The sequence below is a fragment of the Triturus cristatus genome, chromosome 4_1, assembly GCF_964204655.1.
Source record: "Triturus cristatus chromosome 4_1, aTriCri1.1, whole genome shotgun sequence".
Classification (NCBI taxonomy): Eukaryota; Metazoa; Chordata; class Amphibia; order Caudata; family Salamandridae; genus Triturus; species Triturus cristatus.
This window is the reverse complement of record NC_140585.1, coordinates 375,556,634-376,710,066: the sequence shown is the minus strand read 5'-3', so window position 1 is coordinate 376,710,066 and position 1,153,433 is coordinate 375,556,634. Positions and strand designations below refer to the sequence as shown.

The following is a 1,153,433-nucleotide window of genomic DNA, read 5'->3' as shown; positions in this document are numbered from 1 at the left end:
AACTGGAAATGCCTGAACACGTCCATTGGACAACAACATCAAACCCTCGTCCTCTGCACCCAACTCACTCCAAGATGACTAAAGCAGGCCAGATCACCTGTATGTCTCTTACCATGTCGTATCATTCATCTCTCATCATATCATATCATTTTTTTGCCTTAAACAAATATTCCCCTCTGCAGGGGTCCAAGGTCATATGACTGTTAACCTCTTCAGTGCCCATGACGAGATAGTCTCGTCATGGAGCACGGTCGCGCTGTGCCCATGTCGAGACTATCTCGTCATGAACCCCACCCACTAATAAAACGCCCGGCACAGGAGGGGGAAAGGGCGTGGCACAGAAGGGGTTAATGGCTCTCCTTTGGTGTGATGTTTATTCATCCCAGACAGGGGACGAAGCCGCTTGTCATCGGGTGTGGGGAGGGTGTTCTTCTTCTGAGCAGGGAGGTTGTACTTAGACCTTCCTGAGCTTCAAAGGGCAGCCTGAGTGCTGTGCCCATTCACTTTCTTACTTGTGAAGATTCCCACCCTGTCAATGGCAAATGCAACTTACATCTGGACCGGCCTACTCTTAGTTACACTAGCCAGATTGTAAACAGATATAATGAAAGCCCTAATAGCTGATACAGCCAGGTGCTTGTAGAGGTGTGGTGCAGCGGCCAGGGCAGCTGACTTCAAAGCAGAGGGTTCACGGTTCAATCCCTGGCTCCGGCAGCAGCTCAGCACCATGTGACTCTGGGCAATAGCTCACTTAATTTCCACGAGGGCCCCCAGCGCCTTGAGACCTGTAAGGGTGAGTCGTTCGAGCTTTACAAACATGGATTTATTTAATTAAGAAGAAGGATACGTGTTTTTTAACGAAAGAGGAAGGTGCACCAGTAAGAAGTCCAAAACAATATGGAGAGTCCTTATTATGTTTCTTTAATCCTTGTATATTTTCTTAAAAACAGACATCAGCCAACGCGTTTCGTTCTATAAGACAAGAACTTCTTCAGGGCTGAAACAAGTAACAAACAAATATACAGACATAACTACATTGATATAAAAATATATAGTCATACACTATATTGTAAACGACAAAGAAGCACATAGGACCATACAGAACGACATTGATATATACACAAATATTCATACAATACATATATATATATATACAAAAATACATCAAACCTTTGTACTATAAAAACATACAAATACATTCAAATATCATGAATAGTATAAAATCCAATAGCAACCATTAATTCAAAGAATAAAGTCCATTGTGAATATTCCCAAGCTATTTTGAACACTTATATATTCATATTTTTCAAGAATATATAAACAAACATAAACTTAATTGGTGTGCAGCCTATCGAAAATACCCCAACAGTAAAGTTAAAATGGGGGAAGGTATATATAATTAAAGCGATCTCACCTCTACTTTAGCGAAGTTGGATTCCCGCAAATATCAATCTGTTTCCACACGATCAATAGATCGGTATTGTAATAAAATTCAGTAAAGAATTCAAGGATGTATATAACATTGAGTCATACAGATGTCTTTCAAAAGGTCTAAAGGTTTGGTAACCGAGAAGAAAAGAGAAAAAAGTTCTTCAATAGAAAAACCGCGAAAATAAAAAATAAAAAATAAAAAATAAACACGAACAATAATTTTTGTTCGTAGGTACTCAAAATGAATGGTTGTCAATGATCAACAAAAATAAATAAGCAACAAACTTGTATATGTTTAATCCATGAAATATTATCAGCGATTCAATTTATATACAGCATGCCAATGTGTATTTAAAACGAGATATCCAATTGATTAAACCATATTATGGTCATACTAAAGAATAATCCCAAATAATAGCTCACCTAAATAATGTTGGAAATTCACTTGAAAAATATAATTGAGACCATCGATAAAGGATGCCAGTATGTCCTTTGAGTCATGACGCCAAGTGGCATGAGTCTGAATGTTATTAGAACATTTCAGAGCGCTAGGATATAAACAAAGCGAGAGGAAAGCGATGAACGAAGGAAAAGTACACAAAAGTAAAAAACAGCAATAAGTGAAAAAACAAAAAAATATAATAATAATCAAATCAAAATAATTTGCTATAAGTATGAGAAATAAGCATGACCACAGTGCTAGTAGTCACAAATAGAATAAATTCTTCTTAAGATTGATAAATATTCAAACAACGCATGGGCGCTTGGTCACAGGATACAGTCACGAATTAAGAATTAATTCAAGTTGTCAAACCTATGTAATGCTATTCTATTGACATAGCATAAAAACCCATAAGGCATGTAGCATGTATATCTCCAAAACATGTTTGAACACGGTATCGCTGACCCCAATATAAGGCAAAAAATGCTGTTGACTATCAATCCCTACTAAAAGTCTGACCGTAAAGTTAGGTAGCGAGTAACTGCAACAGAATTTCCAGTTACCAGGATTCAAAAGGACGAGTGATTTAGGCGAAATTAAAGCTTACCTTTTCCTGATACGAAAAGCAGCGAAAGGAGTAACGCGATCAAACAGCACACCTGTGTGTTCACAGGTTACCGCGGGAATGCTATTTAAATCTGTTGCCGGAAATGAGGTGGCGCCACCCAAAGTATAAATTGGAGGGCCTGTAAATAAAGGCGCCATATTGGAGTAGCGTAAAGCGAGCACCAGAAAATGTAAACCTAAAAATAAAAACGGCTTTGAATATATAAAGAAGGAAGTAAATGACCAAAAATTCCAAAAGTAATAACTAAGGCATTACCATCTGCCAATATGTAAACAGAGAGGAAGAAATAAAAACAATAATATATAACGTAAATAGAAAAAATAATTATTAATATATCGCGTCCGAAATGTAACGAGACCTGAGTGGAATACTCCCACTTGATCATAATTGCAGATGCGGAACGCATGGTCCGGATAGTACTGGTAAACCGAATATCTGAAAAAAACGGCTACATATATTGTAAAATCGGCCGAGAAGCGCCATATTTAAGTGATATAATAATCACACTTAATCACAAATGTGAATTCGGATCTTATTGCCGGAATAGTATTATTAGACCGGACATCTGAAAGATACAAGCACATGTAATATACAGTCGAGCGAAATGTGCCGTATTTGAGTGATGTATAAGTCAGGCATAGTTGTGTATGCAGTATTTACGGGCCAGACAAAAGTAATATATTTGGGACTGAAAAAGAAATGTTGTATATATCTTAATTGATTGGAGGTAATATATCTCCACCTATATTGTCGAAATAGATGTCTTTACAAAGAAGAATATATTTATTATTTGTACCACATCCCAGATATATACTGGGAGTGAGAAAATAGACAATAGCACTATGGACATACACACATGAAAAGAGAAAGGAAAAATACAATCTAAAAAATATATATATGTAAGTGATGCATCAGACAGGTATGAACTGATCCCAGATCATATCCAAATGATTAAATACACATATTGATTATGACCGTGTATCGTCACGAACATAGAACAGAGGCTCAGCTTAAATAAAAAAATATAGTTCAACCATCATAAAAAATAATGCATCTCGGTATCAGAATTGTGTCCCAAGGTGGCAGCTCGTAGACGACAAATCCATTTAGATTCACATTGTCTCAGTATCAACTCTCTATTTTGTCCTCTTTTGCCTCCAGGAATATGTTCTATTCCATGGAACCAAAAAGAAGAAGGGCAGTCTGTATGTTTCATCCTGTAATGTTCAGTGATGGGGTATCTGGTATCATTATTTATTAGTGCTCTCCTATGTTCTTGTATACGTGTTTTTAAAGGGCGGATGGTACTACCCACGTAAATGATGTCACAGTCACATCCCAGGATATATACAACATGGGTAGTATTACAATTGATAAATTCGTTGATGTTAAACGTTCGTACACAGTTGTACGAGAAGCTTTTGGTTTTGTTTTTACCCATGGGGCATACATTACAGCTACCGCAAACAAAGAATCCTTTAGGTTTGTTTGGAAGCCAAGTACCACTTGTTTGTGGGGAGGTAATATAACTGGGACACAAATCGTTTCTCAAGGAAACGCCTTTTTTGTATGTAACACTAGGCATTAAGGAAATACTATCTTTGAGTCCAGCAATGGAAGTCAATAGATGCCAATTCTTTCTTAGAGCTCTAAATATACCATCACTATGTGTAGTGTATTGAGTAATAAATCTTGCCATGTTGTTAGATTTGTCACCAATTTTGTTTTTGTCCAGTAGTGTTGCATCCCTGGTTGAGGACAAAATTCTTCTTTCAGCATTATCAAGAATCTTCTTACTGTAACCTCTGGTTTGAAATCTTTTTTTAGTTTCACTGACATTTAAGAGAAAATTGTTCTCCTCGCTGCAATTCCTTCTAATGCGTACAAATTCCCCAAAGGGGATGTTCTTAATTACTGAACTTGCATGGGCACTAGAGGCATGTAGAACTGAATTGCATGCAGTCTCCTTTCTATAGAGTTTACTTTGGATCATGTCATTTTCAACATAAAAGTTGATATCAAGAAAATTCATACTGCTTTTATGGTAAGACATAGTCAGTTTTACATTGAACACATTATCATTTAGATATGTGTGGTATTGCTCCAATTTTTCAACAGAACCGGACCAGAGACAGATGATATCGTCTATGTACCTCCCCCAGAATACAATGTATTCGGTCCAGGGGGAGGCACATCGGGCCCAGGCATGCTCCTTCTCGTACCACCCCATGAAGAGGCAGGCATACGAAGGAGCAAACCTGGAACCCATCGCCGCGCCCTTGATCTGCTGATACCACTGGTTGTCATGTAGGAAAAAGTTGTTCATTAGTATAATATTGACCATCTCAATGACCATCTCGTTATGTTCGTAACGCTCCGCACCTTCCCGGTCCAAAAAAGAGCGTAGTGCCATTAGGCCAAATTTTTGGTGGATACACGTGTAAAGACTTTCAACATCAAATGTTACAAAAAGTAATTCCTCAGACCATTGAAAGTCTTTGAGTTTGACAAGAATATCTTTACTATCCTTTACGTAAGATGGTAAGTCCAATACATATTTGCATATTTGAAGATCTACAAAGTGTGAAAGTTTTTCTGTGGGTGAACCAACTCCCGAAATGATAGGTCTTCCTGGGGGGAATTGTCCCCCCTTGTGTATTTTCGGTAGAATATATATACAAGGGAATGAAGGACATTCAACCTTTAAGAATCTATATTCATCCTCTGATAGTAATGAGATATCCCTCCATTCGACCAGTGTGGAATTGATCATAGTAGAAAGGGCAGGTATTGGGTTATTTTTAACCTGCCTGTAACATGTGTTATCCTTTAGTTGTCTATTGATTTCATTGAGATAGTCTGTGCGATTCATAATGACTACATTTCCCCCTTTATCTGCCTCGCGTATCACTATGGTATCATCATCTTTTAAACGCTGCAGGGCCTGTCTTTCTTCAAGGGAAATGTTCTGCGTTTTGCGTGGTTTATATTTATTAGGTGTTTCAAGTGCATAGAATTCTTCAGTCATTTTTTTATAGAAGATATCAATGTTTGGATCGTATCCAAATGTAGGTACAAATTTGGATTTAGGACGTAAACCACTATCATTATGGGCATCTTGACAAACATTAAATTCATTCAACAGAGAGGGTATATCACTTGGACAGTCATCACAAATAGACAAAAGACATTGGATATTCTTAATGTCCGCTATTGTATGAGAGCTAGACTCAGTAGTTGTTACATTAATGTCCTGTTCTAGGGGTTTGTTCGAAAAATAGTCACGGAGTTTAAGATTTCGAACAAATTTATAGAGATCCACATGTATGTTAACCAAATCACCACATTGAGTAGGACAAAAGTTCAAACCTTTGCTTAGGATACGGATCTCATTGTTATCAAGAATTTTATTGGAAAGATTGACAATTTTCAAAGTATGCCCATCTTCATTAGCAACAATATCATCAGATATTAAATCATGTTTCACTTTTTGGCCTTGGTCGATGTATCCCCCTTGCCTATTGTAGCCTTGATGTTTCCTTTTGGCCCTCCTCCCACCGCGCCTGATCTTAACTGTTCCTGCTTTTGTTGTAGTCTGTTGGAGATACGTAGTTTCGCAAGTTCTTTTTGAAAGGGCGATGCCCCTTCCCCTAAAGGGATGTCCTGCGCTACAGAGGTTGATGCAACACTCCCTTGTGATGAGATAGATATATTGCTAGTTGATCCAGTATCATCACTCTCTCCCTTGTCATCTCTGTTCCTTTTCTTGTCCTCAAGCCCTTGTACATTATCAAACTTTTTGTGAAAAGTATAAATTCTACCATCACGGTAGTCTCGGTCGTCCCTCTTAATCTTTCTGAGTTTTTTATCTCTAAGGTATGTCTGGTGATTATCTATAACCTGTTTCAAGATGTTATAATTTTTCTCGACTAGATCTTTCTCAGCCATATCATTAATCTGCTTTTCAATCACTGCAATCTCCTCCTGCAACTTTTCCCCTTTTTCCTTCGCATGTTTCACCAAAATTTTCATCATAATCTGTGATGCTCCCTCCAGATTGCCTTCCCATTCCTGAAGTAAGGCATCACTAAGATCCTCAAATGTTGGGAAAATCAGGATGCGTAACCCTCTTGGCACCTTGCCATTTTCTATATATTGTTGGAGGGTTACGCCATCCCACCACCTGCTTAATTCCGCTTTTTTAAGGCGTTCTAGTTTGATAAACAGGGTTTTAAGACTGGTCCTATGTGTAGTTTCCTCAGTCACTGTCTCCTTAGAGGTACTCGTCCCAAAGAGATTGTATGCCATCTCCTCACGACCATCATTAAATTTAGACATTGGTATCAAAACTGTCACAAACAATTTATATATTAGACGAGTGCAAGAACGGTCAAAATAGAAAATACTTAACACAAAGCACCACCACGGCTGACCACCGGTTCTGCACCTCAGTCTTACTGTATACAAAAATATAAGTCCTGTGCACAATTCTTCCAAAAGTCCGCCGCAGAAGGACTTTACTGATTTACAGATATAAAGACTTTTTTAACGAAAGAGGAAGGTGCACCAGTAAGAAGTCCAAAACAATATGGAGAGTCCTTATTATGTTTCTTTAATCCTTGTATATTTTCTTAAAAACAGACATCAGCCAACGCGTTTCGTTCTATAAGACAAGAACTTCTTCAGGGCTGAAACAAGTAACAAACAAATATACAGACATAACTACATTGATATAAAAATATATAGTCATACACTATATTGTAAACGACAAAGAAGCACATAGGACCATACAGAACGACATTGATATATACACAAATATTCATACAATACATATATATATATATATACAAAAATACATCAAACCTTTGTACTATAAAAACATACAAATACATTCAAATATCATGAATAGTATAAAATCCAATAGCAACCATTAATTCAAAGAATAAAGTCCATTGTGAATATTCCCAAGCTATTTTGAACACTTATATATTCATATTTTTCAAGAATATATAAACAAACATAAACTTAATTGGTGTGCAGCCTATCGAAAATACCCCAACAGTAAAGTTAAAATGGGGGAAGGTATATATAATTAAAGCGATCTCACCTCTACTTTAGCGAAGTTGGATTCCCGCAAATATCAATCTGTTTCCACACGATCAATAGATCGGTATTGTAATAAAATTCAGTAAAGAATTCAAGGATGTATATAACATTGAGTCATACAGATGTCTTTCAAAAGGTCTAAAGGTTTGGTAACCGAGAAGAAAAGAGAAAAAAGTTCTTCAATAGAAAAACCGCGAAAATAAAAAATAAAAAATAAAAAATAAACACGAACAATAATTTTTGTTCGTAGGTACTCAAAATGAATGGTTGTCAATGATCAACAAAAATAAATAAGCAACAAACTTGTATATGTTTAATCCATGAAATATTATCAGCGATAATATTATAGGTGGAGATATATTACCTCCAATCAATTAAGATATATACAACATTTCTTTTTCAGTCCCAAATATATTACTTTTGTCTGGCCCGTAAATACTGCATACACAACTATGCCTGACTTATACATCACTCAAATACGGCACATTTCGCTCGACTGTATATTACATGTGCTTGTATCTTTCAGATGTCCGGTCTAATAATACTATTCCGGCAATAAGATCCGAATTCACATTTGTGATTAAGTGTGATTATTATATCACTTAAATATGGCGCTTCTCGGCCGATTTTACAATATATGTAGCCGTTTTTTTCAGATATTCGGTTTACCAGTACTATCCGGACCATGCGTTCCGCATCTGCAATTATGATCAAGTGGGAGTATTCCACTCAGGTCTCGTTACATTTCGGACGCGATATATTAATAATTATTTTTTCTATTTACGTTATATATTATTGTTTTTATTTCTTCCTCTCTGTTTACATATTGGCAGATGGTAATGCCTTAGTTATTACTTTTGGAATTTTTGGTCATTTACTTCCTTCTTTATATATTCAAAGCCGTTTTTATTTTTAGGTTTACATTTTCTGGTGCTCGCTTTACGCTACTCCAATATGGCGCCTTTATTTACAGGCCCTCCAATTTATACTTTGGGTGGCGCCACCTCATTTCCGGCAACAGATTTAAATAGCATTCCCGCGGTAACCTGTGAACACACAGGTGTGCTGTTTGATCGCGTTACTCCTTTCGCTGCTTTTCGTATCAGGAAAAGGTAAGCTTTAATTTCGCCTAAATCACTCGTCCTTTTGAATCCTGGTAACTGGAAATTCTGTTGCAGTTACTCGCTACCTAACTTTACGGTCAGACTTTTAGTAGGGATTGATAGTCAACAGCATTTTTTGCCTTATATTGGGGTCAGCGATACCGTGTTCAAACATGTTTTGGAGATATACATGCTACATGCCTTATGGGTTTTTATGCTATGTCAATAGAATAGCATTACATAGGTTTGACAACTTGAATTAATTCTTAATTCGTGACTGTATCCTGTGACCAAGCGCCCATGCGTTGTTTGAATATTTATCAATCTTAAGAAGAATTTATTCTATTTGTGACTACTAGCACTGTGGTCATGCTTATTTCTCATACTTATAGCAAATTATTTTGATTTGATTATTATTATATTTTTTTGTTTTTTCACTTATTGCTGTTTTTTACTTTTGTGTACTTTTCCTTCGTTCATCGCTTTCCTCTCGCTTTGTTTATATCCTAGCGCTCTGAAATGTTCTAATAACATTCAGACTCATGCCACTTGGCGTCATGACTCAAAGGACATACTGGCATCCTTTATCGATGGTCTCAATTATATTTTTCAAGTGAATTTCCAACATTATTTAGGTGAGCTATTATTTGGGATTATTCTTTAGTATGACCATAATATGGTTTAATCAATTGGATATCTCGTTTTAAATACACATTGGCATGCTGTATATAAATTGAATCGCTGATAATATTTCATGGATTAAACATATACAAGTTTGTTGCTTATTTATTTTTGTTGATCATTGACAACCATTCATTTTGAGTACCTACGAACAACAAAAATTATTGTTCGTGTTTATTTTTTATTTTTTATTTTTTATTTTCGCGGTTTTTCTATTGAAGAACTTTTTTCTCTTTTCTTCTCGGTTACCAAACCTTTAGACCTTTTGAAAGACATCTGTATGACTCAATGTTATATACATCCTTGAATTCTTTACTGAATTTTATTACAATACCGATCTATTGATCGTGTGGAAACAGATTGATATTTGCGGGAATCCAACTTCGCTAAAGTAGAGGTGAGATCGCTTTAATTATATATACCTTCCCCCATTTTAACTTTACTGTTGGGGTATTTTCGATAGGCTGCACACCAATTAAGTTTATGTTTGTTTATATATTCTTGAAAAATATGAATATATAAGTGTTCAAAATAGCTTGGGAATATTCACAATGGACTTTATTCTTTGAATTAATGGTTGCTATTGGATTTTATACTATTCATGATATTTGAATGTATTTGTATGTTTTTATAGTACAAAGGTTTGATGTATTTTTGTATATATATATATATGTATTGTATGAATATTTGTGTATATATCAATGTCGTTCTGTATGGTCCTATGTGCTTCTTTGTCGTTTACAATATAGTGTATGACTATATATTTTTATATCAATGTAGTTATGTCTGTATATTTGTTTGTTACTTGTTTCAGCCCTGAAGAAGTTCTTGTCTTATAGAACGAAACGCGTTGGCTGATGTCTGTTTTTAAGAAAATATACAAGGATTAAAGAAACATAATAAGGACTCTCCATATTGTTTTGGACTTCTTACTGGTGCACCTTCCTCTTTCGTTAAAAAAGTCTTTATATCTGTAAATCAGTAAAGTCCTTCTGCGGCGGACTTTTGGAAGAATTGTGCACAGGACTTATATTTTTGTATACAGTAAGACTGAGGCGCAGAACCGGTGGTCAGCCGTGGTGGTGCTTTGTGTTAAGTATTTTCTATTTTGACCGTTCTTGCACTCGTCTAATATATAAATTGTTTGTGACAGTTTTGATACCAATGTCTAAATTTAATGATGGTCGTGAGGAGATGGCATACAATCTCTTTGGGACGAGTACCTCTAAGGAGACAGTGACTGAGGAAACTACACATAGGACCAGTCTTAAAACCCTGTTTATCAAACTAGAACGCCTTAAAAAAGCGGAATTAAGCAGGTGGTGGGATGGCGTAACCCTCCAACAATATATAGAAAATGGCAAGGTGCCAAGAGGGTTACGCATCCTGATTTTCCCAACATTTGAGGATCTTAGTGATGCCTTACTTCAGGAATGGGAAGGCAATCTGGAGGGAGCATCACAGATTATGATGAAAATTTTGGTGAAACATGCGAAGGAAAAAGGGGAAAAGTTGCAGGAGGAGATTGCAGTGATTGAAAAGCAGATTAATGATATGGCTGAGAAAGATCTAGTCGAGAAAAATTATAACATCTTGAAACAGGTTATAGATAATCACCAGACATACCTTAGAGATAAAAAACTCAGAAAGATTAAGAGGGACGACCGAGACTACCGTGATGGTAGAATTTATACTTTTCACAAAAAGTTTGATAATGTACAAGGGCTTGAGGACAAGAAAAGGAACAGAGATGACAAGGGAGAGAGTAATGATACTGGATCAACTAGCAATATATCTATCTCATCACAAGGGAGTGTTGCATCAACCTCTGTAGCGCAGGACATCCCTTTAGGGGAAGGGGCATCGCCCTTTCAAAAAGAACTTGCGAAACTACGTATCTCCAACAGACTACAACAAAAGCAGGAACAGTTAAGATCAGGCGCGGTGGGAGGAGGGCCAAAAGGAAACATCAAGGCTACAATAGGCAAGGGGGATACATCGACCAAGGCCAAAAAGTGAAACATGATTTAATATCTGATGATATTGTTGCTAATGAAGATGAGCATACTTTGAAAATTGTCAATCTTTCCAATAAAATTCTTGATAACAATGAGATCCGTATCCTAAGCAAAGGTTTGAACTTTTGTCCTACTCAATGTGGTGATTTGGTTAACATACATGTGGATCTCTATAAATTTGTTCGAAATCTTAAACTCCGTGACTATTTTTCGAACAAACCCCTAGAACAGGACATTAATGTAACAACTACTGAGTCTAGCTCTCATACAATAGCGGACATTAAGAATATCCAATGTCTTTTGTCTATTTGTGATGACTGTCCAAGTGATATACCCTCTCTGTTGAATGAATTTAATGTTTGTCAAGATGCCCATAATGATAGTGGTTTACGTCCTAAATCCAAATTTGTACCTACATTTGGATACGATCCAAACATTGATATCTTCTATAAAAAAATGACTGAAGAATTCTATGCACTTGAAACACCTAATAAATATAAACCACGCAAAACGCAGAACATTTCCCTTGAAGAAAGACAGGCCCTGCAGCGTTTAAAAGATGATGATACCATAGTGATACGCGAGGCAGATAAAGGGGGAAATGTAGTCATTATGAATCGCACAGACTATCTCAATGAAATCAATAGACAACTAAAGGATAACACATGTTACAGGCAGGTTAAAAATAACCCAATACCTGCCCTTTCTACTATGATCAATTCCACACTGGTCGAATGGAGGGATATCTCATTACTATCAGAGGATGAATATAGATTCTTAAAGGTTGAATGTCCTTCATTCCCTTGTATATATATTCTACCGAAAATACACAAGGGGGGACAATTCCCCCCAGGAAGACCTATCATTTCGGGAGTTGGTTCACCCACAGAAAAACTTTCACACTTTGTAGATCTTCAAATATGCAAATATGTATTGGACTTACCATCTTACGTAAAGGATAGTAAAGATATTCTTGTCAAACTCAAAGACTTTCAATGGTCTGAGGAATTACTTTTTGTAACATTTGATGTTGAAAGTCTTTACACGTGTATCCACCAAAAATTTGGCCTAATGGCACTACGCTCTTTTTTGGACCGGGAAGGTGCGGAGCGTTACGAACATAACGAGATGGTCATTGAGATGGTCAATATTATACTAATGAACAACTTTTTCCTACATGACAACCAGTGGTATCAGCAGATCAAGGGCGCGGCGATGGGTTCCAGGTTTGCTCCTTCGTATGCCTGCCTCTTCATGGGGTGGTACGAGAAGGAGCATGCCTGGGCCCGATGTGCCTCCCCCTGGACCGAATACATTGTATTCTGGGGGAGGTACATAGACGATATCATCTGTCTCTGGTCCGGTTCTGTTGAAAAATTGGAGCAATACCACACATATCTAAATGATAATGTGTTCAATGTAAAACTGACTATGTCTTACCATAAAAGCAGTATGAATTTTCTTGATATCAACTTTTATGTTGAAAATGACATGATCCAAAGTAAACTCTATAGAAAGGAGACTGCATGCAATTCAGTTCTACATGCCTCTAGTGCCCATGCAAGTTCAGTAATTAAGAACATCCCCTTTGGGGAATTTGTACGCATTAGAAGGAATTGCAGCGAGGAGAACAATTTTCTCTTAAATGTCAGTGAAACTAAAAAAAGATTTCAAACCAGAGGTTACAGTAAGAAGATTCTTGATAATGCTGAAAGAAGAATTTTGTCCTCAACCAGGGATGCAACACTACTGGACAAAAACAAAATTGGTGACAAATCTAACAACATGGCAAGATTTATTACTCAATACACTACACATAGTGATGGTATATTTAGAGCTCTAAGAAAGAATTGGCATCTATTGACTTCCATTGCTGGACTCAAAGATAGTATTTCCTTAATGCCTAGTGTTACATACAAAAAAGGCGTTTCCTTGAGAAACGATTTGTGTCCCAGTTATATTACCTCCCCACAAACAAGTGGTACTTGGCTTCCAAACAAACCTAAAGGATTCTTTGTTTGCGGTAGCTGTAATGTATGCCCCATGGGTAAAAACAAAACCAAAAGCTTCTCGTACAACTGTGTACGAACGTTTAACATCAACGAATTTATCAATTGTAATACTACCCATGTTGTATATATCCTGGGATGTGACTGTGACATCATTTACGTGGGTAGTACCATCCGCCCTTTAAAAACACGTATACAAGAACATAGGAGAGCACTAATAAATAATGATACCAGATACCCCATCACTGAACATTACAGGATGAAACATACAGACTGCCCTTCTTCTTTTTGGTTCCATGGAATAGAACATATTCCTGGAGGCAAAAGAGGACAAAATAGAGAGTTGATACTGAGACAATGTGAATCTAAATGGATTTGTCGTCTACGAGCTGCCACCTTGGGACACAATTCTGATACCGAGATGCATTATTTTTTATGATGGTTGAACTATATTTTTTTATTTAAGCTGAGCCTCTGTTCTATGTTCGTGACGATACACGGTCATAATCAATATGTGTATTTAATCATTTGGATATGATCTGGGATCAGTTCATACCTGTCTGATGCATCACTTACATATATATATTTTTTAGATTGTATTTTTCCTTTCTCTTTTCATGTGTGTATGTCCATAGTGCTATTGTCTATTTTCTCACTCCCAGTATATATCTGGGATGTGGTACAAATAATAAATATATTCTTCTTTGTAAAGACATCTATTTCGACAATATAGGTGGAGATATATTACCTCCAATCAATTAAGATATATACAACATTTCTTTTTCAGTCCCAAATATATTACTTTTGTCTGGCCCGTAAATACTGCATACACAACTATGCCTGACTTATACATCACTCAAATACGGCACATTTCGCTCGACTGTATATTACATGTGCTTGTATCTTTCAGATGTCCGGTCTAATAATACTATTCCGGCAATAAGATCCGAATTCACATTTGTGATTAAGTGTGATTATTATATCACTTAAATATGGCGCTTCTCGGCCGATTTTACAATATATGTAGCCGTTTTTTTCAGATATTCGGTTTACCAGTACTATCCGGACCATGCGTTCCGCATCTGCAATTATGATCAAGTGGGAGTATTCCACTCAGGTCTCGTTACATTTCGGACGCGATATATTAATAATTATTTTTTCTATTTACGTTATATATTATTGTTTTTATTTCTTCCTCTCTGTTTACATATTGGCAGATGGTAATGCCTTAGTTATTACTTTTGGAATTTTTGGTCATTTACTTCCTTCTTTATATATTCAAAGCCGTTTTTATTTTTAGGTTTACATTTTCTGGTGCTCGCTTTACGCTACTCCAATATGGCGCCTTTATTTACAGGCCCTCCAATTTATACTTTGGGTGGCGCCACCTCATTTCCGGCAACAGATTTAAATAGCATTCCCGCGGTAACCTGTGAACACACAGGTGTGCTGTTTGATCGCGTTACTCCTTTCGCTGCTTTTCGTATCAGGAAAAGGTAAGCTTTAATTTCGCCTAAATCACTCGTCCTTTTGAATCCTGGTAACTGGAAATTCTGTTGCAGTTACTCGCTACCTAACTTTACGGTCAGACTTTTAGTAGGGATTGATAGTCAACAGCATTTTTTGCCTTATATTGGGGTCAGCGATACCGTGTTCAAACATGTTTTGGAGATATACATGCTACATGCCTTATGGGTTTTTATGCTATGTCAATAGAATAGCATTACATAGGTTTGACAACTTGAATTAATTCTTAATTCGTGACTGTATCCTGTGACCAAGCGCCCATGCGTTGTTTGAATATTTATCAATCTTAAGAAGAATTTATTCTATTTGTGACTACTAGCACTGTGGTCATGCTTATTTCTCATACTTATAGCAAATTATTTTGATTTGATTATTATTATATTTTTTTGTTTTTTCACTTATTGCTGTTTTTTACTTTTGTGTACTTTTCCTTCGTTCATCGCTTTCCTCTCGCTTTGTTTATATCCTAGCGCTCTGAAATGTTCTAATAACATTCAGACTCATGCCACTTGGCGTCATGACTCAAAGGACATACTGGCATCCTTTATCGATGGTCTCAATTATATTTTTCAAGTGAATTTCCAACATTATTTAGGTGAGCTATTATTTGGGATTATTCTTTAGTATGACCATAATATGGTTTAATCAATTGGATATCTCGTTTTAAATACACATTGGCATGCTGTATATAAATTGAATCGCTGATAATATTTCATGGATTAAACATATACAAGTTTGTTGCTTATTTATTTTTGTTGATCATTGACAACCATTCATTTTGAGTACCTACGAACAAAAATTATTGTTCGTGTTTATTTATTTTTTATTTTTTATTTTTTATTTTCGCGGTTTTTCTATTGAAGAACTTTTTTCTCTTTTCTTCTCGGTTACCAAACCTTTAGACCTTTTGAAAGACATCTGTATGACTCAATGTTATATACATCCTTGAATTCTTTACTGAATTTTATTACAATACCGATCTATTGATCGTGTGGAAACAGATTGATATTTGCGGGAATCCAACTTCGCTAAAGTAGAGGTGAGATCGCTTTAATTATATATACCTTCCCCCATTTTAACTTTACTGTTGGGGTATTTTCGATAGGCTGCACACCAATTAAGTTTATGTTTGTTTATATATTCTTGAAAAATATGAATATATAAGTGTTCAAAATAGCTTGGGAATATTCACAATGGACTTTATTCTTTGAATTAATGGTTGCTATTGGATTTTATACTATTCATGATATTTGAATGTATTTGTATGTTTTTATAGTACAAAGGTTTGATGTATTTTTGTATATATATATATATGTATTGTATGAATATTTGTGTATATATCAATGTCGTTCTGTATGGTCCTATGTGCTTCTTTGTCGTTTACAATATAGTGTATGACTATATATTTTTATATCAATGTAGTTATGTCTGTATATTTGTTTGTTACTTGTTTCAGCCCTGAAGAAGTTCTTGTCTTATAGAACGAAACGCGTTGGCTGATGTCTGTTTTTAAGAAAATATACAAGGATTAAAGAAACATAATAAGGACTCTCCATATTGTTTTGGACTTCTTACTGGTGCACCTTCCTCTTTCGTTAAAAAAGTCTTTATATCTGTAAATCAGTAAAGTCCTTCTGCGGCGGACTTTTGGAAGAATTGTGCACAGGACTTATATTTTTGTATACAGTAAGACTGAGGTGCAGAACCGGTGGTCAGCCGTGGTGGTGCTTTGTGTTAAGTAAGAAGGATACGTGTGTTTAAGTTTTACATGTCCTGACAGTGAAAAATTCCTACAGTCGTTTTTCAGTGAAAAAATCCTACAGTTGTTAGGTCGAGCCTAGGCAGCACATGAGTTGTCTCTTCGAGATATGCTGTATTCAATCTGTGGGCTAACAGCCCACCCTTTGCCTTTTGATTTGTCCCTTTGATTGTCATCAGAAAATGCTTACTTGCTAGGGTTTAATCTTTCCACTTTGTCCCTCCTTTTTGTGTTTGGTTTCCTCCCACAGAGCCTGCCCAATTACTGTAAACAGTTCATTCTGTGTTCATGTATTGATTTGGGGGACTATTGTTTTCTTTGATTTCTGCTCATGTCACTGTTTGCCCGTCTTCGGTGGTTCAGATTAGGCGCCCGTCACTTAATTGCCCCTTCCCATTCAAATACAGAGATGGAATGTCAGACGCTTCGAAAATTGCCTCTTTAACTTTTTCTGACTTCAAAGAGCAACGATTTGTCCCAAACCCCTCATGCTTCGCTGCATGTTTCTTTAGAGAGCCTTGATCACCGGATTCAGCAGTCCAATCGTGCAGTACAGTGAAGGGCAAGGCTTGAGCAATTTCCTTTGCAGTTGACGTTTGTTTATATAATGTGAACTCAAGCAACCCAAAGGTGGTGGAGTGCTTCAGATGAGTGCTAATTACATTACACAATGTCAGAATAATTTTTGGGGGCATTTTTATAGAGCACGAACTCGACTGACCCAAAGCTACTGAAGTGCTTTACAAAGGCACCAGTTACATTACACAAGGTCAAGTTAATTATTTCGTTTTTAGGTGCACGGAGATTAAGTGATTCTGATGCTGTACTTGTTTATTCATTATTTTACCGCTATGTGACAAATTGGAGCAGCAATCGTCCATCCCACATTGCTACATGCCCGCCCACTGCCTTTTCCTGTCATCCTCCTCCACTAAGAGCTGAAATTTCAAAGCACATTTACGGCAGCTCACCAGGGATTGTGACACATTGTTTTTTATATAATGTGAACTCGAGCAACCCAAGGTGTTGGAGGGCTTTACATGGACGCTAGTTATATTTCGCAATGTCAGGTTCAATTTTAGGGGCATTTTTATAGAGCGCAAACTCAACTGACCCGAAGGTATAGGAGCACTTCTATAAGCGGCAGTTACACACAAGGTCAGGTTCATTTTTTAGGTTTTAGGTGCACAAATATTAAGTGATGCCAACACTGTCCCTGTTTATTCATTATTTCCCAATGATCTGGCAAATGGGAGCATATTGCTGTTGTTACTATGTCCAGTAGTGATATACCCAGGGAGCTGGGACAGAATGCAGGGCCTGGGGCTTGCTGGTAAACGGATGGTCCAAGCAGTGTTTTCGGTGGAAAACTCTGGGGAAGGGTGCCTGGTGAATAGAGTCCTGGGGGAGGAGAGATGTGACTTGTTCACTATTGGAAAGTACTTCACTGCTTTTAAATCATGAGCTGTTCAATGCTCTAGTGATGCAGCCACATGCAGAATGTTATAGTGCTGTTGACTTGCATCAAGGCACTTGTCTTTCTGTCTTTGCGTTAAAAAGGCTTGGAATATTTCCATAAATGTTTCCTGAGGCAAGCATGTATTCCTGAATAATACTGCTTGACCCAGTGTGTAGTAATTGTATAGATCTTCAATCCCTGGTAGCATAGCACCCAGGATGATGTGCTGAATGGCTAAACAATTATAAAGACAAGACCTATTGGCTATGCCAATGCTTGTTTTTCACTGTTGTAATGCCTAGCTATCCCTCAGGCTAACCCTGGGTTGCCTTATTGCATTTAATAACTGCTAATTTAGGATTAAGAGCAGTTAGAGAAATGATGTTTACACTCACATGAATTATAATTTTAAATCGTTTTTAATGGTAAAATCGAATTTTAAATTATACATTTTAAAATTGCATTGTTAGAAAGCTGGCAATGTCCTGTCCAAAATTAGTAAAGACTTTCTAGGAGGTTCCAGATGTCTGTTAATGTTTCGTGCAACAAGAATGTGTATTCGGTCCAGACAGTGAACAATGGGGTCTAGATTTTGCTGGGGAGGGTGTTCCTGACAGCATGTCTGGGTAGGAGCTGTACCCTGCCCAGATTATATTTCAAAGGATCTGGCCCATGGCACATACAAAGGAACTTGACATCAAACCCGCCCTTGTCTTTGTCACACTCGACAGTTTGAAGCCAAGACCAGGGAAAGAACTGACCAGAGCCAGTTTTGAGGGTAGGCCAGGGAATTCCTCTACACAAAGACTGGCATATGTAAAAATAGGGCACTCACAACCACTCATCAGAACACTTCTGGAACTGTGGAAGATTCAGAAGAAAGACTGCCCTGCTGCCAAAAGGACTACCTGCTGCTTGAAGGACTGCCCTGCTGTCTAAAGAATGAAGAGCTACAGGGATACAACAAGCTTCCAGAGGTATCCCTGCAACGGTCCAGTTGAGCAGTTGCAACTTTGCCCGCCTGGACCTGCCTGATCCCTACTGCTGGCCTCTGCTGGAGTGAGTCCTAATCCCCAAGAGGTGCCCCCAGGTCTTGAGCCCTTGCCTGGCATCAGTGAGAGCTCCTCCTGAACTAAAAGGTAAAAATCCTGAAGTCTGGGGTCCTAGTGACCATGAACTGATCTGTTCGCACCAAGACTCTGTCACCCGCAATGACTGCCAACACAATGTTCCAGCAGGACCTGGTGTTTGTGCCGACAGGAATCATCCGCGGCCACAGGCGGTGTGAGACTTGCACTTCACGCCAACAGCAACTGTTTGTGATGATCCACCAACACGAAGCCCCATTGACGACTCGCTCTTTGCCCTACAGCATCAACGCTCGACCTGCTCTTTGCGCCAAAAGTCTTCTCCTCGCAGCCTCCTCCAATGCGAATGGAACTCTTTATGCCGGCCTTGGGAAGGTACCTCTATAGTGGGACTAACGTGGTCCCTGTATCATTCCAGCCTGAATTTTCCTAGGTCCAGCACAACCAGATAACCATGAGTGGGGCTTTTTGCTTCTTGTTATTTTCACGAAAAACTTTAAAATTCAATATTTCCAGTTCTACTGATTGGATTTTGTTAGTTTTGGTGTCATTTTATTTATTGAAATGAGCTCTATTTTGTCAAATTGGTTTGGGATTTGTCGTGTTGTTATTTCTGTCAGAAATCTTTTTTGGGCTGTATAAATACTTTATACATTGCCTCTAAAATAAGCCTGACTGAATTGTGCCAAGCTACCAGAAGTGTTAATTAAGTACAGGATTATTTAGTGAATTTTGTGGCTCACCCTGACAAGGATTGTGTTTAATCTTTGAGTGGGGATCTCACACCTCTCAACTAATAACCCACTTTCTTACACATGTAACAAAATTTGTGATTACCTGTGCTTACACACATTAGCGCATTAAAGTCAGGCCTATTGGCTCAACCAAAGTTTATTTTGCTTGTTTTCAATTGTCGATACGCTGCTAGAATTAACCCAACTACTTCGTTTACAGCGGCTATAGGGCATATAGGACCTGATATATTAAGATTCCTTTTAAGGAGTCATAAATTGCATCAAATAATGATTTGCAATTCCTATTTTTTAATAGGAATCTCCTAAAATGAATTTGGTAGAGGTGGGATGCAATTTGCACACCAACGTCTACCGAATGCATTGATATTTTGTTAAACAACCTATATATTTATAGGTTGGTTCACAAATTTCCAATTCGTAGTGGTTTGCGTTTCGACTTACCAAATTAATATGCGTGTGGTAGTTTGTAAGTTGAGAACCTCTATGATTGGTTAAAGCCACTAGCATTGTGGTTTGCCGGGGGCCAGCAGATTACCATGTCTGAGATTGCTTTTAAACAAAGCAACCTTTTTCTAATGCAAATGAATACTTTTATAAACATGTTTTAGGAGCCAGCAGTGTGAATGCCAACACAAATGTTTTGGTTGGAATTCACAAAGGGAAAGGTACCCCTTAAAGACCACTTCCTGTTGGTGAATGCTTACCACCACTTTTGATTTGGTGGTAAAATTTTAGGGGCAAATTTACAAGAAACTGAAGCATCTTTAGAGATATGTCAGTTTCCCTGCGCCAGCCTGCGATTCCCTTGCGCCACAATAGATGTACCGTATTTACAATATGGCGCAACATGGCTCAAAGATTGATGGATGCAATAGAAATTCTGACACATCTTTTGGTGCAAAAGTCAAGCATTGCTGGAGTAGTTTCACAAGCACAACACAACTCCCGCAATGCATGAGGAGGCCTTTACTTATTGTACTGCGTCACTCCTTACGCCGGCTTCAAGCAGGCATAAGGTTTTGAAGCAGTGGCGTCCTAGAAGTGGCACAATGAAATCTTGTAGATTTCACTGCGTCACTTCTATGAGGCATTCCTGCATGTTAACGCCCACCCTGCATACATTATACCTGACGCAGGTATGATGTGACGCAGGGCTTTACAAGGTGACGCTTTTCCCTAGATGCCCCACGCTGTATATTGGCTGCATTGTTTACACTGCCGCTGAGTCACAAAAGTGATGCAACAGCGATGCAAAAGTGTCGCAAGGGGCATGTAAATCTGCCCCTTAATGTTTTGTGTCCGGATTTTGGACGCAAAACATTAACATGAGCTAAAGAATCTGTATTTGGAAAGGACATCCTTTTAAATATCCCTTTCAAATACGGAATCTTTATGTATTCTAAAAGCCAAATTATGATTCGTCAACGTTACCGATTCGCATTATGGGTTTGGTACATTTAAAAAAATATTTGGGGTTTGCAATGGCTCAAATGTGACCGTTGTGGCCGTAAAATGGCTTGATACATCAGGCCCTTAGTGATTTGACTGCGCTCGTGCAGTGGGACTGTATAGAGCACGTGGACAGGCCTCAGCCCCCGCCAGAATGCTTGTGTTTTGAGACATTGTTGCCTGGCCAACAAACACAACTGGCCTGCATGTTTTGTCACCCTACTTTCCACCCTAAATCTGGAGGCTCGTGAATACCAGTGGCAATGTTGGTATGTATTACAAATTCAAAACGCGCCTCTTTATGATGAGTTTAGAATAAGTTGTAGGATTGTGGTTTTCAGATGAATGTTTTCTAAGTTTCAAGTGGAATCTTGAGATTTACAAAACAGTATAATTTCGAGCGCATAAAACATGTCCATTTTGACATTTTTACTAGCAAGGAGTTTATGCATTTCTATACACCAGTAGGAAGCCCGACCGTGATTTTTTCAGACACGCCAAAGTAAAATATATAAAAATCTAAAACAATAGAAATACTTATAAAGATTCATCATTAGGAGACGCATATCATCATGTCATTTATGATGCCTTTCGTGCAGTTATCACGGCGCCCGTATTAAGCAAGGAAAACCGCTTTCTAAACAAAAAAAGCTTCTGTTTTGCTAATACTCTAACAAATCAATAACAGAATAATTTAACAATGGAGACAGTCCTTGTCAAAAAAGTCTAACCTATACTTATATAAGGACCTTTAAAGAGAAGCATAGGCAAAGCCAGTAGGTCTTCTTGCCTACGAGAGCTATTGCTTTGACAATGTTTTGTAGCCATGATGTACAGCAGTGCGGATGCTCTGCAGTGTGGCTAAAACACATTTTAAAAAGTGCTATGATGCAGCCAGGGCTAACGTTTTTCTTTTAAAGTGCAGTAGCGCTGGAGGCATCATAGTCCTTTTTTATTATTATTTTAGCCATGCTGTACAGCAGCCACACTGCTATGCTGCATGGTTACAAATCATTGCCTAATTTGGCAATGGCCATACTGTACAGCATGAACAAGAGGCAAAGGCAGAGCCAATAATCTCAAATGCGAGACCTATTGGCTTTGCCACTGGGACAGGAGGGGTGAGGGACAAGGGCAACAAGCGATGGGAGCAAGAAGCAATGGAGCATGCGGGACAGACGGCAGCAACAAGAAACAACACAGGAGCAACGGGGCAACAAACAACAAAGAGCGATGCAACAACAGGAAGCAAAAAAAAGTACCTAAATTGGAGTGCGAGCAGTGGAAGGACACTAATATAGCAGTTAATCAGTATTTTGTCAAAGCTCCATCGTACAGACAAAAGCACTAAGTAGAAGAAAGTTCAAGTGGCGTCCTGACCAATGAGAAGCATTTTTTTTGTGCTTGTCTTGTGCCCGCTTTTGTTGCCAGTGTTACTTTTGCCCTTTATTTGTTGTGCCTGTGTCACTATTGCCCTTTATTTGGTGCCTGTCTTGTTACTGTTTTTTAGCCCTAGTCTCTCTGCCCATTCCTGCTCCCTTTCCACCGATGCTGCCCCCGCTGCCCCTCCCTCTGCCGATCCCGCCTCCCAGCTGCGCCTCCCTCGTCAACTTCAGCAACTCCAAGGAACTATTCAGCATCATCCAGGAATTCACCAAACCCCCTAGCGAAACCACGGACATCACCCCCTCTCAGGACCTCTGCAACAAGCTCGGCTCCTACTTCCACCTGAAGATCAAGGACCTCTACGACAACTTCAACGGCCAGACACTTGACTCCACCATCTCATCAGCCAACCCACCACCTCATCCTAGACCCCAATCACCACCGAAGACAGAAATTACCATGAAAGGCATCCACTCAGGAGCCCCCACGGACTCATGCCCCCTGCACATCTACCATAGAGCCTCCGCCATCGCTCCAGAACTACGACGCACCATCAACACCACCTTCGAAACCGGCATCCTTTCCGACGACTGGAAATGCGCAGAAGTCAGATCCCTACTCAAGAAGCCTTCAGCAGACCCCAAGGTCCTAAAATACTACAGACCCATCTCCCTCCTCCCTTTCATGGCCAAAGTCACCAAGAAGACCGTCAACATCCAGCTAACGAAATTCATCGAAGAAAACTCCATCCTCGACCCTTCCCGATCAAGATTTCGCAGCAACCACAGCACAGAAACCGCTCTACTCGCAGCCACAGACGACATGCACACACTCCTCGACCAAGGACACACCACAGCCCTGATCCTACTAGACCTCTCTGCAGCCTTCGACACTGTCTCCCACTGCACACTCACCGCCAGACTCCACGAAGCTGGCATTCAGGGAACCGCCCTCAATTGGCTCTGCTCCTTCCTCGCCAGAAGAACCCAAAGAATGAGACTTCCTCCTTTCCTCTCCGAACCGACGGAACTCATCTGCGGAGAACCCCAAGGATTGTCGATCAGCCCCACGCTCTTCAACATCTACATGGTCCCCCTAGCTGCCATCATCAGACAGCACAAACTCAGCATAGTATCCTACGCCGACAACACCCAGCTCATCCTCTCCCTCACCAAGGACCCTGTCACCACCAGACAGTACTTCCTGGAAGGAATGAAAGACGTTGCATCCTGGATGAGCAACAGCTGCCTGAAGCTCAACTCGGAGAAGACAGAGGACTTCGTCCTCCAACCCTCCCCCTCTGCATGGGACAACTCCTGGCAGGCTTCAACACCTTCCGCATCCTTCGGAAGACCTTCAAATGGAACCCCCCCCCGAATCAAGGAAGACCGTCACCCACGCACTCATAACCAGCAGACTGGACTACGGAAACGCCCTCTATGCCGGGATCAACAAGTCTCTACTCCAAAAAGTCCAGATCGTACAGAGCACGGCATCCCTCGACACAAACACGTCACCCAGCACCTGTGCAACCTCCACTGACTCCCCGTTGAGAAAAGAGTACCCTTCAAGATACTCACCCACGCTTACAAATGCCTCCACAACACTGGACCCCAGTACCTCAATGACAGAATCTGCTTCCACACACCCATGAGGAACCTCTAATCCACCGACCTCGCCAAACCCCTGCGCATCCACAGAGTTAGAACGGGCGGAAGAACCTTCTCCTACATCGCGGCCAAAACCTGGAAAGAGCTACCGATCAACATCAGGCGCGCCCCCACCTTGCACATCTTCAGGAAGACCCTCAAAACCTGGCTCTTCGACTGACCGGAGCTGCATGTTCCCCCCCAGCTCCTTGAGACCGTCACGGGTGAGTAGCACACTTATAATTCCCCTGATTAATTGATTGGTTTTAGCAATTCATATTTCCATTCTGTTTTCTTTACAAAACTGATCTTTGCAGCCCCACTCACATTTTGTCCAAAAGTACAGCGCACCACTTTAACTACAGCTCGCCACTGTACCATGCACTGTGTTCTCACAAATTATGTGATCTGCGATGTCATAAATGTCGTTATGATTACTATAATTTCAGATGGTATAAGTGATGTAATATGAAAAGGTGTGAGCAGTGAATGGGGAAGGCACGAGTGATAGTTAATGTAGTGTGGCTTCCGAGTTCACTACACTGTGCATGGAGGTGAGCGAGTTGTAATAATTTGAAGGCGGTGCGTAAATCCTAAATTTAAGGTATAACTATAACTTTAGAATTTCTAATGTTTTTGCAGTTTAATTTTGGTTTGTATAGAAAGTGAAGAGATGGGAAATGGACAGAAAGTTGAAAAAAAAGGATAAATGAAAAAAAGGGTTTGTGATAGAAGAACACAAGCGATATTGAAGAGTGGAGTGGAGTGGAGTGGCGTAGAATGGAGATGCGTAGAGGGGAGTGGCGTACAGCAGAGTGGTGTAAAATTGAGTGACATGCAGAAGCATATTATAGAGTGGAGTGGCATAGAGTGAAGTAATGTGAGTGGATGGTTGTAAAGTGTACTTGTGTACTGTGGAGTAGCATATAGTAGAGTGGCGTACAGTGGAGTGGAATAGCATGCAGTGGAGTGGTGAAGAGGGGAATACTGTACAGTGGAGTGATGTACAGTAGAATAGCATTGAGTGAAGTGGAGTGGCGTGTAGTGGCATAGAGTCAAACAGTATAGAGTGGAGTGACATAGAGTGGCATGCACACCAGTGGTAGAGAGTGAAATAGTGTGGAGTGGCGTAGGGTAGAATAGCCTTGAGTGGAGGGGCATAGAGTGTTATAGAATCAAGTGGGCCAGAGTGGAATAGCGGAGTGACATAGATTGGAGTGGCATACCTTAGAGTGGTGTAGAGTGGAATAACGTAGAATGGAGTGGTGCATAGTGGAGTGGCGTAGAGTGGAGTGGTGTACAGTGGCATGGCATACAATGGTAAGGCATACAGTAGAGTGGTGTACAGTAGAGAGTGGCGTGGATTGCATAACGTGTAGTAGCGTAGAGTGGATTTGTGTACAGTAGAATACTGGCATAGAGTTGTGTGGCGTACAGTGGAATAGCGTAGAGTGGAGGGGCATATAGTGGAGTTATGAAGAATGCAGTGATGTACTGCAGACTGGCATAGAGTGGAATGGCATATAATTAAGCCTGGGCAAAGCACTACGCTAGCGTAGTTTGCGAAGTTTGCGCTACTTCGCACTACGCGAATTGCACGTAGCACAGTGCGAACATGCGTAGCGTAGTGTTGCGTAGTGCAGTAGTCATTTTTTGCTTGCTCGCGGTCCTCAATGTCAAGTTGGCGACCGCGAGCAAGCAAAATTACATCCCGGCGAGACTTTTTCCTCGTTCGCGATCAGCAACATCAAGTTGGCGATCGCGAGCGTGGAAAATAAACCTCCCGGCGAGATTCTCAACGTGAGGAGGTCAGGTTTCTCATTGCGAGTGGTCTTGTATGCTCGCGACCGCTCGCGATGAGAAACTACCAGTCTGCGTTGAGAAAGCTGCCGCTCGAGTAAAAATTTACTCGAGCGGCAGAGAACTACAGCTCGCACTGTACAAGATGCCGTTTTCAATGATTGCACAGTACCGGTTGCTTGTCTGCACTGTGCAATCATTGAAAACGACATCTTGCACAGTGCGAACAGGGTACTACGCAGTTCGCGAAGTGCTACGCGTAGCTCGCGTAGTGCAAAGTGCACTTTGCGTAGCTTCGCGTAGTGCTACTTCGCGAACTACGCCCAGGGTTACATATAATGGAGCAGTGTGGAGTGACATAGAGCAAAGTGGAAAGGAGCGGCGTAGAGTATAATGGCGTGGAGTTGAGTGTCATTGAGTTGAATGTCGTGCAGTGGAATAGCATAGAATGGAGTGACATAGATTGCAGTGACGTACAGTGGAGTTAGGTACTCTACAGTGGCGTAAAGTGGAGTGGCTTGCACTGGAATAGCATAGAGTGGAGTGGAATAGAGTGGAATAGCGTCAAGTGTCATGGCGTATAGTGGAGTGGAGTAGAGTGGAATAGCATAAAGAAGAATAGTGTAGCGTGGATTGGCATAGAATGGAGAGACGTACAGTGTAGTGGCGTAGCGTACAGTGGGGATGTGTACAGTGGATTGGCGTAGTCTGGAGTAGAGTGGCAGGAGTGGAGTGGCATAGAGTGGAATAGCGTTGAGTGAAGTGGGGTATAGTGGCGTGGCTAAGACTGGAGTGGCATACAGTGGAGTGGCTTACAGTGGAGGGCATTAGAGTAGAGTGCTGTAGAGTGAAGTTGTGTACACTGGAATAGCATAGAGTAGAGTGGTAATAGGTAGTGAAAAATATATAAAACCTACTACTTGCCTAAAAAATATAAAACCTACTTCTTGCCTAAGGTGGTGTAGAGTTAGGTGTGGTGCAGTGGAATAGCTAGAGTGCAGTTGCATACAGTGGAGTGCCGTACAGTAGAGTTGCGCAGACTGAAGTGGCAATAGAGTAGAGTGGAGCGGGGTACAGTGAAGTGGCATAGACTGGAATAGCGTACAGCGTTGTGGCATACAGTGGGGTGGCATAGAGTGGAACAGCTTAGAGTTGAGTGTCATAGAGTCCAGTGGTGTAGGGTGGAATAGTGTACAGTGAAATAGCATAGAGTGAAGTGGCGTACAGTGTAGTGGCATACAGTGAAGTGGCATACTGTGGAGTGGCATACAGTGGAGAGGTGTAGAGTGGAATAGCATTGAGTAGAGTGGAGTGGCATGCAGTGGAAGGGCATAGACTTGAGTGGCCTATACTGGAATAGTGCAGAGTGGAATGGCGTAGAGTAAATTAGCGTACAGTGTTATGATGTACAGTGGAGTGGCATAGAGTGGCATGTCATAGTGTGTAATATTGTAGTGTGGAGCAGCATACAGTGGATTGGCGTTGAGTGGAGTGGAGTGGCGTAGAGTAGAGTAGCTTAGACTGGAGTTGTGTAGACTGGAGTGGAATAGAGTGAAGTGTTGTAGAGTGTAGTACTGTAGAATAGAGTAGCATGGACTGGAATAGCATAGAGTGGAGTGGCGTAGACTGGAACAGAGTGGGGTGGCGTAGAGTGCCGTAGGGTTGAGTGACAGACAGTGGAATTGCATAGATTGGTGTGGCATAGAGTAGAGTGGGGTACAGTAGAGCGGTGAGAGTAGAGTGCTGTAAAGTGAAGCTGTGTTCACTGGAATAGCATAGAGTAGTGTAGAGCTGAGTTGTGTAGAGTGGAGTGGAGTGGCATAGAGCGGAGTGGCATAGAGTGGAAATAAAGTAGTAAAAGGTAGGGACTAAAATATAAAACCTACTACTTACCTAAGGTGGATAATAGCACTGCAACATTTGCAATGAAATTATTGATGAGAATACTGTGCATGGCAGGGGCGCGAGTTATAGTTACCTTATGGCACGGGTTATAGTTACTTAAGTTAGCTATAACTTCTGGATTATTATTATTTTGTGTGTGTAAAATCTGATCCTAACAACAACGTCACTGTAACCTTTGTTTTTTTCAGTGGAAAAAAAATATATAGATATATACACACATATATGTATACACATATATAGATATATATATGTGGTGTGTGTGTGTGTCTATCTATATATTCACTGAAAAAACCAAAGGTTTCAGGGGCGTTATAGTTAGGAATTGGCATTTAAAAAACCTTAGAGTGAATGGTAGGGTGTCGGCTCCCCTCGCACTGGGGAGAGGTACGCGGCAGGGTTGTCCGTTATCACCCCTTCTCTTTGCACTTTCTTTGGAGCCTCTCGTCGCCTGGTTGCGTTGGGAGCCGTTGCTGCGGGGCATTAGATGGACGCCGGAGTTTGAGGACCGTGTCTCCCTTTACGCGGATGATATCCTTCTGTATCTTACCTCTCCCCGACAGTCGCTAATTGTATTGGTGGACGTATTGAATTCCTTTGGTCGCAACTCTGGCCTGGTCATCAATTGGGCCAAGTCATGTGTTTACATCCTCGCGGGTGAGGCCCCCCTTCTGCCGCGGGATTGCCCTATCCAGATTGCTACACTGGGGTTCAAATATTTGGGAATCTTTATCTCTTTGGATCCCGCGGTCCGCTATGAGCGGAACCTTCTCCCTCCCCTCCAGCGATTGAAGGCCGACGTCGCGAGGTGGCGACGACTTCCGCTCTCGCCGCTCGGACGGGCGGCATTGTTTAAAATGATGTCGCTACCTCGCTTCTTGTACGCTTTGCAAAATACTCTAGATGTCGTGCCAGCCCGTTATTTCCGTGAGGTGGAGGGTCTTCAGCGCCAACTGTTTTGGGACGGGCGGCCGCGGATCGCTCTCGCCAAGTTGACGCTCCCTTGGTATGATGGGGGGGTCGCCCTTCCCGATATTAAAAGATACTATTGGGCGTCTCAATTGGCGGCGGTGAACCACGGGATATACGGTCCCGCCTTGAATCCGGCCTTCGAGATGGATAAATTACTACTCCCGGGTGGGGATTATAACCGGGCACTGTATTCGGTGACCCCGGATGCACGGTTGACAGGACCCACGCGGGTTGCGGTGCGTGTGTGGCATGCGGCGAGTGCTGCGATGGGGTGGAGGGGTCGCTTGACTCGGGCGACGCCGTTGTATGCCTCCGAGTGGCTGGGTTGTTTGTGGAAAACGAAAGGCTTTGAGAAATGGGATATGATTGGTATATGTAAGGTGGGGGACCTTTGGGCGAAGGGGTCTTTCAAAACGTTTGAAATGCTTAAAACTGAATACAAATTAAATGATAGAGAGTACTTCCGGTATGCACAAGTCTACCATGCGCTGTGTTCGGTCTTTCCGGACGTTGCTGCTATCCCCGAATATGCCCCGCTGGAGGATAGAGTGTTAGATGGCTATGTGCCCGACAGCACTATTTCTCTGATCTACAAAAAACTTATTAATGATCGCGCGGACTTGCTAATCCGTCTGCGGGAGGCATGGACGGGCGACGGCTTGGAACTGGACGATGAGGACTGGGTAACGGCGGTGGCCTCCCCGTAAGAGGTGGCGATCCCGGCCCGCTTACGATTCGTACAGCTGAAGATCCTCCACAGAGTGTATGTCACGGGGCCCGGTTTGCTACGTATGGGTTACTCGATGGATGGAATGTGTAAGCGTGGATGTGGCCTGTCGGGTACCTTTCTTCATATCCTAAGGGAATGTTTGGAGGTTGTGCGATTTTGGAACGGTATCCACGCTGTAATGGAGGAGGTCACGCACGTTGCTCTGTTGCCAGAGGCTAGGAGGTGTTTGTTGAATGTCTGGGAACCGAATGACTATAATGTGGCACAGACGCAGTGGGTGACTCTGGGGTACATGGTGGCTAAGCGTAACATTGCACAGCTGTGGGGTTCCCCGAGGCCGCCCACGGTCGCGGTATGGAAGGAGAATATGGACTGGTGTATGTTTAGGGAAAAGACGGTGTATGTGGCGAGAGGCAAGCCTGGGAAATGGACTAAGGTATGGGGTCCATGGAATTTATATCGTGGACATATCTGCACCCCGCCTCTGCCGTTAGAGGTCGATATTGCTTTGTCCCCCTAGCCACACATTCATCGGGATTGTGTGAGGTGTGTTCCATGCTTTGTCTCCCCGTTGCCCCCCGCTACCACTTCCTGTCAAGAACTGCTTTAGACACTGTCCGTTGTCCCCCGTCCTGGGTAGCGCATGTTGCTATTTCCGACTCTCATTGCCTTGAGTGTGTTTTGTATTTAACAAAAAATGAAACTGTTTTTTTCGATTGCTCTTGGCCTATAGCCACGGCCTGTTGCATGTGCTCACGGACTGCCGGGAGCTTCGCCTCTGGTTCATTTGAATGTGTGGCATTGCATTGCGGGCCTTCGGGCTCTGTAGCGGCCGGCCTTGGTGGTTGTAGGCCCTTGTATGTATTTTCTTGTATAATAAAGGTTTCTTTAAAAAAAAAAAAAAAACCTTAGAAATTCACAAAAAAAAACAAAGGTTTCAGGGGCATTATAGGTAGCTGGACATTTCCCTCGTACAAAACCCTAGAAATTGCCCTATTATAGTTAGTTCAGCTAACTATAACTCGCACCCCTGCAATGCACTGCTGATGACGTCACATATTACATCACTCATGACATGGCCAGTGACATCACTGATGACATCTCAAATGACATCACTAATGACATCATCCATGTGATAAATTAGTGCATCTTCTCACACCCTAATATAACCTTTGATACACCGACTCAAAATTTCAGACGGCCATTTTGAAAACCATAGATACTCCAATACCAATAACTACACACCCACTCATTGACTCTTAGGTCTACATACATCTCCACTCACTCACCTGTACAGTCACTCATACTTACGGTCACTCTGTACAGGACTATCATATGCATTTATACACCTATACTCACACACCGCCAATCATCCGTTGAGGTACAGACACATCTAGTCAGTCATGCAAATAATTAATCACAGTCCAATTTACTCACCTATACAGTTAAACACACTCAAGTTCACTTACTCATAAAAATACTAACAAATTCTGACGCTCTTATACAATTACTGATACAAGCACACACTCATCCATACAGCCACTCCCAAAATCACACACTCTCACATATAGATAGTTATATACTCTTACACACATATACACTGTGTTTCACATATGTAGTTACTGACACATGTACAACTGAGATATACATTCAATCACTAACACACCCTTACATACAGTCACCCAACCATACAGTTCATCACAGATGCACTCTTAAAACCATGCACCCACTGAATCACCCATTCACACATCTATGCACAGAGTCACACACACCCTACCCACACAAACACTCAGGCACCCATACAGATACTCAGACAACCAATCAATAACCCATATAGACACTCATATAGCTATTCACAAAACCATGCAGCCACTTATACACCAACACACAGACACATACAGACATTCACACAGTTTAGTCACTAGTCTGCAGGAAGATACATTCAATGACTCACTTATAGAGTCAGTTACGCACCTAGAAAATCACCCATTCACACACTTATACACCCACTCATTCTTCCATAGGCCTTTCACTATAAATATATAAAACATATTTAAACTTTACAGAAACACACAGTCACTGGATGACGTCCTCAGTGATGTCATCAGTGATGTCATTTGAAATGTCATCAGTGATGTCATCAGTGATGTAATATGTGACATCATCAGCAGTGCACGAGTTATAGTTAGCTGAACTAACTACAACAGGGGAATTTCTAGGGTTTTGTACGAGGGAAATGTCCAGCTAACTATAACGCCCCTGAAACCTATGGTTTTTTCAGTGAATTTCAAAGGTTTTTTAAATGCCAATTCCTAACTATAACGTGCATGAAACCTATGGTTTTTTCAGTGAATTTCAAAGGATTTTTAAATGCTAATTCCTATCTATAACTTATCTCTAAAGATATCATGTTTAATGAATTTCATTGGATTTCTATATTTGTCAAATTCAGTGTGTCAATTACATTAATTATGTTTTTTTGAAATTCTTTTTTATCACCATTTTTTTAATTTATTTTTTTAATTAATGCTTTTAAAAACTTTAAAAATATTACTTGTTTTTATTGGGCTTTTCAAACATATTTTTTATATTTTTACAAATATTTCTTTAACTATATGTTCAAAACTTTATTTTATATATTTTTTTCCATGTTTTTGGATCCGCGCACCCTATGCGCACCGTTCTCGATCCCTATGCGTTAGCATCCGCGCATGGTATGCGTTGGGTACGTGTTTAGTGCGCGATCGCATAGCGACTGGGACGCGACTCCCAGCCTATGCGCGACACGTTCGATGTACGTAACGCGACGTTTACGCGCTTCCGCAATGCGTCATCTGCGTCTATGATGCGGTAGGTGCGCGGATCCCGCGAAATATTTAACATTAAAAAAACATATATATATGTATTTCATGTGAATATTAATTGAAGACAAACTCTAAACTAGTTTTAAAACTAATATATTTTTACATCTAATCCTATAATTTTTTTTAATTCAATTTCGCGGATGCGCGCTGGGTGCCTATGCGCAGGTTGCGCGGATCCCATGTGACCTGAAAAAAAAGAGATTTGATTGGTTCATTACACTTCCTGTTCTAACTATTGAAAGACCCCACCCAATTCAATCATTCTTCTTTGACCTTCTTTGGAGGAGCATCTCTTTGCAGAGAAGAAGATTTTTTTAGACTAAGTTTACACTTAGCTCTAACTTTTTTCAACTAAAAATGGCTTCAGGGCAGCAGGCATCACCTGCATCTCCTCATACATCTGAGGATGAATTTTTGGACGAGGCACCACGCAAAGAGCGTTTTTCTTCAGTGGTGTGGAAATGTTTTACTTTTCCCGAGGGGCAGAATAAGACCAATGCCACCTTGATCACATGCAAGATTTGCAAAAGAGTGCTGTCGCGAGGGGATCCTAACAAGAAATAATCGTGCGGCACGGATAGTATGATGAAGCACCTAAGGACCCTTCATCCAAACAATCTTGCACGAGAAGAGTGTAAACGGATGAGAAACACTCCTGCTCCTGCGCCTTCCACCTCATCGCAGCCGAGCACTTCAAGAGTGCATCCATCAGCCCAAAACTTGGACATCCGTCCTCAATTTCAATTTTTAAAAGTGCTCTGCACTAAGTGCAATGCGACTTTGTGCTACGGTGAGCAGTCGATCGATCTGATCTGCCGCCGGCAAGAAAGTCACATTTGCTAGGTTTTTTTTTGGTTTTTTTATTGTTCCCCGAAGTTCATTGTTTGGTTCCTCCTGTTTTGTTTTTTGTTTTTTTTTCTCCCAAAAATCACAAAATTGTTGGAAAAACCAAAAGAAAAACAAAAAAGAAGAAAAAAAAAAGTTCTTGTAAGAACTAACTTTCCTGGTTTAAAAAAAGAGCAACATTTCTTTGTTAGTGTGTGAATGTTTAGATGAATGTATGTGTAGTATGTAATTGACTGAATGAATGCATTAGTAGCGTATGGTGAATGTATAAGTGCAGAACTATGAGGAAGTGCTGCAGCATCACACAGTAACTTCTTTAACTGCAGTGTGCTGTAGTACTTCCAAAGCACAGGGATGCAACATATGTACATAAATATGTTGCAAATCTATGCTTCTCTCTGCACGGCTGCTTAAACTACAGCCATGTGGTGACACAGGCACCCTTGCACCATAGTGCAAGGATATCTGTTTCATGTGCTGTTTGTTTTTGTGCAGTAAGACACACCTTCCTACACAAAGACAATCAGTAAAGGCATTTTTCTCTTTCAATGTATGCTGAGCATTGTAGCATGCATTGAAGATATAAAATGTGGAGAAATGAAAACAATTCTCCTTGTTGTGCTTTCCTACACCAATTTTAGAATGGTGCAGCATTCACACACATATCGAGATTTATGATTTCTGATAAATCTAGACATGTGTCTTGTTCTATGAGTATTCAGTGCAATCATGCACACCAAAACTTATAGAACACCCTTTCAACGCAAAGTGGTGTGCATAATGAGGTTGTATTTACATGGAGTATAAAAAGTGCACAGAGTGCCTTTTCCTCTCTTTGTAAATATGAAAGAGTGTCTTGCACAATAACTATGTTATAAAAAGTGACATATTTCCGGTTTTAAAATTCCTTGCGACTGATAGAAGGCAAGCACAGAGTTTTGTCTGCAAAGATGTTCAAAGAAGAATGATTGAAATGATTGTGGTCCTTCAATAGGTACAATGGGAAATATTATGAACCCCTCAAATCTCTTTTTTTGCAGTTCACATGATATCTGAATATGGTCAGATTTCAAAACTACATAAGTATAAACAGAGTGTTTTTAGAAACGTGTTTCAACTTTGTAGCTTCTTGCAGACCTCCTCATTCTGCATATTGAGACTTAGTTAAACTTACCTTCACAGTAATAGGAATAAAAAATGGTATACATTTTTTTCAGATTTTCATTGCAATCTAAATTCATATAAATTGCTAATTTTAAAATTTGGATCTGTGAAAGTAAAGGAAAAAAAAATGATAACATGTAATAATAAATTTTTTACAACACAGCATAATTTCCACAAAGTAATTTGTTTGCCTTTTTTGCTGTTCTCAGAATATATTGAATTTCACTAAAAATTGTGATTTCAATCATACTCATCACTTAACAGCGGGCAAAAAAAAAACAATCAGAAAGATTGTTAAAAAAAAAAACATCATGCTATTCTCAGCAAAATACCACAAGATACAAATCACAGATATATAAAATGCTTACGGCTAACAAAATTTTATACGTTTAATTTACAAAAACTGTAAATGTTGCCGCTTTAAAATATTCACCGAATCTGAGAATACATTTTTGGAGAAGGCACCACGCCCACAACGTTTTTCTTCAGTGGTGTGGAAATGTTTTACTTTTCCCGAGGGGCAAACAAAGACCAATGCCACCTTGGTCACGTGCAAGATTTGCAAAAGAGTTCTGTCGCGAGGGGATCCTAACAAGAAATACTCGTACGGCACGGCAAGTATGATGAAACACCTAAGGACCCTTCATCCGAACAATCTTGCACGAGAAGAGTGCAAACGGATGAGAAACACTCCTGCTCCTGCGCCTTTCTGAGTTTCTTTTCTTTTTCTTTTATTTTCTGACATGATTTCTCTATTTTTAAGCTGAAAAACAGTATCTGTAAAAAAGAATCACAAATAAATGTATATTAATAACTTTCTAATGTATACTATTCCATTACTGTACAAACACATTTTATATAAAAACTGACTAAGAAACTATAGCCCTGAACCACAAGTGTGACGATGGTTAAAACACTACATGCATAGTGCATACTACTTTGAAGCAGTTCATGCCCTAAAGGCTACCTCACTAAACGACTACATGCTAACTGACTGAATGATTACAGTACTATAAGGAGACACATTGGGTGAGTGACAGGGTGTTTGCTAGAAGTGTATGAATACTGATTGGGGAATTGAAGGTGTGAAAGACAACTGTGTAGGTGATTAGAGGACTGCATCCATAGTGAATAGGCATTTAATGCAGTCTATGTGCTAAGGCCTGGCTCACTGCATGAGTACTTGGGTACTGACGGAATGATTAGAGTACAGCAAGGAGAGTGCCTGGGTGAATTTATAAGTGGTTGGCTTTTGACACAGTGAATGGACTAGTACTTGGAAGGTGTGAAATACAAGTGTATAGTATGTTAGAAGACTGCATGCATACTGCATAGACATTTGAAGCAGTCTATGTGGTAATGTATGGTTCACAACATGAGTAATTGGAAACTGATTAAATCATCAGACTACTGCTAGGACAGTGCCTGGGTAAAACTTTTAAATTTTCAGTTCTGGCACAGTGAAGAGAATAGTACATGGTACTGCACTTTAGTGTCAAACCCTGACTCATTTTATCAATGCATAAGCAAAGAATAGCTTCTAAAGCTACTAAAACTTGACAACATGACCGGTTTTAAAACAGTTATCTGTCAGCAAATACACGATGTTACCAAATGCTTCTATCACAATCCTTACCCAAATGCACACAGACTCACAGTGTGATTCTAGACAAGCACCACTATCCCTAGGAGTTTACCAAAACTCATTCACTACAGTGGAAGTGATAAGGGAACTGCACACAATCTACATATTTCAGGACTGCACTTTTGTGTCAAAGCCTGACTCATTTAATCAAAGCATAAGCAAAAACTGCCTTCTAATGCTACTAAAACTTGACAACAAGACAGGTTTTAAAACAGTTATCTGTCAGCAAATACACGATGTTACCAAATGCTTCTATCACAATCGTTACCCAAATGCACACAGACTCACAGTGTGATTCTAGACATGCACCACTATTCCCTAGGAGTTTACCAAAACTCATTCACTACAGTGGAAGTGATAAGGGAACTGCACACAATCTACATATTTCCGGACTGCACTTTTGTGTCAAAGCCTGACTCATTTAATCAAAGCATAAGCAAAAACTGCCTTCTAATGCTACTAAAACTTGACAACAAGACAGGTTTTAAAACAGTTATCTTTCAGCAAATACACGATGTTACCAAATACTTCTCTCACAGTGGTTCCCAAATGCACACAGACTCACAGTGTGATTCTAGACAAGCAACACTATTCCTAGCAGCTTACAAAAACTCGTTCACTACTGTGCAAGGGGTAAGGAGACTACACACAATCTACATATTAAAGTACAGCACATTAGTGTCAAAGCATGACTTATTTTATCAATGCATAAGCAAAGACTGGCTTCTAATGCTACTAAAACTTGACAACATGACAGGTTTTAAAACAGTTATCTGTCAGCAAATACACGATGTTACCAAATGCTTCTCTCATAGTGGTTCCCAAATGCACACATACTCACTGTGTGATTCTAGACAAACAACATTATCCCTTGCACTATACCAAAACACATTTCTTCATCTAGAAGGAGTACTACATTTTAGTATAGAAACATAACTCATTTCACCAATTCATAAACAATGACTGGTTTCTAATTCTACCAAAATAAAAAAACAGCACAGTTATCTGTCTGCAAACACATGAAAAACACAAATGCTTATCACAGAATGGTTTCTACATGCACACACTGTCAATAAGATTGTAGAGAAAAAAGTACTCCCTACACTTTAGCAGGAGAAATACATTAGTCTGATTAAAATCAAAATAGTCTACATACATCCCGACACAATTAAATAACTCACCTTTCAAGTTGTTTTGTAGATTAAGAAGTATATCAGTCACACACCAGATTTTCTTATACAGAATCTCTGCACTGTGCACCTCTCAGCACAAACAAAGAATGGCAAAGTTTCCCTTTCATTTTCCACACATATACATGTAAACATCAAATCACAATCCTTCACACATAAATTCAAAAGCAAACACACATTTCTATTGGTTAAACATTTCAACCCTTTCCAAATGACATAAATTTGAACCCTTCCCCCAATCTGCCTTCTGCCTGTTACCATAGAAACAGGTCATGGAACACTGTACTGAGCACACAGGTCACAAGTTCAGCACACAAGGTTGCTAAACAAGACAGCAAGTGTGCTTGACTTTTTAACATATCAGCTTATCATATATAATGTTTCTTATAATCAGTTTTTCTTAACCAATAAGAATCATTCGTTTAAAAAACAGAAATATACACCCTACCTTTCAGTGTAGAAAGTTGTCATACAACCAAGGATTTCTTGTCTTTATTCACATTTTTTCTCCTTGGACCCGCGCACCCAATGCGAGAGGATCCGTGCACCAAACACGATAGGATGCGCGCACCCTGCGCGCATTTCGCCGTTTATTTTTTTTAAAAGAGGGCCCCAGTGGGTCCTGCTGGGACCCCCTAAGCACCTCTAGAGGGTCAGAGTATTTCCACTCTGACCCCTTTATATGTTTTACACACTTATTCCCCTTGCTTCTTCAGCCTCGCTTCTACCGAGGCAGAAAATGGCCGCCAACAGTTCCTGGTTTCGAATGTAGACAGACACTCGACAGCCAATTAGCATTCCGCGCGTGATCGGGAGGGTGCGTGCTCGATTCGGGGAGGGTGCGCTTAGGGTGCGGGTAGGGTCCACGGATCCTCCCTGGCCATAGATATCACTAACTTTTTTACCCTAATTTTCCCAGGAACTAATGAAAAGATTCACACCATTTATGCAAAAGGCACGAGTCTGAACTGAGGACTAACTCTTTGCCAAATGTGGTGTCATTCCGTTCAGCGGTTCGGGCTGTAGCTGCGACAACAGATCCTATGGGAAATTGCATGGGGAAAACACGTTTTGGGACCCCCCTTTTTCTCGGCCCCCGCTTTACGAATCACCACGAAACTTTCAGGGTAGGAGCGGAGTGGAGCTGGCCAAACATTTGGAAAATTTCACGAGGATTCATCAACCGGCGCCACACTTATTGGGAATAGAATGTTGCGGATTTCCTATGGAAAATAGGTCCTAACTATAACTATCTACTGGCGACCACCAGTAGATAATATATCTATTTATCTATATATTTATATATATATTATCTACTGGCGGTCGCCAGTAGATAGTTATAGTTAGGACCGTGTTTCCATAGGAAATCTCAAAATTCTATTTTGAATAACTTTGGCGCCGGTTGACGAATCTTCGCGAAATTTTCAAAACTAATGGGGCGCTCCGCTCAGCTCCTACCCTGAAAGTCTCGGGATGATTCGTCAAGCGGGGGCCGAGAAAAAAGGGGGGTCACAAAACGTGTTTTCCCCATGCATTTTTCCATAGGACCTTTAGCCGAACGGCTGAACAGAATTACTTGAAATTTGGCAGAGAGGTAGTCCTCAGGTCAGGGAAGTGCCTTTTGCAGGTCTGGTGTCAATCTGTTCAGTATTACCTGAGAAATTAGCATTTAAAAGCATATAAATATCTATACGCGCGCAATGTGCGCGCACGGTGCCGTGCGCGAGCGAAATTCTGATTGGTTGTTAGATGTCAGTCAACATTCGAATCGGTCGAAATCAGGAAGTGTCGGCCGCCATTTTGCCTCTCGCACTGAAAAGGAAAGGGGGAAAAAAGGTGGAAAACGTGAAAAGGGGGCAGGGAAGAGAGTTCCTGACCCCCTAGCCTTTGTCAGGGGGTCACAGAAGGACCCCCATGGGTGAAATAAACATTTTTTTTTTTTACCAAAGAACTCGGCGGCAACCCCAACCCCCCAGGGGGGCCTGCCGAGCACTTTGCCAAGGCCGGTTTTGGTTCCCAGTCCCGCCCTGGTCACTTGCAGTGAAGCCTGCCGATACAGAGGGAGAGGTAGAGTTGTTATAAACTCCAAAGGTTATAGTCAACGCCAAATCAACCTTATAGAGGGCTTGAAAGGGCACCCTGGAAATATGTCCTTGTATTAAGTGCAGCTATCTGCTTTCGTGAATTCCCGAGAACTTTCTGAAATAGGACCAGGAATAGTATTTCATTTCCTGGAATATATTTATCTGTGAACTGCATTTTGGCGTGGGCACATATGCATGTATAGATCTGCTCCTGCGCCACTCTGGACGAAAGTTTACGTATGCCATTGTCAGGAGTAATTTTCAAACATTCTCTTCTTTTCTCTCAAGCACGGGGGTGAATTATGCCTTCTTGGGCAGTAGGCCCCTCTTTTAACCCCCTCCTTGCCTTACTAGCTCGCCCCCTGATTGGAGGAGAGCCTTCTTTTGTTTCTGGGCCGATCCTGCCCCCCGGCTTAGCCGGAATTTTGAGTAAGGGGGAGGGCAAGGAGGGGCTCCCGCCACCGGCTGGTGTTTCCTCCAGGCCCCCATCGGGTCCGGCTCTGCCTTCCCAGGTCCAGAATGCCTGAAGGTAGGCCTTGGAAAGTGAGAATCTGTCGCGGCCAGAATCGCATTACCAGCATTTTGTCAGCATAGATCATCTGGGTTTCCCTCCCCAGTCAAGGTGAGCTGTGACCTCACCGATTCAAAGGTAAAACTCTGACAGGACTTAACAGAGGAACTCAACAACCCGCACATTGTTTCAGAAAGCAACCAGCTGCAGCATAGTTTCACAAGTGACAGATGGGGCAGGAAACCAAAAGACTTCACAACGAAAACGTATTATATAAAAAATGCCTGAAAAAGATTTCTTTACGAAACTGAAAATCTACCTTCCCAAACTGTTAAAATTCGGTAGTCAAGAGTAAACAATTTGCCAGTCGTAATTCGTAATATAATTTAATTTAAGAGCGGGCCTCAATGTTTAGAGCGATGTGTTTGCAGGCTGCGCACTCTGCAGTTATCGATCTTGGCTTTATTAGAATTCATATTTCCAGAGATAATTCTTAAACTGGAATAGTTATAAAACACACTCCAGGACTTTGCTGGGGCGAGCGCGAAGGAGTTGTGAAAAGACATAGTTTCTCAGGAAAGATAGTACAACTTTTTTGGTTTGGCTTCCTTGGCGCTGCAGTACCATTTTATATCAAACCATTTGTCATTGAAAAAAAAACCGCCCTCGGGAATTTATCTAGGATGCTGTTTTCTTTTTACTGGTACATTGCATTCTGAATGGTAGAATCGGATCTTACAAACGCGTGTGTCTATATATCACGCAGATAGCTTGCGTATCGATTTGTGCAGTGTTGTCTAATAATTCATGTAAGAAACTGAGTAACTGGTTGTTGGGGGTGAAACCCTGCTCAAGCAGGAACCACAATCCTTGCCAGGGTGAAGTCACATGCAAACACTAAATCAACCTGTGCTTAACCCTCTGGAAACTTAGCAATTAACACAGTCAGCTTGAACCCAGCAGCAATGTGTAAAGTATTTGTGCAACACTTCAAACAGTAACACAGTGAAAACACCACAAAAGGATCCCACACAGATCAGAAAAAAACAGAGTTGTTTTTAATAAATAAGCCAACACCAAAATGCCAGGAATCGAATCATTAAAACTGGAGATATGCAGGTTTAAGGACTTCAGTGAAAATATTGCCAAAAAGCTCCAACTGTGGATATCTGGTCGCACTGGATCAGGTAAAGTCCAGGCCAACTGCGATACAGCGTAGGCCAGCTACAGGGAGCCCGTTAGGCCCATTCAATGACAGGACCTTAAATCCTGGTTGCAGACGTCCAGTGCCGAGCAAGCGTTGTGATGTGTCCGTTCAGAGGAGCTGCGAGGAGCTGCGAGGACGATGTGGAGTCCTTGCGCTGAGGGAACCCTCACAGTGGAGGCGATGTTCCGGTTGTGCTCATGATTGCGCCGTGCAGCAGAGGAGATGCATTGGTTCTGTTTGAAACCCAGATGGGCTGGTAGAGCACCTTTAGGCCAACATTCCAAGGGTCGAGGACTAGGGTGGCACCACTTGGCAGGGCAGTGTCCAGATGCTGCGTACAAGATTGTTGGAACAGTATGGTCGTGAGGCCCTATTCAGGAGGCCAGCCGACTAGCCCTTGGAGTCACTCTGGGGTCCTGGGTTCAACAGATGCAGGTCCAGTCCTTCTCATCCAGGCAAGAGGGCAGCAGGTCAGCGAAGCATGGCAGCAATTCTTTAGAAGAGCAGTCCAGCAGAGTTGCAGTCCTTTCAAGCTGCATAGCAGTCCTTCTTCCTGGTAGAGTATCCACAGGTCCAGAAGTGTACTGAAGAGTTAGTGTCTGAGGTCCAATATTTATACCTGTAACTTCCTTTGAAGTGGGAGAGGTTTCGGGTGTAAGTGGGCAAGTGGGGTTGTGCCCAGCTTCACCCTCCCATCCTGTCAGTGATGGCCCATGCAGGCACCCCTAAGCTCTCTATTATTGTGTGGATGTCTATGAAGAATACAAAAAGCCCAACTGTCAACTACACCCAGTCATGTTACCCAAAGGCAGGCTACAGGCACTAAATGGGTAAGGCAGGAAAATACCAACTTTCTAAAAGTTTTGATATCATTTCCAGAGACCAGTCGGAGGAGGGAGGATTGTCGCCTTGACCGCGTTTTAGTGATGCGGTTGCCAACACTGGCCTGAAATATCAGAATAAGAAAATAGTTTGCCCTGGAAGTACTGGATTCATTAAATCACCTGCTATTCAAGCAGAACAATAATTCTATGCTTTTAAACTTTGGAGACAAAACGCCATTGTAAGAAAGCCCCACTTGATTGAGCCCTGAAGAAGTCCTATGAAGGGATGAAATGCGTTGACTACATTGTGAATAAAGGATTATCAAGAAAATTCGACCACATATTTCCAAGAATTTTTTTTCTTGTATTTTACTTCATGAGAACAATGATCTCAGTAAATTGATTTGTGTCTGGAAACGAGTGTGTGCTGATCATCTTTTGGCAAGTTTCTAAAAGTGACATTATCAACACTGTAATATAAAATCCAACTTTACCATAAGAGAGGATTTTTCATTACAGTTCCAAAGCCACCAACCATGAACTGGTTACCTGTTCCCATTTGGAAATTACAGTTTATTAAATGTAATAAGGTCATGTCAATGTTATCCTATGTGAGAGGTAGGCATTGCAGTAGTGAAAAATGAATCTAAGAGTTTTTGTCTATAAGGACGTGTCTAGAAATTGAGCTTATACTGAGCTAGCAGCTGTGACAAGATGTGCATTTACCGGTTAAACAGAAGTGATGAGCCTTTGAGACATCTCTATTTAGTTCATAAGAGTAAGGTTTTGAGGAGCCAAGAAGTTCCTCTTGAGTTTAGACAGAGAGGGGTCTACTGATGCTGTTTCAAATACTTCCGGAAATCTTTAACCATTTTCTATATCTGGACAGAAGAATCTTGTAGACATCAGTGTCACAAGTTCCAAAAGGTATAAATGCTCGTACGGAGTGCAAACCTTGTTCTGACAGTTCTTGTTGGTAGGTAAGTTTAGCATTTTTGTTGCTGGAAAATGGATGACTTCATGTGCAAAGCAGTGCAGGAGATGTGCCTGGCATTTGGGAGGTAATGAAGAGTTAGACAGCAAGAAGTAATGTATTCATGTAGAGGTCTGGTAGAGGACTGATGGTGACAAAGGATATTGAGTCAGATAGTCAGAAAGAGATTAAACTTCTGTCCCCTACAAAATGTGGCTAAGTCACCCTCCAATCTAGGATGCGATTAAAAAGTTTTTCAGAGATTACAGGTTTGAACGTAGAGGATACACTTGACAGAACTTTAAGCCTGATTGAGCAGACGGCCAGTTGGTTCAGGGATGTTGATCTCTAGCCTTTGGCTAGTTGAGTGTCTGAACAAATGTGCATGTGCAGCAGGGAATATGTTTCCTGCGCTACTTCGGTACTTAGCAGAAGGTCTTAAACTGATTGCTGTCTTTCACTTGAAAAGGGTGTAAAGCATTTAAGGAGGTGACGTGGTAATGGCATTTTAGACAGAAAAACCAATTGAAAGGCATTAATTTGTGATTTTGGGCCCGATTTATATGTTGGCGGAAAGGGTCCCCTGTTGCAAAAGTGACAGAGTAACCTTTCCGCCAACATAATGGTCCGCCTGCCCGATTTAAATGCGGATCTTTGGTGCACCCATGGTGGAGACTACTCTGTCTCTACCATGGTTACACCTTTCTGACAGCCTGACGAAGAAAGGGCTGCCAGAGATTGACCTCTGTGCCCGCCTACCTAATTTGACAGGAACACCCTCATGTAAGGGGCAGTGAAAACTGCAAAATGCACCCACCCTCGCCATGGAAGATAACTCCCAAGGTGAGGGGGGGCATTTTTATTTTTTATTTTCAAAAACAAAATCCTGCTTTGGGGTTTTGTTTTGGAAAATAAAAAAACTATTATAACTTTGCCATACGACTCTGTTATGTTACAATACATTGGCAGGAAACATCTTGACAGTGGTACCTCATTCTTCATTTTAGCTTGGAAGCAGGCTAAAATCCTTCCTCTCCTCAAGAAGTTGTCCCTGGACCCTTTGACTACCGTAAACTACCGCCCTATCTCACTTTTGCCGAGTCAGGCTAAGGTTTGTGAAAAGGTGGTCATGAATCAACTTACCGAGTACGTCGAAGCCTCGGGTTTGCTCTACCCGGCTCAATCTGGCTTCCAAGCCTCGTAGAGCACGGAATCGGCCTTACTGGAGGTGTCGGAGGCGATCCGTGAGTGTCTGGATTCCGGAGAGAGGGCAGGTCTGGTTATGCTGGACCTCTCGGCGGCATTCGATATGGTGCCCCACACCCTGCTTCTTGAGCACCTTTCGGAGATTGGTGTTTCCGGGTCAGTCTGGGGTTGGATCAGGTCCTTCTTGGAGGGTCGCTCTCAGCAGGTCTGGCTTGCACCTTGTGTCTCTGCTCCCCAACCAGTGGCCACCCCTTAGTCCCCTTCTTTTTAACATCTATGTCACCCCGTTGGTTTATCTAGCGGAGGCATTAGGGGCTAAGGTGATGGCTTATGCTGATGACACCCAGCTTCTGTTCTCTTGGGGATGAGAAGATGATTCAGTTCTCTCTGCCCAACGCTGTTTGTCTTCTGTCTTCCACTGGCTTGAGCAGGCACAGCTTAAGTGCAAGGAGGAGAAATCTGAGATCCTCTTGTACGGCACATTTCCTGCCAACTTCAGAGAGAAACTGTGGCCCCCTGGTTTCCCCTTTCCCAGTTCTAAGGGAGACTCTGCAAAAAATCTGGGGGTTTGGTTCAGTGAGAACTTGACCTTTTCATCTCAGGTCAAGAAGCTGGCCGGTACCTGTTTTAGCATGCTGAAAACTCTGAGGAAGTTTCTCCCTCTCCTTCCAAAATCGGCAAAGGAAATTGTTGTCCGCGCCCTGATTCTCTACCAGTTAGATTACGCTAATGCTCTGTATGCTGGCATCCCAGGTTACCTCTTGAACAAATTGCAGGTGATACAAAACTCGGCTGCCAGACTCCTGCTGGGTCTTTCCAGCAGGTGTAGTGTTAGTTCTCATTTGCGATCTCTGCAATGGCTCCCGGTGGAGGCCCGAATAAAATTAAAAATTCTATCTATTGCCCACAAAGCTCTCCATGGTCTGGGACCCATCTACTTGCAGAAGAGGTTCGCTTTCTACATTCCGGCGAGACAGCTTCGTTCTTCCTCCCAACTTTTGGCGCAGATTCCTCGGTTCAACCGCCAAAGGCTTGGCAGGAGCTCTTGTGCCCAGATAGCGGCGCTGGCATGGAATTCATTGCCATTGGCTTTGCGCAGAGTCAAAGATCTTGTGATTTTTAAGAAAAAGTTGAAAACCTTTCTCTTCTAGCTCTGCCTTTTGACTCAGACTTCTTTTCAGGTTCCCGCCGGGACACTCCTTGGAGTATCTGTGTGCGCTACAAGTTTATATAACATAACATAAAAGTTCTATGTAGCCTGTCTTCATGGTCTCCTATGCCCTAACCTATCTGCTGGACTGACAATACCCCCTCCCCAAATGATCCTCCCCTTTGATTTAAACTTTTTGTGAAATCCAGACATCAGTTGTGAAGCATAACCAAAAGAGGCTGACTCCCAAGAGTTATCAAAGACTTCATACCCCTTCCAGGCAACAAAATACTGCACTGTCACTTATGGCACTGGCAGTCGAAAATGTTATGTTATGTTAAAATAACTTGCTGAGCACACAAATACCTGTAGGTGTCTTGGCGCTAGCTACTGTGAGCATAAAAAGAGACCTGTCATGAATTTAATAACTATACAGAGTTGAATAGCCATGTTTTAAGCGCATATCTGAATATAGAAGATTAGTGGATGATTTAATGTGGAGGCGGAGCTTGTTCCTGTTAGTGGAGGCACCCAGCACACAGCTGCGACCTCCCCACAAAACATGTTTATATTTAGGCACAATCACAGATTTTTCTGTAGAATGCCTGTTGGGGATGTACCAATTAAAGCTATTTTTCAGAAATGCGGGTCCTTGAATATGTAGTACCTTGTAGGTGATACAGAGCGCCTTGAAAATAATTCTGGGCCTGATCGGCAACCAGTGAAGTTTTTACAGATGTTTGGACACCGATTGGTGTTTTGGAATATTAGGGAGAAGTTGGGCATCAGTGTTTTGTAACAATTGTAGTTTTTGATCAATTGTTGATGAGCATTAAGATACATTGCATTGCAATAATCCAGTCTGGAAACTGCCAAAGAGGTTACTAAATATTTTTGTAAATATGACGGAATGAAAGGAGGAAGCTTTTTTATCATCTTCAAAGTGTAGAAAACTTTAGAAGAGACCCCATTGGCTTGATCAATAAGGGAGAGTTTATCGTTTATCACAACACCCAGGTTACAGGCTTTTCTGACTGGCATGGGGAGGGGCCTAAGCTCTATTGGCCACCAGTCTTGAGTCCAGAATGACAAATTGGCATTGAAGAGCAAGACCTCAGTTTTTCCTGAATTTAACTGAGGACAGTTGTCAGACATCCTGTTACTAACAGCGTGCATACTTCTAGAAAAACTGGTGCCTTGGTTGTGTGTTGTCCACGTAGGAAGTAATGATAAAGCCATAAGATTTGACTAACTCAGCCAGAGGGGTTGCATAAATATTGAACAGTGTGGGGCTAAGCCGGACTCCTGCGGGACCTCACATGGAAAAGAGAAGGATGGAGAAACATAGTTGCCCAGTCGGATTGATTGTTCTCGTGAACTCTACCTCATACTCCAGGATTCCTTACACTAAGGAGGGAGTACTTACGGAATGTGCCCTCTTAGGCCAAGAGACATACAACACAGGGCAAGATAACCTATGGACAACCACACCTTCTCACCTAAACTGAAAGTTGGACCAGGAGTGCCGTCATCTGAGGCCACCAAAATTGCAATCAAATCTCTTGTCTTTTTCATTCCTGGATGCCCTGCTTCAGGGGAATCATGATGTGGAGCAAACCCAATGATGAAGCATGCCTTCTAGGTTGATGGGTGAGGGCTTTCCTCCAATTTTTATTAACCTACACTTTATAACTGGGAGTACCCATTAAATGTTTTATGAATTTATTGGGATATTCCCACGCCTGGACTGTCTATTCTGAATTGGTAGTACTAGACTGGGGTTTGCCAGATGCAGTCGAACCCAGCCTCGGCCCATGCAGGTAAGAGCGGTGGGGCCGGTTGGGGGGGGGAGGTCAACAGATGATGACATGGGAAAATAAATAATTCATTTTCCCTTGTCATTCACCTTCAAACTCCCACCCCCCACCCGGCCCCATCGCTCTTAGTTGCACAGGCCGCCGATGGTAAAGTCTTTGATTTCCCCACTAAGTTGGGCCAGTGTCTGACAAAATGAGCATGTCTTTCGTAAAAAATGCACACACCTTCTTTCTTTATCAATTCTTTTCTTCTGAGCTGATAGTTCTATAGATATTTCCTAACTCCATTAGTTCTTCAGAAGAACTGCGGGGCATATTAGCGAGAACCTCGTTAAAATTATCTCAGTTTTAGCGGCAGGAAACTGCAGCTAAAACGGCAATAATGGGCTTGCTAATATGCGTTATAGAATTCCAATAGAAGCCCAGGTTAGATGTGCAGGACATCTAACCTGGGCTGCTATTGGAATTCTATAACGCATATTAGCGGCCCATTATCGCCGTTTTAGCGGCAGCTTCCTGCCGCTAAAACGGCGATAATTTTAACGAGGTTCTTGCTAATATGCCCCTTCCTTCTTTCTTAGCATTCTGGGTTTGAACAGGAACTCAAGGCTTCTGTGGAATCCACAAATACTGGACAAGGTAACAATCTGTTGTACCTATATATTTAAACTAAATGCAATTAAGTCAGTTAATAAGAAAAGGCACTCTTGCTGGACCATGCGCTCAAATATATTAACATGAATCAAAGTGTAGAATCAATGTTTATTTTTATTTTCAAATTATTCAAAGAAAAAAAAATAATATATAAATCAAGTGTTTGTATAATAATCAATTTGTGGAATCCACCTCTGTTCCTGTCATCGCTAGCTTTGCTGTACATCTATCTATCTGTGAGGTGAGTTTGATTAGCACAGTGGATGTCGCAGGTCTGTTAACCACCAAAGAGAGCACTTCTTTAAGACCTTACCAAACGCCTTAAATGCTCTGGTAGACACATCCATCCACAAAGCTTCCTAAACTGATTGATGGAAGAGACTGATGTATGAGACCAAATCCTCATTCCTTTGTCACTGGATGAGTAAGGTGAGTAGCACACTATGAGTGGCTGATCACATCTGCTTCTTCCCAAAGATTGCCCTGAATTGTGGTACAAAGGTCACATAATAAGAAAGCCAGGAAGTATGATTTATAATTAAGGGAGTAGCCCATATCAGGCCATCTTTACAATAGAATAAATGTGACCTTGGCTTGATTCAAGTCAAACTGTTGGGGTTTCATCAGGAAATGCAGATTGCATTGCACCATGAATGTGTAGAAATGAGGAGCAAGCACCTAAACAGGTGCACCATAAGGTGATTTGAGAGGAAGGCCCAACATGGAATTACTTCCTCTGGTATTCGAGGACATCGCTGGAACTGACTGGGGTATAGAAGCAGTTCGTACTGTTCAGGAGGTACTGGAAAGATTAATGACATGATTTAATCTTTCAAATGTAAAGGAGCGCTCCTGTTGAGTAACTTCCAGGTCCTCATAATCCTTGGATACACCTTGTGCTATTACCACAAAATCCATTTATTGGGGCTGGCAATCTGTCATGACCTTGGAGCTCTGATATGTGAATGCCGAGGCCAATCCATCTTTCTCCCACTCAGGAGTCCCCATATCCTATGGTAAAACCTCAAAGGTGGTATAGAAGATGCATTATAGGAGTGAGAAATTGTGACATACTCCTGCAGGATCATATTCAGAAAAGCCAGACTGAAGTTATCAGAACACCAGACCTCTGATCTGAAGCAAGGGCATACCAAGCCTCCATTCATACCAGAGAGGATACTCATCATATAAAGGGCCAAGTCAAGAGGGAAAAGATAACATATACACAGAGGATGTGCATTTAGACTACCCACTGTAAGTAGTAGACGCACTGTAATTAGTCCCCAGGCCTACCAGGAGAGCTGCTCAGGAATAAAACATAGGTGGAATGCATTTGCAGCACCGGGAAGGAAGAAGCCTAGTAGAGGGAAGACACTGACATACAATGGTGATTGCACTGTTCATGAAACAATGGGTCCAATTAAATATTTGATTAGCTAGAGGAAGAGACTAGAGACCAGAGAGGAATTCAAACAACTTTCTCTTGTCTTTAGTCTTAATTTTCTTCTCTTCTGTGACCTTATTAAATTATCAGCAGTAAGTTTAGAAAATGAAGAAGAATGTTGTAATCAAATTAATTTATCTTACACCCAGCTACTTAAGTCATATAAGCTACTAAGAAGGTATCATACGATTGTAAAGAAGGTTCCAAGTTGGTTGCATATGAATTTACAAAAGCCAAAGCTGATCCAGTAAGGTAAATAATTAGGAAACTCACTTTTATAAGATCTTGGTAAAGTGCACAGGACAAAAAGCAAAATTTACGGTATGAGAATCAAACATTTCTCTTAACTGTTCACCAGAAAAATGTGGGGCACTTGAAGGGACTATCTGGATATCTGTAGACAATGACACAAAAGTCTATCTGAAAAAACAACAAGGTGATGGATGGAACGCTTGAATTAATCTCAGCCACTGGTAATCGCTCAGGGCTGCATCCCAATCCACTCCATTGTTTTTCTCCCACCATGTCACTTCCGTTTGGACCCAGACATATGCAAATCAGTCTTGACCCTGTTCTAGGTTGAACAGTTTTGCCCGAACTGCCAAGCCTGGTCCTACTTGAACCAGAATATGAGGAACCTTAGACCCGTTTTGCCCTGAAAAGGGCTCATCAGCCAGGTATAGCTTGATTCCAGTGGCACAGTGAGCACGGGACCCACGTCTGGGAATACCCGTTGTACTTAAGGCATCAACTTTGTCACTGAAACCAAGCAATACCTGACTGGCGAGCCCATAACAAGGGTGAAATGGCTCTTGGGTTGCTTGTGTTCCGGTTCAAGGCGGACCTGGATTGGCAGTTTGGGTTGGACTGTTCCTGTTGGAGAGGGTCAAGACTGTTTTGCATTTAGCTGGGTCAAAACTGAGGTGGAGTGATGTGTAAACTAACGATTGACTGGGCTGCAACCGCGGGTAATTACCAGTGGTTGAGATTAATTAAAGCATTCCATCCATCACTTTTTGTATACTTTAGCAAAGTCTATCTCAGCTGAATTCTCAAGGCACAACAGTTGTAACTCTTGAGCTACATCCAATGAAGGATCCATAACATTTTGAAGCCTCATGAGTGTGTGGTGTTGCAATCTGTAAAGGACTGAGTGCTGAGAAGGTCTACTGAACCCCCTTCCAAATTGCCCAAAGAAAGGGTGACTCCTCCAAGGAGCCAAAGTTCCACCCTCCTAGTTAGAAGTAAAACCCACAAAAGGGAAGAAAATCTCCTTGGTAACCTTAACCCTCTTGAATGAAGTTGAAGATTAGCATTGGTGAAATCAGCAGACACCAAACATGCCCTAACATTAGGAAGGAGAAATAAACCAAGCAATGGATTGATAAATGTTATGGAAGAATAAGGGAATGAATGCCTTGAGAGGCATTTTACTCTCGCGATAGTCTCCCTTATATATTATTAAATAGGAACTGCGATAACAGGAAAAGACTCAAATCCATCTTAGATTAAGAATATTGATTAAAGTTCTATAATCAATCGAGCATCTTGGCGGGGACATGGTAAAAAGCTTATCCGTGATGCTTTCCAGAACGTCGTGGCGTTCATTTGGCAGCTGAAGACACTGCTTTTCATGCCTGGTGCCCTTGAATACTCACAAAACACATGACCAATAACTGTCCATCACTGCATAACTCATCTTATTTAACAATTGGGCCTACACCGGCGGTAGGCAAATGTGGCAATTGCAGTGTCTGTGCCCTTGCCATCAAAACCAAGGAGTTTAAACATTCCAGCATTCTCATCACTCTTAATCATTTCTCCAGCTGAAATTCATCGACTGTAATTTACAGCATCTGGTGCCCTTGTGACCTTATTTATATCAGCCAAACCTGTCGAAATTCAAAAGCAGAATTGGCCAGCATTCAAGTAGAATCGGCTGCAGGTACCCAGTGCTCCTCTGATCTCACGTTTAAAGATTATAAACACTCAGAGGCCAACCTTAAGTTGCACGTGCCTGAAATGATTACTGTTGATGTCCAGACACAATACATTTGATGGGGGAGCAATCTTGGTATCATATATTTAGCCAAACATTAAAAAAAAACTTAAGACACTAATCTCAGTTCTGTTAATTTATTCAAATATTCAAATAATTGTTACAGAATGCAAACATAGGGATTTGAGTGACTAACCTTGGAGAAATTCCTTTAAGTCCAGAGATCAACACATAAGTCCCAGATCAAATCGCAGTGATGTCAATGCTTTCATGCCCTTGATAGCTCATTTCCAGCTGTTTGCGCCTCTGAAGAGACGTAAATAGTGAAGTAGAGGTTAATGTGATTGGTGGAGTATCCACCCAACATCATTGTGCCACATCCACCCCTTGGAATTACTAGCAGGAACCTGTTCACTGCCTGCTTTACCCCATGAGTCATTCTGGGAAGGAATAAAGATGGCAACTCTCTCCAAAACTGAGGCACATCTTCCTCTGTGTCAATCTTCACATACCTATGCCTGCCTCTTTACCCTAAGCACTGCAAAAAGACCCATTACTGTGGAGCAGCTGCATACATCTGTGATCTTCCAATGTTGAGCCTTGGAAGTATCTCACACTTAGATTTACAAGTGTCGGATCGTAGCTCTGGAGATTACAATCCTGTCCTCTTTCTTCAGCAGGAGAAGCTTTTTTTCCCTCTTGTTTCCTGAAGCCTTTGATCTGCCCACTTGTGCAGCAGATTAATTATCCCACACAGCGAAAAAACTGAAAAGATATATCTCACTAAGGCCTGGCTGAGACTAATATGCCAAATTATAAATATGTTGAGGAATTTTGATGTATCAGAAATTACATCATATTTGGATTCCAGACCCAATAGTTTATGAACAAGACATCAGCTTTGACTTTTGTACCATCTGTTAATCAGGAGATACAATTCAATCGCTATTTCACACATGATATGTTAGGTGAAAACATTGCACATGATACACCTCATCAAGCGGAATGATGAAGCTCCTTCCAGTCTACAGTTAAATCATGACAATTCAGTCTGTGTCCCATCTGTCACAGTGCTATCTGTACCTCCTTTTGTCAGGTCCGCCCTTTTGACATCAAACATCCATCTGTTTTTTGTGTCCTTGAAGAAGGCAAACAGGAGCCCAGAAGAGCAGTTCCAGCCTGTAGGTGCCAGCAGGATTCAGGAGATCTTGAGTCCTTGTGTGAGTCCTCTTCTTCCATCAGGAGTCAGAGTCAAGTGTCAGAAGCTGGGGATCTTCTTCCAGTATCTTCTTCTTTGGATAGAATCTTCCCTGGTCCAGGAATGTTCTTAGAATGTGGTGATTGAGGTGTCAGAGTTATCCTGTGCACTAGCCAGTGATAAGAGAAATCTATCTCCCAATTCTAACTATTGTCTCACAGTCCCCCACCACCTTTTACAGCACTTTCTCTTTGTCCTACTGTAAAAAATACCCAGCAACCCCTGTTTCAACATGGCAGGACCCAGCTGCCTCCAGACCGGCCTGTCTTCATTTTCTTGGCTACTCCCCTACCTGGCAGTATCAAGAGTATTTTCTCTCCTACTTGGGTTGGAGCCTGACTCTCTAGCAGAGTCCTGGGGATGAATAGGAAAATCCCTCCCAGGCATCTCCAAGTCAAAAGAGATAGTACTAAAGCTGCCCTATGTGCTGCCTACTGTTCCTGTCCATTCCTAATTAGCATATCGTTGCTAAGTGGTCAGCAGTTAACACCCTTTGGCCTTTCCTGTGGTCAGAGGCAGGCTATTGCTCTCTGAGCCAGAGTCATTAACTCTCCCACTCGAAGATGTATATTCAAGGTCTGGAGGTGTGATAGGTGGCAGAATTGTTTTCCCTCCTCTTATGATTTGAGACGTTCTATCTCGTAGGTTCCTGAAGATTAATTGGAGAAGTCCTCCCAGACATCGTCAGTCAAAAGAGGTAGTGCTAAAACTGCCTATTGTTCTGCCTACTGCTCCTGTCCACTCCCAGATAGCGTATTCCTGCTAATTTGTCAGCAGTTAGCACCCATTGGCCATTCCTGGGCATAGGTTTTGGCTCAAGCAGACTAAAGTACATTTTTACATAGTTACTTTTCTGCTTAAGTTATTAACAATATAATTTCACCATTAAGTCAGGTTTTAAAAACTTAGGGGCTCATTAGGACGGCGGAAGGACCGCCACCGCCAGCCCGGCGGTGTCGGTCCTTCCTACATCCGACCGCGATTTTCCCACCACCAGATTACGATTGCATCCAGGCTGGAACCGCGGCGGATGCAAAGTCCGTCCGCCGTGGAACCACCACAGGTAATCGTTGCGATTGCCAGGCGGAGTAGTCTGCAGCAATGAAATGGCAGTGGTGCCTAGCAGGCACCGTCAGTCATTACACAATGCTGTCTCCAGCCAGCCTTTCCATGGCGGATAAACTGCCATTGAAAGGCTGGTGGAGATTGGTTTCAGGGGCCCGTTGCGGGCCCCCTTGTGATGGGGTGAGGTGTGCGTGCACTGGGGGATACTCATGGTACCCCCAACATTTCACTGTACCAAGTGGCAGGCACCATGTGGTGCCTGCCACGTAGTGCAGTGAAATGCGCTACATGCCATTTTGACTTCGCTGCGGGGGCTGCTGTCAGCAGCACCCGCCGCAATGTTAAAATGGCGGTCGCATCCTGATTTGGTGTGTGGGACCGGCGCATGTATTGTGAACGGTTCCGGTCTCTAACACGATGGCGGACGGACTCCAGTCCGTCCACCATCATAATGAGCCCCTCAGCATGAAATAACATTGAAGCATTTTTCTAGTTCTTTTCTAATCAGAGTAGGAAAAAATAGTTTAATCCACTTAGACATATTAGGGAAATGTCTAGGCAGGCCTACACAGTGAAGTAGCTTTTAGGTTTTATTTTACTGTGAGGTCACACTAACTTGTGAACTTATAAGTCACACTTTGGGGGTGAATTTGTAATATATAAAAATAGACTTTTCATAGGTGGCTAAAAACTGATTTTTTTCCGTCAGGTGTCACTGCAGTCCATTTAAACTGGAGCCATGGAAAAGCACTGTGGTCCTACTGGAGGAAATATATTTCTGCCACATATATGGGTGGTTTAAATATAAACTGCAGCCCATATATGACCTTTAACCTTCCATGCTATAGGTGCACTTTAGGTACCATTACAATGTACTTATAGGGAAGTTAACTAGGCCACAAAGAGAGATCCAATGTACAGTACATGATTTAAAGGGGAAGCATGGGTTCTTTACAACTATTTAGCAGTGGCAAAGTGCACTGGGTCATAATGCTAGCACAAATAGGGTCCAGAAAAAGATGAAATATCTGGGGTGACAATGCGCAAAAGGGAGAATTTCTATACCGGACCCCCTAGCTGAAAGTTAGGGTAGACTAATAAATGTCTTGATGAATTTCTTTGCTCAACCGGTAGAACAAGGACAATACGCCACCTTTACAGTGGCTCTTGTCTTTTTTTGCCCGTCTGAAAAAGCCTGTACCCCTCAGTCAATATCTGCCCTAGCCACTAAACCTGTCCATGGAGAAACCTTCTCCCTTACTGTAGACCCCAGGACTAGTGATAGGACTAGTGGCCATTCTGCCCCCTGTGTCTGATCTCAGTCCCTAACCTAGAGTCAGTTCTCTCAGCAAGGCAACCAACAGAAACAACTGACAGCTGTTATTTTATTGCACCCGGTCCCTGATCATGCACTCACCGATGAATCCTCAAATCTAGTGTCTGATGTTAGAAAAGTGTATTTAGTGATTCCTAAATTGCGGCAAACACCAATTGACAAAATAGGAATTGCTAAGTATGATTTAGGTACATTTCCTAAGGGTAAATAGCGATTCAGAAGCATTAGGGAGCACATGCATCAAAGTTTCATCTTGCAATTACCACTTAGCGATTTATAAGAAATCAATATTTGGTAACAGCAACACACAATGCAGCAATACAAACAGCAAATATCGATTCTCTAATTGCGATTCCTTCAGAATCGCAAATGCAATTGGGGAATCGCTATTTGCAATTGAAACTCCATTCTTTCCTATGGGCCTCAAGGCCCATAGGTGAGAATGGTCTTGGATTGCCTAAATTGCAATTACCTAATTGGTAATCGCAAATTAGGTATTGAAAAGGCAAGGGGGCTTGGGGGCCTAAGGCCCCCATGAGGCGCCCCTAACAAAATAAATGCACATATAAGGCACATGGATGCCCTAGGGGCATGTGTGCACCACATGGCACTTTGAAAAATGCAGTTTTGTGCATTTTTCAAAGTATGCACTTGGTTACCATCAACTTGAAGTTGATGGTAATTAGCGTTTCCTAAACACTCAGTTCACATTTAGGAAATGCTTCTTGCATGTGTATTAGAGAATTGCGAATTACGATTCTCTATTTCCATTCGCAATTTAGGGAATCTCAAAAATTGCGATTACCTAAATAGTGAATAAAAAAACTTTCATGCATTAGAAAAGGCCGTTTTGCAATCACAAACGGTCGATTTTTGCAAATCGCACTGTTTACGATTGCAAAATAGCTTGATGCATGTGCCCCTTAGCATTTTTAAATACTAAATTGGTATTTGCAAATTGGTATGAGTTTTAATTGCAACTGTGGCACCGACAGTGAATGATTACCTCTCCTATTTAAGGAAGTATGTTCTCTGCCTATGGAGGACTAACTCATAGCAGCATGACCAGCCAGGAGCCACAGGAGGAGGTGGGGAGGAAAAGAAAGCGCAAATTCAGTGGCACAGAGCTGGAATTATTAGCAGAGGAGTGTATCTCAGAACATGACAAACTCTTTGGCAAAACATCTGTGTCAGTAACTGAGCCAAATAAGAAACTTATTTGGACAAGGATCCAACAACACATGAATGCAGTTGGGTGTACAAAGAGAGCGGTGGAAGAGATCCAAAAGTGCTTGTACACCCTGCGCTCCCGCAGCAAGGAGAGAGAAGAAAGGAGGCTGCAGCTGCAGGTGGAGGACCAAGCCCAGAGCCACCACCCACACCTATGGAAGATTTAACAGAGACAATGTTACAGCCTGAGGCCATCTGTGGAGTCCCAAAGATTGACATTTTAGTTCATGTATCTGATACTCCAGATCAGTTGTTTACAATTTACTTATATAAATATATGCAGATTAAACATTAAATTTAGAATATTACAAAAAAGTAACAGTAAAAGTTTTGTTAAAAAGGTTTTATTTTCAAACTACTCAAAGTGGAATTTCTTCAAAAAGATGCAGTAAAAATTGAGAAAATATTACATTTCAGGCTTTCATAGTGTTCAAAACAATGCATTGTGGGTAATGTAGGCCATGTGCATAAAACCAATACTCACATACCACACTTTTATCTTTACATTTCTACCTTTGTGGACTATATAATTAAACATATATGTTTTAAATAAACCTGAAACGTAAAATAAAACAATATAGGTGATACAGAATTGGTACAGGTACAGTTTAATCATGCTCTTCACTTATATTAAATTAATACTTTCACTGTCTTGTTATTTACAACAGCTGAACCTACTCCTAAAACGCCACAAGAAACAGAGGATATTAGTGAAACATCACATCATACAGAAGCTGAAATGAACTGAAAATGTAATAACTGCTCCGCAAAAGAGTGAAAGTGCACCAAGCAGCCAAATGACACCCTTACATTAGGAGCCCCACCTACATCTAATGCTTTCTCTACCAAAGCTCTGCAACAATCATTATCATTCATTCCAATTTTATAAAGACAAAAAAGGGCTTTAAACCCTACTGTAAGGTCCAGAAGGTGAGAAGTCCAGGAAAGTTCACATATTCCTATTCCCATACATTAGATCAAAAGCGCATCACCTACCCTGACAGTAAGCAACAGACGCATCACCTCCCCTGCATAGCAGTAAGGAACCGACGCATCACCTCCCCTACGTAGCAGTAAGGAACCAATGAATCAGCTTTCCTGGGAGTAAGGAACTGACACATCGCTTTGCTTTTAGGCCGCTTCACCCCCTTGGCGCCTACTTTTGTCTTTGAATTTTGACGCATCCCAGGTATTTTGTGCTAAAAGTGACGCCGCCATAGATTTCTATGGACTGAACTGTTTAAGGGCCTCATGTAGGTAGCCCAATACCGGTCGGTAACGGCCGATTTTCGGTAATTATACCGTTACCGACCGGTATTTAGGCTTTTGCAATGTAGGGGGCACATTACAGGATTCGGTAATTTACCGAATCGGTAAAATTACCGAATCAGTAATTTTACCGATTTGGTAAATACCGAATCCTGTAATGATATGTAGGGGGAGTGTGTGGGTGTCGTGTGGAGTCGGTATTTACCACCAACTAATAGTTGGTGTTAAATGAAGAATGGCTCTGTAAAAGCATTTTCAAGCGCTTAGAAGTGTGCAATGTGGCAGACATACATGCCCTTAGGGCATGTATGTGTGCCACATGTGCACACATGCAGGAATCAGGGGTGCAACAGAGTGTCAATGTGACACCCTGCCACCCTTGATTGTGATCCCCCCATTACCGAATCGGTATTTACCGATTCGGTAATGAGGCATACCTTCCCATTGATTCAATCAATGGGAAGGTATGCCTCATTACCGAATCGGTAAATACCGAATCGGTAATTACCGAATTTCTACGATTCGGTAATTTTTACCGAATGAATACCTACATAGCATTTACCACTTCATAAATACCGATTCGGTATGATTCGGTATTTATGAAGTGGTAAATGCCAGGCCACCTACATAAGGCCCTTAGTCTTTTAAATGCCATATTTTTGCTTGTGTATGTTGGATTTTTGTCATTTGGTCTTGTTTTATTTAGATAAATATTGGCTATTTGTCTAAACTGGTGTGGACTAATTTTGCAGTGCTTTCACTGTGTTACTATGTGTGTATGTACAAATGCTTTACAGATTGCCTCTGAGATAAGCCTGACTGCTCATGCCAAGATATCCTTGTAAGCCTGACTTCTCATGAAAAGATACCAAGGGGGTGAGCAGGGGTTACCTTAGGTGTGTGATGCCCTTCCCCTGACTACAGTGAGGGTCCTTACTTGGACAGGGTGCATACTGACTGCGAACTAGAGACCCCATTTCTAACAAACAGGCTACCCAACATCGCCTTGCAGTGCAGCTAATTCTGATGCCTGGAACAATGTGTCTGAAGACTACACAATCATGGGTTAAATACAGCTCATTTTTGGCGTCTCCTAATGTTTTAGCCAGTATCCTGATGAGGACCTACGTTTATCATTTCGTCAATAATGAACATGGAACTATTAAGGAAATTAAACACATACCCCTATCTAATCGCTGTCTGCTGGCTGAACGCGGACTATGACTCCATATTTTTCCAGCAGCGAGTACGGATACTATTGACGTGGACAGTTACACATTGGGAGGTGGTGCGCAGTGGATATGTTTATCTATGCGCCATAAATGACACATGGCCAGGTGCACTGGACATGTGCATCGTAATAGGCAGTATAGTGTATTTGTTGGCATGGATTGCTGTTTTTTCTATTTACTGATTGTAAAAACACATACGTTATATTTTTCCGGGTAATCTGAATCTGTTTTGACATTGGTGTTCTCACTGAAGTAAGTTATATTAACAATATGTTCAATATGTTCAATGTGCATCAATATTTGTGCTACAGGACTGACAGTAGTTTGTAAAAGAATTCCCCTTAATTATATGTTATCACATTGCTGTCAGACTAGGAGATTATTGGTATTGGTGCATGTGGTGTGTCTTTGAGGAATAGATATCAACAGATTCTTTGAACTTGACTACTGGAACTTACTCTGTGACACTGGGGATTCAATACAGATTGCAGAGAGTACTACCAGCACCATTTCCTGGCTGTGCCAGGAACACCTCTCCTGAACTGGACTAAGCGGAAGAAAGGAATTGAGGCTTATTTTGGAGGCAATTGAAGGAGACCTGTGTACTTCCGAAAAGAAACTAGTATTGTTGAAACACAACTTAGGTCTGGAGGGAAGAGTGTGATGCTAAAACATTTACCAAAGAAGAATTGACTATAAAAATGGGTGAAGGGGTGTGTGATTGATGAGTACACAAGTGTTATGAAAATGTTTGGCATGAACCTTAATCTGAAAAAGAATGTAGTATTGAAGAGACATAGGAGTATATTTACAAGCACCCTATCACCACAAGAACGTCACTTTTTCCGACGTTCCTGTGGTGATAGGGGCTTCACCTTATTTACAAGGCAGTGTTAAGCCACTTAATGTGGCTTAACGCCATCTTGTAAACAAGGCGCCCTTTCATGCTATACTTAGCGTGAAAGGGGTGGGCAATGGGTGTTGTGGTGGGCGTTCCACTGCAACACCCATTGATTTTGATGCTGCCCCATATTTACAAGGGTGGCATAAATATGGGGCACTGCCAAAAGTAAGACAAAAAAAAACCTGGTCTTAACATGGCGGAAGGAGGAGAAATTAGTCATTTCTCCTTGTTTTTGCTGTTTCTATGTGTGCTGCATTGTGCAGCACACATAAAAACAGCAAAACGCCATGAATGATGTCCCTTCCTGCACATAAATAATAATTTGGAAAATGCAGAGTTGTACCTTCTATGTGTGATGCACAAAGCAGCACACATAGAAGTTACAAATGGACATTTAAGATTATGTGCAGGAAGGGACCCCTGCACATAAACAATAATTCCCACAACTCAGGCACCCTTGCACTGTGGTGCAAGGGTGCCTGTGTTGGCACTAGGCAGCTGTAATTAGTGCCAGCACAGGTGGTAAGGCAGGGCTGCACTGTATTGTATATAAATACATATATAAATATGGTGCAGCCCTGCATTTCAAAAGTGTCGGAGAGCGGCGTTAAGCCAAGAAGGCTAATGTAGCGCTCCGTCACTTTTCTTGTAAATATGCCCCATCATTTTTCTAAAGGGTACAAGTATCTGGACAGCCGGTGAATGTGTATGTGGCCGTACCACAGTCATTGTCTGCTACATGCAGTTAGCAAGTGTTTAATGATGAACCAATCAAGGATCAACTTGTGGAAAAGGTTGCTAACAAAAAAAGTGCATCAGATATCCAATTAAGAACTGGATTTGGAGCAAGCAAGTGAGATACAACACAGTATAGAACATGCTGCAGTGTACTTGAAGGAGATGACAATACCTTGCAAGAGTGAAGATGCATAAGTGGTGTGCATTGGCAGTGGGGGTAAATGTGCAGAGAAAAGTAATGAGGTTATATTGAGTCAAATAAAAGGTGGGTAGAACAATGGTGGATGCGGTTTCTGATGCGGAAGCAGAAATCAGATAGGCAATGCTAGGAGTTGTCCTGCATACAGTCTTGCATTTTATAGGTGCAACAGAAAGGAACTCCCTATTGCAAAGAACGAGTTGGAAGAGAACTTTGCCCTTACCATTCAAGGAAAGCGTGATGAGGCTCCCTATTGGCTTGCTGGCAGTGAAAGGTGTTGAAGTAAAAGCAGTGGTGGACTCCTTTCCCATAAACCCTAGATGGGCGAAGACAATCTAGACATGTTTCCGATTTTTAAGATCGGGAGGTCTGGGAGAAAATGTTTGCATATGGTGGAAAATCCATAGAAGTAATGGGTGAGTTTGGTATGGTCTCAATTTCAAGGGCAATTGAACAGAATGAATTGTGTGTGTGGTCTAGGAATGCTCATGGCTGCTAGGTTGAGAGGATCAGAACAAGCTTAACATTATTTTGAACCCAAATCTCCCTGATTAAGTTTTGTGTGTGAGTTAGTTGGAGAAACTGTTTGAGGAAGAGTTCAAATGGAACGATAAATAGCCTTAAGTTTTTAACAATAGTTTTAGGAAACTTAAGTGACTTTGCTATAGAGTTATTCTTAGAAGGAAAGAAAATCCTGGGTGAAATATGTCGAAATGAATTGAAAAATAAATTGGGAAATGAATTTCATCAGGACATCATTGAGAAGAGGGCCAAGTGGCTGGAGCCCATGCTATTGGCTATAAACCCAATCATGTGCTAACGGTGTGTGTCAACTTGCACAATAATATAGCGAACATTTGGGTGGATCACCACAAATTCCCTAATTTTTCAGAAATGTTGGCATTAATATAATGAGCAGTTGTTTACCAAATCTAGGACATGCCCTCATTACCATCAAGCTGAACTCCATGAAGCAACATAACATCTTACCTCTTTTGTAACTCCCAAAGGGGCTATTAGGCTCAAAAGGATGCCATTTTGATTAGCACCGGCTGTCTTCCAGAGGGCAATGCATGACCTTTTCAAAGCAGTGTGCTGGAACATATTTCCAAGATGAAGCTATGGTATTTAATGCAGGTAAGGGGGAACATGATATGATTTCAACTCAGGTGTTAGACAGTTTAAGCACAGTAATAGGACACTATAAAAAGACAAATGTAAGATTGCTAGCGATGGTTGAATATCTGGAGGACCACATTTCGTGAAAAAGCATTGAGCCTAAAAACAGATTGGTGAAAGCTTTAAGGATGCACTGGAACTGCACAACAAGGAACATGTGAGATTGCCCGTAGGCTTTTCGGAGTTCTACGCAAAATGTGTGCATCATTTTGCTGGAAAAATAGCTGTGTTGCATGGACTTCTTAATTAAAAAAAGAACTTTTTCGTGTGGATTGAAGGGTATAAATAGGCATTTATGCAGGTGAAGGAGCGTGGCGCCTTGTAGGCATTTAATCCCCATTATGACTGTATTGTGGTTACTGATTAAAGTGGGTGTAGCTTAGATGCAGTATTAATGCAGGAACGAGAAGGTCACAAGGCATAAGGATGCGGTGTTTAGAGCACTCAGCGGAGCTGAAGGCACTAATCTGTCATAGAAATGGAAGCTTTGCTGTACTGGTGTAGTACACATTACTACCGAGCATCTTTATTGGAAGGGAGTTCATCCAAAGGACTGACCACAAACGGTTGGTAAAACTGTTCATTACCAAGAGAGCTCCAAAGATAATGCCCAGGGCAGCAAAGTGGCATTAGAGGTTACAAGAGTATCATCACATGATGCAATGGTCCTGGAGTCACAGCAGATTCCTTCTTTTGTCTGCCATTGGAGTCAGAAGAACAATCCAAGGAGGCTTTTTCCATGTGTGCTGCCTTGTGCAGCACACATGGGAAAAGCAAAATGGTATTTCTGGAATGTTCATGTGCAGGAAGGGGCACCTTCCTGTACATGAACAACCCTCCCCTGCACACAGACACCCTTGCAATCTGGTGCTAGGGTGCCTGCGTTGGCACTGTCATGAAACTTAGCACCATCGCAGGGGGAAATGCCAGGCTGCACCATATCCTTGTGAATAGGGTGCAGCCTCGCATTTACGAAGTGGCGGTGAGAGGCATTATGCCAAGGAGGCTAACGCCTCTCACCGCCACTTCATTGAGAATATCCCCTTATTTGGCTTGCAGTAATATGTGACAGGTTGAATCTGGGTTTACCCTGGTGTTGTAGTTCATTCTAGTGCGATGTCCCTTCTGTTGGAACCACATGTTGTTCTTCTGGTCCCTTTGTTGTGGGACAAATTGGGTGCTAGGGTGAGGGATGTGGTGGGTTTGTGTCTTAAAAATGGCTAAGCCCCACAGCTCTGTAATCTGCTGCTGGAGCTGTGAGGTAGTGTTGAATGTTACTGAAGTGTGTTCAATATATGACCGCTGCATTCGTGCTGTGGGCACTGGTTGTACCATCGTTCTTGTGTCTGTATCAAGGAACATATTCTTACCTACAGAAGTAGTCCAGAACGTTTTTTCAGTCTCCAAAGAACCTTCTAAGCGTCCCACTGTGGATGGGTTGTCAACTCAAGCCAGAAACTTTAACATTGTTAATAAATAAATGGTAAGAAAACCATTGACCAATAGTACCTGCACCAACACGAGCAATGCTCTTCCAAAATCAACAATTGCACCTCTTGTTGTCACACTCCAGCTTCAAGTGTCTCTAGCCACCATCACTCCTACCATACAGTTTTCTGCCTAAACCCACCCCTGAGACTTCACAATACTCAAGGAAATTCATATGTTGTGCTGTTTATTCTTTTTTAATTGTTATACCTGCCTGTCAGTGAATGCTCTGAAGAGCATATTCTCGAGTCCCAATCGCCACCACAATGCCACCTTCAGTGACGTTGTCATGGCGATATGGGCCTCGCCTTATTCACAAGGCAGTGTTAAGCCACTTAACGTGGCTTAACGCTGCCTTGTGAATAAGGCACCCTTTCACGCTGTATTTAGCGTGAAAGGGGCGCGGAGTGGATGTTGTGGTGGGCGTTCCACCGCAACATCCATTGATTTTGACGCTGCCCCCTATTCACATGCGCAGCATAAATAGGAGGCAGCGCCAAAATTAAGACCAGGAAAATCCTGGTCTTAAACAGGCGAAATGAGGAGAAATGCTTTATTTCTCCTCGTTTTTGCTTTTTCCATGCATGCTGCCTTGTGCAGCACACATGGAAAAAGCAAATTGCCATGGTTTGTGTATGTACAGGAAGGTGTCCCTTCCTGTACATAAAAAAACCTTTTTTTTCAAATGCCATTCTGTCATTTTCATGTGTGATGCATAAAGCAGCACACATGTAAGTGAGAGAATTGTATTTAGGACTGTTTATGTGCAGGAAGGGATACCTTCCTGTACATACACAATACTCCCCTGCACACAGACACCCTTGCACTCTGGTGCAAGGGTGCCTGCGTTGGCGCTCAGTTGTTAAACTGAGCACCATCGCAGGGGGAAACGCAAGGCTGCACCATATCCTTGTGAATATGGTGCCGCCTTGCGTTTCCGAAGTAGCGGAGAGAGACGTTAAGCCAAGAAGGCTGACGCCTCTCCCCGCCACTTCCTTCTGAATATCCCCCTGAGTCTCTTGACAGTCAACACACCAACATATGAAGCTTAACTGAACACGTATGCTGCAGAAATGTTCCTTCTGGAATGCACAGATTTTCAGGCCAAGAGAACGTGTAAACGGTTTTCGTGGCGGAGAATGTTATTTGGCAAGTAGTACACCTTTAAATCTGACTATACAGTTCTTTATTTCTTGCTACTAAAACACACAGTAAAAACGGAAGGCTCTTCTTTCGTGCATTTTTTGTGGGGTAGCCAAGAAAATTGCAGTTGTTTTTAGTATGTGGGAAAAATTACTTTGATTGGCACAGGGCCTCTCTCTGCCAATATTAAAACCATCACATGTAGTCAACGATACAGCTGTTTGTATACCGCAAAAAGCATTTTACAAATATACAGTTTTCACATACATAAACATAAGCATATCAAAAACTTACAGTAAATGCTAACATGTTACGTATTTTTATCCTTTTTACTTTACGTTCCCAGTAATATGCACGGGATAAATGCAGTAGGACCACTCCGTTTATTTTCCTAGCTACGGCAAACTTAAAAACATAATAAAATCCCGAAATGAGGGATTGACAGTTTGTTTTAGTATAAGCAGAGCTGAACAAAACATTTTTGGACAAGGGATAAATCAAGCGAATTTCAAATTGCAGAGCAATCACACAGAAGCATGGAAAATAACTTTTCTCATCAAATTTACGTCACCGTTTTCATACCTAATCGTCTTCCTTACTCCCACTTCTGCCTTCCCATTTTACTTTTTTCCTTCAGACCTGCGTTTCAGCACTTGGTGGCATATTATCAAGCCATGCGATAAAATTATCGCCGCTTTAGCGGCAGAAAACTGCCGCTAAAACTGCGATAATGGGCTTGATAATATGCTCTATGGAATTCCAATTGAAGCTCAGGTTAGATGTGAAGGACATCTAACATGGGCTTCAATTGGAATTCCATAGAGCATATTATTATCAAGCCCATTATCGCCGTTTTAGCGGCAGTTTTCAGCCGCTAAAGCGACGATAATTGTATCGCCTGTCTTGATAATATGCCCCTTGGAATGATGTTCAGGGAACTAGTAGGCGCTTTACAAGTCAAATTCAGCGTCACATAATGCAGCATAGTTAAAATATTCATACCAGTAACTACAGAACTGGTCAAATTCTCCATTGGAATAAAGAATGTGGGCCATTTTTACTTTTTTAAATAAATGTACAAATTGCAGAAGTATGCCGCTGTCCGCGTCCCGCGCAGGGGGACATCAGCAGGGCAGCCTTCTAGTGGCCGCCCGTCGGAGCCTCCCCCCTTGCTCCGCCTCGCGTGAGGCCGCACCTCGGGGAGGGGAGGCCCCCAATGGGATGGTCCGGGGGAGGCGTGCCACTAGGGTGGGCGAGGCTAGCCCCCCCTTTTAGGCGCCTCACCCCCTCTGATCTTCCTCTGCTTCCGGCGCGCTCCTCCTGGCCACGCGGCGGTTTCGTCCGTACCACGCGGTTTCGATCGGGGCCCCTGCGTCGTCGTCCGTTTCGTACAACCAGCAACGGTGAGTCTTGCAACCCCCCCTCCCACCCCGGCCCTGTCCCTGGGCATGACCAGGTTGACGGGGCCCCTGTGGCTCGGATGGCCACGGGTGGGGGGGGCGCAAGTGGGTCCCCGCGCCACTGAGGGATAATGTGGCGGGACTATAGTTAATTACCACGGCGCGAGTTGGAACGCTGCCGGGCCGCAGGGAGGCCATGAGGGAGGGATGGGCTGTTCTGCGAGAGGGGCCGGCCGCGGGGGGTGCTTGAATCGTTGGACCGCATCATACGTATCTAAATAAGGCCCAACACCCCTCCTTCCTTCGCATTCCCGGCTCGGTAATTGCGGCAGCCCTACCGGACCAGCCAAAGAATATTATAGGGTGTTTGCGGATTGGTCCGTAGTTGTGGGCATTTACACAGGATGCCGGGTAATGCGTTCCGATGCACGCGGGAAGATTCGCGCCATGCGGGAATCTCTGTAACGCCGCAAACATGGAGCAGGCGCTACTGCTGAGCGGGACCATCCGATGTTATTGGGCGGGTTATCGCAAGCGCATTAATACCCTCCCCACACCCACCCCCCTCCTCCCGCGATTTAAGGCAGCGTTCGGCGGTTGAAGTGGGAGCTACACGGAAGAGCTGCAATCGGGAAACCGGTAGGCTCGGGCCCGCCCGCGGTGAATACGGGTAAACCACTTACGCTCTTGCAAGCATCCTGTACCGATCCCTCAAATGACTGCTGATCACGCACTGCGCTATGATACAGTATGTTTAGTACATGCAAGCAAACCGCTGCTTTAGCGCGACACTAGGCAAGGTTAGGGGAGGCATCAATAAGCTCGTCCACGGTTATGCCAGGCCGGATGTGGCCCATCTGCTTAATCTGCCGTCTTTGGTCAGGAAACCAGGGTTTCGAGCCTCGAGGTCGCACCCACACCCGGTGTTTCCGGGTAAATCACTTAATCCCCCGTGCCGGAATGCGTAACGTAAATACGATGCAATGTACAGCACCCCAGGACCTGCGTGTCGAGATCCCGTGGGCGGTGTGGTCCGCTGGCTGCACCGCCGACTGAGTGGCTGTACCGTTGGCAAGACCAGAGCTGGCTGGTTACTATTAACTCATGGAACGTGCCGGATAATTTCCCCTCGGCGCACGCGGGACTCTCTCTGCTGCGCCGCTGTTAGTGAAATTAGCTTTGATTAACTGTAGCAGAGATCGGTGGGCCTCTTTGGAGCCTCCCCGGGGCGCAGTTAAACTTCCTCGAGCCTGGCGCCCAGAGCGCGAGCGTCAGCGGGTAGGCGCTAACGAGATGGATGTGGGGCGGCCCAGTGCGCAGACCTGCCTGCAACACACACGGGGCAGTGGTAGAAGCGGAACACAGATCGGTCGGCGACCTTACACGTCCATCTTTTACTATCCTGCACATGCTTGCTGGGCGGGGCCTGTCCAGAAACACATCCTGTCAGCTCTGGCACACACTTTCCTGTAAATGTATAGTACAGTTATTCGTTAACACCGCGCCTTCACCACACCTGGCTATGTGGGAAATTCTGAGCATCTTGTACATGCTGGCTCCCTTCCAGAACCATCGCTGGCCACCTTAGACATCTGTGCCACCCATCTCAGACTTCGACACATGAGAATCCCTCGCTGAGACAAGGCGCCGTGACTCGGCCCAACACAGGACTGGCGCGACTATGTTCAGCTGGCCATGTGCTTGAGTCTGCAGCAATGCAACTCGCGGTCACTGTGCCCCAATAACTGTGTTTGAGAGGCCTAAAGCACAGGAAGCTAGGGCGAAGTGTCTAGGAGCACACATTTGTGTTAACACCTGGGATTGAAACTCGCGCCACCGGGTTCCAAATTAAGCTTTTCACCCACCGGGTCACACAGGCTAACCTCGACCCACTCCTCCATTCTCAATACTTTTATCGCCCACACGTTCCCGTGCAAGAGGGCCTTCTGCAAAGTCGCTGCCCCTTCCTGGCACTGTGAATAAATCTGCTGCGCCCAGCCCTGTCCTTCCCTGCACCCGGAGAGCGCTAACCTCTCCCGGGCCGCTCCCAGCTCTACAATAGCCCGCTAGGCGCTCGGGACCAAGAAGTTATTTCCAGTTGGAAACTGCTGAGTCTGAACGGTGGAATTTGGGGTCCCTCGTATACTCGGTGCACCTTGCCTCCTAGAACAAAGTGTGCACCGCTGTGTAATTTGTTTCAGTCATGGCTCAGGGTTGGTCCCCCACCCCCTTTCTTGCTAATAGTGGTACGTTACTTATACAGTACCCATCACTACTACACAACCACGTGTTGTCTGGAAGGCACCCATTGAGGACTTTACATATTGATAATCACTGTTTTCTTTTGTCATGACATGTTTTATAGTATCAGAGGGCCTGTGAGTAGGTGAGTATAACCAAACGCCGCATACGTCACTGCCCCGGTGCCGCTGAGTGTACTTCGCTGTAATGGGTCCACCTTTCCGCAACGTGTCTGCTAACCCCCCTACACTCTTCAGACAGGATCCATTCGAGAGCAGGCTGTACACTTCCCTTCACACCTAGCAGGCGCTGCTCTCAGAAGAAAGTTATTCCTTTCAGGGGCTCACCACCGATATCTGTTTTTTCTTGACATGCCACCATGTTCTGCTATCTTGTCCCCTGTCGCGGTTCCCTGCCGTCTCCTCCTGCCGGTTTGGAAGTTTATTATGCTTTGAAGCACCGGATGCTGCGTTTCTTTCCGCGGCAATTCTAGGCCTCACTTACATGCCAAGATAACTCGGGTAATTCGTTATCTTCCGGGAGAAAGATCAGGAATTTGTATAGTGGCGGATTTGACTTCGGTGTAGTTAGTGCAGAGGGTTAATTGCCCGCTGCATAAAACATGTGCCAAGTAGATTTCAGAGTGCGTGTGATGTGAATAGGTCAGCGGGTTACTGTGTTCAAAAGAGGCATCCTTTTGTTACTTGCAATGTATATCTTAAAGCCCTGATAGTCAACAGTGAGCTACAAACGCTCATCCTAGAGCTGCATACACACCGCTAAGCATACATTATTAGAACATTGATTGATGTTGCAAGACGGTTAATTTGGCTAGAAACTGACTGAGCTTTTGCTTCACCACACCAAGCAGCCCTGAACTAAACTGCCTGCCAGTAGGGATGACATGAGTCTCCTACACTTTGCGTCCTTTGGCTCAGGTTACATTTCCTATACACTGATTCACATGCATATGATTGATTGGCTCGGCGGATTCTGTGTCAGATGCAAAGTTCGGGGACACCCTACACCGGTAGGAGTGGCGCTACATAACTAATTCAATGCATCTGAGTGTGGTCATGGAAACGTGGTCAGCAGTAACTCCTGGTATTTCTTGCCCTGCGCAATTGAGTTAATTTCTCTCCAGTTCCCTGGGAAAGGTTTGGGGGGCCAGGGTGATCTATGACGAGTCTGTACTCATTACGGTTTATGGTAAGCGTTTTGAGAAACATATGGTATAGTTTTACTAGTTTAGCTTTTGGCCAATGGTAGTTTTCGTCAGCCAGATTCGGAATAGCTGGTATTGCAGGACACTAGAGGCGGTTGTGTGTATGTCCAAGTTGGGGAATGGCATGCTTTGCTGATTAATTGATTAAATGAATAAAGTCGCATGTTCTAGCCCGAACAGAGCAACAGTTACTAATCGCAATGACATGGGTTCACACGCACTCGAGAGCCCCCCTTTGCATTTATTCCCTGGTATCTTTGTCCCAAAATGCAGCATTTATTAGGATTATCCGGTACTAGGGGGGAATCTCGTTGGCATTAGTTCCATGTCGGTGGGTACGAAGGGACGAAGTTGTGTCCCAAGTGGTGCAACAGGATAAGGGAAGGTATATATATATAGATATATGTTCCCTGGCAGCAGGTGTACAAATATGTCAAGGTTCAGCCTAAAACCCAGTCTCAACCATGATGCAATGGTCAGCTTGTGGAAAGGTGTAACACAGAAATGGAGCGACCAATGTTATTATTGTAAGTTCAACGCTTGAGTCAAGAGATGCTGCTGTCTCATCTTTGCCTTGCTATTAGAAAACAGCTGGGGTACGGTTTCTCTCAAATTAGTCATAGTGGCAGCTTAGTGTATATAGAAAAGTCAGCAGCCTGTGCTGTGTTGAGGCAAGTTGTAGGCCTGGGTTTGTGTGTCATACATAACATCTTGAAGGTATTTTGTGAGTTCCACGCTTAAGTCAAGAGATGCGCCTGCCTTTCATCTTTAGCCTTGCTATTCGGAAACGGCTGGTGTGATATTTTCTGCAACTCAGTCATAGTGGCAGCTTAGTCTATACAGGAAAGGCAGCAGCATGAGCTGTTTTGAGACAGGCGGAAGGCCTGGGTTTGTCTATCATACTTAACATCTTTGAGGTTATTCTCCCTGTTCCACAGGGAGGCCAGGGAAAGCACAGAGTGACATGGTTTACCGAGACTTAGCCTGGCTTGCCGCTTCAGTGACCTTGTGAGGTTTGTTTATGTATTGTATGAAGGTGACAGAGGCTGTCACTGTTGTTTGATAGGCACCAGGGCCAGATGACATTTAAGTGCATTGTGTGCTGGAAACTAAGGAGCGGGTCCATTTAGTAAGCACAAGGAGCACGGGGGGCGTTCCTAGCTCTAAAAGGAAAGTTGAGACAACCAAGTTAAGTTTCAGTGCAAGGCCACATTTGGTGGGGCAATTCCAGGCGTAAAGCATTAAGCCAGACAGCCCTGGGAATTAGGCAGGCGTACGATTAGCTAAGATTTTGTTCAAACTGAGGGAGAGCATATCGACCACAAATAATTGTGGAACCAGAAAAAGCTTTACAAAGCAATGCTGTAGATTTCCGGTAGAATGCTGTATGGGTAGGCTTCAGGGATAAGGCCATGACCTTTCTGGAAGGGGCATTCTTCTTCGACCTGTGTCGAACTGGGAAAGGAAGTAAGGAGGGCTGGATAACTCTTTATTCTACCTGCGTTGGCACATCTTGCCAGGAGTGATTGTCAAAGGTTTTGCCTTCAGCCAGCCTAGGTTAACACCCATCCACTCCAAGCTAATTGTTCATGGTGGTATTGGGCCGCATTTACACAGCCCAGTATTTGGCCCCTGGGGTTGTCAGTGGCGTGAATTACTAAATTTCACTGAACTGGAGGTGTGGCCGGCTTTTACACAAGCAGAAGTTTGGGAGTGCAAGCCTCCACCTAGGGGGTGGCTGGCTGAATCTGATGAACTACTTCAAACGGTTCACAGCACTGCACGTGGGAGAGTGTCAATGACCTGTGCATACTTCAACCAGACACCCGTGAATGGCATGCCCTCAGCTACATGGTAATAATTGAGAGAGCAGAGAGCGACCATACCTCTTGAATTTTGCACTTAAACTTTCTAGTAATGGAAAGGGCTTAACACCTTCTGAAATGAGCATGACCAGAGATGTGCTGCTCTCCACAGACATTTGACAGGTTAATGGGCAAGTCTAGCGGAAAAGCCAGATGTATTGTCGTCATTTAAGGCGGACGTGACCCAGGTATTGGCAAGATAGAGACACTGCCAACTATGAAGATATGAACGAAATCATCACTGGGGCTCACAACATATTATTTGATAAAATAAGAAGTTTCATTTTCAAGCCACGATGTCGGTGCAACTAATTACCTATAGCACAGCAACACCGGTATAACAAGGACTGTAGGCAAACCTATTAACTCCTTTCAGCAGCAATAAAGTCCAAAAGCTAGCTTCTATTCAACAAGCAAGGAAATTGGTTACGCTGTCCCAGTGGAGAGTAAGAAAAGATTGGGATAAACAGCGGGACTAGTATAAGACTCTATCGTCAAATTTAATGTAACGTAATTTGCAAGTAGAAAGGCTAAAACGAGGAGATGTTGCTAAGATATGGGTCAGTTTGTAGTAAACAATAGGATAATAAGATGTGAAAGGAAGAAAATTGAGATACCCGTGATGTCAGCTTGTGTTTATATACGTAGGTAAAGTGGTTAACTCACACGTTACCCTCACCCTGCTTATTGTGCTGTAGCTGTTGGGAACACAATTCCAAGCCAGGAAGGCACCTAATTTGGCCAATTGAAAAATCTTAATAGGATTGCAGGTCCATAAGCGCCTATTTCACCAATGCCTTGTTACCCATGCCATATTTTCCAGCCTGAGAAACAGCTTTAGGTGTTGCTCTTTTCGCTCAGCCTCTCCTTGGAGCCAGGGAGGTGGGAAACGTTCACAAATTTAGTCCTCGAGCTGAGAGATGTATTCTTCGGCAGCTCAGTCAGTCATATTGGCTTTATCCGGAGTCATGATAAAAGCCGTCCATTTAGCAGTTACGTTAAAATGTTTTGTCCTGCTGAGAAATCATGCACCCCTCGCAGCAGCAGCAGCAATTCAGGAACCATGACGCTATCTATACATCACCTTTGTAGACAAAGTGGAAATTAAAACCTTTTTCGTGCTAGGATATGAAGGGAATCGATGGATTGACGAATTCAGCTATGGTTCAGTTCTGGCTCCATATGTAGGTGCTAGATCTTCCCATAATTACGTTAGGAAGATCTGCAGTGGCATCGCTAAGAAAGTTAGGAACACCAGTAACGTCTAAGCTGAACGGCAGTGGGGCCAAAAGACATCCTTTGTTAGTCTGCCCTGGGCTCCTGAGTAATGTTGCAAATTAATGCCGTCATTTACGGGTTGCAGAACAGGACCCATAATTTAGCCCACTAAAAGCTGGCTCGCAGGGCAGTGCACCTATAACAGCGAAGGGAGGAATGGGGGCTCTGGCAGCGACGAAAGCCTCCCCAGAGCTGTGGCGGAGTTACAGGGCGATCTGGAGGCAGAAGGGTACAGTAAGGGTACCTCTGCGACAGGCGGTACAGTAAGGGTACCCCTGTCCGGCACAGTAAGGGTGCCCGAGCCAAGGTCTGGGAGCCAAAGGAGGTTCTGCGAAGACCGCGACGGCGCCCCGTTAGTCCTTCGGGCGGTTGGGGGGCCTGACCAACCGGGGGTGTGCCACAACACGCTCCGCCCCCGTCTGCGACAGATCACGTGATCCAAAGGATGATCAGAAAATATGTGCCGCACTGCAGGGCATCGACCCACCGTGCGTGCTGGCTCGGCAGGCGGGCGGAGCAGCGAGGGGCTGCTTGCCCTGGATCGCCCGTAAGATAACCCACTTATCGTCATACTTATGTTGTATGAAATAAACCTGCAGCAGTTCTTCACCCACAATGAAAGTGTCAGTGTAATCTATGGGTGACGTCTGTGCATGCATGTTGAGTGGAGCGGATGACGGTGTGGTCACTATGCCGCTGCCCGCGTCCCGCACAGGGGGACATCAGCAGGGCAGCCTTCTAGTGGCCGCCCGTCGGAGCCTCCCCCCATGCTCCGCCTCGCGTGAGGCCGCACCTCAGGGAGGGGAGGCCCCCAATGGGATGGTCCGGGGGAGGCGTGCCACTAGGTTGGGCGAGGCTAGCCCCCCCTTTTAGGTGCCTCACCCCCTCTGATCTTCCTCTGCTTTCGGCGCGCTCCTCCTGGCCACGCGCAGTCCCACCCTTTCCGCTTACCCTGCGCAGCGGAGGTAGCGCGCTATTGGAATGTTTTAATGTTTTTTCTTGCGTTGCAGGCGGAGTTACAGGGCGATCTGGAGGCAGAAGGGTACAGTAAGGGTACCTCTGTGACAGGCGGTACAGTAAGGGTACCCCTGTCCGGCACAGTAAGGGTGCCCGAGCCAAGGTCCGGGAGCCAAAGGAGGTTCTGCGAAGACCGCGACGGCGCCCCGTTAGTCCTTCGGGCGGTTGGGGGGCCTGACCAACCGGGGGTGTGCCACAACACGCTCCGCCCCCGACAAAAGGGGGGGGAGTATGCGACAGATCACATGATCCAAAGGATGATCAGAAAATATGTGCCGCACTGCAGGGCATCGACCCACGGTGCGTGCTGGCTCGACAGGCGGACGGAGCAGCGAGGGGCTGCTTGCCCTGGATCGCCCGTAAGATAACCCACTTATCGTCATACTTATGTTGTATGAAATAAACCTGCAGCAGTACTTCACCCACAATGAAAGTGTCAGTGTAATCTATGGGTGACGTCTGTGCATGCGTGTTGAGTGGAGCGGATGACGGTGTGGTCACTATATGGGCCTTGACGAATACCCCAGACATAAGGGCTCACGTAAAATTCCCAGTGTCGTCTTCGGAACGGATATAAGACAAGTTCCTTCCTCTAAAATAAAATCTCCTGTGTGTCGCTTCAATACGATCTCTCTTATGTAACAGGCGGATGGCGCCATCTCTGTGAACTGGGACATAAATAAAAGGTTGCTGCTGGCTGTCTTCTCTGATTAGAGGGGCTTTGACCAGTGAGATATAAAGGACAGGGTGTGGAGGGGCCGTTTCATTTCTTAAAACTTTATTCGCCTATCAAAAAACAGCCATAAAAGTACAAACAAAATAGCACATGTAAAACAGTTAAAACTTTTAGATACAATGCATACAATAATGATTATAGAAAGTCATTTGTTGCACTATTGCATGATATTTTTCCTCACACTGATCGATTTTAAATTAAATAGGGCAACATTATAACATAAAAAAGGTTCACCTAGTGTCACCAAATTTCTCATTGCTGCTTTATGTGACCTAGGGGCATATTTACAAGCTGGCGATAAAAAATTATCGCCGCTTTTGCGGCCGTTGTGGCCGAAAAGCGGCGATAATTTTATCGCCTAAGTAGCAAGGCCACGCTAACGCGTGAAACCTTGCTTTAGCGTGGGGATTCCTAACACCCAGCTTTGCATCTCTAATGAGATGCAAAGTGGGCGTTCCTGACCTAACATGATAGGAGAAATGTCGCTAAGCGACATTTCTCCTATCATCAAGCCCCACGCTATGAAGCATAATGGCAGGAAAAGTAGCGATAACCCCTGTTATCGCTACTTTCCTTACGCCTGCTTCAGGACTAACTTAGCCATGATATCCTATGGAAGGTGGATATCATGGCTAATTTTGTGAGTCCCTATCAGCAAGCTAACGCCACACTACGTGAGATTATCGCTGGGTTTCCAGCGATAATCTCACGTTAGGCAGTTAGCGTGAGGATTTTTATTGCTGAGGATATAAGCGTTGCTAATAGCATGCTAGCTCAGCGATAAAAAGCCACGTTACCCGGCGATAATTATCCTCACGCTTAGAGCGCTGAGCGATAATTATCGCCGGTTGTTGCTGATATGCCCCTTAATGTTCTGTGCAACAAACAATGGTTTAAGATAAAAAAAACTTAAATTCAGATAAACTTTACAGAACAATAGAAAGTGCAATGTGCTTTGTTTACTTGGGTTGGCACAAGGCCTAAGGGCCATATCAGGTGGGCGGGACTTCATAGTTGGGAAAGCGACTAGGCGGTGCACAATGCCACATCTTATTCTCATCAGCACAAAACAATGCTGCATATTAGTCACGTATGTTAGGTAATTATTTCCTCCCTCCTCCAAGTTCAAAGCTTTATAAAAGGCGACCGTTGGTTTATTCCTGTCGTCCATCAATCAACAATCCAGGCTATGCTGGAGTAAGGTTTCTTTAACCCATCTCTTGGTTAGAGATAATACCTTTGTAGGATCCGACCAGATAGATAAATTAAAAAGTCTGGCGAGGCCACAAAAAATAGCCAAGGAATACTTAGTGCATCATTCAGCCTTAAATAATTGATCTAGTAAAATCAGTTTCCTCCTTGGCCCATATTGAAGCCCACAACAACAACGGTCTAACCAAAAAAAGATCGTCTAGAAGCTGTAGTCCGACCTCATGATGTACAATAGTATTTGATGCGGAGGAGGTTAGGCATAATAAGCGTTTTAAAAAGCTATTTTCTTCTATTTGCAAGGCCAAGCTATTTGCGCAACCCCAGAGGCCTGCCCTATAAAGGGCCGTGGTCACTTCTTTCGCCTTGTAAATGGCTACATCTCATTAATGGATCGATACCCTAGTTTTGAAGAAAATGTAAAAATCCCTTGGGATGCCCTACTCATTTTAGCTCTAGTGTTTAAAACATGTTGTGACCATGAGCCATTGCCCGCAAATAAAATACCCAAATAACAAAACGAGTTCACTAAACAATTGGGGTGTTGTCAATAAAAAACGATTTACAGGATTTATGTTTGGGCCCACAAGCCACAGTGAATGTTTTAGATTTGTTCATTACCATTTTCTTTGGGTCTTAAAATCTGCAAAGGCATTCATCAGTCTCTGGAGGCCCACAGGAGTCTGTGCTAATAATACTGCATCATCATTGGCTGGCTAGATTCTCATGAAGACAGGAGAGAAACCCGATAATTGGCCTAGGCACTCCCATGGAGGTCAAAATTGACCAGAGTAAGTTGTGATCGACCAGGTCGAAGGCTCTACTTAAATCAGCAAAGCATAAATAAAGTGTGCCTGCCTTAGCCCTAGTATATTTACCAATAAGTAGCTCTAGATTGGTACATTGTTCGATGGTCCCCAACTGAACTGTTTTCTGAACTCAAACTGCACTGGGTATAAAATAGTTTGCTCAAGCACCCATTTCTCCAATCTTATTAACAGGACTCTACTCCTTACTTTCAAGGAGGAGTCCAGGAGGGAGATAGGGCGGTAATTTTTTGGGTCTGTTTTATCCCCTTTTTTAAATATGGGTACAATAGTTGATTCACCCCAAGAAGATGATATCATTCCAATTACTGCTAAATTAAAGACCCTAGTTAGAATAGGTGCCCATAATTCAGGCGCAGATTTAAAAACATCAACAGGCACCCCATTGGGGCCCGACCCCCGGCACTGGCCTGTATAGCTAGGTAGACTTCTTCATTGGTAGAATTCAAGGGGAGGCACCCCCCCCCCCACACAACGGCTCCCAGTTTTGCCCTATGGCCTTCACACTACTTTGTCTACAAAGTTCAGAAAATGTGTTATCCATCCCAAAAGAGCAGAACTCAGGGATATCGTCGTTCTTTAGAAAGCGTGCATTCACTATATCCCCAAAAGGTTTTGTATTCCTAGTTTCTGTAGCAATGGCCAAGTTTTCCCAGGCTTCAGCCTGGAGTGTATTTTTCCTAGCAGCTATGGCTAATTTGTACATACTCCAAAGGGACTTAATAGCCAATGTATCTTATGGGGAATTAGACAGGGCATGTTTAAGTGACTGTAATGTTTTTGTACAAGCTCTATCAACCATCCCCTTCTCTTGTTCCCTTGTGTATTTGGATACTGAGTTATAAGTGATTTAATAGCAGCAATAATATAGCTAACATTTTCTAACATTATATTTCAGACAATATCGTCCTGGAGACAATAAGTTATTGCCCTATGGTTAGACATAACTATTTTCTGGAGAGTCGTACCAGGATCAACGCCCGTCCACTTGAATCTTACACCATTTATCCCAGTGGGATTAATGCTATTTACTAAGTGAAATGAGACCTGCCTTTGTCCCCAAGAAAGGAACAGTAATGTAAGTAAACTGTGATCACTAAAACTTGAGGGTAAGATACGAGGTTACCACACCTATCAATAGCAGAGACAGACACCAATACATGATCTATAATAGAAGATGAGTTTCGCCCAGTGAATGCTGGGACTGGTTACCCATTATTACCACAGCCACCTCTAAGTGAATAAAGATCATATTTGGAGATGATTGAGTTTAGTGCTTCCCCATACTCATTATGACAAAAATTATCATTACCCTCCCCATCCTGGTATATATGACCACATGCCCGGGTGGTAGATACTGCACATGCTTGAATATTAAAGTCACCTGCCCAAACTTGTGCAAAATCCGTATGGACTGAGGCTAAAAAGACTTTGAGACCATGGTCAAGGGCTGTGGCCACACTACTATGTGTTTTATCGAAGATATTGTTATAGAAATTTACAATAACAAGGTCTCTCCCTCCTTTTTTGTTCAGCCACACTAATTGTGAATGGGGGCCCACTGAGGCAATCGTTTCGACATTTACAGAAATGTTATTTGAGATAAGTATCTGTAGTCCCCCTTTAGCCCGACCAGCTTGTGACCCTAGAGCATCTAACAAATATGAGGAATAACCTTCTACGTCTATTGGACTTGTGCACCAGGTTTCTTGTATACATGTGATGTCATAGTCAGATATGGTGCTAATCCAGTCAGCATTCCCTATCTTGTTCAGTAGCCCATTCACATTCCATGCTGCAAGCTTAAACCCTCCATCGTAGGGCTGACATACAGGATCCATATTTGAAGCACAGATGGGTATATTACAGGTGCTAGGGTGTTAATTACTAGTTGCTTTAATGGCCTTGGCTACAGCCAACCTGTAGACTAGGGGGGTCCCAGGAATTGATTTATGGTCTTTGGGGGGCAGATGACTTGCCTGAACAGTGATATTACCCCCTCACTGGTAAATCCTGGGGGTCCCCAGCATGGAATAGGTCAGCACTGAGTCATTCGTTATCATCTAAGGTACTCAGTACCTGGTATCTATTAGGCATTTTAAGATCGGGGTAAAATGGGAGGTGTGGTCTCAGCATCAGCCTTGGTGCCTGTAGGTTCCATGCACCATTATAATGTTGACCTAGATTCCGTAGGTGTCGATAAAAAAACCTCAATGGGAGTATACCAATATCTTGAGCAGCCACGGTGGGTGGCCCCACCTTTGTGTGGATGCCTCTAGCAACCCTAGGGTTCCTAAAATTAATAACTATGCAGTCACTCAAAACAAAATGTCTCTAGTGGTCCGATCCACCCCACTCTCCTTGTGAACAGGATTTCATGTGCCCTGGCAGGTAGAAATGAACGTTTGGAGCTAAGCTAGTGAACAACCTTGTTCTCCAAACATTCCGTAGTCTCCCTAACCCCTGGGTTCAATTGGGGGAGATTAACCAGTACTGCCACATATGGGCAAAAGACCGGTGGCAGATTAATGGTGACTAGCTCCTGTGAAGGCATGTTGATACTGGGAGGGTGTTTATTATTTTGACTCTGTAAAGATTGGCCTACAGCATGTATCATGGTAAAAGGCTCCATAACATTCTCCCTATTAGCCTCTTGCTCATTGTCATCCACAGTACACATTGGAACTTGACTAGAATAAGCCATAGTCTAGGCAGGGACGGGTGTGCCTCCTATTACATTATCTTGTCTCAAATCTGGTACTCGTGGCCGCTCATTTGGTGGAGTAGCACCGGAGGAAGTGACCTTTTTCAATTTGTCCTCCAATCTGCCAAGTCTTTGAGTGGCGTTAGTAGGTCATTAACATCAGTTAGTAGCTTCTCCCAGAATGGGGCCCAAGCCGGTTTATCCATAGGGTTACCGTTGTCAATCATGACTTGCAGGTATGTCTGGGGTGCTCAAGTTGACAAAGATATCGTCCTGTGTCTTTCTTTTATGTTTAGCTGCAGGTGGTCGGGCTGTGGTTGGGGCTTTGGCTGTAGCAGTCTGGCATGGGGATATAGGAATTGATGACGATTCTGTCACATTGGGTGTTTGGCAAGCTGTTGTACTCTCGGACCCCTTAATGCATCCTGTGTCCTGGCTGGCTTGATTGTTACTCAGACCATACTGCTCCATAGTAGATATTACAGCCTCAAGTGGCCCATTTTGCCCATTCGCACTGAAGGACATGCACCGTTCAGCTAGGTGCATTTCTTTAGATAAATCTCCCACGGCGTGGGCAAGAAAGGTGTCTGTAGTGGATTGCTTAGGGGTAGTAGTTGAATCAGTGGATGATTTTATACCTCCAACCTTTCATTTACCCATACTGCTGGCTAGTCAGCTGGCAGGAACACCGCAGAAAGACAGGAAACCATAAACGGAGGAAAGACTTACTTCACACTGGGCCCCTCGTAGACTTGTGGCTAGCATCTTCAGCTGACGGTAAAATCCCAATGATGTTTAGTATAAGCCCAAAAGGAAAGACCATGAGTGTAGGCCCAGCCCAGCCTCTATCAGCCGCATACGGGCTCACTCTTGGCCTTTGTTTTGCCAATAACTTTGGCACCGCTTGACGACTTGACGAATCTTCATGACCTTTTTAAAACACTTCCCCTTTTTGGTTCAGCTGCTGTGTTGAAAGTTTCAGGGTGGCACGTCAAGCAGGGGCCAAGAAAAAGCGGGGTCCCAAAACGCGCTTTCCCCATGTTATGTCTATGGGTATTTTTCATTTTTTTTAACACAACTACAGCCCGAACTACTGAACGGAATTACACCAAATTTGGCAGAAAACTAGATGTTGGTCCAGAAAGCATGCTTTTTGTAATTTGCTGTAAATCAGTTCAGTAGTTTCAGAGATATTGAAGTTTTAAAATTTTAGATATCTGGGGACGCAAGTCCTTGTAGTGGACTTGCGGATCCTACTAAAATTTGATTGGTTGCCAACACTTCAACCAGGAAGTGTTGGCAGACATTTTGGGACTTGCTTCAAACTGAGTCCGCCCAAAAAAGAAAAAAATTATGAAAATGGGCAGGGTAGGAATAACCTGACCCCCAGATATGGTGGGGATCTGCAGAGGGAAAAATATTTTTTTTAATCTAATTTTGCCACAAATTCACAAGTTGTCCTGCGGATCCACAGCAAAATTTGAAAAAACGCTCCAACGCATCTTTTTTTTAAAGCCACCGGGTGGGCCAAATCCCGGGGGCATAAAGGAAATTAAGGGGGGGGGGGGCACTATGGTCTACACGCTGCCCCAGGGACTGCCACCTCCCCAGGGCACAAACACAATAATAAAAGGGGTCCGTTGCAGACCCTTGACTGCAAGGTACACCGCTTCCTCTGGGCTACATTAAAGAAAAAAGGGGGCCACGAGGCCCCCCTACTGGAGTCTCAGATGTCCCTGGGGACCACAACCCCCAGGTCCGGCTCCAGCAATGTCCCGGACTGCCCACCCCTGGGACATTGCAGTTTGCTATGGCTTGGTGAGAGCACTGCTTCTGCCAAGCCATAGCAAACACTGCTCGCTTTCAGCAAGCGAGAGCAGAAAATGCTCTTGCTTGCTGAAAGCGGAGCATGTGTCTGGTTCCCTGCCTACTGTCAAGCGAGCATGGAAATGGACAAATTGCTTTGAGATCCAGGGAGCTCAATGTTCAGCAGTTCCCTGGTTTTCAAAGCAATGTCGGCTCCCGCAGGACGTGGGGAGCCAGCAGGGACTGCAGGGCCGTCATGCTCCCCTCACAGTCCCTAACACATGTGAGTGGGTGCCCTGGGAGGGACCTGAGCACCCACACTACAGGATGGGCCCCGGGACATGGGGTCCCGGAGCAGTAATGGCCTGGGAGGGGGGTGCTCAGCCCCCATCCCTTAAATTATATTTTTTTAAAAAGAAAAGGCGTGGCCACCCTCCCTTAAAAAATAAAATGATAGAAGAAAAAACCTCCGGAAACTCGCTGCCGGCCACGCCCACTTCACCCACACTGCAAACACTCCTCCTGGTGCAGTGGTGATTGGTGGCTGAAGTGCCCTTGGATGCTGAGGGTCCTTGGGGTCCAAGAACCTCTCCTGTTACCTCCAGTAAATCTCATACAGCGGGATTGCTGAAAGGACTTGGAGGCCATGCCCCCTTTCTCCACCACTCTGCAAACGCACCTCCTGGCGCTCTGCTGTTTGGGAAATGAATTACATTTTTCTTGTGAGGGCCTGAGGACTAAAGTGGACTTGTTCCCTCAACCAGTAGTACGCAAGGAGGCACTTTTACAGAGTGGTGGAGAAAGGAGGCATGGCCTCTGATGCCTTCTCACTAATCCAGCTGTGTGGGTCTTAATGAAGGTAACAGGAGAGGTAGCAGGGACTCTCAATAGCCAAGGGGATTTCATCCCCCAACTAGTAGTGCGCCAGGTCGCGCGTTACCAGAGTGGTGGAGAAAGGGGGCATGCCCTATAACAACCTCTCACCAATCCTGCTGTGCGGTAATTACTGGAGGTAACAGGAGGGCTAGTTGACTACCAAGGACATCCTTGGGGTCCAACTACCCCTCCTGTTACGTACAGTAAGTCCCACACATTGGGATTGCTAAGAGGTCTTCGGAGGCCACGCCCCCTTTCCCCACCGCTCTGAAAACACGCCTTCTGGTGCACTACTGATTTGGGGATGAAGTCCACTTTACTACTGAGGGACCTTGGGGGCCAGGAAGCCTACCTGGAGCCTCCTGTAAGTCCTACACAGTGGCATTCCTGAGAGCTGGTCAGAGGCCCAGCCCATTTCCTCCATCACTCTGCAAACATGACTTCTACTTAATCTTAGAAATTCACTGAAAAAAACAAAGGTTACAAGCACGTTATAGTTAGGCTCAGATTTCACTCGTACAAAACCAATGAAATTCAGCAGTTATATAATTTGCGTACCTGCAATGCACTGCTTATGACCTCACATATTACATCACTCATGACATGGTTACTGACATCACTGATGACATCTCAAATTACATCACTGATGACGACATCCACAAAATCACTGACACAACCACTCACACTCTCATAGATCCTTTCATATACCCACTCCCACACAACCATTCACAAACCCATCCCGTACTTACACACCCACTCACTGATTCATAGATTTACACACATATCCACTCACTAATACAGCCACTGACATATCCACTCATAAATCCATACAGCCACTCACGCACTGAGTGAGTCACCCATAGAGCTACTCACACCTACTCACTCACCCATACAGTCACTCATACAGCCACTTACTCATGCATACAGTTACACACACACGTATTTACACATACATATACTAACACATACTCACTCACCTATACAGTCACTGACAAAAGCACACACTCAACCTTACAGTCACTCTCATATTCACTTACTTACCCATACAGTCACTCATATACCCCATCACTCACCTATACTGTCTCTCCCATACCCAGTTACTGGGCGTAGTTCGTGGAGTTTTGCTACGCGGAACTCCGCAAAGTTACAAAAAAACTCCGTGAAGTTCCGCGAGTGGCGGAGTGCAGTGCGAACTGCAGTTTGTGTTGGTATTCCTGTTGCTCGGGTAGAAATTCTACCCGGAGCTGCTGCTTGCGCTCGCAAACTTACTGTTTGCGATCGCGAACTTACCGTTCGCAATCGCGAGCGGGGAAAAAACTCTGCTGCACATGGTAAAGCAGAGTTTTCTGCACTCTGCGAGCTCCGCAGAGTGCGGAGTGCAGAAAACTCCACAAACTCCACTAACGGAGCGAAGTTGACTGCCCAGGCCTACCATATACAACTGACACATCCACTCACTCACCCACATGCACACTCACTCACTCATACAGCCCATCACACACACACTCACTCATCCATAGAGGCAGTCCCACGCCCCTTCACCCACCCACCCACACACACACTCGGACACCCATACAGGTACTCAGACAACCAATCAATAACCCATAAAGCCACTCATGTACCTCCACACACACCCATACAGCCAATTAGGCACCAACTGACAGACTTATACAAACATTCACATAACCAATCTCTCACACATTCATTCACTGATACACCTAATCACTCACTTATACAGTCAGTCATCCACCCACTGAATCATCCATTCAGGCACTCATACACCCACTGATTCACCAATACACTGTGGTATATATATTTAACACTAATAAACATTTTAAAAACACAGTCGCTGAATGATGTAATCATTGATATCATTTGAGATGTCATCAGTGATGTCACTGACCAAATCATGAGTGATGCAATATGTGAGGTCATAATCAGTGCATTGCAGGAGTGCGAGTTATAGCTGGCTCAGCTAACTATAACTGCTGAATTTCACTGGTTTTGTACAAGTGAAATCTGAGCCTAACAATAACGTCCCTGTAACCTTTGGTCTATTCAGTGAATATATATATATATCTACAAACTCACACACACACACACACACATTATGTGTGTGTGTGTGAACGTGTGTGTCATAAGCAATAACATTTTAAGTTGTTCCGAACAGGGGCCCCAAAATCTGTATGGCCCGGGCACCAAAATATCTTGAGGTGACACTGATGATAACTGTGGCCTCTGAACAATCAAACTGCAGTATAAATGCTCTCCCAATTCAGGAACATGTAGAAAGCATTTTGAAGAATAATGTGCCTGGAAAAAACAAGGCAAAATACAAAGCACTATATTGCCGCTTGGCAGTTATCACTACTTCCATCCAATAAAAGCCTATTTAAACACAACAACTGGTTTGCAAAAGAAATAGAAAATTATTTGTTTTCCTTTTTGTTATTTCCCTTAGGGGAACGCAAAGGAAAGCGAAGTCAGTGGTGTAACATAGACTCCCGCAGCCCCCTTGGTGCAGTGGGGGGTAGGGGACAAGATTCAGGGGCCCCTCAGCACAGTATCCTGACCTGAGAGTTCCTGATTATGCCCGGTGGGAGGGTCCTACATGTACCTTGCAGTGGGCGCCCTCAAGTTTAGTTACGCCACTGAGCAAATCAGAACATTGAATAAGCAAGAATCATTTACATTGGGCTCAGCCTGGCCCAAAATGGTTATTCACTTATTCTACATTTATAAACAAAGAGATACTGAAAGAGGATTTGTGTTAAAACTGATAATTTTGAAGTTTGGCACTCACACTTGTACAGAAGCAGTGGATCTGTGTTTAAACTCTGATATGACCTGTGTATTACAAATGGTGGTTCACTTTATCTCAGCTACAGTTAAAAATCAGCAGGTAGGGATGATGCTGGAGACACTTATCTTGTTAGTAACTTTCTTTTAACTTCCTAATCCCCATGACTAACAGGTTTTATTTTTTGTATAAACGGGTCGGGGAAGATGGAATTATTACTATGGCAAAGTATTACTATTGAATTTGATATGGTTTATATTAACTGTCAAGTACATTTATTTTGACTTTTAAAGCTTAACTCACCTCAAAGTTACAAGTCCAGGGCTGTCTGTGACCATGTCCAAACCTTCTCTGACTGAGGTAAACTTACAGGGGACAGAATGTACCGTAGTATACCAGTGTGTACTCGGAGAAGGCCGTAATCACCTTGTTAAAAGAAACAGAGTGGAAACTAGTTGGTTGCACCTAACTTTCCAATAAACATATTATTTTCATAGGACATACAGGAGAGACGGGAGATCAGTGTTAGGGTTTATTCAGCATCTGACCATCCTTATCTGTTCAACCAAAAGCACTCATATTGCCTCCTGTCTACTAGAATGTACTCCATCACTATTACACATCTTGATATGAAAAGCATATTATTATAATATTATTACAGTTCTTGACTCAAAAATTATATTATTTACTTATATTTTACAAATATATATAGTATTTGTAAATGCATTTATATAGTGCTCATGACCCCTGACAAGGCATTGAAGGGGTCTATTTATGAGCCCCTGCTTCACTTTTTGTGAAGCAGTTGTGGTGTAAAATATGCGCCACGTTGTGCCCTATTTACAAAGTAATGCATCTAGGCAGATGAGTCACTTTGTTAACCCCAGCGCTACATCATACCTGCATCTGGTATAATGTATGCAGGGTGGGCATTCCCCTGCATCAAAGCCTCATAGAAGTGGTACATTGATATCTATTAGATTTCAGTGCACCACTTCTAGGACGCCAGTGCATGAAAACCTTGCGCCTGCCTCATGGCAGCCGTAAGACTGACACAGGCCCTTTGTCCCATGTGAAAGGAACATTGCTGGAGTTACGTCACGCTTCCGACACAACTCCAGCAATACGTTAGTTTTGTGCCGACAGATACGTTAGTAATACTGACGTACTGTCATTCCTTGCGACATGATGCGTCATAGAGTAAATATGACGCATCCATCATGTCGCAAGGTGGGCTCACTAAGAATTGATGCATCACTGTTTTCACGCAGTCAAATATCACTTCTCATAAAGAGGGCCCAAAGTGTTAGTAATTAGTAGTTTAGTACAATTTTTGTTTTGTTTTTTCTTGTGTGTTAGCAGTATTAGGATTGTGCTCTTGATTTCTTGTGTATTTAGTAGCGTTTGGTGGCAAGATTTAACAAGCATTTGCAATGCAATCGGTCTCGCATTTGTGAGTTTTTAGTTTTTGGCATTGTAAATTATTTTGTTTCTTATTTATGTTTTCTTTGCAGTGGAGTAGATGTATGTTGTTTGTTGTGGAAATATGTGCTTTGAATTCGAATCAGATATGGAATTTTGTGGTGTGTAGTGTATGTGTATAGTAAATATGTGGTATAGTGATTGGATGGGGTGAGAGGTGCATACATTAGAAAGTAAGAATGAGAGGAATAGGTAGTTTGTGTATGAAGTGGTAAATGAACTGAAGACAACCCATTATAAATAGTGTGTGAGAAAGAGAGATAGAAGGGGATATAATGTTATACATGCGATTTTGTGATTTGATAGGCTTTATTTCGATACATAAAATATCTTAAAAGCAGTTCAACAGTTAAGAAAAACAGCAGAAAAAGGAAAACACTTTTCCAACAAGACAATAAAAACAATGCTTAATAAATACAATTAGAACAGTTAAGATCAGAATTAAATTGATACGGAAAGCCTTTTTGCACGAATCAACCAGGACCACTTTAAAAATTTAGACACAGCACAAACCACCAAAGTGGATGTGTCGGACAATAAAATACGCAGGGCCACTGTGTGATTGCGAGTTCCCAACTGTCTACAAAGTGGTCTAAGCCAGTACCTCCTGGGAGAGCAATAATCAGGGCATTCAAAAAGAATATGTGCCACAGTCTCGACCCGCGTGGAGCAGAGGGCCCAAAAGGGGGAGGGCTTGGGGGACAATTTCCACCGGGATATCAAATCACCTACAGGTAGGATCCCTACTCTGAATTAAAAATATAAGGCCCTATCAAAAGGAATAGAAATCATATCGGGATATGGTTCGTAAGCTACCACGTCTTTAATCCTCAAAAAGGCTACAGTTGACTTGCATTGGCGTGGATCAACAGTAAGTTTAAACGAAAGCCAGTCCCAATACAATTTCTTTAGAGTGGCTTTGGGAGGGGCAGATCGAGTAGCCCAAGCTTCACCTAAGCCCAACTCCCCCAAAAGATGTTTAACGTCCCTCAACCATTTAATCTTACACCAGCCCCCCATAGACATCACCTCGGACAGTCCCTCCGCATAGGAGGCTAGTTCAGGGACCCTCCACAAGCGGGCCCACAAGAGCAAGGGTCGTAGTCGAGCTTGATCCGCAATTGATCTACAGCCTAAGTCCAGCAAAACTGGAACTGTGGGTGTACTCGAAGGGAGAGCCATCGGATCTTTCAAAAATTTGCTCTCCGATTTTGCAAGCACGTCAAGATTGCCTATGCCCCACAACTCTGCCCCATACAAGGCAGCACTAACCCCTCTAGCTTTATAAATCTCCACAACTGGAGCAATAAATTGTTTTGTGGAAGTATGATGTTCCTTGAGCAAGGCACCACCCACCCTTTTGTGATTAAGAAGCATCTTGTTGATGTGCGGAGTCCAACACATAGAGTCGCTAAGGCGGATTCCCAGGTAATCAAACTCTGATACCCTCTCCAGGTAGGCAGAGTTCAACACGGGAAGGCGCCCCAGTTTCCCAGGGGGATTCATGATCAAATATTTGGTCTTATCGACATTGATCACCAATCCCCTAAGGGAACAAAACTCCTGAAAGCGATTAAGAAGTTTTTGGAGGCCCTGGGGGGTCTTTGCAATAAGGAGGGTATCATCTGCAAAAAGCAGGGTAGGGATCCGAGTGCCCGCCAGGGACGGTGCATCAGCAGGTTCTTGAAGCAAATGCTCAACCACCCCATTCACATAAAGAGAGAATAGGGTGGGAGCTAACACACATCCCTGGCGGACACCCCTACTTACAGGAATTCTATCAGTTTTGTCCCCATTCTTACCCCACCGGACCTGTGCATAATTGTCTGTATGTAGTTTTATCAGGAGTGATAGGATATAGGACGGCAACCCCAAACCCTGCAAGACCCTCCACAGTTCCTCTCTAGGTACCAGGTCAAAGGCAGTCTTGAGGTCAATGAAGGCCAAATAAAGACTGCCCTTGCCCAGCACCACCACCTTCCAATACAGGAGCGCCAGTCTAAAGACTTGCTCGATATTCCCGGTTCCCGAGCGAAAACCAGCCTGGAAATCAGATAAAATCTTATTGTCATCCACCCATTGGAGGATTCTCCCCAGAATCACCTTCCCTACCACCTTTTGGGATGAATCAATAAGGCTTATGGGCCTATAGTTGGTGGGGTTGTCCCGACAACCCTTCTTGAATATCGGGACAACCTCCGCCCCTTTCCAGGATTCCGGTACAGATGCTCCCCCCATAATTGCATTCAATAGGGTGGAAACCAACTTCCCCCATTGCTTAGGATTAGCACGTAACAAGTCACCGGGTATCCCATCAGGCCCAGCAGCTTTTAGGGGGACCAGGTACTTGATTACGAGCTCCACTTTTCTGTCGGTAAAGGGACACGCCTCAGTGTCCACTGCCTCAACCATCAGAGTGAAGGAGTCGTTAAGGACCCCCTCGACAGGGGTATAAAGGGACAAAAAGTGGCTAAACCAATTCTGAGCTGGGATATTACATGTCAGCAAAGTGTCAACAGGCCTATCCCTAGATCGTACCAAACTCCAAAATCCCCTAGCATTCCTTTCCATGCTTGCAGCCAAGAGGTCCGCCCAGAACTTCTCCTCCTCCTCTCTTTTTGCTGCCTTTAAAGTCTGGGAGTAGTCTTTCCTTGCAAGCCTGATAGCTACCTGGGATTTAGATTTAACCAGCGCTTTTTTCTTAACTCTGCATTTTTTTGTAAACCAACCCTGCGATTTCGGCAGCAACTTCCTGTTGTTAGCACGGGAAGCCATGCTAGGGAGAATAAATAGGTTACTCAATGCCCTAGTTAAGTCGCAGAAGGTTAGCGTAATCTCCTCGGGCGATCGGATCAGCCACTCCGACTTGCACAGTGCTGCGGCCAGGAGTGCCCCTATATCCGCCACTTTCTCTTCGGACATAATAAGCTTTGCCCACTTCAGCCGTCTACCACAATTAGATGGGAGAACTTCGTGGGAAATAGGTGCTATATGGGACGATAATCCCCCCTTGACAGTTAACCACTGGGAAAAGAGAGTGAGTGAGAGGAGATTATGATCACTCTCAATGGTAGGTATGATCTCCATATCCTTCAGGATGCTCCATAGACTTGCGTCAAGAAGAATGTAATCTATTCTAGACGTATGATTTGGCCTATTATAAGTATGGGCACCCACTAGGTCAGACTTGGACCTCCCATTAACAGCCCTATGATCAAATTCCATGTTAAGCGAGTTGATCTGTACCGCCACTTGGGACCACCTCTTAATGGGAGGTAGCGCTAGGGCAGGAATACCCCTCCTGGAGTCCTCCTCACCACTTCCCAATATATCGTCCAGGCCCAAGGGCTCAAACGTGCAATTCAGATCTCCTGCCACCAAAATGCGAGATTTATTGGGGCGCTGCCTAAGCAGATCTTCTAGTAAGGACATTGTGGCCGATAGTATACTACCCTTCGTACCTCTGGCATAGACGTTAAAAATGTCCAGGAGGAGGCCGCCCCGTGTGCCCTTTATAGTAATATTGAGGAGGTCGGGAGAATTGGTAGGATGCTGAACCACCTGACAATCAAGAGCAACATCAACCCATATGAGGAGACCGCCCGAAGGGCGTCCCTTGCCTGAGACTGGGGGGACAGCAGGAACAAAATAAGTCGAATAACCTACCTTGTGGCAGGGTTCCCTGCACCATGTTTCCTGGAAAATGCAAATGGAGTAGCCCTCCACAAGCCCATTCCAGTCCGGAAGTCCCAGCTTCCTTGAAAGACCCGCGACGTTCCAGCAAAGAATCTTAATATCTGGATCCGCCACAACCGACTCCCTACAGTTAAAGTCCTGTGGTAAATTAGTGGCTTTATCCAACTGAGAGGGAAAAGAAACATTGCTTTTATTCGGCATGCATAAAGAGGCTGTGGTTGTGTAAGTAGAAGATAGTGAAAGAAGAGGAGGAGAGTGTGTGTTTGGTTATTATTTGAAAGTTATGGTATTGAAAGTGTGTGGAAAGATATGAAGGGAACTAATAGTATAAATGCTGGATTTGTATGTGAGAGAACGAGATAGTGATGTAGTGAGTATGAGAGAGAGAGAGAGAGAGATAGTTGTGTGCAATATATGAGTTACAATACTTTTTTTTTTAACCAAAGAAACAAAGAAAATGAAATTTGAAAGGCTTACGATATGAATATATGTGGATCAAAATAATAGAAGTTGTAAAAAATTAACAAAGCATCACAGGAGATGAGCGAAAATTTGAAACAACCATTAAATACATGTTTTGATTTATACCACAATGGGTGTCACTGGGCATTCACAGTTCAGAGGTATAGATATCGGAAGCATTTTCCAGGTTTCAATGTATTGTACAAGTGTTAAAATTCAGTCCACTTTGATATTCGCAATGGGAATTGCCAGCCCATACCTTTTTATTTGCTATGCCACAAATATCTACTGGATTTGTTTTGGATTTTTGTTATTTACAAAGGCACTTGGGCAGAAAGCAGTATAACTGCACAGACTTAACGGTGCAGGGGACACACTTGGCATGACTGTGCAAAAACACTAAAGGAATTCCTGCCAGCAAAAGGAGCTCGGGTTACTCTCTAGCTGACACATTTAAGTAGCAGTGAATGGCGCCCTGCCACTGAAGGTAATTGCTCTTCTGGGGCAAGTGGAGACGGTGGGCGTGAAGGGTCTCTCTTATACCTAACTAAAGGGGCAATGAAGCAAAGTATTCTCCAGACAAAGCTTGGTGTCGTCACAATTAACAATCTAAACGAGAGCAATGTTCGTTTTCATGCTCTTCTCACCCCTTCTTGTTTGAAGCACAAGTTCTCATGCAGTTTTATATAGCGCTAAATTGATCCGAAGGGATTGCAGCACTTTACATGAGCACCACTTACATTACACAAGAACAATTCTTTTTTTTTTACCTGCATCTCCCTTATTATTTCCTTCCCAAATGCTCTCTGCGATGATGCAAAGAATGTGGAGGCTGCAGGTTTAGTAAATAAAATTTAAAGTTTAATACACTGCTGTAAATTCCATATCACCAGCTACCAGTAGTATCTCCGAAAAGAAGGTGCCCAGCATAATAGCAGAAGAAGCAGCGCGGCTGCAAACGCAAACTAATACAATTAAAAATAAACACAACGGAGTATGCATGCAAGGAAAAAATTATTACTGAAAGCGACGGAATGTGCAGTATGCCATTGACTAAATCTGGGCGTACCTTGATGTTATCACGCGCTGTATTTGTGTGGGGGGATAGCAGAAGCAGTGATGCGCGCACTCTGTTTAAAGGAAACGCTGCATTTGTGTCAAAGGACAGAAACAATTTAAACAAGACAAGCCCGACGGAGCGTGGCGCGCGCGCTTGGCGGGGGAGGGGGAGCGCATTCCAGGCGGGGGAGCGGACCCTTTGAAGTAGGATGCCAAACGGATTGCATGGCGGCACGATGCACGTGATTGTGCGCGTGCTCGCCATGCAATCCGCTTTTGGGAGCACTTTTGGGAACCCCTTTACTAGAATCTCACTGAGCGATCGCTTACGCGATAGCCAGCGAGACCTAAAAAGGAGGGGTGAAAGATTAAGAAGGATGTTTGGGAGTTGATAGTAGTTCGAAGGTTTGGAATGAGTTATAAGGACAAGTGAATGGAAGGACAGAAGGTTTTTTTAATAATAGAAACATTTTAGTATTATAGTTTACACATACTTATGATGCTTGGTAAAGTTTTGTTTGCTTGATTAAGCCCCTCTAAGTAAATACCAATATATACATTGAAGCAGCAATATTTACATGGTCTGCTGTCCAAATTTATCATACGGTAATTTTATATATGACAAAGCTGAGTCTAACTTTCCTTCAATGCACCTGGGTGGTGTTGCAGGTGTTTATTACGGTAAAACAGGCAACTTGCTGATGGGGAATGCCGAGGGTCACAGGATGCTACAGCTGCAAATCGGAGCTCTGGAATATCAGGTTCATAGGGATAATCAACCAGGCTCTTCTCCTGGGATATCCCTTTTAACTCTAGGTAGTAGCGATCACCTTTTACATAAAACATAACAAAGCTAGACCTTTGTTCTGAGCTATCCAAGTATTATTGCACCTTCAATGTACCCATAAATGTGAAAAGTGACATCTGTGCTCCCCTAGCACGAGTCAGCAAGAACCAAGTTGCAGGTGGGAGCAGCAGATTCAGCCCTTTTGGGGTTCTTTTTGGGGGGAGGGAGTAATGGCGGTGGGCTGACTGGGAGGGGAGAGGCACAATTGGCAAATTAAATGTTCCATTTTGCACTAGTCCCTTTACCCAAAAAGGTACCATGCTTATAGAACTTCACTCAGAACGACTAAATTAGTGGAAAGATCATCGTGGTGATTTGTGTGCCTGCTTACTAGTGTTTGATAACTCATACACCCATTGATGGCGATTGTTGTTTCAATTTTCATCTCAAGAAAAAGCAGCACAGTAATAAAAAGAACACAAGCGAGACCGGTGGTGCAGTATCATTGTGTTCACCTAACTTGAGGCCTATTAAAAAGATCGGGTAAGTCACAGTGTGCACCTGGGCACGATTTTGAACTGTGTTGTGTTTTTTCAATCATTTGGATAAAAAGCCCAGTCACCTGGTGACAACAGGGTGCAAGTCTGTAATTGTGCCCATTTATTATACAGTTACTTTGCACTTCAGCTCTGTGCGGGCTTCTCTGCCTCCGGTGCCCAGTTTTGTCTGGATTTTCACTCCATCATTTGTGCGGCTGAAAGGACATTTACTGACCATATTTCTCATTACTAATTTGAACTCAAAACTTCATGTATTTTACTGAAACGCTTATCGGAATTAAATGGAGAGTTTGGTCGAAGAGACTAGATGGATGTCTTGAAGGGAATATCATCCTTTGAGACTAAAAAACATAACCCTGACCTTAAACCCATTAAGTTACAGATAGTTCTCTCCTTCCGAGCCTTTAGGCAGGATTAAAAAGATGCACAGCTGTTTCTTTCATTAGGTCTCACCTGAGCCAGCGCATGTGCTGCTCTGGCGAGACTTTTAGTAAGTGGGCTTCAAAAATCCAACCACGCGCTTTTTGTGTGGCCTAAAGCGTGCGGTTACGTGCACGGTTACGCGCACAGGCGCCATCTGGCTTTCCTGTCTCGTCATGGCTCATTAAGCGCATCGCTCGCAGGCACCCTTACACACGCGGGACGCTGTAACTGCTTTCACTTTTGCCACCGCGCGCGCGCACACAACTCCTGGGCTTGTTTTAAAAGCTGTCCGTTAGAAAGTTCTCGCATAACTGGCTTAAAACAAAAGCATACCTTTACGCCAGACCTGTTAGCTCTTTTCTTGGGGGAGATTTTATCTCAGCAGTTTGATTTTCTAAGATTTCGTAGCTACAACAGTCTTACATAAAGTTTTTTTCTGGAGGTAAGAATGCTGCTTGGAATCTGAACTCACCGCTATGCTTTCCACAGGCCTTGCCTTGAAACGCGAGGGCAGTGCCTCCAGTTTGAGAACCCTCAAGGGCCCTTTGTGATTAAGGAGTGAGTTTGAAAGGGCAAACCTGAAGATGGCGGCTGACACGTCATAAGGAACTTCTGTAGTTATCCCAGCCGTGGCTTTCGGAACCTGGTGCTTTTTGCAGAAACGTTTAATTCTTCACAGAAACAAGCCAGCCAATAGAGATTCTATTGGCAATTTACCGAATGTTTATGTCACCCACGAAACAGCCGGTTTGTGTTCATATGTATTATTCTTTTTTTTACATGGTCTTTTTTTTACATACTGTTCATTTCGTCGAGCGCTACAAACACACAAACTGAACTGTTTGCAGGGCAGCAGCTTTTTCGGTAATTCGTGAGTTGAGCAAGATATTCAGACTTTGTATAAAAATGTATATATAGCATGCGTTCTAGGTGCATTCATATTTGTCCACTTTGCACAGTCACAGCTATTTGAAGATTTATCTTAACAGACTTTCATTTAAAGCACCCAGTGTCACTGCAGTGTTTTTATCTCTAGTGCAGCTGATAAATCCTGTCATGGGACCGTCAGGTTTTTATCTTCTGTGTACTTAACAAACCCTTTGCAACACGAGGCAGTTCAGCTACAATCTGTCTTATGCAGGGGTTGTCTACCAATAAAGCGTCTGCCTGCCTGACATTCTCTGAGAAAAATAAGGTTTTACATTTTTGAACAAAGGTTAAGTTGACTTTGGTGGCACAGAAGCCACACACGAAAGTTTCAGAGGCGTGCTGCCACCACCAAGAGGACTTCCGACCATGTGACCAACAAAGACCATTGAGAGCAGCCAGAGTAGCATAGTAATAATAATAATAATGTGCTTAGTTCATAGGGCTTCGTGCATCACATCTGTTTCATAGCGCTGTGACAGGTACTCAATTATAAGAATAGACAGCAGTCTGTCCTGCAGGCATTCAAACTTGTGACCTGCAGATCGACTCATTACTGTACAAACATTAAACCCACTGAGCACTCCTTCCTGTTGTCATCAATAAACAAGCATTGGCATAGCCAATAGGTCTCGCCTTTGGGACCTTATAAGTGTTTAGCCATGCCTAACAGTTGATGTTGATGCACCAAGGATATTGTGCTGGATAATTAAACACTTATAAAGACCCAAAGGCGAGACCTATTGGCTATGCCAATGCTTGTTTATCACTTTGATATAAAGCTAGGTGTTTATTTATGAGCCTCTTTCGACACTTTTAGTGAGACAGCAGTAGCATAAACAATGTGCCTCGTTGTGCCATATTTACAAGGTCATGCATCTAGGCAAATGCGTCACCTTGTAAAGCTTTTCGCCACATTATACCTGCGTCAGGTATAATGTATGCATGGTGGGCGCTCCCACGCAACAAAGCCTCGGAGGAGTGGTGCAGTGAAATCTATCAGATTTTACTGTGCCACTTCTAGGACGCCACTGCGTCAAAACCTTATGCCTGCCTCACAGCAGGCGTATGAGTGAAGCAGTGCCATGTGTCTGGGCCTGCATCATGCAGTGCCGAAGTTGCGTCATGCTTGCGACACAACTCCAGAAATGCATGACTTTTGCACTGACAGATATGTCAGGATTCCTAACGTCACTCCTTGCGACATGGAGCACTGTACAGTAAATACGACGCATCCATTGTGTCGCAAGGAGGGCGCAGTGAAAACTGTTGCAACACTGTTTTCATGCATAGGTGCAACAGTTTTCATAAATAAGTTCCTTAGAGTCATCAATCAGGGCCACATGTATCTAGAAATAACATTTACCTAAGTGTGATTTTCTGAGAATCTCAATTAGTTAATCGCTATTCCTTATGTATAAAACTCCATGAGTTTTATTTAGCGATTCCTAGGGGTTCACAAATTGATCCACCTCATGAATATTAATGAGGTAGGCCTCTATTTGCGACCCATTAGGAAGCCCTATAATGACGTGCATGGTGGCCTGCTGGGGTCAGCAGACCACCATGTCCATGATTGCTTTGAAATAAAACAATATATTTTTTTTAAATGCAGCCCGTTTTCCTTAAAGACAAATGGGTTGCGTTTAAAAAAAAAAGAAAAGTTTTATTTTTATAAGAGCAAGCAGCGGTCAGTGGGACCACTGCCTGCTTGGAAAAAATGCTTGTACTACCATTTACAAAGGGGAAGGGGTCCCTTGGTGATCCCTTCTCATTTGCAAAGGGTTACCACCAACTTGAAGTTGGTGGTAAAATGCAAATGTCTTGCAACCGCATTTCGGACGCAAAACATTCTTACATAACGCTGCGATTCGGTATTAGGAAGAAATGCCCTAAACATGCCCTTTCCAAACATTTGCGATTCGGTAATAGGTTACTGAATCGCAAATAGGGGTTGGTACATAGGAAAAGCCTTTAATCTGGTCAAAAACATATGTACCTTAAAAAAGGTATATACATGTGGCCCTTAGCCTTTTGTCAGTGTAACTTTACTCTACTTCTGTGAATAGATTTAAAACAATTACATTTATTTATCTCCTAGCAATTACTCTACCCTAGGAAGTAAAAAACATTTTTGTGCACATGATTTCCTCACTAAAAAGAGTAGAATTCCAGATGGTTAACATAATAAGCTGTCTGCATACTAATAAGCCCTGCCAAAGCACCTAACACTAGCTTCCAGCAGCCGATGATGCCTTTGCTCAATGATGCAACTTGTTCATAGGGCAGTTAATCTTTCGAGGTGCAGCTCATCCATTCCACTCTAAACTGTTGGTCTAAGAACCCGGCAACTGGGCCGGGTTCATAATAGCAGCAAATCTTCGGGAAGGACAGTGAAATGTAGAAATAGAAAATTCGGGTAGATCAGGAAGCCAAAACAAGACGTGTAGTGCTTTAAAGATCAGAGGGAGACTAAACAGACATGAAGGGGCACTGGCCATAGTAGTGAGAACTTTTCATACATTGAGTTCAACCAGTCATAAAAGACCGAGGCCAGGTGATAGGCTTTGGGCGTAGAACGACCCACACAGACAGCCGAGCTGATCAGTTCTGTCTCTGGGCCTGCAACCAGATTGACCTAGCATGATGGCAGCTGTGTCAAGACAATCCTGCGGCCCATCCAATATTATGTCGGCAAGCACGTGCAGGATGGCAATAGGCCTGAACTTCACCAATGCAACTAGGTCCAGATCATATTATTTAAGTAAAGCACTAAAGCCCAATATGAGTGAGAAACAGCCCTTTCCGTAACAAGCATTGGTAATGCCAAGAGGTCTTGCATAAGAGATTGATATTGGCTTTGGCAATATTTTTCAGCTGTGCTGTACAGCAGTGCAGACGCCCTGTAGTGTGGCTTAAACTAATTTTAAAAATCACTATGATGCAGCCAGGAGAAATACGCCTTTAAAAAAAAAAAGTGCATTAGCACTGAAGGCATCATAGTCATTTTTCATTTTTTTATTCTTCGCAATGCTGCACTGCAGCCGCTTTGCTTTACAGCATGGCTGCAAATCATTGCCAAAGTCTGCAATGTCCATGCTGTACAGCATGAACAAAAGGCAATGGCAGAGCCAGTAGTCTCATAGGTGACACCTATTGGCTTTGCCAATGGTTGTTCTGTCTTGGCAGCCCTGTAATTCTGAGAAGTTAAACTCTCCATGCGTGAAAAAGAAAGAAAATATGACATTTGGAAATAGTCATATCACATTAAAAAAAGTAATTGTGCCCATGTCCATGTCTCAGTAAAAAATGCATTTGGAAGCAGACAGCATTCGTTGTCCCAGCAAAAGCAGATAACATCTGTTGTAAAAAACAACAACCATCCATTTCATAAGAGGAAAGGGCTTCTTTGAAGTGCGTGAGGCATAGTAACATAGAGCTACAAATGGCAAGAAGTTCGACGAGGGTGACAGGGAAGAAGAAAAAGTAAAAGTAGTGCCTCAATCACAGCACAATCAGCAGAAGGACAGTGTAAGAGATTGGATTATTGGTTGACTAGTGTATAAGCCCTTGGCAAGCAGCAACCACAATGCTTGCTAGGGTAAAGCACAAGCAAACCCCAAATTAACCTGTGCTCACTCTCAGCAGCTTGGCACAGAGCAGGCAGGTTTAACTTGAAAGCAAGGTGTAAAGTATTTGTGCAACACTTGAAACAGTAAAACTGTGAAAACACAACACAAAAGGAGCCCACTACAGCTTTAGAAAAATTAAACAAGACCAAAATGGGAAAAATCCAATTAGTCGAACTGGAGATATTGAATTTTAAAATGTATATTGAATATAGAGCACTAAAGCACAAAGCACTACTGGGGCTATCTGGTCACGCCGGACCGGCAGAAAGTTATATGTTTAGGCCAAATTTAGTGCGATGGAGTGCAGGCTGCCTACAGGGACCCAGTTAGGCCCGCTGAACAGAATACCTTGAATCCTGGTTGTGGAGCATTGCATAGATCTGGGTCAAAGATGTGCCGCACAGCTGAAGTGATGCGTCGATCCTGGAATGCAGCAAGGCTGCAATGCAAGGTCATGTTGCGTCGTCATCAAGGATCCAATCGACAGGGATTGCGATGTGCAGTCCAGTGTCAGGGATACGGTGTGCAGCTGGCAATGTGTCAGTTCCACGCAGTTGCAAGGCTGAGATGCGGAGTCTGCCATCACCGTCGAGGCTGCCATCGACAAGGGATGCGAGAACATGGGCTGTGGCTGAGCAGTGCCAATTGGGCTATGCGTCGGTTCTGAGGACAGGAGTGGCCAATGTAGGTCTTTGCGACTGGGCCAATCCAGGCAGCAGTGGCGATGCATTGGTTCTGCATGGGGATGCATCACTCAGCAGAGGAGATGCATCGGTTCTGCTCAGGGATCTGCCACTCAGCATAGAAGATGCATCAGATCTGTAGGCAAGCACCTTAGGCCCACTTCCACGGATCTAGGACTGGTGTGGCACCAATTGTCAGGACAGACTCACAGAAGACAGAGTCCAGATCCAGGTGCAAGATGGTTGGAAGCCTGTTATGTCCCTTAGGCTTCGGATCAGGAGGCCAGACAACTAGCACTTGGAGTCACTCTGGGTTCTGGGTTCAAGTGATGCAAGTCCAGTCCTTCTCATCCGGGCAAGAGGCAGAAGGTCAGCACAGCAAAGCAGGAGTCCAGCAGTGTGGCAGTCCTTCAGCAGCACAGCAGTCCTTCTTCCTTTCAGGGTATCCACATGTCAGAAGTATACTGAAGTATCAGTGTCTGAGGCCCTTATTTTATACACAGTTGTGTCTTTGAAGTGGGGAGAAGCTTCTAGAAGCATGCCTTTAAAGTCCAAAAATGCCCTGCCTCCCCTGCCCTGGCTCCTAACTAACTACAGGGGATGTGCAGACATTTGGGTCAGGACAGGAAACAGCCTATTCAGGTATACGTGAGGCTGGGTCAGGACAGGAAACAGCCTATTCAGGTATAAGTGAGGCTGGGTCCATCTCCTCCCTCTCACCCTGCCAGTGATGGCCCACTCAGTCACCCCTACGTTCCCATTGTGTGTGGCTCTCGTTGAGGAATACACAAAGCCCAACTGCCAATTACACCCAGTCATGTGACCAGAGACAGGCTGCAGGCACCAAATGGCTATAGCAAGAACATGCCAACTTTCTAATAGTCAGAACACAAAACAATGAACCCGGCTCCGTACTACCGTACACTCCTAGTACTCATGGAGTAACGAACAGTCAACTCTTTTATCTGTCTGAATGGAATTTTTATTAGACCATTCCTGTTTCTTTAAAAGTTAATCAAAACAATTTTTTGGACTGAAAAAGAAACATAGACTTATCAAATTCACACATGAACTTACACGTATATACAATTCACAATAAAATAAACTTAAAGACAAAAATGGACTTAGACACTGTGAAAAAAATTATTAGCCACAGCTTGCAACATGACAAAATCAGCAAATGAATTCATACATTAATCTGATGCAAAACACATTTTTAGAAAAATTTACATCATATACAAAATTTAGTAATAAACATGAACATATCCAATGTTATGAACCGAATATGTTATTCCAGCTCCAGCGTCAAAAGAGTATATGAATAGTGTATCAATCCTTTATCCAATAGTTTCCTTCAACACCCGCCTCATTCAGAATTAACTAAATGCCTCCCAAAATGCCAACGCGTTTCAAGACCCAGGCGAATAGTACTGCGACTATCATCAGGGCTTCATATAAATGAACCGGATATTCTACAAAAAACTAAATAAATGAACGATGCGAAAACAGCGTCAACCCGAACTGACTCTCTCTCTTGTACATGTAACTAGCTTAGTGTGTACCTGTTTTCTAGAGTTGGAGCAGCCGCTCCAGCTCGTTTACTCCAAGAGTTTTGGGCTTTTCTGCCACTGGACTCGTTTATGTTACTGCCTACGAGGCTCCCTTAACTTTGCCAGTATAAATGTCTGAAAAGAAAGAACCAAAGTATTGAATATATCTACTTCTACTCTCGACTTACAACCCCAGAGGGAAGCACCAAAAGATATGTACCTTTACTGCAGAGTATGGGCAGGACTGAGTTCCTTGAAAACTCTTTATTCTACAAATGAAAAAACGATATTGTCCTCATTTAACAATGTATCCAAACAGGCAAAATGCATGAAGCGCTTTAAAACACTATTAACAAGTGGACTTACTTTACCTCATCTTCACCAATTCAAAACTCTGGATGCAACAGTCTTTTTTAATTAAACAAGAGCAAAAAAACAAAAACTCAATTAGTAGAACTGGAGATATTGAATTTTAAAGTGTATAGTGAAAATAGCGCCAAAAGGCACACATCACTATTGGGGATATCTGGTTGCACCGGACCGGGACAAAGTCACAAATTCAGGTCAACAGCGATGGAACACGGGCGGGCTACAGGGACCCAGTTAGGCCCGCTGAAGAGAGTACCTTAAATACTGGTTGTAGAGCGTTGCATGGATTTGGGTCGAAGCGATGCATCAGTCCCTGGATGCTCCGAGGCTGCGGTACGAGATCCTGTGGCATCGTCATTGTGAATCCCGTTGATAGGGCTTGCGCTGTGGAGTTCGGTGTCGGGATGAGGTGTGAAGCTGGTGATGTATTGGTTCCAAGTAGCTGCAAATCTGTGATGCGGTGTTCGTAATCGAGGCTGCCATTGAGTCAGGGCTGGGGATGTGCCACGCTGCCTTGGCAATGCGTTGGCTCCAAGAACTGCAGTGGGTGATCTGGGTCTTTGCAACAGGGCCAGTACACACAGCAGCGGTGATGCGTCAGTTTTGCTCTGGGATGCGCCGCTAAGCTGAGGCGATACATTGGTTCTGCTCGGGGATGCACCATTCAGCAAAGAAGATACATCATATCTGCTGGCATGCACCTTAGGCCCACTTCCAAGCATCCAGGACAGGGGTGGCACCACTTGACAGGAGAGACTTAGAGAAGGCAGAGTCCAGGTGCAAGGGAAAGATGGTGGGAAGCTTGTTATGTCCCTGAAGCTTCAGATCAGGATGCCAGCCAACTAGCTCTTGGAGTCACTTTGGTTTCTGAGTTCAAGTGAGGCTGGTCCAGTCTTTCTTGCCCAGGCAAGAGGGCCACCAACAGCATGTCAGTACAGCAAAGTAGGAGTCCAGCAGAGTGGCAGCTCTTCAGCAGCACAGCAGTCAATCTTCCTGGCAGAGTATTCATAGAGCCAAAAGTGAACTGAAGTGGAGGTGTCTGAGGTCCTTCTTTTATACACAGTTGTAATTTTGAAGTGGGGAGAAGCGTCAAGAGGCATGTCTTTGACGTGCACAGACGCCCTGCCTCCCTTGGGTCCAGACTAACTACAGGGGGTATACCTCCACTTGTGTGGGAACAGGACACAGCCTATTCAGGTGTAAGTGAGGCCCTGCCAATGATGGCCCACTCAGTTACACCCAAGCTCCCATTGTGTGTGGCTGTCTAGGAGGAATACACCAAGCCTAACTGCCAACTACACCAAGTCATGCAACCAGAGACAGGCTGAATGCACCAAATGGCTAAGGCAAGAAAATGCGAACATTCTAAAAAATGCTTTTTTAGAATTGTAATTTAAAATCGACTTCACATTATTAGGACTTTAAATTAGGATTCCAGAGATACCAAACTTGAACCAGTCATATCTTCCCATTTGGAAATTACACAAAAATGTAATAAGGTAATCCCAATGTTATTTTATGGAAGGTATAAGCCTTGCAGTAGTGAAAAACAGATTTAAGAGTTTTTCACTACCAGGATATATAAAATGAAAATGTACATGTCCTGCTCTTTAAATACATTGCACCCTGCCCTCTGGGCTGTCCAGGGCCTACCCTAGAGGTGACTTATTTTTTTTAAATATATTTTTTATTGGCATTTATATATTTTTCAATATTACCGTCAAGTCATTTACACATCCATGAGAAAAGGAACATATGGAACAATAATTGTACATGAGAAGCAACTTGTTACAATATGTATGACTGTGGAAGCCTGAACACTTCCATTAATTTTCAACTACCGGTTTTAGCCAGTTTCTCTAAAATAACATCTTCTTCCAAGTTCCTGGCTTCATTAATAGACACAATTAAAAATAAAGAAGCAAGAGAGAAGTATGTTCCCTATCCACCCTAGACTTGACTTATATGTATTAAAAAGGAAGGTTTTGGCCTGGCAAAAGTTTTTTTTTTTGCTATGTTGATAGGGCAGTTCACACTGCACACACAGGTTCTACAATGGCAGGCCTGAGACATGTTTAAAAGGCTACTTAAGAAAGTAGCTCAAGAAGTGTTGAAGGCTCACTGGTAGCATTTAATTTACAGCCCTGGGCACATGTAGTGCACTGTATGAGTGAATTATAAGTAAATTAAATATGCCATTTGGGTATGAGCCGATATTACCAAGTTTAGAGGAGAGAGCACAAGCACTTTAATAGTGGTTAGTAGCGGTAAACTGCGCAGAGTTCGGCAAAAATGGGAGGAGGAAGGCAACAAAATAGGGGATGACCCTGCAGAAAAGGCCACTTCCAACAAACAGCAATCAAGCTAAAGCTATCAGTACTTGGTCCAAGCTTCAGCCATAGGAAGAGTAAGTGTAGCCAGCACACAGTGGCTACTTAGAAGGCAGCAAATAAGAGTGACAATTAAGCCAACAAATGTTAAGCAATGGGCGTGCTGCAAGCCCTTTGCTGTAAACATTATCTCTTGCAAGTGAGAGCACATGCAGCTCATGCGCTGTTACAGGTGAGTCCTAAAAAGATAGGTGCATCAGATGTAGACTTACAGGGGGAAAGATAGGTGAATGTCGGTCAAAGAGACATGCCTGAGGATTATTACAATACAGCAGTCTGCCATTCAAGGTGTATTCTTATATAGAGATATATTCCGAAAGTACAGACTTTACAATCATTGTCAGTCATTTCTTCATTTTATTCAGAGCTTCTATCAGGACTGGACCTATGGGAGGACAGGGAAATTCCATATTTTGCTAGAGGCAAGTAACAGCTTTCCAGGCTGGATGGTTAGACACTCAGCCAATCTATGCCTGAAAAGAGCTTTGCTTGAGTAGGCACATCCACAATTTGCTGTAGTAGTGAACTACTTATTCTGGGTAGTGTGTCCGGTCCTGAAGTATTGAAAATTTTGAATCATCATCTTCAAATGAGTCAGTAGAACATGTAAAGTTTTATCCAATATGTCTGGAATATCATGGGGTAACATTGAATTGTTGAACTTGTATTATCGAGCCATGCTCTGACAACAATATATCCCTGTGCCCTCTTCACAGCAACAGAACATTCTTTTGTTTAGCATACATGAGTTTCCTTTTGTGGCATGTGTTGTTTAATTGCTGCAAGTTAGAACGCAGTGGTCGACAGTTGTTGCGAAATGGAAGAGATCATTCCTGTGCTACCTAAATGTCAGGATATTGTGTGCCTTTCAGATCATGATAGCTGCTGAGGTGCACTTCTCAGCCACCTACCATCACTCTGGTGAATGTTTTACACAAAATCTTTGAATATTTATGAGACAAGTCTGAATAACATAGCTGAGTCCCCACATGGTGAGCAATGTTTTGGATTAATCCGGTGGGCAACGCCCACCTTAAAGTAGTGGCTTGCATCAAGAAAGTTGTTTACAAGTCATTTCTGAAACACGTATGGAACTATTGGGGACGTGCTAAAGCTCAAAGGCATTCTAGAGTTGGTAGCTGTTGCTTGTTAGACTTGCGACTTAGAAAATGTTCTGCCAGAAAGTGCTCTGAGAATCGATAAGAGACCCGGACCTACCTGTTTGCCGATTCACGCAAGGAGCATCACCAGTTGGCATTATTTAATGGCAGCTGCCACTACTTTCTTCTGCAACAGCAAATCCTGTTCAGCGGCTCCTCGCAGAAAAGGCCTTCAGCAATGTTCCCACTAATTTTGTTGTTCTGTGCACGGCAAGGAAAGATCGCTGCACACTAGAGCCAAGGTTGCGTGCCACCAAGACATGTTTTAAAGGCCAATATGGTTGGGTGCAAGCACTCCAAGTGGTTCTAAGGAAAACGGTAAACTATTTAGATGCAAAAGATAGAGTAATTACAACTCTTTGATAACCATTTTCTTATATTATCTTTTCATAGGACAAATTTTTGTATTATAAGCTTAACACTTATTAGATTTCTATGAAATATGTTTTTAACCACTTTGTAACTGTATATATGTATATACTGCAATGGAGTACCTATTTGACATTGATTTGCTTGTGTCTGGAACAAATTCTAAGATGGCTGCCTTGTATTCTACATTAAGTAGTAGCTGTATTCAGCCATCTTCTATTTCCATGTTTTGTATTCACGTAATGCACGTCTGCACTTTATAATGGTGTTTTTTTCGCTTGGTCTCGCTGACATCGAGAAAAGCAGATTGCCGAAACTCGTCTGTCAGTGCGGTTTTTTTTAGCATGAAATAAATCACATCGTAAGCAAGGACCTGCAAGTGCTCTCCTTATTGTGCCAACCGGATGGTTTGGAAGTGTGGAGAAATATATATATATATATATATATATATATATATATATATATATATATATATATATATATATATATATATATATATATATATATATATATATATATATATATTGTAAACAAATCTGGGTCCTTCTGTGATCAGTCCCGCTGTCAGGTGGTGCATCAGCCGGCAGGAGCCCCAAGCCGGTTCGTAAATTTTCCAAAAGTTGCTTAAAGTAAAAATGCACCCTCAGAAGTCCATTTGCTAATCACCAGGGTTTAATCCTGTAAACCGCTACGCGTTTCAACACTAAAAGTGTCTTGATCACACGAATTTAACAGTGTTACATGACGTGCTTAAATAAACAATAAACATAGAAAAGGCACTCAGTTAAGCAACCTACATCTGACATCACCGATGGCAGCCTTCTTAGAACGGTCACAAAGTTTTTTTCGCACAAATTGACATAGCTAAATTCATTATTTCGTGATTACGAAAAAATAATGTAGATAAAAGACCGACTGAACAAAATTAATAAATGTCTACAGCATGTCCTGTTCATAATGCAACATGATTATTACAATTTGAATTATTTCATTGTGATATAAACAGGCTGTTTTGTCTGTCAGGGCCGTGGGGAATACCATGTAAAGCAAGTTACCAAGTTAAGCAGTATTAATACTGAATACAATATTAAAAAACTGGCTGTATATGACTCAAACCAAAAGACCTCTAAGTAGAGAACCAATTGCTGAGGACTGAATTTAATACGAACTAGTGCCCGAATGGAAAATCCATCATATGCAATGGGCATGTGCCCAGTAGAAACTCCCCATATGGTGAAACTAGATATAAAGTGAAAAAATCAAAAGCCAAGTGGCTATATTCAGAGGCCTTCCTGTAGTTTAGTAAATCAAACTGTGCCACCAAACACAAAACATAGAATGATTAAAGAAAATTATTATTATAAAAAGTGCTCATGTTAGTCTCTTATCTTAGTGGAAAGTGCACCGACAGTCCTGCTGAAGAAAAGGGTAGGGTACCCGTGAGGTATCGATCAAAAGTGCAGGTGATGGGTCCCTTCCTTTCCTCCTGTAAAATAAATAAAACAAGAGACTAGATTAAAATCACATTGTAAAAATTAACTCCTTAGATTAACTGCAGCAACATTTTTTATCAAGTCTTAACACAGTTTGAACAAAAATAAACTCTTAATCCTCGTGAAGATGAGAGGCTAATTCCTCATCAAGGTTATGCCCTCCCGGGAATCTAGTTTCAAGTTCAATAATCCATTTGGATTCCTTTTTCCTAAGAGCTAATTCTCTATTGCCACCTCTCTTACCTACGTTTACCTGCTCAATTGCAAAAAATCTTAGGAAAGAGTTGTTGGATTGGTGTTTCTCCTGAAAATGGCGGGCGGTCAGGTAATGCAGATCTATGTTGGTAATGGCCCGCGAGTTTTCCAGAACACGTTTTTTGACCATGCACGTAGTGCTACCAACATACCTCAATTTACACAGGCATTCCAAGACATATATCACAAAACTGGTACTGCATGTCAAGAACTGACCGATGGTTCTGTTTTGTCTAAGCCCCGGTATCTCGAACTCCTTAACCATTTGGCTACTTCAACATGCCCTGCAGTGGCCACAAGGATAAAAACCTTTAAGGTTGTGGACATTTCTGTTAGGGATTTCTGAAATATCTCCTTTTACCAAGATGTCCCTGAGACTTCTACCTCTATGATATGTGACAAGGGGTCTATTGCTTATACTGGAACCTATAACGTTATTTGATTTAAGGATTTTCAAGTTATCGGCACGTATCTTTTTAACCTTAGCAGAGTCATGGTTGAATGTAGTAATAACTCTGGATACCATTTCCTCATTAGTCGTTGTTTATCTTCCAGAGTACTTGACCTGGTCGTTTCCTTGATCTTATTAAGAGCCCTAGTAAGAGCCCACTCAGGATACCCACGTTCCCTGAATCTGATAAGCATTCTCTCTTGTTCAAGATTGTACATTTCATCAGTGCTGCAGTTCCTTCCCGCCCTCAGTAACTCTCCAAAATGCTCCACTTCAAGGCTTCTGGATGAGCACTGAGGGCATAAAGGAGACTGTTCCCTGCAGTTTCCTTTCTATGGAGACTAGTTACTAGTCTGTCTCCCTGTACCATAACCAAGGTATCAAGAAATTCAAGGCTTTTTTTACCCATATTGGAGGTGAGTATAATGTTGTACGGGTTAGTGTTTAACTTCAAAATGAAGTTCTTTGCTTCAAGTTCAGTCACTCCATACAATGAAAAGGTCGTCAATATATCTAATCCAGACCTTAACCAAGTTAAAGTCTGGTTTAAGATTTTCATCATTCCGAATCTCCTTCTCCCATTTGCCCAGAAACAGATTCGCAAAACTCGGTGCCAAGCATGAACCCATCGCAGTACCACGCACCTGCTTGTAGAGATCACCATCAAACATGAAGATATTGTTGGTAAGACATATCCTCATCATCTCTAAAAGCATGTGCTCAAGATAACCTATGTCCCTTCCTTTCAAGAAATGGAAGCAGGCCTCTACACCCTGGTCATGGTCAATAATGGTGTACAATTAACTCACGTCCAAGGTAATCAGTATATAGTCACTTGCCCATTCCACTTTCTCTATTTTATTAAAAAAATCTTTGGTGTCTTTTGTATAGGAAGGTAAGAGTGTTACATATTCTCTAAAAAAATGGTCTATATATTTTGATATATTGACACTCCCTATAGATGATACAATAGGTCTACCCGGTGGTTTTGTGGGATCCTTGTGTATCTTGGGCTAAAGGTACAATATGGGCAATTTGGGATAGTCTTTTTTCAGGAAACAATACTCTTGCCATGTAATCAAACCTCCCTCCTGCCAAAAGGCCAGCCTTTCCATTGTACCAGTTATGGTCAAGTTATACTCTGCAGTGTTACTACTGTCATAAAAATTAACATCACTCAATTGTTTCTGCACTTCTTCAATGTACAGTTCCCTCCTCCAGAGTACAATGTTGCCACCTTTGTCAGATGGTCTAATGACAACATTCTTGAATTCGGCAAGAGAGATAATGAAATCCCTCTATTTTTTGGATAAATTTAACTTTACATTGTTACACTTCGCTGTTCTGTACTTTTGTTTGGTGAGTTCTTTGGTGACCACCTCGTGAAAGGTATCTATCGAGTCATGAGGAAGAACCGGACAAAAAATTGATTTTGGTTTAAAAGGGGTACACGCTGCTCTATCGGTGCTGGGACCCTGTATGTGCATACCCCGTTCCTCTTCTGGTGACACATTACCCAAACTGTAGACAGTTTGTAATACACTTGCATCTCCCACAGTTAATTCGGGTAGAATTCTTTCTTCACCCAACGATGCTGTCAAATTTTCTGGGGGTCTGTTGTTGAATAAAGTGTGCCATTTCTTAAGTTTCAATTTACGTATGAATTTAAAAATGTCTACCTTGGTATTGGTGTAATTAAACAATTCCGTCGGACAAAAAGTCAGTCCTAGACGCAAAGTCGTTTTTTCTGTTTCAGTTAATGACCTTGATGCGAGGTTGTTAATAGTTTGATTTACCATTGTACTATCCATCTTTATTTGGCTCTTCTGTAGCCCCTACGTCTGGTTACCATTGGCTCTTTGTTTGTGTCTCCTTTGTTTCCATTTGAGACGTGTATGTATGAGTGAGTGTATAGGTGAATGAATGTATGTGTGTAGACCTATAAATTAGAGAGTGGATATGCAGTAACTGGTATTGGTGTGTTCACGGTTTCAAAAATGATAGTCTGTATTTTAGACTGGGTGTATCAAGTTTTATATTAGGGTCTGATCAAGTGCATCTGATTTACACATGGATGATGTCATCAGTGATGTCATCAGTGATGTCACTGACCATGTCATGAGTGATGTCATATGTGACGTCATCAGCAGTGCATTGCGGGGGCGCGAGTTATAGTTAGCTCAACTAAATATAACAGGCGAATTTCTCTGGTTATATATGAGTCAAATGTCCAACTAACTATAACGTCCCTGAAACCTATAGTTTTATATATATATATATATATAGTACCATCAACAAATGATTTATAATGTAACTAAAGTCTTAAAACCTTCTATTAACTGCAATGCTTTTTAATGAGGTGCTATCATGTTGCGGATTTCCTATGGATAAGAGGTCCTAACTATAACTACCTACTGGCGACCGCCAGTAGGTGATATAGATATATATATATTATCTACTGGCGGTCGCCAGTAGATAGTTATAGTTAGGACCGTGTTTCCATAGGAAATCTGAAATTTCTATTTTGAATAACTTTGGCGCCGGTTGACGAATCCTCGCGAAATTTTCAAAACTAATGGGGCGCTCCGCTCAGCTCCTACCCTGAAAGTCTCGGGGTGATTCGTCAAGCGGGGGCTGAGAAAAAAGGGGGTCCCAAAACGCGTTTTCCCCATGCATTTTCCCATAGGACATTTAGTCGAAGGTACAGCCCGAACAGCTGAACAGAATTACTTGAAATTTGGCAAAGAGGTAGTCCTCAGGTCAGCCATGTGCCTTTTGTATATATGGTGTCAATCTGTTCAGTAGTTTCTGAGAAAATTGCATTTAAAAGCACATAAATATCTATAGGCGCGCACCGTGGACGCACCGTGCACGCACGGTGCGCGCACCATAACGTGCGCGAGCGTAATTCTAATTGGTGGTTACATGTCAGTCAACATTCGAATCGGTCAAAATCAGGAAGTGTTGGCCGCCATTTTGTGTGTTTTGTGTGTGACAGTGAAAAAGAAAGGTGGAGAACGTGAAAATGGGGCAGGCTAGAGAGTTCCTGACCCCCTAGCCTTTGTCAGGGGGTCCCTGAAGGAACCCGAAGGGTGAAAAAAAAAATTTTTTTCCAAAAAATCGCGGCGCGCACGGTGAAAAACCTTAAAAAAAAAAATACATTTTAAACGAGCCATTCCATATTACAGGATACAGTCAATCTATAACTATATACATAGGTAGCTTATTGTAAAATAAATATATAAAAAATATAATAAAACATACATAACTTAGCATTTAAAAAACCTTACAAATTCACTTAAAAAACCATAGGTTTCACACACGTTATAGTTAGGAATTAGCATTTAAAAAACCTTGCAAATTCACTTAAAAAAACCATAGGTTTCACACATAGTTAGCTGGACATTTCACTCGTAAAAAACCATTGAAATTCCCCCGTTATAGTTAGTTCAGATAACTATAACTCGCGCGACCGCCACTCTATCACAAGGATGATGTCATCAGTGATGTCATGAGTGATGCCACTGACCATGTCATGAGTGATGTAATATGTGACGTCATCAGCAGTGGATTGCGGGCGCGCGAGTTATAGTTATCTGAACTAACTATAACGGGGGAATTTCAATGTTTTTTTACGAGTGAAATGTCCAGCTAACTATAACATGTGTGAAACCTATGGTTTTTTAAGTGAATATATATATATATATATATATATATATATATATTCAGGCTCCAAGTCCCATCCTTGCTGCTGCACTCAGGGCGGGTGCTTTTGAACCGCTAGTCGTGGGGATGAGACCACGATAATAAATCCTGGCTACCAAATGCGAAGCACTCACGGGACAATTTTCACGTTGATTTATTGATGCAAATGCATTTCGGCATATCAGCCTTCCTCAGTGCATATCAACTGGCACTTTGACAAGTTGTTTGTTTAAAAGCGTTAAAGAAATGATTTCATTGGAGGGATGTGTTTTCACCACAAGTGACGAAGGACTGGGATAGTTCAGGGTCCAAATGCCTTTTCTTTGGCTGCCATGTCTGTGTGTGTTGATTTAAATGGAAAACAAATCGTTTTTAACTCGTGTCTTGATCTTACATAAACGATTAAAAGGCAAATTGCAGTTCCACTTACATGGCAGATAATTCAACCAGCCCTTCGAGATTAGTTGCAATGTCCCCAAAAAAAAAAACGCGTGCCTTGATGTTGTTAGGTCCCTCGCCTGCCAAAAGGGGAAAGGTTTGGCATCCAGCAGGTTTCCGTATGGATTACTTCAGTCCTACAATTTATATAATTGTCAGCAGCGCTGGTAGGATGCTTCGCCATTCTTCCTTTCGGCGGTGCAGGCAGTAATTACATTCAGGCTCCAAGTCCCATCCTTGCTGCTGCACTCAGGGCGGGTGCTTTTGAACCGCTAGTCGTGGGGATGAGACCACGATAATAAATCCTGGCTACCAAATGCGAAGCACTCACGGGACAATTTTCACGTTGATTTATTGATGCAAATGCATTTCGGCATATCAGCCTTCCTCAGTGCATATCAACTGGCACTTTGACAAGTTGTTTGTTTAAAAGCGGTAAAGAAATGATTTCATTGGAGGGATGTGTTTTCACCACAAGCGACGAAGGACTGGGATAGTTCAGGGTCCAAATGCCTTTTCTTTGGCTGCCATGTCTGTGTGTGTTGATTTAAATGGAAAACAAATCGTTTTTAACTCTAGAGTCTTGATCTTACATAAACGATTAAAAGGCAAATTGCAGTTCCACTTACTCAAAGTGCCAGTTGATATGCACTGAGGAAGGCTGATATGCCGAAATGAGTGATGTCATAGGTGAGGTAATTAGTAGTGCATGTCGGTGGTGCTTAAGAGAACTAGAACAGGTGAATTTCAGTGCTTTTGCTAGTTTAAAATGGTACATTGTAACATACATTTTCACCGAACTATAACGTCCCTTTAACCATTGTTTTTTTCAGTGAACGTCTAAGGTTGTTTCTAAATGTAAAGTAACCAAATATTATAATTACTAACATCACTTTAACCTTTGTTTTTTTCAGTGAATTGCTAGTGTTTCTTTAACGTAAAAGTAAGATGTTCATTGCCGTGGGGATGGGCGCAGGGCCTAGACCGAGGTCAGGCCCTGCGCCCAACACCCATACCGGCAACCAACTCCCTGCCTTTGGCCATCTAGAGTGTGTAGTTGGGCGCAGGGTCAAACCCCCTGCTGGCGCCAACCCTCATAGACTTGCATGGCTGACTTTGTGATGTAACAAAATAAAGCATGTAAGTAAGGCAGACATACTGACCTTATCAGAGGGTCTGTACTCCAATAATAAAAATAGGGCCTAACGGCTTTATCAAGGGATCAGCACATCAACATACATACATACATACAGCAGGCCAATTGTTCATGTCAAAGAGTCATCAATAATTGTTATCAAATGTGTTTTTCTTAATTCACACATCACAATTTTTAATAAAAGTGATTATCCTATAATTTTTTAATAGCACTTTATTAAAAAGAAATATCTACATGTCTTTGAGTCTTTCTTTTAACATTATTCTGGCCACAAAGTGCAGCCATAGAACCCACCAAAAGGTTAATTCCAGCTGAAGAGCATAGAGCTCCACCTCAGAGTGCTTCAACAAAATATGGTAAGCTCTTCTTGGATCATTGTTTCAGTGACCCAGGAGACTTACTGTTTTTTTCTAATGTTGCTGAGGGGGCTCCTGCACTCCCTGCAGCCCCTCACAGCATTATGGCACACTCCTTGCAGGAGTAGTGAATAATAAACGAACAGCCCCTGAAGCTCATTTATTAATCACTTACAGTTTTGTTTATATATATATATATATTTATGGGTGCCCACACCTTTTTCTATTTGGGAGCCTCTGGAAGAGTCTCATGGCCCTGGCACCATCTGTCAGTGGGAGCTGGCCTTTGTTTTTAACACTGGGTGCCCCGTAGCCCAACTGGGCAACCCACAGTGTCTGCATCCAATAGGGGCTGCGGTGAGACCCATAAGGCCCCCGCTGCCCCTGCCGACTCGACTGCCAGCATGCAGTCTGAGTGCTGGCAGGAGCCAGCTCAGTTCTACTTTGTTCTCACTCTGGTAGGAGGAGGTGTTTTCACTGTTTCTGCCTGGGCAGGACCAAAGATGTGTTTTCTGCCTGGGAGAGTGCGGGCGTTTTATGCCCCCACCCCCAACCAGGCATAGGGAGGCAGGGTATCTCTACCCTGCCCCCTATATGTGTTTTTTGTTTTTAGGGCTAGAGCTCTAAGGTGGTTGCTGCCACATCTTTCTTGGTGTAGTGGCAGCCAATCAGATCTTTTCTAGAGATCTGTCGGCTCCATGTGAAATATCTATTTTCTTTTTTTACTTCACTTTCTCAAAAACTGATGAATGGATTTACACCAAATCACAAAAGAACGCTTACTCAACCAAGATCTAACTTTCTTCCAATTGTGGTGTAATAACTTTCAGCCGTTTTAGCTATAGCTGTGTCTTAGTTTCCTATGGAAAAAAAACTAGGAAAACACGTTTTGAGACCCCCGCCTTTTCTGAGCCCAAATTGAAAAATCTCCCCTGAAACATATTAGGAAGGAACTGAATTGGATGAACTTTTATTTTTGAACGTTTCATGAAGATTTATGAAACTATGCCAAAGAAATTAGCAAACCAAAAAATGCCTTTAATATGGAAACGTGGTCCTAACTATAACTACCCAGTGGCAGCTGCCACTAGGTAATATAATAACAATTATATGTGTATATATTATATTTATGGTGGTGGCCTCCTGCTATATTTGTCCCAGGGGGTCCGCAAACACCCAAAGAAACCCTACAAATCATGGACATTTCTGGAAATTTGAGACCGGGGAATCCAGTGTACTGTGCATAAATAGCATAACATTTTCTTACTGCAAATGACAGGCTTCAAAAACACAAATTCCCCACATTTCTGTCACAGAATGTTCAGGAATTTGGCTATAATTCTACCACCCAGTCTTCCCACACTTCTTTAAAAAAAAATGATAGCAGTGTGTGCTGCTGCTGTAATTGAGATCTTGGTCAGCTGGCACCCAGAAAACCTACTCCCTAAAAAAGGGGAAGGAGTGCAGGGTGGACTCATCCTCATGTCCAGAGTCATGCAATGTTCCATAGGGTTCATTGCTGTCTTGCCTCCTTTTCAGCACTTGTGAGCGTTCCCTGTCACTGCTTCTTAAGCAGTGTCAGGTAAAGATCCAAATGTATGCCAAAGGCATCAAGACTTAAATCCTGCTAAAATCAGGCTAGCATTATCTTCAGCCTGGGCCGTGTGTTTCACTGAATGAAGGAGAGTCACTTCACCATAAATAGAACTAAACCAAGATTCTGTAGCTGAAAGGAGCACAGTTCGATTCATCACCGCTTGGATGGCCAAATGCCTTAAAGCGCATCTATCTACCTGTTCGAGAGGGAGTAAACACTGTGGGGCATATTCACAAGAACGTGTTATAACTGCCGCAAGAGTAGCTTAACGCAACTCTCAACATCGCAGCCCATCGCGGGAAAATAACCCTGTGTCAACGTGGAATTAACGACAAGGCGGTTCTATACGATAGTTTGCCGAAACCGCAGACAATGTCCGCGATACAACCACCTCGATGGAGATAAAAACACAAACCACAACACAAAAAAACCTGCGATGGGCAAAAGCGCGATGAGGAAAACAGTGATAAGTAGCGCAAGGCCTGCAACACACACCTGGCAGATGGGAAAAATCACCATAAAAGTAGAAAAAACACCTAAACACAAACTGACCAAGCACCATGGAGGCAGCTGTAGCAGGCGCAGAGGACGAGCGCAACCCCACAAGCACCCCATATGACCAGCCCGGGACCTCGGAGACATGGAAGGGCAAGGACAAGAAGAGGAAGACGAAGTTCAGTCCGCAGGCGAACAGGATCATAGTCACAGAGGTGATGGAACACCATCAACAACTGTTCGTCACCTCCAACGTGTCATTGGGCACCAAAACTGGAATATGGCGGGACATCGTGGACAAGGTGAAGAGGGTAATGGACGAGGTCAAGAGGCGATGGAATTACATCAAGCGGAAGACCAAGGAGAAACTCACAGCCAACCAGAAGGCAGCAATGCAGACTGGAGGTGGGGGCCCAGCGCCACAGCTCGTGCTGGATGACAGGAAGGAGCTGGTGTCGACAGTCATCAGTGTGGATACTGTGGCCGAAGTCAGTGGACCGGACATTGCTCAACAGGACACAACACAACCGCAACAGGGTAAGTGACCACCAGGTACTGGGGGGACGGGTCGACATGGCCACGACGGCACACGTGCACAATCAAGCAGAGCACAGTGCACACCCTCAATGACTCTGGGTCATCGCCCAGATCAATAGACTGTCACAATGTACAATGCCATGCTGTCTTAATGTCAACATGTACCATGCGGCTACCTACATGTGGACACATTGCAATACACCATCTCCCCTTCACATTGCAGGGCCACAGTCAACACTCACTGCACAGCAGTCCCAGCCACTCTTCACTGATGACGAGGAGGACAACCCCAGCATCGACGCACAAGCCTTCCTAGACATCACTGACATCATCTGTGACTCACCTCCAGGATCAGGGCTGACCAGCTACGTCGAGGAGACCCCACCCACCACCCAAACCACCCAGCAGGAGGCACCCACGGCCCAAGCAGTCTCCCAAGACCCCAGGAACAATACACGGCCTTCCAACGCCGGGTGCTGGAGGCCCAGAGGAAGCCGGCTGAGCAGGTGCGGGTGGGGTTCGACCTCATGGCCACCAAACTGGACGCCATCCATGGGTGTCTAGGCCCGCTCCATGGTCTCCAACGAGCCCTGACTGACATTGCTGGAGTCCTGACACGGAGAGAAGAACACCTGTCCGCTCAGAGGGGCACCAGCGATACCAGCCGTGAGCTGGCACACATGCGGAGGCTCATGGAGGACATGGTGTGGATGGAGGCGGAAAGGATGGCAGCCACCGCTGCACATCAGCGAAATGTAGGTGGGATCTACCATGCCCTGCACATCATCATCATGGCATTGCTGCCACAAGGTGTGGTGCAGATGAATGCTGCTGCCCCCACACCATCCACATCTCCGCCCCCTGGTGTGCCATTGCCTCACAATTTGGCAGACGTATCCACTCCGGCACCTGATGTGTCAGTGGCACACAGTGCCTCAGTGGGTGCTGCAACACCCACAGTTGGGGCAGAGCACACATCCGGGGACGAGGACGTGGATGGGTTTGTGATCAGGAGGCACTAGCATTAATTTCTGCCACCTGGCCTGTTTCTGCTTGGTGCCGCAAATGGCCTCATGACCTTCCACTGACCCCCGATACACTCCGATGCACTCACCTTGGACAGCGACATGGACTGCCATATCCTGTTGTATGACCAATGACACAGCAACCAGACTGCGGACTGTACCCTTCCTCTTCCGTAGTACTTGTCATCTCCGGATTAACTCTGGCTGGCCCTCCACGGGACCATATTGTGTAGTGTGCTCGGCATTGCCCTGTACCGCTCCAGCTGCAGAACTGCACTGGATGTACACTAAACATCCAGTGACGCACTGCTGTGTCATGTCTTTCATCATTCATGTATGAATGTGTGGATGAATGTAGGGACAGGGATTTCCCTTGCGTCAATGATGCTCATCCTGTGGGATGCCAGTCAGACGGTGCTACATTGCATATTGTGTACCGGGTCCCGTGGACACTACAACAGGGACACACGCACCAGTCACTTCCATGTCCGGAGATGGACTGAACCATGCCCAGAGCCCACAAGTCATTGTTGCGAGCCCTGCACTGGTCCGGCGTACGGCAGGCCAGACCACTCAGCTTACGCAACGAGGGGGGGTCCTCATTTCTACCCGTTGCAGGCGTACTCGCTGGTGGTGTGCAGGTCACTGGTCTAGTTGTTAGCATGTCACAGCCACTCCCTGAGGGCAGGTTTGCACACACACCACACCCATCCGGCACAGGCGTCACAGGCCATGTGACTCCGCCAACATAAGGGACCATCAACGTCACATTCCCCTCTGCCGGTGGTGACTGGATGACGGACACTCCACAGTTCTCAATCATAAAGGGCCCATGAGTTGTTGCGCACAGGGTTAGTAGCACCTGAGGCCTTTCAGCCATCACAGGCCTACCACCACGTGGCGCTGACTGGGGTTGCACAGGGTTAATGGCACCCAAGGCCTTGTGGCTGTCACGGGCCTACCACCACGTGGCGCTGACTGGGATTGCTCAGGGTTAGTGGCACTCGGAGCATTGCAGCCGGCACAGGCACCCCGCCACGGGACGGTGACTTTGGGTGCACTGAGTTAGTGGCACCTTAAGCTGCTGAGCGGGTGTGCAGCCTGCGATGATGCCTCGTCCTGGCAGTCCGGACAGCTCAGGTTTTGTGTGCCCTGCTGGACCACAGTGTAGGCCAGCGGGCAGTGCGGGCCTACCGCCATGTGGTGTCGCTTCTGGGATCCCAGAGTAAGTGGCACCCATTGGGCTGAGCGGGTGTGCAGCCTGCGATGATGCCGGGTGCACTGGTATGTCCTCTGCCAAGGAGTAATCAAGACCCAGCACCAAATGTGAGACCTTGTGCCCTGCGGAGTGGGGCTGCATGGTGTGGAGGGTGCTATGTCTGCGGGCCCCGGGCTTGTGGCTTGCAGCAGCACGTGGTGGGACCTCCTGTCTACATGCCGGTGGCGGAAGGTGAGCAGTGAGGCCTGGGTGTGCATGGGCGGGCATGCTCTGATGGGTAGCGGGAGGGGCTGGGGTGCCTTTGCCTGGGTGTGCATGGGCGGGCAGGCGATGTTGTCTTGTGCAAGTGTGTGTACTGTGCCCATCATGTATATGGACTCTGTTTCAGATGATGGCTCTGCCTCAGATGTGACCTGGTGTACTGCTATACATACCAGCAAGTGGTTGGAGACACACCGGTGGCAGCAGGTGAGCAGTGTGGCCTGGGTGCGCAGGGGCGGCACTATCTCTCTCTCTCCCCCTCTCTTCGTATCTCTCTCTTCCCTCTCTTCATTTCTCTCTCCCCCTCTCTTCTTCTCTATATCTCCCCTCTTCTTATCTCTCTCTCCCTCTCTTCTCTCTCTCTCCCCCTCTCTACTTCTCTCTCTCCCCCCCTCTTCTTCTCTCTCTCTCCCCCTCTCTTCTTCTTTCTCTCTTCCACCCTCATCTTCTCTCTCCCCTTCACTCTCACTCTGTCCTTTGATGTGGGCAGGAAACACCTTCTCATCATGATTTTTGTCTTGCAGGCTGTGACCTATGGATTGTCCCGAGGGGAGCCGCCATGTGTCTTCATTTCCATTTTTTTGCCATTTGAAAACTTTTTTTCGGCCACTAGGGCCATAAAAGCAGCAATATATTTCATCAATAACCATGTCAAAAAGCAGAACACATTTAGACCACCAAAACAGTATAAAATGATCAAATTGGGTTTAAAATAATCAAATGATTAACAATTGGTGGAAAATTTCCTACGCTGCAACCATACAGCATTTAAAAAACGTGAAACTGCGAAGACAATGGGGGGATGGGTGTCATATTTTAAAACTCGCAGGGCGGTAACACAGTCTCTAAAACCAAGATTCCTGCATATTGATTTCACCCAACGCTTCCTATGGATATGGTACGTTGGGCAGAAGAAGAACACATGGTTTTCATCTTCCAACTTGTAGCCACATGCAGGACATGAAGTAGTCTTGGTGGTGCCCCAACTAGAGGTAAAAGACCTGAGTGGTAAAGTACCCATTCTAAATTGTACATATAATTTCCTAGCCACATTGGGAAAAATCAAATCCAAGAATGGTTCCCTCCCATAATTTGGTTTGACCAGGAGAAACTGCTCAGTCAGCCTACCTATTTTAGAGTTCATGTGTAGACGTGTTAGATGGAAATGTCTAAGTTCATCAGCCAGATTGGTTTTGGAAACAGCTAAACAGGAACTTCCTGGGGTATCCCAAAGTTCCTGTCGTCCAATCTTGGAACAGGTGTCCCTGACATGAGTCAACCAAGGAATATTCATATGTTTGATTATGGGCCAAATCTCTATAAATTCATCTCTATAGGTCCCGAGATCCGGATTAGACCATAGTCTCTTCCAATAGTGGACAGGCCGAGCTGCCACCACCTCTTCAATAGGAAGCAGACCTAGGTCAAATCTAATGGGGACCAAAGGAGAACTAGAGGGTAGACTTAATAATTTTCTTATAAAAGAATTTTCAACCCTCACTAGACTATCTATATTTGAGTGACCCCATAATTCTGCTCCATAAGTTGAAGCAGGTCTTGCCTGGGTTTTAAGGATTTCTACCACTGGTAGAATTGGTTTGAAAACCGATCCATTGAACAATCGGGCCATGCCTCCTAAAGTTTGTGTCAGCTTAAGAGTGGAATAAAGGAGGAGGAGCCTAGCGCGCAACCAAGATGGCCGCGTAGGTGCGAGGCTCCCGAGGACCTCCGTGACCTCCTACATCAATCCTGAAAATATCCTGTCCTAGATGAGGGGACTGTGTTGGTGAGCCCGAGCTGATGTGTCACCCGTTTTCCGCTTCCAAATTGGACCTCGGACACCGGCGGGAGCACCGATTGAGGTTTGCGGCCTTCTCCACGCCGGCCCCCCGGATTGGAGTTACGGGGCGATCCGGAGACAAAGTGATCAACAGCGGCGGGCAGGGCTGGGCGGCTCGCGTACCCCGCACTTTCACTTTCGCTTTTGCACCCTCCTTGCTGTGTAGGCGAGGTTGGGTTGCGGGGCGGTGTGTGGTGGTGTGGCCTCGTTGGGGTGCCCTGCTGGCCCGCCGGCTGTGATCCGTCCTGCGGACCTGTGGTTGCCCCCCCCCCGGAGCCCGTGAACTGGTTTGTTGGCCTTTTCCGAGGTGATTAGCACGATTTGGGGACTGAAACCATATCCACAAAGCAAGATGGCGACCGGGCAAAGGTGAAATCGACCCGCCGTGGCGCAGCCCATCAGTCCAACAGCATGGACCGTTACACCCTCCAGAAGGGATCTCCCGAGGTGCCGCGTAGGTCCCCTGAGGACCCGACCGATGCTCCTGCGTTGCCCGCGGATCTGACCCTGCGAGATGTCATGGGCGCTATCGCCGAGATGAAGGCCTCGGTGGACCAGCGCTTTGACACACTGGCGCAAAAGATTGACTCGGTCCACGTGGATGTTGGCCTGGTGAGGGCTGATTTATCCAAGACCAATGACCGGGTCGATTCTTTGGCCCACACCACCTCGGGCCTTACAGCGGACGTGGCGGCCCTCCAAAAGGAGGTGCGCCGGCTTGGCCAGGCGAGCGCCCTGATGGATCGTCGACTGGAGGATTCCGAGGGTCGGGCCCGGAGGAACAATGTCCGCATTGTCGGGGTGCCGGAGGGACGTGAGGAGGCGGCGGCAGACCTGTTTGTGGAGGACCTGATTCTCACCCATCTCCAGCCCCGGGGGCTGAGTAAATTCTTTGCGGTGGAACGTGCCCACAGGGTTCCCGGAGGAAGACCTAAGGCCGGAGCCCCTCCGAGGCCTCTCATTGCCCGGATTTTCAACTTTCGGGACAGAGACGCCATCCTTCAGACTTCTAGGCAACAAGGACCGGTCAGACTTGACAATATGGACGTAAACTTCTATCCTGATTTCACCCCAGCGGTCCAGAAGCAGAGACTGAGCTTTCTCGGAGTCAAACGTCGTCTACGGGACTTGAACCTCAAGTATGCGATGCTTTTTCCAGCTAAGTTGCGGGTGGAGGTGGATGGCCGCACGCACTTTTTTGATCGTCCCGAGGCGGCCGGGGACTGGTTGGACTCCTTGCCCGGGGATCGGGGCCGGGGGGGTGGGGGGGGCGCGGTTGGAGGGGAGGGCTCGCCGGATCAGGACTGAGGGATTAATAGTAGGCCTCGCTCTGGACAACATTGTCGTCATTTTTGACTGTTCGTTAAGTCTCCCTCCTGTGGAGGTGGTACGGGGTCTCTTGGGGGCTCTCCCTCCTCCTCTGGGGGACTAGTTAGTTTAACCATTCATGGGGCGACAGGCACACTGCACTTTGGGGGGGCTGTTTGGGCTCATGCAGGGGTGCAGGGAGGGGGGAGTTCTGTTGGGATGGGTGGGTTGGGGTGGGGTGTTGTTCGTTTTTACCGCAATGCAAACCCTTTATTGTATTGGTGTTTTTAAGGTGCTCTCCGGGGGACGAATGATGGCTTCTGTATGTGATGGGGGGTAGGGACCTGACTTTATTGTCCTGGAACGTTAACGGACTGGGGGATAGGATTAAGCGAGGTGTGGTCCTGCAGTATTTGAAACGACTTTCGCCAGATGTGGTCTTTCTGCAGGAGACACACCTTATTGGTAATTCCTTTTGTGCCATGAATCGACGTGGCTATCGCTTGGTGGCCCACTCGGGCTTCACGTCGGGCTCACGGGGGGTGGGCATCATGGTGAAGAACTCGCTCCCGTTGGAAATAGACGAGGTGCGCCATGATGAGAGGGGACGCTACACTGTCTTAGTGGGGAGAATGCAGGGTAAAGTAGTTGTCTTTGTATCAGTGTATGTCCCACCGGGGTTACAGTCCACGACTTTTGCAGACTTAGGGCGCCTCCTCCTTGACCTTCCGGGGGGGCTTCTGGTGGTTGGGGGGGACTTCAATGCGGTGGTTTCTGGGACCGTGGATCGTCACCCCCCTAGGGACCTTCCCCGGGCGCAGGCGTGGCTGTCCGGCTTCTTAGATACACTGGGATTGGTGGACTGCTGGCGCTTAAAACATCCCACGCAGCTGCAGTACACTTTCCACTCGGGTGCCCATGGTAGCCTCTCACGGCTTGATTATGTCCTTGTCCCTGCGGCCTATGTTGGGAGGGTAGGAGAGGTGCGCCATTTGGCGCGGGGTATTTCAGATCACTCCCCGCTCCTGTTGCACGTTGATGTCTTCCCGAGGGGGGAGGGCAGGGTAGCTCCAATCAATGCCTGGTATCTGCGCGACCCCACTATTCGCGCCGATTTGATTAAATCCTTGCAGCGGTATTTCGATGAGAATGTGGGGTCTGTCCCTTCGGCTATCTCCCTGTGGCAAGCCTTCAAAACAGTTCTTAGAGGGGAGGCCCTCTCCTTTATTTCCCATGCCCGGAGGCGCGAGCAGGAGGAGGTGACCCGGGTGGAGGCCGAAATCGCTGAATTGGAGGGTGATCTAGAGGGTGGGGTGACGGACGCTGCACTACATGTCCTACAACTTAAGCAGGCGGCCTACAGGGCCCTCGTCACGGAGGCGGCCAGGGGCCTCTATAGAGAGCAACAGGGGCGACTGTATGATGTGGGTGATAAGGCTGGTAAACTGCTTGCATGGTTGGATAAAAAGGAGAGAGCGAGTCGTGTGGTCCCGCTGATTTAGACGATGGATGGTGTGCATGTCACCGAGCCAGAAGACATTGTCTCTTGTTTCGCGGATTATTTCCGCGAGGTGTATTCCCCGGTTTCTCCCTGCTCGGAGGAGGATTCCCATGCCCTGCTTAGGGATATCGCGCTGCCTTCCCTTTCGGTGGAGGACAGGGTGTCGTTAGATGCCGCTCCTACCTCCGACGAAATTGCCCTCGCCATACGCTCGGTCGCATCCGGCAAGGCCATGGGCCCGAACGGCATCCCTATCGAGTTGTATAAGCTGCGACCGGATGTACTGGCACCCCACCTCCGTGCGATGTTCCTGGCGGCCCACTCGCTGGGCTCCCTCCCGCCGGACCAACGCCTGGCTACAATCGTGGTGATCCACAAGGAAGGGAGACCTCGAGACCGGGTTACATCCTACCGGCCTATCTCGCTCTTGAATGCGGAGCCCAAAATCCTCGCCAAGGTGCTAGCCAACCGGCTGGTCGGCGTGGTGGGCGATTTGGTCCACCAAGACCAGTCCGGCTTTATTCCCCATCGCAACACGGCCCTTAATCTGCGGCGCTTGCACGGGGTGCTCGCGCGTGTCCCGTTTGTGCGGGAGCCGGCCATATTGGCGTCCTTAGACGCCACCATGGCGTTTGACACGCTCGAGTGGCCATACATCTGGGCTATGCTGGCGAAGTTTGGATTTGGCCCGGGGTTCATCAGCTGGGTCAAATTGTTGTATTCGGGCCCATTGGCGCAGGTGGTGGTGAATGGAAGAGTATCGGCCCCATTCGAGCTGGGACGGGGCACGCGACAGGGCTGTCCCTTGTCGCCGCTCCTGTTCGCGCTGGCCTTGGAACCCCTGGCGGAGTGGCTGCGGTGGCACCCTTCCATCCGTGGTCTCCGTTGGACCCCCGAGTATGAGGACCGCGTGTCCCTATACGCTGACGATATCCTTTTGTACCTAGCCTCCCCGCGTAAATCACTGATTGTCCTGGTTGATGTTTTGCGCTCATTCGGCCGCAACTCAGGCCTTGTCATCAACTGGGCTAAATCATGTGTGTATGTGCTTTCCGGGGAGGCTCCCGTCCTCCCGCGGGGCTGTCCGATCCAGATTGCCTCGCAGGGGTTTCGGTACCTGGGGGTTTACATTACTCTGGACCCGGAGGCCCGCTACGAGCGGAATTTGCTTCCCCCCCTCCAGCGCTTGAAGGAGGACGTCGCGCGCTGGCGGCGCCTGCCGCTTTCGCCGCTCGGCCGGGCGGCATTGTTTAAGATGATGTCGTTGCCACGCTTCCTGTACGCTCTCCAGAATACTATGGATTTAGTCCCGGCGCGCTACTTCCGTGAGGTGGAGAGTCTACAGCGCCGCCTGTTCTGGGACGGGAGGCCGCGTATTGCCCTGGCGAAGTTGACGCTCCCATGGTACGACGGGGGGATTGCCCTCCCGGATATTAAACGGTATTACTGGGCCTCCCAGCTAGCTGCAATTAATCATGGCCTTTACGGGCCCGCCTTAAACCCGGCATTTGAAATGGACAAGATGCTCCTGCCTGGTGGCGACTATAATCGAGCGCTCTACTCTGGCGCGCCCGGACCCCGCCTGACGGGACCTACGCGTGTCATGGTACGAGTATGGCACGCGGCTAACGCAGCTATGGGGTGGAAGGACCGTTTGACCCGGGCATCACCGTTGTACGCGTCTGAGAGATTGGGCTCCCTGTGGACCTCGAAGGGCTTCGAGAAGTGGGACACGATCGGCATCAGTAAAGTGGGGGACCTCTGGACGAGGGGGGGATTTAAAACATTCGAGACGCTGCAGACGGAGTTTCAGCTGCAGGGCAGTGAATACTTTCGGTACTTGCAGGTCCGTCACGCGCTGGGCTCAGTCTTCCCAGACGTCGCCTCCATCCCGGAGTCTTCCCCCCTGGAGGATAGAGTGCTGGATGGCCACGTTCCGGACAGCACGATCTCCCTCATTTACAAAAAATTGATTAATGATCGCTCGGGCTTGCTGACTGGCCTCCGCGAGGCTTGGGTTGCCGACGGGCTGGAGTTGGACGACGAAGACTGGATTTCCGCGGTGGCCTCTCCGAAGGAGGTGGCCATACCGGCTCGCCTTCGCTTCGTCCAGCTTAAGATACTCCATCGGGTTTACATGACGGGGCCAAGGCTTCTGCGTATGGGCTATGCTGAGGATGGGTTGTGTAAGCGTGGGTGTGGTGCTTTGGCGACTTTTTTGCATATTTTGTGGGAATGCCCGAAGGTGGAGCGATTCTGGCGTGGTGTGCATGAGGTCCTGCGAGTGGTTACGCATGTCGCGCTGCTGCCTGAAGCGAGGAGATGCCTGCTGAATGTGTGGGAACCAACTGACTACTCGGTTCCGCAGACGCGATGGGTGACTCTGGGATATATGATAGCTAAGCGTGACATTGCTCAACTGTGGGGATCCCAGAGGCCCCCGGCGGTGTCGGCCTGGAAAGAACACATGGATTGGTGCATGTTCCGAGAAAAGGTGGTGTATGTGGCGAGGGGTAAGCCTGGGGCATGGGTGAAAGTATGGGGCCCCTGGAACGCCTACCGCGGGGGTATCTGCGCGCCACCATTGCTGCCTGCGGCCTCACCAGCCCCGTCCCCTTAGTTGACTCCTTTCCATAGCCCCGAGCACGGACTTCCCCCAGTCCTCGATCTGTTCCCTTTCCCCTCTTTAGACTCCTGTTGATGGCTGGGGTCCCCCATTCGGGGAGCACGTGCTGTTACTTTCGATTGCGGGTTGCCTTGCGGGTGTGGTTTTTGTGTTGTGTGTATAAAATGAAACCCTATTGTGGGGTCAGAGTGATGTGGCCCACGACGCTGATACCTCCTGATTTTGCTTCTCTGCACCGCCCAGTGTTTTGTATGTATGTCATATGCTCCTGTCATTCTAGCGGCCGGCCGGAAGGTTGTAGGCCCATACTTGTATATTCTTGAGATTGTAATAAACGGTTTCAAAAAAAAAAAAAAAAAAGAGTGGAATAAAGAGCCTGGCCACCCCAGCCCAAGTCTTCCTGGAGAGTAATCCCCAGATAGGTAAAAGTTTTCACCCGTTCTAGGGGAGTGCCATTCAAGACTGGGTTGGGGCGGGTACGTTTAGGAGGATTAAGAATCATAAATTTGGTTTTGGCCAGGTTGATATCAAGACCCCTATCACTGCAAAAGTCTACAAAGCCATCTAATATGCGCTGAATGCCCATGGGGGTGCGTGACAACAGCAAGGTGTCGTCGGCAAACATTAAGGCCGGTACCTTACCCGTGGACAGCCTAGGAACATCAGTGTCTTTGAGGGCTAAAAGATGGTTTACAAGCCCATTGATGTAGAGGCAGAACAGCGTGGGCGCTAACACACATCCCTGTCGAACTCCTCGAGAGACAGGGAAGGGTTCAGAAAGTTCGCCATATTTTCCGCATCTGACCCGAGCGAAGTTGGCCTTGTGTAAGCTTTTCAGGACATCCAGAAGATAAGGGGGAACATTGAGCGTTTGCAGGACGGCCCACAGTTTTTCCCTCGGGACCAGATCAAATGCTGATCGTAGATCAACAAAAACGAGGTAGAGGCTGCCACCCTCTACACTCGCAAATTTCCAGAATATGACCTGGAGACGAAAGATCTGGTCGAGGGTTGAAATACCCTTCCTGAAGCCTGCCTGCAAAGGGCTTAGGATGTTGCATTCTTCTTCCCAGGCCTGTAGTCTATTCAGAATTATACGCCCGAATAATTTTTGAGTCGTATCAATTAGACTTATCGGGCGGTAGTTCGAAGGCTGTAAAGGACAACCTTTTTTATGAATAGGCACTATCTCGGCACCTCGCCAAGTTGCTGGTGGATCTGCACCGAATAGAATAGCATTAAATAGGACGCATAAATATGGGGCCCATATCAAAGGTTCAGACTTAAAAAGATCACCCGGAATTTTGTCCAGACCCGGCGCTTTGTTAGATATGAGCATAAGAATGGCGTTTTGGACCTCTTTGATTACAATTCGTGGAATGGGGTCAGCATGACAAACTGGACTGGAGGGAAGATCAATCGGGGGAAATGAGTTGCAATTTGGTATAGAATATAGGGCCCTAAAGTGCCCTTCCCATACTACAGAAGCAATATTGGAGCCAGTAATAGTATCAGGATTCAGCCTTCCATTATTAACAATGGCCCAAAATGTTCTAAAATCCTTGTTCTGCAATGATGTTCTCAATTCCTCCCACTTATCATCATCCCAAGACTTCCTTGCCCTATTAGTCTGTTGCTTATACTGGGCTCGGAGTAATTTGGTCCTAGCTTTGTCCTTCATTTTTATTGCCCCAATCAATTCAGTTTTTAATTTCTTGCACTCAGGAGTGTACCAGGCGTGTTTGTTGGTCACATGGGCCTTAGGAGCCTCTGACCTGGAAAAAACCTCCACAAGTTTTGTGGATAGCTGGGTGTGAATAGTGACAGGGCTGAGTAAGCTCTCATTAGAGGAGCAATTTAGCTCGACTCCGGCCATTTCAATGAGACAGGGAAGTGCCAATCTATATGTTTCAGCCAATCTGTCGGGACACACAAGGATGTTGGACCATCTTACTCTTCGTTTATTATTGTGTAGGGTTAAGGGTTGTGGTGGAGATGACGGTCCATTAACATATGTTGTAAATCCCCAGTGATCTGGTTTTAATTTCAGAGTAAGGGCATTGTGGTCGCTATCATCTCGAGCGACCACCCTAAAATCTATGACCTTATCCCAGGATTTTATGTCAATCAGAATGTAATCCAAGATCGACAAATGCCCACCTCTATTAAAAGTGGTTTGTCCAGGCTGGTCAGATTTAAATCGTCCGTTACAAGCCCTCAACGATAGAGAAAGAGCCAGAGAGAGTATTTGCAGCACTAGAGGGGTCCAAGCCCTAACCTTGGGAATCATAGGCTCAGGAATATTCGAGTGAGCATCTTCCGCCACAGGATCATTCTGTGCAGAGAGGCTTAGTGGCTCATATTGGCAATTGAAGTCACCACCAACTATGAGTGAATATTCTGAATCCAAAGTCAGAATAAAATCATTCAGAGCTGTAATGACCTTGGATTCACAACCTCCTGGGGAGGGTCTTGAATAGACATTTAAAAGGGCTATGAATTTGTTCCCAGGCAAGTCAAGTAGGACACATAGAATGTCGTCAGATCCCGTTTGGAGTTGCCTTGCTGAAGCTCCCAGATGAATTGCAACCCAGGTGCTAAGGCCTCCGGAGGGTCTTCCCCTGCCACTAGATAAGGCAAGGATATCAAAGGTGGCATACCCTTCTCGTTGGTAATTTTCCATGGCCCATGTCTCTTGTAACAAGCAAATGTCAAAGGTGTCTATAAACTTGCCCCACTCTTTGCAGATCTCTTTGCTCTTTAGACCCGCTACATTCCAGGAGATAAGATTAACATTGGTCCTGGCCTCTATTTCAACAGAAGAGTCCTTATCCAAATTTACCCCAACATGTTCATGTGTCAATACGCCCAACCGAGGCAATGCAGGAGAATTTTCTAGGTGTACAAGTGAACCTTCCCTGTAACAGGCTACCATGGGGTTGGGTGTAGGAACAGAGGAAGGAAACACGATTTGTGAACAATTAACCTCCCCAGCTGCCTTAACATTGTTTGACTCTTTCTGGGCCCCAGTCAAAGTAAAGGGAACACCGGGGAACGGGCGAGAATTTTCTAGGTGTACAAGTGAATCTTCCCTGTAACAGGTTACCATGGGGTTGGGTGTAGGAACAGAGGAGGGAAACACAATTCGTGAACAATTAACCTCCCCAGCTACCTTAACATTATTTGACTCTTTCTGGGCCCCAGTCAAAGTAAAGGGAACACCGGGGACCGGGCGTCAGTCCACCTGGTCCAGAACGCTATAGTTGTTAAAATGATAGAAGGATTCAAGAACAGGTGGGCAAAATTGAGTTGTAGCTTGAGATTCATTGAGACGATGGGGGTGGGAACCCACCAAATCCCAATCTGGGCCCGTCGCCCGGATCGTCCCAGAAGCTTTGCGACCCAATAGAGAAGGACCCGGGTAGAAGTAAGTAAGGGGGAGAGCTTTAATGGAAGTTTCAATGCTGCCTGTGATGCATGGCTGTACATTGCAGATGTAACCAACTGTTCTAGGATTTCTAAAGTTAATCACAACGCAATCGCCCTGCAGATCTTTAGTTCTGTTTCCCACCCAGTCAAGCCGTCTTGCAAAGAGAATTTTGCTGCTACACCCTTTCGGAAGGGGTTTGTACCGGTTCAACCAATGAATACACTTATTCTTAAGCTTACAGGGGTCCTCCTTCGTGCCTTTATCTAGGGTTGGGACCCCTGCGAGTACCACCACATAAGGAACTGATTCCGGGGGGAGATCCAAACAAGTTAGCTTGTGTTTCACTTTGGTGGCAATATTTGAACAGCTAAGTGTGTTATGTGGAGGGTTAGTGGCTCCCTTGTCAACAGGTATGTTTGTTTTAGCAGGATTACCCCTACTCAAAGCATTTCCAGTTATAGTGGATGTGGATGGACTATCAAGTGATGTTTGGGCAGTAGTTCCAGACCTCACACTCTGCGAGATGGAATGGACTAAAGCCCCTAGCCTCGGGTTAGGGGATTTAGGAGCAGGAACAATTGGCTCAGCAGAATAATTTGTCAAAATAGGATTGATGTTAGTGCCCTCACGCAAATTAGACTCAATATCCCCCAAGAAACCAGCAAACCGCAGTTCAAAGGCTGATAACTTATTTTCAATTACATCAAGTCTATTATACATTGGAAGGCATGTAGCAGTAAGTAGCTGCTCCAATTTAGACCAGAAGTCTCCTCCAAATTCCGAACCCAGATTGCACTCGGTGCTTTGCGACGTCAAAGTAGCATGTTCAGTGTTAACTGCACAATCCATGACCCCAAGTTTAGACCGTTTAGGGTATTTCGAATTTGTGTTGGTCAGGGCTGTGCCACTCCGCTTACGTCTGGCAGCCTGTTTGATTGAAGTAGCATTGGCTGCTTCCAGTCGGATCGGATGGCCAGATCGGGTAAACCCCACAGTAGATGTAGCGAGGCTTGGAACCTGGTCAATATGCTCTTCGCGCTCAATAGGGTTATTGATGTTAGGACTCAATTCTATGGATGTGGATAGGCTGCTGTGGGAATTAACAATACAACTAGGAATACAATGGCTAGTTGGTGACTGAGCTGTGGCAATATTTCCCAAAGATGACCTTTTAGTAGACGCTTGATCAAAAGAAAGCCTTTTTTCGGTCATCTCGATTTCTCTCTGTAGGACTGAAGTGGCCCTTATGAGAAAATTGTCCAATGTGCCGACAATTCCAGACCCAGTTATAGATTTCCTCCCTTTCCCGGGACCTCCAGTTGCCATTGCCCAGGTATCAGCAGCAAAAGGAAACACAAAAACAGAAGTGGACGAGAACAAGGCAACACAATGAACCTAAGGGGCCAGCGGAGCAGCGAATCGCTGTAACACAGGCAATCAGCGTCAGCGGGAAACAAATTTGAGTTCACATACCAGCGGAGCCAAGGGTTGTGGCCCGTCCCGTCCTCTGCCGACCTCGGACGAGCTCAGACGAGCCCGCCCTTTGCCCGGGCTTCGCCCCGGACTACGCCCCGCACGCGTCCCGCTAGCGCGGTTGTGGGCTTGATTCAAATAGTGGAAGTAGGAGGGGCCGGGAAGAGTGTCCAGGTGCGCTGTATTAGCTTTGTAGTTACGCACCCTGGACCTGGACCTCACAGTCCCAGCTTTTAAAACGGGCTCCCAGTAAGATCAGGTTAGCGCTGTTTAAAAAATCGTCCCAGTAATTTCCTCGGTGCTCAAAGGATGAAGGATTTCAGAAAACTGTCCTTTCATTTCAGTGTTCATTTTAATAAAGTTTCATTTGTTGCTTTCAAAGTGAATGTGTGATGCTCATTTTTGTGACGACACATGCATGTCACCAGTTGTGATTGTGCGACATCAAGCGGATTATTTTGTACATGTTTAGGTGTAGCTGATGTGCCATGTCTTTGGTCGGGGGCGTGCCGGGGAGGGGAGGTCCTGGGGGGGGGGGGTGTTGTTGCCCTTTCGGCCCTCGGGACTGCATGTTCAGTTGACCGGGAGCATCTGTTGTTCTTCAGGTGTGGGTCTGGGCTGGGCTCCGTTTTGTGGTGCAGGCTGCCGTCCGACTTTGCACTAGGTCAGACCAGGTGTTATTTTCCTGCTGCTAACGTGCCTTATCTCCTGTTTTGTGTTCTTATAGCAGTTCTGGCTGGTCGTTGTGAATGTTACGGAGTGGTGTTGTCCCGGCTTTTGGCACGGGAATGCCTACTCTGCATCTCATTAGCGATAGTTGCGGGGGTCATCTGTGGCGATGTTTTTTGTGGCTGCTATCGCGGGTAAACTGGTGCTGTGGGCTGTTAACACCAGCTTGTGATTGGGGCGCTAAGTTTATCGCAGCTTTGGCTGCGATAATATGCCGTTAACTCGGCGATAGTTCCTTGTGAACATCCCCCTGAATTTTAGTTGGATCTGCCCAGTACCTCATCCTTGTCAACTCAGTGGTTATCAACTTGTAGTTTTCCTTACTCTGGAAAATCATCCATTTCCAATCATTACAAAAAGCCCAACATCACACATTGATTAGTGCAACATCATCTATGCAGACCATCCAAAGAAACTAATTGCCTGTTTGCAAAAGCCACAAAACCAGGCAGTTTAATCTTCATAAATGTAATTATTACATTAGCCCTAAAAGTGCTCCACTGAGCCCTGTGGACTCATGGATTACATTCAAATTGCTCTGTATTAATACATCCATTGGGGACAAAGGCCTAGAATATCTGCTGAGCCTGAAATTGGCCTCATTATACACCAGTTAGAACTCTAAACACAGTAATTGCACACAATCCACAAATCAATCTTCAAATGGCTGAAATACTGAAGCAAATTTCTGGGAGTCCTGGAGCCCTGGTTGTTGACTGCCTTTATTACAGACCTGAGAGCTACATAACATTACATGTGAATCGTGAAACATCTGAAAACTGAACTTTCCAAGCTCACTTTTAACTGAAGTTCCTGCAGAACAGAGACAGCAACTGTTGAACACAGGCCAAGGTTCATATCTGTGAAACAGTCAGGATTATTTTTGTGCAGGAAGAGACACTTTCCTGCACAAAAATAACACTCAGAGACATTTTCCACTTTCTATGTGTGCTGCAGAATTCAGCAAACGTAAGAAAAGGAAAACATGAGGAGAAATAAATGTATTCCTCTTTGTTACGCTTCACATGGGAAGGCATACCATTTTGACGCATTCCCAAGTTTACTAGTGTTAGTAAATTTAAGAATGCACCAAAATCCATGGGTGAATGTGTGAGAACATCCATGCTTCACCCATGGAATGCCTTCCCAGCACACCGTAATGCAAGGTAGAGACTTGCGCTGCCCTGCGTTACTCTAGATTTACTATGCCTCATAGAGCCACTCTTGGTGGCTCTGCGTGGCATAGTAAATCTGACTTAAGCCCTTGCAATGCCCAGTGTCAACTTGTGTAACCCAATGGCAATACAAAGGCTTAGAAAATCTGGCCCTAACTTTTCAAATGAACTGAAATATGGCGCACATCAACTTATAAAACTAGAAATGATATAGGTGGATTATTGAATAATCATACCAAGGTATAATATATTAGTTGACCTATGATGGACAACAGACACGTGTGGGGCAATCGAATCTGAGCCCTGACAACAGGAGGAGAACCTATCTCTAGGTATATATAGAACGATGACCTGTCACTGACTATAGCACAGACTTCCATCATAGCCTCCGTGCAGGTGAAACCGCAGCGCTGCTTGTAACTGGAGGCTAGAAAAAGAAAAAAAATCAGACATGAAGGTAATGTCATTTTCTGTTTCCGTTGACAGGTCCCAGAGCACATTCTTTCCATGGTAATTAGCTTAACTACAACATGTACAGGCTGGACTTATAGCAGAGGAACAAAACACTGCTACTAGGATGGGCAGATTGCCTTAGGCACTAGTTAGGTTTCCTTTCTTTATCATGTTCTTAAAACGGATGTGTGTGGTAAGAACATTTCTTCTTCATAGGCAAGTCTTCATTTCGCAAAAAGCTAACAGTTGTAGGCGGCAGCGCTATGTTGATGTTGAAATATTCATCACAACTTGAAAACATTTGATTGACTGGTCAAAAAGTTGGCGACATTACTACTTAGTCTATCTTCCACATTGTAGTAATATAAACTGAAGTTTAACAGGTGGAATCTATCTATCCTAACTCAACAAACAAGCATTGGCAATAGGTCAAGCTTATGAATGCACTATCAAACCAGACCTAAAAATCAATGTATGGTAATAACTGCCTTCTCCCCTCCGTGCTGCTGCCAAGAAAATAACCATAAACTATCTAGTTATGCAAGACACTTTAATAGCATTATAAAGCAGGTATGTGCCACTAAAAGTTCAAGCTCAGGCAGCTGGATAAATTAAAAAAGAGGGCTTTAAGTGGAATGAAAAAACTGCGTGTAAGGGTCTGTCTGAGGGGCGAAGACGATGTAATTAGAGGTGTGCCTTACAAACACGTAAGCTAAAAGTCTGTGCTTAGTATAGTGTGCCGCCCAACTGGTATTTTGCTGCTTCTGTCATTGCATCTAGATATATAATACAAGTAACACTATACCTACAACAAGCCAGAACTCTTGGCGTTGTCAGTTGTTAGTTGCCTAGGATAAATAAGTAACAACTATGGCTTCATTGTATAGAACATTGAAAATGCTTCAGTTTTGAAATGATGAGACTGAAAGAACTAAAGTGAGTCTCTTTGAAGTTACCTCAAAGGCAGTGAATGGTGGTGCTGCTTCAGAGTTAAGATTTGTTTTCACTCGGGAAGAGAGGGCAAAAACGGGGAGCCCAATAAGGACCCGTCTCTGCATCTGCTTTTTAGAACTGCTGGTGCTGAGCACTGGCAGGATCCAGCCCACTTAAAGCCCTGGAACAAAATAAACATAGATGTGTGGGTGGCAAGCACTTTTTGTGTAAGCGTATAGCTTCTGCCCAATCAAAATATGTACTCTTGATTCCCAATATGTAGGCAGAGCTAAAGTCCCTCTCTTGGTGGCTCTCATATAATTGTCTGGCGACAGCTGCACCATCAGGCCAGACCATAAAAATGGGACATACAATTCCCCTGGTCTCCAGACATGGTTCCTCCCAAGTTCTAAGGAAAATAGGGCGGTGAGAGGACTAATTTCCATATACAATTCACACTGATGTCATGGTAAGAGACGTCACAAGAAGTGGTGTCATGTCCTTATAATCATCCTCACTTAAAAGGCCGAGGCCAATTTTACAAAACAAATACATTAACACAATCACAAAGAACATTACTTTATAAAATACATGTATTATTTCCACATATTATTCATTAACTACGATTGAAAATGACTAAAAGTAGCAATATTTTTAATCAAATGTGTAAATTCATAATTACATGCTTTTTGTTAATTTAGTAAGCAAGCAAAATGTACTGGATTTATTTTTTAGAACTAGATTTGCCAGGTTCTGAGGGATACTGGGTCACCCTATTACTATTAAGGGTATATTTTCTAGGTTTCGCCTGCACAGCGCGCTTGCGCTGTGCTGGAGAAATCTAGGGCCTCATTTATGAAAACTGTTGCATCGCTGTGACAAAACAGCGATGCAGCAGTTTTCACGGCGCCCTCCTTGCAACACGATGGATGCGCCATATTTAATTGACAGCGGCCCATGTCGCAAAGAAAGACAGACACATCAGGAATCCTGACGTATCTGTCGCCACAAAAGTCACGCATTGCTGGAGTTATGTCCCAAGCATGACACAACTCAGGCAATGCATGGGGTAGGCCTGTGCCTATGGCAGACAGGCGTAAGGTTTTGACACATTGGAGTACTATAAGCGTCACAGTGAAATCTCAGAGATTTCACTACAACACTTCTATGAGGCTTTCTTGCAGGGGAACGCCCACCCTGCATACATTATAACTAATGCAGGTATAATGTACACTGGCTTAACAAGGTGACGCATCTGCCTAGATGCGTCACTTTGTTAATATGGTGCAACGTGGCCCATTGTTTATGTCCCTGCTGCATCATGAAAAGTAACGCAAAGGCGACGCAAAAGTGTCTCAAGGCCTTCATAAATCAGGCCCCTATTGTGTTTAATATAAAATTAAAAGGGGATTACATCCTGCCTACTCTCTTTCCTGGCTTATCACTAGTTCCTGTGTGTGCCACTTACCTTTTCTCCATTTCCATTGGCTGTAGCATATTTTCCTGCATTTACCAATGCTTGTTACTCTCTTCTTCTCTTATCAGTTTCTCACTGCCAAAATACTGTTAACATCCGCTTTGGTGGAACTATATTTTCATAAAGTTTTGCCTTTTACTCTTGCAGCATATTTAAATAACAATTTATCACCCTGAGAGATTAAGTAATTTGCATAGTATCACAGGATGTTGCGCAGCAGTGCCGCCGAAACCAGGATCACCAGCTCTCAAGTCAGCAGCTCTGGCTACTGCACCACATCCTCTCCAGTCCCATGTTATCTGTCGGGAAGCTCTTTCCTTCTCCTGGACGATAATTGATGAAAATATCTCTTTATTCATTACATATTCGAAACCGATAAATTACCAATGCTTGTTTTAAACATGCGTGTTTTGTTTCCAGCTGATGTTCTTTATTCAGCTTCAAAGAATTAAAGTGCTTCACATTTGTAATTCGTTAAGCAACAGAAGGGTTAATGGTTTGATGTTCTCTGTTCTTCAGATAAGAGATTAAAGCATAACCCTCTCCTGGGCTGTTATCATAAATAAAGAGGGATGCTGCCAGTGGACTGGAGGATTACAAACATCCGGAGACCAGGTTACATGCATACAGTTTTGGGAAATGCAAGCTTCTGTTGGGGCATAAGGTGAGACCTCTCAGCCTCACGATAAGGGGAATGGAGTCCCCTTTCTAAAAATGGTCAGGGCACTCCTTCACCCCCGACCACCCCTGACTTCAGCATTGGATCTTCCCCTTCCTTTCTACAATCTGAAGGGACCAGGGACAGTATACCACCTGACACACCAAGAAAAAACCACCATTGATGTGGGCGAACCCAGGGACTGAGGTACGGAAAATAAGGACTTTGAGTAATAGAGAAGAACAATGCTAATTGTGGTATTAATCGTGACCTGAAACAAACAATAGTACATTGGGCTCGAGGGCATTCTTTACTATAACATAAGGGTTTCAATTAGTACCTTTACCTTGCTGTTTCCATCACCATAGGCTGATTTTGAACCCCTACTATTTAACCAATATAACTACTGATTAACCAATGTTTTCTGCAAATAGAGGTGGAGGGTAACGGAGGCTATCTAAAGGGTTTGACACTGACCTCAAAAAAGGGGATTACAACCAATGCTCCCTCTAATTGTTTTCCTCTGTGTGCAGCAGTGTAAGGGCTCTGGGCTGTGCAACCAAGACTATGTGAGCTGGGAACCAGACCACGTGCGTGGGTGCAGCGCCAAATATCACTCCAAACTTTTGATGGTGCATTTTCACAAATGCAGCACCGCATGAAGTCTTAACACAGGTTTTCAATTTAGATTCACATGCCCTGACATGAATTGGTTACACAGGCAAGTACACTTTGGGTTTAGAAAAGCACAGGACTTCAATGGTGGTACCATAGTAAGATTTTACTAAAGATCCTCAACTCGAGCACTTGGTTACATAGTGTCTAAGTAGGGCAGATTATTATGTCCACAGAGGTGTATTTTAGAGCTGCTGAAAGTTTCCTGACTTATTGCTGAGATGTTTTCAGTAAAACTATTTTTGCTGAGTGATGGCTAGTTGATATTTTTTTGTAGTAACAGGTAGGCCACCTGCTTGGCACTCGGTGGCGTTTCTGCGGTTAGTTTTGGCTCTCCATTTAGTTTCATACATATATGCTTAAGCATGAATCAAAGTGCAATATGGGACTGCCTTCTGGAAGGCCTATATGATACCAGGCTAGTTGTAAATTGAGAAAGAGAATCTTCAAATTACTTATATACTACTGAACACGATAGATGTTTGGTGAAAAGTGTGAAGGCCAGAAAGGTGGTCTTGTATGTTGCCAGTTGTGAAGGGCATATAGGCTCTTTTCACCGTGGACTGGTTGATATTGACTGCTGAGTTTGTGTATTCTTTCCTGAAGTTGACTGGAGGGACTATTGAGATACTCACTGCAAAAATGTAGAAGCTTAACAAACTGGTCAAGAAAATACCTATGTCAGGAATTTTGTGTAGCTGTGCCTGGAACCATTTATCAAGGGTGTGACATATCCATTTCAGTATGAAGTCAAGTCACAATGTTCCAAAAGAAGAGGTCTTGAAATCATTTGCACAATTTTCCTTAATTTGTGTGAGGACGTGCTAGTATGGTAGAGGTGGCATGGGTTATAGTCAATACTCCACTACATCATAATCCTGATATTCACAAACAGATGCTAGCCAAAGGCTCTTTAGGGCAACAATGTCTGTTTTCAGGTTAACCGCTGACAATGTGAATGATTTTCATTAACACTCATTCTATAACAATTATCTGTAAATCTAGCAAGGGTACGCCACTCTAGGACCTGCATGGAACAGTACTTCACTAAGGTATTATTTGTATTCAGTTTGTAGGGGAAACCTTGTATCTCATACATGCCAATCTGAAACCTTGGCAGCTATGAAGCACACGTCGTGCTTCAGATTTGTTGCACTCCTTTTATTAATAGTGTGCAGCTGCGGGGCTGAATGTGGGCCTTTCTTAATTGTAGTATACGTGGGCGCTGTAATTAACATGAATACTATCACAAAGGCCCACAATCAGCCCCCCAGCAGCGCACTATTAATAAAAGAAATGCCGAGTCTCAAACACAACGTCTGCTTTCACGCATAGGCGGTTCATTATTATGGGCTTTGGGGCTTAGCCCCCCACACTCCTTCCTGCCTCCTGTTTTTTGATTTCGTTATCACTCTGATTTTACTTTCAGGACCCTCATCCTGCGCGAAGGTTAGGCAGTCAGGGCACTTTTGATGGGCACATGCACTGGTGCCCATGTGCCATTTTGCGGCTATCTAGGGCACACCTACTTCCAGCCCTGGTTTCTGTGGCCACACCCTCCTGTGACTCAGAACATCCTTGCTGATTGAACGCAGCCTGGGCGCTTTAAGCTTAAGCCCTGTGCTGCCAGAGGCTGATGTCAATCAGAGAGGGAGCTCCTGTCTGACATCATCAATAATCATTCTGGGTCAGAAACATGCGTAAAAAAGCAGGTCAGAGTTTTTATTTTTTTATTTTAAGAGTTTTATATAGCGCGAACTAGACCCAAAGTTATCAGGTATCAGAGCGCTTTACATGAGCACCAGTTTTGTTACAGATGGGCACATTCATTTTTGTTAGGCAAGTGATTTGCCCAGAATCACAGTATTGAATTTTGTCTGCATCAGCTTTTTCTTCCGTTCTTCAATGTTGATAATATGGATACTACTTTGTTGAATATTTGGAGCACTGGTTTTGTGCAAAAGTTCAAAATGGAATAACCTGAAGCACTTGCTTGAAAAGTAGGAAATGGTTTTGATTAAAATTCCTTATATGGGTAGCTGTCAGCTGAGAGAAGAGCGTTCACGATCATCAAGGACACAACACTTAACTGTTACCTCACCCCTTTATAAGCAAGAGTAGCAGACAGCGTGCCTCCATTTCGCCCCCTAACAAACAAACCCAAGATTCAGAATCGTCTCTGCACCTGATCTTCTTTTCAAAAATGTGCTTTCAGGCTGCCCGATAGCTCAATGCAAGTGGTATCCATGTAACCCTATATTTATCTGTTATGAGTGTACATCATATTAAACATGTTTTCAAGGCGATAGTGAACAGTAAACATGTCAAACTTTATGTCACCACTCACTACACCCTGAAATACACAGTGCAAAGCAAGAGTTTGGTTGAAGACAGCGCAGGATAAAAATTACATCCTGTTTTCCTCTGCATATTGGAATGAAACTCTGGAGTGCAATGTCCTGCATTCAATATATTGTGTGTTGAGCTTGATGTGTCAGACAAATTTAGGGTCTTGTCTTACGCCCACAACTTGTAAAGTTGCACCAGCCGCCACTGGCATTCAGAATCCTCTGAAAACAGAAGTCTTGTTTGAAGACTCAGCATCTCATTTATTAATAGGGCAAACTGCTTGTGTGCCTTTGAGATAGTATTCAAGTTAATTGCAACGCCTGTGTGCACTACAATTAACATGAATACAATCTCAATAGCCCGCAATCAGCCACCCAGCCACGCACTATTAATAAAAGGAATGCAGAGTCTCAAACACGGCGTCTGCTTTCAGAATCCTCTGAAAGCACACATCATGCTTTAAATTTGCTGCATTCCTTTTTTCTCACGTTTTAAAAACGGCGGTGCGAACGGTCTCGTCGGATGTGCTGTGTGTGGTCTGTGCGTGCTAAATACAGGACACTGCGTGCTTGGGGTGACTCCGGTGCACGCATGCGCACACTCACACATTATAGGGAACAGTCAATACACCACATTCTACCCACTGACTGGCGCCCCGCCAAAATTGTGGTGTTCCTTAAACTGGGACGTCCACCAGAAGAACCATCAGCCTACTGCCCAATCTCCCTCTTGAACTTCAAATCTAAATTGCTGGACAAAGTTCTTGCTGACCGCCTTCGCACATGCATTCATGAGCTTGTCCACCCCGACCGGGCTGGCTTTATGTCACACCGCTCCACCCGCCATAATATCCTGCAAGTCAATAACGCCATTGTGAAAGCCCCAGAATTGGGCAGCACGCGGCCCTTTAGTTGGCCGACATAGACAAGGCGTTCGACTCTTTAAGTTGGACTTATCTATTCCTCCAAGCCCTCAACTGTGGACCACGCTTTCTGTCCTATATTCAGTTATTAAATACACAGCTCTCGGGATCGGTGTGGGTAGCGGGAATATAGTCGGTGCACTTGCGAATTTGTCGGGGTACGAGACAAGGATGCCCACTTTCCCCGCTATTATTTGAGCTAGCAATAGAGCCACTACCGGCGTGGGTGAGGCGGGACCCTTTGGTAAGGGGATACAACTGGTCAGCAGACAGGTCCGACAGGATTGTGTTATACGCAGATGATGTGCTGTTCTTCCTAACTGATCCCGCATTCTCTGGCCTGTGAATACTCCATATACTCTGCGTATTTGGGGAAATGTCCAGCCTCGGAACTAACCCAGCAAAATTGGTGCGATTCCCAGTGTGGGGTGAACAGGGGCGTCGTACATGGGTGTCACAACTGTCCCACACAACTTAGGGCTTTCAATACCTTGGGGTTTACATTTCGCCAAGCCAACGATTTCCTGGTCGTGTAATATCAACCCACTCTTATCCCATCTACGGGAGGAGACGAGGGGATGGTTGCCCTTACCTTTGCCTCTGTTTGGGCAATCAGCAATCTTTAAAATGGTCTCTCTACCTCCTATTCTTTACGGCTCCAAAATTTCCCATACACCGTTCCAAGGGCCTGCTTTGCCCAGCTAAGTGCACTTCTCAACTGCTTCCTATGGGGGTGGGGGTGCTATTCGAATCGCATTACGAACCTGCACCCAGTCAACATATTGTGGCGGGATAGCAGCACCCGACATATTTGCATACTATGCAACATCCCACCTGCTGAATATAAATTAATGGCGGTACTGCTCACACACAGACTCAGCGTACACAGTGGAAAGACTTGTGATGGGTAGAAACCCCCTCCTGGGTTTTCTCTATAGCCACACCAACCTCGAACATCTACCCCCAGCTTGTAGAGTCGTCATACAACTTTGGCGCCACATAGTGAAGAAGATGGGTTGGAATGGGTGCCTGAAACAGGCAACCCCTCTGTGGCATGGAAGCTACCTATGACCAGTCACTACGCTCCCAGGTTTCCGGGCATGGGATCTTATTGGATTCACAACGTTAGGTGATATAATGCATGGGTCCACACTTAAATCCTTCCAACAGTTGCAAACAGAAAATCAGCTCCACCGCAAACAATTTCATAGACACTTGCAACTAAGAAATGCTCTGACCCCCCCCTGATGCGTTCTCTGGAAGGTTTGCCAGAATTTCACTCTCTCGAGAGACGCCTACTTACGGGTGACCTTGGCACCCACAAAATCCGGCAAATCTACCAGACATTGATTACCCACAACCAAACTATGCTCAACACCACACGAGCCGCATGGGAGGCTGACATTCTGGACCTCACAGATGACTAATGAACTGAAGCCTCAGCCAGTCCCCGGGGTGCCACACAATACCATCTCATCCAATTTACATACCTTCATAGGGCGTATTATACACGCTCCCGCCTTTGGCGGATGAGTGTCATTCCATCCCCCACCAGTCTTAGATGTGGCGAAGCAGAGGGGACCTTCTTGCACACAGTCTGGAGCTGCGGGGCACTGCAGCCGTGCTGGCGGAAGTTATCCTCCTGTCTGGAGCAAGTCCTGTCCTGGAGGTTGGCACTTGAACCTAAGTTATTCCTACTACGCACAGAAGAGGCCAGGGGGAACCATTACAAGCCACACTTGTTATTTCTGGGCCTCAACCTGGCCAAGCAGGATATTGTCCAATCTTAGAAGGGGACTTCCCCGCTGCCAATAGGAAGGTGGAAGAAGGCCATGGATAGCTGCATGGGGCAGAGATAGCTGTGTATCATGCACGAGGCTGTCCGCAAAAACACAGTAACATTTGGTCTTGTTGGGCAACATACCGTGGGATAGACCTGCCCCCCCTACTATCCCCGCACCCTCCATAATCAAGCAGCACTTTCAGTGAAGGACACATAATCATAGGACAAGACATCCCAGCCATACACATACGTGTAGTGGACACTTTTCGCTGTGGGGGAACACTGTGTAGCTTGTGCCAAGTTTACTAGTTAGTCTGTATGTTCACAGGCTGAATTGTTGTTTGGATATATCAGTACTATTCTGTAGTGTTCTGTATCCGGAATGTATGCAATCGGTGCTGGCCGCAATGTACCACAAAACATAATAAAGTTTCTTTTCAGTAAAAAACAAAATTTTAAAAGGGGGGATTACAGAACAAAATCCTCCCGTCCTGTATGCAGTTATAGTAAACACTGACTCTCTTTTTAGGTATAAAACTAAGTAAGATTCACTAATCAAGGTTTAATGAATCAATAACGGGTTTATTTATTGTTGCTGATTGGAAAGCTTTTAATAGGTTTCACAAAAACATGTCTCTTCATAAGGGTCATACAACATGTATTAGAAACATGCCAAAAATGGAAATCTCTAACAGTATACTAGGTAAAGAAGAAGATACAATACTCTTCATAATAATCATGAATATTGCCTACAGGTATATATCGTTTTCCAGTGATAGTGATCATCAGATGCAGTATGGTTTTACAATTTTGGTACAATGGCCGATTTCTGGATTACTCCAGGGGAGTCAGTAAACGTCCTATAAAAGACTTTCACACCTATTCAAAACGCTGTCCCACTAGCCCGATGGCTGTGTCGAAATTGGAACTGAAAATAATTGAACGTCAGTGTGTTATCCGGTAGGCGGCACAGATCACTGATCCGTTCTTGGATCTGACCAGATGCAGCATTTGCTCGATCATCTGGGGATGAGGAGTCCTCTGTAGCAAACCCATTGGATACCAATAATACAGTCCTACCAGACGTCACACCGCAGATTTCAGGTGACATTATTTGATTCATTACCTGCTTTGGTCTATGCAATGCCTTTGCTAATTTATTAGTACGCTTCCCTGCCTTTCATGATCTATTACATGCAGATGTTGCCTCTCTGAGTTGTGAAGGGCTGTACCTAATGGTGGCGGGCAGGCTGCTCTCTGTCTCTTCTAGGGTGACATGCCTAGGTATAAACCAACATTCGGTTAGATGTCAGGACGATCCCTGGGGTCCCACTTTCTCCTTGCACTGATAGTGGGTGATGCTCTGCCTGACCTGTGAAACCACATACCCCCACACCTTTGAGGGTTCATTTTGCCAGACATAGTTTGAGTATCAGTTTGAGCAGCCTACTCCTGAAGTCTGCCCTTTTGTTGGCACCAGGTTCATGTTTTATGTTGTATTAGTTCTGTTGCACCTACCCTATGTGGGCTCTCGATCTTGACCTTCCATATAGTAACATGTACACTCACAGATTTCAATATTACACACTTTATCACCCGGACATAATATGACACCTCAGAACATTATCACCTGGAGCGTTCGTGGTGTGCATACAAACATGTTACCATGTTTTAAGTACAGAGCATATGCACTTTAGCACTGATTAGCAGAGGTAAAGTGCCCAGAGACCTAACGCCAACAAAAACAAAGTCAGAAAAAAGAGAGGAGGAAAACAAAAAGTTTGGAAATGACCCTGCAGAAAGGGCCAGGTCCATCACAAACTATAGGAAAAGACAACTCTGGTACAATTGTTTCTTTTTATTTTTTTCTTCCATGTTTACTGATACTTATCCTTGTCTGTTTTTTAGTATAAGTCTGGAGGCACAGTAATTCCAGTCCTTAGGACAGTGTAGACCCTCCCCTGGAAAACAAGAATATTAAAGAACTTTCTGAGAGCCATGCTCTCCTTTGTACTTTAATAAAAACACTGTTGGAACAATATAAGTTGAAGAATCTCTCTCAAAAGGAGAACATTACAAGCCTTATGCGTTTCTTTTCTTTACTTCTGCCTCTTGCTGTATTATCTTAACCCACACTCTGAAAGTGGAATAGCATTCTGGGGAGGCATGCACCACAGAATAGTAGTTATGGCCATGCTGAAATTATTTCAGAAAAGCCCTCTTTACCTAACCAATAAACTATTTTAGATTCTGTTGTGATTGTATTATAAAAAATGTATGTTTATTTTTTATGTTAACATTTAGTTTATCATTTATTTGTTTAAATTAAACTTTCAATATTTTTGTGGGTCATTATGCAATGTGTTTTGTATATATACGTTTATTAGAAATCCATATTTGTAGGAAAATATGTACATTTTGAGTGGATTTAGTAAATTTCGATTCCCTCCACCCATACTCCCACCTTGAGGATACATTTTGAGTAGGAATAGAAAATATAACCATACCCTCTGGCCTCCAAAGTCCAAAACCTTACCCAATGTGGCTACATCTGGAGTGAAAATAGAGAATCTAATTCACTCAATGTCCAATACGTTCTCCAATGTGGTCGACTTTGGAGTGGGAAAAGTAAATGTAACACTCCCCCTCCCCAAAGTTCAACACTTTCCCCTATGTGGTTAGGTTTGGAGGTTTGGAGTGTGAATATTAAGCGTTACACTGTCAAAATCCAAGACTTTCCCCATCAAGATTAAGTTTGGAGTGGAAATAGTAAGTCTAGCCCTCCAGAGTCCACCACATTCTCCAAAGAGGTTAGGTTTGTGGTGGAAATCAATCTAACCCCCCCACCCTCCCTCAAAGTCCAACACTTTCCCTAATGTGGTTAGGTTTGGAGCACATGTAGCAAATTTAACCTGGCCAAAGTCCAGCACTCGTCCAAACTATACTCCACAAAAGCAGGGGTCCCTCAAGGCTCTATCATCTCGCCCATGCATTTCAACATCTACATGAAGTCATTACCGGAACTGATCAATCAATTTTACCTCACGTGCTATACCTATGCAGATGACACGCACGTATTCCTTCTACTGGAATGCCCCAAAGACATTGGAAAATTCGCAAAGTTTAGTTGTCTCAGAGCCGTGGATCAGTGGATGACTTGGAGCCATCTCAAATTGAATGCTTCCAAATCGGAAATACTCATGTGTGGCAATTGGAAACATTATGGCCCACTTACCCCCTTGCCTGATGAACTGGGATCACCGCCTAAAGTATCGAAGGAAGTAAGAAACCTCGGAATGACCATGGACTCCAAGCTGTCGATGAATGCCCAAGTGGACAAACTAGCAAGATCAAGCGTTGTCACTATAAAAACGCTGCGATAAATTTTCCCTCATTTGGGATTTCCACACAAAGTCCAAGCTACCATCTACCTTGTTCTGTCCAAACTCGATTACGCCAATAGCCTCTACCATGGATCACCTTTAACAACCATGAAAAGACTACAATGGATTCAGAACTCGGCTGCCAGACTACTCCTGCATATCAAACCGCGAGACCACATCTCACCTGTCTTGAAAGCCCTGCATAGGTTACCGGTTGCCAGAAGATCCATGTTCAAGCTACTTTGTATCACCCACAAAGCAATACATGGAATGGGGCCGTTCTTCATCAGGAATAAAATCACCAAACACATTCAACAAAGGAACCTCCACTCTAAAGTGGCATCTCGCCTCAAAATCCCAAGATACAAGAAAAAAAACATGGGTGGCACATCCTTCTCTGTTCAAGCAACCAAACTATGAAAATCTTTACCCCCAACATAAGATCCACTGACAACCACCTTATCTTCAGTAAACTACTGAAGAATTGTCTCTTCCCCACATAAGCACCATACGCAAAAAGAAATTTACAGCATATCCCTCTGTATATAAGCATTTATTTTCACTATAGATATGTACCTATTTTTGTGTATAGCTTTGTATAAATAAAAATGTAGAATAATTATGTTGTTAAAAGAAAAATCATCTTTGGTCTACATGTACTTGCTTCCATTGTGCATTGTGCATCTATGTACCTCCATGTACTTGGATCTGTGTTTCAATGTACTTATGGATCTATATATTTATCACTTTCTTCTAATTTCACATTTTCAATGTACTACCCTATTTCTCAGCCTATACTTCTCTCAATATATCTTCTAGCCCAACTTTCTGACTCATCTCAAACTTATTTCTACTACTCTTTCCAATGCACTACCCTATCTCTCACCCTATACATCTATCAATATATCTTCTACATCCACTCTCTCATTTATCCCAAACCCAATACCAATACTATGATCCCCAAGATAACCCTTCCTAGACTCTCTCCTACTCTACCCCTCCTTGCATCATCTGACACCTCTTTTAATATACCGATCCCCCAAAACAAACCTTTCTAAACCCTTACCTCTGACTCTTCCCCTCCAAAAGCCCTTTTTACTCATCCAAAAGCCTCTTCCTACTGCTATGACCTACTAATTCACCACTAATCCTTTATGATTGCCAGAGTAGCTTGCTACTCACCAATAAAGCATTTCAACACCCCATCAGGGTTACAAGTGCTATATAAATGCAAACCTTTTCCCTTTTCTACCCCTCCCCAACCCTTCTCAATCCAAATAACTGACTAACATATCCACCACTCAAATTAATTTAATGTTTCACCATACTAATTCAACACTAATCCTTTTGGGGGTTACAGAGCACCGTGCCACCTGCCAAAAAAGCACTTCAAAACCCCACCAGGGGTAGCAAGCGCTATATAAATACAAACCTCTTTCCCTTTTCTATCCCACCACCTACCCTACTCTATCCAAATAACTGAATAACATATCCACCACTCAAATTACTTCATATTTCACTATACTAATTTTCAACCCTAATCCTTTATGGGTTCCGGAGAAGCGTGTTACGCGCCAGAAAAGCGCTTCAACACCCATCAGGGGTAACAGGTGCTATATGAATGCAAACCTTACTTCCCCTTCTATCCCTCCGCTAGCCTTCTCACTCCAAATATGTGACTAGTATCCACCACTCAAATTACTTTCATATTTCACCATACTAATTCACCACTAATCCTTTATGGGTTTCTGGAGTAGTGTGCTTCAACACCCCATCAGGGGTAACAAGCGCTATATAAATACAAACCTCTTTCCTCTTCTATCCTTCTGCTATCCTTCCGAATCCAAATAACTGACTAACCTATACACCACTTAAAATGTACTTGCATGTTTCACTATACTAATTCAACACTAATCCCCTATGAATCCCGGAGTAGCATGCTACTCGCCGAAAAAGCGCTTCGACGCCTCGTCAGGGGTAGTAAGCGCTATACAAATGCAATTACAATACAATACAATACAATAATGTGGCTAGGTGGAAATAGTAAACATAACTTTCAAATATTATTTCAAGATTAAATTGTGCACAAATTAGGAACTTCTGTAAAACGTTGGTTTCTAATGGCGTTGTTTAAAAAAAGTTCTCAAACCAGTGCGGAAGTTGGTTCGTTTGCTATATAATAGCTGATTCTGCTTGCTGTACCGTTGGCTTTTTTGTGCATTTTTTGTATCACGGCTAATCTTAGATCTAGCCACTAGATGGCACTGTGAAGACAACTCAAAGCTCAACTTCAATTTGACATTTCTTTCTGGTTGGAGGATTCAGCAAGTGTATCGCGTGATCTTGCACTTGCAGGCTGTCTTGTTTTGATGATGTACATTCTGCACCCCATTCTACCTTATAGTTTATTTTAGATCATTAACTCGTGTTTAATCATCAGCGCTACATGCCCACAACCTCGTCAAAAATTCACCAGTCTTCTTTAGACTTTCCCGACCAATATCACGGAGAAACCATTCACTTTTATGATGGCCAGGATGGACATTTTCTGGGCGTCCTCTTTTCCTTAATATGTTCTGACTCTTGCTCCGTACATTCCACTTCTGCATACGTTGCCTATGCATTCCCAACACTAAATTAAAATCTCATTCACATGTTCAACATTTGCAACAATATCATAACACTTCATAAAATAGTTTCATGCAACCCGGTCATTATAGTAACTTAATCAAAATTACAGTCTTAATGCTTACAAACTGCAAACAACTTAGAGAACCACTTAAAACAGTATATTTACAATCTATTTGTCTTATTATATTACTGCTCCTCCTCCTTCTACTACCATTACAACTACTACTACTACTTCCACTACTACTACTAATAATAATAGCACTTTAGACAACATTACACCTTCAGGCACCAAAATAAAAAAATATCACATCTGACAAAATATTGTAAAAAAAAAACATGCAATTAACGTCATAGTTCGCATTTTAACCACTACTTAATATGAGTGGAATTAAAACATATATATCGGTGTTGAAATGCAAGAAAGTGTGTACCCTAACATTTATTGCATAGCTAACTTATTTGTTAACCGTACCTCTCAGCATTAGAGGCCTGATTATGAGTTTGTCAGTCCTCCTGTACGACCGCCACCACTGAACCCACAGGAGAACCGCCAAGCCCGTGGTGCACCAGACAGCCGGATTCCAAGTTGAATCCAGGGCAAGCAGATGGTGCAGCAGCGGTGGCATGCTTTGGCGGAGGAATACAGCCAGCAGTCATGCAGCCGCCATGGGACCGCTGCCACGTCAGGTAAACTGTTTGGCATGCACTATGTTGTGCATGCAAGAGCATGGACTTGTGGCGAGGCACATCTTGTGCCTCCCGACCCACCCCAATTGGCAGATTTGCCCTGGGCCCTGTTGGGGGCCCCTTTCCCTACTTTTTCGCCAAACATTTCATGGTGGGCTCACCGCCATGAAATACTCGGTGGAAAGTCAGGTCATAATTCGCTCGGCACTGCTGGCATCACCACCGCTCGAATTCGGCCTCCAATCTGCACCGCCGCAGGATCCTGGTGGAGGAGTCGGTCCTGTGGCAGCCTGACCACCACACTCGTAATAGAGCGAGCGGCCCCACAGGGGTGGCAGTGGTAGGACCCAGGTCCACTGTACTCGTAATAATCACCAGTGTTTTTAAGCAATGTATGTGTATAGAGTTGACAAGAGTTTTCACTCCATGTTGCTAAGAGTTTTGATCCAAAAAACAACATTTGTCTGTTTCTTGTATGCTGCTTTTTGGGTTGTTTCTGTGGTTTTGTGGGACTTTGTTCTCTTCCAGTAAGGAGAGGTGTGGCGCAGTGGCCAGGGCAGCTGACTCCGGAGCATGGAGCTCATGGTTCGATTGTCGTAGGCAGGTCAGCTCAGCATCATATGACTGGGTCCAAAAGCTCACTTAATCTCCCCAATAGCACCCAGCGCCTTGAGAGCCTTATGGGTGATTATTTCGCTCTATACAAATACGGGGTTTCAGTCAAAAGATTTTGGTAGAAAATTGTGGTTCGAATTTGATGTTCTTTCCTGCACGTTAACATACTGTTTCACTCATTTCTAAAATGTGTCTACATTGTTGCCATTTAATTGGGCCGAGGTGAATGTTGATATCTTTTTCAAATCACTAGTCTGTCTGACCACTGGGCCTATTTCCATATTGTATGTTATTCGAGCCCGATTTAGATCTTGGCAGGAGTACTGCGTTCCCGCCGCGGTGCCACGTACTAGTCAAGCTAACATTGGTCCGCCCAACGTATTTAGATGTTGTGGCAATAGACAGGAGACCGCCGCGGCAGCGGTCTTCTCTGCTGGCTAACTGTACTCTGTCACAGTCATGCTAGTGTCAAGATTTAGATGTTCCCTTTGTGCTGGCAGTGTCCTGGCTGCGGTGTCCTGAAGGCGTGAGGCCATGGTGGTGTGGAGACAGGTAAGTACCACTCAATACACATATATGTTGTGCATAATGTATATGTAGGTAATGTATTATGCCCCTTTTTTGTACATATTGTATGCCACACAAACAACATACACACACTATTGAATGCACAGGCACCACAAGCACAACACCCACAACTGCAGCAACAACATTATTTGTTTTAAGTGTCAATACAGGTTTGTTCATTTTACCTTGATGAGTAGGTAAATGAATACTACTGGATTACACCAAAGAAAAATGTTGCATGTAAGAGCAATGCAGAAGTACACGAGGCTACAACAATTGTCAATACACGATATATAGGACAATTGTACAAGTAGCTTACTTTAGATCCCGGCGATAAAGGAGTCCTTTGGCGCCTTGGTGGAGTCGGTGCAGCAAAGGAGGAACCTGGACGATGGGGTACAAGATGGAAACGGAAGCAGAAACTAGGGAGAAGGTACGTTTTTAACTCATTTCCTTCAATTCTGCCAAGTTGAAGTATGAGGGATTCCAGCCACAGTTGCCACACCAGAAAGGCACATCGTAACTGGGACGGTGGGAATCTGAGCTGGAGTCCCACCGTCAGCCACTTCTACCTATACTGCCATCGATGACGTTGAGAACTCCTGGTGGAGTTGGCGGGACTATGGTGGTCTTTTGTCTATGCGCCAGCCAACATCTAAATTCGGCGGGCGGACCGCCAAGTTGGCGAGTGGGAGGTCGTAGAAAAAGCAGCGGCTGACCTAATCCGCCAATATCTAAATTAGGTCCTCTGTCTTTAGTGGTAGCTGCTTCTCCAACATCACCGGTCAGTAATGCCAAGGTTTGTAGAGCCATAAATTGAGGTTTCTGTAAGTTGTTATTTTACTGCCTCATTGGTCTTTCTTATTGGCTGTGTGAGAAAAAGAAAAAAGACATGCTTTCCGCGTCATTGGGAATTTGAAAAGGTCAGTTCTGAATTTTTCAAAACACCACAGTTTTTTATGGAACACAACTAGAGACTTTTGTTTAGAATAATTTATTTTAATTCTTTTATTCGACAACCAGATAAACCAGCTTCAACTCATTGCTTTATCTTAGAGCTCCACTGCGGACACCTCTGCCTTATCTTTCTTTACTTTTTCTCACAACGTGTCTCCTTGTATCTAAATAAAATAAAATAAAATGCTTGCTGCGTGGTACTCTGGACACTGCCAATGATTTGCCTCTGCAGATAACGCACGTCAGAACCTGCTTGGAAGACAACTGTGGTCATTGGGGACATTCACCACGTGTGTCCTGGGGTCCGTGCTGCTAAGGCTCTGTAAACTAAGACAAGTCAAAAGCTTCTCAGAGAGTTAGAGTGTGGTGAGTCAAGAGCTCAGAATTCAACAGTCAACAACAGAAAAATAATGTAACGCCTAGTGCTTATCTTTCCTTTGCATAACGCTCAGCATGATGAAATACCACACAGTTCAATAAACATACAACTACAGGGTTGCAATCTACGAGAGTGTGGAGTGGCGCCCCTTCTGGCGTCCTCTCACCTCCTTAAGAGTCCTAATGCTTACATTCCCCATATGTAGCACAGGCACAAGCACTAATCAAGCACAGGTGCAGTTCCTTCTGGATTAACCCATGTGGAAAGGGCTTTCATCACAACGAGTTCATGCGGACAGAAAGTCTGTATTTCGCACACACTCGGTCTTTCATTGTTGTTCCCTTTAGGCTCAGCCTTGCCTTCTCGGTGGAGCTGGGGCTCAAGGGGCGCTAGCGGGCTTGTTTGGCAACCCCGTTCCTATTGCGGAGACTGCAGGGAGGCAGCCTGTGGCAAGAGTCCCACTCAGGCCAGGGACTGCTGGCAGGGATCAGCCCAGCAGGCCTGGACAGCATGACTCGTCTTCGGCAGGAGGGGCCTCCCAGGTCAGTTAGCATTGGGCCTTCAGTCATAGTCGCAGCCTTCGGGCTGGGTCTTCAGAGGGTGAGTGTCTTTGGCAGATGTCGCCTCCCGGTCCAAGTGTAGCTAGCTGCTCAGTCATGGCAGTTGCAGCTACCAGTCCACATGATTGTTTTGGGGAGTTGCAGCATCCAATGGCGATCAGGGCTTGCACATCAGTGATGACGGCAGTTCTTCTCATGGCAGTTCCACCGCCAAGCCGCTGCAGCATCAGTCGATCAGGCACATGTCAGGGTCCCGGACACAAATTTGTTTCTCACTTGTATAGCTTGATGCAGTTCACAATGAGACTCTCGAGGAGACCAGGATACCCCACACAGCACAGTGTGCTCCTGACTACACTCCTATTGGCATCCAGCTCCTTCTAGGTGTACCTGAAATCAGCACACACTGGGCCTCTCTCACTGGACAGTCTCTCCTCCTGCGGAACTAGGCACTTTCCTTTCCTCTAAGAGCAGCCGGAGAAGCTTCTGGGCAGACCCTCATCTCCTCCAGCAAGAAGTGCAGAATTCAGGTGAAGCCCCCTCATCTCTATGAGACTGGCTGTCATGCAGACACCAGCAGTCCAAGCACTCCATTGATCAAGAGTAACTTGGAACTAGAAGAAAGTGGGGTCGTTTGAGTTCCACTTCTTCGCTCATTTTCCAGACAAGGGACACGTATCCACTGTCTGAGGCTTGAGAACTGGTCTGAAGTGGTGATCTTTCAAATGTCATTGACTGGCTATATTTTAGACACAGCCTTTGTGCAAGCTAATAGCTCTCAGGGTAGGTAGCAAACATACTAGTTCCAAGCGAGAATATCCAAATAAGAGTCTAATTAAGGGTGAGATCGCTACACTTAGCAGTCATCAGACTTCTTATAGCAATAATCTAGTACAGACAATAGGCATGTCCTGCCTAGAAGCTTCCTCACCTTGAACAACAGAAACTGCAGTCCTAGCCCTCACCCCTACCGTGTACCGACTGGTAGAAATAACTAATCAGCAGTTTTTGGCTGACAAAGTCCTCAATGAATTTCTAATGGTAGCCCTCTTTCTATCCTCCCTCACTTCAGAGATTGGTTCTCTATCCTCCAGCCACAGAAATACAGTCAATACACTTCTGTTGTCAGGGGAAGCTATATCTTCCTTTCATCTTGCGTCCTGCTAAGTCAGAGGCTCGCTAAAATGACTCCCTGTGGGCCCAGTAGTCTGACTACCACCACCCATACAGTTCTACTATTAAACATGTGCTGCATATTTTTGGGGAAATATACACACTCAACGCATGCGGAAAACGTCAGCGCAGCCTGGAGTTCACTGGAAAATGCAATTCTACACAGGTGGGGTGAGTAGACCACGCCCGATATTGACACAGAAAAAATGTCTCTTCCAAACTAAGGGTTCACAAAATTGGGTTATTTGCCATCACTACTTTATGTGACTAACCCAGGACCTGGACAGTAGTCATATGCCAGCCATGAGGACACGATAAGTGTGCCTCATTGGTCACAGAACAAGTTCTAGACCTCTCATCATCAAGGACAGTCTCTGGGCCCAAGCTAAATTAGTATGGCTTCAGGGCCAAAAGAAAGTGAGGATGTCAATTTCCCATGCCCTTGGCACTCAGGGCAGGGGTACATGTCTGTTTACTATGACTTGGGTCATTACTGTCCCAACAGGGTGTATTCACAGGATTGGGCATTTAAAGATGTGACCTAACCTTATCAATTTTCATTTGCCTATGTGTAAATTTTCTCCAAGATAGTCTTTTTTAGTCCTTTTATTGTATTTCCTTGACGTCTGAGGTTTCAAATTTCCTTGGTACGCTTATAGGTTTTATAAAAGGCATCAAACTTTACAATTGTTCTGAAACACAAAGCATAGCTCCAATCAATATGAGGAAACAGAGTACTAATTCAAGGCAATGTACTAGTTCATGCACACTGTAAGCACCACGTACAAGTGGGATGGTGAAGTGAAGTAGAATATCCCAACAATAGCTATGTAATAAATGTTGCAAGCAAGAACAAAGATCAACACTGTAAACAACGCATTGGAATAAAGGGTGGGATCCTATAAGTGCAGCTGTCATCTGTATAATACACATACTCTGTTGTTCCCAGTAGCTGTAAGCATTTATGGACGCTAACTGCAGTCCCCAGATACTCCACATGGAAGGTGAGCAATTTTACGGCACAAAGTCCTCATTCATGTGCACGTTGTAATATGCACATGATAATGATATCTACTGGGTGTTAAAGTTGTTGGTTACTTTTGGTATACCATTATTTTAATTGTATTAGTGGTCTACTAGTTTGACATGTGTGTCGATTTTCGTTCTCACAATCTCGTTTCTTTTGGGCGTTCACATGATCTATGAGTTATAAGTGGTATCAATGTTTGACTGCACTTTTAGCTTGGTTCACATTAATCGCTGGGATTTCAAGCACCGGGTACTTCTGCAACCTCACCCGTTATTTTAACAACTCGTTAATGATATCAATATTTGTTTTTGCTTGCAACATGGGTTACATAGCTATTCTTGGGATTTTCAACTTCACTTCACCATCCCATCATCACACTTATATGGGGTTGTTAGACCCGGTTTCCTGGGCACTAGGGCACTCAGGGGTTACTGTGCTCCAATTGCATTAACTAGAGTGTTCCCCGCTGGTATCCTGGGGCCTCAGTTTTAGTGAACCCAAAACTGGATAACCAAGTGCTATTCTCCAGCACCTGACTCTCTCAGGGTAGCGAGGCTGAGCAGACCAAGGCTGAATCAAGGAGGTTAGGTAGGTTTAAACATTCATAATACAGTGTACACAATACGACCAGTTGATAAAATCAATGTCCAGGTAGTACTTTACTTTTGTAAAAGAAAAGTACTTCGAAACACACAAGAGAAATATACTACACATTAAACTAGGATAAATAGTGAAAAACAGATGTCTCTACAACCCTCCCAAACAGTATTATAGAGCCTAGACGATAAGCACCACAAAAACACAGTTAAAATGTAGACACACAATTAGCGTTGCATATTACAAGACTATGTTGCACAGGGTTGCTCGCATTTGCTAGAGTCATGATACCAATCCTTGTATTGAAATTATATAGTTTCAGCATTTGATGTGAAGTCAAATGTTGTTGATCTGCCCTTAACCCGCCACCCAAAGAAATGGAACTGCCCTCCCATCCTGAGTGAGGACACCGCTCTAGTTGCATCAGTGGTCTGATCACAGGTGCCTGATGTCTTTGCACAGTTTACTGGAGTCCCACTAGTACAGTCGCCACTGGCTAGCTATAGGAGGGTAGTGGCTGGCCAGAGTGCCAGTACACCCTGATACCCGTAGATGTCATAAAACAAAAGGTGGGGGCCTGTACCACAGGACACTCTCCACCAGCTACAGATTGTAACTGAAACTACCACACAGGCTCCCACAGCACAGGGGAAGGGTCTAGGCAAAGGGATCTCACCTTCAACGGACTGGAATCAGGCTTCTCTGTCTCCGTTGATGTGTTGCAAGCTTCCTTATCTTAAGCAGCTGTCTGCAATATCCTTGTGTTCCAAGTGGCAGGTCCACAAGCCTCACACAAACAGCTGGTTGTCTGACCAATGCTGCTGACCGATGCCCTTGCTCCTCGTCAAACTGGTAAATTCCTTTGCAGCATAATACATCAGTTACGGAGAAAACTTCCTCAAGTTCAACACTTATCAATGGGTTTTTAGACGCAGTGAACAGGCGTCTTGTCTTGCCTCCAACCATGGGCAGCAGATGGCTTTCTTGGACGGACCCGGTGTGGGCTGACCGCCTTGTCAAACAGTAGACCAGTCTTGAACAATAACTGACAGCTAAGGCCAGACTTTTGTCACCTCTGACAGGCTGATTCAATCAGCTACTTTTGAATCCTGGGTGCCCCTCCAATCGTGAGGCACCTTTGTGACATGTTCCCTGCATGTCCAAAGTGTGCAAAGGACGACTTACCGTCTTCCATTGTATCAGCCCAGGCTATTCCAAATAGAGAAATTTTCATTACCTCCAAATCAGGAGTCACTGGAGATTACCCAAAATAAAGGGGGGAGGGTCTCTCATAGCTGAGCTAGTGTAGCTAATCACAGTGAGTGTCTACCCCCAGCCCACCAGGCTTCTCCAAGGAATAGAGAGGGGCACCAGGGAGCTGGAATGTCCAGCAGAACAGCTCAATTCACATTGCACACCATGGCTCACATCACCATCTTCACTTAGTACACCCACTGGATCTCAAGCACACATCCCAGGTAGACAAAGACAACAGGGGCAGAGGCAAGGGAGACTACGCAGACTTGATCAGGAGGGTGGCTAGTAGCTCACCTCAAATCAGGTGGAGGGAGACAGGTAGCCCAGACTATTGATGTGTCGCTGCCACCACTGTCAGTCTACCACAGCCTAGGTAGAGAGGGCAGCAGCCACTCTCTATGAAACAGGGGTGAACTATGCATGCCCCCCTCGACCGCAGAGCCAAGCTCTAGGATTTCACTCCATGTAAACAGGGAGACCCTCAGTGGACATGCATGATGTCATGCTCACTGAGGTAGTGATCCACAAAACATACAGTAACTTTGAAGTGACTTGCCTGGAGATCATCATAAGGGGGTGGAAGCATACTGTCCAGAGACATGCAGAAGACTACCCGCCCCAACAGGGGTGCTTAGAGTGGTTTGTCCACAAGTGATTCCCACATTGCATTGAGTAAGTACTGTACTTCCTCATATTGATTGGAGTTACGTTTTGTGTTTCAAAACAATTGTAAAGTTTGTGATGCATTTCCACTGACTGATGGGCACTTCGGCTGAACTGCATCGGTGTTTCATAAACATACTTGAGGATAATTGTGACTTTTCATTTTTTCCGCAAAAGCATTACATCACATTTCTTCAGAATGCCACCTCCAAAACAGGGTGAATTTAACAGGAAGTAGGAATAAACCTAACATTTGCTAACCTGCATATTCTGGCTAGCCCCTCTATTGCCCAATCCTAGATTTTCCAGGCAATTTGGGGATCTTTAAGGAATATAGTCAAGATTATTAACTTGTATCATTACAGCGTCTAACTTGATTTATTATAGATGGATAGCATTGATGCCATAGCGAACCAGTCAAAATGTTAATCGTTTTACAAATACGACCAGAAAAAGTGGGAGTGGTGTTTCCTGAAAATGAAAAAGCAATGTCCCTGGCGGGTTTGGAACCTTATCTCAGCCCTGAGACACACTTTAGGAGAGAGACCTCTTGAAATCGATTCAGCTTTGCAGGCAAAAACGTGCACACGTTGCATTACTTTCAATGCAACGTGTGCACGCTTGGCGATTCCCTTGCGGAAGCGAGCTGCACCATATGTTAGCAATTATTGCGCTCGCTCCCGCAAGGGAAACGCTGCCTGATCTCGGCCGCACTTCCCCTCCACCCCCTACTTGTTTCAATTGGATGGGTCGGGACACATGAACCGTATTGTTTTGCTTTATGCGAGCACAAGAGCAAAAACGACTGACAAACAGGAGTGCATTGCACACTACTGGGCTCTTAAAGAGGTCACCCAGTGCAGCCTGCACCAGCGGCCATGCAGATTCCAGTGTCTTAGTTTAATTTGTTAACCCACTGTGACACTGTTCACTGGATTCCAATTTAGGGGATCATCTGTTGCCTTATGTTAAACCTATTTATGTGGTGCACATTCAGCCACTCTTTGCAGCATTTGGTTCCTTCTCGCATAGGTTTCCAGAGCAGAGTGGGTGTGCTTGTAATTTGTACTAAGTAGTAGGCAATGTGACGATGTTGGCTGTTGATGATTAGATGAGTTACAGGCTGTTTGGGTGTAGTCAGAATATTGGCCAGTTGTTTGTGTTAACTGGCTGGTTTGGCTTGAGCATTGCCTACTGAGTTTGTACACATTTGAATTAATTGAAGGCAAGGTATTGTGCGCGCTGCGGAGCTCTGAGATCCACCTGCTGCCATATCTGAACTGTGTGGTTGGGTGTTATAAATTTTGTTTTGCCGCATAATATATAGTTGTGTGTGGTGGTCGCATGTATGAATGCTGGTGAACATGTACTGATTTGCACCTCAGTAGTATCTCTTTACCTTGTTCCATATGTGCGTTCTACCTAATATGGTATGTTGATAATTTGTGTGTGTTATTCAATGGGAAGTGATATTGTGAGTGCATGGACACCCAGCTATATGGCATATCTGCGCTATGTTGTTGGACTTTACACAGTTTTACTTAATGTGTTCAGTAGGAGACCATGAACATTCTCAGCACTGCAGGGGCTTCGTGACAGTTCTTTCAGGCATGTGTGAGGTGTGTTGAGTATGTATGCTATGTTCTTTTCCAAGTGTACTGTTTTAACTAACCTGTGGAGGAACACACAAACAAATAAACGATATTCTCAACAATAACAAGTGTAAATTGCCGTTATTACACTAAGATATGTCATTGAATGATGTAAAAGGCTTGTAAACCATTGTAAAGAACAAGTTCTGACACCCATCACCCTCTCTTTTGTCAATGAATAAGGCCACAAGATGTCCAATATCCTTCATTAGGTGTCCTTTAAATTTAATCCGATAATTGGGTAAAATTGCAAATGTAATCTCCAGGGAAAGATGCCTTTTTGGTCCTCAACCTCCATTCGACGCTTGTGGCCTGCTCCTGTGTAAATAGTTAATATTTATGTTACAGAACTCAGCACGTGATTTGTGGTCCCTGGACCTCAGACCGAGCATCGGTGCTACAGTACTGTGTACTTCCCCCTACATTCCTCCCTTTATGTAAGAACACTGGAAAGTACCTCTCCCTCGAAACTTCATGTTCAATTTCTAACCAGCCCCACCAGAAAAATAACCACATTTCTTTGCGCCATACGATATGGGGCATGTCTCTTATGTTACTCCTTTGCAAGATTTTGCTTCTTGGGCACTGACAACAATGGCTTTTTAACTCTGGCTTTTTTCTGACTCCAAATTTTCTGCTGCAAGTGCTTGATATAACCCTCATTTTATGGTTCTAAACACTGAAGCTGCGCCCATTTCTTCACATTCTCTTTGAAAAGTAAGAGCGTTGGTGCAATACTACTTTGTGAATAGAAAGTATCACCCATAATTTATCATTTGTGTGTACTCTCTGACTAGTAAACAGATTTCTTACCTTTTGCATTTTTGGTTTGGCTGCTTGAAGTCAGATGATATGTGGGGGTGTATCATGATCTTTGCGCTTATTTTGGGCGCTTCTTGATTGCTAACATAAACTTTAAATATCTCGGAGTTAAATGCATGTTTTGCTCACAGCAGAGCTTGGTCTCTGTGTTTCAGAGCTCTGCTGTCTGAAAAACATGCATTAACTCGAAGATATTTCAAGTTAATGTATGCGCTCAAGACGCCAGAAAGAAGTGCACAGATCCCTTCTGCGCTGGCACTGAGATACAGCTCCTGGTGCGCTACAAGATCTTCCTCAAACAATGAGGGACGCTGGTTTAATGGATGAATGCTTAGGCTTTTAAATTATAATTGTCTAGTTTTCTGGTTTCTTGGCAATAGTCCATATTGTGTCCCGGCAAATTTATTGTTCCTTAATGGCAAACATGTTGAATTGTTATGGATTATCCGAACTGCAGAGCAATCCTTTAAAAGTTGTGGAAAAGGTTTTATCAGTGTTCAGATTGCCATTTCTCTCCGGTGGAAATGGGTTCAATCTTACTTGAGACACTCAAATGAAAGAGTCAGTTGGGCAGATAGTAAAAACACAATTCTTATTGGTATGCAGTATTGTCTTTGTATGTTTATTACCTTATTTGTTTCATTGAATGCGTAGTAAATAAATAAAAGTGTAAAAAAATGAATCTTTAGCAGACTGATGCCTCCTATTGCGATATTTTAATTTCCATTTACGTTTTGTTGGCATTGAACTGCCATTCTGCACTTTCAGTCACCCCCCAGAAAGTATCAACCTGGATACAAGGTTACAAGTGTGGACTGTGCTGCTGCACGTAGGCCTGCGTTTTTTAGGGGAGCAGTGCTCCAAATGCATTTAAAATGTAAACGCAAACTAAGGAAATGTGATACATCAGTTAGACAGTGCCCTTCTTAGGGAGCCACAGCCAGAACAACTTGCCATTGTGAAGTAGATTTTTCTTGACTCTCACAATTTCTGTGGGTACATTAGAGACCTGGCTCAGTGGCACCAGCATCTGCAGTGGATCGATAGTAGGGCAAACGTGCCAGGGTGGCCTGGTCTCACCCACTAGTCGGCCTGCCCATAACAGTGTGATGGCATAGGCAAGGTGGGAAACTACCTAAAGCCCACACCTTCCAAGGGGCTCCGTGGTGGCGTCACCAGGACAGTTCCACCATAATAATAGTTAAGTAGCTGTGTGTGCACGCTTTATAGAAGCGTAGCGTAAATGCACAACCTGCTGAGCTACATACCTTGCGTTCTCAGTGATGGCTATTACATTTTATGAAAAGCCTTTCTTTCTCATGTCTCTTTCCTGAATTTATAAAACCAACAGGTACCTGAAACTTAAAGCTCAACAAGCATTGGCATAGCCAATAGGCCTCGCCTTTGGGACCTTATAAGTGTTTAGCCATGCAACACTTGATGTTGTTGCACCAAGGATATTGTGCTGGATAACTAAACACTTATAAGGTCCCAAAGGCGAGACCTATTGGCTATGCCAATGCTTGTTTCTTTTCTGTCCGGTACCGCCATAGTGTTCATTTAAAAAAACAAAATGACTGGAAGTCTTCAAATGGGCTGCATGGCTGTACATATTTTCCTGATGGTTGATCCAGGAGCAGGTACCCTCTTCGGAAAACTGGAATACCCTGCATTCTAAATGCAGCAGGTGTCATGAGGATAAGTCTAAAGGGCATTTTCTAATTGTTGTCCAACTCGGTGAAACCCACACATTAAAACTGATCTAGTCTTTTTTCTTTGTATATGAAGGAGATTTTTCAGTATGACGTCATGCGGTCTGTAAAGTGCTGATTCTTTTTGTGAAACATATCTACCTGTATTGGCATAGAGGCCACTAACTACTACTGCGAGGCCAAATTCCCTGTGATTACCAGAGATACGTTTAAATGTGTTACGAAAACAAATCTACAATCCATTCCAGATTCTCCAAAATATATCAAGTGCTGCCATACTCACATAGCCTTGGCACTGTGATTCTCTCTCACTGCACAAATGTAATTCCTGGGACAATTGGAGAGGAAAGAGTATCATGACCCACTCAAGGCTTCACATCAGTTGAGACAAGGCCCTACCGCTCACACTCAACTAAATGTAATAAATAGCATAGTAACTCAGTGAATCTGCATCTGTGTTTTATGCCATGCCACTCATTGCAGTCGGTATAAACAAAGATATTTACTTCCTAACCAGAGCAAAAGGGTTCAATTAAAATTTGTAATGGGGCATTGCATGAGGCTATTCCAGGAAGTGGATTCCTCGTAATGGCTTTATCACGTTTTGGGATTTCAGATTTAAAATCTGGCACTAAGTGCAATGTCCTGGTCTGCATTTATGTAAATGGGGTTTTTGTGCGGGCTTTTATGTAGCAGAGCCAGTGCTTAGAAAGGCATCTCGCCTTTGTAGGGAGCCATTGCAGATGTCACTTAGCCAGCTTCTAGGATGCTGTAGCTATCCTTTCTGTTTATTTGGTTGTATTTGGCGGTTTTGTGGCGCCAACAAGCAGTAAGGGACTGTAATCCATTTTTGCTATGGCAATTTTTAAGGTAGCAAAGCCAGATATTTGTGGTCAAGGAAAAAGCGCTAAGTCTACAATGGTTTAGTAAGTTGTGATTTTTACTATTCTGCTTGAGGCCGAGTTGAGAATGGAAATGACAAACTAGTGTTCTGAGTTTTGGGTAGTGCAGTACTTGGTATAACCCAGGCCCTACATACATTATATACCTTTGTTAACCCCCTAGGATGCAGAGGACTCTATGATCATATGCTCCACATGAAATGTGAAGATATCATCCTCCAGGGGGTCTGCGGGGGAACCTGCAGTGTTTGCACCAGGATCTTCAGCCAATTAGCAAAACAGCGAGGACTGGTGCAGAAATGCTTCCATGTCAACCCTTGCCCCCTTTAGCCACCATTAATGACAGCACGTCATTCAATGAACTGATGTCACTCACCCAACGGATGACGAGGGTACCAACAGCAGAAAATCCCTGTGGCTGATGGGATTTCTCCCCCCAGTGGGCTTCTTTGTGTTTTATGAGAGGCATGCTGGATGCCTCTCTGAAACGGATCCCTGCTTGTAGATCGATTTAAGAGCAGAAAACCCCACTAGCCAGTGGGAGCCACAATATTTTATTTCCAGGTGATTCGCATTTCTCACATTAAAAAAATTACCCACTTGTGTGGCCGCCAAGCCAGAGGCCATATATCACCGCTAGCTACCCACATTGCCAAAATAGGTACATTTTCATGGGAAAAATGAGATGTCTCCACATTGCGTTTTGGGACCTATTGAGTTGTGGGTGCTAGGCACAGTCACAAAAGTTGGGTAACTTTTTTTAATTTTATGTACACTTAACACTGAAGAAAGACCGGCAATGCAATCATCATGAAATCTTTTTCTAATAACCCTTAATGCACCGACTCTTCAGCTTTCGCACACAAGTCCATGTTCCTTGTCCATTCTTTAAGAGTGGGGGCTTCTCCAGCTTGTCAGTGTCAGGCCAGGCCACATTTTGCTATCAGTAGGACTTTAGTTATGAAGGCTCTAGAGCACCAACAGCTCTCTCCCCATCCCTCCATTATTCTCAGCTGCATCCGTTTAGTGTCCATTGTTCTACACATGAAAGTATTTAACCTGGACGAGTCTAAGAGGGGGGGTGGGGGTGGGGGGGATTTTGCCTGGTATCTCGAAGTCATTTTCAATTGGGCTGTTATTCATCCTCCAGTCTTGCCAGGTCAAGCTCCCATTTTTGCCTTAGTTCAAGCAATGGGTCTGGAATTAATCCTGAAGGAGCTGTCCAATCTTTCCTGCCCAATCTCTCGACAGTTTGTGGTAACTGAACATGCAGAGAAAGGCAAGTGTTCATGTAACATATCTTTATTTCCTTAACAGCAAACCACCAGAGACGCGTCCAGGCGAGAATCATGGCACCAACTGCCGTCCACAAGATTCCAGCCTTGGGCCTGGAATCCAGGGTAGCTGGATTCCATGCTCAATGCTCCATCAATGCAACTCAAGCACTACATGGGTTTTCCCCTCACAAAGCAAAACACAGACGAATACATATTCACATTAGTAAAATACAAGTATAATGCAGAAGACAGAAATACCACAAATGAATATGCAATGAACAAAACTACTAAAATCCTACACCATTGACCACCTTCTATCTGCACACTATTCCATTTTAATTCAACCACTTTCACAGGTGGTCCAAACTTAGATTCACCTCTTCTCACATGTCCAGCTTTCTTTACACGTACAGTATCTCCAATTTTAATTACTAATTCTTTCACTCTGTTTCTTGCATCAAAATACTCTTTCTGTCTTTCCTGCACAACCTCCACATGCCTCATTATACTTCCATCCTTCCATTTGCCTAGCTTGACCCATTTGTTCATCCAAGCTGGGCAATAGATTAATGCAGGGATCACGTATATACAATACCATATCATCCGGTACAATTCAACATGCCCCCCAATAGTTGCGCCACCCGTTCCGAATACGCCCAGATTTTAACACAGTACCATGCCAGGTGCACAAAGTTAGCGTCGTCGATTCCACATCTGTGAGATTTGGCATCTTCACGCAAATCATATTTCTGCAGCTTGAGTGGCGTGTGATATGCTTGCTGTATGTACTTATAGTGTATGAAACGTAGATTGCCATTGGGGGTCAGCATTTCCATTAGTGCGCAGCAGGATGGCCATTCCTCTGTTTCCAGTGGAGTGTGCAGCACTGCATTCCATCTCTCATGCGCCTTGTCTGTCCCCTCACCTAATTCAGCCTGCATAGTTCTAGTCAATTTCGTCACTATGTGAGTGTTGTCAGGGTTTGTTATGATCATTTGCAGCGGTACTAGAGTGGGTGGTTCTGTTGGGTAAGTCGGATGGTGTTTTTTAATAGCCTTATGCAGTCTGTGAAACGTAAATCTAAACAGTAGCGTCTGGTTGCTCACATATGAAAGGTCGTCCGGATCAAGGAATACCGCATTATTGTATAAGTCTCCCATTAACACTAGGCCCACCCGCTGCGGCAGCTCCATACTGCCTCTATCTTGCGTGACAGAAAGTGATGGGTGTTGATTCAGAGGCATATTAGGTGCATACAATGGGTATTTATTGGGCAATCAGCCCATTTGTTGCCACGCCATTGACGCTGTTCGGATTGTGTTTATTTCCTCTTTGGATAGATGGGATCTATTGTACGATATTATGCTGCGTAGTGAGATGGAATTGGCGTCCCCATCCCCTATCGCCAGATGCGGCATATAGCGTAGAGGATGGTACCAATAGTGTGCATATAGTGCCTGTGCACATAAATAGTACAGTACTGAATTCGGTACTGTGAAACCCCCGTGTATGTATGGCAGTGTCAGTGTCTGTAATCCTGTGCGCGTCTGCTTTCCCACCCATTTGAATGTGCTGAGGTTTGCATTCAATCTTTTGAAGATTGGGGTCGGAGGGGTTACAGGAATGTTAGTGAATAGGTATAGAAATTTGGGTAAAATAACCATCTTTATGAGTGATATCCTATCTGCGAGAGACAATGGCAGAGTAATCCATCTGCTGATTTGTGTTTCAAGTTTATCTATTGCCGCCCCACAGTTGGCCCTTAGTACAGTTTCTGGAATTCTATGTATCCCTATCCCTAAATATTTAATGGGTTCCTACTGCCAGTCTAGGGGGAATTCCATGTGGTGTTTTGTGACCTCTGTCAGTGGAAGAACTGTAGATTTACTTCAATTGATTTACATTCCAGATTGCCTCCCAAACTTAATATATTCTCTCAGTACAGGCGATAGATTAATGCAAGGATCACGTATATACAATACCATATAATCCGCATAAAGTGAGATGCCTATTGGTCGTAAATGAAACTTCAGCACTGTGTGTGCATGTTGTTGCCGTATTTTGCATGTTAGGGGTTCAAGCGCAAAAGAAAACAGGAAGGGGGATAGTGCACATCCTTGCCGTGTCCCTCTCTGTATAGGTATGACGTCTGTTATGTGTGTATTTACTTTAATGCGTGCTGTAGGTTTCGTATAGAGGAGCTTGATCCAGTTTAATAGGATAGGCGGCAGTCCTATTCTTTGCAATATCACAAATAAGTCTATCCACTCTACCGAATCGAACACTTTAACGGGGTCCAGTAGCACAGCTGTGGCTTCTAGCTCTGGGTGTAATTGGTGTAGAAGCGCGAATATGGTACGTAAATTATGTGCTGTTCATCGCGCCGGTATAAAGCCAGATTGATCAGGCAACCACTTGCATGAGTGGCTGCAGCATTGTAGTTATGATCTTGGCTAGTATTTTGGCATCAGTATTTATTAAGGACAGTGGTCTATATGATTCAGTTTGTTCCGGGTCTTTGTCTGGTTTCAATAGCACCACTAATAATGCTTTGCGCAGCGTTGGGAGTATCTGCTGGTTAGAAGCATCCTCATACATTTCAGCCATGTAGGGACTAAGCAGTTCCGAGTATTCTTTATAATATTCCCCTGTAAAGCCATCAGGGCCAGGAGTTTTGCCATTAGGTAAAGTTTTTATTGCATCCTGTATTTCTTAAACTGTAATTGGTTGTGCCAAGTATTCCCATTGGCCATCAGATAGCCATGCTAGTGCTATGTCTGCCAGATAGTCCGTAATTTCTTGCGTATCCGCTGTATTACGCGACTCATATAACGTGCCATATGTTTCCGTAAAGGCCCCTAGGATGCCTTTAGTGTCATAATTTACCTTTTGCGTCTATAATTTTTAAGACAGTCTGCTGTTTATATTCAGTCCGCACTTTTTGCGCCAGCATGCGACCTGGCCTGCCACCTTCACCTATCACTCTAGCCGTGTGTCGACGCGTCAAATATTTTATTTCACTGTCAGCCAAGTTGGTGTAGTTAGTTAGTTCTTCCCTAATGCTCCCCAAGACGTTTATGCTATGAGTACGTTCATATTCTGCTTCCAGATTCTTACTAGTGTTTTCGCTTTTTGTCAACTGTGCGCACGTCTTTTAATATCCCTGCATTAGTGCTGATACATATCCCTCTTAGTGTCCCCTTAAACGCCTCTCAGAGCATACTCGCACTTTCTACTGAGTTTTTGTTTATGGTAAAAAAATCTTCTACTGCGGTTCTGATAGTGTCATTAAATATTGGGTCCAGAAGGGCTTTGGCGTTAAATCTCCATACATATGGTGGTTGGGTATAAGTCGGGATATCCAGAGCTAGGAGGACTGGTTTGTGATCTGATAGTGTTTTAGGAAGGTAAAGAACCTCTCGTGTCCATGTACTGGCTACATCTGTCATTAACCAATTACAAGCCTAGACCAACTTCCATGTACTGATGATGTGTGCGTACTTTCGTGGGTATGTTGATGGTGCAGTCGCCATATATCGTGCATACTAAATTTTGACATACCATTCAGTATAGTAGTGGCTGCTCGCTGATGGTGCTCTGTTGTTGCATGCGATCTGTCTTGGGTTGCGTCCAGCGCACCATTTAGGTCTCCCCCCCCATATCAGTTCCATTTCTGGTAGCTCCTGATACAGATCAGGGTACCTAAAATATGCCCACTACCACAGATAGAGTAATTTCACAGTTACACGCACATACATTCATCATACACTAGGGCCCATTTCACTAACATACGCTCCAATACCTGTGGGAAGAAAACTCCTAAAGCACCCTGCATCTATATCTAGGCGATAGGACCAGTTTAGTGGTTGCCTAACATAATATAAACAATCTATAAACAATAATCATAAAGTCTTCAATAAACGACAAGGAAAGAAACAACCAAAGCCATGTTTAAAAGTTATATTGCTTTATCTAAAATTAGTCAGAGTAAATCAGAATAAATCATTTCTCATAGTTACCTATTCTAACTAGTGTCAGAACGGGTCAGGACCAGTCTCTCAAAAGTCTTTTCAGGATAAGGTCCTCAGCATCAGTCCTCAGCAACGCAAGTTCACGCAGCGAGGCGACGAAAGAAAGTGTGGGGAGAGCCCTCCCTAAGCTAACATTTTATAATGCAAAATACAATGAATACCCACATGAATTAATCAAGCAAAAATTGTATCACTGAGCAGAACGAGAAGGAAGGGATGTAACTCTGCAACATCCTGAAATCTCCGCTCAAGAAAAGTCTTAATACGCAATCCTCGGAAAAGGAATCAAGTTTTGTAACTGTTAAAGTTCACTTCCCTCGGCAAACCAGCTTTTGCACAGAGTTCTTTCTAAGGCTCTATTGTTCACCAAGGACGAACATTTCTTTTTGGAGATCCTCCAAGCTTGCTGATGTCCTCCCGGAAACTTCCATATAAGGACTACCGTCAGTTTTTCTGTTAACTGAACTCCAGCAGAGGTCTCCCTTGTCACATCACAGATTTTGCCGGCACCACAGCTCAGCCAGGCTTCAAATTATTCTCAGTTATTTCATGAAGGCCTCCATAGGCCACAATAGACCATCTTTAATTAAAAAGACAAAATAAAGATTACTACATCATAATGATTAGACAGTGTTAACCCCACTAACACCCTTATGTGTATGCATTTATCTAGCTTTGCGACATATAGAGCATTAATTCAGACAGCGTTTTTGTGCTCAAAATAAATAGCACACAGCAACGTTTAAACATGAAAACTTGCACGTTATTGTGAATACATAAACAGCACACGTATGCTAACCCTCATGTATCCTTCTCTCGTGTTAGGACAAACAGGTTGATTAGTGAAACACACTTGCACAAGACAAATAATTAGTTGTTAATTATTAATAAATTAATAAAACGCATAGACATGCCAGAGCTTCAAAAGCCCCAGAATTTTCTAACAGAAAACTCTGCTCCAGCACTCCCTTAATTTTCTCCATATGGATACGTAAAATTCAGATCATCCACATTTAGGCCATATGTATTAATGAGCCCTATTCTCGTTCCTCTTAACATTCTAGTGATTATCACATATCTACCCTGTGTATGCGTTATTGTTTGCTCTGCTGTGAACTGCACCCCTTTTTTGATTAGGACCATGACTTCTCTCGCATATGAGGAGTATGAAGACATGATCACTAGCTCAGCCAAACGTTTCCCTATCTTGTCTACTTTCTGTTTAAGCAGGTATGTCTCTTGAAGTTGGGCTATTTCTATTTGATGTCTATCTAGATACGCTAGTACTTGCCTTATCTTTCTGGGATTGTTTAGCCCTCTACTAACATTCCAGGTAAGTAAGCGTATTGGTGATGTGTAGTTATTATTACTCATTAAACTGGCTGTGCTGTTTAGTGCTAGCTAATGTTGTGTTCTTGCCCCTATGGTCTGTAAGTACCATTCGGCTAGAAATGGGATGGTGTAAGCTGTACTCTTGTTTGATTGTTTCAGCGTCCATCAGAGTATGCCATGCCTGTTAAAAAACATACAACTTGAAGTGCCCCCCACCCACTTTAGCCTCCCAATCATGCCAAAGACAGACCCTTAACTGAAATGAGAACAAAATTTTAACGTCTGTGGGGAATGCCAGTCAGGGGCATCTAGATACCCGTTCTACCATGCGCCAGGCAGATGGGGCCGGAATACTATACCAACTATGGGAATCTTATGACATGAGAGGTGCCATTCTGAACCACAATTATGCTCCTCTTTTTGCGGCATTTGTCATTAAGTACACCATTCTAAGGCAGAAACATGAAATGCGAATTGCAACATATCGCTAGCAAATGCATTTCCCTCAACAATACGACAAGTTAGAGAGTGCGGTTAACTGTGCGATTAGAGCGCAACATATGAATATAAGCGCATTGTTCATGGGCAGCTTTTGTGCAATACTTTTGAGTCCATTCATCAGCGTGTCAGTATTGGGGTCCTTACCTTTGTAGGGTGTAGTACATATAGAGCAATGTCCTGTGGTAAGAAGTGTGATCAATAAAGAGACATGAACCTTTTCCTATGAGCTTGATTTTGCAGGTGATGGAGGTCTAACGGAGCTTGTGTGTTTCAACCTCACTTACTTAAGGAAGTACTGAGCCGCCTTTGGTGTTGCCAGAATCCTCGTTTTGCCTTTGTGCATCACTCTCAACCTTGCAGGATATAACATTGCATAGGCTATCTCCAACTTGTGCAGTTTTTTCTTTACCGGGCCAAATTCCTTGCAAGCCATTTGGACAGCGATCGTGAAGTCTGTATACAACGAGACCTCGCACCCATTATAATCAATTTGCTGCTTCTCCCTCGCCAGTCGTAGTGGCGTAACTCGCTCCCTGTAGTTTACTATTCTGACCACTATGGGTCTGGGCGGGGCGCCGGGTAGCGGTCTTAGAAAGAGAGATCTGTGCACCCTTTCTACTATAAGCATGGTAGAGAAGTGTTCGGCACCAAATACATCTTTTAACATTTTTCGACGTTTTCGATTTTCGACACTTCAAGGCGGCCTGTATTGGTACTTTCAGGGATTCCTATAATACGTAAGTTGTTTCTCCGTAATCTCGCTTCTAAGTCTTCATTACTTGCTTTTATGACGTCCAGGATTTTTTCCATGTCGCTACATTTTCGCACCGTGGCATTGGATTCATCTTCGTCCGAGGAGACTCGTTGTTCCACATTGTCCAGCCGCTCACCTTGTTTATCTAATTTAGCAGTCATGTTGTTCATTCTTATCGTTAGTGTGTCTATTTTCTTGCCTGCGGCTTGCAGGCTTTGATGAATAGCTGCTAATGCGTCCTTCATTTTGGCTTCGTTGGTTTGTTCCGTCTCAGGTTCTATGTCAGCATTTGCTCCCACGAGCCTAAAGGTCCTGCGAGGTTCAAAGGGTAGCTTTGTTTGTCTCTTATGCCCATGCTTAAATGGTGATGAGCATGTACCGCATCTGCAGTCTGCTGCTGTGACTGGAGGCACTTATACCTGGCATGTCACTCACTGTAGCGACTCCGTGCATTTTGTGGCTAAGACTTTGTCACCGGGAAGGCTAGTTGTCTGGTGTGACTTGCATGTTTTATAGTATGGTTTGTTTATTTTGTTCCGCACTGGGGTGCTTTCTCATATACGGGGTGGAGCAATTGTATAGTGCTGGCACTGTTGTTTAGTGAGTGGACCCGTCAACTCACTTTGAGCTAATAACTTGCTTGCTTTCCCTAGGACGTATACTTTGACCTTTTCATCATGGTCACCCAGTTTTCCTTTATCCGGAGAAATAAGCGGGACTCGGCAGCTCCTTCGTGCTCAGCGCTTGTGAGAGCGTATTACCAGCAGATAAGCGGAGCGGTCCCCTACCGCGTGGGTGAGGGCATTCATAGACTTCGCAGATCTCACCACGCAGTCTGTAGCGCTGGTTAGCTGAGTTACACCACACTCGGCAATCTGCCACCCTCTCCACGTGTCACTTGCCTGCTGTGGTTGCCCGCCGCTAGTGCTCTTAGCTCTCTTTAGCTGCACATTATCGGAGGGCTGGGCATCTGGGCCAGCCAGTCTCGGGGCTTCTATTCCCCCAGGGCGACCGTTGTCCCACTGCTAGCCGCCATTTTTTCTTCACAAGGAGCTGTTCGTCTCGTCCTCGTTTTGCCGCTTGCACTCTTTACATATTTCTATCCGCAGCGGTGGGTGGTACTCGCATTCCGATTGTGGTATCTGATATTCGCGCTCTCAGATGCCTCTCATATCCACAGATATTAAGCAGATATTCATTCTGGCCAGCAGAGCAGCACTACCGTGCGTCCATCTTGCGTCAGTCTCTCTAGCGCCCCCTACACTCTGCAACCTAGATCATCTCATCCAATCTAGGATTTCCCATTGTCAGCATTTTGATGTTTTTGTCATTGCAATGGCAAACAAACTAGCCTCTTACTAGTTGATCAGCAACATTTTAAAATTGACATTCAGCTACTAACCTTCTCAATGCTGTAATGTATCTTCACCTGGATGTTGCATCTGTAAAAAGAATTTATGTCGCAAAACAATCAAAGTAGGCTGGATATCGAACCTAACACTGAGTTTCTTAACCGTTAATTGGTATTCATCCAAATCCTCTCCCTCCACCCCCCGAAAACTGGTTCCCGCAAATGTTTTAAAATGGCTCTCCCTTCAAACCCTAAAGCCTGCAACAGTAGATATCTTCTTTCAGCTCAAAATCTACCTGCTCCTATTGCGCCTAAATAGGTTTCAAATGCATCAAACCACTGTTTCCATCATATGGGGGGTTCACCTGCTGTCTCCAGAAACAGAGTTGGTGGAGTTACCGCGTGCATGACACCAATCAGTAACACAAACTAAACTGTAAAATATTTCCTTAAGATGGTGGATTTGTTTTCTTTTTTGTCTTAAAAGAAACAGTATGCCCCTCTTTCCTTAACCAAGCAACAACAGCCCTAAAACACCAGTGAGGAACATACAGTGCAAATACACCTAGGCTAATCTTGAATTTCTAAATTTTAACAGACGTGTAAAATAGAATTCAATTGTTAATACTCCCTGGAATAAATGGATATACAAATTTAAACATATGACCTGCAAAAACGCTGTGCAGATCAGCGTTGAACGTACTTACTGCTATGCAGATCAGTGTAGATGGCACTTAAGAATTTCCTTATAGACTCCATTACGACCTGCATTCACCGCTGACCGAAGTGACTTAAGTAAGCCCTTCTGCCTGTCGTTTTAAAAACAACACTTTTTAAGCGTGTAATAGTTTTAATGTCAGATGTTAATTTTATTGGATTTTTATATCTGCTTATTGTGAATGATTTATGTATTTTAGGTCAACCTGCTTTGTCCTACATTAGCTACTAGCGTGAACTTAGTCACTTTTTAGACGACTAACCATGGCGTCCGCACTGCTTTCCTTCCTGAGAGGCTCCAGCCCCGTTCTGCCACGGCAGTGTGCCGTTTGCACGGAGGGCGTTGAGACGCCCTCTCAGGTTTCCCATAGTTTCTCCAGAACTGCTTTGGGTGCTTGCGGTGGTGAGCGGTCTAGCTTTCATCCGACACCTCACTATTTGAATCATGCTGAAGCGGGCGTACCACCGGTGCACCAAAGGCAAGCCCGTCTGCGCCTGCACCAACCCCAGGGCCAGAAATCCTGGTCCAACGAAGTCTGAACCTGTAAGATATTCTGGTAAGAATCAGCTTGACCTCGCTCCTAAGAACTCTAGCTCTGGCTGCTGCCATTTTACGTTGGGCAATGATCTTTCACTAAAGAGTCTGAGCTGTGCATCTGGTTATTCTCTTCCGGCAGACCATACAGTTAGGGCATGTCAGACCTCAGGGACGAAGTCTAATGTGAAGTGCCCAGAGATTCCAGTGGCGACAGATGTACATTGTGATCTTATTAATGTTAGATCTCTAGCGAAACATAAATATGAAATAGCAGACCTCATTTCTCACTATAACCTGGATGTGTTATTCCTCACTGAAACCTGGGCAGACGTAGCATCGGGCCCGGACGTTTTGACAGCAGTCCCCCCTGGATTTCTATCCTTCAGTGTGGACAGACCCATCAAGAGGGGAGGTGGGGTGTCGGTAATATATCGTGAGATTTTTGGAGTCCCCAACACCCATTGTGAAGCACTTCATTTTGCACTAGAAATAAATCCAAAAAAGACCTTTAGAGTCATTCTTTTATATCGCCCCCCAGGCTCGAGACGCAGCTTTGTTAGCAACTTAGATTCTCTTCTTGAATCTATTTTCACCACTAACGCTTTTACTATCTTGGGTGATTTTAATGTATATCAAGAAGATCTGACGGATAAAGATACAGTCACTCTTCTAGATACACTTGGGATTCCAGGACTATCACAGATGGTGCATAAACCTACACATGAGGCAGGACACTCACTGGATGGCATATTTACTTCCGTATCGAGCCTGACAGTTAAGTATATCCATTCCCCTCACCTGGACTGATCACTCTAAGATTTTATTTAACCTTACTATTCCTAAAGCACCTGTGGTAGCTGCTGTCAGAGCTCATCAAACTACTTACAATGCCTGGAACAAGATTGATGAGGCCATGCTTCTGACGCATTTGGGTATGTAAGGGCCTACGCTAAGTACAAATGCAGATTTGGCAGCCAGTGAATATACAGGCTGGCTCAATTAAGCTTTTAGTGTCACAGTGCCTATTTGTAAAATCTCAGGTAATCGTAAACTACCCTCTGCTCCTTGGTTTACAGAGGCACTGCCACAAGAAAAACAAAATTGCAGCAGACTAGAAATACGTTGGAAAGCACAATACGATAAACTAGAAAGGTGTAATTATAAGTCGGCACTGGTTAAATATAAAACCATGCTGGTCACGGAAAAGAGGACCTTTTTCACTGGGCAGATCGAAAGTGCTAAGAATTCAACAAAACAATTGTATGGGGTAGTAAAAAAGCTCACCTTCCTGCCTCGTATAAAGGCCACAGAAAGCAATCAACGCTTCTTTGATGATATTGCTAACACCTTTAGGAATAAAGTCAATAACATCTACGATTCATTTAAGGCTGCTCTCACATATGAGTTAACTGAGGAAACCCCTACCACTGATCCTGGTAACAATTTGCCGCTAGTGAAAAACCTTATTATAGAAATTAAATCCGGGTGCCCTTTTGACCCTTGCCCCCCTGCAGTCCTGAGAGATATTGCTAAAGAGGTTAGTCCTATTCTCACAGAAATGTTTAATACCACGTTCACTTCGGGAATTTTCCCTGCTTTATGGTAAGACGCATCGATCCTTCCATTTATAAAAAAACAAACTTGGATGCATCTGACCCAAGCAAATACTGTCCTATCACCAGGCTGCCTTTCCCAGCTAAGAGGGATCTGCGCCTCGAGTACCGATAAACCTGGCTATTCTCTTTGCCCCCCCCCCCCCCCCCCCAGTAATTTCTGAAGTAAAACAGCGGGGAAGGAAGGAAGCGGTAGGGGGGGTGCGGAGACCAAAGGCAAAGGGTCAGACAACTGTAGGAGAGGCGCGAAAGCAAAAAAACGCTCTCCTTCAAGGGTTAAAATAACCCCTCCCTTAAAACATATTACAAGGTTATGTCTTCAAGTACCAGTACCATCGCCTCTGCCTCCGCACCCTCTGCCCCTGCTGTCTTAGTCAATACTCACCCGAAAATGATTGAACCTGGTTTGGCTCCGGTCGCTGGGCCACCTATGGAAAGAGGGGGTGCTCTCATTCACGAGTCGACCGTAGCAGAGGTGTTCCCCGGCATACCTCTCACAAATAGATACTCCCCCTTGGCCTTACAAGGAGCCCAGACAGGAGGGGAAGAGACTTCTCAAAATGGGGACTCTAGCTCTGCTGTCTCTCACCCGTCAGATAAAAAGACTCTACCAGAAAACCTTGATAGGATAGATACAGCTATGGCCTTGGGCCCTGTAACAGTAAATGCAGAATCAGCTCCATGTTCAGCTATCACAGGAACAGAGCCGTACTCCCTTGCTGACATTCTATTTGCTATCAAGGAGGAAATGTCGAATAGATTCAAGGTCTCCGAGATGAACCAAGCAGAGCTATCCAAAAGATTCAATACCTCTGAGACTAATCAGGCAGCTATTCAAGCCTCTTGCGAGGCCCTCTCCAACAGATTGGATGAGATCTCACTAAGAACTGACGCAATAGAGTTGGAGATCCCGAAAATAAAAGACTCTATAAATTCAACAGCTGGGGAGCTGGCTAAAACATTAGCTCAGAATAAAGACCTCAGAGAGGACTTAGAACGCTTGGAAAATTATTCCCGTCGAAGCAATTTAAGAATCCTGAATGTTCCAGAAGCCCTGGAGGGCGCAGATTTAAAGGGGTTTATCATTGCTCTTCTAAAAGAAACAGTCCTGATAGGGGCGCCAGAGATTGATCTCTTTCACGATATTCAGAGAATACACAGAGATCCCTTTAGGAGAAACCCAGCCAAGTCAAAGCCGAGGAAAATACTGATCAATTTTTTGACCTACTCAGTAAAGGAACTGATTTTGTCCTCTGCTCTTAAAGAGTGCTCCATTAACTTTAGGGGTCTACTCCTTTTTCCTTTCAAATAAGATCTGATATATCTCATGTGACGGCTTCAAGGCAGTGGGAGCTGGGGAAAAGAATGGAGGAGCTGAAAGGCATCGGAGCTAAGGTTCAACTGAAGTTTCCCGCTCTTCTCCGTGTAATGTGGAATAACCAGATGCACCAAATCAAAACTGGAGAAGAAGCGGATGCTTTAATAGAGAGGATTAAAAGCAGCATAGGAAAATAGGTCTTCTGTATGTAACTTCGGCAGACGTAGAAGTAGAATATGAGGGTTAAAAATAATAATTCCTTATGTGGCTTAATGTGGTTCAAGTCAGATCGATTAAGCGGATATTTGTTATTTGATACACTTCTTTCTTTTGAGTCCAGGGGGTGGGGGGCAGGGGTCGAATAGGCTTGCCTATTGGAAGGGAGGGTTCCTCAAGGTGGAGGGAGGCACAGGGGGGTCAGGAAAAGGGTGGTAAGGTGGACACGGGTGGGGAGCAGTGGGTAAAAAATAAAAAAAATGAATCTCATCTCGCATTAAATATTGGTCTTTGGAACGGTTGGTCTGTAGGTTCGATTCAAAGTAATGGCCTCTAATCGTAATACGGGGGGGGGGGGAGAAGGGTCATCTTCACTTCCTGGAATGTCAACGGGTTAAGGTGTCCCCGTAGGCAAAGGTTGATTTTAAAATATCTTGAGCTTTCTTCGGCCCAGGTCTGCATCTTACAGGAAACTCACCTGAGTCAAACGTAAAGTTCCCTCCTCTTCTCCAAGCTTTCCTGGGTAGATTGTTTTTGTATCTCTCAGCAGTCAGCCCATAACAGAGGGGTGGCAATTTTGGCCAAAAAGGGCCTACACTGTTCTATAACAAATTGCCAGTCTGATACATCCGGGAGGTGGTTGGTGGCCAATTTGTCCATTGATGATACTAACTTAACCTGTGTGTCATACTACGGACCAAACACTGACGACCCCTCCTACATCGGTAAACTTCAGTTGATCTTAACTCTGGCAACACCTCCTTTTGTTATTGGTGGTGAATTTAACATTCTCCTCGACCCAGTTAGGGATAGATCCAACCTGAGTTATCATATTGGTGCCCCAAAATCCCGCCGAGCCTTTATTAATTTATTAAAAGACTTAGACTTGGCAGACGTCTGGAGGGCAAAGAAAGGTGATTTACAAGAATTTACGTTCTATAGCAAAAAGTACGGTCATTCCTCCCGAATTGATTATGTCCTGGCAGATTCACCATCCCTCAATGACATTGAGGATACATTAGTTAAACCTAGTCACCTCTCTGATCATGCGCCAATTCAGATTGTCTATAGAGCCAAGGGGACGGCAGTACAGCCAAGATGGACACTAAATAGAGCGATGCTGTCCGATCTCGAGATTATTAAGGCTGTTAAGCTTTCCTCTAATGACTTCTTTGAGTTAAATGGGGAATCAACGTCATGGGATTTTATTTGGGACGCATACAAGGCTAATTTGAGAGGTAATCTTCATAGCCTCATCTGTTTTAAAAACAGAATTGAAGCTAGCGTTCTAAAATCTGCTGAGGCGAAAATAAGTCAGTTGGAGAGGGATAGGAACAGATTTCCCCGGGAGATTTGGAGCAACTACCGCAAGTCTTAAAAGATCTGGAAGATGTAAGACGGGAATACAGAGGGAAGTTAGAATGAAAGTGCAGGGCACAATGGCACACAAGGAACATGCAGAACTTTGAGTATGGTGAAAAAGCTGGGGCACTACTTGCTTGGAAGGCTAGAACAGATAGAGCGAAAAATAACATTAATAGACTGACAATAAACAGTACGGGGGAGACTTCAAGCAGATTTGAAGATCTCCAATCCTGCTTACTTTCCCTCTTTTCGGATCTGTATAAAGAGGATTTGGAGCCCTCCCCCAGCTCAGTTCAAGCCTGGTTAAGCACTAAATCTCTTCCCTCCATAACAGAGGAATGCAGAAAGGAATTAGAGGCCCCCATCAGGATGGAAGAGATAAGTGGGCAAATCAATAAAAGCAAGAACAAAAAAGCAGCCGGTACAGACTCACTCCCAAATGAAGTATATAAACTTCTGGCGGAAGAACTGACCCCCGCCCTGTGCTCCCTGTTTAATGCGGTCTATAGCCCTGCCGGTAGGGTCCCAGAGTCTTGGAAAGAGGCAACTATAGTCTTGATCCTTAAACCAGGTAAAGACCCATTAAGCACTGATTCTTATCGTCCTATCTCCCTGCTTAACGCGGATTATAAGATCTTTATGGGCGTGTTGGCAGGGAGATTGGCGAAGCTGGTCCCCAAGTTGGTCCACCCAGACCAAAAGGGGTTCGTAGAAGGCAGGCAGATCCAAGAGCAAACTCAGTTAATGATAGGTAACATCGATCTGGCCACTACAAGATCTGACCCTTTGGCTATAATAGCCTTGGATGCGGCCAAAGCATTCGACAGAGTTTGCTGGGTCTACTTATGGGAGGTATTGGCTACATTAGGGTTTGGTCCAATCTTTATCCAAACTCTGAGAAATTGCTATCAAGGCTCATCTGCTCGTATTCTATTGAACGGGATTCTCACACCAGGTTTTAGCATTCAGAGAGGGACTCGGCAAGGTTGCCCGATCTCTCCAATTTTGTTCCATTTTTACATTGAACCTCTAGCCCAAGCCATCAGGCTAGATAACGACATTCATCCCTTCAAATCTCAATCTTACAATTGCAAATTAGCACTGTACGCCGATGACCTGACTGTATTTACGAACAATCCTGGTGTTGCGCTCTCCCGTTTAGAGTCCATTACGGAGGAATTTGGGGCTTTGTCAGGCTACCTAGTAAACAAATCCAAGACGGAGGTGATGGGCTGGAATGTCGAACAATGGGGAGGAGTTGACTCATCTGAACTAAAATACTTGGGTATCTACATAGTCAAAGATCTTGCTAGAGTCCCCTCTGTATATCTGTCCAGAGTAACTAAGGAAATCGATCGCCTCTTCTCTAGATGGAGGAATCTCCCCTTGACCATATATGGGAAAGTAAATCTGGTGAAGATGATCATTCTCCCCAAGCTCTCCTATGTCTTCTCTGCTATCCCTCTCTCTTTCCCCCAAAACTTAATAAGCAAAGTTCAGAGTAAGATTGGGAGTTTTATCTGGGGAGATAAGGGTACCAGATTATCTTGGAAAAAACTTAGGCGTAGACTCGCTAAGGGGGGTTTGGCACTCCCGGATATATGCTGGTACGCAGTGGCCTTCCAGTTTAAAGCTATCCGTTCGCTACTGATGAGGCCTGAAGACTCGGCATGGGGGAAACTGCTCTATGAAATGACAAGAACGGCAGAAGAGGGAGGAAGAGTAGAGGCATTTCTGCATAAGTTTGGCGCGACAAAGTACTTCAAAAAAGTACGCTTGAAGGTTCTAAGGGCAGCTTTAGTTCTTTGGCTTAAAGTAAGAACTATATGGGGGATAGGGTATTATTCACATCATGCCCCCATTTGGGACTCCCCGGGGACACCTCACTGTCTAAAGGACGGGCTGGCCTTACCCATAAAGAGGGCTGGAATTACAATCTGGTCAGAATTGGTGGACACTGAGGGGGTCCTTCCGTGGGAGGTTTTGAGGGCCAGGATTGGCACAGGTTTCTCCAGGTTTAAATACTTACAGCTTGCCTCGTGGTATGAGGCAGAGAAAGAGCAGGTGAAAGGAAACTGGGAGGTAGAAAGGCTGTGCCACTCTGCCCAGGCCTTAAAAAAAGAGGTATCAGCGGGTACAACTTAGCCCTTGAAGCCGTAGACCCGGAAACACCCTCATCGATTAAAATATGGGAGCAGTCCCCCTTTGAGCCAACAATAGATGCACTGTTTGAGCCATCACTGAAGCTGCTGTATAAGTTTATCAAACCTGCAGCTCTAAAAAAGAACCACTTTTTTGTTGTTAATAGACTTTACTACACACCAGCTAGAATTGCGAAATTTGCTCCAGCACCAACTCCGAAATGCTATAGGTGCAAGCTTCCCCTAGCAAATGATCTACATATATTCTTTGAGTGCCCAGAAATTAAGACCTTCTGGAAAGAAATTGGAGACACTCTTAAAGATGTGTTCAACTCTATCATCGAGGTCAATATGTCACTGATTTTCTTTGGGGACGATGGCCTATTTTGCATTAAGGCATCACAAAAGCAACGAGGTCTATTGTTATACTTGGTTCTGCTTGCACGAAGGGAAATAAGTAAGAGATGGAAGGACCATCAACCACCTAACAGAGAAGACTGGCTTAAGGTTTCCTTCGCCATGGCCCATCTGGAATATGATGGAATAGGGGATGCGTCTACTAATCTTTGGCATCCCTTTATGAACTGGGGTCATAATCTACGACTAAACACCTTTGTCCAATGATTACACCAGTTACCCATACAAAACAAGGGACTGGTCAACCAACGGAAACATATGTGGTAAGCCGTGGGCCTCCTCCCCCATAGATCGTTTAAGCGGCTTCATAAGACCCACAAGTGTTTACTGGTAAGATGAGGACAAAAAAAAAAAAAAGATTTATTTTTATTTATTTAGGGGATTTGTAGCGCGCACAGCTACTCAATAGAGTGTCCCGGCTCGAGCCAAAGAGTCACAGGGAACCAAAACATAGGGAAAACTAGAGACAGGCTAATTGAACAGGAAAGTTTTGAGCTTTTTCCTAAACTGCAAAGGATTCTTAAGACTACGCTAATCCAGAGGAAGAGAATTCCAGTATGTTGCGGCAAGGAAGGCCAATGAGCTCCCCCCCTTACGTTTCAGATTAAACCTGGGAACAGACGCTAGGAGTATATTCGAGGAACGAAGAAACCTGCTGGGGTACCCCTGTCAGCAGAGTTTGAGATGTTGACACAAATGGGGGGATCCAAACTTGTTGAGTTCTATTTTCCAAGAAGGATTTTAGCCACTCCCAAGCAGTACTGATGATGCCTAACTTCTGTAAACAGGCAATGAGAAGTGAATGGGGGACAGTTTCAAAAGCGGCCGAGAGGTCCAGCAGGACCAAGACGGCCCTGCCCCCAGCATCCAGAGTCTCACGTATGGCCTCCGCTACTTCCACTAGGGCAGATTCAGTACTGTATGAGGCCCTGAATCCCAATTGGGTAGGATGGAGAAGGCCCTGCTGTTCAATGAAATATGTGAGCGCTTGTTGACCATTTTTTTGCAAACTTTGGTAATGGCAGGAAGCAGAGAGATGGGCCGATAACTGGAAGGAAGATGGGGATCCAGAGTAGGTTTTTTAATGAGAGGGACAAGCAACGCCTGTTTCCAGTCAGTAGGAACAAAAGCAAGTGAAAGTGAGGTATTAATCAACTGATTCAAAAATTGCTAGATAATAGCAGCTGCTGCAGCCATACGTTTCGCAGGGCAAAGATCATGAGGGGAGCCCGATTTAAGACAAGATAAAGCAGCCAAGGAGTCCAGCAGACATACAGGTTCAAATGCCGAAAAGGTACCACAGGTAGTGGAACCAAATAAGTAATCAGGGGACAGCTGAAAGGGCTGGCTATCGGAGTTATGAAAATGTGATTGCAATGCCCTGACCTCATTGGTAAAAAAATTGGAAAGTTCTTCACACCATTTGAGAGATGGGGTGTGGGCCAAATTCATTGCATTGGGAGAAGTGAAGCTTTTTACAATGCTAAACAACTCTTTAAAATTATTACTAGACTGGGCAATACGATCAGCATAATAGGTCCACTTGTGGAGATAATGGAGAAAATCATGAATAAACAACTAGCTCAATTTGTCCAAGAAAATGATTTACTCGATTCCTCCCAATTCGGCATTTGTCCGGAACACAGTACGGAGCCTGCCTTGATTAAGGCTACTGAGGAGATTAGGACAGTGATGGATAAAGGTGGTGCTGATGGCCTGATCCTTTTGGATCTGTCGGCAGCGTTTGATACTGTTGATCATAATTTGCTGCAACTGCGTCTTGAAAAATGAGTGGGTTAAGGGCTCAGTCCTTGCTATTGTCTTTACTGATGGAAAGAAGACAAACAGTGACCCTGGATCATTTCAAATCGGCCTCCTATGTTCTGCCATGTGAGGTTCCACAGGGCTCGTTGTTTAGTCCATCCCTTATTAATATCAATGTGTCGGAACTGGCTCCTCTGTTCCAGCATTTCAGCTTAAGTTTAACATTGTATGCCGACGACACACAAATTGTGGTAGCCGCGTATAAAGATCAAGTCTCCCCTGCATTGCAATTTCAAAATTGTATCCTGGAAATTAACAGCTGGATGGGCAAGCAATGACCTAAACTAAATTCAGAGAAAACCGAAATAGTGATTTTTGGCAATCTCAAAACCAGATGGGAAGGTTTTTGGTGGCCTGTAGAGATTGGAGCATTGCCAAAATCAGTAGAAAAAGCAAATAACTCTTGGGATATTGATTGATAATAAACAAGCATACTCTCAACAAACCAATGCTACGGTCTCTGCCACTTTCTATTTGATCAAGAAACTGAAGAAGGTTCTTCCTTATAGGCTTCATCGAACACTGCCCTCAAAGAGTAATGATTAGCAGGGATCATTACATGATTAATTAGAGTAGTACGCCATTGGTGCCAGGGTATTCCCAGAGAGAACTACTGTGATTACCTGAAGGATTTCCTCTAGGGAGGTGTGAAATTGGCATACTTTGCTTTCGCATAATTATGCAAACATTACATGGAATTACTTATAATTTCACAAAATGCAGTTGCGTCATTTTTTTCTATTGTTTAGTGTGAAGTGCGTCCTTGCACCAATTTTAGGTTTGGGCTGTGTCTGGTGTGTTCAGATGTCTCCAGCGGTCCAGTGGGGCTCTGAGTGGCCTTTCTGGAGGCAGATGGGCATCCATTACCTCACTTTTATCTAGGGGCAGAGGTGTCACTACCTTTCTCTCGCTGGGCTGGCCAATTAATGTGTGCATACTGAGCGGGGGCAGGGGCCCTGAGCAGAAGTGGCCTCACTTGCTTTCAGGTGTATATAAAACTTCGCCGAACCAGAGTTTTGGGGAAAGGCAATATGCAAATGTGGGCCACTTCTTTTTGCGTGCCCGGGCCGATTTTTAATCCCAATCCAACCCTGGCCATGACTAGTCACCCATCATGCTTTAATGTAAAAGGGACAATTCTAGATGCCTGCTCTTTACTGGTCAGCCAGTAGAGCAGCTTCCCTGCCTTGCCACCCATTTTGCAGATTCTGTTTTTGGAACGCAACCATGCTGCACACAATTAATCTAGATGTTTTAATGTGGACTTTGCGAACTTGAGTAACCTAAAAGTGTATGTGCCGTGTAGGGCCATTACTTTCCAGTCTAGAAGGGATATTCAACCATCCAGATTCACCACCTCCTTCTGTCTCTTGCTTTACCCTTGATATATTCTATTGCTCAGTGGTTAATAGCAGTCTTAAGTGTCTCCCACAGTGTAATCGGAGAGGTGACAGGATTCACATTTAGTTCAAACTAATCTGATATTCTCTCCCCAAGTTGGTCAGCTAAATCATTGACTTTTAGCCACCATGAATTGAGTCGCCATGTTCCCTTTCCCTATCTGGGTGACATATTATTAATTCTATGGGAGAATGACTGATAGACCCCCTGTTAGAATGCAAGTGCTTTCCAACCCGGTCACCTTTGTAGTCAATACGTAAGTGGGAACAATAGGGTGGTGAGTGAATTGTAAATTGCTAGTCTGTCGTGTGCCAAGATCCACTGAGTCCCTGCGTATTTAATATATAAAGAAGTGCTGTGAACCTGGATGAAGCTGTAGGGTGTCTTGTGTTGTACCTTTTGTCCATCACAGAATTAATGTCGCCCACGATAACGTCATCCCCAGTGCGAATTCTGACAACAGATTAGCGAGAGAATGTAGTGTGATGTCTATAATGGTAGAAGGGACATAAACAATTATGGGCGTCCAGGGTTGTCCATCTAGCAGGTTCGTCACCATGATATATCCACCCACATCATCAGTTGAAACTGCTTTCACCACTAGTGGAAATAATTTCAGAAGAAGGGCTGCATCCCTCCTGGATCCCCAGGTAAAGCCTGAGTTATATAACCTGTCATAGGCAGGTTTGCTAAGAATCGCGCAATTCATGCCAACAGGTATGTTGCTTGTAGTAATAGCTTGCTGCTAGGCCAAGTCCCTAAAGGTAGAACATGACTGCCCCTCTCTTGTTTTTGTTATTAAACTTACTAACATTCCATAACATCAGTTGATATTGCCCTTGTACATTACTTTGTATGGTAATGGTTGTAGTGGAAACATAAGTGTGGCACAGCTGAGGCTACCCTTGCCTAAAATCCTTAAGCAAACTATATATGCAACAATTTGACCCTTTGGTCCCAACTACTGCCCTCCCTACACTTCCAGCCCAGAAGTATCCATCGCCTAACTTTATTAAGCTCAACTCACCATCACACTCTTCTGTAGGGATTAGCCTTAAGATCACCTCCCTGGATCACCAGGACAATTTCAAGAATGTGACCTTTCCCTAAATGTGCCCATAACCTTACCTTAGCTCAAATTTCAGGGGCATATTCACAATGAAGTGACGGAGAGCGGTTTTAGGCTTGTTGGCTTAACCCCGCACTCCGCCTCTACAGTATTTAAAAGAATACGGTGCAGCCCTGCATTTCTCCCTGCACTAGCGCTAATTGCAGCTGTCTAGCGCCAACGCAGACAGAATGCAGCACACATAGAAGTTGCAATGTGCCATTTTTTTTTAAAGATTGTTCATGTGCAGGAAGGGACACCTGTACATAAACAATCAATGGTGTTTTGCTGATTCTTTGTGTGCTGCACCATGCAGCACACATAGGAACAGCAAAAACGAGGAAAAATAAAGCATTTCTCCTTGTTTCGCAAGGGCAAGACCAGGTTTTTTTTGGTCTTAATTTTGGCGCTGCCTCATATTTACACCACCCTTGTAAATATGGGACAGCGTCAAAATCAATGGATGTTGCGGTGGAACACCCACTGCAACACCCATTTCCCTTTTCTTTCACGCTAAGTGAAAGGGTGCCTTATTTACAAAGCAGCGTTTAGCCACATTAAGTGTTTGTTTCAGTGACCCAACCTACCACATTTCATAAGTTCTGGCGCATCAGGGTGCCATTTCTTCCTACTGTACCGATTTTAGTCTCAGAGGCTTGTCATGATGCTTGAATTGTCTGCAGTATTAGATTTGTTGATTATTTGGGGTCCTTTGAGAGGATCATGGGTACAACTACCGCAGCTGTGGCAGGTCAGGATGCAGAGGTATTATTTTTGTCAATTTCTCTTCCCCTGCTTTGGGGCAGCAGTAGACTTGTCCGTCGCTAGCATTAGCCACAGCTGCCTGCATTAAGTTTGGCAATTTCACTCAATTTATGTGGTGTCGTCTTTGTTGCTAGTTGCACTTTTCCACTGTGCATCTCCACAGTCACAGCCAATGAGGAAATAATGAATAGCTGCATAGAGCTGTGGGGCCTGACAGCAAACAGGAAGCTGAAGCCCCTTGCAGCAACACACCAGGCCTTGTATCACAGGCGTCACAAGCAGTCACGAGTTGGGCACGCAAAGGTAGGAATGCGAAGTCTATCTTCTAGGCTGTTTTAATCTGTCCTGTTGCATTCATGTTGTGACCTCCTCTCCAGGAGGACAAACTCGGCACAGCTCTTCCAGGTGCACTCCCGACTCATCGACACCATTAGAGCCTCAATCCCATAAGCCTTAAAGAGATCTTTGTTGAATACACCCCCAGTTCTAATTCTGCATCTTGACTGAAAGCACAACAGTAGTATAGGTTGTATACTACTCGTCACCATGTATTTTTTGACAGGTGGCCACGCCCCTTTGACCACGCCCCTTTGGTCCGTGTGTCTATATTGGACGCGTTCCAAGTCTGCTTTTAATCGGGGTTTTAATCGGTCCTTATAACGTATTGATAAGATTATAGCATTTTATTGTTTTATAGGTCGTTATTTTGTGAATCATGGCTTATAAAATGATACGGCGATGAAATAAAAAAAATAAATAAAAAAAAAAAAGCGTATAAAACGATAAGTTAGGATTTGTGAATCAAGGCTTATAAAATGATACGGCGATGAAATCATAAAGCGTATAAAACGATAAGTTAGGAATTGTGAATCAAGGCTTATAAAATGATACTGCGATGAAATCAAAAACGTATGAATCGACCACGCATGCAGGAGGGTTGCTAAGAAGTGGGGGTAGTGTGAAATACGAGTCTACAAACATACCGCGGGGCGTGTCTAGTATGTTCACAGAGGATATAAGCCAGCATTCCGAGGACCGTGTGTTAAGAAACCCCCGCTTTTTGCCGACAAAGAAAAGCTCGAGCTTTAAGACAACTTTGAGAATGTCTTGCTCTAGCGTGGAAGCGGGACCCCTTGGAGAAACTATAACAGCGATGCTGAAGGAAGCGGCAAATGCTGCAGACGACGCTGCAGAACTCGACGATAGTGATAAGGAAAATTGCGCGCCAACAACGCCTGCGGGTACTACGTCGGAGATGTCGTCGGCGATGCTGAATAAAAAGCCCGAGACAGACGTCGAGGCATCGGCTATGCCGAATATAAAGCCCGAGACCGGAGCCTGCGAAGAGGCGGTTGGTGGCGTTGCTAAAATGGCGAGCAATACCTCCGATGCTACAGACGGCGGTGGAAGAGCGGAACCAAGTGAAGATGACGAGGGTATTGACCTGCAAGAGCCTGAACCCGAGGACTCCAGCGACTGTACAGAGATGGATTCCGGAGAAGAATCTGTAAACGAAACAGAAAAGTGCGAAGTTGGAAAACGAAAAGTAAGTACGAACCGCAATTTTTCGGCAAATCCTCTGGGGTGTTTAAGAGCGTGATGATGAGGCGTGTAGTTGTGAGGAAGGCTGAGGTCGAAAAACCCCTTTTTTCTTTTTATCAGCAAAAGAGAGGAGGAGGAGCCCCAGGCGACAAAACCGCTAGCACGACTATGGAAGTCACACAGCCATCGCTACGTTTTTCATGTCTCTGCTGCTCAAGACAGAAAAAACTTGCCGTAACGCATAAAAACTGCAGCTGTAAGCGCTTAGACGCAATTGTACAATTTTGTCGTGGTGAAAGTTGGAGCACGGATCGATATCGCGGACTTTTGACAGCGATAGCCGCGATCATAAAATTGTGCTTAAAGGCGGGGTGGTACGACGAATGCGAAGGTTGTAAAATTGACGACCCGAGTCAGTTGCATCACGACTGTCTCACGACGGGTGATGAATATGAAGACAGTTTGATACGGAAACTATGTTACAAGCTGGACCCCTATAAGATTATGGCGACGTTGGGGGCGGTCTATGGCTTGAAAGAAATGTCAGTACCCGAAGATTGTAGTAAGATGATTGCGAATGTTTTAAAGTATATTAAGAGAGTACAGTCCCCATCAGAGCATGTGAAAAGTATGTATGAAGCGGGTGATGAAGACATACGCTTGATAATGAAACAGCATTTGAGAAGGAAGAATTACCGTAGATATTTTAAGATCAAGTATCTTTACAGGAGTTTAAAACCGAGGAACATGACATTTCTTAATGTAGAGTAAATGAAAACATGATGATCTTCGCGATTGCTACTATTATGTATGTGTGTTTTTCCGTTGCAGGAAAGTGTGTTTCGACACATGGTTGAGATCGGCGTGCGACCGAGCGTTAGATGCCTGGAAGACGCTTTTTATTTTCTGATCAGAGCAAAGATGGCGTACCCCAAACCAGTGTTTCGCCCGACCGCGCTATGTCGTAACAAGCGATGTGAAATCATCGAAGAGCTTGAAAAAGAACTGGGTCAGAAACCTAGAGGCTTTTACGACGTTGAAAAGAGCAAAATCTTCTTGGGCGCTGACGACGTGCTCGAAGATTGCATCGACAATTATATCAGGCGGACATTTTGCACCCTAGGAACTACTCTGAATAAGAAACAGTTTTTCAATTTCATGAATACAATATCTGATTTGTTTTGTCGAGCCTTCTTGAAGGGGCGTGGGGAGGATGTAAGAAGACTGGTACCGTTCATAGCTAGCAAAATCCAAATATTGATTCTACGTCACGAGTTTTTGAGAGCATTGTGTTAAATATCTATGTTTTTATCGTTATTATCGTTTATAGCGCTGTACATTCCTATATTACCAGTTTAAATCATACACTGTTTAATTCGTGTGTTATTAAATAATCTACTATTGTAAAATAAACCGGCTTCTAGTTCTGATTATTTGATAAAGAAAAATAATAAAACAAAAGTGAATTAATAGAATAGGGGGGCGGGAGTAGGGGTTGCGGTATTTTAGTTCAAGAAGCGCTACGATGCAGAAGCTTTTCAAAAGAGTTTATTACAACCCCTCGAAAGTTGGTAGTTTTGGCGGTGTAGAAGCCTTGTACAAGGAGAGCAAAATCCACAACGACGGTGTTAAAAGAACACAGGTACGCGACTGGTTATCGGGCGAAGATGCCTACACGCTACATAAGGGGTCGAGAAAGCGCTTTCAAAGACGGCGTGTGATAGTCAGCGGCTTAAATCATCAATGGCAAGCGGACCTTCTAGACGTCCGTGAACATGCCGCGGTTAATGATGGTGTAAAATTTATATTAACGGTGATAGACGTACTGTCAAAGTATGCATTCGCCGTTGGCCTGAAGGAAAAATCGGGGAGCTCGGTCACAAAAGCCTTTGATTACATTTTCAGCAGCGGGAGAATTCCTAAAAAGTTACAAACAGATAGAGGAAAAGAGTTTGAAAACAAGACGCTAAAAGCTCTGCTGAACAAGTATGGTGTAAAACATTTTGTTACAAACAACGAAGTGAAGGCGGCGATTGTAGAAAGATTCAACAGAACTCTCAAGGCACGAATTTGGCGGTATTTTACAGCGTACAACACATTTCGTTATATAGATCGTTTACAAGATTTTATTGAAAGTTACAATCATAGCTATCATAGAACCATTAAGACGTCCCCTGTAGAAGTATCCCCGCAAAATGAGTTGAAAATTTGGAGAACTGTGTACGGGTCCGTGTTCACCAACAACCCTGTTTCAAAAAACACTCTCAAAAAAGGTGATCATGTTAGGGTATCTAGATGCAAGGGGGTATTTCAAAAGGGGTATGAGCAGACTTTTACAGATGAGATCTTTGTGATAGACAAGATTTCCAAGCATTCAGGCGTTACAGTTTTTAACTTAAAAGACTATGCTGGGGAGGAGGTCGAAGGGTGTTTTTACAAAGAAGAGCTGCAAAAAATAAAACAGGATCAAGATCGTGTGTACCGTATTGAGAACGTTTTGGCAAAGAAGGGGCACGGGGCACAAAGACAGTGCCTAGTTAAATGGCGGGGATGGCCTGATAAATTTAATAGTTGGGTCTCTGAGAGTGAATTAAAGGATATACAAAGTCTACAACAGCGGATATAGGCATTTAGGTACCGCGGAAGCGCCATGGAGGTCGGACCTTTTTATCTGACGCTCCCGAGTAACGCGTCTTTGGACACTTTCCCTAATAACAAAATTTCAAATTTTACGGTGAAACTAGCAAAACCTATTCATCTACAAGGAGATTGGGAGGTGGCCCTAACAGAAATTCAGTACCCGCACACGTGGGACACTTTTGAAACAGAGGATGTTAGATTTACGGTGGTACGCAAGAAGGAAAGCGCCCACGAACTTTCTTTCCCGCCGGGGCACTATGACAACATACGAGACATTGTAGAAGTAATGAATAAATCCATTGGTAACATATCGGAACTTGTTGACCTTAGATTAACGTATGAACCACGACTTCGAAAAGTGCAGTTGAGGAATGCTCAAGACTATGGTATTTTGGTGCGTGAAAAACTGGGGAGAGTGTTGGGGCTGACGCCTAACGTTCACCACTCTTCATCAGCGGGGAAAGCCTACACGGATGTACACGGCGGATTTTATATGATGTTTGTATACTGCGACGTGATAGAGCATCAGAGAGTGGGGGATAGCTACGTGCCTCTCCTCCGGTGCGTGGAAATCACAGGCAAGAATAATAGCATGATAAACATCATTTACACCAAAAGAGATTATGTACCGATCAGCAAAAAACATTTTCACACAATAACTTTGGAACTGAAGGACGATTTGAACACTAATATAAGATTTAAAGTGGGTAAAGTCATAGCGAAGCTTCATTTCAGGCCGCGACGTGGTGAAGTGTACTAGAATAATGATTTTACCTGAAAATTACGGCGACGCGTCGCTCTATAGGGATTACTATAGAGCACAAGCCGGCTCAGGCCTCCCGGGGTTCCACGGGGCACCTATTATGTACGGGGCGGGTGTTGGCGGTATATTCAGAAGCCTTTTCAGAAAAGCAGTACCGCTTTTAAGAAGAGGGTTCCAGTTGGTAAAACCGCACGTGAAAACCGCTGCAGCAAATATTGCCCGAGACGTCGCAGGGCACGTTTCGGGGGCGGTGATGAAAAAGTTTACCAAAACGGGTCAAGAAGGCTCAGGTTTAATCTATCTCGAAAGAGGAAGGAAGAGAAAAAGGGGTGTATCACTAAGGGGGCCGCCCGCGTTCCTTCAAAGCGTTGTGAAGCGCCGGCGACCGGCTCAAAAGAGTTCGCTTAAGACCCGGAGAAGACACGGCGTCATTTGGAACTGGGGGTGTGGCTAGAGAATATTTGGGTGTGCTGCAAGTTGCTGGGAAGTACGCATCAGACCGACCCTTCTTTGTGGATCGTGTAGAGTATTCGAAAGGCTATTCTATGCTGGCTTTCGATCTATGCCCTGACAACGACGTGGGTGGCGGCCATTTTTCGATACAAAAATCAGGCAATGTACGTCTGGAGCTCCGTTTTAGCGCCGCTCTACCGTCTACTATAAACCTTCTGATTTACGCTGTCTTTCAGAATGTTATACAGATTAACCATAGGCGAGAGGTGCTAATCGACTATATGTGATGAATACGTGGCAACTGGAACGTTTTCTCGCCAAAGACGAGACGGCAAAACATTCATTTTTAGGTGTATTCGCAGCTGACACTCTACCAATGTATCTGGGTAATCGCCAGCGACCGCTTCATTTAATAGTCAATACAGACGGTAAAGATCAAAGGGGTCGACACTGGTTAGCAATATTTCTAACAGAAAAGGACTCTGAGTTTTTTGACTCCTATGGCGTGCCACCAAACAGTTATCTGTACCCCAATACCATATGGCAATTTTTAAAAAGAAACACTTCAGGCCTAATAACATTTCATGAAAACCAGATTCAGGATGATGTATCATTTACCTGCGGGGCACATTGTTTGTTTTATTTATTTCATAGATGCCGTGGTGTAGACTTTGAAAGCATTTTAAAAATGTATTCAGCTGATTTGAAGGCAAATGATGCTCTAGTAACAAGGTTTGTGTTGAGGCAATTACGCAGATTGAAAAGAGGCCGTGTAAATAACAGACCGATGCAAAATTGTATTTCATTCACTGATAATATACATGTTTACAGTGTTTATGATAACTAGCAGACATCCACAAGGTCTATTTTACGCTCTCATTGGACTTTTAAAATCATATTTGTACCGAACATTTTTACTCTGTGATATAAAATGTATCTAAATAAATTGCATGAAAAAAGCCCTTAACTTTACGTGTCGGTCTGACTTTTTTCAGCACCTAGATGCCACGTTAATGCACCGTGGTTTATATTCATCCTGAAATGCTTAGACAGGCTATTGTCCGCATATGGTGCCTGGTGTGCTGTCGAGGTTTGCAAAAAATATGAATAAAAAAAGGGGGGCCTAACTTTACGTGTCGGTCTGACTTTTTTCAGCACCTAGCTGCCACGTTAATGCACCGCTGTTTATATTCATCCTGAAATGCTTAGACAGGCTATTGTCCGCATATGGTGCCTAGTGTGCTGTCGAGGTTTGCAAAAAATATGGATAAAATAAGGGGGGCCTAACTTTACGTGGCGGTCTGACTTTTTTCAGCACCTTGCTGCCACGTTAATGCACAGCTGTTTATATTCAACCTGAAATGCTTAGTGGATTATACCGTTTAATTCTCGACACACGAAGACATACGTGGTATTGTGAGTTGTGGCGGGAAACTGTCGGGTTTTGGGTATAAAAACGTGAGGTCTGCAAGAACATTCAGGCTGGAGCTCTCAGGAAAGCTACGACGCTCCAACCAACGGCGCTGGTGACACCTTCATTCTCCCACCACATCGGGCGCTTGAAAAGCTGAAGCCCCTGAAAGATTTCACCACCTGATGACTGAGCACCGTTTCCATTTATGAACATGTCTGAGGACCAAGAATTGTTGGTAAGAAGATTGTTTTATGTTTTTTATATAATCCTCTAGCTCTTTTTGAAGTTGCGCTTCTATTAGCGTCATCTCTCAAAGGTTAAATGCTTTTTTATCAGGGATGTAAGCTTTTTTTCCGGCTCAGACTGTCACACTAAGACGAATTAGACCGAAGTCCCGGGCAATGTTCTAACATGTGGTTCTAATTAAGTCTTTCGCTCCTCTGTCAAAAGGTTTTAAGCAATAGATAAAATTAGGTGAAACTCGGGGTGTTTTGAATTAACTGTAACTGCTAGTCAGGAACCGTGAAAGATGCATAAAAAAACAAAAAGTGTGTGTGTGTGTGTGTGTGTGTTTGCGTTTTTTTTTTTTTTTGTTTTGCCGGACCCCGTCTGAAAAATGCTCTAGCATGTGGTTCTAATTCAGTTTTTCACGTCGTCGTCAAAAGACTTTTAGTACTGTTACAGCAGCTGGCATTTTAAGCAATAGGAAATATGACATGACTCTCGGTGTGTTTAGATTTTGCACATGCTCTTACCTCAAAGACTATCTGCTCATTGATCCGTGTTTTTAAGTCAAGGACTAGTCCGCCTCCCTGCTTTACAGATCATGATTTAATAACGCCCGAGGTCTTAAATAATGTCACTATATAGCCTGGGGCCAGCGAGCCGGGGTTGAGCTGCGGCTTGAAAAGCAGCTAATTTGACAACTAAGGTCTGGGTCTATTTCTGCGGTCGTGTGTGTGTGTGTGTGTGTGTGTGTGTGTGTGTGTACTTTTGTTTGCATGAGCTTGTAAATACGTATAGCGGTGCTTTCAAGTAATTTAATTTAAACCGATATAGGAAATGTGTTACAGCTGTTTGCATTTTTGTCTTCGCAGGAAGTGGCCGAGGCGGCAGACGCACTTTTATTCGACACTGCGCTTGAAGGCCCTAATCCTATCGCAGCCAGTCAAATTTGCGGCTTCAGCGCGCATGCTGGTAAGAATTAATTCTCTTTTCTACTGGTAGTATGTTCTACCATAGACCATGCTGATGTGCGCGTGCTTGTGCGTGTGTGTGTGTGTGTGTGTGTGTGTGTGTGTGTGTGTGCTTGTGTGTGTGTGTGTGTGTGTGTGTGTGTGTGTGTGTGTGTGTGTGTGCTTGCGCTGCCACTCTCAGTCTAGTTGTAGCACTGATGACTATTGAGGACTCTTCCGACTGTTCATTGCTTGAATTAAAATTGTGTTTTTTGCTCTTACTTAGATAAAACTGATGATGCAATCTCCATCCAACACGTGCAGCAATCAAATACACAACAACCGGTTGTACAAAGGAGTTCAAGGTTGCCGCCTGACGATCTGAAAAGCAAAGGTCAGAAGCGTAAAGAAGCGAGGCGGCGAGGGCCACCACAAACATTGCAGGGTGGTTTTGGGGGGAGTACTGTTGGGGGGCCTGCATTGCATGAGTTTCCACCGGTGTCTGTAAATGGTGGCGGTTTGAGAAAGAGACACTCTGGCTGTAAAGAAAAGGGTGATCAAAAGCGCAATAGGAAAGCGAATGCTAATGATAACAATTCTGCTACTCTACAGACCTTCCAGGTTTCGAATTCAAACACGCCTACCCCTGGTTGCGTTCTCCCCAGCCGAAATTCAGAACAGATTCTAGGTGTCACAACGCACCCTTGCAGCGATACTCCGGTATTAGTGCACCCCCCACCTACTCCTACCCCCAAGTCTCACTCTCAACCATCAAAGAACTTGCATGCGCAACCAGCAAACGCCATTATTCCCCCCGATGAACAAGAAATAATTTCGCTGCTTGACGATGATGACTGTTGGGGGGAAAACGCGAATGTACCCGTTCAACAAAACAGATCAAAAGCAGGGCCAGCTGTACACAGCGAATGCTCCAAGAACCCACGCTCACAAGGGGGGTGTCACACAGATGTTACAATAGGAGGAGGACCCGCCATCACCAGTCCCCCAGTAAGGTTCGCACCAGGTGCTATTCACCATAATTTAAAGACTGAAATTGCCCACAGTGCTGCAGCAAACGGGGCGTCCGCAGCGGCGCTACAAGCTCCTAGACATAACCCCACACCACCCCTAAACATTACCGCAGTAACATCAGCATGCCACGATATTTTACCTTTAATAACAAACCTTAGGGGAAGCACTCTTAACACAGCATCTATCTGCGAAGCTATTATTTTTGCTTTAAGTAATCGTGATACAGTAGCTCAGATACAAGCCATTGAACGCATCAAAGCTGGCATCGTACGTATACAGCAAAATTTAGAGAAATCACTTTCAGCTGCTTTAGTAACTGCTCAAAATCAGCTCGAGACCTCTGTCTCCTCGCGCGCCATAGATGATGTCCTAAGTGTCAAAAAACCACTTAACGTTGAGATAAAGACACCACTTGACCCCCGCAGTGGGGCTGCTGCTGCTGCTGTTAAAGCTTCACTTCCCAGCGACGCGGCTGTACTTCAGGCAATTTACGCCATTTTTCCCCTAATAAATACCCTAGAAGGATTAGGCTTGAACTCTGCACCCGTCAGTTCATCCGTTTTTAATGTTCTACGTGTACAGGAAGCTTCCGGACATATCGGCGGCATAACAGATGTCAAACTAGCAGTAGAGGACGTGATCCAAAATACTCAGACTTCGCTCGCATCTATTTTAGCAGATGCCCAAGCCAACCTTGATTCCTTGAGTCTCGACTCGGGAAACTGATAATGACCCCCAAAGAGCATAGGTCGCCGAGAAGGTCTGAAACTACAGTCGCCAAACGTAAAGAGAAATGGTTAGCCGCTAAAGTAGTCAGAAATCGGTTAGCCAAAAACCTAAAAAGAGCCAAAAACCATTTGAGAAATATACGCCGTAATATTCAAAGCAACAATGGGTATTTACCACCGAGCCCCACGCAGTTAGAGCAAACACCTCAGAGAACAGCTGTCGCTTGCGATAATTCTAGCATCAGTAACAACCCTGCGCCGGTGTTTTTAGAAAGCGTGCGACAATATCAAAGAGTTATCAAAAAATTTAGAGCTATAGAATTTTATGAAGAATTTCGTTTTGTCAATCTTCATCTCATAGATTCTATTAGACTGGCCCTAGAAGCGGTTATTAACTCTATCCAACTGCTGCTGGACCAAATGGCCCCAGACATAGGCCCCAACGATTATGTACAAATTCGCCTGAGCGGCGGTGGTCTGGCTAACTCTTTTTACACTCGCAGGCTACCGCATCACGACCTAGATGCCTCAGATTTCTTAAACAAAATTGTTGACATGATGAATAGCAATGCAGAGATTCTGGGGTCACAAAGTTTAACACTTGTTGTGACTGTGATAAAAAGTAGGGGCGGCGGTGCCAGACGGGCTCTAAATTCTGTATTGTTTACTAAGATCATTCAAAAGAAACGTCGATGGTTGATTGATTTGAACAACACAGCTGGAAATTTGTGCCTGGCGGGGTGTTTGGCAGGGTTATTGGCTCACGGTCAATCTACGGATAGAACGTTGACAGAGCAGGCACAGTTAATGCACGATGCCCTAAACATCCCCCCAGATACGGATGTCTCTTTGCAAGACATAGAAGCATTTGAAAATTACTTGGGTGTGACGATTAAAGTATTATATCACGAAGGCGGCTGGCGTTATTTCACCAGCGGTACCGCCAACAAATCTAAAATTCTCTTTGTTCTTTTACATGAAAGCCATTTTTACGGTGTGAAAGATATAAAAAAATTCCTCGGCGCTAGGTATTACTACGAATATTGCCATTCGGCCTATACCCACAAATACAATCACTCGTGCGCAGACTTCTGCAAAGCGTGCGTTACGAACGATTGCCATGACATTGCCAACGATCTCCAAAGGTGTCCGCGGTGTCGACTGTTTTGTCGTTCTTCGGAGTGTTTAGAGCGTCATCGTGCTTTAGCCGTGGCGGGGGAGGTGAGCTGTCTCAGCAAAAAGTTGTGTGATTCGTGCGGTCTCTACGGCCCCGAAAGTCATGAATGCGAAGGCCTTGAATGCGGTGTCTGTAAAGCCCGGGTGTTTTCATTTGATTCACATCTCTGCTTTATGAGCAGACTCAAACCGCCGACCAAAACAAATGATTATATATTCTACGATATGGAGTGCCGTCAGGAAAATATCATTCACGAGCCAAATTATATTTTTGCCAGACATATTAATGGTGAGCCTACTTGGGAGTTTTCAGGTCCTACATGCGTCAATGATTTTATCAACACATTCATTACACCCCGATTTCAAAACTATAGTTTTCTCGCACATTTCTCTAAAGGATATGACTGTTATTTTGTAGTGAAAGCTCTAGTGCTTGAAAAGGTGGCAATGTCACTGATCACTCAGGGAGGAAAGCTCATGTGCGTTACAACCAAAGTACTCAATATCAGGTTTATAGACTCTATAAACTTTTTGCCCATGAAACTCAGTAAACTTCCACAGGCAATGGGTTTCCAAGAGTCTAAAGGGTATTTCCCGCATTACTTTAACACTTTGCAGAACCAAAAATACGTTGGTGCTATGCCCTCAGCAGAATTTTACGGTGTAAACTATATGTCACCCTCTGAGAAAACAGAATTTGTGTCCTGGTATGAATCGAACAAAGATCGGGAGTTTGATTTCCAGAAGGAGCTGTCTCATTACTGCCAACAAGATGTGAACATTTTAAGAGAGGCGTGTATCCGCTTTAGAGAAGGCGTCATTGCCATGTCTAGCAAGCAAATCTTGGTGAACCCGGGTCAGGCCAATGAGTATGCCTATGTTGACTTCATCGACCCCTTTCAGTACATCACTTTAGCTTCAGTCTGCTTGGCGATGTTCAGATTTTGTTTTTTAAAACCTTACACATTAGCGTTGCTACCTCGTGATAATTATCACAGACAGCAAAAGAGATTCTCAACACCCGCTATTCAATGGTTGATGTATTTGGAATACAGTGAAAAAATCACCATCCGTCACGCTTTGAGGGGCGGGGAGCTTAAAATTGGGTCCTATTTTTTAGATGGTTATGCCAATATTGACGGGGTCCCTACTGCCTTTGAATTTAATGGTTGCTTTTTTCACGGCTGTCCAATTTGTTACGCCGGAAACGATTTTAACAAGATGACCGGTTGTACATATGGTCAGTTGCTTAACCGCACAACTATTAAACAGGAGTTTTTAAAAAGACGCGGCTTCAACGTCAGAAGTATTTGGGAACACGCGTGGCGTGAGCAGTTAACATGTAATCTAGATCTGCAGACTTTTATCAAGGATCGTGACTTACCCGAGCCCTTGAAACCGCGTGATTCTCTCTACGGAGGACGAACCAACGCCGTTACTCTTTATCGAAAGGCCTCTGGTGATGAAAAGATTTTTTACTATGATTTTACCAGCTTATACCCCTTTGTTAACAAGACAAAAGTCTACCCTGTGGGACATCCTAAGATCCTTTATAAAGATTTTGGAGCCCCTCAAATGTATTTCGGTCTAATCAGATGTAGAATTCGTCCGCCTAGAGGACTTTTTTTCCCGGTGCTTCCTTACAGATTCGAGGGAAAACTATTATTTACCCTGTGCCGCTCCTGCACAGAAGCCAGACAGACCTTCCGGTGTGATCACTCTGATGACGAACGTGCTCTGACCGGCACCTGGTGCACTGTAGAAGTGAATGTAGCTCTGAAAAAAGGCTATGTGATAGATCGCATTTATGAGATATGGCATTTTGAAAATGTTTCTAGTGATCTGTTTACCGACTACATCAACTTGCACCTTAGAGACAAGCAAGAAGCTTCGGGTTACCCCCAGTGGTGTAGTGATAATGCCGAGAAACAGAAGTACCGGAGGGAATATTTTCAGAAAGAGGGTATTCGATTGCGCTCTAATAAAATCCATGTGAACCCCACTAAAAGACAGATTGCTAAACTGTTTCTCAACTCTCTATGGGGAAAACTGGGGCAGAGAGAAGACCGCTCAGAAACTACTCTAGTGACAGAGCCGGATGAATTTGATCAGTACTTTTTTACTTCCTACTGCGAGGTGTCATCTTGCGAGTTCATAGATGATGATACCGCTTGTGTGTGTTGGCGGTATACCAAAGAACATTACCCGCCTTCATGCAACGCTAACATATTTATTGCCAGTTTCACCACCGCTTATGCTAGATTGGAGTTGTACAAGCTCCTGGAGTTGCTTCAAGACCGCTGTCTTTACCACGACACAGACTCTGTGATTTTTGTGAGCAAAAAGGGCGATGTTAACCCTCCGGTGGGTGACTATCTGGGGGAACTCACTAGCGAAACACCTCCCGATGAACACATCACAGAGTTTGTTTCAGCCGGCCCCAAAACCTACGGTTACCGCTTATCAGGCGGTAAAATCTGCTTGAAGGTGAAGGGGATCACCCTCAATGTTCAGAACCGCGAAAAAGTAAATTTTCAAAACTTAAAAGAGCTGGTCACTCAATATGCCAAGCACGCCGAAAGAGGTGAATGTGTTCCAGAAGATGAAAGCTTAGTAGTGCAGCACCCCTGCATTGTGAGAATTAAAAAACGTTGGGATATTGAGACACGCCCGCTTCGCAAAACGTTGAGGGTTGTATATGATAAGCGCGTTCTTAAAGAGGACTATAAAACCCTGCCCTACGGCTTTTAAGAGTTATGCAGCCTCTGTGTAAACACGGGGCTAGCGAGAAAAAGGACTTTCCGCTTTTGGTGTGTATAGTTTATTAGAGGTTGTTTAAAGTATGGATATTAGATTGCAACATCCGTTCTCATGCATCCTCGCAGGTCCTTCCAATTCTGGTAAAAGTTACTTTGTAAAAAAACTTTTGGAAAATGCGCATCAAATGCTGACCCAGCCACCCACCAACGTAGTGTGGGCCTATTCCTGTTGGCAGCGGCTCTATCAAGAACTCGCGCTAAAGCTTCCACACCTCAAATTTGTCGAGGGGCTCCCCGCCGCCTTAAATGATGACATTTTATTTCCACCCTCTAGTGTTAATATGTTAATTGTAGATGATCTAATGGCCTCTGCTTGTGACAGCGGTGAAATTGAAAAAGCTTTTACTCAGTATGTTCACCATCGTAATCTTAGCATTTTATACATTGTGCAAAACGTCTTCTGCCAAGGTAAGAGCTCACGAACCATCGCTCTGAACACCAAGTACATGGTGCTTTTCAAAAACCCCCGAGACAAGCTTCAAATAACGACTCTAGCCAGACAGATGTACCCGGGTCGCTCTAGTTTCTTTCTAGAAGCCTTTGAGGACGCCACTCAGAGCCCCTATGGGTATCTTTTTGTAGATTTAAACGCCGGCACGCCGGAGGATTACAGATTAAGGACCGGGCTTTTCCCACCGGATCTTCCTGTTGCTTATACTCTAAAAAAGTCCTACCCGGCTATAAAAAGAAGATAAATAAAAAGCAGCGCTCCAGTTTAGAGCTCCAACACACTCATGACCATGTCCAGCCGGATAGCGCGCAATCTAGCTCTTTTAAGACTGTTGGTTTCATCATCCCCACAACAAAGGAAAGCTCTTCTATGCTCCGCGTCTGACGATTTAGTAGCAGCGATATCGGAGATAGCCCTAAATACCTTGAAGGGCAATGTCCCTTTGAGTCCTCAACAGATCCGAGTGCTTAAAAAGAAAAGTAATCTTGTTAAAAAACTGAGCAATAAGAGGATCTCTATTAAAACAAAAAAAAGTCTTGTCAAGCAGTCTGGGGGCTTCATAGGATCGCTGCTAGGCATTGCTATCCCGCTTCTCTCGGGCCTGCTGCGCCGCCGGTGATGGCTCACATTGAAAAAATGTATCTCGTTCCTAAACATCAGCTAGACAGAATGCGGAGTCCCCCAAGCGCCGATACCGACATTAGAAAATCAGCCACGGATCTGTTGGACGCTGAGATGCGCGAAATTCTTCATCGTAGTGATTTACCGGTGCACGAGAAAGCTAAGCTTTATACCGCTATCCTTCAAAAGTATCTGAACTTTGTCCATCATGGTAAAATGGAAAAAGAGGGCCTGACTTTATTCATGCCTGAAAGTCAAGAGCCACCCGTTTCACCGGTCAGAGAGCCAGAATCACACGCCTTTAATCTAGTTAATGAAATCCTTGACAACGTTAACCCCCGGCACAAAAAGAAAGCAGAATTACTTCTTAATAAAATTCATCAAAATAAAGACATCGCTTTCTGGAATGATAAGGGGGAACTTCTTTATAAAGGTAATGTTATACGTGGTTCAAACCTGCATGATTTGATCAGAGGCGCCACCCAAACACACTCTTTTGCAAATAATAAAGCGCCTGTCGGTTGGGATGCCTTCATGCAGAGCCTAGCAGAACTGAACATTCCGACATCGGTGCTAGGAAATGGTGGTCATCGTATCCACTTAGAAGATTTAAAGAACAACGCCGTTGCACCATTTGTTATCCCTTCTCCCCCCGCATCACCATTTTCACTGACCCCTCGAAGAGCACCGACGCTTGCCCTCCGTGATACCGCTGACAATGCTCACGAACCCGTAACAACACACGGCCAAGCACTCCCGCCAAAAAAAAGAAAACACTTCGCGAGATTGCCATGGTTGTCTGTTTAGCACCCGTGACTTATAATAGAGACCTATGCTTTTTACTGGGTAACTAAATATTTTTTTATGTAAATACCTCATCTGTATCACAACATATAGTTTTTGTATAATTTTATGCCCGGTGGCCATACTGCGTATTACTGGTTGATGTTAATACGCTATGGTTTCTTGATTTTTATGTACATCATTTTGTTTTCAGTGTTGATACTGTGATTTATATGCCAAGGTGCATAATGTATTTGCTAACTACGGCTACCTCATTATTCAACTATAAGCTTAAATATGTGAATTCTATATTTATATATGTATTATCGCTATCCGTGATTATTATAAGTTAACAACGATAAGCTGTGATTCCTCTTTTAAAAAATTTATGTAACTTCCGCATATTTGATGTCTGTTGTTGATACTGTGATTCATATGTCTTGGTTTATAATGTATTTGAGAACTACCGCTACCTCACTATTCAACTATAAGCTTGACTATGTGTTTTCTATACTTTACAAATGTTTTATAGCTATCTGTGATTATTACCGGGTACCAAAAATATGCTGTGATTCCTTTTTTAATGTAACTTCCGCAGATTTTATGTGTGCTGTTGATACTGTGATTTATATGCAATGGTGCATATTATATTTGATAACTACCTCTACCTCATTATTCAACTATAAGCTTGATTTTCTTTTTTTTTTCTATTGTCACTAAATGCTGTCAGTATATGTAATTCCATATAATGAAACTGTAATTACATAAAATGTGATTTTCTGTTATGTAAAAAATGGTTTCAATTAAATTGTAAATATTGACCCAAAATAAAACTTCTCCGAGCTTTCATTTTACATTTAATAAAAGCAATTTGTTCTAAAACGCGTTATTATTCTTTTCAATAATGTGATGATGGGAAATGTATAAAATATCATTTTAATTCGTAGCTGCACCCCATATATCCGATTACTGAGCCCCCATAAACACGCCTAAAGCAAGACATGCCCGGGCATGCCTGGTCGATTTATACGTACTGAGTCCCCCATAAACATGCCTAAAGCAAGACATGCCCGGGCATGCCTGGTTGTTTTACACGCTTTATGATTTCATCGCCGTATCATTTTATAAGCCTTGATTCACAAATCCTAACTTATCGTTTTATACGCTTTTTGATTTCATCGCCGTATCATTTTATAAGCCATGATTCACAAAATAACGACCTATAAAACAATAAAATGCTATAATCTTATCAATACGTTATAAGGACCGATTAAAACCCCGATTAAAATCAGACTTGGAACGCGTCCAATATAGACACACGGACCAAAGGGGCGTGGTCAAAGGGGCGTGGCCACCTGTCAAAAAATACATGGTGACGAGTAGTATACAACCTATACTACTCACAACATATATGAGCAGGTTCTCTGGTCTGCCATGTACACCCTCTAAAGGGCTCCCTGATTCTTTTCTACAAAGGCAGGCGGGGGGGGGGGGGGGAGGGGGAGGATATCAAGCCTCTCAATTTCAGCTTTAAATATTGTATAAACAAAGGGGGGTCTCTAATTCGGCACCTGAGCCCCAGAGTGCAGCCTCCCCTTGGAGGGAGTCGTCCGATAGTTGGTTGCCCTTCTGCAGGGCCCGGCCAGACCAGGCTCCCATTTCTGGCAGAATTCAAAGTCCCCCCACTCGAGATGGATGGGGGAGAGGAGGAGAATAAAAACTCACCTTCTGTTCACTTCCTGCGATGCCTTGTGTTGCGCTCTTCTTTACCGGTGCCTCCAATGTCGGTCGTCGGTCTCTTCAGGCCAGGCCGAATTCCGCTGCCTTGTTCCTGATCCACAATCGCAGGATGCCTGAACTCCTCTAGGGACTGAGGGTGGGGCAGATAAAGGATACAGCTCTAACCAGCAGAGATCCCCGTTACTAGGGCCTCCATAGCGCCATACACCTGAACCACGGTCTAGGCATTCCTCTCCTCATGCATGGGCACCTCCATGAAGATGCAGGAATTTGTACTGGCATTCAGTACCTGGACAAGTAGGGTGTCTCCTTATACCACCGCTGCCTGATTTTGGAAGCATTTATTAGATTTTACTGAATGATTAGGGTGTTAGGCTTGGGAGCTTCAATCAGTCCGCCATCTTGTGTGATGCCATCACGACCCAGAAGTGACTTTTTTATTTTCAAGAGAGGTATGAGAGTGTTGTGCAGTAGGAATGTTGTGGATACCCACAGGTTCCTGAACTTACCATCATGTAAATGTGATGAAAATATGTGATTTTAACCAAAGTTTGAAGTCTGCTGTGCATTCACTGTAAGAAAACAGAGTGAGGTTCACGCAAGTCACACTATCCTGGACTCTCCAGGTTTCGCTAGATGGTAGTCAAGCCCTGGCCCACATACCACTGCTACCCACATCTCCAAAATGGATCCATTTTTATGGCAAAAACAAATTGTGTTTTGAGGCCCAATGTGGAGTGGAAGCTAGACCCAACCACTCAAGCGGGGTGCAATTTTTATCAGGAGAGGTTTGAGACAGGGGGGCATAAAAGCAATTTTCCGGGTACCCACAGATTTGGGAACTTTATCTTGCAGAAATGTGAGGGGAATGTGTGATTTTAGCCGAGTTTAAGGTTTGTGGGGCAATCTGGGTAAGATTATGCAGTGAATTCTGTGTAAGTCATACCACCCTGGACTACCCTGGGTGGCTATTTTTCAGCAATGTCTGGTTAATAGGTTTCTCTGTGTGGTAGATAAGCTCTGTAAATACTGCTGCTACTCACCTCCCCACATTTTCATGGTGCAAACATCATCCACATTATGTTTTAGGTCCTAAAGTAGAGTGGAAGCTAGACCGAGCCACAGAAGTGGTTTACCGTTTTTATCAGGAGAAGTGAGGGAACACAGGATTGTATAACATTTGTTATTAACAATTGAATTTCTCTCAATTTTTGGTTACCAAATGTAGTCCAGTGTGCAAGAAAGAACACATTTTTACAAAATGCCCTCTAAATCAGTATGAGTAACCCCATTGAGTTTAGAAATATCCACTAATCCTAAAGTCAGTACCAGGGCACATTGTAAAACTGTATAGCTTACCGTCATACTAATTTTTCATTAATTACATTGTATCGTATGAATTGAAGCATGGTCAGTACACAATTTGATTTGATTTAATTTTTATGAAGCGCAACAATTACCCAAAGGCATCAAGGTGCTGTATCCGAACGTCCAAAACTGAGCCGTGCACATAGACCTACCATTTTAAATAATAGGGTGAAATGCTGCCTGTATAGTGTAGAGCCAGGTTTTACGTGTCTGTCTAAAAGGCAACAGCTCTGTGATTGCCATAAGGCACTTTGGAAGGGAGTTCCAGAGTCTCCTTGCAACGAACGAGAAGGCTCTGCCTCCTCATTTCTTCTTTCGGGTCCTGGGCACAAAGACCAAATTACGGTGTGCCGAGCGAAGGTTTCTTGCTGGCGTGTACTAATGAAACATCTTGTGGTATTCTGTCGAAACCTTGTAGGAATATTAACATGTGAAGAGTGCTCAATCAATCAATCAATCAATCAATCAAAAACACTTGTAAAGCGCGCTACTCACCCGGAAGGGTCTCAAGGCGCTGGGGGGGGGGAGGGGAATGCTACTGCTCGAACAGCCAGGTTTTGAGTTGTCTCCTGAAGGCGAGGTGGTCTTGGGTCAGCCGGAGGTGGATGGGGAGGGAGTTCCAGGTCTTGGCCGCCAGGTAGGAGAAGGATCTGCCTCCGGCGGTGGCCCTTCGGATGCGTGGTACGGCGGCGAGGGCGAGGCTAGCGGAACGTAGCTGGCGGGTGGGCGTGTGGAAGGTTAGGCGGTCGTTGAGGTACTTTGGGCCCAGGTTGTGAAGAGACTTGTGTGCGTGGGTGAGGAGCCTGAAGGTGATCCTTTTGTTGACGGGGAGCCAGTGCAGGTCCTTCAGGTGGCTGGAGATGTGGCTGCGTCGGGGGATGTCAAGGATGAGTCGGGCGGAGGCATTCTGGATGCATTGGAGTCTTTTCTGTAGCTTGGCTGTTGTTCCAGCGTAGAGGGTGTTGCCGTAGTCCAGTCGGCTGGTGACAAGGGCCTGGGTGACCGTCTTCCTGGTTTCGGTCGGGATCCATCGGAAGATCTTGCGGAGCATGCGGAGGGTGTGGAAGCATAAAGAGGAGATGGAGTTGACTTGTCTGGTCATCGAGAGGGAGGAGTCCAGGATGAAGCCCAGGTTGCGTGCGTGGTCTGTTGGCTTGGGGGCGGTGCCCAGGGCAGGGGGCCACCAGGAGTCGTCCCAAGCGGAGGGTGATGGTCCCAGGATGAGGACTTCCGTCTTGTCCGAGTTCAGTTTCAGACGGCTGTTCTTCATCCATTCGGCGACGTCTTTCATCCCTTCGTGGAGGCTGGTTCTGGCGGTGTCGGGGTCTCTGGTGAGGGAGAGGATCAGCTGGGTGTCGTCGGCGTAGGAGATGATGTTGAGGTTGTGTTGGCGTGCGATGATGGCGAGGGGTCTCATGTAGACGTTGAAGAGGGTGGGGCTGAGTGATGATCCTTGCGGGACGCCGCAGATGACTTCGGTGGCCTCCGATCTGAACGGGGGGAGGCGGACTCTCTGTGTTCTTCCGGCGAGGAACGAGATGATCCAATTTAGTGCCTTATCTTGGATGCCGGTGTTGCTGAGGCGTTGGACTAGGGTGTGGTGGCAGACAGTGTCGAACGCTGCGGAGAGGTCCAGGAGGATGAGTGCAGCTGTTTCCCCGTTGTCCAGCAGGGCTCGGATGTCGTCGGTGGCTGCGATGAGGGCGGTCTCGGTGCTGTGGTTGGCTCTGAAACCGGACTGCGAGGGGTCGAGGGATCCATTCGTCTCGAGGAAGGCAGCAAGCTGTCTGTTGGCGATCTTCTCGATGACTTTGGCCGGAAAAGGGAGGAGCGAGATGGGGCGGAAGTTCTTGAGATCGGTGGGGTCTGCTGTAGGTTTCTTCAGTAGGGCGTTGAGCTCGGCATGCTTCCAGCTCTCCGGGTAAGTGGCGGTGTTGAAGGAGGTGTTGATGACGTCTCTGAGTTGGGGTGCGATGGTGGAGGTGGCCTTGTTGAAGACGTGGTGGGGGCAGGGATCAGTCGGGGATCCGGAGTGGATGGTATTCATCGTGCGGGCTGTGTCTTCGGTGGTCACTGCGGTCCATGTGCGGAGGGTGGCGGTGGGGGGCGTTGGTTCGACGCTTGGGTGCGAGGGTGGTGTACCGAAGCTGTTGTGGATGTCGGCAATCTTGCGGTGAAAAAACGAGGCGAGGGAGTTGCAGCGATCTTGTGAGGGGGTGATGTCGTTGTTGCCGGTGCTGGGGTTGGAGAACTCCTTGACGATGCTGAAGAGTTCCTTGCTGTCGTGGGTGTTGTTGTCCAGTCGATCCTTCAGGGATTTCTTCTTGGTGGTGCGGATGAGCTGGTGGTGCTTGCGGGTGGCGAGTTTGAGGGCGGTCCTGTTGTCAGTGGTCTGGTCGAGGAGCCAGGCTTTCTCGAGGGTGCGGCAGGTCTTCTTGGAGTCCTTAAGTTCGCTGGTGAACCAGGGGGCCTTCTTGCTTCTGGGTTTGCTGGGGGGGTTCTTTAGTGGTGCGAGGTCGTCGGCGCAGGTGGTCAGCCACTGCGTGAAGTCGCGAGCTGCAACGTTGGGGTCCGGTGTGCTGGCAGGAGGGTTCTGGCTGAGGGAGGTGGCAAGTTGGTCGGTGGTGATCTTGCTCCAGCTTCTGTGAGGGACCTGTTGCGGGTGGTGGTTGGTTGTGGCTTTTCTGAAGCTGAAGTGGACGCAGCTAGCTGTGGTCGGTCCAGTGAAGTCCGGTGGAGTGGTTGAAGGTGATGTGCTTGCTGGATGAGAAGACGGGGTCGAGCGTGTGGCCGGCATGGTGGGTGGGGGTGTTGACCAGTTGTTTGAGTCCGAGGTTTGCGAGGTTGTCCAGCAGGGAGGTGGTGTTGCGGTCCTTGTTGTTCTCCAAGTGGAAGTTGAGGTCCCCAAGGAGGATGTAGTCGGCGGAGGCGAGGGCGTGTGGGCTGATGAAGTCCGTGAAGTCTTCGCTAAATTGTGTGCGTGGTCCCGGGGGTCTGTAGACGAGGGTGCCTGTAAGGGTCGTCTGTGGGTCGGTGCGAATCTGGAAGTGGAGGTGTTCGGCGGTGGCGTAGTTGTCGTCGGCGTCGGTCGTGATGCGGATGGTGTTCTTGTGGACGATGGCGATGCCTCCTCCGGTCTGGTTGACGCGGTCCCTCCTGATGATCTTGTATCCATCCGGAATGGCAATGGCGATGTCGGGGGCTGAGGAGGCGTTCATCCATGTTTCCGTGAGGAAGGCGATGTCTGGTGAGGTTGTGTCGAGGAGGTTCCAGAGTTCGACGGCGTGTCTGTGGACGGAGCGGGTGTTGAGCAGGATGCACTTGAGGTGGTTGTTGCTGGAGTTCGGTTTGGCGGGCGCGGTGCATGTTCGGAGGCAGGTGAACTTGCAGGTTGTGCAGGTGAAGGGTCCGTGGAAGCGTTTCGGGGCGGCCCGACAGCAGGTGGGGTTCTGGCCGGTATTGAGTGCGTTGAGGGTTGCAGCGTCGTAGGTCCGTCGTGTGGCCTGGTGTTGGCGGGGGCAAGGGGTCCCGGCACTGGGCGCGGTCCAGGCGCGGACGGGCGCAGACGGGCTTGCCTTAGGCGCGCCAGCGGCGCGCCAGCGGCGCGGCCGCTGCGCGGCCTCCATAAGAGGGCAGAGGGAGGGAGGAGGAGCTGGGTGGAGGGAGCGGGGTGGCCAATGGGGTACGAGGAGGGCGGGGTCGCGGGTCAACGGCGGGGAAAGCGTGGCGGGAACGGAGGCGGGGGGCAGGGGGGGGTGGAGGGCTCTACCAGGGTACAGAAGCAAAGAAAGGAGCGGGCACAAAGGGTACAAGGGGGTACAGAAATCAAAAAGAGGAGCGGGCACAGGGGCACAATGGGGGTACAGAAATCAAAAGAGGAGCGGGCACAGGGGCACAATGGGGGTACAGAAATCAAAAGAGGAGCGGGCACAGGGGCACAATGGGGGTACAGAAAGAGGAGCGGGCACAGGGGCACAATGGGGGTACAGAGATCAAAAGAGGAGCGGGCACAGGGGCACAATGGGGGTACAGAAATCAAAAAGACGAGCGGGCACAGGGGTACAGAAATCAAGAGGAGCGGGCACAGGGGTACAAGGGGGTCAACAGGAAGGGAGAAGGCACGGGGTAGCGGCAGTCGGGGACACACCCGAGTGGGCACAGACAATCACCTGGCAGCGGCTGGAGCAGCGGGGCTGTGCAGTGGTGAGGGGAGCGACCTGCCTGATGACAGGGACAGAGATGGCTGTTTATACTAGAACTCCATCGAGTCAGCTGCTCGTTGGACTCCTTATGGATCAGACATTTTATATATCCTGAACTACATTATTTAAAGAAATGCTTATATAATGATGCAAGGACCACCATTTGAACTTCTTCACACTGGCGATGAGTTGGAGGATCGTAAACAAGGACCCCGTACAACATTTGGAGCTACGTCTCTTTACAAGGTACAGTCCTCGTATTTATGAGCCCCAAAGTGCTTTGGTCAGTAATTCAGGAGGAACATATTCGTTGGGCTCTTGTTTAAATTTTTTCGATACTCACTGTGAGACGCGAGCGTGTGCAGCCAAGTGTGCCCATTACCGCATTACAACACGTTTGTGCCTCAGTTTGGCAGTTGTACTTTTGCTTTGTTGAAAAAAGGTGTAAAGTTTCAGCGGACCCCTCTGTGTGAGGCTGAATTTGTTGATATAAAGAAAGCCCTTGGCAATGCGCCTTCCTTACAGAATTTTGACACTTTCACTCTCTCTATTTTGGTTAGTGATACGAGTGCCAAATGGTTAGGGCCGGTTCTCAAACAAGTGAAAGGTGGCAAGAAGGAAACCATCATGTTCTTATCCAGGGCGCTAGTAGGCCCTGAAATCCAATATTCAGTAATTGAAAAAGAAGCCATGTGTATTTTTTGGGCCATCAAGAAATTAAAGAAATTTCCATGGGGGAATTCCTTTGTCAGGTCTGACCACAAGCCCTTAAAGGATGTTTTTTGCAAGAAGAGCCTGAATTAATTTCATCTAGGATATGTTGGTGGGTGGTAGCTCCACAAGATTATAGTTTTGTAGTGGAGTACATACCTGGTACTGAGAATAGAGTTGCGGATTGCCTTTCTCACCTGGTTACGGTCAAGTCTGGTACCTGGATCAATGATCAGGAGAAGTGGTGGGAAGATGATGACTACAAGGTCGGTGAAGTCGTGGAGGAGGCAGTCAGTGAAGATGAATGGAGGAATTTAATGAAGTCTGACGTAGAAATTTGTGAAGTATGTAAAATGGTGACTGAAGGATGGAGTAGGGTAAAGGAAGTAAATGAGGAAGTTGTGAGTGAAGAAGTGAGTCGGGCTTTCTTCGGAGAGGTACTAAGCTCATTACTCCAGTATCAGTCAGAATGAAAATTCAGTTAGGTCACCAAGGTATATCGAAGACCAAGGAGAGGATTGACTAACATTTCTGGTGGCCGGGCATAGATGTCCACGTAAAGCGTGTGGTGAGAGATTGCATGGAATGCAATGCGTGTGACAAAGTGTGCATGACCAGAGTACAACCTATAGTGATAAGAGAAGTTCCAAAAAGGAGTTGGTAGGAAGTGGCACTAGACATATTAGGGCCGGTCACCTGCAGAACAAGTCAGTCATATGTTATTGTTTTGATGGATATGTTCTCTAGGTGGCCTGAGATGCAGGTTACGCAGAGCTTCAAGCCCAAAGATGTCAAAGTTTGTAGATGGTGTTTTTAGCAGAGAGGGTCTTCCCGAGTACTTGTTAACGGACAACGGTGTTCAACTGGTCTCAAAAGATGGAAGAATTTTTGCTGAAGAGAGGTATCGAACACAAGCGTTGTTCTCTCTATCATCCTGCGACTAATGGCATGGTGGAAAGATTCAATAGAGTGTTAAAGGAAGATATCCAAATTGCACAGTGCAAGGATTGGAAAATTGGGATTTTGAAGAGGGTAAAGGTATACTGACTGACACCTCACTCGGTCACAGGGAAAATGCCCTTGGTATTGTCCAGCGGCAGAACACCCGACACACTTATGTTTCCGTCTTGGATGTGAGATGAGGAAAAGAGTGTTGATGATTTTAGGGCAGAATCTTGGATGGGTGTCAAGACATAAAGCTCATCAAGAGGAAGAAGAATTTTGATGTAAGAGATGCTACTTCGAAAACTGATGTACAGATGGGCGACAGTGTAAGATTGAGATACCCGCAGAAATCTGGAGCTTCTAGCTGTTCTCCACCCTTCAAGGTATGCCGACAAACTTGATGATAATCGCATCTGGAATCTTAGTAGGATTGTGGCGATTCATCTAGGGGTACAAACGAAGAGCGACTCATTTGTGGGAAGCTCTGATTCACAGTCACCTTTGCGTAGAAGCACACGCATATGTAAAATCCCTAAAGCTTTGCGCGATTATGTCATTGACTAAAGTGAACCTTGGTTTTTATGCTATTTGGTGCTCAGACTTATAGTTATTCTTGTGTATCATTATTATATTTCCCTGGTATAGTTTTTGTTCTGTTGTAGGGTTATAGATCTGTGATATACAATTTTAAATGTTTGTTGGGGGGAAGATGTGTGGTATCCTGTAGCAACCTTGTAAGTTCTTAGAATGTTAACATGTGAAGAGTGCTGTTGGTACTAGAACTCCATCGAGTCTTTCGCTCGTTGGACTCCTTATTGAGGAGGCGTTTTATATATCCTGAACTACATTAATAAAGAAACTCTTCTATAATTACACATGGTCCACCGTTTGAACTTCTTCACACATCTCTTCAATTCCAGCAGGGCAAAGGAAATAAAGAGCCTTGCCACAGTACATATAGCTTTAAACATAATGCATGTTCTGATGGGGAGTCAAGGAAGCTCACAAAGCTCAGCAGTTGATTGGAGCCTCGGAATATCCAGGATCACTGGACAATGAAATATTATTTTAAGTTACAGTTCAGTTGTTGGCTCTGAGTAACGCCTGTTTTGGACAACCCAAAAACATTGTATGTTTTTGCCACCATGAGGGTCCGACAGACATAACTGTATTAAATCGTCCATCGGGACAAAATAATTACAGATGGAAATGTTGTCACCACTTACTACTTTTCCCCACTTCTTTTCATTACTGTTTTTATTTCAGCGATTAGCTTCTTTGGGAAAATCATGAACAAGCTACATGAATGACCCCTTGCTTAATTCAGTATTTAGTCTTCTTTTCAGAAATGTATAGCTCTCCAGGTTCATCTTTGGGTTTCACGCCTCTTTCCACCACAAACTGCAAGTTGGTAGAAAGCACAAAAAATAAAATCCTGAAGTAAAAATTCATGTTCTTTTACAACTCTGCCTGTTCATAAAAGTTAGGAAGATGGTGATCTTTGAATAGCCAACCTTTTGTTGATGCGATTAATAGGAAAAGAAAATACACTTGCATTGCACAGTACATTTCCCCATTTCTCTTAAAAACCCAAAATGTTGGTATATTTTGATTATTTTCTGATTCCTTCCAGGGGATTCCACAAACCCCCTAATCTGTGGGAGAAAAGTATACAAATTTGTCTTGGCTACCTTTTTGTGAAAAAACGGTATGAAGGTTTAGTCACAAAGGGTCCAAAAAGGCTTAGCACTTGGGAGGAAAAAGCCTTAGCAATCAAGGGGTTCATGGATAATGTCACTTTGTACTGGGGATTATGAAAGAAAACTCCAACAAAGAGACTACAACCACTGACGGAGAATATCTGTTTTCAATATAATGCTAGTAAATTGTTGAGCAACCCAAACTGATAGCAGGATTATTTAGTTGGAAATGTGACAGAAATTCTCCTGATTTCAACTGCACTGTGATCAAAGACATTTTATATATGATAGTAAATTGTCTGATTCGATAAAATGTTTGTGGACTTTCTAATGAATGCACTTTTGATGATAACCCAAAACCAAGGGGAATCGATCTCATTGCTACCTCAGAAAATACATTTAAAGCAAGTTTGAGGAAGTAAAGCTACATGCAGCTTTTCAGAATGTAAATTCATTGTATACAATATGCAACTAGCAGACGCAATGTTTGTTAATCACCCACACCAAATTTCATTTTTGGTTATTGTAAGGGTCACCTATGAGGTGATAAAAGCATTTCTGTTTGTCAGCAGCAGGTCAACAAAAGTCCTGCTCTCGATGTGACCCTTCCATGTCGAAATAACAACTACTGGAGTCAGATTTACCAGGATCACAAAACAGTTACTAATCATCAGTAAGTAAATGTTCCCTTCTTCGATCAGAACAGAACCAGGGAAGCAGAGGCCTTAAGGCTTCCATAAAAACGCATCTCTCATTGGTAGCTTCATCCCTGTTTTACTTAAGTACAAAAGACTCCGTCTGCTAGGCGCTGCCAGCCGAGGTTCACAAACGTTTCAGAGCACCTCAAAGTAACGTAGAAATGCACAAAAAGGCATTTGTGACTCTAAATTCCACATTCTCATTTGCAGAATCAGGATAAGTGGGATTTTCCAAGCATAAAAAATGCACTTACAAAGGTGGATTTTTTGCAATCATACGTTTAGGTTTGGGGGAAGGAAAGAGCTACCATGCAAAATGCACTGAATAACAACACACACAAGTTTGAATGGCTATTCAACCCTAAAAAAGTGGAAGTAACTTTGTTACTGGCGTGGCAATGGGCATGCAGAAGAAGGACTTTATCCATAGAAAAAGATATTTACCTTTGAGAAAAAACACACAAAGTGAAATATGAAAATTCACATTTTTGCCTGGCTTACATACTGAATGGAAAGTCTGCATGAGTAAATGTTCGACAGTGGGAACACTCCTAGAAATCTGGGATGTCCATGGGTATTCAGCAGTTTGTGAAGTCACAAAAAGTTGGAAAACTACTCTAAACGAAGGATGATGAAAGCTACACAAGTACATTTTTGAAGTTTTAACAAGTATTTAAAATTGGATCCAGATTGACAAACAACATACGGAGACAACACAAAAAGTTAAGCTTAATTCAGTACAAAATTTACCAACAATGTATTGCAACTGCTGTGAAGTCATTAGTCGAGTACAGGTGGTAGATTGTAAAGGTTTAATTACTGTACCCATGTCCCAAACAACTACCCTTTCCTACATGCTACTAATCAAAGGTGAAGAATATCATTTACAGACTCAGAAAACTCAAAATTCCATAAATCGAAAGAATCTATTCACTTTAACAACAAAGAATAAATAGCATATGCAACAATGACTCAGCCAATACCAAAAGGTGTATTCGGAAAATTGCCACAGAAATCACATTTTTTGTGTATGGTGTAAACGTGTGGTTCGAAAACGAATTAGTCAATGCACAGATGTCAAGGTAAAGTTTATTTAGACCTTCAGTCCTTAAATATAAAATAGGATAAAAAGCATTTCCGTCTTTCCATAATACAATATCATTAATCGTTTACACACAGTAAAATTACAAATCCCCATCTCTGCCCCCTATTACTGTATGAACAAAGGGCTCATTAAGAACGATATCATATTCTACACGAAAAGGAGAGCTCAATGGAGGAAAGCCTTTATCGCCCTTTTTAAGGTATCTAACTCTAAGAAAACAGCTCACGGCATCACCCTCTCTATCCTTCCCTCTTCATTCTTTAACGCTGCTGCCACAGTCACTATATATCATAATGGTATCATCCTGATCCAATCCTCCAACCACAACCTTAATCTGATCGATCATATCTTTCCGCTCATTAAGGACAGAGTCACTCTGGCCCTCCCCCCTCCCCACCCCCCCGCAACTCACCTGGTCCCAGACAACTCTCATCCTTCGTATGATATTAATCAGTACTCCCAGATGACCCTTCCCTCCACAACTTCATCGTCAGACCCCGAAGACAACCCACCTAACGACACTTACCACCTCACCGCCACACCACTTCTTAACATCGCCAATTCACTCCCCATCCCACCTCACCCTGCACCTTCACACCCCCCCCTGCCCCCTCTCCACTACCCCCAACACCTCCCCTCATTGCAACAACCCCAACACTACCCTTTCGGACCCCAGCACTGACACCTCACTACCCTCTCCCCCCACCCCCCTTATTGCACCCACCCCCCTCCCCTCCTCTCCCGGCGCCTCTCAACAACTTACCAGCCCCATTACCACCCACTTAAACCCTAGGATGACCTCCCCCCCTCACCCCCTTCACCACCTGAACCTATCACCGGGCCCTCCTTATCTCACCCCCCCCCTGCTCTACTTCCTCTTACAGCTCCTCCCCGAGACTCACAAACAATTCACTTACCCCCACGGTTCCTGACACAACCATATCTAATGAAACTACCCCACAAGTCACTCCCTTGGTCCACCCATCCATTAACGATTCCATCCTGCCTGATATGAGACTTGACCTGATACTATCAACCCTTCAGCAAATCAAATCAGACTTAGGAGCCCTTCAAAAACTTATCCTTCACCAACCTAAATCCACTTGTACTAAACAAAAATACAGCCCGTCCCCACACCCTAAGACCCTCTACCACAACCAACATCCCCATGCAAACTCCCTAACACATGGATCTCCACGCTGGAGCATAATCCCACTCCCTAACGCCTCATCCCGCCCGGTCAGAGGGTTAAACCCCCTATCTGACTTAGACATAATGGCCCTCTTCCAATCCTACGATACAGCTCACCCCTCTCTCGACACGGGACCTCCAGTGAGCCCGCAATCCGACTCCCGAATTCATGCCATCCCGATCAACACACACAGAGCCCCGAGACTCAACTACAGAGGCATTGTTGAAAATAACCTCACTAGAATCCCCATCACAGTTGAACCTACCACTGTAAGCATCCAGCCACGTCTAAGATGCATACTCCTCAACTGCAGGTCCGCCTCCAGACACGCAGCTGATATTGCCGACTTACTCATCACGAACGAACCTGACATTTTGATCTTAACAGAAACATGGCTAAAGGATACTTCTACTCCCATACTGGACATATTGTTACCTCCTAACTATGATATCTCCAGACTCGACAGAACTGAGAGGCCAGGCGGTGGGATAGCCTGCATACACCAGACCAACCTAACTGTGACCAACTCCTTTGCCCCGGCTACACCATCCTGTGAATACCTATGCTTAAACATCGCCAACAACAACAAACAAATCTGTTCTCTCCACACCTTCTACCATCCTCCGCATCCTCCGGGAGATAACCTCAACTTCATAAAACACTTCATGGACATCTTAGCCTCTAATGACAGTCAACCAGTTAAACAAATTTTCTTAGGGGACTTTAACCTTCATTGGGACGACCAGAACGACCCTGCGGTTAACAGTCTCAAAGCCTTCCTCACAGACCTCAATCTCACTCAAATCTGCAACAGCCCTACACACGACAAAGGAGCAACGCTCGACCTAATTATCTCCAAAGCTGATTCCACTCAGCTAGACTCGATACTCCCATGCGACTGGTCTGACCATCATATCATTACTTTCCAAATCCTTGAATCTTTTAAACGACTCTCGACACAACCCCTAAGAACTAAGATCTGGAAAAGAAACTTGAAAAACATCGGATCTGACCTCTCATCCTTAGATAACGCAAACCCCCTCCGTCCCCCGGAAGACATGAATGATGTCCAAGGACTGACAAATCACTACTTTCACTCCATGAACACCCTGCTTGACAAAATAGCCCCATTACAATTGAAAAGAACATCGTCTAAAGATTCCAAACCATGGTACGATGGGAGGCTAAATGACGACAGACGCTCGCTCAGATTAATTGAACGCCGATGGAGAGATAATCCCTCAACGGACCTCCTCCAAACTCTGAGAACAGCCAGAAACGCCTATTTTAGAAAGATCAAAAAATCAAAAACCGATTTCTTCAGATCTCAATTAGACCTGGCCAAGAACCGCCCCAAAAAGCTATTCGACCTGATCAAATCACAAACTAAAAGCCTACCTAATGCCCTCAACACCAGCCCACTCTCCCCACCCAATTGTGAGGAGTTTGCCTCCATCTTCACAGCCAAGACAGAATCCATCAAATCAGACTTACTCAAGGATCTGAAATCCTTAGCGGACCTGACTAAGAGCCCCTCAACCCCCCTGGATGGTGATTTAACTAATATCCGCCCATTATTTAAACTCAAAAACAATGCAAACTGGCTCCATTTTGACACTTACTCTGAAGACTCCATATTAAAAACACTCAACACTCTGAAGCCCTCCAATCACTTCACGGACCCACTCCCTGCGAACTACCTTTAAGACTTCATCCCTCTCCTACTACCCAGTTGGACTAAGATCATCAACACTTCCCTCCTTCAAGGCTCCATCCCTGACATCCTGAAAATCGGTCAGGTCTCACCTATCCTTAAGAAAACCACGGCGGACCCCTCGGACCCCAACAACTACCGTCCGATATCTAATATACCTATGTTAGGCAAACTCCTGGAAAAATGTGTTAACGTACAACTGAACAGTCACATCGATCGATACAACTTGCTGAACCAATTTCAATCTGGCTTCAGAGCAGGTCACAGCACCGAATCAGCCATGGCTCATGTTGTAGACGACGCGATTAAAATCCTAGACCAGAATGAAGCCTGTCTTCTAATCCTACTCGACCTGTCATCAGCTTTTGACACTGTCAAACACGACAACCTACTTGACCTCTTAAAACACAGAATGGGTATCTCTGGAAAGGTTCTGAACTGGTTCACATCCTTCCTCCAAAACAGATCCCAAAGATTCAAGATCAACCAATCCCTATCCAACCCTATGCCAGTCACATTAGGAGTACCTCAAGGCTCCTCTCTCTCACCCACCTTATTCAACCTCTTCATGGAACCTCTCACAGATCTTCTACGCCTCACCAAGATTCACTTCCACATGTACGCAGACGACACACAAATATACATCAAGATACACTCACTAGAGGACATCAAATCGCTCAACACCACACTTCAAAAAACCCAAACATGGCTGGCAGAAAACCATCTGAAACTTAACTCTCTCAAAACGGAATTCCTGTTAATCGCCCCCCCCCCCAACAAAACCCACACTATCCGGACTGGATGAAACACCTAACAGCCCTAAATGGACACACGCACATAGTCGACTCAGCGAAATCTCTGGGAATAACACTAGACAGCAACTTAAAGATGCAGAAACACATTAGCTCCGCAACTAAGGGAGCGAACTTCCAACTAAAGACCCTGAGAAAACTGAAACCCTTTCTGCCTGCACATGATTTCAAACAAGCAGTTCAAGCCCTAGTAATCCCCCGAGTAGAGTATGGAGCAGTTACGCTATGCGGCCTCCCAAGATCCTCAACAGCACCATTAAGAGCCACGATCAATGCAGCTGCGAGACTCATCACAGGCTCTAAAAGAAACGCTCACATCTCACCTGACTTGAGAGCCATCGACTGGCTTCCATTTGAAGCCAGAATTCACCTAAAAATTGCCTGCATGACACACAAGGCCCTCTACCACAAAACTCCACAATACCTTGCACAGAAACTAGTTCTCTCTGCGGGCAACAGAGCCTCTAGGAGTGCCAAAACTCTTCTCCTTCAACCTCAACGTTTTGCCAAGAAAAAAACCTATAACCGTACCTTCTCAGGTATGGCTCCGAAGATATGGAACGCTTTGCCCAGTGAAACAAGAATGAACCCCTCCACCTCTTCCTTCAAAAAAGAAGTGAAAGCTATCCTCATGGCTAAATTCACTTGAACTCTATATCTATTCATTGTGATTTTGTCTAACTGTCTGTTGTCTATGTATATTGTACTTTGCCTCCTTCCTGCTTGTAACGCGCTCTGATACTCGCAAGAGTCTTGTCCGCGCTATATAAAACTTTCAAATAAATAAATAATACCATAATAAATAATTTCATTTTCTAATCCTATTATTTTACAATGAATATCATAAAATCCCAATTTTATAAACACTAAGAACTTTTTTGACTTCAAGCATAAATCTTACCAGTGCACATGCTATGCCCAAATGGGTCATTTCCGTTAGTGATTCTATTGCCTGTGCACGGTTCTTTATATCATATTTTAAAAATATAGGTTGTAAAAACTATTTGTGTGTCAAGAACCTTAAGTCAATCTAATAATATGTGCAATATATTGCATTTCGTGCCTAAGTTGCAGGTTCAATTTCCTTTGGAATCCATCAAAGCCTCGTTTATCCCATCATTCATATAGCAAGGGTAATTTCCTATTCATAATCTTAAAACTTTATTTCTTAAGTAGCGTTTGGTAATATATCTATATACTGGAACTGTTGATCAGATTTCCATGCTTTAATCATATAACCCACCGATTATTCCCCTCCAGGTACAGGTAATCCTGATCTTGGGACGTTTCTTTCCCTAGTGCCTTCTATTCTCACCTTGCAACATCAATTTGTAAGCCCTGAGGGTTAAGTTTAACTCCTAGTTCCCTGCATACTGTCTCTAACAATTTCCTAACCTCTGATGCCCATTTCAGATCACTCTGCAAAATTTCCCTTTTGCACCATGCTGCTATTTTTTGCTCCTCCCCTTTTCCCAGCCGTTGCCAAAATCTTATTAATGCCATACATGCCATTACCTCCCAAAATACCATGCCCGTCTCTATTCTTACTGTCTGTATGATAGATGATCTAGGTAGGGATAGTAGTTTTTTTTATACATTTTCCCTCTTCAATATCCCTTGCATTTTCCCACTCATATATAATATTTTGGCTCCATATTGAAACTGAGACGGTATCATGGCCCTATAAGCTTTCAAAATCGGTCTATCTGACCTTTCTCCATAGTTCTGATTACATTTTTTCAATCCACTGACTGAGGCCTGCGCTCATATTCTTAATGCATTCAAATGAGTTTCCCATTTTAGGGATCTTTCAAACCACATCCCTAATTATTTGTACTCATTCACTTCTACTTTAGTGGAGCCTGGAAACCAACTAAATTTCTTCCTTTTCTTACCAAAGCTCAAGACATTGGTTTTGTTTAGGTTTACAACAAGTTTTTTCTGACTGCAATATTTATTAAACACAATCAGCTTCCTCTGCAAGCCTATCTCAGTTCGATCCAAAATTACCAGGTCATCTGCATAGAGTAGGCAAGAAATGTGTTTCCCGTCTAATTTAGAGCTAGCAACCCGTACATTCTTTAATATATCTGGTAAGTCAGCTATGAACAAAGCAAGGGGGCCAAGACACACCCTTCTCTTAACTTGTTTTCAATTGGTATCTTCTTTGACAGTGTCCTATCTATGTCCAGGAACTTCTGTGCCCAGTTATTCATATGGAGCTCTTGTATAATGACCAATGAGTCCTCAGGGATGTCGATATTTATCAACATCTCCCATAACCTGCTGCGATCAACCAGATAAAAAGCTGCCCGGAAATCAATAAAGCAGCTAAACAGCGTACCCCCCTGCTCCACTGACTTTCGTGCGATGGACCAAAGGGAGAAACAGTGGTCTATACTGAATGCCCCTTCTTGAAGCCCCCGTTACAGAGGTATTACTTGGTTAACCTCTACCCATTCTTTACGTTTTTCTAAAAATACCTTCTCTCCCACATCCAAAAGGTTAATTAACCTATAGTTTTTGGGGATCTTTACATCTTTTCGTTTATGGATGGGTCTAATGATCGCTCCTTTCCAGGTCTGGGGCATCTTCCCTGTCTCCAGAATACCTGAAAACATTTTGTAAAGAATTTTGCCCAACAGTTTGATTTGGTCTTTATAATTACTGCCGAGAGATTATCAGGGCCAGCTGCTCTAGTCAGTGTTAGACTGGATACAATGCATTTAAAATTACTTTCTGAAAATGATAACCTGGTATCTTCCCCCATCTCTGGCCATATTGCATGTTCCTTAGTTACTTGCCGTTCTCCTATACTATATATTTCCCCCAAATATAATTTCCGGTCATCTTCTGTCACTAAGCAACTCATAGTTGCCTGTGTCCTCCCAGACCAGTTTCCAAAACTTTTTTATATCCTTTGTTTCTATTGCCTTTCATAGGTTCCACCAACATTTCTGTTTATATGTTCTTTTATGATCACTTACAACCTTTATACGTTTTCTTTAGGCTCATCCCCGTACCTATATCATACTTCAATTTCAATCTTCTTTCCCCTTTTCTTATATTGGATTTCAAATTCCCACATTCCTCACTAAACCAGTGTTCCTCTTTATATCTTTTCTTATTCGTATCTCCCCCACAGCTTTTTCCTTTTAACTTAGCTCTTGGACATTGGACCACTTGCATAATTACATTTTCGAACCAACCCATGTTACCAATCCTTGGAATGTCATCTAATATTTGATTCTGCTGAAATAACCTCAGTTTCTCGAAGGCCCTCTTCCCTCATACGAGTAGTCAACCTTTTGGGGTACTCCGTTTGTGTTGGAATAATTGTATCTCTTAATTTTTTATTCCCTCCGACACACAATGACCCATGGTTTACAAAAGATCTAGCAAAGCAGCATCTACACTGCAAACAACGAACGTAGATGTAGAAGGGGCACGAGGTAGCCTATTTGCATATCTTTAAAACTCACACGAAACAATATCATTCAGCTTTTAAATTAGCAAAAAAAGATTCTTTTTTTTAACAGAATAGCTATGGCCAAGCAAAATCAAAAAGATATTCTCAATCGTAAAATCCTTTATTGACCCCAAAGTCTTACACTCAGAAATTCCTCCCTCTCAGACTCTTTGCAATGATATTGCAACATATTTTGAGGACAAGATTAAGAATATCGAAAAGAATTTTGGAACTCTAAATTCACAAGAACTTGTCAACAAACATGAATTGGTCCATAGGCATAATAGGCCTGCCCTTCATGCTTTTCAAACTGTCACTCTTTCACATACACACGCAGCTATCTTAGCGTGTAAATCAGGTTCGCCACTGGATGCGTGCCCCCCAAGGATATTACAAATCGTGGATATAGTAAATCCTGTGATTAATGACATTGTGAATTCCTCTCTTGGCTCTGGCATGGTGCCAGATGGGTGGAAACTTGCCATAGTGAAGCCACTAAAGAAAAAACAAAATGTGGACCCGTCCACTCTTTTCAATGTCAGGCCTATATACCTACTGCCCATTTTGGGTAAAATAACTAAAAGAATGGTCTATAAGGAGCTCTCTAATTTCTTTGAAACATCTCAGACTTTCCACCCTCGACCAGTGCTGATCCTTCTTGATTTGTCTGCCGCGTTTGATGCCATCTCTCATGACATACTTTTGGCCAGACTAAAATCTTGCGGCATTTCTGACACTGCACTGGCCTGGATCAAGTCCTTCCTGACCAACCGGAGGCAAGCGGTCTCTCTTGGCCCCTTCCTTTCTTCAGAACGCACCATTACTGCAGGAGTCCCACAGGGCTCATCACTTAGTCCACTTATATTCAAAATATACATGGCTCCGCTTATCTCCCTTATTTCATCTTATGGGATTGAGATAACATCTTATGCTGACGATACGCAGCTGATCCTGTCCCTTGATAAAAACTCCACGGAAGCAGAAGAAAACAACTTAAAATCCTGTCTTACAGAGGTCATCAAATGGATGAAAAACAATCACCTCCGATGTAATACGGACAAGACAGAAATCCTGTTGATCGGAAAAGACAATACCTTTCAACCCAAGGCTTGGTGGCCAAAGGATGCAGCCGCCCCCTATCCACTGTGGAGGTGGCCAAAAATATGGGGGTGTTGTTTGACTCCTCCCTTTCCTTTCAACCACATGCACTTAAGGTAGCGGGGACCTGCTTTGCTCTAATTAAAACCCTGAAAAAATGTTTTGATCGGATTCCGCTTTCAGCTAGGAAAACAGTTGCGGTGGCGCTGATACTTTCGCGCCTAGACAACTGTAACAGCCTCCTGGAAGGGGTTAATAAATCAACCCTGAAGAGGCTATAGGTAGTGCAGAACGCAGCAGCCAGATTGTTTTTAAAACTTCCCCGTAGGGCTTCAGCCTCAGCAGCACTGAAATCTCTTCACTGGCTCCCGCTACACAAGAGAATTTTATTCAAACTTCTTGTCACCACCTTCAGAGCTAGCCGCCGACTTGGGCCAGTATATCTTTCCACAAGATTCACACCATTCACTACAACGAGGACACTCAGATCTTCGTTTGCAAACCTACTCAAACCTCCTGGTTTTAATCTTATGCCAAATAAATTGAGATCGATAGAACCTGAAATGCAGTTTAGGAAGGCCCTAAAGACCTGGATTTATGGAGCACCAGACGATCTCTATCAAGCCATCATCTAGGTCTCCATTCTCCATTGCTAAGTTAGTTATCTGTATAGCGCCAGGAGGCTCCTTTCGGAGTGACAGTTTGCGCTTTACAAATATCACATTTCATCTCATTTCATCTTAGCACTAAGTGGGAAGTGATCACTTCCTTCGACCCTCATCACCTCGAAATTGCTTATCAATTCAAAACTCCATGTGCGGCAAGCTGGCCGATCTAACTCCATCCTTCCGTTTACATAAACTAGGCACCTTGAGCCCATAAAGTTACATAAGGCCATATCTCGCGGTGTAAATGCCCCCCCCCCCCCACCCCTCAATGGGAAACTGGCGACATTTATATTGTAGGCCATCAATATCTCTTTACATCCAAGATCAACTCTACAGGGATCTAATTTGTGATTAAAGTCACCTAGTGCTAAAACCAAACCTTGTGATAGACATCTGTGATTTCCTCAATATCCTCTTTAAACTTACTCAGGTCTATTTTGTGTTCTTTATAACCACCTCCTTGCATGTAAAAAATCACGATGATTATACCATTATAATCGGGGTCAGGACCCCGAAGGTGCACTCTACCAGCCACCAACCATTTGCATTTAACTTTCAGAGGGACGACTTGTTTGGCTATTTTAGTCAATATCATAGTTATTTGCCCGCCCGCCCGCTGAACGGCCAAACTGGCTTCTCCTAGCTGGGGTATTCAGTTGTATATACCCTTCCTGCAGAGGGGTTTCGTTGCACAGCCAAGTTTCTTGTAGGCACACAATTTTGAAGCATTTGATTGTTTTTTTAATTCGTCTGTTTTAGATATTCTATTGTCACCATTGATATTCCAAGTAAGTATGCCCAGGCTGTGCGACGACCCTACCTCCTAATCAATTTCACCCAACCAGCTTTTTTCATCCTTCTCCCATTATGTTAATGGCCTATATCTATTTGCTAGTTTTAGTCCTTCTCTGTACTCTTCCTATACGTCAGTTTGCAGCGTAATTTTTAGATCTTCCTTATTTCCATATGCCTGCTCGATCAATCGAATCTTCTTCATTCCTAGTCCTGCGTGGTTTTTAGGAAGGGTTGCTTACCCAAGTCCCTATCTCTTACTTCCTGTTCTGGGACTAATCCAATTCCTTCTTCCAGCAAGTCCACACTCAGTAATGCTACCTTTACCACTCGTGAGTATAGCAAGTCCTTTGTTACTTCTTGTCCCTGTCTATTTACTGTGAATCCTCCTTGTCTGAGGTCTTCTGTCCTTATGTCTTTCAGACCTTCCCATTTAGAGAAGGTGTGAAGCAATTGAGTTTTCTTCCTCTCTTTTCGTCATTCCTACGATTTGTCAATTCAAGATATAGCAGTAAATCATTCTCCATTTCACTTTCTTTTTTCATAAGTACTTCTCCTAACCACCCACCTCCTTTTCCTCTCTGGTCCTTCCATACCCTTCCCTCTTTTGTTCTTCAAATTCTCCTTTTTCTCCAAGCTTTCCCACCCGCTCGTTCTTGTTCATGGGTAGTAGTGACATGTTCAATATCATTCTCTTAGGTTTTCCAACTTGTATTATTCTCTTTATATCCTTATGTTTTACAATTTTAGTCACTAATCTTTGTTCCTGAGGTTTATTTAGGTCATTTGCTGGACCCTTATATACAATCTCATCCTCCTTTCTCTTTTGTTTTATGATCGAACCCTTCTTACCCCTTCTCACTCGTCTTGTTCTAGGTATATACTGTTGATATCTCGTTGTTTCTCCCCGTTGTTTTATAAGCATCAGGTATCGTGATGTATATATGCTCTGTTTACCTTTATATGCCGGCTCTTCCTCCCCCTCCTCTCTCTGTAACAATATTCCTTCTCCTGTAACCGGTCTCACTCTACAAGGCATATGGTCCTTTATCTGTTTCAACTCCCCCCCCAATTATTTGTAATGGTTCTTTTTGGTCTTTCAAAATGTCATTATTCATTACAGAGACTTCCAGCAGGCCTGACAAGGTCTTCTGTAGGATCAACAATACTTCTATCATTGAAGCACTAGCTGACGCTGTAATTTCTAGGTTAGATATTGTTGGGGGTGAACTACTTCTCTATTGTTCCTCTTCCTGTTCAATTTCTGTGTTATCATGTTCCAGATCTGAACTCCTCTCCGTATCCCCTTCCTCTGCATTTTGCTGCAGAGCCACCCGTACGACAAGCACAGCTATCAAATCAGTTAGAAAACGAGTTTAATTTTTTCACTTCCCCAACATCAGATAAAGGACACACCAGGCCACAAATCCCATGCTGTGTGATGGGAATCTGCAGCCTCAGCTATCTCTCTGGAAGCCTGAGAGGGACAGGGCAATGGCAGTGTTGCACCCGTGCCACCGAACGCTATCTCCTCACCCAGCTGCAGGCCTCTGAAGACACTGTTGACAGGAACATGAGGGCTGTGCTGAGAGAAGCTGAGGGACAAACAAAGAGAGAAACAGATAGAGGCAGAAAGAGGGACGGGGACAGACAGAAACAGAGGGACTAAGGAGCAGGGACCAAGGGACGCCTACTCAGCCTCCATCATACACCAAAACACCCATCAAATGCCCCAAAAAACAGCTGTTGTACAACTTCCTTCCCCATCAGATGCCCATGCTCCCACCGTCAGACAGACACGCACACGCACAGCCATTAGGTATCGCTCTACCTCCCATCAGATTCCTAACAGAATATTTGTGATTTTAATATTTATCTCGCAAATCTCATAGAGTCACAAGTTAAGGCGTGTGTGTTGGTACCCATAACTTGCTAATTTCAATGGTTTTATAAGTTTGAGCATAACTCAGTTCTTTCCTATTTTTTCCAGTCGATTTCAATTTTCTTTTTTTTTTTAGATTTTTCAAATTTCAATAACTATTGTGACTTGTCAAAAAATGTTGTAGGATCATTAATTTCTTACCTGTTTCACAATCATTTTAACTTTCTTTTTTTGGTACGCTCTATCCACAAACAAACTGAGGTGAGGTTTACGACAACTTATAACTTTGCTGGATGGCCACTGCCTCCCCGCACCTTTGCCGCCATCGGAGCTTTCATATCCCCTAGGGTAGCTGGTGAGTGCATCTGAGGACATAGTGGTGTGCATAAACTTGTGCCTGCATTGGGTGTCCATTGGCTCACTGCTCCTTTGCATTCATCAGAGGGTTCTTATCCTGGAGTTAGCACTGAGTGTGCATTGTCGTGAATGGTGGTGTGTGTAAACTTGTAACTACCTTGGACGCCTACTGCCTCACTGTACTGTTGCCACTCTCGGAGAGTTCACATTCCTGAGTGAAGCCCTGAGTGTGCACTTGAGTGAGTGCCAGAATGTGTAAACTTGTACCTACATTAGATTCTCCATGCTTCACCGCCGCTTATCCGTCATCAGTGTGTTCATATCTCTAAGTGTATCCCTAAGAGTGCACCTGTGTTTCACAATCATTTTATCTTTCTTCATTTAGTAAGCTTCACCAACAAACTAACTGAAAGGTGTTGTGGTTAAAGTTTACCTTTTTGGATGCTCACTGCGTTCCCACATCTTTAACTCCATCTGAGCGCTCATACTCATGAATGTAGCGCTGAGTTTGTGTCACAGCAAGCGGGGGTGTGCGTAAACCTGTGTCTACACTGTCTCTCTGTAATTTTGTCTCCACTGGACTGTTCATATTCCTCAGTGAAGCCCTAAGTGTGAATCTGAGCGATTTGGGGTGTATATTCAGTTGTGCCTGTCTCAGACGCTCACTACCTCACTGTACCTTTGCCTCCATTTGGGTGTTTATATACTTGAGAGTAGCCCTGACTGTGCACTTGAGGAAATGCCAGAGTGTGTACACTTGTGCTTGCGTTGGGCTCCCACTAGCTCACTGTCTCTTATCCTTCATCGGTGTTATTATATCCGTGAGTGTAGCCCTAAGAGTGCATCTGAGCGAGCGCCGGTGAACCTAAACTTGTACCTGTTACTGTCATTTCTTGTAGAAAGAAAAAGAACACCAACTCTCTGGGTTCCAAAGAAATGAGAGTTTCCAGTTTCTAAGTTGAAGTTTGACTTTATTATAGACAAAAGAAACTCCATCCACTATCCAGCAAGTACTAAGTCCAACTCCAACAGAACACCAAACATTTATTTTTAACATTCCAACTCAAAACCAGATATGGTGCTGTGTGGAATAAAATAATTGAAAGCTAACTCACAAACAAAAAGCTAACTCCAGATATCTCACACCTGTCTTGGAAACCCATTGACTCATTGTACTTTTACATACATCGAAGTGTTCATATCCCAGATTCTGATTCTTTGAGAATGGCGCTGTGCATATACTTGTGCCTGTGCTGAACGCCCACTCTCTCACAGTACCTTTGCCTCCTTTGGAGAATTGATATCTCTGAATTTATCCCCGAGCGAGTAGCTGAGAGAGTGGCTGTGTGTGCAGACCTGGACCGGAGTTCGACTAACTGTAAAATCAGTCACCAGTCATATTTGAATTAATAATCTTCACAAAATGGAGGGGATTTATGCTGCATAAAACCTGGCTTTTCCAGCCAATCACATTTGAGGCAGGGATAGACAAAAGTGCCAACGCATTAAAGCCCACTCTGCAACTTCTTTAAACGCTTATAACCCAACAACGACTAAAGGATTAACATGACACAAAAAAAAGCACGATTTCTGCATAAAGTTCCACTATTATGGCAAGTTTGGTGTCAACCTGCTCAGTTGTTGGAGCTGTAGATTACAGCAAAATTTCCTATTGGAGCTAAAATGGGATATCACTTGTTTTTCATAGTTCCTTAAAGTTTTTCCCTGTGGACAGATCTTCATGAATTTTGCAGTGTCATAACTTAACCAACTAAGAACAGATTGCCACGTTTTGTGCAATTTGTCCACTGCGTCAAATGTTATAGGCAAATCAAAAAATGCCCTTTCAACGTAAACACCGTTTGAACCATAACTACATAGTGACAACCATCACTGTGTAGATGTATCTATATATCTTTTTTTTTTGCAAAATAGAGGTAATCAATATTTGGCCACCATATTTTGTCAAGTTGTAATTTAGGACCTACCATCAGATCACCACACACCCACCACCTTACATCTACCATCATAACTCTACTCAACCACTATCATCCACCCAGTCACCATCACATGTACACATACAAACTAGTTATTATGTCAACACAGCCATCAATAAATGCTCAGACATGCATCATTAGACACACGCCATCAAACAGACACCCACACATCCATCAAATTGCCACAATTCCACTATCTGTGGTGGAACTGGCATACCCTTGGCCAGACAACACTAAGTTTAAAAACGGCTTTTCTATCTATACACCCCAGATCTGGAACAACTTCCCTGTATACATCAGAATTGCCACATCCCTGCTCCAATACCCCATCAATCATTTGATGGCTGTATCTTTGTGTTTTATCCTGTACATCTTTCTGCTAATTATTGGTCAGATTTGCACTAGTCAATACCACATACATACACGATCATATGCCTACACAGCCACCATAGTCTAACTCAACAACCATCATCATACTTGCCCTCTTACAAATGAATGCTACAGTGTAAGGAGGGGCAGGGCCTTGAAGTGGACAGGACCTCAGTACGAACGCTACTTAGGAGGCACTTTGCTCCTCACCAAGCCTCCTCCCCCCCGCACCCCACCCCTCTTCCAGAAAAATACAAACAAAGGGTCATTGAGGCTGTTGCTGATGTCCTGGAGTGTTTTCACACCTCTTAAATTGACAACCGCTGCTTACACCCTCCAAAAACGAGCTGAAAATCCACTGGTTACAGTGGCTTTCAGCTCTTTTTTCCTGCCACAATGTGAGTTTGGCTTCTTACCAGGTGACGGTGTGAAGGGAGTCCAAATCATATGACACACAGTGGCACCGTGAGAGTTGGCAGGTAAGCATCATTCATCCACACATCTTATGCCAACAAACCTACTATCATATGACCACATGCTCCCCATAATATAACAACACAATCACTGTTAAACAAGGTTAACTTTCTCAGATAAGGCAACAGAGGATGACACTTCAGGAGGTTGGTAAGAGGGCAGTTTTAGTTTGAAAAAAATTGTTAGCGAACAGTTTGTCTCCTAAAACAAATCCAGTAATACTTTTGTGCTGCAAATTAAGAAGATTAATAAGTCATCTTTTGACTAAAGTAATAGTCTCTTTTTCTTCTTAATCTTCTAATGGGGACCAACCCGCCCGGAGACCTCGGCAAAAAAAGGAAACCACAGGTAAGTCTTCTCTTCTTTATCGTTATTGTTATTTTAGAGTGTCTTAATTCTTTTTCTTTCTATCTTTAATCTATCTCTAGGAGTTTTCCTTATTTGCTTTCTCTATTTATCTGGAAAACATTCACTCTTTTCTGTCATTTCTTGAGATGGAGGGCCTGAAATAGATCTTTGGAGATGGTATACTTCATCACAAACGTGATGGATATCCCGTACAATGTATTATAAGTGCATTATATCCCATGGCACTTGTAACACAGCGACCGGGAGATCCGTCACCTTTGTGACAGAGTATCCCATCCACCAAGATCTAAATCAGGCCTTGATACTCACTACTTTCAGTTTTCACCCAGCTGTAAACTTCTGTCTCCAATACTCTTCTACGGGCAAACTTTAACAGGATAGCCTTTGTAATTGCTACTATAACTGCTATGCATTTTAATTCAACCATAATCAAGATTCTCATTAATTCCTAGAGACCCATCACTCATTTTCTTTGCTAGGCTTCTGCCTGATTTATGTATCCTAATATCAGGTCTTTTACCTCACTTTGTTTTTACAAAATAAAACTGGCTTAGGAACTCTAGAAAGAGAGAAAAAAAGAAAATAAAACTAACTAAAAAAAATACTCTTTGGTCGTGCCAAAATGGCTTTAAGGATTCAAATTTCCATGGTCTCCCCTTTATCACCCTCCACCCAGTGACTTTATCATGCACCTGGGTTAGCCACGCTCCTCCTGGAGAATGGCCGGACTACACAGTTTTCTGACAATGGTCTGCCTGTCGAACACCTTTGTCTTTCTTGGTTCTAGCCTGGTCAAGTACGCTGTGATACTCTGGGATGGTCCGCCTTCCCCCTCGCAGCAGTTTGGTCGGCATCTTCTCCTTTTCTCCATGCGCCGCTTTTGGCTTTCCTTTCAGTTCCTTGCCGGCTTCCAGCTCCTCCGCTTTCTGCTCCTGTCCGTCCTCGCTTTCGATATCTCCCTCTTCCTCCTGAAAAAGTAATAATCCTTTTTTTGTTTTTGTAGTTGGCTTTTGTCTGTCTTCTCTTTTGGTAACCATTTCCTTTTTTTTGTTTGACAGGGTCCACAGATGGTGCAAACTAACACAGGAGTTCCATTAGGTCCTCTATTTCTTCCCGGGGTCTACCTCCTGAAATACCCCATCCCTACGATTTTCCCCGATTGAGGAAAAGTGGATATCTAAAGATGAAATCCACATTTCCCTGTTGCCTTCCTTTACGATGTTGAACTTCACATTGTAAGGGTGCGAGGGACAGAAACTATTTAAGCTCCCTAGGATTGGTACCCTTATTTCTACTGAGCCATGTTGGAGGAGCATGGTTGGTAAATAGGATGAATTGTCTGCCTTCCAGATAGTATCTCAACTTTTCAATGGCCTAGTTAATAGCTAATCCTTCCTTTTCTATAACTGGGTAAGCCATCTCTCTGGGGAATAGTTTGCGGCTAATGAAGAAAATAGGTTTCCCTTCCCCATTATCAGTTACCTGAAACAGGACAGCTCCAATACCACAATCCGAAGCATCTGTCTGAAGTAAGAAGGGTTTAGAGAAGTCAGGAGAAAGTAGTATTGGTTTTGATGTGCTTATATATTTTAGATGTTTAGGGGGGATATTTAAATTATTTATTGGTGGCATTATTTTTAAGGAGGTCTGTTAAAGAAGCAGAGATTTGGGAATATTGGGGAATAAACCTTCAATAATAGCCTAAAAGACTAAAAAAGGCTCTCATACCACGTGTGTTCACAGGAAAGGTCATGTCAGGGATGGCCTTCACTTTTTTGGTTTATGGTTCAATTCATTCTCCTCCCAATAAATATCCTAGATACTTTATTTGGCTATATGCAAATTTAGATTTCTTGGCATTAATATGAAGCCCTGCATTTTGTAGTTTGGTGATCAGTGCCCTCAGATGTTTCAAACGGGTTCCCAATCTTTGCTATATATTACTATATTGTCTAAATAAGCCGAGGCATATGGGTGATGAGAATCTTTAGGAGGAGATTCATTGACCTCTGAAAGGTAGCTGGAGCACCATGTAAATCAAATGGGAGAACCGGAAATTGGAAAAGACCACAAGGAGTGGATAAGGCTGCATTTTCTTTGTTTTCGGACCTCAGAGGAACCTGCCAACACCCTTTTGGAAGGTCTATGGTAGATATATATCGAGCTTCCCCTAGTTGTTCAATTAACTCGTCTGTTCAGGGTTAAGTATGTATGTATGTATGTATGTATGTATCGCGTATTTGTATAGCGCATACTGTCACCCGAAGGGTATCCTGGCGCTTAGACATTTTACCAATACACGCAAAACACAGTAACAGAAGAATTTAATCTGACCTAGGGAAAAGATATGTTTTTAGTCCCTTCCTAAAGGAGGAAAATTCCCCCAAACTTCTCAGCGACAAGGGTAAAGAATTCCAATTTTTGGCTGCCACAAAGCTAAAAGACCGCCCGCCCATCCGGGCCCTCAAAACCTTCGGAATTACCACTAGATATGCTGATGATGATCGAAGGGAGCGTGTGGGCACATACCACGCAAACATTTCCTGTAACGAAGCAGGCCCGTGAAGCCCTTTAAACACTAAACAAAGTGCTTTAAAAACAATCCGCTGTGAAATAGGCAGCCAGTGGAGATCCACCAGCGCCATAGAAGAGGAGTCAAAACGGCGCCGAGAAAGAGACAGTTTGGCAGCCATATTCTGCACACGCTGCAGCTTAACCACCAAATTGGCCGGTGCTCCTAGAAGTAATGCATTGCAGTAATCCAACCTGCTCAGTATGGTCCCACGCACCACTTCTACCCGAGCATAGGCCGGTAGCAGCGGAAGAATTTTCCATAGCATACGAAGCAGCGCCATGCAGGTGGACACAGTTTTGTTTACAAATAAATCTAGTTGAAGGTTAGGCCCGAACATCACGCCCAGGTTCCTGGAGGAACCTGCTGCCAGAGGTGCATCCTGGAAGGAAGTGGGCCAAAAATCAGGAGGCAGTGACCGAGGGACACGATCCATCGAGCAGTGCAATACCTCTGTTTTAGAGCTATTAAACTGCAAAGAGTTATGCCTCAGCCAGTCCGCGGTTGATGCCATGCATTGATGAAGTCTCCAAAGGCACCGCATCCTTGCCCTCGATGGAAAAGATGAGCTGCGTATCATCGGCATAATTAATAACCACAATGCCAAATGATTTAATCAAACTCACCAAGGGGCGAAGATAGAGATTAAACAAGATAGGGCTGATGGCAGACCCTTGCGGGACGCCATGCCTAACCACCTTAGTGTCAGACTGAAATGGTGGCAAGGCCACTACCTGACGCCTGTCTCCCAGGTAGGAGACCAGCCAATCACGGGCCAAACCCCTCACCCCGGCATCCTCAAGTCTTCTGACCAGGATGTCGTGGTTGACCGTATCAAACGCGGCCGACATGTCGAGCAGCACTAAAAAGGCTGCTCGTCCAGTGTCGACTCGCGATCGAAGATCGTCTAAAACGGTCACCAGGGCAGACTCCGTGCCATGGGCTGGTCTAAAGCCAAATTGAGTCGCGTCCAAACAAGAACTGGTCTCCAAAAAACTGGACAGATGTTTAGTGACCAGTTTCTCCAGAATCTTAATGGGAAAAGGGAGCAGCGATATAGGTCTATAATTCGCTGGGCAGGTGGGATCCAGAATCTCCTTCTTCAATAAGGGGGAGACCACTGCCAGTTTCCAGCACTCCGGAACTCGTGCCATAGAGAGAGACTGGCAACAGATGGAAAACAGCGGAGGAAAAAGCTCCGCCTGGAACACTTTCCAGTATTTATGAGGCAGTGGGTCCCGAGGGGAACCAGAAGATACGCTATTGGCCAGCGAACAAAACTCCTCAAAGGACGGAAGAGGAAAGCTGTCCAGCTGTGTCTGTCTGCCGTCTGCCTCTTTCATCTCTATGTCGGTCACTGATATAGGGCCACGCACAGGCTGAGTAGCAAGCATAGTCGATGGATCAAGCTTACTTAAGATCAAGGCGATCTTATCTTCAAAAGCCTGTGCCAAAGAATTACAAAGAGCCTGGGAGGCAGGGATGTCATTAGCAGCGCTGGCAGGTCGAGAGAGGTCCCTAACGATCTTAAATAGGGTCTACGTCTTATTTGCTGCAGTTAGAAGCGATTCCTCAAGATATCTTGCTTTAGCCCCCTTAAAATGCGTCTTATAATCCAGTAAGGCCTGTTTAAAAAGGGTTTTCTTAGATTCCAGATATTGTTTTCTCCAGGTTCGCTCTGCTCGTCTACAGCGAAGCTTCAGTTGCGACAGCTCAGCTGTAAACCAAGGCATAGCGATCCTGGATCTATCCCTGGTTTTCCGCAGGGGGGCCACCACCTCCAGGGAGTTAAGAATTTTCCGGCAGAGACACTCATAACTTATATCCACACTGTCTCCCAAAGGGAAGTCCTCTCCCAACAAGGACGGCAGACAAGATTGTTTTAGTAGCCTCGACCACTGCCTGCCCGTCTTGGTCCTAGTTCCAGTACTTCCACTTCCAGGTGTTGCCGTAGGGAGTGCGATAGAAAAATGAACTAGGGCATGGTCCGTCCAACACTGAGGAAGGATATTCTGAACCACTACCTGTTTGGCATCTGCAAAAATCAGGTCAAGGATATGGCCCTTAGTGTGAGTCTGTGAGTGCACCAGCTGCTGCAGATGAATATTACTGCAAGCCTGAACCAGTTCCGAGAAGACAGACCCTGTGGATCCATCTGACCGTAGATTAAAATCTCCCAGAATCAAAGTCCTTGCATGGGTATTGGAAAACTCGTAGATGGTATCAATTAACTTAGGTACAGCTGACAAAGTGCTGGCAGGGGGCTGATAACACAGCAACCCAGAGTAGAGAGTGCCTCCCTGTCCTATCAGGGAAAAGGCCAAACTCTCACAGCCCGAGATACTCTTAGTCTCAAGCAGTGAGACATCAAGCGTTTCCCTGTAGATGAGACCCACCCCGCCTCCTCTAGCTCCCTCCCGCGGGATATGTCTGATCTTGTAACCAGGGGGGCAAGCCAACCCCAAATCCACCGCACAGTCCACCCTAGTCCACGTTTCTGTCATGAACAGGACATCTAGCTCACAAGATTCTATGAGCAGTGCAATTTCCAAGTGGTGTTTGCTAAGAGATCTCACATTCAGCAAACCACACGACAGGGACTGCCTACACCTAGCGGTGGCATGAGGCTGGTAGCGCATAGCCATACCTGGATCGAGTTTTAGCAGCATGTCTCTGGTGTAACTTAACCGGATAGCAGACGATGAAACCGGGTCCCCGGCTCCTGGCACGTCCTGTGCGCGAACGGGCGCAAACGGGCTTACCTCTGGCGCACCTCCGACGCGCCGTCGCGCTCGCTGCGCGCCAACGCTGCGCGCTGGTACACACATCCCTTATATACTGTGGAGATAAACCACGCGGGAGTCCTGCGAGGAAAAACCTCTAGACCCACCAAAGATGGTGCCTGAAGGCGGCCCGATCCAAGGAGCCTCACTCAAGATGGCGGCCGGAATGCCGCGATCGCGTCCTAAATAGACCCCCGAAGTGTGGAATTCTAACTAGATCCCGCAAAGTGCAGGTGAGATTTTCAAATTTTACAGTGCAAGTTAGAGCTAACTGGGTCCCCCAAGTAGTAAGCAACAAGAGCGCCAGACGCCAGAAGTAGCAGCGCATGTAGCAATTAGTTAAAAAAAGCAGAATAAAACGTTCATAAATAGAGCTGCAGATACGCGTTAGCGCTATGGTGTAGAGTCTACCTGAAGGCTGTAAGAGGCGCCTTAAATGCACTGTCCAGTGCGCGGGAGTCCTGCGAGGAAAAACCTCTAGACCCACCAAAGATGGTGCCTGAAGGCGGCCCGATCCAAGGAGCCTCACTCAAGATGGCGGCCCTAATGCCGCGTATACTTCGATACACCATTTATGACTCGAAAAGCAATACACAAAGGCATAGTTCTATCTGGTTTAGGAACTAATCCTATAGAAGAACACCAATCACTTGTTGTAGGTTCAATAACTCCCAGTTGTAAAATGTTTTCAATCTCTTTCCTTATGGATTTCTTTTGGCTTAAGAATTCTATAGGGAGGTTGGTTTACTACAGTCCCTTCCTTGCTATGCATACCATGGACAGTGAAATGAATTTTCCTGGGCAGGTCAGAAAATGTGAGAAAAAGAAGATAAAAACTGAAAGAGTTCACCATTTTGTTGGGTTGTAATGCTATCACTTACAGAAACCTGGTCTAGTGTGTTCTCTGTAATTGGTAAATAAGGAGTGGCCTGTACGGAGACTGGGGTGGGCCCAAGCCATTTTTATAGTAGGTTTAGATGATAGATTTGTTTACTATCCCCTGTTAAATTTTATACGTAACTCGCCCAATTTTTTCTATAACCTTGTAAGGTCCCGGACATTCAGCCCTCGTCTTATTATCTGAGCTGGGTAGTAATACCGTCAACTCCCTCCATTTTTTACCTTTATTATAGAATTGTCACCATTTCTGTTGTACTTTCTCAAGATTCAAGTGAGCCAGTTCCTTGAGCTTTCCCAATTCTCCCAAGCCTCTTTGGTTATATCCAATAAAGTATGTGGTTTATCTCCAAAAAGCAGCTCGAACGGGGGAACAACCCTGGCTACTTTGGACTCTGATTACAAACAGTGCTAGGGGAAGTAACTGATCCCAATTTCTTCCTTCCCCAGTTAACATTTTTTTAGTGTGAGTTTTAAGGTTCCATGGTATCGTTTCACCAACCCATCACTTTGAGGGTGGTATACATAGGTTCTAAAATGACGAATATTCAATTGTTTATGAATTTGCTTTATCAAACGGGATACAAAAGGAGTGCCCTGGTCCGTTAAGATTTCTTTTGGAAAACTCCTTCTTGAAAAGATATCGATCAATATCTGGGCTATAGTGGTAGTATTGCTCCCCCGGACCTGCCTCGTGATACCTGGTGGCATAATATACTACCACTACATACTTCTGTCCCTTTCAAGATGGGGGTAAGGGTCCAAACAGATCTATGACCACTTTTTCAGAGGGTCTTCCAAAGATTGGCATTGGTTGTCATGGAGCTTTTGGGGATTAATATGGATTCTTTTATTGACATTTCTCACATCCCTGACAGAATTTCTTTTATTTGGGCTACAATCATGGGCCAATACATATGGGTTAATATGGCCAGTGTAGTCTTCTCGATTCCAAAGTACCCTGCCATTATGTGAGAGTAGGGCATGAAATAAAATGTGTTCATGAAAACAATTTAGGACTAGAAGTTGGGGGTATCGTTTTCTTTCCCTATCCTATACAACAGTCCATTTTTTATTGGAAGGATGGGTACCCCTTCATGAGTTTCCCTCCTTTCTGTTTAGCCCTCTGCTAAGCGTTATGTAAGGTGAGATTGTTTATCTTGGCAGCTCGGAAGTTACGATCCAAGGTCCATGGTTCTTCTACCATTAATGTATCTCAGGATTTATTTTCTTGTAGGGTTTGCCTTAATAGGGTGAGGAACTGGGGGTTATCGGTACCCAGTTTTAAACCTTCTAGTAAGATACCGAGGCCTCCCACCCCTATTTGAGTGGTCTGTCCTTCCACCATTTTTACTTCCACTTTATCTACTGGATATCGTTTTAGGTTCCCATGTACACATCTAATGCAAACCTGTCTATTTGGAATAATCTATTGGGGTAAGGCGAAGTCATCTTTAATTACTGACTGTCTACACCTGGGGTTTAATAAAGCAGTCACCCATTTCTGATTTATTCGGATACTCACATAATAGCTGGGTCCCATCTCTTGTGTGAAGTAAATGGAATAGGGGGCATAATTAACCTTTATAGGTTCCTCTTCATGTTTTCTATTTCGACATACTCGGGCTAGATGTCCCCATTCTCTGCACTCGTAGCATTGTACTTGCTCTCTTTTTGGCGGTCGTACTTTAGGGGGAACGACTGGCTTTTTCACTATGCTCTTAAGATTCCTCCCAGAAGGCATAGGTGGTAATGACCTCATTCCTTTTTTCGTTTCGATGAAACCAGTTTGATACTGTGCTCTAGCATAGGCAGTGGCCATTTCTACCGCTTTGTTGAGAGTCAACCCTGGATGTTGACGTAACCACCGCTGGGTGGATACTGGTAGAGCCTCTAAATATTGTTCAAGATAAATCTTTGTCATTATATCTTCTTTAGTAGCCTCCCAAGGCCTAAGCCACCGATTGGCTGCATCCTTTATTTTGAAGAACAGTGTTCTAGGGGTGTCTCCAGGTTGTCCTCTCTCTTTTCTGAATTGGATTCGATAGGCTTCCTCATCAACTGGATAGCTGGGACACCTCTCCACGGGCTGTGAACTCGCTCGGGTAGCCCTTTCAAAGTTAAGAGGAAGAGCCCCAGGATCGTCTCCCACTTGAAATTTCTGCTCGTATATAGCCGGTCCTGCTGGTGCTAGCCATTTACTTTGCACCTGGAAGGTAGTGAGTTGTAACTGGCTCTCTGAGACCTTCTGGAGTTGTTCAGCTTGAGCCTTCAGGGTGTCTCGAAAAGCCTTACGTTCCGATTCAGCTATAGTCATATACATTTCTACGGCCCGTTCTAGTTGACTCTGTCCTTTTACTAGTTGTTGAAGCATATTCTCCATCTTACATCAGATGGTAATATCCTACTTCTGACACCACGTGTTAGCCTTCTTTGGTAAGGTAATAGAGAACAACTCCTCAGGAGGGCAGTTTTATTTTGAAAAAAATCCAGTAATACTTTCTTGTTGTTAGTTCAGAAGATGAATAAATTATCTTTTGATTGAAGTAACAGTCTCTTTTTCTTAAATTTTTCATAGGGACCAGCCTCTTCCGGAGCACTCTGCAAAAGAAGGAAACCACAGGTAAGTTTTGCCTTCTTTATCGTTTGTTATTTTAGAGTTTCTTAATTCTTTTTCTTTCTATCCTTTATCTCTAGGAGTCTTCCTTTCTTTATCTGGATAACACTCATTCTTTTCTGTCATTCCTTGAGATTGGGACGCACTATTTTAAGTTTTCACCCGACTGTAAACTACTCTGTCTCCAGTACTCTCCTTTGGGCAGAATTTAAACAGGGTATATTTCACAATTGCTACTATAACTGCTATGCAATTTAATTTAACCAAAATCAAGATTCACAGTAATTCCTAGAGACTTATCACTTCATTTTTGGATAGGCTTCTGTCTGATTTATGTATCCTAATAGCAAATCTTTACCTCACTTTCTTCTTACAAAATAAAACTGGCTTAGGAACTCAAAAAAAGAGAACAAATCCCGAAACCAATACCAACTAAAATAAATATGCTTTGGTTGTGCCAAAATTGCTTACAGGACTTAAATTTCCGTGGTCTTCCCTTTACCGCCATCCACCTGGTAACTTAATTATGCAAATGGGTTAACCACGCTCCTCCTGGAGCGTGGCCGACTGCACACTGCTCCGGCGGTGGTTGGCCTGTCACACACCTTTGTCTTGCTTGGTTCTCACCGCGATCCTCTGGGACTGTCCGCATTCCTCCTCGCAGCAGCTCAGTGGGCGTCTTCTTCATGGGCCGCTTTCGGTGTTCCTTTCCTTTTCTCACCGGTTTTTCCTCCTCCTTCTGCTAATGTCTGTCCTTGCTTTCGATGTCCCCCTCTTCCTCCTGACAAAGTAATAGTCCTTTGTCTGTTTAGGTCTCGCCTGACCCAGCGCATGCGCTGGTCTGGCGAGACTTATTGAGAGGACTCCAAAAAGTGCTACCAGGCCAGCCTAGAGCTACAGTGCATGTGCGCGGGCGCGCGCGCTGCGCTTTACTGCGATTACTTTCACAACACCTTTCTTTAGACGAGCCGGGTCTAAAGAAAGGGGCGGGGCCGACATTATGCAATAGATCTTGCATTTGAGAGAGTTTATGAGCTATTGGCATTGTAAATGACAATGCCTTTTATTTATGTTTTAAAAACCAACACATAAATAAACGGCATTGTCATTTACTAATATCCAATGCCAATAGCTCAAACTCTCGCAAATGCAAGACATATTGCATGGTAAATGCTTGTATTTTACAGGGTCCACGGATGGTGCAGACCAACACAGGAGTTCTGGTAGGTCCTCCATTTCTTTTCCAGAGTCTACCTCCTGACAAACACCCACTTACTAACCATCATATGCTCATAGCCACCATCAAATGACCATATGTCTATTATCAGATGCTCATATACTCACCGCCATACACCCACATAGACAGCATCACAGACCAATCATGCATCAACACACTCACCATCAAGCACCAACAAACTCACCATCATATGCACACCTGTCACAATCCCTATACAACCATCATGCAGCAACACACCCACCTTCAACCACCAGCACCCCTACCATCATATGCAAACACATCCAACACTTGCCCATACAACCATTCTCAGATGTTCACACGCCCACAATCATATACCTACACAGCCAACACCACACAGGTACATTGCTGCCATCTTCCAACCACAGACCATACACTTGCATAGCCACCATCATACACCCAGGAAGCCACCATATCCACATATAACACACCCAATATCATTAGTCAATACATCCAAAATCATATGCTCTTACAGCACATATAAAAACAGCCACTATTGTATGCTTACACAATTCGTTTCAGCCACACAGCCACCATCAGATGACTACAAACCCAAGATCATACACCAACATTCACCATTGCACAGTCATACACCTACTACTAGTTGACACTCACTTATCATCATATACTAACACAACCCTCTCATACACAAACACACTCACCAGTCATCATTATAAGCTAACACCCCTGTCATCGTAGGGCACACACCCATCACATACTACCACACACCCAAAACCCTACATTCACTTAAGACACAGTTATGTGCCAAAATACAGACAATCAAACTGGCATGTATGCACCATCATACATCAACACAACCTACTAATTAGTAAGCAAACATCTTGACAGAGCACCTTTGGAGGAACAAGCACAATCTCTTCACAACAGCCACAACCCTATCTAGAGAGGAGGTGGCTTTCGATTCCTGCCCAGAGGGGCTGTGAAAGGACAAAGACACCTCATACTGTACTGCCAAAGCTAAACGGTTCCATAAACCTTAGCCAGCAAAAGTGGTGCTCCTTTGTGCCTCCTGCATTAGGACTATTTATCCTTCCTCTCTTCCATGTAGTCCAGCCAACACCATGACTCCAGCCAGGTGGTAATCTCTGTTGCAGCAGTCTGCTGCAGGTGGCTGCAGTCATTTGCTGGGGATAGTACCTTTCCTCGTTTGACCACGTAGATCTATCTCTCTGGCCAATTTTCCACATAGTATAGATCTTGAGACAGCTTCAAGCAGAAGCACTGAAGAAACAATTCACTCCCTGAAACAAGTCTGCATCCTCCACACCTAGTTCATCAGAGAGGCCAAGACTGCCTAGTGAAAACATATCATCATGTATGCCGGCAACAAATGCAGGGTGCTCTTTGTGAGTATCATGCAGAGCATGACATCATAACAGTCCCCACTCCGAGAAAGGTTGTCATGTTCCCCCACTCCAAGAAGTGTGCAATCATTAACAATTAACTACACAGGGCAGGCAAGACTTCTCAGCAAAGTGGTATCACGCAACCTCCAAAGCACAATTGGCTGCTACACTTAAAATGACCTATGTTTCGTGCTCTGTGCACAGAAAACCTGGAGAGTCTACTATTGTCCTCCTTAAAGACCACTTTTTTTTTCATAACAATTTTTATTGGAGATTTTGCCGGACAATGGCCTGGAGGACCAACTACAAGTACAGTAAATAGCCGGATACATGGCACAGCTTTATCCCTATTTGCAATACCAATGAGTAATAGAAACAATAAGCCAAAGATACAATAATGAATATAAACATATGCTTCTGATGTCCCTTCCCCCCTCACCCCCCCGGTCTGCCCAACCCACCGCCCACAGCCCAACACATGTATACATTAAGGAACAAGAGTGTCTGCATGAGTGTCCTTTCCAAATTGTTTAACTCCAGTATTCAATTGCACGTCTGCGTTGTGCACAGGCTCTAGAATCGAGCCCTGGTAATCAGCTCATCGCTGTCAAATTTTGGGATGTTTTTGCAGGCACCCCCTCGCCTCAAACATAGCAAATTCGTGTCCCATACAAAAGTCCATGCCTTTCTTCCAGACGCCCAGCAAAGATGGAGCTGCATATTTCCACTGGCAGGCAATGTCCTGTTTAGCATGGGTAAGGCCAAGTAATAGCAAGTGCCGTTTATATCGATTACCCCCAATCCGCTCAGTGCTGTGTAACAGGAGTCATTTCGGGGTCTGAGGTAAGTCCCTAGCAAGTACCTTGGCCAGGCACTCCACCACTCCCCTCCAAATCTGGGCCAGGGCTCTACATTCCCAAACTGAATGAAGGAAGGTGCCGTACTCCGATTCGCAGCGCAGGTATCGGGGGGGATTTATAAGACTCATACGCCACAGCCGGTGTCTAGTAAATTAGGCGCAATGGAGATATTTAAACTGAATTAAACGCAGGCATGAAGATATCACTGCCCCCCGAGGGGACCCCAAAGCCTCCACCCAATCATCATCGTCTAGGTCACCTATCTCTCTCTACCACACCACACGGAGGTCTTCTAAGGTAGTGGTGGTGTTAGTGACCAGGGAATGGTAAATCTTTGATATTTTATGATTGCCCAAGCTGCTCATAAGGAGTTACCCCTCCAGTGGATTGAAATCAGTTAGAGCTGAGAGTACATGTGTAAAGGGGTCAACACATGGCGTAGCTGTAGATATTTGTAGAATTGGATGCGGGGCATAGAAAATTCAGAGTGAAGTTCCTGAAGCAATTTACGAACAAGGCGCCGCATCACATCCCCCAAGGTGGATATGCCAATCCGTTCCCAACCCTGAAAGCCTTGTAGCCTCACCAACTGGGGAGGGAGCATATCCCCCACAGGGGAGTCTCCCGCGTAAGGCCTCCATGCCAGGACCACCACCCTCTTAGTCGGGGGAAGGGAATCCACATCTTCTCTTCTATAAAGGTATCTGATCATAGATGGTTCGCCTGTCGCCCATCTATCCACCGCGTATGTTGGGTCGTCTCTGGGACAACCCATTAATTAACTGTAGATGTGCAGCCTCATGGTAAGATTGGATATCAACGGCCGCGATGCCCCCGCAATAAGTGAATTGGGAGCAGGTACATAAGGCTACCAGAGAGGCAACTCTTCCCCATAAGAAATGACCCAGACCTGCACTGATCTGTCGAAACCAGGTAAGAGGAACTGGAAAGAGGTGGATCTGCAATTGGTTCAAAAGACGGGCTGCAGGCAAATCATTTTAAAAATGGCAGAGCCTCTTAGGGATAAGGTTAAATTAGACCAATTTTTAACCTCCGTCTTTTTTCACTGGGGCCGAAGGCCGCTAGAACTGTGATGAAGAAGAGGACATTGTCGACATAAATTGCAATGCAGTTCGAAACTTCCTGGGACCATTCAAACCCCCGGACCTGGGAGTCTATTCTCACCCACACCACCAATGACTCCATGGCCAGGGTAAATAAAAGTGGGGACGGGGACATCCCTGCCTGGAGCCACGACAAATGGGGTATGAGGCAGAGGCTGTGCCGGCCACAGGAAACGAGGCAGTCAGGTCAGAATGGAGTAGTCGGACATAGGAGAGGAATCTAAGACCCATATGGAGCCGCTGGAGAAGCGCAAACAAGTAAGTTTAGCAGACAGAGTCAAAAGCCTTATTGATGTCCGCTAGTAGTAAGGCCGTAGGGCGCTCGAGTCAGCCCACCAGAGCTATTGCGTTGTGGGTGCAACAGATATTATGAAGAGTAGGGTGGTGGGGCATAAAGCTTGCCTGGTCCGGGTGGACCTGGTCTGACATATAGAGCATGAGCCTGCTGGCCAGGGCTTTGGCCTAGAGCTTGGCCTCGATATTCAAGAGAGATAGGACGATATGAGGAGTGGGCCTTCGGGGGGGGACGACCGGCGTGGGGAATACAACTATCTCTGCATGACACCAGTCTGTGGAAACATGCTTAAATACCACTTCTTATGAAGGTAATTCCTTTGTTCTAGAAAGTGGCTTCCTAGAGGCGCTCAAAACCAGACAGTACTCAATTTCGATGACCACATCAACTACTACCCAAAGCGATACCTTCAATTGCTGGGGGTTATCATTCAAGATTGTCACAAACCAGCTACATGACAAGATAAATTTCAACGTCCTCTTGAAAAACTGCCAGTCTGACTTCACATCTCATCTCTACACAGAGACAGCTACAATTCAAGTGGTTCAGATTGCAAACTTGCGCCTTTCCGTCCTGCTTGACTTCTGTGAAGGCTTCAATACCGTCGACTATAAAGCTCTGCTCCGCACTCTGGGAAAAACTGAAGTTTTTCAAGGGGTTTCCCTATCTTTGTTCGAGTCGGTTCTAAAGAAGAGCTTAGGTAGTCCAGATAAGCTTTTCCTGGTCTGCAGCACTCCCCAAGTCTCCGTTGTCTCAGGGGTCAACTTTAAATTGTACATGGAACTGCTGTGAGTCCTAGTGGCTGCCAAGGATATTAGCATCTAATAGTTTGATCACACCCTGCACTACCTGAAGGCCTGGTCTAACCATGACATCACAAAACTCAACAAATAACTTGCCACCATTCAAGTCTATCACATTTTAATGGCTAAATGGGAATAGCTGACATATGATAACCTAGCTGTTAGACATAGCATCCTTGGAGTGGTTTTACCCTAACTTTTTCTTATTGAACTCTTCTGCCTGCAGACTTCGTTTTTGCTGGCTTTAGGACTCTGCACACTTTACCACTTCTAACCAGTGCTAAAGTACTTGCGCGCTCTCCTTATACCCAATTAGTATATTTAATTTACTCTTAAGTCCCTAGTAATGAGGCACTACCGGTGCCCAGGGCCTGTAAATTAAATGCTACTAGTGGGCCTGCAGCACGGATTGTGCAGCTCACTTAAGTAGCCCTTAAACATGTCTCAGGTCTGCCATTGAACCCTGTATGTGCATTTTTTAAACTGCCAAGTCGACCTGGCAAAATAAACCTTGCGCCAGTACCAAACCTTCCTTTTTAATACACATAAGCCACCCCTAGGGAAGGCCCAAGACGGTCCAGAGGGCAAGCTGGAGCATATTTAAAAAGTAGGATATGTATTTTTAGGTTGTATGTGTCCTGGCAGTGAAAAACTCTTAAATTCGTTTTTCATTATTGCAAGCCCTGCCTCTCTTATAGGATAACATTAGGGTTACCTTATTACATTTAATAAGTCATAATTTCCAAATGGGAGCAGGTAACCAGTTCATGTTTTGTGTCTTTGGAATTGTAATGAAAAATGGTCTTATGGTGAAGTCGGATTATAAATTACAATTTTTTAAAAAATGCCACATTTAGAAGTTGACATTTTCTGGCCTTAGCCATTTAGCGCCTGCAGCCTGTCTCTGGGTCACATGACTGGGTGTAGTTGGCAGTTGGGCTTTGTGTATAGACAGCCAAACACAACAGAGAGCTTAGGTGTGCCTGGATGGGCTCTCACTGGTAGGATGGGAGGGTAGAGCTGGGCACAGCCCTACTTACACTTAAATATGGCTGCGCCCTGCCTCCACACAGAGGGCTGCATACCCCCTATAGTTAGTCTGGAGCCAGGACAGAGAAGACAGGATGCCTGTGGACCTCAAACAGAAACCTCTAGAAGCATCTCCCACCTTCCAGATAAAGGGTGCCAGGTATAAATACTGGACCTCAGACATCAACTTTTCGGGACAATTCTGATCCTAGTGATATTCTGCCAGGAAGGACTGCTGAGCTACTGAAAGAACTGCCACTCCACTGGACGGCTGCTCAGCTGTGCTGACCTGCTGCCCTCTTGCCTGGGTGAGAAGAACTGGACCTGTATCAGTTGAACCAGAGTGACTCTGAGGGTTGGTGGCTGCCTCCTGACTAGAGCCTCAGGGACAGAAGGCTCCCACAACCTTGAACTCAGCACTTGGGCTCTGCCATCTGTGAGTCCTACCCTGCGATGTGAGCCCACCCCAGTCCTGGACCCTAGGAAGTGGGACTCAAGATGTTCTGCCAGTCCATGTGTGGATCCAGCAGAACCGACAACTCTCTTCTGCTGCAAGGCGCAAACCTAAGCAGAACCGATACATCACCTCTGCTGCGAGGATTCTCTCAGCGAAAGGACTCATCGATCTTCCAGCCCGCATTGGAATCTCTGCATGGGAAGCTTCACCTATGCACTCCCTTGCATCACAAATAACTCGTTGACGATGCAGGTTCTCGTATCGCAGCCTCGGAGCTCTTCGGGACCGATGCAACAAGTCGACTGTGCAACGCATCCTCAATGCCAGTCTTCGCACTGCAAGCATCCTCAACGCTGGACTTCACAACACTCTGCAACCAGGACTTGTACTCTGGTTCAGCTGGCCTACCTGGGTCCCTGTAGCCGGCCCACGCTTTATTGTGGTCGGGCTGAACTTGTGACTTTGTACAAGTCTGGCGCAACCAGATGACCACAATTGGCACTTTGTGCTTTTTAGTGCTATGTTCACTGAGATCTCTGGTTCTACTGATTAGATTTTTGACATTTCGGTCTAGTTTTAATAATTACAATTGGTTTTATTTTACTAAATTGGTGTGGAATTTTATTCGGGTTGCGTTTTCACTTTATTATTTTTTGAAGGGCAGTATAAATACTTTTTTTTTCAAAAGCCTTTATTGACAAAGTTGCATAGACAAATTTAATTCTTGCACTGAATCAAAGCACCATGCACATGAGCACAATTGAAAAACGCAAAGGGGACCATTAGCTCAGAACATCATAAAGCAACAGCATAGCAGATGTTATACAGGCACGTTTGGACAATAAACAGTCATTGGTATGAGGCGCACAAGTCATGGGGGAAAGGGCGGGCCCTGCTGAGAAGAAGAAGGGACGGGGGGGGGGGGGGGGGCGTTGGCCGATAACTATCCCACACCGGCAGCCGCCGCGGGCGAAATGACAGCTGGGAGCGCGGGAGGGGAAGTCAGGCGCTGGGGGGGGGAACGAGCAAGGAGGTATGACACAAGGGGCCCTCATATGTCGTGTGGGCGAGATCTAGCTGGCATAAGGTCCCAGAATTTAGACAATAGGGTCTGGCAGCGCGATGCATCCTCGAGCCATTGAGCAAATTTAGGAGCAGGTTTGCGACCCCAACACATGGAGACCCTGCGCTGTGCGAGAACAAGCAGCATGGCAATTAGGTGTCGGGAAGCGTCCAGGCAGATTTCACAAAGCCGAGGAGGCAGAGGGGTGGGGTGGGGGGGAGGGCGGGATTAACCGGCGAGGAAGTAATCTCTGAAATAGCAGAACAGACCTTGCGCCAGTGAGCGGAGACCTTGGGGCACAACCAGGCAAGATGAGAGAAGTACGCTGCAGGAGCAGAACAGCGCAAGCATCTGTCACTGGGGAGGAGCCCCAGCTTGTGCAAATGAATGGGAGTGTGGTGGAGCCTATGCAGATATTTAAAATGAATAAGGTGCAGGCGATAGTTAGGGGACAGTCGCCTAGTCTGTTTGCAGCAGTAAAGCCAATCAGCTTGGGAGATCCCTAGACCAAGATCCACGCCCCATGCCACGCGGGCGCGATCAGTGGAAATAGAGGTGGCTGCCAGCGTGAGGGCGTAAAGTTTGGTTACCAGTTTCCGAGGAGAGGAAGACGGATATAGGAACACGGTCATCGAGGGAGGAGGCAGAGGGATCGTAGAGTGTAATTCCCTGCAAATAGCCCTTAGCTGATAAAAGAGCAAAGTGTCCATGGGGCCGGAATCATCAGCAAGAGAGTAGAATGTGTTTCCCGGATAGAGATCCGCTACCGTGTTCAGCCCCAGGCGGGTGGCATGTTTAACCATACCGGAGGGTTGGAGAGGAGGAAAAGCCAGGTGGCGAACTATCGGCATTGAATTTGCCGAGAGCATAGGGGCACCTGAGAAGCGACAAAGTCCCTCCCAGGCCCATCGCAAGGTCTCTACCGTGTCTTTTTCAGTACGTGGGAGTTTAGCCGGGGCAAACAGGATGGTGGTGAGTGGCCACGGGGCAGCAAGATCCGCCTCAACCGCAACGTGTGGCTGAAAAGAAGTGGGGTGAAGCCAAAAGTGCAAAAAAATGGCCTGAGCACACATTGCGTAGAGTTTTTAAGTCTGGGGTGCCGAGGCCCTCGCAAATCATCGGAAGAGTGAGAATGTCATACACGATCCTGGGTTGCCTACCAGCTAGAGAAGAGAGATGATCAACGAGCGGACCCTGCGAAAAAAATGGGCGGTGAGGGGGAACAGGTATATTCAGGAATAAATATAGGAATTTGGGGAGGACTACCATCTTGGCGATTGCTATTCGACTGGCTAATGATAGGGGCAGCCGGCTCCAGAGCGGAACCTTCGATTCGAGCCAGTCCACCGCGTGCCCGAAGTTGGCCCTCCAAAGTTCATCCACGTCCCTGCTCAGCCAGACTCCTAAATAGCGAGTGGGACCAGACGCCCACACGAAAGGGTAGTCCGAGGTGAAGGGAGTGGTGGCGTCTGTGAGAGGAAAGAGGATTGACTTGTTCCAGTTGACCTGTATGCCTGAGTAGCCACCAAACCGTATAATCTCATCCACCAGAGGGCTAAGATTTTTCTGGGGGTGGCAAACATATAAAGCGATGTCATCCGCATACATGGAGACCAAGAGGGCGTGTGCCGCGGACCCGATGCCTCTCTGGGTGTGGTGTTGCCGGAGTCTAGCCGCCAGTGGTTCCATCCCGATAGCGAATAACATAGGCGAAAAAAGCTCCCCTGGCGGGTACCACGTCCGACAAAGATGGGATCAGATACCAGGCCATTGATCCGGAGGCGGGCGGTAGGAAGAGTGTACAGGAGTAAGATGTTGCGTATAAAAACTGGACTGAAGCCAAGATGCGTGAGGAGAGAGACTAGAAAGGGCCACTCCAGAGTATCGAAGGCCTTGGTGGCGTACAGCAGGGCAGCCACTGCAGGGCGTGCTGGGTTGATTTGGTGAAGGACGGAGACCATGGTATGGAGATAGTGGGAAGTTGCGCGGCCCGGGATGAAGCTGGACTGATCTGGGCAGGCGATGTGCAGCATGAGAGGGAGAAGACGTGAGGCAAGCAGTTTGGGGAAAATGTTGTTATCAGTATTAATGAGGGATAGTGGGCGATAAGGAATCGCGCAATTCTGGGGGGGGGGGGGGTGGGGGGGTTGTCTGGTTTTAGGAGAAGAGTCAGCATAGCCTCTCAGAGCGAAGGCGGAAATTGGCCGCCCTCCAAGGATTTGTTGTACATGGCGGCCAGATGTGGCACCAAAAGAGGAGCGAAAGTTTTGTAAAAAGAAACGGGCAAACCGTCTAGACCAGGAGCCTTGTCGCCAGGCATGCCATTGATGGCTGCCAGTATTTCCTCTTTAGAGAAGGGCTCGTCAAGGTATTCTCGGTGGTAGTTTGAGCCATAAGAGTTCAAGGGTATCGAAGTACTGGTCAAAGACTTCACGCGCGTGAGACGGATCCTGCAGTGTAAAGTAGCGTGTAAAAATCCATGGAACGCGCCTTAATTTCTTCAGGGGAGGTGGTCCGAACTGGGCCACCGTCCTGGAGCGCTGTAATATAGGATGCAGCACGAGGCGGACGGAGGAGGTTGGCCAAGGTTTTACCAGGTCGACCGCCCAAACCGTAGCGGCGTGACCAGGCCTCTCTGCCGAGAAACGAGAGTTCTCTGTTGGCCTCCTTGGTGAATTCGGTGCGTTTCTCGCAGAGACGGGCGAGTGCGACGGGGCTGGGATCAAGAGCATGAGAGGAGTCCAATGATTTAATTTCGGATTCCAGTTTGTTTAGAGCATTAGGGATGGAGCGCAAGACCCCGGACTGTTTAGAGATACATTTGCCGCGAATGACAACTTTGAATCCCTCCCAGAGAGTGGAGGGAGAGTCCACAGAGCCCACATTGAGTTCAAAGTAGATCGTGATCGTGGTCTGGATCTCGTCACAAAAGAAGGAATCGCGCAGCGCGTTGGAAGGGAGCCGCCAGGAGAAAGCGCGCCGAGGGGACTGAAGCAGACGGAGACAGAGTTGAACCGGCCCGTGATCTGAAGAGTGCGCGCCTTATGATCAACGGAAGTGAGCCAGGAGATGATATCTGGAGAAGAGATCCAAAGATCTAGCCGGGACCAGTAACCATGGGTGCCAGAGACACAGGTGCCCTCACGAGCATCAGGGCGCATGTGACGCCAAACGTCGTACAAGGAGTTCTCAGCAAGGATGGATGTTAAAAGTGTAGCAGCGCGCGGGTGGGAAGCATGGGGGCCAGAACGGTCAAGAACAGTGGATAATGTGACATTAAAGCCCCCCCCCCCCCCAGAAGAGCGCAGCGGGGCCAAAGGAGGAGATGTGTTGCCAAACCTGCGCAAAAAAGTCCAGGTCGTCATTATTAGGGCCGTAGATTGCAGCTATCGTCAAGGGTTGGGCCTGGAGGGTGTCGTGGAGGATAACGAATCGCCCTGCGGGGCCAGGGATTGTGTGGGAGGTTTGCCAAGGGAGTCCCCTACGTATAAGGATGGAGACCCCACGAGAGTAGTTGGAATAGAAAGAGGAGTGTGATTCTCCCCAGTGCCGGGAGTGCAGTCTGGCGGCAGGGAGCAGGTGGGTCTCCTGTAACAGACAGATATCCCCCTTATGCCGGAAGAGATGCGCGTGAACTAGTCGAGGCTTGCGGTGGTTATTTGGACCACGGATGTTCCATATCCAGAGAATAGTGTGTCATTCCGTCATATTGTGGGGGGTAATCATGCGAAGTGTGGTGAAACTGGCCAGGACCCTCGTGCAGGTGCGTATGGATGTGCAAACCAACGGTGAAGACAAAAAGCAGTGCAACAACAAAGGGAATAGGAGAGGATGTCCTAGAACTTGCCGCGACAAATAGCCAGGCTGCGAGGGGGAACCGCAAGCGTCAAACCCAGGGTTTAGGATGCTGACGAGTGTCGTGCCCAGGAACAAAATCTTGGGGTAGTGCACAGAGCAGTACGGCATGACATAACAGAGCAAGTGCAGAATGGTGTTGCAAGGCAAACTGAAGGGCATAACAATACATATTGACAAAAACAAACACCTCGGAAGGAGGCAGCAAACACCAAAGAACCACCCACCCCCCACCCACACCAACCCCCCCAAACAGGTTGAGGAACCACCCACAACAACCCCAGGGAACCCCAACTTGGAAGGGAAAAGCCAGTGTCCGAAGTGGGAACTATCACGCGGGGGCATGGCAAAGCTCGGCGTACACCCCTGCCAACAAAGCAGGGTGGCCAACCAAACAGTAGTAGCAGACAACAGAATAGCTAAACTCTCACAAACATACAATAGTGGTTAGCCCCGGAGCGTTATAATGGGGGGGCAGAGCAACCTGGAGCCAAGGGGAGTGTGTTTAATCAGGGGGAAGGGAGGAGAGCAGGAAACCATAGGAGTGAAGACATATCAGCAGTACCATTACAGAAGATCGAGTCAGTCATTATCACTCAGGCTGCCAGGGGCAGATTCTTGAGAGTTTGCAGGGGTGGAGCGGTGAGAGCGATCAAGCTTCTTGGCAAAGACGAGGGCGGCCTTTGGATCCGGGAATATGAGAGTCTTGGAACCCTGCCTGACTCGTAGCTTGGCTGGATATGCCAACAGGTAGGGGGATCTCGTTCACTGGCAGGAATTCGCGGCGGGCAGCCTGTACCGCTAGGGTGTAGTCTGGGTAGAAGGACAAGGAGTTTCCCTGATGGCGGATCTCGCCTTTGTCCCTGGAAGCTCTGAGTATTGTGTCCCGGTCCCGGAAATTGAGGATTTTAGCGATTATTGGGCGAGCCGGCAATACGGAGCCTGGGTGGGGGTCGTGGGCTCGCTCCACAATAAAAACCAGTGACAGCACCTCACTGAAAAGTTCACGCATTAGATTCTCCACAAAATCTTCCATACGCATGATGTTGGTGGACTCCGGCACCCCCGTGATGTGTAGGTTGCTCCTACAGGTGCACGCCTCCAAATCCTCATTTTTGGTGCATATCAAGTCCAGAATTTTGTCCATTTGAAGGAGTTTCTGAGGATCCTGTGTGGTGGCGTCCTCTACATCCGAGACCCTTGATTCGACATGTAGCAGGCGATTGTCATGCGAGTCCACTCGCGACTTGACAAGATCCAGATGCAAAGTCAGCTGTTCCAGTTGAGCAGCAATGCCAGAAACGGCGGATTTGACCTCCAGCATTATGGACTGGAGGTCGTCCTCCCAGGAGGCGGCCATCTCCGCAGGATGCGTGGTGTCGCCACTGTTCGCGACCGCGCCGTCCTGGCGCGTCTGGCGGCGCTGGTCGAAGGTGAGCCGGGGTTGCGTTGGGTCAACCTTACCCATATTAAGCACCATCAGTGGGAAGAGTAGACGGGGAGCACAACTGGAAGGCGGCGCAGCAGAACCCAATAGTTCGAGAGAGCTGTTCAATGAGGAAATAGCAAAGAGGCCGATGGCAATGCCTAGAGGGGTGTCCGGAAGTGATAGGGTCAAGAGTCCTCAGCACCACAGGGCAACAACAGAGATCCCCAGGAAAGTCAGGCGACAGTCACAGCGAGGGTGCGTCCCCCCACGGGCAAACACAGCCCCAAAGGAGTGAATTACAGGCAGTGTCCCAAGCCACACAACGGAAGACAACCTCCGCTGCAGTTGTGAAAAAGCGGTGTTGGAGGGAGGACGCAGCCGCCAGAGGCAGAGCAGCGGAGATGCACAGAGGCCGGGAGTCACCTGGCCAATGGCGATGTGACAGAGGAGGCGTTCGTGCACATAAGCGGGGGCCCGTGATGCGGCGCGCACCCCCCAACCCCGCCGCAACGGCCCACCACGGTGAGTTGCAATTACCACCTCCCGCAGGATGCTGGTTTCTGGAGAGTTGTGGTTCAGGCCGGCAAGTGGGGCGTCAGGTAAGTGTGAGGATAGGAGGCGGGTGAAGCCGCAGCACGGAGGGGCCCCTGCTGCTGTCCGGTGGGTGTGAACGCAGCCACTGCAAGAAGACTGGAGCCCATTCCGGCGGGGCACAGGACGATGAGTGCCGCGGGGATGGGTCTGTCCAATTCGTCCGGATCAGCTGGGGCACCACGTGGCGCAGGGGCAGGTCCTTGAAGAGGGCAGGCTGGAAGAAATGCCGGGCAAGGAGATCACGTCCGGGCCATAAATGGGTCCATAAACGCGGCGCAGGGAGCCGAGTGGCAGCGGGGATGAGCGGGGAGCATGCCGCCCCCTCTGCCCGGCCTGCGTGTGGGTGTAACGTTCCTAACGGGTGCCAGATCTCTGCCCAACGGCCAGACGAGCCCCCAACCCCGCCGCCCAGAGCCCCAAGTGATTGCGGCACTCACCAGCGTCTTCAGGCGGTCAGTGGAGGGCATAAACCCCGGGATGGCGCTCAAGGCACAGCAGATCGGGAGGAAGTGGGCCCTCCGGTGGCGGCGGGAAGGCCCGGCCTCGAGGAGCGGGCCCAGGCAGCAACATCCGGCCCTGGAATGCTGGAGGTGGTCGCAGAAGGTATCAGGCGACTCCCCTAGACGAGGTGAGTGCAAAAGCACCGGAGCCGAACGATGGTAGCGCCGTTGTCTGTAGGATGATTGCAGATTTAGAGCTTGGCTGGCAGAGCCCACTTACAGTGCGGCCATCTTTCAGCCGGCCAAGCCACGCCCCCCAGTGCAGTATAAATACTTTACACATTGCCTCTAAGTTAAGCCCGACTGCTCTGTGTAAAGCTATGAAAGGGTTAACCACAGTGTAACTTAGAATTTGCTTGGGCCTTCAACTTTACAAGGATTGTGGTTCCTGATTGAGATGGGTTTTGCCCTGAAACCCTCAGCCAGTAATGCAAATTCTCACACTAGTTGGCCATTGTACCCGATTGATGGAATAGGAGAACACATTATTTATCTTGAAAAACAAGGAGAGGGGCTCATTAAAGTCCAAAGGGACAGAGCACCAGAGACTATGTAGTTAAAAAGATTTTTCTCTTTGGACTAATTGAACAAATTTCGCCTTAAATTGTCCACTTACACCATTCAATCTGATTCATCAACTACACACTATCACACTCTACAGACCACTCCAGATGAGATGTGAGAAAGTTTACACAAAGGAGAATTTCATTAGTTAAAAAAACATCACATTGAGTTTATTAACACATTAAAAATCCCATTACAACAATGGGTAATACAAAAAGATGATATCATAAACACAGTTTGCACAAACAAACATATCAATATACATAAAACAAAATTTAATCATTAAGACAATAAAAAATTATTCAATATCTCATACAGAAATGACAATTGGACATTATATAGAAGGAAAAACAACAACTGACACCAAAATTGTGTCTCGGCAGTGTTCATTTGTAGCCTCTGTGGACAGAAGAAGAACTGGGAATAATTCACCCTAATTTCTAAAGTTTTGTCCCAAAATAAACTAAACCAAAAACTCAGGGGTCGACACGTTTCGGTGGTGTGGAATCATAGAGACCACCTTCTTCAGGACTGGCAATATTTTTCCTCCGTTTGTCAAGATTAATGATCATTCCTAACATAAAACATAATATGGAAATTAAAATCAGGAAACAATACAAATGCACTATATGCAGTTTGCCTTAACACTCCAAAAAATTGGAAAATCAATACTAAGGATACAGGACACACAATCTTAGTATTAACAATACATCAATTTGACTCCTTTCATCTAAAAATAGAACATAGAGTTTCCAACATCCCATTAGGAGCGCTCTGACTCAACCATTATAGGTCCTCGTCAACCACACTATCATATTCATACAGTCATCAATATGACTCCTTATCACAAATCATACCACACTGGTAACTATTTATTATATGAAGAACCCATTGATAATTGGCAATCGCTCCGCCCATGTACACTACTACAACTATCCATCATGAATGTGTCAGTACCTTTGATCATGCCGTGATAGAATCACTGGACATAGACATCTGGGTTTGGTGACTGCCAAAATCGTAGTGATGATATATACCTATCTTTTAATAAGAAAAAGAGAAAAGATATCTCAATTTGTTGATTATTTAATAGACCATATATATTGTTTCACCCAGAGTCCATTTAAGGAGCTGGTCTCGCAGTGACCTCTCACCTTGAAATATTCAGGTGGGGTTTCCTTCCATATATTAATTTGTTTTAGTCAATGGGACCCCGAGGGTAGCGCGATCTGTATAGACAAAAGTAGGTCCAAAATATGCAATATTAGGAGTGTGGATGCTATATATTGGAGCTATTAGAGTATATAACAACAACTTACCAACAATTGAGAAACCCACACTCAAATTTGTGGAAATAACCGTACGTCATCCAATAAAGACGACTTATTAGACAGGGGATGGTTCTCTGTTTCCAAAAGTATTATAAGGTAAGTTAAAAAAAGAAAAGAATAAATAAAATAAAAGTAAATTAATTAGCGGCAGGAGCCTGTGTATATATTCAATTATTAATCACATGTTCCTGTCAGCCACTTATATAAAATTTATTGGATAGTATACGAGAAGTTATACTATAAACAATGATCGGAGTAATTAAGAGGCCATGTTAAGGCTAATGAGGTAAACCATCTACTTATTTGTGGCGACGGCATATCCCCCAATGTTTTGGACTAGTAAAAGGCCCTTATGTTGTCAATCTCCATTCTCTTTGCAACAAAAACAAATTTAACAGTGAGGGTCAATGATAGCCCTACACTTGGGTCACAAAGAAATACAGAAAGAAAGACCAAAACGTATCATATATTACTAGCAGCTTCCAATGAGCATAACTGCCAGTATACATTTAAAAAAAGAAAATATATCAATACCGCTTTTTTAAAAAAAAGAAAAAAGTTTTGAAGAGAAAATACCTAGTCGTATCAAACTTCTTCTATTAAAAGACCTTCCAGTCACAGTTCGTTCTAGCTGGCTCGGTACCTCTACATACGCGTATGCATGAACGCCGTCTGGTACGTCCCTATCACAGACGAGACGGCATTCGAACGACGCATTAAATACCCGTGACCGTTCACGTGGTATGCGTCATAGAGAGCGAAAGAGGGGAAGATCTCTACGTAGTGGTTGAACTAAAATGTGTTTGCTTAAGCGATCAGAGCCGCCATATTGAGATGGTCAAGTAATCTCAAAAAGCGGTCATACAGTGCATTCACTGTGTATGTACCCATTAAGAAATAAACGTAGGTAGACTCAAGCGTAATGAATTTTATTTTGAAAATGACACAAATAGGTACTTAACAAGATAGTCAAATAATCACAGAAAATGGTCCTCCAGTACATTGACCGTGTATGTGACCATTGACGAGTAAGCATAGATAGAATCTAGCGTCATAAGTTTTATTCTAAATATGACACAAAATAAATACCTCCGGACTTCATTAACGGCAATGCTATGTATATTAAAAATCCCTGTAGGCAATTGATATAATCAATTTGATCAGTTAGATCCATAGTCATATAATAAATTGTGGATCGCTCAGATATTTGTAAAGGACAAATAAAAAGAACTCCCTTAATGAAGGCTACTGTAGATACTACGTGATCACATTTTAGACGTCGCCATATTCCAACGATCAGTGCATTACAGATATCATGTATAACATGTCTCAGCTGTCTAATAATCAACCCTAAAACTAATATTAAAACAAACAAAATGCTAAATCAAATCTCATTACAGTGCAGACGTATTGATGTCAAATACGTAAATAACTAAGGAGAATAGCTAGCCGGTCAAAAAAGACCACTGTCATACACATATGTTGCGGTCCTGTCTCTAGGATATATTACAAATCAGACAACCCTACTCATCTAAATAGAGAAAGGAGGAAATTAAAACCTAATATTTCCACTATAGTCCAAAACGAGGTAAAGGGGCAAACAAAATAACTGTCCAATTAGCGTACCAGATATGACCCTAAAGCAGATTCCTATGTAATAAGTTTCATCCAGTCCTCTTTAGTATTAATACCTTTACTTATGGTATTAAGAACGGAAATATACCATTGTTCTCCATTTTTCCTTTTCATTTCCATATTACCCCCTCTGATTTTTTCAATCACAAACCACTTGAACTCTGTATGTTTGTGTTTTGCTAGGTTGTAATGTTCTACAAGGGGGGCATTTTGTTTGTTGGTTTTAAGAGCCGATCGATGTTCTAAGAGACGTAATCTAAATTCTCTTCCAGTTTCACCCACATATGCTAGTCCGCAAGGACAGCGTAGAAGGTAAACAACATTGCAACTTCTGCAATTACTCATACTTTTGGATACCATCGTGAATCCATTATAAGTAACAGATTTCATGATCAGACAGTGTTCACAGATACTACACGTGCCACATGGAAAACTATCTATAACCTTATGCATGGATAATGAAGACTGTATTTGAGGCTTACTGACTCTGTAAGTTGTGACCAGATTCTTGCGAATATTGCCATTGTGTTTAAACGCAAAAAGAGGTCTAGGAAGCTTGATTTCCATCCCTTCATTTAGAATATTCCAATTGGAATTAACCACGTTCTTCAATTTGTTACTGATGTTAGAAAATTGTGTAACAAAGACCAAACGTTTATCTGACGACTCAGTCTTATTCTTATGTTCTAAATGGTTTTATTCAAACATGCTCTCCCGATTATAGAATCTAGCATGTTTAAAAGCTTGTTTGATTAGTTTTTTGGGATATCCACGATCTAACAATTTGCTTTTAAGGAATTCAGAATGTTTATAAAAATCATCTAAGGATGTATAATTTCCCCGCAACCGGAGAAATTGACCGAATGGTATGTTATCTCTCTGAGCCCTGGGAGTGATAACTTTTATAATGTAGCAGTGTGTTTTTATCCGTTGGCTTAGTAAACAATTCAACAGTAAGCAAACCAGTGGTATTCTTGATAGTAATGTCTAAATAATTAACTGAAGCATTATCATATTGAGCTGTAAATTTAAGATTGGTATCACCAAGGTTAAACCATTCCAAGAATTCCAACAATAACTTTAGAAATTAGGGTGAATTATTCCCAGTTCTTCTTCTGTCCACAAAGGCTACAAATTAGCACTGCCGAGACACAATTTTGGTGTCAGTTGTTGTCTTTCCTTCTATATAATGTCCAATTGACATTTCTGTATGAGATATTAAATACTTTTTTATTGTCTTAATGATTAAATTTTGTTTTATGTATATTGATATGTTTGTTTGTGCAAACTGTGTTTATGATATCATCTTTTTGCATTACCCATTGTTGTAATGGGATTTTTAATGTGTTAATAAACTCAATGTGATGTTTTTTTAACTAATGAAATTCTCCTTTCTGTAAACTTTCTCACATCTCATCTGGAGTGGTCTGTAGAGTGTGATAGTGTGTAGTTGCTAACACATTATTTAGCCTCAAGTTCTGTCTCTTTGCTTGTATTACACCTGGAATAAAATCATGCGGGAACGTCGCAATTGCAGGACATCAGAGTCAAAAGAAAATAGACTGCAAAGATTCAAAAAATAGTTTTTCCTTTTTGTTTCCACAGAGAAAAAATGCTCAATCTTATTACTGTGCTTAACAAGGCCTTGGCCACGGATTATTTTTGTATCTAGGGCCAGAACAGCCCATTAACTCAATCAGGCTAATGTGAAGACAAACGTGGTCCCTTCTAAATTATGAACGCTAAACTACAGGATTTCAAAATCCTCCATATTAGCATCTCTAAATTAGCAAGCACTGCCAAAGGCAATAGGTCTGACTTGGAACAAAGTGCAAATCAGACAAATTGCCTTTGCCAGTGATGAATAATGAGATGGGAATTAATCCTGGGCAAGATTTTTCATAAATCTCCTTCTATCGCTACATCAGACTCGGACCATCGTTTTACCACCTTGGGCACATTAATGCTTCCCTGTAGTTGCCCTCCACATTTCCTCTGGGTCCCTGTAGCACCCCAGAAGGGTCTGGCCAACAGTTGCACCTCCAAGAGGCATGAACCGGTGGAGAAAGGGGGGTCCCCAGGCATCCCAGAACTGGCCGAGCAAACCAGCACTTCCATAATGCAGGACTTGGTTGGGGGGGTTGTGGGGGACAAGCTCTTCCCCTGGATCCTGTCTCTGCTTTTCCTCCAGGTCCCCATGGTAAACTAGTGTGGGCTGGATAATGAAAAGAATTATGCACCCCTTAGGGGTAAGAAAGAAGGCAGGAGCCACCAGAAGACGGAAAGTGTTCCTGTGGTGCCCTAGAAGGGGCTATGTAATGGTAGCACTCAAATACACAAGGGGAGGCAGGAACTAGTGAAGGAGTGGTGACAAGGTACTCCTCTGCAGCCAACCTCTGCGTTTCCTCCAGTTACCAGGTGCATGCCAGAAGGGACTGTGCAATTGCAGCCCCTTTGAGGCGCAGACAAGAAATTGTAGAAGATGATAAATAAGGGTTGGTGGCACTTATACAGTCGCCTCTGAGCCCCTGACAGTTTCCGACCACAACACAGGGAGAGTCCGTGACAACAGGAGGATTACCATAAAGAGGCAAAGTAAAATTTTATACTACTGCAGACCCACACCTACCCAGCCTCATTGTCTCATACAAGATTGCACCAGGGAGTGGGAGCAGCATGGTGCTGTCCAAAGACAGAGGACCTCCTCAGTTGCCTAGACTGTGACATGTTTGCGGCTTCTCCGTATCTTTGGAAACAGGAGCATTTAAAATCCAGACATCAATTCAGAAACAAAAGGGCAGTGGGACACAGCACAAAGTTAAAGAAAGAATAAACAAATGGCCAACAATAGTACAAAGGAACTCGTAAAAAGTACTGTGTTCGCTTACATATGCATGGTCAAGAAAGCGAAAAGGCATGTTTACTGCTCTCTACTCTCCAAGTCTGTGCTTGGCTGTTCTCGTAACGTGAGGTACCATAGCAGCTGTAAGAGGCTGTGGCTGCTGCCATGCAGTCAATAAGTAATAGGAAAGGTGACTGGTTATTGGATTGTTACTGCATTGTGAAGTAGTATTCCTTAAAGAGATGTGTCTTCAAATCTTTTCTAAATTGAAGCAGCATTGGGGTGGTCCTTATGTACACAGTGATTGCTAGATGGAAACGTCCTCTGCATGGTAACGGATGTGCACCCCTGCCTGGAGTGCCTAGCTGTACTGATGGCTGGACCCCAAATGCTGATTTTTGTTGTCATAGACAAACGCAGATCATGCTGGTTTGCCATGACATAGGCCTGTCTCACGGATTGCCGTCTTGTTTGACCAGAAGCGGCAACCAAAGCGCTAACTTCATAGTGGTGAGAGGCTATGTGGTAGCATAGCATGTAGTGACCAGGAGTGAATAAGTGCTTTTTAACCTGTGTCACTGCAGTGAGGCCTACAGGCTCACTCAGTTAAAGTTTCGCTGCTGTGTGCTTGACTATCCCTCGGGTTTCATCGGCTTAGTGTGTAGTGCTGTGCAGCGCATGAGTGGTGTATCTGTGCTGGGTGTATGTTTGCCTGGGAAGGATAAAGAACATGAATAATGTCATTCTGGACAGTGTGTGCAGGGTCAATGCATCTGCTGGACGTATGTGTGCCTACGAGTGGTACAAAACAAGGAGGATGTAGTGCTGTGCAGGAGCGCATGGTAAATGCATTTGCTCGATGTATGGATGTCTACGAGTGGTAAAATACACACAGGATGGAGATGGAAAAAAAAAAATGGTGAAAGGGAAAAAATATATATATACTTTCGGTGAAGGGTAGAATTTCTAGTCTGTTTTCTCCTTTCCTCTCCTTTTCCCTTTCCTTGTTCTATCCTTGTTGTCGATCCTTGTTGTATCCATAAACTCCCATTCTCATATACCAGCATTTACAGATTTTGTTAGAATATGTGTGCAATTAGATCACTTTTGGAGGGGAACTTGGTTCAGCGTCGGGGAGGGTCACGGGAGCTTGAGATGGGGTGCTATCTACTGGATTTGTTCCGGTTAGATACACCAAGGGTTCTCCATGGGTGGGAGGGGGGTGTGGGGGGGATATAGGGGTCACGGGGTAAAATGTTTTATAAAATTCCTCATGTGCCAACCTTGTGCGCTATTGTATTCTGCTGGGTGTAGGATAATTTCAGATATGCAACTATCAGACATTAGGTTAGGTCATACGGGTGATGTCCCAAGTCTCTGGGTGGGGTTGAGAGGCGTTAAAGTCAGATGGCTAATTTAAAGATAATATCTTGGAACGCAAATGGCCTGCGTACTAAACCTAGGGCCAGAAAAATACTTCAATATCTTCGGGATTCAGAGGCACAGATTATTATCCTGCAAGAGACGCATCTGGTTCAAGATGAAATGGATACGTTAGTTAAGGAGAATAAGTGGATCGACTTTTCAATTTCTACTTCTCAGTCTTTGACTTGTAGAGGGGTTTCACTTATCTTTAAAAAACAACTTAGGGCTAAAGTGTTAGATTTTAAGGTTGACCCAGCGGGTAGATGGGTTATTGCCTCCCTGTCTATTTTGGGCAGTCAGTTTACTATTGTGGGTATTATGGTCCTAATCAGGACGATCCATCATCTTTGGAGGTAATTTTTTCTCACCTTTTGTCCTTCCCAGAGCCTGTATTTTTTGCAGGTGATTTTAATATTGTCCTAGACCCCACTCTTGATAAATCGCATAATAGTCGATCTCGAATTCCATCAAAATCTAGATCCTTTTTGCTTAATGAAATGAAGCAATATGGTTATGTGGATATTTGGAGGTTAAGGGCAGGTGAACAGCTGGGTATCTCTTATAGGAATCAAAAATATCGCCACCAATCCAGAATAGACTTTGTATTAATCAGCCATACATTAGTAGATTCTGTTAAAGATGTTAAATACCTCCCATTACATCTATCAGACCACTCTGTAGTAACCATGGAGCTTATTTCGATGCTAAATTTGTCAGCTAGAAGTTGGTCCTTTGATCGCTCCTTACTTTCTCACCCAGACGATGTTCTTTTTTTTTTTAAGTCTGAGGTGAGTCACTTTTTAACAACAAATGTAGGATCGGCAAGCATCGGAGTGGTGTGGGACTCTCTTAAAGCTTTTGTGAGAGGCCTTATTACAAACAAAATGGCTTACAGGAGGAGGCAATACAAGGAGGCAGTGACATCAGTGGAAGCAAACATCGCTAAGACTCAGTTAGACCTAGACGCGGATTCCACTACATCAGAGGATCGCTCTCTTTTGTCTGGAAGATTAATTTCTTTAAAAGGCCACCTTGCTTCTATCTTAAATCAGCGGATACAAGAAAGATGGGAGGCCAGTAAGCTCGCACATTTCCGGTATGGAGAAGGAGCAGGGAAGCTATTGGCATGGAAAACCAAAACAGAACAAGTTCGTAATAATATCGAGGTGATTAATGTCAATGGCTCCCCACTCTCCCGGGATGACGATATTAGATCCGCCTTCAGAGAATTTTTTCAAAATATCTACTGTGAGGATAAGAACATCAGTCCAGTTAGTATTAAAGATTGGCTCAGTAAGATCACACTTCCAGCACTTTCTGATGAGCAAAGTGAGAGGTTGGATAGTGTAATCTCGGAGGAGGAAGTTATCAAGGCTATACATAATGCCAAAAACGGGAAGGCGTCCGGTACAGACGGCCTACCGGCTGAAATTTATAAAGTCCTGGAGCAGGAACTTGTCTCCTTCTTGGTACTACTGTTTAACGATATTTTACTGGATGGTGGTCGGCCCACGACATCATGGGACAGTGCGTCTATTACTGTAATCTTAAAACCAGGGAAACCGTCTACTGCATGTGGTTCCTATAGGCCAATCTCCATACTACATGTAGATTATAAAATATTTGCCTCAATTCTGGCCAATAGATCAGCTCTTCTTGCCCCCAATATCTTACACCTGGATCAGAAAGGGTTTGTCAGGGGGCGACAGCTACATGAATTAACTTTTGATTTAATAGGGGCTATCGACTTGGCAGTTCTGGAGACTCTCCCCCTGGCGGTTCTTACCTTGGATGCTACCAAGGCCTTCGACAGAGTTAATTGGTTGTATCTGTCGGAGGCCTTGGCAAAGTTCAATATGGGAGCAGGGTTTCGCCGGACAATCAGTCTACTATATCAGAACCCAAGTGCCTGTGTACTGATTAATGGCATCTTGTCAGACCCCTTTAACATCTCGAGGGGTACGCGACAGGGCTGCCCCCTCTCCCCACTTCTTTTCGATCTATATGTTGAACCATTCGCTCAAAATTTAAGGGATAATGTTGACATCAAGGCGTTCGCGTACAGGGGTTGGGAAAGGAAAGTGGCCCTGTACGCTGATGATATCCTCATTTTCACCTCTGATGCCCGTACGGCTCTCCCGGAAATAGTTAAGCTAGCCTCGGAATTTGGGGTAGTGTCCGGGTACGAGATCAACGCTTCAAAAACCGAGATGTTGACCTGGGGTATGGATAAGAGCTTTTGTATCTCGGGTATTCAGCCAGGAAATAAATTGAGATACCTGGGCCTCGATATTGTGGAAAATATAGATCAGATTGTACATATAAATTTTTCCAAGGTAGCCAAGGACTGCCGTAAGTTGCTTCAGTCTTGGTCCCATCTTCCATTGTCTTTATTAGGAAGGGCTAACTTGGTTAAGATGGCTGTCTTGCCAAAGATTTCCTTTCTTTTCAACACTATCCCTCTGTACTTTGATCCAAACCCTATTAAAACTTTTCAGGCCGAGACTAACACTTTTATCTGGAATAAACATCTTCCAAGAATTTCGTGGAAAAAGTTAAGGAGGCGCAGGGAAAAGGGGGGGCTGGCTGCCCCGGACATCCAGGTCTATGCCTGGGCGTTCCAGTTATCTCACGCCAGGGTGTTGTTAAAAAAAACATTAGAGTATGGGGTGGGAACTCTATACACCACTCTGCTTAGGGGAGAGGGGGTTAGCCAGTCTGGGTTCCTACTGAAATTCGGAGATCCCAAGTTCTTTAAAAAAATTTAATTGAAAATTCTTTTGGGAATGGCAAGGACTTGGGCCCAGGTTTCAAAATCCATTAAAATAGGGTACTATAGCTGTAGAACTCCCTTATGGGATCTCCCCGATAATCCACCCTGGTTGGGAGACTCACTTGCAGTACCTATTAGAGAGGCAGGGGTGGAGGTCTGGGGTGATCTATTTGTTGAGGGGGAACTGCTCTCCTGGGAGTGTTTGAGTAGAAAGATTAGCCCTGGCCTAGCTAGGCTAAAATATCTGCAGATGTCCAGCTGGTCTCGCTCCTATTCTGCACAGCCCTCTCGAAAAAATAAATTCCCAGTAGGTGGTTATAGTACCCTTATTACTTTGCTAATTGATAGACCCCCTGCTAAGAAGGAGATCTCGTCCTGGTACAATCTGATTTTGGATGAGATGGACGGAGTATTTATGCTTCCAGATGAACTCTGGGGGGCTGATATAAGTAATACTGATTTGCAAGAGTTATGGAGAACATCTTGTAGACTGCTGTGGGATGTGGTGAAACCGGCGTGGTTGCGTAGGAACCACATCTTTACTATCCATAGAGCATATTATTCCCCCCTTCGACTTTCTAAATTTATTCAGGGGAATATGGTGGTGTGTGCTAGACATTCACATGTTTTATGAATGCCCCCTTCGGTCTCAGTTTTGGGAAGCCATTTGTAAGATCCTGTCGTCTTCAATAGACTCCAAAATAACGGTACATCCCCAGTTGGTGATTTTCGGAATCTTAGAGGGGGTCTCCAGCTCGGCGAAGAAGCTAGTATTTTACGCTATACTACTGGCTAGAAGGGAGATATGCAGAAGGTGGAAGGACCCTTTACCTCCTATCAATGATTGGTACGCCTCTGCCCTGCATGTTTCTAAGTTTGATTTGGCTAGAGCTGGGAATCCAGACAAAAGATCATTTTGGCACCTTCTTAAATGGGATCAGTGAGACTCTGGGTTTTTTTTTTTTTTTTTGTTTTTTTTTTCCCAGGTCCAATGATTAAGCCATCTATCCCACTGCTTGGTATAAGCGGTGCTCTGATTCCTTTTTCAGCACTTAGGTAGCACCCTGGCTGAACTCCCGAGGTTATGGTATGGCGATCGCTGGTATGTCAAGCCCTATTGCTGTGGGACGAGGCCCCGGTTCCATGACTATCCCTCCCAGTTGGTATGAACTGTGACAGCATATTGCTTGTAAGCCTATTGATTGCACATATAGAACCTTGGTGGCATATGAGGACAAAAAAATTCTAAAAAACAACTCTCTCAATAGAGTGCACCTTCCTCTTTTTTTTTTTTTAAGAAAAAATCTGAGACCAATTAGCAACAATAACAATTTCTATATATTTTTTCAGACCAAGAACTTCCTTCTACAGTAAGTACTTTTAAATTTATGAATTTTTAGAGTTGACGTAAATTAATAACATTTATGTGCGATTACGCACCATTGAAGTCAATGGGGAAAAAACAAATATGCATGTAAAATCGTACAGTCGACTTTCAAGGTTCACCTCTTGAATTTTGGTAGTTAGCACGGTCAGGTCCAATGTTCCACCAGCGGATTCTCTGGAGTGTCCTGGATTAGGCCGGGAGCAGGGTGCAGAGGTCTTTGGTAGCTGGTGCGCTACAGAAGAGGGGGCCACTTGAAAACACAATGCTCAAAGGGACTTACAGGTAAGTCTGAGGGGCCTACTCAAAGGAGCAGGTATCAAAGACATATGGACCACGGAATCACAGCTGGTTCCTAGTTACCGGGGCTGGTAAGACCGGCTGCAGAGTAGATAGGTCAGCCGGGCAGTGTGCGTCAAGATGTCCTCGTAGTCAGGAGCAGGCAACTTGGAGTGGCGATGTAGTAATAACTGGGCCACTCACGACATGGGTCTCAAGGGTCTCCATGTCCCTTGATGGGTACTTGATTCTTGGGCAGTTGGAGTCTGAAGAAGACTCTTGGTCTCAGTGCAGGTTGCAGGATCTCCGGTTCCCTAGGTATATTGGTGCGGCACAGCTCTGGTAGGTTCTGGTGTCCCAAACCTTGGTGAAGGGAAAGATCTGACCCTTCGGAGCTGGTGTAACACTTTTGGTCCAGATGCTGCGTCAGAGTCACCGGGAAGCAGCAAGGTTTGAATCTGCAGTTTATTGCTGGCTGGTGCAGGGGGAGTAGAGCCTCTACTCCTAGGGAGGTTCTCTGGCGATTTGGCAAAGGCTGGAGAGGCTCCGGGGTTCTTGGAATCCTCACAGTTGCAGGATTAGACAACACAAATATAACTGTCTAGTCCTTGAGGCAGAAGGCAGGGTTTGGCGTCAATTTCTCTGCAGCAGGGCTTCAGTTCTCGGGCTGTAGCTCTTCTTTGTCCGTATCTTCTTCTGGTTCATCGAATCTAAGGTTCAAGGTCCAGGGATGCCACCTAAATACTAGATTTAGGGATGTTAAAGGAGGAAAAGGGTAGTAGCCAATGGCCTACCTACCTTTAGGGTGTCTACACCATCTAAGTGACCCCTTTCTGTGTGAAGGGGCACTACCCCACCACCTCAAGAGGGTGGATTTTCAAGAGAGGGGTTCACATCGCCTGCCACACCTTAGGGGTGGTGCTGGCTGAAGGTGGGTACACCTTCTCATCTAACTCATTTTACCACATTTCTTCCTGCCAAAAGTGAAGCAGGAAAGGGGGTTGGCTCCTCCACTATCTGTAGATGCCTGGGTTGCATTTAAAAGGTAGCTTCGCCATTGAAGCTTACCGCTTTGGGAGGCCATTCTGTCCTGGGGTAGTTGTGAAGCACCTTCACCCACAGCAGGCTTTGTTCCTGGCCTCTGAGAGAACTGGCCCTGACCTAATGAGGTCAGAACCATGCCCGGTGGTGGCAGGCCGGCTGAAACTAGACAAAGACCACATCAGTGCTTGATAGGTTTTCAAGGGACCCTCTAAAGAGTTCCCTCTGTGCATTTATTAATAAATCCAACACCAGCATTAGTGAGGATTTATTAATACGAGATGTTTGGTACCAAACATCTTAGAGTACAGTAAAGCCATCATGGAGCTAGGAAACTCACAATGACAAGTATCCAGCCCATGTACTCTCTATGGCTTCCCTGTGTACTTACAATATCCAAGAATGGCTCAGTTTTGCAGGGGCATAACCGCTCATGCAGATATTTCCACACATGGAAAATAGTGCACCCTGCCTTAGGGCTGTAAAGCCTGCAGAAGATGTGACTTACCTCTACCTCATGAATTGTATGAGGGCATAGCACACAGAGCTGCGTCTCAAAATAAAGTGGTCAAATGCACACCTTATAGTGCTCAAATTTTTCTAATTTCTCATAGCAATTGTCGCGTGTAGACTTATATCGTGCTCTGTCTCAAATAGCACGAATATGTAGTATCCAAGAATATGTGGCACATCCTTACGTGCCAACTAAAAATCGCACAGCCTTAGAACAAGAACTTTTTCTTTGTGTACAAGAATCTAATTTACTTCCAGTACTGCATGTTATAATCCATGTTTTATTCCAACATTGTTCCATGTTAAATCCATTCACTACAATGGCAGCATAATTCCACTATTTTAAATGCCACAGACGTGCCCATCCAGGCCTTCACTGTAGCATGTAGGAATTCACAGTTAATACCGGGTAACCTCAAACTTTCTCCACCCAATGTATTTCAGGCTCTATAGCCTTTGGTCAGGGGTAACTGAAAACGTTAGAAAAGAAACATGAATATTCTACTTGGTTTCCCTCAAGCTAAATCCATAAAACATAATCTCATTATACAATGTGGAATAAAAACATGGATTAAAACATGGAGTACTGGATGCAAATTGGATTCTTGTGACAAAGAAAAAGTTCTTGTTCTAAGGCTGTGCGATTTTTAGTTGACACAGGGCTGTGTGCCATGTTGACTCTTCGGTTTTCCCTGTACCAAGACAAGCAGCCTACAGTGGCAGTTTCCATGGTCTTGGTGAGGGGTGGCACAATTTATGCTGCAGCACTAGTGGACCCTCTCAGTCCCAATGCCCTAGATACAAGGGGCACCATTTCTAGGGACTTATTTGGGTTGCTGAAGTTGTGTCAATTGTGGTACAGTTTTTAGGGAAAGAACATTGGTACTGGGAGCCTTGTTGGCAGGGACCCATTACACCTCAGTCAAAGTTGCAACAGAAACAAGGCAAAAAGTAGGGGAGTGGTACTGCAACAGACACCCAGATTCTCACACAGTGTGCCTATGTGTGGCACAGTACTGAAGGATACAGTGATGCCAGTGTGTGTAGACTGTATACATGTACTGAATGCATGTGTTCCTGTGGATGGTACAATATATGGAAGGCCCAGGGTTACATTTTGGGAGACCTGGGCCTGCATGGTGAAACATGAGCAGGTAGAGGAATTACCCTAGGCAGATTTGTGTATTGCTACTTTCCTGTAAGCTGGGTGGGATACACACTGGATAGGGGGGGAGTCAGGCTTCCCCAGTACATTTCAAAGGATGCTCTTTGATTTAATTAGAGGTCACAAAGAAGGGTCATGGGCATAACTCAAGAAGGAGATGGGGTTGATAAGAAAATCAAAGAGTAGGGCTGGGGCCTTAGGGTAACCTTTTGATACAAATATCACTGTGGCTGACATCCAGGTGTGAACTCTAGTCATTCCCATAGCTTGTGTTGTAGAGCGATCAGATTTGCAGTCATTCCTGCTGTGACAGACTGCTTTCAGGAGGACGAAAGGAGTGGGCACTTCAACGGGAAGCAGACCCTCTACATAAGCTTCAAAGACTCAGGCTCTAAATCAAATTTGGTGTCTGGAAACGGGCTATACCAAGAAGAGCTTGAGACTCCAAAAATTGCCCCCTGCCAAGAAGACAGACGGGTTGGGTGAGATCAGCAAGACTTCTGCTTGTGACCAGGACGGGGAGGTTAAGGGTATGCAGCTGGTGGCGTAATGCTGGTAAGCCGGGTCTGGTGGCTTAGTGGACTAATGCGTCCACTGTAGGGGCCTGTGTTTCACCTCATGGTCACAGGTTCAAATCCCAGCGGGTCCATGAGACTAGGTACTGAGAAGATGGCATGGCCAGAGGCCAAGCCTGGTGTACAGCATGTGCATAGCATGCCTGAAGGCCATCTTGCTAGTTTCTGAGGGCATAGGTACATGCAATGAACTGTGCCCAGTCTCCATAGGCAAGGCTGCAGGCCTTGACTTGCAAATTCTACATTAATGGATAGTGAGGAACAAGTCTGGCCAAAGGCCCTGTACACAGAACCCCAGGATATGGCAGAGTTCATGCCCTGTATGGACTGCAAACATTAGATGAAGTGTATCAACACAGAGTACACTATCAAATAGTTGTTAAGGAGATCTCATCATTACAATCAAACACAAAAAAACACACTGAGTCTGTTGGTATAGCCAGCTATGCTACCATACATGCCCAAGTCACTCCGTATGATTTATGATAAGTCACATATCATATCAAGAGCACTGGTCATAACCTCACACATGACTTCCCATATGACATAGAAAGCACCCTTATCATTGACATCTTGGTTAACATGTAACATCATCAAAGATAGAGGCCATTCTCTACCTGCCTAGTATTTTTGTATGTACCACTGAAAGTGCAGGGCTGAAGGCCACGCTCAACGCATCCAGGATAAAGGTGGAGCTGATGTTCTTGTACTTGGCTTTACTTTACTTTTAGCTTTAAGGCTCCCCAGCGTTGGAATTCGCTCCCGCTGGCTCTACGCAGCACTGCTAATTTGCTGCAGTTTAGGAAGAGCCTGAAGACCTGGCTTTTTAACCTTTAGGTTTCTTTTCCCCTTGTTGCCTTGTGCTTTGGTATTTGTCTGTTGTGTTATTTTACACTGAGCTGCATGTGGAAAGCGCCGGGACACTCTTTTGGAGTAGCCGTGCGCTATATAAACACATTATAACATAACATAACTTTACAAATACACGTTATCTTATGTTGTATGCACTACGTGGCTGTATTTTGCATGTGCACGGCTTGGGCTGAAGAAATGAATCTGTAACATTGAGCAAGAGTGGAAAGGTGGTAATGCATCGGTCAGTTTAGCAGACTGTTAGTTTGTGGATGGCAATGGGTGAGGACTGGCTATAGGACTGGGTTTTTCATGAGCAAGCTGTGTGATGTCAAGGAGGTACTTTTTGTGTTGCTATGTTTAGCATTTTTAAGCAAAGTTGCCAAGGTCCATAGGTATCAAGATTAGTAATTAGGATTTCCAAATTGCGAGTTTTACAGAATCACAACCACTAGGAGTCAATGTCATCACAGGAATAGTGGCCTGCTTGGGTCAGCAGACCCCCCATGTCTGTGTTTGCTTTTTAATAAAGCAATCTATTTTTTTTTTAAAGCAGCCCATTTCCCATAAATGAAATGGGACTGTGTTTAAAAAGACTTGTTTCTTTATTTTGTTTGTTTGTTTTTGAAGGCTTAGTGATCCCATGGAGCACTGCCTCATTTTAAACAACCTTTTTTTTTTTTTTTTTGCACATTTGCAAAGAGATAGAGGTCCCTTCCCAATTGTGAGTGGGTTACAGAACTTGGTTGCAAAACATTAATATACCATTTTGATTCGATATTTGAAAGGGATACCATTTCCAAGTACCGAATCGATATTTCTTTTTTGTTTTGTGCATGCCAATATGCTTTGTTGCGGTTGCTAACGGGCCAACTCTGCGAATCGGCTTCTTTGCAATGCAATCCCTCTCACATTTGCAAGAGTTTGAGCTATTGGCATTGTAAATGACAATCCCTTTTATTTATATGTTGGTTTTCAATACAGATAAAAGGCATGGTCACCTACAATGCTAATAGCTTAATCTCTTGCAAATGCAAGACCTATTGCATTACAAATGCTTCTTCATATTGTGCAGGTGGCCCCATCATTTATGCGTTACACCACTGTCTAGGACTGTCCTGAGAGCTTAATGATGGGGCTCCTAGAAAGGTAGGGGCCCTCGACCAGAGCCCACTTTGCCCATGCCCTAAAACGTCTCTGGTGCGATCGTTTGTGAGGAACTCTTCAGCCGCTGAGTGCAGCCCACTTGGGGAACGTACGGCAAACTCACCCGGTTCCGCTGCTGGCACTCCGAGCACCTGCGGCTCGCTCAGTAACTCTTACACTTCCAGCCTGCAGAGGCGAAGACAGAATTCGGGCCATTTGGCCAGAAGGAACTTGCTAGTTAGCGCTGGAACACTGGCGACTTTCAAATAGAGTCAGTATGGTCTCTTGAGACTACATGTGGGGGCTTGCCTTGGATTTTGCCTATAGTAAATGGAGAATAACCACCATCGCTAGGAGCGAAGAGGTAGTGGGACCCGGGAGACTGCCCAAATAATTACTAGAGCCCTGACCAAGGGAGCTGCGTAGTTTGTGAATGTCCTATTTTTCGTTTGTGTTGGTAGCAGTAGAAATAAAATGTGTCTTTTTCATAAAAATTAGTATTTGGCAGGACAATGATATATTGCTGTTGCTGCACGCATTTTGGAGTTGTGAACCTGTGTTTGTTTCCTTGTATCCACACATCCCTTGCCCGAACTGAACTGCTCGGACCATGCTAACCCTGAGAGTCAGGGGCTGAAGTGAAACTTGGACCAGTTGCTTAGTATCCATAGTAGATCCATGGTTGGGCCCAGTAGCTCCTGCTTGCTCCGTAGCCCTCTGAAAGGGGTTCTGACAGGGATGATATTCGAGATCCTAGGTGCATATATGGGATAAGGCCTGCTGGCTTGTTTTTTTCCTCAGTCTGTCTTTGAAGAACCGGTTTGGGTCGGCTCCCATGTTATGTGTCCTTCTGAGGTTGTCTTCTAGACTCTACCTTTTTCTTGAGTGAGACTCTTCTGCTGTAGTGCTAACATACACCCAGAGATGCAATAAGCAGAGGTGCTGATCATGGTGGGTTTGTATATGAAGTTGGTGCTGCAGGAAAGCAGAGATAATGAAGATCCATCAGGATGGGGTTGATGTGATCATATTTCTTCTGGCCATAGATGAAACATGCTGGGGCGCACAGGATATACTTAAGGGGTACTAGTATAGTGTGTGGGAGGCCATTCAGCACGGTGTTACCACCTTCCAGATGCCAGAGTACAAGAGCTTGAAGAGCAGTTGAGCCACTTGCTGGAAGAAACAGTTTCATCTTCTTTAAAAGAGAGAACTGGAAGCAGGCCAGCTTTGTTGTTTTGGTAATGTGCTCCTTGATGGTGAAATAGATGCCCAATGTGAATTCAAGTGACTTGGCATTCAGTCAGAGTTATGGGTTCAAACATACCTACCTGGTGTTCATGTTGTGTGTGCATATATTTCAAACATACGTGATGACATATTTGGCATGTTTAGTGAGTGATGATAAAGGCTAAATGCTGGGAGTACCAGCGATTTTACTGGAAGTCTATCAAGTAGAGACGACATGGTTCTCACCCACGCTGGCACTGGTGCCCCATCTAGAGGTGACTGGGCTCTCATCCACAGTGGCATGGGAAGGCGCAGAGCAAGCGTTGAGTGTTTTTCGACAACGAATGGTAACTTAGAACTTATCAGCAGGGGAACTGCCAATTGTCCTGCATGTAAAAAGTCAAGGGAAATATTTGAAAATCCGAGCGCTGCTCTGACTGGCGAGGGTGAATGGAGGATTTTCCACCTAGGGCGTTATTTCTGCAGCAGTCTAGTGGCTGCTCATCTCGAGGACCCGAGACCCATAGCCCTGAAGAGCATACACACTAAGTATCACTCTGTGGCCAGAGAGCTTAAATAAACAGGCGGAGGTCGCTCGGGACTTCCGGCCCACCAGTGGCAGCTTGAGTGTGGAGTGTATTATTTCTGTCTTGCTAGCTAGGGCCCACCTCAGCGCGCCAAGTCTGCCAGCAACACGACAGTGGCAACGAGGGTGGGCGTCCCGAGTCCCGACTGGACCCCACCAGCATCGTCGTTGCGGCTCCCGGCCCGGTAGAGCGACTCGAGGTGGCACTGGCAGTGTGCCCAACTACATCTGCCCAGAGACTGGCATCCACGCAACTCCTGCACCATCGTCCAGAGGTACGGCTACTTCCCCCGTGCCTACCTGAGCGCCGCATCCTTCTGCGTGCCCCTGCTGCGCTGGTGCTCCCGATCGAGCCATCGTTCGGCCGCGAGGTGCGCGCATGCGCATAGATGTCCTGCTGTGCCCAGAGCGTTGGGAACACCTAGCCTCAGCCACGCTGCCTGCTTATCCCGGTCACGCTGCAGCGGTAATCTACCATTACTAAGCGTCCACTTCTACGCATTTACAATTCTACGCATCTTTTACTGCGCAGGAACTTTTATTACGGATGTTTTTACTTCGCATTTACTGTTATAACGCATCATTTTACTTCGCATGCTTCTATTACGCATACCGTTACTTTGCAAAATGGGATGCGATGACAAATTAAATAATTGAGTACTAATTAAGAGAGATGATAATGCGGGGAAGAACGAGAGAATGCGGAAGCACGACCCAAGTGAATTGTGACGGGTGCCTGGGCAGGGATAAATTGGGCTGATTGGTTGCGCAGGCAGAACAGGCGAGAAGGGATTACAAATGCTGCTGGCCCTGGTATGCGATGACTCCCCCACTCTCTGTGTGAATTAATTATTACTCATGCTGCAGGAACTGGGATGCGATTAGTCCCCCACTCACTGTGTGAATTAAATCATTGAAAAAGGGAATACCGTTACTTCGCAAATAGAAATGATTATAAAGAGAAATAAGAAGAAAAATACTTGAGTATTCATTTTGAGGGAGGATAATGAGGAGAAGGAGAGAATGCGGAAGCATGAGGAAAAAGTGACTGCTGCAGGGTGCCTGGGCAGAGACCTCCGGGGCTGACTGGTTGTGCGGGCAGAACGGGCGTGACTGGATTACCCCTGCTGACGGACATGGGATGCGATAACTCCCCCACTCTCTGTGTGCATAAATTATTATAAGACAAAAGAGGTACGGTGTTCCTGGGTGGCAAGTTGGCCACCTGGTGAGTACTCAAGAGTGGTGGGGAGGTGGGAAATACCTCCTTTCGGAACTAGGACCCTCACACACCCAGCAAGCTAGGTGTCATGCTTCATCATATGGGTCTGCTCCTCGTCGAGCCGGCGCTGCAATGATCGACGGGAACCCACAAAGGGGCTCTTTATCGGAGATCTTTTGTTCCTTGCCGTATAGATGCCGTGGGTGTGAGGGGCCTGGTAAGATGTAGATGTGGTGTGTGGGTTAAAACAGGTAAGGGAATCCTCTATAATTATTTTAATTCTGGAGAGGTCACAACCGGATTAAAAAGTATAAAGAAGAAGGAGGGCGACTATTTTGTTTTAATCTGACAAAAATTACGCTCTACCCCTCAGTGGTCAACATGTTTCTCGCCTAGAACATGTCCCTAATAGATCAGTTGGCGATTCCTCAGGACCTAGTGACTAAATGAAAACTATCTACAGTGTGTAGTGTGGTTCTACATACCACTTCTCTCCGTAGGATGTTCCCCCGGAGAAAAGCAGCCAACCTAGAGTACAAATAAAAAGGATCAAAAAACCAAATGGAGATATTGGTACATGGTCCTATTAATTCCAGTGGGTGTATTACACGTTGAGACTATGCCTGGTCACAAGCTTTTAAGAGAGGTAAGAGGCGCTGGGAATTGCTGACAAGTTACCGCTGGTCTTTGGGAAGGGTACGCTGACTCTGATCTGTAGAGCTCTGCACTAAGACATAGCTTGGCGCTTTAGGCGCTCTTAACACACCGCACGATTGACATAATGTCAGAGCGCATGGTGAAGGCGCCAGCAGCTACGCAGGCAGGTCTGGGGCACTTTTGAGTCTGTTGAATAACCTTGTCAATGATACCAATGTCACGACTATGGGCTTACTTTAACCTGAACCATGCCCATATTCACTTTTAATGCTCTAGAGCCATGGCTTTAGCAACTAAACGTTGTGCCTACAAGCCCACACCCAGCATACCTTGTTTTTTCCTTTTAATAAACAGCGACACTACGTTGAGTGTCCATACACTCCGCTGCGGTCGGATGAAGCAACACTTGAATCCTTAAGAGGCGAGCTGATACACACTCACCATGATGTTCAATTACTCTAACTGGTTACACAGAGGTTTTTATTTTTTTATATTCTAAATAGAAATGAAGGCACACTTAGAATGTGATATGCATGAAATCACGGTTTTTATCACTTGTATAGATTCAAAGAGGTTTTGTACGGTGAAATACACCCACTGGAATTAATAGGATCACGTACCAATTTCTCCATTTGGGTTTTTTGATACTTTTTATTTGTACTCTAGGTTGGCTGCTTTTCTCCGGGGGGGAACATCCTACTGAGAGAAGAAGTGGTATGTAGAACCGCACCACACACTGTAGATAGTCTTCATTTAGTCACTAGGTCCTGAGGAATCGCCAACTGATCTATTAGAGACATTTTATAGGCGAGAAACATGTTGACCACTAAGGGGTAGAGCGTAATTTTTGTCAGATTAAAACAAAACAGTCGCCCTCCTTCTTCTTTTTAATCAGTTTGTGACCTCTCCAGAATAAAAATAATTATAGAGGATTCCCTTACCTGTTTTAACCCACACACCACATCTACATCTTACCAGGCCCCTCACGCCCACGGCACCTATAGGGCAAGGAACAAAAGATCTCCGATAAAGAGCCCCTTTGTGGGTTCCCGTCGAGCATTGCAGCGCCGGCTCGACGAGGAGCAGACCCATATGATGAAGCATGACACCTAGCTTGCTGGGTGTGTGAGGGTCCTAGTTCCGAAAGGAGGTATTTCCCACCTCCCCACCACTCTGAGTACTCACCAGGTGGCCAACTTGCCACCCAGGAACACTGTACCTCTTTTGTTTTCTAGTTCTACCCAGGGCAAGTACGGTGGACCTTTATCAAGCCCTCATTGTCCCCCTTGTTGTTTGCTGCATAAATTATTACCCCTGCGACCGGATCTGGGATGCGATGACTCCCCCTCTCACTGTGTGATTTAAATAATTGAAAAAGGGAATAACCTTACTTTGAAAATAGAAATGAGTATTCAGCGAAATATGAAGAAAATAAATAAATAAATAAATAAATAAATAAAGAGTCTAAATTTAGAGGTAGGATGATGCGGAGAAGAAAGCGAGAATGAGGAAGCACAAGAAAAAGTGACTGCTGCAAGGTGCCTGGGAAGAGACCTAAGGGGCTGACTGGTTGTGCAGGCAGCACGGGCGTGACTGGATTACCCCTGCTGCCGGACATGGGATGTGATGACTCCCCCATTCTCTGTGTGCATTAATTATTACCCCCGTGTGACTGGATTACTGGATTACCACTGCTGGAGGAACTGAGATGCGATGACTCGCCCACTCTATGTGTTAATAAAATATTTTTTAAACGGTATACCATTTCTTTGTTTATTGCTCGAAAATGTAAACTACTCCCCCAGCCAAAACCCTTATTTCCCTTTCATCCCATCCCAGGGGATAGGTTACTTTTTAGAAAAAGTATAAATTATAAGGAGCAAAAAACAAGTTATACTGATATGCAAACTAATTTACTGCGGAGTAAAAGCATTTTCAGAAAATTACTATGCATTTGCGAAGTAAAAGCATTCGCAGTTAAAACATGCGAAGTAATGGTATTTGCGATGTAAAAACATCGCACTAAAAGCATGCTAATAAATGGTTTGCGTAGTATCGACATATATTCCGCTGCAGCGCCTGCCTGGCCCATCCAGTTTCTGTGGTGGCAACATAGCCTGGTTCCCCAAGACACTGGAACACAGCACCTCTCCACACAAGCTGCCCGATCAAGCATTGGCCAACCCAACTGTGGCGGCAACACAGCCTGATTCCCCAAGACACTGGAACACATCACCTCTCCACACCAGCTGCCCAATCAAGCATTGGCAAACCCAATTGTGAAAACAAAAAAAAACAAGGAGAGGATAATAGGAGGGGGAGAAGGGATACCCTGCGCATGAAGGACCACCGTGCTCATTTGTGCTGCATAGCATCTCCCGCCAGCGGCTCCCAACGTATCCCTGGAGGAGGGGGGACGACGCAAACTAACAACAGTAGGCTACATCGCCGCAGGGGATCCACGGGCCAATCCACGCCATGTCAGACCCGGCAGCACAAGCGGCCCCACAACCCGTACCACCTGCAGTGCCACAGGGATCCCCGCACTCCCCCTGGTGGACTGTCTGGATTGGCAGATTGAACAACTATTTCATTGCCACGAGGAAAAACAGATGGCGCAGTTAAGAGGTAGTTATTGCTACACTTCGCAGTGGACGAAATATACAAGTTGTTTGCGCACCTGCAAAACACCGGACCACCCACAGACTATGATGCTGCAGTTAGGGCTTTGAACGCACACTTCCACCCCCAACTAAATCCTGACTATGAGCGTTTTAAACTCCGACACGTCAGAGGGAAGGGGAGTCAATGGACGCGTTTCATGCGCGACAGAGAGCTGGCTAGTACGTCTACGGAGGATGACCAGGCTAAGGAGGTGAGAGCGCAAGTCATCCAAGGGTGCCGCAACAAGTCCCTGCGGACTCTCATTCTCAGGCAGCCACGGATAACCCTGGAAGACATACTTATCTTAGCTCGATCACATGACCTGACAGAAGCCAGGGCAACTGCAATGGACGCGGCACTCATCCAAAAGGCAGAACAGCCGGTGACTGTCAAGACTGAAAGGGCAGACGCAGTGCGCACGCAGAACAGAGGCGCCCACGGGCGGTGGCCAAACAGAAGCTCACGAAGATCACAGTGTGGATACTGCAGGAAAGAGGAGCACCCCCAGGACGAATGCCCGGCACGGGGCAAGGCATGCTCGAAGTGCGGCATCCCCAATCACTTTGCAATCTTTTGCAGAGGAGGACTGAGGAGCAGAGGAGCACACGGACGAAGACCACCGTCCAAAGCGGTGAGGCACCCATCACTGGAGGAGTCAGACAACTCAAAGATGCCCAAGCCACTGACACAGCGCAGGCAATATCTAGAAGACTCGTCCACAGAGGAGGACGGAGAATGCTACCTCATATCCTTCGCTAGTGATCTCAAACGAAGACGATGCCCTTAACCCACATGCGCTATTGAGATCGCAGGGTCACCAGTCACGGCGCTGATTGACACAGAGGCGTCCGTGAATGTGATGGGGTGTCAGCAGTACAAACGGCTGAATCCGAGACCGGCACTAACCCCATTGCATGTGAAAATTCTCACCTATGGCAGCCGGACGCCGCTACCCCTGAAGGGTAAAATGAGAGTCCAAGTTAAATCGGAAGACCACGAGATCACCACAATCTTCCATGTGGTCGACAGAGAGGCAGACATATTGGTGGGAAGCCACACCGCTGAAGATCTCGGTTTAGAGACATTTGCCAACGCCGTCAAGGCACTGCAGACGGAGGGCATCCTTGAGCTGTTCCCACAGTTATTCAAAGGCCTCGAGAGTATGGAGAGGGCACCGGTGAAGCGACACATCGATAAAGCCGTGAAGCCAGTTGCTCTGCGACACTAGCACATACCGTTTCATTTACGACCGCTCGTGGAGTAGGAGTTGCAGAAGCCCGAACAGCAAGGAGTCATAGAAAAAGTCACAGGACCAACCCCCTGGGTGTCACCCATGGTGATAGCAGAGAAACCAAAGCAACCAGGGAAGATTAGACTCTGCATTGACTTGCGTATGCCCAACCAAGCAATAAAACGGGAGAGACATCTGACACCAACAGTGGACGATTTCCTAGCTGAAAAGAGATGTAGTGGTTTGGAGTGTAGGAAAAATGGCGCCACTTAAGGAGAGTACCATCTACGGAGTATCCTGAACAATCTATATTAGTAACGGTGCTGAAAGGTGAGGAGCACCACTAATCTCCCCAGGTAATCGGCATATGCCAATTGGCTAAACAAATAATGTCCCCAGTACTCGGATCGAAACGAGAGGCGACGGTTCAGAATCGCGGACCACAACAGATCGGAAGAGTGTTTTTGAATATTGGGGACAAATTTGGATCCCTGTGACTGGATTATCACGAACATCGCCTTCACTCTAGAACCCCCATTTGCGGGTTGGAATTATCACCGTAAATAAAATCCAACTAAAGAAGAACATAGCCTTGATAAAGTTGCGGGTGTAATACCCTGTGCGACGAAACACGTGTTGGCTGTTGGATGAACGAAGGAATAAAAGAAAGAAAATCTCAAGAATCATCGCACTTTGCTTTACTTGATGCTCACAGCGTGCTAATTTAATCAATATAACTGTTGTTTACGTGTGCTGGGGACATTATTTGGATATCCTAGCTGATCTGAATGGATCCCGCTGGTTCTCCAAGCTGGACCTAAACGCTGGATACCACCAGTTGAGGCTAGCGGAGTAGAGCAGATATATTACTACGTTCTCAACTCACCCGGGGCAACAACGCTATAAAAGGTTACATTTTGGCATTTCGTCGGCAGCAGAGATCTTCCAGAACGCAGTGAGGGAAGTTTTATCAGGACTTCAAGGGGTACTAAATGTCAGCGATGACATCTTAATACATTTGGCGACTATTGAAGACCACCATCGTCACCTCCGAGTCACTCTCCAGCGCCTCACCGATCACGGAGTGACCCTTCACAAGGACAAGTGTCAATTCTTCAAAAGATCTATTGAATTCTTTGGTTATGTTTTCAGCCAAGACGGCGTGAAGGTAGACCCCCAGAAGTCGCAGGCCATACAACTCGCCCCCGCTCCCACGACCGCCTCGGAGGTCGGGAGTTTCTTAGGCATGGCAACATACTGCGGGCGATTTATACCAAATTTAGCCACCAGAGCTGAACCCCTACGGGCTCTGACCAAGAAAGATGCCGCCTGGAGACGGGGACCAGAGGAAGAAGAAGCCTTTCGTAAAGTGAAGACGGCGCTGCCGGAAAATACTACCATGGCCTACTTTGACACCACCCGGCCAACAGAATTGGTAGTGGGCGCTAGTCCCGTTAGGCTGGGAGCGCTACTGGCACAAGAGACGGAACCGGGGAAATGGGACCCACTTGCCTTTGCAAGCAAAGCACTCACGCCGACCGAAGCCCGGTACTCCTTAATTGAAGAAGAAGCACTCTCCATCAAGTGGGCGTGCAACTATTTTCATCTCTATGTCAGTGGGCATCCATTCCGAGTTGGGACTGATCACCAGCCGCTGCTTCCACTGATCAAAGGAACCGTACCACACCCACCACCCAGAATCGAGAGGTGGGCGATACTGCTACAGCACTACCCGTTGGAGCTGGTGTATCGGCCCGGTGCAAAGAATCCGGCCGACTTCTTATCATGACATCCCTCGGACTCAGCGGAAGGGAACTCCGAGCAAGAGCGACAAATGGAAGACTACATAAACATGATATTTCAGTGGGCATGTCCATGTGCTCTAACCATAGAAGAAATCAAGGTTCAAACTGACACCGATGTGGTGCTTCAAAAGGTGACGGAAGCCCTGCAGAAGGGATCCTGGGAAAACGACCTTCACGGCGTCGGTGGATGGAACGAGTGAGACCGGGCCCGATTGGGAAAAGTTTGGAGAGTCCGAGAGGAACTGAGTGCCGCGGCAAGCAGCCTGGTGCTAAGAGGCTCACGTATTTTCATTCCGGTGAGCCTCCAGGAGCCAGCAACTGTCCTAGCGCACGAAGGCCATCAGGGGACAGTAAGGATGAAATCAAGAATGCGAGAAAAAGGTGTGGTTTTCTGGCCTGGAAGCTGTGGACACGGTCGTCCGGAACTGCAGAGCATGCCAGCTCACCAGCAGCCCAGAGACACCGGCACCCGTGATAACAGAGGATCCCGCTCCATCGCCTTTGTCATGGGTGAGCCTAGACTTTGGGAGCTTCCCAGACGGGCGGGTGACAGCCGTCCTGATCGACAGTTACACAAAGTACCCCATAGTGGAGGTCATGCCATCCACGGCTTTCAACCACCTACAGCCAGTGCTGGAGAAGACGTTCACCCTCTTCGGGTTGCCGCATGTGGTCAAGACTGAGAGCGGTCCCCCATTCCAAGGAGGAGAGTTCAAGGACCTGCTGGCGCAACTGGGGGTGAAACACCATCGCATCACTCCGCAACGGCCACAGACCAACAGCGAAGCAGAACGCTTCATGCGGACCATGAACAAGGTTCTCCGAATAGTAGTGGCTGAACAGTTCGATCACAGGCGGCGCTCCAGAGATTCCTGCGGGAGTACCGTAGCACCCCACACTGTACCACCCAGCAGTTCCCGTGGTCGCTAATGTTAGCAGGGCCTCGGCGAGACACTCTCCCTGTGGCGAACAACTCGGCGCCAGAACCATATGACCCAGTCGACACCCAAACTCGGCAGACGACGACCAATGAGAAAGCCAGCAGACGGAGAAGAGTACAAGCCTGCCGGATAGCGCCAGGGTGCACTGTCCTGGTGAGGAACCGCCGCAGCGGAGGAAAGTTCCGCACAGCGTACGAGCACGGGCAATGGACTGTTCTGAAGATCCGGGGGACGACCCTCACCGCGAAGAAAGGAGGAGAAACAATCACCAGAAATATATAGTGGTTTAAGAAGGTCCAAGCGTTGGACGCTGAGAGGCCAAATTCTGACCAACCAGTTGATGGAGAGGTTGTAAGCAAGAAGATGACTCCGCGTCTGGAAGACAAGCGAGTAGGAAACCCCACGACCCCAACCCCGAATGCAGAGGCCGATCAGGGGACTGTTCCCAGAAACCCAGAGGCGATCAGTCCGAGGAGGAGTCCAGGGTTTTGTCAACACAGATACAACCGGAGGCCTAATCCCAGGCCGAACCAAAGACTTGCAGATTTTATATGTTAATGTCTTCTTTAATTTTGTTGAATACTGACTTGAGATGGTGTTATATCCTGCTTATGCTGATGCAATGCCAATCTACCACCAGTGGAATGTTCATGTCATGATGCTGTCAGAATGTTGGGAATCTGCAGTGAGTGTTGACAGTTGACTGGGCTGAGCTGCCTGCTGGCTGCTCCTGGTGGGGTCTCCCTCTGGTCTTACCATGTTCTTTATCTGGCCTACTTATGGTCTCTCTGTGATCTTGTACCATCTCCAATAAACCTACCTAAATCATCACAACTGAGTGGACCTGATTACTACATTATTTTGGCGACGATTTTGAACTTAAAGAACCTACTTCTGTCACCTCTACAAGATCTTCAAGCAACTTCAACTTCAAGCAACTTGTAATATACAATTCCTCCTGCAACTAATATCAAGTTATCTCAACTGGCATCCTGACCCCACCAGTGACCTCCCATCGGTCGCCCACTACCTGTCTGCCAGTTGTTCCTGTGAGGAAAAGCGTCTGGGAGTTCTACTTCTGCAGCTGGCCATTCAGTCTTGGGCGTATACTCTCCAGAGCTATTGCTACACGTCTTTTGCTGTGCCTTCATGTGAGGGTAAGCCTACTTCAGCTTTCCTACGTCTGGGAAACTGCTGTGCCTTCAACATGGCACCTCAAGAACTGATTTCTCTACAGCGTCTCACATGCAAGGAACACGGATTTACAGTTATTCATCAAATGCAGCTCAAGCATATTTACAAGCAAGCGTTTCAACAAACATGTGCCCCATGAGGATTTTCAACTTTCCATTTGTTTTCAACTGCATCTGTGTGAAACTTTGCGGTGTTTCATTTTGGTGAGGCAAGTTTTTTTTTTTTAGATATGGCCCAAGCATTTCAAACAAACTACAATGGAGAAAAGGTGTCTTAACCTCTTTTGAACTAGCGCCAGTTTATCTGCTTTGTGTACTATTCAAGAATGCAGCACACAGCGCGTTGAATTACTCATGTGCTTTCATGTGGATCAGACATCTCTTGTTTATGGTGAGTGTTCTTCCCTTCACTGAGCGCATGTAACCTCATATTTTCTTGATTTTATGGGCCGTGACTGTGAGTTTGGATTTCATACAATATGTTGGGCATTGTCATTTTGGTGATCGTCACTGCAACAGTAGAACCGCTACTGTTTGTTTTTAAAATACATGTGCAGCGCGTGCATCCTCACCTGCATTCAGCGCTGCCACGATGCCTTCATCGCTCCTTCTGTGACGTCTTTCCCCACAGCGAAGCCGTTGTCGTGCATCAGTCTCTTCGCTCCTGCTCATTGACGCATAGCTGCTTCAACGTGCCTGGAGCCACCCGGCGCGACGCTTACAGCGTGCCACCATCTTGGGGTTGGCTCTGGCACTCTATTCTTGATGTTTCCTCACGTTTGCCTCAACGGTTCCAACAGACTGCTAGGAGTGCGGATATCTTTCACTGGGCAGTTTTTCCTTGGCAGTGAGTACCTGAAGTGTGTTTTTTCATCGAGAGATTCCTTGGCTCTTGGATCAAAGGTACTTTCATCTGGCACATGTTACGCACTATTTTTGAAGTCAAATGTATGCCAGCACAGACTTCTGATACTCGGGTGACATTCCGGTCACCGGTATGCTGATGCATGTGTTTTTTTACGTAGACAGACAGGCACACCAATTTATAAGTCAGCCTGTTTTGTTTATCATAAGTGTTTCTGCATTTTTGGGGAATGGGTAATTTCAACATGGTATTTTTCATCTACCTGTACTAATGATTTTAGCGAGTCGTGTATTCCCACTTCCTCGTTACTTTTGTTTTCTGTGCATGCAGTTGGTTCCCTTACACAAGGGTGTTTTTTTTTTTCTAAAACGACTCGGGTGAGAGATGGCTCACCGGCATGTGTCACAGTTCTATGGCATTATGTTTTGTTTCAAATGTTATTGCTTCACATGATTGCTTATGTCTCAATATTGTTCATGGACTCTAGGTATTCATCCCGTAGGTACATACCGTCAGGGTACACGTCATATTTTGTCCATTGTTCACTGTTTGCATGCCACTTGTCTCCCAACGTTGGGATCGCAATGGGTTTTAGTCCCATTTGCCAGCAATGGGTTTAAGTCCCATTTGCTCTCTGTACGCATAATTCTCATGTGTTTAGTTCGCTTGTCTTTTTACTCTACATAGGGTGTATTTTTTTTTTGTGCACAACTCGATTCTCCCTCCTGGGAGCTATGCAAGGGTGTAGCCCGTTTGCATTAAGTACATGGGTTCCTACCCAAGCACTGTCAATTCTCATGCAAGGTTTCAGTCCTATTGCATAAGTGTGGGTTCCGACCCAAACACTGTCTGTTCGACCCGTTTACAGGGATTTCATGCAAAGGTTTCAGTCCTTTTGCATTACCAGGGGTTCTTACCCAAATATTCCTTTCATTGGTTGGAATATGTCATGAGTTCCTACTCATATGTGCTACAGTCGTGGGTTCTCACCCATGCAGTTTTGTTCACATACTTAGCATAGGTTTATACCTTATTTCAATGCTTTTCATATTTTCATTGCTAAGTATGTTCTGTTGATATTATATTTTATTGCTGTTTTCTCACTGTTATCTTTGCATTACAATTTTGTCATTGCTTAAAGATAGTGGTGTTTAGATGGGGAATTATCCTTATATTTTTTCTCATTTTTCTTGTTTCTTTCTTCTTTTCTGTTTCCTTCTGAGTTCTTCTTCTCGTGTCTCTTGTGGATTCTGGACTTTCTTTTGTTTTTCTGACGTGTTATCTTCCTCTGCGTTTGTCGCCATCTGTTGCTCTGTGTTCTTTTCGTTTTCCATTTTCAGCCTCCATTTCATTCCTGTTCTGGCCAGTGGGTATGTTTTGGGGCAGTCTGTTGCGTTTTCTTTTATCCTTTTCTCTTTCGTTGTTGTTTTTTTTTCTTCTTCGCTGTTGTGTAAGAAGGGAGGATGGTTTCTATGTTTGATTCTTCTCTGTTTCTTAATTTCTCTCTGGTTGCTTTTCTCTATGGTTTTTCTCACACTGCTTTTCTTATGATCGTTGTTCTCCTTGTTTTTGTACAATTACTTTCCTTTCACTTTCTCAGGTTTTTCTCTTATGTTTCTAGCTTTATGTTTTCCTGTATGAGAAAGGGGGATATGTTATATCCTGCTTATGCTGATGCAATGCCAATCTACCACCAGTGGAATGTTCATGTCATGATGCTGTCAGAATGTTGGGAATCTGCAGTGAGTGTTGACAGTTGACTGGGCTGAGCTGCCTGCTGGCTGCTCCTGGTGGGGTCTCCCTCTGGTCTTACCATGTTCTTTATCTGGCCTACTTATGGTCTCTCTGTGATCTTGTACCATCTCCAATAAACCTACCTAAATCATCACAACTGAGTGGACCTGATTACTACAGATGGGATGTAGCGGTCTAGTGGCTGCTTATATCGAGGACCCGAGACCCACAGCCCGGAAGACATACACACTATGTATCACTCTCTGGCCAGGCGTGGCCAGAGAGCTTAAATAAACGGGCGGAGGTAGCTCGGAACCTCCGGCCCACCAGTGGCAGCTAGAGTGTATTATTTATGTCTTGCTAGCTAGGGCCCAACTCAGCACGCCAAGCGACACGTCTGCCAGCAACACGACAATTTCAATGCTGCCACTGTTTATTAGCAGCAATACTGTACGCTTCTTTGTAATCTTGTCACCAATAAAAATATAACCAGAAATTGTAAAATGTATGAAGGAGACTTCCTATTACCATGTTAGCAGTCTTCCACTTAAAAACGCCTTCCATTCAGTCAATAGGGAAACAAGTTTTTCCGATTTTTTGTTGTTGCTATACCTGCCTCTTAACTGTCCCCAGTATTGGCATATATGAAATGCAGAAGGCTGACCCAAAACTTTACTGACAACTCATCGAGCCAGTGTCTGAAATGAATACACTGAAACAAAGCAATGACTAAAAGGTGCTGGCCCAAAGTCACTTACAATATTTTATTTTATTATGCAGACATAAGGTCATGGAATAACTAGAATCCCGTGACCATACCTAAGAAATATGTTTCAATGCTGCATTATAAGTTACCCCTTGTGTGCTGCATAACCAAGCTCACAATCACCTAGTAAATTAAACTTTCCCCGTCACAGGTCTCCTTTAAAGCTTGCTGAGCTACAGAGGTATATCTCGTCGATGCGCTCTAAACATACCAACCCGCTTGCTTGTCTTAAGTCGTGCTGAGGTTGTTGCGATGGTCACCTTGCTACATGCTGTGAATCCCACAGATCACAGCTACACGTCGTCCAGAGATAAAACACTTTTTGGTTAGTTGTGTCTTCGGTGTACGGTGCTAGCGGATCGCCAATAGTTCAAAGGTATGCGCTTGTAAACATCCAATCATACCGCCCACCTACCACACCCAATAGAGAGCTGTCTTAGACTGCGCGTTTCACCAATTGCAGAAAGTTTTACATTTAAGATCTACACTGTCTAACAAGCGGGTAGATGAAAGCTCTGCTTTTTTTCACACGTGACTGTTCAATAAGTCTCAGTCTCTCTCGCTCTCTTACCGAGCCATTCATATCATCTGAAGTTGCTAGTGAAATCTTTCTATGAGAAAAGTAAATTTGGAATTTTTTAGTTCATACGAGTTTAAGAGTTTTATTATGAAAACCAAGAGCTATTTAAACGTTTTTATGAGACACACCAGTCAATAATTCAACAAAATCTGCATTTTTTCAGTATAGTTTTCCTTAATTAAGCGAGCTTATTTTCCAAGAATAACAATCGAAGTACGTTGAATTTGTATTCAAACATGGCCGTCTTGTTCGTACATATTGTAGAGACGGAGGTCCATATTTGAGTCCGTCTTCCATGTTCATGAGCGTCAAGAACTGTCAGTGTCCCACTGTTTTTGAAGAAGACTCTGCAGGTCTGGGGCTGGGGTTCAACGTCATAGCCAAGATGGCAGCGCCCATGGACACACTGTCTGATTTAGCCCTGGATATGGAGTGCTTACTTAACGTTCTCCATGAAAAGAGAGAGCCTCCTGACTTGGGGATATTGCAGCAGTTAAGCAGCCTATGCAGGGAAAAGTATTACAGGTATGATTACTACTCTGACAACAAGTTTGCACAAATACTGCAGGAGCAAATGGTGGTAACTTGCTCATGGTGCACAAAAACATCCTAGGCACACTCAAGGACGGTATTGATACATTGTGCAAGTAATGAAAACATTATGGATACACGTGAGTACCATTATCAAAAGCACTCCATGTCCATTATGGCAGACGTAGGCTAACGTACAACTCTGGCTATCCATTGGTTACTCATAGCTCGGTGTATTTGTCCAGTACTAGGTTAGTCGTCTTTGCACCGACAGTAGTATATTGAGAATTTAAAAGCGCGATGACCTAGGATTTAACAAAAAATAAGATTTGCCGTGTTATGCTGTGAAACATGTAGGGGTCTAGGCCGTTGTACTTATTGGTCCTTTTTAGCAGCCCCATTGAACATCGCTTGCAATCGTTAATTGTGTGTAATGTAATTCTCTAATAACCGTTAGATGTGCTCTGCCCAGCCTCTACCATACCCTGAGCACCCTATGTCAACCTCTTCCTACCATATGCCACTTTGTTCTTCCTAAGCCAGGAACTGCCCTCTCTGACCAAGCCACGCTTGGAGTAACCTTATTCAAGCTCGGCACATTACCTACTCGTCCGTCTTCCTGGCCACAGTAGTAATAATGAGCCTTCGGCTCCCAACAGAAACGCCAAGTGAAAATTAGCATACCAGTCTCCCTCTCCCTCCAATTTGGCCCCCAGTGACGACAGCCAATCCCATAAAGGGATACAGAAACCCACAAACGACCTGTTTTTTTGTTTCTGCGCTGCTCCGAGTGCTGTGTTCCTGCTTGTCAGGTGAGTGTGGGGCGGCGGTCCTGCTGTAGCGGACTCTTGTGCCCTGTGTTCGTTTGGTGTTAGGGAAACGTTCGTTGTTGTTACATATGTGTTCTGTTCCTCTGTCCGACGTGCCTCTCCGGTTCCTGCTCTAGCGGACCCGGCGTGGCGGAGGTCGGGTTTACTTTGGGACCCGCCTCCTCCCTGAATCCGCGCCTCAGTGTCCTGCTGCAGTGGACTCATAGCGGCGCGTTTTTCAGTGCTTGCCGACAGCGTGTCCTGCACAGCTGACTTCATGCGGTTGGCGCTTTGTTATTGTTGTTAGCGCTTACTGCGCGGGGCGTTCTGTTGATGCCGTCTTCCAGTTTGTGGCCTTTGGCTCGACAGACCTTAGCAGTGACTCCTCGGCCGGGGTTTTTCCTCGGATAAGGGGCGCGTGCTTCCGGCTCATTTATTGTGTGTTGGGGGCGTGTCCTGTGCTTTTTTCTTGATTGCCATGGGACCAGGTGGCCATTTAAACGCTGGTTTCTTGCCGGTTTCTGTGCAGGGTTGTTCTTCCCTTTCTGCTTTTGAGTTTGCTGCTGTTATGGAGATTTCTGGTGATGATGTGGCTCCTGGCCTTGGGGAAGTCGCTTCTGGGTCTCAGGATGCATTGCCTTCCTTGTCTGTGCTTCAACGGATGATTGATTCGGCTGTGGCTGCTGCTTTGCAGGGCAAGATGGCTGCGCCTCCTTCTAAAAAGGTCAGGTCTGATCCTGCCTCCCAGGTTGATTCTGACGCTGAGGATGATGTGGAGGTTAAGGGTCGCTTTGTGCAAGGTGCTGACCTTAAGGATGTGCTGGGGCACATTCGTACCAACTTGCTGTTTCCTGATTCGGTTGTTCCGCTGGAGGAGGATTTGTTTGCGCAATATCAACGTCCGGATCCTGAAAATCTTCCTCTGCATTCTTCTGTTGTAAAGGTGTTAGAGACTGAATGGAAGGATGTTGACAAGGGGGCTTTCCCACGGTACTTGGCTAAGCGTAACCCTTTGCAGGATTTTTCTAACAAGTATCCTTCATCTGTGAAGGTTGATTCCTTGATGGCGGCGATGTCGTCTCATGGGTCTGTGGTTTCTGAGGATTCCTCTCCAGCGGATCCTGTGGATAGGAAGGTGGATGGGGCGGTGAAGCGCACTTTTTCTGCTGCCAATTTTTCCATCCAAGCTGCTACTTACTCTTCTTATGCCATTCAGTCCCTGCTCAAGGATTTTCAGTCGTTGGCTGAACTGTTGGACCAGGGGGAGGATGTCTCCTCTACGTTGGCCAGGATGGAGCAGCAGGTTAGTCTCCTTTCTGACGTCTCTTTTGATGCTTTGGGTGCGGCTGCTTCTGCGGCTGGTTCTTCAGTGGCGGCTAGGCGCCAGTTGTGGCTGCGCTCCTGGAAGGCTGATGCTACCCAGAAGTCTTTGTTAATGAAGATACCATTTACTGGCGTTAAGCTTTTTGGGCCTCCTTTGGAGGATATGGTGAAGAAGACTGCGGAGGATAGGAAGCTGCTGGCTCCGGATCGAGCTGGTCGTTTCCGGTCTTTTGGTGCTACCCGTGCCTTTGGTCCTTCTCGTAGGGGCCGTGTTCACCAGCCCTTTCGTGGTCGGGGCGTGGCTGGGGTGCCCCTTCCACTGATAAATCCCAGTTCTCCAACGTTCCCTCCTCCGCTTCTGCTCCCTCCAAATCGTGACTGTTTCTCTGGGGAAGGGTCCAGTTGGGGGTCGGCTGCGCTTCTTCCTGACGTCCTGTAGGTTGACTGTGTCCGATCAGTGGGTCCTTCGTGTGGTTTCCGAGGGTTTTCGCCTTGGGTTCAGCCAGGATCCGCCAGACTATTTCCGGTCCACTCCTTGCCCCAGGTTTGCCCTCAAGAAAGCAGCGCTTTTGGTCGGTATAGACTCTCTTCTGGCAAAAGGTGCTGTGATTCCAGTTCCGGAGGCTCAGCGGGGGTTGGGGGTGTACTCCATCCTGTTCCTTGTGTCCAAGCGCACGGGGGATCTCAGGCCTGTCCTGGACCTGAATGGCTTCCTTCCCCTTAGACTTTCAAGATGATGAAGGTGATTCTCCCTCTGATTTCTCGGGGAGACTTTCTGGCGTCAGGCATCTTGCAGATCGACTATCTCCATGTGCCTGTGCATCCCTACAGTCGGCGTTTTCTGCGGTTCTGTGTCCTGGGTCGGCACTACCAGTTTCAGGTATTTTCTTTTGGTCTCTGCTCGGCACCCAGGGTGTTTTACGAAGGTTCTGGCACCTGTCATTGGTCATTTGCATGGGGAGGGCATTCAGGTGTTTCCCTACCTGGACAAATTATTGATTTCTACTTCTTCTCTTTCTAAGGCGGTGATCCATGTCCAGAGGGTTTGCCGGGTCCTGGAAATGCACGGCTTCCTGGTGAACGTGGGGAAGTCCTCCCTGGTTCCTTCGCAGGATCTGCCTTTCATTGGGGCTCATTTCAGGACTCTGTTGGGGTCGGTGTTCCTGCCCCCTGCACGGATGGAAACCCTACTGTCTGCTGTTCAGTCCCTGCTGTCAGGTCCTTCCCAGCCTGCGGGACTTTGGTTGAGGGTTCAGGGTCTCATGTCCACTTCCTTGTCCGTGGTTCCTTGGGCTCGCCTTCACATGTATCCCACGGTGTCCCACATTTTGTTGCATTGGGACCCCTGTTCTCAGACTCTTGATCTCTTGATTCCTGTGTCGGTGGGGGTTCGGGAGGCCCTGGGGTGGTGGTTGGACGTGGTTCATCTCTCCCGGGGTTGTCCTTTTCTGGTGGTTCCTTCTCGGGTCCTCACTACCGATGCCAGCCTCTTGGGCTGGGGTGCTACTCTGGGGGACTCTTCGACTCAGGGTGTTTGGGCTCCGAATGTGATGTCTTGTTCCTCGAATTACAGGGAGCTGAAGGCTGTCCAGTTGGGTCTGTTGGCTTTCTCTGACCTTCTCTTGGGTCACCATGTTCAGGTCAGGACAGACAATCAGGTGGTCATGGCGTATCTCAATCTTCAGGGAGGTTGCCGGGTTCCTTCCCTCAGTTACCAGATTTGTTCGTGGGCGGAGTTGCACCTGGAGTCACTGTCGGCTGTTTACCTTCCTGGTCGGGAAAACGTGGTTGCAGACTGCCTGAGCAGAGTCTTTCCGTCCATGGGGTCCTTGTCCCTGACGTGCCTGATGTTGCGGGTTTGCGGGGGAGGTTTGGGTCTCTGATTGTGGACCTGTTTGCATCCCGGTCCAATGCGCAAATCCGTTGTTTTTGCACAATTATGCCGTGTCTGGAGGCATGGTGGGTCGATGCTCTGTCCTTCCTGTGGCCGAAGGGCCTGTTGTATGCATTCCCTCCTGTTCCCCCTTGTAGGCTCTGCTTTCTATGTTCACCCCCACTTTTTGCTTTTGCTTTACTGGTTTTCGACTTAGATGTGGCTGTGGACCTGCTAATCAGACCCACAGCCCTGCTGTTCTCTCTCTAAATTAATACTATGTACCTTAGGTGCATAACCCAATTGGATAGGATCACCTTATTGGCCCCTGTACAGTGTACCTTAGGTACCCAGAGCATAGGTTTACCCTAGGCCTACCAGGGGCTGCAGCACGTATTGTGCCACCCCTGGCCTGGCCTTCCATTATGACACAACTGGCTGATCACTCAGCTGGGGCAAGGTCGTGTAATCACTCCTTGCTTAGGTGTAGTATTCCTATACCTATCTTACATATAGACACATGTGTACCTATCAGCCACTCCTATGGCAGGCCTTAACAATCCTGGAGGCAGAGTGCTTGGTAAAATGTGAGATGGTGCTCTAGCATGAGCTGAGCCTGTCTGCAGCTTTCGGAACCATGTCCTTATAGCTGTTCTATGATATGGCCTACCATATACTCTTAAAGTGCCTTATAATCTTAAACGGTTATGGTAACTATGGTTTGGCTTTATCAAAACATGTCGTGTAAGGTGTCTAACACTTTGGAATAATACCCCATCCCATTTCTGGGGATGAGGATATTATCCCTCCCTTCTAGAGGGAGAAGACATATTGAAACCTACTTACCCGGTTAAAGTTAACCAGAGCCCCAGCATCACAAAATGGATGCTGCTGCCACGACACAAGTCTGACCTCCTGCTGCTGGGAGTGATCCCGGCACGGGAGGCTTGGACAATAGGTTTCCTGCCTTGGGAGGTGCGAGCACCACCCCAGACAGGCCTTAGTGTATTGGGGCAGGGAGGGATGAAAGAAACGAGACACTGCCTGGGGCACACAAGGTGTCCCATGCATAGTCCAGTTCAAACCGGTGCTGGGGCACTCCAGCCCCAGTCCTGGCGCGAAACTGGACAAAGGGAAGGGGGTGTAACCACCCCCCTCCCAGGTCCCACCCATAAGGCGTGACCTAGCAGGCAACCCAGCCCCCCAGATTAGTATAAGTGTGGTAGCTGGGCCCCAGGAGATTAGATTATCCTGAACCTGCAACTTGAACAGAAACTCTGGACCTTCGACATTCGACGAAAGAAGAAGACTGAAGAATCTCCCTTGTGGCCAAGGAGTGGCTACCCTGTGCAAACAGGCACCATCAAGAGACTTACCCTTTGCTTTGCTAAAGTTCTACGAGGGACCGACTGCAGAGCCCGACCAGAGCCTTGACTTCCAGACTTCTCCGACCCTGATCCACATCCACAGCCGAGCTGAGATCCGTGGAGGCGACGAGAGACGTGGGACCGGCGACCTGGGAAAAGTGGCGAGTATCTTCCAGCGCAGCTTCTGAGGCACCCTCGAAGTTGTGCACCGGGGATTGAGAAGCCCCAACCCCAAGCACCATCTGCACCGAAGATCAGCCCCCCACACTCCATGAGTCCTGCGTGGGGCCCTTCTGCATTCTCCTGCTTGCCGCGTCTGTCCGGTCACTGGCCCGTTGGCTAGTAACCTTTGCGACGACACACCTTTTAACTTTTCACTGCTGGTTTGGCTCCTCCAGACCGGCTCCTGCTCTTCTGAAAAAGAGAAGCACCCCAGACCTTCCTGGTCTGCACCAGAAGCAAGTCCTCCATTCTGCGTGGGTTCCGCTTGCCAAGGCTTGGTGAGTCCTAGTTCGACTTCGACTTCGACGCCGCCGACAGCAAGAGCCTTCGTGGGACAGCTCGCCTCCTGGTCCTGGTCGTCCTCGACGTCTCCTGGTACCCGTGGCTGCTGCGACAAGCTTCACCTCTTCACCTGCAAACTCTCGGCATCGCCTGGTTCCTTCCTGGTTCCACGTGGTCACTGGCTAGTGACCCAGACTCTGTCCCTTCTGCTTGCAGGTATCCTTCCTTCTTGATCCCAGCCTTGGGATCCACCGGACACTCTTCACTGACTGCCTGTCAGCATCTTTCCTTCAGGCATCCATAGGAGTCGACAACGAAACCCGACGCAACTTCACACCTATGCACCCGCAGCCCGTGGGCTAGGTAACTTGGGTACTCCGGTGCTCATCAGGGTATTGACTATCCTAGTGTCTAGTTTTCCAGTCTCGACTTCCTAGCTACTCCAGAAGTGTCCTAAATCTTATTAATTCTAAACTGTACTATTTCTATCGATTATACGCATTACGCGTGAGTGTTTCCACTCTGCACCTGAATCCCGTGGGCCTCCCACTTCCTAACCTTTGGTAGTGTAGTGTAGCCCCAGCGATTCCCTAGGCCTAGGCCTATCCTATTTCTGTGACAGTGGTCCTTATACCACTTTTTTAGTATATGGTTTGCGTGGCCCCTAGGGCCTAACTGTATTACTTACCTGTGTGACTTAATGTATGCTTGAATAAGACTGTGTTGTACTTACCTCGAATCCCATAAAGAGTGATGAGGGTTTGACTAGAATAAATACACTTTATTTTATATATATATATCTGTTGTGGTGTCCTTTCATTTGGTATTGAAGGGGTTGCAAATGGTATAACAGCTGGCTTCACATGCCATTCAAAGTTTAGCCTAAGACTGCTCTTGTCCATGCTACCACTAGGATAGCTGGTCTATAAGGTTGACTTTACAACCAATCACCATAAGGGTTGTTTGGACTGATATAAGGTGTACACTAGAACTAGTGACATCATACATCAGGCCAACTTCTCACACCCCTGATCCCCGCTGTGTTGCAGAAGATCAAGAGGGAGGGGGCCATTGTTCTTCTGATTGTACAGGGTTGGCGTCGCCGCCCGTGGTTTCCTCTGTTGTTGGAGTTGGCGGTGGGCACGGGATGGTTGTTGCCCTTCGATCCTTTTCCTCTGATGGGGCTCCGCTTCCTCTTCCGGTGTTCCGGTCCTTGGGTTTGCGGGCCTGGCTCTTGAGAGGGACTCCCTGATTCGGGGTGGGTGTTCTGTGGTAGTTGATGATGTTATTCAGCGGTCCAGGCGTCCATCTACTTTGCGTTCCTATGCTAAACACTGGGACAATTTTGCTGCTTGGTGCGTTCGGCACGGTTTGTCTGTGTCTGACTTGGATCCTGCATGCATTCTTGATTTTTTGCATGAGGGTTTTGATTTGGGTTTGGCCATCTCTACTCTTCGTGCACAGTGTGCTGCCATTCGGGCCTTTCATGCGCTTCCTTTGCTCTCTGTGACGCCTTTGGTGTCCAGACTTTTGACGTCTCTGGCTCTTTAGCGTCCCCGTCCTGTTCTGTCTTCTCCTCCTTGGGATCTTCCGCTGGTTCTGCGTGCCCTGCAGTCGGTTCCTTTTGAGCCTTTGGAGTCGGTTGACCTGAAATTCTTGACTCTTAAGGTCGTCTTTCTAGTGGCTATTGCTTCTGCCAGGAGGATTGGGGAGTTGGGGGCTTTCCTGAGGTCTGCTCCTTTTTTGTGTATTCTGGAGGATCGTTTTGTGCTACGCCCTCACTCCACTTTTGTTCCTAAGGTGAATTCCTTTTTTCATCGTTCTGCTGACGTGGTTCTTCCGGTTCATTGTCCTGGTCCCTCCTCTGGGGAGGAGTCGCTGCTGCATCTTCTGGATGTTCGTCGCGCCTTGTTGATTTACCTGGATCGTACTTCTTCCTTTTGCAAGGTGGACAATTTGTTTGTGAATTTTGGTTTGTCCCGTAGGGGTTTGCGCCCTTCCCTGTCCACTCTCAGTCGTTGGATTAAGGACGTTATTCTGTTGGCTTATGGTTCATCTTCCTTGGTTCCCTCTCTAACTATTCCGGGGCGTTCCACTCGTTCGGTTGCTGTCTCCTGGGCCGCTTTCAAGGGGGTGTCCATGGAGGATATTTGTCGTGCTGCAACTTGGACTTCCCCTCATACCTTCATGTCGCACTACCGTCTTCAGGTTGGGGGTGGGACTTCGGTTGCCTTTGCCTCTTCTGTGCTGTGTTCTGGGGTTCCATAGGTTGGAGGTTCTATGTGTCTCTTTCCTGTTGTTTAATAAAGTTTTGCTATAATGCTGACTTACCTGGTGGCCTGTGTTCTTCCATGAAGCTGATATGCTTTGGTATCGGCTCATTATTACTACTGTGGCGAGGAAGACGGACGAGGAGGTAATGCCCCGGTTACTTACCGGTAATCTTCATTACTCCGAGTCCTTGTCTTCCTCGCCACAGTATAGTTTCCCTTTCCCTCCCGGCCCACTTGTTGGCTTCATGTCTGCGGCTTGATTTCTCAGGTCGTTTGTGGGTTTCTGTATCCCTTTATGGGATTGGCTGTCGTCACTGGGGGCCATATTGGAGGGAGAGGGAGACTGGTATGCTAATTTTCACTTGGAGTTTCTGTTGGGAGCCGAAGGCTCATTATTACTACTGTGGCGAGGAAGACAAGGACTCGGAGTAATGGAGATTACAGGTAAGTAACCGGGGCATTCTCAGCAGTGCTCACCTGTGCCTCAGGGAACAGAAGTTGAGAAATGACTGCAGTGGGCGATCACATGGGTCAACATTTTATCTTCCACATTTCTCATCCCAGTCCGGTGCTACGGGAGATTCTAGAGCAGGCATCTCCAACCTTTTCTGTTATAAGAGCTACTTCTGTTCAATCAAAATCATATTTAGCTACTAATAGTATTAGTGTGGTAATAGTTGCCATGTCAGACAAGATTACATTATTGGTCCACCCATGTAAGATTACCAGCAATGATTACCTCACTGCATCAGGAAGATTCACTGCAGTACTGTCAACATGGCTTTATCAATATGTAATGCATCTACAGAGTTAATACTTGGCAGCCATAGCTGCGCTACCAAGGTAATAATTTACTGATATGTTTCCCCTCCCCTCCCCCCCCCCCCCCCCCCAACCCTGATGTTTTATCACTCAAATATCAGCTTTAAATATTTTGGGAAAATCCAGCCATTTGTCTTCAAACATCAGCCACGCTTAAGAGTTCTGGAAAAACAGACATTTTTGTGTCAAATATCTGCTTTTCAATTTAGGAATATGCATATTAATTCAACTAAGTAAAAACTTCTAATGTAGTAGGGTGGGCTGCACACAGAAGAGCTGTTTACAGGTAGATGGAGAGCTACCGCCATTGACAATGTACATTTCCAACTGCAAGTCGATTCCACCAAGGGAGCATGCAGCATTAGTCCAAGGTTTGCAGCTTGTTTAAATGTGATATTTCTTTGTTACCATCATTGTGTGTGACATTTTAATGTTTTATTTGCGACACTTCAGAGCAAGTGACTGACTGAATCAAAGAAACACTTGTTACAGCATTAAGTATTACCACCATAAATATGTTTAATTAAACTTGTCTGTCCCTGTTCAGGAGGCCATGGGGCAAGCAGAGGCTACTGTACCGTCCCAGGACATCATCCTTAAGAGGCTTTGCAAACTGGGCCAAGTATAGCTCTTTTAAAACTTGACTCAAAGTGGTAGCTGTGGCCAGCAGTCACAGGTTCTCCGAAAGATTAATATGGGGGCGTAAAGGCTCAGGACTCAATACTGTACCCAACAACTCAATAAGATACTTGTCCAGCCCAATGCTTCTCTTTAGAAAAAGACGAGGGCTTTATAAGGTCAGAAAGCATGTACTACCTGACTTTTTTAGTCCAATGTGCTTCAAAGTTGGGTCGCAAACCAAGTACTTTTCTTATCCCTATCTCTCTCCCCCTGTCTGTGGGGTCTAGGATTCTTGTGCCGTAGTCTGTGTTTAGATGCAGCGCTTACCCCCCAATTCTCTTCGCACAAAGTCTCTTCTGGGCTCTGAGGCCCAGATAGTCTCTCACCTCATTACCCTAGTGCGGTGCTGGGCCTAATTGGGCCTTTTTTCTGTCACTAGGTTTACCGGTGATGGGTGAAGCTAGTGTGCATAGTATGTGTCAGCCTTGCTGCAGCTATATGGCTGTCAGTCACGCTGTGGATCTTTGAAGGGCCAGAGCAGGAGACAATGCTTATGGCTTTAGCCCTCTCCTGGGCTTCTGCGGCCAGTTGTTACAGGTGGACGTTGCAAGTTTGATGAGCCTGGTTCCATCGTTCTGTTGAGTCTTGGTCAGCAGTGCTGAGGCCTTCCCAAGTGGATGGGGTTGGCAGTCCTATGCTGCAGGTGCAGGGCTCCAGCAGCAACGACACCCTTCTTGGCACTATGCTGGCTGCCAGGTGCTAACTTTACCATTGGGAGCCTCGAAGCACTAGCCTCGCTCTTCTGAGTAGCTCTTCCTCCCCAGGCACTATTGGGGCCTGTAGCAGGTACTCTCTTCACTGGGGCAACTTGGTGGGTCCTGCAGTTTTGCAATCATTACTTTATTTTGATTGGTGCTGCACGTATGGGTCATTGTTGTTGCAATTACGCCGTCTGTGCTCACTGGCACATAACAGGTGCCACACGGAAAGTGTATATCATGGCTTCAGCTGGGCCAGCTAACCCTGGACACAAGTGCCTCTGAGGAGATGCCAGGGATAACATGGATAGGCTGCACAGCATGTTTTGAAAATGCCATGGTTCTTCCCTGAGTTGTAGAGATGGTTCGGCAATCATGTTCACTCAAATTACACATTCTTTGAGTGAGTCTCTGGTGGACAAACCCTTCCACAGGGTGCACTGCTTCAGTGCCTTCCAGTGGTCCCTCCTCCTGCAAGTAATGGCACACTCCGTCCCACTTGCTCTGGGAGAACGTCTTAGTTTCCAGTATAAGTCAGCAATTCCTCCTCAAGTTTGTACTCCAGATGATGTCACCTCATGTCTGGGAAGTTGGCTGTCAGGCAAACACCAGCACTGATTAAGCAGTAGTCCTCTGGGAACTCTGGTGAACACCCATTCCTCTGTTGAAGAGAGCTTGGAACTGGAACAAAAAGTTGATCAACAGCTTTCACTTTTAAACAGAGTTTATAGATGGGAATGTGGATTCTCTGTGTCTCTTTGCAGAACCAGGTGGGGTCAGTTTCCCCTTTCATATGTCCTTCTGAGGCGCTTTTCAGACTCAGCCTTTGTCTTGAGTGATGCTCTTCACAGCACAGCTGCCTTAAGTTTGGAGCCCCCACAACAGAGGCACTAGAGATGTAAGTAGTCTTCACCTTCACTCTAAACAGCCTCACCTGACTGTGATCAGAAAGACAGGTAGGGGACTGCTGCCATTCTAAAGGGCTCTTCACACACTGAAACAGGGACTGTAATTCCACTTTTCACGCCTTCCATCCATCAAATGTCGTCTCAGGACGACTAATCAGCAGCCCTCTGTATCAGAAGCAACCTATTTGAATTTCTAACGAGAAGCCAGTTGCCTCTTTCCCACTGCAATGTCTGGGTTCCCTCCTTCTAGTTTCAAGAATATCAGCAATACACTTCCACTGTCTGGGAAAGCAAACTCCCCTGTATCTGTACATGACCAGGCTAGTGGGATTCCAAAATGGAACCCATAGGCTTATGTTGCTTGTGTCACTCTGGTTCACTTAGGCACTGTACAAGTGACCTGGCATTCGGTGAAAGTTGGGCTTTGAAGCCATCAAGGTTCATGCCAATGAGCTAGGTTTGTATTGTTTCTTGTTCTTGGTAAATAACAGGAGTTTTGTCTTGGTTGGGTTAAGCTTTAGTTAGGCAATGGATATCCAGGTCCAGGTCTGGTTGATGTGCAGTTAGTGTTTGAGATGTTAGATGGCCGAAACAGAGGACACTTTTAAGTAGAGTTGTGTATCCTTGGCATTTTGGTGAATCTTAATGCTGTTATCGGTTAGTAGAGCACAAAGCTGCTCCAAGTAGAGGTTGAAGATAACATAAGACAGTATGGAACCCTGATGGATTCTGCAGCTAATAGGGATTTTTTAGGGCCTGGAGATGCTCATGTTAACAAACTGGTGTCCGTTAGAATCGCAGGAAGAACACTATTAAAGGATAATGCCGGTGAATCTCATGCGAGACTCCAGGGTGCACATGAGTGTGAGATGGTCGATTGTGTCAGACAGCTGAGAGGTACAGCAATATCAAGAGGCAGGTGTCCTCTTAATCTGTGGTCAAGAGGGCATCATCTCTGATGTGTAAGGTAGTGATCACTGTACTCCAGACTACCTGTTGTTCAGGAGATAGTTAGCATTTTTGTGATTTTGGAGTTGAGCACAGACTGCTTTTTCAATAATCTTGCCAATGAGTGACAGGCTGGTAGTTGGTGAGTGTATGTCTGCAGGTTATGTGTGTGTTATACTGACTGAATCTGTGTATGTGAAGGGTGTGTGTGTGGAGTGTATCTATGTAGTGTGTGTATTTCTGCACTGGGTGCCTCTCTTTTCTGGGGATCGCGCTCTGTGTGTATCTATAGGGGCTTTGGTGTTTGTGCACTGGAAGACAGTGTGGCTATGCAGGAAGCTGTCTGTGTCTCTGCAGGAACTGCATATGTGGGTGTGTGTGCAGGGTGTGTGTGTGTGGTGCTTGTCTGTGCTGGAAGTGTGTGCGGGTGTATGTCTGTAGGAGGTGTGGGTCTCTGCGCGGGGTGTATGCAGGGTCTGTTCCAGTGACCGTCCCTATGACTGTGCAAGTAAATGTGTTTATCTGTGCCGGATTTGTGTGTCTGTGCAGTCAGTTGTGTTTTTGTGCAGTACCTAAGACAATAATGGAAGAACTAGTTGGGATAGAAGCAGGAAAAGGGATTATAGAAATGAGGTCAGAGCTAGGAAGACATAAGAAAGAACACAATTTCTGCACACAGTTGGACTGACAGCTGGTGAAGGGGAAGACTAATGTAAATGAAGGAGATAAAATCGGGGTAGACACAATAGGCCCATTAGCAGATTCAGAACCAAAGCAGTCTGTTTCCTAAAGAGCACCCACCAGGTAAGTTAAGATGGTGAATGGTAGATCTGTTTGTTTTACCTGCTACTAGTGCACCTACCTAATAATAAAAAAAAAAATGGACTTGCTGACATGATGACAGACATGGGGTACATCTGCTGACTGCTTCTTTGAGTTTGTGAATAACTCGCTTGAAGAAAATTAATTGTGTGGAATCATAGCTGTTTCCCTTGCAAAATTCAGATGTGCCCCAGTTAACACACTGCCCAGAATGAATATCGTATAGTGCAAGTTTTATGTTTGCCATTGTTCAAAGACACACTCTATGCCAACTATTCACCAACTCCACATAATTGATCTTTATACATATGTACCACTGTATCATACTGCTGGTAACCACTACTGAGGTTGGCACACTACTTCTGGGTAGCACTCCTTTTCTGATATTTGAGCAATGTCTCAGGCAGGATGATACACTGAGCCACAAATAGTGTACAATCTCATGATAAAGGCATTTATGCTCCGAAACTGCAGGAATCTGATGATAGTCAGCACCTCTTCAACATCATGCAAATTCTAATCTCTATTTTTGTTGTGACTTCAAAATGGATGAACATGCAAACTGGGCACAAATTGCCTTGTAGAAAAGGATGTCCAAATATGACGTTAGTTATTCAGGAGCATTTATTCCTGTGTTTCAGTACTTTTTAGGTGAACAAGGATATCACTTTTCTCAGTAATCAAGTTTTTCTTCAAGCAATTTTTTTAAAGCATTGTTATAGTTGGTGGTCCGTTTTATTGAAACAAATACCTACTCTGTTTCTGTGTCAGCCTTTATGACTGATATAGGGATTTGGAGGGGACAAGTAGACCTTTAAGCAGGACAAGTAGTTTTATGTTGCATTTTGCCAATGGACAAGTAGATTTAAAAAATAAATTCCACATCCCTGAACAGGGGTTTTGGCCCAGGGCCCTTTCTCGTCCCGAAGAGTTTATTGAAGTAGGGAGAAGGGTGAAAGTAATGCCACATCTTGTGCAGATGGATGATGGGAAACCCAAGATAGGGACCGTTCTCCTGCTGTCAGTTTGAGGGCTCAAGTGTTGCGTCCCTCCCCCTCCAAGTCCAAAACCCATCTTAAGCCAAGGGTAAGGCCCAGGCCTTCAGGGACATGCTGAATTAGTATGAGGCTGAAGCCAAAAGCCAGGATTAAAGATAGACACAGTTCAGGCTCAAGGAGGTGACACAATTGTACACCATGCAGGGAACATTACCATCCAAATAAAACCCAAGCATGATCTTGTTGTGTTCTCTTTCTGCATGCTTCTGTTGGACTCTCTTCACACTCCACATTCCTGAAGCACTCTCTCCAGTCTGCTGTATCACTCTTCTTTCTCCTTTCCGGGCTCCTGCATTGTTCTGCCCAATCCAGCTCTGCTATCTATCTAGGGCAAGCCCAGAACCCTAACACAGTTGATTAATGTGAGACTGGAGCCAAAATCCACAAACCAGAATAACAGATACTTGCTGTTTGAGCTGACACAGCAGGGGACACGACTATACACTATGCTGAGAACATTGCCATCCCAACAAAACTCAAACATGATACTGCAGTTTTTCCTTTCTCCATACTTCTATTGGACACTTTCTCCTTTCAGACTCATACAATGGTCTCCTGGAGTACTTTCAGCATCTACAACACCCCCTTCCTTAAAATGCTTGCAAAATACTCTCCCTCAGGTGCTTGTCCCATTGATTTAATTTATGTTGCGCAGCATCCCTCCCTCTGACCTTCCACAACACTTCATTCAACAAAGCTGTCAAATGACCCCATGAACGTAGAGCTGCTTCCAGCCTTTACTGTGATTTTAGCCAATATGACTAAACATGTTGTGACTTGGCTGTGCGTAAAAATAAGGAAAGTGACATTACAAGTCCCAGGTTGCTTATTGCTGTTGGCTAAAAACGACAATTGCTAAAACCTACGTTTATCAAATGGTATTGATTAACATCTATACTTAAGGCCTCTTTTGCATTAGTGCACTTATTCCATCTGCGTTTGCAGACTCTATTGCTATGGAAAAACAGATGCATGCTTCATGACGGTGGCTAAACGTGACTGAATCATTGATAGTTACTCTACCTCATTCCCTTTTCCACAGTTTTTAGCACTCTTTCTTACAACCACTTTCCAACCACAGGCTTGCACTTTGCCACCTTAAAGATTTTATAAATATTTTTTTGACCTGTGTCACAGTTATTGGTCAGTTCTGCTGAGCTCAGTTATGTGGGGTTAATTCTAGGTGTCAGTGTATACTGACTTACAAGACATAGTATTTGTGGCAGCCCATGATCTTGGAAGGAGCACAGCCCAGGGCTGCATAGAGAGAGTCTGATTAACTGGACTATAGGTAGCAAAGCCTGTTTACTGTGTCAGTGTAGACCATTCCTAGGCATCTCCGATAATTATGGAGGGGCTCCCACACTACTGCATACAGGACCCTTGGTAAGCAGTTGGGAATGGGTCAATGAGCACCACTACCCATCGGAGCTGAGGAGCTGAAGCTTATACTGATATGCTGGTCTCTGGTGAGGTGGTGGGGTGTTGGCCGACGGGTAAGGGAAGTCCTCTTCTCAGACACCGTGTCATAACTCGGCAACAGGATGTACCATATGCAAAACTACTGTGATTACTGGACATTTTCCAGACAAGATGTTCAGGTTTGGATTGGGCAGCTGTGAAGGTAACACAAGTATGTAATTAAAATGTGTTAGTCTAACCCACGAAGAATGATTTTTGGCATGGATGCATTAACTATTGGATATCAGTACACAGCCACAGATCAGTCCTAATGAAGACCCGCGGTGATGTTTTTGATTTATACACCTAAAGGATCGAAACGTCGACAATAATTATTGGTGTTCCCTAATCATGTCAAGCCATTCCATTCCCAAGCTAAAAAGGACATCTGCTTGTGCAGCCATCTGTTTCCTTGGTACACCCTCAAAAGAGTCATTTATGTAACCTTTGTATCATTGTATGTGTTTATCCGGATTTATACTTCATTTTTGTTCATCCTTGTATTTCCATTTTCATTTTTGTATATGTTTCATAACAGTCCTGTGTGTTTTTGTGACGTTATTATTTGCATCACTTCACGATATATGATTGATAATATACCATCCTTACAAATTCTCTTTTTTCTGTCTTATAGTTTAATTTTGTTCGTATTTAAGGTGCAATTGATTTGCCACATCTCAAAGTATTTTTGGGAATAATTAACTTTTTAAAAGTGCCATTTTCAAAATTTTAATGATAAATTAGACTTTGCCATAATGTAATAAGAATTCCCCAATGTTATTTTATGAGAGGTGTAGGCCTCAAAGTAGTGGAAAACACATTTTGGAGTTTTTCACTACCAGGACATGTAAAACTTAAAAGTACATGTTTTAACTTTTAATTACGTAGCACCGTGCCCTGTGGGCTACTTCTTGCCTACCTTAGTGGTGACTCATGTAATAAAAGAGGTGTTTAAGGCTTGGCAAGGGGTTTTATATTCCAAGTAGATATGGCAGTGTAACACTACAGTCAGGCTTTAATGGCTGTCCTGGGGTATTTTTAGAGTGCTACTTAAGTGGGTAGCACAATAAGTGGTGCAAGCCCACTGGTTGTGTTTAATTTACAGGCCCGGAGGATATGGTATGCCACTCTACAAGGGACTTACATGTAAATTAAATATGCCAATTAGACATATGCTTATCAAACCATGTTTAGGGGAGTGAGCCCTAGTACTTTAGTAGTGGTAAAGTGCACAGAGTCCTAGGCCAACAGAAGCAAAAATCCAGCAAAATAGGAGGCAAAACATTTGGGGAAAGATCACCCTCAGGCTGTCGGGTCTAACAGCTGAGATATTGAGGGCCATTCGATAACTAAAACTCTCTAAGGCACTGGGCCTGGATCGGTTTATCATGCTCTTCTATTAGTGCTTTGCCTCCCAGCTCCTCCCCATCTTGACCACACTATTCAATTACAAAAATGCAGACAGAGGGGCTTCCTTAGGGATGGCTGAGGCTAGTATCATGCTGCTATTCAAGCCAGGCAAGGGCCCGATGCTGGCCCATCTAATGGGCCCCATTTCACTGCTTAACATGTAAATCAACATTTTCGCTAAAGTTCTAGCCAACTGACTAGATAAACTGATACCAGATAGGATCCATTCTGCTCAGTGAGTCTTCATACTCCACTTTACAGCAAGTGATAACAATAAGAAAGCTTTATACCTCCAAGATATTATCAGGAAGAAAGGGAAGGAGGCAGTCCTCCTGTTGCTTGATGCTGTAAAAAGTGGTTGATATGGTGGACTGGGGAATGCTGTTTGATATTCTGATAGGATTTGGCCTGGGCACTAGGTTCTGTGGTTGAGTGTGGGCACTATACTGCAGTCCTTGGTTTGAAGCCAATAGAATGCCCTTGGCCTATTTACCTATAAGAACGGGCACAAGACATGGGTGTCCTCTTTGCCCCTTTCTTTTCGATCACTTCCTAGAACCACTCTTGCAGAAAGTTTGAGAATATCCCCGAATTAGGGGCTTCTCAAACTGCCATGGCAAGTTCATGCTTCTTACCTTTACTGAACCCCTGCAGTCACTCCAGACTCTGAACCCCGTGCTTGAGGAATTCCAGCCTGTGGCAGGCTTCCGGATTAATATTTCTAAGTCTGAGGGCATGGTGCTAGTTGGAGGGGGCACCCATGCCGCAAATCTGACCCATAAAACACCATTTTATTGATCTCTGGACAGCATTAAATACTTGGGCACTAGAATGTGCCTGGCCATCTGGCTGACCGAGAATGAATTTCAAATTGGTGTTGCTCAAGACTAGGTATACCCTGATAGCCCGGTAAATAACATGCTCTCTCTTGAGTTGGACTTATAGATACACTGAAGATCACTCTGCTGCCACTGATTTTATGCCCTCAAAGTCCTGCAACTTCCCCTGAAGATAGGGAGTATTGCATGATTGCAAGCAGCTTGCACGGTGTATATCTGGGAGAATGAGAGCAAGACTCTCCTCTCCTACTACGAAGCCTCACAATTATAATACATGATTAAAGGGCTGAAAGGGAAAATAGATAAGCAGTGGTGCTTTATAGACTAGAACTTGGCATCTTGGCTGCTGCTCAAGGTGCCTTGGGTTCCTGCAAGCCTGTGAGGTCGACTCCTCTATGTCTCTCCAGTAACTAGTGCTACACTATGAGTCTGGGAATTCACTGCATGTAGGAAAGACCTTCTACAATCCCATCACCTCATACATTTATAATTGCCAATTACAACTTCTCCCTGGGGATGGATATTTGGAGGTGGAAAGGATGCTTTTGGCTCAAGGATTTCTACTCTGAAGGCACCATGCAATCAATGAAGAATATTAAGCAAGAGCATGAGTTTCCCAAGACAGAACACTTAAACTACCTACAAATTAGGCAATGGACATCCGAGAGTGGAGTTAAGGAAGGGGCCACTAGGGAGCTAACCCTCTTTCCTTTAACCCCTCTTGTCCACTAGACACTCATTTCTAAAACAGGCTTCTCCAACAAGTAGCTTGTGAGCTACTGGTAGTTCTCTAGATACATGCAACTAACTCTCCTGTGTGGATTTGAAGCTTTTGCTAGGCTGAACACACATGTGCACGGGCATACACACGTGTTTCCCTCCCCCTGCCAGTCGCCAGTAGGAAGTTATAGTTAGGTGGTCTGCTTTACTATAGACTGAGCAATTTTTGGTTTTCTGATACCTTCGGCCCCGTTTGACAAAACTTTCCCCAAAAAAGTTCACTCCGCTCCCCCCCCTGGAAAGGTTTGGACTGATCCGTCCAGCAGGGGCCGAGAAAATAGGAGGGTTCCAAAACGCAAAATCCCCATCAATTTTCCATAGACTTCTTTAGACACGGTTACAGCAAAAACGGCTGAATGGATTGGCACCAAATTCGGCAGGAAGCTACATCTTGGTCCACAGATTGTGCTTTTTGTGATTTGGTGTAAATCCGGTAAGTAGTTTTTGAGATAGTAACAGTAAAAAATAATTGTATATTTTTCCAGTTTGGCTTGCAAGAGTCCCGTTGGATTTACCAAGATCAAAAATGGAGCTCTGTGATTGGTAGAGAGGCCCTTTTTTGTCCCATGAGTCTTCACGCTCTCACTGGAGTGAGAGGCTGTTGGAATGTTAGAAATGGAATCGCTGCTATTACTGTTTACTGTGAAAAGTTGGAGGCATTGTGAAAATGAAGTAAAAAAGTTATATAAGGGGGCAGCAGAAAGGCATGCTGTCCCCCTAGATTTGGAGAGGGGGTGTGTAAGGGATAACTACTAGGAAGATAATAAATATATATATATTGTTTTTAACAGATGTTTATGATCTCGTGGGACTCTCGCGGAATCGTGAATAGTAAAAAGGAGTAGATGAGTTCTCAATACACTCTATTAGTAGGAATGCACACTGTAGTCCTTGTGTTTGAGAGGAAGTATTTTAAGAGATAAGTACTGTCATGGTTAGAAGGCTAAATTTTTCTTCTTGTGTTTTTTACTAAATGTTACGATCTCACAAGACTCTTGCTGGATCGTGAAAAGTAAGAAGGAGTAGGTGATGTTTGAATACACTCTGCTATGCACACTTGTTACTGTATGAAGGAGTCTTACAGGAGATGGTGTTTACTGGACTCTACTATTTATGCTCATTGGTTTGAGAAGAGTTGTGAGTAGAGTTAAGGCTCAACCAAATACGATCTATGCACACTTATCCTCTGCGATACAGATCTGAAAGGAGAGCACAGTCCCCCCTACAACACACGTCATTACAGAGAGAGGTCTCAGCGGAGAGGCCAGTCCCGCCGCACACCCTAGTCCATACACCCTAATATGCACACCCTACTACTCACACCTGTCATCTGAGAGAGAGGTCTAAAAGTAGGGGGCACTCCCTCACCACACCCTACTGCACACACCCTGTCATCTGAGAGAGAGGTCTTAAAGGTGAGGCAAGTCCCTCTCCACACCCTACTAGGCATACCCATCTTTACAGAGAGAGGTTTCAGCAGTGAGGCCAGTCACTCTACTCACCATACTTTGCACATCCGTTGCTGAGAGAGAGGTCTTAAAGGAGAACCTGGTCCCTCCCCACAACCTACTACACACCTATCATTACAGAGAGATGTTTCAGCAGAGAGGCCAGTCCCTCCACACACCTGTCTAAGCACACCTGTCATCTGAGAGAGCGGTCTAAAAGGAGAAGTCACTCCCCCCTCCTACCTCCAAACCCTACTATGCACACCTGTCATCTGAGAGAGGAGTCTGAAAGGAGAGGCCAATCTTTCTTCACACCCTGCTATGCACACCCATCATTACAAAGAGAGATATCAGCAGAGAGGCCAGTCCCTCTAAACACTCTGCTACGCACACCCATCATTGTAAGAGTAATGACACTTAAAAAAAATATATATATCGTTGGTGACGTCTTGATATTCGAGATACAATAACTGAGCAAATAAACAATTTCTATTGAATATTTATCTGTTTATTACTCACATACTTTACAAATATTTTAGAAACTGTGAACCATATCCTGTTTTGTTACAATAAAAAAAACATTCTTTTACTAAAATAATGTAATAATACAACATATATTTTAAAGTCATTCTACCATACATACACTCACAAAAATAATGAATTTACTTAAATAGAAACCCCATTGAAATTCACTGAAAAACTAAAAGGTAAAGTAACATTCTAGTTAGGTGTAATAAAAATATCTTTTTTTATTTAAAAATAAAAAGAACCTTAGGAATAACCTGAAAAAACAAAAGGTTAAAGTAACGTTATAGTTCGGTAAATTTGTCGGTCTGAATGTTAACGTTTTGAACTGAAAAAAACCCAAAGAAATTCACCAGTCATAGTTGGCAGCGCTAACTATTACATGCACCCCCGCCATGCACTACTTTTGACTTCACATATGACATCACTATGACGTTCTCTGACATTTATGACATCACTGATATCTGAGATGACCTTTTTGATTGAACTTTTGTGTTTGGTAGTAGCACTTAGACAGTGCTAAACTAGCTTGGTGGCAACTGAGTTGTTTCTATAAATACATAGACGACCCTCAGTAAATGCACAGGCCATCCTACTACCACACAACTCTTCAAGAAATTCTTCTCTTTCAAATAGTTAATGAGTTGCCCGATGAGCATTCTGAGATTGTCACCCAATGTGTGATCTTGCATGTTATCCAGACTCAGAACTAGGCAGAGAATGACGCGGTCAAGGCAAAAGTGCGGTTTAATCATTCTTGGTCTACCATCTACCCAGTCTAATGTAGCTTTTTAAAGGAAAATACCCTCCCCCATCAATCTCTCGCCCAGACAGGGTCACATCTGAGTCAAAGCATCAGGGGTTAGTTTCATTATAGAGGTCAGACTTCTCAACCCATGCTCATATGAAGAAGTTCTCAGAGTCCCTGTGAAAGGGCACCTTGTACCCATCCACTTCTCTTGACTCCAAGAAAAGAGATGGACTCTCCATCACAAAAAAGCTCTTCTAGTATCTAGTTAAGTAGCACGATGCTCCTTGAGTGTCTTTAATTGATATTTTTTCTGTACTAACTGAGGGGTGCCATCTTCTGGTCCCATTGACACCTCCTCTCCCCCAACACTTAACACAGATACCTTCTCTTCTGCTGGAGGTGAAACCTGCTCAGTTATCTGATATTGGCCAGAAAGCTTCTGTCAACCACCTGCTTCCCATGAAAATGTTCAATATTATTGTGGTACAAAATTATTGCACCAAGAGAACTGACATTACCTCTTGTATCATCGTAATGTTAGTTTCCACATTGACATCTAACCTCCTCATCAAATGGTCTTGTAATTTATGGTTGGGCATTTATAAGAAAAACGGGTTCGTACCGTTTAGCTTGTGTTGGTTCCTGTGTTTTTGCCAAGACAATGGTGGTGGTTACGGCCTAACCATGAGGGTGGGGATCAACAGCTATCCCTGGAGTTTAGCTCATTCGAGATACGTCTTTAGAAGACTTTTGGTCTATTGATGTTATGTTATGTTATAATGAATTTGTATAGCGCACGTACACCGGATTGGTTTCTTGGCGCTTCTTGGATTGGTGACAGAGAAATTTATGAGTCAGTGGGTCAGTCGAATGCTTGTTTGAAAAGCCATGTTTTTTGCAGTTTACGGAAGACCATGATATTTGTACAGCTTTTGATCTCTAGGGGCAAGGAATTCCAGTACCTTGGGCCCAAGAAGGCAAACCTAGATCCACCAAATCGTTTCTGTTTAAAAGAGGGTATTGTTAGAAGGTGCAAGTGAGTGGATCTCAGATTACGATTTGGAATATATCTGGTGATTAATCTGTCAATGAACTTAGGGTTTTTACCATTCAGGGATTTGAATATGATGCAGCCCATCTTAAAGGCGCACCTTTGTGATATGGGGAGCCAATGTAGTTTCCTAAGAAGGGGGAGATGTGTTGGCGTTTGTTTTCCCGCAAGATCAGTCTAGCTGCTTGGTTCTGTATTAGTTGTAGGCGATAGTTAAGATAGGCTGGGATACCAAAATATAAGGAGTTGGCATAGTCAATATGCGAGATCACCATGGCAAGAATAGCTTGTAGTTTTGCCTCCTGTGTTAAGAACCGGCTAATTTTCTTTATTTTTCTCAGTTGGAAAAAGCATGTAGATGATACTGATCCTATTTGGGTTTTCATGGAGAGATCATTACAGATAGTAACTCCTAGAGTTTTGGCATGCTTGGAGGGGCTCGGAGGTTGTCCCAGTTCGTTTGGCCAGAAATTGGGGGTCCAATGATTTAGTGAGCCGCCCGTGAGGATCATTTCAGTTTTGTCTGAATTTAGTTTCAATTGGTTGCTGTTCATCCAGTCACGGATGAACAGCATGGTTGTTTGAAATTCAAGAATGGAGCCTGGAGAGTCATTGATAGGAAAAATCAATTGAAAATCATCTGCGTAGTTAAAAGTCTGGATATGTTTTTCTTTTAATGCATGGATCAGGGGGAGAAGATACAAATTAAAAAGATGAGGGGATAGAGAGGATCCCCGGGGAACTCCGCAGGTATTTTTAATCATGGGGGTTGAAAAACCGCCAAGATATACAGCCTGTGAACGATCTGTTAAGAAGGATCTAATCCACTCAAGAGCAGTTCCTTTGATACCTGCATTTCTGACACGGTCGATCAAGATGTTATAGTCGACCGTGTCAAAGGCTGCAGAGAGATCCAGCAGTACCAATGCTTGAGGGAGACCCTTATCAGCCTTTTCTCTCAGGGTGTCCAGCACAGATAATACTACTGACTCTGTGGAGTGGGCTGGGCGGAAACCTGCTTGATGGGCGTCCAGATATTCAGACTGCTCCAGGAATGCAGACAGATTTTTGGCTACATGTGCTTCCAGCACTTTGGCCAGGTAGGGGAGCAGCGAGATCGGACGATAATTAGTCAATGTTTTAGGATCTGCTCCTGGCTTTTTTAGGAGAGGAATGACAACCGCTTCCTTAAAGGTCTCTGGTACCTGACCCTGAGCTATTGACTTGTTTAGGGGAGCCATGGCTGGTCCAGGGCAGATGGTAAATGCTTCCTTTAAGATCCAAGGGGGACAATGGTCCCTTGGGGACCCAGACTTGACTTTAGCCAATAGGTCATTGAAATTTTCCTAATTTATTGTAGGAAATTGTTCCAGCTTGTGTGGGTTCATAGGTTTTTTGGGGTATGCAGGACTTGGACAGTGGGGGATATTTGATTTAATGGTTTTGATTTTTTCAATAAAGACATTATTTAAGGAATCACATAGGGACTGGGAGGGAGTGGGTTTAATCGTTACTCTGTCTGGATTGGATAGTTCAATAATGATTGAGAACATTTCTTTGGATCGATTAATGGAGTTAATGATTTTGGAGGAGAAATATTCGGATTTGGAAGCCAGTATAGCTTTTTTATACGATCCCCGTGCGTTTAAGTACGTGCTTTTATCGTCAGGTAGGTATTTGTTTCTCCATTTCCTTTCCGCTTGCCGCAGGGCAAGCTTTAAGTTCTTTAGTTCAGCGGAAAACCATTTCTGGGCCTCATGGCGACGGGTGTGTAAGGTTTTATTAAGAGGAGCATATTTATTACTGGCTGTCAGCAGCCAGTTTGTAAGGGCATTCTCACTAAGCTCAATGGAGGGTTGATCCATGGGGGCGGTGTTGGCCAGTGACTCCAAAAAGGGATCTTTGTCAATGTACATAAGAAAATACATAAGAAAATAAACATTGAACCCATCGAAGCAGCTCTAGCTCATTAGAGCAATAATGGACATGCCAACAAAGAAGGTACTTCCCAGAACATCTATGACCTGAAGGTTACCTTGAAATTGCTTCCGGGTCACAAACCGTGCCTGATCTTGGCATTTTCAGAGACTACTGGGATTTAATTTGCAAGGGTTGCCTCTATGTCCAGATTGCACATGAGAGGATGGTGGCAATACGTGGTACATTTGTGGGGACAGGAAAGGGTTTCTCAGCAACACCAAATCCCACTTCTCCCCAGCAGCAAGTATTTTTTTAGTCTATATTAAGCTGAAAACTTTATAAACGGCAACAACTCTGCACTGCCACACCTGAAATAACTCCCCAGTTTGAGTACTTGGAGCACAGCTGGAAGCGCTTTCACATACCCTTGAGATACTGGACTTATGATGCTTGCTAGGTGCAAGGAAGTGGGAGGTAGGCGCTTCTCGTTCTGGATTTTACATGAGTGAAACTTGAGATTTGCTTTCTTCAGAGAATTTGTTTTCACACCTATAGAGTCAGTAAAAGTGGAAAGGAGATGGACAAGCCATCTTGAACACTGGGCTGAGGTTTTGACACTTGAGAAATATTGCATATCCTGAGCAGTGACTGTTGCTTTTCACAGGCATAACCCCATTAATGCCGTCTGTAGAGTAGGTACCAGGTCTGCTTTACATACTCCTACAAATGCTGTAGCTTTGAATGTTAGTTTCAGACCTGTTTTTAGGCCGGCCATGCTGAAAGAAATCTTTGGTTAGACTCCTGCTGGACATTTCAGCTTCCTCCGTCTCTTTCAATTATGCTTTGGAATCATCACCTACTTAGGCCTGCGGAAGCTAGGATGTACAGGTAAGTAAACGTTACTAATTATAGTAAAGATTCTAAAATGCATTCACTGGGCATCATGCGCTGGATGCCGAATGGGCAAGTCGGCCAGGCGTGTGTGGGTGGGACCAGCCCTGTGCTTCCTTTTCCCCTTACATTGTTAGTGTATCCGCTCCTCTGCTTCCCAGTTTGCTTAGAATCCCCGGTATTAGACCTAAGTTAAATAACTATATTAAATAACATGACCTGTAGCTTTGTACGTTCATGGACAAAGCAGGACATTTAGTTGTAACAATTCATTGTGGTCACAACAGTAGTTGAATTATCAGAGCTACTCGTTGGTGTAATTTTTGCCTATGGTTTATTGCTGACAACTACATGTCGAGGCGTTCTGTTCATCATGATGTAGGTGGCATAAAGAATGCATTCACTGACTTGCAGTTAGTTGACAATTGTGCAATACATAGTGAAGTGTTTAACTCGCGTGACCTTCTCTTACTTTGAAACTGCATTCTGTTGTGTAAACTTCTTTTTTTGCCTCAGTAGTCTGTAGTGTTGCGGTCTAGCCTCCCGGCAGTCACGTGACCCGCCGCAAGGCATTGCGCGAGTGATGTGACGCCGGCGAAGATAAAAAAATTTGCTAGCATTCGCGCCAAGAATTTTCAATTCTAACAAGGACACGGATGCGAGTATTATGCTATCTTTCTTTACTGTAAAACAAACAGCAGCCAATAAGAACATTTTTTACATTAAACTAACATTCCCAGAATGCTCAGTGAATGTTCCATAACAACCATAGAGACTAGCCCTATATATGTGTCTTGCCCAGTGAGCACTTCCTCTTTCTTTGCCCAAAGAGCAGTGTCCAAACTTAAGGTGTCCAATAACCACAGAAGATTTATAGGGAACAGAACTTCAAATGGAGTGATGAAACAAATACATCCTCAGTAATCCTGGAGACAGTAGAACAAGATGTCCATTAAGCTCCAAACGATAGATTATTCGCCTTTCTGGCCAGCACCTGAAATAGAAGTAAGACTCGTAATAACTGCCATAACCTTCCTCACAGGGAGGGTGAACACGGCAATAACAGAATTAATTGAAATGTGGGCGGGATAATCCTCGCCTCCGTGTCCTTAATAGAATTGAAAATTCTTGGCGCGAATGCTAGCAAATTTTTTTATTCTATTACAGGACCGGAGGCTTCGGATTATGCTAGTTTAACGCTTATCTAAAACCACAGAAGCGACATCGCCCACAGGTCTGTAATAAAACTGTTTAAACGTAGAACTAGACAACCAATCAGCCGCTTTCATGATATCATGGATACTAGTACCAAGCATAAAAGACTTTGAGGCCATGGCACCTCTGACTGTGTGCGCCCCAAACAACTCTGTGTCAATGCCCGCCTCTGACATAATGAATCTAAGCCATCTCAGCCACCTGGCAATCGTAGCAGAGGTAACTGGCTTGAATGGCTTTTGCAAAGCTATTAACAGTGTTGAACAACCCACCGGCCTGATGGACCGGGTACATTCTTCATATGCCTTGAGGCAATTTACCACACACAATTTGGAATTTGATGGAAAAGCATTATAATCAATGGATTTAGAAAAGGTTTTTGTACGTGCTGTAATCACAAAAGACACTCCTTCAGGAGAAAAAATCCTACCCTCCAGATCTAATACTCTAATATCAGAAACCCGTCTACAAGAAGATAAACAAAGGAGCATAGCCAGTTTAGAAGACAATTGTTTTCTCGACAGGTTTGCATTATCAGGCCATGTGTCAAACAGATTTAATACTTTAGAAACATCCCACAAAGAAGAATACTTAGCCTTAGGTGGATTGGTTACCCGTATTCCTTTCAGGAGTTTAGAAATCACCGGATGCATACCTACCGGTCTGCCGTCTATCTGCGTATGTCCTGCTGAGATGGCTGACCGGAAGTTATTGACTGACCTGTATGATAAACCGTCTGCCGCCTTTTTGGAGAGAAAATTCACAATTTGGGAAAGTTCTGCCTCCACGGGATCCAGGTGCCTCTCCAGAACAACTAAACCATGCTCGCCATGCAGAAGAATAACGTTTTCTGGTGGAAGGAGCCCAGGCCTGATGGATGAACTCTGAAGCTTCCTTCGAAAGTCCTGGCAACGACCACTGTTGCCTGAAAGCCTCCAGGCCATCAGGTGTTGCTGCCCCTCGAGAACTAGAGGATGCAGCTCCCCCTGAGGGCCCTGGAGCATCGTCGGAGAAAACGGAAGGAGGAAAGGGAGGTCGCACGCTAGTTCCAGAAGAACTGGGAACCAAGGTTGCGACTTCCAGATCGGAGTTATCAACACAACCTCCGCCGATTGCAAGACAATCTGATTGGCCACCCTGGGAATCAGGAGAAAGGGTGGAAACGCATAATTGAGGGACATCGACCAATCTTGTGTGAATGCATCCGTGGCCATCGCCAACGGATCCGGTCTCCAACTGAAGAATGTCTCCAGCTGACAGTTCAGTCTGGAAGCAAACAGATCTATGTGGGACGGGCCCCGAATTGACGGAGTCATTTGGAAGAGCGACGGATGAAGTTTCCAGTCGCTGTAGTCTTTCAAGTGACGAGAGTTCCAATCTGCTATTGTATTGTCTCTGCCCGGAAGGTATTCCGCAATCACCGTTATTTGATGTGCTAGGCAGTAATGCCAGAAGTCCTTGGCGATCTCCGCCAACATCGGGGATCTGGTGCCCCCCAACTTGTTTGTATATCTCACTGCTGAGGTATTGTCCATCCGTAAAAGAATACAGCAAGTAACTTTCTTGGGGGAGAGCGTGCGGATCGCAAACGAACCCGCTAGAAGCTCTAGACAATTGATGTGTAACTCTAATTCTTGAGATGACCATCTGCCCCCTGTCGTGATGGTCCCACACCGGGCTCCCCTGCCCGACCGACTGGCGTCCGACTCTATCACAAACTCTGGGCGAGATCCGAAGATTGCTCGCCCGTTCCAGGCTTCCACATGTGCTAACCACCACCTGATCTCTTCTCGGGCGTCCTCCGTGAGGGGAATCTGATCTGAGTAAGAGAGGCCCTTCTGGAGATGCCGTTTTATGTTGAGGCGTTGTAAGGCTCGGTAATGAAGGGGTCCGGGGAATATCGCCTGTATAGAGGAGGCCAAGAGGCCCACTAACCGGGCAATCGCTCTGAGCGACATCATCTAGGACTCCAGCGTCTTTCGCAATTCCTTCTTGAGATCTTTCAATTTGTGTTTGGGTAAGAGTAGTTGAGCCGACTGGCAATTGATTACAAACCCCAGAAATTCTATAGACTGGGTTGGACTCCGCACCGACTTTGTCCTGTTTATCACAAAACCTAAATTCTCCAAGAGTGACATTGTCTTGTGAAGATGGTGGCTCGCTAATTCCTCTGAGGGAGCCATGATCAGGATATCGTCGAGATATATTATCAGACGAATCCCCTGCTCCCTGAGGAGTGCTATGACTGGTTTCATCAGCTTGGTAAAGCACCAAGGCGCTGAGGAAAGACCGAAGGGCAGGACCATGTATTCCAGTCGTCTGCCTCGCCATAGGAACTGCAAGAATCTCTGATGAGGGGGAAAAATTGGAACTGTCAGGTAGGCATTTTTGAGGTCTAGGCGGACCAACCAGTCCCGGTGCCTCAAAATATCTGCCAAAAGATGGATTCCCTCCATCTTAAAGTGTCTGTAGAGGACAAAACAATTGAAATCTTTCAGATTGAGGACTAAACGATAACCGCTGCCTCTTTTCTGGACTAAGAAGACGTTGCTGCAGAAACCCCGTGGTTTGTCCTCGCAGTATGCCACCGCGTGTTTCTGCAGCAATTCTTCTATCTCTTGATCTATAAAATTCATGTCTAGTTGGGAAAAACACAGAGGAGGGGAAGGAATACTTGGTACTGGTGTTTGGTAAAAATCTATGCGGAAACCCTGCACTGTCTGTAGTACCCAGGCGTCCTGGGTTATCTGAGACCAATTGTGCAGAAACTGTCGAACTCGACCCCCCAGAGGATAAGATTTCAGAGATATTGGGCTCACCTGCTGTAATTTGGGGTTGGAAATTCCCTCTTTGACTGTCACGATGAAATCTGCGTCTGTTTTTGCGTCTGGAGGGATAAAAGGTGCCTCCTCTGGTGGTGTCTTGAAAGTCCCCTCGAGCGCGGCCATATCCACCTCTGGTAGGGCCTTGGTAGTAAGGACGGCCTGGCGAGCGGCCCCTGCCTCGCCGGCCCTTCCAAAAAGGCCAGTTTGGAAAACTCGCTTAATGTTGGACTGAGCTTTATCTAAGGAGGTGAAGGTCCCCATGTACTTGGAAACATCCTTTACAAATTTGTCACCGAAAAGCAACCCTTCTGCTAACGGACCGGGTTCTGCTGCTGCCAATTCGGTCAAGTTGTTGTCCATTCTCATGAGCAATGATTTCCTGCACTCAGCGGATATGGCACAATTAGCATTTCCTAAGAAACAAATAGCCTGTTGTGTCCATCCTGCAAGGATGTCAGGATCTATGGACGCTTCAGTCTCTTTGGCTATCAAAGCCAACTCCAAAATCTTTGCTAGGGGACCAGCGGTATCCAAGAGCTTGTCTTGGCATCCACGCCATACTCTATCAATCCCTTTTTTAGGATCTTTGGCAAACTTTTTCAGAAATGCCAGCATGTTGGGGTCTATATCTGGCGTTTCTGCCACATTGTCTGGGACGTCGGGGCGTGGACACTCAGAACGTAGCCGATTTCTGACTTTTCTATCAAAGCTGCGTCTGAGATTTTGGTGGAGATAGTCTGAGACCTCCGGAGGAGGAGCCCAATCTGAGGACCTAGGGTGTATAATATCCATTGGATTAAAATCAAAAGGGGACGTGGATTGGTACGAGGGCGCTGCCTGGGGTTCGCTAGAACGCCTCTTCGACTTTTTCTTTTTAGGAGATCTGGTTTTCCCTGTAGAATCAGTGTCTGTATCCGTATCTGTAGTTGTGTCGTAAACTCTGCTGGATGAAGAGTAGCTGGGACCAGCCGTCTCCGCGTATTGATGATCACTAGCAGAAGGTTGGGGCAACTTAATTAAAACCTGAGCATGCGGCCAGTTTGTTGTCGCAGATTTAGATTTAGCGCCAGGGGAACTTGCTGCAGGGTCTTGGGACAGCATACAATGCTTTTTAGCTAATTTTTCAAGCTGCGCTGTAATCAGTTTGAGGGCAACTGCAAGTGCCTTATTAACAGTTTGGGGAACCGCCACTTCCACAGCTTTACTCACAGACTGCTGCACAGATGCATCCAAAGCATCCACCAGGTTGTCTTCCAGAGGAGTTGCGTGCGCCTCCTCATAGTACCCGTATTCATCCTCCTCAAAATAGGCCCAGTCTTCCATCGCAAAAGGTGTAATAACCAACTGCGATATAGACTTAATTGAAAAAATTGAATATCAATCCCGGAGGAATCAGTCAAGGGGGAGCCACCCTGTGTGCAAAGAACGTAAAGTTATTAAATTTGCTCCTCAGCAAAGCTGTAGTCAAAGTGAAAAACCCACTACAGGGGGTCACCAGCCAAAAATATGGATCTTAAAAGCCTGCACTCGGCGTTGGCCTTCCAAATTGTAACCAGCCTTGGAATGGCGTCAGAGCCCAAAAGGAGCCCAAAAAGAGCCCAATTGGGCTACGTGCTCCCAGCTGGTATTCTGAAGGAAAAAACGCGGGCCTGAATCAGGGAAGGCGCCGCTGCCTCTATCGGGACTTTGCGGTGAGTAAAAACAAAGGGAAGGTCAATCGGACGGGGGCGCACTGCAGGAAAACCGACTTCCACTGCCTTCCGCCACCGCTCGAGAAACTGTAGCACACGAGCGTTATAACGCTCCAAGAGGCACACAATAAACTACGCGCTGGTACAACAATACAGCTCTACCAAACCAAACGAGCGCTGCAGCGTTCAAAGCACATTGACAAAGTCAAGCAATATCGAAGCAATAGAGATATTATACCAAATATGAATAATATAAAAATATAGTCATAAGGTAGAATGAAGCACTTATCTCGGCTGCGAGCAGCAAAGAAAGAGGAAGTGCTCACTGGGCAAGACACATATATAGGGCTAGTCTCTATGGTTGTTATGTAACATTCGCTGAGCATTCTGGGAATGTTAGTTTAATGTAAAAAATGTTCTTATTGGCTGCTGTTTGTTTTACAGTAACGAAAGAGATAGCATAATCCGAAGCCTCCGGTCCTGTAATAGAATTCCGACCAGGGAGCTGTAAGGAGAGTCCGGCTCTCACCTACAGAGAATAAATAAAGTATATGTGCAGAAGGTCTATGTTGTCTCCTATCCTTCTTCCAGAGGGGCTCAGCCTCCTACATCACATAGTCCTGTGTGCTGAAGTGTTTCAGCCCCTCGTGACTTACAGTTAATTGGCAGTCTTGCATAGGAATGTATGTTGCTTCTTGTAGCCTATGTTTTACAGGGATGCAGTGCTTGAAAATGTGTTTTGTTAAGTCTCATCTGCACGTGGTTGGAAGCCATGCACCACACCTAGATGTGGTTTTTCCGCATGCATTGCATTTAGTTGGCTGTTCTGTGCCTCATGCAGCCGTGTTTTGCCTTCCTGACATGCAGTTTCTTGGTAGTCCTGCACCAGCGTAATGATTTTGCGGCCAGTCTGTAAATAAGAACGCAAAACGATTTTTTTAGCACATTTAACTATTCCATATTTCTTCATTTGAAATGATCCTTGTTGACAGACGTCAAGTGTCAAGATGTAATTCATGATAACTTATAAGGGAGAATTTTAATCAGGTATTTACAAAATAGTTAAATCCTTGGTTTTGCACTATCCTGAAGTTATCGGATATTTCGGACATCAAATGAGTCGCTAAATAATAATGCATTCAAAAGTTCTAGTTTGTGAAATGTTTTAGTTTCGAATACATGTTAGGACAGTTCCAAATCTGCTTGTAATTGTGCTGTTTAGCCTCTCGCTAAGAATTAATTATGACTTACAGAGCCAAAAGCCCCTGAACAGTTAGCTGTGAGTACAAAGGGCTCTATTTGTAACTTCTCTTCACTCTGGAGATAAAATTCTGTCGCAGCATATATTGTGTAATTAGCTGCCTGTAGCAGCATATGTTTATATCTGCCGCATCACTGCAGATCATGCCCATCTAAAATGGTGACAAGTGAGCTTGCTTGTGGTTTGCTGGCACAAATAAATGCCTATGGTGCCCTAAGCCATAAACCAAAGTCTGATCCAGCAATTCACCCTCCAATATAGAATTGAATGGTAGTAGGGCAGTTACTTATGAATCACAATTTGTAAAGCTGACCGTTATGGGTGCACACCAGTTCAGTAAGAAATTAACATACTACAAACGCCTCCTTTCACTCTAGAGGGAAACCTAGCATGGCACAAAAAAAAATATTCCTGTGCTCTACAGGTGGCTGACTAGCAGGGCAAGCAGCTATCGTCCCATTATGGCAACACACCCCACTCACACCACAACAGAGTATGCATGCATAAATAAATACACAACACAACTTTTGTTTTGGAATAATATTGCTGCAGGTTTATTCCATACAAAAGTATGCCATATGGTGGATTATCTTACGGGTGATCCTAGGGCAGGCAGCTGTACCAACCTATGCTGCCCTGCCCGCCTGATGAGCCAAGCACTGTGGAGAAACCAATCTGCGCTACCCTTATGGGGGTGATCCCCTTACTGGATCACGTGACACATTGGTCCCTTATTACTCACGCCCCTTTCAGGGCGGAGCGTAGCAAGGCAAGCCCCCGGTTGTTCATGCCCACAACCGCCCAAATGACTAACAGGGCACCAACATAATTACTCCAGGACTCTCCCCTGAGGCTCCTGGGATTTAGCTCTGGCACCTCTATTGTGCTCTTGCAGAGGTACCCTTCTGTACTCATATGCTTCCAGATCGCCCTGTAACACCGCCACAGCTCTGGAGGCGGCCACCGTCGCCTAAAGAGCCCCCCCACCAAAACAGTTCCTTTCTCATTGCAACCTGCAATTTCTCCGGCCTCCTTCATGTCCACTAGGAACAGATCCAAGCCCACCTGTGCCAAGTGCACCCCAACTTTGTCAAAATAACCTTTGGTGTTCGCCCGGCATAGCTCATTACTGATGAAGCCAAAGCCCCTTGCTCTGCGAACTTGCGCATGGAGCGGTTTATCCTTCTCTGGGAATGTGCCAGTGCCTCGCATGATCTGCAAGGATGTGATGGCTTCCCAGGAGGGAGCTCTACTGTTAAACATCGCTATATTCCTTCAAGCTGATGTGGCTTCCACCTCCTGCAACCTGTATTTACAGTCCTTCTAGCATTTTGTGCTTCCTAACACCTGTTTCCCCGATTTATGGAACAGCAGCACACTTGCTTAGAAGACCGCTTCCGCAACCAGCCTATATACTCTGGCTATGCGAACGGGGCATTTCGTGCATCACTGAAGCGACCCGTAACACGCGCTGGGAGCGGAGTAGGGATCTAATCCAACAGATGCCCCATGCATCGGATACCACATCTGGCTGTAAGCCGCTCAGTGCTACTGATGCCTAGGCGCTTCCTGACCCACAGCCAGCTCACCCTGATACAATCTGCTCATGGCTGGGACTCAACAGTGCGGCGAAAGCATGAGACATCCTATTCTGACCTTAGCTCTTCACCAGGCTCCCACACCAAAGCCCTCCACAAACCTTGTGGCCTAAAACATTCTCCCTGTGGGGTGGCTGCGAATGGACTGCAAACAACTCCTAGGCATTCTCTACCAATGTTGTAAATGGAGTTTCTGGTTGGCTAGTATATGCACCTAACCCTGGCTCAACCCACCTCTCTAGTCCGGAGAAGGGAGTACACACTTAAGCTGACACCTGCCCACCCCCTTGGTGGTTAGGCAGAGACTTTGGCTTATCCTAGAGGCAGTGTAAATGTAATGTGCCAACCGAACTCCCACAGTGACACACTATGCACCCTACCGAAGAGACTCCATACAGGCTATTTTAATTACCCTTCATATCGTCCATCCAAGAGAGACTTAGTTCCGGGGGGAACATGGCGGCCGGAAGCTAACGGCCGCGGCAGGAGCTCCTGATGTGTGGCTGTGGAACTTTCACTAGCGGCTAGCGGAGGATGGAGTTCCAGTTATTTAATCTTTTGTTTAGCGCCCTTTGAATATCCTTTTCTCTTTAGAATTTCGCTCACCGTTTTCTTTTTTTGGCGAAATCTGTCCTACGGTGTTTTAGTTTCACAGGGCGCAGACCAGGTGGTGTGTGACGCCGTGGGAGGAGCAGCATCGGAATCTTCGTGATTCCGGGTATTCGGAGCTGCTCGACAGTGGAGGTGGAGGTGGAGAAATCTCTGGCGGCGATCCTGGCTGTCTTCCTCGGGAGAGTTTGTTTTCCGTCATCAGAAGGGTGCCACTAACTCAGAAACCAGCGTATTCGGAGGAGAGGTTAGGAGGGGGAGATTGCTTAGTCCGGGTGACTCCGTGGGTTTCGATCTTAGCATCCTCTCCTTCTCTCTCCCTGCAAGAGTCCGTGGAGTGGAGGAGGCGGTCCAGAAACGGGTGAGTGGTGAAGGGGAGAAAGCTTATTTTGGAATGACTGATGCAGCGGGAATTGGCACTTATGATTATATCCAAGAGCGGGTAAGCTGCATGGATATACAAGTTAATGGTGGTACTAGCGGGGGTTCGAGGTGTGGCACTGTGACATCTAATCCTACCCCTGCTGTTAGCAGATACACTCTGCGAAATAGGGTTCCGAATATTGCTTCAGCTGTACTCAAACCTTCGGCGACCTCACCTCTGATAATAGAAATTAAGGTTACATCCAGAAAGGATAGTCATACTGTAGAAAGTACTACCCCCCCGCCGGTAAAGGAAGAGGAAGGAAAAAGACTCGAGGGAGGCCTGGTGTGAGGATTACGCCCTCACTAAAGTCCTATTACAAGGTCCTTTCAATTACTACATCTGACCGGGGGAAGATAAAAATATGACTACTGTCCCAACTATGGTCCCTCCTGGCATCCTTGCTGATAATACTGTTCTGCCCTCATCAAGCCCTCCTAGGAATGTAAAGGAGGGGGGGGTGGCGCCACAAGATCAGCAAGATCAGCAGATAATTGTGCATCGGTGGAGCTATCAAATAGTTTCTCGGCATTGGAAAACAAGGAAATGGATCAGAAAGAAGATGGAGGAGAGGTCTGTGGGACTCCAAGGGGGGGGGGGGAGAGGCTCTTATACTTAACACAACTGGACCCCAAATGATCGACCTCTCCACTCCTTTGATACCATCGGAGCCCGGGACATTGGCTGATATTTTGCTAGGGCTTAAGGAAGACATAAGTAGGAGATTTACAACTTCAGAGTCCAACCAGATAGCTATTCAGGCCTCCTGCGAGTTACTGGCGCAGAAAGTGGAAGAGGTTTCACAGAGAACGAATGCCTTGGAGGCAGAGATCCCTAAGATTAAGCAAGTTTTATCTTCTTCTTCTGCAAGAATAGATAAGTTGGTTCAATATAATAGGGAATTGAAGGAAGACGTTGAGCGTCTTGAAAATCACTCCAGAAAAATAATTTGAAGATCTTAAATGTCCCTGAAGATCTTGAAGGGGGTGATATTAAGAACTTTGTAGTTTCCCTCCTAAAAGCCACTATCTTAAAAGACATGCCTGGGGAAGATCTGGATTTGATGGTAGATATCCAAAGAGTCCACCGTGATCCGTATAGGAGAAAACCTGGAAAAGAGCGCCCAAGGAAGATTTTGGTGAACTTCTTAACATTTGCAATTAAGGAGAAAATTTTGTCTTTGGCCTTGAAAGCTGGTCATTTGAAGTGTACTTCCCTATCGAGCCCGTTTTCTTTTCTTATCCGTTCGGATGTTTCCCATATCACCGCCACAAGGCAATGGGAACTGGGTAAGAGGATGACAATCTTGAATTCGCTAGTGGCTGGGACAAGGTTCAGATTTCCTGCATCCTTACGGATCATGTGGAATAACCACATGTATAATTTGCATCAAATAGAGGAAGTCGCTACCCTAATAGATGAGATTAGGGAAAGTGGTGGGAGCAGTGGCGAGAGTGGGATATAACTATTAAGTGCCTACTCGGTATAAGATCTCTAAACACATATATAAATAAATAAGTATCGGGAAAGTATTCGGAAAAGATCCTTAAAAATGAAAGAGAAATGCATAGTTTAGTAAGAATTCTGTCGCTAGGTTTAAATTTACTTTCTTTTTTTTTAGACACACATCAGGGAGGCTCCCAGCCAAAGGCGTATGCCTAGAGGAGTAGGGAGGGTTCCCCAGGGATATGAAGAGAGACTTAGTACCATCTGCTCCATTTACCCTCTGCTACCATGACATCCCAGGGAATACATAACCCACTAGGTCAATCGGGCCACTGTCCTACAGCTCAGTTAGCACAACCCTGTAGTTGCTGGTTGGAACTGTACATGGCATAACACAGCACAGAGTAAATGTAAAATTGTACTTTCCCACCATTGGGCTGGTAACCGACGGCCAAAAAAGTCCACTTGTGTCCTGAGGACCTCAGGACACAAGTGGACTTCATCCTGTGAGCCGCAGTGCGGCAGAAGCCGCATTTGCAGCGTGGTGTAAAAAGGGGCGTAGCCTCAGAACACCTCTCTGCAACGCAGCTCTGTGGCGCTTACTAGATGTACCTGGTGGGCTACGTGGCCACCAGGGACCTTCAGGATTCAAGGGGACTTAATAGGGATATTATAGTTAAAAATTAGCATTGAAAAAACCATTGATATTCACAGAAAAAAACATAGGTTTTGGGCACGTTATAGTTAGAAATGAGCATTTAAAAAACCTTAGAAATTCACTGAAAAAACCATAGGTTTCGGGGACGTTCTAGTTAGTTGGACATTTCTCTTGTACAAAAACATAGAAATTCCCCCGTTCTAGTTAGTTCAGCTAACTATAACTCGCACACCCGCAATGCACTGCTGGTGACATCACTTATTACATCATTCATTACATGGTCAGTGACATCACTGATGACATCACTGATGACATCCCAAATGACATCACTGATGACATCATCCAGTGACTGTGTGATCATGCAAGCAATGACCACTGTTCAGCTGGGAAGTAATGATTATTTTAAGGAGATATAAGATAGTTAATTTTTACCATAATTTTGATTTCGATTTTCTTCCCTGTTGAAATCAAGATTCGGAGTATAGTGGCACATTGCTCTGGTACATTACCTATAAGCATTCATTATGGTGCGGTCTCAAGATTCGCCATTAATCGTCATTGAAAGTATAATGCTCATATTGGAAACAATGTAATGATTACTGTCGATAACATTTGCACCTAACAAACTGAATGGAGGCGTAAATAATGTGGCGTAATAGCGTGTGTCTAGAAACAAACACTAACATTAACATTGCCAGGTACAATCGAGTATTACCGTCCTTGAATGGTTGAAATAACTTTATTCAAAAACGGGATGTTGACACTAACCATGAAATGGTGCCACAACTGATAAACAAATCGTTCAATATGCAGGATAAATGTTGCACATTGGTGCATATTGTTTAATTTTTTGCATATATTACTCTTGGTTTTTTATTAAGAATCAAGAATGGACAGCTTTTGTTAAAATGTCAAAATGCTAAAACAATAATGAGTATTGATTGTAGTATTTTCCCACTTTCCATGAACTTGAAAAGGTATTTCCACAGGAATTTGCACTAGTACTTTACTCGAAAAAGGCTAAACGCCAAAACGCGTCGTCTTGGTTTTGCAAAAGTTCCCTAGTGTGCCACTTTGTGTTTTTCTTCTGGAGCGCTTGAGGAATTCACTTGGAGAGAAAGAAAAGAAAATATATATATGGGAGATGTAGTGCCTCACAGGATTTAGGACGGGCCCTTTGCTGAGGCCCATTTGAAGGCAACAGAAATGTTAGTGCATCCAGTTGAGAAATCGATCTTTGCTGGCACTACATCTCACATAATGCCCTGCACTGACTCATAGGAGCAGCCCATCCGGGGACGTGCCATTTTGCGTTATCTAATGAGGGAACTGTGACCTGCATGCACATAATTCTTTCTGTCAGCCTCTAAAGAAGAAGTTTATTAACTTTGAAACGCGTCAGGCTGTTAACGACAGATCAGCTTAAAGTAATCGGCAGGCGGGATGCTGTCTATTCCTAAACTGTGTTGCCGCATGCTGTTGTTCGAGTGCTGCTTACCTGTCTGGGCAACTTTGGAGCGTTAATATATGTATATGTGTATATATTACCTACTGGCGGTCGCCAGTAGGTAGATATAGTTAGGACCCTGTTTCCATAGGAAATCCGCAACATTCTATTTGGAATAACTTTGGCGCCGGTCGACGAATCCTCGCGAAATTTTCAAAATAGGTGGGGCGCTCCGCTCCGCTCCTACCCTGAAAGTCTCGGGGGGATTCGTCAAGCAGGGGCCGAGAAAAAAGGGGGGTCCCAAAACGCGTTTTCCCCATGCATTTTTCCATAGGACCTTTAGACACAGCTACAGCCCGAACGGCTGAACAGAATTACTTGAAATTTGGCAGAGAGGTAGCCATAAGGTCAAGGAAGTGCCTTTTGCAGGTCTGGTGTAAATCTGTTCAGTATTTCCTGAGAAAATAGCATTTAAAAGCATATATATATGTGGGCGGAGCCTAACCACACATCTCATCCTGAGATCTGATTGGCTGTCAGCACTTCATCCAAGAAGTGTTGGCAGCCATCTTGGGACCAATATACATGATAGCACCTCATTAAAAAGCATTGCAGTTAATAGAAGGTTTTAAGACTTTAGTTACATTATAAATCATTTGTTGATGGTACCATACTCATTTTAGGAATTGTGGTATGTTCTAAGGTGATTTCACCATGTGAAAAAGCCTTCTGCTGGGATATCATGATTGAGAGAAAAATATTTTCTCATGCTTTTACCACAGAGGTTTGGAAGGTGATCTATAGGCTAAACTGAGAGCTTATTTTCTGTAAATTCACATTATCTTTCTCAGTCATGTGAGAATGAAGTCTGACATTCTCAGTAAAACATGTACATCCAACAAGGGCAGAGACTGTCAGTTGATTCCTTTGTGTTCTACTGCAGCTTCCCAGAGTGTTCCAAAGAACTACTAGAGCGCTAACAGTCCTACTTATGATAAACGTATGGCACACCTGAAGCCATCTTGCTTGGATTAAAGTGGTAACTCTTAAAACATTTAATTTAAAAAGGAACAAAATGAGGGGGTTCATTTTTCCATAAAAAGTATGATTAGTGCTGCAGAAAGAAAAATTAGGGCACATTTTGAGTGACTTCTCAAATCCTCTTCTATTTCATTAAAAAATTCTGACATGCAGACTGAAACATGCACTTTCAATACCAGCAGCAGTTTTCCCTGGTGAGCAGTAGCTTTACTACAGTGATCTAATGAGCAAAAAGAGTGCTAACATTCTGAATTTATGGCAAATGTGTGACACATCTGAATGCCTTCTTGATGGAATCAAAGTAAAAAACTGAAAGTATTTCCTACTGAGGAGACTGCAGTAAATGAGGAAATTAGGAAACTTCATAACAAATAAGTCTCCCAAGATGGCCACCAGAGACAAAAGAGCCCAAATGTAGCCCAAATATCACCCAGATGTAGCCCAAGTATAGCCCAATGACAGAATGTCCCAGAATGTTCTTAAAAACAACTAGAGCGCTTACTGTCTTCATTATGACAAAAGTAAGGCACACCTGAAGCCATCTTGATTGGAATAAACTGGTAACACTTAAAACATTTAATTTAAAAAGGAACACAATGAGGAGGTTCATTTTGCCATAGAAATTATGATTAATGCTGAAGAAAGAAAATGAGGGCACATTTTGAGTGACTTCTCAAATCCTCTTCTATTTCATTAAAAAATTCTGACATGCAGACTGAAACATGCACTTTTAATACCAGGAGCAGACTTCCATGGTGCAGTAGTTTTACTACAGTGATCTAATGAGCAACTAGAGTGCTAACATTCAGAATTTATGGCAAATGTGTGACATATCTGAATACCTTCATGATGGAATCAAAGTAAAAAACTGAAAGCATTTCCTACTGAGGAGACTGCAGTACATGAGGAAATTAGGAAACTTCATAACAAATAAATCTCCCAAGATGGCCACCGGAGACAAAAGAGCCCAAATGTAGCCCAAAATCACCCAGATGTAGCCCAAATATAGCCCAATGACAGAAGTGTGCAAAACACTTATTATTTTGTGTTTTTGCAGTGTTATATAGTGCAGACTTGTCAGGTATTGGAGTGCTTTACATGAGCATTGGTTACATCACACAAGAACAAATTCATTTTGGTTGTAGACATGGGGAGACTAAGTGATTTGACCAGAATCACAGAATGTCGAGCTGAAGCAGAAACTTCAACCTGGTTCCCCAGTTGCAAAGTCTGCAGTTCTGGAAGTAACACCACATCCTCTCCCCTAAGTGCAACATTTAATCAAGTGGTCAACTGGATAAAAAAACATAAAGATAACAAATAATTTAAAAGTGCTTTGTCGCTATTTGAAAACTCAGAAAATATGTCCTTATTTTAGTCTTTTAGAGCACTAACCATAATTTTGATGCCAATAAGACCCTCTCATATATGTAATTTCTAAAGGAAATGCTCTAGGTATTACAGTTTTGATTACATCAAGATGACATCAGGCGTTCCACACTTTTGTAATAAATATAGAATGTTAGCAATCTAGTTGTTCATTAGGATACTGTTGAGAGGCAGAGGCCAGGGGCACGGACTCTGAAAATTGAAGGCAGGTAGGAGGGTGCAAAGGCAACAATTTAACCACACTGAGCAGGCAGGAAGGGCCGTGGAAGCACAACAGACTATGGAGGGCAGTGGAAAGGGGGGCAGGGGCAACAAACCAACAATACAGGACTTGCAAGAGAGGCTGTTGGAGGGAAGATCTATTACGGGTCAAGGAAGCTAGGGGCGGTCCCCAGATCCCCGGGAGCCACCACAGAACTGAGCAGGAGAGTGAGTCAGGGACAAAAGGGGCACCTTAATTTGAGCCGGGGTGCCTAGGAACGCTTGCTCCAAAAATGAAGAAAACAGACATATGAGACATGGAATTGGAGGCAGAATACAATGGCAGTTTAATGAGAAGATGCAACTTCAAAGAAACCGCAGAATAGAGACATAAAGTACAAAATACAGAATCCAGATAATCATACAGCTGTCATAATATTCTCTGTATCTCAATTAATGTACTGACAGAGAGAGAGAGAAAACACATCTATAAATGCATCATGAGAAACAAGTTACACCAAGGAAAATGTTACCTAGGAACACTCACGTTTACTCTTAGAGCAAGCATTCCTGCAATTACAATACAAAATCTTTTAAATGCAAAAGTAAAGAGAACAATGGTTAAACATAACATGACATTTCATATAGGTAAAATAGAATAAGATACTTCAAGCAAAGCAGAGCAAGACATTTTAAGCAAAGGAAGACAAGAGCTCCCAGCTCTTGGGGAAAACCTGCACTGCCTGTTAACCTACATACAGACGGCGAGGTAGTCAGTCGATATCTGTGGGTGCTCCCTTTTTATATCATTTTGTGGGCTCCTTTGCACGCTACATCTACCTACGTATGCTACCCAAAAGCTTTGTCTGCAGATTTTACCAGACATTTCGTCATTTACCCACTTAATGCTGACAATGGACTGGGTGAAAAGGTCAGTCTCTCAGGCCAATCGCTTATCGTAAGTTCCATAGAGCAAGCAGAAAATAATGGGTATTGTACGGGAATTCAATATATTCATGTATAAAATCTCCTCAGTTCTCCTAACTTGACGCTCTGCGGTTGCCACTTCCTTAATAGCGGGAAACCTGCCCAGGAAGCAAGTACCAGTCCAGGATGCAGCCTACTGTATGTCGACAGCTTCAGGGGGATGTTGAACTTTGATACGGAGCACTCGGGTAGGGTGGGGGCTACTAGTTTGGATCAGAAGGCCTCGCAGACCTGCCTTCAGACTGCTATACACTAAAATTGCAGAGCTATGGTCAATTTAACAAAGAGGCCTACATATTGAAAAGAAGGGCCTACACAGGGGTTTTATGCTGGCTGAGTGGTAAGGATGTCTCAGGATAATTATATAGCAACACAGGACCCGCTGGTCAATTTAATACGGCCTACAAATGCAGCTGGCAGGGCAAGGACAAGGGTCTCATACTTCAGGTGTGGACAGAACGGGCCAGGGGCCCCCTGTGATACAAAATCTACCCTCCTTCAAGGCTGTGGCAATGTAATAGACCATTGTGGGCAGAAGGAAGAGGCAATGGTAGTACAACCATACATGCCAACAGACCCGATTCAGCCAGGAAACGTCCAATGTTTTTAAGCTCAAATGGGCTTTATTTGATCTGTCTCCTGTCTACAATATCCTCTTTTTCAATGTAACTCAAAGGGGAAAATCAATACCCCAGTTTTTTTTCAAAATCTCCCTCTTACCAAGTTCAAAATGTTCGCAAGTATGGTACATTGGATCATGGAAGGAAATGGGATAGGGACATGGACTTGGATAACAGAGGACAGGAGGGACATGGAGAGGTGCACCAAACTGACCCTGCAGGGCAGGCATCAGGGTTTGCAGCAGCACAATACACCACACAGGGCATGCAGGACGGGAGTGCAGCACAACAATCCATAGAAAGCAAGAGGGAGGGGACAGGACCATGCACATGGACAACAGAGAACAGAGGGGCAAGAGGCAATGGTAGCTAGCTGACCATAATGGACAGACAGGAGAGAAAGCTGCAATATAACAGACCATAAAGGGCAGGAGGGACAGATCAGGGGCATTACAATGGAACAGACAAGCCAGGAGGGAGGGAGTAGGGCTGGGGGCAAGGGGGCAGGGCAGGAGCAGCAAGATAGCCATGGAGGTCAGGCAGGATGGGCACTAGAAGCAAGACACACCATGAAGAGCAACAGTGAGACTGTGATGGCATACACACAGACCATGGAGGGAAGGTGGGAGGGGGTCAGGGGCAGCTAACTGACCACACAGGGAAGGTGGGAGGGGCCATGGCAGCACAGAAGACCATGCATGGCAAGTGGGAGGGTTAGTGGCAGCACAATGGCTATGATGGGCAAGAAGGAGGGTGGAGGGGCATGCACAAAGGACGATGGAGGATAGAAGGAAGGGTCAGGACCTGTGCACAGACAAGAAAGTTCAGGGGAAGGGACCTCACAACAGACCACACGGGGCAGGCAGGAGGAGCAGTTGCAGCACAACAGACCAGGGAGGGCAGAAGGGTGTGGCAGTACAATGGACCATGTAGGACAGGAGGAAGAGGATAGGGGCATGGCATGTGGACAGGCAGGGTGGAGGTGGCAGGGACAGGTTACAGTCATCTGACAATGCTAGGCAGGTGGGAGGGGAGTGGCAGCTCAACAGAACACTCAGAGTAGATAGGAGTGGCAGGTCCATGGGACATGGTGGGCAAAAAGGATGGAGCAGGGGCATGCACAAAGACATCGGAGGGCAGGGGGAAGGAGAATAGGGGCAGCAAGCTAAGCACAGAGTTTAAGCAGGAGGTCAATGATGGGGCATAGAATTGGGCAATGGAGGGCAGGAGGAGTGGACTGGTACATCATACTAAATTGAGGGCAGTGGCAGCACATCAGACCATGCATGGCAGGAGGGAGGAGGCTAGTCCATGGATTCACACAACAGAGGATAGGGAGGAAGGGGATGGGGCAGCAAGCTAACTGTTCAGAGAAGGCGGGTATTAGGAACTTTATTGTTTTTAAAACATTGTGTCTGTGCGAACTACTTAAAATATGAACAAGTATGCAGCATAATCTCACTTTTATTCAGGAAGAAGAGGACGTTTGTGACTGTGACTCCGGGCTCACTTGGCAGAAACACCCCCTGACCCTCCACCCCCTATCGCAAAATGTAATGCCCGTGAAAAGGGTAGGTGAACACAGTGTTATATAGAACATAGTCCTGAGAGCACGATTGAAAATGAAAACTAGATATAGTGTATGGTATAAACTATGCACCAAAAAGTGTGATATAAGATGAACCGGGCGTGAAATATAATATGCAATACATTGTGCGCAATGACAGATTCATGGGAGAGCGCGAGATAGCACAGGCACTAGCGCGTGCTATGCGATATGCGCCTTGGAGTGTAATATGCACAGGGCAGTGTTGTGTAACCTAACTAGTCTCTAAAGTTGTAATATAAAATATGTGCTGGGGAGTGTAACGTTGCATATGCACTGTGACAAAGATATGGATCCCAGATTGTAATATGTATGGCATAGCACTGTGCGTTATAACATAGGCATCGAGAAAGGCACGTTAGATGGGGCAATATAACCCGTGCGAAGACAAGTGTGGCATGACATATTCACGGGGTGGTGTTACAGTGCACATGGGCTAGAGAGTGTCATAGCATATGCACTAGCTAGTGGAATACAACACAGAGGTGTGTGGCACTCGGCAGGCAATGGTGGGTGTAACACAGCATTGGGCTCTGTCAGGAGCACGCTGTGACTCTCAAGTGATGTTCGTCCCCTTTCCAGAGAGTAAAATAAAAAGTATTACACATCCGGCAGTGGATGTGTGTTTTATTAACCGTGAGGGGGGTTTCTTGCATAGTTTTGGTCGAATTTTTGTCGAATCCCCTTTGAATGGCTTGGTGTGCATGTGTATTAAATGTGCCCGTCAATAGCTACCCATGTTTGTATAAATAAACGACAAGGGTGTCTACCAGGATTAGGCACGGTAGGGCATCAGACATGTCAGAGCTTCACTAGTGGTGTAAATACATTCCACGTGGATTCATTGCATGCATAGTCGCCTTTTAATGAATATCACGCAAATCGTCATGGTGATAGGTACGTACGGTTTGTCCAGCATGTCCTAGGTGTGTCTATAAATATATATTTTTTAAAAATAATAAAAAACAGTGGCCGGCCCTGGGGATTGGGGTCAAAAAAATATAATTAGGAGACTGGCCCTGGGGGATGGGGTCATCAGGGCCAATAAATTAGAATAAGAAGGGGAACCAAACAGCCCCCCTTCTTAAAAAACTAAAATAAATAAAAGACTGGCATCGTGCCGGAGGCCATGCCCCCTCCGTGCAGCACTCTGCAAACGCGCCCCCAACAGGCATCTCCAGTATGCGCCAGGGAGCTGCGCTGCAGCCAGGTGTTCTGAGGCCGAGCCCCTTTTTACACCTCTCTGCAACGCAGCTCTGTGGCGCTTACTGGAGGTACCTAGTGGTCTAGTTTGACCCTAGGGACCCTTAGGATTCAGGGGGACTTAATCTCTCAACTTAGAACAGCCACAGGGCGCGTTTACACAGTGGTGAAGGGAGGGGACGGGGCCTGAGGTGACGTGTGCAAACACGCACTATGGCACGTTTTAAATTGGGGATATAATTTCCCTTCAATACTGAGGGCCCCTGGGGGCTAACTAGCCCACCAAGTGCTTCCAGTAAGCGCCACTGAGCTGCATTGCAGAGAGGTGGTCCAGGCCGTGCCACTTTTTACACCTCTCTGCAACGCAGCTCTGTGTCACTTACTGGAGGTACCTAGTGGGCTAGTTGGACCCTAGGGACCCTCAGGATTCAAATGAACTTAATCTCCTAACTAAAAATGGACACAGGGCGTGTTTACACAGTGGTGAAGGGAGGGGACGGGGCCTGAGTTAACGTGTGCAAAAACGCCCTGTGGCCTGTTTAAAGAGGTAGTTTTAATCCCCATGCCCTATTATACACTAGGGGCTTACAGAGGAGGTCATGCTAATCACAGGGGGACCCCAACGCATAATGTTCCCTAGTGTATGTAGGTGTTTTCACTGTATTCTAAGTGTCTTTTAACATAGCACTGGCTCTAGGACTGGTTAGTCAGACTCAGTTACCACCAGTATCCGTCTGAAAAAGTTGAGGGTACAGGATGATTTTGCAACAAGGCTTCTTTCTGCTCTTCTTTTTGTTCTTTCTGCACGTTATCCTTCTTCCTGCACTTATCTTCGTATTTGAGGACTTCTGTTGCTTCTTTCTGCACTTCTTTTGTTTCTTTCTGTGCATTTTTTCTTCTTTCTTCACATGTCCTATCTCTGTAGGCATAGTTAGAAATTAGCATTTAAAAAACCTTTGAAATTCACAGAAAAAACCATAGGTTTCAGGCACGTTATAGTTAGGAATTAGCATTTAAAAAACCTCAGAAATTCACTGAAAAAAACATAGGTTTCAGGGGTGTTATAGTTAGCTGGACTTTTCACTTGTACAAAACCATTGAAATTCCCCCGTTATAGTTAGTTCAGCTAACTATAACTCGCGCGCCCGCAATGCACTGCTGATGACGTCACATATTACATCACTCATGACATGGTCAGTGACATCACTCATGACATCACTGATGACATCTCAAATGACATCACTGATGACATCATCCTTGTGATAGAGTGGCAGACCTCCTCTCACCCTAATATAACCTTTGATACACACATTCAAAAATAGAGACTAAAATTTTCAAAACAATGGACATACCAATACCAGTTACAACAACCTCTTCAGTAATTCTAAGATCCACATACACATCCACTCATTCACCAACAGTCCTATACAGTCACTCATACATGTACTCACTCATCATATGTACTCATACACCTATACATCCTGTTACACAATGCCACTCATCCATAGAGTTACTCACACACATAGTCACTCATGCTAATAAAGAATCAAACATACATTTACTTGCATATACAGTTATACACACACCACCATACTTACTTCTACGGAAACTTACACATACTTAGTCTTTTAAACAATCACTTATAGAAACACATACTTATTCATACAGGAACTCTTTCAATCTCTCACTCTCACATATACTCACATATATACACCAATAGTCACATATACTAGTTTAAAACATATGTAGTTACTCATAAAGACACTATTGAGACAGTCATTCACTCACTAACACACCCATACACACACTCATCCACCCATACAGTCCTGCACACATGCTGTGTTCAACACATACAAACAGTGAGTCACTCATTCATGCACCTATGCACTACGTAATACCCCCCACCGAACCATGCAGACACTCAGACTGATACTCAAAAAACCAACTAATAACCTATATAGACACCCATGTAGCTACTCACCAACCCATGCAGCCACTTATACACAAAGTGAGAGACTGATACAGATATTTACATATTTAAACATTACTCACTAAGCCATGTATTCACTATGATACACTTAATCAGTCAGTTACACAATCAATTTTTCAAAAACAAATCATCCATTTAGACACTTATATACCCATTTATTCTTCCATCGACCTTGAGATATACATATATAAAACATATTTAATTTTCAGAAAAACACACATTCACTGGATGATGTAATCAGTGATGTCATCAGTGATGTCATTTGAGATGTCATCAGTGATGTCATGAGTGATTTCACTGACCATGTCATGAGTGATGTAATATGTGACGTCATCAGCAGTGCATTGCGGGCGCGCGAGTTATAGTTAGCTGAACTAACTATAACGGGGGAATTTCAATGGTTTTGTACAAGTGAAAAGTCCAGCTAACTATAACACCCCTGAAACCTATGGTTTTTTCAGTGAATATGTATATGTGTGTGCATACATATTTGTGTATACATATGCGTGTGTATATATCTGTGTATACATATGTCTGTATGTATATGTGTGTGTGTATATATATGTGTGTGTGTGTGTGTGTATGTGTGTGTGGGTATGTGTGTATATATATATATATATATATATATATATATATATATATATATTAAATAAATAATATGAAATACCAGCATTTGTAAAGCGCACAGCTACCTCCCGAGAGGTGTCCCGGCGCTAGGGGCCCTCGGGAAGATTAGGCGTGCTGTTGCCCAGAGTCACATGGTGCTAGCTACCTCCCGAGAGGTGTCCCGGCGCTAGGGGCCCTCGGGAAGATTAGGCGTGCTGTTGCCCAGAGTCACATGGTGCTGGCCGCTGCGCCACACCTCTTCCACAATATATGTATGTGTGTATCTATGTATATGTATGTATATGTGTGTGTGTATGTATGTATGTATGTATGTATGTATGTATATATATATATATATATATATATAGATATATATATATATATATATATATATTATCTACTGGCGGTCGCCAGTAGATAGTTATAGTTGGGACCGTGTTTCCATAGGAAATCCGCAACATTCTATTTGGAATAACTTTGGCGCCGGTTGACGAATCCTCGCGAAATTTTCAAAATAGGTGGGGCGCTCCGCTCCGCTCCTACCCTGAAAGTCTCGGGGGGGATTCGTCAAGCGGGGGCTGAGAAAAAAGGGGGTCCCAAAACGTGTTTTCCCCATGCAATTTTCCATAGGGACCTTTAGTCCAAGGTACAGCCCGAACGGCTGAACAGATTTACTTGAAATTTGGCAGAGAGGTAGTCCTCAGGTCAGGGATGTGCCTTTTGCAGGTCTGGTGTCAATCTGTTCAGTAGTTCCTGAGAAAATCAAAAGTAAAATCATATATATATATGTGGGCGGAGCCTAACCACACATCTCATCCTGAGATCTGATTGGCTGTCAGCACTTCATCCAAGAAGTTTTGGCAGCCATCTTGGGACCAATATACATGATAGCACCTCATTAAAAAGCATTGCAGTTAATAGAAGGTTTTAAGACTTTAGTTACATTATAAATCATTTGTTGATGGTACCATACTCATTTTAGGAATTGTGGTATGTTCTAAGGTGATTTCACCATGTGAAAAAGCGTTCTGCTGGGATATCATGATTGAGAGAAAAATATTTTCTCATGCTTTTCCCACAGAGGTTTGGAAGGTGATCTATAAGCTAAACTGAGAGCTTATTTTCTGTAAATTCACATTATCTTTCTCAGTCATGTGAGAATGAAGTCTGACATTCTCACTAAAACATGTACATCCAACAAGGGCAGAGACTGTCAGTTGATTCCTTTGTGTTCTACTGCAGCTTCCCAGAGTGTTCCAAAGAACAACTAGAGCGCTAACAGTCCTACTTATGATAAACGTATGGCACACCTGAAGCCATCTTGCTTGGATTAAAGTGGTAACTCTTAAAACATTTAATTTAAAAAGGAACAAAATGAGGGGGTTCATTTTTCCATAAAAAGTATGATTAGTGCTGCAGAAAGAAAAATTAGGGCACATTTTGAGTGACTTCTCAAATCCTCTTCTATTTCATTAACCCCTTCCCTGCTCATGACGGAACCGTTCCGTCATGAGCCACGGTTGGCGTGTGCTCATGACGGAACGGTTCCGTCATGACAATCCTGTTGGCGGCCGCTCCGCCTGCGCGGCGCTGTTTCCCCGCCTGTGCGAGGGGACAACGCAAATGGGCGGAGTCATGACGGAACCGTTCCGTCATGAGCACAGCTCAACTGTGGCTCATGACGGAGCGGCTCCGTCATGAGCACAGGCCCGCCGCGCTGCCCCCCTGCCCCCCCCAGCGCTGCAGCGGAATGTCCGCAGCAGCGAAGGGGTTAAAAAATTCTGACATGCAGACTGAAACATGAACTTTCAATACCAGCAGCAGTTTTCCCTGGTGAGCAGTAGCTTTACTACAGTGATCTAATGAGCAAAAAGAGTGCTAACATTCTGAATATATGGCAAATGTGTGACACATCTGAATGCCTTCTTGATGGAATCAAAGTAAAAAACTGAAAGTATTTCCTACTGAGGAGACTGCAGTAAATGAGGAAATTAGGAAACTTCATAACAAATAAGTCTCCCAAGATGGCCACCAGAGACAAAAGAGCCCAAATGTAGCCCACATATCACCCAGATGTAGCCAAGTATAGCCCAATGACAGAATGTCCCAGAGTGTTCTTAAAAACAACTAGAGCGCTTACTGTCTTCATTATGACAAAAGTATGGCACACCTGAAGCCATCTTGATTGGAATAAACTGGTAACACTTAAAACATTTAATTTAAAAAGGAACACAATGAGGGGGTTCATTTTGCCATAGAAATTATGATTAATGCTGAAGAAAGAAAATGAGGGCACATTTTGAGTGAATTCTCAAATCCTCTTCTATTTCATTAAAAAATTCTGACATGCAGACTGAAACATGCACTTTTAATACCAGGAGCAGACTTCCATGGTGAACAGTAGTTTTACTACAGTGATCTAATGAGCAACTAGAGTGCTAACATTCAGAATTTATGGCAAATGTGTGACATATCTGAATACCTTCATGATGGAATCAAAGTAAAAAACTGAAAGCATTTCCTACTGAGGAGACTGCAGTACATGAGGAAATGAGGAAACTTCATAACAAATAAATCTCCCAAGATGGCCACCGGAGACAAAAGAGCCCAAATGTAGCCCAAAATCACCCAGATATAGCCCAAATATAGCCCAATGACAGAAGTGTGCAAAACACTTATTATTTTGTGTTTTTACAGTGTTATATAGTGCAGACTTGTCAGGTATTGGAGTGCTTTACATGAGCATTGGTTACATCACACAAGAACAAATTCATTTTGGTTGTAGACATGGGGAGACTAAGTGATTTGACCAGAATCACAGAATGTCGAGCTGAAGCAGAAACTCCAACCTGGTTCCCCAGTTGCAAAGTCTGCAGTTCTGGAAGTAACACCACATCCTCTCCCCTAAGTGCAACATTTAATCAAGTGGTCAACTGGATAAAAAAACATAAAGGTAACAAATAATTTAAAAGTGCTTTGTCGCTATTAGAAAACTAAGAAAATATGTCCTTATTTTAGTTCTTTAGAGCACTAACCATAATTTTGATGCCAATAAGACCCTCTCATATATGTAATTTCTAAAGGAAATGCTCTAGGTATTACAGTTTTGATTACATCAAGATGACGTCAGGCGTTCCACACTTTTGTAATAAATATAGAATGTTAGCAATCTAGTTGTTCATTAGGATACTGTTGAGAGGCAGAGGCCAGGGGCACGGACTCTGAAAATTGAAGGCAGGTAGGAGGGTGCAAAGGCAACAATTTAACCACACTGAGCAGGCAGGAAGGGCCGTGGCAGCACAACAGACTATGGAGGGCAGTGGAAAGGGGGGCAGGGGGAACAAACCAACAATACAGGACTTGCAAGAGAGGCTGTGGCAATGTAATAGACCATTGTGGGCAGAAGGAAGAGGCAATGGTAGTACAACCATACATGCCAACAGACCCGATTCAGCCAGGAAACGTCCAATGTTTTTAAGCTCAAATGGGCTTTATTTGATCTGTCTCCTGTCTACAATCTCCTCTTTTTCAATGTAACTCAAAGGGGAAAATCAATACCCCAGTTTTTTTTCAAAATCTCCCTCTTACCAAGTTCAAAATGTTCGCAAGTATGGTACATTGGATCATGGAAGGAAATGGGGTAGGGACATGGACTTGGATAACAGAGGACAGGAGGGACATGGAGAGGTGCACCAAACTGACCCTGCAGGGCAGGCATCAGGGTTTGCAGCAGCACAATACACCACACAGGGCATGCGGGACGGGAGTGCAGCACAACAATCCATAGAAAGCAAGAGGGAGGGGACAGGACCATGCACATGGACAACAGAGAACAGAGGGGCAAGAGGCAATGGTAGCTAGCTGACCATAATAGACAGACAGGAGAGAAAGCTGCAGCATAACAGACCATAAAGGGCAGGAGGGACGGATCAGGGGCATTACAATGGAACAGACAAGCCAGGAGGGAGGGAGTAGGGGTCTGCACATGTAAACAGAGGGCTGGGGGCAAGGGGGCAGGGCAGGAGCAGCAAGATAGCCATGGAGGTCAGGCAGGATGGGCACTAGAAGCAAGACACACCATGAAGAGCAACAGTGAGACTGTGATGGCATACACACAGACCATGGAGGGAAGGTGGGAGGGGTTCAGGGGCAGCTAACTGACCACACAGGGAAGGTGGGAGGGGCCATGGCAGCACAGAAGACCATGCATGGCAAGTGGGAGGGTTAGTGGCAGCACAATGGCTGTGATGGCAAGAAGGAGGGTGCAGGGGCATGCACAAAGGACCATGGAGGATAGAAGGGAGGGTCAGGAACTGGGCACAGACAAGAGAGTTCAGGGGAAGGGGCCTCACAACAGACCGTGCGGGGCAGGCAGGAGGAGCAGTTGCAGCACAACAGACCAGGGAGGGCAGAAGGGTGTGGCAGTGAAATGGACCATGGAGGACAGGAGGAAGGGCGTAGGGGCATGGCATGTGGACAGGCAGGGTGGAGGTGGCAGGGACAGGTTACAGTCATCTGACAATGCTAGGCAGGTGGGAGGGGAGTGGCAGCTCAACAGAACACTCAGAGTAGATAGGAGTGGCAGGTCCATGGAACATGGTGGGCAAAAAGGATGGAGCAGGGGCATGCACAAAGACATCGGAGGGCAGGGGGAAGGAGAATAGGGGCAGCAAGCTAAGCACAGAGTTTAAGCAGGAGGTCAATGATGGGGCATAGAATTGGGCAATGGAGGGCAGGAGGAGTGGACTGGTACATCATACTAAATTGAGGGCAGTGGCAGCACATCAGACCATGCATGGCAGGAGGGAGGAGGCTAGTCCATGGATTCACACAACAGAGGATAGGGAGGAAGGGGATGGGGCAGCAAGCTAACTGTTCAGAGAAGGCGAATATTAGGAACTTTATTGTTTTTAAAACGTGTGTCTGTGTGAACTACTTAAAATATGAACAAGTATGCAGCATAATCTCACTTTTCTTCAGGAAGAAGAGGACGTTTGTGACTGACTCCGGGCTCACTTGGCAGAAACACCCCCTGACCCTCCACCCCCTATCGCAAAATGTAATGCCCGTGAAAAGGGTAGGTGAACACAGTGTTATATAGAACATAGTCCTGAGAGCACGATTGAAAATGAAAACTAGATATAATGTATGGTATAAACTATGCACCAAAAAGTGTGATATAAGATGAACCGGGCATGAAATATAATATGCAATACATTGTGCGCAATGATCGATTCATTGGAGAGCGCGAGATAGCACAGGCACTAGCGCGTGCCATGCGATATGCGCCTTGGAGTGTAATATGCACAGGGCAGTGTTGTGTAATCTAACTAGTCTCTAAAGTTGTAATATAAAATATGTGCTGGGGATTGTAACGTTGCATATGCACTGTGACAAAGATATGGATCCCAGATTGTAATATGTATGGCATAACACTGTGCGTTATAACATAGGCATCGAGGAAGGCACGTTAGATGGGGCAATATAACCCGTGCGAAGACAAGTGTTGCATGACATATTCACGGGGTGGTGTTACAGTGCACATGGGCTAGAGAGTGTCATAGCATACGCACTAGCTAGTGGAATACAACACAGAGGTGTGTGGCACTCAGCAGGCAATGGTGGTTGTAACACAGCATTGGGCTCTGCCAGGAGCGCGCTGTGACTCACAAGTGATGTCGTCCCCTTTCCAGAGAGTAAAATAAAAAGGATTACACATCCGGCAGTGGATGTGTGTTTTATTAACCGTGAGGGGGATTTCTTGCATAGTTTTGGTAGAATTTTTGTCGAATCCCCTTTGAATGGCTTGGTGTGCATGTGTATTAAATGTGCCCGTCAATAGCTACCCATGTTTGTATAAATAAACGACAAGGGTGTCTACCGGGATTAGGCACGGTAGGGCATCAGACATTTCAGAGCTTCACTAGTGGTGTAAATACATTCCACGTGGATTCATTGTATGCATAGTCGCCTTTTAATGAATATCACGCAAATCGTCATGGTAATAGGTACGTACGGTTTGTCCAGCATGTCCTAGGTGTGTCTATAAATATATATTTTTTAAAAATAATAAAAAACAGTGGCCGGCCCTGGGGATTGGGGTCAAAAAAATATAATTAGGAGACAGGCCCTGGGGGATGGGGTCATCAGGGCCAATAAATTAGAAGAAGGGGAACCACACAGCCCCCCTTCTTAAAAAAATTAAAATAAATAAAAGACTGGCATCGTGCCGGAGGCCACGCCCCCTCCTTGCAGCACTCTGCAAACGCGCCCCCTGGCGAGTTGTAAGTTGGGAAATTAATTCCTCTTCAATACTGAGGGTCCCTGAGGGCCAACTAGCCCAACAGGCATCTCCAGTATGCGCCAGGGAGCTGCGCTGCAGACAGGTGTTCTGAGGCCAAGCCCCCTTTTACACCTCTCTGCAACGCAGCTCTGTGGCGCTTACTGGAGGTACCTAGTGGTCTAGTTTGACCCTAGGGACCCTTAGGATTCAAGGGGACTTAATCTCTCAACTTAGAACAGCCACAGGGCGCGCTTACACAGTGGTGAAGGGAGGGGACGGGGCCTGAGGTGACGTGTGCAAAAACGCACTATGGCACGTTTTAAATTGGGGATATAATTTTCCTTCAATACTGAGGGCCCCTGGGGGCTAACTAGCCCACCAAGTGCTTCCAGTAAGCGCCACTGAGCTGCATTGCAGAGAGGTGTTCCAGGCCGTGCCACTTTTTACACCTCTCTGCAACGCAGCTCTGTGGCACTTACTGGAGGTACCTAGTGGGCTAGTTGGACCCAAGGGACCCTCAGGATTCAAATGAACTTAATCTCCCAACTAAAAACGGACACCGGGCGTGTTTACACAGTGGTGAAGGGAGGAGACCGGGCCTGAGTTAACGTGTGCAAAAACGCCCTGTGGCCTGTTTTAAGAGGTAGTTTTAATCCCCCTGCCCTATTATATACTTGGGGCTTACAGAGGAGGTCATGCTAATCACAGGGGGACACCAACGCATAATGTTCCCTAGTGTATGTAGGTGTTTTCACTGTATTCTAAGTGTCTTTTAGCACTGGCTCTAGGACTGGTTAGTCAGACTCAGTTACCACCAGTATCCGTCTGAAAAAGTTGAGGGTACAGGATGATTTTGCAACAAGGCTTCTTTCTGCTCTTCTTTTTGTTCTTTCTGCACGTTATCCTTCTTCCTGCACTTTTCTTCGTCTTTGAGGACTTCTGTTGCTTCTTTCTGCACTTCTTTTTTTTTCTTTCTGTGCATTCTTTCTTCTTTCTTCACATGTCCTATCTCTGTAGGCATAGTTAGAAATTAGCATTTAAAAAACCTTTGAAATTCACAGAAAAAACCATAGGTTTCAGGCACGTTATAGTTAGGAATTAGCATTTAAAAAACCTCAGAAATTCACTGAAAAAACCATAGGTTTCAGGGGTGTTATAGTTAGCTGGACTTTTCACTTGTACAAAACCATTGAAATTTCCCCGTTATAGTTAGTTCAGCTAACTATAACTCGCGCGCCCGCAATGCACTGCTGATGACGTCACATATTACATCACTCATGACATGGTCAGTGACATCACTCATGACATCACTGATGCCATCTCAAATGACATCACTGATGACATCATCCTTGTGATAGAGTGGCAGACCTCCTCTCACCCTAATATAACCTTTGATACACACATTCAAAAATAGAGACCAAACTTTTCAAAACAATGGACATACCAATACCAGTTACAACAACCTCTTCAGTAATTCTAAGATCCACATACACATCCACTCATTCACCAACAGTCCTATACAGTCACTCATACATGTACTCTCATCATATGTACTCGTACACCTATACATCCTGTTACACAATGCCACTCATCCATAGAGTTACTCACACACGTAGTCACTCATGCTAATAAAGAATCAAACATACATTTACTTGCATATACAGTTATAAACACACCACCACACTTACTTCTACGGAAACTTACACATACTTAGTCTTTTAAACAATCACTTATAGAAACACATACTTATTCATACAGGAACTCTTTCAATCTCTCACTCTCACATATACTCACTTATATACACCAATAGTCACATATACTAGTTTAAAACATATGTAGTTACTCATAAAGACACTATTGAGACAGTCATTCACTCACTAACACACCCATACACACACTCATCCACCCATACAGTCCTGCACACATGCTGTCTTCAACACATACAAAGAGTGAGTCACTCATTCATGCACCTATGCACTACATAATACCCCCCACCGAACCATGCAGACACTCAGACTGATACTCAAAAAACCAACTAATAACCTATATAGACACCCATGTAGCTACTCACCGACCCATTCAGCCACTTCTACACAAAGTGAGATACTGATACAGATATTTACATATTTAAACATTACTCACTAAGCCATGTATTCACTATGATACACTTAATCAGTCAGTTACACAATCAATTTTTCAAAAACAAATCATCCATTTAGACACTTATATACCCATTTATTCTTCCATCGACCTTGAGATATACATTTATAAAACATATTTAATTTTCAGAAAAACACACATTCACTGGATGATGTCATCAGTGATGTCAATCGAGATGTCATCAGTGATGTCATGAGTGATGTCACTGACCATGTCATGAGTGATGTAATATGGGACGTCATCAGCAGTGCATTGCGGGCGCGCGAGTTATAGTTAGCTGAACTAACTATAACGGGGGAATTTCAATGGTTTTGTACAAGTGAAAAGTCCAGCTAACTAGAACACCCCTGAAACCTATGGTTTTTTCAGTGTATATATATATATATATATATATATATATATATATATATATATATATATAAAACCTACTGGCAGTCGCCAGTAGGTAGTTATAGTTAGGACCCCTTTTCCATAGGAAATCCGCAACATTCTATTTTGAATAACTTTGGCGCCGGTCGATGAATCCTCGCGAATTTCTCAAAATAGGTGGGGCGCTACGCTCCGCTCCTACCCTGAAAGTCTCGGGGGGATTCGTCAAGCGGGGGCTGAGATAAAAGGGGGGTCCCAAAACGCGTTTTCCCCATGCATTTTTCCATAGGACTTTTAGACAGAGCTACAGCCCGAACGGCTGAACAGAATTACTAGAAATTTGGCAGAGAGGTAGTCCCTATGTCAAGGAAGTGCCTTTTGTAGGTTTGGTGTAAATCTGTTCAGTAGATTCTGAGAAAATAGCCTTTAAATCAATATATATATCTGAGCCCGCTTACGGTACGCTTACCGTACGCTTACCGTACGCGTACGGTGGCGTGCGCGAGCGCGATTCTGATTGGCTCTTAGATCTTAGTAAACATTCGAATCGGCCGAAACCAGGAAGCGGCGTCCGCCATTTTGTCTCTCGCACTGAGTGTTATTTATCAAACATGATGCCCAAAAACATGTTACGGGGCTGTTTTGACAACTCCCTCCCACATAGTCATGTTGAGGGAGTCCCCAAACATCCCCCAAGAGCAAAAACGGTTTTATTTTTTTTTCGGCAATTTCGCCGAGTACGCTTACCGTACGCTTACCGTAAGCGTACGGTAAAAAATAGAAATAAACAAAACACTATCCACACTTACCCCACCCCCTGTGCTTTTGGTGGCCGTAGGCCACCAAATGTACAGGGCTTATTAAATCAGTTAAAAAACTATATTTTGGCAACATGAAATTATAAAATCGAAATAAAAAAAACACTATCCACATTGACCCCACCCCCTGTGCTTTTGGTGGCCGAAGGCCACCAAATGTACAGGGCTTATTAAAGTTGATAAAAACCGTGCACGGAACGCACTGCGTTAAGTGGGCGCGCACGCCTCGAATGGCGTAAAGTAACTTAGCATTTAAAAAACCGTACAAATTCACTGAAAAAACCATAGGTTTCACACACGTTATAGTTAGGAATTAGCATTTAAAAAACCTTGCAAATTCACTGAAAAAACCATAGGTTTCACACATGTTATAGTTAGCGGAAATTTTACTGATAAAAAACCAATGAAATTGCCCCGTTATAGTTAGTGCTGGCAACTATAACTCACGCGACCGCAATCTTCTGCTGATGACATATGTGTCTTTATAAAAAAAAATATTTGTAATATATGTATAGCTAAAAATGTATGGAAGAAGACATGGGCAAATAATTGTCTAAATACAGTATTAGCATCAGCAGAGGATTGCGGTCGCGTGAGTTATAGTTGCCAGCACTAACTATAACGGGGCAATTTCATTGGTTTTTTATCAGTAAAATTTCCGCTAACTATAACATGTGTGAAACCTATGGTTTTTTCAGTGAATATATATATATATATATATATATGTGTGTGTGGGTACATAAGCTGTGAATTATCGTAGTAAGGGGTTTCTAATAGCAGTGCCCTGGGGGTCCCTCAAACACCACTGCAAGGTGGCAGCTCCATACAGGACGACTTTCCGGCACAGTCCGCATTTCACACCCACTACATTAGAGACACGCTAGCAAGGGGCCGTCCCAGCACAGGACGATCCAACTCCGCGTACACGCAGAAGAGGGAGAACCTCACTCGATCCACAATTTCTTGCGGGTAAGGAGTTGCGGGTAAGGAGTTGACGACACACACTTGTGGGGAGAACGTAGTTTTAACACTCGGGCTGATATTGATTTTATCCTTTTACCTTCACTTAAGGATAGGGAGGAAGGTTATTATATATAAATAACACTAGTGGCAAAAGAAATAACAAGGAAGTAGCTCAGGTTCGCCTTCTGCCCGCAGCCTGCCCCTGCTCCTCACCGGCCCCGCTGCCCCGGTCACCTCTGTGCTTCCTGCCGCTTTCCCGCCGCCGCTGACCCGTAGCTCCGCCTCCCCTCCTCTCCCATTGGGCCTCCCGGCTGACCCTCCCTCCCGGCTCCTACTTATGACGCCCCCTCAGCGACCGCGCAGCGGGAGCGCCGATTGAGCGCCGAAGGTGCGCCAAAGGTAAGCCCGTCTGCGCCCGTCCGCGCTTGGACCGCGCCCAGCGCCAGACCCCCTGGTCCCCGCGCCCGCCAGCCCCCCCGCAGGACCTACGACTTCGCCACGCTCATCGCACTCAACACCGCCCGAGCACCTGGATGCTACCGAGCGTCCCCGCGACGCACCCATGGACCCTTCGTCTGCCGATCCTGCAACTTCTCCTGCCTCCGAACAGGCACTACGCCCACCAAGACGGACAACAGCAACCACCTCAAGTGCATCCTGGTCAACACCCGCTCCGTCCACAGACACGCCGTGGAACTCTGGAACCTCCTCGACACCGCATCTCCAGACGTCGCCTTCCTCACGGAAACCTGGATGAACGCCTCCTCAGCCCCCGACATCGCCATAGCCATCCCGGACGGCTACAAGATCATCAGGAAGGATCGCATCAACCAGACCGGAGGGGGCATCGCCATCGTTCACAAAAGCACCATTCGGATCTCGACTGACTGCATCGACGCATTCAACGCCGCCGAATACCTGCACTTCCAGATCCACACCGACCCCAAGACTACCCTCAGAGGCACCCTCATCTACAGACCCCCGGGACCACGCGCACAGTTCAGCGAAGACATCACAGACTTCATCAGCCCTCACGCCCTCCCCTCCGCCGACTACATCCTCCTCGGGGACCTCAACTTCCACCTGGAGAACAACAACGATCGCAACACCACCGCCCTGCTGGACAACCTCGCCAACCTCGGACTCAAGCAACTGGTCTACTCCCCCACCCACTACGCCGGCCACACGCTCGACCCTCTCTTCTCATCCAGCAAGCACGTCACCTTCAGCCACTGCACCGAACTCCACTGGACTGACCACAGCTGTGTCCACTTCAGCTTCAAAAAGAACACGGTCCACCACCACCCGAAGCAGGTTCCCCACAGAAACTGGAGCAAGATCACCGTCGACCAGCTCACCACCTCCCTCAGCCAGAACCCACCTATCAGGACAACGGACCCTAACACAGCAGCCCTCGACCTCACGCAATGGCTGACCTCCTGTGCCGACGACCTCGCCCCACTGAAGAAACCACTCACCAGGCCCAGTAGCAAGAAGGCCCCCTGGTTCACCAACGAACTCAAGGACTCCAAGAAGGCCTGCCGCACCCTCGAGAAGGCCTGGCTCCTCGACAAGACCACCGACAACATGACCGCCCTCAAACTCGCCACCCGCAGACATCACCAGCTCATCCGCATCACCAAGAAGAAATCTCTGAAGGAACGATTGGACAAGAACGCCCGTGACAGCAAGGAGCTCTTCAACATCGTCCAGGAGTTCTCCAACCCCAGCACCGGCAACAACGACATCACTCCCTCGCAGGACCTGTGCGACTCCCTCGCCTCGTACTTCCACCGCAAGATCGCCGACATCCACAACAGCTTCGGCGTTCCACCCTCGCACCCATCGAGCGAACCTACACACCCCTCCGCCATCCTCCAGACATGGACCGAAGTGACCCCCGAAGACACGACACGCATGATGAACACCATCCACTCCGGATCTCCGACCGACCCATGCCCCCACCATGTCTTCAACAAGGCCGCCTCTACCATCGCTCCCCACCTCCGAGACATCATCAACACCTCCTTCGACACAGCCACCTTCCCGGAGAGCTGGAAGCACGCCGAGCTCAGCGCACTACTGAAGAAACCAACAGCGGACCCGACCGACCTCAAGAACTTCCGCCCCATCTCGCTCCTTCCCTTCCCTGCCAAAGTCATCGAGAAGATCGTCAACAAGCAACTGGCCGCCTTCCTCGAGACGAACGGATCCCTCGACCCATCACAGTCCAGATTCAGAGCCAACCACAGCACCGAGACCGCCCTCATCGCAGCCACCGACGACATCCGAGCCCTGCTCGACAACGGTGAAACAGCGGCACTCATCCTCCTTGACCTCTCCGCAGCATTTGACACTGTCTGCCACCGCACCCTAGTCCAACGCCTCAACGACACCGGCATCCAGGGGAAGGCTCTGGAATGGATCATCTCATACCTTTCCGGCAGAACACAGAGAGTACGCCTCCCCCCGTTCCGATCTGAGGCCACCAAGTCATCTGCGGCGTCCCGCAAGGATCGTCGCTCAGCCCTACTCTCTTCAACATCTACATGAAACCCCTCGCTGCCATCGCACGCCAACACAACCTCAACATCATTTCCTACGCCGATGACACCCAGCTGATTCTCTCCATCACCAGAGACCCCGACACCGCCAAAGCTAGCCTACACGAAGGGATGAAACACGTCGCCGAGTGGATGAACATCAGCCGCCTGAAGTTGAACACGGACAAAACAGAAGTCCTCATCCTGGGACCGTCGCCCTCCGCATGGGACGACTCCTGGTGGCCCTAGGCACCGCACCCAAGCCAACGTACCACGCACGCAACTTGGGCGTCATCCTGGACTCCTCCCTTTCGATGACTAGACAAGTCAACGCCGTCTCCTCATCCTGCTTCCACAACCTCCGCATGCTCCGCAAGATCTTCCGATGGATCCCGACCGAGACCAGGAAGACTGTCACCCAGTCCCTCGTCACCAGCAGACTAGACTACGGAAACACCCTCTACGCCGGTACAACAGCCAAGCTACAGAAAAGACTTCAGCGTATCCAGAACGCCTCCGCCCGACTCATCCTGGACGTCCCCCATCGCAGCCACATCTCGAGCCACCTGAGAGACCTGCACTGGCTCCCTGTCAACAAGAGGATCACGTTCAGACTCCTCACCCACGCACACAAATCCCTCCACGACCTAGGCCCAAAGTACCTCAACGACCGCCTGACCTTCTACACGCCCACCCGCCTGCTACGATCCGCGAACCTCGCCGTCGTCCCTCGCATCCAGAGAGCCACCGCCGGAGGAAGATCCTTCTCCTACCTGGCGGCTAAGACATGGAACTCCCTGCCCGTCCGCCTGCGGCTAACCCAGGACCACCTCGCCTTCGGGAAACAGCTCAAGACCTGGCTGTTCGAGCAGTAGCAGACCCCCTCCCCCTAGCGCCTTGAGACCCTTCCGGGTGAGTAGTGCGTGATATAAATTCCATGATTGATTGATTGATTGATTGATTGACAACATCTCCAGAAAGTATTCAAGTACTCCAAGACAAACAGAAACTCTTTCGGGTCGGAAATATCACCGAAATTAAGGTAGGGAGCCTAATACTGGCATTTCTGCTACCATAAATAGATCCATTTAAAAGGATGTTTTCTGTTGACATCCTTATTTTCTCTCCCACACTTAGATTACTAAGGATATTACTCATAGGTATCGTATCCCTTATACTTATATTGCATTCCCATTTCTTATGACTACATACCTAGTCACTATGCCATCACCTGGTTTTGACAACATGAAGGTGCACTACAGCAATTGTGCTTTAAACACAACTTTGACGCGTGCATGTTCACTTCTGCACCTGACCACCCAAGGAGATTCCCAATTAGGGAATCAGGATTAAAAACTGCAGTCTGAAACATATCGACTAGTATTGAATAATCAGATTTTTTCTCTTTTACTCTTTTCCCAATAATGTATATTTTCTGCTTCATAAAAATGATGTACAAGTGCATGTTTAGTGCTATTCATCGCATGGATTTCCACACAAATACACTTCATAATCCATAGGCCCACATATGTCACTGGAATCACCTTGACAGTATTCGTATGAAAATGACCATATAACCAGTATGCATACGAATAAGTGGTCTTGTATATCCCCTTAGCCCTGAAGAAGTTGCGGGGTAATCCCATGTAACAGTGACGCAACACGTGTTGGCTAAGAAACAGAAATACGTGAAGTGCAGTATGGACTTCACTCACAAAAAGACTCTAATAAATCATCTTGAGATACACAAGAAAAATGAACTGTGTTATATTCATGAACATCCATTTGTAATAATTTAACGTGTGCAGAGGATCAGCATTTCTTATACCCAGTGCAAGCGTGTGGGTAGGGGATGCCCTCTTTGTCTAACCTTCGCCCTTTCCTGATTCTGGCTACAAACTGCCTAGGATAACAATGGGCCGACCAGCCTAGGTGTGAGCTATATTTGTCAGGGGCTGGGTAAGCAGCCTTAGAAATCAGGAAGGTTGTGAGCAAAGCCCTCAGGCTGCCCTTTTGAAGCTCAGGAAGGGCTGATTACTACCCACCAGGACTTCTACCTCAGGAGAGAAACACCCTGCCCCGCACCTAAGGCCTTTTTGTACCCATGACTGGAAGGAAAGTAGAACACACCACAGGAGAGTCGTTAACTATCATGTGACCCTGGACCCTGGCAAAATGGCACATTTGGTTTAGGATGACAAATGGCAATTTTATTAAAGTGGCTTATTCAGAATAGTAACCTAAAATCTGATATAACAATTAGAGAGGTTTTATGTTGCAATTCATATGAGTGGATAAGGCATTTCTCTATCTGTTCTCCAACCGGAATGATCAATTATTAAGTGTAATAAGGTAACCCTGTATTAGCAATGGGATAGATAACCTTGCTACAGTGGAAAACAACTTTAGGAGTTTTTCTTCACTGTTGGGGCATGTGCAACTTAAGGCATGTGCAACTTAAGGCATGTGCAACTTAAGGCATGTGCAACTTAAATGCACATGTGCAACTTAAATGCACATGTGCAACTTAAATGCACATGTGCAACTTAAATGCACATGTACAACTTAAAATGCACATGTCCTATTCTTTAAATACCATGTCCATACCTTATGAGCCTTTAAAGTCTACTTTAGGCAGACTTTTAAGAATTAAAAAAACTTTTTGGTTTGGCAAAAGGTTGATTTTAATCACTAAATGTGTTCAAATGCACTCTAAATTTCAGCACACTCTAATCATACAAGTATCAAAAATCGTAGAATAAACAAGGTTTTAGTGCGCAACAGTGGTGCAAGCTCTGCCCAATACTTGCATGTATTTTTTTTATTTTTTATTATTTTACAGAGTTTTATATAGCGCAAACTTGACCCGAATCGGGTATCAGAGCGCTTTACATAGCACCAATTGCATTAAATTTTTGTTAGGCACGGGGAGATTAAGTGATTTGCCCAGAATCACAGGATGTTCAGCGTCATTGCCGAGGCTCGAACCCAGTTCCCCAGATTCGAGATCAACCTCCCTAGCCGTTAGGCCAACTCCTCTTCTCATATAAAATTGGCAAATAGCTGGTCACTATTGGAGAGGCCCAAAGTTCACAACTTTACAGCACATGGGCACGTATTTACACCATTCAAAAACAGATTTGATCATTTCTTGAAATTAAGTTGACACTCTTAAATACTGCGATTTCTTTATTGAAAATGGAAGAAATCAATGTTCATGATTCAAACAAAATGTTGCTCCACATTTGTAAGATCTGGATTTGATCTTGCAAAAATCTCCTTATTCAAATAATCCTGTCCAAAACCCAGTGCATTTCGGGAGAATCCTGGGTTACTATAAGTAGAAGTAAGAAATAACAAGCATTGGCATAGCCAATAGGTCTCGCCTTTGGGACCTTATAAGTGTTTAGCCATGCAACACTTGATGTTGTTGCACCACGGATATTGGGCTGGATAACTAAACACTTTTAAGGTCTCAAAGGCGAGACCTATTGGCTATGCCAGTGCTTGGATGCAAGTGCAAATGCAAATGACCACACCCATCTGTATGTGCTTACAGGCTCTAAATGAATCACTTGTCTCTGCTAATCTTAGGTAATTATTAGCTTTATCATCTACATTGTTTGCATCATGAAAAGTGTGTGTGTGGAGGGGGAGGGGTGGGCGGGTGGAGGGTGTTGGGGGGGCAGGGCCAGGAAGAGAAATTTAAAAAACAAAAAAAAGAAAGTTATCGGAGGTACTCAAATCCACATCCGTGAACTATCTCTGTAAAAGGAAGTCTTCTGTTCATCAAGCCATTCCCTTGTTTCGAATTTTCAAGTGTTGAGCCATATCATGGTTCCCCCCCGCGCCTGAAATTACTGCATCAATGAGGGTCCACTTTTCAGCCAGAAGCACAGTGAAGGGTGAGCCCGGGACATTTCCATATGAAAATGAGTGACTAGTAATGCACGCCAGGCACTGACAGGGTAGAGGAGGATAATCGTAAGCAAAGCCCTGCTGCCTTCAGAGAAGAAGGTAAACAGCCTAGCTGAATTCCAGGCATAGTGTTCTGGGAGTCAAAAAGGCAAAATAAAAAAAATCTCTGTGCGGATGAACATCTAACACAAAAGAAAACCCTGAGATTTAAAATCAAACACTGATGAGTTACAATAACAAAAGGAGGAGCCTAAGAGCCGCCTACATGAGGCGACTCCGAAGGCAGCAGCTAAAAGGAACCACTTTCTCACCCAATGCCACAGTTCAATGCAACTGTGTATTCTGCTCTTCATCCCGCTGTTGTCATGGCTGCCAGTGAAGCAGAAGCTTAGAACAGCAAGACTGGACATGGGGTCCATGCAACCTCAGACCTGCAGGTAGAAATCTTTGCATTAACTGCAAGAAGTGCATCCTAAAACAACAAAAAATACATATCCAGCTAGGGAAAGCACCTCTTGATATCTTTTTATGACTCTAAATTAAGTCTAAACAACGAGATTTGGCCTAATGGCACAATGCAAGGCATTTACTTTAATAATTGTAAAGTGAAATTCTAGAAATTGCATGAGATTACTCCAGTGTAAATAACATTTCTACAGGCCTGCGAAATTTAATGACGAGAGGATGGACTGGATCCATCTTTGCTCGATGAGCAAGATGGAGTCTTTGTAGGTTGGCCGGACCTCGGAAGCAGTCACAAAAGTTTGGAATGTACCACTGCTGACTGCTGGGATTAGGGCCACGATTTTAGGGTCCCTAAAGATCAATGAAGATGGGCGGGGAGAAAATGATTCTGAGCAGTCACATCATAATGTTTTTATGGTGTTCTGAAAGCAAAATCAGAGGAGGAGAGAATGGGCGAGCGCAAAGAGGATGGCAAAGCGTTAACAACAATAAACAAGGCGCAGATGGGAGGAGGGGGGTTGGGGAGCTGGGAAGGAGGAGTCACTGAGTGATGGAAGCACATGCAGGACAAGTGAAGGGTCACATAGAGTCAAGAGATGGGGATAGAGAGGTAAAAACTAACAAGAGACTCGGGGGAGGCTGGAGAGAGTGACACAAGACAAGACAGGCCGCGATGATAACGAGAGACAAACAGGCAGCCTAAATAAGGGCCCTCTGCAGACAAGGGGAGGCAGAGACAGCACGGACTGAGGGGTTGAAGGAATCTGGAAATGACAGGCCACAGAAGACAGGCAGGGAGAGGGATGCATGCACAGAAAGCAAGAAATGCGCACAAACACAGCAGTAACGAGCACTACAGGATCAGAGGAGAAAGTCAAAGTCAGGATTGTGATGAGATGAACTGACTGCTGAGAACGTGTTGCAGAGACACACAGAGCAAAGCAAAGGCAAGATGAGAGAGATGGGCTAAGCGTGATATAAACAGGCTGAGGGTTAGAATGCTTGGGGTGTGGGGTGAGTGAGTGAAATACTACAGAAGATAATCGATCCTAAAGGGAAAGGCCAGTGTAGAGGGACACGCGAACATTACTTCACCCTAATTTGAGAACAGGGTGTAGCACAACTGGCAACAAAGACTGGTTCACAATCACCACTGGGAGGAGGACATAGTTACATTTCTTTGAGGCAGCAACAAGCGCGCGCCTCGGAACTGCCGCGGGTTTACAAAGTGGGAGGCACACGAAGCGTTTCCCTTGCGGGAGCGAGCCGGGGGCGCCATGTGTTTGTAAGTTAATTACAAACGTATGGTGCCAAGCTCGCTCCCGCAAGGAAATCGCCAAACATGCACGCGTTGCCATTGAAGGCAATGGAACGCATGCACGTTTTTGGCTGAAAAGCCGAAGCGATAGCTTAAGGTCTTTTGCCTATGCAGCGCATGTGCGCTGCTAGGCGAGACCTAAAATCGGTCTAGTTTGGACAGTTGGTAAGGAACAGAGAACGTAATGTGATTATTACTCTGCATCACATGCAACACGTAAATGCAGTAAGCAATTCTTAGTTTATTATATGATACTTCACAGAGGACCCCTGTATCGAAAATGTTAGTAGGGAAACACCCTGCAACAAATGACCGAGGTGACTAGCCAAACGTCCAACCACGTGATGTCATGCAGTCTCAACGTCAGATAGCATTGTTGTATCAAAAACTCAACAAATAGTACGAATCAATGATCACGAAAAAGGTAAAAGTACAGCAAAATGTGCTGCATGCCTAAAATGTGCTAAAGGGAATTGAGTTCAATCTGGGTGTGCATTTATAGCATGCATAGCATGTGTGAAGTAAACCACTAATGCTAAATATTGGCCCCTCTGTACTGTTTTACTTACAAACCTGCCTGGGCAAGATCCTGCTCAAACTCGAAAATGACAATTACTTGAGTACTTAGTGCTCATGCAATCAAAGAGGCAATTGTAAGATGGTCTCTGAGATAATGAAGGTGCTTGGGACGTTACGCGAACGGTGAAAACAAAATGTCAACGTATCGGTCTCGTATCATTAGATGTGAGTCAATACAAATATTAGGAAACAAACAAACCTGGAAACTCCAGATACCGCTAGAAACTTGCATAAGCTAAGCTAAACCAGCTGAAGCCAGTGTAGTGACGGGCCACCCGGCCCATTCACACACGCTGCTCACTCACCCACGCATCCCGAAGGCGGGCGCGCCCGAGGGCATAAATAAAGGGGCGCAAGACAGCTCGGGGTCTTTGGCCCAGTGCCTATCCATGAGTGTGCGTGTTCAGTTATTTAAGGTGACCCAAGCCTGCGGCCTAGCCACTTCCACGGCATCCCCTAGACCGGGATACCACACTGGCGATGAGGTGGGTCTGTCCCACGCCTCGCCGTATTCCTGAGTTTGCTGCCCGGTACTTGTGATCCTGCTACTGAAGTCCCGTTGCCTGCGCAGTTCGCGCCGGTGGCACCGTTCCAAGCCTGAAGTGGGTACCCACCCCTCATGGAGTTGTCTGCCGGGAAGCTGCACCAGGCTCTGTGTGCGTCGCCTCGGCAGGCGCGCCCCTGCTGCCAGCGTCATCGCGGAGGAGTTTTCGTCAGCGCATGGAGCAGCGCCCGAGGTGAGGCCTACCCTGCTCGTGAGTGCGAGCGAACGCCACCCAAGCCCAGCGCTGCGCCACCTCCGCTCACAGGCTCACTCGCTGCTGCTGCCCGGCTGCGCTCCCACTATCACATGGTCGACCCGGCGGGCGAAGCTCTGCGCCTCCCATAGTGCGTCCTGCCAAGTGTGAGCGCTCGCACGGAGGGAGGACTCGACCCTCGCAAGGCAGGGACCTTCAGGCCAGCGTCCCCTCAGAGTTTCTGACAGCCTGCCCACATGGGGGGAGAGAGGAGCCTGGAGAATAGTGTCAGCTCCACAAGCAACTTGTGTGGCCACACAAGTGGGAGGACACGCCCCTGCTCAGAGAGGGAAGCAGGAGAAGATCTATAATCAAGCCAAGAGACCTGGCAGTCAATCATGGGTGTCAAGGAAAGGGTGCACAAAAGGGATACCTTTCTTCTGGACTAGCACCTGAGCCTGCCCAGTGCCCACACGCGGCCACGGCCACTAACTTCGGCCTGCAGACACCTGGGGTGTCCAGCGTAGCGGCGCCAATGCGATGTCACCATCACGTACGCCTGCCCGGCAAATTGGCGAGGAACTGCTCCCGTACCTACCCTACTTCACCCAGCGCCTACAGCATACTGTGCTGTGACGCACCAGGTGGCAGACCGGCCGTAGAGGATGAGTAACCCAGGTGCCAGTGGTGGGTGTGCACCGCCCCCCCAAGCAGCACCGCACCCTCAGCAGGCCGCCCAACATGCTCCAGCTCTGTCCGGTCATGGCACGGCTGCCCCGTTGCCACCCTTCTGTGAGCTCTCGGACCCGTCCACCGCAGCGGCGCGTTGGCGCTCCTGGATTGGTCGACTAGACCATTATTTCATCGGTGTGCGGGAGACGGACGGGAGAGTGAAGAGATCCCTCCTAATGTGCTATGGGGGAGCAGAGTTATACGACCTCTTCGAGACCTTGCCGGATAGAGGGGAAGATGACGACTACGCTGGGGATGTCGCGCCCTGAACCGCCACTTCGATCCTCAGATCAACCCAGACTTCGAATGGTTCAAGCTCGGGCAGGCATGACATGGAGAGGCCGAGACCATCGACATTTTCTACGCCCGCTTACGGAAGCTTGCAACCTCGTGCACACTACCAGACCAGAGGGTGGAAATTCACTCACAGCTCATTCAAGGATGTCGGTCAGTCCAGCTACGACTCCTCATACTACGACAGCCTGGCATCACCCTCGACGAAATTCTGGTGCTCGCCAGGTCCCACGAACTATCCAACGCGCGTGCGGACGAAATGGAAGCGGCCCTCAATCGGCCCACTGCGACTCAGCGGACACCCACAGTCAAGGAGGAGAGAGTAGATGTGATTCAAAGACTGCCGTCCCAGTCAAGAGGGGCCACAAGGCCTCTGCAGAAGAACGCATGCGGCGACTGCGGCCTAGATCACCCTCCTGGGGGGAAATGCTTCGCTAGAGGGAAAACGTGCTCACAATGCGGAAGACTCAACCACTTCACAAAGGTCTGCAGGAGCCCCAGGCTCGCGTGGAGTCGCGACAAAGGTACCACAGCTAACGCTGGAAGATCCAAAAGACCAAGTTGACGACACCCCACCAGGGTTCGCCTTCGGGACGGAAGAAGATGAAGTATTCTTTTTCGTGTTTTTGGTCGGCGGAGAAGGGTCAAGGCGCCGACCGCCACCCATGTGCGACATCACCGTAGCAGGGTCCCCCGTGAACACCCTCATAGACACCGGAGCGTCAGTCAACGTGATGGACAGTGACCAGTATGAGAAATTATCACCGCGCCCGCCACTTCTACCGTCCAAAGCACGGATATACACGTACGACGGTGACGAGCCGCTATCTCTACGGGGAGTCATAGAGGTCATGGTCACCAGTGGGGGCCGGAGGTTGAACATGTCGCCGAAGGGAGACGGGGCATCTTACTCAGTTGCCACAAGACCTGGAACTTGTGTTTTTCGCAAACCAAGTACACGACCTGCACGCCCGAGAGATGGTCAAAGACTTCCCCATGCTGTTCGAAGGCCTAGGATGTTTGAAAGGGATGGCGTTAAAGTTGCACGTGGATCCAACGGCCCGGCCCATGGCACTGAGACATCGGCCGCATGTTGAGGAAGAGCTGAAGAAGCTGGAGGACCTGGGGGTGATAGAGAAAGTGTTGGGTCCCACCCCATGGGTGTCCCCCCTCGTCGTGGCTCCCAAACCAAAGCAGCCGGGGGCCATTCGATTATGCGTCGACATGCGCCTACCGAACAAGGCCGTAAAGAGGGAACGTCCTCTCACGCCCACGATGGACGACATCGTAGCTTACCTGAACGGCGCCAAGTGGTTCACCAAATTGGACCTCAATGTGGGGTATCACCAGCTGGAACTTCACCCCGACATCCGGAACATCACAACGTTTTCCACCCACGTTGGACTACGTCGCTGCAAGAGATTGAGTTTTGGTGTCTCGTCAGCCGAGGAGATGTTTCAAAACGCCATAAGGGAGACACTCTCTGGACTGCAAGGGGTAATAAACTTAAGTGATGACATCCTTGTGTTCTCAAAGATGCTCGAGGAACATCACAAACGTCTCCGAGCCACCCTGCAGCGACTTGCAGACAACGGACTCACCCTGCACAGATCCAAATGCTCGTTTGATCAGGAGTCAGTGGACTTCTTCAGGTACATCTTCTCCAGAGAAGGGCTGCGAGTAGACCCGAAGAAAGCGCAGGCCATTCGATCTGCCCCGAGACCCACGTCAGCCACTGAAGTCAGGAGCTTCCTGGGAATGGCCACATACTGTGGCCGATTCATCCCCAATCTCGCGTCTCTGTCCGAGCCACTTCGTGTCCTCACACAAGCGGGACAACCATGGGCCTGGTCCGCCAAAGAAGATCCGGCACTGCTCGGCTTGCCCTGCCACGGATCGAGAGATGGGCGGTGCAGCTACAAACATACCATTTTGAAGTGATATTCAGACCAGGGGCCAACAACCCGGCTGATTTTCTACTGCGGCACCCTGGCCCACCTCAACCACTTCAATCACCGGCGGATGAGGAGTACACAGAGGAGTTCGTTCGCATGATCTCCCTGGAAGCGTGTACTGTTGCATTCACGCTCGAAGACGTTGGAAAGGCAACAGAATCCGACGAGTGCCTCGTCAAGGTCAAAAACACGTTGACCAACCGGAACAGGTGCAACTTTCTGGACGGTGTCAGCTCCCTCATGGCGGAGAAACAGCTTTTCCGGCAACAAGTGTGGAGGGTGCAAAGTGAACTCAGCGAAGGCCCTCATGGGGTGATCCTAAGGGGTGCCTCCCTCGTTATCCCGAAGAGTCTGCAGAAGGAGGTGGTCCGTCTAGCGCACCAAGGTAATCAGGGTGTCTCCAAAACCAAGGCCAGACTTAGGAGCAAGGTTTGGTTCCCAGGGATGGACGCCATGGTGGAGGAAGTCGTATGCAACTGCCACTCCTGCCGCATCACGGGCGGTGAACCTGCGCCCCACCCAGTGATCACCGAAGACCCGTGTCTTGTGCCGTGGTCCAAAGTAAGCATCGACTTTGGATCGTTCCCGGATGGACGATACACGCTGGTGCTGGTCGACTCACATTCCAAGTTTCCGGTGGTGGAGGTAGTGTCATCAACGGCATTCTCCCTTGTGAAGACAGCGCTGGATCGCACATTCACCATGATGGGTCTTCTGGAAGAAATCAAGTCCGACAATGGACCACCGTTCCAAGGCAGAGACTTCCAGGACTACCTGACCTCCCGAGGCATCCGACACCGGAAGATCACTCCGCAGTGGCCCCAGGCGAATGGCGAGGTGGAGCGGTTTATGCGTACGATGAACCGAGCTCTCAGGATTGGGGTGGACAAAGGAGACGATGCTGAGCAGTGCCCGTCTCAATTTCTCAGCACGTATCTCCAAACCCCGCACTGCACCACCCGGTGTGCGCCAGCTCAGCTACTGTTTCGACGGGCTCCGAGAGACAGTGTGCCTGCCGATCGCTCATGAAGTCCACCACAGCTAGACCAAGGCGCAGCGCTGGACAGAAGGAAGGCCTCTAATGACAAGGCAAGCCAAGCTCGAAGGGCCCAGTCCAGGAGTGTTCAGGTTGGAGATAGAGTCATAGTAAAAGACCGCCACCCAAGCTGAAAGTATCGCACTCCATTTGAACCCGATGTGTGGGAAGTAGTTAACATACAGGGTACCATGGTATCGGCTATGCGGGGAACCCGTGTGGTCACAAGGAACACCTCATGGTTCAAGAGAGTCCCCAAGGACGTGCAGGCGGCTGACCAACCCATGGAAGAGCTGGAAGGTGGAGAAGGAATAGCCCCTGTGGAAGACCCGAGAAGTCAGCCGGAGGAGTTACAAGCACAATCCAGAAGAGAATCGAGGACAGTGGAGGACGTGAGGAGTCCAGAGGACGCTGTGCCTGCACCGGAGAAGGAGTCCGAAGTCAAGAAAGAACTCCTGGAGCCAGAAGTATGGTCTCTGGCCGAATCCGACCCCTAGTCAGAGACCGAGAGGCTTTGCGTGGTGTGCTCAGAAGGACTGAGTGGTTTCCTGTGAAGAGTCGCTGTATCTAAAAGATTGGAGGGATGTAGTGACGGGGCCACCCGGCCCGTTCACGCACCCACGCATCCCGAGGGCGGGCACGCCCGAGGGCGTAAATAAAGGGGCGGAAGACTGCTCGGGGTCTTTGGCCCAGTGCCTATCCATGAGTGTGTGTGTTCAGTTATTTAAGGTGACCCAAGCCTGTGGCCTAGCCACTCCCACGGCATCCCCTAGACAGGGATACCACAGTCAGGAACTCGCCCAATGCGCCAGTGTGCTAAATGCAGCCCATACGTTTGGCGTTTTGACATTTATAACACTGCTATTTACAGCAATTAAATCTAAAAACAAAGTGAAACAGTCCTTAAGTAAAAGGCAACTTTAGATATCCAGTGTGCGGTGCTTAGCTACAAAAACGTGCCTCAATCCTTTCTTGGGAATGCTGCCATCACCATGCTTCGTTCACTTAGGGAGAAATCCGGACACCTTTTAAACAGACGGTGGTGTTTGTCAAAAAGTATGTTCTCCAAACTTTGGCGCGAGTAAAAAATAGGTGGGAACAACAGACTATGGATAGTGCACATTATGTGAATTAGTAACAAAAACCGAAAAGGCAAAGAAACAAAGAATGAGAAACATAATAAAAACTATGGTTCTCTGTTTTTGCAAAACATAGCAATTTAACAGAGTTACTATGGTAGTTAATATGATACAGCTTGTTGTGGCCAATAATAGTGAAACAAACCAACTCATAAAATAAATATTTAAAAAGTGCATGCATTTTTGCTGTTTTCGTATATCAAACGTTTGTGTTGCAACTGCCTCTAACCATGATAATACACAATGTTGCTTTACAAACACAATATGAAAATAGGTGACCAATACTTAATGACAATGGGGTACTTCTAAACTACATGGAAAAAATTGTTGCTCTTCTAAGATATGAGGGTGTGAGGCGCCTCTGCACCAGCCCCAACCGGAGCGTTGTCAAATCGGTAATGCGCAGATATTTGATTTGTAGAACCCTGAGCCTCAAGGAAATTGCCAGCACCTGTGTTGCCATCCTGGTATCCCGCCGTTCGTTATCATCAATGGAGCCTACCTTTTTATCCCATTTTTTCTTTCAATTGCGTGAACAGGTCCAGCGAGTTAATGACCAGAGAATTACACATATGGTATATGCCCCCTTTCTCCAGGGGCCCAATGAGGAGCCGGTCCTTTACAGAGTACAGGCCACGAAAAAGCATAAAAATGCTACTAGACCTGCAGGTCAAGTAACTTCAAAAATCACTCTACCTAACTGTAATGTACTTGACCCGTAAACTGGTCTCAAATTGTGTGCTCATTGGCAAATAGTTTATTTCACAGTCACCTTTTTTCATTCTCACAAATAAATGCACCTTCAGATTTGTCAGTTAGGATTTCTACTGTACAAAACAAAACTCTTCTGTTTAATTAAATAAACTAAACATTTGCTCTATGTGTAATAAGAATCTAGCCCACGTATAGGATCAGATGATCCCTGACTTGCCTCTCAGCTTACTAATAGCATTGCCATCAGGGTAGGGGCAGTAGTTTTTCTCATGTTTAAAAACTCACATCTTATAAATATATTACCAAGGCATTATCTGTTAGTGCACTGTCATTTACAGGCGGTAAAGTTCCAAGAAATGGCCAAAACCCTTCCCACTACCTTGCAGCTTTACTGATGAAACTATATAGTGTATTAAAATTACTCTGTGAAAATGGGGTTTCAGTAAACGTATTTACAATTTATACATAACTAAGCAAATTCTTCTGATTTGTTTTTCATCCTATTAAAATATTTTTTTCATCACACAGAAGCACAAAAATTGGGCTTTCACAACTGCTGAAATATATTTTGAAATGTTTGTACAGTTGACTTATTAGCTATGTAAATATGTGTTAGGAAAAACGTTATACCCTAGAGCCTTAAATTTCACACTTCCTACAGCAGGTCAAACAGTTCACTTTCCGAAATCCTGGAACTCTGCAGTCAGAGAAGGGAAGGTAATTGTAAACGGACTTCTGACCTCTGTCTCTGAGCATAGAGTAAATATGACAGAACAAAACAAGATTTAAAGGCATATTTATTGCTCCTTCACTTTCTGACTGAACAGAACACCTGTTCTTTGTCAATTCGCCAGAACGGATGAGTAGATCCCAAGTATAGTTCACCCTGATAAAATCTAACTCACCATAGCGAGTGGGCGGATAGATTTTTTGAGGCCCGGAGGCCCTGCAACCTTGGCCAGACAGACATTACAGGACATCGGTGCATGACAGAGCTTGAGGAATTTCTAGAATTGTGATGGGTGCAGTGCAAAGTCCACCTGAAGCTTCTGGAACTATCGCATATGAGACCATTGCCAAAAATCCCCCAATCTTAAAATGTCAGTGAGGTCCTCTTGACCAAAGCAGGATAGCTGCAACTGCCAAATGCCTCTTCACAGGGGGTCAACAGGGTAAGGCTCCAGTCCCACCCCGCCTAGTGCAGAGCCGACCTTCCGCCCAAGAATACTACTCTCGGAAGCTCTGGGAGGGATCGAGAGGGGGGGGGGAGGGTAAATCTCCATACAACATGCCTAGCATCTTGTCGAACCTAGGAAGGAAACTTCGGTGCTGAAGGCATGGTTCTCCCATCCCCCAAATCTCTCATTCAGGACTAACAGCTGAGAGGCACAATAATATTGTCGTGCATTTGCCATGTCTAAGCCTCTGTGGAAGTGATTTGTGCACTTTTACTAAAGGCAGAACAAGGTGTTTGGTTGGCCCATAATAAGGAAAGGATTTTAGCTTGAATTACGCCAAATCAATGCTGCCAAATCGCCATTGGGAAGTTCTGAAGAAGATAAAGGAATATCAGCTTGCCATCATCTTAAATAGTGCCGTGCGGCCCAAGATATTAGGCAGTAGCTTGGCCCACTTATTAGAGTCCTTACACATATTTGATTCTAGGGGTGTAAGGTGAAGGCTTTACGCAAGAAATGGAAGCAGTGATATGTGAATTCCCAAGTACTGAAAACCGAGTCTACGGAGCTTGGCCTGCCAATCCACAGCCTCCAGTGAGAGGGACCTGTTTACTTGCAGACCAGATGCCTGCCCATATAGGTCCACCATGTGGAGGAGCCGAGGCCCTCTTAAGTCTGAGCGTGAGAGGAATAGCTGCATGCCGTCTGTCTAAAGTGCAGTGCGGTTTTCTCCAACACATATGTCTGATTTTAACCAGTGTTTTTCTAATTCTCGATTAAGTGTTGGGCAGCTTCCCAAATGGTAAAGTTTTATAAGTACTGGCGAAGCCAAAATGCTGGTGGCCAACACAAGACCTATTGGCTTTGCCAATTCTTGTTTTTGTCTCGAAACTGTCGATAGCTATAGACCCGGGCTAATAGTCTCAGGCTACACTTTTTTTCTGTCGTATTGTATTCCCTTATGTTTGTGTATGCCTCAGTGATTTTTTTCCTGGAGTTTTGTTTCATCTTTGATGGATAACTTGCTGTTCCAACCCGGTCTAAACTTGTGTGGCGGGACGCACTTTAAAAATGTTAAAATAATTCAACTCTTGCCGTCATTTAGACACAGTTTTACGTCTTTAAAACCCTTTTTTATGGTTCAACGAGAGGCACTAAAAACAATCCCGCAGTTGACCTGAAGCCGGGGGTTCTGTATGGTATTGCCTGAACTACAAATTACTGCATTAAACTGACAGACTGGTATTTAGTGCTTGACTAAACAGGCCGCAATCCTCTACCACTATCTCTGTGCCGATACAACATTTACACAACATGGAAATCAGTATTAAATTCTCCAAAGTAAATGTTATTTTGATCTTGGAAATGAAGTACTTCAGTTCCCTTGCAATTTTAATATGAACAATGTTTATTGGCAGGGAATAAAGCTGCCACACACAGTGTAAATGAAAAAGCTTCATGTGAGTAAGTGGTCCTGATTGTTAAGTATACTTTTCTAGTTTTTCAAGAAATGGGATACGCAGGAGAGCTGCCATGTTTTATTGCTCTTGATAAATAAGTGCCTATTAGTTTAATGCATTTTTATTCATTGAGATAAAACATAAAGAAATAGATTGAACAGTAGTCCAGGTCCTGTTTGCATCATTGTAATGGTAAGATAACAGATGGTAATCCTAGAAATAAAACTATATGGATTTAACTTAATGTAAATCTATCAAAATCTTACATTATAGCTGATAATCTTTCTAGAACTGAAACAGCCATTTGTCTGAGACGGCTCAGGATGCCGTTTGTAAGGACCTACTGAAGAATGTAGATGAGGCTGACCTTATAATAAGGCTCTTCGTGCTTGGCCCCTGTGCTACATTCAACATGGTTTACATCTTCACATTGCCAGAATGGAGAATGAGCAACCAGGGCACCTCTGTTCTGGTCTCACCTCTTCTGCAAAGGCATGCACAGAAATGCTGTAAGTTTTTGCCTGTGAGCCTGTACATCGACATGATGGGCCTGGAAGCAGTAAAGCACTGGATTGTTTTAATCACCTCATTTCTGTGGATATCCCATCTGATTGCAAACAGTTTGATTGGAAGGTTAAATAACTGAAGAACCCTTTGAATTACAACATCTCTTAACTGAAAGGTAAGCTATCTATGGGTTAACATAAATAGCTTTTCTTCTTATCCAAAATAATCAACATTTCCATTGAATATGCCATCTTATCACGCATACAACGTGATTGTTACAATGACCGCGCTGTAACAACGCATACCATTACTCCGCAAGTCGGAACAACGACTTGCTCTACGGGGGGTCGCTGGATGTTGGAATAGTATCATTTACTATTCCAACTCCAATCTGTGCAACAGTAGGGAAGGTGTTGGATTTTGAATCCAACACCTTCTGACTCCCTCCGCAAGTTGTTGTTCCGACTTGCGGAGTAATGGTATGCGTTGTTACAACACGGTCGTTGTAACAACCGCTTTGTAATTGCATGTGGTGTTCCGGATTAGTGGTAAACAATGTTTACCATTTCAAATTGTTGAGATGAGAGTTGTAGCAAAAGTGGTCTTGCCTCATTTATGTTCTTGCTTGACTTCTGTATTACTTTTTGTTTAGTCCTTAGAACGTTTAGGATGTTGCTCTCTTTAAAGAATGTGGACCCAATTATTTGCACCCTACATTTAGTTTGTCTCTATGACAAGATTATGGTTTCTATGATGTGCCTGGTATTCAAATCCGTTCTAGCACTTACTGAAGGGGCTTGGAAACTAAACTATGTGTCTCGTACAAAACACCAGTTGAAAGATACTAACCGCATACTGCGACCAGTATTTTTGAGACCGCTGTGTAATTTTGTGAACCAATTTATTTACTAATAGGTTGGTTTGCAAAATTCCTATTTGGGGTGGGTTGTAATCTGACTTACCTCATAAATATTAATGTGGTAGATTGCAAATTTCGATGTATTTCCGATGTTGGACTCCTGGGGTCAGCAGCCCACCATGTCTGTCATCATATAGAAATAGATTTTTTTGTCTTCTTCAATGCAGCCCGTTTTCCTTAAATGAAACGGGGTTGTGCTTTAAAAAGAAAAGTCTACTTTGATTTAAAAGTTTGTTGGAGAGTTGGCAGTGGTCCACTGGACCACTGGCTTCTGTGTAACAAACTTAAAAAATAAATATATATTTTTATTCACTTCCCTTTTGCAAATGGCTTACCACACCAAAACTGAAGTCAGTAAATGCTCAATGCTTTGGGACAGGATTTTGATTGCAAAAAATTGATACATCTACTAAGTGATCGCTATTTGGATGCGATACCTACAACAGTCCCTTTCCAATGCTGATTCCTTAGGAGTTGCAGATCCATTTTAGGGGTCGGTAAAATAAACTTCTAATGGTTGCAAATGGTCTGAATCACTGTTTGCAATTGAAAAAAACATTTTGTACATGAAGCCATATGATTCTATAAACCAGAAGGAGTTTTCTAACTCAACCCGTGCATTGTGAATTCTTCTGTTATGGGGATTATATAGGAAATACACTACTGAAACGTTGACAACAGTACCAGTTCCGTTGTTTAAGTGCCATGTCTCAAAATAGACTAGAAAGAGATGGTTGCACATTTTGGTATCTTATCTATATCCACATATTGGAAGCAATGTGTTTTCCAGTTCTGCTTCAAATGAATCATTTGACACCTATGTAATTTACGTGGTTCAATCAATCAATCAAAATAACTTTATTCGGTTTTCATGTGTAAAACCATAAGTTTTAAATATTAAAACAATACTTAATAAAATTTCTTAAAATCTTTGCACAATTCATTACATGCAAAAATCAGACCCTGTTGAGATCTCATGCAACTCGTAGGTAAAGTGAAATACAAAATACTTGGTCCCCTAAAGTAAAAATTAAAATAAAACAGTGAATGGATGACTCCTGGGATCCTATCCAATAATTATGTCTCATCCAGGAGACTAGATTAAGAGTGGACCCTCACAGATACTACCACTTAATCTAAGTAAGCTTTAAGCTTCACAGCAAATTTAAGGAAATGGAGGACAAATAGAATAGAATCTTCATGCAATAGCTGTAAATAAATAGGAGCTGGGCGTGCCAGGCTGAATTTCATCCTCCTTAAAATAGGGACAATAACACATTTCTGGGGATCACATAAAACCTACAAAATAATTAAAAAAAAATGAAGCCAGTCCTTTGAAGACTCACCGTCGCAGCCACAGTGTGGAAATATGGATTTTTCTGGTCAGTTATGTCCCCTATCTTGGACCCCAACGGTTCTATGTGCATGTCACAAGTACATGTATGTTCCCTCCAGTTCCAGTTATGAAGACGCAAATACATGTGCGTCCACCGTCAACATGTCCTCTGTCAGATCCGCCATGAATAGGCCGGATATTCCATTCCTAAGTACAAAAGGCCACCGGTTTTATATGGCTCACTCATGCCATTTTACAGTCCAGGCAAGTAGGCCCTGATTCTGTCATCAAAACTCCTCTTGCCTTCTGCCTCTGAAAGCTCCAGTCTGAGCCTGCATCTGTGATCATGAACTTTGTCTCATTCTCTGCGCGGCTCACGAAGCCTGACATCAGCCTATTCTCTGCCAAGAACTGTATTTCACCTTCGAGTTATCTGCTTCCCCCTCAGCCGATGCATTCCTGCCTAGTAGTTTAAGTAAACATTCTTCCAGCTACCAAGCAAAGGGCCCGGCTTCTCTGTCTTAATACAAGTAATTCATAGCCCTGTTACTATGGAAGATTCCTGCCCTCGCATTTAGTGTAGACACTTAGACGCTTGTACACGCACACACAGTCAGTATAGAATAGATTCTGTTCGAGAGTCCTTCTTTATGGATAACATAGTTCTTTAAACATAGGATGTTAGATATGATTTGGGATTAGGTTGACTTGACCCCTCAGACTTCTTGTCTCCACATGTAGAGCTAAATGTCAAGTCCCCTTCACCCCCTAGTTACACGTCAATCACACGTCAATCACACGTCATGCTGCTGCGCGCGCATCTATGCCAAATATTATCTTATAGATCCACCTATATATGATCTCATAACCAATTACGTTCCTTTTTACTTCTTGTTCCACCCATTTTCGGTTACGTAGACAATTCGTCATTTTCCTTATCAATTGTTACGCCTATTGCATTCGCTTCATTGTAATGTATGTATTATAAAAGCCATTTCATGTCAATAATGTGTGTGCTTCACTTCCTGAACCTTCGTGGTGACGGAACATTGGGAGCAACCGATTATAATCGAGTATTGGAATAAAGCCCATTCCGAACCTCTAATACCACGGATTCTGCCTCTCATTTTATTGAGCTATTTTATTATGTTCCTGTATCAAATTCAGTCCAGGTAAAGGAGAAATATTTACCACATGAATGGCGCCCGAACAGGGACACTTTCTCATCTCACGCGCCGGCGGTGCGTTGCAGGCCCGGTCTCCTGCCACAGCTGGACGGACATAACGCGTACCAGCAGGATTTCCTGTATCTCCCTCCGGTCAAGCGGGGGCGACTGAGACTGCGATCAACACCCAGACGAGGCGGTGAGAAGTGCGAAGTATCCCGACCAGAGCCTAGCTGAGAGAGCAAGATCCGAGGTATACAGAGACCCACCAGTCCGAAGTCAAGCCCAGTGTCCGACGAGTCGAGTCGAGTCGAGTCCAGTCCGGGTCAAGTTCAAGTTACTGAGGCCTTCCGTTTCCGAAGCTACCCGGTGAGTACCATTGCTGGGGAGGCATTTCTGACGTGCACATAGGTTGTGCCGGTCAAGACGGGTTTGGGTACACAAATCCGGTCTGCACTGTTTTAGCAGTGTATCTGTACTGTTTAGCAGTATATCAAGTATTCCGAAGTATTCCGAAGTGTCTAGTTATTGTCTAGTTATTGTCGAGAATTAAGCTTGGTGATTAGTTATGCAGACGATCATCATTGTTGTTTCAGTTAAAAGTTTAATGTTTAATGTTTAATATGTTTAAATACGTTCTGTATATTGTGGTATGAATGACTGTTCATTATCGTGTTTATTGTATTAAGTCTGTTCAAATTCAAGTATCAGGTCAGTTGGTCAAAATCAAGTATAAGGTCAGTTCTCAATATGCCGCTCTTTTCGAAATTAAGACAGATCACTACCAGAAAAGGGGTTCTCGAAGAAGCCGTTCCCATTCCTCCTAGGGACACTCCAGGGCATTTTATGTATCACAAACATGGCTTAGACGCTATATTATTTCTTGATTTATGGGTAGACTACACCAAGGGATTACCAGAAAGTCAGAGGTGGCCCACAGCGGGAACCTGGGATGCAGAGTGCATCATGAAAGTAGAAGAAGAGTTATGGAAAAGGAAAGTCAGACAGTCACAGAAAGATGCCATTGAATTATGGCGTAAGGAATCACATAGACGAACAGAAAAAGCACGTAGACAGGAAGAGAAGAGTAAAGAGAATTCCAATAAAGTTCAAGAGAATCTATTAATTAAGGAAGGTATCCGAGTAAAATCAGAACAAGTAGACAGACAAAAAAATGCCCTTATGAATGGTATGTATCCCCTCTGGTCGAAGGATTACCTAAGGCTACCCCAGAAATACCGAAAGACTTGCCACCCCCATTGTTCCCAATAAAGGTACATCCTAAGGGGCATCCTAGAACCGCAGAAGATGTTTTTCTTTCCTCATATTTAGATGACGCAGCTCCCGAGTATGCTAATTCCGCCCCACATAGACCGCATACCAGGGAGGTCCAACGCCCAGATCCAGCACCCGTATCCCTACAGCAACAAATCGAGTCACAAGTTCTGGCAAGCACATCTGTTTCTGCATCCGCTCCTACAGCTGCTTCTATAGCTGTGTCCACACCTATAGTTGCTGTATCACGTTCAACGAATCCTTTCACACCCGACACCCCAGATGGGGCCACGGGAGGTGCTACCAATATCTTTTCCACGCCACCCAGAATAAATAAACTTACTTTTCAAGAGTCAGCACATTCACGTACACCCAAACTCCTTAGTGCCCGTGCGCTTAAGGAACTTCTTATAGATTGTAGATATGACCCTGTGCCTGGAAAGGAGGACGAAATGACCCTAGCATCATTGCGTATCAGACGAGCCGCAGTGTATTTAGGGAAGTTACCAGGAATGACTGCGCATCTAGATAATATATACCATTTTGTCCACACAGGGCGAGATCCAGGATGTATTAACAGAGCTATGGAATACCAGAAGGTAGAGATACAGGGGGAACTGTTACGTTTCCTCATAAACTGTGTGATCAGAAATCAAGACCGACCGGGGGTAGACCCGGAAGCAATGCAAATTCTTACAAGATGGAGCCAGAATATATCAGAAGGGAGACATGATAAACAAAATTGTATAATAGCCATGTGCCGAAAGATCCGTAAAGAAATAGAACGCCTACACGAAGAGAGATTAGAGGTAGACGAGTTCGAACAAAGCGAGGAAGAAGGGTCAGGACCGCCCACAGGACAGTCAGAAACTATAGCCTATGTAGGTAAAAGAAGATCTTGTAATAGTACGAGATGTCTTAATGACCCGATACGCCCGATATGTTCAGACAATAACAGGGGTTTCCCAACACCCATAGTCCATATAAGGTCTAACGAGCATTCGTTCCAAACAGCCGACAAACTACTCCGAGAACGAAGGGGTTATCATTTCCTCGATTCTATGGATGAACAAGATTTAGCCAGGGCAGCTGTCCATTGGGTGGACAGTCCCGGAAAATATAGTGATGGTACAGTAGTGCGCACATTCTTGAATCTTACCCCAGATGAACAGAGGTTAGCTGGGATTTATATGATTCAACAACTCATTATACTATATCGAAGTCAACATTCAGATCCTGGTCCCTTACCTGACATACTGACTGAATTACTTATGAATAAATGGAGGGGTCCAGGTACTAAATTAATTAAAGAAATTCTAGAATCAAGAAAGCAATATATTCTTTTTGTATGTTCAGAACATGTTCCATTGCCCGTCAAGGAAAGAACTACGTATCACATGGATAGACAGAATCCCTTACGAGAAGTACACCCAATAAAGGGCGAGGACAATCAGTTTACACGCGTATTTGTATATACGCCCATATCAAAAATAGAATTGTTACAAATGAAGAAAGTGGTACCCAGTCATGACAAAGACCCAGCGGGTTTTCACCGAGAAATTAAAGACATGTTACTTATGGGAGAGTATACCTACCCCGACATTATGACAATATTAAAGGTATTGATGCCTGCTGGCATTTATGAGAAACTCAAGGAAAAAGAGTGGGAGGTAGGAGATCAAAAGATAGAATGGTCAGTACTAGAAGCAGAAGAAAAGGCCCGAACTGCAGGAGCAGGGCTTGGGGACAAAACTAAGGCATTACCAGGATTACTAGTACAGGTACTGCCGCGTTTATTAACTACGAAAAAGGAAGATTGGGGTACAATTTCAGCCTGTAAACAGAAGCAAGATGAGGACACTAGTGATTACTATGCCCGATTTGAAAAATGTTTTGGTATAAATAGTGGCATAAAAGCAAGTAGCGAATCATACCCACATCTGTTTGTAACAAAATTAGTAGAAAATGCCCTGCCCCCAGTAAAGAATAGAGTATTAAAATTCGAGAGTACCTGGCAAGGTAACACTCCATCGCAAATGTTACAAATGTTACAGTACCATCACAATAGAATTAGAGAGGAACAAGAACATGAACACAGACGCATGAAAGACACGAAAATGAAAATGTTAGTTTCCCAGACAGTTCCAGCTGAAGGGCATAAAAAGGGTATGACACATTCCGACTCTGCAGGACCTGTAAAAGGGACATGCAATTATTGTAAAAAGCCAGGTCATTACGTACACGATTGCCCAGTTTTAAAACATAATATCAGCATAGGTAAAACACAAGAAAGATCACGGCCACTCAGACAAGATCAGAATGAACAAGGAGCTATGCAGCATGCCCAGGCCATGCCAGCCGCACAACAGCCAATACAGTTTGTGCCAGCTGCACCACCGTTGCCTGTTGCTGCCACACAAACAACAACACGACAAATGTATCAGACCGCACAGTATGAATACCCTGAGTATCAGCGTTACGCATGAACTAGCCTAGAGAGGGAAGTTGACTTACCCCTTATCGAGATACCTGTAGATCAAGAAGGACCTTATGTACACAGTGAATTATTAGGTCAAGATAGAAAATTTTTACTCGATACAGGGGCAAGTCGAACAACTATTAAACGTAGTGAAGTTCCAGGGGCACCCCTCTCAGGCTCACAGAATATTTCCCTTGGTTTTTCAGGAAAGCCTATTGTTAATGAAGTGTCACAGCCTCTGCCACTTACGATAGGACCTTTGACCCGAACTACAGATTTATTGCTTACTAAATCATGTCCAGAAAATCTATTAGGAATAAAAACGTTAAAAGCTCTAGGAGCTATAATATGTTGTTCTCCGGAAGGAGTAAGATTGTTTTTACGTGATTTTAAAGGTCACTATGTATCTAGAGACATGGATCCCCGATTACAGACTTTACCCACACGTCTATGGGCACAAGGCCCTACTGATGTTGGTTGCATGAATATCACACCATATCGAGTCACATTAAAGGCAGGAGTGGTGCTACCACGAATGCGACAATACAAGTTACCCCCAGATGCTGTAATGGCTTTACTACAAATCATTGACGAGCTCATTACCCAAGGAGTAGTTGTAGAAACAGACTCCAATGTATGTAATTCACCAATAATTCCGATTCTTAAACGAACAGATCCAAAGGCCCCGCCAGTCTATCGATTGGTTATTGATCTACGCGAATTAAACAAATGCATTGTGCCACAATTCCCTGTGGTTCCCGATATCTCGTCATTACTGACAGCTATTGATTCCGAAGCAACATTCTTTACTGTAATCGATCTCAAGAATGCCTTTTTCAGCGTCCCAATAGATCCGGAAAGCCAATATTTATTCGGATTTAGTTTAAATGGACGCAGCTTTAAATTCTCACGCGCACCTCAAGGATTTACAGAAAGCCCCAGCATCTATAGCCAAGCACTGAAACGAGAACTAGACAGTATCCACATGCCAGTTAACACTGCTCTGCTTCAATACGTCGATGATCTGCTGATCACCGCCCGAAGCGAACCTGAATGTGAAAAAGCATCACTGACAGTTTTACAATTTCTAGCCGAAAAGGGGCACAAGGTGTCCCCTTCTAAGCTGCAATTCTGTGTCCAGCGAGTTATTTATCTTGGACACTCGCTGTCCAAGGAGGGAAGGCAGCTTACACCAGACCGCATTCAGTTAATAGCTAACATGCCAATACCCAAGACACAAAAGGAGGTGCGGGCTTTCATAGGCCTCACTTCATACTGTAGACAGTGGATCCCGCAATATGCATTTCTAGCAAAACCACTCATTCAGTTGACAACCCAGGAGGCAGCCACATCGACTGTTCTCCCTTGGACTCAGGAACATACACAAGCTTTTGAAAGCCTAAAGAAAGCTTTATGTCAAGCACCTGTTTTAGCAACGCCATGTTACAGAAAACAGTTTACACTCTTTGTTACAGAACGCGGAGGTACTGCTTTGTCAGTACTCACACAGGAACAAGCAGGAGCACACAAACCATGTGCTTATTTTTCTAGTACATTAGATCCCGTAGCTCAGGCTTTGCCTGCATGCCTGAAATCAGTAGCAGCGACAGCTTTAGCAATCAGACAAAGCGATGCCATAGTGTTAGGACATCCATTGACAGTTCAAGTACCACACACAGTAGAAGTCCTTGTGAATAGAACGCAAACACAACACTTGACTATAGCGCGACTTACAGGGTATGAACTTACATTGTTTCAGCCACACATAGAAATCAGACGCTGTAACACATTGAATCCTGCCACACTTTTGCCAGTAACCGGAACAGACCCACTAGCTCATGACTGTATTGAAGTTATTACTATAACGACAAAACCCAGACAAGACTTGACCGATGTCCCATTGTCAGATCCAGACCTGACGTTGTATGTAGATGGTTCATGCATGAGAACAAGTACAGGAGAGTTAGTGGCTGCTTATGCAGTCACAACAGATACTGAAGTCATTGAAACTAATCGTATTAATACTTTGTCAGCTCAAGCCGCAGAGCTCATCGCTCTGACACAAGCCTGTATTCAAGCCACAAGTAAAAAAGTCAACATATACACTGATTCACGTTATGCATTCGGAGTCGTACATGACTTCGGCGTGCTGTGGCGAGAGAGAGGTTATTTAACTTCCCACGGTGCCCACATTCAGCACGGACCCCTCATTCATGCCTTATTAGATGCAATACATCTACCTACTGCAATATCAATTATGAAATGTAAAGCTCATACGAAAGTTACTGATATCATTTCTCAAGGCAATGATTTAGCCGACAGAACAGCTAAACAGACTGCTCAGACTCAAACTCCCGACATGACAAAGACAATAGTCCCGATGCCGACACATTGTATGACAGTTAAAGATCCTACTCTTGACGTAATTGACATACAGACACATGCTACACCAGACGAAATAAAGAAATGGACTGAATTAGGAGGGATCCAAACGGACCAAGGATGGATGATGAAAGAAAAGTCTGTATGGTTCCTTCCTGATTCAATGGTCCAAGTCATAGTTAACACTATACATAGTCCAGCACATCTAGGAGAGAAAGCTATGCTAGACAGCATTCAACGCATTTGGTTCAATAAACATTTACGAGCAGCAGCCAAACAAAAAGTCCGTACCTGTATGATCTGTTGCCAGTTCAACCCAGGAAAAAGCGTTCCCGTAGAACAGGGTGGATTTCAGCCTCCTGATCACCCTTTTGAAGTCCTCCAGATGGATTATATCCAGATGGAACGATGTCGAGGATTCAAATATGTTCTCGTAGTTGTCTGCGCTCTGTCCCGTTGGACGGAGGCATACCCGGTTTCAGATTACACTGCCCCGACTACTGCCAAACAGTTAGTTCGAGAATTCTTCCCACGCTACGGTTTACCACGTGTTGTCTACTCAGATAACGGCCAGCCGTTCTCATCCGAATTAATGAAACATGTTTCACTTCTGCTAGGATATCAGTGGAAATTCCACTGTGTCCGACACCCCGAAGCAGCAGGTCTTGTAGAAAGACATAATCAGATACTGAAAATTAGACTGTCCAAAATATGCAGAGAAAAAGGGGTCGACTGGATAGTAGCATTACCAGTTGCACTTTTTTACATGAGAATGGTAGCACACTCTAGAACAGGGCTATCCCCGTATGAGGTGATCTTCGGTAGACCACCAAATATGTGGGGGACGCCTATACCACGCAAAATAACTGATATTGACTGTAATATGCTGACAGATTACTTGGCTTCCTTGATGTCTGCACTACAATCTTGTCGTTCACAGGTTGTTGCAGCATTTCCCGACAATACTGAGGTGAAACCCCATGACATAGTTCCGGGTGATATTGTGTTTGTGAAAAATTTCGACCGAAAGACTCAGCTGGAGCCCAGGTGGAAGACACCCAAGTTGGTTCTGCTGACCACAAGAACAGCCGTGAAGATCGAGGGCCGCAAGAGCTGGATTCATTCAAGTCATATCAAGAAATTTCATGGACAATGCTCGGATATAGACATTGTGCCCTGCACTCCCTCACAGACTGATTCAAAACTTCCTTTGGTGGAAAAAACTGAAAGCGAACTTTACAAAGTTAAGTTAAGGCCTAGGACGTCAGACGGTTTGATTGTTTAAGTCCTCTCCTAGGTGAAGCGGTTGAATCTGTCTCTGACATGTATCCTCTAGACCTGAATCATGAACAGTCGCGAAAAATGATGAAACGACAGGCGTATTGTAAATCACTGCGTAGCCATTGTATAGGGACATTATTAATTTTGTTTTCCTTAAGTCTTTTAATAATTATTACCAGTATGTTGTTGCACATATATTACCCTATTGCCAGAAATGTTCACAATGTTATTGCAGAACATTCTTTTAGTGACTTACCCCCGCATGAATTGTCCTATAGACTTGCGCTGCGCAATAACACTTTCATTAGTATGTTACATCATTCCCATCAGACTAGTAATGCAACTAATTGTTGGGTGTGTGGCCGACTCCCTCCCTATCAGAATTATGAAGGAGTCTTGCCTTTCTTTCCACATCCATTTACACATAATGGCTCCTGTGGAGCATGGTTTAGTTTAATCAATTCCATAGACTCAGACACAGCAGTTTACCAAGATCAGTGGGTATGGGGAAACCTAAACCTAGTTTTACTCAAGGTCTGCTACCCTGACAAGGAGGGTCGCCCCAAAAGAACAGGAACTGATCTAGAAAATGAAGTATATGGATTAGGTAATTTTACACCTAATCTCATGATTCTAAATGTCGTATCCGAAGTTGAACTAGTCTTACCCACCATGTCAGTATTCCCAGCAAAAGGTGAATTGTGTGTAAGAAAGGTTGGTTCCATACATATGGGCCATAGTCAATGCACTACTACAGTAGAATTCAGTGATCAAGGCAAATCTTCATTTAGAGCTTATCGCCACTCCTACTTTATATGTGGTCAGACTGCATATATGCGTCTACCTCTAGATTGGGATGGTACCTGCTACATAGCATTCCTTTTGCCACCCGTTTTCCTAGCTCCTCCTGATTATTATAGAAATATTCATTTAGTACACAATAGAGAGCGGAGAGATCTCCCAATTGTCGATTATACTGAGACAGCATGGGACAAGTATGTGGATTTCAATAAAGGCATCTTTCCCTATATAGGTACAGTTACTAATAGTAAGCTGATACGTAGATTAACTAGAACCCTTGAAGCAGTAGTGAATGAAACTATTTCCGCCTTAGGCAATTTAACAGAAGAGCAGTCTGCTATGCGGATTGTTGTGCTTCAAAATCGTCTTGTCCTTGACGTCATCCTGGCTGATAGAGGCGGAGCTTGTAGGGTCATCGGATCAAGCTGCTGCGTATTCATACCAGAGAATTCGCCATCTGTATATAAAGCTATAACTCGCCTTCACAAGATTGTAAGCCAGATACACCAGAACCCAGGCACCTGGACTTGGTCCAGTTGGTTTTGGAGTGTGATATCAGCCTGGGGATGGAGAGTTCTATCCTTCCTAGGTATTGGCCTTCTCATACTATTCAGTTGCTGTCTATGTCTACAATGTGGACCAGCGATTTGTGGTCTGTGTGCCACATCGTGTATTCCACCACCAAGATTTCATTCAAGATCCCGGAAGAAGAAAGAAGAACAAATGATGCTATATGAACAGATCAATGGATTAATGAAGATTGATATCTCTTAACGGGCAAGTAGGGGACAAGGAGGGAATGTGGAAATATGGATTTTTCTGGTCAGTTATGTCCCCTATCTTGGACCCCAACGGTTCTATGTGCATGTCACAAGTACATGTATGTTCCCTCCAGTTCCAGTTATGAAGACGCAAATACATGTGCGTCCACCGTCAACATGTCCTCTGTCAGATCCGCCATGAATAGGCCGGATATTCCATTCCTAAGTACAAAAGGCCACCGGTTTTATATGGCTCACTCATGCCATTTTACAGTCCAGGCAAGTAGGCCCTGATTCTGTCATCAAAACTCCTCTTGCCTTCTGCCTCTGAAAGCTCCAGTCTGAGCCTGCATCTGTGATCATGAACTTTGTCTCATTCTCTGCGCGGCTCACGAAGCCTGACATCAGCCTATTCTCTGCCAAGAACTGTATTTCACCTTCGAGTTATCTGCTTCCCCCTCAGCCGATGCATTCCTGCCTAGTAGTTTAAGTAAACATTCTTCCAGCTACCAAGCAAAGGGCCCGGCTTCTCTGTCTTAATACAAGTAATTCATAGCCCTGTTACTATGGAAGATTCCTGCCCTCGCATTTAGTGTAGACACTTAGACGCTTGTACACGCACACACAGTCAGTATAGAATAGATTCTGTTCGAGAGTCCTTCTTTATGGATAACATAGTTCTTTAAACATAGGATGTTAGATATGATTTGGGATTAGGTTGACTTGACCCCTCAGACTTCTTGTCTCCACATGTAGAGCTAAATGTCAAGTCCCCTTCACCCCCTAGTTACACGTCAATCACACGTCAATCACACGTCATGCTGCTGCGCGCGCATCTATGCCAAATATTATCTTATAGATCCACCTATATATGATCTCATAACCAATTACGTTCCTTTTTACTTCTTGTTCCACCCATTTTCGGTTACGTAGACAATTCGTCATTTTCCTTATCAATTGTTACGCCTATTGCATTCGCTTCATTGTAATGTATGTATTATAAAAGCCATTTCATGTCAATAATGTGTGTGCTTCACTTCCTGAACCTTCGTGGTGACGGAACATTGGGAGCAACCGATTATAATCGAGTATTGGAATAAAGCCCATTCCGAACCTCTAATACCACGGATTCTGCCTCTCATTTTATTGAGCTATTTTATTATGTTCCTGTATCAAATTCAGTCCAGGTAAAGGAGAAATATTTACCACATGTCCTCTACTGATCCCCCTTGGCAAAGCCAGCAGGAGGTGAAAAAAAACCTAGCCAACATAAAACGTTCATAAGCACAAAAAGATCCCAGAAGGTATGACTCAGTAGATAATGAAGTTTTCAGTATTAAAAATGCACGCTAGGTTTCCTCAGTTCCAGCTCTTCCCTGTCCAATTTCCTAAGACTGCAGAAGGACTCCCTTACCCAACCTAAATCCTTTTTAGATACCGATTCTGGGTTAGTATACAATTCTGCTCTACCTAATCTTTCAAAGCAACTGTTTATGTATCTGAGCCATGGAATGTGATGGGCATAATCAAGGGTCATACACTCTTTCAATATTAATTGGGTCAAAAACAATTCTTCATTCTGCCAAATTTTTTACCAAAAAGTCAGTGGACGGAGAGCCAATGTATCACACAGATACAGGACCCCCCCCCCCCAGTTCTTCGTGTACCACCATATTAGAAGTTCCACTGGGCACACCTAATAGCCGCTTCCAAAAAATGTATTCTCAGCCACTTGAAAATCTTCTATAACTACATGCCCCGATATTTAGCTACCGTAAGAGGCCGTTGCGACACACTTGGCCTGATATCTCTTGAAAAGTGCTGCTATCGGTCTTTTGCCTAATTTTAGAAGCAAAATTAAAAATGGTCATATTTTCCCGCACTAAGTCTACCCTCTTTCTCTGTTTTAGTGGGCCCCATTTCATCTGCTCCTCCATTATGACCCCCAAATACGAAAAGACATCCGTACGGGGGACCTGGGCGGGTCCCACCCTAAATTGAAAGGTCTTTTTTGTGCGGAGGCCCACCTGCATCACAAAAGATGTCATTTATGGATAAATCTCGGGCCGTCATAAAGGCAGAGAAGGAGTCAAGCAGAATTTGTAACCCTGGCAGTCCCGGAAATAAGGACCGCGTCATCTGCATATAATATAACCGGCAGAGCATGTCAGCAAACCTGCGGGTAGTCAACCCTTGTAGCTTGGAGCTCTTTATCCAGATCATTGATAATCAAATTAAACATAAACGGAGCCAAGTTACACCCCTGGCGTACACCTCTCTTTATGGAAAAAGTTCTGGAGACTCTTAGATCTTGCGCAAATCTAACCTGCGCCTTAGTTGCTTGGTGAAGATTTTCCAAAAAATAGATATTATCATCTACCCCAATGGCCAACATGGTCTGCCACAGTTTTGACCCTGTTCACGCGATCAAACGCGGAGGACAGATCCATGAACGCTAGATAAAAAGTGCCAGGGCGGGCAGCAGTATATTTATTAAGAATCATGGATAGGTTGAGACACTGAGCCACAGTCGACTGCCCAAGGCGGAACCCGTATTGGATATCCGATAGAGTGGCATGTTCCTCTGTCCAAGTGGTCAGCCTATCTAAAAGTACTCGACCCACCACCTTAAACACCGAATCCAACAAGGAGATCGGTCTGTAACAAACAGTACTATCCCAATTGCCTTTTTTAAAAACTGGCACGCTGGTAGAGGTAGCACAAGACTCGGGCAGCTGGATTTTGCTGCTGCATTCAAAACTGCCGTAAGGACCGGCGCCCAAAAAGTTGGATCTGATTTAAAGAGGTCAGCTGGGATGCCATCAGGTCCCAGGGCTTTATTACTGGTCAATCCGACAATACCATCCTTGACCTCCGATAAGCTGAAAACCATGTTCGGTATACCTACCTCCCGAGAAAAAGAACAGTTAAGCTCGGAGGGGCACTCAAACATGGCTTCAAAGTGGAGCACCCACTCCTCCTCGGTAATGTGGGCACCTACTACACTCCTTTCCTCAGGGTTTAAAAAGGGACTATTGATTAGGCACCAGAATCTGCAACTGTCCCTCAACGTGCTAGCTTCCATTAACTCCCTCTAGGATTCCTCCTTTAAAGCGGACTTATGCCTTGCCAATTCCACCTTATACTCTCTTCGGCAAGATCTCACTGATATCTGATCTCTTGGACTCCTATTTAAGGCTTCCCTTAGTTTCCTGGCCGCCCGGGAACAAAGGGAATCAAACCATCGAGGGGACTGAATAACAGATCGCTGGCTAGAGCACTTATCAAAATTTGTCTGAAATAGTTTTAAAAGCACTAATGACCTCCCCCGGCGCTGAGGTCCGAGTAGTACACATGGCTAACTCATTAGCACACGAGACCGTCATATAATTGTAAAAAACCTCTGGGGATTTCTGGGTCCATTATAACCACCTCCCACCATCTGTTGGTCTTACCTCCCCACTCTGATTCAGCCCCCCTCTATGCAACAATAAAGGCCCACAAAAATGAACACAAAGGGGAGTATGATCCTATGAATAATTCTAGTTGAGGTGATGATACCAAAATAAAATCTATAAATGAACCATCACCCTTACCTTTGAAAGAGGGAATAACAGCTACAAAGGTCAGATTAACACATGTGGGACAATAAATCAAATTCATGGAGGAGGCCATTCAATATCTCCCCTTGTTGGGAATGTTCAAAGTGAATTCCTCTCTCAAGTAGACATACAAGATCAGCCAATCTAGATACCCTGCGATCACCGCATGTGTGGATATTAAAATCCCCAGCAATCACAAAATTTCGAAAATTGATATCAAGATGTTGCCTTATAAAGGAGCCCAGTGAAGAAATATTACATACACCCTGGGTACTAGATGTTGAGTTATAAAAATGTATGAGGCCAAAATTATGGGACCCCCTACAGCGTACCAGGGACTATATACACGGGCTCTCTGTAGGCAAGACTAACAACTTGCATTCAACTGCCACGGAAATGTAAATTGCAAGGCCACCTCTTGGTCTTCCTGCATGTGAGAGGGCAGCCAATACAGAAAATGACTTGTATCTCTCCAGTGGTAAACAGCTTCTGGCCAGCCACGTTTCCTGTAAACAGATCACACTGAATTGTTTTATATACGCAATCCATGAAGGGTCAGAAAATGTGTTGGTTAAACCTGCAATGTTCCAGGATGTAAAGTTTCTGTCGGTTTCACCCATCGTCTCGGTACTTGGCCGAGCGGTTTTGTGCAGGTTAGTAGATGTCACTGGATTCGTGAAAGCAGGCCCACTAAGTCAATCACAAGCATCCAAGGTAGCCAAGGGTGCAAAACTATTTGATAGCTCCAGAGTGGGAGGAGGAAGTAGCCCCTGGCGGCCATGTGCTGTCCAATTCCAATAATTTGGATCAAGAGCCAAATTTGGATTCCAATACCTGGAAGATGGGTATAATGGCATATGACTATTAATTGGGGCCCTAAAAGTATTAACCATGTAATTCCACCCCAATGGTTCAGGTTTATAAAAGAAACCAAGAGGTAAAGCCATGATGGATGTCTTAGGACCAAAAGGGTCATTATTCAAAGTCGTGAACAAAATCCTTTCTGCGATGTGAGGTTGATTAAAATTGATAATTACACAGTCACCCTTACATGACTTATGAGAGCTGCCAACCCAGTTGACCCTTTGCACCATATTCCTAGAACAGTATTACAGCATAACCAATGTAATACCTTATTCTTCAGTTGAGTATAGTCCTCCTTGGTGCCATGAGGGAGAGTTGGCACGTTGCCCAGTATCACAACATATAGGGTCGATTCTGCTATCAGATGGATAACCGGCAGGTGGTGCATAGAGTTCTGCGTAGAGTCCTCCTTTCCCCCCTGGTATTGCTCCCCAGGTGCATTACTCTCCCGAATGGGTTGATCTTTCCATTGGGCCAGAGATTATGCCCGGTTTTGGCATAGTGTGGATCACAGAGGGGGGCGAGACCAGGCACAAATGTTCACAGCCCTTCGATGTCCTTAGAGAGGAAAGTAGAGGTTCCCTGGTGTTCGTATGTAGGCCTCCCAAGGTAGAACAATCCGCTGTTGATGGAACTATACCTCCTAGCGGTACACAACATTTGAGTTCAGAAATACCCTTTTCAATTGCGGTCAAATGTTGGATTAATGGGCCCAACTTAGTGTCCATCATTACCCTCAAGGAAACCTGAAAGGATTCTAATGTGCCCAACAGATCTACTTTTGTCAGTTTTTGGTCGACTGCAGACTTTTGAGATGTCGATTCAGCTCTTGGCCTTTTAGCCTTTCCCCCAGGCAGCTGGACCTTTCTTTTTGTGCATGTCCCTAGATTGACCAGCTCAACACCTCCTGGTCTCTCTCGTGTAGCTAGTCCAGCAGCTAATGATTTAATAGAGTGACTAATGGACGTAGCCCCCGCTTGCCCCCTGATTGAGTGTACATTGTCCCCCCTAGGATTGTTAACCATGATGGTCGGTGTGAGGGGTAACTGTTGACCAGTTGAACAACTGTTCGATCTGTTCAATCCGACTGGCTCATGGACCCCGGAGTAATTAGGAGATTCGTTAACACTATCCACAGACTTTTGTACACATATTGGCAAGGCAGGATGGGCAGTTACAGGAGATCTAGAAAGATGCTGGTTCACCAACTCGATCTCCTTATCGAGCACCGATGCGGCCCGCTGTAAAAAAGAGTCCATGGTCACCACTGAGCCTAAGGTGCCAGCCGTGGCCCCCCCCCAGCAGCTGTAGTCACCCTATGTTTCCTCATGAGTTACCTAAGTCGATCAACCAGTTGGCAACAAGGGTCAGGGTCAGAGTCAGAGTCTGCTAGTACATAAACCATAGGTTAGACATACGTTCCTTGGTGATCAGGCTACCGTATCCCTTATGTTACTAGGGCTCCATTACTGCAGCCAGCAAGCTAATCATAAAAGTATATGAGGATAAGGGGAGTTGTCTTCCCTACCTCAGCCTCTGCGGTAGTCACAAGAGCTGGGACTGGAGCTTGTGCAAGAGCAGGAAGAAGGTTGATCTTGCTGTAGTTGATTACCAAGGCCTATTGAGGATGAAGAGAGGAAACCAAGAGGGTAGGCCCAGCCCAGCCTCCTCCGGTCTGGGACTGGTGCAGACAGGCCCGCCCTTGGCCCGGGCACACCCACGCGCGTCCTGCGCTGCGGGAGACCCAGTAGGCAGTTATGCACCTCCTGTTGCGATGGCGTAGTCAGCTGGCATTACGGCAGTACCATGATGGCAGGTGGGGAATGGAGTCCCGCTTCTCTCCTTCCCGGTGTGGCAGGCAAAAGCAAGATTACGGTTTACGTAGTTACGGATTTCTGTACTCTTGAAGACATTTCTTGACTGCAGTACAAAGAGAGTTTGTATGTGGTATTTTTATAGCCCAAACCTAGCCAAAAGGCAGCAGAGCTCTGGACAGGGTCAAGGACAAGTATAAAGTCAATGCGTAATAGGAGAGGTAGTTGGTTTGAGGGTTGTTAATGCAGTGCAAGTCTGAGTGGGAGTGTCCCCCCTGCCCTCCTTTTGACCATTACATATGGTATGTCCCAGCATTATAATACCAATGTTCTAAATGAAAGAGCACGCCTGTGCACAGGCTGTATTTGTGCTACACTCATGTCTGTGTCCTTGATTGACTTCTGGGTTAATGCTAGGCCTACTAAGCGCTCAACACTACTGACGAGTCCAACCTATGCCTCCCCCCACACCCAAGGCCTGGTGGTGAATCCTACTAACTTGGTCATTGCCGTATCCTCTACCTGCATCCCAGCCACCTGAGGATGCACACTATTAACAAGAAAAGTGAGTCTGACCCCACTATGACGAGATCCATCCTACCACATCTAGTAGGTCAGGAGGTGCACAAGTTGTTTCTCATCCGCTCGGACATTACCCAAGACAATGACTATGACTGCACTGAACCTTCAGTTCAGTACTTAGGCCAACCTGGATTATCAATGCTTCATTTTGAGATTAGTGAAACAAGGTTTAAATTAGTCTATCAATACATTTTATACCCACCTATGTGAGCACGTGCCAGTTCATCAATGTCGACTAAGAAATGCAAGCTCAAGTTATCCATTCTGTCACTCTTCTGACCTACGTACAGAAATGCTTAGAATGGTGCAGATGTCTCTAGCTCCTATGCTCGCCCTTGGGAGGACGACTGAACTAGCCATTCCAGAACTGTGCACATTGAGTGGTTTCTCACTTCCAAGTCATCAAAACTGAGCTGAGAGAATCCAGTGGAGGAGCCCCTACTATCTCCAAGAAGCTGCTTGGTGAAAGCCAGGCAAGCTGTGTGGATGCTGCGGTGACCTGCAACACTGAGCACCCCAGTGTACTGCTGGACAACACCAGTTAAGCCTGTGCAAATCCAAATCACTTTGCGAAAGTATGCCAATCTGTGAAACCCACTGGAACAGCTAGTGACAGATTGACGTTGGAGTGCCACAGCTTTATATTAGAATGCCTGCCCCAGAAAACTCAGATGAAACCACATCTTCGGGTCCTAAACCTGTTCACCCGATATCGGCCATTGACAACCCAGCACTGCCCAAAAGGAAAGCACCGCCCAAGTGTGAATGTACATTCATAGCCCCCTATGACCAGCCTCATTTACCCTGGAGCTACTGTCTGTGGCCTGTCCTGCACGGATGATCAAATACTGCACCCCGCTCCAACCTTAGCAAAGATTTCAACAAAAATGTATGCCTAGGGCAGTTCGATGTCTTTTAATCTTACTGAAGGGTTCAGTTCCATTATAGTGCACCACTCGGAGTCTATTGCTGCCTGTTTCTTTGTGAACAATTTGCAGCATGGCGGAATCAATGAATCTAATTGCTTTCACTTTTGGGGGTACAACAAGAAAGCGCTGCTCTGATGCTTGAAAGGTTTGAAGACATCCTCTGTGGTATTGGTTGCCTGAAGGGGAAATCAGTAAAACTACACATTGACCCCACAATCCAGCCAGCGGCCTTTTGGCGTAGGTGGATTCCTTTTCACTTGAGCATAAGTGGAGCAAGAACTGTAGAAATTGGAATCCTCTGGCATTATAGAACAAGCATTGGCATAGCCAATAGGTCTTGCCTTTGGGACCTTATAAGTGTTTAGCCATGCAACAGTTGATATTGTTGCACCAAGGATATTGTGCTGCATAACTAAACACATATAAGGTCCCAAATGCGAGACCTATTGGCTATGCCTATGCTTTTTTTTTTTGCCATGATGTGACACCTATTTGTTTCATTGACGTCGAATGAATGAAAGGCTGAGTGAAACCATGGGGATTCGAGCACGTGAATCCGTGGTAGTGTACTAAGTCACCAGTCGGAGACATTCTCGCCTAAAACATGCACACAGCCCCAACCAAATACAAGTAGAAGAACTGTCTTTCTACTCAAAGCACATTAGCAGAACATGCAGCCACCAATCACCTTTACCCCAATGCAGCCCGGATTCTGACTAGAACTTCTCTCTGACCACAGCTCCCCACTATAACAAACTGTGTGAGCCTAGACAAAATACTTCCAATTCCTGTGCCTGGCTTCCCTAGTTTCAACATTTACTAGTGTCTGAAGGTGATTCGGTTCACAGAGTTCTATACAAAAAGAAAACATCCTTGTCAGCAGCCTGGCCGTGGGTGCTTTGATCTAAAATGGAGCTTTTCGGTATTTAAAACTGTAAATGAAAATAATTATTGGCCCATCCTTGCTTAAGCACCACGTGAACGTATATTTGGATTTTCTTCCCCTGCTGCACAGACACACTCAAGAACCATCTTTGGTCGTGCAAAAAACAATGGGTGGGCCACCGCAGGGTCGCAGTGTTCACATTCCTGAATAGCCCCGTATTTGGCAGTGATGTGGAATGTTTGAGTGGTCGCAGCCCACCACACGGTGGTGTTGCAATAATACAAATTATCATTAACAGTGTGTTCTTTTCCACTGGGAATCGTCGCTCTGATTTCAACAGCTCCATAATTCACAAACACTCAAGGGACACACATTAAAAACGCAACCACTCCTCAACAATGCAGTAGTGCAGCACACAAGACCCACTCCGAAGTCTCGAGGCACTTTACAAAGTTTGCGGCAGAACGGCGGTGCTGCCAGACTTCGTGGACACGTTTAACAACCTGAGGCTGGTGAAAGGCAGGAGGGACGTATTTGTTTGTTTTGATCTTTAGTGAGTGCAGGACGATTTTTACTGTGGTAAAACGCGCAGGGCGCTTTACAGAGCAGCCGGCAGCACCGGTCCCCCCAATATAGTGATGGTGAGTGGGAGCGTTCAAGTGCCGAAGGGGCGGGGGCGCTTCTATTCCCTCGGGGAATGGAAAGTGGGTTATGCATTGCTTGATGTGCAGGAAGGCTTCAAGCACAGAGGCCAATGGCAACAACCTACGTAGCGCTCAGTGCGCTACAAACGCGAAAGGTCAATCTCTGTTATTTACAGCTTCTACAAACGGTAAAAGAGTTGCAAGAAGCGCTAAGTTAAAAAAACAAGCGCGCGCGCGCCTCATGCGGCAGCAGGGGGAGGCACGTGCGGCAGCTGGGGGGATTTGGGGGGCCTGCGCGATTCCCTTGCGGGAGCGATAATTGCTACCATATGGTGGCGCTCACTCCCGCAAGGCAATCGCCACACGTGCACGCGTTGCCATTGAAGGCAATGGAACGTGTGCACGTTTTTGTCTGAAAAGCCGAAGCGCTTCCAAAAAGTCTTTTTGCCTATGCAACGCATGCGTGCTGCGTAGGCGAGACCTAAAAAGTGGAAGGAATTATTCTGTGGGTGTCGCCGATTGTTGTAGCGAGAAAACCGAAGCAGCCAGGAGCTGTCCGCATTCTGTGGACAAGAGAATATCGAACAAGGCCATATGTCGAGGGCACAATTTAACATCCACATTCTCTATGATCTAATTACAGAAATCAACGGTGCTGAATAGTTTCCTCAACTGGAATCCCCTCCAACAAATTAAAAAGTCACTAAACACCAACAACGCTAAGGGCCCGCCTGACCTGTATGGTTTTTCTTGTTTTTAGGTCATCTGAGATTGAGTCATACAAAGTGAGCAAAATGAGACTAACATTTGTGAGGCTCATTCTTATTGCTCCAGCATGGGTTAGACAGCCATAGTTCTCAGGGCTGTGGAACATGTTCATTCAATCACATGAGTAGTTACTCCTGAGAGCAGACCTTCAAACTCGGCAACCGAGGCAACTGCAACAACCAAAACCTAAGACTGTGAATCTTGCGATGAGGCACCTCAGATCATAGAATTTGGATAACAGTAACTTTCTGAGGCGCGTGTGTCCATTTTGTGGGAGGCTCGTAGGTCTACTGCAGGAGTTTATTACCTTGCAAAATGGCAAAGATAAGTATGCCACTGTCTCAGTAGTGCCAGACAACCTGTGCAGCCTTCAGCGTAAGACATTATTTGCTATTTGTTACATTTACTAGAATCAGGTCATACATTGTAGTCATTTGGCAGCTGTGGCCAATTGCATGCATAATAGACATCCATCTCCATTTAAGACTCTCGTTGTGCAAGCATTCATGGTCGGTCTGAATTGAGTTATCCCACCAAGGACCGCCGCCAGTCCTTTTGTGGGACACTAATGTAGCTCTTACACTACTCCTGCAACCCTTTTTCGAGCCATTCTATTCCTGTTGGAAGCAATTCCTCTCATGGAAAGTAGCCTTCCTGGTTGCAATTACTTCCTTCCTTCGTGAATTGCAAGCCTTGACAGTGGAGTGGCCTTGCATTCAAGTTCAGAAGGATCTCGTTGTCCGGAGGACAAACCCGCTATTACTGCCCAAGGTCCTCTCCCTGTTTCATGTCAATCAAACCATTGTTCTATCCATGTTCTTTAGGTCCATTGCAGAAAGCGCATTGCACACATTAGATGTAAAAACAGAACAGATTTTTTAAATTGTTCATACAAAATCGATTCACAGAACAAAACAATTCTTTATTGCATTTGCTAAACTTTACTTGAGTTTCCAAATTAGAGGTTGCAAGATGGTTATGGAAGTCACTAACGCTAAATGTCCCCTCCATGCAGTGCCTACGTCCATTCAACTTACAAAAAGGAGTCACTGTGGCCTTCCTTGGCAACATATCGCTTACAGACCGATGCACAACAGTATACATGATCCACACCGCCCACTTTCACACAGCATTCCTTGTAGACATGTATGCCTGGCAAGGAGCATATGTTGGGTGCACAGCACTTGGAGCATTATTCTAAGCATCTGCTTCATTTGCTCGCTAACCACCCCTTGTGAGTTGATGAAGAGAGGAGACTTTTCTAGGCATGTGATGTACAGCTACACATGCTAAGAACGGAAATTGTTATTTACTTGTAACTATCGTTTTTTAGAGCTGTAGATGCAGATGTGCTCTCCAGCCACCCAGGATGCAAGCTTATGTTTTGGAAGTTTCTCATTACTACATATACATTCTTATGCACATGTACACATATAATCACTCACCCTTTTAGGGGGGAACAGTCTAAGGTGGAGACTTTGTTCTGGTGTATTGTGGGTTTTAGAGAGGGATCACGGTCCCCTCGAAAGTGAACCTTATTCTTTGAATAAAACAGCTAGGAACGTCCACACCCGACACTAGATGGCAGGAGTGTGCAAAGCATATGAATCTTAAAAGCACTACAAGCTACAAACGGATAGACACAGGTAAGTAATGTTTTCCTTCCAACAAGTTCATGTTTTATGCTGTTTCTGAACAGTGGAATGCATTAAAATGCCGATTAGTGGCTAGGCAGGACATGAAAACTTTCGAAACATTTATTTCTTATCAGTTCTCACATATACTTGCGGTCATACCATACTATAATTGTGAAAGTTTTACAAAATAGACAATGACCTATGTGGCTCTCTACTTGTGCACATCTCTTCAATATAACTAAAGCCTTGTTTTGAGGTTTACACTATAAAAATATTTGTGGTTATTGCCATTTTGAACTAGTAATCATTTTTCATGAGATTTGTTTTGCAAACAGTAGAAAGGCAATAACTTGTGCTTCCCCAACTTATGCACACCTTTTCACTATAAAAATGACTTGGTGTTGTTTTTGTAATAGAAATAATGGCATTCACTGTGTTCCATCGATCTTAAAATACTGATTTCAAACAGTTTCTGAGTAAAGAAGATAATTGTTATTCTTGTTGTTAGACCTGACAGCCTTAGGTGTGGTCTTAACACAAACATGTTGCTTTCCTCCCTCCTCTTTGCTGAAATTCGTTTTTGTTGGCTTTAGGCCTCTCTGCATTTTACCACTGCTGAATAGTGCTAAAGTGCTTGTGCTCACTCCTTTAAACATGGTAAACTGGGCCTACACCCAATTGGCATATTTAAGTTACTTGCAAGTTCCTAGTAAAGTGGTACTACATAAGCACAGGGCCTGTAAATTAAACTCTATTAGTGGGCCTGCAGCACTTATTGTGTCACCCACTTATGATGATACTGAAACTTATAAAGCGCAAACAGCTACCTCAATCAGAGGTGTCCCGGCGGACACTTATGTAGCCTTTTTAGTCTCATCTCAGACTGGCTATTGCAGCCTGTGTGCAGTCCTAAACTGCAAATTTGACCTTGCAAAATAAACCTTTTCTTAGGCCTAAATCTCCCTTTTTAATTCACATGTTACCCCGAAGGTACGCAATAAAGAGCCCACCAGGAAGGGAGCATTGTATTTAAAAGGTAGGGCATGTGTGTTTTAAGTTTTACATGTTCTGGTAGTTAAAAACTCCTAAATTTGTTTGTCACTACTGTGAGGCCTACCTCTCCCATAAGATAACACTGTATTACCTTGTTACATTTATTGAATGCTAAAGTTTGATTGGGAACAGGTAATGCCATGTTTGGTCTCAAAAGAATTGTAATTTTAAATCTTTTTTTTAATGGTAAAGCTGGATTTTAAGTCACAATTCTGAAAATGCCAATTCAGAAAGCTCAACGACAACAAGGTGATGGATGGAATGCTTGCATAATCTCAGCCACTGGCAATCGCTCGGGCCGCATCTCAGTCCATTGTTTTTCACCAACCATGCCCCCTCAGTTTGGACCCGGCCATATGTATATTAGCCTTGACCCTGATCCAATGGGAACAGTCCAGGCTGAAATGCCAGGCCAGGTCCTATGTGAACTGGAAAACAAGCATTCCAGGAAAGTTTTGCCCTTAGTGTAGGCTCATCATTCAGATCTGGATTGATTCCAGTGCACAGTGAGCACAGGACCCATGTCTGGGCATACCTGTCGGACTTAGTGCGGTAACTGCAACAACAAGGTGATGGATGGAATGCTTGAATTCATCTCAGCCTCTGGCTATTGCTGGGGTCACAACCAAATCCATAATTTTTCGTCCACCATGCCACTTCAGTTCGGACCTAACCATATGGAAATCAGCCTTGACTCTGCTCCAGTCGGAAACGTCCAGCCCAAACAGCCAGTCAAGGGGCTCCCTCAACCTGAAATCAAGCACCCCAGGACCAGTTTTGCCCTTATTATGAGCTCATCAGCCAGGTATAGCTAGATTCAAGTTGCACCCTGAGCACGGGACCGAAATCTGGGCATACCCATGGCACTTGGGGCGGCAACTGCAACAACAACAAGGCTATCGATGGAATGGTTGAATTAATATCCGCCACTGGCAATCTTTCGGGCCTCATCCCAATCCGTTGTTTTTTGCCACCTTGCCACCTCAGTTATTCGACACAGCCATATGCAAATCAGCCGTGACCCTTCTCCAATTGGCACAGTCCAGCTCGAACTGCCAGGCCCTTCTGGAACAGGAAAACAAGCAACCCCAGACCGGTTACATCCTTATTATGGGTTCATCAGCCAGGTATGGCTTGATTTCAACCATCACCTTGTTATTTTTGCATTTGATGCCCTAAGTGTGCCGGGTATGCCCAGACGTGGGTCCCTAGCTCACTGTGTCACTGGAACCAAGCTATACCTGGCAGAAGAGCCCTAACTAGGGTGAAACCAGTCCTAGGTTGCTTGTGTTTTGGTTCAGGGACGACCTGACCTGGCAGTTCGGGCTGGACTGTTCCCATGAGGAGCATGGTCAAGACTGATTTGCATACTGCTAGGTCCGACTTGAGGTGGCATGCTTTGCAAAAAATAATGTATTGGTATATGTTCTGAACAATTGCCAGTGGCTCAGATTAATTCAAGCATTCCATCCATCACCTTGTTGCTTTTACTTTTAGAAAGTTGACATTTTCCTGTACTAACCGTTTGATGCCTGCAGCCTTTGTCCTAGGTCGCATGATTGTGAATAGTTGGCAGTTGGCCTTTTGGGTATTCCTCCCAGACAGTTAGATAAAGGGGAACTAGGAATTGGCAGGATGGGCCATCTTGGCAGGGTGGGGGCAGAGCTGTTCCCCCGCCTCACTTACATTTCAGAGGAATGCCTCTACACTCACAAGTGTCTACTTGAAAAAGACAAACTAATAGTGTTATTTTTAAGCATACTCAAAATGTATATGAAAAAATCATGTATAGTTAGGAAACAGGACATACACACATGTTATCTAGTGTCAAAGTGAGATGGGGGAAGTGAGATGCATGGTACATAAATCACAGCATATTACATTACTTACAGAGGTATATTTACAACAATTACATTCAAATACAGAGTAAAAACATGTTGTAGATCTCAAGGTGGCCTAGAATTGCATTATTTTGTATAGTGGTCAGATTGGATTGCAGTGCTTCTAGTTGTGCGTCGACGTTTCGACTCTTGTATGATTCTGCTAATTAAGAGCATAAAAAAACAGGTCTTCCTCAGGACAAGAAAAAGATAGCGTGTGTGTAGCCTGCATAGAAAAATATATTTTTATTTATTTAGAACGCATGTGTTTAGACGATCTAATAAAAAATTAGGTGAGACACATTTTATTTGCTCACCTTATAGATTAGGTCCCAAAAAGATTCCAAGGGGTGAGCAGGGGGGCTAATAAATTGCTTCCTCCTAGAGCTCGTGGGTAGCTCACAAATAATTAGAAGAAACTAAATCATCCAGGACAGGCACAACGTGCTCTCAGATCATCTGGGTAAATAAATACATATACCCCTAGTTACTTATGAGGCTCTTGAATAATTTAAACCACATTATTATACACCAAGATTGTCTCACTGACCTCTGTGGTCATGCGTCCAGAGACAGCCAGGAAATGCCAAAATGGTAGGGGCAGTCAGCCTCCTAAACAGTTAATTAGTCCGTTTGGCGTGAAGAACCAGCACAGAGTGCTCGTGAATCACCTGAAACAGTTATTAAAAAAGACATTACTCTAGGTGTATTTGAGCATTAAGGAACAGTGAATTTATAAATGAGAAAACAATAATAATGCAAACTTTTATTTACTGACTGGCGTGGAGCACTCTGAGTCGTTTCTTGTTTGAGGAACTCCGCAGGGGCACTTAAACCTCCATGCGATAAAAACTCCTTTGGTCCCGGAACAAAATAGTTTCCGTGGACTCTGTAGGAAAAGCATAAGTATATGTTGTTGCTTGACTGAAGCATTATATAGTGAGTAGAAAACGGGGGAAGAAGGTTTCCCTTCCGTGAAGTAGCTTTTACCTTCATAATGCTTGTATAGCAGCGTAGCAACAGGCGCATCTTCTTAAGGAGAAAGACCGCTTGTGAGTGAAAAGATTTAAAGGCAGCACGTCAGCTTGCAGCTGGCGTCCTCGCGGACGGCTGACAAGCTAGGAATGTGAATACCTACGTGCTTGTCACAATCAAAAAATGCAAGGGTTGTGCTGGAAAGCACACCCATACATAATCTAAGGGTGTAGGTCAAAACTCTCAGGTGGGAACATTAGGTATAAAAAGTCTCCCGTGGTGGAAATCATTTATCACATGAATCTAGAGAAATGTAGCCGTTTTTAATTGCAAATGCGCATTACACATTGGTGACTAATGCGTGTTACTCCGTATTGCAAGGGAAAAAGTGGATCACCGCATTTTCATATTCAGCACGCTCCTGATGTTAATATATCTTGCATGTACGCACTACATATATATCATTTTGAAATTGTCAACTCAGGAATGAAAGCGTATTACCCGCTACCACCTGAAGAAAGATCTTCGGTCTTCCGGATTCTTCCTTGCCTCCCAACCTAGAATAAGAAGGTCCAGATGTGGTGGTCGCTCCTTCTCTTATAATGGTGCTATGGGCTGGAATGCCCTCCCTCTCCAACTACGTAAGGAACCCAATCTTCTATCCTTCCGCAAACTATTGAAAACCTGGCTGTTCTAAGTCTCTCTCTTGCCTTTGTTCTTCTGTTTTCTGTCCGCAGCGCTGGGAGGCCTACGGGTAGCCATCACGCTTTATAAATCTCATTTCAATTTCAATTTCAATATTATTCCTGGCTTCTGAAAGTCTGAAATCACATTATTCGCTGTACTTTCTTACTCCTGCAGCAAATGTATCATGTAATATACATACTCGATGTGTATGCAAGGTTTCACCGTCAGTGCATAAAAAAGTGTCATTATTAACATCAGAGAGTCTAAAGGGCAGTACTTTCTTATCGATCATGCTTCTCCTGCTGGTTTATCATGTAATTCTCACACTACATGTGCATAACGTGTATACAAAGTTTAACAGTCAGTACATGAAATTGGAGAGATGTCGCATTACTCACATTTAAGATTGCATATGATGTCAAATTAACAATCATGGACATGGAAAAAGATAGCAAAACATTACTTAGATAAGATGGTGTAGGTGTGTCTGCATCTTATGCATGCTCTTAACATTTCAGATAATTCCTTATCATTGTCTCAAACTCGTATCATATTCAATGTGTGTAGGCAACTATACTAGCCAGTATATAACAAGGAGATTTGCCTTGAAATCTCCTCTGATTCATTTAATCCACCATGAATAGTGTCCAAAAGGTGGATCCATTTGCACCCTCTCAGGTTCATGGTAGATGTCAGAGTCCCTCCCCTCGGGTTGGGTTGAATTTTTTCTAGTACCTACCATTTACGACTGTCATATGAGTGCTGCATCTCTTTGAAGTGTTCAACCAAAGGGGCACATTGTACGTTACAACAGATACGAGAGCAATTTTGTAATATTCTTGTTTTAATCTTTTGTTTGATCTGGCCAACATAACATTTCTGGCATGGGCATCTAATGACGTAGATCACATCTTTCGTGTTACAGTTTGTATGGTGATCTAAAATTAATTGTTTACCATTCTGTGTAAAATCTTTCGGTTCGACAGTTAAATCACAAGATTTACAAAATCCACATTTAAAGTGGCCCTGAATTGGAGGTAAAATCAGTAATGCACGGGTGTTTGGTGTTGGTTTGTCTCTCGGGTATGAACTGACCATACAATCCCTGATATTTCTTCCTCTTTTGAAGGCAAAGAGAGGGGGGTCAGCGGTCCCTATTTCGTCAGCCACTAGGGATCAATTATGATTTATGATTTGTTTGATTGTGTTACTCCTATTGTTGAATGTGGAGACACACATACAATCCTGTCATTCTCAATTCTTTTGTTGTTTTGATTGGTCTGAAGTAATATGTCTCTATGACAGTACCATGCTTGTTTTCTTGCTTTTTTCAAAAGACTCCTTGGATAGCCACGGTCTATCAGTCTGGAAAAAAGTGAGTCAGATTCTTTAAAGTAATCTGACCTATGAGAACAGTTCCTGCAAAGTCTCAGAAACTATCCGTAAGGCAGATTATCTCTCAGAATTGTAGGGTGATTGCTGGTATACACCAACAGCATATTTTCTTCAAGGAGTTTTCTGTATAAGGAGTTATATAGCATCTTCTCTTCTGGCTTTATTGTGAGATCAAGGAAATGTATCTGTTCTTAACTGTATGCCGTTGTGAGCTGTATATCTCTTGATCGATCATTGAGCCACTCACAAAATTCCTCTGGGGAACCGAATTTCCTGTCCAGATCATGAGGACATCATCAATATACCTCTTCCATAGAGTGATATTCTCTATGAAAGGGTTATCGATATTATAGATGTATTTGTCCTCATAATGGTCCAGGTACAGGTTAATTATGTCCGGGACGAATCCAGCTCCCTTGTTCTGGTAATAGAACTCCTTTTGGAATATAAAGAAATTCCTGGTCATTGCTACTTCTAATAGTCCAATAATGAAGTCTGTTGGTACCCAATATGGTCTCTCCCTACACTCCAAGACTTACTGGGCTATTTCTAATGCTTATGTTTGTGGAATACTCCTATATAACGAGGCCACATGGAGGATTACCATGAGTTGTTTTTCATTGTCGAATCGAATGGGAAGCCTTCTATACAGTTAATGACTTCCATTGTGTCTCGGATGTAGGATCTGGCCTTGGGCACCCATGGCTGTAAAAAATGTCAACATATCGACAAAGTGGCTCCGAGACCGACCCACATCCGTACACAGTTGGCCTTCCTGGGAGATTATCCCTATCTTTGTGCACCTTGGGGAGTGCATAGATAGTGGGAATGTGAGGTTCTTTTTGATTGAGATAACCAAACTCTCGCTCACTAAGGAATCCTTCCTCTAACCTCCTTGTGGTTAGTCGATGTATCAGTTTCGAGACTTCCTTAGTCGGGTCTCCAGGTATTCTTCTGTAGTTTTCAGTTACTTGTAACTGTGTCTGAATTTCATTGACATAGTTCACTCTGTTTTGAATGACAGTGGAGTCCCCTTTGTCAGCTGGCTTGAGCACAACTTCTTGGTTCTGTTTGAGTGTCTCCAAGCTAATTTTTTATTCTTTACTGATATGTTTTATATATTTCTTCTTGTCATACACTTTCAAAACATCTTGCATCATCACTTGTTCAAATGCAAGGATTTTGTTGGACATCATATGTGTGGGTTTTCACCTAAACCCTTCGATTATCTCTGGGTTTACTTCTCAGCACAACCCTTTCCTTTTTTCGATCGTGACAAGCACGTCGGAATTCACATTCCTAATTTGTCAGCCGTCCGCGAGGACACCAGCTGCACACTGACGTGCTGCCTTTAAATCTTTTCACTCACAAGTGGTCTTTCTCCTTGAGAAGACGCGCCTGTTGCTACGCTGCTATACGAGCATTCTGAAGGTAAAAGCTACTTCATGGAAGGGAAACCTTCTTCCCCCGTTTACTAATTAACTGTTTAGGAGGCTGACTGCCCCTACCATTTTGGCATTTCCTGGATGTCTCTGAACGCATGACCACAGAGGTCAGTGAGACAATCTTTATGTATAATAATGTGGTTTAAATTATGCAAGAGCCTCCCTCATAAGTAACTAGGGATATATGTATTTATTTACCCAGATGATTTGAGAGCATGTTGTTCCTGTCCTGGATGATTTTTTTCTTCTAATTATTTGTGAGCTACCCACGAGCTCCAGGAGGAAGGAATTTATTAGCCTCATGCTCGCCCATTGGAATCCTTTTGGGACCTAATCTATAAGGTGAACAAATTAAATGCGTCTCACCTAACTTTTAATTAATTGTCTAAACACATGAGTTCTAAATAAAAAAATGTTTTCGTTTTGTATGCAGGCTACACACAAGCTATCTTTTTCTTGTCCTGAGGAAGACCCGTTTTTGATGCTCTTAATGAGCTCAATTATACAAGGGTCGAAACGTCGACGCATAACCTGAAGCACTACAATCCAACCTGACCACTAAACAAAAGAATGCAATTGTAGGTCACCTTGAGATCTACAACATGTTTGTACTCTGTATTTGAATGTAATTGTTGTAAATATCCCTCTGTACTTAATGTAATCTGTTGTGATGTATGTACCATACATCTCACTTCCCCTATCTCACTTTGACACTACATAACATGTGAATATGTCCTGTTTCCTTACTATACATAATTGTTTCATATAAATCTTGAGTATGCAAAAAAATAACACAATTAGTTTGTGCTTTTTCATGTAGACTTGTTTAGTCAGGTGTGAATACAACATATAATATAAAGAATTTTGAAGAAATTCAATTTGTGTGTTGTGGCAGAACCCCTGTTAGTTTAACGCAATAGTCCCAAAGGTCCGGCACGTTACTGGGTATCCCCATTGATGAATACTGACTCCACACTCATAAGGGAACTTAAACCGGTCTTGTGTTACCTTGGACTACTTGGAGCCTGGTCAGGGAACGGAAGGATACCGATGTGGAGTTAGCCTAGAGGTTTCACCCACTTCAAAGGCTTGCACCAACTCAGACCAACTTTTCAGTACACTCCTGGACCTGCAGAGGACCCCTAGAAGGACTGCCTTGTACTTCAGAGGACTCCCCTGCTGATTGAGGCCTACTTTGGATCTCAGATGCCTGCCCTTCTGCTACCAGGGGACTGCTCAGCTACTTGAAACTCTCCTTGTACCCTCAGACTGGACTTCCAAAGTGACTCCAAGGGTTAGTTCGCTGGCCTCCTGTGAAAGGTGCAGAGACAAAACAAGCTGCACAATCTTTGAACCCTGCATCTGTCCTCTGCCTGGAGTGAGCTCTACCCTCCAAGTTGTGCCCCATGTCAGAACCCCATTAGAAGGCAACGGGGCACGCAGAAGTTACTGGGCCCAACCGTGGTGGTTGAAACCTATTACTCCTAATGTCCCAGGTTTTGACCTACTATAGATTCTGCTCAACTACCCCTAAGACTACTTCCTCTTTGTCCGAGACGAGAAACATTGGGACGCGGCACAGTGAATATAGGAGGCTTATCATGGCGCTCCTCGATGAGACATCATAACCATATACTAATGAACTAGGTACTCAACTAATGGTATGAGATAACAGGTCTGCTATTCAGATCAGCCAAAAAATTATCTTTACGTTGAGGAACAACGGAACACGGTCTATGGACCTAGGAACGTCATTGCCATTCCAGACCTTATCTTCCAGGAATTACGTCTCCACCCAGGCCTGTTGATCCATCGGATCGTGACAACAGTCTTACTTCATTTAGCCTTGAAGAAGTCATTTGTGTGACGAAACTCGTGTCGGCTGTACTTTGCAGTACAATACAAGCATCTACAAGAAATTTATGATTCCTATTTTCTAATTTTATACATTTGGATATTACTATATATGGTTATAATACCATTGGTTTACTTAATGTTGAGTGGTCTGGTACATGAATTTGCCATATGAACTGAGGTGTTTCACCAACGTATATGACGCTTATTGGGTAGTTTGATGCATCTGTACCTTGTAGCACCACAATCAAATGAATCTTTTTGTAAATTGTTTCTAAATATAGCGGCACATGCTGTAAAGTGGTGCGACCGAACAAAACCATCACTACCCATCCATGGAATATACTCCATTAGGCCATACTCAAGAGTTTCCTTTGACTCTTCGGTAATTCAAAGTGTCTGTGGTGCCCAAACACCTTCAGCAGCAAATCCCAGGAGGCCCAAATGCCCTAGCTCAAGTCTTACCAGCTTCTGCATCCAGAAGCATTAGGAGTTACAGCCGGTGCACTCTCTAGAGCTATCAGAGCAACTTCCAGCTCTCAGCAATGCAGCAAGTCAAGTTCTCCCCGGCAGGGGCAATTCAGTCCTTCAGCTCCGTACTGGAGTCCCACGAGGCTACGTTGTCCTCCTGGCCCATGGTGGTCAGTCAGGGCATATCCTGTATTGTGACTAAACCTGCCAGTCACAGCCTCACTCCAGTCCAGGGCAACCACCAAAGTTTTTGATGATTTGATTCATATAGCCCCTCTTGGCGCAAGGGGTTTCCGCAGTACCTTCCCGATGCAATGTAGACTCCTCTGGTGTAATCACCCACACCACGGTCAGCCCCTCTGGCGTACAGGGTCAATGCACAGGCGTTCAGGAATCTTGGCAGGCTGGTCACACAACGTCTTCACCTGTGGCCCCATCTGGCATACAGGGTCACCGCAACAAGGCCGTGTGGACTCTGCGCTGCACCTCTCCTGGCATACGGGTGGCACCGAAAACAGTCTTGCATACAGGCTTTGGCCCGATCGGTGCACAGCCGAATTCTCACACCTTGCACAGGGAGTCCTCACAGTAGGGCTCCCCACTGGACCTCTATCCGACCAACGCTTTCCTCTCCACTGGTCTTGTCAAGCAGGCAGTCGCTGGTGCTCCAGGGCAGGTGGTCTTGGTTTCCCTGAGTGATGTCCCCTCACTCAGCAGGGAGACTAGCACGCCTTGGTCCCCAGTCCTAGTCGCATGCAGAAGTCATGCAGAGCTTCCCCTTTACGCACCCCGTCTGGCTGATATATTTTTGGGGACTCAATCTCCTTTTAAAGTTATTTTCCAGATGCCAAATGTAACTTAGGGTCAGGATCTCTGAAGTTTTATGTTGGGGTTCTGCATTTTTTTTCAAGTAGACGCTTCTCCTTTTTATCTTTCTTCATGAGAGATGTCTGTCAAAGCAGTCACAACTCTGAAGCTGATTGTCTACATACAAACAAATCATGTGAGTGACCAAAGTTCACACCTGGATGTCGGCCATAGTGATATAAGCATCAAAAGGTTAATCCCAGACCCCCAGTCCTACTCTTTATGATTCTCTTATTAGGCTCATCTCCCTTCCTGAGATGTACGCAGGCCCCTTTCTTGTGATCTGTCACTGTATCAAAAAGCAGTCTTTTGAAATATAAAGGGAGTCTCTTCCTTTTCCCTCCAGTGCGTCCCCAACCAGCTCATAGGTATGTAGCAATACACAAATCTGTCTGGGGGAATACCTCTCCTCCTCATGTCTTTACATGGGTAGGCCTGGGCTTCCCAAAATGGAACACAGGGTCCTCCATACAATGTACCATTGCAGACACACTCACTCAGTGTACATTCACAGCACACTTTGGGTCCAGCACTGTTAACTCAATGCATTACATCCTTACATGTACAAATGCATTCATTACACACATTCAGTCTGTGCGCACTGTTCAGCACTGAAGATTTTTTAGCTTTACCCAGGGTGTGCTTATTTTAATAACCACACTGCCAGCACACACACTAACCATGTGCATGCTGCACAACACTTCACACTTAATGTATTGTACTTCCCTCGTACACACATACACCCAGCACATGCTTTCCCTGTGCACTCACTGTATAGCACTACATCTTGCATGTAATGTATTCCTCTCAGACATGCATACACACAGCACATGAACTAACCACACATGCACTGCACAGTACTGCTCCATCCTTGTAAGGTACCCTTCCCAGGCACACATACAACCAATGAAGAGGCACTACTCCTGTGCTGCACTCCACATATTATCTAATATAGGTCAAGGGTGGGTTAAGCATACAGCAGCGGACCCTTTAAAAAAGTGAGTAAGCCTGTCGGCCTCACTACTGTGAAACCGGGTCAAAAGGTCCTATTCACTACTACAAATCACTACAAGGTATGCGATTTCCACTGTGCTCATGCTACTCCACTCCTAGTGACGGCAGTAGCCTTCCACCACTATAAGGGTTGTGCCTTGGGCAACCCTCCTGGTCCAACAAGATTGCAATCTATGAGACAGGCCATAATCCCTGTTCACCTATGACAAGAAATCAGCATTAACGATCCAGACAACCGTACAGTGGGGCACTCAGGGCAAATGTACACATCTTTACCACGCAGAGGACTTTTCCGTCTCAACACTTCATCCGTCCTGGACCCTTGGAAGTGGTGCTAAAAGTGCTCCTGAAACGCACAAATATTTTCACCAAAAAGTGGCCTGAGAACCAATGGAAGACCGGCACCTACTCGCTGATCTTCCCGAGGTACATCACTGTCGGCCTGACTTTGCACTGCGTTCTTCTTCACAGCAGCAAATCCTGCTCAGCTGGTCCTCCGAACAACGGTATCTTGCCTTGTGGAGCCTTGTTAGCTATAGCCTGCCGATTCGTCCCGCCGGAAATTTCTGACTCTCAAAAAACAGACAATGTCCTAATGTAAAAATCTTCACTTCTTCTCCATCCAGCAACTTCCAGATGACAACGCCTTCTCCTCAGACACTGCCGGCTTCCTTGCCCCACTGAACCTAACCTTCTCAGAAACATTTCTTTGAAATTTCTTCTAAGTCCAAAGGTAAGCAGAGACTGGGCCTTGTCAACCTTGTTTAGCAGATGCACCACCATTGCAGTTCTCCTTAACTTTTGACTTTTCCCCAGTCTTCCATGACCAAATACCTACAGTTGACGCTCTGTGCTCTTTTAGGTGCTATTTTTCACCTAAAAAGTTTAAAAAATCATGTCTGGTTCTACTGATTAGATTTAATTTGATTTGGTGTCATTTTATTTATCAAAATGAAATGTACTCTAGTTTTCTAAATTGGTATGGGATTTTTCTTCTATTGTGTTTTCACTTTATTACTAGTTGTGTGGTGCATAAATATTTAACACAGTGCCTCTAAGTTAAGCTTGACTTCTTTTGTTCCAAGCTACCAGAGGGTTAAGCACTGGTTAATTTACTGACTTTTGTGGTTCACCTGTCAGGGATTGTGGTTGTTGCTTGATAAGAGTCTTCATCTCCTCAATCAGGAATCCAGTTTCCTACACATGTATTACAGCTATTTTGAAACTGTGGTTGCAAATGTATAAGTGACCAAAAATAATAGCTTTTGGGTGTTGGAATTAGTATATCATTAGCTAAATCTCTGAAATTTACTGTAAAAAAGCTTGGTCAAGAATATTTAAGATGGGACTTGCCTGTGTAAGACTCTTTTTTGCCACAGAAAACTACTGATAATGTCTTTGCACCCTAGAACTGGCAGCACAGTAATCATAAAGAACAGATTGTTGCTGGCTTGCAGTCACCTGCAGCATCATAGTCGGTTCTTTACATGGTGCCCAAGAGTAACTCCATCTTGAAAGCACTGGAGGATTCAAGGTTAAGTTTTAGTTTGAGAACACTTCAGCTGCTAATTATATAATTCTGATCTCCTTCCAAACTTTAATGGCTTCCTCTGCTTCTCGTTTCACTTCCATATAAATAGTCACTGCTTACTGTAACAAGCACTGGCAATGCCAATAAGTCTGGCTTATGAAAGAAAGCGTCTTCTGTCATTGATGGGTTAGGCACTCAATAGACGTTGTTCTGCAAAAGCTATCCCACATACTGTGTGAAGAATTACAGAATGAACTTGCTTTCTGTCATTTAGCTCCTCATGATCCGCTGCCAAAACTCCTTTGCAATTATTCAAAGGATGCAAGCAGTGTACGAAAATTAGTCCAGGTTTGATGTTTAGAGTATTGATGTGTGTGACATTGGTTTGGAAGCTTGATATAAAAATGAAGTAAAGTTACAAGCCATGAGGAAAAAAAAGAAAGAGTAGCAACATTTAAGGTAGAATTAGGTGACATAGTAATAATTGAGGCACTTGTAGGCTGTGCAACTTGATCCGAATTAACAAGACTGGTGAAGGTAATCATATTGTTTAAGAATGCAATAAAGACAGCGGATGGCAGAATTTGGAAAAAACACAGAGAGGTAGTATTTAAACCAGCAGTATCTAGTTCACAACACAAGAATCATGACAATAAAATAGATCTGAGATTGGGAATCTCTGAGAGGAGTGAGAATCAACTTTCTAGTTCTTTTGAGCCTGGTGATAATGTGAGTGCATTCTTAAAGACCGTGAAAAGCATAAAAGTAATAGAGTAATAAGGAAACCACTTTATCTTCAAGACTTTCTATGGCACTGAGAGAATGCTCTTTTAAACAAATGCTATACAAAGTATTTAGAATAGTATTGGCCCAATGATATCCACAATGTATCTTTGTTATTTAAAAATAGTTGTTTTAAAGATTATCCCCTTAAATTCAGTATCTTATATAACCATAATGAGAAGCTCACAACTCCATGAAACTTAGAATGTAATTGAAGGGAGAATCGTAGTATTTCTTAAACTTGATGCAGAGGTGCGATAAACCCTTCACTTGATATAAATGAGTGTGTGTTCAAATTTATCCTGTGAACGCAGAATCCACACATCCTAATTTTGAATCATGACTGTTTCAAAATCTTGATGTTGTAGGACCTCACAATAGTTGAGCCAGTTCTTTGTCTAAGTCAGGCAAGGCTTTTGTTAATGAGGACTGCGAGAAGTTGGCCTGGTATATGCTGGTCACTAGTTAAAGTGGCCACCTTGCACCAGTACAATTCGACTCTTATGGTAGATAGGTTTAAGACAACCTTTTTAAGAAAGCTATCCTAGTGGTTGCTGTGTAGAGCAGCCTTCAGGCTAAGTCTTTAGAGGAATGTAAAGCAGCTTGTTTTACCTTATAATCTCTCGAATCACTAAATGAAAGGACACCACACAGGTATATATATAAAATATATATGTATTTATTACTAGACACACTCTACTAATCTCTTTATGAGATTAGAAGTCAAGGACATATGCACAAATCAACATTTCACAACAAGTTAAGCACAAATATGGCTGGGGCCCTAAGGGCGTACCAGACCATATACTAAAAAAGAGACTTGGGAATATCGACTTGCGAGGGAACAAGGCCTGGGGCCTTCAGAAGCGCTGGGGACTCTCTAATCCACCCAAAATAGGTAAGTAAAGGACCCACGGGAGACGCCTGCAGTGTGAGAACACAGCCGCGGATCCCAATTGACTTCAATGGAGCAAGTCGCAGTTGGAATTTTAAAGTTTTAAGATACTTCGGGAGAGTCTACAAGCAAGTCACTTACAGGGTAAGTAGTTCTAGAGCCAACACACACAGGAGCACCGTAGTGCTGGAGTTACCTCACCCAGGGAAGCCGGGAGCATAGGTGTCTTTTGGTGCTGGGTCGCGGCGTCGTTTTCAATGGAAGCCAAAGAAGACTTGCTGCTTGTGAAGACAGAAGAAGTGTCCGGTGGAATCCAAGGCTGGATTCAGCGGAAGGAAGACCTGAAAGCAGAGGGGACAGTGTTCAAAGTCACTTAGCAGTGACCCGAGGCAAGGAAGATGGATGCCCATAGTCGTCGGGTGATTTCAGGTGATCATGGGTGTCTTGACTCTTAAACCACGAGGTTCAGGAGGCGTCAATGACGCCCAGGAGCTGGATTCGGCGTGTCCCACAAAGTCTGCAGCTTACTGCGGTGTCGGCGACCAGATTGGAGCCAACAAGCCTTGGCAACAGCAAGTCTCGTGGAAAGTGTAAAAAGTCAGCGGTGCAGACCAGCAAGGTCTGAGGGACTCACCCAGCAAGGGTAAGTCAGGGCAGGCCTGGAGCAACCAGGGGAGCCCTTTGGTTCTGTAGAATAGTCTTCTGGGGACCCACAAGCCAACCGGCAAAGGATCGCAAAGACGCCTCGGGAGGATTCACTCACCAGGAGCCCACGGTCACTCGGGACGAGGTAGGCCTCTGATCTTCGGAGGAAACCCTGCTGGAGGCTTGGACCACATGTGGTCCAATGCACAAGTTCGTAGAACGTCGTGAAGGGATTGCACTCGAAAATAGTGCCCGGTACCCAGGTATTGCAGTTCCTCGTCACTCGTGGGGTCCACTTGCCTCAGCGTCGCTGGGGACTCACGATGGCCTTGGAGAAGTCAGGAAATCCACTTCCAGGGCTGCAGGGACTTCGAACTCCGGCGGGAGCGGGAAAGTTTGCGACCGTTGATTCAAAGTTTTGGTACCTGCCAAGCAGGGGAGTCACTCCTTGACTCCAAGGGAGATTCTTCAGTCTTCCAGAGGTAGTGGAACGTCGAAGGTCCAGGATTCTTCTTCAGAGCGCCGTCCAGGGATATCTAGTTTGTAATGGCAAGGGTTCCCTAACTTATACTAGAAGGAAGGGAGGGACTAGCTCTATGACCACTCCTATGGGAGGGTCAGGGGAGTGGGTGGCTACACCCACTTCCCTTTGTCCAGTTTCGCGCCAGAGCAGGGGCTGGTAAACCCTGAACCGGTTTGAGCTGGCATATGCACATAGGAGCCTACTGCTCCCCCAGTGCAGGACTTCAAAGCACTCTAGGAATGCACCCACCCAGCCCCAATACACTAAACCCTGTCTGGGAGGTGACCACACCTCCCTATGACAGGATGCCTTTTGTTGGGCCTCCTCCACTGCGAGTTTCGGTCAGCAGCAGGAGGGCGGCCCCTGTATGTGACTGGTGGCATCCATTTTATGATGCCAGGGCTCTTCAGGATTCTACCGTGTTTCCACAGTGGGTACATGTCTATCCCTCTAGAAGGGTGGGATCATACTCCCACACCAGTTACTGGTGTGGGGGTATGATTCCAAAGCGTTTGAAACCAAACACGACATGTTTTGATGCAGCCATCCCAAAGTTAGCATTTACCGCAAGGTTATAATGCACTTAAGAGTATATGGTTTAACCGCATCCACAAACAGCCACAGAGAATGGACTCTGAGAGCTGCAGAGGCGCCCTGCTCAGGCAGAGGCACCCCCTCACATGAAAACCAAGCACCCTGCCCTCAGGATTGATAGGGTCTGCCTTAGGGGTGACTGATAGGTTTATATGTGTGTGTAAGGAGCGATATAGTGAACCTATATCTCAGTGAGGAGTACTAACACTACCTCACTCAGGCTGCAGTAACAGGCCTGTGGTGTCAGATTTAGTCTGCTTTTCAGGGGTGGCATAATACATGCTTCAGCCCCTGGTAGGCCTGTGAAGTACCTATGCCCTTGGTACCTAAGGTACCATATACTAGGGGCTCATAAGGGACCACAGTATCCAATCACTAGTGCATCTAATATGCACTCCAAGTTGTTTAGAGAGAACAGAGAGGCTGTGGCCCTGATTAGCGGGGTCCCAGCCAGACTATAGCCGGAAACCAGTGTAAACATCAGAAAAAAGTGGGGGCAACATAAGTGCAGATCCTACTCTTCTACAAGGACCTACTAGGGCTCTTGTTTATAGACTTTAGGAAGCATTGCGATAACAATATTTCTACGGTCCAGGATTAGGCAGTACATTTTTAGATCCTAAACTGGTGGCAATGTGTTTTTCAAGCTCAAAATGGAATTACTCTCTTTTACTAAAGTCTTGGTAAGGTTGAATGCTGTGGCCTTTGAGTTGAGCAACATCTTTTGCTGACCTTTCTATTAAAGTGGTTTTGCAGTCCCGCAGATTGGGAACCAGACTGGATATTGTTTACAAGATTACAGTACCCAAGTTGACTTTTGGAATGATGATTTCATCAGTACAGTCTGCATTATTCTATTGCTTTGAAACCGGGCATTTACTTTTGCATGCAGACAGACTGGCCTAGTTGATTTTCTTGGGGCTCAACATTTGAGCATGCAATCTGCTTTATCTTTGAGTTGAAAAGTGATCATCTTGTGTCTTTTCAATGTGGTCACACTGGTAGCATTTACATTCCTAATGTCTACCTCTCCCTTAATTGTTTTGCTTTTTCTGTTACCATTCTTTGCTGTGTAGATTCCCCTTTGTGAAGCGAAGTACCTCATAAGAGGTCTAGGTGGCTCATGGCCCCTATGGAAATAGGTAAGTATTAGGGTGGGTAATGTGCATCAATCATTCATTCAGGGTATTATTCAAAAGTGACTTTCTTCTTAAGACAGGCTAGCCTCTATCTCCAGTTTGCTGCCTTCCTGTATTATAGCCTTTCATCCATTTGAGGTCGATAAAATGAGTACCATTGAGTTGGGTAACAATATACATCTGTTATTCAGCGCCAAGATGCCCCGTTGCTGGGGTGAACGTGTGCTTTACAAATACACATGTTCTTATGTTATGTTATAGGTGCCTCTCACCCTTTTTTTAAATAGATCTGTAATGAAATAAAGGGAAAGGTGTGTGTGTATTTCAAATTACCCTTTTATGACTATAATGACCATTTTTATTTTTTTTCAATGTAATTTTTTGTATTTTAAACTTTTGTACAATGTTATGTATATGAGTGATCAAATGTCTAGAATTGTGTGATCATTTGTTTCTTTAATTTTTATTGAGGGAAGGTCACATCGGTGAAAGGTCATCTGGATAGTAAACCACTAAATCTGGGAGTGGTCCATGTTCCACAGGTTGATCAGTTGAGTTTCTAGATCCGCTTGTTGAAATTAGTAACAGGCTGGCCCAGTGCCCCGTGAATTATCGGAGGGAATTTTAAATCATTCCTAACTCACTGTAGGAAGGTTTTGGGTTTAACCAGTCAGTTTATATGGTGAACAAGAGTGCTGGAGTTTCAAAGTGCTTGTAGTGTTAACCTCAGATTCCTTCAGTTTTTAGTAATTCCTTTGTAGTGCCTGCAAGAAATGTGGACTGCCGACCCAATTCATATTAATGGTTTTAAGACATTACATACCCCAGCAGCTCCATCAAGATGTGGTAGATCTAAAGGCGGCTTATGCACATATGTCTCAAATAAGTTGGCCTCCTCAGATCTGGTTGTTACTCCTACAAAATTGTTTTATCAACTTTTTCTATTGTAATTTAATTGTGTATGTTGTTGGTTGTTATAAATGTTTATAACAACGCTGGTGATTTGGATATATTATCTGTTTCACGACAACTTGATATTGATCTGGAGTTACTAGTTTCTAATGAATCTAGAGATATGATCTTTCTGTGGGTGGGTGATTTTTTCGGTTATGCCAATTGCCAGCCAATAAGGTTTGCAGCTTGGTCACTCCTATGAATGACACTGTTACCCACTTCTTACTACAGAGTATGGAGGGCAACTCAATGAATTACTTTTTAAATATGATGTAATTTGCTGTAATGATATGAGTCATTGCCCGGTTGGTGTAACTTATACATTTAATGGGAGAGGTGGAAATAGTGTAATTTTTCATCTGTTGTTCCCAAACCATTAATCTGCCATGGTAACAACATTTATATTACATGATGTCTCTATGAGTGATCATTTTTCCCAGAGTATAGAGCTGGAAACCAACCTAATTATTGATCAGGGGTTCAGCCACTGTGTCACATCAGCCAAGAATTTCGAAATCTCTCGCCTAAATGGCTATACTGTGCGTTGGTCTATAGTAGATCCTAATACATTTTTAGAACAACTGATCACCAAACAGAGTAGAGCTTTTGATGTTTGTCTAGATGAGACTGCAGTGTCAACCAAAGTTATTGAAGCATTCAATCTGATAACTAAGGGTATTAAAGAAAGGTTAATCGCACACCCGAAGATTGTTGTTGCAAAGATTAATGGTTGGTTTGATTCTGCTTACTCATGGGCACACAAGAATTTGAAATTAGTCCTAAAAAAGCAACCTAGGAATTCTATCGAAATTCAGAATTGTAGATACGCTTACAGACTTGCCATTAAACATTGAAACAAGGGTTTGAAAGTGGAAATGTGGGAAATTTACATGAGGCCTACCGCAATAATGACAATACGGCCTTTTATCAACTCCCCCTTTTTCTGTGATGTTAGGCGCCGTATTGAAATTGCAATTACAGAGGAAGATTGGTTAGCTCATTACTCTTAAGTATATTCTAATGTAACGGAAGGTGTTACCCCTGTGTCCTTGGCTGATTCCCCCATGACCACTTCTTCTCATACTTCGATTAATCTCACTTTTACTCTTGATTAAGTCATAGCGGCTTAAAAGACAAGTAAGGGAGGTAATGCTCCAGGACCAGATGGGATCCCGATTAATCTCTTTAGAGCTAATTTTTGGGGCCCTCTTTTAACCCTAGTTTTTAGAGCCTGTCAGAGTACCGGCTTATTAGATTCCGGGTCTGAGTCGCATATGGTGCCCATCTACAAGAAAGGCATTCGCAACTGTCCTGCTCATTATAGACCTATTGCTTTACTTTACTCTTTAGTTAAAGTGGTTGGTTGCATACTTTTGTGCAGACTACAGGATTGGGCGTACTCTAATAATATAATTTCGGACTTACAATATGGTTTTCAACAAGGAATTGGGACAAAAGGAACAAACTTTTAATTTGAACTTACTGATAGGAAAATATGTACATATCAAATGTGGTAATTTGTTTATGGTATTTGCTGATTTGTCCTCAGATTTTGATTGCGTTATACACAAAAAACTTTGGACTACGATGCATACTATGGGGGTAGATACCACCATAGTTAACTTTTTAGATACCTCTATCTGACTAGTACAGCAAGGGTACATTAGGATCTTAAAGGTGAGTGTACATGGCCATTTAGCATAGAGGGTCCGCCATGGGTGTTTACTTGCCCCCTTTTTATTTAATCTGTACATCACAGTTTGGGTTGCACCCTAGTGAGTAAATGTTGAGACCTTCCCCAAGTTGGGCATCGACCAGTCCCGGCCCTCCTCTACGCAGATAATGTGGTGCTTATGACCCGTACTCCGTTGGCACTACAGTGCCTACTCACCAAATTTGTCCACTATATGCAGAATCTGGGTCTGCAAACCAATTTAAGTAAAACCTTTGTTATGAAAGTGGGTAAAAAAAGTGCAAAATGTCATACCATTCAAATCCAGAACATCACTATAAAACATACACTAACTTTCTCTTGCTAAGAAATTTTATTTGATCGGGAGGGGAACTGAAAAGACGCAGTGAACTCTAGGCGACTTCAATTAATCAAATCTATCATGGCGTTACTCAATTTCTCTCGGAAATTGAGCACTAAGCATCCAAAAGAGATGGTGATAATGTATAATTCTAAATGTCGATCTATTGCAATGTATGATTCTGAGCTTTGGGGCTATGTAAATGTCGATTTCTTGCAACTGATAGAAAATGCCTATTTTATTTATCTCTTAGCTCTTCCTATAAGTTGCTCTACCTTCGTTTGTCTTTCGGAACGGGTAGCTCCATTTTTGGTAGATCTGATAAAAGTCCGGCCAGTCTTGCTCTGGCATAAAATCTGGACATCGGACCTTACGGAGCTCAATCGAGCCATCACAAAGGATTGCCTTATATCAGAGTGTGTTTCCCAAGTTCGTTGGCTGAAGTATGTCAATCAATTTTTGACTGACATAGGTCATTTTGAAAATTTCGATCAACAAGAAACGCTTAACAGTGTACCTAGAAAAGCGCTACAACTGGAATGCTTAGCATTGCCTGAGGAAACAAGGTTGTCTACTGAAATCCTTAAACCATCCATACTTAAAAATCAGATGACGATCACCACCTTTGATTTACATCCCTATTTAGCAAGTGTACATAATGCTAAACATAGATTTGTTTTGACACGATTCAGGCTGGACATTGTTCATCGGTTAACCAGCTTTCCTAACATTAACAATTGATCACATGAACTAGAGCATTGCACTTGTGACAATTTATCTAAACGGCCTCCTATGCACATATTGTTTTTTTGTAAATTTTATTCAGATTGAGACACTCACCCCCAGTCACAGATCTAGGTTGAATCCATCATCATTCTTTAGCTCACTTCGCCACCCCAGTTCAAACCCAGCTATATGCAAATCAGTCTTGACCCTGTGCCTCATGGGAACAGTCCAACCCAAACTGCCAAACCAGGTCCTCCCGGGACCGTAAACAAGCACGTTGGGACCAGTTTCGGGGTTACACCCCTCATCTGCCTGGCCAGCTTGAATCCAGTAGCAAAGTGAGTTAGGGGTCCACGTCTGGGCTTACCCTGCTAACTTAGGGCAAACAAAGCAAACACAAGGAGTTGGTGGATGGAACGCTGAAACTTTTCAGACACTCTCCCCCAGTCACAGATCTGGGTTGAATCCACCATCGTTCTTTATCTCACTTCACCACCCCACACCACTGCAAATCAGTCTTGACCCTGTGCCTCATGGGAACAGTCCAGCCTGAACTGCCAAGCCAAGTCATCCCTGGACCAGAAACAAGCATCCTGGGACCACTTTCGGGGTAACACCCCATATCAGCCAGCCTAGCTTGAACTCATTAATTCAGCCACTGGTAAAGCCCTTAAATGTTATATAATGTTGTTCAGTTTTTTTTATATTTACAACTACTTCCAAATTTGTATATATATGTGCAGTTTTAATCAAAATTGTTATGGGCCTCAGGTTACTTGGAGGAAATTATTAACGTTTGAGCAGAGTACTGTTGTTCCTCTTTAAGGAGTATCTGCATCTGTATCTGGTTTTTAAACAACATTTTGTATTTTGTGTTGCACACTTCATATTGGTTTTATTGTGTATGCTTTTATGATGCACCCTGTGATATCGAATAAAGCTTATTTTGATTTGATTAGTACCTGTGAATTGTCATGTTTGGTGTGTGACTTACTGCTTGGTTTGGCTTCACTGGAATTCATGTATTTGCATATTTTCCTTTGTCTCTCCTTCATTTCCCCTCCCACATTGTAGTAGATATGCGCAATTTTCCCACCATTTCTCCTTACCATGCCGACATTTACACCTAAAACATAGGAGGACTACGTGTGCAGAGCTGTATGAAATAATGTCTGAAAACTCCACACTTAAAACTTAATACCGGCATAGGCATAGATCTGTCCTGTTGCTATATTAATTGCATTAATGGATATGTGAAGTAGGACTACAGGAGTGCTACTTCATACTCCTAAATGCCTTCCCATAATGTCGGCGACTGCATCCATTATGACGTTTCTCTGCTATGTTACCAGGAGTTAGCAGCCAGGTAAATAGACACTTCTTTATTAAATGCTTTTTCTTCTTCATACCTAAACAAGAGTGACAGAAAGCGTTCATCTGCTCATAAATGACATAGCTCCTAAAATTGTCAATTCACAGGCCAATCTGGCATATCTTGTATTTGATGGTAACTTAAAGATCGAGGAGTGCATAGAGAATGTTTCACACAGAAAACAACGATGCACTACTGCTGATTCATGCTTAATCAAAGAACTTCCTAGTATATTTGATCAATTTTAGGAAACTTCATATTAAGCTGTAAATCAAACTCGATTGGTTTTGTAGCAATGTCTCTAGATGCCTTTAATCCTTTTTTAATTGTGTTGTCTAATGGCTTCGCCTGTTTCCTGCTGGTTTTCAAGACCACACAGCTGCCTTCGCCATGCACCTGTGTATAATATCACCTTTGTAATTTGTTTTGTGATCCAGTCAAAATTTGGATAAATGGCAAGTACTTCTGGGATGCACGCCATGACCAAACTTAGCAGGCCCATGAGTAATGTATGTTTCTTCTAATATGAATGTTCAGAAGGCTGTGCCATTGCTGTGGCTCTATGGAGTTCCATGTAGGACTAAGAAACGCTCACTCCCGAAACCTAAACTTCCTCAATAAATGATAAACTGTGCATGTGCCAGTGAGCCGTGTTTCAACCCGACTCTGATTTTTGACTATTGAGCATGTCTGTAACTTGACGACTACTCGTAAAACCCTTTTCACCTGTGCTGATACTACTGCTATATAAGGAAGCTAGCACTCCTTCACTGATGCTTCACACTTCTACAGTACTGAAACTCTGACTCATTGTCGGATACTGGGGTTCTTGGTTCCCTAGTGTTTCCAGTGCAGGCCGACTCTCTACAATTTTATAGTCCACTCTTTATTCTCAGAGTTGCTGCCTTTCTTCATACTTACTTTCTGTCTTCTTTTAGCTGGCACTCAGTTCCTTGTTGTCCGAAGGACCACTTTTTCCTCTCTTTTCCTATTCCTCCTCCGACTGTGAAGTATACTCTTTTACTAAGCTGCAGTTGAATCATTCATTTGCCTGCTGCTTTTCATGACTTCAGACTAGTTACTCATCTCTTGAATTTCCAACCAGCTCAGCCTCAGTAGACATTCATCCAGTTTCTGGTAGTCCTTTTCCAGTATTGGCTTTCAGTTGACTGCCATCATCTAAAGGGTCAGTGACCCTACCCGTTTCCTTTTCTAAGGGCCCACGCTGTCCAGGAGTGTGGTTCGCCATACTCAACATCTCTTGTCCTTGATAGGTACATATCTTGGGTGTATAAATCGAGACGGCCTGTTGCCTTATTTTGTTTGTGCTTCTTCGTCTCCAATTTGATGATGACCTGCCTGTGGCTTTGCCAAGAGCCACTGGAGATGGTGAGCTTGTGAACCAAATCTGAGGGGTGCCAGTCATGATGGCTTTTTCTAGGTTGGAGCTGGTTTTGAAGATGGTGCAGGTAGCAAAGGATGCAAGTGGATTCCATCATGGTGAGAGCGATATGGCCATGTTTCTTCAGGCCCTTTGATAATTTTGCAATGAGTGACTAGGCTAGCTGATAGTGGTTGATGAGAGAGTACAGAGGAATGGTCCGGGTGGAAGAAATTCTTAATGAGGGAAGGAAACTAAGCGATTCGGAGATATTGTTGGTTAAGTGAAAAGTTGTATTGCCGTCGTTTCATACCTAATAGTGAAATTGTTAAAACATAGTGTGCTAAATTTAAGGTTTTCCCAAAAAAGGGTAAGATCTTGAAATATCTTGACATATCTTAGAGACCTAAAATCTATATAGTTGATTTTAGTAAACTAGTCTAGCAGTTAATTAGAAACATTTGCAGAGCCAATATTGTAATCACTATTTTTTTTCCTGGAAACGGTTGAGGGAGATGAATGCATATAAGGGAATCGACTTTACATCTATAAAAAAAAGTACCAACAATGATTAATTACGGTAACCTTGCTACATGTGCCAAACTAAAAACAAAAAGATATTTTATCTCAGAATTTCTATAGACCACAACGTAAAAATGCAAAATGATGTGGACATTCATAAATGTCTCATTTACACAAATGCAGTGTCCAGTAATGCTAACCTCTAACACCTTGGCTCCTTCAACACCATCTATGATCTCTCATGACCGGTGCTATGTGTCTCCCTTTTTCCAGTGTAGGGCTAAACTGGCACTGCTGTAGCTTATGTACAGAGATTCTCTTAGTACGTTTTGTTTTGGGGGGGTCGTCATGCATACGGGAGCATACAGCCTTCTATTCTACTAGACCTTTTAGTGTCTGTGAGGGTACCTTTGCTTAACATCTTAGGAAATTGCGTCCACACTTTTTGAAGTAGAGTCCTATTTTACCAAAACCAAAGACTATGACGTTTTTGTGTTTGTGTGGTGTTCTGTATAAGGTAAGCTTGGTTACATCTCTGCTTTTGATTCAGGCTTTTGCAGAATACAGGTTAATAAAATTAACACCATTCATTCTCTCCTTCGTTCTGTCCTACCGTACGGCATGGTAGACCACACTTATTGTAGTAAATTGTTATACCTTTCAATAACCTAATTTAGATCAAGGTTCCTCTGGGCCCATCTTTCTCCCATGACAAGAGTTGTATCTCTCTTCTTACAGCTCCACAGTGTTATAAGAGTGTTAGAAGAGTTGGTGATGTAGATCACGGCGATTTCAGGCACATGGGACTCTCCAAATGAATAACAAGTGAGATCACACATCTGTTCAGGATGCACCTTAAACATAAACATTCTGTATGTGAACACTCACACTCTCACAACATACTGACACCTATACACTTAGACTAAGGAAAATTATGACCTACCGTCTAGCTGTACCACCTGGCCCATCTGCAAATATCTCCATTGTATGAACAACCTGCAGCAAGTTCCTCCCAGGTGCTATCAAATATACCTTAAGCTCAAAGAATACCTGAGGAAATATGGTCTTCAGGGCTCCCAGTCAGCATCCGTTAGAATAACAAAATACTTATTCTTTCTAGCAGCACAAACATAGCCTACTCTAGGATACACCGTTTTCATTATTTTATTGTGCTGGCTACAGAAAGTATTGGAGAAGAACGATAACCAAAGTCCGCATATGCAGTATTTATTCCAAGATTAAGAATAAACCACAAATACAGGCATAAAGATCCCTCCTGGCCTTTGCTACACGCCAGCCTCCCCCGTCCAGCTCCAGTCCCAGCAGCCCAAACCATCACACATTCCAAACTCCCTTCCTTCTCACCCTACCCAGACTTCTCCAGCGCCCATTCTTATACATCAAGCGCACAGATACAGCCAGCATCACAAAAGGAATAGTGATGTGGCACATAATCAATTCAGATTACACGCATTTGTGAAGGGGCAGCTCCTTTTGTACCACAGGACTGCCCCATGGCAAAATGTTACGGTGCGGTTACTACTCAGGTGCATATGTATGCAAAGCTGCAGGTAAGCGGATTTGCCATAATTATATCTAGAAATTACAGAAATCAAACTGAGGAATGCTTTGTGGTCGATAAGGTGGCAAAATATGGACGATTGTGACAGAAAAGTAAGTACAAAGGTAGAAGGCCTATTGGGACAGTAACAAAAGGACCTCCAGATCGTAGGAAATAAACACAAAACAAGCTCCTGCCAATTAATGTAAAAAAGAAATTCCAAAAGGCAATTATTTTGTATTTTTTATTTATTGGGAATTTTTGTGTTGCGTGCCGAAAGCCCAGAAGCAACAGAACACTTAACAGAGGACAGTATGCAGAACAAAAGGTTGTCTATCGCCTGACAGTGTACAATACATTATGGAGCAATTATATGTATAAATTCTCATACATATGTTCGAATCTAATACAGAAAGGAAAGTTACCATCCTGGTATCAAATTAAGACAATATAAAGTTACAAATATTTGCAGATAAATGGTCGTCTCCTGGTATAGAATAAATTAAAGAAAGAGTCATACTATTGCATATTACATGATTATACAAAAGTTCACTTGTAATACAAAGGAAGTTACCAGCCGAAATAGAAATTGGTGCGAGTTTATGTATATTTACAGAAATGTATACTGACATACTCTGGCATCATGAAAAGCAAAGAAAGGATCTTATCGTCGCAAACACTAAAAACAGAATTCATAACCACATTCACTGAAGGGAATATAGCACCCAGACTCTGGCACAATTGCTAGAGGGGGAATGGAGATAAGGAATGGTCCTGGAGAACGTTTTTAGTTCTATTTTAAAAGTGGGAAGAGCCAATGGTGCGAATAGAGGGGTTATTGGAATTGCATATTTTAGGAGTGTTTTAGCGTTACTAGGCACATCACATTTCCAAACAGGTACGCATATCTTTTTCCTCCTGTTGGTGATTTAAATTACTCTCTTGATCCTCTGATGGATTTTGTTTAGTGCAGAGAGGGGTTGAATATAAAGGGTCCCAACAGCCATTCAGTGAGGATCAAGAACTGGATAACCGAACTACAAGCTAGAAATCAGACTCATTTACAGGGCTGGACTGGCTGTAGTGGGCACCAGACGTTTCCCCGTGGGCCGCCAGGATGGGGCCCGTTTTTGTTACTGGGGGCTGGCAATATCTGCCCCCTGTAACAAAATCAGCCAAAATCAGCCCTAGCAAACAGCTTGGCCGCACCCCCTCTTACCGCTCCCCGGGGGCCAGCCGAGCAGTTTGCGAAGGCCGGTTTCAGTTCTCGGTCCGACCCTGCTCATGTAGATTATTCTTAAAATTATGGTAAACAGAAATTTAGAATATTTGATCAAAGTTAAGTAAACGAGTGCATCAGTAAATCGGATTATAAGACAATTTGGTTGAATAAAGCTTTCAAAATAAGATACCAACGCTCAAGAGTTCAGGAAGGAATAGGAAATATGCCAGTTCGAGCAGTCTCCCAAGAAGGAAGAGACAACTAAGCGCACACAGCGTATGCGCCAATTCAGGAAGGCAGTTGGGTATGTCCATATCAGTCAAGTTGAGATTGCCAGGGAAAGTTCTGCCAAGAATTAGCGAACAGCTCAATAGTCACCATCCAGCTCCAACAGTTCATCCCCCTTATTATTCCATTAGGCAATATTATATTCTTAAGGTTCCGCGAGTGACACCTCCTGGAGTCACCTCATCTAGTCAGACCACTCATCATTCCATTGGTCAGGTCATATAGGACGGGTGTCAGGCAACATAAAGAAGACACAATTTGTAGAGAAATAGGTGGGACAATTACGCAGCCCTTAAGCAATCCAATATGTGATGCATAGGAACAATGCTCCTTTAGCAAAAACATACAAGAGAGGACAGTTTCTCAGGCAGATGTTCTGTATTGTAGCAAAAGATGTAGCAAAATGTATTGTACAGTACATGAGAACTCAGGAAAGAAAACACTGTTTCAAATTATTAGTTATACAGAAGAATTCTCGCACGCACAGTAAATTCAGCAAGTCGAAAGACTTCACATATGCAGTCAGGCTTACATTAAATTGAGATAATATAACATATAATATACATTATTAAGCATACATTCACAGAGAACATAAAGATATCTCGATTCTAATATAACTGATACTCAAAATCTTATACTCTATGGTTACAAATTACGTGTCAGTATGATAGATGTCTGCTTTATCAAATGTACTAACGTGTAATTATTTTCTATAACATCGATTTACATTCTCTTTTAGGTGTATACCATTAGTACATGTATGAAATATAATCTATGAAAGTTTCATGAGGGCATCATTAATGAAAAATTTCCTAGTAACCATGACGGAAAGTTTTAATTCTGTTAAGGACGCGGAGGCAAGGATTATGCTGCAACTTTCTTTATTCTCTACAGCCAGCATTGTTCATCTTTAACATTTAGACAAAAAAACTAGCACTCCCATGGTGCTTAGGCAGTCCATAACAGCCACTAATCAGCAACCTCAGTCATCCTCGAGAGCGTGTACTTCCTGTGGCAACTCCTCTTTCTTTCCTGCTGCCAGCAGTTAAGTTGCTTTTTTCCTTTCCTCTGCGTTTGTTCAAGGAATGTTTGATGTTTTCATGGGTATTAGGTGTACTTCATGTATATTTGAGGTACTTCATGTGTATATTTCTATTGCGTGCTCAGGGGCGTAACACAGGCCCCTGCATCCCCCGCAGTGTGGGGCGGCCCCCCAAGCTGCAGGGGGCTCCCTCAGCACTGCACTTCAGCTGGGGAGCTCCTGACAGAGTCCGGAGGGGGCCCCTCCACGTACCTTGCAGGGGGGCCCCCCTCAATTATCGTTACGCGACTGTGCGTGCTAAGTTGATATTTATGCTGGGTTCTCACTTCGCCTCGGACGCTTCGGCGGCGGAGGCGAATGGTTTCTTGTGATGAAACTGATTTGTCTCTTCAGCGTTGCAGTCCACTCCTTGTGCGGCGTAACGATTTCAGGTTTCATTGCCTGTAATTGCCTTTCATTTCACAGGTTGTTTCTCTCCGGGCCGCGGGAGCGTTTGAAGCTCGGCTCGCGGCCCTTACACAGGCTCAGCGGTGAAGTGCGCTTCGGCTCGCGGGGGGCGCCGCTTTGAACTTGCTGTTCTGAGATGCTCCCTGCGCTCAGGAGCGGCGAGTTCAAGCGCGTGACCCGTGTTTTTTCTGTCTGTGGTCGCGAACCCTGCCTGTCCGGTCTGGGAACCCTGACACCTGCTTTTGCGGTTTGATTTGTTGAGTTTGCCCACAGCTTGACACCTACAGTTGCCTGTCGGATTGCTGCCGTGAGGCAGTTTCGAGTATGGCGCGCGTTTTTCCTGGGATTAGGTCGCTTACTGGCTGTGGTGGGGGCGGGCCCAGACCTTTCCTGACACCCTTCGAATTATTGGGTGAGTCGCCCCCGGGCAGTATGTATTCTACCTGCCTGCCGCTCAGTGGCACAAAAGTAAAGTGGGTTCCGCTATATATATAGTTTTTCTGCCATTTTACTCAGGCTTGCCTTTTCACGCGTGAGGGTGTAGACTGCCATCCCTGACGCTGCACAGATTAGGAATGGAGATGGATTACACAGAGGAGGAATCCTTACAGGTTATCCCCTTGGATGACGAGTTCTGTGACGCCGTTGACGCGTCCATCCATCATGCAGTGGACGCACCAATGGGTCCATTTGAGCACCGCATTATGAAGTATGCCTATGCCATACAGACAGAGAGACCCCAGCGTGCGGAGAAGCAAAAAGGCTTGATATGCTTTTTCCTAATCAATGAATTCCAAGTTAGTCCACTCTGGTATCTTTGCTCTCTTGGACCTTCTCACTGACGGCCCCTCCTTATCACTGTCCCTTTGTTCCGACTGAGTAGAGAAGTCTGTTATTGCTCATGGTACTCTCCTTTCAGTTAGAATGCGTCTCAATCTGTCTTTTCTTTTGGGCCAACGGTCCCCATTTACAACTTGCGTTTTAGATGCACTGTTCTCTTCTCTCAGGTCAAAATTTCACCTAGTCATCTCTTCTTAATGTGACCCTTCTATACCCTCAAGAGCGTACTCTCTCTGACCCTCCTCAATACCAGTGCTAAGAGTCCCAGTGGCTGGAGCCCCTCTACAGTTTAGCTAACCTGAGACAGCTGTCTCACTCTAACCACCGGCAAAGTCAAAACGTGCACTCTATCTTCAAGGGACATTGCACTCGGCGAGTGCGGGCAGCATTTGCCCGATTTGGAAGACCCCCACATTTGACACTAGTTGTGGTTACCAGAATCACTTAGAATGGTCCACGCCAATGTGGTTCCAGGCACGATTTGTGTACGTGCTTCTTTACCAGGACCCAGTCACTGGGACCAAGGTCGTGGCACTGCTTCTGTTGAGGCGAAGTTGCATCTTCCCCAACCTGCTTAGACACAGAACATACCACGTCAGCCAGTTCTTTACATTAATCTAGCCCCAAATCCTCTGTAATATTGACCAAATGATTGGAAGGAACTACAGGTCTCGTAGCCCTCCCCCTGCCAGTTTCATGAGAGGACAGTCCTGTTCTTTTGTCTGGGATAGTTCTCAAACCCATCAACACAAAAGGCAAAACATCAGGCTATTTCAGAGACGTAGAAGCATACACTTTTGCCAATCTCGACTTTAATGTTCCATTAACTTGCTCCACTATGTCAGAGGCTTCTGGACGGTAAGTAACTTCTGATCAATCTGTAATGTTGCACATAAACATATTTTAAGGCCTCATTATTGAAATGTGTCCCTCAGCCTGATTCCAAAGTCGGAAATCCAAAACGCAGTATGAGCTCTCTAAGTAGCAATTTAGCCACTGTCAAACTGTCATTCTTTCATGTGGGGTAAGCCTCCACCGCGTGAGCAAATGCACACAATCATAAGAATGTATCTCAGAACATTACAAGGAGGCATGTCAAAGAAATCAAGTTGCATCCTGTTAAACGGTCATCCAGATTTTCCTACATGACTCCTTATAAGTAGTGTCCTTTTGCCTAAATGTAGTTGTTGACATACCATGCACAGATGACACAATGCTTCTGCTACAGCTCTAAATCAGGGATTTAACTGTGTCTGGCGAAAAGACGCATCATAGCACCCCTCCAACATGTGCAGGATCATGATAGGGGCGTGCCATGGGTGGCAGCAAACTATCTGGTAGTACTGGTTTCCCATCTGTGTATACCCAGACCTCATTATCTTGTCTTTTGGTACAACCTACTCTTACCCATCCATGTCTTTCAACCTCTTGCACCTCATCCTTTAATGCCCTCACATTCTCCCAAGACTCTACGGTTGACTACAACCGCCTACAATCAGTGACATCAGAATTCACTTGAAGGGGCACTCCATTGAAGGTGTAAGAATTTAGAGCACAATAGTGCGCTGTCTCATCCACATAGTGGCAGCCGACTCTGACATAATCATTGCCCGGCCGATGGGCAGTACACTTCACCAGAGCAATTTGAGCAGGCAGTTGTAATGACAGCAGAAGGTTCCTCATGCTTTCCCCATTGCTATGGGGAATCCTGACAATGTCATGAACCCATGCTGTGACCACAACTGCCCGAAGTCATGTACGACGCCAAATCCGTACTATCGGTTAAGATGTAACTTGCAATTTGTCACATAAGTTACAGGCTTGCGTTAAGGCTATCAATTCAGCAACCCTGCAAACAGGAAGCCTGAGTCACACCTGCAACCATAGTCACAGCATAAGCAGCTTTCAAGTTTCCTTCTGCTTCTCACGCAAGCAAGATCCATCCACGAACAACACATGATCATATTCGGACAATGGAGTATCTAAGATATCTGGCCTAGGTTTAGTGCACAATTCAGTCACATCCAAGCAGTCCTGATCTGCTTCATCAGTCACAGTCTCATTTCCAGTAAAACGCATTAAAGTTTCACGATTCAGAATCATACATCTCATCAAAGTTACATTCTCCGCTCCCAAAATAACCAGCTCATATTTGTGAGACAGCTACTAGTGAGATGTTGAGTACAAGTAAGCAATATCTGACAGAATGCGAACATGCACTCTCATCGGATATCCCATCAGAATGCTTTCTCTCTTCGAAACTCACACATGTTGCAGCAACAGCTTCAAGGCATCCGGGTAAGACAGCAGCTACAGGATCAAGAGTAGCAGAAAAATATGCCACATGTCTACGCACAGTAGCGTGCATTTGAGCTAGCACTGACAATACACAACCTTGCGCTCACTGCAAAAGAGCGTAAAACCTTTATTGTAATCGGGCATTCCCAAAGCTGGAGCTTGACAAAGATTTTCTCAAGTTCAGTAAAGGAGCGCATGCATTCATCATCCCAGGGCACTGGGTCGGCCACATCCTTGTGGGTAAGCCTTTGAAGAGGCTTTGCTGTCAATGAGAAACTGGGAATCCTATGTCGGTAACAGCCAACCATTCCCAAAAACATGTGGACTGTCTTTTGTGTATTTGGCGGCTTCATATTCAGGATCACAGTTATCCTGTCTTGCACCACCTTCCTGGCTCCTTTTTCAAATTGATGTCCTAGATACAGAACATCCCTCTTGCAGAACTGCAATTTGGTTGGTGACACTTTATGTCCATTCTCTGCCAATTGATTCAGTAATGCAGCGGTATTGCATATGCAAGCCTCTTGATTACCTGATGCTACCAATAGGTTGTCCATGTACTGGACAAGGACAGAGTAATTTGGCATCACTAATGACTCCAGATTATTTTTCAAGATCTGATTAAAAATTGAAGGGCTTTCTGTATAACCTTGAGAGACTTGCCAAGACATGATTACCGAACCAGAAAGCAAACAAAAATTGGCTGTCCTTGTTCAGTGGGATAGAAAAGAAGGCTTGGCACAAATCAATGACAGAAAACCATTCAGCTTCACATGAGATCTGAAAAAGGGAGGCAAGATGACGTCCACTGGCTGGACGTGTGTGTGAGAGGCTCCCGGCAGCATCCACCCGCCCTTCATTTTTTTATGGACTTTGGGAAAGAACTTGGAGCAGCTTTCAGGAGGCAAAGGGCTTGAAACTGAAAAATATAGATGAAAGATACCTAAAAGCAGAGAGACATTCTGGAAAGTAAACGCAGCAGTTTGTAGATACGCCGTGGGAAGGCTCCTCACGGTGAGGCAAAGTTTACTCACCTGCTGGGTGCACCTGTGTAGGAATCGGCAGGCGAGTGGAATCGGTACTGCCTGACGTGGCAGCGGCTTCGAGGAGCTGTGTGTAACACAAGAGGAATCACTCGCCACCCGGCGTGTGGAGGTTGTAGCAGCAGTGGTAACAAGGTGCAGACTGGTTGGGGACAGTTCGAGAATGACCAGGTTGTGTTTCCTTGCCCTCTTTTGATTGTGGATAAAGACTCGAGAAGAATGAGAAAATAAAAGAAAAGACACAAACCTTAAAGGTACTGGGTGCCGCTGGGAAGGCAGTTGTAATATACATTAAGTGTAGACATGCCGGGGGAGGCTCTCTCCGGTAAAATACGCTTGTTTTTTGGCGTGCTGTATTGGCAGTTGCAGCAAGCAGCTGGGATAAGAGAGGAGATGAGAACAGCTAAGTGGGGGCATATATTTGCGGTCGCCTTAGTAAGTGTTTGGTGACCTGGTGGTGGACAACTGGAATAATAGTTGTGGATTGACATGCCTTCTAAATCAGCCTGAGGTGGGAAAACCAGAGCCACTACGGAAGCGGTGGCAGGGACTAGAGCAGCCATGGCAGGGCGCAGGGCCAGAGGTGCGTTGGATGGAAATGGAATAGAAGGGTCCATGGAAAAATTTTCGCAGGGAGGAGGGCCAGGAGGAGAGCAAGGGCCTGTAAGCAAAAAAGTACCCCAGAAATTCTTGCCACCAACCAGGAAAAAGCAGTCAACACCGCATGTATCTAAGACAGTTTTAGAGGAAGAGGGAGATGAACAGTGTGCTATTGATACTGTTGATACTGCTGACGCCCTGGGTGAGTCAAGTGAAGTGTTGGGAGGAAAATAACATGACAACAATAGCGATCCACGAGGATGACGGAGTGTTGGAAATGGAGTCTGAATTATTGACGCTATCAATTAGGAGAATGACTCGGGGGACAAGTGTTTCGGAAATATCAGATGATGACGGCAAATTAGGTCACAAATCAGGCTCTTTGGAGGGGTCAATAATGAGTTTTGTTAGTGGTCCGAATGGTGCAAACTTGGAGGATGAAAACTCGGAGGTGCTCACTGTGCGGAAGCAAACATTAATTAAGGAAAGGGGGGCCCGGATAGAAGCAACAAAGACTCTGGTATGGGACTTTTCCCTGTCAGTTGAAAGGACCCCTGAAGGTGTAGACCAAGCCGCGGGGGGAGCAACAGAAAAGTCGGATGATAAAATCTCCCTTGAGTCAATTTATCGATATATGTTGGACCATAGAGTGGCGACACGTACGGAGAATCTAAAAACACATATGACCAAGCTCCAAAACACAGTAAGAAGAATGGCTAAAACATGTAATGAATTCACTGAAAGAATGGTTGAAGCTGAGACATGAATCTCTATGTTGGAAGATCAAATGGAGGCACAGAAGGTGGCTACGGAGGCAGTAAGTGCCCATAAAGAAGATGCACAGACCAAGCTTGTGGATTTGGAGAATAGACTCTGTAGGAATAACCTTAGAATGCTAGGAGTGCCTGAGGGGATTGAGGGGCAGGATGTACGCAAGTTCGTGATAGAATTATTTGCAGAGGCTTTTCCTGAAGTGACGGAGTGTAATTGGGCTACTGAAGTGCAAAGGGCGCAGAGGTTTCCATTCAAGCAACGAGCTGCGAAAGGAGGACAATCTGAACTGAGACTACGGGCGATTTTGATCTCCCTGAATAACTTTTTGGCGCGTCAGGCTGTCTACGACCTGGCACAACCAGACAGGAAGAGAGCGGGGAAGGATAAGCAATTTTTTGTTAGACTTAATTACTGCCATCAAACGGTGGAGAAAAGGTGGCAGCTGCGTCAATTAACTCCTTTTCAGGCAAAGGAGGCACAATTTTTTTTGTTAAATCCCGCTACACTTAAAGTATTATGTAAGGGGCCAAGCTAAGGACTATTTAATGTTTCTTTGAATTAGCCCTTGTTATTTAAGTTAGTGTATATTTCTGGCTGTGAAGTAACGATGCAGGGAGACTTTGTTGTTGCATGGATTAGGAATTTAAATTTAATGCAATTAATGTCTCCTAAAAAGGTAGCAAATGATTGGTGTTGATTATACCCTAGCCAGGATTATGTTGGTGGACCGGGTGGACACAGGGCTGCTTACTCACCTTCCATCACAAGGGCTATTATTAGCCCTATTGCCAATGTTTTGGGGAAAGGGTGGAGGGAGGGCGTGGGGTTAGTGCGGGGCACAGGGGTGGTGCTGAGTGGGGGTAATTGGGTTGGGGCAGGGCACGTGGAGGGGACGGGTAGGAAGGGGTGGGTATTAAAAATAAAAAAATCAATTCATAGCAAAGACATAGTGGTAAATATAAGCAATACCGAATTGTCTGAAGAAAATATATGCAGGGGTTTTGTCAAAATGGTAAGATATTGTGGGCAAAATGGTTGTTAGTGGGATACGTATATGTTCATTTAATGTATGTGGATTAAATAATAATAAGAGGTAACGGGTAGCTGGGGATCTGCGTTTAATGAAACTTGATATCCTTTGCATATACCGTGGAGTAAGCGTACTGTATAAGAAGAGTTGGGATACACGCTCTTGGGAGCAACTCGGCAATCTACTACCAATAGGGGGTTGCTATTATGGCACAAGGTGGGATTTGTGGGACAGGAAGAAAAATGAAGGACAACTACGGAAGATGGGGCTATTGTGGAGTGTAGTATAGGGGGTATCAAGGTGACAATCTGTACAGTATATGGGTCAAACTTCGATGAAACTCCTATCTTAGAGACTTTAAATGTAGAATTGGCTTTGTGGAATACCCCTGTGATATTGTGTGGAGACTTTAATATCTATTTAGAAGGGCATCTGTTAGATGTCAATAATGATAAATATATGGGTCGGAAACCTAAGGTTTTTACAGCATTAAGGCAGTTGTTAAAGGATCATGGATTGGTAGATGTGTGGACAACTTTGAATTATCCGGATCCAGGTTACACTTTTTTTTTATACCCTCATTGTAAATTAGGCTGGATTATATTTTTATGCCTAGAGTAACCCTTGTGGGAGCAAAACTGCAGGTATGGCCCAAGATAATGGCAGATCATGGCCCACTATTATTGGATGTGTATAGCCTTGATCAGATGAAGGTTGGTAGGGCATTTACGTTTAATAAGAAGCTCCTGATGGATAAAGAATTTATTGATCATATGTTAATTTGGGCTCTGCAATTTCTTGAGGTCAATAGGGGGTCCACCTCTAGTGCGATAGTATGGGATGCGTTTAAAGCGGGAGCACGTGGCGAAGCACTTAGTTATGGATTGGCAAAGCAGAGGCAACAACAGACTCTGATGCGGCAGCTACTTGGGGATCTAAGGAATGCGGAACAGGAGTTGATACAGGTGCTGAGGCGGGGACAAGAAGTTGTGGAAATACAAACTAAGATCGCATGCTGTACAGCAAAAATTAATGGGATATGGTGTAAGGAAATCGCCCATCAAATATAAGGTGCATAAATTAGATAGATATAAATATTGGGAAGCTACAGGACGGTGTTTGGCCCAGAGGCTAAGAGTAAGATAATCTTCACAGAAAATATTAGCTATGTTGGATTTAGTTGGAAATACGGTTGAAACTATGGAGGGTATACTGGGGGTATTTCATTATTTTTATAAAGAACTGTACAAGCAGAGCGAGTGTACTGAGCAAGAGATAGAGAGCTTTTGTCAACAAATGGATTTAGATAAGATAAGTCTAGAAGAGCAGATGGTATTGTCGCTACGATAACTATAGAGGCGAGCAGCAAAGCGGCAGGACCTCATAAGCTGCCACTTGAGTTTTATCGTGTGTTGTTTCAAGTATTGAAGACAGATATGTTGACCACATTCTAAGAGGCCCAAGTTTGGAATCTACCACCATCATGGGATGAGGCTAATATAGTGGTGTTTTAAAAAGAAAGATAAGCCCCCAAATCAGCCAGGATCATATAGACCCATCTCCCTGTTAAACGCAGATGGCAAAGTATATGCGAAAATACTTGCTACAAGGTTAGCGCGAGTAATTACGCCTTTGGTATCCATCTATCAGCACGGATTTATACCAGGCAGGAGCACGGTAAACCGTATTAATAGAATGGTTACTCTTCTAGATTACGCTAATGTATATAACAGTAGGATGGGGTTGATTTTCCTAGATGCGGAAAAAGCGTTTGACCGTGTCTGCTGGTCATTGTTATGGGTCATTATGCTGAAGACAGGGTTTGTGCAGGGTTATTGTAGAGCTATACAAACCATGTATAAGTCACCACGAACTAGGATCGGTGTTATGGGAAGGGAATCGGAGCAAGTTCATATCAATAGGGGGACAAGACAGGGATGTCCCTGCTCCCCGTTGTTATTCCCTATCTATATCAATCCATTTCTGGTAATGCTGGAACAGAGTGAGCGTATGAGCTGTGGGCAGTATCCGGTGCGGGTCTTAGCCTATGCTGATGATATTGCAGTGGCATCGTCAGACACCGTGCAAGCAGTAGTAGAGATGGAAAGATTGGCTGAAAAATGTGGTGGGGCATCAGGCTACAAATAAAATTCCACAAAAACGCAGATTGTATGTACTAAAATGGCATGCTCTGGGGATATTCGGGTAACAGGCGCAACTAGCCACCTGGGTATTAAAATCAGAATGTCTCTACAAGACCTGATCGAGGTTAATTGGGGAGGGATAGTCTCTGGGATTAAACAGCAGCTTGACCGTTTGGAGTGCTTACACCTTTCGCAGGTGGGGAGGTGCAATGTGCTTAAGATGACTATCATTCCCAAAGTTATTTACTATTTTAGGGCGGTACCGCTTGAATTAACCAAAGCACAATTGCAGAGAGTGCATTCTATATGTGATGGGTTTCTATGGGGACAAAGGAAAGCTTGGCGGGCTTTTTAATTTATGATGCTACCACACGGTTGGGGGGATGGGCTGTTCCTAATTTTACATTTTATTGCTATGCATGTATACTTCAAAACATATGATTATTGTGGACAGGGGAAGATTTAAGGTTCCGATTGCAGCATATAAGGTTTGGAAATCCGTACGAAAATGATAAATATGCCACGAATCAGCAATTCTACTCCGTTGAATTCGATGTCTATATTCCCGCCATATTTTGTTATTTTAAGATGCAGAGATGGAGGGCTAAGGGGATTAGCAAATTAGGAGACTTATTTGAGGGCGGGGTTATTAGTTTCATTCTCCGGTTTAGTTGATAGATATGGACTTCACCAAAATGAATTTTTTTTAAGTATTTGCAAGTTTGGGATTTCTTGTCTAAACATCATGTGCAGGAGGGAATAGCCACGATTTCGTTAGTGGAGGCAATCAAACGAAGGGCAAGAATAGGTGTATTGTATGATACATTAATGGAAGCACAACAGGATGATATGGAAGCACAAGATAGTAAATTGTGTAATCGGTTAGGACAGGAAGGCGTGTATATGCAGCAATCATTTGATATTTCAGGAAGAATTTTGATGTCGGCAAATTTTAAAGCCCAGCACTTTAAGACGATATTTAATCTGTATCATACACCAGAGAGGATGATGAAGTGGGAAGGTTCTAATGACGGGAGGTGTTTTAGATGTAGTATGGAGAAAGCAGACATTGTGCATGTATTTTATGATTGTACTTCCCTCTTGCAACTAAAATTACAAATAGATCAGTTCCTATCTGGAATCACAGGGACACAAATTCACATAACAAAGGTTGTAATGCTATTGGGTGTGGGTGATATTCTTAGAACTGGTCAACCGGCATTTAAGTTTAGATATATTTTCATGGCAGCGGCGGTCGCACGCCTATGTGTAGCCTCTGTCAGGTTGCAGCAAGATGCCCCTTTGTTTGAAATGTGACAGGCCAAATTCCATAATATTTTCAGTTTGGAATATAGTCTTTATTGTCTTAAATCAATGAATCGAAAAAAACTGGCTATTCAGATATGGGCCCCAATGATAGAACATTTGAATTAACTGCATGATCTTGTCATAATCTTATCTTGATTTTGTTTTTTTATTATTATGTTCATATGGAATGTTATTGCTATTGTTGTGCGAACAACCAAGTAATTAAATATGTCCGGAATATGCCATGGATTCAACAATAAAAATAAAAAATATCTGAAAAAGGGTCACAGCTGGATTTGGCACAAAGGAGGGATTTTCCCTTTCAAATAGGTAATAGCTTGATTATATTTCTTCATTACCTCAGTTGATGGTGCACCAGTATGCGGATGTCTAGCTGGTTCAGTTTCAGGCCAATCAAAATCAAATCAAATCAGGTGTTTGTTATGCGCGACTACTCACTCGTAAGGGTCTCAAGGCGCTGTGGGTGTGGGGGCGTTCACAGGTTCCAGTCCATCAAGGAGAGGGTCTGTCGAAGAGCCAGGTTTTGAGGTTTCTTGCGAAGATGGGGAGCGATGTTATCTGTCTGAGGTGGAGCGGAAGGTCGTTCCAGGCTCTGTCCGTGAGAAAGGAGAATGAGCGACCTCCCGATCTGGTCTTTCTGGTGCGGGGTACCACTACGTAGGAGAGCTGGGCTGATCGTAGGGTCCTTTGGGGTGTGTGGAATTTGAGTCGGCTGTTCAGGTATGCTGGTCCGGTGTCGTGGAGGGCCTTGTGAGCATGGGTTAGCATCTTGAAGGTGACTCTAGCTTCGATGGGGAGCCAGTGGAGTGTTCGCAGGTGCTGGGAGATGTGGCAATGTCTTGGCAGGTTGAGGACCAGTCTTGCGGCATTTTGGATGTTCTGTAGTTTGCGGGTGAGGTTTTTGTTTATTCCGGCAAAAAGTGCATTGCCGTAGTCGAGCCTGCTGGTGACCAGGGCGTGAGTGACGGTCTTTCTGTGTTCGGGGGGATCCATTTGAAGGTCTTAGGTAGGAGGCGGAGGGTGTGGAAGCAGGAGGACAAGACGGAGTTGATCTGGCGGTCCATTTTGAGCTCTGAGTCCAGGATGAATCCCAGGTTGCGTGCGTGGTCCGTGGGGGTAGGCGGGCTTCCGAGGGCGGGGGCCCACCTGGTGTCATTCCAGGCGTCTGGGTTGGGCCCATGATGAATACTTCCGTTTTGTTGGTGTTTAGTTGTAGGCAGCTGTTTTTCATCCATATGGCGATGGCTTCCATGCCTTCTCGAAAGTTGTGTCTGGCGGTGTTGGGTTCGTTGGATAGGGAGAGGATGAGTTGGGTGTCGTCTGCGTATGACACAATGTTGAGTCCGTAGGTTCTGATGATGAGGGCGAGCGTAGCCGTGTAGATGTTGAAGAGCGTAGGGCTGAGGGAGGATCCCTGGGGGACTCCTCAGGTGGTAGGTGTAGGGTCTGAGAGGAAAGGGGGGAGTCTGACCCGCAGCGTTCTGCTGGAGAGGAAGGAGCGGATCCAGTCGAGGGCCTTGTCTTGGATCCCTGCGTCGTGGAGTCTGCGTATTAGGGTGCGGTGAGATAATGTGTCGAACGCCGCTGAGAGGTCGAGGAGGATGAGGGCTGCTGTTGCTCCTTTGTCCAGTAAGGTACGGATGTCGTCTGTTGCGGCGAGGAGGGCGGTTTCCGTACTGTGTTTTTTTCTGAAGCCGGATTGGTAGGAGTCGAGGATGTTGGGCTCTTCGATGAATGTGGTGAGTTGGCTGTTGATGGCGTTCTCGATGACTTTCGCTGGGAACGGGAGCAGGGAGATGGGTCTGTAGTTTTTGAGGTCGGTGGGGTCCGCCGAGGGTTTCTTCAGGAGGGGGTTGATCTCAGCATGTTTCCAGTCGTCAGGGAACGAGGCGGTTGCCAGGGAGAGGTTGATGGTGTGGCAGAGCATGGGTGCGATGGTGTTGGCGGCTCTGTTGAAAATGTGGTGGGGGCAGGGGTCCGTGGGGGTCCCGGAGTGGATTGACTTCGTCTTCAGTGTGTCTTCGGTGGTGAGGGCTGTCCAGTTGTCGATCGCTGGCTTCAGGGTGTCAGGGGTGGTTGGTGAGGGTTCAGTGTGTTGGTTGTCTTCGTCGAAGTTGTCGTAGATGCTCTTGATTTTGTGGTGGAAAAAGGTCGCAGAGGTCTTGTGAAGGAGGGATGTCGGTGGACTCGCTAGTGGGTTGGGCGAACTCCTTGATGATATTAAAGAGTTCTTTGCTGTTGTGTGCATGAGTGGAGATTCTGTCTTCAATCGCTTTTTTCCTCGTTTTTCTGATGAGTTGGTGGTGGGCGTTGGTGGCGGCTCTGAAGTTGTTGTGGGCTTCTGTGGATTTGGTGTTCCTCCAGGCCTTTTCGAGGTGGCGGCAAGTGCAACTGGACTCTCGAAGGTCGGTGGTGAACCATCTAGCTTTCATGGCGTGGGTGTTGTTGTTTTTCTTGAGGGGGGCTATGGTGTTGGCGCTGTCGGAGAACCATCTGTGCAGGGTTCGGGCTGCGGTGTTGGCGTAGTTTTCCGCGATGGTTGGGGTGGATTTGCTGAGTGATGTGGTTAGCTGGTCGTCTGTGATTCTGGTCCAGTTTCTTCGTGGGAGCAGGAGCAGGTGTCTGTGGATGGTGGGTGTTCTGAAGGTGAAGTGGACGCATCGATGGTCAGTCCATGGGAGTTTGGTGGTGTGGCTGAAGGTGATGGAGTTTCCTGTTCTGAAGAGGGGGTCGAGGGTGTGTCCTGCTGAGTGTGTGGGTTCGGTCACGATCTGGCGGAGTCCAATGTTGTGGAGGTTGTCCAGGAGGGATGTGGTGCTGGGGTCCAGTTGGTTGTCGAGGTGGAAGTTGAGGTCTCCCAGTAGGGTGTAGTTGGTGGACACAATGGCATGCGGGGAGATGATGTCCGTGATGGAGTTGGCGAAAAGTCCGCGGGGTCCAAGGGGTCGGTAGATGAGGGTTCCTCGGAGGGTGGAGGTAGGGCTGGCCAGTATCTTGAAGTGAAGGTGTTCTATCAGGTCTGTGGGCTCGTCGGGGAGTGTGCTCAGGCGGATGGTGGATTTGTGGATGATGACGATTCCTCCTCCCGGGCGGGTGTGGCGGTCCTTCCTGGAGATCTTGTATCCTTGGGGAATGGCGAGGGCAATGTCCGGTCCCAAGGTGGTGTTGGTGCAGGTTTCGGTAAAGAATGCTATGTCCGGGGTAGTGCTGTCGAGGAGGTCCCAGATTTCGGTGGCGTGTTTGTGGAGGGATCGGACTTTGCAGGATGCATTGCAGGGTCTTCGGTTCGGTTGTGTTCTTGTGGGCGGATTGCGCTGGGTCAGTGGTCTTGGCAGAGCTGCAGGTGTGCCGGCAGCGGTGACAGCTGAAGGGTCTGTGAGTGTCGGCTGGTGATGCTAGCTTGCAGTTGTTGTTGCGGCCTGGGTTGAGAGCGTGGAGTGCCGCTGGGTCTCCATTAAGTAGGGGTCGGTGAGGGCTGGACAGCTGGGAGGCGGGAGTGGGGAGGGGAGCTGGATTTGGCCGGTCGCACTGGTCGTGCTGGGGGGGAGGCGCCGCCGGGGCAGCAGCGGCGGGGAAAAACAGGCTGAAAAAGGCAAAAGGAAAAAGACAAAAAGAGAGAGAAAAGTGCAAAAGAGGCAGCAAAAGTGCAAGAAAGAGCGGAGGAAAGACACAGAGGACACAGGAGAGTGGAAGGGGGAGATTGCGATGAGGGTAAAAAAACGAGTGAATACGGAGGAAAGACACAAGGAGAGTGAAAGGGGGGGGGAGCTTGAAATGGGGGGAAAACGACAGAAAAAGTGCAAGAAAGAGTGGAGGAAAGACAAGAATTACATTGGCTGCCCATTACAAAAAGGGTTTTGTTTAAAGTACTGTTAATTACTTTTAGAGCTGTTCACAACCTAGGCCCGTCCTATCTGAGGAAAAAATTCAGCAGATACTGTCCAACCAGAGCACTGCGTTCTTCAACGGCCAACCTGCTTACCGTCCCGAGTTTCAGACTCAAAACTCGAGGGGGCAAATCTCTGGCGGTACTGGGAGCAAAAGCATGGAATACTCTTCCCCCCCAGTTGAGATTACTGGATAAAGAAATAGACTTCCGTAAACATCTAAAAACCTGGATCTTTAATCTCCAAGATATAACTGCCAGAAGCCTAGTGTAATTCGGGTTCTCGGTCAAGTAAGCATAGGGACTACCTAACATCTGGTGGTCCTTTCTGGGCGCCTAGATGCTCCTTGGAGCGATTGTCGCGCGATACAAATTGGCACTTACATTACATTACATTACAGAGGACACCGGAGAGGCCAATCAATAGCAATTTTACACCACAAATCACCTGGAACTACAATGTCAAACAAGAGTATTCGAATCCTTCAACAAAACCTTCGAAACATTCACAAATCTCTCAACATGTTTGTACCATTCAACTGCATTTTCTCTCAACCTCAGTAAATCATTTGTAATGGACAATATATCTGGTCTTGTCCATGAAACATGTACATACCCTCGTGCAGGTACTTCTGTCATAGGAAGCATTTTTCCTCCCTCACCTCCATTATCAATGACTGGGGACATCAGCATTGTTACTTTTCTTGCTTCCTTATTTTTAGCCCATCTTCCTTCCTACTTTTCCATCTCTCCCCATATCTTAAGTGTAGTTAATAACTCTTTGATTTGCAATCTCATTCCCGAAGGCCTCATGTTTTCAGTGTCTGTCACTAAAGTCTAATCTGCATGATTTTTGTAATGTCTTTCATCCTTGTATGTCCACCCTATACTTCTGTGCTCACCTTGTTCTGATAATTAGCTATTGTAACAGGACTTGTAGTTAGTTCCCATTATCCCATTATTAGGCATTTCTTTTAGCTCCACCTTGAGTTTTCCTACATCCAGAGCCTTATCCTTACTATTCTTTGAAGCAGTAGTTCCTTGAGTTCCTGCACTCCTTCCGTATAAAGAAGGAGTTATTTATTTGATCCAGTCGTCAAGTTCTCCAGGTGTAGGCCCTATCTGTCTTTCTGTGGTATTACCAAGTAAATCTTCGCTTCGTCCTTCTGCACCTGTAACAAGAGTGGACTGACTGTAAAAGGGTCACATCAGAATCTGGCAATCCCAAGTGAAAGGTTCTTCCTTCTAGATTTCGTGTTCCCCATTGTGGGGTTTCAATGCCATTTCCAGATCTCCCACTTGAAGTGGTTTGTTGAGCCGAATCCACTAGGAACATTAGCCAACGTCTGAATTAATAATTCTTGATTTGTCTGTTCTGATCTCGGGTCTGTACAATTAGGAACTGAGGCATGACCCCAGTATGGACGGCCAAATTATGTGTGTTCAGTCCTCTGTTCCCAGACTGGTATAACGGGACTACAGGTCCTATTGTCAGAGGAACAATCAAAGCATCTGGAGCATTTAGCACAGTCTGATTGTTTGTCTCAGGTCTTCCTGCAATATCATTTGCAGGTAGGAAAGGATTGGACTTATGTGCATGGCAGAAGAATGAGGAACTCTTCCTACATAGGAATTTGCTATATCCTGGGGATGATCCTCATTGTAGGGTGGTGGACGGTTTAAAAGTAATTCATTTAAAACTTCGTCATCAATTTCATTCTCACTATCGTCAGTCTGTCAATGTCTGAGAATCATCAAGATGTTTCTTGTTCTCCTTACACTTCTTTCCTTCCTCTTTCTCTGTTACCAATAGAGGACACATATGAGTTCCCTCAGCTATATCTGTTCTCCAAGCTTTCTGCTGTGCATCCCATCTAGCCTCATCATATCGGTTTGAAGTGTTTTTGTACCTTCCCTGAAATGTTTGTTTCTCTTTCTGGTGAGCCATGTATTCCCATTCGCTAAGGGCTTTAAATTGCACCTCAGAGGTGGTTTAATCTCATAGAAATGCTTTCGCAAATTTTAAAGAATCTAAATATTAAATGTTCCATACTGTGGGAAAGCTAAGGCTCTGTCTTTCTCAGTATATTTCAGCTAGTTTTCATGCAATGTACATGTGTAATATCCTCTCTCCTGTGTCATGCATAAGGCTGCTGTGCCCCTCGGGTGGTATCGCTACCCCTTCTCTAATGGGCATGAGCACATCTCCCTTCATCAAATTAAAAAAAAAAATCCAAATCTGAATTTTTCCTAAAATGTAATATTGTCCTCCACCAATAATTTACTTAAGAAATGTTCTTCCTTGTTTAGTTTAAATCAGCCAATACCAGCACAGCTCTTTATGACGTCAACCTATTCCAGCATGGCGTTACACCAACCAATGAATACTAGAGCGGTACCATGTGATGTCACCTCACTCCTGGCAGCAACAACTCCTCCTTCACAATCCTTTGTGCACGTTCTCTTCTAATTCACATTCACAAAATGCAAGCGTTTTCAAAAAACCCAAGTCTGCTCCACTAAAAGAAAGTATAGATTCCACTGACTCAAAAGATTCTCCCCTAAATCTCAGTCCTGTCTGCCATGAGGCAATGGAATGCAGATCTTAATCTTTAGTGGGGCCATGATCTGGCTCCTAGAAGCTAAGTGTCAAAACCTCTCCCTCCAATCTATCTAGCCAGGCCCTCAAATGACAGAGGTCTGTTGTCTCAGTTGCATGCCCAATGTTTATAGCTGTGGCCGGGGAATGCACAGATTTGCCCCCCGGCCTCCAGTGTGGACTTACTGGAGGCAAGCTAAAAGGCCCACAACGAGTTTTAGAGCAGAGGAATGTTCACTTCCTAGCAGTGGCATTTCTAAGCTATTAATGACACATCCACCTGTAGCACAGAAGAGGGTTTGTCATTGTAACTCCAATGATAGGAAACATTATGAGGCTGCTCCACTGCAAGCCACTACTGCAGCTTGAAGTAATTCCATCCATTTTCCCATGTTAACCTATGGGAAGAGCTAACCTCATAGGTAGTGACAACACATGGGTATTCTTCACTACATGGGCAGAGAACACACATGTGACCCTGCCCTGCCTTTCACCTGCCAACTTGCTTCACCCCTCAGGACTTACTCTAGAGATTCTGTAGTGCTAGTGAAAGTTCCCCCAAGCATTGGCTAGTGGTTTAGAAAGGCCATGCTGAGCATACGTGCAATTTCACATACATAGGCCTGCAATGGCAGGCTTTACACATGTTAAAAAATATCAAAGGGGTGCAAGTTCGCACACACAGGCCTGCAATGGCAGGCTTGAGACATGTTTTAAAAACATCAGGTAACACAACTTCTGAACATGTGAAGGAAGGGCGCGCACACTTTCACACTGCATTTACATTGTTAAAGTGCCTAGAGCCCTAAGGCCACTAAAAGAGAATTGGCAAACCACCACAAGGTTTTGCCCAATGAAGTTTCCCATGTGCAGGGTCGAAGCTGAAAGTAAACCTTGGGGTCGGGTTGCCCTGGAAGGGCTGTTAATGGTGTTTTCTATGCAATTAGCTCTTTCTTTTTGGTTACAGGTGTCCTTCCTTCTTTGTCTGATCGGAATCTCAAATTATTATTAAGAGTAAAAGCATTTAGTTGCAAGGCAGCAGACCATTTCTTTATCGGATTGAGCAATAGCTCCGAGACTGCCCATAATTCATTCCTTTTCCCCACTTAGTGTGTCAATATCCATGCCGAGGGGTTCAGAATTGCAGTTGAAATCCCCCGCCACAATCCTAAATACACCGGCTGGGAGAGATGGCAGGTGAGCATCCATTACATCAATAGCAGCTAAGCTACCTTTAAGCCTACAATAGACCTGATATAAGCATCACGAGACCCCATCAGGGAATTGCAAAAATACACATGAAACATCTGGAGACCCCATATCGATAACTTTGGAGGTACATACAAGGGTGGTTTTCAACCAGATTACCAGGCCCCCTGACGGTCTGCCCTTCCCAGAGATAAGAGCAGGTTGGTCAGAACTAGCAAATCCAGACCAAAAGTGGGGTGTGACAACCCATTTCTCCCAGAAAATACATATGTCAAATCGGTCTATAAACTCACACCAATCAAGACATGCCAATTTGTCTTTGATGCCAGAAAACGAGCTTCCTAGAGGCAGCCAACTTAGACACAAGGCTGCTGCCAATGGGGGCACAAGGAACATCAGATACATGGATTTGAAGGTTATTGGATGCATGGAATTGCAACATATTACCAAGGGGGAAACTAAAAACATCAAATGCAGGGTGCGAGTGATCCGCAACTTCGATATGCAAACCAATTCCGGCGTCCTTATCGCTTGATCTTCCAGGCGCCGTCAGCTGGTCCAAAGATGTAACAAGCCATTTATTAGCATCCAGGCCTGAAAGTGGCAAATAACTATTAGAGGTGGAGACAATAGACGCAACTACTACTTCAGTCCAATGGTGTACATTGCCCCTCCTTGCCAGCTGGCCAGAAGGGCCCAGAGGGCTAGGTTTATAGAAATACCCAGCGGGGCAATGCTTGGAGTTGCTGCTACGTTATGGGGCATACAGCCAGTCTTCAGAAGGCGATGTGCCAGGCCTGGGTTCCTGCAGTTAATGACTACTCTATCCCCCTGGAGTAATTTAGGAGATCTACCTATCCACCCAGTTCTCCTCACCAATAAAATATAATTGTACTCCGAGATGGTAAATGCAATGTTCTGTGAGAGACAATGGCAGAATTTACTTTTCAATTACAGTTATGCTTCCTTCCTATGAGCTGAGATTGGTCGTACTCGTACCAAAGCCGCCACGTATGGGCAGCATTCAGGTGGCAGGTCCAGAGACTGCTGGACTTTTGGGGGATGTGGCAGAAGAAGAGGTCTATTAGCAATACTGACATCTTCTGCCCAGGAGCAGCAGTGTCACAGCTAGTTGTAGGTTTATACCCTGCTCCTGGCACTAGAGTAGATGTATGAACAATTGGAGCGGGAGATTCCACAGTAGTGTCGGCCTTTGGTCTGGGTTGCAGTTTTTGGTATTGGTGCTGGGACACTTGCTAAGACATGTCCATGATGTGAATGCATGGGGAATGCAAGTGGTGGTATATGTTCCAGGTTAGAGGACACCTCCCAGATGACCCCTTCCAGGGAGTTTATCCTGTCCACAAAGGGAGAGATAGCAGATGCCACCATGGATTTGATTTGATGCAGAACAGTCTCTCACGAGGAATTAGGCCCATCCCTTTTTGCGTCAGGATTAAGACCAGCAGGTTTCTTTGCACTGATAGACAAGCGGGCAGGAGGCCCCTTATGCTTGTAGTTGACTAGGACAGGTCCTGTTTTGGTTTTCCTCTTCATCCTTGCAGAGGGTTCACAAAAGCTGGTAGTCAGGTGCAAGTCTAAGATGTCCCTGAGTGGCTCCCTCTCCAAAAGTGCCAGGGAAGCATGGCTTGGGGGCACAGACAGCTATGCTGGAGCCACTTGCAGGGGCAACTCCAAGGGTAGCAGGTGCAGGAGCTCCATATTTGATGCGACAAAAGTAGTCCTTTTCCCACATGTCTAGGGACAAACGCCTCTCTGCCAGTTCTGTATCCTTGGTGACTACACTGACTGCTGTAACCAAGAAGGAGTCCAATGTTGAGGGTTAGCACCGGCACTATCTTTTCTTGGGTCAGTTTGTGCGTGGCCATAACTAAGGCTCGATTAACAGTCAATAAAATACTGTAAAACTCACCAGGAGAATCGGTGGATCAACAGATGCAGGGGCCAAGAGGGATAGCCCAGCTCAGCTTCTTCCGGCTCTGATGGGTGCAAAATGGTCTGCCCCTGGCCCGGCCTTTGCCCGGGTATGGCCTGCATGCGTCCCACGCTGCGGGATTGCTGGAGGCGCTCTTCAGTACGTTGGGAGCTGGCCCCACCCCCCTCCTGGGAAGACACTGCTTGTGCACCTTCTGGCACGTATTGAGGTGAAGGATGAAGTCCCCTGAGGCGTGAAGAGTCTGTGGGGGCCAAAGACCCCGTCTGCTGCCAAAGATGTATCCTGTGCCGAGGGATTTCTGGAGGCGCTCTTCAGCTTCTCAGGAGTTGGCCCGCCACCCCCTGGGCAGACTCTGAGTCTGCATTGTGCGCCTCCTGGCATGTGTTGAGGTGGGGGATGAAGGCCCCTGAGGCTTGGAACGTCCGTGGGTGCCCAAAGACCCCTTCTCCTGTCAAAGATGTATCCTTCAAAAATATTAAATCTAAAAAGAGTCATGCTTTGATCTCCCACATCAATAGTTACCTTTAATGTTTCTAGCACCACCCTAGTAATTTTATCCAACCATTTTTGATAGTAGCTTATAAAACACCAATTAACAATTTAAGGGGAGCGGTTGAGTGGATGACCTGGAATATGCAGCAGCGCATACATGGTTGAACATACCATTCTCTTATGGCCACATTTAGTTGGGTATTTAGCAGCTTAATTAATTTTCGCTGTTACACATTCTAGTTGCTAGAATAGGTAGATAGATACTTTTTTATTGTTTCAAGTTATTAAGAACCATCACAATGTAGCAGGTAGAATAAAATGACGAGCATTGTAAAAGCGACAGGTAAAAAGTCTGACAAGTAACCAGTAAACATTACTGCAAAGCAGAGTGGAATAATGAAACATTGTAACACGACAGATAAAAAGTTCAGTTGCTCGAAAGAAGGCACGTTTCCATAAAATGCCAGTGCTTTGATTATGAATACATTTAAACCTTTTCTAAAAGATAAGGTTCTTAAGCTTTCCCGTGCTTAAAAACAACACAAGTATACTTAGGGATTTGATGGTACGAGGGTCAGTAGTGCTAGAAAAGTACAAACCAATTTAAACCTGTGTTATGAAGTGAAAGCAATCTGTTCAATTAAAAAAGAAAATGCATTTCCATTCGGGGAAACAGCCTGCAGAGAGTGGAATTTCAAGTGGCACAGGAAAAAGTGAATTAGAATAGGCAGCAAAGAGTCCGGAGGTATGTCATTTAATGGATCTTTGGTTTAAGAGGTAAACTTGTATTACACGACTTTAGCTGTGCCACCAGAGAGTGCCTCTCCTTTTTAGGTCTCGCCTAGCCAGCGCTCATGCGCTGCACTAGGAGGTGACCTTTAGAAATTGGTCAGCCAGCTCTTTTCAAGCACTCGTGCTTGTGCTGGCATCCACCTTGCGGGAGCGAGCAGTGGCGCGCCTACCATATGTTTTCAGTTAGCATGGCCGCGCGTGCCGCTCCTCGCTCCCGCAGGCACGAGTGCTTGAAAACAGCTTACCCTCTCTCACCCCATCAAACACTGGCGCCCGATTCTTCCTGCAGCCGCCACACGCATAGCCCACTGAGCCTTCGGGGACCTTCGGTTACAAGGTGCGCAGCAGTGGAACTTGCACTTCAAGGGGCGCGCCACGCTTTGAAGCATTGAGAGCTGGTATTCAAGGTGAGAATATCAATTACAGCAGGTGGAGCATTTAAAAAACATACCTAAAGAAAGGCAGAGCCCGTTTAAATTAAATTCCTCTTCGCCTTTTCAACCCCATGTTTTTTTCGACAGACGGGCTGTGAATTCCGTTTGACTGAAGGCGTGCTGCTGCCACTGTAACAAGCCCGATCCTGTACGTCTGTGAGACGCAAATACCCGCGAGACCTCATACCTGACCCAGGAATTCCAGTCACTTGCATGATATGCGCACATTATACAGAAGCCCTCCAGGGCACCCTGTGCCCTCCGAGCAGTTCGCCCTACCTACTCCCTACTTATCCTGGCAATAATTCAGCAGAATAAATTAGGGATAATTTGAAACTCGTTTTATTCGCATGAATTGGTGAACTTACGTAGGCCTCCAAATGTGGCGTAGTGTTAAAAAACAAGTTGCATTCCTGTTTATTGCTTTTATCGTGGAAACACGTTCTTATGTCCTGATGTTTGCACACAAATATTTCAGATATGGATGCTTTGTTTTTTCGTAGGACCCACCCTTGTTTTGCTGTGAGTCTATTGACTAACTTGTTGCAAAGTAGGCACAGGCGAACTCACTGGCAGAATGCCCTGCGCAATGATGAGCCATCCCTGGAGTCGAAGTACCCCCCCCCCCCCCACCCCCTCCCCCAGGATGCCGAGGACTTGTAGGCTTGTGTCCCAGATGCCACAACCTCACAGATGCATAAAAGTAATGTAATGCTAATTTTCACCCTTTTCTATGAACACTGCAAAAATGGAGCACAGAAGATTTTGCTTCACTCCATCTTAATTAAAGTGCTTTGCACGATTGTATAAATGGAGCCAAGGCAATTTGCATTATGGTTGATCAATACATAGAGTGAAATGGGGCAAGCTGATTATCCGAGTTCGTTAGTACTTTAAACTGTTTCAATAGTCCTAAGCCAGTGTGCTCAGTTCTGTGCACTGGTTGGTGCAAAACGTTAGGAATATTCCAAGTTCAGCCCGGAGCAACAAAAAAAACCTCTTTGTTTCGTTTCCTCTTCTGCAAAGAGCAAAGCGGCAAACTGTTCCTCTGGATTTCCTTCAGATTGTTCCATGGGATAAATCTGCTGTTGCCCCATGTCCTGAGATACAATTATAAGCAGAGAGCAAATCATTCAATTGTACTAGAAGAAAATATATCCACACCAAAACAGCCTGATGGGCAAGTTTTGGGTTCCAGTCTTGGGCAGGCAGTTTGATATATCAGAATTAAAACCTCACTTGACAAGAAAGACATGATAGTTTTCAATCTGTGCCTAGATTGTAAAGACGTGCCAGAATACAAGCTATTTTTCGAGAGGCTACTGCTGCTATTCCAGCCACTATCATTAATGCTAAATTCCAGACCCATCACAACTACTAATTATCTCTTTACTACAAGTGCAACACTTAAGACTATTCCGGAACACGCAAAGCTGTAAGAATTGTCTAGACATGCTAGTATTATTCATTTTTAATATTCATTTGCTAAGCACTCTACTGATGTGTTCTTTCAGAAATAAATAAAAAGTGCTGCCATGTGGTGAACTGTCATAACTGCTGGTGTTGAGAATTAATTGCCGGCGCAGAGTACGTGCCAAACTTCATTTTAAATTAAGCACTGTTTTTCAGGCTTCCTATTGCTTGCTGGAAGAATAGAGGCTTTTTAATTTTAGCATTTAAAGCAATGGAAGGAGACCTTCTGGCTATTGCAGGATGTTGTCCCTGAAACAGGTGATCAAGACATATGAAGCCGAAGGCACACACCTGGCAGCAATTTAAGACTGAGCATTTACGATGTAAAAAAAGTCCCTTCCTCCCTACTTTTGAATTCAGCCCACTTTGGTTTCTGTCCACCCAGTCCCCACTGCTGGTTTCTATCCATCTCATGCCTTTTACGTTCACCCTCCTCCCCGACTAAAGGGCCTTACCGGCAACTTTGTCAACAAGCATTGGCATAGCCAATAGATCTCCCTTAATGGACCTTCCAAGTATTTTGTTATGCAGCACAATATCCTTGGTGCAACAACATTAACTGTTGCATGGCTGAACACTTACAAGGTCCCAAGGGAGAAACATTTTGGCTATGCCAATGCTTGTTTCTCTTTCCAAATAATCAGTGATCTGCTGTTGGTCTGCTGGCGGATCCTGGAGATACAAAGATCTATAGCACTTAGAGTACCCTTACATTTAGGGTAGAACGTTCCAGTTTTTTACTTCATGACAGGCTTCATTCCTATTCCTTTTGGATATTACGATGCCGGTATTATACTAAGACTTCTCTTTTGCTCTTATAGCTTTCCTGCATTCCTGAATTCTATTTTTGTAGTCTTGTACTCTTCTTCGGTTATTATGCTTAATTTCTTGTCGTTATTCCCCATATGCCACCTGCCCGACCAGGCAGTCGCTCCATATGATTTGGTAGAAACATTTCTGTGCCACAAATTTTCATAGGTACATTAAATCTTTGAAAACTACAGGACATAGTCCTTACTTATGTTCCTGGCAACAGGTTAGCAGTTCCTACTTCCTCCCTCTGCTGTAAACCCCTCTTGCTTACTCATGGCCCTGAAATAGACCCTCCTGGTTTTGAAAAGCCTTAGGAATGGGAGCAACATGTAGCTAAAATGAAACTGGGCAGAAATGCAATATTTCTCATTTTATGTGTAGTGTATTATTTCAAATAAAACAAAAGTAATTTAGCAATAATATCAGTCTATACATATAAGAAAGCAATGGTTTACTGTAGAGATTGAAACAAACGACTTTTTGTCTTGAAAAACTTGAAAAAGCTACCCTGTCCTATCCGCTGAACAATTTATAATCTTCATGATTTCACAATTTTCCTGTATGCTTCATCACTGTAAAATAATTGAACGTTGAGTTGGTAGAGTGGTTGCTCACTGTGACCACTAATTTCTATGTCAGAGCTGAGTCAGAAAACCTTAACAGATAATTCATGGTGTGGCGTCTCAGCGCATATGACAGGTGAAGCATGAGACAAAAATGAAAGGTAATTTATTTTACGCTGTAAAAAATGTTTTCCACACTCATAGCGACTGCATGTGGATGAAATCAAACAGGGTGGCTGGCAGTGTAGGGCGTTCCCTGCGGCATTGTAACAGTGAAATCAGAGCTAGGTTAGAAGGTTGACCTCACACATTTTTGCGGTCAACATTTAAGGATTGTGGTTATGTTGGTACCTACATATGGGAGAACTTTAGTCAAAACTCTGTGGTTTGTTGGTCTTCAAATCCTCCTGTTGAATTGAATTATTGTCTTGTATTCAACTACTCCTAGTAGACGTATTTTTATTTTCCTACTTTTTATGTAGACGCAATTTGGTGGTTTTTAGGCCATCTGTGCTCCTGGGAGCATTCTAATTTCAGTGACCTTTTGACCGTTAGAGCTTTAAAAAATGATGTTCTTTTAAAAACAAAGTATGTTTTTACAAAGTACAGATACATTGATAGGCAATGTTTAATTGTATAATTTCCTTAACCTGGAAAGTGTCATTTTACACCGCTAAGGTAGGGAGAAGAGTTAGACTAACGGCTAGGGTGGTCGACCTCGAATTTGGGGAACCGGGTTCGAGTCTCGGCAATGACGCTGAACATCCTGTGATTCTGGGCAAATCACTTAATCTCTCCGTGCCTAACAAAAATGAATATGTCCTCATGTAAGGCAACTGGTACTATGTAAAGCGCTCTTATAACCGATACCTTCGGGTCAAGTTCGTGCTATATAAAACTCCATAAAAAAAAGTGGGTGGGGGGGTGAGGGAAGAGCATCGCCCCATTGCTTTTCAGCAGTGGAAGGAAAAATAAAATGATAATAATTGAAAGTTATTATCATTTTATTTTTTCCTGTTTCAGGTACGGCAGCTTTTCCAGGCGGGCAGTGCTTCTCTTCTGACGGAGCTGGGGAGGGTAGGAGTGTTTTTCACTCCCTAAGTGCGCATGAACGTTTGGCCGGCCCAACATTCATGCACACTTAGCATGTTCTCCATCCAGGTTGTATTACAGCCTGGGTGGAGAACATGCCCACCCTTCCTATCCCCATCTGAACACCAAGCCACAGCGCTCAGACCAATCACAAGTTGGCTCCTTCACTGCAGCACTTCTTGCCTGTGAACAGTTCGATAGTCGGTGGACAAAAAGGTGGTATAGGTGGGAGGTAGGTGGTTTATGCACACCAACTAGATATTTTATTTGTTGGGCTTCTGAGTAGCCTGATCTTCAATATCTTTATTGTTCCATCAGTAGAAAATATCCCTGCTGTTGATGGCAATATTGCTGCAATTCCAGGTAGCATCAGTTTCTATTTTAAAATGTAATGTCTACATTAATGGTCATGTTTTCCTACAATTTAGGATAATATGTTCTATGTTTTGCAACAGCTAATGATCTTGCCTCTCACCCCAAAAACCATCCTGCTTTCCTCACAATTGTTTCTGTGTCTGATTTTTATTATTCTGTAGAAATTGTTGCAAATCTTAATACTTTCCAATCAACTTATTTTCTCTTTATTTCAGGGAATGCCTAGATGAAGGAATATTAAAAAAGCTCCTGCAAATCTTGTGTGAGACCGTTCATGAAATTGAACATGCCCCTGTTGAATCCAAGAGTGATTTGGTCAAATGGTTGCAGGTGACATCAGAGTGTTTTAGGTGCCAGAGGAATGCTTGTGTACAGTGCGCCAAGAACCAATGCACCATGAGGTATGGATATAATAGCTCTTACAATCACAGAGTAATTCATTTTGATAAAATTGTCACTTTTGTGCAATAGCATATACATGCGTATCAATTGTGCCTTAATCCCTCCAAGATTCTATTTTATGGATGAATTGCTTAACTATTTATTGATGAAATATTTTTATGGCCTATGTCTGTTGAACTTTAAGAAGCACAGCAAGACGTGATACTTAGCTGCTGAAAAATTGTGTTACTTCTAGAAGACCTAGACTTTTATATAAATGCTCTTAAGTAGTTAGTAGATTTGAGACTATTGTCTTTAATCCTTAGTATAGCCTCTGCCTGATTCTCCTTCCATACCTACAAAAAGAACAAAGGATAGGGGCTTCATGTAACCATATCGCTACATTCCCTCACCTTTTTGTCTTTGGTTGTCAAAGAGAAGTGGTGGCATTCAAGCACTGTTGTGATTTTCTAGCGTCTCTACTGATAATCGGTGTACAGCAGTGGTTCTTAACCTTTTGACTTCTGTGGTTTCCCTACTTAATAATTACTAAAATCTGAAGATCACCACTCAGTAATTATTGGAATCCAGGGACCCCCACTGAGTATCGTTGGAATCCGGGAACCCCTGAACTAAGCAATTTCAGTGATTTGAACAACAAAATGATACAAAAAAATACGGAAACAAGCATCTGTCAAACAATTATACAGATAATGAAATTTTATTTAATTTACAAACAAATTTAAAAAAACTAAATTTTAATGTAAAGTTTTCTAAATTGGAGGCCACCCGTCATCCATACTATATTCTGTTTGATGCAATTGCACTGCTCCCACGTTTCAATCCAAGGATACACACTTAATTTCTTGCCTCCAGTTACAAATTCATTCACATTTACAGAATGTTTTAAAACTTTGAACGTTACATTTGGCTTCTTTATTTATATACACTTCTTTAAGCTGTTATTTATTATTGAATTTCCAAAGCAGTTGCCGACCTCCTGAGTAATCTCACTGACCTTTAGGCGTCCCCGGAACGCAGGTTACGAACCACTACTATACAGTGCGTGCATGAGCTCTCACCACGCTGTTTACTCCCTATCAATCAATGAGAAGCCAAAGGTCTGCCAACATTAACCTTCTCACCATCCACCAGATCATTTAAAAGAGAACTTTCTCCATGTTCAAGGTGCCTCCCTCTGAAAGTGTCTCATCACATCTGAGAATCAAAAAATATTTCTTCACAGTTAGGAAATCCCTGAAAGCACATCTCTTCATCCAGGCACTTGGTAAACCCCCTCTATTGCATGTAGCGAGTTGACCACTTATGACAATGCGCTCGTCCTCTTCAACTAGTCGGGGCCTAAGACTGGCTAGTTGTCTCATCACTTAAATTTAACTGTAGGACTTAGTGCTGTACACTTCTCAAGGCTTTGTCATAGTTCATCCACTCATCAGGAGGTCGACTCCTTTTATCAGTCTCATTCAAATTATTCTCTGATCCATTAATCTGCACTATCCATGAGTGCTGTGAGGCTGCTCAAGGTAGAATGCAGTACTTTACAAAAAAATTACAAATAAATACATCTGCTTCCTTCTCTCATTGAACATTGACTGGATACCACGATTTCCCCACCTTTTATCTTCAGGGTTGGTTTCCCCTAGGATTCTCTGTATCGAGAACGATCACCCCATGCCTCAATTCCTGTCCCATTTCGTTCAGTAATGGTATCTCTATTTGCTATTGTCTATGAAGTTATCCTTTCTTGTGTATCCCAGGATTTCCCTGTGCTTAGCAGGTTGAGTAACCCTGCCTGCTGCACCATGTGCCCACAGCTCCATGTGCCAAGCTCTGCTTGGGCAGTTTGAAATCATATTGGCAACACTCTGGCTATTGACTCCGGGAGCTGCTGACTGTGGCTCACACAGTGATTGTGCATTTTTTTATTTTTTTTTATTTTGCAGAGTTTTATATAGCGCGAACTTGACCCGAATCCAATCAGATATCAGAGCGCTTTACATAGCACCAGTTACGTTACATGAGGACAATGTTTGGTTAGGCACGGGGAGATTAAGTGATTTGCCCAGAATCACAGGATGTTCAGCGTCATTGCCGAGACTCGAACCCGGTTCCCCAGATTCGAGGTCGACCACCCTAGCCATTAGGCCAGCTCCTCTCCCACCAAGCACTAGGATCTTCCTAACGAGCCCTCATCCACCACTGTCTACAGATTAAGGAAGAAACAAAAGGAGAAAGGGCCCATTGGTGTGGTGCATGATCTTTTTAACTGTTAATGTCAAGTTTACTGTATGATTACTTAAAATCATTGCAAGTTACATAAAACACAAATTTCTTGGTTCGAAAGAACACAGCAATAGGAACTCATAAAATAACTTTCTTATTGGAGAACGTGTTTTTCAGCACGGTACGATTAAACAAAACTTCTAAAAAGTGCATTAAACTTACAATTATGATCAAAAGAGCTTCCCCTTTTTCCTTCAAATCATTAAAAGCTCACAGTGCATGCTAATAATGTATATGTAGCGGGTCATGATGGTACGGATGGTGGTAGTTCCAAAATGACACAGGACCTGGACGGTAATGTATAAAGTGTACTGACAGGTAGTGTACAGCTAAAGTGCGAAATACCAAGCCTAAAAGTGAAGTGCAGCTAGCTTAATGAAGAATCCTATGCAGAAACTGAATAAGGTCTGTGTTTTATAAGTCACAGACGGCTCATGGTCTTACTGGGCATAATGACACAACCCATAAAGCTAACGAGCGGGGAACGCTAGGTGGCGCACCAGCGAATGGACGCCTTCCTGTAGGGCTCCCGCTGTCCGGCGGCATAAATCCGGTTATTTATCCTCAACGGGCACACCTGGGTGCCGTCATCGCAAGCGAAGGTCCAGACAGATGTCAGGAGTGGGCAGATGGCCGTAGAGGGCTCTAGCCGCTGTGGTACCGACGAGAGAGGAGTCGAAAGTTGCGGCGGACGCGACGACGGAAGACGCTCTGCCGGGGCCCCGGATCGGGCTGGTAGGCGAGGCCGTGGCTGAGAACGCGGTGGAAGGCCGCAGACAACGGAGACGGTCTTGGAGGCCCCCCCGGGTTCGCAGTGACCTGGCTGGGCGAGAGGTGCGGATCGGAGCGACGGATTGCTGGGTGAGAGCGAGCAGCGGTGCCTCCTCCCCCCCCCCCCCCCCCGGTCCCCTGGAGTGGCTGCGGGGCCTGAGCACCTCCTGCGGCCCAGGACTGGTCTGGCGTCGGCTGGCGCTTGGTAGGGGACCTCGGGGCAAGAATATTTTGGATCCGGGGACAGAGGCAAGGGGTGTCGATCCCTCCCCCTCCCCCCCCCCCCCTGATATTGCGAGAGGAGCAGCGCGACGAGTTCCTGACCCGGAAGAGGCAATATCTGGCGTGCAGGTGGCATGGTGCGATGGTGCTCGGCTGAGGGGCGGAAGGAGCCACGACTGGCACCACCGGTTACAGCGTACTGTCCCCCCAGGACTGAAGATAATGGCTGGTGCGCCCCGCTCGCGTGGTTGAGAGAAGATAAAAAGCACGTGGCCTGAGGTATTGATGTAGAGCTGGTGCAGTTGTGCGTGCGATCCACTTTTAAACTGGGTGCGGATACGATTGCCTGCATAGAGGGACGTGCACTATAAAGACTATACGACTTTATCACTTGGGTTCGCAGACTGGCGAGTTAAACGCTCTAGAAGGAGCGGAAGTGGGGGTGTCTCTGTGATTGTGCTGGTGGTGCCGGAGACCTTCGCCCGGGGACAGCGATGGGCAGTACGGACACTAGGCAGCCCAAACTCACGTTTGCGGCTAGTAAGAAAATGACAGCGCCAGGAGAGACGGCGCGCCACCCGGATGAGACGGCTGAGACGTCGGGGGGAGCTGTGGATACGGCGACGAATTTACATGATGTACTACACGAGGTGCGCCAAGGGTTTGCGACAATCGCGGACAAAGTGGACAGGATCTCGTCGCGTATGGATGCAGTGGTGCACAAGCTGGACGCGCACGAGGAGCGCTTGAAAGAGGCGGAACAGCGCATATCGGACTCGGAGGATACGGTGACACAACACTCGTCGCAGTTATCCAGAATGGACAATCTCCTACGTGTCATCGCAGCTAAAAATGAGGATTTAGAAGCGAGAAGCAGACGGAACAACGTACGCATCGTAGGTATTCCAGGAATGACAAATGTGGGCAAAATGGAGGAGTACGTCGAGAAGATGCTGGTGGCGGCGATTGGCTCAGACGTTTTCTCTACACACTTTATAGTGGAGCGGGCGCATCGGGCCCTGGGCCCCAGACCGAAGCCGTGAGCGACGCCTAGGCCGATTATAGCCCGGATGCTAAATTACCGCGATCGTGACGTGGCCTTAAGAGCGGCAAGAAGTTCGAGGTCGTTGTCGTATGAGGGTAATTCCTTCACGCTGTATCCGGACATCACTCCACTGGTCCAAGAGGAACGTAGGAAATTCCTTGCAGTCAAAACAAAATTGCGAAACCTGCAAATAGACTACGCATTGCTCTACCCGGCGCGCCTGCGGGTCACGTACCAAGGGAGACAGAAATTCTTCACAAATCCACAGCAGGTGGAGGATTTTCTCAAGCAGCATAAACGGACTCGGAGGTTGGGGGCTGGAGCGGAGAATGAAATGGCCCCTAGTCAAGAGATGCTGGCCCCTAGTCAAGAGATGCTGGAAGATGGTGAACCGTGAGTGGACAGTACTGTATCTGCCTACAGACTTACTGCTGAGCGTAGAGCGTTGCCCAAGAGCTCAGATTGGGATTTATTGTTGAAGGACAGTGTAAGGGTCGTTGTATTGGTATGTTTGATGTGGGGGATGAGGGGGTATTATGATAGACGGTTGATACCGGGGTCCCTATGGTATCGGGTCCATTTCCGTCTGCGATGCAGGAACTTATTGATATAACAGGTTTATTGATATCATTAGCCGCTGATGGTATGCCCCAGATGCCTCTGATTATAGCGCCGGACGCCCCTCCTGGTTGCCGGGCTGGGCAGCACGTTGTGTGGTTCGGGCGGGCTGTCATGGGGGGGTATTAGTGGTGTCGCCTAGATAAGTTTCCCGATGGGAATTACCCTAGCATACGGTTTTGGAGTTGTGGGGTGTCTTAGCCCTAGTTATCGGGGTGTGTGTGGGAGGGATTGGGAGGGTACGTTGCTGGCAGGTTGGGGATTGCTTCAGTGGGAGGGGGGGGTACAAGGGTTGTAGTATTTGTTTGTCTGATTGGAGTTCTCAAAATGAGATGAGTGTAACGACGTGGTACGGTGGTGGTTGGCTACGGTATAGGAAAAGGCTAGGAATGCACAGCGCTGACACCGCGGGGGTTCCTGTGGTCGCATTGGCTGGATGTTGCAGGGGTTATGTGCGGTTTGGCTGTTCCCTTTGGCGGGAGATGTGGTTGAGGCAGGGTGGCGATCTGGATTATGTGTGGTTGACTGAAGATGACTGAACAAGATCATAATTCCAGACTAACGGTCCTGTCCTGGAACGTCCGTGGGTTGAATGATGCGAGGAAGTGTCGGAGGGTGGTGGCCTATTTGGAACAGCATCAGGCGCAGGTCGCTCTGCTGCAGGAAACGCATCTTAGTCCCCGGGATACTTATACATTTGCGAGTAGATGGGCGGCCGTGCGTAGTTTCTCCTCATATTCTGGGTACGCCAGAGGTACGGCGATTTGATAAAAAAAACGATGCCGTTTGTGCGGTTGGGTGAACGTACGGATGATGAGGGTAGATTTGTATTGTTATGGGGTAGACTGGGTACTGATACGGTCACGATTGTAAACTGTTATGGGACAAATGTGGACTCGCCTGCGTTTTACACCAAGTTGTGGGGTGAGCTACTGAATACGGGATCCATGCATATCATATGGGGTGGAGATTTTAATATTACATTGACACCTGGACTAGATAGATCGGATGGTAGCCCCCAATATAACAAAAGTGCGAGAGATGTGGTGGCGGGCATAATGCAGGAAGGCGACCTTATAGATAGTTGGAGGTTCGTGCATGCTGGGGTCCGTGAGGGGACACATTACACAGCGTATGCCAACACTTGGGCTAGGCTTGACTATTGCTTACTGTCCCGTGGATTAGCGGTGGATTTAGGTCACGCAGTGACGCACTTGCCTCGGTCCTATTCGGACCATTGTCCGGTGCTGGCTCAGGTAGCTATCCCGGGGTACGGTAGGGCAGCAGCACCGTGGCGTTTGCAACCCACGGCACTATTGGATCCCCTATTCCAGACAGAATTGGGGGAGGAGATAGCGGATTTTTTTTCTGCGCAACAAAGGGTCGGTAGAAAGTGTTGAGACCATCTGTTAGGCGTTTAAGGTAACGGTGAGGGGTTATTACATCTCCAAAAGCTTTGGGGTATTAAGGGCCATACGCGGCACGCTCGCCAAGCTGGAGTCCGAACTTAAGGAGCTGGAGACTGGCATGGCCCGAGAGTCGATGGGCCCTCTCCACAAGGAGTTTAGGGAAAAGCTGTCGCAATACGAGCGAGAGGTGGACAGAGAGGCCAACTTCAGGGGGAAATATTGGCAGGCCTGTCGATATTGTGAGGGGGAGAGACCTGGTCGGGCATTGGCGGGAATCACTAGGCGTTCACGGGGCACTTCGCACATATTAGAGATACGTGCATCGAACGGAGTTATACATCAAGACACAAAGGGGATTTTAAGGCAGTTCACTGAGCATTATGAGGGGTTATATGCCCCCCGTGACGGTGTTGATGTCCAGTTTGGGGACTTCCTAGACGATGTAGCATTATGTTGGTTGAGTGATGAACACAGGTAATTCCTGGGAGCCCCATTTGAGCTGGCTGAGATACGGGAAGCGATTATGTCTCTGAGTAATGGTAAGGCGCCTGGTCTGGATGGTTTACCTGCGGAATTTTACAAAAGCTATATTGATATCATGGCCCCTGTGCTTCGTGAAGTCTATGAGGACTCCCTGGAGACAGGAGTGTTGCCGGGAACGATGAGAGAGGTGGTGATAACCTCCCTGCTGAAACTAGATAAGGACGCGGTGGATTGCGACTCCTATAGACCACTATCCTTGATAAATTGTGATGCCAAGATTTTGGCGAAGGTGTTGGCCACGCGACTCTCATTGTTAATGACTAAAATTGCCCTTCCTGATCAGGCAGGGTTCGTCCCGGGTAGATCCACCGCAAGTAATTTGCGAACGCTTCTTTCCTGGATTCAAACAATAGCGCCGGAACTGCCTGTCGCTGCTATATTCCTGGACGCCACCAAGGCGTTCGCCTCAGTTGAGTGGAATTATTTGTTTGCTATTCTGTACAGGATGGGTTTTCCCAAAATCTTTGTCGCTTGGATAAAACTGCTCTATACTGACCCTACGGCCAGGGTGTTGATCAATGGGGAGCTGTCTGATCCGATTCCATTGAATAGGGGAACCAGACAAGGGTGCCCGCTGTCCCCGCTGCTGTTCGCCATAGCATATGAACCTCTGGCATGTCGTATCCGACAACTGCACAAGCAAAGTGCCTTCAAATGTTTTCAAAGGCAGATAGATATGTCCTTGTATGCTGATGACTTAACGCTCTATGTGGTGGACCCGCAGAATAACCTGAATCCGCTGCTCCGCGAATTTGTGGTGTTTGGGAGATTGTCTGGAATTCACATTAACTGGAAGAAATCGCAATTTTTCCCTATGACGACCGCGGTAGGGAGATATGCACTGGATTTCCCGCTTGAGTGGTGTGAGTCGGATCTCCGATACTTAGGGGTTCGAATTTCGAAAAGCCGGGAAGAGACTTTACGTCTGAATTATGGCACAGCCATAAGTAAGTTGGTGGAGGATGTTACGCGCTGGATATCATTGCCGTTGACTATGGCTGGTAGGGCCTCATTGATTAAAATGGTGGTGTTGCCTCGCTTCTTTTATTTTTTCCAGAACATACCATACTACCCAGGTGCGGTTTTTTTCCGGACATTGCGCTCTGAGTTATTGCGACTGTTTTGGGCTGGCAAACAGCCCAGACTGGCTTGGTCGACTATCACCCAGCCGTACAGTAAGGGGGGATTTGACGTTCCCGACTTCCAAGCGTATTACCTGAGCGTGCAGGCACACTTTGCTTATCATTGGTTTACCCATACGCCCTGCATGCCGCAGCTGACGGTAGAGGACTGGATAGCTCGGCCTCTGCCACTGCAGGGTATCATACATGGTCCCGTCACTGCGATTGAAACGCCGCTCACCACGGTGACGTGCACGATTGATGCCTGGCAGCGAATACTGCGCAGGATGACATATAGTCTGCTATATGCTCCGACGTTGCCGCTGGTTTATCATCTGAGCCTCTCTCTGTTGCAGGAAGGAGGGTTCCGCGGGTTATGTGCTAAGATAAAGATCCGACAATGGGGAGATCTCTTCGTGAATGGTCAGTTCAAGACGAAAGAGCAATTTTTCGAGGGATATCAGCCTAATCCGCTGGAGGTCTTTTACTATCTCCGGTTGCGGCAAGGGATGAGACTGGTGATACCGCATTATCCGGAGGAACCTGAGGTGGTGAATCCGTTGCAGGTTCTGCTTGCTTCTACGGATGGTAGGCATTTGGTCTCTCAGCTATACCGCAGTATTCGAGAGTGTGGTGGGAAAGCAGGCTGTAAAGCGCTTCGATGTTGGATGGTTGAGTTGGGTAGGGACATCACGGAGGCACAGTGGGCGTATTGTTGTGAGCTCACTTCCCAGATCTCCTCCAGCTGCAGATTGCGTATGATCCATTATAAGTTTCTGCAGCGTTGGTACTACACTCCTGTTAGGAAGCTTCGATTTCGGTTGTCGGATACTGACCGATGTGAAAGGTGCCACTCGGAGGGGGCTGATTTTCTACATCTGGCTTGGATGTGTCCAGGGGTGGCTGCCTACTGGTTGCAAGTCCATACTGCGCTTACGGCTATGGTGGGGGCTGTGGTTGAACTGGACCCGCTCGTGATGCTGCTGGGCCATACAGCGTCGGTACCTAAGGAGCACCGTAAATTTGTTAGCATTGTACTGTTGCTTGCGAAACGGCGTGTTGCATGTAGGTGGGGTAGGGGTCGAGCACCAAAATTCAAGGAGTGGTTGGAGGATGTTCTGTACTGCCAGGACCAGAACGCGATCTATGCCGAAACGCAACCATTGAAGAGCAGGGCTAAAGACATATGGGATCCGTTTAGAGCATATCTGTTGGCGCAGACTAGCTCTGCTGAAGGGGAAAGTCAGGTACTGGAGAGCGCAGTGCTGACTGGTATGGCATCCGACTAGCAGGTGCTCATTGCGGCTTGGCCGTGGTGGAGAAGAGACGAGTGGGAACATATGTCGCAGGGTGCTATGTTCGCTTGCCCAGAGTGATGACCTCTAGTGGGCTGCTGTGCTTGGGGTTTTTTTTTTTTTGCCCTATGTTTGGTGATAGCTGATGGCACATGGTCCGAATGGGCCTAATGGACACACCCTCATCCCGTGGCCCGGGACTGCTATGTAATACACATCACTGACACCCAGAAAGGTATATATATAAACGTGCCGCCGGACCCCCGGGTTGTCGGCAGATTGGCTGTGTACAAGGGGGTTGAAATCTCGATATAATGTCTACTATAGCCGGCCCCTGAGGTTGTAGGCGAGAGGATGTATGGTTGTTGAATGTTGAAATAAAGTTTTTTGAACTTAAAAAAAAAAAATAAATAAAGCTAGCGAGCAAAGTACAGTGCATGAAGGATTTCGTTGTTTTTTTTTTTTTTTTAAGTGCAGAAAACATAATAAAAGGTTATATACGGAGACAACCCCGGGTCTACAATTTTTGAGGTCTTCTAATTAAGATGCTGATGTGCCTAGAATAGTACAACTCAGTCATACTGGGCATGATGACACAGCCCATATTGCTAAAGTGCAGTGCCTAAAAGTGTTCATTTTGTTAAGTGCAGATGGCATAATGTGGGGTCCGATAAAGAGGCAGCACGCGCCTCGGAGAGTACGACTCAAGATCATACAGGGGTGGTGTCACAGCCCTTAGAGCCAAAGTGCAGTGCCGGAAACGTTTAAAAAAAAAAAAAAATTACGTGATGACAGAGCCTATACTGACCACCCCCAAAGCCACACTCCGAGAAACCCTCTGCCACCACCATCACCGATTTCATCGCACTCCACGCCATCGCCTCAACAAACTACACACTCATTGGAGACCTGAACTTCCACCTTGACGAACCCAACTGAACTATTCTTCTTGACAACCTCGCCAGCATCGGACAACTCGTCAACACACCGACCCATAGAGCAGGACACACCCTCGACCCCATCTTTGCGGCAGGAAAGCGTGTCCAATTCAGCCACACAACGCAGCCGCCATGGACCGAACACCACTGCGTACACTTCGCCATCAACAAACCCAAGACAGCAGAACCAGCCCCACACCCACCACGACGGAACTGGAGCAAGGTTACCGACGAGCAACTTAACTTCACCCTCACCCGAGACAACCACACCTGGGCACCCGACGCAAACGACGCAGCCAGAGAACTCCACACCTGGATCTCCAACTGCGCAGACGAGCTTGCCCTGCTACACACCCCGACAGACAACGCCCCAGGAAAGCCGCCTGGTTCACCACCGCTTTCCAAGAAGCCAGACGCACCTGCAGACTCCTGGAGAAGAACTGGAGAAACACCAAGACAACCGAAAACCACACCACCTACAAGGACGCCATGATGGACTACCACAACCAGATCAGAGCTACCAAAAGGAAAGTCCTGGCCAACTCCACCAATTTCAAGGAACATTTCAGTGTCATTCAAGAATTCACCAACCCACGCAGAGAAGCCACAGACATTACCCCATCCCAAGACCTCTGCGACAAGCTTGGAACCTATTTCCACCTCAAGATCAAAAATCTCTACGACAACTTCATCGACCATCCACCAGGCGCCACAGACGGCCCCTCGCCCCCCAGAAACACCAGCCAGACCACTATCTCCAACTGGACACCAAACACGGCCGAAGACACCGCCTCAACCATCAAAAGTATCCACTCGGGGGGGCCCCCCACCGACCCCTGCCCCCTCACATGTACCACAGAGCCGCAGCCGCCATCGCACCCGAACTACAATGCTCCATCAACACCACCTTCAAAACAGGCACCTTCCCAGACGACTGGAAGCGCGCAGACGACAGAACCCTGCTCAAGTAGCCCACAGCTGACCCCACCGACCTCAAGAACTATCGGCCCATCTCGCTCCTCTCCTTCGCAGCTAAAGTTGCAGAGAAAACAGTCAACAGAAAACGTACACGATTCATTGAAGAGAATGCCGTCCTCGACCCGTACCAATCCGGATTCTGAAGCAACCACAGCACAGAGACCGCCCTACTCGCTGCCACAGACGACATCCGCACCCTCCTGGACCAAGGCCACTCCGCAGCCCTCATGCTACCCGACCTATCAGCGGCCTTCGACACCGTCTCCCACTGCACACTAGTCGCCAGACTACATACCCCCCCCCCCCCCCTCTCCCTCTCAGCGCCTGGAGACCCTCACGGGTGAGTAGCGGGCTTACATTTCCCTGATCAATTGATAGATAATAGGTCTACAATTATTGGTCCAAGACAGAATTGATCAACATTTGTTGCAACAACGGGCCTTATGGTTAAGGTGCTAATGTGCCTAGGCGAGTGTGGCTTGTAAAGTGCAGTCGGCATCCTAATAATTCATGTTGGGGGTGAGGGCTCTCCGGATCAGGCTGGTCATGATGGCTGATAGCGGACCACAGCAGATTATGTACCAGTTGTATGTACCAAATTGACGTCTATATCGTTCAGATACATATTCCACAGTTAGTGACCACCCAACAACAGGGTTAGTCAGAGTTTGTTACTTCAATACAAAGCCCATTTCACATTATCCACAACGGGAGATGAAATGCATTGCTGTGAAGGCTGTAGACTACTCGTATTCTTTAACGAGTTGCAGGCTTGCATTACGAATTTCCCGAACTTGGCCATGTCCGCCACTGACTCTAGGGTGTGTAAAAGAGGGACCTCAATTTTGGCCGACCGAATTCAGCGCTGTAAGAAGATAGGCCTCAGTAGGAGTCGGCCAGGATGTTGCAGTGCCAGACAGCAGAGAACTATATGCGCCAAGGATTCTTTTCTGAAGTTACATAACCTGCAACTGTTGATATCATCGAGGGATTTCCAAGTTGGGTTCAGTTCTCTGAGTGGAAGAAGGGCTAATCTGGCCAATAGAATAAGCTTTAAAACATGCTTTCCTACTGCCTGATGGAGATGGGACTTGGATGAGTTGTGCAGTCACGGCGCCATTTTTGACTCATGAGGAGCTAAGGCACAGACGGCTTCCATATCCAATTCTTGTAAATGATGAGACACTTGTTTTTTTATTGCGGCTTTGATGCAAGTATAATTAATCCATTGGTGTCCCAGTTCTCCACCGCAAGTTGTAGACATTCTTTACCTACCGCAAAATTGTTGGATCAGGGGTTGTTTGCAGGTATAAAAATTGTTTTTATCAGGGCCTTCATGGTGTTGTTGGGGGCGGCCAATGCCTGAAAATAGTATTTAGCAAGCATTCCCCAGCTGTCCAGATTTTGTTGCATCAGCCCAAATTCCTACCTTATCAAGGTGTTCTTTGTGTGAGATGGAAGGAGAAATATCTTCTTGTCGGCTGTGCATTAAATCTTTCTAGGGCAGTTCCCACCATGCAGAGAAATGCTTGCTGGGCATAGTTGAGCACAGGGAGAAGTTTGGCACAGACCACCCTCCAAATGGCAGTAATTGTGGGGCTGTCCAGTATGGAGTTTAATTTGCACAAGGCATATGTCGCCATGTTTGCTTTTTATTTTGTTTAAGATCGGTCTGCCAGTTTCACATAGCCATGCTCCCACAGTTATAATGTTTAACACAGTCCAGCCTCAGTCTCTTCTTAAGATATGTCCCAAAAATGACTACTTTTGTTTTGCCCCCATAAGACACAAGCTCAATCCTTAGACTGTATATATTCAGGGCATTGAGGGCTTTTTGCAGACCTGATTTTGTGTGGTCGGACAGCACCAGATTGTCTGCATACCATACTGCATGAGTGGAATTCTCTAGTCTCCAATTTAAGGGTAATTAGGTTGTCTCCTGCTAAGGCTGGGCCCAGATCTGCAGTGAATAGATTGAATAGCATGGGTGCCAAGCGCACAGTCCTGTTTCAGACCACAGTCGGTGCCAATTGGCGGTAGCCGTCTCCCCTGTGAGTTTAACTCGTACCCAGGTCCTGGTGTATAAGGACATGATTGCTCGTAGCAATTTGGGGCAAATTTTCTAACCCGCTAACTTCTGCCAGAAGATGTTCTGGACAACTCTATCAAATGCTGCCGAGTAGTTTATTGGGCGAGGTATGAGAGAAGAACTATATTGTCCACCGTTGATCCTCAGTCACAAAAGCCTGTTTGATAGAAGGGTAGTAGGCCTTCTGCACAGGCCCATTGCTTTAACTTCCTGAGCAGTACTCTGGTGTATGCTTTGCCCTCAATGTCTAACAGCGCTATAAGCCAATAGTTTCTTCTCTCAGTGTTAGCACCCTTCTTGAAGATTGGCTGGAGAAGTGATCCTCTCCAAGACTTCAGGACCACCTTGAGGAGTCGGCATTCGGCATACAAAGGTGCTAAGGTCCAGTACTGTGTGTCCTCCCTAAATAGTGGCCCAGGAAGCTCATTGGTGGCGGGGGGGGGGAGGGGCATCCTTTCTGATCTTCTTCAGGACTTTGCCGATGTCGGATTCGCCCACTGGTGGATGATACCTTAGGGGTGGTTTCATTGCGGTGTCCATTAGGTCCATCACTTTCTTGTGAGCAGAGTTGATGTAGGAGACTTTGTCTTGAGGGTCACAGTAGATTGATTTAACATGAGCAGTCCATTCTTCAGCTTGCAGAGTTCCCTCTGCTTTTATCTTCATGACAAAGGATGTTAATGTATTGCCAGAATTGCTGTTCTTTATTTGCCACTATCAGATGAAACATTTCGGTTCTCTTTGCCTCCTGCACTTTCCTCCTATGCTCCCATACTAGATGTTTGTGCTCTCGGTCAGCAGAGCGTACATGCTTCTTTGAGGCGATGGTGTTAAATTACCTATGTGCCCTTTGTATGGCTTTTAGTTGCTGTGCTTTGTTCTTTATTTGGACTTAGTGTATGGGTTTGATTGTGTATTGCTGCCCATCATGTTTTTTCTTGTAGGAGTGGGAGCAGCACAGTGGACAGCTCGGACCAACATGCGGCAATTACAGGCTTTGAATGCGTGGTAGGCCATCCAGCCCAGTTTGAGTTCCAGGATTCCAACTTCTATTTGGACACTGCTGACAATTTAATTCTCAGCATTAGTTTATGGTCTCCTTTGCTGTTGGTAATTCCTAGCGGACATATTCGATGGCGGGTTCTAGCTGATACGTCTAGACTGACCCACATGGCGACATGTTCGCTCTCATTTTGTTGGATCACCTTGTCAATGGTTATGTACTTCCTTAGGTCCTGGGTCAAGAAGACAGTTTAAGTCCATGAACGTCATATTTAATGAGTGATTGATATAGATTGAAATGCCACCTGAAGGTCTCTTAAATATGTATGTTGTTTGCAGGCTTGTAAAATTTGGCATTGCCTGCTAGCAGCTTTGGAGACAGTGCCAATGTCTCTTGTAGACAGATGATACCTGCTGCATTGAAGAGTGCAAGCGCACCTTTGCTTTGTAAAGTCTTCTTGATTCCGGCCATTATATAATTCAATTCATAATCTTTATTCTACTTTATAATTAATATAATAAAAGACAGGTCATTTATAAACAACATACAAAATTTCAGTGCCATAATCATTCATGTTTTGGAACTCCCATCAGAAAACGCATGAGAAAAAAGCAGATAGAAGCGGAGTTCAGCAACTTTAAGAAAAGTAAGGCTGGTCTAACTTAATTAAAATTCAGCAGTAATAAAATAGGGCATCTGAACCTGTATCGCAGGTTACTTACTGTGTTTTGGACAAATCATAACCACATGTAATGTATCATTGATCGATGTGTTATCACAATTGCAAAAAGGCAGACCTGAGTACTTAAAACAGCCATGATTAAAAGGAACCAATCGGGGAAATAAATGTAATCTAAAATAGGTTAGCAGTCGGCGTTGGTACAGAGACAGCTTCCAAGTCCAGTATGGCTCGATACAGTGTTTTGTTAAAGCAGCATCCTCGCGCTCTGACATCAGCTTATCCCTAAGAGTGGTTTCGACCCATTTTCCGTCAGCCCGGGTTATGTTTTAGGTGTTGGCAAACATATCCGGCCGCCGTATGGCCTGCAAACTATGCGCCACATACGCCAGGAAAGGAATCTGTAAGGACTTTTCAAGTTGTAGACAATCTTGCAAAACCAATCTACTGAAACTCAATTTCTCCTTTGTCCAAATTGAATTCCAAAGTTTTAGTTGATCAGTTAAAAAATCCATACCTAATGCTTCATGGACAATTTCATAAGGTGTACTTTGGCAAACTCTCAGGATACTCCTTAAAAACTTGTTTTCAGAGACTTGGAGTGGTGCAACCTGGCCGTATCCCCAGATTCCACTACCATAGCACACTAAGGGAATACATTTGGCCCTATAGATCTTCAAAACCGATTGGATGTGATTGCGCCCCAATCGGGTGGGAAAAATCCATAATGCCAAATATCACCCTGCTAAAAAAAACAAAAAACATTCTGATTTATTAGCGAATACCAGTTAAACTTAGACTCCAATTGCAATCCCAGGTACTTGAACTTATCCATAATTCTAAAATGTTGGCCATCTATCACATATTTCATGGTTTTCGTATTTGATGGACCAAACTTCATGACGTGCGACTTTAAAAAGTTTGTAGATAACTCAAGGCTCTATATAAAACTAATAAAAAGAATAAGAAGCTTGTTCACACTTTTAGCGGTGCGGGCCATTAAAACTGTGTCGCCCGCATATAACAAGGCAGGTATAGGATGGCCTCCTACTCTAGGGACGTTGACAACCGCAACTGTCGAGGCCTGCTCTATATTGTTAATATAAAAAGTAAATAAAAAAGGAGCTAAAATACAGCCCTTCCGCACCCCCTGCTGAAGCTCAAAGTGCTTAGTGCATTCCCCTCGGAACCAAAGCTAATGCTAGCGGAAATACCATTGTGCAAATCACGCAAGAATTTAATTAATACTAAATGCACACCCATTTGTTCCACAATGGAGCAAAGCTTAGAGTGGTTAACTCTATAAAAGGCCGAGCCAAGGTCCATGAAGGCCAGATCGATAGCCCCCTTCTTGGCATTAGTATATTTATAGGTTAAAAGATAAAGATTCAAGGTCTGCTCTACTGTTCCCCGACCTGGACAAAACCCGTACTGAAGGTCAGACAAGAAGCCTCACTCCTCTGCCCACTCCGCGAGGCGATTAAATAAAATCCTACCAACAATTTTCACCTCTGAGTCTATAAGGGCAATGGGTCTAAAACAGTCCGGGTCAGATCTATTGCCCTTTTTAAAAACGGGGACTTTTATAGACTGAGACCAGGTTGACAGAAAATTACCCGATACAGCAGAGTTTAAACGCAGTGTCAATATCGGGGCCCACAAGTCTATGCAGGCTTTTTTTTTTCTTTCCTCATTTGCCTTTTTGCTGCTCAAAACTCAACGAAACCACCCTGGGCATTTCGACCTCATTTACTGGAAACAGTGGGAGAGAGGGGGAGGGAGGGGAGGGGGCCAGGTCGGAGCCTTTAGAACAGAGGCTCCCCTTACCCCAAACCTTCCCGGTAACCCAAGAAACCTTTCACTAGCCGAGACAGGCTAAGGCTTAATCATTGGACCTTTACCACTCACAAACAAAAACACCCTACTCTTCCCCCAAACGTGCCAAAAAAGGATTCCAAAATGTATATCTTTTCTTTGTCTGATCAGAAATATCCAATATTGCAATAAAACTCATGGAGCGTAACCAGTCTTGCTCTGTTGGAGGGGTCGGGGACACCCATTGTTTACATATCTCTCTACGGGCCAAACGCACAGCATAAAAAATAAGCTTAGCATTGTTATCTGTGCCCTTACCTTGCAGATCGGATCTTCCAGATATAACCAACTCTGGGCTTACCTGAATCTGCACCCCAAGGATACTTGACAGAAAACAACTCACGGCCTCCCAAAAAACCTGGATCTTCAGACACCACAGAAACATATGCAGATCATCTTCACTCGGGCTTTTACACTTGGGACACACCACCAATCCTCCTGAACCAAACTTGGAGAGTCTTCGAGGAGTCCAATACGCCCTGTGCACCGTGAAAAAATGATTCCTCCTTAAAAATGCGGGTTTTACAATTTTATAAAGCATAGACATTGTTACTTGCCATTGGTCTTCCGTAGCGAACTCTGGCAAGCAATCGCCCCACAGGGTCTCTGGGAGAGTGAAGGGGCCGTCCTCCATTTCTAGCACCAACCAGTACCACAGTGCTATTTCTTTCTTAAAGTCACGATTCGAAAACAGCATCTCCTCCAGTTCATTATAAGAACCTATTTGATCGCCCATTCCCGCCGACCAGCTCTCAATCTTTAAATACTTGAAACTAGAGAAGCTGGGACCCCATTCCTCCTCACACTGACCCCATGTAATTAATGATCCATCCGGGAATAACTGCTCCAATTTCTGAAGACCCATCTCCTTTAGTGGACGAGCCAGCAAATCCTTAGACCAGGATGGGGATCCTGGGGCATCCCAAATTGAAGCCTTCTGGCTATTATATGGAATCTTTAAAACCCGCCTGATTCTGTACCTATGCAGGCTTGTATAGGTTCCCCGTCAGGTCCTGGTACCTTATTTAAAGGCAACTGTGAGAGAGCGGCTCGAACTGTTGCAGTGATTCTGCTTATGCACAGAACTATGCACAGGAAACCAGGACCTCAGTGAATTGTGGTGTACCAAAAACTCACCTCAGAACCCAGAACCCCTTATCTGACCAGCATCAGTGTCCCATTCGTTATCCGAGTTCTATCTCGGCGGTCCCAATGTATAGACAACCCAGAACAAGCGACTTAGGGTATTCTCAGGAATGGTGGGAATCAGAAATACCTGTTCGTAATTATTCTCATATCAGTCCACAACAGAATAAACAGAGACACGGTAAAGTTTAGAGAGTTTATTTTATAAACCTCGTGTCCTAAGATACAGTACTTTGGCTAACATAAGCAGACAAATGATTAAGATCAAAACCATCAGCATAGTTACAATACCATAGAAAATGAAAGGAGTAATCATACTAATATGACAGTGGATATCAGCCACCTTCCTTTCGCTAGTAAACTAATATTATTATTATTAGACTGATAAAAGGTCTCTAGGCTTGAATGGGGAACCCCATACCGTAAAGATCAGCTCAGTGAGATCACAGGATCAGCTAGACTCTGCTCCTGGGAAAGCTCTTCTTCCGAATGTCATGAAAAACATGCAACATTGCAATATTAAAAGCACCCGACTTTCAGGTATTTGCAGCTGCGTGCGTGTTTTGGCTAAATAGTGGGCCGATCAACCTGAACCCAACAACATGCACCATCTAGCGACCCAGACTGTTTCTTTACACGATGTTCAGACCAAGGTCGCTGCTCACTGTTTGGGATGTGAACAACAGACAGTTCTCATGTGAAGCAAAGTCGAGTAAGCAATTCTCAATTAATAACATGTCACTCCAGTGTTGTGTGCAAAAGCGGCAAGATGGCTTTCTAACATCTAACGCGGTTGTGCTAACTTAGCATTGTATGTATATAGATAGCGATCTTCACTACACCCCCCCTTGATCGGACCACTAACCAGTAGGGGCGCACTTGCAAGAACGCAGAGTTCAAGTTCGATAGAACGGAACCAAGGGCATAAATTGTAAGTCCATATAAGGTAAGTGAAAAAGTTCTAAGAGAAAAAAAAAACAAAGAATTTTTTTTAAAAATGATTGAAAAAAAAACATTTAAAGGAAAAAAAACATCATTGAAGGACGTATGACGAAATGAAGGGGCAAAAATGTCAATCCATCAATGTATAAGCACAATAAGTTGCAACAGCTTCCAAGAGGAAATCATTGGAACGTTCTGCAAAATTATCTGCCATCCAGTTCAGCAAGGGGAAGGAACACACATGTTCCTCGACAACCGGAGCCTCCAGCACCATTAGAGGACTACTGGTGTGTTCTTCAAGATAACTTCTCGCTAAGAATTCAGCTGCAGCCGTTCCGATGTCCCAATTCCCAAGGACTCCATGTGCTGCTCCACAGACCATAATCCTGACGCCAGAACAGTCCAACTCATGAGCCACTAAGGGGCTCATTAGCCGATCATTATCCGGGGCAGGAGACACCGAGTTCGACAGGCACAAATCCAGAGCCCATTGGAATGGACAATCTAGGCAATGAAAGACAGGCTGCACACAAGTAAAGTAGGGAAACCGGAAGGACAATCCATAGCTATGCTTAAGGTCGCCAGTGGTAAAGTGCCATAGTATTCAAGCATCCGGTTACGTAGATGGAGCAGCCGGTACCTGCTCTCGTGTGACGCAAGTTGTGCATCCATAGCGTATTGTGCAGATCAACAAAAGTACCCAACAAAGGGAGACCTCCGAAGACGCTGGAAAAAATAGAATGGAAAAAATGCCCGGATCACACCAAAAATAGTTTGAAAGGAGGTCACGAGGCCGGAGCCCACAATTTTAAAAAAATGAGCCAGGCCACTTGTTGACGAGGCATTAAAGATAGTCTGAATCAGGGCCCCAAAATGAAGTGGGAGATCAGTATTCAAAAGCGCTTGCACCTCTGTGCGCGTATTTGCTACGTGAAGGACAAATGTTTCCCTGGACAAAGTCAACGCGACTTCTTTTTGAGACAATAGAGCCCTTATTCTGCTCATCTTATTGAACTCTGCTTTCAAGGTTGGAATGGAAGGCCAGATGGATACATCGAGCCGTCCATGCGGGGGTGGGAAAAGGACGTTATTACAGCAAACTACTCTCTGTGATACAGTCACTATGTAGGGAATTCCCACTAACATCCCACAGCAAGCTTCATTATTTAATAGCAAATAACTACCGTTAGCAAGCAGCGTAAAAGACGGTGTTATAACTGGCACCGGGATCCCTTTCAGGACGCAACCTAAATTATGAGCGTGCACATTACATGCACCATGCAAATGAATGTGCCTACACTCGACAGAGTGATCCGGGGTGGAAGTGCACTCTTCACCTTTTAAGTATACCTCTTTTCCGTCTCTCACACATCTATACGTGAATGGGAGTGACCAAACTTCGTGCAGGAAGGCAGTACCAAGTTTTTCATATCCGCCAAGGGCATAATGTTTCATGCACGAACTGAACTTAAACAGGGGGACTGGTAATGTGATCAACCCGTGGATAAGCCACACAGCGGAGTTTAATTCGGCAACAGAGAAAGGTAAAGGTTCTAACTTTTCAATGTGCAGCAATGAATATGTCGCATCTTTCATGGACATAAATTGTTGTTTCGCAGTTAAATTAAAAGGGAGGAACAAAGATGAAGTATTCATGTAATCCCAAGGGACTTTCCCAGCCTTTAACGTTTGCAATGTCCATGCAAGCTGCATAATGGAACGCAATTGATTCTGACCATGATACAAAACAGACTAATCATCCTGCACAATGTCTACCACAGATGAAACAATATTATCTAAGGTATAAATTCTGGAAGACAGGGTGTTAATGCTATTATCTATTACAGCCAATACCTTTTCAATATTGGCTTGATCAATAGCTCGTAATCTGGATGCATCCTCAATCTGTGATAGCTTCCAAACTTCGTTGTAAATAGCATATACCCATCTTTTGGACCTGCCAACCGCAGGACCCTTAACAAAATCATTCAAATCTATTTTGTCGTTTAATTGTGATAAATGAAGTTTAACAGATGCTAAGGTGGAATGTTGCAGCCAAGATTGGCATAACTTCCCTACTGAGTAGGTAGTGACAGTGTGAGAAGACTCAAAACGGGGGTCTACACGAACTTGTGTATACCCGGTGCTAAATCCAGAAACCGATGTTGACAGGAATCTCAACTCGTTTGCCACACCAACCACCCTTCCGGATTTAAATCAGAAATATTGAAGGATGTGTTGGAAATGTATGACTGCAACGTAGCAAGGGACAGATCCGTATGATTACCCCAATTAGGATAAGCACCCAGACCCGGAATGGAGGGAGAATTTAATTTTTTAGAAGTAGCCAATCCAAAACAGGTGGTCTGAAAAATTGATGAATTCAAAAATAACATGTGGTTCGGGATGAGGCAGGCACGATGCAAAGCTTCTGTTCCCTGTACCTGCCATGGTTTAGAACCCCAAACCGACTCAAGATCGATAGTAGCTTTCCACAGATCATATCTTCCAATTGCCAATTTGTCCATAAAGGACTTGGAATACAACAATTTGGTGTGTGTCAGTCAAACCTTAGAAGCAGACTCAGCCGCAGCCTTAAAATAAAAGGAGGCCGGATTCGACACACTGAAATCAGAAAAATATGTGAATTTGTCCACTAACGTGGTGAAGCTGCCCAGCCTAGGGCCTGGACAGTGTTCCTATTGTGTATAATTTACAAAATTTCTAAACATATTTGCTTTGTGTAGGAAATGCGTGCCATAATGTTGATAGCAGAATTGCTCATCATAATTAGCAGTATCTAAATACCAATCTTCAGCATCAAATGCAGCATAATATTTCAAATCAGAAAACAGTGCTTCTATTGCTTGTACATCCCAATCATCCGAGTGGATGTTCTGCTTAACTACATCACCCATAGAAATACGAAATACATTTGGCACATTGATTACTTCAGTGGGGCCATGAATTTGAAATTTTACAGCATCCCAAGCGATCCCATCACGTACAGGCCAGGCAGTAATGTTCACAAAAGTCTGGTCCCTTTTCATGATATGTGATGAGTGGGGGAGGCAAAGTTCCATCAATTAGTCGAATTGTAGATCTTTCTTTCAGGTAGTGTCCATTGATAAGTCTAAAGAACACTACCACAAAGCCAATGGATATAAACAAAAAAATACATATGAGCACCAGCCAAATGCAAGTCCAAGGGGGAATTAAAAAATGTCTTTTGAACCAGGCCACAAAAATCGAAACTTTGGACGGGGCAATGGAAGTTATTGAATTAGTGTCAAAAGAGTATCGTGACTGGGTAACTGTGGTGGATTGTAAAACAGGCAATGGAACATCCGCAGGATAAGCATACTCGTTGGTGACCAAGAGTGTGAATAACATTCACGAGAGGCAGATGTTCTTTAAGTTCTGCCACTCGAACCCAAAGCGTTTTATGCTTAATCGTGCTACCTTTGGAATCATGGTAGTCATTCCGAGACCATAAATGTAGATTGTCGTTGTACGATTGGACACAATAAAATGAGTCACTCACTATAAGAGTAGTGACTCGGGGATCAGGAAACTCTAGTGCAAGCACCAGAGCACGAAGCTCCGCCAACTGTACGGTACAATCACCCAATGACTGCGTATGCACGACATCGGATTGGAATTCACCATTCACGAAAGTACCAACCACAATTGCGCAGGCCGCTTGAATAGGCATGCTTCGATCCAGTAGCCGGTTGCGCAGAACCGTCAGTGTAAATGACACAATGGTAATCCTCGAGCGGGCGCAAAGACAGAGGAGCTGGATGAACAAATTCATACTGCAAAAACTCCTGAGTCTGAAGTGCCGCGTCAAAGATATATGTGACGTCGGGCGATGTCAAGGAAGTGGCCCATTGTATCCACCTTGGATGCAAAGCCTTAGAATTAGGTACACTTGCTTTCGTCACCGCCTCGAGGGCAGGATATTGTGTTACCACCAACATGCGTTTACCTTGCGATAGCGCTCGCTCTTTCAGAATCGCCATCTGCACTGCCGTCAGAACTTTCTCGACAGCGGAAAATCGCAGTTCAGCCGAAGTGTACAAGTGTGATTTGTAGGCAATGGGGACGGTGTCGCCCTCATTGAACGTTAAGTATGTGAAACCCACTGCGCCTGGCACAATTCTTATTACCAGGTTAGTGTGGTTATCTCACGTCAGTAAGTATTTTGAAGCAAGAAGGTCAGCTTGCGATAATTGCAATATAGCTGAATGCTCCGGCACCCAACATGATTTGGAAAAAGTAGGTTGTACCAAGGCATAAAGCGGCTTGATACGCTGGGCATAATCAGGAATGTTCGTTCGACCGAAATTCAGAAAGCCCAGCAGAGATTGTAATTTCTTCAGTGTCGTAGGAGCACGTAGGCATGCGCATTTCTCTAGGAAGTACGGAGCCAATCCTCGACCTTCATTGTTGAGTTCGTATCCCAAGATCAACACTATATATTCCGCAATGTGGGACTTCGCAAAGTTGAATTTGTAACCGAAGTCTGCAAACAAAACAATAATGCGATCAACGCGACGGAGATGCGGTCCCAACTCGTCATCTGTCAGATAAATATCATCCACCTACGAGTACGCATCTGGGTCTACGCTCTCTAACAGAGAGACTACACGAGCGGCAAAGACACCAGGGCTGTTCTTATAGCCCATCGGTAATCTTTTGAAATGTTTTTGTTTGCAGCCCGATGGGGAAAGCTGTCCATTCACTACTAAGAGAGGACAGGTTACGGCTGTAAAAGCCATTGGAAATGTCAAGTGTGGTTTTAAACCGTTTTCTCACGAGACTATCGGCGAGAGCCGAACTGTGGGTATTCTGTACTGCGCATGTCCGGCAATGTGAGTTTAAATGCCGGTAATCCAAAACTAGGCGGTACGACCCGTCAGGCTTCGTCACAGTGAATAAAGGATTATTCATTGGTGACACACAAGTTTCAATAACACCTTGATATTCCAATTGTTCAAGGATAGCCGCGACGTGAGGTCTTGCTTCGCGACGCATGGGATATTGGGGTTGTGGCTGGGGTGTGGACCGCAACGGAATTTCATGGCTGGGGGACAATTTATCCCAGCCTACCTGATTACGATACAGCGCAGGTGCAAGCACCAGAACCCACTCCTCGGCGAACTTTTTAGCTTGGTCCTTTGGCACTGTGTGCGCAAAGGACGGGAGGATTACCTCCTCCCCTCTAGGAGCATCTAAAACGAAAGCCGGGGGCCAATCTGCCTCTGCCAATAGAATATCATATGACGTGGTCAGATTATCCCCAAAAATCACTTTTATCGTACGTTGTATGTCACCTTCAATCATAAGGACTATATTATATAGCCTATCAGGGGGAGCCACTCTAGTGTCAGCAGTTTCAACAGTTATAAATGTATCAGTGGCTGTCGCCACCAGATATGGACGCAGTGCTTGTCGCACTACTGTAACTTCCGCCGCGCTATCGAGCAGCGTTAGTGCCCATGTCAGGTTCTGAAGCTGCGTCCGCACCATCTGTGGCATACCTCGCTGTTAGCGCAGCAACTTTCTTCTTCTGAAACGGGGGTCGTTGACGTGCAGACTCGTCCTGCTTGCCTTTGCCGTCAGTCTGGCGGGGTTGCTCACGACTTTGGGCACCCCTTCCTTTCCCACGGTCTCCGCCACCGGATTGTGAAGCCGATGTTTCCTGTGAAGAACGAGGAGAGCGTTGTTCAGAAACCTGAAATCTATCGGGTGACTTAATACGAGATCGATCGCGCAGATCATATGTGCGTTCGATGGACGACTGCACGGGCGAGGCAGGACGAGACCCCTGTTTCTGTTGCTGCTTCCCCTGTTTCTTCGCTCGCCAACTTTGTTTAGGAAAATTTCTCAGCAAGCCAATAAGGAAAATCATCCTTATTCTGTGGGCGCTTGCCCATTACCGAATTAACCATAACAGGACTAATAACCACCGCGTGGTGGTCCGTTGGTTGTCCCGCAACAGCAGGTGTCCCCACCTGCACGTTGCGCGACACGTACTGCACTAAAGCCCTATGAATTGTAATCAGGGCTGTGTGTAGTACCCGCAACTCAGCCACCGCCACCGTGAGATAGCGGGGATGAGGCGTATAGCCGGCCAGCACCGGCCATGTGGCCCCTGCAATAGACAACGGGCCCATTCTTGCCGGTGCAACCGCATGGGGAAGGGCGCCATTAAACCAAATGGTATTCTGCCAGGCAGAGATTGGAATTTCTTGTGTCCTATACGGGGTATAGACCGCAGGTAGCTGTGTGGCAGTAAAGGAATGAAACGTATCATCGTCATCCACCGCCGGAAAGTCACCCAAGAGTAAAACAACTCATATGGGTAAGACGCATCAGCGCTCACCACAAAAATAACTGCCATTCCATCATCTGGCACCCCATACGTCGTCAAATGACGGCGTAGAGGTGCACGACTATGCGCGGCTATCTCGACCGCCATTGGGACACACTAAAGAGTATCAACGATATCAACAGTAGCACTGGGGTTCAGTAAAAATAACCTTTTTAATGATCGTGCTTGAATGAACCTATTAGTCGAAACACAGGTAGGTTAAACCGTCACTCCCGGAAACCAGAGTGAGGGTGTTGTGGACTAATACAAGCACTACTAAGGTGTTTCAAATCAATAGACCAAACGTTAGGTGCGCCATGTTGCAGGGATTCTGCTTATGCACAGAACTATGCACAGGAAACCAGGACCTCAGTGAATTGTGGTGTACCAAAAACTCACCTCAGAACCCCTTATCCGACCAGCATCAGTGTCCCATTCATTATCCGAGTTTTATCTCGGCGGTCCCAATGTATAGACAACCCAGAACAAGCGACTTAGGGTATTCCCAGGAATGGTGGGAATCAGAAATACCTGTTCGTAATTATTCTCATATCAGTCCACAACAGAATAAACAGAGACACGGTAAAGTTTAAAGAGTTTACTTTATAAACCTCGTGTCCTAAGATGCAGTACTTTGGCTAACATAAGCAGACAAATGATTAAGATCAAAACCATCAGCATAGTTATAATACCATAGAAAATGAAAGGAGTAATCATACTAAAATGACAGTGGATATCAGCCACCTTCCTTTCGCTAGTAAACTAATATTATTATTATTAGACTAATAAAAGGTCTCTAGGCTTGAATGGGGAACCCCATACCGTAAAGATCAGCTCAGTGAGATCACATCACAGGATCAGCTAGACTCTGCTCCTGGGAAAGCTCTTCTTCCGAATGTCATGAAAAACATGCAACACTGCAATATTAAAAGCACCCGACTTTCAGGTATTTGCAGCTGCGTGCGTGTATTGGCTAAATAGTGGGCCGATCAACCTGAACCCAACAACATGCACCCAACAACATGCACCGTCTAGCGACCCAGACTGTTTCTTTACACGATGTTCAGACCAAGGTCGCTGCTCATTGTTTGGGATGTGAACAACAGACAGTTCTCATGTGAAGCAAAGTAGAGCAAGTATTTCTCAATTAATAACATGTGACTACAGTGTTGTGTGCAAAAGCGGCAAGATGGCTTTCTAACATCTAACGCGGTTGTGCTAACTTAGCATTGTACGTATATAGATAGCAATCTTCACTACATAACCTCAGACAAATTAAAAGTTAAGTTACAGTCCGTCCGGAGTGCTTCTATAGACTCAGACTCTGCTTCAAGGCTATAGATGGCCTTGAAATGGTCCACCCAGGCCTGAGATGGAATGGTACAAGCCTGATTGGGGAGATGGTATTTATGAAAGAGAGACGAGTTGATAACACCCCAAAAAGCAGTGCTGTTACGTTGCAGACTAGCCATTTGTAGCTTATCCCAAGCCTCTTCTTTGATTTGAACTTTACGTTCCTTACAGGCCTTTTTGAACGCCGCCCTGGCTTTTTTACTTTTTCTTGACAACGGGGTTTAGCATGCAAAACGTTCCAGAGGTCCTTATGGCTTCTGGAGCATTGCTTATCAAACCATCTTTCCACACAGGTGATCGGTAAGGCGGCAGTTATGAGGAGTGCAGGCTTGATAAACCTACAGATATTGGTAAACAATGTCAAAATTATCTGTGGTGACTCTACTTCTGACAGACAGATATGGAAATCAGTATAACATGAAATAATCAGATTTTGGGCGAAAACCGATTGAACAATACTGGCCCACTTTACCCTTTGGCCCTGATCAGTCAATGTAGAGGGCTCCTTGTAGAGGGGTGTTAGACTCAGCGCTTTATTATCCCAGAGAAATGATGCAGTTAACTGGTTGTGATCGCTCAGGTTGTGTCCTAAAACCTCAAAATCTATGAGTGTGGCCAAGAGGCAACCTGAAACAAAAATATAATCAATCACGCAACAATGTCCCCTTCCCTCCCCTTAAAAGTGGGTGTGCTCACATCCGGATGACCTTGATTGCTCACCAATAGGTTCACCAAACTATAATCAGATACAAGGCGGTTTGCAACATCCCCATGGCGTGTATGTTTGAAGTGCCCCTGATTTTCAAATGGCCCCTCAAAATCTGGGTCCTTATTGTTAAAGCAGGAGCAACACGGATGTAAGTTAAATCTCCCACCAACATGACCAAAATAAAAGGGGGTTCCGACAGAAAAAAGACGTCCTTAAATATATTAAGCCTTGTGTTAGCATCTGTCTCGTTTTTCGATGGGACTGCATTATAGAAATGAATAAGGAGCAGTCTACATTTACTAGGAAATGTTAAAATGGTGCCCAGGATTGTTTTCCATTTGGAATTTATAATAATCTCAACTTTACAGTTATACTTAAGATTGATTAAGGTTTTGAGACTGCCACTAGCCCGGCTACTTGAGGAGAGGGTAGCTAAAACTGAATAAGTGGAGAAACCATCAAGATACAAGCAACCTTTGTTTCCTGTTAACAAATAAGCCTAAAGTTCTTCATCACATCCAACCAATCATCATCTGAGAATTTGCTCTGTACCCTAGCAATATTCCAACAAAGGACCGTAATAAAGTCTTGGGTCCAAAACAGAGGGTTCTTATACGTAGTAACATAGGTCTGGGTATCTGTAACAGGAATAGGGTCCAATCAATCTAGATCATCGAGCTCGATCAGCGGAAGAAAATGGTTGCTTAGAGGTAGAGCAGTGGTGTCAGATAAAACGTGAAAGTTTGGTGAGCCTCAACGCATCTCTCCTTGAGGCAAATTCCGGTGTCTCGTGACCCCCACTGTCATTATTTTTGGGCGGGTTTAAAAAGCCCAGTGGGAATGCAGATATACGATCCACTAATGCGTCCTTTAGTCCTAGAGCATGGAAAATTGAACCCGCCTGCACTGGATTGTTAAAGTTCACTATTATGCAAACTCCTGTTACCGTTTTCTGAGTTTGGCCTATCCATCCCACCCTCCAGACCAATATAATTTCTTCTGCCAGCGTCTGTGTGAGGGGATAGTGAACTGTTTTGTTTGAGTTGGTCAAAGTTCTCCTCTGTGCCCTTCCTCAAGGGGCAAAAGACACACAGCTGATGGACGGAATGCAGAACAAATCAAAACATTAACCCCAGTCAAGAGATCTCGGTTAAATCCATAATTCTTTTGCTCACCATACCACCCCAGTTTAGATCTGGCCATATGCAAATCAGTCTTGACCCTGTGCCTCAAGGGAACAGTCCAGCGCGAACTGCTAAGCCAGGTCCTCCCTTGACCGGAAACAAGCATCCTAGGACCGGTTTCTGAATTTCCCCCCTCATAAGCCAGGATAGCTTGAATCCAGTGGCACAGTGAGCCTGTGACCCACGTCTGGGCATACCCAGCGCACTTAGGGCATGAAAGCAAAAGAGACACAGTTGATGGATGGAATGCTGAACAAATCAAAACATTCACTCCCAGTCGAGAGATGTGGGTTAAATCCATCAATCTTTTGCTCACCATGCCACCCCAGTTTAGACCTGGCCATATACAAATCAGTCTTGACCCTGTGCTTCATGGGAACATTCCAGCCCGAAGGAGGGCGATACGCTAGCTGTGTTTTTGAGATGTAGTAGGAATGGCCAGGTCTGGGTTACTAGAACTTCCCTGATGGGTTGTTTGGGCTATACCAAGCACCTGCTGCCCGGGATTAGCCTCCAACGTACTGGGAGCACCGATTTTATTATAAGAACAGGCACGCAAGGACGGTTGTGATGGAACTGTCAATAGGGACTGAGCTTGGGCCTGGGGGGTTGCTCCGGCCCTTCAACTGTCACTATCATCAGTAATAGTAATCAAACCTGTATTTATAAGTTATTCTGAAAATCAGAGAGCCACCTGCTTATACTTGAGTGTAGGATATCCACTGACCCCTTTAGTGATCCCACTGTTTGCTCAAGTATGGACATCCGTGTGCCAAATGTGTTTAGGGCTGTGGTAATCCGCGATTCCAAGTTTTTGAAGGATACCAAAATGCTGTCTTCTAGTACGTCCCTCCCGCTGGATGCAAAGTTGTCCGTTACTGAAGTTGGTGGAGCCTTTCCGCGCTCATACATAGTCCTCTTAGCCAACTTGGTAGATATGGGCTACCCCGGGCAGATGTTTTGCGTCTTGCCCCTAGTTTGCGTGTTTTCGCAGGACATCCGATCATTGGGGTCCCTAGATGCAGGCAATGAGTCCTGTACATTTGAAAGGCTAGCTAAGATATCAGTCTTTAGAGGGGGCAGAAGGGGGACAGGTTGTGAGGTTCCTAGGGTCAACTGTTCCCTCAGCCGGAATGTCTGTCTCTTGAGTCTCTTGAGATGTAACTTGGTAATTCCCAGCCAGCTCTATTGCAACGCTGGTGATCTTCTCTGATAATACTCCCACGGCCTGGTTCAGAAAAGACAGAATCGAATTACTAGCTCTTGGTCTTTTATCGCCCCCGTTTGTGGTTTCCGCCTTTCTCTTCCCCATGCTCAGAGAGAATATGACACCAAACTGTAAACAAACAAACCAATGGTCCATTAAGTAGTGCTGGGAAGCTGCTGCCTGCGTAACCACTCACCACCAGCAGAAATGATGCAGACTCCAATGTCCGGCGCCAGAAGAAAGGGGTGTGGCCCAGCTCAGCCTCTTCGGGTCTATAACAGGCGAAAACAGTCCCGTCTTGGCCCGGGCACATCCCGCGCAGTGGGAGACTTTGCAGCCTTTTCTGCACCTCCAGGTGCGGGAAACAGATGACAACAGTGGCAGCAGCCACTAAACACCTTGGAGCTTGTAGCCCCCCCCCCCCCCCCCCCAGTCTTTTTCGGATTGTGCTCGATGATACAATATTGATGGTATTAGTTTGGCTTGCAGTGTGCTGCTCTTGCATTCTTTTTATGCTAGGAATAGTTTGATTTCCTTGGGGCCTGGCTTGCGGCGACCCACTCCTAATAGACCGTATCCGTGATATGCTGAGATTCGCTACAGCGGGAGGTGGTGACTTGTGGGCCGCTTCCTGCCTGTTTTTCCAGCACTGTATGTGAAGGTTCTCGTAGCCACTGGGGGCTTCAATCTTTCTTGTTCCTGTTAGGATGCTCTTTCTAGGGCTAGTTTTAGGCAGGGCCTATAAAATATATGGGTATTTTTGTTCTTCTGTTGGTGTCAAATGGATACCCCATTCTGCGAACTGGGCTTTTTCCTTCAGGACCTTTGTGGATGTATCAGTATCTCCTCCAGCTACGATTGTAGATTCTCTTCCTGAATCCGGGATGCTACTGACAAACTGTATCCTGATTATATCGCTGGTGGTGATAAAGGCTAGGGTTGAGATGTGCTGTAGCAGCGTTAGTGTGTGTGTTATAGAATGTCCATATTGCCTCTGGAGGCGTACAGCGGCGTAAATATTGTTCTATGGGGAGGACCCCCGTCTATAACGCTGCTGGTTCTTGTACAAGGCGCAGTTGCCCCTAATAATTCACTAGATTGAATTTCCTGGGGAATCATGCTCGGTCTTAATGAAGAATGCACCAGTGTTCCTTGAGTTATGCACCTTGCCCAAATGGGAGATGAAACCATAACTCCGCTTCACCACCCTCATGGCCAATAGCCTCCTTTGGGGCAGGCATAGACTAGCCTGCACAATTCACGGATGGCCCTAAGGGTGCGTTCAGATGGTTGGTTAAAGTTGGTCCAGTACCACTGCTATTATTATATGGCAGTTTGCCTATTGGGGAATAGCCCTGCTTCGAGTAACAGACCTGGGCGCACGGTCTTTGTACGGTGCCCGGCCTAGGTGCCCTAACAGTACTAGTGAGTTCCCCAGTCGTTACCTGGGGCGGGTAGTCCCCCGTTTGGGCCAGAGCAACCTGTGAATAAGTCAACTGGTTTCTGGGTACCGGCAGAGAGAGCCAGGGTTCATTTCTTGGAGCTGGAATAGGGGCTGCTCTGATGCTGGAAGATTATTGAGCTAGTTGGCTGGACCGTGTGTTTATCCACCGTATTGGGTTATTTTAGGGGTGCTGATATTGGGATCCTTTTTGAAATATTAGGTAGAGTGTTGGCGTTGGTCCAAAGGGGGATGTGTGGTGTGCCTCTTTCTGTGCATTGGCAATACAGGGCACAACCAAAGTTATCAATGCCACCAATCTGAATGTTTTCTTCTGACTTTTCCTTAGACTTTTCTTCGCTCTGAGTGAGAGAGCATTTATTGCTGCAGGAGAGGCTTCCACCTCGTTGTGGATCCCTACCGTGCTGTCTGCATGGGTGACCCCAACACGGTCCTGTGCTGTGAATCACGGGTCGCCATTGAAATGTTGACAGATTGATGTTGCGCCGGTTGAACTGGCTTTTGAGCCCCATTATCTGTTTGTGTGAACGAGTGTACTGTTGTGACAGCATCCTGTGACAATTTTTCCTTATCTTCCTTGGAGGTAAATCCCATGTTGGCTCCTGTGTTGTGAGCACAGGATCGCCTTTCATTTATAACTTTTAGCTCGGTGACTAAAGTGGCTAAGACTGATGGAAGTCAGTCCAATTTGTCCACAATGTCAGGGCAGGAAGTGTCTGAGTGTAGTTTCCCATTTGTATTTGCTTCATAAAGAGTGATGACTTTTCTTGCCAAGGCCAAGGTCATTACTTAGAGTGTTTTTATCTGAATTTAACATTTTTGTGATTGCCACGTAAGGGCTTTTGTGGTCGCTGTCAGAGTGTCGTTAATAGACCTGAACAAGTTATGCATCAGAGACTGTGAAGTACGGAAAGGCTGGAGATGTTTTTAGAGAATAATTTAGTTGTGGCTGAGGAGGGTTGTTAGTTGCACTTGCGGCCCCATCTGGACATGTCCCACTATGAGTTTGAGAGCTTTTGCCTCGGTGTTGTCATGAGCCACCACCTCCTCTAAGAATGCTGTCACCTTTATTTCCATCCATATCTTTTTGTGCCAGGGGCCTGTGCTGGACTGCGCTGTGGCTTGGAGCTAAGTTGTGCGATATAGGCTTTGAGGGATGCTTGGGGACACTGGCGGCTCATTCCAAGACTGCAGTGATGAATAGGAATCTGTTATTGTTGAGGATAGTTCACTGATTGGAATTGATCCGTCAAGATCCCAAACTTTGGGCCGGAGCTCTCCCTTTTTCTTCCCCGGGAGAGATTGTCCTCCCTGGGGAGGAGGGGCGTCGGGGCTTACCTGCTTACAGTGTGAACTGTACGGGATAGGCCTGCAACCCCAGCTGCACAATACCTCCAACAGGGTTTGCGCCCCCACCTGCTTTCTTAAAATAGGCCATAATCTCTGTGTCTTGGGGTCTGTTGTTACTTGCGCTAATACATAAGTCACCCTGGTCAGACGAGAAGCCGTGCGTGACCCTGCGCCTTCTGGGTTGTACTTGTGCTTGAGAGGTTTATTTATTTATTTATCTAGAGTTTTATATAGCGCTGGCTAGACCCGGAGTTATCCGAGCGCTTTACAGAGGAACAACAGGAGTTACAAGGAAACAATACCACACATAATGAATTACAAGTTGCAATAAATTAAACAATTGAGAGATAGGGTTGTGCCTTAAGCATTGCTGAATCTTAGCCGTTACCTTTGTTGCTGTTTTCTGGGGCCTTTTTCAGGGCATTGCGCAGAGGCACTTGTAGGCAAAGTTTCTAGAGAGCTTCCAGACCCCGAAGAGGAGGACCCTGATAGTAGTTGGTGGGTACCTTCTCCTTTTGTATGTTTATATCTAGTGAATCGGGGTCAGAGAAAGTCTTGCCCAGGTAGGCAGAGTTTTCAGTAAAACTATGTGTTCTAGGCATGTTTGGAGCTCATAAGGCAGGTAGGAAAAACGAATATTACTTATTTTGAGGGTTTCGGGCTCGCAACATGTCTACGAGAAACCAGTGTTGCAGCCACTTAGCCAAGGCCTTAGCATTGCGGGTCATCAGAGTTCCCGCAATGCGGAGAGTTATGTAGCCTTCTCGGGGATGGTCCCACGGAGAGCAATCCTCAATCCCAAAGTTTCCCAGATTTCTACTCATAGAATAGACTAATACCAAATTACATATTTAATAGCATTATGAAACAATTTTTTACTTTGATTTATTCTGCACTGATTAAAGTTAGAGCAAGCACACTACTTTTAAGGGTGAAAGAATAAATCACCAATAAAATCCTCTGAATAATTAGTTTGAGTCTATAGACTGCAGCATGTCCAAGACAAGCACATCTTGTTTTCATGGTTTGGTGACTTAAAAAGTACAAAAAAGGCTTTTAATCCATGATAACACAATATTTGTAGCTCAAAGCACGTGTTTAGGAGATGCCTAGGCTCATTCTAGTGTTTAACGCGTCCATTCATAGTTAACTCAGGTTAAAAGAATGCACAAGTACCTTAGACCTGGAAAATGAAGTTCTCAGGTCCTAAAACAAGGACTGCCTCCACATCTTTGAAAAAGACTGCTGTGCCAGGGAACTTCCTGCTTGATGCCTGCAGACTTCCTGTGCAACTCCATACATTTCAGGCATGTAAAGGAAAAGGACTTTTAAAAATATACAGGTACATTTTACCTTAATAAGCGTGTGGGAGGGAAGCCTAACAGCAGCTTGTTGTTTAGAGTATGCATGTACAAGGAGTTCAGGTAAGAAAATATTCAGTAAAATTCACGGACCTAAAAGAGGAAGTCCCACATCGAATTCCATGAAAAATGTGCTTCCTTTGAAGCAGGGTCTACTGATATTTTGGGAAGTTTTATAAGGAAAGCACTGTTTTTATTCAATATGATGTTGATATCACATCTTTTTAGAAAATAGTGCCTTTGTGCATCTTCTTTATTATATGCTCATTAAGGAGGATATAATCTCCTTCTTGAACTTCAGCAGGACAACACAACAGCTAGCCGTGGCCACCTGGAAAAAGGATTTTCCGGCCATAAAAGAAATTGCTGCTCACAGACTACTAGACCTGAGGAAAGAGTTGGATCCTAGAAAGAGGAAGGGTAACAATGATTTGGGGGTTTGTCTCCTAGACAACCCAGGAGACTAAAAAATCCTTTATGATTCTATTGAATGGACCCAGTGCAAACAAACTATGCAACCATATTTTAAGTTTGCTGGCCTGTATTCATCTGGAACATCGTTTGCGGTAGACATAAGACAAAATATTCAAAAATGCAGGCCAAATGGCAGAACGATAACACAACTAAGGGGGAGGGAGAGAGAATATTAATGTGGACTGATGTGAAGTCTATTGATACTTGGAGAGATGTAGTTCATAAAGTTTTATGCTTGGCTTTGAAGATTGCGAGAGATGGAAGATCTTTACATGCAGGAGGTAGTCCGTCCCATAGTTCTTTAACCACTGTGGTGAGTTGATACCCTTCAAGACTTTTCCTTCTCTATTTGGTGATAGAAAGCTTGGTGGCTTTGCTTTTGGCTTCCTTAGCGTGGGTTGTTCTAGAAGGTTTTTTGTGATCGTATGTTTACAAAACCTGAAAACCACTCAAATTGATCAGTTATAGTTAGCTACACAGACTATTACTTATCACCAGTATGCACTGCTTATGGTTTCCTACATGATCTTACACACAATATCACTGTCATCAATATTGATGGTATTTTAAGACATCTCAAATTGCATCACTGATGAGACCATATGTGACTTGACCAATGAGGACCATGAGAGTGGCTCTGGGATTCGACAAGGCTGGTTACCATCTGCTTCCACTGTTTAGGAAATGATGGAACAGGAGGAGACAAGAGGGGCATGTAAGGAGTTAACATGTTGGAACATCATTTATGATTGTCAGAAGGAAGGGCAGTCATGAGTGTCCCCGCTCAATCCAATGCCGTAGGTGTTTCTCATGGTTTAGCAGTAGTGTAATCTAGTGCCTTGACACCTCAGGCTGCAGTAGTGTTGCTCGAATATGAATTTACCTTGAAAAAACAAAGACAAGAGGTGTTTGGCAAAACAGGAATAGTTGGTTTAATCAAACACAACAGCCGGGAGTACAGCATACAGAAACGGGTCTGAGGACTGACTCAAAGTTCAATCGTTTTGAATAACTTTTTATACAGTTCTTAAAGAATCATGAAACAGTTCATAGATCCTGTTTTTGTGAGCCATAAATTACTCACACCTGACGATAAATGCAGGTGGGTCTCGACATTACATAGACACAATGAGGGCCAGTGGGTAACGTGTCCAGCTGCCGGCATGGGGAGTGCGTGATCACTGTGTGTGTGTGTGTAGTGTGTACTGTGTCCTGATTGACTGAGTGTTCCTAAATTCAAGTGGCATCTAGCTTTATTGTGTTTTGGGAATACGTGCCCCTCCGGCCATTTGCGTTTTATTGGGCCCAGTCTCTCTGGACCATTGTGAGGTTCCTGCCTGTCTGTAGGACTAACCTGGATTTTTCCTGTTTGTCCTGCTGGTTACATGTCACCACACCTGTGATCTGTCGATCAGTAGCCTCAGGTCTAGGGTGCAGTGCCTGCCTGAGCACGTATTTCTGACTCTGGGTTGATGAAGAGGTCATATTGGGAGATCACCACAACAGTGATTCCGTTTTGTACATACATGTATCCTTGTGTACATCGACATCAATATTAACATCCCCTCCCTCTAGTTGAATTTTTAACTACAATATTTACCTGATATTTCATGACAGTCACATTGTTGGGGGCTTGTTGTCTTTCAGTTTTAACTATTACTACTTCCCTAGCTACTTGCATTCTACTTAGTTTGAGGACTGCGTTTTTCAGCAGGAAACCCCCACGTGTGGAAAACCACACAAAACAGCACAAAAACGAGAATAAACAGCAATGACATGCACAGTCCTGTCGTTCACTGGGGGACCAAGGAAAACCAACCCGAGTACTAGTCCTGCTCAGGAGCACCTCCCTCCTTATATATGTCCGTTTGCAAATGATGCAGTGCTTAGATGGCAAGAGTCAGAGTCCCATTGTTCATGTTTTTGTCTGGGATGACCCTGCAACAGGATACACCGATCCTGGGACACACACCTCTCTCCTTTGCAGTCATCAAGTCCAACACATGCCGATATTGCATCACGATGAGGCGGGTGACTGAGTTCTCCCCTGATTGCATTAAGGTCGAGCTCACTACTGTTCCTCATCTTCATCAACTCCCATCTGGTTATTTACTACTAGCGGTGTGTTTGTTTTCTTCTGCACTTTGAAGAAGGGTATGGACGCTCCTGCATTGACTTGTGTGTCACAAACCAGTCGGAACTATTCCAGAATGTCCTTGAACTGAGCCCAGCTAAAATAATCTGCAGTTCTTTGAACCTGATGCAATAGAGTTGTTTTCTTCCGTAGCCGATGTTGGCACAACTGTGACAGATCTTCTCCAGGAATGACCAGGGTAGGGGTGTATATGGTGAACAGGGGCCCAAGCCTAGCCATCCTGGGACAAGCTGGGTGTAGGCAAATTCACAGCACTGCCAGTAGGTATCCATCAGCGTGGAGGTCTCCATTGCATGTTTGTACATACAATATTGCTCCACAATTCTCATTAGTGTCGAGTGAAATTTTTCCTTTTCCTCTGAAACACAAGGAATAGAGTGTACGTTTCTGTATAGTTAAGGGTTGCTCCATCCCTTCCAACCACGTGTATCTATCTATCTCAGTGTCCCATATTTCCTGGCAGGAGTTATCTAAACTAGTATTTATCCCTGCCCTACGAAACTCCTTTCCCTTCGTATCATCGAGGTGGATGGCCCTACATTGGAACTACATATCTAGCGTCCATTGGTTATTAAAGAAGATTGCAACAGACATGCTAAGGGCCAAACTGGGACCACATACAGAAGCGGGAGCGACGTGTTTGTGCACTGGTTTGCTACCTCCAAAAATCTTTTTTCTGGAAAGGCGAAACTGTATCCTCCCCTATGGTGCTCCAACTGCGCATTTGATCTAGCTCCGTTTGAGACTCCCTAGGATTGGTGAAGAGGCATAGTGCTGTGGGATTGGTCTCCTAATGGGTCACGTTCACTTCTATTCAATGGGGTTCTATTCTACGGGGTTGTATCTTGGTCCTAATCCTACATAGGTACAGGTGGAGAAGGCCTTTCTCTTTTTCAGGGGATATCACTTGGGACAAGTAAAGCCTGTCTGCCCCTACTGTATGTGGTATCAGCGAGCAAATGAAGCATGATCCGGACGATGTCTGGGCGCCCACTGAGGCTATGTGATGATACCATGTTTTGTGTAAGAGTACCCTGTGTAGTTTGTGTGGAATACCACTGTTGTGCTGAGTAGAATTATAGGTGACATGGGAAAGCTTCCTACGTAAGCGCTGTGCAAGTGTCGGAGTGGACTTCTTTTGACTAGGCAGATTTTAGTCAACATGTGGTTGCGGCCACACCCACAGTTAACTGAGGGTATATAATTGTACAACAATACATAACTTGTCAAATATTGCAGATTTTGGGGATGGATACAGGAAATATTTCTGTGGTCCTCCGGTGATTGGGAGATTTCTTTACTCTGGAAAAGTTTGAAAGAGTAAAAGAGTGATGAACCAACAGTTTGATAAAAGTTCAAAGTCTTGGATTTGCACGCTTGGGTATTTGTTAGGATTATGGAAGTGGCTGCCGGAGAGATGGTGGGTCGTTGTAAGGATGGTGCACTTTCATGGCTCGATTGCAGACCTGTTGGATAAGAGCTGTTGTTTGTTGGTTAAGTTTTAGAAAACCTTTGCATCCTTATGCACCATCTTCAGTCATTCTTTATGATTCCTGTTCTTTTCTTTTTTAGGGATGTACTTTTACATTCATATGTCTTATTTTTGGTGGGCACCAGAAGGTGGCCCCTATCAGGGTGACAAAGGGTGTTTATTCATGGGTCACCTTAATTCTTGCTTACGGGTTGTCGGTTCTACCCCCCACACTATGATAGGAAAGGATATATTTTGCTACAGGGTGGGTTTCGTGGATGGTCTGAGTTCTTTCAACGATTTATGAGTGCTGCTGGACGTTTAATATCCTGCCTTCCAACGTGAGGGGTTGCAGAGCATGCCTTTTACCTACACGTGCGTGGGATGATGAGTAAAGAGGGGGTGTGCCATAATTAGGCAATCGCAGCGTGCTCTAGGGTCACATGTATACCCTTCTAGTCCCAACACATGGCATGCACTAGGACCCTCCCTAACTGCACCAGGTGTCTTGACTATGCCCTTTCTCTAGAGGGTTCTTTTTGGGATAGTTTTGGGCTTCTTTTTGCAGGCATCTTGGGTGTTTCCCTAGGTTCCCAGGTGATTTAGTTATTTCCATTGTTGTTTACCGGAGTGGGTCAGAGAGCTGTCCCTCGTCCCCCATGTGTTTCTGATATGGCGGTGTCCGAGATTGGTCTTATTTGCTCCCCTAGACAGCGTGTGTAAGTTCTTCTGTGTTGTCAGCTTGAGCGCTAGGTTGGATGCGCCTGTAAACTTATTTCTGAGTACTTCGCATGGAGCTGTGATGGATTTTTGCAGACTCTTCTCTTCCCTGCACCCTTCTTTATGTCCTACCTGAGATTTTTGGGCCTGCTGTGGCCAGTGACACGCTACCTTCAATGTTTTAGAGGGACATGACCCAGCGAGCAGGCTTTGGGTGATTGGAGAACCTTGAGGGAAAGGAGGAGGCAGAATGTTGCTCAGTGGAGAGTCCAGTGCGAGGCCAAACCTCTGCGAATTTTGCCTGATACGAGTAATAGACTAGGATGATCGATTGTTCTGGTGGACACCCTACTGACTCAGCTCCATGCAGTGTTTTTTGAATGGTCGGAGTTTTGTGCTTGCTATGGATGTTATGGGGTCTTCATCATACCAAGTGTGTGGGAGACCTGACTCCCAACACAGAAACATTGCCTTGTTTTAGATCTGAAAAGGGGCCTCCATTTGCCTAGGGACTATTGGCTGCGGTTAGGACCACACCATAAAAGAAGGCCCAAGAATGGGGTCTGTTTGATCTTGTCATATGAACCCGTCCCAAGTAGACTTCTACGAAGGACCTAGGTGCCAGCTTGTTTTATGTACTGGATGGGGAGCCACCCTTCTCCCTAGTCAGACTGCTGCACGTACCCCCCCCCCGCCCCCCCGGGGGCGTTGCCATCCAACCCCGCGTAGGGGGAACAAAGTAGGGCTTAGGCTCCCGCAAGCACTTGAATGGTGGACTCTATTGCAGATTACCTATCGATACAACAAACAGCAGCGATGAGTTTCCCAAACACAAGTAAAGGCTTGGAATTCCTAAAGTTGTCCTACTAGACTTTATTTTTAAATGTGTGTTGAGGTGTGGTTCAAGTGTATGTTCTGCATTGGGGGGTTTGAAGCTACTGCGTAGGTGGGTTTTGCGATTGTGGAAAGGCATTGCTTCCCCCGACCGTTTCCCCTCCCTGCTGCAGTCCTTATTGGGCTAGGGTTTTGCGGTGGAGCCCCATTCAAGACTGGTGCCATTAGTACGTTAGTGTCCAATGTGGTCCCCTCGAGGGAGTCATTTTCAATTTGTGTTGGACCAATTTGGCAGTGCCTATCTGGGCTTGCTCCTGCCTCTTTCCAGTGGGTTGTTGTGTGGGGGGTCCGTGTGGCTGCCTTCCCTTCCCAGGCTCAGAGTCCCTTCCCAAGTGATTGGCAGGGACACTATTTGCTCTGCGTGCCGAGTTTCCTAGGGTACCCCATTCGGCGCAAAGAATGGGGCTTCAGGCGTGTAGAATGCACCACATAGTGCCAGGCACCCACTTCTGCGCCACCTCCTTGTGTGCGGAAGTGTCACTGTGGCGATAGGGGAAGTGATCCTGGGGGCACTCTAGCTGTTGCCGCTATTGTCCTTTTGCATCTTGGCCCTGATTCCCAATCAGTCTCGAGGAGGGGCGGGGCAAGGGACAGCAGGCATGCGTGTGTCGCGGTCCTAACTCCCTTCCTCCCTGCATGCCCTGTTGGTTTTCAGGGTTCTCATTCGTTTGGCTCCTTCAGCTAGGAGGCGGTGTGTGCGACATGTCCACTGCCGGGCTAACCCGCATAATTTGCAGAAACTCCCTCTATATTCCATAACTGCTTTAGTGAAGGGGTCTAGTTGTCTGTGACTTTCCTTTGCCTGTATACATGCAGTGCGGGAATACTTCATTGGTCTGGGTTCTAGGGAAGGAGCTCTAAGGGAGGAGCAGGTTATGGTTCCATTGCCCGTAAACTGAATGGACATTTCGAGCTTGGTCATCAGGTCTCGTCCTAAGATATTAGTCTGGTGTAGTGAAAGTATAGTACCTGTTCCCACATCCTATTCCCTTCGATCTCTAACTTGAAGGGTACTGTGATGGGGATCCCAGCCACTGCACCAGAGACTCCTTGTATAGTTGCTGTGTGTTTTGATATGGGTCTGTCCCTTCCCGGAGGCATGACCTCGTCGCCCCTTTGTCCACCAGGAAATTGTATGGTGCCTTATAACAAGCACCACAACCACGAGATCTTCCTCCGATTAGCCCGGGATGGACAGTTGAATATAGGTTCTTCTGGGTGTTTTGTCCGTCTCTGGCATAGGCTCCCTATTTTTCCCCACGCTCTGCTAGGCTGACCCTGTAACTCTCTGGGTCAGATCCCCGAGAACTGGGGCCCTCCTCCTCCTCACTCTCACTAGTCATATCTCTGTCCAGACTCATTATGAATCTCCCTGTCACCCGAGTGCGTTCGCCTGGGCGAATGGCAGTGCATGTTCTCTGTGTCGCTGGGGTTGATGGATTGAGCATGACGGGTGGGGATTTGAGCTTCGGGGAGCTCTATCACTGGACTGGGGTGATGCTGGGATTGCCTGGGGGCCTGTTGGCCTCCCTAGTCGAGGTCTGGTAGTGGCTCCCTCGACTGCTTTATTGGTATAACCTAATGTTGGGATGGCAGACATCGGAGAGAGCACCTCGATTCCTACATACGGTGGGGAGACGCGGATGTCTTGCTTGTAGGATTGTCAGTGTGGGCCTCCTCAAATATGGCCCGTAGGTCTAGCAGTGCCTCTCTCCTGCTCTTCTTTTGTTTTACATTTTTGGTCCAATTATGTGTTTGTATGTTTTTGATTATGTTTGTGTCAAAGTTTCGTCTCTGGTCAGGGGGGGAACGCTTAGTGTGTGCATGCAATTTGCGGCAATACTTACCAAGTTTTTTATTTGTGTGGGGAATCTAGTTAGCATGTGTTGTAGCGATGACTCTGTGATAGCTGGGATCTTTTTAAGGGACTGATACGCTATAGCTTCTCTGGATCAATTAATATTCAATTCTACACTGATCGTTGGGGAAATAAATACATCGGGATTACTGGTTTCAACTACTTCTATGAGCTCAATAATGTTTACACAGCTGCATTAGACATTAGGCATAACAAAAAATGCATATGAAGTATCACAACCTGAAAGAAAGTGCAATGGTTAGTTCAAAATGTGTGAATTCAGCAGAAAAATAGCAGATATGAAAAAATGACTGTATGAATTAGAGGGGCCTTCATAAGCACATTGTCATTAACAAAACACAACAGTAGAGACAATACGTGCAATTACAACAATTTACCAGCACCACAACATCGAGAATGCAACAGTTGATCACCAAAATGAAGGAAGAGAGAGAAAGAGAAAACTGACAGAGAAAAAATGATGTCTTTTTAAAAACTACCTTAGCCCAATCTTTAGCACATTCTATCCGAGGATGAGGGGAGGCTTTGCGTTGTAAATGTTACTAAGTAAGCCAGATATTCTGTCAATATGTGCTGCGAGACAAAGATAACAACTATTTTTGTGGAAACGAGGAGCAACTTGACAACCACAGTCCCTCCTTGGCCAAGCACAAGCTACACCTAATCTCTAAGGTCCAAATTTTCCTAATGTCCTAATTATACCCAGGGGTCATGCATAACTTCTGTATCACGTCCAAGCGAATAACACCTTTCACTTTTTCAGATGCCCAAAGTTTTAAGATACCGGTAGCACTGAGAAAACCCTTTTAGACTAAAAAAACAAGATCAAGGTGCTGGCGCTATGTCACATACAGGGCCTATGCATACCATTTGTATCGCACCCAGTGGTCCAAGCAGTGATGCCTCGCCCCTGTGTCACACCCAGGAGACAAGAGTACCATCCGTATCTGGCCCAGTGGTCCTAGCGACAACCAATATTCACCTTTCCTAGCCTGCTGACTATCTGAGAAAGGTAACCTCTGTGGGATTGCGACTGTTCAGTTCGGACACACAAAGTGGGCAATATGTCAGATTTCTGTCCGTGGCAGGGCACTCCAGTTACATTTGCACTTTTTCCTAGTTTGCCATACGCCAAATGCTAGGGACTAAGGATCAGATGTAGTCTCTTAACCAATTGACTGCGGCTTCAGGATGGACTTCCACCTTGCGGATTCAGCAGAGCTTTCAATTAATTGCATCGTCTGCTCACCTTCCTTGCCGCACTGATGTGAATCCGTCAGAGCGGAGTTCTTGACTTCGACTGCAGTCGGCTTTGAAGCACCAGTCTCTTCTATCTGGCTCGCCAAAATGTTGCTCAAATATTATTTTGCCTTGAAAAAACAAAGACAAGAGGCGCTTGGCAAAACAGTTGGTTTAATCAAACACTAGGACCGGGAGTGCAACATACAGAAACAGGTCTGAGGACTGACTAAAAGTACAATCCTTTTGAATGTCTTTTGACACATTTCTTGAAGCATCATAAAACAATTCATAGTTCCTGTTTCGAAAATGGAATGTGGGTCTTTTCATGAAGCCATAAATTACTCCCACCTCATGACAAATGCAGGTTCATCTTGACCCTGCATGGAGACAATAAAGGTCAGTGAGTAACGTGTCCAGATGTCCAGCATGGGGAACGTGTGATTTCAGCGTGTGTAATCTCTGCGTGTGTAATGTGTGCTATGTCCTGATTGGCTGAGTGTTCCTGACCTCATGTGGCATCTAACGTTATTGTGTTGTGGTAACGTGCGCCCCTCCAGCCATTTGTGTTTTATTGGGGCCAATCCCCCAGGAACATTGTGGTGTCGCTGCCTATCTGTGGAACTCATCTGGGTTTTTCCTGTTCCTGCATTTGTCCTGATGGTTACCCCACCTGTGATCTGTCAATCAGTACTCTCAGGCCTAGGGCGCAGGGCCTTCCTGAGAACTTATTTCTGACTCTGGACTGCTGGAGAGGTCATTTCGGGGTATTTCGACAACAGGGATTCGATTTGGTTTTGGTACATACACGTATCATTGCGTACATCAACATCAATATTAACAATAGACCTCCAGATTGTCTACCGGTGGCTACCCAAAATCACAGAAAACAACTCTATAATGCACTCACAATGGCCTGTCCTGTGTACAGCAGGTTTGCATGGCCAAACATGTCCAGTACCTAACAATGCAGGTGGGTGAACACCTTACATTTCCAAGAAATATACACTCAGCAGTACAAGGCTCAATTTTCATTTTTTTAGTATAATGGGCTTTGCACCCAAATCTTGGGCTTTTATTGTTTGTGCATAATACTCTTGAAACTTTGGACTGTTGCCAGAGAGTTCAAATGGGTGTTATTCACTTCAAATGGACCACCTTATAAATATGGTCTGACTTTTTGAATAATCAATTTTAGCAATCCAACTTGAGGGTCTGGTAGATATTGAGTGACACTGTAAATATTATACAGGGCAAATATTAGCTGGGGATCCCTCTTCTGTTTGTGTTGAGATATCATTACTCCACAACGGTGTGATTGTAGAAGGATTTAATCAAAGGCAGATGCGACACGAACAGCACCAACGTTACAGCAGAGCTCCCAGCACACAAATGAATCCCCTCTTCACCCACATTCTAAATAACAACATACCATTCTAAACCTGATATCAGCACCTCCTACGCACTCAAGATTACAACACATCCCCCTCCCAAAAGAGAACCAAGAAATGAATATTAATACGCTTAAAGAAAAATAGCAAGGAAATAAAGAAAATGAAAACAAAACCCCACAAAGAAGGAGATAATATAAAAAAATTTCCACCTAACAGACACTTTGTGGAGAACTCTGGTAATGAGGTGAATTAAAAAAGCTTGACAGGTAGATTCTTATTTCTTGCACTTCTACAATTGACATTAACTTCTGAAGACTGAGAGCTGGGACTAGGAGATGATGAAGAACCTAATGACTTCCCCGTAAATCTCACAAGTCTGGACATGCTCCACGTAGAACCAGAGTCAACTCTCACCACATTCTTTCTTACGGCAACTATGGTAAAGGGACCTAAGAAAGCACACCTGCCTTTCAAGGTATGATTAGGATTCTTAACCATAACTCTGTCACCAAGATGCCATTTCTTTTGCTTCACACACATCCTAGAATCGAAACTAGATTTATATTTCTGTTGATAGTTAGAAATTCTGGCAGGCCTGGTCTCAACAGAAATACCACCATCCATACAAACAGGCAACCAAGCTGGGTTTAATTTGGAGATAGCCTTCCTTCCCTTCAGGGCCTCAAAAGGTGAAATTGGGTGACAACATTGGGAGTGGTACGATGCGCCCACCAAGTGTCCCTCAGAATGCTGTTGAAAGAAACCTTACATTCAAGAGCACGCTGAGCACATCTTTTGACAACCCGATTCATTCTCTCAGTCAAACAATTGCTTTGTGGTGAGTACAGGGCTGTTTTTTGATGAATAATGTTATGATCTTTAAGAAATTCACAAATCTCATGGGAAACGAACTGCACCCCGTTATCTGTTGTCAAACATTTGGGCACACCTTCAATGGCAAAAACATCCTAATCAATTACAATCTTAGTGCACACAGAAGAAACACACTTAGTAATCACCCATTTCGAAGTGTAATCTACTAACAGAATGACAAAACGTTCACAAGGAAGTAAAAGTTCAAATGGACCAGCAATGTCCAACCCTAGCTTTGTCCACACAACATCAGGAACATTCGTTACTCGAGATTTATCGCTGGTAGACCATGACACACAGTCCTTGACAACATCCTCAGTCATATGATCCATACTGGGCCACCAATATCTCTCTCTCACCCTGGCCTTGGTAAGACTTCTGCCCAAGTGTCCCTCGGCAATATTAATTATTCTATTTCTGAATTCAAGAGGGGGAATGACCCTGTCACCCCTCATGACATTCCCACCATAAAATGATAACTCCTCCCTTACAGACCAATACGACTTCATTTTTTGGTCCAAAGTTTTACAGTTAGGCCAACCTTGACTCGTCCATGTCTTAAGGGAAGAAAGGGTCTTATCTTTCTTTACTCCGTCCAACCATTCTTCACCAGACAAAGTTGACTCAGACATCCAGCAAACACTCTCTATATCAATCTCGCTCTGTTCGCAATCAACAGGTAACCGCGAGAGGCAGTCAGCAGATCTGTTACTGTTCCCAGGTATGTATTGTACACGGAAATTAAATTCCTGGAGACCCTCACTCCAGCGCTTAAGCCTGGGTGTGATCTGTTCACTGTGGCGGCATGAAAAAATTTGAATCAACGGCCGATGATCTGTCTTGACAAGAAAAGGAATACCCCAAAGATAAAATTTAAAGTGCTGTATGGCCCAAAATACACTCAGAGCTTCTCTCTCTACACACGAGTAATTCACTTCAGCATCTCTAAGTGCCCTAGAGGCAAAAGCAACAGTCTTCTCTTCCCCGTCTACAATTCGTGATGAAACTGCCCCCAATCCCTTAAGACTGGCGTCAGTGGTTAAAACAGTTTTGCGGTTGACATCAAAATGCCCCAAGGTTGGTAACTTCCCAATTTCAGTTTTAATCACAATGAAAGCTTTCTCACACTCATCCGACCATACGAAGTGTGTACCCTTTTTAAGCAAAGCCCTGATGGGTTCAGTCACGCTGGCAAATCCCTTCACAAACTTTGAATAAAACTCAGCTAATCCTAAAAATGACCTGACCTGATCTTTATCCTTGGGAGCCGGAGCTTTTACAATGCTCTCCGCAAGTTCCAATTTGGGTTGAATCCCTTCTCCAGAGATTACATGACCTAAGTAAGTGACTGATTTTAAACCTAAACGACATTTCTGTTTCTTTAAGGTGAGTCCCCTGTCTTTTAACCTTTGCAAGACGCATGTCAAAGTGGAATTGTGTTCATCCTAATTTTTTCCATATACTAAAATATCGTCCTGAAAGAACATGATATTCAAGACTCCCTTTAAGACTAACTTCATCACCCTCTGAAAGCACGCCTCCGCCAACCCAAAGGGCATTCTAAAAAAGCGGTAAGCTCCCAGAGGTGTAACAAAAGACGTCAGATGTCTAGAGTCTTTGTGAAGAAGGACCTGATGGTATGCGGAAGATAAGTCTAGTATACTAAAGACCTGTGCTCCTTTGAGCATGCTAAGAGACTCAGAAATGTTTGGCTGGGGTTGACGATCCACCCATATCCACTCATTGAGTCCCCTCAAGTCCACACACATCCTGACACTGGTACCACCATCATTGGGGGCTAAAACAATGGGAGCCAACCACTCTGACCCCTCGATTTCTTCAATAATCCCTAGGCTCAAAAGTCTTTTGAGCTCCGACTCTAGTGGTGCCATCATCATATTGGGCACTCTTCTGACATTGTGTACACAAGGCACAGCCCTTTCCTTAAGAACAATTCTGTGCTCAAAATCTTTAAGACATCCCAAAGTGTCCGTGAAAACTTCTGGAAATTTATCAAAGTAGTTAGAGACTTGACCCATGCCTGCAAGATCCACCAACATAACTTGATCCTTAGGCTCACGTGCACTAGTATTAAGCTTAATACCTAGGTCGCGTTAATGTCTCCATCCCAGGAGATTATCCCCTCTCTCAGCTATATAAACTTTACCAATTGTCCATCTGCCCTTGAATTGAATGTTGGCTTCTACATACCCTAGAACATTTATCTTTGTACCACCATAACTAACTGGATTTATGTCTGGAGGCAACAACAACATACTGTCCAATCCTACAACCTCGTCCCATTGCTTATTTCCGACCATTGTGAATGGCGAGCCAGAATCAGCCAAAACTACAAAGTCATACCCATCAACAGAGATATCACACTCAGGCATAACAATCTTCCTGTTGTCAACTTCACTTTCACCATACCCGACATTGAGATTGATTGTTCGCACAGTTTCAGTTCCTTTCTCCGGACTCCGAGACTTGACGGAAGATCTACAAACTCTGGCATAATGTCCTTTAATGCCACACTTGTTGCAAATGGAGTCTTTGGCAAAGCAATGAGGATATTTGGAAAAATGTGAGAAACTGCCACACCTAAAACACTTTGGTTTAGATGCCTCTCCAGGAGTTTTATCATTGTAGCCATTGCCATTAGGAGAACGACTTTCACGATCTCCCTTAGAAAATACGTTTTTGGTCGGGCAACGTGGGCGCACATCTTTTTCTAAATGCTTATGTTTTTCAGCAGAAGAGACTTTGGCAACATTGTCACAACTTTCTTGGGCAGATTTGTCAGCTAAAGCATGGACATCATCCTTCCCTTCTTTTTTTTCCATAGGGCCTTGTGTTCTGGTAAAAAACATGTGCCTCTCTAGCACGACATTAATTCGAGGACCAAAATATCTCTCTAACATGGTCATGGACATCTCAAACACATCAGCAGGTTCACCATCCACACCACCAACAGGTATAAGATCCATGCTATCATAAAAGTTTCTTCCTTCTACGCCCAAATTATGTAGGAGAATTGCTTGCTTCCTAATTGCTGAGAACTTGTCTTCTCCAATTGCTACTATATAGGAGTAAAACCGGTTCCTCCATCTTTTCCAGGGAAGAATTGGATCACCCTCTTCAGATAAAAATGGTGGTGGTTGGGACATGCTAGATGTGGCAGCCATAACTAACAAGGTTATGGTTAGAGCGATTAAGCAAAGTGCTGAGAATAAAAATGGCAGAGTCACCGTGAAGTTAGACTTGATGTGACCAATGTTATAGGGGAAACAACCAATAAGCCCATAAAACAAAACTGGCTGCTGTAAAATAATTTGTCAAGAGTAGAGTCAGTGTGGAATTGTTCTTGATAAGGCCAATGTTTGAGGGAGTAATGACTAGTGAAACCAGAAGTCGCCGCTGAGTCAGTGTAAAATTGTACTTGATGTGGCCAATGCTTGAGCGAGTAGTGAAACAACAAGTCCCCGCTGTTAATTGCAGAAAGTAATGAAGGTTAGTCTCACCGTAATGTGGATTCGAAGCTTTGCGATTTTTGCCGGTGAAAGATATCCAGAACAGTGCAAAAACAATTAAAAAGAAATGGCTGCACGCAGCGTAAGTTCTACGTGAGTACGTGCGTTCCAGTGACGAAAACAAATGCTGGAGGATCACAACAATGACGATGAGAGCGTGCGCTCTGGAATCCTAGAAATCAGCTAGAGCGCGTGGCAGAGCTCGAGGGATGGCCGTTAACGGTGAGTCGATTGATCCCAATAATTTTATAAAGTCAGGGGAAATATGAAGATAACTCACAATTAGACAGCGGGCAGTGGAAGGAGAAGAGGCCTCGTGAGACAGGAACACTTGATACGATGATTGCTGGCCACAAGATGAAGGCGGTAGTCCGATAATCATGAAGGGGAGTTGGTGCGGAAAGTACCTGTCCCCAATCAGGTCTCAACAGCTCGTCGCCAGTGTTGAGATATCATTACTCCACAACGGTGTGATTGTAGGAGGATTTAATCAAAGGCAGATGCGACACGAACAGCACCAACGTTACAGCAGGGCTCCCAGCACACAAATTAATCCTCTCTTCACCCACATTCTAAATGACAACATACCGTTCTAAACCTGACATCAGCACCTCCTACACACTCAAGATTACAACAGTTTACTACTCAGATTACAACGCCGTATCCCTTGTTTCAGAAGAGAAGGGAATAATCAGTGCCTTGTGGGGTCCAAATAGCCAACGAGAGAAGACTTAAGGGTGAAATGAAACGCATATTCAATGCACTAACGCCTAGCATCCTGCATACATTCACTTGATCCCAGATCAATGGATTTTTGGTTTTATACCCTCTAAATTTGGGCCTTGGATTTTTGTTAAGAGAGATCTTTTTTGGTTTCTTTGTTTTCACAACCAGGTTGTTATTCTTTAACTCCATCCAGCATCTAACAAAGTGAATCTCTTTTTTTGAGGAACCTGAATGAATCCACCGTACAATCATGATAAAGCAAATAATGTATCAAAACGAAAAATGTCTCTTTTAATAAGTTGAATAAATATATGGTGTAACAGAGTTAATTATCAAGCTATTTACGTACATGGCAAATTCTTACATAAATGAAGCAATATATTAGCCATCATGACTTGAGAGCATTGACTACTCATCTAGCTAGTGTCCTAAATACAAACAATATCACCCAAGTTACACCCAGTTCTAACATGTCATAATCCAGCCATCTACTTTGAAAACGAAGGTCGCCCTCCGGTAAATGAAGTAAAACAGTGTTTTAACTTCTCTTTTTGTAACTGGTACATGTTTAACAAGTTATATATCCTTTCAATTCTTTGATTATTAGTGTTCCATTCTTGCTAATGAACATAGTAGCTCATTCCATTTTCTCATTGATTCTTTCATTTGTTTGTCACGTCCAGTGGATGGTAGTGTTTCCATTCCACATGGCAAAGCAGGAAATATTAAAATTGTAAATGTTTTAGTCTGCTCTCTATTTCTAATGTAGATTGATGTGCTGTGACTGTGACTACAAATGCCTCATATAAGTAACACCCTGTTTTCCCATCGAGTTCCATCCACACAGCAGGTTTGTCAGTTTCTGAATTAGTAAATTGCCTCCTTTGGTAACTGTTTATCGAGAGCTATTTCCCCCATTTAATATGCACTTCTATATTTAAATATATACATATTCGAACCTCCAGCTCAACATTTACTTTTCATAACAGTGGTATGGTTGTTTCATTTTCTTGATTGTTTTGCTAATTGTAAGGTGCAGTGCATCTCATGTTTAGTTTTTTATAGCCAGCTCTAGAATGAAATAATGGAGAGGGGTTGTAGTGGTAGCATACACTGTTGTATAGCCACAATCTGATGCTGATATTAACATAATCTAAAGACCTGCTAGTTGTGCAGTCATTCATTCAGAAAAACCCACTTTAGGGCACTGGACAAACAAGGGTAGAGCTAAATTTGACAGAACTCTTTGGCTTGCAGGGCAAAGACATAGAGTATTCCTTCCCTACTGCACCCGAACCTGACACCCTTAATTACCACCCCCTTTTTCACAGGGCTAATCTCCCAGTACCTAGCTACCTACCTGCCTGAAATGCTTGACTTGGGCAGTAAGCAGTAGTAATTCAGTGGCAATAGAAACTACAGACCAGCCACTAAAAGCATGAAGAACATGGGTGGAATATGCAGAAAATGAATATCTCCTCCACTGATTTCTGGTCATGCTACAGAGTGGCAGCAGTTCTTTCTTGTTTCAATTACGAGCCCAAGGATTATAGGTACTGCAATTACTTTAACATTGACTCTTCCTTAAGGACAGGACAGGCTGAAGCTCACGATTAATTCCTTTATTTTCATTAATTACAAATATATGATATGATTTTCCTTCATTGTGTACAAATATGTGGGATTAGTTTCCTGTTTCACTTACCGTCACTTATTGTGACAGGCAAGTGATTTCTTGCACATAATTTGAAGTTTCCTTTATCAAATATACATACTATAATTATGTAGTGAAAAATACAGATATTTATGTGATATTCCTTCTATAGAATTTAAAATATGCTTGCTCGATTTAATTTAATTGGCCTTCTGTTGTTCAAATAATGACTGTTCCTCTCTTATTAACTACTTTCATGCGCGGATTTGCGAGACATTTAGTATCGGGGTTTTCAAAGTGATGCCACAGGCCTTTGGTGGCCTAGCGCTTGCGTTCACGTGAGCGTGCACGTGCGCAGCCACCATCTGCCTCCCTTCCAGCGCGATTACTTTCACCTTTTCGTGCTGCTGCGCACGCGCGCATCACTAGCGTGTTTTTTTTTTTTTCTCATTACTACAAGCTTCCCGCGTTGCGCGGCCAATGCTTGTTTTTTATAGCAAATACATAAGACTGTTCAGCACGATGCTGTCGGGCAAGCCGAATCCCCTCCCATTTGTGATCGATTAGGCTTTGCTGGTGTACTAGTTTCCAAGCACCCACAAAGCTGTTATTGTAAACATAAAACTTTAAATTATAAATACAGCCCTGGTTTGTGTGTGTAACATCTTTCACAATAACTGTTTTTGGCCAAGTGCATTCGTCTGTGTATTATATTGTCAAAGTTGTGAAAGTCCACCTGTTGCTTCATCTCTAGTTCTGTACTTGACCATGAATTTGTGTAAATAACGTTTTCCCATTTTAGATTTGCAACTGAGTTTATATAACAGTATTCAATACAATGAAACACGAAATTCTCACAGCAGTTATGCTGCTCCTGAGCAGGCAGCTGTCCAAAACTGAAGTTTTGGACACCCCAAGATACATGACTTACTAAAACGCCTTTAGCCCACACCTAACCTAGGGCACTGTGCCTTGGGCATACTTCAGAATTGCCAAATGTGTTTTCTACACTTTTGCAAAGTTCAAGTTTTCAAATGACTAAACTTTCTCAACCCCCCCCCCCCCCCCCCCCTTCCCCACCTGCTCCTGCTGGCTTTAACTGATTACTTAGTCCCAATTGAAGCATACCATACAGGGTTCTGGAACATACTGATATGGTGACATACAGCTCCGCTTGATTTTTAGATCTTGCAAACCGCTTTTAGCGGTCTTATCGAAGACCTATTGTGAAGCAAACCAAAACTTAAACGGGGCTTAGAGCCAGCCCACTAATTGCGATCGGCTGGCTTTTTAAAACATTTTTTAAACCAAACATTTACCTCTTATTCAATGCCTATCCCTCCTCTTCTTTTATTTGCCCCTCCCCTGGGGCAATCTTTTTTGCTATTCTATTCCTTGGATGACTTTTATTCTTCCACTGTTTATATTCAGGGAAATACTTTCTTTTGCTTCAGTACTCCATGAAAGCGCTCAGTTTCTTGCTCTCCCTCATGAGCTGCTTCCACCTATGAATACATTCCCCTGTGTGTTAAATGTTGCTCACTCCTCCCCCACCCCAGCTCAACCACTGCTTCCGCCCACATACGATTTTTTTAAAAGATCACTTTTTTTAACCCCTCTGCAAGGGCTTATCCCTAACTCCCAACACCTTCAGTTGAGGTAAAAAAACAAACAAGCATTGGCATAGCCAGTAGGTCTCGCCTTTGGGACCTTATAAGTGTTTAGCCGTGCAACAGTTGATGTTGTTGCACCAAGGATATTGTGCTGCATAACTAAATACTTATAAGGTCCCAAAAGTGAGACCTATTGGCTATGCCAATGCTTGTTAAAATAAATGAATGCTTCAAATTTTTGTTTGTAATGAAAACTATTTTTTCTCTTTGACAGGAACCTGGGATTCATCGATAAATCGATTTATCTGATCCAGTTGCTTCAGGGAATGCAAGTTGCCCAGGATGAATACTGTTTTACGGGTAAGGTACAATAATTCATATTTATATGCCGAAATACACATACTAACGGTGTTGAAATTTGACACAACGTTTGTACCTGTAGATCTGTTGTCATTAGAAAAGCAGTGAGTGATTGGTTCAATTGTTTAGTGTGACTAAAGTTCAAAAAGTTGTATGGGCTGGATGTGTCTTTTGTATTGCTGTCCTCTGATCTAGTCAGATGATCCAATCCAATCCAAAACTTCTCTATTTCGGTTGAGGACCATAAAAGACATTACATAGATAAACAGTATAAAAAACGGATTAAAAAGTGTTAAAATCATAAAAAATGTATACACAAACATTTAAAAGGAATATCAATCAGCATTTAGTCCATTACTGGTTTCTAAAAAGGCCTTACTCGTCCACCACATAGAGGATAAAAAGCGAGAGACAGCGTATACAGTTGGTAGATGTGTATTATACTTCAAGAGTCTAAAAGTATCTTCACATTCCTACACAGTTGTACCAGCCATCTTTGTCTAGTTTTCTTGTATCCTGGGCAGAAAAAAAATACATGGAGTTCGGACTCCTCTACCGTACTGCGTGCCGGACACCCCAGAACAATGCAAATTGCACTGCTGGCTAACTCCGGACTGTTCCAGAGACTGCCTCTCCCTAGGGTGTGGAAACCTTTTTTGATGTGCGCAAACCAGGGCAATTGGCTGATACCCGGGAGACCCAGAATTTCTTGCAGCTCTGACCAGTATTCGGTCAGTTCAGGGGTCACCCAGAGTCGTCGGCAGAATAGTAGGGGTCTGCAGCCAATTTCCTCTATAATGGGTCTTACCCCTGGATCCAGAAGCAGGTTTTTTTTTACCGAATCCACTTTTCACCAACCCAATCCCCGGACCCCAGTTTTCCTTGTTGTATTTTAAGAACACTAACATTTGAGCGAAGAGGATATTTATGATTTTAAAAAAAAAGAAAAATCTTTATCATTTGTAAAGATCAGCAAACCAATGTTTTGACTACTTCTAACTGCGTGTGATGTATATTTTTTGGGGAGAGCCTCGAGAGACATTGGAATAGAGCCATGAAGCTACTGCAGCTCACAAAACTGGAACCAAGTTAGGAATTAGAAAAAGTGAGATTTATAACTCATAAATTCAGTTAGCACTGCCAAAAACTGTATTCTGCAGCCCTTACCTAAGGGCAATATTCACCAAGTTTTGATTGATTAGGAAAGGAGTCACCGCTGGCTCCAAGCCCTAATGTGATTTACATTTATAGTGATCGAAGCCTAGTCAGGGGTTTCCCACTGTTGCAGCCACACCCACTAAGCAGTAGTGTAGCTTTTGGTAAATTGTGTACCTTTTAAATGTCATGCAATAGTTTACTCTATTTTTGGTTCTTATTAAAAGCCACTAAATGCCCGAATCACTTTATCAACTATACTCCATGTGTTTTTACTTGCTCCAGTTTGAGAGACTTGATTGCTAAACATACTTTATGTATAGCACATAGCTCCAGTGTTGGTTCAGTTTATGGAAACGCGCTGCACACGCCGATGTCCTGTCCTTGGTGGCTTTCTAAGTATACAATTACACTCAAGAGTTCACTGAACTAACTTTTAAAAAAGCAAGCTATGTTTCTTTATGCAGACGAGAAAGTAATCATTTCTGCTTTTTGAAGGCACTGTATGGGTACGATCAAACCCTTAAAAAAACTGAAGTTCAAAGCAACTGGAAAACTAACTATACAGCAGTAACTAACTCTTCCCAACACTCTGCGTAGGACATCGAACACTGCGCCACAGATGCCATGACAAAAGATATCGAGATCGCATAACTACTGATGTTTTAATTGACCTCTCTGAAGCCTCCCGAAGCCACTGCGGCTGAAAGTCCATTGGACTAAACCTTTAGCCACACCCAGCATCTCTTGGCACTCACCTGTCCTCTAACCTGACCATGCCTTTAAGGGGGTGGAGGGGCTTGCTAAGGCCATAAATATTTTAGCTTCATGTGTGTCAAGCACACTCCGGGCCTCAGTTGTGGCCAGACTAGTTCTAAAGGAGAGGAATGGTGAGGCCACGGTCCTCCTTGTTCATTCTCTTTAGCCTCTGGCACACCTTTCACCCAAGCCCAGCGATCTCTGAATCCAAGGCATTACCCTTGGGAAGACACTGAATTTCAGACACTTCCTTTAGCTATGGGATAGCTTCTGGCAGCCGCGGTCCGTGCAGTTAACAGTGGTGGGGCGATGGAGTAGCTTGACGGGGATTTCGAGAGACGATGCAGAGGGGAAATTAATTGTTTAATTCCCCCCCCCCCGGCATATTCTCTCGAACCCCCCAGCCCCCATGCAGCCCCACCACTGTTACCTGCACAGACCGCAGCTGGCTTCTGGCAGTTATCGATAATGTACTTTGCAATCTTATCTGTGCCATCATGTGTGATGGTACTAGGAGTACAATGGTATTTTTCTGTTGAGTGAAAACCAATAACTGCCTTTTAACCAGGTCTTTTCAGTATGTGAATGCAGACGTGTTTGTGTTTATTTATGTATGTATATATGTGAGTATATAGCCCCATGGTGGTCGCTACTGGGTAGTTATAGTTAGCATTGGGTTTCCATTGGAAATTTATTTTTTATGTTGCTAATAACTTTGGCGTAGTTTGATGAATTGCAACTAAACTTTCAAAAAAGTGCTACTTGTTGACTGGTTCACAGAAAGAAAGTTTCGGGTTATCTGTAAAGTGGGGGCTGCGAAAAAGGCGGGGTCCACAAATGCATTTTCTCCATTCATATTTCCATTGGAATTTAGGCACAGCTACAGCCCAAACTGCTGAACGGATATACACCACATTTCCAAAGCACATGCCCCCCTCCCCAAGTCTATTAAGGCACCGGGGACGCCATCACCTGGGGCCAAAAGGGAAGGGGGTCTCACAGCCACCTCCTCAAGTCTAAAAGGGGCCTGTGGACCCCATCCCCTCGGGGCCACGTAAGTATGTGAAGGGAGGAGGTGTGTGGCCCCCCCCCGTCTGACCCTTAAAAAGGCCCTGTGGACCCCATCCTGTTGCATTAATTAACAGAGGAAAACTCTGCCCCCTTCCCTGAGCCTTTAAAAACAGAGGGAATCCCATTCCCTGGGGCCAGCTCAGTGACTTTATCTCAGGAATCCCACCTCCAGTGCACAGTGATTTCCCTGCCCGCAGTAGCGCGGGCAGAGAAACGTGTTTACTCATGTCTGGCGGGAGCATTTTGAAATCTACCACCAGAAGGGAGCAAACACTGTCTGCTCCCAGCCGGCGGGAGATTTAGAAATGATCACGCTGGCTGGGAGCAAACTTGTGTTCTGTTTCTCTACCCCTGCTGATGTGGGCAGGGAAACAAAACAAATATTGCTCCGTCCTGGAGGTAGTATGCAAAAAAGCAACTGCCACCTTCGGGCTGGAGCAATGCCTGTTTATGCAACATGCGGGGGGCAGCTGGGGCCACGTAGGCCCTGGGGCTTCCCATGCGGCTTCCAGTGTGTTAGACGGTGGGTGCCCCAGGCAGTGCTTAATTTGAGCTGGTGGTTTCCAGTGCTCGGCACCGGCACTTAATTGTCAATACCGGTGCTTGTGACAGTCTGCCACAAGGTGGCACTATTTGGCTAATTTAGAGACAACCACCACTACTGTTAATTATTATTCAAATATACATTAAATTGACTATTGCCTGCCTCCCAAGCCATTCTAACAGCTTTGTAAATAGCCTGGATTGTCACAATTGGAGGGGTGATGATTAGTAGTTATGGCATGCATGGTGCAGTCTGTAGTGGCCTCGTAGTGAGAATCCTGGCATTTTTTGTTTTATATACAAATTAGGCACTTGCCCTAGGGCACCCACCTATAATTGATGCGGGCCCGGGGTCAAGATAGGCTCGGGCCACATGACCCCCTCCCGTTTTACAGAGGGTACAGCCCTGGGGGCTAGAGTCCCCGGGATGGGCCTATAAAGGCTAAAGGCTCTGGGAGGGGGTCGCTTGGCCCCATCCCCTTTATTTGCATTTCTTGCCCGCGGAATGAGGTCCCTTATTAGGCTCAGGGAGGAGGCAGCGTGCCCCCTTCCCTTTATTAATTACTTGCGATGGTCCCTGGAGTCTAATAAGACTTCGGGAGGGGGGCACATGCCCCCTCTCCTTTTTTATTAATTTTAGCCACAGGGGATGAAATCCACTAGGCCCAAGAAGGCCCGGGAAGGGGGGCTGCACACAACTTCTCCTTTTTAATTGGCCGCAGGGATTTTGGGTTTCCATGGCCTGATAAGCCTCGGGGCAGGGAAGGGGGGGCGTGCCCTCTCCCCATAGAATTCTACCCAGGGTAATGGTGTCGGACCGGGAAGGGGGGCTGCGCCGCCCCCTCCCCTTTTTTGTTGCATTTGGCCCCGGGGGATCAGGTCTCGCATGGCTTGGGGAGGGGGGCTGCATGCCCCCCACCCCATAACATATATGTTTTGACTCCTAAGGGGATGGGATCCCAGAGGCTAACCCAATGCCGCGTCGTCAACGGCTGTACGTGGCGTGGGGCTAGCAACCTTTCGCCTAGCACTGCGGGCTGTTGGTCATACCTAGCCTGACCTATGGCCTGGCTCTGCAGCCAACCCCCTACTGCGCATGGCTGAAGGCCCTGCATGGAATGCGTTTGGCTGCTGCGAATGGTTGGCTTAATGTATAGTAATAAAATATTATTTTACGTTAAAAAAGCTGCAATTTAATTGAAAAAAATAAAGGTTAAAGTAACATTTTAGTTAGTTGTAATGTTAAACTTAACAACTTAACGTTTTAAACTCTAAAAATCACATACATTCATATATAATTCAAGCCACCTCAGGTAACTCATACCCTAAGATAACTATAACCAGGGCCACTGGAATTATGCAATTGTGTGGCCGCTACGATTTTCACATAATTATACATTTGCCATATTATCCAATATCTGCTGCATAATCTACAGATTTTAACCAACATTTTTTTTGTTTTTAGCTCAAACGGTTCAAAAGTTTTTTCTTTTCTTCTTTTTAAACTTTATTTTTCATTTTTGCTTAGTGAGCAATATACGGTGCCCCAGAAAGAAAACATACACTTCAATATTAATACAATAGTCATTTCACAGTCTGTACACGCCCTTTGTGTCGTCCAGGTCTACTTATTAAACATATTTGATCGTATTAGTTTACAACTTAAACTACATAAAGGAATCAGCAGTTGACCAATAGCACCTGGCACCTTCAGATCTCTCACCCCCCCTCGGTGCGATCGATCACTTCCTGGGAGTCCGTGGCTCCTTCTACATCTAACAGATATTGACGATACGGGCTCCATATATCTTTGGGTGCGCTTCGTATTGGCAAAACCAAAGGTGGTGATGGACGGAGTGTTGAACAATGCAAGCACTCACCCCCAGTCAACTGATCTGGGTTTAATCCATCATCATTCTTTAGCTCACTCCACCACCCCAGTTCAGACATGGCCATATGCAAATCAGTCTGACCCTGTGCCTCATGGGAACAGTCCAGCCGGAACTGCCAAGCCATGTCTTCCCTGGACCGGAAACAAGCATCCTGGGACCGGTTTCTGGCTAATCAGCCGTCATCAGCCAGGCTAGTTTGAATTCAGTGGCAAAGTGAGCAAGGGACCCACGTCTGGGCATACCCTGCCAACTTAGGGCAAACAAAGCATAACCAAAGGGGATGATGGACGGAGTGTTGAGCAATGCAAGCACTCTCCCCTACTGGCAACAAAGCATTATAATTATCTGATTGAGTTGAGCAATATGCTAAATCTTTTTCCCATTCCGTAATAGTGGGCAGAGGCCCTCTCATCCAACGCATAGCTACTCATCTCTTAGCTAAAAGGAGACCAAGAGCAGCTAACTTACGTATACCCTTCGGTATTACGTTGTCAAACCCCAAAAGAGCAACCAGTGGAGTCTCTGATATCTCATGGCCCAGCATTTTGGAAAGAATCCTGTAGACATTGTGCAAAAAGGTGCGTATCCTTGGTCACTCCCAAGCCAGGTGGATAAAGTTTGCGTTACTAACGAAACATCTCAGACAAGTGTCGTCTTCTCTCAAACCATATCTATAAAGCCGAGCCGGCGTGTAATATGTTTTGTGGATATATTTAAAATGGGTTAGACGATGTCTGCCATTTAATGAGATTGACTTAACCGTAGCAAAACACCAGGACCAATGCGCCTCTGTGATAATCATGTCCAAGTCTTCCTTCCAATCTAATTGAAATTTTTGTTTGTTCTGTTCACGGGTATCAAGAAAAAGGGAATATATTATAGTGATACCGTGTTTTGGGGATTGTGCTTGCAAAATGTAAGTGAATGACGGCATTGCTGCAGTTTCCCTCATGTCTGATCCTAATAAAACACGCAAGGCGCCACGAAATCTGTGATATTGGAAAGTATCCAGCGCCGTGACTCCCAGAACCTGTGCGGATACCTGTTCCCATGTTTTGGCCACCCCATCAATGAACAGGTCCCCCATGCAATGAAGGTTTAGCTTTGTTAGCGTCGTCATTATGGCCTTATCTCCTTTGTGAGGGAGCAAATCACACTACTGAATTGGCAACTTAGGAGAGTATATTAGCTGTATATGTTGCCTACGAGCTGTTTTGGAGAGTTGGTGACCAGTGCAGTTTACCAGATCTATTGTGCGTGGAGCGATTCGTGCCGCACCTGTCAACAGACTGGACAAAGGAGTAGGGGACACTGCATTGTGTTCGATAAGGTGGTGTGGCAAATTCTGAGGCCCATGTAACCATACATGTGCATGTAGGGTTTACGCAGCTCTGTAGTATCTTTCCATGTCTGGAGCTTGACAAAAGGTCAATGCATCTTGTTGGCCATTAGGAGTGTGTCATAAACTACTTCTTGTCTCTTCCCTACTGCTCAGCTGGAATGTGTGATGACCTCATAGAATGCTCGGGTGCCTGTGTGTGTGGAGCGTCAGTTGGTGAATGCAGGCTGAGCAGCAGGAAGGCTGCTTCTGGTGGGGCTACGCTTTATCTTCTTATCTTCTTCTACTCATCTATCTTGGAACCAAGCCTCAATAAAGATATCCTATTTATACACCTAGCAGATGTGTATCTTCCATTTGTAACATTTTGGCGACGATCTTGAAGAACCTACGTGTTGAGTAAGGAAGGCCCTCTACAAAGGAACTAAGGAACCAAGACATTGAAACTTTGAACAAACGCCCTGGTCAGCCCCACCAGTGTCCTTTACTATCTGGACATCCTGGTCGTTTGTCATTTTACTACACTAGGAGTCTACTGCCATCCTGCTGTCCTTGAAGACTTGTACCATTTAACAGTCTTTGAAGAGTCCTCCAGTATCAAGCTGCTCAGGGGCGCAACAGATCTTGTATACCTTGCTGAGTTTTCTTGTTTGTTTGGGCTCTCAACCTGCTTTGGAGTATTGGAGTCTGCATCCTATGTACTTTCTACTGTGCCGGCGTCCTGGCGTGTTGAGTGAAATTAGTTGATTGTATTCCGAGGATTCTGAATTTTCGCCATCCAGAGGAATTTGAAGGAGCGACCCGCTCTGAGAAAAGCAGCACCATTTGTGAACCTAGGCTCTTTCCCAGAGGAGCTTCCCCGGAGGAACTGGCGCAACAACTTGTTGTGTTTGAACTGGCATCTTTTGCGACCATATGTGCGGGGAGTGAGCTCTTTATTTTGCTGTTTTGGATGCATTAAGTGGTTACCGCTGCACCATTGCAGTTGAACTGCTGTCATTCAAACATCTCACGAGCCCGACCGCGCGTACACTCTCAACGCGCGCAGCTTTACCGAACCTGCGATGCCTCTAGGCTGTCTCCTATGACGTGTGCACCCTCTACTGGTTTCTTGCTATGCTGGAAGTTTTGGTGCATGCTGTTGCCTCTAGCCATCCGGTGCCGTCATGGATGCCTGCCGCCATCTTGCCAATCTTCTACGTTGCGGTGTAAACTCTTGCCGACCGCGTTGACAATAAAGTCTAGTATAAAGACGCTGGTCTGCTGCGTTTTGGTATCGATTATCTGTATCCCTCGCAGACCTTCAGCAAACGTCACTTTTCAAGTCACAAAGGTAATGAGACATTCTTTTTAAAAATCACCAACCTGTGCAACGAATCCTAAGCCACATGACCAAGAAAAAAACAGACGACGTTCCACAGTTCCCCAAAGTAATTAAAACTTTTGTGCTTGGATCTAGACACCAGCTGGGTCCTTTGAACTGTGAGCCACATTATTTGAACAATGGAGGTGTTCCATTTTTTCCTTCTCGGCAAGAAATGAAATGAACTATCTGAAGTGACTGTGATGGCGATTTTCATGGTGATTTTCTGGGATTGAAATGTACTTGTTCGAAGTGCATCTCTTGTATTAGCCTGTCCATGCCTGCTTTTCCTCTTTTATGGTGTGCTTGTGGGGTAGTTTGCAGTACCCCAGCTAGCTAATGGAGGTGGTGGGGGCGGTGCATGCTCCAGTTCAGTTTTTCAAGGATAGTGTGTTCTTGCTTGGTGAGTGTTCCGTACAGTTTTCAGGTGTAGTCTGTTAGTTTTTTTTGTGGTGTACCCTGGTATTGGGAGGTTGTACCCTGCTATGCAGAGGTCAGTTGTTGTGTTGGCATTTTGTGCCCCTATTCAGTTTACTCTGTGGTGTACCCTGGTTAGGGGAGGTTGTACCCTGCCATGGGGAGGTCAGTTTTCTAGGGTGACATATATCCTATGGTACCCTGATATGGGGAGGTTGCGTTTAGTGTGCCCATTTTTGGGGAGGTTGTGGGAGCGGTTAGTGCTCCGATTCTGTGTTAAATGTAGGTTGTGGGGGCAGATAGTGGCCCAGTCATATTCTCAAACATAGAGTGTACCCTTTTACGGGGAGGTTGTGGAGACGGTGTGTGTCCGAAAAGTCATGCCCTCGCAATTTTGTTCTTTCCCAAAGTAGGGGGATGGGGCGTGGTGTTCATTCCATTTTTCATAATGTATTACATCCATTGTTATATGCACTCAGAAGTGTTTCTTTTCATGCTAATGTTATTCCGGATGTATTTTACCTAATTATTCCTTTCCTTTCATGCATGTTTATTTAATGTGTTTCTTCTCATACATGAACATTTTGTAATGTTTCTGTTTCTCTTTTCTGATGTAACATTTATAATGTCATTTCCACTATTGCACTCCTTTGCTGTTTTAGTTCCCTACTGCTCAGCTGGAATGTGTGATGACCTCATAGAATGCTTGGGTGCCTGTGTGTGTGGAGCGTCAGTTGGTGAATTCAGGCTGAGCAGCAGGGAGGCTGCTCCTGGTGAGGCTACGCTTTATCTTCTTATCTTCTCCTACTCGTCTATCTTGGAACCAAACCTCAATAAAGATATCCTATTTATACACCTGGCCTGTGTATCTTCCATTTGCGACAGCTTGGAGTCCATTCAGGCAGGGTAAGAGACCTTGTCCTACACTCTTTGATTGTAATGTTTTAAGTAGTCCAGCAACGTAGTTATTACTTCCAGAAGTAACTGCAGAATGTTTCGGATCCCACGTAACACAGGAGTCTTCGCTTTAGTCGAGATGGGCGACGATCCAAGAACATAAGTGTCAAATATTCAAATAACTTCCCTCAGAAACACCCCACAGTGTTTTTTATTACCACGCTCAGTTACATATTTGCTGATTTACTTTTTTGGTCACCTCACAAACAAGACTTTTTCCTAATGATCTTTCTTCATATGTCTGTGTTTTTTTGTTTAATCATTTTCTATGTTTTCTTCCATTCACTAGATCTGGCTTAAAGACAGTTTTTCCAGAAAATTCATAGTAAAATTACATACATATGTAGAAGGGTTTTCGGTGGGCCTTTTTCTTCCATTTGTCTGTTCAAGTCTCATTTACATTTTACTTTCACCCCACACATTATACAGCCATGAACATTGGGTCAGTCAACTTCACTGATTGGCAGTCTGAGGATGCAGTGCCCCTCCTTTATTTTCAGTTTAGTGTTTTTATTTCCATATTTATTTCCTTGCAAAAAAACCTTTACAAGCTTGTTCAGATCCGACCTGTTGGCTTTCCCAGCCATGTTTAATACATTTGTTTTGCTCGTAGCAAAACTAGTCTCTGTTGCCTTCAGAGCCGCGGCAAAGGCGCAGAGTCACTTTTCTCCAAAACAAAATTTCAGCATCACAAACACCATGATGAGGAAGCTGAAGTGATCACATCCTACTGTGCAGTGCCTACATTGCTGATGACTAGTTCTGACTGGCTTCCTTCCTAGTAAGTATGCAGAATATGACTTGAAATACATCCTCAAATGAAACCTGTTTAATCAGTGATCTTTAGTGACCAATAGACATTCTCTGTTGACCAACAGGGGGTCCATTCCGAGCTCCTGCAGGAGAAGTCTGGGATTCAGCCTTGTATAATTATTAATAATTCTTCAGAAAACCTAATTAGAATGAATAACAGACATTTTATAGCGAGTTCAGGAAGGTAGGATCTTTCTAGCATGGTTACCCACACCTTTTCCCTGGTGTCAGTGTGTTTTTAACTTAGAGTGCTGGGTTCCTGCTAATCAGGATCCCAGCATTTGTGCTTTTTACCTTAAATTGGTTTTGGTAAGTACTTTGGTACCATCACAATTAGCTACTGGCATACCCTTATATGCTACTGAGGGTACCCAGGGCATAGATACTCCAGGGATCTCCCATGGGCTGCAGCATGTATAGTGCCACCCAGGGGAGTGCACGTAAACTGTGGCTACAAGGCGGCCATTTCAGCCTTTGTGAGTTGATGCTTGCACCTATCACAACAGATATAAGGCTCCTTATATCTGAGGACACTGCACTTAAACCTATAAGTCACCCTCTGACAAGCTCTTCAGTCCTGAGGGCAGGGTGCTTGGTTACAAGTTTGTGGGTGGCCCTGCAGGAGCAGACACCCCATACAAACACTGAGGTCGATTCTCAAGGCTTTATAAGTTCGGTCAGCCATTTTAAGAAATATATTGGACATCAGTCATTACAAGATGTCGAACTATATAATGACTGCACCAAACCCAGTCATGTTTGGTATTAAACATCTTGAAATCATACCACAGCATCGATTCCAGTGTTGGAAATATGATCCCCATGTACTGGGTGACCGCTTAGGGGACTCCCCCTATACTCATGGTAACAGCCTTCCAGGGTCTGCAAGCAAGCTAGCACTGCTGGTGAGCACAGAGATGATTCTACCATCCTGCTGCTGAGCCAGGCTTGATCAGGGGAAGGTAGAACAATAGGTTTCCTGTCACAGGGAGGTGTGATCCCCTCCCAGATTGGAATCAGTGTATTTTGCTGAGATGGGGGTGCTTGCCAGAACCACCAGACTGCTTTGAAGGGCACAGATGGTGTCCTCCTTGCATACTACAGTTTGAGCCAGCTCAGGAACTCCTGGTTCCCGCTCTGGCACAAAACTGGACTAGGAACAGGGGAGTATATTCCAATCTGTCCAGCCCCTCCTCTGGGAGGCACCTTTGAGTCGTTCCAACCCTTTCCCTAGGGTACTTAAGGGCTCCCCTGTGGGTGGGTCCTCAAATTTGTCGTGAGACCAGACTCAACCCTGAAACCAGGGCCGAACTGGAAACAGCAACCAGCCTTGGCAGATTGCTGCGTGACTGGCCCGGGCTAGTAAGCACCACTCTCACTTTTTTTACAGTGGGCCGATATTGCAGCACTGCTGCAAAATTGGCCTCTAGTGACAAAACCAGCCCCCACGGCCACAAAACCGGCCTCCACCCCTATGGCCAACCGGGTAAATGCCTAGTGCCCGCTACAGCCAGTCTGGCCCTGCCTGAAACTACGTCGCTCTTCAATCGTCTGGACACTTGGACTTTGTTGGTCTTAGACTGGAACCGAGACTACATCAAGGAAGACTCCTGTTGCTCCTGGTCTCGCTGTTCTTCAAGCCTTTTGCGTTCTCCATGTCTGTGCTTCATCCAGGTTCTCTAGAAGATCTGTGGGCATCAAGGACACCTGAAGAAATCACCCATGGAGTGAAGGAGTCACTCCCCTGCAGCTGCAGGCCCGCTAGAAGCTGACTGGTCTGCTGCTACTGACGTCCCACGGACATCCCCAGGCTCAGCAACACAGGTGGTGGTTCTGTGGCTCCCTAAAGGCCTGGCCTGTCTTCCCTGAAGTTTGGAAGACAGTATCCCTCGTCGGGGCTGCTGGGACTGAACCCTTGTGCACCGCATCGATATGCCATTGCCAAGGCTTGTCGGCTCTGCACTCCGGAGCTCTTCGGGCTACAGGAAGCTCCAGCCTCCTGCACCTCATCCTCTGAAGATCAGCGTCCTCACTGCATCCTCTGCACCGTGTGCCTCCATCTTTGAGAAGCTACCCGAGGTCCTCATGCAACTTCTGTGCCTTCGACCTGTGGGTTCTCCTGAAGGTCTTCTCTTACTTCAGTGGGCTTCCCTGCTTGCTCAGGCCCGCTCTGACTCTCCTGCATTTGGTGAGTCCCTTTTGACCTTTCTGGTGCCAACAACAGCGTCTCTTCGCATTCCACACCAGTTGTGGCTAGAGTTGTTGGTGCCCCCGCCGCACACTGACCACCTAGACTCCGACCACCTAGACACCGACATCCGACAACTCATGCATGGCTCCTGGTCTTCCTCAGCATCGCCTGGTTCTCACAGCTGCAGCGGCAAGGACACCGTTGTCTCTTCTGAACCTCTCGACATTGATGGCCATTGAACTTCCATGCCTACTGGCCACCTGAGTGTCATAGACTTTGTCCCCACTGCTTGCAGGTTCTTCACTTCCAGAAACCACCTTTGGATTCCACCGGACTTCTTCACAGTCGTCTCTAGAGGCATCTTCTTTGACGTTTCCCATTGTTGTCTACGGCAGGTTTCTGACGTCACTTCACCCTTATGCACCTGGCTTCCCTTGTGCAGATAACCTGGTTCCTGGAACATTCATGGATTGGGTGGCTCTCCAAATTTCTGTCTTCCAAAGGGTTTCTTCAGAGTCCTCCGGGAAGCGTCCTTCTTTTAAACTGCAACAGCGACTTCTCCATTGAATTCCATTGGGCACAAGGCTGTGTTCCCACTCTGCACACAGCCTCCGTGGGGTTCCTGTGTACTTACCTTGGGTGATTCCTTGTTTCCCCCGCTCCTCTGAGTATTCTGGTGCTAGTCCCGTTCTCATTTGCAGTTCGCATTCCACTTTTCTAATATATTGTTCGGTCTTCTCCTGGAGGCCAGTATATATTTGTGCTACTTACCTGATTATTTTAAAGTATTCTTGTGTATTGTGTTGATATCTCCGGGTAGGAGATATACTAATGTGTTAGTGAGTGTTGTGTAATAAATAGACTTATTTTTATATAAACACTTTGTGGTTCTTTTTCATTTAACTTACACTACTAATTAAAGTTGGTAAAACAAGCTGCTTTACACTCCTTCAAGATAAGCCTGAAAGTTGCTCTCCACAGCTACCACTTTGAGAACTTTCTATGGTTCTCAAAGAACAATAAAAAATCCCCAAAAGGGTTGTCTGGATTAGTGCAGAGTGCATCACTCGAATAAGTGTGCACCATATACTAAGCCAGCTTCCTACAGTGAGTCAAATGCTCAATGACATTTGTTCCAATTAATTGAAAAGATAATTAGTCTGTATTCTGCATAGTTATCCGTCTTTAAAATGGCAATTCCTATAGTATGTTTGAATAATTATCACGAGTCAGACTAAACCATTGGCCACACTAGGACATGGGTAGGCATTTTATCTTAAGTATCTTCTACAGAAAGTAAATAACTTGTCTACATTTCCACTCAAATGTGAGCAAGGTATGGGCTCAAATGTGGTGCCATACTTTTATATAACAACTCTACCATTTTATAGGGGATCTTAACCAGTTGATTTCACAATGGTTGCCATAAGGCTTTGCTATCTTGCGCTTCTGAGTTGCCTACCCTTGGTTGACTGTAGTCCTATACTAAGTGTTTGAAAAGTATGGCATACACGTTATTGTAGGCTTAGGAAAGCACACTGTTAAACATCAGATTATTCACATCTGCTGAGGTATGAGATGCCAAAAGACAGTGAGTGGGGACGAACAGATCCCATGTAGTTGTTGATCCTTCCCGACATTATTAGTTCATCAAACATTTCTAGCAGTGTCCAGCACTTGTTGTCTGATTTACCAGCAGCTGGCTGCTACCATTGTCTTCTAGGTTCCTTCTCCGACATTTAAGTATTGTAAATCTGCTCTGGGATCACTTTGGTGGTCCACAGAACTGTCTGGTGATGCATGTGAATGGTAATGGAAGGCGGGGATAGGGAGAGGGGGAGGAGGGGTTGAAATAGTGTCAGAATTGACTATATATTCCTATGTTGCTTGTATCAGTATACTGTACATGTTTGCCCTCCCTTGGAAGTCCTTTAATATCTTAAGATCAGGCCCTTTCTTAGAAACTGAATTGCTGCTTACTTTTCAGTGACATTTTCTGTAGTTGAGGGCCACAAATGCTTCCAAAGTGGTTTATAAGAGACCCCTCTGGTGGTTTTCAGTCATGTTTATTGTGGAACTCCTTCTCGAGTTACATTTTGAAAGTTCTTAATTCTTTCACTGCTCGTACTTAGTTGCTGTTGCCTTTGACAACTATGGACGACTGCGGTCACACTTATGTATGGCTGGAGTTTTTCCTATCCTCTCATAGCCTCGCCTGTGATGTGGGTGTTCGTTCCCATAATGGAAAGGGCTATTGTGCCATAAAGTCCACAGCAGGAAACCATCTACTACTCTAGTGGGCGAGAATTGTTGAAATTCAAATGCTCTAGTGCGATAAGGTTGTGGTAGCCCTCCACTACCCATTAGAAGAATTTAACTGAAAGATGGGAGTAAATAAAATCTGAAAATAGCACCCCATGACTACCCTACCGACCAAAAAAATTAGCTTTATTCGTTTTTATAACATAAAATCTATAAAGAGAAAATGTATCTCCCAGAAAGGGACATGAGAACTGACGCTCAGATCTTCACACTTTCACATCTCGAAGGTGGTAACATCATGATCCATGACCTCACAGGCTTCCCACTAGTATCCATCACCCCTCCCTTTATGGGCATTATACACATGGTAACGTGCCTCATCAAGAGCCTAAAGAAATATGATTACATTACCCCCATTCCAATGGAACTCCACTTCTCTTGACTCCCGCACCATTTTCTACATCAGCTACATTTGCCCATAGTGATCACTGTTGACACCACCACCTCTCTGGCTAACAAGCTCACCTACTCCGATAGCTCTTGACACACCAGCAGCCAAGACACCATCAGCTTGGGACGAAGAAGTGCAATAAAAACAGATCACCATGCCTTCTCCATCCATCTGCACCCATGATCTTGAGCAACATCTCCTCACCCATCAGGACTCGGCCAACCTTGCTCCAATTTAGGAACGAGCTCGAGACAACACTTCTTAAAAAAATAAAAAACAAATTAAAACACTACATCACGATAAAGTAACAATCTACTGCAATCTCGAAACCCATGTACTACTCAGGTACTCATTTTCTGGATTTGTGCCTTTGACCTTTGAACCAGTTTAAGCATGTTGTTTTTGGATTTTACTCACTACTCTAGCCTTACTGGGCCGTCTACAGTTAATCAACTCCTCATTACTGCACTTTACCACAGAGGGCGATAGTCATCTCATGGCTCTTTCTCCATTGATAGAAAGGGGTGGGAATTAGGGTATCCAAATCCACGTTGTCCACCCAGTGAGGACCATTAATTGGCAGCCAACTCACAAGTTTTGAGATCAGGTCAAAATATACCACTCTAAGGACTGTACTATAGAAATAAAGTATCACAATGAGTAGACCCACCGTCCTAAAAGAAGTTCAGTCTAACCGGAATTATACACACTAAGAGTTCTGCAGTTGCCACACAGAACAGAAGCAGCAGAACTTAATGCTCTAAAAACAGTCTATGACTCTCTTTATTGCTCAGCGGCGGTGCATCCCTTGGGGTGTCGGGCGTTGCCTCACTCATAATTGCCCAAGTCATTACTGCCCCCCTGGCTGGCCTCCGTATTACATGGATATATTGATATCATATTTATATTCACATTACAATCTGCCTGCAAGTCAGCCTTCGACCGAGGCACCTCTGAGGGGGTTGGGGCTGAAATATGATGGACAGACACGTCACAATACCGAACGCAGTAAAGTGCGAATGTCGCGTTGGACAACTGCCTTTCTTCTGCCAACCAGACATGCGCAATGCAGGCTTCTCAGTACTGCACATTAAGTGTGAGGGGGTTGCCGAAACCTCAAACTCTAAGTCACTTAATGAGTGGCGAGTTTGCCTACTCACACCAATTCTGGCACTACTCTCATGCTGTGCAATAACAGTGAGAGAGCAGTGTCTGTATTGGCTGCTGCGGGCCGCGGTTGGCAGAGCTTCTACAAGGAGAAGATCATTCGGTACCTGCACACCAATGAGATCGACCTGTTGGACATGGATACCAAGCGCATCAATGAGGATGTGGTAAAGGTATGTCTCTGTATCGTCGCTGTAGGTTTGTATGCAACCCCACGTGTCAGCAATGTCAAGGCTCACATTCAGATTCAGTCATCATGCCGCTGGCGGGACCATGACAAGCAAGCCATATGCAGGACTTTTCTAGCGCAGATAAACAGGAAGTAGAGACACCGAGATTACCCCATGGCGCACTGCAACACAGGTTTATTTCTAAACCATGTTGCACAACCTCTGTGCCATTTTTGATATGTTTGGGAAAGTTTAAACAAAAACGGCATCCTATACTAAAATTTGAAGGTTAACCGTGAACATATTTGATTCCTTCTCCCCACATTAACAGTGGTGCGTGCATGACTTTAATCCCTGAAACGCCCAGTCCAACAGAAACACAAAATTAGATCGCGTTGGAGCATTCTGAGGAATTACTTTTAGCCAACTGTGACCATTGAACTGTATGCTCCATTGAACGCATTACTTTTCACAGTTCTTTTTGAAATGTGTGTGTCGCTTTTCTTGGATTTCTAAAGCCTTGTTTGCATTGCATTTCAAAGTTGTATTGTTTTTTTTAATTCTAATTACGAAAAGTGGAAATCCCTTCTGTGCCCATGGTTGCTCTGTGTTTAGGAATGCACATTCAGCATTGTTGTATACTTACGTGTACTCACTTGGTTCCATAGAATTCAATGTAGAATAATGTGTATGAATGTACAATGTTGGTGGGGGATTAAGAGGAATACTGGCTTGCAGGTCGGATGTGTACAACGCTGCTCCTGGCAATAAACAAGTACTTGCACAACTATTCCGTGTATGCTGTACTTAACAAATTGGCGACGAGGATGAGATTGGGTGATTCAAATACATAAGACAGTGTGGGCGTACAGAGTTACCAAGAATGATTGTACAGGTCTTTCACCTTTTGTGTTGATGAGAGGACGGAGTCCCAGGTCTAAGTATAACCCGGTGTGGTTATCCAGTTCTACCTCTTGCCATTGTTCGCCTTCCTTGGTTCGCAGTAAATTAATGGAACATCATGTTAAAGTAAAGGCTTATTGTGATGAAAAACGTGGAGCTAAATCTAAGGTTAAGGTTGGCGATTGGGATCGCGTAAAGAAACCAGTTAAAGTGAAAAAAGGTGAAAGCCAATTTTTTAAGCCAGAAGAGGTGGTGGAAGTTCTAAATAATGCTGTAAGAGTAAGAAGTGGAAAAGTGTGGAATTTGCACAGTGTTGCTTTGCCTTCTAAGTTATTTGGTTGTGGCAATTCATCTCATCTTTCTATGCCTGGCGATTTCCATTGGTTGGATTTTGACATCGTTGGGGAAAGTGTGTGTAAGGATGGAGAGAATGTTCCTAATGATGGCGATGTTCTTGTGGATCCAAATATTGAGAAGGTAGTTGCAGAAAACAATGATGGAATGTGTGTATCAGCACAGAACAGCAGTTATGCTAGTCAATCATTTGGAAACTCAGAGGAAGTAACTTCTGAGCAAGTTACTCCTTCTCAGAGTTGTGATGACAGTGTTACTGGAAGAACAAGGAGACCTCCAAAATCGTTATCAGATTATGTCCATGATGGAATTAAAGCTCGGAATTCTCATAGTTCTGAGTGAGATTTCTATTGTATTACAGTGAATAACCTTATTTTCTTTTCAGCTAGATAGGTATTAACTTCTGTATTAGATAGGAAATTAATTTATGTATTGTTTAAGTTTTGTTGTTTTTGTTTCATTATAAGAACGGAGATGTGTTGTATACTTGTGTGTACTCTCTTGGTTCTATAGAATTCAATGTAGAATACTGTGTATGTAATGTAGAATGTTGGTGGGGGATTAAGAGGAATACTGGCTTGCAGGTCAGACGTGTACAACGGTGCTCCTGGCTATAAACAAGTACTTGCACAACTATTCCGTGTATGCTGTACTTAACAAGCATGTGCCTGGATTGATATATGGTGGCAAGAAATGTGGATGGCTATGAGTGGGGGTTGATGTCTCACTACAGTCCTCTGTCTTCAGCGCCAAGCAGCATCTCTTCTTCCTTCTCTTCCATTGCGCCTTGTACATCCTGCCCGCAGAGGCACTGAAAACAGCGCGATCCTCCATTATTTATTTTCTACACTATCCGCGGCTGCTGCCTCCCCCCTCCACCCTCAGCAGCACCGTGGGAGTAGTTGGGTAGCTGGCCTACACTGACATCATAAACAGTAATCAGTCAATTTGTCAATATATTTTTTGCCTGTCTCAATGTTATTAAAGTCAATGTTGAAGGCCATTTCCAAACTGCTGTTTTGTATGCGACAAGGTAAACAGTTTTCGAAATTTTAAATCTTCAAGTTTAATCTTGAACTGTCGAAAAGCCAGCGTAGGTCCTTCTGCTGTACAACACCCATCTGAGTCTTTGGCACTTTAGCATGAGCCAACCACTCAGTAATCCTCTTCCCGACTCTACTATTTCACAAGCTTTGTATTTCTTTTCCTCCCATCAGTTTTAGCTGTCTCGCCCACATGCTGTTTGCCTTATTGCTCCCACTTATTCTCAATGGCAGAGAGGTTCGGTTCGGTAACATTCAGTGTTTTGGTTGGGTGTGTTTTTTTAATGTGTTTCTGACTTGGGAATATCACTCAATATGAATCCTTCTTTACATATTGCAGCATATGTATTTCTGGGGAATGATAAGGTCATGCAGTAGCTACAAAGTGACCTTCCCTTATGCGACTGAAACCTTTTGCTAGTCCTAGCATTCTAGCCAAAAGCACTGTCAACTACACTTTCACAATGCCTAATTAACCTTCTTGCGTTCTCAAATTTGCATGAAAATGCACCATTTGGCCAAGAAGCCCCCCTTTACTCCCCCCAATATGATGGTTGAGCTTGATCGCTTCAGGCCACTCAGCCAGACATTTTACACCCTACCACTTTCAAATGTCACCAGCCGCCACTGCCATAGCTCATAGAGAATCAATATCAAATAGCACAGTTTGAAGAAAGAACATCAGGACATAAACAGGCTCAGGCAAATTTAGATAAATTGGTTATTGTATTAATGATCCAAAGTCAATGCATATGTGTCATTTAAAGCACTTCAGTCAATAGTCTTATAGTATGTAGTATGAAACCACACATTTAGTCAAAGGTTCTAATCAAAATGAGGATGGTTTAAAGGTTACAGACTCCTACTACCATCAAAAGCAGAGTATGGTTCCTTTACAGAATAAACTTACATCGAATAGAAGTTACAGATTCCTACCACCACCAAAGGCAGAAGGAAGTTTTTTAGATCTTGCATCAAATAGAAATGACAGATTCCTATCATCATCAAAGGCAGAAGGAAAAGGACAAAAAGTGTCAAGTTTATAGTCCTCAAGGGCAAGTCCATAAGCATGAGCTAAAGGGAAAAGGGCAAAATCTGGTTGCTCGCCTGAAAGCCCAAGTAAGTTCAGCCGGCAAAGTCGTTGGTAAGGGGCAAAAACTTGAGGCGTAGAAAATCAGGCTTATCAGCAAAAGAAGAATTTAAATCAGTCTGCCAAAGGTAGCAGCAAAGATGATCCAAAAGCAAAATGATGGTTCTTTAAAGCATTCTACACATGAAAAGGAAAGTAGAGTGTGTGTAGTGTGCCCCTCATTTGGGGTCTCTCCTATTATGAGCTTTATGACACTTCATATGGTCAGTCATCACGGTCCCACACAAGAGGCTTTTAAATAGACTTAAGAACATTACCCTCAGTGGGACGGTCCTCAAGTGTATGTCTTCCTGTTTGGAAAATAGTTCTCAGGACATCTGGCTTCCACCTTTTTCCTCTCCAGTCCCCGTTATCAATGTCGGCGTCCCTCAAGGCTCCATTCTTAGCCCAACCCTTTTCAATATTTATCTTTCTCCCTTGGCTGAGGAAGCGGGCGCCAAAATTGTCTCTTACGCTGACGACACGCAGCTTATCTTCTCGAGTGAAAAACGCTCTGACTTTGATGGGGCAAAGATTAATTCCTGCCTTTAGAAGGTTTTTAATTGGCTCAAGGTTAACCAGCTGAAATGCAATCCGGACAAAACGGAAGTTGTTTTCTTTGGAAATCTTGAAACACCTGACTGGAGCTCTTGGTGGCCCAAGGATCTGCCACCTCGGCCCGTTGAAAATGAGAAAGTAAAAAACCTGAGAATAATCATTGACAAAACATTGTTGATGCGCCCTCAGATTCACCACCTCTCTGGTGTTTGTTTCGGTATACTCTGAATGTTAAAATAAATTCTGCCGCTCCTACCGCTGGAGAGTAGAAGGATCGTCGTGCAGGCTCTTGTGACGTCTAAGCTTCACTATGTCAACTGTCTGTACCTTGGTATTCCAAAATCTCTGACCCAGTGCCTGCAAGTGGTCCAAAATGCGGGTGCCAGAGCCATCACGAGATCTGACCCCGGTTTTTAAATCCTTGCACTGGCTCCGCATCAAAGAGCGGATTGACTTTCACAAGGTTGGTGCTGAGTCTCTTTTTAAACGAGTCAACCATTACTCCACATCCGGACCCTTGCGGCCCTCAAACACTAATTTGTCAACTGTGCCCAAAACACGCCTTGCTCGTACAGGCGGTAGATCTTTTGGCTGCAAAATTATGGAGCAGCCTGCCGGAATCTCTGAGGCTTGACCTTAACTTAATTTCTTTCAGAAAGAGCTTAAAGACATGGCTGTTCAATAAATAACTGGTTTCTTTCACTCCTCTCTTATCGCTGCTTAAGCGCCAGGACACTCTTGTTTGAGTAGATGTGCGCTCTACTAATCACCCGTTTTCATTTCATTTCATCACACAATATTGGTCAGATCATCATGTGGTTTGTCTTTTAGTCGTAAGGTACAATATGTTGATGCTCCAGCATGCTGTTCCATGCATGTCATGAGAAACAACTGTCTTTTCCTACCCCACGGGTTAGTTGACAAAGTAAAGTTAACTAGGTTGTAGTCCATGGTATCTGAACAAAGTTCAAGTTCTTACCAATTCACTATTGAGTGGACACTAGAAGAATGTCATCATTTGTACAAAATGTTGCATATGTAGAATAGATAAATCAACAGTCGAAGAAATGTGAAAAGAAAGCTCATTGTATTAAGCTATGCAATAATGCAGCTCAGCAAAGAACATGGAAAAAGACATTGAAACTAACTTCATTTGCAGTAAAGTAAATTCTTAATTAGAATCAAACATAATTAAATATATCAAGCAACTCATAAAGAAACAGCAGTTTAATCATCAGTGTATTGTCACATAGATATTACTAAAGTTAACTGTGTCCTATTATCGCAAAATTTCAACATTCATGTTTGTAAATTATTCTCAAAATTCATATTAATAAAAACGTATTAATATTTGTATAATCGTAATAGCTAGTTCTCATATTATTTTGCACCACTGTTTGTTCATGATGTCTTGCAATGTAAGGCAATAGAAATGCTAAGTCACATCATTAGAATTACATTATTTTGCCAGTAAAGCTTTATACATCATCTCTTTCATAACTAATTCTGTTGTGCAGCCAAAATGTCCTAATTTAATAGTGAACTTTTCACCTTAAATTTAGAAAGGCTCGAAAACAGCAACTTTATTAAATATAATGGTGCTGTGGAATCTAGTAGTGAATAGCTTTATAGATGTATATTTGCTTTAAGTGCAACAAAATCAAAGCAACATTTCCATTGTGAGTTTTATAAAATTCTTGCAAATTATCTTGAGATTTTGTTTCCTTGTGTTCCTTGACAATCTACACAATTTCCTGTTCCTGCCTTTCTGAAGCAGGCCATTCTCTGAAAGTGACTTTACGCTTACAGCAATGGAAGTTGAACTTTCCTGGTGTGTTTAGGTCAGACTGGCAGGATGATGCTTGAGATGTGTGGTCTGACACCATGAATAGCCCTAGTGGGTGGTCAGTCCACCGCCATATTGCTCTTTGGTTTCCTGGCTGGGACTCCCAGTGCTGCACATTATGTTAATCCGAGTTTGAATATCTGAAACGTGTAATTTAGATACCAACAGAAGGGTAAATTATTGTACTTATATGTCCCAGCATTTTCTATTTGCTGTCTGGGTTGCAAGATTTGTTCTCCACTGCCACAAGAGCATACCATACGACAATATACAAACTCTGTACTTTTTTCACAGAATTAAAAATAACGATGCAGTGAAAGTTATCCGAAAAAATAACAGATAATGTTTTCACTTTCCCCTTAAAATAGAGAATTGACAGCAGCAATAATAGCCGTATGACTTGCCTGATCTTAAATGTAGTGTGGGAAAACACTTAAATATGTAGTGAGTTTAACATTGACTTTTGTTAATACTTGTGCTATTCAAGACAAAAATAAGAGCAGAGAGCATCTCGCTGCCTTCCAGTTGGCTGTCAAAGAAATTAGCATCAAGCCATTGCAGTGGAAGATATGCCTTACATAAACACTGAGTCGCTTGTTTGGCAAAAAAACTCTTTTGTTTCGACAACTTGAGCTTTCAGTCTTGCTCTGTAGATGCAGACGGTTCTGAAAGTGTTGGTCTTTCTTGTTCCTTTTTACTAAGAGAACAAGGCATGTAAGTCCCACATATGAAGTCTAGACGGGCTGTTTTCCAAGGGAAATACTTCTACAACTCTTCTTTGCCTTATGATTCACGGTGGAGCAGATGCAATCTGCTTGTTATTGCATGGGGGCTGAGGCCGCATAAGAATAACTCAACAGTGCCAAGACCGTTCTGGAAACTGAATTTTACTGCGGAGTCTTTTCTAGGGAGGTTTTCTTCTGCATACAGTTGTTCAACTTTTTCGCCTATGGCAAGCTTCGCAAAAATAATGCTTTTGAAAGGGCAAATGACTTAGTAGGCAATTATTAAATAAAATTAACAAGGAAAGACTATAATTAAAATACTAACCTGATATTCTAGGGTGAGTAAATTGAGGCCTGTTGGGATTTTTAGCACAGATAACAGTATCAAGAGTCACCAATATGCCAACGTTAGACAACTCTTCCTGTACATTTTCTTTGCTCTAGACCCACAAGGCCTCAAACACTGCCTGCACCTCACCCAGACCTGGATGTCCAGCGCCTACTTGAAGGTCAACCCAACTAGGACAGACATCCTGTTATTTGCCAAGAACATGCAACAAATAGTACAAACCCAATGATATGATCTTGTTGGCTTGAAATCCATCTTTCACTGAATGCCAAATCACATGGCTTCACCATGGACACCACTCACCCCATGGAAGACATTGCCCTACAAAACAAAGATGACCTAGTATCAGCTCTTTCTTCTAAAGTGAGTGAAAACATTTCTTCCAGAAAGCAACTACAGATCTACTTTCAAGCCAAGGCACCCTTATTTATTTATTTATTTATTTATAAGTTTATACCGCGCTAGAATCGACTCTTGTATAAGAGTATCTCTGCACACAGAAGGAGAAAAAGGGGAAAAGGTTGGCGGTTACAGGAGACGGGAGAGATCTTGGGTCTCAACACACTAAGCATTTAGTACTGAGGAGGTGGAATTTACTAGAATAAAAATGTTTTGAGTTTTTTCCGAAAAACCAAGAATTCGGAACATTGCCTTAATGCAAGAGGAAGTTTGTTCCATAGGGTCGGGCCCACCACAGACAGGGCCTTCCCACCTTGTCTGCTCCTCTTGATGGTTTGTACTTTAAGGCGAAGTTGGCCACTGGACCTGAGGGTTCGAATGGGATTATAGGGAATGAATTTATCTTTCCAATAAGGAGGGCCAGAGCCATGTATGGTTCTATGGATAAGACAACATGTCTTAAACGTGATCCTTTTATACACTGGGAGCCAATGTAATTCATCAAGAAGTGGTTTAGAAGGAGTTCTTGGGGGGGCATTCATCACAAGTCTTGCCGCTGTGTTCTGTATCACTTGGAGTCTTGCTAGGACTCCCTGATTGGCCGACAACAGGAGTCCAATGCAATAATCCAAGCGACTCAGTACTAGAGCCTGGACCAATGTTTTTCTAGTGGAATCAGGCAATAGTGGGAACACTTTCCGTAGGAGCCCAATAGTATGAAAGCATTGGCCGAAAACCCAGTTGCCATGTTGCTTATAGGTGAGCTCATGATCCAGACGGACTCCAAGGTTTTTTACGACCAATTTGGGTTCAGGTACTTGGCCCAGTTCACATGGCCACCACTCTGAAGTCCACAGATTTCTGACCTCCCCAAAGAGCATTACTTCGGTCTTGCTAACGTTACATTGGAGATAGTTCACTTTCATCCAATTTGCAACAGCTTTCATGCCATCTGCAAAGGCCTCCCTTACTTCATCGGTCAGATGTTTAAAAGGGAATAGGAGCTGTGTATCATCAGCGTATGAGACCGGTACAAACCCAAAGTCTCTCAGTATGTTGGCCTTACTTCTGGATGGTGGCAGCGCTCTGCTCTGTTGCCCAGACTCTGCACTGACACCCTTTAAAGACATCATACATGCTGCAGCACATCTTATCCAGGGCCAGAATAAATATGATCATATCATCCCCATCCTAATGGAATGTCTTGTTGGCCCGCTCCTGCTAAAAAAACACTGTTGTATCAATTATAAAGCCACCATGACCTGCACCCTCACTTAACTTGCGGACAAGCTCACCTTTTCAGGTGGCTGTTGGTACACTCCGAGCCAGGCCACTGTCTAGAGACTAGGTTTAAAAAAAAGTGTTTAACAACAACAAAAAAACAAGGCAGCAGGCATTTTCCACCTATGCACCCGAGATCTAGAACATCACTCTATCCATCCAACGATGCTCCAATTAAAGAAACCATTGAAGACACACCTCTTTAAATGATACTTTATCAATATGCAATAACAATCCAATACCCAGTGTACCTTTCCTTTCACTCTTTGGCTGCTTGCCTTTGATCCTATACAACATTCCACCCCCTTTTCAGCTAGGTACCTGCTATACAAATGCCACATACATACACTCCTTTACTTTGGACCTACCTGAATATGCACAACCCTTCACCATGTTTGATGTAATCATACAAATATTTTCTCTGATCTATGTGAACATCCTTTCATATCCAAGGTACCATTTTCATTGCTATGTATAGCATTTCACTGGCACCATGGTTAATCACAAACATAGTAAATAATTCCATCAATACAAAATATGCATACCTGTAATTACGACAATAAAAGTAATTTATCCACATGTAAATTAAATTGGGAAACGCAGCAAATGTATGACTGCTGACTTATAATTTTACTTACATGTGGTCAGTGAAAAGCGAATTAGATATTGATGTGAATAATTCTCAAAGTTTTAACATTACTCTGTGGTTGCCCAGTGGATGGATCTCAACTGTTTTAAGTCGAACAGAGAGAAAAAGAAGGTTCTTATCATGGACAAACAACCGCCCTCTGGACCACTGCACAGTGGCCGAACTCTTTTGGACCCACGCCTAAGCCCAATGCTAAAAAAATCAAGCATTTGCAATGCAATAGGTCTCGCATTACTAAAGGTTTGAGCAATTGGCGTTACATTATTATTTGCAATGCCAATAGCTCAAACGTTTAGTAATGCGAGACCTATTGCATTGCAAATGCTTGTTAAAACTCAAATAAATTTCAACGTAGTATAAACACTGTTTCTTCAGCCCCTAATGACTTCAGTGCTGAGAAGAAGCTGAAAAAGCCTAGACGTTTTTTTTTTAACATCAATCTTGTCTTACAACACCAAAGGGATTTGCTTTGTATTGGGGGCTTTATGAAGCCAAATGAGCATGCTTAAAGAATTAAAACCCACCGAGAGAGGACTGAAAAAGAACACAGGTGTTCTGTTAATAACATTGCGCCTAGTTATTTATTGCTTCTTAAGGCTGTGAACAAATACAAACTTCTCAGTGACACTTTGCCAATCACAGACTCCGATTAGAAGCCTTCCATGACTGAATCCAAACGTCTGGCTGTCCTTCACTGAATGCTACACCTACTTTGCACTTAACCTGGACATTCGCCTTTTCAGATATAAACTTTCTAGCGGTTGTCCTCTCACATAAGTGTACATGGAGTACTGATACTCTGCCCGAAAAAAGAGTGATGGCGGAACCAGAGAGATAAAATGGAATGCAGAAAGAAGCCAACGAGGCTGAGGAAACCATATGAAGTAGAGGCTGAGTAAAGACAACTCTATCTTAGCCAAGATGTGTATTTCCATTTTGTCCATTTCCTGCTACTTCCAATACGACATCCTGTTTAACTCTCCTCCATGGACACAGTAAGTCAGCCACCAGAAGTGTTATCAGTGCAGAGGTTCGTGGATAGAAGCTAAAAGTAGAAAAAACGGTAAACTTTTAACTTACCTGCCCGCTGCTGGCTCCTCTGGAGGCACGAAACAGAGACACCCCACGGCTTCAAAGTACAGACCCAAGTATGTAAGTATGTGCTCGCTGCTCCACAGAACAGCTTTTTGTAACTTTATCTGTACGGAAAAGTGCCCCCAGGCCTCTTCATTCTTCGGCGCACAGGGAAAGATGTGTGCGAGCAAAGGCCCTGGAAGGAGTCAACAGCAGCTGCAATGGTACTGGGTTCGGAGGCTCGGTCTTGTAGGGCTAACTCTCACCCAGCTGTTAGTCTTAGAAAGTGAGCAGTCTGATTTGATGCGCGAAAGACGTACAGTGGCACGAAATGGATCGGCAGCGCCGCTGCTGCTTTTTAAAGGTGAACGTGGCGCCCACGTACATAACACTTATGTGTGTGCCGGGCTAGGAAATGGATGGGCAGCGCTGCTGCTGTTTTTTTAACGGTGAACGCGGCGCCCACGTACATAAAAGACGTGTATGCGGTGGCAGGAAGTGGATCGCGGCACTGCTGTATTTAATTTTTTGAGGGTGAAACACGAGAGATTGAATGAAAGTGGGTGCTGCGCTGAAACAAAGCGCGGCGACCCGTATAATAAAACGTGTGTGCAGTGGTAGAAAGTGGATCGGCATAAAACGTGCATGGCTGCGAGTGAAGCTGGAGCCATATTAATGAGCAAGCGAATGCTAATGATAAAGTCCGGTTGTCAGGCTGCTTTAAAAAAACAAGCATTGGACGCGCGAGACGCGATGGTGAGGGGGGGTGGGGGAGAGAAGCGCGAGTTCTGATAAACTGGTGTGAAATAGCAGCAGGGAAGGGGGCGGAGAGGGGCTACGAGGGAGAGCGACGTAAAGCCATATGGCTGCTTTGCGCGCGTGCACGCCTCGTGCACTGTAGCTCTATGCCAGGGGAAGCACTTTCAAAAACCCACTTACAAAATGTCTCAAAGAGACCGCTTTCGCTGTCTCAGCGAGACCTAAAAATGGGTATTTGTTTGATGAGAAGCTCAATTTCGATTGCTAAATCACAGCAGCTCTGGCAGGCAAATGTTTTGGGGTCTTAAAGATTCTTTAAAATGTGGCTATTTCCTGCCAAAGTCTGAAAAGAAAACAGTAGTTTATGTCCAGGCTGGATTACTGTAATCAAAAAACACATAATGAGGGACAAGGGAGTGAGCCTCCTCTAACTCCCCTCATGAAAGTGCCATGAAGTGCCACTCCGCGTCCTCGGACGCGGAGTGGCACTTCTCAGAGACATTGACCCTTGAAAAATGTGTGACTATAGGGCGGTGTTCCCACAACGGTCCCGGGTTTGAAGAATAAAATATGAAATTTGGATACTACAGGCGAGTGTGTCCACGGTGATCAAGTAAGGTTTAAATAACCACCCTCAAAATTATCACGAGGGGTCTATACCTTGAGGAAGGCCAGTGACCCAGAGGGCAATCACATTTGGCTGAAACATATTGATAAACGTAGATGGGACGCAGGAGTGGTAACTTCTCCTATACACCCTTGTTGATTTTTAATCCTGCCAAGGGGGACCTATAAATAAAGGAGTTCGGAAGGTACCTCCTTAGGTAGTTTTATGTCACATTTTTATCTGCACGAGTGATCCCTCACTAGGGAAACTTTTCCTTTCTTCTTATTTTTCTTTATCAAAAAAATCAGCACTCCACCCAGAATGTTGGTCTGCACCTGGGTGTCGTTAGCGGCCCTATAATGAAGCATACCACTACATAGGGAGTGAGAGCAGTATTAAAAAATGTAATGATTTCTTCATCTATTTCTTTACCCTAACCCCCATTTTTTGATTACATACTCCGGATAGAGGCACGGAGATATTGAATAACTGCAGGGTCTCTGCCTTAGCTATTTTTTAGTCCTTCTCTTTCTGTGAGTCTGAATTACTATAATGTCTTGTACCTAGGGGTGTCTAAAACCCGGCTAAAATGACTGCAGTGTGTGCAGAATGCGGCGGCCCGTATTTTGTTGGATCTTCCCAGACTGGCTTTTATGGGGGCTGCACTCTCCACGCAACATTGGTTGCCCCTGAAGCAAAGAGTTTCCTTTTAAAGTCCTGTGCATTTGCTACAGGTCTTTTGCAAATAAGGGTCCTTGCTGTCTACACTCTTTAATCAAACCTTATCTCTCTGCAAGCAATCTCAGTTCTTCCGGTTCACTGCTGGCCAGCATCCCCACAGTCAATATAGTGCATATTGGGGGTGCCTCATTTGGTTACCTAGCGCCCAAACTATAGACCTCCCTGCTCCTCCAGCTTCCGCAGGCCCCATCGTAATCTCTTTTCTGAATTTGTTTTAAAAACCTGCCTATTTAGCTTGGGCTGACTTTATGATACACTGAAAGTGTTCTAGACCTTCAGGAGTTGGACTTCAGCGCTGGGACACTTCGTTTGAAGTAGCCATGTGCTTTATAAGTCGCAGTATTATTAGTACTCTATCTGGTCCTTAAGCTTGCTTGTTCTCAAAAGTACTTTACCCATTTTAATATTGTTTGTTTTATGAAATTAGTTTATCTATTTTTTTTGTTTATTCAAGAATTATTATTGAGTTTTAACGGTCAAGAGGGTACAAATGCAACAAGATACAAGACTCACAGAAAGGGCAGCAGTTAAAACTGGAGCAATGCACTAAGAGTTGGTATGTCATGTTATATTTAAAGGTTTCACATGAAATAGTCAATGATAGAATATATATATATTCTATGGCAGTAAGGCCTTTGGTAGTATTTTGAGTAAAACAAAGGCCCTTCTTTTATTGGTCCTTCTCAAAGAAACATGATTTTAGAGGCGGAAGATTACGTTGAAGAGCAGAGAAGAAAATAAGAGTGTGGAATAGAGCTGGTAGCAAGAGAGGAGACATATCTGTCTGTGAAGTTATCCCTCATGTAAGCGAGACTTACATAGGGCATATTTCTTTGATGGGTTGGGTCTGATTATTGACCTGCAACAGGCAGAGTGTTTGGGTTGTGCATGTTCTCTCACTGGGTCCATTTACCGACCAGGTCTGTATTCTTTACCCAGTATGTACCTAACACCGTGCAAATCATGATATCTGGTAGAGAGGTGTATGCCTTGCAACATCTGGGACATGTGTAGAAATGCATGGTGTATATATTTAAAGTGAAGCAATTTAAGTCTTGTGGTTTTTGGTGAATTTAGCTGTGCGCTCGAGTGCCACTCATCTCTATGAACTCTGCTCCATGGTTGCATTCCCACTTCTGACGTAGTCCGTCCAAATCCTCGTTTTGTTGGTCCCTAACCAACCTTCATGATGTAGTCACTGTGTGTTGGTGCACCCCCTGCATCAAGCTCAAATGCAGTACCTGATCGGTCTCAGGCTTCTCTGTTTTGGTGGCCCACACCCTCTCTGTAGCCTCTATATGGCTGCATTTGTTAGGAACTACAACGCTGAGATCTCAAACCACTCTGCAACCTCTGTGAACAAGCATGTCATTGTATAAGTATTGATTTATTTCCCACTATTGGCATGCTGCTCAGCTCTGCCTTCTTTTACACAATTTCAGAAGTTGTTGTGTTGCTTTATCATGGCGCCCCCCTCAATGTAGCTGCACTGCTAAATAATAGTTCAGGCACCTCCAAATCCCCCTCTCCAATAGGCAAGTGAAGCTTCTCCAGGGCAACCCTGTGTCTGCCCATGCACCATAATTAGCTCAGATAGTAATGTTTTTAGGTCAGAGAACAAGGTTCTACTCAAATCCAACATTGTTTTTGTGAATAAATACAAGAGTCGCAGTAGGAGCACCAATTGGCTAAGACTCAATGATGCTAGCGGATGCTAGTGCCCTGCAAACGATTCCTGTTAGTACATCATTTTTGTGCCTATATGTATTAGTGCCTAAATACGTGAACATATGGCGCTCAAGTGCCAGCCCCAGTGTGTCCGGCAGATCGCCTTCCCCATCCTTCCCCTGAACTATAGATAATATAGGAGTCTGATTCATTCATGATAAAACTGGAAGCTTTCCTGAAGCTATCTAACTTAATCAACATCTGGGGTAGTTCTTTAATCATGTCTCGCGCATAAAGCAAGACATTACCGCATACAACAAAATTGTATGTTTATGGCCACCAACCTAAATTTTGCAGGGCTACTAGATGCTTAGCGGCTGTAGGTTTGTCATATGTATATAAGCCTCCTCTGTAGTGCTCCTCGTATCTATATGCACATGCCTGCCATACAACTGTCTATAATAGTCCACCATTAGCTCATTTATGCCGGATTGTGAGTGTAACAAGTGACCCACTCAGTGTCTCATTGCTGTTCTAATTGTTAGTCACACGTATGACCTCGCTAATGGGCTACCATTCTACTAGCCTTGTCCTTTTCCAAATGTTGTTGAGCAGTATATTTTTGGCAATCCTGCTACCCCAGCCTACTGTGCAGCTGCTTGCACGCCTTTGATTCAGAAGTGCCATTCACCTAGGCACAGAACCCACAGCATTTTTTTATTTTGAGTATCGTAGCACATCTTCCAGCTTACTAAGCTGGTCCTGCAACACCGCCTGCATCCCATCAGTGGACCATAAAACCTTCCCATTTAGTCAGGGTGTTCCCCACTAACCCTTGTTAATCCTAAAGTAATGACCTATTTCATCTACGATTGTACCCCCTAATGCTGAATCGTCAAGCGCGAGTGGTTGACGCTCCCAACTTGGGATACTAATGAGGAACCTACCCCATTGCAGTGTTCTCATTAGAGGATTGTGGTCTGACAATGTTCATGCCAGGTGCTCTGCTCTATGTACTTGTCCTCGTAGGTTTGGTGATGTGAAGAACACGTTTATATGGGTGTGTAGGTCTGGGTTACCTAATAATAGAAATACTCATGTTGAGTGGGATATTCATCTCTCCATATAAGAGTAAGTCCTCACTTATCAGTACAGGTTGTCAAATTCCCATTCGCTGTATGGGGGGGATGGGTGGTAAGGCATTTGGGGGCGAGGCGCTTGTAGGGGATGTGATGTCTGCATTGGTGTCTATCACACAATTAAAATCTCCCTCGAACGATATGGTTCTCCAACCTTTTCATATGCATGTGTCTTTTCGTGACATTCCTCAGCCCCTGGACCTTCCAGGTTAAGCAGTTATAGTGAGCTGGTCCGAAGAGTTGTGGTGCAGCAATTGATGTATGTATGGAAGCACACTAAGTCCCCACTTGTTCATGCCCTTTCCCATGTTGGGCGATGCCCTAAATGGCCAATATTTCCATCCTCACCTGAGCAAGATCGTTTAATTTTTCACTCCGTAATTATGCCCCCTTCCTGTTGCTCCTTCTCCTCTTTAATTCTCAAAACTGAAAATTGGAACGGAAAGTTCCCCCACCTCAATGATTGGTATAAACATTATATGCAGACAATACCCAAATTGTCTTGTCTGTTTCCAAAAATACTGTGCCACTGTTGCAAAATTTAAAGGACTGCATGCTGGCAGTCAGTTCATGGATAAGCTCCCATTGTCTTAGACTAAATTCAGATAAAACTGAAATTGTCATTTTTGGCAATTTCTTGCCGGTCTGGTCACAGAGTTGGTGGCCTGATGAACTAGGGACGGCACCCAGCCCAATTGCCAAGGCAATAAACCTTTGCATAATTCTTAATAACAAATTGAACTTTGAGGCACAGTTTAAAGCCGTCTCCTCATCGAGCTATTTTCTTCTTAAGTTAATCAAAAAAATATTACCTTTTATCCCTGTGGACAGTAAGAAAATTGTGATTAATTCACTGATTCTTGTCAAACTAGACTATTGCAATGGGCTCTATCTTAGTATGCCTGAGAAGTAACTTAATAAGCTGCAAATGATTCAGAATACGGCCGCTAGGCTCTTGCTGGGAATCCCCAAGTTTCACTCAGTCAAAAAACTTCAGCACAAACTGCAGTGGCTCCCAGTTAAGAGCTGTATCATCTTTAAAGTCCTCTGCATTACTTATAGGGAACTTAATTAAATTGGACCTAAGTTTCTGAGACACCTGATATACTGGCATGCCCCTAAGAGACCTCTTCGCTCAGATGGAGTTAAATTGATAGCAACTCCGAGATTTTTAAAAAGCAGCTGGGGTGGCAGAAGCTTTAGGGTGGCAGCCCCAAACTCTGGAATGCTCTTCCATTCTCTATTAGAACACTTCCGACCGTGTTTGCTTTCAGGAAGGCCCTGAAAACCTAGTTGTTTAACAAATAGAGACCTGAACCTACCTACTCTGGACCTCAGCGCCAAGACACCTCTGGGTATTTGTGCGCTTAATAAATTATTAACATAATATTAGCATAACATAACCTTGAACTCCCACCTTGGACTGGACAGCGAACTGCTCCTTGTCCAAAGAATACAAATAAAAGCACATATTATCTGGTGAGGGGAGGCCTCGCGATTGACGGTCTATAGTGTTCCTGTCCTGGAGCTCCCTGTTGCTTAATAACTGACCCATGGTGCTAGTGTTTGTAGGATGGATAGTTTACAATGTTTTGCCACCTCCCCTCCAGAGTTAGAGCATGCCCCCCCCCCCAATCAACGAGCAGACACAACACCAACCAACCCATCTCCGATGTTCTCTGCCTGCCATCCCGGTACTGACTTGGCTAACTTGCTTGTGGTTTACCAAGTTCACCTATAGTTGTCGTAGGAGGTTTCAACTGATTGCGGTGTCACCATGGGTAGCAATCTGATACAAATACTGTGCCCGAATTGCATTCTATCCTCCATCAATATTGCAGCATCTGATGTGGGCCGACTAGCCCATTCACAGAAGTTTGACACAACCCGGAGTGCCTCCCTCCTATTCTGTTCAGCTTGCTCTGTCATTGAAGTTGTAAGTTGTGTTTGATATTTTTCTGATCAGGTTCCATGTCCTACGTGGGCATCTGCGCCAGTCTGGTCTCCCAGCTCCACGTGGGATGGAAACCCGGCTGTTCAGTTCATTCCCAAGCCTGGTCAGGCTCTGTAAAGAAATAACTTGTTTGGTCTTTCACTATTTTCAGTTTAGCTGGTTAGAGTAGGGCATATTTAATTCAGTCGCATTTCAGGGATCCTCCGCTTCACCTCCAAAAGGAGGCCCCCTCTGATGCTGCACCACTGTTGTGTAGAGCAGGAATATCAGCACTTTTTGATTTTCTACCATGAAGAGCATCTGCACCCTGGCCGCCATCAGTGCTGTATCTCGGGCTCCTACATCCTCAGGATTGCCTTTTAGGAACTGTTCCTGCACCATGAGGTCCTGTAGCTGTTGATGCACCTCCAATGTCTCTGGCCGCAGTTCTGTGGGTACCTGCTCTGTCTGAGCCACTCTACCGGCCAACATCAACTAGTCCTCCCTCAGGAGCCTTTAATTCACTGCAACTACAACTTTCTTTGTCTCAATTGTTTCCTTCACGGTGCTGATCGCCTATCGAATGGCATCCAGTTTCTCTGTCATGTTTTTAATGCTATCATCTGGAAGTCTTTCATTCTGTGGGCCATTCTAGACTGCTCCGGCGGGTGACCAGTTTTATGTGCTGTCTGTGACTTTAAGTTTGCCCTGTTAGACCTGAACATTTCCCATAAGCTGGTCTGTGATCTCTTCAGCTAGACACCACTAACTCCCATCCACAGGGTGTCCCAAAAAGCACTGCACCCGTGCTGGATTCTGTCAAAATGTCAGGAAGATGTATTCATGAAAATGAGCTGCAACCACTATGTGAGAATTGCCTTCCACTAGAAAACCTCTCCCTGCCCTGGAGGAGCACAAGAAGCCAGTTCGCCTGGGATGTTCCTCTCATTTATCTCTGCCGACTGTCATGCAGTCAAGGAGGCTGGAGCCCCATGCTCCATCCAGAGCTGCATCTCTTTGATTACCCGGACTGCCTGCAGCTCCCAGGGCAGATATCGGAGTGGAATCACCTGCAGTTTCTACTCCCTGTGTATGTCTCTTTCTATTAACCACAAGTCCCCATCTTTGTCTGGAGGCCGTCCACTCCCGAGCTGTATGTGTGACCCCTAAGAAGCCCATATAGCAGGTGAAAGAATGCCTGCACCACTGCTTGGGCTTGACCAAGCTTAGTGATGCCTTCCCTACTTTCAGGTCTCGTGCTCAGCACAGGCAGCTAGAGCTGTCCTGCCAAGATATTCCCGGTCCTCCCCTGGCCTCCCTCTCCAGCCCCAGACGCATCTCACCTCAGAGGGGTCAGTGAACCACTCCAGGCCAACTCCATCAGCTAGGCTGTAGCACAGACTACTCTCCGCTCCACAGGACTTCTGATCTGTGCCGTGTCTTCTGCGAGCACAATCCAGGAGCATCTAGCCCCAGCAAGGGTCCCACCAATCACCCCGTACCCAGTGTGGGTGCATTCCCAGTCCAGTGGATGTTGGATTTTTCTGGGCTCTGCAGGTGCAGAGCCAACCCAAATCTCTATTACCATCTTGGTCGCAGTAGCCATGCCCATCCCACAGCTATAGATGTTAACACTGATACATCACCTGACATCTCTACTAACACCACCAATACACCCTCCACCATTCACCTGCCTACTTATTACCATCCATACTCTCCTCGGTGAACGAAACCCGACAGCTTTAAGCCAGCAAAACATCTTGATACTGTGGACCATGCCCTGGAAATAGCAACGCCTGTACTGACACAGACCAAAATACTGTCAAGGACCAAACTCTCAGCTTTCCTGGGAGTCACGACTCCTCCTTAATACTGTCTCCCCCTGTCCACTAGCCTCTTACCTAGCCCAGTCTACCTACACCAAAACAACAGCACCCAAACCGACTCTCCACATAAGAACTTGACTACCCAAAGGCATTATTTAGATGAAACTTAAGATTGCTCGAGTCTTCCATACACCCAGCTACTTCTGGCTAAAATCAAATCCTTTATCCACTCCCCGGAATGAACCTCTCGACATCAACTTGAAGCTGAAACACCCTCATAAAATGATTCAAAGTATATAAACCACACTATCCATGTCTCCCGTCCAAGCACTTTCCTCCCAGGAATTGGTTTCCTAATGTGCATGCCAGTGTGCATGCCAGTGTGCATGCCAGTCCCAAGGCATCAAATCATTCTTGCATCGTCTCCAAACACCCAAATACTTTGATCACCGATCCCACAACGCATCCTATTACCACAATAAACAATGTGAGCACAAAGAAATATCAATCTACCCATTCAACCTCAGATGAATCACCCATAGTAATTCTGCCCTTCTGAAATGTACGTCTGTGGTCTCTAATGCAACGTACAGATCTGTCCTTATCCAAGACTTTGACCATAACATTGCTGAACTCCGGGAAACCTGGTCCTGCACATCCTGATGAGGTTAGCATTTATACACAAGCAATCATTTAAATACAAATTGATTCACTCTGTAAGCGCCATCTTCTTCCTCAACGTGGAGGTTACAAACAAACTAAATCATTGAGGCTGAACCTCATATACTGCCCACCTAGCAGGTTAAAATATTTGATTGATAGGTTTCTTGATTATAGCAGTGATCGAATCTCCTCATCTTATGATCAGATTTTCATAACATATTTCAGGCTTCACTGAAAAAAGGACAAAGACTCCCACACATGCCTCTCCCAATATTTCGTTTTTGACACCACACCAGTCCACTACAACATTGCATGTTTCCTTCTTTGGATTCTATTTGTATTAATAAAAAATACATACAAACCTCTAACACTCCTTAAGTGGATTGGTCAGATAAAGTCAAGATCTTGAAAGGAAAGAAGAAGTTAACACTCCCTCTCCACATGTTAAGCCAGAAACGAAAATGGAAAACATCTAGAGGCATGAATCATGTTGAGAACCAGCACTGGCAAAGCCAACAGGTCTGGATTTAATGTGCCAATGCATGCAAACACAGGCATTTAATAAATGTCCATTTGTGCCTTGACTCTGTGTACCCATTTTCTATGCCTCCTATGCACATGTCCTGTTTTAATTATCTAAGTTGCGGATATGCTTTTTCTTGTGTCCTAGTCTTCTCATGCTGATGCCTTGCAGCACTTCAAGCTTGAGGCCTACAGATAGGGCTCAGACATAAGGGCAGATAAAAAGGCAAATTTCAAAGAGACATGACTTAATAGCCTGCACCCATATTCATTCATGTGTTTGCATGCATTAACACATTAAACCCAGACCTGGTTTTTCCTTGATAGGTGTGTCTTAGCAAGCAGCTGTCTGCCAGATATATTGGTTCCAAATCTTTGAAATATGGAAAGCGTGAGCTTTAACTGCACCTACAGTGGTATCACTCTCTCACCACATTATGTGGACTATTAGGTGTACCATTCGACATTTTAGGAAGTGCTTCCATTTGTGTACATAAAGGACAGTTTTGCAAGTGAAACATATAGTTATCAAGTTATCATATCATGTTTTATGTTCCGTTCTTATCTCCTATATGCTTTCTGTACAGAAAGCAGCCCTTTTTTGCTACTTTTTCCCGGCCTGTAGAAAGCCAATAGAGCAAGATTTAATGTGATAAACAGCATTTTTGCATGTTAGACATGTAAACAACATTTGTGAATGCGTGTGTTTACATGTGTTAACACACTAAAGGTAGGACTTTGACCTTTGACTTTGACAGCACTAGTTTCTCACAGTTCGTATTCCATATTCAGACGTCTCTGATTTCACCCTCTGGTCACAGCGCTCCTAGTCTTTGAAGTAGTAAGTTTGCATTTACCTGCACTGCAGACAATGCGCACCAACTCTCACCGGGCTCGTCTAGGGTTGCCTGTCCCTTGCCTTCATCTCTTAGCTTGTGAAAATGTTGCTCTTCTACTTGTTCTGGTTGAACGTTTCTTTTGGAAGAACAGTTTATTTTCTTTCATGGCTCCGCCACTTGCAAAAAACCGGTGCGGGCGTCAACATAGCAGAAACGTTTCATGCCCATTATTATCAATCATACATTGGAGGTTTCGCGTGCTTGTTCAGCTGGGTATTTTGGTCCGGGGTTTCCAGCAGCCGTTTTATTAGACCTTACACTGTGCAATCTGTCTAGGTGACGACCTAGAAATAGAGCCCTACCGCACCAGTAGGTAAAGAGAAAGCTTCGACAGCAAAACACGTGAAATGCTGTAGGAACCGGATGTACCTAGAGAGATGCCCACCCTGGGGCCACTGGGTTAAACTGGTTCATATCTTGAAGCAACCCACACACGAAGAATGCTTTAAAAATATCAAATATGTTGAAATTATAGGGTGTAGCAATTTTTGGGTTAACATCCCAACATGTGTGTTCTGTATATTTGTAAAGCACATACATGCCATGAAGCTGCAGAGCTCCCGGGTTTACCAACTCCATGCGACTTGCCCATCCTGTCCATTTTTTTTTCCCTTTTTATTCTGGTGCCCGAAGTTCTGAATTTGTACTGAAATAAAACGGACAGTAAGTACTACTCGCTCGTGGAATCGGGCATTTTGAGAGTACCGAGAGCGAACCTTTGATTCACTGGTCAGGGTTCGAAACAATGGCATGTCTAATATTTCGTTAAGATATTTTTTTTAAACTCTTTAGGACACAGAAAATGGGCCTAAATGTTCCCAATTTCCAGAAGCTGTTGTTCAACGGTAGTGCAGCTATGTTTGTTACTTAGTTAGTCGTGTACAGTACACGACTATCTTATTTATATCTTAGTTACCATGTGTCTGTCGGGGTTGTAGTTTGACCACCAGCATCCACTTTCCCATTGTGTCTGCTTTATTCCCTTTTTTTCAACCGTAGTAGGATTTGTATAAGACAAATACAAAGCCTGGTAAGGCACAATATCTTAGAGCTTAGTCAAAATCTAACTACACGCAAAACCTATTTCTACATTCTTAACCTCATCAGGTTCTTTTGCCATCGCTATCTCAGAACCTCTCCATTTCTGATCTACAATGAAATTATTATTTCAACTTTTTCTTTGCCCCCTTTAGATGAATTTGTAAGCTGTATCGTTGTATATGGATGTACTGAGCTATAGTTTTTACTTCCAGATTGGAAATATTTACAGTCTCGCTTTTTAGTTGTTATGGAAGAAAATGAGTCAGTTTTTATAGTGCTCATCCGCCGTGTGCAAATGACTTATATTTGGTTTGCTCAGGTGTTTTTATATTGCTTCTGCTTCGAGTAGTTCAGTTTCCCCAGGGTTTGTTTTACACGGTTGTGTATTTCGGTGTGTGCAATATAGATAATGTATAATGTGGATCTTCCACCTTATATTTTGCCTTTGTTGAGCATATATTCACTGTAGTTGAGGAACCTGGGTGAAAGTATGGCATCAGCATGCACAACTGCATTAAGTTTGTTGATTCTTTTTCCTCCCCCGCCCCCCAATCAGGAAGATTCTGCTGTTTATAGCTGCACTGCCCCATGATGTCTGCCACAGTATTTTCAACTCCATGATGAGCGGTGCAACTATCACAAGAGTTCAACAGAGCTCCTGTGAAACATCCAAAGATTCTGCTCAAAGTGAAAATAAACTTTCAGAGGCATTGTAGGAAGGTGGATATCTGACTATGGTTACCCCCAACTTTTTGCCTAGTGTCGAGCTGGTTTTTCGACTTAGTTGGCCTGAGATCCTGCCATTCAGGGTCTCAGGCTGTCTGCTCTCTCTTTAAAATGGACTCCATGTACCCTAGGTACATAACCAATTGGTAAGGATCACCTTATTGGACCCTGTACAGTGTACCCTAGGTACCCAGGGCATAGGTGTACCCTAGGCCTCCCAGGGGCTGCAGCATGTATTATGCCACCCCTGGTCTGGCCTTCCAATCAGACACAACTGGCTGATCACTCAGCTGGGGCAAGGTCGTGTAATCACCCCTTGCTTAGATATAGTATGCCTATATCTACCCTTATATATAGACACATGTGTACCTATCAGTCACTCCTATGGCAGGCCTTAACAATCCTGGAGGCAGAGTGCTTGGTAACATGTGAGATGGTGCTCTAGCATGAGCTGAGCCTGTCTGCAGCTTTCGGAACCATGTCCTTATAGCTGTTCTATGATATAGCCTACCATATACTCTTAAAGTGCCTTATAATCTTAAACGGTTATGGTAACTATGGTTTGGCTTTATCAAAACATGTCGTGTAAGGTGTCTAACACTTTGGAATAATACCCCCATACCATTTCTGGTGATGAGGATATTATTCCTCCCTTCTAGAGGGAGAGACATGTTAAAATCCTACTTTGCTGGTTAACTCTAACCAAAGCCTCAGCATCACAAAATGGATGCTGCTGCCACAGACACAAGTCTGACCTCCTGCTGCTGGGAGTGATCCCAGCCAGGGAGGCCTGGACAATAGGTTTCCTGCTTGGGGAGGTGCTAGCACCTCCCCAGACAGCCTTTAGTGTATTGGGGCAGGGTGGGCTGAAAGGAATGAGACATGCCTGGGGCACACAAGGTGTTCCTTGCATAGTCCAGTTCAAACCGGCGCTGGGGCACTCCAGCCCCAGCTCTGGCACGAAACTGGACAAAGGGGAGTGGGTGTAACCACCCCCTCCCAGGTCCCACCCATAAGGCGTGACCTAGCAGGTATCCCAGCCCCCCAGATTAGTATAAGAGTGGGAGTTGGGCCTCAAGACTTTAGATTATCCTGAACCTGCAACTTGAACAGAAACTCTGGACCTTCGACATTCGACGAAAGAAGAAGACTGAAGAATCTCCCTTGTGGCCAAGGAGTGGCTACCCTGTGCAAACAGGCACCATCAAGAGACTGCCCTTTGCTTTGCCCACGTTCTACGAGGAACCAACTGCAGAGCCCGACCAGAGCCTTGACTTCCAGACTTCTCCGACCCTGATCCACATCCACAGCAAAGCTGAGATCCGTGGAGGCGACGAGCGACGTGGGACCGGCTACCTGGGAAAAGTGGCTAGTAACTTAAAGCGCAGCTTCTGAGGCACCCTCGAAGTTGTGCACCGGGGATTGAGAAGCCCCAACCCCAAGCACCATCTGCACCGAAGATCAGCCCCCCACACTCCACGAGTCCTGCGTGGGGCCCTTCTGCATTTTCCTGCTTGCCGGGTCTGTCCGGTTGCTTGCCCGCTGGCTAGTGGCCTTTATGACGACGCACCCTGAAATCTTCTGCGCTGGTTTGGCTCCTCCAGACTGGCTCCCGCTTCTCTGCAAAGAAGAAGCACCCCAGACCTTCCTGGTCTGCACCAGAAGCAAGTCCTCCGTTCTTCGTGGGTTCCGCTTGCCAAGGCTTGGTGAGTCCTAGTCCAACTTCGACGACGCTGACAGCAAGAGCCTTCGTGGGACAGCTCGCCTCCTGGTCCTGGTCGTCCTCGACGCTTCCTGGTCCTCCTGGCTGCAGCGACAAGCTTCACCTTCACCTGCAATCTTCACGACATCGCCTGGTTCCTTCCTGGTTCCACGTGGTCACTGGCTAGTGACCTTGACTCTGTCCCTTCTGCTTGCAGGTCTCCTCTCTTCTTGATCCCAGCCTTGGGATCCACCGGACACTCTTCACTGACTGCCTGTCAGCATCTTTCTTCAGGCATCCATAGGAGTCGACGACGAAAACCGACGCATCTTCACCCCTATGCACCCGCAGCCTGTGGGCTAGGTAACTTGGGTACTCCGGTGCTCATCAGGATAGTGACTATCCTAGTGTCTAGTTTTCCAGTCTCAACTTCCTAGCTACTCCGGAAGTGTCCTAAATCTACCGTTTTCTAAACTGTACTATTGCTAGTGACTTTTACGCATTACGCGTGAGTGTTTCCACTCTGCACACGAATCCCGTGGGCCTCCCACTTCCTAACTAACGCTAGTGTAGTGTAGCCCCAGCGATTCCCTAGGCCTAGGCCTATTCTATTTCCGTGACAGTGGTCCTTATACCACTTACTTAGTATATGGTTTGCGTGGCCCCTAGGGCCTAACTGTATTACTTACCTGTGTGACTTAATGTATGCTTAAATAAGACTGTGTTGTACTTACCTCTAATCTCATAAAGAGTGCTGAGGGTTTGACTAGAATAAATACACTTTATTTTATATATATATCTGTTGTGGTGTCCTCTCATTTGGTATTCAAGGGATTATATATGGTATCACAGCTGGCTTCACATGCCATTCAGAGTTTAGCCTAAGACTGCTCTTGTCCATGCTACCACTAGGATAGCTGGTCTATAAGGTTGACTTTACAACCAATCACCATAAGGGTATTTGGACTGATATAAGGTGTACACTAGAACTAGTGACATCATACATCAGGCCAACTTCTCACAGGCATGATCATACTTACGCTTGCGTAGGTTTACTCTCAGCAATGGCACAACGTTTACAAGTTTTGGTGATAGTTCACACAAAGAAATTTGGGCACAATGACTTTGTGTGGGTGCAATATGAGAGTCATGTTATGTGCTACACGGTCTGCCACGTAAATGGCATTGGAAATTGAGAGACCGAGGATCAGGGGTAAGCAAAATGGCCAATCATCCAGACATGCAACTGTCAGAGCCAGTGAATTCCTTGACACTTCACCTCCCAAAGGCACTGGATTTATTGCTCCACATCTGGCTGAAGGGGCCATGGTACTGAAGACAGCGGAAAAGAGGTCTGACCTTCAGTCGGGTACAAAGGCCACCCACATTATCCATGCAGTCTTCTTTGAGATTCAGTATCTGGCTAGGGTGCAGTGCAGCTAATTGAGGGACCATTGCTCAGTATAGCTGGGTCAGAAGCTGCTGTATGTGTAGCCTAGGGACTCTTCTTCTTGTACCCAGTCCATATGGTGGTGATAGATCTGTGTTCCATACCATGGTGGACAGAGCCTAATGTGTACTAGGAAAGGACAAGTTGGTTGGTTTTACAAAGTCAACAAACAAATAAATCTGAAATTGAAATTGTACTGTCCAGGCAGTCACTCATCAGTTCTTCTGCATTTGATAGATAATTCTTTAGCAAATCTCCTTTGGAAGATATAGATGTGGCATTTTAAATCCTGAGTCCACATCTCTGGGTTTTGTGAGCTGACTGTGCTCTTTCATACAGACAGGCAGCACCAGAGCAGGTCAGCAGACATTCAGCAGCACATCAGGCTTTATGTTCTGGAAGCACCATAGCAGAGTTCAGAAAGGTCTTTATCAATAGAGATCTTACCTTTGCTGGAGGAACTACCCAGTATACATGCTCAGTCATTGGCAGTGGGGCACAAGCATTCTGCCTGTATGAAAATAATTAATCATTAAGAGTCTTAGAACCTAACTGATTAGATTTGAGCCCATATATTCTCTCTTTAGATAGGAACCTGGTATATCAGGCCTCATCCTTCCTCAAGATTTCACTTTGGAGACTGATGCTTACATGACACCAGGGAGATGCATTCTCCAGAGATAGGTCTGCTCCTGAGGGAAACCATTTGTGTAGTTACCTCATACCAAAACTATATAAAAGCACCACCTGACAGACCTCACCAAAGGGATCAAAACATTGCGAGGAGGACAGTTAGGGTCTTGTACTAATCAACTTAGGTGTTCCGAGAAATCTAAATTTAAATTGTGGGAGGACCCTCTGGGTAATAGGGACCATTTAAACTTCACAAATAAGGAAAATAAAAATCAGGAAAACCTGAGGCACAACATAATAAATTGCAGGGCGGTTACAGCTGCTCCCTCGTTGAGGGTCTGCCATCCTTACATTGGTGCGTATAATACCTTGTCACACCAAACAATAACTGAACAGACAAGTTGCTTTGACCTATGAACTGCCCTGTGTGAATGAGAGGTACAACTTAATTTCATGAAAATGCATTTCATACGTACGGTATTTCTCTCCCCTATGTCTATCTGTTTAAAAAACAGAAAATGGTGCTTCCAAGCCCTCATACTGCAAACTAAAGCATAGATTTTAAATTGTCTAGGAAGGGGACAGCACAGAAACAAATGAAGCAATCCTTGTGCAAGGTCCACGATATTATAGCTTTTGTGAAAGAAATGGTAATGTTCGCAACGCTACACAGCAGACACACATCCATGCGCACACCAGAGCCACATGCAAACTACACATACATAATTGACACGCAGTTTTACACACGTTGCACAAATTCACATTCTACGAACACGCACATGAACACGTATTCACAAGCTCCACACACACTTACACTACAAACACAAATGAATCAACATATTACACAGGCAGCATATGATGATATAAGGCTTCAATTGTCATTATGTAAATTGATACTCTGTTTTAGTTTTTTAGGTTTCGCCTGCACAGCGCTTGTGCTGTGCTTGGGGAAAGTATTACTTTTAATATAAACTTAAAAGGGACTAACATGCCTTCTCCTGTCTTTCCTGGATTCTCATTGGTTCCTGTGTGTGCCATTTACCTTTCCTCCATTTCTATTGGCTTTAGCATATTTTTCTGCATTTACCAATGCTTGTTCCTGCTCTGCTTCTCTTATCAGTTTCCCGTAGTCGAAATACTGTTAACATCTGCTTTGGTGGAACTATATTTTTATAAAGTTTTGCCTTTTACTCTTGCAGCTTATTCATATAACAATTTATCACCCGGAGAGATTAAGGGATTTGCATAGAATCACGGTATATTACACGACGCCGCTGAGACTCAAACCGGGATCCGAAGCTCTCTAGTCAGCAGCTCTGGCGGCTGTGCCACATCCTCTCCACTCCTGTGTTATCTGTCAGGGAGCTCTTTCCTTCTCCCAGACGATGGTTGTTGAAAACAGCTCTTTATTCGTTACATAGGCGAAACTGATGCATTACCAATGCTTGTTTCACAAGAGTCTGAAATATGTAAATGGCTGTAAGGTGAAGGTAGAAGGTGGCCACAGGTGAGGCCTTAGCCTCCTTTAAAAATCTTAGACAAAAAATGGGAAAGTAACGGTAAAGATGTGTTTGTGTAGAGTGTTTGTTTCGTGGATACCCAGCAAGCAATTAATGGGGTGAGAAATGAAGCTCTTGTGAATAAAGTATTTATATTCGCACTTGCATTGTCACATACTTGTTGTTTACTCTAAGTAGCCCATGCACCCTAAGCCCAAAAAACAGGGAATATTGAAACGTTATCTCAAAGCTCTCAAGTTTCCCAAGGAAATGCGTAAGTGGCCCACCCAGCTCAAGAACTTGATTTTTATTTGTGTAGTCCTCTTTATTGCTGAATACATTTAGGACTGCGAGTACCAGATTGCATTGAGGAAATTTGTAACTGGATGAGCTATTCACACATGGATCTGGGAAACTCATATACTCTCACTCTTAATGGTTTGTATTAAATTTGGGGATTATTGTGATAAAACATAATGAATGCAGTCCGAATGCTGTGGCACCAACAGGATCTTTTCCCCAGCTGGTTTGAAGAAGTGCGCACTGAAAGTAAACAAAAACTGATGGGAGGTAAGATGGCGACTGCTTGAGACGGTTGCACAGCAGCTCCCTGACCGCGGATGTAAAGTAACACATTGGATGGCAGAATGAAAGAGTAACAGACATAGGAAACCTGAGAAAACCCAAGAGAAAGAACAAGAAAAGGCTGGATGGAAACCGCATCTTCCTACCTACAGCTCTGCCCCAGTTCCAGTTGGTGTGGGACAGCCATCTGCCACGTTGAGCTCATCAAGGCACTGCAGTGTCTGTGGACGGCACTTGTGAGGAGCGATAAGGCTTCAGAGGTTGTCAGGGGTGCCAGTGGCTGTATCCCTGGGAAGAGATGGTACCGAAAATTCCCGTCGGGGGAGGCGCAAAGAGGAAGACACGGTCCGGTCTGGCGACTGTCCCCTCCCCGAAGTTCGTGACATCACTGGACCCTCGCGGAGCTGCGGAGGCTGAAAGTGGAATTGTCAGCCAGGTGAAAGCTGGAGGAAGGAAACAGCCCACGAGGAGCTCCACAACCCGGACTGAGAACACGGAGGAAAGGAAGGGCAAGGGCGAGGCTCTTCCCCAGCAACACGTGATCGAGTCCTCCGCCCTGGAACTGCTCAGAACGGTACCAGAAGCGAGAGGAGCCGCAGAACAGCAAACACAGTCAGAAGGTGAGCGGAGTCAAGTGGGGAGCAATAAGGCTAGCGTGGAGGACACTGCAACTGATTATACAGAACCCGAAACAGGACCTGAAACAAATAAGGAGTCAACTGTGCCCAGCTCGCACTCTATGGAGACAGTGTCCGGGGGAGGCTGTGGGGGATCGGAAGCTGGGTCTAGGGCCCATCAATTGGAGCAGATGGGGGGAGTGGAAGAAGCAGTGCTCAAGGAACTGTTTTTTTAAATCACTCCTCTACATTCCCAACAGGGATATGTCCAGGTCAAAAATCGGACTGCCTCCTCAAACCATAGCGAACAAGATACTGAGGGCAATGACTGTTTCATTTCCCTATCAGATGGGGTTTGGTCGGGGTCAGGCTCAGACTCACTAGGTGACTCTAGTGAGGAGGCATCAGATATCGACAAAAATGACCCAACGGCCACAATGCATAAAGTGTCAAGAGGAGCAGGCCACTCTAACCCACATATATTTTTTTTAAAAATGGGACCACTCCGGGTTAGAGCCATTTAGCAGCATTACAACACCATCCCCTCAAGAGGATATCACATCCTCCTCATCACCCTAGATACTGTTCTACAATGCATACTCTCCCACGGTGAAGAGACCCGCCAGGATAGTAGGCGAGTACAGTCAGCCATGCGGAAGCTTCAGGGGGCAGTAAGAAAAGTTGCAAAGTCTTGCACTATAATCGGTGAACGCTTGACAACCCTTGAAACCAGAACAGAGGTTCTGGCGAGTGAGTTGGCAGACACACAAACAAAAACTATGGCACATGAAGCACAATTGGCTGACATAAAATGGAAGTTGGAGGACCATGAAAAATCGTCAACGCCGCAATAACCTGCGGGTATTTGGAGTTCCAGAGGGAAAGGAAGGATCTGATGCCCGGTCATATATGGCTGACAAGTTGGCCAAGGCAGTCCCGCACTTTGAAGGCTGGAATTGGGTGTTGGAAGTGCAGAGGGTGCATCGGGTTCCATTCAACCTTAAGCAACCAGTGAGATCAGATGCAAAACCTCGTGCCATCTTGGTTTATTTTGGCAATTTTCTTTTGCGGCAGACCATCTACGAAAAGGCTAGGCCAGAGGCAAAGTGAAATGGGGGGTGACTATTTTTTTTTCGTTCGGCCGGACTTTTGTCATTTCAGGGTAGAGAGACGGTGGCGCTTATGCCAGATGATAAAACCCTTTCAAGATCAGAGGGGGCAAGCTTTTTTGTTAAATCCAGCCTGTTTGAAAGGCAACCATACTCGTTTTTTTACCTCAGAGGTTATTGCCAATGAGTACCTGGAGGGATGGGGCTCGGAACCTTAGATAGACCAACGTAATGTAGGGGGTGAATATGAGTTGTGAAAGTTTTGGGGAAAGAAATGTTAATTTAACTGCTCACCTCATATAGGAAGATAGCAGCATCCCGTTATTTCTCTTTTTTCTATCTAAGGTTTCTTTTTTTGGTGCAATAGGCTGGGTTGGAGTCTCTAGTGCCGTATGCTTTCATAAAATTGATTGGAGGATATATTGGTCAGGGAGTAGCAACCATTACTACGGACTGAGATCAGTCTGGATGCCTTTCAACATGGGATAGGGTGGGGGAGGGCAGCAGGGGCACGGTGGGCAGGAGGGGGGAGCAGAGTTGGAGGGGCAATGTGGGGTGGGGGAGCAGGGTCTTCAGGGGTGTTGGTCACAGGGGAAAGGGAGGGCGAAAATTAGAGAGTACGAATTAAGGATCTGAGGAAAAGATTTGATCAAGAAAGAGGGGGAAAAGAGAGAGGACGATCAAGAGCGAGTGAATTGTAAATGGGTAAAATAAGTATTTGTTCAATCTATGTAGGGGGCCTAAATGACAAAATGAAACGTATTAGGGTTGCAGAGGCCTTATGAATGCAGAAAGCTGATATAATATGCCAGCAAGAAACGCATATTCCTTGGGGGAAGCGGGACACTTTAATTATTAAAGGGTATACATTCGTAGCATGTTCTACGCAAACTTCCACTATAAGGGGGGGTTGCGATCCCCGTATGGAATGGTGTCGGCCAAGCTACACGTGTGTTGGAGAATAAATGGGGGAGATGGGCTATTAGACTGCTGCCCGTAGGATTGACAGTCTGTACGATATATGAATCGAGTCAGGACTATCCGAAAACATTTAATGATCTGGAAATTGAGCTAGTGTCATGGCCAGGCCCACTAGTAGTATGTGGAGATATGAACATCAATTATGAGGAAGTAGAGACCGAACACAAAGATATTTGGGAAGAAAGACAAAAGTACATAAGGCTTTATCTGCCTTAATGACCAGTTAGATTTGACGGATGTATGGTCGGCAAAACATCCTACTGACCCAGGATATACAAATTTCTCATGCCCTCATAAAAAGTACGTTAGCCTAGACTACTTTCTGGTTTCTTCCTCCTTGCTTATGGCGGTGGAAATCGAGAAACTACCAAAATTACTATATGATCACAACCCACTAATTATGGATCTAGCTTTTCAAGGGGGGAAATCATGCTCAAAGCAAATGTATATTCAGCAGAACACTACTGATTAATGAGCTGTATGTGAAATATATTAGACAGTGGGTGATACAATAATTTGAGATAAATCGCTATAGCTCATCACGGTGCATGGTGTGGGATAGCTTTAAGGCGGGCCTGCGGGGGTAAACAATCAGTTTTGCAGACAAGGCCAGCAAACTAGAGAAAGATGAAATCAATGGCTTGGTTGAAGGACTGGGAGTATTAGAAAAAGAGCACACCCTCGCCATTAGGCAACAGCAGGAAGCTGCTGAGGTGACATTATGGCAGAAAATAGTGGTAGCGAAAGCTGAGATTAATAGCTATTACAGCAGGAGGGGTGCGGCAGGCTTTCAAGCATATAAAAATGAGAGTTATGAGTATTGGGAGTCGGTGGGCAAGTTGCTGGCTCTGCGTACTAAGCAGAGGGCCGCTAGGAATAACATAGCTGAAGTTAAAGGGCAGGACGGTGGGCAGGTTACAGATTTAAAGAATATTTCCTTGGTCTTTGAGAGGTTCTATCAAGACCTATACTGGAAAGATAATCTTGACCCTATTCTATCTGGCGAGAATGAAACTGTTATGGGGAATCAACGTAGGCTAAGTGAGGAAATTAGGCAGGAGATGGAAAGAGATATAACAATCGAAGAGGTCTTTCAGGCCCTACAGTCTATGGCCTCAGGAAAAGCGGCAGGCCCGACAGAATTCCTTTGGAATTCTATAAAGCTATTCAGGAGGAGATTGCGCCTTTACTTCTGGACCTGTTTCTTGGTGTACAATACAGTGGGGTCCCCCCGGAATCCTGGCGGGGAGCAGATATAGTGATCTTTTTAAAAAAGAGGAAGCCCTCCGACAACCCTGCATCCTATTGTCCCATATTCCTCATGAATGTGGATGCCAGACTCTACTCTAAAATTTTCACGACTTGGTTAGGGAGGGTCATAGCTCATCTACTCTCACCATGGCAACATGGTTTTATACCGGGAAGAGGCACTACAGATCATATTTGACGTGCTATCTCCTTTTTCTACATAACTGAAGTAACAGGAGAGAGGATGTCTATGATCCTCCTGGACGCAGAGAAGGCATTCAACCAAGTTTCTTAGCATTATTTATGGGGCATTATGGCACAGAAAGGGTTTGGCCCAGGCTTTATAACGGCTATACTGGCAATGTATTTTAGAATTTATGCGATACTACAAATAATGGGCCAAGAGTCAAGTCGTATCGAGGTGGCCATTGGGACAAGACAGGGCTTTCCATCCTCTCCTATCTTATTTGCCATATACATTGATTTATTCATCCAACAAATTCTTCAAGATCAGACAGTTAAACCAGTCTGCTGCAACAGTTTTGAAACTAAGATAATGGCCTATGCCGACGACATTGCTGAAGTGACCACAGAACCAGAAACAGCGATAATTCAAATACAAAAACTGGCCTGGGAATATGGTCGGAAATCCGGCTACCTATTGAATGCGGGGAAAACCCAGATCATCTGTAACTCCAAAACCCCTTGTAATTATCCTCGAAGCCAGGATTTAGTAGTTTACCTTGGGATAAAGATCAGTAGCAGTGTATACTCCATTTGGAAGATAAATCTATCTTCCATGATAAACAAGATCAGCATGGATCTAAGATACATGAATAGACTTCATTTTTCAGTTAATAGGAAGGTGTAACGTACTTAAAATGGGGATCTTTCACAAGATTTTATATATGTTTTAGATCTATCCCACTAGAAATCAAAGACCAACTTTTAAAGAAATTGGACTCCATTTTTAGCAACTTCATTTGGGGATACAAGAAAATGTGGGGATCGCTTAAATTCTTAACGCTACCACAAGAACGCGGAGGCTGGTCAGCCCCTAATCTAAGATTTTACTACTACGCCACTTTTCTGTTACAGATGACGTTATTAGTCTCATTAGGAAACAGAAATATGACTACTAGGAACCAAGAGGTTAACATAGACATCCCTTCCATATATGAGTTGGCCAAAGGGAAGGCCGAGCAGGGAGTACTCCTTCGACAAGTAGAGGCTAGTTATTATAAGAAGACGCGGTTTAAGGTGATAATAGCAATCTGGAAGATCTGAAGCAAAATGGTTGGACTTATGCAAATAAAGATGTATAATAGATATACACCCTTTTGGCGATCTTCTCGATTTCCTGAAATAATGTATGATAATCTGGGTAGGTAATGGGAGGAAAAGGGTATTACAAAGGCAGAGGCTTTCATTTATAGATCTGCAGCAACGATATGGAATAATGGCAGTATAAGCAGATCACCAGCTTCTTAAACCACATAAGGAGGGAAAAGATCTCTACAAATAGAATCTCCCTAATGGAGGCTATGTCTCATTCCCAGATAAGAATTAAGTATATATATAAATTATGAATGGATACACTGCCTGATGATCTTGAAAAGGTAGCAACTAAGTGGGCCAGCAAATTGGGAAACCCCAACATTGATCTTTACCAGTCAATTGCATTGGGTAAGGGAACAGTACTCTCAGCCAATTTAAAAGCCCAACATTACTACACCATCTTTGATCTTTATTTCACTCCGACGAAGCTCTTTAGCTGGGGTAAAAGAGGGGACGATAAATGGCCTAGATGTGATCAAGGACCGGCGGACACAATACACATGTTTTTTGGGTGTGAGAGACCAGGGCTCCTAAAAGAAGGAATAGAGAAATTTCTTAAAGCAGCACTAGGGGGTATAGTCCATATAACTCCATCATTGATGCTACTGGGATATGACAATAAGGAACAATATGATGTAAGGCCGAATACGTTTCTTTTAATCGCAGTCGCTGTAGCTTGGCTTCTTATTGCTACACACTGCAAGGATGCTGACCCTCCTACATTTAATGCCTGGTTGGGTTGTCTGCTGGCCATATATATAATCTTGAAAGATCACTGTATAATTTCAAAGGCCGGCATGCTAGCAAGAGAGGCAGTAAAATCAGGGCTCCAATGAACAAATAGCTTACAAGGCATAACCCAGGGAGGGATTGGTTGGCCTAGGTAGGAGGAGTTACTGTATTGGGTATCACCCTTCCCTCTTCCTTGTCTCTCTTATTTTATTCCTCTTATTATTGTTTTATTTGTTTCGTTTTGCCTGTTGTGACTGACTGTAGATTTTACGTGTTGTATATACATGAAATTGTATGAAATTTTGAAAACTGATATTTGAAATTACTCTATCTGTATTTATGAATAATTCTTCTTATCTTCTATTCTCTCTCCAAATAAAAATAAAAAAAAGAAAGTAAACAACTAAATATTTGCTGTCCACGGAATACAACTTATAGTGTTCAAGCAGCAGTGCTCACTTTGGGCCTCCTATGAGGTGCTGCTGCTGCCACTGTTGCACGCTGTATTCAGGGAATACTGGATGAGCTATCTCTGATTCTGTAGGCAATGCACATAAAACAGTATCACTCGGCAATAGCCTCTTAGGCCCCCGTTACGACTGTCCTCTTAATTCCTTATTCGCCTCTGACATAAGTTATTGGCCTCTTGGGAATTATGTGTGTTTTGCTGTCACATGGAGATTTTGGCTGCTGAAAGCCTGCATGGGAAAGTATGGGGGAAAATGAGGATTTTTTCCATCCATCACCTTGATTTCTGATACCCTAGATGTGAAGAGTATGCCCAGACGTGGGTCCAGTGCTCACCTAGCCACTGGAATCAAGCTATACACTGCTTATGAGCATAATAACAAGGGCGAAACTGGTCCTGGGTCGCTTGTATTCCCGCTCTGGGTGGACCCTCATGGGCAGTCCTTGCTAGACTGTTCTCAATGGAGCACGGTCAAGGCTGATTTGCAAATGGCTGGGTCCAAGCTGAAGTGGTATGGTGGACGAACAACGATGGATTGTGATGAGACCGGAGTGGTCGCCAGTGGCTGACATTAATTCAAGCATTCCATCCATCACTTAGTGTTTTGAAAAATTTGGAATTATCAGGGAGATATGACCTGGCCTACACCCCTGTATTCTAGGACTTGCTCCTAATTTTTGAACCATTCCTGCGAAAAGTCTTCATTGTGGTCCGCCTTCTGGGAAGTTGAAGTCAAAATGGAAGCACAAGAAGTCTAAGCAGGATTAATGTCAGTCCCACCTCTCTCTGCCAGAGAACTCGCAAGGACATCAGGGTGCCTCTCATTCTTGCTCCTGGTCTCCCGCTGAGGATCCAATTCCTCAGCTGCATCCGATGCACCCCCAATTGAGATTGAGGCCTTTAGAAAGGACATGTTGCGTATTTTCTGTGCTCCTCTGGCTTCTTCTGGTGCTCCTTCAGGCACCAAGGATCCGTGCAGCCTGCAATTGGTTTACCACCAGGTTATCAGTCACCGGCGCTGTCTGTGCCCCTTGAACCCATCTCTCCTGGATTCTGAACCAGATTCAGTGCTGACTTCCACTCCTGCACCAAAAACATCGCCTGTCCCTTCCACATCTAAGCCAAGGCCCTAACGATACCTAAAGCCATGTCTGACTCTGAGCAAAACATATCTCTGCTTCACCTAAGGTTGCATCCTGAAACCGCGGCGATTCACCCACTCCCTTTACACTCTGATTTGGATAGACCAATACTTTTACCACAAAGCCATTCTCCAGTGCTCCAACAACTTTTCGATTCTGAATCTGACCAAAGTCAACCTGCCTTCAAGATTACATCGGAGATGATGGGGATGATTTACCCCCATACTTTTACAAGGACAGCCCTTTACATTTCTCTGGATGCTGGGTTGGTTCCCCCTGGGTGATGGACTACAGTGCTTCCTGTGCTGTTGCAATAACACGCAAAGTGAAGGTATTGGACTTAAAACGTCTTTCTATTGAAGTCCAGACACTGACATTTTACATCCTGAACAAGTGTCCCCCAGCCTACTGCCGTTGAGTGAGACTCTAACTGACACATTACTGGGACCCAGCAGGTCACCAGGTACCTCAGGCTGGCCTCAGGCAATCCTGATTTCTTAATTATTCAACACCCAACACCAGAAAGTCTGATGGTTCAAGCTTCCACCACAAGGGTAAACCATAAATCTTTCCCAATGACCACCAGACTGAAAATTGAGGCAGTCAGGAAACAAATATTTGTATCTGCAGTCTAGCCCTGTGGTCAATTAGTGGCAGCTTTTCTTAGGACGATAACCCAATGCTCTCTAGACATGGTCAACGAGATCTTGCCTGCAGTCTCAGAAGAATTTTGGGCCTCCCTGGCTCAAATCATTCAGAATGTGGCAAAATACGTCATACGATCCAGGCTGTGTCCTTCAGATTGTTTAACGGGGCTGTACCCTGCCATTCCTTTCTGACTGGCTGCTTCTTCCGCCCATGTGAGAAATTGGTTTGTTCTTTGACTGGGGTGTGAATCCTAGTCCAGCAGCGACGGCAATCCTTGTCAGGGTATGGCACAGTCAAACCCCAGATTAACATGTGTTCAACCCCCTGGTAGCTTGGCAAAGAGTAGTCAGACTTAACTTTGAGGAAATCTGTAAAGCATTTGGGCAACGCTTCAAACAGTAATACAGTGAAAACATTACACAAAAAGGATTCCACACCAGATTAAACAAATTGAGCTGAATTTAATAAACAAAACAAGACCAAAATGGTCAGTAGAGCAGGAGATATGATTTTCTTTAAAGAATTTAGTGAAAATATCACCACAAAGCACCAACTCAGGATATCTGGTCATGCTGGACTGGGTCAAGATTCAAAGTTCAGGCCAACTGACATGGTGCTTAGGTCAGATATAGTTCTCAGATCAGTCCCATTGAAGTTTACCTTCTCCACTTCTATGCCAAGATTCCTGTTTCGCGTTGCAGAGGGCTGCGAGGAGTAAAAAGAGCATCGCAGGAGTCTGTTGGTGTAGCGCCAAGAGCAGGCTGGGCGTCATGGGCTGGTGCTTCGTGTTGGCAGTCTCCTAGGAGCGGTCATTGCTGTAGTGCTAAGAGTAGGGCTCGCGGCACTTCGTGTTGATTCCCGGTGTGAGGGGTGTGTTCTCGGTGCACACGGCCCGTTCGTGGTGGTGAAGAACCCAAGAGCTTGATTTAAGCTCCCTGAGCCATACCTAGAGTCCAGGACCTGAGGAGTACCCCTTGGGGGTCAGTACCTCACTGCAGCTGAGTCCATGGGCTAGTTCAGGATATTGGGGAGCCTTATATGCCACTGAGGCTCATATCAGGAGGCCAAGAGACTATCCCTTGGAATCATTTTGGTGCCCTGGTTCAAGATGAGTTGCAGTTCCAGTTCTCTGCCCCAGGCAAGAGGGCAGCAGGTTAGCATAGCAGGGCTGCTGATCCTTTAGAGCAGCAGTGTGGCAGTCCTTGTGAGTGTCCTCCTTCCTGGCAGAATTTCCACAGGTCCTGAAGTATACTGAAAATTTGGTGTTTAGGTCCAATATTTATACACACTTGTTCCTTTGAAGTTGGGACAAGCTTCTAGAGGCATGCCTTTGAAGTGCACAGATGCCCTGCCTTACTGGCCCTGGCTCCAGACCAACTCGAGGGAGTATGCAGCCCCTTGTGTGCTGACAGGACACAGACTGTTCAGGTGTAAGTGGTGCTGGGCCAAGCGCCTCCCACTCATCCTGCCGGTGATAGCCTATCCAGTCACACCTAAGCTCCTCATTGTGTGGTTTTCCAAGAGGAATACTCCAAGCCCAACTGCCGCTACACCTAGTCATGTAACCTAGAGACAGGCTGCAGGTACCAAAGAAATTGCCAACTTTCTAAAAGTGGCATCTTCAGAATTGCAATTTAATATCTGACTGCATCATTAGATAGGGTTTTAAATTGTGATTCTGGATATACCAAAAATGAAGTAGGGTAACTGTTCCCAATTGGAAATTACACTCATAAAATGTAATAAGGTAATTCCAATGTTTTGTTATGGAAGAGGTAGTCCTTGCTGTAGTGAAAACAAATCTAAGAGGTTTTCACTCCCAGGATATGTAAAACTTAAAAGTACATGTCGTACGTATTAAATACAGCACCTTTCCCCCTGGGCTGTCCATGGCCTAACCTAGGAGACATGTATATTTTATAACAAGCATTTGCAATGCAATAGGTCTCGCATTATTAAAGTTTGAACAATTGGCATTGCTAAATAATGCAACACCAATAGCTCAAACTTTAATAATGCGAGACCTATTGCATTGCAAATGCTTGTTTTACCTTGTAACCACCTTCATTTATTTTACCTTGTAACGAAGTAAATATTTGCCGCGCATTTTCCTTTACTTTGCCTTGTAACCGCTATTTTACCTTGTAACCGCATCAAAATTAGCCACGCATTCCTCCCAATTAAGCAACAAATTGTATTGCAGCCGCAAAGCCACAAGTAAAGTGATCACAAAACTGAAAGCAAAGCCACAAGATGTATTTGTTTTACTGTCCGTTTCTTCTCTCATAGTGTATTCATCTTTCTCTTAGTTTGTGCGTTTCTATCTCTCTGTGTCTATCTGTGTGTGTCTGTCTTTGTATATGCTCCTCTGTGCCCGTCATGCTCCGCTATATGTGTCTACCTATGTGTACACTTTTTTTGTGTGTATGTATCAAACTCTATATGTGCCTATTAGTGTTTATACGTTACTGTCTTTATCTCTACCTCTGTTCCTCTTTGTCTCAGTTTCTAGCTGTGTATGTGTCTCTGTTTCTGTATATCTCTTTGCTTGTTAATCTCCTTTTCTATATGTGTGTACATCTGTTTTCCTGTACCTAGGTCTAGCTCTGTGTATTTCTGTCTATATGTCTATAACTCTATTTGTAAGCAAGCGCCATTTTAGATTAAGGGAATTTGGTAACGGAAAGAGAAATAACTCTATCCAAAATCACACGTTTTCAGTCCAGTCAGAAAGTATGACTTAGCCCCAACGAGTCCTTGTTTGGTAGCTAAGCAGATACAGTCAGTTATGTCAGTAAGCCTGAGTGCAATTATTAGGCACGCATTGTTTACCTTGTAACCGCGTAAATATTTGCCGCGCATTTTTCATTTTTTTACCTTGTAACCGCCTTAATTTATTTTACCTTGTATTAAGTAAATATTTGCAGCGCATTTTCATTTACTTTGCCTTGTAACTGCCTTCATTTATTTTACCTTGTAACCGCGTAAAGATTAGCCACGCATTCCTCCCAATTAAGCAACAAACTGTATTGCAGCCGCAAAGCCACAAGTAAAGTAATCGCAAAACTGAAAAGCAAAGCCACATGTAAAGCGATCGCAAAACCGAAAGCAATCGCTTTTGGAAGCAGAGACGCCAAGGGTGCACGCGCGCGCACCACAAACAGCCATATGCTTTTAATTATCGCGCCCGTGTCTGGGCACGATAATTGAAACCAGATAGGCTTTAGTACGCGTAACAGACACCAATAGGCCGTGGGCGGAGGGATGCGCCCGCCTTTGGCCTATTGCATGCTCTGTCTAAAAAATACAGCCACTAAAAGCCCAATAATAGAAGACAAAACAAAAAACACACGCACAAGGGTGTACGATTCCAGGGTCCATTTCTGAACCCCGTACAAAATGACTCTCGCTGCGCGAGCACTGCTGCGCAGTGCAACGCTAGGCGCGAGACCTAAAAAGGAAGATTTGGGCTTGGCAAAAGGTTTATATTGCCAGTCCAAAATGGCAGTTTAAAACTGCACACACATTGGCTGCAATGGCAGGCCTGATACATGTTTTTAAGTGTATTAAATATGCTAATTGGCATAAGCCAAACTAATATGTTTTACGGAGAGAGCACAAGCACAGTAGCTCTGGTTAGCAGCGGTAAAGTGCACAGAGTCCCAAGGCCATCAAAACCGAATTCAGTAGAAAGTGGAGGGCAAAGGCTAAACGTTTAGAGATGACCCTGCAGAAAAGGCCAAGTCTAAAAGCTCACATCAGGGCAGCTGTCAAAGGAGTACCCGTCTATGTTGCTTCAAGAGTTGCAGGCGTTTTTTAGACAAAGGAGTTACTGAGAGGATTCAGGCCATTGAAATAGGGACTGGTTGTTACCCCTACTATTTCCTCATGAAGATAAAGGATGAGGCCTTCATCCTACTTTAGATCTCGACCCTCTGAACATCATCTTTGGAGTGACAAATTCAAGATGCTCACGTTAGGCCAGGTTTTGTTTGCCCTACTTCTAGGTGACTGGATGGTGGCTTTTGACCTGGAGGACGCCAACTTACCACCCTTCAGTCCCACAGACATTACTTGAAGTTCAGAGTAGGCTAGGAGCATTTTCATTTTGCAGTGCTCTCCTCCGACCTCACCAGTGCCCCTTGTGAATCACCTCAACAACTGACTGATGAAGGTGGCCTCCCAACAGATAGTCATATGCCACCTACAGACAACTATGAACCTCCTTACATTACTGGGTCAGTGTGCTGGAGTCACACCTGACTCCTTCATAGAGGCTCTCTTTCATGTAAGTCATTATGGATACTGTGCAGTTTCAGGACTCCCTCAGTCACAAAAAGTTCAGGACATTCAGGCTATGATCCCGATGTTTAAGCCTCAGTTCTGGATCTAAGTGAGAGTTACCTCTTGGCCTCCTGCATCCGTCTCGTTGACTAGACCAGGTGGCATAAGCGGGCTCTGCTGTGGAGCATGAGGTCTCACGGGTCCAGCACCAAGCAAACATGTTGGATTCCATTCAGGTTTAGTAGAAGACTGCAAAAGATCAGCAGTGGTGGCTGCTCAACTGCAATTGGACTGGTGGCAGACCCTTCTCCCTGTACCACCCTGAGCTGAGGTGTTGACAGATGCATCACTGCTGGGTTTGTGGACTTCATCTTGGAAAGGTGGAGGTCAGAGGGCTGTAATCTCCGGCTGAGACCTAACTGCTCATCAACTTGTTAAGAGATGCGGGCCATTCGCCTAGCACCAAAAGCCTTCTACCATACATTAAATGGAGGCCGGTCCAGGTTCTTCCTGACACCACCTCTGCCATGGCAGATTAACTCCACCAGTTGCGCTTGGTGGTTCACAAATGCCGGTTACGTCCCAATGAGGCATGGGGCATCTTCCAACAATGGGGAGAACGCTGGCTAGAACCATTGTTGAGAATGCACCTTGTCAAAATCTTTCCGTATTGCATTTTTCAAGCAGGTTTTCTCTCTGAGATGCATTCTGGCTAGAGTAGAACACTTTCTGCCACTGGGTATCCTGAGTGTGGTTACCAGAACTTCTAGGCTTGAGCATTTGTCCTCTGATAAGGCTACCACTTTGGGAGTATCTCATGTCACAACAGTACGTTAGGGTACTGCACCCAACATCCACAGTAAGCACCTTCAGGCATGAATCTTAAGGGGCAGCTGTGGACTGCATTCAATCTGCCTCCCGATGTTGTGGACATCATTCTTGCTACCAGGCATTCCTACACATATCTATTCACACCAGTCACTGGGACAAGTTTGTGGCTTGGTGTGGCACCCATAATACAGACCCAGTACAGTCCAAACTGTAGGAGGACTTCTTTGTTTTATCTCTGGCCAACCACCCTTGTTTAAATCACCTGTTGTGATTAGGTTTATAAAAGGTTTGATGCTAATGTTTCCTCCAAACCCTGAGTGATGAGAAAGTGAGATCTCAATTCGTTCCTCACTTTACTCATGTGCAAGGTCTTCTAGCCAATGCCTCTCGACTTGGAAGACTGTATTGCTTATCACTATAACTTCAGCTCATTGCATTAATGAGCCTCAAACTCTCTTGGTGCTGCTGCCTTAAATCGCATTTTTCCAGATACCACGGTGGCCTTTTTGCCAAAAGTTTGATTCCTTTTTATGTAGGGCAAGCCATAAGGCCCCCAACATTCTCTGCTCTGCCTTGTAAGAGGACGGGTAGAGACTATTAGCTGGACCACATGAGAACTTTGAGCTTTTACATCAGTTGCACCAAAGATCAAGGGTGGACAATTAGCTTTTTGCCTGCTAGTCATCTACATTAAAATCTGCTATGTATTGGCCAGGAAGCTGCTTCTAGAAGGACTGGGGACCCATTCGACCAGTAGGGCCAAGGGTACTACCACTGCTTTGGTAAGTGGAGTACATTTTCTTTTTATATATCAGGCTGTGACATCCTCTTCAGTGCACATGTTCATAAAGCACTACTGCCTTGACAGTCAGGTCTGACGAAGACGGAATATTCACCTGTTTGGTCCTCCAGGTCTTTTTGATAGGAGCCATACCACAGACCCACCACCTTCTGAAGTACTGCTTTGGTGTCTATTCTAAAGGTGAGGAATCTGGCATTAGAAGTAGCCATCAGAAGAACAAGTTTCTTACCTTCAGTAACGCTCTTTCTAGTAGATGCTCTATCTAGCCTCAGATTCCTCGCTGATATTGGTGCGCAGGGGTAGTGCTTATAAGTGGCTCTGGGCACACTTCCAAGGTGAAAGGAAGTAATCGTGGAGCTGCACGAAGCCAGCTGGTTCAAATCTTCTGGATCAAGTCTTGCACCTGGGGAGTATTCTAAAGATGATAAATATGTGGTTAGATAGCGTTTAAACTAGAGAAAGTGTTACCAAAGGTTTGTCTTGCATTTGAGACCTATTGACTTTGCCAGTGCCTTTTAGCCAGTCCGTACAGCACAAGCAGGATGCTATGCAACCTGGCTAAAAGGAAAAAGAAAAGAAAAGCACGATGATACCACTGCTTTTTTTTTTTTATCGGTCTGAGATTAATTTATAAATAAAGAAAAAAGATATAGAAGTTTCAAGGTAGATTTGCCAGGGCAGAAATTTGCTGTCTGTTTCTTAAAAAGAAAAGAAAAAAGCATGGTGGTAGAGGAGAAGACAGCAATGTAGAGTAGGCAGGTTAAATGGGGGAGAGCCACAGAAGGGCGAGCACAACACTGAAGGGGGCAGTGGAGAAGCACAAGGGATGAGTGACAGCAAAACGGAGGGGGAAAGAGAAGTCACAAGGGAGACAGCTGGAAAACACACGCATGCTGTCCAAGACCTAAACACGGAATGCAAAAAATTAATTGCCTAGCAACCTCTCAAATAGAACTACAAATGTAATAACATGTCATGTTTAATTAATTTCCTATAAATGCCCCTTGTAGCAGAAGTGCTCCCTCTTTCTTGATGCGATGCTAAGCCATCTTGGTCATCAAAGAAACAGAAACATGACGAAGAAACAACAGGTAATCAAAAGACAAATAGCGTTTTTGTCCATTCCTTTTCATATGAACAGAAACATCACATTGACTTAGAAGAAATTAATGACCAATCATTAAACAACTAGGAAGAAAAATAAGAAAACAAATTACAAAATGATAAGCTGTAACAAAGAGGCGGGATAATATTCGCCTCTGTGGTGTTTATAACATTTGGAGTTTACAGCTTAAAATATTTTGGAAAATCTGAATTTTATGACAAGACTGAAGGATCATATTATGCTATTTCAAAGAAAAGCTGCAAGTCCAATGCGTTTATAAGGAAATGTTGCAAAATTCTAAGCAGTAGACCAACTGGTGGCTTTTAGAATTTCTTCCAATCTAGTTCCAATCCAAAAGACTTTGGAATCCACGGCTCCCCTGGAAGAATGGATACCAAAAGAAGAGACCTTAATACCAACTAATTTTGCGAGAGCAGAGGAGAATACAAGTATATGGTGTTTTCTAAAAGATATGAATTGAGTGGCAGAGGTTCTGAGAAAGAATGTGCGATCCTCCTATTCTTTAATTTATAGAACAGCACAACGCTTAGGATGGTCGGGAAAAGATGGCTATTCTGCAGAAAAAAGGGTCTTAGTTCTCCTGGAAATAGAAAAACAACCTCTAAATGAACAAATTGTCTGCCTGAAATATCCAGACCTTTGATCTCTTATCTCTTTTGAATGAAATTAAGTACAACAGGATTGTCAATTTAGCTGATAGAAACTTTAAACACAAAGGAGGACTATCCAGCCAAGAGTTGAGTAAGTTCAGAATCACATTAATATCCCTTAAAGATTTGTACTTAGTAGAAGGGCGAATAGTTATTCTCTTTAAAAGTCTTAGTTTCAAAATGTGTTCACCCACGGGTTTCCCCACAAAGAAATCATGATGCAGCCGAATGTCTGATATATTTTTATTAATCGCTATTTAAGACTTGCCTGAAGAAACTATGATGCTGAGATAATTTGCAACATGTGAGACATTTGATGTAATTGAATTGATATTTTATATCCCAGATGCCAATTTTTGCATCCGTAATAAGCCAATTTTGTACACTGGAGCCCAGGAACTTTCATCGAGTTCAAAGAGTTTTATTAACTTTGACAAAACACTTGGGACAATCCAAGGTGGCCTGAGACTTTCCGTGCTTCTAACCAAAGATTGGCGGACACAACAAGGTTGTGAAGAATACCTGCTGGTTTCAAAAGAAGATGGTTGAAAAGTGTGACAAGAATAGGGATGTCTACTGACATTGGAGTAGATCAGGGAACCATATTTTGGATGGCCAAACAGGCCTGATCATCACAAAGCATATCATCTCTCTCATGAATTCGGAGAGACTACATGATATGAACAAAAATGAAGGAGAGACATAAAAAAGTATTGATTCCAGAGATAAAGAAATGCATTCATGTTTAGGGTTAATGCATCTGGCATCCAATTGATGTAATTCCGCGTTCTTTCTGGAAACTAGTAATATAATTGAAAAGTGACTCCAAACGTTGTGAAGGCTGTGGGAAATTGTATTGTTTGAACCAGTGTCCCACAAATGATTTATGTATTTCACCTCTGAGATAATTAATCTTCAATTGTTGTAATCCACAATAATGAAGAAAGTCCAGCAGAAAGACTGCCTGAATAGAAGAAGCTATGAGGCTCTTTATTCTGGCTACATGTCACAAAGAAATGTAAGTTAAGTTGAAAAAACGAGACAACTCCTTCTGAATTGCTTGTAGCTTGGAGTCTGGGAGATGGAGAGTACAAAATATGGAATCTACCGAGAACCTCAGAAATTCTAAAGATTGAACTAGTTGTAACAGGAATTTGTTCTTATTTATCATAAATTCCCAATTGTTCCCAGAAGGGAAATAGTAGCCAGACGATGTTTTAGACAGTCATTTTGTTTTGGGCCATAATCAAACTATTATTGACATAAATTTCAAGTCAAACTCCTTAAGATTTAATATTCGCGACCACTGGAAAACTTTGGTTTAGTACCAAGGAGTTGACAACAGTGCAAAAGGCTTTCTAGAAAACTGAAGATGCTTCCTGTGATGGAGGAGAAATTAGTATTGATAAATAGGTGTTTTTCAGATCTAAATGGATGTTCCAACCTTGTGGTTGGAGATAGTTCCTGAAATTCAGAATAATCTCTATCTGAATGAGGTTAAGACAATTGTGTTGACATGTCTGAGATTGATCATAGGACATCATTTCAGGTTTTTCCTTATGCTAGGAAGATGCAGCTTACAAAACCAGAAATGTCTAGGTCAGTTGCCTATTTGACTAATAGATCCAAAATTTCTAAATTGCAATCAGCTTGAGAAAGAATACATGATTTTTGAAAGATAGTTTGCACCAGTGCAATAATAAATTCAATGTAATACCCCTTTAAGTCTGAATAATCCACAGGTCTGCAGAAATAGTAAGACAGTTTTTGAGATCTCCTCCCCATTGGAAGACTCAAAGATTAAGCAAATGTCATGGTTTGCCCTTTTAAATCTCTTCATTGTCATCTACAGCTAGTTCAAAATTCTCAGATATACTGAATCAAAATATTGCGAAATAAAACAGAAATAAAAGTTAAATGTACTGCATTTTAAACAGCCTTTGTCCAAAATGTTTATCCATATCTGGACCTTAAGTTAAACTAAGTATCTGAGCTAATTGGAGAGGCAATCCGATAACAACCAGCCTGAAAGGAGAAATCGTCCAGCAAGATGGGATCTAAATATTAAGTCTGGTCTCTTGTGATAATTCTTCTAGATTCCCCGTGTGGGAAGTACTCAAAATCCAAATCCAGCAGGTTGATTGAGGAGTAAGTTGAGATTCTGCGAAGTTCTAGCTGGAATATAAGTTGCCGTCTTATGATAATGTGCAACACAGTGGACACAGCTTTCCAAATGACAAATACTGTCGGAGATTAAAAGTATCCAGATCAGGTTTAATCTGAGTGTTACTGACTATACAGTAAGTGTTAAAGCTCTTCCATCTGTGCACAGCTTTATACATGTCAAGGACTACCCTTTAGCACTTCCGATTTCCTTTTATGTCTTATTTCCAGGCTTTCTGAGGCAGAAACTGCAACCCTATTAAAAAATAAAAATAAATCTGCTAATGTTCTATTTTATTCTAAGAGTTTTATAATTGAATCTGTTTTGTCCTTCTTTGTTGCTGATGTTGCTGTTCATTGCACCAGGAGTATGTGTTCCATCCTACTCTGATTTATGGCTTCAAGTTGGGGAGGGTAAGTATATTTACAAACTGACTGAGGTCTGAGCAGGCACTGCTGACAATTGACCGTGAGACCTTTGGAGTTATCTGTAAAATCAAGAATACGTTTGTTTGAGCTAGTGCCCGGGTGAAGGTACATCATGCAAATTTGCTGTCAAAGCAGTTGACTCTTGGAATAGACATACTAACTACAGTGAAAATAGAAAATGATAAACATTGGGGATGCCATCTGGCTTATGTGTGGTGCACATATTTGTATAATCGTCATATATGCTGCAGATCATTTTAAACCTACATCAACATTGAATCCCTCCGCCATACTGCTAAACAGAATGAAAAAAAAACGCTGTGCTGAAGAGAAAAATTGTGAACAGAGCCAGGGCCGTTTCTACCATTAGGCAAGACTAGGCGGCCGCCGAGGGCGGCAAAAACCAGTTTGGGAATATTTAATGCATTAATTCTTCTAGCCTGGATGACCGGGGGAGAGAGTGATGGAAGTAAAATGGAGGGGGCGGCATTTTTCAATTCTCGCCTAGGGCGGCAAAACACCTAGAAACGGCCCTGAACAGAGCGCAACTGCAAGTAGTACACTGGAGTACTTTTGGAAGGGGCATTATACAATGCTAGATACCTGAGATTATTACAATTGTAGTTCTATCCTAGAGTTTGCTGGGCAATGTATTTCTATATTCTCTAAGGACTTGCTTTACAGTATGTTTTCTGTTGTTACTAGGGGCGTAACAAACTCCGGGCCCGGTCTTCTCTACTGGAAGTGGCAGGGCCGGACTGGGAACCAAAACCGGCCCTGACAAAGTGCTCGGCCGCCAGGCCAAAGTTAAAAGCAATATGCAATACATGCAGTTAAAAATCATTAACAAATATGAATCAATAAGAGCACAGCATTGAAAAATGAAAGTGACCAGCTTTACTGAAATATTTACAAGTGCTTCATGTATTTTATTTTAAACCAAAGTAAAGTCTCTGCGTTACATAAAAACAATCGGTGAATTCAATATTTAAGTGACCACATTAAGTTGCAGGATTCTAAAGCAAAAATCTGAACCTCTCTTGTCAGATGTAACTTGTTTTTAAACCTGACTCTTGTTATTTTGGTTTTCCCATTAAAGACAGGACTACAAGTACCAGAATACAATGCATTAAGTACTCATAGCTGAAATGGTAAAATGCGAGGTCACTGTGTAAGGTCTAAGTGACTATTTCTTGTACACATATGGAGCATGGAAGACTTTTCCTTCATTGTTTCCACAGAGTAAGTTTGTGTTTTCATACTGGTAGCTCCTATAGCAGGAATGTGCAGCAGGATGGGTTATTTTAGGTTACAAAATAAAATCATTTCCTCGTGTATAACAAGGCATTCATTAATAGTAAGGAAGTGTCTCGGGGGCTACAAGGGACCAAGCACATGATTTTATTGGGCAGGTGATGACAGAGGCAGGCGGCCATAAGGGAATAATTGCTGTAAGGGGAGTCGCGATAATGTGAGAGGTCCAAATGAAGTCAATTTATATTGCTAGGTCAAATTTCAGACACAATTAGGGTTAGTTACCCGCAAAAGGTCCTTGAACGTGCATCAGGAAAAATTCCTGTTACGTGTGCATTAAATTTATCTGCTTGGGTCAAAGACAACTGGTTCCCTAAGTTGTCAGTCAGCGTGTCGCACATGAGGCCTGAAAATGTCACACATTAGCTGCTGCAAACAATGAAATGTCACACATAGACTCACTTAAACTTGGTAGCACATGCGCTGCATAGGAAAAAGACCTTTAGCAATCGCTTCACGTTTGCAGGCAAAAACGTGCACGCGTTGCATTGCTTTCAATGTCAACGTGTGCACGTTTAGCGATTCCCTTGCGGGAGCGAACTTTGTCGCCCATCTGTCAGCAATTATCACACCTTGCTGCTCGCTCCCGCAAGGGAAACGCCCTCCCCCCTTCGCACTCCGCTGTCCATGCCTTTCCGCCCCTCCTCCCCCGCCATTGCTAATGCTTGTTTCCTGTAAACATCTATTCACGGCTCCATTCATTCTTGGATTCGTTCTAAGTATTGCATCACCAGCACAGACAGCGGATGCAGCAAATTCATTTCTGTCTTTCATACTTTACCCCAGACATGCCCAGGCGTACAGCTCAGCCCGCCAGTGACCGCACTCCGCTGTCCATGCCTTGCCGCCCCCCCTCCCCTGCCATTGCTAATGCTTGTTCCTGTAAACATCCCTGTACGGCTCCCTTCAGTCTAGGATTCGTTCTAAGTATTGCATCACCAGCACAGACAGCGGGTGCAGCGAATGCAGTTCTGTGTTTCATACTTTGCCCCAGACATGCCCAGGCGTAAAGCCCAGCCCGCCAGTGACCTGGGATGCCTGGGCGTTGGGCACACTCGGGGGTAGCTGCGAGAGTGTGGAGTGGAACGGGAGCAGTCCAGACCTCACCTTCACACTTGGTGCGCATCTGAGGAGGACGATGTGGCTAAACACCTCCTCCCTGTCACCACAAGGCCCGTCCTCGGCAGCGTGGGGTGGTTTCTGTATACAAAGACCTTGCTGTAGAAAGTCTATGTCGGCATTGTTTTCAAATGAAATGACACACACTATAGTTTTCTGCCCCGTCCCTGCTGTTCTGCGGGACGTGAGAACTACCATGGAGGGTTTTTGGTGTGTTTGCCCTAGTAGTGATATTGCTTCAGGAGGTGCTCAGCGATTCCATAATTGGGAGCTGTTCCAGATGTTCTGCAAGATGGAAGAGCTTGTCAAAACTTTGCTTGACGTGCTTTTAGTCAGACTCTCTGCCACTGAGCTTGATTCTCTGAGCCTGGTTTCCAGAGCAGCAAGTGCTCCTCCCCTTCCCACCTCCCCATCGTTGCTGCTCTCCCCAAATTCTCAACTTAGTGAACAACAGGCAGAAAGCCAGGTGGGTGGTTTTGAAGCTCCTCTCTCCCTGTTTTTGGAGTGCCAGGGAAGTTTTAGATCGGCTGAGGGAGGTCTTGTGGGTCCGAACATTACGTCCACCGAGCACTCCCTTGCACCTCCCCTATGGTCTAACATCACCCCCTTTCTCTTCACCTAGTTCCTGCTGGGCCTGTTGATCCCACTATGGGTGGGGATAGCATATAGGCCAATCATAGAGAGTGGTAAATGCGTGAAGTTTTGTCAGCCTATTTTTGATCTCCCCCCATGCTTCTCCCTAGGCGCTGTTTCTTACGAATGTTCCACCGCTGAGGGATGGGGCATCTGAAAATGTAGAGCAGCTGATAAATAAAGTTGTATATTGGTGTAGTGGTCACAGTGGTGGTGGGTCGTTTCTATTTAGGCACATTATCCCTCTCCTGCTTCTCTTCACAGGTCCCTTTCTACTTTCTAAGCGCTCGTGGGGGCACGTTAAAGCTTTGCTTCCCTTCCCACTCTCCGCCACCCACGTGCCCTTTGAAGCCATATATGACGCGTCACCACCCTCCCTCTGTCTGCAGTGGTTCAGTCCAGCACACCTCCGATGCCGGGATTATTCTGAAATCTCCGAGGTCACCGCCGCCATCAAACAGCGCTTCACATACTTGCGTGAGGAACTAATTTTAGAAATTTACAAGCCCTTTCGCATTTTCAGCCTCTAAATAGGGCTGTTGGTTTTCTCCATTGAAGCCGCCGGTGAAAGTGCACCATAAAGAAAACTATGGGTTTCCCCCAAAACACATCAAGTAGGGGCGACCTTTCACCCCGAAGCCAGTGGCACTGCCAATATTGCATTTGCAATCTTCTCGCTTTTTATTTGTATGTTTTTACTCATGTCATTCTTCACACTTTCACTCTTGGAACATCTTTTGGACCGCCATGCAAGGAAAGCAATTTTCTTGGTTTCTAATGTTAAGAATGGGCCATCCAAACCTCTAATTCAGAACACGTACAAGCGCTGTATTCATCAGAAGCAGTTTTATTAACCCAATGCATTTCGGGCCCTTGTGGGCCCTTCGTCAGGGGACACTGAAATTAACAATAAGACATACATTAAAATACATCCTCCATACTATATTTTGTTTATCACATTTAAAAAACTCAGTCTTTTAAATTGTCCTTCATTTCACCTTAATTTATCACATGCAGTTCAAAAAAGGATCATTTTTTGAAAAATTCATAATAATCCCCTACTATTACAAGTAACATTCTGTCTTCATCCTAGATTTCACCCGTTTCAATATCTCATACTTTTAACTATTTAGACTACTTCACCCCACCTCACCCCTTCTCTTCCTCCTCGTTATTCAACCATGCTTTCCCTTTTCTACTCCCTGTCTCATTCCTTCCCTCGTCAGAACACCTTCCTTTCGTATTCATAGTTCTTATATCCCTTTTTCCCCTCTACACGTGACCGTGAATATATTACGTTCTCCATCCTGATTCCATACAATCAACCCGTGTTCGTACCTGCTAGCTGACAACCATCCTTCTCTCCCCATCTCCACACGAATAAATCCTTGTCTTTAGCAACCGCCTTAATTTAAACATGGTGTGCAGCCCACGTGACCCGTTTTTTTTGCCACGTACTATCCTTATCCAATCACCCGTTACTTTCCCGAAACTATTGACAACACTTCATCTCCCACAATACCCATAGCCATTATGTAAAGATATCGTGTTTCTACGCTGGTTCTGCATGTGTCTCTGAAAACAGTTTAAAATCCTTTATAATCTTCGTTGTACGCTGATGATTTTGCAAATGTATAATCTAACCAATATTATTACTGTTATTTCAATCTTAATCTGACTTCTTTAAAAAACAATACTTCATGAATACTGATATTCCGCCTTGCACGAAAGTCACGTCATGTTTTCCAACAGTATTTTTCTTCTTTTTACTCTGTTCTTTGTGGGTGCTAATCCGGTAGGGCATGTTACGATGAACAACAAATTTGGGATGGATTGCACACCTTTGTGTTATCAGAATCTTCCTCCTTATTTACCGTAGAATTCGTTGTAGCGTGCTTTATCACTGGAGACGTGCTTAGCCCAAACAACACGTTGAAACTTAATCACATCAAGTAGGGGCGACCTTTCACCCCGAAGCCAGTGGCACTGCCAATATTGCATTTGCAATCTTCTCGCTTTTTATTTGTATGTTTTTACTCATATTTACTCATGTCATTCATCACTCTTTCACTCTTGGAACATCTTTTGGACCGCTATGCAAGGAAAGCAATTTTCTTGGTTTCTAATGTTAAGAATGGGCCATCCGAACCTCTAATTCAGAACACGTACAAGCGCTGTATTCATCAGAAGCAGTTTTATTAACCCAATGCATTTCGGGCCCTTGTGGGCCCTTCGTCAGGGGACACTGAAATTAACAATAAGACATACATTAAAATACATCCTCCATACTATATTTTGTTTATCACATTTAAAAAACTCAGTCTTTTAAATTGTCCTTCATTTCACCTTAATTTATCACATGCAGTTCAAAAAAGGATCATTTTTTGAAAAATTCATAATAATCCCCTACTATTACAAGTAACATTCTGTCTTCATCCTAGAATTCACCCGTTTCAATATCTCATACTTTTAACTATTTAGACTACTTCACCCCACCTCACCCCTTTTCTTCCCCCTCGTTATTCAACCATGCTTTCCCTTTTCTACTCCCTGTCTCATTCCTTCCCTCGTCAGAACACCTTCCTTTCGTATTCATAGTTCTTATATCCCTTTTTCCCCTCTACACGTGACAAACACCAAGCATGCAACATTTTCTTTGGCACCCAGTTTACGCAAAAGATTTAAAAAAATTTTTGCAGAGTTTTATATAGCGCAAACTTGACCCGCATCCAATCGGGTATCGGAGCGCTTTACATAGCACCAGTGTGAGAAGTTGGCCTGGCATATGCTGGTCACTAGTTATAGTGGCCACTTGCTGGGCACACTCACTGGCCTCTGGGATGCTTGGAAACCCACCTCAAGGTTGAGAGGAGTTGTCGATGTCTGAAGGAGCAGCGAAGTTCCAACCGGGTCACTTGCAGTGTTTCAGGTGCCTGCCAAGCAGGGGGGTAACTCCTTTACCCCAAAGGAGATTTCTTCAGTCAGCTGGGCAGCAGCTCGTCGAAGGTCAAGTCTGTAAAGTCCAAGATTAATCTGATTCTCTGGGGACACGTTATTCACCTTCATCTACATGATTAGGGGAGTGTCCAGATCAGTGTCCACCAATGGAAGTTGAGGCGGGAAAGGGTGGCTACACCCTCTCCCCTTTGTCTGTTTCCCGCCTGGGCGAGGGGCAGGATGCCCCTGAACCGGTTCCAGGCGGTGTATGCAGAATGTAGGCGCTGTAGCAGCCTACGTGCAACTCTGAAAGGCATCCTATGGTGCACCCACCCAGTTCCAATCCACATAGCCTGTCTCGGAAGGTGCTGGCACCTCCCTGCAACAGGATCCCTATTGTCCAGCTGCCGAGGCTGGGGTTTTGCCCAGCAACAGGCAGCCAGAGTCGTGTGGGTGGCGAGTAGCATCCATTTTTTGATACGTGTGCACTTTTAAATTGGTGTCTAAATTCTGCCGCTTTTCCCATATCGCCCCTCTAGCAGGGGGGAATCATGCCCTCATGCCCATGGCTGGACTGGAGGTATGATTCCTACATGTTTGACATCAACCACGATATGGTTCTGTGTAGCCATTCTAAAGTTATCACGCTATCGCGATATACTTATAATGCGGTTAAGAGTATATGGTATGGCTATACTACAAACAACCCAGCAATGCTTTTTACAAGGGTTGCAGAGGGGCCCTACTCAGGTATGGGTCCCCCCTCACACATATCCCAGCACCCTGCCTTGTAGGATTAGCAAGGCCTGCTTGAGGGGTGACCAATGAGAATACATGTGTTGTACATAGGTGGGATACAGGGTACCTGTATCCCTTGAAGAACCGGGGTTTAACCCAGCGGCGTCAGGGGCACGCCTAAGATCTTCGAGTTCACCTGCCTTGGTATACAGAGACACGGAATACTTCTGGATGGCATCAGAGACCAAGTTTATTAGCTGCAGCTAGTAACAGTGATCCTAGAAATACATCACGGTGTAAATTCTCAGGAGACTGCTCATTTTACTAAGGCGAGACGTCTCCTTTTATACCCAATATTCACATTATAAATGTACACCCACTGCACAAAATTCTAGCCAATAAGGTACATTTTCAAACAAAGTGTCACATAACAAAAACTCAATTTACAGTATCCCAACCCAAAAGTTAATTATTAGGAATGTCCCAAATTCAATCTCCACAAGCCGGACAAACCTATAATTGAAAGCATAACCCATGTAATGAAGAAACATAAAAAAAGAAACGGTAACAGATGCTGAACAAGATGAGGCATCTGCAAGGAAACTAAAAGTTAACGATGTCCTGAACATTGATTGGCAATCACAGACAAAGATCGATCAGGGAAATTGGCTTTGCTGGGGTCAGTTTCAGGTGCAGAGGTCAGTTTCTTACAGTTCATTTCAGAGTCAAAAAGAAACCTAGTTAATGTATACATGAACTAAGAAGGCCAGGCCACTTTATTCGCCAGGCTACCTTCACAGGCCTACGTGTAGGCAACACAAAATGGTGGCACAGAACAAACTGGAGTCAGACTCGAGAATTACAGAACCTCAGACCCTCCTTTTGCCATTACGTAGGCAATAACCTAAGACTCATGTTAATCTGAATCTAGGTCTATGTCGATATTCATTAGGTCATTAAGGTGTTGCAGTAGCATCATCTTATTATTCTCTACTTCTCTCGGGACAGGTCTCCGAACACACATAGTAGCACAAAGACTACAAATGGCGGGACCACACTGGATGCAAAGACAACAAGAGAAAAGGATGGTTAAAACCATACCAAGGAATGTCAAAATCTTCCATTCCCATTTGGACAGCAGTCCCCAAAACTATCCCGTCAATGACCAGTCTCCTTCGTCTACATGGATAGACTCAGAGATTTTATACAACCTAGAGATGGCTTGGTACACTGTAGGGGCATTATCTGGTATGTAAACACAGCAACTGGATCCAATCAATTTACATACTCCTCCTCGATCTGCAAGTATGATGTCTAATACCATACGGTTCTGAAAAATCATAAGGCGGTCCGCTTGAAGCTTAGCTGTAACATTACTAAGAGCACCTGCTGTCTCATTAATAGTAGCTTAAACAACGCGGACAAGCTGTTGAATATGCCTACTATTGATCATAGGACCCCAAAAGGGCAAGAAGCCCTTGAAGAAATCTCCTACTTCGTGTGCTGCGGTATCTTCCTTATTGAAGACACCTCTACCATATCTCGTTCTATGATAGTCTGAAGCAGTAGTGCATGTAGGGGGGAAGTAGAAACACCACATAACACGTTCCTGAAAAATCAGGTGGCAACCATGTGTAGGCTCTGTCATGACAAACAAAATATGTGCCTTTAGCTGGCACAAACGGTGGAGAAGTCCGAGATGAATAGACATAGGTTTGAGCACACACACTCTTACCTAGCTGAGCTTTCGGATTCCGACCATTACCTTGAAAACAAAAGTGGCCTCGGTGGGGTACAATCCAAATAGGGGGAGACCTTTTTCGTCTCTCCTTCTCTGTCAAACTGGTACTATGTCCAGTCACGTTCCAACCAACGTAAGCCTGCACCTCATCCTTAGGGATATCATTATATGCATCAATATCTCGGATCATAGCTACTATTCCCCTTATTAAGGCACTATTGCTCGAGTTATCTTTAAGGGAACGTAAGGGGCGTACCTCATTTGCATAGATAAACATGGTCTGAAAAGCCCACACAGACCCATTAAAAGAAAAAAGGCAAAACCAAATATGGCATACCTTTATCTGTCGTATGAGGCATAAGACCACAAACCCAACAGTTAGTGGTATTTACTACTAACTGATGCTGATGCAACAACTGTATAAACGAGTTGTTGACAAATTCTGATCTCCTTGTCTGTTCATGTTCAGGCAATGTATAAAACTGGTGCAAAGAAACAGTAGTGAAAGAAAGCATAGGTTGGGAGGTGGGTGCAGATGTCTGTTGTGTAGCATAGACAGTCCAACCCACACAAGCTAATCTGATACTTAAAAACATCAAAAAGCACAATATTATAAAACATTTGCTATGTATCAATGTACAAAATCTTGTCTTAAGATCTATTCTCTCAACATCTCTTTCAGTTACAACAGACTCCATCCTCTAACGTGCTGCTCGCGGCAATTTTCCTTCTTCACTCAAGTGTGCTTCCAGGCGTCCTAGACGTCCCTAGAACCGCAGACCTTTCGTCAATACGCGGGCCACCCCTTAAGTTCTTATACCGCGACCCTGCAGCTGAACCCGGATGGTGGTTCGAAAAAGAAAAATAGTCTCTTGTCTGAAAGAGTGTAATTCACAAAAAAATTCGAATTTTATTTGTCCTTTTTAGACCTTAAGTTGTAGCGTTCTTTACCAGGCACAGTTTGATCCTGAAAGAGTGTCTCTGGGTGCGTAGTATCAAGTCTCAAACACGGCGGCACAGCTTATTGCAAGACTTTATCATCCGCACGTTCTGACTGAGTCCATTCCAGATGTGCGTCGCTAAAAGGTACAAATCTCGGAACCCTTTCACTCTCGGAATCGGCAACACCTTCCCGGACCCACTTATCGTACGGTAAGGGCAAAGGTATCTTCTTACAATGGGTACCATGTACCCAGTTTTTCTTGCCGAACACCTTAATAGCAGTCTGAGTTGATAACAGGACTTGGTATGGACCGGTCCATCTTGGTTCCAAGTTCTTTGACCTCTGGAAATTCTTGGTTAGAACCCAGTCGCCAGGTTGAATCGTGTGGCTTGCGTCTACAGAAACTGAAGGCAAAGTGTCATGGACCTGTTGGTGAAGAACACGCAATTTAGCAGTCAAATCATGTAAGTAGTCAACCAACATAGGGTACTCGATATCACTGTACTTCTTAGGCCTCGGCACACCCCAGACATTCGCCGGGCGTCCAAAAACAATCTCGTATGGGCTAAGTCCCATGCGAGAATGTACTGTCGTTCTCGTGGACAAAAGTGCCAATGGTAAGGCATCGGGCCATGTAAGTCCAGAGCTCACTTGCACCTTGGCCAACTTCAGCTTCAGAGTGCCATTATAGCACTCGGCCAGGCCTGCTGACTGGGGGTGATTCGCAGCGTGGAATTTCTGTTTCATACCCAGACCCGCACATACTTTCTTCATAATCTGACCCACAAATTCACTTCCATTATCACTCCATACCATCCTCGGCAAGCCATATCTGAGAAAGAATTCTTTGAGCAAAACCTTGGCTGTAGACAAGGCAGTATTATCCTTTAGGGGGTAGGCCTCTATCCATCTGGAAAAGGCACAAACAACCACAAGGACATACTTCAAGTTATTGCATCTTTCCATATGAATATAGTTTATCTGCAGCACCTCGAACGGATACGTTGGAGGAGCAAAATGACCCGCTGGAGTTGGGGTTCCCTTTCCAGGATTATGCATCAAGCAAATCATGCAGTGTTTAACCAAATTCTCAGCACACTTAGGAATTCCACCATTCTGCCATACCGGAGCCAACAACTTACATATCCCTTTTGAACTAATGTGAGCCAACCCATGAGCCATAGTAACCACCGGAAGCACATATGCATCCAGCAACAACCATCGCTGGTGCTCTCACAACTCAACCCAACAGTCTGTTGAATCCAACATTCCCGTACTCTCTCTCCACATACTTAATTCTTTCTCAGTAGCTTCTGCCTGAATCATCTTCACACTTTCTGTTGTATCTTCACACATTCCTCCTTCCACAACCCATCTGGCAGGACCTGCAACAATTTCTGAAACTGGGGGGGTTGCTGAAACTGGGAAGGTTGCTGAAACTGACGCTGATTAGGGCGAGGCAGATAAGCCTGCTGCAGAAGAACTTTCGTTTTTAATTCTCTAGTCTTCTTCTCTACTTTATCCTTCTCTTCTTTATCTCTATTCTCATAGTATTGTGAAGTAGGCAATATCTGAGCCGAAGAAGAAACAGCCCATGAACTCGGAGTCCTTTAACTTATTAGAAAGTCCAGGAAGTAAATTAAAAACAAACTTATCTACAAACAACCTCTGACCACATTCTGTACTCATATCCTGACCACTATGATCAATGAATGTTTCCTCAAACCTAGTGAAGAAATCAGACACTCTCTCCCCTTTCTTTTGTTTGCATGCTGCTAACTTGTCCCAATTCACCCGCATGGGAGGCATCATAGTTTTCATTAAATTAATAATCCTACCAGGTAGTTCTGCATCTAAGGGTTCAGGTTTGGCACCTCCTACCTGCCGACCATCTGCAGCAGTAATATTAACCCACTTATCTCCTAACTCTGGCGTGTGATCCTCGTGACGGATCTTCGCCCACGAGGGTTGAGGAACTACATTACCCATCAACATATCTATGTCAGCTAAATTCATAACACACGCATCAACTGTCTGAGACAACTCCTTATAATAACCAGCAGGATTTTTACGGGGGTCAGGCAAAGTCTGCTTAAGAGCCAGGACCTCCGCTCTCTTCCAAGGGACATGCACCCACACTCGCTGAAAATGAGCCGGTGCAGCCGCAATACCATGAGCGGCATCAGCCACAACTGCCTCTCTCCATAAAGGGGGAACCTCTCTCATAGGATACTGCTTCACTTTTCTCCTAATAGAAGGGTCAGGTTCGAACAATGACTGAGGTGGAAGTCTAGACCTAAAAGTGAGTAGTGTCTCTACCGCTTCCTCAACATCGGAACCCACTATCGTCCCTTTAGCAAATTCAGACTGAACATTAAGCAATTCCAGTGGAATTGAACCCAACTCATTATCTTCCCTTTCCTGACGAAGGAAGGTACACATGACATCAAAAACATACCTTTGTTTTGGTGCCTCCCACTGTAGGAAGATATCCATAACTACTTGTGGACTGTACTTGGAGGCATTCTAAAACAATCTACGAGCAAGGAGATCTAACACTGCCCGCTCTTCGGGACCAGGGAGCTGACTACGTCTCTGCTTACGTTCAGAAACAGGGGTCATATTCAGTGACCCAAAGAAAGGAGACAAAAGACTAGTGACAGTCTCAGTCATTCGTTGCCGAGCAGAAGGAGAAGAAGTTGACATGAGGACAGGAGACAAAGTGTTTTGAGGTGACAGAGACGTAGGGACAGAAATAAGAGAAGTCGAAGATAAAGGAGTGTAAGGCAAAGGAGTTTGAGGCAAGGCTGGTGGCAAGGCTGGCGGCCCTGGAGGGAGCTTCGCCGGGGGAGTAAGAACCACCTGTGAAGCAACGGGTGGCTGAACAACAACAGGGGGTTGAACGACAACAAGGGGTGCAACAACTGGAGGTAACGGAGGTGCAGTAGCACCCTGCACATAAGGGGGTGGTAATCTCAGTAAATGTGACATCAAAGGATCCTTTTCAGGGTCTCTAGTCTTATTTGAAAGGGGAGGTGGCAAAGCCGGGTAACATTTGTCAATGGCCATGCAATGTTGTCTATCTGACACTTCAATCGCACGATCTTCTTCATCTTCCTTAAACTGCCTAGCAACTTGCATTACCGATATATTCCTTTCTTTCCTATCTCTCTTAGCTTGCTTAATTTCTCGCGGTTTGGCTTCCTTATGCCAAAGGCGGAAAGAGTCAAACATCGCCGGCCGGACTTTCTTCTTAAATAGCGCAACTTCTAGGTTATCTAAAAAATCTGATTTAAAACTACAATGTTGGGGCCATCGTAAAACACCATCTTTCCTTGTATAACGGACCCATACTTCATTAAAGGTAATGGGACCTCCACCATGCTTTGAATAGAGCTCATAAGTTGGAGTTCCAACCGGAGGTATCGGACACGAATCCTCTAATCGGGAATCCCTATTACAACTACAACAAAACCATTTCCTAAATTTGCTAAAACCAGGCATCTTTTAGCTCACTAGTCTTGCTTCAAACTTCAAGGGGTTATCAAAAATGATACATCCGCAAATATACGAACCCCCCGGCTTCGACTATTGCAATGGCCGAATCAAAACCAACAAACAAAACAAAGTCGTGGGAGCGACCCACTTATACTTAATCAAAATGTCTGTCATGCCACCAGAAGACCGTCTAACGTCTCGCCTTACAAATCATCACAAGAGGGTCCAAGACAGGGCGACAGTCAGGGCAGCAGTCCTTCGCAGCCGTCGGACAGGGGAAGCCTCGCAGAAAAAAACCTTCGGTCCATATCGACATGCAGGGGTCGATGAAGTGGCGGCCGTCCTCCAGAATCGGGCTTGGACCAGTACCGCTGAAGTCGCCCCACGTTGGGTGCCAGTTGAAGAAGCGGGGTTTAACCCAGCGGCGTCAGGGGCACGCCTAAGATCTTCGAGTTCACCTGTCTTGGTATACAGAGACACGGAATACTTCTGGATGGCATCAGAGACCAAGTTTATTAGCTGCAGCTAGTAACAGTGATCCTAGAAATACATCACGGTGTAAATTCTCAGGAAACTGCTCATTTTACTAAGGCGAGACGTCTCCTTTTATACCCACTATTCACATTATAAATGTACACCCACTGCACAAAATTCTAGCCAATAAGGTACATTTTCAAACAAAGTGTCACATAACAAAAATTTACAGTATCCCAACCCAAAAGTTAGTTATTAGGAATGTCCCAAATTCAATCTCCACAAGCCGGACAAACCTATAATTGAAAGCATAACCCATGTAATGAAGAAACATAAAAAAAGAAACGGTAACAGATGCTGAATAAGATAAGGCATGTGCAAGGAAACTAAAAGTTAACGATGTCCTGAACATTGATTGGCAATCTCAGACAAAGATCGATCAGGGAAATTAGCTGTGCGGGGTCAGTTTCAGGTGCAGAGGTCAGTTTCTTACAGTTCATTTCAGAGTCAAAAAGAAACCTAGTTAATGTATACATGAACTAAGAAGGCCAGGCCACTTTATTCGCCAGGCTAACTTCACAGGCCTACGTGAGGGCAACACAAAATGGTGGCACAGAACAAAATGGAGTCAGACTCGAGAATTACAGAACCTCACCCTGTAAGGGGGTGCAAGCACCCCCTAACCCAGACTACAGTAGTGGTCTGGTGGTGTCATTTGGTATGGCTGTCCCAGGGTGGCATAATAAATGCTGCAGCCCTGGTAGGCCTCTGAGGGACCCATGCCCTGGGTACCTAGGCTACCATCTACAGGGGCTGACAGGGTATCCTCAGTATCCAATTGGGTTGTACCTAGGGTACTCACATCAGTTTAGAGAAGAAGCAGATAGGCTGGGGTCCTGGATAGCATGGCCACAGCCTGGCTAGAGTCATAAAACAGTCAAAACATCAGCAAAAAGTTGGGGGCAACTATGCAGTCGATGCAACTCTCCTACAACCAGTTACGTTACATGAGGACACACATTTATTTTTAGGTCTCGCCTTGGCAGCGCATGCGCTGCATGCGCTGTCTCAGCGAGACCTAAAGTAATCTCTATATGTTGGCAAGCAGCCGGTAGTTTTTCCTGCTGCTTGCCATTGGCTTAGTGTTGGTGTTGTTTTTCAGCGGCCCAACTGACTTCTGTGTAGTCCAGAAACAGCGGCCACCAACTACAGTTTTAGTCCGCACTGTTCGGACTTTTTGTTTGTCTTGCGCATCGCTTCCTGACCTAAACATGGCAGCGGCGCATGCGCACGACAAACAAAATGCCGGCCTGTGTGTGCGAGGGGTGGGCAGCGCATGCTGCTTGTTTCATCTGAAAGGGGAACCGCAAATGAAAGTCTTCCCTCCATGACAACCTCCACCTTCAAACACGAAGCCACTACTCACAAAGTGCAATTTACCGGAGTACTTTCGTCCCTCGAACCCAACTTTTTCCGGTTTGTGTCACCTGATTTTTCCAGGTTTTAATTCCGCAGACAGGCAATATTTATCAAGTTTTTGATTTGAAAAAGTTGCTTTGAAATAGCGACCTCACGACTGCGCCCACCCCTCGTTACCACCCGGGGTCTTGCACCAGAGGTCCCGCATCTTGGAGACGCTAGGCAGGCAGCTGGCATTAAGCTGGCATCTTTGAACCCTGCTGCCGGCCTGCTGATGCCAAGCTCACTCGGACCACAGGGGCTTGGTCCAGAGGATGCGAGTAGATGCACGCGTGTCGTGGGTCAATGAACATGTGTGGCCCCCTCAACTGTGCGTCCATCACACGAACTGGAAGCGTGAAGGGCCAATGTCAGAACGAGCACTAGACTGCCTCCAACCGCTGTCTTGACCTCGTTGAGGTCAGAGGTGAAGGACACAGTGGAATCCGAAACGGGTGGACTTGGGTTCCAATCTCGGCTATGGCGCTTCATTTGACTTCAAATCGTGTGATTCTGAGCTGATAAGTACATCTCTAGGTGCGGCGGAATATGCATCACAATTATCCATCACAAGGACAGTTGGATTTTTATACAAGAGCAATTCCATTTAAGTCACCTCCGAAAATGCTCCGCGGCGGCAGTTGGAATATTTGTAAATTACAATTAAAACCAAAAAAGACAAAGTTCAAAGCAGAACAACCGCACAAAAATAAAAACAAAACACTAGTGATGAAAAGCCCAGGCACAAGCACTCCAATGGAAGTCCACAGACACTCTTGTGCGGGTGCCGAGCCCTTCGACAGGTGATTGTAAATTACTCGATTGTGCTCCTCAGCGCAGCGCCAACTTACCCAAGAGCCAGGCTCTCACCCAAGGCGCTATGCTCGGATGGAAGAGCAAGGGAGTGCTGAGCGGGCGACCACAGTAACCACAACTTCCACGACAAGGCCCCCCCGTCGAGCTGTTCTTAGAGCCCAAAGGTGTGGGCGATGGTAAGTCACCGAGCAGGTATTCACCGCCACCAAACTGGTTCCCAGACCGCTGGGGGCGTGGCTGCCGCCAGGAAACACTACTGGGCAGGAATGCCCACTGCACAAACAGGTTATAAAATACCACATGCCATCAGAGGTCTGCAGAGAATCGGAAAACAGCAAGCGACGTTCAAGATGAATTAACAAGCATTGGCAAAGCCAATATGCCTGGCCAGGACAAGGTGGTGCAGTGGTTATTTACTTATTTAAAGCATATGCCAGAAAAAAGAAAGAGAAAACAAATTACGAAGTAGATATGGCTACCAAATGCGCACACTGTTAAATGAAACAAGCATTGGCATAGCCAATAGGTCTCATTTTTGGGACCTTCTAAGTATTTAGTTATGCAGCACTATATCCTTGGTGCAATAACATCAACTGTTTCATGGCTAAAAACGTATAGGGTCCCAAAGGCGAGTGCCAATGCTTGTTTTTTTTGTTAGGCACACTGAGATTAAGTGATTTGCCCAGAATCACAGGATGTTGAATCACAGGATGTTTGTGGACGAGCGCCCTAGCCGTTAGGCCAACTCTTCTCCCCATTTTGAAATGTGTTTTAATTATGCTATTTCTTATTTTCATACTCAATACTGCACCATATCCGATTCAATTTTTAATTTCTTTTGTTTATTTTCTGTTTCTAACTTTCATTTTTCCCTCTTCTTTTTTGCCTCTTTATATGGTTTGAAATAATCGGTCTCGCACGATTAGTTTACATAAACACATTTGCCTCTTTCGCTAGATAATTGACGTCATGAAGAGGGGCGTGCCCCATTCCCCCACCCCCCACTCCTACCCCATTCTTGAAGAGCCAATGTCAGTATAATTCTGGGGGGCTTTTAAAGAGTAGCACTAGAAATACTCTCCAGAGTCTCTTTTAGAAAGTGCCAGCACTTCAACGTAAACTCTTTAAAGGGCACTTCCTACATTGAAGGAATTTTATAAAGGCAGCGCCAGATATGACTTTTGGAGAGCAGTTTAGTGACATAATTGCATGAAAAGTAAAGGGCAGAGGCTGCACTTGCATTAACTTTAAAGAGCTGTGCCTGCACTTCATTGACGTCACTGCTAACATTGTACAAGGTAACAGTGATACTTCATTGCCAGTCCTGAACAGGACAGTGGCAGCACTTCATCTCTCTGCATAACTCATAAAAGGCTTCGACCTCCAAGAGGCTTTTAAATAGCAATGCCAGCTATTCCTTTGAATGCTCGGAAACAGGTGTGCCAGTACTTTGCTCTAGGCCGTTTAAAGGGAATCCTGTGTAAATCAGGTAATAACAAATTTATTGCATAAAAGAACAGAATTCAGATGGGATGAACATTGTTATAAGGAATTTAGGGCATGTTAGCAAGAGATAGTTTTGGGACAGGTTCTTAAAGTCTATGATCCTATGATACCATAGTTTTAGCAGTTACTGAATAAGTGCTTACTTGTCTCAGAAAGAGTGTTTTTTATATAATACCCTAAGATTTGCTTACAGGGCTGGTCTAGGATAGAAAATAGACCAGTGCACCAAAATAAAGTGGCCTCCAGTAGTGAATTAGATAGCAAACAAGCATTGGCATAGCCAATAGGTCTCACCTTTGGGACCTTATAAGTGTTTAGCCATGCAACAGTTGATGTTGCACCAAGGATATTGTGCTGCATAACTAAATACTTATAAGGCCCCAAAAGCGAGACCTATTGGCAAAGCCAATGCTTGTTTGACATAGGATGTAGGCACGGTGTCCCCTGTATGTGTAATAAACCAAGGGGAGGAGTTCTGCACATACATGTGATTTTAATCCAAGGAGAATGTGACCCTTTCAACAAGTCTTTTTTTTTTTTCTTCAAGGCCTTTTGCAGTATAGAACGACTAAATTATATGGCAGCATATTACCCATCCCTGTGTGGAACATTACATACATCTGCATTATGTTCTCTATGCGTTGTATTATATGCAATGTTTAAAATACCACTAGCCGGACTATCATTAGAAGTGAACTTTTGGGGGCGGGGGGTGTCACACATTAAATCACAAATAAGCTGGTGCAACACCTGGGCACTCAGAATAAGGGTTTTAATGCAAAGTTGAACTGTCAGTCTCATAGAATAGGAGTTCTGCAAATTTATGATAGATTGACTAGCTCTGCCAAAATAGAGCACTTGCTTAATCGATACCACTAAATTTAATTTGCATCTGCACATCCCTTACAAACCTACTCCCCTATTTAGTGGTCAGTGAGGGGGGGACATTCACTCAGCCCCTAAAGTTACATTTTGTTGATAAAAATAATAATATTATAATAAAAAGTATGAACACAGCTCGGTTTTTAGTGTGCATATATGTAAAGCATGCTCATCCCACAAGGATAACTTTTTTCTCTTTGACAATAAACGTATCATGGAAACATGTGCTGATGTCATGTGGATGCAGGTGGCAAAGGTGGAGTTCTTATGTTTATGGTTTGTAGAGCGCATTGCTACCCGAGGGCTTCCTTGTGCTGATGAGTTCCGAACTGGGTGACTAGACTTGGTAAACAGGTTAACGGGGGAACAACAAGGTCTTGAGTTTTTTTCTAAAAGTGATTTCGTCTTCCAGTAGTCTTATTCCGAGTGGCAGACCATTCCATAACTTTGGTACCAGGTGTGCGAATGATCTTCTGCGCCATATCGCTCTTATAATTCTAGTAGTGGTAAGAAGGTGTTGCTGAGAGATCTTAGGAGTCTGGCTGGGGCATAGGAAGAGACCAGACTTCTAGGTTTAACTGCACCTTTTATTCTTTATGGCCTTATGTGCAATGCAAAGAGATTTGAAGAGGACCTTATCCAACTACATTCCCAGATCTTTTTATGGGGGATTTAGGATCTGGGGTGCTGCCCATGCAATTCGGCCAGCTATCCAATGGTCTGTGTATGACCGTGTTCCCTAGAATCATAAGTTCCGTTTTATCGCCGTTCAGTTCAAGCAGCAGTTCATCATCCAATTTGCCACTCTTTCCTGGCAGGGTACCAGTTGTTGATGTTCAATATTTGACCCATATGCCAAAGAAACCACCAACTGACGATCATCTGCATAGGAGAAAGCCGAGATACCAAACTCCTGTACCATTGTGGCTAGCTGTCGAATGTAAACATTAAACAGGGTGGGGCCGAGAGACGATCCTTGCGGCACTCAACATATGGATGGCAGACTATAAGAGAACCAAGCATTTTCCATGACCTGGTAGGATCGGTCTTCTAAAAAGGATGTGAGCCAATCCAAGGCTTTGTCCTGATTTCCTACTTCCGTGAGCCTATCTCTCAAGATGGTGTGGTCTACAGTATTGAACGCCGAGCTTAGGTCAAGGAGCAAAATTGCAGCAGAACCCCCGTGTTCCAGTATGTCTTTAAGGTCCTCCGTGACTGCCAATAGCACTGCCTCTGTACTGTGTTGGGCACAAAGCCCATCTGGTTGGGGTGAAGGATAATGCCCGGCTGACATGTTTCTCCAGAAGTTTTACCACAAAAGGTAGTAACGATGTAGGTTGAAAGTTGCCAGATGATGCCGGATCTAGATGTTTTTTTTTTTTTAAATAATGGCCTAATCACTGCATGCCCCCAGTTTTTTGGAATGCATCCAGTGAGCGGTTAAGTATCTCAGTTAATGAGGGGACGATGACATCCATCCCTTTGGATAGAATATGCGGGGGTGCAGGGTCTAGTGGGGGTCCAGATTTGGTTACACTCATTAGGCTACATATACCGTCTTCGTTCACCATAGGGAACTGTGATAACACTGGAATCATAGGCCATTCCCTAGAGTCATCTTTATGACTAGAAACTGGCTCTGATTTGCCCTGAAACTGATCGTAAATAGCTACAACTTTTTCTTGAAAAAAGGATTGCTGTCTCATTACATCTTTCCTTTGTACATTGTATTACCTTCCTGGGAGGTGGTCAGGGCTTCGACGACATTGAATAATTCCTTGAGGACTGCATAATCTTTTCCTCATAAAATTTAGTCAGAGCTTTCTTGATTTCGTTATGGTAGATACTAATTGAAGCTTTATATTTTGTTTTTAGGAGTGATTCATACTCCTTCCTGCAGTTCCTCTCGAGTTTTGCACATTCTTTTCTTAGGGAGATAAGATGATTGTTAAACCAGGGGGCTTTATTTGTGTATGTTTTTGCATTGGTTCCCTTTATAGGGATGCATATATCCAGTGAATGTGCAATCCAATGTGCCTCGTGCTGGTAACCCTCATCTAAATTGCCCTTTAGATTAGGAGATGTGGCCTCCAGAAATGTTGTCCAAGCTTCGGGATCAAGCTTCGACCAGCTCCTTGTTGGAATAGGCTGGACCTTAGCATTGTTCTGCTGGTGTTATGAATATGTATACTGCCTTGGGCCGATTTGTGCAGATTTCTGGCCCCTGGTCCCACAGGGTGGTTGGCGACTGTGAGGGATTGGCATTGGAGGGGGCCCCCTCACTATTCCTTGCAGGGGGGCGCGCTAAGGTTTTGTGATTTCTACCTTTTTATCTATCTGCTTTTATAAATGAAGCAGGAAGGAAATGCATGATTTAAGCCTCCATTGTTGTCATAAAGTTACACTGGAATCTTAGTATTTGTCCTCTGATTACACTATTTACAGAATTTCCCTCCTTTTTCTTGTCTGTTTTATCTATGAAATGTCATTTATTTTATGTGAAATAGTCTATTTCCCTACTGCACATGAGGGTATTATATTTAATTTCACTACAAGGCATTTGCTGCAGACTCCACAAAATGGAATGCATTGTTGACTTTACAGCATGTATCCAGCTTCAGCCTCGACTCCTCCCAAACAGATAGTTTTTAATAATGAGTTGTCATGCTTTGTGGGACTGGAGTTTGATAGTGTCTGTATTTATTTTAATAATGTTAAACATTAAAATATGATTTTGTAACCCTGAGATTGTGGGGAATATACAGGTTTCATTTATTTACAGAAGTATACTTGCAGTCTCTCTCTGCTCTGCCAGTTTTGTTATTTTATACATTTATAGGCGATCATGTCAGAAAAATATTTACCTACTCGATATATTTGCCGAGTACAGTACCCCCTATACCCTGAATCCGAGATCTCAAGTTTCCCTTTTCCATGCACGCGCAATCCATCATTTTCTCTTTGCATTTTTGGAAACTGTAGTCTTGTTTATCCCATTAGAATTCCAGGGCAAGTCCCAGACTGTGTGGAACACCTACTCACACATGAACCTGCTAACTTGAGAGATCAGTCTTAATTACTTTTTCACTTTGCCCTGTCTTCATCCTATCTCATGCAGCTCTTTGCTACTAACGGGCTTTTTGCAGTAGTATGTCTTGGTATCTCACAACATTCAGCAGCAAAAGTTAGTAGCTCCTGCAATCCGTAGTGAATATACAGCAGCCCGTTTGCCAATGACTTTTAGCAGTTACAACAAGGAATGAATTTGTCTACTTTAACTGAGCCATTTTGGCTTTGCCACGGTTTGATTCCTATATCACAGTATACAGTGAAGGATGCGAGTCTCTGTAACAGCAGACTGGCTTCAATCCAGGTTATATAATCTCCATTGTATGTGATGGTTTATATTCTAGTGTGATATTTATTTTGTTTAAGACATCTGATAGGTAGCTCAAGGTCACTGTAGAGTTACTTTTAAAATACCCATATCCCACATATTTATAGCTTAAAGCACACTCAGATATTTTGATTTGCCCAGAATCCCATAAGTTTTGGTTTCTTACCAAAACCAGCATTTAAAACCCAAGTGTCCTTTGTTCCAAGATCAGCTAGCTAAACACTGGACCGCATCTCTTGGGTGACTTTCGCCCCTCTACAGCACAGCATTTCAGGCAAGAATTATGTCAAAATTAAAGTAATTCATAATTTTGAAATATTTCATTTTTTTGTACTAAACTTTTTATTTTGTAATATTAATCAATATATTTGAAGAGATGCGAATTTCCTAATGTGGAAGGAGTCTTGCAAGGATATTAAACGAATTGTTTTACTTTCAGTGTCAAATATACTTCATTGGTATGCCATATGCTGGGACTGCCTTCCATGACACTTTTTGTTTTTTTAGCTTTTAGTGTTCAGTTATGCTATATATTACAGACAAGAATCTGCATCAAAAGAAAGAGCATGGTCGTGAATGCTCTCCTGATTGTAATATGTGAAACAGAATATTTCGTCCTCAAGTAGAACTCACCAGTAGTAGTACTGGATGGGGTGAATGTTGCCTGTGGTCTGGATGGCCCTGTCAATTAGAGGAGGGCGCTCTAAAATAAACATGTTGTGTACCCTGACATAAGATGCCAGACTGTGATCGGGCCTAAGGCAATTTAAGGAGACGGGGTGGGAAGTAAGCAGGTGACACAGTGGGTAGGGCCCTACTGGTGCCACTTTAGATGATGCTTCTGAGCTGTGGGTGGAAAGCATGGTGCCTGTTGAGGGCCTCATTTAGGTCACAATACCCAAGAACACATTTTTGCCTGCAATATTACAGCTCAGGCATACATAGGAGAGGGTCTCTATGAATCACCGCCAGAGGTCTGCGATTGCGTAAGGTTGAAATGGAGTTTGGGATATTCTTTGTTGGTGGTATTTTCTGTTCGGACAGCCTATTTGCTCTGGTCTTCGACGGTTTAGTGTGCCTTCAAAACCTTCCACACCTATACTTACAGAATGCTTCGGTAATCACAGCCCCATTCCACCCCCTGTGAAAAAGTACAGTATAAAACCCAGATACAACCACGAGTGCATGCCTGCCAAACCTATCGCCCTGCTGCTTTTCTTATGTTTGGGTTAGTTGGGTTATTCCTCTGGCATGGAATGAGCTTGTTGTATGCAAGAAGGTGGCATACTAGGCAGATTTTTTGAACAATTCTAAAGGTATACATGGTTTTGCCCTAGTTAGCTACCAGCTGGCTCTGTCATGAGATCAGTGGTTCATCTGTAAATTTTGTTACAGTGTTATAAAAAATACCTTGCTCAATTATTTGTATATTAATAGTAAAAACAATTTTAGATTTCTCTTTTGTATATTTCCTCACACCACTTACACAAGCCTGCATCGATGTGCTTTTTCCTTTTAGTTCAGTTTCAGTTTGTGTTTGCATGGTCTATTAGAAGGTCCAACGAAAAAAGAAGCATTAGTCCTGTGACAAAAAGTTCCAGATGAACCATTGTTCTTTTGTTACGGATGTATCTCCTCAGCATCACCTTACTTGGTACGAATATGTAACGATTGCTTACATCCAGGTCACAAGGTTCACCTTGAGCCAGCCCTGACTAGCTTCGAGCACTTTGGTTCATTTGAATCCTAGTTTAAAGTCCAAACATGGAGAATGGCGTTGACTAGACTGTGGCTGACCGAGACACTCATGACTGGAGCCAGTTGGAAGTTATGCCCTGATGGACAGTATGCAAGAGCAGGAGCCCGTGTAGATCTTTAGACCACTTCCTGTTATGCAGAATTAGCCAGGCGTACATGCCTTCAACATACTCAGCAAGAATAGCTTGACGTTTTAACATCTTTGTGGATTAAGTGTTTCGTTTACTCATGACCATGGCAGGAATTGGGAAGGCCTTCTGGAGGTTGCTGATGAGACTGGTGGTTCTGACTTGGACAGTGTGATGGGAAGTCGACCTCTCCAGCTCAACAGGAAGTGTGCTACCAGCTGGAAACTCATTTTTCAGACACTGTTTGTTTTAGAAATAGAACAGGTTGAACGGGTAGTTTAGACTAACACTTCTGACTTTTCTGTTTCAAGTTTCTATGTCTGTTTGCAACAACATTCACATCATCCTGGTCACTACACCACAAACTGGTTCGTCCATGTGTTAATGAATAATGTATTCTTCTCATGCATACATACAATTTTGACAAATTATTTTTCAGCAAGGATTTATTGAACTACCTTTCTGGGATAATAGTCGAGGTAATGGTGGGGGTCCAAGGTTATTAAAGAGGTTACAGTAATAAGCACAGAGAACAACGTGATTCAGAATTGGAGAGAAGTATGTAGATTATTTATTGCTGGTGGAACGCCGACTTTGATGATTCCAGGGTTCCCCTCCACGGCGTTAGTCTTTTGTACAGCCAAAACAAACAATTTAAGTGTACCTTTCTCTGTAATAAACAGAGTACATAACATTGTTTAGCTCTGTCCGTTGATACGCATTTCCCTTCATGTTTTTATTTCTCATTTGTTTCAGCCATTCGCTGTGGCCTTCAGTTTCTTGGAAACATTGCATCAGGAAATGGGGATTCCCAAAATAGCATTTGGAAGTATGCTTTTCCAGATCTTTTCTTGTAAGTGTTGACATGCACCTTTTCTAACATGTCGTTTATATTGACTTTATACATATGGTATTTTCAGCGCTGCTAGTACTACAATCCTTTGTGGTATGTGGGCTGTTTAATGTGGAGTCAGTGGTTCTTGTCCAATAGGGTGTGCCTTGATAGATTTTACTGCCCTGGCGCTTAATGTAATGAAATGACCCTACATGGCCCTAAAACACCAGGCATGGCAATGTACTTCAGCGCCCAGACTTTTATGTATTCAGTTTTAAGCATTGGTATCAGAAATGCTACTCATGGAATATACTTAACATAGAAGTGGTATGTGGGGCGAGGTGATATTTCTCTATGTGGTTGTCGGGGAGTTTGTTGCCGAGCATGGTGATGGGAAATAAACCCCTGTTCATCTTGTATGGTCTTAAACTGTATTCAAAGTGGACTTAGCTTTGAGAATCCATGCAATCGGGCAATATGTTCTGTGCAGCAAATGAGATTGAGTGAGCGCTGGTTACTGATGAAGTGAGATAACGTGGCAAATGTATGCTACACAGAACATCCGCATTCCTTAAAAACAGCTACAAATCTCATTTATTCACCTTATGATGGACAAAAAAATACAAAATGATGGGTATGAGGGTTGTGATTGCACTCTCACACGGTTAAGTAGCACTAATCATTTGTTAACTACACTATGGGCCCGATGCATCAAGCATTTTGTTGCCTTCGCAAACGGCTGATTGCGAACGCAAAAAAATGCTTTTTTGATGCAGCTAACCCTATTTTGCGATTTGGTAACCTGTTCCCGAATCGCAAAATTGGTTTGCGATTTGCTATTAGGAAGGGGCGAGTTTCGGGCGTCCCTTCCTAATACCGAATCGAATTGGTATGCATGAATGTTTTACAACCGAAATGCGGCTGCAGAACATTCCCATTTTACCACCTACATCAAGTGGTAACCCATTTGCAAATGGAAAGAGGTCCCATTCCCCTTTGTGAATGTATTTAAAAGCATTTTGTAAGAGCCGGCAGTGGTCCCATGGACCACTGCCTGCTATTAAAAAAAGAAAGGAAAAGTTTTTATTTTCTATTTTGTAAAGCATCCCGTTTTCCTTTAAGGAAAACGGGATGCTTTACAAAAAAAAATTAAGATTGCTTTATTTGAAAGCAATCACGTACATGGTGGTCTGCTGACCGAAGCAGGCCACCATCCTCGTGCTTTTTGCGATTCCGAGGGGGTCGCAAATTGCGACCTACCTTATTAATATTCATGAGGTAGGTAATTCACGATCCCCTAGGAATCGCAGAAAGTGTTAAACACACTTTCATGCATTCCCTTTTGCGATTTTCTAATTGCGAATCGCAAGGATTCGCAATTAGGAAATCGAAATCGCAAAATGGTTTGTTGATGCATCTGGCCCCAAGTGTTCACATTTTATGATTTACAGGCTATATTATCACATTTTCATCCTATTAGATGATTTCCTAGGAGGACACTCAATTTCTACAAACTGAAACTGTGGGGATGTAGAGGTCTCCTGCGTGACTCTGGAGAGTGTGTGCCCTGATCGGTTTTAGACTGCTAGGAAAGTCACAGCATGGGTTTCAAGGGCTTAGGTTCTCACTTTGTTAAAGAAAAAACACAGCATATTAAATCTATCGTGTCTAATGCAAAATAGCCAGCAAGCAATCAGAAATAATACAAGGCAATTGTCATTTCAACAGTCCAGAGCTTCACCCCCAAATTAGTTGGAGTATATAATGCTTAAATCCATATGATTTATACATATCTGTATACATTTTCCCCAATCAAAGCGAATAGGAACACAACCAGGTGATAAATCCAGAGCTTGGAGATGACTGCTATGGAGCAGGTGCCAGAATCATCTCGTGGGAAGGAATGGGAGAAATTCTTGACAATATATGACAAGTAACACTAACAGCAGCTGTTTCCACAACTTTCTCGAATCAATCATTGCTTCATTGTGCTAACCCTTAATATGAGACTACATTTTACTAACAAAGTTCAGTAAATGTGCAGTTGTACAACATGAAGCTATATGGCGGCAGCACATTTAGAATGTATAGAAATGCACAGGAATACTAATATTTCAGTGGTCTTTAAGCTTGTATATGACAACATACCAATGCACATATGAGCATTGAAGTTTTCACAGTACACATTTATGTTTCAAGGCACATGTCTGGGTAAATCTACTTTCTCAGCATCAGTGAAGGAAACAGTCCTGAATGTTCCTTGAGGACCTCTCATGTCCAGGTAAGAGACTTCAGAGCAGGGTCCTGAGATTGGGGGGGAATACACAAAGTGCACACTCATTTATGAGTGACTGTCTCCTCACTGGGCTGAAATTGTACTGGTAGTAGTGGCAGGAAATGATCATAGTAGAAGACATGGGCCCTCTTTGCCTACTTCCTTCACATGTGAGATGCCTACTGGCCTCTCCTAAGTATAAGATATTCCTCGTCCCAATAACTATTGCATGTTTACTCTGCTTGTAGGTGGTAGAGCGAGCGTGGATTGAGTGTGTTTTGTTTCACTGTATATTGGAATACGTATCCATCCTGTTTGTGTATAAGTCACAAAATGGAAACAGAAGGTAAGAGTGCTTATTAAATTATTTGGAGATTGAAGAAAACACGGGATCAATTCACAATTGGGCCTTTTCAGTGAGCCAGGCCTCATTAGCTGGAGAGTGAGGGTAATCTCCCTTTGAATCACAAAGTTCCTTCCTGCTTCACTTCTCCGGAGCAGTGCTGTGGAAATGTGCTTTTCAATTATCACACCAGTGCAGGGGTCACCCTCCTCTGTCCACGGGTCTTCAGACCAACAATATAGAGATTGGCACTGAAGCTGGAATTCAAATAACATGTTTATTAATCACTCATGAGTGGGACTACGTCCACACAGCACTCTCAAGTGCTGCCTGAGGAAGCCTTTTCTCAGCACATATACATTGATTGAGCTTAGAACAGAAGGAGTGAACGAAAGTTGATGACTCAAGCAGAATAGAAAAGCAAGCAACAATGAAGACGGAAGAGTCACAAGGCTAACAAAATGGATGCTGCAAACAAGATGGCTTCAGCTCATGCTAACAGCAATTATTTCCGATTCCCACAGACGACCCTTTTAGCATTGGCTGAAGACATCTCTATGACTTAGCAGGGGCATGGAACATATCCTGTACATCTATTTTCATGAGTTCATTAATTTCCTGGTCCATTGCTAGGCGGGCATTTACATTCTTGACAATTTGTTTAGCTGGTATACATGAGGTACAGGTAGAAATACAAAGGGAACAGAGCGTCTGGCCACATTGGATACATAGGCAACAGGTGAAAAGAATTGCAAAAAATATACATAGGGCTGACAATATTATCCAGCCCCATACAGTAAACGTAGTGCATAGCCATCCAGTCAAAGTCCATGTCCCTGAATCCTGATGGATTTCAGCGGCTATTTTATGCATTTTAGAAATTGTTTCAAAAACTGAAGGGGCGTGGACAGGGATGTACACACAACAGCTGCTCCCATTGATGCCGCATGCTCCACCACGGTTGGCTAGGATCACATCGAGCACCATCCTATTTTGGAGCGCCACAATTCTCGCAATTTGTAGTTCTTCTGTGATATTTCCAAGCGCCATTGCTGTCTGATTGGTTACAGCCTCTGCAACACGTGTTAAGCGCCTTATCTTTTTGCTGTTCAAGGCCGCACCAAGAAAGAACAGTCCCAAATTAAAGTCAATATACTGCTGTAGAGCAGTATCAGTTTGATCCACCTCATCATGATTTATTGTCCTCTTGAACCGGCTCTTAGAAATGTCATTATACAGTTTATAGTCTTTATGGTAGGATACAGGTGCCAAAAACACAGGTGGAAGCAAAAAGGACACAAAGCAGCTTCCAGACCACTCAATAGGTAGGTGGTAATGACCTTTACTTCCACAAATGAAATAGGTGTTGTGTGATGACAAACAACTGCTATTGTTCATTCCAGTAATATTTAACACTAAAGTACAGTCACTTTTTCCCACAGGGATATTGCCAATACTGCTAACACAAAGATCCGCTCAAGCTCTAGTAACAGCAATAACAGGAGGCCCATTTCCCTTGATAGTTCGAGTGTTGGGGAAAACATAGTGTGTGGAGGAATTTCCTCGACGATACTCCTCCATTTCCCATACAGTTCCTTTAGCTTGTGGTTCTCCTTCCTCATCAGGGTAACAGATTTTATTCAACTGAGCGTTAAGGCTGCCTACATCAAAGTTAGTAATATTAGTGATATGAGAAGCCCACAATAGTGCAAACCAGACTCTGCAGGAGCCATTATGTGAAAACAGCAAGGGAATAAAAGGCGTTCCTACCTTTTTCTGATGAGCTGGCATCATTCCACATACCCAGCAATTGGTAATGTTCGTAGCATTGTGGGTATGGTGCAACATCTGAATGAAAGTGTTATTGAGGTAGGACATTCTATGTTTCTGCTCATGATAAGGAAGAGTGAAGTAGTGGTGTTCAATGGGGACAGGAGTAGCAGCAGTCAGTAGATTTTGGACAGGAGCTACTTCCTCTACAATCCATGTTATTATAGCAACGATAACAACAGTCAAAGTGAGTCCAGTAATGATCATGCTCTTTCAAACACAGACTCTTGCAGCGGTTGGTCTCTTTTCCTTAGGCATGTTCATCTCGTGTCAGACGACAAAACAGATTGTGCCCTAAGGTCCTGGGCAGACGTTGGTTTCTTCACTGAGATTGAGACAAGTAGTGTGTAACTCAGGCTTTCTCTACTCAGGACAGTGGCTCAAACAGTCTTTTTCAGCAATGAAGTGTCTTTCTTCCTGGGTCGCAGCTGATATCGAGATGTACCAGGGATCGTGTGGTCCGGGAATACTTCCTCAGGTCCTTCAGGTGTCGTAGCTTGTCCTTTCTCGGTATCCAGGATATTGCAGTGATCTACCAACGCAGCTGGGCTCACTAGGCCTTGCAACACTTTCCGGCAATGTGTCGCATGAACCCAGTTCTTCTGGTTGGTCACTCAAACCGCAGTCCTAGTATCCAGCAGCACCTGCTCCGGTCCTCGCCACATCGGTGCTAGGGAGCTGGTCCTCTGGAATGACTTTACGACCACAAAGTCACCAGGACGCAAGCAGTGGCCCTCACCTTGCGACCTGTCTGGAAGAGTCTCCCGAACCGGTTAATAAATAGAAGACAAACTGTCAGTCAACTGAGACAAATAGTCATTCATCAATACATAGGGTACATCATGTATAGGGCGTGGCTTAGGAATCCCCCAAATATTCATTGGCCTTCTGAAAACCACCTCATACGGTGTGATGCCAGGTCGTGTATGTGGTATTGATCTAATGTATAGCAATGCTAAAGGCAGTGCATCAGGCCATTTCAAAGATGTGGAAGCCTGTATCTTGGCCAATTTTAATTTTAGGGTAGAGTTGTAACGTTCCAATAGCCCTGCTGATTGTGGGTGAAAAGCAGCATGAAATGTCTGCTTAGTTCCCAACCCTTTCATGAGGTAATAATCAACTTGCCAAATAAAATGGGGTCCGTTGTCACTCCACAAAACTCGACAAATGCCGAATCGGGGAAAGAACTCCTTTAGGAGCACCTTTGCTGTAGTAAGAGCTGTATTATCTTTCGTAGCGTATGCCTCCACCCATTTACTAAAGGCACAAACCACTACCAAGACATACTTCAAGTTGTTACAGCGCTCAAGCTGGATGCTCCACCATTTGCAGAACCTCAAAAGGTGCAGTAGGTATTGCAAACCCTCCTGTTTGAGTTCGTGTTCCTTTTCCAGGATTATACTGGAGACAGATCAGACAGGACTGGACTATTTTCTTAGCCGTACCGGCAATCTCTGAATGATCCCAAACTTGCATAAGTTGCTTTGCTATTGAGGATGCTCCAACATGTGCCGGCCCATGTGCCATGTGAATCATAGGATGTAAATAGGCTGTGGGTAACTTCCATTTTGTCATTTCTTTATTCCTCCAACAGCCCTCATCATCCAATGCTCCCTCCTTAGACCATTGGTCTAATTCTTCAACAGAAGCAGATTGTTGCATGTTCAGCACTTCTTGCCTGGCATCATGCCAACGTTCAGCCTGTGATTTGACGACATACATAGATGTGGTACTTCGCTGCATTGAGGTCTCTCGAGCTGTATGATTCGCAAAGGCATTGCCTGCCCCTATTTTATCGGTCACTTTCTTGTGTGTGCTACATTTAACAATTGCTACTTTCTTAGGATAGGTCAAGGCAGTAAGGAGATTATGTACTAATTCTCCATCCACTATTTGTGTCCCATGTGAAGTGAGAAAGCCTCTTTCTTTCCAGAGTTGCCCGAAGTTATGAGCCATGCCGGAGGCGTATTGGCTATCAGTGTACATGTTAACAAGCAACTCTGTACTAAGCTCACATGCTCTTGTCAGTGCTATCAACTCAACTGCTTGAGCTGACTTATGTGGGATACGAGCTGTCTCAACTACTGTCTGAAGTGTTGTAATTGCATAAGCAGCAGATGTAGTGCCATCAGGCAATTTCAGGCAGGATCCATCAACCCAAAATTCCCCATCCACACTAGAAAGTGGTGTATCTTGTAGGTCAACACGACCCTTTGTGTGTTCTTCAGTAAGGGTTATACAGACATGTAGCTCTTGTGGCTGACACTGGGTGCTGAAAGTGGCAATAATGTAGCAGGATTCAGAGTCAAACATCTTTTCAGCGTGATATGAGGGGCCAAAAGTGTCAATTCATATCCTGTCAAGCGAGCACTAGTCAGATGCTGTGTCTTTGTTTGATTTAGCAAAGCATTGACTGAATGAGGTACTAACACAAACAATCTATGTGACAAGACTATTCCCTCACTCTGACGTATGGACACAGCCGCTGCTGCTACCGCTCGGAAACAACCAGGCAGCACGCGAGCAACTGGATCAAGGACAGCTGAGAAATATGCACAAGGACGTTGTTTATCACCGTGTGTCTGTGTTAAAACTGAGAGGGCACAACCTTCCCTCTCGTGTACATAGAGTGTGAAAGTCATAGTGTAGTCTGGAGTTCCTAATACTGGTGCAGAACAAAGCGCTTGACGTAGCTGTTGGAAGGCATTCTGGCATTCAGTAGTCCATGGGAGAGTCAAAAGGGCCAATAAGGGTTTAATAATGTATGAAAAGCTAGGGATCCACTGCCTACAGAAAGAAGTAAGGCCAATCAATGCACCGACGTCCTTCTGAGTATGGGGCACAGGTGTGTCTAAAATGGTCTGAATGCGATCTGGTGTGAGTGCACGTCCCTCCTTAGACAGGAGGCGACCTAAATATGTAACCTGCTGTCTACAAAATTTGTTTCTTCTGAGAGACTTTGTGCTGATGAGAGGCAAGGAATGATAATAGTGACAGTGTTCCTTCTTTACACTGTTCAGGGGTATCGGCAGCCAACAAGATGTCATCGACATATTAAATAAGAGCCATCCCTTTCGGTACAGGAAACGAATCAAGCTGCCTTTTCAATGCCTGACTATAAATGCTAGGACTCTTTATATACCCTTGTGGAGCTCTACAGAATCTGTATGAACTATTATTAAAAGTGAAGCCGAACAAATAACAGCCATCAGGGTGAATGGGTATTGAAAAAAATGCATTCTTTAACTCAATGACACTAAATGTAGTGGCAGTAGGAGGAACCATACTAAGGAGTGTTGTGATATCAGAGACTACCGGGTATTAGGGCACCACAATTTTATTAACCTCTCGTAAATCAATAATGAATCTGTAAATTTTAGTGTCAGTGTCTCTTTTCAAAATAGGAAGGATAGGGCTATTACAAATGTTATAAGGGACTTCTTCCACAACCCCCACCTTAATCAAATCCTGAACAATGTGCGTCAATGCTTCTTCGCCTTCCCGAGATATTTTATATTGGGGCAATCGAGGCAATGAAGCACCTTCCTTCACTTATATATGCACTGGTGGAATAACCATTTGTCCCACATCGGTATCTGATGTAGCCCATAAAGTACTAGGTAAAGATGCTAGAGCAATATCTTCTTTAATGAGACAAGACCTCTCAACCATTGGATAGTTATAATTTAAGATAACACGCACACCTTCTGGGGAACAACGTATTGTAGCACGAAAATGTTTGAGCATATTGATACCCACAATGTTATCCAGCGTGGTAGGGCAAAGCAAAAATGGACATGCTGCAGTGAATTTATCAAGACTAAATGCAAGTGGCTGTGACAGTGGGCTAGATGTAGGTGTCTCATAGAATCTTATCGATGTTATCATTGCGCCAGACAGGGAAGCCCAGGGAAACAATTTTTTAGACAGAGCACTACGAGTAGCTCTTGTATCAAACAGAAACCGATCAGTTGAGCCCAAAACATTTGCATCAACATGAGGACCTTTCTAATCTACTGGGACCTCAACCGGTTCCTTACCCCATCCTAGGCATTCCTATGCATAATCAGAATCCCTAAAACCATCAGCCGAATAATCTGACATTTGATATTGATTTCGTCTGTCAAAAGTATTAGAATAATTTGGCTCATGTTCAACTGCCTCAAACCAGGGACGAGTTCCTATTCCTCCCCTGAGCGTCCTCTCATGCTTCCTCGACCCCGTTGATACTGCTGACCTCGCAAAAGGGGGCACTCAGAACACCAATGTCCAATCTTTACAATAAGCACACTGATCAGAAGACAAAGTTGATTGAGAGAAAGGGGGTACACCTGGGGTATATACTGCATGTCCACCCTTCCACCACCTCTGAGTGGTGGACCATATACTTGAACCAACATAACTTTCGTCTTTAAGTCTTTAACCTTCTTATCCTCTTTGCCGTTTACTTCTAATTCCTGACGCTCATAATACTGGGCCATAGTCAAAAGGGAGACTGGGGAAGACGTAGTCCATGAACTCTCGCTGGCCTTTAGGCGACTAGCTATTTCTGGCAACTTGTTAGCGACATATTTGTTGACGAACAGATGCTTACCCATGTCATTTGTCAATGACTGCCCACTAAAGTCATGGAATGTCTCTTTAAATCGTGTAAAGAAATCAGAAACTGACTCATCCGCTTTCTGTTTACAAGACGCTAGCGTTGTCCAATCTATTTTCTTAGGGGGATGAGAGTTTTTAACTTAGTTACAATAGGTTTGGGAAGATCTTATATCTCCTGTTGTGGTTTATGTGCAGGCTCTCTAGCCGCTTCTATTTCTTCTAAATGCACTCAAGTATCACCATAGGCTACATTATCATATTTTTTCCGAATTGTTCTCCACATATCAGGGGGCAAAATAAGTCCCAACAAGCATTGGCATAGCCAATAGGTCTTGCCTTTGGGACCTTATAAGTGTTTAGCCATGCAACAATTGCACATGGCTTTAAAATAAAAGCAATATGAAACAGTCGACTCTGGCTGCGTCATGGGATTTTCTTTCTTGACATTTAAGTCATGTTGAACAGCAGCCTGCGCTGCTGTGCAGCATGTCTTAAACACATTGATAAAGCCAATAGCTCACACATAGGTGAGGCCTATTGGCTTTGCCAATGCTTGTTTGTTAACTAGATGCCGCGTATGACAGCTAAGATTTTGCCTTTTGTTGTGAGTGCATTCTTTTGAATAGAGAGTTCCCTGATCAGAAATTCCCCCTTATGTCCTAATTAATAGACATTATAACATAAACAATGGCTTTTCCCATTCCCAAGAAAGTATCCACTAGGTCTATTCAGATGTACAAGGACACACAGGTACAGATGTGCATTAAAACCAAGACCAGAGTAAATACAGCCAGGCTGACAGTATCTGACAATAAAAGCATCAATAGACCTAGAGCCACCCAGGAACAAGCTTGGTCGCTGGGAATGCAAAGCAGGAGAGAGAGGCGGAGGGAGTTGTGTGCACGCGTGCCGGCAAACACGCGAGTGGTGCGCGCGCAACAGCGCCCAAAGTAAAAGTAATCCGAAAGCTGGCAGCTGTGCACGTTCACGCTCACGTGAACGCAAGCATTAGGCCTGCAAAAGCCGGTGGGAAACACTTTTAAAACCCACTTACTAAAAGTCGAGCAATAGCGTATGCGCTGCTGTAGTCTCGACCTAAAGATAGTGGAGGGCCTGGAAAACATCCTGAAACCACAAAATAAGCCCTGTATATTTTTGTCTCCGGAAGATGTATTGAGTGCCATCTTGTGCTACCAGAGATTTGTAGCCACTGGTAGATATGTGTTAATTCACTCATTGAGCAACTTCAGGTTATTTACACATTTTAATTGTATTGAACATATATACTTCTCAGTATTTAAAGAGATCTGCTGGGCACATTTCTAATAATTCCCTTGCCCTCATCTGGTCAGGTTACAATACCATGCAGAGGAAACCCTGCCTTGGACTCTTTCAAGGTATGACATCAGAAAGGGAACTTCGAGGGGGCATTGTCTGTGATCAGGGATTACAGATTTTTAAAGTGCTTTTTTGTTTGCATAAGTAGCTGCACTGTTTTACAAAAAAAGGGGTATTTTTGTTTTTACATGTTGCTGAATATGGTGATAGTTCTTGCGAATTGGATTTTTAGGTCCTGGTCTACCAGTCATCTGTCTTCTCTGTTAGCTAAATTTAAGTAGAGAGATTCCTTTAACCTCTGTCCTTCTGAATTTCAGAACAATGTGAAAGAGTTTCCTGTTCCAATAAGATGATGCTTTTTTCCATGTAGCTGGCAAACTCTGTAATGCAATGTGATCAGAGACGACACAATTAGCTATAGCGTGTGTGATTTACAAAATTCAGCGATACATTCACATGCAAATAAACAGGCTTCCAGATGCCTTGACGTTCAGACATCTGTGCGGAAGGCATCTGTGCAATGTTGTGCACATGATAAAATATAGGAAATGAAAATCTATTTACATTGCTGTGACATTGATGGTTAGTCCAGTAATGTTGTGACAAACTGTTCAACAGATAGTTTTTCATGTGTACTCCCTGATTCGTCTGACCAACGTGTTGCAAATGTAGAACCTAGCATTTGTGAGGGTATGCCTATCCATACATATCTAAGGTGCATTGTGTAGGAGGCAATGCTACTCACGCGATATCACAAGCAAGCTGCATAGGAGAACACCTGATGAAAACCGATAGAATTATAAATGTTATGTCTCAATAACATATTCCTTGATTGATTTGGCCTGGCACACAAGTGTAATTTGTACTTGAATGACCGAATCAACAGCTACCTCTGTATCATAAATAAGTATAGAAACCATTGATAGGTTTACATATCTTCTTCGATACAGCTGTTTATGAATTCAGTAGAGATTAGGGCATCAGGGTTCCCACTGGTGGGTGTGGTACCATATTGATTTGAATGGTTATCATTACAGCAGGACACACTTGTCTTCTTATTGGTGTTATGAAGTCACTTGTCTTATTTTGGGAGATTCGTTCCATCCCCTCTGCTCCCACGGTGTCTTCCATTTTTGTTTGTTTTTAACATGTTCTCATTAGTATCCTATGTGAGGTAATGTGGATCAATTCACACTTCGTTTTCTTTGGTGGAGATCTATGTACATTGGCATTGAGAACATTTTGTGAATGGCTTTTTAAGTCTTGACCATCACAACATGCAATTGTAAGATTGTCTCTTGGATTTTCAAGAACTGAATACCCAAGTGAGCAAGTTTAAAACTAACACATATGCATAGTAAGCAAGCATTGGCATAGCCAATAGGTCTCGCTTTTGGGACCTTATAAGTGTTTATTTATGCAACTGTCGCATGGCTAAACACTTATAAGGTCCCAAAGGCGAGACCTATTGGCTATGCCAATGCTTGTTTTACTGTTTTTCAGCTAGTGACATGCACCGAGGTGCTGCAAAGTTCTTTTGAACAAATATGCCATAAGAAGTTTAGTAAATATACAAGTCATGCAGACTTTGGAGTTGTATGTATTGTCAAAAATAGCGCTACGGGTTAATAAACCTACTGTAAGCATGCAGAGTAAATGCTGGTTGCTTGTGTACTTGTGGTGCCTGGTTCTTGCAGAACGATGTAAGTTTACTATGAGTTATTGCTCTGTGTGCACTGCTGCTGCTGGGGGGTACTCGGGGCGGGAATGCAAGGAACTCACAGGTCTTGACTGGGGTCAAAATTATAGCAGGCATTGGGGGCACAGACAAACATCATCAATAAGGACTAAAGTTTTTTTTTTTAAATATAGCCAACAAAATACACAGCATCTTGCTTTCAATCAGGGCGCCTGTCTGTGGTGGAGATTGAGGCACAACTAATTTCTAGTCAAGTGTTCACTGTGCCGGCGGTGGTGTAGTCTTCCTAAAGTGCAGACCCTAGCTCTGCAGGCAGCAGGATGGCAGGTGATCCTAACCCCTACTGCATTACAGGGCACACTAATAAGCGCTGCCTCCCTTCCTTTTGCTCTGTAGCAGGCCTGATGTTCACCAAACACAAAGCTTGGCAACGAGGCAAAACAAGTCCAGTGTGAGTAAAAGTAAGGCGCATGCAGCCTCTATTAAACTGAAAGTGCAACAAGGCGTGGTGGCAAAGCTTTAAAAAAAAAAAAAATATTGGGGGAAGAGTATGGAAAGGCAGCGTCCCCATTAGAACAGCGACCATTTGAAAGTTTTGCCAAGCCTCAACCGGCATGACGGAACTTCCCCGAGCTACTTAGTATTAGCAGCCTCCCTGTTCGAAGAAGTTAGTATACCGATTTGACCTCGTCACCCAGAAAGCCCATCACATCACTATTTTAAATGTTGTGGACCAGCACTTCTCGTTCGGGCACAGGCATACGTCTAACGCAGTTACCATCATAACAGCATATTTCAGTGCGACCCCCAAAGTGAAACTAAAGCCTCCGACGTAGCTTCTCAAAGTATGAATGATACACCTGCGAACCAGAACCTTGCCACAAGCACCACCTCCCTTTGTATACGCACTACCAGGCAGCGTACAGTGGAAATCCGAAACCGTGACATAGCGCTACTGTCCAATAGCTCACTTGTGGGACTGAACAATAAAAATATATAACTGGTCTGGGAATTAGTTCATCAACACTGGCTGGAAACATTCTTGTGTTGCGAGCCCTGAAAGGCACGACCCTTTCACCCTCAAAAGGACCTTTAGCCCAATTAAGGCCACGTGACACGAGAACCTGCAACGAACCCGACACTGCAGCCTCGCATATTTGCAACGCACTAATATGTGCAATGGCTGCAGAGATATGACCAGTTTAACGAGTAAGTTTATAGATTTATCTCCCCCACCCTCTACAATATGTAGAACTGCCACAGATTAAAAAAAAACTGGATACGACGGTCAAAAAAACCCCACAAACAAAAAAAACAAGCTTTGGCAACGCAGCCGCGAAAGTGAAAGTGATCACGTTCGCGATTACGATCGCGTGCGGAGGAAAGACACATGGCGCTGCGCGCGTGCACGTTCACGTGCACTGAAGATTTAGGCCACGGCAGCACTTTGAAAAGCCTGTATACAAAATGTCTCGGCCAGATCAGCGCAAGCGCTGGATCAGGCAAGACCTAAAAACATGTCAATATCTGGCAGAGTCATAGTGCAGGAGCTAATAGCTCCTTCCACTTCTTCATAAAAAGCAGCCAGATTTTTCCGTGGATCAGGCAAAGCAGCTTTAAGAGCCATAACATCTGCATTACTCCAGGGAGTATAGACCCAATTATAGACAAAATATCCCTTTGCATCATCTGAATCTTGATCAGCACTTGTTCCCGTACCCTTTGGAGGAACATACAGAGGCGCAGCTTCACGCATCGGTGTTACAGTAACCACACTATCACAAGGGTCATTGTCTGTCCCCAAAACTACTTCTTTCTGCACTGGGGTCTGAACTGTTCGTGCAGTTTTAACTTTACCAACTGATTTTTGCTCCGCTTTTAAACATAGTGTATCATGTCTTAATTTAACTACTTGCCTAATTAAATCAGGTATATTTGAAAAAAGAAAAGTTCCATCACTTAATTGTTTATAATCAGAATTGATATCAGTGGGCTCTAAGTTTTTAGAAACGTTTCTAAAACCAAGTATTACCTCCCAGGTAAACTTCTCTGTAATATATAGCTGCTCTAAATCCTTCCACTGCTGAACCATTGCTACAAGGTATGGGGCAGAAGTAGTCCCATGAGCTTCTTTGCGAGCAGTCGATCTGATAGTGGCTTTTTCATCAGCAGTCAAAGTAGAGCGAGTCTGCCGCCCATCTTGCTTATCTAAGTGTTTATCATCTGAAGAAAGATGTTCTTCTTCAGAAAGATCATCCTCTGGGGCTGAGGGAAATTTATACTGGGGCGGAGGTCTATCTAACAAAATGGAGTCCTACTGAGGTTTATTAAGTATGGGATAAATGGGGCGCCTAATAGGGTACTGGCCAGTTACCTCTAAACAACGCTCCCTTTCCTCTTTTTCTTTTATTGCCTTCATCACTTTATTTTTTAATTCCAATGCTTTTTTATATATATCGTTTTACGCTGTTCTTTTTCTGCTATAGCTTCTTCTTTCCTTACTCTCTTGCACTTTTTTCTCTCACATTCGTACACAATCAAACATATCTTGTCGACTCTTATGCTAAAACAAATACTGCTCTACATACTGAATCTTTTTAAAATCAAATGTCCTATTCATTGGCCATTCACAAAGGATCCTTTTTTGTATATTTGTTCCACAGAGTACTATACATTATGGGAGAAAAAACGTATTTAACGTACATATGCCTATCAGGTGTCCCCTCTGGGGGAGCCGACTGACTTCTATCTAAATCCATTTTGGTACCACCAAGAGAGCAACACAACCTACGGAGTGTGCTAGGAACAAGCATGCTACCAAATCTTTGTAAAATATTACGTTTCCAAGATATACCAAAGTAGAGAAAAATCTCCACATTACCTGCCTTTATCTTTTGCAAAGGATAAATCAAAACAAACAAAACTAGAATCTTGGCCAAGCAAATCAAGAGTGCCGCTTCAGCGACCTTACCAAATAAGAGTCTCCAACTTCCAACTGCCAATCTCTTGGTCGAAAAGAACACCAAAGGATACCTCAGTCGGGACCGGCCAACACCTGGAGGGTCAAATCAAGAAAACCGGAAAAACCACTTCGGCTGCAAAGACAAGGGTCTCCTCATGCAGGACGTCTCCTCAGCAATATTCCACTATTCCATCAAGAACACTCCTTTGGATGGCCACGTCTCCGATGAGGACCCTCGTGTCGGGCGTCAACTGTGGAAATGTGCTTTTCAATGAGCACTCCGGTGCAGGCATCACCCTTCTCTGTCCACGGGTCCTTAGACCTACAAAATAGAGATTGGCACTGAAGCTGGAATTCAAATAACAAGTTTATTAATCACTCATGAGTGGGACTACGTCCACAGAGGACTCTCAAGTGCTGCCTGAGGTAGTACATTGAAGTCACAGAACACAGGCCTTATATACAGAGTTTGTTGCAGAGTAAGCATGGCCTGGGTTTTGGATAGGGCCTGGGGTGTGGGAACCCCGTCCTGCGGCCAGCCAAGGGTCAGTGTGCCCGGGAAATGGGTCCCTGGTGCCCGGGGAGGCTCCCCTGTCCACGGCCTGGTTGGGTCCAAAAGCGGGGACAGGTTCTGGGACCTGGGCTCCCGCGGGCCCTGGGAGCCCATGTCCTGTGGCCAACAGAGGGTCTGGGTGCCCGTCACAGGGGTCCATCGGACAAGGGCAGGCCTCCCCCACTTCACCTGTGTGTCAAGGTGCCTGCGGGCCCAGGGTCAGAGTTCCGTCGGGGGCCCCCCCTTGCAGCCTCGTGCCAGAGACCCAGAAAGAAGGGTAGCTTTCCTCCGGATTACTAGGGACAGGGTATGCTGGAACCGCTCCCGGGGCGTCTGTTCTCAGCTGGGGACCAGATGGGCTGGGACCGGGCACCACCTGTCCTCCCCCACCCCCCCCCCCCACCCCCGTCTGGGGCTCTGCCCTGCTTCGCGCCAAAGTGCCCAGGACAGGCTCCATCAGTCCTGAACAGTCCTCCCCTGGGCGTCTTCGCCCGAGAGCTCTGGCCGGGTGCTCCCAACCGGGGCTCCGTCCCACGCCCCGGGCGGGCCTTTCCTAGCTTGGCTGGGTTCAGGAGCATATGCCGGAGCCCGTGGTGGCCCGACGCAGGGACGTGGAGGCTTCCCCCGCACAGCCTGGCCCAGGACCGCCGAGCGGGCCCAGGTATGGGTTAAGCTCTGCCGTGGGCCCGGGTCGGAGGTCTGCCGGGGACCCCCATTCTCAGCCCTATGCCTGATGCCCAGCTGAGAAGATCTCTGAACCCCCTTGGACGCAGAGCCCCTGTGCCCTGCATAGGCACCCGGGAGCCCTCAGGAGAATGCTTGGGTGGGCAACTTGGCGTCCTTCGGGCTGGGCCATCTGGTCGCGCCTTCCCCCTCGGCCATCTGGTCACGCGCAATGCTTTCTAATGGGGCGACCAGATGGCCTGGCTGGCCTGGAAGTCCCAATGAGGGCTTGCCCGCCTCCCCGATCCCAGCCAGGGCTCCAGAAGGTCGGGCGCCCTCGTGCCCTGGGTCCCCTCCGTCACTCGGTGTGCAGGGGTTATCAGAAAAGAAGGGTAGGTTTCCGCCAGATTACTAGGGACAGGGTATGCCGGAACCGCTCCCGGACTGGCGGTTCCCAGCCGGGGACCAGAAGGGCGAGGCCCAGACAACACCTCCCCACTTCCCGGGGCTCCCTCTTCTGGCCTGCTGCGTGGCAAAGTGCCCAATACGGGCTCCATCGGTCCTGGACAGTTCTCCCCTGGGCGTCTGGGCCCGAGAGCTCTGGTCAGGTGCAACCACCCTGGGCTTCGTCCCACGCCCTGTGCCCTGTGCCCGGGTGGGCCTTCCCCAGCTTGGCTGGGTTCAGGAGCATAGGCCGGGGCCCTTGGTGGCCCGATGCTGGCCCGTGGAGGCCTTCCTCATGCGTCCTGGCCTAGGGGTGGGCTCAGGGATGGGTTAAGCTCAGCCAAGGGCCGACGGGGACCCCCATTATCAGCCCCGGGCAAGAGGCTCAGCTGGGGTCTCCAAGCCCTCGGGACGCAGAGCTCCCGAGCACTGCATGAGCAGGAGGGAGCCCTCCGGTGAAGGCTAAGGGAGGGCAGATTGACTTCCTTTTGGCCCGGCCATTTGGTCGAACCTTTCCCCTCGGCCATCTGGTTGTGCGCAATGCTTTCCAATGGGGTGACCAGATGGCTGGGCCAGCCTGGAAGTCCCGATGAGGGCTCACCCGCCTCCTGATCCCAGCCAGGGCTCCAGGAGGTTGGGCGCCCGTGCCCTGGGTCCCCTCCGTCACTCGATGCGCACAGGTTACCAGAAAGAAGGGTAGCTTTCCTCCGGATTACTAGGGACAGGGTATGCCGGAACCGCTCTCGGGCTGGTGGCGCTCAGCCGGGGACCAGATGGGCTGGGACCGGGCACCACCTTCCCCCATGTCCGGGGCTCCGTCCTTCGGCTTGTTGCGTGGCAAAGCACCTGGGACAGGCTCCATCGGGCCCGGGGGGTCCTTCCCTGGGCGTCTGGGCTGGGCGCTCCCTACACTGGGCTCCGTTCTCCACTCCGCCATGGGCCCGGGGCCCGTCGGGTTTGGGTTCAGGGGCTCCGGCAGCGGACCTTGGTGGCCCTGGGGTGGAGGGTGCCCACCCCACCCCGGGCTCCATCCTCGGGCCTGCCGCTTGGCAGGGTGCCCGGGACGCAGGGCTTGAGGGAGCTCACCTGCGCATACCGGCCTGAGCCCTCCAGCTGGGCTTAGGGGACTGGGCTCCATCCCCCTGCTCAGCCATGGTCCCAGGACGGGGGTCCGTCGGCCCCGGCAAGCCTTCCTCCTGCTTTGCCTGCCTGTCAAGGTGCCTGGGGGACCCCATGTCAGAGGTCTGTCGGGGACCCCATCCGCAGCCCCGGGCCTGAGGCCCAGCCGGGGTCTCGTAGCCCCCAGGACGCAGAGCCCCCGAGCAGTCCGAAGGGCAGGCTGCCCTGGAAGTCCCGATGAGGGCTCATTTACCTCCCCGATCCCAGCCAGGGTTCCCGGAGGTCGTGCACCTCCACGCCTATGGTGCCCTCAGTCTCGCTGTGTGCACGGGTTACCAGAAAGGGGGGTTACCTTCCTCCGGATTACTTTGGATAGGGTACTCCAAAACCCCTCTCGCCCTAGCAGTCCTCAGCCAGCAGCCGGACAGGCAGGACGCACCCTCCGAGCCCGGGGCTCCGTCCTCCGGCACTATGTGTGGCGTGGTGCCCAGGATCGGAGCCCGCGGGCCCGGGGAGGCCTCACCTCTGCCTGGGAGCCACAACAGGGTCCATGGGCCCCAGGCTCAGTCTCCTGGCCTGCCGCTCCTCCAGCAGCCCGCGAGGGGGTTCCGCCGTGCCCGGGGAGCGTCACCCTGCTTGGTTGGGTTCCGGACCTCCAGCTGGGGCCCCTGAGGGCCCAGAGGGCGGCCTCCCCACCCTGGGCTCCATCCTTGGGCCTGCCGTGTGGCAGGGTGCCCGGAACAGGGTCCCATCAGGCCCGGGGAGGCTTCCCCTGTGCCTCTGGGCCCAGGAGCCCAGGCTGGGTCCAGGGTTCCGCCGTGCTCCTGGTTGGGTGCTCCATCTCTGGGCCCTGTCCCCCGGCCTGCCGCTCTGCCACAGGCCCAAGACCGGGTTCCGTCGTGCCCGGTGAGCCTCCCCCTGCTTGGCTGGGTTCAGGAGCTCCAGCCGGGGCACCTGAGGGCCCTGGAGAGGGCTAACTCTCCACCCTGGGCTCCGTCCTCAGACCTGCCACGTGGCAGGGTGCCCGGGTCTGGGTCCTGTGGGCCCGAGGAGGCTTCCCCTGTGCCTCTGGGCCTGGTAACCCCGGCTGGGTCCAGGTCCTGCCGGGCCCAGGTCGGGTGCTCCAGCCCTGGGCCTGTCCCCTGGCCTGCCGCTATGCCAAAGGCCCGAGGCGTGGTTCCGTCGTGTCCCCCTTGCTTGGCTGGGTTCAGGATCTCCGTCTGGGGCCTCTACCCCCCGGGCTCCGTCCTTTGGCCTGTCGCGTGACAGGCTGCCCGGGACGGGGTCCCACGGGTCCGGGGAGGATTCCCCTGTGCCTTTGGGCCTGGGAGCCCCGGCTGGGTCCAGGGGCCCCACCGAGCCTCGGGTCGGGTGCTCCAGCCCTGGGCCCCTTCCCCCAGCCTGCCACATTGCCAAGGGCCCGGAGTGGGGGTCCATCGGTCCCGTGCAGACTTCCCCCGCTTCGCCTGCTTGTCAAGGTGTCCGCGGGCTCCCCCCCTCGCAACCCCATCTCTGAGGCCAAGCTAGGGCCCCGGACCTCCGGCCCCCCATGCCTCGGCGCCCGCTCACCCGTTCGTTAGGGCACAGAGCGACCAGGTGGCCGCACTTCGAGCCAGGCCATCTGGTCATGCCTTTGCCCTCGGCCATCTGGTCGCGCGCAATGCTTTCCAATGGGTTGACCTGATGGTTGGGCTTCCCTGGAAGTCCCAATAAGGGCTCATTTGCCTCCCAGATCCCAGTGAGGGCTCCAGGAGGTCGGGCACGTTCGCGCCTTGGGTCCCCTCTGTCACTCGGTGCGCACAGGTCACAAGAAAGGGGGGTAAGAGAGGGTCAGTCAGACCTCCGTGAGGTCCGGCGATTCTGAGGTCTGGCAATTCTGAGACCGGGGAAGGCAAGACCTGGGCCCGCCCGCCAGGGCCTGGGTCCGAGTCTGCCTCTCAGCCCCTTCCCGATGGGCCTTTCCTCCAAGCCTGCTCACCCCGGGAGCAGGCAGGGATGCGAAGCCGGCATCCCCTGCGCAGGGCGGCCTGCCAGGGGAGGCCCCGGCCGTACTCCGATCGATTGGGCACTCTCTGTCCGTTTAGGGATGGACTGCTTGGCCAGCCTCGGCTGTTGTTTCAAGCAAAGAGCTTCCACCCTGCATGGACCGTCCGACAGGAGGGCCTGCAGCCTGGCGGGGGGCCCTTCACCCTACCCAGTAGAGCGAAGGCCGAGCGGCCCCGGCAGCTCGTGCCCCCCAGTGGTCCGACCCGAGCGTAAGGGGTCGGGTGGCGCCAGGCCCTTGGATGCTGCGCACTGCAGGTCTGTAGGCCCCGTGTGGCACGCCGTCACCCCTCTCCTCCCAGCGCATTTCTGCAGCTGCTCGGAACGATACCTCCAAGGAGTGCCGCCGCCAGGCTTCGGCACCCCTGCGTTGAATGCAAAGCTAAGCCCTGATGCCCCTTATTAGTTACATACATTCATCGCCTACCGTGCTGGACTATACTTTTGTTTTAGCCCAGCTTTCTCGGTGCATTTATGATCAAACTGGGCTATTGGGCAAAGTGGTTGTGCCACCCATCTACACAACTGCATTCAAGCTACAAATCATATGATTGTCATAGAGGAGCTCAATCCTCCATCCAATTTGGAAGAAAGGTGACCCCAGCCAAGTATCCAACTACAGAATGATGCTAGATGTAGAGTCCAGTGTTTTCACCAGACTCTTACTCCTGTGATTGATCATACAGCTGCAGGTTTGAAGCGCTCTTTGTACTAAATGTGAAGCTAACTTGCATGGAAGTCTACCTGCACTATTAACTTTTAGAAAAAGTCACTGAAAATTTGCCAGATGGCGAATTGGTGACCTATTAGTGGATACTGCTTCAAAAACAATAGTTCACATCAGTATACCTAAAAAATAAATTCTAGTAACCAGCAACATCACTGCAATCAATTACATGTATACATTTGTACTGTTACATAAGATTGATTGTGTAGCTTGCCAATTTACATGTAATGCTAAATGATTGGTACAAAATACTATAGATATGGAGCTAAGATATTTTTTTAACTGTAACTCTATCAATGTGGTCTAATGCATCAAGTGCCCATGTAAGAGTGTCTATATTGGGCAAACCAAGTGAAAATGTACAACTTGGTCAACATCGAAGCAGAATCCCCATCAGTGGTCCTACATTATCAAGGTATAAACCATACTGCGAATGACTTAAGGTGGCAGCTGATTGACCTGGCTCATCAACCAGAGAGGCGTGGAGATCTGGTACTCAATCTACAAAGGCTAGAGTGCAAGTGGATAACAAAATGTGACTATTGCAATGTACTTAATACAGCGGAACAATGGTGCGGTTCAGTGCCACCTTCTGGAGATTAGACCTTGGTAACAAAACAAGTTCCCCCAAGAAGGGACTGATGTTCTAAATTGGTGACATTGTAACGACACCTGTGATACTACAGAATTGCTCCAGTGATTATCGGCCACTTTGAATTTTAGATATCATAACAATATGTCAATCAATCAAGTGCCTTGTAAAATGCGACTACTCACCCGTAAGGGTCTCAAGGCACTTGGAGGGGGGGAGGGGCGTGACTGCTGATCCATCAAAGGCACTGTGGTTCAGTTGAAGAGCTAGGTCTTGAGGTCCTACCTGCCTGAATTGAGGCAGTGACGGTGATTGCCTAAGGTGGAGAGGCAGAATATTCTAGGTCTTTGCTGCGATGTAGGAGATGGATCTTCCTCCAGCCTTGGTCTTGCGGATACATGGGATGGTGGCCAGGGCCAGTTGGGCGGAGCAGAGGTATCTGGTTGGTGTGTTGAATGTGAGGCGGTGGTTGAGGTATGCAGGTCATGTAGGACTTTGTGTGAGGAGCTTGAAGTTGATTCATCTGTTGACAGGGAGCCAGTGGAGTTCTTTCATGTGGCCGGTGATGTGCCTGCGGTGGAGGATATTAAGGTTGAGTCTGGCGGAGGCGTTCTGAATGCTCTGCAGTTTCTTGAGGAGTTTCTGGGTGATGCCGGCGTAGAGTGCATTGCCGTAATCGAGTCTGCTGATGATGAGTGTGTGGCTGACCTCCTTTCTGGACTCGGTGGGGATCTACTTAAAGATCTTTCAGAGCAGGCGTAGTGTGTGGAAGCAGGATGATGAGACTGGCGATTAATGGTGAGTGAGGAGTCGAGGATGATGCCGAGGTTTTGTTTGAGGTCTGTGGATGTGGGGGGAATCCAAGATCTGCCGGCACCAAAGAGTCGTCCAAGGCCGAGGGAGTGGAGCCCAGGATGAGGACTGTGTTCTTCTCTTAGTTTAGCTTGAGGCAGCTGTCCTTTATCTAGGTGGCGACAGCCTTCATCCCGTTGTGGAAGTTGTTCTTGGCAACTGTGGGTTCGTTGGTGAGGGAGAGGATCAGCTCGGTGTCGTCGGCGTCCGGGACAATGTTGAGTCCGTGGTTCCTGATGATGTGACATTGGAATTCGACTGCTGTAAAAACAATTTGTATTGTGCAAGATTGCTTTAGTAGTATGATACACAGTTTTACGTTTAACCATACAGATTTATGATTCCTTTTAATTGCAATTGATAAATTGGCAATAGATTCCCTTATTTTTTACACTCTTACTGATAACCTATTTCTTTCAATTCTATGTGGTTTCTTGATATAGGAGTATCCAATGCTTCTTTGAAATTCTAGTAGTGCCTATTGACCTTAGATGCCTGGTACATAATCTGTGTTCACTATTTTCTGATAGCTTCATAATGTTAGGTTTTGAAAATCCCATTCCTGCTATGCACTCGTTTCATGCTATATTAGGTTAGCAGTGTGTGACTAAATAGACGCCATTCGTATTCACGTTATGCAACCCACTGAGTTATCCCCGTAATGTGCAGGCTTCAGTTAGCGAGTGTGACTCCATTTTGTATTTCGTAATCCCTATTAGGCTGTGCTCGAACTAGGCCTCATTATTCAGTATTGCTTGCCTCAGCAGAACACTGTATCTCGGTATTATTTTCTCTTCTGTTCAAGGCTGCTTCCCGACTTACTAATGAATAGGCCCTTCTGCCCTCGCATACCTATCCAAGTGTGTAGTCCTGCCCCCATGTTAGGAGACTGAGACTCCGCGCTGTAACCTTGAATTGCAGATAGTATGTACCCATCTGGCAGGTGGTAGCTCATCCTTCTGTGCCTCCTTTGTTCATGTTTGGCCCAGGCCGGTAACTTTCCACTGTGGGCATGGTTGGAGGCTCTTGGGAAGAATCATTACGTGTTGCAGACTGTTGGGGGGGGGGGGTCAGTCCCTCGGCAGACATCTTAGGGTGCAGGTCAGATTGGACTCCTCTGCAGAATATTGCTAATTAACGATGTTTGTATTCTCTACTGTGTGACCGACTCTTCATTCTTGGAAGGCATAGCAGGTGGTTGTAAGTAACCCGGGTGGCCCCTAAGGACCACTTCCTTTAATAATACGTAAACATCCACATATTTGGATGGTGCCGACCTTTCCTTGGGAGGCGTCCAGACCGTCATTGTCTGTGATATTCAGGCGCATGGCTCGCATGCCACTTTCCAAGCCTCACTTTTGGGGTCTGCTGTGTAAGCGAAAGCAGACACGCCTTGCACCTTCTGTTCTAGCAGAGAGTGACGGTCAATGTTACATCGCTTTTGAGTGGCCAGCAGAGAGGAACCTTTTATTTGTGCACCAACAGCAGTCTAGCATGTTAGGCTCTCACTCGGGGGCCTGCACTCCCAGGTTAAGCTCCCATTTAAGAGTTGAAAACTGCAGAAGATTTTATTTAACTACAAACTCGCGGGTAAGTTTGTTTGCAGGTGCCTCACTCCTGCTAGAATCTATATTACAAAGAGTTTATAAACTAATATCATTATCCCTATTTCTCAATTGTAGGTTTAACAACTCCTGAGTAAGTACTTTTTTGCTTACCATTGATGGGAACTCAAGCATGTTGCAACACCACCATCTTTGGACTAGGTTATACATTAACATGTTATGGGAAATTTATTAAGTGCACTTACACTGAAAGGTCTTTTGGCGCTGAGGTAGAACGATGCAGCTGCTATCGAAGTTAGTCATAGGCTTACTTGAATAGCCAAGTTTTCAATTTTTTCCTAAATCCTTCATAGTTCACTAAGCATCTTATGTCAAGGGGGAATGTATTCAACGTGCAGGAGACAGAAAGCGAAAATCTGGACCCACCTAACCTCTTCCTTTTGCTTCTAGAAACAGACAGCAGGTTGAGGTGGACTGGTCTGAGCTGATGTTAGGGGTATAGCGCTGGATTCTGGTAGATATTAAAGCTGGACTTTTGCCATGGAGGGATTTGAAGACTAAGCAGACGGTTTTGATAAAGGATCTCTAAGCTACTGGGAACCCGTGTAAGGCAATGTCTAGGTTTATGAAAAATCAGCCTGCCTGCTTGGTTTTGCACGATTTGCAGTCTGTGAGTTAGGCTAGCAGGGAGTCCTGTGTAATGAGCATTAGCGTAATCTATACGGGACATGTCTAATGCAATTATGATGTGAGTGAGTGCTTCAAAGGTAAAGAATCTTCTTATTTTTCTTATCTCCCGGAGTTGCTGGAAGCACAATGATGTCACTGCACCTATCTGCGTTTTCATGGATCGTTCTTAATCGATAAGGATGCGTAGGCTTTTCACCTCTTTTTTGGGTGAACATTAGGGATCTGGCCAAGACAGGTAATTCTCCTCCAGTCATTTTCACATACAATATGACAAGACCACATAGCACATATCCTAAAGTTTTAATTAATTTATTACAGATGTTCCTATATCAATATTGTCCTGATGAGACCCTTGTATCCTGATAAGGGTCAAAACGTAATTGACGACTGAGTAACAAACTACAATTCATTGTTTAACTTGCTAAGGACATCATACACTTGTTTGTTATAAACACACAAATATTCACATCCATCTCACCTCCTGTCTCTTCAGTCCATTGGTTGGGATTTTTCCGTTTTTTGCAGGAATGACACATTTCATGTGCTTGTTTATATAACAATTGGACAACAAATGTAGACATTTAATTTCTTGCAATGTCACTGGTTATTGTAATTTGTTTTGAATTCTACCGATGTGAGGCATTGGCTTGAAGTAGTGCCAAATGCCCAGGTTCGCATGGGTTTAAGAGTAAGCTCTTGTTATAAAAATATATTATTTGTAGATTGGCGGTTTGCCAAAAATCCGACAATAATTTGTACTCTCCAAACATCTATCTTACCCACTGTGTCTGTCATAGCTGCCAAACTGATGCCCTCTCTTATCCATTGTCCCCCCATATATCCCGGGAAACGCCTAGATATACTTCAATGCTCTGCTTTTTGAGTGAGGCTATGTATTGGTATTTATATAGCGCAAACCTAGCTGTGAAGCAGTGGGGTATTGTACATAACATACTGTACCTAACATGAGGGTATGGGAAACCATTGCAGATCATGGGGGGATTGCACAAATACATTTTACACTCATTGGGGCACCCAGAGACTAGGTGATTTGCCCAGAATTGGACGATGTTGGGCCTGGTGCAGAGGCCAGGAGTTAGACTAGACTTGAACGTACAGCTACTTAAACTAATGCCACAGTTCCTTTGCACCGCTATTTACTGTGCCTGGCCCCTAAAAACACAATAAGGTCTGATCTGTGTGTAGAGATAGTAAGGATTCTGCATTCACGTGGTCCGAACGCACCGTCACCACGGGTGTCCCACAGGGGGCATCTCTTAGTCCACTTCTTTTTAACATATATATGGCCCCACTTATCTCGCTGATCTCGACTTTTGGGATCGAAACTACATCTTATGCAGATGACACCAGTTGATCCTATCACTGGGAAAGAACTCCACGGAAGCCAAAGAAAATTTTAATGCTTGTTTTACGGCAGTCATCAAATGGATGAAAAATAACCATCTCTGCTGTAATACTGATAAGATGGAAATCCTACTGATTGGAAAGGACAATCCTTTCTAACCAAAGGATTGGTGGCCAGAGGACACTGTAGCACCCCCATCAACGGTGGAGGTTGCAAAAAATCTGCAAGTGTGGTTCGACTCTTCCCTCTCTTTTAAACCTCATGTCCTAAAAGTAACAGGAACCTGTTTTGGCCTTATTAAAACTCTGAAAAAATTATTTCACCTGATCCCGCTTGCCGCAAGGAAAACAGTGGTAGTGACTCTTATACTATTGCGGCTGGACTACTGTAATAGCCTTCTGGCAGGGACTCACAAAGCTACCCTGAGGAGACTGCAGGTAGTACAGCTCGCAGCAGCCAGATTGGTCCTAGGGCTTCCTCATAGAGCGTCTGGAGCTGCCGCCCTGAAGACCCTTTACTGGCTCCCGGTTCACAAAAGAATTTTATTTAAACTACTGTTGACAACCTTCAGAGCAACCCGCCGGCTGGGTCCTGTATACCTCTCAACAAGATTTAAACCATACACTACAGTGAGGACACTTAGACCTAGTGCTGCAAATCTGCTTAAACGGCCTGGCTTCAAATTGATAACCAGAGGAGGGAAATCTGCCACGGTTTTAGGGGCAAAGGCCTGGAATTGCATGCCAAAGGAACTCAGAGCAGCGAAACAGGAAGAGCAGTTTAGAAAGACATGGATCTTTGGAACATCAGATGCCTATTGTCTGGCACTAACCTAGGTCCAAATCGGATACAGCTGATCTTTGTTTTTCGATAGCGCCAGGAGACTCCGTTAGGAGTGGCAGTTGCGCTTTATAAGCATCACTTTTCATTTAATTTCATTTCACTTGAGGCCACCACAGGTAAGACATATAAGGCATAGCTTTGAACCTTTTGCGTCTTAGGTTTCTGTTTAAACCTGCTCACGAATTTAGGTCCGCTTGCGAAACCGTTGTAATCCATGACAAACGATGTCGTCCGTGTAGGAGCTAACCAAGTACACGATCATGTGTGTTATATATATATTTGTGCTAACTTATCGTATGCTCGCCGCAGATGGCTTAAGCCTTGTATTTTTATGGAAAGGAATTTGCTGTGCATCAGCAGCTTTGAAATGCGCCCTAAGCGGGATAGATGCAAACATGGCTGCTTGCTCTTTGAAGTTCATGGAGGTATCTGTCTCATGTCTAAATGCCACCCATATTTATTAACGTTTTAGCGAACCTAGAAGCATTTGCTAGCATTTTATATACTGTATTGTTAATTTGGGCCCGAAGTGTAGTTCATTCCTTTTATTTTTTTCATGCCGTGATTGCACTGCAAGATCTTACTAATAAAGATTTTTAAACCTCAACCTTTAGGTGGTTTCACTATGCCCACCTGCAGATCATGCTCACCCTTCAGTACACCAAAACAGAATTTTCGATCTTAAAACAATATTATACCTAACAAGGTTCACGTCATAAATGTTGTTAAGAAGTCTAACACAATCCATACGGAAAATAAATTGGGGAAGACTGAATACGAAAATGCATTACCGAGCCTGAAACCTCCTCTTTAACTTTACTGCTGAAAAAGGTCTAGGTGTATGGGTAAATGCCTATGTAGTCTCTAAAATGTACCTTTGCATGTGTCTTTTGCTGTTTGTGATATGTTTTTGCCTCTCCTCTTGCTTTCTTTTGAAGGACCTGCCTAAAGCACGAGGACGAGAAGATTATGTCCTACGGCTCCATGGTGTTATTCACCTGTCTTGATTCAGACAAAGTTGTCGAGTTACTGGAGGACGAGAAGAGATTGGAATTAGCTGTTGGTGTAGTTGCTGCCTACAGGAAGCTACCCGACATAGAGTCGGAGTGGACGTATGTATTTTCTTTTCAGTACAGCACTTCATTAGAAACATTCATTGGTCAAAAATACTTTTCATTCCATCCTTCTGAGATCGGTAAATTAAGCCCTCTTAAGTTGTGTATTATAAAGTGTATAAAAATAAGTTATGACTGTTATTATTATGCAAAAACAAGTTATTAATATGACCCACGTGTTGTGGTGAAGAATGCTTTGGTGGGACACAACTGCAGGAAAACTCAGCAGTCTGGAGAGATGGACTCTATATAATTTAGAGGAGTGTTAGTTTAGGAGCACTGATACTGGGTGGCTACCAGGGCTTCCAGACAGAAGTCGAAGTGCATTCCTAAGTAATCGGTGTATTCCTAAGTAATCACAGGACAAGAAAATATACCTCCTGGGTCTGTGTCACTTATTCATGATTCTTTACTCTGCAGAATCTGGTTTGATAAAGAACTGAGAAATCTTATTCTTACTTGCACAGGTATGCTTGCATATACTTTTCTACAAATAGTATCCTTGTGGAATTCTTCAGAAACCTAAGTTGGTCAATGTCACAAAGTGAAGAGACATGTTAGTTTCATCCAAGGAACTCTGTGTATCATATAATCCTGGACAATATATTAAGTATTGGTTCATTACAGGCCAACTATACAGAAAAAGATAAATCTCTATCACAGGAACATCATCAGAATAAGCAGCAATCTGCCCAAAGTTGACACGCACGTTAACTCTTTGAAGACATTTTGTGAATAACAGTGCAGTCCCTTTCTGATTTAGATACATAGAGCTTCCAATAGCCTCCATGGAGATTCGTTGTCATTTTGAGAAGGCCATTCATGCAACAAAAATCACATTATCGTGTTAATTTCATATATATTGCGGCAACTCAATACATGAGAACTGAGATTGGGCTGGCCAAACGGAACTAAAGATGCATGGTTTAAGGGAGAAAGGACAGACTAAAGAGATGAAAAGAAGGCAAAATTGCCATCCACTTGGACAGAATTTCATAAATTATTTAGTCAGTTTTGGTTTTTGTGTTAGACTTTGATGGAGTTTTCCACAATTAATGTGAAGAAGGGGGAGTGCTGGGGCTTCAGGGTTCTGCTCAGTGTGCAGAATGTCATACTTAGGCTTCTTTATAGTTGATCAAACTCCATGAACTCCCAGATGGGGAAGGAAACAATCCTTATAAATAACCCTTTCCAAAGATGGCGGTCTGTCCTCTGGAGGTTATCTGAGTTTCCCAGTCCAAGATGGTGCAGAGCCTTTGCCTCAATCCCAGTTCCTGTCTGAAGCATATGTAGAAGAGGCTTTGGAGAGGAAGATGCATCGCAGAGTGTAATATTTAGTTGCAATGCTATTTTTGGCACTGATTTTTCCATCTATCAGGTTAAATTGTTTCTTTCTCGATTCTTTTCTTGCAATAGTTTAACTCTTTTCACCTTCCTGATGTTAGGAGGATCTTGGCATGTAATCCTCTAAGGGAGACATTTTACTCCATTCGCATATATTATTTTGTGTATGGGGGGACTGATTACAGGGAGGAGTCACCCTTCCTTTGGGCATTCTACAAGGATACTCCATAGACCTTAGTGTTTAGTCCTTGAGATTTTTAATTTCTTTTTTTATTACGTTTTTTTAAAATTTTGAGTTTTCAGAATGTTTTGAAAATCACAACTCAAAGGAGCATTCTTGATATAGCATCTTTTTAGGGATTTAAATGATTTGGCTTGTTCTCTTTGCAGGAGAACAATCCTCAAAGCAGATCAGAGTTGTATACCATGTCAGCAACAGTTTTCCCCACTAGTGCCTATGGGTTGATGATGTTTGCTACTCTCTTTAGATCAGGCTGTTGCCAAAGTTGATCCACAGTAAATTAAAACTGATCTCTGTGTCAAATTTGATGACCACTATTTAACATTCTAAGATATAGACTGTATAATCTTACTCTTCAGTAGTCAGTAGTCATGCTGTCTCGCTTTTCCAAGCTCAGTTGGTGTGAGGAAAAGTGTATTCTGTCTTTGGGCCTTATTATGAGTAGGGCGGTCCACGGACCTTCAGACTCACAGTGGCAGTCACCTGACCGCCCTATTACTGAGGAAATTAAAATATCATAAGGCCTATGTGTCCCCGTGTGTTCCCCGTCACTCATGTGCACATGCATGTAACCTATGTATTTCCCCTCCATGGCCTGTCTATCATGATGCTTATGCTATAACGTGGCCTGCCATCATCCAGTCTCCCATGAGAGAAACGACAAATCTGCACTGAGGCCTACACGTTTTGCATCATGTTTTCCCGCATTTTCATGAAAGCCCATTTTTGTGGCTCAGCCAGAGCCGAAAAGAGGTTTCAGGCCTCAGAACGCTGAAAGCTGCAGCTGCGTATCCTTGGCCTTGCACACTTGGGCCTCAGCCAAAGGGGCCCTGTCCGAGGTGCCGAGACAGTATTGAGCACGATTATCTGCTTACTCCTACTGAAACCACATTCCTGCCTGGAGAAGGAGGAATAAACACGACCCGTCTGCAAAGAAGAGAGCCTAGACTTTCTGTCTCTTTTTGTGTGATTGCAAAGCTCACGTCAGTGAAAAGCCCATAGCCCCCATGTAAGGCCTACGCAGCAAATGAAGAAATAGATGCCACATTGGCTCTTGGTGATGGGCAACCTATGTCACAAATCAGTCCCTGCCCCAGACTTTAGATATCAGATAATACAAGATGTGCTGGTCGTCCTGACACTGAAGGCCTCACTTCCAGACTCCCCGGTTGCACAGCAACCCTTCCCCACGTCAGTTACACGTCATGCTCGAGTTGAGCACAAGTAAGGCAAAGTTCCAGTAAAGTTCCAGCTGATCACGCAATCCCCTCCAGGCATCCACCCACCTATGACACTCACCTATTATCATCAAGTGGACGCCCACCTTCACGCCCACCTACACACCCACATGCTCTTATCTCATTCTCTCTTGCTCCGCCTGAAGCACTCCTGCTTACGTATATTATTACAATGTATATATACTGTACTCTGTGAATAAAGTTTGAGAATGTTCTGAGAAGACCCTTCCTGATCCCTTGTGGTGATGGAACTATTCTCCCTATAACTCGAGTTATTGGAATAAAGCCCTTTTGAACCTGATACCACAGACTCAGCCTCTTGCTTTATGCATGATCATATTGATATTATAGAAATTCTGAGCGCGTAATACTTTATTTACGACATTAAATGGCGCCCGAACAGGGACAAATCTCTTTGCCCATGCGCCGGAGATGAAGGTCCAGTTTTGCCCCCTTCCACAGCCGTGACGGACTTCGAGTGTACACGTCGCGGGTTTTCCCGCCAACTCCCTCAGGCCAACGAAGGAGACGGACTGCGACCAGGCATCCATACGAGGCGGTGAGGATTGCGGATCGTCCCGACCCAGAGCCCACCCTGCGGGAGAGCTGTGTCCGAGGTTTCTAGAGATCCACCTAAGATACGCCATTCCCTGCGCAGCGTCAAGTGTCCGAGGCCTTCAAGTTCTGCTTCCAGGTGAGTTTTTCATGGGGGTTGCAATAAAGACGGGTTCATTTAATGAACACGGTAAAGACGTGTCTCACTTGTGAGACCGGTATGTTCAAGAGCATGCATCAAGAATGAAAGAATTCAAGAATTAAAGTCCAAGTTTTCAGGTGCACCGATATAACTGTATGAATGTTATTGTCTTAGTCAGGTTCAGTTAGGTTTGAATGTGTCAGGTTTTTATGTAAGTTTGTTTCATTTTGATTTTTGTTTTTTTGTTCATTGTGATTTTTTGTTTTCGGTTACATTCCAACATGCCGTTATTTTCAAAACTGCGTAAGATATGTACCAGAAAAGGTGTACTAGAGGAACCAGTTAACATTCCGCCTAGAGACACACCTGGACATTTCATGTACTGTAAGCATGGTTTAGATGCCGTGCTGTTTTTAGAACTATGGGTGGATTACACGAAGGATTTAGAGACAAAGTATAGATGGCCCATCACGGGAACGTGGGATGCGGAATGCATTATGAAGGTAGATGAAGAGATATGGAAGAGAAAATCTAGACCTGCTCAGAAGGATGCCATTGAGTTATGGCGCAAGGAGTCACATAGAAGAACAGAGAAAGAGTTCCACAAAGCAGAGAGAAGTAGACAGGAGTCCGAAAAAGCCAAAGAAGAGAAATTACAGGAGGAAGGGGAACGGGTAAAAAGAGAGCAGACTGAAAGAAGAAGAAATACTGTCGTTGCTGGTATTTACCCCGTCCTTTCAGAGGAACTAGCAAAAGTGGCCCCAGTAGAAAGACCCATTAGAGTGCCACCACAAGTACCCCGAAAAATAAAACAAACAGCATCCGAAACGTTCATTAACACCTACCTAGAGGAATCCCCACCAGCATACGTGGACGGATTTTTCCCTGCACCCCCAACGCAAGAACAGCTCCAGGAGCTCGAGGACGGCGGGGAGGGAGGATCCGGGGCAACATCAGGAGGGGGGCCGACAGTAAAAGTAGACATCTCCGAATGTATATATGACCCAGATCCAGGAAAGGGCAGAATGCTCGTGTTTTCACTACGGCTTAGACGAGCAGTCGCAGATTTGGAAAAATTACCAGATATGGATAAACATCTAAAGAAAATGTACACATTCATAAGAACAGGGGAAGGTTCTGAGTGCATAGCAGAAGCTGTACAAAATAGAAATATAGTTATTAAGAACTATATCCTTCGCTTCCTAATTAATTGTCTGATCAGGGAAAAAGACGAAGGTGACGGGGACGTAGACCGTTGTTATATTGGTTGGAGTGATCGCATAGATGCCGGTCAGCATGATAAATCAGGCCAGACAGACAACATGTTGACCAAAATCCGAAAGGCAATAATAGCGTCACACGAAGGAGGCCCGAACGAAAAGGCTGAGTTATCATCTGATGATGAAGCAGGAGACAAAGACAGAATACATTATGTGGGCCATGCCCGGCGATTCGAAAGGCCCAAGGGCCTCAATCACCGTAAACAGGGAACGGCTATAAAAGAAAGATATTCCCTTGAAAGTTTGTTCCAAATCACCGAAAAAGCGGTGAATAAATGGTTAGGTAACGATCAGCCCCTCACCCCGACCGAAAATGAATTAGCACGGTCAGCCACCCTGTGGGTATCCCAATATGATATATATAATAATGATATCGTAGCACAAACGTTCTTGAGCCTCCCACCAAACGAACAGCGCATAGCTGGTGTTTACATGGTCCAACATTTGATCACGTTATATGAGAGTCAATATTCTGGTCCTGGTCTATTGTATACGTTGCTGGACGACATAATACTAGACAGGTGGATGAACATGGGTACTGAATTGATTAATGTCATCCTGGATCAGCGACACAAGTATATAGTATACGTGACTAGGTCCCTGCTTCCCGCTCCACCACAGGTTAAGGGACAGTCATACGACAAGCTGAACCCCCTACGAGAGGTTCATCCTGTAAAGGATGCAAACAATGAACTGCAACGGGTGTATGTCTACACCCCCTTGTCAAAATTAGAGATACTGGAAATTAAAAAAATGTTACCATCCCATGATAAAGACCCAGGGGGTTTTCACCGAGAACTAAAAGACATTCTTCGCTTAGGAGAATATACATATGCTGACATTCTAAAGTTATTAAAAGTACTATTGCCTGCTGGTATTTACGAGAAGCTGAAAGGACAGGACTGGGAGGTGGGAGAGAAAAAGCTCAGCTGGGATCTGTTGGAAAGAGAGGAAGAGGGAAGAGGCCCGGGGGTTGGTCTGGGTCCCCGAGCTAAAGACCTACCTGAACTCCTTGTACAAGTTTTGCCCAGATTATTAATTACCAAGAAAGAAGACTGGGATGCTATTTCAGCCTGTAAACAGAAACCAGACGAGGACACTAGCGATTTTTACTCTAGGTTTGAGAAGTGTTTCACTATCAATAGTGGTCTTAAGCCCGGTAGCGATTCATATCCCCATCTTTTTGTGAGCAAACTAGTAGAAAATTCCCTGCCAGAGGTGAAGTATAGGGTACTGAAGGTTGAGAGTACTTGGCAAGCAAACAGCCCTTCCCAAATGTTACAGATGTTACAATACCACCAGAACAGAATTAGAGAAGAACACGACCAGGAAAAGAGACGCATGAAAGACACAAAGATGAAGATGCTGGTGGCCCAATCGACACCGGTAAACACAAACACGAACAAGAATAGCACGAAACAAAGTAATGGGACCTGTAATTATTGCAAGAAGCCAGGCCACTTCGTAAATGAATGTGCAGTCCTCAAACACAATATAGCTATAGGTAAAACAAAGCCACGTCCATATCCTCCCAAGGAAAATAACACGCATCAGACATCAGATACGTTTCCACCGCCGCCGCCGCCTGTCCATGCACCTTCACCAGCCCACGCCACAACACAAATGTATGAGCACGCTCAGACTAACTATCCAGAATACCAAGCATATTCATGAAGCAGCCCAGAGAGGGAATTCGACTTGCCCCTTATTCCAGTTCCTGTGGACCAAGCGGGTCCCTATGTGCATGCACGTTTACTAGGACAAAATAAAAAGTTTTTGATTGACACTGGGGCGAGTAGAACTACCATCAGTCATTCCGAGGTTCCAGGGGCACCCCTCTCGGGCTCAAAGAGTATATCCCTGGGCTTTTCAGGAAAGCCTATTATCAATGAGGTTTCAGAACCAGTCTCTTTAGGAATTGGTCCGCTAATACATACAACAGACTTACTGCTTACTAAATCATGTCCAGAAAACTTACTTGGCATAAAAACGTTAAAGGAACTGGGAGCAATTATCTGTTGCTCGCCAGAAGGAGTGAGACTGTATTTACGTGATTTCAAGGGCCATTTTGTAATGAAAGATATTGACATCAGGCTCCAAAATGTACCGCAGCACCTATGGGCACAAGGCCCGACTGACGTAGGGTTCATGAACATCACACCACACCAGGTCACCCTCAAGGAAGGAGTGGTGCTGCCACGGATTAGACAATACAAAATTCCACCTGAGGCTGAAGTAGGGTTGCTGAAAATAATCGATGAACTCATCACACAAGGGGTGGTGATAGAGACAGATTCAAACATATGCAATTCACCTGTTCTTCCTATTCTTAAAAGAACTGATCCCAATACATCACCTGTCTATAGATTAGTTGTGGACCTGCGAGAATTAAACAAATGTGTGGTGCCACAGTACCCTGTGGTCCCGGACATTTCTTCATTATTGACTGCCATTGATGCGAAGGCTACGTTCTTTACAGTTATCGATCTGAAGAATGCATTTTTCAGTATCCCAATACATCCGGACAGCCAATATCTTTTCGGTTTCAGTTTAAAAGGCCGCAGCTTCAGATTCACAAGAGCACCACAGGGCTTCACAGAAAGTCCTAGCATCTACAGTCAGGCACTCAAAAGACAACTAGACAGTATTCATATGCCTACCACTACAGCACTGATACAGTATGTAGATGACATTCTCATCACTGCACGATCGGAAACTGACTGTGAAAATGCATCACTCACTGTTTTACACTTCCTAGCTGACAAGGGGCACAAAGTGTCCCCTTCGAAGTTACAATTCTGTGAACAGCAAGTGGCGTACCTTGGGCACTTGCTATCCAAGGAGGGTAGGCGACTGACACCAGAACGTATTCAATTGATTTCTGGCCTTTCACAGCCCAAGACACAAAAGGAAGTACGTGCATTCATTGGCCTCACTTCATATTGCAGGCAGTGGATTCCCCAGTATGCTTACATACCCAAACAACTAATACAGTTGACGACACAGGAGGTAGCTTCTACTAAAGTCCTCCCTTGGACACAAGAACACACTGTGGCATTTGAAGAATTAAAAAGAGCTTTATGTCAAGCACCAGTTTTAGCGATCCCTGATTACAACAAATCTTTTATGCTTTTTGTGACAGAGCGGGATGGAACAGCACTATCTGTCCTAACACAAGAACATGCAGGAAAACACAAGCCATTTGCTTATTTTTCTAGTACATTGGACCCGGTAGCACAGGCTTTGCCTGCGTGCCTAAAATCTGTTGCAGCAACAGCCTTAGCCATAAGACAAAGTGACTCGATAGTGCTGGGCCACCCCCTGACAGTACAAGTACCACACGCAGTAGAGGTTCTCTTGAACCGGACACAAACACAACACCTGACTGTAGCGAGACTGACAGGTTATGAGCTGACGTTATTTCAACCACACATAGAGATCAGACGATGCAACATATTGAATCTGCTACTCTTTTGCCCTCCAGTACAGAAAACGTTCCACCACATGACTGTGTTGAAGTGATACATACCGTGACTAAACCAAGACAAGACTTGACAGATGTTGCACTCCCAGACCCTGACCTAACACTCTATGTTGACGGCTCATGCATGAGGACAGGGGCGGGAGAATTAGTGGCAGCGTATGCAGTGACCACTGCTACTGAAATCATAGAGACTAAAAGAATAGACATACTGTCAGCACAAGCAGCAGAGCTCATCGCTCTGACACAAGCGTGCATAAGAGCTAAGCACTTGAGAGTAAACATTTACACCGATTCACAATACGCATTTGGGGTAGTTCATGACTTCGGAGTACTGTGGAGAGAAAGAGGTTTCTTGACCAATCACGGGGCCAAGATACAGCATGGCCCCCTTATACAAGCCCTTCTGGAAGCGATACATTTACCAACAGCCATAGCTATCCTGAAATGCAAAGCACATACTAAAGCCACAGATACCATTTCTCAAGGCAATGATCTGGCAGACCGAACAGCTAAACAGACAGCTCAGACCCCACTAGACATGACAAAATCACAGGTACCATCAATGACCAAAGCCATGACAGTCAGGGATCCTTCCAAGGATGTACAAGACATACAGACACATGCTACTCTAGACGAATTAAAGAAATGGTCGGAACAAGGAGGGGTACTGACTGATCAGGGTTGGATGACTAAGGGCAAAGAAACATGGTTTCTTCCTGATGCGATGGTACAAGTGATCATAAATACCGCACATAGTCCTGCACACTTAGGGGAGAAAGCAATGCTAGACAGCTTGCAGAATATATGGTTCAACAAGCACCTGCGTGCAGCAGCGAAACAAAAGGTCAGAACATGTATGATCTGTTGCCAATTCAATCCAGGTAAAGGCATTCCGATGGAACAAGGTGGATTCCATCCACCTGATCATCCTTTTGAAGTCCTCCAAATGGATTGTATCCAAATGGACAGATGTAGAGGTTACAAATATGTCCTGGTAGTAGTATGTTCACTATCAAGATGGACAGAGGCCTATCCAGTTCCTGATTATACTGCTGTAACTACCGCCAGACAATTGGTGCGAGAGTTTTTCCCACGTTATGGATTACCGCGTGTCGTATATTCCGACAACGGTCAGCCTTTCTCCTCTGAACTCATGAAACAGGTGTCCCTTCTGTTAGGGTATACCTGGAAGTTCCATTGTGTACGACATCCTGAGGCAGCAGGCCTTGTAGAAAGACACAATCAGACCTTAAAGATAAAACTAGCAAAGATTTGCGCAGACCAAGGTGTAGATTGGATGGTAGCCCTGCCGGTTGCCCTCTTTTACATGCAAATGGTAGCCCATTCTAGAACAGGCTTATCTCCCTATGAAGTGGTCTTTGGTAGACCACCGAATATGTGGGGCACTCCAATGCCTAAAAAGATCACTGATGTTGATAGTAACATGCTGACAGATTACCTGGCTTCCTTGATGTCTGCACTACTCTCTTGTCGTTCGCAGGTTGCTGCCGCCTTCCCTGACAACACCCAGGTCAAGGAACATTCCCTCGCTCCTGGGGATTATGTTTTAATAAGGAACTTTGATAGAACGAGCCCTCTTGAGCCGAGGTGGAAGACGCCAAAGTTGGTATTATTAACCACGAGGACCGCTGTTAAAGTCGAAGGACGGAAAGGATGGGTTCATCTTCATCATTGTAAACGCTACTTCGGGAATAACGATTCTTTTAAAAAGGACACAAACTTTTCAGACTTTGAGCCCCCTTTACTAGAGGAGACTCCCCAGCAGGAGTACAAAGCTAAACTTAGATCTAAAAAGTCAGAACCCGTTTGATCAATTAAGTCCACTAGGTGGTGAAGCGGTTGAACATGTATTCTGGCTTGCATAACAATCATAATGAGAAAAAGAGCAAGATGAAAAGCAAATACTGTAAAATATTACGTGGTAGATGTATAGTGACATTGATTTTTCTATCTCTTCTGTGCATCACGATAATATGTATCAGCTTAATACTACATGCTATTTTTCCTCCTATTGCCTCACTCTTACACTCTTACACTACTCCACTAATGATACCATAATGCACACATTTAGTGATCTGCCATCCCATGAGCTATCATATCGACTTGCCTTACGCAACAATACCTTTATTCAGATGCTGCACCATTCACATCAGACTAGCAATGCCCCCGTATCAGAAGGTGAAGGGAGTGTTGCCTCTTTTCCCTTTTCCGTTCTCCCATAATGGTTCTTGCGGAGCATGGTTTGCCTTAATGACATCCATCAACGGTGATGCCAAAGAATGTCAAGACAAGGAGTGTAGAGGCGACTAGGTATGGGGTAACTTGAATAAAGTCATGAATGAAGCATGTTTCCCAGATGAAGAAGGTCTTCCCAAAAGGAAAGGTACAGACCTGGAAAATGTAGAGTATCTGCAAGGAAATGCGACCCTCGACTTTATAGTGTTGAATGTCAAGCCCATACACAATTTAGGTCCATCCTCAATTACAGTCCTGCCAGTAAAAGGGAACTTGTGTGTCAGAAAAGAAGGCTCAGTACATTTGGGGCACAGCGAGTGTAATACTATAATAGTGTTTAAAGACAAAGGAAAGTCTTATTTCAGAGCATCACGACACACCTACTTTATTTGTGGCCAGACAGCCTATGTGCAACTGCCCTTAGACTGGGGTGGGACGTGCTATATATCATTTCTTTTACCACCCGTTTTCTTGGCCCCATCGAACTATCATCAAAATCTCCAACTAGCACTTATCAGACACAGACAAGGGCTCGATGCCTCTGGCATTGACCAGACTGAAACAGCTTGGGAGCAATATACAGATTTCAACAAAGGATTCTTTTTCTTCATAGGTCCCGTCCAGAATAGTAAACTCATCCGCAGGCTACCAAGGATTCTAGAAACAGTTGCTAATGAGACTGCATCAGCCCTGGGGAACTTGACCCAGGAACAGTCTGCTATGAGAATGGTCGTTCTTCAGAATCGTCTTGTTATTGACGTCATCCTGGCGGATAGGGGCGGGGCCTGTAGGGTCATCGGTTCCAGCTGTTGCGTTTTCATTCCTAATAACGCACCGTCTGTATACAAAGCAATAACAAGGCTCCACAAGATTGCCCAAAGCATACACGAAGACCCAGGCACGTGGACTTGGTCCAGTTGGCTCTGGGGAGTAATATCGGCATGGGGATGGAAAGTATTGACCGTCTGTGGATTAATACTACTGATGATATTCAGTTGTTGTCTATGTCTGCAGTGTGGCCCGGCCATTTGCGGCCTGTGTGCTACTGCATGTGTTCCACATCCCCATTTACAAAGCATTGAAAATGGTAAAATAATGCTGCAAGAACAGATTGACTGTCTCATGAGAATAGATGTGACATGAAGGGTCCACTAGGGGACAAGGAGGGAATGAGGAAATTAAAATATCATAAGGCCTATGTGTCCCCGTGTGTTCCCCGTCACTCATGTGCACATGCATGTAACCTATGTATTTCCCCTCCATGGCCTGTCTATCATGATGCTTATGCTATAACGTGGCCTGCCATCATCCAGTCTCCCATGAGAGAAACGACAAATCTACACCGAGGCCTACACGTTTTGCATCATGTTTTCCCGCATTTTCATGAAAGCCCATTTTTGTGGCTCAGCCAGAGCCGAAAAGAGGTTTCAGGCCTCAGAACGCTGAAAGCTACAGCTGCGTATCCTTGGCCTTGCACACTTGGGCCTCAGCCAAAGGGGCCCTGTCCGAGGTGCCGAGACAGTATTGAGCACGATTATCTGCTTACTCCTACTGAAACCACATTCCTGCCTGGAGAAGGAGGAATAAACACGACCCGTCTGCAAAGAAGAGAGCCTAGCCTTTCTGTCTCTTTTTGTGTGATTGCAAAGCTCACGTCAGTGAAAAGCCCATAGCCCCCATGTAAGACCTACGCAGTAAATGAAGAAATAGATGCCACATTGGCTCTTGGTGATGGGCAACCTATGTCACAAATCAGTCCCTGCCCCAGACTTTAGATATCAGATAATACAAGATGTGCTGGTCGTCCTGACACTGAAGGCCTCACTTCCAGACTCCCCGGTTGCACAGCAACCCTTCCCCACATCAGTTACACATCATGCTCGAGTTGAGCACAAGTAAGGCAAAGTTCCAGTAAAGTTCCAGCTGATCACGCAACCCCCTCCAGGCATCCACCCACCTATGACACTCACCTATTATCATCAAGTGGACGCCCACCTTCACGCCTACCTACACACCCACATGCTCTTATCTCATTCTCTCTTGCTTCGCCTGAAGCACTCCTGCTTACGTATATTATTACAATGTATATATACTGTACTCTGTGAATAAAGTTTGAGAATGTTCTGAGAAGACCCTTCCTGATCCCTTGTGGTGATGGACCTATTCTCCCTATAACTCGAGTTATTGGAATAAAGCCCTTTTGAACCTGATACCACAGACTCAGCCTCTTGCTTTATGCATGATCATATTGATATTATAGAAATTCTGAGCGCGTAATACTTTATTTACGACATTACGACTAGTGTGACTGGGTCTGAATACAGACTACATGGTGTCGAGGAGCTAGTGTGTTGGTCGGTGAGGCGTCAGTTGATTCGTTTCTCTAATACCTTTGCCGAGTATGGTAGAAGGGAGATGGGTCCGTAGTTAGAAAGTGTGGCTGGGCCAGTGTATGGTTCCTTGGGCAGGGGCACGACAGTGGCATGTTTTCCTGGTAGTATCATTCTGTGTGCATGTTCAACAGAGATTAGTCTCTTTTACCATTTACATTGTTTGCTTGTTTGACATCACTTGTAGTAAAAAGAAATAGAAAACGCTTTATTTATATGCCATTCTTAGTCATGTCCCCGTCCATTGTCAGAGGTCTGAGCTAACAAACTATCAGCAATATATATCAATCTTCAGAAGCATCAATGTGTCACTTAAACATTTCACAGTACAGAGTCCAAAAGCTCCTTAAATTTAGAATAAGTTCTCATCACTTTAATCTGTCCCTTAGAATAATTCTCAGTCTTGGTGAGGAATCCATCTTGCAGTCTGTAGCCTACGGTTAGTTCTTCTGTGTGCAACTCATCTCAAGATATTTAATCATCCTTATCCTTCTGGGCTTCACTCCCTAAAGAGCTGCGGAAGGGGATCCAAATGTTCCTCGGTCACAAGCTTGAGGGCAAGGGCTCAATTTATATTTGTGCGCTCTCATTACAGTAGGGCAAGAAAAAGTGGGGAACCCAATTAACCCTTGGAGGCTTGGGTAATGTAAGTACTAACAGGTAACTTTGCCTACAAGGGAATTATTCAAGCGCACTCAGTTAAACAATTAAAACATACAGCAATGTATATTGGTTCCAACTTGGAACGGGTGTGGATTCTTCAGAAATCAAATTTTATAATGGGAAATAGAAAGGGTACACAAGACTGAAGCAACATAGAAATGACAGAGGTTTACAAATGATTAAAAGTTACCAATACCTCAGGGTCATTAGTGTGAACATTTATTCCAAACAAAGTACATAAATAGAGCAGTGAGTCTGATCAATACAGAAAGCACTTCCTAAAGGAAAATCAATCAATAAGGAAATAGATGAGGTTGTCGACGTGTTGAGGAGAGAAGCTTGTTGGTGGAGCAGCGCCCGACTACCAGCTCGACAAATGCGAGCCCGTACAACAACAAATCCCTACCGATTGCTTTACTCCAAGTTTGATACCTCACTTGGATGCATTATTAAACAAGTGCTTTTCACTAGCCTTCTCCCCGGAGTTAGCAACCAGGAAGATTTTACTAATTGCTTACTTAGCCAGGATTAGATATTCCACATGGAATGCTCATTAGGGTCGTTCAACAACTTTTTACTCATTGTTCTGAAGATGGTCTAAAGGATACTTTCACCATTAAGACCGAAACGTCGACAACCTCATTTATTAACTTATTGATTGATTTTCCTTTGGTAAGTGATTTCTGTATTGATCAGACTTGCTGTTCTATTTATGTACTTTGTTTGGAATAGATGTTCACACTAATGACACTGAGGTATTGGTAACTTTTAATCTTTTGTAAACCTTGGTCATTTCTGTGTTGCTTCAATCTTTTGTACCCTTTCTATTTCACATTATAAAAATTTGATTTCTGAATAATCTCATTACAGTAGATCAGATCATGTAGCCAGTCTTTAAGACTAGGTACTGGACCCTTCCCCCATTGGAGAGCCACTCTTCTTTTGCTTAACAAACCAGGTATAGCGAGTTTTCTCACTTCCTTCAGTATGCCATCAAGGCAAGTAATGGTGTGACGAGGAATTAATCTCATGCTAATAATTTTTTAGAGTGCATTAAATATTTGAGACCAAAAGTCCGCACCAGTGGGTATTTCCAGGCCAAGCGTAGAAAATCCGCAAGAGGATGTCGGCATGTAGAATATGCATTCTTCACATCAATTCCTACAGTGTGTAGGCCTGCCGGAATGTAGTATACTTTATGTAAAAACTTCTACCGTAACTGCTTGTATCTGCTATTGAGCAATGCCTCACTTGTCTGTGCACAGCAGTAGTACTGCAGCTTTTCTGTCACTTCTCCCCCCAGATCTACTGTCCAGCCCCACATGGTCCCACACTCTTACACGTGTGTTGTCTCAGCTGTAGCTTTATATAGCCTGGTTATAAGGCCCCAAGGCAAGCTTGATGAGATAAGCACATCTAATGGCTGTAGAGTGGGCAGTGCCATAGGAAAGGAAGCAAAGGAGGCAACTCTTGTGTTTCTGAGTCAGAAGTACGAAGTACAGAAATGTATCTGAATTGCTTTAAGGATAAACTTTATTCAGATATAGATCCCCAAGAGTCATCAGTTTCAGTTGTGTGAGTTGCTGTTTTGCCTTGAGCTCTGAAGTTGGAGCCAACAGCGGGTTGTCTAACAGCAGCAGGCTCGGCGACTATCTATTCCCTCAATTCTGTTTAGTCTATGCCAGGCATATACTGTATTAGTCATTGTATTACATTGTTCCTGTTAGACCTGGCACCATTGGTGTAGGTCTCCCTTCTATTTTTTGTCACTTTTTGTCTCCTTCGTGGTTGCTGGCGTCAGCATGTTAGGAAAGTCGAATTTGGTATGCTTGAGCTTAAAATATTAACGTGCATCTGGTAGTGGTGATTGTCGTTATATTCTGACCGTGCAACTACCGCTTTTGGAAAGCAGGTATCTTTTTGTCTAAACCTTCCTGTGTGTTTTCTTGGTATGTGTATTGGCCGTCTGGCTTAGAGGGTCAGGGCAGGCTGAGGCTGACCTGGGTCGAATGGAGGAATCTGCCGTTGAAGTATGGGGAGGGGTGACCCCTTTGATCTGAGCAGGGCTGTGCCTTGCAAGGTGAATGATGGCTCCACCTCCCACTGGGCGTCTGATGGTGGGCCCCCTCTCCCTGAAAGGGAGGATGCCGCCTCGTAAATAAAGTGACCGAAGTCGACACCAAACTTGTTCTGGCCGGGTCGAGTGATTTGTGACTTTCTCAAGAACAAAGACTTTTGGGGTATAAAGATCTGGGCTGAAACCCCTTCGAGGTGTAACTTCGGGATGCGAAGACGAACCTCTGTCCGCGTAGCAAGAGGGAAAGGACTTTGAAATTTTCATCCATCCACTGAAGCAACTACCCAAGGGCCTGATTTTAGCTTGCCTCCTGCCGAAGTCTCAGGGACATTAGACTTCATTCGTCAGCAGCCCGGATTCATCTTGAAGGGAATCCTACTTGCAGGTGAGGCCTCTGTCGAGAAATCCAGGGTCTCTAGTTCTACTGTAGGGAACGCCGCATTTGACTTGCCACGGAAACTATTGCTATCATCATTTTGGGCCGCTGCAGCTGAGGAGCTGTGCCGCTAAGTGCCCGCATTTGACTTGCTACGGAAACTATTGCTATCGCCATTGTGGGCCGCTGCAGCTAAGGAGCTGTGCCGCTGAGTGCCCACATTTGACTTGCTATGGAAACTATTGCTATCGCCTGTGCCGCTGAGTGCCCGCATTTGACTTGCTACGGAAACTATTGCTATCGCCATTGTGGGCAGCTGAGGAGCTGTGCCGCTGAGTGCCCGCATTTGACTTGTTACGGAAACTATTGCTATCGCCGTTGTGGGCTGCTGCAGCTGAGGAGCTGTGCCGCTGAGTGCCCGCATCTGCCTTGCTACGAAAACCATTGCTATCGCCATTGTGGGCCGCTGCAGCTGAGGAGCTGTGCCGCTGGGTGCCCGTCTTGGCACGGCCACGAAAACTATTGCTGTCGCTAGTGTAGGCCGCTGCCGCTGTAGAGTTGTGCTGCCGAGTGCCCGCATTGGTCCTACAACGAGGATACTACGAAAATAAGTACTATCGCTATTTTTGGGCCGCCACTGCTGAGGAGCTGTGCCGCTGAGTGCCCACCCTTGTTTTACTACAGGAACCATCGCTATTGCTATCGCGGGCCGCTGCTGCTGAAGACCTGTGCAGCTGAGCGCCCACGCTATCCCCTACGTCACAAACCTTGCCATCTTCTGTGTGTGCCGCTGGGCGCCGCCTTCTAACCCCATCCTAGGATTAGCGTGAGTGCACGCCGCGGACTGCTGCAGCTGAGGAACTGTGGCCGCTGAGAGTCCGCCTGTCACCCCGCACCTTCCCCGTGAAGCTGTGCGCTGTGCCCCCCCTTTATATCCCAGGTACATTGTGCATCACTGGGCCACCTAGGCCCGATCTCGAACTAAGCCCTTTCCACCCGCACGCACGAGTGCTTCCATCGCCCTGAATGAATCTGTAATTATCTGCATTGTGGTTCTTTGTTTCGTGCTTAACCTTTATAAAGATAACTATTTTTCTATACTTGCTTGTGGTGTCCGTTTTGTAGCGTCTTTTCAGCGTTATTGTGTATGGTCATAAATGCTTCACACACTGCCTCTGAGATAGGCCTGTCTGCCCTTGCTACGTTACCACAGGGTTGAGCAGGGTTTATCAAAGGGTGTAGCCCCCTTACTCTGACTTAGGAAGAAGGGTCACTATTTGACACCGGCTCCAGCCGCTGCCAACTGGAGGCTCCCATTTCTAACAGTTCCCAAGGTCGCTGCAGGGTACCTTCTACATCTGTACTCAGTGCAGTGGATACAGCCATGTCTACTTCTATTGTATAAGAAGGTGATTGAGGCTTGACTTGATTTTGCCGGTTCTTTTTGCAAACGTTATTCCTTGACATCCAAGACAGCAACTAAGGCCATATGAATATGTTCAACTATCAGTTGAATGATACCCATTGTCAGGTAGTGTATACAGCAGTGTTAATTTCTGAACAATCCTGTTTTTTTGTAAAAATAGTTCCTTATTCATAAATAATCGAACAATGTTGTCAATTGACATAGGCAGATCCTCGCAATGAAGCACAAGCTTAAATATTTTAAAACAGCATCTTTGAGTGGGTCAGAGAGAAAATTGAGTACAGTCCATTTCAAACAACAATGAAATACTTCTGTCAAAACCTTATCCTTTATTTAGCTGTGCAACAAGTGGACACAATAATGTCTTGGTCTACACCTTTGATAGGATCCCCCATGAGAGCAACCCTGTACTCATTTAAGATGCGTTCTTCATCCTTGCCTCCACCTTTCTTATAATAAGGTAACATTTGTCTAGAGAAATAATCCAACCTGGCTTTTTTGTACATGGAATGTATTTGACCTCAGCAGCTTTGAGCAGCAAGTTCTTCAGTCTAAATCCCTCACTTGTGATCTTGTGTGCCAAAGAATCCACTTTTATGCAATAAATGTATATTTACCTTTATGTAAGGTCTATTCCTGCTTTAATATCATATATACCCCTTTTCAATCTTTAGTAATGTACATCTACAGCACTGTTGAATTTCAGAATATGGCCTTGCAGGGTAACTTCCCCATCTAAAGATGCCAACCTTAAAGGCATAAAAACATATTAGAAGGCCTTATCCGGTGTATTTAATTTGGTGAGTTGTTTACTTTCAGGTGTTAAAATGATCTAGTGATGTGCTGCTAGAGGATCCAATGTCGAACTTTTAGCTTCATAACACTGTAAGTTACTCTCGACTTTTCAGTAGCGAGTGGCAATTCACAAACATATGTTAATTTACAGAGCGTAAATCCATGCTTAATCTTTGATTTCTCAGCTTTTTGCGGACGAGGATGATGGCCAAAATCCACTTTGAAAAATCATCAGGTTTCAAAATTCCTTTCACAACACATTGTTTTCAACATCATACTTATCTCATCTCTCACACCGAAATGCACATTCCTCACCATATGTTCGACTGGGACAGCTGTTGCTTTTAGTTTCATTTCTCTGAGAACCCATTGCAGTCCCCACTCTCTTTTGAAAACGTGTTTATATTTATTAAATATACCTTCCAAACAATTTTTATAGTCAAAACTGTCTTTAAAAGAAGGTGGCAAGCAAAAGGACTAATTTCCATCATTCATCTGTGTAGGAAGTGACCTCACTGGATTTCCCATAGTCTGTCTGCATTGGAAGTGGCATAACTGGATTTCCCATCATCCACCTGCAGAAAAAGTGACATCACTCCCCCCCCCCCCACCCCCTCCCCAAGCCCTCCTCCCCAGACCTACTTAATGGCAATTGTAGAGCAGTCCCGCCACTGGAACACCGAAGGCGGACCAAATTGAAACCCATCTGCGCCCATCAGTATCTGGACTATGCCCAGCGTCAGGAACCCTGGTCTTTCCCTTTCCTGCCGCTACGACGCTCTATGCCCTCAACCCCTACTGATTATGCCTCAGTATTAAATCAATCTTTCTATGATTCAAAGAAGTGTCTTAATGTCCAGTTCAGATCTTTGCCTAGGAACCTCATTTTATTTAAGACCCACATGGTAAGTCCAGGGTTCTTGCCCAAAATAATTTGCACGCTGAGATTTTTTAACATTGTTAATATCAATAATAATCAAATGGTGAACCCAAGAAAACAAAGTGCCTAGAAAGCCAGCCAGTTGAACGTGTCACAAATGACATGAAAACATACTCCAGGTGGTTTATTTGGTGCTCTAGAAATAATTAATTACATTAATCACCCCGTGACTAAAATAAATGGATATGAATTTATGTATGTAACTGGTGCTCATGTAAAGCACTCCAGTACCTTCGGGTCGGGTTCGCACTATAAATGAAATCCCCAAAAAGATGAGAGTACCTCAGTCATAGCGCATGCAGCAGACGGACGTTAATTAAGATAAATCAATCTGTGCTTGGTCCGTGAGACACAGAAAGAGAAGGGACTGTCCCAGTAAATGACCCATCGTGCACACTGCGGAATAGAAGGCAGCAAACAAGAGTGATCATGATGCCAATGGTAAGTAATAGGCCAGCTAAAAGCACCCTTTAGAGTTATTTTTGTTTTGTTTTTAGACACCGCAGGTCCCTAAGCTACAGCACATGTGTGCTGCCTGCAGGCTCGACATAAAAGAGAGCAAGAAAACACATGCATTCATGTGGTGCTGAATGTAAAATAAAATAAACATGACTTTATACCTGTTTGCTATGTGTTGTAGCGTGATTTCTCCCCTTCTTTCTTTACACCAATACTCTCCCTTATGTTCAGCCTGAATGAGTGGAGAATGATGTCACAGAATGTTGGTGTGTGGTGTTGGTTTGAGTGTCAGTTGCAGATATGAGAGGCTTAGCAGTAGGGAGGCTGCTCCTGGTGGGGCTACTACTAATTACCATCTTACTACCAGCTACCATCTTTCTACTTAACTGGAACTGAACTTAATAAATTACATCTTGGAACCTACCACCTTGTCTACATTTGGACTTCTTTACTTGCAACATTTTGGCGACGATTTGGACTTCAAACCTGCGTGTGTTGGCTTATAATCAACTAAGGATGCTACTAAGGAAATTCAAACTCGAAGTATCTACGTGTTTATCAAGTACTACTTAAAAGAAACTGGCAGCCACAGCCCCATCAGTGACCATAAGACCGGTCAGCCTCAACATGGGCGTGCCAGATTCTGCCTCACTCAGGTCTGGTGAGTTGTGTCCTGCTTGTACTTGACAGGTGTGTTATATGCTACAAAGTCCACCTAAGCTGTTTGACCTTCAACTACCAGTGTTCTGTACTTCCTGGACAGTCTGCAGCCTGGGAGTTTGTCATTTTATTGCTGAGGAGCCTGCTGTCACCCTTCTGTCACCTGGAAGACTATTGCCTTTGAACAACTTCCAAATGGCGCAACACATTTGAGCAGATTTGTTTTGTGTTTCCCTGTTTCTTTTGAGTCTTCAACCTGCGTGGGATGTATTTTTTTGTCTGACAGCAAGCTTTGTCCATTTTCTTCGTGTACTAGCTGTGCATTTTGTTTTTCTTTACAAACTGGACACCCTGACCGTGAACGTTACTAGTCTATTGGACTCTGTTGCAGCAATTTATTCTGTGTAAAGCGGCACCTCTAGTTAAACTTTCTACTTGGAACTGACCGGGATGACTTAGTGTGTATTGAGTGGCATCTTTTGACCCGTCGCACTTGATTAAACAAGCAAACACTATGACTTTGTGAAATTCGGTGAGTGTTGGCGCTTTTTTTTTGGCCTGTTTTGGATGTTTAACTTTTTACCTCCGTACCTCGACAGTTTGTTTTCCTGTGGACTTCTTCGAGTTCTGCTTATGTCCTTATGCACAACGATGTTTAGGTTTCCCTCACGGATCTTCAGCAAAAGTATGAGGTGTCATTTCATTGAAGTACACCCTAGATTTTTTTTGCTCTCCTTAATCTTTATGGGACGTTAACCAAGTGGAACTCACCATGCCACACCGCATTGGATGCCAACAGCCACATCAAGCTTTGGGTTAAGACGTCGGGTGAGACATTGCTCACCGCAGTTTGACTTTCTCTTCATTGTATTGTTTGTTCGCTATGCCTATTATGGTGTGAGTGTGCTTGCAGTCATATTATTTTTCTCAATTTTTTTAAATGCTATAGTTCTTATGTTTCTGCGGAATTAGCACCGGTGCATTGAAATGTGGTGTGAATTTAATGATACTATTCTTGTCTTTAGCCTATTCATATGTTGCTGCGTGTGGGTGCTGTAGGGATTTTCCCCTATTACTGCTTGAGGATTTATGCTTTTACTGAGTCAATCAATCAATTCATCTTTATTCGATCATGTTAAGAAAAGATCATAAAAGCACATATAAATAAGTCACATTAAAATTATTCGGATATTCTATCTTTAAAATTACAAATATTTCATCACAATTCTAGGATAAAGATACATAAAAATGTTAAAAAAAGAGATCCATTTCATATACTAAATCTGGATACTTACATTTATGTTTAGCGAACTCAGTAATCTACGCGCTGTCCCTTTCCACTTCCTCATGCATGTCCATAGGAATGACGCAGCTGAATAACAGACCAAAGGGTCAGGGAGTGTTTTTGGAAAGTATAATGCTACCCGATACTGCTTAAAATTCATTTTCTTTAAAATTGGTTTGAGGTGGGCATTCCTTTCATTCTCGTATAGGCTGCAAAATAAAAATATGTGCTATTCTGTATGTGGTGATAGGTTATCACATGGACATGCACTTAAATCGGCATGATTATACGTTTTTTCAGGATAACCTAACATAAGGGGAATCAGGTTAGTGCGAAACCTCAGTAATATGAATCTATGTTGCATCCTATTTACATTTACTAGATATGAGAAACCTCCTTCAGTTAATGGTGGGTTGAGGCCATATACCCAGGCTGCCTGTTTCTCTTTGTAATGTTCCTTGCACTTATACTGAGCCAACAACATAAACATATCACTAACCCTCTGTTTAGAGACCTTCCTACAGGCCAGGGGGTCGTTAAAAGTTTGTGAAGACCAATCGCCCTTAGCACTGACTCTACGTAACTAAGCCACCTAGACCTCTTCCACTTGTCCATTACTAAACAGCACCTTAATATTGATTGGTTCAGTGGAACTGTATCTCTCTTCCAGATTGAATGCCAGAGGAGAAGTGGGGCTAACTGTGTATCATCTGAGATATAAGGCAGGCCCAATTCAGAGTGTAAAATACCATTTGTGAGAGAGGGGGGTAAACCCACTACAGATTTAAAAAATGTATTCTCAATAGTTTGTAGTGGTGTCGATGCAGCCATACCCCACACACCAGCTCCATAGGTCGCTGGTACTTTAACTGGCCTGGTAAATATTTTTTAACGGTAATAAGGGTTTAGCACCCAATTTTCTAGCAAAGGATTATATGGCAATAATACCCCTCTCCATCACCATCTTTCTTCCCTCCATCAGTTTTGCCCACGACAGATCTCAAAAAGGATACCCAAGTAGGGGAAAGAGTCCACTACCTCAATTTTTTCTGCTTCCGCACAATAGTGCGGTACCTTTTCTTTTTTTTGTAGCCCTGCTATTAATACAAAAGACTTAGTTTGGTTCACTTTCAACTGAAGTGAATCCATAAAAGAGACATACGCGTTTATCAGCCTTTGTAGCCCAATCCCTGTTCTGGCGATTAAAACCGCGTCATCTGCATAAGCCAGTAAAGGTAGCGTTTTATTTTCAAAAATTGGGACGTCCCTAGTAGCCACTGTTATTGCCTCTTCTACTCTGTTTGTATACAGAGAGAAGAGAACAGGGGCCAATACACAGCCCTGCCTCACTCCCCTGGAGATTTTAAAGGAGCGTGTACAGTCTCCAATTTTAGTGTAACACACTGATGCCGTCGCGTTTGCGTACAATTGCCTGATACAATTTAGTATAGCAGGTTTAACCCCCATTAACTCCTTTATAGACCATAGCTTATCATGGACCACGCAGTCGAACGCCGCACTGAGGTCCATGAAGGTCATGTATAGTTTCCCCTCCTTCATTCTAGTATATTTTTCTCTGATCAGTGCTAAATTCAAACACTGATACACAGTACCCCTTCCCTGCTGGAAGCCATACTGGGCCTGAATCAAGATCTTCTTTTCTCTAGCCCATCCCTCTAACCTAGAGAGGAGAAGGCGGCCCATGAGCTTTGATGTTGTATCCAGCAGGGAAATTGGTCTGTAATTTTTTGGGTTTGCCCTATCCCCTTTTTTGTAGATAGGTACTATAACCCTTGAAGACTATGAGGGGGGGACTGCCAATACTATACTATTCAGTACATTAGTTAGTGGGATCCATAGATCTGGATTGGCTTGGAAAAAGTCTATTGGGACTCCGTCCGGTCCTGGGACCTTTCCCAAGCTTCATGAGTCCAGCCCTGCTTTGACTTCAATAAGTGAAAATGATAAGGGCACATGACGGATCTCCTGCGTTGCTACATAGTGGGTTGTTATGCCAGGATTTGAAGAGAAAATGTTCTCGAAATGAGATACCCATGCCTCCTCGTCAACATTTGTGTCCAGTGTTGGGTAGCTGGGGGTATTAAAATATTGAATTTACCAGCTTCCAGAAATCTGAACTATTTCCAGAGCTGGCTGCCTTGTCCAAATTGTCCCATAAGTCCTCCTTAATTTTCTCTTCTCTAATTTTCGTTGCTGATTTATATGAGGCCCGCAATGTTCTTATTTGATCATTATTTCTAGGCTTAGCGTTTAAAGCATATAACAGAGCCTTCCTAGCTTTTGTGCAAACGGGATCAAACCAGCTCCTACCTTTGCAACTGTTTGGCGCTTTTGTTTTTGTTAGGGCTCATTTTATATTTTCCAAGATATTGCAAAATGCTGGTACAACTTCCCTTGCTTTGGCTTCTGTGTCTAAGCATAGTTGTATGTCTTTTTGTGTGTTTACTTTGATTTTTGGGACCAACTTAATTTCATCATTATGTGCCCATTTGAGCTGTACCCCGTTTTTCCTAGCCACAATTGGTGTTTCAGCATTACTGCACTGTTGTCTCTCAGGCGCTAATATCTTCAGTTCCATTGAAAGAATGGCGTGGTCACTAAAAGTCGTAAAGGAAGTATCTACCTTAATATAACCCTTGCTATAAGAGGAGCGGTCAGAAGTATATAATCAATCGTTGACCCCACCCCGTTTCGTTGGAAAGTTTCCGGCAAGGTGTCTGTTTTGGGGTCTGGATCACAGATTATTTCCATATTTAAGGAGGCTGAACTTATTTAGGCCATTACCATAGTCACTATGTACAAAGTGATGTATGGGGTTTCCCCTCATGTCCTCTAGTCAAACTGGCAGTGTATTGTAATTACCAGGGTGTATATTAATATCACCTGACCCTATGATATTTATAATCAAGGACTTATTACTGCATACAATGTCAGAGGTAGCTTTGTCGACTTCCCCCACAATCGTGTGCATTTTTTGGGCCAAATCTGTTATTATAAAAATGTATTAAAACCCATGTCCCTTCTTGTTGTATCTCCATTACCAAAATGCGAATATTTTAGTTTGGTTGTAAATTCATTTTTACTTTTACTGCTAAATCGTTCCTGATTAGGGTCAAGATGCCCCCCTTTGCCCTCCCCGAAATAGATGGAATTGCTTGGGTCTGAAAGGATCTATACCCATTGATGAAAACTGGGTCTGGGGCCCATGTTTCCTGGAAACATACTATTTCCTGATCCCGCCGTATCTCTAACCACTTAGTATCAGTCATTTTATGGGCAATACCAGCCACGTTCCATGAAGCTATTTTCCATACATTCCTTTGTCTCTCCTGTTGTATAGCAAGTGGCTGTAGGCTCTCAATGTTAGCCATAGTTTGGGGGAGTTGCCTTTCATAGGTCCTTTGTATGCTTGTGTGTGCTGACTGTAGTCAATCACGGGCATCAAGGTCGGCCAGGGGCGCATATCTGTTCTCGAGCCTCCGATCCATGTTCCCACTGTTTCACCAAGATGGGCCCTCTATCAATGTTTCCTTCGGCTGTAAATGGCCCATAGATCTTAATAGTGCGGGGGGTCTATAGAAGAAACCCAATGGTAGGACAGTAATATGTGAGTTTCTAATATAAGCATTGCCCAGTTGCTCCAAGAGGAAACCAACAACAAATTCACTCTTGAAGTTTAAGACAACACAATCTCCCGGCAATTGTTTCCGAGCTGGGCCCACCCATAATACTCTTCTTGCCATAATTATCTGACTTGCGATATTCCTACCTGTAGTCCCTACCATATCCAAATTTTGAGTTAACCAATGGAGAGATGTGGACATTAATTGGGAAGTTGATTCTGCTGGGGGTAAGTGTAGAATCTGTGCTTGGTTTGTTTGGTTTGTCAGGGCAGAACTTCCTTCTTTCAGAAAACTATCCTGTTTGCCCCGCCCTATCAATGGGCTATTTTGGCACCTAGAGATTGTGTTAGGATTCGTCATTTCCTGACTTGTCATATCACCCGTTTCTTTCGAATTATATACAATAGGAGTCCTTGTGTTACTAGAGGCCGGGTAGCTAACTGTAACTGGAGCTGCCTTGGAAAATATTCCCTCCTGATTATCACTTACCTGTTGGGCCCTATTCATCGTACCAGGAGGTATATTTAATGTCATTATGCTAGAATCAGTTCCTGGCTTCTCCTGGGAGGTTGAGGGCTGACTTGCTATAATTGGGCTATACTTTGTTAAAACTGCCTCTAATGCACGACAATTATCTTTAGTATGAGATTCTAAGGAAGTTTAGTTTTAGTGAGGTAGGGTTTAGCATAGTGTAGATCAATGTCTCTAGTCTCTGCCACATAGTTTCGGTCATCAGGGAACAAGGAGCAGTGTTTTCTATTTCTGTATCAATTAGTTCCTGCCGGGCTGTTTCTGATGTTACATCCCCCTCATGATTCTTCGGTCTCTGGGATTTTGCCGATTTAGGTCTTTGCTGTCCCCCAGCCCTCTTTCTTTTTACTGTAGTGTCAATGGTGCTCTTCGGGAGTCTTTTAATTGCTGCCACTCTTGAAGAAACCCTTTGTGAGATGCCGGTCAATTCCGAGTCCTGGGATGTGGGTGCTGTGATGATGACTTCTTCCGTGGCCATATCTGTTAGCAGGGGCTCGTTTGAGATATGATTAGACAAAATCCTCCCCAATGAGGATCTTTTATGATTAGGAGGCTCCAGCGATAGTCGGCGTTCCGTTAGTTCAATTTCGTGCGTCAAGACTGTTGTTGCCCTTGTAAGAAAAGAGTCCAGCATCCCCACTATATTTGCGCCCACTCAGACATTCTGGCCCTCTCGTCTACTCATCTTGTCTTTTTATATTGAATGCAGTCAGTACTGCCAATGTGTAGTGTTAGTAACATCGACCCCGTATTACGAGGAACGGTGCAGTCAATATCAGGTAAACACGCACTCAAGCTCAGGAAAAAGCACTTTACCCTTTGGTCTTCTCTGGGTGTCGGTGGGGGGGGGGGGGCAGCCCAGCCTTTTCCGGGCTTTGACGGGCGTGGACGGACCCACCCCTGGCCCGCGCGCCTCCCAGCGCGCGTCCTGGGTCAGCGCTTCGCTTTTGAGTGCGACCTGTGCGCTGGTGGTGATGGGAGTTGTAGTCCCCCCTCCTCGTCCGCCGGGATTCTTCCTTCGTTGGCGGTCTCGCTTGCCGCTTCCCTGCTCCTCTATGGGTCCCGCTTCTCAGGTGCCAAGTTTGGGGTATGGAGTCAGTTTCCCACACAGATACTGAGTCATATAGCTACTTATTACCAGCTCAGTGTATTCCCTCTTATTTGGTTTCATTGCCTGTGCAGCCCTAGTGTTGGGACTGCAGTGTTTTCACGTACTGGTTCTTCACCTGTTTTTGTGTGATTGCGTTGTTTACTTGTAGTTTCTTTTGCTATTTTCATGGGTGAGTGTATCCCATTACATCTTCTGCTGTTTTCTTGGGTGAGTGTATCCCAGTTTGTTTTAATTCTGTTTATTGGGTGAGTGCATCCCAGTACATTTTCCTGTTGTTTTCATGGGTGAGTGTATCCTAGTACATTGTTTTTTGTTTCATGGGTGAGTTCATTCCAGTGCTTTTTATGCTGTTTGGTGGGTGAGTGGCTTCTGGCTGCGTTTTCTTTCTCGTGTGGGGGTGCTGTATACTTTTTTTTTTACCACAGTGCTGGTTGCTTAGTGGGTATACTTCACGTACATATTTTTTCTATGTTCCATGTTTGGTTCTGTCATATTTGCAGCGCTGGTTCGCTGTTTGCTTCACGGCTCTCCTTTGTCTACTTCTATTTTGGTTTGCCGGTGATTGGATTCACGGATTGTAGGGGTGCCTGAGAGGTCAGGCGTACAAGTGCTGTAAGTGTTTTATGCATTTTAGCGCAGCTTCATGTTTCGATTTGTGTTTGCTTCATGTTTTGCCTGAGACTTTTGGTCCCTTCAGGTATGCGCATTTCATGGCATATGTTTTGTTTTCTGGGCTGTGCCTTTCCTTTGGAGAAAAGGGGATGGTGTGCGTGCCATTGTTTTGCTGCAATTTTCTTGTTATTGTATGATTGCATTTTTATTCGGTTTTATTAGTGCATTGCACTTTCAATCTCTTGTTATTGTATTATTGCATTTTTATTATTATTGCATTACATTTTCTTGCCTTTGTACTTTTGGATTTTCTTGTCACTGTACTATTGCATTTAAGATAGTACTTCTTGCCATCTTTTACCGTGTTTCATTTTCTTTCAATTGTTGAATTTTCTTCTTTGACTTTTTCTATTTCTTGTTTCTTTCTTCATTCCTTTTCTTTTGTTGATGTAAAGAAAGCAGATATGTTGTAGCTTGATTTCTCCCCTTCTTTCTTTACACCAATACTCTCCCTTTTTTTCAGCCTGAATGACTGGAGAATGCAGGATGATGTCATGGAATGTTGGTGTGTGGTGTTGGTTTGAGTGTCAGTTGCAGATGAGAGGCTGAGCAGTAGGGAGGCTGCTCCTGGTGGGGCTACACTACCAGCTTACTACCATGTTACTACCATCTTACTACAACTATAACTGAAACGTAATAAAGAAACTACTTGGAACTAACAACTTGTCTGCATATGGATTTTTATACTACAACACTATGTTGCGGGCTTTTGAGACATAAGAAACAACATCATCAATTTAAGTAACTAATGAATCAAACAGTATGTTGATGGATTTACATATTATTCTATATTTCGCAAAATGATTCACAAATCTGCAGTACTTGTAGACATTGAAGCCTGGTTAAATAGATTTGCTGACATACAGAAATGTATATTATGAAGTAAAAGTTTATTTCGGAAAATTCATTCCATAAAACTTAAACACAATAAAACAATGAATTAAATGCAATGTTACAAAATTGTTAAGATCAATTGAGACCTAACATAGCATAACTCTCTTTAAAAACAATAAAATCACAAGATGGCTCTCTTTAAAATAAATATAAAGTGGAGCAGTTCCAGTAACCCCACCTAAAAAACAGAGTCAGACATGTGGAAAGAAGGCAATCTGTATAAGCAGCCCATTTTGGCCTTCGCTAGAGTTTAAGACCTTTAGCTTTCCTTATTAATCCGGCAATAAATAAGACTAGAGCAAAGACAATGTAAATAGTGGTGTTGCCCTTCATGAACGCCATTTCCTCCTGGTATCTCCGGAAGCCATGATAGAAACGGAGTCGGCGTATCCATTTCCCTCTAGGCTTTGCGTATCCTGGGCAGAAAAATAATTTATGGTGTATGGATCCATTTGCTGCTAGCGAGCACATAGTCCATACGGATGAGTGAACAACGCTCCTGTTCGAATCCCATGGAGCAGTAAATGAATCCAGCTTCAGTGTATCATAGCGAAATTTTAGATACAAGGTTTTTTCTAGTTGCTGGTGCAGGAGGTCAAGAAAGTTTTTATAAAATGGGCAGTCCTTGATAGACAAGAATTGATTTGTCAGCCTACCAAGTGAGGGACTATGAAAAAGGCTAGTGTATGTGTCCTCCTAGTAGTGTTTTTTTAGCAGAAACTTAGAAGAAGCCTACAACGAGGCGGTATCTAACCAAAAGGATCCATGGTCCAATGTTTCAAACCATTGGTGGACGTGTTTGAACCAGGGAAAAGTCAGGGCTTTGTTGAGGACCAACAATTCTTCAGCAGCCTTACGGTACGTCTCAACTCTTCCGTGTTCTAGAACCTCACCCATTACAAAAGGGGTCTTAGTGTGGCTACTTCTTCCACTCTTTTTATGTTATCATAGAACATTGGTATTAAGGGGATGGGAGATGGAGTAGTGAGCGGACAAACTTGTTTTCGCTTATGTTGAGAGCATCTAGATGAGCATATCCCCAGAGTTCTGCCCCGTACAACGTGGCTGATTGAGCCTTTAGTTTGTAGAGTTCAGGAGCCGGGACTAGGGCTCTGAAACCTCCTGTATATTGCTGAGGCCTGGTGTTAAGTCACAACCCTTCTTTTCTCTGTGTGCTGACCACAACAATTTACTGTCAAGCATTATGCCCAGGTACTCAAATCTAGATACTCGTCCCAGGTTTTCATCTGCCAGAGATATAACTTGCTTAAATGTTTTGTGTAGTCTAACAGTCGGTCAAAAATTTGGATTTTGAGATATTGATCTCAAGGCCGTTGGCTAGACAAAAAGCATTAAAATTAGTCAAGAGCTGCTGGAGGCCCATCGGGGTCTGGGAGATTAAAAGGGTGTCATCGGCGAATAGGAATGCGGGCACCCTAGCCGCGTCTAGTTTAGGTGCGTCTATATTCACTAAGGAGATAGCTGCCACTAGATTGTTACTAATAGGGAAAAAAGGGTTGGGGCCAGGACGGATCCTTGCCTCACTCCCCTAGGAATCAGAATTCTCTTCAGTTAATTGCCTTCATGTTTCCCCAACGGACTTGGGCATAGCTGCCCTGGTGGAGTCTGATAGTCTGGGTGAGGAGGACGTCCGGGACTCCAAAATCCTTTAAAGATGCCCAGAGCATCCCCCTGGGGACCATGTTGAAGGCTGCTCTGAGGTTAACAAATGCAATATATATGTGTCCTTCTCTGAGTCTTGAATATTTCCTGAGGATGATCAGCAGCCTTAGAACTTGGTTGATAGTGCTAACTTTTGGCCTAAACCCTGCTTGGTATGGGGACACAATCTCTAGTCCCTCAATCCAATTAAGTTTACTGAACACTTGTGGAGCATAGACTCTGCAGGGCATCTTTTTTGATCTTCACGCCCGCGACAGCTGCGAGACAAAAGTCACATGCACAAAAAATAGTAGTCACACGAATCCCGAAATAGACAGGATGCATAAACACAACCACAAAAAAGCACTTGGACATAATCACACAAATAATGAGACGGTCAATTACACAATCCAAAATGCAAGTATATGCATATAAAAGTGAAAAGCAACAACAATGTAACTTAAAAAAAAAAAAAAACTATTGTAAGAGGTCCTGTATAAAAAAAGAAAACCATATTGCCATAAGGGTTCGAAAAAAAGCACCAAATTTGTCTGGTTGTTGCATGTAGCACAAACAAGTTGAAGTTAAACAGTTGGCCTACACTACAGGAAGATACAACAAGCATTGGCATAGCCAATAGGTCTTGCCTTTGGGACCTTATAAGTGTTTAGCCATGCAACAATTGCATAACTAAATACTTATACGGTCCCAAAAGCGAGACCTATTGGCTATGCCAATGCTTGTTCAGACATATTGCACATGGCTTTAAAATAAAAGCAATATGAAACAGTCGACTCTGGCTGCGTCATGGCATTTTCTTTCTTGACATTTAAGTCATGTTGAACAGCAGCCTGCGCTGCTGTGCAGCATGTCTTAAACACATTGATAAAGCCAATAGCTCACACATAGGTGAGGCCTATTGGCTTTGCCAATGCTTGTTTGTTAACTAGATGCCGCGTATGACAGCTAAGATTTTGCCTTTTGTTGTGAGTGCATTCTTTTGAATAGAGAGTTCCCTGATCAGAAATTCCCCCTTATGTCCTAATTAATAGACATTATAACATAAACAATGGCTTTTCCCATTCCCAAGAAAGTATCCACTAGGTCTATTCAGATGTACAAGGACACACAGGTACAGATGTGCATTAAAACCAAGACCAGAGTAAATACAGCCAGGCTGACAGTATCTGACAATAAAAGCATCAATAGACCTAGAGCCACCCAGGAACAAGCTTGGTCGCTGGGAATGCAAAGCAGGAGAGAGAGGCGGAGGGAGTTGTGTGCACGCGTGCCGGCAAACACGCGAGTGGTGCGCGCGCAACAGCGCCCAAAGTAAAAGTAATCCGAAAGCTGGCAGCTGTGCACGTTCACGCTCACGTGAACGCAAGCATTAGGCCTGCAAAAGCCGGTGGGAAACACTTTTAAAACCCACTTACTAAAAGTCGAGCAATAGCGTATGCGCTGCTGTAGTCTCGACCTAAAGATAGTGGAGGGCCTGGAAAACATCCTGAAACAAGCAGTGAGGTGTGATATTTAGAACCACAAAATAAGCCCTGTATAATTTTGTCTCCGGAAGATGTATTGAGTGCCATCTTGTGCTACCAGAGATTTGTAGCCACTGGTAGATATGTGTTAATTCACTCATTGAGCAACTTCAGGTTATTTACACATTTTAATTGTATTGAACATATATACTTCTCAGTATTTAAAGAGATCTGCTGGGCACATTTCTAATAATTCCCTTGCCCTCATCTGGTCAGGTTACAATACCATGCAGAGGAAACCCTGCCTTGGACTCTTTCAAGGTATGACATCAGAAAGGGAACTTCGAGGGGGCATTGTCTGTGATCAGGGATTACAGATTTTTAAAGTGCTTTTTTGTTTGCATAAGTAGCTGCAATGTTTTACAAAAAAAGGGGTATTTTTGTTTTTACATGTTGCTGAATATGGTGATAGTTCTTGCGAATTGGATTTTTAGGTCCTGGTCTACCAGTCATCTGTCTTCTCTGTTTGCTAAATTTAAGTAGAGAGATTCCTTTAACCTCTGTCCTTCTGAATTTCAGAACAATGTGAAAGAGTTTCCTGTTCCAATAAGATGATGCTTTTTTCCATGTAGCTGGCAAACTCTGTAATGCAATGTGATCAGAGACGACACAATTAGCTATAGCGTGTGTGATTTACAAAATTCAGCGATACATTCACATGCAAATAAACAGGCTTCCAGATGCCTTGACGTTCAGACATCTGTGCGGAAGGCATCTGTGCAATGTTGTGCACATGATAAAATATAGGAAATGAAAATCTATTTACATTGCTGTGACATTGATGGTTAGTCCAGTAATGTTGTGACAAACTGTTCAACAGATAGTTTTTCATGTGTACTCCCTGATTCGTCTGACCAACGTGTTGCAAATGTAGAACCTAGCATTTGTGAGGGTATGCCTATCCATACATATCTAAGGTGCATTGTGTAGGAGGCAATGCTACTCACGCGATATCACAAGCAAGCTGCATAGGAGAACACCTGATGAAAACCGATAGAATTATAAATTTTATGTCTCAATAACATATTCCTTGATTGATTTGGCTTGGCACACAAGTGTAATTTGTACTTGAATGACCGAATCAACAGCTACCTCTGTATCATAAATAAGTATAGAAACTATTGATAGGTTTACATATCTTCTTCGATACAGCTGTTTATGAATTCAGTAGAGATTAGGGCATCAGGGTTCCCACTGGTGGGTGTGGTACCATATTGATTTGAATGGTTATCATTACAGCAGGACACACTTGTCTTCTTATTGGTGTTATGAAGTCACTTGTCTTATTTTGGGAGATTCGTTCCATCCCCTCTGCTCCCACGGTGTCTTCCATTTTTGTTTGTTTTTAACATGTTCTCATTAGTATCCTATGTGAGGTAATGTGGATCAATTCACACTTCGTTTTCTTTGGTGGAGATCTATGTACATTGGCATTGAGAACATTTTGTGAATGGCTTTTTAAGTCTGGACCATCACAACATGCAATTGTAAGATTGTCTCTTGGATTTTCAAGAACTGAATACCCAAGTGAGCAAGTTTAAAACTAACACATATGCATAGTAAGCAAGCATTGGCATAGCCAATAGGTCTCGCTTTTGGGACCTTATAAGTGTTTATTTATGCAACTGTCGCATGGCTAAACACTTATAAGGTCCCAAAGGCGAGACCTATTGGCTATGCCAATGCTTGTTTTACTGTTTTTCAGCTAGTGACATGCACCGAGGTGCTGCAAAGTTCTTTTGAACAAATATGCCATAAGAAGTTTAGTAAATAGACAAGTCATGCAGACTTTGGAGTTGTATGTATTGTCAAAAATAGCGCTACGGGTTAATAAACCTACTGTAAGCATGCAGAGTAAATGCTGGTTGCTTGTGTACTTGTGGTGCCTGGTTCTTGCAGAACGATGTAAGTTTACTATGAGTTATTGCTCTGTGTGCACTGCTGCTGCTGGGGGGTACTCGGGGCGGGAATGCAAGGAACTCACAGGTCTTGACTGGGGTCAAAATTATAGCAGGCATTGGGGGCACAGACAAACATCATCAATAAGGACTAAAGTTTTTTTTTTTTAAATATAGCCAACAAAATACACAGCATCTTGCTTTCAATCAGGGCGCCTGTCTGTGGTGGAGATTGAGGCACAACTAATTTCTAGTCAAGTGTTCACTGTGCCGGCGGTGGTGTAGTCTTCCTACAGTGCAGACCCTAGCTCTGCAGGCAGCAGGATGGCAGGTGATCCTAACCCCTACTGCATTACAGGGCACACTAATAAGCGCTGCCTCCCTTCCTTTTGCTCTGTAGCAGGCCTGATGTTCACCAAACACAAAGCTTGGCAACGAGGAAAAACAAGTCCAGTGTGAGTAAAAGTAAGGCTAACTGAAAGTGCAACATGGCGTGGTGGCAAAGCTTTAAAAAAAAAAAAATATTGGGGGAAGAGTATGGAAAGGCAGCGTCCCCATTAGAACAGCGACCATTTGAAAGTTTTGCCAAGCCTCAACCGGCATGACGGAACTTCCCCGAGCTACTTAGTATTAGCAGCCTCCCTGTTCGAAGAAGTTAGTATACCGATTTGACCTCGTCACCCAGAAAGCCCATCACATCACTATTTTAAATGTTGTGGACCAGCACTTCTCGTTCGGGCACAGGCATACGTCTAACGCAGTTACCATCATAACAGCATATTTCAGTGCGACCCCCAAAGTGAAACTAAAGCCTCCGACGTAGCTTCTCCAAGTATGAATGATACACCTGCGAACCAGAACCTTGCCACAAGCACCACCTCCCTTTGTATACGCACTACCAGGCAGCGTACAGTGGAAATCCGAAACCGTGACATAGCGCTACTGTCTAATAGCTCACTTGTGGGACTGAACAATAAAAATATATAACTGGTCTGGGAATTAGTTCATCAACACTGGCTGGAAACATTCTTGTGTTGCGAGCCCTGAAAGGCACGACCCTTTCACCCTCAAAAGGACCTTTAGCCCAATTAAGGCCACGTGACACGAGAACCTGCAACGAACCCGACACTGCAGCCTCGCATATTTGCAACGCACTAATATGTGCAATGGCTGCAGAGATATGACCAGTTTAACGAGTAAGTTTATAGATTTATCTCCCCCACCCTCTACATTATGTAGAACTGCCACAGATTAAAAAAAAACTGGATACCACGGTCAAAAAAACCCCACAAACAAAAAAAACAAGCTTTGGCAACACAGCCGCGAAAGTGAAAGGGATCACGTTCGCGATTACGATCGCGTGCGGAGGAAAGACACATGGCGCTGCGCGCGTGCACGTTCACGTGCACTGAAGCTTTAGGCCACGGCAGCACTTTTGAAAAGCCTGTATACAAAATGTCTTGGCCAGATCAGCGCAAGCGCTGGATCAGGCAAGACCTAAAAACGTATGATTTAATGCTGCAGAATACAACACTAAAAGGGCTGCTCTCCAAGGAAGCCGTAAATGTCGAATCAACAGCTCTACTGTGTATCACACATTTTATATTTTCCTTTCCTTACTTGTTTAGAGCAGAGCTTCAAGCTAGATGCCGTTTCCTTTGGATGTTACGGCTCTTACTTCACTTTCAAGCAAAGCATATACTTCTAGTGGCTGAATTGCACATGTGAAACTGCAAAACCTGTGATTCCCAGCACCTCCACTTTATCAAATTGTGTGATTCTAGGCAGTTGTTTTATTTCACCTTTCCTCCGTTTTCTTCATTATCACATATAAGAGGAGCTCGAAATACAGGACTTCAGGATGTGCATTGTACAAAACCTGCTTTGTCATGTGTAATAGGAACCCAGGCCACCTTAACAGTGCACATAAAAACTGCCTTGCCTCTTAGTTCATTATTGGCATTGTTTTCAGAGTGAGGGGGGCGGAATGTATGCTTCTAAATTTATATTTGAAAACTATCACTTAAAAAAAATGCTTCACGATGCACTGATATAATCTGATGTACTAAGGTGACATGGTTCAGCATGGTAATGAAATACACATTGGTCCTCATTATGATCCCGGTCGGATGAGCGTCTGACCGAAATTGTAGCAGGAATGGAACCTCCCGACAAGGAGTCAGAGGTCCCACCGCCACATTACAATGCGACTGCCAGCACTGCTGTCGGAAACATACCCTTTACTATTGCGGCTTGTGCTGCAGGCCGCAAAAGGGCTGCAGCACACGCCGCAAGAGTAAAGGATATCTTTCCAAACATCTATGCACCGTGTGCCAGGCACCATGTGGTGCCTGACACACATTGCATTGATGTTTGGGGTGGCACCACGTGTGGCCCCTGGGCCCGTAGCAGAAGCCCACAGGTGATGGAGGCCCTGCTAGGAGCCTCCAAAGTCCAATTCCATCTGCCTTAACATGGCAGTCGGACCGCCATGTAAAGGCAGAGGTAAAAGGACATCGTAATTCTACGGTGGTGCCTATGCAGACACCACCCCCATTGTAGGGTATTACACTCCGATCGCTGCTCCAACGGGCTCCTTGAGCCTATCGGAGACGTCGGTCGGTCCCTCCATCCGCTGCCTCCGACCAACCACATCATATAGGGCCCATTGTTTGAATTGTGAGAAAACTTATCATATTTTTACACTTTTGCTGCAAGATGGCTTTGAAAATGAAGGTGTTCCTAAAGTTAAGTGGTGCAGGACAACCTAGTTACTGCCTTCCTTTAACTTCAATTCACCGTTAAATATAGGCTTGCCTGTTTATGTAACATCTTTCCAAGGTTAGAGCTGAGTCAAGTGAACAACAGCCCAGTGCTGCAGTTGATCAGGTGGCCGTATGTGAAGGTCACGAGGGTCACAAGCTGTAGTTTGGGTATCACTGCAGTAGATGTTGACAACCGCAAAACAAAATGCAGGCATTAACACCTCACATTTACTAGCCAGGTCAAACGTTTTTTTCCCAGCAAGTCATAACAGACATTGGCAAAGCCAGTAAGTCCGGCCTAGGCAGGCTGTGTGATGGATATTCTTTTTTAAATGAAAGCGTAGGCTGCGAAAACGTAAAGAAAACAAGCATTTGCAATGCAATAGGTCTCGCATTTACGCGAGTTTAAGCTATTGGCATTGTAAATGACAATGCTTTTTATTTATGTTTCAGAAACAAAAACATAAATAAAAGGCATTATCATTTACAATGCCAATAGCTCAAACTTGCGTAAATGCTAGACCTGTTGCATTGCAAATGCTTGTTTTTTGGTAGGCATGGAGAGATTAAGGGATTTGCCCAGACTCACTGGATTTTGAGCCCATACCTAGACTCGAGCCTGGTTCCACAGCTCCAAATGCGGCAACTCTGGCCGTTAGGCCACATCCTGTCCCCCACTGGTAAGAGTGGGGCTAGCATTCCTAGCACCCAGTGTGTAAAGATGCATATGGAAGGCCTGGATTACAAAAAAAAAAAATTGTGAAGGAAAGTCAAGAAAAGGTATGGAGTTCAAGTTATATGTTATGATTAAGAAATGGGTAAGAAGATACATGGGCATAAGAGCTGTCTGATACGGAAGTTTATAGTGATCTTTAACATTACTAAGAGGAGCCAGAATGTTTATAGTCTGTGCCTAATGTAGTTGCCCTTCTTTCTTTCAGAGTCTTAATTTTATGCCTACATTGCAGCTGCATTGTGCGATCTCCCTTTTTAAAAAGTCTTGTAAAATGTCCTGTATGGTTTCTCTACGCAGGCTATGATGAGACCTTGACACGTCTTGCTGCTATCCTTGCCAAGCACTTTGCCGACCCTTGAATCGTTGGCACTGGAAAGTTCATTGCCCATCAGTATGGGAGTCGCGAAATAGTCTGCGCACATAGGGGCACAGTGGATTTATATGTAAAGGCAGGAACATTACTACCCCAGCTGAGAGATGCTTGGTGTTTTGTGTTCTGTCTGGAGGTGGGATAACTGGGCTCTTCGGTAGCATTATAGTTTGCTGCCGAGGGCTCTGAGGCCCTTAAAGGCCCAGAGTTACTGACTTGAGCTGCAGGCAAGCGCCTCCATCTAGGGCACTTTTAAGACTGGCATAGCCCGAGACAAAGGGTAATATTACAGGCAATGGGGTAGAATGCGGCAATGTAACAGGAAGGCAAATATTGAAATGATGAAGGAGGCCAATACCAGTCATTATTGACCCTCTACCGCTGTACCTTCAGTGCGGCACCCAACATTCCAATGTGTAAATGTATGTCTGTGCCTGGCAAAGCAGGCTTGTACATCGCTTTATGGAACGTTGGATAGGAGCACTAGGAACTGTAGACGTCAGTATGTTACTTTAGGGTTTGCTTGAAATTTCCAGTGCCAAAAAGAGCCCGATTTGTGAATTAATTAAAAACTGATATACAATCTAGTTGCTTTGCATATTCCCATGAATATTAATCGACTGAAAAAATAAAGTTCACTTCATAAATAGATACTTTCGATTATGTAACTTCTACTTCTTAATGATAGACTGCAGAGATTAATTTGTTTGAATAAAAAATACATCTGCTTAGCTGCTAAGAATGAAATAGCTGACATGAGCTTTCATCCCTTTTCTAATACTTTTATTGTTTTCTTTTTAAACTTTATGCATCGTTTTATACAACAAATACATTCAATGAATCCAGAACTAAAATATAAAACAATAATGCATGTGTGGCACCACAAATTTACTAGGAAAGAAAATGATGCAGGTAAATACAAGGGCAAGGCGAACAAATGATACACAGGTTACACTTCAAAAGCAGACCTAGCGCATCGGGGCACTTCAGAACACAACAGGAGAGCGCCTTATACAGCAGTTGACAGATAACGAGTGTTTAACTTGCCATTTTATCATCTGCCGAATTATCAATGGACAACAAGTCGTCCTACAGGGGTTGCCAGAAATCTTTGGGCCTGGAAGTAACTAGCTGCAGGGAAGCGTACAATTCAGAGATAATATCACAATAGGACAGATCTTTCAGCTAGGCTGTGAAGCGAGATCTGCTGTTTCACTAGGAGTAAGGCAATAGATGTAAAACAATGTAATCCTAATGGTAATGGCCTAACGTACCCTAGCAAAGCAATCGGGGGGTCGGGTAGAAGAGGTTGTTCAAGCATGAGAGACAAAGTGGAATAGATATCCCCCAATAGGATGCTATCATCCCACAGGCAGTGGCGGCTGATGATTTTTCACAGTGGTAAAGCGTGGGGTAAAACCGCTTGCTGTCACATAGTGGATAACTCATGTGGAGTGGGGCAGATCAAAGCATGCAGAGCCCATTATCTGTAACCAGAGGCGCAACTAGAGCCACATTTCGGGGGGGGGGGGCTAAGAAAAAATTTCCGGGGCCGCTGAATCTTTTAAGCCATAGGCAAAGTGGAACTGCAGGGGCTCTTAGAAGGGGTGAAACAACAGCAAGGCCTCATTAACATACACATGGTCTTTGAAAGACCTGTGAAATGCTTGGGCGCGGCTGTGTGCGTGCCCTGGACGCTGTCTCATCCCGGACTGCCACACACGACTGGGGCGGTGGGGGGGGGCTGAAGCCCTTTGAGTCCAATGGGTGTTGCGCGCCTGTCTGTAACTGAGATTTACGAACACTTCAAAGTGGTTCTCGCTAGGGTCTTAGGCAAGCACACGGGTGAAATAAATTTGACACCACTGCCCTGGTTCCTCCTTCGGGGCTTGGGACAGCGGATAACCTGAAAACGTAATGTTGGCTCTGATGAGAAGGCAGCCCACTAACCCAGGCTTGGGACCCCACCACCCCTCCTCCTCAACTGCATGAGCTGTACACAAACCGGGAGTTTCTTTTAATGTTGTAAGCAGACTGGTGTGCATCCAAGCTCCTTCCCACATCCAACTTTAAGGATTAAGTCATTTATACACATGTAGCTGTCTGATTTAATGCAGGATACCTACACCAAAGTGACACTAAATATTTTCTGTGATTTTTCATATTTTTGGGAGAGATAGACGGCGCTTGAAAGGTGCTGAGCGCTGCGATCTGCCAGACCTATTTTTTGGAGCATGGATAAAGAGTGCTAAAGTGATAATCAGCTCCATTTACATTCTGCCATATAAAATAACCACCTCAGTTCTCGTACTGCGCTGCTCTGAGTCCGAGCCCAAAACACGAGACAGGGAACAGTTCATCAATTTCCAAACCTATATTCGTGTACACAAAACCAAAACAAGTGGGGTTGTTTGTGGCCTGGTATTATTGGGAGATTCGTGAAATTAGCAGGAGGAGCGGGTCTGCTCTTGCTGCAGCGGGTGATATTTATTGCTTTGCGGCACTCGGAATCCAAGGTCATTTAAACTTCACTTCTGTGTGGGTGTCAGGATTACAGCGCTGATTGCGTTCATCTAAAATAATAGTGCTGAATGTCCATAGCGAATGTTCCACCTTGGAAACAAGAAGGTAAAGGAAAGAAAACAAACGGAAAGAAAGAGGTTAGGCGGGAAGAAATAGGAGAGGGGAATTTAACAAAAGAGGACGGGGTTGAGAGAGATGGAAAGAAAGGGCCTGCGGAGAAAGAAAGAAAGCGAAGAAACTAAAGCGAAAGATTTTGAGGCAAATAAAAACAAGAAGGGCTGGGCGAGAAGGGAGGGGGGAATGCCAGCAACAGAGGAGCCTGATCAAAGCTGAAGAAAAGGGAGGGGGAGAAGGGAGGAGGGAGTGCGAGCAGCAGCTGTGCTAAACAAGCCGAGGTGACAAGAAGGGCTGGGCGAGAAGGGAGGGGGGAATGCCAGCAACAGAGGAGCCTGATCAAAGCTGATGAAAAGGGAAGGGGAGAAGGGAGGAGGGAGTGTGAGCAGCAGCTGTGCACGTGCACGCCAACGTGCACTCAAGGTTTAGGCCAGCCAAAACTGTGGGTAGCACTTTGAAAATCCCACATACAAAATGTCTCTTCGAGCCTTTGGCTCGCGAGACCTAAAAAGATCAAATACGTTGCCACCTAAAAAATGGCTGCCATCTGCTTGCAAAAAAAAATACGTTTAAAACTCATTGAGTGATATCGATGGCTTACTACTAGTATAGCTGTTTAAATAAGTCTACCACCTCCTCCACGAATTATTTGTGTTTTTTTGTTTATGAGGGAGAGGAGAAGGATTCACAACCTAACCACGCACTCTGCACAAGCAGCTACAATGTTACAATGTCACTTGCACACGTTATAACAGCTACTTAAAAAACACTAACCGAAAATAAATCTCCATCTAACTCGGCAGCCAAGATCCAGATGAAAAGCTCGTGTTAAGTGATAACATTTTTTAAAAAACACACTTGGAACCGGCTTCGGGGTAAAGGAACTATTTTTAGGCAGATGGGCTTTGTGCAGTCACTCAAAGTGAAGGGAACCAATGGGTAAAGTGGGCTGACTCTTTTCCCATGCAGTATGGTGTGGTGGATGGACCCAAAATGTGAATGCCACTTTAACTGGCCAGTGAGAGCCTATGCATTGGGCTTTTTGGGAAAACGATAGACTGCTTAAAGGGCAGACTTAAAAAAGAAACAAAAAAACAGGAAAATAATTGTGAATAAAAGGTGGGTGTTCAGTTACAAGATATTGGAATGAGGGAGGGGTTGCATTAAGACATTCACTCTAAGCGAAAACAGTAAGCTGTGGGACATGTGCTCATACCCAGTAGTAAACAGTAAATGCTTTAGAATCATGCAAAGGGAAAAATAGTTACAAGAATACAACTCATTTTCTACACTTTTATTTAGGGTGAACGAGACCTGAAGATATTTGAGTGCTTTACAATCAATCAATTAATCAATCAGGGAATTGTAAGAACGCTACTCGCCCGTGATGGTCTCAAGGCGCTGAGGGGGGTCAGCAGATCCGTTTAGCCAAAGAGCCAGGTCTTGAGGGTCTTCCTGAAGGTGTTCAGGGAGGGGGCGCGTCTGATGTCTGCCGGTAGCTCGTTCCAGGTCTTGGCTGCAATGTGAGAGAATGATCTTCCGCCTGCTCTGGCTCTGTGGATGCGTGGGGTTTTGGCCAGTGCGAGATTGGAAGATCAGAGGTTTCTTTGGGTACGTGGAAGTTGATTCTGTCATTGAGGTATTTGGGTCCGTTGCTGTGTAGGTATTTGTCGGCGTGAGTGAGGATTTTGAAAGTGACTCTTTTCTCCACGGGGAGCGAGTGGAGACTTCGTAGGTGTTGGCTGATGTGTTTGTGTCGGGGAATGCCGAGGACGAGTCTGGCGGCTGTGTTCTGTATTGTCTGGAGTTTGCGGAGTAGGGACTTGTTGATGCTGGCGTAGAGTGCATTTCCATAGTCCAGTCTGCTGGTGATGAGTGCGTGGGTGACTTTCTTCCTTGACTCAGGGGGGATCCACTTGAGGGTCATGCTGAGGGTGTTGAAGCAGCTGTAGGTGACGGTGTTGACTTGTCGGTTCATGGTGAGTGATGAGTCGAGTACGATGCCGAGGTTCTTGGTGTGGTCTGAAGGGGAAGGTGGGCTTCTGAGGGTAGTCGGCCACCAGGTGTTGTCCCATGCAGAAGGGGTGGTACCGAGGATAAGGACTTCTGTTTTCTCGGCGTTGCGCTTCAGGCAGCTGTTGGTCATCCAGACTGCGACGTCTTGCATTCCTTTCTGGAAGTTGAGTTTGGCAGTGGTGGGGTCTTTGGTGATGGAGAGGATGAGCTGGGTGTTGTCGGCGTAGGATACGATGTTGAGGCCGTGTTGTCGGACGATGGCTGTGAGGGGGGCCATGCAGATGTTGAAGAGGGTGGGGCTCAGTGATGAACCCTGTGGGGCTCCGCAGGTGATTTTCGTGGGGACGGAGAGGAAGGTTGGGAGTCTGATCCTTTGGCTTCTTCCGGTGAGGAATGATCGGATCCAGTCCAGAGCTGTTCCTTGTATGCCTACATGAGCATCAGTAACATTACCTACATGAGTATCAGTAACATTGAACAAGTTCACATTCTTTTTTTAGGCAAGTGGAGATTCAATGATTTGCCCAGAATCACAGGATGTTGAGAGGGAGAATGGGGGTGATAACAGGGGTTACTTTCATACTTTGCACTCTGCAAAAAGGTACAATTGGGTGTTCAAATAGGAGCAATGGAGTAGCCTCTGTATTGGTAAGGAAGGATAAGAGGGTGAATGGGCAGAATATGTCCACTAATTACTGAACAAAGTCTTAAGGACGGTTAAAGCTACTAATTGGTTTTAATTTTTTAAGTAAAGAATATTAGCAGAGCATAACTGTGGTCTGCTAGATTAATATTTAGGGGGTTATTCCTAATTCTAACATTCGCAAGACGCAATATAGGTTTGGACATTGGCCCTCTTGCTGGGTGAGTGTAGATTTATAATAGTTTGGCTGTCCCCTCGCACTCCATCAGTGGCATCCTGGGTGCAAGAAGTGGAATGGGCAGGGGCCGAATCTCAATGAAAGGAAGAGGTTAGAACAGGTAGACATGATTAATTTACTGATTGTTATATATATATATATATATATATATATTATCTACTGGCGGTCGCCAGTAGATAGTTATAGTTAGGACCGTGTTTCCATAGGAAATCCGCAACATTCTATTTTGAATAACTTTGGTGCCGATTGACGAATCCTCGCGAAATTTTCAAAATAGGTGGGGCGCTCCGCTCTGCTCCTTCCCTGAAAGTCTCAGGGGGATTCGTCAAGCGGGGGCTGAGAAAAAGGGGGGGGTCCCAAAACGCGTTTTCCCCATGCATTTTTCCATAGGACCTTTAGTCCAAGCTGCAGCCCGAATGGCTGAACAGAATTACTTGAAATTTGGCATAGAGGTAGTCCTCAGGTCAGGGATGTGCCTTTTGCAGGTCTGGTGTAAATCTGTTCAGTATTTCCTGAGAAAATAGCATTTAAATCAATATATATATCTATAGGCGCGCACCGTGCGCGTACGGTAATCCTTACCGTACGCGCACGCTGACGTGCGCGAGCGCGATTCTGATTGGTTGTTAGATCTTAGTAAACATTCGAATCGGTCGAAACCAGGAAGTGTCGGCCGCCATTTTGTCTCTCGCAGTCTGAGGGGGTGAAAAACAAAGGTGGATAACGTGAAAAGGGGGCAGGCTGGACAGTTCCTGACCCCCTAGCCTTGGTCAGGGGGTCCCAGAAGGACCCCCAAGGGCAAAAATGTATTTTAATGTTTTTACGAAAAATCGCGGAGTGCGCGTAGTGTACGCGCACAGTAGAAACGGAAAAATTCCGCGAACTACGTAACGTGGGCGCGCGGTATGCGATGCGCACCGTGCGCCCACAGCGCGCGCACGGTGCGCGCACGGTGAAAAACCTTAAAATAAATAAATAAATAAATACATAACTTAGCATTTAAAAAACCGTACAAATTCACTGAAAAAACCATAGGTTTCACACATGTTATAGTTAGCTGGGCATTTCACTCGTGAAAAACCATTGAAATTCCCACGTTATAGTTAGTGCAGGCAACTATAACTCACGCAACCGCAATCCTCTGCTGATGACGTCAGATATTACATCACTGATGACATATGTGTCTTTATGAAAAAAAAATATTTGTAATATATGTATAGATAAAAATTTATGGAAGAAGACATGGGTAAATAAGTGTCTAAATACAGTATTAGCATCAGCAGAGGATTGCGGTCGCGTGAGTTATAGTTGCCTGCACTAACTATAACGTGGGAATTTCAATGGTTTTTCACGAGTGAAATGCCCAGCTAACTATAACATGTGTGAAACCTATGGTTTTTTTAAGTGAATATATATATATATATATATATGTATATATATATATATATTTACGTTTTACGAGAACATAATTTTTATAAAGTAAACAAAGAAGCAACCTTGAAATTCTTTCACATCCATTTAGACTTCCCTAGGTGGATACATGAGCCCCAATGATATAATTCGCTAGAAGCTGAAGTTCAGTTTATGCTTCCTAATCTACTCTACATTGGTTTGAGGTTCTATCTTGAGCCTGGAAGTTCAGTTTGTTTATGGTAAAGAAGCGGATAGCTAGCAAATTATACATTGCCTGTAAGAGCTAATGAGTTGCAGGATCTGTAAGTGAGAAATAAGAGAATCACATTTTGGTTTCTTTTTGTGTAAACAAGTATAAAACGATTTTTGATGTAAGAAGTTAGGCTGAGTATGTTACAAAGATCTATAGGTTATAATTGGGGATGCTCAAGTGACAAATTTGACTTTTAATACAACTCTACTGAATAGATCACATCTAATCGTTGGAGGAGCACAGTGTATTGTGTAGTAGATGTTAAACTTAGTATGCGTCCAAAATTGATTGTAAGTGTGTGATCACACAAATACGATTTTAGTTTTAGTGTAAAAAATTTAACAAATTTGCTATTCCAATTTTCCATTCCAGGGAAACAGACAGAGGCATAATATAGAATATACAGCATGTTTGCAGGGTCTGGGAAGAGAATTGCTTCTGGGAATGGCATCAGGGAGCGGACAATGGTTTTCTATTGTTTATGGAGAAATAAGACTATACATTTTTCGTAGGACTTCAGGTAGGTATCTGTCTTTGCCCATGGAAAAGTATCTGCTGTGACATGTATAGGTTGTTTTTTATGTAGGAGTGGCTACTCCAACAAAAACTACTCACTGTCTCTTGGCTGATCGTCTATGATTCTCTTCAGATAAGAGTTTTGCAGCACTGTTTTATATCGTGGGTATGTTTAGAGATGTCTTTACATGAAGGCTCAGATAGATCACCGTGCACATCTGATTATCGTTGGTTTTGAGCCACTGAGAGATTTTTCGTAAGTGACTGCCACTGTAGAAGTTGATGTTTGTCTCGTGTAGTCATTGCAGGGAGAGATCATACCGTACCTGAAAGTGTGAAGTTTCTTTTTTTTATAGTAGAGGAGAATCATGTGTAGTTACTATGAATTCAATTCAAACAGGTGTTTATAGTCGCAAAGTGCAATCAAAGTTAAAAATACAATAGTGTTCTGTAGCAGTGGTTCTTAACCTGTCCGGGGACTCCTCGAGGCCCGCTAGGCCTACACAAGAGGTCTGCAACTGCTTAGAAAAATTAATAATTTTAACAGATTAATAAAGTGCATATAAATCAAGAAGCAAAATATAAATGTTTTGTAAATGGGAAGGAATGTGAAATTGTACGCTACAATTGAATTAGTATCCTCAGACTGATTTATAGGAGCAGTGCAAGTACATCACACAGAATATAGGATGGACTTTTATTACCATGATTTATGTACTAACCCATGAATGCCACAGTGATACTATTACATATAATGATTAATATGAAGGTGTAAAAGGAAGGAGGTTTGTGTAGGCCGTTAAGGCTTTTTTGAGGATTACTTGGGCATGAAGTGAGAACGGGAGGGTATATTTCTAACAGTAAAGCTAAATTTAGACTGTATAGTTTTGATTTGTCAAATTGCTCATCCAATGTATTTAAGAAGAAAAATTGAGCACACGGGGGAAGTACTGTTTCCTTAACTTTGGTGCTGTTCCTGAGGACTTACTGTGTTTTTGAATTATTTTTGCCTATCGTTTTCGTGAGGGGGACAGTATTGTAGAACAGTTTTTCTGGTGTTGTGATAGGGTATAGAAGGCAGTGAAGATTTTCATAGAAGTGACTCTGTATGTGCCCTTTGTTCTCTTGGTTGGAAAGATTCATCAGCTATAAGCATCTGCTCCATTATGGGGTGCGGTGGGGAGTTGCTCAGCGTGGTCTGCTTCAAGGTTGCTCCTGCTTTCCTGTCTGCAGACTTATGGACTGAGATGTGTGTGGATGAAACTGGTCCACTTTCCAACAGTTTTTTTCCATATAGTTTTTATTGCATTTCAACACAGCATACATTACCAATCACATTTCCATGTTCATCACAGATATTTATGCCTAAATTTTCGATAACTCCCCCCTGTCCTTACTGCTCTCAATTTGAGCCAGTAAAATGCTCAGTACTCCTAACTAAATGGCCCCTTTCTACATCGAGGGCCACCTCATTTGTTCAATATATATATGACCAATGCCACCTACTGATATCATCACAGTACCTGCTCTGTCAAGCTGGGGACACCCAGTCTGTCACTCCCCCTTGTGCATTAGGGCATTCTATGTATTCTAGTCTATGCTGTTCGACTTTCTCCCTTCAAGGAGGCTGTGAGTCCTTCCACCTGGCTTGAGTAGGCTGTTACATTTATGCCTCTGATGAGAATAGTGAGGCTGATGTCTGAAATGTAAAATTAAGGTTAGTATTTAGGTTGGCGATAAATAGAATTTAAAGTCTTCTTGCGGGCAGGTTTTTAGGTCTTTCTCCTCAGGCTCTAGAATTTGGTGATCGTGGGAGGAGAAGTAATAACCAGCCTGCATGCTTACCCGATCACACTGCCTTAGTAGTAGCTTGAAAGGCTTGCTATGTTAATAGGATCTGCTATAAACAATCTCAGCGAGTTTTGGTTGACTAGTTGGTCTATGAATGTTGTAGTGACTGGGTCTTATAGTAAAGTCTGTCAAGATTTTATTTGGGGGGCATTTATGTATGTAATAACAAAATACACCAACAGCATCATACAAACAGTGCATTAAGAAACGTAGGTGTAGCAATAAGATCATACTAGTATACTGTGCAAGTCTGTACAATGGGGATCAAACAAGGTTCAATAAGTCACATAGGAGAATATGATCGTCTAGGTCCTCCCAGGGACCTGGTAATGCCAGGGATGCACAGCAATAATAAATTCAAAGCGCTCAATAGCCAGCATGACAGCAATAATGGATTATCACTTCACTAATCATCAGTATCAACATCCTTGTTACGGAGGCCATCCCCAGGAGCCAGAAATTGTCACACAACAACTTCATTCAGAGGTTTTTCGTCAGATCTACTACTCTTCATATGTATCTCCTCAGCCAGCAACCATTCCACCACATCCTTTTCTCAATGATCCACCGACGGTGTCTCGTCATTACAATAGCAACACGCCTTCTGTCCAACACCAGTGCTAATTGCAAGCATTTATAGGCCATTTTCTTTCCTTTGGGTCCCACCATGTTGCCCAAAAGGCAAAATTGGGGGTTAAGGGCACCCTACAAAGCTGTGGTATGTATCAGTCTGTCTACAATTAGTACCTAGTAAACATACACTAGCAGACATCCCCAAGCCAAATTTATAAAATCGGCTCTCACTGAGCGACGTTGGGGACAGACGGAAGCCCGGTCCGGATAAAGGCAGCTCAGTGCAAGGGGTTTCATGTAAGTGCGATGAAGAAAGTTAAAATGAATTAGCTTAAACCGCGCATTGCTGGAGCAGTCCTAGTCGAAGCACAGACCCCTTCCCAGACTTCATCTGCCATAGGTACTTCCAAATCCATCTCCCAAACTGCTCGAGCCCTCAAGGGCCAGTTTTTATTGCATTTACAGCATCCACCCTCATGTCCTTATATAGCAGCCAAAACAGGTGTCTTCATGTGCCTCAGGACAACATGACCCCCAATGTGCCTGAGTCGGGAGGTAAAGTTTCCCAAGTCTGTTGTGCATACTCAACCAAGCCTCCATACTGCGGAAAGTCTACCTGTCCCACTTCAAAGGCAAGCTGTGAATCCTCAAAGGAGATAAGAGTCTCTTCCGGGTACAAATCTCCCCAAGTTGCACAGCCCCCCTCACGCCACACATGATAAGTTATGTTGGCTTCCATTTGCCTAATGGGATTAAGTAATTTTCGGTGAAAGGGTGCCCTTCGAAGCACTACATGTCCCAGTCGCTGCCTCACACTGGCCCTCCCACTTAGGGCAACTCAGCTGAAATCCTGACGTCTCTATCAATAAACCTGAGAGGTCCTTTACTCCTAGAGTCCCCTCCAACAGACACTTTTCCCAATTATTCCCTTCCGCCAGCTAACGGGCTGCGCTATTGCAGAGAAATAATAGAACGCCTATCGCGGTGCCCCCAACCCTCCTTCCTCATAGCTTCTCATCAATGTGGCCCTTGTCACCCTACTGCGCTTGCCCACCCATAACAGCAAGGTAAGCAGTGACTCCAAACACCTAAACCCCCAAGCGGGCAGAGGGCAAAGGGAGAGCTTTATCGTATAATGACAATGCGGAAGGGGCACCATATTAGAGAGAGGGTTTCGGCCCTTAAGTGACAATGGCAGGGTTTTCATAAAAGTGACTGTAGTCCAAAACCAGTCACATAATAATATAAATTTGGGCCTTCTGCGAATGAGCAACCATAGGCAGTAAAACCTATCCAGCTATCACCGGAGAGCCAAGTCCAAAGGCTCCTCATAAGGGGGACTCACCTGTGACGCCAGTGGAAATAACAGTGATTTCCTTCTGTTCAGTCGCAACCCTAAAACTGATCCAAAATATCCAGGAGCTCTCCAAGTGACTTGCAGGGCACCCTAAGATAAAACAACGCATCAGCTGCATATAGCGTCACAAGGTGTCCTACTTTTATACCCGACTTTGACAAATCTTGACGTACCCTTATCACCAGAGGCTCCAATGCTAAAGCGAGCAACAAGGGGGACACGGGCCAGCCCTGGCAGGTGCCCCCGCCCAACTCCCACCCTTCTGAGCCGCAGTTCCCCACCATGATTCTTGCACTAGGTCTCATAAAAAGAAGGCAAACCCAGACATGGAATTTTGGACCTAAACCGTAGGACCTCCAATAGGTATCCCCAATCAACCATATCGAGCACCTTTTCGATATCTACCAGTACCAGGGCCATTTACTCTTTTGCCCCCTTACCTTATGGAGAGCATGCGTTAGACGAATCAGGTTCATACTCGTATCACAACCTGGGTTAAACCCACATTGATCCACTTGTACCATCCCGTCCACTACAGGGCTCAGCTGGCTTGCTATCATTTTACAGAGGACCTTCACATCGGTATTTAGCATAGCAAGTGGACGATATGCTGCACAGTTTATCTTATCCCCTCCAAGTTTAAGCATCATGTAGATTTCCCCTTCTTGCATGGTTGAGGGTAGTACACCCCTGTATCGCGTCTCCAGGTATACTGCCCACAAACACTCTGTGAGAGTCGCCAAGAAAGTCTGATAAAATTCCACTGGGAATCCATCCCCCCATGTGCTTTATGTTTACGGAGCAACTTCAACGCCACCCCCAACTCTTTCAACGTGAGGTCAGATTCCAGCTTGAAACCCACCTCCTCCCTCATATTCGGGGAGATTAAGGCTCCCAAGAAAGCCCCGTATCCCAGCCTGTGGGATCACCGGATCCCTCTTGTAGACCCCTCCAGGTGCTGCAGAAACTTCTCTACCACAGCCGCACAAGTGGCCACCTTCCACCGTCAAGTGTACATTTGGAGTCACCGGCCCTTCCCTATGCAATATCCAGGCCAAAAGACTCAACGATTTGTCACCCTCCCTGTGCAGGTGTTGTCTATACTGCCTGAGTGTACTTGTCCAATCTGTCCCATATATCTGCGACCCACATCGCAAAGCAACCTCCTCTTCCTGATTCCCCCTGTCATCCAGATCCTCAACCTGCAGGACTGCCAGGTCTGCCCCTCTCTCCTTGAGCTCCCTCCCCAACTTTCGCCGCACCCTGCAAGTCAGACTCAAACAATGACCACGCAATACTGCCTTTATGGCCTCCCAATCAATGGCCCTGTTGGAAGCACTCCCCCAATTATGGTCCATGTAATCTGTCAGTGATTAGGCCAGAACTTCCCTACCCACTGCATCGGAGACCACATCCGCAGGGAATCTCCTGCGTGCCCTGTTGCAGTTCTCCATCACACAGCAAACTGAGGTATGGTCGGATAAGAGCCCAGCCAGTTAGGACACAGTCACTTGCTCGTCAACAGGGAGTGTCTGTCCAAATTTGAAAGAATTGGCTAGTCGCCAGCCCCGCACACAGTGTAGGCCACAAGTTTGACCCGATCTTTACAGCCAGGGACAGAGTCCAGTACCGCCATGTCAACAAGCTCACCTGGACCGACCATGCCATCATACACTTCACCATTGCAGGTTTCCCCAGAACTACCACTAAGCCCCTCCCACCACAACTGGATCAAAGTGACGGAGACCCATTGGACAGACGCCCTCAACACCACCCGACCCAACACCACAACCAACTTGGAACAGGCTATCCCGAACTTCTCTGCCTGGATCTCCAAGTGCACCGACAGAGTCGCCCCCATGAAGCCTGCCATTACCAACAGGTTCACAAAACATGCCAGTTGGTACACACCAGAACTCCGGAACATCAAACGTGGATGCAAGCGACTAGAAGGACCATGGTCCTTAAACAGAACCCCCAGAGACCACGTCGCCTTCAAGTCGTCTCTCAACAAATAACACCAGTGCCTCAAGGACACTAAAAGAGAAGTCCTGACAAACTACATCGAGGCAAGGGCCAACCACACCAAGGAACTCTTTAGCATCATCAGAGAGTTCTCCTGCCTCCGAGAACATGGTCGGCCATTCCCAAGAACCCTGCGACACACTCGTGAACTACTTCCACAACAAAATATTCGCCATTTTACAGCAACTGTGATTCCCAACCCACCGATATTGACAACCTTCTCACACCAACGGACACCACCCACATACTCCCGCTCACCACCTGGAACCTACTCACCATGCAGAACACTACAGCCATCATGACCTCCATCCACTCTGCCTCTGCCCTCACCCAGAATTCCACCTCGGACACAAAGAAATCAGCGGTGCACTCAGTTCTTTTCTCAACGCATCCATCACCACGGCCGCTTTCCCTGACACATGGAAACATGCAGAGGTCGATCCCTTCTAAAGAAATCCTCAGCTGATCCCGACGAACTCAAAAACTACCACCCCATCTCACTGCTCTCATTTCCCGCCAAAGTCCTCAAACGCCATCAACCAGCAGCTCACCAAACACCTAGTAAGAAACAACTGATTCAGTGCCTCCCAATCTAGCTTCTGCCTCAACCACAGCACCGTGCCCGCCCTGATCGTGGTCCTGACGGCATCAGATTCATCCTCGACTGGGGTGAAACATCGGTCTTAACCCTCCTCGGCCTCTCATTTGTGTTCGACACCATATCAGACCACACCCACTTCAGAAGGATCCACCATGTCGGTGTCCAGGCAGACTCTCTCAAATGGATCACATCCTCACAGGATGCACCCAGAGAATCCACCTACCGCCCTTCACCTCCGAGCCCAAGAGCATCATCTGTGGTATCCCCCAAGGCTCTTCTCTCAGTCCCATCTTGTTCAACACCTACATGACACCCCTGGCGACATAGTCAGAACCCATGGACTCAACATCATATCCTACGCAAACACCCAACTCATCCTCTCACTCACGAAAGAACCCTGCCACCACAAGAACAAACTTCCGCAATGTCATGATGAGCGTCGCTGACTGGATGAGGACCAACTGCCTGAAGCTCAACAAACAAAACGGAAGTGCAGATTTTCAGGAAACACACCTCCCCATGTGACGATACCTGGTGGCCCCCCAAACACGGCCCCATACCAACTCCCGCTCCAACTGACCATGCCCGCAAGCTTAGTATAGTCTTGGATAGCAAATTCACCATGAATCGCCAGGTCAACGCAGTCGCCTCCATCTGCTTCAATACCCTCCGTATGCTGCAGAAAATCTTCAGATGAATCCCCGTTAAAACAAAGGGAAACGGTCACGCACGCCCTCATCACCAACCAGCTGGACTACTGAAACGCACTCTATGCTGGAACCACCAACCAACTCCTCAATATCCTCCCGACCATACAGAATGCAGCGGCCAGACGCATCCTCAATCTCCTCAAACAAACCACATCCACGTCCAGCATATATTAACCATGGCCTGAACTTCCACCAGACAACTGCGCTGCTTCCTTTCCCTTCACACACGTTCCCTGCATTAGCCAAAGCTACAGTGGAGGATGTTCCTTCTCCTACCTCACGTCAAGCCCTGGAATGACCTACCACTGCACCTGCGAACATCACCCTCACTTGCGGATTTCAGAAAGGGACTCAAGACCTGGCTTTACGACTGAGACCAGCGAGACCTCAACGCCTGGATACCCTCATTGGTGAATAGCCGCTCTCTGTAAGGACTGATTGATGGATTAATTGATTGAAAGAGCCTTATGCGAATGTATTTAACACCGGTGAAGGATCAATTAGAGACTGAGCTTTGTGCTTTATCTAGGAAGTTGCTATTGAGGTATAAGATCATTTCATACAGGTTCGAGAACAGATGTAACTGTTTAATTTCCCAGGATGGTAGTTGAAGATGAATATGGTTTTTCTCCTTTTGTAGGCTACTTATACATAGATTATGCTAATTCTCCCTCTTTGTGTGGGTACTCTGTCAGGTTTTGGAGGCAGTAGCAAGTGATCTTTGACTAATGAACTTGCACTCTGATTTTCTGTCAAATACAAGGTTATGGATTTCTTAGTACTCTTCTGGCTATTTCTGGTACTAAATCTTACCTTGCTCAGCTGCGAATTCGAACTCTTCGTAATGGTGGCCGTTCATTTTCTTACCTTGCCCCCATACTTTGGAACAAATTGCCATCAGAACTTTTATCCATAGCAGACCATCCATGTTTTTGTAAAAGGCTGAAAACCTGGCTTTTTTCACAATAGTTTTTGCTTTGGGTATTCAGGTTACTCTCTGGTTCTCTGTCTTTTTGCTGCTAGCGCCTTGAGACCTTTCGGTGATTTGTGCGCTTTATAAGAATATTTGACATTGATATTGACATTAGTGGTCTGTTATAATGGCTCTAACATCTCTGAAGTGTTAGGTTTAGCTGATCTGGTTGAATAAGTGTGGATGTGTATGCATGTGTTTAATTGCCTTTTAGCAAGGATATATCCTTGATCAAGTCATGTGTTTTGCATATGTGCCTTTACCCCCCTTTATTTTATTTTGTAGAGTTTCCACCAAAATGATGTGGATCTTTATCATATTTTTCGGAGATATAGTTTGTGCTAAGTCAGGCACTTCGTTGGCAGCGGAGCTTGTTTTGTCCTTGGCTGTCATGGTGATTACATTATTTTCAATATACCATATCACTGGCCGACATGCAGGATAGGTATTTGCCTTACTCTATCATATGTTGTAACTTCTTGTTTCTGGATCTTGACGTGTTGTTACATGGATACTCCAATTAAACCCTGAGGTAGAGGGCAGGTGGTTTCCCCCCCAAAACAAGATGTGCTGGTGTCGAGCCGTGACACCTTTGGTGGATTATGAGGAATTAAAAAATCTCTGACTCTGAGCCAGAATCCAAGGATGGATTTGAAGTGTTACAAACTGGATCAAGATATGGAACTTCTGAACTAGAATGGATGGATTTTGAGAATTTTAAAACTTGTTTCCAGCAAAACTGGTCTGAGGTATAGATCTTGAAATGTGCAGATTGTCGAGACTTTGAGCACTTTGATTTTATGAAACACTTGCTGCCAGCTGTACAAATAGTTTTTACGGTCGCAAATTTACAGAATCGTGTCGTATGTGACCGGAAAAATGCTTTTTCAAATGTGCAAAATGTGATATAGTAGCTTATAACCGAATCGCAAATTGCATTTGCGATTTGGTATTCGGAAGGGGCATGTTTTGTGAGCCCCTTCCAAATACCAAATCGATATGGTATGTATTACTGTTTTGCAACCGAATTCTGGTCGAAAAAACAGTAATACTTTACCATCATTTTAAAAGTGATGTTAGACCTTTCCCAAAAGGGAAAGGGTACCTATGGGACTCCTTCCCCTTTGAGAATGTTGAAAAAGTGTTTGTTAAAAGCAAGCAGTGGTCCCAGTCTTTAAAAAAGTAACTTCAGAGCTTGATTTATTTCTTTTTAGACGCATCCCATTTTTCTTTATCGGAAACGAGCTGCATTAAAAAAATTGCTTTAATAAAAAGCAGTCACCGGCATAGGGGGGGGGTCTGCTGACCTCAGGAGGCCACCATTCCTGTGATGGCTGCCATTCCTAATGGGTCGTACATTGCGATCTACCTCATTAATATTCATGAGGTAGATCGATGTGGGACCCACTAGGAATCACAAATTAGAAATACAAATTTCATTTGTTCAGAATACCAATTACCAAATAGCGACCCAGGGAAAAAAATTGCTATTTGGGAATTGTTATTCTAAAGGTACGTACATCTGGTCCTTAGTTCTGTAAATGAACTTCTAAACTCAGTTTGAACTCGACTTGAATGAGGTGTTTAATACACAATGATCAGATATAATTTCTTTGATTCACCCCATCAAATGAATTCCTTTGGATTAATAAAACTATAAAACAACTGATTTTCTGGATATGTAATATTTGGAGACTGGGTGCTGTGAAAGGAAAATGTATGCGAAAGGCAAATTAAGTGAGACATACGTTGTAACTTGTATCATTGATACAAGCTCCAGCGTGAGTAATTGATGATGTTGGTTTTTTTGTCGCTCTTCAGAATCCAATACCATGTTTTCCTCTTGAAGATGCCTACTGGTGATTGCTAATCAATTCCTCACAAGTTGTCCCCTGCGTTTTGATTGGTTTTATGACTTGTATAGTGTTCTCATCAACCCCATCCCACCCAAACCTACATTTATGAAAATTATAAATACATGTGCAAATGTACAACCCAGAAGTGAGAAATGTTCCATCGTAAGGTGATGCTTCCTTAATGGTTATCTTTAGCTTTAGGATACCAATTCAGTTTCTCATTTTACTTTTTTTTCCTCTGAATGCTAAATATGTGCCTCTTGGAAGATACCCTTTCACCTTCAAAGTGTGTTTTAGAGCTTTCACATTTTACTGATAAACTTTCCTTCCATATTTTGTATTTTCTTTTTAGGTGTGTGAATATTCATGATGGCAAATTAAATTTACAAAAGTGAGTTAATGTACACAAGATTATTACATTGTAGGTGTTTACCACGTTCCCAGTCATTCCCATCTTCTCATGGCACTCCCTTGGAGCCACCTACGTTTCCGCATCTAACAGTACACTTGATGTATAGGATTTTCCGCCATCATAAGTACACTTTTGTGTCACTAAATTGTTTGTGAATCGGTTTCTTAACTTAATTTTACTCCATAGAAAGCATGTGTGGGATCAAAACCACACTCCAAAATTTGAGCAACCCAAAATGTACCTCATACGGTTCTCCCACAGTTTCCTGGATTAGAGACTGTGTTAAACCTCAGTTTCATGATGTCTTCGCATTAAGGCACCCTCCTAAATATCATTTAGCAGAGTAAAAACAGGCCATTAAATATTGGGGTCCACTCAATAATGGAGTTCAAGATCAATGGAAAGTTAAAAGGGTTTAATTCTAAAAATGTAAAATAAGCAGTACAGAGTCAATATCGTGAAGGCTATTAGATGCAAAGTTGTAAAGAGTATGCAAAAATTAAAAAATAATCAGTCTCAATGAGCAGCAGCATCCCTAGTAAAATAAAAAAGTCTCCTGGCTCATCCCCAAAATCAAGGGGTTCATATACACATTTCTTGCATAGTAAATTAGAAAAGCTGCAAGATCATTGTGGTGTAAATGTATAATTTCTTTATCAAATCAGAACACCAGAAAAATCCACATCATTACCTTAACACATAAGCAGCATCCCATTTCTAAAAAGGTATTCAACTCCCGCTATGCTAATCTCATCCAGAGATGTTCGAACAAATATGAAACATTTAGAACCTTCTCCCAATGAATGCACCCAGTGAAGAAACCAATGAGATAGTTTTTAGTTGCAATCTTGCATCCACACCATAGCAAGTTCAACACTAGCAAGACATCTACTGCAGTGGAAATAAACCATTATGTCATCAGCTTTCTGTGTTCTGTGAAGCCTGTGGAGAAAGGATGTGTGTGGGCCGGGGGAGGAGAAGTGACTGACAGAGATGGAGATTTATACAGGCATGTGGCCTAAATAAAACACATTAATAACTTCACTTCTATACATCAATTTGTATCAATTGCGACTTTATTAATTCAGTCTTTATACAGGATCATGTGTAAAATTGCATATCGCATGGTATTATTAGTGTACAAGTATATAAACAATTCCACACAAAGATTTATCTTAATGAAGAACTGAAAAAAGCTATCGCTTGACACATGCAACCTCTTTAATTTGTGGAATGATGTGTAAAGATGTCTTCCATTCCCCAAGTCAGAGCTAACCTTCTCATTGCCCAGACGCTCTAGGCGCTCCCACCCGCAGTTCACCAGTGTTCTGTTAGGATGTTCGCTTTCACAAGCTGATGTTTGAGAACCTTAAGAGAAAGAATGTACCATCTAATAAGCTGTGAAATCTACCTGCCTGTGTATTGATAGATAATTGTTCTTGTCAGCAAGGCCTGCATGATTCTAAAATGTATTGTAAATTTCTGAAAACACGAGGGTTTAGTCTGTTATCAAGTATTATTCATTCCAAGGCATGATTTGGAGCGCTGCTGTGTTGACTGAACCCCCCTTTGAAGTCACAAAATTAATTTTGAGTGTTGAAAAAAGGGGATTAGCAGTCTTTTATAACATTTCTGTGCGTAGCTATTAAGTTCCACGGTAGAGGAGCGGGCATTGAGTGTTCGTAATAATGTGGAAACATTAATTTCGATGTAAAAATGTACAAGCGCTGGTTGGCCAGGGGCCCTCTTCTAACCAGGATTTCACTGTGCATTGTCATTTTTTTGGCCAAAAGACATGGCAGTTCTAAAGTACAACGAGTGTCAGTTCATCTTGGGCAGTTCTCCGCCCTGATCATTTACAGAGGCACAGGCTCCTTATTGTAGCAGCTTGGACGGACGCCCTCAATCAAGTGCTTTCGCAAAAGATGGGAGGTGAGACAGACAGCTACTGAGGAGTTTGTTACCATCGAGAGGACGGGCCTGTCTATGTTACAATATCCATATTTTGTGTGGCTATTCAAGCATACAAAACTCGCCTTTCAGCACCAATAGCCGGGTAACTCGCCCCTAAACAATGTGTAATTTCAAGTAAGCTGCAGATAGTATGAACGACTCAAAATCCGAACATCTAATTGCATAAATGATACCGTGCATTATGGGCCTCAGTGCTGCTCGTTTCTTTCTTCCTACACTGAAAACGATGAGGCATGGGAAGCGTTTGGATAGTCAGTCAATCAATGTTCTGTTTATTTCAAGCCATAAAACAAATAAAAATGAAACAGATGACATAATGAATACGCAAAGAAATGAAAAACTGTAATACAGCAATGGCCATCGCAAGCCAGCAGCCTGCTACATGGAGAGGCAAGCAGTGAAAAGTTTACTAGGCACAACAGAGACCATTTCACTTTTTGTGGGCGTTTTCAGTGTCTCCAGAGCCAGTTTCAAGTTTCGGACAGCCTATAGCGCTTAGTAATGGCATGAACCATTTGCATCTTGGAGCAGTATATGCTGAACCAAAGAATAAAGTGCGTGCCTCGTCTTCAGGTGGACCAGGGCAAAATGGGCAGCAAGTGAGGGGGAAGAAGTGCCCCATTTAGAGATAAAATAGTTCACTGACAAAATGCCCATCCTGAACTTAAAAAGCAAAGGTTTGACCAAGGCTGGAGTTGCATCTCCTAAGCACTATTCAAATTTAGGGACATATATGTGTAATCAAAAAGCCTTAGGCTGTCATAATGGGAAACAAACAGCTGCCTTCCCTCAGATCACAACTTGTAAGCTGGATTTACGCTAGCACTGTCATGTGTGATTTTATTGGGATAGTCCCAAAAATGTGTGAGACCAATTTGCTCCAGTACTTTGTTGGCACATCTAAACCACCTCAAGGATGCTCTGTCCAGGACACCCAACACATAGCCAAGCGCAGCACTAAGGGGGTGAGTCCTGGTGTGCCACAGATTTTTTTCCCAGTACAAGATGGGTATTAGTTTGGCTTGGTAAATGATTGCCGTGATTCAAAAATCTAGGTCCAAAGAAAGTTTTCGAAAACGAGGAGGAAGTCTCAGTAGAAGTTTTAAGAACCTTCCTCACATCTACTCAGATTTGCCAACTTTGAGTGGCCCCAAAGTTCGACTCCACAAAGAGAGGTGTTCTGACACTGTGCTTTATATTCTTCCAAAACAGGGGATACAAACTCCCCCCTGTTTTCTGTAGCAGAGCGGGTCGAGGCTACCACCCTTTGTGCGAAGAGGTTCTTCATCAGAGAGACCTGTGACTTCCAAGCAATGCCAGATGACAGGTTGATCCCCGAATAGTGGAACACAGCCACCTGTTCCGGCCTGGAGGTATTCAGGATAAATGTATTCCTCACAACTTGATAATTTCAGGAGAATGCCCATCTTTCGTAGAGACTTCCATAATAGGTGCCTCTGGACATTGTTAAAAGTGGATTGAAGGTCCACAAACATAACATATGTAGGAATTGTCTCCTGATTAACAAAACATTTTCAGAAATACGTGCTGCCTCTGTATATTTTTACTGGACCCAGCCTGATTTATAGTTAGGATTGAGTTAAAATTGACCCATCCTTCGAGCCTGGACAGCACTAGAGAAGAAAATATTTTTTGAAGATTTTCAAGAAAGCTGATCGGGCAGTAATTGGCGGGATCACCTCAGGCGCCCTTGTTAAACATTTGTACTATTTTGGCACCTAAGACGGTGGGATTGGTGTCCCTCTTAATATGGTATTAAATAAAAAGAACATATGGCAGCCAGACCCTGGATGCGACCCAGAGCCTTGTCCATCTTTTGATTTTTGATGGCAGCCAAAATTTAAGATTCAGTTTTAAAAGGCCATCCCACAACAGCACCAGTGCCTGGGCTATTCTTTGAGGGTATTGAACAATCTAATTGCAACTTATTAAATCAGCCAACCAACAGTCTTTTAAGATGAAATATTTGGGTTTTGTTGAATGATGATTTCTTCTATGGGTTATGAAGTGCCAGGCTTGTGTGTCCTTCGAATTGGTAGCTTTCTTGAGGTTTTGCCATTTGCAACAGTCTCATGACCTTTTCTTTTTCTTTAACTGTTCAGCAATTCCTTGTCTTTTCTCCTCTATCATTACTTTTTGAGGCCATGAGTAATGATTCTTTTCCACATCTGTAGTCATTGTCACACGGGATGATGTTTAAGTCTGGACGCCTGTCTGTTGATGTACTCCCCTGAAAAATGTGTTGATGCATTTAGGCCTATGTGTACAGGCCTTTTCAGGACACAAAACGGTCAAGTGCCTACCAATTAATTGCTATTTATATGGTCGGCACCTCATAACAGTAAACTCTCCACTCCCATGGGGAAAGCGTTGAGTGCTGCACTTAAGTTACTGAAGACAGCACACAGTTAGTATTCTGTGTCACAAAGTTGATCACAAGAAAACATGCAGCTTCAACATTAGATCTTCTAAGACATCTAGAGTCCTTTCAGTAAACCACCTTCATCCAGGCCATGGAGGATGCTAGAATTTGACAGGTCACGGATGTTGGAAGCAAACACTCACCCCCAGTCACAGATCTGGGTTGAATACATCATCGTTCTTTAGCTTACTTCGTCACCCTAGTTCAGACATGGCTCTACTCAAATCATTCTTGATCCTGTCCCTCATGGGAACAGTACAGCCCGAACTGCCAAGCTATGTCTTCCCTGGACCAGAAACAAGCATCCTGGGACCAGTTTCGGGGTAAACCTCTCATCAGCCAGGCTAGCTTGAATCCAGTGGCAAAGTGAGCAAGGGACCCACGTCTGGGCATACCCTGCATAACCTGCCAACTTAGGGCGAAGAGTGAAAACACAAGGAGATGATGGACAGAGTGCTGAAACGTTTCAAACACTCACACCCAGTCACAGTTGAATCCATCATCATTCTTTAGCTCACTTCGCCACCCCAGTTCAGACACAGCTATATGCAAATCAGTCTTGACCCTGTGCCTCATGGGAACAGTCCATCCTGAATTGCCAAGCCATGTCTTCCCTGGACCAGAAACAAGCATCCTGGGACCGGTAACACTCCTCATCAGTCAGGCTAGCTTGAATCCAGTGGCAAAGTGAGCAAGGGACCCTCGACTGGGGGTGAGTGTCTGAAAAGTTGCAGCACTCTGTCCATCATCTCCTTGTGTTTGCTTAGGTCATGAATGTTATCCTGTCCATAGTTCAAGTCAGAGCTGATACTGAGCAACGGGATGGGAGAGATTCCATCTGTTGAAGGACGCACTGAAGAAGGCTTTTATGTGTTAGAAAGTGTATAAGCATCTGGAGTTTTCACAATCAGAACAATGAGATAGGCATGACCTGGTCTGAAAAACTGATCCAGGGTTGGATGAGTAAATTTCCCATTTCCCCTATCTAGGTGGGGCCTGTAGCTACTGGGCTCCCAACTACTTTTGTATTTGCCCACATGGGAGGGCTAGCCTCTGTAGTCATTCTTGCATGTGTTCGTAACTCTGGGGATCAGAAGATGGTATTGGGAATGTCTGAACTTTCGATGGAATCAATGGAGATATTATGGAAAGTAACCAAGTTTATACCCAAACACATGGCACAGTGTTTACCTTGGTGACAGTTCCCTTATATTAATGTCTTAATTGACTGTTTGAATAGACAAGGGCAGCATTGTTCTTCTTGTTCCGGCTTTGACTTTGATCAGCCTGGGCTGCACATATCCAGTGGCGGCCGCTGCCTATCTAAAGTGGTAGGGTGGCCACGAGGGGGGGTTTGGTGGGGGGAGAAATAATCTAAAAATAAAAAACACTTACCTGCCGCTCCACTCATGCTGATGCTGCTGCCCACCTCGCTGCTCCTCTTGTCAGGCCGGAAGGGGATGGCGCCCTCAAGGCACAGGCTCCCCACCCAATCCAGACGCTGCTCTCACACTATGAGAGCAGCACCAGGATTGGTCTGAGCTGCCTGGTTTGCCTCTCAGACAGTGCATTGGAGCCTGTGACTTTTCTCCAACCCGGCTGTGCAACACAACTGGGTTGAAGAAAAATAAGTGTGCATGTCTGTTTGGCTGGCCAAACCGTCATACTCACTTATAAGTGCACACTGCTCCTCCTCCCTGCCATGCCTGACCCTGACCCACCCAATTCTCATTGCATGACTCAGACAGCATAAAAAAACGATAATAACATTGTGTTATTATCTTTCTATTTATCATCTGTTTGAGCTTAGCTATGGGACGACGCTCCTCCGTCATTATGGAGGAGCCGCTCCTGCACATTTCTTAGAGCAGGTAAACCTAGTACCTAGGTATGGCCGACCTGTGTAGTAGCGCATTAAAGCTGGCTCAAGGCTTTCTCGAAGTCAAATCTTCTGTACTCAAGGTCTGGGAAAATCAAAAATATGACTGAGTCTAGTCAATAAAATGTGTCCAATAAAGGTATCGCAAGATAAAGTGGGATAAGCTAGATGGATGGAACTGTTGAATTCAGCTATACAAAGTCTGTAAAAGAAGAAAAGGATAACAAAAATAATAATAATAGGATATTCACTGTGTACTTACCTCTTAATCCTGGCTGCCACCTCCTCCTACCTTTTTTTTTCCTTTATTTGCTTTCTTGCATCCCGGTGGCCTTCCAGTGGGTAACTTTTGAGTCACAGCAGAGCCCACCCATAGATCGACTGGAGCGAAAACAGCCTCCCTGCCGCAGGATTGAAGCCCGCAGGGGACGGGGGAGGGTGAAGGCCTCACAGCAATGAACAGCCTCATCTTGCCGGGCAGTCAAGCAGCTCCCTGTTGTACGCCCTGCACAATCCAGAAGAGAGGACACTGTGAGGAGGGCTGGTCCTGCCTGCAGGTGCCCAGTGGGAGAAGCACATCCCGCCGCATCTCAACCACAGTCAAGAATCTGCTTCCACGCAGTCTCTTTCACTTGTCCCTGATATAAATTGGCAGCCTGTGCAAAGGAGACGCTTAATTCGTCGTTCCAAGAGATTCAAATTAACTAAATATCATTCTTGCTGCCAATTTATATCACGGACAAGTGAAAGAGACTTACTACGTTGGATTGAAGTGATTAGCCCCCCCCCATACCCTGTTTCGATCAGTGGTTTCAACGTAGAAAACTGTGGAGATACGAGACTAACATTGGTCCCCAGATAATTGTTCTGAAGAGACCCCCTACCCAATGTGGGTTGAAACGTCGTCGACACAAACCAAGAGAGAGCAACAAAGATTCATGTTATTGTTGAATGCCTCTCATTGTTTTTAAGACCTTTTCTTTATTCACATATTCTTCACTTCAAAGGCTATGATCACTTCACTGGGTTCACTTTTCACTTTCAATAACTGTGCCTGTAGCATCAAAAAATCTGTGACTAAATAATTTTTGTGAGTAAATTGTTATTCATGAAATAAATTATATTTACTTCGACTGAAGTAAATAATTCTCCAGGTTACTGAAGTAATTTTTCAATTGATTGGAAATAATGTTCTCCCTGTCTTTGTCTCTAGGTTTTTTCGGATTGAATCAGTTACGAGTATATAAATTTGTACTCCTTATTGAAAAAGTGTTATTTGAAATAAGTTCCCTGTGAACATTGTTATTGCTTAGTGCAGAATGTATCATGGAGACACACACATAGGTAGGGACGCCATGATCAGACTCTTTAGACAGGATTGGTTTAATCCGAAGTTCATGAATGTCGCAGAGAGTCTATGCCAGAGATGTCTAACCTGTCAACAAATGAATCCAGGCTGAAAAACAGTGGTCAGATGGGGAAGTATTGGAAAGGCAGAAGGACCATTTGTGAGAATGCAGGTAGACTTCATTCAATTACCACCTTGCAAGGGGTTGAAGTACGTCCTTGTCATAGTTTGCTTATTCTCACGGTGGGTGAAGGCATACCCTACTAGAAGAAATGACAGCATAACAGTCGCCAAACTACTGTTGAGCGAATTTATTCCACGATTTGGTTTTCCAGTAACTTTGGAATCTGATAGAGGGTCTCATTTTCATAATGAAATAATTTGATTAATCTGAGAAGCATTTAAATTTGAACAAAAACTGCACTGTGCATATCACCCAGAGGCTTCTGGAGTGGTTGAACAAATGAATGGCACAATAAAAGCAAGAATGGGAAAGGTGTGTGCCTCCATACCTCTGGAGTGGCCCGATGCTTTACCTATTGTTCTGATGGGACTCATAAGTATTCCTGACAGTAATACAGGATTGAGTCCCCATGAAATTCTCATGGGAAGAGCAATGAGACAAGCATGTATACCAGGACACAAACTGTGGAATATATCTGATGATCTGGTATTAGATTATTGCAAAGGATTGGCTGACCTAGTGCGTTCTGTCTCTCACCAGGTTCGAGATAGGACTCAGTTGCCCGGCAGCCGATTCAAGCACATGATCTGAATCAGGGTGACTGGGTTGTGGTGAAGAATCACACTTGAGTCGTGTCTAGCACCCAGGTGGGAAAAACCACATCAGGTTATATTGGTTACAACAACAGCAGTAAAATGTGCAGGTTTGCCTAACTGGATTCACGCAAGCCATACTAAAAGAGTCCCAGCGCCTGACGAAGAGGGACCACAACTGACTCATGCAGTTGAGGCTGCTGAAGGTTGTGCAGCTGAAGCATCTAGGATATCAGATCCTGAAGTAGCTGACCAAAAACAACCACGCACAAGTCAGGACGACTGGATACCAGTGGTTGACATACCCGAAGTGATTTTAAAAACAAGAAGCAGAACCAGGTTAGAGAGACAGGAAAATAGAGAGGATCAGATAAGTGTAGAAGAACAAGCTCAGGGAAGGGAAAATCAAACTGTTGGAGATCCTGAGCAGGATCAGACAAGGAAAGGGCAATATACTCAGACAGAGGTGAACGAAAACGTTCACGGATCTAAGGAGAGAAAGATAGGTCTAGAAAAACATGTTCAGGCTGCAGAAAACCAAATTGCAGTAAGACCTGTGCAGGACCAGTTAGGAGAAGAAGAACAAGTTCAGGTGGAAGAAAAGGATCAAATAGAAATAAAACCTGAACAGGGTCAGAAAAGGGAAGAAGAACCTGCCCAGGCAGATGAGGCCACAGTTATAAGCCTTGGACAAGGACAGACAGAGAGGGATTCTGAAAACGAAGATAATCAAATTGTGCCACAACTTAACGAAAATAAAAGAACACACGAAGAAAGTGACAGTGCAGTGCAAGCAAAAAGGGTCAGAAGAGGTGACAACTGGCTAGGTGGTGTTAAATGGTTAAAATATCACTTCAGAACAATAAGTGAAGAACCTGAAAAAGTAAACCGTCACTAGCCAGTCTGGGCAATTAACTAGTAGGCCTAAACGGAGAAGTCAAAGACTGAGGGTATTAAATAATACGTTCAAAGGTCCTGAATGGACTTTCGTGGTTCTTGAAGAATTTGATAATTTAGATTTAAATGAAGAAAGTGATGAAGAAATAATTGCAGAACAGATTGACGAAGAAGTGAGACCCACTTGAAAAGTCCCAGAATTTAAAAATCCCATAGGCAATTTAGAAACAAAGAAGAGAAATCTTCTCAGTCCAAAATGGCTGATGATTGAGTTGCTGGAAGACCAAAACGAATTTGCATAAAGAAATGTTGTAGAATATGTAAATGTAGTATATTTTTAGTACTCATAATTTGGTTAATATTAACAGTAGGCATCCCTTATTTGATGGTGACAGAAAAGAAAAATAACACGAACACTAACGAAAGGGTAGCTAACTTCAAAGGAACTAGAGTAGCATTAGAAGCATCACATGAGTTAAATATTAAAGAAGATTGAGTAGCATTAGGAGCACCAGATAAATTAGACTAACACCACACTGTGACAAACAATGACACTGCTTTAAATGTATTTACAAAGTTATTAGTGCAATATGTAGACCCTATGGAAGTTTGTGACTGTTATGTATGTATGAAATTACCAGCATCAGTAGCAGAAGGTGTAACATATGACCATTTACCCTTAACATATGGTATTTCATGTAGTGTTTTGTCATGTTTATTTTATAGAACAGGAAATATACAGTATTATTATTCTAAAGTAGACATGATTTTTTCAGAGGTTCCTATTCGAAAGAGTATGAACCCAGTTCTTAGTACTAAAGATGCACAGTTTATGGGTGATATTTCCTAACAATGAAAACAATAGCTATAGCTGAAGCACACAAGCAAACTTAACATGTACATTAGACGAAGAAGAAAAGATATTTTTGAATTTAGTTGAGCAAAGGAGACAGGATCTCCAAAGAAAGACTTCTGAAAAGAAAACTCAGATTCCTCAATGGGCTGAGAAAGAGGACATCTATACAGCTGGCAAGACTCATGCTGCGATGTCCCTGGATTTTGAAAAGAAACGGAAGATCTGCCTCCATAGGTTAAAAACTGACTTTAACAATGCATTTATTGGTTCCAGTGAATGTGAACATAATTCCTTAGTTATCGGGGGATGGGGACTAAAAGGTGGAACAGACCCAGTATTTCCTGGAGTTTATTATGTGTGTGGGAATAAAGCCTATTTTAGGCTGCCTCCACATTGGTACGGGAGTTGCTATTTTGGAATAGTATTCCCAAAGATGTACCATGTGAAAATAATCACTGGAAGCAATGAAGACACAAAGGAACTAACACGTACCAAGAGAGCTACTTTTTCAGAAATAGTTGGTGATATATTTAGTGCATTGATACCTTCAGTGGGAGTAATCTAGTTATCTACAGTAGTTGATCGTCTATCGACTGACACTGCTGGGGGTATATTGATGATCAATAAAGAAATGGTTGCAATTAGATCAATGGTTTTACAAAATCGACTTGGTCTTGATATATTATTGGCAAAAGAGGTCAGAGCCTGTAAAATGTTGAAAGCGCAACATTGTTGCACTTATATTCCTGATAAAATTGTTGTAATTGGAGGATACATTAAAAATATTAAGAAATTGGAGGAATTGACAGTGTATGGAAGAAATTAACAAATAGTATTACTACCATGGGGAGATGGTTTACTAATATAGGTAAGAGTATTATAGGTCAAATAATACTACCGATATCTGGAATAGCAATATTAGTTTTAGCAATAATGATATGGCGCAAATGCTATAAGAAAAGAAAGAGATATGAAGTGAACGAAAGGGGAAAGAAAAGGAAGTATGATGAAATTCAGTTGGAAGAAATGAAGGGAGATTTATACAAAAAGATGAAGAATTTACAATACAATAATGAAGAAGGAGATGGAAAGACAGAAAAAGCAGTTGAGATTTGCTAAAGTTGGCATCTGATTTGGTGATAGGTAAATTGCTGATGGCACAAATGCCATCAGAGAGGGGATTGATGGAGCAAGGACTCGTATAAATGAGACTTGCTCGGAAACCACCCTCTCAAATAACTCATAACACTGTATTAATCATGTTTGTAGAGACTAATATGCACCACATTCCATATAATTAGCTTAGAGGAAGCTTGCATATGTGTCTTACTAACAAGTAACCCGAGAGAAACTTAAAATGGCTGCTAACGCGGAAATTTGCACTGCGCATGCGTCCACTGCATCTACGCAGGATGACGAACCAAAGCTTGGAGGGAATATTCTGCATCTGCGCACTTGCTTCTAATATGGCCACTTGAAGGCTCACATGCTAAGCATCTGCCTCGCTGAATCTAAAACTTGCTATTTACTAAATGCTAATGCAAGGAGATTTATTTTAAGTAAATGGGATTAGAGTAGAGATAGGTGGTATACAGTGAAATCATTTTATTTTGATTTTAGCATGTTTCTTTTTAACCTCTCTATTAGTTCGTATTTGGGCCTCAGAGCGATGCTAAAGTCTATACATCACATGACTACTCACGCATGCGCAGTGACTACCAGCCAGAAGCCATGAGGGTGTGCCCAGATCCCGTCCAAGGCCGCGTTCGCAACATGTCCTGAGAAAGTGATGGATATCCTACAGGATGAACAAGACAACTGTTAAATGTATTATTTTTATTGATAAAGACGTGAATTGCGGGTGGGAAATAAAGCTTGGGAAAATAAATTAAGGGGCTGGACCACTGAATATCAAACTGTAAATTGTTAAAACTTAGCATGGTGTGATAATCATTCCCCCTTTCCTGCCCAATCAGAATTAGGAGTTTCATAAATGTTAAACATTTAGGGGTGGTACATGCCATTAGAAAAGTATAATTGAGGTAGTTTAGTTAGTTAAGTAGATGGTGATGCTGATGCGGCTGCTGCTGCTAGTGTTGCTGAGAGACTGGGATGCTGTCCGAGAGCTAATCAAATACTGAAGAAGAATCAAATTGCAGAACTTAGAGCCAAATCCAATTAATTAGAAGAAGATCGCGGAAGAATCGAGGAGTGAAATAAGGCAAAGAATTAGAAGAAGATCGCGGATGAATCAAGGAGGAAGATAGTGTCATAGAGGTGTGCGACGCAGGCGTTGCATCTAGAAGAGGTCATCTATCCTGTTCCTGAAACATGTCCTGAAACCTTTGTCACCTGAGCTGTCCCAGGGGCCCCTTTCAGCTCCTTGGCCAAGGGGTTGGTCTCCACACCATCCTAGGTAACTATAATTCTGTGTAGTATGTCATTGTACTGCTCTCTCTATTTTCTCCTCTCCAGGTACTGTCATTGCAATAATATTGTTTAGATGATTTACTGACATATTTGATAGATTGATTTTCCTTCCTTGGAGAAAACGGTGTACAAATGCTATTTTTGCTTTGGCTCGCATGAATTTAACTAGATAAACATTTAAACTCTTCCCGAGTCTGTGGTTATTTAAAATATTCAATTTACGTCATTTCACCTTATACTAGCTTAATTAAAAGGTCCATTGACCAGAGGAAAGTACTTTTGATTTAGAATGATATTAAAGAAAATGTTTTTTTTTTAAACATATTTTATTGCATTTCTTAGTCTCATGTGCATCATTACAATATGCATAACCTGTAACGTATGATATATCCAGTCCCGTATACATTTATCCTTTGCAGCTCTCCTCCACAATCCAGGTATATACAACATCACAAAACAGCTGGTGCATTGTCTAACAATGACTAACATTTCACTGCAATATTAATACGAATTGCCCATAACTCCCCTTTCCCCACCCTCCCCGGTCTCATGTATGCCTTTCCTTACAATCATGTGGGTGTGGACTTCGATCTGTGCTTGCTGCCTGGTCGCGTTCGTGTACCATGATACCTCCTGTATATACATTGGCTTCAGGGCACCGTTCTTGGTGCATGTTATGCTGCGACTTCTACGGGTTGTTTTCAGCTGCCGCTATGGACTTTAACGCTTCTAATAGAGCATCCCGCTCTAATGCTATTGGTACTTTCCGCAGCCCTTTGAGCTCTTCCCTGTGCAGTGCTGTACTCTCTGCAGTGCCCCAGCGTATTATTTCCGAGTGCCATGCCAAGACGTCTGGAGGTCTCTGTGATTTCCAGCACATTGTAATGGTACGAAAGGCTAATATAAGCGTGAGATCCATCAGTCTGTATTGTACTTTGTGCACTTGCGTATGTAGTCCTAAAATGCACTCCTCTACCGTGTTCGTCACTTCCCGCTCCGTTGCGTCCCCTATTCTATGCCTTATAGTGTCCCAGTACTCTCGTATTCTGGGACAAGCCCACAGCATGTGAAGTAGATCAGCGCCCCCCAACAAACATCTCGGGCAATGGTGTTGCATCTGGGGGAACATTTTGTCCAGCCTATGCGGAGTGAGATAGGCTCTGTGCAGTACCATGGTCTGTATAAATTTAAATTTCGTGTTCCGTGAGACCTTCCTCGGGTATTCGAATACCCTTGCCCATTCCTTGTCTGTGAGGGTCCTATCGATGTCTCCTTCCTATGCGGTCTTCATTGTGTCCAGAGGGGCCGCAGTGTGCGTTCTGATTCCGGTGTATAAACATCTTATAAGGTGCCGCCCCCTTCCCATATAATACACCATTTTGACCAGTTCATTCGTGGTAGGTTCCTGCCTGTTCGGTGCCCAGTGCCTCTTAACGTATTGTATCAGTGCGGCGTGTACTAGATACAACTGTTCCGGGGCCCCAGTTTCGTTAATGAATGTATCATGATCCAATAGTGTCCCATCCCCAAATAAATCCGACATCGTGGCAATCCTGGCGTCCAGCCACGGCATTAATGTGCGTTTCGTAAGCGTGCCACTCAGCAGGGGAATCCCCAGAAGGGGAATATTCCCTGCGTACGCCCTGTGTGATTGTGTATATTGTAGCGCCGCTTTCCAACAGCGAAGTGCCGTGTCTAATAACGGGGGAGGCTCCTTAGGGGTCCGCCATCCGGTAACAGCAATGCATGCAGTTTACCATTCTCTATGTCTGCCTCTGTGTACCCTATTTCCTGCAGGATGCGCCACGCCGTCCAGTAAGACAGCCACTGCAATTGACATGCATAATAATATGCACGCAGGTCAGGGACTCCCAGTCCCCCCATACGTGTACCTACTTGTAGCTTTTTAAGGCTGATGCGGCGTCTGCCATTACCCCAGATTAGTTCAGTGAGCATCGTGTTTAGTATTTTGAACGTGGCATGCGGTACCATTAATGGTAGATTAGTAAAGTAGTATAAAAGTCTCGGTAGAACTACCATTTTGGCAAGGGCCACTCTTCCCATCACTGATAATGACAGCGTTGTCCAAAACCCTATACTAGATCTCAGGGCGCGGATTGCTTTATGCAGGTTACCGTCTAGCATGTCCGCATGCGTCCTGTATACTTGTATACCTAGGTATTTAAAGGTATCCATGGCTATTTCTATTCCCTTGTCTCCAAAAGCCACCCTCTCGATCCCTGCGTGTTCAGTGAAAAAAAAGGCATGTGACTTTCTGATATTAATGGATAGTCCTGATACCCTGGCAAAGCGACTGAATGCTTCGTGCACTGCAGTTAGGGGCATTCTTAAGTCATGCAAGTATAAGAGAATGTCGTCTGCGTATGCCGAAAATAGGTGTTGCGTGCGTCCCAGTAATACTCCACATGTCAGAAATTCTTTCCTCAGCAGTATGGCCAGTGGTTCCAAGGCTAATATAAATATTAAAGGCGACAGAGGGCATCCCTGCCTGGTCCCTTTGTGGATTGTGTATTCACTAGAGATATGGTTTCCCGTGCGGGCTCTGGCCACCGGGTTTTTGTACAGTAAACGCAGCCATGCTATGTAACCCTCCGGTATCCCGAATTTCCCCAGTGCTTGGAACATATATTCCCAGTTTATAGAGTCTAAGGCTTGTTTTAAGTCCAGTGAGAGGCAACCCGCATGGGGATATTGACTTGGGGCTTCCGACATCAAGTGGTGTAATTTTCTAATGTTCAAGGATGTGCTACGTGAAGGTAAGAACCCAGTCTGATCGATGTGTATGAGCTGTGGCAGATAGGGTAGTAATCTAGTAGCTAGTACCTTGCTTAGGATTTTATATTCCGAGTTTAGTAGGGACAGCGGTCGGTAATTTGCCATATCCGCAGGGTCCCTTCCCGCCTTTGGTAGTGATACCACCAATGCCTGCGCCGTTGTGGTCGGTAGGGTTCCCTCCTTCCATTCATTTTTGTACAGCGTTTCCAGCTGGGGGACTATAAGATCCGCGTATGTGCTGTAAAATTCTATTGGGAGCCCATCCATACCAGGGGTCTTATTTCGCGGTAGGGACTTTATAGCTGCCCGAATCTCAGCTTGCGTAATAGGCCCGGTGAGGCCTTTCTGTGCCTCCTCTGCGAGCCTTGGGTATGTCAGAGCAGAAAGAAAGTCTGCCGTTCGGGTCTCTAAGTCATGATCTGTGGCATAGTAATGGCGAAAGGCTGTGTTAATATTTGCTTGCGTATATACCTTTCCTCCACCTATCGTCTCTATCTCGTGTATTATCGCTGTAGCGGGAGCGTCCCGTATCAGCTTGGCGAGCAGTTCTCCTGACCTATCCGCTTCCGCATGGGCCTTCCTCGTGTATGCCTGGTAGTCTATTACCCGCAATGTCGCTAGCGTTTCTGCGTGTTGTATCCTTGCTTCCTGTAACGGGCCCTTACAGTCAGTACGCGTTGCTGCTTCCTGTTCTAATGTACCCAGTTCCTCCTCTACTTCTTTCAGTTTTTTATGTATTTCCTGCCTGACACCCACTGTCGTACTGATTGCTTTCCCCCTTATCACTGATTTAAAAACATCCCATTCTACCAATCTACTTGACGCCGTGTTACTGTTGATTGCAAAGTAATGTTCTATGGTCCCAGAAAGGTCGCTGCGGAACACTTGGTCTTCCAGCATCTGCGGCCGTAATCTCCATGTGGGGACCGGTGTAGGCACCCTCCCCCACGCTATTGTTATCTCCAGAGGATTGTGATCTGAGAAGGTTTTTGGTAAGTAGGTGGCATTAAGCGTTTGCATTGCTATTCTGGTGGAGCAGTACACCCTATCAATTCTTGTATGCAGTTCATGCACTGCAGAGTAATAAGAGTATTCCCCGTGCGTTGGGTGTCTCAGTCTCCATACATCACATAGTTCCCACCCTTTTGCCCACCTGTTCAGTGCTTCAGCTTGTCTTAGCACGCCCGCCCCATGTAGCGGCGGGTGTGACCTATCCAGTGTTGCATCCATCACTGCATTGCAGTCCCCTCCCAGTATCCAGGGGTGCGATTCCCAGCCCACCAGTGCCCCGCTTACCACTTCCCAATATTTGTCTTGCTCCGTATTCGGAGCATATATTGTACCAAGCACCGCAGGCTGACCGTCTAACATGCCTTTCACAAAAATTTACCTCCCAAGCTTATCCACCCTCTGCTCCATTGCCTGGAATGGTATTCCATGTCTCACCCATATTGTGGCGCCCCTGGCATAGCTGGAGTAGGAAGTGGAGAAGATCTGTCCCCTCCACTTTTTTACGCAACTTTGACGCTTCGCTGTCCGTCATGTGGGATTCTTGGAAATACACTATCTGTGCTTTGCGGCGTTGAAGCTGTGCGTGTATTCTATGCCTTTTCTGTATATTAAAGAAAATGTTACGGTAAATTAAACTTGAAAGCATATCACACAAATTGACCCCAGTGGCACTTTACCAGCTTACGTGAATGTGTGTTTATGGGCCCAGGTGAGTATGTGTATTGAGAGTACCTCTAGCTGGTAACCCCCTGGATCACTGGCCGGGTTTATCTTCTGCAATCCGAAGGCATCAGATACGTGCAGTGAAGTTGGTTGAAGTGGGTCAGTGTAAAACGCTCATTACTCGCCCTCTCCTGCATTTGCGCACAAGCTGTTGCTCATTTTTTGTCAGTCAGTGAGGTCAGTAGATCATCACCCCATGCCTGTGATCTCTACTAAATATTTGGCACTTCAGTACACTTTTAAGTGCTACTTCCCATGCTGAAGCCACTTGTTTTGTCAGTCACAGTGTGTGAGATATCTGATGAGCCCCTCTTATCAGATATGTTGGTAGGGCCCATGTTGGAGTGCCTCTTTGATCAGTGTGGCTTTCCAGTTTGCGCCCCAGAACACCATTCCGCTTCATGTATAATTGTGCAGCAATATAATAGAGCTCAAGATCCGACAGTCCCAGGCCCCCATCAACTCGATTCAGCCTACGTACCGACAGGCGTACTCTACTTCTCTTTCATGCCAGACGAGTTAGCAGTCTATCAATCTCCCGAAATACAGGCCGCTCGATTGGGTACGTTGTATTCTGCAGCAGATGTAAGCAGCATGGTAGGAGAAGCTTTTTTGCTAGCACCACTCTACCAATCCTAGAGAGCGGAATGTCCAAAATTGTACAAAGGCTCTAAGCCCCTGTAGTATCTTACCCAAATTGTGCTCATAGTGTGTTGGCACCGTGCGCATGACACAGATCCCTAGGTATCTAAAAGTCGAGCTCTCCCATGTACGGTCGCGGTCAGGCAGCTGGGATTGCTCCACAGCTGCCAATCCCAGCCAGGGTTTAAGGTAGAGTTTTGTAACTGTTTACGTGCAGGCCCAAGACCCTCGCAAGGTGTCAAATCCCTGCAGTAGCATTGGTACCGACTCCGTCCATTTGGCATACACTAATTTCTCGTCCACATACATAGATACCACATGCACTCTTCCACCCACTCATGTGCCAAATTGCAAATGGCTCTATTGCCAATGCAAAGAGTAGAGGTGACAACAGACAGCTTTGCCTTGTACCCCTCTCCACCTTACAGCTGTGTGATCGACGTCCTCCTGACCACACTCTTGACATATGGTCTCTAAACAGCAGTCGGACCTGGCAGAGAAAGTTTGCACTAAAGTCCTTCGCCCTGAAGACTTCAAACATATAATCCCATCCTAGGGAATCAAATGCTGTTCAACCGAAGCCATGACATAGGTGTTACACCATATGTTTATGAACCTGTTGCGGCCTGGTATAAAGTTACACTGGTCCTCATGTACTAGTGTTCCTATACTGGGCAATAATTGGTTAGCTAATGTTTTGATTAGGATTTTAGTGTCTGTATTAAGCGCAGACAGTGGGCGGTATGGGCCCATGTCTACCTGGTCTTTGCCGAGTTCTGCCACCATAACTATAATGGCTTCTCTATTTGTACCTGGAAAATGGTCAATATATTTGGTTTCTAAATACATTTCCAAGAGTTTGTCTGCTAGGATTCCAGAGTACGCTTGATAGAATTTGTAAGGAAAACCATCTCCTCAAGGGGTCTTATCCATGGGCAATCCACGGATCACAGTCATCACCTCTCCCTGAGTAATCTCTAATTCCAAGGCGTCAACGTCTGCTTGGGAGAGCTGCAGTAATCAGAGGGGTCGTAGGTATGCTTGGATCTGCTCTAGATCCACAGGGTACAAATTTCCATAAAGGGCGGTCAGGTAAGCTGCTAGTGTGTCGTTTATGGCAGATTGTGTGACTGCCACAGTCCAGTCGGGCCTATTCAGTGTTCAAATCAGTGAGGTGGAGGCTTCTTATTTAGCAGCCATGCCAGCAGTCGTCCTGATGTGTCCTGTTCTCTGTGCAGTTTCTACCTGTAGTCTCTGAAGCTGTGCTTATCCTGTGTGTTCCACGTGCGTCCCACATGACTGCCATGTTTCTCTGAAGAGCCAAAGCCTCCTCTGTTCATTCGTCTCCCGTCCCCTCTTGGACCTACAGCCCCTTATGTTGAGTGTTCTGTCGCATCACTATACGTTGTATATGTTGCATGATACAGTATGCCTTGGACATACACTCAACATGGAGGACTGCTTTCATTTCATCCCATTCTGTTGCTCGCGTCCCAGTGGTCCCCCAAATATTATCTACATACTTTTCTATGGCCACTTGTATCATTGCTGTAAATTCTTCATCTGTGATGGCTTCTGGACGTAGCTGCCAAGTCAGCACCCATCCGCGGGGCCTTCATCTCTCGTAGTCTATAGCTAGCTGGGAGTGATCAGAGAGGAACCTGTTGAGGTAACAGGCAGCTTGGAACCAAAGGCTAAACTCCCCAAATAGAAGGATATGGTCTAGTCCGGCTGATGTGTGAGCTAGTGAAATGAGTATTGTTATCTGCAAGGTGTAAGACACGCCATACATCCATGCAGTCCAGTCATTCCATGGGCTCAGTGTGGTATCTTGGGGGGCGGGAGTGGGGGCCTATCTAGATCACCATCTAAAATGCAGTTAGAGTTTCCGGTCCAAATTAGTTGGAATCAGCATATGGGTGAACGTTGTGTAACCGTGCAGGATAGAACTCTTTGTCATCAGTGTTGGGTGCATATAAGTTTAGAAGGCACACCTCCACCCTGTCCAGTAATCCATAAACCATAATATAGTGACCCTCGACAGCTGCTGTGGAGTGTATGTTGAAAGGGCACCCCTTGAGCCACCCATATAGCAACTTCCCAGGCTCAAGAGGAATATGTGGAAGAGAACAACTAACCAAGCCATTTCTTCCTCTGTTTCACTGCCTCCTCTTCTGTTGTGTGTATCCTGTCACATGGCTGTCCCTAACCAATGGTGCCTGAAGTAGGCATGTGTCTTGTATCATTTTTGGTAGGCATTAAGGCCACATTTGTTCCATGTGGCTAGCCTTAGGGAGGACCTATGTCTGGCACCCGTTTTGTGTGCCTGATGTAAGTGAGTGTCTGTGGTATGAGCCGAGGTCAACATTCCCATTACGTAGTACACTATTCACTCTATGTGTTACCTCCCCTGTGCTGCACCTGTATGGTGTGCATTTAAACTTCCCAACTCCCCTCCCACCTTGGTAAACACCCTGCTATCCAGCCAACTTCCCCATCTCATCCAAACCATGATGAGAGCCTAACACAAGGTAGTTACTCAGCTATGATCTTAACACATGGACCTCACCTCCCGAGAGCCACCAGGCTTACAATTGCCCAGGTATCAACCTCAGGGGCAGATCCCTCAATCACCCAACTGCTTGCTTAGGTGTGGGGTTGGCACCGGCGTGCAATCAAACTAGGGACTTCACTGCTATGTGGCTCTTATCCCAGCCGGTCCCTATCTCTGTATGGGCTTCTCACTCAAGGCCCTTATAGTTGGCAGAGCAGTTGTAGGGCCCCTCCAGAAATCAAATGTCAATATTGACTGAAAACTCACATTTCAATATAATCTATCCTACACTACCGATCCCGCACCCACCTGCAATCTGGGCCAATTTTCAGCCCTGCACCGCGTTGCAATGTTTCCCCCAATGTCTCCTTATTCATAGGGGTGTCTTTTACTCGCTGACCAGGGCCTTATTCCGTCGCTCCCCTGTCCGGGTCCTCCGCCATTTGTGGAAGGGTCATCTCGCATTGAGATGGCAGTTCAGTGTATGAGGGTCTAGTCACCAAGTCCAATGTGCCGTCCTCGCAAACCATCAGTCGCTCCTCTGGTGAAGCCATTGTTTCTCTAGACTGGGTCTCCTGTCGCGGCAGGCGTCTTTGACGTTGACTGCCTGGGGGCAACCCGCTTTACCAGTCTTTCTCCCAACCAGTCCCACACCTCATCCGGGAAATGGAAGAATTGCAAATTCCGCCATGGTGGACCTTAATGGTGGTGGGAAAAGCTGCATATGCTTAAATTACACTTTATTGACGCAGTTTCTGTTTCACTGTTTGTGCTGTTCTACTTTCTGTGTGTAATCCAGGAAGATGCGTATGGTTTCACCCTCATAGCGGAGGTCCCAATCAATCCACACTGCTCGCAGGATTGCATCCCTGTCCCTGTGATTCAGTATTTTTCCAAGCAGGGCGGCGCTCCAGGATGTGCCACCAGGGTAAATGCCCTGTGCTCTCAATCATAAGCATATGGGAGAGGCCTGCCCTCCAGGTCCTCCAATTATTCCTCCATCCAAAGACAATGACCCACAGCAGTATATTCTGTAGTTCGGACGTTCGTCACCTCTGCCATCAAGCGCTGTGCTTCCTTTTCCATGACTAGTGAGCGCTCATTCACCTTGTGCAGGTCTGTTCTCACTAGACTTATCTCAAGATCCAATTTATAAATTTTATGTTCCAACTTGTGGCCTGTCTGTTCTTTGGCCACTAGGATGAGTGCCCCCGAGGGCTCTTGCATCTCTTTTACCTGAGTGGTGGTGTCATCTCCTTTGTTCGCACTCGTTTTACCACTTCTAGTGCCCCCGGCGTACTGGTCTATGTGAGTCTGTTGCATTGGGCAGGGATGATGGTCATGCCCCATGTTATACTCCTTGATAACACCGCAGAGGGGCTGTGGGTATGATGGTTATAGGTGCACTCGCTTAGTTCTCTCCATTCTCAGGGTGATCCGGGGTGTCCAGCACAGTCTCTAAGATGGAGTGGCAGCTCTTGCAGCACAACAGCACCCCCTCAGCATCTTAGCATGCACCTCCAGATCCAAGTGGCATCTATGTGCGCAGTACTGCTTGTTCAGGAGGAGGGGAGAAGGTATTGGGGGCAGAGGGGTGCCATGCATTAACGCAACTTTCCTGAGCCGCAAGGATTACCAGTGCATCCAAGACACAGCATGCTGCCAGGTTCCCCATCACACCTGCCCCCACTGTCCATTTGCACATGTGCTGCCAACAGGGGTGAAGGATTGCCCCCGGTGAACGCCAGACCTCCCCTGCGGGTTCCTGGTAAAGTCCTGTGTTAAGATGGAGAACCGATGATGCAGCTGGCCGATTTTGCTGCCCCTCTTGTGCGACTTCCTCCACCAGCCAGAGGTGGAGAGGGGGGGGGGGAGGGGTTAGAGGGTGCAGGCAGGCTTTTCATGCTACAGTGCACTGTTCTCAGGCCGGGCAGCAGGACAATGCCAAGTCAGTCTCCACGCTCATCAATCGGAGGTAGCCGGAAGCTTTGTGCAGGCCTACAATGAGAAGCTCTGCCTCACCGGCATCCCAGCACCAGTCGCACATCACCCATCTCAAAGCGACAGGCCAGGATGTTCTCCAGTCTGCAATCCAGCAGGCCCCAGGTGGTGTGGTTCCAGTCCGCCGTGCCTGTCTCGCCCCCGAAGTCATCTCTACCTTCTGGAGCTGCCCTGTGAGTCAGGGATCTCTGCGGCACCAGCCGCTGCTGGAAGCCATTTTGTTAGTGCAGGCAGGGGTCACCTTTCTCTAAGTTGCTCCTGTTACAGGGGATCTAGCGCAGATTTGGATGTGGCCGTCGCCCAGGGCCCGTCCTGTATACGTGCAGTGTATTTTGGGGGTTCACAGGGCCCTCCCATGCCAGGATGATGCAGGATTTCCAGATCAGCCACTGGAGCAAACCTCAGGGAGTGCAGTTGGCCATATTGTCAGGCCACGCCCCCACCAGTTTATGTAATTAAAGTAATTGTCAGTAAATGTATTTTCTTGAAGGCTGAAATCTGATATGCACATTGCATGTTTGGTTGAAAGAGGACTGGTCTCTCACGCACCCCTTTTCAAATTCTATTTCATGGCACATCCGTGAAGAGACCATTTTAGGGCTCGCGCCTGCGTTGCAGCGCAGCAAGAGCCCTTTTCAACGGGGTATTGAAAGCTGCTCACACGCTCGTGCGTGTGAGCAGGCTTTTGCCGGCACGGGATTGGGCAAATACGGGCGCATGTCCCGCCTTAGCAACGCCCATTCCCGTCCGTGGCTAGCACGCGCAGCAGCGCACGTTCACCTCGCTGCCACGCTCCCTCCCCCTGCTCCTCTGTGGTGTGCGTGCACCACTGATTGAATCGGTCCTTGCGATTTACATCGGTCAAGAAGCCTCTGCTGCAGAGCCAATGTTCTACCCCAGCCTGGAGCACTAAGACGCTCTTCACCAAGACAAACCTGAATTTCAGTGACAACCCTGGAGTGTTAAAGCTGAATGTCAGGCTGTGAGGGGGGCTCACTTCAGGTAAGGGACAAAGTCACAGAAGAGAAAATAGTCCATTGGCGAGTACAACAAAAGGTGCAGAGCGCAAGAATGGAAACTCTACCACTATGGAGATTAAACATTATTCACAGAATTGCTTTTAGGATGCAAACATAAATAAATAAATAAAAACACAATTGGCAGAATTCTGACAAATAATAATCTCGCCCTGATCATATTTTTCTCTTAGTATCACCATTATGATTGAAACAAATAATTGCCCATGTTGGCGCACGTAGTGCTGAAGCCATTGTTTGAAGGGGCATAACTCATTTTGTGACTGCATAAGGGAGAGATGTCACAGAGTGAGGTGGCATTAGTTGCTGTTGTATTTCACTTCCTGACCTCTGCCTATGAAGGGTGGGGGCCCTGGGTCAGCACCCTCGTGGTCTGGGAGTCAGGGGGGGCCTAGCGCGCGCAGCGCAATAATCACACTGCACCCGGTTGCTTGGTTGAGCGCGAACTAACTCGCTCGCCCGCCCGTTTTTTATTTATATACGCGCTCACGTCCCCGACGTGAGCGCAACCTACGCATGTCCTTCAGCGCTCTAGCTGAAACGCTAGAGCGCTAACTGTAACATCCCTTCTCAACTCAGTCCTTGATGACAGTTCGATTATTAATTCGCCGCATCACTTACTTGGCACGCAAAGTCTCTCAGCCGACTGCTGGGCCTGGGGTTCTCCCTCAGCTCATACCTGGCGGCCCTTCGTGCGCCCGGGGCCGAGGTCTCAGGTGGCACCTCTTGCCTTGGCCCACCACCTGTGCCGTCGGTGCCGCCTGGCTCAGACTCTGTGTTGCTCCGTGGGTCGGAGCTGGGTGTGTCCCCCGGGGCGTCCCCAGAGTCGTGGTCTACTTCGAGGTCTGCCGTCTCTTGGTCGTCCGCGGGTCTCCTCACCACCTTGAAGCACGATATGTTCCGGGTGACCAGGTCTCTCCCTCGACGCGCTGTCACCATGGTTCCTCGGCGGTCGACCACTCTCCAGTACCCTCTTTCATATTGAGTCTTAAACTTTCCTCCTGGTCGGCGCTCTTTTAGGACCACCGTGTCTCCGGCCTGAACTTCTCGGGTCACAGCCCTCCGGGCCTCACTGACTCTGTTGTTTCGCCTTTGGCGCCTTCGGAATGCTTCTTCCTCGCTGAAGGGCGGCGCTACCCAGCCTGGGGCTACTGGCAGCCCATCCCTGCGAGCTCCTTGGAACATCAGTGCCCAGGGGGCTTGTCGGGTGGAACAGTGTGGAGTGCTGCGGTACTCCCCTAGGAATCGCTGTAGCTCGTGCTCCGGGTCTAGTTGTTCAGACACGGCGATGCGCAGTACCTTATTGATGGTGCGCATGAACCGCTCCACCTCCCCGTTAGCTTGGGGCCATTGCGGGGTGATGCGCCTGTGTCTGATGCCGTGTGACTTCAGGAGTTCTTCGAACTCGTGTCTTTGGAATGGGGGTCCGTTGTCACTCCGCATCCCAAATACCTTCTCCAGGGCGGGCCTCACATGCACGAAGGCGGTGGACGGTAAGGCCTTTGCTATCGGGAATTTCGAGTAACTGTCAATGATGACTAGGGTGACTCGCACGTCGGGCAGGCTCCCAAAGTCCACGCTGATCTTTTCCCATGGGGTACGCCCATGCTCTTCAGTTATGATGGGTGCCGGTGGTTGGGCCTCCCCTGTTAGCTGGCATGACTGGCAGCTGCGGACGGTGTCGGTGATATAGTCGTCCATACCCGGGAACCAAACTTTCTCTCTCATCCGGGCTTTCATCTTCTCTGTTCCCTGGTGCCCCTTGTGGGCTAACTGTGTTGCTCTTGTCCGGAGTGCCACTGGGACGACGATTCGGGAACCTCTTAGAAGGAGTCCTCCTCTGGTCACGCTCAGCTCGTGGCGTACCCTCCACATGTGTTGAAGGTCCTCTCGGTCTCCACTGGCCCACGACTTCGCCGTTTGCAGAAACGACTGACAGGTTCCCTCGAGGATGGTGTTCTTGACCTTGCCCATCACGGGGTCTTGATCGGCTACTTCTCGGAGCTCCTCAAGCGTTATGGCCTGGGGACATGTCAGTGCCGCCACCATGTCAAGGTGCTCCTCGGCTTCGTCCTCAGCATCTTTGTGCTCGGGTTCACTGCAGTGTCCTGGGTGGCGGGACAGGAAATCCGCCGGGTTTTTGGCCCCTGGCCGGTATATTACACTTAGGTGGTACTGTTGCAAACCGATGGCCCACCGCTCTATGCGTGGGGGCGGGTGTGGTGCTGTTCCCCGGAATAGCGGCACCAGCGGCTGATGGTCGGTCACCACTGTGAACGGGTTTCCACATACATACAGATGGAAATGACGGCAGCCCCACCGGATCGCCAGTGCTTCCCGCTCGATTTGGGAGTACCGCTTCCCTGTGTCGGTGAGGGCCTTGCTAGCATACGCCAGAGTTGCCCATTGCCCCGGTTCCTGTTCTTGTGTTAAGACTGCCCCTATCCCTACGGGGCTAGCATCCACCAGGATTTCGGTCTTCTTGGTCGGGTCAAAATAGACCAGTGTTGTCTGGTCTAGAAGCGCTTCCTTGATCACCTCAAAGGCCTGCTCTTCGGTGTCAGTCCACTGCCACGCCACGTCGGTTTTGGTGAGGCGTCTGAGGGGCTCAGCCAGGGTGGCCAGATTCGGGACGAACCTTCCGCAGTATGTGGCCATCCCTAGAAAGCTGCGCACTTCCGCCACTGATGCGGGGGCCGCAGCCATTTTGATGGCTTGCGACTTTCGGGGGTCTACTTGGATGCCTTCCTTGGTGAAGATGTAGCCAAAGAATTCAATCTTTTGTTGGAACAGTTGGCACTTCTCTCGGTGTAAGGTGACTCCGTGCTCTTGTAGGTGCGCGAGGGTGGCCCGTACATGTCAGTAGTGCTCCTCCACTGTTTTGGAGTAGAGGAGGACATCGTCACTCACGTTCAGGACGCCAGGCAGTCCGACCAGGATGTCTCTAATCGTGTTCTGAAAGATTTCGGCAGCCGATGAGATCCCGAAATTCAGGCGTCTGTACCGCCGTAGCCCCAAGTGCGTGCTAAAGGTGGTGATGTACCGGCTCTCCTTAGCTAGGGTGAGTTGGTGGTACCCTGCATTTAGGTCCTGTTTCGAGAACCATCGGGCGCCGTTCAGATCGGATACAATGTCATCCATGGTCGGTGTGATGTGCCTCTCCCTTGTGATGGCTTTGTTTGGGAGGCGCATGTCGATGCATAGCCGGATCTTCCCGGGTTGTCGTGGCTTCTCGGCTATCACCATCGGTGACACCCATGGTGTGGGTCCTGTGACCTTCTCTATGACACCCTGTTCCTCCCACCGTCGGAGCTCCTCCTCTACTAACGGGCATAAGTGGAACGGGATGCGCCTGTGCCTGAGGGCTGTCGGTTGCACAGCGGGGTCTATGTGAAGTCGTACAGGCGGCCTTTTGATCTTCCCTAGCCCTGAAAACAGGCCTTGAAATGCTTCAGCAGGTCTTCGACTTGCCGGTCTTGGACCACTCTGAGGAATGTGATCAGTCCTAGATCTTCTGCCGCGTGGCCGCTGAGAAGTGTGTCTACTTCCTGGTTGATGACATTAACGTTGATGACATGAACGTCGATGACTATTTCCGCCTTCTCTGACTGTACTGCCACCGTCAGCTTGCCCTTCAGCGGAAGCGGCGTGTCACTTCCATAAGCGAAGATCTTGGCCTTCGACGGTCGGAGCTCCGGCCTTGGTCTGAGGCGGTTGTACTGTTGCACGCCCATCACTGTCACCGACGCGCCGGTGTCTATCACAGCGTTCACCTCCGATCCGGCTACCAATATGTCACAACGTGGCTGAGGTCGCCGGGTGCTTTTGAGGGCTCTGGTGAACGACGCAAGGTACTTTTCTTCCCCATCGTCGGACTCAGTGTCTGAGTCTGGGTACTCTCTGGCTTGTTCTCTCCTGGGCTGTGGCTGCGACGATAATGACGTGTGTGACAGTTGTCGCACCGGCTTCCTCACTGGCTTGTCTCGCTTGTGGCTGCTCCTTTGCGTCTTCCTGCGACCGACTGATGCGAAGTGGTTGTCGATGCCACAGTTGGTGCACGTTTTCCCTCGAGCCGGGCATGCCTTGAGGGGGTGTTCGTCGTATCCGCAGTACCCACATTGCTTGGCTTGATCAGGGGCCCGCCGGTCGCGGGGCTTTGGCGGCCGTTCTTTTCTCCGGACTGCGTCCACCTTCTCCACCTTCACCTCCACGGTAATAGCAGCGCCTTTCACCAGGGCCAAATCCATTTCCTCTGCGCGTGCCGCTGACAGGTCGTGAGTCCTGGCCAGGACGAGGATGTCGTTCATCGCGATGTTAGGCTTGCGAAGTATCAGGCCTCGTAGCGTTTTGCTCCTGATCCCCAATACCAGCTGCACCCTGATTTCCTCTTTAGCCCGATCTCCGACCAGGTGCGTATCTGCGAGAACCCTCAGCCTCGCGTGGAACGCGTCAACCGACTCCCCTTCGCGCTGTTTCGCTTGGCGAAGTTTGAAGTGCTCGTAATTAGGGTTGACTTGGGGGTCAAAATGTGCGTTCAAAGCCGCAACTGCTGCTGCATAGTCCGTCTGGGGTCCCGTGTCGGGCAGGTGCTTGAACAGAAGGTAAATCTCTTCTCCTGCGTAGTGGAGGAGTAGGGAGCGCTTCACTGCTCCATCCGTCTTCCTGGACCCAACGAAGTAGTTTTCCAGCCTACCCAGCCATGTCTGCCACCGCGGAGCGGCGGTCGTGGGGTCCGCGGCTTCGCTAAAAGGAGGCAGCACTCCTGAAGCGGGGTGATGGGGCAGTGTCCCCGCAGGGCCGGGCGTCTCATCGTAGCCCATGGTGGTGTCGAAAACACCGACTTGTGAGCAGGGACCGTCGTGCACTCACTTGGCTAGTCGGTAGCTGCACGTGGGCAGGTGCAGCGCGCTGCACCGTCAGGCGAGGCCTCCTTGGCTGTTCAGCCGGTAGCAGGAGTTCCTGGGGCTCAGCAGTCACCCCTCGTCGCCAGTGTTGTATTTCACTTCCTGACCTCTGCCTATGAAGGGTGGGGGCCCTGGGTCAGCACCCTCGTGGTCTGGGAGTCAGGGGGGGCCTAGCGCGCGCAGCGCAATAATCACACTGCACCCGGTTGCTTGGTTGGGCACGAACTAACTCGCTCGCCCGCCCGTTTATTATTTATATCCGCGCTCACGTCCCCGACGTGAGCGCAACCTACGTATGTCCTTCAGCGCTCTAGCTGAAACGCTAGAGCGCTAACTGTAACAGTTGCCAGTGCACGGAGCTGGCACAGGAAGAGGAGAATGAGCAGCGGACACCTGTTTGAACGGTTCAGGACAATACTTATGCTACGGTTTCAACCTTATTGTATCACATTGCTATTCTTACCCCCGAGAGTTCCAACGCGCTGTAATGTAGCTGTACCAATGTTTTCCTTCCTTAATTTGTTGCAGTTATATTTTGCATCTCTCAGCTGAATTGGAAAATCCTGCTTTTGATCCACCAGAAAAAAAATGTCAGTCAAGAAGTTTTGTATTCTGTTGGTATGTATGTGGAGCTTTTGGTGGAAATCAGTAGAGATACAACTTGTAAGTATGGAGGGGCGGTAGGGGATGCAAGCAAGTAGGTTTTGAGTGGACTATGACCTGCGCTCTTATATCAATCACTTACATTTAGGGTCGTGTTCTTTCCTAGCAGCACGTTTCCTGCTCCCCAGTTGGAATTTGACTCCCCCGTGTTATCGCCCCAGCATCGTAAAGTTGAGATGTGACGTCACGTAGGGGAGTCATCGCTTCGTAATCAGCGTGCGGGGGCCTAGAGGTGCGCGCGGGCGTGCACGTCTGCCGTGCCTGGCAGAAGCGGAGGACATTGCGGACATACAATGCGAGTAGTAAGAGAAGAAACCTACCGTTACAGATGGGGGCCCAGTCATTTTGTTTTAGTCATTAATCACATCCCGGGAGATAATAATAGGGGTTCCGTGGAGCTACCAAGTCAGCTTATCACTCACGTGGCAAGGTGCCCCAGACCCGCCCTTAGGCCTCATTTATCTCCTGCAGATAAGGGCAGCAGGCATATTTGCTCTGCGCATTTCCGGCCTCCGCTTAACAAACAACCCGTCGTGATCCCCGACTTTGCTCTCCTTTTTTCAGTAATAGTACACCAACCCCCCCCCCCCCCCCTTTTGTTCCAAGTCTTTTATTATTATTTACTTTTTTTGTTTCACTGCTTTCACGAGAGGGCTATTCTCTGCATTCAATGCAGCTTTTGGACTATATTGTTAAGCACTGTCCCCCATGCTAGTACTAGATTTTAACCTTGATCTCTCTTGGGCATCTGTGCCACTCAGAACCACGCTCCAGTGTTACTCCTGTGCTTCGGGTCACCCAATCTCACATGGCGATACTTTACTCCTGCGCATCTTGACACTTCACTCAGGCTAATTTGTGACCTGACCAACCAATCTCATATTGTGACCCTTTACTCCTGGTCCTCTGTCCAGCCAATCATATCGTGAACGCTTACTCCTGCTTCCCTGTCCAAGCAATCTCATATTACGGCCTCTTATTCCTGGTATTGTGAATATTTACTCTTGCTTCTCTGTTCAACCAATTACATATCATGACCTCTTACTCCAGGTTATCTGTAAACCAAGCTCATATTGTGTATTTTAGGCCTGTGCCTCGATCCACCCTGCCTCATATCAGGGCCTCTTACAGCTGTCCCTTTATCTGTTCAGCCTCAGTGTCAACCCTTACTCCCAGGCCACTGTCAAACAAGTCGCACTCCTAAATTGTGGTCTCCTTCTGCAGGGTCACATCATGTGAGTTCGGAACATGGGCTTCCTTACACCGAGCCTCATATCGTTTTCAAAGCACTAGAATAGTCTAGAGAGAGATAGGTAGCTTCCTGAACATGTTTGCTTCCTAACTCATCAGATCATCCTCTACATGCCCCTTCCTTCTTCTGTAAGCATCGGCCCATGCTCGAATGTCTCCTCATAGGACTTCTGTTTTAAACATACATCAATTCATTAACCAGATTCTGAACTCTTTCCAATCTACCTTAGCATTCTAAAGATGTGGTTTCTAAAACTTGACAGCTTGCCACATGAGCTGGATAGCACCAAATATTTCAAAACTTGGTCCATTACTCTAGATGGGGGTATCCTGCGGCCGGGGGGAGGGGGCTAGGGGGGGGGGAAAGGGGTCAAGAACAGGACAATACACCAGAAGAGACCTACAGAGCTGAATACAGTAGTCAGTAAGAAGTGGTTGCTAACGCTGAATGAGATTTCCAATCTAGAACTATAGCCAATAATCATTACGTGCCCCTACAACTGAACTATATTCTAGATGAGGGCTCCAGAACTGGACAATATATCAGATGTGACTTCCAGAACTGGACAACACGCCAGAGGACACGCCCAGAACTGGAGAATATATGTCCTCCAGAGAGAATGCTCAAAATATGGATTCCATATCTGTACACAATAAGACAATATTCTAGCTATGGCACCTAGAGCTTTTAATATTATAGGGATGGCACTCAGAACTAGACAATACACCATATGTGGCCTCCCGAACTGGACACAAAAATGCACATTTGACTTGAGGAAAGAAACCCAGCAGTCTAGATATAGCCTTCAGAACCAGATCCATTACACTCAATATTGACTTAAGAAATAGACACAATATGCCACATGTGGCCTTCACAACTGGGTGTCATACAAACTACCACTGCAGAAAGAAAAGGACAACAATTCCGAATGTGGCCTCCAGAAATGGGCAATGCTTACATAGAACCACCAGAAGTAGAACATTCAGATTAGGCCTCCTGACTTCAAAATGCTGGACGTAACAGTTGAAATGCCTCACCCAGAATGCTACAATTATGCTTTTTTCTGGAATGTCTTGTTCTCTTCACTCCAACCTCCCCTATCCTCCCCCGGAAGTCACTTCTCAGTTTTGTTATTTTGAAGGTGTACAGTATGGTAACACCAAAAATCACTCTTTTGGGTAGCTTTTGATACCTCTAAACTTGTAAGACTCCTCAGAATTTCTGTACACTATGTACAGGAAAAAGCAACTGGTTGAATTGATGCCTTGTAGTCCATACCAGTACTGAGAACCAGATAAAGACTTTTTTTTGTTTTTGTTTTAACAAGACCTGGCATTCTCTTCACCGTTAATGGTACCTGTACTAAAGGGATGCATTCGTGGGCTCTGGAAGTGGCTAGACCAGTGGTTCTTAACCTGTGGTCTGGAGACCCCTGGTGGTCCGCAACGCTTCGTATTGGAGTCCGTAACTTCTTAGAAAATTAAATAACTAACAGGTTAATAACGTTTTACAAATGTGAATGGAGTTAAAAATGGAAGCTAAAAATGAAGTTTGTATTGACAGACTGATTAGTGAGAGCTGTTCAAGAGCATCATACAGAAAGAATATAGTATGGATGATGGATGGCCTCAGTGGAACTTAGAAAAGCTCCAACCTTCCAATTAAAATTAGGATTTATATGGGTTTGTGAATTAATAAACAAAACGTCATAATTTGTTGATTTTCTTTTTGATGAATGCTTCTTTCTGTATTTTTGAGTATTGTTTTACGGTTTAAATCAACGAAACTGCTTAGACTGGGATCTCAAGATTTCAATAATGATTATGTGGGAGCTCTCCAGATTCTAGTAGTGAGTCCACCGAAGTCAAAAGGTTACAAACCACTGGGCTAGACTGAACCATCACCACCAGGAGTGGGCGCTTAAGAAATGAGCATTTGCAATGCAATAGGTCTCGCGTTACTGAATGTTTGAGCTATTGGTGTTGCATTATTATTAGCAATGCCAATGGCTCAAGCTTTAATAATGTGAGACCTATTGCACTGCAAATGCTTGTTATGTATAATGAATGTTGGCTACTCGCAAGCTTTACAAGATCAAATAAACACATGGCTGTCTGTAACCTTTTAAGCTTTTGAACAAAAGTGTTTGACTTTTCTTCTTGCTTTTCAGGTTCCTGATTGTCACCGACCATTTCCTCAAATGTCCAGCATTGGTCGAAACCATGTTTGCCAAACTGAGCAATCAAGAAAGGTAACCCCAACGCAGTATAGATTGTCACTCTCCATACTGAGTATCCGTTTCATATGGTTGGAAAGCCGTGTGGTTTTCTAGTTGGAACAACAATTCTTAATGTTGTGTTTTTTTTATCAGCACTGGTTTAAAATTGGTTGGTGAACATATATCTAGAAATATATATTACGATAGGGAGAAAACCTTGGAGTCAGTATTTCCTGTTTGTGCCCAGCTCTGTGGAACACGACACCCAGCTTGTTATTAAAGATTCAGCAGAAAATCTTACAATGAACCTGTAGAATCTGTACTGCTGTGTTTTGACAGCATGAATGGCATTCCCAACACCTTCTTTTACATAAAAATACTTTATTGCTCCAAGATGCATTTGGGGATGCCGGATTTGTTGATAGGGTATGGAATTCCTTAAAAGACTTGTGCTCAGAGCAAATTGCGCTCGATTAACAACCTGTGTAACATTCGTCAGAGAACAAGCCATTGGGGGGAGAAGTGAGTGGAAACAGTAAAAAAAAAAAAAAAAGACTGTTTGCTTACAAAATGAGATCGCCAATCCGGGAACAATCAAGACAATCCATTCACGTGAAATAAGGGAAAAATTAACAGAAAGTTTACAGACCCTTAAAAGTGGTGCAAGATGTGTGACGACAATTTTACCGGATGCTAAACTGCATCTTTCCTAAGGAGGTCCAAAACAGTAAATTCTCAGGCCAAGTAGCTATAGTTTGCAAGAAAGTGATCCAATATTCAAGAATCAAATCAATTAAATATATATAGTCGTCAGACACAGATACATTAAAAGTCTTGAGTGCGCATGTAAATGTTTACTAATTTGCAAAAAATAAATGTGTTTTGTGGGTCAGGTCCAACATAAGCCTAGATCCGTTTTTAGGCTGACTGTAAACTTTGTTTTTCCCTCCGTTTAGTCCCATATTTAGAGCTGTGCAACATGTACCATAACACTCACCTTATTATTACTTTTTTAACGAATAGTTATCAAGTACAAAGATCTGGCTAAGTATTTAGTGTGCTACTTTCGTTTTTCGGTAGTGTGCATTTTCATTCCTAAATGGTATACATGTTTTTATTTCCTTTTGATTGATGTGGATATTAATTACATTTTGGAGTGCATGATTGTGCGATGCTGTAAATACTTCTTTTAAAGTCTGAAGCCTTCTTACTTGGTCTTTGCTGCCAGGTTTTAGTCTCGCTCTCAGTATTTGCCTCTGGAAAGAGTATATTAGTTAGATACTAGTGCACTGCTTCACCTATCTCCCTCACTTTCATCTGGTGCTTGCTCAGTGCATTATGTTGATGACATCAGCATTTCGGATTCTTTACCAGCAAAGAGCTATCTGGCCAACAAACTTGTTGGACAGAAAAAGAAGTTCATACACGATCAACCTATCCTTTGACTGATCAATAGTAGCCCCATTCGAGCCGTGGGTTAGTCAGTCAGCTTGAGACCTGTGACACCCATCAAGAAGCAGAACATAGACTCTGTGGGGAACAGTGTATCTATTCATGAGGCTGTGACGATGTTGATCATCTCAAGCCATGGATCATTGATAAAAGACTTTTGAGGCTGCCTGATGTCCTGTGCCTAGTTTATCTAGTTGTAGACACGAGATGATAACAACCATTTTTTTAAAGTTCTAGACAACTACAGTTCAGGACATTGTAATTTCATAGCATTCTCCATTTTTGTTAAGCCTGGGTGAGGGCTATAGCTCTGCCCAAAACTGCACTTCCAGAGGTATGCTCAGGCAACCATCATGCCTGTTTAAAAATGTCAATCCAATTGTAGTCTTCATTTTACTGGGCCAGTTACAAAGGCACAGGATAGAGCCCAACAATGTACATTGCACGTTTGTTGAAGCCAGCTCCACCAGCAACCACTTAGACGATTCGAGGAGAACTAACAAAAACCTGTGTGTCATGGGCATTACAGCCTGCTTTGTCTTAGAAACATTTCTTTAAAGCATCTGCCCTGTGAGCACCTACTGTCCTGATTTGTTGTTATCACCTTTTTTTTTTTTTTTTATTTGTTATCACCACCTGTTTCGTGCTACCACTTGAGAACTCTACAGTGCAAGAAAGATGAAGTCAAAAATTGATTGGGAACTGCTCTTGCATGTTCGCTTTTGGCCCGACACGGACTAGAAAACATGACCAGCTAGAAAATGACCTATACTGTTTAATAGACCCATACAATAATGTTTATTTTGAGAATAAACCCTGTTACACATGATGGCTATTTTTATCTTGGTTGAGTATGTTTTTCAGAAACATTCTGCGGTTTCTAGATATTACATCCATTCTGTCTGGACTTTGATTTCTTTAGCTGCTTACTGATTTGTCAAACTAAAGTTTGTAAAATATTTGCAATGGTTGGATAGGCCCAGAGGCGGTGATACACTGATCATTACTCCTGTGCTTGCTTACAGTGGCCAGGGTATTTATTTAATGACATTATACTCCTTTCTCTGATTTGAATTGGAAAGCCTATTTTTCTGGTGGAGTTCGACGTAATTTAAAATTCTGCTAATTGACTGAAGTCTATGGAGGAACGTATGAGGCATGCTGTATGACATACAATAGCATAGAAGCTACATCGGAGCAGCATGGCTGCTCAACCTCACCCAGTACGCCTGACCCACCCGATCCACCTGCCTGCTCAACTCACCAGGCCGCCCCTTCGACCTTCAGCCCCTTCGTCACCACGCCTGGAGGTTTTTTCCGATTGCGGCCGGCATACAGGACACTGGCAGAGGTGCAAGGTGGGGTGGGTTGGGTTGGGGTCGGGTGGCAGAACCGGGCTGCTTCAACCAGCAGCCTGGGTAGTGTCCAAGGCGGCTGGAGCTTGGGGCCGCTGGAATCGAAGCCAAGCTTTCCCTTGCACCATAGCCCTGCTTGGTGCACTTGGGGTCGAGCAGACAGAACGGTACTTACTGCCTATACCAGCAAGCTGCCAGTAGTTAGTCCCAGCGGTGTTGGGTTGAGTCCCGTTTGGCACGCAAGTGGTCGACATAGTGTCTAGTGCCGCTTCTCCATTTTCTGACCGTCTGCCCGAATCCGGAGAATTACTCGTCCCTGCGCAGCTATCACAATTCAGAAAAACATCGTTCCTCATCGCATTTCATTTACTGGAGTCTTGCACCAGTTCACATGTGGCATGCATCCCTTTGTAAATCACCCATCCTGACCCTCCTGCAACTGGTAACTACACCTTTTGCCGCGGTCACACCTCTTAACACCTCCACATCCCCTACCAATAACATTCCTGAGAATTGCAGTCTATCAAGACAACCTCCTTGTCAAGAATTCCTGTCATACAAGGGAAACACGCCCTTATGTAAACAGGAGAGCTGTTACATAACTCAAGGGAAACACGCCCTTATGTAAACAGGAGAGCTGTTACATAACTCAAGGGAAACACGCCCTTATGTAAACAGGAGAGCTGTTACATAACTCAAGGAAAACACGCCCTATAAAGGGAGGAACCGGGAGGTACAACGCTGTCGGATATTGTGTTTACACCGACGTACCTGCTTCGTGAAGAGCAGTGTTCCGGAGTGGTGCTCCAGTAAGGCAAGAACGGAGGTAGGTCGAGTCGTTACTCCCTGGGCCGTGTCTTGCCCCATCGTCACCTGTGAAGGACCCGGAAGCTCTACCGGTCAACCATTGAGCTTCGCTTTTTGACTCGGCTGAGTCCAAGCGCAGTGGCGCTTTTGCTGGTTGGAGTCGTAACTCCCAGCCCGACCAGAGACACAGGGACTGCCAGCTGTAACGCACACCAGGAGGTGTTTGCCGCGTTACAGACTCGGAAGTCCACAGGATCGATCGAGCGGCTGCTCTCGGTTCAGTCTTCTTGCTTGTGATTGGGGTATCGGTGACGCATCACCAGGAGGTGACTCCGCGTCCCGGTGCAGTCTGAGGAAGAGGTTGAGCGGCTGCTCCCTTCAGGTAGAGACCCCGGCTGGGTGTTTCCCTGACTCCTCGATTCTCCCCAACACTCTTCGTGCCCCTCACAGCCTACCGATTGGCATTGTCGGCCATTTCATTTCTGCCCTCTGTTGGCATACGCCGGGATCGGCGTATATGCAGAGGACGGTTAGGACCATCCGTGCTGTGGGCTGGTAACGTACTTAGCCTGGAGGATTCCAGTGACTATAACTTTTGTTTGTTCTTTGTATTTTATTTGCCTTCATTAAAAGAACTAACCCTTCACAAGTGGTTGCGTCCTCATTGTCGTGTCTGTTAAACGATCCTGAGACGTTCAGGGCGTTACAAAATATCCGACCTTAATAACACTAACTGTCTCCCGGTCGATAACAGACATGGCAACACTTGATGATGTGCTGGCTGCTTTAGCGGCCATGCAAGTTGAAGTGGCTGCCTCTAGGCAAGAAACAGCCGATGTAAAAGCCAGACTGGATGCTATCCAATTGGACCCGCTCACGCCCAGCACCTCCCTCACGAACCAGACCCCTGCGGTAGTAGTGGAAATGCCGGTAGCCATCCCCTTGGCAACACCAGAGAGGTACAGTGGGGATCCTAACACAGTGCAGGTATTCCTCACACAAGTGGCGCTACATTTATCGTGCAAACCAAAGGCGTTCCCCACGAGTCAGGCTCGTGTGGCTTTCCTTATATCCTATTTGGCTGGAAACGCGGCACAATGGGCCGTACCTCTGGTGAGCAGGGACGACCCCCTCTTATGTGATTGGGGTGCTTTTCGCGAGGAATTCCTGAAGGTATTCGACAGAAGGGCTGACTCGTACACGGCGGACCGTGAAATGCTTGAGTTGAGACAGGGATCCAACGACCTGGTGCAGTATCTCAACGCGTTCCGAAGGCTGGTTGCGGAAACCAAGTGGCCTGTTGCTAAACAGACGGCGCTCTTCCATCAAGGGCTGTGCGATGAGCTCAAGGACGCCGTGGCTCATATTGACCCTCAACCCAAGACATATGAGGGCCTTATCAACCTGGTATTACGGCTGGAACATAGGCTAAGTGAAAGAAAGGGGGATCATGGGAGAAAAGGAAAATCCCTTCCATCCTATGTGACGGTGGGAAGTCCTGAAACTTCCACCGCATCCAAGGGAGAACCCATGGACATCAGCGCAATACGAGCGAGCCTCACAGCCACGGAGAAAGAGTCACGCCGTAAACAAGGATTGTGCCTATATTGTGGCAAAAAAGGCCACTACGTACGTGAATGCCCTGCCAAACCGAAGACGTCACGTTATCGGGCCAACCGGTCGGTAACAGCCGTGGTGGACATACCGGCGGAAAACTAGAGGACTCCAAGACCAGAGAAGGGGCATCTCGGAGTCACTCATCCATCCCTTCACTTTCCAACTCGGTCACTAAGGGACAACGACACCTGTTTATCACGGTGCACGTGGGAGTGCATGACCAGTGGATACCCGTTGTGGCCATGGTGGATTCAGGGGCCACTGGCATGTTTATGGACCACAACGAGGCATGCAGGCTAGGGCTAGTGCTTCTTCCCAAAGCAGTACCCCAAGACGTCTATGCGGTAGACGGAAGGCGATTGGTGACGGGGCCCATCGGACAGCACACGGGGGTCCTTCCGATGAGATATGGGAGGAACCATTTGGAACAAATCGATTTTAACATCATCCGAGCGCCCCAATATGGCGTCATATTGGGATTGCCGTGGCTACAGAAACACAACCCCTTTGTGGATTGGCCAACACATCGCATCGAAATGACGTCACCGTATTGCATCCTGCATTGTGGAATAAGAACGGAATCCCTTGACGCAGATGAGAGCGGGAGTCAGACGGTGGCTACAGCGGCAGAAAAAGATGTGGCTCTCCCCCAGGCTTATCACAGTTTTGAGGATGTATTTGATGAGGTGAAGGCGGAAGTGCTACCACCACATAGACAGTTTGACTGCCAGATCGACCTGGTGCCAGGGGCCAGCGTTCCCAGCGGCAGGCTGTATGCCCTGACGGAGCCTGAAAACGTGCAACTCCGGGGGTACCTGGATAAACTCCTCAAGCTAGGATTCATCCGCCCGTCCAAGTCTCCGGCCGCCTCGCCACTCTTCTTCATCCCGAAGGCTAATGGGGAGCTGAGAGCCTGTGTGGACTTTAGGGCATTGAATGCGATAACCATAAAAAATCGGTACCCCTTGCCTCTCATCAGTGTACTTCTGGAACAGGTCAAGAAAGCTCGTATCTACACCAAGTTGGATTTGAAAGGGGCATACCATCTGGTGCGCATGAGGGACGGAGACGAGTGGAAGACCGCCTTTAAGACCAGGTTCGGCCTTTTTGAGTACCTCGTCATGCCGTTCGGTCTGTGCAACGCCCCGGCAGCCTTTCAGTACTTTTTGAATGAGGTATTCAGAGAGGAGTTGGATATCTACGTGGTCGTATATATCGACGACATCCTCATCTATTCGTCCAGTGTGGAGGAGCACGTACACCACGTCAAAGCTGTGCTCCAAAAGCTGAGGGAAAACATGCTGTTTTGTAAACTCAGCAAGTGTGACTTCCACGTCACATCCGTGGAATTCCTCGGAGTGATGCTGAGTCCAGAGGGACAGGAGATGGCAGAACGAAAGATCAAGGCGGTGAAAGAATGGCCGGTGCCCCAAAGCGTGAAGGACGTCCAAAGTTTCATTGGCTTCGCCAACTTTTACAGGCGGTTTATAGATGGATTTTCAGGAGTGGTGGCCCCAATCACACAGCTACTGAGGAAGTCCGAGGAGTTTGTCTGGTCCCCTGAAGCGAACAAAGCCTTTGAGGCCCTGAAAAGCGCCTTTGGTAAGGCGCCGGTGTTGGCTCACCCCGATCCGGATCTCCCCTACGTGGTGGAAGCGGACGCGTCGGATGTGGCGCTGGGGGCTATCTTGTCCCAACGCAACCACGACACAGGGGTGCTTCATCCCGTTGCGTACATGTCCCGCAAACTCAACGACGCCGAACGCAACTACCATATTGCGGAGAAGGAGCTTCTCGCAATCAAGGACGCCTTCACCGAATGGAGGCATTGGTTGATGGGGGCAAGACATGTGGTATCGGTGTACACGGACCATCGGAACCTACAGTTCATGACGGCCACTAGACACCTTTCTCCCAGGCAGCTGCGGTGGATGATCTTCTTTGCGGGGTTCAACTTCCGCATCACATATCGGCCGGGGATGGAAAACCGGAAGGCGGACGCCCTGTCCCGTCAATCTGCAGTTAAGGAACCATTGCCTGCAACCGAGCGTTCCATCATTTCCCCGAGGATGGTATTGGGGGTTATCCAACCGGATACTTTCCTGAGGGGAATAAAGAGAGGGATCAGGTCATTCGCATGGCGGAGGTGGCTCCTCAGTCACAGAGAATGGCAGCTGAAGGACGGGATACCCCTGAAGGGCAGGTGCCTATTGATACCCACGCCTAGGCTAAGGAAACAAGCATTCATCTGGTGCCATGACTCTCCATGCGCAGGTCATTTGGGCTTTGAAAAAACGGTGGCTAGCATGGGACGGCATTTCTGGTGGCCAACCATGAGAGTGGATGTCAGGAGGTGGGGACAGGAGTGTCCTACGTGTGCTACCATGAAGGCCGACCATGGCCGAACCCAAGGGCTCTTACATCCACTTCCGACCCCGGATAGACCATGGGATAGCATATCACTGGACTTCGTGGTGGGCCTACCGGTAGACCAGGGGATGACGGCAATACTGGTGGTGGTGGATTACTTGACGAAAATGGGGCACTTCATCCCCTGCAAGAGAGTCCCTACGGCCGGGGAATTGGCGACACTACTCCTAAAGAATGTGGTACGACTGCATGGATTACCTGGGGTGATCGTGTCGGACCGGGGGTCGCAGTTTACTGCGCAATTCTGGAAGACTTGGTGCACTGCGCTGCATGTTAAGACCGCCCTGTCCACCAGCTACCACCCTCAAACGGACGGCCAAACCGAGCGCCTGAACCAAACGCTCAAACAGTATCTGCGATGTTTTGTGGACCAGGGCAGGGAAGAATGGGTCGACTTGCTATGGGTTGCAGAGATAGCCTATAACAACGCCACTCACAGCTCCACACAGTCATCTCCGTTCTATAGCAACTATGGCCAACATCCCAGGTTCTTGCCATTTCTACATCCGTTCAGAGAGGACAGGATTCCCGCCACAGCGGACAGGGTGGCACACATAAAAGACACGTTGATGCGCTCAAGGGCTGTCCTAATAGAGGCCAAGAGAAGATACAAGGCTGCGGCAGATAGGAAGAGAAGGCCCGGGCCACTGTACCGCACTGGAGACTACGTCTGGATATCCACAAGAAACATGAGGTTTCGAAAGAACAGTGTGTTCCATCCCAAGTACATGGGCCCCTATCGAATTACCAAGTGTATGGGTCCCGTGAACGTGAAGGTGTGCTTGCCCCAGTCATTGCGGATACACCCTGTCTTTCATGTATCATTGATCAAACCAGCACCCTCCAAGCCGTCTGGGACACCTAGGCCGGTATGCGTGGAGTCGGAGGTGGAGTATGAAGTGTCGGGCATACGGGCGTCCAAATGGCGCAGGGGGAAGCTGTGGTACCTGGTTGCGTGGAAAGGCTATGGCCCGGAGGAGCATTCATGGGAACCGGCTGAAGGGGTTCATGCTCCGCGCTTGGTCTCCTTGTTCCATCGGCGTTTTCCTGCCAGCGCTGGACCGGTGGGGAGCCGCTGAGAGGGAGGATGTACTGTCAAGAATTCCTGTCATACAAGGGAAACACGCCCTTATGTAAACAGGAGAGCTGTTACATAACTCAAGGGAAACACGCCCTTATGTAAACAGGAGAGCTGTTACATAACTCAAGGGAAACACGCCCTTATGTAAACAGGAGAGCTGTTACATAACTCAAGGGAAACACGCCCTTATGTAAACAGGAGAGCTGTTACATAACTCAAGGAAAACACGCCCTATAAAGGGAGGAACCGGGAGGTACAAGGCTGTCGGATATTGTGTTTACACCGACGTACCTGCTTCGTGAAGAGCAGTGTTCCGGAGTGGTGCTCCAGTAAGGCAAGAACGGAGGTAGGTCGAGTCGTTACTCCCTGGGCCGTGTCTTGCCCCATCGTCACCTGTGAAGGACCCGGAAGCTCTACCGGTCAACCATTGAGCTTCGCTTTTTGACTCGGCTGAGTCCAAGCGCAGTGGCGCTTTTGCTGGTTGGAGTCGTTACTCCCAGCCCGACCAGAGACACAGGGACTGCCAGCTGTAACGCACACCAGGAGGTGTTTGCCGCGTTACAGACTCGGAAGTCCACAGGATCGATCGAGCGGCTGCTCTCGGTTCAGTCTTCTTGCTTGTGATTGGGGTATCGGTGACGCATCACCAGGAGGTGACTCCGCGTCCAGGTGCAGTCTGAGGAAGAGGTTGAGCGGCTGCTCCCTTCAGGTAGAGACCCCGGCTGGGTGTTTCCCTGACTCCTCGATTCTCCCCAACACTCTTCGTGCCCCTCACAGCCTACCGATTGGCATTGTCGGCCATTTCATTTCTGCCCTCTGTTGGCATACGCCGGGATCGGCGTATATGCAGAGGACGGTTAGGACCATCCGTGCTGTGGGCTGGTAACGTACTTAGCCTGGAGGATTCCAGTGACTATAACTTTTTGTTTGTTCTTTGTATTTTATTTGCCTTCATTAAAAGAACTAACCCTTCACAAGTGGTTGCGTCCTCATTGTCGTGTCTGTTAAACGATCCTGAGACGTTCAGGGCGTTACACTCCTATAGGTAATCAGATTGGGTAAATCCAGGGCAATGCCTCCCTCAGACATCTGTCTGCAGAAAGAGGAAGCAAAAGCTGGAGCTTTCAACTAGAAATGCAAAGATAAAAACTGCAGAAGATACAGGCAGCCGGATTTCTCCAATAGCACAAATGTTTTTCAAATATACAGAAAATCTGAAAAAGTTCACATTCCTCAAGGACCCTCCAGCCGCCATCTTCTCAAGCACAAGTGATTTACTAGAACCTATAACCCCACTCTCAGATCAAGAGGACTTGAAACAAAATAAAAGTGACTCAGCATGTGAAATCCACGATAATCCTCAACAACAGCTGACTGTAACCACAAACCTGCATCCTAATTTCGGGGATGCTGGCACATTCCCAGCACTGTCTCAAAAGGTGGAAAAAGAAATCCTTGAACACAGTTTCTCACAGTCCTCTCAGTGTTTACCAAGTGAATTTTCTGGTTAGGAACCAAAACGGCACAATTTGAAGCTAGAATATAGGGGAATCTATCTGGAACTTATTGTGTTTTTCCCAAGTTTAGTCAACTCTGCGTAAGAATACCTAACCAAACATCACAGGTTCAGTCGCAAATCTTGAGGCATCAGCAAGCACCTCAAATCACATAAGGGTATCCATTTCCACCTAGTGAGCAGATCAAAGTTGTTCACATCCACGAGTTACTAACACTGAACTAAACCATGTCTTCAGCAACAACTATGATGTTCAGGCAAGCTTAAAAAATCATTCTAAATTAGAACCCTTGGATCAACCGTACACGAACAACTTCATGACAACTTAGCCAGTTTGTTAAGACCAATGTTAGATGACATAACGGCAAAAATATATGGTGCAACAGCCATGTCTAATTCACCAACATTGACACAGCCACAGTGGAAAGAATGCTGCAAACAAGATCAAAGTGATAGCAAGGCCCCATTCAGTTTGTCCATCTTAAACTAAGACAACCAGTTAAAGAACACCTGGGCTACACTATTAAGCACTTTTCAAGCCTCTGTAGATTCTTTGAACTATCAGTCAAAGAAATTAGATTTTTAAGTCTATTTGCTGAACACACTAGCAGCCTTTATATCAGGCATAGGTACAACATTGGCATACTTAAACTATCTAATCATTTGAGCCCTGGACGCTTATCCTATTTCGTCAATCAAGTGTACCTGTGGTCCACTAATTGATAAGTTAAGCACTCTTCTATCTTGACACTGTCATTTGATGATATAAAACTAAGCTCAACACGCCCCATCTTTAAAACTTTAAAACTAAGACTACCAAGTCAATAAATGAACTGGCAGAAAAAAAAGATAATAATCTCACCCCGCACCAAGATAAAACCTCACCATCAAGACATAGCCACCAAAGGTTGAATCCACATGCACAACAAAGAAGGTGCCGATTAGACCAATGTCTTACGGTCATTCAATAAGAGCCATCCAACAACAGGGCAAAATAACAAGTGGAAATCAAGAGACACTAACTGCGAGGGAAGACAACCAATAGGATGGTGACTCACTGCCACTAAGTTTACAGAAGGGCTTACCCCAAACAAAAAGGAAATCAAGAGACACTAACTGTGAGGGAAGACATCCAATAGGATGGTGACTCACTGCCACTAAGTTTACAGAAGTTCTTACCCCAAACAAAAAGGTAAAAAAAGGCTAAGAAAAGGTAGAAACAGGAATAAATAATGCCGTAGTGAGCGAAAGTGTACATGACATATATCCAGTTTTTGAGAAGACAGCAAAAAGACCCTTCACAACTGGCCAACAAATAAATAACCTCCTAATAGCAGGTACTACCCATATTTCTTCCATGATTGAAAGTGTAAATACTGGCCCTTATCCCTGCGATACAGACACAGTTAATAAGGACTTAGCCATAAGCCATCAAAACGACCAACAAGCCATCTTGGAAATCTAAGGCAGGAATTGAGAGCCAAACCTTCCTGATTCTCAAGTTTGTCTCCCTTCAGATTCAGCAAATCAAGTTCAAATAACCATTATTAGTAACCATGCTAAATATCCAATAAAATAGCCAGAATAGATAATGAGCGAAAGGCATAATATAGAGCGGAAAAGAACACTGTCATTCAAAATATACAATTCACACGGACCTGGCCTACGTCGTAGAACGGATTCCCATGGCCGTCACCCCTTTGCTCCATCTTCTATATCGCAGTGCGTCATTGGGTGCGCTCCCTCCGGCATGTCAGATAGTCATCCAGACTTGGCGGCGGGTGGCCCGGTCCATGGGTTGGTGGGGCGGGTTGACGGGCACCACTCCCCTCTGGCAGGGTACTCGTTTATGGCCAGTTTCGGCACTCCGGGGGTTCTGCAAGTGGGACCTTATTGCTATCTCCACGCTCGGGGATGTTATGCAGTGGACTACTCTTAAGTCCTTTCAGCAGCTGCAATCGGATTTTAATCTTCACAAATCGCAGTTCCATCGCTATTTGCAGCTTCGTCATGCCTTGATGCCCCTGCTCCAGCAGTTGGAGTTTTTACCCAAGTTCCACCCACTGGAGGGCCGCTTATTGCTGGGGGATATCGAGGCTCACAAAATTCATCAAATCTATTAGACTCTCACTACACATACTAAAACCACTATCCACAAGACCCGAGAGGCATGGACCGCCGACGTGCCGGCCCTGACCAATGATGACCGGGCCGAGGCGTTGGCTAGCCCTCAGTATGCAGCCGTGTCTACCAGATACAGATTGATCCAGTTTAAATACCTTCATAGGGTATATTACACTCGCCATAGGCTTTGGAAAATGGGAGCAATCCAATCCCCGATCCGTCTCCGTTGTCATATGGACGACGGTTCGTTTTTACACACGGTGTGGGGATGCGGAGCGATTCTGCCGTTCTGGTCCGGTGTGTTGTCTTGCCTGGGTCGTGTCCTGGCATGGGAGATCCCATCGGACCCCAGACTGGCACTCTTACATAGCACAGAGGACATTGGGGACAACTGTTATAAGAGACACCTGTTATTTCTGGGCCTCACTTTAGCTAAGTGTGATATAGCACAACATTGGAAGGACCTGTCCCCACCCAGCGTCACCAACTGGAAAAAGGAGCTGGACAGATGTATGTTTGCAGAGGTTGTGGTGTTTCAGGCGAGGGGCTGTCCACAGAAGTTCGGTGGGCCGACTGCAGAGGTATAGATTTGCCTCCATTGTCGCAGTCTGCCGCTTGTGATCCTCTTGAACAATTAGTGGTGAACCACTTACCTGTTTAGTGTTTCGATGCTGATGAAATGTGGCTGGGATCTTCCTTGGCATTTACATGTACTGTTCCTTAAGTATGTGCTTGGGTGGGTTTCAAGGTTTCAAGGTTTCTTGGTCTGATGTTCTGCAGGCTATTGGGGGTTTATATAATGTACAAGGAGGTATCATTTTATGCACTTCCGTTGTATCCTTCTTGTTGGGCTCCGCCCATCCTGTACCTTGAAAATTCAATACAATCTGTTGTTGCAAAAAAATATATATACAATTCACGCCCCCTAACGTGGACCAAGAAAAATTAAACTCGTCTTCTGTTGCTGGTCCTACCATTACACAAGGAGGCTTGGTGAACACTACCTTGAACAAACCGGGTTAAACAAGGACTCTCCTATGAATATGACTCAAAAGGTCAACAACAAAAAAACACACACACAATTTTGACACCTGGGGAGTTATCATCTCCCTTTATGCTCAGCCCTGTTGTCCTTATTTATTAGAAAGTCCCTCAACTAGAACTACAATGAGGTATCAATCTCTGGTGTATTCAGTACTTAAAGGAGCAAATGGCAAATCACCCAAAGGAATGGAAAATGAACAAAGTATTACCCTAATGCCCTCTTACCCTGTGGACCCAAGGGAGCTTACAATGCTTGGGGCTGGCTCCCAAATGCCCTGCAATAACCTTTGACTTCATGAACTGCACAATCAAGCCGTTCATACAAAAAGAATCTAGGTTATCTAAAAATCTGCTCATAGAACATTGCAGGGACAAAATATAAACTAGTAGACATGAACCCACCATCAATATGGAAGAATTATGACACCTTTAGGAAACTCGAGTAATGACTCCTCTACCAATCACAGGTTATGCATAATATACTCCTACAGTTAACCAACAAAAACATGGAAGACCAAAAGGAGGCCTCACAGTGGATGTATATCTATCTTTACGCATTGAAGTAGAAGTTTAGACAGAAATTGTCCACAGGATACAAGTCTTTAAGTTAAAGAACTGAAATAAACAAGGAAAGTCATTCATTTTGTTGAATAACGTTTACGTTCATCCGGATCCGGTCACGAAAAGCAGTCTTGCGAAGAAACTAATAACACTTGTACAAAACCTTATGCACTACATGACCTTAGGACAAGTTTTTGGCCAGAAGAAAACTTCAATGGCCTGCAGACTAGCAAAATAGAAATTAAAACAATCTTTACGGACTTTAATGAAGTTGGCACCAACTACCCACGACCTCTACCTATTGAGAAGCACAAAAAAGCTGTTGCAGGGATTCTGGGTACACACATAACTATGCATAGGATTATGGCACTTTGGTGCATAGGGACTGAATCATCCTACCACCTTAGTTCCCATGAGCCCAGGACCAACTAGCTATAGTGTCTCACTTGCTTTCCTGCTCACTCACAGAGAAACAAAATATTATGCACCCCAGAACACAGCACTCCCGACTCTCTCAGGAATCGCGGTTGCAACACACACTCTTTCGCTCGCACGCTTGTACTTGTCCACAATAACATCTGACAGAGACACGAACAAGTTTAAAATATTTTAATTAATGTGCTCTAATATGCAGTATACGTGCCACAATAAGTAAGAAAATGCATAACACAAATATGGTCAGCATAGTAATTAGTCCATAAATCATGAAAGGAGCTGTCATTATGAAAAGACAGTATAGCCTAACCACCCTATCCTTTTATAGAAGCAGAGTGATTATATGTTAGAAGATCCCTGGGCATTATCTGCAGACCCCGTACTTCAGTCTATAGATGGTAGATCTACATCATAGGTGCTGTCTTGCTCTTCTCCCTGGAAAAGTCCCTCTCCAAGTGTGTGCTATCTATTCATGTATTCCAATAAAACCAAAGTATGTTTTCCCAAACATCCGCATCGGTATGTTTTGTCTGGGAACCTGCAGAGCGTGAACCCAGTGCTAGGTTCTCATGTAAAAATGGCAAAAAAGGCATTTCCAAAATAAATTTGTCCAGTAACGTGTGCAAAGCAGCGGACAGTCTGCAGCGTGCTCATCCTTTATTAGAGAAGATGACAATGTCCCCACGGGCCATGTGACAAAGCAGTGCAAGAAACAGCAATGGAAGGATAGGAGACTCCTTCTGGGGAAAGGTACTTCACGTCAGCAAACAAAGAAACTGTTGAAGGAAATTAGTAAATTACATTTCAAGACTGACCTATGTCATAATTAACTCAAGTATACCTGTGCATCTTTGGGCCACTTATTTGATTGAGGAATTAGAAAAGAGGCCTTCCACGACATGTGACGGCCTCGAAGACCGATTCAATACATCTGTGGTATAGCCAATGATTAAAACCCTCTGGCCACATACGTTTAATACAGAATAATCACATTGCTCCAGATACAGGGAAATGGCAGGACTATTTTCAGTTTCACATGTCCAAAAAACTTTTCATGAGTGAAGTGAGACGTGCCCCTTTTCCCATATATAAAGAACATCCTTCATTTGGGGTTGGCAAACTAACTGTTCGAGGCATGTGAGCTGTAGATCACACACTATGCATAGATCGCCATCTGGTGTTGGGCTCAGACGTTTGCACTTTGTTTTTGTTCTTTGTTTTTGTTCGAAGAAGTCTTTCCAGTCACAAGGTAGGTGACTCCTTAGTTCGGTGATAGTGCGCATGGGCATCGACTTCATTGTTAGATTGTTTTTTCCGCCATTGGATGTGAATTGCTGTACTCCGGTTCGATACTGTTTTTGGGTTCCCCACGGTGCGCAATCCACTACCCCCGATGGTATTGTTTCTCGATCGCGTATTCCTCCCTTCGCGTATCGAATCTATTCCACAACTTCGATCGGAAAACCTTGTGTGATGCCCTTTGGCCTAGCCGCGTCAACCGAATTCACAGTAGATGGAACGGACTCAATTTCAATTCTGCCCCGGATGCCATTCCAAGTACCCCCGCACCGATCTTCACAACGTGTGCAATTTGTGTTTATCGCCTGAACACAACGAAGACAACTGCGAAGCCTGCCGATCCTTCCGATGGAAAAAGACGCTCCGTGACCGTCGGGCTTGATATCACAAGATGGAGCCGAGGCAGAGGAGGAACAACAAATTGACGTGTCCGAGGAAGGCTCTGACATAGAGGAAGACATCACACCCCATCACAGCGTACCTGTGAGTAAAGATACTCCTCAGCCCAAAAAGCTCCCTTTAAAAAGGCTGCGGTCCCTCCTCTGCCTTCGGGTCAAGGTCGGCACTGAGATGAAAGTTTCCAACGCCCCGCCTTCAGGCTCGGTACCGAAACAACTAGTTAAGCCTTCGGCTTGGGACCGAGTCAACCTTCTTCGGGGCCCAAACAAGATTTCCGGACCGAAACATAAGCCAGCTGATTCCTGCAAAACTTTGGTGCCGAAAAACACTTGGGAATCTAAATCATCAGGGCCAAACTCGTCTGCACCAAAATCCTCAGCTCTGAAAACGTCGACACCGGAATCTTCCACATTGAAAATAATGGCTCCAAAGGAAAAGTCTTAGTTTTGACGTTCCGCCTGCTAACAAGGACCCCAAATAAAAAGAACTGGTTATTAGCCCAAAAATAGGACACCTTTCTGCAAAACTGCCACAGAAAAGAAAACCAGAAGCTGAGGAATCTTAACATATCCCTCTAAAGAGAAAGAATATGGGGACTAATACTTCTCCTCCACCTCTTTCCTCTTCCTCATCTCCTCCACCTATTGACCCTAACCTTCTTATAACACCCACAAATTCCCCTCAGTCACAATCTCCACTTCAGCAGGATGATGGGGATGGGGATCTAGATGATGACACACATGGGGATGTACCACAAGATTATGCTCCAGACCCCCGGGTAGATTATAACACAGATCCTAATAATGACAATGATCCAGATCTATACCCATCTAGGCCTTCTCCAGATGGTAATGTGGGGTTTACAGAATTGCTTAATAGAGATGCACAGTATCCTGTGGTGCAACTTCATAAGGAGCCTCTTGAGGATGATTTCTTATTTGAGACACTACGTGCGTCACAAAAAATTACACATACTCTACCTATGCTCAAGAGTACGTTAAAACATGCAGATGAGGTGTTCAAAGATCCAGTGTGTGCTAGGATACTCCCACCTAGAGTGGACAAAAAAATACAAGGCGGCTCCTACAGACCCAATTTTTATTAGAGGTCAGGTTCCACTAGATTCGTTAGTGGTTTTAAATGCTCGGAAATGTGCACATTCTCAGTCAACGGTGATGAGTACAGGCCCCAGCTAGGCCCGCAGAATACAAGGGTTCGCTCTCCTGTAACGAAAGCTAGAAGGAAGTTGGCACGGAAACTGCAACTACAAAGACAGAGTTTCTTAACCCTTAAGGGTGGTCCTACAACCTATACAACACTCCGGTGGTAAAATAAGCCCAAAGAACAAATCTATATCTGCTAAAGTCATAGTACAAGAATTCAAGGCCCCTTCGACTTCTTCGTAAAAGGCCGCTGGATTCTTGCGGGGGTCAGGCAATGCATTCTTTAATGCCATAACATCAGCCCTGTGCCAGGGAGTATAAACCCAATTATACACAAAATATCCCCTAGCATCGGGGGAAGATATATCTGAACTGTTTCCTGCTCCTTTAGGAGGAACATACAAAGGTGCCGCCTCTCGCATCGGTTTAGCATGCACTAGTTCGCTCTTATCTGAGTGGGAGGTAGATGATTGGTCGCCGCCGGTACGTGAATCCGATTGCTCCTCCTCCCCTGCCTTTAGGCGCGCTCTCTCTTTAAGTTCAAACGCCGCGTCCCGCAATGCAAACAGCCGTCGGACCGCATCGGGTACCTTAGAGGGAGAAAAAACACCGTTACGTAATGCTTTAGAATCTGATACTACATCATCAGGCTCAAAAACATCTGAATATTTCCGAAAGGCTGTAATCACGTCATCAGAAAGAGTTGCAACAAAATACAGCTTCTCTCTATCCCGCCAACTTTCCAAAGATTCCAACAATTCAGCAAGGGGTAGCTTGCCTTTAAGCGCACGCAAAGAAATTTTCCGAAGCTCACCCATACGCTCAACTGATAACATCGACCGCGTGTCTACCTTATCCGAAACCGATCCAGAATCCTGTGACCTCGGGGCAGACGCGCCAACATAAGGGGGCGGAGAGCGATCTAATAAATAAAAATCATCTTCAAGATTAGTAAGGACAGGATAAAGTGGCTGGCGGACAGCATATTGACCCGAGACTTGCAACCTACGCTCTTTCTCTTGTCTCTCCGCCAGTTCTCTTTCTTCCCGACGCTTCGCTTCCTGCGCTCTCACATGATCATTTTTCCGTTGCTCTTTATCAAACAGCGCTTTCTCACGTTTCTCTCGCTCACGCACTTCCTTCACCAATAACCGTACACATTCAAACATGTCTTGCTGAGCACGCCGTTTACACATACACTGTTCCACATACTCAATCTTACGCATATCAAACGATCCATACAAAGGCCATCGTAACTCAGGATCCTTTTTGGTGTATTTCCTCCACACTGTGCTGTACATTATAGAGGAAAGACCATGCTTCACATACATATCCCTATTAGGAGTCCCCTCTGGGGGGGCTGGAGCAGATTCCTCGAGATTTAACCGGTTTCCAAAGCAGCAGCACCACTTACGGAGTGCGCAAAAGCAGGCATGCTAAAAAATAATGCAAAATATGCAGTATTATCAAAAATGGCACTTAAACTTTGCGCCGTTCAGATTTACACAACTCCGGAGAAATATCTCCACATTACCTGCCTATATGTGTTGCAACGCATATATTCTCACAGTAATCAATACAAAATATGACCGGTCATCACAAATCAAACTCAAATAGCCAACCCAGGCTTCAAAACTCGGAGCAAGTACCGTACAACGGTTCTTACCAATCAAGAGTGTCCAGATTCCAACTGCCAAGTTCCAAAATTCGCCCAAACGTCTGTCGCGGCAAACCGACAGAAGAGGTCTCAGTCGAGGACCGGCGCCACCCAGAAGGTCAGTTCGGAAGGGGAGGAAGAAACCTCGGGATGCCAGGACTAAAAACGCCACTGGCAGTGATCACATCCCCGGCCAAATTCCTCACCTTCGTCACGACCAGTCCTTCGAGCATCCGAGTCGCCGATGAGCCCCACGTGACGGGCGCCAATTGATGAGTACAGGCCCCAGCTAGGCCCGCAGAATACAAGGGTTCGCTCTCCTGTAACGAAAGCTAGAAGGAAGTTGGCCCGGAAACTGCAACTACAAAGACAGAGTTTATTAACCCTTAAGGGTGGTCCTACAACCTATACAACACTCTTCAGTATTGCATAGAGTAGCACACAGAACTTGCGTACACGGTCCCCTTTTATACACAACAGAGGGGCTCATAAGTGGGTGGATACAACATGAGGCAAAATGCATGACCTTTCATGGACATTTTCGATACAGAATCAATATGTGGGCGGAGTAAGCAATTTCCTGAGCCCGCGAAAACATGGTCAAGCAAGGACTAACTGATAACAGATGTGGTCAAGTCTGGGCATGCGCCAGACGGACAAAGGAGCTATTTATAGACTGTTACTAGGCAGATTACAAGAGCAACTAACGAAAAGCAAGGACTCTTCTCGTGCAAAGCACGTGAAGACATGACATTACAAAATGGAGTCCAGACATTAGTCAACATAAGAAGAGAAACTTGTTCTAAGGAAGGGGAATTCATGTCTTTAGTGAATGCTTAATCATATCGCTGTTTTAGTTTTCAACAGACGACCCTTTCAGCATTTACTGAAGACATTCGGCTTATTAGGATAATCATCATATATATCAATTTTCATCATCTCTTCCACCTCTTTGGTTAAATGTTTCTGATAGATGACATTGGCAATAGTTTTCTTATCAGGAATACAGAATGACACACATAGAGAACAGAGTAAAGGACCACACTGGACACAGATGCAACAGGAAAACAGAATTGCTACAATAATGCAGAGACCAGTTAAAACCTTCCATCCCCATGTAGTGACCAATGCCCAAAACCATCCAGAAAAGGTCCAAGTGCCATTTTCTGTATGAATCTCAGCTGCGATTTTATGCAATTTATTAATAGCGTTATAAACTGATGGCGTATGGTCAGGAATAAACACACAACAACTACTTCCGATAATTTTACATGCTCCACCTCGGTCAGCTAACATAACATCTAATACCATACGATTCTGTAATGCAACAATTCTGGTAATTTGTAATTCTTCCGTAAGATTCCCAAGAGCAGCAGCGGTTTGATTCGTCACAGCCTCTACAACTCTCGTTAACCTTCGAACCTTCCTACTATTTAGGGCAGCTCCAACAAAGAAAAACAATCCTAAGTTAAAATCAATATACTGCTGTAAGCTAGTATCAGTTTGATCGACATCATCAATAGATAGAGTACGTTTATATCTATTTACAGTTACATCTATTTACAGTTACATTGTTCAATAACTTCAGATCTTTATGATAGGATGCAGGTGCTAAGAATACAGGGGGTAATAAAAATGCTACATAGCATACTCCGGACCAGCCGGCTGGTAAGCGATAATAGCCCTTATTCCCACATACGAAGTAAGTGTTATGGGAGGCTAATAAAGTACTATTATTTTATCCGTCTATGTTCAATACAATAATGCAGTCGCTAACACCAACAGGAATATAACCCACACTCTGGACACACAGGTCCGCTTGAGCTTGTGCCACTTGAATCACAAATTGTTCCTTCCCTGCAGTGTCTCTGGTGTTCGTGAAAATGTAGGGGATCGATTCATTGTCTGGTCGATATTCTTCCCATTCCCATATTGTCCCATTCGCTTGTGGATAGCCATCTTTATCTTGATGACATTCCCTATTAAGTCTGAAAAGTAATCGTCCCACTGTAGGTTTCCGTGTGGCAAAAAGCAAAGTGTACCATGCTCTACAAGAGCCATTATGGGAGAAAGGAAGAGGTATGAATGGCGTTCCTCCTTTCTTCTGATGAGCTGGCATCATACCACATATCCAACAGTTCGTAGCGTTCGTAGCAACATGGGTATGATGCAACATCTGGATGAAAGTGTTATTCAAATAAGACTGACGATGCTTCAATTCTTGATACGGAAGGGTAGAAAAGTAGTGCTCCTCAGGCACTGGAGTGGTCAAAACATGCAACTCACGGGCAGGAGTCACATCCTCAACAAACCATGTGGTTATACCAACAATAGATACAATGATAATAAAGCTTGTCGCACAAAGAATCTTCTTCTTCTCCATCTCGTAATAAGAAGTCAATATCTTCCTGAAACTAAAAGGTTGTCAGAACTCTTCCCCTTAGGCAGCCGTTGATTTCTTCACCAGCGGGCCAAGACGGGTGTCACTACACTAATGCAGGGCTGATCCCCCCCCCCTTGCCTCATTGGCTCTCCGTTTCACTAACCTAAGGGCCGTTCTGACAACGTATCTGGGTACAGAAAAAATCACTTCCTCGGTCGAAGATGATATCTTCCTCCTCCAGGAATCGCTTGGTCCGGGAAGAGCTCCTCAGTGTCGTTCGGTTCCACAGCATGGCCTTTCTCCGCAGTCAGGATTTCTCGATGGTCGGTCAACACAGCAGGCTCCACCAATCCAGGCGGCACTTTACGACAGTGCAAAGAGTGGATCCAGTTCTTCCGATTGGAAACTCGCACAGCTGTCCTCGTTGCGAGCAGGTCTTGCTCAGGACCAACCCATCTCGGCTCTAGACTATTCGTCCTTTCGAACACCTTGATCATAACGTGATCTCCAGGTCGGAGATTATGACCTTCACCCGTGGACCGATCAGGGAGCGCTTCTCGAACCTGTTGATGAATAGAAACCAAATTATCCGTTAACTGTGCCAGATAATCATTCATCATTACACAAGGTACATCATACACTGACTTTGGTTTTGGTGGACCCCAAATATTCATTGGGCGTCCAAACACGATCTCGTAGGGTGTGAGACCGGTCCGAGAATGCGGTATCGATCTAATTGACAATAATGCCAGCGGTAAAGCGTCTGGCCAAGTCAAAGAAGTCGAAGCTTGGATCTTAGCGATCTTAAGCTTCAAAGTGCCGTTATATTTCTCAACCAATCCCGCAGACTGGGGGTGAAATACTGCATGGAACTTCTGAGTAATGCCTAGGCCTTTCAGGACATACTTGATAACGTCGGCTATAAAATGAGGTCCGTTATCACTCCACAACAATCTGCAAACACCATATCGAGGGAAGAACACCTTCAATAGCATCTTGGCTGTAGTCATTGCAGTATTGTCTTTCGTAGGGTATGCCTCAACCCATTTACTGAAGGCACAAACCACTACTAGAACATACTTCAGATTGTTACAGCGCTCAAGCTGAATGTAATCCATCTGCAAAACCTCAAAGGGTGCAGTAGGTGTCGCAAATCCTCCTGCTGGAGTTCGTGTACCCTTTCCCGGGTTATACCTCAGGCAAATCATGCAGGTCTGCACAACCCTCTTTGCCGTACTAGCGATCTCCGGATGCTCCCGAACTCGTGTGAGTAATTTAACAATTGCGGAAGCTCCGACATGCGCTAGTCCATGTGCCATCTGAACCATAGGTTGTACGAAGGCTGTGGGTAACTTCCATTTATCCATCTGCTTACTTCTCCAACACCCTTCATCATCTAATTCTCCATCATTGGACCATTGCTCCCGTTCCTTATTGGAAGCGGTCCTCTGTATCTCCAGCACTTCTCTCCTAGCATCGTGCCATCTTTCTGTCTGCGACTTCACAACATACATTGCAGTAGCACCAGGCTGCATCGCAGTCTCTCGTGCCACCCGGTCTGCTAAAGCATTCCCTTCTCCAACTTTATCAACCACCTTCTTGTGGGCACTACATTTAACTATGGCAATCTTCTTTGGATATGTTAATGCAGTCAAAAGGTTATGAACTAACTCCTCGTACATTATCTGTGCTCCATGTGACGTTAGAAAGCCTCTCTCCTTCCAGAGTAGGCCGAAATCGTGCGCTACTCCGAAGGCATAGCGGCTATCTGTATAAACATTCACACACAATCCTGTACTGAGCTCACGTGCTCGTGTAAATGCTATCAGTTCCGCTGCTTGAGCTGATTTCTGCGGTATGCGTGCTGTCTCCACTATTGTTTGTAATGTGGTAATTGCATACGCTGCTGAAGTCGTACCATCTGGTAGCTTCAGGCATGATACGTCCACCCATAGTTCTCCATCTACATCTGTAAAGGGCGTATCCTGGAGATCAATACGACCCTTTGTCTGTTCCTCAGTCACAAGAATACAGTCGTGTGCTTTTCGTGCTTCAGACTGAGTTTCCGGGAACGGCAACAATGTGGCTGGATTTAACGTTGCACATCTCTTTAACGTAATATGAGGAGCCAAAAGCGTCAACTCATATCCCGTTAAACGAGCGCTGGTCAAATGCTGCGTCTTTGTCTGATTAAGCAGGGCATCAACAGCATGGGGAACTAATACCAACAGTTTGTGAGATAACACAATTCCCTCGCTTTGGCGTATTGACACAGCTGTCGGCGCAACCGAGCGAAAACACCCTGGTAATGCTCGGGCAACAGGATCAAGTACAGCCGAAAAATATGCACAAGGGCGCTGCTTGTCACCGTGCATCTGCACTAAAACTGATAATGCACATCCATCTTTCTCATGCACATACAGTGAAAAGGGCTTCGTATAATCAGGGGTACCTAACACTGGTGCTGAACAAAGGGCTTGTCGTAATTGCTGGAAAGCAATTTCACACTCATTTGACCAGGGAAGAGGAATCGGAGTGTCTTTTGTCAAGAGTGCTAACAATGGCTTAGCTATGTGTGAAAACCCCAATATCCATTGCCTACAGAAAGAAGCAAGACCCAAAAATGCACGCACATCCTTCTGTGTGGAAGGCACTGGCGTGTCCAAAATTGCTTGAATACGATCTGGTGCACGCCCCTCCTTAGACAAAAGGTGACCCAAATAAGTCACCTTTGGTCTACAGAATTGCAATTTCTTCCTCGACACTTTGTGATTGTGCAATGCCAAAAAGGAAAGCAAAGATAACGTACACTTCTCACACAGCTCAGGAGTGTCGGCCGCCAACAAGATGTCATCGACATATTGTATAAGGGCGACACCATCAGGCAGAACAAAGGAATCCAATTGTCTTTTCAATGCTTGACTGTAAATACTAGGGCTCTCTGTATAACCCTGAGGGACTCTACAAAATCTATAAGACCTATTATTCAAAGTGAAGCCGAAAAGGTATCGGCTATCAGGGTGAATCGAAAAGAAAGCATTTTTCAAATCAATAACTGAAAACGTGGTCACCGTTGGCGGGACCAGAGTAAGTAACGTCGTGATATCAGAAACCACTGGATTCTGAGGTATCACTATCTTATTCACTTCCCTTAAGTCAATGATAAAACGATAAACCCTGGTATCGGTATCTTTCTTCAAAATGGGTAAAATAGGACTGTTGCAGACATTATAGGGAACTTCTTCCACTACTCCCACCTTAATCAAATCCTGCACAATCTGTATGAGTGCCTCCTCCCCCTCCTGGGAAATACGATACTGAGGGAGGCGCGGTAACACCGCACCCTCCTGGACACTAATGTGGACAGGCGGAATCACCATCTGTCCCACATCAGTATCCGAAGTGGCCCACAAAGAATGAGGGAGGGAAGCTAATACAGTATCCTCCGCAACCACACACATCCGATCTGTCATTGGGTGATTATCGTTTAATATCACACGTACCCCAGTAGGGGAGCAGCGGATCGTAGCTCTGAAGTGCTTAAGCATATCAAGACCCATAATGTTGTCGGGCGTGTTCGGAGCGAGCAAAAACAGACAGGGTGCAGAAAAGTGGTCAACATGGAATGCAAGGGGTCGGGAAAGAGGGCTTCGAGAGAGTGTACCATCAAACCCTACCGATGTATACATTAAGCCAGATGGGGGAGCCCTCGGAACCAATTGTTTGGACAGTGCACTGCGAGTAGCTCCTGTATCAACTAGGAACCGATCAGTAGAACCCAAAACATTTGCTGAAACATAAGGACCCTTCTGATCAACCGGTACTTCAACTGATTCCAACCCCCATCCAACGCAATCCTATGCATGCTGCGAATCATGGTACCCAGGGCGGTCATTCCCAGACATCTGATACTGATTTTGCCGATCAAACACATTAGGTCTATCTCGTTGCTGCACGTTAGGCTCAAAGCGAGCACGATCATTAGAATTCCCTCTGAAATTCGAAAAGCCCCCTCTACCTCTCGGTGGTCCCTGACCACGTCCCTGACGAGATGCATATAATACCGGACAATCTCTAGCCCAATGACCCGACTGTTTACAATACGCGCATTGATTTCTATTAACATCTGACCGACCGGAAGGGGGACCATAGAATCCTCCTCTACCTCTTTCGACACCCCGACGAGGCGGACCATACACTTGTGCTAACATCACCTTAGTTTTCAAATCTTTCGATTTCTTCTCCTCATGCCCCTTCGCTTCTTGTTCCTGACGCTCATAATACTGAGCCATAGTCAGGAGGGATGCCGGAGACGAAGTGGACCAAGAACTTTCACTCGCTTTTAAACGAGCTGCTATTCCCGGTAATAAATTCGCCACATATTTATCAACAAAAAGATGTCGACCCGTATCATCCGTAAGTGACTGACCACTGAAATCATGAAATGTCTCCTCAAAGCGCGTAAAGAAGTCTGAAACTGATTCATCAACCTTCTGTTTACATGAGGCTAACATGTTCCAGTCAATCTTTTTAGGGGGGATAATTGTTTTCAATTTTGTCAAGATAGCCGCAGGAAGATCTAAAATAAGCTGGGATGGTTTTTGCGCGGGTTTTCTCTCCCTATCCACATCCTCAATCTCGGACCATTTGGCCTTAAAAGCGGCTTGATCATCCACCTTCCGCACAGATCGCCACATATCCGGTGGTAAAATAAGCCCAAAGAACAAATCTATATCTGCTAAAGTCATAGTACAAGAATTCAAGGCCCCTTCGACTTCTTCGTAAAAGGCCGCTGGATTCTTGCGGGGGTCAGGCAATGCATTCTTTAATGCCATAACATCAGCCCTGTGCCAGGGAGTATAAACCCAATTATACACAAAATATCCCCTAGCATCGGGGGAAGATATATCTGAACTGTTTCCTGCTCCTTTAGGAGGAACATACAAAGGTGCCGCCTCTCGCATCGGTTTAGCATGCACTAGTTCGCTCTTATCTGAGTGGGAGGTAGATGATTGGTCGCCGCCGGTACGTGAATCCGATTGCTCCTCCTCCCCTGCCTTTAGGCGCGCTCTCTCTTTAAGTTCAAACGCCGCGTCCCGCAATGCAAACAGCCGTCGGACCGCATCGGGTACCTTAGAGGGAGAAAAAACACCGTTACGTAATGCTTTAGAATCTGATACTACATCATCAGGCTCAAAAACATCTGAATATTTCCGAAAGGCAGTAATCACGTCATCAGAAAGAGTTGCAACAAAATACAGCTTCTCTCTATCCCGCCAACTTTCCAAAGATTCCAACAATTCAGCAAGGGGTAGCTTGCCTTTAAGCGCACGCAAAGAAATTTTCCGAAGCTCACCCATACGCTCAACTGATAACATCGACCGCGTGTCTACCTTATCCGAAACCGATCCAGAATCCTGTGACCTCGGGGCAGACGCGCCAACATAAGGGGGCGGAGAGCGATCTAATAAATAAAAATCATCTTCAAGATTAGTAAGGACAGGATAAAGTGGCTGGCGGACAGCATATTGACCCGAGACTTGCAACCTACGCTCTTTCTCTTGTCTCTCCGCCAGTTCTCTTTCTTCCCGACGCTTCGCTTCCTGCGCTCTCACATGATCATTTTTCCGTTGCTCTTTATCAAACAGCGCTTTCTCACGTTTCTCTCGCTCACGCACTTCCTTCACCAATAACCGTACACATTCAAACATGTCTTGCTGAGCACGCCGTTTACACATACACTGTTCCACATACTCAATCTTACGCATATCAAACGATCCATACAAAGGCCATCGTAACTCAGGATCCTTTTTGGTGTATTTCCTCCACACTGTGCTGTACATTATAGAGGAAAGACCATGCTTCACATACATATCCCTATTAGGAGTCCCCTCTGGGGGGGCTGGAGCAGATTCCTCGAGATTTAACCGGTTTCCAAAGCAGCAGCACCACTTACGGAGTGCGCTAAAAGCAGGCATGCTAAAAAATAATGCAAAATATGCAGTATTATCAAAAATGGCACTTAAACTTTGCGCCGTTCAGATTTACACAACTCCGGAGAAATATCTCCACATTACCTGCCTATATGTGTTGCAACGCATATATTCTCACAGTAATCAATACAAAATATGACCGGTCATCACAAATCAAACTCAAATAGCCAACCCAGGCTTCAAAACTCGGAGCAAGTACCGTACAACGGTTCTTACCAATCAAGAGTGTCCAGATTCCAACTGCCAAGTTCCAAAATTCGCCCAAACGTCTGTCGCGGCAAACCGACAGAAGAGGTCTCAGTCGAGGACCGGCGCCACCCAGAAGGTCAGTTCGGAAGGGGAGGAAGAAACCTCGGGATGCCAGGACTAAAAACGCCACTGGCAGTGATCACATCCCCGGCCAAATTCCTCACCTTCGTCACGACCAGTCCTTCGAGCATCCGAGTCGCCGATGAGCCCCACGTGACGGGCGCCAATTGATGAGTACAGGCCCCAGCTAGGCCCGCAGAATACAAGGGTTCGCTCTCCTGTAACGAAAGCTAGAAGGAAGTTGGCCCGGAAACTGCAACTACAAAGACAGAGTTTATTAACCCTTAAGGGTGGTCCTACAACCTATACAACACTCTTCAGTATTGCATAGAGTAGCACACAGAACTTGCGTACACGGTCCCCTTTTATACACAACAGAGGGGCTCATAAGTGGGTGGATACAACATGAGGCAAAATGCATGACCTTTTATGGACATTTTCGATACAGAATCAATATGTGGGCGGAGTAAGCAATTTCCTGAGCCCGCGAAAACATGGTCAAGCAAGGACTAACTGATAACAGATGTGGTCAAGTCTGGGCAGCGCCAGACGGACAAAGGAGCTATTTATAGACTGTTACTAGGCAGATTACAAGAGCAACTAACGAAAAGGAAGGACTCTTCTCGTGCAAAGCATGTGAAGACATGACATTACAAAATGGAGTCCAGACATTAGTCAACATAAGAAGAGAAACTTGTTCTAAGGAAGGGGAATTCATGTCTTTAGTGAATGCTTAATCATATCGCTGTTTTAGTTTTCAATAACGGGAGACGCTTCGCCTTCCGACAAGGAATCTAAATTAATAGATGCCTCAGGCAAGAGAGTAGCAGCACCAACAGCCAATCGTTGGTGCATAGCTAACATGCAAGCACTCTTGGCAAGATATTACAGAGCTCATTATGATGAGCTAGAGCAACTGATGTAATATCTGCCTGATAAACATAATTCCAAGCCTCATGATACTTATTTCCAATACATCAATCAGGTGTGCTCTAGATTCAGCAGACACTCCCTCACGTGCTATTATCACCAGCATTCTTCGCAGACGCCACGCGTGGCTTAGAGTGTCAGGTTTTAAACCAGAAGTCCAAACATCCATTTTGAATGCACCTTTTGATAAGGAGCATTTATTTGGTCCTATGGTGGACACTTCATTAGAAAAAATTAAGAAGGACACTGAGGTAGCCAAATCTATGTGAGCGCTACAAACATCATCCAATCGTGGATAATTTTGCTGATCCTTTTATAGGGGAGGCTCAAAGTCCATTTCTACTGTAGGGGCTTCTAGCTCATATAGAGGCAAAAGTCAATCACCTTCTACCAGAGGTTATTTTAGAGGTGGATTTCGTGGAAACCATGGCAAAGGAAGGGGGAAAGGTAATACACCCCGTACTTCCTCAGCCACAAACAAGCAGTGACTTGTTTCCCCTTTCCCCCGATCATCCCACTGTAATGATCGCGGATGTTCTGCAGGAGCGTCCGGAGCTTTGGAGAAAAGTCCACAGTCGTCCCCCACGTTCCTCCGACTCTATCAAACTCTAGAGTACAGAGAACCCGCTGGGGAAAACAGGGAAACAAAACAAGGATAGGTGGGGGAACAGGTAGGTCTTGACGGATGATCCTGGCAGGAGGAACAGCAGGAATGTGATGGTTCTTGACAGGAAGAATGGTAGGGCCTCTCAGCTGTAACACAAAGATGGTTATAGGAGTATCTATACACCACTACCCTTGACCTTTCTAAGTTTACCCCCCCCCCCAGGCACCTACCAGGGTTATCGCCAGCCGCTCTGGTAATAGTCTGCGGGGATAAGTAGGTATGACTCTGCACGAAACACCTATGGTAAATTCCCAGAGTAGTACTCAATCTCACTATGCGTAAGTAGTCACTTTTAGGGCTGCGGAAAACAGAGACAAGGATCATGAATAAAGGAGGGATACAATTCCACACATGCATATACGATATTTAGGAAGAACAAGTACCGTGCTTCTTATGAAGAAATATGGGAAACCTAACCCACTGCTCAATGGTCCTCGCAGTAATCACCACCTGATAATCACCCCTTACTCCCCTGCCACCTCCTACTCCATCGCCTTATAGCTCTCCCTCCCCCACGAGCACCCCTTCCCCCCATACCCCCCCCGACACTGCACCTGACCCACTAACCCTACGGCCCAACACGACTACTCCAACCTATGCGCCCCTCTCAGACGAGGAATCCATTCCTCTGGAACCCTCCGCTCCTCTTCCCCCATACAATCTCTATTCCTCTGACTCGTTCCCTTCAGCCACCTCCCTATCGCATGACCCGGCCTCACCTGACACCCACTCCCCTCAACGTTGTCCCCCCCCTCCACAGAGACTGCGTGATAATAATGTCTCACCTCCCCCCCTTTTGGCTACTACGCCCCTTTCTGAACAAACCACCTTCCATCCTTTCCTCATTCCTGTACAACTGGCAGCATCCACAACCCTACAACCCCCCACTCAGCCTCCGACTGACACATCACACCCTCCTACATCTCACCCATCCGCATCAGACCCCAGAATAGATGAAATTATGATCACCTTGCACCAAATTAAAGCGGAGTTACATTCGTTCAAGATGATGCTGTCGAGACATTCACAGCGTTGCACACCATCTAAGTCATATAAGTCACATGGGCATTTGGACCCCACTCCACCTGCCTCTAAAATGCCCCCTCCATCTTGGAAAACAGTTCCCTCCCACAACACCCGTACACGCCCGATACGCACCACCAATTTACTCTCGGAGAGCGACCTCCTCTCTCTTCTGCACTCTTACGACCCCCCCCCTCCCCAACTCCCTTCCATCCTCTCAGACTACCATCCCGACTATCCCCCTCAACCCTCGCAGACCCGCCACACACAACAACAGAGGAGTATGTGCTAATAACCTTAGAAGAATCCTTATACCTCCAGATCCCTCTTCTTCCCTCTCTGCACCCCATCTGAAATGCACTCTTCTTAACTGCCGATCAGCCTCCAGACATGCTGCCGACATAGCTGACCTCATCATCTCCCAGGAGCTTGACATCCTATTTCTTACGGAAACCTGGCTAACAGATTCATCCACACCACTACTCGACATCCTCGTCCCTCCTAACTACGACATCATTAGACTCGATAGATCGGACAAGATAGGGGGCGGCATAGCTTGTATACATCGCAGCAGCATCACCATAAACAGAGCCATTTCGCCATCTTTCACATCTTGCGAATACTTATGCCTAAACATTTGCTGCAAGGGCAAACCTGTTTGCTCATTCCACATCATCTACCATCCCCCAGGAGACAACCTCCTTTTCATCGAACATCTCATGGATTTGATCTCCTCAAACAACGGGCGGCAAATTACCCAAATATTCCTAGGCGACTTCAATCTCCATTGGAATGACATTAATGACTCAGGGGTCAACAGTTTCAAAAACTTCCTGGATGATCTAGCCTTCACCCAATCCTGCAGTAGTCCTACTCACATTAAAGGATCAACCCTTGATCTCATTATCTCCAAAGCTGACGTCATCCAGGTGGACTCGATCCACCCATGCGACTGGTCCGACCATCACATTATTGCCTTTCACATCAAAGAAACCTTTAAACTCAACTCATCGCAACCCACAAAACCAAAGATCTGGAAACAAGACTGGAAAAAAATCAACCCCAACTCACTACCCGCCTCCAGCTATAACCTGCTCCAGCCCCCTGTAAACACCTCTGACGTCCATGTTCTCACGAATCACTATCTCGACGCCATGACCTCGATAATAAATGAGGCCGCCCCACTGCAACTTAAGAGAGCTCCCATTAAAGATTCCAAGCCCTGGTACAACGCTCTACTTAATGAAGATCGAAGAGCCCTCAGATCCTCAGAACGCAACTGGAGAGCAGTCCCATCGGCTCTCCACCTCAAACTTCTTAGGAAAAAGAGAAATGCATACTACAAAAAAATTAAACGCACTAAAGCTGACTTCTTCAGACACCAACTTGACCAAGCTAAAAACCGGCCAAAAAAGCTCTTCGAACTTGTCAAAAATCAATCCAAGGAAGCTCCCCAACAGGCCCGAGACCTAGATCGCCCACAACCTAACTGTCAAGAATTCTCCACCTTCTTCAATCTGAAGACCGACAACCTCATAAAGGACCTCCTTAATGACAGCCCACCACACACTGCTCCCCATACGGTTATCACCCCGTTATTTACACCCATCCCATGCCTTTCCCCCCCTAAGGCCTGCCCCAAAAACAAGGCAGCATGGTCTTCCTTTGAGACGTACACTGAAGACGACCTAGGCAAGATCCTCAACAACCTGAAACCGGCCAATCATTTCACTGACCCCCTCCCGGCTAATGCAGTCAAAGCCCTTTCACCGTGGCTCCTTCCACTCTGGACCAAAATCATTAACAGCTCACTCCAACAAGGCTGCATCCCGGACTCCCTCAAAGTAGGCCAAGTCTCACCTATCCTAAAGAAACTCACTGCGGACCCCTCTGACCTCAACAACTACCGTCCCATTTCCAATATCCCCACCTTGGCCAAATTGCTAGAAAAATGTGTAAACGGGCAACTGACCAATCACATGGATCACTTCAACCTACTAAATAAACACCAATCAGGCTTCAGAGCGGGTCACAGCACTGAATCGGCCATGACACACATTCTTGATGATGCGCTACAAATCCTTGACCAGAATGGTTCGTGCTTACTCATCTTACTAGACCTCTCATCAGCCTTTGATACGGTCAAACACCAGAAACTATTAGATCTCCTGGAGCATAGGATGGGTCTGTCTGGCACAGTGCTAAAATGGTTTACATCCTTCCTGAATAACCGTTCACAAAAATTCAAGGTCAACAACGCGCTCTCCAATGCCTCTGCTGTATCTCTTGGGGTGCCGCAAGGGTCCGCACTCTCACCGTCCTTATTCAACCTGTTCATGGAACCGCTCACTGAAATCCTGCAAACATCCAATGTTCAATTTCATATGTATGCAGACGACACACAACTATACCTCAAGATCAATTCCATAGAGGACATTAATTTGCTCAACTCCACACTCATGATCACCCAGTCTTGGTTATCAGAAAATCACCTCAAACTCAACGCATTAAAAACAGAATTCCTCCTCATAGCACCACCGGCCAAGATCCCTCTAATGCATGACCTGATCAAACAACTCTCCGCGTTCAACGTACAACCAACTATCGTGGATTCTGCAAAATCTTTGGGGATCACTCTCGACAACAATCTCATGATGCAAAAACACATCAGTAACGCCACAAAGAGAGCTAATTTCCAGATAAGTACCCTAAGGAAGCTGAAACCCTTCCTGCCAATCGAGGACCTCAAGTTGGCAGTACAAGCCCTAGTTCTCCCTTGTGTGGATTACGGAAGCGTCTCCCTGTGTGGGCTACCAAAAGCCGCAACAGCGCCCTTAAGAGCGTCTATCAACGCTGCAGCAAGACTCATCACTGGCTCGAAAAGAACTGCACACATTACCCCTGACTTAAAATCCTTGAATTGGCTTCCATTTGAAGCTAGAATCCACCTAAAAGTGGCGTGCATGACTCATAAAGCCTTACACCACAACTCTCCCAGCTACCTCGCGCAGAAACTGACAATCTCTGGTGGTCTACGGACTTCCAGGAGTGCCGAAAACCTTTTACTGAAACCTCAAAGGTTCAACAAAAAGAAAACATATAATCGATCCTTTTCTGGGATGGCGCCCAAAATTTGGAACACTCTTCCCCCCGAAACCAGACGGAATGCCTCCTCCGCCGCTTTCAAAAAAGAAGTCAAAGCGCTTCTCATGGCAAAATTTACTTGAGCTCTTTCCCTTCAGAACTGAGTTCGCTAGTTCCTGTCTTATGTGACAGCACCATGTTGTAATCCCTCTATACCACTATATTTGCCCTCATCATGGTTTTTATATGTTTGTTCACTTGCTTATCTCTGTTTTTTGTTCCTCTTATAGGCTGCTGTTATGTAAAGCGCTCTGATATCCGCAAGGATCTTGTTCGCGCTCTATAAAACTTTCTAAATAAATAAATAAATACCTGATACGTGTTCAAGAGGACGTAGGGTAGGGATACGAAGTGGAGGTGCTTATTCTTGGTATAAGCACAAGGAGGCAAAAGATACTTAATATGTGGTAAGAACTCAAAGTATGACTCCAACCATTCACAAGACTCAGAGTCGCCTTAACAGCAGGCTTAAACACCACACAACACAAGCCTGATAAGGCTTATTCTGGATTCAGCAAGAGAAGCGTCAACCGGAAGTCAGGCATAAACACACGGGACGGAAATGGGGCTCAATGCAAGAACGCGAAGCGGCGTTTGCACGCCCTCCGCCGTTTAAATACTCACTGCACTCAGGGGCAGGACCGCGGGGCATGACACCCACACCTGTCGGGGGACGTCTCTCTCAAATTTTCCCAGTCTGGTATTCAATCACATCAGACAAATGGGTTTTACAAATTATCCAATCTGGTTACTGCCTGGAGCTTACAAGCAACCCTCCAAACATTCCACCATGAACACACAAACTATCTCCAGAACATTTACACCTACTCAAACAAGAGGTAAAATCGCTTCTGGAAAAAGGAGCTATAGAATCCGTCTCACTACAGTATCAAGGGGCAGGGGTGTACTCTTTATTTTCTAATTCCCAAAAAGGACAGTTCTCTGAGGCCTATCTATATTAGACCTCCGAGAATTAAACCTATACTTTCAATCATATCACTTCCATAAGGTCACTCTCCAACAGGTACTTCCTCTGTTACAAAAAGACGACTTTATGTCCACTGTTGCCATAAAGGACGCATACTTCCATATTCCAATACATCCGCACATCGCAAATACCTCAGGTTTGTAATAGCGGGGCAATATTATCAATTCAAGGTACTTCCATTCGGAGTAACCACTGCTCCCAGAGTATTTACCAAATGCCTAGCAGTAGTTGCGCATCTGCGAAGACAACATGTTCACGTCTTCCCATACTTAGACGACTGGCTTATCAAAGCCAGCACTCTGTCAAAGTGCCTACAGCACACTCAAACAATAGAACGCTCACTGCACAACCTCTGATTTACAGTCAATCTGGCAAAATCCCATCTTCAGCCCTCCAATACATCAGCATATCTAGGGAGCACTCTTGATACACAAAAAGCTCTAGCCTATCCCAATCCAACCAAAATTCACAATATTCAGGCTCTCATTTCCAAATCTCAACCCAATCACTCATTACCAGCTCGGGTATTCATGCTACAACTAGGAATGATGGCATCTTGCATCATGATAGTTGCTTATGCAAGACTGCAAAGGTGTCCCCTTCAAGAATGCTTATCACGTCAGTGGAATCAGTCTCATGGTCTATTAACAGATCTGGTGTTGGTGGACGGCCGCACTCATTACTCTCTGCAGTGGTGGAATCCACACAACCTTACAAAAGGGCGGCCTTTCATCGACCCGATTCCACAGACAGTGCTTTAAGCAGATGCATCACTCACTGGTTGGGGAGCTCATCTCCAAACTCATACAATTCAAGGACTGTGGAGTCAAAAGGAAAAGATACTTTCCATAAATTATTTGGAACTGTTAAGCACTATTTTTAGCGCTCAAAGCCTTCCAAACTCACCTTACAGGCAAAGCTGTCCTGATGCGCACAGACAACATGACAGCAATGTATTACATACAGAAACAGGGTGGAACACACTCTCTGCAACTGTCGCACCTTGCACAAGACATATGGAAATGGGCCATTAATCACAAGATTTATCTCGTAGCAGAACATCTCCCAGGAGTGGACAATCAGATTGCAGATCTCCTCAGCAGACCGAGACAACAAATTCACGAATGGGAACTTCACCCTCAAGTTCTCCTCCCCTTCTTTCAGATGTGGGACTTTCTAGACATAGATTTGTACGCCACACACCAAAACACAAAATGCCTAAACTTCGTCTCCAGGTATCCTCACCCGTTATCCAAGGGCAATGCTCAATGGATGAACTGGTCAGGGATATTTGCTTATGCTTTTACGCCTCTCCCACTCATTCCACTAGTGGTTTGGAAGCTCAGGCAAACATCCCTCACACTAATCCTAGTAGCTCCCACTTGGGCTCGCCAACCTTGGTTCACTACCCTCTTAGAACTATCAGTAGTTCTGCATCAAAAACTACATCTCACATCCAGTCTCCTCACGCAGAGCGATGGAGAGATAAGACATCCAGATCCCAAACCTCTCAATCTTGCGATCTGGCACCTGAAGTCCTAGAGTTTGTTTATCTAAATATTCCACCAGACGGTATGAATATTATTAAAGAGGCTTGAAGACCTACTCCAAGAGCTTGTTATGCAGCAAAATGTAAACAGTTTGGTATTTATTGTAATAACAACCACGTCAATCCACTTGATGCTTCTACTCAAAATATCATTTGTTATCTGCTACATTTACAACGTTCAAATTAAGCATATACGTCTATACACTTGCATCTCGTTGCAATAGCTGCTTATCTCCCAAAAATACTACACATGTCCCTTTTCAGAGTTCCCGCTATTAAGTCCTTCATGGAAGGACTCAAGAGTTATTCCTCCAAGACTTCCACCGGCCCCAGCGTGGAATTTTAATATTATCCTTACCAGGCTAATGGGTCCCCCATTCAAGCCTTTACATAAATGTGAACTACAGTTTTTCACTTGGAAACTAGCTTTCCTCATTGCTATCACATCACTCAGGATAGTGAGTCAGCTTCAGGCATTAACCATAGAAGAACCATTTTTACAAGTACACCTAAATAAAGTGGTTCTTCGCACTAATCCTAAATTCTTACCTAAAGTAGTTTCTGCCTTCCATATCAACCAATCTGTTGAGCTACCTGGGTTCTTTCCTCAACCAAATTATGTGGCAGAATGTACTCTACAGACTTTAGATGTAAAAAGAGCATTGATTTATTACATAAAAAGAACAAAATCCTTTCGTAACACTAAACAACTCTTTGTGGCTTTTGCTCCACCATACAAAGGCAATCCCATTTCTAAATCAGGTATTGCACGATGGATAGTTAAATGTATTCAGATATGTTATGAAAAAGCTAAAAGAACTTTACCAATTCCCCCTAGAGCGCATTCCACTCGCAAACTGGGGGCTTGTATGGCTTTTTGAGGAAATATCCCCATAGATGATATCTGTAAAGCTGAAACATGGTCTACACCACACACATTCACAAAACATTATTGTGTAGATGTGTTAGCCAGACAACAAGCTAATGTGGGCCAGGCAGTTTTACGTACACAATTTCAAACTACTGCAACAGTTACAGGTAAGCGACCACTTTGGGAGATTACTGCTGTATAGTCAGTGCATAGCATGTGATCTACAGCTCACTTGCCTCAAACTAAAAATGGTACTTACCCGGTATGCATCTATTCTTGGCATGCAGAGCTGTAGAATCACATGCGCCCACCCACCTTCCCGGTTACCTGTATCTGTTCCAGTAATATCTTACTTGGATAACTACACATGGACATCTCTATTTTACTCTTACTTACTCCGTTCTCACCCTCTGCGGGAAAACAATCTAACAATGGAGTCGATGCCCATGCTCACTATCACCGAAAGGAGGAGGCACCTACCTTGTGACTGGAAAGACTTCTTCGAACAAAAACAAAGTGCAAACGTCCGGGCCCAACACCATATGACCATCTATGCCTAGCATGTGACTCTACAGCTCTACATGCCAAGAACAGATGAATACTGGGTAAGTAGCATTTTACTTCTAACTTCCCTGTTTAACCATCACAGGAACAGTACATGATGGGTGGCGAGAATCCATAATACACCCGATATTCAAAGGTGGTGATGGGTTCAAGCCACAAAACTATCATCTCAATGCACCGATGGAAAATGAAGCTAAGTATTTTGCGTCACTGTGACTGGCAGACTTAACAACATGGTCCAGCACAAATATTTCTTGAAGGCTACAGGGACACTTACAAACATTTTGGCCCTGTCACTTACTATCGATAAACGGAAAAAACGGGGTCCACTGTGGCTTATCTAACCTCTGAGTTTGTTGAGCTTACCTGCCCTAAGTACTTAAGGGTCCTGCGATTTCCCACTGCTCCCCTCTCTGACACGCTGCCCCCTCAGGAGTAGAGGCCGCCGCACGGGACTTAGAGCCCTATCATGTCGCATTCTGGGCTTTGGGTCGATTCTTGTCCTTGCTCTCTTGCTCTTCCCAATTTCTTCTCTGTCCTTTTTTTTTCTTTTCTAACTCTTTCTCGACTCTCCCTCTCTTTTAAAATTGACTGATGCTTAAACTGTTCCCCGCCGGCCAGTGGTTGTAGGTGGGCGTATTGTTATTGCTTGCAATAATTTCAATGAAAACAATTGAAACCATAAACATAAAAAAACAAAATTGCCAGTCCTGTTATGTTTTGTCGATTTTAAATTGCTCAACTGCGTGGATCACGGAAAACTGTGGGCAAAGCTTGTCAAATGGTGCATTTCATCACCCCTGCTGAAATTCACCAGCTCCCCACAAATACCTGGATTAGGACAAAAACAGGGAATGGTTCTCGCCTTTCCAGGAAAATATTGACCAATCAGGGCCTCAAGCAGGGGTGTGTGCTTGACTCCAAAGATGAGGGAGAACCGAGGAGCAAACTGTCCCAAAAACTGGTGACAGTCTCCCTGCTGTTCTAGGGTCAGAGTAGGGGAGAAGCACACACCCATCCTTCTCTTTGGGAGACAGGTCGTCGGTAGAGGTTCACTCTCCTCTTCCATCCCATTACACATGACCAAAAGCATGGTCAACTCAGACCTGTCAAAATGTGGTTTGAGGCGGTTCACTTGTAGGACCCTTAAAGGGTTCCTAGGAGTCTGCATGTCCACCAGGCAGGTAACATCACTCTTGCGCTCCTTCACCTCAAATGGCCCAGACCAGCGATCTTGGAGAGCACGGGGCTCTAGCAGTGCCATCACCCACACTTTCTGGCCAGGCTGATACTCAACTAGAGGTGTATTCCGGTCATACCAACATTTCATATCCTCCTGTCTAGCTTCTAGATTCTCCTGGTCGAGTTTCCTGAAGTGGGATGTTTGGTTCTGGAAGGCCAGCTTGTAACTGAATACATCCTGGGACGGCTTCCTAGAAGCTAGCTCTCAGCCCTCCTTTACCAAACTGAGAGGTCCTCTCTCAAGGTGCCCATTCAGAAGTTCAAAAGAGCTGAAGCCAACACCCTCCTTCTGTACATCCACATAGGTGAACAGAAGTCATGATAAGAACACGTCCCACTTATGCCTCATGGTTTCTGAGATCCTTTAATCCTGTATGTTTCAGGATACAGTTTAACCTTTTAACCAACTCATTACTCTGGGGATGGTAAGGGTTGGTTAACTTGTAGGTAGCACCACATGCCTTCCACATGGCCTTCATGTACAAAGACTTTAAGTTGGTACCCCGGTCAGATACCACCTCCTTGGGGAAACCCACACGGGTAAACATCCTCTTCAGTTCCCTGGCCACAGTAGGCAAAGTCACCGTCCTCAGAGGGTAGCTTCCAAATACAAAGTGGCATGGTCCACCAAGACCAGGATGAACCTGTTTCCCATGACTTCGGATTCAGAGCCCCATAATGTCAATGACCACCTGCTTAAAAGGGGTGCGCATGACAGGAAATGGTTGGAGGGCAGCCTTGTATCCCCCCCCCACCACCCTGATTTGCCATTCGCCTGGCAGGTATGACAGGGCCTACAGAACTCATCTCAGACCTTCCTCATTTGGGCCAAAAGAAGCTGGTGGCAAGCCTGCCAAAGGTCTTGTCCTGCCCCAAATGACCTGCCAGAGGCACATCAGGAGCCAAACCCAATAGGAAGGTTCTGAAGTGCTGGGGTACCACCAGCACATGGACTGCCCCAGGCTCAGCAGCATTAGGTTCGCTGTACAGGAGATCATTCTCCCAATAGATCAGGTTAGATCCTAAGGTGTTACTAGCTGCCTGGTCCTCGGCCTGCTTCCGAAGACCCATAAGAGTGGGGCACTCTTTCTGCGTTGTGCCGAATTCCTCCCTGGTGGCGCCTCCTTCCTACTGCTAATGGGTCAGCTCAGGCAGGTCCCCCAGTTCAGCCACATCTTCCCCTGTAGGTTCCGGGGCATCCCCCTCAGGTTCAGCCTCTTCCCTGACTGTGGGAATTTAAGGATCTGGTTTCATATGCCCCTTCTCTTTGTGGCAGGCACCTTGGCCACTGTTTCAGGCCCGGCTCTTTCTGATCACCCTTTCTGGCTGCCATGGACTCTGTTGTCAGGCATGCCCACTCTAGCAATCCTAACATCTCCAAGTGCGACCTGAGCTCCACCTCCTTCCCAGTGGTATGCACCAGGTCATTGCCCAGCAGACAATCAACAGGCATGGATGGACTCACAGCTACATTCATGGAACCCCAAGCTACCATACACTGGCGCTTACTGTGGTCTACACCAACAACTTAGGCTTACAGCCCCAATATTTAAACTGCCAATGCCTTTGTTCTCCCCCTGGCACAGGGCTCTGTACCCGGTCTAAACCAGTTCTGGGGGCACTTAAACATTTCTTTATAGTTCCACTCCTTTGTTACTGTAGGCTCTGGCCCCAGACACACCACAGGGGGGCGGAGCCAGCATTGTGGAAGGCAGGCACAGTTCTGTTCAGGGTCAGGTGCTTCTCCTCCCACTACTCCAAATGCAGATCGGCCTATTCAGCCTAGTGCTGACTCACCCAGCCCCTCTGGAGCCTCTGCACCTCCCCAGCCCCTGTCATCCAGAGCCAGACATGCAATACACAACAGGCAGGCCCAAAGACACATAGCACTCAGAAATGTGCACTCCTAAAAGTGGCATTTCTAAAATAGTGATAATAAATCTATGAACACCATTATGCAGCATTTATTACCACTATTCCAAACTTGACCACGCTACTCGTCTCATGTCAGGAATTTCCACTGAAACACATATCAGGGAATCCCCAATGCATTCCTATGAGAGGGCAGCCTCAAAGTAGTGAGAAACCAAAATGGCTGTCACTACCAGGACATGCCACACATTTAAGACACATGTCCTACCTTTTACCTACATTGCACCCTGCCCATAGGGCTAGCTAGGGCCTACCTTAAAGGTGACCGATATGTAGTAAAAGGGGAGTCACAGACGTGGCACCCACTTTATGTGCCACGTCACAGTGGCAGTAAACTGCACGCGCAGGCCCTGCAATGGCAGAGGCCTGAGACAGGTTTGAATGGCTACTTTGGTGGGTGGCGCAATCAGCGCTGCAAGCCCACCAGTAGTATTTAATTTACTGGCCCCGGGTATATGAGATACCACATTACAAGGGACTGAAAAGTAAATTAAATACACCAATCCTACCACGTTTACCATAGAGAGCACATGCACTTTAACACTGGACAGCAGGGATAAAGTGCTCAGAGTCCTAAAACCACCAACACGATGTCGGAAAAAATACCAGGAGGAAGAGAAAGTTCAGGGATGACCCAGCAAAAGTCCAACACTAGGCCTTTTAGTGTGTGCACTTTCCCCTCATGTGGAAATGTACCTTTTTATGGGTACATTTGTACAGGGTCACCCTCTTGTCCACGGGTCCGGAGACCAACAAAATAGAGATCTGCACTGAAGTTGGAAATAAATAACAAATGTATTAATCACTCATGAGTGGGACCACGTCCACACAACACTCTCAAGTGCTGCCTGGAGGTAGTACATTAAATTCACAGAACACAGGTCTTATATACAGGTTTTGTGCAGTATAAGCATGTGAACAGAAATAGGAAGAACAAGTTTTAGAAATAGTTATCAGCAAACAAGGACTGATGAAAAACCACATGGTCAGCAAAGTGGGATGGGTAGCAGAAATGCTTATAGCAGCAGTAAATGATTGACAGTTAACATCTATGACCAGGTGTTCTGGCAGCTACAACTCTCAGCACGTACATTGCTTTTAGCTGAGTCAGGAAGTCAACTAAAATAGATAGCACAGGCAGAAAAAGACGAGCAGCAGAGGACGGGAGAATTACGAAGGAAACTTAAATGGACACCACAGCCAAAATGGCTGTCGCTTATGCCAAGTAAAATATTACACGTTTTCCACAGACGGCCCTTTTGGCATAAGCTAAGACATTTTCTTATGCTTCTAAAAGGGTACGATAAACGTCATGTATATTAAGTAGCATTATCTCGTTGTCTTCTCGGTCTATTGCTAAACGGGCATTTACATTTTGGACATTCGTTTTAGATGGTAGACAAGTAGTACAAGTGGAAATACAGAGGGAACAAAGCATTGGCCCACATTGGATACATAAACAACAAGAGAAGAGAATTGTAATAATTATGAACAAGGCTGATAGTATTTTTAAACCCCTTACAGAAAATACGCTCCAGAACCATCCAGCCCAAGTCCATGTTCCTGAATCTTGATGTATCTCAGTGGCTATTTTGTGTAGTTTGGAGATGACCACATATACAGAAGGTGAATTGTCCGGTGTGAAGACACAACAGCTGGATCCGATGATACAGCATGCTCCACCTCGATCAGCCAGAATAACATTTAGAACAAGTCTTTTCTACAAAGCAACTATACGGATCGATGCTTGTTCTTCTGTCAAGTTCCCTAAGACTGCAGTTGTCTGATTGATCACTGTTTCCGTTGTACGGGTGAGGCGATTGACCAGCTTACTGTTCTGTACTGGGCCAACAAAGAAGAAGAATTCTCTGTTAAAGTCTATATTGTTCCCATGTGGTCTCTGTCTGGTCGACTACAGAGACATCAATTGCACATTTTCCCCTACTACCAGCATGGTGATTGAACAATTGCAAATCTTGATGGTAGGTTGGGGGAGCTAAAAACACAGGTAGTAGAAGGAAGGCTATGTAACAGGTACCAGACCAGCCTGGATGTAGGAAGTAGTATGCCTTAGTTCCACAAACAAAATAAGTGTGACTTGATGCAAGGAAGCTGCTTCGGCCTCTCATAGACATCTGCAACACTGTAGTACAGTTACTGTGGCCCACTGGCATATCGCCTGTACTTTATATACAAAGGGGGCCAGTGGTCATGGCAACAGAGATGACAAGGGGTCCATTTCCTTTAGCCGACCTAGAATTTGGATAAACATAGTTTGTTGCTGCACTTCCTTTACTATATTCTTCCATTTCTAAAGCAGTCCCTTTTGCTTGTTGGTCCCCATCTTCGTTGGGGGTACAGACTTTGTTCATTAAAGGCATATAGAAATTTGAACCAAGCTGGGCATGAGCCATTGTGAGAGAATGGCAACCGTGACAACGGGATTCCTTTTATGTTCTGATGAGGAGGAATCTTGCCACAAATCCAACATTTAGTAGCATTGCTTAGCTGGTGTGTCTGATGAAGAAATGAATTGTTTCTCAGATTTTGCCGGTATCCCCGTTCATGTTGTGACAAATCAAAACGATGGTGGTCTTTTGCAGCAAGTGATGTAACAGTAATGTTAGATGAGGAGGCTCCAGGCATTTCTTCCGCCACTACCCACATTACAGCCATGATGGAAGCACTCAAAGGCAGACCAAGGATGCAGATTGTACAGCTGTTGCACGTTGTCGCAGCGATCTCCTTCTTCTTAGGCAAGCTCATTTTCATTGGCAAACAACAAAATAGATGATGCCCTAAAGGTCCTGGTCAGGCATTGGTTTCTTCACTAACGTTGAGATGAGTAGTCACTAGTAGGCTACCCCCCTTTGTACTCAGTCTTTAACCACCCAGGACAGTGACTCCAAGAGCCTCTTTCTGTGATGTGATTAAATGTCTTTCTTCCTGGATTGAAGCAGATATCTAGATGTACCAGGGATTGTTTGGTCCGGGAAGACTTCCTCAGGTCTTTCAGGTGACACGGCTCTCCTTTCTCGGTGACTAGGATGTCGCGGTGGTCTGTCAACACAGCAGGGCTCACAAAGGAAGAGCTTCCCGCACCTGCTGATAAATAGAAGACAAGCTGTCAGTCAACTGGGACAAATAGTCACCCATCAACATGTCTGGGGCACCTAACACTGGTGCAGAACAAAGAGCTTGGAGTAACAGTTTGAAGGCATTCTGACATTCAGTAGTCCATGGGAGAGGCATCGGAGTGTCTTTAGTCAAAAGGGCCAACAAAGTTTTAATAATGTGCAAAAAACTGCCTACAAAAAGAAGTGAGGCCAATCAGTGCACGGACATCCTTCTGAGTACGGGGCACAGGAGTATCTAAAATAGTCTGAGTGCGGTCTGGTGTAAGTGCACGTCCCTCCTTAGACAGGAGGTGACCTAAATAGGTAATCTACTGTCTACAAAATTGCAGTTTCTTTGGTGAGACTGTGTGATGATGGGAGGCAAGAAATTAAACAAGAACAGTGTTCCTTCTTCACACTAGGTAAGGACGCCAGAGCGACATCTTCATTGATAAGACAGGATCTCTCAACCATTGGATAATTGTTGTTTAAAATAACACGCACACCTTCCGGAGAACAACGTATTGTGGCACGAAAATATTTAAGCATATCGATACCCACACTGTTGTCCGGTGTGGTAGGGGAAAGCAAAAATGGACATGCTGCAGTGAATTTATCAAGTCTTGAATTCAAGTGGCTGTGAAAGTGGGCTAAGTGTAGGTGTCCCATCGAATCCTATCAATGTTAATATTGTGCTGGACAGGGGAGCCCTAGGAACCAATCTTTTAGACAGCGCACTACAGGTAGCACCTATATCAACCAAAAACCCATCAGTAGATCCCAAGACGCTTGCATCAACATAAGGACCCATTTGATCTACTGGCACCTCAACCGGTCCCTTACCCCGTCCTAGGCATCCCTATGCATAATCGGAATCTGAAAGAGCATCAGCAGAGTAATCAGACATTTAATATTGATTTCGTCTATCAAAAGTATCAGAGTAATTTGGTCCTTGTTCAACTGCTTCAAATCTGGGGCGAGCTCCTGTACCGCCCCTGTTTCCTGAATTCCCTGGGCGTCCTCTCATACTTCCCCTTCCCCGCTGATGCTGCTGACCTCGCAAAAAGGGGCCCTCAGAACGCCAATGCCCAGTCTCTTTACAATAAGCACTCTGATCTGGGACAAATTTGCTTGAGGGAGAGGGGGCCTTCCAGGTGTATACATTGCCAGTCCGCCTCTTCCACCTCCCCTAAATGGTGGACCATATACTTGAGCCAACATAACTTTTGTCTTTAATTCTTTAACCTTCTCATCCTCCCTGCCTTTTGCTTCCTGTTCCTGTCGCTCATAATATTGGGCCATGGTCAAAAGGGAAACTGGGGAAGACGTGGTCCAAGAACTCTCGCTGACCTTTAAGCGACTAGCTATTTCCGGTAACATATTAACGACAAATTTATCGACAAACAAATGTTTACCCGTATCATCGGCCAATGACTGACCACTAAAATCATGGAATGTTTTCCTCAAACCTTGAAAAGAAATCAGAAATGAACTCATCCTTTTTCTGTTTACAGGACGCTAACGTAGTCCAATCTATTTTCTTAGAGGGTATGAGAGTTTTCAACTTAGTCACAATAGCTTTAGGAAGATCAAATATCTCCTTCTGAGGTTTCTGCGCAGGCTCCCTTTCCACATCTATTTGTTCTAAATGTTCCCAGGTATCACCATATGCTACATTGTCATCTATTTTACGTATTGTTCTCCACTTATCAGGGGGCAAAATAAGTCCAAAGAACATATCAATATCTGGCAAGGTCATAGTGCAGGAGCTAATGGCTCCTTCCACTTCCTCATAGAAGGCGGCAGGATTTTTCCGGGGGTCGGGCAAAGCAGCTTTAAGAGCCATCACATCAGCTCTACTCCAAGGAGTGTAAACCCAATTATATATAAAATATTCCTTTTGCATCATCCGAAGTTTTATCATTTGTTCCCGCACCCTTAGGAGGAACATAAAGGGGTGCAGCTTCACGCATAGGTTCTATAGCAACTGTACTACTAACAGGTGCAACCTCATCCACCGGAGCATCTACATTTTGTGCTGGGAATTGAACTGTTTCTACACCTTTATGTTTTCTAGCTAATTCTTGCTCCTTTCGTAAACACAATGTTGTGTCTCGTATTTTAACCACTCGTCTAATAGGTTTGAAAAAGGAAAAGTCCCCTCTGTTAATCGTTTGTAATCAGTATTTATATCAGCTGGCTCTAGTTCCTGAGAAATTTGTCTATAATCAAATATTACCTCCCAAACAAATTTTTCTACAAAATAAAATTGCTATGTATTTTTCCACTGTTGAACCATAGTTACAATGAGCGATGCAGCGTGAGACCGACAAGCCTACTCCCTAGCAGCGGATTTTAATTTATCTTTTTCTGCTCTAGTCAAAGTAGAGCGAGTCTGTCACCCATCTTGTTTATCTTGTTCTTTGGCATCTGAAAACAAATGCTCCTTATCAAAAAAATCATCCTCAGGGACACTTGGAGTGGGGAATTTATACGGGGATGGTGGTCGATCTAATAGGATGCAGTCATCCTGTGGTTTATTAAGTATAGGATAAATAGGGTGCCTAATAGGGTACTGGCCATTTACCTCTAATCGACGTTCCCTATCTTCTAATTCTATTTTTTTCCTTCTTTTTTTTATTATTTTTATTCTAGCGCTTTTTTATATATCGTTTTTCATTGTTCTTTTTCTGCTATAACTTCTGCACTCTTCTCTTTCTTGTACTTCTTTCTCCCACATACGCACACAATCAAACATATCTTGTCTATTTTTTTTTCTCAAATAAACACTACTCTACATATTGAACCTTTTTAAAATCAAATGACCCATTCACAGGCCATTGTAGATCAAAATCTTTCTTTCTATATTTGCTCCACAGTGTACTGTACATTATGGAAGAAATACCATATTTGACATACATGTCTTTATTAGGTGTCCCCCTCTGGGGGATCCGGCTGACTTTTTTTTTTTTCTCAAGCTTAATTTGGTACTACCAGAGCAGCAACACCACCTACGGAGTGTGCTGAAAACAGGCATGTTTCACCAAAACTGTGTAAAATATTATCACTTCAAATACTTCAAAAGGAGAAAAATCTTCACATCACCTGCCTTCAATTTTTGCAAATAGTGAATGACCAATCCAAACCAAAAGACCTAGGCCAAACAAATCAAGAGTGCCGCTTCAGCGACCTTACCAAACAGAAGTCTCCAACTTCTACCTGCCGATCCCTGGTTGACCGAATGGTCACTGCAAAATTACGCCAAAGAAAACCCCAGTCGAGACCGGCACCACCTGGAGGGTCAAATCGGGGAAAACCAGAAAAGTCACGTCGGCCTGCAAAGACAAAGGTCTCCTCGTGCAATGGGCTTCCTTCGGGCGGCCGCGTCTCCGATGGGGTCACACGACGGGCGCCAACTGTGGAAATGTACCTTTTTAGGGGTAGACTAGTGCAGGGTCACCCTCTTGTCCACGGGTTCAGAGACCAACAAAATAGAGATCTGCACTGAAGTTGGAAATAAATAACAAGTTTATTAATCAATCATGAGTGGGACCACCTCCACACAACACTCAAGTGCTGCCTGGAGGTAGTACATTGAATTCACAGAACACAGGTCTTATATACAGGTTTCGTGCAGTGTAAACATGTGAACAGAAATAGGAAGAACAAGTTTTAGAAATCGTTATCATAAAGGACAGATGAAAAACCACATGGTCAGCAAAGTGGGAGGGGTAGCAGAAATGCTTATGGCAGCAGTAAATGATTGACAGTTAACATTTATGACCAGGTGTTCTGGCAGCTACAAACTCTGAGCACGTACATTGCTTTTAGCTGAGTCAGGAAGTCAACTAAAATAGATAGCACAGGCAGAAAAATACGAGCAGTAGAGGACGGGAGAATTACGAAGGAAACTTAAATGGACACCACAGCCAAAATGGCTGTTGCTTATGCCAAGTAAAATATTACACGTTTTCCACACTCAGACTGCACTGAAGCTACACTGCCACAATCTGTGCTGGACTCAACCATCTTGGCTTTCAGATTCAGCTCCTTTAGACTGAGTTCATGAGCCAAAAGAACCTTCCTCTCCTCAATGGCTAGTCTCTTTTCCTCCAAGGTTTTCTCCATTTCATGCTCCATCTTGAGGTTTTTGAGTTACAATTTGAGCTTCCTGGCTTTCCTCCTGTCCTTCAGCTCCTCTGGGGACAGACTTTTTGAAGAAACACTGCTGCCTGCCATGGAAGGTGCCTTCGCCCTAAGTAGATCCTGATTCACAAAAGAAATCACAGTGCAGGCTCTGTTCCTCCACAACATCATTGTCTGCCAATCAGACACTCAGCACCTTTTGCAGCTTCTCCTTCCTAGTGAGACCTTGATAAGAACGCTTGAAATCCCAGCAGAATGTTTTAAACTGAGGCACCGTATAGGTTTCTAATCTCTCCTGCTCAAACTCCAAATCTGCAGGTACAATCGAAGGCTCTCCAGACTGAGACAGGATTGTGATGAAAATTCAAGAGTTGCACAAAAAGTGAAAAACAAGAATAATATGCTGAAGTGTAATGGTCTGTGATATGCAAGTAGTGTACACCAATCACTGTATGTAGTTGGCAGTTGTTTACACTCTGTCCAAGTAGGGACTTCGCTTTAGTTAGGGTAAGTAAGTTACTTCCTCAGAATAACCAGTGCTGGCTTTGCAAGAGCAGCCAGGCTTATACCCGGAGGCAATGTGTAAAGTATTTGTGTATTCACACAGTAACACAGTGAAAACACCACAAAATGACTCCATTTCAATCTAGAAACGTAGCCAATATTTATCTGATTACAACTATACCAAAATGACAAAAATCCAACACACACAACTCAAGATATGAATTTTCAAGGTTAAATAAATGTATAGCTCTTAGAATCAATGGTTGCGCTTGACCAGGACAAAGTACCTTGGATGCGTCAAAAAACAAAGACGATGCGTAACTCTTGGGAGGTTAGGCATCGTAAATCAGGTGATGCATTGGTTCCTTACTGCTATGCAAGTCGTTGATATTCGTTGCGCAAAGGAGGTGATGTGTCGCTTGTAGTCAAGTTTCAAGTCAAGTGATGCGTTGGTTCCTGGATGTGATACAGAGTCATTAGGCTGCTAACGCCCGGTGACTATGCATAGTGCAGGGGAGGTGATGAGTTGATTGCAGGTGTGAAACCTCGCTTCCTTAAGTCAACGTGGTGTTGATGATATGTTGAGGTTACAGCGCGATGTTGGACCACAGGCGCTGAGTCAGAGCTGTGCGTCACAGATGTCAGTGATGCAGTCGCCGAGACTTACATCAGCGATTCTTCAGGGCTCTGTGGCAAAGTCAGAGCTTGCGTTGTAAACAGCCGTTGGTGTGTCACACGCTCTGTGAGCAGGGATCACAGCTGAGGCCCGGACAGTGGCAATGCAGCAACTCTTGCGGGGAAGTGTCGATTCTGAAGTGACGCTTGGAGTTGATGCAGGTTTTTTTCTTTTAGCACCAGAACTCACTTCTGAGGGGACCCGGAATTGGTACCACTTGGAAGAACAGGGCTCTCCGAAGAGGAGCCCATGTGCTGGCAGATGAAGTCTTGGATGGCCCTGTGACTTTCAACAGGAGGCTGCTCAACCCAAGCCCTTGGAGAAGCTTGAAAAGCAGGATGTAGAAAGCAAAGTCCAGGACAGACGCAGCTGGCCAGCACAGCAAAGTACTTATAACCATTTGAGTCTTTGAAGTAGAAAATCTTCAAAGAAAGGTCTTTGTAATGCACAAGGCACTGCCCTTCCTTCCCTGGCTCCAGACACAATACAGGGGGTGGAGGCTTTTTTGTGTGGGGACAGGCACAGCCCTATTTAGGTGTCAGTGTCCACTCCTCTCACCCCTCTAGCTTAGAAGGCCCATCAGCCTGGTGATGTGCCATCAGGATATACAGGGCACACCTAACCTCCCTTTGTGTGACTGTGGGCACAAGAGCCCAACTGTCACCCTAACCCTGATGTGTATTCAGAGACAGATAGACTCACAGAATAGTTAAAGTAAGATAATACTCACTTTCTAAAAGTGACATTTTCAGACCTGCTATTTAAAAACCACCTTTACTAAAAGATGTACTTTTAAATTGTGCATTTGGTTCAACGATGTATGCTTCTATTCCTAGTGCTTAATGACTATATTTCTGTTCCAGGGTTACTTTCCTAGAGATGACGTTGTCGAAAATTAGTGACGAGGACCTAGAGACTGCCAGCGGAAGAGAACTGCACGTGCTTTCAGAGTTCCTTGCAAGGTGTTTTCAGGAGAAATGCAATGCTGTGCTTAAATTAGCATTAGGCACCAATACGGAGGACAAGGTAAATATCCAGAAACACTGAAACGTTCTTATGAATTATGATGAAGAATGGCAAAGAAAATATTGGAGTGAACCCAGTTTGCTGCATGTGCTGTTGACAATCACATGCTTTGTATACTCCTGGCATTTAATGTTGGGCACCACTTTGTAAGTTGTTTATTTTTGCAAAGTAGAGGTTACTCTTTCGAGGTGAATAATAATACCTCCCCCAAAACCTCCCGTGCACTAGGATATATATTCTCTTTTAGATTTTTTTCTTTTGCTGGGTCCTGACATATCTTTATCTTTCGCAGCTTCAGGACAATCATACTACAGACCCTACTATGGATCTCCTATACCACTGTGAAGAGCCAATTCCAGTAGGTGATGGAGGCGACCATTGGCATGATTATAATACCTATCCCAAGAACACATGTATTTGCAACTGTACCCTGTCGAGCCATCTCCACCTGATTATACTACCTTGTACCTCAGTCATCTAGCAAGCAGTGGATCATCACAAGGTGAAACTCCATATGGTGGAGAAAGAGGAGACTCTCCCCCTCATGGAGACTCTGCCAAATACATAGCGATAGTTATGCTTAAATACCTGTGGAAAACTTTACAAACCATGTTAAAACCAGGGTTGCCACTGCGATGGTTGAAAAAAGTATTAAACCGCACCAGGGTACTCCATTTATATTAAGAGACATGTGTCACCAGAGTTGCTTGTAGTTCGTACTGCTCAGAAGAGGACTTTTATGTGGAGTACAGGGGATACTACTTTGCCTTACAAGGAAAGCAATAAATTGTTGCTGCTGACAAAAGGGTAGCTGTGGGGCTGCCACACAGTGACGCAAAGTCAGCTTGATTGGGCTACTGTCAAGATACAACAGATACTACTAGGAGGAAATCTAGCAGTTGGTAAAAAACCGTCCAAAGTTATACAGGGAGATCTTCCAGGAGGGAAAAATCTTCACCAATGTAAACATCAGGTGCTCTCTGGATTCAGTTGACACACACCCAAAAAAATCACCTGCAGAGTTCTCCTCTAGTAGTATGGCTAGTTGCGAGGCTCTGTATTTTGACCAGACGCCCAGCAGCACCTCCTGAGTGTGCCCTTAAGTGCAGAACCCCTTTTCAACCCTCAAGTGATAGAAAAAATATAAAAGGACACAGGGACAGAAAGAAAATATGGGGGTACTCTAAATCAGTCCACAAGATAACGTTTCAGAAACAGGAACAATTTTGAACCAAGTAGCAGCCACCTCACAATGTCCTTCATATGAGCAACAGTAGTCCTTTCAAAGCGGTCAGTTAGGCAAGTCATTCTCCAGCAGAGACTTTCAAAGTATCAGCTATGGGAAGACCAGAGGCACCCAAAGTTAGGCCACTCCTGCCTTTAAGCAGAGACTTTCCACACACCCCTAACCCGATGACTCAGAACCTTTCGGGGGATTTATGCCTTAATATATTCCCCAGTGAGACAAGATAACCTCTCACAAGCGCGTATTTTCTATTGTTAATGAATATTCCATTCAAGCTGCCACAGTTTCCACCAAGACTACCAAGGGTTGCTGCAAGAAAAAGTGTAGACATTCATTCAATAAGGAGCGATCAAGCTTGTTTCAACAGACCAGCAGGAGCAGGGCATTTATTCCCTGTATTTCTCATTTCTAAAAAAGACAGGACACTGTGGCCAATATTTTACCTCCGACCGCTCAATCCGAAACATCACGTCAGAGCACTTCCAGATGACAGCTTTTCAAGACATTAATCTACTGCTCTGTGTCTGGGTCTACACAGCGACCCTCGATTTTGAGGATGCCTGCATCCACATCCCCATCTACCAATCCCACTTGCCAGTACCCCAAGTGTGTGCTAGGTGGAAACAATTATCACTTGAAAAAACTTCCCTTCGGGGGTCATAACAGTCCACATATTCATGTTCACAATGCTTACAAAATGGATGTTCACAAAATGTCTGGCAGTGCTTGCACTACATTTTCATCGCAACACCTTTCATCTCTTTCAATACCCAAACTAATGGCGGATCAAGAACAACAGCCGAGAGCAATGCTTCGGTCACTGTAAACATGCAGTTTTACTCCTTCATACATTTCGTTCATAGTCAGTGCCATGAATTTGCTCCAGTGCCCCCATCAAAACACAGCCTGTTTTAGGAGTAGACTAGCAGGCAAAGCCTGTCCCAATGACAAGGAAGTGGTGACATTTCAGTGGATGCTTTGGCAGTGAGAATGATATTAAAAGTGTAGGCAATAATAGCATCTGTCATTGAATGATATCAAATGCTTGCTTGCACATGTGCCTTCTGCAGGAGTGCCTTGCCTCTTGCGAGTATCTAGTGTTGATGGATCTTAGTTCAGCACAAACTATTATGGCAGCACGTCAAAAACTTGTTGTGGGGAAGGTCCTTCCTCGGCCCGCTGCTGCAAGTGACAATCAACACAGACACCTCTTTGACGGAGAAGGAAGTATGTTTAGGACACTTCAAATCCTGGTCTCCTCAGCAACAGAGTCTGCCCATAAGTTACTTAAATTAACAGCAGATCAATAAGCGCTCAGCGCATTTTACAAACTCATTCTCATCTAAACAGTGCTTGTTTGCACAGACAACATGAGAACCATGTACTTTCTCCAAAAACATGGACTTATCTCTGTTGTCCATCCTAGCTCAAACAATCTGGTATTTGGCTATTCTCCATCAAGTCCTTCTCCTGGTAACCAACTCCCCGGAGTGGACAGCAGCTTTGTTGACCTGTTTATCAGGCGCATCAACAAATACATTAATGGGAGATCATTGCCCAAGTGTTTTAACAATGCTTCCACATCTGTGAGAGCCCAGTGGTTGAATTCTTTGTCAAACACAAGAATATAAAATGCTAAACCTTTGCCTACAGGCAGTTACACCAACAGTCCATGGGAAATGCTCTATGGATACCCACGGATACCGTATGTACTATTCAGGAAATATCCATACAAACCCATGAAAAACTACCTCATCATGCTAACCTCCACACAGAACTTTAGGGTCATCTGCAAAGTCAGGGCACTGAATCTTTGCATGTGGCACCTGGAATCTTATGGTTTGAAGATCTTCAACATCCAGAGAATTGCATACATATTCTTGAGAAGGCCTGCAGCCAGTACAGGGGCTTACTATGCGCCTACTACTGTACCAGTGTCTACAAGCAGCCTTCACAAACCTTGGTGTAAAACATCATCTGTTACTTGCCGTACCTCCAAAAGGCAGGTTTAGCATACTCACTGTGAGAACTCCTCATTGTTCTTTACCAGCTCATAGGGTAGCCATTTGAAGAGTTACACAAAGATCAGGTCATCATTAGGACAAATCCCAATGTTCTGCCTAAGGTCATCTCCCGGTCGCATGTCAATCAATCCCTTGATTTGCCAACTTGTTTTTCTGCCAACTCAGTTTATCATTTGGCAAACTACCCTCTATGTACTGCATTAGCCATGACAAACCTTAGAAAGATTGAACAGCTCTTCGATGCTTTTGAAAGCTCCACTTAGGACTTAACCAATTTCCAAAATGGACCTTGTTAGATGGGTTGTTAAATGTGTGAGAGTCTGCTATGCCGAAGCAAAACTATGGCTGGCATACATCCCACTCTGAAAAAAGGAACTGTTATGGCTTTCCTAGGTCTTATTCACAGGCATTTGTAATACTGTAACATATTCTAGTGTCCACACTTGCACCAAGCTTTTTTGTGTAGCTATTCATGCCCAAAGAGTAACCTCAGTTTGGAAAACTGTTCTGTAAATGTCTTCCGCTCAAGCTCTCAAACAACCAATTTAAGGAAAAGGGGGACTTCTTTTGGGTCAATGCAAAGTAGGTGATCTACAGTAGCACACTTGAAAAACATTACTTATCTGTAACATTCAGTTTGCATCTTGTGTTGATTCACATATATCCTCCCATTTCCCTTGATGCAAGCTTACTGGTTGATGTTTATAAAAGTGATTATATTTCACATGCTAATTTGCATTTCATCAGTGTACATACAGATGTGCTTTACATTTCTACACCTACCATTTAACCTTTATTGGAAAACACAATCTTAGTAGAAGTCTGTATCCTGGTGCATTTAGGTTTCTGGCGAGGTAGTATGAGTACTTAGAAGCAAAACAACTTCCAACATCTGCACTCAACCCATTATATGAAAGGAGTGTGCAGATCTACTCTATAGCCTACAAGCTGATTGTTACATAGGTAACTAGTGTTTTCCTTATACAGGATCTGGACAAGACGTATTTGCCCTGCTGCTCTCCTGATACTTCAATTCTTGTTTGTGCGGACAAATGCTTGTTGATGCCCATACTTTGTGGTATATTGTGGTGGCAGCAGATATAAGGATTGTATCAGTCATTTCTTTTATTCTCTCTTTATTTTTGCTTTCTTCCAATTTACGAAAAACAATAAAAAAAATAATCAAATCAAATGTATGGAACAGTTAATAATATAAAGGAAGAGGAAATAAAGATAAGTAGCACAATCTTTATTTCTGATTTTTGCTCTCTTTTACACTCAAACACACCTCTCCCAAAACATACTTACAAAACCTTGAATAATGTGGCATAGTGATAGCAAGCCACAAATTACAGTACCGATCATACAGTTCAATATTGTTATTTTAAATACCTTGAAACTTGTACGGGGGGCCTTTTTATTTAATAGAGTCTTTTGAGATGAAGTTGCATCTGCCTATACATATTAGTCAAAGCTCCTCTGCTGGTTCTTTTAGCTTTTTGATGTTGTAGTGATAACTTTTTACTAGTCAAAATTACTCTTGTCTTGAACTCTGTATTTCCACTAGATTAGTCCAATTTGCAAACGATTAGCACGAATGCCTTTTGATCATTATCCCAAATTAGCCAGTGTCTTTCAAAAATATAATTCTGTCAGCTTTAGGATGATATTCCACCAAACCTTTTGCCTTACTTGTCCCTTTTTGCTGATCTTGTTTTTGTTGGCCTTAGGAGTTTGTGCACTTTACCACTGCTAACCAGTGCTAAAGTGTGTGTGCTCAATCCCTTAAACATGGTAACATTTGCTTACACCCAATTGGCACATTTAATTTGCCTGATCTTCCCTAGTAAAGTGAGTGGTAATACATGTCCTGTAAATCTCATGCTTCTAGTGGGACTGTTTTAAACTTCAACTTCGACCTGGCAAAATAAATCTTTTGCCAGGACAAACCCTTCCTTTTTAATACATATGTCACCCCTATGGTAAGCTCTAAACATCCCACAGGGTAGCGTGCAGTGTATTTAAAAAGTTGGAGATGTAAATTCCTAAATTTAGATTTTTACTACTGCAAGTCCTATCTCTCCCATATGATAACATTTGGTTACCTTATTACATTTATTAAGTTATAAATTTCACTTGAAAGCAAGTAGCAATATTGAGTTTGGTGTCTAAAGTATTATAATGTAAAACAGTATTTATGGTGATGATGGATTTTAAATCACAATTTTGAAAATTACATTATCTTATATGAACCCTTTGGTGCCTCTAGCCTGTATCCGGGGCTACATGACTAGGTGTATCTGAGAGTTGGTCTTTGTGTATTACTCCCAGACAGTGAGACAAAGGAGGAATAGTTGTTGGCAGGATAGGACATCCCTGATTTGACTTACCACACTTGCACAGAGGGTTTCACACTAGTGTTTTATGCCACCAGAGAAACTGGGGCCAGGGCAAGGAGGAAATTCCAAAAACCTCTGTGGGTGGAGACCTCCAGAACCTTATTCTACTTCAAAGCTGACGCTAAGTATAATTATTGGATCCTCATATCCAATTCTTCAGTACACCTCTGGACCTGTGGAAGACTCGGAAAGGTCTGTGCTGCTCTGCTGCAATAAGGACTGCTACTCTGCTCCCTTGCTGCCTGAGTGAAAAGGACTGGGCCTGCATCTTGAACCCAAGACCACCAAGTGACTCCAAGGGCTAGTTGGCAGGTCCTACTGATCAGATCCTCAGGGACAGAAAAGGCTCCAACCACCTTGCACCCAGCACCTGGAGACTACTTCACCCCAATTTTGGAACTGTGGAAGTGGGCCTGAAGGTACTCTGCCAGCATAGCTGTGGTCTCTTGGGCTAGCCCGATGCACTGTGATGGTTCTCCTCACAACCTCACATCATAATCACCGCTGTGCGCTGCATTCCAGATGCAGGACTTTGCATTGTAAGCCTCGTCGACGGCTGCATCGGAACCGCAGCTACGCGTCCCATCCTCGATGCTGGACCTCTCATCACCCCCTACAGCTCAGCAGAATCTTCACTGCACAACCCTTCCCCATTGCAGGACCTTGCAATGTTCCACAACCAGGATTTAGGGTACTTTGTTCAGCGGGCCTAGTTAGTTCCCTGTATCCCACCCGGGCTCCATCACATCTGGCCTGAACTTGTGCGTTTGTTCCGGTAGACCGCGATTAGATAGCCGCAGTTGGCCCTTTGTGCTTTTAAACGCAATTTTCACTTTAACCTTTAAAATTGCATATCTCTGGTTCTGCTGATTAGATTTTCTCCTCAAATAATTTATTAACTTTTATTCTGTTTTTCTAAATAGGTCGGGGACTTTTCATGTGTTGTGTTTTAATTTTATTACTGTTTGAATTGCTAAATAAATACTTTAAACATTTCCTCTAAGTTGAGCCTGACTGCTTTTGTGCCAAGCTGCCAGAGGACTAAGCACAGGTCAATTTGGGGTTTGCTGGTGTTTCACTCTGACAGGAAGTGTGGCTGCTGCTTGAGTAGGAATTCACCCCTCTCAACCAGTAACCCAATTTCCTACCATTCTAATTAAATTTTCTCTTTGCAGCTTCAGACATTTTCTGTGGTATATTTGCATGAGCAAAATCTACCAGTTTCACTGACGCCCTAGCTGAACATCTTCGTCTGGCACCAATAATTAATGTGTATGATCATTTGTGGCATGTGCTGAAGATGTGGATGCATCATTAAAATAAATCAGAGTGAACATTTCATCCCAAAAGTTTACTTGGAAAAGCGTAGTTAGTTGAGGTGGCCTAGGTGTTAGGCAGAATTATGTGCTGTGATTATAGCAATAATGTTAATTATCTGAGACAGCATGGATTTCAGTTTCCAGCAAAAAAAAGAATAGTGGTTTTACCAGTAATGAGGATTTTTTTATACGTAGAACTCCTGACCAACCTATTCAGTAGGTGTTTTCCTCTTCGGCTCCTGTTTGAATTTCAAATGCTCAGAATCCTCCATGAAATCCATCCCCTTCCAACTAATGACCATGCCTGATGTGTAGTTGGATGAGGGCACTAAGCTTCGTAGAGCATGTTTTAAGTAAAACACAAAATGAAATTAAATAAATGATGTTAAATACCATGGTTCAGTACTTGGATCATTTGTTTTAAAAATATTTAGAATTAGTACAATGTCAACAGACACATATGCAAATGTTTATGGATGAATTTTAAACATAGCATCCCCAAAGATGCAACGGTCAGCAGTCTGGGACCTAAGATAAAGGTCCTTGGACCCCACCCGTAAAACATTTGAAGAAGGGAACTTTTAGAGAAACATCTGAAGGCCCTTCAGCACTTGGAGTGGGTGGAGTAGTGTCTGGCCCGAGGGCATGGTTGAAGGATTTTCTTCGCTCCTATGGCCTTTAGTACGGCCAATGTCATTGAGCGTGGGGAGCAGGTGAGTTAATCTTGTTTGCCACATTGCAAAGAAAGGGATTAAAAGACGGTTTTTAAGATTTTGCCAGATTCATGTTTGGGTGAACCTACTGACTGAGCAGCAAAAAAAAATATTATTTGTCTGTCTAAAAACAATCCACATGTGGTATATGCGCCTGGAAATTTTGCAATGCTTTTGATAGGGTAATGCAAGTTTGCTTAAATTTGATATATTCCTTGTATAATAGACCTTACATTTAAAGTTTTTTTAAATAAGCAGATCGATCTTAAAGTAGTTGAATCACTATTCTCTTTTCCTATTTTGTATTGTAGATTTATCTGCTGCCAATCCATTTTATTGTTTTCTTTGGCAGTCCACAACCCATTGACTTGGCCACTTAAGAGTCCCTCATTAATGCTCTGCTGTAATGTAGATTTAAAGTTGCTTGCAAGACACCCTGCCTATTTTGTGAGTATAATGTTGGCCCCAATGTTATGTTAAGGTTTTAGGGGCCATGGCAAGACCTATTTTAAGGCAAATCTGGGCTGGCCGCCCTGGACATAAGATGTTTCCCCCGGTAAGTTGGAGGTGTGGGGGGCCAGTTTTGTTACTGGGGGCTGGTTTTGCAGCAGATCTGGCCAGCATAATCACTCACTCTGGCATTATTCAGCAGTTTTCAGGAAACACTAAAAGTGTCAAGATTGATATCTCTAGTGATTAATCTTCCTACTGGAGAGAGATGCCTAGTGGCAGTTTTGACTCATCTAACTAAAGCGGCACAGATGGTTAATATGCCTGCTGCAAAGAATTTATACCGTGCAGATCAGCAAAATGTATTTTATGTGCATAGCTCAGTCAGTTACTGCTTTTGTCACAGAGGTCCTTTTGTTACTTGAATTTCATAAGTTACAGTCCAAGTATAACACAGTGACCTATGAACTGGCATCATAGAGATGCATGTAAACTGCATGGTACAGGTTCCGAGCTTTGTGTTTTTTCCACAGTCTTTGATTATCCTAATGTTGCTAGAATGTGTTTAGGTAGAAGTACATTTGTATTAGTGAATCCAACCCCAAACACTCTGGTGTTGTAAATCTTGAGTTAGTGCTTTTCTAGACCTATCACTGTTAAAAAAAAAATGCATACCAGTGTGGATGGGATGTATGACGTTACAACGCACACTTTTACAACGCATGCACTTACAACGCATTTTTTACAACGCATAATCCATTACAACGCATGACATTACAACGCAGGACACTACAACGCATTTTTAAAAAATACCTTTACAACGCATTACCATTACAACGCATACTACCTTTACAACGCATACCATTACAACGCATAATATTAAATTACATTTAAGGTAAGTATTAGATAGTATAGGGGTAAAAATTACTATTCTAACTCCAGGGGGTGCAACAGTAGGGTAAGTGTTGGATAGTGTAGGGGTAAAAATTACTATTCTAACTCCAGGGGGTGCAACAGTAGGGTAAGTGTTGGATAGTGTAGGGGTAAAAATTACTATTCTAACTCCAGGGGGTGCAACAGTAGGGTAAGTGTTGGATAGTGTAGGGGTAAAAATTACTATTCTAACTCCAGGGGGTGCAACAGTAGGGTAAGTGTTGGATAGTGTAGGGGTAAAAATTACTATTCTAACTCCAGGGGGTGCATCAGTAGGGTAAGTGTTGGATAGTATAGGGGTAAAAATTACTATTCTAACTGCAGGGGGTGCATCAGTAGGGTAAGTGTTGGATAGTATAGGGTTAAAAATTACTATTCTAACTCCAGGGGGTGCATCAGTAGGGTAAGTGTTGGATAGTATAGGGGTAAAAATTACTATTCTAACTCCAGGGGGTGCATCAGTAGGGTAAGTGTTGGATAGTATAGGGGTAAAAATTACTATTCTAACTCCAGGGGGTGCAACAGTAGGGTAAGTGTTGGATAGTATAGGGGTAAAAATTACTATTCTAACTCCAGGGGGTGCATCAGTAGGGTAAGTGTTGGATAGTATAGGGGTAAAAATTACTATTCTAACTCCAGGGGGTGCATCAGTAGGGTAAGTGTTGGATAGTATAGGGGTAAAAATTACTATTCTAACTCCAGGGGGTGCATCAGTAGGGTAAGTGTTGGATAGTATAGGGGTAAAAATTACTATTCTAACTCCAGGGGGTGCAACAGTAGGGTAAGTGTTGGATAGTGTAGGGGTAAAAATTACTATTCTAACTCCAGGGGGTGCAACAGTAGGGTAAGTGTTGGATAGTGTAGGGGTAAAAATTACTATTCTAACTCCAGGGGGTGCAACAGTAGGGTAAGTGTTGGATAGTGTAGTGTAATATTATGCGTTGTAATGGTATGCGTTGTAATGGTAGTATGCGTTGTAAAGGAATGCGTTGTAAAGGTAGTTTTTAAAAATGCGTTGTAGTGTCATGCGTTGTAATGTCATGCGTTGTAATGGATTATGCGTTGTAAAAAATGCGTTGTAATGGTAGTGCGTTGTAAAAGTTGCGTTGTAAAGGTTGTTCCCCGTGTGGATGACACGTGAGTGGTCCTACACCTTATAGTCCCTGTTGGACCCAGTGTCCTTGGGTAGCTTGACTTAGGTAGAAAAGGATTTTACTCCAGAATTTCATGTTGTGCTTGCATTGCATTCACTTCACACTCCAGCGCTAAGCCACTTAAAAGAGAAAAATGACACTACACCGATCATTTAGAAAAGGTAGAAAAAATTTATCTTCCCTTATCAAGTGAATCAATCAATTTTTATCCATTACATTTCAGATTCAGAACATTTCATTCTTTCCAAATTAGCAATGCTATTTTACTCCAGACTTGCAGATAATTTAGCATCACAGGGTAATTCAATCCGGCGCCTTAACGCTAGGGCGCCTTGAATTAAAGCACCACTCGTAGCGCTTTGCATAACATGTACATAGCACTACCAATCAAATGGTTATCTAGTTTACACAATACTCTTCAAGACAGGCGATTACATTAAGCGCTATTTTTAGATCCTACGATGTCTTTGAGATCAGGATTTTACACGAAGCAGTATTCTTCCAGAGTATACATTGTGATTGAAAACAAGGTGTTACATAGAGCGCTATACTTCAATCCTACGATGTCTTTCAAATCAGGCTATTGCACTAACAATATTCTTTCAGAGTATACACTGTGATTGAAAACAAGGTGTTACATAGAGCGCTATACTCAACATTCCCAATGCGCTTGAAATTAGATGGGTACACTAAGCGCTATACTTCGATGTATAGGGTACAGTCTTAGGTAGGCTTACAACTCTGGCTAGTCTTGTCAATATAACGCGTGGCTTCCCCACACGATCGGCATTCTGGTCCAACAGGACACCCACTGGCATAGGTTCCCCCCACTCTTGGATAACCCCAAAATGCCCAGCTTACTCTTCGCCTTGCGTCCTCCTCACGGGGAGCTCAACGGAGACAGGAGCCGAGATCCCCTCTAAGCGGGACAAGGGCTTGACGTGCTCGGGGGAATATCTCTTCGGGGAGAGGCGAAATCAGGAACCTTTACCTTCCGCCCACCTCCCCAGGAGTGTCACTACTTGCCGGCTTCAAAGTTGACTGAGGGCACGCTCTTCAGAGCTTCCACAGTTCGACGGCCTCACCTCCTTGGCGGTCTCCTTGGGTGTTCAGCGCCGGTGTAAGGTCATCCTCAACTCCTCATTGACCCCTCACACCCGGCGCCATTACTTCCAGCCTCCGCGTCTGCTGGGGGCGTGCCCGAAGCCGCCAGGAGCAGCGCGGCTTGCGGGGGCGCGGCCTCCTCACTCTTAGCGCGGCTTGCGGGGGCGCGGCCTCCTCACTCTACCAAGAACGGCGGGGGCGGCGCATCAAAGTCCGCCCCCGTCACATGACACAAGGATGGTCGCTTCGAGGCCCGACACAGCCCTCGTCTCCTCAACACAACCTCCTCACACCTCTGGCTGCGCCGCTTGCCTGCAAACCGGCCCACTGGAGCCCCGGATCTCTTCACAGTTCCCCAGGTGACATCAGGGACGCTCCTCTAACCCCTAGGCTGTGGCGGTGAGTGTTCCCAGATAAGGTTGCCAGATGGGGGGTGGCTAAAATTAAGCAGGCGATCTGCACACCCAGGCAGTCAAATCAGTTAGCCAATTCCCAGGGTCTACAACAAGGTCACCTTCCTCTCCGTCATGAATAAGGGACGGTCAATAGTTCTGGACTCCAGAGTCCCAGGCAACTGCAGGGATGTAGAAGACGTAGCCAAGGACGGTGCCTCTCTACCCTGACTAGATAGGAGCGCCTGGGGTAAAGGTGACCCCAGAGTCGGTGGCCGTGGACAGGGTCAGGTCAAGAGGTCGAGGGTGGTATCAGCGGAGGAGGGAAGTAACGCAGAACCTAAGAACTGTCAATTTCCCTCTCTAGTGCATCCACCTCCCCACTCAGATGCCTTACTCCTGACTAACTCACAGCACACCTATATCCTAAAATGGCCGACCCACCTCACCTCTATTTATAACCTGGGCCCTGACTGGCTAGAGTGGTCCAGAAGGTTCCGGAACCCCTCATGACAGTCTATGGCCCAGGTTCCGAGGTGACAGTTTAGTCGACCATTTTGTGAAAACACTCTCTCCCTTCCTCCATTTTTTTTTTTTTTTTTTAATTGAATCTGATCTGTAATATTCCATCAAGTATTTTCTTTACAACAGAATAAATTCTTAATAAAACAGTAATACATCAGAAGAGATAAAAGTGAAGCAAAAATTTACACAGTTTGCCCTGTCATTTCCTATCGACCCTTTGCATCTCAAGAGGAGGATCTTACATCAGAATACCAATCGGAGATAGGAGCCCAGATCTGGGTGCCCCGGGCTCTGACTTTCCTACCTCTTGTACTATATATAGCTATCTCCTGTTTAAATGTGGCGAGAAAACGGCTAAGCCACATCTGAAAGGAGGGTACGTTGGGATCTTTCCAACAAGCCGCCAGAATAATACGAAATACAGCGGTGCCCAAGAAAACAATCCTTTGTTCCTCCAGACTATAACATAAGGATTCATCGTAACCTAAAAGAAATAGGGTAGAAGAGGATCTAAGATTACGCCTAAATACCTGAGCCCAAAAACCTCCAATTGATGTTTGTAAGTTATCTAGTTTTGGACAATCGGCGAACATATGAATTATATCTGCTTGTCCCTGTCTACATCTGGGGCAGCGATCATCAACTCGTAATCCCCAGTTGAAGAGTTTAGCCGGAGTAAAGTACAGGTTGTATATAGTTTTAAAATATTGTGCTTTAAGGTTAGGCGCTAGAAATAATGTTGTATAAAGAGTTAGGGAATAGGGGATATCCACATCTGGATTTTCAAGTTTTTGTGCCCAGGATCTCTCCAAACGTTCTAAATCATCGTTACAGGATTGAGAAAATAGGTCATATAAAGTGCCTATCCTAGTAGTTCGCTTCTCAATAATAGAGAAAAAGTAATAGTTATCTAAATTAATATCAAATTTAGAGTTACGAATATTAGTAAAAACTTGAAAATATTTTAGATAATCAGTAGATGAAATATCGAATCTCTGTTGTAGTCCCTCAAAGGATGGGGTAACGTTCTGTCCAAAGAAATGGCCAAATGTATATATACCTAAATTTTCCCATCTCCTAGAAACGTTATCTATCAAAGATGGTGATATAATCTTGCTATACCAGAGGGAAGTATATCTTGTTATTTTAGGTATACCTAATTGTTTAGAGGCAAGTTTCCATACTTTAAATGCATCTCCTATTACCTTAAACTTAGTCTTTTTATAATATGAAACCTCAAGTTGTTTCAAAAGTAGCCCTCGTGATTTATTACCTAATGCTAATTCAAAAATAGAAGGAAGAAAGGAGTCTGTATTAGATAGATTGAAAGGTTTGTCTTTAAAAAGCGGGCCCATTTGTTGAAGTAATGTCGCCCATAGATAGAATGTCAGATTCGGGATACCAAGCCCTCCTCTATGTATAGGGAGGGTTAGTGATGGTAATGCTCTCCTAATTTTACCATAATTCCATATAAATTTGGATATTATGGAATCAAAGCTTTTGATAATACTACCGTCGGCCATCCATGGGATAGCCCGGAATAGATATAGTATTCTAGGAAATATACTCATTTTAATATAGTTTGCTCTCCCTATTATTGAAAGATGTAAATTATCTACCCTCTTAAGATCTGTTTTCACTACCTTGATCAAAGGATCATAATTAAGTCTATTAATTTCTTTTATTTCAGGGGAGATATTCACACCGAGATGAATTGCATTTTTAACTCTATAGGGACTATCTAATGTAATGTTGTTTGTACACAAAACCATAGTTTTGTCTCTATTAAGAGAATAGCCAGAGTAAGATCCAAAGACCTGGGTTATTTGTTCTATTTCTGCTATTGCATCGGCAGGTTTGGTTGTAAGCACCGCAATGTCGTCGGCATATGCTAGTATTTTAGTAGAGTATGAGCCCACCTTGACTGGTTGTATTTGGGGGGAGTCAAGAAGTTTCAAAATTAAAGGGTTAATTACAAGGGCGAATAATATCGGGGAGCAGGGGCAACCCTGTCTAGTGCCTCTTTGTACCTCTACAAACTCTGACTCAAAGCCTTCAATGGATAATTTGGCCCTAGGACTAGTATACAGCGCTTTTAGGGCGTTGATAAAACATGGGCCAAAGTTATTAAATTCCATGATTCCCCATAAGAAGCTCCAAGACACTCGATCAAATGCTTTTTCAGCATCGAGTAGGATCATTGACATCTCTCCCCCCATGACAGCCATAATATCAAATAAGGCGATGGTTCTGCGGGTATGATCGGTCGTTCCTCTACCAGGAATAAAGCCATGTTGCTATGGGGATACGAGATGTTCGATAACCCCCCTCAGTCGGTTAGCAAGTATCTTGGAGTAAAGCTTTGAGTCAGAGTTTATAAGTGAGATTGGTCTATATGAGGATGGAAGCTGGGGAGGTTTCCCTTTTTTTAGAAATATTGCAATATTAGTATGCTTCCAGGACTCTGGTGTAGCTGAGTGATATTGTACCCCTAAAAACAGATCTAATAGATAAGGTAGTATCTGTTTGCCCAACACCTTATATAGCTCTAGGGGGATCTTATCAGGACCGGCCGCCTTCCCGTTAGCTAAGTCCGACAAAGCCGTCTCTAATTCATCCATTGTGATTTCTTTCTCCAATTCATCTCTGTCTACTCTGTCTAACATTCCTGGTATTTCTGATTCCAGTAGCCATTCACTAAGAAATGTTTTCGTATCTCTTGTAGAAAGGTGTTCATTTTCCATTTGGTACAGTTTTTGGTAATATTTACGAAACACCTCCACAATATCTTGAGGGGAGGTGTACTGTTGTTCCTCATATTCAATATTCTTTATTTTGTTGTACGTTTGTTTTTGTCTAGTTTTAAGAGCTAATTGCCGCCCTACTTTTTCCCCTGCTTCATAAATTCTATCTCTATTTGCTTGATAAATTTCCGCGGCTTTTTTTGTTAATGAGCTATTAATTTCTGTTTTTAAAGTCAATAATTTTTGCAGTGTATCAAAGGTTGAGATTCCTTCTTGAGTTTGCTTAGCATGTAGTGTTTCCAGGTTGAGGAGTTCCACATTAAGTTGTTTATTAATAGTGTCTTGCTTTTTCTTACTACTAGCAACAAACGCTATAGTCTCTCCTCTTATTACTGCCTTAAAACAGTCCCATACACTAAATCTAGGTGCACTATATTGATTGCTGTCAAAGAAGGACTGAGCATATGTTGTGATATGATTAATGTAATCTGGGTTAATAAGAAGTTTTCGGTCAAATGACCATTGGCTATTAGGTCTATTGAAACTGTCCAATTCAAAAACTAACGTAAGTGCATTGTGGTCGGAGATGGTTTTAGGGGATTTAATAATGTCTACTAAGGCTGTCTGATGTAATGATGTCAAAATATAGTCTAGTCGGACATACTTATTATGGGGATGGGAATAAAAGGTAAAGCCATTTTCATTCTGCTTCAATATATCCCAAGTATCCATTAAGTTATGACTATCCATCAGATGAGATAGTGCTCTGTAAACTTTAGGCTTACGGCCACTATAATTCTGTGGGAGTCTATTGTTTACCAATTTTTCAATATTTATATTAAAGTCCCCACAGAGAATACGTGGACCATTCCAGGAGGCCAGTTCTAACTCAAGTTCAATAAAGAGTTGTGGGTCATCCAAATTAGATCCATAGAGTGAGCAAATAGTTATAGACGATTCTAGCTGGACCACAGCCCACCTACCATATTTGTCAGCTAGTCGGCGTCTAGGACTCCCCAAACCGGGTCTTGCCAAGATAGCGACCCCCCGTACTTTAGACATTTGAGATGTTGCAGCTAACAAATTAAATCCAGGAATGTTTAATAGGTTTTTATCTTGTCCAGCTATGTGAGTCTCCTGAATACAGAGGATATCAACAGGATCCTGACATAATAATTGGAAAAATTGGGCCCTTTTCCTCCCATCATTAAGGCCCGCTATGTTCCAACATCGTAATTTTAATCTCCCCATCCTCTATTTCCCATTGACCTGGTACTATCTAATTCACTTAATTTACACCACCCCCAGCCGACTTTACTTTCAACATCCACATTGCTATTCTTCTCACAGTTCTGATTAGCTAAAATAACTAATATAGGATTCCAGTTAGTTAAGAAGAAAAAAAAAATTAAAGTGTCAAAATAGCCTTTACAGTTTCCTACACTACAGATCAAGTTCATTTTTTTCAATTTTTCCCTCCCCCCCTTGCCCTCCCTCCTCCCCCTCCCACTCCCTCCACACCCCAGTAACCCTCCCTCCACCCTCCTCCACCCAAAATGTGAGGCAATTAGACTCTATAAAAGTCTTTAGTGATGGAGAGATGCTCCCATACCAGACTTGTGGTGAGCTTACTCTTAAAGAACATAAAGAGAAGAAAGGAAAAAAGAGAAAAAGAAAGAAAAATATAAAGAAACATATAGAAACATTTTAGAATTTGTTTGATCTGATGTCTCGAAATAAAAAAAACTCGATAATGTCCAATAGTGTCCCTTATGCTCTCTTCTCTCCTCTCACTTTTCTCAAAAACAAAGATTATTCACTCTATTTCTGCACCGATGACCCCTAGGCCATTAAGTGAGACTGTCTAAAAATTCTTTAGCTTTTACTTCAGAAGTGAAGAATTTGATCTGGCCATTGTAAAGAACTTTCAGTTTGGCTGGGTTGTTGAGATAAACTTGTGCTTTCTTCTCCAAAAAAGGTTTAATGAGTTGTCTCAAGCGCCATCTCCTTTCTACCGTAGTGTGGCAAAAATCCGGTCTCACAAAATAGGAGATGGAGTCTCTAGACCGTCTAGCTTCTGGCCTGGCTCTATCTGAGATAGCCTGTCGGAGAAGAAAGTTACCAAAATATACTAGAACTGCCCGTGGATAGTTTCCTTGTTTTCTAGTGGGTTTCAAAGTGATTGGTATTCTATGCACCCGTTGGACCTCAGACTCCCAATTCCATGAAGAGAGCTCAGGAAGTGTATCTTTGAAGAGTTGGATAATAAAGGCTTGGATATCGGTGCCTTCAATATTTTCGGGTATCCCAAGGACGCGTAGATTATTACGCCGTAAGCGATTTTCCATATCCTCGAGCTTCCATCTGACGTCACTTAGTTCTGCTTCATGTAATTCAACTTGTTCATGTGTGACCGTAGCCTCTGCTTCGTTGATAACTATGCGATCTTCCATTTCCGTCATTCTGGTATTAAAAGAATCAACTGATCTTGACAGTTTACGCACTACACCCTGAACCTTTTGTAGAGCTAATTGTGCTTTGCGCCCATCCCTTGATGTTTCTTCGCGATGGGAAGCAATAGCCTGAAGAACTGTATCCAACACCGTGGAGAGCGTAGCATCCTGTGAAGGGCCTCGCTGTATCGGTCGGGAGCCAGTAGCTTGATCTTGTTCTTGAGATCCCAATGCAATAGAGGGAGAGTAATCCCAAGTCAGCATTTGGGCCCTCTTTTTCCGTATGGTAGCTCTTTTATTTTCTCTACTTCCTGACGTTCTCTCTTCAAGATCACTATCCGGCTCAGAACCAGTGTTGGTTTCTATATCCAGTTCAGAGTCGTCTGACCATCTTGCATCCTCTATCCCTTCTGATATTGAATAAAAGTCTGAGGGGTCCCTGTCCGTATCAGTAGGGTCGGGAGCTAACTCAACTCCGTTAATTCCCATCTTAACGTCAGGAGCCTCAAGAGAATCCAATGAATCTCCCAGATTCTTTACAGCATCTCTTAAATCCGAAACCCCCAGATCACTGCATATTGACTGACATTGTATTGTTTGTCCTCCCCGCACTTCCATAGTCATTGGATTTTTCTGAGCCGTGGGAATAGCATCCAGTACTATAGCAGGCGCTAAACCTGTAGACATGGTCTGTCTCAGTGATACTGCAGAGGCTAACGAGGTTATAGTACTTGAAGGAGTATTATTTAAGGGGAGGTTCTTCATACCTTTTATTCCAGCGTTAGGGTCCACCGCGTTCTTAGTGTCTACTATTTCCGTCACTGGAGCTGTTGGTTCCTTACTTTTCGCGGAGCTTCCCTCTTCTATAGCTATAGAAGCATTTGTATTTGTATTCATATTTCCAATAACATTGGTTGTCATTCTGATTTCGCCCACTAGATGTCGCTGCAGACTCAGGAATTGCTCTCACGATGTCCACGGTAGCCGGAGAAGCCACTGAATTACGTGAGGGGGAGAGCAAGATCTGTACCGGAATAGACACTGGAGTGGGAGTTTTTCGGAGCAGATCCATCACAGATGTGCTGGCCACCGGTATATTCGGCTGTTGTTTTGGGATCTTTATTGATTTTCCGTCAACATCAGGATTGGTAAGAGAATCACCGCTCTCTGCTCGCATACCACCTCCCTTTACAACCAGCCCCTTGTCCCGCTTCGCCGCTCTCGTCTTGGCTGCGGCGGCAGCTGCAGTAGCAGCGTTTTTCGGCGCCATTACACCAGGGACACTGGAATCACTCCGTAAGGGCGAAGTCGTATCTAGAATCTGGACCGGTTGATCGGTCTCTCGAAGTCTGTCCTGCTTCGCCTGTGTAGCTCCCCCGCTAGTCTGCAATCGAGCGATTAGTCTTAATACGAGTATCCCAATCAAGGAGGTACAAAATGAGAGGCGCGATTGTAGAGTGCTTGGGTCCGGGTCCGGTGCAAACATCAGGTGTCGGTCTTCCGCACTGCTTCCAGACATCGCCAAAGGGTCACCATTGGAATCTTAAAAAGCGACGAGGAATGTAATCAATCATATTCCCATTATTCCTTGGCTTTTAGTAAGACTTCGTCTCAATTCTTCTCTTTTCAGAAGTGCTGGTTTGAGAGCTATCTCACAGCGGTCTATCACGCCGCCACCATCTTTGACTAACTCACAGCACACCTATATCCTAAAATGGCCGACCCACCTCACCTCTATTTATAACCTGGGCCCTGACTGGCCAGGGTGGTCCAGAAGGTTCCGGAACCCCTCATGACAGTCTATGGCCCAGGTTCTGAGGTGACAGTTTAGTCCACCATTTTGTGAAAACACTCTCTCCCTTCCTCCATTTTAGTGAAGCACCTTCCGCCTCTCCCTCAGTTAGTGAGAATGGGGCGCCCAGAGCCTCTACGTCAACACCAAAAAGAAGTTAGTGGACAGAAAAATGAGAGGGTAAAGGGAAAAAAAATGAGGAGGGAACAGCCAAAGGGCTGGCAGGTCTAACAGTCCCCTTTTGTCTTATGCAGCATTTTCTATACACGTATTTATACAAGTATGATTCATCGTGTGTGTGAGATGTAAAGTGCTCTCACACCCTACACTGGTGAGAGAGACGCTATTAAACAAATGAAATACTTGTGAGAGGGTAGCTATGCAGAGATGAGGGGCACTGTTAGAGTGTGATAATGACATAATCATTGAAGGACCCAAACGGATTGTTGTATCCTGGTGCACTGTAAGGTCATCATTTACGTTGCTTTGAAAGCTAATACAATTGAACATATGATGAAAAGTGCTACAACTTCATTCAGAACCCTCAATGAATGGCTTCAGCTTCTTTGCTGTACTTTTGATACAGCTCTACTGCTACGCATTGTCAAGAAGAAAAACCTAAAATGTTGATTTAAAGATTCTCTCTGTTTAGTTTGTTGTCTTGGATCCATTCTTTCTCGATTGACCTCCCATTTAACCTCAGCTCTTTGTACTGATGTTTTTAGATGGTGTATACATGTGAGTAATAAACTTTATGGATTACCCTTACCAAAAAAAAAACCTGTTTTCCAGTTCTCATTCATCCATAAGTAGTCTTTATTTTTTATTTTTTCCTGCTTATTGAAGTGATCACACGTAGCTCTGTTGCCTTTGAGTGATTCACCAATATACAATTCACTTGGCAGCAGTCCTCCATTATGCCCAATGAAATTTGCTGCATGTTTTCCTTTTCTGGCTATAAACACAGAATCATTCACATAAAGCAGCTGTGCAAATGCAAATGATTGTTCACTTGATGGTTGAACGTTGAATGATGCTATCTTGAGCCTACTCCGTTTAACATGTTTCCCAAAATGAACTGCCTGACGGCGGTTATAAAAAAAACTTTATTTTGCACGCATTGTTCGTTGCTGTAATTAACTCGTCATCGCACTATCGAAGGAAAGTTTTGTAAAGACCGTGTTCGTAATAAGCACACACGAATCCCCTCAAAGATGGAGATTGTGCAACCTGCGGTAATCGGCCTGAAGGCGAGGAGCCTCAGTGGTGCCGTCAGTGTGGGGGCTCTTCATGGAATGGAAGAAATGCGCATTTAACATTGTTGAAGTGGGACGCACTAGAGTAACACATTATTCCGAAATCTAATCCCCCTTCCCAAAACTGAATCCGAATTGACAAGAAGAACTACCACATTTCTGTGAATAAAATCAATACATGAATGGATCACGAAAAGTTTAGATGTCATGAATCTCACGAGATAAAATAAATACGTGAATAAATCATGAAAAGAAAAGTTGAGATGTCATTAATCTCATGAAATAAATTAATCTCATGAGGTACAAGGGCGCTGTATCACTATGAATACGATTTCATTTGGATGCAGTGACTGAAAAGTCTGTCTGAAACCGATTAGGCGTGCATTTTGAAAATAAACGAAAGTTCCCTTTTGCCTTAAAGTGAAAAAAGCAGTGGGGTGAGGTAAATGCAGCAGCTGGCCGCTGCACACGAACGATCTGGTTCCTATTGCGGTTGAAAGTTTCGTGTTTGGGTGGTCCGGTCTTTCACCACAGTTTGCTGTGAGAAGCGGTGCCCCCAGCCTGTGGATGTGGGCTGTTTCCCGAGCCACTCACCAGATTAAAGATGCATACATCATGGATTTCAACTGTTCTAGGCATTGACTGCAGAAGTCGTTCTGGCATCTGTGAATGTAGATCGCCCTGTTCACAAATTTGTATACGTAAGGTATTAATATCTACTGCAGAATAGAATTCACAAACTTAAGGTGGGATGTCTCCGCCTCACATATGTTTCTATGTGTAGATTTCCGTCTCAGTGGCAGAAATCTCCACGCATGTATGTATACTACTATTAGGCCTGGGCTAAAATTCCGTTCCGCTCGCGGAAATTGCGATAATTTGACATTTTTGCGTTCCGCGGAGAGCGCGAAAATGTCAACATTTCCGCAATCCGCATTTTACCGGAAATTTTTTGCTTGCTCGTGCTGTACATCTGTAAATCTTCTCCATCCCACTGTCTTGAAATAAATCAAGCACCACAAATGCCGAATCTTCTGGCCTACTGGTTTTGTAACTAGCTCCTATAGAAAATAATGGAGGCAATTAATTAAAATAACACCCAATAAGAATGAATAGTAAATGCCTAAAATTAGTTAAACATGTATGTATATCTGTTTGCGTGTGTATATATATATATATATATCTATCTTCACTGAAAGAGAACAAAGGTTAAAGTGACTTTATTTCTAGGTGACTATGTCAGTGACAACATTAACGTTTTGATCTAAAAACAAATGCACAGAAATGCACCAGTTCTAGTTAGCAGAGCTAGCTTTAGCTTGCACCCCACCATGCACTGCTTATGACCTCACATATTACATCACTCATGACGTTCGATGACATAATTTATTACATCACTTAGGGCATCTCAAATTACATAATTGATTACATCACTGATGACATTACCCAATAAGTGTGTTTGGTTGTTTTATACTTTACATACCGGCAGCTACCTACTGTATTGCTTTTCTACCTTATTTTGTACAGCCTGTGCCCAGCTAATGGGTGTAAGTGTTCACAAAACGCATGTGCTTCTAATGCATAATAGGTGTGTAGAGGTATTGAACACATTGTAAATCTTTGAATTGAAGATTAAATCTGTGTGCAGATGACAGTTGACAACTTGTGACCAGTATCCTCAACACATGTTTTTTGTTTCTCCAGAAAAAGCTTCCAACGGGGCAAAGATTCTACACAGTAGAAATTAGGTATTGTAAACAGACTTGAGTTATTAGACAGAATCGTCTCAGCATGACAGTTTCTACATAACACAGAAGACTGTGTGCACCAGGTACTAACGTATGCACATATGCTTCTTTTGCTTCAGAAGCTAGCTGTAAAGTTTTCACCATAGTATGAAGGTTGCAGGTAGTATGACTTTAGCACCTTCAGACCTTGTTTTTTTAAGCGAATAGGGTCCTTTTAACATGTGTTGCATAGTGTGTACTGTTCTTAGTAGATACTTTTTAATACTCTGTGGTGTATTTCTCATTAAAGTTTCACAGTCTGATACAGAGTAAACACATCAACTTCATTTTTCAAAGTAGGTTTTGTTACTGTGAAGGGGATTGAAACAGATAAAAGCTGTCCGTATTGGGTCATTAATTTTGAAACAGACGTTGAGTACTTTGAGGCACTTGGCTTTCTCTGAGCAGTTGTATTCATATAGAGCACTGAGTGCAATGAGAGTTTCACATATAATTGTGGTTGATTATCTGAAAGAGACACGTTAGTGATAGATTCCTTACCTTAGCATATTCCCCAGGCGTCAGTCTGGATCCGGAATGTTTTCTGCTTAGCAGTACCCCTGCGCGCCAGTGGGTGGCGCTGTGGGTGGCGCCTAAGTAGCCTCCGTGACGTCATCCCACCACGCCAGTGACGGGCGCAGAGCTGCACAGCGCAGGGGTATTGCTAAGCAGAAAACTTTCCGGATCCAGACTGACGCCTGGGCAATATTCTAAGGTAAGGAATCTATCACTAAATAATGTCTCTTACAGATATATCGTTACATAAGTAGTAACTTGTGCGTTAATGTATACTAGGTAACCAGTGAAGTGTATGGTATAGGGTCAGTCTTGCACATAACAGATGCTTGCTACACCCAAGGGAGTTGTATTTGTGATGGCCATTTTATTTTTGTTTCTAATGGAGTCCTGCAGGATTGCAGCAAAAATTGGTGGGTTCTTTTATTCAATTTTGCCATGAGGGGTCCCTTTGGGTCCCCCCACATCTCTTTCCCCCCCCCCTCCCTGGGCCTAGGAGGACAGGAAATCCCTACCCTGCCCACTTATATCAATTAATTTATTTTAAGTTTAGGGCGTGGCACTAAATCCATGCGTCCTGTAATGGCTGCCAGGAATTTTTTTCTGATTTTGTTGGCAGCCATTCAGAGCGCTCACTCCCACAGGAGTCTGTCTTCCAAGGGATAAAAAGCTCCCTAGGCCAATCAGACCGCTCCATTTTTAAAAGTGATGCTCCCGCAAGGCTCTCACTGCCCTCCTGTGGAACCAACCGTCCAGATTTACAAATATTTTTAAACCCTACTTTCTCAAAAACTACTGAACACATTTCTACCAAATCACAAAAGGCACAATCTACATGCCAAGAACTAACTTCCTGCCAAGTTTGCTGTAATTCTGTTGAGCAGCTTTTGCTGTAGTCCCAGAAGTACCCCCAAGGGCAAAAAATTAATTTTAATTTTTTTTCGAAAAATCGCCGAATGCGCGTAGCGTACGCGCACGGCGTAAACGGAGAAATTCCGCGAGGAAAAATTCAGCAAACTTCGCGTAATTACGTGTACCGTGCGCGCACGGTAAAAAAAAAAAATTCAAAAAGGAAAGCTTAAAAAAAAAAAAAAAAAATTGTGAGGTAAGGTTGGCTCTTAAAAGAGCCGTTGGGTTAATACAGGGATGGAGGAAAGAAAGAATGGGAATATTATGAGCGTCTACAAACGTGCTGGTCTATCTTATTGTTAATAAGGGAAACACTGGTCTCCCCAAAAACAATAAGACCACAACACCTTGTACACCTCATTGCAACCCTCCCAAATCGAGGGTTAACGTCCAGAGGAGCAGAAGAAGGTGATGCTCCCACCTCAGAGGAAGGGCTCAGCTGAGCTGCCGATGATGTACTCGGCTGAGCTTCTGAGGTTGGGCTCTGGTGACTTACTGAAGAGTTTTCTCCAGTATGTCGAGCAAAGGTCCTGGGATGTCTATCCCTAAGGTGTCTCATCATAGAGTGATTTCCAAAGGAATACTTCTTCCTTGGATTTCCTCTAGATAAAACAGGGTCACAAAGTGTGCAAGTGACCAATGGAGCATTGACCTTTTTCTCCCCCTCTGGAAAAGTAAAATACTCCCATACAAAAGAATTCTTTTGTTTCCTCCTTCTCTGGATGATCGTGGTGCTGCTAGCCTCACTCTCAGAAGAGGTCTGCTGTTCTGCCATTGTATCTCAATGTCAATTCAGCTCCTTCTCCTAGGGGATCTCAAGCAGTAATGAGGGGAATGGGTGTGGTGTGGGAAGTTTCTGGAACTGAAAGTAGTTTCAACCAATGAAAAGTGTTCTTTGTGGATCACATGACCTACCGTGCGCGCTCCGTAAGCTTACGGTACGCGCTCGGAAACAAGTACGCATGCGCGAACGTGACGCTTACGGAGCGCGTACGTAAGACGCACTCGCGCATGCGCATTACACGCCCCTGCGTAACCGCGACGTTGCTTCCGCGTGTACGCGTACGTCACGTACATATCACGTAGGCGCGCTGTACTTATGACGTACGGAGCGCGTAGCGTCAGCTTACCGTACGCGCATCGTATCACGTAAGCGCACCGTACTTATGACGTACGGAGCGCGTAGCGTCAGCTTACCGTACGCGCACGGAAAAAAATGCATAAAAAGAAAAATTAACCATTCCATAATGCAGGATATAGTACATATATTATTTTATACATAGGTTTACCAAAAATCTCAAAAAAAAATTGCATTTAAAAAACCGTACAAATTCACTGAAAAAACCATAGGTTTCACACACGTTATAGTTAGGAATTAGCATTTAAAAAACCTTGCAAATTCACTGAAAAAACCATAGGTTTCACACATGTTATATTTAGCTGGACATTTCACTCGTAAAAAAACAATGAAATTCCCCCGTTATAGTTAGTGCAGGCAACTATAACTCACGCGACCGCAATCCTCTGCTGATGATGTCAGATATTACATCACTGATGACATATGTGTCTTTATGAAAAATAAATATTTGTAATATATGTATAGCTAAAGATTAATGGAAGAAGACATGGGTAAATAGGTGTCTAAATACAGTGGTGTAATATCTGACATCATCAGCAGAGGATTGCGGTCGCGTGAGTTATAGTTGCCTGCACTAACTATAACGGGGGAATTTCATTGGTTTTTTACGAGTGAAATGTCCAGCTAACTATAACATGTGTGAAACCTATGGTTTTTTCAGTGAATATATATATATATATATATATATACACACGCGCATATATTTTGTGTTACAAAAATGCTAAACTTTAATACATTACCTACACTTTCCTGTATTCTGTTGTAGGATGCTCCACTCCTTTCTTTGAGTGGTGGCGACAGGATGTTTACATCTAGGTCTTAATCTCGAAAATAGTGACTAGCAAAAAAAGTTTAACCTAGGTGCTGAAATAGATCTACACATAATTAAATATACATGTTTATTACCTTTGTGAGTCAGGCCCAATGTGTTTGCCTTGGCCTGCCCTTTCCTAGGTGTTCTTAGGACATTATATCGCTTAAATAGTAATCCCTGCAATAAACCAAAACGTTTTTTGTTTTTTTTAAAGCAGAATATATGCCTGTTTTATACTACTATTGAACAAAACCATTTCAAAATTGAAAATTTTGGTATTTGCAAACCTTGGTTACTAAATTACTTAAACACAATTAAATAATTTGACGTAAACTTGACCTCTGGATGCAATACCCAGTAACCTGCAGCTGAAATAAACTGGATTTGAAAGTAAAGAATAGTGACAAGGTGTTGTTACGTTTTGGCTAAATCCCTATCTAACTTGGTGGCTAAAAGAGAAAGAAAACTCTCTCTGTAAATGTTTTTATTTTGTGGAACCCCTTAATGAATCCCTCAAAGCTACTCAAGACTACATAGTCTCTTGTGAAACAATTATAAATATCTTGGAGGATGTGTTTTTTAAAGACTTTCGTTGGTGGGCTGTAAGTATAGAAGTTTTTATATTAGTTTTGCTAGAGAAGTGTGATCCAATAAGAATCAGGCTGGAAGTGACGTTTGAAAGGATAAATGTCTAATTAGGAAAGGATGGATTGAAGGAGGGGCACACACATTCTACTATTCTGTCCTCTTTGGATAGCTGCTGTACTTCAAGGTTATTCTCTTTAGGCCTTTATACTCATCGTCCCAAAGGTTCTTATACTCTCTACAAAGAATGGCTGTCCTTACCATTTAAATCATCTAGAAGTTGGCCAGGCTGAATTTGGATATTTGCTGTGTCCCATGATAAATGATGTTGATGTTAAAACTGATACTGTAATATGAAAACATCTTTATGATCCACAAATGTATAGATTGCATTTCTATTCCTGTCACCTACAGATCCTAGAAAAATAATAACTATTGTGGCTACTCCTATTTCACTCATGATTAAATGGAAGCAGTTTTGTCATTCCACTCCTGGTTAGTTGGCCCACTTAGGAGTTGCAGAGGTAAAACCTCCTGTTCTCCACTCCGGCTCTGTATATTGCATACCAGGAGTAGAGGGTTTAGCTAAACACCCTTTGTTGACCTGATTTTCTTGTGATCGACCTATCAAGGCTTTCTCATTGAAGATCATGTGAGGGTCGTGACCAAATTACGTGTGACACAAGTTCTCACAATATGTAAAGGTGAATATTCGGCTAGAGGTATTGCTTTTAACAATAATGTCTAATATGTAGGCATTGAGTTAGCTACCAGTTAAATTGGGCAACACAGGTGTAAACTCGGTTCAGATTTTAAGTCCCCAAACTGACTTAATACGTCAAAATAAAACCCCAATTTTGGCGAACAACTAAATTATTAGGCAGGTCTTAGAAAACGTCAGAAACACTCAGGTCCCAATGTATGTAAAGACCTTCATCTGGATATTACTGTCTACTGCTATTTGGTAGACAGTCATCAACCAGGGTGTGTCAAGGGTTGGACGTAAAGATGTCTTTGGGCACTTGTCTCTGGCTTGCCGGATGTATGGGCGACTCTTTCCATGACCCTCTTTAACCTCAAACAATGAAATTAAAAGTGTGCACAGTGAGTGCTTTCAGGAAAACATCATGCAAATGGAGGAAAAAGCCCTATGGAATGAAAAACTTCCAAGGGGAGAAACTTCAGTTCAGATTGGGAAGATGAAAGAGCAGCATACAGGGAAAGATATACCAACAGAAAGAACTATTTTGTAGATAGAACTAAAAGAAACGTCTAGGGACAATTGACCGTCAAAAGAACTTTGCCTGCGTTGCGACCCAGCGACTGTCTGAAATAGTCCACTTTTTATATGCTGAAAACTGGGAACAGGAAGAGTTAAGCAGTAAATGGAGCAATCTTGGATGTGTCCGCTTGGTTACCCAACAAAGGTTAGTCCTCCCATAGAAAATAGGAAGTGACCTGGCAAATTAGTAATTTAAATTCTTTATCAGCACATTCAGGTGTCTGTTGCCCACTGGACAGGAAAGAGCTGAAATGCACAGGTGAATTAATATGGCTAAATGGCAATGCGCCCTAACAGGGTGTACGCAAGTAGCGGTGTCGCGGAAACTGCACTGTTACCTGCTGCCGCCCACATGACTCCCTTCCAGGAAGCAGACCGGGATTACGAGTCGTTGCTGTGCTGCCACCCGGCGCTACAATGCAACAATGTGATAACCTGGTGTTTCTGCTAATGTTTGCAGAAGTCTGTCCAACAGAGAGATACCAGTTTTAATTAGTGCTGCATTAGCTCACATGTGTTAGCTTGTCCTGGCCTACAAGCCAATCGTTAGTGGAAAAGCATGTAGGTTTCCTTAACAAGCCAAACGTTGTAATACTGTTAGAAAAAAAGAGCTTCAGTGTCTAATCCAATTTCAAGTTAAATGAGCATTGCTGCAAACATATGCCGCAAAAAAAAAAAAAAAATGTGGCTGCCACATGCCTAATCTAAAAATTATTAATTAAAAAAATCCATGATGTGCCCGTTTTATTAGTGAAGTTAAAAAAAAAAACAAGCCTTTCAGTTGAGCCATGCATTTTTATATTTATGAAGGAGACTAGAAGAAATCACAACAATGAGAAGCACTCAAATCAGAGGGAGCTACAGTCTTGCTAAAACACTTTATATCTTTAAAAAAAGCAGAAAATAAATCAGCACCTAACTTGCACTGTAAAAGTACTGGCAAAATAAACAGCTAGTATTTAAAGGTAATACGCAAAATAAATACAATTAAAAGCATGCTGTAAACCAGCTTTTTTACTGAAGAAAAAATGCATATTTGAGCGGTGTGCATAGTATTTGTGCAGTCTCTCAAAGTGAACGGAGCCATTGGGTAAAGTTGGGTGACACATTGTCCCCTGGGGTATGCGGTGGTTGGCTGGAGTAAAATATGGATGACAATTTAATATACCGATGGATGAAGCCCCTACAAGTATGTATACTATATATGATTTTTTGGAAAATCAATAGTTTGGTAAGACAGCTAAAACTATATCAAATGGTAGACCTACAAAAATACATACACAGGGTAAAAGAAATAAGCACACTAAATATAGTCAATGGCAAAATGTATTTAATTAAAAATCAATGTAAAACTAAAAAAAGAAAATTATCAATATTAGAAGTCAAAATTGAAAAGTATTTGAGTAGAAATCAATGGAGAATCAACCCTCTAGGACATTTGCACAAACCTAGGTACCCCATGTGGCAACCCTCAAGTGTACACAATAGGGTATGGGGACCGCAGAGCCTCAGGAGGCTCAGGGAGGAGAGGTGCACACTTCCCTCCCTATTAATAATTATACTGGCCTTGGTGATGGAGTGCCCAGGCCTCCAGAGGCTCAGGTAGGGGTGCCGCTCACTCCCCTATCCAATTAATATACATTGCTCACCTCCCTCACCCACCCTGGGCGCTTACTGTTGAAAACGGCGGGAGCCTGCCATTTTGTTTTTTTATCAGCGCCGTGGATCCATAGTACCAGTAAGAAAATTACTTTTTGGGCCCCAAGGGGGTGGGGGTGGGTTTCTCTGTGACCCTACCAAGTCTAGCGGGGCAGGGTATGCCTACCCTGCATCCCTATATGTTTTTTAATGTCTTTTTTTAGGACGGGGGACAAAGTACTCGAGTCTTAAAATGGCTGCTGCCAAATCTTTGGTGACAGACAGTCAGATTTTATATTCAGATCTGTCGGCTCTCTGGGTCCTCTGCAGTGTGATATAAATAGTTTTGAACCTTAATTTCTAAAAAACTACTTAACGGATTTACTCCATATCACAAAAAGCACGCTTTCTGGCCTAGCTTTCTGCTAAATTTGGTGTAATTCTGTTCAGCCGATTTGGCTCTAACTGTGTCTAATCTTCCTATGGAACTTTGAATGGGTGAAGCACATTTCCATACCTCATGTTTTTCTTAGCCCCCACTTGAAAGATTATGCTAAAACCGTCCGACTGAACTAAGAGGGATGATCTTTGTTTTTGAAAAGTTTCATGAAAATTTGTCCAACGATTGCAAAGTTATTAGCAAACCAAAAAAATACTTTACCTTTGGCAATCTAGTATATATATATATATACATATATATATATATATATATCCTCTATTGCTTTTAAATTGCTGCAGCGCACAACACGGCCTTCTTTGGTGCCTCCCCTTGGGGTAACCAAACCCTGTTTAATATTTCCCAAAAATTATACAGGAGCGCTCAAAAGTAGACCACGTATAAATGTCATAGCGTTCCTTTAGACAGCACTTAAGGCCACAACTGACTAGTTCTGACTGCAAGTCTTTATCGTATTATGTCCTAAACAGGAATGTAATTAATAGTAGAATTGCTAATGGATATGTTTCTTTAGGCAACGACATGTTTATAAATGTAAACATTACATTGAATTAGTCGGACTACTATGCCCAGAATTCTTGGCATGTACAAAAAGTAGAAGGATGGTATATAAATGAAATTCTTGGCTACATAATGTTCTGGGGAGAAAAAAAAGTGTGTGTGTGTCTCAATAACAAATGAAATTTAGAACAACTCTGCTAATAAATACACATTACAAAGTGCAAAGGTAAGATTGACGTTTATTACCACAGTACAATATAGCACAGTTGGCATTGGAAAATACTTTTTTACTGTCTTACTCATTGCATGTAACAAATAGTTTACACAGGGAATCAACTCTACTAGTAGTCTCTTCCTTGTCATTTTACATATTAAATTAGCACTTGATTTATTGTGTCTGTGGAGTACCACAATCCTTAGCAGGATGAACCACAAAAAGTCACTAAATTAACATGTGCTTAACCCCGGGTAGCTTGGCACAAAAAGCAGTCAGGCTTAACTTGGAGCAAAAGACACACAATTGATGCAAGGAATGCAGACAAATCAAAACATTCACCCCCAGTCAAGAGATCTGGGTTAAATCCATCATTCTTTTGCTCACCATTCCACCCCAGTTTAGACCTGGCTATATCCAAATCAGTCTTGACCCTGTGCCTCATGGGAACAGACCAGCCCGAACTGCCAAGCCAGGTCCTCCCTGGACCGGAAACAAGCATCCTAGGACCGGTTTCGGGGTTTCACTCCTCTTCAGCCAGGATAGCTTGATTCCAGTGGCACAGTGAGCCCAGGACTCACGTCTGAGCATACCTGGCGCACTTAGGGCGCGAAAGCAAAAGACACACAATTGATGGACGTCCATCATCCCCTTTGGTAAGGCTTAACTTAGAGGCAATGTGTAAAGTATTTATACAGCACACAAACAGTAAAGAATAGTAAAAATACAATAAAAGTCCCACACCAATTTACAAAAATAGATTACATTTTAATAAATTAGTTGATGCAAAAATGACAAATATCTAATCAGTATTACAAGAGTTATGAATTGTTAAAAGTTTTTAGTAAAAACTAGCACCTAAAAGATAAATGCTCCATCAGCGGAAATCTAGTTGCTCGAGAACATGTCAAAGTCGAAAAATTGGAGCACGGTTCAAATGCAAGAAGTAGATTGGGCCCAGTCAGCACTTATCTTCGGACTTAGAAAAATCTTCAAGAAAAATGTTCTGCGCAGGTAAAGTTCTGCGGGGCAAGACTGCAGGTGGTGTCTAAGGAGGGAGAGTTGTCATCGGGGAGCTCTTTATGAAGTAGCGGTGAAGGTTTTTACGTTCAGACTTAGTCACATTTTTGGAAGTCAAAATACTCCAGTGGGATGAAGCAGGAGGCTGTAGCTGAAGACAATTCCAGGAGGTCGCATCCCCCTTTGGCGAAGGACTGCAGAACAGAATTTGCTGTCATGGAGGAGAATGTAGCAAGAGCAGCCACGTAGTCAGGCCAATTGGTGATGCACTTTGGTCAGATCGATGAGCAGGTTGGTCCCGGTCTGCCTCAGTTCTCACAACAAATTTTTACCAAAAAGTTCTATTAGTTCTGAGCTTTGGAATTTGGCTATCTGAGCACCTTTAAAACCACACCGGAAGGTCCAGGACTGATGGGACACCACGGGGGGTTCAGGGCTCACTCATGCTGGGTGCAGTTGCGAGTTCAAGATGATGGGAGCCTTTTATGTCCCTTTGGCTCTGAACTTGAAGCCAGCAAACTAGTCCTTGAAGTCACTCTGGTAGTCCTAGATTCAGGTAAAGATGCAGGGTTCAAACTGCCGGGCTGGCCTCTCAGGGTTCACGGAAGGCGCCATGCAGGAAAGCAGTCCTTCCAAGTACAGCAAAGCTGTCTTGTGGAGCACACAGCAGGCAGGTCTCAGAGTCCTTCCACAGGTCTAGAAAGTGAACTGAAAAGTGAGTCTGAGGGTGCTACATTTATGTCTGGTGCCTCCTTTGAAGTTCAGATAAGTGTCTGAAGGTTTCTCTTTGAAGGGATTGGAATTTCCTAACTCCACTACCCTTGCTCCAAGCTGACTGGAGTGACAATTGGAGGTGACAAGCCTTTTGTGTGAAGGCAAAGACAGCTTATTCAGTTTCAAGTGGGGCTTTTCCCAGCTCGCCCCCACCATCTTGCCAGCAGATGGCCAGTTCATGCCTACACAATCCTTCTAGTATATGACTATCTAGGAAGAATTAAAAAAATCTTCCAGTTACACTCAGTCATGTGACGCAGGAGAGGTTGCAGACACCAAATGGCTAAGGGCAGGAAAATGTCATAAATTATGTCATTTGAGATGACATCAGTGATGTCATAGAATATGTCATGAGTGATGTATATATGTGAGGTCATAAGCAGTGCTTAGCGGGGTGCAAGTTATAGTTAGCACTGCTAACTATAACTGGTGAATTTCTGTGTCTTTTTTTAGTTCAAAATGTTAATTTTGTCACTGAGAAATTCGCCTAACTATAACGTTCCTTTAACCTTTGGTTTTTTCAGTGACTTTCTCTCTTTTTTTTTTTTTAAAGTAAATTCATTGTTTTTCAGAGTATATCGATGGTAGAATAAGTGAATAATATATCCTGTGTGTGGACATTATTTTTAAAGGGAAAGACATTTCCATTGTAATATAGCAGGAAAGGGTGCACAGCTTGCAAAATGTTTCTAAAAAATAATGTCAGAGTAAAACAACAATATTTGTGGAGTTTGTCTGTCTCCTCAGTTCTTGTAACTTTCACATTGAGACATCTTCTTAGCAAGTTCATTAATATTTTAATACATACATTACATAGGGTTTGTATCTGTTTTTACATTAAAGTTGTAATTATAATTCAGAAAGAGAGTAATCTGTTTTTGCAATAATGTATAGTATTAGTTATCACAATGTAAATCTATTTTAAGGTATTTCATTACTCTTGTGAGAGACTTGCGATCTGCTCACAGGACACTCACGAGATCATGGAGTTATAAATTTAGTTTTTTAAGTATTGTATAGAGTTCTTTGTCATGTGTTCGGTGATTGTTTAATGGTAATCTAAAATAAGGGAGTCATTTAGATATGTTTGTTATGTTTATTTTCATTTTTGCAAGCTGATAACTCTCGCAAGATGCTGTGAGAGTTGAATACACAATCCCCCCTGTGGACTCCCAGGGGGCTATACTTCCTGTTTGGCTCTCGCAAAGCTACCGCAAGAACATATATAATAAGTGTTTTCTTGTTAATCTTAACAAAGAAAGGCATTAGAGGTGTTGATTAAGTTAGAAAATTAATTATGAATTGTTTAATACAATATATAAAGCAATAATTTGTGTACGATCTCGCGAGATGCTCACAAGATGTCCAGGCGAGGAAACCGACCCCAAGAAAGAGTAGAGCTTGGTTGGTATAGATGTCTTTATTTACAAAAGGTAGAATCTATCCTTTTAGTTTATTTGCCTATTGGAGTTTGCTGTGGGTAGACCCTGTTGCTGTGCTCTGTGTGCCTTTTTGTTTTGGCTTAGAAGAATGTCTTCCTCAGATTCTGATGAGAATCCTGGTGCTGTGGCACCAACTAAGCCTCCTCAGCCTGCCAAAGTCTCTTTGGTATGGCAATGCAAAATATGTCATCTACAAACTTTGCAAGAAGGAGTTCAGCTGGGGAAGTAGGAACAAATAGTACCGCATGAGTACTACAGACATGGCGAGGTACCTCAGATCTCACAAAGGCTTACTTGGGCAGAGTTAGCTTGTGCTGCGGAGCTGGGCATCTCTTCAGGGGCTTCCACCTCATTTGAACCTGAAGATACTGTGTCTGCCCAGTACTGAGTCCTGAAGCAGATAACAATCCTGCTTATCTTAATAAATCACTTTTTTGATGCTTATGTAAAAAGAAAATGTTTTTATCAGAGACTAGCAGGTCTGCAAAGTATAATCTTGTCCACTAGGCAGTATTTGTTTCTTTTTGTTATTAAGTTGATGTTGCTGTCCCCCCAACCCCCTCTCCAAGTTGTGTTCTACTTCTACCGTATTATAAAATATTAAAAACCCAATTTATTTTTTAATGTTTGAAAACACAAAACAAAATCATATTGTTACAAGTGTTATCAAAATGGCTCTTTTCGGAGCTACCCTTTAGTTTCATTATCTATGTTGTTTGTAGTATGTTTCCCTTCTTAACAACTCTCATGAGAGTCAGGTAGACAATTCCATACATGCAGTCCGAGGGGGCAGTGCTGCCTGCTTTACTTTTGAGAGTCTCTCGTGAGACCACACCAAAATTAGAAAATCACCAGATAAAAAAGCTCATACTGTTGACCAACTAATGGTGTACCATACAAAAAACAGCTGGTCACAACCTATCCTACTTTTCTAACTGCGAAAAATCTACCAATTACATTTATAATTTTGCCACCCTGAAATTTTGTCTCTCCTCTTGTAACTCAATCTTGCTCATGGAGCTTACTCATATTGCTGGGCACTCCTCTTGTGACTGAGATCTCCATACTGCACCATGGTCCGCCTCCGGATTTTGGGACACAGCATCATCCACTGGGCTAAAGAATATGCCATTAATTGTAGTATTGACAATTAATCTTGAAATTCCAAACTTGGATTGGCCACAGAGATATAAATTGGCATCCATTGTTACTAATGGTTGAGAGCATTTTGGATTGTGAGCACACAGACCTCACGATAGGGCATGTGGTGGCAGTGACCTAGGCACAATCACAGGGGTTACGCTTGAAATCCAAATGAAGAAGGCCTTTTCACAGCTGATGTCTCTATTCTCACATTGCCTTTGTCTATTCTAAATATGTCAAAGGCAAAAATGGCAATGGTCAAAAGAGGTTTGTCTTAAGATTGAGAAATCTCATAAGCAGATCCAATCAGTTTTTGCATTTCTTCGTGACCATGGCACAGGCTCTATATATAACAGCATCATCCGGTTTGCTATGCCAGGTGTGATGGAAAACACTTCGCTGCAGAATGGAACAGGATCTTCCTTAATAATCACAGTATGCATCCAGTTCTATTTGTAACTGAACATTACACACTATAAACACAAGGCTCTTGTCAGAGCCACCCTATTCCAACATTATATGATTGTTTTGTGGTAAAAATCCCTATTTGCACCCACACGCCTGCCCTCACTCATATTTCTCCAGCTCTTGTGAGAGTCTCATGAGCACAAAAATCAACCTATATTTCATGCATAGTAGCTCTGTATGAAAGGGTATGTATATTTACTACGCAAACATAGAAGACTCTCCACTGAAACCTTTCTTTTGGGAATGATTTTCTCTACCCCCTACATTTTTTTCTGATCCTGCAAGACTCTCGTGAGATCGTAAAATGTTTTGGGACATGATTTCACACTTCGCTTCATTACAGCCTGGCTTCTCACTCAGTTTTCCCAAGGCTACCAACTGTGTTTAGTAGACTATGTGGAGGGACTGGCCTCTCCACTGAAACCTTGCATCAAGGTGACCAGTCTGTAGAGTAGGGTATAAAGAGACACTGCCTCTCCACTTCCAAATTTCCCCAGGCTCAGCAGTATGCATAGTAGGGTGTAGAAGGTACTCAATTCACATGTAAGCCATCTGTATTACATAGCAAGTATTAGAGTACTGGCTTCTTCACTAAGAACCCTCCCCAGGCCAATAACCATCTATATTAGGGTGTGGGAATGGATTTGCCTGTCCAATGACCTCTCTTCCTGGATTGACACACACAAGCAGTACTGTGTAGGGAGACATTGTCTTCTCCATGAACACCTATCTCCAGGACAACATGGATGTGTAGCACAATGTGGGCAAGAAGTGGCCTCTCTGCTCACACCTTTCTCTAGAGAAACAGGGATACACTGCACTGCCTGAAAAGGGAGTGCCTTGTTCATTGACAGATCTCCCCAGGGTGAGAGGTGTCTGTAGTAGTCTTAGAAAGAAACTTACCTCTCTGATCATACCTCTTCCCATGCTGACAGGTATACATAGTAGGCTGTGGGGGCAAACTGGCTTTTATGCTGACACATTTCCCTTGGATGATATGTCTGCGTAGTAGAATGTATGGAGAGACTGCCCCTCTCATGTGACCTGTCTCTTGGATGATGGGTGTGCAAATTAGGGTGTTAAAACGGACTTACCTCTCTGATCACCGCTCTACCCAAGATGACAGATGTACAAGTAAAGTGTGGGGAAGACATTCCCTATATGCTTCCCCCTCACATCATAAGAATGAGCTCTACTTCTGCCTTCAAGAAGGAAGCTAAGATCTTCCTTATGACCAAATTCTGACCATAAGCTGTAGACTTAACTCAAACCTTATCACACCGCAATCAATTCTGCAACCCAGTCCTTTCCTATCATTTCCATTAGCTATGACTCTCTCCAACTAGCTCTATCAGAAAAACTATGTGCCTGAACTCTGCATTACAGCAAGTCCTTACTAGCTGAGATCTATCATTTATTGTACACTTGTTTTTACTATATTTCCTATAACGTCCTCAAAGTAACATTGTCTAACTCAAGTACTCTGCATTGACCCTGTTTTACTCGTATTTTATTGTACCCCATGATTTGTTTTATTGTTTATGGCCTTCTGTCATAACTTTGTTTTTTCTTTACCATTATGTACTTGTTAAGCGCTCTGATACCCTTGGGTCATGGTCGGGCTATATAAAACATTCAATGAATAAATAAATAACAACTATAGAGACTTCAGTATGGAGACACACTGCCTGCCTGTCAAGTTAGACATACCCCCCCCATCCCCCCAGACTAACACATTTGCAAAGTAGAGTGCTCTTGCAGCTCATACCTTTCTTTATATTGATGAATGTCTATAGTAGGGTATAAAATGGACAACTGGTGTGCATATTTGAATGTGAGGACACACTCGGCTCTCCCGCAAACATCTCGCTATGAGGACCGATGAGTAGTAGGGTGTAGACCGCGATAGACCTCTCCACTGAAGCTTATCTCCAGAGTCACTAACATATGCAAAATAACTCCCCACTCCACTATTACATCTGCAACAACTGATAGCAGTGTGTTGTAGAGTATGAAGATGCATTGGCCTTTGTGCTAAGATCTCTATCTTGTATGAGAGATCTCTACACGACAGTGTGGGCGAGACCTGTCATCTATACTGAGACTTCACTGTTGCAATCAAGTCAACATATTAGGGTATTCAAATAATTGACTTCTCCATTACCAACTCTCTGTAGCATAAAATATGTGCATAGTACCATACAGGTACATATACAAGCAAGAACACTTCTGCACTCCCTGAAGATAGAACTGGTAATTTTAGTCAACATTACAATACTGTGATTATATTCAAATTTATTACAACTATTAAATAAACACATCAGTAGTAACTTTTATTTTTTTTATATAACAGCATCATTCAAGAACAGAACTGTAAAAAAAAAAAGTCAACTTCAGTAATGTATAATGTCTTCATCAGATTATGATAAGCAGCCTGATGTAGTTTGCAGCACCTCAGTTTGCCATAGAATCTTTGGTATAGCAGTTTTTTTATATGATACCAGGTGGTAAAAAGGTCTCAGCAAGGTTTTTCATGTGTACAGCTTTTGATGAAAGGAGTTCACAAAGGATAGCTCAGGCAGAGTTAGCTCATGCTGTTGAACGGGATAGCTCTTCATGTGCTTCCATATCCTTTCAACCCGGATGCACTGTGCCTGCTTAGGTATTTACTGCTGAACAACACAACGATCCTGCATCACAAAATAAAGCTCTTTTTTACTGCTCATGTAAGCAGATAATTGTTTATTTATGTGGAGAAGTGTGGCTCACTGGTTAGAGCAGGCAGACCCTCAAGCAGAGGTCAGACACGGGACCAGGGTTCAATTCCCGACGCGGCAGGGTCTTGAGCTCAAATGTCCATGGACTCGATAATTCTCGCTTCGGTGCCTGACCTAATCATGGGTTCACAGTCTGCAACTCTGGGCATTAAGCTTGCTTAATCTCCCCAACGGCCCCCCGCGGCGGGATGCCTGGCTTTCACCTTGGGGATGCCCTGTAGGGGCTATCTCACAGGGAAAAGCCAGGACGGGTTCCCAAGGCAAGCGCGGAGATACCCCTTCGGGGGTCGATTCAGGCGCTATATAAGAAACATAATAATAATAATAACTACAGACAAGTAGACCTGCACAGGACAAGGTTGTGTAAGACCACAAATTACCCCCTAGGCAATAGGAACCAAATCACTTCTCCAATTAATATTTTATGTCCTGATTTTCCATACAATTATTTTATCCTGTTTCCTGAAAAGCAAACATTTTTTCTTTTTCTCCTCCATATATTTTTTGACGTGGTACTTTTCTTTTTTATAATCTTTGTAATCCATTTTCCTCCTGCAAAAAGACAAAATAATCAGAAAATTAAAACTTACATAATGGTCAATAATTGATAAGTGATTAATCAATATGTTATCTAACCTTATCTACATCTTTCACCCACAATCACATATTTAAATCTAGTGTACCACTAACTTGTTATTCCTTTCTCCTGAAAAGTTCCACACCCTCAACCAGTACTTTCCTTTTTTCACAAATAAATTATGACATGCCACCAACCCTGGTTCCATAAAAGATTATAAGGTAACACATTCCTCTTGACACACCTTTCCTGTGAGCGTGGTGTTTTACTCTAGAAATAGGAAAACCTCTACTAAAACTGCTCATAGGGGTACACTTTGTACAGTAAGGTTCATAAAAACACTAAGACTTGTATTAACAGATTGCAGATCCTTTGTTTTGTAATTTGAGAATCACAGCCTCTTTTACTTACAACAACATACACATTGAACAGTTCATTTTTTAACACAGCACGCAAAACTTGCTGATATCGCTCTTCTGATCTCTACTTCTTAAAAGGTGTATTTAGAGATCTACACCTCTACAAACAGCTTTTTACTCAGTGTAGAATGTTCTGCTTGTGTAGAATATGTTCACCAATAGTAGTGCACTTCCTGACGTGCTTAACAAAGTTCATAAACTATATTATTAAATACCTGAACTTGGAGCTGTTTCTTAAATGCAGCTGAAAACACCAGCCAACCAGACACCTCCATCCCGCTTCTCTTTCTCTAATCCTCACCCCACACACCCAATGTAGCAGATGGTGAGGTCGCTTCTTCTCCTACCTAGAAGCAAAGACATGGAACAAGTTCCGAAAGTCCCTGAAGACCTGGCTATTTGGTTAATCAACTGAACCCTACCAGTGCCTGGATACCCTTGTGAGTGACAAGAATCGCTCTACATATACATTGATTGATTGATTGAACCATGTAATAAGAATGTTAACTATTGGTTGACCGTGGCCTTTTTTTCCCTACTTCTCCCCATAAGATCTTGTGAGACTTTTGTGGGACCGTATAACACCTTGCGACTGGCCCAATAATTTCTCTTGTGGGTCTCGAGGTATCAAATGAGCCTCATGCAGCAATCTTCACTCCCAGAAGCTTGCGTTCTACTCTCGCAGGACTCTCATGAGATTTCAACAGTATCGTAGGTAAATAGCAGTATATGGAGAGGACTAGCCACTCAGTGGCAACCCTCTCATGCATAATGGGTGTGCATACTAGGGTGTGAGGAGGGCCTGCCCTCACCTTTTAGACCTCTCTCTCGGATGATAGGTATGCATAGTAGGATGTGTGGAGGAACTGGCTTCTCCACTGTGACCCCTCTCTTGGATGACGGGTGTGCGTAGTATGGTGTGGGGAGGGATTGGCCTCTTTACTCAGACCTCTGTCACAGATGATGGGTGTATATAGTATGATTTGTGGATTAACTGGCCTCTCCTTTCAGACCTCTCTCTCAGATAACTGGTATGCTTGGTAGAGTGTATGGGCAGCGACAGGCCTCTCCTTTAAAACTTCTCTTTCAAATGACGGGTGTGCGTAGTAGTTTGAGGCGAGGGACTGGCCTCTCCTTTCACATCTCTCTCTCTCAAATCATGGGTGTGCGTAGTAGGGTATGTGCATAGACTGCCCTCTCAGAAAATGGATGTGCGTAATGGGTTTTTGTTGGAGTGTCCTCTCCTTTAACACCTCTATCTTAGATGACCGGTGTGCGTAGTAGGGCATATGGGGAGTGACTGGCTTCTCCATTGAGACCTCTCTCAGATAACAAGTGTGTGTAGTAGGCTGTATGGATGGACTGGCCCCTATTTTGAGACCTCTTTTTCAGATTGCGAGTGTGCATAGTAGTGAGTGGGGAGGGACTTTCAAACCTCTCGGATGATAGGTATGCATAGTAGGATATGTGGAGGAACTGGCCTCTTCGCTGAGACCCCTCTCTTGGATGACGGGTGTGCATAATAGGGTGTGGGGAGAGACTGGCCTCTTTGCTCAGACCCCTCTCATATGATGGGTGTGCATAGTAGTGAGTGGGGAGGAACTGGCCTCTTGTTTGAGACCTCTCTCTCAAATGATGGGTGTGTGTAGTAGGACTGGCGTCTCCATGGAAACCTCTCTCTCAGATGATTATTGTGCATGCTAGGTTGTGAGGAGGAACTGCCCTTTACTTTCAAACCTCTCCCTCAGATGACAGGTATGCATAATAGGGTGTTTGGAGGGACTGGCCTCTCCACTGAGACCCCTATCCTGGATGATGGGTGTGCATAGTAGGGTGTGGGAAGAGCCTTAACTCTACTCACAACTTTTCCCACGCTAAAGAATATAAATAGTAGACTCTGATAAACACCATCTCAACTAAGATTCCTTCCTACAGTAACAAGTGTGCATACCAGAGTGTATTCAAAGATCACCTACTGCTTCCCATTTTAATCAATCCTGTGAGAGTCTTGCAAGATTTTAACATTAAAAAAAAGTATTAACCTTCTACTCAACATAGTACTTGTCTTCCACACTTCCCTCTCAATAACAAGCCCCACAATATTATTTTCTACTAGTTGTATGTATTGCAAACTCACCTACTCCTTTTTACTCTTCACGATCCTGCGACAGCCCTAAGAGATAGTCATTTAAAAAAAAATACAATACAAATTTATTTTCCTCACAGCAGTTATGCGTTGGAGAACTTCTCTTCAAATCTAGGGGGAAAGATGCCTTTCTGCAGCCCCCTTTTACAACTTTTTTACTTCATTTCCACAACACCTAATACAGTAATAGCGGCCATGTCAATTCTAAAATTCCAACAGCCAACCAACCAGAGCGCTCGCTCTCACGAGACTCGCAGGAGCCTTCACGCTCCCGCAAGAGCATGAAGGTTTACACGAAAACCGGGGCTCTCACCAAATCATAGGGCTCCATTTTTTTATTTGGGCTCATGTGGTACGCTAGTGAGACTCTTGCAAGCCCATCTATCCAAATATCTTTATTTTTTGATCTTTAATATCTCCAAATATACTGAACAGATTTACACCAAATAACAAAGAGCAAACTGCCTACCAAGATGTAGCTTCCTGACAAATTTGGTGTAATTCCATTAAGTGGTCACCCCGCCTGACAGATAACCCCGAAACTTTCCAGGAAGGAGCAGAGGTGGATGAACTTTGTTTGGAAAGATTTGTGAAGATTCGTCAAATGGGATCAAAGTTATTAGCAAACCAAAAAATGCTACGTCTGTAGAAAAGCAGACCTAACTATAACTACCTGGTGGCGACTGCCACTAGGTAATATATAGGGAGGGGGGATAGTTATAGTTAGGACCGAGTTCCCATAGGAAATCTGAAAATTCTATTTTGAATAACTTTGGCACCGGTTGACTTATCTTCGTGAAATTTTCAAAACTAATGGGGCGCTCCGCTGGGCTCCTACCCTGAAAGTCTCTGGGTGATTCGTCAAGCGGGGGCTGAGAAAAAAGGGGGGTCCCAAAACGCATTTTCCCATAGGACCTTTAGTCGAAGGTACAGCCCGAACGGCTGAACAGAATTACTTGAAATTTGGCAAAGAGGTAGTCCTCCGGTCAGGCATGTGCCTTTTGCATATATGGTGTCAATCTGTTCAGTAGTTCCTGAGAAAATTGCAGTTAAAAGTACATAAATATCTATATGCGCGCACCAAATGTCCGCGAGCGTAATTCTGATTGGTGGTTAGATGTCAATCAACATTCGAATCGGTCGAAATCAGGAAGTGTCGGATGCCATTTTGTGTGTGACAGTGAAAAAGAAAGGTGGAGAATGTGAAAAGGGGGCAGGGTAGAGAGTTCCTGACCCCCTAGCCTTTGTCAGGGGGTCCCTGAAGGACCCCGAAGAGTGAAAAAAACATTTTATTTTTTTTCAAAAAATCACGGGGTTCAGCTAACTATAACTCGCACGACCGCAATCCACTGCTGATGACGTCACATATTACATCACTCATGACATGGTCAGTGACATCACTCATGACATCACTGATGACATCTCAAATTACATCACTGATGACATCATCCAGTGAATATGTGTCTTTCTGAAAAATAAATATTTTTTATATATGTATATCTAAAGGTTAATGGAAGAATAAATGGGTAAATAAGTGTCTAAATGGATGGTTTTTTTTTTTGTAAAATTAATTGTATAACTGACTTATTAACAGTATCTTAGTGAATACAGTGATGTAATATGTGACGTCATCAGCAGTGGATTGCGGTCGCGCGAGTTATAGTTAGCTGAACTAACTATAATGGGGGAATTTCAATGGTTTTTTACGAGTGAAATGTCCAGCTAACTACAACATGTGTGAAACCTATGGTTTTTTCAGTGAATTTGCAAGGTTTTTTAAATGCTAATTCCTAACTATAACGTGTGTGAAACCTATGGTTTTTTAAAGTGAATATATATATATATATATATATATATATATATATATATATATATATATATATATATATATATATATACACCATTTATTTTAGTTGGAGGGAACCTTCCCAAACCCCTCCCCATTTTTTTAATTACCATAAAAATAAAAAATGTATTTTGGCGGCGACCTCCAAACCACCCTTTTCTGTAACCTTATGACTCTATTCTCTTACCCACCCCTAAACACACTTACTACCCAATTCACTTACCCACCCCAAACCCTAAAAAACACCCTTACCACACTATTCCTTTACCCACCCCTAAACCTTAAAAACATCCTTACCACCCTATACCCCTACCCATCCTAAATCATATAAACATCCTTAGCACCCTATACCCTTACCTACCCCTAAACACAGGATGCGTGGTAAATGCATTGTGCTGTAATGTCTGCGAGGAAAGGATGTTTCCTCACCCACTACCGTAGCATTGTTAAACATGCATCCAGGCCAGCCACTGTAGCCTGGGTGAGAAGTTTAAACTGCTATTTTGATGTGGCAAAATACATCTTTGACCAGGTATAAACCTACCTTTTCAATACTTATGTCACCCTTAAGGCCTTAAAAGCCCATTAGGCAGGGTGCATGGTATGTAAAAAGTAGGACGTGTATATTTAATGTTTTACATTGTTTGGCAATGAAAAGCCTCCAAAGCAGTTTAACAATGTGCCAAGGCTAGCTCTCCTATAAATTAACACTGGTTTACACTATCACATTTAATAAATGCCTTAAATTTAGTCTGAGAGTAGCTAGATAAGTGGTTCAAGACTTATTTGAATAGTAATTTAAAATCCAACTTAATGGTCGTTAGATTCAAATTACCATTTTGAAAATTGCACTTTTAGAATGTTGTCATTACTGCTGAAAATCAAAAGGTTTTCCAGCCAGTGTCCAGCTGTCACCTGATTCCCTTGATGGCTCCCCTGTGGTGAGAAGTGTAAGGGACAAAGGACTTTAGGTGTGGGGAGGGGAACTCCTCCCTTGCCAGGGTGACCTGGGCGGTGCCCAGTCCCTTCTTGAGCTTCAGATGATGCCTACCTTGTCACTGGCAGAGTAAAATTCCTACCTAGGCCTGCCTCCCTTTTTAGGTTTCGCCTGGCGTAGGCTGCGCGCATGTGCAGTCTCGCTGGCGAGATTTAATGGGATGTGGTATTTTCTGTAAGGGGCATTAAGCCCCGCCCCGCTTTTCCATTGGCTTGCGTCACCGTTTATGCTAAACGGTGGCCAGCCATTGGAAAAGAGGTGTTGTGACGTATTTGCTTGGCTTTCTGAGCCGTCCCATTTGGACGGCCTCGCCTGCTTTGCGTTCGTCGCAAAAGGTTTCTTATCTTTATGGGGCCAAACACATGGCCCCATAAAGACAAGAAACCTTTTGGCAGAAGCCGAGCCAATACGTCATGGCGAGCGCTTGTGCGATGTGAGCATGCGCAAAGCCTTTTGGTCCTAGCGTCGCCCTTGTTTAACCGTCTCGCGACCTCTCTTAGAGAGTCCCGCGCGCGCCCCCTCCCCCACACACACACACACACACCACCTCCCACAGGAGAGGCTGGAATCTCAGGAGGGTCTCTTCCGACACGAACCAAGTGAGTTCCTTCACAGGGTGAGGGTTTGTATTCTGGGGCAGGCGGGTGAGGGTGCTGGAAGCTCCGTGAGGTCAAAGTGCTACTTGACCACCGGGGTGGGTCTCTACGAGAGCTTTCAACACAACAGATGGAAGCCGGCCTGCCAAATCTTCCTACAGGAACACAGTCCATCCACCTCCCCCTCACAACAAACCTTGTTGCTACCTGCTCACAGCTAGAGGGAGCCTGCCCATCACACCCTGTCCACCCCACTAAGGAAGGTCTCGGGGCCTCGTGAGCCACAGAAGGGTCGTCAATGAGGGCAGTACCGCCAGTCCACCCCCTCCCCCTTTACAGGGCATGGTAGGTCGAGTAACCCCCTCATGTCGGGCACACAGTTCCAACAGGAAGGTCGAGGGGCACTGGGCTGCCTACTGTACCCCACTACCCTTCCTGGCCTGCTGCTTCCTCTCTTCCCAGTTAACTCGCCCCCCCACCACCCCACACATATTCCCACCCCCAGCCGGCCTCGGGTACTCGCTACTCTCAGAAATGTTGAAAGGAGTGACGTGGGCATCCAGTGCCAGCGACCCCTGTAAGTTCAGTAAAACAATAAAACGCAACTGGTTGCACAAGAGCACACAGAGGGTCCGCAGTGAGCGAAGCAGGCAGAATTGCAAAGTGCGTGGGTTGCACAACACAGCGGAGGGGGCTACATCTAAAGAGAGGAGAGGTTCCCTCGCCCTCAATAAAATGCTTGAGCTTGGCGAGTGCCATGACAACACCTCCCCCCACCACAAAAGAAAGGTGAACAACAGAAAATACCGACCAGGCCACGGCCAACTCACTGGGGAAGATTCTAACAGCAGCCCCAACCAGCCCCGCTTTCAAATTCAACAAAACTATTTCGAAGAAATATAGTCGTATGGAAATATTACACACATTTCTATTTCTTATTAAAAAAAAGAGAAAAAACAACAATTTTAGTAACCTAAACAACAATGCACAGCTGTGTCCTTCCGCCACTACTATGTGTAGATTATACAATTTCAATGTTTCAAATTCTCCCTACCCAGACCCACAACAATCCCAACTCAAAGTCCTACATACGTTTAAAACCTTCTACTAAAAATTGTAAACAAGCATTTGCAATGCAATAGGTCTCGCATTTACGCGAGTTTGAGCTATTGACATTGCAAATGATAATGGCTTTTATTTTTGTTTTCAAAACCTAAATAAAAGGCATAGTCATTTACAATGTCAATAGCTCAAACTTGTGTAAATGCGAGACCTATTGCATTGCAAATGCTTGTTTTCTCTCGTCAGGCTGGCTGCAAACCTAGTGGGAGGGGAAGAGCTGACCAAAACTGGGTTAGGGGTTGGACAGAGCCTTGCCTTCCACCCACAGGCTGGCACTGGGCATAAAAATGGACTCCACAGGCCTCCCCTCAGAACATCATTCATAGGACCAATAAAGAATCAGAAGAAATCCTGCCCTGCTTTCTGAAGGAAGATTAGACCTGCTTTCCTTGAACCTTGAAACCAGAAGTGACTCCAAGGGTCAGTTGGCTGACCTCCTGTTTGACCTACATGAACACAATAGGCTTCCAGATGGCTCTCTCCCTGCAACTGCCCATATGACTAGTTACAACTGGACCTGGCCTGGACCCTGCTGCTGACCCGTGATGGAGTGAGTCCTAAACCCAAGTGGTGCCCACCAGGACCTGGACCCTTGGCTGGCGTTCGAGTGTATTCCTCCTGTCCCCAAATTGGAAGAAGTAGAAACTTTTTTCCTAATTTTCTGCCTGGAGAACCGGCAAAGACCAGTATCTCCATTGAAGCTGGCAACATTTACGTCAACTTGCCAGCTTGCCCTGCTGAAGGAGATTCGACTTCCAGCAAAGTTTTTAAGTCTGTACGTAGAGGGCTTCACCGGGATTGACACTGAGCAACAACCAATCGACCTTGTGGCCTTCCTGGGCACAAAAGTCAGATTTCTCCTGCTTAGATCTTTCCCACCTTCGTCAATGACCGCACTTGGACCCCGCTCTGTAGCAAACCGCTGTTGTCAAGCCTTTCTTCACATCCTGCTTGCAGCTTGCCCCACCGACAACTCATTAGTACCACTTTTTCTCCATAAAAGTTTCTCAGTCAGAATGTAAACTTTCCACTGGCACAAACCTGGTCCCTGTATCCCACCCGCTCTCCATTGTGATTGATCTCAATTTATTAGTTTTAAAAGGTCTAGCACAACCAGATAACTGTGGTTGGCTCCATGTGCTTTTAGGCACAATTTTAATTCAAACTCTAAAAATTAATATCTTGTGCTGCTTGTTGGATTGCTGTTGTCTCAGTGTCATTTTAATTATTAAAAATGTCTTTATTTTTCTTACTTGGTTTGGATTTTTCTTGTGTTGTTACTTTAAACATTGCCTCCAAGTTAAGCCTGACTGATTTGTGCCAAGCTACTAGAAGCTGAGTGCAAGTTTATTTAGTGACTTTTGTGGGTCACCTTGACAAGGATTGTGATTATTTCAGGTGGGTTCTCAACTCCTACAGCTAATACTGCAATTTCCTACAATGAACAGCTCCCAACCCACTCACTGAATGGTTTTTTTGCTAGCAGCAGTGCACTACTGTGGTGGGGGCTAAAGTTGGACTGTACCCTTTTAATGAAATCTACAGGCCCCCCCAATATAAAGTCAGGCACCCCTATAAACAGATTCGGAATTTGGACTGGTCTACAGGGCATTCAGGCAGTGCCCGATGGGCTGGCCTGAAAGGTCCGTGTGTGGACCGACTTTTTAGCAGTTGTCGGACGGTTTTAGTGGTATGTGGGCACGTTTTTATAGTTGATTTCCCTGATATTGCCACTTTGTTAGCTGTCTGCTTCGCTAAAGTGGGCCGCTTTTTTTGTTGCATGGGCCTATTTCAGATCCCAGTCTGACCCTGCCTGTAAAAGGAGGTGGATCACTTCTCTCCTCAACCCTAGTGTTAGTCCTGCATCAGTGTTTGAGTTTGCCCTATGAATCAGGTGTAGGTGATCTTTAATGCTAGATGTCTGCCTTCCACTGCAAATAACATCAGCTCCCTTCCCCATTCTTTTTGGTCTTCCACAGCATGGGATAAATCCACCATTTTTCTCCTCAACACAGCTACTCTAGGTAATATGGAACGAGGAGCCATAGTTTGTCCATTATTAGAAACAAAACATACTCACATTTAGTTATGTTTCTGCTGCCTGGTTTGGATCTGTAGAGTACTTTGGATGATGTACATTTAAGGCCAGCTTCCCACCCTCCGCACTTGGGGAAAAGCTAGAGAATATATTTTATTTTGATTGAATTGTGCCTCAAAGCTTAGAATGTGTCAATCCCCAATTGGCCCTACATATTTAGCCAATCTGTCTCAAACTGGCACTAAACGTGAAACCCCACTCTGACAGTCGCAGGAGTTGTACCAACCTGTGCCTGTGTGGACTGGAGATGGCATGTCTCTTCGAGGCTAGGACCAAGTGTAAAGTACAACTCGGGCCCTAATGCTGCCAGCCCAGCCTTTACCTAGAAGTACCACCAGACTGAGACCTGCAGCGAGCCCTAAGTGTCCAGAAGATCTGTTCTAGAAAGCCTCGAACTTACCTAAACTCCTTCATCATAGGCTTTGTTGGCAGATGGAATTGCTGCCCAAGAGCTGGTGATCAGAGCTTAGACACTTGGTGGAATCAGAACTTGCACTGTTGAGTGACACTTTGTGCTTCTGAAACCTCCTCACAGCATCATTGGTACCCATTAACTGCTTCCTAGTGTGGTGTGAGTGCAGACCCATGATCAGGTTCAGGCCTGGGTGCAGGGACCGTTGTCCCGAAGTCACATATGATGATCTCCTGAGGCTGCCGGTCTGTACACTGGGAAATAACCTGGTCTGCATTTCTTAACTTAGATCCTAGCTTCAGTGGAAGTACAAGAAAGTCAGTTTTCACTTTTCTGTCCATCTGTAGATTGCTAATGCTATTTGTGATGATATATGGTATGTCCCTTTCCACCCTTGAGACTATCCGCATTCTTCTCATGGTATTTCTAAAATAATTATTTATTTCTACATAATTAACCTGGCCTGCGAGTCATATTTATTGTGTTTGTATTCATTTTGTTTTTTGCTGCATGTGGGTGAATCTGCACAGCACTTCCCCAAAGACATTGTCTGCTGGACTAAGCCATGAAAAGAGTGTAGGATTCCTTAAAGGCTCACATTTCTTTCTCAAATTATGTATTCATCATCCTGATATAAAGTAGGTAATGCATGCAGGTAGGGTCTACTTACTGGTAGGTGTCCCCTACAGTTTGAAAAATGTTACATTTTGCGAATCAGTAAAATTGTAATCTCTTTCTAAACTCCTTGTGATCCAACGCTGCACCTTTATGTTCCTGCCAGGATTTGTTTGCTTAGTGTGCGATACAAATATTCCTTCGAAAACTCCTCTAGTGTAAGACGTGGGCGATGGTGGACAGTCGATCCTTGCTGATGTCTCTCAGTGAGAGACTGCTGACCGCATGATGCTGGTTCTCTGCTCACTCTTTGACAGTGAAGACCACCGTAGTTGAGTTTGGAGGGACAGGAATGGTCTGGCTGGTGAGCGAAGGTGGCCGGATACCACGTATTGGATGTTAGAAGTATTTAGACGAGACATGTGAGCGGGATTAAAATGGCAGCAGGCCAGGTATTTGTATTTATTGCCATATTTTGAAGCGGAAAGGGATTACCGAATGTGGTGTGGGGGTGCGAGGATGTTAGGTATTCTTTCTTTGTATTTGGATATTGAGCCCCTGAGAGTTTAAATGGAGGTTCCTGGCTATATCTTCCTGGGGTATTTTCTTTCACACAAAAAGCTAGTAAATCGGTAAATGTCATATTGCTGCGTATTTTAAATTCAGCATCCTTGAAGTGCCAAGACGAGCCTTGTTATTTCTACGTGTACACGGCTGCCTGGCCGAGATTGCGGGCACCTCCTTGCACAGAGCCGCCACTGTTCTCTCCCCTGAGCTCACACATCCCGCTACCACCCGCCACTCTGCCTGTTTAAAATGAGGTTAAAAGTTTATGAAATACATCTGTCGCTGCTGCCGTTGCCATACGGTCTCACTCACACGTAGAGATTTTAATTTGGGAATCTCGCTGGCTTCTGATTATTTCTCCTCCAAGTTGTGGTCTCGGTGGTTTTACACGAGCGTTGCCAGTGTGTAGGAATTCAGGTGGCCGTGATCCGGTGTTAAAATGGCGGGTTATTATTTTTTAATATCTTCGCGGGGATGTGCTCACATCCCTCACGGCACAAGGTAGCAGGAAGCGGCAGCCACGTGTTTATGGCTGGGCTAAGGGAAGCGTGAAGCACTTGGGCTGCGACGCTTCATCGGCGCTCCAGATCCGGTGAAATCTTTCTCAGTGTTAAAACTGTCTGCAAAGAGGAAATGATATTGCAAGTTTGAGCTGGACACAAATCGCTTCCAGGATTGTGGTTTCCAGCGCCCTTTCACAGCCTAAACTAGATACACTGCACAAAGAGGCATCGGCGGCGGTGTGTTGTCACTTTATAGGCACGGCGACCCTTATCGGAGCCACAAGAGAAGCCAGATATTGTCACGCCGGAGAATGGCCGCTTTTAGGCATGTAACAGGATTACCAATATAGTGTCACTTCCTAGGATCCATTACTGTTATCGCAGGGAGGCAGAACAGCAAGGCATTGTCTCGAGCTGATAGGAGTCCAGGCTACTTCTGCGGCTAGTAATCAGAGGACACAGGTAGCTACTGTATCTTTGTGTTTCTTCCCCTTCTCGTCCTTTGAAGGCTGCTGGGCAAGAGCTACCTTCCAGCAAGAGCTGCTCTGGGCTGCCTCCAGAGCACTAAATGACTGGCTTTAGGCTTTAGGAAGAGTGGTTATGTGCATGCGAGGCTGTAAGCGGGAGCACACACTGTAGTTCACATTCACACTACAAAATCATGTGTACCTGGGCCTCCGAAAGGGCCATCGCTTAAAGCAACTCATGAAGCGTTCCTTTGGCGCACAATCAATGTGGGCATCACATCCAAGGCGTTCTGCACCATTCACAAAGATTGATGGGGCAAAGATACCTGCAGACTTTGGCCCCTCTTGGTGCCCAACTGATCCACCAGTGTACCTACAAGCAGCCGAAACATGGAGGAATGATCACTGGAAGGCCAGAGCACCAGCCTTGGAGCGCCCTGGACACAAGCGTGAGGACTGAACTGAACATTGTCATCAGTGCTGCAGGAAGTGCTTTAAAACAAACCTTATCAAGCTTGACTTCCAGGTATCACTGCACGCAGTTGGTGTCTCAATTGAGTAACATTGCAGAGAATCCCACCTGCACTGTGTTGACTGTTACATCCAACAGATCTTAAAGGCATCTGCCACCCTCTTAGGAGACAAACGTGACGCATAGTGCTGTAGAAAACTGAGTACTGCTGAGTTGGATACTGAACAGACATTAATGAGCAATTTTTGTGCTTACTTATTTATGGTAGTTGTTCAATCCTCTCCATAATATCCTGTCTTTGTTTTAGCATCATGCATTACAACCAGGCAAGTAGAGCACCATGTCTTTTGGATACTGATGCATGTCTCTTTAAACAGGGCATTGCACAGCCCCTTACTGTAGGACATCCTTGTGTTTTTTATTATTATTTTGTCTTGTGGCTGCTTCAAAAATCTCTGGGGTGTATTATATGTTACTCTATTTATCATGTTTAAGCTACCCCGTTACTCATCTTGTTCAGAGTTTCCTCGTGAAAACAGGTCCACTATTTCCAGTAGTTTAGTGGTGGTTCCTGTTCTTTGAGTAATGGTCTGAAGCCTCCATCAGTATGTGCACCCTATCAAAGTACCGGAGGTCAGTTATTTAGGTGCTCGAATGTGTTGGCAGTAGCTGTCTCTTCGATCTTAGACACTAACACTACAAGTCCCAATGTCTCTCTTTTAATTGGTGTTGCTTTGGTAAAGTCAGACGTATAGTTGCTATCTGTGCATGCTTCTTTTAAAGCACAGGTTCCTTCAACAGGCGCAGAATGCACCCCTGCTGATTTAAAACTGGAGACACACTTCGCCTGCTCACCGGTTGGTCCATTGCTTACCTGTCATTAGCCTGTTCCCGTCCCAATGTTAGATCCACATTGAAAGCATTCAGTAGGTCATTGAAAGTAAAGCAGGTCTTAATTCCTGCGTTAAGCGGTGAGTATTCATACTTGGTTTGCCAACACAATATTCACTTGCAGCAAGCTTTTGTCTGTAATAAAACAAACTATTTTAAAGGAATTACATTATTTGTGGCGTTTTCTCTGTGATTGTTAGGTGAATACCTTGGCGCTTTTCCAACAGTAACTGTCGACACCCACTTAACCTGGGGCAGGCTTTTGTAATGGTCATTGTGGAACTAGCAGAGAAATTTGGGACGAAACTAACTATCCTAATTGTGTTTAAAAGATGTTCTGACATGAAATGCTGTGTCCTAGCAATTCAGACTTTTTGTCTTGACTTGGTCTGATCCAATTTATTGTCATCCATGCCACCACCTCTACATGTAAGAGGCCTGATTCTCCAGCCACACTGCTGTCGATGAGATAGCCCTGGCACTGGGCATAATTTCTTATTTCCCAGAACAGCTGTGTTACCCTCCGATCGGTCTAAATTGGCATTGACCCTACATTGAGAAAAAATGCATTTGTTGGAGCAGTAGTCCATATTCATTGATACTCTCCCTCAGAGAGGACAAAGAAATGTAATCTTTGAAAATAAAGTGCAGTCTTCTAACAGTTTGTTTTAGATGTAGCCTTTTTTGTTTTGCTGAATGTCTTGTGTTTTATGGTATACATCTTAATTTTCGAGTTTCATTTGATTTAGTTGCTCCATCTGGCGTATTACACGTATCTTTTTAGGATAAGTTATGGTTAATGTTGGTCATGAGATACCCAACATGAGAGAGCCCGATCCCACAGAACCAACAGGATTTGAATCTGAGCCATATGCATATATTCTACACAACCAGCAGGCTTTGGGCCGGCACAATGAACTCCGGGCACAGAGCCAGACCAAAAGCTTCCCTTGTCCTTATTAAATCTTTTCCCGTGGTACCTTTTTCTAGGACACGGGCTTTGGTGCTTATCACCCTGTAATGGTGGCTGCAACAACATTTTTTGTTGCTGCCATCTATTTGTAGACCCTCGTGGGTTTGTTGATCTCACATTGGCTGAAGGGAATACATTTTCCCAGTCCAGCTAGGTTTGTCAGAGTCAGATCTTGCAATTGAATTAACACTTTGAAGCCCGTCAGACACCTTTTTGTTATGCTAAATCGATTCCCAACAAAAACCTAGAGGCCCTATTCTAAATAAAGTTTTAGTTTCATGCTGTGTTCATTGTAACTGAGAAGCCTGAATGGGAAACTATGTTCCCCTGGACGGATCTGCACAAAACCTGACATGCCTAAACACGGCTAGTTGAGCTAATTGTCTGCTGTATTTCATGCAGATTTGTCATATGGAGACACCATTAGCCAGATATTGCAATGTGTTTTAAAAAAAAATTGTAAAAGTGGGAACATTTTTTGATTGCTGGAATGTTTTGAGTATTACTACAGAGTTCCTTTAACTCTTAAACATTAAAACTCTAACATATTTTAGGATTTTTTTCCAGTCTTAAACTGGTCTGTTGCTTGTAAGTGGGGAACAGCTGCCACTCCTTGCCATATCTAACTGGCCTTTTATGATCCACCGGTAAGTGCAGATTTACTGATCCATCGCAAGCCAGAATTCCAAGGACGTAGATTAACTGCTTGAGGATTTAAGTGCACTGTCTGCCTCTTAACTGGTTGAGCTTTTTAGACATCTGGACTTGGTTGCAAGTTCCAGCTTCTCATTTCTGAGTATTCTGTGATGAGAGTTTTTTCCATTTGTCAGGTTGGAAAAGAAAATAAGTATACAGCTTTTTCTTCACATTCCCAGTACCGGCCTCACTTTGTACATAGTCTCTCTGCAGATCTGTGATACTGAACCTAGAGGAAAAGCTGGCATTGGTGCAGTTCTGACTTTACTGTAAACCTTGACTTGCGCTGCTGGATTTCTCTTAATCTGGGCCACACAAATGATTAGCAAGGTTCTGATCTAGTTAGTGGCAGTCCATGTGTCCTGCAAGTTCATCAGTGTGACTTTGTACTGTGACATTTTGGTGATGAGGCTCAATTGATCACACTTGAACAATGCAATAGGTCTTGCATTTACGAGAGTTTGAGCTATTGGAATAAACGAAAATGCTTTTTATTTATGTGTTGTTTTTAAAACAGATAAATAAAAGGCATTGCCATTTACAATGCATATAGCTTAAACTCTTGCAAATGTGAGACCTGTTACATTGAAAATGCGTTCGATACCGTGCTATAAAGATTTTTTTTTAAACGTTAGGAGAGAGCGTGTCCTGCCTGTAACAGCAGGCAGGACAAAGCTATTTGAGAAAACAGTGCTCGGAGTCTGTAATTAAAGCCTACCGAGTATCAACACATGTAACAGGGGGTGTCCTCGTGGGAGCTTACAAAATGAGACAAGGCGGGACTAAAGAGGGACTACTAATCCGATTGACCAATGAAAAGCCACAGTTTCCAAAGGACAATGACAGAAGCCAATTAAAAATATGGGCAGAGAGTGGGCGGAGCTTAAATTATAGTCCTGAAAACAACATGCCTCGCAGAGCAGTGCTTTCACTGCCCAGGCTTGACCTAAAAACGAACACTGAAGTAGTCTACGCTGCTGTTTCTGTACATTCCAAGATACCACTGGGGACATGCTTCTTTATTATTATGTACTTGAGGCTTCTAGTCATCAAGTAAAGCTATTGTTTTGAATCCTCAAGTTCCACTTTATCGTAGTATTTAAAACCGAAAATACATATGTCTGATGCAACCATTTGGTCATTTGGTTATGAGCTTTAAGTGTTCAATATTTTCTAAAATATTGCTGCTGCTAAGAAGCTACCACATAGTAGCAGGGAAGCAAAAATATAAAGTTTTTCAATCTTTTGCCTTTCTCCATCCATTTTCTTTTATTTGTGCTCACTCCATTTTAGTCATTCAGGTGTTTCACTCCATTTTCGTCTTTCAGGTCTTCAGTTATTTGCCTTGTAGATATTTTCCAGACAAGTTTTATTCATTACAGAATAGTTGATTTTGGAAGCTCACTGTTATTTGAATGCAAACAGAAATCTTTGTAATTGAATTTAGCTGTTGGAGTCAATAAACAGGAAAAAAAGGAATGTCGCTGTTGCATCTTATAGTTACACCTTTGTCTAGCTTACCCTTTCCCCCTTTACTTATCCGTTTAGGGGACTTGGTTTGGTCCTCCCTTGTTTCCCCCTCCTTCCTTGGTTCTTCCCTATCCCTGGAGTGCACCTTAGAATGTTGATGTGAGAGTTCGATTTCTTTTTGTGGCGGAGAGTGGAAGGCTGGAAATAAACTCCTAAACTGAACTTGCGTCTGTGGGAGTTACTTCACTGGTGACTATCTGTGTGAGGGGACAGATGACCAGCCTTTCCCCCCTTTTTGTGAGTTTTCTCCTCCTGCTGTGACTAAGTGTTTGCTCCTTCACGTATATGAGCTTTTATAAGGTACAGTTTTCGTCTTACCTCTTCCCGACGCTCTTCTATGGGGATGTCCTTCCAGTGACCTCTGTAACGTTTCTGACTACTTCTGTTGCCTTGACCGCCGCTGCGCTGAGGTGTGGATGTGGACTTTTGCTCTGAAGAGGGTGTCATGCCTAGTCTAATGCTGATGGGGGAGTGATTTTCCTTCGATTTGCAAACTCCTTGCTTAGCCCCCAGCGTGCCTGCTCATACTTCTGACTTTACCAATAACGGATCGCCGGGGCTGGCTCTACGCTGTGTGAGGGAACGGTTTTCCTTGGAATCTCCTTGGGGAGCCGGTATCTTTGTCGATCTTACAACCCAAGAGGAGCATGAGAAATGTATTCCGGGGGTAATTGTGTCTCCTCAGCAGCGACCCTGTAGACCGGCGTCCTGTTTTCCCAGCATTGTCATCCCCGCAGCGGTTAAGGGAAGCGTGAGCTCGACAGCTCACGCGAGGAGAACATTTTCTTGTGACACCTTCCCCTCTGAGGCGCACAAGAGGAGCTTCTCCTTTTCCCAGGTGGTGTCGCCCACGCATTCAGGCAGCCGGGAAGGGGGATCTTAGGAGATGGCTGCTTCCTCTCTGGCAGCCTCATCTATCAACCGCCGTCACGTGATTTGGCTCTCCCCGCCTCCTCGACGTCCTGCGGGAGGCGGGTTTCCTCAGCCACTTTCCGCCGCCTGTCAAAGTTCGCTGACGGGCACAGCTGTTTCTCAGGCAATTGTTCTCCTCATGATGGAGCTGTTCAGAGCTTTTTACCGCCACTGCTTGTCAGAGTTCGCTGAAGGGTGCAGCAGTTTCATCTGGCAATTGTCTACTCATACTGGTGCCGTTCAAAGTTATTGACCCAAAGTTTTCCATTGGAGTTATAGTACCCAGTATTTCATCGGAGATACGCACTCCATTGGTCTCATTGCGTGTCTCTTACATATGTTCTACTTCACTTCAGCATTTACTTCGGAGACACGCACTCCATAATTCATCTCTTGTTTGCTCAAATATTCCTTCCGTCCCCATGCATTACCTCCAGCCTGTTGCAGTTCGCTGATGGACACAGCATTTCCTCTGTTTTCTTCAGTCTTCACAGTAATTCAACAGCTGTTCGGGTTTGTGTCTGGCGCTTTCCACTGCTCGCTGACGGGCACAGCATTAATTACAATTGTTATAAGGGCGATTTCAGAGCATTCACATAACTTCCATGTGTTTGCATTCAGCTATTGTTTCTGAGACACGCATTCCTGTTTTATTACACTATCGTGTCACAAGTGATCTTCCTTTCTCCTGCTTTGGATATATATTTACTTTTCTATTCTTAGCGTGTCACCAGTGATACGTTCACCATTCATTATCCACACTTCTTGGGGGGCATATGCCTGTTATCTAAACACCATTTCTTCTAGAGACGTCCCTGGTCAAATTTATTATGATGGCAGCTGCAAGTATGTCCCAGCCTGCTCCCTTCCTTAATGAGTTTGGGGAGCCCAACATTCCATGGAAGGAGTGGGAAGATGTTTTTGAATCATACCTAATCGCCATTGGAGGAGAAAAGTTTAGTGCAATGAGAAAACAACACATTCTACTCCACAATGTAGGTCCGCATGGCAGGAAAATATTTGAGTCGCTGTGGAAATCGAAAAGAATTGCTGTTAGCATGAGCTGAAGCCATCTTGTTTGCAGCATCCAATTTGTTAGCCTTGTGATTCTGCCGTCTTCACCGTTGCCTGCTTTTCTATTCTGCTTGAGTCATCAACCTTAGTTAACTCCTTCTGTACTGAGCCAGAGCAATGTATGAATTCAGAAAGGCCTGTAGTTGCTAGAATGCACCTGTTTGAGAATGTAACTGTCTATCATATCCTTCTGATGTAAGCAGTTCTGTTCCCCTCCCACTCTGCTGACTAAGTGATATTCATCTGCCCATGTTAGTCGATAGCTACTCCTGTGTATGCTTGTACCTTCTATTTGAGTCTACATGCTTACTCTGCAACAAACTGTGTATAAAAGGCACATGGTTTCTATATTCCATGTACTACCTCCTACAGCGCCTGAGGGTGTTGTATTGATGTAGTCCCACTCATGAATGAATAATAAACTTGTTATTTTGAATTCCAGCTTCAGTGCCAATCTCTTCTTTGTTAGTCTAAGGACCTGTGGACAAACTTAAGGGTGAACCCTGCACCGGTGTGCCCCTGAAAAGGCACATTTCCACATCGCTACCTGAATCAGGAGATAGCGAATCGGATGATGACGAAGACACGTATAAGTCCACGCTGATAAAACTTGGCAATCACTTTGGGGACAAAGTAAACATTGTACTAGAAAGATACAAGTTCTTTAGCAGAGCTCAAGGCAAACAAGAATCTGTTTCTACATACGTGGCAGTACTAAGGGGTTTGAGTAAGCTATGTGAATTTCATGAACTCAATGACTCTTATAAGAGACCAACTAGTACGATGCACCAGTAATCATAAAATTCAAGAGAAACTCCAGCAAAAAACAACCTAATCTCCAAGAAGCCATCTTGATTGCAAAATCTATTAAACACACCACCATATGTGTGAAGGAAATCAGATCACCAAGCTCAAATGAACAAGTTTCCGAAATTATAGATTCTGCACCTGATATAGCAGTATGCAAGATTAAAAATGACGAAAAACCTTCCCAATTGAGTGATAGTGAAAATGTCAAGTTCATGTGCTACCGTTGCGGCAGTAGCAACCACCTTGCTAACCATCTAAATTGTCAAGCCAAAAGAGTAATATGTAAGAAGTGGAACAAAAGAGGCCATTTTGCTAGAGTGTGCAATAGCTTCATAAAGAAAGAATTCAATTCTCAAGAAGAGAAAATGATATTGCAAGTTAAAGAAAATTCAGAAAGCCAACATATGTATCCTATGTGCTAGGTTCAATTAGAAGGTAACGTGGTCAATATGCTTGCTGACTCATGCTCTCCATTTACGTTATTGAACTATTCGGACTACAAATCTATGGGGCAAGCCAACAAATGCAAGTGAATATTTAATTGGGGCATTTCCAGAAGTGTTTTCAAGTAAATTGGGATTACTTAAGGATTTTCAAAATAAAGTCCAACTCTAAACCAGCTATTCATAAAACAAGACCAATACCTCACTTGATGTGGGATCCATTAAAAAAATAACTCAATAGGCTCATGGATTTAGGCATCATCCAACCCGTAGATTGTTCAGACTGGGTAGCACCCATTGTAATCGCAAAAAAAATAATTCTGATGACATCAGGCTCTGTGTGGATTTGCGCGATCTTAATGCCAGCAACTGGGTGGAGAGACATCCGTTACCACGCATCCATGAGATGTTGAGCACTATGGGGGAAGCTACATTCTTTAGTGTTTTAGACTTATCCATGGCTTATCACCAAGTGGAGTTGTTCCCAGAATCAAGGCACTTAACTGCCTTCACTACACCCTGGGCACGTACATGTTCCGCCGCATGCCATTCGTACTCGCATCAGCTGCTGCAGTTTTTCAAAAGATTATGCAGCAAATACTTGAAGGACTACAGAAAACCCTTTTCAGGATGATGTCCTAATCTATGGTGCCAATACTGAAGAACATGATAGAATCCTAAAAGAAATACTTTCTAGATTTAAGAATGCTGGGTTAACCCTTAAAAGCGAAAAATGCCAGTTAGGTGTTAGTTCAGTTGAATACTTAGGCCAGAATATTTCAAAAGATGGTTTTAAACCCAAGATTTGCCTCCTAGAAGCAATTAAAGATGCACCTGTTCCAGAAAACAAGGATGAGCTTAAATCCTTCCTGGGACTTGCTGAGTACATGGCTAAGTATGTAAAAAGATTTGCCGACATAACTTCAAACCTCAGAGATCTGGTGAAGAACCATGCTCACTACCAATGGACAGAGGATCACCAAACATCCTGTATGAAAATAAAAGACGCCATCCTCACTGCCCCTTAATTGTGCAACTTTGAACCCAGCCGTAAAACCTTTTTGACTACAGATACCAGCGACAAGGGCTTAGGTGCCACACTCTCCCAAATTATAGAAGGTACTGAGAAAATCGTAGCGTTTGCATCGCGAACCCTTACTAAGTCTGAAAAAAACTATTCTGTGGTGGAGAGAGAAGCCCTCGCCTGTTTTTGGGTGTTAAACATTTAACATTTTCCTATGGGCATACAATTTTGTATAAGCACGGACCATAAACCGCTGATCTTCATGTTAAATCCCAAAGGCTCATCGTGCAGTACCCCTCGCATTGCCAGATGGATGCTGGGGTTAGAAAGCTTTTGTTTCAGAATGGAGTATGTACCAGGCAAGTTAAATTCTGCAGCAGATTTCCTGTCCAGAGCACCATTGAACAAGGAAGAACAATTCGAGACCACAGAATACCCCATACTACAAGTCAATATCATCCACACAACCATCTCGTCTCAGGGGTGGGGTGAATGCATGAGGAAAGATGAAACCTTACAACAACTCAAAAAATATACCTTACAGGGGTGGCCTATTTAGAAAGATGCTGTTTCAGATGACATTAAAAACGTTTGGGAGGTACGCCACAAACTTAGCGTAAACCAACTGACAATGACATGACAAGATTATTCCTCCTGATCTTTCACGCAACAAAATTGTAGACCTAGTGCACGAAGGTCACCTGGGCAGAAGCTTAACTAAAGCCAGACTTGGAGAACGCTACTGGTTCTCAGAGATGGACTCCATGGTAGAATATAAGGTCAAGGATTGCAGCATCTGCGCAAACGATGATAAATCCAAATGTTCTCTCAAGGTTCCTCTATCACCAGTGTCTGTACCATCTAAACCATGGGAGAAACTCGCATTAGACATCATTGGTCCTATAAACAGAAAAAATTACCCAAACGGTTCGCATTCGTCTTAGTAGACTACAACTCCCACTGGACTGTCATAAAAATGGTAAATCAAATCACTACAGAATCTTTAATTCAATTTCTTAGAGACACCTTCTCCACTGAAGGAATTCCATCCACAATAGTCACTGACAACGGAGTACAATTCACTTCTGTGACCACATCAGAATTCTTAAGAAACCTAGATATTACCCACCTCAAGACTTCGCTTTATTGTCCCAGAGCCAATGGGCTTGTGGAGCGTATGAATAGGATGAATAAAGGGTGTATTCAACTAGCTTGTACCAACATGATTCCTGTGGAACTAGCCATTCAAGAAATGCTATGGGCTTACCACCCCACTCCTAACCAAACCACTGGAGTATCACCATTCTCTGCTCTTAAAGGAAGGAAACAATGCACCAAATTTTTTCCTAAATGGTTGGGAGGAGGTGTTGGGGTACATGTCCATTCTGAAATCTGTAGCTCGAAAATCGCTGCACATCAAGCCAACGTGGCACCAAGATTCCTCTATGGGGGGGTTGGTGACTGGATATGTTTCAAAAGTCCCAGATTGGGGGAATGTGCTTCCAAATTTTCCAAACCTATGCAGATCGTTGCATTGAAACGTTTTGTAGCTGTTATGGACAATGGCCAAACATGGAGCATGGATAGGTTAGTTAAAGCTCCTCTGACCAATGATGCTCACTCTCAGAGAACCTTAACCTATTCTGATTCTCAACCGAATCTTACCCCTTGTGTCTCAGATAACCAAAAATTCCGCAGAGTCCCTGCTTGGCATAAAGACTTTAATATGAACAGATAATTTTTATTGGTTTGATCCTTCTGACGTAAAGTTTAAATTTTCTGTATCTGCCTGTCTTCCAAGCTATTGTATTTTGTTACACATTTTGGGGGAGGGAAGATGTGTTGCATCTTATAGTTACATTTTTGTCTAGGATACCCTTTCACCCTTTACTTATCCGTTTAGGGGACTTGGTTTGGTCCTCCCCTGTTTCCCCCTCCTCCCTTGGTTCTTCCCTAACCCTGGAGTGCACCTTAGAATGTTGATGTGAGAGTTCGATTTCATTCTGTGGCGGAGAGTGGAAGGCTCGAAATAAACTCCTAAACTGAATCTGCGTCTGTGGGAGTTACTTCAGTCGCCTTTCATGCGGCAGTTAAATTGGTCTTGCAGCTTCAGTGATGGTACTGCTATCTACGTAACCTTGCTATTTGAAAACGGGCAACAAATGTTCATTTCGCACGAGAAATTTGTCTTTTAACTCTTATTTTCTAGTCCCTTTTCTAGTACACAGACCCCCCAACAGTGTGTACTTTCACAGATACTGACACTTTGTCTAAAGCAAGCTCCTCATGTTGCACATCCGCTGGTTTATTAAGTAAGTTTTCCCCAAATCTGGGAAAGAGAATGGTGTAGCCTTAATTTTGAGCAACTCATTCATCTGTCTACATCCTGAATCTCTTCACTTTTGATGAAGCTGATTTTGAATGGAAGACACCTGTCTTGGGTCTGTTTTGCACATCTTCTGAAAACACTAGATGGGAAAATGTGATCCATCACTGATGATCTGTCCTGTCAGGCTGGGCCAAACAACCTCTTCATCCTAGATTTCCATCCTGAATCTAATGCTTGAAAATAGTCTGATCACATTTGTGAAGTTGGGGGAAGTTATCCTTTTTAGTAAGGGTTATTGTCTTTGTATATAGGCTCCTTCAAACGACCTATTATCCATTCATTAACATTACATGCATTCCATTCATGTAGGCCCAAAGGGGAGTGTGGGTGGCTCTATGCATGTACAGTGACACTTTTATGGTTTCTGCAGAATATGACTGAGGGCATATTTCAGATTCTATTTTGGTACACTATACTGCAGCTGTTTAATAAATATTCAGTGGTGGGATGGAGTTCAAGCAAACATTTTACAGAGTGTTAAGTGTGTGATCATTGGCATGCCTGTGTGGCTCTATAACCCCAACAGCTAAAGGATTAATTAAATCTTCTGTATGCTAGCCTCATATCAACCTAAAATTGTATGATGCATGTTGGTTGTTTTATTAATTTGCCTCCCACATCATTCAGCCCTATGCATGGGCATCCGATCATATTGACCAGTTCCAGAGCTGGAGGGCTTCAAGAGAAAGGTTTGAGTGTGGACTCTTTGTACTCATAGAATGCACACCTCCTTTCTATATTTACTGAAGATCCCAAAATACTGATGTGTAGGATATTTTTTGACGCCCTTTTCTTTCAGTTTCCACTATGAGGTTTGTTTGTTTTTCAGGACAGGACACTATGGGCCTAATTACGATGTCGGGCGGACTTAAGTGCGCAGAAACCGTCTCGGTCCTGGGACCGCCCGACCTCCAGTCGGCGGTCCCGACCGACTAATTAGGATGCGACCGAACATTGTTCGGTTGCATTCCTACATTTCCCTAGGGGGAGCATGCTTTAAGGCCTTAAACCGGGCGTAATCCATGCTCCCATAGGGAAATGGAAGGTGCTGTTCATCCCTGCACCCTTTGGCAGGCACCTCAAGCTGGCCTGAGAGCTTCTTCAACTTAGTACGGTTTTCCCAACATTTTGTTTTACATTACTTTACACCCCTTTAGGTATACTCTCAACAACCTCCCACCCCGCCCCCTCCCAAACAAAGAGTTAAAATGTTTTTACCTGAGTGGCTACTAAGGAACTTTTAAAGTTGTGTTGTGTAACTGCTCCCCAGTTACACGGAGAGACAAAAAGAACTGTACTGTGACTCATAAGTAGAGAGGCTCTGCCCAGTTTCAAACCCATGTTAGTTGGCTTGAGGTGTTGCTGGAAGGAGGACATACAAACTGGGTTTTCTGATGGATGGAGTACGATACAAATTTCTGTAGTATCCTGTAATGCCACTTTTAAATTAATTCTGTTTTGTTTTTTAGGTTTCGCCTAGGCAGCGCATGCGCTTTCTCTTCGAGACATGCTGTATCTAGAATAGTTTGGGCTGGACTTTTCCCAAGGGGAACAGGGTCAAGGCTGATTTGCATATGGCTGGGTCCAAACTGGAAAGGCCTGGTGAGCAAAGTAACGATGGCTTAAACCCAGATCTATGCATGAGGGTGAATGTTTGACAATGTTCAACATTCCGCCCATCATCTTTTTGTGTTGCATTTTCACCCTAAGTAGGAAGGGTATTTTTTTTAAAACTTATTTTATTGGGGTTTTTTGGGCATCATGAAATACGCATCACATTTCAATTACATATTAGAAATCGTTCTCACAATATACCCTCACTACAGTAACGAGCGCAATCAGTCTGTTGTTGAGTCCATGTGGTTACATTGATAAAACATTCACTTCTAGTATCTCAAAAAATCCCCAACTCCCTTCCTTCCTCCCCCAGTTGCAGATACTTGCACCAGCATCTTGAATATGATGTAACTTTGTCATGAGCCCTGCCGTCTTCTAACTGTGTTGGGACTGGTTGCTCTTATCTCCCCAATGGTGGCAGAAATTACATTCCAATTGTTCTGTAATTCTGGGCATGTCCAGAGCATGTGAAGGAGTTCAGCTCCCACTTTTCCACATCTCAGGCATTTTGCATGGTCTCTCAGGAAGAATTTGTTAATTCGTCTTGGAGTGAGGTATGCCCTATGCAATATGAAAAAGTTAATCAGCCGGAATCAGGCATTTCTCTAGGTCCTAGGGATCCCTCTCAGTGTATTCTCCCACAGTTTGCCTTCCAGGGGGATACTCAAATCCTCTGCCCATCTATCCCGTACCTCAGTCAGTGGTTGTAAAGTGTCCCTGCTCAGAGCCCCATAGAGGCATGTGGCTGCTTTAATTCTACCTCCCGCTGTGCCAACATGCTGTGGAGGCTTAGTTGTACCTGTTCCCCACTGCGCTCGAATCGCCGCCACGATCCCCGCATGTAATGAGAAATGTCCGTGGGGCAAATCGTATCCCTCTCTGAAGTCTTTGAAAGGTATGAGCTCCCCGTCACTGTACAACTCTCCTAGTTGTGTTGCCCCTGCTAGCTCGCAGTCTCTGAGGCCCTCCCATGGAGCACCACGGGCGAGCATCCTTAAAATTGTTACGGGTAAATCAGGCATGTAGGGAACCCGGGTATGTGTCATTTGGAGGCAGCGTCTCCAGCAGCGCCACATCACCTGCACAGCATCGGAGTCCTCCGTTGAGGCTCTATCTATTCTCAGTAATAGTTTCCATAGTGCATATAGGTCCAGCGAAAGCAGGTCCGCCTCTCGCACCTGAGACTGTTGATCTCCACCCACCGCGCCAGCCACTGTAAGTGGGCAGCTAGATAATATCGCTCGAAGTCTGGGAACGCTAGCCCCCTCTCAGCAGTTTGGCGCTGCATTGTTTTTAGGTCCCCTTGTCTGCAGCCTGAGCCCCATAGAAAAGTCTATGGGAATGAGTGTAAGTCAGTGTGCCACGTTGGGGGAATCCATAATGGGAGCACAGTAAAGGAATATAGTAGCCATGGTAGTACCACCATTATTAGTAGGGCCACTGTTCCAGCCAAGGATAGCGGGAGACCCCTCCAGAACTCCATGTTGGCCTTCAGTGACCTCAGGGCTGCCTCCTGGTTTCCCTCGAATATGTCTGCGCGAGAGTGGTACATTTTACTTCTAAATATTCTAGACATCTGGGTTCCCATTTAAGATTCCCCAGTCAGGCAGAGCAGAGAGGGATTCTGTCGGTCGTCAGCGGAAAAAGTTTGGACTTTTGCCAATTAATTTTTGAACAGGACATCTCTCCAAATTCCGCCATCAATGCCTTAGCACTGGGCAAATCCTCTTCCACGCTCCCAAGGATAAGCAGGAGATCAGCATAGAGGGCTATATGGTGGACACTGTTCCCAAGGCGAATCCCCCGGTATCGTACTCCTTTGCGAGCCAAGGAGGCCAATGGCTCCATGGTGAAGGCGAATAGCAGTGGAGAAAGGGGTCACCCCTGCCGTGTCCCTTGCTCCACTGCGCATTGTTCCGAAATGGTCCGGCCTGTTCTGATACGCGCCACCGGCCTAGTGTAAAGTAATCTGACCCAATTAGAGAAACCCTGTACCAGCCCCATTTTATGCAGGACGCCATACAAGAACTCCCATTCAAGGCTGTCAAATGCCTTTTCCATATCCACCGTGAAGACCACCTCCTCACCCACCAGTTTGCCCCCCTGTGCCATTAATGCCGTGAGTCATCATATATTGAGAGCCATGTTACGCCCTGGGATGAATCCTGCCTGGTCCTGGTGAATGAGGTCAGTCATTAGTGGCTGGAGCCTCGTTGCCAGTATTTTGCTTAGTATTTTAAAACCATAAGTAGGAAGGATATGCCAAGATATGTTCCCATGCTCGCTACGCCACCAGTTTCAAGCTATCTTGGCTGTTGAGGGGTGATGCCCGGAACCGGTCCCAGTATGCTTGTTTTACAGTCCAGGGAGGACTGGCCTGGCAGTTCGGGCTGGACTGTTCACTTGGGGAACTGGGTCAAGGCTGATTTTGCTGGGTCCAAACTGGAATGGCGTGGTGAGCAAAATAACAATGAATTAAACCCAGATCTGTGACTGGGGTGAATGTAGAACCTTCAACTGAGCTACAGAGCACAGCAAATCGTGTTTGTAGTGCATGGTGAGTAGAGTATTTTTGTCAGTCTTTTGGCTGGAAAGTAAAGTAGTTTTATTTACTGTCCTTGGCTTGCCCCGTACCCATCATTGAACCTGTTTTGGGTGGACTTGCACATGTTTGGGCGTCTTTCCACGGTCAATCTTGCTTGTCTTGGATTTCATGCTTGGCAACACTGCCCACCTTCTGTAGGTGGGCGGGTTCCAGCAACAGGAACTGAGAGATGCTGAGTGACTGACTACTTTGTGGAAACCTGCGGCCCAGGGCCCAGCCTACCTGTCGGTACCAGTGAGTCAGCGCTCAGGCCTGAGGCCAGCCTGAAGACACCAGCATCTCCCTTGAATGGGATTAGTGCTGGGGAGTATGTACTCATCGCAAGGCAGACCACAGCCGACTCTTGACGGTCTTAGCCACGCACCTTCTTTTGTGGGTGGCGTTGGTAGCTCCTGAACTGGCGTGGGTGTGGTTGGTAGCTCTTTAACTGTAGAGGCTGTGGCTGCAGCCTCACTTGCAATTTGAAGACTGGGCAATTTTTTTGGTAGCTTGCCTCCGGGCTGGACTGACCATAGCGGGCACCGGGCGTTACCCTGGTGGGCCGCCAGGGTGAGGAACGGTTTTGGACCCCTGGGGGCCAGTTTTTGTTGCCATGGGTCGCAATATCGGCACCGGTAACAATAGCAGTTTCAGTGTATTTCACGCCCCACCCTCCACCCCCTGTGGCCAGTCTGACTCAATTGCCAGGGCCGGGTTGCATTCCCAGTCCGGCCCTGGCTTTCATCTTTGACAGTTGGGGCATCTAGGCCGATTAGGGTTCCGACCATCTTGCAGGGCATTATAAACTGTGAACTGGAGGGTCCCTCGCCATCTTTCCCCACTGCAAGTAGGAATCTTCAGCACTGCACATCCTTTGCAAACACTGAAGGCTGGGGCTTGCTTTCTCTAGTTATTCCCCATGCTCTCCCATGACCAAAGGATCGTTCTCCCAGGGCATCATAAACCGAGCAGGGTCTCTCGCCATCGCCCCCCACTGCAGATAGGAATCTTCAGCGCCGCGTATCCTTTGCAAACACTGAATTGCTTTCTCTGGTTAACTCGCTATTTATTGTAAAGTGTTTTTCTTTGTACTCTGATTCTGTAACAATATAATCCATAGAAAGCGCTTTAAAAGTATTGGCATTTTTTGGGCATTAGTTTTGCATCAGCATTTTTAATGTTTCCTCTTTTTACGTTACTTGCATCTTAATTTTTGATTTTTCCACATTTTACCTGTACTGCCATTGTGCTTCTAAGATCAAATTTTTGGCAGCAGTTTTTATTTTTGTCTTTCTAATTGGCATTATTTTCACATCGGGGTTGTATCCGCATTTTTAATGGTTCCCCCATTGCTGCTGGAGTTCGTCACTCATGAGAACATCTACCTTGGCGGCTAATTATTTACATCGAGCACTTCCTAGAAGTGCCTGGCAGCGCTCTGCCCGCTTTCCATGCATCTGCTATTTACAATGCCAGTAGCTCTAACTTTCACAAATGCGAGACCCATTGCATTGCAAATGCTTGTTTTTCATTGTACCCATTTTACTCCTGCCAGGCTCCATAAGATTCTGGCATATGCCCTAAATGCGTTGCAGATGAGGCTAGGTTGCTCCATATGGTTTGGACTCGCCCTTGCTTTCAGTTGTTGGTATCAGGTAAACAGGCAGTATACAAAGAACGGGTAGGCCTTGCCCACTGCTTACTGGTGCAGTGCACCTTTCATAAGAAAGCATCCTCTATACCATGGCTTCTAGACTGAGCAGGTCTAGCTCTCCTAATGGGCAAAAGCTGCATTATGATAATCTGGAGGTCAAATAATGCCCCTTTTTGCTACCTGTTGAGTCTGGACCAGATGGACAGAGCCAGGATGTGCAGCATTGTGACCGCACACAGGATGGCCCAGTGAGAGGTATCCAGCTGAAGCATGTAAACTACTAGTGCAGTTTAAGAGAAATACTGATGCTATAACCCTTCACTTGTCCCTTTAATAGGCGACACAAGGTGCTATATGTATATGGCAGTTAGATTCTGCCCATTGTACTGCATCCCATAGGTAATATCAGTGGTGGCTGCTCCCGCGAATCGGTAGTGGGGATGAGCGGGTGTGAAAACAAAATTAAGATCACTTACCTCGGCCTCCGACAACTTGTCACCGATCCAACACACTCCTCCGGCCACACGCTTGACCCTATCTTGTCCACAAGCCCACACGTCCCCTTCAACCACACCACCGAACTCCACTGGACCGATCACCAATGCGTCCACTTCACCTACAAGAAGCCAACCACACACCACTACTCCAAACAGCTCCCCCGCCGGGGCTGGAGTAAAGTCACCAAGGACCAACTGACCACCTCCCTCGCGCAGAACCCACCCACAGACACCACGCACCCAGACGCCGCCGCACGCAACCTCAGCCATTGGATCAACAACTGCGCCAACACCCTCGCCCCACTCAAGAAACCACCCAACAGCCACACCAGAAAGAAGGCCACCTGGTTCACCGAAGAGCTCCAGACCTCCAAACGGACGTGCCGAAAACTGGAGAAGAAATGGCTACACGAACGAACACCAGACAGCCACGCGGCCCACAAGGACGCCTCCCGCAAACATCACCACCTCATCAGACTGGCCAAAAGATCATCCTTCAAGAGCCGCCTGGAAAACAACGCACATGACAGCAAAGAGCTCTTCAGCATCGTGAAGGAACTCTCCAACCCCAGCGCCATCACCAACGACATCCCACCCTCCCAAGAACTGTGCGACTCACTGGCCGCCTTCTTCCACCAGAAAATCGCCGACATCCACGCCAGCTTCGACAACACGACCGCCCCCACCACATGGGACCCCACCGCCCCAGCGAACACCACCCACGGCAACCTCCTAACCTCCTGGACCAACCTCAACGACGATGAGACACGCAAGATCATGATCTCCATCCACTCTGGATCACCGTCAGACCCCTGCCCACAACACATCTTCAACAAAGCCGACACTGCCATTGCCCCCCAACTGGGGAAGATCATCAACATCTCCCTGGAGACTGCCACCTTCCCGGAAAGCTGGAAACACGCCTAAATCAACGCCCTCCTGAAGAAACCCAAAGCGGATCCCAAGGACCTCAAGAACTTCCGGCCCATCTCACTGCTCCCATTCCCGGCAAAGGTCATCGAGAAAGTCATCAACGCACAGCTGACCCACTACCTCGAAGACAACAGCATCCTAGACCCGTCCCAGTCCGGATTCCGGAGAAACCACAGTACCGAAACAGCCCTCATCGCAGCCACAGATGACATCAAGACTCAACTAGACAACGGAGAAACATCGGCCCTCATCCTCCTGGACCTATCAGCCGCATTTGACACAGTCTGCCACCGCACACTAAAGGAACGCCTCCAAGAAGTCGGAATCCAGGGAAAAGCCCTGGACTGGATCACTTCCTTCCTCTCCGGCAGAACACAGAGCGTATGCCTCCCCCCTTCCACTCCAAGGCCACCGACATCATCTGCGACGTACCCCAGTGATCATCCCTCAGCCCGACGTTGTTCAAAGTCTACATGGCCCCCCTCGCACAGGTCGTCCGCTGACACCACCTCAACATCATCTCCTACGCCGATGACACCCAGCTGATCCTCTCCCTCACCAAGGACACGATCACCGCCAAAACGAACCTCCACGAGGGATTGAAAGCCGTCGCCGAATGGATGACGAACAGCCGATTGAAGCTGAACTCGGACAAGACGTGGGTCCTCATCCTCGGACCCACACCCTCAGCCTGGGACGACTCCTGGTGGCCGACCGCGCTAGGAACAGCACCTACCCCCACCGACCACGCTTGCAACCTGTGAATCATCCTCGACTCCTCCCTCACCATGGAGAAGCAGGTCAGGATCTACAAGTGGATCCCCACTGAAACAAGAAGGACTGTGACCCAGGCCCTCGTCAGCAGCAGGCTAGACTACGGCAACGCACTCTACGCAGGCATCCCGGCCAAACACCTACGACGACTACAACGCATTCAAAATGCCTCCGCCCGACTGATCCTCAACATCCCCCGCCACAACCACATCACCCCCACCTGAGGGATCTTCACTGGCTCCCCATCGAAAAGATCAAGCTCCTCAGCCACGCACACAAAGCCCTCCACAACACCGGACCAGCCTACCTCAACGACCGACTCAGCTTTTACATCCCCACCCGCCAGCTCCGCTCCGCCGCCCTCGCCGCAGTCCCCTGCATCCACCGCACGACCTCCGGCGGCAGATCTTTCTCCTACCTCGCCGCCAAGACTTGGAACTCCCTCCCCACACCTACGGTGGACCCAAGACCTCCTCACCTTCAGAAGACACCTCAAGACCTGGCTCTTCGAGCAGTAGCAGGCCCCCCCCACCCCCTCAGCGCCTTGAGACCCTCACGGGTAAGTAGCACGCTTTATAAGTGCATTGATTGATTGATTGATTGGCCGCCTCTGTCCTCGCCATACTCTTTTCTTGGCTTCTCCGCTAACAGAAAGCACCCAAGCTCCTTAAGCCAATCACCATTGTGATTGGTCTGAGCGCCGAAGCTCGGTGCTCAGACAGGCAATGGGAGCCCGGGCATGTTTTCCACCCAGGCTGTAATGCAGCCTGGATGGAGAACATGCAAAGTGCGCATTAATGTTTGGCTGGCCCGAGACAGCCAGCCAAACATTCACGCGCACTTACGAAGTGTGCTCACCACTCCCCCTGCTCCTCTCATCAGAGCAGTCCCGCCCGCAAAACTGCCTCAGCACGGAAAAATAAAATAATAACCTTGCGTTATCATTTTATTCTTCCTTTTTTGCAGTGCTGAAAGGCAATGGGGCAACGCTCCTCTGCCTTAGCGTAGAAGTCGCCCCTGGGTATTATAGCAGATGTGTGACATAGATGCACACTTGGGGAAGAGAGATTTTTGTAGCTATAACATGACTGCCCACTAGGCTCTTATAACCCCCACCTCCGGGTTTTGCTTTGGAAGATGTATTAATGCCTGCTACCTATTTGATCCTAAGGGTACCTAACTGACCCAACATTAGTGAAGCCTGGGAATGGAAAGCTATTGAGTAACGGACTATAACGAGGGACAGAGGACAACAGTCTACAATAAGAATATTGCATGAACCTTTGTTTTTTGCACTGACGATTTTATGATGTGTACATACGTTTTTATGGTTAATTCCTGTCTCATGGTTTATTATGGTTTTCAATTTTTTGAAAATCAGTATGAAAAAGTATTTTTTAAAAGTCTGTCAACCAGCCTGGGCCGAGCAAGCAAGACCAATCCTCTTCACGGGGCTTTGGGAGTGTGCGTCCTCCGGGTAGAGTTTGGTGAAGATGAGTAAGGGGTGCACTTCATAAGACATTTATGAATGAAACAGCTGTAATACATATTAAAATCTTGTGTGGCAGTTCTGAGGCGAACTGCCATAAATATTCCGATACCTAAGAGGCTGCACTCCTAAAAGTGTTCAACGACTGAAGCACTGGTGTGTGCCAGAGTGTTCTGCTGCATCCAGTACCCTCCTGTATTAATCAACCACGTCTGACTAATGTTCTAGCGCCCTCATCCATGAGCTACAGTAGGCTCTGCCGCCCCTGCATTGGTGCTCACACACTAATCTGCCAGAGCATCTAAATAGTCCCATTCGGCCCACCGTCCTTTTCCAGTGATGCAACCTGCTCACAGGTCTCAGCGCCAGATACCCACAGGGGTGGCTGCTGCGCTCTACACATGCTGTTTGATTGATTGATTACTCTGCTCTTGCATGGCCCCTCTACTGCAGAAGACAGATTGTACGACACGCCTGCCCTGCAGCAGCCATTGCTGTTCTAGCACTAGAGCACATGCATCGGCCTGCCAGTGCTGCACCCGCTACTGTTCCAGTACAGAAACACCCACCTCTGTCACTCACTCCTGCTATGCAGCACACACTTCTATTCCAGTGCTTCCAGGTGCTCAAAGCTCTGCCAGTTGACCTCATTTCTGTTTTGTAGTGCCTACTTATTTTTCCGTCGCTGAGACACATACAAAGCACTGCCAAAAAGCCTTACCCCTGCACTGAAGAAAAACTCTTTCAGTTTTGGTAGTGAGAATCCGTACGAGCTCAGTCACTACATCTGAACATTTCTCCTCCACCCTGACCTCCGCCCTGCTATATAGAAGTACTATGTCATGAAAAGAGATAGGGCACCTGGAACTGTAGGAAGTGAAAAAGATTATATTCATGTGAGAGAAGCTATTGGACATCACTTCTTCCAATGGGAGTCTTCAGGTTTGTGCCACATGGCAGCGTCATTACCAGGACACGCAGAAGTGCAATGAGATAGTGGGACAGGTGGAGTGGCCATAAAACTATTGATCCAGCGTTTCGGGACTGACAAATTTCTATCATCTGGACCCAATTTAATAACTAACAGTCCCTTTCACGTTGCATGAGTTGAAACCAATCTTACTAATTTGCTCATTATACCTCTTCCTTCTTCGATGAATCTTTGATAGTGGTCCGGGATTGGCAAATAATATCAGAAATCTAAAGAAGTATCATCACAAAAGAATTATCATTCATCATAACCAAATTGACACTAATAAAGACAAACTCTGTTCATAAATCAATATGCTTTATCTAAATTAACGTGATTGCTCATCAATTACAATACAGCTCGAATCATAGATCATCACACAAGAGAACAGTAATGAGATAAATCATGATTGTGCATCTCAAATATCAGCACACTGAGAGAGTGGATAGGCATAGAGACAAAAGGATAAAGACATTTGCAAATAAGATTTATGCAAATTCAGATTACCATACTAACCTATCACGCAAAGTACTAGAAACCTAGAAAGCTACCCTCTGGCCACGAGAATAAGCTGGGCATCCACCAGAAGGATTGAGGAGCTAAGTCAAAGATTCAGGATCAGCAAAATAACAGCCAGCCAAAAATTAGGAAACAGCAACACAGCTCTCGCCTCTTGCAAAATAGGAAAAACGCACTAGCCCCCACCCCCTTACTACTAACAGTTATACCCCAAGTCCAACCTCTCATGTATCATTACACAAAAAAAATTCTCAAATCTCATTGGTTCAAAACGAGATGTGTCTAAACTCAACTCTTGACGTGCCTAACTTTTCAATAGTTCGTCTCTGACAGCTCACGTCATCAACTTTCGGCAGAGGAAATACAGATATCGCTTCTTCTGTGGCTCCATCTCACAAATGTATCCATATTTGTTATACAAATGTCTACATACTCCACTCGGCAAGGAAGTTCCATTCATAATGTTCATTGTTTCCTCTACACAACCTTGGCCATCATCAGGAACTCACGCAGGACAGATAACATTTTATTATTCTACATTCTAAAAAGCAAACTAAACATAAAAGACTCTTGAGGCCTTCTCTGCATAGCAGTAAAATGCGCTCTAGGAAAAACAAATACAAGTGTGATTATCATTGTTATTTTATAAAACTCCACTATTAAATGCTCTATGAATGCTTTAACTTGCATTTTCTTATGCTCTACACATTATTTTCGAACAGTTAGTGGAAAGAAACTTGTGACTTTTTGGCTGTTATTTTCTGCACTAATAATGTGCATTTGCAGCCTACACTAACGCGCTTGCGCAGTTTTCATTTTTACTCTTTTTTAGTTTTGTGCTGTTAATTTTCACACCATTTTCCTAACAATTCACACAATGAGGAGTTTAATCCAAGCAGGTTTTATTTCGCGAAAACCCTGCTCCATCACTATCAAGTAGTTAAAATGTATAAAATACATTTTATTTGCATTATTAGACCAATTAACTGTCCCTAAATCTTGTTAACGTTTATTTATGTTTACCATACAATTTAGTAGCCGCCTTCAAAAAGAATAGCCACTTAATGCAATAAATGAATATAGTTTTAAAAGTTACTTTTTTTTCCTAAGGGCATGTTCACTGCTTGGAGTGCCACCACCACGCCCTGAAAGTTCAGGTTTCATTTTCTTGCCACATATTAGTGCTTACAATAATAAGGTAAATAACAGGGGGGCATCCTGCTGCTTATTTCAGCTAACTCACTGGTTTTTGGTTTTCAGTGCCTCGTTGCAATTACTCATAATTGGATTCGGACGATCACAGAAGTTACTTTTTGCAGCAAACTTGTTTGCTTACTTCTCATTCAAGACACATATTTTACTTGCTTGCTCTTGCTATCTTTGCTACGCCGTGGTTTACCCACTTAGGGACAAATGAGCAGGATTCGCTGGGAACACAGGTCGGAAATTGTAAAAGGGTCACGTGCAGGTTTGGCTTCTCCCACTCGCGCACAGAGCAGGTCGTTTCTGCTGCCAGCAGGTGAGTGGTAAGGTTGCTGCAGGTGTACGGTTGATGTAACAAAGGAAGGTATTACCAGAGTGGTGCGGACGTCGAAAGGCACAGCTTGTCACTGAACAGTGAAGCAGGTAATCTGAATGATGGAGATTTCATATTACCTTTTTGGTTCGCATTTCACAAGGTGCTACTTGCACTGCAGAAGCTCACTCCACCCCCATCCGCCCGCTCTTGATTTGTCAGCTGGCAAACCACCATCATGTCCTTCTCTGATCACCACAGTGGGCATGCATTGAAGACCAGCTTCCAAGCAGAATGGGATCTGGTCAACATTCAGGCCTCATGGACAATGCAGTCAGTCTTACAGTTAGACCTCATACAGTGGTGACAATCTCAGATAATGTTGCGGTGACATGGGCATATCAACACGAGCCTGCCGCAATGCAAGCAGTTTCACTCTGAAGCTTTTCCATTAGCGAATACCCCAATCAAAAGCAAAGACTGCTTCAGCATTCCTACATGGAGAGCTGACCAGAGACAATGGCCTCGGATAAAAGCATAGATAGTTCTTTTTGAGTACATAGAGTAGTGACGTGGTATGTTTTCGTCACCACATAGACCTAGGCATTAAAGAGATTAAGATTCTGCACTTTAGTTGACAGCACTGGCTTGGGGCGGGTGGCCTTTTACAGTAGGCCACAGTCTGTCACTTATAAGGATTCATCTCCCAAAATAAAAGTGATCTTTCATTACCTCCTGGTATGAGACAGTTGTTTTGAATTCGTTAGTACACTGTGCAGAAGGAAGATCTTAAAAAGTTACCAGCAGATGAGGTGTTTGCATTGTTGCAATAAAAATGTCTGTCATTTCCACATCAAAACTCCTTAATCATGCAAACCAAGGGATGATGTAGAGGTTGAAGAGTGCAGAACTCTATAGGAGAGAGAAATCTTGGTGGGGTGCCTAGCATCAGGGCCGCTTGTTGGCTGTGATTGGACAAGAAGGAAGCAATTCAATTCTGCGTTAAACCTTAAATGCACATTTCACCCAAAAGCCTTATCTTGTTGATTGACAGTGATTAATACCACAGACAGCTGTGGCAGGATCAAGGCATCGATACTACAGGACATAAATACGACTAGCACTCGGCACTAGGAGCAGCTGTCAGCAAGAGTCAGCAACATATTCAAATAAGGAATACTTTTCTATACACGATATTGTCCATGAGTTTAATAAAATATGTTAAGGAAGAGACTGGTCTAAAACAGCTGGATTCTTATGGATCTAAAGATGGCTTCTCCAGAAGAGGCAGAATCACAGCTTTGATGTAGCAGAGCAGGTGCACACCCTTGCTCAAGAGACACTCTAACTAATACTGACAGGCTGATGCAACCGATTCTGATACTTGCTTTATGCTTGGACGGAGAGCCATAGGGGAACCTGAGTGGACTCTGGATTTTAAAAGATCATTATTCTCTGTCACAGCGAGTGGATGGAGACATGACAAGGAAGCTTCAGGCTGCCCTGTGTATTCTGGGCATGCATCGGATGGCAAAGGCACTGAATTATTGTGTGCTAAACCAAACTGCAGATAGCTTGAGACATATACAGTACGTTGTATCAAGAATCTAAATTTGTTAAAATAAAAACTCATTCAGACTGCCACACAGTGACTTTGATGGATCAATATCAGTAAATCCCCCAGGTGGCTAGATGGCTTATGAAACAAGCATTTGCAATGCAATAGGTTTCGCATTTACGCAAGTTTGAGCCTTTGGCAGTGTAAATGACAATGCCTTTTATTTAAATTTTGGTTTATAAAACATAAATAAAAGGCATTGTCATTTACAATGCCAATAGCTTAAACTCGCGTAAATGCGAGACCTATTGCATTGCAAATGCTTGTTAACAAATGAGTTTTATCTGACATTCTTTTAGTTTTATATAAAACGAAGAAATGCAACTTCCATGCTCGCATTTGCTGAATGCAGTGAAAGATTAGTGGAAATTTATGACTGGAATACCAAACGGCAGATAGGCAAACACACACACCAATCATTCAGGAATCACATCAGCGGCACCATTATATTACCACAGCCCTTTTGTAGCACTCATATATTTTCATAGGAATTAAATATATTTGTAGAATCCCAATAAATCACAGCTAGTGCGATTGTGATCTATGGGAAAGAAATGCCGGCTTTAAACCTTGGACTCGTGTCCCTGAAGAGAGGTAGCTGCGCGGCGATGGAAGGAAGTTTAATTGTATGATTAAGGTGGGCTGAGAGCCCCCGAACACCCACAGCTGCGAGCATTAACCCTCTGTCTGCATGGTACTCACCCACTCCCCAACCTGCTGACAAGCAAAACGAAACCTTAGAGCAATTGCTTAATGTGTAACCCACACTTTTATAAATATAAAAAAGCGGGTGCCGTGCTCCAACAAAGCATGGCGCCCGTGCATTAAAATAGTTATGTGCAGGCATTTAAAAAGCAAATACAGGAACGCGGGTGCCATGATCAAAAAGAAAGCGTGTTGCCCGTGTTTTAAATATGAAAGCGGGTGCAAATTATGCTTATATACAACACATAGAGTGCCAACAAAGCTGACGACTATGGAACTGGCGAGCAAGGGCGGTTTAACATTATGATCCTGGGCAAATCACTTATTCTCCTCTTTAAAGAAGAAAAACAACAAATGTGAACTTGTGTAATGTAACTGGTGCTCATGTAAAGCACTGATACTTTCGGGTCGGCTTGAATTAGCGCTATTAAAAAAATGCCAAAAAAGGAAAAATAGTACCTCAATCCCAGATCGAGAGGCGGGCTGACTGGTTAAAATGAATTAATCCGTACTTGGGGTGTTCACTGCACAAAGAAAAGTAAGTGAGGCCTAGCGTATTGGGGATTCCGCTAAAATGCACGTAACAGTGACGCCTATTGTGATCCTAAAACAGTGCGGACTACTTCAAGCACTTTTAGTGCGCAGAAGAGGCTGGTAGCACTATGCACATGCTGCGTGCAGAAGAGGCTGGTAGCGCTATGTACATGCTGCGTGCAGAAGAGGCTGGTATCATTCAGGAATCACATCAGCGACACCATTATATTACCACAGCCCTTTTGAAGCACTCATATATTTTCATAGGAATTAAATATATTTGTAGAATCCCAATAAATCACAGCTAGTGCGATTGTGATCTATGGGAAAGAAATGCCGGCTTTAAACCTTGGACTCGTGTCCCTGAAGAGAGGTAGCTGCGCGGCGATGGAAGGAAGTTTAATTGTATGATTAAGGTGGGCTGAGAGCCCCCGACTACCCACAGCTGCGAGCATTAACCCTATGTCTGCATGGTACTCACCCACTCCCCAACCTGCTGACAAGCAAAACGAAACCTAAGAGCAATTGCTTAATGTGTAACCCACACTTTTATAAATATAAAAAAGCGGGTGTCGTGCTCCAACAAAGCATGGCGCCCGTGCATTAAAATAGTTATGTGCTGGCATTTAAAAAGCAAATACAGGAACGTGGGTGCCATGATCAAAAATAAAGCGTGTTGCCCGTGTTTTAAATATGAAAGCGGGTGCAAATTATGCTTATATACAACACATAGAGTGCCAACAAAGCTGACGACTATGGAACTGGCGAGCAAGGTCGGTTTCACATTATGATCCTGGGCAAATCACTTATTCTCCTCTTTAAAGAAGAAAAACAACGAATGTGAACTTGTGTAATGTAACTGGTGCTCATGTAAAGCACTGATACTTTCGGGTCGGCTTGAATTAGCGCTATTAAAAAAATGCCAAAAAAGGAAAAATAGTACCTCAATCCCAGATCGAGAGGCAGGGTGACTGTAGAAACATGAGACATAAAAGCGCCGAGACACGGCAAAAGTGAAAGCAGGGGTGCGCGCTGCATTTGAAGTAGTTAAAGTGATCGGAGACGCGATCAAGGGAGCAGAAAGGAAACTGATTAGAAGGGAGGGGGTAGTGTGAAAACAGCGGGGAGAGAAGGGAGGGTGTAATAAAAAACAAAGGAGCCAAAGCTATAGAGAAGGGAGGGGGGAGTGGGAGCAGCTGTGCACGTGCATGTGATCATGCACTCAAGGTTTAGGCCAGCCAAAACTGTGGGTAGCACTTTGAAAATCCCACATATAAAATGTCTCTTCGAGCCTTTGGCTCAGCGAGACCTAAAAAAGCCTAAAGCTCTCTCTGGAGGTTTAAGGGACTGACAGAATTATGGCAGCAAATGCATTTTTTAGCAGTTTAAACTTTTAGCTTGTTCTCGACGGAGACCTCGCACCCCAGTGCCAAGATACCCTCGGGGGGACAGTGCCGTACTCTACTAATGTTGATTGATTGATTGTACTTTCACTCTTCAGTCTGATGAGGCAGCCGACCTCCTCCCGGATTTTGAACTCTAGTTCTGACATCACTCCAATCTGTGGGTTGCTTTCTTTTCAAGCAGCTGTTCCTGGCATTCACAAGTATTGTGATTCAAGGCCTTCATGGCCAGGACTGTTGTTAGTGCTTTCTGAGATTCAAAGCTAGGTCTAGACCACTATTGGACGTGCAAAGACTGACACCCAATTCCTTGACTGACTAACGTTCGGGAAAGGTGCTTATTAGTTGAGTTACTTGCCCCATGCTTGCTAGTGAGCTATAGTTTGCTAGACCGGTGATGATTGGGTTTCATCCCTGCGTGATCAGTCCACGAAATGCAAGGTATGGCTCAGTGTGTGTGTGTGTTACAGATTCAGACTTGAATATTTCTGATCTCCACCACCACATTTGCCCTGAAAGTTTAGCTGCAGATCAGATAGAAATGTCCAAGGACTAGCATATCTGGTTTGCACATCGATAATGGATGCAAGAAGTCAGATGGGCCCCCAATAAAGATCCCTGTGTGACAGGATGGCTAGAGGACAGTTACTATTGCAATGCCGTCAGAAAATGGGTGCAAGGAATCTGGCCCGACCCCCCGGCCCCCTACTTACCTTGTGCCTGGCTCCTAGTCTACACCTCTGATGCCAGAAATCACTGGAACACCTATAGTGGAAATGGAAAAAGGTTTAGAATAGGGAAGAAACAAACCACACCAACAAAGGACTACCCTGTTTTTGGGTAGAGAGGCAGAGTTACAGCTAGCCAGGACCATTCCTAAAGAGGAGGAGAAAAGGATGACTTCTCAGGAAGGACAGAGCGAAAGGACTACCTGATGAGAAGACTGAGAAACCGAGGATCAATGAAGCGAGGAGCCATCCACTGCAGTCAGTATGCTGGAAGACGCCGCCGGCTTGGACGAGATCCCTGACTCGAGGAGTGAGGACGCCGCCGGAGGACACTGGAGAGCCGTCACAACTTGGGGGGGGTTGTGGCGTAGTGGTTGAGTGTCAGGGGGGAAGTGTAGTTTGACTGGGTAGGGGCTGAAAGAGGAGTAGGACGGGTCACGGTGTGGGGTTTAGCACAAGGGAGAGCACTGTTTTATTTGCCTATCAGGAGGCTGTTAATAGTCGCTGGAGCATTATCCAACTCACCTTGCGCACATTAAAGACCAGTGTTCTGGACCTTTTAACCATCAGTATACTGGGTCTAATCCTTGGAGGGGGGTGCAAAGGGGACATAAGACCTTAATTCCAGGTGAAGTTAAACCTGGTTTATATGCTTACCTGTGATAAAATGGGAAGGAGAAACACAGTCTGCATGAATAGGGTTGATGATGTACTTATAGTCACAAATCTACGAGGTGCAAGCTGTGTTCATCCCCAGGCGCAAACAGCTCCCAACCAAACCCCATTACATCTGTAAATATCTAAGGGTGTGGTGACGGATAAGGAAAGAAGTATTTCCTGACTTATACTTACTGCTACTTTGTCTAATTTCTTTGAGACTCCGGGTGGTGCCATTTTGATGAAAGGATCGTCTGAAAGACAGCACAAATCAATACGGATTACTTAAAGACTGGCCCACCCTAGCCTATAGTTTCAACAATCTCTTTTTCTTTACGCTAAGTTATAATAAACAGCAAATTTAAGAAATACATTCAACCCCCGCGTTTATATATCTGAACAGCCATCCCACAATGGGCAAGTTGTAAATGTCTATCGTAGCCTCGAGGGGAAGGGGTCCTCAAGTGAATTTACAACCAGTTTGAGTCTACATTCCCAGTGCAAAATGGCCCTCAATCCTCATGCCAGTGAGCCAGTTTAGTAATAAAACCAGCTAACAGATGAGAAACGCAAAAGTAACCTGAACGAAGAAGGCAAAAAGGTTTGTTATTTGATTTAACTTACGGCTGACTGTTTCCTGGAATTAACGGTCTACGATGGGGAAATCATACTTCAACCACTGGTTCCTTGCCTGTGGTGATCACACTACATGCTTTACACGCCTGCCTACTACCTAGTTATTCCTATGTTAAAAAAACACATTAAGTATGGTACAGGTAAAGTGAGACAGCCCTCGTTTTCGTAAAAAAAAAAAAAAAAAGGTGTTGAGTTGGGGGGGCGGAGGGGGGGGGGTTTAGCTGCACCCCCCTAAGAACAAGCATTTGCAATGCAATCGGTCTCGCCTTTGGGATCTTATATGTATTTAGTAATGCAACACAATAGCCTGGGTGCTGAAATATCTACTGTTCTTTAACATAGAATAAATATACACACCAAACTACGTGACACGCCAGGTATGGGAACACATGGAGAGAAATATTGCCTTTTAACGGGAAATGGTATAGTACAACGCTCTGTTTTTAATATAAAAGCAGGGCCTTCAGTGGTCATATCACCGAAAATACAAGATTTGAAAAAAATATTGTCTACAGGTGCTCGTGAAAGACAATTTCTATGGACTGGAATCTAGGGAATGCTAAAGTGATTCTGGTATTTTACTGACCTCTGCTGGTCCTTTTCTATCAAGAAAGTTAAATTGAGGCAGTTGCTAGAAAATATTTTTAAAAAAGAAGGTCCCTCAGCAGAAAGCAATTCTGGTATTTTACTGACCTCTGCTGGTCGTTTTCTATCAAACAGTTAAATAGAGGCAGTTGAACAGAGAAAGAAAGTCTAAGCAGACACGTCCTATGGCTGATCTCTAGAGCCCACAAAGTACATACACATATAAGTATATACTTAAGTATATACTAAAGTATATATTCTAAAGTATATACTAAGGCATATACAAGCATTTGCGATGCAATAGGTCTCATATTTGCACAAGTGTAAGCTATTGGCATTGTAAATGACAATGCCTTTTATTTATATTTTAAAAACAAAAATAAAAGGCTTTATTTGCAATGTTAATAGCTCAAACTTGCGTAAATGCAAGATCTATTGCATTGCAAATGCTTGTTAGATTAGTGAATTAGAAACGCTCACTTTCAGCCTGCGCAGCAAATTAATAACCAAAAAATAAATAGTGCTTATGAAGGAGACCATGTTACGCCACAAGTAAAAGATCCAGTCCTCATGGGAAGTAACAAATGGCGACAGCGTGGTAACAAGGAAGGACTAACAAGCCTCATTATCAATCAGAAGCCAGCATTTATCAAGGACAATGACACCAGCCAATCAAAAATATGAGAGGAGAGTAGGCAAGGCTTCCACAGCATACTCTACTACTACATGCCTTGCAGAGCGAGCAGCGCATGCGCGCTGCCGCTAGGCTCGACCTAATGACATTGAAACGGGTCCCTATCAAGCCCAGTAGAGGCACTGGCAGATTGCTGAAATCCATGTCAGCAACCTAGTTCCTGTTTACATTTCACGTTTTCCGTAATCTTGCTCTCCCTGAGTGTTTGCTTTTTTCATGATATTCTGCTTCTGTATTTTTTTCATGCAGGATATTACTCTTGCATTGTGCATATTGTGGATAGATTCTCCTCTAGGTGAGTTGAGGTGGTGGGTGTTTTTAATAAGCTTTGATTGAGAGAGCTAGAGTTGAGGCTGAAGGCAGTGCGAGTTTCTCACAGTGCCAGTCAGTGGGTCATGAATGTTTTCAGAATGCACCCATCCATTCTTTAGCCTCTCTCTATATCGCACACAGAGCAAAACCATGTGTGCCAACTGTAACCAGGATTTTATGCTTAAGTGTGTGAAGAAGATGCAAAGCTGTTGCAGCATAGACAAGGCACAAGCAAAAGGAAATGCAGTACTTAAGGGCAAAGGGTTGCGTTAAAGGTGTAGCAGGGATAGTGAAGAGCACACAAAGAATTACACGAAGAAGACCATGAAAAGAGTGCTGAAGATGAAATAAGTGTGAAATATGCAGATGGAGAATTTCTGAAAAATGCGGGGAGACAAGGACATAGGCATCTTGAAGGGAAGCTGCTGAAGAAAGGAAGAAAAGAAGGAAGGAAGTGAGTGACTGAGGCTCCGAAGACTACTACCCTTTCCACACGCCTTTGTCTCAGTCACAGTCTCGTATTTTCAAAAGTTGAAACTTTCCAGTTCGAATTATTCACAACTAAATCATTGTTGTTAGTCATTCTTATGATATTGCTAGCAAGGTTTGGTTTGTGTTAGGGGTATGGCTGTTACTGCACATGTCTGATAGCAGAGAGCTCACATAAAGAAAGGCACCGTAACACTAGTCGGATAGTACGATATGCAGACGGGCGGAAGAAGAGGACTTACGTTTACATGTTTTAAGCCACACCCTTCAATGCATAGGCCTCTCTGAAAGGTTCCGGCTTATGTATGTTTCTAAGACCACACCACTTTAAGAGACCCCGCCACACACACTTTTTTTTCATTAACTTCAAACCCTGCTCTGACAGGTTTGCTTGAGCAACCACTGCAGCCACTCATGGAGACGGAGAAAGCGCTAGCTTCATTGCACCATGCCACTGAGGCGTGGTGGGGCCAGCATAGGAGGCTAGCAAAAATGCACTGACCGAATCTAGCACGTCACCCTCTTTGTCTTGTTGTATACACACTCCGGGGGCGCCAGTTATTTTTTAAGCTAACACAAGGTCGTGCACAGGCTGACTATCTACAAGGTACGCCACCTTCTTAATGGGGACCACTTTCTATCCTTGGAAATCATAAAACGTGAGCTGGGAGTCCTAGTCGCAGGTCCACTGGCATAACCCCACCACATCTGAGGTTTTAGACAAAGCCGTCAGGATGAGTGGGTCGTCAAAACTTATCTTGTTATTTCTAAAAATAGGGCGACCTCCTCTGCCCATCCGGATTAATACAGACTTTAGCTCCGCTCCTGAGCTATTGTTTAATTACAAAATGCATTCCGATGTGTTAATCTAACACACCCGAATACAATGATGTGTAGGTGAAAAAGTCCCCTCCGTGTCCATAATGACCTGATGTGAGGTGGTTATCTAAAAGGCATTGGCAAAGTCAATAAGTTTTGCCTCTGGAAAATCTATTGGTTTTGTCAATGTTTCTTTAAGACATGTTGAACAGCAGTACTAGCTACTGTAGAACATGTCCGATTACTTTCTAATATCCGTTGTCCTGCACACTTAAGTGGTAAAAAGACAAACTACAAGTACCAAATTGTGAAAAACCATACAAGCGTGCTACTCGCCCCAGACATAGGACTGATCTGAAAAGCCCTTGAGCCCTCGTGGGCGAGAAAAAAGATGTCTGCCTTCCACAATTCCAGTGAACTTGGCTGCCACCAATGAAAGCAGAGGGTGTGGGCGGCTAGATTTTTAAGAGGGTGTGTGGGAAGAAATGTGACTTGTTCAGCTAAAAGCAACTTTGAGTGCAGGTTCGGTTGAAAAGTGAGCTCACTGGTGCTGGAGCGTGCCCTGGGCAGCGCCTGGCTGCGATCGTGTTATCAGCCTCAGCACATACTGGGTGCACTGGGTCACTCCCACTCCAGCCACGTCATTTTTGTAAAGCTTCAGTAATTAAAGCAAAAACAAGCATTTGCAGTGCAATAGAACTCACATTTACACAAGACCTATTGCATTGCAAACGGGACTGCGGGTGGGCGAGAAGTCACGAACAACGGAGGAGAGCGCGAGGGGGGGGGTGAGATATGCCGCGAGAAGGCACGGACTCGAAGTAAAGGGGCCAGTAGCCACGGAAGGATACAAATGACGACATGGCCATCATAAGGAGGTATTAACAAGCCTAAAACCAATCAGAAGGCAGCATTTAGGACCGACAAAGACACGCTAATGAAAAAGATGGGCATGCACGCTGCCGCTATAGGTTTGACCTAAAAAAATAAGGAAGAAAAGAGTAGCAGCCTCAAGATATTAGACCAACCCACCGTTAATTGTCCTTCCCATGCTACCAAAGAATCAGAAACGTTCCAGGGCAATTGGGGCACCGTGGGAGGACTTCAGTTTAGGAAAGTCACCAATGTGCTGCACGCATGAGTGATTCCCCTAAACTAATCCCTGTCTTCATAATACGACAGACTGACTGAACAGTGTGCGCCCCACGAGAAAATGTGTTCCCCAATAATTACATTAATTGCTCAAAACACTTGTTTAAGGCTGTGCAGGTTGTGAGATCACAGCCCATGTGATTGCCTCCCTGCAAAGTAGTAAGAGTACATGTTCCCAATTCAAGATTGGCCCTAATCCTAACCCCATTAGCATATTTCTTGTGTGAGGACCAAGTGAAGAGTTCAGACAGTCAAATACAACACAGAATTCAATTTGAATAAAGGCATGCAGCTTTATCTAGGTAACCTTTAGCTTTCTTGGAACAGTACTGTCTAAACGGCTGCTACCCCTAGTAATAAAGGATAAAGTCAAAAGAATCACCCTGAAGTACAAATCTGATTTTGATAAAGAACATTTTTCTGGCTGGTGTATCCTTGTTGAGGGAACTAAAGGATTTGTCAGGGAGGTGCTGATCTGTGGCTAATGCGAGACCACAAGTAGACCTCTTACTGGTTACTCCTCCACTTCCGCAGCTTGTTGGATATTCGAGAGTTCCTAGGGGATAAAGCAGTACTTAGTTCTTGTGCAGGGGAAACGGTGGTGGCTTGTTCAAAATCCAGAAATTGATGCACATCTCTGATGGTGGACAAAATGTGCCATTACAAAAGTGTAACACATACCTGATTTTGGAAACATAAACTGACCATATTCTATTTTAATTATCTCTTTCATCCCATCCCTCCCTCTTCTGTGTTAGGTCTTAAAAATGAAAAATAGCTGACAAAACTGCTGCCGTATTTAAAGCAGCATATGTTATACTTATGTTAAAAGAGGAAAATATGACCGAGGGCTTATATTGTTTTGCAACTGCACACTACACTTGTCATTGGCACAATTACAGGTTTTCGGTTGGAGTAACCTAATACAGAAGGATTTCTAGTGGAAAATTGCCGAAGTAATTGTTTATCCTAAAAATGACCACAAAGAATTTGTGTAATTTCTTGGATAGTCTACGAGCTCTATTGTGAAAAGGAATTTTATAGTTACCTTGATTTTGTGTTCTAGTGTATAAATGGATAATACATGGGGGGGGTGCAATTCTTGTGTAAAGCCTCTCTCTAATTTCCTTATTACAGTCAAGTGGTTTATATGTATGTATGTATGTGTGTATATATATATATATATATATATATATATATATATATTATTTTTTATTTATTTTTTTACATAGAAGATGAACCTTTGTTGATCCTTGATCTGGTGTCATTGTTTTGTAAGAAGATGTACCTGTGTATACTGCTATTAGTGGGGAACTCAAGAACTGGAATGGCATAGAAAATACCTGGGAAGCCTTCTGGGTAAAATTGGTCAGGTTTTCCATCTCTAAAAGCAAATCATAAATATACATGGCATTGTCCGTCACAGTCCTCTAGTGGTTTTCCCCCTACCCTGCCAACTGTGACCGATTCATTCATATGGGCACCTCATGTTGTCAGTAATTACCCTGTCTCCTGCGGAATGCTCTAAAGGTCGACCCTGTCTCCCATAGACCTAATCCTCATCGTGGAATCTCTTGGAACCCTTCTCTATTGATGCAGGACTAAGATCCATCAGTATGCTGATGAAACGCAACTGTACCAGAAAATCTTTGCCATTCACACTTTTCAGGCCTCCAAAACCTTCCTCGTCTCATGCGGACATCATTTATTTCGTTCAGCAACAGACAACCTCAATGTGTTTGTCTTTCTGAAGCAAAGCTGGACAGCTTCTGCCCCCAGTTGATGTCCATAAGATAAAGTAATTTATTTATCTATACGCAAAAACGCTTTTGGAAGATAGAGCAGGCTGGACAGCTAATGGCACCTGCAAAGCCAACCTTTTTTTTGTACGGCAGTAGGGTTGGGAAAACAACAGAGGAGTGGGTGGGGGGAGAAGGTGAGAGAGAAGTCAATGTGAGGAGGAGCAAGGGAAAGAGAGTAGGGGAAAAGCAGAGGAGCATGAGGAAGGGCAGTGCAAGGACTTAAAAAGGCTAGGGATGGGGAAGCAATGAACAAGCTAGTGGCGTAGGCAGGAGGAGGCAGCATTGGGTTTGGGTACTTGAAGAGGGAAGCAGCGCACAAGGGAAAGAGCAAGAAAACGTGCTCCCATGAAGTGCTGAAAGGTAAGAAAAAGTAGTTCCTTAAAAGTGAGAAGTTGAAGGATACAAGTCGTCGAATCAAAAGGAAGGTAAATAAGCTGACCCCCAAGGGACAGACAAATGTAAGAAGAGGAAGAAAAACATCAAATATGAGACAAGCAAATTAAAGTGACAAGATAGCGAACCAATGGCAAGCAAAGGGCTTCCTCCAGTCCACAAAAGGTCTTTCTGCAGAGACAGCTAAGAACTGTATGTTCCACCTGTCACATCAGTCAACATGCTTCTTTCTCTTTTCTTCCAAGTTAGAACAGATAGCAGTCCTTCATTGGTTTGGCTCTTTTTATATGAAGAAGAACTCAAAAGGCCTTCGCAGGAAATTTTAACTCCACAAGAAAAATTACATCCGGACTGTCCTGATGGTCCTTCCTCTTACCAATAATGTTAAAAATGCACCTCTACTGTTATGGACACCCACTCCATTTTCATTTGTAATCGAGTAACAGTGAGATCAGCACTTTCTGCTTTCTTAGCAGCTGGCATTCGAAATTGACAAAAACAAATCCAAACATTCCAGCATAACGTGCTAATGCAAGTTTCACTTTGTAGTCTTTGTTTTCTTACAGGTTAAATGATACATTTCTACATCAAGAATAAATGAAATACTTGTATCATTCATAACAGGTTTGTCTGGAGTCCTTGGTATTAGTCATTAACATTGGTGAGCAATAATGCATCAAAATGAAATAGGTCTTTCATCTGTTTGATGAATACAATTGATGCTTTTGGGGATTAATGTATTTTATGAAAAGATTGACAAAACCTATCACACTTGACTAATTAAAATGTACTCATCCTGTGTAGATCAAATGTTGTCTTCTATCTATTCCTGTTGCAGTAAGGAGAGTATTGAGTGTTTGGCGGAATGGTTAGAAACTTTGTTAATCGCCTGTTCTGCCGCTTTGCCAAACATTTGGCCCCCATCCTCATTTATATTCGTGGAACCACCTGGTGTCTTATGGGGGAGTCTTAGTTGGATTCGTCATCAGAAACTTTAGGTCAGCCATCCATCTGATAACTTCTGAATGTCGGGAGGTGGCCAACAAGGCCACCAACTAAAAATTTTGATTAATTAATGTAAAAGGCCAGTCCTCTTTGGGATGGGTCTTCCAATATTGTCTCCTGATTGGTCATGACAGCTGTGGCAGAAAACAGCAGAAATATTCCCCACATGTAGGGAGAAAAACTCCATAAATGTAAGGGACTTTTTTTTTCTCAGACACAAATCCTGCTTTTGGAATTTGTTTCTGAGAATCAAAAACACTGAAGAGCAGACTGCAATAGTAAGGCTTCCTTCCTGGCAACGGTTTTTCAGTGATAGGGCTCCCGCCATTTTGACTGTTACACTGTTGGCAAAAATTCACCTGTAGTGGGATGCCAAAGTAAGGTGGGCAAGTTTCCACGTGCAAGCGCAGGATGGACTTTTACCACCTAATCGGCTTGGTGCCCACCAAGGCCTAATTTATGCCATTAGTGTCTTTGGAATGAGTTTTGCTGGATTTGAAATATAATATGAAAAATGCATTTCCTGCATGTTTCACACAGTCTGACTTGACTTGATGTGAAAATCAGGATTACTGCCAGCATGGTGCAAAACTATATTTAGATTACATTTTAAAGTATACATTGTTTGAGCTATAAGAGGATTGAAAGATTTACGAAGTTTTCCACTGATTATGTGGAGCATAGGTTTGTTTGTTTTCTAATTAATTTTCCATCTTCTTTGTCTATATAAATGTTATTTCTCTTTTTAATATGGTTGACTCATCTTGGAGTAGACGGGGTCAACTAAGCATCCCCCAACCGGATGTTATTATGTCAGAAGGAGCTTTAGTCTTTTTTCTTTGTAAGCCACCTCATAGCCAGAGACAGAAAAGCAAGGTGCATCGATGTGGTACCAAGTCTTCTTTTATTACTCCTAATCTAGCCTTATTGAAGTTCATGTGCTTTGTGCCTACAACCGTGTTTAAAGCCCATGGCCCAATTTACCTAACAAAAAGCATCAACTCATTAGATCTCATAAAACGTTCATCTGTTGATGACATTTGATAAAAGGGTTAAGCATTTCCTAAGCTGTAGGTGTTGTCCAAGGTCTGGTGGTTTCCCACCTCCAGTACTGTAATACTCCGTACTATAGAATTCATAATAAACCCTTTCTCAGTCCCCTGCTAAAAAATATTGAAGTGTTGTTTTATAACTTGTCAATGTTCCACAGATGAAACTCACTCTAATGTAGAGGTTTGTTGTAGTCCATCCACATTTAGATACATTTTAAAATGACAGTCACTGTTGTTGGTAGTGATAAATTGTTCTGGCATATGCCGTCATGTTATGTTTGTTCATCTTAATATATAGTTCTAGACTAAAACCTTCAGCTTTTCTAGTCTTAAAATAATGGGTTAACAAGTGCTGTATAGTTAAAGCTACATACGATACAAACAAATCAATAGCCAAGTAAGGTACGCCTACTCCCAATAATCTTAAAACCCCAGTGATTTTCAATCTGGCGAGGCACATTTCATGGAAGAAATGCTCCTATGACTATAGCAAGAGCATATTTGTGACATGTTTTAAAACTGTTCTTTGCAAAGATGGTGTGCATGCCAATGTAAATTCTATGTATTTTGTGCTATATATGTGTTAAAAAAAAAAAGAAATTGTATTCATATTTTTTATAGGAAGCCTTGGTGGTTATCAGACTCCTTGATGTTCTTTGCCAGTTGACGTCGAACAATGAGCAGTTACAATGTTTGCAAAATTGCCCAAGTCTATTGGAAACCGTCGTAAGTAAGTTATTAGCATCACTTCATTAATAGAAAACAATATAAGCATTAGTTTAAGGTATTTCACTGGAATCCACTTTAGCTAGCACCACCCACAGCTCCTGCCACTGCTGCCGAATGCCAGTGCCAGCATTACCTAGTAGCGATCACACTCAAACAAGTGTGGAGTTTGGGTTATTCCAAGTCACCTCAAACTGTAGGGATGGCATGACCACTGTGAGAATGTGGGTTACTGGTTGACTGGGGTGTGAGCCCTGGTCAAGCAGCAACCACAATCCTTGTCAGGCTAAGGCCCAAGAAAACACAAAATTAACCTGTGCTCAACCCCCTGGTAGCTTGGCAAAGAGCAGACAGGCTTAACTTGGAGGCAATGTGTAAAGTATTTGTGCAATACTTCAAACAGTGAAAACACCACACAAAAAGAAAAGCTCTCTCCAGAGGTTAGAAAAATAGAGCTGAGTTTAATTAATGAAGCAAGATAAAAATGACAACAATCCAATCAGTTGTACCGTAGTTAAGAATTCTGAAAGAATAAAGTGAAAAATAACACCTAAATGCACAAAGCGCCAACCGCGGCTATCTGATCGTGCTGGACTGGGTCAAAGTCAAAAGTTCAGGCCGACTGCAATGGAGTGTGGGTCGGATACAGCCCCAAATTAGTCCAGCTGAAGGTCAAGTTTTGTGCCAAGAGTCCTGTTCTCACGTGGTAGAGGGTTGCATAGAGCAAGGAAAGTGTTTCGGGCAGTTGTTGGCATGGCGCGAAGATTAGTATGGGGGTTGCGGATAGGTGGGCTAGTGATTTGCTCTGGCGGTCCCTCCTGAGCAGTCAATCCTGCAGTGCGAAGAGATGGGATGGCGGCGAGTGGCTCTGATTTCTGTTGCGATTGGCGTGGGCTTGGTGCGAACAGGCCCGCTAACTGTTACAAAGAAACCAAAAGCTTGATTTAAATTCCCTTGAGCCCCACCACAGGTCCAGGACCTGAGAGGCGCCACCTAGGGGTCAGGAACTCGCTGCACCTGGTTCTAGGAGCTGTTTGGGGAGCTTTTTCTGTCCCTGAGGCTCAGATCAAGAGGCCAGCAGACTAGCCCTTGTAGTCACTCCGGTGTGCTGGATTCACAATGAATTTTCAGGTCCAATTCTTCTTCCCCAGGCACGAGAGCAGCAGGCAGCGGGTCAGCACAGCAGGGCAGCAGTCCAGCAGAGTGGCAGTCCTTGTAGCAACGCAGCAGTCTTTCTTGGCAGAGTATCCACAGGTCCAGGATGTACTGAAGAATTGGTGTCTGAGGTCTTTCAAGTGTTAGTGGGGCTGGGCCCAGCTCCTACCACCCATCCTGCTAGTGATGGCCCATCCAGTCACACCTAAGCTTCCACTGTGTGTGGCTGACTAGGCGGAATACACAGACCCCAACTGTTACCCACACCCAGTCATGTGATCCAGGCTGCAGGTACCAAATGGCTAAGGCAAGGAAATACCAACTTTCTAAAAGAATAAACAATCAAGGAGTTGATTTTAATTAACCTGACCTTGATATGAACGAGAATCCTTTCCATATTAGATGATGTTTTAACCCAGATGTTAAATACAGAAAGGGTTTTAGCCTACTTTGAGCTGTTATGAACTAATCCCTTCTAATAAAATCGTTTGGACTGGTTCACAATACAATTTATTTATTTTTGTGTGTCTATCAATGCACCATTTATTGTTATTTTGGTCATTTTTGTTTTCTTTTGTAAACCTTTCTAATGTTGCATGATTGTAATATGGTTTAGCTTTGGAAATGATTTGCATTCATGTAACAGAAGAATGGTTATCCTTGTTCTAGTCTGAGTATCATGTAAATATCGTAACTGAAGAAGTGTGAAATTTAAACTCTGGTCAAGTTTGTTAAATATCTTGCCCTTCAGTAAAAGTGCGTAATTCATTCAACCACCTACTTGATTGTTTATTGTTTGCCTGAGGCCCATGGTGGTTGTAGTTAAGGGCCTAAATCCTCTTAAGTTTGAACTTTCTAAAAGTGGCATTTTCAGAATTGCAATTTAAAATCCGACTTCACACGTTAGGATTTTAAATTGTGATTACAGAGACACCAAACATGAAGGGGTCACCTGTTCCCATTTGGGAAAATTCACTTCTAAAATGTAATAAGGTAATACCAATGTTATCCTATGGGAGAGGTAGGCTTTGCAGGAGTGAAAGTTGAATTTAAGAGTTTTTCACTACTAGGACATGTAAAACCTAAAAGTACTTGTTCTGCTTTTTAAATACATTTCACGCGTCCCTTTGGGCTATCCAGGGCCTACCTTAAGGGTGACTTATGAGTATTAAAAAGAATGGTTTGGGCCTGGCAAAAGGTTTATTTTGTCAGTTCGAAATGGCAATTTAAAACTACAGGCCCTGGGCACATGTAGTGCACTTTACTCGGGACTTATACGTAAATTTAATATGCCAATTGGGTATAAACTAATATTGCAATGTTTTATTCAGATCGCACAAGCACTTTGGCATTGGTTAGCAGTGGTAAAGTGTGCCGAGTTCTAAGTCTAGTGAAAAAAATGGTCAGCAAAAACAGGAGGTCTGAAGTCAAAAAGTTAAAGGGAAAACCTCGCCAAAGATGCCAGGTTTAAAAGCAACCATGTGGTTGACTCTCATAAATACATGCCAGAGTGTAAAAGTAAGTGCTGATGCCAAGCATTGCAAACACCAGTACAAATTAAGCACCGTTTATTGCGAAAGAGTGGTGCTGCCATTGAGAAGGGGATTGAAAGAGGAGCAGCGTTGCCATGAGGAGATCTGCGGGAGGATAAAGGGGGACATAAGCGCTAGTTTGTTTACCTACTACGCTATGACATCCCAAACGGCCTTCAACTTGTGCTGCCTGCATTGTTCCTATGGGATGCTTTGAGCCAGGCGGCTATTACCTCAGAAGATTTTTGAGTTCCAACACAGACACATGAACTGAGCAAGAAATTATCTAGACAATCCAAGTCCAGTGGAGTACCGATGTAGCCACTCTATAAACTTACATCAGACTGACATGGTCAAACTTAACAAGACAAGTAAGTCTTACCCTGACTGAGATATATTTTTTCAAAGCTGAAAACCATGATTGAGTCCTGTGTAAGCCCTCTTGTAAAAGCATCTGTGAGCCACGGAAAACCAAATTGTATACCTGATGGCACCACAAATAAGAGGCCAATCCAGGCAAAAGGACCCATGGCTCTGAACTACATCAAGGCTGTGCCATCAAATTTTCACCTGGTAGGCATGAGCAGCCTGCTTGGTACATGAGTTGCAGGGAGGTAAAAGTAAGTATAATACATGCACATTAGTAAACACTTATGAGGGAGAACAACCGTGGAGCGAGTTACGATATAAGCAAGATTATAGAGCTTCAACCACCATGCTTAACTTTCCTCCTGAAACATGCCCTTATGTAGCTGTCCTGGTCAGTGCTGGTGCCTTCTACTATAGAGTTAACTGACCAGTTGAAAAATAAGGTGTCTCATTGGCTCACTAGCCACATTAACTTCAACATCTAGGATGATGAAGGGTGAGGTGAGTTGGATTGCCCCCTGAGAAAAAGTAAAGGGAGCTGTGTTCTTATAAATAGTAGATATCCAGCCTTGGTGCAGCATCTCCTCTCACAAATTGTTGTTTATGTATATGCCGAAAAGTAGATCAGTCTCCTGCCTTTAGGCTTCATGTATAAGCATCTGCATAACGAAGCACATCACTTAGATACAGTCCCAGCCTTTTACAGATTGGACCTCCACTTTCCTGAAATCGTAGTTCCACTTTCAGACATAAATGACATGGTATTGACATTGAGGCTACCCAATGTGCCTCATCATCTTGGCCAGCTGTCATCCAGCTGTTACCCCTTCTGCCACATCCCCACCCATCCCCTGAATTATATCTGGCTCCTTTTGCATGATTTCATGCCTTAATCTGACATGCTGGAACATCATTGGCATCACTTCAAAGTGTGCCAACAAAGAACTGTTGAACTACATCAAAAACCCCCAAAATATGATATAATTATGTTGCAAGACACTTGGGACACCAAAGATATTGTATGAGATGGGGACCTTAATCACTGTATTTCAGCGGTTCCCTCATTTTTTAGTAGACCAGGGGATGAATTAGCTATCTTTATCCAGGCATCACTGACTCTCAAGTCCTTGGTCTCCTGGTCCTTCACCTGGGTATTCAAGTTCTCTGGATCTTTCAATCCCTGACTTTTAATTTCCTTTCGATTAATTTTTTTTAATTCTATAAATCCGAGTTAAAAGCAACAATATTAATACGCTGTTTACTGTCATTTAAGTTTCGAAGTAAAGGTCTTACTCTATTCAAAATTGTCTTAATGTAATTGTGGGCGGTGATTTCAATGCAAAGGTCTGTACTGGTGTTTCCTTCTCTGAGCCATACTATAGAAGAGACATGGTTGTAAACTACCCCAAAATGGATGCAAAAGGGGCTATACTGTACCAAGGTACTCTTGAATATGCCCTCTGTAATTATGTAAAAATACTGGGAGCCGAGGAGAAACAAATTGCAATGTTTATTGAGTAGAGTCAGGGGACAAAAATTGGCTATGCTTTTATTTCAAGGTCTTTGTATCTGCAAGTGAAATCTGGAGGAACCTTGTAGACTAGTTATTGCAATTACAATCCTCATAGTCTGGTCCTTAGTGTATCCACACGTAGTATTCATCGGAGAGTGTTGGGTCTTACAAACATTTCCATCAAAGACAAGGAAATGCAGCTAAGGTAGCGAGTTGCAGATATCCAATTATTCCTGTGATACAATTAAGAAAAAGTTTAAGTTAATAGATGAATATTTGCTGATCTACACACCAGTTATTGCTGGTTATAGATGCTTTAGTCACCTTTGGTCAAAATATTAGAAATTCACCTATGATTGATGCAAACTGGAAAAAGGATATTCTGTGTTGCTGGTTTGATAAACTCTGCAGGCAAGCCAATTGACGTCTGAGAGTAGTTCTCAATAAAGCCCCCAGAATCGGGGCGGACATTAAACTGATGCCCGATTACAAACAGGCTATCAAGGTGGGGAAATAGACCATCATAAATTAAACCTGGGACAGTTTAATTAGTGCTTGGGTAACCAAAGATACAATAGTGAGTTAAAGCAATCTTTTCACATTACTCTCAAAATGCTTGGGGACCAATATCCAAGCCGATAAGTCGGTTGAGCATTTTAGGGCTCTCAATCGCCTGGGATTGCAAGGGCCAGACTTTCGAGCTGGCCTAGCCCTGCAGTTCCCCCTTAATGTTAGATTTGAAGTTCACGAGTTTGAGGATGCCTTAACCCAAAGTCCATCCAATAAAGTCTCTGTGTGGGCTGGGGTTCCAATGGACCACTACAAGGCTAAGCCAAAGTTCTGGCCTCCCATTATCAATAATACCCTAACTCGGCAGTAAGCTCCAAGCTAATGGACTCCTCGCTTACCGTAGTCATCAAACTGGTGTTTAAAAAACAAAGTCGGCAGGATGCTATTGGCCCATCTCTCTTTTGGACTCTGCGGTCAAAATTGTAGGCCGCATCCATCATCTTGCAGAGGATGGTAGTGTGAATCGAAGCTTCAGGGATCATAAGATCTGTCCAGTATGGATTCAGGCAGGGACTCACCACCCAGGAGCAGTGCCTGAACCATATTCTACTCATAAAAAAATACAGTGTAGCTAGGAAGGAGGCTTTTTATATCTCCTTTATGGACTTGTGTAGTGTGTTTGACTGGGTTAATCAGTTAAAGCTCTGGAGGATTTTTACTGAGATGGGCTTGGATCAAGATCTGATTGATATTCTCTGAGCTTGGCACTATGATTTAACAGATTCCGTAAGGTACTGGCTTGAGGGCAAATGCTCCAATCCTTTTAAGCCGGAGAAAGGGGTGTTGGCGCCCATTTCGTTTCTGTTCTATATATTCATTTTAATGACCTAAATAGCTACTTCACAACCCCAGACCTAAATAGCTACCTCACAACCCCAGGCAGGGACATGTACATGGTGAAAAACTGCCCAATCCCGGCTTTACTATATGCTTGGTCTCCAAGGCTTGGTTGTTAACTTTGTAATACATATGGATAGGTTAGACCTTGACACACATTGTACCAAATCACATTATATGGCTTGTGCTAGGCTGCCGAAGATCAGGCCACTTTATACTAAGGGTAAGAATATTGAGAATGTATTATTTCACATATCTGGACATTACGTTTGATTCTTCAGTTACTTGGACTTTGTTTGTCTAATAGGCTGACTTGGTTCAATCTTTCAACGGGGGTGCTTTTTAACTTTGTCAAGAGAGTCAGGACATAAACCAATACCAGCACTATTAGAAATCTGCAAATGTTTGCCGCTATTAACTTACAGTGCAGCAATTTGGGAATATCGGGATGCGAAATGTTCCAAAGCTGAAGAAAACATATTTTGCAGGCGCCTTCAGGCCTACCACCAAGTAGTCCTCGTTGCTTTCTTCACAAGGATCTAGGATTAAGATATTAAACTGGCCCGCATGTTATTGTGGATGTTGGTTTGGGCAATAATTGAGAACTGTCTTGCTTGTAATTATGGACACAAACGTCCTTGGTTTAGACATACCAGGAGAATATCCAGTGATCTAGTGAGGACAGACTTGTACCATATTCCCTCGCATATGATGTTGAGCCCTATTTATTAGTAGTAGAATATGTCTAGGAAAGAAATCTGTTGACAAGATTTTGCGTGGGTATCATTAGATGCCACCTGTGTTTTCCTTTGGGATAATGCGATCCTGCGACGATCCAATTATGACCGTGTGCTAAAACTTTAGCCCAGTCGTTGATATTTACTCGTTGATGCTTGTTACCAGTTCTTACAACCCAGAGTTTTTTAAGTGTAAACTAGCACTGTATTTTCTGCAGACTTTATGCAGTCATGTGGTTTGCCACTCAGTCGGCAATTTTCTTAAGTCGGCCTGCGCTTTCAAAATTCAGTGCCATTTTAATGTTACAATTTTATAGATAATATTTTACCATTATTGTACTATGTCAAACTGGCTTCTGCTATTTTAATACTATGAATTTATCTGCACACTGTTTTTTAAACTGTTTTAATTGTTTTTATATCTAATGTTGAGTATCTAGTTTGAGTAGCTTTTATGGCAAATTTTCTTGTTGAATATAGAAAAAGACAATGCACTGTTTATGGAACATTTATATTTTTAATAGATGACTGCAACCTCCGGAGCGGTTCCTCCACTAGGGCAGAGGAGCATCACTCCACTGCTTCTCGTAGTGCATGAAGCAGAAACATAAAATGGTAATAAACTTTCTGTTATTACCATTGTATGTTTAGTGGTGGTGGTTGGGGAGGAGTGGTGTGCCTGCCAACTCCTGAGGGCGCAAAGACTGTTTGGTCGGCCCCCTGGGGCCGCCCAAACCAGTCATGTGCACTCTTCCCTTCTCCTTGCAGGCTACAATGCAGTCTACATGGAGAAAATGGCCTCCCCATAAGCGGCTGGGCGGTGATCCGACCAATCACAACGCTGCTTGCCGCGTTATGACTGGCTTAGGGGAGGGAGGGAGCCTGCTTCTGCTTCCTGTTCCTGGAGAGCAGGAGAGCAGAGAAAATGCGGGACCCGGCCAGCAAGAAGGTAAGTTTAATTATATATATTTATATTTAAATTAAATTAACCCCCTCCCTGTGTGACACTCCCTGCGTGACCCCTGCACCACCCCCACCTGCGAGTCATGCCGGACGCGACTGTGTAACCTACTTAGAACTTTTTTAATTTGCTAATCATGACAGGTCTGTGGCTTACTGGCTAACAAGTTAGTCACATGATTCATGATATGATTTTAAAAATGGCTATATCACATTGGCTTTAGAGATATGTATTTTTTGAATTCGTACACTGAAAAAAGTGCACAGCTGTACAGCACATGTCGTCACAGCATATTGAAATACTAAGCATTATTCATTTATGGACAAATGTAGATACACTGGATTCAGTAAAAGTGCCTGCCATTTGTACACCGGCTTTCATCGAACCCAGCAGTATTTTGCAAACTAATAGGTCTGGTTACAAAATACTATTAAAGAGTTAAGTCGCTAATTGCAACCTAATATGAGTCGCTGTTTTCACAGGCGTGGTGGCCTGCTGGGGTCAGCAGACTACCATGTTTGTTATTGAATTTAAATAAAGTAATCTTTTTTTTCCTTAAAGGAAAATGGGATGTGTTTATAAGAAAAGAGAAAGGTTTGTAGAAATCAAGTCTTAAGAGTAGATAGGTGTTCCATTTACCACTGCCTACTTCTAATGAATGTTTTTTTGACTATTCACAAAGGGGAAGGAGACACTTGGGAACCACCTTCTGTTTTGGAACAGGTTACAACCTCCTTTGGGGTATTTGTAAAATATCAATGTTTTGCAACTGCATTTTGGTTGCAAAACATTAATACATACCATAAAAAAAATCCTATTTGGAAGGGATGCCCTTAACACGCTCCTTCCAAATAGCAATACTTTATGATTTCATAAATCCATTTAGCGATTCAGTGGCATGTTGCCAAATCACTAAATGAATTTAGTATATTTTAAAAACACATTTACGTGTCGCAAACACTACGATTTACCAAATTGCACGTTTTGTGACAAGAAAATGTGTTTGTGCATCTTAAGTTCCTTGCACCCGCCACCTTCCAGGTACTTTGACTTTGTTGAGAAGTGAGCTGCTGGTGCCGAGCTGTATTTATGATATAGTTATTGCCTATAGATAATATTTCACAGAGACTATGAATGAAAGGTTTGACTAGCTAATTCTCACATAGCCCGTCTCTCCTTTTGGGGGCAGTAGAACAACATGCAGTGTCCACGTTCAGTACAGAGAAAGCAAAAAGCAGACAAGGCCCAAATGTGACTTTAGTGGAAGAAAATTTAGAACATCACAGGGAGATAGGTTTTGCTGGGAAATGGGTTAGGGCCATCTGACAGAAAGTACAGTGACAACAACACTGCCATTTTACTTTATGGTTATTTTCAGCATAGTTGTGCCTAAGAACAATTTATTTACAGTGCAGTTATTGCTGATGCGTTAGGCATATATACCTCACTTACACACGCTTAGCCTGACAGAGGTTTAAATATAATGAAGTTTCAGGTGTTTTTCTTTTGTTTAATAATATAGACAGTCTCCTTAAAATGTTTCATATATTAGTCCATATAGTTGAAATAAAAACAGGTTAGACATATTCCCAATTGAGCTTACTTTTTCAAATGAAGTGTCTAGGACCACAGTATTTTTGTGTGTGTACCATTAAGACTTTCTGAATATCTTAGATATTAATGAGGGTATTCTTATTATCCAATATTCCCTCATTCTGTAGTCACTAAAGTTTGTACCCAACTTTCTACTTTGTATTAGTCGCTAAAGTTTGAACCTAATTTTCTACTTTGAAATAATATGTAGAATGTCAAGAGTTACAGGATCCTTGCACCAAGATTAAAAAATAATGTTCAGACCGAGAGAGATCCCATTAGCTACAGGGAGTGAAGCAGACTGGTCTTACTGCAGCGGCAGGAAAGTGTGTGTCCTCCATTTTACAACTGGGGATGTGGTAGCACATTCAAGATTCTCCAAGTAACACCTAGGCTGCACTTTATCAACCCGGCATTTAACCTAATTCTGTAAGAAATGTTTCTGAGAAATGTCATCTTTCATGTGAAATAAATCTAGGGCCCTTGTCTTCTGTCACCAAAATAACTTAAAAAAAAAAACACCATGATAAGGTGGTACATTTTAGGTTGGTGCAGGGATTATCATAACCCTCAACCATCAACACAGTTAAAGGACTTAGTCTATTGATTTTTATACCTGGAATCAGATTTGCTACCCTGGTGCCATTTTCATGCTATGCGCCCATAGTAAGAGTTTCCTCCAGAAGACACAAACATTTCAGACAGTTCCTTTTATGACTGGTTTTCTCAAGAGTGGATGTCTCCAGATTTTAACTCCAGATATTTAATCTCAACCTTATGGTATTTTAGCTTTTCCTTGACTGAGGAGGCAGAATTTTTCAGATTTTGACCAGGATTTCCCTGAATTTGGGAAAATCAGGTTTGACCATTTACCTGGTCAGTTCCTACTGGAGATCGCTGTGTGATTGCAGCATGCTTCTGCAGAGGTTGTCAAATTTGTGTAAAATTGCTGTTGCTTCAGCTCAGCTTTGGAATTTATTTTGCCTTCTTTCTGTGCAGTTTGTTCAGGAGAAGTATTCAACAGAATCTTTTGAGTTTTGTGGGGTTTTATGCAAATCTTTGTTCACATTTTCAAGATGAAAAGACATATAGCATTTGACTTCACAACAAAACTACACCAATCATCAGCCGTTCTCCAGTGTCTTAGGATACAGGTTTTGCTACAGATAACATTGTGGCCATCCATCACCTGGAGTTAGAGAACGTACTGACTGTATCTGAGAAATCATGCAAATTCATGTTATATAGGTAAAGGCTGAACTGGTCAGGTGCTGGTGTTGTGCAAACACCTGCCAAACTCATGCCAATATTTAGATATCCCTGGACATCACTATAAAATATGTAGTAGATCACCCCAAAAATTATTGATCCTGATTATCCCTCTCTATTCTTTGAATTGGGGCCAGTTTTGCATAATGTTATAGTATGTGTACTTCAAGCATGCTTCCCTCTGCCCTTTGTGATGGAACTTAAGCAGGGGGGCCCAGTCTCTGCCATCTTTTTTTTCTGGGACAATACCCGTAACACGCAGGGAAGATATTGGTGAGCTAGAGATGTGCATTATCACACCCTTTTTCCTTTCCTGTTTTGAAATGTATGACTATATCACTATATAAAGAAGTGTGAATGACCCTGGTTTAACACTCCAATCAAGAAATGCTGCAGCTAAGTTTCCAGCATTTTGAAGTGGGTAGAAAGAATTCAAGGATAAGTTCCTAAATCTTTTCTGCGTATCACCCTTAAGAAGATCTTCAAGTGTGTTGATACTGCAGAAGACTCATTTTCGCCAATGTAATGTGGGACCTCCTGTTACCAGTCACGCTTTGCACCAGATCAGTGTCTGCTGTGTTAAGTATCTATGTACAAGTAACAAGAGTGTGCTAGTGCCCAGAACAGACTAGCATTGCTCTGTTTGTGGGTGATGGGGTGTTTTATCGTGTGTTGTCTTAATGTAAACTGCAGCGACAGGGTCAGTCATCCATGTAAGATTTCAGTGACAGTCCAACATGGGAGTTCGGTATGATCAGAACCAGGTAGGCCAATTGTGAAAGCTGTTGGGGCAGGTCGTAGGGATAGATGTCAGGTAATCTTAGTCCTCCATTTTCCATTGCTGCTTGTAGCTTCATGGATTTGAGCCTGGATTTCCCACCCACACAAAGTTTTTGATGCAGTTACTAATCGTTCATTACACTTTCATTGGAATTAGGAGGAGAAACATTCACAGAATAGTAATATATTTTGGTGCATTCACCACTTTTACTACCTGTACCCTTCCGACAGAGATTAATATAATGCTGTCTAACGCTTGAGGTTCCTGTCTATAGTGACTATCAGTGGGAGAAGATTGTTTTTGGGACATGCTTCCTAAGCCTCAGTTGACCAATGCCCCTAATTATTTTCAGTTTCATGGAAGCGATTGAACCCACAATAGTCTTCAATGTACCTCTTGACAAATGGATAATTTTACTTAAGTCCCAGTTTATCCTAAAACCAGAACAGGAGAAACATGAGTTGATGAGTGAGAACAGGTTTAGGAATGCTATATTTGGGGATTTCAGGTTAATAAAGGTGTTATTGGTAGGGCAAGGTGTTACAAATTGACCTGTGATTATGCCATCTCCTCTAATGAATCACAGTTTTCTAATGGCTGCCACCAGAGGCAGCAAGAACAGGAAATGAAAGAGTAGACCTACCTTGGACCTTCCTGTGGACTGGAACGGTGTGTGACAAAAATCTTCCTTAGTCGATTTGGGCCTTCTGTGTATTTTAAACCCATTTCAAGTCCAAGGCTGATGCAGGCTCTCGTAAGTGTCCTCAATTAAACACCTCATTTAAACCAGTTGAATGCTTCCTCTGCATTCGGTGTCATCCTTTACAAGAAAATGTCGAACAATCACCTGAGGTGGTTTCCAGAGGTTATGGCTGTCACAGAGCCCATTTGTGACTCATCTATGAAACTTGAGATGATTTTTCAGAGATGAATTTGCTATTTTTTTTGCATCAGCTTCTCCTAGTTTTGGGTAGAAGTGTAATAATGGCTTTATTGAACTCCACATGAAGATGGCCTAGAGTCTCCACCTCTTTAAAAACCTCCTGCAAGAGGAGTGCCAGTGTTGTTTTGTTGATCTTAGAGAAATTACCTGACAGAACATCTTTGCTTGGACCTTTGCCATTGTGCAAATCTGAACTCATGTCTATTATTTCCTTGACTGTGATCGCCCTGTCAAATAAAGCCTTACTTTTGTCATGCAGCACCAGTAATCTGACCCTTGTCAACGAATTTCTCTTTGCCTGTGGACATTTCTCGACGGTGTGAGTCATGCATGTTTTGCTAAAAGGTGGTGAAGGCTTTGGGATTTCCTCTAGGAGTATGACTAGTGAGTAGAAACTGTAGTGCCCAGCGTGTATGGCAGATTATGTTTTTTTTTCTTTAGATGCACCGCCAGGAGTTAGCCTACTTTTTCGACATGCTCGTAATTATGCTATTGTAATTGAATCAGAGCAAGTTCGGCTTTGCAGGTTAAGAGAGCATTCAGATTGTATTTTTTTCTGTTCAATTCAGTGCCTCAAATCGGGGGCAGAGTGCATGAAATACGCAGTGGTCATGGTTTCAGTATCAAGAAAACAGCTGAGCCTCTCGCTCAGTAGTACCTTGCCCACCAACCAGAGTTTGTGATAATGAGGTGGAGTCGTTGTTTCGGTCTGTGTATTCACAAAGGAGTGAGGAGGGAGGATCTTTCGGTCTGGAGTTTGTATTCGGAGATATTCATTATTCACCACTTAAACAGTTCTAACCTGACTAACAAATGATCAGAGATCCCACCCCTACCAGTACATAACAACCATTTGGGGTATGGAGGTTTGAGGTTGATGTGAGGAACGATCAGGAGCACAAATCATATATGCAGCACTTGAAGCTATATTCCCTATCTCTTAGGTGGCTAGGCACCATGGGACAACCAATCCCTAGTCCTCAATCACATCTCAGAGAATGGCCCTATCTCAAGCTTTGTGTCTATCAATGAAACTAATCCGGTCTACGTATGTTTCAAATCCAATGCTCCACTCACCGCTCAACACTGTCTGTGTGGTGCAGTGGCAATTTCTATCAAGGCTGTTAAGACAGCAGCCGAGAAAGATGCTCTGCAAGTGTTTGAGGCATACATGGTACCTATTACAAAAGTGCATAGTTAGTCAAAATTCATACCATCTCAGGGGATCAATCCAGGTCTTCACGATTCAGTGTTGTGAAGATTTCTTGAACAAAATAGCCACCCCACATAATTTCAAGGGCAGGGTATATGATGTTGTGGTCTGTATGGGATTATCTTTGTCTTCGTCTGCTGCTCCTTATCCCTCTCCCAATCCAGTCCCTATTAAATTTTCTGATTCTGATACTAAAACATATGTTTCGTGAATAAATTCGATGCCAGGTAACATGGTGGGCAAGCACGAAAGCATCTTTTTACACTTAAAATAACATAATTTGGCTTGCCACTGGCTTTGAGAGACGGTATTGTGAGAGTGTTATTACAAGACATGGTACTTTGACTCAGTGTTGTGACTGGGAGTAAAACTGTTTTCCGGGGAAAGGTCTGTGGTGGTTAGTAGTGCTTGACAATCTAGGTTGATTGGTTTGGAGAAGGATGTGTTGTGCTAATATATAGGGGTCATATAGGATGAGAGATGGAAGGTAAGGCTTGTAAGCCTCTAGCTACAAGCTTCCCTGTTGGTAATATTCCATTTCCATCAGTTTTCTTAAAACAAAGGATAGGGAAGGATCAAATAACCAACATTAAGAGAGCATTGTCTAGTACCAACTATAATTAGCTTTAACTTTGAACAGGTGAGGGTGGCTGTAAGAAGCTGGCCTGGTATATGAGGTTCACTAATGTAAGTGGGCACCTTGCACCAGTCCAGACAACCCTTATGGTCATTTGGGAGGTCTCAGACAACCTTAGAAAGCTATCCAAGTGGTAGCTGTGGAGAACAGCCTTCAGGCTTAGTCTTGAAGGAGTGTAACACAGCTTGTTTTACCAGAATGCAATCTTATAGTATAGATTAAATGAAAGAGAACCACACAAGGTATTTATAAAAATAGGTATTTATTATATAATACTCTCTAGTACGTTCCAGTATCACCCACACAGAGATATACACAAAGCACACAATACAATAGCAAAGAAATGACAGTAAATAACACTAATACACAGTGGGCCCCAGGGGGGGACCGAACCATATACTAAAAAAGTGGTATAAGAACCACGGTTTGAGTCAGGACAATGTTGAGAGGCCGTAGAATTGCTGGGACCCCAAGGAACCACCCAAGGTGAGTAGATAGGGACTACACAGAGAGCGTGTGCAGTGTGAGTACAGGACCGCATGCACTGTAGAAGTCTATGTGCAGGTCGTGGTTGGATTTTTAAAGATTAAGGACCCTTCCCAGTGGACCCTGAAGAAACCCTGTGGAAGACAGAAGGTTGGAAAGCCACCCCACCCGTGGATACCGTGGTACCCAACTTACCTATCCCAGGGAAGCCGGCTGCATAGGTGTAAAGTGGCATCGGAAACTGCTGTCAAACCCAATGTAGGACTTAAGGAAAGTGCTGCTGCTGGACGTGGATTCTTGGTGAAGAGTACCTGAAAGCAGAGGGGACTGAGTCTGGGTCAGTGGAGAGTGACCAGGGGCTCGGTACACAATGCCCACCGATGTCAGGTGCTTCATGATAGATGTCAATGACCTTGACTCTGCAGCTGTGGAGACTAGGCAATGCTGAGGATGACCAGGAGCTGGATACAAGCTGTCCCACGAAGGATGTCGAATGCTGGAGGGTCGGTGTCCGGCGGGAGCACCAACTAGCCTTGGCAAAAGCAACCCACAGAGGAAGTCAAGAAAGTGTACGGTTCAGACCAGCAAGGTCCAGGAGACTCACCAACATACCTTCCACAGAGCTATTTAATTATCGCCCAATCTCGCTCCTTTCCCTCATGAGCAAACGTTTGAAGGGATATATCAACTCGCAGCTCATGGAATATATGGAAGCTCAGTCATGTCTTGACCCTTCACAATGTGGTTTTACACCGAAACATTCTACTGAAACCACCTTGCTTAGCGTAACAGACTTTATTAAACTTTCTCTGGATGTCTGGAGGCAATGTCTTTAGTGCTGCTGGACTTGTCCGCAGCCTTTGACACTGTGGCACATCATAGACTATTGCATAGACTGACTGACATTGGTGTAGTAGGGCCAGCCTTTCTGTGGTTTTCCAGCTTTCTGGAGCAGCGCTCCCAGACCGTTAATATGGGCACCTTCCGTTCTGGAGCTAATCTCTTAAGAAGAGGGTTCCTCAGGGCTCATGCCTCAGCCCCATGCTATTTAATTTATACGTGGCCCACCTTGCAAAGATCATCAGAGAACACAGCTTGGTCCCTTTTTCATATGCGGACGATCTGCAACTCCTGTTTTCGTTTGATAATAACTCGGAGGCAACAAAACTGCTTTTTGCAGAAGGTATACGTGCTACCTCCGACTGGATGACGAATAACTTTCTCCAGTTGAATGCCAATAAAACTCAAGCCCTCCTGTTTGGCAAAGCACAAATTCTGTGGTCCCCCGATTGGTGGCCAGCAGAATTAGGCCCTGCCCCAATCCCCACTATCAAGGCACAAAATCTTGGCGTATACCTTGACCTCTCCTTATCTATGAAGGACTAGGTGGCTGTTATCTCAGGTAGTTGTTTCCGTATGCTGAAGCTTCTCCAGGGAGTGTTTTATTTTCTCCCTTTACCGGATCACAAGACCCTGCTCCAAGCTCTAGTAGTCAGTCGTTTGGACTACTCTAATGCACTCCTGGGATCTGCAAATGAGACGCTAAACAGGTTGCAAGTGGTTCAGACTACAGCAGCACGGTTGGCTCTGAATCAACCATGCAGGGTTCCCTCCTGGCCGTTAATGAAAGGCCTTCACTGGCTTCCCATCCGTGACATAATCAAGTTTAAAATATGCTGTCTAATTCACAAAACCATAATTGATAGCGTGCCCAAGTATCTGGCGGAATATCTTGACCCGTATCGACAAAGTTGATCCCTGCGTTCAGGTGGCAAGGCTATGTTAGTAGTGCCTCGGGTCAACAAACTTAGAACGGGGGGAAATCTTTTGCCTATGTTGCCCCGTGTCTCTGGAACTCCTCCCCTGTGCCTTACGTAAGTGCCCAAACCTGCTTAAATTCAGAAAACTATTAAAAACAGATCTTATTAAAGATTGAGTGCCCTCACTACTTCCTCGTTTCTATCCGCTGTTAGCGCGGAGATACCCCTGCCGGGGTGATTCCAGCGCTTTATAAATTCCTCATTCATTCATTCGTTCATTCACCACAAGCAGGGGAGTCCTGTCAGGCCCTGAAAAATCAGGGGAGCCCAAGGAAATAAGAGGTGACCCTCAAATGGACCCACAGGCCAACGGAACAGGAGTTGCGAGAGGACCTTGAGCAGCTCAACAAAAGAGGCAGGCCGCGATGTGGTGTGGCTGAAGATTCTGGTCACAGGAGGTGCTCGGGATTGGGGCTCCTTGGACAACCAGGTAAGCCCTTAAGTACCCACGAGGGTTGGAAAGATTCAGGAGACCCTACCAGGGGAGGGTCAGGACGGAGGAGAGGGTACTCCCATGTCCAGTTTCACACCAGAGCGGGAGCAAACAGCTCCCAGGACTGGTTTGAACTGGACTAAGCACAGGGACTCCAAATGTGCCCCTCCTGCAGGTTTTCAGGCGCTGGCAAGCGCACCCACCCAGCCATAATACACTACACTGAATCCTGTCTGGGAGGTTTTCACACCTCCTTGTGACAGGATGCTTATTGTGCTGCCTTCCCCTGCTCGAGCTTGGCTCAGCAGCAGGAGGGCAGAAATGTGTCTCTGGTCGGCAGCAACCATTTTGTGCTGTCAGGGATTGGAAGGCTGGTACCGGGAACTCCGACATCCCCACATAGGGCACTCCTGGAAGGTGGAATCATACCCCCACAACGGTTACTGGTGTGGGGGTATGATTCCAACATGTTTGACACCAAACACTATAGGGTTTGTTGCAGCCGTTTTCGAGATAGTCATCACACAGTCGCGTAATGCCCCTCTGCATTGGCATATGGCTGCTTCACTGACAACCCGGGAGAATGGACTTCGTAGGCTGCAGGGGTGTCCTGCCCGTGCAAGGGCGCCCTTTCACTTAGAACCAAGCACCGTGCCCTCAGGATTGTAAAGGCCTGCTATAGGGATGACTTATAGGTTTTGAGTGCAGTGACCCTTACATATAGTAAACCTATATCTTAAGTAAGTGGTGCATGCACCGACTTACACAGGTTGCAATGGGAGGCCTGTAGGTCCAATTTGAATGGTCTCTCATGGGTGGCATAATACTTGGTGCAGCCCATGGGAGACCTCTGGTGTACCTATGCCCCGGGTACATTGGTATCATATACTAGGGACTGACAAGGGTACCCCAGTATTCAATCTGGGATGTACCTAAGTACATAGCGTAACAGTTTAGGGAGAAAGCAGATAGACTGGGGTCCTGATTAGCAGGATCCCAGTCAGACTTGTCAAAAACAGCATTACATCCAGCAAAAAATAGGGGTAACCATAAGAAGGAAATCCTACTTTCCTGCAATGGCTCACAAGTACCTGACACTCCACACACCAATATAATTGAGAGAATAACACAGCACTGCCTGTTCTCGAAAAGGGCTGTCTGTCGAGTGGTCTATTATCAATTTGGCTGCAACAGGTAGACTGCAAAGATATCCCAAACCGCTGAGGCCCTGGACAAAATGCACTATATCATATGGAAAATGGAAAAAACAAACAACTAAACATGAACAAAGAGAAGAACCTTTCCATACATCCCGGTGACCAAAGTCAGGGTAAATAGCAATCTAGACAACAGTGAGGTAATAAAGTAAGAGAGGAAAAGAATAATGTAAAGCTTTCTAACTCACAGCCGATAGGGTCCTTTGGCTGATTCTAGGTTATCTCATAATGTCAACTCTAGTCAGTTCAGCACAGCAGACGTCTCCCACGGACTCATGGAAACAGGATAAGACCCTTAAGTTTTAATGGTGAGCTTAACTTGTCCCTGCCCCTTGTTGAGTATCTCGTGTGGTGTCAATCTCTGTTGGCAGATTTCTTTGTGACTACAGTTCAGTTGTTCAGTCTTTGACCGGGATAACGCCGGCATGGGCTTAGCAGTTGAATTGTCAGTAGCTTATTTCGCCTCCATCACTAATTTCTCTTTTATCCAGTTGTGGCAAGGAGGTGCATCAATGTACTCCAAGAATCGTTACAGGTTTTTGGGTTAAAAAAATTAGCTATTCTTCCCGTTGATAGATAGTTTTGTCACTGGTTCCAACATGTCTTATCTCATATCACCTTTACATAGTTGGGCCAGAAATGTCTCCCGTTTCAACCTGGTTTTCTGCCAAAAATCAGCAGAGATGAAGATTTTGAAGGGACCATAGGCATGGTCAAGCATACGCCTGGTGATGGCATAGGAAGCAAACTATGATCAGTTTTTCGAATCAGATTTCCACTGAGGTATGGATAGGATTTGATGTGCTCTTTAAAATACCACCAGTGAGGAGAATGACGGGGTGAAAAGGTTTATTGATTGGGTCTGGTAGAAATATTGACAAAAAATAGGGTGGGTCTGGTAGAAATATTGACAAAAAATAGGGTATCTCTCTGGCATCTAGGGCTTCTTGAATGCCAGGAAAGAGGAAATTATTCCTGTGGATTCTATATCCACCAATATCTTCTTCATAAGCTATATCTCGTGTCCCATATCAATACTCTTGTCAAGACATCCATGATGCCTCTTCAAGGTTCCCACTTTTCTCTCTGTTGGAGCCAGTTTTGCTCTAAAGGAAGCCAGTGCCATCCTCGTGAATTTAGCCTCCATGGCAGCTGTCTTGGTGGTGTTTTTTCAGACAGTCAGTAGTCACTTTAATGGGATTAGACCCTTTCGATAGCATATCTAAGGTGACTTGTGCCATCTTACCAGATCACATTTTGGCCTCCTGGCCCCCGTGTCTATAAACAAACGGTGACATGAGGATTTGAATTTGTTTTTTGACATGTGATAGGTTGCACTGTCACAAAGAGTCACAGTGTGTTTGAATAAGTTGTGCCTATGAGCAGTATACATTTACTCAGAGAGCAGTCATTACTTTGGCAGGACAGGGCTATCAGCTAGTATGTGCGGTGATAAAGTGAATCTACCATGCTTTAATTGACACATCTGCCGTGTCAATTAAGTAGGAGAGAGTCCACAGTTTTACTAGTGTGACATTGTGATGCTGAGTTCCCAACGGTCAGGTCTGCAGGTGTACAGCTATGTGGTGTGTCAGAAGCAGTCAAGTGAGGGCGTTGTTTACCATGTTATTGGTACATACATATTAAAAAAATGAAGGCATTCTGATGTATGCTTGTACCTACAGATTCCTCATCTGTTTAATATCTCCAGACGCCAGAGTGGATCCGGACACTTTTCCATAACTCTCCTGCAGAGGCAGGGGACACCAGCTCCATCTTAGACCTGGCAGCAGTGCCATGGTGACGTCACTGGAGCTATATAACACCCACCTCGGTGCACTAATGTCAGTTTCCTTTTTTCTGTGTCCTTCGATGAAGATGCAGAGCTCCTCTTCTGAACTTTTATCAAACATTTTACCCAGTATGTCTTTTTCAATTTCCATAATTCAGTGCAGTGCTTAGGGCAGTCAACAGAAGTCCCTCCTGAAGCTCTTATGACAACAACCTCAGCACTACCTGCGGAATCTGCTCCTACTGAGTCAGAGACCAGCCAAATGAAGTCTAGGAGGGAAGCACAAAGTAGAGTGGACAAGGTCAGAGACCCAGTACAAATGCCAGAGTCAATAGCACATCATGCAGATGTCAGCAGTGAGGCAGCCACATTGCTGCCAACCTCTTCTCTGACACTGCAGACTGCCCTGCTCTGCAAAGTGAAATGGTCCAGACACTTCTCCTGAAACTGATACGAAGTGATCCTCCGTTCTAAGAAAGCCACCTAATATGCTTGAATTGCCCTTGCTACCTGTGAAATCCAGGCTGAACATATTGACAGACTTTGTGCAGCCTGCTGCAACGTCCTCAAAACCCTTGCTGCCTTTGACTAAGTCACTCTTGGATCCAGTAAAGGTGTTATGGGAGAAGCCCACTCATCCCACTCTGTGAATCACCTGAAGATATAGGTCTTCACCCAGACCAGGCCTTTCTTTCACTACACCTCTCATCAGAAATTCTAAAGGTGCAAGCATCCCCTTGCAATTAGCAGAAACCTGACACTTACCCCACAGCACCACCTGAAAGGGATCTAAGAACCTGGAAGTAGTAGGGCAAACATTTATTTTCAGATGGCAGCTTAGCCCTCTGTTCCCTCACAAACCATTCCGAAGACTGACAAAATTTCTTCAGGCACCTTCTTCCCTCCCCTGTGGGGTGCCGCAGTGCTTGTCTCTCAGCCCAACGCTGTTTAATGTCTACGTGGCAACATTGGCGGGCTTGATAAGATCATTTGGCTTTCAACTCACCTCCTATGCGGATGACTCGCAAATAGTGTTGTCCCTTAGGGAAGGGGAGGAGAAGGAAACCGGGATGAGGTTTCATGATTGTATGAAAGCTATCTCGGGATGGATGTGCCCTAACTACCTGAAACTTAATTCGAGCAAAACAGAGGTCATCCCGTTCGGGAACAACCCGCATCTATGGACTCCAGATTGGTGGCCGGCAGACTTGGGAATCTGCCCTGTACCGGCTAAGAAAGCAAAAAACCTGGGGGTGACAGTGGACAACAAGCTTACCTTTGGGGATCACATAAGTGGGGTGGTCTCCGCATGTTTCCTGGCGCTTAGAATCATAAGGAAAATAAAATGCTTTCTGCCGGAATACAGTCTTAGGACTGTGATAACTGCACTCATCATGTCACTGTTAAACTACTGTAATAGTATTGTCCAAAATGTTCAAAAACAACATCTTAACAGGCTTCAAATTGCACAGAATGCAGCGGCCAGATTACTGACAGGGACACCTAAATTTGTCTCAGTGAAGAAAGGATTGAAACAACTTCACTGGCTCCCCGTAAGACAAAGGGCATACTTTAAGGCCCTCTGCATAGTGTTTAAGGCTCTTAAGGGAGTAGACCTGGACTTTTTAAGACAACAATTTCATTGGTATACCTCCAGTAGGACCCTTTGTTCTACAGGAGCAAAACAAGTGATAGTTCCTACGGTCAAAAAAGCCAGATGGTGGGGCAGGAGCTTTATCGCTTGTGCATTCAAGGCTTGGAACAATCTGCCATTGCACCTGAGAAACTCAACTGACCTCCTTTCCTTCAGGAAGGAACTGAAAACCTGGTTATTTACCTTATAGTCCCCTTGGCCTCAATAGCCAGTTGGGCAGTGCTCAGCGCCAGTACACCCTTGGGTAACCGTTGCGCTTAAAAGTTCAAATAACATAACATTGTAATCGCGGGTCTAGATACCGTTGACTTGATAGCACCTATGGGTTTACTGAAGCCCCAAACTGGTTTCTGCCTTGTTAGGCCTCATCAGTGAGGTGAGCTTTTTTCTAGAGTGGCATGGCGGATGTAAAATGATACACTGGCTTGCCCCCTTACCCCCAACCAATTGACAGTGGCTGAGATTAATTCAGTCATTCAATCTATCACCTTGTTGTTGCAATTGATAACCTAAGTATGACGGGAATGTCCAGATGTGGGCCCCGTGCTCATGTGCCATAGGACTCTAGCTACACTGTACTGACTAGCCCTAAGTAGTGCAAAACCGGTCTAGAGTTGCTTGTGATCCCTTCAGGAGGGGCCCTCGTCTGGCTGTTCTGGGCAGAGTGTTTCAATAAGAAGCAGGTTCAGTACTGATTAGCTACAGTAGCATTGTGGGTGAAAAATTATGGACTGGAAAGTGGCCCTGAGCAATTGAAAGTGACTGAGATTACTTCAAGCATTCCATCCACAACCTTATTGTTGTTTCAGTTGATACCCCAGGAGAGATTTAAGGCAATGAGAGTCCACAGAGTGTTTCAAACATTTTGGGGCTACTCGAACTCATGACTAGCAACAAAATGAGTTGTTTTGCCAGTGGTAGAGACAATGAAAATGGGTCATCAGTTCTAGCAGCCCTCCTTCTCCTCGTCCTTCCCCACACTATCTGTAAAGCTACTTTAGCTTTCCCTGGAAGATACAGTCAGTTGGAGGACATGTGTCCTCTTTTCTCCAGACCAGGAGGGCTGTAACGTTAGTACAGTGGCACTTATATATTTTAGAGAGGGGCTATGCCTACCTTTTCAACAGGCTCCTTCCCCGATCCCTAGCTCTCAGTCCCTTCAGTCAGAGGAACATTTGCATATCCTGTATCAGGAGGTGACAACCCTGTTGCAAAATGTAGCTGTGGAGTTGATCGCTGAGCAGGCAACGAGCCAGGGTTGCTAAGTCCTATACTTCCAGGATCCCTAGACCTCAGACTCTTGAACTTTTACCTGCAGAAGGAAAGTTCGAGATGCTGACCCTGGCTCAGGTTCCTCTGGGAATGCAAGAGGAAGACTGAATGCTGTCCTTCAGCTCGCTAAACGCACATTTCCACATACCAAACCTGCAGACGCACAGGAGTTACCTGCGTTTTGTGATAAGATCCACTCGCTACCTTCTGTTTGGACTGACATCACCTTGAGTCTTGACCAAGGTGATGGCAGTGGTAGATCCTCCAAGCTGGCCGTGGATGTGGGTATTCTCATAAACACACAGATGATCGTCTGCTGAGAGCCAACTCACCCACTGTAGATGGTGTGTCATCACTATCTACTGTCCGACTTAAGATTTTCCTTAAGCCCCCTCAGCACCTCCTGTTCATAGGGACAGTGCTGGACACGACATCTTTGAGAGCCTTCCCTCCCCCTCGGAGGATCCAGGACATTTGAGATAAGATTCCGATGTTTCGGGAGGAAACTCCTGTTTCAATTTTGAAGGTTCTTCTTCTGCCTGGTCTCCTGTTTTCTGTATCCTCCTGGTCATATACACATACTAATACATGAAAGATCTTGACTGATGCCTTCATTGGCAGTGGTTCCAACACTAAGCAGTTCTGTTGGATGCCCGTGCAATCTCCTGGGTTGCTACAATGCTCTTGCGTTGGTAGTTGATGAAGAAGCACTTGTCCCAATGGTTGTCCCATCAATCTAATCTGGAGGTAACTACGGTGATGATAAATTTGTGCACTCTCAAATGGAGGGCACATCTGGAAGAACGCAAGATAAGAGGCATCTGGTGCCTGGACGAGCAGGTACTTGAGCCTGCTTGAATTGAGGGCAATCCGTCTAGCCCTGAAGGGATTCCTCCTTTCCCTTAACAGCCCATCTGTTCAGATCTTGACAGACAGTATGACAGTGGTCAACAAACAGGAAGGAGTGGGGTCTCACCATCTCTGTCGGGAAGCTTTGATGTGTCTGGCATGGCTCACCAGCATGGAATCTGACTAGTCGTCAACCATCTATTCAGATGGGAACAGTAGGGCTGATCGTCTCAGTGAACGTTGTCCTGCTGGCCATGAAGGGTGTCTCCACCCTGAGGTAGTTCAGGTCGTCTTGTTTAGATCATCTTTTGCCTGTGGGGTGCACCTCAGGTGAAACTGTTCTTCAATTTTGGGGAATGTTCACTGCCCAGAGTTCTGTGCCCTCCAGTATCCTTTGCTTGAAGCCTTGCAGGGCGTGATTTGCCAAGGCTGACCCCCAGTATTTCTTCATGCCACGCGCTGTCTGAAAAGGGCGTAGGACCTCCTGAGATACTGTCTGTATCCACTGCTCCATCTGCTTCTCAGGCCAGACCTTCTCTCCCACTCGGAGGTGTGGTTCTGCATCTCAAGTTCTAGAGTCTATACCTTCATGTCTGGAGATTAATCGGGGTCACTTAAGCTCCTTCTTGAAAAAACTGGTCCTCAAACTGAAGCGGCTTTCATGGTAAAGGAGATGACTCTTTTCCATCTAGCATATCCATTACCCTTCCCACTTTTTAACCTCGGCCTCATCCCACCAAGAAGGAGGAGAGATTGCTCCAGCTGGGTTTGAGGTCAGTTATTACCCAAACCTAACGAAGGAGATCATGTCTACCAACCAGTTCTTTGTGGGGTATGCAGGTAGCAATAAAGGCAAAGCAGTCTAGGAAGGGACTTTGTCCTATCTGATAATACTCTGTATAACAATGTGCTATGCCCTTGGTAAAAAGGAACCGGTGAAGGGAATCTATGCTCACTGCACCAGAGCAAAGTCTTTAACATCCGCATGTGCCAGGGATGCTTACGTGGCTCAGAATTGTTGTGCAACAACATGGGCTTTCATTCATACCGTAACAAAGCATTATTGTTTGGAGGTGAGAAGGGATGCTCATTTTGCACATTTAGTATTTCAGAACTTCCTCGTCTGACTAATCCTTCAGATCCCCTCCTCCCCCTGACCCCTACCACGAGAGGGGTGCTGCTTTGGAATCTGTTCAACAAGTGAGGATTCTGCATGTAGAAGTATCCATTAGAGGAAAAAGTTAATTAACTTTTTAAACTATCTTCCTGGTTGATATTCTATCTACATGCAGATTTGTGGAAGCACCATCACTTGTGGAGTGGAGCCATCCCGACATAGGTTGGTCTTAGGGGAAGTATGGGTTACTGTGTTTATGGATTTAATATGATCAGGCACAGTAACCACTACAACTGGCCGTAAAGTGATCAAGGCAGTTCAATTGCACAAATATGTAATGGCCCTTTGGCCCAGATTCCATGATGCAGCGCAATTAGGATCCATATGCCTGCACCAAAATTACATCATGACACCCAGAGGGTTTCTCCGCACTGTACTTTAAATTGTTTTTTCACTGGCTCTGTCCTATTTAATGCCATGGTACCCATCCTGTTTTGTCTCACATTTAACCCTGTTTAATTCTGTCTGAGAATGCGCAAGTTGATGCCCAACACCGGACTAATCTGGATAAGCACAGATATCTACCGCAGATATATCTTGGTAACAACCAAGTTCACTTATTCTCACAATTTTTTACAGTGACCACAAGGCACATGACCGGCACAAAAACTTGTCAATTTAACAAATGTAATACAGCAAATAATGTTCTTCTGTCTGTCACATTATTGTTATTATTACAGGTGATGAGAACCGCAAACACACCCATGATTATCGTGGAACACTAGTTGCAATTATCCATTATTCATTAATTTGCATACACAATATTCGTACACGTCTTCCTTCATTTAATTGCAGAATGACTATAAACGTTGGTCCTGAAGATACCCTAGCACCTCATTATAGTGTTCTCAGATTGGCAGCAATATGTTGACCCTTATACCATTAATGGGCTGAAATTCACTCCTCTCCTAGTTTTACGCTGTCCCTTGGGGACACACAATAAAGCTTTGAGTCATTCCACCAGGAGGTATTTTTATTCCCCACACTTGCTACACTGCAGTATGCAGCACTTGCCCACACCCACAGCACACATAGGATTTTCACTCCATGGCAGTAAGTTAAATGCTGCCCCACACATGGAATTGTATCCCACGCCACGAACTTCGGTGAGTGTTGTGAGGAGCAACGCTTTGATTAGGCAAGAGTCTATGAGGGTTCTTGTCATAAGCAAAGGAATTTGTCACAGCCAGAGAGATGATGCTATCCAGAGCCATGCAATGTGAGTGGTGCTCTAGACCTGATGCATTTCCTGAGAGTGAACTGTCACTTATAAAATTTGGCAGCTTGACAGAAATGCACATCAGTCTGTAATGGGAATTGTTTGTCCCTACAGAGGGAAAGAAGAGAGTAAGGACCCTCAAGTGCATCAGGCTTGATCCCTAATTTCATGTGATTCTTCATCCACCATGCTTACAAGCTTGTGTCTTGTGTGCTGGTAATGAAACAATAAATTGCATTTCTAATAGAGAATTCTACCCACTGATTCCGCACTTTTAGAATATTCTCGAAGTGTCAGACTGGATTCTGAAACTTTCCAGCAGGACCTCTGTGTGCCAGTAGGTAGGGCCATGGGGCTCTGTGCTGAGGCCGTTCTGCTTTGGATATGACCTGTGAAACCCATAGAGTTGCCACTCTCAAACGCTGACATCAATTGCTTTCAAGGCTATACATGCCCCCAGAAGCAGAGCTCCAATAGCAAATTGGTTGTGACCAGTGAGCAGATTCTTAGACTTGGGATCTTATTACTGGATAGAGTCCAATCACAGAATGGGGAGTTGGGAGTGTCAGTGAGGAAAGTATGGCTAGTTAGAATCTGTACCAGAAAGAGCGTTGCTGAAGGTTAGTAACTTGTTCTTCTGACTGCTGGCCGCACATTACTCACCTTTTGAATAGATCCAAAGCAGTACTTATTCGGAAGTGGCTAACGTGTTCTTCTGATAGAGACTTATAGCTGCAGATTCCTTAACTTTTGAATAGATGCAAAAGCGTAATTATACGGAGCCTTGACTTCTTTCGCTCCAGAAAACCCCACAAAGAGCTGATTGTCCACCTGCTGTTCTTTGGTACAATCAATATAAAAGCTTAGAGCTCTTTTGGGGTCCAAACGGTGGAGTCTCGCCTCCTCCTTTGAGGGGTAAGTGGAGCATATAATGCCCACAAGGTGATGTTCTGACTGATGTGGAAGGCATCACAACTTTAGGCAAGAAGGTTGCCCGTGTCCGCAACACCGCTAGAAGCTCACTTACACGTCCCGCTGATGTTATGGCAACCAGGAACACTGTCTTGAAGGTGAGAAGCCATAATGGACTGCTGTAAAGCTGCACAAAAGGAGCACACATCCGAAATGGTAGGACCAAGTTTAAGGTCCAGCAATGGCATGACAAAGGTAGAGGGAGGAAACAAATGCAATCCTTTCAAAAAGCACATAACAACTGGAGACTTAAATAATGAGGGCTAATCCAGCAACCGTAAAAAGACCGAAAGGTACCCATATCTGTCCCAAGAGGAAAGCCTTACAGTGCCAGGGACAATGCAAAAAAGAAAACACCAGATAACTTGCCTGGAGTGGTTGTATGTTCAAGTACACATGCAAAAGCAGAGAAAACAGAGCTGCGTATCTAAAGACAACCATGCACACAGGCCAACATATGCACATGTAGGCACACTTCCAACCACTCAAGCGAAGAGAGCAACACACATACAGACAAACATTACCATACAAGCAGCACACACGGATTAACATATACAAATACAGCACACAAGCAGGTCTGTACAAAGTTACAGACTATGTGCATAAAGGTACACGCTGAGGTGAATGGATATTGCTTGATTGCGAATATTTGATAAATGGATAAATCAGGGTCAGTAACTATCTAGATGGCTTGATGAATGTATGAGCATAGGTTGATAAATGAATGCTTAGATAGTGTGAGTGTATACGTGAAAAGATGGATGGATGAGTGCATATGTGTGGATGAAGGAATGAGATATGAGTTGTAAGCTGAGTACACATATTTGAAGATGAATAATTATGTGTCTCTGGAGATTGCTTATTCAGTTTTAGATACATTTGTATCACATCACTTCTCAACATAACACTTCATCCAGCCATTTATTTATTTAAGAGTTTTATAAAGCGCTGGCCAGACCCGAAGGTATTAGAGCGCTTTACAACATTTATAGTGAGGAAATCGAACACACAGTATAACAATAATAAACAAATTCAATCGTGACGAATCCAGTTCAGGGAGGGGGGACAAAGGAGCGAGTCGAGAGGTAGGTGATATGGAAGCCTTCTTATCAATGTGACTATATGCTGCAATGGGCAAGATTCTACGTTAGGGGGCAGCTATCTATTCGGAAGAGTCCAGTTGTGGAAGAGGTCTTTGAGCTGACTTTTGAATTTTAAGAAGGAGGGGATAGTTCTGATATGGACTTTGCGCTCATTTCCAGAGAAGGAGCGTGATAAGTTTTTTTGTTCGCGAGTTTTCGGAGGAATGAGAAGTAGAGTGCTAGTACTCCTGAGGTTCCTTGTCTGACCAGCCTTATTGAGTTTGGAGGCTAGGTAGGCAGGTTTCCCAGTGTGAGGGGCTTTGTGTGTGAGACAGGCAGTTCTGAAGTTGGCACGCATTTTGATTGGGAGCCATTTTAGCTCTCTGAGAGCTGGGGAGATGTGTTCATATTTCTTTACTCCAGTGACCATCCTGGCTGCTGCATTTAGAGTTGATCTGAGGGGAGCTAAGTGAGATTTTGCTGTGCCTGTGAGGGTTGCGTTCCCGGAATCCAAGCACCAGGGATTGAGTAGCCTGTTTGAGGTCGTTGGAGGGGCGAAGGGTTTTATTTTGTTGAGTAGTTTTAGGTTGAAGAAAGCGCTCTTTGCAGTGTTCTTGATATGTTTGATCATGTCTAAGTTTGGGTCCAGAGTGATTCCCAGTGATTTTATGGAGTCAGCCGGGGTGAGATTGCAGTTGAGAGCATCAATAGTTTTTAGCCATTCTGTGATTTGGGGGGTCTGCTCCTTGTTGGATATGAGAAGGATTTCTGCCTTATCTTGGTTGAGCTTCAGGTGGTTGAGGGATAACCAGTGTTGGACTTCTCTTAGTGTGTTGTTTAGTCTCTGAATGTCACCAATGGAGGAAGTTTCTAGATAGATCTGGGTATCGTCTACATAGAGGTGGAAGGGGATGTTGGCATTTTTGAGTATGTTGGTGAGGGGCTCCATGTAGATGTTGAATAGTTGTGGGGAGAGAACTGATCCTTGAGGGACACCCCTGCTAATGGGGAGTAGGTCAGACGTGAAGTTTAAAAAAAATTCTTTGGGTGCGGTTCTGTAGAAAGGCGGTAAACCACTGCAAGACCACCTCTTCAGCTTAGACCCTTTCCTGAAGTACATTGATGAGCAGTTTGTGATCAACCGTGTTGAAGGCTTCCAGGTCCAGGAGTATGAGTAGACAGCATCGGTCCGTATAAAGTGATTTGTAGACATCATCAATGACATTCAGGATCGCTGTCTCTGTGCTGCAACCTTTTCTGAAGCCGATTGGTGAAGGTCTAAAGGTTGTTCCTGTCAATGTGTTGAGTAAGCTGGAGGAGAACACATCTTTCCAGGATTTTGGTTAGCAATGGGAGATTGGAGACAGGTCTGAAGTTATTGAGATCGTTTGTGTCAGAGCCCATTTTTTTTAGTAATAGCGTGACTTGGCCGATTTTGAGACAGTTTGGCATGACTCCGTTTCTCAGGGAACTATTTCATAATCTTGATCCAGAGTGGGGCAAGGGTGAGTTTGAGCTTTTTAGGCAGTTGGGCAGGAATAGGGTCCCAAATGTGTGACGAGGGTTTGGAACTGGTAATCATTTCGATGATCTCTGCTTCGGAGATGGGGTTGAAAGATTTCCAGTTGTTAGGGGGGTGCCTGGGTGGGTTATTATCTTCTTTGCTGGGGAGCGGGCTTTCGTTGGGAGGTCAGCAGTGGTCGTCCAGGGGGAGCTCAATCGTGGTGATTTTTTTATCATTAAAGAAATTGGCAAAGTTATCACATAGGTCTTTGGAAGCCTGCACTGAGGAAGAGGGGGGCTTGGATGTTTGTTGTCTAATGAGATTGAAGAGTTCTTTGGGAGTATTATTGGCATTGTCTAGTGCATCACTGAAGAAGGAAGTTTTTGCATTCTTGATGTGTTTTTTATATTTCCTGCGTTCAGACTTGAGTTGTTCAAGGTGGATTGTGGATGGGTTGTTCCGCCAGAGTCTTTCTGTAGCTCTTAGTTGTCTTCTTTCAGAGTTTAGGTCTGTCTTGAGCCAAGATCTAGTTGGAATGTTTCTGACTCTTTTTTTGTTTCAAGGGAGCTATTTGGTCAAGTATGGAAGTCATTGCTGCATTGTAGTGCGAGGTGAGTTCAGTTGTAGAAAGATCGCATAAGGTTTTGGGAAAGAGTGAGCTTACTCTTTCTTCCAGGTCAGCCAGGGCAATCTGTGTTAGATTTCTCGCCCAATAGGGGGATTCCTGTGTACGAGGTAGTCAGTGGATCGTTTGGTTGATGTGGAATAGAATGATGTGGTGGTCTGACCTCAACAGGAAGCAAGTGTGTCAATAACTTCTTCAAAAACGGGTGTGTATTAGCAAAGTGGTGTTCACACCACCGTGAAAATGATGAGGCAGTAATATCCGTTAAATTTGTATTTTTAAAGGGCGCACGTAATGAAGGTAAAAAGGTGTGCGCATCATCGGGTATAATAAAATACACTCAGCTGGAGACTTGAAACAGCTGATTTCAAAGGGTGTGCGCGTCACCGCTCTGAAAATACGATTAGCGTTGCTGCCTGACAAGATGGCGGCACGTAGATTTAAAATGTGTGACCCACACGTGGACGTACAGGGTGACGTACAAGAACGCTGCTGCCGGGCAAGAATGGAGCTGCATGGAGATTCCATGCTCCAAAGTACGTGCCTGGTAAGGCTATGCACTCGCGACGTTGCAGGTCGACTGAAATAGGGCCCAAAGTACGGTTGATAAAATAAATATTTTGGCATACAACCTGCCGCCAAGTGTCCTCGGTCTTGGGGAAAAAGGTGCTTCAGTCGACTGAAAACGTTCTTCTGTCGTCACGTAAGGAGTGACCGGGAAGTGCTGCAAGAATCCCATCCTCGTCACCAAATGTAGAAGGAGTTCTTCTGTCAAAGAAGGACGCTTCAAAGTAACATGCTGGAGTCCTCTTTATTCAATATAACAAACAGCACAGTCCCGACACGTCAGCCAGCTTCAGAGGTCTCCGGAAAACTGCCGGACCCCGAGACCTCAGCTTGATCTCCCAGAACAATCCACCCCACATACCAGCCAGCATTTCAATAGTCATAGAGATGACAACACAACACAGTGGTAGATAATGACTGTATCTTCGTGAGCTATGATGGCATCCAGGATTGATTATGGGTTTGCTGTATGCAGTGTTGGATAAGGTTGTTGTTGCATATAAGTTCTTTCAAGGATTGGATCAGAGAGTTATTTTCCTCATTCCAATGTAGGTTGAGGTCACCTAGTATTATCTTGTTGGAGTCCAAGAGTGAGCAGTGTGTTATCAAGTCGGAAAGATGTTCTCTGAATGAGGGGGTGTTGCCTTGCAGGTGGAAGAGGAGATGGCAGTGTAGCGTTTTGTTGTCAATCGTCTTAATGGTGGAGATTAGATATTCAAATGTGTTATATTTGAAGGAGTCCGTTTCCATTACGGAGATGTTGCTCTTGTGGATGATTGCAATACCCCCGCCTCGATGTTTTTTTCTGGTTTTATTGATGATTGAGAAACCCGGGGGCACAAGCATGTCAATGATTGGGGAAGAAGACTCATTCAACCAAGTTTCAGTGATGAACGTGATGTCTATGTCATGGGTGAGGATGGTTTCTGCCAATTCTGTTGCGTGTTTGGTAACCGATCTGCAATTTATGAGCATGCAGTTGGTCGTCCCCTTGTTGTTGAGTTTCTTCGTTAGGGGAGCCATGGGGATATTAGTGAGGAAGGCTGGAGGCCTCGACGTTCTAGGTGGGGTGTGGTCTCTTACAAATCCAGTGATAACCTGTATCTTGGAGCTGGGGATGACAGTAGAAGATGTGCCGGAAGAGTTGGAAAGATCAGTCGCCTCTCTCATGGACATTGCGGCGCTTGTTGTTTTGGGTCTCCGAGGCTGTTCAAGAGTGGAGTTGTGTTCCAGCTGTGCCATTGAGCCTTGGGCGACCTTGTGTGTTTAGTGTTAGTGACTGTGGGTGTAGGGTGTGGGCGTTGGGTATGCTCCAGAGGTGTGGTGAGGTTTTATAAGATTTTGTTGATGCCTGTATTACGATCTCTAGCTGGCTTTCCAGCAGAGCAAGTCTCTGAGTCGTATTCATAGAGGAGGGGGTAGGGGAGTCTAGGTTCATGATGTCCTGAGCGGGGCAGTCCAGGGAAGGAGAGAGCTTGTCCGTGGGAGTGTGGCTTACAGTGTTAGTGTTGCCTATGTAGTCCCTGGGGATAGCCGTGGACATGTGGTGTGGAAAATCACGTCGTGATTCAAGCTGCAGCTTCTTGAGTGCCAGTGAAAGATGAGAGTTAAAAGTCATTGACTGATGCCCTCATCTGCCTATTCATCCATACAAACATCCACATGCTCACTCACCCACTCATCCATGCTGTCACACGGCCACCCGTTGACTCATTCTTATATTTGCTTACTCACCAATCCTCACAATCGCTCATGCACACATACAAACATGCGAATAAAATAACTTTCACTCACTTAAAAGACAGACCTATAGTCTTTGAAAGTTTTGTGTTGTACTAATGTTAAGTGTGTTGAGGAAGAGCTAAAGCTCTTGCTACCCTGAGCAGGAACATCCCAATTTTCTTAGTTGTTACCAACAATGTAAAACAAGGAGAATCTCTTTGAGTGGGCTTTCCATGCACTTAGTGATAAAAAAGAGCAAATAAATACATTAACAATAATAAGAAAGGTGGAAGAGTATTAGTGCCCAGATACTATGAAATATTTGTGTGATGAATAGTTTTTTTTATTGTAGGATTTCTGATCCTCTACCAAGAACTTAGTCACTGTTGCACCTTGTTTTTATAGCCCAGCTCTCTCATTTAGTGCCCCTTATTATGAAACTATTAATCACTGTTTAGTTACCTCCTGCAACACTTCCTAGAAACATATGAGTGGTAGAAACTCAAACACCTCCATAAAACAGTCTCAAATTAATGAGATCCGGAAAGTAAAATGTAAGAAGTATTGAAAAGGAGAGAATACATGGAAAAAGCTCAAATTCTCAAAAGAAGAAAGCAAATGCTTATTAGGGTTTTCCAACAGGCAGGAGGAAAGTCTGCGTAAAAAATGTACGTTGCAGCCTAATCACTTAAAGGTTAGAATAAAATTACAAATGCTCACTATATCTATATTTTTTTAGATCTAACTAGCACATTCACCGGGTACATTGTTTTTGAGGCCTAATGAAACCTTAACCAGTTGACTATTGCAATGACCTTACTCTACAATTTATCGTGAATTATTCAGACACCAGAATTAATGTCGCATGTATTGAGTACACAGTGTGTTTTCTTCTTTAGGCATCCTGAGGCTAACACACCTCGCAGGGAAACAGACCAACAACATTTTCACAGCTGCCCACTCCATGTCGTTCGTGGAAGATATTTCACATCCAGCTGTTGGGTTTAAGGCCCACCTGATACGTCTAATAGGAAACCTCTGCTACAAGAACAAGGAGAATCAGAATAAGGTAAGAATGCTGTCCTTCAAACCTCATGAATAAGGTGATTCTATTAATTCCTGCACTGAGAAAACGTAACCTGCTTCAACCTGGCCTTTGCTGGCTATTGGAAACATTTAGAGTCTGGGCCATGATAAATACTAAAACCATCTGATGTGTAAGGGTGCTTTGGGAGCAGAATCATCAAGTATATTTACAGTTATAGTGCATTGAAAAGCCATCACAAACATGTACACTGGTGGTTTCTTATTGTGGTATTTTTTGTGTTACTATGATACTGAGGCTAAACATTTTCTGAACTGATATAGTTCACCCTGGTACAAGAAGAGTTAGGATTTGTTTACATTTTTTGCTTCTGCATGACATCAGAACAACACAAATTACAGAGATTAGCAATTATTTTGTTTTATCAAACTTTAACAACTTATATGGCCGTTGTTGTATTATTTGTAGGTCGTTGTTGTATTTGTAAGTCTTATAAACAGAGTGCTACATAATGGTGTGTAGATCCCCTTGATCATTAGTTGTGATGTGTAGGAGAGTAGGATCTGCACTTATGTTGCCCCCACTTTTTTTCTGATGTATACACTGGTTTCTGGCTATAGTCTGGCTGGGTCCCTGCTAATCAGGGCCCCAGTCTCTCTGTTCTCTCTAAACGACTTGGTGTGCATATTAGATGCACTAGTGATTGGATACTGTGGTACGTTATGAGCCCCTAGTATATGGTACCTTAGGTACCTAGTGCATTGGTACTTCACAGGCCTACCAGGGGCTGAAGCATGTATTATGCCACCCCTGGGAAGCAGACTCAATCTGACACCACAGGCCTGCTACTGCAGCCTGTGTGAGGTAGTGTTAGTTCCTATATCTCACCATACACACACATATAAACCTATCAGCCACCCCTATCGCAGGCCCTATCAATCCTGAGGGCAGGGTGCTTGGTTTACTATGTGAGGGGGTGCCCCTGCCTGAGCAGGGCCCCTCTGCAGCTGGCAGGGTCTATTCCCTGTGGCTGTTTGTGGATGCGGTTAAACCATATACTCTTAAGTGCATTATAACCTTGCGGTAAATGCTAACTTTGGAATGACTGCATCAAAACATGTCGTGTTTGATGTCAAACAACTTGGAATCATACCCCCACACCAGTAACTGGTGTGGGAGTATGATCCCACCCTTCTAGAGGGGATGACATGTACCCACTGTACTAAACGACAGAAATCCTATAGAGCCCTGGCATCACAAAATGGATGCCACCAGCACAGACACTGGGCTGCCCTCCTGCTGCTGACTGAAACTCGCAGTGGAGGAGGCCCAACAAAAGGCATCCTGTCACAGGGAGGTGTCACCTCCTTCCAGACAGGATTTAGTGTATTGGAGCTGGGTGGGTGCACTCCTAGAGTGCTTTGAAGTCCTACACTGGGAGAGCAGTAGGCTCCTCTGTGCATATGCCAGCTCAAACCGGTTCAGGGGCTACCTGCCCCTGCTCTGGCGTGAAATTGGACAAAGGGAAGTGGGTGTTACCACCCTCTCCCCTGACCCTCCTAGAGGAGTGGGCATAGAGATAGTCCCTCCCCTATCTTCACTATAAGATGGCAAGCATTGCCTTTATACATTAGATAACCCTGGACGATGCTCTACAAAGAAGAATCCTGGCCCTTCGACGTTCCACTACCTTTGGAAGACAGAAGAATCTCCCTTGGAGTCAAGGAGTGACTCTCCTGCTTAGCAGGCACCAAAAACCTTAATCAACGGTTGCAAACGTTCCCGCTCCCGCCAGAGTTCGAAGTCCGTGCTGCCCCAGAAGTGGATTTCCTGACTCCTCGACAGCCACTGAGAGTCCCCAGCGAAGCTGTGGTGATTGGACCCCACGAGTGACGAGGAACAGCAATACCCGGGGACCGTGCACTATTGTCGAGTGCAAACCCTAAACAACGCTCTACGAACTTGTGCATTGGACCATTTGTGGCCCAAGCCTCCAGCAGGTCTTGCACCAAAAATCAGCGGCCTACCCTGTCCCGAATGACCGTGGGCTCCTGTGAAACATTTCCTGAAGAGGCGTCTTCGCGATCACTTGCCCGTTGGCTAATGGGTCCCCCGAAGACTTTCCTATCGACTCGAAGAGCTCCCCTGGTTGCTCCAGGCCTGCCCTCACTTACCCTTGCTGGGTGACTCCCTCAGACCTTGCTGGTCTGCACCATCGACTTTCTTCAGTCTACACGAGACTTGCAGTTGCCAAGGCTTGTTTGCTCCAATCCGGTTGCCGACACCGCCATCAGCTGCAGACGTCGTGGGACACTCCAAATCCAGCCGCTGGTCATCATCGATCTCTCCTGGACCTCGTGAGCGAAGAGTCAAAACACCATCGATGACCTGAAATCACCAGACATCCGTGGTCATCCATCTTCCTGGCCACCGGTCACTGGCAAGTGACTTTGAACACTGTCCCTTCAATTTTCAGGTCTTCTCCATCTTGAATCCAGGCTTGGATTCCACCGGACACTTCTTCAGTCGACGCAAGCAGCAAGTCTTCTTTGGTCTCCATAAAAAACAGCGACGCGACCCGACACCAAAAGACACCTATGCACCCGGCTTCCCTGGGTGAGGTAACTCGTTTACTCCGGTGCCCAAGTGTGTGTTGGCCCTCGAAGTACTTACCTTGTAAGTGGCTTGCTTGTAGTCTTCCTCGAAGTACCCTAGAACTTTAAAAATCTAACCGCGACTTGCACCATTATAACCAATAGGGAATCCGCGGCTGTGTTCACACACTGCACGCGTCTCCCGTGGGCCTGTTACTTACCTGCTAACACTGCAGTAGTGAAGCCTCAGCGATTCCCCAGGCCCTAGGCCTTGTTATTTTGCAAGTCAACATCCTTATACCACTTTCTTAGTATATGGTCTGGTACGCCCCTAGGGCTCCAGCCATATTTGTGCTTAATTTATTGTGAAACGTTGACATTTGAATGTGTACCTGGTGTCTAATCTCATAAAGAGATTAGTAGAGTGTGTCTAGTAATAAATACATATATATTTGATATATATACCTGTGTGGTGTCCTTTCATTTGGTAATTCAAGAGATTACAAGGTAAAACAAGCTGCTTTACATTCCTCTGAGACTTAGCCTGAAGGCTGCTCTCCACAGCTACCACTAGGATAGCTTTCTTTAAGAGGTTGTCTTAAACCTATCTACCATAAGAGTCGTATTGGACTGGTGCAAGGTGGCCACTATAACTAGTGACCAGCATATGCCAGGCCAACTTCTCACATGATGCAAAGGCACATCTTGCATTATGTAATGTTGTGGGTGAATGGAATTGGAAGAAAGTAGTCATATGCTGCATACAATACAGTATGAAGTTAATACTATCTGTAAGGAGCACAGTCTACGCTAATTCTATTTAAGATGCCTAAGATATCTAAGGATGAGTTGAGATTGCTGGCGCGTGAGAAAAACTCAATCAAGGGGAACATAAGTTGTTTACTAGTTTGAAATGGATTGTCTTGAGTTTGTAGCTTTTGTGTGACTGTTTATTAACTAATTGTTAACTAATAGGAATACCGCCTATTCTGTCAAATCAGCCGCCTTCTTTTGAGAATTCTTTGGCAATTGTTTTGATGTGGTGTAGCATCTGTACTTTTGAATGGAAACAAGAGACGGCCCATAAGTATTTGACTATTACTGTAGATGTGTTAAGCATGATTGGTGTTAACTATGAAAGTCTTGTAAAAAATCTACTGCTCAAATGTGTATATGGTGTAGATGTCCACTGGGTTGGTGTAACATTATTAAAATCATTTTATTACTGAAATGTTGATATATTTATTCTGTACAATCACCATACTAGTTTGAAAACTAGCAGTTCCCCTATTTTACCACCTTTCTGCAGATCTACATACTGGGGCTGAAGGTAACGGCAAGCAACAGTTCCCCATGGTTAGAAGGGCCTTTTGAGTCTCTGCAAACCTACGAACTTGTATGTTTTATGGGTTTTCATCAGCTCATCTCTAATCTTTAACAATAGAGAGAAATGCTGGAAATGTATACTTGACAAGGGCAGAAGTAAAACTTCTTCACGGGTTGGGGGGAAAAGTGGTTAGTGGGAAAGTGGACTTGTTGCTGCTTAACAGATTTTCACATGAGCAAATCTACACATGCATATTGTTTTTTCTAGGAGTATGAGTTCCTGGCCTACTTCTGTAAATTCTTGTGCGTTCATGAAAGCCGTAAATTTGCACTAATGCAAGGACATGCCATGGGTGCCCTTTTGTGACTTTCTTTAAGAATTGGGCCCCTGTTTAGGTCTGGCGTTAACCAAGACCTTTTGTTTTTAGTAAACTTCTACCTCTATCTACTGGCTGGCTTCACTGTGTGTGACAGAATTCCGCTCTTTCACAAGAAGCATTTCAGCACGCAAAGTAGTTTTTTTCAGTGCTACAAACTACTACTAAAATATTTTTGCTTTTGCCAATGTTTGCTAGAATGATAAGGGCCCAGCAGCTTCCACAACAATAACGTTGTACAAAAACCATTTCAAAACAAGACCAGCATTGACAAAAACTAAAGGCTGGCCACCAATGTCATACCTATTGGCTTTGCCAGTGCTTGTTTATTTTCACATTTCCTATAATTTTGCTGAATCTGGCTACACTGATTTTCCATTATGAGTATTTTTGGGAAATACTAGCATGCATCATTAACACATTTTACTAAATGATGCTTCAAAGGAATGGTACCTAAAATTTCACAGTAGTTTAGCAAAACTTTTTTTTCCCTAGTTGCATTTTTTTATGAACATTTTATTTTGAAAGTAAAACATCCTCAATCTTGCTTTTAAGGTTTTGCATATAGTTCAACTTTGCAAACATGCATGCACATTTTTATACTGGAACCACTGTGTCAGTAGTGTAGTTTGAACTTACAACATTTTCTTAGAGCGCTCACCCTAATAATAAACACTTAGTATTAAATGAACCATAAATATAATTTCAAACACCATTAACAAATGAACAAAAATATTACCTTAATTGCAGACGATGCCCTTTTATGATCTATAATGTAGTACTGTAATCTGGCAGACAAGGGTTTGTGCTGCGGGGGGTTGGGCCTACTTGTCTCAAGGACAAAATAACTTGTTGTCCTTGACCCAAAACAATATGTACTGGGCGTCGGCTATAGGAATTCCACACCCCTGCATTCCAGTTTCACTGCATTTGTTAGACACAGAATATATAACGTCCATGGAGTTTATAACTATCTCTCTTAAACCCTCATTCCTGCATAGAGTTGAGTAGACTGCTTTCAAACCTTCTACTTTCCAATCTTATCTAAGAATGTATGTTACTTAAAGAACAAACAAAATTCTCATCTCAGACCACAATTACTGTTCTGTAGAGATTGTCAGAAAAACAATCTCATACTTTTCTCCAACAAGGTCTCTTCCTGGTCAGAGGTCACCATTAGCTTATTATTTGCATTCTGTAAAGCTAATAGACGGACACTGGTTTTCCCCTGTCAGTATTGAAGTTTCAATGTCTATTCCGATAATTGAAAGAACTATAATAAAAGGTTCAGGCAAAAATCAAAGATCCTTTTCATTCTTACTTTGTTTTGCTTGTGTCCCCATTCCCTACACTTTCAAGCTGGTATTTAGAATGTTGAGAGTGAGTGGTGTGATACAATGTTGGTGCGTGTAATTGAGTGGAAGCTAGGAGAAAAGTACAGATGCAGAGAGAATGGAGCCCAGACAGGACTTACGTCCTCTTGTTGCAACTAAAGGGCCTACAGCTCCAGACTTTTGCATGAAGACCCTGCTCTCCAACTTCAACATGATCAACCCAGATTGACCTCCATTGGGGAATAGTGTAAAAATGTACAGTCTATCGTGTTCCTTCTCTTTGACTTACACTTTATATTTACACCATAAATCTTTTCCTTTTTTTACCCTATTTTTGCTGGCAAAATGGCTCTATACACTGTGACAGCACTATTCACTGCCAGTATGTAGGTTCCGGCCCTAAAATTATGTTGGTAAAATCTGTTTCACCCAATTAGGCTGTTTACATTTTCTGTAAGACCGTAATAGAGGGCTCAGAAAATTCACCAATGTCATGGAAGTTGCATGTCATGTGAGCTGCAGTGTATATGTACACCACCCACATGCCGGAAAAAATATATGGCTGGCAGGAGTACCACTGTGAACTGGCCAGAGAGCAGATTAAAGGAACTGCAGTAACACATGACAAGTAGGAAAACAAATGTTATGTATATCAAGTCATCTCTAAAGAGTGCTTTATAAGCCCACAAGACATGGTGCCTAATATGTGTATAAAAAAAAATAGGGCACTCTATATATTTAAAAAGTGTGCCCTCACAGTAACTAGTGGCCAAAAGACATGACTAGGTATGAATACAGTATCTCTTCTGCATCTTGCCTGGGAATTTTTTGCTAACCTTGTGGAAAAGTTCTGTTATAAAGAAAAGAAGTAATGTAGACTGCATGAGCCAAACCTAGCTAAAAACCAGTTATGTTGCTCATCACAAATGCAGAGCTTGGAGACTGGAAGAGTTAACGACTCTAACTCTGAAGAAAGTGATCTGCCTTGGAACACCTCCTCGACTTGGTGGTGTTAACTACTGGTCACTTAGCAAGGATTAGCTACCTGGGAGTGTACAGGAATACAAGGAAGAACAAAGGACAGCCTTGACAGTTCTTTTCAGTCAGAGATGCTCAAGAGCGATTCCCAGAACCCTGCTAGAAAGCCAAGATCCAGTCACATTGGGAAACAGAGCCAGTTTGGACCCTATCAAGTGGGAGGCTATCTCAAATAAATAGCAGAGTGGCTTGGCAGTAGGGAAAGGCCTACTTGATGGCAGAAGGGTTCTGATATTTGTAAACGCACCGTGACAGAGCATGCCTCCCTTTGTGTGGGCTATGTGTCCGCAGTGGAATTCCTGTGCAACCAGGCAAGTGATGAGTCTCAAGGTTCAGAGGTTGAACTGAAGGGACAATCTCAGGATGCCACCTGCGTGGAAGGAGGGTATTTACAGTCTAAGGTTGTACCTCAGGAGTCACTAGCAAGTCTGTGAGACCTTAAGGAGGGTCCGAAGCTAGTGACCTAGGAAGAGGAAAGCTTGGCCCAGAGAGGGAATGCATTGAGTCTCCTGCATTGCGCTCCATGTAAAGTTTTAGGGACTTTTGTGTGGGCCTGATGGTGACAGGTCAAAGTGAGATTTAGCCCCTGGGCATGACTCTGGCTTGGAAGATGTGGTTCACTCATGGCTGAGTGCGCTGAAGGGGCCTGAACTGGGTACAGATATGGCTCAGGAACCTGTAGGTGACTCCTTGTAAGTCCACAGGCTAGATGTGAAGCCTACCAAAGGCACTGGGTGATTTGAGCATTCACCTATAGGTGGATAGCTAATAACTGGTTGCAGTAAAAAAAAGTGGTCAGTTGTCATTGTTTGCTGGTTGCCTTGTGGACAGAACTGACCCCAGGCTGGGGGCTGGCATCTAACCCAGGAGGCAGGATGGGCCACATAACCTGGCTGGTGATTAAGGTAGTGTGTCGGAATGGTGTGTATCTATGAGTAGGCTAGGACTGGTCTTCTCACAATGGAGGGTCTACAGGTGAGAAGGGTTCCCCATCAACGTGGTTAGTGTATAGGGATGAACCTGACTGAGAGATTCTGGTAGGTTCTGAAATTCCTAGCATAGACAAGTGCCACTGCAAAAAGACCTTGGGGAACAGAGGTTATGATCAGGGCTTCAGGGGAAGTTCCTGCAGGATGGAGAAAGGAGAGAATTATAATGTGTTTGGGGAAAAATGCAAAAAATCTGACAAATGTCATGTTTCACCCAAGCTTGTGTGGCACCAGAGACCGAAACCTTGGAATATACAGATGTTCAAAATGTACGGTTATGGTATGTTTTTTATAGCCTCGGGGTGCTATTTGTGACCAAAAGACAGGTACCCTAAATGTGGATTTCACTGGGAACTGTTATCCAAATTTTGAAAATGCACTCCTTAAGTTTATCACCTGTGGGCACACTGAACCCATAGACAACACATACATGTCTGGTAGTGCCCATATGCAGTAGACCCAAGGGAACAAAGTTGGGGGTCAGGTTTTGACAGGGATATGTTTCTATGCAAGGGAGATAGGACGAAATGACCACATTTTGGGAAAATGTTAAAAATCAAACAAACATTATATTTAATGTGATCTCATGGCCAGCCTGTCAGGGTAAGGGGAGGTCTGGCACTCGGCGATAGAAACCTTAAGATTTGGAAATGTTCACAATAGGTGGCCGTGGTTTGTTTCCATACTTCCTAAAGTACTCTAAATCCGGATTTGCAGCTCTTTTCTATATTTCCAAAATGCACTACACCCATTTTGTTACCTGTGGCTACCTAGTATCAATTGAAAACAGACATATGTTAGGTACACCCACGCTGAGGAGACCTAGATGGGGAGAAATAACGTTTCTGGTCAAACTTTGGCAGGGATGTGTTTTGCTCAACAGAGACTACATAGAATTTCAACGTTTTGGGGAAAATATTGGCTAAGAATCTGACAAACCTATTGTTCACAGTGCTCTGCTGGCCAGTCAGTCATGGCTAGGAAGATCTGGTTTACACCAATAGATTCCTTCATTTGTACACAATTATAAAACATATCGATTTTATCCCTTCCATATATTCCTGACTTTGCAGAGTAAACCATAAATAGCTATTCGGACATCGTTTCTTCATATGCGCCAATAGTACATAATTAATTGTGCAGACTACATTTCCTTTAGGAACAGTCATACATATTTGAAATTGTTGGACTTCAGGAATTCAAGACAACAGTTCCCCTGTTTGGCGTCCTTTGATTTATTTTTGTCCATATGCAAAATGCAACAAAATATGTGTTGAAAAATATGAAAGAATCTTCACGTTTTTCATGTTCTGGCTGCGATGAGATAATGATGTGGGTTTTGCACTAATAGATTAAAGGTGCAAATGAAAAACCATATAGTTTGTATGGGTGCACAAAGAGACTACATTTGTTGGCAAATAACTTCCTCAATTCAAATTAGTTTTTTTTTCCAACTCGTTATGGTTGTGAACAAACACTCCTGCAAATGTTTAGATATAAATTTATATAAGATGTATAATAGACATAAATTATTTATTTTTATTTTGCATGTGCATTGTATATAAAAAGCAATCCACTTTGTTTTTTTTGTTTTCACTGCTGTAGACTTTTTAATGTTTTAGTCATGAATTGTGTGAAATACGCACATGTTAAACCCCACACACACACACACATACATGCATGAGGACACATAATCCAGCCCCTTAAAAGAATCAGACTTTGGCAAAGCAAATGGGTACGCTTTAACACATGAAAATACAAAAATGCTGACATGCAGTTTTCATAATATATAAAGGGGGTAACCCAGTTAATCCAACTGCATCTGGGTAAACAGATATACAAAAAAAAACGTGATTCTTTGGAATAAATCAGTACTATTTTATAATTAGAAGGACACCATTAGTTATTCCTTAAAAACGAGGTGATCTCTCTTTGAATTAATCATACATTAATCAATATCATTGCCAGAACACAGCCTTAGACAAAATGATTTTATGTATCAATATACACAAAGTGTCAACACATCATATATTCAAATATACATACAAATATGACCTACAGAAAAAATCAAATCAAGAAAATCAAAACAAACTAAATACAAATGAACAAGGAATTTATCCTGTATTCCTTATTCCCCTATAAATGACTATGGATGCCTTCACCTTTTTAATACGAGCAATTTATATAAAGTACTAAAACATTGTTTAGAGGTATAGAAGTGTATTTTCCTCTTAGTACTATCGAGTGGGGCTATCTAAAGTAATGGAATGCTCGTATACTGGGGTTGCCAACTCGGCACTACACACAGGCTCCAGCCTGATCGGTGCAGCACACAGCTCACTTGACACGGTGGCCCTCCCTTGGCATAGGGGGTTGCTAACTCTGTCCTGACCATGAGCAACAACCTGATTGGTACAGCAGCTATTTCCTCACACCTCGCGGAGGGAGTCCACTCGACAGGGTTCCCCACTGGATCTGGTTCCCTCAAGGCTCTCCTCTTCCTCACAGGACACACTGGTCTTGGCAGGCAGGCAGACAGGCGCTGGTGCTCCAGAGCAGGTCGTCTTGCCTGGCTCTCCCCTCCCTAGTGTGTGTCCCACCCAGCTTAGAGGAATGCAGCAATACACAAATCTGTCTGGGGGTATTTCCCTACCTGCTCTCTGTGTTTCACTAAGAAGTCCTGGATCTCCCAAAATGGAATCCTGGGTTCTCCATCTATTGTACCATCCACAGGCACACATATACCCAGTGCATATATACAGCCTACACACACTACACAGTACTGTATCTTTCATGCGCTGGACCACTGTTAGGCACACATACACCCAGCACATATATTTAACATGCACACACTGCACAGGACTACACCCCTTATGTATTGTACCACTTATCGGCTCACATACATCCAGCACATGCAGTTATCAGGCACACATTGCACAGCACTAGATTTTACATCTATTGTACCACTCATAGGCATACATACTCGCAGCACATGCACTCACTATGCACACATTGTTCAGTACTGCATTATGCCTTGATTGTACCCTTCCCAGGCACACATACGCAGCACTTCACAAAAAACCGTTGTAGGGTGAGTTGAAGACACACCGCAGCAGAACCTTAAAAATGAGTGAGCTTGTAGGCCTCGCTCCAGTGACACAGGTTAAAAAATTGACCTGTTTACTACTACTGATCACTACAGTGTATGCTGCCACCATCATGCTCATGCTGCTTACCGACTGAAATCCAAGAGAGAGGCCGATATCATGGCGCACACGTATGATAAAAAGTTTTTTAAAAAACAAAAAAACTCCTCTCGCTATATATATCTATCTATATCTATATATATTTTTGTTGAGAAAGTTTGGCGAATATCTATATATATATATATATATATTACGTAGTTTTTCGTTTCAAGCGCTCCTGTGCGCCTCAAATCCAAAGGAGACCAGGAACAAACGAACGCTGACCCAGGATGCGGGTGAGAAATTCAATTTATTATTATTAGACCAGCAATGCCTGCATGACGCGTTTCAGCCTACGAAAGGCCTTGATCACATGACGCCTGAGGCTATGCAGGGGAAATTTAAAGTGCAAGTGCAAGGTATAACAAACTTGATTGGCTGACGCATAATTGGCGTGATAGACATGAAAAAAATACAATCAACGTTTTGAACATTATTGTACAAGGCTACTCGTAATTCACTTTCTGTAAAATACATAAAAATTGCAAAATATGCTAACCAATTGGTACCATGATCCTTAAAAAAAGAGGCACTGATATAAGGTGCAATCAAATTTAAAGGTACAAACCTCAGGACAGTGACAGTTTAAAGCAAGCTGTAAATGCTTTGTATGAAAAAAACTGAACACCTGCTTGTGCAACAACGCAGTCTGCCGTGCAAAAGACGCAATGTGTGCAAATAAAACCCAAGTGGGTAAATCCTAATTATATACATGATCAATGGACAAATGCAATATAAATAACCATCCTCAATGTACAATATCCTGTCTACATCAGAGCGCCAATCAAGATAGTGCAAGTATACAATGTGCACGGGTATTGTGCTAAATTAAAATCAGTCTTAAAGAACTATAAGGTGCTGTTACAAAATCTATCATTCTTTTTGTATACTAAAAAAGTTTTGGAGGCCATACATCAATGGAATAATTTTTGGCATCTTTAAAACTTAAGGAAAAAGTTGATGAAAAAATGGTAAAATTACAGACAGGTGAAAAAGTCTTCGCTAGCATTAAGACCCGCAGGGGTCTTAGAGTCCAATTCTAGAATATAGCGGGTTTCTAGCGCTCGTAGGCGAGCCTCACGATTGCCACCTCGTCTCAGCGGGGGCACAGAATCGATGACAAAAAACCTAAGGAGTTCACTTTTGTTATCGTGACACTCCTTAAAGTGGCGTGCAACAGGATATGCGGGATCACTGCCATCAATGGCCCGTATGTGCTGGAGTATCCGCTTGTGAACCTGCAACTTGGTACTACCAACATATTGCAGGCCACACGGACACTCCAACACATACACCGCAAAATCAGTTCTGCAAGAAAGGAATTTGTTTATGGGGCGAGGAATGTCACAGAACGGAATACAAAATTCCATTTTGTTAGCCCCATGTATGCACGCTTTACAACTGGAACAGCGTTTGAAGCCCTTACAAGTTTGCAGCCATGTTCTAGTTACTGAGTTTTCAGGACTGGATTTAACTAGCGCATCCTTCATCGACCGAGCTTTTCTGAATGTAATGACCGGACTAGCTGACATCAGATCCCCAATGACAGGGTCATTACAGACAAGGCTCCAATTTTTCTTAAATACTTTACGTAGAGCCTGATGTTGACGATTATAGGTCACAATTAATCTAATCGGTTGGTTAGTAGGTGAGCTCGTTTCGATGGGTATAGATTTCTTTAAGGCCTCACTCCGTGGGATGCGATTGGCTTTTTGAATTGCATTGTCAACCATCGCAACAGTGTAGCCCCTTTGCAAAAAACGTGCTTTACTTGCTTGTTGAGCAAGAACACATTCTGAATCAGTGCTGCAAATCCGCCTTATACGCAACATCTCCCCATAGGGTATGCTGCGTATAAGATGAGCCGGATGATGACTTGAGGCATGTAGCACTGTGTTACCAGCAGTGGGCTTCCTAAATAGTCGCGTTAGCAACTGATCATTGCCTGCAACGATCTCCACATCTAGGAAGCACACCGACTCCTGGCTTATGTTGGATGTAAAGCACAGGTTGAGAGTGTTGATATTGAGTACACTAATGAAATCAAGAGCTGCCTGTTTGGTACCCCGCCATATGAGAAAGATGTCATCGATATAGCGGAGCCATACCGTTACATGTCTGGAAAATGTGTCATGGTGTTGACCAAAAAGGACCTGCTCCTCCCAGCAGCCCATATGCAAACAGGCATAGCTGGGAGAAAAACAGGCCCCCATGGCTACACCCCTGACCTGTTGGAAATATTGATTTCCAAACATGAAGAAGTTATTGTTCAAGCAAAATGAAATCATATCAAGTAACATCTTATTGTGATTGGCTAGCATGATGGGTCTATTCCCTAGATAGTGTGCAATAGCTTTCAAGCCATCAGAATGATGTATACTTGTGTACAACGCTGATACATCAAGTGTAATCAACCAACACATAGAGTCCCAAGGAGTGTCTGCGATCTTTCTTAGAAAATCACCTGTGTCCTGCACAAATGAAGGTAGGGTTTGAACATGCTCCTGCAAGAAATTATCAATATACACAGATGTATTCTCCAATAAACCCCCACAGGCTGAGATGATAGGCCTGCCAGGAGGCTTAACGGGATCCTTGTGCACTTTGGGGATGAAATAAATCACCGGAGTGACTGGATACTCATTTTTGAGGTACTTGAGTTCATCCTGGCTCAGAAGTCCGGTACTTCTCCAAGCAACCAAACGTGCATAGAAGTCATTCTGTGCTTTCCTCATTGTAGCTGCCTCACACCTTTTATAGCACAAAGGATCATTCAGTTGGCTAAAGGCTTCATCTAGATAGAGTTGACGAGGCCACAGTACCACATTACCGCCTTTGTCTGATTGGCGGACAACGATGTTGTTGTTTGCCTGTAGTTTTTTAACCAACTGAACATACCAAGTGTTCTGAGCGGTGTATTGCTTTTTTTCCTGAAGTGTGGATGCATACAGTTTTTTCATACCAGCTACAGATAATTCATGAAAGATGTCTAGATTGTCATGCAGCATTAGAGGAGAAAACGTTGATTTGGACTTGAATTTGGTAAGACCAGACACATTAGGAATTAATTCATCATTAGTACGCCTGGAGCCAGAGTCCTCAGTATGCAGTTGTTGAAGATCTTGTAATAATTGAAAATCACTGGCTCTGAGTCCATGAAATTGAGTATCCATAGGCAAGGGTTGGGGTCGTAGTGCTGGAGGATTAAGCCGAAAGTACTTCCTCAATTTCAGCTTACGAATGAACTTATACAAATCTATTCGTGTCTTGGAGTAGCTAAAGTTGCTGACTGGACTATAGGACAAGCCCAAATGCAGGATTTTAATATCGGCTTGGCTCAACTGAGTATCTGTGAGATTCAAAACAGATATGGAGCTACTTGCTACCCCCTGTATGGTCCCCAACTACTGTTTCTTCCATTTTCTGTTGTAATTTCTTTTGGGCTTGGCGCCTGGAGGCTGCTTGTCGACGCGCTCTGCGCTTTTGGTTGATTCTTTTACTCCGTTGGAGTTTTGGCGTCTTGGTCTCAGCGTTTCTCGCCGTTCTTGTCGCAAGCAGTCCACCTCTTGCGCTAGGGAATGTTTGGTAAACCCCAATCGCATTAGGTTACTATGGCGTTCACTGTCAGACTCGCTGTCGGGTACTGAGCTCAGGTCTGAGATTGAAGAAGCCCCTTGATGTGCTTGAGCGGCACTTGTACCTGGCTCAGATGGCGCTTGCATTGGAGGTGGTTTGGACGTTTTGATGGCATCAAACTTCCTAGCAAAGGTGAAAATCCGACCTTCTTGATAGTCGGTTTTATCGCGTTGAAATTTAAACGCCTTGCGTTTTTTGATTATTTCCTCTTCTTTGCGAAGACGGGAAACCATCTCCTCTCTGAGTTTAGCGCAGTCAACAGTAGAATCCAAAGCAAGGATTTCATTTTCAACAATGTCTATCTGGGTCTGTAGTGCTGCGCGATCACTCTCCGCGTATTTGACCAAGATAACCACCAACTTGCGCGATGACTCCAGATTACATTCCGCCCATTCATTGAGCATGTTTGGATCAGGTTGCTCATAGCTGGGTGCCAGCATTATTCGAAGCCCCCGAGGGATGCGCCCCACCTCCAAATAGCGGTTCAGGGAGCGGTGCTCCCACCATTTGGCTTGTTCAACTTTTCCAGCCGTTTAAAGATGTCACGTGGGTTAGGAGTCCCACTAGTGTGCTCAGCTGTTTGTTTTACAGCGTTGGACCCACCAGCCGGTGAGTCATCGAACACATCGATGGCTGCCTATATATATATATAACTAATAATGCTTTGTAAAATACAACGTTGTAAAAACAAAGGGCCATATGTAGGTAGCCTAATACCGGTCGGTAACGGCCGATTTTCGGTAAAAATCCCGTTACCGACCGGTATTCAGGCTTTTGGTATGTAGGGGGGACATTTCAGGATTCAGTAATTTACCGAATCGGTAAAATTACCGAATCGGTAATTTTACCGATTCGGTAAATACCGAATCCTGAAATGAGATGTAGGGGGAGTGTGTGGGTGTAGTGTGGATTCGTTATTTACCACCAACTAAAAGTTGGTGGTAAATGACGAATGTCTTAGAAAGAGCATTATTTGGCCCTTAGAAGTGTGCAATGTGGCAGACATACATACCCTTAGAGCATGTATGTGTGCCACATGTGCACACATGCAGGAATCAGGGGTGCAACAGGGTGTCACTGTGACACCCTGCCACCCTTGATTGTGCTCCCCCCATTACCGAATCAGTATTTACCGAATCGGTAATGGTAACTGGCTTCCCATTGATTCCTATGGGCCTAATGGGAAGCCAGTTACCATTACCGAATCGGTAAATACCGATTCTTAATTACCGACCAATTCCGAATCGGTAATTTTTACCGACTGATTACCTACATAGCATTTACCACTTCATAAATACCGAATCGGTAAAATTCGGTATTTATGAAGTGGTAAATGTTAGGCTACCTACATAAGGCCCAAAGTGTTGTAAACGACAATGCATTGGTAAACTTCAGTGGAAAAATGAGTAACGCCATAACAACTGGTATTCTATGTAGTTTTTTGCCTTTTGTAATAAAGGGGATGTTTTGTTTACTGTAAGCCAGTGTCATAGTGTGCTTTTGTGCTTTATTGACTATATATATATATATATATATATATATATATATATATATATATATATATAAAAATAACCTACTGGCAGTCGCCAGTAGGTAGTTATAGTTAGGACCTATATTCCATAGGAAAAGCATTTTTTGTTTTCCCAATAACTTTGGCGTTGTTTGACAAATCATCGCGATATTTTAAAAACTAGTGGGGCGCTCCGGTCAACTCCTGTCTTGAAAGTTTCGGGGTGATTCGCCAAGTGGGGGCCGAGAAAAAAGGGTGGTGCCAAAACGTGTTTTCTCCATGTTAATTTCCATAGGAAACTTTAGACACTGCTACAGCCCCGAACTGCTGAACGGAATTACTCCAAATTTGGCACAAATGTAGCCCTTGGTTCAGAAAGAGTCCTTTTTGTTAAATGGTGTAAATCCATTCAGTAGTTCCTGAGAAATTCAAAAAACAGAGGTCGGAAAATCAATTTCCCATAGGAAACTTTAGCCAAGGCTACAGCCCGAACTGCTGGAGTTTCAATATCTAGGGACGCGTTGGATTTGCTACCCCTCCCGATCTTGTGACTCTGTAGAACCGAGTCACAAGAAAACAGTAAAACAAAGTTGAAAACAAGAAAAGGGGACAGGTTAGAAACAGCCTGACCCCCCGGCCTGCTCAGGGGGTCCCACAAGGACCCTCGAGGCCAAAAAAGCATTTTTTTAAAATAATTTCGGCGGACGTCGCGTTGGCTTTGAGATGTCATCAGTGATGTCATGAGTGATGTCACTGACCATGTCATGAGTGATGTAATATGTGACGTCATCAGCAGTGCATTGCGGGCGCGCGAGTTATAGTTAGCTGAACTAACTATAGTGGGGGAATTTCAATGGTTTTGTACGAGTGAAAAGTCCAGTTAACTATAACGCCCCTGAAACCTATGGTTTTTTCAGTGAATTTCTAAGGTTTTTTAAATGCTAATTCCTAACTATAACGTGCCTGAAACCTATGGTTTTTTCTTTTAATTTCAAAGGTTTTTTAAATGCTAATTGCTAACTATGCCTACAGAGATAGGACATGTGAAGAAAGAAGAAAAAACGCACAGAAAGAAAAAAAAGAAAGGCAGAAAGAAGCAACAGAAGTCCTCAAAGACGAAGAAAAGTGCAGGAAGGATAACGTGCAGAAAGAACAAACAGAAGAGCAGAAAGAAGCCTTGTTGCAAAATCATCCTGTACCCTCAACTTTTTCAGACGGATACTGGTGGTAACTGAGTCTGACTAACCAGTCCTAGAGCCAGTGCTATGTTAAAAGACACTCAGAATACAGTGAAAACACCTACATACACTAGGGAACACTATGCGTTGGGGTCCCCCTGTGATCAGCATGACCTCCTCTGTAAGCCCCTAGTATATAATAGGGCAGGGGATTAAAGCTACCTCTTAAAACGCGCGACAGGGCGTGTTTGTGGCCGTTTTTTAAGTTGGGAGATTAAGTCCCCTTGAATCCTGAGGATCCCTAAGGGCAAAATAGCCCACTAGGTACGTCCAGTAAGTGCCATTGCAGAGAAGTGTAAAAAGGGGCACGGCCTGCACCACCTCTCTGCAACGCAGAGCAGTGGCGCTTACTGGAAGCACCTGGTGGGCTAGTTGGCCCCCAGGGTCCCTCATGATTGAAAGGGAATTATTTCCCCAGCTTAAAACGCGCCACAGGGCATGTTTGCACACGTCACCTCAGGCCCCGTCCCCTCCCTTCACCACTGTGTAAACGCGCCATGTGGCCCCTTGAATCCTAAGGGTCCCTAGGGTCAAACTAGCCCACTAGGTACCTCCAGTAAGCGCCACAGAGCTGCATTGCATAGAGGTGTAAAAAGGGGCGTGGCCTCAGAACACCTGTCTGCAACGCAGCTCCCTGGCGCATACTGGAGACACCTGTTGGGCTAGTTGGCCCTCAGGGACACTCAGTATTGAAGGGGAATTAATTCCCCAACTTACAACTGGCCAGGGGGCGCGTTTGCAGAGTGCTGCAAGGAGGGGGCGTGACCTCTGGCGCAATGCCGGTCTTTTATTTATTTTATTTTTTTAAGAAGGAGGGCTGTGTGGCCCCCTGTGATCGTGGGGATGTGGCGGGCTGGAATAACAGACGAGGAGGCCAGATATAGTGGGCTATAGTGCGTTTCTTTAATATACACAAGTTCCAGTATAGGGTTGAGAGTCACGGGTAACGGGGTGATGGTTCTCGTCTCGGTCGTCGTTGTCGGGGTTTCTGGTACGCTTCCCGCTCTTGGCACTCTTCGGCGGTGGTAGACCGGGGTAGGTGTTCCTCGGAGGACCGAAAGAAAAACAAACAGAGGAGCCGTCAGTCCTGCAGGGATTCTGCGGAAGATACCGTCCCCGAGACCCACAATGTGATGAAGAGGAAACGGACCGTGAGGGGGGGGGGAAAGAAATGGGTCGAGGAGGAAAAGGACAAGACTGAGGGTGCTCGGAAAGGGTTTGTGAGAAATAGGACTTTATAGTGTAAACAGTGCTGTATAGTATTTACAAGGGGGTTGGACGTGACTGTAGAAGTGAGGGAGTCTATATACAAGGAGGCTTCTATGGTTTTACACAGCGTACCTAGCGAGCTAGAATATGGGGGAAGGTACTCACACGCTCCGCCGTAACTCTCCTTTGAGTTACGGCCGCTCTTCAGCTACCTCCGGAGGACTCCACCAGTCTTCCGACCATTCCTCGAGGTCCCCACTTCCGTCTTCTCCTTCCTCCGTATCGCCAGTCGAGAGTTCCTGCCACGATCTTCCGACTCCTTCGTTCTTCTCAATTCCGTCTTTTCTGTGGTCGTCCACCGGGGAGGGGGAGGGACTTCCGGGGTACCGGTCGAATCCTTCCGGTCTGTCGTCACATCGGATTGGACCCTGTAAGAGAGAGAGGGGCGGGGTCGTCGTTGTCACGGACTCTTTGGAGATCATATCGTTTGGCGTGTCCGGGAAGGGAGAACTCCGTAAAGGAGGTAATCCGGGTGGTACACGGGAGGGTTTAGGGTTCGGGGAAAAGGGTCCCTCACATCCCCTTTCCCTAGGTGTCTTTCGTGTACGGGGGAAGGACATAGGATACCGTGATAGGTAATCTGCGTTTCCTTGTTCCACCCCCTTTCGGTGGATTGTGGTGAACCTGTAGGGTTGTAGTGCAAGGAACCAGCGAAGGACCCGGTCGTTATGACCTTTGTTCCGAGCCATCCACTCCAGGGGGGCGTGGTCGGTGTAAATGGTGAATTCCCGACCTTCTAAATAGTAACGGAGACTTTCCACCGCCCACTTTATAGCCAGAGCTTCTTTTTGTACCACAGCATAATTTCTCTCCCTGGGAAATAACTTCCTGCTGAGGTAGAGAATGGGTTTTTCGTTTCCATACGGGTCTTTTTGTGACAACACCGCCCCCAACCCCTGTTCCGAGGCGTCAGTCTGCAAAAGGAAGGCACGTGTATAATCAGGACTCACTAGCACGGGATCTGAGGTCAATGCATGCTTAAGATCGGAAAAAGCCTGTAGTAACAAGGGGGTGGGATGTCGGAGTAGGGTCTCAGTGTCTGTGGTTTTTTTCAGTAAGTCGGTGAGCGGTGCTGCCCTTTGAGAAAAATTGGGCACGAACCTCCGATAATACCCTAAGAGGCCTAGGAAGGCACGGAGGTCCTTTTTCGTTGCAGGAAAGGGGAGGGAACGGATGGCTTCGGTTTTGGTATGTTGGGGTCGTATGAGGCCCTCACCCAGAAGGTACCCCAAGTAGTGGACTGTTTGAGCAGCTAGGGTGGTTTTAGCGGGATTGATCGTGAATCCGTATGACCCAAGAGAGGAGATGACTTTGTGCAGGTGGTCCAAGTGTTGTTTCCAGTTATCGCTATAGATGACTATGTCGTCTAGATATGCCCCAGCATACTGGGTATGGGGTCGTAGGATGTGGTTCATGGCACGTTGGAAGGTGGCGGGAGCACCGTGTAGGCCAAAAGGGAGGACCAGGAACTGGTATAACCCCTCAGGAGTGGAAAACGCTGTTTTCTTCCTATCCTCTTTTCTGAGGGGTATCTGCCAATAGCCTTTACAGAGGTCCAGAGTGGAGATGAACTGGGCCTTCCCTATGCGTTCGATCATTTCGTCGACCCGCGGAAGGGGGTATGTGTCGAATGAGGATATCTTGTTGACTTCCCTGAAATCAATGCAAAACCTGACGGACCCGTCAGGTTTGGGAACCAGGACGATCGGTGAGTTCCAATCGCTCGATGAGGGTTCTATTATGCCCATTTTCAGCATCTGTTCTATCTCTTGTTTTATGACAGTCCGACGGGCTTCAGGGACTCGATATGGCCTTTGTCTGACCACCTTTCCAGGTTCTGTGTGAATAGCGTGTTCGGTGATGGTCGTATGACCGGGTACCGAGGAAAACACCTGACGTAAGGGGTATAGATATGTCATAAGGTCGTGACTTTGGTGGGAGGGGAGCCCCGAATCTATACAGGCAGCAAAGGAGAGGGGTACCTGCTCCAAGGTGTTAGTGAGGACGGGACGTGGGCCTTCCCACTTTTTCAGCAGATTCACATGGAATATCTGCTTGGTGGCTCGTGTTGGGTCCAGTTCCAACTCATAAGTGACAGGGGTTACCTGTCGAATCACGGAATAAGGGCCTTGCCACTGCCCCAGGAGTTTATGGTCAGATGACGGCATCATTAACAGAACCAAGTCCCCCACGGAGAAGTTTCGGGTTTTTGTTCCCTTGTCGTATTGAACTTTTTGTTTGTTTTGGGCGTTCTCCAGGTTCTGATGTACAATGTCTCTCATTAGAGCCAAATGGGTTTTCAGGTTGGATATGTATTCCGGGAGGGGGCGAGTACGGTTGGGTTCCGCTTCCCAGGCTTCTTGAGCCATATCCAACAGGGTACGTGGGGGTCGTCCGTATAGTAGCTCATAAGGTGAATAGCCGGTACTGCTCTGGGTTTTGCACCGAATAGCAAACAACGCTAGGGGTAGCATATCCTCCCACCTTTTTGCTTCCAACCCCAACAGTTTCTTAAGCGTTTGTTTCAGCGTTGCGTTATAACGCTCCACCAGCCCATCGGTTTGAGGGTGGTATGCTGAGGTCCGGATCTGTTTGATCCCCAGTTGTGAGCAGACCTGTTTCATCAGGGCGGACACAAAAGGCGTACCCTGATCGGTTAGAATCTCCCGGGGAAATCCTACCCGAGAGAACACTGAGATGAGGGCTTTAGCTATGTTCTGGGTAGTCGGTTGTCGCAGAGGTATCGCCTCCGGGAAGCGAGTGGCATAGTCCACGAGGACTAGGGCATAGCGACAACCGCTACGAGAGGGTAACAAGGGGCCTATAATGTCCATCCCTACTCTGCTAAACGGGACATCTATGATAGGGAGAGGCAACAAGGGCACCCTAGGGGGTCGATATCTACTGTTTTTTTGGCATACCGGGCATTCCCTGCAGTATGTTTTCACTTGTTGGTGGACCCCGGGCCAGTAGAATCTTTCCAGAATGGTTTGGCTGGTTTTTTCGTCGCCAAAATGTCCGCCCAAGAGGTGGCTATGGGCGAGAAACAGGACCTTGTCCCGGAAAGGGCCGGGAATCAGGAGTTGAGGCTTTTGTTGCGCCCCTCCCTTACGGTACAACAACCCTTTTTGTTTGAAAAAGTAGGGACCTACGGTAAGTGGATCTTCTTGCTCTAACGCCGTAGCCCATGCTTCCTGTAGAACGGGATCCTCTTGTTGAGCGGCTCGGAATTCCTGGTCTATCTGCCAGGGATGTTCGTCCGGGATAGCTGGGAAGACGTCTACATAGTCTCTTTTCTCCTTTTTCTTCTGTGCTTTGGTTTTCGGGAGTTTGGGTTGGTTTATGGGCGAGGAGAGCCCCTGAGGAAAGGGGGCTTCTTCCCACCAAGTGTTTAGGGCATCAGTTGTGTCCTGGAGTAGACCGGGCAGACCGTGATAATCGCTCCCCAAGATGGCTTCTTCTGGAAGGGAGGGAACGAGACCTACTGTGAGGGAGGTTCCCGGATCCTTGGAATGTTGGACCTGGACTTGGGTGGTCGGATATCTCTTCGTGTCGCCGTGAACACATTGAATGGCGACCATCCCTGAGGGGGGGTCGACAGGGCTCTGCATGACCTGGGGCCTAATAACACTCTGTCTACACCCTGAGTCAGCCAGAGCGGTGAGGGTTTGTCCGTTTATTGTCACTGGACGATGGAACGAGGGCGGTCCGGTACCGGGAACGGAACAAACATAGTTTCGGGCCATACCAATCTCCATGGGTTCTTCCTTGTGGGGGCACATTCGAGCGATATGTCCAAAACCCCCACAGCCGTAACATTGAGGTCCTGGATTGGTAGGGCGTAGGGGTATTGGGGAAGGCATCAGAGGGGTTAGTATGGGTCTTTTGGGTGGAAGAGGGCGGATAGGTCTGATCCCTGTAGCGGGAGGGTGTCTCTGGGGATGGTCCTCCTTGACTCGTAGGTTCTCTTGGGCTCGACTGTATGCACTTGCTATTTCTACCGCTGTTTCCAGAGAGAGACGGGCATGCTGACGTACCCACCGTTGGGTGCTGGGATGGAGAGAGGACAGGAATTGTTCTAAATGTATTTTCTCCAAAATCTCCTCTTTAGTGGCTGTCTCCGGTTTCAGCCACCGCGCGGTCAGGTCCTTGATCCGAAACGATAAGGCTCGGGGAGTCTCCTGTGGTCGTTCCTTGACTTGTCGTAGCTTCACCCGGTAGGTCTCGGCATCAATGCCCAATCGTTCCAATATACAGGTTTTGATGTCCGCATACGGAGTGGTGCCTTGTACGTTCGCTTGCTGATATGCTGCCTGTAATTCGCCAGTGAGTAAGGGCCCTAGGTAATGTCCCCAACGGTCTATAGGCCATGAGGCGGCCTGGGCTAACCGTTCAAAGTTTGTGAAGAAGAAATCCGGGTCTTCTCCCGGTACGAACTTTTGGAGGACCACCGAAGGTAGGGAGGCTGTTGGTCTCTGTTGCTCCAAAACCGTGGTCAGCTTACCCAGCGCCTGTTCGTGGGTGTTTCCCTGGCCTTTCAGGACGTCATGGAGCTGCCCTCGGTCGTCTTCGGCTGTTTTTAGGAAGCGTTCCATCAGGTTCCCGAGTTGTTCTTGGGAGGCAGCCATCCTCTGCATTACGGCCTCCATGTCTCCAGCGGATCCCACTTCTGACACCAACTGTGATCGTGGGGATGTGGCGGGCTGGAATAACAGACGAGGAGGCCAGATATAGTGGGCTATAGTGCGTTTCTTTAATATACACAAGTTCCAGTATAGGGTTGAGAGTCACGGGTAACGGGGTGATGGTTCTCGTCTCGGTCGTCGTTGTCGGGGTTTCTGGTACGCTTCCCGCTCTTGGCACTCTTCGGCGGTGGTAGACCGGGGTAGGTGTTCCTCGGAGGACCGAAAGAAAAACAAACAGAGGAGCCGTCAGTCCTGCAGGGATTCTGCGGAAGATACCGTCCCCGAGACCCACAATGTGATGAAGAGGAAACGGACCGTGAGGGGGGGGGGAAAGAAATGGGTCGAGGAGGAAAAAGGACAAGACTGAGGGTGCTCGGAAAGGGTTTGTGAGAAATAGGACTTTATAGTGTAAACAGTGCTGTATAGTATTTACAAGGGGGTTGGACGTGACTGTAGAAGTGAGGGAGTCTATATACAAGGAGGCTTCTATGGTTTTACACAGCGTACCTAGCGAGCTAGAATATGGGGGAAGGTACTCACACGCTCCGCCGTAACTCTCCTTTGAGTTACGGCCGCTCTTCAGCTACCTCCGGAGGACTCCACCAGTCTTCCGACCATTCCTCGAGGTCCCCACTTCCGTCTTCTCCTTCCTCCGTATCGCCAGTCGAGAGTTCCTGCCACGATCTTCCGACTCCTTCGTTCTTCTCAATTCCGTCTTTTCTGTGGTCGTCCACCGGGGAGGGGGAGGGACTTCCGGGGTACCGGTCGAATCCTTCCGGTCTGTCGTCACATCGGATTGGACCCTGTAAGAGAGAGAGGGGCGGGGTCGTCGTTGTCACGGACTCTTTGGAGATCATATCGTTTGGCGTGTCCGGGAAGGGAGAACTCCGTAAAGGAGGTAATCCGGGTGGTACACGGGAGGGTTTAGGGTTCGGGGAAAAGGGTCCCTCACACCCCCCTTCTTTTTCTAATTTACTGGCCCTGGGGACCTCATCCCCCAGGGCCTGCACACTAATTTTTGTTGTTGAAAAAAATCAATTTGGACCCCCAAGGCCTTAATCGGCCCCGGGGACCCCAACCCCCGGGTCATGGCCTTTTTAAAAAAAAAATCTTTAGGAGGGGGCTGCGTTGCCCCCCTCCTCAGGCCAGTTATGGCCCTGGGGACCCCATCCCCCGGGTCTGGTTTTTTATTATTTTAAAAAAATATATATTTATAGAAACACCTAGGACATGCTGGACAAACTGTATATACCTATCACCATGACGATTTGTGTGATATTCATTAAAAGGCGACTATGCATAGAATGAATCCACATGGAATGTATTTACACCGCTAGTGAAGGTCTGACGTGTCTGACGCCCTACTGTGCCTAATCCCGGCGCCCCCGCCGGTGGGTACTCTCCAAGTAGACACCCTTGTCGTTTATTTATACAAACATGGGTAGCTATTGACGGGCACATTTAATATACACGCACACCAAGCCATTCAAAGGGGATTCGACAAAAATTCGACCAAACTATGCAAACCCCCCCCCCCCCTCACGGTTAATAAAACTCACATCCACCGCCGGATGTGTAATACTTTTTATTTTACTCTCTGGAAAGGAGACAAACCTCACTTGAGAGTCACAGCATGCTCCTGGCTGAGCCCAATGCTGTGTTACACCCACCAGTGCCCGCTGGGTGCCTCACACCTCTGTGTTGTATTCCACCAGCTAGTGCATATGCTATGACACTCTCTAGCCCATGTGCACTGTAACACCACCCCGTGAATATGTCATGCCACACTTGCCTTCGCACAGGTTATATTGCCCCATCTAACGTGCCTTCCTCGATGCCTATGTTATAACGCACAGCGCTATGCCATACATATTACAATCTGGGATCCATATCTTTGTCACAGTGCATATGCAACGTTACACTCCCCAGCACATATTTTATATTACAACTTTAGAGACTAGTTAGGTTACACAACACTGCCCTGTGCATATTACACTCCAAGACGCATATCGCATAGCACGCGCTAGTGCCTGTGCTATCTCGCGCTCTCCAATTAATCTGTCATTGCGCACAATGTATTGCATATTATATTTCACGCCCCGGTTCATCTTATATCACACTTTTTGGTGCATAGTTTATACCATATACTATATCTAGTTTTCATTTTCAATCATGCTCTCAGGACTATGTTCTATATAACACTGCGTCCACCTACCCTTTTCACGGGCATCACATTTTGCGATGGGGGGTGGAGGGTCAGGGGGTGTTTCTGCCAAGTGAGCCCGGAGTCACTGTCACAAACGTCCTCTTCTTCCTGAATAAAAGTGAGATTATGCTGCATACTTGTTCATATTTTAAGTAGTTCGCACAGACACACATTTTAAAAACAATAAAGTTCCTAATACCCACCTTCTCTGAACAGTTAGCTTGCTGCCCCATCCACCTCCTCCCTATCCTCTGTTGTCTGAATCCATGGACTAGCCTCCTCCCTCCTGCCATGCATGGTCTGATGTGCTGCCACTACCCTCCATTTAGCATGATGTACCAGTCCACTCCTCCTGCCCTCCATTGCCCAATTCTATGGCCCATTATTGACCTCCTGCTTAGCCTCTGTGCTTAGCTTGCTGCCCCTATTCTCCTTCCCCCTGCCCTCCGATGTCTTTGTGCATGCCCCTGCTCCATCCTTTTTGCCCACCATGTTCCATGGACCTGCCACTCCTATCTACTCTGAGTGTTCTGTTGAGCTGCCACTCCCCTCCCACCTGCCTAGCATTGTCAGATGACTGTAACCTGTCCCTGCCACCTCCACCCTGCCTGTCCACATGCCATGCCCCTATCCCCTTCTTCCTGTCCTCCATGGTCCATTTTACTGCCACACCCTTCTGCAGTCCCTGGTCTGTTGTGCTGCAACTGCTCCTCCTGCCTGCCCCGTGCGGTCTGTTGTGAGGCCCCTTCCCCTGAACTCTTTTGTCTGTGCCCAGGTCCTGACCCTCTCTTCTATCCTCCATGGTCCTTTGTGCATGCCCCTGCACCCTCCTTCTTGCCCATCATAGCCATTGTGCTGCCACTAACCCTCCCGCTTGCCATGGATGGTCTTCTGTGCTGCCATGGCCCCTCCCACCTTCCCTGTGTGGTCAGCTAGCTGCCCCTGACCCCCTCCCACCTTCCCTCCATGGTCTGTGTGTATGCCATCATAGTATCATTGTTGCTCTCCATGGTGTGTCTTGTTTCTAGTGCCCAACCTGCCTGACCTCCATGGTCATCCTGCTGCTCCTGCCCTGCCGCCTTGCCCCCAGCCCTCTGTTTCCATGTGCAGACCCCTATTCCCTCCCTCCTGGCTTGTCTGTTCCATTGTAATGCCCCTGATCCGTCCCTCCTGCCCTTTATGGTCTGTTATGCTGCAGCTTTTTCTCCTGTCTGTTCATTATGGTCAGCTAGCTACCATTGCCTCTTTCCCCTCTGTTCTCTGTTGTCCATGTGCAGGGTCCTGTCCCCTCCCTATTGCTTTCTATGGATTGTTGTGCTGCACTCCCGTCCCGCATGCGCTGTGTTGTGTATTGTGCTGCTGCAAACCCTGATGCCTGCCCTGTAGGGTCAGTTTGGTGCACCTCTCCATGTCCCTCCTGCCCTCTGTTATCCGAGTCCATGTCCCTACCCCAATTCCTCCTGCCTACTATGATCCAATGTACCATACTTGCGAACATTTTGAACTGGTAAGAGGGAGATTTTGAAAAAAACTGGGGTATTGATTTTCCCCTTTGAGTTACATTAAAAAAGAGGAGATTGTAGACAGGAGACAGATCAAATAAAGCCCATTTGAGCTTAAATACATTGGACGTTTCCTGGCTGAAACGGGTCTGTTGGCATGTATGGTTGTACTACCACTGCCTCTTCCTTCTGCCCACAATGGTCTGTTATATTGCCACAGCCTCTCTTGCCAGTCCTGTATTGTTGGTTTGTTGCCCCTGCCCCCCTTTCCACTGCCCTCCATAGTCTGTTGTGCTGCCACTGCCCTTTTTGCCTGCCCAGTGTGGTCAAATTGTTGCATCTGCACTCTCCTACCTGCCTTCAATTTTCAGAGTCCGTGCCCCTGGCCTCTGGCTCTCAACAGTATCCCAATGAACAACTAGATTGCTAACATTCTATATTTATTACAAAAGTGTGGAACGCCTGACATCATCTTGATGTAATCAAAACTGTAATACCTACAGTATTTCCTTTAGAAAATACATATGAGAGGGTCTTATTTGCATCAAAATCGTACTCGGCGAAGAATAACATCCATCTCATTTGTCTTTGTGACAGATGCCGAGCAGACTTCATATACTGTAGATTTCTATGATCTGAGTACACAGTGATGGGATATTGAGCCCCCCCACAGGTACTGTCTCCATTCCTGGAACGCCCTCTTGATAGCTAGCAGTTCTTTCTCCGCTACTGTATAATTTCTTTCTGCTGGATTCAGCTTCTTTGACAGATAGGCCACAGGGTGCAGCTGCCCTGTGTCTTGATTTCTTTGTGACAGGATGGCCCCTTTCACTTGGTCCAGCAGAACCGAGATGAGTGGTAACGGGTATCGGTTCCGGATGGTGTTTTTATTTAGGACACAGTAGTCTACACAAGCCCTCAAAACACCGTTAGCCTTTGGAATGAAAAACAGTGGGGAAGCAGCCGGTGACCGAGAAGGGCTTATGAACCTTATTTCTAGGTAATGGTCTAAATATTCCCGCAGATGTCTAGTCTCTGGCACCGACAAGGCATACACCCTACAAGCAGGGATAGTGGCTCCCTCTACCAGATCTATACGACAATCGTACTCCCGGTGAGGGGGCATTTGTTCTGCTTGGGTCTCACAAAATACGTCCTGATACTGTGAATATTCTTCAGGTAACTTAACATCCTTTTCTGCAGCGGTGGCTACCACATGCAAATGGATCAAGGACACGACCTGAGTAGGGATAGTATCAGGGACTACATGTTCCTGACATTTGTCGGAAGGGAACTGCAGGGTCTTTGTTTTCCAATCTATAGTGGGATTATGGTAACACAACCAAGGCATACCCAAGATAACTTCATACTGGGGGGCTTCTATGATGTTAAGCGATATTTTTTCCTGATGTTTTTCCTCCCCCAAAACTAATGTCATGAGCAGCCTTTCCGTTTGCTCAACAATCAATCCTAATTTTAAGGGCTTGCCGTCTACGGCAAACACCTCTTCCGCTGTCATCCTCGGCACCCTTTGTAACCCCAGAGTAGTGACCAATCCGCTGTCTATGAAATTACCTGTAGCCCCTGAATCTAAAATGGCCTTTATCTGATGAAAGTGGTCGCCCTGTTTAAGAGTCATAGGGAGCACGATGTGTGTTTCTGTATCATGTATGTCAGGGTCGGCCAATGAAGGTATTTGCCACCCATTCTCCTTATTTTCACCACTAAGAAGAACCCCTGCCCCCGCCTCTGCTATAGGTGAGAACGTCGACACCGCTACTCTTTTATTTCTAGACCAGGCTTTGGAGGGCTTCGGTTTTGTGGGACAGTCTCTAACATAATGGCCTTTTTTCCCGCAGTACATACATAAACCCTGGACCCGTCTGCTCTCTCTCTCTTCTCTGGACAACGGGCTCTTTACTACCCCTATCTCCATGGGTTCCGAGGAAGTCTCAGTGCTCGTTACAGGTTTACGGGAAGTCCTCTCTACTCTGTAAAACCCTCTTTCCCACTTCTTCTCACCTCCCCTTTCCAACATTCTCCCATCCAAACGCAAGGTCAAGTTAATCATGTCAGTGCAAGTGGTGGGTTGGGGGTCTATCTGGGCTAAGACGTTCTTCATCTCCTCCCTCAGCCCCTGATAATACAACGACATCCTCTTTTCTTCAGGCCAGGCTGTTTCAGCCACCAAGCAGTTGAATGTGGTTTAATAAGTGACCAGATCATTTCTTCCTTGTTTTAGCTCTAACAATTCTTTATCCGCACTGAGCGTTGTCGCCCTCCTATCAAAAACCCTCTCGAACTCGGACCTAAAAGCCGCCCAATCCGAAAGTACTGCATCATTGTTCCTTACTAGCGGGACAGCCCAATTCGCCGCATCCCCTATCAGATATGAAATGGCGAAAGCTACTCTTGAATGATTAGTAGGGAAGGAGGCCGGTCTGCAAGAGAAATGCAGCATAATCTGTGTCAGAAAAACCTGTATTTTCAAGGGATCCCCTGCGTATCTCTCCAGACTCGCCAATGGTATGGGAGGAGGCACCGTGACCTGTATCTGAGATGCCACAGGGGAGGCATCAAATGGGTTCCTAGATAACCTCTCCACCTTTTCTCGTAGGGCTGCTGTTTCGGCCTTGGAGGAGGCTAATTCCTGCTGCACTAACAGTAACGCCTGAAGAACATCCTCCATGGTGGCCATTGTCTACCGCAACCGAGCTGGGCGAAGCTACAATTCGTGGGCGCGTTATTCTGTCAAGCCCAGCTTCGCAGGATCCGGTTGCCGCAGAAAATAGGTCCACCTCCAGATATTACCAACACCCAGATGCTAAAGGTAACTGGGTGTGTGAAAGATCAGGCGGGGGAAAAGCAGTGGGAAGGGACAGCAGTGGAATAGAACCTGTGGAAACAAAACATAAAGATGTAAAATACCGCAATCATTTCTACTCTCAGTATGATCTTGCTAGGAAAGACAGATACCTGCATAGACACTGCTGTTGCATCACCCAGGAAAGGCCTGCACGTCTTTCGACTATCACCCAACTTATTTAGATAGAAAAGACTATACATTACATCCACAGCCCCCTCGCACGCGTCATAGAGCGCTAGCCAATTCACAACACTCACATACCAGGGAACAACAAGGCAGTTTGCAGAACTACGGTGAATAACTTCCTTCCGGAAATCCTCAAAGAATAACAGTCTCGAAAACCACAAAAGGATAGTGTCATGCCCATGGAGATATAGACTCTCTCCTTGTCTCTGTTCACTAATAATGTCCTGAGGTTACTTCACCTCAAATCCCCTTCTCCTTTATGAGTCAGATTGGTTTGTAATCCTAAGGTTGGCTGCAGCCTGCACCTTCCTATAAGCAAGAGCACTACTGAATGCACACACGGTAATACGCGGTTTAATGACCGCCGTATTCCGCGGTGCCTTTAAATGTCTCCAAAGCCGAGCACACACGGTAAAACGTGGTACCTTTCCGCCGTATTCCGCTGTGCTTCCGTGCACGGAAAAGGAATAAAGCAAAACGACCTCCGGTCCCAGAAACGGCAATATGCAGAGCACCGCCATATTCCGCTCTATGTGCGACCTAAACAGCGGCCACTGGGGAACCCACAAGATGAGCCTCGCTCTCGGCTCAGAGTCCTCTTCTCTCCCTTACTCACGGTTCCAAAATACTCCTTACCGCACCCGTCCGCCTCTAAAACCTTGGAATCCGGCAGCTGAACTCCTGACGGCGCTACGAACTCCAACCTCCTCTACGCTCAGCCGAGGCAGAGGGAAGATCCTCGAATCAGAATTAACGCGCAACTTCCTGCGCGACGGTGCGACCTAAATCCTGTCGGCACGCATGCATCATGGGAATTGTAGTTCCGGGGCCTCGGTAGGCACGGTAATGCCTGGGTCCTGACAGTTAGCGCTCTAGTTGTTCGTTAGAACACTCTGGGACATTCTGTCATTGGGCTATACTTGGGCTACATTTGGGCTCTTTTGTCTCTGGTGGCCATTTTGGGAGAATTATTTGTTATGATGTTTCCTAATTTCCTCATTTACTGCAGTCTCCTCAGTAGGAAATTCTTTCAGTTTTTTACTTTGATTGCATCAAGAAGGCATTCAGATGTGTCACACATTTGCCATAAATTCAGAATGTTAGCACTCTAGTTGCTTATTAGATCACTGTAGTAAAGCTACTGCTCACTAGGGAAGTCTGCTGCTGGTATTGAAAGTGCATCTTTCAGTCTGCATGTCGGAATTTTTTAATGAAATAGAAGAGGATTTGAGAAGTCACTCAAAATGTGCCCTAATTTTTCTTTCTGCAGCACTAATCATACTTTCTATGGCAAAATGAACCCCCTCATTTTGTTCCTTTTTAAATTAAATGTTTTAAGAGTTACCACTTTATTCCAACCAAGATGGCTTCAGGAGTGCCATACGTTTGTCATAAGTAGGACTGTTAGCGCTCTAGTTGTTCTTTAGAACACTCTGGGAAGCTGCAGTAGAACACAAAGAAATCAACTGACAGTCTCTGCCCTTGTTGGATGTACATGTTTTAATGAGAATGTCAGACTTTATTCTCACATGACTGAGAAAGATAATGTGAATTTACAGAAAATATGCTCTCAGTTTAGCTTATAGATCACCTTCCAAACCTCTGTGGGAAAAGCATGAGAAAATAGTTTTCCCTCAAACATGATTCATGATATCACAGCAGAAGGCTTTTTCACATGGTAAAATCACCTTAGAACACACCACAATTCCTAAAATGAGTATGGTACCATCAACAAATGATTTATAATGTAACTAAAGTCTTAAAACCTTCTATTAACTGCAATGATTTTTAATGAGGTGCTATCATGTATATTGGTCCCAAGATGGCTGCCAACACTTCTTGGATGAAGTGCTGACAGCCAATCAGATCTCACGATGAGATGTGTGGTTAGGCTCCGCCCAGATATTTGTGATTTTACTTTTGATTTTCTCAGGAACTACTGAACGGATTTACACCATTTAAGCAAATGGCACAAGTCTGAACTGAGGACTACCTCTTTGCCAAATTTGGTGTAATTTCATTCAGCACTTCGGGCTGTAGCTGCGTCAACAGGTCCTACGGGAAAATGCATGGGGAAAACTCGTTTTGGGACCCCCCTTTTTTCTCGGCCCCCGCTTGATGAATCACCGTGAAATTTTCAGGATAGGAGCGGACCGGAGCTGGCCAAAAGTTTGGAAAATTTCGCGAAGATTCATCAATCGACGCCAACGTTATTCCAAATAGAATGTTGCAGATTTCCTATGGAAAATAGGTCCTAACTATAACTACCTACTGGCGACTGCCAGTAGGATATATATATATAAATATATATATATATATATTCACCAATTTCCGGTACAGGAAATGCCCGACAGTGTCAACGGGCAGACCGAGTTGGGGCTACCGGTCGCCCTTAATCTCTCTCCAACAATCCTCTACTAATGCGCAGAAAAATGCTCAGGCACCCAAAGTTGCCGATAAGTTTTAATTTGCTGAAAAAAGCAACGTGTTTCAGCTTCCGCCTTGGTCACGCTTGGTTTCAAATCAATGTCACACGTGATTTATACAAAATACACACAAAATTAAAAAAGGACTATACACCTCTATAGTGCAAATACCACATATTGTCTATAGTGGTGGCCATTTTGTAGTGTTGAATAATGAATGATGCCAAACATAATATTTTACAATCGATTGAAATATTGAATGTTTAAACTTTGACGTATATTCAAAATATTTATATTAAAAAATATAAACATCTGTCAAGGTTATAAATTACTTCAAATGACATACAGTTTTCATTATAACTGTAAAAGGCATCACTCATTTGAAGTGAACATCACAACATTCTACTTGCTATACCGCCCCAGTGGGCATAAGTGGCAATCGATTACTGCTCAATGTAATTAATTATATTAGATATAAACATCCGTTTTATTCACTGGGTTATATCAGTTGTTCATCATGCCCAAGTGGGCATTTATATACAATTATCGCATATAATGGCAATCACATCAATCCACCTGTTACATCTATGAGCCACTGAGCAGTATACAAGCTCAATATGCCAGTCAACACATCAAAAATGTCAATATCCAATGTCTTTTGTTGCCATTAATGCAAGAGGTGCCCAGACCTGAAACAGTAAAAAAGATTAAAATCACTCAAAATTCAGGAAACTGCGCAAATTCATAAGCATATTCTCAATACTTAATCAATCAAGTGGACCGGCAATTCTTCACTGGAATTTAGGCCATTTGGAGCCAGACTTTCGAAATCAACAATATATCTTGATTCCAGTTTTCGTAGTGATTATTCACGATTACCACCTCTGACGCCCATTGTAACTGAATCTATTACAACCATATTTAATAATTTCTCATCTTTTGAATGAATTCATGAAAATGACGTGCTACTGGGTATTGTCTGTTGTTATGTCTGATAGCTCTGGTGTGTTCCAACACCCTCTTCTTAGCACGATGTATGGCGCTACCCACATACAACTTATTGCACGGACAAATCAAGACATAAACACAATATGTCGTGTTACAGGTCATTGGTTTTTGAATCATGAATTCTCTACTGGTGTTAGGTAGTACAAGTCTAGTACAATCATTACTTCTATTGCACGCCTTGCAGTTTCTGCAGCATTTAAAGCCTGGTTTTCCCTTTTCAATATCTCTTGGACAATTTGTGACATGATTATGACTTAAGTCATCCCGTAGGGAACCACTTTTTTTTAACGTGATCTGTGGGCTGCTATTAAGGTTAACTTTCAAATGTTCATCAGTTAGTAATACATGCCAATGTTTATTAAACACCCTCCGAATGTCATGTGCCTGACCTAAAAAGGTGGTTATAAATCTAATATTTTCTGTATCATCCTTCTGTTTATTAGGATGTAACAACTTATTCCTTGTGACATTTTCCACTCTATCACAGGCTTCCACTATGATTTTGTGGCTGTATCCACGTTCCTTAAAGCGATTACACATGACCACTTTCTCATTGGCATATGCTGCTTCTGTGCTGCAATTGCATTTGGCACACAATAATTCCCCATAGGGGATGCTATAAATGAGGTTCTGAGGATGTGAACTGACAGCACTGTTCCCAGCTGTCTTCTTTCGGAACAGACTCATCGCTAATTTATCTCCCTCAACCTTAACAGGAACATCCAAGAATTCAATTGATGTTTTACTGATATGTTCAGTGAAGGTAAGGTTACAGTTGTTAACATTCAGTTTGTTCACAAAATTCCTCACAGATCCCACATCACCACTCCAAATGAACAAAATGTCGTCAATGAAGCACAGCCACAGGACCACACACTCCTCAAATTCCATCATTTGCGTTGACACCTGCTCCTCCCACCAGCCCATGAAAAGATTGGCATAGCTGGGGGCGAAGCAGGTGCCCATCGCAGTGCCCTGTGACTACCTGTACACTGAATCATCAAAAATGAAAAAATTGTTAGTGAGACAAAATTCAATCATCTCTACTAACGTTTCTGAGTGGTGAAACAAAGAGATGGATCTCATTTTCAAAAAATGCCTAATAGCCTGTATGCCCCGTTCATCATGGATACTCGTGTATAAGCTGGAGACATCCATAGTAACTAGCGTATAATCTTTGTCCCAGTGTATACCATCAATAATCGTTAAAAAATTATGGGTATCCCTGAGATATGCTGTCAATGCTACTACAAAGGGTCTTAAATAATGATCACATAAACCGAGATGTGTTTTCCAACTGGGAGCCCATTGATGAAACGATAGGTCTCCCTGGTGGATTTACCGCATCTTTGTGTAGTTTAGGGAGTAAATAGAGAATGGGGGTACGTGGATGGGTGCATTTGAGGTAGTTGTATTCCTCCCATTCCAATAGTCCCCTCTCTCTCCATTCACCCAACATTTCTCCCAATCTCTTATTAGACCTGCTAATCTCCATGGTATCTGAGGTGCAGTAACATGTGGCATCACTTAGTTGTCTTGCACCCTCTGCTAGATATTTTTGCTCATCTAGAACCACTACATTACCGTTTTTATCAGATTGGTGAATTACAATCTCGGTGTCATCTTTAAGATTATGTACTACTTTCCTCTGTTCTAATGTGAGGTTCCTACTATTGTTAGGGATTTTCTTGTATCTCAATTTTTTAAGGTCATTTAAAACACCTTTCTCAAACACCTCAATTGATTCACACTGAATAATGGGCAGAATCTGGATTTGGATCTGAGATCACTCCCTGGATTAATCCCTAGTTCTGTATCACAGCTTAATAATGTCTCTTCCCTTGACATATCTATACCACCTAGAGTGGTCAAAGTATGGAGAATTTCAACATCATCAATATTCAAATTACTCAATGTCTCTACCTTGTTCTTGGCCGTCTGCTTGATAGCTTGTGTCTCAAAACATTTTTTCAGCTTTAATTTTCTTGAAAAGAGGAACAGATCGATTCTAGTCTGTGCATAATTGAGGTTCATAGAGGGGCAAAAGGATAAACCTAATGATAGGACATCGTTTTCCTGAGAGGAAAGAGTCCGTTGTGATAAATTTATGACAGTCATGTTTTCATCTTCCTGCCCCTTGTCTCCATTCCCACGGGCAAACTGTTGTCGCTTTTTCCTCCTTTCTTTGGCTTGTTTGTTCCTCTTGCTCTCCCTCTTCCTCCTTGTCCTCTTCACCTTTGTGCCCCCTGATCTTGGTAAAATTCTGTCCGACCCTGGTTAATTACTTGAAATTGTATTAAAAAATTGTTCTTCTTTTTCTGGGGATCTTGATTTGTTTTCTGATTCAAGCCAAATACTGATACATCAGAGAGACTTCTATCAGAAATATTGCTTTCGCTTACTTCATTTGGTGGTTGTATGGCATTGATTGATACTTCATTAGCAGCTCTTTTGTCGAATAGGTGATCATATTTGCGCTGAAATGTAAGCGTACGTCCAGCTTGGTAATCTTTATAATCTCGCAAGAACTTGCGTTGCTTCTTCGCCGTGATTTTGTCTTCTAGTTTAGCCATATGGACAGTAAGTTTTGCCATGTATTCCTCCAATACTTCTTTAGATACCAAGTGACTCAATTCATTCAACATCTCATCAATCTGTGCCAATAATTTACTCCTGTCCTTTAGAGCAAATTTCACCAAGATGCGCATCATGGTTATTGAGCAGGCTGCAGAATTGTTGGACAATTCCTCTAACACTTCAGGATCTGGATCCTCATATGTGGGGATGGTAAATATCCTCAAGCCTCGCGGTACACGTCCCACATCTATGTATCTCTGCAGAGACTCTGCCTCCCACCATTTAGAAAGCTCTTTTTTGTGTATTTTCTCCAATTCATTAAACAAAGTTTGAATTTTGATTTCATTATTAATACCAGACACAGGGTTGAGGGAGCTCCCACTTGCCTCTACTTGAGTAAAAAATAGTTTGTCCGCGGTTTCCTTTCTTCTGGCATCCAATGCTGCAGTCATTAACACAAACAGCTCCTCAGTACCGGTTCAAAGACACGTCCCTCTTTGCATATACCGGTTCCCAAACCCCATCAGGCACTTTAGAGATGCAAATGGGCTCGCCAAAACCCGAAACAGACCTCACCCAAGCTTCTCGAGACAGGCTGCGTATCTGCGCCGCGCCGCTCAATCCCGGTCAGCCCCGGAGTGAAATCCGACAGCTCGTGGCGTTGCGTAGGCAGTCACAGTCAGTTTCTTTAGTATTCTTCCCGCTAAACGCTGAAAAGCGTGCGCTACATTTATCCGGCGATGTTAGAAACAAATGTGCCGGGTGTGTCTCTCGTAGCACCCGTAGCGTTATGGATGATACTTGCCAATCCGGGGGAGTCAGTCGCGGCTCCTTCATGACATACACTCCACCAATTTCCAGTATAGGAAATGCCCAACTGTCTCAACGGGTGGTCCGAATTGGGGCTACCGGGCGCCCTTAATCTCTCTCCAACAATCCTCTACTAATGCGCAGAAAAATGCTCGGACACCCAAAGTTGCTGATAAGTTTTAATTTGCTGAAAAAGCAACGCGTTTCGGCTTCCGCCTTGGTCACGCTTGGTTTCACACGTGATTTATACGAAATACACACAAAATAAATGATGCCAAACATAATAATTTACAATCGATTGAAATATTGAATGTTTAAACTTTATGACGTATATTTAAAATATTAATATTAAAAAATATAAACATCTGTCAAGGTTATAAATGACTTCAAACGACATACAGATGTTAATATTTTGAACATACGTTATAAAGTTTAAACATTCAATATTTCAATCGATTGTAAAATATTAAGTTTGGCATCATTCATTATTCAACACTATAAAATGGCCGCCACAATAGACAATATATGGTATTTGCACGATAGAGGTGTATAGTCCTTTTTAGGTCTCGTATGAGACAGCGCTTTAGCACTGCTCTGGCGAGACTTATAGTAAGCGAGTTTTGGAAGTGCAAACAGTGCTTTTCAGGCCTCCAAATACAGTGCATGTGCCCTGGGCGCGCGCACCATTTGGCAGCCTGAAAAGCACTGCCTGATCACTTGCTTTGATGTCCTCAGTGAGCCGCGGGGCCACTGAGGACATCAAAGTGCACACCATTTGCCACCCCCTTGTTTTTTCCTTTTGATCCCTATCTTTCCCTTCCTCAATCTCACCCTCTCCCTGCCTTTTACAACTGCGGCCCGCACCACTGCGCCCGCCCCCACTCCCCCCTCCCACTCCCTCCTCGTCAGCTTCAGTGCGCTCTTGTTCTGTGCCACTCGTTTTTCCTCGTTTTTTGTGCCTTTCTGCCCTCTGTTCCACTCGTTTTCCCTCTTTTTTTGTTCCTTTCTGCCCTCTGCTCCTCTCGTTTTTGTGCCCTTCTGCCCTCTGTTCCACTCGTTTTTGTGTCCTTCTGCCCTCTGTTCCACTCGTTTTTGTTCCCTTCTGCCCTCTGTTCCACTCGTTTTTTGTGTGCCTTTCTGCCCTCTGCTCCTCTCGTCTTTTGTGCCCTTCTGCGCCACTCTTTTTTGTGCCTTTCTGCCCTCTGTGCCACTCGTTTTCCACTCTTTTTGTGTGCCTTTCTGTCCTCTGTTCCACTAGTTTCCCTCTTTTTTTTTTGTGCCTTTCTGCCCTCTGTTCCACTCGTTTTTTTGTGCCCTTCTGCCCTCTGTGCCACTCGTTTTTCGTGCCTTTCTGCCCTCTGTTCCTTTCGTTTTTCTGTACCGGCTTGTGTGGAAACGCATATAATTGGGTGAGTATCTGTGCTTTTATCTGTGTATGCTTATTTTGCTTGCATACCACTTAGTGAATATCTGAGAGTGTGGGTTTGTGTGCCTTTTTGAGCTAACCAGGGACATTTCCACCTTAAAGATCAGGGAAAATATTTTAATCAAGAAATATTTCCATGGTTTGTCAAATGTCCTGGGCATACGCTGGTATTCAGTGAATATAAAAATGTGTGTGCATTGCAATGTTTGTGCAATTATATGCATTTAACAACAAATACATAGACAAAAAGAATGCTCTACAAATAGCAGAACTGTTGCTGCGTAATTGTGCACCGTTTCACACCAAGAACATATCAAATTAACTGCTTGTCTCCAAGCCACGCCCTTAGCTTCGCCCCTTCTGTTACATTTAGTTAGTGCCTGCATTTTTTTTTCCATTTAAAGCACTGATGCTTCCAAGTACATAATTCTCCATTAGTCTGTACACGTTTGCCTAGATCTCTGAATAATAATAGGTTCAATAACTCGAAAGAGAAAAATATACAAGAACAGTATTTCTTACGAAACGTCCCTAAACCTATAAAAATTAGCAGAAAAGAAGTTGGTCATTTAAAGAAGCAGCGAGTGCTTTCCTAAGAAGAGCTCTTCAGGAACCAGCCAGCGCCACGTTGACTGCAAGGTGACATGTTTACGTAGGACCACGTTCCCAGAACAGATGGCTGGCTTGTCTTTACCCACGCAGAGGAAAGGAAATTAGGGCTGCACACAGAACAAGCATTTGCAATGCAATAGGTCTCGCATTTGCAAAAGTTTAAGCTATTGGCATTGTTCATGACAATGCCTTTTTTAATCTATTTTATAAAACAAACACATAATGGCATTTATTTATCATTTACAAAGCCAATACCTAGTGTTGCATTATTATTAGCAATGCCAGCTGCTCACACTTTTATCGTCGGCTTCAGTGCGCTCTTGTTCTGTGCCACTCGTTTTTCCTCGTTTTTTGTGCCTTTCTGCCCTCTGTTCCACTCGTTTTCCCTCTTTTTGTGCCTTTCTGTCCTCTGTTACACTCGTTTTCCCTCTTTTTTTGTTCCTTTCTGCCCTATGCTCCTCTCGTTTTTGTGCCCTTCTGCCCTCTGTTCCACTCGTTTTTGTGCCCTTCTGCCCTCTGTTCCACTCGTTTTTGTGCCCTTCTGCCCTCTGTTCCACTCGTTTTTTGTGTGCCTTTCTGCCCTCTGCTCCTCTCGTCTTTTGTGCCCTTCTGCGCCACTCTTTTTTGTGCCTTTCTGCCCTCTGTGCCACTCGTTTTCCACTCTTTTTTTGTGCCTTTCTGTTCTCTGTTCCACTCGTTTCCCTCTTTTTTTTTTTGTGCCTTTCTGCCCTCTGTTCCACTCGTTTTTTTGTGCCCTTCTGCCCTCTGTGCCACTCGTTTTTCGTGCCTTTCTGCCCTCTGTTCCTTTCGTTTTTCTGTACCGGCTTGTGTGGAAACGCATATAATTGGGTGAGTATCTGTGCTTTTATCTGTGTATGCTTATTTTGCTTGCATACCACTTGGTGAATATCTGAGAGTGTGGGTTTGTGTGCCTTTTTGAGCTAACCAGGGACATTTCCACCTTAAAGATCAGGGAAAATATTTTAATCAAGAAATATTTCCATGGTTGGTCAAATGTCCTGGGCATACGCTGGTATTCAGTGAATATAAAAATGTGTGTGCATTGCAATGTTTGTGCAATTATATGCATTTAACAACAAATACATAGACAAAAAGAATGCTCTACAAATAGCAGAACTGTTGCTGCGTAATTGTGCACCGTTTCACACCAAGAACATATCAAATTAACTGCTTGTCTCCAAGCCACGCCCTTAGCTTCGCCCCTTCTGTTACATTTAGTTAGTGCCTGCATTTTTTTTTTCCATTTAAAGCACTGATGCTTCCAAGTACATAATTCTCCATTAGTCTGTACACGTTTGCCTAGATCTCTGAATAATAATAGGTTCAATAACTCGAAAGAGAAAAATATACAAGAACAGTATTTCTTACGAAACGTCCCTAAACCTATAAAAATTAGCAGAAAAGAAGTTGGTCATTTAAAGAAGCAGCGAGTGCTTTCCTAAGAAGAGCTCTTCAGGAACCAGCCAGCGCCACGTTGACTGCAAGGTGACATGTTTACGTAGGACCACGTTCCCAGAACAGATGGCTGGCTTGTCTTTACCCACGCAGAGGAAAGGAAATTAGGGCTGCACACAGAACAAGCATTTGCAATGCAATAGGTCTCGCATTTGCAAAAGTTTAAGCTATTGGCATTGTTCATGACAATGCCTTTTTTAATCTATTTTATAAAACAAACACATAATGGCATTTATTTATCATTTACAAAGCCAATAGCTAGTGTTGCATTATTATTAGCAATGCCAGCTGCTCACACTTTTATAATGCGAGACCTATTGCATTGCAAATGCTTGTTTAATTTTGTGTGTATTTCGTATAAATCACGTGTGATGTGGCCTGGTTACGGCGCGAGGCAGAATGGCTGCCTCTTGAGGGAGCTCTGCACACCAGACCCACATATTTGGCAAATCCCATGCATTATGGACACTTTTGCAGCTAAAAAACTACATGCATCGGTGACTATTTCCCCTTGGCACGATCAGGGAGATTTTTGAGCCTGTCGAAGCGGAGGAACCCACTGTAATCGACATTTGACTCCCCTGGTCGGCCGTTAAGAAAATGGCGCCTGCTCGCGGCCCTGCTGCAAGAGAAGACTGCTGAAAAGGAGAGACGGCGCGGTGCACACGCTCGCTGTACTGATCCCTGCGAGGCGGCGCGCTGCACCGAGCGGAACGGCGCTATGCCGGCAGTGAATTGCTCCTCAAACGGGGCTACAGTCAGCGTGGTGCGAGATATGGCTAAGGCGGGAGAAGTCCCAGAGACCTGCAGCCGCCGTTGCGGGATGGGAGGAGCCCTGCTGAGAGCGACCTGCAAACCTGACTCGAGACGGAGCTCGGAGTGCCTGAGGACCCGGTGGAGGTGCGGTAGGTGGGGAGTGGGCCGATTACTGTACCGGGTGTTGGTCGGGCTGCGTGGCACTGCTTTGACATGCCTGCATTGTACATATTGGGAAAAAGGGGGGTGGTGATGGACAGAGTTTCTGAATGATGCAGAATACTCTTACCAAGTCAAGAGATCATGGTTTTAATCCATCACCGTTTTTTAGCTCACTGCACCATCCCAGCTCAGAACCTGGCTACATGCAAATTAGTCTGTACCTGTCCCAGTGCATGATGGGAACAGGGCAAACCAAACTACCAAGCCAATTCTTATACTGGGAAGGAAACAAGCTTCCGGGGACCGGTTTCTGGCATCACAGCCTTCGTCGGCCCGGCTTGCCTGAATCCTGATGGTGCAATGAGCAATCGATTTTATCCACACTCAGTGTGGGAGGGTATGCTCAGACGTGAGTCCCTTGCTCATTGCACCATCAGGATTCAGGCAAGCCGGGCCGACGAAGGCTGTGATGCCAGAAACCGGTCCCCGGAAGCTTGTTTCCTTCCCAGTATAAGAATTGGCTTGGTAGTTTGGTTTGCCCTGTTCCCATCATGCACTGGGACAGGTACAGACTAATTTGCATGTAGCCAGGTTCTGAGCTGGGATGGTGCAGTGAGCTAAAAAACGGTGATGGATTAAAACCATGATCTCTTGACTTGGTAAGAGTATTCTGCATCATTCAGAAACTCTGTCCATCCCCACCCCCCTTTTTCCCAAATCGATTTTATCCACACTCAGTGTGGGAGGGTATGCTCAGACGTGAGTCCCTTGCTCATTGCACCATCAGGATTCAGGCAAGCCGGGCCGACGAAGGCTGTGATGCCAGAAACCGGTCCCCGGAAGCTTGTTTCCTTCCCAGTATAAGAATTGGCTTGGTAGTTTGGTTTGCCCTGTTCCCATCATGCACTGGGACAGGTACAGACTAATTTGCATGTAGCCAGGTTCTGAGCTGGGATGGTGCAGTGAGCTAAAAAACGGTGATGGATTAAAACCATGATCTCTTGACTTGGTAAGAGTATTCTGCATCATTCAGAAACTCTGTCCATCCCCACCCCCTTTTTCCCAAATCGATTTTATCCACACTCAGTGTGGGAGGGTATGCTCAGACGTGAGTCCCTTGCTCATTGCACCATCAGGATTCAGGCAAGCCGGGCCGACGAAGGCTGTGATGCCAGAAACCGGTCCCCGGAAGCTTGTTTCCTTCCCAGTATAAGAATTGGCTTGGTAGTTTGGTTTGCCCTGTTCCCATCATGCACTGGGACAGGTACAGACTAATTTGCATGTAGCCAGGTTCTGAGCTGGGATGGTGCAGTGAGCTAAAAAACGGTGATGGATTAAAACCATGATCTCTTGACTTGGTAAGAGTATTCTGCATCATTCAGAAACTCTGTCCATCCCCACCCCCTTTTTCCCAAATCGATTTTATCCACACTCAGTGTGGGAGGGTATGCTCAGACGTGAGTCCCTTGCTCATTGCACCATCAGGATTCAGGCAAGCCGGGCCGACGAAGGCTGTGATGCCAGAAACCGGTCCCCGGAAGCTTGTTTCCTTCCCAGTATAAGAATTGGCTTGGTAGTTTGGTTTGCCCTGTTCCCATCATGCACTGGGACAGGTACAGACTAATTTGCATGTAGCCAGGTTCTGAGCTGGGATGGTGCAGTGAGCTAAAAAACGGTGATGGATTAAAACCATGATCTCTTGACTTGGTAAGAGTATTCTGCATCATTCAGAAACTCTGTCCATCCCCACCCCCTTTTTCCCAAATCGATTTTATCCACACTCAGTGTGGGAGGGTATGCTCAGACGTGAGTCCCTTGCTCATTGCACCATCAGGATTCAGGCAAGCCGGGCCGACGAAGGCTGTGATACCAGAAACCGGTCCCCGGAAGCTTGTTTCCTTCCCAGTATAAGAATTGGCTTGGTAGTTTGGTTTGCCCTGTTCCCATCATGCACTGGGACAGGTACAGACTAATTTGCATGTAGCCAGGTTCTGAGCTGGGATGGTGCAGTGAGCTAAAAAACGGTGATGGATTAAAACCATGATCTCTTGACTTGGTAAGAGTATTCTGCATCATTCAGAAACTCTGTCCATCCCCACCCCCTTTTTCCCAAATCGATTTTATCCACACTCAGTGTGGGAGGGTATGCTCAGACGTGAGTCCCTTGCTCATTGCACCATCAGGATTCAGGCAAGCCGGGCCGATGAAGGCTGTGATGCCAGAAACCGGTCCCCGGAAGCTTGTTTCCTTCCCAGTATAAGAATTGGCTTGGTAGTTTGGTTTGCCCTGTTCCCATCATGCACTGGGACAGGTACAGACTAATTTGCATGTAGCCAGGTTCTGAGCTGGGATGGTGCAGTGAGCTAAAAAACGGTGATGGATTAAAACCATGATCTCTTGACTTGGTAAGAGTATTCTGCATCATTCAGAAACTCTGTCCATCCCCACCCCCTTTTTCCCAAATCGATTTTATCCACACTCAGTGTGGGAGGGTATGCTCAGACGTGAGTCCCTTGCTCATTGCACCATCAGGATTCAGGCAAGCCGGGCCGACGAAGGCTGTGATGCCAGAAACCGGTCCCCGGAAGCTTGTTTCCTTCCCAGTATAAGAATTGGCTTGGTAGTTTGGTTTGCCCTGTTCCCATCATGCACTGGGACAGGTACAGACTAATTTGCATGTAGCCAGGTTCTGAGCTGGGATGGTGCAGTGAGCTAAAAAACGGTGATGGATTAAAACCATGATCTCTTGACTTGGTAAGAGTATTCTGCATCATTCAGAAACTCTGTCCATCCCCACCCCCTTTTTCCCAAATGCATTGTACATAGGCAGTGTTTGAGAGGGCCAGGGCGGGCTGACTGTGCTAGGTGCGATGTAGTGGTACCACCACTGCTTATCAGAGGGGAGCTGTGCCGGCTTGGCACCCCGTGGTGTGGGGGTGCCGGTCTGAACGCCCTGGTACATGACCAAGCCTGCTTCTGCGGGCTGGGGTGTCCAGGGCTCTGCTGGTGCTTCTGAGCTGTGGGGAGGGGGGCCCTGTGAGTACCCCAGGCTCGTGTAGAGGGGTTGGCGCGGCCTGGGAGCATCCTGGGTGGTGCGAGCTGAGCAGTTGGATGCGGAACTTTACTTGGCAAAGCAGCCGTGCTCCTACTTGACAACAGCGGGGAACTGTAGTGGAGATCATCGGCTGTTACTGCAGCGCTGCAGGATATAGCATAGTAACGCCATAGACTCATCTTGTGTGGGGGCGATTACTGGGGCCTGATTGGCCTTTGCCTAGGTGGTGGTGATTGAAGGAGTCGTCTGAGGGTTTGGCTCACGACCACGCTGACCCCCTGAGAGTGACAACGGCACGCATCCCTGCAGGCTGCTATACCTACCTGGCTGCTGTGGGGCGCTGAGGCATCGATGCACGGCTGGGGAGCTGAACTACTGACTTAACGGATCTTAGTGTTGGCGCTTTGACCACGAGACGAGCCGAGGCGGGGACAGAGCGCTATACCCTGTTTATATACCTCCACCATTATGGGAAAAACTGACCCCAAACAGCTAAAACTTCAGTTTGAAAATAAGCGTAACACACGTGCGAACGAAGACATGGGGGACCAGCCTGGGGCGCAGGGTGCTTCAGGGACAGTAGAAGACTCGGAGGACGACACCAGGACTATCCTGTTAGAACTACGCTCTGGGATGAAATCAATAGACAGCAAAATAGACGCGCTGGCGACTGGTCTTGATGTGGTGAATGAGAAGGTGGACAAGCATGAGCATAGACTTGATGTCCTGAAAAACACGCAGGACTCGCAAGCGGAATCCCGGACCCAAATTCTCCAGATGGAGAAGGTTTTAGAGGTCATTAAGGAAAAAAATGAGGATTTGGAAGCGCGCTATAGGCGCAACAATCTTCGTATAATTGGCTTGCCAGAATCCACCGCCATATCCAAAATGGAGACATTCACTAATGGCCTGCTGCGCGAACTGTTTGGCTCTGTGTTATCCACAATAATGATTGTTGAGAGGGCACACCGTTCCCTGGGCCCCAGACCTAAACCGCGGGCGGCGCCGTGCCCTATAATAGCGCGCCTACTGAACTACGCCGACAGGGACGCTGTTCTGCGGGAGGCCAGAGCTAAGAGCCCCATCAATTATAAGGGAGACAACCTGTCCTTTTTTCCAGACTACACCCCTGCAGTGCAGGCAGCGCGTAGGGAGTTTGTGCCGGTGAAGAAGCTGCTGCAGACTGCCTCTGTACCATAGGCAATGTTGTACCCGGCCAAACTGAAAATTTCTCAAGAGGGGCAAACTCATTTTTTCACAGACTCGAAGTCAGCCCTGAAATTCTCAAAACATATCTGCAAGGCTAGGCCTCAGCAGAGTGGGCTGGGGAGCCCATCAGTCTCACCGAATCTAGTGGACACAGATTAGGGATGATTACATAGTTTTTCTTTTGATGGTCAGGGGTGGATTTATAATGGAGTTGCGGGCGGTTGCTGATCTGGTCTTGTCTGTTTGAACAGTTATAGATAGGGGACGGTTCCCCTGTATATTTGTCACATGTTTGCATGTAGCTATATTGAATTGTGTTGGGTCAGCGTCTTGGACGTTGACTACATTAATGGTTGATAACGCACAGGTGTACCACACAGTTAAAGTCTGGCAAATCTCACCACGGAGTGAGTGTTCACTGCCGTTCCCTCCCCCCAGCGGGTGTTCCCCACTTGTTGAGTTGTATGGAAGATGGGGTAAATGTGTGGGAGGGGGGATGGAGATGGTCTCGACCTAATTGGGAGAGTGGGGGGTGGGGCGATGGGGGTATTTGTTTTGTTTTATTTGGGTGATTGTAGCATTGATGTCAGTTGGAGTGAGAGCTGGTCTTTGTGGTGAGGGGGCCACACGTGGCAATGACATTGCCCTTCTGCTGCTGATCGCATTCATTTTCAGTCTGCCCAGGGTCATCAAGTTCCAATATAGGTGAGCGATACCGGTTGTTGACTTGGAATGTGAGGGGCCTCAATTCTCCTAAGAAAGTACGTCAGGTGTTGGCCTACTTGATTCTCCTTGACATACATATAGCTTTATTGCAGGAAGCCCATTTGACTAAACATACAGTGTGAGGTATTGCTGGAAGATGGGCGGGATTTAAACTGGCGGCTTCTTTTTCATCATATGCCAGAGGCTCGCTGATTCTGATTAAACGGGGTGTTGCCTTTACGCCTGCCCGGACATATATAGATGAGGAGGGGCGATGCGCAATGGTACAAGGGAAGCTGGGAGGCTCTTTGGTAACTATAATCAGCATGTACGTGCCTATTGTAGATGATCCGGAGTGTTTTGTACGGATGTATGCTAAATTGAGGATCTGGCCGACAGCAAACATTTTGTGGGGAGGTGAGTTAAACACATACTTGAACCCTGGACTAGATAAGTCCAATCCAATGTCACACCGAACTCCTAGAGTAGCCCAGTGCGTGAAGAGTGCTATGCTTGAATTTGGATTGAGTGATGTGTGGAGGGTACGAAATGCCCTGGTGAAAGAGGGAACACATGCGTCACCGCTACACAACAGCTGGTCGCGTCTAGACTATTGGCTGCTGGGTGGGGATGCGACAGATTGGGTCCTGGAGGTCGCGAACTTGCCATGCACTTTATCAGATCACAATCCGGTACAGGTAGACATAGAGATCCCGACAGCCATGCATCGCCCATTCACGTGCGTTACTCGATCTGGTGTATGAGGCCACAGTGCGGGAGGCCATAGAACAATACTTTCTAATTAATAAGGATTCCGTGGATGATGCTTTCACTTTGTGGGAAGCTTTCAGGCGACGATCGGGGGGGGTGTAGGTACAGCAGCGGGCATTTTGAAAGATATTAGGGCGCAGCTTTTCAAAGTTGAGACTACGCTTCAGGTATTGGAACGTAGCTACGCAGTGGCTCCATCGGCTGACACCTTGGCCCGCATACACGAGCAGATCTTGGAATATGATACCTTAGCTGAAACACGATACATTTCTCGTAGGCACACGGCGAGAAAATACAGAGAGGGAGGGAGACCAGGGCGTACACTAGCAAGCAAGATTAGAGACCGCATTGAGCAACCACATATAGATAATACTCCTTCCCCTGAGGGTTCGTGATCTTATCACCCACTCGCCATTACCGAGCAATTCCGCGACTTCTACGCGGACTTCTATACATCCAAAGGGGAGGCGACAGCGGCTGAGCTGGAGGGGTACTTGGAAGCCATGGGGCCGGCGCTTGGCTGTCCGATGTTTATAGAGAATATTTAAGCTTGCCTATTGACACCGAGGATATTAAGGCTGCTATACTAGCCCTTCCCAATGGAAAGGCGCCGGGGCCGGATGGCCTAACGGTTGAATTTTATAAAACATATGCTGATTTGATTACTCCGTATCTGCTAGAGGTGTATGCTGAGGCACATGAGTCGGGGATACTACCGCCGTCATTGCGGCAGGCGCTGATTATAACATTACTCAAGAAAGACAAGCTCCCAGATAAATGTGCCTCATCGTCCCCTTTCACTGATTATTATAGATGCTAAGATCCTTGCCAAGATTTTAGCGGTTAAATTGCAACCCCTGATGCCGTGCTTGGTGCTGCCGGACCTGTCTGGTTTTATACCTGATAGATCCATGTCCCACAATCTTCGGACCATATTTTCCATGTTTCATATCTTGGAGCCAAGCATGTCGGCCTCGGCGGTAATGCTGGACGCAGCTAAGGCGTTCGATTTGGTCGAGTGGAACTATGTTTTTTATCCTTCAATGCATGGGTTTTCCGCCTATATTTATACAGTGGATCAGGGTGCTATATGCTGATCCATCGGCCAGGGTTCGGGTTGGCGGTTTGACATCAGACCCGTTTGATATAAAGAGGGGCACTCGTCAAGGCTGCCCTTTGTCTCCGCTGCCTTTTGCGATTATATTGGAGCCACTGGCGTGCGGTATTAGGCAGAGACATAGGGAAACGGCACTAAACTTTAACTATCGCCATCTCATTATATGCTGAGGCTATAGTCCTTTTTGTTCGTCAACCCTCCAGGTACCTGGCACAGCTGCTGCAGGAGTATGTAAGGTTTGGTCGTTTGTCGGGCCTAATCGTAAATTGGGATAAATCCGTTGTTATTCCTCTGACGGAGTCCACGGTACAGCCGGACATGGATTTCCCGTTGGTATGGTCTGTGGACCCAATAAAATATCTTAGAGTCTGGATCCACCGATAAGGTGATACGTGAGAATTATGGGAGGGCGTTACACCTAACTGGAGCAGCAGATGGACGTATGGGTCACCTTACCGCTTTCATTGGCGGATCGTATTGCATTAATCAAGATGGTGGTCCTGCCGCGGTTTTTGTACTTGTTTACTAATATCCCGATTGTGCTGTCGAAGGGGTTTTTAGCACTCTCCGAGGGACCCTGCTCAGGTTGGTTTGGGGAGGCAAACATGCCTGTGTAAAATGGTCGGTTCTCACTAGTGATTATGATAAAGGAGGGTTTGGGGCACCGGACTTCTATGTTTATTATCTGAGTGCGCAAGCCCAATATGCGTTTTATTGGATGAGACCGCATGCGTTTACTCCACATGTCGCGGTAGAGGAGGGGGATGTATATCCAGTTCCATTACACAGCATGATAACATACCGGGCACGTGGAACCCCGAAAACGGAGATAAATGCAGTGGACACGACAATAGCTGCCTGGCAGGAAATAGGGCGTCTGGCGCGTAAACCCCCGTTGTAAGCGCCAGCCATGTGCATAGAACATCATGCTGCACTGTCGGTGACCCAAAAGCACCATCGATGCGGCTGCTTAAAGAGGCGGGCTTTCAACTGATGCGGGATATTTACCCAGAAGGGTCGTTTCTCACACCGGACACCCTGCAATATATCAGTAATCCAACGTTGTTGTTTAGATGTGTGATGCACAGACTTAGACACGTGGTTAAGGCTCACTACGACACCTACCCTCTGGAACCTCCCACATTTCTGTCCCTACAGTTCATGCTTACTACTCCCACTAATAAAAAACTGATCTCTAGGCTGTATAGGTTGATACAGGAAGAATGTATGAGTCAGCCGGTCAGAAGTAGGGAGAGATGGAATGCCTGTTTACCTGATCCCATATCGGAGAAAGATTGGAAGTATGTGTGCGAATTAACGGTTACACTTATCATGAACGGAAAATTATGTATCATACATTTTAAATATATACACCAGGTGTATTATACTCCTGCACGGTTGTATAGATTTGGGCTGCATGAGTCTGACTGCTGTGCGCGATGCGGTCAGGCGGACGCTGACTTTCTGCTTCTCGCTTGGGGATGTAGGAGGGTGGCTGCGTTCTGGGCGCTTGTAGTGAGAGACTTAACGACCATGACAGATGTAGAGCTGCAGTGCACTCTGCTTGTTTGTCTGCTGTGTTGCGTGCCTCACGTCAAGGGAGTTAGTGGTAGATTTGTACGACTGTCCCTGTTCATGGCTACACGGAGAGTGGCTATTACGTGGGGTGGGAGGCGTATAACAAAAGTAGAACACTGGATAAAGGACTTGGTCTATTGCAAAGATAACCTGGAGACATATGCGGAAGAATTACCCACAATCTCAAGACCGAAGGACATTTGTGAGCCCCTGAGACTCTTTCTTCTGAAAAGGGCAGCTGAAGCTGAGCAGAGTGATGCGAGTTAGGCGTTACGGGAGGGAGTAGTGTGTGGCCTGGATGTGTGATATGAGTGAATGGAAGGGAGATGCTTTATTATTCCAACACAACTTTGTAATTAACGCTCAGGAAAGAAGTGGGGATTTATTTGTCTTGGTATTATAATTTGGTGTATTTGTGTTTTTTGTTGGATTTATGAGAAAGTTTATGTTTATAACTATTTATGCATTGATGATATGCTGCAGGATTATTTTTATGTTTATTGAAAATAAAAAAATAAAAAAATCACGTGTGACATTGGATTGAAACCAAGCGTGACCAAGGCGGAAGCCGAAACGTGTTGCTTTTTTCAGCAAATTAACTTATCAGCAACTTTGGGTGTCCGAGCATTTTTCTGTGCATTAGTAGAGGATTGTTGTATGTGTATGTGTATATATATATATATATATATATATAGTGTTTTCCCAATAACTTTGGCGTCATTTGACAGATCATCGTGGAATTTTCAAAACTAGTGGGGCGTTCCGGTCAGCTCCTGTCTTGAAAGTTTCGGGGTGATTCGCCAAGTGGGGGCCGAGAAAAAAGGGGGGTCCCAAAACGTGTTTTCTCCATGTTAATTTCCATAGGAAACTTTAGACACGGCTACAGCCCCAACTGCTGAACGAAATTACACCAAATTTGGCAAAAAGGTAGTGCTTGGTTCAGAAAGCGTCCCTTTTTTTTAAATAGTGTAAATCCGTTTAGTAGTTGCTGAGAAATTCAAAAATAAAAGTTTCGATATCTAGGGACGCGTTGGATTTGCGACCCCGCCCGACCACGAGCTTACTGTGATTGGCTGCCAACACTCCAAACCAGGAAGTGTTGGCAGCCATCTTGTGACTCGGTAGAACTGAGTCACTTTGACTCGGTAGAACTGAGTCACAAGAAAACAGTAAAACAAAGTTGAAAATCAAGAAAAGGGGGCAGGGTAGAAACACCCTTACCCCCCAGGCCTGCTCAGGGGGTCCCACAAGAACCCCAAAGGCAAACAAAGCATTTTTTTTTATAATTTAGGTGGAAGTCACCTTGGGGTCGCAAATCCTGCCGAAATTACAAAAAAAACCAAAGCGCCCTTCATTTTCTGTAAGCCCCCGGGTGGGCCAGGACCCGGGGGCATTGCCCATTTTATATTTTGTAATTGCGGGGGCCCGCGGGGGCCCCCGCAGCCCCGGGTACCGTCACCTCCCGGGGCTTGTACTTTAATTTGTGGGGGGCCTTCAAGGCCCCCCCAAGCCCCAGGGACCGCCACCCCCAGTGGCTTTTCTAAAAAAAAATTGCAGGGGCACACGGCCCCCCGCAGCCCCGGGGACCACCACCCCCCGGGGCTTGTTTTTTTTTTTAACTTTAAACCTGTGTGGGGGGCTGGAGCACCCCCACATGCCACGGAGACCGCCACCTCCCCGGGGCTGTGCAATAGTAGGGGGGGCCGCGCAGCCCCTCTCCTGGAGCCCTTGATGGCCCTGGGTGCCGCCACCCCCCAGGGCCGGCTCCTGCAGTCTCCCGGGGTGCCCACCCCCGGGACACTGCTGCTTGCAATGACAGGGCGGCAGCCGTGCGCCTCCCGCCCTGTCATTGCAAACTCTGCTTAGGATTTTGGAAGTGAGAGCAGGTTTCTGCTCTCGCTTCCAAAATCCAAAGCAGATTGCTTTCCACACGGGAAGCTGCATGTCAGCAGCTCCCGCGTGGAAAAGCAATGCCGGCTCCTGCAGGAGTCGGGGAGCCGGTGGGACCGTGGGGGCATTGGGGCTCCCCACACGGTCCCCAACGGCGTGGCCAGGCCCCGGGGGATGGGGTCCCCGGGGCTAGAAGTGGCCCGGAGGGGAGCCACGCGACCCCCCTTCCCCCCAAAAAAACAAATTAAAGGTCGGCCCCGGGGGTTGGGGTCCTCGGGGGCAATAGAGGCCTCAGGAGGAAGGCCACGCAGCCCCCCGCCTTAAAAAAAATAATTATATGTGGCCATGCCCCGGGGGATGGGGTCGCCGGTGCCGAAATTGGCCACTGGAGGGGGGCCCACACGGCCCCCTTCCCTTTTTACATTATTTATTTTTTTAGTTTTTAAAAGGGTAAGGCCTTGGGGGATGGGGTCCCCAGGGCCCAAAAAACGGGCCATTTGAGATGTCATCAGTGATGTCACTGACCATGTCATGAATGATGTAATATGTGACGTCATGAGCAGTGCATTGCGGGTGCGCGAGTTATAGTTAGCTGAACTAACTATAACGATGGAATTTCTATGGTTTTGTAAGCGTGAAATGTCCAGCTAACTATAACGTCCCTGAAACCTATGGTTTTTTCAGTGAATATATACTGCAGGGAGGCCCCATTTACTAACTTGGCGCCGCTGAAGTGTCGCAACTGACGTGAGAGCGTTGAACATTTAAAGGCAAACTGGTGGGAGACACGTTTGTTTTATGGCATTTGAAAAAGGCATACACGCCAAAACGCGTCATGTCATTGCTTTTAATAAAGTACTCCTTCTGGTCCCTCCGATCACTTTAGCAGAAGGAAATCGCATTTGTTATATTTCGCGCGCTTGCCCCTGGAGGGCTGAGGTGACCCGCCCAATTTGAGTCTGGAGCAATATGGGCAACTTTGTGTGACTTACTCCAAGGTATTGGATGGACTTCAGACCGCCGCATTTCATGCACATATTTGCACCGCTGCAGTTGCAGCCCGTGACTTCACGGAGAGGTCAGATCACGGTATCGGTGCCTTGGGGCACTTTGGACATTGGCAAATGCGGCTAGGGCGTTGGGGACCAAGGAGGGGGTTTTATTACAGCAGCAACACTGTTTTCGTACCAGAGAGCGAGTTCAACACTCTACCATATAGTTCACCTTCCAGCTCTCACTATGGGATCCAGCCGAGAAGGGACACTCACTCAGTAAGCCGGGGAAGTGCTTGCTGGGGTTCATTGATGTGGACTGCAGGGAGGCCCCATTTACTAACTCGGCGCAGCTGAAGTGTCGCAACCGACGTGAGCGCGTTGAACATTTAAAGGCAAACTGGTGGGAGACACGTTTGTTTTATGGCATTTGAAAAAGGCATACACGCCGAAACGCGTTATGCCATTGCTTTTAATAAAGTACTCCTCCTGGTATCCCCGCTGTGTCCCTCCGATCACTTCAGCAGAAGGAAATCGCATTTGTTATATATATATATATATATATATATATATATATATATATATATATATATATATATATATATATATATATATACACACACACACACACCTCTGCAATGCATCTACAATTAATAACAAAGGAGGGTTTAATTACTGTATGGATGTTTTATTTATTTTCTGTAAGTCACCTTCATAGTGTGCTTTATTGAAATAAATCCTCAGAGAGACCAGGACTCAACACGACAAACAGAATTCAAAATATTGTCCTCCTAATCAGATATTCTATGGAGAAATAATTTCATGGAGCAACTCTCTGAGTTTGGTAGCATTTTGTTCAAGGCAGCCAATTACTGTGTCTCCATTTCATCAGATATATTTAATTTTCCATAGAAAGTCTTAATTTATGTCATTCCTTTTCTTCAGTGAACGAGACGTATTTACTGACTAGAAATCTATGACCTCGACATATCTGCATTAGCTGTCTTCTTGCAATCAACAACTGCATGAGTGATCCATCTGTTTACAAAAAATGAAAAAGTTTAGGTTCCTGGGCTGTCTCTGTGGTTCTTTGTTGCTTATTTTGGACCTGGTAAGGTTTAAAAAGGAACTTGTAGGTGCTTCTCTTTGGGTGCTACTCCAAACTGTGATTCTTTGTTTTAAGCTCCACAGCTGGGTTAAGGCATTGGTGTCATGAAGGTGTGAGAGCCCCTGACCAATGCTCTTTTAACCTCTTCGATGCCGATGACGGAACCGTTCCGTCATGGCCCCGCCCGCGCTCAGATCTTTTAGCACTGCGCGGGAATCCGCGCAGCGCTGAAGAGGTTAAACCAAACCTGGGGTAAACAAATGGTGGGATGTGCTGACAAGTCACTGGAACAAAGGTCTGGCATGCCATTTTACTTTAAGAACACTTCATTCTTTGTCTTTTGAACTCAGGATATCCTTTAACATGGTCTGAAGCCTTGTTTCATTTAGTTCCATTGAGAGAGTCATCCATTACCCTTTTTTTCTGCCCCTCATCATCATGGTCTATATGGTTGTATGTAATGTCATAGAAAAAACAATTTAATGGATTATCCAGTATTAGGGTATCTTTCATAGATTCACATGCCTGAATCATTCCCCGTCGTCGGGAATGGGAGTCGCCGGTAAATAACAAAGTAATGTCCAGAAGACATAAGACAGCCATAGGCCTCAGAGGCCTTAGCTTAGTAAGCTATCCACGTCCTTATGTAAAAAGGACCAAATTTTGGCCAGAGCCAATCAGCTAACGCCACCCTCTAGAACCTTCCTGGTAGGAGCTCTAGTCCCTAAGATTTTCTACCGCACGCCGTGCTAAGGGAGTCTCCACTGAGCTCTGCTCATTTCTTTGGATTTGACAGTATTTCTTCTCAACTTTCTGGATTTTCAGCATGGCTGATACACCTAAGAAGGGTTTATTCAGGCCCTGCGCCTCTTGCGGAAAGAAGAGGCTACATATCGACGACCAACACAAGGACTGCTTGTATTGCCTCTATCCCAGTCATAGTTCTAAGGACTGCAAGGTATGTCGGACTTTCTCTTCTAAGACCTTGAAAGACCGAGAGGGGCGCCTTTTAATCTGGCTGCAAAGGCTAAAGGACAAGGATGTGGTGTCCTCTGAGGAGAGTGAGAGTTCCTCAGTTGCGTCTCACTCCTCATCTAAAAGACCAAGGGTGGCTTCGCCGGGCCCTTCGTCGCAGCCACCTCAAAAGAAGACGCAGAAAAAGTCTTCAGAGGTCCAGGATTTGCCTGTTCCAGGGAGCTTGTCTCCTAAGGTGATGCCCCACACCTTCAAAAAGCCTATTGCCACCTCGTCGACGACAATGTCGACAGTAGCGTCGACGAGAAAGTCTCCTTCGACAGCGATTTCAGTTACATCGTCGACGACGACTCTATCGACGATGACATCCCATTCCATGTCCTCGACGACGACAACTCCATCGTCGACGGCAGGCAAGACAATTCCGTCGACGTTAGCCATAAAAAAGTCGTCGTCGAGTAAGCTGTCGACGGGAGGGTCGACGACGACACCGTCGACGAGAGCTTCATCAACATCATCATCGTCGACGACAACATCGTCGATGAAGACACCGTCGACGAAGACACCGTCGACGACGAGGGTACCGTCGACGAGAATTTCACCGTCGACGCCGTCGTCGATGTCATCGTCGGCGTCATCGTCGACGAGGAGACCGTCTTCATCATCCTCGTCGTTGACGACGACCCCGACGACGATCTCGTCGACTGCATTGATACCTGTAACGTCGGTTACAGCTATACCATCGAGCCCCTTGAGGGGTATGGACACGGACGACCAGGGTACATTTGTGCATGTACAGATAACCAAGCGTGCATTAACTCCGGCCCTCACTTCGCCCAGTAAGGTCTCAACCTTGCCTCCCACTCGCCTCTTTGAAGAGGAGGATTCGGATGACGCTAGTCTCTTTCCTGCGGCGACTAGTCCATCACAGCTCCATGTAAAGTACCAGGATGTCTCGGATTACGAAGACAATCCCCAGGACTATGAGGAGGTTCCTCATCAAGAATACATGCCGCCTCCACCTTCCATGGTGTGTCTACCGGCAGCCTTGGTCACAGACCTTCAGCTCTTAATAACGGACTATAAGCAGCGTTTTCCGACTCCGGCACCTCCACCGATGCCTGCGGGGCCTTCCACTCCACGGCCACGACCGCCTCCACTGCTTTTGGAGAGGACGGCACCTCCGCCTCGGCCCACCACGGACGACGAGGAGGAGGAGGAGGAACCTGAGGAAGGAGAACTCCAGGACGTCCAATCTCAACAAGATGAATGGGACGATTACATCCTTCCGGCTCCTGTTTCGCCTGTCCCTACCACAGCCGACTCACCGCCCGACGACATCGGCGGTTTCCACAACATCATTGAAAGAGCGGCCCAGCGCTTCCAGATCCCGATGCCTTCGCATCAACAAGACTGTTTCTTATATGACTTTAAGGAACCCTTCAAGAAGTCCGTCCGGGCAATTCCGATAATTGATTATATTTGGGACCAGGGCATAAAGATAATGCAGAACCCTTCATCAGTGCCACCGGTTCTACCACGCCTGGACAAGAAATATAAAGCTCCGGACACGGCTCCGGTTTGTCTTACAGGCCATCCAAAGCCGGACTCGGTTATCACTCAGGCTGCGCAGAGGAGGGCAAACAACCCAGCTGCGCTGTTGACCGCTCCGCCGGATAAAGAAGGGCGACGTATGGATAACATAGGGAAACGTTTCTCCTCTATGTCAGCCTTGACAGTGCGTGCCTCCAACGCTACTGCACTATTGGGACGGTACAACCGACAAATGTGGGCGGACATTGCCCCATATCTAGCGGATTTGCCTTCTGACTTAAAAGAAGAGGCAAGGAAGATTCTGTTGGAGGGTGAACGATCTGCCACGGAACTGATAGACTGTGCAATGGATATTGCTTCCACAGGTTTTAGACAGCTGGCTGGTGCGGCTGTTCTCCGGCGCCAGGGTTGGCTCAAGGCAACTTCTTTCAGGCCGGAGGTCCAGACAAAAGTCCTGGACATGCCTTATGATGGCCAGCTTCTATTCGGTCCTCTTATTGACGAGGCATTGCAAGGTATCAAAAAAGATACAGATACTGCCAGAGCCCTGGGGTCTCTGCAATCTCGGAACCCTTCCTTTCGTGGGTCCAGAGGAAGAGGTCAGACTTCCTCCAGAGGAGACTTTCAACAGCGTTCCTCTTTCTCCTCTTCCCAGCAGTACCGTCCACAATCTCAGCAGCGACAACAGTCGTCTTACCACAAAACTTCCTTTCGTAACAGAGGAGGAAGACAAAAGGGTGCCGCGCGGCGGCAATGACTTCCAGATGCAGCCGGTCACAAACTTGTCTCCATCCTACAAAATTGGCGGAAAAATCTCCCATTTTCTCAAAAATTGGCAAACGATAACTACGGACCGATGGGTCCTCCAATTAATACAATTCGGCCATTCCCTGGAATTCATACAAATTCCTCCTCAAACTCCTCCCCGCCAAAGGGCTCACAAAAACCTGCTTCTAAAGGGAGATTATGCTTCTAAAGGGAGCTATAGAGAAAGTTCCCCTAAGCCAACGAGGGAGAGGGTTCTACTCCCATTTCTTTCTCATCCGAAAGAAAGAGAAAAAATGGAGACCCATATTGGACCTCAGAAATCTCAACAAATTTCTGAAAAAACAGTCGTTTCGAATGATTACCATACAGGAGGTTTTGCATTTACTCAACGCAAACGACTACATGGTGTCGGTGGACCTTCAGGACGCCTATTTTCATGTCCCAATACACCGCAACCACAAGAAGTTCCTGCGTTTCATGGTGGCGGGCAGGCATTACCAGTTTCGGGTTCTGCCTTTTGGGCTCAAATCGGCGCCACGCATTTTCACCAAATGCCTAGCACCAGTGGCGGCGTACCTACGCCGTTCCCACCACCAAGTCTTCCCGTATTTAGACGACTGGCTTATCAAGTCCCCATCACAAGAAGGCGTGATAAGATCTTCCAACGCTTGTCTGACACTCTTCGAGTCACTGGGGCTCACTCTCAACCACGACAAATCTGTCCTGCAACCATCCCAATGCATGCAATTTTTGGGAGCCACACTAGACACCATCCACAGGAAAGCATTCCCGTCACAGGAACGCCAGGACAAACTTCAATCTCTGGCACTCCAGGTAATGACAAGAAAGACACTCTCGGTGCGCCTCTTCAAATCCCTCCTCGGGATGATGTCCTCCTGCATTCTATTAATCCCACATTGCCGCTTACGGATGCGACCCCTACAAGAGGCTCTGTCGAACCAGTGGATCCAGTGTACAGGGTCTTTCGACGACGTCATCCAAGTAACCCCGGCGATCAAACAGGCTCTGCAATGGTGGGTTCGCCCCAAGAACCTTTCGCAAGGCTTGCCTTTCTTGCTTCCTGCTACTCCTCATATAATCACCACGGACGCCTCCTTGGAAGGCTGGGGAGCTTTCCTTCAGGAGCTACAGATAAGCGGAAAGTGGTCCCTTTCGGAGAAAATGCTTCATATCAACCTTTTAGAGCTCCGAGCAGTCTACCTAGCTCTAGTGGCTTTCCTCCCGAGGATAAAGAACTCAGTAGTGCTTGTCCGGACAGACAACACCACGACAATGCACTACCTGAACAAGCAGGGAGGGACTCGTTCACTGACACTTTCGCGCGAATCGCAGAAAATCTGGAACTGGCTGCTCCGCCACAACATCTCTCTCCGAGCAGATTATGTTCCAGGCACCCACAATGTGTTGGCAGATTATCTAAGCAGGAGGCAGGCAGCGTGCCACGAGTGGGAACTGGATCAGCAGGTCCTCAACAATATCTTCGCCCAATGGGGCACACCTCAGCTGGACCTATTCGCCACCCAACGCAACGCCAAATGCCAACACTTTGCAAGCTGGCATCCCCAACCAGGATCCCTGGGGAATGCCTTTTCGATAGCATGGTGCAACATCTTTGCATACGCCTTTCCGCCATTTCCCCTGATCCCCAGGGTACTACGGAAGATGAAGGCGGAACCTTGCACTTTGATATTGGTAGCCCCAGCTTGGCCACGCCAACACTGGTTCTCGGAACTTCACCTCCTCTCCCAGGAACCTCCGATCAGGCTGAAAACGTTTCCATCTCTTCTGACGCTCAGCGATCAGCAGATTCAACATCCGGATCTAGCCTCTCTCAGGTTATCAGCTTGGCTCCTGAGTTCAGAGAGTTTCGGGGCCTAGACATTCCTCCAGACTGCAGACGAATTCTAGCTCGGGCTCGAGCAGATAGTACCAACAAGACCTACTCACTCAAGTGGAAAAGATTCTGTATCTGGTGTAAGACGAATAAGTTGCATCCTTTCTCTTCCACCCCAGGACAAGTCTTACCCTACCTTTTACATCTGGCAGAATCTGGTCTTGCTCATGCCTCCATTAAAGTTCACCTAGCTGCAATCTCACGTTTCAGAAGATCTTCTTCCGGCCCCTCTTTATGGTCTCATAGACTCATAAAGCAATTCATGAAAGGACTGTTTCGCACATTCCCTCCAGTAAAGCCTGTTCCACCGGCCTGGCACCTTAACATAGTTCTAGCTCAATTAATGAAGCACCCGTTTGAGCCCATCCACAGAGCTGACCTTAAATTTGTTTCCTGGAAGGTGGCACTTCTACTAGCTCTCACCTCGGCAAGACGAGTGGGAGAGCTCCAAGCATTCTCTATCCAGGACCCATTCCTGCAATTCAAAAAGGATAGAGTCCTTCTCCGCACAAATCCAGCTTTCATTCCCAAGGTTCCATCTCACTTCCACCTCAACGAACCTATTGTTTTACAATCATTCTTCCCAAATCCACAAACAGTGGCGGAACGAACTCTACATTCACTAGACATTCAGCGTTGCTTGAAATTTTACATTGAGAGAACGAAATCTTTTCGTAAATCAAATCAGCTATTCATAGCCTACAGCAGACCTCGAAGAGGGCTTCCGCTCACAAAACAGAGCATTTCCCGCTGGATTTCTTCGGCCATTTCTTTCTGTCACCAACAGGCAGGACGTCCGTTGAGAACAACGGTCCGTGCCCATTCCACAAGGGCCATGTCTACTTCCATGGCTCTTTTTGCTGGGGTGCCCATTGTGGACATTTGTAGAGCGGCCACATGGAAGACGCCGCATACCTTCACCAAGCATTACTGCCTGGATGCGGAGATCATGAAGGATGCGTCAGTGGGCCAAGCGGTACTACGTCATCTTTTTAAATAGAGGTGAGCCCTTTCTTTCATCCCACCATCCTGAGTTTATGCACATTTCGCACTATAATGTATGCATTACTTATTCATTGCTTTACAGTAGCACTGTTGTTTATCTCAGATAGATGTGGTTATCTAATACCTGTATGTTATCCATATCTTTCGAAATGTGCTTTTTTCACTGCTTGCTACTCTGATTCAGGCATGTGAATCTATGAAAGATACCCTAATACTGGATAAGGAACGCGTTACTTACCTGTAACTGCGGTTATCCAGTATTGGTATCTTTCATAGATTCACATGCAACCCACCCGCCTCCCCTGGAAGGGCTCTCTCGGATCTCTCAGTATACAGCTGCTTAGCACTGTGCTCACGAAAATCTGAGGGACTAGAGCTCCTACCAGGAAGGTTCTAGAGGGTGGCGTTAGCTGATTGGCTCTGGCCAAAATTTGGTCCTTTTTACATAAGGACGTGGATAGCTTACTAAGCTAAGGCCTCTGAGGCCTATGGCTGTCTTATGTCTTCTGGACATTACTTTGTTATTTACCGGCGACTCCCATTCCCGACGACGGGGAATGATTCAGGCATGTGAATCTATGAAAGATACCAATACTGGATAACCGCAGTTACAGGTAAGTAACGCGTTCCATATCATTACTGAGAAACCATTTCATCTAAACAGTTCAATGGAAATTTTCAGGTTGAATGGCATTTACCATTTCATAGAAACGTATTCATAAAAGAATTTTTTTTAATTGGCTTCCGCCCAGTTACTTTTAAGATGAAAATGAAATGGTTGCAGGTTTTCCTTTCAAAAACATTTTATTTAAAGGTTTTTATTTCAATTCTTTACATCGGGGGACATTATGTTGGATTTATATCTTTTTACTTTATCAAGCATCTACTTCGAATGCTTTTAATTTGCTGAACCCTCACAGCCCCTAGACATGATCTGTCCTTGCCCCCTAAAAATGCCTTCCCAGGCACAAACTGCACCCATCTCTGACCCCTAAACTCCCCCCATCCCTAAACCCTTAAAGCCCTTTGAAACCTAAACCCTACCTTTCTCCTTACTTAAAACCCTCTCACTACTGCTAAATTCAAATCATTCCTGAACCCCAAAATCCCTAAAAACCGTACTACTAAACCGACCCATCCATAATCCCATAAAATACCGCACTCCCCTAAGCTCCACTCATACCTGAACCCTAAACAACTCTCACTTCCCCTGAAAACCAACCATTCATCACCCCAAAAATCTTCGCACCCCTAAACTACTCCTTCATCCCTGAACACTAAAAACTCATTCTACATATAAACTCCACCTATCCCCGAACCCTTTAAACTCCACAACATCTTATTCTCCCATTCCCGAACACTCAAAACCCTTCACCACCCCAAAATTCTATCCATCACTGAACCTTAAAAACATTCACCAGCCCTAAACTTCCCCCTCCTCACCACCCCCCAGGACATTCAACGGCAGACGGCCCCACAGCTACAGATCTCTGTTCACTCTAGCAACCATGTGGGGTCAAGTTAAGGCTGCCGGCCAAATCTGGAATGCATGAAATATAGACGCCTAAATATTAAAAGGACAGGCGATGTATTGGGATAGCGGCTCACCAGGGACAGCTGCTCTTCTGTCCCATAGATATCAGTAAGGATTTGGATTCATTGACCCAGAGTCTAGAGACCTCTCCATATAAACGTAGAATTTCCAGACAGCGTGGATCTGAGGACTTTGAGTCCAGGAACATCAAGACGTCGTCAACATACAGTGCTATGAGCTCCTCCGATCCCCAGACCATCCCTGCACCCGATCATCACACCAAATGAGACATCCTAATGGCTCAATCGCTATGGCAAATAAAAGAGGGGAGATGGAGCCTATGAATCGGGAAAGGTGGTAAGAGGGTCCTGTTAACCCGAACCTGGACAGTTAATAGAGGAGACCAACGAGTCAACAAAGGTGAGGTCCCAGTCCCAGAAAATACCGGACACCCCTGAGCTCCACTCATAACTGAACCCTAACCAACCCTCACTACCCCTGAAAACCAACCATTCATGACACCAAAACTCCTCACCACCCCTAAACTCCTACATTCCTGAACCCTAAAAATCCTTTCTACATATAAACACCACATATCCCGCGCCGGGCAGGGGGGGGGAGTGCGGGGGGTTATGTCTTATTGTGCTACGACTTGGTTGCAGAATATTAAGGCTGTGGTGGGGACCGTATGGACATGGGGCGACGCAGGGGAAAGGGTTGAGGGCGTTGGGGGGGTTTTGTTATATTTTGGGATGTATTTTTGTGGTATTGCTGGATGGCATGCATAAAAATAGATTGCTTTTGTAACATAATGCAATTTGATTTCATTGACGACGCTGATACACAGGGTGCTGTGATATGTATGCAATCTATAAATAAAATATGTTTAAAAAAAATAAAAAATACCACATATCCCTGTACTCCTTAAACTCCACACCATCTTAATCTGCAGCTATCCCTGAACACTAGAAACCCCTCACCAGCTCAAAGTTCTATCCATCACTGAACCTTAAAAACTCTCACCAGCCCTAAACTCCACCCATCCATAAACCTAAAAAACATCAACACCCATACACGCCATCCATCCCTGAACCCTGCAAATCCCTCACCGCCCCTAAACTGCACTCATCTGTGAGCCCTAAAACTCCTCATCAACCTAAACTCCATACATGCCTGATCCTTATAAAAAAAACTCAGACCACCCCTAAACGCCACCCATCCCTAAACCCTAAAAACCCCTCATCACCCCAAACCTCACCCACCTTTGAACCAAAAAAACCCTCACTTTTCATAATCTTCACCCAAGGGTGTGATTTTGAATTTTTTCTTTAAATTATCTTTCATCGTTGAAAATTACTAAAAGATTTAAACTATAAAATCTTTAATTTAATTTTCGATGTATACGGATCTCATTTTTGCTAATCAATGTTTATTGATTTTACCAGCAAAAACGATGTGCAACATGACCACCGGCCACATGTCGAAACAGTAATTACAATAATTAATTACAATCATAAAAGCTCCACCCTGAGTCTATGATATTCCTACTCCCTGCCCCAGATCTTTTCAGGTTTGCACTGCAACCCTGCACCTCATGTATAGGCCGTTCTTGCTGGGCACACCAATCTACCCCCCTCCTCCACTCTGCTACCGATGAGAGGCCCAGGGATTTCCATTTGCGAGCAAGATCACGTTTGGCCACCAGTGTTGCCACCCCTATAAATGTATTCCATCCTTTGTCCACCAACGTTCTCTAACAGTATCTTACAGAGCAACACTGGAGTTAAGGTCAATCTGGCAGACAAGAATCGCAGAGAACTCCCCCTCGATCTTCTTCCAAAAGGTGGCTAATTTTGGGCATGCATAGACCATGTGGAAGAAGTCCACATGTACTAAGGAACAACAGGCCCTGCCGGCTTGGTGGAGCCACTGAGATGCCATGTACGTTAGATGCAAATAGTTAAGCTGGACCATTCGAAAGCGTGCAGAGATAGCCAATTCTATGGGTGCCAATCTGGCCTCATGCCACTGGTCATCCTCGAGCTTGCCGCCCCAGACCTCCCACTTCCCCTGCAGCCCAGGGAAGCACTCTGGAGCATTAATAATGAGAGATTAGTAAATCTGGGAGATGGCTCCCTTGCCCAACCTCCCCATCAAGAACTTTGCCTCAAGGGCAGTGAATTCTGGAACTTGCATACCCGTACAAATGCTAGCTAAAAAAAGGCGTGACACAACTGCAGGTAATGGAGGGAACTGGGAGCGGGAGAGCTGGTATTGCCCCTGCATTTCCTGCACTGTTTGCACGTCATCAACACGCCATACATTTCCAAGATGAGCGATGACTATTCCATAGCTGCCAAGGTTTCAGATTGCTTATGTGTGACATTTTCATAATTTTTGTGTAATTATGATTGACATTCAACAATTATGGGTGACACTTTCCCACAAGCAAAATCAAGCAATAAAGACATGGGAAACCTATAAATATCACAAATTACACCTATTTGAGCAACAACAAACTCTTAGAAGACCTTAAACCCGCTGAAAAGTACCAGAAATGAAAGGGCAGTAACTTTGCAGGAGGGCCTCGTAGTGATTAATGAATGCCAAATTGCCAGTAAGATTTAACCGGTTTAATATTGAAGTAAAAGAGCATGTGACAAAGTTTACCACAGCTGCATACCCCAGATCGCTGCACACTGACACTGCAGGGATGGCCTTGCAAGTGAGCAGTAACATTCACACTACAGCTCTCGGCTCCTCTCAGGCCATCTGTGCTCTCTGAAGTTCTTGCATGGCTACTAGTGCCATCGTGTGACAGGCAGCCTTTCTGCTGTGTTGTCTCTCTCCCACATCACGTTAGGGATGCAGTCACAGCCCGCCTCTTGTCCAGACAGGGACAAATGATGTGTCTGGAGGGCTTCACTGGTGAGGGTGAAATTCAAATCCCTTCAGCCTGTTGATTATGTCCAGATGGGCTGAAGGAGGTCACTGCAGTTAGGGAAACCATCCTGTGCCAAGCCGCCAACATAGACTCGCAGCTCAGACCAATGTAAGTGTCGTGCACGGCAGGCCTATGGGCAGGCGACAATGGGTAAATGCAATGTAATGTTTTCATGTAAATTGCCAGTACCCATTTATTGTAGTGAAAAGAGAGAATAGCATGCCAAAACCAGCTGCATGTCGATTTCACAGGCCCAGTAACGCGAGGCGTTTTTAAATCGTCACGCAGCACTCCCTAAACTAATGGCCCAGATTGGAATTATTGCGGTTTAACTGAATTTTGTGCACACTGCAGTTTGACTGCTGCTGAGCTCTCAGATGCAACTCTTACTTTAAGGGGCTGAATTAAATTAGGAAGCCAAGGAGAAGATTAGTATAGTGACTCTTACTTTGTGTCAGCGAGCGCCATGACAGTACGGGCAGGGCCAGCCGCGACGACTCCCCATGGCAATGTCCCAGCTGGTTTGGGGCAAGCAGCGCCACGGTCCAAGACACTGACCAACTTGCGCGGCATTGCTTCATCACAGCTGCCCTGGTCTAATGCAGGGCGGCTAGGCTGCCGAGTACCGCACCACCACTCGCCTGCTTCCGCTGTGGTCCAGGTCAGTCTGCAGCAAGATTATGCCGGGCTGCACGGTGTAAGCTGCAGCGGGCTACCGGCTCACGCTGGCTCAGGCTGCCAAAGAACTTAAACTGTGGTGGGCTTGCACCGCAGGCTGCCGGTTCCGTCTATAGGTGATTGAGCAAACAAAATCAAGACTGAAGACTCTTGTGAGATGGCATCACCAGTGAAAATGAAATTGCAACTGTATGGGTGAAACATTGTGGCCACTGCTATAGGGTAGCCAGATTCTCAAAACAAAAAATGGGGAAAGGTCATAGACATAGAAGTAGGACGGCGGTTTGCAGTAACCATCGACATAAGTAGGACTATTTGACAGCTGTCATAGACCTAGAAAAAGGACTACAATGACAGCTCCCTCCACAGACCGAGATGAAGCATTACAGACAACAAATCCGCGGTCGTTTATTGGCACCCCTCTCCTTTACACAGCAGCATTAGTACTTTTTATTACATTTACACTTTTAAGGATTATAGCATATATTTGCCAAAAATCAATAAAACATCACAGGCTAGCAAACGCCAGATTTACTAGCTTTATCAATGCTCGTCTCTATAGCTGCACGTCAGCACCACGTAAAGTACAACTCACCAATGTTGCTTAGTTGCTCATGACAGAAAAGCATGGGAGGTAAACTGCGGAATGCTAAATTGCCAAATGGCAGCCTTGGACCAATGTAAAAAAAAAACACTTCTCTCCAGGTATTACTGCCTTAGGGTCTTAAGGGTGGCAAAGGCTGGCCAACCACACAGTCCTCCCACATTTGCGTGGTCACTGCTGGGATGTCATGTTACCTTACTGGGGTATGTATAGTGCACTCTAGCCATTGGTATCATCTCATAGTGCAATAGTGTGAAGACCTGAGCAAAAAGCTCGAGCAGCGCTGCTCGACTCTTCCACAGGCGTTAATACTGCTCCTTTAAGTCCTTTCCAGCTAAACAGTTTGCCGTGATCTGAAAGGTCAGTCAAAAGGTCAAGTCATAGCTTTGATATGGAGAACACAGAGCATGCATCAATTGGTTATGAATAAAACATTCAATGAGCAATGCATTAATCCTTGTACGGTATGCATAAGGGCTACTGAAAAGTTTGTATGGCTATGAATACAAGCTACAGGACGAAGAAATATTGTTTTATCCAAAGTAGAAACTTTGGCTGGCACGATGACGTAGGTGGCGCTGCGTGTAAAATGTCTCTCTTCAAAGGATTTCCCTTCTTGCTACAGCGCTCACCTAAGTGACGACACATGCCGTAAAGAGAGCATGGGCGGGCATGCTCAACCAGAACAATGAAAAACAGGGACATTTTTGTGTTTAACCTGGACACTGTTTGAAAACAGGGAGATTTGAGTCACTTGGAGAAAAGTGTCGGGATACAGGGACACTTCTCCAAAAACGGGGACCGTCCTGGGAAAACGGGGACGTCTGGTCACCCTACACTGCTAGCCAAGAGCTAAGCCAGCCCCAAGCCTTCCTCAAGCAGCACGCGGATTGCACACTGCCAGCTGAAAGCTTTGCGCAGTAGTGGAGGTGCTAAATAGCAGTGCTCACGCAGACAGCTGAGGTGCTATAAATGTGTGACAATGCATTTCAGTGTGGTGATGCAGACCACCACACTGAAATACGTTAGCCTAATGCCTAATGTATGGTACTTGACAGGGCTGCTATTTTGTCTCGCTTTGTAAATCCCTGCAGCCTTACGGTGTGATGTAACCATGTCCCCTGACACAGTGGGGTCAGACTGGTGAATCTGCTCTCCCAACCTATAAATTGGAGAGCTGCCCTCCAGCACAGCAGCACTACTCGTGTACAGTCAGGGAGGACCCAGGGTATGGGGTCCAGTAAAGCAAGCCCTGCAGCCCATCTAGGCCAGTTCCGCCCAAAAAGTCAGGTCACCGCACACATCCCCCTGCCCCCCCTTTTGAACCAGTCATTATCCTTAACCAGCCGCGCAGCTAGGTAATAACCATAAAGGTCTTCTATTCCCATTCCCCATTCATATGGGGAATGTCGTCCATTTACAAAGGCCACGAGCGGATGATGGCCCACTCAGAGAAAGGCGGCAACCCTCAAAGCTAGTGCTTGGAACCATCCCCTATGGTTCAAATGGCAAAAGTTTGAAAAAATATACAAAAAGCACAGCAAAATCAACATTTAGAAAAAGGGACGCTCGTCCCAGAGCATTCAACGGCAGATGGCCCGACTGCTGCAGATCTCTGTTCATTTTTTTTTTAAAACCGTTTTTATTGCAGAACAAAAAGATAGGCAGCTTACATACATAATGACCCTGCACCGCAAATGCCAGTGCCTTTTCCTTTCTTGGCCATGAGGCTTCCGTACACAGCTTGTGAGCCCACATCCCAGAGGCCGGGCAGCGATAACATGTAGGTCATTATACTTAACCATATTTCAACCTGTACATTTGTTTATATCATTATAGGATGTCTGCGTTCCGCTTTTAAGTTTTCTCCCCCCTTCCCTCCCACCCAGTCACTCCCCCTCCCCAGTCCCTATCCCCCTATCCCCCTCCCTCTCCACCCTCCCGTGCCCTCGCCAGCGACTGGACTCGGCCTTAATATGTATTCTTGGGTACTTATCAGAAGTAAATGACTATCTACTGTGTATGTGTGGTTGGGACGTTCCGGGGATCAGCCTCAGTATCAGAGGGCTCCTCTTCCTCCTCAATCTCGCTGTTGCGCAGGGCCTGCACCAACATCTCCCACTCTGTGGCCGCCTCTAGTGCCCTATCATCTGACCTACGACACGCCAGTTGGTATCTAAGTGTACTTTCACTCGCCGCCCATTTCTGTAGTTCATTAATCCACCTCCTATGTGTGGGGCCCACCTTCGACTTCCAGAGCCTCGTCACTTCCCTCTTTGCCAAGAGGAGGCCCATATCTATAAATTTACTTGTGGTCTTGTTCTTGGGCGTGTGAGGAAACCAGTGCAGGACACAGACCGCCTTGTTATATTGCAATTCCCTGTCCGTTACCTCAGCCAGTGTCTCGCCCACTTCCCTCCAGTATTCGCGCAGGTGAGGGCAGTCCCATAGCATATGACCTAGCTCTGCTCCTATTGCGCCGCATCTAGTTGCAGATCTCTGTTCATTCTAGCAACCACTGTGGTCAGGTTAAGGCTACAGGGCAAATCTGAGAGGCATGAAATATAGATGCCTAAATATTTATAGAACAGGTGGGGTATTGGGATAGAGTCTCACCAGGAACAGCTATTTTTGTCCCCACCAATAGGTGCCAATAAGGATTTGGATTCATTGACTCAGAGTCTAGAGGCTTCTCCGTACAAACATAGATGTACAGACCGCTTGAACTTGAGGACTGTGGGTTCTCCGGGAACACCAAGATGTCATGTCATGTGCTCCTCTGATCCCCCAGCCCAGGACCATCCCTGCGCCTGAGCGTCGCACTAAATGAGGTGTGCTAAGGGCTCAATTGCCAAGGTACATAAAAGAGGGGAGGGAGGCAGCCTTGGTGTGTGCCTCTATAAATTGGGAAGGGCGGTGAGAGGGTCCAGTGTACCCGAACCTGGGCAGTTGGGCTCGCTTAATGGAGACCAACGAGTCTACACAAACAAGGTCCCAGTCCTGCCCTCTGCAGCACCGCCTCTAAGAAGGACTAATCAGCAGTCTTGAAGGTATTTTCGAAATCTATTAGGAGTCGTGCTGTAGACCCTTGGAGGAGCCAAGCCTGAGAGATAAGCCAATTCTTCAAGACTTTTGCGAACACCTGAATGTCTGCCTTGAGATAGGCCTATACGAGAAGCACCTATCCACTGGCTGACCCGATTTAGGTATCACAACAATAGTTGCCATGCCCAACTTTAAGGGAATCAACCCCCTTTCTGCCACTCCTGTGTATAGCCCTAGGAGGTGGAGGAGCAGGATAGTCCGAAATCACCTGAGAAACTCAGTTGGAAGTCAGGGCTATGGCAGAGACGGTGTCCTTGATCTCCTCAACTGTGATCGGTTGATCAAGATCCTTGTCCAGAGACGGGTAAAGTCCAGCATCTTGTGTCCAGCACCCCACCAGGTGAGCTTCAAAGAGGGCCCCCCTTCAAATCAGTGACACTGGCCCCTGCAGTTATCAGGCCTCCTTTCACCACCCTGGAAGACAATAGCGGTAGTGGTGGTCTAGGTGCAGGGTTCGGGGTTTGTGAGGCGCTCCGCTCCACTCAGGGACAGGACACAGGCAAGAAGAGGGGAGCAAAAGCAACAACAATTCAGGGTCAGCCGCCCCTACCTCCTAGGTGCACACTTCTTCAATCCCTGGGCCCCGGCACCTCCTCCAGTGCAAGTCCAGCTCGGATGACCCACTTCGTGCTGCAGCATCTTCTTCGCATATGGGCCGATCAGGCCCTCAGAACCACGTGCACCAGTTTCAAAGGGCCGGTAGCCAGCCACTCTGCGGTGTAACGCATCAGATCCGGCCCCCGTCTGCCCCGTAGAAGAGTCCCCCCAGACCTGCCGGAGAAAGCTGCAGCAGGTCTGCTGAATCCCCATGCTGGCCTGCGGCACAGTCGCGGACCACCATCTTGCCTATAACGGCACATGTGGCCCAGCAGCTCCCCAATGGCTTGACCTGGGCTTTTGGATCCCCTCCACCACAAGACTCGGCAGGGGAAGCAAAGTACTTGCTGTCGTAGGATTCTCGTGTGTGCTACGGGAGCAGCCCTAAAACGTAACTGGTATCTTTGGTGCCAAAGCCACACCTCTTATTTGTATATCCTTAAAATTGGTTTTCCATGATTTGGTTTCCTCCAATGTGTTCCTTGTTTTTCCATTAATTCACATACATCAGGTCTATATACCCGTGAATCACCGAGGTGATATAGTACTTTCCATTTTGTATCCGTGTATGTATCCCTCTCACTGCTTTTCTGTCAGTTTTGAACCAAGGTATGAATTTGTCTGCTCAAGGTGTCCATGTGCTGGTTTGAAGTCCCAATAATTGTTTTAAACATTTCTTTTACTCGCATAAGTATAATTTTAAGTCTGTTTGTCTGCATTTCTTAACAACAATCATGGACTTTCCAAGCCTTGAGGAGTATCGTGATGCTTTTGGTGTAAATTGCAGACTATGAAGAAATGATGCGTGGAACCGCCCTCTCAGATTTAGGTAGCTTCCTTTTGGTTTGTTCTGATTTTCTGATCTGATATTTATTTTCAAGGCAGACGAGCTTTCCATTTCAGATTGTTGTGTTCTGGAAGGGGTTAGGGCTGGAACCCGGGTACCACAGTTTCATGTATAATGCTTCTCTGGAAGATCTTTTGGAAAATATGTTTTGGAGAGATGTCCTTCTGGCAAAATCAAACTACATCTTCGTGGATTTTGACAGGTTTTGATTTACATTTTCTTAATCTTAGCTGGTGGCGAATATTTTAGCTTCATAAAGATATGTCCCCATTCTAATTCTGGTTCAGTGGTGTCTAATTAGGATATACCACTCTGCCCAGGTCTGATGCCCTTGGTTTCAACGCAGATAAAGGACCTGCTAAAACAGGAGGAATGTGGGGCCAGAAAATGGCCCACTATAGGGTAATGTGTAACCAGGCACAGTAGGGCGAAGCCTGCATGTTTTTACCCACTATAGTTAGAATAATTGTGTAACTACACAAATATTGGTTTTGGAACTAATGCACCCTACCAGTAAATTCTGTGTGCGGAGTCCTCTCTTCAACGGCACCATAGGAGGCCTTTGAGAACTGACTATTTGATGAAATGGTGCAAAATGTTTTTTCCAGAAAGGAGCTTCCTCATTGTGAGTTTATTTTGCTAAATAAGAACCTTATAACATGAGAAGCACTGCTAAAGCTACTAGGTCTGGCTTTTTGTTGGACGAAGTATTTGTGTGTAATGCTTCATCCCGCCTAGAAAGAAAATCCCGTAATGAGGCAACATCTGGGGTAACAACAGGTGGGAAGGTGATAGTGCGGCCCATGTGCTGAACAGACTGCATTAGAAGAGTTAAACTGCACTCTCATATAGAGTGTTATGAAAAGAAATCGGAAAAAGATTTTAGCAGTGTTAATGGTGGACTCAAAAAAACATACACAGCAAAATATGGAACAGTAGATACCTTTGACAAATAGGCTTGTATTTTTGTCTGAACAAAAAAAAAACAGTACATCCAACAACATGTTATCATGAAAGCATCAGAAAACACAAGTACAGCCTACGTGTTGCATCTACAGTTTGACAGATGGACTGCTTGATGCCGCCATCACCAACGCTTCAACGCACACGGGACAGTGTAATAATCGTCCTCAGCATGTCACGGTCTGGATGGGCAGACCATCCAAGAAGTGGCAAACTATGAAAAACACAAGAAAGGCAAAGACTGATGGGGGCTCACCAAACGCCTGCGCTCTGTCTATACCACTTCTTATTGTACTTTTTTGTAGAATTAATAACATGAGGTCTCAAAAATAATAAGCTGTTTGAAGCCAGGCCTGAAAACGGTGAAATTGATTTAATGGCAAAGCATACATAAACAGTGCAGTAAGAGGGTATGTTTCCAGGGTTTAATGAGTTGAAGTATGTAAGTATGAAGACTGGGAAAAGGCCTCGAAGGAATTGTGAAGGCTTCTTTCAACACTTCTTACAGCCATTAGCTTTAGACAGATCCATGTTTGAACCGGAACCTTAATTACATCAGCAGGGGTTAGCATCACAGATTCCTAAAGGAGGCCAGAACTTTTCAGGAAACCACCTGCCATGGGTGAAGATAAAAGTATTACTTGGTTACACAGAACCACACCCATAAATATCACAGGTTAACCCAAGGTCAGAATGTGGAGGCAAAATCTTGTCCTAGTCTCTGCCATTCAAACCATTCTTCCCACACTGCTTAGAGTACTTAATACCTCGATCTCTACCTGCACAGTACCAGTAAAGTGGAAGCAGGCCATGGTAAGGGCTCTGGTCAAAAAACCTAACCTTGACACCAAGAACCTTAACAACCTTCGCCCGATTTCCTTGTTGCCTTGGGCAGCCAAAATCCTGGAGAAACACATAAACAGCATATTAACAACCTTTCTCGAGCAACACCATCTGCTCGATCCCTCCCAGACTGGTTTCCGCCCCAAGCACAGGACTGAGACGGCACTGCTGGCAGTCACAGAGGAGTCCAGGAGAATCTTAGATCGGGGAGGATCTGTGGCAATCATCCTCCTCGATCTGAGCGCGGCGTTTGATACCCTGAACCACGGTATCCTCCTGCAGCGCCTCCAGGACATCGGAATATATGACAAAGCTCTGAAGTGGTTCAGGTCCTTCCTGAGTGACAGATCTTTCCAGGTATATGAAGGTAATGTCTCCTCCTCTAGCAAGTCTCTGAGGTGTGGAGTCCCGCAGGGATCATCGTTAAGCCCGACGTTATTTAACGTCTACATGAGGCCCCTGGCTGAGATCGTCCGCCCATATGGTATTAAGATCGTTACCTACGCGGACGATACCCAGCTGGTGATCTCCCTGGCACAGGCAGGCGGACCCTCAGCTAATGTAGATCTTGCCGGCTGTATGGAGATGGTCAAGAGCTGGATGACCAAGTCTTGTCTCAAACTCAATGGAGACAAGACTGAGCTCATGCTCCTGGGTCATACCGTACCATCCACCATAGACACTCTCTGGCCTCCCAGCTTAGGTCCTGCCCCTGCTCCCAAAGTCGCCATTAAGAGCCTGGGCGTCTGGCTTGACAGGTCCCTGTCTTTCGATCAACAGGCAACAAAACTATCTGCCACTTGCTTCGGCATCCTGAGAGTTATCAGGAAGATCTTGCCTCTTCTCCCCTCTGAAGCAAGGAAAACCGTGGTTCTGGGCCTGATTCAATCGCGGCTGGACTATGGCAATGCCTTGTATCTTGGAGCTCCTGACCTCACCTTGCGCAAACTGCAAATAATACAGAACTGCGCAGCCAGAACACTCTTACAAATCCCCCGCAGATCATCAGTAAAACCCGGACTGAGGACACTGCACTGGCTCCCTATAAAGGAAAGAGTAAACTTTAAATCACTCTGCATTGCTCACCAGACTTTCTGGTCTCTAGGCCCGGCAATTAATCTCCCTCTCAACACACCCTATCTCCCCACAAGACAGTTGCGCTCCACCACTGCGAATCTAGCCATTGTGCCGCCAATAAAGAAATCTAGGTCTGGAGGCCGCTCCTTCTCTTACAATGTAGCTAAGAGGTGGAACGCTCTGCCCCAGCATCTTAGATCTAATCCTGATATCCTCTCCTTCCGCAAACAGCTGAAAACGCTCCTGTTCACTACATAACTGTGGAGCTGAATCTGCCTCCTCTTAACCCTAACCTCAGTTGGTATGCTTAGCGCTTGGACGCCTCAGGGCAGCTACGTGCGCTTTAAAAATCTGAGTTCATTCATTCATTCATTCATAAAAATCCTGTAAATTATTGCTAGTTGGTCATACACGTGTATTATCGAACACATGTTTATTAAGCAGTCGAAGGATAGGTTTTTAGCCTGACCAGTAATGAATCATGAATGAGTCTGTATGGGAATAAGGGCCTGCCACAAGGACTCTTTTCTAGGTATTGCACACTTAAGTACCTGTTTATACATTTTCTGATTCCCCTCATAATCCTAGTAAAACTTCACATTGTGTTAAATACTTGTCACTTACATCTTCTGCAATCTGCTACTCATTAGTTTGAATCCTGACAAGTCTAATTTAGTTTCCCATCCTTCCAAGGTTAGTCAAATGAGTGAGTTTCAGAGACACATGAGCACTGTATATAAAAGTAGTAATTAGAATATCAATTATAAAAATAATAATAATAATAGCCAAAGTCCTGATGGGAATTCGAATGTGAATCCTAACTTTTGAGGCCTCCAGTATAACTCTGTAAAAAGAACAATTGATGGACAGAATGTTGAGCAATGTCAAACATTCACCCCAGTACAGAGATCTGGGCCTGAATCCACCGTTTTTTGCTCCCCATGCCATTCTGGTTTAAACCCAGCCATATGTAAATCAGTCTTGACCCTGTTCCCCATGGGAACAATTCTGACTGATCTGCCAGGCCTGGTCCTTCCTGGACTGGAAACAAGTATCCTCGGACTGGTTTCGGGGTTTCACCTATCATCAGCCAGGCTTGCTTGACTCCAGTGGCAAGGAGAGGACGGGACCCATATATGGGCTTACCCGTCCCACTCGGGGTGACAAATGCATAAAAAACAATTGATGGACAGAATATTGAACAATGTCAAACATTCACCCTAGTACAGTTTGGCGTCCTAAGTGGGAAAGGTATGCACAAGCGTTGGTCCCGTGCACACTGCGCCACTGGCTTCTTAAGAATGTCTAACAGGCTTGCCACAGTGCACATTTCCTGACCCAAGGGTTTAATCACTGAGATTTCATGTAACAAAATACCAGCCCATGACCTTCATTAAAGTGTAATAATAATTCACCCTTAAAGGCCTGTTGTTGTTTATAAATGCATTTCACAGCAACTAAGTCACCTTATAATTATATCATACCTTTTGATAACAAATAGATCAGACCTACAGCATCTGACTTACCTCTTGCAATGAACCCAATAAGTATTTAGTATTTCATTTTAGCTTTTCAGCAAAACCAATGGAGGACCCTTTATTGTGCATAGCTTCGCAACAATTTGGCTTGCTGTCATAAAATTACAAATATATACAAGATACCAGTAGGATAATCTGATTGCAAACCTTCAATTCCAAATGTTTGAGACTGAGTAACCAACACCAATACCCTTGTCTGTTACGTTAATCTATGAAATTTGACGTCACAAAATATCTGTTTACAGCCTTTATTTTTGCGTGTTTATAGAGCTCAGACATTACCCAGCGGTGGCAGAGCACTTTACAATAGAGCAAAAGAACATCACGAGTTTAGAGACTCAAGGTAGTAGGTGGCAATATGAATAGCTGCTGCAATTACTCATGGTGAGAGTTACGTATTTACGAATTACATATTCATTACAAATTACATATTGAGAAAAGTGAAAGCGATTACAGATACATAAATACATATAACAAATGTACATGTTTGAAGCAAAAGGGTTGTTATTAGCTCTCGAGGGTGTCATGAGTTGGAGCAACGCGTCTTTGAGGTATCGCTGTCGAAATTGATATGCAAATTGGGGTGTTTGTCATAAAAAAACAGTGCCATCTCAGTTTGGCATCCGCGTCTGATGAGTCACACAGCCACGTTATCATATCAATTTGCAAGTCAATTTCAACGGCGATACCTCAAAGACGCTTTGCTCTTTGTTCCAAATCATGCAGACAACTCTGACAATATTGTGGCATACATCTCTCAGGTCTTGACATTCTTTAAGGACCAGTTGCCTTAAAGTTTTGCTTTAGCTCTATTTTTTAAAGGGTCCTTTTTCTGCATAAGAAATCCTTTTGTCCTGAAGATGGTCTTGTAGAGGAACAACATAATAAGACCGAAACGTCGACCAACATACCCATTTTCATCATTGAAATAATATCATTATACAAGAAATTCTCACCTGAAGTATAGGAACATTTCTATGTAAATAGGTACTAGAAATGGATTATCGACACGAGTGATAAGCAGACATTTTGTTGAAAAATTGTTAGTCTATGTCACTTTTGTTTGTGTGAATATTGTTCTGTACCCTTAAACTGAATCTATTTGAGTATAAACCTTAACCAAAGAATACACCCGTTCCGTATTTTTGTTATTGATCTATTTCGTTTTTGTGATTAAGTAAATTGATTTTCAAGATTCATGTTTTTGAGGCCACTATTTGAGGAGACACAAGTGATACTAGAAAGTATTAACTCCTTTTTGCATATCTAAAACAAATCCCTTGTAGGCACTTTTACTAGTTAATATAGGGGCACATGCATCAACAATGCCATTTGCGATTCCTTATTAGCGAAAAATAAGGAATCGCTAATAAGGATTAGCAAAAGGCTATGCATGTAGGAATCGCTATTCAAATAGCGATTCCTTAACTTTCCTTAATTGCGACTAGCAAATTGCGAGTAGCAATTAAGGAATGCCGTCCCAATCATTCCTATGGGCCTCCAGGCCCATAGGAATGAATTGGAGATTGCATGAGCAAATTGCGAGTACCAGTAGGTTCTCGCAAATTGCTCATGCAATTTCAAGGGTGCAAGGGTGTCAAAATGACACCCTATTGCACCCCTGAAATTGATATGTGCACATATGTTGCACACACACATGCTCTAAGGGCATGTGTGTGCGCAACATGAAACTTTGAAAAATGCACAAAAGTGCATTTTTCAAACTTTTAGCAAATTACCATGCAGTTCATCTTCATGGTAATTTGCTCCCCCTATTAGCGAATTCGCTAATTTTTTAACTTTCATGCATTGCATTTAAGGAATCTCAATTTGGGATTCCTTAAATGCAATCGCAATTTAAGGAATCGCTATTTAAGGATTCCTTAAATAGCGATTTTTGTATTCGGGTTGATGCATTGGGATTAGGTTTTATTTACTCGCTAACGGGTGTTATTAGCGATTCGGTATTTTACCGACTGGATTTTGGCTTGATGCATGAGGCTGTTTGTTTGTTACCCAAACCTGCAAGGGTGTACCGGGGCGCCCAATTAATATAAACAGTCTCTAAAAGTGGCATTTCTAAAATAGTAATGTTAAATCCAACTTTGGTATTAAAGAGGGTTTATTATTACCATTCCAAAGATATAAGATATGATGCAGCAACTCCTTTCTGATCAGGAATTACAGATTAAATGTGCTTTAAGGAATTCCCATTGATAGCCTATGAGAGGAGTAGGCCTCACAGTAGTGAAAAACGAATTTGGCTATTTGTCACTACCAGGAAATGTAAAACTTAAAAGTACATGTCCTAACTTTTACTTGCACAGAACCCTGCCCTTAGGCCTACCTACAGCCTACCTTATGGGTGACATATGTGTAATAAAAGGGGAGTTTATGGCTAGGTAATTAGTTTTATAAACCAGGTTAAAGTGGCAGATAACTGCACACACAGGCACTGCAATGGCAGGCCTGAGACAGGTTTGAAAGGCTACTTGTTTGGGTGGCACAATCAGTACTGCACGCCCACTAGTGCCATTTAATTCACAGGCCCGGAGTATATGGTGCATACCCCTTTACAAGGAGTTTACAAGTAAACAAAATATGTCAATTAAGTATACCCCAATGTTACCATGTATAGGGGAGAAGCACATGCACTTTAGCACTAGTCAGCTGTCCCAAGGTCAACAAAAAGATACAGCAAAAAGAGGAGGTAAACAGGCAAAGCTTTTCGGGAAAGACCACCCTAAGGATGACAGGTCTAACAAGGGGTTTGCAAACCCTTCTCAGGCAACAACCACAATCTGTGACTGGCTGAACCACAAAAGTCACTAAAGTAACCTGTGCTTACCCTTCTGGTAGCTTGGCACAAAAGCAGTCAGGCTTAGCTTGAAGACAATGTATACAGTATTTAATGAATCACCCAAACAGTAATAAAGTGATAACACAACTCAAGAAAAATCCCACACCAAAAAATAGAGTAAATTTTAATAAATATAATTATTTCCAAAATCACAAAAACCCAATCAGTAGAACCGGTCATGTTAAAATTGAAAGTTTTAAGGAGGGGCCTAAAAGCACAAAGCATCTCTTGCTATCATTTGATTGTGCTAGACCGTGGGAACGTCACAATTTAAGGCCGACCATGATTGCACGTAGGCCGGATACAGTGATGCCTTCTCAAAGTATGGCACAGAAAATCCAATTCATGGTGAAGAAGGCCGCAGGGAGTAGATCGCGGTTGATCATCGCTTTAGCTCAAAAATCCTGTCGGCCATTTGGGAAGGTCATTGCTGGAGCTTTGCATTGGAGATCACTGGAGGCTGTTGATACTGTAGCGTGAAGTGTAGAACTTGCATTGTTGGTTGTCGCTGGCAGTTGCTGTAGCAAGAATTACCAGATCTTGCTTTGGCGGTTGTTGCAGGGAGCAGATTCTCCTTTTTCCTGCTGAATAGTGCACTCTGATGCCAATCTAAGGATCCACGACTTGAGGCAGCACCTCTTGGGGATCAGGGACGCACTTTATCAGAGGCCAGAAGGGCTCAGGCAGATCCAGTTGCAGAAGGTCAGTTGAATAGTTGCAAGAAGGCCTCTGAAGCTTGTTGTGTCCCTGTAGCTCAGAACAGGAGGTCAGCCAGCTGACCCTTGATGTCGCTCGGGTAGTCCTGGGATCAAGCAACAAGGCAGGCTTCAAGCAGCACGTCAGTCCTCTAGTAGCAGCAGGACAGTACTGAAGTACAAAGCAGGCCTCAGGCAGCAGGGGAGTCCTCTGAAGTACAAGATAGTCCTTCAGGGTGTTCTCTGCAAGTCTAAGAGTGAACTGAAGCGTGGTTCAGGAGGTCCAATATTTATACCTGGTGCCAGCCTTTCAAGTGAGGTAAACATTTAGACCATCCCCACATCTGTTTCTTGAAATTTCCTTCCGCTGTCCAGACGGTCTAGAGTGACAAAATACTGGTGTCAAGTTCCTTTGTGAGTGTGCTGGAGGCAGCCCTTTGTAATGTAAGTTGGGCAGGGAACAGTTCCTTCCCACCCTACCAACCCTGGCAGGATGGCTCATACTGCTATCACCTAGTCCCCCTATGTGTCTCTGTCTGGGAGGAATACGCAAAGGTCAACTGCCAACCATTCACAGTCATATGACCCAGGACACAGGCTGCAGGCACCAAGTGATTAGGACCAAAAATGCCAACTTTCTAAAAGTAAAAACAACAGTTGATGGACAGAAGCTAGAACAATGTCATACATTCACCCCAGTACAGAGATCTGGGCCTAAATCCATCGTTTTTTTGCTCACCATGCCGTTCCAGTTTGAACCCAACCATATGCAAATCAGTCTTGACCCTGTGCCTCAAGGGAACAGTCCAGCCCGAACTGCCAAGCCAGGTCCTCCCTGGACTGGAAACAAGCATCCTAGGACCGGTTTCGGGGTTTCACCGCTCTTCAGCCAGGATAGCTTGATTTCAGTGGCATGGAGAGCACGGGACCCACGTCTGGACATACCCTTCCCACTCGGGGTGACAAATGCAATCATCCCCTTTGGTTTTGCTTTGTTTGCCCTAAGTAGGCAGGGTATTCCCAGACGTGGGTCCCTTGCTCACTTTGCCACTGGATTCAAGCTAGCATGACTGATGAAGGCTGATTAGCCAGAAACCGGTCCCAGGATGCTTGTTTCTGGTCCAGGGAAGATGTGGCTTGGCAGTTCGGGCTGGACTGTTCCCATGAGGCACAGGATCAGACTGATTTGCATATGGTCATGTCTGGACTGGGGTGGTGGTGTGAGCTAAAGAATGATGATGGATTAAACCCAGATCAGTTGACTGGGGGTGAGTGCTTGCAATGTTCAACACTCCGTCCATTATCCCCTTTGGTTTCGCTTTGTTTGTCCTAAGTTGGCAGGGTATGCCCAGACGTGGGTCCCTTGCTCACTTTGCCACTGGATTCAAGCTAGCCTGGCTGATGACGGCTGATTAGCCAGAAACCGGTCCCAGGATGCTTGATTCCGGTCCAGGGAAGACATGGCTTGGCAGTTCGGGCTGGATTGTTCCTATGAGGCACAGGGTCAGACTGATTTGCATATGGCCATGTCTGAACTGGGGTGGCGGAGTGAGCCAAAGAATGATGATGGATTAAACCTAGATCAGTTGACTGGGGGTGAGTGCTTGCAATGTTCAACACTCCGTCCATCATCCCCTTTGGTTTAACTTTCTAAAAGTGGCATTTGCAGAATTGTGATTTAAAATCCAAATTTACCATTACAGAGAATCTTAGAATACAATTATTTTGACACCAAACTTGACAGTTCTACCTTTTCCCAATCAAAGGTTTTGTCACTTTTGATTAAAGAGGTTTCTGTGAATTAATCAAAACATGTTGATTGCTTTATGAGGTTATTAGGCTCTTATCATGTGATCTTTTGCAAATGATACTAATCCGAACCGTTGTTTCCTAAAGATTGTTCTCTACCCTGGTTCCCATGGTTTTAATGGTTGCACTAATTAAATGTTATAAGGTAACCCAGTGTCATCCTATGGGTGAGGGAAGTGGGAGTTTTTACTACTAGGAAATGTAAAACTCAAAAACACATATCCTACAGGGCTGTTTAAGGCCTACCATAGAGGTGACTTAATGGTTTAATAAAGGAGGCTTAGGCCTGGAAAAGGGTTATTTAGCAGGTCGAAAACTGCACACAGGCTTCAGTGGCAGGCCTGAGAAATATTTAAAGGGCAATTTAAGTAGGTGGCACAATAAGTGCTGCTGGTCCACTAGTAGCATTTAATCTACAGGCCCTGGGTACATGTAGTATAACTTTAATGGGGAGTTAAAAGAAAATTAAATGTGCCAATTGGAAGTAAGACAATTTTAAAGGAGTGGCCGCAAGTACTTTAGCACTGGTTAGCAGTTGTGAAGTGCACCGAGTCCTAAAGCCAACAAAAATGAAATCCAGGCAACAGGAGGGGAGAAGGCAACAAGTTTGGGTGAAGATCACACTAAAGCTGTCAGGTCTAATATCAATTTACAATCCCTCGTAAGAGGGTCAACAAAGTGCAAATCTACCGCCCATGTAACCAATACCAAAACCCTTGCCTACCAGTACTCTGGGAGAAACAATGTAATGGACTGTTGACGTACAGGCATTAACACAGTGCATTGACAATCAACCCTTAAAGGTCTATTTGCTTTAACATATGATTTTCACAATAAGTCAGGCCTAATATGTTTATCATAGCTTTTCTTAATGAAAACATTAGACCCATGACCGTGACACAATTTGTTCCAATGAGCCAATCAGTATCCTATAGTCTTTAACGTTGGCTATGACCAAAAGCAGCTCAGGTCCGCTGTATACCTTGTAAGCTTTTCCACAATGCAACTATCGCCCTCCCTACCCTGATATGTAACCAACACGAAAATCCTTTCCTACTATTGTAATCCGTGAGATTCCTTGTAGCAAAATACCTTTCTGCAAGCTATAAAAGAGTGTAATGAAAATGTACCCTTAAAGACCTATTGGTTTTAACATGTTTTTTCACAGCAATTGTGTCGGGCCTACTGCCTTTGTCATATGTTTTGTATGATAAACAGATCAGGCCTATAGCCTTAATCACTCCCCTGTCACCAGAACCAACTCAGTCCTGCTGTATTGAAAGTGCAGAAAGTGCAATGCAAGTACTCTTTTTCACCAAAAGCATACATACAACTTCTGCCTGGATATGTTTAGTGGAAAAGTTTAAGCGTGAACCGTCCCAAATATTATCCAGACCATTAAATTGTATCCCACAGTATCAAGTCAGCTTTTCATCCTTTTGGAGTTATCAATAAAAGAAGAACCTTTGAGTTTGGGTAAACATTACAGAGATGTTACTAAATGACTTTACCAATTTCCCTCAAGTAGTTCATATGTGGAGTGGAGTGTGACCTAAATCGAACCCTTCCTGACCCAAGAAGCCCAGCCAGCTCCCATCGCAATACCCATGTCAGAGAAACAGACACTTCCTGGCCATTTGTAAAAGTGTTTGCACCCACACCTCCCTATTGATTCCAGGTGTATGTGTTGGTATATTCCATGTCACCTAGCCTAGGTGCTACATCTTTCCATGTAGTTGAGAACCACCACTGCACAGCAGGCATATTTCATGACAGGAAAAAGGCAGCCTTATTAATGTTTAAAATTCAGGTAAGACTAGGCAACTGCCAAACCTACAGTGATTGTGTGTCATTCTATCAGGTAAATGCAATTGTTCCTTGGTATTATTTGTTTTTACCTTTCTGCATACAATCAAACAGCGTTTTGTGTGCATTTCAGCTTACCAAACGAATCCTCTTGTTCCTGAAAATATATGCAAGAGCCGGCATGTTTTGCATTCCTATTTCTTTGTAATGTAATCTAAGTTCAGGAAAGATGTCAAAATTCATAAATCAAACTGTCAGAAATATAGCCTGCAAGTAATATTCCATTATTCAAACGAAATTAAAATTCCTGTCTAAAAACTGAGTGCGTTTTGTTTGGTTTCTTGCAACATGTTGTAGGTTGTAATTCACAGTGCAGTTGATCACAAAAGGAAGTAGTTGTCATCTGTGGACATTCTGTGTTTTTGTTACCAAGCCCCATCCTGATGTGATTTTACATGTGTTTAGTAGACGTATATTACAAGTGACTCTAAAATATACCCTACCTCTCACCCCTTGTGGGCATTGCAATGCAGTGTGACTCTGAAGCGACAAGAAATATTTTGTCTTAGTATCTTAAAAGGAAATCACTGTTTTTCGCAGCCGAAGACAGTGAATCAGGAAGAAAAGTCGAATCGGAAAATGCATCACAGTTGCAACCATATCTTTATTTATTTGTAGGGCATCATAAAACCGCTCATTTACCCTTCGTGTATTCAGCCACAAATAACAGAATTGTAACCGAGGAATCCCAATGGCTACACGCCGACTGGATGATTAAACATGCTCTCCCAAACTTTGATCACAAAATCTGGTAACCTTGAAGCACGTTTTACAGCGTTTCAAACATCACATACTCCTTCGTCCCAAGGAGTCACATCAGCAAGGCCATTCTACATCTATCTTGCATAAGCTTCTGCACCAGCAGTTAATGCTGCATCCTTCGAATCAGCGACACGTCTTCAATTGGAATGGAAACGGTGGAGATCTGTAATATTTTGATAGCATTGATCGCATATTTCGTAGAGTGTTAGTTGGCTGTACTTGCACCATCTGAACTGTTCTCAGGGATACATCTCTCTAAAATTTAGTTGAGTTGTCATTCTTGTAAAGTTTAGTGAAGGAATAACGTTGACTTACTTCAGAGCATCTAAGTAGCGGAATCTTGACAGATGGGCATGAGGATGAAGGTACAACCAGAGATCGAAGGGCAGACTCTCTGGTGGTGGGAGCATGGGCATAAGGAGTCACAGTTCCAGTGCCTAACCATGGCCTCAAGCAAGTGATATGGAAGGCTGATTTCAAGTGCAGTTTCCGGGTTTCCAAGGGACTTATCTGGTGGAGTCACTTGAAGGAGACTGGATATGCACCAACCCAAAAATTGTAATCAACTGGTGAACCCAAGGCAGTGCCCAAGGAAAGTAGAACTTATGTGAACCTAAAAATATTTCTAGTGGCATAGGGGTTATTGGACTGATGTAGAAGTGACTTACCAAATGACTCAGGGGCTTGGCTAGTACAATGAGTTATCCAGCTGTTATTGTGTTACAGAAAAGTGGTCATTGCATTGTTCATTTCAGGTAAAACTATTGAACATGGGTCGAATGGGCATCGGTTCATACTTAATAAATCAATTTACACTGTATTTGTTTTTCCAAAATAATTGTAGCAGGGAAATGAAGCAACACTGAATTTTGCTTTATTAAACATTTTTTCGGGAAGCTGCCATTTTGACTTGGGGGCTTATTACGAGTTTAGCGGTCCTCCTGTGAGACCGCCACTGCTGTGCTCTCAGGAGGACCGCCAAACCTGTGGTGCACCTGCCCGCCGGATTCCGAGTTAATTACAGGGCAGAGCGGCGGCAAAGATGTCATGGTAGCGGTCTGCAATGCTCATAGGAGAGCCTAACATGTACACCACCACCGTGACTGTGCCTACACACATTCTGGCACGGTGTGGCATGCACCATGTCGTGCATGTCCTACAGTGCAGGAACATAGGTGCAAGTATAGGTGTGTAAAACAAGTGCGCCCCGCAAGCACCCCCCTGGGCAAATTTGCCTGTGGACCCTGTTGGGCCCCCTTATTTGTGTCAAGAATTCCTGTCATGCGAGGGGAAGAAAACACGCCCTTATGTAAACAGGAGAGCTGTTACATAACTCAAGGCAAACACGCCCTTATGTAAACAGGAGAGCTGTTACATAACTCAAGGCGAACACGCCCTTATGTAAACAGGAGAGCTGTTACATAACTCAAGGAAAACACGCCCTTATGTAAACAGGAGAGCTGTTACATAACTCAAGGAAAACACGCCCTTATGTAAACAGGAGAGCTGTTACATAACTCAAGGAAAACACGCCCTATAAAGGGAGGAACCGGGAGGTACAACGCTGTCGGATATTGTGTTTACACCGACGTACCTGCTTCGTGAAGAGCAGTGTTCCGGAGTGGTGCTCCAGTAAGGCAAGAACGGAGGTAGGTCGAGTCGTTACTCCCTGGGCCGTGTCTTGCCCCATCGTCACCTGTGAAGGACCCGGAAGCTCTACCGGTCACCCATTGAGCTTCGCTTTTTGACTCGGCTGAGTCAAAGCGCAGTGGCGCGTTTGCTGGTTGGAGTCGTAACTCCCAGCCCGACCAGAGATACAGGGACTGCCAGCTGTAACGCACACCAGGAGGTGTTTGCCGCGTTACAGACTCGGAAGTCCACAGGATCGATCGAGCGGCTGCTCTCGGTTCAGTCTTCTTGCTTTTGATTGGGGTATCGGTGACGCATCACCAGGAGGTGACTCCGCGTCCCGGTGCAGTCTGAGGAAGAGGTTGAGCGGCTGCTCCCTTCAGGTAGAGACCCCGGCTGGGTGTTTCCCTGACTCCTCGATTCTCCCCAACACTCTTCGTGCCCCTCACAGCCTACCGATTGGCATTGTCGGCCATTTCATTTCTGCCCTCTGTTGGCATACGCCGGGATCGGCGTATATGCAGAGGACGGTTAGGACCATCCGTGCGGTGGGCTGGTAACGTACTTAGCCTGGAGGATTCCAGTGACTATAACTTTTGTTTCTTCTTTGTATTTTTTTTGCCTTCATTAAAATAACTAACCCTTCACAAGTGGTTGCGTCCTCATTATCGTGTCTGTTAAACGATCCTGAGACGTTCAGGGCGTTACAAAATATCCGACCTTACTACACTAACTGTCTCCCGGTCGATAACAGACATGGCAACACTTGATGATGTGCTGGCTGCTTTAGCGACCATGCAAGTTGAATTGGCTGCCTCTAGGCAAGAAACAGCCGATGTAAAAGCCAGACTGGATGCTATCCACTTGGACCCGCTCACGCCCAGCACCTCCCTCACGGACCAGACCCCTGCTGTAGTAGTGGAAATGCCGGTAGCCATCCCCTTGGCAACACCAGAGAGGTACAGTGGGGATCCTAACACAGTGCAGGTATTCCTCACACAAGTGGCGCTACATTTATCGTGCAAACCAAAGGCGTTCCCCACGAGTCAGGCTCGTGTGGCTTTCCTTATTTCCTATTTGGCTGGAAACGCGGCACAATGGGCCGTACCTCTGGTGAGCAGGGACGACCCCATCTTATGTGATTGGGGTGCTTTTCGCGAGGAATTCCTGAAGGTATTCGACAGAAGGGCTGACTCGTACACGGCGGACCGTGAAATGCTTGAGTTGAGACAGGGATCCAACGACCTGGTGCAGTATCTCAACGCGTTCCGACGGCTGGTTGCGGAAACCAAGTGGCCTGTTGCTAAACAGACGGCGCTCTTCCATCACGGGCTGTGCGATGAGCTCAAAGACGCCGTGGCTCATATTGACCCTCAACCCAAGACATGTGAGGGCCTTATCAACCTGGTATTACGGCTGGAACATAGGCTAAGTGAAAGAAAAGGGGATCATGGGAGAAAAGGAAAATCCCTTCCATCCTATGTGACGGTAGGAAGTCCTGAAACTTCCACCGCATCCAAGGGAGAACCCATGGACATCGGCGCAATACGAGCGAGCCTCACAGCCACGGAGAAAGAGTCACGCCGTAAACAAGGATTGTGCCTATATTGTGGCAAAAAAGGCCACTACGTACGTGAATGCCCTGCCAAACCGAAGACGTCACGTTATCGGGCCAACCTGTCGGTAACAGCCGTGGTGGACATACCGGCGGAAAACTAGAGGACTCCCAGACCAAAGAAGGGGCATCTCGGAGTCACTCATCCATCCCTTCACTTTCCAACTCGGTCACTAAGGGACACCGACACCTGTTCCTCACGGTGCACGTGGGAGTGCATGACCAGTGGATACCCGTTGTGGCCATGGTGGATTCAGGGGCCACTGGCATGTTTATGGACCACAACGAGGCATGCAGGCTAGGGCTAGTGCTTCTTCCCAAAGCTGTACCCGAAGACGTCTATGCTGTAGACGGAAGGCGATTGGTGACGGGGCCCATCGGGCAGCACACGGGGGTCCTTCCGATGAGATATGGGAGGAACCATTTGGAACAAATCGATTTTAACATCATCCGAGCGCCCCAATATGGCGTCATATTGGGATTGCCGTGGCTACAGAAACACAACCCCTCTGTGGATTGGCCAACACATCGCGTCGAAATGACGTCACCGTATTGCATCCTGCATTGTGGAAAAAGAACGGAATCCCTTGACGCAGATGAGAGCGGGAGTCAGACGGTGGCTACAGCGGCAGAAAAAGATGTGGCTCTCCCCCAGGCTTATCACAGTTTTGAGGATGTATTTGATGAGGTGAAGGCGGAAGTGCTACCACCACATAGACAGTTTGACTGCCAGATCGACCTGGTGCCAGGGGCCAGCGTTCCCAGCGGCAGGCTGTATGCCCTGACGGAGCCTGAAAACGTGCATCTCCGGGGGTACCTGGATAAACTCCTCAAGCTAGGATTCATCCGCCCGTCCAAGTCTCCGGCCGCCTCGCCACTCTTCTTCATCCCGAAGGCTAATGGGGAGCTGAGAGCCTGTGTGGACTTTAGGGCATTGAATGCGATAACCATAAAAAATCGGTACCCCTTGCCTCTCATCAGTGTACTTCTGGAACAGGTCAAGAAAGCTCGTATCTACACCAAGTTGGATTTGAAAGGGGCATACCATCTGGTGCGCATGAGGGACGGAGACGAGTGGAAGACCGCCTTTAAGACCAGGTTCGGCCTTTTTGAGTACCTCGTCATGCCGTTCGGTCTGTGCAACGCCCCGGCAGCCTTTCAGTACTTTTTGAATGAGGTATTCAGAGAGGAGTTGGATATTTACGTGGTCGTATATATCGACGACATCCTCATCTACTCGTCCAGTGTGGAGGAGCACGTACACCACGTCAAAGCCGTGCTCCAAAAGCTGAGGGAAAACAAGCTGTTTTGTAAACTCAGCAAGTGTGACTTCCACGTCACGTCCGTGGAATTCCTCGGAGTGATGCTGAGTCCAGAGGGACAGGAGATGGCAGAACGAAAGATCAAGGCGGTGAAAGAATGGCCGGTGCCCCAAAGCGTGAAGGACGTCCAAAGTTTCATTGGCTTCGCCAACTTTTACAGGCGGTTTATAGATGGATTTTCAGGATTGGTGGCCCCAATCACACAGCTACTGAGGAAGTCCAAGGAGTTTGTCTGGTCCCCTGAAGCGAACACAGCCTTTGAGGCCCTGAAAAGCGCCTTTGGTAAGGCGGCGGTGTTGGCTCACCCCGATCCGGATCTCCCCTACGTGGTGGAAGCGGACGCTTCGGACGTGGCGCTGGGGGCTATCTTGTCCCAACGCAACCACGACACAGGGGTGCTTCATCCCGTTGCGTACATGTCCCGCAAACTCAACGACGCCGAACGCAACTACCATATTGCGGAGAAGGAGCTTCTCGCAATCAAGGACGCCTTCACCGAATGGAGGCATTGGTTGATGGGGGCAAGACATGTGGTATCGGTGTACACGGACCATCGGAATCTACAGTTCATGACTGCCGCAAGACACCTTTCTCCCAGGCAGCTGCGGTGGATGATCTTCTTTGCGGGGTTCAACTTCCGCATCACATATCGGCCGGGGACGGAAAACCGGAAGGCGGACGCCCTGTCCCGTCAATCTGCAGTTAAGGAACCATTGCCTGCGACCGAGCGTTCCATCATTTCCCCGAGGATGGTATTGGGGGTTATCCAACCGGATACTTTCCTGAGGGGAATAAAGAGAGGGATCAGGTCGTTCGCATGGCGGAGGTGGCTCCTCGGTCACAGAGAATGGCAGCTGAAGGACGGGATACCCCTGAAGGGCAGGTGCCTATTGATACCCACGCCTAGGCTAAGGAAACAAGCATTCATCTGGTGCCATGACTCTCCATGCGCAGGTCATTTGGGCTTTGAAAAAACAGTGGCTAGCATGGGACGGCATTTCTGGTGGCCAACCATGAGAGTGGATGTCAGGAGGTGGGGACAGGAGTGTCCTACGTGTGCTACCATGAAGGCCGACCATGGCCGAACCCAAGGGCTCTTACATCCACTTCCGACCCCGGATAGACCATGGGATAGCATATCACTGGACTTCGTGGTGGGCCTACCGGTAGACCAGGGGATGACGGCAATACTGGTGGTGGTGGATTACTTGACGAAAATGGGGCACTTCATCCCCTGCAAGAGAGTCCCTACGGCCAGGGAATTGGCGTCACTACTTCTAAAGAATGTGGTACGACTGCATGGATTACCTGGGGTGATCGTGTCGGACCGGGGGTCGCAGTTTACGGCGCAATTCTGGAAGACTTGGTGCACTGCGCTGCATGTTAAGACCGCCCTGTCCACCAGCTACCACCCTCAAACGGACGGCCAAACCGAGCGCCTGAACCAAACGCTCAAACAGTATCTGCGATGTTTTGTGGACCAGGGCAGGGAAGAATGGGTCGACTTGCTATGGGTTGCAGAGATAGCCTATAACAACGCCACTCACAGCTCCACACAGTCATCTCCGTTCTATAGCAACTATGGCCAACATCCCAGGTTCTTGCCATTTCTACATCCGTTCAGAGAGGACAGGATTCCCGCCACAGCGGACAGGGTGGCACACATAAAAGACACGTTGATGCGCTCAAGGGCTGTCCTAATAGAGGCCAAGAGAAAATACAAGGCTGCGGCAGACAGGAAGAGAAGGCCCGGGCCACTGTACCGCACTGGAGACTACGTCTGGATATCCACAAGAAACATGAGGTTTCGAAAGAACAGTGTGTTCCATCCCAAGTACATGGGCCCCTATCGAATTGCCAAGTGTATGGGTCCCGTGAACGTGAAGGTGTGCTTGCCCCAGTCATTGCGGATACACCCTGTCTTTCATGTATCATTGCTCAAACCTGCACCCTCCAAGCCGTCTGGGACACCTAGGCCGGTATGCGTGGAGTCGGAGGTGGAGTATGAAGTATCGGGCATACGGGCGTCCAAATGGCGCAGGGGGAAGCTGTGGTACCTGGTTGCGTGGAAAGGCTATGGCCCGGAGGAGCAATCATGGGAACCGGCTGAAGGGGTTCATGCTCCGCGCTTGGTCTCCTTGTTCCATCGGCGTTTTCCTGCCAGCGCTGGACCCGTGGGGAGCCGCTGAGAGGGAGGATGTACTGTCAAGAATTCCTGTCATGCGAGGGGAAGAAAACACGCCCTTATGTAAACAGGAGAGCTGTTACATAACTCAAGGCAAACACGCCCTTATGTAAACAGGAGAGCTGTTACATAACTCAAGGCGAACACGCCCTTATGTAAACAGGAGAGCTGTTACATAACTCAAGGAAAACACGCCCTTATGTAAACAGGAGAGCTGTTACATAACTCAAGGAAAACACGCCCTTATGTAAACAGGAGAGCTGTTACATAACTCAAGGAAAACACGCCCTATAAAGGGAGGAACCGGGAGGTACAACGCTGTCGGATATTGTGTTTACACCGACGTACCTGCTTCGTGAAGAGCAGTGTTCCGGAGTGGTGCTCCAGTAAGGCAAGAACGGAGGTAGGTCGAGTCGTTACTCCCTGGGCCGTGTCTTGCCCCATCGTCACCTGTGAAGGACCCGGAAGCTCTACCGGTCACCCATTGAGCTTCGCTTTTTGACTCGGCTGAGTCAAAGCGCAGTGGCGCGTTTGCTGGTTGGAGTCGTAACTCCCAGCCCGACCAGAGATACAGGGACTGCCAGCTGTAACGCACACCAGGAGGTGTTTGCCGCGTTACAGACTCGGAAGTCCACAGGATCGATCGAGCGGCTGCTCTCGGTTCAGTCTTCTTGCTTTTGATTGGGGTATCGGTGACGCATCACCAGGAGGTGACTCCGCGTCCCGGTGCAGTCTGAGGAAGAGGTTGAGCGGCTGCTCCCTTCAGGTAGAGACCCCGGCTGGGTGTTTCCCTGACTCCTCGATTCTCCCCAACACTCTTCGTGCCCCTCACAGCCTACCGATTGGCATTGTCGGCCATTTCATTTCTGCCCTCTGTTGGCATACGCCGGGATCGGCGTATATGCAGAGGACGGTTAGGACCATCCGTGCGGTGGGCTGGTAACGTACTTAGCCTGGAGGATTCCAGTGACTATAACTTTTGTTTCTTCTTTGTATTATTTTTGCCTTCATTAAAATAACTAACCCTTCACAAGTGGTTGCGTCCTCATTATCGTGTCTGTTAAACGATCCTGAGACGTTCAGGGCGTTACAATTTGCATGACTCCCACCCTTTTCATGGTTGACTCACCACCATGAAATGGGTAGTGGAAATGTTACTCAGAATATGCTCTGCAGCATATTCTTACCCCTTCATTCACCACCACCGCTGCAAGATCCTGGATCCCGGCGGTGGCTGCGGTCTGACCGCCTCACTCCGAATAGAGTGAGTGGACCCGCAGGGGTAGAGGTGGTTGGACCGCCACCACAAATACGGCGGTCCTAGGACTGCCGTACTTGTAATAATCTCCATCATTTTATTGCCAGTGTCTTTACTCATATTTCTTATAGTTCAGCTTTCGTGGGCGTAATGACTCCAGGTGGGATGGGGCACTCTCGGCATCTACAAGCGCGGTCTGAGGCGCTCGATTGTCAGTCAGACGAACTGAGGAAACATCCTCTGATCCGCCGATGCCAGTAGAAGCGGGTAAGATAGGGGTAAGAGAGATATCGTTCATTGAACCGCTGACAATATAAAAAGTACCCTGTTAACAGAATTGCAAATTACACCATGTAGGAAGTGAGGATTCCACTAAAACCATGAGCCAATAAATCGTCATGATGTTGTTAGGATAGGAATGTCCTCTGCGTGATGTCTACTTGTGTTCTCTTACCCTGAGTGCCTGACTGGGAGTATCTGCCATCTTGGTTTTTGATTTTGGCTTCCCCTCACGCTAATCTCGGGTGTGTGCAAAGGCCTAGGCTTGTCCCTTTACGGAGTAAGGAACTGAACCAGTCCGGTGACTTGAGGAGTTCAACTAGGGTTCTGATTTTGGCTGATAGTGGACTACCATCCCTGCCATGGGCTTAGCATGTAGAGCGGTGATGGAAGCATACTTTATTATGTAGTTGTTGTGACCAGACCTTTTGATATTTTTGATCTACTGCCCACTTGTGTAAAGTTTGGCTTCTACTCACTACCCAGATACTAACGCTAACATCCCAAGAGTATGTTATGCATGTGAGTATATGGCCTGTGTGGTATATACATTGTATTTATCACTGAACTACAGTTGTGGAGGCCGGTAGATTTAATTTTGGAAGCCCCCACCCCTGACCTGTTCATGTGCACAGGATGGAGATGAGATTGGTTTCCCAGACACTGGAATTTTTTTTGCTGACATTCCTAATGCTGAGGAGAGGAGAGCTAGGCACTGAAGTGGGGGAAGAAGAGACAAGGGGGTCATTACGATGCTGCGTTCGGGACCGCCCGCCAGACATGCGGCGGTCCCACCACTGCAAGTAGGATGCGCCCGCCATACTGGCGGGCGCATCCAGGGCCTTTAACATTGCATGTTAAAATGGCATGCACTGCATTTCCCTGCACTATGTGCAGGCCCCACGCGATGCCTGCCAAGCAGTGCAGGGAAATGCAGGTGGTGTACCATGGGTACCCCCCCCCCCCCCAGTGCACGCCCCCCCCCTCAACACAGAGGGGGGCCCCTCCGCCTGTCTTTTCGCTGTGGGATGACCACCGTCGAATTTCAGTTAGGCCTGTTGCTTGGAGGGGCTTCTGGTTCTGAGAATTGCTGTTTGGTAGATGGTGGGGGGGGGGGGCGTGAAAGGTTGGACTGAAGGTTATGTTGTACAGTGTGTGAAGGGTCCTTTAGATGAAGCCAGTATTTTGTCCCTTCCCTGATCACTGTTCATTGTGGCTGTTCAGAGTCCGCCACAGGAAGCTCACACCTCTGTGTGCCTCTGTTCTGGGTGCTCCAGAATACAGACTACCCGGCTGTGAGAAGCATCACTGTGCATAAAGGTAGTACCCTGAGAACAGCCTGGAGAGGACAGATGAAAAAATAATAGATCCACTCTGTATCTAGAAATGTAAACAGAGACACATCCTCCATATGCTGTGACTGGATAATAGTGGGAGCCATGGATCTCCCTAAGTGTTCCAGTTCCAGATTCTCTTTGACTAAGGGAGGGAGTGTGCTGCAGAGTTCTCAGAAGACTGTTGTGCAACCAGAGCTGGTGTCTTCCTGAAAGACAGCTTCCTAGTGGTGAAGGGACATTATCTGGGGTCTCACCTGGAAAGGATGAAGCTGTCCTAAAGTGCCTGGAGGACACCCTGTCTGCTGAGAGAGGGAAGGTGCATGGAAACCCTCCAAGGAGGTATGATTGTCCAGGGTGAGCCAGAAGCAGTTGACCTCTGAGCATTAAGGTCCATCTGCCCAGGAAGATGAAGGAGAGCGATCTACTCCAAGGACTGGAGCACCATTTCTTCTGACAAGCGTCTAGCACTGCAGCAACATCATGAAGGTGTGCCCGAATGGTATCATGCCACTGCAACAATTTGTGCCCAAGCGGGCTGTGCCTTTACGAAATTGTGAAGTTGTTCCTGAGTTAGCTGGGCCTCCTGTACCCCTAAGCTTTACCATGATGCTAACACATTAACTTTATCTTAGTTTTATTTTAAATTAATTGTATTAAATGTAATTAGTACTAACCCTTACCATAACCCAAATTGAACTAAGGAACATGTTTCTAGTTTAAAAAAAAAAATGAGATACCATATTCTACTACTAATGCTTAACACAACCCTGAATTATGTCAGTTTAAACTGTTTTATTTTAATAAAATGATAATAAATCATATCCTAACCAATTTAGTTAATTTGATGTCAACTTCATTTTACACTATGCCAATAATTAATGCTTTCATTAATCCCAAACTAAATAAAATTGCATTAAAGTAATATATTTTACACTAACCCTAATGTTAACCCTTCTCTCATCACAGTTTTGGCTTGGTTTGCGCTATAAAAATACCATATACATACATATTTTATTTATTTCTAATATGATGTTATTCATATATTTGAATACTAAACCCATCTGTGACTTCAATTGTATTTTATTAATGTTAAATTAATTAGTGTTATTCTTCAATAATCTCTAATGTTAAAAAACACATTTTTCTGTTAATTGCATTTCTAGTAAACAATATGTTATGCTAAATTCATTTTACACTATGCCAATAATTAATGCTTTCATTAATCCTAAACTAAATAAAATTGCATTAAAGTAATATATTTTACACTAACCCTAATGTTAACCCTTCTCTCGTCACAACCAGCATCCCGCTTTTCTTGCCGATAAGCTCCCCATCTCTGGTGGCTCACGGCACACCTGCAGCCAGGTCACCATCAGATTGCAGTCTAAGAAGTGGAAAAAAAAAAAAGACAACAGGCCATTACCATTTCTGGAACATTCCTGTATCCATCAGGACTGCCCCATTGCGGCTTCAGTTTAGGAAAGACTGGAAGACTTGCCTCTTTAAAGAATACTACATCGCAGTGCATTATACGTCTACCACCAAGCTTCCTCTCCTAGTACTCGTTGACTTTGCTTGCCTTTGACCATGAACAGCACTCCACTTAGTTTTGGCTTGGTTTGCGCTATAAAAATACCATATACATACATATTTTATTTATTTCTAATATGATGTTATTCATATATTTTAATACTAAACCCATCTGTGACTTTAATTGTATTTTATTAATGTTAAATTAATTAGTGTTATTCTTCAATAATCTCTAATGTTAAAAACATTTTTCTGTTAATTGCATTTCTAGTAAACAATATGTTATGCTAAATTATTTTATTAAGCGCATGAATACCCAAGGATGTCTTGGCGCTAGACACCCTACATTAACCCCTTAACTGCTGTGACTCCCAACCAAAGTGAAAATGGGTATCAAGGAACCCTATGTATTTCTGAAAAGGGTACAAGATATGCAGTTTAGGAGCCGTGGGTATTTGTACATCTCTGAATTTGTGGCCACCCATACTATCATATGATTTAGAGGGTATGTTTTTTAAAATGTCTTTTTATACACAGGCTTTCATTTTGAAAGGGACAAATGCAGCGAGATCCGATTGGCAATAACAAATGTTTACTCTTTTTTTTCTCCCGCACGTCTTCTGATAAAAATCTTACCTCACTCGTGTGGGTAGACCTCGTGCCTGCGACAGGAAATGGACCAAAGGACGCATTACATTTTTCCACAGAAAACTGATCCTTTTTTCCAATGTGGTAAATGTAGATCACCTCAAACCTGTGCATATTGGGGTGACTTGCATGGCTCTCACCGGGTTTTTTTTTATCCAGAATCCCTTGCAAACCTCAAACTTATTTTTGTTGTTGTTTTTTTTTGTTGCAGAGTTTTATAAAGCGCGAACTTGACCCGAATCCAATCAGGTATTAGAGCGCTTTACCTAGCACCAGTTACGTTACATGAGGACACGTAAACATTTTTTGTTAGGCACAGGGAGATTAAGTGATTTGCCCAGAATGAACAGGATGTTTAGCGTCATTACCGAGACTCGAACCCAGTTCCCCCAGGTCCGAGGTCGAGCGCCCTAACCGTTAGGCCAACTCCTCTCCCTCTAAACTTTGACTATAAAAACACGTTTCCCTCAAATTTCTGTGATGTAAAATTCTGGAATCTGCAGGGAGCCACAAACTTCCATCCACCTAGTTTTCCCTCAGGTCTCCTGATAAAAAAAATGACCTCACTTGTTTGGTTAGGTCAGCAGGAAACGGCCCAAAACACAACATGGACCCATCATATTTTTCCACTGAAAACTGACCCTTGTTTTCTAATGTGGTTGCTGTAGATTGTGGACTCAACTCAGCCGGAACCTAGGGAAACCTGGCAAAACTACACATTTGTTAAAACTAGAAACCAGGTTTTTTTTACCCAAGTTTTCCATGCAAACCTCAAACCTTTGACTCAAAAAATATATTTTCATCATATTTCTGTGATGAAAAGTCCTGGAATCAGCTGGGAACCACAAACGTCTGTCCACCCAACATTCTTCTAAGTCTCCAGATAAAAATCATACCTCACTTGTGTGTGTAGGCTTAGTGCTCACAGCAGGAAAGAGGCCAAAACCAACATGGATGCATCACATTTTTCCACTGAAAACGAACCCATTTTAAATGTGGGGAGCAGTAGATTTTGGACCGTTTCTCAGCTTGCACCTAAGCAACTCTGGTAAACTAAACAAGCACGGGAGTCCAGAGGTGCATGACCCGCATGGGTCTCCCCAGTTTTTTCTACCCAGAATCTTGATTGAATTAATTTGTGTTGTCATGTACATTCTATATAATATATTGAGTTAGAAAATAATTTTCAAATACATCCCTTGTAGGCATCTTTCCCTGTTTAACTTTATTACCCAAGCCCACAGGGGTATATTGGGGTGCCCTACTTTACTGAACTACAGATATAAATCTGCCACTAATTCTTCTAAGTTAAGCCACCACATAAACTAGTTTGTTTTAGCACCCCCAGAAATGCTAGCTTCAAGCCACAAATACTTATCAAAGTATCTGAATAATGAGACCAAAACTACTGAAGGCGAGTCATTAAGCAATGTCAAGGCACCAACCTCTTTATGGTCTATTCACACACAATACTTTCATTACGCCGGCCAAGGGCCCAATCCAGTAGATCAGTGCACTCAAATCAATATACCGCTGCCATGGAAGGGCCCATCGCATTCATACGCCACAGGACAGAATTCCCATTCAACACAAACTCTCAACCTGTTGTCAACCAAATTGCACACAAACAAATCTTTATAAACATTCATGTCCAGACATGTTGACAGTTGATGCATCCGCAACCTTCACAAATGAAAAAATAGTTTGATTACATTTTTACTGCCTGTCAAGTACCGGGCTCTTTTCTAAACATTACTGAACGCATCCCTAGTGAACCTCTACTAATGGCACACATGAGAGCCACATGAGGCTCAGGAAGACATGGCTTACATGCGTCTTTAGCGCACTTACTGTGGTAAAGTCCAGTTTGTGACTGCCAGTTGGGGGTGTCAGAGAGTGCCTTCTGAGGCCTACATTGCTCGAACTAAGTGAGCATATCTACCTTTGAAACTAAGGAAAACATGCTGGGGAATACTGCCTACGTTCTCTAAACCGAACATCATAAACTATGAATAGCTGTAGTAGAGTAGTCAGTGAGAAAGTTTCATATGTCACGTCCACTTTTATGTGCAATGCTGTGACTAAGTTGTGGTGGAGGATGAACATAGCAGGCAGAGCAAGCATTTTAACCATATGCACAGCATTAGGTTCAGAGTTCTCTGTAATGTTATGACTTTTTTTGGAAAAACAACAATATTACCTGAGAGGGTATCCTGTCACTGACGCAAGAGCAGTCGTTTGATCCATGGAGTAGCCAGGTTGAAGAGCCAAGTGTTCAGCTTTGTATGGAATGCACTGATTTTAGAGACGGCGCCTGTGTGTAGAGGAAGGTCATTCCGCCCTTTTGGAGCAAATTAGGAAAAGTCTATTCTCCTTGTTCTGTTACTGCCTATGCTGAGCAAAGTCTGGAAGGTTTCTGAAATCTGAGGTGGTATTAAAGTATGTTGGACCAGTGTTTTGCAAGGTTTTGAATGTGCGTTTCAGGAGTTTGAAAAGCTGTGGATGGGGAGTCAGTGAAGCTGTTTGAAGTGGAGGGTGTGTGTATGTTATGATGTTGAGGGAGGAGGCCTCCTGCTGCATTACGCATGGTTTGGAGTCATCTGCTTAGTTGACTAAGGGAGTAGTTCCGTATCGGGCGAGTGCAGCGCCAATGGGTTTTAATCCGTAGGTGAAGATGAAGTGATGGCATGTGTGTCTGTACTACCTTGAATATCTGCCTTCTACCTATGCAATATTCCTGAGAAAGCACACTTGGCCTAAGCTTTTCCTACCCGTACATGTCTCTGTCCTCACCAAAGTCCTAACTTATCCTGATCACTTGTAAGTGAACCTATACTAACGCCTTCCGTCACCAGCTACTTGAAGCTCAGAAAACGCATCTTTCATGCACCTTCAGCGCACTCAGTGTACAAAATCCAACTTCTTACAGTTTTTGGATGAGAGTTGGGGGTGTCCAAGATTGCCTCCGAGGCCTACATTCCTCAAACTGAGGGAGCAACTGGGGAACAACCAGGCATTATTCGGCAAGGGCACTAAGAGTCTCATTTTGCATAGGACCCAGGATGTGGCCCCTGGAACTTTCTTCACCTGTAGCAGCCCGGAGCTCTATATAGCATGCTTTCACATCCCTCTGTGTGGCAACAACGAGGCATTATTTGATGAGGGGACTACAAGTCCCAATTTGCATGGGCCCCAGGAGGCGGCCCTTGAAACTTTAATCACCTGCGCAGGCTGGAGCACTATGTAGTGCGTGTCCACATCCCACGGTGCTGTGAAAACCAGGCATTATTCAACGAGGGGATTACGAGTCCCAGTTTGAATGGGCCCCTTGAGCTGGCCTTTGGAACTTTAATCACCTGCAGCAGGCCGGAGAGCTATATAGGGCGTTATCACATCCCACCATGCCGTAACAACTAGCCATTATTCAGTGAGGGGACTATGAGTCCCAGTTTGCATGGGACCCGGGCGGCAGCCCTTCGATCTTTAATCACCTGCCGCAGTCTGAAGTGCTATATAGAGTGTTTTCACAGCCCGCTGTGTGGCAAAAAACAGGCATTATTCGGCGAGGGGACTACGAGTCCCAGTTTGCATGTGCCCCAGTAGGCAGCCCATGGACCTTTAATCCCCTGCCGCAGCCTGGAGCACTATATAGCGCGTTTCCACATCCCGTCATGCAGGGCGCGCTCAGGCTGCGCCTGGACAAAGCCTGGATCCATCCAGTGCGTGTCAGCGCCTGGCAGAGGCTGGGCTGGGCCACCCCCCTAACATTGGCCTTTTTTGGGTGAGTGATATTTTCCATTATTACTTGTAAGTAATGCATGATGGACATCTATCTACTTTCTTCCTGTTGTTTGTCTTCTGTGCAAGGGTAGGCAAGAGAAAGAGGGACCTGATGAACACTACTGTCAAAAGGCCTAGACGTTGGAATTCCACTTTGGCGTTTCTCGATAATGCTGTGGAAGCCTTATCTGATGAAATAATATAGGTCGAAGATCAACTGGCCTCCCCGATTCCTCATAGTGAGTCACTGGTATGCATATCCGGCCCCTGAGCATAATTGCTCAGGTTCAGCCCATTAACAGCATGTCCAAGGGTGTGCTGTCACCGCCAGAGCCATAATCCAAGACCTGCATCACCTCTGCTAACGCTCAGGCTGATGTTTCAGTAGTGACTGCTGGCTCAAACATGAAAGCACTTGCTACTTCATTTCAGCCACCCTTGGTGAGAAAAGCAGGGAGGAGATGCAAGAAGCCTACGAACTAGGAGAATCTGGAGCATCGCAAGCTCTTAATACCAGGATAAATCACACTCCAACTCCAAAAACCCACCTACTGTCTGTTGCCCAGGTTAGCTGTACTCCTGTCCTCTCGCGGAGTATCCAGGTGGGCGCACACCCTTCTAACGTGCTGTCAAATACTGGGAGTAATTTGCTTAAAAGCTTGCCCACCTGTGCCCCTGGTCCTAGTGCCTCCTTACCCCACAGGGAAGCTCTTCTTATAATGTTCATTGCAACGCTGCAGAGTCCCATTCATCTAGCTCTATTGCCTAACTCCCTCTAAGGCAGTTATGCATTTACTCCCGGCTTCAACACCTTATCTACTCATATTGGTTAATGTGCCACCCCTTAGAGGAGATGTAGAACAGAGATATAGCCATATCAAAAATAAGGCAATTTACCGGCTATCAGATTGGCTGACTCTCTCACCTTAGCTCCTATTTAATGAAAGCATAATGGTGCGCAGGGTGGGTTGAATCTACGACTCTTCGAAATCATGTGCAGGAAACTGCAAGATGGTTAATTTTAGAAACCCTGGGCTGGTGGAACAGATTTTCTTCATTTCAAGGGCCAGTTTGACAATGAGGACTGGTATTTCATTTCACCCCCTGGGTTTCTTTTATCCTCCTTAGTGCGCTAGGTCCCCCCCAGAGGCGTCATCAAGCCAGCTATTGTAGGAATAGCTTCCATTCTTTCCATACACAGGTTTCAGCACGGATCTCCAGCTAAGCAACAGATTCTCACCTCTAGCAAAGCTTGATGAGCAAGATGGACGTACAACCGGTCCTGACCTACCGAGGGGTGAGATTTTTCTTTACCTAGTAGGTCACTTGCAATATTGGGCTGGAATGTTGCTGGAGTTAATGACGTCTTGCAAGACTTGCAAGACGAGCATGAGTTGACTTTGCTGAAATCCCATGGCATTATTTGTCTACAAGAGACTTGGGTTGTTTCAGGAGATCTTTGTGTGGATGGCTATACCTCCTTTTCTCTTAATACTACACCCTCGTCTCATGGAAGACCTAAGGGGGGGGAGAACTTGTGACCTTTGTAAAATTGGCCTAGCCTGTGAAATGGGATTGTTCCTATTGATTCACATAATATCTTATGTGTGCTCTTAATTTTTCTTAACAATATAAAGCTTCTAGTTATAAATGTTCGCAGCTCTGGTTCGTCAACTGATACTGCTGTTGTTGATCTAAGATATTTTTTTTTTAGATCCCTATTTATTGACTAAGCCTATATTGTTCCTAATAATAGAGGTTTTTAATTTGCATCCATGCACGTCATATGGGCCTAATGTGGAGAATGATGTTCCTTTTCTTGACTCTGATCAGGAGCTATTAAATAATTTATTGGCAGAATTTAACCTCATTATTTTACTTTCTGGGGAAGAATTTTCTTCTGATGGTTTAGTGCCAACGTGTAAGGGAAGAGGCCTTTGTACTACCATTGATTACATTATTGTGTCCGCTCATTTATTTACCTCCCTTATTGATTTTAAAACAATCTGGAGCACCAGTAGTGATCATAATACATTATGTGCAGAATTTAGAGTTGACGTGTCCACTGAGAAGAAGCCCATGCTGCACAAGAAGCCGCGCATATTAAAGGAGCATGGTCGTAGAATAAGCTGGGCCAAGGTAATTCCAGATGATTTTTTAAAGAGCATGCTGATAACCTCTCATACAAACTTTGAATACTGTTTGCAATCAGAGACCTCTGATTACAATATTCTTGATTTGTTTAAACTTATTGGCTCAGAAATCCAGAGGGCCCTTATTAAGATAGGGGTGTGTGCCCCATAGATCAGGGCCTAAGTGGTTTGATAAGACCCATAAGGCCCTGCTGCCGTCTCTCCATAAGAACCCCAGATGTATTGTAGCAGTATGGTAGGCTAGGCGTCTGTATTCTGGTGCCTGCAAGGAGCGTAGACTTGCCCTTAAAAGGGAAAAGGGAGGCTTGGGAAGACCTAGTTGCAGCCTGGTCACTTAGGGACAGCTCGTTTTTTTCGAGGGTAATGAATGAATCAGCCCCTTTTTGAGACAGATGTTGCACCGAAACTGGCTCTCACTATTCCGTCCACATCCTAGGTTTGCAATTTTGAGTCCATCTATAACAAGGAAAGGTTTCCCTCTTCTCTTATTTATCCCAGCAGGATGTAGGTGCTTATTTTTAACTGTGAAGAGGTTAGAGAAGCTATTTTGGCTCTACCATCTGGGAAACCTGCAGGCCCTGATTGAGTTCCAGGACATCTTTATCAAGCTCCTGTGGATCGCTGGGCCCCTATTATTATCCAACATCTGAATGCGGCAGTTCACAGCCAAATTCCTTCTTCCTGGCAGCAATCGGTAATTGTTCCGATATATAAACAAGCATTGGCATAGCGAATAGGTCTTGCCTTTGGGACCTTATAAGTGTTTAGTTATCCAGCACAATATCCTTGGTGCAACAACATCAAGTGTTGCATGGCTGAACACTTATAAGGTCCCAAAGGTGAGACCTATTGGCTATGCCAATGCTTGTTTTGATTGAGTGGCTCATGCAGGTATGCCGCTGTGAGGTAGAGATGCTGCGAGTGCTTTTACAGGAGCCCCTGTGACATTGCGCCTCTTCAAAATGTATCTTGGGTCTGGTGTAATACTTCTAGACCCTATTCCCATCTTCTCGCACCCAACGCATCCTTAAATGTCCCATGTACAGCCGGGGTTGACACTCCTATTACCCCTGCCCTCCAGTGACATTTACCCGTCACGGGTGGTGGTGGTGGCGGTGGACGTGGTGGTGGTGGACGGGGTGGCGGACATGGTGGCGGTGGACGTGGTGGTGGTGGTAGATGTGTTGGTGGTGGACGTGGTGGTGGTGGTGGTGGACGTGGTGGTGGTGGACATGGTGGTGGACGTGGTGGATGTGGTGGACATGGTGGTGGTGGACATGGTGGTGGTGGACGTGGTGGTGGACATGGTGGTGGACGTGGTGGTGGTGGTAGTGGACGTGGTGATGGTGGTGGTGGTGGTGGTGGTTGTGGTGGACATGGTGGTGGTGGATGTGGTGGTGGATGTGGTGGTGGACATGGTGGTGGTGGACATGGTGGTGGTGGGGAACTCGGTGGTGGTGGACGTGGTGGTGGTGGACGTGGTGGTGGTGGACGTGGTGGTGGTGGACGTGGTGGTGGTGGAGTTGGTGGTGGTGGTGGACGTGTTGGTGGTGGTGGTGGACGTGTTGGTGGTGGTGGACGTGGTGGTGGTGGACGTGGTGGTGGTGGACATGGTGGTGGTAGTGGACATGGTGGTGGTTGACGTGGTGGTGGTGGACATGGTGGTGGATGTGGTGGTGGACATAGTCGTGGTGGACGTGGTGGTGGTGGTGGACGTGGTGTTGGTGGTGGACATGGTGGTGGTGGTGGACGTGGTGGTGGTGGACTTGGTGGTGGTGGACATGGTGGTGGTGGTGGACGTGTTGGTGGTGGTGGTGGACATGGTGGTGGTTGACTTGGTGAATGTGATGGTGGTGGACAGGTGGTGGTGGACTTGGTGGTTGTGGATGTGGTGGTGGACGTGGTGGACATGGTGGTGTTGGTGGATGTGGTGGTGGATGTGGTGGTGGACGTGGTGGTGGACGACTATTAGGTAGGAGGGTGCTGGCAGAATGCGGAAGGAGAGGAGGATCTCGAAGGGGGCACATGGGAGAGCAGAAAGAGGCCAAATATTAGGAACAAAAAACGGCGAGTAGATAGAACACGAAACAGATTTAACTGGGTGGTACCTTCTTATAACGCATATGAATGTTCCTTAGCACCCTGTTTTTAGTAAACAGGGGGACCATGGGGAGATTAATTGTTTAATCACGCATGATGATCGCGTGCGATTAATTGATTAATCATGCATGATGATCCCGTGCGGAAGCTGGTGTTACAACATTTAGTAATTAGGTACAAGGTCTCACGGGAGATGAGGGAAGACCACTGCTTTCACTTTTCAAGCACTCACACTCGTGCTTGTGGCGGCATCCACCTTGTGGGAGCGAGCAGCGGCGCGGCCACGTTAATTACAAACAGCGCGCCGCTGCTCACTCGCGCAGGGTGGATGCCGCTAAAGGCACGAGTGCGAGTGCTTGAAAAGTGAAGACCGATTGCTAAAGGCCCTCTCCTAGGGCAGCGCATGCGCGCTGTCTAGACGAGATCTAAAAAAAGAATATGTACTGAGTTGAATGTATTTCTGTGTCATCAGTCTCTGAGTGTATCTCCCTGCTCAGTGGTTGTTATAGTGGAAGGGTGCGATGAGGAAAGTGTTTAGTTTAGGACAAATGTTGGTAAGTGGGCATTGAGACGGAGTACAAGGCTCAGCAGTAAAGACAGGTTAATTCTCTTCTGACCTGTTTTACTTGTAACCTACATCTAAAGAATAAAGTGCTGCTGGTAATCCGATTCTGTTTTCTCTGTGACTTTCCTGTAAGTGCATCCTTTAGTTAAGTATCCCAAGCTTCGAAGTTCTTTCTTCAGAAGTTGATGCTAAGAATATTAGCAAATGCTCTTCCCTTAACGGGTTAGGCTTGCAGGTGTGGGGGAGTGGGGCTCCAAGAAACAGTCTGTTCTTTGAAATAATTGTTCACACAACATGGAAGTATTAGAAGATTGATCCTTCAAGGAGATTCCAAGAGGGCCGCCTGATTATATTTAGGGTTGTCTGTGGGTAGAGTCGAAGACTGCTGGAGCATGGCTGTTATTTATCCTCTTTGGTTGAGGTGAGTTAGTTACCCTTCAAAGATGGCCCCTAGAAATCTTCACTTCGGAGGAATAGTGGTTTTGATGTTTCAGAGATGGGTCACTTTTATGGTCTTGTCTGATGGACACGGCAGCAGCTGTTTTCAAGGCCCTCTCCTAATCCAACGTGATGATGCTGTAGAGGGAGTGATGCGCTGACGCAATCGGCCCTGTCGAGTGAATCTGAGGCTGCGCTGCTTTTGTGTCCAGCTGAAGGGAAAGGGTTGTGATTTTGTTTTTGAATATTTCAACCTCGAACGAGGCAAGGCAAGGCTCACAAGAATCAGCTGCTGTAAATCCTGTCCCTGCAGCGAGGTGTGCATGCAGTCAAAGGGATGCAGGTGATAATTCCGAGTTACTCACTGCTGTTTCAGTGACTGGGGCTGACTTCTCATGCTGTTCCTTTAGTGCAGCCAAATTCATTCTTAGCAGGTAGGGTTGGGGAGGGGGCGCCCCAAAAACAAAAGGGGAGGGGAAAAGTCAAGGCATGTTACACCCATTACGAGGGAGAATGAATACATCAAATGAGATGGAGGGAGAGCGGGGCATTATTTTTTTTTATTAACATAGAGGCTTTTGTGAAGTGCTAGTAAACACCCACTGATGGCCTTAAGGCACTCAAGAAAACAGGCGTATTCTGAGAGATGCAGGTGGTGGACAGGACTCTGCAGATCTCAGTAATGTGGAAGGAAGCAGATTTAGTAAGGTTGGGCTGTGATAGGGATGGCCGCCATCCATTATGTCCCAAGAGAAAATGTTCCAAAAAATCTAGAAGTCTTAAAAAACTGATTCTCAAAAGCTGATGGTGAAGATGGCGTGATGGGCTGCGTCGTCTGGCCTGCCAGGGCTACTGGCATCACCTATCATGGATTGAGGAGGAATGGATTATCCAAAACCCAAGTGAAATAGGTGAGTTTTTAAGGATTTCGTGAAACTGGTGATGCCATCCTCATGTCACAGATGTTATGATAGGGAGTTACGCAGGGAAGGGCCCAGCCAATGGAAAGCTGGACCACCAGGTCGCTTGTATTTGGTAGGTCGGGCAGTCAGGAGACATCAGTTTCTGGACGATTGGTTCTGGTAAGTTGATAAGGAAAGAACAGTTTTGGGAGGCACATTACATCACTACATTTAAATGAGAGATCACCAGATGGTGATATTACATTGAAATGAGAGGCACAGAAAGCACTGTTGCACTGTCTTACATTAAAATGTGAGAAAGAGAGTGACGGGGCGTTATCACATTGAGTTGAGAGAGGGCAGAGGTGTAGGCAGAGAAAGGGTGAAAAAGCGGGAAGCATTACTACATTGAATTACAAAAGTGTTAGAGGGCAGAGTATTACACCGAATAGAAAGAGAGGAAGAGGGACAGGCAGTGAGAGGCTGTCAGAGGGAGGGCAAGAGAAAAGAGGCAATATTGCTTTCAATTAAAGGGAGGCAAGAGAGAGAGAAAGAAGAGAGCCAGGGCATTATTAAATTCCATTACCATAAAGCGAGAGAGAGGGTGATTTCTGTAGCAATTTACATTGAAATCAGAGAGAGATGATTACAGTGAATTAAACAAAAGAAAAAGAGAAATTGTACATTGAATTACGTTTGAACGAGAGACAGAAAAAACATGTTCTGTCAGTACAGCATGTCGCTCGCTTGTACGTTAAGATGAGTTTTAGGAACATAAACCACCTCATCGAAGAATGAAATTCTCAAAGGTAAAATACTACCGAAGCATGCACGGTGTTATATCATAACAGCACAGCGTGTGAAATTCGCTAAAGGAATAAACATTTTCAATAAGATGAAGTAGATGTAACTCACCGACATAAGAAAAGAAGTGCAGCGTTTGTTGGGATATGTGGTACATTATTCTACACAAAGCATGCCTTCAATCGTAGAACTACATTTAATTAAAACAAGCATTGGCCACGAAAGTGATCGCGATCGCTGTGAAAGCGAAAGTGATCGCGATGACGCGCTAGTGCTGCTGGCTGGTCTAGCGCATGGCGGCGACGTAAAGCCATATGGCTGCTTTGCGTGCGTGCACGCCTCGTGCACTGTAGCTCTATGCCTGCGGTAGCACTTTGAAAAGTCCCTTACAAAATGTCTCTCCGAGCCAGCACATGCGCTGGGCTCAGCAAGACCTAAAAAGGGAATAGATCCGATGCTGCCTGTCTTAGGTCTATCTCTTTAGGAGACGCAGAGGTTAAAATTACTGGCCGTGTGCTGCTGAATCGGCTGCCAGTGTGGGTGGAGGAGCACAACATACTGAGGGGGCTCAATCACCCCACCAGGGGAAACACACATTTCTAGAAACAAAATTACCCCCAAAGGGGATTTTCCTATGTTTCCAGGGCCAACCCCCACCTACGTTTCTTTTGTATTTTTTGGGTGGGGAATTTGTGCTTTCCCTTGGGGGAGGGGGAAGTATGATTGCATTCCCCCTAGGCACCTCTCCCCCCAGGGAAAACACATATTACCCCCAAAATGAGGGCCCTACAGCGGGTCGTCCCATTTGTCAGTAGGGCCGACCCCCTAACCATTTCACTTACTTTTCTATGAATATTTTTTCAACCTCCCTTGAAGGTGCGATTGTGGCCCAATCCCCCCCGCAACCCCCAGGGGAAAAAAACATATTTAAAAAAACAAAATGCACCACGAGGGCTGAAACTTGGGGAGACCTTTTTAGGCATTTCTTCTCCACAGGAGCAGGAGAGAGCGCTTACCTGCTCCTGGAATCTGCTCCAGTGGGGAATATGTGATGTCAGTGCGCCTAGCAGCGCACTGACACAACAGATGGGCTGTAGAGGGTGCGGGGCTGATGCAAAAGTGATTTGGTGTCTCCCCCAACCCCTAAAAAAAATGGAATCCTCCAGGTACCCACACAGGAGGATTCTTTGTAGCCCTTCCCAGTGCTGGCCAATGGCAGGCACCCAAGTGGATAAATAAAAATTATTTAGATATATTTACTTTAAGTTTCTTACATGATGCTTTCAGTGAAGTGAGGTTCAGCCCAGTAAATACAAAGCAAAGGTGCGGTTAGAGTAAATTCTGTGAATCAAGTTCTAACTAAGTTAAATTAAGAAGTAAAGTTAAATACCCGCCCAGACCGCAGCAACATGAGTTATTGTTGATAAACTTCTAGTGTTGGATAAACTGCAAAACCTAATGATTGGAAAAAGAATGTTTATTGAATAAAAGTAAATGTATTGCATTTAACTGAACGTTTTGCCAGCAAAGTATGAGATCATATTGGATTGTTCGGTGTACATTTATCACATGCTGCTGTTTATTCAAGTTGTGATTTGAGTTGTACTGATTTAGTATAATCAATAAACAGTACTGTTGCTAAGCAAAGGAATTTTATTAGCCCTACCACCTAGGGTGCTTCTGGGGCCGGTTCCTGTGTTGTTCCTGGGGTGCCTTCCCGTTGTCGTTTTAGGTGGCGTTAGTTATGCTTGTTTTTTGTTCTGTCCCTCAGCCTGCAGGTGAGATCAAGGAGATAAAGCTCAATGGTAAGTCTTGTGCTTCTGGTGGCACAGGCTCTCACAGAACGATACTTTGAATCCTGCCACTACTGTCGACATATCCTGTGATGGTTTACTTTCAAACTGTGCTTTTAAATTGGCTTCTCTTGTTGTTCCTTCTAGTTTGGCTGGACGGTTCTGAAGCATTCTGTGCCCAATCTCTGTTGGGGGTTGGTTTGGGCTGTTGCAGGTTTTGTGTCCGTGGGAGTGTCTGTGCCTTGCTCCGTTCGGGGTCCCTTTCCAAGAAGGGTGGCCTCTTCTTGTGTAAGTTTGTGGGGTGCTTCTTGGAGTTCGCCACAGACCTTTCTGTCGCGTTTCCGATTGGTGGTGGGCGGCGAAGTTTCTGCAGATTTTGACGCTGCTGTTCTGTGTGACTCTGTCTTTTGTAATGATTTCTGTTTCTGCACCGGTGGTGTCTTAAGCCGATGGTTGCTTGGGTATGCCCTCATAGAAGTAAGGACTGTGATGGGGAGGTTGGACGAGGAGGTAATGCCCAGTTACTTACCGATAAAGCTCATTACTGCGAGTCTACGACCTCCCAGTCACAGTCCTGGTTCCCATCCCTCCCTTCTTGTGTTCAGGTTCATTGGCTTTGGATTGCAGGATTTCCGGGTGTGAGGTCAGAGGTTTTATATCCCACAGGATGTGGGTGTGGCCTAGAGGGGAGTGATGGGACCTGTATGTGTGTTTTTCAAATGAGCTTGATTAAGGCTGCAAGGAGGAGCTGATGCTCATAGATGTAAGGACTGTGACAGGGAGTCGAAGACTCAGAGTAATGAACCTTACCAGTAAGTAACCGGGCATTCACCCAACATGCTCATTACAAGACAAGATAAGGAGCTGAAAAACAAAGGTGAGAAGGAAGAGTCGTGTGGAACGCCTTTTACAAGCTGAGAGGTAGTCCCACGAAAATGTGAAAGCATTGGAGGCATGTGCCTTTGAGTAGCGTCAGATATTCTTAACCTGTTTTTTCAATACTTCTAATCCTAACTAATTGCAGAGCACATCTTTCTAACGCGGCATTGTGTATCCACCGGCGAGACAAGGAAGCCGCACCATGTGCATTGTTGCACTTGCGGTGTGTTTTTGTACTTGTAGAATGCACTGTGCTCATTAGACCAGAGTCAGGGAACAGGCAGGTCCAAGGAGAACTGTTTTTGAACCATCTACACTGCTTTGTTTTGTATGATTATGCGGAAACTCTGGCAGCCGTACAAGAACTTTACATAGTCAGTTTTTATCTTGGTTAGCAGTCATGCATGCCAAAGAGAAATTACATACCAATGTCGATTGAGCTATCCATCACCTTATCCTCGCCATCTTTCCTGAGCCAGACACAGTAGCCACAATACACTTAATGTGAATGAGATAGCTTTCTGAAAGAGCCAGGATGTCGACGAGGCCAAGGAGCAGTAGGTGGCACGGTGTTACGCACCATTATTTCAGATAAAGGCAAGCTAACTTTAACAATGCAGAGCCGCAAATTAGCCTAAATTATAAACCAGAGCATTTCCTTCCCCAGGGCCTCGATTTTTCAATGGCCCCTTTGCTCTTGTTGTTAATCCTTGCATTTTATTTCAGGGTTTAGGGTAACACTCGAAGTGTTCTTTAGAGTATAGTGGGGCTTGCCTCCACTTGTCTTCTTCAGATTAGAAGCTTTTGAAGTTTGTGACCCTCCTCTGGGTGGGGAGTCCTGTTTTTATAAACACCCTATTACATCTCGCCTGCAGACAAACCTCAGCCTTCTATTGTTCAATGCATACTGTCTACAATACAATAGGTGAAGTTGACTTTGGGTCATCAAGCCTATTGGCCGGCTTTCTTGTCCATTTGATTTTTCCTGCTCCCTATTCAACGGATTTCCCCTCATTTCTGTGTTTGTCCTGCCCTTGCAGGATAGCTGCTTTACATCAATTGTGAATAGAATATTTTTAAGTTTAAAAAAAACCTTTATTGATGCCAAAAAGTTCCATACACAGCATGATGCCTACATCTCAGGTGGGCCGGCAATGCAAAGTGACGTGTTATATAGCATTAGAGGTGGGAGAGAAGGCACACAGCAAGCCGCCTACAACCACGTCGGGCCGGCCGCGTCAGGTAGGCAATTATTATTGTTAGCCTCAAAAAAGGTCTCAAACATTTACGATCTAAAAAAAAACCAAATAACTTAATAATGGTACCACTGTTCACCAATGTTAGCAGGATAAAAATGGCCACAGTCAATGATTGCTGCCACCCAGTTACGTTCATATATGGTGTGTCCTAAACCCCATAGCTACATTTTAGTCGTTATGCCCCAACCTGTTGGATGTCCCCTATGCCTCAATTCCCATCCCCACCCTGTGCGCCATTCCCATCCGTGCGGGAGTCAGTGGTTGTGGTGTGCTCCAGGGCATAAGTCTGGAGAGGAGCCCAGATATCGCGCGGGCGAGAGGAGGGTAGTAAGAGTTCATCATAGGTTTGTAATTGAACTTGACAATATATAAGGTCGTGTAGCCACTCCTTAAATTTAGGTACTCTTCCTCTGCCCCAATTGCAAGCGATTTGTCGTTTAGCAAGGAGGAGTGCCAAGGAAACATATCGACGTATCTTAGCAGGCAGCAGTTCAGTATATCCCAGGAGTGCAGTGAGGGGTTCTTCCGGCATGTGTAGCCCTGTCATTTTATCTAAAGCGAGTAAATCTTCTCCCCAATGTCAGCGGACAAGCGGGCTGTCCCAAGCCAAGTGTTTGAAGTCCGCTCCATCTTCCCCACATCTATTGCAATGATCATTATCGCACAAGTGTAGGCGATGTAGGCGTGCAAGCGTATAATATAAACGGTGAATGTATTTGTAGTGTATGATATGCAGTCTGCTGCTGGCGGAGACTTCGCCGGTTTGGCGACAGCAGAAGGACCATTGCTCTTCAGTGAGGGGATGTCCCAGCTCTCCCTCCCATTTATTCTTGGCTGGGGTAAGGTCATCCTTGCATTCACTTTGAGTGGTGCGATACAGGAGTGATATCACATGCATAGGAGTGGTTTGCTGTAGGAGGGCGTGGAGGGGGAGCATAATGGGAGGCTTTTGTGGGAAGCATGGGGTGAGGGTCCGCATATCCTGCCGAAGCCTAATGTAATAGGACCGGTCTAGGGGGTGGGGGAGGAGGTTCCGAAGAATGTCACTAGTACAAAATTTCCCCTTTACATAGAGTTGTCCCCAGGTGAGACTGGACAGCTTGCGAAGCAGGCGGCGGCAGCCCCCTTCTTGTGTGACCGGGAGATCATGTCTCCCCTGGAGAGGTAACAAGGGTGAGTAGAGTAGGGGACAGTGAGTTCTTCGTGCCAAGTCCTGCCAGGCACTAGTGGTGCATTGAACAGTGGTGGAGACCAGATGTCTTAGAACCGCGGGGTTGCTCAAATATGCTGTGCATGGTGTGGGGGTCCTGTACCCGTCCTCTATCGCTAGGTGGGGCATGTAAGGGGGGATATATCCAATAGGCTGCGTAGTGAGCCTGGGCATAGATGAAATAGAGTTCTAGATCAGGTACCTCAAATCCCCCGGCGGCAAGGGGGTCACATGAGGATGTCCCAGCTCAGCCTGGGTTGTTTTCTGCCCCAAACAAGACGAATCAGTTGGGTTTTGATGTCTTTACAAAAATGGCGGCTAGGAACGTAAGGGATGTTCATAAAAAGGTAAAGCAATTTGGGTAGTACCACCATTTTAATCAGAGAGGCTCTGCCAGCCATGGAGAAGGGCAGCGCAATCCACTTGGTAATTTTTTCAGTTAGAAGATCCAGTGCGCGTCCTTAATTGGACAGCATCAGATCGTTTCGGTTCCGAGAAATGACTATTCCGAGGTATGTAAGTGTATCTCCACACCATGTGAGTGGATAGTCCGGTTCGAAGCGCGTGGTGGAGTCCGTAAGGGGGTATATCTGGGATTTCCCCCAGTTGATATTAACCCCAGAGAGGAGGCCAAATAGGATGAGGAGTCTAAGAATGGGGTTAAGGCTCTCGTCGGGATTGCGTAGGTATAATGTATGGTTGTTAGCATATAGTGAAATTAATATTTGCCGCTCTGGATAAATCAGCGCATGGTCCCGGCAATGTTGTCTGACTTTGGCCGCCAGGGGTTCAATCGCTGTGGCAAAAAGTAGGGGCAAGAGGGGACACCTTTGGCGGGTGCCTCTGACTATTGTGAAGGGGGAGGATTGGATGCCGTTGACCATGACTCTGGCCTATAGACCTGTGTATAATAAGTCTATCCAGGCCAGGAAAGGAGCGGAAAACCCCATGCGTTGCAGGACGAAGGCAATGATTTGAACGCCTAGTAGCGCCGAGGAATATTGCCGCGGCGTTCATGTGAAAAGAATACTTTTTTAAAAATTGTTCTTTATTGATTTTTATATTTGTTTACATGCACATGACATTTCCTTTTCCTGGTCAAGATACAGGTCTTCCAAACTCATCCATGTAGTTCAACAGCCATGGGGCCTTCGACCCAATAAACATATTAACAACAGACTCAACAATAACCATGTAAACCCCAACCCACACCCAAGGCAGCAGTGTTCAACGCTGACCTATATCGAGAGCCGATACAAGCCTCGTTCTCGCCAGTGGAAAGATCCCCCTGGGCTCTGTCTCCAGAATGATGTTCTATTTGAATGTCAGGTCATTTACTCCGTATGGGGGGACACCCACAACTCCGAAGACAAGTCTATGTACTATTACCTGTTGTAATCGCGACCACACCACTCACTGCTTGTATTTCCTGCAAGATTAGATAATCTTAACTTTTATGCATTCTGTCTACTGAGGGAGAGTCTGATTTTTCTTCAATGGCCAGTAAGAAATCTTCCTAAATGCCCACAGCATCACCCGCTGCTCCCTGGCCCTTCACCGCATGCAGAGTGCTTTTCTCTGCCATTGTTAATTTCTGGACATTTTTCAACCATGTCTCGGAGTCTGACAAAGTGCATGCCTTCCAACCAAGAGCTATGTTCTTCTTTGTTACAACTAATGCAAGTTCTGTGAACAGACACATGTTTAAATGTCTTCGTATATGGCATCTGCCACATAAGGCAAGTCAAAGGATCCTGTGATATCATCCTGCCTGCCATCTCTCCAGTAAGTCCTACGATCAGGGATGAATATCTCTACGCCTGTGAGCAACACCACACCATATGAAAAAGCCAGCCTGAGCCTGCATGTACCTGGGGCAGAGATTAGGAGCTCCAGGAAACATTTTAACTATCCTCTAAAGGAACATGTATGTGTGGTGCATAGTTTATCTGAGTGAACATAAATTAAGGGTTTCTCGTGATAGTCTTTCGGTATCTAATCACACCTACCCACTCTGTGCCCGTGAGTTCCCTCCTTATGCATTTTTACCACTGATCCCTCATTGGGTCCTTTTAATATGAAAGACTGGTGCAACTGCTATATGTAGTATCGTCACAGCATGCCTACAATCACCCAGAGTAAGTATTCCGATATGCATCCTAGAGCTGCCTGGTTCTGAGTGCTCTTTGTCCGCCTCAAGGATCGCACAAACTAGAAACTGCCCCAGCAGAATATCAGTCTCTTCTCTAAGGCTCTCAAATGAGCACATCAGACTCCCTGATATAGAAAGCCCATAGTCGGAGCCCAGCCTTTATCCAAGATCATTTCTTGCACATTTGCAACAGTTCCCTAAATTACGTTGAGCACCACAATGGTACCATTCAAGTAATCTGGATTAACTAAAAGCAGCTCCTGACGAGTTCGTCAGAGAAGCATATCTTTGGTCCAACAGAAGGTTCTGCCTAGTATAGATCTAAACCAAACATTTGCACGCTTAGAGTGCCACATAAATTGTGCAAAATCGTAAATGGCTCTGGGTAGTTACAAGTCTTCAGGTATAGAACTGCTCCTTTCTATGAAGCAGTTGTATTTTAATGTAGAAAATTGAAATGATTTACAGTAACTGTGTAGGTATGGCTTCATGTACTCCTCCTGATTGGTCTCCTGTGCGCTTGGCAACGTAACACACTATCCTCTGCATCTTCCCAGAACTGCTCCCACTAGCAGCTCATACTACCTTTCATGCTTCAACTTGTGGTTTTATGTTATGTTTCAAAAGATTGTAGTCCTAGGTAGCCGCAGCTTGGCTTTAGCTCATACAGCTTGGAGTTCACTATCCGTGTATTGTGTTTATTTCTACGTGGGGCATGGATGAAGCACTCCCTTTGAGATTTTCTCCTCCTCCACCTCTCCAGTTCAGACCACTGCTTCATCTGTCAGCAGCTGCTAATGCCATAGATGGCCCTGCCACAATTTGCTGGTTGTTGTTTGCCATCCTTAGTCCTGGAAGTGAGCACTCCCCCCAAATACAAGTGCTTAGGTCTCCTGCTCAACCATTTAGGAAAATTGTGCCTCCTGGTGCCAAGGGAAAGGCTCTGTTTGAGGCTGTGTAAAGGTACCTGAACTGTCAGCCAATAAGAGGCTAAAACATGTCTTTAAAATGGTCCCCAGACTCTTGTTGCTAGGTGTTCCAGTGAGGGGTCTCCCAAGAGAGTGTGTAGACTATATGCGTTAAAAGAAAAGTTGACTTCAGTATGAAAGACTCCCTAAAAATTATAAGGGCATACCCAGAGGAACATTTATATCTGCTTAAAATGAAATGTTTCAACTTTGAACAGTCTCAAAAGTATCGATAGTCTGCAGTCTTTGTTCTAGGCTATGGACTCAACAGACTCATGTCTGCAGTCTCAAAACTAGACTTGAGGTGTGCCACACATAATATGGCACCCATAGTCCCCCCCCCCCCCCATCTACTTGCTGAGGACGTTGACTATGAGTACCATCTTAGGTGTATTTAGTCTATGGCCTAGTTTTCCAACCTGTAGGCTACCAGCTCCATTTTAGGTACACCAAGTGTAGGGACTCCACCTCACGGATCAGATATTTTTTTACCTCTCATCATTTGAGTGGCCCTATTAGCCCTCTCCCATATGCCCCTTCAAGGATGCTCTGGGTGCTGTGCGATCAAAGGGGGTGTCCTTGCGGTTACTCCTCAGTCCACGGATGAGGTGGGGCTGCTTTAGCCACAGAGATCAGAGTCCTTCAAAGTCATCTTTGAGCCAGTAGAAGGCCAGCTGCAGCTGGGCTACCGGCCTTCATCCACAGCTGGTCTAGCTGTATCCTTTGGCAGAGGCTAGTGTCCCTCTTGGGCGACCAATCTGGACTCAGACGACATTCTTGGGTCCAGCAAACTAAGGTGCAACTTTTGTCCCTCAAAGTATCAGTCTCTTGCAGTGCCCAGCAGCTTTGGCGATTTTCCAGAAATGGCTACTGACTTGCTGAATTGGGCTACTTCAGCTTTGATTGCCCTGGTACTGGTTCAAGGGGGTTAGCTGACAAACCATTGTAGTCACTTTTTTGTTCTGTGGCTCAGGAGCATCTTTTCCTCGAGCCAGGAGCCACAGACACATTCCTCTCTTTGCTAACCTAAGGTGCAGTCCACCGGACGGTGCAGCTTCTCTTTGTCAGGTCCAGGGTCAGCAAGGTATCCCTTTTTCGTTTTTTGCTCCAGTTCCATAGTGATCTGAGTTTCAGGGTGTCCTGGGTACCATACGTATCCCCACAGAGTGCTATGGGGGGGATGGGTGGGGGTCACTAGCTAATGAGCTACCTCGATCCCTCCCGCCCTGTGATGACTTCACGCTATGTGTAGCATCTAGCAACCTGCAGTGGAATATTCTGCCCACTCCCAAGATTTCCTAACCCTTCCTCAGATGTTAGGAGCTTGGTAGCCTATTCTAGAGGTATAGCTATCTGTGGCTATGGGCCCTCGGGAAAACCAGTTTGGGCACTGGTATCCCCTCTCTGTTCCCGCAACCAGCATGTCTACCTGAACAAAGGGGCAATCCTTCAGGAGTGTGATTGCCATTTTCCCACAAAGGCTGCTTCGTCTTTGAAGCTGGCCTTTTGGGCCAACACACTGAGTGGCTTCCTGCAAGTGGGAGGTAACACCTCCCTCATAGTATGCTACCATTGTTCTCAATCCTGGGTGTCATTCACACTACTCCCCAGGATGGCAGAAGGCTGTCTGGTGGTCAAAAGTTCTGTAAGGCCACTGGAGAAACTGAAAAACGTCCTCAAAAGTGACATTACGTTTGACTTGGGCACAGGACCCGCCAGTAGGGGCTATGGGTAACCCATCTCTTCTCAATACAGACTTAGCCGCAATCCTGTAGGCCATCAGCACGTCCCAGGCCTCAGTGGAAGAGAAAATAGGAGAAGTCCGTATCGACATGTCCCTTATCCGACGAAGATTTGCGCAATGCCACGGCCCGCATCTCAGAAGCAGAGTCCCGACGCTCCACAGTTGAGGACTATGTCCATCAGTGGAAGGAGCAAGTGGCCCAACTAAAGACCCACACCAGGAAACTATACAGACGTGCTGAGGATGCCGAAAACCTTTCACGTCGCAATAACCTCCGCCTGGTGGGATTTCCAGAAGCGACTGATCAGGAACAAATGGCCACCCTCATCGAAGCGTGTATTTTATCCTGGATGCCTAAGGACACACTATCGGCGTGGTTTGTCATTGATAGGGCCCATCGATCTCTTGCACCCAAACCACCGCCCGGGGCCCCACATCGCTCTATTATAGCCTGTATTCTGAACTTTAAGGACCGAGATGCAGTCCTACGGGAGGCACGAGCACTGGGTACCCTGAAATTCCAAAATCACACCATAATGGTGTTTCCCGGCACTGCGACCCCACATATTGGGCCACACTCTCCACATGATACACGCAAACCAGGCTAGTAACTCACTCCGGGTCCTGTCCTGGAATGTTAATCGACTGCTCAATCGCAGTAAACGTACTGTAGTCTTGAAATACGCCCAACGGCACTCCCCCGATGTCCTCCAGCTGACCCACCTCTTGGGAACCCACTGCTCCTTCCTTGCTCGTTATGGCTTCGACAGGGTGTGGCATTCCGGCTTTAACAGGGACTTACGGGGGTGGCCATCCTGCTACAAATGACCCTTTTGTTTGTTCCCACTCACATTAACAGGGACCAACAGGGACGATTTGTGACACTCTCTGGGACGTGGGAAGGGAACACCCTTAACCTCGTATCCATATACATCCCGCCTGCGATGCTCAACCCAACACTGCAACGCCTTACTGGCGTCATTTTCACCATTCCCTGGGGACTGATGATCCTGGGAGGTGATTTTAACGCGGTTATACAGCCCACTCTTGATGCCATGGGCGCACCCTCCCCCACCAGAGCGACCCAAGCTAAGAAACTGGTTGATTGGGCAGCTGCCTCAGGTCTTTGCGATGTTTGGAAACCCGAATCTCCCAATACACCCACACCTCAGCAGCATACCATACCCACGCATGTATTGACTTGGTCTTTATGCCTGCCCCTGACTGTCACCTCGTGACTGACATTTCCATCCTTCCCCGGGGAATCTCGGACACCTCAGCATTACTCCTGCACTTAGGCAGGACTCCTGCTGGGCAGCACCCGATGTGGCGCTAGAACGCCTGGTTTCTGCGAAATAAAGAGCTCCGGAAGACTATTGGAGAGGAACTGCAACAATATTTTCTCACAGATGTAGGCTCTGTCTTCTCACCAAGTACCCTTTGGGAGGGGAGTAAGGCCCCCATCCGAGGAGTGGCCAAAAGCCACCTCCGGACCCAACAGCTGGCCCAAGACAGTCGCCTAACCCTTCTTGGGGCGCAAGCGGTCCGACTGGAGACTGAACTTGCCAGTGCCACGGACGTGGCCTGCGACAGGCGACTGCCAGCCCTACGCGAAGAGATCAATCAATTGTTGCTGGATTCAGCCAAATTACTGCAGTGCTCGTCGGTCGCCCGGGTATATGGCTGGGGAGACAAAAACGGGAAACTGCTACATAGGCTTGCCTCATACCCCCTTGCAAATCGAATCATCCCCGAGATTCGAGACTCCTCAGGAGCCGCTTACCACACTTCAGTAGAGATTGCACCGATGTTTGCAGACTATTACGCCCACTTACATTCAGCACATAAGCTAGAGGAATCCCTCTCAGATCTTCTGGACTCCAAGAAGGTCCATATCCCCTGCTTGACGCACTCAGAGGCAGCTAGCCTAGACCTTCCCCTTACCCATTAGGAAATAGGTGCCGCAATCTCCCAGCTGGCTTCCCAGAAAACTCCGGACCTAGATGGACTCCCTCAGAAATATTACACTTCCTATCGGGAGCTGCTGATCCCCCGCCTATCTGCCCTCTTCCAGCAAGTGGCAGAGACCGGAGCATTCCCCCCAGAGATGGACATGGCTACCGTTGTGGTCATCCCGAAGACCCAACCACCCTTGTCATCCTGCGCGGACTACCGGACAATCTCCCTAATTAACACCGAAGTCAAGATCTACGCCACGGTCTTGGCCCAGTGCCTGCAACCACTCCTTAGCAGATTGGTTAATCTGGACCAATGCCAACGCATAGCACCAGACATTGCCTGAGGCGTCTTCATGTAGCTCTTGCAAACCGGCAGACACTTACCCCGTACCTAGTGCTCCTCTTGGTGGATTTCAAGAAAGTTTTTGACGCTGTTGACTGGCTCTACCTTGAGGACGTTCTTTCAACAATGGGCATGGATCAACAGTTTCGGCGTATGGTCCGCTTCCTATACTCCAACCCCAGAGCCAGAGTACTTATCAACTGGACCCTCTCCAGGATATTTCCAATCCACAGAGGTACGAGACAGGGCTGCCCACTTTCCCCGCTCCTGTTTGCGCTTGCAATGGAACCCCTGGCGTGTCTTATCCGCGCGGATGACTCGATCCAAGGTTGGGCATAGGAAAATCATCACATTGACAAAATTCCCTTATATGCGGACGATGTCCTGCTTTTCTTGGCGGACCCGGGCCACTCCAGCCATAGATCTCGCAAATCCCTGTAGGACTTTGAAAGGGTTTCTGGTCTCCGGCTTAACCCGACAAAATCAACTCTTGTGCGTCTCCATCTCTCCAGGGATTGCTTTGACTGGCAGACTAACATCCCGATTAGGCAGCAATCATTTAAATATTTAGTCATATGGGTTGCTTTACTCCCTGAACTAGAATGGGTGCTGGTTGCTGTCAAGAAGGCTAAGGAAGACCTCTGACGTTGGAAAGCCCTACCACTAAATCCGCTCGGAAGGGTGGCTCTATTTAGGATGATGATCCTCCCTCGATTTTTGCACATCATCCAAAGTACCCCCTTCCACTATCCCCGGAGCTGGTTCAAAAAGATGGATGCCGTGATCTCTCTGTTTCTGTGGGGAGGTGGGAGACTAAGTTTGGCTCTCGCCCGATGCCGCATTCCGTCCTTTGACGGAGGCATGGGTATGACCGACCTGTATCTATACTGCTTAGCTACCCGACTACTTGTCCTTCTCGACTGGTTTACCGGTGTATGATCTGACCAGCCTACAGAACCGAACTACAAGACATGAGCTTCCCCCGGATCCAGGCCATCATGTATGGATGCCCCATCCCCAAAATAGTCCCAACGGTGACTAGGGCGGTCTTCCTGGCCTGGCGCTCGGCCCTGCGACACACGCAATGAGACTCTAAACTGAGCCAACAAACACCACTGTGGCAGGGGATGTGGTTGGCTGAGGTGGCGGCGTTGCAAGTCTTTAAACAATGGTATCACATTGGCATCTCACAACTGGGAGACATATGGGTGGGAGATCACATAAAGACCTTCCAAGACTTGCAGAAACATTTTACCCTACATACCTCACAATTCTACAGATACTTACAGATGTGACATGCCCTCGATGCGCACATATCCACAGGCACTACACTCCCCAACTTCAGCCCACTAGAAGCGCAAGTCATGATGGGTAATTTGGGGAAAGGCGGAATATTGCGTATATACCGTACCCTCACGGACAACAGCCCCACAACGCTTGACTCGCTTAAACTCCGGTGGGAGGGGTGGCTGGGACCCCTGGAGGACGAGGACTGGCGAGATGCCCTTATGGCCCCTAAGACTGTCACGGCCTCTGCCAGACTTCGAGTCATCTAAATCTACTACCACCACACTGCATATCTAACCCTGGAGCGAATGCATAGAGCGAGGCTGCGTGCCTCACTCGTTTGCACTTGCTGCGGGCAACAACCAGCAGACTTTTACCACATGGTTTGGTCTTGTCCGCACCTTATAAAATACTGGGACAGGATAGATCTGAACTCACATGTACCCTGGGTTGGCATGTCCCTCATGACCCCATGCGCCTCCTCCTGGGCATTATAGGTGGCCTGGACTGGTCCCGAGCGGATAAATCATTCTTGGGGACAGCCATTATGGTGGCCAAGCACGATATCGCGATGGCCTGGATGCAACCTAATCCCCCTACAATAGCTAAATAACGCAGAGGTGTGGACTGGTGTGCCGCTCAAGAGTAACCCTTGTTTGAAGCCAGGGGCTGCCCGGCCAAATACCGAAAGATACAGGAAACAAGTTAGTCTAGCTTAAGATTAACTTCAGAATCCAGCGCAAAGAGTTCCGTTCATGGTGGAGGAGGCCACGAGAAGCAGGTAGAGCCTCATGGATTGTCATCGCTATAGCTCGAAGAGCTCGTTTGGTGACATGGACAGTCATTGCCGTAGCTTCCTGTTGCAGCTCTTGTGTTGCCGGTCACTGGAGACCGAAGAGCAGGTCTCACCAGAGGTTCGTATTGCCAGTCGTCGGGGGTGGCAGTCTTGATGTGAACAAGTCCATTCACTGCTCTGAGGAGCCCAATCCTCATGATTTTCACCTTTTTTTTTGGAGGGCGGGTGAGTAGATTCTGATGCCAGCCAAGAGTCCAGACCTGACCTGGGGCATCACCTCTTGGGGATCCGGGACTCACTCCAGGAGAGACCAGCAAGCTTCAAGCAGGTGCAGTTGCAATAGGTAAACTGGGCAGTTGCAGGGAGACCTCAGAAGCGTATTGTGTCCATCTAGTTCACACAGAAGGTCAACCAACTAACACTTGGAGTAATGTTGGTTAGCCTGAGATTAAGGCAAGCTGGACAAGTCTTCATTCTCAGACAGCAAGGCAATCCTTCAAGCAGCAAAGCACTCCTTTGGCAGCAGGGCAGTCCTTCTTCTGTAGTGTCCACAGGTGCAGGAGTGTACTGAAGAGCTGCTCTAAAAGTCCAGTATTTATACCTGGTGGCAGCCTTGCCCTACCCCCACATTTGGTTCTGGAAGGTTCTTCCCTTTCCAAAGCTCCAAACAGTCTGGGGTGACACGCAGGTTTGGGTTTGCATTCCTTTCTATGTGCAGGAGGCAAATCCTGTGGAAGTTGGGTTAGGTACAGCTCCTCCCCTGTCAAGCTGCCAAGATGGCCCATCAATCAATCAATCAGGATATTTGTAAAGCGCGCTACTCACCCGGGGGGTCTCAAGGCGCTAGGGGAAGGGGGGTCCGCTACTGCTCGAACAGCCAGGTCTTGAGATGCTTCCTGAAGGAGAGGTGGTCTTGGGTAAGACGGAGGTGGATGGGGAGGGAGTTCCATGTCTTGGCTGCCAGGTAGGAGAAGGATCTTCCTCCCATGGTGGCTCTTCGAATGCGTGGAATGGCGGCGAGGGCATGGCTGGACGATCGTAGCTGGCGGGTGGGAGTGTAGAAGGTCAGGCGGTTGTTGCGGTACCTGGGGCCCAGGTCGTGGAGGGCTTTGTGTGCGTGGGTGAGGAGTCGGAATGTGATTCTCTTGCTGACGGGGAGCCAGTGCAGGTCTTTCAGGTGTCCGGAGATGTGGCTGTGTCGGGGGATGTCCAGGATGAGTCTTGCGGAGGCGTTCTGGATGCGTTGGAGTCTTTTCTGTAGTTTGGCTGTGGTTCCGGTGTAGAGGGTGTTTCCGTAGTCCATACGGCTGGTGACGAGTGCCTGGGTGACCGTCTTCCTGGTTTCGGTGGGGATCCATCGGAAGATCTTGCGGAGCATGCGTAGGATGTTGAAGCATGATGATGAGACGGCGTTGACTTGTCTGGTCATCGAGAGGGAGGAGTCCAGGATGAAGCCCAGGTTGCGAGCGTGGTCCGTTGGTTTGGGTGCGCTGCCCAGGGCAGGGGGCCACCAGGAGTCGTCCCAGGCAGAGGGAGAAGGTCCAAGGATGAGGACTTCCGTCTTGTCGGAGTTCAGTTTCAGGCGGCTGTTCATCATCCATTCGGCTACATCTTTCATCCCTTCGTGCAGGTTGGTTCTGGCGATGGCTGGGTCGTTGGTGAGGGAGAGGATCAGCTGGGTGTCGTCGGCGTAGGAGATGATGTTGAGGTTGTGTTGGTGTGCGATGGCTGCGAGGGGGCTCATGTAGACGTTGAAGAGGGTGGGGCTGAGTGAAGATCCTTGTGGTACGCCGCAGATGACTTCGGTGGCCTTGGATCTGAACGGGGGGAGGCGGACTCTCTGGGTTCTTCTGTCGAGGAATGAGATGATCCACTCTAGGGCCTTCTCTTGGATTCCGATGTTGCTGAGGCGCTGCACTAGGGTGCGGTGGCAGACAGTGTTGAACGCTGCGGAGAGGTCTAGGAGGATGAGGGCCGCTGTTTCCCCGTTGTCGAGCAGGGCTCGTATGTCGTCAGTGGCTGCGATGAGGGCGGTCTCGGTGCTGTGGTTGGCTCAGAAGCCGGACTGCGAGTGGTCGAGGGATCCGTTCGTCTCGAGGAAGGCGGCAAGCTGTCTGTTGACGGTCTTCTCGATGACTTTGGCCGGGAACGGGAGGAGCGATATGGGGCGGTAGTTCTTGAGGCCGGTGGGGTCTGCTGATGGTTTCCTCAGGAGGGCGCTGAGTTCGGCATGCTTCCAGCTCTCCGGGAAGGTGGCGGTGTTGAGGGAGCAGTTGATGATGTCCCGGAGTTGGGGTGCGATGACGGAGTCGGCCTTGTTGAAGATGTGGTGGGGGCATGGGTCGGTTGGTGATCTGGAGTGGAGGGTGTTCATCGTGTCGATGGTGTCTTCGGTGCTGACCGGGGTCCAGGTGCGGAGGGTGGTGGGGGGGCGTTGGTTCGGTGGTTGGGTGCGTGGTCTGTGCGCCGAAGCTGTTGTGTATGTCGGCTATCTTGCGGTGAAAGAACGAGGCGAGTGAGTCGCAGAGGTCTTGTGAGGCAGTGATGTCGTTGTTTCCGGCGCTGGGGTTGGAGAGCTCTTTGATGATGCTGAAGAGTTCCTTGCTGTTGTGTGCGTTGTTGTCTAGTCGTTCCTTGAATGCTGTCCTCTTGGTGGTGTGGATCAGCTGGTGGTGTTTGCGGGAGGCGTGCTTGAGGGCGTTCATGTTGTCTGTAGTCGGGTTTTTTCGCCAGGCTTTCTCGAGGGTGCGGCAGTTCTTGGAGTTCTTGAGGTCGTCGTTGAACCAGGGGGCTGTCTTGCTTTTGGGCTTGTTGGGATGGTTTTTCAGAGGTGCGAGGTCGTTGGCGCAGTTGGTGATCCACTGTGTGAGGTTGATGGCTGCTTGGTTGGGGTCCGTTGAGTTGGCGGGAGGGTTCTGGCTCAGTGCTGTGGAGAGCTGGTCGGAGGTGATCTTGTTCCAGCTCCTGCGGGGGACCTGTTGCTGGTGGTGGTGAGTAGTGGTTCTTCTGAAGCTGAAGTGGACGCAGCTGTGGTCTGTCCAGTGGAGTCCGGTGGAGTGGCTGAAGGAGATGTGCTTGCTGGAGGAGAAGACTGGGTCAAGCGTGTGTCCGGCGTAGTGGGTGGGGGTGTTCACCAGTTGCTTGAGTCCGAGGTTGGCGAGGTTGTCCAGCAGGGCTGTGGTGTTGTTGTCGTTGTTGTTCTCCAGGTGGAAGTTGAGGTCCCCTAGGAGGATGTAGTCTGAGGAGGCGAGGGCGTGCGGGCTGATGAAGTCTGCGATGTCTTCGCTGAATTGTGTGCGGGGTCCTGGGGGTCTGTAGATGAGGGTGCCTCTGAGTGTGGTCTTGGGGTCGGTGTGAATCTGGAAGTGGAGATGTTCGGCGGCTGTGAGGGTGTCGTCGGAGTTGGTCGTGATGCGGATGGTGTTCTTGTGGACGATGGCGATGCCTCCTCCTGTCTGGTTGGCGCGGTCCCTCCGGGTGATCTTGTATCCGTCCGGGATGGCGATGGCGATGTCGGGCGCTGAGGAGGCGTTCATCCATGTTTCCGTGAGGAAGGCGACGTCTGGAGCAGGTTCCAGAGTTCCACGGCGTGTCTGTGGACGGAGCGGGTGTTGAGCAGGATGCACTTCAGGTGGTTGCTGCTGGTGCTTGGCTTGGCGGGTGCGGTGCGGGTCCGGATGCAGGAGAACTTGCAGCATTGGCAGGTGAAGGGTCCGTGGGTGCGTCTTGGGGCGGCTCTGCAGCAGCCGGGGATCCGGCCGGTGTTGAGTGCGATGAGAGTGGCGGCGTTGTTGGTCTGGCGGGTGGGCTGGCATCTGCGGGGGTCAGGGGGTCTGGCGCTGGGCGCGGGCCAGGCGCGGACGGGCACAGACGGGCTTGCCTGTGGCGCGCCTTCGGCGCGCCAGCGACGCGCGCTGCCGCCACGCGGCCTCCATATGAGTGGGAGAGGGAGGGAGGAGCAGCTGGGAGGTGGGAGCGGGGCGGCCAATGGGGTGCGAGGGGGTGGAGCTACGGGACGCGGTGGCGGGAAGCGGGCGGCGAGGGGGTGACGTGGCGAGCACGGGAACAGAAGAGAAAGGGGATCACAATCGGGGCAAAAGGAGAAGGGAGCAAAATCCGGGCAAAGAATGAGACAGGTACAATGAAGGCGAACACAGGCACTCACTCGGGGTACAGAAATAGAGGGAGGACACAGGCACTCGGTCGCAGGCAGTCGGTCACAGCAGCAGCGGGAAGCGGTCACACAGGGGCTGCGTGGCGGTGAGGGGAGCGACCTGCCTGGTAAACAGGGTCAGAGGTCGCTCTCTCTACCGCCGCGCGGCCTCCATATGAGTGGGAGAGGGAAGGAGGAGCAGCTGGGAGGTGGGAGCGGGGCGGCCAATGGGGTGCGAGGGGGCGGAGCTACGGGACGTGGTGGCGGGAAGCGGGCGGCGAGGGGGTGACGCGGCGAGCACGGGAACAGAAGAGAAAGGGGATCACATTTGGGGCAAAAGGAGAAGGGAGCAAAATCCGGGCAAAGAATGAGACCAGTACAATGAAGGCGAACACAGGCACTCACTCGGGGTACAGAAATAGAGGGAGGACACAGGCACTCGGTCGCAGGCAGTCGGTCACAGCAGCAGCGGGAAGCGGTCACACAGGGGGCTGCGTGGCGGTGAGGGGAGCGACCTGCCTGGTAAACAGGGTCAGAGGTCGCTCTGGCAAAAGGTTTATTTTGCCAGATCTAACTCCTAGTTTAAAAGTGCACTACAGGCTGCTTTGGCAGGCCTAAGGCATGTTTTAACAGGCTTCTTTAGTGGTTGACATAATGAGTACTGCAGGCACACTAGTAGCAGTTACATTATGGCCCTGGTTACATGTAGTACTATTTACTATGGACTTTCAAGTAAATTAAATGTGCCAATTTGGTGTAGGCTAATTTGACCATGTTTGAATGAGAGAACTCAAGCACTTTAGCAATGGTTAGCAGTGGTAAAGTACACAGAATCCTAAAGCCAACAAAAATGAATTCAGCAAAAGAGGAGGGGTGAAAGCACAATGGTTGGGGGAACCTCCCCAAGGATGTGAGGTCTAACAGCCTCTAGAGACCAATAATCTAGGAATGCCTTTATCATGAGGTATGTGACACGTTTAGCCCTGAAACCTATTTGAAAGGGTTCTAGTAATCCCTACAGCTCCACAAAAGACTTGTACCACAGTCTTCTTCAAAAAGAAACTGTGAAAAGTTCAGTTAAGGGCTAGATCAGCTGTGTCAGTGTATGTTTTCTACTGTAGCAGAAATGCATCAATCCTTTATGACTAGGTTGAAGATTTACTTATCTGAAGACTAGAAAAGGTGATGGTGCCAGTGTTTTACCAGCATAGTATGATGGGGTTATTCGTAGATGCAGAAGTCCTGGTGAAACCTAAAAACATTGAATATTGTGCCAGTAAGAAAGGTTCAAAAGGAGCAGAATTTGGTTTGCCGCCACTCCTGAGTTGAACATGCCAGGTGGAAGTGAAGTGCAATTAATGGATTAACATTAATCAAAATAGTTGAGGGAACATATTGTTCTGGACCCTATTAAGTACTGGTATGTTGAATTATTCCCCCCCCCAAAACACGTATGATGTTCATGCTGGCAGACGATGACCTGGAGTTTTATTCTTCCCACCACAAAGTAGGCCACTTACTTTGCCCTGCCTTGCCCAAGTTCACACGCCCAAATTCTCCAAAGGTTGGATATTCCTAGCTGTTCTCCATGAAGTTGTATGCAGATATCCTTTTGGTCAGCGCTCACATTTTTTGTTTCTTAGACAGCATGAATGAAGGAGTGCTTTGTAAACTAGTAACCTCTGGGATTTTCCCCCTGCTAGCTTTATGTCGCACATTATTTCTAAACTGAGTGGTTTTTTCAAACAGTAAAAATTTACTGCGATTGTTTGCATGCTTGCTCTTCTCTCTTTTTACTATTTTGATACACTCCTCTGTTGATTATTTGATTTAGTTTGAGGGGAGTAGGAGTGGTCTTATTTTGTTCCCTTCCTCTCTTGTTGATTTACGCACATTATTTCTAGACAAGCACAGTGACACCTTATAGAAAAGTTATAAGTCCAAAGCCTTGTCCGGTTAAACACATAGTTTCAGTGATTTAATCCTGGGCTCACCCCCTGGTAGCTTTGGCACAGAGAAGATATACTTAACTTGGGAAAAGTGTGTAAAGTATTTACCAGTCCCAAAATAATTAAAAAGTGAAAACATGACACAATAAAAACCCATAACCAATTTCTAACAATAACAATTTAACAAGAAAAATGACACCAAAATAATTAACATTCAATAAGGGTAATCGGAGGTATGAATTAAAAAAAAAATGGGGGCAAAAGTGGCAAGGGAAAGTAAAGTGTCAATCAGAAGCTTGCAGAGCCTTCTTTTTTCAGTGTCTGTGAAGCATGTTCTGTGTCCTTGAATCATGCTGCTTGTAGAATGTGCTTACTGCCTGCAAGTGTGCCACCATCCATGTATAAATAGCGTGCCTTGAACACCAGGTCTGAACTCATTTTATGAGATTAACTTGTAGCAGGATGTCTTGTTTTTCCTGGTGTTATAAGTGAGGTATGTGTTCAGGGCTAATCTGAGTGACATAGCATAGGACTTCTTGATGCATGTTTTCTTATCAAGTAGGGGGACCTCCGCTTCGGGCGGGCTGAGCTTCAGGTAGATGCTGGACATTCAGTCTGGGTGAGGTGCAGGCCATGTTTGAGGTGTTGGATGTCCAGAGTGAAGGAGAGCAGGCCTGGACTGGCCAGTCTGCCACCCTGACATTTCCCTAGCAGGCTGCATGCTGGGGGCTGCTTTCACAGTAAACAAACGTATATATATATCGATATGAAATCTGTAATCATTATCAGTATTTTGGGGTTCATATATCAGGCATCTGCTTGAGGGTAGGGTATTGTACATCATTGTGAAATTAATAAAACTAGTTTTCTCACAACATGATGAAAAACCTTTTTGAATGTTAAAATCTTAGAATTCAATAATAGTCTCCATAAATCATGCGATCATGGGAGCCTCCCGTCTTCTGAAAAGACCTGCCCAGACGCTTTGACTGTCCCACTTTTTGACATCATTGCGGTAGTTGAGAATTGTAAATCCGCGGGGCTGAAGAGCATGAAAAGTGCCAGCCATGATTTGAAGCAGGTTGATGAGAGTGGTAATTGATGTTCTTTGTGTTCGTCTCTTGGTCCATTGCCTCCAGTGGAATATTGTTCTGAGTCTGGCTTGCATGAGTCCTCTTTTCCAGCTCGAGGCCTGGTTCCAGCATGTAGAACATTGGGGTGGTGCTGTACCTCACGCAGTGTCAACCTGTGCCTTTAAATCAAGATACGTTACAACAAACAATTGATGGACGGAATGCTGACAATGCAGACATTCTCCCCCTGTCAAGAGATCTGGGTTAAATCCATCGTTCTTTTGCCCACTACACCACCCCAGTTTAGACAGACCGAACTGCCAAGCCATGTCTTCCCTGGACCGGAATCAAGCATCCTAGGACCGGTTTCTGGCTATCAGCCGTCATCAGCCAGGATAGCTTGACTCCAGTGGCGTAGTGAGCACGGGTCCCACGTCTGGGAATACCCATCCCACTTAGGGCGAAAAGCGTCTCCATGCCACTGGAATCAAGCTATCCTGGCTGAAGAGGGGTGAAACCCCGAAACCGGTCCTAGGATGCTTGTTTCCAGTCCAGGGAGGACCTGGCTTGACAGTTCAGGCTGGACTGTTCCCATGAGGCACAGGGTCAAGACTGATTTGCATATGGCTGGGTTCAAACTGGAATGGCATGGTGAGCAAAAAAACGATGGATTTAGGCCCAGATCTCTGTACTGGGGTGAATGTATGACATTGTTCTGCATTTCTGTCCATCAATTGTTATTTTTGCATTTGTCACCCCGAGTGGGACGGGTATGCCTAGACGTAGGTCCCGTGCTCTCCATGCCACTGGAATCAAGCTATCCTGGCTGAAGAGGGGTGATACCCCGAAACCGGTCCTAGGATGCTTGTTTCCAGTCCAGGGAGGACCTGGCTTGGCAGTTCGGGCTGGACTGTTCCCATGAGGCACAGGGTCAAGACTGATTTGCATATGGCTGGGTTCAAACTGGAATGGCATGGTGAGCAAAAAAACGATGGATTTAGGCCCAGATCTCTGTACTGGGGTGAATGTATGACGTTGTTCTGCATTCTGTCCATCAATTGTTATTTTTGCATTTAAATCAAGATACATCACAGCAGTAAGGCCCCCGCATCATAAATCACACTGATTCTCATCATATCGGCTTTAGCAGACTCTAGATAAACAGTTGAATTACAGAAGATATTCATTACCAGCGATTCTTGCATTTTTTATACACCAGGGACTTTGCCACATATGCTTCTTCAGTAGGAAATGTCCTCCGTGCTCACTGGTATTGGTTGAGATCCCTGGTAAACCTGCAGCAGGTACCGTCTGCTCATCGGATAGTAGTGCGGGTCGTATTATTTCCCGTAAGGCATCACTCCGAAAGCCGAGGTACTTTGCTCGGCTGTAACTTGTGTTTGTGCCTGAGTGCTTGATGGCCGGTTTGTGCTGCTCCTGGTAGACTCCGCACAGCATAACTAGCGCTATATGGGAAATACCATGTTGAGATACAGAACGCATAGTCAGTTTCCTCACATATGGCCCCGCTACAGGGTAAAAATGTTGGACTTGGTTGCAAAAACCTACACGATACTGTGTCGTAACGGTACCTACCGAGGCGATGCTTGTGTCCTGCTTTTCTGCCAGCACTTGAAAAAAAAATCTATGTATGCGCGTTCTCTGTTTACTTGTACACCTGTTATGCGACTAAGTAAGTAATCGTTGGCCAAATATTTCCCAGTGTCAAATTTGCTTTCCCAAAGTATTGTTTTTGTTTTGTGGATAGTTTGTTGGCATCTGTAGTTAAGGCCCTTAATCGGGAATGTGCGGAATGTGAATCGTCTTTGCTTGTGTTTGCTGCTCGTGTGCATACAGTCGTCAGCCGGAAGCATGGCTCTTTCCCACTTCTTTGCAGCATAGAAAGTGTCTAGTGAGGTGAAAACCACGCCTGCCTACCGGCCATCTACTGGAGCTCCTAAAAATGGTGATTACTGTCCATGTGTTATACACGCCCACCTTTTATAGTGAAGTCACCGTTTACCACCCAGCAGCTTGTTCAGGGTGTCGCCCCGAGTCCTCTGATGATATTTTACTCTCCTGTTCTCTGAGCTCACCCACAGAACATGTTGGATGCCCGTTGGCATCATCCGAGCAGCTCGTTAACACACAGTGTACTGCTGGGACAGAAAATGGGCCTGGCACAAAAATAGAAGTGTTCCCCATCAGTTTTGAACTTGTAAAGACACGCTGTATAAATGTTCTGGAAGACTGCATGCATTTGTGCTTGCTGCAGGCAAAGTTTGTTTTAATGGCAGGGAAATCAACAGGAAAAACCGGTCCATCAAACCATAAACCCGCCCCACACATTGACCAGCTTGTAGGGCACTGCTTCATTTCCTGATAGGCCAGTCCAACCCTGATAACACATCGATGTATTAAACTCTGCATCTGCAAATCGAACACTGATTTGTGAACAGGGCTTCATTTTGTGATGACATCAGATATGCTAAACAGTCAAATCACAAAACTTATATTCGCAGGAGGTAACAAAATTCTATGTCGGGACCGGAGGCGAGGATTATGCTGTACTTTCTTCTCTTTTTATTACAGCACACAACAAAGACTTCATTTCCAATCAACAGTCCAGGACACCTTGACAGTCCCTTGTTGGTGTTACAACTTCCTCGTTCTTCGCAGCTCCAGCAACCGAGCTAAGTACCTCCAGAATCTTGGCAATTATTTTGCTATATTACAGTTATTTGTGGTGATTTTTCCTGGTATTTTGTGGCGCTTCGAGTACCCTTATATTTCACATGTGGGAACGCTTGTCTCTCCTCCACGACCGCTTTCTCCCAATGATTCATGCTTCGGTGCTCAGGGGCAGACGCGATGTGGTCCGCCAGCCACTAGAGAGCGCCGCATGCAGAGCGCGAGTAGGGCATCTCATTTCCAGGTCTCATGTTTCAGCGTGCTAATTCCGATCGTATCACTCGGAAAGTAACAGCCTGGCTGGAAGAGTGACTGAGCAATTGCATCAGTGATTGCCTTTTGCTCCTCATGCCTGGAGCATTATGCCCCATACTGGGTATGTATAATTTGAGCATGCCCATATCAATCAATCAATCAATCAATCACAAAATTTGTAAAGCGCACTACATACCCGAGAGGGTTTCAAGGCGCTGAGGGGGGGGGGGGGGCAGGGGGGGGTGCTGCTGCTATTGGTCGAAGAGCCAGGTCTTGAGTTGTCTCCTGAAGGTCAGCAGGTCTTCGGTCTGTTGCAGGTAGAGGGGGAGGGTGTTCCAGGTCTTGGCCGCGCGATGGGAGAAGGATCTGCCTCAGTAAGTAGTTCTCCGGATGCGAGGAATCGTGGCCAGGGCGTGGTCGGCGGAGCGGAGTTTCCTGTTGGGTACGTAGAAGGAGAGTCGACTGTTGAGATAGGCTGGGCCGGTGTTGTGGAGAGCTTTGTGTGCGTGGGTCAGGAGCTTGAAGGAGATTCTTTTGTCGACGGAGAGCCAGTGCAGGTTCCTTAGGTGGGGGGTGGTGTGGTCGCGGCGCGGGACGTCGAGGATCAGGTGTGCAGAGGCATTCTGGATCCTCTGTAGTCTGCTGATGTGCTTGGACGAGGCTCCGGCGTAGAGGGCGTTTTCGTAGTCGAGTCGGTCTTTACACCCACTCAGTCTCTGGTGTTTCTTGGTTTTGTGGTGGACTCAGTACAAGCCACACTCAGCCTTCCCGCGAGGAAGATGAACAAGATCAGACACGAGCTGCGCCGTATGGCAGCCAAACCATCTACCTTCCTACATCAGATCGCTAGGGTGGTGGGACCTTTGTCATCCTTGATCCAGGCCATTCTTCTCGGGGCCTCTCCACTATTGAGCCCTGCAACGGCTCAAAATTTTTCACCTCCGGAGGGGACTCACATATTTCAGATGGTCCTGGTAACGGAGGAAGCCCAGGAGGTAATACAGTGGGGGCTTGCCAACATGGAGGCGTGGAACAGCCAGGCAATATTCGTCTCCCTCTCGGATCTAGTCGTAGAATCCGATGCCAGCGGCATGGGCTGGGGTGCGAGGTGTGGAGACTTCTCCACCAGAGGACGATGGTCCTCTCAAGAAAAAACTATGCACATCAACTGCCTCGATCTCCTGGCAAGCTCATCTGTGGTCAAGTGGTGGACCAGGGACCAAGTGAAATGCTGTGTCTTACTGATGATGCAGTGCCCAACATAAATCATCTAGGGGGTAGTTGATCCAGGACCCTATCTGACCTGGCCAGAAACTTCTGGCACTACTGTCTCTTGTATCAGGTTTCTATGACAGCAGAACACCTTCCGGGAAAGTCCAACCAAGTAGCCGATTGGCACTCTCGGCACTTGAAGGAAGCGAGTCTCTGGCAGTCGCATCCAAAGGTCTTCCAAAACCCTCAGGCCAAGTGGGGCCCATTCTCAGTGGACTTCTTTGTGTTGCGCCTGGACCATCAACTTCTCAAGGTTTTTCAGTTGGCAGCTGGATCCCGAGATGGTAGCCATGGGTGCTTTTCCTCCAGAGCAGGCATCAGGAGTCATTTGTGATGATAATGCGCCTCTCACCACAGGTACGTAGAGAGAAGGTGGACTTATTGTTGGTGACCCGATTTGGAGATCTCAAGTCTGGTATCTGGCTCCAATGGAACTTTCTTGGGATTCTCCAATCCCTCTATCCCTCTTTCCGGATCTCCTCCGGTATCCAGAGAGGAATTGCCATCATTTAGTGTTGGAGTGGTCTCTACCTCTTATGGCATGGAGGATTACAGGGAATGCTGGAAAGTCCATGGACTTTCGAGACATGCTGCATCTCTCCTCTCAAAGGCATGGGCTGACAGCACCATCAAGGAAGGAGTTATCAGCCAAACTGGCTACCTTATAATGCCTGATCTCATGTCGAATGTTATTGGATGTCAGAACACTGGACATTACGGGTAGAGTATTCACCCTGGATGGTGCTACTTTACATATTTCTCAACGTACAAAATGTAATTCTAGTGTGGTCTCCTCCCCTTCTTTACCATATTCCTCAAAGTTGTTTTGTAGTGAGGTGCTTAAAAAAACTATGAGGCTATGACAGCAGATATCTGCCCCCATGGTGAGGTAACTTTTGATCGATCTCTGGCAGGCATTTCAGGCATTCTCCCAACCTCCCATCACTGGACGGGTTTGATTGGCTATGCATGAAGCCGGCATTGACATTAAGATATTTGGGACCCACTCTGTTAGAGGGGCCATGTCTTTGAGAGCATTTGCTCTTGGGGCTCACCTGGAAGATATTCTTAATGCAGCGGACTGGTCTTCAGATTCCACCTCAAGAGGTTTTACTTTGAGCCAGTCCCTAGCATGGCATTGCTGGTTGTGGAGAAGCTTTGAACAAGCATAATCCTCGCCTCCGGTCCTGACATAGAATGAAAAATGTCCTAGCTAGTGTAGCAGAAGGTATCAACTCTATTAAGGACGATCAGGCGAGGATTAACCCACCCTTTATTGCATATAGTTGCACCCACCCTGGGATGAGACAGTCTTCATAAAGGTGGGTATTATTGTGCTTTACTTCTGGTAGTATTTTGTTTATATCCGATTGATGCATAATGTGCTCACGTTTGTTTTTGGATTTCGTGTAACCTGTCTTGAATTTGCAGGTATGGATGTTCATTCGCTTATGTTTATTTTCTTTCAGGATCTGATGGGTCTAAACAAGACTGTAGAGGTTGTTAGTCTGTTTCGGTTGCCGGAAGAAAGAGGAGGTGGCAACATCAACGAGGGAGAATCAAGGGGTCCTGGACTCCTGATAGTACACTGATTTACTGTTTAACTGTTGGCCTTTTCCCTAGGTGTTACTGTAAATGAAGTCTTTGTTGTGTTTACTTGCATGCTGTGCTAAAAAGTAAAGAAAATACAGCATAATCCTTGCCTCCACGTCCTTAATAAAATTTAAACTTTCCGTTATGATAGCTAGGACATTTTTCACACCCAGACACACTAACGTTAATGAGGCAGGAGGCATTTTGCTACTCCCAGTTCATGGCAGCAAAAGCTGGGATGGAGGCATGCGAGGGACAGCAGACCCATTCTCTACATGTAGGCTTTTTTCTTTTTTTAATCACCCATGTACTTAAAAGACACAGGTACTGCTTTTAAAAATGTTGCATTTACTGGTCCCCTGGACTGCTGCATGCGGTCCGCACAGCCGAGCCACAATTCTCAATGGGGAAGCTGTAACGCATTTCTCCTTTGTAAATTTGTTATCACCCCACGTTATGTGTTGGTAACTTATCTGTGGTTTGTTACCGCAATTGCGATTAGAAACTATTGATGAATTGCTTTCTAAATCGCAAATAGGAGGGGGATGCCTCTTTCAGTGGCGTAGGAAGGGGGGTTCGGTGGGTGCGGGCCGCCCCGGGTGTCATTACTGAGGGGGTGACAAACACATATTTTTGCCATTTTGGCAAGCCGGGGGTGACAAGTGTCATCACTGAGGGGGGTGACAAAATGGGAAAAACATGTGTTTTAAACACATTTTTATTGCCATTTTGCCAAGCCGGGAGTGACAAGAAATGTTCCGCACCGGGTACCACCTGACCTTGCTATTACACTGGCCGCTTTTACACCCTGCTGCTAACTACAATTCCTAATGCATAACAAAAGCACTTTTGTGAGTTGCAAGGTGGCTTTTGCACTGTGCACAAACGTGTTTTGTAGTTGCAAACCCAGTCACTTTGCGAAGCACAGGCCTTGCAAATGCGAAATGGTTGGCCATCAGGCCGGAATTTTGGATTGTTTACAACAGCACATATTGGTTTCTCTTTTCTTTGCTGTCGGTCTTGTGAATATTACCACATAAGAAGCGGAAAACACGCTTTGCTGGGGAACACGCTGTAAATACTTCTGAAGTTTAAAAGTCGTTCTTCTGGACATCATGGAGGTTTAGATGGACAGGCTGGGGCTGAAGTTTTACTCTTTCAGTTGAGTACCCCGTGAGGGTTCTTGTTTTATCCTTGGTAGCAGTGTGGCAATGCGCCTTTCTTTGAATTTAGATTTAAAATGTATATTTATTTTCATAAAGCCACGTAAATGCCCCCTCATTACTTTGGCTGCCATCTTCTGTACTACATTCGATTACTGGAGGTCGCACTTCAGCAGTCGAAAAACCCTTGTTTCCTTGATCACTCCCCATATCTCACACAGTCTAATTATTTCCGCCACGGGAATCTGGTTCTTAGTATCGCCTAGAGTTCCATTTTCCAGGGTATCTTTGAAAAACAACTGCAGTTTCTGATTGAACAATTCCAACCCATTTATCTACTATGGTTCATTGAAGGGCCCCAATTTCCAAACACCAAATGCGTACATTCAGAGGAAGTTGTCAGCTGCATAGGCAAAACCCCTCTTGATACCCAATTTCCTAAAGTCCCCCAGACAACTTACTTTACTAGGGTAAATAAGCCAAAGCAGCTCCAGAACGGTGTTGAAGGGACACACTCCCAGCAATGGTTGGCTACTGCAGGGACACTCCACCAATAGAAATGCTCGCCGTGGCGCAAACCCCAGGGCCCCCCCAAGGCCACACAGCAACAGCAGAGGCCACTGGTAGAGGCAGCGCTGTCCAATAATGGCATAGAGCAGCAAAGGTGATGTAGGCCCACCACACCCCATGGGAAAATCCCGTGGGGCACGAGCAGGCCTGCGGAGGGGTTAGTTCAGGAGTCCGGCGAGTTGGGGCACAGAGCTCCAGGAAATTACCATAGCCGGAGTCCACAGCCTTAAGAAAAGGAGAGCCCAGTCTCCGTGCACCCAACTCAGTGTCACCTCCAGGCTGCACGCTCTGCGGCCATCTGAAGGTCTGGGCAGGACTGGCAGGATAACAGGTGCCCAAGCAGGAGGAGGGAAGCACAGGCTAGGCCAGTGGCAAGGGGAGAAAGGCCTCCCACACGCACTTCTTTCCGACCGTGGCTCAAAAAGGAGAACTGTGACGGCAAGGAACCACTCCCCGAAACCAGTCCTCGTAGTTCGGGGAAGACTGGTTCCCTCCACCAGGGCTGCCTCAGCACCGCACTGCCGACAGCAGGTGCCCTCTCAGGAAGCTCTCCGGAGCTGAAAGTCCCAACCCCAGCTGGGGCGCCAGCGTGATCGGAGGCTTCCGTTCGCCGCCACTGCAAGCCCAGGCCTCAGTGTCCGATGGCCAATTCTCGGGCTCCCCTGCAGTAGCAGCACCCACGAGGGCAGCAAATCAGTCAGCGGAGCCTTGGGATGTCAGATCAGCTGGACCCTCGCCTGATAAATGCCGGTTATTGCTCCGGCCAGCAGAGCCTCCTCAAAAGGTGGCCAGCTTGTGGCCGGGCTAGCTCCACCCCCAAAATATTATGTTATTTTTAATTGGAAAGGGCATAGCTATTTCAGATGACTGCCTGCTGATAAGTGGTGTGTATGAGTTAGCCTGAGTAATAGAGGCAAGTGGAATCAAATTTTGGATGCCCGTGCCTGCCAGGCACAAGGTGGAAGGTGAGAACTGTGCTCTAAGACAATGAAAATGTATTGCCTGCATTCCTGTACCCGAAGGAAGGAGAGCCAGACACTGAATTGAGGAGGATGGAAACAGGGCTTCCTTTAGAAATTTCATGAGGCCCTTTGTTAGCAAGGCGCTGCTGATTAGATAGCCTATGTATTGCCATTTGGTGAAGATAAAGGTGATGCGTGGGACTTTCCACTCTGTTGTGAGAGAGGAGGAAGTTTCAAAGTGAGGCCATCCTTTTTGTCTGTCCTTGATTACTCCCTCAGTTGGGCTGAGGGCAGCCAGGTGCAGAATGGTGCTCCATGTTTAAGACAGCCCCAGTGCTTGCTACCTGCTGTGAGAAGCATAACTCCATTAAAAGGTTTGGTCTGGAGAGCAATTAAGGGAGGAGACTAGAAAAAAGATCTACCCTTAACTGGACCCGAACCACCCTGCTGTGTTCCAAATCCTTTATGCTCCTCAAAGTACTTAAAGGATTGCTGTGCTACCAGGGCAGGTTTTGGCCTGCCAGCCAGCCTCACAGAAATGGGGGGGAGGGGCAGCGGCATCACCTTAAGTCTTTACTTTCAGTTGCAAGAGCTATAGATCTACCCAGAAGCACTTAAAAGCCTGCCTGCCCCCTGAGAAGGGGAGGGGTCTACCTGACACTGCAGGAGGACAGACAGGAGGCGAGTGTCCCAGTACTTCTCTGGTGGCTGTGAGATGTCCAGTGAGAAATGAAAACACAAGAGTGAATTCAGGGACTGTAACATTCTGTTCATCGTCTGCCCATTCGGGGCTGCAACGGCATGATTGCAGTATGTCCTGACGTAGACTACAAGTGTGCGATTGCCGTAGGCCTGGATGAGGGCTGCACCTGCACAACTGCTGTGCTGTACCTGGCTGATGAGCCCTTATCAGGGCAAAACTAGTTATAGGTTGCTTATGTTCTGGTTCAGGGAGGACCTGGCCTGGCAGTTCGGGGTGGAATGTTCCCATTGGAGCGAGGTCAAGACTGATTTGCATATGGCTAAGTCCACACTGAGGTGGCATGGTGTGCAAAATAATGATGGACTGGTAAGTGACCCAATTACCACTCGTAGGTTTGACTTTGTACTAGTTCCAATGTATTTCTACACCCTCATCTTGAGGAGCTTGTATGTCCAACTGTTCTTGGCTTTGTAACAAACTAACTAAACTCATAGTTCAGTGGAACTGTAATGATTGATTGGCTAACGATTTTCCTCCCCTCCACACTTTGATGCAGAGAAAAAGCGACATCGGACTAGGGTAGAGTAAATTTAGAACGTGGAACCCTGCTCCTTCACCCCCTCCCAATCCCCAAGATACTGTTTGGAGGACTTTCTTGTGAACTATTGCATGTTTCCAAGAACATATTGGGTTCTGCTTAATGTGTAAGATCTGGTAATTGAGCATACGACTTTTTGCCCGAATCAGACTTAACAAATGCAACTGAACTGACTGCGCGGAAAAGTTTGCTTGTGATTATAGTGTGTTGCAGAAACAGATAAGTATTTTTTCTTTTAAACAGTAAAGCTTTTATGGCTGTGTCTAAAACGACATATCATTGTGTTACTGTTCCTCTAACATAAACAATTGCCTTGTGTTTTGTAGTTTTCCCCGGTTTTTGGTCATCCCTACCTGGCTAGCTGTAAAATGGACTAAACTTTCAGACTCACTGAATGGAAAGTCTTCTGGGGTGAAGGGTTCGACTGAGCATTTTATTTTTTCAGCCTACTGTACATGACAAGCTGCCAGAAGTGAACCTATTTTCAGGTGGAAATGCTTCTGAGACAAGTATTTTTTTCCTGGTTGTTTACATTAGGGATCTGTGATACACTTCTGGCATATTACTGCTACTAAGAGCAAGTTCGTGCAGCTACCTACTGCTGGCGCCTCTTCCAGTGTATTGTTTAATGCTGCTAACTTTGTCTACTAGGAAAGATATGCCAAATATTACTTGATGACTCTTATTTATTCTAGAATATCAATCGCTTGTTTTCTTTGGCAGGCCATCGCTGTCAAGGCGACGAGAACACTGATCCCTCTAGGGTTGAACATTTTGAGGGTGGGGAGGAGAAAGGGGTACACAGTAAGGGCCGCCACAAATGTATATTTGAGGCATGTGTTCCTAACACAGGAATAATATTTGTTCCCCTTAAGTGATTAGGCGTTTGTTCAATGTGGCACATTGTGGAACTGAACCGACGGTGCTATGTAGTGTGGGAACACAGAGATTGTTAAAGATTTCCTATTGATAAAAAAATCAAGTAATGGAGGTCTTTTACAGCAGAGTGCAGTGATGTGGCATGACAAGACTGTCCTGTGTGTAAGGAAAGGGAATGATGTGAGAATGTGGTGATGCATGGAGTGAAGCCTCCGTGTTGATTACATTTGGAAGGCAGGGACTTCATACAAGGATCAAGATTCCCCCCCCCCTCCCCCCCCTGGGAGGTAAGTTCTTTATTCCATGTTCGGCCCTTAGGTTGTAGTCATAGCAACAAGTCCTGTTAGGGCTGCATTCTCCCTCCACATGTAATACTCGCAGGACGAGTCAGACAACAGACTTCACTACATCCTCCTCTCTCTTTACACCCAGGACAAGCATCAAATCGATTAAACAAACAAACTCCGACAACTAAACAACCGTCTTCCAGAAGCAACGGACACATTACCACAATGACAATACACTCCATCACACTCTCTTGCACACTGAATAGTGCAGCCTTAAAATGCTGCTAGCTTTGATCATGCCTTCTCAGTTGTGGATGGGGAATTTGTTTTCCGAAACGCACAAAGTACAGAGGGTGAGAGGAAGAACACTCTTCGACCTCCCGCTCAATAATCGAATATCACAAAAAGAAGAGGGATTAAAAAGTTACGTGGAGATGAATAAGTGTGTGGGAATGCACCAATTTTATAAAACTGCCCTCACACACAGCAAGCTGTGTCATGATTCATCATAGGGCTGCTACCACACCTCCGCGCCATCCAAACGCTGGAGGTGGAGCAATAGGGGGGGAAAGACAATACAACACACAATGTAGAGTGGAACCAAAGGTGAGCTAATGGTGCAGAACAAGTGATAGTAAGATATATAAAACTGATACCGGGAAATCCTTATTCCAATTTTAATATTAGGTGCCCAGTTCAGAATTTAAAAGAACAAAAACATGGGTGAATTTGCTTTCCGCCCATGCCTTGGCTTCTGTACTGAGGCTGTCAATATGGATGAAATGGCTTGTGTGTTCATTCTGTTTTGTAAAATGGACAGCCTTTCCCTAGAAAGCTCGATTATGATCATCAAATGCACTCATACAGGACTTTGACTAACCCCCTTGACGGTAATGAAGTTTGACCTTTGTTGAACTGTGTCAATCATTACCCTAGCTGAGCCACATGTACGTTTACATTTATTCTTGCCCAGGTGTGAACTTTTAAATATTTCCATCCTTTAAACTGTGCCCCAACTGTGGAAGTTTGATACAGTGTTCTATGTGTCATTCTTAACCTACAAGGTGATCAAACGTGTTTTTTCTCATTTTTTTGTCTTTGTTTCTACATTTCAGTTTTAGTATATGGCATCCATGTACGTCCAGGGCACAGAGGATAGGTAAGATTAGCAGTGGGAAGCTAGGCGTCTAAGGGCATAATGGTTTTAATGTCATTTAAGTTATCTCATCCTAGTCAGACACAAGGATTTCCAATATTCAAAAAGAACTGGTACTTAGTGGCGGATTGTAATTGAAGCATGAGGGGACAGGCGTTCTGCACACAGACACTCGCCCATCTACATTCACCCTCAATCACACCCCTATGTATTCACAAGCATACCTTTTCACAAATACACATACATTCAAATATATGCACACATATCAAAAAATAAAATATAAATAACTCACAGGCTGCAGCAGAGATCTCGGCATCAAGGTTCCTGCAAGATTGGGACGGACTGCTGCCTCCTCTCACTGGCTGCCCTAATGTTGGCCAGGGAGAGAAGGCGATAGTTCCTACTTCGTCACAGAGTGGAATGGGATCAGTGAGACTTGCTGACCCCACCCCACTATGATGAAACGTCAATAATAAACACTTGGCCCTGGGCACTTCATGGCTAAAAACTGGAGTGCCCTGGACTGAGGCAATCAGTGACCCTCACGCCCCTCCCCTCATCATGAGGGTGAGGTCCGCCTATATGCACTGGCAATAAGGGTGCTGCAGCACCCCAACAAGAATCATGTTTGAGTTCAGAAGGTGAATGATCAATAAAGATGCCTTTACATTTTGTGTTTATCCTGTCACATTTACTCTGCCAGTATGTCAGACTGTGCTTTGTGAAATATTGCTGCTTTTTTCTCTGACTGCAAAGTGACAGGATTTTGTAAAAGCGAACTTGGTGACAATCTTGCAGGGTTAGAGAAAGTGAAAGTGAAGACTGTGGATGTCAGATTTTTCCAATACATAACATTTGAATACCTATAAATTAACAATACACATATTTCAAAATCAATCAGCAGTTAGGAAAGCCCAAATAAAGCACACTTTTTGTAATTCCAAATTGTGATGGAAACAAAGATTTTAATAGAATCAAAAACAAATCAAGACGCTTTACTTGGTGATGCACAAATGATTTTCTCTTAAACCAAATTTTCACGCATAATTGTTTGTGCGCTATGTAGTTTTACCAGTAAAATTTCATGTCTGTGGAAATTTAGTGGCCATTTTAATTGAAAATATGTTGTTGATAAATGGCAGTGTGCAATCACACCAGTGCACCAAAATGGGCTACAGGCTTCCTACTACACCCTTACCACTCTCCTGTTGAGAGAACAGTCGCATTTGCTACACCTGTTCTACGTGTGGAGCTTGTATTTTCTACGTCCCTGTGACTTCAGTGGTATAACATTAATGGAAGCACCCTCACTATGAAAATTGTTCCAGCATCACTGGGTCCTCCAAGTACTTTGCCAGGCTGAAGAGGTCACGCTTGCAGGCTTTGACATCTTCAGCCCGGCAAAGTTCCGCTCAGGTAGCTAGTTCTAGTGCCTGGCTGTCTGACCTGAACATAATGAGTGCCTGCTAGGCTGACATTTCCTCAGCTTGACAGACACTCTTCCTGTTGGCCAAAAGGTGTGGGTGTATGGCCCCTCAAGGGCTGGCTGCTGCTTATTCTGTTATGTAAACAGAGAAATGATGTCCACCGTTATTTCTTTATATGTTGAAAGAAGTGTATGAGGCCACTGGCAATGAGCTACTATTGCATATACAAGGGAATCTACAGACAAGTGGTTACCTAGTCCTCTGTCTCCAACGATCAGAGATAACAACATAGAGAGAGGAAAACACACACACACACACACCACACCACACCACCCCCCCACACCCCCAGTGCACATAATGTAATTGAAATAATATTTTGAAAACAACTGATGTGCTAGTATGTTCTATTGTACAAGTTTTAAACTTCTAAAGGATGATGCTAGGATCTTTATCAGGAGAGGTGATTAAAGGTAAATGATTATCTAAATTAATAATCCTTTGCATCCAGAGGAACCCGTACTGTGTTCCTGGTTTATGGGCTTGTCTCATGAGGAGCTAAGTGAGTTTACTGGCTGGGGATGGCTACATTTAATTCTTTTTACTTCAGTGATCCGGCTGCCATATTTGAAAGCACAATGTAGATTGTAATAAAAAAAAGTCTCCAAAACAAAATTGGGGGAGTTCCTAGTAGTGCCTGGTTTACCAAAAATATTACTTTTTTTACTTGAAAAATATTGAGCTCGATTCTGGAAATGGCAACGGAAAGTGGCCTGTTGAACATCCCAGAAGTGTGAAGAGGACTGATTTGTGGTGCTTCTAATGCATGATTCTTAGGTCATGATGTTAGGACAGCTGCTATGCAAGCAGGAAGGTATTTGCATGGCGCATAAATAGTAAAAACGGATTATTTTGCATCATGCCCACCACCACCTCTGTAAGCATACACTGAGATCGAATGGACACACACTCATCGCCAGAGAGAAAAGGCTGATCCTGTGGAATACCGCAGGACTAACTGGTGGGAGTGGGACCGTATTGTCCTAATGATACCTGATGTGTGCTTCCACCTAAAAAGGATGTAACTCAATCGAGGACTTAGTAGTTTATTGCAACAATTGTACATTATACCTACAAAAGTGGTGGATAAGTATTTCATGATCCACTGTATCAAAAACTGCTGGTAGATCACATAATATCAGGGTGGTTGCATTGCTATTGTTCATTCTTCAGGCGTAAGCTGTCCACAGCTGCCAGCATGAGTATGTCAGTACTGTGATGAGTACTTCATTCAATTCTATAGACAAATACAGCATCTTCCAGCATTAATGCAGCCGAGGACAGATGGGTAAGTATACCATAGTGGCCAGTGAAGCAGAGTCAAGCTCAGGTTTTTTTGAGTGTACCTGTTTTAAAAAAAAGTAGAAATGGCGTGAGAGCGGAGTTAACGATTTCCAGTAAAGTTAGAAAAAGATTAACCTTTACTATGGAGAGAATTTTAACCAGAATGGACTCTGAGAGCTTGATCTGCCCCTTATTATTAACTGCTACACTGAATGAAGCTCCAAAAGATGAAAAGATGACCGCTATTATTTCTTGAGGAGGTGAATGATAAAAAAACTGAGAATTGAAAAAAGAGGCCTTTACAATAGTCTCGAATTTTCTGGACTTAAAAAAGACTGAGAAGACAAGAAATCATTTTTTTTTTGTAATCTTAGATAACTCATGAGTGAGTTTTAAAAACCTCTTTTGATTGTTTCCTGCTTTGAGAATAAGCTCAGAGTAAACATTGTTTTGCCGCTTTGATAGCCAATGTATAATGATTATGGCAAGTTTTCAAGGAGGCATCATAAGAAAGCATGTTACCCTTTTCTTTAAGACATTGAGATAATCATTAAACTAGGGTGCATCATTTCCAGGTGGATGTGCACATGTGATTAGGGAGAATGTTAATGCTCACAGGGCATTAAAGTCAGTTGCATAAATGGACTAACTCATTGCCCCGTGCAGTATGCGGTCACGGGGAGGAGCAGAATATGAATGACACTTGAACAGTCAGAAGAAGGTTTGCCCAAAGGTCTTTTATGCACGTAGAATGGTTAATATATATATTTTTTTATAAGGCCATGGCAGACAACCCTACCTGCCAGTCCCTTCTAAGATGTTCTAGAAATGAGTAGCTGAGTGTAAATATTCTGCCCCTAAGGTATGTCAAAGCAGATATCTAACACCAAAGCCCTTGCCTACTATGCTAATATGTATGCTTCCCTGTATCCGAATACCTGTGTGCAAGCATTAGCACAGTGTAATTGTAATCCAGTCTTCAAAACATACTGACATTAACATTGGGGTTTTCACAATAGATAAGTCAGACCTATTGTCTATCAGGTCTACAGCCTTGATCTGTGGCTTGTCACAATAACCAACTCAGTCATTCTTTGTTGAGCATAAGCCTTCCCACATCGGCAGAGAGTGCAATACTGGCACTCTTTTTGAGTGGGCACACAGCTTCTGTGTGATCAAAACCCTGTACTCAAGGAATTGACTTTTGAGCACAGCCAAAGCCTTTCTCTTGTGAGCCATACAATTACTAATATGTACTAACTTATAGTTAACAAGACTGCATGCATCCCTTTTAAAATAACAAGTGTTCTGAAAGGACATCTATTCTACCCGTAGGGTTTGTCACAGGAGTAACCCACACCGAAACCCTTGCTTACTATGGTAATCTTTGAGCTATCTTGTAACAACATGCCTGTTTAGACACTTAACACAGTGTAATGACAATCCACCCTTAAAGGCCTATTGACTTTTATGTGAGTTTTTTTTTTATTTGTCATGCCTGCCTTTGCTGTAACTTTTCATAATGAACAGATCAGAATTATAGCCTTAATCAATGGTGTGTTACCATAACCAATTCAGTGCTATGTTGAGCATCCCACAAAGCAAAAAGTGCAATACACGCACTCTTTTTCAGCGGGAGCACACAACTTCTGCCCAATGAAAATCTGTACTTAAGTTGATCACTATTTGGGCGGAGCCAAAGCCCCTCCTTCAGCATTTCTTCTTAAAGCTCTTTTTTCTATTGATCATTTAAGGTATGGGGAGAGATGGGTGAGTCGGGAGGGAGCAGAGAAAAGAGCATTGTGTGAGATGAAGACCGAAAACATGTATTCCCACAAAGTGCGAAATAATTGATCAAAAAATAGTTCCATTACATCATCAGTGGAAGGCTACGCCCTAGCCAATCAACAACAAGGCTAAACAAGCTATGCGCCTGGGAGGTACCAACGCAGAATAGGGAGGAAATCCATCCATTAAAGGCACGACAAGGCTGACCCTCGCTCACTGTCTGCGATAGAAACTTGAAGCTGTTTATTGGGAGACCACAAAAAAGTCATAATAGCTGCCTGTACGTGAACACGTGGAAAACATAAAAGAGGCGATCTACTACTATTGTTCACAGTGTTTGTTGCAGTCTGATCAATCGTGGAAAAAGTCAAGAAAAACGTAAATAATGCAGCAAAATACCCCATAATCAGTGGAGTTTATCGGAGAACTTGTTGTGCCCTTGCACATATTTCTCCAGGCGATGTGTATCTCTCTAATAGCTTGCGCTGATAAGATCTTTATTGTAAGAGCCTGCTGGAAACGCAGACACTATTATGCGATTGAACACCACAGCCATAAATAATTTGATTTGTGTTAAAGTATTTCTTGGTTGTCAAAAAGCAGCAGTGTCGTTTCTAGATTAAATACACGACTCGGACTGAGTGTGTGAGGGTACACACTGAGAGGCAGAGCGCCATAAATCACTCAAGAGAGTCACCCGGAGACTGTTTCGCGGAAACTCTCTTAAGCCTGTACACGTGCCGCCTTTTCGGCACAAGGCGGGAGATTTCGCTTCGTGGTCGACGTGTCTATCTGAAGAAACGCAGTGTTTCCTTATGAAAAACATTTCACGCTTTTCATTGGTGGTAATTAATCACGAGTACAAAACATACATAGTCTAATGTGGTCCACTGCGTTCCGTAGGTTACTTGAATCTAGGTTTCATACCATTAATGTTTAATATTTACCTTTCAGTATATTATATCTATGTCCTGACTCCACCGCTATCGACCTTTGACTGCTTTGCCACCTAGTGGTGGGACCTAAAACTGCTCTGCAGCTGTGCATGCAGTCGCTGTCCAATATGAATGACCCTTTGGTGTGACCCAGAAGAGAATCTGATACTCAAGTTGAGTGGTTTCTGCCACACACACTGTCCTATTTTACATTTTTTCCTTAAATGACCTATTTATTTATTTATTTTTGCTAACTCGTCTCTTTCGTTAAACCGACAGCAACCAATGAATGTACCCTCTGCTATCCTCTTTGGGCACTAGCCATTGCTGCACGCTTGCAGGGTGTGTGCTGTAGCTGGCACGAGCTCACTCCTGGAATGTCTGTCCATCTGGCACGACTGCAGGCCGGTGCTGGAAATGCTGGCGATCCATTTGGGTCCTGGACCCAACAGCTATGATTTAGCGGGAACGGGTACAGTGAAGTGTGTGAATCATGCCGTACTGGTGCCCGCGATGCGCCAACCCCCAGGGCTTGAGGGACGCCTCGAGAGTAACACCTTGATGATAGCATTCAGAAAACAAAGGCACTCAGATTGTTTCTACTCACAAGTGCTTAAAAAGTAAACTGAGATTTTTTTTTTTTAAAAACCTTTATTTACGTCAACATGGTACACAGCTATTCAGCCGACATCCCGGAGGTTCGGCAGCACGATGGGAACAATACGTAGGAAGGTCCATATCCGTACATCAGGAGTAACAAAGGTTTAGTTTTAATGTAAACCAAAGAAATAAAAACACGAGCAAGGCAAAGCATATAATAAGCATGCGCTAGTTCTCAGCTAGGGCGAGGTCCCACTCCCATCAGCGGAGCGGTAGACCACGCCAAAGAAGTGAGGGGAAAGCAGGGGTACGGACTCCAGGTTATGAACAGTTTACGTATATAGTTGGGAGTAGAGCTAGGGGGAAAGTTGCACATCGAGCATCTCAGCAACCGGGGGCACACAAATATCTCCCCTATAGTGGTTCCATTGCCCCCATATCTTATGCCACTTCTTAGGGCAACCCCGGGCACTGTACACCGTTTTCTCCCGGAACATGCCCCAGTCCATATTTTCCATCCATGTTACCAAGGTGGGAGGTCTCTGGGATCCCCACAGCTGCGCAATATCTCGCTTCGCCACCATATTCCCCAGAATCACCCATTGGGTCTGAGCGGCATCATAGTCGGTGGGGCCCCAGACATTCAACAGGCATTGTCTTGCCTCCGGGAAGAGTGCGATACCCGTGACCTCTTCCATCACATCATGAATTTGTTTCCAGTACTCTACGATCTCCCCACACTCCCAAATAATGTGTAGAAAGGTGCCCAACATCCCACAGCCTCTCTTGCATAAGCCATCGTCAGAGAAACCCATATGAATCAGGCGGGGCCTCGTGACATAAACCCTGTGAAGTATCTTAAGCTGCACCAGCCGCAGTCTAGCCGGGATCGCAACCTCCTTCGGAGAGGAGACGGCATATTGCCAGTCCTCATCGTCCAGTTCGAGACCATCCCTAGTCCATTGTTCTCGCACATCAAGGAGGAGGTCGGTCCGGACATTTACAAGCTTTTTGTAAATCAAGGAGATTGTACTCTCCGGCATATGACCATCCAGAATCCGATCCTCCAAAGGAGAAGACTCAGGCACGGCCTCCCCCTCGGCACGAACAGATAGCAGAGCGTGACGCACCTGGGCATATCGAAAGTATTCAGTACCCCCTAATTCGTACTCCGTCTGCAGCGTCTCAAACGATTTCACCTTACCCTTAGTCAGCAAATCCCCAACTCTAGAAATCCCAATTAGGTCCCACTTCTCAAACCCTTTCGTGTGCCATAATTTCCCTAGGATATCGGATTCAAAAAGCGGAGTAGCCTGGGTAAGTCTGTCCTTCCAGCCCAACGAGTTTGTAACCGCCTTCCACACATGCACTGCCGTCTTGGTCGGTCCTGTGAGGGACCCATCCAATGATTTGGAATACAGCGCCCTAAGATAATTACCCCCGCGCAACAGCCACCGATCCATAGCAAACCCAGGGTTCAACGCCGGACCGTAAACTCCATGGTTGATCGCTCCCAATTGGGTAGCCCAATAATATCTTCTGATGGCAGGGAGTGCTATCCCTCCGTCATACCATGGAAGGGTCAACTTTGCTATAGCTATACGCGGTCGACCGTCCCATAACAGCGAACGCTGGAGGCTCTCCACCTCACGAAAATAACAGGCAGGAACTAACTCTAGGGTGTTCTGTAAGGCGTAGAGAAACCGGGGAAGAGACATCATTTTAAACAATGTGGCGCGGCCTAGGAGGGAGAGCGGTAGCCGCCTCCAACCTGCAACATCCCGTCGCAAGCGTGACAGCGGAGGGAGGAGGTTCTTCTCGTATCGGACAGAGGGGTCTGTGGAAATATATATCCCCAAGTACAGAAGGCCCCGCTGGGCGATCTGGATGGAGCAATCCCGCGGGACGGTAGGGGTGTCCCCGCTGAGAACATATAGGTGCGACTTTCCCCAGTTAATGGCGAGACCCGAGTTACTACCAAAAGACTTCAAAACGTCACAGACCACTATGAGGGATTTCCGAGGCGAGGTCAAGTATAACAAGATGTCGTCTGCATACAAAGAAATGCGGTCCTCGTGGTCTGGCGACCATCGGATCCCTCTTATGTCTGGCTGCCATCTAATCCATGCTGCCAGCGGCTCGAGGGCGAGAGCGAACAGTAGTGGCGACAGAGGACAACCCTGCCGGGTGCCCCTCCCAAGCTCGAACGGAGAGGACGCCCTACCGTTCATCGCGATTTTAGCCAAAGGTTCCTCATAAAGTAGCCTAATCCAGCCTATAAAACACGGTCCGAAGCCGAATTTTGTGAGCGCTGCCCACAGATACGGCCATTCCACAGTGTCGAAAGCCATCGTGGCGTCGAGTGACACCAAAATGGCCGACTCCCGCAGCGTCTCAACCCTCGCGAGCACGCCATGAAGTCGCCTGAGGTTCAACGCAGTGTTGCGGTGTGGGATAAACCCGGATTGGTCCGGGTGGATCAAGTCCCCAATGACCCTGATCAGACGGTTAGCCAACAGTTTGGCGAGGATTTTGGGCTCAGCGTTGAGTAGGGAGATCGGCCTATACGATCCGCATCTGTTCCGGGGCTTGCCATCTTTATGTATAACCACTATTGTCGCCAGACGTTGGTCAAATGGAAGACACCCATGCTCCCGAGCCTCTACAAACATATCTCGCAAATACGGAGCAATCTTATCCGGTCTGAGTTTATACAACTCGATCGGCAAGCCATTCGGGCCCGAGGCCTTGCCCGGGCGTAGCGAGCGGATAGCAACTGCAACCTCATCCGCGGTGATGTCACCATCAAGGTCCTCCCTGTCGACGTCGGATAGACAAGGCAGGGCAATGTCTTTCAGCAGTTCATGCGAGTCTTCCTCCGGCCTGTCCGACCCAGACGTATAGACCATGCGGAAGTGGTCCGCGAAACACTGGACTATCCCATCTGGTTCAGTGACAATATCCCCGCCATCCATCAGTAGTTCTGGCACAACTCTATTCACTCGTTCTTTCCTGCCTAACCACGCTATTAATTTCCCAGCCTTGTCGCCCACATCATACAATCGCCCTTGTTGGTCCCTGCTAAGAACCTTAGCCGCGTTTGTCACCAGTGCTTTATACTCAGACTGTTTTAATCTCAACTTATGCAGTGTTTCCGCCGTAACCTCGTCTTCCAGGACAGACTCTAATGCCACTATCTCAGCCTCGATCTGCGCCACCTCCGCATCTCTCCGACGTTTGACATCCGCTATCAAGGAGAGGGCCTCCCCTCTCAGTACTGTTTTAAACGCTTCCCACAAAGACACCGCGGAGGTAACCCAGCCAAGGTTCTCCGAAAAGTAAAGATCAACCGCTTTCAACAACGCTCCACGAGTCTTAGGGTCACGGAAATACCAGGGGTTAATAGGGTCAACCCTACCTGCCGCGCCACGGCCAAAATCCATACTAATCCACACCGGCGAGTGATCGGAGATGCCCCTGGCCATGTGCCTAGCCTCAGACACCAAGGAAGCGTGGGCAGCCAAGGTGAGAACATAATCGATTCTAGAGAGACTGCCGTGCGCCCCAGAGTGAAAAGTATACTGCCGCTGAGCGGGGTGCAGCAGCCTCCAGCAGTCAACCAAACCTAGTGTATCAGTAAAATCTGGGAGCCATCTCTGCGCCCCCCCGGGGTCCCTTGGCGGATGTCTGTCTAGTAATCCGGAACCAACTGCATTAAAGTCACCACCCATTACCAACACACCCTCGGGGAGATCCAACATGGCCCTCCCCAAGTCGGCAAATGTGGCGGCCTGCAGGCCAGGAGGGACATAAACAGAAACCAAAACCAGTGTCCTGCCCTCCCATCTCCCCGCAGCCGCCGCAAAGCGCCCCCTCTCATCAACAGTAGTGGAATCAATCTCCAACGGCAGCGAGGTCCTAACAAGTATCCCAGCCCCCCGAGATCCCGAGGAAAACCCAGAGTGGGCGATGAATTTATAACCCTTTCTATTGAGAGCATGACACGTGTTGCCTATCAGGTGCGTCTCCTGCAGCAAAACTATGTCAGGAGAGCACCTCTTCAGAAATTGCAGAACAATCCCCCGCTTAATACGATCCCCCAAGCCATTAACATTCCAACTAAGTATATTCAAACCCCTACCCCCCATCACAAACTGGCAAGAGACCCCCGCCCATCCCCGAGAGCAGCACACGAGACTTGCATTGCGATACCTTGCAAAACGAAAAACAACAACAAACACTCCAACAAGCCCAAACCACCCCCCACCCTGCACCCCTGCATAAGCCTAAAAGCCCCCCCAACTTGCAGTGTGCCTGTCGCCCTAGCAGAAGCTAATCTACAAGAAGAAACCCTGTAGGAGGAAAGAGATCCCATTGCGCCCTCGCCACCCCCGGACAATAGCTAGCAATGAAAACAAATCAGCGAACCACTGTCCCGAGCTTGGCCAGAATGGTCGATCACCAGAGTACTCACTCTTTTGCGACATGGCCTCCTTCCGCTCCGCCAGCATGATCCCCGCTAGTCCGCCGCTGAGGCAATGTGTCGAGCCATTCCCCAACCTCGTCTGGCAAGTCAAAGAAAAAGGTTCGTTCTTCGTATTCGACGTGCAACTTGGCTGGGAAGAGCATGGCATACTTCAGGCCCCTCTCACGTAGCCTCCTCTTAACCCCCAGGAAACTCTGCCGTTGCTTCTGCACCGCCTGGGTGAAGTCAGGATAAAAACTCACTGCAGTGTTCTGGAAAGTAACCGGTCCGGACCCCCGTGACGCCTGCAGAATGGCATCGCGGTCCCTGAAGTTGAAGATCCTGGCGATGATCGGTCTCGGGGGGGCTCCCACCTTGGGCCTCCCGCCCGGGACTCGGTGGGCCCGCTCTACCGCAAAGAACTTGCTGAGGCCCTTAGGCGCCAGATGGTTAAGCACCAAGTCCTCGACAAACAGGTCCGCCGATTGCTCCTCCGATTTCTCCGGAACGCCAACTATGCGCACGTTATTGCGCCTCGCCCGGCCTTCAAAATCCTCCATCTTGCGGGCAATGAGGTCGTTGGTAGTCCTCAGCGTGCGGACCTCTATTTGCAGATCAGAGACGTCCCCCGTGAGGCTAGTGGTTTTTTGGTCCAATGATTTTACTCTCTCATTAGTTTTCCCCAGGTCAGCGCGGAGCAAATTAACGTCGACTGAGATGGTGTCCACTTTGTGTGCCAGGGCCTCAAACTGTTGCCCAATAGAGGACTTCATCTCCTCAATGGCGCCCATTATATCTTGCAGTGTCAATTCCGGTGCATGGACCAAGCCGTCTCCCGATGATTCCTGTAGCTTCCCCGGTCCGCTTGGCGATCCCTTTTGCTGGGCATAGCGATCCATATTGTTGGTTTGGGTGTAGCCCCCCCCGCCTGGTATTCTTGGGCTTCTGTTTGTCGGCCTCCGATTTGGTCGACATCCTCAACCCCGGAACAGTCAGCGTTAAAAACCGGCCGCTCAGCCACGCAATTGACACGAGGTCCGCTGGATCCGGGTCTCCGATGCAAGCCCATGCATATGCAGGCCGAGCTATAGGCAACTGTTGTCCAAGACACTCACGGGCCGAGGCACGTAATTGTGAGAGAAAGTGAAAGTGGAAACAGCCCCCCTCCGATGATCCGCACCGCACACGGCCGCTGTTGTTCAATTAGTGTCCGGGCCCATGCCAACGCGAGACCCGGGCACCTCCCGGGGGATAGGCCGCAAACTTCAACCTGTCACAACTTCGGTCTCCGGTGTACGATTTCAGTCCGGACAACGACGCTCGCCTCAGCAGTAGTTCATCTCCAGTATTCCGGATATTTGACACAGGATTTTTCCAGGATAATTGCCGGAGGAAACGAGGGTTGCGGGAGCTCTGTGCTCACGCGGCCATCTTGGTCCCGCGCTAGGCTCCTCCCCCAGTAAACTGAGATTTTTGAACCAGCTGTTTTACTTTTCAAATCTTTGTAGGAAACTGGCAAGCATGCAATGTAAGAATGTCAGATCTTTATCTGAATACAGGAGTGTTCTATACTATTAGCAATTTATACAGAACATACAATAAATATTTATTACTATCCATTACATTTTGCATAACAAAAGATTATGAAAAAAGAACAGTAAGTTTGTAAACTTAAGCCTTGCGGTATGCATGCACCTCCTTAATGCTGGTTCATACTTCATTATGTTCACTAAGCTATATTGCAAATAACTGTAATGTGTAACCAGCCGTTAAACCATGGGTGTCTGCTATGAAAACAGTAAGCCATTTACATAAAATGCAAATATGTGACCTGCATGCTTTTTCCTAGGTTTGTAGCAGTACATTTCTAACAATAATTCTATTTTGGTCAAAGATATTCTGCCCCTCACATGGTCTTACCATAAAGCGGTACTTATCCAACTGACAGTCCAGCTTCCCTTTCAAAATAGGGAACGTGACATTAGCCAGTTACCTTCGTATCAGTGGTCCAAAACCAATTTCGACACCTTAGAACACTATCTAGGACAAGCCACATGTACTCTGCGATCAGACCCAAATGAAGTCTCAGAGGCGTACTCCAATTGGCTAAACATGGCCATCTCAAAAGCGGTCCCCAAAAAAGTTACCAACAGAAATAAAGTTACAAAAATCTGCACCGTGGTATTCGGATGCTCTCCGGCTTCAAAAACAAAATTGCAGGAAACTAGAAAGGGCTTGGAGGCTAAAATACAGCACCGCTGATAAAATAATATATAAAAAGGCCGTGGCCGATTACAAAGTAGCCATTATCCAAAACAAATCATCTTTTTTCACTCCGCAAATAGAAGCTTCAAAAAATTCGGCCAAAGAACTCTTCCTGGTCATAAACAAATTGACTAAGCTCCCTGAGACGAAAAGTAATAATATCAGTCAATCTATTTGTGAAGAAATTGCCTCATATTTCCGCCACAAAGAGGAATTAATATATAACAAATTTTCTATCTCCAGTGACCATTCATTTAGCAAAGGCTACATAAACGTCCTTGATGTAGATAACATTAGTTTTTCTGCTAAACTTAAACAATTCACAGTCACCACTTCGGATTAAGTCTTAAAGCTAATTAATTCCACAAAGTCAGGATCACCATTTGACCCATGCCCTTCTTCGGTACTAAAACAAATACCAGATCTCATTGCAACACCTTTAGCCGACATCTTTAATGGCATGTACAGCACAGGTATTTTTCCTGATCTTTGGAAAAGAGCTTCCATCCTGCCGCTCTTGAAGAAGACAAATTTAGACCCGGATAACCCAGCCAATTACCGTCCCATCTCCAGGTTACCTTTTCCGGACAAATTGGTGGAAAAACTGATAAACACACAATTATCAAAGTTTATTCAGGATAATCATCTGTTGGATCCTTCTCAGTTCGGCTTTAGGGCCGAACACAGCACCGAGACGGCTCTAATAAAAACAACGGATGAGCTAAGAACTATCCTGGATAAAGGGGGCTCTGCGGCACTTATCCTTTTGGACTTGTCGGCGGTCTTTGATACGGTTGACCATGTCACTCTTGTCAACCGTCTCAGTAAATTAGGCATTGCCGACAAAGCACTGGGTCTACTCCAATCATTCCTGACAAATAGAAACCATTCAGTTATGTTGGAGAATTTTTCTTCCGGTTCCTTTTTACTCCCTTGTGGGGGTACCACAAGGATCATCTTTGAGTCCTCTGCTTTTTAATATTTATGTTTCAGAACTTGCCCCTCTGATTAGATCTTTTGGTTTTTCCCCTATGTCTTATGCAGATGACACCAAATTGTGGTGGCAGCCTCGAACAACATAGATGCTACTTCCTCCCAGTTCCACAACTGTATGAGAGCAGTTAGTGGCTGGATGGAAACGCACTGTCTCAAGCTAAATGCTGAGAAAACCGAGGTTATACTCTTTGGCAACAACCCCTCTTTTTGGAACCCAGCATGCTGGCCAACAGAGATGGGAACTCTTCCCGCTCCTGTAAAAAAGCAAGAAATCTGGGTGTAATAATAGACGACAATTTAAGTTTTAATAAACACATCAGTTCGGTCATCTCGGTCAGCTTTAACACCCTAAGGATCATTAAAAAGATTCTTCCGTTTATCCCCATGACCACCAGAAAAACAGTTGTCTCTTGATTGATCTTATCGAAATTGGATTACTGCAATGGTCTTCTTGTCAAACTTCAAAAACAACATATGAAGAAACTTCAGAGTGTACAGAATCCGGCAGCCAGGCTTGTTTTCAACTTACCTAAATTCCACCCAGTTTTATTTGCCATCAAGGAATTGCATTGGCTGACGGTTGCAAACTGTATCAAATTTAAGGCATTATGCCTTACTTTCAAAGCCCTGCACGATGAAGGCCCTTTCTATTTAAAAAAATATCTTTCATGGTATGTTCCTAATCGAGAACTTCGCTCTAAATATGCCATGACAATGCCCTGCTCCAGGTACAAGAGACAAAAATGGGGAGGCAGTTGTTTTACCACTGAAGCCCCTGCTCTGTGGAACAGTTTACCTATAAACATCAAGGCAGCTCCAACATTGTTGGATTTCAGGACGCTAATAAAAACCTGGCTTTTCAATTCTTAGGTGCATAATTACTCTCAGCACCAACTACCCTCATCTGACCGCCACTCAAACAGCGCCAAGACACCTATGGGTATTCGAGCACTTTAGAAACATTTTTAACATAACATAACTCTTCTGTACAGTAAAATGAAGGAGTTCCCCAGCAGAATGCGTTGAGGTGGTTCTGTAGCTTGCAAATATTATATAATATTTTGGACTTTCTGCTTTGCCGGCCTTTGCCTGCTGTTGGAGATGGGGCTTGTGGACTCAAAAACCTAGAATTCAGAGGTCAAAGGAGGAGGGGCTGACATCTGCATCTCCCACACCGCTTCGCTACATAACGCCTTGCTACCTCCCATGGTGCAGGCCGTGCCCGGACCAAGGGCGGACCCATCCTGCATTCATCAGAGTCGGAAGGAGGCTGGGCTGGGTCCCGTCTCTTGGTTTTTTACAGACAGTTTTAAGGTAATCGTTCATACTTTGATCTATTTCCTGGGGGTATAATGGGCAAATATAAGGGGAAGGCGCCTGCTGCTAGTGCTAAGAGTAGGCAACCATCTTCAAAATCTATAACCAACTGTTTGTCTTCGGTGATGGGGTTTATTGATTTGTAGATAGGCTGAGTAGAGGCCAGATTGGATTCTACCCTGAGAGACTCAGATTCCCCAGCACCACGTTATCTAGTAAAAGCACCTGTATCTGTGCGGAGGGCAAGTGAGAATCTCCCTCTTCAGTTCCTGACCCCCTACAGGAGGCAACATAACCTCGTATTGAGGCCTTAGCAGCCCCCCACAGCACTAACCTGTGCATTGTTGATGATCCATAGGCCCAAACTATTTTAGAGATCTCAAACACTTCTAACAGACCCCAGCCCAGGACTAGAAAGGATCCCTGAGAGCTAAATGTCCTACTTCCTCTCGGCCTAACTCTCTGGTGTCTCTTCAAAGCGCTCAAAGGAAAAGGCCCGCCAGCCCAATAGGCAAGAAGATGCCACCGGGTTTATCCGTTCTCAAAGACAATTTAAGAGAGTACTGTGACCGGTGCATTGGGAATTTGGATATATTGGAAACTTTGTTTAATAATTTTTGGTCTACAATTCTGTCTAAGGGGAAAGATCTTGATTTAAAACTAGAGACCATTTGCATTGTCTCAGGGGACGGCCATCCTTCATCCACGTAATCCTTCACCTTTAGAGAACAATTACTAGCCTCACATAGCCAGTTACAGTCCCATCTTCAACCCCAGTCGTGGCCCGCTGTCTGCCTAGACTGCAGCCCTCCCTCTGAAGTGACAGCTCAAGGGGGGCAATGAACCATCAGGAGGTCAGACGATTAGCAGGCCTTATTCATATGGTGGTGCCCAGAGGACCTCTTTTGAACGTTCGATCTCTGAGTGAGCCTGTGTGCCTGCAATCCAATGGTGTCACCAGCCAAAATAATGCTTTTGGCACCTACCCTCCAATCCCACCTCAAAGCACACTGTTAGAAGGTGGTTTTGACACTATGGGCCGCCCGGATTTTTGAGCACCTAATTGTTGAGCTTTTACTGTGGGGGAGCCTCATAAGTTGGGATTCACCCACAGTGAACTCCTAATGAAAGAGACTGCATGGGGATTTTACTGGTGTCCCCCTGGCTTGACCAGGCCACTGTGCAGCAGCTGGAGTAAGGGACACCGGGCTGGTTACATGCAGACACATGTGTACATGCGTGTGCACACGTGTAGGGGCTGCACAGGGGAGATTCCTAGCGTGTGCAGCCAAGGAGCAGGTGCAGATAGACTGGTGTAGAAGGACCTATGCAGAATGGGGTGGTGACATGGAATAGGCTGGAAAGACACATGCCAGGGAAAGTCGGTGTGTTTTACTGTGGTTTTCACTTCATTATTACCTTATGGGGATGTGAAGCCCATGGGCTAGATTAACTTTCCTAAGGCCTACAGATTCCAGACACGCACTAAAGTACACTGTAACAGGTGCGAGAAGAAGTATTCTGATTAGTCCAAAGTCATATTTGTACTGCTTTTGGGTCATCCAGAAATGACATATTTCTGTGAGTCAGCTCATAATCAGGGCCTGGCTGGGGTCTGGCCCTGGCAGGTTAGATTAATGACCTTTCTTCCCAGAGCTAAGGCCTCCTATCCATGGAGAGAAGATGGGTGGGGCTACAGGCTCATCCATCAGCAGCTATCACTGGGTGCCAGGCACCAGGCTGCACCAAGGAGGGAAGGCAGCGAGAGGAGAAGGGGCTTTTTCAGAGACCATGTGGCAAGAGACCCTGTACGACGCTATTTTGAACAAACCCAGAGGCTAGGCAGGAAGGAGGGATCAGGGGCAGTGAAGTGATGTGTCGCTGTTTGATAGGACAAACAGAGACTTCCTGCCAGCCCCCCTACTCAACTTTTAAAAAGTGCTTGCACAGGAAGAGAAGCTCTCTCTGGGGTGTGGTCTGCTGAGGCAGAAGGTGCTGGAGCCTGGCGCAATGGGCAGTTGGAAGGAGGAACCCCCTGACTGCCCTCAGGGTCCTGAACAGCGCCAGGAGAAGAGTCCAGGACCAGGGCGCAGAAGCAGGGGCCTCTGCGCAGGGAGAAGAGAGGCCCAGGAGGAGAGCCGGCGAAAGGCTGGCGCAGGGAGCCAGTGAAGACAGAGCCCTGCTGAATCCCCCCTCTCAGAGACCCATAGGGCAAAGGCGTCCTCCCAGTGGCTAGGGAGCGTCACCAGGAGTAAGGCGAGGACAAAAGCAGGAAGATCGGACCCCTGGGGGCTGAGATATGCCCCCCAGAAGGTGAGCGACCTTTGACCTGTGGCCAACCGACGACAAATCACGTGGGGCTCCGCTTCAGAGAATGCCCCCGGGGTGGGTCAGGTCCCAGGGGCTGCCCCCACAAGAAGACAAGTCGGGGAGCGCCATCGCGCTCCCCGTGAAACATGCCCTCCTCGGGGTGCCAGGAGCCCATCCTGGCCCCTGCCGAAACCGGAGGCAGGGGAGCGCCGTCGTGCCCCCCTGGGAATGGGAGGAGGGGCCTGGGATCCTAACTCCGGGGCCCGTGTGAGACGAGGCGGGGGAGCGCCGTCGTGCCCCCCGCGAAAATGTGCGCAAGGGGCCCGGGACCCCATCCCCGGGCCAGAATAAAGTCAAGGAGCACGAAGATGCCCCCCAGCGGAGCGCCAGGAGCCCACCCTGGTCCCAGCCGATGCTGGATGGGGGGGGGAACGCCGTTGCACCCACCCCCCGAAGATTTTCGGGGGCCCGGGATCCCATCCCCGGGTGCTGTCAGGTGAGTGGGGAGTGCTATTGCACTCCCCCAGGAAACCGGAGGAGCCGGCGAAGATCCGAGCGTCTGCCCGCCAGAGCAGGCAGACCAGAAGAGGAGGCCAGCTCCCGCGGCAGCACGCGAGGGTGCTGGCCAAGCGGGGAGCCGGCAGGGGCAGCCGGGGGAGGGCTCCATGAGATTCCCTCCACCGTCGAGGCATGCGGGGGTCCCGGGTGGGACCGGAACCCCGGAAGAGCAGGAATGTGGGGTCAGGGGCCCTGAAAGTTGGCAAAGGTGGCCGGGGGTGGGCTCCCCGAGCCGTTACACTTGCCGGGGGTTCCGGGTGGGACCGGACCCTCCAACGAGGGATGCCACGGCCAGAGGCCCACACCGCAACTCTCCCCAACGCAGCGGGAGAGCCGCTGTTATAATATGCATAGAAAGGAGCCTGAAGCGCCCCATAATGCCTTGCAAGGCATGGGGAAATCATAGTTTGTGGTGCCTGGTGGCCCCCAGAGGAGGGGGGGGGTCACCCCCATTTGTGAAAAAGGTGCAGGGGGAGCTGCTGGAGAAGTGCAGTCTCCCCCCAGCATGAAGAGAAGTCCCTCCCCAAGTCACATGGGGACTTGAAAAGAATAACCCCTCAAGGGCTCAGCCAGTATCTAACACCTTCTGGGCTGGAACTTTTGTTCTACAGCTGAAGGTGTATTGAGAAGTGCATCAAGGAGTGAAGTTCTGAGTTGGGGATGTCTGGAGAAGGGCATCCTCGGAGGTGAAGAGGTGTAATTGCACAAGAAATGTTTTTACTAACGTTATTTCTCTTTGAGGGACTGATGGTCACATGTGTAAGGTGAAGTACCTGTGTAAGGTGATGTCATAAGCAAAGTGGGGTTATGTTGCCAGACATTCCTGCTAGGGTGTCTGGCTGTATATGCGTAATCCTGTGATTTCATCGGTGATGCCTTTAGGGGCTGGAATTGCAATGCATTCTAATGATCCACAAATGTGATGAGTACTGTCAATCTAAAGTGATGCGTAAACATGTATTCTTGCTGCTGCGCTTAGGTGAAGAATCCCGACTTCTAGCCCTTAAGCTGTAGAGGTGTATACTTCATGGTCAGTAGGAAATGCTCAGTCAGGGTTGTGTGTCACCAAGGCAGGGTTACCTATTTTAAATGCTTGTTGAGATAAGGGGGGGGAGGGAGGTCGCAACTGGGCTGGTGCCAGTGCGCAGGGCCCTCGCTCCAGGTTGTGTTCAACGAACTGCATTGGGGGCAAGATGATGTGCATACATGGGAGTAGTGGTACTAGACCCCACCCCCCTTGCGGGGGGGGGGGGAGGGAGGTCGCAACTGGGCTGGTGCCAGTGCGCAGGGCCCTCGCTCCAGGTTGTGTTCAACTAACTGCATTGGGGGCAAGATGATGTGCATACATGGGAGTAGTGGTACTAGACCCCACCCCCCTTGCGGGAGGGGTGGAGATGTTATGCAATGTCACAAAGTAATTCCAACAGCTTATGTATATTTGTAAATTGGTGCATAATATTGAGTAGTGTGTGTGTTTAATAAATGTACTCTTACTTTTATAAAGCAAAGTACAGACTGGACAATCAATTATCGAGTGTTATTTCTGCGCACCTACAAAGGGCCATTACTAGCCCACACCACCTCCCTTGAGTAAGTCTCATACTGCTCTGCAACGCTACCCTCTGAGAGTCAGGCGCTACAATTAGGTGTTTGGTTCCCAGTGAAGGACAAATGTAGTTATGTTGTTTGTGCAGGCCTCACAGATGCTGCCTCGTTTTCCAACACACACCATATCTTATTGTGTTGAAAAAGTCCCGGAACTCTTGACTTCTCAGGGAGAAACGCCTGCACCCCCTTCTGAATAAAGTAGTCCACTAGCACAAGAAACACTCTGTGTTGACTTGTAACCTTTATGCTTAGATTCTGACAGTTAGAGTATCAGGGACAGGTATGAAAACCTCTAAAAGGGATATCATAATTAACTTTAAAAAAAACCTTCATTTACCAGAGTAATGCCACACTGTCTCCATCCCCTCACAAACAATATGGCAATATTAAAGCACACATTATCGCCCACCCTTGAGTGCACCTAGCTTTTTTTATACGCAGGTTGTCAACAGTAAACACCCTGGCTCTTAATTGACTTTATCGAACCAGCCATTAATTTCCAATAGGTTTGAATCCCTCTTATCTCTGGATCAGATGGACTGCCTTACTAGTCCCATTCAAATCATCCCTGATAATGAAGAGCATTGCCCTGTGCAGGGGGTTTTACCCTCCCGCTCACACTATTGCCCCACCAAATGGAGGGGGTCTGAAACCGTTTTCTTGGAATGTGGCCGACTTCAATAGATAATCCAGACTGGCTGCAATGCGTCAACCAGTATGACATTATTTGCTGCCAGGTGACATGGGACCAGGAATGAAGACACCTAAATGGGTATTCTACATATTGTCACCCTACAATTTCATCCCTGGCAGGCAGGGCCAAGGGTGGGCTTGCCATTTTTGTCTCAGTTAAACTCATGAAATTGCGGGTCAAAAAGTTGTTTCACGCGCCATATTATCAAATTTTGCTACTTAATGTGTGTAACTCCTATGATATTTTGCTGATAAATCTTTATCATAATATCTTTGACACCACAGTGACTAACGGTGTTGAGCTAGAAGGACACTTCTTAAAAGCTGAGGAAATGTTGAAAGGGAACATCATGATTTTGTGGATGGGGGTTTTTAATATTTGTCCCAGAAACTGTGGCAGTCTGTGGGCTGTATGCCAATTATGATTCACCGCTCACGCACGTTAGGTGCACATCTTATGGGGATGCACTGAATTGAATAATTCTGCTTTATAAATTAGTGTTCACACAGGATTTTAGGGCACCCTACTTGAAATGTCCTCCCAACTTTTCATTGTTAAGGTTCCGGTACTCTCATTGATTATATTTTGTTTTCATCTAACCTAATTCCTCCTTTTTTAGTTCACGGGGTGGTCCCCAAGTTGCATTAGAATCCACAATCCTCTAATATTACATCACCAAATTGAATCCAAATTTGCTTATACTCAGGCCCCATGCAAAGCTACTGAATTCACAAAGAATAGGGGCCATAGAATGAATGGAGCCAAGTGAACAAGGCAGTTTTTAGGTCTTGCCTACGCAGCGCGCAAGCGCTGCTTTGGAGTGACCCTTTGAAATCACTCTGTATTTTTTTGGAAACTCGTGCATGTACTGCACTGTTTCCAATGAGCCCTCGTGCATGTACGGTGTTTACCTTGCGGTAGCGAGCAGCGCTGCCATCTGTTTGCAATTATCTCACCCGCCACTGCTCGCTCCCGTAAGGTAAACGCCATAGATGGACTTTAACTTTCGCAGCCGCGGGGCCGCGCTTGTCTTTCAGCGCTTGTTTAATGCTAGCTTTTGATTTACTTATAACACTTTGAAGTCGTCTAGGACAAGTGGGGCTCTAAGAAGGTGAGCCTGATGTCACACAATGCTGAGCCTTCTGTCTGCGCGCTTTAATCAAAGATAAGAGGAAGGACGGGCATATCTCATGTACCGGAATTCCATTTGATGCAGCCTTTAACTGTGAATTTCTGCTAAAAATCAGAACACTCCAACTCCAGAAATCTGTTGCAACAGTATTCCGGTTTGTCCAGAGGCTTGGACATAAACCAGTTAAGGAAATTGTCCAGATTTACAAAAGTAAATGTCTGCTTGTTGCTACGTTTGGTGCGGGACTATGGGGATACATTGATGCCAGCCCTATACAAATGTTTGATAATCGCTTTATCCGAAGATTTCCTGCTCTCCCACGATCCTCACCTTCTATTTGTTGCCATGCCGAGGTGGGCTCCGGCTTCGTTAAATATTATATTAATTTTCAGCCCTTATTGCTATAGCTAAGAGCCTGCAGGAAACCTGAGGAAACCTGAAGCCCACCTACAAAAGCAATTTTATCGGATAGTTTAGCACAATCTCAGGAGAATACCATGGTTAAGTTATATTAGAGAAACCTTTAATCATTTAGGGAACCCAGAATCGTATTTAAATCCTGGGTAGTTCCCCACATTTAGTCCCTTACATGATTAAAGATCTGTTTTTAAAAAAATGTTTTAAGGTTTATAGGGATGAACTGCAGTGAAGGGATCTGGGTTTATCCCGTTGGAATATTAACATGCCTTTTGCACCAGAATTGTATCTGCAATGTATCCCAAATAAATGGTTCAGGTTTCTCCTTGCGCAACTACATTTTATTCTTGTCCACTTTTTAGTGGGTTTGCCAACACAAGGAACTTGTTTTTTGTCTCTACTTATATGCCCCTGCAATGGCAGATCCCAACAGAGCACTTTGCACTTTATTCTTTTGTAAACTCTATACAACTCATAGGAAACAAAATCAACAAGGAAAAACAGCTGCAGAGGGAAGTGTCCGAAAGCACAGCGATGCGTTTGTTCTTGAGTCCTTGTAGAAGCGATGCATCAGTTCTGCTGTACGCATGTAAGTGTTGCGTCAGTTCTGGACTGTCAGGAGAAGCGATGCATCGAAATCCAAAGACGGTTATGGCCTGCTGGTGGTGCGGTGGAAATCTTGCCTCACAGGTGTGAGTGTGGAAATCCGGACACGCTGGAGGTCGAGGCAGCGGCGGCACACAGGTGCAGCGTCAATTCTTTCGGTGATGTGTTGATTCTTTCAGCCTTAAGCAGGGCCTGCGTCAGAGTCAGTGCGGCGGTCTTGGATGTCGTAGACACGGTGCACCGGTCTACTCACGCGGTGCTTCCTTCCCTCTTTACCTGGAATTCACCAACGAAGATCGGTACCACAATTCAGCTGTTGCTCTTCAATGCGCAATACTTTGTTTTGCCGCGCAGACCTGCAATCCTTTACTACTCACGGGAACCACACTAAATTCCAGGTTGTGCCATCTGTTTCATTGCTGCAGATACCTTCTGGATTGCCTTCTTATCCCTTTCTTCTTGACTTGGACCATCCGCTCACAATTCAGCACTATAACAAATCCAAGTAACCTGGTCCTGATGAAGACCTAAACTAAGAAAGGTCGAAATGCCGTCGACCACCCAGCGTTATCTTTGGTCTCAATGTGGTCAATCTAAATAATTGAAAGTGGAATACCTATCCTGTATATATTTTCATTTGTTTTATTGACCACCATTCCTGTTTGTATTTTTGAGCCATTCACGCTGTATTTTCACCTCATTGTGTCACTGTGCCGTTCATTGTCACAAGTACGTCTAGTGCACAACCCACTTATGGTTTCTTATACATTAATGTACTGTAGTGCTGTTATAACTACTTATAAATAAGAACTTTATCTTGCAAATTTCTTTGGGCTCTCCGTCGTCCTTTCTTTTGATTAATTCATCTTATTTAAATTGCCTTGTGAATGACTACCAGTTGAGACATTGATTTATATGCACACTTCATAAAAGTTGCATTTTCAAACACACAATTAAAAAACAACTTCACTAAAAGATGTGTTTTTAAATCCTGAGTTCAGGGAACCCAAATTCCAAATCTCTAGCTTTTCTGAATTAAAAGTTACAACGCAGCTCCAATGATAACCTATGGGAGAGCTAGTACTTACAATAGTGGAAAACAAAATTGGCAGTAATTCACTACCAGGACACATAAAACACCCCCAGTACTTGTCCTACCTTTCACATACACAACTCCCTGCCCATGGGGCTACTTTGGGCCTACCTTAGGGATGGCTTGCATGTAGGTAAAGGGAAGGTTTTGGCCTGACAAGTAGATGCACTTGCCAGGTCGACATGGCAGTTTAAAACTACACTCACAGACAGTGCAGTGACAGGCCTGAGACATGTTTGCAAGGCTACTCATGCGGGTGGCAGACTCAGTTCTGCAGGCCTTAAAGTAGCTTTTGATGTACAGGCCCTGGGCACACAAAGTGCACTTTTTTTTTCTCCAATCTCAAAATAAGCACCTTATTTGTTGTGATGACCCTGGTGCCTAGTGGATTGGACTAGTTTGCTCAAGCAACAAAAAACAAGCGTTGTGATTGGGCCCCCCTTTTGTGTGGCTTGCTTCCTAAGCCCGATGCTATGAGAACATTTAATCATCGGACCAGTAATTTACCCAGTGCAAAATAAGTCTCATACTATGCCCCCAGCGGTTCTCATAGATTCTCTCATGTCCACCTTCTCAAAGAAGGTCACTGAACTCCTCCCCTAATGCCAGGAGGGGACAGAGCTTTCAGTTCATAATTTACAAATGTCCCTTCTTGCTATGAGGATTAGGTAGAACATCAGAAGCCTTTGTTTTACATTAAGACATGAACCCTTTAGATCTTGCGGCCGTATCCCAAACATGATTAAATCCGTGCTTACCTCCACTCTGGTGCCAATCACATCAGAAATGGTCTTACCAACAGCCAACCAGAACACTTCAGGTTCTGGACAGGTAGCGAACATATGCATGTCGTCTGCGTCAACTCTTCCACAACGCTTGCATTTGGAGTTGCCATTTCTCTTAAATTTGGCCCATTTTTTAGGAGTCCAGTATATTCTGTGAAGAGTAAAAAAGTGGTTCTTCCTTAATGCGACGGCTTTAACTATCATTTAAAGTGTAGATAGAGATACTTGCCATAATGCTTATCTCACTCCGTCTCAAGGGTTCTACAAGGGAATCTAATATAAATTCTGGAGTGCCAGGGGAGTCCCAAATATATGACCACGAGCTATAATATGGGATACCCACGACAGATTTAACTTCAAACCAAATCTTGACTGCCGCTTTAAGGCATTTTAGTCTGACCTTCTTGAAATATTTTGGGGCTCCGAATTTGTACAGGAAACCTTCATCTGACAGCTCGTAAAGCATTGCTCTCTACATTCCACCAACTAAAGTCTCATCTGGGCAGGATAATAACATTCGATTATTTTTTAGTGGAAAGGCCCAACAATATAATTGCAGATCGGGAAGCCCTAGCCCCCCTACACCAGCCTTCCTCCTCCGCTTCATCCAAGAAAGACGCACACCCTTATAGGCTGTTATCAAACAGGAAGGTGATTTTAGGTAGAAGGGACATTTTAACCGGATTTATACGCCCTTAAATAGACAATGGAAGATTCTGCCATCTTTTTAACAATTTCCCTGCTTCCTGGCTTATCTTAAGTTTACGGTAGTCAGTTTCCCTAGGTCCCTAGTTATATAGATTCCCAAGTACCTCATGACTGTAGCACTTCTTATTTCTTCTTCATTTAGGTTCCATCCCATTACTTCCGTCTTTTCCTCATTGATTTTATATCCTGAAACGGCACCAAATTCTCTTGCCTCGGCCATAAGTTGAGGTAGTGTCGAGTGCACATCCGAGGTGAAGAGCATTAATAACGCGATTTTCCTTGAAAAAGTTTCAAACTTAAATGGTTTTATGCCCTCGTTCAACCTCAAGCTTTGAACAAACGGCTCAACATAGAGATCAAGTATGGGCGAAAGAGGGCAACCTTGCCTTGTCCCTCTTTCTATCCTCACAGGGGGTGATAGGCCATCATTCACTAGAATGCGAGCAATTGGACGATTATAAATCTTCTCTAGCGTGCCTATCATTGCTTTACCCAAACCAAAATGATCAATTACTGCCTTAAGATAGCTCTAGTTGACCCATTCAAATGCCTTCGCGGCATCTACCGTCACAACTGCCAAGGGGGAGACCTTTTGTTGTAGCTAGGTCTATGGTGCCAATCAGGGCATGATTCAACTCCCTCAAGCTCCTCCTGGGTATAATCCCCTTTTGATCTTCATGTATTAGGTGCTTGCCTACCTTATTTACATGCTACCAATATACTGGTAAAGATTTTATAATCAGTATTGAGTAGGGAAATGGGGCGGAATGATTGGCACTGGAGGATGTTTTTACCTGGCTTCGGGATAAGCGTTATAACTGCTTCATTCCATTACTCCGGTATAGGTATGCCTTCTAGCAGAAAAGAGTTAAACAGTTTAATCCAAACTTGAACAATCCCGTCAATAATTCCAGAATAGACTTCACCCAGGATTGTATCAGGGCCCACTGCCTTGCCTTTCTTTATTTTCCTTACAGTGGTAAGTATCTCACTATCTGTTATCTCCCAAGATAGATTATCCTGCTGTTCTAAAGTTAATTTAGGGAGCTGCTTCTCCTGGAGCCAGGCATCTGTCTCTGCTCTATTTATTACGAGATCTTCTGCATATAGATCCTGAAGGCCTCCCTTTTTCTGCAGCAATCTTCGGTAATGTGCCTGGAATCATCCTCTTCAATCCTTCTAACGTAGTTTTGATTTGTCTCTAACCTTGCTTTCCATGCCAACGGTTTCCCACAGCATTCCCCTGCACTATATCCCTGGCTCTACTTCCTATTGTTGATGCACTTTATCTCCCATCTTAACCCTAAATTTCACCGGTATTCCTCCAGAGCCCCAGCTGTCACCTTCCTATCTTCGTCACTTGAACTATCTCAATTCAGTATTTTTTCTAATTCTCTTATCCTTTCCTCCAGGCTGGAAAATTCCTTTCTCTCCACCCTTGCCCAGTTCACTGATATACTTTTTAGTTCCCATCTTAACCAAGCTTTATATGCATTCCACACTACATGCAGGAGAGCCGATAACAAATTAATAGAGAAAAACTCCTCTGATCTTTGTATCAATTTTGAGACCACCCCCGCCTGTAGTATAATCCTTCTATTGATTGTCCGTCTCCTGGGACCCCATGAATCATGCAGTTCTAATTTGAGAAGGACTGCAGCATGGTCTGAAAGGTGAATAGGGAGGTGCTCTATTTCTACCACTTTCTCCACTTCATTCCTGTCCATGAAGTAATAATCTAGCCTAGAATAATGACAATTTTTTTACTGTGGAAAGTATAATCCCTAAGATTCCCTTTAACTCCGCGAAAAACATCGCACAGATTATAATTTTCTAACATATCCACCAAATATGCCCTCATATTCGGGGAATTAATTTGAAGACGTATGGAGGATCTATCCAAAGTGTTATCCAAAAGGATGTTAAAACCCCCCCTAAAATAATAGGAGCCTTAAAATCAACCAAAGTAGAAAACATATTTGCCAGATGGGAATTATCGTCGATATTCAGGCCATAGTAGCTTGCCAGCGTAAATAACTCCTGGCTTATTTTAACTTCTGCCACGAGCCAATGCCCCCCCTCATCTGCCTTGTGGTGAACCAACTCAACTCCTGATTTCGCTCTGACAAGTAGTGCTATCCCCTTAGTGTAATGTGCGTGGTCTGTGACCACAAAACGTTCCACCCACTTCTGTTTGGAAAAGAGATCTTCACACTCCTGCCTCCTAAAATGTGTCTCTTGCAATAGGATTACCTGAGATTTTTGTTGCTTTAGGTAGTGAATAATAGCCTGTAGCCTCTTCCTAACCCTCAATCCATTCACATTCCAACACAGAATTTCGAAGAACGCTAACCCTTCACCCTTTGTGCTCATTCTTAATTCTTATTTTTTAAAATTTTTTACTTTGCTTCATTTTATTATATTTTGTTTCGTATTCATTTTTTTGCTGCTATTCTGCTGTACAAACATGAGGACCAAAAATTCTTTTTACATTTTTACCCCTCTGCTCCCCACCCTCAGTGCCCCCTCCCCCCGGGAACCCTCCCCATCCTGCAACTAGGCATACCAATGGCCTATTTGAGCTAACCCCTGAGGCAATAACCAACACTATTTTTCCTGGGTCTCCCCCTTTTTCATCTGAGAAATTGTCCACATTAGCCGGATCTAAAAAGTTATGCATTTTGTTCTGCCACATCACTCTCAACGTTGCGGAGAATTTTAGTTGGATGTTCACGCCAAGTGTTCTCAGGTCCCCCATTCTGTTTCCCAGCTCCCATTGCCTGTCTGCCGTTTCTTTCGAGTTATCTGAATGGATCTTGAAAGTAACCCCCATTACTTGTAATGGTTTCTCCCTCAGGGTTCAGATTTAAAAGGCACTCTTTTACGGTATATGATAGACAATTCACCAAACCTATCTAAGGGCTCTTCCGACCTGGACGAAAGTTAAAGGGGTCCCTATGTACAGGCTGTATATCGACCTGTAAGTTAGCAAGCCGCTCTACTTGCGGAAACGCACTTCTCAACAAAACTATCGCAAAGCGTTTGATGTCTGTACCTTCTGCAGCCTCCGCAACTCCCAAAATGTGAATGTTATTTCTCTGTGTGTTATTCTCTAACCTTTCCATCCTGTCGGCAAACATCTTCTCTCTCAATTTCAGGCGCACTACTTCTTGGGAGTTTTCTTGCATTGCTGTCTACAAACTTAAAACATTGCTTTCTAGTTCTTGGGTACGCTGCGCTAAACTTTTGAGTTTTACTTCTAAATTTGAACAGCTAGCTTGAATCTCTTTTTGATTAGATTCAGAAGCGCTCTTTGATCTCTCTTGTTAACTGACCTAACATGCCCTGCATGGTATCTGGCCCTTCTAACCCCTTCTCGGCTAAAACTTCAGTCTCAGTATGTACTATGCTTCCTTCTTTGGTCCTTACGTTTTCCCTGCCTTGCTCTAGATCTACCACCTCTAGGGCTGAAAATGTATTCCTCGTGGGAACTGAAAAAGACTTTGATGTCTTATCCTTTTCTGCCTCACCTGGCTGGATATTACCTATCTCACCCCCACTCAGCAAGCTCAGTTGGTTCCTAGAAATGGAGTTGCTGCTACACTTTGCGCCACTCCTTACCTCCCCTTTCCCCAGCTCCAGCCTGGCTTTAAAATATGCTTTTAATGATGCAGTTATTTTTTGTGACTTGCAATTTGACTGATTCTGCTTCTCCAGTCTAGCTGAGATCCCAGTGGTAGTTTTAGCTGGTGCAAACCTGTCCGCTGCCTTTCTATTTGGATTGGATTTGTGGAGCTTAGTTTTTATTAGCTTAATGGGTAAACTCCCTGTGGGGTCAGAGGCTTTCTCAAGCTCTGGGGTTATTAGGGTAGCTGCCCATAAAGTTCTTTGCGACATCAGAGCGTATCTATTTCTCTCTTTCCCCTGAAGATTACCTGCGTGAGCCTGTCTCCCTTGCACCCCAATTTAACTCTGCTGTCCTATCTGCCCCTCCCCGCTGTAAGCAGTCTGAGAGAAAGTTAATTATAATGTACTTACCCTCAGCAATCGCGGGAGCAACATCCATTAAAGCATTTCTCTCAGCCTCTACCTCTACCCCGGTACGCCGTATGTCCCTCGACAAGTCCTTCCCTTCTCTTCCTGCTCTTGTGCAGACTCTGCCCGCAACATAACCGAGCACGTCTCGGAAGAGCCCTCCAGGTAACTCGAAACTTCTCAAGCCGAGTGTTGCAATTAAGGAAGGCTAGGTAGTCCATAAGATGTGGTCCAAGATCTTAGCTTTATTCTTTAGATAGGATCCACAACAAGTTCAGACTAGGCCTTGATTAATATCCATTGATGCCCCACCAGGAGCAGCCTCCCTGCTGCTCAGCCCATCTCACCAACTGATCTTTGCTTCCACTCAAACCCACTCAACATTCCGATGACATCACACAGACTGAGCAGCAAGGCAAAGACAGCAACAGAGAGTAGATGCATTATAAACTTCCTAGATTACAACACATCCCCCCCTCATCAAATTAGTGAAAATATGAACATGCAAAAACAATGTACTTTTGTGCAAATTGTGAAGATAGTAAAATGCAAAAACAAAGTACATTATGCAACAAGGCCAAATAAATAAACTGTGCGAAGATAGAAAAACGCACATCCCAAAAACCAATGAGCTTCAAGTAAAAACTTGAAAAGGGTAACATTGGATCCCCTGACAAACAAATCAAGATGATAAAAAGATAAACAATTTCTACGCGTGCGCTCCCATGACGCACAGACCAACCATTCTCACCAAGTAACCTATTAAAGGGTACAACCAGACATACGTCTGAGAAGGCTCACATTAGGAGTCTTCTAACGTGCATATTGATAACACGCAGACCAACACCTCACACGAGGCACCACTAACCCAAAGGTAAAACCAGACAGTAAAGTCTGAGAAGCCTTGACAAAGGTCTTCTAATGTGCGCATCCACCACGCACAGGCCAACACTTCACACAAGTAACCAACACTCATGGGTAAAACCAGAAAGGTAAGTCCGAGAAGCCCTAGTAAGGATCTTCTTACGTGCGCACCCATAACACACAGACCGACACCTCACACGAGGCAACCACCAACTCATGGGTAATACCAGACAGGCAAGTCTGAGAAGACTTAAAACAAAGGTCTTCTTACGTGCACACCCATAACACACAGACCGAGACCTCACTCGAGGTAACCACTAACAAATGGTAAAACCAGACAGGTAAGTCTGAGAAGACTCACATTAAGAATCTTCTGACGTGCGTACTCAAACACACAGACCAACACCTCGCACATGGCAAAGTTAACAAAACATACACTAACACAACCATAGACACTATACTCACTTCCTCCCTCTTCTTCAACATACTAAAAACAAGGACAACCCTCATAATCACCAACTCACAGGACTAGAAACACATAACGCTTCCCCTACCTCACCCATTACGCACTACTGTGCAGTAACATTCGCAGGACTTGGAAGGTAACACAAACACCCTCCTCTTCTGCAAAAAGCACTGGACTTAGGACATGCGTAATGCCTTACCTACACACACCTAACACCATATACTGGAGACAACATATACTAAACAATGTTCACTCATCACCACAAATCCTAAAAAGAGCATGGAAATCAACACAAAAGAATAAGGAAGGTCTTAAACAATATAGCACAGGCTCAGATAACACATTGAAGAAAAATATCAAAACAGTCACGTGACCGGTGAGCGACCTCTCACCCGAGGCTTCAAACAGCAATACCAGAAGAAATTCCTCTCAGCGACGTTTGCGTTCTCGCTGCCACCCAAACAAAAAACAACTTCCCAATTGGCTGCCTTCTTACTGGACTGGGCTTGTAACATTCTTCCTTTAAGTCTAAGTCAGAAATTCAGAACTGATCAGAGTTCAACAACAGAAGTTTACCAAGGAAATCTTCTATACTGCTCTGTGTCTCGCCGCTCCTTTTCGTGCGATGCTACGTTACCCCGCTTCACTGAATGCGCCTCTGCTTTGCTCCTAGTAACCACGGAAATCTTTCAAACTGCTCCGTGTCTCGCCGCTCCATTTCATGCGATACTACGTACGAGGCACGCAGGCGATGATGCATCGGGTGGCTCGCGGCACGTCGTCGCATGCAGACAGACATCGACAGCGCTCATGGAAGAGGAACCATGGCAACCTCGACGTTAACAGCAAACAGGTACTTCTGCGCGTGCTACAGGACTCGAGCGTCGTTTTTAAGGCTTCATTGTAGAAATGCCTCTCCTCTGTCCAGTCACCAAAAGCAGCGGTAGTGTTCAAACACACGCCGGTTCGTTGTATACATACAACGCTTCTCTAGTCACCAATCCAAACGCTAGTAATTCAATATTCCTCCATTTAAACACAAACCAGATGTTTCTTCAAAGCGCGATGTGACCCAAACACCGGGGTTCTTTCATGTATTACACACAGTATACAGCTGGAACAGTTCATGTCTTCAAGTCCACAAAACCGAGTAGAGCTCTTGAAACTGACACCCTCACGTCGTGGGCGACCGTTGACAAGGTCACTGGTGGGGCATTTCGAGTGTCAGGTTTGTCCACAAGTTGTAGTTTCTTCAGTTTCACCAATTTAAACAGTCCAAGCTTCATTAAAGTTGCACGCAGGTTCGTAAAAAATTGATTCCTTCACTTTTAAAAGTCCAATCAGCACGCAGGTTCTTCTAACTCGTCGCCAGTGTTGCAATTAAAGAATGCTAGGTAGTCCATAAGATGTGGTCCAAGATCTTAGCTTTATTCTTTAGATAGGATCCACAACAAGTTCAGACTAGGCCTTGATTAATATCCATTGATGCCCCACCAGGAGCAGCCTCCCTGCTGCTCAGCCCATCTCACCAACTGATCTTTGCTTCCACTCAAACCCACTCAACATTCCAATGACATCACACAGACTGAGCAGCAAGGCAAAGACAGCAACAGAGAGTAGATGCATTATAAACTTCCTAGATTACAACACCGAGCTGACGCAATGCAGCACCGTTGAGCTTTCAACTGAATCATCCGGTGTTCACGAGCGGGTTTCAAAAAAGGAACATAAGAATAATCTTGCCACAGTAGGAGACCCGATCTAGTCTTCGTTTTCTGCTACATAGCCTCAGTGTTCGCTCCCGACCGGCCTCAGCCGACCACCATGTTCCCTAGCTCCTCCCCCTTCTCCACAGGTGTTCCTAACACACAGTGCACTTTACTAGGGACTTACCAGTAAATGAATTATGGCAATCATGGGTAAACAATTATAATAAGATTTACACAGAGAGCTTATGCACTTTAACACTGGTTAGCAGTGGTAACGTGCCCAGAGTCGTAACGTCAGCATAAACAGGTCAGAAAAAATAGGAGGAAGAAGGCAAAAAGTTTGGGGATAGCCCTGCAAAAAGGGCCAGGTCCAACACTTAGGTTCACTAAGGAGGAGTTTAGGGGTTTGCCATCTCTTTACATTAGAGGCTGCACAGCCTACATTATTCCCCTGTACACGAACCCTCTACACTATTTCACAATGAATCAAACATATGACTAGACTTTCAAAGATCTCTCAAGCAACTGCATTAACCACCAGAGTTATCTCACTGCTATTACTATGAACGCAAAGGTCTCAGCAGCAGGTGCCTTAACCTGGTATGATATTTTATGTCTGTTTGTGACCAGTGACTTAGTAGAGATATACCATCACATTGGACGTAGTTGCCATTTTCTTTAGTTAAAGCACATTCATGCTTATTGCCAATTTGTTTAGAAGGCACAGTTTAAAAAAATGAACATATAAGTTGGTAACATTACTAAATAAACATAACTTTTTTCATTGTCAACACTGATGCAAGCCAATAGTTCCCTTAAATAGATTTTGGATTTGACTATTGAAAAGAAGTCGCAGGAAACTTGTAGTAAGTTAACTTCTTTATTTTCCAGCAGGACACAAGGGCAGCCGATGTGCCAGCTCTCTCCTTGTATTCTCCCCCAACCGTCCTCCCTTGCTTCTAGAACCTCCACATGGAGGTTCCAGGCAGAATACTACAACTCGAACCTAACACATCTTCCTCCTATACAATTGAAAAATTCAAAAACTAAATACTTTTAATATTAAATAACAACAATGTTTTCATAAGACCAAATTATTAATCAAGATTCCGACATATTAAATCATTCATTAATACATTTCGTAATCATGAAATTTGCTAGGCAATTTTGTTGACCTGGACGAGTGTTCACGAATGTGGGGATTGAGGCATGTTCTGGTTTGACTAGAGTTAGTAGTGGACCGATTAATACACGATGAATTGTGGTGGTTAGAAACAGAAATCTTGCTTTTATTCCACCACCTTCCATCTTCTAATTGTACCGCACTTTTATTGTTCCTCACTACAAGTTGAGGATGAGAACACTTAGACGATCATTTAGGCAAAATTCTGGAAGATTTAACACGCACCCAATCTCCCACCTTTACATTGAGCTGTCTTGTACTAGACTGAACGTACTTCTTTTGAGCTTCAACTCTTTTCTTGTCAACCTCTTGTAATTTTGTTATTGGTACACTGAACACACCCATCCATCCTCTTAACATTTTTGAAGAGGGAATCCGACCTCTGAGTAAAACAAAAGGAGAAACTCCTGTGTCCGAGTTAGGAGTGGTGCGTACAGCCCTTAACAAATTCTTAAGTTCTTTTTTACAATCAAGATTGCTAGCCTTAGAGAGTTGTATGTTGTCTTTAATTACCCTATTAAACCTTTCCACAAGGCCATTACTCCTAGGGTGATAAAGAGAAGTTTTAGTATGTTTTATGTCAATGAATTTGAAAAACTCCCCAAATTCTGAAGAGGTGAATTGGCAACCATTATCAGACATAATTTCGTCAGGAACACCGTCCCATGCAAAAAGAAATTCTAAGAATTCTATGATACAAGAAGTTGTGGGAACCTTCACGAATTTTAATTCTGGCCAATGGCTGTAATAATCCATGACAACAATACCATACTCCGACACACCATGATCCGACAACTTTAAGGGACCTATGATGTCAATAGCCAACTCGGACCACGGTTTTGGAGGGACTTCTACAGCTTGAACAGGGCTGGGAACAGTAACCTGAGTTTTGCCACTAACCGCACACTGCAAACAATCCCTCACAAAATGTTCGACATGCTTATCAAGACCCGGCCACCAGAATTGCTCCCTAATCCTCCTCTTCATTGCACGTATACCTATATGTCCTTCATGGGCCAGGGTAAGAACTTTATTCCTCATACCTGTTGGAACTACAAGAGAAGTAGAACGGAATAAAAAAACATTTATTATTGATAGCTCATCAAAAACATGTTTGAATCTACCAATAGAATCATCAAGAGATGATCCATTATTCCATCCTGTGTGAATCGTGTCCATTACCTTCTTAATATCCTTATCACCAGAGTAAGCCTCTCTCCATTCATTTTCCAAAATAGCACCACATGAATTAAAAATGGCGAAGCAAAATACATCTCCTTCCTAATAGTCTATACTGCCATTTTGCATTGTGGGTGTTACCCTCTCCCCTCCTCTTGTAGTGAAGAGTTGTACTAAAGGTTTGTGATCAACCCTCACAGTGAATTTAGAGCCCCATAAGTAGCGCTTAAAATGAACAATGCCCCACCAACAAGCTAAGGCTTTGCGCTCTATTACAGAATATGTTGCCTTAAGACCTCTTGATGCTAAGGCTACTACATCCTCCCTTCCGTTCCTGCGCTGCATTAGTACTGCGCCGAGACCTTTCTGACTTGCATCCGTCATAATTATGGTACTGTCATTGATATCGAAAGGTTTCAGAGGAATGGCATGAGCAATCTCATATTTAATCTTTTGAAATTCCTTGTTGCATTCCTCACTCCATTTGAAAATAACACTTTTCTTAAGGAGATTCCTCATATGAAAAGTTTTCGATGAGCAATTGGGAACGAATCTAGCATAAAACTCAATGAGTCCCATGAAAGATCTCAATTGATCTTTGTCCATTGGAATGCTGACATTTTCGATGGCTCTAATTAGGCTATCTTTTGGTTCGACCCCTTTTTCAGATAGTCTATACCCCAAATAATCCACAGGGGCTACATTCATTTTACATTTATCCACACTTAAGGTAACACCTTTTTCTTTTAAAATAGTAAGTACCTTAGACAACGTCTCATCATGTTGAGTTTGATCCGAACCATAGACCAAAACGTCATCCTGAAACACCATCACCCCAGGAATGTTCTTAAACATGCTTTCTACAATTCTCTGAAAAACTGCCGAAGCAGATGCAAGGCCAAATGGCATGCGTTTAAATTGGAATAATCCTTCTGGGGTGATGAAAGCAGTGTAATGCCGCGAATCAGGATGCAACTCAACCTGGTGATAGGCTGAGGTCATGTCCAGCAGACTGAACCTTTTTCCATTCTTAAGGGTGCTAGTCATCTCGGTAATATTTGGTAATGGGGGCTGATCTATCCAAATGTTTCGATTTAACTCTCGAAGGTCAACACACATGCGAAGAGAACCATTGGCCTTACGCGCTAGAACTATGGGGGAAACCCAATCTGAAGATTCTATAGGTTCGATGACATCACTCGCACAGAGTTTATCTAGATCTTTTTTAAGTCCTTCACGCAAAGCCAACGGTACTCTCCGAACTTTATGCACCACAGATTTGCTTCCCTCATTTAACTTAATTTTGTGTTTGAAACATTTAATTAACCCTAGCTTATCATTAAAAATCTCAGGATGGACCTGGGGCGCCTCCTCCTTGACCTCCCGGATGGGCTTCTGGTAGTTGGGGGGGACTTTAATGCGGTGGCTTCAGGGTCTATGGATCGTCATCCCCCCAGGGACCTCCCCCGGGCACAGGCGTGGCTGTCCGGCCTCTTAGATACACTAGGATTGGTAGATTGCTGGCGACTAAAGCATCCCGCTCAGCTGCAATACACCTTCCACTCGGGTGCCCATGGTAGCCTCTCGCGGCTTGATTATATCCTTGTTCCTGCGGCCTACGCTGGGAGGGTGGGAGAGGTGCGCCATTTGGCGCGGGGTATTTCAGATCACTCCCCACTACTGCTGCATCTGGATGTCTTCCCGAGGGGGGAGGGCAGGGTGGCCCCAATTAATGCCTGGTACCTGCGCGACCCCACTATTCGAGCCGAATTGATCAAATCCTTGCAGCGGTACTTTGAGGAGAATGTGGGGTCTGTCCCTTCTGCCATCTCCCTTTGGGAGGCTTTTAAGGTAGTTCTTAGGGGGGAGGCCCTCTCCTTTATCTCCCATGCCCGGAGGCGCGAGCGGGAGGAGGTAACCCGGGTGGAGGCCGAAATTACTGAACTAGAGGGTACCCTGGGGAGCGGGGTGACGGATGCCACATTGCATGTTTTACACCTCAAGCAGGCGGCCTATAGGGCCCTCGTCGCGGAGGCGGCCAGGGGCCTCAGTAGAGAGCAACAGGGGCGACTGTATGATGTGGGTGATAAGGCTGGTAAATTGATAGCGTGGTTGGATAAAAAGGAGAGAGCGAGTCGTGTGGTTCCGTTGATCGAGAGGATGGATGGTGTATGTGTCACCGAGCCGGACGCCATTGTCTCCTGCTTCGCGAATTATTTCCGCGAGGTATATTCCCCGGTTTCTCCCTGCTCGGAGGAGGATTCCCATGCCCTGCTTCGGGACATCGCGCTGCCCTCCCTTTCGGTGGAGGACAGGGATTCGCTGGACGCTCCTCCCACCTTGGACGAAATTGCCCTTGCTATCCGCTCGGTCGCATCTGGCAAGGCCATGGGCCCCAATGGCATTCCTATCGAGCTGTACAAGCTGCGACCGGATGTGCTGGCGCCCCACCTGCGCGCGATGTTCCTGGCGGCCTGCTCGCGGGGCTCCCTTCCGCCGGACCAGCGTCTGGCCACGATCGTGGTGATCCACAAGGAGGGGAGACCCCGTGAGCGGGTCACATCCTATAGGCCTATCTCGCTCTTGAATGCGGAGCCCAAAATCCTCGCCAAGGTGCTGGCCAACCGGCTGGTCGGCGTGGTGGGCGACTTGGTCCACCAAGACCAGTCCGGCTTCATACCCCATCGTAACACGGCCCTTAATTTGCGACGCTTGCACGGGGTGCTCGCGCGTGTCCCGTTCGTGCGGGAACCGGCCATCTTGGCGTCCTTGGATGCCACCATTGCGTTTGATACGCTTGAGTGGCCATACATTTGGGCGATGCTGGCGAAGTTTGGCTTCGGACCGGGCTTCATCAGCTGGGTCAAATTGTTGTATTCCGGCCCATTGGCGCAGGTGGTGGTGAATGGACGAGTTTCGGCCCCATTTGCACTGGGACGGGGTACGCGACAGGGCTGCCCCCTGTCGCCTCTCCTGTTTGCACTGGCCCTGGAGCCCCTGGCGGAGTGGCTGCGGTGGCACCCTTCCATCCGTGGTCTCCGTTGGACCCCCGAGCATGAGGACCGTGTGTCCCTCTACGCTGATGATATCCTTCTATATCTCGCCTCCCCGCGTAAATCACTGATCGTCCTAGTTGATGTTTTGCGCTCATTCGGTCGCAACTCAGGCCTCGTCATCAACTGGGCGAAATCCTGTGTATATGTGCTTGCCGGGGAGGCTCCGGTCCTACCACGGGACTGTCCGATCCAGATCGCCTCCGCAGGGGTTTCGGTACCTGGGTATATATATTACTTTGGACCCGGAGGCCCGCTACGAGCGGAATTTGCTGCCCCCCCTCCAGCCCTTGAAAGAGGACGTGGTGCGTTGGCGGCGTCTGCCGCTTTCGCCGCTTGGCCGAGCGGCCTTGTTTAAAATGATGTCGTTGCCGCGCTTTCTGTACGCTCTCCAGAACACTATGGATTTGGTTCCGGCGCGCTACTTCCGAGAGGTGGAGAGTTTGCAGCGTCGCCTGTTCTGGGACGGGAGGCCACGTATCGCCTTGGCTAAATTGACGCTCCCGTGGTACGATGGGGGGGTTGCCCTCCCGGATATTAAACGGTATTACTGGGCCTCCCAGCTAGCTGCGATTAATCATGGCCTTTACGGGCCCGCCCTGAACCCGGCATTTGAAATGGACAAGGTGCTCCTGCCCGGTGGCGACTACAACCGGGCGCTTTACTCTGGCGCGCCGGACCCTCGCCTGACGGGACCGACGCATGTCATGGTGCGTGTATGGCACGCGGCTAACGCAGCTATGGGGTGGAAGGACCGTTTGACCCGGGCGTCACCGCTATATGCATCGGCGAGGTTGGGCTCCTTGTGGACCTCGAAGGGCTTCGAGAAATGGGACACGATCGGCATCAGCACAGTGGGAGATCTCTGGACGAGGGGGGGATTCAAAACTTTCGAGATGCTGCAGACGGAGTTTCAGTTGCAAGGCAGTGAGTACTTCCGGTACTTACAAGTCCGCCACGCGCTGGGCTCCGTCTTCCCGGATGTCGCGTCCATTCCGGAGTCTTCCCCCCTGGAGGACAGAGTGCTGGATGGCCATGTCCCAGACAGCACGATCTCCCTTATATACAAAAAACTGATTAACGACCGATCGGGCCTGCTGACTGGCCTCCGCGAGGCCTGGGTTGCCGATGGGCTGGAGTTGGACGACGAGGACTGGATGTCCGCGGTGGCTTCTCCGAAGGAGGTGGCCATCCCGGCTCGCCTTCGCTTCGTCCAGCTTAAGATCCTCCACCGGGTCTATGTGATGGGGCCAAGGCTTCTACGTATGGGCCTAGCTGAGGATGGACTGTGTAAGCGTGGCTGTGGTGCTTTGGCAACTTTCTTGCATATTCTGTGGGAATGCCCAAAGGTGGAGCGATTCTGGCGTGGTGTGCATGAGGTCCTGCGAGTGGTTACGCGTGTCGTGCTGTTGCCTGAAGCGAGGAGATGCTTGCTGAATGTGTGGGAGCCAACTGACAACTCGGTTCCGCAGACGCGGTGGGTGACTCTGGGATACATGATCGCTAAGCGTGACATTGCTCAATTGTGGGGATCCCAGAGGCCTCCGGCGGTGTCGGCCTGGAAAGAACACATGGATTGGTGTATGTTTCGTGAAAAGGTGGTGTATGTTGCGAGGGGTAAGCCTGGGGCGTGGGTGAAAATCTGGGGCCCCTGGAACGCCTATCGCGGGGGTATTTGCGAGCCGCCGCTGCTGCCGGCTGCTTCACCAGCTCCGTCCCCCTAGCCGACCCCCTCCCCCAGCCATGGGCACGTGGTTCCCCAGTCCCTGATCTGTTCTCATTCCCCTCTTCAGAGTTTGGCGATTGGTTGGGGTTCCCCACTTAAGGAGCGCGTGCTGTCACTTGGGATAGCGGGTTGCCTTGCGGGTGTGGTTGTTTTTGTGTTGTTGTGTTTTGACAAAAGGAAACCGTATTGTTGGTTTGGAGTTATGTGGCCTGCACTACTGATATCTCCTGATTTACCCTTTTTGCACCGCCAAGAGATTTTTCTGTATGTATGTCATGTGCTACTGCTACTCTAGCGGCCGGCCAGACGGTTGTAGGCCCATACTTGTAACTATTTGAGATTGTAATAAACGGTTTAAAAAAAAAAAAAAAAATCTCAGGATGAGTAATTACCCATGTTTCATCCATAAGTGCATGTACTAAGACCAAATCCTTCTTTAATATCACTTGTTCAGGGTCATTGGGATCTAAAATAAATCCCAGATTGCCCTGGACTTTCCAACTCAAAATACATGTGTCATCCTTAGCAACATAAACAATTGCATTAGCATTATTACCCTTGAAACATAAATTAGCATCAAATTCACCTATAACATTTATGTTTTTTCCACCATAACCAATAGGTTTGACTAAACAGTGTCTTAAAACATGACCTTGAGCTTCGAACAATTCTTCCCATATCTTGTCCGATATTAAAGTAAACGGATATCCTGAATCGGCTAGTACTTTGATGTTTACACCATTTACAGTTAATGTACATAGAGGTCGTTTAATCTCTGACTCGATTATAGCAATAAAGTCGGCATTTTGAGCGTCAGACAATATGCAAATTTGTTCTTCACTCGAGGATGATATGTCCGAGGATTGCTCAATGTTCATAACTTTCTTAGTGGACTACGTGTTCGGTTTGCTAAATGACGCCTTGGTATTGGATCTGCAGGCACTTGCAAAATGGCCCTTCTTTTGACATTTACTGCAAGTTTTATTGAGGGCAGGACAAAACTTGGCATTGCCAAGGTGGGAACTACTTCCACAGCGGTAACATTCCCAACGTTTATTGGATCTGGAATTTTTATCAGTATTAAGTTGTCTATCTTTTTTCTCTTTATGTTTTTCTTTTGAAAAGGAATTGGGCTTGCTTTTGAGAGAAGAAACAGCTTGTGCTTGACTATCAGAACTGGAAATAGATATTTGTTCCAAATGAGAAGTACTTTCAATCCTTGTAGCTATTTCGAGCGCTTTCTGTAGGGACAAATTTGGTTTGTTTAAAAGAGCTTCTTGAACTTTTTTGCTATTAGTTTTTTCTACCAACTGATCCCTTATCATTTCTTCCTCAAAGTTTTTATAATCACACGATTCTGCTAAAATACGCAATGCGCCAACATAGGTAGTAGCAGATTCACCAGAAAGCTGTGCTCTTTTTCTAAATTTGTGTCTTTCTAATGTAACGTTCTTGCACGATTTGAATTTATTATCAAGAGATTTAATAGCTGTAGAATACTGATCCTCCGCACCATCACCTTCATCGCCGCTTAAAAAAACTACAACTTTTGTGGTATGTTTAAGGATGGTGCGACCTTCAGATCCAGACAGTGTCTTAGAATCGAAAATTTCCTTATATGCATGAAGGAATCGCCATCAAGAGCGTCGAGATATGCTTCAAAACTTTCTTTCCATTTCTCCCAGTCCAACTCAGGAGAAGATGGGCTCGGAGAAAATGCTGGAGGAGCAGATAGGGATTGTTACATGTTGTCAGTGACAAATTTTACTTGTACAGTTCAATTGGTAGTGAGTAAGAGTAAAAATGGCTGTTTGTGTTGAATAATAAATGTAGTTTACTATAGGATGTCTAAAATGACAAAATAATTATGGCACATTAAGATTAAAAATGGATGGACATCAACACGTTATAGTAATTTGAAATTGCTGGGCTGACAACAATAATAGGATCCTGTTTCTTTTTCTCTATTTGTTGAATTGTTGACTGATGCATCGCTATGACAATGCGCTGTATCTTTAAATAATAAAGGGTGTACACGATCCATGTACGCGATCCTCTTAATTATATTAGCGTGCGCATCGCTGTGACAGGAATGCACTATTATTTAAAGTTGAACTCGCGCGTCGCTAAGCAACGAGCAGACGTGCTACGAGCTCCGGATGAAGTCGGGAACATGTGATGACTCGCGTATGAGCTGAATGCGTCATACGCTGGGAGTTATGAGTCACGAGAAGGAGCGTGCGGATATTGTGCGCGAGAATTTCCTCCTCCCCCTTTACTTCTTTATCCGAGGTCACGTACCTTTATAATTGATGTAAACACACACCGCGGAATCGTGGTACAGATACTAATACTGTCCGGATGCTTCAGTGCGCCACACGGCACTCGTAAACTGCTTGGCATCAAAGAATTTCCACTGCTCCTTCGTCTGCCGACCGAAGGCTGCACGCGTGGATGTCCTGCTGGCCAGTCGTCGCCTGTGAAAAGAAGTCGCAGGAACCTTGTAGTAAGTTAACTTCTTTATTTTCCAGCAGGACACAAGGGCAGACGATGTGCCAGCTCTCTCCTCGTATTCTCTCCCAACCGTCCTCCCTTGCTTCTAGAACCTCCACATGGAGGTTCCAGGCAGAATACTACAACTCGAACCTAACAACTATCAAGAAAGGGAATGAAGGAATAGGCACATAGACTCACAATTGAATATGTGTGAAGTTTCAATACATCACTTTTTTTAAATGGTGGTAGAAAACGATTGTTGGAAATATCATCAACATAAAACCAACTTGAAGATAGATTTGTTTCTGTAAAATATGTCAGCATGATTGTTACAGGGATTTATAGGTGTACAAGCATCATTTATTTGGATATCCCCATTCTATAATGCTTTAGAAAAGTTCTCTTTAGCTCCATCTGGAAGAGCACTGGAATAAGTAGTTTGAATCATTCCAAGCCTGTTTCAAGTCACCAGTCTTTTCTTCAGTCTATGTAACGGTGGGTCCATGATTTTTCCTTCTGATGGATTACCACAACTACCGCCGTGGATCAAAGCCATGATTATCTTATCAGAAATTTTAAATGTTATAATGTGGAACATACCAAAGCAATTCTTATTATATCAGTATTACAAAATATACTTCAACAATTAGAATTACAAAATAATGTATTTGATACAATCCAGTCCAAACTTCTTCTATCAATTTGGGATTCAACTCAATTTCATGTAATTAAATTCTCTTTGAGTGCTTAGATTCTTCCTAAAAATATTCCAACCTCTTAAGGTTTTCTGGGTTTATATTAATAGTTTGGATCCTATATGTACATATTTCCACTAGTCGCTAATTGTTTTTCCCAATACAAGTGTAGTTTGACTTTGATTAGAATCGCTTACAACCCTCACATTTTTTGCAGTTCTGTACTGTTTCTTCAGGGCAGCACAGTTCTCAGTCCACTTGAGTCATTGATATGTACATCTTTGTCTTATAATTATGCTATAAATTATGCTTGACTGCTTCACAAGTGCTGTACAGATATTGACTGTTGTGCTGTGAAAGGGGAAAAAACCATATGTATGTATAATACTTATCACCATATTCTAATATTGTTATCATATCCGATAAACAGTTATATTGAAGCTCATTTGTTAGGAGACAGTCCAAAGTGCACATTACATAAAGCTCTAGCTGGATAATAAGTATACTTACCAAGTTAAGCTGTTGGGTTATATTGTTTCCGAAATAGTACTCAGTCTGTACTTAATCCCCTATACCATCAGTTCTGTTTTAGGATAATGAGAAATCTAACCTTCTTGAATCTTTAAGAGATGCTAGGAACAAAGTATTCACTAGGACCAGAGTATTAGCAGGCAGTCTGAAGTACATACTGCGTGAGACTCCATCGGAATAATGAGCATGATAACAATTCTCAGCTATCAAAATGTTATTTCCAAAATAGTAGTCAGTCTATACTTACGTTGATACTCCACCAGTTCTCTCATCAGATAAGAAGCCTAACCATAACTCGTCAAGATGTGCCAAGGCCAATATATTATACAATACCTTCTCTTTCACACTTTCTTAGAAAAATGATTGTTGAAACAAGCCTTGTTTGTTACCTATTGTACATTAGCTAAAATAAACCTCTACTATAATTAGGATAATTTAGTTGTGCCAAACATATTCCCCATTTAATTTCGATATTTTTCTCAGTATTATTGATCACAGGTAGTGGATTTTAAGTTTTACATTTTGTTCATCAGACATCTGTTTTAATTATTTGTATTTTAGCCTATGTGGCACAAGGCGAATGTGAAGATCCAGTATCTAAAGGACACACATAATGCCAAGCTCCCTTTCCTCTGCCATAAATGTTTAGTTGTGTATATCTGTTGATAATCTGCTTAATTTTTATTGCTTCATCACAAAGATTTCTATGTGTCTTATCATCTTTGTTGTTACTGTCATATAGACTTCTAGAGTGTATTTCCATTACTCAAATTGAAGGTTGAGTCTTTATAGTCTTTAATGCTATCATCATATAGATGTATGTAGAGAATACATTTTTTCCACTATCTCTTCAAGAGCAGCAGTAAATAGACATTTGCCCAAATTTGTATCTTGGATAGCACAGGTACATTCACACAGCTGTTACTGTAGATTTCAACAGATGACATTTTTCCAAAGAAACTATTTCTACTGGTCGTGATAGTTGAAGTATTTGCAGCATCTCATCAGTGTTTGGTGTCACACAGGAAGCTCCCTCCCACCAAAAGCTATTTTCACTGTTATTATAATCTGCAGCTAAATGAACTCTGAGCGTAATCGAATGAATTGCATGTTTATTGCTTGATCATTAAAATCATTGCAATAGAATAACTACATTAAACTCTTATGTAGTCCACAGCGATATTTAGAAAGACGACCATGAAACACAAGATATGACGTCCTCTCCTAAGAAGAAACTCAGCATATCTTTAAAAAAAATTAACAAATAATAAGTCAGCCATGAGCATAAAAGATTGTACCATTGTGCTATCAGGGTAGAAGAGGCTTTATAGATCATACAGTTCAGACCTCACTAATTATGGTTGTGCCTACCTCTTTGCAATAACCTTCAATGAAATGCCTACTAAAGCAGAAGAGACCTCAAACTCTGTCTGATTGCATTGCGCTATTAAGATTGTTAGCAAAATCTTAAAATTTGGTTCTGTTTTTAAAAGTCATTGTAAAACATTAAATTTTATTTTTGCAATCCAAATCTTAAGCAGTCACAGCGAATCATTACGTGCTAATACATTATTTGCTTTACAAGCAGTAGGTCATATGATTAATTATCTAACCGAAGCTGATTGACAATCATACACTTTAGAATAACATTTCTATTTATTATTTGTCCATCAATGCATTTACTGTTAAAAAACAAAGCTCTGTATGTTTCAATTAGATGTGTAAAACCAATTCCCACACCCTGGTATTGAACACGGGAAGTTGGACTGGATAACAACTACTTCTGCCTCTGGACTAGTCCAATTTCCTAACATAATTACTGAATAAATTACTCTAAATTAATTTCAACAAAGCTTATTGTAAATTGGACACTAAAATGGTTATTGTTCTAGCAAGTCCACTTTAAAGTTAGTCAACCTTTTCATCACACATGTTTAAACACATAAAGTTTCAAGTTCCAGTCAAGCGTGTGGAATACTGTCTTGAACTGATGCAATACAGGAAAAAGTCCTCTTCATAATCAGCTGAGCTAGTCCATCTTAAGACTCAAACTCGATTAGACACTACCTCCTGATCACAACATTGTTCCAGCTTAGCTTATAGATAAAGGTTAAGCCATTAATACTTCATATAAATGCTGGCCAAACTTTATATTACACTAGGCAACAAAGCGATTAGTCCTATCTAAATATTAGCAGTAACTTTATATGATTATATTGAAATCCATCATATTTCTTTTATTCTCTGTCTCCTCCTTTGTGATTACATTTAAATACCCAGGAGATGGATTTTAACTATGTTTTTCTCCTCATGTTTGTAAAGTTTATCACTTGTAGAGATCTGGCATTATGATTTTTGACTCTGTACTTTCCACCATATATGTATTTTACATTGGTGGGATCCCTTGGGCAATTAATTATTTGGTTTGCCAGTAACTTTGGTTCAGTTTGAGTAATCTTTACAAAACTTTGCACACAAAAAATGTTAAGTCAGTTTCATCTACTTCCTGGCAAGTTCAGAGTGATCCATGAAACAGGGGCCATAAAAAAAGGTGGGAGAGACGGGGGTTCCAAAACTCATTTTTTCAATGCAGTTTTCCATAGGACAATTGAACTTCGGTACAACCTAAACAGCTAAACGGAATTACACCAAATTTGACAATAAGCTTTATCTTTTACCACAAAGCTTGCTTTTTGTGATTTTAGTGTAAATCCATTAAATTGTTTTTGAGAAATTAAGGTTCGAAATGTAAGTAAAGATGCGGAAGAACCACAGACCAGCACATCAAAATATATACAACTTTATTGGCTGCTGTCAACATCCACAAAGATGTTGGGGCAGCCATTTTAGCACTTGGTCCTGTGTCCGCATCCAAGTGAAAAACAAAACATAAATATGCAATTAAAATCAATTCAACAAAAGTACTGCATTCAAACGGTACCAAAAATGCAATCCATTCAAATAGAAGGAAGCAGGCAAAAGTCAGAATTACATACAAGTGGTCATCTATAGCAGACATATCACCCCAAATGTACAGACATCTCACTGGAGTGGAGTCCCATAGGTGTCATGGTGTCAAAATCAAGAATGACTATTTGAATGCATTGAACTTTTGTACTGTTTGAATGCAGTACTTTAATGTTGTGCTTTTCACCTAGGTGCCTGCACTGTCTGAAGTTGAGAGTAGCCATCTGAGCACAGTCTTCCTCATTGTTTAGCAGCACTTACTTCACCTTGGTCACCTGCGAGCAACTGTAAGATGCACTAGCCCACATGGGCAGGATTAGGAACCACGTTTGTGATTTATGCATAGAAACTAGTATTGCGAATTATGCATGGAGAAACGGGCACCAGCCATTTGCCCACATGGACTGGACAACACAGTCTAGCTTGCATTACATGCAGACTTGCCTGCGTGTTAATTTCAGAAAGGGGTTCCTCATTATGGATGAGCTAAAGGGCAGAGTTATGATTGAATTTCTTAGCCATTAGCCGATACTACGGGGGTACTCGCCTCTCATATGCGTGATCCTCGTCATATGCGCAAATTTTAATACTATGTTTTGGGTGCAATGGAAATTGTTTTTTCGCTTTCACAGGCCCTCTGATATACATGTTTACACATATCTGTGGCTGCCATACAATATGGATAATAGGGGCCTTTAATTGGGACTTGGGAAAAGATACTATGAGTATGAATTTCAATACTCGCTCTTGAAAGACTTATGACCTGTTTTCCACAGTTTATGTTTATCATTTGACTTAATTTTGGATTACTAACAGAAGTTCTGTTGCACGCTATTAGCATGTTATTTGTATCAACATATCTATGCAGTGTTATATGCTCCAAGATGGTGATCATTTACATGGGCAGGCAGTGGGATATATTACACATTCAGTCTGTTTTCCCTTTTTATTTACCTATTTGTATACGTGGCTGTTTGCTGCACTTTTCGCCCCTGATTAAGGCTCTGGTCCAAACGCGTCAGGGAATCTATTCCAATAAACTTTGTTTTGCATATAGGAGAGTCTGGGCAACCCTTCTTCTTGAGGTAGAGAGAAAATTGTTTTGATGTTTGGGGCTTCGGGAACCCAGCTCAGACAGCCATAATACGAGCCTCGTGAACTCCGGGATTTTTGTCAAAAATATACATATATATATATATATATATATATATATATATATATATATATATATATATATATATATGCATACACATAATTTTTCAATCCGTGCAGATATCACTATTCCCTAGGAAAATAGAAAAACAATAAAGATAAAAGGCACATATAAGTCAACATTGCATACTGTGTCAGTTCAAGCACAATACATTTTCTTATTATATCTATAGGAAAAACACCTTACATCCGGTATATCTGTATTCATAATGACATATCACAAATACAAAAATCAAGGTGGGGGGAGAATGGACCACTTGTCCTGTGCACCAGGGTCTTCGTTAACGTGGGTGGTCATCGTTAAAAAACCCTCATATACGTACACAAGCGTTGGGCGGTATATGTTGATTCTCCGCCTTCGTGTATCGTAATAGCATGATCATTGGGCTTTTTTTGTCCATATGCTAACCTCCCCAAGGAGGAAGACCAACTGGTTGTGCAGTAGTGGTCAGAAATATTTAAAACGAGGGTGTGCTCGTGCTCAGTGAACTGTGATATTTAAAATAAAATTCCTGATGTCAAATCTCGTGTCCTTTATTCTTGAGATGCATGACAGGGGGAAATTAAAAAATGATCGTGCATGTAAAAAACCTGGTTATTGGTTTAATGCACTGGTAAAGGTCTGGTGTGGTCTGGTCTACATGTTTCAGCCTCGTGCAGAGTCTAGAGGCTTTCGTCAGGACCAAAAGGATTTTAGGGGAGCAATCTTGGGCTCACCTCAAGGATTCTGGGGGTGGATATTTGTACTCACCACCTTTGTTGTAAGGAGTCAGACCAGTAGTATATGTTCCTGTGAAAAGAAATCGTGAATATTATCACATCCTAACAACAAATTACTCGTATTTCTCCTAGATCTATGCTAGAACGATTTTCAAGTGTTATCATCCCTGTTTAAACCAATCTCGGTATAGGATTATCGTGCGCATTACTGGCGCCTTTATTACACAGAGAGGAGTGGATATTGTCAGAGGAGCTAAAAACGGAGGTTAAGCAGACGCCATATCGGCTTTCTTTGAAGTCAGATACATTTTTACCAATGTATGTTAAGGCGAGCCGCTAAAGTTGTATGTCAAGTGTGTCATTATCTCTCGCATGTGTGGCTCGTTGCTTGATGGTGTAAACATATTTGGTTGATGTTGTGGGGAGTAAGACTTTGATTACGTTTAAACTAGTGTGGACTCGCTGTGTCGTGATTTGTCTACGATGAGTAATTCGAAAAAGGGGGTCAATTACCTTTTTTTACAATTGGGACATCTTCCTTCAGGGTGTCCATCAGTTAAATGAGAACCTTTTGCTGTTGGAGAGGGAGAGACGATTAGATTCTTTTACTCACTGTTTGCCGCTACGTAGGAAGCAGCTTCGGCGTGGCTTACCGGTTACTCTGGCAGACTCGCTTGTTCTGACTCTGACGCTGTTCCCTGGGATAACGTGCGTCCGGTTAGACTCGCGTTACATAGGCCAGCGCATGTGAAATTAAAGTAGGACTTCTCGGTCTTGGTTGGCATTTTGGTTAGCACTAATGGTTGGCATGGTTACTCTTAGCAATATATGTGATGGTGACGCGCATAGGCCAGCGTGTGTGAAGATTGAAGGTTGGACTTCTAGGTCCTGGCTAGCATCTTGGTGACGTTCCAATGCTAATTTTTAGTATTAATATGCAATCGTGGAAGGTAGTTGTTACTGTAATTTGTTAAAGGCGGACCAGGGTATGGTATCATTCAGCCCTTCTTTGTCTGTCTTGAGACGATGGACCCAGCGTTGTTCTTTTTCAAAAAGTACGCGCTCCACATTGTGGCCTTTAAACACTAGGGTCTCTAAGATTACCCAGTGTAGGTCTTCTGAGGTGTGATTTGCTTCAATAAAATGTTTGCTCATTTGTGTTGTCGCTCTTTTGCATGCGATATTACTTCGATGTTCAATGATCCGTTGCTTGATCTTCCGGCACGTCATTCCTATGTATCTCAGATCACATGGGCAGACAATCATATAAACCACATGTGTGGTGTTACAATTCGTGTGGTTACGTAGTTCCCATTTAAGGTTAGGGAGTAGTTGTAAGGTCTTAGTCACTTTTGTTAACTTACAAACTGAGCATGAGCCACATGGGTAATGTCCCACTACCGGACTTAAGTTCCATGCTGTTGTTATGGTTTCTCTTGTGGTTGTGATCCTAGGTCTTGTGTGGACCAAGATGTCTTTGATGTTTTTGGTTCTCCTATTGGCGAATCTCGGTTTGGGCCATTTCAGTGTATTTGAAGTTAGGATTCTCCAAGTTTTGTTAATGATTTTCTTCACTGCGTTTGATTCAGTGTTGTACGTCGTGACACATGTCAGTAGATCTTTTGGTTCTTCTCGTTTTACAGTTGATAGTAGATTCTCTCTAGGCTGATTGCGAGCTCTTTTTTGACACTTTTTTATTGTCTTGATTGGGTAATCTCTCTTCATGAGTTGATTCTCTAGACCTCTTGCTTGTTGTTTGTAATCCTCTAAGTTGCTGCAGTTCCGTTTTAAACGTAGGAACTGACTGTAGGGAAGATTGTCTCTCAGGGGTCGGGGATGGAAACTATTATAAGAGAGGATACTGTTCCTTGCCGTCGGTTTGTAATAGGTTATTATTAGGTTGTCTAACCAGCGGATAAAGGAGGAGCCATTTTTCTACTAACCAGACAAAGTTACAGTCAGCAATGCACTGATCTTCTTTCAGATGAAAGATTCTACATCAAACTTACCTCTGACCCCACAAAGAGATTGCAAAGAACCATCGAACTAATGGTAGATGAGGCAGAGATCAACCAATGGATTTCGAAATATGAGGCCGCTTTCCTAAAAACCAAGTCACCCAGAATCCCATATTTCTACTCCCTGCCAAAGATTCACAAGAACAAAACCCCACCACCAGGACGCCCCATAGTGTCAGGAATCGGGTCCGTCTTAGAACCACTCTCTCAATTTGCCGATCAATTCCTGAAACCTTTGGTACAGAAGACGCCCACTTACTTGAAGGATACCCGTGATCTCCTCAACCTACTTGAAGGACAGACCTACAATGAGAACACCATGCTTCTAGTAGGTCTAGATGTTGAGAGTCTCTATACCAGTCTACCCCAACAAAAGACTCTGAACACTCTTGAAAACATCCTATTCACATGCGACTGGACCTACAATACACCCAGACATTTTGTATTGGAATGCTGTAGATTAGCCCTCACAGAGAATTATTTTGAATTCGAAGGGACCCTATTTGGACAATGCCACGGTACATCGATGGGCAGCACATTTGCCCCCAGTGTAGCAGGGTTGTATGTGAGCAATTTCGAACAGGAACACATACAAACCTCCAACAATCCCTTCCATAAGGGTATCAAGTTCTGGCGACGCTACATAGATGACGTGTTCATGATATGGGAAGATAGTCAAGAAGCACTAAACAACTTCCTAACCTGGATAAACACAAGGGACGACTGTCTGAAATTTACATCCACAGCAGACAAACAACAATTGGATTTTCTGGATGTAACTATCTTTACCCAGAATGACACACTGCACACCAAAACCTATTACAAACCGACGGCAAGGAGCAGTATCCTCTCTTATAATAGTTTCCATCCCCGACCCCTGAGAGACAATCTTCCTACAGTCAGTTCCTACGTTTAAAACGGAACTGCAGCAACTTAGAGGATTACAAACAATAAGCAAGAGGTCTAGAGAATCAACTCATGAAGAGAGATTACCCAATCAAGACAGTAAAAAAGTGTCAAAAAGGAGCTCGCAATCAGCCTAGAGAGAATCTACTATCAACTGTGCAACGAGAAGAACCAAAAGATCTACTGACATGTGTCACGACGTACAACACTGAATCAAACGCAGTGAAGAAAATCATTAACAAAAATTGGAGAATCCTAACTTCAAATACACTGAAATGGCCCAAACCGAGATTCGCCAATAGGAGAACCAAAAACATCAAAGACATCTTGGTCCACACAAGACCTAGGATCACAACCACAAGAGAAACCATAACAACAGCATGGAACTTAAGTCCGGTAGTGGGTCATTACCCATGTGGCTCATGCTCAGTTTGTAAGTTAACAAAAGTGACTAAGACCTTACAACTACTCCCTAACCTTAAATGGGAACTACGTAACCACACGAATTGTAACACCACTCATGTGGTTTATATGATTGTCTGCCCATGTGATCTGAGATACATAGGAATGACGTGCCGGAAGATCAAGCAACGGATCATTGAACATCGAAGTAATATTGCATGCAAAAGAGCGACAATACAAATGAGCAAACATTTTATTGAAGCAAATCACACCTCAGAAGACCTACACTGGGTAATCTTAGAGACCCTAGTAAGGCCACCATGTGGAGTGCGTACTTTTTGAAAAGGAACAACGCTGGGTCCATCGTCTCAAGACAGACAAAGAAGGGCTGAATGATACCATACCCTGGTAAGCCTTTAACAAATGACAGTAACAACTACCTTCCACGATTGCATAAAAATAAATACTTGCTACTTTCAATCACTGGATATATAAGGTCCAACGAATAGGTAGCTCAAAACCTATATGTTTCCACCACGAACACTGAAATCTACATAAGAACGATCTTGCACGTATTAATACTAAAAATTAGCATTGGAACGTCACCAAGATGCTAGCCAGGACCTAGAAGTCCAACCTTCAATCTTCACACACGCTGGCCTATTCGCGTCACCATCACATATATTGCTAAGAGTAACCATGCCAACCATTAGTGCCAACCAAGACCGATAAGTCCTACTTTAATTTCACATGCGCTGGCCTATGTAACGCGAGTCTAACCGGACGCACGTTATCCCAGGGAACAGCGTCAGAGTCAGAACAAGCGAGTCTGCCAGAGTAACCGGTAAGCCACGCCGAAGCTGCTTCCTACGTAGCGGCAAACAGTGAGTAAAAGAATCTAATCGTCTCCCCCTCTCCAACAGCAAAAGGTTCTCATTTAACTGACGGACACCCTGAAGGAAGATGTCCCAATTGTAAAAAACGGTAATTGACCCCCTTTTTCGATTACTCATCGTAGACAAATCACGACACAGCGTGTCCACACTAGTTTAAACGTAATCAAAGTCTTACTCCCCACAACATCAACCAAATATGTTTACACCATCACGCAACGAGCCACACATGCGAGAGATAATGACACACTTGACATACAACTTTAGCGGCTCGCCTTAACATACATTGGTAAAAATGTATCTGACTTCAAAGAAAGCCGATATTGCGTCTGCTTAACCTCCGTTTTTAGCTCCTTTGACAATATCCACTCCTCTCTGTGTAATGAAGGCGCCAGTAATGCGCACGATAATCCTATACCGAGATTGGTTTAAACAGGGATGATAACACTTGAAAATCGTTCTAGCATAGATCTAGGAGAAATACGAGTAATTTGTTGTTAGGATGTGATAATATTCACGATTTCTTTTCACAGGAACATATACTACTGGTCTGACTCCTTACAACAAAGGTGGTGAGTACAAATATCCACCCCCAGAATCCTTGAGGTGAGCCCAAGATTGCTCCCCTAAAATCCTTTTGGTCCTGACGAAAGCCTCTAGACTCTGCACGAGGCTGAAACATGTAGACCAGACCACACCAGACCTTTACCAGTGCATTAAACCAATAACCAGGTTTTTTACATGCACGATCATTTTTTAATTTCCCCCTGTCATGCATCTCAAGAATAAAGGACACGAGATTTGACATCAGGAATTTTATTTTAAATATCACAGTTCACTGAGCACGAGCACACCCTCGTTTAAAATATTTCTGACCACTACTGCACAACCAGTTGGTCTTCCTCCTTGGGGAGGTTAGCATATGGACAAAAAAAGCCCAATGATCATGCTATTACGACACACGAAGGCGGAGAATCAACATATACCGCCCAACGCTTGTGTACGTATATGAGGGTTTTTTAACGATGACCACCCACGTTAACTAAGACCCTGGTGCACAGGACAAGTGGTCCATTCTCCCCCCACCTTGATTTTTGTACTAACCAGTGGAAGCTGAATGGATCACTGCTTCTCTTTCCCTCCCCCCATTGATTTATTGTAGTATATCACAAATACAAACATTCTTCTCCATTCACCTATTGTCTTTCCCATAAATGTATTTATTTTGAAAATATAGTAACAAAATTGGGGCAACCCATAAATGGTAATTGTTAGAGTCCATAATTATTCACAAACAATGCACTTTCTTCTTTTCTTTAGACTTCATTCACATTTTGGAATCCTTAAATGTTTCTTGTTTCAAGCAATTTATTGTAATATTTTCCGAAACTATATCAAATTGTCAACAAATACAGCCACTGTCAAAGAATACAGCTAACATGTGGTTCACGGTCACCTGCTTCCACAGGGCTCATGATTGGTTTTTCTTGATATACTTCATTAGTAACAGTACAGTAGCCAACATACCTTTCAATAATTCATTTTCATATGCTATTATTGATTAGTATTCAATCAGTGTCTCTATTATTCATTTGAAGAGTCTATACCCTCTACCACAGGTGAAGCCCCAATTTGTTCACTGGTGGAGTCTCCTTTACAATTTGTAATATTCATAAGTCATTCATTCCACATCCATGCATATAGTTTGACTGCCAGCATTCACAAGTTTCCCAAATTGTCTTAGTTTGTTTTCAATATTCGACAACAAATGGTACTGATGTCTTTGGGGGTAGTAGCTTGGGGTTTTCTATGATACCCATTATTTCACCAAATTCTTTAATTTATCTAAGTGTACCCTAATAACCCCTAAGTACCCTTTAGGTTTTACATCACTGAATCCTTAAAACTACTTACTCTTAATGCTACCTTTCCATGAACCCTAAAAAACCATTACTACCAACTAATGCTACTCTTCCTTGAACCTCTAGCTACCAAGTGATGCTACCAATCTCTGCAGTTTACCATAATCTTTCTGCCCCTTAATGCTACCATTCCCTTAAAGATACCCTTCCCGGAACCCCAAAAATCTTAACTATCCCCTAACACTAACCAACCCTGCGACAAAATGCCCCTTACTTCCCCTTATTGCTACCCTTCCCTCAACCCAAAACACCCATACTACCCCTTAATACTATCCTTCACCCTAAAAAACCCTTACTACCCTTTTATGCTTCCCTACCATGAACCCTAAAATCCCCGAAATACCCATTAAAGAAACTCTTCCCTAAACCCTAAAAAGACCCTCATACCTTTTTACACTACCCTTCCCTCACCCCTAGAAACCAAGAACCACTCCTTAAGGCAACCTTTGCTTGAACCATAACAGGTCTTTACTATGTCTACACACTACCCTTCCCTAAACCCTAAAAACCTCAAACAACCCCTTAACACAACAAGCCCCTGAACCCTACCAACCTCGAATTACCCATTAATGCTTCCCTTCCTTGAATCCTAAAAAAAAACCTCTTACTAGCTCTCCACCTTACTATAAATGCTTCTTTCTTATTTGCCAGGAGAATGTCCTGCACTCAGTACATTTGCCTTGTAAGACACACCATTGTTTTTGTTTTTGGATTTTTTTTGGCAGCAGCAATTTCTTTTTCGGTCTGACATCCCTTGTGAAAATGGGATTGAAAGACAAAAAAGATTTAGTAGCACCTTCGTAATGCAACAACCGTTTACTGAAAGTAAATCCCTGACATATATTATTAACTAAATATGTTCATCTCTACAATCTGGGCGACCTGCAGGGTTTTTTGCAGCTGGAAACGTTACAGGAGGCATTTTTTTCTTTTTTGTAATGATATGCTCGAACCAAGACTCGTCTTTTGATTCATATCTGTTAGTCACTGAAGTGGGGACTAGTCGAAGATGGGGGGAAGTAGCAGGAAAATTAATGGAATCTAACGCAGAGGGCGATTCCTAAACATTTGGGTTCCTCTGTGGAACGGAGGAGTGTCACGCCCCACACTGCTGGGCAGAAAGCGTAAAAAACTAAAATGGTAATAAAATGATTTTATCAACAATTTAAAAAAAAATCTTTTTGCCAGCAAATGGAGTATGCACGAGGGCAGGGCAGGTCCACTGCGTGGCCCCCTTAAGTTTGAAGTGTGCATGTTGGATTGGCCGACTACCTTTCTTCGGCCAAACCGACATGCTCATTTGAAACGTCACCAACCTTGCTGTCTTGGGTAGCTGGGTTGGAGAGCAGGCACAGGCCTACAGTGCCTTTTGGAGCATGGAGCCAGCCTGCTCCAGCCAATCAAGACGCTTTACTGATGCTGCTTCACAGCATGAGAACAATGTCTTGATTGGATGAGAAAATTTGCTGTGGGCTTCACGCTCAGAGGACATGCTGCAGAGCTACGAAATCGTGCTGCAGAATGGCAGTGTAGGGTAAGTGATATTTTTTATGTGTATATTTATATTGTGTATATTATTGTGTGTATTTTTTTTTGCCCCCCCAATGTGATTTGCCACCAACCGTCACTGTTCTTAAAAGGGACGATCTTTGTTTTAGACCCATTTTGGCATATTCACTTCATCCTTGTCCATTATTGGCTGAGATGCATGGAATCTGACTGGTATAGAGTATTTTGACAGGTGCTTGTTTGGATAGTTTGACGTCAATATGATAGTGTGCAAAAGATGATGTCTGCAAGCGTCACTCGTACAAAGTAAAAAGTTGCAGTGGAAGTGAGCCACTGAATGCCATCACCATCTGTTTTTTAACTCGAGAATGTCTAAATGTGTTCTGTTTCATAAAATGACATCCCGTTTTAGTGCTGTGTCTGAGGATTTCATGCTAGAGACGCTAAGTGGATCGGAATTGTGTTACCCGTGATTACAAGTTTTCCCTTGGGGTTTGCAGTTATTGGCACCTATGTTAGTTAAGAGCATAGCTCTAAAACGTTTACGTGTAACTATATGAAATATAAACCCTCAGTGCACGCTGTCAGGCAGCCTACCTGCTTACTTTCGGTCTCCTGTCGTTACATAGCACGATGTGGTTAAGAATTTATTTTAATAGGAAACGCATAATATGTTGAAATAATAGTAATATGCTATGTATTTTAAGAAGCTTCAGTTTGATGTGCTTGAAGATAATTCAAGAAAATGTAATGTTGTCTTGAAGGTCAAATATCTGACATCTTGCTATGGTTAGTCCAGGTTTCCTCTTGCCTTCCCCTTTTGAGAATAAAGACAGTTGTTCAGACGAGCGCCTGTCACTCAAAGAGGTTGTTTGCATTGTGGCCACATCCCTGTGGTTGATGTAAAAACAAACTTTGGATTACACATTCATCTGCACACACAGACACACTCCTGCTCTTGCATTGATGGTTGCCTAGATTTTTAATTGTCATCATAGAGGGGTTAGAGGTTTGTTAAAGCATTTTTTCACTCCATCGATAGAACTTTCAAAAGCAAAGAAAAAGCACGAAGGCAAGACATTCACCCTTTGGCAAACTGCCATTCAACATATTTGCATTTTTCCACTGATACTGCGTGGAAAGCAGATACTAGGTTGCATGAACCGTTTGGTTGCATCAATCTACTGTTCTATTTTATACAATGCATGGCTTTGCGAGCAAAGATGGTGGTGGCCTTGTTGCTCATCTTCAGACAAAGTTGTCTGTTACTGGAATACGGCGTCCTCATAGCTACCATAATGAGACGAGTTGGTCTCACCATAGAAAATGCTTGGTAGTTTTTGCCATTGTTTATGCAAAAACCATTGAAAGATGGTGCATGTGCATTTTGATATCTCAAAAACTACTCTAATGTGGCAGATGTAAGCATATGCATGCGTACGGATGGCGGCATTCTTTATATTATTTTTTGTGAAGAAATATAAAAAAAAAAAATGGGAAACAAATCACCATATGATCTCATTTTTTTGTTATACTTTGCTATCAATTTGCTGTTCCAGGATTTCCATTAGCCTTGTTCGAATGGTAAGTTTATAAGAAAGAATGCAAAGATGCCATACTCATAAATGAAAGCGAGTGGCTAGGTAGCGGTGACCAGTTGCCGGCACCATGCTAAAAAAAAATTAAAAAATGCTGAGTGTGTGGTGGGCGAGAAGGGATGGATGGATACGTGAGTGCATCAGATGAGGGGGGAGGAAGATGAGGAGTGCAGAGGTCGAGTGGGACAGGAGAACAGCAGTAAGTAGGAAGAGAAGAAAAGGCAGGAGGAAAAAATAGTCCCTCATCGGAAGAGACGAAGGAATGAAGTGAGAGAGCCAATCGCCTGTGGAATAATCGGAGATGTGAATCACAATGTCTCAATCCAATCACCACTCTCATACTTTATTATAGAATCAAATATAATAGGCCTGTTGATAAATGACAGCTAAAGCTGCCTGTAGGCGAGACTCTAAAAAGGATGTTAATCTTTCTTGAAAGGCTGTGGATTGGTGAGGCTTTGACTCCCTCCGCCTTCTGATAAATCCTGTCTCATAAGAAAGCAGGATATACCCCTTCGATGAATAGTTTTCAAGATGAGCTGTGTGTCTTCCTGCACATTCCTCACCACCTTCCCACATCTCCTACCTGAGGATTTTCTGCTTATTTGGTAATGATTTTTCAAATATTATAAATATGTCTGCCTTTTTGTGGTGGCCTGTTGGAAAGGGATGTGACCCTTTCATGGAGACATCAACGGGTCTTGAACTTTCAACATTTTCGATGAAATGTATGCACATCGTTTATCACGTACATCTGATATTTCTTTAGCCATTTATTTGCTATTTAAGATCACACCTCGGTTCTTACCTGAGTTCTTAAAAAAGGGATGTTCTGAAAATAATATATGTATTCGTATTCATCGCAGTTCTTATCTTCATACTGTGTGGAAATAAAATAACGCACTCGTGAAGTGTACCTGTCAATGTAAAGTTATATTGAAAGTTCACATTTCAGAGGTTTGTTGTGTTTCCAGGGGCCCTGTAAGAACTACACCAAATTCGTTTTTAGGTTCATTAAATGTCTCCTGAAAACAGGTCTTGGGTGTTTCTAAGTGGAATCTATACAGTCCAGTTGCTTTAATGTTGTTTAACCTTAATGTTGACTTTCACATTTGTACTTTAATTCTCTGGACTTTAACTTTCAAAAGAAGTGTGAGAAAACTTTGTGAGTGTCGGTTTCATTGGGAAATTAATCCTCTCATTTGAGCATTACTTCTTACTCTTAGCATCAGGTTTGAAATCAAGCACATAAAAGTTGTAAAGTATAATTGCTACTAAATAAGTCTTGAAGGGGTGCTGATGAACTTCATATTGCGAACAGAAGGGCCGCCCATTTGTGTAGTTAGTTCAACTCTTATACATATAGCCAATACAGTGAAATGCGCTGCAGGAATTTTAATGTTAAGATGTGCTACCAAGATTTGGAAAGTTAGTAGAGCTATGGGCTGTGCATCTGGCAGGCCACAAATGCCTCTGGTTTTTCCAGGTTTTTCTTATTCCCCTATGTGCGTATTCTTCATTTGGAAATGTGATTGCCTAAGTACAAGATTGGGTAAGGGGATGAAAATATATGAGGTAAATGTTTGCTGTGCTTCTTTGAAATCTCAAGTTTGAATCTTTGGATAATTGTAAATAGGCCCTCATCGTACATTTATAAACAGTAGGTGAAAAAAAACTCTCTCCCTCACAAACATACACACACACACACTCTCTCTCACACCCACACACATTATCTCTCTCATACACCCACTCTTTTTCTCTTTCATTCACTTGTGTATGGGTATCATCAGCATAATTTTGCATTGCTGTTTGCAAGTTGATTTGTCTCAAACATGTCAGTGAGATTGAAAGAGCACCTCTTTTTAAATGGATTACAACTTGGTTAAACCCCGAATTAGAATTAAATCGTGAAGTCTTAAGAGATTGTTTGGCTCTAGATCAAGTGAGCCGTATCCCTTGGCTGAGTCACGTTAAAAGGTTGGCAGTGAAATTGGGTCGGCCAGAGCTATTTAATTCGCCAGATAAACTAGTAAAGGGTGACCTGCAGTGGGTGAAGCAATCTTATTTATATATAGCCTCCATGGAAAGAGAAGAAAGGGAGTTGGTAAAACCAACTGTACGCGCCCACCAATTACTAAAAACGTCTCGTGCAATTGAACCGTATCTGAATGTGGTATCTAATCCTAACCACCGCTTCCTCCTGATAAGATTTAGGCAGAATCAGCTACATTTTCTTCTTGCTGACCCTCCGGGATGGAGAAGGGTGGAGGATTTGGGCGTATGCTCATGTGATAACTTTTCTACGCAGGACACATTACATTTTAGTTTCTTTTGTGAGCATTTTTTGCATATTCGGAAGCGTTTCATTCTCCCAATTCTAAAAGATAAAGGTTTCTTACAAGTAAAACCGGCACTTATGTATTTACAGTTGTTGTCCAATGTCTGGGAGATTTTTAGCAAAGCAAGTTTTCTTATCGCAGCAGTTAAAAAGAGGAAGAAAAAAGTAGAACGATTTTTATGATTTAGTTTATATTAATTGATTTTAATGAATCAAGGTTCTTTATAATGTTATATTTTAGATTGTCTCTCCCGGATCACTCAAGGCTTATAATTAGTGTAATACCTTTGCTGCTAATCAATGCTATAGAACATGGGGGAAAATATTGAGATTGATTTTTATGATCTAGTTTGTATTAATTGATTTTAATGAACCAAGGTTTTCCATAATGTTAAATTTTAGATTGTTTGTCCCCGACTATTTAATGTTCATAATTTGTGTAAACATCTTTGCTGCTAATTAATGTTTTATTAATTGAAATTTTGTGTATGGAATGCTTTTATGGTTTTAATTAACCGAATAAAGTACTTTTGACTGACTGACTGAAAAGTATTGTGAAAGGCCAGAGATATACCTGTTTTTACCTCGAATATAGATAGATGTTCAAAATACTTCACTATGTACTTTTGTCAACAGGCGTGCGAAAATGCCCCCTTGATTCATGTTAGCTGGTATTCCTAAGGAAATAGAGTAGAAACAGCACTCTAAGACTGTCGATACTGCCACTGATGTGATGCACTGCGACCTTTCTGCAGCTGTTCACTCAGGTCTGCTGTCAGTCACATAACTAGTATTTCAGATTTGTAAATTCATGGCTATGGAGTCAAGGAAATGAGTATCCGTTGTTCGTATGAAGTGAGCAGGACTGTTTTTCGCCACAAAGATTTCTTAAACAAATGTGGAGCCATTCATTTAAAAGTTTAACTTTATTCTTCTGAATATACATTCATTTGGCATTTTTAGGGCTTTCGAAGATTGTTTGAAGTTGTAGCTTTAATGTGGTTTGATAAATCAGATGAGTTATTTCAGATAGTCACTTCTGTCAGGAATTATTTTAACTTTGCCAACTTCTGGAATACCTAACCACTTCTCACACACACATTTAAGGCACCATACAACTAAGTAAGTCCCCACCTACCTGGACAGTCTTATTTCCTTCCACCAACCATCCAAACACCCCCACTCCGGCCACCTATTCGACACATCCCTCACATACACAGTACCAGATCAGGAAAATGGGCATTCTCTTATGTCACTCCTAAAGCATGGAACAGCCTTCCACTCCACATCAGAGCTGCACACTCCTCTCTTCTTCAATTCAGCAAGAAGCTGAAGACAAGGCTTTTCACATCTGCTCAGCACAAGGATACCCTCGCGGGTGATAGTGCGCTTCACAAATGCACATACCACAACTCCTGCCCTTTATAAAAGATTGCCTGCACTGTCTCTTTAATCTCCCTCTGATGAACATGTCAAAGGATAGTGGCAGTGTTAGTTCTTTTTGGAATGAATATTTTGATTTTAGTTTATGGAAAACCAGCCTATGCCATTAGGCTGAGTGTTGTTTTGAACGACCTTGCTTTGAACTTACAGCTCATAATAATGTGCTGCGAGTCCCCTGCTATGCATAGTGCTGATGCCTAAATAAACAACAGCGTGTGAGTGCTGGGGAGAGGAGTTGGCCTAACGGCTAGGGTGGTCGACCTCGAATCTGGGGAACTGGGTTTGAGTCTCGACAATGACTCTGAACGTCCTGTGATTATGGGCAAATCACGTAATCTCCCCGTGCCTAACAAAAATTAATGTGTCCTCATGTAATGCAACTGGTGCTATGTAAAGCGCTCTGATACCTGATTCGGGTCAAGTTTGCGCTATATGAAACTCTATAAAATAAATAAAAAATAAAAGCACATTCACTCGTATACCTTGGAAACGGTTGTTTAACTTTCTCCATTTTGCAAAATGGAAAACTAGTTGTCCATAAACAAAATATAGTTTTGAGGTGAGTCGTTATGGCCATTTTCTTTAGCAATCAAAGAAGCTATAATTATTATTGTAGTACCTCTTCAGAGGAATTGCACAACAGTGAAGACCTGTGCTATTAAATGATAGCTTTTTTTGGGGCTATCACCATGTTTTGTACGCCTGCTTTTTAGGCGCCTATATCAACATTATGACTCCGCATACTTATAGCTCCTACAACTGAGCCATGAGCCAGGCATTCGAGCAGCGAAGAGCAGGTAAAATGCCGCGATCCTGGAGAGGCTCAGTAGTCCTCTTCATTCCGCACTCCATGCAAGTTAAGGCCAGCCTTTACTACTCGTTGGGGTTGGATTTAGGAACTCCAAGTGGTCCTTCCCCCTACGGGTGCATTGACACCCTGACAACACCTGAACATAGGTACTATATGGTGTACTGAGTGTCTTCGTCTCAGACCCCTATTGTTAACTTTTTTCACAATTTACACAGTCCCTCATGAAACACCAAAGGATCCACTAACGACCTCTTCTAGGCGTGTAACATGTCAACCTAATTGATCTACCTCTCACTATCACTACCACTTAGACAAAGCAGAAGGAAAATACTCACTCCTCTGATAACTAGATCAAGAGGCCTTCTCTTGTAACCTTTTTAACCATACTACACGGCCCCCCGAATAACGTTTTTTAGGGTACCAGTGGAGTATTTTTAATTCACTCACTCTCTTTTCCCCCCACACACCCGCACTCACCAATGCCGTCTTTCTCCCAAAAAGATTTCCGATAAAGAGACCTCTCGCGGGGCCAGTGGCGGACTGCAGCGCCACGCCCACAAGGAGCAACGCCTGATGATAAAGCATGACACCTGCATGGGTGTGTGAGGGCACTCTTTCTAAAAAGAGGAATCCCCCCGCTTCATAAATATCTTCCATCCAACCGTGTCTGTGAGAGAGTGTCCTTCACTTGTCATTCTAGCAAACAAATAGGTCCGATTTCTCTACCCTTCAGGAACAGTCACCCTCCAGTGATTATAACTTTAGTCTTGGGAGCTCGGGTACTGGACCTCTTCTTTCCTTTTTTGCCTCCAGTGCCCCATCTTTGTGATTTTTTTAGATCATTTTTTAAACCCAGAACCTGCTTTCACAGTTAGTTGACACTCCCTTGTTCATACTGCCTTCCGAAGTCCAGACACTCGCAATTGGACTCTGCACCCCTTATTTACACTTCATACATTCTCAATAGCTGTCTTCACTCCCTCGCTCCATTTTTTACATGCGTCACCATGGTTTGGATATCCTCAATTGTCTACTTTCCTGCACACCATGCCCATTGTTATCCATTCTGTGTACACCTATGCCTTGCACACACTCAACCATTCACTGCACACCTTTGACACTCTCTGCCCACTCTTATACTCAGTCCACTGTCAAACATGCTTTGCCAGCCCAGCTTTATAAACCCTTGATAATGCTGGGACATGCTCAACTTACACTCTGCTCACCTTGGTACATCCTCAGCCACACTTTTCCCATCATTGACCCTACATTGTACAACTTTGGTAATGATTTTCCCCCCTATCTTCTGGATGTCCTGAAAAGCTTACACAAGGCCAACTTCGCTCGGGTCAGATGCGGAAAATATGGCGAACTTTCTGAACCCTTCCCTGTCTCTCGAGGAGTTCGACAGGGATGTGTGTTGGCGCCCACGCTGTTCTGCCTCTACATCAATGGGCTTGTAAACCATCTTTTAGCCCTCAAAGACACTGATGTTCCTAGGCTGTCCACGGGTAAGGTACCGGCCTTAATGTTTGCCGACGACACCTTGCTGTTGTCACGCACCCCCATGGGCATTCAGCGCATATTAGATGGCTTTGTAGACTTTTGCAGTGATAGGGGTCTTGATATCAACCTGGCCAAAACCAAATTTATGATTCTTAATCCTCCTAAACGTACCCGCCCCAACCCAGTCTTGAATGGCACTCCCCTAGAACGGGTGAAAACTTTTACCTATCTGGGGATTACTCTCCAGGAAGACTTGGGCTGGGGTGGCCAGGCTCTTTATTCCACTCTTAAGCTGACACAAACTTTAGGAGGCATGGCCCGATTGTTCAATGGATCGGTTTTCAAACCAATTCTACCAGTGGTAGAAATCCTTAAAACCCAGGCAAGACCTGCTTCAACTTATGGAGCAGAATTATGGGGTCACTCAAATATAGATAGTCTAGTGAGGGTTGAAAATTCTTTTATAAGAAAATTATTAAGTCTACCCTCTAGTTCTCCTTTGGTCCCCATTAGATTTGACCTAGGTCTGCTTCCTATTGAAGAGGTGGTGGCAGCTCGGCCTGTCCACTATTGGAAGAGACTATGGTCAAATCCGGATCTCGGGACCTATAGAGATGAATTTATAGAGATTTGGCCCATAATCAAACATATGAATATTCCTTGGTTGACTCATGTCAGGGACACCTGTTCCAAGATTGGACGACAGGAACTTTGGGATACCCCAGGAAGTTCCTGTTTAGCTGTTTCCAAAACCAATCTGGCAGATGAACTTAGACATTTCCATCTAACACGTCTACACATGAACTCTAAAATAGGTAGGCTGACTGAGCAGTTTCTTCTGGTCAAACCAAATTATGGGAGGGAACCATTCTTGGATTTGATTTTTCCCAATGTGGCTAGGAAATTATATGTACAATTTAGAATGGGTACTTTACCACTCAGGTCTTTTACCTCTAGTTGGGGCACCACCAAGACTACTTCATGTCCTGCATGTGGCTACAAGTTGGAAGATGAAAACCATGTGTTCTTCTTCTGCCCAACGTACCATACCCATAGGAAGCGTTGGGTGAAATCAATATGCAGGAATCTTGGTTTTAGAGACTGTGTTACCGCCCTGCGAGTTTTAAAATATGACACCCATCCCCCCATTGTCTTCGCAGTTTCACGTTTTTTAAATGCTGTATGGTTGCAGCGTAGGAAATTTTCCACCAATTGTTAATCATTTGATTATTTTAAACCCAATTTGATCATTTTATACTGTTTTGGTGGTCTAAATGTGTTCTGCTTTTTGACATGATTATTGATGAAATGTATTGCTGCTTTTATGGCCCTAGTGGCCGAAATAAAGTTTTCAAATGGAAATGGTAATGATTTTCACACCTTCAGCTACGCTGTTCATAACTTTAACCACACTCATTACTCCTGCTATGCTTTGCAAGCTATTTGTCAGGCTTTACACACCTCTCCAGGTTTTGTTTAGCACTGGGTTTCGTCTGGTCCCTGTTCGCGTTCTACACACACCACGCAGCAAGGTTCTGTACTATGCTCTTGCCAATGAGCTGGGTGAATCCTGAACCGGGATAAAGTTAAAAATGCGTCTCCTATTTAACTATTTCTCTCTTTTCCCTTGCTCACTCCTCTCTAACTTCTCATCTTGCTTTCTCCTGTCCTCTTTCCCCATTGCCATTACTCTGTCCTCCCTCACTTTCCCTTCCCTGTCCTCTGTCCCATCACACTCTCTTCTCACTGCTTTCCGTCCTCACGCTCTTCATTCTCCCATTGGTCTCTCCTAGCATCTCATCTCCTTCCTCCCGCCTCACCTCCCTAGCTCATCTGCCACCCCTCCTTTCTACTGTTTAGGTTTGTCAATTTTAAGTTAATGTAGTATTTTGTTGGTAGCACCATCTAAAGTTATAAGGGATAAAGTACCCTTACTGTACAATTAAAGGATATTACAAGTCACTGAGGAGTTCCATAACCATATAGAGGAATAAGGCAGAGGGCAGAGTTCCTTTCTAAGTTTATGGAACCTCCTCTTCAACTCCCAAGCTCATAAGTGCCTCTCTTTAGGTTTGAAAATGTTAAATTCATGTAGTATTTACCCCTTGCCATACATTCTAAGGATGTTGCAAGTCACTAAGGAGTCCCTAACCATACAGAACAATGACGCCAAAGGCGGATTTCCCTTATAAGGTTATGGCACTTCAAGATGACTTGCCGTATCCTTATCATGTATGCCAGGGGGTTCTTTATCCCATATAATATATGGTCACACCATCGCCTTTCCCACAAACCACTTAAAATCTTGGTGTGTAGCTAGCTCTTTCATATGAAAGAGCAAGCAAGCAATAAAACCTCTAGTGCAAAACGAAACACATCAAAACTGGTTAGATACTTGTTGCAAACAGATATCAGAAACCATTCAATACAAGTCGATTTTTTTTTTTTTTTTAAAGGCTGTTGTAGCTTGGAATGTGTAGAAGCGTAGAAAGATTCTACATTTTCTCTATATAAGTGGTGGAAAAATAAAGATATGCTCTCTGCTTGTCATTGTAAGCTATTAAAATGGAGCAGAAGAAAGAAACGCAATGTTCCGTTTTCCTTGCTTTAAAATAGCTGCTTAATTTATGCTCCATGACCCTACCTTCCTTTCACCTCGGCTGCAAGGTCTAGCAGCAGGCATTGTGACATCAGAACTCAACTGTAATAACTTATAATCATCGAGTTCTGACGTCTTTTCACTAAAATCTGTGATTATAAAGCAATTACAGACTGCTGTTTTTACAGGGATTATGAAACCCATGTATTATAAATCATTAGAATTTAATGGGATTAGCACATCTTTAGACTATTGAGTGTTAATTTCAGAGTTCTTACCTGTAAAGTCTTGGTTGCGAGGCTCAGCATTATTCGCTCTTGGCCCTGGCTTGCATAGCATTCCTGAATCTGGGTTAAACAGCCTTGCATGAGAGGAGAATGGACATGGCAAGAAGTCAGGGAGGTAGGCACAAAATAGTATAAGACTGGACAAATAAAATCGATCTAGAGCCTAGATGCTACTGAGGCGGGTGATCATCCCCAGATCACAGTACCTACTGGGAACAGAAATATAGAAAAGCAAACGTGTGAACCAGAAATAAACAGAGATTTTACCTAAAATAATAATTAATCCTGTGTTGGCAGGTGGATTCAGGACCAGGCACCTCTGCCTTTACAAGGAAAACAAAGGTGTCTAAAAAGTGGTGAGCACTATCAGTGCACTGAGCGCCATCCATGCACTGAGCACCATCCTAACCAATATAGCATGTCTAGTGGCGTGCTAAACAGCAAAAATCTGAGTGTGGGCCTGCCCTAATTCTGGATTATGTAGTCTGCCAGGAACGCAGAATGGGTGCGACAAGCGGAAACCAGGCACACCAGAAAGTGAGGTAGCCAGGGACAAAATTATCAAACGACTGTACAAATGCAATCAATCTGGAACACAGATGCTCCTGCTGTGAGTGAGCCCTGATCCCAGTACCAGCCGCAGCCCGGTCAGGTAAGAGTGGTGGGGCCGAGTGGAGGGGAATTTCCACAGACGACGACGACGAGGGAAATGTAATTATTTATTTAATTTTCCCTTGTGGTAGTCTGTCGAATCCTTCCCCCACTGCTCTTACCTGCATGTGCCGCGGCTGCACAGCACCTTCTGGGAACAGAAAGACAATTCAGAAGTTAAAGTGTGAACCAGAAGTAAAAGATGATTATAGCTAAAATAATTATTAATATTGCTTAGGTAAGTGGAGTTAGGGCCAGGCACCTCTATCTCTATTAATACTGGTAAAACAAGTTTATCTAAAAAGTGCTGAGGGCTACCCTAACCAAGAGATCCTATCAAATGAAGTGATTAACAACTGAATAGACAAACTGTCTTGTGCACTCCACAGGATATAAAATCAAAGTATCATCGCTACAAAATGTGATAAATTTAGCATCAAGAAGACATATTTTTACCTAGCTATCTTTGACCCTATGAGATAATAAGCCTCCATGGTAAAAATCTGTTGATAAAGCTAGGGAGTAATAGTTTGTAAAGTGAAAATAGTGAGTACTCTTGTTCAAGCTTTGATATTTCAAATGTTTTTCCTTGAAATGAATCATCGAATGTAGGGTTAGAAGTGTGATGTCAGGGGCATGGGTGTAGTGAGATTAGCGTAGAGGTGTCAAGTGTGGCAATGCAGAGACTCTTCGTGATTACAAAAAAAGCACTGCAAGGGAAAAATGTGCACACACTTCAAGTAAGGTAAATGCTGCACAGACAGGCAGGTTTGACTGGCCTGTTTAGGTCTTGTTGACAGACAGATGAATCTGTTAGTTGAAGACCTCATGTGTACAATATCAAGATGTACAGTAAGTAGACTTTGGGTCAGCCCATTGCTTATCATGTGTTGGCTTTCTTGTCAATCACATTTGCTTGCTTTTTAGGTTGTGCCTAGAGTCAGTGCGCAAGCGCTGCTCTAGGGAAGCTCTGTGGTAGTTCACTAATGAGGGAAGCTTCTCCCACTCCCCCGCCTATATATTTCATTGGCTTGTGTCTTTGTCCTTTGTAAATGCTGCATTCCAATTGGTTTATAGGCTTGTTAGTCCCTCCTTATGATGACCATGTTGACATTTGTCACCTTCCATGGCTACTGGCCCCTTTACTTCGAGTTTTACACGGTGCGTGTTATTTAGAGGGTGAGCACTATTTTCTTTAATGACCGGAGCGCTGCTAGTGCCTCTTTATTGACTGAATTTAGGCAGTTCGTGGTCACCCGCGTATGCGTTAGGGAGCTGGCTCAGTTTCTTGCGCAGTAGCTGCTGCTACAATGACGTAACACTATTGCATTGTCACTCGGCGCACGCAAACCATTTCAAGTGAAGTTGCCATCCAGGAGTCCTTGATTGCTGGTCAATGATTGAGTTTAATTTATCAGATCGTGCGCACTGCGGCAGCTGCAGTTGTAATACTTTTTGGCTGCTAGCGCGGGCAATCTGAATCATGGCAGTGCACGGTGCAGCTGGAGCCCAGACCTTTGCACACATGGTCACCATGAGATTGCCCAGGCGTTTCCATTCGTTGCCGCTAGCCGGGCTCGCAGTAGGGACTAGCATTCCTAATCCAGTCATACGTTGCAGCTATTCACACCGGTGTTATTGCCATGCTGGTCTCGCTTGCTGTGCCGAACTAGAAGTTAGTGCCTGGCAAGGGTCCTGACAATGACTTTGAGTAGTTACTACTTATGCTATTTATGAATTTGCTCCCGTAACTAAAGTTCAGCAGAACCGCTCCAGCTCAGCTTTGTAATGCTGGCGGCACTGGTTTGTGCGTCTTGTGTGATCTGGTGCTGCTGGGGCTATGTGACAGACTTGTTGCCTCTGTTGTCACAACAGCTGTGAGTAAGCAACTTTTGCAGTGTTTTTTAAAAACAAAATAATACAACAAGCCTGAGGCCACCTAGCTGTGACCCTCACCTAAAGTAAATTAAAGAAATATTTCATGTGAGTAGGACACCCTAAGCGCTCTCACCATGACCAAAGGGTGCTATTTCACACCCTTCTTTCCATCTTACTTCTTCATGCTTCTGTCGCAGATCTATATCTCTCTAGTGTCCTTGCCGTCCTCTGCTAAACCCGTTTTTTGCCTTTATTTCTTGATGCGTACGTTATGCATGTATTTGATATCTTTCTTTATCCTATTAAGTTTGCGTTTTTATTCCTGTTGTATTTCTAATTCTTACTTCTATTTCTTGTATTTCTTCCGATCTCCCCTTTGTGCCAACTTTTTCGTCTGCGCTTTCACTGCGCCTCTTCCCTTTGTGGCTACTTCTAGGCCGGCCATTTAGCATCATTTTAATGTTTACTTCTCATTCCGAAGACACAAGTACCGACTGAAGGCTCACAGCAGCAAGCATCCCAGTTATCTGAGGCAATGCTATGGGGCCTCTGGAAAACCCTTGCCCACATACATGTGACAACTTTGCGTTCCCTGTCTCCTTGAAGTCACATGCTTAGGGGCTCACTTGCTTCCTCCTCGCCTAGTAAGCATGCTATAGGTTTGCGCCCATTTGCTGCTTGCTGGGTGTAACTATTCTCGTGAATGGGCTGTCTCCCAACTTTCCAGGTAGGTGAGCACTCACAATTTCTCGTGGCCATCTCAGTCTGGGCTGTCATTCATTATCTGTGATAAAGGATATGCGTGCATTTGCATGCAACTCCTTTGTGTCACTTGTACATATTTTTATTGATGGTCTCCTGATATGAATAGGGCGCATTGGCTGGGGCCAGACAAGTTCTTTAGCACTCTGCGGCTATGAACCCTGCTCTGGCCGGACATTTGTGTGCCGCGATCGGCGGCGACGTTTAAGTGAAGTGGCGGCGGTGGGCGCAGCTGCGGGTCGCGTGTGGTGCCGCTGGTACCTGCGGGTGGCTGTGTTCCATGACTGGCCTACCGCTGCTGCTCTCCAGTTGAATGACAGACGAGACGCCGTGGGCTAAGCAGGAGCTGGACACTGATGAGGTGAGACTATCGTAGCGCTATCCCGTACCACTGTTGCCCCAGAAACTGCGTGTACTGGAGGATCCGCACAGCGACTCTGGAGTTGGACTAGGGGCCTGTATGATACGAGTGTGGACTGCAACAGACAGACGGACGGGCACTGACCCGGGCTTATTACACTACCCCTGTGACTGTGGAGGGATCTGTGAGGGTGATTCGCGATGCCCGCCCCCCCATTTGAACAGTTCTTGGACCCATTGCGATCACTCTGATTGAACACGTAAGTCGGCCCTCCCTGCCCTGGTAAGACTGAGTACATCGTGGGGGCCCCATAACAGGATTGTGTGTGAAGGACAGCCCCACCGGGGCTTGATCTTGGAACACTACCGCAGTAACGCACTGTCTTCTTGGGAGGACAATTGAGGCGGAACTGTAACCCCCTGCCTGGCTCTTCCCCACGTGTGTGGCACTTGGGACGTAGTGTTGGCTGTGTGTGACATTGCTGCTCGGTGCGGGATTGTGGTGGGCCGGAGGCAGGAGGTTCGAAGGACACTCCCAATTCTCTCACATCTGCTGTGCGGCTGGACCCATGCCAGCCCAAAACGCAACTTGGACGACGAGGGGGGGGACCCCGCCGATAGCTGAGCACTGCCCTGCCGCCCCCTGCGGCTGAGGCCTGCAGTCTTCTTCTGGGCCCACGGCTGGCATCTCACGGTTTCACAGCAATGGGATGTCCCAAGGGCAAAGTGCCGGACGCTGGTGCTGCCGAAACCCAGCGGACCGAAGACACTGGGTCTGCCACACAGATGCCTAACAGTATCCCGCCTTCTAACTTGGAGGCCTCCCCGGACAAATCAGACCTTATCCTGAGGGAAGTGCATGATTTGAGGAAGGCCATTGAACAGCAAATTGGCTCCCTAACAACTGGGTTCACCCTCCTTAAGGCCGACCATGACAAGCTTGCCGCGGTTGTTAAAGATAATAAACTTTCACTGATGGAACTGGTACCACGGCACAAGGATTATAGCGCGCAGATTGCACAACTCCAAAAACAGGTTGCTGGGCTACAAGAGAGGGCGGATGACGCGGAGGGGAGGGCCCGACTCAACAACATCTGCGTCATAGGCCTGCCGGAACGTTGTGAGGGACCGGATGCTACCAGATTCATAAAAAGGTGGTTCAGGGAGCACGCAACCCCGGAGGGCCTATCGGACCTTTTCAAGGTAGAGAGCACGCATAGAATCCCGCCTGGCAGACCAACCGCAGGGGCTCAACCCCGTACCCTGATTGTCAAACTCCTGAACTTTAGAGACCGAGACACTCTGCTACATAAAGCGAGAGAACTGTCCCAAATACAGTACGAGAACCAGCGGGTGTCCCTGTACCCAGACTACACTGCCCTGGTACAACGAAAGTGCTCCCTATATCAAGACGCAAAGAACATTAAATATGCACTGCTTTTCCCAGCCAAGTTGAAAGTGATTCACAATCAAAAGACACAGTTTTTTGACACTCCTGACGAGGTGGAAGAATGGCTCGAAATTATGTTCCCCGGGGGGTCTGGCTCCTCCTTGCAGATAGCCGTCACATCCCCGAAGCCGAGATGAGTCCGCAAATCGAAACGCCTCTGGCGGGGACACAAAGCCAAGACCGGGACTCCCACATCGGAGCAGGTTCTACGGGATCAGGCAGAAGCACTGGAGGCGGCCAACAGGTTCCAACACAACACTCATCCAATACTTTCGGGCTCCTCAGAAGACGTCTCGAACCGTTCGGATTCAGAGACCAGTATAACATTATTCAGTAATATCACACCCCAAACCGCTGATGGCTTTCTGGGATGATGTTTCGTCTAGGTCCATAATGGGGCATGACGTATGTAAATCACACTTCGATGTTTATGTAAGAATTTATGATAGCGGAGTATAGGTGTACCCAAAGTTCCGAATATACGATATATGTTGACAAACGTGGTCTGGGCTGCGTGGAGCTCGCGATGCTCTAACCTCACTAGGCAGCCTACAGAAATGCACCCCCTGCAGCGAAAGCAACACATACATTGTTAGTAGTTAACACCGTTGTGCACATGGTTTGGGCCAGCACAGTTTGCGCTGCTGGCCCGAGTATTGTAGAATGTAGCTTAGTAGTTTTCATGATCTGGCCCACCACCTATGCTACTCAGAGTATCGCTGCTCCCCTAACCCTGAATATGCGTCCACCATTAGCACACTTCGCATACAGATGCAGGACAGGTATAAAGTGATCACCTGTAATGTACGGGGCCTGGGGTATATCCACAAAAGGCACAGAATATAACACGCAATTAAATAGGCGGCGAGCACATATAGTATTCCTACAGGAGTTCCACCTGACTACGGCTGAGGCGGTTAAGCTCCGTAAAATGGCAGGGGGGCAGGTTTTTTCCACGGCATGGGGTCCCCTTCAATGCACTGGAACAACGAGCGGACCCCTTGGGTAGATATATCCTGATGAGGGGCACACTAGATGGCACACAAATAAATCTAGGTAGCATATACGCACCCAACTTCAAACAGGATAAATACATCCTCAGCCTTAACCTTGTCCTGGCGCCCTGGGCTGCATGCCCATGGATACTGGGCGGAGATAACAACTCTGTAATGGATCCCGCAATTGATAGATCACACCCCCCTCTTGGTGGAGCCGGCGCCATACGACAAACGGAGGCACTATGCCGATGGGCTGAGGGATGGGGTCTGGGGGATGTCTGGCGTTACCCCACCAGTAGAGAATACTCATTCTTCTCGCACCCATATCAACTCCACACTCAAATAGAAAGGATCTTCTGTTCCAACCACATCACCACTCAGATAACTCACTCTACATACTTGGGTAAGACACTTTCTGACCATAAGACCTATTGGAGATTACTTTAGTCTGGGGCAGAATTTCCACCCCGGTCCCCACTTTGAAATTATGGTCCCTAATGCTTGTGGACTCCGTTTTCCGGGAGGCTTTGGCTGAGGGCATCTACCACTACTTTGTAGAAAACACAGGAACTGCCTCCACACCGCAGGTGGAGTGGGATGCATTCAAGACGGAGGACAGGGGGGATAGCCATCAGCACCACAGTGGGGGCACGACAGGAAACGCACAACAACCTTAGAGAAGTCGAGAACTCCCTGAATAGCCTCGAACCGGACACAGCGAATGATCCCACTAAGGGAGCACTCTTGCAAGACACCCGAATAAAGCATGCTGAGCTACTAGAAACACTCAGAAATATCGACTACACCACCTACACACATGCGAAGCATGCCGATGCTGACAAAGCCGGCCCGCTATTGGCGCACATACTCCGGGATGACCCTCCATATACCCCAATACTCAAGATAACTAATATGAACGGGGACACAGTGGACACACAGCGAGTCATAAATGAAGCCTTCTGCGAATTTTATCAGGCACTATTCCAATCACCCCCCCCCCTGCTGGTGGAGGAGCTTAAAAAATGCAATAATTACTGTTTCTTTGGTAAACCCAAGATGAAACTATTTACATGCACAGCTAAGATTTATTCTTGTGATTCTGTAGAACGTGCCAGTTAACAAACTCCAGTATGCTGTTTTGTTGTTTCGCCGCAAGCCCATTTAGTACCACAAATTGGATAATAGTGACTAATTATTTGGAATGCATAGAAACAGCAGAAGTGCTGTATTATATTAACAGTACAAAAAACATATAATTTAGAAGGGTGATTTCAGTTCATATTGAAACTGTTTCACTTGCGTTCTATAGTCTGTACCCACTGTCAATTTTAGTTTGTATTTGATGAGCTATTTAGTTAATTCTGATTCACCTTTTGTTGGAGACCAGAAGTGTGGCCACCTTTTACAATAAGCAAGAGTGTTTAGAAAGCTGTGGGCTCACAAAAGTATGTACAGCAGGCTTCTGCCTTTTGGCTAGATTCAAGCTATAGAAATACGATGAACATACATACAAACAAGTCTAACCTGGCCTGACAAATAGAGAATTAATGCAGGGTGCTGGACTTGGCCCTTTTTGCTGGGTCATTCCCAAGCTTTTTGCCTTCACTCTCCTGTTTTCTGAGCCCGTTTTTGTTGGCTTTAGGACTTTGTGCACTTTACCACTGCTAACCAGAGGTGCTTGTGCTCTCTCCCTTAAACATTGTGGAATTGGCTTTACCCAATTGGCATATTTTATTTACTAGTAAGACACTAGTTTTGTAGTACTACATGTACCCAGGGCCTGTAAATAAATGCTACTAGTGGGTCTACAGCACTGATTGTGCCACCCACTTAAGAAGCCCTTTAAACATATCTCAGGCTTGCCACTCCAGCCTGTTATGCAGTTTCTAACTACCATGTCAACCTAGCAAAATAATCTGTTTGTCGGTTCGAAAAGGTGGAAGAGGCGTGGCGCAGCGGCCAGGGTGCCTGACTCCAGACCACGGGGTTCACGTTCGATCGCCGGCGGCAGGTTAGCCCAGCACCATATGACTCTGGACAATAGGTTGCTTAATCTTCCCGACGGCCCCCAGCGCCTGGACACCTCTCCGGAAGTAGCTGTGCGCTTTACAAATGCTGGCATTTCATTTCATTTCAAAACTTCCTTCTTTAATACATAATACATTTAATATATTTTAGAAGTGTATCCTCCTTACCATGGCTAGGAAGAAGGGTCCCTACTTGGAGAAAGGTGCAAACCATTGCCAACTAGAGACCTCCATTTCTAACCGTGTCAAAGGCTGCAAATATGTTGAGTAGCACCAGTATGTCTGGATAATCATTGTCAAAGGAAAGACTGGTTGTGTCCTGCACCACCATCATTGCGGTTTCTGTACAGTGTAAGGCTCTGAAGACTGATTGGAAAGATGGCATTTGTTTCCAAAATAATAGGAGAGTTCTTGGTTAACTAAGCTGTCTAAGTTTTTGCTTAGATATGGAAGAAGTGATATAGGTCTATAATTTATTGGTTTCCACGGGTCCTGTCATGCATTGTTCTCATGGAAAATTAATACGGCAGAACCATTCTTCCCTCGACTGCATGTGGCCCACCCACAGATGTGTCTTTGTTAATGGGTAGTTCCTCCGACCTGTCCTCACCAAACTTGTTCCGGAACTAGCTTCCCTGCCCTAGGATGGTTAGAGTGTGCTCTAGGATAAAAAGCCCCTCTTCCCCAGGTTTTCTTTAGCACTTTAGTACTAATGGACAAGTCTCACCCTGGTTCCTTTCATGTTAAGGAAGTTCCTGGCGCTATCTCAAATGACTTTTACTGAACAGCATACCTCACAGGCAGGCCATCCTGCCATAAGACTCAAGCCATTGGCTCTGCTCTGGAATCAGTTTCACAACACCTCCATGGGTAAAACCTTATTGGGGGGGGGGGGGGGGGAGGTCTGATGTGGGGAGGCTAACGCAGCAAAGGTATAACTTTCTAGAAGCCACTTTTCTTTTATAATTCTCAGAAATCCAAAGTCACCATAGGTTTGTTTAGGAAATTGGATATCTGGTTGAAGGGGATGAAACCCTACTCAAACAGAAACCACATTCTCTGCCAGTGTGAAACACAAGAAAACCCAAAAATTGACCTGTGCTTATCCCTGGTAGCCTGGCACAAAAGCAGTCGGGCTTAACTTACGGGCAATGTGTAGAGCATTTATGCAGCACTTCAAACAGTGATTATGTGAAAACCCAATACAAGATAATCCCACACCAATTGAGAAAAATAGAGTACAATGTAATAAATAATTTTAGACCAAAATGACAAAAATCTAATTGGTAGAACTGGAAATATGCAATTTTAAAGAGTTAAGTGACAATAGTGCCTAAAAGCACAAAGCGCCAGCTATGGTTATCTGGCCGAACAGGGACAAAGTCACAAGTTCTGGCCGACTATGATGGAGCACGGGCCAGATACAGGGACCAAGTTAGGACCACTGAACAAAATACCTTAAATCCTAGTTTGCAGAGCGTTGCGAGGTCCGACAGCAGTTCAGAGGAAGCTGCAGGCCTGCGGTGTGGAGTCCTGCATTGTCATCAAGGATGCAGTCGATGAAGGGGTTGTGATGCAAAGTCCGGTGTCGACGATGTCATGCAGCTGTGGTTCCGAGGAGACTCCGGTTGCAATGCAAAGTCCAGCATCAGGGATGCGTCGCGCTCTGGTGGTTCCGAAGCGGAGCTGCCAGGAGATGTCGTGCTGCATCGCTTCTGCCACAGAGGACCACAGTTGGACTGACAGAGCATCTTGAGGCCTTCCAAGGTTCTAGAACTGGGGTGGCACCATTTGGGAGTAGGAATCACAGCAGACTGAGTCCAGGTGCTGGGTTCAAGGTGGTTGGAGCCTTGAGACTCTGATCAGGAGGCCAGCCAACTAGCCCTTGGAGTCACTCTGGAGGTCCTGGATTAAATATGCAGGTCCAGTCCTTTTCATTCAGGTAGTAGGGCATCAGAGTATCAGTACTTCTTGCAGAGCAGCACAGCAGTTCAGCAGGTCCAGAGGTGTGCTGAAGAGTTGGGTTGATAGATCATCTTTTATACCTTGTGCCCACTTGGAAGTAGGAGAAGGTTCTGGAGATTTCTACCCCTAGAGGTGCTTGGAATGTTCTGCCTCCTGGCCCCAGCTTGTTTGGGAACACAAAATCCTTTATGAGTGTGCTGGCAGAGCTTTTGTGATGTGCAAGTATGGTAGGTGGCAGCTCCTGTCCCTCATCAAAGACGGCCCATCCTCACAACCTCTAGTCTCCTTTGTCTCACGGTCTGGGAGCAATACACAAAGACCAACTGCCAGCTACATAGTGTCATTTGTCCCAGGATACAGGCTGCAGGCACCAAATAGTTGGGACAAGAACATGGCAACTTTCTAAAAGTAGAATTTTCAGAATTGTGACTTAAAATCAGACTTTACCATTAAGGAGGGTTCTAAATGACAATTCTTTAGACACCAAACTCGACATCTGCTCTCAATTGAAAGTTCTTACTTATTAAATGTAAAATGGTAACCCAATGCTATTCTTTGGCAGAAGATGGCCTTGCAGTAGTGAAAAACGGATTAAAGAGTTTTTCATTACCAGGACATGTAAAAATTAAAAGAACATGTCCAACTTTTGAAATACACTGCACCCTTCCCTAAAGGTTATTTAGGGACGACCATAGGGCAACATATGTAATAAAAAGGAAGGTGTAAGCCTGTCAAAAGGCTTATTATGCCAGTTCGAAATGGCAGTTTTACACTCCACACGCCAGATTGCAATTGCGGACCTTAGTCATGCCTAAAGGGCTACTTAAGGGGGTAGCACAATGAGTGCTGCAGGCCCACAAGTAGCATTTAATTTATAGGCCCTGGGTACACGTAGTGGTAAAGTGTGTAGAGTCCTAAGGCCAGTAAAAATGAAGTCAGAAAAACAGGAGGATTGAAAGAAAGAAGTTGGGGGGGAAAACCAGTCTGAGGATGTCAAGTTTGCATTTTTAATAAATGTTTAAAACAGTGATCGCAGACCTGCCAACGAACATTGTGCCGCCGTGTGTCATATTGGCACTCTGCATATGGTCATTCCGCAATGAGATCAAATCACACGGTGAGCTGGAAACTCTCTACACAGAGAAGGTTTCCAGCTAATTTTTTGGAAGCTTTGCACCCTGTCATTAAGGCCATTCATGGTTTTACGTTCAACCCAGGACTCCAGAGTACGCTTAACAAACCTTATTTTTGTATTTTGAAGAGAATAAGGGAGGCTTCATAGGCCATGATGGGGTTCTAAGCCCAGCACCCTCTCCACGACTACAACTTTCAATTACCTAACTAGGGCTGCCTAAGCAGTGATGAGCTAAAAGCCACCCCCATTCTCCAAGCTACACACCTTCTCACAAAGTGAAATAGTTTTCTAGATTGGCCGGTCTGCTGCTGCACCATCAGAGCTAGCAGACCACACTGTCACACCACCATCCATGGTCCTTCCAAGCCATGTGAAAATCCGTTGGCAACGATGGCTAATTCATTCTCACATGGTTGGTGTTTGATAGCCCACTGATGGGGCCGTAGTTGGGAGATAACAGGTCTGAATGTTGAAACCTAGCCTGCGAATTGTCTTTTTCAGCTGCAAGGCGGGTGGCGGTACCTAATCAGATTGTCTCCTGCCAACCAAATTTTTAAAAAAGGCCAATTCCTCTCCAAGTACATATCCATTTATTTAAGGTATGTCTATTAACACTTAAAAATATCAATAAAAATAAATAAAATCCAGGCTTTTGCAAATGCTGTTACTTCTGTATTAACGTTTATATTTTTTTACTTTTTTTAACTTATTCTTTTGCTTGCTGAAAGGGCTGCAGTGTGTACATTCTTTTCAACATATATTTTATACATGTATTTATTTAAATATTGTATTTATTAAGTTTTCCATTTTACAAACATCTATGTCAAATTGTCAAAATTCATGTAGGTATGCGGTAATGCAATATTATATTCGGAGCTGATCTACACCGTTGATCCCAGCAATCAATAAAACTTGTCCCAGTCTTTGCACATTGTCATGTATTGTGGTCTGACAAAGTCCTTGGAAGTAGTATTCTCATCGTCCGGGTCTCACCATGAACATTGGATTGTTCCCCTCCTTGGAAGGGAGATTCTGCATTGACAACATAGTCTCAGAAGAGTCGCAAAACGTTTTATGGTCTAGAGGCCAGTGGAAACTTACCTGCATTAAATTCTGTCATCTCCACAAGCATTATCATGTCAGTCTTTAAAGAGAGATGTTCCCCCGCCTCACCATGTCATTGCTACTCTCGGTATAGCAACATCTGGAACAGGGGTAGTGATTGATCAATCATCATTTCACTAGTGTGAAGGATCTGAGTCCAGAACTCGGTCACAAACAGGCAGCTCTACGGCAAATGCAAAAAGTCAGCACGTGATGCCAGGCATTGGTAGCAGCTGGGATCATTCGGTATCCCATGTTTGACCTTACTCCTCAGAGTATGATAGACCCTGTGTAGGTTCTTGTAGTGAGTGTATTAATCGAAATTACCCATTGCAGGATACTACCTTGGTCTGTGCTCAGCAGAAAGATCATTGTTCCTCAGATTGTAGTATCTAAATCCGAGGCCCAGAGAGATTTGTCGTGTGTTTCCACTTCTGAATTAGCTCTGACCATTATATTGTACATGTAAGTGATTTGCTTCTTAGACGTAGGACTTGTTGATAAGAATGTCAGGAGCTCCAAGTCTGTAGGTGAGATGCATTTTATATTATTTTAAATAATGAAACTTCAATCATGCTAATCTAAATCAGCCTGTCTTCATGAAATTTGACCAAGTTCACCTACCACATTTAAATCAGGCCTGTGTGTCACTAACTTCCCAGGGCAATCCTTCCACCTGTATGGGTGGCAGCACATCCCTAATTATTAGAATATGATGATAATACAACTTTAGTATCTTTAGTACGTTAGTTGCGTTTGCCCATTCTCTCCCTCCTGCTTCCAGATAAGCCTGGATTTGTAAAGTGCATGAATACATTCTCCTGCGCAGGCCACTGGCTTTTGTTTTGCTAAAGGCGCAGATGGCTGTGGATGAGCCATGTTTCACCTCCTGCTGTGGTAAAGAATGAGATTTCAGTGGGCATCGGCCATTGCTCTTGACAGAAGAATTCATGGATTTTGTTGTTCTGGTGAAGCTAACATATTTCAGAGAAATTGAATGAGGTTGTCACAGACTACTTAAAGCCCCACTGTTTTTTCTAAAGATTTATACTTGGAATAATGCCGGCCCCGGTAGAAGAATTGAAAACCGGAGAGGAAAGAGCTAAACTAGAATGGACACTTTCCCAGCAACCCTTTTTGTCAAAGTAGGATGGTGAGGGAACTGTACCACTTTTATTAATCTCCCCAGTTCATGCCCTTTCTGTCCCACAAAGCAAAGCACAATTAGTGATTCTGCAATTGTTTCCATTGGTAACTTTAAGAATGGACCTCTGAGAGGGCCCTCTATTGCCATAAACTGCAAGATTCTTTTTCGTATTTATTTTAATATTTATACACGTACGTCGGTTTTGTCAATTTGAGGGTGCATTATATTGTGACACTTTACATTGAGATTATGTCCATGTGTGTTTGGCCTAAGGCTGCCTCACAACTTTTTAGAGCGCTTAACTGTATTTCTGAGGTTTAATACCCCAGTATAAGATGGAACGTCTCCAGACTACTGTGACACCTAAGAAACACACTTGAATCTTTCTGACCACTGACGAGCCATGTCATTCAACCTTTTGTTTGATCCAGTTCGTGCCTTTCAGGGTCTTATTTGCGGTTAGTAGAATTGTACATGGTTAAGGTCCGCATAGAACTTTATAAGACCCGCACCAAGAAGTAACATAGACATAAAATTACTGCTTTCACTCTTGTTAGGACCTCAAATATTTTAAATATTTTTTTTAAAGTGTCATTATTCATAGCTGCATATATCTTACTTGTTAGGCATTGTCTCTTCCATGGAGTTACAATCAGCGCCGTAACAAAACTTGAGGGGACCCCCTGCAAAGTAAATGGAGGGGGCTCCCTCTGACCACACTAAGGAGCTCTCAGGTTAGGGTACTGTGCTGATGGGGCCCCCTGGAGCTCGCCCCTCCCCCCACCGCATCACAGGGGCTGTGGGCCTTTGTTACACCACTGGTTAGAATCACTCTAGCATGATTCTGTTAGAGTGTTTCTGTGAAGACTATGTCAACATTTGGTGGGCGATTGCCTAGTGCTGCTTTCCCTTGCCAATCTACACACCCCTCCCTTGAGGGACTTCAAAAATCCTACGGCTGGTGGGACCTAGTTCAGAAATCCTGCAGCCGGTGCGCCCCCTCATTTTCAGCTGCATCTCTTCTGGGGTGGGAAGAAGGGGTTAATTATACCAGAATCCAAGTTAAATCGAGGGTCCAAAAAATAATGCTGCAGATGTTCATTCTATTTTTGATTAGCAGTGGCTCTGGGCAGCATAACAGCAAGAAAGCCCAATGATAATACCTTTCCAAGTGGAGATCTGGCACCCTCTGTAGTGGAACTGCAGCTCGGGATAAAGTGACCCTTTGCACACCCAGGGTACATGTGTGTGTTATAGGAACTATTTTAATGTATTTCTCAGACTGTCAGCATCCAGGTATACCAGTGCTGCCTTGCAGAGGGCAGATTTTGTAGCGTGGGTTAGGAGCAGGGAAAGAGCCAAGCATGGATAACAAAGCATCCTTCTGCAGTGGCCTGCTACACAAATCTGCATGGTGCTTTCGACTCCCATCTCTTCCTTCCCACTTAGAGCAGCTATAAAGGGCTTGGCAAGATCTGAACACAAAGAGTCTGATGGTATTGCCACCTCAGAGTTTCATTTTCTGACAGTAATGTTAAGCTGCGTCAGTAGGGCTTTCACTTTCTCTTTCTTTGGTTTATTTAGGTGTAGTGAACTGGTGACCAGGCTGAAACTTAACAACAATATGCAAGTTCTGTATATTAGCCATGTGGCAGTTACTGACCAGGACAAACAATTGAGAATCTGTTGCTTAAAAATCGACCAGCATGGGTGAGGGAGGAGCATTTCCTTGGCAGTATTAGAGAGCCTTTTTGCCCAGTTCCCTTACTCAGGATTTACCTAGAACAACATCCATCTGGAAAGGGCTGCTACCTTTGTCACGCAGACAGGAACAACTCACCCACTACCAGTGCATACAAATAATGGGTCCTCGGTTCTCTGACCTCATGGACAAACAGGGTTCATTCGTTCAGGATTGGAGCAGTGACCTCAGCAATCAAGACTGGCCACACTCCTGAGCTGATCAAAAAGCTAAACAGATACAAACCTGGCAGATGTTTTAGCTTCAGCTATGTGCATCGGTTAGTTATAGCCTTTTGTTTGGCTTGTTTTAAACTACTTATTCATTGTCTAATTTCATCAATCTTATGATTTCACATTGTCCAATTTTACTCAGTTACACATTAGATCATTTTGTGGACTGATGTAAGAAATTATTAATATTAGTTGAGGGGAATGAGAAACCAACTCAAGTAATCCTCACTATCTTTGTCAGAGTCAACCACAAATGTCGATACTTAACCATCTAGTTAGGCCAAAATGCAGTAATTCTTAACTTGGAGAACATTTGTTAAGTTTTTATGCAGTAGTAACGTGAAAACATGACACAAAACCACCCAAACCAATTTAGACAAATAGAGGATATTTTAATAACTTACATGACACCAAAATGACAAAAATCCAATCAGTAGAACCGGAGTGTTGAGTTTAAACCTTTAGGTAAAAATAGCACCAAAAAGCACTATGATGGTCTCCAGTTGGTTGGGTCCTAAGAGGGGCTTGGTATTGACCGAGACCTGCTGCATGATGTCTTGGAGTAACTCAGAGGCTTCTCAGTGGGGTTTGTTGTCTAAGTTGGGGATGCCAGTGATTGGGTACTGCTCGGAGTTAATGAAGTCATCATTTGGGTGCCACTTGTAGACAGTAGAGCTGTCGATCGGGTTCTGCTTAGCTTTGTGTCCGGTTAAGTGTTCAGGTAGGCTGGAAGAAGTGCATTCTGACACTAGTCAAGGGTTCAGTACCTTGAGGACAAAACTTGGGGGTCACGTCTCACTCCCACACAAACCGGCAGAGTGGACCAGATCAGGTCCAGGCCTCTGGAATCTTGTTGTTTCCCTATAGCTCAAACAGGAGGTCAGCCAACTGACCCCTGGAGTCACCTCTGGGGTCCTGGGTTCAAGGCAAGCAGGTCCAGTCTTCCTGTTTCAGACAGGCAAGCAGTCCTTCATCTGAATAATCTCAGGTCCAGCAGTGTTCAGATTTCAGGTTCTGAGGATGCCACTTTTATACCCAGTGCCAACCTCTGGGTGGGGCACACCTCTTTGTCTAATTCTAAATCTGGCTCTGCTCAGTTCTTCCCTTTTCCTTGAGTTTGGCTCATGTCTGTCTAGTGAAACAAAGGTCTAGGTGTGATCTGCATTTGCCAATGACAAGGTAGGCAGCTTCTGAAGACAAAAAGGGACTGTGTACATCCCGCAGGCTACCCTTTGAAGCTCAGGAAAGGACCATGCACGTCCTCAATTCCATCCTCAACAGGACAAGAACACCTTTCCCCACACCCTTGGCCCTTTTGTCAACTGTCTGGGAGGAATACACATTTAATCTAGGAGAGCCATTAACAGTGATGTGACCCTGGACACTGGCAGAAAGGCACATATGGTTCAGGCAGGAAAATAGGAACTTTTTAAAATTGCATTTTCAAAATAGAAATTTAAAACCTGGATTTACCGTTAAAGAGGATTTAAAATTACCATTAAAATGTGTGGAAGAAGTATTTCTCTAGCTGTTCCCAAACTGAATTTAGCACTTATTAAATATAATACGCTAAACCAGTGTTAGTCTATGGCAGAGCTAGCCATGTTACACTGAAAAACAACTTTGGAGATTTTTCACTGCCAGGACATGTAAAACATTGAATTTGCATTCCCTACTTCAGTACCAGGCACCCTGCCCTATGAGCCTTTATGGCCTCCCTTATATGTATTAATAAAAAAGGAAGGCTTATAACTCACAAAAGGTCTATTTTGCCAGGTGCAAATAGCATCTTAAAACTGCACTATAGGCTGCAATGGGAGGCCTGACATGTTTTTTAGGGCTACTTCAGTGGGTGATGCAATGAGTGTTGCACCCCACTTGTAGCATTTAATTTACAGGCCTTAGGTACCAATAGTGCAGTATACTATGGGCTTGTAGGTAAATTGAATGTACCAGTCAGTTGTATACCAATTTTACCATGTTTGGAAGGGAGAGCACAAGCACTTTACCAGTGGTTAGCAGGAGTAAAGTGTGCAGAGTCTAAAGCCAACACAAACGGGCAATAGGTTAATGAAGGCAAAAATCTGGGGGGATATCACACCAAGGATGTTCATTTCCAACAACTGTGTTTCACTGTATTTTGTTGAAAAAGGTGTTGAAGGGATGTTTCTCATGTATAAAGACGTTTGCATTGAAGTTTTCTAAAATCTTCACCATACTCTTATTTCCTGTGTTGGTCAAGAGGTTGGACTGTTACATCATCGCGAGGGCTGAACAGTAAAGGAACTGGATTTATAGTTTCACAAATATTGGGATATCATGGTTGGGACTTCTGGGCATGCACTAGGTGAGCCTCTGTTAGAGACTATCCCCGAGGCTTGTTATCCACTTAGGGGGTAATGACTGAACTGCCATATGGAAGAATTTATGCCATGAAGGAGTCAGTGGTTGACATCAGTGAACACATAGAGTCTTGATAGATAATATTGTCGCTAACTACAGGTCGAAAGCACCAATTGAATTGTCTTGCAGGCAGGTGAACAACACAATGCAGAAATTCACAACTAACAAATGTTTTGGATTCATACTATGCAGTAGGCGCACAAAAGGCTAATTTGCTGATTACAGTATCCATCTTTTTGAAGAGGATACGTGTTAGACTTACAGGTGGTATCGAGTCAGCTGGTTATAGATAAAAGCAGGACATGAAATATCACAGGTAATGGGGGCTTGGTCTGCTGATTCCCACTTGAGACTTTGTAGAGTTACTGGGAGATCCAAAAGACTTTTGTTCGAAATTCAACCACAACAACGAGCCCTAAAGAGGCGTTCACTGGATTATCTTAATGGCAATCCAAAGATCAACCAGAGATAATATGATTTAACCAGGTAGCCCACTGGATTAGCCAGCCACACACTCGGAATGGATAAATATGTGGTGTCAAACTATTTTGAAGTTGTCCCCTGCCTCTGGAGAGCATAGCCCAGGAAACAGAAGCTTCCTCTTAGGATGGAACAATACAACACAAGCTCTCAAATGCTCAGGCTGACCATAGGAATAATGGGTGCATTTGTTTCATTCTGAGGCCCTGCCATAGGTCACTCCATGTACTAACTTGAAGGGCCTCTTTTCAGTTGTTTTGGTTTGTGGTCTTTAGTCTGTTGCATGAAGGTCTCCTTGACATGCCCACGTGAAACCCTACTCAATGAACGTACTTTTTCAGCCTGCTGCTTAATGTGCATCCTCGAAGACATGGCTAACGCAGGCTTGTGTATTTGATAGCCTTCTCTTGAAGGGGCAAGCTCGGCTGTGCTGTTAATCGTCTCTACACCCTTTGTCTAGGGCCCTCGGTCCTCCTGCTGAAAGTCAGGACAGGGTAACCTACACGTTTACATACAGTGAGTCATGACAATCTGTACCTCTGCCCAGGGCCAACTGTTCTCTGCATTTGGCCGAAGTCCCGGCTAAGATCCGAGTGAATCGTCCTGCCTATGTTGAACACAGATTACGTACCACCTAGTTAGTAATTGATCTACAACCTGTGCTACGTACGGGAGAGACCCAGCACCTGGAAAGGTTACTATAATAATATAGGTGCCACATTTTGGAAAGCCCCCTTCTTGAGTGTGTTGGCATCCAAGATCCCTGAATATGCACCAAACTGGAAAAAGATGGGTCCTGCCACTTTCTCCTCCTGGCACCGGTTTCTATTAACTGAACCATTTTATTTTCAGTGAAGTGCAGTCAGCAGTATTTCCTCTCACATGCTGAGAAAATTGCGATCTTGTTAAAGTATACTTGCATGAAATACGTGGCATTACTCTCTGCATGACGACATCATCCGAATGTCATTGCCAATGTTATTGAGAAAACGAGTTATTGCAAAACATCTGTTTTTTAATCCTAATCTTTGACGGTTATTCTGAAGTTTTTTGGTCTTTCTGCCTGAACTACGTAGTGTCCAGTATTTATTTTAATTAATTGGTTCTGTGTCCTGGTAAACAGCAACTTTTTTTATACCTGTCGCAAAAGACGGAAGACAAGTAATCTGTACCCGAAGAAAAATACCGCGGCAAAAGTATAACACTGATTGGTTTCTAGTCTCCTGAGTTTGTAGTGAAAATGTCTTTAAGATGCCACAAAATGCTCCCTAAACAGTTTTTTTACCCCATTTTAGATTCAACAGCTTGATGGCATTCCACTCATTTTGGACAACTGCAGTATTGATGACAACAATCCTTGTATCCTTTAATACATAAATCAATTTGCTTCACCGTCTTTCTTGCAACTACCAGGGTTGTTGATGGTTAGTTCTGGCTATAAGGTGAGTTTTAGTTAAAGCTGGCGAAGCTTTATCTACATTGTGTTCTTTCTGAAAATTAAATGGCTTCTGGAATAACATAGGAAACGGAATGTGTTTCTGAAAACGTGAATGAAATTCCATGGTTTTGAAATAAACAGCTAACCTGAATAATTATTCAGTAGATCCTCTTAAAAGGTGCAGCACAAAAAAAGAATATTTAACTTTTACTTTTCTGGATTTGATGAATAGACAACTGTTCGTTTTGGCATTTAATACAGAGATCAAAAAATGCAATTTTCCATGTATGGTACCTGTTTTAGGCCGTCTCGGTTTTTTGGTTGCATTAACATTATATGGCTAACAATATTTTTTTTTAAGACAATTATATTTTTGTTGGGGGTGCAGTGTAATTAACTTCTACAGTATTTAAAAGATTAATGGAAATTTGACAAAAAGATAAACCATTTATTTTAGTTTATTTTATCGATTATAATTACATTTACGTTGGTTGAAAATCACCGTGGCTCATGACATTTACCAGCATGAGGTCGAGTGAATTGTGCCAGTTATGTTGTGGACACCCTTGCTTTATAATCAAGAACCTCCTGTTGGCAGAAAATACCATTCTTACCTGTGTAGAGTTCTGCAGTTAAAGAAAATTATTTAGCTAACCCTAGAGATCGAGAGTAGGGGCGAGGCCATGCCAATTTCACTTTGATCTTGTTTTTCTTGCACATTGTGGAATGAGTGTGGAATAAGCAAAGACAAAGCCTTTTACATTAGTTAGTCTGTGTTGAATTGTTATGTTCTTCAATCCTACCCTGTTCCTATTCAGTATTGTAACACTTATTGGATTAACTCCTTGGCTGCTGAGGCTTTACTCACCCTCCAGAGTTGTGCACTTTTTTGATGTTTGTGGTTTTTCGCCATTAGGCCTTCAAGACTGAATTAGTCTTAGCCAAATTTCTCATGATGGTGGTGATTTTTCAACGAGTAGCTATCTTATGTAATGCTACGAAGATTGATTAATTTCTGATGATGCCATAAACACATTGGAAACTGAGTTTACCATACCTTTGTTGTCTATAGCATTGTATCTTCCCAACGCCGTACACCCTGTTCAAAGTTCCATTGCTCTTGAGCTGGGTTTGCAATCTAAAAATACCAAAACAAATATACATTTAGCTCATATGATGGTTTCTTTAAATTACAAAATATGCTTTTTGGTGACTGAAGTTCAGTCCCCTGAATTATTTGCCCCAAATGGAATCCTGGCCAAATTTGAATTATTTTTTCCTTTGTTAAGGATTTTAAAGATTACCAGCTACTGAACTGCAACTAAATTGATTTTGATTGTGTTCCAACTATGCTTCAATTCATATGGTAAAATCTAATAAATAGAAAATGGGTATGTAGGAAGCCTGTGCACTTTTAAAATTTGCCGAATATGCTGAGTTTAGGAATAGTGGGTCTTATTGCAACTCTGAATTTGGAGTTAACCATACTGTCATGTGATTCAAAGGGCATTTTGCAAAATGTGTTTTTTCCACTTCACTGGCTTATATTTGATAACCAAAATGGCGAGAAATTCAATAGATGTTATGTTATGGAATTTTATATGCGCGTGAATCACCCGGGGGCATCTCAGCGCTTATATAATAACAGATGTTACACTATTCTAGTATTTTATGCTTCCACGCTTCTCACGATACCCCACTTTATGTGGATAGGCCTATCACCCGCAACATAATAGGCCCCAAAACGCAATGTGAAGACATCACATTTTCACTATGAAAATTGAGCCATTTTGGCAATATGGGCAGCTGCAGTTTTTGTGCTTTGCCGCCATTCAGTAAAACCTAACAAACCCAGACATTTCTGAATATTAAGACTCCAGGGGAGTCAAGGATGATGACTTGCATGGATCCCATGATGTTTTGTTAGCCAGGATGCCCGCAAACCTTAATCTTTTGCTAAATCACTCATTTCTCTTCACAGTTCTGTAAGGGAAAGTTCAAGAAACTCCAGAGATCCACAAAATTCCTACCACCTAACATTTCCATACTTGTCCCAATAAAAATGGTACCCTACTTGTGTGTCTGGGTTATGTGATAGGGCCCAATACAACAACATGGAGACACCAAGTTCTCACCATGAAAATTGAGCTATTTTGGTACTGTGCGTTGCTGCAGTATTTTAGCTTGTGCTCAGTTGCCACCCAAGGAAACCTACCAAACACCAAAATGTAAATATCTGTAAATGTTTCAACCTTGAAACATTTGTGAGACCGTCTGTAACAGAGAGTGTCTTGAGTGCTGTAAGTCTGCATTACTTGCCGCTACAGTCGAAAGCTACGCTATGGACGGTGGTTGTGGAGGTGAGGTCAAGGCCGAGTACAAGTTGTGGCATGGTCGCAGCACTTTGGCCCGGGCTTACAAGTGGCTTTGCGATAGGTAGAGTGAGGGTGTGTGATGTGCCCTGCAGCCTCACCCCCTTTACCCTCTTCTCCTGCTGCTGCAGTTTTTAACCTGCCTTAAGCAGAGTTGGCATTCATCTGTTAATCCAGCCTACCCGGCTATGCTGGCCAAAAGCCTTTCCACCCTCCGGCAACCTTACCAGCTAATACGGCCAAACAGAATTTTTAATTTGGAGAGACCACAGGGGCTACGAAGAGACCGCGGAAAGGCCGTGAAAAGTGGGGAAGTGGCCACAGTAGCAACAGTAATTCCAGAGAAACTCCAGAGCAACAGAAGCCAGCATATTTGTGGAGCAGAAGGCCGGAGGTTGGGAGAGAAAAGGAGGTAAAGCTGCATTGAACTTCAGGGGTGCGCTAGGTATCAACAGTGCGGTACCTGTCGGAGTGCAGCAGTGGGCAGCTTAGCGGTTAGTGCGGCTTGCGCCAGGGGCCACCTATTATTTTCCTCGCTCATGACCCCCTTTACTCCACACTTAAGTTACCTCCAATCTTCATTCAATCTGGCCCCCTTTACTAATGTGCCATGTTTTTCTCGACCCTACTTCATTCCTCCATCCCTGCACTAGCTGATTCGGGCTGTTGCTCTGTTGTGACTGAAGCTGCTGGGAAACGAGACACTGCAAAAGCAGCTGTACGCGCTCATGCCCGCTCCAGTACCCCATCCATCGCTCACTTGCTGAGGTGCAGTTGATAGACAGCTGACAGTGTCCTTCTTTTTCGCTCATAGCCCGCAGCAGGTTTACCATGCCGCACCAGCAGTTTTCCAGAAAAGTGTGCAGCCCCGCAGAAAGGTGCAGGGAATGGTGAGTCTGTGTCTGGCTTAGCTGCTCATGATTTCGAGTAGCAAACCAACCCTTACACCTTTGCTGGTAATTTTTGATCCTCTGCCTTCTGGTGGATTGTGTGGGGGGGACACAGTGACTGGTTTTCGGGTTAGGGTTGGGTAATGGTCTCCCTATAAAGGAGGGGTGGGTTTGCCAAAGCTTGAGCACCTTGTGTATTGTGTGCTGGGGACGTGTGGGGGCAGCACACAAAGAGGTTTGTGGCATCGCATGACCCAAGTTTAGTGCAGCTGATAGAGAATGTGTTTGTTTTGCTTTGTATAATCTACATTCTGTTACTCCATGGATGGGCTTTGTATGGAGGACCCAATAAGTGTCGCTTAAGGAATTCAGCAGACACACTATTATCTTGCATCATTTGCAACACTAAGAACTGTATGTGATGGATTTGCTTCCTCCTTTTACATCATGTCCGCCCTTAGGTTAGAGTGGTTAATTGAATTGAACACAAGTATCCGTGGTGTAAAAGCCCAGAGACAAGTGGAACACGGAGGTCGCAGTGGTCATGGGTACCATGAAAGTTAGAGAAGTGACAGCCTACAGTTTTGTGTCCATGGCCACAGATGCTTGCACAATAGCAAATATTAGAGTCACTTGTTTTGCCAGTGGTATTTTGAGGCTGTGTCTGGAAATAACTTTTTATGCGTGGTGGAGGCAACGGTTATTACCCCTGGTCTAGGGCCCAGGAGGAGGTGGCAAGTGCATGCTGTCCGTGATTATAAGTTTGAATTTAGCAATTTTAAATTGATCCCACTAAGAAAGTTGGAATGGAGAGCCAGCCTGCTTACTCCCCTCCATTGTTGTCCTCCAAACAAACATATAAAGCTTGTGCAGCGCCCAATAAAAGTATGGGATTGGAGGAATCCAGTAAAAATAATGATCAGATTGGATGTCTATTACTTTCTTTGGGAGAAAGGAAGAAGTGTCTCATAAGACTCCCCTTCTCGACTCCATCCGGAAGTTTATCACCAAACATTTTAATGTAACTCCCAATTCATCTAAGGGAAACAATATGGGTGAATTTTCAGGGTGGCATGAAGTTAATAAGCTTACTCCATCTATCAGAACTTTAGAAGAATCAGAGTCAGAGGCAGACCCCAAATTAACCTTTGCTCAACCTTCTAGTATCTTGGCACAGAGCAGTCAGACTTAACTTAGAGGCAATGTGTAAAGTATTTATGCAGCTCTTCAAACATTAATAAAGCGAAAATACCAGACAAGAAAAATCACACACCAATTTAGAAAAATAGAACAAAACAAATATGTAAATTTAAAGATTTATGGGGAAATATCGGTTATCTGGTCATGCGAGACCGTGAGAGAGTCACAAGGTTCGGCAGATCGTGATTGAGTACGGGTTGGATATATGGACCAGGGTTGTCCAGCTGATAACTTAGCTTCTCTGTCCCGTAGAAAGAGTCCTGTTTGAAGTAGAGGGGTTCACGAGGAGCAGAGAAGCGTCTTTGATGGTCATCAGTGTAGCTCAAAGAGCAGGCCTGGCATCGCGGATGGAAGTTGCTGTAGTGGGGGTATTCTGTTGTTACGAACGGTGGAGCAGTCAAAGCTGGCGCGCAATGGGTCAGGCTGATGAAACTTCACGTTGGCGTGCTATGCGGGTGACAACATTTTGGCGTCAAAGGGCTTGGTTGCTAAGAGCCCAGCAAATGCAATTCAGCCTCTCTGAGGTCACACCAAGAGCTCCGGACCTGAAGGGCTCCATTTGGGGGTCAGGGACTTGGTCCAACTGGATCTGGGTGCTGGTGTAGGTAATTGAGAGCCAGTTATGTCCCTCCGGCTCATAACAGGAGGCCAGCAGAATAGCCTCTGTAGTCACTCTGGGAGTCCTGGGTTCAGTTGCAGTTCCAAATCCCTCTGACTCAGGCAGGAGAACAGCAGGGCAGCAATCCAGCAAGGCCCTAGTTCAGCAGTGCAGCAGACGGGCAAAGTCGCAGACCTTTCAGCAGCACAGCAGCCCTTCCTGGCAGAGTCTCTCCAGGTCCAGAAGTGTACTGAAAAGTTGGTGTCCACTAGTTATACCTGGTCCCTCCTTTGAAGTGGTAGAAGCTTCTAGAGGTTTTCTTTTTAAGTGCAAAGGTTTCCTGCCTCTCCGGCCCTTATTACAAACTAAATGCAGGAGGTATGTAGCCCCTTGTTTGGAGTTATGTAGGCCACAGCCTATTCAAGTGTAAGTAGGGCTGTGCCCAGCTCTGCCCTCCCATCCTTCCAGTGATGGCCCATCCAGGCACAAATAAGCTCTCTATTGTGTGTGACTGTCTAAGAGGAATACACAAAGTCCAACTGTCCGCTACACCCAGAGACAGGCTGCAAGCACTAAATAGCTAAGGAAGAGAAATGCCAACTTTCTAAAAGCGGCATTTTCAAAATTGTAATTTAAAATCCGACTTTACCATAAGAGAGAATTTTTAATTACAATTCCAATGTTTGTGGAAGACCACCCTGAGGCTGACAGTTTTAACATGGCATTATGGCTTACTAAGGGGTGGCTCATTATGTTTTTTTTAAAGTGGGTTTAGGCCTGTCCAAAAGGGAATATTTGGACAGAACAAATGGCAGTTTAAACCTGCATAGCTAGGTTACTGGAGGAAGTCCTGCAGTCATGTTTTACATTGTCACTTTAGCAGTGAATAATATATGCTTCATTTCTCCAGTGACATTTAACTCATTCAGTCACATTTTCTTACAACATGCATATAATTTGGCAGACGCTTAGCTGGTTTAGCCGGCCCTTGGTATTTTCATGTTCATGCAGGTCCATCATTTGGAGCAGGGGAAATGAAACAGGGGAACGGTCCCAAAAATATTTGTTTCATGTGTGACAAATCTCCGTAAAATCTGCATTTGTGTTCTGTTGGTTTAATTAATGTTATACCACTCTGTCTAAGGGATGGCCAAAGTTAAAAGGGAGGTATGCCATTTTCATTTCCTTTTTAACCTTGGTGATGTTTGAGGTGTGTGCATGAAATGTGGCAGGCAGTTCGCAAATTAAACTCAGCATTGATATTATAGCTTTTGCACAGAATCAATCAGGGAACATGCAAAATATTTATTATTTGCTAGTAACTAGTTTGCTGAATCTACATGAAATGTTCCTGGCACTTAGCATGTTTAGCTTACTTTTTTTTTAAATTTCATGCAGGTCCATTATTGAGAGGTGCACATACAAAGGGGGAATCAAAAAAGTGTCCATTTGCTAATATATTTGGCACAAAGACTCTTCCCAAAATGTGGCATATATTAAGCAAGTTCAGCTTATCGTTGGGATTTGAGCAGATCCATTAAGCGGGCTGCACAGATCTTTGGCACTGTTTAATATATAAGCATGAAATACCATTGCAAACATCAGGTTCCATGCAGATCTGGGAGTGGGTTAAAGGAGAGGGTAAATGTATATATGGTTGGACGACAGACCTAGCCGAAAGCTGATGCACATGACCAAAGAAAGTGCGCAAAGAGGGTTGAGTGCAGCGTCTGCCCCACCCCCTGCCGATCTTCGTATGCAGCATGGAATTGAAATTAGGAGGTAAATGCAATACAATATAGAAAAACTTCAAGAACCTACAAATTACACAGTTTGTAGTTTATGGTTCTGTTAACACAAAAACATAACATCCCTGAAATTCAACATTTATGGTATGTGTTAGACCTGATATAATTGACGTGACTTTTTGCCTCCACTGACTATTTTTCGTTTCCTGCGATGTGCTTTATGTAATTGTTCTGCATGTTAAATCTGTAAATTAAATGGCCATCTTTATTATGACACATGCATGATTTATGACAGGCATGTGTGTCAAAAAGTCATGTGTGCACTTTAATATAAAACCCATTCCAAGACTGCAAGTCATGCCTGCGCTTACTTGTTGACGCATGCAATGGGAAAAGAACATTGGCAACCGATCCCAGCATTGTAGAGCTGAGACCTGTTGGCTTTGTCAATTCAGTGTAACTTACTGAAATATAATGTTTATTTCTTTTCTACGGTAAAACTAGTTTATTAAAACGGAACCTACTCAAAGATGCCTAGAAGGTGTTCATCATGTCCAAATGTGACCTCTAACGCCAACAGGCACAGCTGGCTAGAAACATGCGCCCTTGGCGTCTGTTTTTTCACTGATGACATTTCTACAGTATTAACTAACTAAATCAAAGCCTTTGAGAGCACTTCCTGTTCTGGGTATTCTCTTTTATCTCACTCGTGCGTTGGCCCTCAGTAATTCTCTGATGAGCTCCCTTCTCAGGCTGCTAACTACGCACAGGAACCCTGTGTAATTGTGGAAGAGTCTCTCAGTTTCTACTTACAACGCGGATCGCCTACCATCAAGACCGTTTCCATGCATATGCATAATTTTTTTATTACACATATGCCTTTACCATACATACCTTTGCAATGTTGTAAAGGCATGCGTAGTAAAAGCATATACGTAGTAAAGTCTACGCGTTGTAATGACGCATGCGTTGTAATGCTTGGGTTGTAATGGCAGTTTCCCGTCATTGTGCAGTTGTAGATCAGGTAGCCCTCAGGGAAGTAAAGACTTTGCTTGCAGTTCAACCTTCATGCTTTTTAGATCTTGCGCCTAGCGTGCAGTGCGAGCACTGCTCGCGCAGTGAGAGACCTCTTGTAGGGGGTTTCAAAACGGACCTAGGAATCGCACATGCTTGTGCGTGTGCTTTTCCTTTTGGCCCACGCTATTGGCCTTTGCGTGCGTCTTTTTATCAAAGACAGCACGCAGTTAGCCAAAGGCGGGCGCATTGCTCCGCCCATGGCCTATTGGTGTCTATTACGCGCACCGCTGCCATGTGGTTTCAATTATCGTGCCCAGACACGGGCGCGATAATTGAAACCACATGGCTCGCTGTGGCGCGCGCGCACCACTCGCTGGCTTGTTTGTTTAGCAAAAGCGATCGCTTTCACTTTCGCGATCGCTTTCACTGCCGCTTTTTTTTACCAGCGCGGCAAGCCGCATGCTGAAAGCAGCCATCTTCCAAAGACTTTTCTATTTATCAGGGAGAAAGTACGGCCTGATATTAACCAGGACTAGTGGATTTTGGTCTGGTAAGTGGCAACCAGAATCTACATGTTGGAGCCTAAAAAGTCAGATTAGGTGATAATTATTTCACATTCCCAACACCTGGGTGTCGGATATTATCAGGTGCAAAAACCACCGCGACTAGACAAGACTGCTCCTAATCAGGCCCATAGTGTGTGCTGTACGGCAGCAAGATTGTATTCACTGATAGGTGCCTCTCTCTATTCTGCGCCTGCGCACATGTTCATGGTACATTTTTATCCAATAGCCTCACATCAGTCAAATTATTTCAACGCTGTTTCAAGTTCATGATGCTGCCATTAGGCATGGGGATATGTTTGTCCAAACACAGATGCCATATTAGTGATTTCTTTATTTAAAGCACAGCCCTTTTGTACGGTGTTGTCCAGCTTTTGTTCTGCACCGCCTTTACATGCCGCCGTGTACATACATTAGAAGCCATGAGCCCATGCTTTGTGTCTAAGATGCCACCCTCCCCTGTAAATAAGGTCAATCTTTTTAAGGGCAGGCGCGCAGACCCAGTACTTATCACAAGCCCATCCTCTCTTCTGCGCTGGCGCAGAAGGGGTTATGTGTGTGTTTCTTTTTCTCATCTACAGCGCATTCATTGGCTCTTAAAATCTCCACGTTCGTGCATGTGCTGCTGACAGCAGAGCAGAGCTCAAATAGAGGGCACAATTGTCCTCATCGTGGTACCGAATTTTGGTGTCAACTACACATACACTAACTTAGGGTATTTTCTAGTTAATGTATGTGCTGTAGACAGGATAAAGAGATATGCAGACCCTTTCTGCGTAAAGACTGGGAACATGATAATGCCCATTTTCTGCATACAAACGCTAAAATAGTATATCCAGTAAACTTGCACACAAGGTATCCGAGTGCTTTAGATAAGCACCAGTTACGTTCCACAAGGACACATTTAATTATGGTGGGCACAGGGAGATTAAATAAATTGCCCAAAACAACAGCATTTTAAGCCAGCGCTAAAACTCTAATCAAGTCTAAAGTTCCAACATCAGCTACCCTGACTGTTACACCACAATTTATTCTGTTTCAGCCTTATAGTTGCCTGCAACATCCCCAGCCCTACCTAACAGGCACAAATGCTGTTTTTTGATTAATATTTCACTAGTATACAATTGGCTTTACCCCTCCACTTTTAAGACGCTGCATAGCTCACATCTCCAGCCCTACTGGCTGTTCAGAAGTGGCGGTTTCTAATATGTAATTGCCTTATCTTGCCTAGTCTGCACCATATTTTCTGCCCATCCAATGTACTATTCCGCTTACAATTTGGCACAGGGGGATTCAATAATTTGCCCAACAACAAGGCATGTTCAAAACCAACATTCAACGGGATTTATTTCTGGTTGTATTCAAATTTAGCTTTTTAGTTGTTTTCAGCTTAATCCATGTTTAGCTGGGACCACTGCATACAACAAAAGCAAAAAACATTATCATTTTCAACACCAACAAATCTGACTTTCACAAATGCGAGACCTATTGCATTGCAAATGCTTGTTCCTTCTCTTATTGCATCAGTAAACCAAACGCGGAAGACAGTGTGATTTGTTGCTTTGAAAACCATATTCCTGCAAAAATTTTTAATTTGAAGAAAAGACCTTAGTGTGTGTAACAATGTATGCAGGTCGGTACATTGAAAAGCTTCATAAAAAGAGGTGAGGGAATGAGTGATGTGATCAGTGTAACAGAACGTACTGTCTAAAACACCTGGATAAACATTTTATGGCCGCTGCCCATTGTTACTCTCAGTGAGATACCAACTTAAATTGCTGATGTTCAGCAGATTAAACTTCTATTGGCACACGTTGCAACATGAGTAAAACACACCTGGATACTTAGTCCTTAAGAAATGTATGGTTAAGCCCGCTGCGTGCTGGTTTGCATGACGGGGCATCAGAAATGCCTTTCTAATGTGGGCGACCAATGAACCTCTGTTATCTCTGGTGCTGGTTAGCGTACTAGTTTGGCGCTGTATTTCAGAGCATTTCACCCTTAGGCCATTGCTACAAATATGTATGGCTTAGGTTTGCAGTAATCGGTATTCGGTACCATGGAGGTATGCTTGGCGACCTCTGCAAAATTAGCAGGTGTTTCCACTTCAGTTCATGGTTGTTGGATAAATTATCTAATTTATTTGTGTTCTCATCTGAGACCATTGGCGTTTGGATTGCGTCCTATGACTGTCCTGAAATGAGGAGACTTGCATGGCTTTCTACAACTTCACCGTCCATCTCTCCTGGTTCTGCATCTTTTACAGACACTAGTAGTTCATGCTCTAAATTTCCATGTATGAGCCTAGGATTCATTCAGTCATATTCTGCACTTTAATAAATGCACACCCTTCTTGTTCAAACAGGACATACTTGACAAACTCTTGGTTGTCCGTAGCGTCTCCCTCAACCAAAGAAGGCTGGAGAGCGCTAACTCTGTTATGTGTCAGCACTCTTCAACTCCTATTTCTCTCTCGTCATCTGTCCCTCATGTCTTTTTTTAATAAATCGTTTTATTGTGCTTCTCAAAACTTACAAGTGACCTCCACATTGATACAGTGGTTTACCTTTTCTATCTTCCAACGTGTACATTACTAAACAACGTCTCAATCTGCATGCATGGTTTCAATAAAGCACTCCATCCCAACCTCCCTTCCTTCCTTTGTCTACTTCCCTAATTCTGCCCAATGTGATCTTGTTGATATGTGGGGTCCTCACCCTGCAGTTAGCAGAGTGATACCAAGCTTCAGGGTATGTGTCCTGACCCTCCTTTCCCAGACCCTAATATTCTATCCATCTGCCCCAGACCCTGTCAATCTTTTTGGGGGACCTCTGCCAGTATAATCCGCTCTCTCTGCCTCCATACACAGGTCCATCCCCAGGATACATTGCTATTTAGTTTGCAATTGTTGCCCACCCCACATCAGACCTATGCCCTACCTGTGAATCCTAGGTTATAAAACAGGAGATGGGCCGGAGTTAGGTCGACGTCATGCAGCCACAAACCAGGAAATATTGCAGTGCTGTGGGGATTGCCAGCCCCATGTTTGCGTCTAGTTCGTTGATGCTAGTGGTCCAGTACCTAGCTATAAGAGGGCATTCACAGAAAGTGTAAATGAATTTGCCCTCATTCGCCCCTGTCCCTCAAGAGTAGGCATAAATGAAGAAAGAGTTGTCCATCCCAGTTCAGCTTCTCAGCTTTGTTCACAAAATTCTGACATATTTTCTATATTTCACCACTTTTTCTTGATCACCGTCATGATATTGTCTAAACCCACTTTGTGAAGCACAGAACCAAGGACTGCCATTTAATTTTGTTGCTCGACCTGTGACAGATTGATCATGATGCAGTAAGTAGAATGGCAAGAATCCATTGTCTTCTCTGGAGTGTTATCACGTTGGGTGTTGTACACATTTTTTTCAGTTTCAACCATCTTCTGAATAGTTGAAAAAATTCAATAGTATTGGCTGTGGAGGTGATTAACATGGATCTGTTTTACGTAGAAATTGCCTGCTTTATATACATTCAGTTGATAACTGCTGAGCCCACAAACGTGGTGTGTTCTCAAGGCCTCTCAACAGCAGTTCCCGTGCAGAATCTTTCATCCCTTGTCAGCATCACAGATCCTGTGTGTCTGGCTCTTACAAAATCGACTTTGAGGAGCTAGATCTGCCTCATCACTCTTACTGGGTGACACCTTGTAGTTGGAACCCGTAGCAATATTAAAAGTGTTTTTAAAAGAAGATTGTTAGGATAATTTTTTGAATCCCTTTTCATCGATTACTCACATGCACTTCTGCCCTATGTGCACAACATCTAACTTCCAAGCTTATGCATCACTATCACATGCCAGGAATACCCAAACTGAGCCAAACTTTACGAACCAACTAGAAAACTTGGGAAACCTTGGCCTCACCCAGCTTGTTACCAAACTCATCCACACCACCGGACACCTATGGGCCCGATTTTGTTTTCAATCAACATCATCAAGTTAGTTGACAAACCAGCAACTATGACCTGGACAGACCAGGCCCTCATCAGTATCAAAATACCTATTCTGCACCATCACAGACCTACCACCACCAGTACCTTCCGCAGCAGCTAGAAAAGCATCACTGAAGTGTAGTGGACTTCCGCCCTTTCTGGGCACCGACCCGAGAACACCAGCAACTTGTTGAAAGCCATCAGAGACCTCAATAGCTGGACTACTGCATGAACCAACACCCTGGCTCCCCTCATGTGCAACCCATCAGCAAGAACCCAGCAGCTTGCCAGCTGGTACCCAGAGGAACTCAGGCTGTCGAAACACCACTGCAAGCAACTAGCTCACAAATGGAGAATACTTCAAGACACCACAGATAAAGACCTCTGCAAATCAGCCTTAAAACGCTAACACCAGCAGATATGGAACACCAAGGACACAGCAATTGCAGATCACATTGACGCTGACACTAACAGCAGCAAGGAAATCTTCGCCATCATCAAAGAGTGGTCTTTTGCTGCCTCTAACAACATCACCCCCTCACAAGAACTTTGCAACAAGCTCTCTAAATCATTCTGTAACAAAATCCCCTCCATATACAGCAACTTCAAACCTCAGCCACAACTTGTCACTGTTGCAACTCAACTTCCCATAATGGCAGGAGAACGAACCCTGGCCTTGTGGACCTCCGACACCACTAGCAAAATAGCTGCTACCATGAAGACCATCTGCTCGGGGGCCCATCTGACACTTGCCTTCACCAAAGGAAATCCTACTACTGATCAGTGAAGTGTTAACACTCATCCTCAATGCCTCCATCGCCTCAGGCACATTCCCATACTCTGGAAAACATGCCACCGTCATGCTCCTGCTCAAGAAATCATCCGCCTAGAAAAGAAATGGGGCTGTAACATCTTGGTTCGCACCTTTTCCCCTTTTTTAAGACAGGCACTATGACTACACTTTTCCAAGACTGAGGCAGGGCAGATTTTTATGTCTGAATTATACAATTAGTAATCAGATTGGCCCAGAAATCAATGTTGATTTTATAGAAGTCCCTAGGGACCCCTTCTGGCCCAGGAGCATTGTTAGCAGTACTGGCAATATTGGCCTCTATCATTTCAGCCAGGGAAAAGTCAATTTCCAGTGGGTAAGACACAGATGCGAAAGGGACACAAGACAAACTCGGCTCATCAAGGGTATAAATAGACCTAAAATGGGTAACCCACTGTTCCGGACTAATATTAGACTGCAGTGAAGCCTTTGTTATCCTTTTCCTAGCTTAAATTGGTAGCGGTTACCCAAAAGAGCTTTGTATTTCTCCTTGGTTTGCGTGCGCTAACCAAGTTGGCCTGGGGATCCTGCTGCAATTCACATTTCCTACTCTTCAGGGCTAGAGTATACTCCTTTTTGAGCCCAGAAACCGCACCACAGTCTCCAGGTTTAGTCTGAAGAGCCCAGTGAAGTTGTTCACAAACCTTCCTACATCTAGCATCAAACCAAGAACGGTGTTGAGTCGCATTCTGCCTAGCTGGTTTCATTAAGAGATCTCTCACAACTTTTCCCAGCTCTTCGAATGCTACCTCGGAAAGTGTGGGTTTAAGGTTGGGTATTAATCAGCGGTCAGGTAATGAGAGGTGGGCTACACAGAGTTTAGACATGATCCCTTCCGTGTTAACCCCCCCTCTTTACTAGCCTTCTGCCATTATCTTTTAATCCCAAATCACCCCCACCTCCCCGAAACACAGATGGCCTCACTTCTCGTGTAGCCACTACTATACTCAGTAGATTATGATCACTAACATATTCCACTCAATTACCTCATCAAAAACCAGCGGCACTGTGGACCAGATGCATCAAGAGTTTTTTGCCTACGCAAACGGCCGATTCGCAGAAGCGACCGTTTGCAAACGCCAAAAAAATGCTCTTCTGATGCAACAAACCCTATTTTGCGATTCGGTAACCTGTTACCGAATCGCAAAATGGGTTTGCGATTCGCTATTAGAGAGGGGCTTGTTTAGGGATGCCATTCTTAATACCGAATAGCATCGGTAGGCATGAATGTTTTGCGACCGAAATGCGGTCGCAAAACATTTGCATTTTACCACCTACTTTAAGTAGGTGGTAACCAATTCGCAAATGGGAAGGGGTCCAAAAGGGACCCCTTCCCCTTTGTGAATGTCTGTAAATGCATTTTCTAAGAGCAGGCAGTGGTCCCACGGACCACTGCCTGAACTTAAAAAATGAAAAGAAAAGTTTTCATTTTCTCTTTTGTAAAGCATCCTGTTTTCCTTTAAGGAAACCGTGCTGCTTTACAAAAAAAAGATTGCTTTATTTAGAATCAATCATGGACATGGTGGTCTGCTGACCCCAGCAGGCCACCATCCCTGCGATTTTTACGATTCCTATGGGGTCGCAAATTGCCACCTAATTAATTAATATTCATGAGGTAGGTCATTTGCAATCCCCTAGGAATCGCAGAAAGTGTTAAACACACTTTCATGCATTCCATTTTGCGATTTTCTAAATGCGAATCGCAAGGATTCGCAATTAAGAAATCGCAAAATGGTTTGTTGATGCATCTGGCCCCAAGTGCCTAAAGACAAAAGTGTATTCAATCACTGACTTGCGTTCACCAGAAACATAGGTGGGGATATTATGACAGGTCACCCCAGTGATCTCTATTGCTTTACACAAATCAAACATGGAGACATTTAATAGCCTGTCTGATCTTGTCCCTGCACGGTACACCCCACACTTCCACCCTAAACTAAGGCTTCACTGCCTAGCTTGGCATTGAAATCCCTGGCAAAAATCAAGTTCAGCCCACACCTCTGTAATTGCAACTCCCCTATAGAGATAGGGTAACCAACTGTCTGTAAATTTCACGGACCGTCCGTAATTTGGATCTCACATCCGTTGTCCGTGACGATCCTTTTAACGGACGCCTTTTGTCCGTAATTTTGGGCATTGCAATGAAGCCTCACTCCTCCTCCGAGCACAAGAGCAGCCCCACCCCGCCCATTGTCATTCTGTATGCGGCTGATGATTGCCACATACAGAATGACAATGGGCCAGCCTGGTCTTAAAGGCATGTGGTGGGCCTCCCCCAGCCTCTGTCTAGGGCAGGGCATTCTGTCAGACAGAAGAAATGTGCAAAAACGCCAATGCTGCTACATGAGAATCCAGTTCAAGAAAAGAAGCTGGTGAAAGAAGTTAAAAAAGAAGGGGCTAGAGTTATTTCACAGTCTCGCCATTTTAGAACTGATGCATTTTCAATATTATATTCAGGGAAGCCATGATTGCTACTTTTTTATTTTATGCAACTAACAACCATTGACAAAACCAATAGTTCTGGCTTGTTGCAGGTGTAACGTTGCTTGTTGTTATATATCAGGATACAATGACAGAAGAGGCAAAATACCAGTCGGGTGGTACGCTATACTAAGCACAGATTTTTAGCTTAGGTGTTTTAAGCCACGCCCTTAATTACATCAAACACCCCCTTTGGAGAGACCCCCCAGTTTTTTCATCCCACTTAAAGCCCTGGAAGCAACACTGTGTCACAGTCACCTCATGGCCTGGCACTGTGCATCATGCATGACTCATGACTCAGATTGCCTATGTACAGAGGCATAGTGAACCCTCCCCTACCCCACCCTTTGCTTTAGGGACTACAGCAAGAGTCAAATTCTTGATGGGCCTCTTCTGTCTTCAACTCTGCAGACAAAGGCTCAACTCATAATTAATATGAAAAGGTGAGTGAGTGAGTAAGTGAAGGGATGGGTGGATGGCTGGATAGATTAGTGAAGGGGTGAATGGATGAATAAAAGGGTGAATGGATGGATAATGAAAGGATGGATGGATGAGTGAGTGGAAGGATGGATGGATGTGAGAAAAGGTAAAAAGATGTATGTATGGGTGGACAGGTGGATGGATGAGTGATTGGATGGATGGATGAGTGATTGGATGGATGGATGAGTGAAAGGGTGGATGATGGGCAAGTGAATGGGTGGATGGATGCGTGAAATGATGGATGGAATGATGAACTGATAAGTGAAAGGGTGAATGAATGGATGGACGGATGAGTGAAAAGGTGGGTGTAAGGATGGATGAGTGAGTGAAAGGGCGGATGTAAGGATATATGAGTGAGTGAAAGGGCGGGTAGATGGGCAAAAGGATGGATAGATGAATGAAGGAGTGAAAGGGTGGATGGATGAGTGATAGGGTCAATGGATTCATGAGTGGATGAGTAGATGGATAGGTGGAAGGAAGGAAGGATGGCTAAGTGAAAGGGTAGATGGAGAGAGAAAGGGAGGATGGATGGATGAGAGGGTGAATGGGTGAAAGGATGTGTGACTAGGTGGATGGATGAGTAAGTGAAAGGATGGCTGAAAGGCTAAAAGGCTGGATGGATGAGTGAATGGATGGATGGATGGATGGATGGATGGGTAGAAGAGTGGATGGATGAGTGTACCGATGGATAGGGTGAATGGATGGATGGATAGATAATGTTTGAAAGAGTGAAATGATGGATGGAAGGATACATGATGGATAGGTTTGCAAATGAATGAATATGTTTGGATATGGATGGGCTTAATTATATTCTATTGCGCGACCTCCTCTGAGGCGTCTGTAAAACTTACCTTTTGGGCCAAAGTTTTCTCCTGAATTTTGACCTCCTGTCCTGAATTTTTGTCCTGAATTTTGACCCTTTATACTTCATTTTCACATTCACCGTCCTGAATTTGCACCCATGCCAGTTGGTCACCCTATGTAAAGAGGTCAAAAAACTAAAAAAAAAAAAAAGCAGGGCAAATTTGGGGTTGGGTATACATGTGAAATTGTTATTATAAAAATGTATAACACACAGATTAAAACGCTATTCTATCCCAAGTGGAAAGCCAATATTAATTCTGAATCGATGGTTAGTGCAGCAGTGCTACATCTCAAAGATGTTTTGGTCCATGTAGCTAGCCCTGCCCGTGCGTAACCAACCAGCGAGAGAGTAGCACGGCTGAGTAAGACGAGTAACCTCTGCAAAAAACCTCATTTGTCAAACAGGTTTCCGGAAGCAGAACTACATCAAAAGTCATCACATACTCCCGTCAGTTATCATTCGTCAACTTAGATGGCAGACCGCGACATTGCACTAAGGATTTCCAGTGACCTTTGAATACCAACTGAGTTATCTAATCCACTCTGGTTAACTATTAGGGCACCTAGATGGCATTCAGTGCTTGGAGCAGGCGAAACCCCCTTTCTTCCACCCTAGGCAACTGCTGGTTTAAGAGCACTCACGATGGAAATGTAAGCAAGGTATGCACTTGCACGCAGTGTGTAACCAGCATAATAAGGTTTGATAGTCTTTGCGAGAACAAGGTTGGTTGGATATACACTCACTCCCATAATGCTTAGGAGTTACCAGAGCCATCTAACACTCGCATAAGTAGAAGTATGCGCAAAGGCGTGGACGTATCATTAATCTAAGGATGGCCAATAACTGCGAGCTTAAGCAGGACTAAGCGCACCTATTAAAAACTTTGCATATCCTTAATTGTTCCCTCTGATATTAAAAATCAGTCATTCAGATATTATTCCGAGGATTTAAAGAAGCCAGTGCCTTGTATTTGGTTCAGTAAACCAGCCGCATTTCAGCCAACTCTGTAAGTTAGTGAAGGCCCCTTCTCATAAGATGAACAAATGAGGTGATCATATTTTAACTTTGTTTTCATAGTGTTAATCACAGGTCTCTACGGATGGGTCTGCCTTTTCCTGGCAATTCTGAACGATGAGTGTGCATTTAACTCCCCTTGGCTCAGAGAGTCCACATGAAAACATATTGAGGGCCAGGCGATGTTTCCTGGAGCCACGGGCCCATCCTTCTAACCATAGTAAATCGTAGAAAGGGATTGAAAAGGGGTCGACCTTTAATTTTTGTCTACTTCTTGGGCTGAAATTCCTAGTATGGCACGAGACTTCCATTAATTCTGTAGTATTATCCATTTTGACGCTTTGAAAATGCAGTGTTTTAAAAGTCTAGACAACCTTATCAAATGTGATCTATCACGCTTAGAGCATTTTTCCCTTTGTCTAGTTTTTCAAGAACACGGGCTCATGTTCCTGTTTGTAGTCACCATGGAAACCCAAGAAGCTCTCTTTGTAAAGCGCAGTATACAATAAAGCGCTTAGAGTGTTGGCGGATTAGAGTCTTTAGAACACATTTCATTTTCACTCGCCCTGTCTTTGGAAAGGGAACAAGAGGGTAATGTGAATATTAGCTGGGATTTTCCTTAATCCCTTTTGACACTTAGGTCTGTCTAGGGCTACACACATCTAGCCAGAGGTCTTAGCAACACACAGTGTGCAGACAAGCAGCACTTGTGCTATTCATTAACATGAAGAGTGAATGCAAGTAGGGATGCTGTTTCTTCGAGCACTTTAGTGTCCTTAGCTACAAGCCATGGCATACTCAAAATGAATGTACAAACAAAAGCAATGTGATTTTAGGAAATTCATGAACAACAAATAATGCAACATGCATTTTTAAATAAATGGGAGCATATATCTCATTTGACGCAGCCCATTGTTTCTGAAACATTGCTGGCCCGAGTAACTGACCAGGCTGACCATATGTAAGATGCCACCTTCCTACAATCATGGTGGTCCTCTTTAATCCCATATTTACGTCTTTTGCACGTGTACGTGCAGGCTGGCAACACTCCCCACTTAAATTTGACAGTTCTGCATGTTTAAGGAGTGATCACATCCAAGAATGGTTCACTGTTTTCAAATATCTTGATAGACAGATAAGATTTTAGCGTGCGCATCCAGCATCTTGGGGCAATGAGCATTGCGCAGGCCATTTTTTTTCTTGACCAACTCCTGTGTACTCAGTTTTATTAAAGTTGGGTTTGACCATGGTTCCTCGTGGCTTGTTTCTTTGAGAATGCTCCTAGCGTGTTTCAACCAGCAAAGTATCCAGGAATGATATAACATAGATGCCATCATGGGGCTTAGTATGGAGATTAGTACAATAACCAACTGGGTGTAGAGGAATGATACCAACTTATAACCGTAGAGGTGCAAACGGAATACACAAGGTCCAGCCACAAAGGTGATCTCAAAAAAGTATTTTCTTATCTCTCTGTGTTACACTCACTGAACCACCAAAAAATAATTCTTCGCTTGCATCATCAAACAACCCTTCCAGTTTGTTTCTTGACGCTATTCTTTGGGTGGAGATGGTGTGTTTGTTTGTGTGTGTTGTATGCTTTCGCTCCAGATGACTTTAAAATAAAATCCTTGTGTGGTATCCCTTTCACCTCTGTTATCTACCTAAAGTAAAGCAAACCTGTAATATTAAATATGTACAAAGGACAATTTATTCTGAAGCGCCAAGAGACAAAGAACGTGTGACTTTCTAATCTTTTTACCATGGACTTTAAATCAGCATTTAGCTCATGTCGAAGCATTCACAATTTTACTGAATAAGGGAGTTTGAGCACAGAAAAACTCAACTGATTATCCCACGAAAATGACGTGAGTAAAGTCTGGAACGCATTCTTAGAACAACCTAACCACATCTACTCCCATTTCAGACACCTTAACCTCATTAATTCCTTCAACACTTGTTTTCTATAACAGGTTTCAGGAGAAAGACTTTTTAGTATCTGTTGTATTTCTTGTGGACTCACATGGCCCCTAGATCTACACAGCACTCATGGGTTACTTAAGGACCCTCGATAACTGAAAACCCCCTGGCTCATCTCACTTTCATCACTATTCGCTAAATATATGACTTTTTTTGCATGCGTTTACAAAGCATGCCATAACACAGTTGTTACAATGACTGCGTTGTTATTTCGCATACCGTTACAACGCAAGTCGGAACAGCAACTTACTTTTAGGGGACGCTGGATGTTCCTCGACCGCCAACTGACCATGAAATAACAAGTCAACGCAGTCGCCTCCTCTCGCTTGCACACCCTTTGCATGCACTGCAAAATCCTCGGATGGATCCCAATCAACACCAGAAAGACAGTCACCAGCCGCCTCAACTATGGCAACGTTCTCAATGCCGGAATACTACCCACCTCCTCAACAACTCCAGACCATACAGAACACCGCTGCCCGACTTATGCTGGACCTCCCCAGATGGACCTCCATCACCCCCCGCCTCAGAAACCTCCACTGGCTACCCATCCAGAAGAGATGCTAATTCAAGATCCTCATGCACGCACACAAGGCTCTACACAACCAAGGACCATCCTACATTAACCATCCACTAAACATCCACCTACCCACAAGACACCTGTGCTCCGCCTCCATGCAGCATCCTCCTTGGCGGACTTCAGAAAGAACCTAAAGACCTGGCTTTTTGATGAAGACACAGCACCCTCAGCGTCAAGATACCCCTAAGGCTGGCAGTGCTGCGCTATACAAATGCTGATTGATTCATGAGTATGTCCAGCAGAGAACTTCGAAGCTAACATTTATTCGTCAAGGGCTCAATATTCTTTGAGTAAAATACATTGCCATGCTCAAATAGATGAGGCCAGCACATTCGTATCCTGACCGTTTTCTAATCTGCTCTGCCTGGTCCTTTATGATAATTATTCCACCATCGGTCATATGAAGTTATGGAAAGTGGAAAAAACCCATTAAACACTGAATAAAATGTGTATGGAAATGTGTTGCAGGTCAGACACCCTATGACAGAGGCACAGAAGATTCTGTATGTAATGATAGGTAGAGGAGTGTAATAAGCAGCTGAAAATGGTGAAAGCGGGAATCCGTGAGCGGCGTGACGGTGCTGTGCCTCATATATTCTGAACAGTAAGGTAAGGCATTTGCACTTGTTCTGGGTTTTGTGAAGAGGCAGTCAGCTTGGGTCTGTGGAGTTAGGTGTTTTTTTTGTAGTTTAAACTTATGACAAAGTTAATAATCGTGTAAGGTGATAGGAGTTCTGCCTGAGTCTCGCCAGTATGCTGTTGTAGCAGCTCACTTTGTTCAACACAAAAGTATTGGGCACTGACTGGTTTGCTGAGAGAGAAGATCAGAAAATATAATTCTGATATTTCATAGTTGGGTCATGGCAGATTTAGCAACAAAAGGGATACATTACTCAAGGCACATGAAGAGGTTAAATTGTATGCCAAGGTTCTTGGTTAAGGAGAAATTAGTTTATTTTAATGTTTTTTTTAAACAATTGGTGTCAGGTCATGGTTGTCAAAGCTGAAAATTCAAAGATATGATCTCTATTACGTATGACCTCAGCATAAGGAGCAGAGGACCTTGCTGATTTGAAGCTCAGTTCCATGAAGCTACCACAGTGACAAGGAAGAGACAGGAGCTGTTACTGCTGGCTCTGGTTAAGAGTAAGCCACCTATACTAATTGTATGTTTCCAGTTTGGGGAGAAGCCATTACTGGAGTAATATTTAATACTTTACGTTTCAGAAAGCCATCTTAATTTAATAAATAATCCAACCCCAGCACTACTTAAGTTTGTTGAGTGGACCATATATACCAATCTCCAAATATGGTTATTGCTTTATCATTCAAACCCTTTATGCACAGAAACGGTATACTGTTTTGAGTATAACCATATGCAGGATGTTTTACTAGCTAAAAACTGTCAAGCTAAAAACGATGTCAAGTTTAAAAAAAACTCAGGAACTAACTATTTTGTTTGGGTGGGACTATGTTTCTTGCAGTGTAATATGTATTGAACGTGACTCAGAACATGTATTTGTTTTTGGAGAGGAGTTATTTGGTGGGATTTCCGAATTCTTAGTGGACAAAAATATACTTAGCAGCATTTGGGCACTCAGTTTAGGAATTCTGGAGAAAGTGGTAAATCACCTGTTGAAGTATTATCTGGAGACTCTGTAAGCAGAATTACCCCAGCAATAGGGTTAATTTGGCAGAGCAGATTTCACTAGCGTATTTTCCATCTGGAACGAAATCTCAAGGTTAGAAATTGCCACTTCCTCCAGAAATTAGGGAATTCCTCCTACCATCAAACTCCAACAGTTTCCCCATAATGGATGCCTCTCCACTCAGTAATAGGTAGCTCAGTGTTCCCATATGCAATGTTTGGTATTCTTACACCAGGATGTTCCTGGTACTTGAGCACTAGACTTTTTTTACCGCACAGAATCTGTCTGGTAAAATTGAATTGCAATCGTGCTGCAAATGGAGCCCGACGCCTGGGTATAGCCCCCTTCTAGAGCAAAAAAGAGGACATTTAATGCTCCGTTCTGCCTGGCAACACACTCCTCTGAAACCCATTCAACCTCCCCCACCTCTAAAATGTACCACCTGATTGCAGCAGATGGTAAATGTGAGTGTTAATCCCCCCTAGAATTTGGAATTATGTGCAGAATTCCATCTGGAAAATCCACTCTGTTATTCCCCATTGCATGGGGATTAACTCATAATATGGATATTTAGGTGTGAGATAATCTCTGTAATCATCATTTCTGGCTACCCAGTACCTCCACATCTACATGCGTCTAAATCATGATCAGGGCCTTCATCAACTCCTTAGTCAATCTCCTAGACTTGCAGATGTGACGGTCTGATTTTTTTCTGCAGGAAATTGTAGTGGTAGCTGAAAGCAGTAAGAACTCACCTCAGATCATAATACTTGTCAGGGTGAAGCACAAAAGTCTCTAACTACACCTGTGCTTAACCCTTTCGCAGCATGGCACAAAAACAGACACGCTGAACTTAGAAACAATGTGCAAGTATTTATGCAGCACTCAGTCAGTAATAAAGTGTAAACACAACAATTGAAGCATCTTCAACCAATTAAGAAAAATAGAGGAGTACATTTTAATAATAAAATGACAAAAATTCTGTTAGTAGAACCGAAGATGCAAATGTTTAAAGTTTGAATAAACAGTACTGCTCAAAAGCACAAAACTCCAATCACAGTTGTCTGGTCGCACTAGAATGGATCACAGTGAAAAGGTAAGTCCAACTGCGTTGGAGTGCAGGTCACATACAGGGACCAGGTTTGTCCCGATGGAAAGTATACCTTCTGTCTTAAAAACGTTTATGGAGAAAATGGGGTTATCGATGAGTGATCGGCGGGGCAATCTGCAAGCTGGATCTGAAACGTGGCTCAACAACTTGCTAAAGCATGGGATCCTGGCAATGCCTAAAGTCTCTGTCACTGACTTGTCACCATAACCAAATCAAAGCCACTGTATTCCACATTGGCTATCTGACAAGACAATTACTGATATAGAGTCAAATCAAGTCATTAGATTGCAAATGCGCACAAATTACAATTGGCAAAATAATATACAGCCTTCCTAAAATGTCATTACATAGATTCTCAAAGTGCAAATCTTCGACCTGATGGTCTTTCACAGTTGGTAACCATTTCCAAAACCCTTGCCAAAAATGGTAATGTGTGAGATTTCCTGTAACCTGTCTGCAAGCTTTAAGCAAAACCCTTACCTAAAACGGCAATCTTTGAGATTCCCTGAAACACATTACCTGCTTACAAGCTTTAACACAGCGTAATGATCATCCACGCGTAAGGGCCTATTGGCTTTAACATATTGTTTTGAAAAAAATACGTCCGGCGCCTTTGTATTAGTTTTTCAGTATAATTATATTAGGCCTACAACCTTAAACAATGGCATGTCATAACCATCTCAGCTCTGCTGTGTGGTGTAAATGCTCTCTGACTAAATTGTATTGGTTTATCCATGATTGGCATATTTGATATACTAGTAAGTCCCTAGTAAAGTGCACTAGGTGTGCCCTGGACTGGTAAATCAAATGCTACTAGTGGGCCTGCAGCACTGATTGTACAACCCAGGAGTAGCCCTGCAACTATGTCTCAGACCTGCCACTGCAGTGTCTGTGTGTGCAGTTTGAAATTGTCCTTTTGACCTGGAAAATGCACCCACTTGCCAGGCCCAAACCATCCCTTTTATAAAATGTAAGGCACCCCTAAGGTAAGCCCAAGGTTGCCGCATGGGTAGGGTGCAGTGTATTTAAAAGGTAGGACATGTATTGTTGGGTTTTACATGTTGTAATAGTGAAATACTGCTAATTTAATGTTTTCACTATTGCAAGGCCTATCTCTCCCCGAGGATAACATGGGGATTGCCTTGAAATATCTTATAAGTGTAATTTCCCATTGGGAGCGGATAGAGATTTGGAGTTTGGGTTCTCTGAACTCACAATTTAAAAATACCTCTTTTGGTGGAGTTTGTGTTTGAAAATGCTACTTTTAGAAAGTAGTGGGCATTTTCATGCTTAACCATTGTGTACCTCTGCCTGTATGTAGAATCCATGTCGGAATTGGCTGACAGTTGAGCTGTTGTTCATTCACTCTAGACAGTCACACAAAAGGAGCTGAGGTGTGCTTTTCTAGTCCAAATAGTTTTTCCTAAGTGTCCTAATCACACCCTGTATCACACCCAGAGGCAAAACATACCATTTGTGTCATGCCCTTTGGTCCAAGCGACCAACACCTCTCACTACTTTCCAGTACCACTGGTGTTAAGAGACCAGTGGCACTGAGAAACCCTGTTAGACTAAAAAATAAGATTGGGGTGCCAATTCCACCCAATCAGGATAGCTTTGTCACAAAAATAGCGTCTTGTGATCCATAAAGGGCCACACAATAAATATTCACCTTTCCGAGCATGATAATTATCGAAGAAAGGTGACCTCTGCAGGGTCACCTCTGATGCCGCAGACGACTATTCAGCCAGGACATATAAAATAGGTAATATGCCAGATTCTGTCAGTGGCAGGGCGCTCAGGTTATCTTTTTATGCTTCTCCCTAGTTTGCCATATGCCAAATACTTTACTAAGGTTCTGATCTAGTTTCTTACCCTCTGTGATGGCTGCTTCAGGACAGACCTCTGTCCCAGCAGAATCTTCCAATCAATTGCGGTGTCTGTTCATTTTCCTTGATGCGTAAATGTGAATCTGTCTGAGTGGGGTCTCCTTCCTTTGAGTGCACTCAGGCTCGAGGTACCAATTAGCTCTTGGCTGGCTCGCGAAAATGTTGCTTGAACATGAAATACCTTAAAAAAACAAGAGACAAGAGACATTTGGCAAAACAGGAACAGTTTTTCGTTTAATTAAAGAATGCTGCCAGTAAAACAGTTACAGGCATAGGGTCTCAGGACTGTTTCAACTGGCAATTGATCTGAGATGTGTCTATATACAATTCATTGAATGCCATAAACTGTTCGTGTGTTCCTTGTATGGAAAGGAATGCGGGTTGCTGCCTTTGGAGTCCTAAATTAATTTATGCAATGGAGATGCCAGGTGGGCTTTGACCTTGCGTGAACGCAATGCGGCCAGTGGGTAACACATCTAGATGTCCGGCATGGAGAGTGTATTATCACTGTGTGCACTGTGTATGCTGGGTCCTGATTAGCTATTTGTTCCTAACTTATGTGGCGTCTGACTTTATGGTATTTTAATTCACGCGTACCCCTCTGGCCATGTATGCTTTATTGGGGCCAATCTTCCCGGACCATTGTGGTGTCTCTGCGCCTATCTGTGGGATTGATCTGGGATTTCCTGTTCATGCGTTTGACTTCCGACTACGTGCCGCCCCACCTGTGCCTTTCTATCAGTGACCTCAGGCCTAGGTCTCAGATCCTGCCTAACTATGTATTTCGGAGTCGGGGTTGATGTGGATTTCTCAACTGGCGAATTTGTTAATAAAGATGCAATTTTGTTTTAATACATAAATATATCATTCTTCATATTGACATCGACTTTCTCAATATTAGCAACGGCAACTCTCTCTATACTGGCATCTCCTCCCAACTCCTCAGAGGACTCCAGACCACACAGAACGCTGCAACTAGACTCATCCTTCCCAAACGGACCCACATCGCCCCCAACTCAGAAACCTCCAATGGCTCCCCATCCAGAACAGATGCTGGTTCAGGATCCTCACACATCTGCTAAGCTCTACATGACCAAGGACCGGCCCACATCAACCACCGATTGAACTTCCATCTACCAGCAACACATCTGTGCTCCACCTCACTAGCCCTTGCGTACACCCCCACATCATTCGCAGCCGCAATGGAGACTGCTCATTCTCATTACCACCAAAACCTGGAACGACCAGCTCCTCCATCTTCGAACAGCACCCTACTTGGCGGACTTCAGGAAGAAACTCAAGACCTGGCTTTTCGATGGAGGTGTCACTCCCACAGCACCCAGATACCCCTATGGGTGACAGTGCTGTCCTATACAAATACTGATTTTCATCGTCGGTGGCCTTGCAGCAACATGTCTGGCTGGGAACATATGTCTTTACAGGGATGTCCAGGCTTCCCTAATGGACATGCCCTCTGATGGCTATCGCCTTTTTGGGAGCAAGGCAGATTCATCCCTGGAGCGTTTTAAATACAGCAGGGCAACAGCCAGGTCCTTAGGCTTGTGTATGTCCCCTTGTCAGCCCCAATCCGCCTTCTGCCTCTTTCGTGGATATGGAAAGAGTCTCCCACCTTGCCCATGTCCTCCCATCCACCACGGCCAACAGGCTTCCTAGCCTTTTTATGGCTGAGGGTGCAGGTCCCATCGACCACGTGGGACCGGCAGCCAGCTGTCGGGTCAATCCACTACTCCCACTCTCACCTTACACCCCCTCCTGACCCCCCCGAACCCTACTCCAAACAGTCACTGCCTCAAAGCCTCTTTCTTAATTCCGCCATCATGGTCATTCATTGGGAGGCAGGATATGCCTTCACCGACCCCACTTGCGGTCAGTAACATCAGATCTTTGGGTACTCCAAATAGTCCAAAGGAGCTACTCTATCCCCTTTGTTACAACCCCACCACCCACGCCAACTACGTAAGATCGGCTGATGGAAACTATCACTCCTTGCTCCATTAGGAAGTGGAGGTTCTCTTGGCCAAGCGAACCATAGAGAGGATGCCTGCATTAGAAGTGGGTCATTGTTGTTATTCCTGCTACTTTCTGGTGAGGAAGAAGGACGAAGTTCATCCTATCCTGGATCTGCATCTTCTCAAGTTCAAAATGCTCTTGCTCGCCCAAGTTTTGTCTGCTATAGACTAGAGGAATCTTCAGCTAGATAGAATCTTTACCACATAAGGCGTTACTGAAGGTAAATAAACTTGTTCTAATTGCTGTTTACAGTGTAGTTTGGTGTGTCAGAGGTCTTCTCTGTACCAGCTGACCTGCTTCTTTGACCTACTATGCTTGCTGGGTTTGATGGGTGCGAGTGAGTCGGCACATTTCTTTATCCAGTTGTTGATGTCCTTGTCGAGGTTGCCTGTAGGGCTAGGTGATTCCATGCTGAGGAGACTGAGCCAGTCTGCTTCTGTGATGTTGCCCCAACTGTGTCTTGAAATGCTGAACCTGGTATGGTTGCCAACTTTGTGTGTTTATTTGGAAGCGAATGATGGAGTGTGAGCTGTGTGGTGAAGTTGTATTTGATGCTGTTGCTTGTGGTGACGATGGGGTCCAGTGTGTTTCCAGCAGTGTGTATTGATTCTGAGACGAGTTGGGTGAGTCTGATGTTGCTTAAGCTTTCAAGGAGTGCAGTGAACCTGGGATCGTTTTGGTTTTCTGGGCGCAAGTTCAGATCTCCAAGGACAGCGTAGGCTCTGGAGTCGATGGTGAGTGGATTAATGACTTCGGTGATGTGGTTGGTCCTCCTCAGTTCTTTCTAGTGATCTTGGAGCACGCTGGCATTGCCGTGGCGATATCGGTAGCCAATAAGGGGTTGATCTAGGTCTCTGTGATGAAGAGAATGTCTGTGGTGTGTTGCTGTGGCCTGTATTGTAGAGTGGGGGTATAGGCGTTGGTGCTTGTGTGGGGGTGAGAGTTGGTGGCTGTTGAAAAACTGGCAGTGAGCGTGAGTAAAAGCTCCTATCGTAGTGTATACCAATGAATGAAGGCAGCAGTCCCAACCCTCCTGAAACCAGCGAGATGTTCCTCCCTGAGACGTTATAGCAGGTAAGTGTTATGTTTTTTAATATTGTGCATCTGTGTATGTATATATGAATGTATGTGTATTTCTTAGTGCATGCTGTGAATGGGTGTGTGTGAATGCATGAGTATTAGTGAGTGTGCGTGTGTAGCCTTCCGTCCGCCATTGGTGTTCAGACTGGAAAACCTGGGATTGCTGATTAGGTTCAGGGCTTTGTTATTTACTGTCCTTTATATTCGAGTGGGCGAGTAATACCAATATTAGTCTGCCAGCCTCTGCTTCAAAGGTCTGCTTGAGATTCCGGAAACAAAGATTGTAGCTCAGGAGTGCCCAATGTGAACGTGGAGTTCTGTTCGACCTCAACCAGTGTTTGGCTCCAGTGTGGTCTGTCCTTCCAACTTAGTAGTTGTTCACTGCACGATTTCTAGAGGTATAATCACTATATGATTAATATTGTTATCTTTGTTAAACCGGATTCTCAAAAAATATGTATGTTTCTCTAAATACTTTTTCATCTGATAAACACTGTACTCCACCCTCCAGCTCCCCAATCCACTCGCAGATTGCCCTGGGTCCAAAACTATTAAAACTGATGGGTTCGCTACACTCACGGTGACCTCGACATTCTCTGTTCCCACTTGCTGTGTTTGTTTTCTTCATATTATTAATTATAATTTGTCCTAAAATAATAATCGCTTTTGGAATAGACCTGGCACAATCTCTGCAGGTTTATATTAGTGTGCGATGTAGCCAGCTAGGAACCTTAATTCAGACTGAAGCTCATTCTGCGGCACTCAAGCTTATGCCCCAGTGTCCTGAAAATGACTTTTTTCGTGAGATATAAGCCACTTCCAAAATGATCATAACCTTTGGATGTTATCCAGTTTGCAGTGTGTGTCCTATACGAATGTTTTCGTTTTCTCTCTCCAGCAGTTCAGACTTCAGGTTGCTAAGATGCAATCTATTCTGTATTAGCCAGTCAGTTATTTGCTGGCTTCCCTGTCAGAGTGGACACCGGGGCCTCTGTTACCTCCTTGGCACGTCATTAAGGTTTTCCCAGTTGCTACCAGAAGGAAGAAGAAAACGTTGAATATCGGATTTGTAACATAAACCGTACGCCCAGAAAAGTGATTTCATCTGTCTGGCTTTGAAGGCTACCATCACCTGGTACCGTGGCTTTATGTAGCATGCTAATACTGTATTTCCATTACTCCTGCTGTACCTTGTTTCAGATCACAGCAGTCTACGCCACAAGATGGTCATTTCCTTGACTTTCCTCTCCAGTTCTGAACCAGTGGGCAGTGTATGCCATCCGAAATCTCACAGAGCAGAACGAGGAGAACCAGACCATCATTGCACAGATGGAGCGGCAAGGCCTGGCGGACGGGTCGCTGCTGAGGAGCATGGGCATGGAAGTGCAGGAGCAGGATGGGAAACTGATCCTGAAATCTTTGAAGAAACAATAATAACAATGCGAACAAAAGGCCTGATTATGATGGCGATCTGAGGTGTCCGTCCCACAATGTTGTGGCCGTTCCAACTGCCAGATTTCGATAGGACCGCCCTGCAGGCCGTCCTAAAATGACTTTTTCACCAGCGGCCTGTCCTGCAGCCCAGAAAAGGGGCAGCAGCACAAGCTGCTGTTGAAAAAGGCACTTTGTGCAGTTCCATGCACCGTTTGCCAGGCACCAGGCGGGGCCTGGCAAATGGTGATGTGCGTGGGGGTACACCCTGGGCCACTGTACAGTGGCCCACAGGGGACGCAAGCCCTCCTTGGGGCCCCCAAAGTTCTTTTCCAACAGCTTGTACATGCTGGTCAGATCGCCATGAATAGGTTCTTGTAAACGGACATCCTAGTCCCTATGGTGGTGCCTCTTTGTAGGGATAGGAGTACGACAGCCACCCCGACGGGATCCTTTGATCGTGTCAGACGGGGCGTCTTCCCTCCCCTCCCGATAGCCAAGCTCCAACTGCCTGCATCCTAATGCGGCAGTCGGATCGATGGGCTGGATGACGGTCCGGCTGCAACCCAGGGCCTATCAGTGGCCGTCCCACCGCCATCATAATCAGGTCCATTGTGTTCAAATTCCCTTCGATTGTAGCATCATGATTGCTCGAGCAAACACCATTCTGTGTACAATGCCATATTGAGGGGTCATTTACAAGGCTGAAACTTTTATAGCGTGTGCCCACGGAGAATCGAGATGGCAAACGCTCCACATATATGTACCTTCACAATATATATGTATTTTCAAGGTGCATCAATGTGGAGTATAGAATAGTCAATCTATACTGACTCTATACGCACTTACCGGTCGACACCTTGCCCCTCAATATTCTGTTCACAATATTCTCATAACGCGATAATTCCTGTGCTTGATATTCCTTGGTACAGTCCTTTTACAAGATTGTTTATTTTGTGCTTCAACTCATTTGAAAGTCTATATTTAAATGATATTCTTTGGTTAACATGACTTCTTCAGTGACAAATGAGACGGAATCCTGGTATTAAATAATAGCAACTTCTCGCTAAAAGGGAAGGAGTGAGAGTTAGAGGTCCTCACTGTAGTCACAAGATCACACATTGAGGCAGGCCTTGGGAATTTCTGTAAATATGTCTTGAGTGATAAGTTTTGTACATGGTTTGTAGTGACGTTCGCCACTTCAGTAGAAATCGATGCCATTAAAAGACGCATGTACATTTTAGGAGGCAGGGACTTGACTTTAAATAAAGCATACACTTTGAAACAAAAAAGTGCAATTACTTGAAATCTTTCAACTTGGTATTTTAAATTCTTTACCACTTTATAAAAGCATATAGTCTAGTGTCAGGTTATTTAGAATCCAGGTGAGTATTGATGGTGGGGAATAATCATGTACAACGCAGCCGTTTGTTGATTTATTTTTTCTAAAGAAATAAAACAAGCACAGAAAAACTATTTATTGAAATGTTAATAAAAAGTGGCGGCAAGGCTGATGGTCCTTCTTGGGTCTGGCGTTAGCAAAGACCTTTGGATTGTACGACAAATATATAACCACTATATATTTACATATAAGGGTTTCAGTTAGCCTTCTTCATCCACTGGTCTGCTTTAGAGTTATTAACATTTTGCTTCCACCCACAGCAGCATAGAGGAACCCTCTTCAGCCATTGTTTTTTTTTCTCTGAGCGACAGCCTCTGCTGAAACACTAGGTTGCCACCTACAAGGAAATCTTTCCTCTTCATTGCCAGGGACTTCTGGGCCATTGTCATTCTGAAAAACATTTTGTAATTTTATATATTTATTTCTTTAACTTTGATAGGGCCCAGTGGCTCTCCTCAGACTCTGCTCCCAGGCCATCACCACTGCTTTCAGTGTGCCATATCTCATGCAAGCACTTCTCACAGCCACCCTTTTAGTGAGTGGGCTATCTACTCATTCAAAGATGGCTTCCTTATTGACACCTAACTCAGAGAATGGGTCTCCAGCTCATTTAAAGATGGCCACATGTCTGTGTTCAAATGTGGCAAAAACCAAAGGAAATGATGGACGGAGTGTTGAACATTGCAAGCACTCACCCCCAGTCAACTGATCTGGGTTTAATCCATCACCGTTCTTTAGCCCACCATGCCACCCCAGTTCAGACTTGGCCATATGCAAATCAGTCTGACCCTGTGCCTCATGGGAACAGTCCAGCCCGAACTGCCAAGCCATGTCTTCCCTGGACCGGAAACAAGCTTCCTAGGACCGGTTTCTGGCATTTCAGCCGTCTTCAGCCAGGCTTGCTTGAATCCAGTGGCAAAGTGAGCAATGACTCACGTCTGAGCATACCCTGCCAACTTATGGCGAACAAAGCAAAAACCAAAGGAAATGATGGACGGAGTGTTGAACATTGCAAGCACTCACCCCCAGTCAACTGATCTGCGTTTAATCCATCACCGTTCTTTTCAATTATTCATAATCCTCCTCAGCCATTAACACCAGAAATCAGCTTAATAACCATTCTGTGACAAAGCCCTTAGTGTAGGAAAGAACATTTAAACCATTAGTTTTTATTATGAAATGTCATACTTCCAAGCTCTCCTTATTATTTGTAATTAATTGTATCTGCTTTCGTGGAATAATCCTTGGAATTTAAAGCAATCTTGGGCATGCCTGTCCTCTGAATTCGGTAGATAAGTGGGCCAAGATGTAATAGATAATAAAAATGTACATCAACATCCAAGGGTTTTCAGTTCATACGAGGTTAGAGGCTTACAAAACAGGAGGACCTTTCCAACATACTCGCTAAGCTATGCACTGCTAAACAGGAAGTAACCGCATTGTGGACGAAAGCTGCAGTTATGCATCAACATCCCATCTCTGAGAAATTCACTTTTGATTATTTAAATTGATTTTGAGAATTTGTGTTTGAGGCCACTATCTGGGCACTCATAAGTGATATTTTGATACAACGATTTTAAATGTTAAACCAAAACCCCCTGTAGGTACCTTTAACTTAAAAGAATGTTACCCAAGCCTACATGGGTATAGTGGCTAGCCCAATAAATATAAACACTTTTAGAAAGTTGTAATTCCTTTGCCTAAGCCAGATGGGCCTTTCTGCCACATAACTGGTAATGACTCTCCTGTGGTGTTGTGCATTGCTCCCAGACATTGGACAAAAGGCTTGGGTTTTGTGAGGTGTTTTTCTTCCTTGAGCAAGATGTCCTGGAAGGTTGTGACCACCCCCTTTTTTAACTTCCAGGGGTGCATACCCTGTCACTGGCCTGCCTCCCTTTGTCTTGTGACTATTATCATAGCTACATCTCTGGGTAGGCACAGGGACCTCTGACCAGGTTGACCCATGGTCTGCCATGTTGGATTTAGTTAGAGAATGGCACTGTAGGATAGTTTATGGTAAAACACACAGGAAGTGTTTCAAAAGAGGGTAGGGTCATTACTAGGAATGCTTACCACATTGGTTAAGTGGGCAGGAGTTTGCCCCACTCAGAGGCTGGCACTGGGCATAAAAGAAGCATTGCCACTACGCGTCTCAAAATACTCATGGACCTGTGAAGAATCAGAAGAAGGACTGCCCTGCTGTCTGAAGAACCCGAAGGAAGACTGTGTCTGCTGGCCTTGAACCCAAGACTTCAGAAGTTACTCCAAGAGTCTTTCGGCTGATCACCTGTTTGAGCTATAGGGACATAAAAAGCTCATTGAGGCCTTTCCTGCAAATGACCAGTGGACCACTTCAAACTGGACCTGCCCTAGACAATGCTGCTGGTTTCTGCTAGTGTCTGTCTTGACCCTCAAGTGCTATCTCCAAGGTCCTGGACCTTTGGCTGGTGTCAAAGTGGACTTCTCTTAAAGTTTCCTGAAGCCTGACACTTAGAATCTTTTTATCAACGTTTTTCTCTGACAACCATCAGGACCAACCTGTTAAGCAGGTCCGACGAAGGCGATCGCCCCTGGGCCAAAGATTCAGGTTGCTCCTGCTATGTTGTTCTGCCCAGCAGCAAATCCAATCCAGCTGCACTCCGTGGAGAACTTGTCCGTGTCCGGCCTTGTGGAGCCCTCTTTGGCTACAGCCTTGCCCCACTGGAAGAATTCAAGCTCCAATAAATGTTACTGTGAGAAGTTGGCCTGGTATATGCCGTTCACTAGTTAAAGTGGACACCTTGCACCAGTACAATTCGACTCTTATGGTAGTAGGTTTAAGACAACCTTTTAAAGAAAGCTATCCTAGTGGTAGCTGTGGAGAGCGGCCTTCAGGCTAAGTCTTTAAAGGAATGTAAAGCAGCTTGTTTTACCCTATAATCTCTTGAATCACTAAATGAAACGACACCACACAGGTATATATATCAAATATATATGTATTTATTACTAGACACACTCTACTAGTCTCTTTATGAGATTAGAAGTCAGGAAAATATGCACAAATCAACATTTCACAATAACTTAAGCACAAATATGGCTGGGGCCCTAGGGGCGTACCAGACCATATACTAAAAAGAGACCTAAGAATAACGACTTGCGAGGGGACAAGGCCTAGGGCCTTCAGAAGTGCTGGGGTCTCACTAAACCACCCAAGGCAGGTAAGTAAAGGACCCACGGGAGACGCATGCAGTGTGAGAACACAGCCGCGGATCCCAATTGACTTCTAGAAAGCAAGTCGCGATTGGAAATTTTGAGTTTAAGGATACTTCGGGAGAGTCTACAAGCAAGTCACATACAGGGTAAGTAGTTCCAGAGCCAACACCCACAGGAGCACCGTAGTGCTGGAGTTACCTCACCCAGGGAAGCCGGGTGCATAGGTGTCTTTTGGTGTCCGGTCGCGGCGTCGTTTTCAATGGGAGCCAAAGAAGACTTGCTGCTTGTGAAAACAGGAGAACTGTCCGGTGGAGTCCAAGGCTGGATTCAGAAGAAGGAAGACCTGAAAGCAGAGGGGACAGTGTTCAAAGTCACTTGGCAGTGACCCGGGGCAAGGAAGATGGATGCCCACAGTCGTCAGGTGATTTCTGGTGATCCATGGGTGTCTTGACTCTTCAGCCACGAGGTCCAGGAGGCATCGATGATGACCAGGAGCTGGATTCGGCGTGTCCCACGAAGTCTGCAGCTTACTGCAGTGTCGGTGACCAGATTGAAGCCAACAAGCCTTGGTAACAGCAAGTCTTGTGGAAAAGATAAAAAGTCAGCGGTGCACACCAGCAAGGTTTGAGGGACTCACCCAGCGACGGTAAGTCAGGGCAGGCCTGGAGCAACCAGTGGAGCCCTTTGGAACTGTAGAGAATTCTTCTGGGGACCCACAAGCCAACCGGCAAGGGATCGCGAAGACGCCTCGGGAGGATTCACTCAACAGGCGCCCACGGTCACTCAGGACGGGGTAGGCCTCTGATCTTCAGTGGGAATCCTGCTGGAAGCTTGGACCACACGTGGTCCAATGCACAAGTTCGTAGAACGTCGTGAAGGGGTTGCACTCGAAAATAGTGCACGGTTCCCAGGTATTGCGGTTCTTCGTCACTCGTGGGGTCCACTTGCCTCAGCGTTGCTGGGGACTCACGATGGCCTTGGAGAAGTCAGGAAATCCTCTTCCTGGGCTGCAGGGACTTCGGACTCCGGCGGGAGCGGGAAAGTTTGCGACCACTGATTGCAAGATTGGGTGCCTGCCAAGCAGGGGGGTCACTCCTTGACTCCAAAGGAGATTCTTCCGTCTTCCAGAGGTAATGGAACATCGAAGGTCCAGGATTCTTCTTCAGAGTGTCGTCCAGAGATATCTAGTTTGCAATCGCAAGGTTTCCCTAACTTATACTGAAAGGAAGGGAGGGACTAGCTCTATGACCCCCACCTATGGGAGGGTCCGGGGAGTGGGTGGCTACACCCACTTCCCTTTGTCCAGTTTCACGCCAGAGCAGGGGCAGGTAGCCCCTGAGCTGGTTTGAACTGGTGTATGCACAGAGGAGCCTACTGCTCCCCCAGTGCAGGACTTCGAAGCACTCTAGGAGTGCACCCACCCAGCCCCAATACACCAAACCCTGTCTGGGAGGTGGTCACACATCCCTGTGACAGGATGCCTATTGTTGGGCCTCCTCCACTGCGAGTTTCGGTCAGCAGCAGGAGGGCAGCCCAGTGTCTGTGACTGGTGGCATCCATTTTATGATGCCAGGGCTCTTCAGGATTCTACCGTGTTTCCACAGTGGGTACATGTCTATCCCTCTAGAAGGGTGGGATCATACTCCCACACCAGTTACTGTTGTGGGGGTATGATTCCAAAGCGTTTGACACCAAACACGACATGTTTTGATGCAGCCATTCCAAAGTTAGCATTTACCGCAAGGTTATAATGCACTTACGAGTCTATGGTTTAACCGCATCCACAAACAGCCACAGAGAATGGACTCTGAGAGCTGCAGAGGAGCCCTGCTCAGGCAGAGGCACCCCCTCACATGGAAACCAAGCACCCTGCCCTCAGGATTGATAGGGCCTGCCTTAGGGGTGACTGATAGGTTTATATGTGTGTGTGGGGAGAGATATAGTGAACCTATATCTCAGTGAGGAGTGCTAACACTACCTCACCTAGGCTGCAGTAGCAGGCCTGTGGTGTCAGATTTAGTCTGCTTCCCAGGGGTGGCATAATACATGCTTCATCCCCTGGTAGGCGTGTGAAGTATCTATGCCCTTGGTACCTAAGGTACCATAGACTAGGGACCACAGTACCCAATCACTAGTGCACCTAATATGCACTCTGTGTTATTTAGAGAGAACAGAGAGGCTTGGGCCCTGATTAGCAGGGTCCCAGCCAGACTATAGCCAGAAACCAGTGTTAACATCAGAAAAAAAGTGGGGGCAACATAAGAGGCAGATCCTACTCTCCTACAGTTACTATGTCAGAAGGTTGAAATCTCCACCAGGTGAAGGCAAGACAAGTATCCGACTGTCAAGGGTCATTCTTTTAGTGTGAAATTCAAGTTTCTCGGAGCTTTCCCACCATAAGGAAACTGCTTTACCGATCACTTGTCCAGTGGCTATTCAACAAGGTGGAGCCCTCTTCAGCCCCAACTTCCTGCCTTGCCCCGCTTAGGATTTTCGACTTCCATCCAGGAGAGTAAATCCAAAGGTAAAACCTTTCAATGGGACAAACCTATTCCCTGTGTCAGACACGCACTCTATCGCAGTCAGCCTCAAACCATACCCTTGTCCCTGCCAAGGGCATACAGATGACTGTGGTTGGTTCCTAATGCTTTTTGGCAGTGTTTTGAACCATGCACTTTAAACATCCATATCTCAGGTTCTTCTTATGTTTTTTGGTCGTTTTACTGTCATTTTATTTATCAAAATAATCTAATGGGATTTTTGTTGTGTTTTGTTTTCTCTTTCTTATTGTATTGCATACATTCTTTATACATTGCCTCAAGTTAATCCTGTTTTTTTTTGTTCCAAGCTACCAGAGGGTAAAGCACAGGTTTATTTAGTGACTTCTGTTGTTCACCCTGAAAGGATTATAATTATTATTTGAGGTGGGTTGTCACCACCCTTCAACTAATACTCCAGTTTATTTCATTGATGTTCAGCAGTGGGATTCAGTGTGTTTTAGCGGGGCTACTCAGTGATTGGTGTATAGAAAATTTTCTTTTGTGATAATCTACAATCAAAACTAATTTTTGATTTGTATATTCTCCTTTATTTTGTAATTTGCAATTTTTCTTCTTTTTTCCTCAATTCCACTCTTGTCATCATATTTTACGTCTGTGATTTTTGCAAGAATGGAGATGGATCTTAGCAACATTGAAAGCTTCACTGTGGCAGAGCTGAAAATGTTGTATACAGATAGGGGGCTTAAGCTATCAAAAAACCCCAAGAAACTGGAGTACCAGATAGCTCTCAGAGCTTGGGAAGAGGTCTGCATGTGACAGTCTGCTTCACTGGTGGGTGCAGGAGGATGATGATCATGCAGAAGAGGAGGGAGAGAGTTTTCTGGCCATGGTCACAGTGCCAGAGTATAGAGTAAGGTCCACAGGAGTCCTGTTCCCTGCCAGGAGCAGTGTGTCCTCCTAAAGCATGACCCCTGAAGAGTTGTGGACAAAAACACTGAGAGCTGAGCCTGCAACTGGCCACTCTAGCCATGGAGGAGAAGAAGCTGGCAATGGAGGATACAGCCGCAGCCTGGGCATTGGAAGCGAAAAAGACAGAAGCTCAGAGAGCCCTGGAGGAGAAAAAGGCAGAGCTGGGAGAGAATTGGAGTATAAATTACTTGCCCTGGAGGAGAGGACATTTTACTGGCACATGAATAAAGCCAGAAAGACCTGAAAGCCAGGAGGGCTCCCATGTCCAGTGAAGACAGTGGCAGAGACACAAAGGTGCCTTGAGGAGGTAAAAGGGCCCACAAAGACCTGGTGCCTAGCTTTGTGTTGGGGGACGATGCTGACAAGTGGTTTGAGGCCTATGAAGTGGAAAGGAGAAGTATGGAGGCACGAGTCTCTGGAAGCATATGCCCACTTTGAGTCGGGATAACCTGCTGGCCCTAGGGAAGGGTGACAGGATGAAGTATAGACCCATGAAGAAAATCTTGTTGTTAAATAAGGTTTGACCCCAAAGAAGGACAACCAGCAACAGTCTCACAATTCTTGGGTGAATTTCATAGATGACTTGAGGAAGGACTCAGCAGGAAGGGTGAAGAGCTGCAGAATCAGTGGCTATGATGGACTGTGCGATCTATTTTTGAGAAAGCACATGTGCAGTCATTGCTTTGTAGAGCTGCACCAACACCAGATTGATTCAAGCTTAGTGTACCTAGTGAGCTTGGGGAGGAAGCTGACCTCTGGATTACCACTCGGGTGTCAAAGAAGGTACCTTGGGGGGGGACCAACAGGAGGGTGGACATATTCCCCACCAGAAGAAGGAATGGGGAGACACGAGTTCTCTAATTGCCCCCAAAGAGTTTTCAGGTGAGAAATACCAGTCCAATCCTGAACAGAATTATTTTTGTTTTTAATGGAAAGAAGTCCCCTCGCTACTTCTGGCACAAGTGCCATAAATATTACCAGTTTAGGCACTTTAAGCGGGATGTCATCTGCCCTCGCAAAAATCTGACTACTGTTGGATATGATCTGGTGTATATTCTAGTGTACTCTGAGCCGGTAGTCTCTAATGTAGTCCACCAGGTTGTAACCGCAAACAACGAGGTGAAACTTTGTGTCTCTAGTTCCTTTTCAATAGGATTGGATGGGTCTCATGTTCCTTAAAGGTAGCTATGAGTCTGGCCATGAGTTGTAGCTTTGTTAAGGAATGACTTAGCGCACACCTTCTGAAAAGAGGTGGTGCTCAGGTCTCACATGGAGATGTTCAGATCGCCTGACTGGTTCTGCTTGACCATACGGTCCCTGGCAGCTCACTGGGGGAGTCAGATGGACCGAGAGCCTAAAAAAGTGGCCCAGGTGCCTGCCAAGAGCAGGAAGGGAAAAGGAAGTGTTGAAAGAGACCTCAGCTAGGCCTACCAGTGCAACGGGTTCGCCCTTCTCTGCACAGAGTCCTCAGACTATTGGGAAGAAGTTGGCACAGAAACTGGAATAGAAAATACAAAGTTTAATAAACCTTCATGAAGTGGAACCACATTCACCCAGCACCCTGTGGTGCTGAATGAAGGTAGCACACGGGGTAGAAGAACCATGGGTCTTTTATACCCACACAGGGGCTCAGAAAGAGGGCAGTACAAGCATACATGAGAAGAGTTACATACATAGATGATCATACAGAAATGCACAGTCGACAGTAAAGGAGGAGCTAGCAGTTGCTGACTCTGGTAGAAACAACCTGATAGTTATAGACTAAAAACAGCTGTATGGACAGTTAGATATTCCTGCACATGTGCAGGGTTGCAGAGTCTAAGTATAGCCAGTCCTTTAAACAGAGCACAAGGGTAAACAAAATGGCTGCCAGAAATACAAAATGGATTCCATAAAATGTACAGGATAGCCTCTAAATACCAGATGGATTCCGCTAACGCTAATTTAATCGCAGCCAATTTACGACAGATGACCCTTTTAGCGTTAGATGAAGACATCTCCCATAATCCAGTAGGAAAACGAAAAATATACATATGAATTTTTAATTATTTTTTTTTTTTCATAAATGTATCAATATCCTAATTCATTGCTAGGTGGGCATTTCTCATTCTAAATATTGTTAAGCGGGTATGTATAAGGTATAAGCAGAAGTACAAAGGGAACAGAGAATTGGGTCATACAGATAGCAGGAGAGAGTAATTACTAATATCAGAAACAGAACTATTAGCTTTCTAGTCCTAAGCAAATCCTAGAACCATCCAGTAAAAACATTTTCAAGGCTCCTATGCATTTCAGTTACCATCAATTTAAAAAAATGTCCAATAGTACATATCTAATAAAAACATTTTCGCTAGACTTTTCCAGTGTTTCCTTTATGAGGGCTAGAGTATCTATTATTATTAAGGAAATGCACCATCTCTCTACTGCTCAGATGAACTTTTCTCTCATAGAATAAACATTATTCCTAATACAATTATGAAAGCAGTCAGACATATTATTACAAAAATGATCCTGGATCCAGAGGACCAGGAGGACTACACAGGACAATGAGAATTAGAACGAAGAGCTGCAAAGGGCTGCTCCTCCTAAAAAATGGGACGACCAATGGGGTACATTTTCAACAAAAAAGAAAAAGAGGTCATTGGGAAATTAAAGCCGCTGTACAACCAACCAGAGGGGAGTCTTCTCCCTGTGTCCGTTTGAGCCTCACAGGCAGGCTCTTGTTGTTCCCACGGTGGAGCTGCACAACTCGCAACTCAGGAATCATGGCCTAGTTTCAAGGGAAAAGTTTCTTCTTTCAGGATAGGGCAATCACCCACCAGGGCAAATGCGCTCAGCGATCCTGTCCAGTGTCTCAGGCAGTGCACCAGTTTTCTTCATTTCAATGTAACAGGCACCAGAGACACAGCACCTGTACCCTGAACTCAAGTCCTTCCCTAACAGCCACTTTAGGACCAGGATTCAGAGGCCTGATGCTAGGATCTCTGAAGCAACCCTTGTTTCAAAGGGGGTTACCTCAAGCAAAAACTTTCTCGCCTTCCTGGTCGGTCTGTGACTCTCGGCTGGGCATCAAAAGCTTGATCCACGATTTCTCCTTTCTGATTTGTGACCCCGTCTTTCGCCCAAGATAGTGGCAGGGGTACACTCAGCCCAGTGCTTCTGGCCTTCTACGTTCACTGAGGTCCTGGTTGCCAGCAATGCCTGTGCTGGTTACCTTCACTTTGACTTCAAGCTGGACTGGTGCTGACTCCTCAAGCTGGATCTGATGTCCGCGCCCCTCTGGCAATGGTTGTAAAGCAGCAAATATCTATTGGTGGACAGAACAAAAGGTCTTTAGACAAGGCACAGAAATAATCTATCAACAGAGAGGATAGTCTCAGAGTACTTCCTAGTCTAGGGACGCCCCATATATTAACAAGGCACCCTGGAACCACTTTCATCTATGTGAGAGTAAATAAAACAACAGCCTGGACCTATTGGCAAGTATAAAAGGAACTCTTTGGTGAACTGACAAGAATAATACGTAACCCAATCCCAAGCAGTCAAGGAAGTCTGTTCATTTACCAAATTCTGAGGAAAAGAGAAAAACAATACAGACATACTCCAAATCCTTACATCTGTATATTCCTATCTTAATCATCTAAAGACCCTCAAGAAAAAGGAAATGTTATACACTTTTACTCATAGACTTTGCATTACTTGTACAGGACTGCAGATACTTCTAATATGATTTCTCTTAATAAAAGCACCTACATTGTATACTTAGGACCATGCTCTCATGTTATAGGAGCAACAGGAAAATCTAAAACTGCTAATTTAACAGGGATTCCTGTTACATACAGAACTAAAAACTTCAACATAATGGGTACATGTTCTCCAGCGGAACATCTTGTGACTAACAGACTCCTTTAAAACAATATTTTCCTCAAAAATGTTTGCTAAGGATCACATGGGCATCTTCTCTGCATTGTATTTTTCACAATCCAAACTATGCAACATCAGCTCTAGTAAGGACTGTCAGTTTATTTACACAGACTAGCTAATAAAAACTAGCAATGCCCTTGCAAAACTGTATGTAGCATGAGAATAACAAACAATATTGGTGTTGTCACCTGAGAATTTTCGAACAAAAACTACCCACAGCTAGTTCCCCTTAAAGATCAAATAAGGAAGCAGCAATCTAGCTACTCATCCTCTCATAATTCCATCAGAGAGGATGGGTAGTAACATAGCAAATTTATTTATTCATTTTATTAATGCTAATAATGTTTAAAACAGTATTACTGAATAGCCAATTAAATGTCTCATGGCTATTTCACAGACAGTTTAGACAGGCTTAAAAGAAATTGAAAAAAAGAGAGAGAAAACATAAATTTGCCTACCCTTAATTTGTAGAGGAGCTAGCCTCCTCTCCCCAGTTTTGACAGTAGGAAACCTGTAACAGATTTCATTCTGTCAACACTATCAACCCCAATTTGTAGCAACTGGGTATAAACAAACTCTGAGGAGCTAAATAGCACATTTCAGCTAAAGAACATATTCCTTTAGCAAATGTACAAGTGTAACACGAGGGCACATGAATTCAAACTAAATCCCATAGCTGCCTTAATCCAGCCCTAAAAGCATCAGTGCTATATATATATGGCTGAGACATTGTCTTTTAAAGAGAGGTCACATATACCATTATACTATGTTCATTGAGTGCACAAAAACTTGCTTTTGCCAAAAAAAAAAGGTAAGCAAAACCTCTTTCTTTCCCCGCCCTGCCATTTCGTCTTTCAAATGTCGAAATGTCAAAACACATATTGCGCTGAGCCCTGCCAGGCTTCTAAATGTAGGAGTTCGGCCTTTAACCTATGCATCTGTTCCATCTTGTATGCAAGATTGTCATGCGGTGCTCCCAAGTCAAAGTGACCCTAGAGACCGAAGGCAACCCACTCCAATCGTGTCTACCAGCAATTCAGAGGTAAGCTTAATAACTTCTGCCAGTTTTTGTATATAGTTATATGTATAAGCAGTGTGCCGAGTGCTTGTCTTAGCAGTATAGATGTTTAGCTATTAAGTCTATGCTTACACATGTGCATTTACTAGAGCCTAAGGCAGTTTATAAGGTGTTCTGACTGAAAAAACCTCATTTAAATAGTGAATTTTACTCAATTTCGACTTTGATGTGTAAGGCACTTAAAAATTAATATCCTACAATGTTTTTGCATAATAGTCATCCCCAGAATGTCCTCTACATATCCCAGAGATGTGGCATCAGAAATGTATAATGTATACCCTTATAAAAATGAGTTTTGTACGCCTGGGTAAAGTGACATCTCACATATAAATGACCCCCTATTGCTGTATAGCACGGCTTAAATTCAGTTTGGATGCTAGGAGGTCACAGCATCATGATTAGGCATTATGAATAGTAAAAAACGAATTTAATGCACCTATTTGAAATAACATTTTTTATATAATCAAAATATATATATTTTTTTTAATAAATCTAATCATTTTGATGAGTCTACATATGAAAAGCGGGCTGCATCCGTTGCCTATCATATTTAAACGCAGTCATTCACAGCCCTAAGAACAGAAACTTAACTTGAGAGTCTGCGCCACTTTTAAAAGACAGTCATTATTATTTAACATCAAAAACCACTCTTATCCTTATTTTAAAAGGCATTAAGAAGATAAATCTCTACTGTCAATCTGTCCTCTATTTATCAAAAATAATGAAACTATATTTCTAACTTTTAAAACAGCAGTCTGAAATGCCGCATTTTACACCGTGTTTGACTTCAGCTGTTCTCTGTGGCCGGAGTCCGAACTAGAAATAGTCTTGCTGACACAGCTGTTTGACACGTAAAGGAGTCGAATTCACACGCCCTTCAAGTAAACCTTTCAAGCCAACACAAATCTGTTGTTCTTTAATATGTACTTTAGTGCAGGAACAACCAACTCACTCAGATAATGTGAATGCCTTTTAATACCTAATACAGAAGGATAAATGCTGTGACATTTTGTATCTTTAATTTTATCTATTGCAAAACACACAATTTCGTTTTTTGAAGCTTTTTTTATTCCTATTCAATGTGGATTCTAATTTTATCTTACATTGTGGCAATTTGCACAAATGTATAGTGTTACTCTGTCAATTTAATGATAGCGTGCAGCTATTTAGCATATATTATATAATTCATTGCTGGAATCTTTTAAAATATTTTTTATTTTAATAATGTTTTGCATAACAGGATGATGACAAAAAAAAACATTGAACTCATTCCAGCCATTTTCAAAACGGTGTCATATACTCAGAACACATAATACAGGGCACTTAAGGCTAGCCATTCCTGCACCAAGAGCACAATCGCTACTTACAAGTACCACTAATGACAAACCACAGACATTTAAACACACATTTAACCCACAGATCAACACTTAGGACAGAAACAAAAGACAGCCCACAGACTGTACTTAAACCAAACCATTTGTAAATACTAGTTGTAAGTCATATGCACTAGATTTGGCTGGCAGAACACCAGAAAAAATGCTCTGCATCTCACCACTTATGAATGTTAGTAAGTGCACAGACCAGGATCCTTTCTATGTACATATTTAGGTCCTCGGGGTACTAATCACCAAAGAATAAATACTTTTTTATACCTAAAACTAGTTAAGTATCCCCTCTAGGGGAGCCGGCTAATTATATACAAAAGAAATGGTACATCCAAGAAAGCAACACATTCATTCATTCACGCACCTTTTCTCCCACATTCGTACACAATCAAACATCTCTTTGCCTAGTCTTTTTGCTGAAACATACATTGTTCCACATACTCAATCTTTCGTAAATCAAATGACCCATACATAGCCCAACGCAACTCAGGATCCTTACGAGTGTATTTATTCCATAATGCGCTGTACATTATAGAAGAAAAAAACATACTTAATATACATATCCCTATTAGGCGTCCCCTCCGGGGGCCTGGTTGTGCTTCATCTAGTTTCAAAATTCAAATTGGTACCATTACCAGAGCTACACCTCCAATGAAGTGTGCTAAAAACAGGCATGCCAAAAATAGTGCAGAATATGCAGTATTATAATCAAAGTAGCACTTAAGGTACCTTTAGTACGATGTGCTGTTCAAATCAATTCAGATAGAGAAAATTCTCCTCATTACCTGCCTATATAGATTGCAACCCATATATCAATATATCATAACAAACCAAGTTGGCCAACATAAATCTCCAAATCCAAAAGCCACAGTAAGCGTTACTAAACTACCTTACCAATCCCAGGCATCAAAACCAACAGCAATCGCCACAGAAGGACACTTACCAATCACTTGGTGTCCAGGTTCCAACTGCCAAGTTCTAAAATTGACCAAATGGTCACTGCACGGTCAATCAACAGAAGAGATCTCAGTCGAGGACCGGCACCACCTGGATGGTCAGATCAAAAGGAAAGGCAAAACGCCGTGGTTGCCAAGACTCGGGTCTCATCGGGCAGCGATCGCGTCCAGAGCGAGATTCCAATCTTTTTGTCGCGACCAATCCTTTGGGCATCCGAGTCACCGATGAGTCCCACGTTGAGGCGCCAATTTGTTGAAAGAGACCTCAGCTAGGCCTACCAGTGCAAGGGGTTCACCCTTCTCTGCGCAGAGTCCTCAGACTATTGGGAAGAAGTTGGCACAGAAACTGGAATAGAAAATACAAAGTTTAATAAACCTTCATGAAGTGGAACCACATTCACCCAGCACCCTGTGGTGCTGAATGAAGGTAGCACACAGAGTAGAAGAACCATGGGTCTTTTATACCCACACAGGGGCTTAGAAAGAAGCCGGTACAAGCATACATGAGAAGAGTTACATACATAGATGGTCATACAGAAATGCACAGTCGACAGTAAAGGAGGAGCTAGCAGTTGCTGACTCTGGTAGAAACAACCTGATAGTTACAGACTAAAAACAGATGTATGGACAGTTAGATATTCCTGCACATGTGCAGGGTAGCAGAGTCTAAGTATAGCCAGTCCTTTAAACAGAGCACAAGGGTAAACAAAATGGCTGCCAGAAATACAAAATGGATTCCATAAAATGTACAGGATAGCCTCTAAATACCAGATGGATTCCGCTAACGCTAATTTAATCGCAGCCAATTTACGACAGAAGTATGAAACCTACCCCAGAAATTCCCACGGTCCAGGAGGAAACTGATCCTGAGGGGTGATGCCCAGAAGCCTACAGGGGAAGACAATGCTATTGTGGGAAACCTACTTGAGTTAGCCAGGTGGCAGACAGAAAGGGGGCCATCCCAGGCAGAGTTCTGCAAAGTGCAGGGAGAGTGCCTTATTCTTGAGGGCCTGCAATGGCAGTCCAGCCCGCAGGCAATTAACACCTATGGTGATCACCTTATTTACTGAGAGAATGGTCTACTATATAGAGGGCATCTCTTAGCCGGGTCAACCTGTCTGTTGGTGGTGCCCCAGTGTTACTGGGTTTTTCTACTGGAGTTAGCCATTGACATCCCAATGGCAGGACATATGGGGCAGACGAAAACCTTTGACTGACTGGTCACCCTCTTCTATTGGCCCTGGATGAGGATGCAGACAGATGCAGATTCTGCGTAACCTTCCAGGTCAGTGGCAAGTCAGGGTTAAAGCAGACTGCTCCCCTCCTTCCATTCCCTCTAGTGGGAACCCCTTTGAAAGGGTGGGTATTGACATTGTTGGGCCTCTGTACACCAAGACTGCCTTAGGCCACAGGTTCATTCTAGTCTTGGTGGACCATCACACACGGTACCCTAATGCCATATCTCTGAGGTCGGTGACTACACCTTCGGTGGACAGTAAACTAGAGGGGATGTTTACCTGTGTGTGTGACAGAGTCACCAACTTCATGCCTGCTTACATGAAGTCCATGTGGGTGGGTGGGGAGTGTGGGGTAACCTACAAGTTCTTCACTCCTTACAACCCCTGTACCAATGGGTTTGTTGAAAGGTTCAACAAGACCCTGAAAGTCATGATTATAGGCCTACCTGAACCCAGGAGGTGTCATGAGACTTCTTGATAGCATGTCTGTAATTTGTCTACAGTAAGGTGCCTCAGAAGGTACTGGTGTTCATCCCCTTTAACCTTATGTTTGTCCACCCTGTGCGTAGATCTCTCAGTCTTATTGAGGAGGGATGGGAGCAAGCTCCCAAGAAACCCCCTTAAGATCTAGTGAGCTACATGTTGGACCTCAGGTCTCAGATTAAGCGCTTCTGGAAGGAGGCCACAGAGAACCTCGAGGCCAGCCATGCAGTCATGACCAGAAGGCAACTCTAGTGAAGTATCAGCCTGGCAAAATAAGTGGGAGATAGAGCTTGTGAAGCCCTGGTCATTAAAGGAGTGGTGGACTCAGGCCCTATGAGTTCAAGGAACGGAAAGGGGTGATCACATACCTGGTGGACCTCAAGACATTCACGAACCCCTTAAGGATCCTGCATTTAAACCGCCTCAAGCCCCACTTTGGGAGGTCTGACGTCTCCATGCACTTGGTGACAGACGATGGTGAGGTGGAGATTGAACCTCTCGCAGACCTACTGTCTTCCAAGGAACAAGATGGGTCAGTGAAAGGAGATGTCCTTTCCCCTACCCTGACCCGCGAGCAACAGAGGAACTGGTGCCACTTGAAGGGGCTGTTCACCTCTCCTCACTTAACGGCTGCCCGTTTAGGAACCACCACTGAGATCCGCTTCTTTGTGGATAACAGGGGCCATAATTCAGTCACCAACACTGATGCTCACCCTATCCCCAGAGCTGATGAGCTCATTTATTGGTTGCGGGCTGACAAATTCCTATGTACTATTGACTTGACGTCAGAGTATTAGCAGATCACCCTGACTGAGGGGGGTGAAGAAGAAGACAGCATTTTCCACCCCAGTGGGTCACTTTCAGTTTAAAGGGATGGCCTTTGGACTAATGAATGACCCTGCCTCCTCCTAGAGGATAGTCATCTGGGCTCTGCCTGGGCTTAAAAACTTCAGTGCTGCATATTTAAATGACAATACATCACCTGCAGTTTCCACCTACACCACCTCCGGGCAGTGCTACAGGCCCTCTAACAGGCAGGCCTGACTATCTAGGCCAGTACGTGTCATATCGGGCATGGATCAGTGGTGTCCTTGAGCCACCAAGTTGTTAAGGCAAGAGTCAGCGTTTCCAGCCCAAGATATAGATGATTAAGGCTTGAGAGCCTCCCAAGACCCAGACCAGATAAACCTTTCTAGGTCTCACTGTATACTGCAGGAGATTTGTCAAAGGGTATGGTATGGCACCATTGCCTCCCCCTTACCTAAGCTGACTTCTAAGAAGTAGCCCAACAATGTGATGTGGACAGGGGTATGCCAAAAGGCGTTTGGTACCCTTAAGGAAACTGCGTGCACAGCACCAGTGGTCAAGGCACCAGAGGAATTTTTAGTTTAGAGATGCTTCAGATCCTTGCTTTGGGGCTATCTTGTTGTAGGAGAGTAGGGTCTGCAATCCTATGATCACCCAGATTTTTTGCTTTTGCTTCATTGGTTTACGACTTTCTCCGGCTGTGGGCCTGCCAATCAGACCCACAGCCTAGCTGTTCTCTCTCGAAATTAACACACATGTACATTAGGTGCATCCACTAATTGGAACTGGGCCGCCTTGTCAGTCCCTGTCTCAGCATACCACAGGTATCCAGGGCATCGGTGTACCCAGGGCCTACCAGGGGCTGAAGCATGTATTATGCCACCCCTGGAATGGCCGCCCAAATCTGACACAACTGGCTGCACGACAGCTGGGGCCACGTGGTGTAATCACCCGTTGCTGTAGGTGTAGTATTCCTACACCTAAACCCTAAAATGGACACATGGATTCCTATCAGTCACTCCTATAGCAGGCCTTATCAATCCTGAAGGCAGAGTGCAGGGAATCATGTGGGACGGTGCTCTGGCGCGAGCTGAGCCCGTCGACGGCTTGCGGAGCCAAGTCCTAATAGCCGTTCCATGGTGACGCGGGCCAACTACTTTTAATGCATTATAATCCTTGCGGTTATTTGCTAACTTTGGCATCACGTCACCTACACATGTCGAGTAAGGTGTCATACGAATGGGAATACGAACCCCTCGCCAGTCCTGGCGACGGGGTTAGCATTCCCCCCTTTTAGAGGGACACGACATGGAAGTAACCTTGAACCCCGGTTAAAGTTGACTCAAGCCTCAGCATCACAAAATGGATGCTGCCACCAGACACAAGTCTGACCTCCTGCTGCTGGGGGACCTTCCAGCAAGGGGAGCTTGGACAAAGGGTTTCCTGTCGAGGGCGGTGTTAGCACCATCCCAGACAGGGTTTGTGTATCCCAGGTAGGCAGGGCTGAAAGGAAGGTGATTGCAAGTGGCACCCCGGTGCTCACTGTGCATAGCCCGGCTCAAACCAGTTTCGGGGGCACACCAGCCCCTGAGCTGGCGCGAAGCCGGACAAAGGATAGGGGTGTAACCACCCCCCTCCTGGCTCCACCCATAGGTAGAACCTAGTCACGGGCCAGCCCCTTTTCTTAGAATAAAGGTAGGAGCGAGTCCCCTTCCCAAATTGGATAATCAGATAATCGGATAACTCCGAATCACGAACCACTTTCCACGAAAGGAACTCTTGACTATTTCTGAAGACTCTCCCTTGTGGCTAAGGAGTAGCCACCCTGCACCAGCAGGCACCACCTAAGCGCTTGCGGTTTGCTGTACGTCTCCTACGGATCAAGACTGCCCAGCTCGACGAGACCCGAGTTCCCTGCCATCTCTGACCTTTTACCTACCTCATCAGCCCAGCTGAGAGTCGTAGGTGTGACGAGACCTGCGGGACCGGCTATCTTCAGAACCTGCACGACGCTTATCTAGCACGCCCACCGAGGGACCCTCGAGTGAGTGCACCTAGGGTTTGAGAAGCCCTAAACCCTGAGCAGCTCCAGCATCGAAGTCTGTCTCCCCAGCATCCACGAGATCTGCGTGGGGGCCCTTCCGCTTCTTGCTGTTCCCAGCGTTGTCCGACCACTTGCCGACCGGCTTGTGGCCCTCTTCACGACGCTCCAAGATTATTTGCATCACCGGTCTGGTTGCTCCAGACTGGCTCTTGCTCCCCTTCAACAGAGGAGTACCACGGACCCTCCTGGTCCACTCCCGACGCCATCTTGACTCCCCCGCTTGGGTTGCCACTGCCAAGATCCGCTGCCCCTTCCTGGGCCCAGCATCATCGACAGCAGACACCTTCGTGGGACAGCTCGCCCTCCATCCTGGTCGCCGCCGCGCCTCCTGGTCCGAGGAACAGCCGAGTCCGACGTCACCCACTCACCTGGTCGAGGTTACTTCAGCCGGTACCCCCCTGGTACCCACACGATCGCTGGCTAGCGGTTGAGAACTGAGTCCCCTCTGCTTTCAGGTTTCCTTCATCACCGATCCAGGCTTGGATCGCTCTGAACATCGTCACTGGTCGCCTGCCAGCAACTTCTTCTTTCAGGCTCCTGAGACTACACGAGGACTCCCGACATCTTGCCGAACTTCACGCAGCCGCAGCCTCCGGGCTAGGTAACTCGAGCATCTCGGTGCTCCATCGCAGGTTCGCTCTACAAGTGTCCAGTTCCTTTTTCGTTTAGTCCCACTGATCGGAACACTCCGGAATCAGTACCTCCAGACTCTAACCATTCGCATTTCACTGTTAGTGTAGATGGTTTCTCGTGCCCCTCGGGCATTTGTGTAAATTGTGCAACTGAAGTATTTTCCTAAGAGTTTTGTAGTGTGCTTAGCTCCCTGACTCATAAAGAGCCAGGGTAGTCTTGTTATAAATAAATATCCTTTTATTTTCATAACAACTTGTGTGGTGTCCTTTCACTTGGTGTTCAAGGGGTTTATGTGATGGTAAACAGCTGGCTTAACACGCCCTCTAGAGTTTAGCCTAAGACTGCTCGTATCCACGCTACTAGGATAGCTGGTCTATAAGGTTGACTTGCAACCAATCATCAATAAGGGTCGTTTGGAATGATACACAGTGATCACTAGAATAGTGAGCACTACATATCAGGCCAACTTCTCACATTGGTGAGCAGCGGTTGGGATTTGAGCTTGCTGTTGTTTTACCACACACGTATCCTAAGAATATCGCAGTGAAAGATCACATAAGTACCCAGGTACATATAACTTAACTTAGAATACTCCGAGTTCTACTGAACCGGCTGTTGTAGTGTAACAGGGCTTAGCACACCCTGACTACAACTCTTAGCAAGGGATCAGTAGGTAAACCCATAGTGTAGGTAGGTGCAACACTTACACCTCACTAGAAAAGCATGTCGGTCCACGGAGAGTCTGCAGGGACTCCCTTAGTGGTCAGTGACCCTCCACAGGTCGTGTCACGATATGCAACTCTTAGCTTCAAGGAGATGAGACAACTGTGTGCCTCCAGGAAGCTAAACCAGGGTTCTAACCCTACCATCGCAATACTGATAGGTCTCTTAGAGGCGTACGATGCTAGGAGGTCCTCTAACCCAGGTCCCCCCAGTGCAGATGGGAACATGCCTCCCTTAGAGGGAACCCTCGGTGACCCAGACCTCGACCTCCACACAGAGGAGGAGGACGAGGACGAGTTATCGGGAGACGAGGCAGACAAAGGTCCAGTGGTAGTCGGCAGGCTTACAAGGACCAACTTAAGCAGGCATGAGAATGGAACTGGGGGAGCCCCGGGCCCACGCTCAAGCAGGCTTAACCTTGGGAACGGACGAGCTAGGTCTCTCTCCAGAGGCTCTGGCAGATCGGTTCATACACATGTCTCTCAGGCACCTTCTCAGAGAGGGATGACTTCCCCTCAGAGAAGGGAGCATGAAGCGAAGATGCGGGAGGTCAATCTGAGGATCGAGCGGGAAGAACTTGCCCTCGCCAAAGAAAGACTTGCCTTGGCCCGAGAGCAGAAATTAAGTGGGTTAGATCCCACTGGTGGCAGCATTCTCAATAGAGAGAAAGACAGGGGTATAGACACTAGACACCTGAGTAAAATAGTGCCCCCCTTTAAACAAGGGGACGACATCCACAAGTGGATAACTGCCTTGGAGAGGGCCTGCACTGTCCAGTGCGTCCCCCCAAGTCAGTGGGCAGCTATACTGTGGCTTTCCTTTGAAGGTAAAGGAAGGGACAAGCTCCTCACTACAAGAGCTGAGGATGCTAACAACTACCAAGTCCTGAAGAACACACTGATTGATGGGTTCGGCTTAACCACGGAACAGTACCGGGTGCTGTTCCGGGACACCCAGAAAATTCAGTCTCAGGATTGGGCTGACTTTGTCGATTGTGCCAATAAGGCTTTGGAAGGCTGGTTGCTGGGTAGCAAGGTTACTGATTACACAGGATTGTACAATCTTATCATGCGAGAACAGATTTTAAACAACTGTCAGAACCAATTGTTGCATCAGCACCTTGTCGACTCGGATCTGACCTCTCCCCAAGAATTGGGAAAGAAGGCAGACAGATGGGTCAGAACAAGGGTCAAGCAGAACCAGAATCAGAACCAGGGTGGTCAGAAGAAAGCAGACCAAAAGGGTAACAAGAACGAACAAAATGACCAGAAGTCTTCGACAGGTCCCCAACAAACCAAAGAGGGTGGGGGTCAGGCTTCACAGAAGAAGAAGACTCAAGAAGGCCAGTCAAAAAGGTGGTGCCAATACTGTAAAAGTAAGACTCACTGGTTTAGTGAGTGCACCAAGAAAGGAGGGCAAACTCCTGCCACTGCAGCCCCTAAGGCACCTGCGCCCCCTAGTACAGTCAGCAGTGGTAGTGCGCCTCCCAAGGCATTAGTTGGGTTATGAAACGGTGTGTCCGGGCTAGAGTTTTAGTTTCAGTTTTTGGGAATAAATTCCAATTACGACATGCAGATCCGGGTGAGATAAGTATTTTTTATTCTTTTTTGGGTAGCTGCAAGAAAAAGGATGGCACAGCCAACACGTGTTTCGCCCCCTAATCGGCCATCAGGCCTGGGGCTTCCTCAGGGCTGTATACAGACAATGTTAACCCAAGGTAGGAAAAGTACATGGTGTCATAAGGCATGTGTATAATATATACATATATAGTGAGGGTGAATTTTGGGAAGAGTAGTAAAGTTATAGTGAGACGTAGCATTGAAGGGCAATTAGTAAGTGAGGGAACAGAGAAAAATAGTAAATTGAGGAAGGGGTCAAAGTAAGCGTGCGGCAGGTATGGAAGGTAGAAAGAATCAAGATGTGATGTCATTGAGGGACACAGAGAAATAGATAATAATATGGTACAGAGTGTTTTGTCGAGTTGGAGGGAGAGAATAAGTAATTGTGATAAAATAGTAAGAGTTTAGAGTACAAAGGTCAATATAATTAGTGGCGAGTATTAGCACAAGTTTCAAATGAAAGTACATATTACAGTCATAAACATTGCCCGGTATAAATATAAGCCGGTGAGAACAAAAATGAGTTGCATTAAGAAAAATAACCGTTCATATATATAAAGAATACAAGGAGAATTGCGGATCGTATAGTAGTATGATATGCAATTAGAATTTGGCATTTATAAGTATTTGCATGACATTGTGAGATTAAATTAGAGGTAGGTTACATGATTTTGTTATTTACATTTTTAGAGACAGTAATGCATAACCCAAGTAAATTAATGTTTGAGCGTATAGTGTTATCGACGATTAGAATGAATTTATAGTTACAGTTTCCATTAATGAGGAGGCCGCATCCGGGTACCGGGTCAAGCGCGAGGAAGAGGGAGGAAGGGTTCGCATTAGTCTAGGAACGATTTGGGATTCTTTTGCCAGGGTGACTGCGTGAATTCATATATTTATAAAGTGCTGGTGCTTTCTAGGTCACATCGTATATTAATTGTTAATTCTTAATATCGGAGTTGTGTCAAGGCATATGACTAGTATATTGTGTCAAAAATTGTGAATCAGTAACCTCGTGAAGTGCGAGGTACTGCTGTGTCATGCCATATGTGAAAAGTTTGGATATTTTAGCGGGTAGAGAAAGGGAGGCAATTACTTCTCAAGTGTAGATTCGGGCGGTGTAAATAACGGTGTGTTGATGGTGAAATTTGTAAAAATATTGGTGGGAACTATTTGACTGTGCAATAATTGCCGAATGCGAGGAGTGCTTGCGCATGTTTTTTAATCTTTTTAGAAGTTCTAAGCCGCACTCGGGGGTATAATCTATACGGAGTCCAGAATCGTGTAGATAATGGAGTAGGGAATACGCATGCTCTAGGCGATCAATTGTGCAAGTTTAAGTGAAAAAGAATTTGGATATGCTTCCTTACCGGGTTGTTAGGTAATTCAGTATTTAGTGACAAGGGTTTGATAACCCGAAGATTTCTAAAAGTGGAGAAAACACAAGGGGAAGGAAGTGGAAGAAGAAAATGTAAGAGGAAGGCATTGTTAAATGCTGGGTTACAGGGAGGGGGAGCGTGGGAAGGAGTCCCTTACCTTAAGTCTCGGCTAATGCCAGGTATTGCAGTTTCCACGGTCGTGATGGTAATAACAACGCGTGGTTGCGAGCAAGTTATAAAGGAGTCATATGAGCACTTCCGGTTCAAAACCCGGAAGTGAACGGGTGCTTTTTGCTGGGAGCCATTTTAGGTTGGGGGTAAATCGAGATTGGTGAAGTTAGACGGTGACGGTCATCAGTATTGATATGAACCGAGTGAGGTGCAAGGGGATGGTAGAAGGGTTTTAGAGATCAATAATAGGAGAGAGTGAGCGAAATTGTCGGACATTTAAATTACCTAAAGCAATACATTTGAACATTAGTATAACAACTTATTAACATTACTTAAATACATACATTCACGTTTTGTGGACGCAAGCATGTGTCCAAAGTATGCTAATAGGTATCCGTGTGTATTAATGTAAAGATAACGATCAGTTGTTTTTTGTAGGAACTGGGTAAAGATGAAAAATTTGGCGGGGAGGAGTGGAAAGCCAAAATCAAGATTGAGTAAATGTATCAGGTAAAAAAATCACCTGAACATGAGTTGCTGCATAATTTAGAATGCAATTAAGAATGGCACACATATCTCCAGGCTCGAAGAAGCTGTGCCAATAAACTCGGCGTAGAGCAGAGTTGTGTTGGGTCACACTACGGTGCAAAATTGGGGTTTGTAATTAATAATAACATACATATCTCTAGGCCTACAAGAAGCTAAATCAATAAAACTGGGCAAAGAGCTGAATCGTGTTAGGTCACACTGAGGCGCCCTTAAAGCACAAAGGGTACTATCACATATCGATGAACAAGGTCGTGTTGAGTCACACTGGGGCGACCTGGTAGCACTAAAAAATGTTATCACATATTTCTACATGTTTTTATATCAACTGAAAAAACGGCAAAAAATCAGGAGGGTATGCTGTAAGTTCTTTGATGGTATTTGGGGGAACTAATTAGGGGTTATTGTAAACAACAGAAAGGTTGTGTTAAGTCTTGGGTAGTAGGTGGTGCGGTTGTAAGAGTATGTTGGGGCATCAATCCTCTCCCAACCATACAATGGTTGTTTACAATAACCCCTAATTAGTTCCCCCAAATACCATCAAAGAACTTACAGCATACCCTCCTGATTTTTTGCCGTTTTTTCAGTTGATATAAAAACATGTAGAAATATGTGATAACATTTTTTAGTGCTACCAGGTCGCCCCAGTGTGACTCAACACGACCTTGTTCATCGATATGTGATAGTACCCTTTGTGCTTTAAGGGCGCCTCAGTGTGACCTAACACGATTCAGCTCTTTGCCCAGTTTTATTGATTTAGCTTCTTGTAGGCCTAGAGATATGTATGTTATTATTAATTACAAACCCCAATTTTGCACCGTAGTGTGACCCAACACAACTCTGCTCTACGCCGAGTTTATTGGCACAGCTTCTTCGAGCCTGGAGATATGTGTGCCATTCTTAATTGCATTCTAAATTATGCAGCAACTCATGTTCAGGTGATTTTTTTACCTGATACATTTACTCAATCTTGATTTTGGCTTTCCACTCCTCCCCGCCAAATTTTTCATCTTTACCCAGTTCCTACAAAAAACAACTGATCGTTATCTTTACATTAATACACACGGATACCTATTAGCATACTTTGGACACATGCTTGCGTCCACAAAACGTGAATGTATGTATTTAAGTAATGTTAATAAGTTGTTATACTAATGTTCAAATGTATTGCTTTAGGTAATTTAAATGTCCGACAATTTCGCTCACTCTCTCCTATTATTGATCTCTAAAACCCTTCTACCATCCCCTTGCACCTCACTCGGTTCATATCAATACTGATGACCGTCACCGTCTAACTTCACCAATCTCGATTTACCCCCAACCTAAAATGGCTCCCAGCAAAAAGCACCCGTTCACTTCCGGGTTTTGAACCGGAAGTGCTCATATGACTCCTTTATAACTTGCTCGCAACCACGCGTTGTTATTACCATCACGACCGTGGAAACTGCAATACCTGGCATTAGCCGAGACTTAAGGTAAGGGACTCCTTCCCACGCTCCCCCTCCCTGTAACCCAGCATTTAACAATGCCTTCCTCTTACATTTTCTTCTTCCACTTCCTTCCCCTTGTGTTTTCTCCACTTTTAGAAATCTTCGGGTTATCAAACCCTTGTCACTAAATACTGAATTACCTAACAACCCGGTAAGGAAGCATATCCAAATTCTTTTTCACTTAAACTTGCACAATTGATCGCCTAGAGCATGCGTATTCCCTACTCCATTATCTACACGATTCTGGACTCCGTATAGATTATACCCCCGAGTGCGGCTTAGAACTTCTAAAAAGATTAAAAAACATGCGCAAGCACTCCTCGCATTCGGCAATTATTGCACAGTCAAATAGTTCCCACCAATATTTTTACAAATTTCACCATCAACACACCGTTATTTACACCGCCCGAATCTACACTTGAGAAGTAATTGCCTCCCTTTCTCTACCCGCTAAAATATCCAAACTTTTCACATATGGCATGACACAGCAGTACCTCGCACTTCACGAGGTTACTGATTCACAATTTTTGACACAATATACTAGTCATATGCCTTGACACAACTCCGATATTAAGAATTAACAATTAATATACGATGTGACCTAGAAAGCACCAGCACTTTATAAATATATGAATTCACGCAGTCACCCTGGCAAAAGAATCCCAAATCGTTCCTAGACTAATGCGAACCCTTCCTCCCTCTTCCTCGCGCTTGACCCGGTACCCGGATGCGGCCTCCTCATTAATGGAAACTGTAACTATAAATTCATTCTAATCGTCGATAACACTATACGCTCAAACATTAATTTACTTGGGTTATGCATTACTGTCTCTAAAAATGTAAATAACAAAATCATGTAACCTACCTCTAATTTAATCTCACAATGTCATGCAAATACTTATAAATGCCAAATTCTAATTGCATATCATACTACTATACGATCCGCAATTCTCCTTGTATTCTTTATATATATGAACGGTTATTTTTCTTAATGCAACTCATTTTTGTTCTCACCGGCTTATATTTATACCGGGCAATGTTTATGACTGTAATATGTACTTTCATTTGAAACTTGTGCTAATACTCGCCACTAATTATATTGACCTTTGTACTCTAAACTCTTACTATTTTATCACAATTACTTATTCTCTCCCTCCAACTCGACAAAACACTCTGTACCATATTATTATCTATTTCTCTGTGTCCCTCAATGACATCACATCTTGATTCTTTCTACCTTCCATACCTGCCGCACGCTTACTTTGACCCCTTCCTCAATTTACTATTTTTCTCTGTTCCCTCACTTACTAATTGCCCTTCAATGCTACGTCTCACTATAACTTTACTACTCTTCCCAAAATTCACCCTCACTATATATGTATATATTATACACATGCCTTATGACACCATGTACTTTTCCTACCTTGGGTTAACATTGTCTGTATACAGCCCTGAGGAAGCCCCAGGCCTGATGGCCGATTAGGGGGCGAAACACGTGTTGGCTGTGCCATCCTTTTTCTTGCAGCTACCCAAAAAAGAATAAAAAATACTTATCTCACCCGGATCTGCATGTCGTAATTGGAATTTATTCCCAAAAACTGAAACTAAAACTCTAGCCCGGACACACCGTTTCAAAACCAGTTTCATTTTAGGGGGAAAGGGGTATCTCCCCCTGTCTCTGGGCAAGAACCATTACTTGAAAGCTTCATGCTTATTAGATGATGAGTAAGGGATGAGGATCTCTTTCCCCTCACGCATTAGTTGGGTTAACCTTGGGAACCGAGGGGAGTGACGACTTAGTCGGCACGCTCACTCAGGCCGTCCTTGTCTGTACAGGGGATATGGATATGTCCCCTGATGCCAGTCCCAATACTTTGGGCAAATACAGACAGACACCTTTGATAAATGGAAAAGTGGCTCAGGCCTACAGGGACACGTGTGCCAGTGTCACCATGGTGACGCCTAACTTCGTGGACCCTGGACAGATCATGCTAGGTACCAGTTACCTAGTGACCAATGCCAGCAACGTCACTACCACTCACAGTATGGCAGTTGTTGATTTCTCCTGGGGAGGGGTAAGTGGCCCGAAAAAGGTTGTGGTTAGTTCAGACCTCCCCGTAGAATGTCTGTTGGGCAATGATTTGGAAACGTCACAATGGTCAGAAGTGGAGCAGAGGACTCACATGGAGATGTTAGGCTTGCCAGCACATGTCCTTGCTGTGACCAGGTCACAGGCCAAAAGATGCCCCACTGAACAGGTGCTGGATCCTGGAAGAACGGACCAGACACCTTCCAAGAAAAGGAGCAGTAAGGGTAAGGCTTCGCCTTCCCCCTTGCCCCAGGTCGTGGATCAAGTCTCCGAGGAGGCTGACCTTAAAGAACTGAGGGAAACTGAGCCGCAAGAGCTTGAACCTGGTCAGGTTGAGTTTCTGGGCTCAGGGGGACCCTCCAGGGAAGACCTGGGGAAGGCACAGTTAGACTGCCCCTCACTTGAACCCCTCAGACAGCAGGCCGCTGCTGAGGCTGCAGGGAACGCCACAGGTACCCACAAAGTGTACTGGGACGATGGACTCCTGTACTCCGAGGCAAGAGACCCCAAACCTGGTGCGACCAGGAGGCTGGTCATCCCCTTGTCTCTGAGAGGTTTCCTTCTCACCTTGGCCCACGAGATTCCCCTTGCAGGTCACTTAGGCCAGAATAAGACTTGGGACAGAATTGTTCCACACTTTCACTGGCCCCACATGTCCGAAGATACGAAGGAGTTTTGCCGCTCCTGTGTCACTTGCCAAGCCAGTGGTAAGTCAAGTGGCACGACAAAGGCCCCCCTCATACCACTACCAGTGGTGGGGGTACCCTTTGAACGGGTGGGGATCGACATTGTCGGACCAATGGAACCCCAGACAGCATCAGGGCACAAGTTTATACTGGTGGTGGTGGACCACGCCACCAGGTATCCTGAAGCTATTCCCCTTAGGACCACTACAGCACCTGTGGTGGCACGGGCCCTACTTGGAGTGTTCTCCAGAGTGGGCTTCCCTAAGGAGGTCGTCTCAGACAGAGGTGCAAACTTCATGTCGGGATATCTGACTGCTATGTGGAAGGAATGTGGTGTCAACTACAAGTTCACCACACCCTATCACCCACAATGCAATGGGCTTGTTGAGAGATTCAACAGGACCCTAAAAGGGATGATTCACGGACTACCTGAAAAGCTTCGGTGGAGATGGG

General features: G+C 44.9%; 5 protein-coding genes and 1 long non-coding RNA gene across 9 annotated transcripts; 3 read left to right on the top strand and 3 right to left on the bottom strand.

The window, feature by feature from the left end:
* Positions 1-183,405: 183,405 nt before the first annotated feature.
* Positions 183,406-185,577, top strand: LOC146854976 (uncharacterized). Of its 2 annotated transcripts, none has more exons than XM_085652426.1 (2): positions 183,406-184,168; positions 184,285-185,577. In XM_085652426.1, exons 1-2 carry the CDS (start codon positions 183,518-183,520, stop codon positions 184,933-184,935), a joined length of 1,302 nt encoding a protein of 433 aa, XP_085508552.1. In that variant the 5' UTR covers positions 183,406-183,517; the 3' UTR covers positions 184,936-185,577. The 2 variants fall into 2 exon arrangements, with proteins under 2 accessions (XP_085508552.1, XP_085508553.1); XM_085652427.1 differs by having other exon boundaries at positions 183,407-184,168; positions 184,996-185,577.
* Positions 185,578-186,814: 1,237 nt separating this feature from the next.
* LOC146854975 (uncharacterized) lies at positions 186,815-192,367 on the top strand. The gene is made up of 3 exons (XM_085651065.1): positions 186,815-187,511; positions 190,494-190,631; positions 190,896-192,367. Exons 1-3 carry the CDS (start codon positions 186,815-186,817, stop codon positions 192,365-192,367), a joined length of 2,307 nt encoding a protein of 768 aa, XP_085507191.1.
* Positions 192,368-223,696: 31,329 nt separating this feature from the next.
* LOC146854973 (uncharacterized) lies at positions 223,697-282,205 on the bottom strand. 2 transcript variants are annotated; one of them, XM_085652424.1, is made up of 3 exons: positions 282,016-282,205; positions 233,659-234,734; positions 223,697-226,849 (listed from the first exon to the last, which is right to left on the bottom strand). In XM_085652424.1, the coding sequence occupies exons 2-3, from the start codon at positions 234,514-234,516 to the stop codon at positions 226,610-226,612; spliced, it is 1,098 nt and encodes a 365-aa protein (XP_085508550.1). In that variant the 5' UTR covers positions 234,517-234,734; positions 282,016-282,205; the 3' UTR covers positions 223,697-226,609. The 2 variants fall into 2 exon arrangements, with proteins under 2 accessions (XP_085508550.1, XP_085508551.1); XM_085652425.1 differs by having other exon boundaries at positions 224,599-226,849; positions 282,012-282,178.
* Positions 250,284-251,280, bottom strand: LOC146854974 (uncharacterized). Its single transcript, XR_014980773.1, has 3 exons — positions 251,100-251,280; positions 250,903-250,986; positions 250,284-250,519 (listed from the first exon to the last, which is right to left on the bottom strand). It is a non-coding gene; the product is annotated as an uncharacterized LOC146854974 (long non-coding RNA).
* A 469-nt stretch (positions 282,206-282,674) lies between the features above and the next one.
* On the top strand, positions 282,675-1,124,897 carry ATXN10 (ataxin 10). 2 transcript variants are annotated; one of them, XM_085652421.1, is made up of 11 exons: positions 282,675-282,905; positions 439,442-439,627; positions 492,487-492,572; positions 580,493-580,589; positions 608,016-608,189; positions 696,062-696,142; positions 745,950-746,112; positions 835,419-835,527; positions 868,924-869,093; positions 1,093,668-1,093,731; positions 1,123,427-1,124,897. In XM_085652421.1, the coding sequence occupies exons 1-11, from the start codon at positions 282,676-282,678 to the stop codon at positions 1,123,606-1,123,608; spliced, it is 1,542 nt and encodes a 513-aa protein (XP_085508547.1). In that variant the 5' UTR covers position 282,675; the 3' UTR covers positions 1,123,609-1,124,897. The 2 variants fall into 2 exon arrangements, with proteins under 2 accessions (XP_085508547.1, XP_085508548.1); XM_085652422.1 differs by lacking the exons at positions 1,093,668-1,093,731; positions 1,123,427-1,124,897 and adding an exon at positions 998,389-998,717 and having other exon boundaries at positions 282,701-282,905.
* Positions 887,615-893,142, bottom strand: LOC146854972 (uncharacterized). The gene is made up of 2 exons (XM_085652420.1): positions 890,778-893,142; positions 887,615-887,993 (listed from the first exon to the last, which is right to left on the bottom strand). Exons 1-2 carry the CDS (start codon positions 892,272-892,274, stop codon positions 887,757-887,759), a joined length of 1,734 nt encoding a protein of 577 aa, XP_085508546.1. The 5' UTR covers positions 892,275-893,142; the 3' UTR covers positions 887,615-887,756.
* Positions 1,124,898-1,153,433: the final 28,536 nt, after the last annotated feature.

Bases quoted from the DNA above. Each gene is read 5' to 3' on its own strand.
- LOC146854976 (XM_085652426.1), top strand. From the start codon at position 183,518: ATGAAATCAAAAACGTATGAATCGACCACGCATGCAGGAGGGTTGCTA. The intron at 184,169-184,284 runs GTAAGTACGAAC...TCTTTTTATCAG, and splicing joins GCGAAGTTGGAAAACGAAAA to CAAAAGAGAGGAGGAGGAGC.
- LOC146854975 (XM_085651065.1), top strand. From the start codon at position 186,815: ATGGAGGTCGGACCTTTTTATCTGACGCTCCCGAGTAACGCGTCTTTG. The intron at 187,512-190,493 runs GTAAAGTCATAG...AAACCGATATAG, and splicing joins TAATATAAGATTTAAAGTGG to GAAATGTGTTACAGCTGTTT. The intron at 190,632-190,895 runs GTAAGAATTAAT...GCTCTTACTTAG, and splicing joins CGGCTTCAGCGCGCATGCTG to ATAAAACTGATGATGCAATC.
- LOC146854973 (XM_085652424.1), bottom strand. From the start codon at position 234,516: ATGGAGAATATGCTTCAACAACTAGTAAAAGGACAGAGTCAACTAGAA. The intron at 226,850-233,658 runs GTGAGTATCCGA...TTACTTTTTCAG, and splicing joins AGATGGGACCCAGCTATTAT to GAGGAAGAGGGAGATATCGA.
- ATXN10 (XM_085652421.1), top strand. From the start codon at position 282,676: ATGTTCATGAGCGTCAAGAACTGTCAGTGTCCCACTGTTTTTGAAGAA. The intron at 439,628-492,486 runs GTATGGATATAA...TCTCTTTGACAG, and splicing joins AAGAACCAATGCACCATGAG to GAACCTGGGATTCATCGATA. The intron at 580,590-608,015 runs GTAAGTGTTGAC...TTTCTTTTGAAG, and splicing joins GCTTTTCCAGATCTTTTCTT to GACCTGCCTAAAGCACGAGG.
- LOC146854972 (XM_085652420.1), bottom strand. From the start codon at position 892,274: ATGGAGGCCGTAATGCAGAGGATGGCTGCCTCCCAAGAACAACTCGGG. The intron at 887,994-890,777 runs GTAGGTCCCTAC...TCTCTCTTACAG, and splicing joins AGCAAGAAGATCCACTTACC to GGTCCAATCCGATGTGACGA.